At 38.0% G+C, this 1137796-nt stretch overlaps 80 protein-coding genes, 21 long non-coding RNA genes and 2 pseudogenes across 199 annotated transcripts in view; 57 read left to right on the top strand and 46 right to left on the bottom strand.

Moving 5' to 3' along the window:
- Positions 1–1797, top strand: part of LOC149609965 (galactosylceramide sulfotransferase-like) — a 47702-nt gene extending 45905 nt beyond the window's left edge. For 3 of the 5 annotated variants that reach the window (XM_089860054.1, XM_089860051.1, XM_089860056.1), the window contains 2 exons: positions 1–9; positions 121–1796. The exon at positions 1–9 is cut by the window's left edge and continues 243 nt beyond it. In XM_089860054.1, coding sequence (XP_089716180.1) covers positions 1–9; positions 121–958 — 847 coding nt within the window. In that variant the 3' untranslated portion in view covers positions 959–1796. Of the gene's footprint in view, positions 10–120 lie in introns of all 5 variants that reach the window. The other 2 variants (XM_089860055.1, XM_089860052.1) reach the window with 1 other exon arrangement.
- Positions 1798–2436: 639 nt separating this feature from the next.
- On the top strand, positions 2437–4559 carry RIOK2 (RIO kinase 2). Its single transcript, XM_089859803.1, has 8 exons — positions 2437–2578; positions 2641–2782; positions 2841–2954; positions 3021–3196; positions 3279–3559; positions 3698–3790; positions 3892–3964; positions 4041–4559. The coding sequence occupies exons 1-8, from the start codon at positions 2513–2515 to the stop codon at positions 4494–4496; spliced, it is 1401 nt and encodes a 466-aa protein (XP_089715929.1). The 5' UTR covers positions 2437–2512; the 3' UTR covers positions 4497–4559.
- Positions 4560–4651: 92 nt separating this feature from the next.
- Positions 4652–5749, top strand: RpL32 (Ribosomal protein L32). The gene is made up of 4 exons (XM_089859805.1): positions 4652–4789; positions 5060–5156; positions 5324–5476; positions 5551–5749. The coding sequence occupies exons 2-4, from the start codon at positions 5064–5066 to the stop codon at positions 5707–5709; spliced, it is 405 nt and encodes a 134-aa protein (XP_089715931.1). The 5' UTR covers positions 4652–4789; positions 5060–5063; the 3' UTR covers positions 5710–5749.
- Positions 5750–11268: 5519 nt separating this feature from the next.
- On the top strand, positions 11269–13588 carry LOC149609962 (scoloptoxin SSD14-like). Its single transcript, XM_089859802.1, has 7 exons — positions 11269–11385; positions 11446–11736; positions 11796–11953; positions 12053–12339; positions 12425–12615; positions 12758–13001; positions 13266–13588. The coding sequence occupies exons 1-7, from the start codon at positions 11321–11323 to the stop codon at positions 13527–13529; spliced, it is 1500 nt and encodes a 499-aa protein (XP_089715928.1). The 5' UTR covers positions 11269–11320; the 3' UTR covers positions 13530–13588.
- A 96-nt stretch (positions 13589–13684) lies between these two features.
- On the bottom strand, positions 13685–14674 carry LOC149609961 (sulfotransferase 1B1-like). Its single transcript, XM_089859781.1, has one exon. The coding sequence runs from the start codon at positions 14447–14449 to the stop codon at positions 13730–13732; it is 720 nt and encodes a 239-aa protein (XP_089715907.1). The 5' UTR covers positions 14450–14674; the 3' UTR covers positions 13685–13729.
- A 552-nt stretch (positions 14675–15226) lies between these two features.
- DCP2 (decapping mRNA 2) lies at positions 15227–17181 on the top strand. Its single transcript, XM_089860143.1, has 8 exons — positions 15227–15410; positions 15520–15671; positions 15751–15878; positions 15945–16043; positions 16118–16383; positions 16456–16609; positions 16684–16879; positions 16940–17181. Exons 1-8 carry the CDS (start codon positions 15364–15366, stop codon positions 17086–17088), a joined length of 1191 nt encoding a protein of 396 aa, XP_089716269.1. The 5' UTR covers positions 15227–15363; the 3' UTR covers positions 17089–17181.
- A 220-nt stretch (positions 17182–17401) lies between these two features.
- Positions 17402–40948, bottom strand: LOC149609958 (cardioacceleratory peptide receptor-like). Of its 12 annotated transcripts, XM_089860148.1 has the most exons (3): positions 19688–21230; positions 19436–19501; positions 17402–19279 (listed from the first exon to the last, which is right to left on the bottom strand). In XM_089860148.1, the coding sequence occupies exon 3, from the start codon at positions 19198–19200 to the stop codon at positions 18085–18087; it is 1116 nt and encodes a 371-aa protein (XP_089716274.1). In that variant the 5' UTR covers positions 19201–19279; positions 19436–19501; positions 19688–21230; the 3' UTR covers positions 17402–18084. The 12 variants fall into 12 exon arrangements, with proteins under 12 accessions (XP_089716274.1, XP_089716280.1, XP_089716282.1 ...); XM_089860154.1 differs by lacking the exons at positions 19436–19501; positions 19688–21230 and adding an exon at positions 40394–40948; XM_089860156.1 differs by having other exon boundaries at positions 17402–18532; positions 18593–21231.
- LOC149609959 (uncharacterized) lies at positions 21789–29671 on the bottom strand. 2 transcript variants are annotated; one of them, XM_089859842.1, is made up of 4 exons: positions 26521–29671; positions 26065–26388; positions 25316–25988; positions 21789–25245 (listed from the first exon to the last, which is right to left on the bottom strand). In XM_089859842.1, exon 1 carries the CDS (start codon positions 27058–27060, stop codon positions 26725–26727), a length of 336 nt encoding a protein of 111 aa, XP_089715968.1. In that variant the 5' UTR covers positions 27061–29671; the 3' UTR covers positions 21789–25245; positions 25316–25988; positions 26065–26388; positions 26521–26724. The 2 variants fall into 2 exon arrangements, with proteins under 2 accessions (XP_089715968.1, XP_089715966.1); XM_089859840.1 differs by having other exon boundaries at positions 25316–26388.
- A 6778-nt stretch (positions 40949–47726) lies between the features above and the next one.
- LOC149609957 (vasopressin V1b receptor-like) lies at positions 47727–55259 on the bottom strand. Its single transcript, XM_089859839.1, has 3 exons — positions 54677–55259; positions 53235–53534; positions 47727–49286 (listed from the first exon to the last, which is right to left on the bottom strand). Exons 1-3 carry the CDS (start codon positions 54860–54862, stop codon positions 48672–48674), a joined length of 1101 nt encoding a protein of 366 aa, XP_089715965.1. The 5' UTR covers positions 54863–55259; the 3' UTR covers positions 47727–48671.
- A 23540-nt stretch (positions 55260–78799) lies between these two features.
- Positions 78800–136331, top strand: LOC149609955 (lachesin-like). Of its 2 annotated transcripts, none has more exons than XM_089859790.1 (10): positions 78800–79055; positions 119259–119371; positions 120373–120580; positions 122379–122549; positions 124473–124601; positions 130563–130856; positions 132511–132591; positions 133605–133697; positions 133873–133956; positions 134498–136331. In XM_089859790.1, exons 1-10 carry the CDS (start codon positions 79007–79009, stop codon positions 134629–134631), a joined length of 1356 nt encoding a protein of 451 aa, XP_089715916.1. In that variant the 5' UTR covers positions 78800–79006; the 3' UTR covers positions 134632–136331. The 2 variants fall into 2 exon arrangements, with proteins under 2 accessions (XP_089715916.1, XP_089715915.1); XM_089859789.1 differs by lacking the exon at positions 78800–79055 and adding an exon at positions 84557–85233.
- Positions 117525–119012, top strand: LOC149609956 (uncharacterized). The gene is made up of 3 exons (XR_016376864.1): positions 117525–118218; positions 118609–118693; positions 118757–119012. It is a non-coding gene; the product is annotated as an uncharacterized LOC149609956 (long non-coding RNA).
- A 116-nt stretch (positions 136332–136447) lies between the features above and the next one.
- LOC149609954 (uncharacterized) lies at positions 136448–145093 on the top strand. Of its 5 annotated transcripts, none has more exons than XR_016376928.1 (3): positions 136448–136527; positions 138464–138584; positions 144953–145093. It is a non-coding gene; the product is annotated as an uncharacterized LOC149609954 (long non-coding RNA). The 5 variants fall into 5 exon arrangements; XR_016376929.1 differs by lacking the exon at positions 136448–136527 and adding an exon at positions 136805–136932; XR_016376927.1 differs by lacking the exon at positions 136448–136527 and adding an exon at positions 137168–137262.
- LOC149609953 (lachesin-like) lies at positions 139717–198166 on the bottom strand. 4 transcript variants are annotated; one of them, XM_089860077.1, is made up of 9 exons: positions 197613–198166; positions 165956–166080; positions 160884–161091; positions 157692–157874; positions 153899–154027; positions 149861–150148; positions 143228–143296; positions 141107–141167; positions 139717–140393 (listed from the first exon to the last, which is right to left on the bottom strand). In XM_089860077.1, exons 1-9 carry the CDS (start codon positions 197689–197691, stop codon positions 140330–140332), a joined length of 1206 nt encoding a protein of 401 aa, XP_089716203.1. In that variant the 5' UTR covers positions 197692–198166; the 3' UTR covers positions 139717–140329. The 4 variants fall into 4 exon arrangements, 3 of the variants coding, with proteins under 3 accessions (XP_089716203.1, XP_089716201.1, XP_089716202.1); XM_089860075.1 differs by having other exon boundaries at positions 139718–140393; positions 141107–141212; XM_089860076.1 differs by having other exon boundaries at positions 139718–140393; positions 141107–141212; positions 157704–157874.
- Positions 152239–210862, top strand: LOC149609952 (uncharacterized). 3 transcript variants are annotated; one of them, XR_016376934.1, is made up of 4 exons: positions 152239–152583; positions 209700–209829; positions 209908–210001; positions 210064–210862. It is a non-coding gene; the product is annotated as an uncharacterized LOC149609952 (long non-coding RNA). The 3 variants fall into 3 exon arrangements; XR_016376933.1 differs by having other exon boundaries at positions 152239–152578; positions 209908–210862; XR_016376931.1 differs by having other exon boundaries at positions 209908–210862.
- Positions 210863–225169: 14307 nt separating this feature from the next.
- On the bottom strand, positions 225170–225972 carry LOC149609951 (uncharacterized). The gene is made up of 3 exons (XR_016376881.1): positions 225562–225972; positions 225346–225496; positions 225170–225251 (listed from the first exon to the last, which is right to left on the bottom strand). It is a non-coding gene; the product is annotated as an uncharacterized LOC149609951 (long non-coding RNA).
- A 33288-nt stretch (positions 225973–259260) lies between these two features.
- Positions 259261–264080, bottom strand: Start1 (Steroidogenic acute regulatory protein-like). Of its 2 annotated transcripts, none has more exons than XM_089860015.1 (14): positions 263932–264080; positions 263639–263802; positions 263329–263578; positions 263095–263175; positions 262955–263032; positions 262820–262873; positions 262632–262758; positions 261348–261443; positions 261138–261208; positions 260687–260836; positions 260509–260604; positions 260350–260429; positions 259754–259952; positions 259261–259676 (listed from the first exon to the last, which is right to left on the bottom strand). In XM_089860015.1, exons 3-14 carry the CDS (start codon positions 263569–263571, stop codon positions 259572–259574), a joined length of 1380 nt encoding a protein of 459 aa, XP_089716141.1. In that variant the 5' UTR covers positions 263572–263578; positions 263639–263802; positions 263932–264080; the 3' UTR covers positions 259261–259571. The 2 variants fall into 2 exon arrangements, with proteins under 2 accessions (XP_089716141.1, XP_089716142.1); XM_089860016.1 differs by having other exon boundaries at positions 263639–263750; positions 263847–264029.
- Positions 263333–292743, top strand: LOC149609948 (unconventional myosin-IXb-like). 3 transcript variants are annotated; one of them, XM_089860004.1, is made up of 20 exons: positions 263333–263469; positions 284071–284998; positions 285070–285164; positions 285287–285550; positions 285630–285684; positions 285751–286434; positions 286510–286763; positions 286841–287032; positions 287099–287321; positions 287450–288012; positions 288079–288629; positions 288703–288864; positions 288947–289230; positions 289298–289654; positions 289721–289900; positions 289971–290151; positions 290231–290597; positions 290671–290901; positions 291201–291352; positions 291541–292743. In XM_089860004.1, exons 2-20 carry the CDS (start codon positions 284162–284164, stop codon positions 291738–291740), a joined length of 5832 nt encoding a protein of 1943 aa, XP_089716130.1. In that variant the 5' UTR covers positions 263333–263469; positions 284071–284161; the 3' UTR covers positions 291741–292743. The 3 variants fall into 3 exon arrangements, with proteins under 3 accessions (XP_089716130.1, XP_089716129.1, XP_089716128.1); XM_089860003.1 differs by lacking the exon at positions 263333–263469 and adding an exon at positions 272574–273113; XM_089860002.1 differs by lacking the exon at positions 263333–263469 and adding an exon at positions 283314–283726.
- On the top strand, positions 265017–270584 carry LOC149609949 (uncharacterized). The gene has a single exon (XM_089859745.1). It carries the CDS (start codon positions 265017–265019, stop codon positions 270582–270584), a length of 5568 nt encoding a protein of 1855 aa, XP_089715871.1.
- Positions 292744–293198: 455 nt separating the features above from the next.
- LOC149609947 (uncharacterized) lies at positions 293199–294619 on the bottom strand. The gene is made up of 2 exons (XM_089860022.1): positions 294213–294619; positions 293199–294037 (listed from the first exon to the last, which is right to left on the bottom strand). Exons 1-2 carry the CDS (start codon positions 294617–294619, stop codon positions 293569–293571), a joined length of 876 nt encoding a protein of 291 aa, XP_089716148.1. The 3' UTR covers positions 293199–293568.
- A 368-nt stretch (positions 294620–294987) lies between these two features.
- LOC149609945 (trypsin-1-like) lies at positions 294988–317828 on the top strand. 2 transcript variants are annotated; one of them, XM_089860019.1, is made up of 7 exons: positions 294988–295115; positions 316460–316513; positions 316643–316800; positions 316882–316988; positions 317048–317126; positions 317186–317375; positions 317436–317828. In XM_089860019.1, exons 1-7 carry the CDS (start codon positions 295073–295075, stop codon positions 317732–317734), a joined length of 930 nt encoding a protein of 309 aa, XP_089716145.1. In that variant the 5' UTR covers positions 294988–295072; the 3' UTR covers positions 317735–317828. The 2 variants fall into 2 exon arrangements, with proteins under 2 accessions (XP_089716145.1, XP_089716146.1); XM_089860020.1 differs by lacking the exon at positions 294988–295115 and adding an exon at positions 315270–315828.
- LOC149609946 (trypsin-1-like) lies at positions 312806–314907 on the bottom strand. Its single transcript, XM_089860032.1, has 7 exons — positions 314859–314907; positions 314370–314533; positions 314204–314307; positions 314100–314121; positions 313955–314011; positions 313269–313410; positions 312806–313212 (listed from the first exon to the last, which is right to left on the bottom strand). The coding sequence occupies exons 1-7, from the start codon at positions 314905–314907 to the stop codon at positions 312875–312877; spliced, it is 876 nt and encodes a 291-aa protein (XP_089716158.1). The 3' UTR covers positions 312806–312874.
- A 673-nt stretch (positions 317829–318501) lies between the features above and the next one.
- Positions 318502–323008, top strand: LOC149609944 (uncharacterized). Of its 2 annotated transcripts, none has more exons than XM_089860008.1 (6): positions 318502–318750; positions 319338–319756; positions 319837–320310; positions 320388–320630; positions 320999–321379; positions 321468–323008. In XM_089860008.1, the coding sequence occupies exons 2-6, from the start codon at positions 319352–319354 to the stop codon at positions 322185–322187; spliced, it is 2223 nt and encodes a 740-aa protein (XP_089716134.1). In that variant the 5' UTR covers positions 318502–318750; positions 319338–319351; the 3' UTR covers positions 322188–323008. The 2 variants fall into 2 exon arrangements, with proteins under 2 accessions (XP_089716134.1, XP_089716135.1); XM_089860009.1 differs by lacking the exon at positions 318502–318750 and adding an exon at positions 318853–318997.
- Position 323009: 1 nt separating this feature from the next.
- On the bottom strand, positions 323010–324283 carry Pfdn5 (prefoldin 5). Its single transcript, XM_089860027.1, has 5 exons — positions 324128–324283; positions 323701–323835; positions 323554–323628; positions 323395–323500; positions 323010–323337 (listed from the first exon to the last, which is right to left on the bottom strand). Exons 1-5 carry the CDS (start codon positions 324209–324211, stop codon positions 323261–323263), a joined length of 477 nt encoding a protein of 158 aa, XP_089716153.1. The 5' UTR covers positions 324212–324283; the 3' UTR covers positions 323010–323260.
- Positions 324284–324456: 173 nt separating this feature from the next.
- Prosalpha3 (proteasome alpha3 subunit) lies at positions 324457–325917 on the bottom strand. Its single transcript, XM_089860024.1, has 6 exons — positions 325764–325917; positions 325544–325586; positions 325315–325477; positions 324951–325248; positions 324759–324882; positions 324457–324701 (listed from the first exon to the last, which is right to left on the bottom strand). Exons 1-6 carry the CDS (start codon positions 325764–325766, stop codon positions 324544–324546), a joined length of 789 nt encoding a protein of 262 aa, XP_089716150.1. The 5' UTR covers positions 325767–325917; the 3' UTR covers positions 324457–324543.
- A 114-nt stretch (positions 325918–326031) lies between these two features.
- LOC149609941 (mitochondrial import inner membrane translocase subunit TIM44) lies at positions 326032–329150 on the top strand. Its single transcript, XM_089860014.1, has 13 exons — positions 326032–326406; positions 326662–326823; positions 326892–326969; positions 327030–327110; positions 327182–327331; positions 327395–327464; positions 327570–327633; positions 327707–327792; positions 327927–328144; positions 328220–328270; positions 328342–328431; positions 328605–328715; positions 328929–329150. The coding sequence occupies exons 1-13, from the start codon at positions 326299–326301 to the stop codon at positions 329046–329048; spliced, it is 1389 nt and encodes a 462-aa protein (XP_089716140.1). The 5' UTR covers positions 326032–326298; the 3' UTR covers positions 329049–329150.
- LOC149609940 (uncharacterized) lies at positions 329127–333739 on the bottom strand. 2 transcript variants are annotated; one of them, XM_089860010.1, is made up of 16 exons: positions 333550–333737; positions 333200–333480; positions 333033–333137; positions 332883–332962; positions 332758–332810; positions 332539–332672; positions 332396–332479; positions 332195–332319; positions 332077–332137; positions 331525–331606; positions 331211–331264; positions 331043–331147; positions 330068–330611; positions 329773–329927; positions 329433–329522; positions 329127–329355 (listed from the first exon to the last, which is right to left on the bottom strand). In XM_089860010.1, the coding sequence occupies exons 2-16, from the start codon at positions 333305–333307 to the stop codon at positions 329270–329272; spliced, it is 1866 nt and encodes a 621-aa protein (XP_089716136.1). In that variant the 5' UTR covers positions 333308–333480; positions 333550–333737; the 3' UTR covers positions 329127–329269. The 2 variants fall into 2 exon arrangements, with proteins under 2 accessions (XP_089716136.1, XP_089716138.1); XM_089860012.1 differs by lacking the exon at positions 331211–331264 and having other exon boundaries at positions 333200–333739.
- A 64-nt stretch (positions 333740–333803) lies between these two features.
- Positions 333804–335200, top strand: RpS6 (ribosomal protein S6). Its single transcript, XM_089860025.1, has 5 exons — positions 333804–333922; positions 334169–334300; positions 334375–334585; positions 334668–334817; positions 334888–335200. The coding sequence occupies exons 1-5, from the start codon at positions 333917–333919 to the stop codon at positions 335145–335147; spliced, it is 759 nt and encodes a 252-aa protein (XP_089716151.1). The 5' UTR covers positions 333804–333916; the 3' UTR covers positions 335148–335200.
- Positions 335201–335339: 139 nt separating this feature from the next.
- LOC149609938 (bile acid-sensitive ion channel-like) lies at positions 335340–338470 on the top strand. The gene is made up of 12 exons (XM_089860013.1): positions 335340–335725; positions 335790–335841; positions 335935–336083; positions 336148–336251; positions 336316–336491; positions 336550–336648; positions 336711–336831; positions 336902–336971; positions 337059–337101; positions 337168–337196; positions 337282–337363; positions 338169–338470. Exons 1-12 carry the CDS (start codon positions 335394–335396, stop codon positions 338376–338378), a joined length of 1467 nt encoding a protein of 488 aa, XP_089716139.1. The 5' UTR covers positions 335340–335393; the 3' UTR covers positions 338379–338470.
- Positions 338471–339121: 651 nt separating this feature from the next.
- On the top strand, positions 339122–341254 carry LOC149609937 (uncharacterized). Its single transcript, XM_089860021.1, has 3 exons — positions 339122–339781; positions 340199–340433; positions 340502–341254. Exons 1-3 carry the CDS (start codon positions 339679–339681, stop codon positions 341079–341081), a joined length of 918 nt encoding a protein of 305 aa, XP_089716147.1. The 5' UTR covers positions 339122–339678; the 3' UTR covers positions 341082–341254.
- A 310-nt stretch (positions 341255–341564) lies between these two features.
- trk (trunk) lies at positions 341565–342783 on the top strand. Its single transcript, XM_089860026.1, has one exon. The coding sequence runs from the start codon at positions 341997–341999 to the stop codon at positions 342720–342722; it is 726 nt and encodes a 241-aa protein (XP_089716152.1). The 5' UTR covers positions 341565–341996; the 3' UTR covers positions 342723–342783.
- Positions 342784–342834: 51 nt separating this feature from the next.
- Positions 342835–356124, top strand: ash1 (histone-lysine N-methyltransferase ash1). Of its 2 annotated transcripts, XM_089859999.1 has the most exons (23): positions 342835–343174; positions 343248–343358; positions 343540–344132; positions 344274–349237; positions 349309–349458; positions 349554–349637; positions 349710–349927; positions 350000–350465; positions 350533–350818; positions 350894–351101; positions 351251–351305; positions 351381–351478; positions 351546–351597; positions 351896–352028; positions 352123–352267; positions 352345–352439; positions 352503–352589; positions 352672–352889; positions 353091–353175; positions 353254–353435; positions 353520–353592; positions 353730–353879; positions 353958–356124. In XM_089859999.1, the coding sequence occupies exons 3-23, from the start codon at positions 343572–343574 to the stop codon at positions 354093–354095; spliced, it is 8448 nt and encodes a 2815-aa protein (XP_089716125.1). In that variant the 5' UTR covers positions 342835–343174; positions 343248–343358; positions 343540–343571; the 3' UTR covers positions 354096–356124. The 2 variants fall into 2 exon arrangements, with proteins under 2 accessions (XP_089716125.1, XP_089716126.1); XM_089860000.1 differs by having other exon boundaries at positions 342835–343358; positions 352123–352228.
- A 453-nt stretch (positions 356125–356577) lies between these two features.
- mRpL34 (mitochondrial ribosomal protein L34) lies at positions 356578–357499 on the top strand. The gene is made up of 2 exons (XM_089860028.1): positions 356578–357007; positions 357101–357499. The coding sequence occupies exons 1-2, from the start codon at positions 356982–356984 to the stop codon at positions 357369–357371; spliced, it is 297 nt and encodes a 98-aa protein (XP_089716154.1). The 5' UTR covers positions 356578–356981; the 3' UTR covers positions 357372–357499.
- Positions 357500–358234: 735 nt separating this feature from the next.
- On the bottom strand, positions 358235–360821 carry LOC149609933 (maspardin-like). 2 transcript variants are annotated; one of them, XM_089860017.1, is made up of 9 exons: positions 360803–360821; positions 359924–360023; positions 359687–359848; positions 359533–359613; positions 359334–359479; positions 359162–359273; positions 358988–359095; positions 358772–358912; positions 358235–358569 (listed from the first exon to the last, which is right to left on the bottom strand). In XM_089860017.1, exons 2-9 carry the CDS (start codon positions 360002–360004, stop codon positions 358432–358434), a joined length of 969 nt encoding a protein of 322 aa, XP_089716143.1. In that variant the 5' UTR covers positions 360005–360023; positions 360803–360821; the 3' UTR covers positions 358235–358431. The 2 variants fall into 2 exon arrangements, with proteins under 2 accessions (XP_089716143.1, XP_089716144.1); XM_089860018.1 differs by lacking the exon at positions 360803–360821 and adding an exon at positions 360429–360721.
- A 193-nt stretch (positions 360822–361014) lies between these two features.
- wit (kinase protein wishful thinking) lies at positions 361015–369602 on the bottom strand. Of its 3 annotated transcripts, none has more exons than XM_089860007.1 (10): positions 369429–369602; positions 367704–367924; positions 366283–366519; positions 365616–366179; positions 365265–365447; positions 364799–365116; positions 364344–364480; positions 364132–364255; positions 363735–364073; positions 361015–363664 (listed from the first exon to the last, which is right to left on the bottom strand). In XM_089860007.1, the coding sequence occupies exons 2-10, from the start codon at positions 367756–367758 to the stop codon at positions 362649–362651; spliced, it is 2973 nt and encodes a 990-aa protein (XP_089716133.1). In that variant the 5' UTR covers positions 367759–367924; positions 369429–369602; the 3' UTR covers positions 361015–362648. The 3 variants fall into 3 exon arrangements, with proteins under 3 accessions (XP_089716133.1, XP_089716131.1, XP_089716132.1); XM_089860005.1 differs by having other exon boundaries at positions 363735–364076; positions 369429–369601; XM_089860006.1 differs by having other exon boundaries at positions 363735–364076; positions 367704–367884; positions 369429–369601.
- A 657-nt stretch (positions 369603–370259) lies between these two features.
- Positions 370260–373452, bottom strand: LOC149609931 (juxtaposed with another zinc finger protein 1). 2 transcript variants are annotated; one of them, XM_089859997.1, is made up of 6 exons: positions 373319–373452; positions 373054–373126; positions 372817–372920; positions 372539–372761; positions 372214–372457; positions 370260–372063 (listed from the first exon to the last, which is right to left on the bottom strand). In XM_089859997.1, exons 1-6 carry the CDS (start codon positions 373416–373418, stop codon positions 371968–371970), a joined length of 840 nt encoding a protein of 279 aa, XP_089716123.1. In that variant the 5' UTR covers positions 373419–373452; the 3' UTR covers positions 370260–371967. The 2 variants fall into 2 exon arrangements, with proteins under 2 accessions (XP_089716123.1, XP_089716122.1); XM_089859996.1 differs by having other exon boundaries at positions 370260–372457.
- Positions 373453–374144: 692 nt separating this feature from the next.
- ATPsynC (ATP synthase, subunit C) lies at positions 374145–375115 on the top strand. The gene is made up of 3 exons (XM_089859998.1): positions 374145–374288; positions 374346–374414; positions 374490–375115. Exons 1-3 carry the CDS (start codon positions 374190–374192, stop codon positions 374751–374753), a joined length of 432 nt encoding a protein of 143 aa, XP_089716124.1. The 5' UTR covers positions 374145–374189; the 3' UTR covers positions 374754–375115.
- Positions 375116–377126: 2011 nt separating this feature from the next.
- Polr3G (RNA polymerase III subunit G) lies at positions 377127–378170 on the top strand. The gene is made up of 5 exons (XM_089859741.1): positions 377127–377350; positions 377416–377605; positions 377677–377789; positions 377850–377972; positions 378042–378170. Exons 1-5 carry the CDS (start codon positions 377225–377227, stop codon positions 378129–378131), a joined length of 642 nt encoding a protein of 213 aa, XP_089715867.1. The 5' UTR covers positions 377127–377224; the 3' UTR covers positions 378132–378170.
- On the bottom strand, positions 378128–379963 carry LOC149609928 (lysM and putative peptidoglycan-binding domain-containing protein 3). The gene is made up of 2 exons (XM_089859740.1): positions 379343–379963; positions 378128–379106 (listed from the first exon to the last, which is right to left on the bottom strand). The coding sequence occupies exons 1-2, from the start codon at positions 379661–379663 to the stop codon at positions 378582–378584; spliced, it is 846 nt and encodes a 281-aa protein (XP_089715866.1). The 5' UTR covers positions 379664–379963; the 3' UTR covers positions 378128–378581.
- Positions 379964–380166: 203 nt separating this feature from the next.
- Positions 380167–381098, top strand: LOC149609927 (coiled-coil domain-containing protein 12). Its single transcript, XM_089859742.1, has 5 exons — positions 380167–380408; positions 380487–380563; positions 380629–380690; positions 380747–380858; positions 380923–381098. The coding sequence occupies exons 1-5, from the start codon at positions 380284–380286 to the stop codon at positions 381015–381017; spliced, it is 471 nt and encodes a 156-aa protein (XP_089715868.1). The 5' UTR covers positions 380167–380283; the 3' UTR covers positions 381018–381098.
- A 514-nt stretch (positions 381099–381612) lies between these two features.
- LOC149609926 (uncharacterized) lies at positions 381613–383485 on the top strand. The gene is made up of 2 exons (XM_089859788.1): positions 381613–382373; positions 382890–383485. Exons 1-2 carry the CDS (start codon positions 382260–382262, stop codon positions 383130–383132), a joined length of 357 nt encoding a protein of 118 aa, XP_089715914.1. The 5' UTR covers positions 381613–382259; the 3' UTR covers positions 383133–383485.
- Positions 383486–385049: 1564 nt separating this feature from the next.
- On the bottom strand, positions 385050–391424 carry LOC149609925 (alpha-galactosidase MYORG). Its single transcript, XM_089859744.1, has 3 exons — positions 391070–391424; positions 388779–389143; positions 385050–388540 (listed from the first exon to the last, which is right to left on the bottom strand). The coding sequence occupies exons 1-3, from the start codon at positions 391422–391424 to the stop codon at positions 386462–386464; spliced, it is 2799 nt and encodes a 932-aa protein (XP_089715870.1). The 3' UTR covers positions 385050–386461.
- A 12741-nt stretch (positions 391425–404165) lies between these two features.
- LOC149609924 (uncharacterized) lies at positions 404166–414908 on the top strand. Of its 3 annotated transcripts, none has more exons than XR_016376947.1 (3): positions 404166–404194; positions 406501–406698; positions 414573–414908. It is a non-coding gene; the product is annotated as an uncharacterized LOC149609924 (long non-coding RNA). The 3 variants fall into 3 exon arrangements; XR_016376948.1 differs by lacking the exon at positions 404166–404194 and adding an exon at positions 404223–404353; XR_016376946.1 differs by lacking the exon at positions 404166–404194 and having other exon boundaries at positions 406313–406698.
- Positions 414909–417488: 2580 nt separating this feature from the next.
- On the top strand, positions 417489–418979 carry LOC149609923 (dnaJ homolog subfamily C member 24-like). The gene has a single exon (XM_089860141.1). The coding sequence runs from the start codon at positions 418450–418452 to the stop codon at positions 418912–418914; it is 465 nt and encodes a 154-aa protein (XP_089716267.1). The 5' UTR covers positions 417489–418449; the 3' UTR covers positions 418915–418979.
- Positions 418898–422447, bottom strand: LOC149609922 (vacuolar protein sorting-associated protein 33B-like). The gene is made up of 15 exons (XM_089860114.1): positions 422197–422447; positions 422028–422108; positions 421904–421965; positions 421705–421834; positions 421398–421643; positions 421242–421332; positions 421005–421156; positions 420850–420936; positions 420649–420739; positions 420510–420581; positions 420076–420437; positions 419900–420001; positions 419346–419442; positions 419163–419279; positions 418898–419093 (listed from the first exon to the last, which is right to left on the bottom strand). Exons 1-15 carry the CDS (start codon positions 422272–422274, stop codon positions 419014–419016), a joined length of 1848 nt encoding a protein of 615 aa, XP_089716240.1. The 5' UTR covers positions 422275–422447; the 3' UTR covers positions 418898–419013.
- Positions 422448–423808: 1361 nt separating this feature from the next.
- Positions 423809–431037, top strand: spz6 (Spaetzle domain-containing protein 6). Of its 2 annotated transcripts, XM_089860116.1 has the most exons (6): positions 423809–423910; positions 424094–424643; positions 427962–428251; positions 428315–428635; positions 429280–429843; positions 429917–431037. In XM_089860116.1, the coding sequence occupies exons 2-6, from the start codon at positions 424626–424628 to the stop codon at positions 430446–430448; spliced, it is 1725 nt and encodes a 574-aa protein (XP_089716242.1). In that variant the 5' UTR covers positions 423809–423910; positions 424094–424625; the 3' UTR covers positions 430449–431037. The 2 variants fall into 2 exon arrangements, with proteins under 2 accessions (XP_089716242.1, XP_089716241.1); XM_089860115.1 differs by lacking the exon at positions 423809–423910 and having other exon boundaries at positions 424001–424643.
- Positions 431038–431150: 113 nt separating this feature from the next.
- Positions 431151–610782, bottom strand: LOC149609917 (homer protein homolog 2-like). 4 transcript variants are annotated; one of them, XM_089860117.1, is made up of 9 exons: positions 610616–610782; positions 510279–510435; positions 506686–506817; positions 449703–450110; positions 440638–440756; positions 439585–439756; positions 435736–435855; positions 435041–435121; positions 431151–434459 (listed from the first exon to the last, which is right to left on the bottom strand). In XM_089860117.1, the coding sequence occupies exons 1-9, from the start codon at positions 610639–610641 to the stop codon at positions 434274–434276; spliced, it is 1401 nt and encodes a 466-aa protein (XP_089716243.1). In that variant the 5' UTR covers positions 610642–610782; the 3' UTR covers positions 431151–434273. The 4 variants fall into 4 exon arrangements, with proteins under 4 accessions (XP_089716243.1, XP_089716245.1, XP_089716244.1 ...); XM_089860119.1 differs by having other exon boundaries at positions 439585–439741; XM_089860118.1 differs by having other exon boundaries at positions 449715–450110.
- On the bottom strand, positions 440868–449693 carry LOC149609920 (uncharacterized). Its single transcript, XR_016376945.1, has 2 exons — positions 448324–449693; positions 440868–448071 (listed from the first exon to the last, which is right to left on the bottom strand). It is a non-coding gene; the product is annotated as an uncharacterized LOC149609920 (long non-coding RNA).
- On the top strand, positions 469755–470705 carry LOC149609919 (uncharacterized). Its single transcript, XM_089859960.1, has 2 exons — positions 469755–470129; positions 470203–470705. The coding sequence occupies exons 1-2, from the start codon at positions 470026–470028 to the stop codon at positions 470468–470470; spliced, it is 372 nt and encodes a 123-aa protein (XP_089716086.1). The 5' UTR covers positions 469755–470025; the 3' UTR covers positions 470471–470705.
- Positions 600702–609547, bottom strand: LOC149609918 (uncharacterized). Its single transcript, XR_016376873.1, has 4 exons — positions 603459–609547; positions 603334–603388; positions 603131–603255; positions 600702–603036 (listed from the first exon to the last, which is right to left on the bottom strand). It is a non-coding gene; the product is annotated as an uncharacterized LOC149609918 (long non-coding RNA).
- Positions 610783–610839: 57 nt separating the features above from the next.
- tgo (Aryl hydrocarbon receptor nuclear translocator homolog tgo) lies at positions 610840–667452 on the top strand. 9 transcript variants are annotated; one of them, XM_089860106.1, is made up of 17 exons: positions 610841–611082; positions 611347–611395; positions 645902–645982; positions 646399–646491; positions 654403–654560; positions 659179–659258; positions 662691–662783; positions 663456–663576; positions 663655–663684; positions 663756–663950; positions 664169–664352; positions 664545–664651; positions 664723–664873; positions 665010–665245; positions 665731–665966; positions 666185–666290; positions 666367–667452. In XM_089860106.1, the coding sequence occupies exons 1-17, from the start codon at positions 611034–611036 to the stop codon at positions 666567–666569; spliced, it is 2172 nt and encodes a 723-aa protein (XP_089716232.1). In that variant the 5' UTR covers positions 610841–611033; the 3' UTR covers positions 666570–667452. The 9 variants fall into 9 exon arrangements, with proteins under 9 accessions (XP_089716239.1, XP_089716236.1, XP_089716232.1 ...); XM_089860113.1 differs by lacking the exon at positions 611347–611395 and having other exon boundaries at positions 610840–611082; XM_089860110.1 differs by lacking the exon at positions 646399–646491 and having other exon boundaries at positions 610840–611082.
- Positions 667453–668140: 688 nt separating this feature from the next.
- LOC149609911 (uncharacterized) lies at positions 668141–680234 on the bottom strand. The gene is made up of 2 exons (XR_016376950.1): positions 678657–680234; positions 668141–669418 (listed from the first exon to the last, which is right to left on the bottom strand). It is a non-coding gene; the product is annotated as an uncharacterized LOC149609911 (long non-coding RNA).
- Positions 671945–674586, bottom strand: LOC149609915 (uncharacterized). Of its 2 annotated transcripts, none has more exons than XM_089860126.1 (6): positions 674420–674586; positions 673923–674087; positions 673386–673707; positions 672765–672980; positions 672505–672696; positions 671945–672205 (listed from the first exon to the last, which is right to left on the bottom strand). In XM_089860126.1, the coding sequence occupies exons 1-6, from the start codon at positions 674464–674466 to the stop codon at positions 672164–672166; spliced, it is 984 nt and encodes a 327-aa protein (XP_089716252.1). In that variant the 5' UTR covers positions 674467–674586; the 3' UTR covers positions 671945–672163. The 2 variants fall into 2 exon arrangements, with proteins under 2 accessions (XP_089716252.1, XP_089716253.1); XM_089860127.1 differs by having other exon boundaries at positions 673401–673707; positions 674420–674584.
- LOC149609914 (uncharacterized) lies at positions 674676–675822 on the top strand. The gene is made up of 2 exons (XR_016376949.1): positions 674676–674807; positions 674868–675822. It is a non-coding gene; the product is annotated as an uncharacterized LOC149609914 (long non-coding RNA).
- Positions 674975–676192, bottom strand: LOC149609913 (nicotinamide riboside kinase 1). The gene is made up of 7 exons (XM_089860138.1): positions 676052–676192; positions 675893–675983; positions 675764–675821; positions 675545–675662; positions 675413–675484; positions 675226–675344; positions 674975–675140 (listed from the first exon to the last, which is right to left on the bottom strand). The coding sequence occupies exons 1-7, from the start codon at positions 676105–676107 to the stop codon at positions 675055–675057; spliced, it is 600 nt and encodes a 199-aa protein (XP_089716264.1). The 5' UTR covers positions 676108–676192; the 3' UTR covers positions 674975–675054.
- On the top strand, positions 676658–678166 carry LOC149609912 (GTP-binding protein Rit2-like). The gene is made up of 3 exons (XM_089860129.1): positions 676658–676874; positions 676943–677208; positions 677276–678166. Exons 1-3 carry the CDS (start codon positions 676658–676660, stop codon positions 677507–677509), a joined length of 717 nt encoding a protein of 238 aa, XP_089716255.1. The 3' UTR covers positions 677510–678166.
- An 8693-nt stretch (positions 680235–688927) lies between the features above and the next one.
- Positions 688928–727056, top strand: Tk (Tachykinin). Its single transcript, XM_089860124.1, has 5 exons — positions 688928–689183; positions 724451–724686; positions 724759–725113; positions 725396–725782; positions 726336–727056. Exons 2-5 carry the CDS (start codon positions 724516–724518, stop codon positions 726473–726475), a joined length of 1053 nt encoding a protein of 350 aa, XP_089716250.1. The 5' UTR covers positions 688928–689183; positions 724451–724515; the 3' UTR covers positions 726476–727056.
- Positions 727057–729619: 2563 nt separating this feature from the next.
- LOC149609909 (structural maintenance of chromosomes protein 6 pseudogene) lies at positions 729620–734507 on the top strand (annotated as a pseudogene). Its single transcript, XR_016376944.1, has 3 exons — positions 729620–729748; positions 729834–729899; positions 731037–734507. The product of XR_016376944.1 is annotated as a structural maintenance of chromosomes protein 6 pseudogene (transcript).
- On the bottom strand, positions 732261–736530 carry LOC149609908 (uncharacterized). The gene is made up of 7 exons (XM_089860140.1): positions 736395–736530; positions 735689–736331; positions 735534–735622; positions 735347–735469; positions 735169–735258; positions 734628–734717; positions 732261–734540 (listed from the first exon to the last, which is right to left on the bottom strand). The coding sequence occupies exons 2-7, from the start codon at positions 735729–735731 to the stop codon at positions 734496–734498; spliced, it is 480 nt and encodes a 159-aa protein (XP_089716266.1). The 5' UTR covers positions 735732–736331; positions 736395–736530; the 3' UTR covers positions 732261–734495.
- Positions 736531–736553: 23 nt separating this feature from the next.
- On the top strand, positions 736554–759630 carry LOC149609907 (atos homolog protein A-like). Of its 4 annotated transcripts, XM_089860098.1 has the most exons (15): positions 736554–736694; positions 736866–736939; positions 737029–737121; positions 737191–737402; positions 737928–737978; positions 738042–738241; positions 754727–754905; positions 755021–755343; positions 755415–757191; positions 757261–757331; positions 757395–757500; positions 757567–757731; positions 757810–757869; positions 757945–758120; positions 758355–759630. In XM_089860098.1, the coding sequence occupies exons 1-15, from the start codon at positions 736646–736648 to the stop codon at positions 758518–758520; spliced, it is 3702 nt and encodes a 1233-aa protein (XP_089716224.1). In that variant the 5' UTR covers positions 736554–736645; the 3' UTR covers positions 758521–759630. The 4 variants fall into 4 exon arrangements, with proteins under 4 accessions (XP_089716224.1, XP_089716225.1, XP_089716226.1 ...); XM_089860099.1 differs by lacking the exon at positions 736866–736939 and having other exon boundaries at positions 736557–736694; XM_089860100.1 differs by lacking the exons at positions 736554–736694; positions 736866–736939; positions 737029–737121; ... (1 more) ...; positions 737928–737978; positions 738042–738241 and adding an exon at positions 747079–747327.
- Positions 759631–760377: 747 nt separating this feature from the next.
- Positions 760378–781721, top strand: LOC149609906 (uncharacterized). 2 transcript variants are annotated; one of them, XM_089860123.1, is made up of 5 exons: positions 760378–760969; positions 776282–776638; positions 777194–777508; positions 778268–778498; positions 781551–781721. In XM_089860123.1, exons 1-5 carry the CDS (start codon positions 760897–760899, stop codon positions 781553–781555), a joined length of 981 nt encoding a protein of 326 aa, XP_089716249.1. In that variant the 5' UTR covers positions 760378–760896; the 3' UTR covers positions 781556–781721. The 2 variants fall into 2 exon arrangements, with proteins under 2 accessions (XP_089716249.1, XP_089716248.1); XM_089860122.1 differs by having other exon boundaries at positions 760380–760969; positions 780407–781721.
- Positions 781722–781890: 169 nt separating this feature from the next.
- Uxt (Uxt prefoldin-like subunit) lies at positions 781891–783724 on the top strand. Its single transcript, XM_089860139.1, has 2 exons — positions 781891–782087; positions 782203–783724. The coding sequence occupies exons 1-2, from the start codon at positions 782066–782068 to the stop codon at positions 782664–782666; spliced, it is 486 nt and encodes a 161-aa protein (XP_089716265.1). The 5' UTR covers positions 781891–782065; the 3' UTR covers positions 782667–783724.
- On the bottom strand, positions 782745–784087 carry LOC149609904 (ras-related protein Rab-31-like). Its single transcript, XM_089860135.1, has 6 exons — positions 783948–784087; positions 783760–783856; positions 783620–783689; positions 783465–783558; positions 783233–783388; positions 782745–783168 (listed from the first exon to the last, which is right to left on the bottom strand). Exons 1-6 carry the CDS (start codon positions 784003–784005, stop codon positions 782996–782998), a joined length of 648 nt encoding a protein of 215 aa, XP_089716261.1. The 5' UTR covers positions 784006–784087; the 3' UTR covers positions 782745–782995.
- On the top strand, positions 784004–802943 carry LOC149609901 (uncharacterized). Of its 5 annotated transcripts, none has more exons than XM_089860131.1 (11): positions 784004–784131; positions 784194–784607; positions 793911–794084; positions 795264–795399; positions 795523–796213; positions 800177–800232; positions 800797–800964; positions 801049–801249; positions 801323–801415; positions 801481–801514; positions 801591–802943. In XM_089860131.1, exons 5-11 carry the CDS (start codon positions 796198–796200, stop codon positions 801704–801706), a joined length of 684 nt encoding a protein of 227 aa, XP_089716257.1. In that variant the 5' UTR covers positions 784004–784131; positions 784194–784607; positions 793911–794084; positions 795264–795399; positions 795523–796197; the 3' UTR covers positions 801707–802943. The 5 variants fall into 5 exon arrangements, with proteins under 5 accessions (XP_089716257.1, XP_089716258.1, XP_089716256.1 ...); XM_089860132.1 differs by adding an exon at positions 800049–800103 and having other exon boundaries at positions 795264–796213; XM_089860130.1 differs by having other exon boundaries at positions 784194–784284; positions 795264–796213.
- On the top strand, positions 784884–786624 carry LOC149609903 (uncharacterized). The gene is made up of 2 exons (XM_089860136.1): positions 784884–785507; positions 785589–786624. Exons 1-2 carry the CDS (start codon positions 785014–785016, stop codon positions 785728–785730), a joined length of 636 nt encoding a protein of 211 aa, XP_089716262.1. The 5' UTR covers positions 784884–785013; the 3' UTR covers positions 785731–786624.
- Positions 786126–790666, bottom strand: LOC149609902 (solute carrier family 12 member 2-like). The gene is made up of 14 exons (XM_089860102.1): positions 790476–790666; positions 790093–790404; positions 789798–790029; positions 789609–789733; positions 789210–789539; positions 788553–789146; positions 788356–788490; positions 788190–788296; positions 787940–788133; positions 787503–787875; positions 787331–787417; positions 787153–787258; positions 787023–787093; positions 786126–786960 (listed from the first exon to the last, which is right to left on the bottom strand). The coding sequence occupies exons 1-14, from the start codon at positions 790539–790541 to the stop codon at positions 786825–786827; spliced, it is 2868 nt and encodes a 955-aa protein (XP_089716228.1). The 5' UTR covers positions 790542–790666; the 3' UTR covers positions 786126–786824.
- Positions 802944–803086: 143 nt separating the features above from the next.
- LOC149609900 (uncharacterized) lies at positions 803087–817647 on the top strand. Its single transcript, XM_089860096.1, has 17 exons — positions 803087–803240; positions 803368–803482; positions 803548–803685; positions 803758–803801; positions 803881–803944; positions 804024–804137; positions 806765–815384; positions 815449–815540; positions 815607–815959; positions 816036–816267; positions 816345–816403; positions 816481–816601; positions 816672–816840; positions 816902–817002; positions 817072–817203; positions 817285–817360; positions 817437–817647. The coding sequence occupies exons 2-17, from the start codon at positions 803399–803401 to the stop codon at positions 817517–817519; spliced, it is 10482 nt and encodes a 3493-aa protein (XP_089716222.1). The 5' UTR covers positions 803087–803240; positions 803368–803398; the 3' UTR covers positions 817520–817647.
- A 1571-nt stretch (positions 817648–819218) lies between these two features.
- On the top strand, positions 819219–824596 carry rl (Mitogen-activated protein kinase rl). Its single transcript, XM_089860121.1, has 10 exons — positions 819219–819433; positions 819841–819979; positions 820050–820105; positions 820184–820373; positions 820448–820580; positions 821196–821267; positions 821344–821423; positions 821491–821569; positions 821648–821757; positions 822348–824596. Exons 1-10 carry the CDS (start codon positions 819315–819317, stop codon positions 822513–822515), a joined length of 1146 nt encoding a protein of 381 aa, XP_089716247.1. The 5' UTR covers positions 819219–819314; the 3' UTR covers positions 822516–824596.
- A 136-nt stretch (positions 824597–824732) lies between these two features.
- On the top strand, positions 824733–826738 carry LOC149609898 (TLC domain-containing protein 2-like). Its single transcript, XM_089860128.1, has 5 exons — positions 824733–825463; positions 825525–825607; positions 825690–825772; positions 825925–826096; positions 826229–826738. The coding sequence occupies exons 1-5, from the start codon at positions 825285–825287 to the stop codon at positions 826474–826476; spliced, it is 765 nt and encodes a 254-aa protein (XP_089716254.1). The 5' UTR covers positions 824733–825284; the 3' UTR covers positions 826477–826738.
- Positions 826739–827399: 661 nt separating this feature from the next.
- Positions 827400–829484, top strand: LOC149609897 (uncharacterized). Of its 4 annotated transcripts, XM_089860095.1 has the most exons (5): positions 827400–827566; positions 827663–827808; positions 827880–828483; positions 828558–828616; positions 828675–828720. In XM_089860095.1, the coding sequence occupies exons 1-4, from the start codon at positions 827400–827402 to the stop codon at positions 828568–828570; spliced, it is 930 nt and encodes a 309-aa protein (XP_089716221.1). In that variant the 3' UTR covers positions 828571–828616; positions 828675–828720. The 4 variants fall into 4 exon arrangements, with proteins under 4 accessions (XP_089716221.1, XP_089716219.1, XP_089716220.1 ...); XM_089860093.1 differs by having other exon boundaries at positions 827880–828616; positions 828675–828874; XM_089860094.1 differs by lacking the exon at positions 828675–828720 and having other exon boundaries at positions 828558–828638.
- Positions 829480–832053, bottom strand: LOC149609896 (uncharacterized). 2 transcript variants are annotated; one of them, XM_089860091.1, is made up of 4 exons: positions 831373–832053; positions 831167–831307; positions 830639–830938; positions 830394–830577 (listed from the first exon to the last, which is right to left on the bottom strand). In XM_089860091.1, exons 1-4 carry the CDS (start codon positions 831775–831777, stop codon positions 830545–830547), a joined length of 879 nt encoding a protein of 292 aa, XP_089716217.1. In that variant the 5' UTR covers positions 831778–832053; the 3' UTR covers positions 830394–830544. The 2 variants fall into 2 exon arrangements, with proteins under 2 accessions (XP_089716216.1, XP_089716217.1); XM_089860090.1 differs by having other exon boundaries at positions 829480–830938.
- A 1041-nt stretch (positions 832054–833094) lies between these two features.
- put (activin A receptor type 2 punt) lies at positions 833095–842980 on the top strand. 2 transcript variants are annotated; one of them, XM_089860087.1, is made up of 8 exons: positions 833095–833295; positions 833523–833682; positions 833752–833946; positions 834011–834169; positions 834231–834955; positions 835067–835336; positions 835704–835851; positions 837110–842980. In XM_089860087.1, exons 2-8 carry the CDS (start codon positions 833631–833633, stop codon positions 837202–837204), a joined length of 1644 nt encoding a protein of 547 aa, XP_089716213.1. In that variant the 5' UTR covers positions 833095–833295; positions 833523–833630; the 3' UTR covers positions 837205–842980. The 2 variants fall into 2 exon arrangements, with proteins under 2 accessions (XP_089716213.1, XP_089716212.1); XM_089860086.1 differs by having other exon boundaries at positions 833096–833295; positions 833514–833682.
- Positions 842981–843862: 882 nt separating this feature from the next.
- Positions 843863–863980, bottom strand: Rbp (RIMS binding protein). Of its 2 annotated transcripts, none has more exons than XM_089860078.1 (26): positions 863438–863980; positions 861198–861368; positions 856511–856666; positions 856245–856382; positions 855844–856060; positions 855303–855626; positions 855130–855228; positions 854942–855040; positions 854459–854668; positions 853426–853631; positions 853278–853353; positions 853063–853194; positions 852695–852793; positions 852432–852619; positions 852210–852291; positions 851723–851884; positions 851515–851646; positions 850596–850778; positions 850033–850184; positions 849122–849337; positions 848208–848321; positions 847546–847816; positions 846875–847341; positions 846438–846797; positions 846181–846361; positions 843863–846092 (listed from the first exon to the last, which is right to left on the bottom strand). In XM_089860078.1, exons 2-26 carry the CDS (start codon positions 861231–861233, stop codon positions 845761–845763), a joined length of 4632 nt encoding a protein of 1543 aa, XP_089716204.1. In that variant the 5' UTR covers positions 861234–861368; positions 863438–863980; the 3' UTR covers positions 843863–845760. The 2 variants fall into 2 exon arrangements, with proteins under 2 accessions (XP_089716204.1, XP_089716205.1); XM_089860079.1 differs by having other exon boundaries at positions 850596–850757.
- Positions 863981–864561: 581 nt separating this feature from the next.
- Su(var)2-10 (E3 SUMO-protein ligase Su(var)2-10) lies at positions 864562–870904 on the bottom strand. Its single transcript, XM_089860084.1, has 12 exons — positions 870689–870904; positions 870176–870333; positions 869783–870102; positions 869628–869712; positions 868667–868943; positions 868502–868607; positions 868351–868424; positions 867935–868274; positions 867394–867850; positions 866222–866460; positions 866105–866151; positions 864562–866022 (listed from the first exon to the last, which is right to left on the bottom strand). The coding sequence occupies exons 1-12, from the start codon at positions 870710–870712 to the stop codon at positions 865894–865896; spliced, it is 2256 nt and encodes a 751-aa protein (XP_089716210.1). The 5' UTR covers positions 870713–870904; the 3' UTR covers positions 864562–865893.
- Positions 870905–871446: 542 nt separating this feature from the next.
- On the top strand, positions 871447–948417 carry Ih (hyperpolarization activated cyclic nucleotide gated potassium channel Ih). 3 transcript variants are annotated; one of them, XM_089860081.1, is made up of 11 exons: positions 871447–871586; positions 887034–887789; positions 893425–893499; positions 929699–930307; positions 936741–936904; positions 939362–939636; positions 943688–943837; positions 943938–944156; positions 944233–944379; positions 944503–944746; positions 944836–948417. In XM_089860081.1, exons 2-11 carry the CDS (start codon positions 887053–887055, stop codon positions 945336–945338), a joined length of 3123 nt encoding a protein of 1040 aa, XP_089716207.1. In that variant the 5' UTR covers positions 871447–871586; positions 887034–887052; the 3' UTR covers positions 945339–948417. The 3 variants fall into 3 exon arrangements, with proteins under 3 accessions (XP_089716207.1, XP_089716208.1, XP_089716209.1); XM_089860082.1 differs by lacking the exon at positions 943688–943837; XM_089860083.1 differs by lacking the exons at positions 871447–871586; positions 887034–887789; positions 893425–893499 and adding exons at positions 922685–923357; positions 928935–929042.
- Positions 871574–906454, bottom strand: LOC149609891 (unconventional myosin-Ie-like). Its single transcript, XM_089860080.1, has 26 exons — positions 905880–906454; positions 901684–901809; positions 898477–898566; positions 894029–894123; positions 879549–879636; positions 879366–879455; positions 879093–879170; positions 878895–878979; positions 877567–877670; positions 876229–876361; positions 875601–875797; positions 875374–875541; positions 875116–875286; positions 874864–875030; positions 874717–874798; positions 874539–874645; positions 874375–874473; positions 874165–874309; positions 873980–874094; positions 873672–873901; positions 873527–873612; positions 873298–873447; positions 873083–873231; positions 872865–873029; positions 872473–872793; positions 871574–872105 (listed from the first exon to the last, which is right to left on the bottom strand). The coding sequence occupies exons 1-26, from the start codon at positions 905880–905882 to the stop codon at positions 872029–872031; spliced, it is 3321 nt and encodes a 1106-aa protein (XP_089716206.1). The 5' UTR covers positions 905883–906454; the 3' UTR covers positions 871574–872028.
- LOC149609892 (uncharacterized) lies at positions 899366–901672 on the bottom strand. Of its 2 annotated transcripts, XR_016376943.1 has the most exons (3): positions 900062–901668; positions 899764–899998; positions 899366–899648 (listed from the first exon to the last, which is right to left on the bottom strand). It is a non-coding gene; the product is annotated as an uncharacterized LOC149609892 (long non-coding RNA). The 2 variants fall into 2 exon arrangements; XR_016376942.1 differs by having other exon boundaries at positions 899366–899998; positions 900062–901672.
- LOC149609890 (uncharacterized) lies at positions 933927–939434 on the bottom strand. The gene is made up of 3 exons (XR_016376938.1): positions 939311–939434; positions 938685–938783; positions 933927–934458 (listed from the first exon to the last, which is right to left on the bottom strand). It is a non-coding gene; the product is annotated as an uncharacterized LOC149609890 (long non-coding RNA).
- Positions 948418–949429: 1012 nt separating the features above from the next.
- qvr (glycosylphosphatidylinositol-anchored protein quiver) lies at positions 949430–952522 on the top strand. Of its 2 annotated transcripts, XM_089860088.1 has the most exons (5): positions 949430–949619; positions 949974–950024; positions 950087–950156; positions 950234–950310; positions 952118–952522. In XM_089860088.1, exons 1-5 carry the CDS (start codon positions 949580–949582, stop codon positions 952339–952341), a joined length of 462 nt encoding a protein of 153 aa, XP_089716214.1. In that variant the 5' UTR covers positions 949430–949579; the 3' UTR covers positions 952342–952522. The 2 variants fall into 2 exon arrangements, with proteins under 2 accessions (XP_089716214.1, XP_089716215.1); XM_089860089.1 differs by lacking the exons at positions 949430–949619; positions 949974–950024; positions 950087–950156; positions 950234–950310 and adding an exon at positions 950702–951177.
- A 549-nt stretch (positions 952523–953071) lies between these two features.
- On the top strand, positions 953072–959553 carry LOC149609886 (uncharacterized). Of its 2 annotated transcripts, none has more exons than XR_016376940.1 (3): positions 953072–953810; positions 957552–958233; positions 958298–959553. It is a non-coding gene; the product is annotated as an uncharacterized LOC149609886 (long non-coding RNA). The 2 variants fall into 2 exon arrangements; XR_016376939.1 differs by having other exon boundaries at positions 958295–959553.
- On the bottom strand, positions 956341–959500 carry LOC149609887 (uncharacterized). Its single transcript, XM_089860085.1, has 7 exons — positions 959360–959500; positions 958752–959109; positions 958367–958564; positions 958001–958201; positions 957604–957796; positions 957423–957531; positions 956341–957342 (listed from the first exon to the last, which is right to left on the bottom strand). The coding sequence occupies exons 1-7, from the start codon at positions 959413–959415 to the stop codon at positions 956547–956549; spliced, it is 1911 nt and encodes a 636-aa protein (XP_089716211.1). The 5' UTR covers positions 959416–959500; the 3' UTR covers positions 956341–956546.
- Positions 959554–964486: 4933 nt separating the features above from the next.
- LOC149609885 (uncharacterized) lies at positions 964487–966806 on the bottom strand. 3 transcript variants are annotated; one of them, XR_016376922.1, is made up of 5 exons: positions 966164–966806; positions 966046–966091; positions 965821–965952; positions 965625–965662; positions 964487–965521 (listed from the first exon to the last, which is right to left on the bottom strand). It is a non-coding gene; the product is annotated as an uncharacterized LOC149609885 (long non-coding RNA). The 3 variants fall into 3 exon arrangements; XR_016376921.1 differs by having other exon boundaries at positions 965444–965662; XR_016376923.1 differs by having other exon boundaries at positions 965444–965662; positions 966174–966806.
- Positions 966807–966897: 91 nt separating this feature from the next.
- Positions 966898–967992, top strand: LOC149609884 (HIG1 domain family member 1A, mitochondrial-like). 2 transcript variants are annotated; one of them, XM_089860073.1, is made up of 3 exons: positions 966898–967016; positions 967417–967548; positions 967603–967992. In XM_089860073.1, the coding sequence occupies exons 2-3, from the start codon at positions 967452–967454 to the stop codon at positions 967794–967796; spliced, it is 291 nt and encodes a 96-aa protein (XP_089716199.1). In that variant the 5' UTR covers positions 966898–967016; positions 967417–967451; the 3' UTR covers positions 967797–967992. The 2 variants fall into 2 exon arrangements, with proteins under 2 accessions (XP_089716199.1, XP_089716200.1); XM_089860074.1 differs by having other exon boundaries at positions 966935–967016; positions 967449–967548.
- Positions 967993–968710: 718 nt separating this feature from the next.
- LOC149609883 (uncharacterized) lies at positions 968711–979155 on the top strand. Of its 2 annotated transcripts, none has more exons than XM_089860029.1 (19): positions 968711–968861; positions 969629–969712; positions 970003–970125; positions 970277–970392; positions 972309–972415; positions 972674–972817; positions 972925–973000; positions 973095–973262; positions 973593–975594; positions 975660–976294; positions 976368–976580; positions 976665–976831; positions 976940–977072; positions 977143–977216; positions 977292–977537; positions 977700–977867; positions 977938–978103; positions 978180–978352; positions 978417–979155. In XM_089860029.1, the coding sequence occupies exons 2-19, from the start codon at positions 969658–969660 to the stop codon at positions 978478–978480; spliced, it is 4830 nt and encodes a 1609-aa protein (XP_089716155.1). In that variant the 5' UTR covers positions 968711–968861; positions 969629–969657; the 3' UTR covers positions 978481–979155. The 2 variants fall into 2 exon arrangements, with proteins under 2 accessions (XP_089716155.1, XP_089716156.1); XM_089860030.1 differs by having other exon boundaries at positions 968776–968861; positions 969401–969712.
- A 1185-nt stretch (positions 979156–980340) lies between these two features.
- Positions 980341–981778, bottom strand: LOC149609882 (lysM and putative peptidoglycan-binding domain-containing protein 2-like). The gene is made up of 3 exons (XM_089859976.1): positions 981477–981778; positions 980961–981283; positions 980341–980884 (listed from the first exon to the last, which is right to left on the bottom strand). The coding sequence occupies exons 1-3, from the start codon at positions 981645–981647 to the stop codon at positions 980662–980664; spliced, it is 717 nt and encodes a 238-aa protein (XP_089716102.1). The 5' UTR covers positions 981648–981778; the 3' UTR covers positions 980341–980661.
- Positions 981779–981916: 138 nt separating this feature from the next.
- LOC149609881 (uncharacterized) lies at positions 981917–997464 on the top strand. The gene is made up of 13 exons (XM_089859966.1): positions 981917–982462; positions 990756–990852; positions 990919–991034; positions 991187–991217; positions 992092–992881; positions 993867–993934; positions 994351–994460; positions 994530–994679; positions 994745–994862; positions 994947–995012; positions 995398–995959; positions 996045–996170; positions 996239–997464. Exons 1-13 carry the CDS (start codon positions 982313–982315, stop codon positions 997257–997259), a joined length of 3405 nt encoding a protein of 1134 aa, XP_089716092.1. The 5' UTR covers positions 981917–982312; the 3' UTR covers positions 997260–997464.
- Positions 997465–997624: 160 nt separating this feature from the next.
- LOC149609880 (uncharacterized) lies at positions 997625–1005641 on the top strand. The gene is made up of 19 exons (XM_089859965.1): positions 997625–997979; positions 998105–998292; positions 998362–998532; positions 998606–998710; positions 999478–999546; positions 999610–999739; positions 1000481–1000584; positions 1000669–1000797; positions 1001487–1002192; positions 1002270–1002436; positions 1002513–1002608; positions 1002671–1002806; positions 1002875–1003055; positions 1003115–1003182; positions 1003260–1003587; positions 1003654–1004109; positions 1004705–1004874; positions 1004955–1005244; positions 1005301–1005641. The coding sequence occupies exons 1-19, from the start codon at positions 997925–997927 to the stop codon at positions 1005520–1005522; spliced, it is 3771 nt and encodes a 1256-aa protein (XP_089716091.1). The 5' UTR covers positions 997625–997924; the 3' UTR covers positions 1005523–1005641.
- tos (Exonuclease tos) lies at positions 1005625–1009132 on the bottom strand. Of its 2 annotated transcripts, none has more exons than XM_089859967.1 (2): positions 1008987–1009132; positions 1005625–1007975 (listed from the first exon to the last, which is right to left on the bottom strand). In XM_089859967.1, exon 2 carries the CDS (start codon positions 1007972–1007974, stop codon positions 1005674–1005676), a length of 2301 nt encoding a protein of 766 aa, XP_089716093.1. In that variant the 5' UTR covers position 1007975; positions 1008987–1009132; the 3' UTR covers positions 1005625–1005673. The 2 variants fall into 2 exon arrangements, with proteins under 2 accessions (XP_089716093.1, XP_089716094.1); XM_089859968.1 differs by having other exon boundaries at positions 1005625–1008000; positions 1008987–1009121.
- A 624-nt stretch (positions 1009133–1009756) lies between these two features.
- Positions 1009757–1011572, bottom strand: LOC149609878 (ankyrin repeat and MYND domain-containing protein 2-like). Its single transcript, XM_089859974.1, has one exon. The coding sequence runs from the start codon at positions 1011145–1011147 to the stop codon at positions 1009921–1009923; it is 1227 nt and encodes a 408-aa protein (XP_089716100.1). The 5' UTR covers positions 1011148–1011572; the 3' UTR covers positions 1009757–1009920.
- A 195-nt stretch (positions 1011573–1011767) lies between these two features.
- Positions 1011768–1012750, bottom strand: LOC149609877 (uncharacterized). The gene is made up of 4 exons (XM_089859983.1): positions 1012523–1012750; positions 1012405–1012450; positions 1012240–1012331; positions 1011768–1012168 (listed from the first exon to the last, which is right to left on the bottom strand). Exons 1-4 carry the CDS (start codon positions 1012748–1012750, stop codon positions 1012112–1012114), a joined length of 423 nt encoding a protein of 140 aa, XP_089716109.1. The 3' UTR covers positions 1011768–1012111.
- Positions 1012751–1013502: 752 nt separating this feature from the next.
- Positions 1013503–1014717, top strand: LOC149609876 (uncharacterized). Its single transcript, XR_016376909.1, has 4 exons — positions 1013503–1013702; positions 1013787–1014013; positions 1014082–1014208; positions 1014288–1014717. It is a non-coding gene; the product is annotated as an uncharacterized LOC149609876 (long non-coding RNA).
- A 13674-nt stretch (positions 1014718–1028391) lies between these two features.
- LOC149609875 (uncharacterized) lies at positions 1028392–1030036 on the bottom strand (annotated as a pseudogene). The gene is made up of 7 exons (XR_016376859.1): positions 1029845–1030036; positions 1029651–1029774; positions 1029308–1029586; positions 1029132–1029236; positions 1028888–1029061; positions 1028671–1028820; positions 1028392–1028612 (listed from the first exon to the last, which is right to left on the bottom strand). The product of XR_016376859.1 is annotated as an uncharacterized LOC149609875 (transcript).
- On the bottom strand, positions 1030034–1041068 carry LOC149609874 (RNA-binding protein FXR1-like). Of its 4 annotated transcripts, none has more exons than XM_089859970.1 (16): positions 1040332–1041064; positions 1038354–1038406; positions 1038105–1038204; positions 1037860–1038014; positions 1037720–1037785; positions 1037564–1037657; positions 1037365–1037475; positions 1036491–1036670; positions 1036106–1036342; positions 1033007–1033094; positions 1032909–1032923; positions 1032788–1032814; positions 1031851–1031942; positions 1031213–1031240; positions 1031017–1031149; positions 1030034–1030204 (listed from the first exon to the last, which is right to left on the bottom strand). In XM_089859970.1, coding segments are annotated over exons 1-16 (1431 nt in total). In that variant the 5' UTR covers positions 1040383–1041064; the 3' UTR covers positions 1030034–1030203. The 4 variants fall into 4 exon arrangements, with proteins under 4 accessions (XP_089716096.1, XP_089716095.1, XP_089716099.1 ...); XM_089859969.1 differs by lacking the exon at positions 1030034–1030204 and adding an exon at positions 1030211–1030479 and having other exon boundaries at positions 1040332–1041068; XM_089859973.1 differs by lacking the exons at positions 1030034–1030204; positions 1040332–1041064 and adding exons at positions 1030211–1030479; positions 1038499–1039526.
- A 346-nt stretch (positions 1041069–1041414) lies between these two features.
- On the top strand, positions 1041415–1042900 carry LOC149609873 (girdin-like). The gene is made up of 3 exons (XM_089859985.1): positions 1041415–1041591; positions 1042240–1042321; positions 1042393–1042900. The coding sequence occupies exons 1-3, from the start codon at positions 1041560–1041562 to the stop codon at positions 1042504–1042506; spliced, it is 228 nt and encodes a 75-aa protein (XP_089716111.1). The 5' UTR covers positions 1041415–1041559; the 3' UTR covers positions 1042507–1042900.
- LOC149609872 (uncharacterized) lies at positions 1042672–1049117 on the bottom strand. The gene is made up of 2 exons (XR_016376908.1): positions 1045074–1049117; positions 1042672–1044966 (listed from the first exon to the last, which is right to left on the bottom strand). It is a non-coding gene; the product is annotated as an uncharacterized LOC149609872 (long non-coding RNA).
- An 834-nt stretch (positions 1049118–1049951) lies between these two features.
- On the bottom strand, positions 1049952–1054676 carry LOC149609871 (uncharacterized). Of its 6 annotated transcripts, none has more exons than XM_089859979.1 (5): positions 1053232–1054660; positions 1052448–1052595; positions 1052191–1052362; positions 1050859–1051101; positions 1049952–1050200 (listed from the first exon to the last, which is right to left on the bottom strand). In XM_089859979.1, the coding sequence occupies exons 2-4, from the start codon at positions 1052487–1052489 to the stop codon at positions 1050860–1050862; spliced, it is 456 nt and encodes a 151-aa protein (XP_089716105.1). In that variant the 5' UTR covers positions 1052490–1052595; positions 1053232–1054660; the 3' UTR covers positions 1049952–1050200; position 1050859. The 6 variants fall into 6 exon arrangements, with proteins under 6 accessions (XP_089716105.1, XP_089716106.1, XP_089716104.1 ...); XM_089859980.1 differs by having other exon boundaries at positions 1052448–1052579; XM_089859978.1 differs by having other exon boundaries at positions 1052448–1052583; positions 1053232–1054659.
- A 4694-nt stretch (positions 1054677–1059370) lies between these two features.
- Positions 1059371–1066682, top strand: LOC149609870 (acyl-CoA Delta-9 desaturase-like). The gene is made up of 4 exons (XM_089859975.1): positions 1059371–1059604; positions 1060260–1060390; positions 1061576–1061781; positions 1063238–1066682. The coding sequence occupies exons 1-4, from the start codon at positions 1059430–1059432 to the stop codon at positions 1063686–1063688; spliced, it is 963 nt and encodes a 320-aa protein (XP_089716101.1). The 5' UTR covers positions 1059371–1059429; the 3' UTR covers positions 1063689–1066682.
- Positions 1066683–1067942: 1260 nt separating this feature from the next.
- Positions 1067943–1081558, top strand: LOC149609868 (uncharacterized). Of its 10 annotated transcripts, none has more exons than XR_016376902.1 (13): positions 1067943–1068238; positions 1068417–1068546; positions 1068634–1068674; positions 1069607–1069729; positions 1070475–1070748; positions 1070822–1075417; positions 1076090–1076863; positions 1076993–1077209; positions 1077289–1077424; positions 1077489–1077694; positions 1077802–1077932; positions 1078022–1079811; positions 1079904–1081558. It is a non-coding gene; the product is annotated as an uncharacterized LOC149609868 (long non-coding RNA). The 10 variants fall into 10 exon arrangements; XR_016376900.1 differs by having other exon boundaries at positions 1068634–1068839; XR_016376894.1 differs by having other exon boundaries at positions 1068634–1069729; positions 1070822–1073194; positions 1073267–1075417.
- On the bottom strand, positions 1069839–1071726 carry LOC149609869 (uncharacterized). The gene is made up of 2 exons (XR_016376910.1): positions 1071586–1071726; positions 1069839–1071493 (listed from the first exon to the last, which is right to left on the bottom strand). It is a non-coding gene; the product is annotated as an uncharacterized LOC149609869 (long non-coding RNA).
- On the bottom strand, positions 1080380–1083444 carry LOC149609867 (uncharacterized). Of its 4 annotated transcripts, none has more exons than XR_016376904.1 (6): positions 1083161–1083438; positions 1082851–1082982; positions 1082558–1082763; positions 1081668–1081790; positions 1080649–1080922; positions 1080380–1080575 (listed from the first exon to the last, which is right to left on the bottom strand). It is a non-coding gene; the product is annotated as an uncharacterized LOC149609867 (long non-coding RNA). The 4 variants fall into 4 exon arrangements; XR_016376906.1 differs by having other exon boundaries at positions 1082723–1082763; positions 1083161–1083432; XR_016376903.1 differs by having other exon boundaries at positions 1081668–1082763; positions 1083161–1083444.
- Positions 1083445–1083447: 3 nt separating this feature from the next.
- LOC149609866 (uncharacterized) lies at positions 1083448–1084571 on the top strand. Its single transcript, XR_016376907.1, has 3 exons — positions 1083448–1083584; positions 1083653–1083788; positions 1084427–1084571. It is a non-coding gene; the product is annotated as an uncharacterized LOC149609866 (long non-coding RNA).
- Positions 1084572–1086359: 1788 nt separating this feature from the next.
- LOC149609865 (uncharacterized) lies at positions 1086360–1093065 on the top strand. The gene is made up of 6 exons (XR_016376892.1): positions 1086360–1086830; positions 1086990–1087150; positions 1087492–1087539; positions 1088545–1088627; positions 1089893–1090016; positions 1090124–1093065. It is a non-coding gene; the product is annotated as an uncharacterized LOC149609865 (long non-coding RNA).
- A 2509-nt stretch (positions 1093066–1095574) lies between these two features.
- LOC149609864 (uncharacterized) lies at positions 1095575–1097201 on the bottom strand. Its single transcript, XR_016376872.1, has 2 exons — positions 1096275–1097201; positions 1095575–1096209 (listed from the first exon to the last, which is right to left on the bottom strand). It is a non-coding gene; the product is annotated as an uncharacterized LOC149609864 (long non-coding RNA).
- A 6199-nt stretch (positions 1097202–1103400) lies between these two features.
- On the top strand, positions 1103401–1121142 carry LOC149609863 (uncharacterized). The gene is made up of 20 exons (XM_089859743.1): positions 1103401–1103487; positions 1105564–1105903; positions 1105980–1106051; positions 1106108–1108334; positions 1108406–1108459; positions 1109156–1109288; positions 1109934–1110044; positions 1110660–1110723; positions 1110799–1110866; positions 1110934–1111303; positions 1113800–1113931; positions 1113992–1114136; positions 1114313–1114376; positions 1114450–1114517; positions 1114585–1114954; positions 1119837–1119968; positions 1120029–1120173; positions 1120350–1120413; positions 1120487–1120554; positions 1120622–1121142. The coding sequence occupies exons 1-4, from the start codon at positions 1103401–1103403 to the stop codon at positions 1108231–1108233; spliced, it is 2625 nt and encodes an 874-aa protein (XP_089715869.1). The 3' UTR covers positions 1108234–1108334; positions 1108406–1108459; positions 1109156–1109288; positions 1109934–1110044; positions 1110660–1110723; positions 1110799–1110866; positions 1110934–1111303; positions 1113800–1113931; positions 1113992–1114136; positions 1114313–1114376; positions 1114450–1114517; positions 1114585–1114954; positions 1119837–1119968; positions 1120029–1120173; positions 1120350–1120413; positions 1120487–1120554; positions 1120622–1121142.
- Positions 1121143–1137796: the final 16654 nt, after the last annotated feature.

Below are 1137796 nucleotides of genomic sequence, written 5' to 3'. Positions count from 1 at the left end.
TCATACGCGGTAGGCGAAGTTTATCTAGGATGGTTTGCATCCCTTTTGCCGCTATAAATTACAGTTACAGCAGCCATAATTAAATAAATGTTAATCAATGATCCAATTTATCGCTTTTAGTTTCGATCAAGAAGAAATCCGTTCAGTCTTACCAGCGGACGCCGTCTTCGTAACAATTCTCCGGTACCCAGTCAGCCTCTTCGAGTCCTTGTACGGTTACTATGAAATGGAAAAGCACATTGGAAAGACGCTGGAAGAGTTTGCCCTCGAATCTGATTCGGCTTCCAAAGAGTATCTTAGACTAAATCGTTTCGGTCAGCGAATCGGCGTCAATCAAATGCTCTTCGATTTGGGCTTCCAGGAAAAAGATTGGTCCAATTTGACACGCCTTCGCCAAGAGGTTCTGCCGGAAGTTGAGAAGAACTTCCATCTGGTGATGATTGCGGAGCTTTTCGACGAATCTCTGATTCTATTGAAGAATCGCCTTTGTTGGAGCACCGAGGATATCGTGTATTTCGCCCAGAATCAAAGAACTCGAGGAACAGTCCTCAACCTATCCGAATCGGTCCGTGTCCAATTAGCCGAGTACAACAAAGCCGACATCATCTTGTACGACTACTTCATCGACAAAATGGAACGTGCCATCGACGAGTTTGGTCGCGAGAAGATGAAGGAGGAAGTGGCGAATTTGAGAATATGGAACAAACTATTTTTCGACCATTGCGTTCAAAGAGTAGAGGTCAGCGGGAGTCCTAGCCTTTCGGACAGAGCGCGCACGTTTAGCGACAACGTTTATTCATTCGTTCTTAAAAAAGGCGTTCGCCTGGCCGATATTTGTTATCGGTTAGCAACCGCCGAGTTGCCTTACACTGAAAAACTTCGAGAAAGACAACGAAGATTGGTTTCTTCCAATAGCCAAGAATCAGCGTGCCAGTATGATATAGAAAGATCTCGGTGATAGTACTAGCTTCCTAATTATTCGTTAGTTATCTAGCCAATTAATCGATGCACTATTAAAGAAATTAACGTATCCAAAATAAATCGTCATATCATCAAAGACAATTTAGAATACAGAAACGCCTTTTTGGTCACGCGATCTCTTTTCCAGTCCCTTTGGTAGAGCGGAAATATTCATGGAATCAATGAATAATTTATTGGTTTATGTTCCTTGGATTTTTTTAGTGCTATGGTTGACACGATGGTACCATTATGAATGTTAAAGGGACTGGAACAATGATAATTTTCGATATGCCAATTATACTGCCGAAAAAATACAGAAAGGAATTTTTACACTGAACTATTTTAGCAAGGTTTTTCGTAGGCTGGAGGATCATCGCCTTTGACCATATTCCTCCACTGATAACGAAATTTAGAGTGATATTTAAGGAGCAACAGCTCTGGAATCTATTTCTATCACTTTCAACTTTCATCTCCATGGGATAACGGACAATTATTGTGATAGTGGATAAGCCTTCAAAAATGACCGACAATGCCTCTATTGATTTTGAATTCAGTTGGAAAGGTTTCCGGGGCTTTGATTACTGTTGAAATTCATTACACTGTGACTAGTCAATATCCGAAACACTTCAAGCTGCTATTTTTTAACATTCTCCAATTTAGACGAAACAAATATGAGCTATTTAAATAATTGAATAAAGTAGTATAAATGTAAATACCAGAACAAATATATTTATAAAATTATATTATGATGTATGATCAGAATTCCTCTGATATAATGAAATTAATTAAAATCTCAATCTACTCTAGCAATGAAGTTTCATTAACTATTTCTTTCACCAGCGATTTCAGCTGACGAATATGTCATATTGACCCAGATAGTTAAAATCGCGCGAAAAGCTTCGGCACATGCATCGAGAATAAGGTGGGAGGTGGATTGAAGTTCCCGCCAAACTTTGAATGAGGTTTTTATAGATACAGCAAGTTTGATCAGCACCTTATAACGCGTTATCTATTTAAACTTAATTGAAATATAGTGGCAAAATATAAACTAATTTATGAAAATTTTCATTAAATAAAAGCATTTAATTAATTTCATATGTGCTAATTTTAATATTTAAAATTGTAAATAATAAGAATTTTATACATTATTATAGCTGAGGTATTTGCATATAGATGACGCTTTTAACAGAAATTTTATCCTCACACTCAGACAGATACCACGGAGCTTCTCTCTTGGAGCCTGGAGGAGAGAAAGGTTATCTTCCCTCTTCCAAGCTCTATTCTTCTGTGAATGAGTAACCCTAAAAGTTGAGTAGTATACCTGGACTGCTTACAAACGGTAGGGAATCCTGGAGTGAAATGTTTTTCATAAAGAATGGAAATTTAATTTAGTGGTCACTAGCACCTCAGAAATTTAATTTATAAACCGGTCCATTTGAGTTTTATACTGGTCGGTACAGCTTCTCCAAAAAAGATCCTCCTTGGTCACGGACTTACGGCGTCTGCTTTCTATACGCCACGATTTCGCTAAGGCTTAGTAGCACTTAACGAAATGGGAAAATTAAATGTAACGTTATTACGTTATTTGACAAAAGATGACTTCAGAATTCTTACATCGGTTAGTATAATTAATGATTAATAAATTTTAAACGATTTTTAACTGAAAATTATCTTTCAAAGGTTGAAATGGGTATGAAAAACCATGAACTAGTACCTGGTCCCCTTGTGGCCACCATTGCCAACATCAAGCATGGTGGATGTCACAAACAACTGATGGAACTATCCAAAAATAAGCTTCTGTCGTACGAAAGAGGAAAAAGATGTGAGTAATATAATCATGTTGATATATTCCCATAATTAAATTGAATTAATCTTCATAGATGATGGTTATCGCTTGACCAATATGGGATACGATTACTTGGCCCTTAGAGCTCTAACCGCTAACGGAACCATAGCTTCAATTGGAAATCAAATTGGTGTCGGAAAGGAATCAGGCATGTTTAAATTTTAAGTTTGATGTTTCAATAAATGAACTTTGTTTAATGATTTAAATAATGCAGAAATATTCTTGGTGGCTTCTGAAGAGGGTGAAGAATATGTTCTCAAAATTCATAGACTCGGGAAAACATCCTTTCGCAAACTGAGAGAGAAGAGAGACTATCATCTTCATAGGAACAAAACTAACTGGCTTTATCTTTCACGTTTAGCCGCTGTGAAGGAATTTGCTTTTATGAGTGTAAAAATATTTAACTTATTAAACTAATTAATCTAATTATTATAAATTATGTAAATAAATAGGCCAATCTTTTTCTCATTAGGCTCTCCATGAAAGAGGGTTTCCCGTTCCAAAACCAATTGGTTTTAATCGTCACTGTGTCATAATGGAGTTAGTTAAAGGTTACCCTTTATGCCAAGTTAAGGAAGTAGGAGATGCATCGGCTCTTTATAGCACCATGATGGATCTAATTGTAAATCTCGCTAATCACGGTCTAATTCACGGAGATTTCAATGAATTTAATTTAATGGTGGATGAGGATGATAATCCAACAGTTATTGATTTCCCACAAATGATTTCAACCTCTCATCCTAATGCGGAATGGTAAAATAAAAATGTTTACAATATAAATATCTTAGATTAAAAGTATAGAGTAATGGCAGCCCTCTGCCTTCGACTGTATTAAGCTCTATGGGGAAATAACATGGGGTGCCATTAGTCTATTAATTTAAATTTATTTAGGTATTTTGACCGGGATGTAAAATGCATTAGAGATTTCTTCGTGAAAAGGTTTAATTATGAGAGTGAATTACATCCAAAATTTTCTGATGTTGTGTAAGTAACTAAATTAAATTTATTAATTAAGAAAACTAGTAATTAATCCGTTAAAATGTTTCTTTAATATTAAAATTAACAAATAAATCATTTCTTTTAAGTCGTGAGCAATCTTTAGATTTAGAAACAGCGGCTAGTGGTTTTTCAAAAGATGTTCAAGAAGAATTAACGGAGGTAGAACAGTTTTACATTAAATCATGGTTTTTGTTTATTTCTGAAGGAAAAATTAAATAATTCATTACTTTAACAGGCTTTAACGCAAATGTCATCAAATACAGCTAGTGAAGGTTTAACTCCCGCTAAAATTGAAGGAAAAACAGATACAAACGCAAGTGAAAAAGAGGAAGAGGAAAATCAGGAAGAAACTGAATGTAGAACGCGGGAAGAAACAGATCCTGAAGATTTAAAGGCTTCTTTAGCTTCTAAAAAGGATTTATTAGAGGATATTGAGAAAGGGACTGAAGAATTAGAAATTGATTCAGATTTCAGTGATGATAATAGCGATGATTTCGGAAGTGTTTCAACCAATGCCACAATCGCACCAGCAGAAATTAAAAGCCGAGTTAGAAAACAAATTTTGAAAGGACAGAGAAAAATTGTTATGAGTAAATCAAAGGTCAAAGGAGAAGCTTGCGCAATAAATAGGCAAAAAAGAGATAATAGAGATAATATTAAACAATCTCTAAGCGGATTTTGGGCCTATTGAACAAAAATGTATAAGATTTATGACTAATGTACGTAATTAAAAGAAAATTTTTGAATAATTAAATATCTGAATTATTTATTTAATTATTTCCTTAAAATTCCTTTTGCAAATCGCAAAAATCAATAAAGAAACGCACATTTCCATTTGATAAGTGCGGGAAAATTCCTTGAATTTGATTGGTTCAATAAAAGCACGTGATATTTGAGTAGACAACGTGCCATCTAGCGGTGAAGATTGTCCGCCTTGTTTTTCATCGTCAGTCGATTCCTTTCGCCTGTGAAAAAGATACACAGGTAAATCGCCTTCAATCTTAATTTCTGTTAATTTTATGTGTACAAATTTAATTTATAATTGAAGAATAAGGTTTGTTTAGTTCGTAAAAATTGATATTTGAAGTTTATTAAGAGGGTAAAGTGATGAATTAAAATTAAAATGAGCTGTAAGGGTCCATACTATGGCCAAGGCTTAGGTTAAGGGACACGCGTGTCGTTTCGTTTGTTGCGGCGTGGGGATGTTTTCTGATCTTTAATTTAAAATTAAATAATAGTTATTGTTTTATACAGAATAATGGCGATTCAACCACTCAAAAGAGTTAAGGTTGTTAAGAAGCGAGTGAAGAAGTTCATTCGTCATCAATCTGATCGTTACAAGAAGCTGAGAGTAAGTTTTATATATTTACTTCTTCATTGATGCTTGGTTTACTTAATTGTTATGCTTGAGGGCTTGGTTTTTAATTAATTTAAATGCTTTTTACGAGTAAATGAATGATTAACCTAAATATTGGTTGTGTTAGACATACTTGGCATTAATCAATGTGATACTTTCAGCCCAACTGGAGGCGACCCAAAGGTATTGATAACCGTGCTAGACGTAGATTCAAGGGTCAAATTCTCCTCCCCAATATCGGTTACGGGTCTAAGAAGGCCACGCGTCATATCTTACCCAATGGATTCAAAAAGGTGGTCGTCTGTAATATGAGGGTAAGCACCAGCTTCTCGTTACTTTTACACAATGTTTCAAATACACTTTATGACTTATGTTTCATTGCCTTTAGGAATTGGAAATGTTGATGATGCAAAACAGGAGGTTCTGCGCTGAAATCCATCACGGTGTTTCCAGTAAAAAGCGCAAAGTTTTGGTAGAAAGAGCTAAACAATTGGCTATTAGAGTAACAAATGCATCTGCTAGAATCCGTGCTGAGGAACACGAATAAACTTCATTTTGTTTAATAAAAAAAACTATCCAAAAATTAACTTGTGGTGTTTGTTTTTCTTTACTTATCAACTCACTTTACACTTCATGTGTTGTGATATCATACATGACCAGTTATTTTTCAAATTTGAGGAGGTTTTACCGTTTTAGTCAAAATCTACGGTATTTTTTTGGTACAAAAAGTCAAAAACTTTTGCAAAGTATTTTTCAAAGCAAAAGTTGAGCTTAGTTGCAAGTTATCAACAATGATTTATTAAGTGTGAAATATCACTCGTAGTAAATTAATGTAGTTCATTAATTTAATGATGTCAATGCCATTTAATATTACTTCAATCAAAATAAGTGTTGTGGAGTGATGTTTTACGTATGTACTTAGTCTTCCATCCTTTTTGCACCTGCATCCGTCAGTGAAACTATTTTTCTTTCCTTTTTTTATAGATACTGTCAAATCTTGTTAATGATGTCGCAATTTTTCTATTGTTACTCATTGGTAGTTTTCTTATAAATAAGCCAAGTTTCATTCTGCTTCGGCAGAAAGGTTTCAGAAACAGTAGCGTTCAAGTAAGTTTTTACTTCTTTATGCCTTTTTATAACTTTTCTTTCTTACTAAATAACCTTTAACCTTTAAACTTATAACTTTAAATGAACTAATCCAAAGGACCCTAATTTATTAAAGAGTAGTAGTGACACCCAGTGTTATCTTCCCATTGATAACATTAAAGTTAAAGGCAGTGAACTGCTATTACTTTAAAAGTAGCTGTTCTCATATTTAAATTACAAACAAAACGGTAATTTAATTTATCCCAAATGTCTCGAGGTTAAGCATTAGAAATTAAAACGGAGGTTTAACGTATCGCTAATTCCGTACCGAGTAATGGCACCTCGCTGGTTTCGCCTGCATTAATCTATATGGGTAGTTAACACGGAGTGCTACTGCTCTATATAAAGATCGATAGATGAGGGACATTCAAAGGAAATGGGCCCCCGTGTCTTTCCCTCTAGACAATTTCATGAAGCTCACCATCCCTCAACGCGTATCAAAATATTTAAAATACCTTATTGGATATTTTAATTTACGTTTTGACCTCCACGCTTAAGTCAATGCCAGAGTAAAGTAGAAGCGACATGGGGAATATTTCTTTCTCTGTCTCTATAGACTAGTGGCGGTAGAGAGGGGTGTAGACTGTGTATCCCTCTCTCTGGGAGCGCTCTTGTAAGAGGCGATACTGTACGCTCCCAGTAGGCGGATGACACCGAGCTAAGAGATAGAAGGGTATGACGTTTGCATACGTAGTACTGCCATTACTCTATTATGTAAGGATGAGACTTCAAGACGTGAGCTAGCTCATAACGCTCGGGACATATATAGCTTCGCCCTCTTTTCAAAAGTATCATAGCGTGCCCTCCCTGTGTCTCTTCTATGTTTTCCCTTAGTGCGTGCGACACTTCCATTCTTAATCAAATACATTAAAGTATTTTTCACTTTTAAAAGAAACATTTTACCAACTTTAATACTTTTGTTTACTTTTCGATATGGATTGTAACATAGCGGATCTCTTTAAATCTATAAAAGTTTTAAACTTTTCTTTTACTAATTTTGAACTTTTAACCTGATAAACATTTTTCCCAACTTTAATTCAATTGTTTCATTTTCGAAATGTATTATATACCCTAATAACGCTTGTACTTTAAGCTATAAAAGTTCTGGAAATGGAAACGTCCTCTATAAAGCCTTGCCTCGCGCCTGTACAAACAAAACATTACCCAGTTTCATTGCAATGATATTAACTAGATTGTTAGAAATGATATAGCGTAACTAATTATATTTAGTCTAGTTTCTATCTACCGTTTTGACACTCGCGTGTAACACTAACACAAACTTAACTTTGGTAACGGAATAAAGATGTCTTTCAGAATTAAGATTTAGTTGTCTAGGTTGTAAGTTAGGAGGATTCGAGTTGATGTAGATTTTTCAAGACCTTCAAAGGAGTTTTCCTCATCATACCGTGCGATAGGAGAGAGTGCAATAAATATATATACACCGCGAATGGATAAATAGATAATATTCCCTAACCGAAGCCACGCACTTATTGCGGCAAGTCGAACTTTGAAACTTAATCCGACGAACTCGGTACTAGTCGACACCCTTTCAGGAGTCGTTAACACGTTTTTTCAATACCTTTGTTACTCTCGAATTGATTGCATCGTAAAATATATTATTATAATAAAAAGAAAGTTTAACTTAGAAAAACATGGCAATTATGTGAGTATTCTTTCTTTTTTTTTAATTTTAACTCGCGAGCTACGTAAATCCTTTCGCACCAAAATTACTGGGTAGACCAAGCCGCTCAAGTAGTATTTTAAATTTTTATTAAGGATTATTCTAAAATTTATTTAAAGCTTTGAAAAGAGTATAAAATATATTTGTTTAATCTGTTTTTGAAAACATGGAAATTTATTCACATTTGCAGCCTTCGAAAGTGCATGTTGCCCCATAGAACGCCTTAGATTTATTGCCTTTAGAAATTTCATTGTAGGAATGCAACTCAAAACCCACATTTATAGAAACTTATACGTAGTTACAGAAGGGTATAATAGAGAAGTATTATATACTTCTGGTAGTTATATATAATTATTAGTTCAAATTTATTTTGTTCAATATATCATCAGAATTCTAAATATATACTGGTAGCTTTGAACTATTATGTTAAACGTGACATATGTTTAATTGTGTAAATGTACGTTAAATTTAAGAACGCGTAAAATTTGCAATAATTTAAAGTACTGTACCATTCTGGTACCATGTATGTATGTGGGATGGAAATACACGCGTGCACGTTTTCAACCGTAAACACGTTCCTGTATTTTGTTATTCAAAATTTCAAATGCCACATGTGTGTGTGAACGAGAAACGCAATTCAGCTGTAACTGGAGAGTTGCTGTTCGGTATAAGGGTTCGCACTTTGACATTGAACTAGAAATGCACGAGAAATTTACAATTTGACGTTGAAATTTCATTCTGATATTCCTTGATCAGAGGTTGTGTAATTATTTTTACACTGTCAAGGGTATTCTACGTTTTCAAGGTAGGTTTCTGTAACAATGTGAGAAAAATCACACATTTTAGATTGCACGCGTTTAAGACGATAGATTTCTTATCTAATTTATTTAAAATTATCCCAAAAAGTTACAAGTCATCCTCCACAAATCATGACAGAGCTTCTTTAGTTTCCAATTATAAGGTAAAAGGGTTTTTCAAGAGATAAACATTACCTCTTCAAGGCTGCTTCACACGTGCATTATTCATCTTTTTATTTTTTGCCGCAAAAATATATAACACCAGAAAGGGATAATAGAAGAAGGGTGACACTCTGTATTCTCTTAATACTTTAGTTATGTAACACGATTCTTCCCAGGCTCACCCCTTTTTGTTTCCTCTCCCGCTCATCAAACTTCAGATAGGCATCGCACCGTGCTAGGGTGAATTCTGTAGCGGTTTGTTACTAAATCCCCAGCAATCAACCCACAAACCTTGATTGTCTTGGCGTTGACCAAAAATTCACAAGCGCGCCTTGAAAAATAGTTAAACGCTAATAGAGTAATGAGGGAATTATTTATCGCGTATGTGATTCGGTTATGATGTTGGGAAGAATCGTTTTACAATTATGCCGCTTTGTGGTACACTTCTCTCTCAGAGAAGTATTATATACTTCTGATAACGCATATACTGTGTGAAAATAATATAGTCATGGTTACGGATAGTTTTTAGTGCATTGTCAGGACAAAATTAGTTGATAACGCGAGAGAAAGTACGCATAGTGTAAACAAATTCTCACCATAATTGGTATACACGCTACCTTTGACTGTACCTATCGGTGTACAAGGAATCTGAAAGTGATTAGCCCCTCGATTTTTAGTTGTCCTCCAGATTAAAAGAAAAAATGTTTCTATTATAAATATTGATAAACCTATAAAATAATACAAGATATATTTTAGTAACGCGGCTGTAACGCATTCGTTGTTATTATTTATTTATTTAATTTAATATCAAAGATTTTAATCCATCTTTTAAAAGTTAAATGTAGCCTTTTCACGCTTTCCGAGCTCTCCAATCATAAGGGCTGTTGAAAGATAACGGAGCCATATATATAGCTACTTCTAAGTGATCCATCTGTCTCGAAACCTTATCACCGATCTTAGCACACTTTTATGTTGTTGACATATTTAGGGGTATAAAATAAAAGCATTCGTTTAATATTATACGACACATATACTTAAATCGAAGTGCGTAAAAGTACAACAATCCTTTATTTGCATATAACAGAGATTGTAATGCCCTACTTGGTTCTAATCGCACCCTCTAAACTGAAAAGAAAACGCGTACATTTATAAAACCATGAAATTACATAAGTGCTACTGCGAGGTCTGGGCCTACCCCTTCTCTACTGTATATCGCGATATGGGCTTGCTCACAATGCCTAGGCATTGTTAATGTCAATAAAGGGATACGTATATTTTCATAAGATATGTTCCATAAGTTTGTCACTGGTAACTGAGAGCTTGTCATAAAGTGACGTAGGTGAAACGTCATAGATTCTGTTAAAGCGGTACCTGGTGAGGCGCGGTCAAAAACTTAGTACAGAATAAATAGGAAGGTGGGTTGTAAAATAAGCCGAGTGTAGTCCATTCTCGAGTCCTTCTCGAAGTAGTCTCTAGCAATACGAAGTACAGGAAGTGTCATACTTTTATGGAATATATCTTATAAACTTATGATAGAAGCTTGGGAAAACTTACCTTTGTCGCTTCAATGTTTTCTTGGTATCATTTTGCTTTTGTATAATTTCTCAATAAACCTTTTATAGGAAATTTGAGATTCGGATGGTTTAAATTATCAAGCGTTATCTTACAGTAATAAAACAAGAGAATTGCAAAAATATGTATCAAATATCATAATAATGGTGAAAACCTTAGATTTAAGCGTATAAAATGGTATAATTAACAAACACAGTGCGATAATGGCAAGTAGCGCTCATGATAAATTTCTTCGGAATGAGTTTTTGAGGGTGTAGTGATTCGCGTTCACGACAATGATTTTTTATTAACACTATACATTAGAATATTAGTAAAGTTGAAAAACTTAACTCCATCTTAATAAAGTTACATGGTAGGTGATTACTTTAATTACCGGACGAAACTGGGGCGATTGCCTTAAGCTACGGAGAGTGTATTTCAAATTTCGGAATTAATTTCTGGTAAATTTTTTCAACTCAGACCACCGTTATCGAGAAAAACCAGAATCCTGTTGATGGTTTCATTAATGGGTGCGCTAGTCATAATCGGGATAACTCTAGGAATTGTGATTCCATTGGTTCATTCCAAAAACGCTACATCCTCAAGTCAAGACGATGTACCGCAGCCCTCAATTTTGGGAAATTTTTCGATAGCGGCTATAGCCACGGACGCTGCACCATGCGCAAAAGTTGGAAAGTGAGAATCAATTTAAAAGCCTTAGGATTAGCCTTGTCAAAAGTATCATTTTGAAAATTTCCCTCAGAGACATCTTGCTGAAGAATGGTTCAGCAGTTGACTGCGCCATCGCTACCCTGCTATGCATGGGAGTTGTTCTTCCCCAGAGCATGGGTCTTGGAGGCGGGTTCTTCATGACCATATACGACAAGTAACTCTTGTATTACATATTTTATGCTATTTGTCGATTTACACTTAACTATACGTATAGAGCAAGTGGGACTGTTCGGATCCTGGACTCCCGTGAAACGGCACCAGCCAATGCTACAAGAGACATGTTCGGTAGTGACCCCCAAGCTAGTAGTCTTGGCGGGAAAGCCGTGGCCATACCGGGTGAACTGCATGGATTTCTAGAAGCCCACAGTACTTACGGAAAACTGAGCTGGTCAGAACTTTTCGAAGGTGCTATCAATGTCAGTCGATATGGTTTCCCGGTGGCTCTACATTTAGCTCAAGCCATTCAACAACAGGTCGCTCGTCTTGACGCTTTCCCTTCTCTGAAGTACACGCTTAGAATTTTATGATTAAAAACTCATTTACCTAATGCTCACATGTATATAGATACCAACTGACCAATCCCGAAACTAATGAACTTTATAAAGTCAATGAAATAATGAAGGATCCAGTTTTGGCTGAAACCCTAGAGAAACTAGCAAAAGATCCAACTGCATTTGATAGAGAAATAGCTCCAATCTTAGTGGAAGACGTTATGAATGATGGTATGAAAAAATATTGAAAATTATTTTTAGACGCATCGAGACGTATCAATTACAGGAAATCTCGTTTTTTTTTAATTTCATGTTATTTCTCAATCTCAGGTGGCATACTGACATTGGACGATATTGTTAATTACACACCAGTATGGAGGAACGCCACCGAAGCTTTACTGAAGGGTTCCAAGTATACACTTTACAGCGTACCTTTGCCAGGAAGTGGACCAATCTTGACCTTCATCCTAAACATACTTCAAAATTATAATTTCACTTCGGATTCCCTATCGCCATCAAACTCCGTTCTAACTTACCATCGCATCATCGAAGCTTTCAAATTCGCGTACGCAAGACGTATGGAATTGGGCGATTTTGGCGACGAAGAAGTTCAAGAAGTGCGTATTGTCCTTTGAACCGGAATCCATTCGACTGAATATACCTACCGACAGATGCGAAAATTATGTAGCTCTTTTTATCCAGGTGGTGAACCAACTAATGTCAGTAGATTACGCTAATTCAATCAAAGAGAAGATTTTCGACAACCGAACATTCGATGATCCTAAGTACTATGGAGTACGAATGTTCCAAGATGACGATCATGGTACGGCACACTTGGCCATAGTGGCACCTAATGGAGACGCCGTTTCTGTTACAAGTACAACCAACGCGTAGTAAGATATCTTAAGTAATTTTCTTTAGCCTTTAAAACATTTCCTTCTAAGAAATTAGAAGATGTAGGATAAAGAGAAGTGTGTCAGACTTATTATGATAATATATGAGATGTTAAAGTGTTTAATTTTTTTCTGTTCAAAGCTTTGGAAGTAAACTACGGTCCAACAGAACAGGGATAATTCTAAACAACGAAATGGATGATTTCGCATTCCCCAATATCACCAACGGTTTTAACGTGCCTCCATCAGAACCTAATTACGTTGTACCCGGCAAAAGACCGTTGTCGTCTATGTGCCCGTCAATAATTATAGATAATGAGAGTGGAAACGTCAAGATGGCCCTTGGTGGTGCTGGTGGAACTCACATTACTACCGGAACAGTTTTGGTAAGTCTTTACATCATCACATGCTAAGCAAAGGTTCAACTTGTAACAACGCTCGAAGTTGGAAAATGTTCTCGTAGAAAAACCGAATTATCTCTCCTCTTTACGATCAAGATGAGAGTTTAAAAATATAATTAATTATTTATGCATAGTTTAATTACATCTAACTGGTCTTAGGCTACAGACGAAGCTTTGTTTTTAATCTCTAACTCTTAATAGTTAACTTTCTAATAATTTGAGGCTCACTTTATCACTTGTTCCATGCAGGTCATTCTGAGGAATTTGTTTATGGGTGATAACATTAAACAAGCCATAGATGCTCCACGAATTCACCATCAATTGTTCCCGAATTATACAACATACGAAAAAGATTTTCCCACGTATATTCTGGATGGTTTGGAGAAGTTGGGTCATACTACGAATGAATTAAAAGGTAGAGGAGCAGTGATGCAAGGAGTAAGTAGAGGTGATGATAATCGATTGTACGCAAATTCCGATTATCGTAAAGGCGGAACTGTAGACGGTTTTTGAAATTTTAAAATTTTATTTTAATATTGATGTTAACTAATTTAAAAGTAGGTGTATTGTTTAAGTTTTAGAAATTTTATTATATAGATTATATTTATTTTATACAATCTATGATTTAGAAATTACGTCTTGGATTTAAATGTACCATTATTAAAAAATGATTGTTTTTATTTATAATTTTTGGTTAATTGATCCTATTTTATTTATCGCCAATCAGATTCTACCCATAACTGAGCAACATCGGTTCCACGTGTTTTCATATCAAATATCTCTTCGATTCTTCTTGATTGTTCGGGGCTTAAACAGTTCTTCCAATCACCTATCAGACCTTTACGAACGAAGGTAAAATCTCTGTTTGTATTTTCTGGGGATCTTAACCCTTTGAACGCTTCGCGAGCGCCTTTCGATAACTGAGAAGAAGCTGAGGTTTCAGCTGTCCGAATTAAAAATTCCTCAACGAATTTGTTAGTGTGCTCTTTCATGTAATTCACGTCGCTATACTTGATGACGTTACTCAAAAACTGGGGGTCTTTCTCTATGAGTTGCCCATATTCGGCACTCATGAATGTCGCGATTTCATGGATGTTCTTCGCTGGTTCTTTCTTCATTTCTTCGTAGGTGAGAAACAGTATGTTGCGTCCGTGTCTTTGCTCATACCACGACAATAAATGATCGAAATAATCTCCATAATCGACCCTACCTTTTATGAATTCTTCAAAAAATATATCCATGGTGCCATCTTGAAATTGGTAACCCTCCGCGAACGTTTTATGGTGATGGTAAAAGGAAACGCAAGCGTCTTTAGGGTTCCTGGCCACATAAATGTACTTGGCCACTTTCGAGAATGGAATCATTTCGAAAGGTAAGTGAGTCTTGATTGAACTCGGTTTCGGTCGTGTTTCAACCGTTTCCGAACCGGCCATTTCCAAGAACGGGGAGTAGTTAAAGAAATCATCAGCTTCCGTTAACGGCTTCCCTCTTCGATGTATGATTTGAACGATATGCTGAGTCCATGTGGTTCCGCATTTCGGATATGTGTCAATGAATATATCGTCAATTTGGGGTTTGTAGTTTAAACTACGAAGAAACGTGTCCGTGTCGAAATAACGTGGTATTCGAAGATTGTAGCCCGGTAATCGTTTCGTGAATTTTACAGGCATATTACGTTTCTAATTTAAAAGATTTGGTTACCAAGCCAATTTCTTTGGAAGACGACAGACTCGAGGGGAAACGAGCCTATTCAGAAGTCCTTCATCGCCAGCCAGACCCGTGGCTAATCAACGTTTTATCTCCAGTCTCAAAGCGATGATGTATGTGTTGCGTTATTTAAAGAGGGGGCCAAACTAAGTCTCCCTCTTATCGCTAGTGAAACACCATCTCATAATATCTTAATAGTTTAATGTACAGGGTGATCCAAACTTAGGTGACGGTCTTCGAGCGACTTGGATTAAACTGGTTTTTCAATAGAAAACATTTTGCGGCAGTCTAAACCGGTATACTGAACGAGTTTTTGATTTCTATGAGAAATGTTTATTTTATTTTATTTTAAATAATAACTTATGTTGTTGCCATTAAACTCTTGTTTTCCTGTCTAAATGTCACCGGGTTCTTGACTTCAAATTTCCCGCTATGTGGTCACGTGCAGTTCTCTTACTTCGTTCATTGGTCCATAAACTTGGGTCGAAGGCTCGAAGCTCGCTGTTCGTCGTCTGCTTAAAAGTTAAAACCTTTTTGAATGGTGTTTGGTGTGCATATGCGTTTAGGGTTTACTTTTCCTCTTTAACTATTACAATTAAAATTAGTAAAGTTAAATTTCCAAGTTGATAAGGATAGTGTGATGGATGCGTCCCCGATTCCATCAGAAATTTTAGATGATTTGTGCAGGTACAGTACGTTGTTTTGATTTGAAATGCCAAGGCTTAGCGTTTTCTTCTTGCAAAAGTTGAAGGGAGTAATTTTAATCTTTGACCATTTAATACATTTTTATCTTCAGTCGATTTATAATTAACATTCCGCAAGAAGAAAGGAAAGAACTGGTTCGAATATGTTTTCAGATTGAGTTGGCTCATTGGTTTTACTTAGACTTTTATTGCTCCGAAAATACTCATTTATGGCAGTGCAACATGAAAGATTTTATAAGAATAAGTATCCTTTCAATCAAATGATGTTAAAGTTATAGGTTAAACCTTTTTGTTAGTAATTAGTTACTTAACATAATCTTAAGTATTTAATCACATACCATATCTGCGTCAATATGTTGGAGATTGTGATAAAGTCTATGAAGAATGGAGAATGTATAAACAAGCTGTTCCAACTTATGGAGCCATACTTCTTGATGAATCAAAGAAATACGTAATTAAATATAATTAATTAGGCCCTATAATTAATTAATTAATAATGATCATTGTCCTGGTATAGGTGCTATTGGTACAAGGTTATTGGGCTAAAGCTAGTTGGGGATTTCCAAAAGGCAAAGTTAATAAAGAAGAGGAAGCTTCAGATTGCGCTATTCGAGAAGTTAATAAGTTTTTTTTTGTGTGAATTTTACTTTGACTAGACATGAACTTTGAACTAAATGTGATTTCGAGTAGGTTTTGGAAGAAACAGGGTTTGATATAAGTTCACTGATTGACAAAAACGAGTATTTGGAACATACCTTCAATGATCAACTTATCAGACTCTACGTCATTACAAATGTTCCTAAACTAACTAAGTTTCAGCCAAGAACTAGAAAAGAGATTAAAAGCATTGAATGGTTCGCCATCTCTGATTTGCCTCAACACAAAAAGGATCAAACACCTAAAAATAATCTCAATCTTGGTCCTAATTCATTTTTTATGGTCATCCCATTTATTAAGTAAGTTTTAAGATATTAAGCTTGATAAAATAATATATTGACCCCTTTATTACGTTATTTTCCGATGCTTAGACAATTAAGAAAATGGATAAGTAGTCGGCAACCACAGTCAAGGAAAGTTTCATCTCGAGGAGCTGGAAATGTTTCTCAACCTTCGAGCATTGATACTGAAAAAATGAGACAAATGCACCAACAGCAGCAACATCATTTGTCACAGTTATATCAGGTAAGCTTGTCTTTGTTCTCACCTGAGAATAGACTAAAGGTAAATAATTTGTAAATAATCAATTTCTTTTGCAGGATCTCTTTACTGGAATGTTTAACCAAAATTCAGTTGCCAAATCAACTAGTCCTAAAACTACGAGTCCTACTAAACAAACTCGTAAACAAGTGGCAAGGAAAAATCCTGAACAACAAGAAAATCCTTCGAGTTCCGCATCTGAAATGAGAAAAGCGTCTTTCTCTCCTCATTTAAAGAAACCAACTGATAACCCAAGTATAAGAAACAAGCTGATCAGAACTAATTATCCGTCTTACATTATGGATAACTTTGTAGAACATGTTGGGAAGACTCAGTTGAGAAAGCCAAAAGCCACAACTGGTAACCAAAAATCGGAATATGAGTTTTCGTGCTCACTTTGGGAGAATTTTACCTTAAATCGGGAAAAAATTATGGCTGGTGTCTTTAGTCATTTTTCAAGTTAAGAAAAATGTGAAACGCAAACACGCTTCATTTTTATTTTGAACATTTTTTGTAAAATATTTATAAGTAAATAAATAATGTGAATTATTGGTTTATTGATTCATTTATTTTTATTATTTTTAATATACTTGCCAATTGAATATTAGCAAAGGGAGTTCCATTGTCTAGAGTTGAAAAACTTCAGTGTGTAGATTAGTGGTTTTTTTTATTTTTTTTTAATTAAAGAAAAGATTTATTGAATTATTGATTTTTTTAATTAAAGAAAAGGTTTATTGAATTTTTCAATCTTTTTTTTCTATAGACTGCTACCAGTCGTGACGTCACACCCTCTTAAGTCTTACCTCGCATTTGGCAGCCATATTGGAAGTCGTCAGGTCAGGCCATACAATTTAGACTACAAATATTGACAGCACGTCAATACCAGTTCTCTGTACCACTCTTTTGAAGCTGGAAGTGAAAAAGGTAAGTTATGTGCGACCCCCCCCCCTTAACAAAAAACCATCTAGTGAACCCTTTATTTAAATCAATTGTTTCAATGTACCATTACACGTATATTCAACGAATATCGCTTAGAATGGAGTTGTAATCAATATAGGCAGTTTTTTTATCAATAAAGATAATTTATTTTAAACAATATTCAAATCGACACGACGATTTTTTTTTTTTTTTAATTTAACGGGAGCACGAAATTATTTTGACCCATTTGTAACAGCGTAAGTTTATAATATAAGTTCCACAAGTTTGACAAGTAAGGGAATCGTCACAGATTCTAGGAAACTTTTAGTTAATTAGAGTGCTTTCGGAATTATAAAGTATGCGAAGTGACATACTCGTGGAACAGACCTTATAAACTTATTATTCTTATATAACAACCTATTAGTTTCGAGTTAAACTACAACGTATCATTTATATCAAAGATATTTTCATCTGGCAACCGACGATGATTATTAGTATTTCTTTGGTCAAACAGCGATTGAAAGTTTCTGTACATAGCTATTTCAGTCTTGGTCGAGCCGCGGGGAGCGAATCGTTGAAGCGGATGTTATTGACGTGCGTCCCGCTTGAATAGATCGAGAGGTTCGTAAGGTTAGGCTTAGTCTCTCTCCCATTCTAGATATATTGCTACTGGAGGACCGAAGACTCTTGACCAGGGCCCTCCAACGGGCGGCGAAACCGACTTTAGTTTGAAACGCCAAGAATATGTACGGATTCAAGGCACTGTTACTGGCCGAGATGACCCCGAAAAGGGCCACGCAGTTCATGTCCAAGATTTGCGAGTGCCCAAAAGCTAGAATCATTTCCTGAACGACGTATGGCAAATTAGTGATCATGAAAGCCGTGAAAATAACCACGGCTAATTTTAGCGTTTTCACTTTGGCTTTGGGTAAGGACGAAGCGCTCCTTTGGTCTATAGCCGAAGACTGTTTCCAGATGCAAGCCAGTATCCTAACGTATAGAGCGACCAATAAGCTAAAGGGCACGATGAATATGGATAGAAAAACGTACGCCATGTACATCTGGCGGTAACTAGGAGGATACCCAATTGTGTAGAAAATGGAGGAGCAATAACGGTTACCCGAAGAGTTTTCCCATTCGTGAAAAACGTAAAGGTTCGGTAAGGATGGAAGAAGAGAGGCTAACCAGGCTCCTTGAGCCAGTCTCCAAGGTCTCGGGCTGGGCCTCAAAGGTCGAACAATGGCGAAGTAACGATCAACGGCAATGGCCACCAACATATAGGTGGAACTGACTAACGCGAACGTCTGCAATAATTTAAAAATTCGGCAGAAAGCGTCACCCGCTATCCATAAACGACCCATTAGCTCCCAGACTAACTGGGAAGTCATGGTAACTAGAGTAACGCCCAAGTCAGCCAATGCCAAGTTAAGAAACAAGACTTTGGGCTTTGTCAAGCGACCACGCTGGCAAGTTATTCGCGAACAAACCCACGAGTTGCCGATGACCGAAAGAGTAATCATTGTTATGATTATGACCACTCGCGCTGTTCGGTGATACTGAGGTCCCAGAATGTCTACCCTCGTCGTAATTGAGTCGTTCGAGACGTTGTACTGAGTGCTATTGTCGAAGGAAGGGGGCCAGAAGGAAGAGTTTTCCATCCCGGTACGTCAGAGGTACCTATCGTGCCCGGATTTCAGGTTCTGTCTTTCAAAGATATTTTCTCCATTCCTGTTACATCTGGAAATAGAGGAAAAGAGTCATGAACTATGATATCGTGAAAATGTTAATACTGCTAAGCTTATGAAATGATTAACCAATTGGCACTGGAGTCACAAGTTGATTAGATTTGTATTAATTTTGGAAATTCATGGAATGAAGGTCAATTTACAATACCACTTGGTGCTAGTGCCACGCCAAATTCGTAATAATCTATCTTCTTGTCCATGGGGATATCAAAAACTATATTTCAATGAAAGGAAAAACGTTTATCGAAATAGCTTTTATTAAGCCATTAGGCTCAATCGACTATTCAATTTCAGAGTCAATGAAACTGACTAGAGAAATATTCTATGCATTTATGAAACCATTGATCCATAAAAGTACTATTCTTCGAATCATTAGTTCATGGTACATTTACATGTGTACTTATAATTTTGTAGATTGTTTTGCTCAGAAAAACGCTGTACGATTTTTAACTCGATAACTTGACTAGAAGCTTTTCGAAAATATGTTCCATAGATGAAAGGTAGATTTATTATACAATGCCCGCATAATAAAAGCGTTATCAGAAAGCGCCCTTTTCATCCTGTAGATCAGAGTTCCGAATTTTCTGCAATTAAGAAAGAGTAGGAACATAAACAGGTTACAGAATTTAAAGAAGAAACTTAATTGAATTTGGAATTTTTATGGCTATCAAAAGTATAGGTTTGAAAACATTCCAACATTCCAGAAACCTTAATGACTTCCCTTTAATACGGATTCCTTTATTATCACCGGGAAAAATTCCTTTTAACCTTTTGAATCGAAATTTAGTTTTTAATAAAAAGTGACTATATAAAGCTCATCGAAGTGATTCGTGTCGCGGCTAAACCCTTTGATGTCTCCCTGCAATTTTAGTTTCTCCGCTAAAAGAGAATTTTTCCGATATTTGGTTTCAAGCACCCACTATGGTCGATCCGCTATGTTCCTAAAAATATCCTCTTCAACAGGACTTTTATTCTCATAGGGAATAAAATGTAATTATGTCACGAATGTTGAACTTAACTGAATGTTAAACTATCTTTTAACAGGCACGTTACATATATTTATTGATCAATTATTGGTATATTATTTCGTTTCACCCACGACACTTCATGACAAGCTATCAGTAAGCAGTAACAAACTTATGGATATGCAAGTCCATAGAGGATTGTATCCTTTGCAGATTTTCACAATTTTACTGATAATTTGTTCATGAAATAATTGAATAAATTCATTGCTATTCTATAGAGATTTCTTCTCCTCGAATGTGTGCTCAGCAACGGAAATATAAATAATTTACATTTGTTCTTTTCAAAAAGACAAGACTGTGCATATAGTAGTGTAGTGATAAAACTCTGCGAGTAATATTTTATGGATCATCCAAGTTGTTCTAGATTTATAGGTTTTATTCACTTAAACCTTTCTCTCTTTATAAGCGGCTTTTGAAGTTTATAGTTCAAAGCCTCAGGGATATTTCAGCCAACCCTTGGTTTAATTACGCTGTTCGTTGAGAACACATATTTAGGGTCATTAGGAGTCCAAACAAAGGCTTAATTTAGTACCAACAATATACATAAAGGCAAAAGAGAGATGGGCCGACTCCCTTCTGTGGTTTAAATTTAAAATAGCTCGGAAAACGAATTCAGAGTATTAATTACAGCTCCGTCGCTAATTCGGGTTAGATTTGAAAAGAGAAAATGAAAGAAACTTCGTTATGTTTATAGCTTTAGAAATAGGACGAAATTATCTTAAAGCTTGAGTGTGAACTTAATGAAAAATCATTGAAATCGAGTTGTACCATTTTTGACTTTTGGAAATTTTCGACAGGGATTTTATCATCAAGAACTTTGTAATCTCTCGAACAAAGTATAACTATAGATTTGTTCGAGCTCATTTGATAAAATAGTGAACGTTGAGGAGTATTAATACTCAATGTTAACTCTCATTAGAAGAAAGTGGCGCGCTATGTCGCGTAAAACCGTATAAGGAACTGCAACTAAATCCGGATTAGATGTTCGCTTTCGCTAGGGTGAATCATTAAATCATCGTCGTAGCCTAAGCAACCTATAAGAATTTTCTATTTTTTTATTTTCTTAATTTCAATGCTGGGAAAATTTCTCGCAGGCTTCGTCAGATTCATTTATGTTTCTAAAAATAAACTGGGATCGAACTGGGCTTCACTTCTCCCTTCTTCTCCTTTTACCGACTTTTAAGAGCTCTTCATATCCCCATCTCAAATGGTAAAAATGTTATAAGGCTCCTAAATAAACTACAGCTAGCATTATCGGAAGCAAAGCATCGTAACTAACAGTTAATTGCGTTTTATAAATCGAAAGTTTATCTTTGCAATTGTTTACGAAGACTGGATTCCCTAATCTTCGAAACTTTATACAACACTGTTTATCTAAACGTTTTCTACAGTTGAGAATATACGTTACATTATTTACTACTAGACTTGTTTATAGTAACATGTTTAAAACAGGCGTTCACATTTTCGACCAAGTTTCAGTCAAACCGCATCTTGTTTGACGCCTTACTCTCCCTTTAATCCAACACTGCTCTTCATTGTTTACGCACACTATATTTATCTTAGCCGTTGTTGGATAATCCAAATATATTTCGTTTTCTTCATGCAGTCCGTGAGCCAATCAAGTTATTTGTACCAAACGAAACCCTCTTGTAACTTTAGAGTCTATGAAGTTACGCAGCAACAAGACGGACGAAAATGTGAGCATCATTGGGCAGAGATGTAAGTGAAAGTCTGTTCTGTTTTACATGTATCTCCAAGACCATAGAGACTGGTTGGACCTTCTTAATATCCTTTACAAAGTTATAATCATTTTGGGGGGACGTTTCAAGCCAGAAACACGAGTCTAAAATAAGCCAGACTAAAGTTTAATTGATTAAAAGCGTCCGAAATTCCGAAATAATGGAGCTTTTAGGAACTAACCCTTTTACAACTTCAAAAATAGGCTTTTCTAAAACCAATTTATTTAATGGTACATTTATGTACTCGCAATGTTTCCAGAAAACTTTGTACTCGTTGTAGCGCCATTTTAATAGGAGCGCTTGTGCGGGAAGCCACGAAATAAATGATTTAACTTTAATACTATCTTACTGGGAGAAAATTCCTCGTTATATTTAACGTAGCAAAATATAGATTTTGTTTTCAAGGACAGTATGATTAGAGTTTTGACAGGTGTCACAAAAATGTCTTCATCCTTAAAAGTCTCGTTATTTTTTCCCCATTTTTCGTTTTTTTCGATCTAGTGGAAACCAATTAAGCTACAGTTTCTTTCTTCCGTATCTACGACGAACAATTTCGATGGAATAACTCTGACATATTTCTAGATGGCCAAGTTTGACTTTATTCCTTATTTTTTTACAAATCTTCAATTGGAGTCAACAAGGTCACGTTTTGAATGTGTAGTAATAAGTTTTACAGTTTGAAATATGATTTAATTAACACGAGTTAAGGTGTATTTTCAATTCAGATGTTTAGGCGTGTACCTGATAATCAATTCATAGCCCAAACCCCTTTATCTAGAAAGCTGAAATTTTGCAGGGACGTTAATCTTAAGTAATAGGTACGCACTAAGAAATATTATTCCAATACAAGGTCATATTGAAAAATGGCGGACAGAATGGTAAAAATCTTTATGGAACAATATCCGCGCTCTCCAAACGATTATATTTAGTTTACTGTTTGGATATCCTTATAATGGGCATCATGGCTTTTTGATTAGTAATGTCGACCCTGAACTTAACAAATATGTCGGGATGGGAAACGTCGGGGCCCTTTAACTTAAAAGCTTGACCAGTTATATTAACTTAGGAGTTTATTGCAAGGTGGCGAATATTAATCACAGTTAAGTCCAGAAAATGACGCCAGGAGAGAACGTCTTTAGTTTTTCGGCTATAATTAGATTTACCGTTCAGGATTTGAGCTAGCAGCGCCGTCACGCGATGCAATCAAAGTTTTGACGAAGATAAAAAATGTGTGGGAGGTCCCTTGTTTGTCTTTATGGGGACTTAATTTTCTTTTCTCGCTTCCCTCCTCTGGCTTTAGTCAATAATCCCAACGTTCAGCCTCCGAGATTAATACCGAGATATACCGACAGAAAAAAAGGGGTGGGGGCAGAGCAAGGATGCACTGGCGGGAGATGCCCGCGAGAAAGGTCAGATTTTTTATACGTTCGACCCCAAAAATTGATCTTCGAGATTTCTCTCTTATTAGCAGCGCTTCAATGTTACCTAGTGTTACGAAATAAGAGGCAGAAGTATATAATACTTCTCTTCAAGAGAAGTGTACCACAAAGCGGAGTAATTGCAACCTGATTCTTCCCCTAACATCATTTTACATTTGGAGCAAGGTTACAAAACCGAATCACATACGCGATAAATAGTTCCCTCATCATTACTCTATTAGCGATTAACTATTACGAGGTTTGTGTGTTAAATGCTAAGGATTTAGTACCAAACAGTTATAGAATTCACCCCACGGTGCGATTCCCATCTGAAGTTTGATGAGCAAGAGAGCAAACAAAAAGGGCACGAGCCTGGGAAGAATCATGTTACGTAACTAAAGTATTAAGAGGATACAGAGTGTCATCCTTCTTCTATTATCCCTTCCTGGTAAAGGTTACGATGCCGTAACCAGCCAGGACTTCAAAATTTCCCAAATAAGTACGATCTCTATCATTTCCTATTCACGTGTAAATTTAATTTAATAGAAATCTGATCTGATGAAAGGAGGTTTGTTCCTTCGTTCAATTACGAAATGAAAGAAAACCGTTCAAGCAAGAAATTGAAGAAAACTTTGTAAGTACGTTTGAAGCGTGGTAAGCGATTATAAATAGTTCCTATATACCGAAGCGCATCTTTTCGTAAACTAAAATCGGCTGAAAATATTCTTGAAAATCTTAAAAATACTTTTGTACCACCAAACGGGGTAAGTATAAAGTGAAAGACCAAAGACTTCTCCGGATATTTTTCTAGACTTTTAACGGTGTTATTCGTTTAAAGTTTAGTAAAGTTTGCCTGGAATTGTAAGTTACCAGTCTGCCACTCTTTTCGATTAAAACAAATTTAAGCGAACCGGAAATGAGAAAGGAAACGAGAAGAAGCAAAATGGAGAAGAGGACGCCTCTTTTCCGGATCGCTAGATGCTGCAGCTTTTTCTCCCCTTTCTGGTAAGCATCAGATACTTGTCTAAGAAAAGAGATCCGACTGCCGTCTCTTCTTTTCAGCCAATTACTACAAGATACTATAAAGCTACAGACGCTATTTAGACGCCGAATGATGGCTATTCACGAATATTGTGTGTCCAAGGGCGTTCTAATTCAATTATTCTAGACCATTGTCTTTATTGTTTTTAGAAAAGACCGCTGAATAATGATCATCTACTATTTCACTCGCTTTATTTCAGTACAGAACAAAAGGTTATCTTTTAAAACATTCAATTTCATCTCTTATGAATAGCTACATATTGATCACTGACTCATTCTAAACCTAAATCACACCCGAAAAAGTATTCAACTAGGAGGATTCATATAATTTGCACAAGGAGGCCATGTTCCTTGCAGGACAAAATAGTGTGTATTCTTGTCATCCAAGTAGCCTCTACTCCTTGTGTAAAAGGTATGAATTATCCTAGCCTGAAAACTATGGTGATTTTAGGGGCATACTTTCTGGTAGCTACGTTACTTATGGTAATTAATACAGGTCGTCATTGTCTCGAAATTAAAAATATTGGAAAATCTGTGTACGCAGGAAGGCCAAGTGTTACGACAAAGTATATAATATGTCACCAAATTTAACATTTTAAATTGAAAAATTCTTGGTTCGGTATCTTGGAGAATTTTCCGAATTGTTTTAAGTCAGAACAGAAATTCTCAAAATTAAGTAGTTTCCTTCACAACGTCCTAAAAGGGAGGGAATTTGTTGCTCCAAAACTATCCATTCTGTCCAAGAAAAGTGAAGTCAAAAGGTTTTGAATAATTTATTAGGATTGCGTCACGGTGATATAGTTACCTTAATGGTGCGAGTGCCTGGCCTCGCCCAGGAAATTAAAAGGTTTCTGTCTTCCAAATAATTTCGGTGCTGGAGTTTAGGGACGTACCGTTACGGGAGTCCCGGAGTTTTTGAAAGGAATAATGCGTTAATTAGAGAGCCATCAAAACGAGCGGCAGCCAACATTTTAGGGTTAATTCATTTCATCGGCTTTCCTTAAGTCTTTCAAAGGTTTTGTTTGACCTGGTTTAACCCGTAGAGTTGAGCCGTCATTTATTTCGAGACCCTTGTTTGACTAGGCATATGTATCCAAGGAAGGCAAGCGTAGAGTTTTGGCATTTTTCGGAGAGAGGGAATATTTTAACAAACGTTGGTTCCACACGTCAATAATATTTTGTGATCGTTTCAGGTCATTTTCATCCATTATTTTGCAAGTTATGATTTTTTTGCATATGCTACATACTTAAAACTAGCGGATTTTCACTCGACGAACACCGGAAGTAGCTTTAAAAAAAGAGGGAGCAGTATCGTACAAATAACAACTGCGTCTTCTTAACTATTGCTCCATGGTGGTAGGTTGTTAGCAGCAAATAGAAAACCACCTTAGAATTTCTCGGACGTGTATCTCAAGGGTACGTCGAAATTTCACGCCGCTGTGACTTAAATGAGGATCTGCATTACCGCTTTCCATCAGCTGCTAGCAATAAGAGCAATTTTTATGAAAACCCATCTATAATGTAATGTGCTTCATACGAAACTTTCATTATTACTCCAATAAAATAACTCCATGGAGAATCCCAATAAAAAACGGCATGTACTGATTAAAAGTAGGCGAAAGAGGGGGAAGGAAATTTGATGTATTTCCCTGCGCCCTGCGTAATCGGGAAAAGGGGGGTGGACTCTGTTTTAGGTCTTCTCCCCGTTTTTCCCTCGCTAGTCAGGTTTGATTGACGCTTTGTTCTCGGTTATGTCATTGATTTACTGCGTGTAGTTTTTAGTCGGATTTAAAACTAAAATAATCATTCCACATTTTATTTAAATCGATCCGATGTGATTAATATTGTCCTTCATTGTTGTTCATGGAGATTGGGAATCTAATCATTTTTGGGAGGAAATATTAATAGTAAGTGTGATTTTTTATATATTATTTGAAGCCACATGGCCTAAAAGAAGAGGGCCTAGTCGATCATGGACGGTGATTTAGAGGATCAGAACTCAAAACCAACCTTTTGAGCTGAATGTTTCTCGAGGGAGGGTAGGCACCGAGTTTGGGAAGAGTTCAAGGTCATTGGTACCACGTTATATTTGTTCACCTTCACGGTACTCTTTTCAACCCTTTGGTATCTTATGCACGCTCATCATTATAATTGTTTGGTGACCTTGTACGAGGATTTCGCCTAAATGGTATGTAGGGGTTAAAAAAAAACGTATTAGTCATCGTCCATGGTGCTATGAAGATCTGCCAAGACTTGCCCTTTCAACTTGGCAAGCAGCCAGTATATTTCTCGTCGGTGGGTGGACGGTTTTTTAAGGCAATTTTTAAGTCGCGTGGTAAGGATATAATCTAGGTGGTGGTATAAAGCTGAGCGAACTGTGGCAAGAGCGCCCGTTTCACACCAGCTTGAACCCTGACCTACCGCCGACATTTGTGTCATAGGCCGATCTACTAAAAAATTACCAATTCTAATACCATTTTTAAAGCTATCATTGACTATTTTACTAGCATTGACAGCATTGTAATGATTGTCTATTTCCTCAAATAACATTTACACCCTTTGGTATGGGAATACTTGCATTTTCACATTAATTTTTTCACAGATGTCCCTATAGTCGGTTACATTCTTGAAAGGCACCTAAAATTCTATAACAAATCGGGTTTCCTAGGGATTAAAGTAGTTTCTGAGATTCAAACATTTTATAGTAAATGGCGAGTTGTTAAATAACCCTACGTAAGTGGCAAGGGTGACATTTATCATCATTTTACGCATTTTTGGGAGAAATTACAAGCTTGTACCAGAACTAAAAACTTTCCTTTTTAAATCCCGTATCGAGTAACATACGTATCTGAAGGAACGAGTGACCAAAAATGGTCTTCAGAAAGCGAAAGCGGATTTCTTTCGGGTTTTAGTGTTAAATGATCCATAGCCCAAGTGTCAAGACCTCTTTTTTTAACTCGTGAATCCAAGCAAGCCGCAAGTAAGCCCTGAGAATTCAAAGGGGGACGATGGAAACATTCTCCATTCCTTATAAAGAGTTGATATCTGACAATCATTGGGAAAGTCCAGATAATGAGTGATTAGTTGCCTTAATTACTGAAGCATCATGACGCGTCAGACCTTTAAAACGTCTTAAATTAAAAAGAATAATTAAAGAAATGGGTGAAGTATTCATTTAGGAACAGAACTTCCCGACCCCAAAATAGCTTCGCTTCAAATATAGATTTGTTGCCCCTAAATTTTCAGTGCCTTTTCAGACGCTAAGCTTTTGCGTTGTCTCCTCTGAGAATTTGAAGGAAAACATTTTCTGTATATCTTAAAAAGCAAAAAAAATCGGGTGAAGAAATGAAAAAAAAAAACTACAACTTTTCTTTCAATATCGCACTTTTTTCCATATTTGCAGTTTTCATAAATATTAATCGGGACTTTTTGGGTGGACAAAACCAGTACCATCATAAGCTTATAAGATGTGTTTCATAAGTATGACACTACCTATACTTCGTAATGCTAGAGACTTACTTTAAGAGAATCTATGAAGTTCCACCTACGTCATTTCATGACAAGCTCTTAGTAATTGGTGTAAAACTTATGAGACATTCTATGAACTTATGGTACCATCTATTCTAATCTTTGTACCGAAAACCGATTTTTGTTGAATTTATTTTTCATTCCACTTTTTGTTTGGGTTTAAAAATATTTTATTCTTAGCAACAAAAGGGATGAATTACGTTTTCCATATGTATATACATGAAAAATTCTGATTTGACTTAATAAGCTTTCTAAATTCGTGGGATTATTGTGTGGGAAAATTCGAAACCATTGTTGGTGAAAAACAAGTAGATGCGGTTTTATGATCCATTGAAATCATTCTGCAATTTCACTCCCCTCTATTTTGAATTTGTTGATTTATTTTAATGGGAATTGTTTGATACAAAACCTAAGTTAGTTTGGTTAACCTTCGACTAAACATTCTTCTTTTAAGGCGCTTCAAAATCGCGAGACATCTAAGCAATTTTAGCAGCATATTGAAAAAATGCTGAAAGAAAATAACCCAACAATTTACCGAGTACGTAATTGAGTACGCTGATAAATTCTGACCACGTACTGTTATCCTCCGAGAACTATATACGTGTATAGATTTAGATGACCTTCAATATAGCCATCGTAATATAACACCGTGTTCTTTTCTACAGAAAAACGCCATTAAATTGAACATAATCAAGTATGGCGTTACATTCGGGATATGTTAGCCCCTTTAAAATGACCCTCACGTTTTTCTATCGTCTCTTCCTCCTATTATGGTTTAATTTCCCTTCGGCAGAGAATCAGTAGAGAACCTTGGTGGCTATTTATATTCGCAATATACCCTTTCTCGGTGACGCGTGTGATAGACAGAGCGAAGAGAAATAAGAACCCGATTTTTACCCAAGGAGGTCCGTCATTTTTCCTGTTTCACAAGCTAAGATACTCGGTCTTGCTCTAAGTGTTTTAAGTGACTGGAAGTTTGGGGAAGAGTTTCCTGTCTATGTGGGCACTAAACAATAAATAGTATTTTGGCTGAAGCGTATGAAATATTTGCAGCAATGTATTTTTTTAATTCAATAAAACTAGGCTTAGTTAGTGGTTATATTTCGAGAAGGGCCGATACCAGGCGGCAAAATGTCATGGAAACTTTTCGACTCAAAATCGCTTAAAGAACATTCCCCTTAATTTATGCCAGTCTTTAGCAGAACCACCCTGTGTATGTCCAAATATTTTAATAGGTTTTACAAACGATTATTTCAGTTTTGTGTTTTGTTTCCTGGTCAATTGGAGTCAGTCTGTTGCTCATAGGCTAAATGTCATGGAAAGAAGTGTAGAAGCGGTTAGGGTATACATATCGACAAGAAGACGAGAGAGAGGGGTTGGGGTGGGGGTAGAGTTTAGCCAAGCGATAGCTAACACTTAAATTAACTTTCCCGGCCATCCGATAAACAGCTTGGCCCGATCACCCTGAAACCCTTTACGTACATCTTTCGCGAGGGAGCAATATCGCTTTCATTTTGGAGCCGGTCTTCGGCTCGGTGGTGAAATCTATGCCTAGTATAACCTTTTTTTTCTTGGAAAGACTCGAATCATGAGTGGAGTCCCAAGACTGGCTACGATTCAGTGATTTTAGGTTCCGATGGGTCTCTATATTTTCTTTCTCTCCTTCTTTTAAAGGTGTAGGCAGAAGTCGAAAAAAGGGAAGTTAAGAGACGAGATAATTAGGAATTTATAGTCAATATCGGAGATATAACGGAGAAATAACACGCATTTTTTAACATAATACTTGGCAGGTTATTTAAGAACATAAATGAGAGGGGGGCTAATAATCCCCGCCTCATAATTACAACCAGCATCTCATTGGTTCTTGAAAACTCACGTCAACGCGACGCGAATGATGAAAATTAAAGTCATATTTTCTGACTGCAGAGGAGATTCGAAATAGCCCGGCCTCCTTATCCGTCCCCCCTTGTATTTTGAAAGGGGGATTGGGACAATGGCCCACGCGAATACTTTGGCATCTTATACCTTCTCCCTAGTAAACTAGATATCGCTTCTTGATCTAGGGTTTAGCCTTTTTGGTATTTCATCGCCCTTTAGAGGAGGGAGTGAACCACTAGGCTATATAGCATTGAAGTTAGGCGCCAAACGCTTAATCAACCGTGAAAAATACTAAATGGCGTTTCCCCTTACCAATTTTCTTTTGGAGTTACTATAGTATATATATCGGGTTACCACTAAAAGGGATTCTTCTATTTGGTGACCTTCGAACTTTTATCGTAATTGTCTAAGTCAGGCGTTTGTGTACTTGTGAACAAGAAAAGAAAAAGCGTGTTTGGTTTGCACGGTTCTATGCTTTAGCGTTGGTGGAATGATGTAGTTATGGCCTAATAAAATGATCAGGGAAGACATATACGCCTAAAGCAAATTGTTAGTAGACAAAAGGCTTCTGGGAATTAGAATTCTTTTTTTCTCTGCTAAGTAGAATACAATAGACATATTCCAGAATGTGATAAAGAAATTGGGTCGAGTTCAGAGTAGATTAATGTCATTGTTTAGTTATACTAGAAAAGTATAGTGTACATAACTTCTGTTTGACTTCAATCATATTGACACGTCTATAAGTGACAAGATTATTTTGATAATTGACTCTTCGTATAGGCCTAAATGTGTGATACTTAGGTATATATAAGTAAATGAGTGTTATTTCCTAATTCAGTTATTATGCGATAATTCTCTCATTCCCAATGTAAACTAATTTTATATTCAAATCAAATCCCGTGACACTTTCGTAATAAAATCAAGACATGTTAAAATTTAAATCAAAGGTACTCATTTAAATATCCTAGTAAATATCAAATACTGTTTCTCTGTCGTTTGTACAAGGGTTGCTTAGCTATTTGAGGTATCTATATTATATTCCCTAGCTCGCCGTTAAATGTATATAAGTATGTAGAATATCTACGTGTTTTAGATGGAACTTGTTCATTCTCAGCCCGGTAGATTATGAAAGATATTGGTCCGCCTCAAATAGCTAAACTATTCTATATTTACCAGGTTCCTAACAAACCCGAAAGCTTAAGTATTACTGTCCGTATTTGGCTGCGATCTCGACACAACTAGCGTAAATAGTGTTCGATTAAATTAACATATTCATACTCGTGTTACTTGTAATTCAGTGAAATTGATGTATAAGTACCCATATAAACAAGATTTTCCAAATTGGAATTAGATTCACACGTTCTCAGTTTTTATATGGTTTCATTATCCATAGATGCAACATTTCTTTAAACTTCGACTCGAATAGTAAGTTGTTGAACAGATTTTAGGTATTAAAAATACTCTATGTAGGCCAAAGGCGAGGATATAAAAAATGAAATTTTTATTACAGTCGATCAATAGTAAGAAAGAAGAAAGAAGAAAGGGAAAGAAGCGAAACATTCTTCCGCGAAAATGCTTTTTGGAGTATAAAGCTATATTCACTTTAGATCCTACACTTTTTGGGCGTTGGAGGAGGATAACTTTATTTTTGTCAGCTATATACGGTTTTAGTCGCGGTACATGGAGTAAATAACCCAAAGAGTGGTTTCTTGCTTAAAAAAAATGAGGTTATGGTTTCTCTTGGGCCAAGGATAAATTGTTAAAGCGATAAGAGTAGCGCTTGACTTGGAATCTTTAAATAATGCTTTGTAAGAAAATAATTAATGTCTGCTACACTAAACAACTAGAGTTCAATCACCGTTTTAAAGCATGGAGGATATACAGTAGAGGAGGTGACTCTTACACCATTACCAACGCATAATGATTGTTAGGTCTCAAGAATCCAGGCCGCTAAATTGTGCATTGTAAAGGCGTTAGAGGCAATAAGTCGCAAGATGACTTGGTCCAATTAGCTAGCTGAACTAACTCTTCATCCAACATACTTTTCACCATAACCTTCATCGACGATATCTCACTGCGGACTGTTTTTTTTTCTACATTTGTTTCCCCCTAAGTTTATCACGCTTTTAGTGGATTTCCATCCTTAAAGGGATTCGGTACTTCCCAGTTGATCCCTCCAAGGTAGATATTTAGACATCCTAGGCATATAAAAGCGAAAAAATGACGTTTTCTGGCTATGAGAGAGTCGGAAGGAAGGAGAAGGGACAGAGAGGGTTCGAAGAGCTGGACGTGATATCACTTACTAATCGCTCTCTTCTTTGACGTTTTCTTCCTTCTCTCCGAGTAGAGGAATTACATTTTGGGCTCCCGGTTTTATATTCGTGAAAAAAAGGCGCGAGCGACTATACAATCCGGACGTAGGAAATACGAAAAATTGATGAGACTGACTTCCTGTATCGGACGAGTAACATTCGATCATGCTCCGGAACAAACGCGTTCCGATTTAGCTCGGCCTCTGGCTAAGAATGCCCTTGATTTCTTCTATACATTTCTCTAGAAAATACTTCTTTTATGGTGTCTCCCTTATTCCAATTTTCCAGATTCAAAACTGTCATTTTCTCACGCTGGCATATTTTCCTTTAGGAGCTCAAAGTATTTATATACATGCTCTTGGGAAAGGTTAAATAAAATTTGGTTGCCTATGTCGAGGGGCAAAACACTTTGATATTACGTGTAATAATTTTACGACTATCAAGGGTAAGGTTTTAGGCTGAGTGACTGACCCCTTGGTACATTTACTCTTCTCTTAATACAGCCAATCTACAGCTATGAATCGTTTTAGTGCCATCATTGGGCTTCCCTGCTCCATAAAAGTCTTTGAGATAAATTTTATTTTTGGTATAAATTAGTTTCTATGCCTAGTGAAAAGATAAAATTTAAGCTATACCTTAAGGGATTAGAAAGCACCGCAAATGATATGGCATCACACCGCAGACTATTTTGTTACATTACGCTCAATAAAGATCACGAGTAGATGAAATTTAGGACGTGCATGTTCCGGTCGTAGATTATGTAAGCAGCTAGAGGATTATGTAAGGAAAAATTAATGACATTTTGTGAGAGACTTTAATTTTTAAAATTTTTTAATGGGTTGTGCCCATTAACATTTTGGAAATTTATACAGTGTCATAATTACACTCGGTCGTAAAAATGTCTTGAAGAACGTTTTCAGACTTAATTAATTAGGTTAAATTCCAACGTTTTCTTTTTTAAATGCGTTATTTTAAAATGTACGGATGTGTTCCTGTCAGAAAGTTTTGTGTGCTTACATTAGTTTAAAAGGTATGACACTACCTGTACTTCGTAATGCCAGAGACTTATACGTAATGAGAGCTAGTTCAAGAACGACGCGAGAATTGACCACACGCGGTTTCGAAGTCCATCTTCTTATTTAGTCTGTATTAAGCCTTCCACACCAGAGAGTCTATATGACGTTTTACCTACGACACTTCATGACAAGGTCTCAGTGAACGCAAACTTATGGAACTTAGGGGGTACGGAAAAGAACACGTAACAACCACTAAAAACCCATTTAGTACCTTACTGTACACTCTACTTCATTATCTACTCTTTCAAATAGACATTTACGGCGTTTTATACTCTTTTTCATTAACTATTCTTTGGGATCCATTTTTAGAAAATTTTGTAACGGTAGTTTAATCTCTAGGGTGAGTAAATATAAGTCGTTCAGGCATTACATTGTCTCTTGGAACTTTTCAAAGTACAAAATCGAGGTGGTGAGGTGGTGTTTTATATTTTGTAGACTTTCTTCGTAAAGTTACTAGCTCTGTAAAGAGAATTTCATGAATTCCCCAATGTTCTTACAAACGACCGACTCCTCCCCTGTTGTATGAAAATGGAAAGATATTCCGTGTCGGACAAGGTTTTTGAAGTTTTTGTTACAAAAGCTTTACTCTTCTTTATACGGGATAAATGTTCCTTTCGGGAAATGAAATCTCTTTTAACCTTGTGACTTGTCTTTTGTGACATAGAAGAAGATCATATTTTTCATTCCCGGTTATTCTTTTTTTTCTATTCCATTTTCTAAATTGTTTCCCGGTGACGTTTTAAGATGAGATATGACATCATTTGGACGTTATTTTTTTATGGGGAAACGTATCACTCTACTCGGAAAGAAATACTTATCAATCAGACTGTGGTAGACCAACAAAGATCTATCTTTACCAAGGGCGTCTAGGAAATTGTGGGCTACGAACCATTAACCCTCACGCGTTTATCCAATCAGTTAAAGGACTTTTTTCTCATTTATTAGAAAGATAATTTAAAATAATGAATATTTGATATTGGAATATGTATTGATATACAATCTTAAAGAAGATATGAGAAATTAAACAAAATGAAGCGGACGGCGTATCCAAATTTCATACCTGTCAAAGATGAGGAATCCACAGGTAAAGGTACTCCTTTGAAAAGGACAGGAGAGACTGAAGGTTTAGGGTTTTCCTATACAACCTCAATATCTTTAGAACTCAAGTGAATTGATGTCAAATATTGTATCAAAGTATATATATATATATATATATATATATATATACGTAAATATCTGGATGGAGAGTGGTGTATCTAGATTACTTGAATAGATTGAATCGCATTGATTTAGAAATTTGTTTTGTCGTCTAAATTGAAAGCGACAAATTGCATTCATTACGCGAAGTGGGCTTTATCTTCCACTTTGTGAGCTACATAATTAAATTTTAGATACCTGTTGAAAGTTATTGGAGTGAATTTTGTCGTAAACAATTTAGTTTATTAGACTTACATGTATTTCAGAGTTCTCTTCCTACCGAGACATACAAAGTTAAAAACAATCCTTAAAGTCTTCAATTCAATAGAAGCTTATTTTTCCATTTCTTATATTACTTCCTCAAAGAAATTTCCTATTTCCCAAGAAAACACGCTATGAAATCGTGGTCATACTTCCAAATAGTTTCGGTTCGTTTCCTCATCGGAACTCGATTAAACGAGTATCCTCTTTCCCGGCCGACATTGGCATCTTCATTGGGAAAATTGAGGTCAAACTAAGCACCCAAATCGCCTCTAATTACGATACTATCAAAACCCAGAGACTAATTGGATTATAAAAACTTTGAATATAACCTTTCCAAACTCTAGTATAACGAGTTTATCTCTGCGGTGTAAAAAGGAGGAGATATGGTGTAACAAGAGGGAGGACAATATTTCCTTGGTTCGGAAATGTTACAAGCTCTCAGTAATCAGTGACAAACTTATGGAACTTAACAACTTATGCTTTAATTAACTAGAAAATGTCAAGAAAATTATCTCGTTAATGTACTTTGCCAATTAACTACAGAATACTTCTAAAGCAACAATAGAATCCCAATCCGAACACTCTCCTATTAAGTCGAAAAATCTATTCTTAAATCGAACATTTTAACAAGTCCTTTTATAACCTAATTGGGCCTAATTATTTTAACATTTGTAACTAATTTGCGACTCTTATCCAACCCCTTGGAAAGTTTATTTTACCAATAGCGCGAGGTTTTCTCCATTAAGCGTCTCGTAGGAATATCGCTAGGAGACGAGAAAGAAGAAAAATTCTCTTTCATCGGCTTTAGACCCAGCGCATGAGAAGCGAGGTCGTAACTACATTTATTGAAACTAGAGGGAATTTATGGATCCCCATTTTCTCGGAGGTTTTTCGAGAAGCCCAACGCCGGAACGCGTGACTTCGAATCCCAAAAATGTCGCTCTTTTACGCGTCAAATGGAGAAGATTTTAATATTCATCATAGGACTTCCCATCTTCGAGATACGAAGGCGTTACAAATCTAATTTTCCATCGTACGGTAATACCTTTAAAACTCAAGGTTATTCATATACATGATTAAAATTCTGTAGGACCTATTTCATTTATGGCATCACAATTAACGTAGTTATACATTTAAAATAAATTTTCTTATTATGTTTTGTATGTAATAAAAAATTCATTGCTCTTTTAATGATAAGTGTTAAGGAATGTTTCCGTGCTTCATATCAATGTCTAAGGAAAAACTAACATTTAGGGTCAAACTCTAACGTTAGTTTCTCATAGAACGCCTGTAGAAATGTTTCACCACATACACATTGAAGTACACGTAGTAGCCTAAATTCAGGGGTATTTTACTTTTTAATGTATGGTTAAAACCATTTTTAAATAATTTCTCTAAGGAATACCTTCCTTTAATTTCAACCGAAAACAACTCTTAACTTAAACTTTAAGAAGAAAAAACAGCTTCCACTAGCTATTTCTAAGCCTATTTCTTCTCATTAACTGAAGAAAAAAAGGCATATGAAAGAGATCCTGGCTTTTAATTATACAAAGCCACAAAGAAGTCGTGGCATTTTTCTGCACCAAAAGTTAAAAGGATTGAATTTTTCCTCCTCAGTTTTTGAAAGAAAGAGAGAGAGTTCTTGGGTCTCTAGATAGCCATTATCTGATACTTTTTAAATGTCAGCTGATTTTTGGTTGGCTTGGAATAAAAAGGGGGAAAACGTTTTTTCGGTAATGGGAGGAAAGAGGTTAACTTCCCGTTCTTAGAATATCCAGAGCGGTGGCATCACTATATCGTTGCAATCGGTGAAATCTCGTAGAGGGATTGTAAGAAGCTGGGAGAATAGAATGATAAGGGTGGTATCGTATAAAGTTAAATGTCTGTAAGGCATGAAAGCTCGTTGGCTCTTTCACCCTTGGCTAATTTCGACGCGCGCGTGGCCCGTTCAACCGAGCGGTACAATGAAATTGGCTTCGGGGTCAGCTGAGTGTCAGGGGTCATTAAGAGCCTTCTTCTGCACCCAATTTCTACTGTTTCGACTCTCACCGAGTCTTCTTATATACAGGGTGTACCCTTTTTATCGATACTATAAATATCAAGTCAGGATCTATGTAGTCAAAGTCCTTCTATGTTGTAGTATTATTATCCCCCTAAAATATAGTAGTTTCTATACAATAAAATGATAAGTAGTGATAAGACGTGATTATGAATAAATTAAACGCATTTGTTAAAACCGCTCAATCTCTGATACGTATCAAAAACAATCCCTTGGAAACTAATTTTGTAGAACTAAGTAATATCTTTGTAATCCGATACCACCTTTTGAAATGGTTTTACAGTTATTAAGACGTTCTGACGTCATAACTGACCATTGCCATATTTTGACCATAATACTTATTATACAAAAACGAGTTTTGCTTCGCAGTCCTTAAAAAACTGCATTTATACACAATCCACGGCACTTTTTCAAACCCACAAGGGGCCAGAAATTAGAAATTATTTTATGTATTGCAATTTGAAATTAAGTTTAATCGATATGAGAAATTTGGTTTTAATTGCGTAGTTCAAACATTTGTTATGATTAGAAATTTTACAACAAAAACGGGTATAAATGCGGCGTTTCGAGATAAAGGGAGCTTAGGTTTTCACGTATGAAATTATATAGAATCTGTTCCCCTGTGGTTTTAAAAGCAGTGTCGTATTTCAGACATTTATCATACATTCAGAAAAGGTGTTCATATGTGTGTTGTTACATCTTGTATAAGTTTTAAACTTCAATTCGAACTCGAGTCATAATAGTCCTTGATTTAGCTCTTTGTTCCGAAACGCCGCATTTATACCCGTGTTTGTTGTAAAATTTCTAATCATAACAAATGTTTGAACTACGCAATTAAAACCAAATTTCTCATATCGATTAAACTTAATTTCAAATTGCAATACATAAAATAATTTCTAATTTCTGGCCCCTTGTGGGTTTGAAAAAGTGCCGTGGATTGTGTATAAATGCAGTTTTTTTTAAGGACTGCGAAGCAAAACTCGTTTTTGTATAATATCTGTCCCTTTTTGGGGAGAAACGTTATTTGGGAATAAATTAGTTCTGGAATAGTGAAACTCATTCGTCCAATTTTTTAAGACTAATTATATAGTATTTCACTAAATCGTAACTTGCATTCGGAAATTGGAATGGTCGGATAATACAATGCACTGTATAAAAACACACTATGCTAAATATTCGTTGAAACCATGTGAAAATTATAAAAATTCTCCAACTATTTCTTTGTGATGATTTAACGTTAGGCTTACAAAGACAAAAATTAGGCCCAAAGAGTTTAAAAAAAATCACGTGAATTTAATTAGAGAATCAAAATGGTGAAATTAAGCGCGAGATTTGAATTGAAACTTTTATTGAAATGCAGCGCGTGCTGGCGCGTGAGCTAGCGCGTGGTTTAAAATATTTATTTTTAAAACCTATACAAAAAGGCCAAGTTAACCTTACACTACGAGAAATGAGATACTGTACCTTTTCAGCCTTTGCTAGTGCTGTAAAGTTAGGCTGTGAAAAAAGTGTACCCCCTTGGTCGCGAAAATGTTTCCACCTCATAATGTTAAGCTCCATAGAGTTTAACATTACGATTTCGGATTGAGTATAAATAGAAAATCCCTGACGGGATTTTCTTAATTAAATTTTGATATCACTGTTAAAAATGCACCAAGCAAATCGTTTAATTAATTATGTAATGCTTATAAATTGCAATATATATTAGCTTTATAGAAACTTATAGTCAGTGTCATAACAGGTTACAGATTTTATCATCAATTAGGGCTACAATCTCCGCCTCTAATTATAATTTAAGGTGCGGCGTTTTAAACATTTGATAAAAGTTTTTAGAAATATTCTCCTCTCTTTCTCTCTTGGCCTCAAAAAGCTGTTCCACCCTGTTAGTAAGGTCGCTATATAATATCAACAAAATGATGGATTGATCTCAGAATTTTTCGACAATGACTGATTATAATATATAACGTGACATTAGCAAGCCATGTTTGAGGTCTCTGCTATTGCTTACTACCAAAATTAATTTAAAAAACCTTATGTGAAAGTTTAAACATATTTTTGTAGAATATTTGGCCCCATAAACAAGTTATAAAGTCTCTGCTTTCAACAAAGGATGCAACTGTCACACCCTGTATACTAACAAGCAATGCTTCGGAAAATTGGGAATTTCGTCCCTCTTTTTTCCTTTCCACGGATTTAATGCTTTTAGATTTAGTCCATCGAGCCCCTATTCCTCTTAAAACGGATATAGATTGAATCTCAATTTTCTGACCAACGTGTTCACTTCCGCTTCCTGAAACACCTTTTTTTCTATTTTGTTCCTGTAGGTTAAGGACCTAAAATGAACTATTTTGAGGCAGGATGTATACTATCAACAGGAATACCCTTTTATCTCTAGGGGTTGGCTATTTTACGTTATAAATATTCATATCTTAATGAGGTAGGTGGGGGAGTTGAGATTATGATAATATGGATGTAATTTGAATATTTTAGCATAAAATGAAGTATTTGCAAAAACGTTAGATGAGAAAAAGAGACGCGAGAGGTAAGAGCTTTTCTTGGCTATTATAATTTTAGGCAAATAAACAGGGATGCTTCTGAATAGTGTCGGAGTTTTAGACCCTTCCCACGCACCTTGATGTTTTTACTTATCTATTTATGTAAAACATTTAAGATCACTCTCTAGGGTTGTCACAACTACTCCCCATTTCTTAATAGAACCCGAGGGGCTAATCACTCACTAATTCCCTGTACAACGATTACACCTTTTTTTTAGGAACGTCAAGGTTGAGGTTATTTAAGATTTAGTGAAATCCCTTTAATAGAATCAAAAATGAAGATTATGAATAATGATTACTTTTTAGGTGAGTGATTAGTCCCTTGATAGAACCAGTGAAAATTTATGTTTTGAAAGACTAAACATCTATTTCTGTTTGTTTTTCTTTGCTCGGCTGTCATTTTTTCCACTGTCAATTTCTAGCAATTTCTGTCATTTTTTATTATCTGAAATCCTTCAGTACACTTAGTTTTGAAACATGATGAAACCAATTTTGAACTCTCACATCAAGAGATGTATAACTGTAGCATAACAGTTCAAAGTTGACTCTGGAAAGTATATCCCTTTTATAACATGACCTAATCCATTAAGCTACTCAAAACTGAAAGGTTATCCAAGAAGTATTGTTTGTTTAGAGAGAAACGTTTTACAGAAGGTTTAGTTGAAACTTTCTAGCTATTTATGCATATCTTAAACATAATCTTATGAAAATTTAATACATTTCTTTAGACTTACTGTTCAATTACGAGTAAGATATAGTTGTTTTTAACAACCAATTAGGACAATTGGCCTACAACAAACATAGAATGTTTATTAACAAGCCTTAAAAGTTTTGGAAAATTGGCCACTTAATTACGAAATGAAACAACAAACATCAACTGGCCTTGGGGCGGGGAAAATAACTTGCCCTCGCGTATCTCTTTCTTCCTCCCTTTTGCTCTATTACTCGGACCAGAATGGACAGACCAACTATAAAATGAAACCAAGTACAATACTTATACGAAACCCAACTTACAATTCTTGTTGGCAATCGGAAGGTCTTATTACGGATTCTTCAGGTCGGCGAAAGAAAATGTGAAACTTTTGCTTTCGTAACAATATTTTCGTTGAAATCCGAGAACGTTCTACACCTCTCTTCGCGACGGAGTTAAAAGTTCAAAAACTCGGTATCTCCTGTTTTCGCGAGGAGGACTTTAGATCTGGTTATTTTGTCCTGTTCCGAGTGTGTCCCCAGAGCTTGGCTATCCGACGCTGTCACGCTCGCTTTGACGAACTCCGTTCCACCGATGGTCCGTGGTGTAACCCCTAAACCTTCCTCCCCTTATCTCTCTCTTTCTCTCTCCTAGCTCTCTTCTTCGGACTAAATTTCTGTTCCTACAGTAGTTTTCATCTTTAGCCTCTGGCTGTTGCCTTAGTGAGGGGGACCTAGAGCTTCGTCCAACGCTGCTCGGAGGAGAGGAGTGGAGAGTAAAGTAGAGCTAAGAGGTTTCGGACTGAGCTCTTCTCCGTGCAGCCTCCGCCTGGCGGCTCCTAGTAGCCTCTTCTATTTTATCTTACGTTTTCCCTTTCGCCACAATAGATGGCGAAGGAATTAGGATGATGACCGGGGGGGGGGCTGGATGGGGGGTAAAGAGAGCTACTGCATTTAGGCGACAAAGTTTTTAAAGGAACGATGAACTAACTACCGGAAATTACACTTCCACGTACTTTAAATCGATTCCTTAATCTTCAAAATAGGCTTAAATGTTTTCTGGTGGTCTTAACTTAAACCATGAAGGAAATGACGCGTCTTTATCTAAATTTCTATAGCTTCATCTTTTAGAACCTAGTTAGGAGAACAATGTTACATCTAAAGAACGGAAGTCAAAGTATTTTTGAAATCCCTCCTTACGTATTCTATTTTTGGTTTCGCCAGGCTCTATTTCATGGCAGTTGTAACGAGCAATTGACTTCGTATCACCGAGGAAATGTTTTAATGAAAAATAATCAGTTGAAGCTAACGTGTCTGCTTGTAGTTAAAAAGTAAACAAACATGGTAATTTAAAAATTAAATTTTGGACGTACATTGCGCAATCAAATATTTACACTCTACTTCAGATCGAGAAATCTCCCCAGGGAATTATTTTCAAGCTGTTTAGAACAGAATCTCCGTTGGAAAATATTGGGCCTTTTATTAATTTTCTCTAAGTTCTTGTTGATTTAAGAACGTAATAATTTTTTCGTCAAATTTTACTCTCCCTTTGCTGATGAAATTTTCTGTTCCTTCCTGGACTAACGAATCCATCTTGGACCCTTTGGAAATGTCAAATGTACCTGTACTGTTCAAAGCTCTTGAAAAAATTTCTATTTTAGGATGTTTGTTAGGCTTAAATATACTCTAATCCATTTTGTGGGCGAGAGAGAGAGAGAGAGAGAGAGAGGTAAGGATAAGCGAATGATGGGTCAGGATGACTTTGTTTGCTTGATCAATAATCAACCGGGTTGAGTTTCTGATTTTGTCTTTGGTTCGTTAGGTTTGTTTGAATACCGCGCCACGTATATATATATTTTGTAGCCATTATTAAGTATTTAACGCATTTCCAAAAACAAGGAACTCATTCATGATTCAAGAAAGCGTTAGTTTTCGAAATTAAACTAAGTTTCTTAGAACCATGCCTTTCCTCGGTCAAGTGACGTATTTCAAATAATTTTTCCCGATTTACCGATGCATTCTTTGGAGTTCCTTTAAGTTAATCGCAGAAAGGTGACACTGTCTGATTTCTTAACTTCTTATCTCTGTATTCCGTCACTTGACTGTGTTTGACGCTACCTTGGTTACCTTTTTATCTTGCAATTTTTATGTCAGGAAGTGTCATACATGGCTATACCATCGACGGAAAGACCTCGCAGGACGTTATCCTATATATAATATGATGGAATTAGGCTCTTACATGAAAGCTTACTCTTCAAGGGTTTTTCTTACTAATAGCAAACTTAGGGAGCGTAACTTTACCTATAGGTGTTTTCTACTTATTATCTTGCCTTATCATAAGTAACGGATTACCTTGAGATATGTGGCTAGCAGTATGACCGTATAAATACTTTTATGTCATCGTTTATCAGAGATACTTCAATTAACATGTCTACATTCTGCTCGATAATGTTCAAAAGGTTCTCTGGTAATTCTTGATATATACCAAAGAGACACTTGACTAAAATATTATCATGTATGATAATTTATGTTTAATACAACTATCAGCATCAAATCGTGGTGATAGTTGAAGTGAATCCTTCAGAAAAACGTGAAGATTGTCCTCGAGAATTCACCTATAAAACATTCACGTGGACAGCCAACAATATTATTGATTCAAATCCCCAAGAAACCTGAACGGTAATCTTCTAAACACGTAAACATGTTTTTCCCAAAATATAAAAGAAATTTGAAGGTTCTTTAAGACGACGCAACATTTTGATTGAACTACATGAACCATCTCGACGGCGTAACTAGAACTTCGGTGACTTAAAAACGTAGGTTCACTTAAATGATTTTTTTGAATTAACATTTTGGGGAATGAACTGAGAGTTGGGATATATAAGTATTTCGAGGGATGTTGAAATTTAGGGTAGAAAAATAAAACTGTCTCAATCAGACATTCGAGACGTTTCCCAAAATTCAATTTTTTGGAAACGTGCGCGCAACGGTTGTTTTTTATATAAAAAATATTAATAAATGCACTGCGATATGATAGTATTTGTAACGAAATCTCTTATAGATTTGAAACTCAATTTTCTTTTATATACGAGGACCGAGAAAAGACATACGTGGCTTTTAGTTCCCGGCACGAGAAAAATTGATTGAAAAATCCCTTCTCTCTTGGGGGAATTTTAAAAAAACGTCTTCTTATGAAACTGTGGGTTACAATTTTCCAAGATTCGAAGGAGAGAAAATTTGAACCCTGGAGGAGTTTTCTAAAATGTTTGGAATCTTTTTCTTTTATTTGACTCTTATCGTTGCTAATAAATATTTAACATTTTTGTTGATAGTTCTAATTATTTTATTTCGCCTTAGTTGGCATTATACGATAACCAAAAAAACTAGGCTCAGACCCCGTTTTGTTTGCTTCTCCGCTGGCCTTCATGGAATGATTACCTAGTTCTTCTTGAAAGACAAAATTTTCAGTCTACTTGGGTAATTGAGGAAACTTAAATCCCCTCCAGGTATCTCTAAGTTTTACTCATCCAAGTTATTTTATCATATGAAGTATCTTCGCTCCATCGAGGCAAGACCCCCCCCCTCCCTAAGCCTGACATGGTAGCTTACCTAATTGAACTTTTTTACCTTCAACGTATTAGAATATTTTAAAAATGTACTTATTTATATAAACTGATGCTTAGATCCCTATAGTCGGAAAGGAAACGGTGCAATTTATTTTTGTATCTCAAGCTTGTCTCGAGACTTTGATAATAATACTACGGAATTGCCTTACCTGGAGCTTTACGTTTTATCCTTCTCTTTCGAGATATATTCATAGACTTGACTATCCATGCGAAAAAAAACCGAAATAATTCTACAAAATAAATTGGTTTAGCAACGACCTTGGTTTCGCCGGAATTTGTTTAGTGGTGGTTCTGAAATTAATTATGTGAGCAAACAAGAGGTTAAGAACCTCGATATTTATTCTAGCATTAATTTTAAATTTAAAGTAATATATTTACATTTCAAATTTAATTGAAAATCATTGTGTTAAGATGTAGACATGTCTGAGAATACTTAATCACGAAACTGGTTTACTTTGTCTTATTGAATATTAACAAATTAGACTGGCTGTGTAAACTTGGAGTTCAGAGCCGCCATATTAGCGGTGGTTTCACGCTAAAAACCTTAAAGCCGTTTGAGATGATAATTACAAAAATGCTTCTATCTGTTGATAATGATTTTCTCGCGACTTCTGTAGAAATATTATTTCATATTTTACTCGCATCGTTCTCTAAGTGGGACTACGATCCAGACTATCATCGCGGAGTCCAAAGAAAAGCCTTTATATCTTAACATTTCCCTTTCTTGTAGAGTTAAGATTTATTATACCGAGTCTTGTAGAGACTGCTTCCGGTTTAAGTCTATAAAATATGTCAGTCTGAAGGTTGCCAAAATCCCACCCGCTTTAATATTTCATCAAAAAAATGTAGCTTTTTTATTTTGTTCTTTTTTATATTTCGTGTGAGGAAATCATTGGTCCGAAAAAAATTTGATCTTATTTTTCTTGCCGAAAAAAAAGATCAACAGCATCTGTTTGAAATTGCCTTCTTGGTTGCACTTTCAAATCAATCTCGATTCTCGAATATATACATTTTTCTCTCTTTCCGATGGCTACCTGCGAAGCAAATTATCGTATCTTCGTGCAAGTCCAGAAATGAAACAATAAAAATAAATGTTTAGGCTGATTTTTAACGCAAAATTGCATTCACGTGAGACTGGTTTTTGAGGTTTTCGCGCCTTTTTGGGATCACGTGAACGGTTTAGTACTGCTTTTCTATTTGATTTACTATTGAGGAACAATTATAGGGGCGTAAGAAACGCTGTACCTACTAAGAGCGAGAATATGTAGTTGCAGTTTAAAATCACAAATAAACCGGCTTTTCGTTTTTAAAATAAATAACTCTCCATTTGTATGCTTTAAAAATAATATTATGTAAACGTTTTGTTATTGTAAGTGATGGTTAAGAATTCAAAACAATAATCAATATTTTATGTAAACTAAACTGATCAATGCGTTTCGCCCGAGGGTTTATTTTATTCGGTTTTCAAAAGATTTGTTAACAAAATGCTATAGATACGTTTTGCTACATACTCTCATTTGAGACTTTATAAAAACGAGTGGTTTTGCATAGTTGTATTGTTACGAAAGTTGTAACGTAAAATGTACCAGTTTTTGAGCGTTTAAGAGTCTTCATTCGTGATAAGTTTTAAGATGTAATGCCTCCAAGATTTCAATTCTTGAAAAACATTCCAAGAAAGAAAAGAGAGACAGAAAGATAAAGATAAACCCACTTGCTATCTCTCTCTATCTTCGTCCTTTTCTCACTATGGAAAAGTTAAAAAAAAGCGCCCTCGTTTCTTGACCCCTTAATTTCTTCTCTGTTGTATTTTTATTATTATCCCTAAAAGAACTATTAAACTACTATTACCCTTCATTTTTATCCGGTGCTATTACTGGAATAACATTTTCGACTGCGAGCTGCGCTCCGATTCACTATCGTTCGTTTTCAATCTTTATTTTGCCGAGTTGCGCTCCGAGGCTGAGCTTAAGAGATGCGCCAGTGAGAGAGAGAGAGAGAGAGAGAAAGAGAATTTTCGGAGGAAAAAAGGCCCCAAGACACTGAACATTATCGTTTTCTTTTCACGTTTCCTAAAAAGGCATTAGTACCCTTATGATTTCTGCTAGCGCCTTGGGTGACCGACGACCGTTTGCGCGAAGAAATCTATCAAAGCGCCACCATCACCACGTTCAACGTTTTGGGCTCCTAATGCTTACAGCCGGTTTTAAAGACATATTTCAGGGGTCAAACCCAAATTTAGTTGGTATACCAAATCTATATATTACCCCATTTTTCAAAAAATAAATAAAACCAAACTAAGAATGAATTCAATACGAAACAACCTTAATTGCTCCTTTTTTTAGCTGACGAGCCTCTTTCTTTCCTTTCCTCGTGTCTGACTCTCTTTCTTTGTGTGTCTATCGGTTTCTCTTTCATTTGTAGCTGTAAATTGCGCGCCTTTTCCTTCCATAGCAGCCTACACTTCCGAATCTTTTTTTGAGGTCTTGCAAGAAAGACGAACCTTTTTGCTTCCACTCTTTCTAGCTTCTCCTTACTATACACCCACATAATAGGAAGAGGCTTCTTCTACCGAAAAAGTAGCCCCTATCCGCCAAAAGAAAAAAGAAGTAAAAAATACCTTTGTAAAGAAAGTAGTTGAGTAAATATATATTCAAGACTCCAATGAATATTTCATACTGGTGCCACTAAAAGACGATCTGGCTAAATCGTAATGTATATTTGAATTACCTCGGTAATTGCGGTAATTTATGTAAATTTTTGAAAATGCAGGAATGAATTGGTAATAGTGGGTAATAACTAGACCCCTGTAAATAATTCAGACAGGTATTTTTTAATTTTATACGTGTACATTTTGAAAATGAGTTATTTTTCAGGAGTTATATTATTAAAATCAAACTCTAGATGAAAACATTCATAAGAATATGGAATGAATTCACGGTAGGAGGAAGGTAGTCGGGTCGATTTAGAAGTAAGAAAAGAAGAAATTGGGTGGCTGCGGCGGTAGATGTGACGCGATCCTACAAGTATTTGCGTTGGACGCTTATTTAATGATCAAAGCCTAGATAATCTCAGTCTTCATTAAGGGTTGATACCCTCAAGGGACAAAAAGTGGTCGTTGTCTCTTTTCTTTCTACTTTTTTTTTCTTTATATTTTTCACTTTCCGTCTCTCTCGCCCAAACTCAATTAAAACCGCGAGAGATCTTTAATGGAAACCTAATCCTCTAGTGAAGTCAAAAAGCCTTCAAATGGATAGACTCTTACTTAGTTAATTGCGTCGGTGAAAGGCTTCTCACACCTGAAGGTGTTTTGAGTAGGAGAATGTTAATACATGGTCGTATTTTGAGATTGAATTTGACGCGTTGAACTTGATCATACTGATAGAGGATGATTTGCCTTCGTTAATAGTTTTTAGACAATGATTTCTAATTGAATTAATATAATATAATTTAATCAAATCCCTCTCCTCTCAAACTCTTATGCCCAATTGATTATATTCTGACTGGATGTATGTTTTATTATTTTCCACGCGTGTCTCAACTTTGGAAGACTAGCTGAAAGAAGGATGGGTATTGGGTAAACTCAATATAAATGTCAATATATCGGAATGCCTCCATTTCACGTTGAATTTCGCGCAAACTATATATTTTTACGCGAGATTTAGGATATTGTATCCCATCGCCGTAGAATCCCACCTGCTGGTAATTCCAAAAGAAACGGATTATGGGTTACCTTTTTTTTGTTGCCCGTTGACAGTGCCATCTGGAGCCTGCCTCATTCTTGATAGAATATGGTACTAAAATAGATTTTTATATTAAATTAAGATATCACTCGAGGATATGATGTCAGCCTACAATTTGAGAATCATTCTATTTTAGGTCTATTATATTAATATTTTTTCTATGGGAGCAGTGTATATTTTTCCGTTTTATAGGACAAAATAATTGAGACAAATTAAATGCCATTAATTTAATGCGAGTTAATTAAGAAATACACTACAACTATATTAGTACTACTATCTATATATCTAGGTATAAATTGTATACATTTCTTTCGATCCACGTTCCTCTCGAGATTAAAACTCTCTCTCCTAATTGAAGCAGAAACGTTTTTTGACCTTAATAGGCGTACACGCCTAAATCACAACTTCTATCTCTTCAATCACGATAGGCGTTTGTATGGAATAATATCTCATACTCTACTCCACCCTTTGAGGACATAAAAGATAAAAACTCATTCCCGTGACGCTATGCTTCCTCCAACATAGCTAACGGAAAATGTTACAAGAAAAAAAAAAGACAAATGAAACCAGACCAGAACAGTGTGACTCTTTAGTTTCATTGTTTTTGATTTAAACACTGGTACTTCCGCTTATTAGAGCTTTGTTGACACATAGAAAACTTAACGCGAGAAGTGGAAATAGAATTCAAAGATTTTCTATCTCGGAGAACTGGTCAAAACGTTGCCTACGTAATAGACCATTTCGATATAACTATAAGGGTAAAGACACCGGTGTAAAAACTCCACCTTTAATCCTGCGATGTAGTCAATTTGTATCACGAGAGTGCGCAGAAACGGCAATGTATCAATCCCCTTGTGTGTCGCGGTACTGAGGGTTGCCTCCCCCTCTTTTAATGTCGAAAAGGTCTATAACAAACCCAGAGGCTCATCCTTGGAGAATAATCGGGACAGCGTTAGGTCTTTAGTGAGGAACTTCCTACTCCTTTTGTTATGATTCTCTATGGTCAACAAAAGAAAGAGACCGGATTCGTCGTTCATCTTTTTTCTCTTCACAACCTCTTTTTCTTTTAACACACTCGAACGCGTTTCGCAAACATTCTTCTCTAGGACTGAAGACACCGACATACTTTTCTTGATAGATTGTTTCGGTGAACGTCACGAGCGTTTTGAGCGTCCGCTGTCGCTTGTGCTATAATTAAAGCTAAACAGAAACACGGCGATAAGTTACGTAGTATTTTTAAACGTCACTAATCGTGGATGTCCGTTCTCGGGTTGATTTTGACGAAACGGAATTCCAACAAGTTTTGAAACTCTCTAACCACTCTACACCGTTTCCCCAATTAAATACGATGTAAATGTAGGGATTTAAGCAGCTATTCGATGCCGATATGATACCGGAGAGAGCCACGACGTTTTGGTTAAGAACTGACGGGTCTCCAAAAGCCAGGATCATTTCTTGAACCAAATAAGGAAGGCACGTAGCGAGAAAAGCTACCACGACGACCAAGGTCATTTTGAGCGTTTTGACTTTGGCTCGGGGCATGAATCCTACCGAAGACTGACCGTCTAAGGAGCCATCCGTGGTCAGTGTTTTCTTTTTTGAGTCGCTACGGCATCGACAGAAACAGAAGGATGTTTTGGGGGCACTGATAACGACGCTATCTCGACGTTGACCCGTGCGGGACCATAAGAGGACGAGTATGCGGGCGTAGAGGCCAACAAGCATGACGATGGGAATGACGAAGACGGATAAGAATATGAAGGCCATGTATCGTTGCCTCCACGAGATTGTGAGCGAGGATGTGTAGAACTTTGCGACGCAGAAAGTTTCGCCCGATGGTACGGTGATCACCTATTTTAGGAGAAAAACGTTTACGTTGAATTTTTGACCAACATATGACCCGCGTTTTCTTAAGAAAATATAAGATATGAACATTCAATTTTGGCTGGTTAAATCCTTCTACTGGCGTTGTATAAAACATAATTAACCCTAATTAACGGCTTTTAGCAAAAGGGCAAATAATTTTACAGACGTTCTATGAGAAATGTTAAAGGAACTGTTCTCGTAACATAAGGTTATACCTTAAAACAACGGCCTTCTTCAAAATATAAATGGTTAAATATTATATGAAATAAATGATATCTTATTTCAAAATAATTAGCATCTGATTGGTCTTAAAAACGTGGAATAAGTGCCACCATTGGCTTATGGGCGTCTGCTAAACCGAACTTCTTACCCCTACGTCTCTCAGCCTGTGAGAAATCAAATAATTTTGCAGTCTGCTAATATTCTGGTTCACAACCCAATTCATTGGACCAAATTTCATGACGTGACGTGTCTCTAATCTTTAAAATGTTGCGTGGCGATTTTTGTAAAATCCCCGGAATACAAAGAGAGAAACCTTAAGTCTTTCCGTTCCTTGGTAAAAGAAGAATGGAAACGTGTCATTTTACAAGCAGACCCATTCACTTTGCTTACTTAGCTCCTAACTTCTATCGTAAGTAACGCTATATAGACGGCTACTTTTCAAAAGACAATGCCTCGGCGGAAAAACCTCCTCTAAAGCTTTTTTATATCTATCTAAGACGGAAACTTTTTAGATTCTTTTTTTAGTTGTATTTTTTCAACATCAGCCATCTCCCACTATATCTTTTTCTTCCTTTTTTTAAGAATCGGGGAAACATCACGTCCGTCCGAAACTTCCCCTTAAACCGCTTGACCCGTTTCTCGTTGTAGTTAGACCTACTGTTTGCTTCCCTTAACTGATAGCTACGGACCGTAATAATTAACGAGGATTCGAATCTTTTGTCCTAATCAGGATTTTTTTTATACCAATATACCTCACGGCAGACAGACAATATTCACTAATCACGCGACATTGTTAAAGCGTGCGAAATTTCTAATTTGAAAAAAGGCTTAAGGAACGTTTTAACTTTTACGCTAATATTCTTACTTGCACATATCTATTCTTGTTCAAAAGTATATATATCTTTAAGAATACGTGTGATAAAAGAAGTAAACAGTCTTCAAGATGGAGTTTGATTTAGCTTGACTCGTTGTGATTGTCTCTGACATGAAACTCATAACATGGTATCAGATAGTCTGAATAGAATTGTTTCCTTTGGGAAACCGCAGCCGAAGTTTTAGTTTCGCGTACTGCCGTCTATTACATTATCCGAATCTCGTCCCTGTTGATAGAGGGTCCTATCCCTTTTCTCTCTTACTTCATTGGCTGGCATTCTTTTGTTTAGAAGTTTAGGAGAACATCCCCGGCATCCCTCCCTTCATACCCTTTTATGTTTGGTTTGATACACTACACGTCTTTTCCGTACGTTTAAAGAGCAACCGGACCCGTCCTAGTTGCTAGCCAAACCACCGCTATGTTAGAGTCCACTCTTAAGTCCACTGTCCCACCGCTAAGCGTTTCTCTCTCGACGACTTCTCTCTCGGGAGTCCGCGGGACCCTAAAGTGGAACTATACACCAGGAGCGAGAAAGACCATAGAAAAAGAGGCGGGAGAGAGAGACGATAGAACCAGGGGATTGCTTTCCTCCGCAGTTTGAGTGGTAAAACCCGGTCGAATTTTAACCTAACCATGCCTATATATGCCTAGCTTGAAACAAAGCGTACTAGAAATAGAATGGAAAACAGAAAAAAAGAGGATGGAAAATCCAATTCAACAACCTTAGCAAGAAACGAGTATTGGGCTGGGAGCATGTGAAAGAGATGAGTTCTTTTTTTACTCTTTCTTAAGGCTATTTAATGCTAGGGGACGCTCGTTTGGAGTATGGATGATGGAGGCGCCCCCTGGACTAGTTTAGAATAGTTTCTTTGGTTCTTTTCCCCATAGCAAGTAAATTATTGGTTGTCGTTATCACTTCAATGATTTTTCAAGTTTTTTGAAAATGCGAATGAAAATAAATTGGAAGCGTCCAATTTCTAAGAAAGAATTCTTTTTGCCATCAAATGAATTAGAGATCTAGTTCGAGGTCAGTTTCTTGAAAGAATTATGATCTCTGTTGCCCGCAGAATTTACTGTCAACAATTAAACGTTGAGGTTAAGAACTGCGTGCTCTTCAACATTAATTCAGTGGCTAAATACGCCACCAATTTTAATAGTTTTAATGAAGTAAGAACTTTGAATTCCGGGTACGATGGTATCGATCATCCAGGGCAAATGGTAAATCGAATAAACTTCTTTTGTTTCTTGAAACTTTGTAAATCATCGGTTGGGCGCGAAAAAAGGCAACTTAGCCTTATATCGACAATGGATATAAGTTTTTCTATAGATTTCGCTGTAAGGGAACGTTGAGGGGGGTTAAACTAGGATAGGTTGTTTCTAAAGAGGCAAGTTTTATTCGCTAAGGGCTCTTTTGCGAAGCTGTGCCCATTATCCACACCAGAAGACTATTAGCGCGCTTTTTTCTGCACTCTTTTTTTTTTCAACTTGGGGCTCGGATATTAAGGGGATGCCTCGAGATACTTCACTACTGTAAGCTACAATTTTTTTCTCCTCCTTAAAGATACAAGATTAAAAGGCCCTAGAAGACGATAAGGGTAGATAGGCTTCATAGTTTTGACTTTTTTTCTTTATCTCAACATTTAAGCCCTATTTATTGCCGTGATATTTTGTAATGATTCTGCTCTAGGCTAATCAAAAGCTAACGCGTAGTTTGCCGCGAACTTGAAAGACGCTAATGGCTCGTTGAAGGATATTTTGGGGCTACGACAGTTGTCCGTGTTAATAGCTAATGGTATGGCGATGACTAATGTAGCGAAATTATACCTATCGTTAATTCGTACTTTAATTTTCTTTGGGCTTTTAAAAGTAATTAGGATTAACTGAATTGGGTTACAAGGATAAGCACGGATTTTGGGGAAAGATTACATATTTTAATTAGTACCGTTTTATTTCATTAAAACATCAAATATGATTTTTTTACTTTTGTTGCGGTCTTGAATTTTCATTTTCACACTAAGTTAGGGAAAATGTTTACTAGAGACGAGTACGGGACCTAATTCTATTTTCTTCAAAGAAAATTACATTAAATTTTGTTAATTATAAACTTCAACTTAAATCTAATTACCATTACTATACTCAAGAGCAAAATAAGAGCGTTACTATCTTATTCTTTAATTTATAATAATCCTCCTCGCTCTCTGTATACGCGTAATTTCATTTAAACTTTGACAACTCAAACACATTAAACACACACGTTTCCCCCTGAAATCCTTAGTGAGCTTTAAAACTTCAAAAAGAAGCCGCGAACTATACACTCTTTCAGCTCTTTAATCATCTTGGCAAACGAAATCCACTTCTCTTACATGTTAGCTTGTAGAACAGTCGGCCCAAAAATATTCCTGTATTTTTAGAGGATTACGTTTTCCCAGAAGATGTTTTAAAATATGGCCCACCTCCACCCAAAGCGTATATCCTTAGAAATTCCAATAGGAATAAAACTTCTTATCTTAAGGTGAAATTCGAATAATATTTTGAAATATTCGTAGTGAAATAGCGGAAATCTATTTACACGAAGTAAAACACTGTAGGCTTTCTCTGTGCAAGTTTAATTTCATTTGCCAGTTGTATGGGTGACTCTTAATAATTTTAGCACTGATAAAACAGGGAAAATCCAAAAAATGGCAAACATAATCCATATAGGAAGAACGTAATCTCACTGCTAACACATTTGCTGTTGTACACTGCTTTTCTAAAGGTATATTCAATAAAACTTCTCGCGCATTGGATAGAGCATTTTTTACATTAAATTGTTTACCGGGTTGCGAGTCGGCCCTTACCTGAAATATGTAGGCGTTGGGCAAAGATGGTACGGTTGAGCAGAGCCAGGCGGCTATCAGGAGCGTCCTGATTCTGGGCCGGCGTCCCAGAGGGTAGATGATGGCGCAAAATCGGTCCAGAGCGATGGCCAGTAAAATGTAATTGGACGAAACCATGGTAAACGTTTGAAACACTTTAAAAAGCTTGCAAGCCGCGTCACCCGCGACCCAAGCCAAGTCCATAGTTTCCCAAACTAACTGGCTAACCATAGCGAAAAATGTTACTAGTAGATCAGCAAATGCCAAGTTGAAAAATAAAATCTGAAAATGGAAAATGATTTACAACCTTGATACAGGACTTTGTTATGGTATCAAGAAAAAGATGCGTTAGTTTATGGGTCATTTCGCAGAGGTGTTAGGCCTAGTCAAGAACAGGGAAATAATTGGCTACACCGCTCAGTTTTTGATAAAAGTAATAAAATTAAAAATTCCATCTTGTTCATATCATTAAGAGCAATTCTGTCTGTTTAGAAAGTCACCTTTAAACCCTTGAAGCTTTTAGGGTTATTGCGTAGTTAAAAGGGACTTGGTTGAAAATGTAATTATCCTCTTATAATTAAAATCTTTATGCAGGGCGTTATTTTGCTTCTGAATGCCGCCTATTCTTGTATTATAGCAATTAATCCCGGATAAGGGAAGCCCGCGGTGAACGTGGGTGTCTCTTCCTATCGCTATTATACTGTAACTCCTCATCAAAACCCTTAAAGGCAAATTGTTCTCTTATAATTAACTACCTTACTGCTAATTCCCTAATTATCCTCTCTAACAATCGCTTATAAATTTAACAAAATTTCCACGAACTAAAGTGATTTCAAAGATAACTGGAGAAGTCTGCAAAGTGTGCGTATTCAACGGTTTAAATTATAATTACTCTAAGGCGCTTAAATTATGTTTGTCTGTCCTGGAGATGTCGATAATCTAAAATAGACTATGAATAATCGCGGCCGTAATGCTCGGGAGTAATTTCAAAATATACTGATATAGTGCGAACAGTACACGTGACGTCATTTAAACGAATGGACAGTGTACAAACTTTCAATATGGTCGCTTGAACAAGTAAGAGTTTTTAATGTATTGAGTTCTTAATATATATCCCAATCACAGCAGCGCAAATACTAAATTAAATTAATAAAACTATTAAATAGTTATTCGTTTACGGGGATGGATTTTTACTTCTTCTATGACAGAGCTTGTAGTTAATAGCGCAAGGGGGTTGCCATCTTTTGCGAAAGCCGGAAATGTCCCAATATTTGACAAACAAAAGTGTGATTTTTGTTTTGCAACATAATAACTAGGCGCACGAGGAAGCCATATTAATTTTATCTAATGCAAATGACTTGTCTAGAAGTTATGTCTAAGGCTAACAGCTGGGGATTGAAATGTCGGGTATATGGGCGACTTACTTGAACTCTGGTTCTCCTGGATCCCGAACGTCTAATATGACAACAAACAGCCAAATTCCCGAAACAAGAGACCGTAATCATTGAAGCCAGCATATAAACGCGAACTTGTCTATGATACTCCGGTCCGAATACTCCTACCACTGAAGTATAGTTATACGCGTTCGTCTCGTTATCGGAGAGCTCCATGACTTTTAATTAACGAAACGAAACCAAATTTAGACGTGACTGTAATGTTTTAGTGACATTGAGGTCATTTTTAATCCCATCGGTTGATTTATGGTAGCGAAACCTTTTGAGTAAATGTTGACCTTTCCTTTTTAGAAGAAAACCATCGGAAATAGTTGATCCCGATCAAACTTGTTGAGTAAACTCCGCGAGTAACTTTTTTCCTTCCGGTGGTGTAGTTCAAGCATCCTATAGCCAGTCAGTCTTTAAATTTTTCTTTTTCGATTGATCTTTTTCCAAACGATTCAGCGGTGAAACATATTTTTTTCAGAAGGGAACTTTCCAGGGTTCCGATTGTTGATGGAAGGGATATTTAAAGTGTACGGCCATCGGACGTCAAAACGAATTGACCCTTCTCGAAGGGAGCTCCGTTTTTCTATCGGTTGAGCCCTCTCTCTTTTCCCAGCTTTTCTATAACGAGAGTTTGTTACTAAAGGGAGTGAGTAGGATTGTAGGAAAACGAAGACGCCGCCTAGTGGATATCGAACCAACCTTATTTTATTCTTTCCCTCCCCCTTCCCCCACCCGCACTTTGGCTCTAGATTTATATACAGTAGTGCACTGCGGCTCTTTTGAAACATTGATTAAGGGATGGCTAGCTGTATGGATAAAGAAACTATCGTCGTGGAAAGTGGAAACTGTGTTTCAAACTCAATTTTCTCAAAGCGATACTTAAACGTTACACGCGGAACTCGTACGGAACTTGATACAAATGGAATGTTTGAGGTGAATCCCCATTAAAAATAACGAATTAAATCTGCATGAACAACAGGGTTTTATCCAAAACCAAAATTTCATATTCTCCAAAATTATTCATTCGTTAATTTCGCGGTTTTTTAGTCTCCCACAAGAAAAGAATTTCTTTAGCATTTCCCAAATACCGCTAGTCTTTATTTTTAGCGCTTCATCCTTAACATATCCCTTAACACTAAAAGTAGGCTTAAGTGAGTGCTCGTTAATTACAACAGTATTGGTTTTTTACACAAAGACATCAATCAAGTCTTTAGAGAGAGAGACAAAGCTTGTATTGCGGTTAATCTAAGCTATGCATGCCTGCCTCCGAATTACTTCAAAAATTAATTACAACAAAAATCAATAATTTTTTTTTTTACTTTTTTTCGTTCCTGACGACTATCAAAGATCTCGTATTTAGTAGTCCAATAACACCCTTAATGTAAGCATTCCACGAGTGAAATATAGAAAACTTGTCAGAAGCTGGTTATTTTAAAGCCTATCATGGGTGTCGGAATTTGAAACTATACTTGCATACTATGGGTAACTGAATTTCAACTTGAGTGCGTTTGTTAATATTTATGAGTGAAAAACTAGTAATTCTAAGTCTAAATTTCACTTCGTAGTTTTACTAGTTTCACTTTTTCGGAATTGTCTTTCTCGGGTCATGAACTTCTGTTACGGTTTAAATTAACTGAGGCCACACTTAAAACCCGCTTGAAAACTTACCAATTATGACTTTGATACTGAAATGATTTAGTAATTAATGTCTCCTTTTGAATTAAGTTAATTACGGAATATTCTATTTGACTTTTCATTCGACGAAAAATGAAATTTCCATTTGAGCGTGAAAGCAATATCGCCTTTTAGTTTCACAAATTTCCCTTCATTTATACCGAAATTAATGATTCAAATTTTAGAAGGACTTACGCGTGCAGTTGGTAGTTTTGAAGCAGCCGTATCTCTCTCGTGGTCCCTCGGAGATATCCTCTAACTCGAATTAATTTCAAAGCAGGGAGGCGACTTGAAAATATTTTTTGAGACTCTTATCATTTCGCTTCGGTTTAGGGGTTTGCGTATTCCGATTTAAACAGTCACGCTATGATCAAAGACGAATGGTGTTAAAATATAGAATCTTGTCGTAGAAGTTCCTTAGTTCCTCATCCTTTGGGTAAGACTGTTTTCGTAGCGGCTATAGGTTGCGCTGACTCGTTGAGAGTTGTGTGAGAGAGAGCGTTTAGGGGGCCCTTTTCTAGGAAAGAGCTTGCTGATCTGCTGGCTCCATTTACGCGGTGAAGCAGGGGCGTTAATGAAACGGAAGACCAACGTAAGGCGATATCGGAAGATGAGAAATGTCACCTTTTGATGCGGAAGTGTTAATGGAAGCTTTGCGAGGAATCCGCGCTATTTTTATTTTTCCACCCATCTTTTTTTTTTCTTCTTCTTCCTTCGCATCTCGTCTTTTCCTATCTTTGAGTATCTTCACGGTTATTACGTCGTAACTGCAAACTTTGTTTTAAGAAATTTTTGGGTCACATCAACGGCGAAAACTCTTCATCTTTATGAGATAGCGATATGCCAAGTTTGAAGATTTGCAGTTTGTTAACTATGTGTAATGGGTGGATTATGCAAAAGTGGTAAGCTTAATAGGTGCAAACGGCTTTTGGAGTGGATGACTCGTATACTTAATTTTCCAGTGTGCAATTTATTTTACTCGGTCATTTTGATAGGAACAGAATTAATTCTAGTTTCACACTCTTTGAGTATATTTAAAATCAAATTACAGCGAGCTGCATGAGCCCGACCGTGGTTTTAGAATTGAATATAAGAAACGGGTTTTCAAAGAGGTTCAACCATCCAATCTCGGTGGGTCTGGCAGATCTGTAATTTGGTATATCGATTATTATTGAAGCGGTCCTTATATATTGTAATTTACAAACTATAGTGTAACGAGGTTATTATTTAGTTCATTGAATGTCGTATGTAAACATTGTCATTTTTGATGGGATATTCAATATTCTTACTATATTGAATAAGAGTTGCTAATTACTTCAATATTTACTGCGGGTCTTTCCGCTGAATTGCGTTTGATAATTAAAACTCGTTAAGTTAAAACATTTAATTAGGCATTAAGTTGAAGAGTTCGCGATCAAGTGTAAGTTGGGTTCGATTACATCTGTAATAAAGAAGTTGGTTTTTAATAAAAATCTATATTATTATCATGTTTGACCTTTGACCCTCTTATAACATACGCGTTTGGTTATTATAATTGATGAAATGAATATTGATCATAGACGTGTGGAGTTTGTGTTGAAGTTAAATCATTAACCCTGCATGGTTCCCTTTCAAAGTAACCCCTTTTATGTTGGGTCAGAAATGGAGGGAGCTAGGTCACAGCTGTGTTGCTGAATTCTAAAATATTGCAATTAGTATCCGAGCTCTCGCCAGTTTTGCCGTAATCGTTCATCGAGGCGTCCCATTTAAATAAGTTACGACGTTTTTCCTTGGCCCAAAATGGTTCCATTCTCTGCACGGTGCTTGGCTCTAACACGGTTCAGGGGTCTCATCTGGGGCCCTAGAATGAAGTCTTAGGTTAGGACCCCATGAGAGGGGAATTACCAAAAAAAAAAAAAGAAAAGTTCCCACTCCGGAGAATTTTTGTTCTTTCTTTTTTTCTTTTTGATTCTTGACTTGGAACAAAAAAATACGGTTCTTGGATTAAATATCCTTCTTGGTGGTTTTTTTCCTTCTGTCTTTCCTTACAGGCCGCATATTTAAAAATCAAGCACGCGTACTGATTTTCCTTTATGGGCGCCACGAAAAAAGATTAAATTCGACTTAGGGTTTTCGTTTCTTTGTCGTGGAATTCTTTTTTAACGCGTCTGATGGCTTTTGCGGGACGCCTTGAGGGAAATAAAATCATTAAGGTTATCTAATTCGAAATTAAGAAACTATTAAGATAAGGAAGGAAGCCAGAGAAAGGCCTAATCGATGTTTCTATAAAACAGAGTTTCGCGTTTCCGTCTATCCGAATATTTCTAGTATCATTTGTTATGTTCGACAGATCTTTTCAATAAAAGTATCAGAATTATTTTGAATGAAAAGAGGATAATAGAAAAAGGATGACACTCTGTATCCGCTTAATACTTTAGTTATGTAACATTATTCTTCCCAGGCTCACCCTTTTCGTTTGCTCTCCTGCTCATCAAACTTACTGCAGGCTGAATTCTAAAACTGTTTATTACTAAATCCTCAGTAATCAACCCACAAACCTCGTCTTGACGTGGAACTAAAATCCACAAGCGAGCCTTAGCAAATAGTTACGCGATTTATCGCGTATGTGATTCGGTTGCTCCAAATGTCAGATGTTGGGAAGAATCACGTTAAAATTACCCCTTTTTGTTGTACACTTCTCTCGAAGAGAAGTATTACATACTTCTGATTATAGCAAACTAACAGTGCACCTGTTTTGAGGGTCAGGACATTTGCTGAGACACCGAACAATTTGACAAATTGACGGGCATTTTCTTCCTGAACTTTAGGCATGACACCTCAAAATATTTTATGTAGTTTCAATCGCTGAAATTTTAAAATCTTAAAAAGGCAGTTTTTTTGTCCCGTATTAATGCATATGGGTTTACAGGAACAAGTAAAATGTTATCGATACATTCTCTAATGTCAATTGATTTTTTACTTGTTTTCGATATATGGTTGAAAAGCTTACGTATTTTGTTTCAGTTTACTCTATTCTCAAATGGTCGTTTACTTTTCCATTCATGCGATATTCGAATTAGCTAAAAAGCTATTAGAGATTGATATTTGTCCTTAGAGAGTTCGAATAGACAAACTGGCCCTGGCTTTGCTTGTTCAAAGACAAGGCTAAAAGCGAAATTTTGTTTGAGAAAACTGAACATTGTACAAATAGATTTAAAACCCAAGACCCAAGTTTAAAGAATACTAATGGTCACTTAACTTTTGTTTGCCGTGCACAATGAAACATAAAAGTCAAGAAATATTTGTACCCGTCTTTACATGTGTAGTAAGACGTCTTGCTTATTACATCGACATTACTTTTATGGCTTTTACACCCAAATGCATTGATAGTTGATAGGTTTGGCCTATATTATAGTCTAATCTAATTGAGCTGGCCTATATTATAGTCTAATCTAATTGAGCTGCAATTTTTGTTTTAACAAAGTAACATTATCCTTGCTCTGTGTCATCATGTGCAATAAGAAATATTTTCTGAAATAACTTCCGAATATAAGAAAACAAAATTGTCTCATATCTGAAAACATCATGTTTACTGCAATTTTGTGAAGAACCAAGTAATTGAAATAAAAATGTCCACGTTTTCTTTTATGTGACGACATGAACATCAACTCGGGAATAATCTATAATTGAAAGACCGTTTTAAGAAATGTTCAAAGTATGTTTTCTCGAAAAGTCGAATCTGATATGTTGTTGGTCGCGCGTACTTCTTTCGTTAGTCTTTTAGGATGAAAAAGGCCAAACACAAAACGATATAAGACTCGATCTGCTATAAAAGATATTATTTTTGCGTCTGCTACATCGGAAAAAAGGTTATATCCGAGTTGCTGGAAAGCTTCAACTAGGAAATAAATTGGGTTGTAGAGGAAGAATAGGGTCGCCTTGTAATCTTCCTCGTCAGTTTTTACGTTCCTCTTATTAGCGAAAGAGTGAAGGCGAGGGAGAGAGCGGGATGACTTGGAAGTAGAAGGGTTTTGAACGCTTAGTTGGCAGCGCGACGTCCTATAACTCCTCATCGGAAACGACTTAGGAGATGAACGTAATTGAAATCTTCGCAGGCGAATCCAAAAATGAAGGCAGCTCGAATGGGACACCAAACTCGGGAGTCCCGGAAGTAGACGGAAGTTGGATGACCAGATTGTGATAAATAATAGGTTCAAGCTTTCCGTTCGAAGATAGTAAAAAATAACAAGTTGGCTCTCGTTCCATGATGGTTCGTTCCTCGTGCATATCATTTGTTGATAATTAAAATTTAGAATTATCTTCATTTTGTTTGCAGAGTGAGGCCAAGTCTATTTGCGAAACATTTATTTTCTAAAGAATTCGATTTCTTTCGAAACTCCTTTGTTGCTTAGCAACTGTATATAATATTCTAAACATTATGTCTATAGAATATTTTGTCCTTCATCGTCAGCGTAGTTTTGAATACCGGCAACCGTTTCCCATTTCAAATTGAAAACCTGCGAAATCGTGAATTTTAACTATTTCCGGAATATCAAAAAGCCAGCTGATCCTCCGAAAAAGTCTACATAGTCGTGAAAACCTCTAAAGATATTTTGACAAAACAGTCGAGATTTTAGACACGTGACAAAACTAGGTGGGTGGAATGAACGTCACGACTCGCGTCAATGACACCGTTAACAATGGGTGCCCTGAAGCGGATAAAATTTCACTTTACATCCGTCTCTCATCCCTCTTGTTGAATCGTGAAACCCCGGTAAAATTACGTCACAAACGTACTCCTCGAATGCAGTAACTCTCCGATTTCACGATCGAGCTCCGATCATTCGATCGACATGAAAAAAAAGGCGGCGCTCGACTTTTACTACCCACTATCGAAAGCGCTTATTTCCAGTCGTTCGCGATTCTCCATCCGTTGGCTAGCGGCTCTGCTTTGACTGTCGAGTATCGAGTTTACGGGATCAAATCTGGGGTTAGTGGGTTACGCCTGCCATTTATTTCCCCGTCGACGGTTCAAGCCTGAGTCGGGACCCTGGCCCGCCAAAGAAAAGAATAAGAGCCCTAGCGTCTCTTCTTCCAGATAGGACCCTTGATCAGAACCAAATTAGAACTGAAGTGGTCATCGTCAATTTATTTCGTATTTAAAAATCTGTTCTAAACAGGAAGAGTTACTGCTTCGAAGGTTTGGCTGTTGTAGGAAAGAACTAAAAGGACGTATAATTTGTCTTTTTTGCTTTTTCTTGATTTTTTTGTTTACTTCTGTGTCATTTATAACATTCTCTTGGAAGCTTCTGGATATGTTTTTATAATGTTTACCAAAACCACACTAACGAATTAATTCCAATCCTACCTCATAATCAAGGTTGAAACTTTGTAGGTGAATCCTCCAAATGTTAAGTCGGTTATTAACGTTTCAAAACGCCGAGAAAGGAAACTACAATATCTCTCAACTTTCCAATGAAACCCTTTTACCCCTTTCTTTTTATCGAACCCCTTGATTAGTACAATCACCTTATAAACTAAAACATAGTTATGAATAAAATTAATCGAAACATAAAATTCATTAAAGTAATATATTAAAAGCCCCTGCCTCCTAAAATATTAATGCATTGCGGGTAAAACATTTCTACAGGCGCTATGGGAAAATAGCATTAAGGATTGCCCCTGAAAAGGAGCTTCACACCACAAACTTAAAAAGCTCAATAAAAATATACATAAATTGCTAAAGATATTCTAGTTATGTTAAAATATTACGAAAATTTAGTTTTTAAAGTTAGGTAGTTGGACAAGTTTTCAAAAATCAAAAGTGGTCTGCTCAGCCAATGTTATAGCTTAAAAGCCCAAATTAGAACTTTGCTCGGTTGAAATTCCTACCTCATTAATTGGGTTTATTTTTCTTGGTAACTTCATCTTCAACTACTTCTCTGCTTATACAGGGGGAAAAGTGCACCCAAATGTGACCATCTTTTCGCATCTTTGGCGATGAAAGGCTTCCCATAGTCACGCCTCTCGGGTTTCTTCGCCATAAAAAGGATGAGAACTCAACTTTTTTTTGGAGCGCGTGGGCGCATACATACCCCTTTCCCCGTTCACGCCACTTTTTTTTAATCGTTTTCCTTTCATCACCCGTATATTTTTGACAGCCTATAGGGTTCCCAACATTCTCTTCTCGTAAAGAATGAGTATGATTTAATTTGGCGGACCAACCTCTTTCATATTCCGAAATCGTTCCGCGTCTAGATTGAGTGGTTTTATCTGTACGCCAAACGGAGATAAAAAATTGTCGCTTTTGTATTTTATTCGAAATTTATTCACAATCTATTCGCGAATGTGTAAGCTGTTACATCATCTTTCTTTCTTTTTCACCATTTTGTTGGAGTTACGACCTTTTCGTGGTTTTATATCAATTCCAGTTTTTTTTGCGCGTTGATCTATTTAAAGATTGTTTGCCATTGTTAAGAAAAATGTTGGGTCAAATTTCCTAAAAACTGATACGCTCGGGCTAGAATTTATACTTTTTAAACAAAAGATCGTATAAAATAATGAGTATATTAATTGGAACCATGTTCCTATCTACAATATTAAAAAAGATACGAGCAATTAAGTTTCCGCAAGAAGTTATATCTAGTATCTCAGAGAGAAGGTATAAATTCGCCAGATTTCCAGCTTTATCTCCAGTCCAAACGTAGGTCCGGAGTCAATCCCCGTCTCTAAATTACAACCAACATCTCATTGGTTCTTGAAAACTCACGTCAGCGCGACGACGCGAGTGACGAAAATTACTGTCATGTTTTCCGACTGAGGAGAGGCGAAATAGCCCGGCGCCTCTTTTTACGTCCCCCCTTGTATTTTGAAAGGGGGACTGGGACTATGGCGCGCGAATACAAAGGCATCTTATACCTTCTCTCTGAGATACTGATATAACTTCTTGGTTTCCGTAATGGCACGTAATGGATACTACGCGTTAGGGAGTACCTATATTGGTCCAATCCTTCAGGTGATACTAGGCGTCCAGAAGGGGTATTTTGGATTCGTCTCAAATAAGCTCTTCTTTATAAAAAAAACACAGAGGGTAACAATTAAATAGACTACACTAACAGACTATGGCCCTTCTTGGAAATCGCCGGTGCGTAGCTATGAATTTAGTGTGCTTTTTTATAGTTACTAGCCTGATACTAATAGAGGTATCTAATAATTCTCCTTATTAATAAAAAAGCAAGCTTCCAAATTCTAAGAAATTTTACGACTTTTGATAAAATATTTTCTACAGTTCTGAAACCTTTGTTACGTGACCAAGAATGTTTTATTTTCTATTATACCTTGACCCCGGCAACGACCCCAACCCCGATTAATATTTTACCCCAAACTCCACTTTCTAGTTGTAATCCATATTTTCTAAAACGTTTGAATAGATAAGAGAGACTTCGTACTCGTCAACCAGATTCTAATTATAATCCTCATAAAATTACTATACAAATGAGTGCAAGTATAATAAACCGTCCCATATCTTTAGCCCTTCTTTCTATACCTTCTCTTTACAGTTATCTAAATTTGGATCTTAGAACTATTTATGCGGCTTTGCCAAAATTTATTCTTTACAAATTTTCCGGGGTTTCGGTATCAATGGAATAAATTTATGGCGACATCCTGACCTCTCCTTTTCCTTCCCTCTCGTTTTCTCTTTCGTCGAAAGGTTCAATCGAACTCGTATTGAAAACGAAAATATTTCTATTTGGATAATATATCCATATTTATATTTATATATATATTTTTTTCATTTCTAAGATTTATAATATTTTATAAAATAAAAAAATTGTTGAGTAACTATTTGCAAAGTTTTAGCCAAGAGTTGAAGCCGCCCTACGACCTAGTTGGATCTAATATTTGAAACTTTTTTGGTCTCTCGCACGCTAGAATCTCGTTGGTTTGGTACTCCAATTGACCTCTTATAAGCCCCTCAATCTATCTAAGGCTCTAAGTCGAGCAATCTAGATATATCGTCAACACGAGGATGATTAATAATGGAGATTTCATAATAGCTTTTTTTCCAGTTCATGTAGTTTCAGGATCTACACGTATATTTTGTTTATACTTTCAAGTATTGCTACATTTGGTGTTTAAAAAGTGTATAAGTTTCGGGTCGTTCTGGATTTGGAATAGATACAGAATTAACCTCATGAAAAGCCACGTTCACGGAATTTAAAAACAGGGTGTTTCTGATAAGCCGGCCCACGTTTGGCCAAATTTACTTCTCAGTAGTCTTAAAAATTGGTTAAATTAAACAAATGCGAATTTGAATACCAAATTGTTTGTTTCTATTTACAACAATTGCTTTCTTTCATTCTCACATTTGAGATGCGACCCGATACCAAAATCTCTCTACTTAAAATATATTCAGTGTTTCCCAGGCCAGGAATATGAAAATGGTTCGAGATGACTTCAACATTATACTTTGTAAATTTCCAAAGTTTAGTGTCTTTGTCTTATTTGAAAGCTAATGGCAAGCTATTTTCAAAATTGCTGAATTTCAATATTGATGAGACTTGGGCTTTAAAGAAAATCCAAATATACAAGGTGTTTCAGAAAGTCTGTCATAAATTACGGGGGGATATTTTTTGGGCGAATTATTTTGAGTCGAAAACGTTCTCTGAACACTTTCAACTCAAAATCGCCTATATAATGTCCCCTTAATTTACGGCAGACTTAACAGAAACACTCTGCATATGTTGGAAAAATGTTTTCGTAATGGAATATTAATTAAAATTTTAAATTATGGATTTTAAAATTTTAAATTATGGATTTTAAAATTTTAAATTATGGATTTTAAAATTTTAAATTATGGATTTTAAAATTTTCCAAGTATTAATAACCAAGTCCTTTCCGTTGCTAGCTCTCTACCTATATGCTATATGACTCAGTTTTGAAATACTTTACTGTTTAGTGAAAATAAGTAATTTTTATTCATTGAATTGGGGGCAGATAATCCTTTTCATTTTACGCGAACCAAAAGCACGTATTAAACCTAATAAACCTACTCATTGATGAAAATACGTCTGATTATACACGTGTTTCTAATTCAATGGACACAGGCATAGAAATTTTCTTAATTACTTTCTCGTCGTCCCCAAATTTCTAATTAATTTTCAAAAGGATTATATTAGTAGGTTTAATCAGCGTCCTCAAACGAAGTAACCGGGACAAGAAGAGTATAGAACAAGAATTATATTACTCCGAAGTTTTCCATCATAATATTTGCCGAGTTGAAAGGACTGTATGAATATATGTTTATAATTGAACGAAAATAGGAATTTAACTTGAACTACATGTAGACCTATAGTTCAAATAGCTCTCAGTTGAAGAAGCTAGAAGGCTGTACTAAGGACCGGAAAATGTACTCTCTATTTTAAACCATAGTTTTATTTATTTGCTATAATAATAAAATTACTATTATCAACATATATTCAGGATGTTTCGGAAAGGCACGTCATAACCTAAGGGCAGAGTTCTTTGGGAAATTTTGAGTTGAATATGTTCTATGACATTTTGCCGCTCAAGTTATGATTGGAGTGTAGAATGAATTAACTTTATTCATTTAAATTCCTTGAAATAATTATTTTTAAAGTTTTATTTTATTTTATTTTGAGTTAGAACCCGATAATGCAAACAGAGATAGGCCTATCCATAAGGATGAACACGTTTATCTTAACCTTGAGGTATAAACACTTTATTACGTTGAATTAATGTACTTTTTTCCGAAACCCCTGGATATACGCACACCCATTTATTGTAACATCGGGATTAAATTAGAGGCGACCTTGTAGCGAGATTATCTCAACCTTCTCTCGCCTCGCAAGCTTGGACTCCTATTTCTTGGAGGGCCTGCAGGGTGTTACCTTGAACCTTCTACCCATCACGCCATGTATTTTCGCCATTACCGTTCTTAACGGTTCAACGTTGATGACCAAACCAAACCAAACTTGTGGGTTGTGGAGTTTTCTGTTGTACAAGTGCTTACGGTTAGGCCTACCTAAAACGGTCCATCTCTATTTACACTTTCTGACGCGATGCTACGGGTTTTCTCGTTGTCATGGTAACCCGAGGGGTTCAACACTATTGCGGATTACAATTCCACGATTCGGCATACGAAAATCTTAAAATAAAATAATGATTTAAGCAATTAAAAATAAAGAATTTGCCCGAAGTATTAAAAAATACAGATTGAATCCTACGTCCTTATCTCTGTAGTAAATTAAATGTTTGGAATCCAAGAAATTCAAGAAGCTAATACATCACGTACCTTCAGAACGTGAATCTACTCATTTCCACCTTGAATTTGAATTAGTTAGGAGCCCAGGTTTTTCTCTTTACCACCCGTACACGTGGTTAGCCATGAAAAAGATAGACATTCATTTTGGAAATTTATAATTTCATCGCTTTAACTGGTAGAATGAAACAAATATCTTTTAAATTTGTTTCGAAATTGGTATTTGTTTGAAGGGACGCGAGAAACGGTTGAAAATCCAATTTGATAAACAAGAAGAAAAACTTTTTTCCCTTTTGGCTTCATTTTAGTAGTTTTTAGTAATATTTTTTACTACAATTTTATTACTACAATTATTAAATATTATTATATAATAATTATTTAATATTACTATTTCTACAATATCATTTTCTTGCAAGCTAGGTAAATTTGAGAATCTGAAAACAATTACATATATAAATATAGTTAATTAAGCCCTTTAGTTCAATTCCAATTAGAAAAACTTTTTTTCTTTTTGCTTTATTTTACTAGACTTTAGTATAGTAGTGTTTAATATAGGTAAGCCTTAAACATCATTTTCTTTGAAAGCTACGGATGTTTGCTAATCTGAAATCGATTACACAATAAAAACACAGAACTCCAATTAAGCCCTTTAACTCGATTTAAATAAAAAAGTAAAACTCAGGCTTACGCGGATGTTATTCTAATTTATCGCAGTGTCCATCCTCTCGTTGTTACATGTTTTTTTCATTTCGCTTTCCTCTGATTTTCTTTTCCCCTGAAAAAAAGTTGGCCGTTAGATTGAACATTTGCATCAGCCAGGCCTACCTATTCCGGACACGTGAAATTGCTTGGCCATATAAGAGTCCACTGCAGTGATGGGGGGAGGGTGGAGGTAGCTTCTCCCGCGTGGCGATTTCTACGGAAATAACTTTACCATGTAGGATTATGGATGGTTCTGGGGCACTTCTTTCCATTATTTCTATACTTTTAGAAGGCTAGCTGTGCCATCTTCTATATTTTGTTTGATTTTTTTTTCCTGGAATAAATAAACGGATATCATTGACGCTTCCAGCGGGTGCCAGACGTTAAAGTTAAGTAGACCATATGCTCGTAGTTGATGATACCACTCTCAGACTTTCCTGAGAAAGAGATTGGAAAAAAGGAGAAGACTATAAAGCTTATTATATTTTTCCATTTCAAGGTGTAGGCCTATATACTTTTCGTTGAATTTAAAAATAGGTGCGCTGGCTAGTGTTTTACGAACCTAGTCTTTCAAGTTGAAAGGACACAGATGGTAGTCTAGACACAAGCCCCTCTCTATATACAGGGTGTTTCTGGTAAGTCTGGTGTAAATTATGGGAGATGTTCTTTGGGCGATTTTTGAGTCGAAATTGTTCTATGGCATTTTGCCGCCCGGGCATCTGCTTTCGAGTTATGATTAGAGTGACCCATTAATAGTTCATTCAATCTTTCGTTTAATCGACCACTTGATTGCTCCTGCTGGGAACGAAGCTTACCATGATAATTTAATACAATTTGGAAAAGGATTTTTTTAGTGACGCTTGGAAATAGAAGATAAAATTATGGTACCTTCGACATACTAATTAGTTCAAGTACTAATTCAACAATTAGAAAATGGGATAAAAAGAATATTTTTAAGTTTACCCGCCATTGAATATGTTAAGCCAGTTTTTATTGATTTTCTGTTTTCCGTTTTCTTTTCTGTCACAGAGGCTATCGCCACCTATAATTCTAAATGTACATGGTTTGACTGATGGAAGTTTGAAATTTTGATTGATTGATTATAAGCACACTTATATTAAATTATATTTAAGTTTCTGAAACATCATTGATACGCACATTGGTTATATTAATAAATGGTTGACCATTTACGATCGATGGACTTGATTGATCCAAATACTTTTCTAGCGAAGTGGTCCATCAATTATTTCACTCAATTTTAATTAAATTAATCCTCACCTAGTTTATTTAATTGATTATTAACTAGATATTTTATGAAATTTATAGAGAAAAAGATGTATATCAATAGTATTTGCAAGTATATATTATTTAGAAGAAACTGCCAAATCGATTAAGAAATCTATATAAAGAAGCCATTTTACTTAGGAAAATTAAGTTATTTAAAGTTTTATCGTAATCATAAAAGTTTCAGATAAAACTCCATACCCAACGAGATAGTTACCCTCTCTGTTTGTATAATCTCGTGTCGAGTGAAGTATACTTAGGCCTAACACGGTTTCTACTTCAAACGAGTGAAATATTAAACCCCCCTCTGATTGGACAGTGAACGCTGTGTCAAATTCTTCTCATTAAAAATTGAAACTCAATAAATTATCTGTAATTTATTTCGAAAAGTGTCGAATTCCAAAAATTAGTAATTCAAACGCTTTCCAAAAAACAAATGAAAATGAATATTAGGTTAATTCTTAATAAACTGGGATTTATTTAAAAAAGGACCGAATAAACATTTTTAGCGACAAAATCTTTACATGCCCGGTAGGTACGAAATAGGATCCTAAGTCTTCTTAATTCTAAAAGCGAGGGAAATTTAATAAAAGAAAATAGCTAGTGGAAAACGTTTCGCCAATAAAATCAGAAAACGAGAAAAAATGAAACTAAAAATTCAATTAGAACATAGCTGATTAGAGCGGAAACGGCCGGAGAGAGAGAGATAGGGGAGGAAGTACAGCCCTGGAGACTCTTACATGGGGAGGGGGTGTAATTCTTTGAACAAAAACATTGCTATCTCACTCGGAAGAGAAACGCTTTCGAGGGGAAGATTTCATTAGAGAGAGGGACTCCTTCGACTAAGCAAATTAAAGGTGTATGTATGATGAAGCAAAAGGACTCTTTCCCCTAGACTCCCAGAAAATCCCTCTCGGGTTTCCGAGCAGTTATGATAAAGACTTTTAGCCAGAAAACTCGAAAGGTTGAGAGGTGAAGGATGGGTGTAACGTCAAACCAAGGGGATAGACACTCGTCAAGTCCTTCAATCAATCACTAGTTCCATTCTCTCAAACTAACTTATGTAAGAACGATATTCCGAGATTACTGTGCTCAGGTTTCCCAAACGTAACTTCGCAGACATCTGAATGAAAAATCTCTCAAATTGAAACGAAATACTGTATTTTAGCTAACTTTGGATGGGACTATTATAGACCCTTATCAAAAGATGGGGGTAAAGCCACATGGTTTTCTTCAGAGAGAACATCCGGAATGTGGACCTTCCATAGACGTTAGATATGGCTTCAAACTAACGAGTTTTGGTGGATTGATAACGTTAGATCTACATACCGGATGTTCCCTCTGAACCCTATTGATTGGAGGGGCTTCGGTAGTCTAAATTGTATGGCCTGGGCTGACGACTTCCAATATGGTAGCCAAAAGCGAAGGAAGAGATTGGAGGGTGTGACGTCACGAGAAAGTTCGTAGTAGCAGACGTTACTGCGGCCACCGTAGAGAAACATGAATCCCATTTGATATATTCGTTCTTTAGTATGCAGTAAAAATTAAACATTCTTCCGCCTGTCTCTTTACTATACTTAACCGCGTGGTTACCCCCTCGTGCTAAACGACAGAGTCAGACGAAAAAGACTCGACTGTATTCTCCCCCCCCCCGCTTTGAGAGAAAAGAAATCTGGTTGTTGCTTATATGGCACAGTTTCACCTTTTATTTTCTTTACCCGAGGAAAAGATCTTCATCTCGGAGAAAACTAAGTTACTCTAGAGTTTTCTTAGGGCATCCAGCCCTCCTATCTCTCATTCCCCTTTTGCAAGTTTTCATCCTCAGTGGTTTTTGTTCCTCACGCGTTTGGGACCCCATTTATATTTTTTATTACCGTTGGGATTTATTTCTCAGAATCAGGAAGTATACGTTTTCGTTTTTCATACGTGGAAAGGTTTTATATATTAATCATTTAATAACGTCTGTTTTTCTTAGAATGAAGGTGATTTTTTTTTAGTTATTTCAATGTCAGAGAAATGTTTTACATAAATGTCAATGATACAAATGAAAGAAAAATATTTTGGAAAATCACATCTGTTTTTCAAGTTACCTTTTTTGTGAACTTTAAACTTAATGAATTGAAATCGCAAAATTTTGAGTAAAGTTTCTTAAACTCTCTAATATCAAAATCTTCTCAATGGTAGGGTTAATCACTAAAATCTTCAATCAACACGAACTTTGAAAAAACAATACCTTTCCCTAATAGTTGGAATTAACTTCATTAATAAACAGTAAACAGATAATATAATTAAAAATGCTATTTTCAGCAATGATTAAGCGTAGCTTTCCTAGTACCGCATCCACCTCGGAAAGCTTTAACTCCAGCTGTAAAAAAATCCTTATATGAAATTTGAGCAACGCCTGCTTCAAACGTGACTTTTAGTCATGATATTACCACAAAAAGCCTTCGTTACCCCAAAATCTCGTTCGTTTTCTCCTCTCCCCTTGTACTGTCCCGTTATACAAGGCAACAGCAGCTGAAGGGAATACCCTTTCAAGGGGTTTTTGCTCCAAAAACTTGAGTGGGGGAGTATGGAGCTAAAAAAAAAATAATTCATTCAAATTTATATTTTGATTTTTTTTTCTCTCTGACTTTGGCTCCTCTATTCAAAAGTACCGTTATGCAAATATAATAGAACAGGGAACTTTCTTCCTTACCACGATACGTGACTCGCCCCCACCAACCCCCGTTTCCTCCCCCCCCCAGTTCTCTAGAGAGAGAGAGAGCTGAGAGCTAGGGGTGGAAGGGAGAAATGTTTTTCTTCTAACATCCACTCGCTAGATCGGAATCTTTAATAGAAAGACCCTAAATTTAAATGGTTTTGGAATAAATGAATTTTCTTGAAACCTGTTTTTATAATACATATACATATTTTAGGCCACGCGAGAAACTTTGTAGTAACTTTTGCGAGAAAATAAGGTCAAAACACTAATCTAAATGCGGACGTTTTTTAATGTAAATTAGCTTAGTTTATTTTTATTTTTATTTTTTTTTGGTTGTTGTGGAGGGAAGAGTTGTTGACTAACTCTTTGAAATGTCTAGCCTTGGTTTCATTTAAATATACTACACGCGTTTGGTAGTTTAAAATTTCATGGGCTTGTAATTTAAATCGCTCTTCGAAAGCACCGAGTTGTTCGTGTGAAGATATATTTTGACTTCTCAAATGAGAACATTCAGTATTCTGACGTGTTTATCTCATAATCATTTAGAAAATTCTTAGCTGCAAAATATATATCAAATGAACTTCTTAAAAAATATATTTAAGTTCTCCTTTTCACTGCAAATATAAAATGAATGTTTATTTTGCAAATGGAATTCAATAGCCTCAATGGTGCAATATAATTTCTACCAGGAAGGGATAATAGCTAGGGATTGGATGATACTCTGTATCCTCTTAATACTCGCTCACGAAACTTATATTGCGGAGTATTGACTGAAACGTTCTCATTTTTTATTTTTATTTACCAAATATCTGTAATATTAGCGTTGTTCAAATGGTAAATAAAGGGGCACTGTACTTGCAGTGCTGGTCAAAATTCTACATTAAATATATATATTTTAGATTAGCAATGTCCAGTTTAAAAATACATGGAGTTAAAGTCGTTGCTTAAATATATTCATCGAGTAAAGACTCTTTTTCATTTGGGTCCCGGCGGCGGCGGGATTGCGAATGTCTTTTCTAATTAAGAGAGCGATAATAATTTTGCACTAGCGGCTTAAATAGAAAGCCAGCTCCGACTATCCGTGCTTAATGGAAGGGTATAGCCACGGGCTGCAGCCTAGCTCCTCCTGACTTTGCGCTTTGGGATTGCAGCATTAAAAGAGACAACGAAAAGCATCTGCCGAATTAATATTCCCTCCAGGAATCCGCAATTTTTGGCAAACAGTTCACGTAATTCCCATCTTCCTTTCCAATCTCAATTGTTTTTGCCCCGAAATACCAACAGGTTTTACTAGTTTTACGTAACCGCTTTTCATTCTTTTTCTCTTTTTTTTTCTTTTATTTTTCTATTTGTAACGCTTCGTATACCTTTTCCCCGTGGGCGTGTGTTAAAAAGAAGTGCCGAAATATTCATTAAAACCCTTGATTTAATTGCGGTACCGTAAACGGATAATTTCGGTTTAATAATCTAGCCTTGATTTCGTGTAATTTTCCTGGAGTGCACATGCTGACTTAATGGATAAAGGTGACCATAACTTGGCTAAAATAGTAGGGTACTGTTGAGAAGGCGAAAATTTTAAAAATGTACCCTATTGGTCATAATGCAATTCCAAAGATGGTCTTTTAGATAAATTTAGTTGAAAATTTAATCGAGAATTCAAAGAAAAGTATCCCATACATTTTATTTTTGCACATCCATTTCAAAGGTGAACTAGGAATTTTGTTTATTTTTTTTTTTTTGAAAATTATGAATCCATAGCCTTAATTAAAATTGTTTCAGCGAAATGCTCATATACTATGAATCTCTTAACCATTCTTTAGCTATCCCTGCCTGATCTGCAATTTTGGGGGTCTAGCAAAAAACTCACGCAAAATAAAATTATGAGACATAAAAATCTTCTCCAAAATTTGGCACAAACAATTAAAATTGAATATATCCGACCCCTCGTTCATTCCAATTAAACCGTTCAGTGACCACTTCTATGCCCTCGGGATCACCGTCTTGGGACTTTGTACAATATACTTTTAACGATTTTTCAAAGTAAATTAGCTGCAGGTATCTATCCTTATTTCAAGAATTTATCCTATTCTTTCAATAATATTGAATAATTTTTGTGATATCACTGGGTGTTTAATTTAAAATAAGCTTGTCGTCTTAATTTCTACTTAAATAAGTCTCGTTGGATGTTTAAATGTATTTTCTTCTGTATTTCGTGATTCAATAGTGCTTAAAATATTAATTCAACTAAATACAAATGGTAAACAAGGGCACGACACAAGATTAAACATCCCCCTTATAAAAAATGAACCGAATAATTTGACTTTAATGTGATCTAGATCCCCCTTCCCCGTGTAGCCCTTGACGAGAGGTAGATCGAGTAAAGACTTAAGCCACGAAACAGAAAGAAAATCTCTCGTGCCTGAAGAATGTTCATTTTAATTTCAATGAGAAAGGAAGATAGAAAGAGAAAGAAAAGAGTCATGGGCAGGGGAAAAAATCATAATTACGAGCTCCTTGAGTCGGAAGAAAAGTAGTATTCTTTTTCTTACAGCTTATATCTTTGTCAAAGATGTTGAGCCAGGGGTGGATGAACGTACCTTCCGTAGTTTGCAGCCACATTGTAGTAACTCGAGTAAATATGCAAAGATATGAGTTTTAATATAATTTAAAATTTAAAGAAGAGTGCAAAGAAATAACAATTAATTTATGATAAACGCCTCCCTCGATTGAAGAACGAACCAATTCCAATTCCAGTTGCATAAACTCAAATTTCAACTTATCAACCCATTAGCATAATTATCTAACAGTATTCAATCCCATTATTTTTCATAAACTACTTTTATAAGCACGGCAATACCTGCGAATATGTATCAGTTTCGCCCCCTTCGTAAGCTCCAATTCAAAAACAGAGAAAGTAAAAACGTACACATAAAATCAAAATTCAAGAAGATGCCTCGCACGCTCTTACTAAATCTTGTACCTTCTCTCCAATGTAATTCAATTCCTTCGAAGTGACAAAATTCTCAAAGTTACCCATATAATCTTAAAATTCTTCAATTTCCCAAGTTACGATGATATGACATGAAGGTAAGATATAGAGAAGATAGAACTGAAAGATTTGGTTCCCATCCCGCGTGCACTTTCGTTTTCTCTCACTCTCTCTCGCTCTGTCCTTTCTCAGTCGGATGGTGCACGTGCTGGGAAAAATAATTTTTCCGCCATCTTTACTCTCGGCTAGCTCTTTCTCAACTAGTGGCATGGAAGAACGCCTTCGAGGTGAAATGCGAAAAGCACGTTCAATAGTATAGGGTTAGAAACCCGGGGAAAACCACCGCCAAGGATAGGGGTTCTAGGGGATGGGTCGAAATAAGGAGAAAGCCAAGAAGATGATAGCTATCTGTCTCTCCGTGATATTGAATCCCGGCTTTCGCATACCAAAATCTTACACCCAGAGAAAGTGGACAAGAAAAAAATATTTCCTTCATTGATTAAATGGGGAAAAATGTACGACCTTTTTTTATATTTCCTCTCTAGGACGAAAAGGTCTTTTTTTAGTTTTTATTTCGTAATCGGAAAATACTTCAACACCTTAATTAAAAGAGAGGAATTTTCCTTTCCGGGGATTTTGCTTTCTCATTTGAAGCTAGTTAGGCTTAAATAAAAACTCTTACCTTTTATTTTCTTAAGATTCTTCTATATAAAAATAAAATAACTTAAGCGTACTCTAATTAAAGAAAATGCACCGATAATTCCCTGGGAGTAATTCCTCGGGAAAGTAACCAGGCATTCGATCACAGAGGGACAAAAATGAACGCTTTCATCTTTTTTTGGGGGGGGGGGGAATATTTCTCTTAGACATTCGTGAAGGATTATTCTGTTCGTTTCTAATAACGACTTTAACCAGGAAAACTCGTTGCGTTCTTCAATTAAAATGAGTTCAGCAGTACAGTTGTCATTCTATTGGCGAGTTCGAAACCGTCTGTCTTGAATTGAAACCATAGAATATGTGGGGCTTGATTACAATGTCTAAAAGTTGAAATAAAGATATTTTAGGCATCGTTAAAAATTTTAGACTAAAGATTACGTCCATAATAATTGACTACAACTTGATTTGTTGTCAGCCTGACGTGGTTTAATTTTTACTTTCTTTATTAAACCGAGCGCGTAAATTAAGAGTGAACATTAAGAGTCATAAATTGACATAGGATAGTGTCCCACTCAACCTTGGCCAACTTATAACAATCCGGATAGTCATTTTTGGCTAAGTACGTTTAAAAGAGGCAATGAATCACATCGACCGAGTTATAAAAGGAAACCTAAATATGTTTTCTTTTTAAATCCTCCGGACGGAAAACGGAAAAACATTTTCCCGTTAGACATTATGTAAGAAAAAAATCTTTGCTGATTTTCGGGTAATCTTTTAAAAGAGTTCCGTTTGACTTTTAGCTCCTCAAAACTCTCTCTCCCTCACTCTTCCAAATACAAAATCTCGAAGAGGAGAAAAATTTGCCACAATAAAAGTTTTGATTCACCCTTTTCTTGCTGGTAATAGCCAGCGTGTATTTTATTTTTCATTTCCTCGGTAAAGTTAAAAAAATAAGCAAGGAGGTTTAGAGGATAGGGTGGTTATAGAAAGAAAAACCATCAACTCGCATCCCTTTTTTTATAACTATACGTTCACTATACAACGCGATATACAGAATCTTTCCTTAAGTCTATTTATAAGAAGCCGCTACACGAGGGAGTATACAGAAAGAAACTAACTTCACAAGCGCCAGTGTATAGCACAAGCCAAAAAAAAAAAGAAAATATTGTTTGCTTGGTTTTGAAGGGAGCTAGAATACAAAAACGCTGGGCGGAAAAACAAGTTATGGTTACTAGCTAGATGCAATGTACCCCTTCTTGCGAGACTTAGGACAAGACCACAAGAGTTGCACCGGTATATTCCCTACACATCTTCTTCATCTCTAACTTAATCGGCTCTTGTCGCTAAACCAAACTATAAGTTTGTGAGCTGTACGCAGAAGTGCTGTGCTAATTCCCATAAAACACTTATCACTAAGTTTATCTCACGAGTATTTTTGGCTTCTCAAATGTTTTAATTTTTTAAAGTCTCTAATTTAAGCGCACAGTGATGGATAGAATATATATCTTTACTTAAAACTTGAGTGACTTAACTTCTACTTTCCATTATAAAGCTTACAGTTAAGAGTTGGCTATAGGACACTGTCGTTTAATTTTGAAATAGCGCCTGAATAACATCAAACTCGCTTCGTGCGGTTTCACTTTCTATCGAGAGTATATAATTTTCAGTTGTTACAACAACGTCACGCAAGTAACCACTAACTTCTCATAAAAGTCCGTTTGAAGACCAAAAAAGATCCATCCAAAGAAGAAGAGGTTCGCGTCCCTACGATGACTGGCGAATAAAAAAAAATGGGAGAATTGGCTAAGAAATAATATATATGACTACCGGTACATCCCTGGCACGGCGACATTTCGGCGGCCTTTTCAGTTTTGATAGCCATATTCAGAAAGTTGAGAGAATTTCCTTCTCCTCTTTCTTCTTCTTCTTCTTGGTGTTGCGCTTCTCGGCGCTACTCTCTGCCCAAATCGATACAAATAGACCTTTCCGTCGTCGTCGTCGTTCGAATAGAAGCCACGAACGGACCCAAAGAGAACGGGGGAACTGGTCACCCATGGATTAACTAACGCTAAGGGATTGTTCATTCACCGCTTTTCCCATGTATTGCAACCTCTAACTACATGTTCCGAATTATTTCTTGACTCCCCTCTTCATTCCGCAAATTTAATGGACTCTAGACAAAATAAATAGTTTTTCAGATTTTAAAGATGGATCTTTACTTCAGGCACGTTTTTAAGTTTGGACGACATAGGGCACGTGATATTTGGTCCAATTTTCTTATGACTTCCTGTTAGGGATAGTAGCTTCTGCTAGGCGGCGTTTGGAACGTGCAAACTTTATCTTTTAGGGAAGAATGAAGAATCCCATAGCGTTAGTTAATCCATGGGGCGCCGATGCAAAAAGAAAAGAAAGCGGCTTGGTCTCTGGACCGAAGCTTGTATTTTCTTTCGAGAAGGGAAAGCCGTTATATCGTTATTGGTGTCATAACTTAGTAAATGTGACAAAAAGTATGTTTTGCTCAGCCAGCCGTGCGCGCTAATATTGATGCGTTTGATATTTTTGTACGCGTGACGTTTCTTTCTTACCACGCAGCCATCGCGTCCTTCTTGACTTTTTTAAAGCGTCCAAATAATTCAATTATGGATGGCGAATATCACGAAGGTTAATAAAATATAAAAGTAAGGTTGGCCTACTTACGCTTCATGACCCTGATTATCCATTTTTTTTACACGAAACAAAAATGAGAGCCGGATGGAATTGAATTTGCATACATTTTCGGAGCTGGAAGGTAAATTGGGGTCAAATGATACACGTTTCGGCATTAAACAGTTAGTTTGTGCACCGGTAGTGTAATACGCTATGATTAAAATTCGGTCGGAGTGTGTAAAGGTTAGCAGAATTATATAATACTTCTCTAAGTTCTCTTTTGTGTACCGCAAAGAGGGGTTATTGTAACATAATTCCTCCCAACATCTGAAGTTTGATGAGCGGGAGAACAAACTGGGAATAATATGTTTCATAACTAAAGTATTAAGAGGATTCAGTGTGTCATCCTTCTATTATCTCTTCAGTAATTAGATCTGTTATATTAGTTATAGTCTAACCTCCCTTATTTTCTATTAACCGTATTATGGTATTGGGTTGACAAAGCCAGAAACAAACCTTATTTTCGACTAGTCTAATTTATATTTATTTAGAAAAGTATGAAGTATACTACGAGATATTCTTTTGGCAGGTTTACTTTCGTTTTTATTATGAAGATTTATAAGAGTGCAAGCACGCGGCCGCGGTATGTCTCTTTTTGTTGTTGTTTGGTTTGTTTTTCGTTGCTGCTAGTTTGTCCAATGAATTACAGGCAATACATCGAAAAGCAACTGGAAGAAGATGCGTTTAATGGGGACATACCTTTCTTTCTGTTACCTTTAGATTGGTGAACGGGATATAGGTGAAACGGGACTTGGTTTTTTGTTACTTTGTTTTGACAGATTCGAGAGAAACTTCGGTTATCTATAGAGAGGTTATTTTTTAGACCTTTAGTTTTTAAGGATTTTCGAGGAGTAATATCTGGTTTCAGAGATCCGCTTGGGTTAACCCCTTAAAAAAGGGTGCATTAACAAAGTTGTATGGTCGTTTATAATGATGTTTGAGCCTTAACTTGACCCGAAACTGGATAAATATGACCTCTAGTACATTCAGGATGTTTGCGACAAATGTAAAGAAAAAACGGAGTTTAACAAACTTTTCCTTCATATGAGAAAATATGTTTTGTACATTTTAGAACAATAGATCATTAAATATTTCTTATAGTTAAATTTATATTTTGAACAGGTGTATTCTATGATACGGTGACAACACGATCATGTCTCCTTTGCAAAATAACGTTCAGAAATACTGAAGTCAACAATAGATCTTATCATTTGTCCAGTCAAAACAACTGTAGCACAATTAGACATTTGGACATTGTTATACAAATACATTATACTGCCAGACGTACAGACGTAAATATCCACAAGACGTTCGATTATCAGTTCCAAGAAATACATGATAAAAGCCTTGGCCAAAAAGTGCTCCTCGACACTCGATCCTGCCGGTAAGTCAAACTTTCCACTCTCATTATCCTGTAACAATCAAAAACGTGAATACATATACTTAAAATCAAAACTGTACTCCTATAATTACTGGCACAACAAAATCAAGTGATTTTAGTTTGATTCAACCGTTGAAATGAACTCAAAGGGATGCGTGTCAACACGCGATTCTTATTTTAACGCCAATCATCTGAGTAAGCTTTACCTAGTCCAGTGAGAAAAGTGGGTAAGAGGGTTTGTACGTCGTAAGAACTAGTCTTTCGATGCTCAAGGGTCGTATATACGTAAAGGACAGGAAGTTCTATGCATTCCTTAAAAATAGTTCGTAAGTGACTTAAGTCCAAAGTCTTTACTCGACAATACAAAATTCACCTGGGAGATCTTGGGTGAACTGATTCGTTCAATAGGAAAAATGCCAGTCTAGCGCGATTGGGGACTACCCCTATTGGACAACTAGTACTACCTGACGGAATAGTCCAATAGGGATAGTTCCATCTGGATCCCCCGTCTGGGGTAGCCGAATGGAAAAATAATTGCTTCAGATAGAAACGTGTACAGTTACAATTGATATTTATAATTACGTTTATCCAAATAAAGAGAAGAAAATAGATAATTTTCAGACTATGAGGACTGATACCATTTACACCATGCAGGAGGCTAGGTCCGCCAACTACCACGGCCTTCTGGTGTAAATGGTACCAAACCTTACATGAAAACTACGCGTATTATCGTGGAATTTTTATTTTACATCTGCAGACGAGTCTAGCAGGTTTTTTATCAAGAATCTAAGCACTTTCAAGTCCCGTTAATTGTAAGAGCCATTTAATGTTCGTTGAATTTTCTATGAAAAGATTTCCGTCGATGAAAAATTCAAGAGCGGGGAGCGATCTAATCGCGGCGTGTACAAATAATAAAACCACGAAACCGCCACCGGTATACGTCCTATAGTTAGAAGGGGACCATTTTTTTTGTTAGCTCAGGTAGTACTAACTGTAAGACTATAACTCGAGGTTGATATACGTGAGTTTCAATCATTAATAAAAAATCCTTAAAACGCTCAATTATTTGAGAGCCGCCGTTTTCGTGCGAATCGGGTTTGTCACGCAATCAAGTTTTTGGGTGGGTACCCCCTGCTTGCATGGTCTTCACCCCTCTCCGGTAATCAAAAACTGTATGGTAACTTATAGAACTTATAGAATACCTGGCCATTAGGAAATAGAAACTTTCATATTTTTTCGTGTTTAGCTATAGGGGAAAAGGTCAAATGTTACCATTTACACTCCCTGCCGACTCAATTACGAGGGCCCATAGTGCTGTGACCGTAGAAATACGTCGTTTCCATTATACAGCGTGTTTCTGATAAGTCTGCCATAAATTAAGGGGGGTGTTCGTTGTCGATTTTGAGTCGAAAATGTTCTATGTATGTATGTTTTCGAGTTATGATTTGAGTGTTAATTAAGAAACTGAAAGATAATTGTGAATTAATTTAGGGGTCATACCTAAAACACTCAAAATTATTACTCGGCAAGATATCATGGAAAATTTTCGACTCAAAATCGCCCAAAGAACATCCCCTTAATTTATGGCGGACTTATCACAAACACCCTGTATACAGGCTGATTTTTTCTGCTTCAACGGTTGTTAACGCTCTGTCGCTGTATATCTTAGAGCTAGAATATACTATCTTTTGAACCAAACAAATTTGTCTGTTCAAGAGTTGAAGATTCGAGTAAAACACGCGTTGAGGACTTTTCTTTCCCTTTACAACTAATTATTTCGTTAGATTTTGTTGAAATTTAAACAATGATTTGTATCTATTATTTTCTTTAAAGTCTTTGATGAAACGATTGAGAAGTTAGATTATGTATTGCGTCTCACACTCGAAGATGGATAAGTTTCAAGTTCTCTAGTATGATAAAGAAATCCTTCGTTCGGTCAATTAATGAAATGTATAGTTACTACATTTTGTCATCCAGAATGCCAAACCCACGTTGCTCTTTTCTATTCTTGACGTTTCGGTTAATATCGACATTTAAATCATTCCTTTCTTGGTCGCACCTCCCTTCTTTGTCCCGTGCCATTGCCTACGCTCCTGGAATACTCTGTATCCCGTAAAAATGCTTTGTTCAAACTAAATTTTTGGCTAACGAGATCATTTAATCGAAAATTGCCCCGGAGCGAAGGTCGAATAAGCTAGCCAGCCAGTCAGCCTCGTGCGCCGGAATACCAACCGCGGCCTTAGATTTACTTCACTGCCTGACCAAGCAATTGAGTGGTAGCGTAGTGTAGTGATATACTCGGCGACATTTTGACCACTTTGTTGCTCTCTCGAATTGATTTCGCCGTAAGGGCGAGTAGAAGTCGGGTGTAGGAAGTGAGGGGATGGTGAATTATTGACCCCGGAGTAACGCGTACGACAGGCGGGTCTCTTTCTGTAGCGGAATGCCATGTTCACTAACGACTCTATCAGATTTAAGTAATGGGGAATACACGTGGGGGTTCCGGGAAAAACGACTACGACTTTCACTCCGATGGTGGGAGGAGTAATGTTTACGAGCCGATGAATTTGTAAGCCATTATAGGGTGGAGGAGGGCTCGTTTCTTCATTAAAGCTTGCTTGAAATATGTGTGTGTCTGGTTAGATGTTGTGTTTAGTAACTGTTTTCTTTGTTTAGTTCAGATTCAGAACATTTTATGGTTGAAAATTACCATGTCAACTATGTTTTATTTTAAAATTAGAAGAAAGGTTCGGCATCATGAGAGCGAGCAAAGACGGCAATGTATCAACCCCCTTGTATGTCCCGATACCGAGCTTTCCCTACCACTTTTTTACGTCGAAAAGGTCTATTGTTTCTCGCTATTTACCACAGTAACCTTTACCTCAACGCATCCTAAAACCGCTTTCAAATATATCGAATTTATATGGAAGTTTAGACTATAGGTAAACCGTTAAAATATTAAAATTATTGAATCCATTTTATATTTTATACATTTTCACCTTGTATCACTATAACCTAAAAATATGTCCTCGGGGGTTTTTTATAAATTTTAACGCGAGCGAGTAAAATGATCTGAGAAGCGTGTTTGGGGAGAGAGGGAGGTCGGTGCTGGATAAGAGCTTGGGACGTTCTTAGCGTCAAGCGGGTTTTTGTCGCGCGTAACCGAACACCAGTCCTTTTGTCAAAGTTTTGTCGGGAACAAAAGCTGAGAATCCCAGAGGCGGAAAAGCTTTTGAATTCGGTTTTTGACCAAAGAACAAGAGTGAGCCTATTTCCTCGGTAAAAAATCCTCTTCCAATTCTTTCGGGATTGAGGAACACCGAGAGAGAGAAAGAAGAAACGATGGACAGGAAAGAGGGGGGGAATCTAAGGTAGAGATGAGAAATATAGGAAAACCACCTTGTTCCATTATAGAAACCACCAAGGCGAACAGGGCGAAGAAAAAAAGCGTATAAATATATAGAAAACCTATTCCGACACAGTTAAATGCGCGTCTACTTCTCTTGGGGCGTTTTTAGACTTAACACCTCGGTTTTCATTCAACCGTGGGTGGGATTTCAAATTTTATTCTTCGATATCGCCTACAGCCTAAAGCTTCCCTTATAGTTCTTCCTGGATATTTTCGGGAAATAGGAGAGAATCTTTATATGTTTGTATAGCCTGTCTCGTAACTCTATTAAAAAGCGTGAATAATTTGATATTGGATTTCTTTAGGGATGACCAAGCAACATAAACTATGAAAAGTAGTTCAAATAGGTGGGAGTAACTAGTAAAAGGTCATGAAAGTACGCGTATTTCTTTCATCCTTATGATGGAGAGACGGAACCTATATTTACGTGAGGTTTCTATGAATTATATGACTCCGAATTCTTTCGTAGCAGATTAAGATGGTTTGAAGGTAAACTAGTCTCAGCCAAGATATTTGTTATGGTTTCCCGTTAAATATATAACCACACCAAAGAAAATTTTAAATCTACAACTTAATTGAAGACGGTAATGACCATCCATACATAGTCCGTCCCAATTTCTTTTTATTTTAGAACTTGTACTTCCAATTACAATCATGTTTTGTTAATTTGGTCTATATCTTCCCAACGTAATTGCAAATAATCTAATTCAAACACGAAACCCCGAATTTTTAAGATACAGAGGATAGACTCCAAACTAGCTAGAGGGTTTTTATTAAAAAAGAAAAAAGGAGAACCTTGTCCCTGAGAAATATTTCCTCGGAGCACACTCTTCGCGAGTGCTCTTTTCCTTGCCCAGCAATCTCTCCTCTCCCTAGACCCCATTTTCGGGATTCAGGCAGTGTGTCCACTCTCCCGCGTCGAGCTATAGCCCTTAGCCCTATATCTAGCATGGGCAGGGCGTAATGCTTTAGCGATTGAGACTGACAAACAGGGCTTCTCAATCCAGGCTTTAAGGGAAATAAATGTATTACGGTAGAAAGCGTTCCGGCTAGGGGGTAAAAGGGACACACTCTCTCTCTCTCGTTGTACCCCAAAGTACGTTCGCGGAGAGAGCCGGAGAAAGAGAGCTAAGAGAGATGGTATGGCGAATATTTGTATCTCATGCTTTTGGCGCATTTAAATATATAAGCGGCAGGGAAAACACAATCGCCCAAAGAGCGGTGGTGATAGTGGCTTCAACGCCTATATAATCTAGACAAAAATAGTTCTCAAGGACATTCGCGCCTCCATTTTGTTTCCGTGGTAATAACCTCCGATTGAAAACAAAAAAAAATATTAAAATTCGTTTCATCTTAAATTTATGGGGTCTTTTCCAAGAGAATTATACTTCATCCTTACGGGACCAAGAAAACAAACGTTGCGAAACTGCATGAGCTTCTTCTCGGAGTTCGCGGGACAGGCTCAGGTGGTCTCTTATAGTTTCAACGCGCAGGCGCTCTTCCTCGTGACGCTGTAGTCTGGGGTTGAAGAACGGATAAACTGCGCCCCAGTTGTACAGTACAGATCTTACAAGCTCCTATCACATTTTTTTTTCATTCGAACCTTTTTACAGGAAATTGGAAAAAACCTGAGCTTAGTATTTTATCTCCTTCCTTTTTTTTGTCCTCCTAGATCCCTCATTACTCTAGCCCCCACTTGAGGGCATTTTATTTAATTTTGGAAAAAAACGTAAAACAACCTCACGGTATGACGCGTTGCTTCAATTAAAAATTCATTTACAAAATAATTCGAGTAGGAATGGTGCTGGTGTTCTTATCCATTTTTGCTCTGAACAGTGAGGACTGTAACTTCAAACATTTCAGAGCTCTAGTCAAATTAATTTAATATCAAAAGCATAGGGCATGTAAAACGTGGGATTCGAAACAGAAGCGCTGCCAAAACCACACAATTACCCTTCTGTTGAGCCACTCAGACCCATCTTGAAGTATGTTGTTTGTTTACGAAATTGCTAGAGATAAACGGGACTCATTTTGAAAGGAAATAAAAAAATCCGCAATTAATATGTTGGGTACCATTGAATTATTATTTGTCTTTTCCGCTATATTGCTACTGGGATTTTATCCTAGCTGGTAGAAAGCCCGCTAGAATATGCTTGTAAAAATCTATCGATTATTAAGGGGAGAAAAGGGTCTGCTTCGGGAGGGGGTAGTTACCCCACAACGCTCCCCCTATGGGCCCGCGAATGCTTTTCGGGCAAACTCTAGCTTGCTTTGGAGAATCGGTCGCGCTTTCTTCCGTTGCATTCGTGTAGGAGACAGGAGTCAGTGACGTTGTCGGGCCGCGTGTCGCTGGTCGCTCTCTCACTCACACTCACTCGTCTATCTTTCGCTACATCTTCCCGTGTGTCACTGAAACTCAGTATAACCTCAGTCTCGAATCCGTGACGTTTTTTTTCGATCATTTTCCTATCTCTCAGTATCTTTTTTCTTGATCCTTATTTTCTCTCGTCTTTCTATCGGACGTTAGTCCGTCGAATCACTCGGACGGTCGCGTACGTCGTGTCGAATAGTAATTGGGAAGGTAAACTATTACCTCTCTAGGCGCCACGCCGATTTCCTTTTTTTTCTTCTTAAGGGAAAAGTATCGTATAACCTCCTCGGGATTATCCGAGATGATTAAAAGGACTCTCTCGACGATGACCCGTTTTTTTCTATCATTCGCTCTACTCATATTCTACGTCGTTGATTGCCACGATCCTATATATAGGGAAGGTAAGCACCGGCTTCACGCTGGACGAATTTTATACATCGTACACTTTTTCGTTAGTTAGCCTTGACGTTCTTCACGCGTCAGGGTGTAGTTTTAGTACAGTACATACAACCCGCTCCTACTTACCGAAAGAGGAATTTGCTCCGCGCTAATTAAAGAAGTTTCGTATCGCCGAACTAAAGTTTTAGCAAAGTTTGCCCGAGCTATTTCTTTTTCTGTTATTTTACTTTTTTTTCCCTATTACTCGATCCAAAGTGAAGGAAATTTTCCGGTTCCCTTAATTTGAAGTTATTTTTTGTGTCTGCCGATTTCAAGGGGTCAGATACTTTTATGGAACAGAGATACACTGAGATGAATTCGCGAATATTTTTAGAATAAGACTTCTTTCCTATTGGTTGTAACGGACTGTGCAAAACAACCGATGCTTATTGTACAGTTTCCCCAAGAATCAAAGGTTCTTAGCGGTCTTCTTAATATGAAAATTTCAGAAACGTTCCGGGACACAATTAATTGACAAATGTCCGACCTCCTCAGATCTTTGAATTCCTTTACGCTGGGCTACTTTATTTTACCTCTTCGTATTTGAATTCCAAAGAATTCGTTCCTCCCCTTCCCCCTCTCCATCCTCAGTTAACCGGAAAAACTAACTGTGAAAGAGAACGTTTCCGGTGTAAGGATACTGCTAATTAAAACCTTTGATGCTGCGACTAAAATGGAGACACTATATCTGTATTGTAAGGATCCAAACGGCCGTTTATAAAACCAGTACTTAAATGTACTCATTAGTAAACTTCCGTCTAAACGTTTTTAATGAATTAGTTTCTTAGTGTAGATAAATTTGTGTTTAATTTAATTTTATTCGATTCCCTTTTTCGTTTGAAAGGATCATGAATTTTTTTTTAAAGTACGTGGTACATTCAGTTAGGGCTTCAGGGTCATTTCTAATGATTTCCAGTTTTATTAAAACTTGAGTTAAATGTATTAATTCTGAACCTTTTTTGAAAATACTTCTTTTTTTCTAAAAAATATTTCTCATAAAATGATTGCAATTTAAAGTAATTGAACGAAATAATTGCACTTCGGTAAATAACAAAGATATAACTGCATCTCGGTAAATAAAATAACAATGAAATAATTACAACTCGTTAATTAATAATGAAATAACCAGGAGCAGATGCGCTTTAACAACGAAACGTTAATTCAAGCAATTTTTGTATCAACTATACCCAATAGCAAGATCTTGCCAATAAATATGTCACTTCTCTTCAGCCTTTGCTAGCATTTTAAGCAAACTATTTCAGTATTTATCTTATCTTTCTGTTCAGTAAAATATTTCCCCATAAAATGAAATAGATATTTTTATATCTTCATTTCATTCGATTTGCTGAACAGTTTGTTTGAACTAAAGTTTATAATATACTTTGCGTAAACCAATATATCCAAAGACCCGCACTGTATATTGACACAATTTCAAAATAAATGTTTAAGCGCACCGAATTTAAATATATTTAGTTTATAGAAATGAAATCGAAAAGTTTTAAAGTGAAAAGGCCTAAAATATTGCCATTAATAGATGGTTTTATAAAAGAGGAAGAGATCACAGGGAAAATTTCGATCCTATATATCGTTTAGGGGATTCTTTAATTTGCTTTGAACATCAAAGAACATATTTAATTGCTCAATATTCCCTAACTTCATTAAGTTTGTTATTAATAATATTTTTTGTACTTCAGTAATATGAAATATTTAAGCACGTTTCTCACTTACTAAATTTATCTTTGGAACGCCGTCCTCGTAGATTTAACATTGAACTATATTTTCATACGTAAATTCACATAATTTGTCTCCATTGCTTAAGAGATATGATATAATCAGGGATAGATTTAATTTTAATATAAGCGGTCTTCCGTAAAACAATCCAATCGTAACTTGTAAAATAGCAAAAATGTCATAGAATATATTCGATTCCAAATGGACCCCAGGACTCATTGTGCCTCGGTCCTTGGAACACCCTGTATATATTAAATCTATAGAATGAGACATTTCCACACTTTTCCACGAAAAAAATATAATTTTCTTCAAATTTTCTAAATTCCATCTTCCTTTTCCAATCCGCCCAAAAGAGTATAGAAAAACTCCTAAAGACAAATGACCTAATCTTGTAGATAAATATTTGGATCTTCTTATTCATCCCCCTATAGAGTCTTACTCTTAGACATAAAAAATAGGGTAGTTCAATCCTGAAGCCTTTTTTTTACCGCTTATACTCATCTGTCATTTTACGGATAGAAATTTTCTTTAGAGAAAGAAAAAAATCAAAAAAATGAACAACCGTCTTAGCTAGTGGCCTCTGTATTGTTAAGGAAGAGTCTCACGATAAAAATTGCTTTGGGTTTTTTTGTATCATTAAAACGGAGCAGGCTTAATGAGGGCTTAAAACTGAGTTGTAACAACGTGCTTTTATATGTATAAATTCGTTACGAAGTATAATGCTGTACTAAATACAATCACAGCAGTGCAGTAATAATAATTGCGACTGTTGTATGTACAAAGTTCAGTGAGTAAGAAAATAATGATGTTATCATCTTGTAGGTGCAGCGTTAGGTCTTCTGTACAGTGTGGTTTAGATATTTGAACACAATTTCTTTGTTCAACAACTGAACAGAGGATATAAAGTTTTCTTCTCAAACCAGAGTCAAGATAGGCACATGATCTAAAATAATAATAATAATAATAATCCCCTTTAAAATTTCCTCGACGCACTTTTGTTTTTGATTATTTTGACTCTTCAATAAGTTCTCAGTCCATTGTAAGTTTCTCCATGAAGACGTGATTATTAAGAGTCAGAGGAACTGTTTTTTATCTTTTGTGGCTTTGGTTGAACAGAAAAATCCTTGAAGAAATATGGGTAATCTTGCACGTTTCCAAATAGACCTTTTCGACGTAAAAAAAAAGGGGGAAACCCTCAAAAGGGGCTGATACATTGCCGTCTCTGCGCACTCTCGTGATAAAAAAGACTACAGCGCAGGCGCCAAAGAGCGAGATGGAAGGCAAAGTTCCCTCTTAGTTACGTCGAAATGGTCAATTGAATGCGATGCCAGAACTAAAATAAAAATGCGTAGTTTTATGAGACTTATCCTTTAGGATCCGACTGCATTTTAAAAAGGTATACCCTCTCATATATTCAAAAAAGTCGCCGATTAGACGTACAATCCGGAGTCTTCGTATAGGTTGGAAAAAGCTTCTTTAAAATCAATAAAGTCCATTTCTTTGCATTTGTTTGCCAGAAGGACCCGCAACACCTCTATCCTTCGTCCGTCGCCCCCAATCTTTCTTTTCTTAAAGTAGTCGAGCGTATATTGGGATGGAAGCCTACAGGGTAGATTAAGAAAAAGGGGAAAAGAATACGTATGATGTTTGGGAAAGCAGATGAGAAAGTAAAGGGTGTAGCGCACGGAGGATCTAAGTCTTAAAAAATCTTTCGAAAAGAAAAGGAAACGAGCGATATCGATCTAAGTTAATTCGGATTCATCAGCTATTCGACCTTTTTCTTCTGACCTCATCAATCAACAGAACAAATTCGGCAGTCGCGAATGAGAAAGCTGCAAAAGGGGGTGGCAAAATAAGGGGGAAACCGTTGTGGGAAATGGGAGGAATGAGATGGACCTGTTCAGCTGGAAGCTCGCGCCAAATAAGACTACAGCCTCGGTAATGACAATTTCTTTAAAGGTACACTAGTAAACTTCTAAATTACAATGAATCAGTTCAATTTTGTGATGTAATGTAGCTCCAAGGAGTTAGTGAGATTATGTTAATTGCTTATTTGATGATAGTTTAAGGACTTGAGCTAATTTGGTATTTAATAATTAATTTGAAATCTATGTATCTCTCACTGTAAGTCCAAAACAGCTTTGCCTACGAAGGTGGATTGCTGGGACGTTACTCTTAAGTAACGGTTTACTATTATGGACTAGCTTGCGTGACTGCCTTTAATGAAACAGCAAACATCTTAAATGCACAGTGGAAACATCTTCGCCGAAAAGGTCTATGAAGGGGGGTGGGAAAGAAATCAGAGGGACAAGTAGAGATTGAAGAAGGCGTTGGACGTAATCGTGGTTCGATCCTTCAGATTTCTCTCAGGTTGACCTTAATACGTGTATCAGGTTTTATACCTTTCGGTTGTGATTGTCATTGGCTATTTTCTTTATTGCCCATTCTGGATTTGTGGTATTTTTATTGCTAAACTTTATTGTTAGGCCACTATTGTGGTCGTGTACTTCTAAATTAACAGACATGACTGAGTTCTTCAGAGAAAAGGTTTTTTAACTCAATTTTTGAAAAATGATTTCAGAAGTTATTTTATTTGAATTTGAATTTGAAGTTTGGGGTTTTCGAAAAGAAACTTCACAGCTTTCATCACCTAGTTCTTTAGACTAGTATTTCGAATAACAAATAAAGAAAAATTTAGAACTGACTAACTGATTCAGTTCAGTTCAGTTTACTCAACAAGTAATAATTTTAAGAAAGAAGATACACTTTTTTAGCGCGAGGAGATAGCTTAAACTAGCTTAGAAAAACACACGTTTTTCAGCTCAGTTTCAGACATTTTATTTAATTGTTTCAACTTAAAATTTTATTTTATTTTATTTTCACTATGAAATTCTCATGTTTAATTATTCATTAATAAATGACAGTAATTTTTAACTACCAGCCATATTTTCCTTTCAGTTATAGTATCCTAAATAATAGGTATAGAAAGTCTTACTTTGTTCTTTTAAGAGCAAGCTTCGCCCGGGACTGTTCAAAGAATTTGATATTCTTCTTTTGAGAAAAGTTTAAGTATCGTAGGGGCTTATTGACCGCAAGAAAAGCCCACCGCATATTCCCTCTTAATAACTTCCTTGAAAATGTCAAGTAAACGAATTCCCTTTCCATGAATATTCATGAATTTTAAAGGGTTCTCATTCCCCCCTTTACTTCCACCCTCGATCTCCATCCTTGGAAGTAACCGAGAGCCTTTTAATTTATTCATCCTTAATACAATAAATCGCTGGTTCTCAGAAAATACCATACTAGACTAACGCAATCAGGAGGCCTAACACTCGAGAGAAAAATAGCACCATTTGACTGAAAAGAGAGTTAAAAATCACTGACGGCATCACTCTCTCGCATGTCAAGAGTTAATACATATCCGCTTAAAGATTTCAGTGAAATGGAATTCACATCGTATTAATTGGCAATATCGTACAGTAATGCAGTATCGAATTAAACGTGAAATTAACTTATGATATAAATTGGTAATTTATGGCATCTTTGATAAATTACCGGTAATTTATCGAGGGCAAATTACGGACACATCTCTTGGCGTAATATAGCTTTCAGAACACCGGTCTTCTTTACGTCTTCTAGTTAGCGTAGTCTAGTATGGTATCTATTACGAGCAAAGCCTCTGGACAAAGAGAAACCGCTACTATCTCATTAACGTGTTTTGAGCTCGAATTTGAAACCGATATTTTAGTTGCTCCATTCGTGGGAATGGATGGTTCTCCCTATTTATTATTAATTAAAGAGGGCGGATCCGAAATGATGCTCGTCTTGGCCTCCTTATTCCAACCGCGCTATGCAGCCCCCAGAGCCTTTCTCATAAGTTCTGGCTAGCAATTTTATGTAATAAATACCCATCGTTAAATATTTAATTCCTTTTGTTCTTTGAGTTTTCGTTACTGAAAATTAATATATGTGTCTGTGAGTACGAGGGAACACTGTGGTCCTTAGGAAATTAATAACCAATATTGGATTATTGGAAAATATTCTCATTAATTTGTGCATGGAAAATATTAAATTGTTTTTGCATTTTGTAGCTTATTTCAAAAGGCACGATGAATGTTGAAATGGAAATAGTTCAATAGTAAACAATCTACGACGATTTTTACCTCTCTATCACTGATAATGTTTTTTCGACATTTTAATATTTTGGTAGAGAGCCCCTGATATCTGGGTTACCCGCTGACGTAAATGCTTAGCAAAGTAAACATTTCTACAGGCGTTCTATGGGAAACCAATGCTAAGATTTTCCCCTGAATGTATTCTTTCCATAGGGAAGGATTTTTTCTGGTTCAATAAACATTCATTCATTCACGTGAAATGAAAATTAATTTTAAACTTTTCATACCCGGTTTAAAAAGCTCGATTTAACCCACAATATAAAGGCTAGGCAATTAGAATAATAAGCTTAATCGAATGAATGACACTTAATGAGCGGTTAGTTACTGTGTTTCTTTAAACCCATAATTCACTATGCTATAACACTTAAGAATAATCGAAAAAAGAAACATAATTAAAAGCCTAATAACTCTTAAGCGTAAGATAAAAAAGTAATTTTATAAATTCTTGCCTTGGACGCCTACACCCTAGGTCCCTGATATTTATAAGAAAAAATTCGAAACTTACTCAGGCGCTAGCTAGACCTCGCTTGGTGTTCTCAGACGTACAAAAAGAATACTAACTACAAGTAATATTAAGTTGAAATTCTCAAAGGTCGAAGACTATGATATCAAGATGTCTTTTGAACCATATATTTAGCAGCATTTATTGTAACTCCGGGTACCTTTGCGGCTAGTCTTTTACATGATCTTTCGAATAACAAAGTAAAACGTCTATAAATGGTCTTTTATAATGGAAGAAAGTTTTGTAACTGTAGAGTTAGTTCTCAGAATATCGTGTATTTCCGTAAAGACAGTCAGTCTATTTGAAAGGTTCGATATAAACACCCAAGAATCATTGCTCATGCGAAAAAAAACAAGAATTCTTCATTGATGTAGTGAGATATTTGAATAGTTTCCAGGAATTTCAATGAAGGCTTCGGATAAATCTATTTCTGGAAATACGAGTAGCCTTATTTTTTGTTTCCCATCAGGGCCCAAGAAAGAATAATTGAAAGCGAAAAGTTTAGTAATGGAAAACGGATCCTGGCGGGTCACTAATTTGGCCCTTCCTTTATAGGAAAAAAAGGCCCAAAGTGTTGTAAATGAGGCCCAGGATGTAGAGGAAACAAAAAGGGAGAGAGAGCTCTTCCGCGCTCTTTTTTTGGCGGATTTCTTCTTAGCGATGTCGCCCTGAGGGATTCGCTTTCGGAGAGAGAGAGAGTGGGGCTATTCTATCTCCCTTTTCTCGAACCGGCTAACCCGGGCCTTTTTCTTAATCCCAAAGCCCCCGACTCTACCGCTATTGGCGCCGGGCCCCTAGTCACTCGGCCTCTCGTTGACCCCCCATTCCTTCTTTTGCTAATACTACCGGCTCTGTCCCTATTATATTGGATACGCCTAACAATATCAATTCTCCTTCTCTCTGGATAAGAAAAAAGAAGCTTTCGCTACTCGCTAATATCCGCCATCCCTTCGATGAATTAAATAAGGAGATAATACAAAAACCAAGAAACCCGTAAATATCTTCAAACAAGTAAAAAGACCATTCCAATAATTCCTGTAGAGGTGCAAACAATACAGGAGGAGAGGCGGTTTTCTTAGGTTATTTCTCTAGAGCCGCGAAGCACCGTTAGAAGCAGCGTAAGATGGCGGCCTCCCCCTTGAGTGTTGGTTTCTCTTCATGTACTTAATTTAATTGTCTATTACCGATTCAGTTTTTGGGGCAAAAAAATTTAAAGTAAAGATTTTAGGTAATTTAAAAAAAAACCTTGGATAAAAGTTTCCTTATTTTAAAGGTATAATTTCAAAAGTGCGTTGCATGAAAGAGTTTCATATTTGAAATCTGCTTACTTTATGACCTCAAGGTAAAGTAAGGATACAGAATAAGACTCAATGTATACCTTTTAGACAAGGGTCTTATTATTACCGGTCTGGCTCGCTTATTATTCTGATTAGGAGGTCGTTTCAGGGGATTTTGATGTCAGAGTTTAAGAATCGTGGTCGAGGGGTCGCAAACTTGTCATTTCAATGTTTATTTATAGTGTATTGGGATCATTCGGGAAGGAAATTTACCAAAGAGCTTGGTATGTTATCTGTGCTGTAACGAATAATATGGTTAGTTCGGGATAAGCAGTGGTTTTTAAATTAGAAGGGATTTAGGAGTAAAAAAATAATGGTTCCGTTTCGATGGTTTATTTGTTTTTCAAAGAAAGATTTGATATATATTTATCTTGTTTATTCAAAAGCCATTATAATTTTCTTTATTATATGCCATTTATTTTTTAAAAAAATTTAGCTTTCCACTTTAAACTTTAAACAGAGTGTTTCTGGTATGTCTGCCCAAAAATTAAGGGGGATTTTCTTTGAGCGATTTTAAGTCGAAAATGTTCTATAACATTTTGTCGTCTGCGCAACCCTTTTCAAGTTAAGATTGGAGTATTTTACGGATGACCCCTAAGAATCTGAAAGACAATGATTTCTAATTTAATTAGGAGGGCATCCCAAAACCCTCAAACCATAACTTGAAAACAGTGAACCAGTTTTTGACTCAAACTCGCCCAAAGAACATGCCCCTTAATTTATGTCGCATTTATCAGAAACACCGGCTGTATTTTGAACAGGATTTTAGATCAAGTGGAATATTGCACATTTTTATGACATACCCGCTGTGTCGGTCGCATTATTGGCATGCATAAAGCGCCATCATAACAACAACGTTGCGTCATTATAAAAAATAAACTTCATCCCCTTCCAAGAGTGGCAACTTAGCCACCGCAAAAAAAGGAATTATTTCGACTATTTCAATGTAATATTTTCCCCGGAGTATTTGGAAAGTAGCGAGCATTGTGCAGATGGAAAAAGAGAAGTGGTCGGTCGGCCGGCGGCCGGCTAGAGCTAGGAGTTTGAGTTTTTGCATAATGCATGAGTTTCGCTTATCGTGTGACCGACAGCTTTCATCTTCTCATTTCATGCAAATTCTCTTCAATTTCGACGTTTCCGTCGTGCCTCCCCGTTTCGTTACATTCTAGGGCTCTGTTCTCCTTTTTCCACTCCTAACTTTGGACTATATACTCCCTCCTTGTATAGAGGCTTAACGCCCACGTCAACTATTTTCATACAAATCGCTTTAATGGAGTCAAATATAGTTGGAAACAATAGAAGAGAAGGAAAAATGGAGAGTTTCTTTACATTTTTTGCACTGTGGCAATATAAGACGTTTTATCATGAATTCACTTAACTTTCCTATGAATATTGAAAGAAATAATTAAACTTTAAATTTAGAAATTCAATAGACAAACTTAAGTCACGAGGTAGAAACAAAATATTTTTCTTCTTAAACTCCCAATTCTATCTTTGAGCGTTCTTGGTGTTTAAAGGTTGTCCTCAAAAGACCCGATAAGACGCGAACGGTTTAATATTCATGGGTGAATTGAACAAAGTCGGGTTTTCTCGCTTAGTGGATAAAAATGTGAAATGTCTGGGGAGGAGTAAAATGTCTTCTCGCTGTTTCTTATAACAGAGCTAGTATAGAATGCTGAAAGACTTTATTAAAAACGGAATGGTATTTTGCAGTGATATTTTCTAGCGCAGTTTTATATACCTACTTTCAGTTTATGATATGGTGTATGGGAAAAAAAACAAGAAGGGGAGGGAAAAAAATCAAATTTTCAGACAAGAAAGTGAGAGCTAGGAGAGATTCCTCCTAGTGTTATAAACATGAGCCTAAGGCCAGACTATCGTAACGTCTTCAAATTGCCGTTTAGAGAAATTTAATTCTGTCTGGAATATTTTCATCTCGCAAGAAATAACTCTTAAGCCACGCAAGTTATGACAGCTTAAGTTTAATTTGTTTTCCGTTCGGGAAAACAGAAATATTTATTTTTAATATTTCGATTTATTCCGAATATTTCGTATTTTTTATGGAGAAAATTGTTTAGTTTATTAAATATAAAATATTGGATACAGTCTACGGATTTGGACTTTTTTAACGCAATTCGTAACGGAATGATTTTCCTCATAATAATACAAATTATAAAACCGAGTATTTTTATTTCGTAAATTCCAGTTTTATTGTATGCATTATGGTTCTATAGTAGTAGTTTTTTTATTGTCAAAACAAAATAAGGTTATTTTTTAGACATGGATCGTTATTTAAAAAAAAAATGAAGTAATTATCGTGGATTTATACTAACAAAACTAAATTATCAAGGTGGGTTGATACGAGAAGGATAAGTACGTTAAATATAGTTTTTCTTAACTAGTCGTTAAATCCATTCATCCAAAGGTTGAAAAAGGTAATTATCTTCTTTCGCTAGCTAGAGGAGGAAAAAAAGCTGACGGCTTAATCTAATTTTGCTGAGTTTAAACGACATTCGCGTCAAATTCGGCCCCGAATATAATCGCTTCTCTTCGCTTTGACCGTATAACGGTTCGTAGAAAGTTTCTCGAACCGAAATCGGAAGCGATGTGTAATGACGCCGTTTTCCGTTCCCAAAAGCTGACATATACCTGCTAAACCTAACCAACTCAATCGGGATCAAAAACGTTTTGGAAAAGCGCGTGGCCCGCATTAACGCTAATGCTAAGCCCTACTCTCTCGTGTATACGCCTTGGACCTCGTAATTCAGTTTAAACTAGTGGAAAGCAGTATGCTAATACGTGGCTTGATATAAAGCATTATGAAATGTCTTCATATGAATACGATGATGTAGTTTTTAAATTTGATAAACAAATGAAAAGATTTTTTAATTTTTTTAGAAAATTGGTTTACGGATTAGGTTTTCAATTGGGAATTGTAGCCCATTTTCAACGTTTTCACCTTATACTTCTGGATAAGTATGATCCCCAAAGTTGATCATGATGCATTCATCTTACATTTCTACTTCCCATCGATTCATCAATTTATCAATTATACCTTGAGTGTTCATGAAGGAAAATATATAGTACGTTCCGCAGTACTAAAATATGACCACATTTTACAACATCTTCAACAACTCACTTTCAACGCCTTGAACACTATGTAACCTTCAACCACGAACAAACACGAAACCCCAAATTCGCGGAGCGTTAGGCCTAGAAGGACAAGGAGAGGGAAACGAGAAAGGTGTACGGGGAAAGGTTTAAAGGGATTCTGAAACAACTAACTTCCTGAGGCGATAAAATATGCTCCTTCCAAATGGCCTATAATTGATACCTTGGCGTTGACGACGCTTCATATAATCAAAGGAGACCCAAGTCCCGCTCTGTTTCTACCCCCTCCACCCCCCCCCCCCCGCCATTTTTCATCTATTTCAGCGAATTAAGGGGACTAATTCCCAATGGATTTCTCAGCCGGCTTTGGATAGCTCCAGGTGAACTAGAACTGAATGAAACTAAAGACTAATGGAGTGAAGAAAAAGGGGATAATCACTGCTGAAACTCTATACGAGGAAGGAGGCTTTAGGCTTAAAATTTATACGGTTAATTTCGTTAATAATTAGACAGGAGCTAGATTTCTCTCGTTTCCATTAATCCTGCTGTTCCTATAGTCCCGAATTTTTAATTAAAAATAGCCCCATGGCTTTGTGCACAGCTAAACCTTTACTCCTATCGCTACTGAACAATTAAAGGACAAGGCTTAGGGTGATGTTTTGTAGTGACTTTCTTTCATGTAAGAAATTTTGGAAGAAGAAAAAAATGTTTTAAAATTGTCAGGGTTAATTAAGAAGTGTTGTTGACAGTCTAGGTGTAGATCACTTTTAATCAAAACTACTCAATTCGCAGTGGAAAGTACAAAATGGTTTTTATCCTATTTAGTCAACCAAGACTTTTGTTGACTACGAACCATATAACGTACTCACTAAACCGTATCCTCGAAGCAGCTGGTAAGATACTACAAAAACCGCTTGATTCCATTTTCCCCATCTTGAAAAATAAAACCCGCACGGTATAGGAGATAACGCCAATTGAACTAGTAGGCAGACAGGCAGGCAGGCACAGACCACATTTGAAACCGCTGTTTCGGGTGAAATAGGGAGAAGATCTGGTGGTACTCCGGTCTCCCAGGCTAGGATACCATCCTATCCTAGTCCGATAAAAAAATTGTCTATACGTAATCAGGGTTAATCTAATAGAGCGAGTGAATTTATCGGTTCGTTGGCTCTGGTATCGACAGGCCGCTAAGGAAATCCCCTCGCGGATACACGAAGTACACACGCCAACCACCCTCTCGGTATATCCCCCGGTGTATTTTACCCGTCCGTTTCAGAAGCGCCTGGGAGGGGCAACAGCAATGAGAAGGGAAGGGGCATCAGTCCACTTGGGTTCGAGTTCTTCATTTACGACGTCTCTGCCCTTATATACTGCGTGCTTGCCTATCTCGTCCCGTAGGCACCACACGCTGTTCAACTTCATTTAGTCAATGAAGTGATACCCGACGAGTGTAAATAGAAGCCCTTAACCTGGAGTAAGACACTACCAGTTTGCACCCTTGGATATTTTGTTAAGCCATCCTGTGTTTGTCTCTTTACAAATTCAGTTAGTTTGGGTTGTTAAATCTCTAAAAAAGGTGAAATATCCCAGATAATATTACTATAAACTATTATTCCCTGCTGCGTTAATATCGGATTCCTTGGATTAAATTATTAACAAAAGATACTAATTAAATGCCACTAGTAAAATAATGTTTTATATATTAGAAGTTGAAATATTCATAATAAATAGATAATTAAAAATTCGACATTTATTAAGCTGGTTTGTTTTCTTTAAATATCTACTGATTCTGATCTTCAACTAAACTATTTCGATTTACTTCAGTTCATGAACCCTCATCCACATCTTTGAAAAATCCATTGACTTCAGTTTTGCCCATCTTTGACTCAAATTGAACGAACTCCGCAGAATATGTATAGAAAAAAAAAAGGGGTTTACCCAGGCTAGCTGGGCGCGATAAGTCTATAAGTGCTATACTATGTGAAGGATCTTTTTGTTTTCCCGGCGCTTTTGAAAAAGGGTTCTCTAGTTGCTCGGCTATAGTTACGTTACTGTTTTGATAGTTTTACGCTGGTAGATTTCCCGCCTTTTCCTCCAATCATCCTAGTGCGCGCTAGCTTTCTCTTGGAACTTCTCTAGCTCGAACGGATTATAGCGGCCTATTGAAGACTCTCAGTCAGCTAGGCGCTGAACTGAGCTGAGCTGAGCTGGGCTTCACGCGGACAAAGGAATCGGCCGGGACGCAATTGACGCGATGCCAAAGGAACTTCGCTTCGTTAGCTATTGTGTAATTTTCCGCTTTTGGTTAAAGTTTTTTTTCTTCTTTATTATTTTTTTCTTCCTTCTTTCTTCTTCTTCTGGAATCTATTCTCTTACGTCTTTTATTGACGATCAACTGGTTTGCTCAATCGAGTTTAGCTTTTCTTTTGTCTTTCACCGCCTCTCCCGCACCATATAAACAAACTTATATAATGTTTACTGTTATCAGCAAAGAGGAGTCTCTACTTTTCTTTCTTTTCATATTGAGTTAGTTTGCCCTCTCGAAAAAAGGGTTAGATTGTTAGCTATAGCGGTACTTAGAAATAATTTCATTTTTTATAGTTGGCTTCGTGTAACTTAACTATATCAGACGTTTACGAAACTTTTTATCGTTTGTTTAAAATTTAATTTTGGGATACTGGGATGTGTATTTGATTTTAAATTTTTGATTAAAGAAAATCAGTTATCCATGATAGATTTTGGGATATTTAGCAAACTTGAAGTTGAATTGACCGATTATTTAACCCAATTAAACCGATGATTAAATTTAACTGGTTTTCTCTTAGTACATGATGCAAGTTTTTCATGTGTAATTTAAAATTCAAAGAGTTTGTTTTTAGATTATAAGTCAAGGCTACAAATCAAAATTGAAAATCTATTGAAAATGCTATATCTTTCAAAAGAACATCTAAAAAAGCTCTTCTTTCATAGATGAAGCGTTTCCAACGCTGTCATAACGAAATATCTCACGCCTACTTAGTCAGTCTCAAATAACTCCCAATTATACATTGAAAAGTACGAAAAAATGTCACTGATGATTAGAAAATCCCCTTTTTAAAAATAACTGATGAATAAAAAGCCCTATCTCTCCTCATTTCATTTATAGGCTACCAGTCTTCCTTCAAATTAAAATTCTGCGCTTTGAGCCACGAAATTAGTTCCTCTTAATTACAGTAAGAGGAAAACCAGATCTGTGGTCGTTGCCATACTGGTTTCTAGATCTATCGTCTAGCGCTCTTAATTTGGGTAAAAGTGGCTGAGGGAAATGTAATGAACTTAACAAAATTAAGAGGTTTTCTCCTATATCTCTTCCATTCAGCCTCGAGAGCAAAGTCTTTTTCCGCGGCTTGCCTCTCATCTTTAGTCTTTAAAGGAAAGATAAAACAAAACGAAATAGAAAAACAGGAAGTGAGCACTGCGCTGTATTTTAAAACGTAAATAGTTAGGCCTTTGAGACATTCGTAGCTTTAAAATATTTATGGTTTTTGGTGATCATGTAATTCGTTTGTGCTGGAATTCATTATTATCCCTAGCCGACCCTCTCTTTACTACATCATTGTTCCATTGTCCTTTTAATAAAAGCCACTGTAATTCATTTAACAGTCGCATTTAAAATTGCGTGAATTTTCTGTTTCTGTACCTAATTGTTCTTTTTATTATTAAGGCGTATTTTTAAATCGCGAATTCATTCAATCTTTATTCCTAGATACTTGTTAGAAAAATACTTATTATCCCTTTCCTTTAATCTTTCTCCATCCCCATCTTTTCGGAATCAACATTTTCCCCTCTCTCTCTCTCTATCTTTTTCAACCATCACTTGGTTGATCCATTAAGATTTGGATTTCAAGTATTAAGGGTTTTCTAGAGGCGGTTTTTTGCTTTGCAAAAAAATAAGCCTAACCAGACATTGGAAAGGATAGAGTGCATAGACTTGACTTGGAGTAAACTAACTATAAAAGTTTTGTCCACCTTATCTCAGTTAGTACATATTGAATAAAAAATACAAGTAAGGCTCAGTCGTATAGTATTTTATTTGCGAAGCTTTCAAGATAAATAATAAATGTTGTGTCAGATATACTAGGCCTTGTCCGGGGTGTTTTTAGGGAGTGGAATCTGGGATGATTTCCTCCCCAATTAGCCACAAAACACTAAATACTTTTTCTCTCCACGTACCCGTATATGAAATATCAGCGTCATAATGTTAAGAAATGAAGTTTTTTCTTTCGTACTTCAAATTATGCTTAAATAGGGGTTAATCATAAAGGTAGAATGTTATGGGTCTATGACGTTCTATAGAGACTTAATGACTATTGGTTTGAGGTCCCAACCTTGAGGAACTGCACCAAACCACTTGAAACCTTGAATTCCCTTGTGTTACTGATACCAACCATCCAGTTTGATCAAATTCGATAAGAAATTGTGACTGTGGTTAAAAATGGAACAAGCATACAAACGAATACTTCTCAAATATACAGTATACCTTTATACAGCCACAGTGTATCTTTTATAGTCAGCAATCCGACTTTAAAAAAAGCTTGTATGCAAATACCCCAGCTTTAGTAATTGAAGTTCAGAAGGGCACCATCATTTTTGGTGATCCGTAACGCTATAACTCCTTCAATTATTACTCCAACAGTCAATATATATATAGGCGAAGAAGTAATGGAGTATCCCTCCACTTATGTCCAGCCACCCCTCCCAGTGCAGTTTTACTAGGTATGACGGACCGTTTTCCAAAAAAAGGGAAGAGGTTTCCGCGTTCTAAATGGTTATTTTGTGTTTATCTGTCAAAATGTCAAAAAACCCAAAGCCGACGAATGACATCGTCCCTTCGAGTTTAGTGTAAATAAACGGGGTAAAGGTATTAAGCGGTTTGTCGTGGTTTTTATCCGCTTGATATATTTGATGCCTCCCTCTTCTCCTTAAAAAATACTCTATATTCGCTCCATTTAACTAAGTTTCCTATTTTTTTAAAAAGTATAAAAAAATATACTACTTTAATGCGTATTTTAAAACTTACGGTTATTCGGTTAATCTACGAGAAATTTGGATCATATCCAAATTTTTTTCTTAGATGACGGTTTTAGTCAAGGACCCTCCTTCCAGCCCAATATGGTTCAGGTCTTTTTTCAAAGTTTTTTGAGGATTTAAGGGAAGCTCGTTTCCAGGGGCAGTTCTTAATGCTATTTTCCCATAGCGCCTGTAAAAGTGTTTAAGGCAATACACTGGTGTTCAAGGAGAAGCTCTCTTACCAAATTTTAGTTGAATAATCTTAAATCTGTTAAGGGTAATGCTTATAAAGATAACGAAGTACAGGTACAGTTTGAATACCAGCGCTGAGTGACTAGTCCCTTCTTTTGTCCTCGACTACGATTGGAGTCTTTCAATCCTTTTCCTCTTGTAAATCTTCTCTATTTTCCCAATAAAATATTCAAGGTACTTCTCTGAGATGTATAACCTTAGATTTCTCTATTACCTAACAAATAATTAAAGGCTCGCTACATCAAAGCAAGAGCCATATTGAATACGGAGAAGAAGAGCTGATACACTAGTTTTTAGAGCCTTTTTGCTTGGTCGTAGAAATAAATCTAAAAACTTCCGGCATTACAGTTGCTGTTACATAGATTCCTTACGACATCGCGAAATAGACGATCTTTTTCCGTATATACGTTGTACTGTGTCTAAGTGATGATCCAAATCTTCCTTTTTCAGTAATATATTCTCTTTTTTCTTCTCTCTGTCTCTCTCTCGCTCTCTCTTTCTGGTTTCTCCTTTTGCTATTAAATCAATACGTGGTGGTTGATGGGTGGAAGTGGGATCGAGTAATGTTGTACCTTCTTTTTTATGCTCTTTACTGGATGCCTTATACTACGGTAGTATCCAATTTTTTTGGCTTTTTTTGCAAAGCCTGCCCTAAAGTATAATAATCTCATTTAGCATGGAACTCCACGCCATATAGGAAGGCAATCGACACTGACATCGTCGAGGGTAAACCTAGGGAACCTAAAAATGAGCATAACTAGTGTATTAAACCGAAGTCAACCAAAATATTGAGAATTATTTTAAGAGAAGTGCTGGGAGGATAATTGGGTCAGCGACGAAAAGATGTCAAGAGGTATTTGTATCTCTATGGCATATTCGTTTAGATCCAGTGGCGTAACTACCCCTTGACACGGGTTGGTAAAAGTCTCCGAAAGGGTGCATTTTTGCCGGCCTGACTCGCTTCACTCTCACTAAGGTGGGAAGGTCAGAGAAACAGGAACAGTAGGGTCCATAAATATTACAAAATGAAAACAACAAAAATTGCATCGCGTTCTGAATTGTACAAAAATGTTTCAGTGGAATTAACAGATAGACGTTTTACCAGGTGACCTTTGACATAAAATATCTCAGCCTTCGGATTGGGCTTCATTATGACTGTAGCTGTAAAACATGGTATATAATAATTGGCAAATTGAAGAATCATTGGATAACTTTTGCATTATTTACTTCTATGCATAAAAATACAGAAAATGTTGATGGTCGCTACTAGGGGATATGCTGTGGTCTCAACCCTCGGGTAGCTATAACCAGAGTACTCTAGATAGAAAACAGAATGTGTTACGATGACTTTTCATTTTTATTTCATACCCTTACATTTCCTCATTGATTTCCTATCAAATGGAAAGAATTTATTGAAAAATGGGAAATTCAGTTTCAGTTTCTATAATAATTACAATCCTCTTGCTCTTGGTGTCAGTCAGAGATTGCGATCTCAGTAAAGATAAATCTCGAAATTATGATTTCATCTATGCGGCCATCTTAGAAAATGGCGGTCACATACATTACTAACACTTTCGGGTGCGAATTCTCGGAAGACTTCCTAATCTAGTTGTTTTAGAAGTCTTGAAATACCTAATTGACTTGTTTGGACGATGAGCGTAGTAAGAAAAAGTATATTTTTGAACAACATTGAAGGTGAATTAAAATTTAAGCCTGTGATTCTTTAAAAGTATTCTAAAATTTACGTTTCAGTCGGAATGTTTTGAGAAATAGTAGATTCAATTCAAAGAAACCATTTATCGTTGAAACAATAAAACACAAGGGCAAACGACTTACAGACAGATTTTATCCGAATTTTTCTTATTCCCTTTTAAATATAAAACAAATAAAATATATTTGAGTTATTTAAAGTATATTTTCCAGAAAATGGGATCACAAACTAAAACTTTAGCTTGTTTTGAAAAAGAATGAAAGACAAGGAACGTTGAGCTTTATGCTTTTCTACAACTCTGGACATGTGTGTGTGTGAGAGAGAGAGAGAAAGAGTGGGAAGAGTAGGAAGAATAGACGACTTTGCAGAAACTTTTATTTTAAGAGCGTTGGCGCGACGGCCCCAGCAGCACAGTCTATGCTTCCTCTATAAAGTTTATTTGGAACCCTCTTTTCTCTTTTATATCGCAACTCCGAGCCTTTTTATATTCGTTCTTCTCTGGCCATTTCGTCTATATGACCCTGGTTCGAACCAAACGATAAATTTGCTGTCTTTTTTATACGTAATAGAGATTGGGCAAATCCGGGAAGGTCCAACTCTGGTGTTCGAACGCCAACGTCAATGGTGCTGAACAGACTAAGTTCGTTATGTTTCGATTGGTTCGATATTCCTCAAAGCTACTTAGATGAAATAAATATATATTAGATACTAGTCAATCATATGACGGATCATTTTTTCCTACATGTATATTTTATACATTCCTCGGGAATATTTATATTTTTAATTATCCTTGGTTTTAAAAATAGAAACTCTAAAAGTTATTATTCATGTTTTGAATTGTAAAAAATATCAGAGCAGTTTTGATTGCTGCAAAATTGCAAAAGTGAACGAAGAAGAATCAAATGAGACAGACGGGTCGAAAGATATCTCATTTTTCATAACAGTTAGGGGCCTAGCATCCCTAGCTAGATTTTATAGTAAAACTTCAGGGTTACATTAATCTTAGAAGCATTTACGAAACAACAGTTTTCGAGGCATCTAGGTTCGATAGGTCATCAAGGGTTTTCGTTCAATCTTTATGATATTCGGTTCATGTTGTCCTTCTAGGGTAAGGCCGTGTATACTACAAAAACACATTCCATTAAACGCTTTTTATTCGTCTCCTATCCGTTTAGTTGACCTTTTTGGCTAATCAATAAAAACAAAAGCCTCTAACACTGACGTTGTAGGCACGCCTTCGCCTTTGCCTCGCCGTGACTCTTCGAAAAGTAAAAGGCACACACACAATCCAGGCCTAAGGGAAAGGAGAAACGGAATGGATAGGATAAAGCTAGCTTAGAGATCCGCAGGCTGCGTGGTTGTAGTAGAGAAGAAGCAACAGCTGCTGGAGTATAGCTTGGGCATCGAGAAAGGGACCTTTTTTCGCTCCAAAGCCGAACACCGGGCGGGCCGACGTAGTTTTTTTTTTGTGTTTGTGTATACTATAAGGCCTGGGCTAATAACTGCTTCTTAAAAGATCGAAGCTCATTTCCTAGTTCAATCGATAATGTATAGCTACGTACGCCGATAATAATATAAGGCCACTGTAATTTAGCTTAAATGGGAAAATAAACCTTTACTTTTTCGCAATTTACTTCGAGAAAAGTGGTGTTTACGAACATTAATAATTTATACATTATATGTATTGTGTTGCTTCTCATTTCGTATATTGATTTGATTGTTACAATCTATCAAATATACAGTACAATGGTTTTTACGCGTTTTAAACGGTATTGAGTCGATTCTATATGTATATACATGCACAGTGTTTGTGATAAGTCTGCCATAAATTATGGGTGATGTTCATTGGGAGATTTTGAGTCAAAAGTGCTCTATTACATTTTGCCGTCCAGGCCACTGTTTTAAAAACGACCTCTTAAATTTAATTATGAAACTGAAAGAAAATTCTTGTGGTCCCGCAATGATACTTCAGCTTTCTCCAAAGTTGCTACTAATTAGCACGGTTTATGCTCTGAGCTTTAACACAGGGGACACTTACGTCATTGGAAATATTACCCCCATGACCTTTGCGAAAGCGAATTGATAGAATTTTCATTCATTAAATCCTCTTAAACATCAGACTGTCTACGGTTTTGAATTCCAATCACCACTTATAGGGAAACCCGACATTCTATAAAGGGGTTATTGTATCGTTCGTATAGTTGACATATTTTAGGTCAAGTATAAACGATATTAAATCAGAACTATGATGTAATTATTTATCTCCTCTGAAAAGGCTTATGTTATACAGTAAACAATTGAATGTCTTAGACAGTTGAAAACGTAGACGTTCATTATAATTCCGTAATAATTAATTAATAAACCACGCAATGATATTTTCGTATTTCTAACTAAATATATATAGATTTAAATCAAAAATATTTCGTAAATAAAAGTGATTTTTCTCACTTTGATAAAAAAAAATGTTATAATTTTTTTTAAGTCCCATGTAATATGTACCAAGCGTGTTTAAATATTTATTTTGAAGCTGTCATCATACATTTATTTTACTGAAATTACCGAGGGAATAAACGAAATTTAAACCAATATGAAACTAACAATTTTATTTTCCCATAACTTGAAGTTAGCCTACCAAAAAATTACTTCTTTGCTTTTAAAACATCGCGGAGTTACACTGATTTATATCTCTCCGAAATGGTGGAGGTAACCTCGTTATTCCCGTATAAGGTATACCGAGTCGGTGAACTAAACCTACACACTTACTTCAATTTATACACTGTTCATCGTGTGAAGTAAAAATTCTCTAGAAGGAATTTACATATCAATAAATAAAGGATTTCAAAGGATCTTTTATTTTGAAAAAGCACTGTTTACAAAAACGCTATATACAAAGTATGGGAGGGGTAGTAGAGGGGGGGGTCAACTTCGTAAATGACGCCTTCTATTTGAAAGAAGCTATTAGTAGAGACTCTGCATGGAGGAGAAAGGTGGGAGGGGCGCGCCTTTCCAGTGATAAATTCGGAGTGAAATATTAAACATCGCGAAGCTCGTGAATTATCGCTTATCCCCACAAATGAGTAGCTAGAAAACGCGCTAGATCTTTAAGCTTCCTCGGCTCGCGCTCTTTGAAAGTGCGGAAGGCGAACAGCGTCGGCTTCACTTCCCGTTTTAAAACGCGCGAGCGAAAGTTTTCGAATGTAAATTTGCTAGCTTTAATTTACGACACACACTGCGTAAATTGTAAAGGGGAGGGGTGTCAAAATGAACGTTCTAACGCCTTCATCTTCTCGTTCGCAAATGTTCACTTTATATACCATTTCGGAGCCAAATTATCGTAACTTTAAAACTCGTTTAGCCTTTTTTAAATATGAATTCCTATTCATTATCACTGTGTCATCGTATTTTCACCCCGAATTCGACGTTTTGTCTACCACACCCTTCAATGTTTTTGGTAAAAAGCTTATGAACTCACGATAGGGGATTAGATTTTGGTAACAATCGATCAACAGAATTATTTTCGAAATTGGTTGAAATCAAAACGTGCGTGGAAGCCTTAATTTCAATGTATTTGAAGGAATAATTTGATAATGGAAAGTTTACTACACTACCCAAGGCAAAATGCGTTACATAATTGTATTGGTATTGATGGTTAGCAAACCTCTTTAAAGAGAGATTAAATATCGTGGAAACCCACAGAAACGTATTTAGCCTGGCCCTTTTAGAATCGCGTTAGAATACGCGTTCACGGTATCACAGTTCGCACTCTAGGTCCATACGTTTGACTTCTCTGACACTCGGTATGTTATTGTCTAGGTGAAAGCCCGCGCAAAGAATGACGAGCTCGAAAGAGAAAGAAAATAATAACAATCAAAAAGAATAAGAAAGAAGGCAGGCAGAGTGAGAGAGTGAGAGAGTGAGAGAAAGAGATGAGCTAACCTTAAGCCAACAGTGTTTCAAAACGTTGGTGGCTTTAGTGGTGCGAAGCTGGTAATAAGACAAGCGTATTGCCCCCCTTATCTCCGTAATGCAGGGATGGAATGAAAGCGCTCCTAGGCGACGATATATTTTCTTTATACTACCAAAGCGAAGGTTGCCAACGCGAGCTGAGAGAGAAGGAAAAAAAAACACCTTCCGAATAATCACGCGAGGAAACGGAGAGGCAAACTTTTAAAAGGGCCTCGCGATGAATGGAGTTTTAAAACAAGAATAGAAGGTGTAAAAGGGAGCCTTGGCCATCTCTCTCTCTCTCTCTCTCTCTCTCTCTCTCTCTCTCTCTCTCTCTCTCTCTCTACTCTCCGGCGCTCGCCCATCATCCTAACCTCTTTCTCCGTTTCCTTTTGTTGTCTAAGACGTTGCGTACCGGACCAAGGGGCTCGAAACTCGCCAAGGAAATTGGAATTCTTCCAGTCTTTTCAAACTTTGATTTAGAATCAAAGATTTAACATAAATTCGAATGAGATTGGGGTTGGGTTATGAGAGATGAATTCCAGATAATTCAATGCAAGCGGCTAAACAGTCTGGCACTCTATTTTGGGAAAGTTTTAGCATAATATAGCCGTATTTTAATCGTTTATACACGTAAATCCCGTGGCAGTGACAAAATAAATCTTTTCCAATATTTTCTCGAAGGTATTCTCTGCTTGAAATTCCAAACATTCACCATTTTCGCGTGAAAGAAGGCTTCCTTATCCGGTGGGCTGCAGGCGTATACAAGTCGACGATTTTACCTATTCCTTATGTATGTACATTAAGGAAGAAACCTTCCTCCCACTTTCATGCCAAGAATATAAATTTTTACTTTGATAGATTCATGAGCAACTACTCTCCTTTCGAGATTTATTAATGTAACGAACGCATCGTATGTTTTAAAAATGTAATGTTTGACCGTAAGTTTACCCAGAAATTGATAGTAAAATTTAGAAAACTGTACGCGTATGAATGTACTATTTCTCAAAATTAGCGGTATTCTTAAGGGTGTCGTACCCCTCGATGCCGGTCGAAACGTTCAGGATAAGGAATGAAACTAGATGAAAGTTCCTTTTAAAACTGTTTCCACTACCGGAAGCTTAATGTCGCGGACGCGAAATAACGGCGTTTGGAAACGTTGGCTTGTATACCTACCTACGTATACCCCTTTCCATCCGAAACTATCAAGCCAGAAGCCTAATTCTCGCTATGGTTTTCTTAGTCTTAGCTGGCTGTTTTTTCCGCTACGCGGAACCTAGACTTTACGAGTTTTCGACGACTAAAAGTCTAAAACTAATATCGCGAATAGCATGCAGTTATAAGAAATTGTCCTATCTTATAAATGAAAGTATAATGCTCTGTTAGGCCTTGGTCTTTCTTTAAGAGTAGGCCTTGAATACAGACATGTATTCAAAAGATTCTCGCAAAAGTAGGCCTAGTATCTTTTTTTATTTCGTGCCCTTTATATTACCGTACTTGACCTATTTTTGTAGTGTGCGAGTATAACTATAAAATATTATTAAGAATAGTTGGGCAATGAAACTGAGGAGGATTAAGGATGCAATTAGTAGGCCTAGTTCCAACTGGTTTTGTCTCTGAAACAAGAGTGGCCCTGAAACGTTTTTCTCGAGATTAGTCAAAGTTTGCTCTACCGAAGTACGAGAAAACGCTGAGTTAATGGGTTCTTAATGACGCAAGAAATGCATTAGCGCTGGATCTGGATCTCTTACTGAAGTTCGATGACTTTCAAGAGTTAAATGAGTTCTTCATAGTTTTGATTCGGATTCTGGCCTCAATATATATTCGAAGATTAATTAACATGTTTTGATTTCAATGTTATCAATCGAAAATTATTTATCATAATGCCCAGAAAAACTATAGATTGAATCACATCCAATAGAACCCGATGTGATCTGGAGCATAAAAATCGAATGCTCAGCACGAAAAGTGGACCTTATTGAATTTATTCTTCTAAATTAATTTTCCATTTAATTCTGCAACGTTTCTGTGAATTGATCAATTTACAAAAGGCATAAGCTACCGGCTCGCCTCAAGGGTTAGTGGATGACACATCCAACTTGCTCCCGGATGCACATTGATTTCTTTTTCGTTCTCAGTTCGTTCATATTATCGTGCGAAAATTCCACAGTGACTCTTATAAAGTATAAGGCGAAATTGTTTACGACAATGTTAAAGGGAGTGCAACTAAAACGTTTTAGCCTTCATTTAAAAATAAAGAAAACAACAAAAAAACACATAGTATATGTATGCATAGAACATCTTGGAAAGTCTCCAAAGTATGCGGGCCTTTTAAGCTATGCTGGGGCGTATCGTTATTTGAATAATTTGCGCGACAGATGCCGGGAGAGGACGTTTTAAAATGGGGATAAACACCCATCCCGTCTGTCGTTTTGATTAAACTCATAGCGCGTCTCTAAATTGATTACATTTTGAGGACCTCCATCGTATGTTTGACCTCCCACTACCAACATACATCCTTCAATCCTCCGCTTTGTATATCTTACGGATTTAACAACAATGTTGCCCGAAATTTTAATTTCATTTTGCTAGAGTTCTCTTTTGAGTACGCTTTTGGGAAAGTTTGGCAACAGGAAATTTATTTTAATACCTAAGCCTTTGTTGAATCTATATTGATATTAACGATTAGTTCGGACTTCGAAGGATGGGATAAATACTTTTTCGGGGTGAAATACTATTTGATCGAACTGTTTAAAGTGAGAAGAAATTATGGTCTCACTGACCTCCCGAAGGGCCCTTGTCATTCACCAATAGGCCATTTCGATGTAACTAAGAGGGTAAAACATTGCCTTCCACCTCGCTTTTTGGCACCTGCGCTGTAGTACTTTTGTACAATGAGAGTGCGCAGAGACGGCAATATGTCCTGATACTGGGTTTATAGGGCAGGCAACCTTTCGTCGTGGGGGAGATCTCTCCCAATGACAATTCCACTTGGCGGTCACGTGCCAGTAGAAATATTTAACCTGCCGGAAGCTCGTGTTTTGAGGATAAGCTAGCCTTAAGTTCATAGTTTAAACATTTACATTCTCTCTTATTTTTCCATTGATTTCAAACCCCTTTTCAGGGATAAACATCAACACCGTTACTTCAAGTTTGCCCTAATGTTGTTTACTCTTCGCTTGCATTGCAAAGAAATTTGAAGAGTCGTCGGAGTTATACTCTCCGGAGTATAGAACTACTTAGGAGCATAAGAATGGTGCCTTATGTTTGTCGAACGCGTCCCCTATAGCGTTGTTTTTTATCTCGTTACACTAGAGAATAATATCATAACACTATCAAACAATGCTAGTAGAATAAAACTCCCAAAGTTGACTTTCAAGGAGACCGAACAAAAAGAAAAAACCAAGATCTGTCGATGTAAAAACGCCCTCAAGATATGCCCCGAAAAGATCTCTGTAATCGAAAGCTCTCTTAACCGGAAACAATTCATCCCATTAAAATATTACTAATCAAACTATCTCCAGGGTTGATTGAAAGGATGGATGCCTTGAGGGTTTATTTGTAGATGATGTTACTTAAGTAATGAAGTAGAACAAGCGGAGATTTTTCGATAAGTAAACTTTGGCAAGCAATAAGGGCGAATCTTTGCTCTTTGTCTGTGATTTTGCTCCCAAGATGAATCTCACTCCAGACGTAAATATTTTAAGGATTAAATCATTTATTGGGGTCGTTCAATTCTGCGATAACTTGCCTTTGGCTTTATTGACTCTGTTCTCTAATGGTTAATACGACAGGAGCCAATGAAGAGAAGGCGAGAGATGGCTTAGACGAAAAGTACGATAATAAAAAATGTTTTTCTTTTTTCCTTTCATATTTCTATAAAAAAAATCCCACTTCCTCCCCCAAAAACCACTATGCGAAAAAAATAAGAAATACGAAATCGAAAGTAAATGTACTTGGGGAGAAAATATTCAAGTCCATATAAATCATTTCTTACGAGGGAGAGGAGGTTAAACTCAATCCTAAACAAGAAAATAGTGTTGGAATAGAAGTTAGGTTCGACAGTTGCTAATACCAAACGCGCTCTTCATCCACTTCCGGGTACAATTTCGGTATGAGTGAATAAGGTCAAAAATCATTTTAGAGCAAAATCTAGCACACCATTCGATAGAGCGTAAAATTTAGATCTTAAATGGCCGCCGCTGTTTTCAAATTTCCAAAAAAAAAAAAAGTCTTATCCCCCATAAGAATTGCCACATTTTCCAAAATATTGATGTTTAACGTTAGGGCTCATTTTCACTTAAGAGGCCGAATAGGTTAGGTTAGCTTAGGTTAGGTTAGGTTAGGTTAGGTTAGGTTAGGTTAGGTTAGCTTAGGTTAGGTTAGGTTAGCTTAGGTTAGGTTAGGTTAGCTTAGGTTAGCTTAGGTTAGGTTAGGTTAGCTTAGGTTAGCTTAGGTTAGCTTAGGTTAGGTTAGGTTAGCTTAGGTTAGGTTAGGTTAGCTTAGGTTAGGTTAGGTTAGCTTAGGTTAGGTTAGGTTAGCTTAGGTTAGCTTAGGTTAGGTTAGGTTAGCTTAGGTTAGCTTAGGTTAGCTTAGGTTAGGTTAGGTTAGCTTAGGTTAGGTTAGGTTAGCTTAGGTTAGCTTAGGTTAGGTTAGCTTAGGTGAGCTTAGGTTAGCTTAGGTGAGCTTAGGTTAGCTTAGGTGAGCTTAGGTTAGCTTAGGTGAGCTTAGGTTAGCTTAGGTGAGCTTAGGTTAGCTTAGGTGAGCTTAGGTTAGCTTAGGTGAGCTTAGGTTAGCTTAGGTGAGCTTAGATTAGGTTAGGTGAGCTTAGGTTAGGTTAGGTTAGGTTGGAAAAGGTGGCAAATTATTGGCCCTCTGATGTTTTCCACACTGTTTTGACCTTGTTCACCTATACTGCAAAATTTTGTTTTTTTGGTATTTTTTTTGGAAATTTGAAAAAAAAGCGGGGTTATTTTAGATCTAAATTTTACGCTCTATCGAATGGTGTGCTTGATTTTGCTCTAAAATGATTTTTGACCTTATTCACTCATACCGAAATCCTACCCACTTCCGGTTATGACGTAGCAACAGAAGGCCAGCCAATAAGAGATAGCCGTGAACGAAAGCTAAACATCCGTGCAACGCACGTTCAAAGGCGGAAGCTTCTATTCCAGTAATAGTTTCCCCTTATCCTAGAATCGCAATGAAGTGGCTTTTTCGTGGTCAAAAAAAAAAAAAAAAAAAAGATACGCGGTTTATCTTTGGAGGGGAAAATATCAGGACCGTTTCTATATCGCTTTATCCGGGCGCTTTCCCGTTCCCCAAAAATATATCGTATTTTCAAGAATGACTGTCATAACTCAGTAGTTTCAATTTTTTTTTGTGATTTAACTGGGTTTGTCTGTATTTAGCAGCTGATCGGTGCTTTCAATACCTGACTCTGGATAGTCCTGTAACAAAAAGTATAACTTCGTCTTGTATATCCAGGAACAATTTAGATAATTTAAAGCATCTAAGGTTATAACGGATGTATAAAAGCAAATGTGAATCGGGAAAAAGGAAGGACATCTCATATAATAGAATCTTGAATCGCAACTTTTTTCGGCAAAAGCATCATTTACGATAATATTGCACGAAGTTGACTGTAAGAAATACACATAGAAAGCCAGAGACCCAGGAAGTAAGGAAATACTGGAAGCCTGGAGAAAAAATAAAAAGGCGGGAAAAGATATCGAAAACTCGTTTTTAGTCAGCCTGATATAGATTTCGACTGTATTTCTATAGGAAAGTATTAGGAATATCTTTTTTTTTTTCTTGAAGAGGATGGAAGAAAGATGAAGAAAAGCTACTGCACCGTGCCGTTCTCTCGTATAAGTTGAGGAACTAAAACTGATGAGCCATATTAGTAAAGAAGACAGCCTTCAAACTTATTCTCCGACACGCTGGTGTGGCGGCCTTGCCTTCTAGTTATTTCGCTATGGGCTTAAAATGTGCACCAAAGCAGATATGCCAAAAGCCGGCATCAACGAAGGCGAGCTGAGCAACCTGTCTTCGAGAGACTGCGGGTAATAAAAAATTGAAGCGAAATTTATGGCTAGAAGAAGTTAAGCGTGGAAGGGAGGAACTGGATTAAAAACCATTTTTACGCTAAAGACTCTATACTCAAGTTCGAAGTACTCCGGAACTTAAAACTGAAAAAGTTCGGGAGAGAAAAAAAATCCGGGTGAGATAACCATCAACGCTCTCTATAGAGAGTAAAAAATAACCCTTTTTTTCTTACTATATAATGGTTTCTGAATTTAAGAAATAGAGGTTTAACTGATAGGAAAAAAAACGTAAATGGAGGAATTATTAAAGACGATGTTTCTAAAGGCCCATTCATACTAAACTAAAATCTTACGATCACGTCGGTGAAGTCGCTTTACTCGCTTAATTAGACTGTTAATTTCCCCTGTCAACGATTACTAAAACATACGACGGTTTAGTTATTAGTTTAATTATTAGTAATTATTCAGTTTCGTCGGTCAGTGTCGAGATTTAAAATCCCAGGAACGACTGTTTTTCGCGTCAAGGGTTACGTTGCTTCCGTCGCTGTCGTCTGACGATTGTCAAACTAAACTGATTTCCACGTCATATAAAAACTCTGTCCTCCCACAAAACTTAAAATCAATAATGTTGAATGTTCACCTTAATTAGTGGATTATATCGATTTTAAAGGACCTCGAGTTATTTTTTTAAAAACAAAAAAAACCAGCTTTTAAATTTTCGTATCTGTAATTTCCTTTAAGCCCAACTCCGTGAAAATCATATAATGGTGAAAAACGTATTGAACACTCTTAGTTAAATTAATATTTCTGCCTACCTCTTCTTCTTAATTAAATTTAAATGTAAAAGTACCGCGTGATAGGTTAATTGCTCTATTGGTAGGAAGCAAGACGTATGGCAAATATATCATTTTTCAAACAGAAAGGCTGTTGTTAGTTATGCCGTGATAAAAATGTTTTAACTATAAATAGACGACTATATTGACTTTAAAAATTCCAGTCTGCGAGCAAAGTATTTTTCACGTTAGCTAACATGTCGTGCTAAACAGTACACGGCCACCAGATTTCCTTTTGTTCACCACCACGCGTATTTTGGAATTACTGTTTTCCTTTTTTCTTTTTCTGTTCGATTTCTTTTTCACTCTTTTACATAACGAGGAAACTTTTCAACAGTCAGACTAAACACGTTGCCAATGACGTGAGGGTTGTAAAGGGGGGGGGCGAGTACGTCACGCTATATTTCATGTCGCTTATTTGACTCGGGAGGTTCGTTCTTGACAATTCCTAAAGAATACGAACAGCACGAAGGGACAAAAGAGAAAATGAAAGAGAATTACAATTCTCCTAGAATAGAAATGAAAGAAATTGTTAATTTCCGATGCTAGTGAAGCAAATCCTTGTAATTGGTTACAGCGTCATTACTTGCTTGCAAAATCTGCCCTTTATTTAACCCTATCCAAGGTTATTAGATTATGATTTTCAGATTTCTTTTTTTTTGTGTCCAAGAGGTAATATCGTAAGTTTATAAGATACGTTCCATAAGTTTGACACTGCCTATACTTTGTAATGCTAGAGACCATAAAGGTTGACGTGACAAAATAATCAGCAAATTGTTAGCTATAATTTTTGAAAATAGGTTCCAATGTTCAAGAATCTGTCATCTTGACCTAGATGAAATTATTCCAAGGACATCGAACATCGCGGAGAAAAAAACAAAACCAGTCTCTTTTAAAAACCTTGGCTGGTCTTATCCACCCACTACTTGATTTATTTTTAGACTCTGGCTCTATAAGGCAATATTCGATTTCCTCTAGACTCGTAAGGGACCATGTTAATGACTGGCTAATTGGGTTGAAAGTAGAAAAAGAAAGTATTCCGTCGGTCGAGTGAAAGAATTAATGAACTCTCTTTTCATTTATTTAGCGATTCGTTACCGGCCTAAGCCTTTCGACGGCGCTCCTTCTTTTAAAATGCTCGGACTAGGCCTACCTATACTCCTTTTACATGTTTATTGAAAGACCAAAGACAGGCAGACTTTGATTAATTTACCATTGAAACGGTTTCTCCTCCGCTATAAATTTGCGGCTCGTAATTGGACGTGTTTACTTACTTGATTTAGAGCTTTTTTTATAGTCTGAAAGATAGGTTTTTAAATTGCGGATTGGATTAGACCTAAAGACCCAACTTGTTGAAGAAATTTGGTAGTTTCGTAAAAGATGGTTTATCTAAGACTTGAAGGGAAGTAGCTACACAGGGTGTTTCTGATAAGTGTGACATAAATTAAAGGGGATTTCTTTAGGTGATTTTGAGTTCAATATGTTGTATGTAATTTTGCCACTGTTTTCGAGTTATGAATTGAGTGTTTTAGGGATGACCCCTTAATTTAATTATAAATCATTGTCTACATCAGTTTCTTAATTAAATTTAAGCGGTCATCAGTAAAATAATCAAATCAGAACTCGAAATAAAGTTCTTTCCTGACAAAGCAGACTGGTCACGGGGTCTGGCAAAGGCTTTTCTTTACTTTCTGAGACAAGGTTTAACTGTGTAGGCCAGAATTTCCGAGGCTTAGCTTCTGTTGTGTTGTGTTGTTGTCTAATATTTATGTGGATTCTTCACAAAAGAGGTTTGTTGGACAACTCAAAATAAAAAATTCTTCTTGGTTGAAGAATTAGAAGTAAGAGACAAGAATAATGTGAACGGAAACGAACTGACTTCCGTTCCAAAATCCTGTACTACTGTGAAAAAAAAACTTAGAATGGATTGTTTCATCGGTCTGTTTATAGTAAAACGGTTAGAAAAACATCGAGAATAAAGTGAAAGTTGAAAAGACAGTCAAAACAAAATTAATGGAAAATGAATTACTTAACGTGATTATCCTTATATCTCTAGCTCATTTAATTGACTAAATACACACAAACGTAAATAAACTCAAATAAATGAAAATAATTTTCAACACAAACTTTCACATTCAAGAAGACCAATCTGCTAAATCGTGTATGATATTAGTAATAACGCATCATCATCATTCTTATCTCTGAAATAACATCAAATGTCCCTCCCACACGGAATAAAAAGAATGCGAGCCCATTCTGCGATGGAAAAAGAGTCATCTTAAGTAGAAATCGCCGCCAATCAGCCCCTCGTGATTGTTGCGCTCTCCGCGCAATAGCCATTCAACATATACCCCTAAAATTGCTGCTGTAAAAAAGGGCCCCCTCTTGTAACATACATACATACATATATATATATATATATTTGAAATAACGCCTATTTAGAAAATAGATGAAAATGGCCGGAATCGAAGATGACGATATAGTCAAGGGTAATTTGAGACGAACAGGAAAAGAGAGGGGGGGGGTCCAAAGAGGTTTACGATAACCGCGGGAAACGATTGGGGGGTATATAATATGTAGACCATTTTAACCCCCTGAAAGCCGCGTTTCCCACAAACGCCGAACGAGAGGTTTCTGTGGCCGAAGCAAACGGTGAAAACACACGGACGCTACATAGTCTAGTCTAGTGATCGAAAATAGGTGGACGAGAGAGACCACTTTTAAAATAAGTGCCGCCTGGCTGTTTCTGAATGCGAAGCCAGAAGTCGATAAATTGAAGAAGTCTTAGTAACAAGAATATAAAAGGAAAAATAGGGTATGCGAGCTACTTCGCGATAAAAATGTATCTATTATCCTTAGGTCCACTGATACTGATACTGTATTTGCTTTGTATGGGATGGCGCAAGAGGGTGTAGACTGATATTACTTCAAGGTGCGTGCTATCTTACAAGTTGCGTATCTCACCATCATAACGATATAATTTTGACAACTCGTGACTCCAAACAATTATGATGCGTATTGGTAGCATTGTAGAACTCTATGGCATGAACTTCTTGTAGAATGACGAACGGAAAGCGAGTGAAAATCGTTAACGAGAAGAGGAGAATAGTTGCCTTCTCTTCCTTCCAGCCCTCTTATTCGTACACGCCGGGATCTCTAACAAATTGCCGTCAGTCCCTATCCTAGCCATTACGCCATTGAACTGTTTCCTCCTTTGCTAAGGCAGCATCACGGATCTCCCCTCTTAGAGACACGACAATGGAAAAAGAGAGAAGCTATATAGCTCTGTACTTCCTTCTTTTTACTTTTCTCTCTCTCTCTCATTCTCTTTACCCTTTTGGCGACACGAAGAATCCCTTCCAAACTCCCGCAAAGCGTCGTCTTTTTTCCTCCGAGGCTCAGATAGGTTTTGGTTTCACCACGCGAGCTATGAAAATATTATTATTAAATTATATGAATGTGAGCACGTATTTGAAACTAAATGCATTCAATCTTGTAGAAACACGTGTTTTGTCAAAAGAGGGACTATAGTTGAGGCATAGGAATGGAACCTCTAAAAATCCTGGATTAGTTCTTGATAATTCCAACTGTAATTCTTATACTTTTCAGAAGAAATGTAGCATAAACCAGTTTAGTTTGGAGTTAAAGCCCACTATTAGTTTAGGTAAGCCCATAAGAGAAACGATGATAAAAAAGGCAAGGTCCATAAAAAGCCGGAAGGATATACTCTTATAACAGTTCCTCCGTCTTGTTTTCATCCGGCGGCGCTTTAGAAAACCATTATGATCGAGAGTCTGTTTTGTTTCGGCCAAAGACGCCGGGCACCGGTAATTAACGCTTTCGAAGGCAGCTCTTTCTCTCGAGCTATTATAGACATTGCTCTCCCCTACCTCTTCCATCTCCTTAGCTCGTTTCTCCTTTTTCGGATTCTGATTACGTACATAGCTAGCGCGGTAAATAAACACAATGAAACGTTACGCGAATCTTCCGTTGATCCTTCAGTCTCATTAATCACCACCACCGAGAGGGCACCGAAGGAAAACGTCGAGGTTATTCCCTTTGCCAGCGCTTTCCTTCATATTTGTTCCACATATATGTTATGTTAGAACATGCCGGAAAAGAAACGCGGTTGACTGGTTGAGGTTCCCGCGTCACGCTGGAAGCCACGGATATTCAAGTATTTCTTCATTTTGTTGTTTTGTCATTCTTCTGTCGGCGGCCTCATTGTATATCTAACTGTGGGCGCAAAAGTATAGTAAGTTGAAACAAAAGTTTTGGCGTGATAAATTTCGCTAACTAATTAACGGTTTTATCAAGATTGTCAGTCAGTCAGTATTCGAGATAAATGTTAAGATTTAGGCTCATGTCTAAACTATACAATGACATACGTGTAAAAGAATGTTGATTGCTAATTTGTGGTATGCTTCGGGTTCATGAAGTAAAATTTCGCGACTAAATCGAGGGATCTAAATATACCCATGAATAAATCATTATCTTTCTATAACTGTTAGCTTACATTGTAACGTTGTTTCAGATGTCAAATATATTCATAATTATCTTATTTTGAGATACAGTTTAAAACTAACTTATCAATGTTTCAAAGATCTTGATCATACCTTACATATATACCCTGGCTTATTTCCAGAATCAGTACTGTCTTCCTACTGGCGCCACTTTCTATACAACCTCAAAACGATAATCGAACCCGAATTGTCATTTATAAAAGCAACGTAATTTTTTAAAAGAATAAGAATTTCAGATATATAATTTTGAAATCGGATTTTGTTCCGCAGGCGCTTCGACCTACTTTTCAACCAAAAGATATGAATGTACAACTCTTGTACTCTGATATTACTGTAAGCAAACTGGGACTGATCGCAGACAATACGGTTCCCTAAAGTGAAATGCACGAGTAACGTACGAGGGTCGACACTATATGCCCCATGGACCCATAATAAAGTAGAGGTTCCTTTTAATAATGTGAATTGAATCATAAACCCTCTTGGAATCGGAACAGAAAATATTTTACTTAATATATTTATTGTTTGGTTCGTAAGATTCAAAACTAAGCCCATAGAGAATGTAATTACACTATACGGCGATATTTTGTTCATGTTATTGATTTTTATAAAAGTGTTATTTATTCCAAATCGTAGTCAGTGGCATAGATGAGGGTACCTCTACACAATTAGCGATGGTGGACGGCACCAATCCTTTTTCGGTGGAGCTAAAGTGTCGGGCGACATATATTGGGATAGGCGAAGAAAAGTTAATTTAATCAGTTCTTGTTTTCAGTTTCAGACGATGAAGTTCTTCCAGACTTCGCGTCCGTCATTCAGAATGTAACCGTTCCCTTGGGGAGAGATGTCCAGCTGAATTGCGTTGTCGAGAACTTGGGCGGCTACAGGGTAACACCATCCTTCTCCTCTTCTCTCTTTCCCTCTCTCTCTTGGACTTTCTTCCCTTATTAGATATCTTTCCATACTCTCCCTTACAAACCCCTTTAGAAAATCTGAGAAAAAGCTTACAGAGCAAAGCCCTTTTCTTAATGGAATAGTCACTGAGTATAGGTTTGGGAATTTCCCGCGCTTCTGTTTCTCAAAAATATAAATTTTAAAACGAAGACAACATAAGGCGGGAGGTCGTAGCTAATGGGCCAAGGGTTAAGGTCTTAAGGGCTTGTTTTTAAAGATGTGAATATTCCGAAACACGCGCGATCGTTCCCAAGGATAAATTTAGTTTGACCCTTAAAGTTCATTGTACTACCAATGTTCAATAGCAATAGAGGGATATGAAAGAGGCTTCTTCCATATATAATTTTTGTATCACAGCGACAAACTAAGAATTATATCATCTGTTTTTAAGAAATAGTGGTATGATTCTGTAATTTGGTAGCTTTTTGCCTTAGTTATGTAAATGTCCAGGCAAATCTAAATAAAATTAATGCTCTTCAACGGAAATTAATGTTATTTAAAAAGGCCCATTCAGACTCGAGTATCTTACTTTCCCGTCGGTTGCCTAGTTAATTTCATTTCTTTCGCGTCAGTATGTTCAATTCGGACGTGAGAGCAGAGGACTTAAAACGAGTCGCGTATTGGTGATTTTTGACCCAAGACTTTTGTAAACTAAAATAGATGAATCCAAAATAACAAATACCGTCAAGAACCGTGAAAATTTTCATATATCGTTTTCTAAAGCATAGCTCACTTGATCACGCGTCTGTGAGGCATGATCGAGTTAGCTATGGATAAAGAAAAGGTGCTAACGAGGTGGTGCCATCTCGAGACTGCCGACGAAACTGAAGCGATTTCACCGACGTGAACCAGAGATTTTAGTTTAATTTGAATGGACCTTTGCGATCTCGTTAATTCCATCTTACAATTTGAATAACAATTTTTTTTTCACTTAGGTGGCATGGATAAAGGTGGAATCGAAGGCCATTCTAACGATTCACAATAGGATCATCAGTCACAACTATCGAATCAGCCTCAGTCACAGCGACGATCGGCATTTTGCCTTGCTAATTCGCAACGTTCAAGAGACGGACAAAGGGGGTTATATGTGCCAAATCAACACCGCCCCGATGAAAAGCCAAATCGGATACTTGGACGTGCTAGGTGAGTTCGAAAACGTTCGTTTCTTGACAAAACCTCTTGTCCAACATCTTATTGAAGAAATCTTCTTTAACATCACGTATCTTGAATTACATAACAAGAGCCCATAACGTAAAGTAAAAATGTGGCCAGTTGTCTCTTTTCTCGCGTGTACTTGGTATTTAGACTTCTTAATCGGTGATTCGATGCAAGGAAGCGTACGAATTTTTTTGATTATGTCAAAGATTTCTTTGAAAAATTGTAAATGTCCATAAATATTTCGTGATCAGATATTTCGTCAAAGATTTCATGATTTCATCAAAGATATCTTGATTTTGTAAACGATTTCTTCAAAAACTACAAAGTCTCCATGGATATTTACTGATTTCACAAATCCATGTGAGATTTCGTGATTTCAAGTGAGATATCGCAATTTCATTGGAGATTTCATGAGAGCTATCGTAATTACATGATTTCTTCAAATATTTCTTAATTTTGCGACAAGTTTAAAGGATTTTCTGTAAATGTCGTGACCCTCACCGTGAATATTCCACTTCAAGTTATTAACTATTTCGAAAGACATATAAAATCCTATCTTGAGAGTTACTCTAAACGTCAATCTAGTGAAAAAAGGGGAAAGAGGGGTCAAACAAACATTGAGGAAAAGTGAGATTTGGAAAAATATCCTATTGCAAAACATATATATATATATATATATGTATAAAACAAATTGTCTCGCATTTTTCTGAGCACGCTATATTTTGCTATAAAAGGTCTAGCCAAAGGGATACGCGAAGACGGATAAAGAAGACCCAGAATTCAAAATCATGGAAATTTCGTTTTCAACCCCCTGGACCCCGAAATATAGTAAAAAGGGTTTGCTAGAGGCTAGATAGGTTTGGTCCAAGATGTAGGATTTTCTTATATTCCAAAGTATTGGTTGGTTTGAGGCAAAGGGGGGGGCTCTGCACGCGTGTGTCAGGGGAAGTATACGGCGGAATAAATACGTTTTTGAGCCTGATTTCAAAATACATCCGTTTGTTGCAATCTTTGGGAATAAATTCGTGATTGTGTCACCACGAGGAGTGCCCTCTATTTTTTATTCTTACTTTTTTTTTGTCCTTCTATAGTGGAATTTTTTCCAGACGCACAAACGCGTATCGTGCGGCACAGCCCTTCGGTGATTTTATCGATTTATCGTATTTTTACTTGTTTGAAAGATGAGGCCTACAGCGTGTATACTAGCCAACTGAAAATTTGTTTCTCGGTGGAAGAAGACACAAACTTTTGAAACAATTGTTCGAAGGTTCAAGTTCGGTGAGTTTTGATTGGTATCAACTCGATTTTACTGGATGACTGGAAGCAATATTTATAGCCTGAATTTGAAATTCAGTAGCTGTATTAACTTCAAAATAACCAGAATTCCCCCAACAGTTGCTGTTGCTTCGTATAAATCTAACTCTTTCGACATTGATAGTATTAAGCTTTGTGCTACTATTATCATAGAATAACAGTTTTTGAATGTTAATGAAGTCCTTTAATGAAGTAAATGTCAATAGTTGTTAAATTACGATAAGTTTTGGTTGTCTATTTCGCATGGGATAAGAGTCTGGGACAGAATAGATTTAGTACCACAACGGAGACATCGACGTATCGATTTTATTTAACACGTGTTGATACACATAAGAGAGGCGAATTGTATTCTGGGTCCCTGGGAGTAGGGAAGACTGGCTGGTTTTGGAGGTTCCACGAATGGTTTCTCGTCTGTTATATCTAACTCTCTCTGTTTCTTTCTGTCTCTCGTGTCGCTTTCTCCCAAAAGTACCACCGGATATAATAGTGGAGGAGAGTAGCTCTGACGTCGTGACGAGGGAAGGATCCAACGTCTCCATGACGTGCAAAGCCAGGGGATATCCGAGCCCAAACATTACGTGGAGGAGGGAAGACAACGAGCCCATTCCACTTGGCACTTTACAGGGAAAGAAACTTTTAGGTAAGAAAAACTAAATTCTAACAAGGTGATGGAGGCAGTTAGATCTTGTGTTGACTGTATTACATCGGTTTTCCGAAAGTTTCTAGAACCCTGGTTAAGTGTAATAACGTTAAAATTTTATGTAAGCCCTAGAGTTCAGTCGAAGGTACAGCATATGCATCAATTAAGCTCAGTGACGTTTCCCTTGAGGTCGAACATAATAGATTTCCGATATTATTTGGGTTTAGGTCGAGTATAGACCCTATGCTCAATCCACACAAAGGAGAAATTTGAAACTATAGATTAATCAGAAAAATATTCTTTAAAATTATTAAAAAAACGTAGGTTAAATTACGGAAAAAATTGAATTTTTAAATAATATGGGCTTTTTTATATAAAAATCACCCTTTATTATCCGGATTTCATTTTTAAAAAAGATGTAAAAACCACGACTATAGCTTTAAATATATCAAAGGAAAGTTAATGGTATCATTCACTCTTTTGCGCGTATCAGTAAAATAGATCTAAAAGCGTACTATTCTAAAAGCTTAAAAACTAAAAGTTTTCTTCAAATATCCAGAAAGTTTCTTTTTTCTCTTTCTCTCTTTGCGAAGTTAGAACCCTTTCCTTTCAGTTTTACCCATCTTCATCGCCTTATTTCTTTTCTCGGCGCTATCCTATCCCTATCCAAAATGTCCCATTCAATAATCCCGAAAAAGGACGGATTCCAAACGTTTTCCGCAGCCAGCCAGCTAGCCTATATGCACACTGCAGTTTGTTTGTTTCTTTTCAAGATACGTTTTCCTTTCGTTTGCTACTGGAAAGGAAGAAAACTTTGATAAATTTACAGAGAGCTTATTTTCGTTTCAACCCCCAGAAGACCTTTATCTTGGCCCGCGTGGCTACCAGCTAGGCCTTGGCGAATTCATTTCGTATTCCAAACTCGCTTTTATATAGGGCGACCTCCGTGAAAAACCTTTAAAAAACGTCTTTCGTTAAAATTACCGTATATGTTAATAGCGTAACTGGAGGCTATTCCATTGGGAATAGAAGTTTCAAATATTTATAACTGCGAATTCATTTCAAATTCTATCATGAATCAATCTGCTATTCAATTGCGAAATTAACCTATGCAGGGCCATCGAGAAAGTTTGTTGGCCCCTGAAAAATTTACCAAATCACTGGCCCCTCTCAAGACAGCCGTACACGTCCCAGGCCCTGGGAAACTGGCTCTACGACCCTGAGCCTATCTATCTTTATAGTAGCAACGAAGTAGGCTAACTAAACGAGGGAGCACCTCTAATTATTTAAACTATAATTAACAGTTATCATTATTTGTTGGATCAGCTATCGCAATTAGATACAATTAACAAATCGTTTTACTACCACTTTAGAATCATATTACATTGATATATTAACTTAATTATTAAACTAAGAATGCAATAAATTCTGGTTATTGGACTGATAATCTAGCACAATTACCTATAGTGATAAGGGATTGTTAGTGTTAAGTTTTTCTTACCTATTTACGCTGTTAGCCAAGTACCTTTAAATATGTAAAAGTCTGATCGTTCTACTGGAAAGAGATAGCCCTAAATAACCTAGTTTTATAAATGAAAGGTTTGGCGAACTGAAAGAGATACAGCCCACCAGTTTTCGATTTACTCGAAATTGCTAGCTTATGTATAATGTATTGAGCTATAGAATATAGGCCTGTATTGTTTTTGTTGAGCGTACGCGGAGTTCAACGGCTAAAAGCGTAGGATTGGTTAATCTTTTTCAAGCGGAAGTTGCAAAGCGATTAATATGCTAGTGTTTACTACAGGCTTTAGGTTTGAATTATAAATTTTCAGGAGGTTTCTAGCAGATCAAATATTTAGAAAAATTATAGAGATAGGAAATGCCCGGGGAAAATCTACATATTTATATGGTTTCTATTTTCAGCAACTGCTTTTGAAGGAGAAAACATGTCAATATCCCGCGTCAGTCGACTACACATGGGCGCCTATCTTTGCATCGCCAAAAACGGTGTACTTCCCGCTGTCAGTCGAAGAATCATTCTTCACGTTCAATGTAAGTACTCATTCACTAACTTAAATTGAGTACAATTAATTATGTACTTAATTATGTAATTAAGGACGTCGTTTTCGTTCAAATGCTACAGTTTCTCATTTTAGTTTAAACCCAATGGCAGAGTTGATAAATTGTAGCGTAACCACCTCCCATTGTCAAATAGAAGAGTAATTCTGGAAACCCAAACCAGATGGTTGTTATTTACCTTTCTTAGAATTAATTATCATGTTAAACTTTTGCGTTTCACATTTTCTCTATCGACATCACCTTCCAACACTGAACTATAACAGCTGGGACAAATGTTTGGTGTTCGAAGCACGCAATTTTACCCCCTCTTTTGAAACATTTCTTGCTACGGGTCTAAATGTGTCGTCTGCAAATTTCTACATCCCTTCATAAAACGCTGGCAGTTTATTTTATCCTCACGTTTAAGAGTTAATCCACTCCAACAACAAGGACCATCCCATCACTCCATTATCGATGACATGTTACATTTCTTCGAGAGATACTCTAAACTTACGATTCCAAGAAGGAAAGAATGTCGCTGGAGAGCACGATGCAACTGATGTGAGAAAGAAAGAATAAAATGAAATTTGTTTATGCCGATATCGGAGTATAAGGGGGTTACGTACGTAACCTTCTTCTCTTTATAAAACAGATTTGCAAAATCCCCGGTTCCCCCTTCTCCTTCAATCCTGTTCTCGTCTTTTATCTGAATTCAGCATTTTATACCACTTGAGGGTTTATTTCTTTCTCCCAAGAATTTTCTTTCAAATCTATCTTTATACCTGTTACGAGAAATATATTTGTTCCATTCCATAAGTATATACTTCGTAATGCTAGAGACTTACAGCTCGAGCTAGTTAAGGGGACTGTTTAGAGAGGGAGAGAGATACCAGCGCGGGTTCAGTGCCAACCACGATCCAGATTACTGTTTATGGATGTTGATTGACACTCCCATACCTGATTTACTCTTGCTACCACGAACCTACAACCAATGAACAAAGTACGAAACCAATTAAGAATTAATATTGTTCCGTCGTGAAAACGTACGATATCATTTTCAGGGGTGTATATCCGGTTAAGAATCTTCTACGAACCAGTTTCAAAATCATGAGAAGATTGAAATAAATTCAGGATATATATTTCTGAAGGGAAGGAAGTGAACGATAGGGGTAGAGGTGGGACTACAGTCTTCGATCAATATTGAAACGCAGGTGTCTCAATGTTCGGAGAGAATATAGAGTTAGGAAACTGAGGAAAACGACGACGAAAAAGGTGGGGTGAAGAACTTTTTTTTTCTTCTGGTATTTTTTTTTTTTTAGAAAGAAAACTGCTGAAACTCGAGATAAATCTTTTATATTTGGGAAACACGAAGAACCCTTTAGCTTTCTCGTGTTCCGTTCCTTTTCTTAGTGTATAAGTTTATATATATGAGGAATATTTTTGTTTATGGCTCGCAGCACCCCAGAATCACCCACTCGCTTCTCGTCTAGCTAAAACTGAAGTGAAATTTTCTCTTTTAGGCGTTTTCGCTTAAAACACCCCTTATACCCCACTGGGACGCATAAATTCCTTTTTTATAACGTGTTATTACTGTCGAAATAGTGCCGGTATATCCTATAGGAAAAAAAAGGGTTTCAAAGGATATATAGGAGAGTCTATTCTATTGGAGAAGGAAGTTAAAAATTTTCGCTTTCGTTTTTATGATCGTGTCAAATGGCGTTTTGCTTTACACCCACGCCTGGGGTTTTTATCGTAAAAAATGTCAGACTTGTACTTTTATATTTATGGAAACGGACGTAATTATAAGTGTTTTTTCAGACATTCTATTAGGAAATGTAAGGTTAAGGATTATGACGTTTGATTTATTTTAATCACTAATTTCATTTAAGGATCATTCGTTTTGGATTTTGGGCTGTTCCTAGGGACTGTTTTCAGGTTAAGATTGGCGTATTCTACGGATAACCCCTTAAATTTAATTTAGAAATTGAAAGACAATGATTTCTGATTTAATTAAGGGGTGGTCCTGATGGCAAAATGTCATAGAACATTTTCGACTCAAAATCGCATAAAGAAAATCCCCCTTAATTTATGGCATACTTATCAGAAACACCCTATAGACGATCTCTTTGGTTTTTGGTTTTGATATTTCGTCATCTTTTAAAATGTCTGCTAGATCATGTAACCAACACGTCCGAACATCAGAGCGTCTTTTTTAAGCTTTACCAGCCAATGCTCAAACGTTCGTTCCCTTTTCTAGATACACTAAGGTATTTTTAGTGAAATACCCTAAAAAGGTGATACTACTATACTCTTTCCTTCTCCTCCAGAACTCCAAGCTCGCAACCATTAGTGCAGACTGAATATTTTATCTTGAGAAATAGGCACTTAAAGGATGGGTGGCGTATAAAGGGGGAGGGGAGGGAGTTTTAGGCGGGAAGATATGAAAGGTATAAATATATTCCCGCGTGCAAATAAAGGAATGAGAGAAATCCTTTTTAAATATCAAATGGAGAAAGATATATCCGGAGCTGCCGCGTTCAGCTTCCCTCTACCCGTCTATTGAAAACTAACGTCAAAAATATAAATCAGACCAAGTGGAAGAAAAATTTTCCGTTTGAAAAAATTCGAACAGTAGCTGGCCGTTCCGCCTTCATCCCGTCGCACCATTCTGTCTCGCTCCTCAACGCCGAGCTTCTTTTTTCTAGGCGGCGACTAAGGCCATCCATCAGCGGCCTAATATGGCACGTATTAGTAGCCATAACTCCAGCCAGCTCAAAAAAGAAAGAGTTCCAGAGTTCCTAGGACCAAGTTCTAACCTTACTCCATTTCAAGGGCTAGGTGCAACATCATCAGACACGATAGCCTCAGCCCTCACTAAAGGGATACTTAATCTTACCCCAACAATCATTCAAAGTTTAAAATTATGTTCAGTACTTCACGCGCCACGAGATTCTTATCCTTGCAGGTGAATTATGATAATTTATCAAAATACTTTCCATGAAGATGAAAAAAGCGAAACAATTCTTATCTTCCATAAGGAAACACTTTGATGAATCGTTTACTACGTTAGTCACCTCATTATAGACAATCCTCTTCAACAATTTCAGTGTCTCTTTAAATATCGAGGTTTATAACGATGGAAATTTATAAAAAAAAAAGCAACTTTGGAACATGCTGAATTTTGAATCTGCAATACACGGAAGGAAGCTTCCTGCGCGAAAAGAGGAGAGTTTTTCATATTCCGGAACTCCCTGGCTGGCTCCAGAGACTTATATTTTAAAATTAGGCTTTTGTAATATATGCCTATATTGACTCGGATTTTCTCTCTCGCCGTGAAAAATTGTAATAAAAAACTTCTCTCTCTCTCTCTCTCTCTCTCTCTCTCTTTTGAGCTCCTTACGAATATTTACTTTTCCGGGTTTATTACGGATACTTTCTTAGAGTATATAGGCCTAGGTAGGAAGATCAATTTACACTGAGGTGTAACACGGGCTATTAAATTATTGCGTTGCTAATTAGACTAAAATAAATTATTTAGAAGCTCAAATTAAATTCTATAACAACTATTTGCACCACAAACTACCAAATTTATCAAAATTTTCATAAATTTTTAAATTATCTTAGTATAGAAAATTTAGGTTAAACCTCGTAAGAGAAGTTTCATAATTTACTTGCTTTGGTGCTAGGATATGAAACCCGCATAGCACGTTCAATATCGAAGATGTTTTTCGTTTATTAATAATCATTACCATTCAAATTAATACATTCCAATGAAAAGCTAGAAGATTTTATTGCGTTTTGAACACTACCTAATAAACTTCGTATTTTCGAAATGAAATGGGCTAAAATTACTGAATAATTGTTTAGTCTAGTTTCCATTGCAAGTTTAACAGAGTTTTATATACACTTGTTTACGCTTTATGTTTCATTTCGTAACTTCTTTCAAAAACATAAGGTCAGAGTTGAAAAACTCAAGATGCTTCACAAAACTAAAGATGACACGTTAGGTCTACCGTAAACAAACCGTAACCGCATTAACCCCAACTCTGAAACTAAAAAATAACCGTATGATGTCAAAACTGATAAACAACCTTCTCGAATGTTTGACAATTTCTCTAGAAAAGTGATAACACTGAAAAAAAAAAGAAAAAAAAAACTTTTTTGCCAGATCGTAGACCGACATTTTTGGGAAAGCAAGGAAATCGAAAGGAAAAGTTTTTCCCCGCTTTTTGGGTTCGGTATAATTTGCGCATTAATTAAGGAGACGTTAGAGGTTGAATAAACGGTCACCGCGTCGAATCCTTGATAAAAGGTTTTTCTTCCCCCCCCCCGTTCCTTACTTCTAAGATCTCTCCTTCCTGGGTAAGAGAGAGGACAAGGAAAGAAATCCTGAAAGAGATTGTCGATTTTTCTTTACGGCCAAAAGAAGCCCAAAAGCTTGGAAAAATACTCGTGTAAAAGGGACTCAAAAAGAAAAGGTATATGAGATAATTCCGAGTGATGGTTCATGGTCGCCATGAAACTGAGCAAGTGGAAAATGTATTCGCGAAGAAGCTATAACTTTTCGCAGTCACTGAAGAAGTTCACTGTCCTAAAATTATTGAAGTGGGATTCCCGGGCTTGTAGGCCTAATTCAACGAGAAACATTATTCACAAAAAACATTGAAAACACTCAAGGAAATGGAAAAACGTTTGACAAAATGAATGATACTTCAAAAGGTATATACTTAAGAATTATTTTAAGAAAAACCTGGAATATTTATATCAGGAAAGGGATTCCATTTATATATCGTTCTAACCCATGGATGGAGATTTAACATTTTCGGTTCAACTTATCTAAAGTATTCGGGTTATTATAATATTAAAATTATGAAATTCTTGAGTAATAGGTTGGATCAAATGAACGTAATTGTCGTGATTAGTATAGTCTATCATTTTGAAGGTTTTGACAGAATGGTAATATTTTAAATTACAATTAATAGTTCAAGGGCGTGAAGACATTTATTTCGTCAGCCACTTGCTCCAGAACAGTGCCAATTCTAAAAAAAGCCCATCATAATATAGATTTTTGATGGGTCCTGGATAAAAAAAACAAGATTTTAATGACTTTTTATAAGTATGGTAATTTGTGGTTGGACAAGGGTTAAAAAAAGGTATACGAAGGAGCTAGGTTGATACCTAGTTCGGTAGCTTTATAGAGGGGTTATCCTTTAATGGGAGAAAACTGGCTCATAAATTCGATTGCCCACTAGCTGCCCGAGAATCTTGTAAGAATTTTCTAACCGCCTTTTCGCCGTTTGACCATCGGATTACCGAAGAGCAATTAGTTATGGGCGTAATAAATGGATTTTTCCCATCTACTCGTATCCTTCAGGCTTGGAAAAACGAGCAACCCGAACATTATAATCCTCGCGGAGAAAGCTAGTTTGAAGAGCGAGGAGAGAAGAGATCCTCTTGTATAAAATCGGGGTCGTTACGCTTAAAACCATCTCACGAGATCACCGGACCGTAATATATCGGGGCTATTACGCGAAACAATTACCCGCGAATACTAAAGCGTCAACAACGGTTTATTTTTCGACCCTTTTTCTTATATTTTTTGCCTTTCTGGATGCGGTTTTACCAAGTATTTTACGATGAGACTATGACTGGCTGGCCAACAATTGTAATCTGTGTAGTGTTTTTAAGATTAGAGCTCAAACTCAGCATGTTAATGAGCATTAATAGCTTCTAATGGATAATTAGTCATTGCAAGCTGCTCTTGATTTGGTCTAAGGACCTTTATATTTTGGCAATTTTTCACACGCAACTGTTTCAGAAGATATTTTTGTGATTGACCCTACTAGATGGTAAACGTAGCTGTGTAGGCTTGACGATCTTGTTTCTACATCCGATATTTATCTATTGAATGCCTACTGTGTTTTTCCATTCTTATAAAATGTGTTGTTTCCTTAGTCGCGCCAGTGATGTGGGTTCCTAATCAGATCGTGGGAGCCATCCTGGGTGACGACGCCCAGCTGGATTGTCATTCGGAGGCCTATCCGTCGTCGCTTAACCACTGGGCTAAGGACGGCGTCGAAGAGCCCATTATTAACAACAGCACCAAATACGAAACGTTGCTGCGAGAAAAGACCTATAAGACGCACATGAAATTGACCATTAGAAGAATTGGCAAATCGGACTACGGAATGTATAAATGCTACGCTAAGAACTCGTTGGGAACGTCCGAACACACAGTGCAGCTTTACGGTAAGTAAAGGTTTTGTTTTACTTGCAAAATGTGGATTCATTTGATAATGTAAGGATTTTGTATCTCTATAATTAATATCGAGAACGACTAACTAATACCTATTTCTTCAACCTTGTAAATGGTGTCTGTATTCAATGTTTTTCCTGAGAGCTAACGAAATTTATGTTAAAATTGTTTGAAACTTTTAACCTATACGCTCATCAAATTACCGCGTATTATTTGGTGAAACTTTAGATTAACTTTAAAATTAGAACAAAGATTAGACTTAATTCGAGTAAATTAAATTTTATGGGATATGTTGATTACAAATAAAGTAGATAGTGTTTGTTAATTTGTCACATTTTGACGTCCGGAGAGTGCGAAAAAGACCGTCACGCACGTGTGGTCTGTAAGAAGACTAGATTGTGGCCGCGAGATTAATGATAGTTTAGCAAACAAGGACAAACATTAGGCCTAACTGGTCATCCACTTTTGCCAGCAGCGCCGGATGGTAGACACTTTAAGTAGCTTTCTTCGCACCGGATTGTCCTTAGATGGCTTTCTTTAATAAATAGGATTCTACCTTGCAATCGATACGACGAAGATCCCTAGCCGCGTGTGTGCCACACCGTTTGCAGTGAGATAGAAGTATACGGAGCTGACTCAACAAAGACCAAGAGAGACGGGGGGTTTGTTGGCATGGGATGGGGGAGTGTTTCTTTATTGTCCTTAATGGCCCTATCATTTTAACGTCACGTAACTTAGGGGTCTGATAAAGCACGAGGCTTGGAATTTAAAGACTTAAACTTAATAGAAGATGAGTTCCTTCCCATAAAGGATAGCTAGATACTGGTTCTGTTCTTTAGAGGAAACAAACAAGGAGGCTTAAAATTCTTTTTATAAATGTTTTTTCAAAAGTATGTTCGCGAGGTAGTTTCCACGTGCTAATTCATTATGAAAGTGAATCGCTTATCAGCTGTATCTTAATGTCTTAAAGCGTGGAATAGAAATAGGGCGTAGAATAATTATGAATTGTGTGTGGAGTGGACTCACGAGGAATGTTAGGTTAAAATGTATAAAAATAATGATCCGTCGTATGAGGTTCTAATTTACTAGTAAAATATTTCATTAATTACCCATCACGTAAATTGAAACAGTCACGCTCTTAACGTCATAGCCTTATCTGAATTTGTTAAATTAAAGTTTATTTTCCGTGAATTTAAATAATCTTTTCAACTACACAAATTCCTTAATTAATACGCCTTACTGATCGCTTATCTAAAAACTTAGTTACATTTAGAAGTTTAAATTCACTGTAGAAGTTCCACCAATAATTATTCCAAGGCGATGAAACGGTGCAACGTCCTTTTCGCTCATTATTTTGGCCCACCCTACCAATTTTTCTTTGTTTTATCGAACCACCCTACGTATACAATCACGCAGTGTAAGTGGTTTCGTTTTCAAACGTCTTATAAAGCATAAGGATGAAGAATTGATCTCTAAGAAGGAAAATCCATAAGTTTTACAAACAATACGTTTTCTTTTTTTTTTAACAAAATGTCGAGATTAAAAAATAAAAAAAACTATACCTCTATCTATCTAAGGGGTATACGTATTGTTTCGTTATTTAATCATTTTTCCTGTATTTCTCTTTCCTTCTTCCGGTTTTTGAAGAGATCGTGCCACCCACTCAGCCGACAACAACCACGACAACCGCGAGTCCCATCCTGATCACAAAATCAAAGACGGGGAAAGGTAAGACTGTTTCTGAGTTATTTTAGGTCAGAGCTATATTATCGTATGTGCATAAATTAAAACTTTTAATATAATATGGATAACATTTTATAGTTCGAAGTTAAACGGCTTTCGAAACCGACTGGAAACGATTTTGAGTCCTTTGTTATAAACGTAATTACATTTCTTGAAGCACATTGATTCGATAGCCAATGTGCTACGTTTCAAAGAGTGTATTTTCTTTGGTATCATTGAAACATATAGTTACATAAACGAAAAGAAACGTGAGATTACGAAGTTATTTTTAAATTGAGCGTAATTTAAATTGCCAACTTCCAGGGGTAAAACTGATAATGTATATCCTACCGACCCCTGTAAAACGTCAGCCCGCAATACATCGGTGTACGATATTGTTTTTATAAAATTCGTATCTTCGATAATTTTGTACCAATTCAGTTGTTTTTGGGATGAAAATGAATCCCAAATTATTCTCCACATATATTAACATAACACGTGACATTGTTTTAGCGTAAATTTTGTTCAGAACATAGGCATGAATGTTCAATAACCGAATTGGTACAGAATTCACGAAAATTAAATTTAAAAAAAAAAAATAAAAAAAAATCTTACACAGATGTATTGCGGGCTGAATTTCTACAGGGGCTGGTAGGATATGCGTTATCAGTTTTACCCCTGGAGGTTGGCTATAATAAATTTCACACTAATAAAAAACAAAAATCACACCAAAGAAAATTTACTTTTCAAAACGTGAGACATTGGCTCTGGTATCACTGTGCTTCCATAAGCCCGTTGTATTTTGGGTAAAGAGATTCACGTTAAATGTCCGACCCCAAATATAATAAAACCAAATTTAGAAGATACGATAGTAACGCTCCAAGGTAAACTAAAACGACAAGTAGAAAAAAGGGGAGGTGGAAAATCAGACATGAAAGAAAACTCAAGAAGGAAAAAAAGGGGGGCAAAGTTTTGAAAACTGATTTCGATTTCTACCTCCCTTTTCTTGGTCTTTTTAGAAGAATCTCCTTCGTATCAACGGATTCAGAGCTACGAATCGATAGTACCCGATTCTCTGAAACCAATGGATGGAGGCGGAAACAAAGTCAAACGTAAGTCTCTTCAATGCATTCCTTTTCCTGTCTTTTTCCTAACATTCCACGTCGAATTAAAAGATAACCTTTGGATGACTCTTTTCCTTTCCTACACCTCCATCTCCTTCTCCTCCTTTTTTTTTGATGAAATCCACCGTGTAAGTGTAACTGGCCCCTTTTCTTTATCATTCAGATAAGGAAGAAGTGTTACCCGCCAAAGCGGAAGTAGTCAGAGGAAGTAAAACGACTGGAACGACAATTCAAAAACAACTAACAAGTCAGTGTTGACAGATAATGCTTTTAAAACCAGATTATTCTAAGCTACCGTCTAAGCATGGTCTGGTCGTTTTGTGGTTGAATATTTATTCATGGGGAGAGAGTTACCTTTGTTTGAATGTGCGCATGTGCAGAGTAATTAAGCGTTGGTTAATGACATGATCTGTACTGTTGGCAAACAGTACTTTATTTCAAAAGATTTAATCGTATAAAGTAAAAATTGATATAAACGCTCAGTTTTATATTTATTTTGTTTACATCCAATAACGAGCATCTGGCTTTTAAGTCAAAAACAATACCGAAACAGAAAAATAAGTTGTCTTTCTACCTAAGTACTTTTATGCTTTTCGTTTTACGTCAGTGGACAACAGAAAGAAACAAAAATTTATTTTTCACGCACTGTAACCCGCTTGTATTCAATATTCCATTTTTAACAAATAGTTATGTCACCACAATTTTGTATAATTAATTTGTTGTTCCATCGTAATCTATATTTAATTTGCAAACCCCATTTTTCTCGTGTCCAAATTAACTGAATTAAGGTGTCAGCACTACGGACGACAGTGGTGGTGGAGGAGGAAGTGGGGTCAACGCTGCCGGACTTCAAATGACGCCAAAAGCAATAACGTTGATTGTTTGGACAATGGCCAGTTATTTGTTTTGCTTGATAACGTAAAAGGAGGATGGATTCGAAGCCAAAGCCCACACAAATATAACCTCTTTCAAAAATAAAAAAGTATATATATATATAAATAAATATATATAAAGAAAATCCAAAAACTACAAGAAAAAAAACGTAAGAAATATATATTGAATAACGTTTTCCGCGGGATTATTCGTTCGTTTAACGTTTTTGCTCAAAGTATAAACGTGAAAAGGCCGCGGTTTACTCCTCGTAACGTATAAACATAAAAAAGGAAGACTTATTTACAATCGCGAAAAAAAAGTATGAATGGATAAAATAAATTCGATGATTAATCGATATATATTGGTTAAACAACATACTGCTCCTTCAGCAATAAAAAAATAAAAACCTAGGGTAAATTATACACGTCATAAGATAAACCTTTCGCCTCCGTCCTGCATGCCAGACATCGAGGTCAACGCGTATCGGAAGTTAATATTAATGCGGTGGTGAAACTGGTGATGGTGAAAGTGGACATTGTTTTTTCCATAAAATGAAGAATTAGTGAGTGAAATGAAAAAAAAAAACATAAAATAAAAGTGTTGGGGAAAAAATATGATATTCTTTTAATTATTTAAACCGGGAGTTCATTTTATAAAATTAATCAGGTGATTATGAGAAAGCATTATACACCAATTAACCTGGCGCTTCCATTAAATAGGAAAAATTCACATAAAAAATGTACTTTTTCGGCTAAACGGTGACATTGGTGTCTTCTTTAGCTTTCAGCGTGAAGAAGTTGGCTTTCTGTTATGTGTGAAAAAAAATGGGTGTGAAACTTCCGTGAACAGTTCGCTACGAATTTTCCTGTTTCGCCTTTTTGCAGTTTTAGTTAACTGTGGAAATGCGAAATAAATACCGTGTGTATAAATTGTATAAATTATTTTCAAAATTTCAGGCGCGTATATTACTGGAAGAACAGTTTAAATATACACGTATAAATTAAGGGTTTTTTGGTGGATGGTTAGCTAGCGCCGTCTGTAATAAAGTTGAGCTATTTATTTTCCACTTTTCTTAAGAGAAAATAATCAATATCAGTTTGTAACAAATTATTTTATCCCTATTAATCTGCAAATCATTATGAAATCAAAGCGTATTACAGAAATTTTTAATGGATTAGAACTTATTAACATTTATCTCTAGTTTACAAGGCTAAGAAGTCATTAACCATCCACTAAATTAACCAAAACATGTTAAAAGTAGGCCCAAAAAAATGTATAGAAAAGTTAGTTCTATTTTTCCCCGTAGTTTCTTAGAATGAGATGAAAAATAAATAATAATAATAATAATATTTAGAGACACTGGAAGAAACTGTGCAATGTTTACCCCGTAAAGTTTTTACAATATTTCGTAGAAACTAAAAATATATCTTACATACTCTGTTTATCCCGTACATTGTAGACATATTTGGGAATGGAAATTATTATGTACATGTACCAAAAACAATGAAAAAAGTATGTTCTATGAGTAACAAAAAAAAAAGACCAGAAATAATCGTAAATACCAAAAACCGCATTTGTACATAGTTAAATTAAAAATGCGTATAAAAAGTTGAAATAATTTATGCTACGGGTAAGTACAGCTGAGAGTTACGGTTATAATCCTGTTATAATTTAATTTTTAACCCATCCCTACTCCCAAAATTATCGTATGTGTAAAGCTTCGTTTTATAAATAAAGCTAGTTTTTTTAACACGATTCGAATTTCGCGGCTTCGTTGGAAAAATGCGCTTCTGACCTTCGACCGCGCTTTGCTAAGTAAAAAATCAACTATTTCCCCCTTTTCCCCGTGACTTTGATTGGATATTTTCAGTTGATGGAGTACTGTATTAGATACTTTGGTTCAGTTCAATTCTCAGGACGATTTCCTACCTACAAAACGACAAAGGTAAATTAATTTTTGAAAGCTAATTGTGAATGATGAATATAATCTGCAGTATAATAATCAAATAAATTTATAAATTTAAAAGCAATGTTTAAAAGTAGGCGAGTGGAGATGAAATTTAAATTTCCCTATGGACTTTGACCCTAATTTTTGGCCTACTGACGCTACTTGGTCTATAGATGCTCTATTTTTCTTAAGCCTCCCCCCTTTTTTTCTCCCGCCCGTCGCGAATCTTGTCTGACGTATTGCGCATTTACAGTCAGTTGATTGACGCTTCTTTCTCGGTTACTTCGTCGGATTGGAAACTAAAATTACTCCAAATATTATTTCAATCGTGAGCTCCGATGAGATGAATAGTTTTCTAATATCGTGGAGATAAATAATCTAATTAGGCTCAAAATTTAAATAGTACGTATCATTTTTGGCATGTTTTTGAAACCACGAGGCATAAAGAAGGGGGGGGGGAAGAGATATTGCCTACAACTACCGACCCTGTTTTAGAACTTTGCCCTCTTTTTTTCTCCTCCCCCCCCAGACTCAGTGAACTTTCGTCACTTTGATTGACGCTTCGTTCTCGAGCATGTCTTTCGTTTTCTATGCGTCATTTTTCATCAGATTTAAAAGCTAGCTAGGTTTAGTACATATTTTATTTAAGTCGTGAGGAACTACGATGAGATGAATAATTTGCTTATATCAAATAGATTGGAAATTGTTTGCGACGACAATATTAGGGTATTTGTAAGTTTTATTCTTGGTATTTTTTCTTTTCTTTTGAAGCCGCGTGGCATAAAAAGGGAGGGGGGCAAGGGACTACTAACTGGCTTAGCATAATAATCTGCTAGAGCCCGGGGCAAGATGGGCTGGTTTGGACGGGCACAAGTGAAGATAGTTCTTTTAGGCAAAATTATATCTCACGAGTCTCATGGCATGGAGATAGCAAAAATAGACCTACTGCAAAATTTTAATGCTTTTTAATATAGTTACCTCTAATGTAATGAGGTTAGGCCTAAGGGTAATAGTATAGGGTGCTGTCGGTAAACCGCTCTACCCACGTGTAAATAAGCCCCATGCTTAGTGTGGTCATCCCATCGTAGACAAAGCTTAGATTATATTATAATTATGTCATGGTAGTGTCTAGGTTGAACTTGGATAGGTGGAGACACAATCCAGCAACAGATATAACACTTTCTTTACTCAACCTTGAGATGGCGAGACATTCTCTAAAGTTTGCAAAGAAAATTTCTAAAGTCGGTCGATATATTGATGGATCTTTTGTTAAAGGGTTCCTTCTGGGAATTGCGGGGACGGGGGGGGGGGTAGGTTGCTTGTTGCGACGTTGGTACCATTTTTAAAGCCCTGGCGGATTTTCCTAGAACTAAAACGAAGAATGGTCACTGCAAGGGCAGAGTTGTGTACCGTGGCCAGTTCATAATTAGTTAAAGGTCACTTTTTGTTGAAACTGTTATTGCTATCATAGCAGCGACAACTCTGTCAGTTTTAAATCCACCGAGAGTCAATTCTATCATTTTGGGGGGGGATGGAGTATTTGATCCCAAAAAAGGACAGATTGGACTTCTTAAACAATCTTAGGCCTATTTTTGGTCTATAGATCCTCTATTTCAAACAACGTTGGTATGAATTACGGTACTTTCCCCACCACACACCCCCTTAAAAGTCTAATAAATGGAAAATGAACTCGCTCGACTTTCAAAATCAGTAATTGTGAGTCACACGTACACCTCGAGATTGAACGGAAAGGCTATATAATGCAAGACGCTCGTTTCGAAGAATTAAAATATTAATTCAACCCATTTATACTTAGAAATTATTTAATTACTGTCTATTATTAATCGCTAATTTGAATTAGGTATTATTTTAAGCTTTTTGTACAAAATAATATTTAATTTTTAATTATAATACCTATTTTTTATTTAAATAGATTTTGTTCAGCTCATTGTGACTCACATAGACTACGTAAAGGTGGCCAAACTTATTCCATTATTCAATGAAAATGAACTATTTGCACTATTTCAACGAGCCGGGGCAATTACCTTAACCGTGTAAGTATTTAAATTATAATTATCACTATTTTGTGGTCGGGTCGCGGTTGGCCGAGGTTAAACGAGCAAATTATGCCTGTTGATTCGGGATACATGCAAATTAGGGGGTCGTGAGGGAAACGAGATGAGATTTTTAACACCCGGCATTATCAATCATGCGCCGGGTACGAACGTGTTTAGGCGGGAAATAACGAAACTGTTTTCGCGCCAAATGTAATAAAAATAACGTAGGTGGTTTTATTTATTCATGATCTGGGATATTATAGTACGAAAATATTGCTAATTATTTAAGATCGCTTGAGAGTTTTACTGTTTGAGGGAGTGACGCTAATTAATTATGAAAGAAGGTTTATTTTGGGCTTTCTGTTTATGTTGAACATTTATTGGTGCAAACGGACATTAGGATTGTATGTTTAATTGAATAGCAACTAGACTGCACGGAAAAACATCGTGATCCCCCCTTAACGTGTTCAAGGATCAAAGGCCTAAGGGCATTGCCTTTTCCGAACTGGATATTATTTTAGGAAACAGTAATTTGGAGTAGTTTAAATTGGAGTCACTTCTTTAAAATCTACGATCGTAAATGCGTAAAATATTTAAACAGCGCAACCTTGACCTTTCTGTGACCTTCACCGGTAAGATGATTCAGGATCCACCTAGAGTTGATTCTTTAAAGTCTACGATCGTGAATGTCTAAAATTTTTATAGGCGCGTAACCTTGACCTTTCTGGGACCTTCACCTTTGGTAAAACTCTGCTAGCTTACAATACCAAGAGTTAAGGTTTTAGAAATAAATAATTCAATTACGCATTAAGCTTAGCAATCTAAAAATACCAAGGAACAGTCTTCTCGGTACCGAACAATATTGACTTCTGACACGAATATTACACTTAAACCTTGCTGATAAAAGTTTCAAGTTTGATGGGTCTTTTGATTTTGGTGAAAAGAAACTCTGCTGTTAAGAAAGGTCAAATTTTAGTCCTTCAACCTTTAATTCACCGGAAGTAGGTGTGCAATATTCATGATAAAAACTTTCAGATATATTAATTTATTCCTACCTTTTGAAAGAGGAGAAAAAAATCCACCTTTTTTGAGTATCTTTCCTTACCTAAATAATAATGAAAAACATTTCAATAAGAAACCAGTTTTTTCGGATTATTTTTTCAGGAGGATATTTTTTTTAAAAAATAACAGACCATACAATATTGATATATTTACAAGAACATTCTGTAATATTATTTTTATATTATATTTTTTTTTCTGGCCGAGTCTTTCGAGAGGTTTATTATTGAGGAATCTATAATTTAGGATCGCGTAAATACACATAATGTCTATTTAGAATCGGTATTTAACTTTAGTTCAAGGGCGGGAAGTTTTTACATCTCTCTACTTCGTTTTTGTTTGTCTGCAAAAAATTTCGCGATTTCCTTTTATTTATAGATATATATTTTGTCCCTTATTTTTGTTTTGACACTGCTTTTCTTTCTTTTTTCTAATTAACCGAATTCGGTAGAAAAAATGTTTATATAACCTTGGGATTTCAATGTTTTGGTCAAGTCCCAGTTTTTTAGAAGTTCTTTTCGCGACATCGCGACACTCTTTACGAGTTTATCCTTTGTTTTAGTTCGGATTGTTATAGGTTATTTGTATTTATAAGTAGCGAAATGCGTCTTCTTTATATAGTATATATTTCTATGGCGTGATCCGATGGGCTCTTTATATGTAGCGTTGTTTCCTGGCGGTTTTTAGCAATATCTCCACTTCGTTAACCATAGGCTCGTCCACATGACGATTATTTGGCTCCACAGGCTACCTATGTTGTGATAGTAAGGAATGTTAGATGGTAACTTAAGAAAGTTTAAAATTACCCCAGTAATTTGCCTTATTCCTATTCAGCGCCGCTGGTGGAGGGTCTTGAAATTACTCCCATTGAGACTGGGTAGCTTACGAAGGTTCTCAGAATCACCGACAAGTGGCTCGAGCACCGTGATTCTGCGAACCTTCGTAAGTTATCCAGTCTCTATGAGATGTTATTATACAGGAGCTTTTATTGAAATTATTTAACTTGTTAGGAAAAGGTAAGGTGTTGAGTTTAACTACTAAGCATGCTACGTTAGCTATTTAAGATCAAGGGACCAGTTACTCAGCGTCCAGTGGAGCGTCCTTTATAGTATTCAAAGTCAAAACTATACCCTTAATTTAATATCTATGCTTTCCAAATCTTAGTTCTAAATCAATTGAAAACGGTTAATTTTCGACCACATACGTAGACTATATTCTGTAGGCTGTAGCATGAAGCCTTTCGAAGGATATAAGTCCATCATAAAGTTAGGCTAGCAACGTCATCGAGAATGATAACGTTCAAACCAAACTTCGTTTAGAGAAGTGTCCAAAGATAGACGCAACAAAACACTCAACACGTTTGCGATAACTCCACAACCGCTTTGAACCCTTTGCTATACGCATTTACTCCGGCATGCGGCCTCATCATTTGCCCCCACATGCTACCCCCTTTTAATGACTCGCCTGTAGAATAGGTAGATAGTCCCGCGGCATCTCCGCTGGAAGCGTCCTGGGAAGCACCTTTGGAAAATCCAAGTCCTTGATGTCTCGGAAAAGCGGATAAATCTAGACAGAGTTACACGACCAACTACGTATAAAAGCGGCCGCAGCTCTGCTCCTCTAGGCTTTCTAACCACCTTTAGCCCCCTTACATCCTTCCTATACGCATCTAGAGCGCCAAAACCCAAGTTAAGTCCACCGCAGAGTAATTTGACAGAAATGGTTGGGGACAACAGACGGCGAATGATTTCCTACACAGTCTATAATTAGTTAAATTTTTCCACCCAACTCTTTGCTATTTTTCCATGCAAGCGCTATTTATCGAATTTCATAAACTTAAGTATGGATACGCAATGTTCATTCTCGCTGAGTTATGCATGCATAAAATAAATTTTCTATGAAGAATAGACTAATTGTGGGTTAGAAAATCCATCGTAGCGTTTTGTATCGTTGAATTTCCTTCAAATTCACATTGAAAAACTGTCTTATCTTTATAGAGCTCGTCATTATTTACTATCAATAAATTAGTGACTTTAATGGTTAACGTGCAACCATTTCAGATACTTTTCCTGTATTTAAAAAGATAAAGTGATTAGGAAAAATTATAAGGTAGGTTTCATTAAAGGGGAAAATGGTATTTCTGTAATGAATATTGCCAACAGGTTGTGAACTTTGTGAAATCTGAACGACCACTTGTATTAAGCCCGTGGGTTCAAATAGGTCAAAAATATACGCCTATTGGTGTGCTGAAAGTTTATCACCGCGATATGGAAATAAGTAATAAAAGAAAGAAAAATTGTCGGATAAATTTAAGTATAATGCAACCAGTGTGTTTAAAGTTTAGGCTTAATTAGTCAAATTATTCAGGCTCTATCTTTTGTACGCTGAAGCAATTACTGAATCGTTAATTTGAACACTAAATTGATTCTATTGTTCCCAAACCATTTCATCAAGAAACTCTTGTCGCGGTTACAAACATCCCTTTTATATCTAGCTAATTACCCGTTTTAAAACGAGCGTCCTAGCTACAACATTACAAGTGAGAGAGTGAGTGAGAGAGAGGAAGCGAGAGCGGAGAGTTATCTTTCGATCACCCATCGGAAACCTCCGAACTTTGTACCTCTCCCTCTTCCCTAATTAAGCGTGTCGCTAAATGATACTCTAATTAAACTATTAAACCGGATTAAACAAGCCCTGTTTACCTCGAGTTTTATCCTCAAAACTTCTTTGTTTCTTTTTCTTTGTAGTTTTTAAAGGGATAGTAGTGTGTAATTTCTAGATGAGGGCCATTTTTCACTTTACTTTAACCGCTTAATTCGTTGGAATTTGATATCAACTCGCGCAAACTCATCTCTACACGCACATAGAGGGTATTTCTGAAAGGTCTGGCAGAATTTAAGGGGATGTTCTTTGGGCGAATAAGACTTCACGCTTGTATGAAGTCTTATCAGACACTCTCATCACAAAACGGTGCAAAGCCCTTGGGACAAAATTTACGACTCGAAACTGCCCAAATGAGCATCTCATCTCAGACCTTTCAAAAACACCTGTAAACATTTTTTATTTATCTCCGAGTGTTGTCGAGCTAGACCAACTCCAACTCTTATTTTTAAAGAAATTAATTTTTATGAAAATCAGAATTACATTCAGTATAGATTTTTTAACTTCTATCCCTTTAAAATTGCGAACGTTAAAAACGTGGGTGCCTAATTATCGGAATGCCTTTTCTTCTCCGCCGGAATCTTAACAGCCGACTAATTAACGACTAGTACTAGCATTGCCCGAATAAAAGGAGGGAACCCTTTTTTTCAATTTCTTTTGTTTTCCTAGATACCCCGAGTTCTCTTCCCGCGCATTCTAGAGATTTCCGACCTAGCTGTTCTTGCGCTAAAACCTTTTTCATTATTATTAAAAAGGAAAATCCCTTTCCCCCATCCCATTTTTCCCAGGAACATTATTAAAAAGATAAAAATGAGATCGCGTTTTGCCAACGTTTTCTCTACTATTTTTCGTGCAGGGCGGACCACAAAATGGATTGATTCTTTTTTTTTCATATTGGAGGGTATAATATTAGCGCTTACCGTCGTAGTTCTTCTTCCAAAGTTCTCGATTTTCTTTGGATGAACCTTCCTTACTCAGCGGCGGTATTTCTTCTCACCGGAAATAAATGGGAGAAAGGGACGGAACAGAAAGAAAAAAAAGGTTATTGAAAAACGTAAAAGAGGTCAGGGATTTTGCGATATCTTTGTCTTGGTGCCAGACTAGCGTATCTTTCAAAGGAAGTAGTGAGCTTTTTTTCTTTCCTTTTGTTGGAAATGAGGTTGTAATTGAAGGGCCCTTATTGCATAAGAGCGAAACCTCCCTACTATAGTTCATGAAATGACCTGAATTTATAAGTTTAGAAATGTAATCTTTAGAATTAATGCTTACGACTTGATGATTATTGTGTTATGGGAACTTGTGAATAGAACTGATTTGAACTTCTCAAGGAGGAACAAAGTTTCTTTTAGCGATAATGTGACGTGGTTTACTTAATCAACCAACCACAGTTTTATGTTTAACCCTTAAAGTGTGATTTCTACAACAATAACTGAATCGGGGATACAAGCGATGACGCGGGGAATCTTTATCCTCTTTAAGGATTTAACTTAAACATGCTAACGGATAATCTGACAAACTGACGACGCTTATAATTAGAATTCAACCTCCGTCTAATTTAAAATTACGGCAAGAATCCCTAATACCAGTCTGATAAATATGGGACTATAAAATTCAGATTACAGACATAACGCGAAATCATTCGCTACAAATCCTTTCCTTCGTGACTAGCTTGCGCCATTTCGGGACCTGGATTTGAAATATAAGCTGCCAAACTTTCAGAGATACGTTAGTCTAGCACGGAGACTGCGATATGGGTACTTCGTTAGGTAAATAGCGCGAGTAAGCCGTTTTTCTGACATCTCGTTAAATGAACGGAGGTGCGTGGAGAGGACTGGTTCCTTTGGTACTAGACTAGGTGCCTGCTAAAGTAAAACTACTAGAAAAAATTCCCAGCCGAGCTAGCTAGCGCCTTGGAAAAACGTTAATTTCTTTTATTCGGTCATTGATTTTATAGGGAGGCCGTACATCCTGTTAATGTCGAGCTTTTTCGAGATGAGAAAGGCCTTAGCTTGTAGAAATGGACCATTGGCCTTGTTGAATAGCGCGGACGACGAAAAAGCGCGCGTACATCTGACATGTAGAGGGGTGGAAGGGCGACGCGCCTTTATTACTTACTAGCACGGATCCATTAAGGCACCTTGTACCAACCTGGTAACTCCTCAATCCCCGCCACCCGAGGCTGAGCGTGTAGTCTTCGAAAAACCTTTTATTTTTTACACCTTTTCTCTTTCTCAGCCTTTTTTCTCGCGTATTCGCGCACCTTTTGCCAATGAAATCGTAAGTCACAAGTGGTACGCGTTCAGACTACCAAATTTTTGGCTGAGTTAGGTTCGTTTTTATGTACGCAAATTCTAATATAACGTTCGATCATGAATTTTTACATTATAACACGAATATATACTGAAATGCTTTGCAAACGAGTTCAATATAGTCTTAAGAGGTTGCGTTATGCTACTATATTATCAAGTAACTAAATAAATACTAAGTAGTTATGGATAAATGAAATATGTTTCGCCAGAACACGCTGGTCACAGTCGGTTTACTCTATAGTTTTATTGAGTAATAAAATTTAAGGGATTCTAATTAAGTTCTAAGGTTTTGCTGCTATCGTACAATTGGACTATAAATATATATTTTGATTTCAGACTGTTAATTGAATTCATGGTTTGAACAACGACTCTGAAGTACTGGCTACGTTTAGTCACTGGAGTATGGAAGAACCAAGCTTTTGGTGGTTCAAGGCTGTGGAGCATCATGGATACCAATCACGATCAGTTATTTCTGTCGCATAGTTATCGCCATGCTTCAATCGGGCTGTGAACTTTATGAAAATGTGGTGTCAACATTTAGATCGACAAATTCTTCCAATGTTCCAGCATGTAAGTACTTAATTTTTTTATTTTGCTGCGCTACTGCAAACTAAAGTTGCGCTACCTTGCTTGCGCGTAATTGCCAGCGGAAAATGTCAGATATCATCAAGCGCTGCGTCCCATAGTCCCTTTCCATAAGGTCGTTGCGCTGCCTTACTTACGCATCCTATAGTCCTCAAACCTAGCCAGCGAGTGTGAATATCAGAAGCCATGAAGCGCTGCGTCCCATAGTCCATTTCCATAAGGTCATTGCGCTACCTTACTTACACATCCTATAGTCCTCAAGCCTAACCAGCGCCTGTGAAGATCGGAGCCGTTCAAGATGATGACCTTTGTCATCACTTGCGATATACCATGAATTGATGGGCAGACCCTGATAAAGTATATTAGCCATAAACCATGAATAATTAGGTAAAAGGACGTTGACTGATATCAGGAGGGGGTCGAGGGGATAATTTTCATATCTGTGACTAGGTAGTTTCGGTTTGCTAGCAAGTATTACTTGTTGCGACCCATTTTTACATTACAATGAAATGCACGACCTTGCTTGTATGTCTTTTATATTTTGGGGAAAACCAAGCCACTAAATTGGCGCAGTGTATTATGGAACACTGTTGTAAGATATTTACCCTATCTTTATCTACTTTTATATTAGCGGGTTTGAGCTATTAGGAAAAAACTTGGAATAGTCTGAACGTACCTTTAAGAATGTGTTAGAAAAAGTGTGAAGATGTCAACCTAAATCAATAAGGAAATTTTATCCCCCTCTTTTTTCCTTTTTTCGTGTCCGGAACACGCGAAATTACGACACTCTGGGACGAAGGAAAATACTAAAATATAACTGAAAGAGTAAATTTATGAGCGCCTTTGTCTTTCAATCGATTTTCGCCCTTGGCTCTTTGGCGCTCCTTTTTATTTTGTACCCTTATTTCGCCTCTTTTCTTGTTAATATTTTATAGCGTGAAAATTGTTTGTTCAGTAACTCGGCCTTTTGATTTTAAGTCAATATATATCCCCCTCTTTTGGGATTCGCTCCCTCGGCACGCTTCTCCCTCTAGGTGAGCGAGTGATCGTGCTAAGATTTTTTCACTCTTTTTTTCACCCCATTAACTATGTGGTATAAGATTACCACGATCAACCTGCTGCTAAACACAAGTTTTTAATACGTTCAGAACACTGTCCGTATCTGACCTAAAGTATGCGTGGTAGGCCTAGGAGTCAAAGATTGAATTTAAAAGTTGTCTTGGCTCAATGTTTTAGTTGGGTCAAGTCCAGGGAGGATTGCCGACATGCGTCGCATTCCCTCACACTTTGTTGTCCAGAAGCTTGGCTTACAGGACTTTAGACATGGTAATTATTTGTTATTGGGAAGCTAATTAGGCTGCCATATTATCCCCCGTTTTAAAGCTCTGATTTGGTTGTGATAAAGTAAAAATAAACAGAAACGGTTCCACTTTTTTGAAATTCGGCATCATCGCATATGGAGCTGAATTCTACCTTTCGTTCTAGACAGTTCTCTTTCTATTTCATTCCAACAAATAGGTGAACGAACGTTCGAGTCTACAGAGGAAACGCCCCCCTAAACGTTTTGTAGAAGGGTACCCTAGGGTATCCGAAAGTATGGGCGCCGCCGGAGGTTAAAATAAAATATTGGCTGTTTTATTGGTTATTGGCAATTTTGTGAAAAATGGAACCAGGACTTGATCCCTATTTCTCCATTTTCCTTATATATTTTTTTCTGTCACGAGGGGGCGGCGGCATTTTTTATTCTATAGGGAATGTGTTTTTTTTTTTCTTTTTGGGATTTATAAAAAATGGGTCCCAGTACGGTCGTAGTACGCCCCCCGCTAATAGAAGTTATTACTATTCAGCGCCACTAAGTCGGGTAGACCAACGTAAAGAAATGGACTTTCTTGGAATTCTAGGCTTACTTATTTTTATTTGCAACGGTTTTACTGATGTATAAAACCCGGAAAACCCAATGGGGCCGCTAAGTCGCTCAAAGAGTTAACTGTGGGTTTCAAAGATAAATGATATAGATTCGCCGGACTCCTATATAGGAATTATTTCCAATTTCCATTTAATAGTAGCGCATCTATCTCTTAAATAAATCAGATTAGGGTCTAATCGTTTTTATAGCTTTGATTATACAGGGTGTTTGTGAAAAGTCCATCAATAATGAAAGGGCGTATTTATTGGGCCATTTTGAGTCGAAAATGTTCTATGACATTTTGCCGTCCGAGCCACGGTTTTCGAGTTATGATTTGAATATTTTAGGGATGACCCCTTCATTAAATTAGCGCTGTCTTTCAATTTCTTAATTAAATTTAAGGGGTCATCCGTAAATTACTCCAATCATAACTTGAAAACAGTGGCCCGAACGGAAAAATGTCATAGAACATTTTCGACTCAAAATGGCCCAATAAATACGCCCTTTCATTATTGATGGACCTTTCACAAACACCCTGTATAATTAGGATTGTATTGTTATTATTTCACTATCAAAATTGAGCGATAAACAAAAGTATACTTTTAATATATGAACTTTTGATGCTAACTATATATGAATATTCCCCCATCACTGATGCAACCCAAAAATAACATAAATTTTTGGCTTTATTTTGAGAGATGGTTTGTTTTTGTAAAAAGTGGCACGATACAGAAACCGAGGAGTTACTCGTGATACATTATTCATAGTCAACTCATCGTCAAAATGAAGTTGACTATAAATATTGTTAGAATAGAACTCCCTTTAGGGCCCTAAAGTTTCACTTTGGTTTAGTGGATATTCTAAAAATATATTTTTGTTCAAGAACAGATTACATGAGTAAATTCTACGAAGGTTTAGACTTTTAAATTTCGAAATAATGTTGATTCTATGTCGAATCTTAATTTCCTTTAAAGTTTATAAAGTTCTATCGTTCAATATTTACTGAAAGATATAAAATTTTAAATCAAAGTAGAAGATATATTCTATAGGTTTTTCTTTTGCCTGACCCGATATAGGCTTTCACGTTTCACGTCAATATTTTAGTAACTCGCTGTAATATTGTTTTTGATTTATAAATTTTTCATCAGTTAAAAATACATTTACTCGCTTCAGGAACTCTTCCGGATCTATATATTTTGCAATATTCCACATTTATTTGAAGAAATTCGTCTGACTCCTAAGGCGTTAAGCCTTAGGAGTCAGACAAGCTTTTTTCTAACTCCCAGGCTCCATTGTTTTTATACATATAAATGATACAGACCTGTACTAAGATGTAGACAATTTGCGTTAATCTTATTAGCTTGAATACGTTCTTGATATGAAGTTGTTCGGCTTCAAAAAATTTTTACCTTCAGTAGATGAAAATAATTTGGCTGTATAATCCCGCTTCAAATGGCCCTAAAATTGCCTTTTGCAAACATGTTTTGCATTGTCAATTTTGAGGAAAAACTACGGTGCTTGAACTTCAACCAAACCCAACATTTTGATATATACTTCATCTATATTTTAAGCTTTTATAAAGAGTGTAGATGGCGTTTTTCGACGAAAATAATTACAGTGGTGCAATACGCTAGTGCAAAGTCTTGCTTGCTGTATAAATGTAATTTGATTTGACAGGCGATTGTTACTCTATTTACAACAAGAATTACTGTCCCGTGTCAAAGATAATACAGCGTGACACCACTAAAGAGAGTGGTTGTAGGCTTAACACTGCAACTGTTAGTGCTAGATTTTAAACTTATTTCCTTCGTTAATACTAAAGGGCTTAGAAAATGTTCCAAAATCGATAAGAGAAAATTGGGGTTACACCAAGACGAATCGAAGCGTTTTAAATCCATCCCAGATCCTCTACTTCGTTCGGTTCATCCCTAGGAAATTGCTCCTCTTACAATCAGCTAGACCATACAGGATTGAAAAATCTTGTAAGTTTTCTTTTCTAAACCAGCTAGAATTTTTTATCGTCTTTTCTTCCCAGACAAGGACTAGATTCTAGAGATGGGGAGAATGGCGCGTTTTCTGGGGCAAATAAACTAATAAGCCTTGCCTATCGTCGATGGGATGAAAGTGGATCGCGCGATATCTTTCCGACCGTGAGTGGTCTCGTTCCTTTAAATCGAAAACTAATTTCTCCTTCTTATCCTTCTTACCCTTCTCTATTACATTGTCTTAGAAAAACGGTTATACTCTCGTTTGCTTCCTACTTTTTTCGTTGCCAAGAATGAAGTAATTTTGTTTTTTTAACAAAAGGGATGTTGAAATGTAAAATCCAGTTATATTGTTTGAAGGAAGAGAAAGTATTATTTAAAAAAGGGGTGAAGGATTAAAATAAGTTGGTTTTGCTTCCATTAAGAATGGTTAAAATGGTCTGAAATGAATTCGACCATTTTTACTCTGTATTTTTCGATCAATCCCAGTGGGCTCAGTTTTACGCTAATAAGAATACTATCAGTTAGATAATCACTAAAACTATAGGACTAATCATTATGAGAAACGGTGATTATGACTATCTTGTTCCATAAGTTTCCTTGTTAGATTTATTTCAATCTCCCTTTAAGAAATGAGTTTGCAGTTAGGAGGAGCTTAATCTTGGTCGGTAGCCGAGTTAGCCGTGTGGAGACCGGATCTTCTTCTCGAGTATGTCTGGGTGGTAGCGATTTTATCTGAAAATTGACGGGTCAATATATCAAGCTCACCGTAAAGTCGGACCGAACTCTCCGTAGCACCCAGTGCGTTTTTGGCGAAGCATTTGTAGATGCCGTAGTCGTTCTTTAGTAGGTTTCTTATCGTCAGTTTGGAGTGCATCTTATATCCGTCGCCCGTCGCTGTTGTCTGGAATTTCTCGCCGGCGGAAATGAAGACGTCGTTGCCATTCAACCAGTAATTGGTGGCAGCCGGATAAGCCTCGATATGGCAATCGATGGTGACGTTCTTGCCCAATTGAGCTCCCACTAGTTGGTGAGGAAGCCACATAACAGGCGGGACTGTAACGATACGTTTAAAGATATGATGGATATTGGCTAGATCATTTTCATAGCTTATTACCATCAAATCGTATTAACCCTAAACCATAATAGTCTCTTCGTGGAATAGGTACCTTATACCTAATTCGAAAACACGAGCATTGGTACGGATTCTTCTAGTATTGATATTTTGGTTAACAGAAATGGCATGAAGCTAAAGTCCTTAAATTTATGAACTTTTGCAAGAAGTGAGCGGTGCATCGCGGGGACTTGCACCTATAGGCTGTTGGCTCTGTTCCCACGCTTATATTATAATTCGTGTTAGTTATTACTACATTAAAATTGCTATTTTGCATATTCTTAGTTGGCTTCCCAACATTTTTTCTATCCCTCATCTTCTAGGGCACATTATAATCTTAAAAAAAGTTCAATATCACATTTCATAACCTCGAAATTTAATCATGGATAGCGAAAACACCAATTTCCTCTACTCCTTCTGATTAATTTCGAAAAAAAAGAACGAAAAAACTTGACGCTGGCTCGTATCGACAACCCCTCGAGTGTTTGACTTTCTTTAAAGGGAATTTCCGCAACTGTTCTCGTGAAAAAAAATAAAATAAAGGCCCTTGAAACTCCGGCATACTAATATCCGATTTAAAGCAATTTCTTATACACGCGTATATTCCATGAATTTCGGGAAGCTGAAGTGATTACTTCCGCCAACGATATCCCTGTTTGCCATGCTCTTCATTTCGTATTAAAATGAAAAGAAGGGAAGAAACTTGATCTCCATCTCTCTTATTCTCTCAGTCTTCTCAAGTACTAAACGTACCCTCAAAAGGACAAGTTTCACACAAGTGGCAATATATGAATTTGGGTAGCTGCTGATACGGTGAAATGGTGGAGGAACAGGCTATTTATAGATTTAGATTGACAAAATAATTATAAAACAACAATAAACCGTAACATAATTGTTCCATTGAATATTACGACCAAAATTTTACGAATACTTGTCCTTTAAAAGCGTTCGTTTAGTTTTTAAAAAAGAACTATGTAAAAGACAAAAAGAAGTTCAAGAACAATGAAAGAATTTACCAAAGAGGAAGGCAGAGCGCGTGTTATTTGTAAGGGACTTTAAATTCGCCTTCCCCGCCGTTAAGTTTAGTATCAACAAATCTTTGAAACAAATACTTGTACTCTCTTAAACGCATCCGACCATGTTCCCTGAAAATTTCAGGCCCGATTTTTAGTGCTCGGAATGTGGAACATTCCTTCGCTTTAGTTAAATTGGGAAAATAAATCCTTCGTCCGACAGGCTCTGAGAGGGACTGCCCAAACAGAACGTTCAATACCTTTCAAGTTTCAACCCAGCGAAAGTTACCAATAAAGGGATACTTTTACGATTGTTGCAACTAGAAACTTTCAAATCTATTTAAGATTTTCACCATTATTTATTAAAGGCATTTAATATTTTGAAAGCTTCGTCTTTGTTAGGAAAGTTTTGACCTGAAAATCGGGGTGTTTAGGTAATTTATGGGTTATGTGTAATATTTTTGATTCGCTTTATGTTTTAATCAAAACCCTCATCAATATGAAAAATTCGAAAATTGATGTTCTAAGCCATTTGATAAATTTGATGATTTCTTGGTATTACTATAACTTTTCACTTAAAGAACTGAGAAGGAATGCAAAGATAATGCAAAATATAAATATTTCAAATTGAAACTAGGTCCCTATCAATAAGATTAAAGTAAATATGAGCACTTCAGTTAAGTTTCTGGAGAATGCGCGTTACTCTTGTCTGTTAAGCGCGTGATGTTGAAGTTGTAGACTAACTCATAGGCTCCAATAAGTTAACTTAAATCCGCATGTATATCTTTTTCAATATTGTATATAAAAATATTGTTGGTTTGTTAATGTACGTCTCAGTATCCCTTTAAATAACTTTCTTCTGATTGAACACTCGGACGGAAACGAACTGCGCCCATCCCTATATGTATGGACTTGATACTCCGAAATGAATCTCCCACGGTATTTTTTTTTTCATCCCCTTACTTGAAGTCTGAGAATGTTGTCGTGATAAGACTTTTAATGCAATGCCTCGTGCTTTGTTTAGTTTTATACGGTTTTCAGAGTCTTTTATCAAGAAAATGAATCGGTTTCTTCGTATATAGAGTTCCGTATACGTCGCTTTCTTTCTTTGCTTTTGTTTTTAAGTGGAATTCCGGCGTATTTTGAAATCTTTTATAGTGTGGGAGGCCAAGGCTTAGATAAGCAACAGCTTTAATTAGGTCCCTTGGGATTTTTCCCCCCTTTTAGCTAGGCAAACAGCGCGTGGATTTTGGCGCCCACAGCGCTTCCACCATCCTACTTGGCCTCTTTGAAGTGATGATCCTAGAGCTATGGACGATCAGACCACTGCGCCTCGCATTATACATTAAATATGACCAAGTAAGGTCGATATAACTTTTTGACTCTCATTTTCCCCCTTAATGCAATTAAGTAATTGAATCCAATCATAAATATTTTGGCTAGTTTCGGTTTAGAACTAAAAATAATTCATGATTACGGTACATTTTACAATGTTAAACGTTAAACGGATAAGAAAGCCGAACTCCAAAGCGTTAGGAACAAAGGCTCTATGTGAAACTAACTTTTTCGTTTGTCCCTAAATACCTTTTTTAACGTTACTTATTGGTTTGAATAGTTCACAAGTAAAAATATTCATTTCTAATCAGAAAAATGATTAATCTTTTTAATGAGAAGTTTTTAAGCAAAAATCTACTTTGAAAACCACTTCAAAGTTCTAGGCAGATTGTTATTAGAGTGTGCACCTACTTTATCTGTCTTATTGTATGTTTGAAAAGGGGTACCGCTCGTCTAAGCCTAAACCTAACGTCATGTCAAGAGTGTGGGGCTCTTTGCAACAGCCTAAAGAGTTAATTTCAACTTTCGGCTTTTGCGTTTCATCTTAAAGTTTTAATAAGCTTTCTGCTACCACTTTGGCCAAGCTCTTTCTGACGCAACGTCAGTTAATGCCCCACTTCCCAATTCAAATAAGGGCTATGTCCTCTTTTCCCTAAACATACATGACGAAAGAATACACTCTAATTCGACGGCATTTCATGAAAGTCCGCCTCAGTAATAAAACTTGAAAGAGAAATATTGTGGCGATGGCTTTCGTTTCTGTTCTGGACTTCGATACAGGGTGGAAAAGTTTTGTTTGAAGTATTTCTGAGCTTGAGTCCATTTTAGAAAAGGGTTTAACGGGTTTTTGACCCTCATATTATTTATGTTATTGTTATTGTCAATTTGTTAATGATTGTGATTTTGCACCCCTCACTGTTAAGACAAGGGAGTCCCATTGTACGCGAAGATTTTGTAAATCACAGGCAGTTTGAATCGAATATTTCTCCCCTGTAGAGCAATAATTGTGATCAAGCTAAGCCTTGCCTCTAACCTATGCATCGAATCCCAAAGCCGGTTGTTCGCATAGAAGCGAGGAACCGTGAATAAATCTATGGGATTTAGATGGTAACTTAAGCGGATAAGTTTCGCGCAAACAAGACTTCATAAATTTACACTTTTTAACGGCGGTTCTCTGGCCGGGGCCCCTTTTAGAGCGACTTTGGAACGTTGCTAGAAAATGGAAGATGACTCATAAAATCCGCGAACGTTTCATCTAGCTTGGACTGGATGGACCATGCATCTCCCTGGAGGGAAAAGCACGAGGCGTTCGTTTAATATTTGGAAGATTTGAAAATTACTCACATTGCACGTGTAGAAGTATTCTCCTACTAACGGAGGGTGGCACCCCGTTGGAAGCGATGCAGAGATAGGCGCCCATATGTAGACGACTCACTCTAGTTATGTTTAAAGTTTCTCCGCTGTAAGCTGTCGCTGCAATAATGGAAGAAGAGAAAAATATTAGAAAAGGCTTAGGTCATTTTTTGAGGGACGTTCATAATTGGAAGTTAACGAAGTCATAATTGCACTTTTCTAAGATGGAAGCACTTCTTTACGTGACCAATTTTTAAATACGTGGTATCTATCGTTTTATTTCCAATTCCAAAGCGAATGTTTTCCATAAAATACAAAGTGAAGTTTCATTATCGAACTTTTTAATAGGTTCCGCGATGATTGTTTATAACAATATTAGGTTTGATCAATAGACAAGTAGTAAGGCAGTGTGACATGTTCTTGATCTTCCAGGGTAAAATGATGCGAATTATTCCGGGCATCGTAATTAGGAATTCGTAATATTACTTAGAGGAACTCTCTCGCATAGACAAGCATTTTATAGCGAGTTACTTCGCTCTAAATAAGCTTCCTGTGTAATTGAAAGGAGTCCGAACTGCTCGCTTGGAATGATTGTCATCCTCCTTTTAATTACATGAAAATATCCTTCACTTCATCTTTATGGTCTTCGTACTTTAAGTATATACTTAAACGAGTCGGACAGTTTGGGTATCTAGCTTTCCTCCATTGTTATATTTCAACCCCTCAATTTCCCCCTTTATTTCATTATAAAATTCGTAACCGGGCTATACCGTCGCGGATTATTAAAGTCGCGTAACCCATTTACGGCTTTTCGCCAAACTACTCCTCGATGTTTGCTTCCGAAAATATTTGATCTACGCCGCGGACCTTCGTCGATATTTGAAGCGAAAGGGGTTGACTATCCGCGGCACTAGCCGGCCGAGGATTAGGTCCCGGGGATCTAATTTGAATTTTAGAAAAGCAAACAAAACCGACTAAGAGTATATAGCCACGGCACTTCACCTCCTCGCCTCGCCTCGTTCACTCTCTTTCGGGGTATCGCTTATACCTGCGAGAGAGAGCCAGTATTATCGTAACTTGAATCTTTGAGATAGTTTTAATGCATCCGGAGCGTACACACACGCGTACGTCTTCACTTCTAAACTAGATTACTTCTATTGGACTAATAGTCCAACATATTTACCCGGGGAAATTTTCCTGATGTTGCTCATACATTTTGTCGTCTTTCATCATTTCCCTTAAAAGTTTTGAAAACTGGTAGATTATTATTGAGGTCCAACGTTTCATTTTAGCTTCCTACCTTATGTTTTCGAAATTTAGTCTGATTTGGAAATTTTTGTTTAAATAATGAAGGAGTTAGTAAGCACGGCAGGAATGATGTGTTTTAGTATTGGAAAAGACTTTTTAATGCATTAAATTAGCATTAATTTCATCATGCGAGTAAAATTTAAGTTAAATCATAACTCGAAAACAGCGGCCCGGTCGCCAAATTGTCACTGAACATTTTCGACTAAAAATCGTCCAAAGAATATCCCCCTTTTATGCCTTCAGGCTTATCAGGAACACCTGTGTCCTGTATTTTGCTGTGGTCAGCTCTGTAGGTCATAGACAATATTTAACTCCCATTTATCGAGTAACCTCTAAAAAAACTATGCCGGCTTACTACAAGTATTAGCTTTGGAAAACCTTTACAGAAACCCATATACTTGATTTCCCCAGATAGCAATACAAACTTTCCTTAAAATAGTTTTTCAAAATGAGGATAACTTACAAGGTAGTTGTTAGACGAACGTTACGTTACCAAAACAAAGTAAAATAAATCCATATACAACCGTACGCTATCGTGATAGGAAAGCATTGAATAGAGAAATCTATTCCGTACGTGCTATGGAATTGGAGTGAAATCAACCCCCATGGCATCCTCTCCATTCGAAGCTAAAACGCTCAGGTTATGGGGATCTGCGTCTGACCGCGTCGATCAGATTTCCGCGCGAATAAAAAACCCATGTCTAGCGTCCCCCTCTTTCAGATCTAAAAGGTCGTAACTACTATATTTCGACAGGTACACATTTACCATACTTTATCTGTTAAACATCATTTTCTCTTTATTTTTTCTCTTTTGAACAAACACTCGGGATATGTCGCCGAAAAGACTTCTCGAGACGAACCGTTTCATACAAGTATGTAGCAACGTCTGCTCTTTTATTTTTTTACAATACTCGCGACACGGTAGATGATCATCTAGGGACTGACCATAAAGGCCCTTTTCCTCCTTGATGGTTAAAGAGTAGTCAAAATTTTCCAAGCCCTTAATCCATTATTAAAATGATTCGAGGGATGAAATGTAGTATATATTATTATAGTGTTTGTGAATCAAGACAATGCTTCACTGAATATTGAAAAAATATGGTAAATATTGTCTTCTAATTTACCATTAAAACAACAAGAGTTATAAGTTCGATTGTTATGTTAATTACTATCAATAAATTCTCAGCGTCATGAATCTGAAATCCAAAATTTCAATATTCTTGGGAAAGTTTCGTAAATTCTTGATGATATTGAAGAAAAACGTGACCTCGATATTCAAATATTCGGAATATTTGAAAAGAGTTTATAGCTTTTATTTTTTTTCTTATCAATTGTAACCCTATGCTTAGCTGCACGAACTAGCCTGATGTTATTGGGTTACGTTTTCCTTCGTTTTAGTTTTCACTAAGTTAAAAGGTGCGAATAAAAATATTTGCGGGTCATTTTCGGCACGCGTTCTAACGACTCTTATATTAGCCATGTGTAGCGTCCAGGAAACAACCTTATTTAAAGTAACGACCTATTTGGTCCCTAAATTGCTCTATTATGTTTTCTCATGCATTCTTTTTTTATTAAAACTCTTTCTCGGATGTGATATTAAATTGCAAACTCTCTGTGCTAAATTGACGTAGCTTTTCAATTTTGAATTTTTGGGGATGAGAAATTAAGGTGAAATATAGGAGCGAAATTGAATTTTTGATCACGTGGGGAAAAACCTCTTTTCAATATAGATTAAACAGAATAGTGTTCCAGACTAAAAGTTATGTAATTTCGATTTTGATAAAGAATATTTCCACTTCAATCTAAGAAACATTTAAATTTGGTTTCGGACAAAGGTTTTACCAAATATGGTACATGGAAATGAAAATCAAAATATTATTCAAAGACATGGAAATTTCAATATCGGGCATAGGCATTATGTAATTACAAAAATCTAACCTCCCTTAAGAGATTACTGAAACCCACTTAAATTAATAAACATGCAAAGCTACAAGCTATAACTTAAGAAAACCAAATCGTTAATCGAGGGTACTTCCAATCAAACTTGGGGTAAAATCTAGGCTTATTTTGCTTAAGTTTAAGGCAACATACAATCCTAATCATTGTGCAAAGTAGTGTAGTAAAACCATGTTGATTAATTTCTAAAGTTATTCCGGTCGTCTAGTTTTTTAATAAAAAATATTTTTAAGCAGTCTTCGAGTTACGACAAACTGGCTCCCACCAATTCAAGGAAATAAGTAAAGGAGGTACTAAGAGAGGGGAAGTCTACCTGCCATTATTGGTACCCTAAGCGCGTCGTTAACCGGGCGTACCAAATTTCGCGGTTTTTTTTCTCTTTAGGTACGACCCGCTCACTATACTCGTTTCGGTGGAATATCGAAATAGGGCTATATGGGTGGGTATACGAATCAACTTAGAGTGAGCGTTAAGGATATAGATATGAAGTAAGAGGGTATAAGGTTGAGAGGAGCCCTACAGGGTAGCGTACTCAGCCTTTTCTTCTTCTGCCAATAGCCCAAAGGGATGGGTTCGTTATCTTCTCTCCTCCACGAGATGTTTGGCTTGGGATAACCTTTGGACCGACACTTGAGCGTGATGTCTGTGCCTTCGCGAGCCACGATATCCGACTTGCTCTCTTCCACAATGAAGTCAGGGGGGACTAAACGAAAGAAATAAGATATGCTCGGTGAGATCGTGCTGAGGAAAGACCCTCTCTGGAAAGCCCACACGATAGACTCATGGCTCTCAGACCATCTGGTTTGTCAAATTCAAAGAAACCAAAACATACACGTGACATGCACGGACTTTAATACCAGTCGTGTCAGTGAGTTATATTTGCTTTAGGTAGTGACATAAGTTAATAGGATAAGTTCCATAAGTGTGACACTTATATATACGTCGTAATGCTAGAGACTTATTGAGAACTACTTCGATAACAACGCTTGTGATTCATGAAATTGATACTGTAAATCATAGGGAACAACTAACTTCCTTTAATTGAACCGTAACCATTATAAGTGTCAGATCTGACGTGATATAAACCTCGCAAACCATTTATTCTGTGAACCTTGATACAGTAGAAGCGGGAAAAATGTAAGACAAGAATAGGAGGAAAAATAACATAAGTAGATACGAACAAGAAACGCATTGTGTAAGAAATATGAATCAAGATTGCGGGATAGGATCGAGGAGAAAGGAGAACGTCATCATATATATCCACGCCCCCCCTCTCTCCTCCATCCTCCGTGCTCTTTCCACGAGATCAGAAATGTAGGTCTACACCCCTACGGTAAGAAATGATGTTTAGCTTTTCGCCGCAAGCCAAAAATGCCTTTGTAAGAAGGTGTATAGACGAAACAATAACTGTAAAGGGACCCACAATCTACACGGTCAGCAATCAAAAAAATTGCGATGCGACGCTCTTTAGCTCTGATTTATATTAAAAATTATTTAAATCCTGTATGTTAATATTGCGTCACGCTTGGGAAAATAGAGCTAAACGTTGGAATGTCGCAGGTTAAGAATCTCCACAAAATCGTTTCTACCGCGCTGATTAAAATGGATATATATATATTTTTTTGCTAGCGGTATCTGGGTACCTCTGCAGTATAATTGGTTCTTGTTAGGGCGAATGTCTATGCTCAGATAGAAACTTCGGATATAAAATATTGTCCTTTTCGTAAGTGGACGCGTATTTTTTTTATAAGGGAAGTGGTATATTTTTAGCTCAAGGCGAGCTCTCCTCTGTTGTCAAATGTTGCTATTGTGTTACAAACAAACCAAACCAAAAAATCTATATTTGTTGGGGGAACAAAATATTTTAAAATGATTTTACCTTTGACCCATGAGGAATCGTTGTCTACGATATTGAGGTTATCATTTAGGGAAAGGTTTTTGGTACAGGTTAAAAACTAAATATTTCAACGTATGCGAGTTTATAAAAATAACTCTTTATCTGCTAAATTACTTCGTAAAATATGAATAGACATGAAAGAGAGTCGAAGAGATTAGACCGGCACGTATTTTGTTGGAAATCTCAATATAGCAGAAGGAACTAATCGATGTATTAAAATTTAGACCTATGAAATAATAGATGCCATTGGTTTCACCTATTTTGATAATGAGTAATTAGACTTACAGATAATAGAGGATTGAGGTTTATAATATTTATATGGCTTTAACTTCCAAGCGTTGCCCATCCGTCTTAAATTTCAATTAACTGTCAATACTCATTATCAAATTAGATGATATAATTTATTAGTACCAGTGGTGTAATCAAAGGTTTCTGGCTTATTTTTAATTTCCACCGGCCAAGTTTCATAGGTCTACAAAATTAATATACCTTTTGGCTGTATTGGGATTTTCATATTAAGTGTTGGACTGCATGCTCTCTTCAACGCAATATACATGTAAAGTGTTTATTATACAGAGAATTAAAAAAAAGGTTCTGAAGAAATTGGTTATTTTAAAATACGTTTTATGTCGCTGCGCATTCGTATTTCCTTGGACAAAAGAGTTACTTTTAAATTAATATATTTGAAAAGATCTTTGCAACATTTTGATACAAAATCTCCATTCCATTTTCCAATATGCGATCAATCATAACCCTAACTAACTCTCCGTAAGTATGGGTCTACCGTAGGGACCTATAGTATTGCCATTTTCAATAATAAAGAGATTGTCAGGTCGTCTTCCATTAAAGGATTCTCCTTCACCCTGAAACAGGAAGGAGGCATGATATTTTATGAGTTTCCTTCCATATTCTAGAAGGGTTAGGGATAGAGATGGAAATCGTAGATGGATATAGATTCCGGCGAGTCCCGGCACTCCCATCTGCGAGAAACACTCTGGCAGCTAGATTCCTGTCGACCCACACTTACGGAGAGTGTTATGACCTAACCGAGTGCGAGCCAAGACAGCCTCTCCGCATCCTGAAACCATCATCTCTCCTGCCTACCCACCATTATTCCCATTAGCTCTCATCCCTCTAACTGTAACATAAAATATAGATTCGCCTTCATATGTAGAAACATTTTGATTGATAAATTCCGGTTTTGAACCTCCTTTAATCATTAATAATATTTAAAAGCAGACTGGTGGGAGCTGTAGAATTCCCGGTCTCTTTCTCTCTCTCTCTCTCTCTCTCCTACTTTCTTCCCTCTTTCCAATATCCGCCAATGGCGCTCTTTTATACCGTCGAATGATTTTAAACGTAAAGGAAACGTGATAAATACGAACCTTTCTTGTACTAAAGTAGATATGCAAGGTAAATTTTCATTGATTTAAGTTTCCACTGCAAAACATTTTTCTCCAGCTTAAGTTTTTTAATTTTTTCTAGTTTGATCGTGTAAGTTTCACTTATTTTGTTAAATTAACTTTGTCTATAATTTTGATTCATTTAAGAGGTTAAGGTTTCGATAAATATAGCAATTTAATTAAAATTCCCAGTAATTGTTTGATATTTAAAGCCAATTAGGATTTTCCTTACAAGTCTTCTTTAAGGATTCAAAGGGGAAAGTAGGCCTAGGACTAGAAAATATACGAGAGGAAAACGAGATGGAAAGATTCCACATTGGGCGGGAAAGTTGGGAAGCGTGTGCGCTTGTATTGGGATAGGAAATAAGCAATTATTTTTCCGGACGAACGAGTATGTAGTATTTTAGTTTACCTTGCACGTCCAAGTAGCTGAGTTGACTAATCATTGGTACCGTATTGACTTGGCACATATACCATCCTCGATCGGACTCTTGGACGCTTTTTATATGGAGGACGAAGTTGCGATTGTCGCTGAAGCTCAGATGAATACGGTAGTTGCGCGTGATTACGTGATTGTGGATCGTCAGGATTGCCTTGGACTCCACTTTGATCCAGGCTGGCTGTGAAATGATAAAAATTGAAAAAGAAAAATTTACAGTTAAACAATTATCAGTGATTCTAATCAAAAGAAGCGCTGAAATAATTAAAATATGAAAAAAATGTTCTTATTCCTCATTATATTGAGAAAGGTGTTTAACTTTTTTACCCTGAACTTTATTGTGCAGCAGTGAAAACATTTCTACAGGCGCTCTATGGGAAACTAATGTTAACTGTTTCGCCTAAATGTTTGCTTGTCCTAAGTACTTTACTCAAAGTTTAAATTGAATGTTTTTTGTAATCGGAGCGATTAAGATATCTGACAGAAATTGAACGTTATGGGGCGTATTTTGCGTGTTGAATTTAAATATTCCTGGTGCATCCTTTAACATGGAAAATTGTTATAAAGTAAATTTGCAAGCGATGTTTTGCGGTATTGCCTTTTTAAATATTAAATGGGAAATTAAGATGGGTTTTTCTTGTTAAATGAGAACAGAAAAGAAAGAAAAAAGGAATGCCTTCCCGCCCTCGCTTATGCCCGCTGATGAACAAAATTTAAGACTTTTAGAAACATTTGAACGAAAATATAGGACCCTAGACTTTTTGCAGTTCTATTTCATTTAGTTTAAATTTCATTAAAACTAGGCATAGGGAGAGTTAAACCTGAAATGAAGGGGTTCCAAGCAGCTTCTGTTTGAACAATTTGTCTTTTCCCATTAAAGAAATCTAAATCCAACTTAGGCGCGAAAATACTGACGTTATTATATCCCTTAATCTATTAGAAATTAATAGCTATACCCATTATATCCTTTAAATGTGTTATTTCTCCTTTTCTTTGAACGAAATAGGTAATGACGTTATTTCTCCACTAAGCGCCTCTTTATCGCGATAGTCGGCCCCCAAATATCAGGAATTTCGGAAACATTAAGGCAGAGCCGAGAGCCGGGCCTTGGTCCGTATCAAGGGGCTCTCGTAATGGGCATCTCCAAGAAGTCTTAAGCTGCATGGGAGAGGCCACTTTATTTTGAGACTCCGGTAAAGACCTTTGACTCTGGGTGTTCGTTTTCGCGGCTCTTAACAAGTTTATAGACGGCCACACTAACTTTTAGTTCCACCTAAAGTTAAGATCACGTAACCATCATTATACGGCTTAGTGGAATGATGTAGTTGGTGGTATTTAAAACTCTCGATAAGGTTGTTGTGGCGGTTAGGGTCTTCAACTTTAATTTCCTGTGAGGTAAGATTATCCAAGTGTCAATTAGCTAATTGAGGCCAATGGCTTAGACACTCCGACTTAACGGAGAACACAGAAAAACGTTGACTTATTTCAGATGAAAATTTGTTCCTCAAACATCCCACTGAATAAGAAAAATCTTTTAAGTTGAAGATTTGAGCTTATTTCTTTTACTTTGAAAAGTTACGAACCTAGGTCTCCCCCCCCCGCCTAACCCTATCCGTGAACTTGTGTTTTTAGACAGATGGAAGGCTTTTTAAAATTTCTAACGTGGCCATCAACATCTTGTTTTTTCTTGATAAAATCGCACTCGCTAGAGAATGAAACAAAAGGTTGAAGGTGGCAGGGCGCAAGAGCGGTAAAAAGACGGCCACTTCCGGTCCGTAAAAAAAGATAAAAGGCTTGGCACACATAGTAGCGATCCAGGTTTAGCTCATAGTTTGCTTATGCAGGGGCGGTTTTCTATAGCTTAATTTCGTAGGCCTATCACTACCAGCGGAGATGGTAATGACAGGAAAGGCCGACCCTTCAAAAACTAATGAATATAATTAGTAGTAGAGGCCTCGAAATAATGGAACTCTTTCAGTTGAGAGACACTATACTGTATATAAAGAGGCGTTTTGCTCTCATAGTCAGCCTTAAAAGCTGGAGCAACCAATGAATGGTTAGTGGTAGCCAACATCCTAAAAAAATATTGCTGGTGAAGTCCCTTAGTTTGTTTTCTATCTCCTAGTCTCAGAGTAAACAATAAAGGAGGTTTAAGTAACAAAAAATAACAAAAGTTCATAAGATATGTTCCATAAGTTTGTCACTGGTTACTGAGAGCTTGTTGTGACATAAGTGAAACGTCATAGGTTGAGGCGCTTTCAAAGACTTAGTACAGACTAAATAGGAACATGGACTGCTAAACCAAGTGTAGTCAATTCCCGCTTGTTCTCGAACTAGCTCTCACTAAGTCTCTCGCATTACGCAGTATTGGTAGTGTCATACTTATGGAACATATCTTATAAATTTATGAAAATATTAATTTTCGCAAACGCTTTTAGTTTGATCATAATAACATCGGGTTTTTCTTCTCAATGGCGTGAAAAATTCGTCTAGCCTAAGATTAAAATACCACTGCATATTTTCCACAGCCTGCAGAGCTGCTATAGAGAGAAAGCGTAACCAGTAATGACTGTAGGCTAATAGACTTCATGTTCCCTGTTAAAAGATAACAAACAAAATAAGCCTTAACTGCATGGCAAACATCGAGATAATCTAATTAACAACATCGCTACAAATTTATTCCATGTCAAGGATACCACTATGCTCTTAAAAAGCGGAAACTTATTTGTTGTACGAAATCTCCATATTTGTTACTCCAAGACCCGGGGTATTGACTTACCCCGGACTTAATTTGAAAGTATGTTTTCAACTAATCTATTATAAATTTTTGGGCCGTGGTTATCGAACTTTGTACAAAAAAGAATATACAATATTCCAATATGCTTGAGGTATGGCACAATGAATAGTGTTTTAGAAGGGAAAAAATGTAGTATTGAATTTTTTACCGAAGCTAAAAGGAAAATTTATTAGTGTTGTAGCGCAACTCTATTTAATTATAAATGGCAATTTTAATTGAAAGAAAATATAAGCACTATTAATTATTTATATAAAAGAAACGCTCCTTTCCTTAGTGGATTAAGTCGTGAATATTTCAGGTATAAGGTAACAACCTTAATTTAACTCAAAAATAATTTTTGTTGTTTAACCCCAAAGGAATTTCGTCTTTAAATATTTCAGAGATGTTTTTATTAAAACAGAACGCAACTGGGGTTTTAAAACATTTCCTGTTATTGTCTTCAAGATTCTAAATTCTTGGAATTTAAACTTGAGACTTGTTTTCGTCTAAAAGTCTGTAAATGCTTTTCTGAAGAAAAATGTTACTTGGGGAAACTGTTTTTGGTGGTTTTATCTCCACGATAATGGGAAATTTAATACGATCAAAATTATAATCTCTTTGCGATCACAAATTCATAAATATTGGAGACAGTAGAGCGGATGAAAAGGTCCAAATGTGAATTGCCATTAGAACTAAAAGTTTCACTGAAATGTTAATCAACTTCAAAATTAAATTGCATTAGTCTTTGACCTTTGAAGGAAAAGTTCAGATAACATTATACCTTAAAAAGGCCTTTTTCTAAATATAAAAGGAAAAATACAAAAAAAAATGTTTTCTTAATACAAATAATTAGCATTTAATAAGTCTTAAAAACGAGGACTACTGCACCATGCGCCATTGGTTTATTGCCGTCTGCTAAATCGAACCACTTACTCCTACAAGAGAAAAGGGATTGGTTGAGTTTTCACGGGCTGAGAGAGGTAAGAGGTTCGATTTAGCAGACTCCACTAATCCAATAGTCGCGCAGTAGTCCACGTTTTTAAGACTAATTTAATGCTAATTATTTTGTTGTAAGAGATACTTGTATATTTTTTTTTAATATTTTTCCTTTTGCACTTAGAAAAAAGCCGGTTTGTAAGGTTTTGTGTTATGTACCCTGACCTTTTCCTTTAAATAACTCTACAACAACAAAATTGAGTCTGATATTCCGTTTCATCCTAGGCCTAATTCGTTTATTTGACGAAAAAAGTTTTTCTTTTTTAGTTTAGGTAAGCCCAGTTTTAAATATTAAAACCTTCTTTGATAGAGCGTCTTTTTTAAATCCAAACATAGTCTATTAAGATTTAGGTCTAGGGTTTTCCAGGTAATGAAAAAATAAGCAACAAACAAAAATTCTTCAATCAAACCGAAACAGATACCGAGAATTTTCATTTCTTTACTCTGCAGAAAATAAAAATAAGGAACTGAATTTTTTCCTTCGCATTTTTCATTATAAATTTCTGAATAGAATTTAGTTATCCTTTCCTTACTTGGGCTTTTCAAAACTCGTGGATTAACTAAATAAATTTGAAGGTTTTTCCATGTCATGAATCTATTAACTCGCGTCGCCTTTTTAATTTTTCCTTATAGGCGACTTCGATGATATTTGTTTCTCGAACATGACCTAAATTTCTCTTAATCTCCATGTAGGCTACTGTCTTTTTACGGTGTGAACTAATTCCCTTCCTGGTTTGCCAAAAATATACCTGTTTTACATAAGAAAAACCTCATTTATGCAAATGAAATATGTTACTAGGTTTCACAGGGGCTTATGAACGTTGGTTGGATTGGAGGCGGTAAAATATGAAAAAACAAATTTCTGTGAATTTGCTAGAGTTTTAAAAGCTCATGGAGGAGTAGATTCAGTCATGGATAGGTATAATTACTACGTATTGTCAGAAGTAGAGCCTGGGAAAAACTAGTATCAAGTTCTACAGGTAGCGTGTGAAGCTTCGAGCGAAGGAACGTACTTTAGCTAAGTTAGTTAATCCATGGTAGAACAAACTGAGCTTGAAAAATCAGTACGTGTCCTTCGGAAGGCTCCGATCTCAGCGGGATTGTAAAGACCGTTAAAGAAAACGGAGGGTAAGAAAAGCGTAGAAAAGGTTTGTCGGCTTTAATTGAAAATTCTTCGAATGCTTTTGCTCTGTTTACAAAGAGGAACTGAAGCTGTAAGGCCGGAAGGAAAGGGGTATGGGTAAACTGGCTTCGGTAACGGGAAAAGACTTACCCGGTACGATCCCAGATTGTCGACAACGCACGACAATTGAGCTTCTCTGCCTTGAGACACTGTATGATTTCTACTGGGTTCCGCAAAAAATGGTTCTTCTTCGTTTTCCACCAAATTATCGGAATCTAAGGATTGGAAAAAAGAATTATATTTAGAAAAAAAATTCCAGAGCTGAAGATGAAAGTACACCCAAGAATAAAGGCGCACAGAATGATATTCTTTTTGGAGTAGGCAAAGAATATGGAATGTTTGAACAGTAACCAGGGCGCTACGCTTCCTAATGTGATTAAACCTTTAGGCAATTTTGCGAAAATATACAAAAAAATGTTTAGACGGTTGAAACACTTAAATATGCAAGGAGAATGCAATAAGAGCTTTCTCCTATATGTTGTTTTCTTCGTAAATAGGAGTTTGAGACTGTTCAAACATTTCTACAAGTTCATCCAGTTAAAAACTGTGCCACCTTGTTAAAAGAAAGACAAAATTCCATAAGACTGAATGAGTAATTAAATGCTATAGCATTTCAATTTCGCGTTTTTATGCCGCTTCTTTAAAGGGTGGGTGAAAAGGAAAATCAAGTGATTTTTTTTTATCGATTCTACTAATTATAAGAGGGGCTTATTTCAAATTATCCATATAAAATCTGAAATTAATTTGAATTTCAAAACCATTCGGTGATATTTCTTGAATGTCTCACTATGTAGATTGGAATTATAATTAGTAGGATAATCGATAAAAATCACATTTTTCCACTTCACCCTCTCTTTATTACGATCGTAATTAACTTGTTAATTTTCAATTTCACCCTCTCTTTAAAGCAAAGACCTGGTACTAATTTTTGTCTTAACCAATATAGGAAAGCGGTATTTGGGTTATTTAGTAAGAAGGGGGTAAAAAACACGCGGCGGCGGCATTCCTATTTCGCTCGGTTTCCTTTAGATGGCCTCTTAGGCTTAAGGACAATCCTTAATTTGTTTGCTTTCAGTCAGATGGGAAAGGGAGGTCCGAAAAAGACACTTTATTTATACCCAAAACAAAGTAACTCTGAAGATATTTCGTGTACGAAGTTACTCTCTTTTGGATCTAAACCTTTTAGATTTTGATTATTCTTTTCGCTCCTCTCCGCTGCTAAAGCCAGGCCGAGATATAATCGGATATTTGGGTAATTTCCCTTTTATTAACGTTCCGACGATGAGAAAGAATGAGATAGAGGTAGGTAGGGTCGGCGGACGGGAGAGACGGCCAACAAGCGACATTACGAAAATTCGCAGTCGGAAATTCCGATTAATAGCTGGTTCGTAATTAAGGCGTTTACGCCTATGGAGTATTTTTAATAATGATAAGGAATTATTTTCCGTCCTTTTTTTCCCCCTCGATGTTTCATTCCCGGATGAACTTAAAGGGATAGTGTCCAGTACAAATCAATAAGGGTTATTAATTTAAAGATATCTCATAGTTGGTCATGTTATTTTTCGATCAGTTGCAGAAATTTCCTCGATTATCACTTCGGTGTAGCGTTGGATTAGTACTGTTATAAGATATGCTTCACAAGGCCTTGCTGAAAATGTTCAAATCCCATAGTCTTTACTATTAATTTTGTTGAAAGGACACACCAGACCTACAATGTAACACGATTTAGCAATCGAATATCAGTTTAATGCTTAAACGCGCTTGAAAATAGGAATTTTCCATTTGTTCCACCGTTCGAATTAGAAGGTAGAGTTTTATTGCCTTCGGTTTGTAGCGGGTCCTGGTTTGGTAAGCCTGAATTTAATATTTTTAACACCTTTTATTAGATAATGGCGATATTTATTAAGTGGTTAACTATTTCCATTTCACTCGATGGAAATTACTCTCTCAATTTGGTTTTTCAGTTCTAATTTTCTCATTTTTATGTATCAAAAGCGTGTAATGTTACGCGCAAGATGCTGTTAGCACACTTTTGTACGCGAGCTAGAGTTAAATGGGGTAACTCTTGTAAAACCCAAGTATTTTCTAGAAATATACCTAACGCGCAAAGTGAATCTATAGGGGCATTTTGCTATCCCTTTAGAATGTCATTTTTAGCCTCCTTCATCATTGACGGGGTGAAAATCCGATATTGAAGCTGGGGTTCAGGATGAAACAATAGGTCAGGCTCGACCAGAGCTATTGTCAACAGCCTAAGCGGTGCCTTTTTATCTTTGGGAAACATTACAGCGTAGCTCTCTTCGCTATCCGGGCTCTCCGGCCGACGAATAATGTGTTTGGGGGACGTATCATTTTCTTTTAGCCCGGCTTTAAGCTGATTATCAAGTTCCCGAAGGGACGCCAGATATACTCCGCTAAAGAGGATTTTTTGCTCCCTTGCTAGCCGCTCCAACTCTTTATGAGAAAACCTTTTTATTTCGAGCAAAAAATGAAATAATTTAACAGCCTACTTCTAATCTCATTTCACAAATTTTTTTAAATCTCATTTTTAATACAATTTTTTTTCTCTCTCTCTCGCTCGCTTTCTAGCTTTGTTATCGATTTTCATATATTTTTTTTTTAATTTTTACGAGGAGTGAGCGTTTCCTCTTAACTACGAGTTTATTCAAACATCTTACGAATATTGAATTAGGAACTTACTTAAAAAATTTTCATATAGTTTTTGAGCTGAACGAGGAAGCAATTTTAGTCCTATTTTTCATAGTTACTCTGGTATTCAACCATAACGGTAGAAAAATAAGGGCTTTTATCAAGTTTAAAAGTTTTAAGTTTTAATTTCATTCAATTCGATTAAAATATCACAAAGACAAACACATTTTAAACAAACAACAAAAATGATTTCACTCGCTCTGTTAATAAAAATGTTGAAGTTCGAACTTCCACCATGAACTTTATTTCTTGTTCAATTCCATCACAAAATACGTGTTTACTTTTCCGCAATGCATAGCGGGCATTTTAATCTATTGTCTTAATGACCTGAAATAGTCATTTAAGCGTTTAAAAATTATTTTTTAATATTCAAGGACAAATGGAATATATTTATGCATTTTAACTCTTTAACGTTTGATCATGAAGGCTAGTTAGGCAATTTCAAAACGAATTTTTCACTTTTGTCTTTTTTTTCTCTTCCCAACTTCCTAACGGAATTAAGCTTTAAAAACCTCGAATATTTTACTTGCTTCCAAGTATCGCGTAAGGAAAATTACAAAAATTATTTTAAAGTAATTTTCAGACTTCTTAGAAAATATTTTTCTAAAGTTAAAAAGGCCCGAAGGTAAAAACTCTTTCTTAATTCCGTTTCCAATTTAAAATTCTTATGCGGATTTTTTTCACATTTCGAAATATTTCCGAAGATTAGTTTTCTTAGAAAAAAAAATCATTTTAATTGATTTTTTTCTTTATGTAATGACTTGGTTTTGAACTTTCAGACATCGTAAGAAATTAGTTTTAACATTCACCAATTTTTCATCAATATGAGGTTCTTTTGAAAATACTTTTGCGTTTAGAGCCTTTCAGGAAGTAGTGTAAACTGATGCAACGAAACATTGAACCTTTTTTATCTCGTTTAGATGGATTTAATCGTGATTAAATAAACTGTCTTTCGGGGGGAGCTTCTTTAAATGAATGTTTAATGATTTAAATGATGATAATACTGAATCCTGATCTATTTATTTACGTTGTTTAAAACGCAAAATAAACAGGACAAGATCTAATCGCTCAAAATTTAACGTTGCCCTTCGAATTAAATTTTAAGAATTTACTGGAACTGAAATATGATTTAAAGAATGCGCTGTAATATAAAGTTACCTTTATTTTTAAGTGGAAAAAGTTGAATTTTAAACTGAAGAGGGTTCTATTGGCGCTAGCCCCTGCCATTATCTTAAATAGAATCTCGTTAGTTTATGAATAATAAGAATGGTATATTGCCGCCAGAGCCAAGCGCTAATAAATGGTTTGGCGTTTATTCGGCCGTCATCTTCTTAATGGAAAAGCACTTAAACGATGCTCCTAATGAAAGCGCCGGGCATTTCAGCCCTCAAGCTCTCCGCTAAATCATACACTCCTACTTTGCTCGACTGTTATTTTACCTAGGTGTTTGCAGCGAGCAAAGTCAAAATATGAATCTCTATAAATAAGTTGTTGAAATTTGCCGATCAGTATGTAGAGGTTTCTCTAATTGGTTTTACTGGAACACGTGCTTACGAAAATGGGTTAGCAATAAACGTAACCTAACATTTCCTCCGCCTTCATTAATGTTACTGACCAGTACAATTGGACAGGCGGAAGGAATTTTTGCACGTTTTAAAAATATCACTTGACTTGGTAATACTTGTAGAGAATTTATTTTTGGATTCGATTTTATCTTAAAAATTACTAAATTGGTACAGAAAACGGAAGATATGAATTTTATAATAAAATAACATACACCGGTGTATTGCGGATTGAAGTTCTACAGGGGCTCGTAGGATATATATTATCAGTTTACCCCTTTAGGTTCGGCTCTGAAATTTCGGTCCCTTTAAGGAATATCGCGTTCTTTTCCGAATACATTAATATTCGTTAAACCTTTGCTATTTTCATTACCCCGTTTAAATTTTGAAGCTTTCATTATTTTCAAGTTTCAATAAGGTTAAATATGACTGGCTAAATATGCGCCTGTTTTTGTTGATATCAACCGCGTTAATTGGCGCCTTTTCCAAAATATTACTAAATGAAAAACTTTTACCACTACCTCTTCCAAATTATTCTTAATTAGCTTCATTATTTCCACTTTTCTAAATTATTGCTAATTAGCTTGATTATAGCCACTTTTAAATTTTGCAATTTTACTTTCATTCTACCCTGAAAAGTGGGGCGCTCTTTTATCCACTCGTAAATAAATGATAATTCAATTAAATAGATAGTATTTAATAAATAATTGGAAGCAATTATCCCTCAATGGTACGATAATTTAAATACAGTTGGCAAGTATTTTAATCAGTTGCAATATCTAATGCTATTTCAGCACGAACTTTATCGCGTGTTTATCGTAAAGCTTGTTATATTTCAGTTTAATAGCAATTATTATGTTATGGACCAGTTGAGACGCTTTGTCTTTAGGCTAAATTTAATTGGGGGAAACACGCTAAACCTTTATATATTCCGAATATACGTAATAGACTAGTTATTTGGCCTGACGATAAACCTCTATTATTCGTGTCTTTCCCAAAGGCCCAATTTGACGCGTGTTGGCCGCAAGTCGTCTTGCCCAAACGTTAGACCATCTTGCAAATAATTGCGTATTGAATCCTTGCATATCAACGATGTCTTCTCGTGTTCTTGACAAACTACCAATCAATGTAGTACGCGTCAATAGACAATATTAATTGGATCGTATCTTACTCCAGCAGGGCCTATCGCCAAAAATCACTTGAAAAAATTTGGAACTACATGATGCACCACCATCTAGTAGAGATTAATTAATAAACCATTACCAACTTCTAAGAATTGATCGAGAATTTAACCTTCTCTTGCAACGATGAATTTTTAAATTACAAGCCTCAAAAAGATTATTAAATAATTTACCCGCCGTAGTAGAAGTAATTTAAAACACTATTTCATCTTCGAGGAATTGGTTGAGGAAACAGTTTTGTGATGCCGATACCACGCAATCTTCGGGGAATGTACCAGAACACGCGGGAAGAATTCATTTCTAATTTATAAGATCATAAATTTGATAATTCAGGTGTATTGAAAGGCATTGACCTATGCAGAGAGTGATGTATATACGAGAACTATTTCCATCCAATCCTTCCCTTTTTCGGCAATATATCCCTTCGTCCCGCTTTGTTCCCGTAACAAGGCATTAGTATCGTGGCAGATGTATGACCTCTCACTGAAAGCGAAGTGTTGCTCTGCCTGCGAGGCCAAAGTAAGAGGATGAAAAAAAAACTCAGGAAAAAACCTATCAGTATATAATATCAATCAAAGTAGGCGGTATATATAAAAGGAAAACGTAGGACCACCCTCACCCCCTGTACCCTTCAAACCCCCCCCCTTGCCCGCCAATATCTTTTCTTTACAATCTATTCTGTGTCGCTGGAAGAATAAAATCCATAAAATATAGTCAACGGGTAAGAAGGCGAATCCGGCCATCAGAAATAGGGGAAAAAAAGACGGAAGAGAGAAAAAAAAATCCAAATCCGTGACAAATCCGATACGAAAAGCTTTGTAATAAATGTATTCGTCTGCTCTATCTTAATATAAGTAATTCGAGGAGTTTTCATTCCATGGTATATACCCCAGTGAAATTGGCAAAAATTGGCCCGAAATAATTCCCTATAGTAAGACGATTGATATAGAAACCCACTAGATGCACCCAGAATCGAGGGGTGGAATTGTCTGGCCCTCTAAGCTTGGAAAAGGGTAGTTTTAGCTCTTCTCTCTTGGGCGAATTTTGATAGGTTTCTGCCCTTGGCAAGGTAAAATTGTCGAGTCGAAGATTAGCCAGCATGTTGTAGCCGATATTTACTGTAAAGCCTGAATCGGAACAATCCAAACAATCTATGGAGCTGATCCTCCGTTAGTGTAAGCCGTTTCCAAATATCCTTTCCTTAAATAGGAGACTCCCGATAGTTACTTACTCCCAAGATTTCATCCCATAGCTTACGTGGGTATACAATATATGGTTCTCTTTCTTTGGCTCACTAGTGGCCGACGTCGACTTTCAATACGTTTTATTCACGCGGAAAAAGTCTAATACGGATAGTGGGGAAAAAAGATGGGGTAGACTCCATCCTTCCCCCCCCCTCTCAATATGCTACGCGTGAAGCTCCGAGATTCCATTGCTTCCCGACGTTATTTACCTTGAAGCTTTTTCTTTTTTTTTGTTGTTTTTATTTTATTTTAGAATTTGGCCCTCCTTCGAATTTTATTTATATTTGTCCTATCGAAAAGACTTTTCAAAAAACGATGCTCTTTAAGTGATAGGGGTGCTTTATCACGCTCAGTCTTCGAATAAAAAATGGATTTATGAAGAAATTTTTCATCGTCTTAAAATATATTCATTTCTTTTACGTCGCTCAAAGTATTTGCTTTTATTACTTGATTAAACGATAATTAACTCTGAATACAAATCGGTAAATTAAAAATAAAACTTTTCAGTACAACAGAAAGTAACAAAATATTTTAACAAGTGCCCAATTATATTCAAACAAAATCTTTCTTTTAATGCAGTGAATTCTTCCTAACCTCATTTTTAAATTGCGAAGGAGTATTTTTCAAACTAAGATAAAAGCCAAATTAAAGATAAGGTAAACTTTTAAGTCGGTTTAAATCCGCTCCGAAAGATTTCCTATATATTTCCTATCCGGATCGGTTGATGAATTTGCCCTATTGCCTCGAAAAACAGCTAAAAACAAGTTCTTTCGAAAGCCTCCTTCCTCGTATTTAAAATAGCCTCGTGTTCATCAGTATTCTGGACAAAATCTACCCAAGATTTTGTTGCCTTTGGGCTTTTACTTTCTCGATCATTGCTGCCGTTTCTTCGTATAAATTAAACGAGCTTTAAATCTGCTTTTCTTTTCTAAAAACTCTTTAAACACAAGTAGCCCTCTGGCCGGTACAAGCGAGGATAGAACGGATTATTAAACCCCCGCTTCAAGGCGAAATCTTGTTCGGTTTTAATCACGATAGAAAGAAAGGGGTGTAAGCTTAGTTCAAACTTGAGACTGATTGATATTTGCAAGAGAACCATAATCAAAATTATACTCAAATTTTGATTAACTTAAAGTAAGGGTTATTACGAACGTTACAATTTGAAAAGATTTCATTAGATTAACGTCCTTGGTTAATTTTAAACTTGATAAATATTGAAATTAATTATTTAAAGATTTATAATTTTAACTAATGTGGAATCAGGAATCGCGGGAGAATTCTTCCTGCTACAAAAATAGCATCTAAATTGGAGATATTAAAGGTTTTGCCAAGAAAAACAGCTAAATTGAAACTCAAGTCCAGGTAAAATCCTCTTAATTAGTCTGGCAAACTAAAACTCGCAAAACTATGTCACAATTTCGAAGAGTGCTTGTGGCTACTGAATTTCTTTTTATTTGATTATTCTAGAGAGCAAACATTCTTTTAATTCTTAAAATCTTAAATTCGAGTAAAAGAGAAAGAGTATGTATGGCCATAGTTATTTTTTGAAGCGTTAAAATTCTTGTAAATTAGTCTAGTTACAAAAAACCCGGAAGTAAACCCCCTTTTCACTGGAGGTCTTGTTTTTCTTTCTTTGTCAAAGCTTACGTAGATTTGTGTTAATTGTTAGTGTATAGGCTGCGATCTGTTAGACATTACATGGTGAATTAGGCACCACCTTTTACGTGCAAAGAGTCTAGAGTTTTAAGCCCAAACCAGGGATAGATTTAATTTTAAAAGTAAGAATGGAGAACGGTTATTATTTACTTCAGTCCGACTCATAGCGTAGTATAGAGCCCCTCTCTCCAACACGTAACGAAAAGTTTAAATTATCTTATTGACTCACTTAAACTACGTTTTAATGACGAAAAATACGTAATTCCTATGACCCGCCTCTTCTTTCATACCCCTCCGTCCCGTGGAAGGGGGTCCGGGACTTAGACGCGCGCCCAGATTACTCTGTTATCCATTCCTACTTCTAAAATTAAATCTATCCCTTTTTTAGAAATAAATAAAGTAAAATTTACTTTTCCTTGATCTATTCTTCCGCCAACCTATGGATGTAATTAAAATAATTTGCACCAAAAGTCTTTAATTGTTCATTGTTTCTCGTGCGAACTCCTCTAAAAATTCAACCTCATGGCTGAACCGAAACGAGAGAGAGAATACGTAGGAGAGAAATGTAGGCCAATAAAGAAAAGGTGGAAAGGCGCGAAGAAGCTTTTGCGAAGTTTTATTAAAAGACCCCGAAATAGGAGTAGAAAAGCTTGATAAGGAGAAGCTGCTAGAAAGTAAGAGTACAAGTAAGAGAAGAGGTAAACTGTGGCTTGGCTTCTTCCCTCATTAATTACCTGACAGACCGAGCGTTCTTTAACCGTTCGCTTTCGTTTTAGAAGTTTGCCAATCAACTAAAAAAAGACGCCTTGGCAAAACCCGTCACCCCTTTAGCTTTCCTTATTATCTTAGAGAGGAAGTGTGCTTGGGAAAAGAAGAGAAGGGATGGAGAAACGCACCTTTTGTTATCGAAAAAACAAGGGGTACGACACTTCAAATATCCAATTTTTGTTCGTTCGTTGATTGGATTTTGATCCGATTACTCTTATTTAAATTCGTGAACTTCATTCTGGATTATTTCTCTTAGGAAACATAAAATGATTTACTACATCCTAAGATTCGTAAAACTACAAACGTGTTTTTAAAAAAACATTGAAGTAGTATCGCACCCCTCTTTGAAAAACAGAATAGCCGTGACTAGGGTAGAATGAGGGTAACAAAAATGTTTACCAGTTCGCGCCCGCGCGTCTTAGGCAGGTCTAACCCTTTGCTCGAAGGATTTGGCTTAAAGGAAACTAATTTCGACGCGTGTAAGAAGGAAAGGCGAGGCAGGCGGAAAGAATGGCGGTGGTGGTGGTAAGAAAAGCCGCTAAAAACAGACCGTCTAAGCTTTGACAAGGTTTTCATCGACAATTAATCTTACCAAATTGCTAGGGCGCGCAAGTCTTTTATAGGTTGCCCTAGATGTACTCTCCCTATCGGTACCCTTTTATTCCCGCTTCTCCAAGGCTTACGCGTTCTCTTTTTTCTCAGGGGTGTAAATTTAGGCTACGGAATCTTATATCGGTGTAAGGAAACTTTAGGAAAATAGTTGTTTTTGGACAAGTAACCGAAATTCAGGTGAAAAATAAAAATAAGTACCAAACTATCGCGGTGTTCTTTCAAACGGCTTAATTAATAAACTTGATTAATGCGATACTTGAGAACATTGTGTTTTATTCAGGCTGTTTCTGTGTCAGAAATTACGGGGCTGCTTTTTGGGCGATTTCGAGTCGAAAAGTTTCGACGACATATTACCGTCCGGGCCACTGTTTTCAAGTTATGACTGTATGCTAAGCCTATATAGTTTGAAACTTCAAATTGAATTAGATGAGAGTTCCAATCTAAGGTACTAAATTCATTACGCTCTATAGCGTTGGAAATAAATCACATTTTAAAGAGAAATTCCATTCTGTCCAATTTAAGTCACTATAACTTTAGTTTTGACAATATTTTCTATAATTAACGGGCTTACATTAATGAATTGTCTGAGAGAATCAACCCTTCCTTCATATACGCGAATTAATCAGCTTGCCCGTTTTAATTGATAATCTATTCAGCGAAGAATATGTTAGCTATACAATGGAAAAGGGTTAAGTTTTGCTCGAAACTTCTTAAGGAATTTTGGGTATTTTAAGGAATAATTTTAAAATTCGGTAGCTGGGGAACGTTGCTATACTCGCTGCCTTGAAAATGTTTGAAAATTTTTCAAATTCCCTCGTACGGTTCCGTTCTTAAGCCTTAGGGGACTTCCCAAAGACGCGCTGCCTGCCAGGATATAAGGGCAAGTGCTGCTTAAAAGTAGCGAGCGAAAAGAGCAATCGATGTCTTCTTAACTCGGCCCGTAGGAATAAAAGAGCGGCGACAGTAGAAAGTGGGATAGGTACGATAAGTCTGCCATAAATTCAAATGCGTGTTCTTAGAGTCAAAGTGAGTGGAAAGTATCACAGAACATGGGTTCGACTACATTTAGTTACCGAGATACGTTCCCCCAAACATTGATTGACCCCTAAAACAAGGGAATAGTCACGTATATGGAGTAAGACATATCGGTCTTCAATAGTCCTCAATTTGAGAATGTTATCTAGCAGAAGTGTACCATTAAATGGTTTGAGCCAAATAATACACCATACAATACAAAATTGTCAAACCCAGAAGAATCGGTTTGCAGTAAAACCCAGTCGGTAGAAAAAAAAACCCAAGGGGGTGGGGGAAAAGGAGAAGGAACTTTTGTTTCTTTTTCTCAAGCGTTTCCGTTTTTTACGCCGACTAAGATCTTTTATACTGCCGTAGTGATAACGTATAAGAATGCAAATTGGGACATTAAAGTAAGTTCTCTTTAGTTTTTCCGGCAAAGAAGCTACGCGGTACGGAGCTATATGTCGGCTTAGTGTGACTATCCGGACGTCTTTTCCACTTCGTTTTCAAAACACTCGTTATAATAGCCAATTCTTCAGTCCATGAAAGAATAGGACTCGGTTTATTTCGCACTATGACTGTTCCGTTGGGGTAGAAGTTAGTTAATTGAAGTGGAATGTAAGAAAGGAGCCTTGTTCATCATGGCCATTATTGTTAATAATTTTCTTAGTTCTAGTTTGAACGATTTTAACCAACTGCATTTTAGATAAATTTACGCAAAGTTTCTAGAAGAAAATGACGTTGCTTTTTTGCTAAAAGTTAAGCTATGTTGCGTTTGACAGTATTTTAATGGTAATGTACCGGTACATCTCTATGCGTATTGAACGATTCTCTTATATTTTGTGAAGGGCTTTTCAATCAGGTTTCAGTTCAAACTGAAACATTAAATACACCGCGACAAACGCGAGGAGGACTTCCTCGTCTTTTACATTAACCAGCGTACTTTTGATTGAAGTTCTTTATTGAGAAAGTGGGAAACTTTGAATTTTAAGTCTTACTAACTGAAATTTTAAACTGGGACAGATAAGCTGGAAGGAAAGACGTTAAACCGTCGCTATAATGATCGGGAATAAACTGGTAATAAAACGCGAGACTTTGTAATAAGAAAGAAAAGAGAGACTTAGGAAGGAAAGTTTTTAAATTCTAAACCCAAGTCCTCGATTCCCCTGATGAAAACTAGCTTATTTTTTAGCCTACTTGAAAAATATTTCTCATCCTCTCTTTTGGGAAGAATAAAGTCTTTAATGAAGATTTAAATTATAAAACGGGCTTTTTTTATCTTTTTATTCTGCAATTTTTAAAGCTAACCTAACCGCCGAATTTATATTAGGTCTACCCTAGGTCGCAAAAAGAATGACGTAATATTTAAATTTCGTAATTATATCGCTGGCTTTAAATAAGTGGAAAAAGGTTTTGATCACGTCTTCGTTATGAAAGGATTATTAGTCCCTTAGGCATTCAAACTAAGGCAATGACGAAAACGCAACTTAAATGCATAAATTAATTCATTAAGTTCCCCAATGAATTTTAAACAAGGCTTGTGATGTGTACAGTATTCCGGAAGACATGAATAAATCATTGATAGAGTAATAGTCTCCCTATTAAATCGTGATTAAATGTAAAGAGGAACCTTTGGAAATGTATCGGATATATTTATGTATATTTTGAATTATTCTGCTCTAATAATGGTATGGAAAATAATTCGTAAGAACAATGTTATATCCTTAAAAATCCCCAATTTAACTCGACAAGTGTTTTATCTTATTTCTTGCTATTGGAATGAATGTTGATTTAAGTTTATTTTCTAGGTCCTGCATTATCATCTAGTAACGCGTGACTAAATTTCCGCCGTACAATTACTTAATGACCGTGACGAAAGGTTTATATTGAACATTTAAGTTATTTACAGATACTTTGTAAGTCCAGTGACCGTTGACTTTGCTTCATTTGGTTTCTTCAATTAAACGTATACACATTTCCCTAGCGTTATTGTAGACGACAAAGATTTTCACACTGTATAATTTTTGATATTTACAAAATAAGGATTAACACCAGAATATGACGTCATTAATGATTAAATTCATACATAAAATGTTATTACGATCAATTATAATACCTAATTACTATACGTTTAAATGAAAACACGTTTTCCGTGTTAGAGAAATCGAGTTACAAGATAAAGAAAGCGCAGTGTAGTCGGTGGTAAAATGAAAATCATTTTCAGGAATTCCGTCAGGTGTAACGTACGATTTTTAATCGCTTCTCGGCCATTTCTAGGTTTGTAAACTATCTCTCATTAATTTCAAACGCGGCTTGCAATAGAATAGAGAGTGTGTGTGAGAGAGAAAGAGGTATAGGGGATAAATTAAGACTACGTCGAAAACAGATTTGTCTCCGAATCACTATATTCGCCTCGTTAAGACGAAGCAATCTTCCTACGCGGAATTAAGTCTGGACCAATACGCTCTTTAACTCCAGACTCCAAGCTGGTAATAACGTCGGGGGGGGGAACTCTCTATAAACCCACGGTTTTCGTTCGGAAACGATAATGTTGGGTTCAGGTGGCGAAAATGTTAAATAATAGCCTAGGCCGCCCCGAAAACTCTGCCCATCTAGATTTCACGGTCCGGAGAAGCCAAAGTTAATTTCCATTGGAGTTCCATATACACTGCGTTTCGCTAGAAATGTATAGGGGCAAATGAGTCTGGAAGAAACTTCTCTCTCTGTAGCCATGGCTACACAGAACCCATGGTAAGTTCTGACGAAATGTGAATTGTAATCAGAAATTCAAACTAGTTCACAGCAGAGCGTATTATCAGAGACTTATTGGAAAACATCACCATTCATAAAATCTCGGGTTTTATATGGTTTCTTGATAGCCCCGCTGAACACTTTTCAAATGGATCTTTCTCTGTCCCTCCACTTAAGTTTTTTAGCATAGAGAGACACTGTCCTTGATCGAAAAGCCAAATAATGCACCATTTGATTTACCTCTAATGATTTAGAAGTTAATTAGTAACGCCAGTTATACGTTTACCATACAAGACCCGAGAGCTTCCAAGATAGAATTGGACTGTAATGCCGTTATCTATGCTTATTGTAACTATTCACGAGATCCCATCAAATCAGTGCCAAATTGACAGCAAAATGTGTGTCCATGCAGGGAGGGTTATCTCCAGTCTGCGTGAGTTAATTCAGGATTCACAACTTATCCGGGTTCGGTGTGAAACTGTTCAAAACTCCATCTTTAATCAGGAAATCCCATTTCTCGCGATATATTTCTGATGCGGCGCATCTACTGCACCTCTCTCTCTCTCTCTCCATCTTTAGCTCGCTCCCGTTGAAATATCCCGGGCTGCCGGGTATAGCTTTCTCTCTGGTTTTCCATTCAGCCGCGCGTGACTAAGCTCCGACACCTCCTTTTCTCGGGATGGCTTTTCCGAGAGAATTCTGCCGCCGCTGTTAAGCCTAACATAACGGACGCTTTTGCCGGGATGGTCATTAATAATTTAGCTGGCATAGAGAAAAGGTTACAGTACCGAGCGAGGCTCTGGAATCCGGGCTATTTTCCCGAAAACTCTTTAGATAGTGAATGAGGAGAAGGGTATGTGTGTATCACCTACTCCTTGCGCCGATTAATTGGCCAGCTCCGAAAATCCTTAAGGTATTCCGTATATTCAAAAATGTAAATCAGTTTTCTTTACTTTTTTATCCGTTCGTTGTACTGCGAAAATGATGGCTCTACCCTCAAATCCCTGACTGGCCCCATCTACCTATCCCTTGCTCTGAAGGTTTCGGATTATCTAGGGCTCTTTAAGATGGAAGGGGGAGGGCGTACTAGGAGTGAAATCCCGGCAAATTGTTTTCCTGGATTTTCCCTTGCCATTAAACGGTACCATTTGTCAAGTTGGCTTTTATATATTTGAAAACATTAATACCCTAGGATTCACCCCTTTTTTTCTTTCTTTCTTATCCCATGATAACAGAAGTTGGTTAACATTAAGTTATCTGCGTTTCAAATATATGGAATTATAAATCTTGGTTGAGAATCTGCGTGTGACAAGGTAGAACTGACCAGGTTATTTTAAACAATATCTTAAACCGAATTCTTCAAGCTTGACTTCTGGGTCTCCGATCTTACCACGAATACACTCTTTCTAGCTGTGCCTATTATCATCATCATAACCTTGGGACTTTTAGTTTCGGCGTTGTCCTTGCTTATTTGTCTAACAGCTTGAGGTTATTTTGATAACGTCTATTTCAACTATTTCTGGCGCTTGCATTTGAGTTAGGCGGCAATCCTTATGTTTTTCTTCTAGAATTTCTCTCTTTTTCCGATTCTTATAAATATACTCTTTTCCCCAAAAATCTTTTCCACCGTCGATTTATCAAAGATGGTAATTTTGCGGCCTGCCGAGGTAAGGTAAAGTGAGGTAAAGGGTTAATGCTTATGAATGAGACTTAAGGTAAGGTGTTCATTGGTGCTGAAGATACTTAGATCTAGTCATAGAGGACGGTGGTGGAATAAATAAATAAAAAAGTAAACTCATTATGTAGAAAGGTGCCCTCTAGGTAGGTTGAAAGAGATTTGACTGCTTTTGCTACACGCGGGGAAAACCGCGGCGTTGAACTCTCTCCCAAAAGTACCCCAAAACTATTTGATGAAGGAAAACAATTTCTGTTTGTTCTTAACGGATTACGAATGCGGAATGTAATCTTGGGAATGGAACTTCCACTAGACCGCCTCACTCCGCCTCCGGGACGTTTGACAAATAGGGTTTGCCACAGAACCTCCTTCTCGCTCCCCATTTATCGAGTCAACTAACTCAAAGATTTTTGGGATTTCCTCTGGATTCTGGATTCTTTGGTTGTAGAAAAAAGGAGTACTTAAGTGTAAGCTTAGTAATACTGTTAGGTTGGAGTGCCTGTAAAAGGCTTCACCTATTCTACAGTTAAATTTCCCAATTGTTTTACCCATTGATTCTTTTGAGTCAGTTAAAAAGTATACCCTCTTGCTCACAGCGAGAATTATCACATCATCGTGATGGCTAGACTGGATTTACCCAAGTTTCACTTTTAGTAAAAACCCTAAATTATAACTGGGATTTATAAGATTGTACGACTTATTTAAATCGAGGAATTCTTTATAATTCATAAAGTTGAAGTTCAACCCAGGTTTCGTCGTGTCTAGACTGAAGGGATGACGAATGGTATTATACGTTCATTTCGTCTGACGCTTCAAACCGTACTTCGCTAACACTGAGGGCTAAATTGTGATATAGTCCAGAACCTGACTGATGAGACGATGGAGTTGCAATCAGTTCACACCCTCCCCTTTTCAGTCATAAATTTCCTGGCAACACTGGATTTGGTTTCAAGGTTTAAATCCGAGTGTTAGAACAGCTCGGCATGGCTGATGAGAGAGTTTGAACTGTAAATTCGAGTTCGTGATCGAGATGTGATTGCAAAATCTAGCAAACGTTTGATGAGACATTTTCCCCTTCATAACTGAGAGCTTCCCCGCTCTTCAGCGTCAGTTAAAGCGTGTCTCGGCTGTGGTTTAGTTTAAACAAATGCCACTAGATGCTCCCATAATCGAGGGACTGGCCCTCTAAGCATAGCAAAGTCCAGTTTGACCTCCACCCTCATGTACGAGTTCTGATTGACTCCTGCCTTTGGCAGGGTAAAATTTATGAGTAGAAGATCACCCTGAATGTTAGGGTACCACAAGAGCCGACATTTGCTTTAACGGTACTATCGTAAGTTCGCTAGCAGATGGTTCTTAACCATGATTGTTGAATTTGAGGGCAGCTAGTTTTTCTTAATGAGCACCTCCCAGTATGTGTTGGAATCCCTGCACATGAGGTGCTAATTTATTACATCTACTCTAAATTAAAGTAAATTATTTTACTTCGTTAGAAAGTTAAGTCTCATCTGCCTAAGTAGTTCTACATTGCACGCGGCTATGGATAAATCTCCATCAAATACCTAGCAGCCGAACTGATGCATTACTTATTGACCTATCTTAATCATCCTTTAGCTATCCATCTACATGTCTCCATCTTATCTAGCGCGATAATCATCTCATTTCAAAGCTAGACATCCATAGAGATTATACGTAACCGCTTGCGAGTAGCCTTAGTTCGCGCCTTCAGGCTAAGTTTCTTAAGAGGATGCTGATCCGATAGATTTGGAATGTGAACGAGGACTTAAAGAGCCTCCGACGTTCCGAGTTGTAAACGCGAGATCATAAGAGTATCGCAGCATGTTTACATCCAGAATATTTCATATGATGCAACGCTTCAGTTCCGATGTCTGATTCTCCGAACTTGAAGGGAATCTTATTTTAAAGTATTCAATTGTTTCGCATCTAATTTCACCACCAAAAATTCAAAGCTTCAATTTTGACTTAGGATTTTCATCGTTTTCTCCACCAGTTTTCGGTTTTATCCAGATTACAAAGAGTTCATTCCACTCGTAACTACCATGTAAATGTATTAAGTCTTACCGAAAGCGAACTTCTTTGACAGATCCATCGTTTATTTCACCAACCAAGTCAAGGGTTGAAGATTTACGATGATAAGCTTATGGAGAGATGTATAAGTAAAATCTTCAAGCCTTTAGGTTTCTCTAGGCGAGGTGGTACGTACTCTACGCGACAAGGTGCAAGGAAAGATGATATCCGTCCCTTTGCATTAGCGTCAAATACGGGCCGGGCTTGTTAGCAAGTTGGACGGATAACCTAGAGAGTAAAAACGTGGTTGCGATCCGAACGTGCCATTCGAGCCGAGCCCGAAGCAGCCGGGGTCCGGGAGGTAAAGCGATACGTGCGAGAAGACACGCCTTGTATGGGTCGCATTTACAATAGACCAAACTTAGTTTATATCTGGCAAGCCATTAATACTATTACGTCAGATGCCAGCGACTGTACTGAAAGGGATGGATAAGTGGTAGGGAAACGCGGCAAGGTTAATGGAGCGTAAATTTTGAGGTTGGCGCTTTTGCCATTATCTAGAACTCAAAATCGGGTTACAACGGTAGTGCACGCGCATATTTTTGTATTCTCTATTCTCCCTTGTATCATTTAAGGAAAGTTTAGCTTTTACTTGTGCTGATTTGAGGTATATATCATGTACCAAACTTATGATTTGATTTGCTTAACAATGGTGGGATATCTACTTAACCAATGTCAGTTTCCAAACTACTTTCTTTGAGATTTAACAAGCAAATCAGCCTTGAACAAAATCATAAAATAGAACTAGAAGAAACTAAACTAAAACCATCAATTTTTGCCCTTGGACGTGAGTTTGCACACATAAAAACCATGAATTGAGATGCGAAAGGCAGTTAAGGGATGAGTTCACACTTTGCCATAAAACAGACTAGCAACCTCTTATTAAAATATTCTATTAACCTTTTAAAGGGGAGGTCTTGAGAGTTGAGAGAGTGGCTAAGCCTGCGCCGGTGACATTGTGGCTTGGGAAACTATTATAAAGGGACACCGTGATCAATTACGGAGAGACCGAGGTAGAGAGTTGCCCCGTGTGGCATTAGTTTGCCCTCTATTACCCCAAAATGCGTTCTCTAAAAGCGCCCTGGCGATTTAGGCGCTCGCCGAGGCTTAACACAGCTCATTAGAAGCTATTATGTCGGGACCGCTAGTCCCATATTTAATAATACTGTCATTCGGACGATTTAAAAGGCCTCTTATCTGCTCGACAAGAGTAAAATTCTCCGCGGCTTTCCTAGAAAGGGGATATATTATGCCCCGCCACGTTTGTTTAACTTGATTTCTAAACATTTCTATCCGACTCTAGTCGCCAAACTCGGGTCCTCTAAATGATAACGTAATAAGGGGTGAACCACGTCTTGGGTATAATGCACGAACGCGGATACACCTTTTCCCCTGTTGCGTTTGACCCAAAAACCTAAATATCTCTTTGAACTATAGGGGTTTGCCGTAATGGCGTTGTACACAACTATAAAAGCCCTATGCACGTACATAGTATATGTAGCATTGGAAACGTAGGTCGACGTTTAATTCAATATAAAATTCGATAGATCTTACGATCAGCAATAGGCCTAGCGTCATTCAGCAAGCCTTTAGGGTGGGATCATACACTAGGTAGGTAATAAAATCTATTGGAATTAAAAGATGAAAGATAAATATATACTCTTAAATTTATTATCTACCAATGGAAATATCGGAACAATAGAATGAGTAATTTATGTATTTCACGTGTTTACCACCATTATTCGAAGGCTTTTTTTCATCCAGTAAAATCTTCTCCCAAGAAAAGGTACACGGATAAAACAAGATTTTACAAATATTATCTAAATGCTTAAACACATAAATGAAAATTTCCTGTATTATTCGGTTAACATTTTTCGAGCGATATAACACTGTTATAATATCGCTTTCTCTGACGTATAACTTCTGCATACAACTCAAAACATTTCTATCGTGAGAATCTGTTTATTTCCATTATTTTGTTCCGCGTTACACGCTTATGGTAAATAGATTAAGAGGGGAATCCAGGGTCAGTAATGTGTATCCAAAATCGAGCAGGTATCATGAGACAGACACCCCATCGATCCCCCACCCCCTTCTCCTTTCTCCGGGGAGCACTTCGATTTATTCGATCTGCAAATAGATTTTTCTATCTGGCCTCCGCATCGACTCGTCGAAAAATATTTCTCTCTTCGCTCCCATTCCCGGTGGGGCATTACGTAAGTCGACGCGAGGTAGGCCTAAGCGAATTGGAAATGACTTATACGATTACTCCTCCCAAGCGGGTCATAACCGTCATAGTCTCCTTTCTCGTAATCTCTCCGCTCACGCCAAGAACGCGGCGTGCGTGGCCCCTTCGTTTTCAACGATGACTCTCGGGACAGTAATGTGGAAAGAATTTTCAAAATTTTCCATCTAGCTTACACTCTTCTCTTCTCTTTCTCTTTCGGTTCCCTCCCTTCAACTCTATCTCGGCGCCTTCCAATTTTACTCGCGTTATATTCCGAGAGAAACTTGGTAGTTTTGTAATTATGAAATCCGTGCGTGGAGGGCGCGAACCAGAACGCCAGCCAGCCAGCCAGAGAGGGAGAGAGAAGAGGGAGAGAAGCGCGGGAAAAGGGATGGGGCACTCACGTGTCTGAAAAATTAATCATCGGGAGATGTAATAAATCCGTGAGACTAACGGAAACTAGAAAGGATAGAAGCTTCTTGGCTTGGATGATATAACGAGAGGACTTTATACTCAATAACACAGACAGTAATGAAAAACAAAATTTAAGAAATTTAGTCAAAAATACTTCCAATATCGTTCATTTATCATTTTGGTCACATCATAACCATTTAGAACAAGTGTTAAATTATGCGTGGAAATTGTTATTAGTAACAAAAATTGTAAATAACTAGCAAGAATTATTTGATGTTCTTAACAATTAGATTTAAAATGCAGAGTTGCGGTTCAAAAATACATAGTGATAGGTCTGCCATAATTTTGTGTCAAAGACCACACTGTCTACAACATTTAGCTACGGAGATTTGGGCCCTCAAACAAGGAAATAGTTGATTAATTTTCAAATCAATAATCAAAAATTATAATATCTTTAATTGCGGTTCCCCGACAAAAACTGACCCTGTTTTTAACATATGTATAAGTTGAAAATGTCATTAAAATTATGTCTGTAATGAAGCCATGTATTTGCAAGGATTTTCCTTTATTTTGGACATGTTAATCCGAATCAAATGCATTAGTAGTTTGTCCATATCCGCTTAGACTACTTTGATAAAGAAACCTCCTAAGTTAATCCCTCCAAGTTGTAAAGGAGATAGTATACATCTCTGGTGGAAAGAAGCGAAGGTATGCCTTTTTACTTAAAATCAAATGAGATATTAATACGGATGAGTTGAAGGTTTTCGATGATGGTGTATATTCCAGAAGAAGGTTTTCATCATCTGTTTCTCTTACTCTCTAATTATCCCCCAAAATTTGGCGCTAACAGCGTGTCAAATGTAATTAACTTATCCTCTGGCAGAGAATATATTGAAATTCAGAACTATAACGTACCCTTCCCCCTCCTCTCTTTATTTTTAATATCAGTATATGTTATTTCGTTTAATCGGATTTTATTTTTCTAACAAGAGTTTGTTAGATTGGATGAAGTTCTATACCGTATTTTTGACTAGGTTTATTTATTTATTGCGTGGTTGTTAAGATTTAATCGATGTTATAAATTAATTTAATTAAAAGCAGAAGTTGTTGAAAGGGGATTAATTTTTAACGCCGTCGAAAAGTTTTCAGTCTAATAATAAAAATGTAGTAGTTTCTAAGAGTTCAAATTTAATTTCGACTTTACGCACGAATGATTTTTGCTTATGTTTACATTTATACTTTCACTCCAATTTCAACCCTATTCTATTTTATTATTCATGCTTTTAAATTTTATGACGGCGTATTTCAATTCCATTCTTAATCATCATCCCTGAAAAATTAAAAGTTAGTTTTGTAAACGCTAACAATCATTCTTCCAAGTTAAAAGCTGTCAACGAAAAATCTTTATCTTTAATATCTTTTAAAAAAAGCCAACGTTTAGGGGAAAGGTTTAGCGTTGGTTTTCCATAGAACGCCTGTAAAACGTTTTCTCTGCTGCACAGTAATGCTCAAATTGGAGCTTTCCACCAGACTAAAATTTTATTGTGTCGTCGTAGGTATTAAATTTTGGATCCAAGGTGTTTTATAATAGAATTGCGTCCTGTTTATAAGATATGTTTCATAAGTATGACGCTCCCTATACTTCGTAATGGTTGAGACTTACTGACAGCAAATTCGAGAACGACAAGCGAGAATTGACTGCACTCCTTTTTCCAATCCATCTTCCTATTTAGTCTGTATTAAGCCTTTGATAGCGCTTCACCAGGAGTTGCTTTACAAGAATCTGACCTACGTCACTTCATGGCAAGCTCTCAGTAACCAGTGAAAAACTTATGGGAAATATCTTACGAACTTATGCTAGAACGTGGCTTTTGAACACTTTATTAATTTTAATATTTGTGTAAACTAAGATAATTCGTTTAAAGTATTTAAAGTTGTTAGATTGTAAGCTTAAAACAAACCGAAATGTTCAGTAAAAGCCTCTGTCCAATATAACCGTTTTCCTCTAAGCCTCTTAAAGAATTTAATATTCCATTTTAATTAGTACTATGCCTATAAGATTATAAATAAATAATTTCTTAATTATGAAGCAATCAAAATATATAAAAATATTACTTTTATTTGAACTTTAACATATCTTTAATCAATAGACGTCACAAGTACAAAAGTTACTTATCCGACAGATCTGAATTTTCACGTCATCCGCTTCTCTTGTTTGAAACTTACACCGCCTATACGTAAAAATACGAATAGACTGTTATCCTTTCAGTGCGGTGAAACAAAATTCTATTAAATTTATTATAGATCAATAGACGTCACAAGTACAAAAGTTACTTATCCGACAGATCTGAATTTTCACGTCATCCGCTTCTCTTGTTTGAAACTTACACCGCCTATACGTAAAAATACGAATAGACTGTTATCCTTTCAGTGCGGTGAAACAAAATTCTATTAAATTTATTATAGTATAGAAAATTGGTCTAATGACATACTTATAGGGCCTAGAGATGGATTATTTTTAATAAATTACTTGTTCAAAGTTGCACCTGTACTATGAAACCAAACTTCAAAAGTTTCGCGTGTTTCCCGCCTTCGCAAACAAGTATACGTTCACGAAAAACCTTACGTTTATTCATTTAGAAACGTATCTCCCGCCTTCTCCGTATAAAGACGAAATAAGCAACAGTTAATTAATGAAAAAAGTCAAACACGAGTGCCAACCTTTCTATAGCGGAACCCCACGCAGTTATTTGAAAAATGACCGGACAAATTAAGTAAATTGTAAGCAAACAAGTAAAAGAGGTTAGAAATGAGAAGGTTCGTATAAAACACTTTTAACACGCCTTACGCCTCTCACTCTCCCAAGAAAAAAGAACTCCCCGGTCGTATATATCTAGCATATTAATTATCTAATTCAGCTTTTGTAGAGAAAGGGGTGTTACGGGGGGAAAGAACACGATACGAGAAAATTGCCGAGTTGTTCTTTTGTGTAGCAACTAGCAAACGGAAACGAATTATTCTAGAAGCTCGTTTTATTTGCTTCATTTGGAAGTTGGTTTAGGCTTTAGTTTAGAACGAATAATGTAAAGACCGTAGTTAAGGGAGAGAACCACCTGAATTAGTAACGTTACAACAAGCATCAAGTGTCACATTCATTAATTTACAATAAATTATAATAGTTACTCGTCAAATTCAATTTATAGGTGTTAAAATCTTCATATTTCTACATGCTGTAAAACAAGATTACGCATTTCAAAGAAATCGCTATCATCTTCTATCCAACAGTCAGTTTTAGGTTTTCGTAATTCATTGCCTCTTAATTTTGATGAAAGAAAATTATCAAGTTGCATTTTAGTTTTTATGAACATCGCACATATGTTTCTAATTTGAAGATAATCGTTTCAAAAACCTTGCGATACCTCAGACTTCAAGGCGGTCTTTGTAGGGTTAAAAATTCATCTCAATACCTGGTTTTCTTCAAGCTACCTACGTTTATTGAAGAAATAAATATGTCTCGCTCTATTGTCGTCCGTTTCTAGGATCTACCGTGGCCAGATAGATGCGGTATTATTAGAAGATTCGGGCTTCTTGTTGTGCATGTACTTCTGTCCCAAGGAATTTCTTCTTTTGCCAAAGAGAAGAATAAAAAGTTCCTTGGAAAAGAAAGGAGAAGAGAGAGAGAGGGGAAAAAAGAGAAAGGGATATATATCTTGGCTGCGAGGGGAGGGAGGGAGGGATAAAGGCCATTTCTAAAGGGGTTGGTGTGCCGCGTTTCGTAGTCCCCTAATTTTACGACACGTCACGGAATATGGCGTGGTCACTTTGGCAAGACGGCGAGCGGTGCTAAGAATATGAAAAGAATTTCTTATATTAAAGTCCGTGGTGCCGCGCCGCGTTCTTTTCCCATTTAAGTGTATAGGATGGTCCCCTTTTCTCTCGAACGTGTCCCATGGCAAAGGGTCCCCTAAAATATAAAAACGTATTTGTATAAGCGTAAGTTCATAAGATATGTTCCATAAGTTTGTCACTGGTTACAAACTGGAGCTTGTCATGAAGTGACGTAGGTCATAGATTCTTCTAAAGCGACGCCTGGTGAGGCCCTTGGGCTTAGTACAGACTAAATAGGAAGATGGACTGAAAAACAGAGTGTAGTCATTTCTCGTGTCGTTCTCGAACTAGCAATAAGTCTCTAGCCTTACGAAGCATAGGTAGTGTCATACTTATAGAACATCTTATAAACTTATGGTATGAGAGATTTTTTCCCTTGGTGTTTTTAACCTCTTAGCCCTGACCTCGGTCTTTAGCGTCGAATGTTGTGACGCTAGTTTATTCATGCCTTACGTTGAGTTGCGGCTGTTTAACTGGTTGCATCTTGAACTATTTAAAGTATTTATGTTGCTATATGAAGGCTAATGGGAGAGTACTTTAGAAACATCTAATTTATTATTAGTTTTTCAATTGTTTCACTGTGTATTGGTATATTTTCACGTGATATTTTGAGCTTGGTTCCCTCCGAGTTATTTTTGTAAAGTTAGCAGTTTCCTAGAATGTAGGCCTAGCCCATCTCCCACAAACAAGGTGTTTCTGTTAAGTCTGCCATAAATTAAGGGCGGTGTTCCGTGTTTTAGAGTTATAATTTGAGTGTTTTAGGGATGACCCCTTATTAATTTAGCAAGCCACCTACATCAAATTACCACTTAATGTTGTGTTAATCACCTGATAGAAATATTTATATTTTAACCTTGGCTTACTTTAAATAGTAACGCAACTATTCGTTTATTCATCTTGTTTCAGGCTATCATTTCGGGATACTTGTAGAACTGCCCTTAAAGTATAACGTGTCCGGTATAAATATTAAAAATCAATGTCCGCCCCCCCCCTTAACGCAACTTTTAGGGTTACAAGGGGCAACATTCATTCACCAGCAGCGCTCTCCCGTGCTCTTTTTACCGTTATGTAGACAAACAAAAAAGAAAAACATATTTTACCCCGCAGTTGTATAAGCTGTATAAGCCGCGGCAGAAGTTTGCTCCTTCCCTCTAAGCTCTGTCCGAGAGTTTTAAGTCAACAGGTAAACGCTATACTTTTCCTACCTTGAACCTTTCGCGTGTACGGTGTAGCTCGTGCCGTTTGACAAACAAGCTCCGTTTTGGCCTCTGGCTTTTTTGTCCTTTTTCAGTCGCGTTACTGCGGAAATTAGTTACTAATAGTTCTCAAAGTAGAACTCTCTTACGACATGCTGCTGGATATAATGTATCATGTATTTTGTTCTCGTGACTGGAATGCTATTTCCAATAATGTTTTACCATACGTATTATTAGTTTTATTGGAAGGGAAATTATGACGTGTATAATTTCAACTTTCGGGGACATAAATGCATCAAAACGGAACTAGGGTTGGCGTGAGATAGGGTTCATCATTATTGGTCGTAAACAAATGTTTTTATTTTTTTGGTTGGTGTATTGGTTTCAGTTTAATCCTGTACTTTCCATAACTCGAAACCAGGAATAAATCATAAGCGATTTTGCTCGTATAATTTAATTCGACCTTTATACTAACTGCGGTTAGTTATTTTTCTTCCGGTAAATGAAAAATTATTTAAAGAGATGTTGTTTACTAGACTCTCATATCTGATTAATACTTTAACCTAAATAAAGTTCTTATATTTATTTACCGATATCAGTATTAATATTTAGTACTCGATACGCGTCAGATATTAATATTCCCTAACCTGTTTTAATATTTAATTGTTTTGAAAATAAATAATCTCGATTCATACTTTCATTATAAATAAATGTAATCTCGGAGTTTCGAGAATATCTTGTTGAACCGAAACGTTCGGTCCCTAAAGTCCCAGACTATTCTCCCAATAGACACAACTAAACTCGAATAACGAGATTAGCTCAACTGCATTTGTTTATAGCGGAAATATCCGTACATATATAATTAAAACGTGCCACAGAGAGTGTCATTAACGTAATCGGATTCGCGTGACTGTCCAATTGAATTAACATAAAAGACCAGAATTGCTCTTTATATTTCACTCTCCGGGAAATCAGACATTGTCTACTAAATTAATGCGAATGAAGATGACACCAGGGTGGAGAGAAACATAACGGATATTGGTAGCGACGTGAATTAATTGGGTCATAACATGAATACTGCGTTTATCAATTACTTTGGATTTCGTAATTATTTAGGCGTTCGCCACAATTACTTTTTTATTAGCAGAAGGGGATAATAGAAGAATGACACTGTATCCAGGTATGTGTGCCAGTAAACAACAGATATAAAATATTCTTGTGTGAATGTATTAAACATACTACGGAACAATAAAAACAATCATTAAGCCTTAGCTATAGAGATACTGTAGGGGAAATTGAGTATACTATTCTTTATTACGCTCCCTGCAATGTTTTCTGTTGTTGAGATAGCGAATAAAAGTAAAAGGGGGAATGTTTACTGGGTTATCAAAAATACAGCGAGGTGCTAAATTCTTTTCTGTTAATTGGTAAAACTTCGTAATGGAAAGTTACCTTTTTTATGCTTTATTTAGTTACTCGACAAATTGGGCTTCATTTAATACATCCTCAATTAGATTATAAAAAGAGATAGTTACTGTCTAAGATCGGATCTACTTTTTCCACTTTAAAACATGTTTTTTCATAGGCATTTACGTCCTTTCCAAGTCTAGATGCTAATAGAGTAAGGAAGTTACTGTCTAGCGTTAACTTTATTACTTTAATTTAGTTGGGTGAATATTTCTTTTCATGTAAGCTAGTTGCGTGATCCAATTAAATTGGCATGGGAATAGCTTTGAACCCCCCTCTCTCTCTCTCTTTGCTGTCAGCTCAGCCTCATTTCCCTTGTTAAAGTTTTCCGTTCTTTCTTTCGTTCGTTCGTCCTCCGGACGGACATTGTCTTTTGTTTCTTAATTGCGGAAATTTTTACTTTATCTCTCATCATCTTACCCGCCCATCTTGCAAGCGAATTGGCAAGAAAACAAGTGACAATTTTCTTTCATCCACGTTTTGTTCCCCGATATTCCCCTTGGTCAATTCTCCTGGCCTAATTTCCGAGTGCTCTGATTGGTAAATATGAAGTATTGATGGTATTAGTACAGCTAATGTTATGCGGAAGTAAACTGAGGAACTGTATGGTGTTTTTCGAAACCCCTTTAGTTCATAATTAGAATATTTTGTTTATGTAACCCACTTGTACAACTTATGGTATAAAACTACGTTCATAAATTAAAAGTAAAAGATTAATTTCGTACCCTTAATTTATCAGAAACACCCTGTTTGTATTAACCAAATTGACGTTCACTTAGACGTCGCACTCAACCAAATGTCCCGTGTGCCCTATTGACGTTAACCCAAATCACTCTGTGCTGGGAATTCCCTTCGTCTATAGATTGAATGTTATAGAAGGAAGATATAAAACCAAAATCTTTAAAATCTCAAGTTACGCGTCTTTCTCGCCAAAGAACTTGGGGTCTTCTTCTCGTCCGCAGCGTAGAAACCGTCTTTTCTCTGGGCGTCTCTTGTCAAGACAAAAGTGACGCGAAAACTGTAGCAGTAAAAACAATTGCATTCCGCAGAAATGACGCGAAAATAACGGGATAAAAGAATCAAGGGCTTACTAGGGAAGGAGAGAGACGGAGAGAGAGATTTTGGAGAAGAAGAGGGGGAAGTACATCCTCCACAGATTTTTTTATAGGTCAGTCTCGGGAAGGCGACACTTTTTCCTTTCGAAATCAATTTTCTTCGCAATAAAGGAACGACCAAAAGAAGAATGCTGGCGGAACGACAAAAAAAAATAGAAAATAAAAATAAAAATAAAAATAATCGAGGTTGTAGTTTTTAAAAAAGATTTCTTCTTAAGAAAAGCTAAGTTATTTACATTTTACGTTTGACGGGGTTTTTACGATAAATTATCCGTCGTGGTCTTCTCTCGTTTCAGATAAAGGGCTTCTTTAGGGGATGTCTTGTCTCGCTTACTGTAAATTATTTTTTTCTTACAAGTAATGTTGTAAATTTTCGGGATTTTTTAGAGGACAGTTCGAGAACACCTTCTACAGGGTGTTGCTACACTTCACGGGGTTAGGATTAAAATAATTACAAGGCATTTTAAGTTTGAAGCAATTTTCCTACACTCTGTTTGGCGTAAAGTTTTCGGTTCTAAATTATTTAAAATAAGCGCATTATGTAATCCTCTTATCTTAAACGTGCGATTTAAGTATAAGGACTACAAAGTCTCTTTAGATTTCACTATTTTATAACACTTTTACAGACGTTATATCAGAAAACTGTCTATTTGTTCTGAATTGATGCCTATAACAAAGGTTCATAGATATAAGCATAAAGTATACTTCGTTTACAGGCCTCGTGTAAAATGAGAAGCAAACTAACCTTCTCTAACGAATAGTTTTGTCTTCTCTCTGAACAAGAAACTTCCATTTACGGATTTTGAAAGCGAAATTTCTGATCAATGAGAAATTATGACGCATAACATTATTGCTCAATTGATCTTGGGGCACACTTTGTTACACCCTGTCTAAGGTAGCTCCTAATAACCGGTAGACTATCCGCTGTGGCATATCTTCCAAGTATACGACTTCTGAAACCCGTTTGATGTTTTATATATATGGAGCCATATAAATCCTAAAAGAGTTTTACGGTTTTACAGATGTCAACTCCTTTAATACTGTTTTTTAGAAATCTTCTCTCAAAATATCGTCAAGCCCCTTAAATCTAGCCCTTTTCCCCCCCATATTTTACGGCCTGGGTTTTCTTTTGATATCGCGGCGTCTCTTTTACTGCAAATTCTGTTACAGCCCCTAGATGAAGCTATAAAAATTTAGTCTTAAGGTTTTTATATTTATTTACTTACGTCATCTTTTTTAGGCTTAAATTCAATTTTCCTTTCTTGGGAAAAGGCATAACCCTAAAACACTCTCCATAAGTAAGGGTAGTAGAGGAGTCTTGTGGAGACTTTTATCTCGTACAGGAGCGACCCCTTCAGACAGATTTGCCACAAGCAGAAAGTACTCCCTACTGTTATCTCCATCTCTACTTATAACCTCCATTTAACCAAGAATGAAATAGTGAACAATTTCGTTCATGATTTAACCAAGAAAGGAATTTCATAGATTCGCAACGTATTTCTCATGAATGGGCGTCTCGTGAAGGTGAATTTGTCAGAAACAGAAATCATTGCCGACTGTGATCTCCATCTCCACCCATAATCCCAATTAACAAAGTACTAAAAATCACAATTCGATCCCTTTTTGGAGGTAAAATCTTGAAACGAAGATGGCGCTGCAGTCTCTTTGCTTTTGCCTCACATGGATAATTCCGATACTGTAGGCTTTTACGGCAGACCCATATTTATGGAGAGTGTAGTAGGGTTATGATAAAACCAGTTAAAATGGATTGTGAACTGAACAGCCTGAACAGCCTGAACTTCTTTGATCTCACCGTGATTGCGCGAAACCACTGTTTAGAAGTTATCAATTAATTTTACAAGAAAGCTTCTTCCGTTTTCATTGAACTTAAAACACCTTTAAAAACCATTCTGAAACGAAACACTTATTTTAAGTACGCTATTAAATCGCGAACTTTTGAAAATTTCTTGATTCTTCCGTAGCCAACCTGATTTAAAATTCAAATACTTTAAGGCTATTTAAAGCAAAACAAACCGTTACCGGCTGGAATTTACTGGACGGACTAGTAGCAAAACCGTATTTTTCACAAAAATAAGTTAAATTCCGCTGTGAATATGTAAATGCTGCATTATTTTTCGAATGAAAGATTTTTGAGGATTTTACGCTTCTTTTCAGTCAAACTGATAATGTAGGTCGTAGCTTTATTGGCTAAGAGCGGGTAGTGTTAGAAAAAGAGAAGAATTGTACGCGATTTTAGACTTACAACCGTTAATCTTAACTCCCACAACCGTTAGAATGTTGAAATGGAAAATAGTAAATACTTGGACCAGTTTTTAAATTCAAGAAGTGTGGGTTACCGGTCCTCGGGAACGGTTTTTTCATTGCAAATCTATAAGAAAACTAATTGGGAAAACAAGTCCAAAGAACAGTTTATAATTTTGGAAACTAGGGCGTCACTGGTCCCATGGACCAGTTCAAAAATATTCTTATTTCCCAGACTGAATGAAAGTTGTATATCGCTCATCACATGGTAAGCGGCATTGGAGTTCCCGAAAACTATCACTACGAACTGCCATCTTGTGAGAAACTTGACAAGGAAAAGATTGCCTTTTGGCTCTAGCTGCGCAGTCAGTAAAAAACCTTTTTTATTTTTAAATAGTTCATTTTGTGTTGTAGAGAGGGCGCGAAATAGTAGCTCAATATACAAACAGTACCCCACTTGAAATGAACTAGCCAATTAATGCTAATTTCGTTAGTCTTTAAATTCTCGCGTAACCGGTCATGAAAAAAGAAAATTAAAATACAATAACAGAGACGGGTAACATATTCACGGTACAATAAAATAACTTCTTCAAACTTTTCATTCTAAAGAACTACTCATCGAAAGAAACTTGTTTTATAAATATTAATTTAGGTTTAATCAAATTTGCGCCTCGAGGGTTTCCTCGATATAAAAAATGCTGAACAAAAAATTACTCTAAATTTACTCCACATCCTACTTCATTTTCTAACATGGTCGATTCGAAACGGGGTATACCCCAAGGCATTGATGAAAAATGTTTAAAGAAGAGTATGTACAAGCCTTCTCCTTCGGTAGATAAAAAAACTGCAATTTAATTCTCATCCTCCTTTCCGTTACGCCATCGAAAACTTTGAAAAATTGCTAAAGGTACGAATCGACAGGCCCCATTTTGTTTAATTACCAAAATTTTCTTTCCATTTGCTTTTCCCATAAAAATTCTTTTCTCCGTAGAATCCCTGGTCTTAGTCTTAAGTCTTCTCCCTTAGGCCTGGTACGTGAAATTTTTTTCACCATTATTAATACGATAAGGGATTTTGTAAAATTGCTTCGGGATATTTGAACAGAACGAAAGCTTACAGTATTCGACTTTTATGATGTAGTTTAATTTGAATGTTGAACATGCATGCTTCAATTCAAAAAAAGTATGTAAAAAAATTCCGGGACAATTAAGATGCACTATATTATGATCCTTTTGTTCAATGTTCAATGCTAATTTAATTCGTATTTTTGTTCTGAAATATAAGCGTATGTACTATGATTTATGACTTCGCGTCTTTAACTTTTTTCCCCCAAAAAAATTATATATTGTTATATATTATATATTATTTCAAGGGAAAGCCCATACTTTAAAGTTAAAATAATTTTAACGCGTATAGTTTTTCCAAAGGCTAGCTGTGTATTCTTTGTCCAATTCGGAAATTAATTAAAAATTCAAAATTCATCATCGCAAAATTTTGTCCTAATCTATGATTCTTGATGTTTCAATTAAATTAGTTTCTTACTCCTCATTCAATCTTTTATAGCGCGAATTAATTGAGTTTTTGAGTTTTTTAATTACAAATAACTATGACTTTGATAATTGACTTTACACGTTGTCATATTTTCATGGAGATTCATATACTTAAATAAATTTATTTATTATTGCTTTAGGATAAATATGTAGAGGAAATACAGTTCTTCGGCATAAATTTTTAAACTTATTAAAATTTTAACGAAATATGTCTGGAGTAATAAATCAAAACCTTGACATATGATGCCGGAAGTGCAGTTATCTTTTAATATAATCGAAGTTGGTCAACGTTTCGACCAACTATATGTTTATTTATTTTATTACTAAGAAATTCAATTTTTGAAGAATTTAATATTTGAATATCTTACCTGATTCTGCTCTGACAACTTCCCTTATAACTGTGACGCAAATTAGAAGAGCGGCGCTAAGCCACTTTCTCAATTTCATCCCTCGACCGTTCTTTATTTCCAAACTCCAAGAAAATCCCCGAGAGACTCCTTTCCAAAAAAAGGGGTTTCTTCCTTTTTCAAGTTTTGAACTTCAATGACGACGAAGTGATCGCGAAAACGAAAATGAACCCCAGTTTTTCTATCGTCCGCATAAAGAAGTCTCTAAAGAAAGTTTGACATCATTCAATTTACCAAAACACCTTCGCCCCCGTAAAAACAAGTTTAGCGAAACCAGCGAGTTTCGAAAGCACGCGGTTAAAACTTTTGAACTTGGCTGCGAAGATTCTCTCCAAGTGTTCGGGACGCGGTCCGAGAGTAGAGAAGAGGAAAAGATGCTGCTGCTGCCAACCGGGATCAGTGGCGTAAAACTAGCACGCGCCAGTCCGTGCTGGGGCTAATCAATGTACGGAGAGTGCCGAGTCGGACTATAAAAGAGTAAGAGAGAACGAGTCTTGCGCTCTTCCGACGCAACAACCAGCTGTTGGGCCAGCCAGCCACCAAGCTTCAATATCTAGCAACCTCTTCCTTCCACTCTCTCTCTCTTACTCCCTCTCGCGTCTCTACCCCCTCCCGTTTTTAGAAACTGCGCAAGAGTTTTATCGATCACAGAAACCAGAGGGACTTCGAGGGTGCTGAGCTGAGGTGCTCTGGGCATTTTATAGAAAATACGCGAAATTATAGCGTATAGAAGAGACTACAGGTCCTGTATACTGTATATTGGAAGTTGATCATAGAGCTGCGGGTCGGGCAATTTTTTTCTTCTATAAAATAGTTTGGGTACATACGGTACCACCGACACGTGGAGTCAACTACCTTCTACTTTACTTTACCGTCATTGATATTATAGAGTAACAAACTGAAGGAGTTTTAATGGGTTATATGATGGGCACAGTTCGATTCTAATTTCAAAACAGGTTAGGAAACTGGATTCCTTAATGAAATTGGTCGTTGAAACGTTTCCTTGATCTTGTCAATCAAGAGTAGATTAAGGTGTAATAATTTGCCAGAAAAAAATACCTGTCACTTAGTACGGCACAAAGAAATCGTTAAAGATTAAATTGATAAATGGTTTGAAAAGCGACAGAGTTGTAACTTTGTTATCAAGATAAGAATGAACAGTCTAATTAAGCGAAAAAAGTTACTTGACCGACGTGAACGTTAGATTCTAGTTTAGTCTCTAAGCGATTAGACCAACAAATATTTAGTTTAGAAATCGCGTAATTACCGACGAAAGAAGTCGGTATACTAAACTGCAGACGTATGCAATTGTATTTGCAATTAGAAATTAAACGCTTTATACACTGTTGATTTGGGAAACTGCTATAACGTATTCGAGGGATGCTAAAACCCTTACTTACATGCACTAAGTCCGCGTGCGTCTTAGCCTGGGTATGTATGCCTTTTGTTCCTGATTCTATACCGTAAAATGAAAACTATATAAAGGTTAGCGTATGGCCAAGTATACCAAAAACAAGCCATTATAGACGCCGCGCCAGAGGCAAATTACCCGTGCTGTTGAAACTTGGATGCATACCCACCCACTCTCATACGTACCTACATACGTTCAGTTATTAAAAATGAAAAGCGAGAGAAAAGAATGGAAGCATACTGTTTTTATACTCGATTTAATTATGGCCCTATGGAGTTAAAGCTGCTTTTATAAAAGTTTGTTTATATTATGTTTTTATATATATTAGAGAGTACGCTAATTGGAATGTCATTACCAAATGTCTTTTTTTCAGCACAGGCAGATTCGTTTTTGTACTCGACAAAGGTTTTTTAATTAGTAAAAAAAACACGCGGCTTTGTAAATATAATCTATTGACCCCAAATATCTTAGCCACGCTGTATAGGTATGGACATAAGTTAACAGGGTATGTTGCATAAGTTTGACATTAGTTACTTGGAGCTTGACGTATTTGAAGCGTTGTCAAAGGCTTATTAGCTACTTCGTAAAAAAGTTGAATATGAAACCACGTGTTGTCAATTCTGGCGTCGATCTACAACTAGTTCTCAGTTACTCTGTAGCATTGCAAAGTATCTTATAAACTAGTGGTATCAAATTAGCAAAATAAGTTTTTAATTATACATAGTGTTTCCATTTTGAGAAAATTCATAAAGTACATAAATATGGAATGTTTATATCAGACTAATTTAAATTTCGGGGTTTTCTACTAATTTTTTCATGAATATTTCACGAATATTTTTAGAAATTCTGGCATAGTTGATCTTCATTAGTTTAAATTTTAATAAGTCGCAGACCCATTAGATTATAGACGAAGCTTTTTCAATTTGCTAATAACCAGTCATGATTTCAAATATTATTTATCTTTGTTAAAAGTTCATCAATGGATCGATTATCAAATCAATGATAGGAAATACATTTGGAAACGTAATGACTTTATAATGAATGGAATTTGGCACCAATTTATTCGAGTATGCATAGAGACATTTTATTCTCGCTAATTGATAAGAATTGGTGCCTTGAGAGTGACAAAGAGAAGAAACACTACGTAACATTAGTGTCACTCCGCGACGTTGTCATAAAATACTATTTCCCCGGTTTCCAACGCACGAGCGATCGAACACTGGCATTTTTCCCGGATATTTCAAAATATTTGATATTTAAGATATTTTAATGGAAAATATTTTTAAAAATGGCGATATTAAATTACCATAATCATTATTAATAATTATTTACAGAAATATTACCGATATAAATTTTGGAAAATTTAAATAATCGTTTACTTGTTACTTTATGGTAAAGTTTACCATAAAGTAACTGTCGTACTTTGAAGAATTCTATAAAACCGTTGTCGAAAATTATTGTAAGTTCAATTTCCGATAATTTAGGTAAATTTTTAAATCCAAATTTGATTTCAACGTTTGGTAAGCGTCCGACCTCTCTCTGGAACTCTCGTCTCGTACAAATTATGGATCATAGTATATAGTTTGAGAATTAAATTTTCGGTCAAATGGAGAGGACGTTTTGCGTCGTCGCCTATAATATCTCGAGCGTTGATCTATAAATTTCAATATACATATAGACAGAAGAGGACTATAAGCGGGGGGGGGGGAGGTCTGCGCTGGGCGTCTCGCTTTCTCTCGCTCGTAATTCATAACGTTTCCATTGACGTGTCGAATATCACAAGCTGCGTAGGAGTCCCTTGACTAAATGGTAATTCTCGGGCGCCAGTTACGGATAATCTAATAGACGCTTGCTCCCACCATTACTATCCGCGTATATGGGGGTTGTAGATATGGAAGAATGCTTTAATGCACTGCTGGGACCCCTCCGTACCCCCTTGGCTTTGTCACCCATCCCCCGCAGTCACCACCGCACCCTTTCACGTGTTATATCAGGCGGCCTTATCTCTGGACAACTCGTCGGTCCGTTGTTAAAGGGATAGTTACAACGTGAGGAACATGATATGATAATGTGGAGCTTGATTTGGAGAAAACAAATCAGCATTAGCAATCTAATTTTGATTCCGTTTTTAATCACATTTTTAACATGTTTTAATCATTACAATCATTGCTTGATGAACAGTTTACAAAATTCAATCAAACGAAATTGAAATTATATCATAAAATGATAATATTATTTCTCTATTTGTAATTACGCCGCTTTTTTAAAGTCACGGAAATATTTATGTCCAGTGCAGATAAATAACCTTCCTCCTTAATATTTTATTTTGTTTTCTACTCAAACGCTTGAGAAAAGGTTAGACGTCAATTGACTTTCTCGTCACGCGAGACAAATTTAGACTTACGACCGGCACACACATCTAGTTCCGAAAACCATTAAGATCAATCCACTGAAGTTTCCCTTTCAATAAACGTACCGTTTTCCGAAATAAAAAGACTTAGGCCTAAATTTCTCGGTTATTCGTCATATTTTTTTCAAACGCTACACTCACTATTGAGAACATGCAATTAGAACGGTATCGCTTTAAACACCTTTAAAATATTAAATTAAAAATTAAGTGAGACTATCCCTTGAGAGCTAGGCACAGCCTTCGCGAACAGGAAGAAATTTTCCCATTCGAACTTATCGGACAAAACCCCTGAACTGGGAAGGACACGAGGCAAATTGAGAGTAGTAGATATTGAACCAGAATTCCTGTCTACCCTTGATTGTTCCTAGCACCGGCTGACAAACAAGCTGCGAGACTGACTACCAGGATGGAGTCGGCATACGGGGATATAGAAATATGGAATCGGAAGATGAAACCTCCCTACATTGACGAGAGATTTAATCTCCGGTGTGGATTCAGAATGCTAACAATGAGCTCTTCTCTAAACGCTATTCCCGTCCTCTTTCTATTATAGAAAAGGGGTTTTGAAACCCCGTTCTATTGTCCCCCACCCCACTTGGAAAAATCATTAAACAGCCCCCTTAATTTTACATGATTTGTATACTGTATATTCACTTTGAGAATAATAGAGTTTTGTTATTCATATATAGAAATTATTTAATTATTCTGAACCTCAAATTTATTCCTCTGTTTTGTGGGCTCCAATAAATAATTAAATTTATTTGAAAAACGGATATAATTCGATGCTGTACGGTCTAGTTATTTATTTTGGAATAATTTTATAAAATAGGAATTTTACAAGCCCACGAATCTAATGATATTATCATTTTAGATACTAGTTTCTACTATTCCATTAACAAGGGTTTTTAAATAATATTTATTCAAATACACAATCTATAACGAGTTTATATCTTATTTTTGCATCCCTTTATGTTTGATTTAATTTAGTTCATATTACGTCTTTGCTTTTGACTAGAATTTTATATAATTTATTTTATTGCTGTTCAGCAGGGAAAACATTTCTACAGGGGCTCAATGTAAATCAAATAGGGTAGTTTCATCCTTAAAGGCAGCTTTCCTTAGCACTGTAAATGAAAAATTATTTCGTGTTTATATGCATTCATTAACACATTATAGAAATTAAGAATAGTTTTCGGGATTCATTTAAGTTATAATTTAAAAAAATTAATTAGAATTAAATTGTTTATTTATTTTAAAAAAATTCTTTGTCGCGTGAAAAAGTGTCAATAGAATATTGTTGGGTAACCTTTGAGCTCAAATATCTCGGGCATTGATCAACATTTTGTAATCGGACTTTGTTCATCACGAGGCAAACTTTTCACGTGTCTCTTTTTCAAAAAAAATATATATGTATATTGAATTGGGTCAAGCCATAGCTATAAGAAACAGCGTTAGCAACATTATAACATTTAATCGACCCCAAAATTGCTAGGTTAGCGAAATAAGCCAATATAAAACACAATCCCTCCTTCGTCACTAGACACACCCGGTATAAACACAACCTGGAAAAATTCCATATATTTTCCATATATTTTTATATATGTATCTTTCCAAAAACAAGTTTGAATCGAAATTTCCAAAACAAATTTGTATGTTATTTTCAGGTTTAAAGAGCTAGGCCTAGTAAATTTTGTTTTACAAGATGAATCTGATAAATATGATTTTCCCTGATTTATTTCGAGTTTAATGTGATTTCTTCCTAAAATTTCCAGGTATTCCAATCTGTTCTCTATGTTTACCCGATCCTGTTCTATAGAAATTTAATCTTTCTATAGTTTTGTAATTATGCTTTTGTTTATAAAATTAAATTTCCGTCACCTATATAGCCCTGTAACTCACGAATAACGAGGGTGAACCGCATTCTTAGACAATGTTATCAGCTCTTACTCGCTTACATATCAATGCTATGAAAAGAAACAGAATATAAGCAATGTTTTTCTTAAATCAAAACCTTTTTGGTCGGAAATTTACCTTCAATTTTCGACGATTAGTCTAGAGAAGTTTAACGGAAACGAATATCGTACGAGCGTATCGCGTGGAGGTAAAACTGTTTTAGATTATATTCGGTTGCTCGCTGTGATTAAAAAGGAAAAAAAATTGAGCCGAGTGTAGCGTTTACGGAACAAGCAATCCTTTTGGCAACTCGTTTTTGAAAATCGAGTATTGGGAGGAGCTGACTCTCATTTTTCCACGAAAACCCTAACGAGGGTTCAACCACGCGAACGGGGAAAAGCGCAAAGAAAGAGAAAAGCGCGCGCTATTCCATCACTCCCCTATAATTTCTAACGATTGGACCGGATGTCCATTTTTATAACCCGCAAACCAGGTATTCGTAACTAACCTCCGTCGAAGTTTGCTATTCCTCGCATAATCTGCTCGTCTCTTATACGGAAAGAATAAGTAAATGGAATCCCCAAGCTCTACTATTTTCCTAAGTTTTTAAACACGTGGGTTGGGCGGGACAATAAATTGGTATCACCATGGAAACACTTTAACGGTGTTAATTCCCATTCAGTCAGAGTAAAGTCTTACTTTCACATTAGACTGTTCACGCATGTCAAAGTCTACGTAAAAGATTCACGGGTTTAGATGCAAAATTTTCGATTTGGTCTGGTAGTGTCGAGATGGCGCTTATTTTTTAGACATAGCTGGCTCGATTATGCCTAACTGACGCCGTCACGCATGACCAAGTGAGCTATGCGTGAGCGCTCTTGGCAGTATTTGTCATTTTGAATTCGGCTATTTGGAACTTGCTCTAAACAGGGACATAGCGATAGTTCACTTCTACGATGTTTTTTACGGTCTTCTGGCCGTACCTTTGGGAAAATGTGCCGTATAGAAAACAAGCCTGGGTATTTTTTATTTCTGCTTTTTCTTGCCTGGTAAAAAGAACTTAAATTTTTTGCTCGATCAAAAAATGGGAAAGCATTACAATCACAAAAGCAGTGAGCCCATACCACGATCGCTGCGGCGGCGACGGCAGATGTTATACTCGAGCTTTGCTATGAAGAAAAACACGAGTATAAAGTGGAAAACGAAAAACTATCAATATATCTGTTACGTTTCAGTTTTATTTTTTTATATATTTGCTTTTGCTAGAGGATATAATATATTTCGGAAGCAGAGAATCGTATCTTGGAAAATATAGATATAGTTTAAAGGAGGGTGATAGAATAGTAATGTGACTAAATTTAGCCTTTACAGATATCAAAATCATCCATGTTTCAAACAAAGTTTTATTCTTGGTAACGTGGTTGCGATTGCCAGTGTTTTACGACGTTGGATAAGAGTGGTATAGGTAAAAGCATAGGTTTATAAGTGATATGTTCCATAAGTATGACACTACCCATACTTCGTAATGCTAGAGACTTACAGTTCGAGCTAGTTCGTGAACGACGGAAGCGAGAATTGCAGACTACACTCGGTTAATCTTGCAGTCCATCTTCCTATTTAGTCTGTACTACATTATGAAAACAATTATATTATATTTTATTTTATATTATTATTTAGCAGGAGATGAAAATTTAAAATATACTCTTGCATGAAAATGTAATGAAACGCAGCTATCATACTGTTTTCTAAAAATAAGAGGTCGTTAATTCTACTTATTCGCGTAATATTACGCTCCTTCTATAACGCAGTCTAAGTTATCCATAAAATAAGATAAATTCTAGGCCTATTTTTAAACTCCTCCATCAATCGATATCATTTCAAATTATGAAGTAATGGAGTATATCTTTCGGGCAGATATGAGTTATGATGTTTCAACCCTGATCAAGATTGACTTACGATAGTCTGATATCAAGGCCGTTGCAGTTAGTATAAAAAGCGGAGCTAGCTAGCTAGTCGGTCTGCTGTATAAAAGTTTTGGTCCCGAAAAGGGGATTGGGTATAATATATAGAAGTCAGCCAGCCTGGTAAGAGTCAATGTATCTCATTTTTACCCCTTTCGCTAGAACGGGCCCGGAATCTTTTTGAGGCCAAAAATATTTGGTATCCAGTCTCGAAAAAAAAAGATATACCCAAGAAAAAACATTAGTTTCCGTCTGGACGCTTTGAGAAGTATTGGAAGAGGAGGAAATGGAGCTATAGTTTGGAGGCTGGAGATCACGGGATGCTGCCTTCGGGTAGATGGTGGCCGAGAAAGAGAATATACCCTAGAACACAAGTAAAGAAAAAGAAAATTACGTCCGAGTCGTGTCAGATACGCCATCGTAAACTTTTAGTTTCGGCCACGGGCAAACGCGATAGCCAAAGATATACAATACTAAACAATATGGCAGAGACAGATGATATTCTCTGCATGCGTTTATGAAGAGTAGGTTGTGATATCTACCTAGTTAAATAGTAAATAGTGCTATGGTTAAAGCATCTCCTTGTGGGGGTTTTCCTCGAGGCACGTATAAAGTGGAAGCATTGAGTGACACCTCTCCGAAAGCTAGAACAACCCAAAAAAATCCCAATCTCAACTCCTTTTTTGTCTTATATAGTTGTTTGTTGAAACTTGACCGCCATCTTGAATGACCACGCTATCTAGATAGGTATCACTACTAGAGTAAATAAAGGATGTAACTCTATTACTGAATAGTGATCGGTATCCTTGACTATAGCAGTAAACGCCGCGTGTTTGAAGAATGTACCAGCTAGGGTTCTAAAATGGGGGTTTAATGAAATTGTCGTTATTTTTAAGAACGGTATAATTAACCAAATAAACTAACAATTACAATTTTGGAAAAAAAATAAAGCGCGTTTTTTGTTTTATTAATTAAAAAGAATTTAGAATTGTTATATTCGTAAATGGTCTGAACAAGAAAAATATTGAAATCCTTAACAAAAATTGCTTTGATAAATTAACTATGATATAAATACCGAATAAAATCTCTAGTCAAAGAGATATTGTTTGAAACTATCCTTAGTATTTACATTTTTAATCTATTATGAAATATATTTCATCATTCTATTTTATAATCCATTTCGAAATCTGTTACGTAATTCAATTTTTGTTATTCATTTGGAATTTTGTTTTCGATTTGTTACAATTGGACGCTACGAACGATGAACGATACTATTCCTTTTAAATTCTTGGTTTCCACGAAACCTTGAATTTGCAGAAATTAAAATCTATTAGAATCTCACAAATATTAATCGCCCTTGAAAACTTTAATTGGCTACTTCTCAAATCCTGAAGTTAATAGTTCCGCGTAACATTTTAGAGGATGAAGAACCAAAGGCTTCATCCTATTACGCCTATATGGTCGTTTCGCTTTTGGCACATCGGGTCATTTTGGGTCCTTACTCGTTATAGAATCCCAGCTCTTTTATTCGTTTGTCTATCGGCGAGTTGAACAAAAGAACCGCGAAATTATCCGCCTCATATATTCGGGCTGGGCTCATTCTATATATATACACACACACACCCGAATGTCAAAGTCAAACGTGTAAGACGTGATTCACGAATATTTTCATGACCTTTTTTTCTTCCAGCATCTTTATACGCCGAGTTTTTTTAATCTCGAGAGAAGTATATCAATCCAAAGATAATCGATAAGTATTTCTAAACGTTTAGACAATTTCGGTAACTGAGTCTTGGAGAGAGTTTTACAGGGATACTCTGTCATACGTTGGTTTCGTTCCTGCGCGAGAGACATTCTAACTTTAACAAAAATAGAAATAGTTAATTATGGGTCATGCTACTGCGCAGTTATGATTTGAGTACTTTACAGATGACCCCTTAAATTTAATTAAGAAAGTGAAAACAGGGTCCAAAAATGCTCTAGCTAAATTTAGCGAAGGTATAAATGTTTTGTTTGAAATTGTCGATTTCCTCGACTTCTGATCTTTGAAGAGAAAAAACGTTCCTTGGGCACCTTCTCTCTCAGTTTTCCTCTTGTTGGGAAATCTTTTTATTGAGAGTGCGAAGTCAGCTTCTTCTTTTTATCCTCAGCGCGCGATTTCTTCTTCTCTCTCCCTCTCTCTCCGTCCCTTCCGTTCAGATTTTTTAGCTTTAGCCATAGCCACTACTCCCTGTTGGTTGGTCGGTTTAACGAAAATAAGGGCTTATATAACGTTCCGTAAAGGAAGTCCGGCTTTTATAAACTTGACTTTCTTTGTATGTGTTTGGAAGCCCCGATTTTTCTAGGGTTTAATATGTTTTCCAGTTTATATAGAATCTTTCGATATGGTTAAGTTTATGGAACGCTTTATGGGTTGATTTAATACTATAGATTACATGATTTCTTGTTCATTTACAGATATGAATTTTTTTACAAAAAAAATGAACGTTATCTGATTTAATTTATAAGGTTTTATTGTTGAACTAGTTTTGTATAGACTAGTACAAAAACGCTTTGACTTTGGGGTTGCGGATCAAAGCTTCACTCCGTACAACTGGATATACCATTCGAATTTTTAGCGAAGGTTCTCGTCCGGGTCAGTGGCTCGGCACGTTTCCGGTTAGGGGCTTTACAACACGTAATGAAGTTAGGACGTTTTACGATTCTTTTGAAATAACTTCGGGGTGGAAACAAACGTAATAACGGGATTGAACCCGCGAGCTAGTAGTATACCACCGTTTCTATATATCATTGCGTTTCCCTCTCCCATACACTGGCCACTAATGAACTTAACGAATACACTAGCTTTTCAGCTCTAGCTTTTCCCGTTCCGACTGGATTCCCCGGGCGTTTATACATACACCTAGCCTTTTCTCAAATTTTAGATCCCCTGTATCTAAAATAAGACTCTCTTACAAGGATTATCGGCTAAAGTCAGGTTAGACCTATGCTTTAGAACTCTTGAAAGAGAAAAATAGTTTTTTCTGGTGGAATTAGGGATTAGACTAGGTTTAGCGGGTTTAGACAGGAGTCTCTTGGGCTCTAAGGTTAAATATTGCTTTTCGCATTAAGGTTTAGAACGTTATGAAAAAAAATTGGGTGGTAACGCTGTATTGGATTTTTAAATTGTGGATTTTTCGCTTCGCGAGAGACTTGCGAAACAAAACTGAAGAAAACGAGAGGACGTTTAAAAAATAAAAGAATAAAACTAAAAATAAAAGGAAATATGCAGTACTAGCCGTTACCCGCGGCGTCGCTCGCGTGTAATAAGAACTTCCATCTAAAATGATATAAAGAATGTGTAGATTTTACTGATGACTAATATTTTTGTGGCACCCTAGAAGCGAAGGCACTCGGCACAGTCCGTCAGCCCGTCGGGATATTTTTTATTACTTTTCAGGCGGACATTAAGGGTTTTTAAGTTTTTGGCCGCCATTTAAAAAGATGGCAACAAATCGAACCCAAAATACCATCCAGCCCGTCTATAGGTTAAAGGAAACCATTGTACTAAATATTTGTGAAATCGGTTGGAACGCGCGGACTTTATTGCATAGAGAATATTTTTTACATTTCTGGGCGCCATTTTAAAAGATGGCGAAAAATCGAACCCGAAAGACCATTCACCCCGTCTTAAGGTTAAAGCAAACCAGTGTACTAAATATTTGTGAAATCGGTTGAAACGCGCGTACTTAATTGCATAGAGAAGATTTTTTACATTTCTGGGCGCCATTTTTTAAGATGGCGGCGGATTGGAAAAATCTTTCTTAGTACGCGCCTACTACTTATGAGTAACGTTCCTGCAAATTTTCAGCCTTCTAGGGCAAGCGGTTTGGGCTGGGCGTTGATTATCTGTCAGTCTGTCAGTCAGTCAGTCAGTCAGTCAGTCAGGACTTTGATTTATATAGATATAGATAAAACTGGACGCACGCAAGAATTTGCTTATTACTTCTTGGAGTATCGACCATTTCACCAAAAGATGAAGGAATATTTTAACCTTACATATTTGCTTTAAAGATTTAGTTTATCAAAGGAGAGAAATTTTAATTTAAAATTCGCTTTAAAAGCCATTTAATTTCAATATCCACAAAATCTCCGACTTGGTTATTGTCGTTTAAAAGATAGCCAAGTGTGCAAATATACTATACCTTGGTAGACAGACGGAAGTTAAAAGTATTGTAATATTCTGAAATTTCACCTTTGTGAATGGATGTTTTTATCTGTTGATTAACTTAGTAGATCCAATATAAAATCTCATTAAAAGTCGAGTTACGTTAAGTTAAAGTTGGTTTGAAGTTTGGTAAACAGGTAATATCTCAAAGAAATGTTTATTTCAGAGAGTTCTCTCAACTACACAAAGAGAGAGACAGAAAAACGTAACGGAGAGAGTGGTCTATTCGCCATTAAATACAAAGAGGATTTTTGCCTTCAAGTTTTGTTCGGAATAGAAAAATCCAATTTTACGAGGTACTTTCTCTTTTATAACTCTGGATAGTATAATAAGTAGCACCTCTAGTCTCGGACCGTGTTTTATCTTTGTTGCAGCGTGGTGGAATCAACCGGGAAGTTTTCGTTCATACCGATTTCTTATATTTTTTTATATATCTTTGTCAAAGATCATCTAGTCCTGCCTGTCTAGGTAACCCTGTACGCTCTTTGACGTAACTATGCCACCCCGGATGACAATATCCTTTACAATAGGTGGTCACTGGTCAGTGACTCTGATTACTTACCTCCAAGATAGCAAGCAGCTTGTAAAGTCACGGCAGCGCAACGAGAATCAAACCTCAGTTCACTCCCGCTTGGATCTAGTTTCAAAAAGTGCTCGTAAAAACGTGGAGGATAATTTACAAGGCTGTATAAATGGCAAGACCCTGCAAGCCACCCTTCTTTAGTTTTCCTACCTATTTAACTTAAAACTTTTACAACTTGGAATAATTTTGCGTTGCTTCGCTCGAGTTAGAAGCATTTTCAAACACTTTTAATAATTGGAAACGTACGTCCCGCCGTTATTGGGAAGAATAGTTAAATGCGCCAACACAGTAACTTCAAGTTGAAGAAAAGAGCGGTAAAAATATTTTCTCGTTTTAGTGTTCAGTTTTGGACAGAGACTTAATTGTTCCTCGTTAGTATATTTAATTAGTTTTCACTCTAAATTTATATAACATGATATACTAAGAAAAAGCGCTTCCTTTTTCAAAATTTATGGAACATTAAGATGTAATTTATTTGTTGTGTATGAATTTTTAATTTTATGGAAAGCTCTGAGGTATAACTTTAAGCGGCAAAATGTCATACAACATTTTCGCCCAAATAACATCCCCCTTAATTTACAGCAGACTTATCAGAAACACCCTGTATAATCACTCCATAATATTTTCCATTTCATTAGAATGGAAAAATATAAAGAAAGTAAACAAGGAGTAATTAAAAATGCATTGAAAAAGCTATTCCATCTACTCTTCAACAATTGATTCTCTCAGAGCTGACCATTTATAGACCATTGATGAATGATATAGTAAAATGCTTCAGTTCCTCTGTTTATTCGGCTCAAAGACTCCTATAGTTATTGTTTGGTTAAAACTGCAAAATCATGAACTCTAAGCGTTTCCAGAATTGTTATCCAAATACACTTTATACGAATGGGTCTCAATCATCCTTAAATAGGGTGTCGTTTACGGTTTCTAAGAGACCCTTACAGCATTTCCCTTCCCAAAACCGGGACTGGATATATTTCCGTCCTATCACCCTTCCTTCGTCTAGGATTTCGTTTCCGGTGTCTGTATGAGGGATCCTTTACAAGTGGCCTGTTTGGGCGATGACTCGGTGACTAAGGAAGGCAAGTCTGGTGCCTCACGCTCGTTAGGGGTGGCGCGTGTCGGCGATTCTTACTGCCGACGAGGTTAACTATATAAATAGGAGGTCAGGCGGGGTTCACTCCCTTCGTCTCCTTTCTCTCTCTGTCCCCCGTTGTTGTCGAAATGAATCTTCCACAATGAGGAGGCCCACGCTAGAAACGCCAATAAAAAGGGACCCTTCAACCCACGCGTGAGTCACGTCGTTGATATTAGCTAGGGGCCCCCGCATCCATCCCTTCCACCATATCTTTTGTCATGGTACTTAAGTCGCGTGGCCACCGGGGACGCCTGCGTTTGGTTCAGATGGGATGGGTTAATCTCTCTTTCTCTGTACTTAGAAATGGGAAATTAACTTTGTGATTAATGATTAGTTTTAGCAACTTTAAATAAAACTATATTTTTTTCTGTAGTTGTATATACAGATTAGCTGCAGTCGTATCATAAATGGTTTTATACATATAAAACCTAGCTTTAGCAAATTTCGACGGATTTCTGTGAATTAACATAGATAGCAGGTTTTTGCTAAAATTATAAAATTTAAAAACGTTTAATCTTGGGTATTATTAAAAAATAAAATTTCTGTCTGGTTAATACAATGGTTTTGAACGTAGGAATATTCCCTAGTCTCAATCCCTATAATAAAAATCCCAAGAAAGGAGACATTTGGGAATCAGTGTGTTGGGGGAAAAAAGAATGAGACAATTTGAACGCATTCGTTCGGTATCCAGGCTATCGTTGGCGACACCCACTCCTTGGTATAACTCTAGGAAAAGCTTGAAGCGATGAGAGATGGAAGTATAGGGTCGAATAGTAAGACCCCAACACGGCTATTAGTTATCGTCGGTGTTTCCTCGAGCCCGTTATCTCCGCGTGAGCCTTCCAAGTACATTGTCCGCGTTGATACCCCCTTCCACCTTGTCCCTATATCTACCTAGTCTTACGAAACACTCTATCGTAACTTCCGAAACTGCGATATATCCGAAATTTCGAAATACAGGATCTGTTATGTCATTGCGGACAGTTATTTAATTGAAAAGTTACCTGTGGGAAAATGAAGGAAGCTGAGCAGTTCTTTACTAACATAGAGGACAAGGGAGAATTGTATAGAGAAGAAAGTGTTCAACACAGTATGAGGGAAACGAAGTGAAAAATGGTTATGCCTAAAAGACCTTGGCGTAATATTTAATATAGATATTATTAAACGGCATATTTAAACTAAGTACCTTTCAAAAATTCGTACCATCTTGAATTATGACATAATTAGAATAGCCAGTGGTGCAAATTTCGGCGACGGTATAATTTATGGGGGTGTTCCAAAAAGGGTGGTAGGATTATGCTTTCTCAGATACCTGTTGGGAATAATAAATTAAATATCAAGTAATATTTTCTCAGAATGTCACGGAAATAGTCTTACAGTCAATATTCGACATATTAAGACCTGGTCAAAACACCTAAAATCCTGAAGTTACGTAGTTACGACGATGTACCACTCATTTGGGTATCATTCCGATGGGGCGAGTGTTACCCCGGTTGTTAAAGAACGCCCGGCGTATCGTTGTACTTCTATATTAAGGGTCGGACGCGGAAGGGGACAGGAAATAAAGGATAATTACGCTTTCACTCTCTCTCTCTCTCTCTCTCTCTCTCTCTCTGTTCGTATTTGTCTCTCACCCACGCACTCACCCTTACACTCTATATCCTTTCCTTTTATATAACGTCCGACGATTGCCCTATAATATCTGATTACAGGGACGATGCGCCAGTAGTCTGTGTGTCTATAGTCCGTCCGTTATCCCTGCCCTTTATAATACGCTTCCTAGACGTTTCAGGATGAGTTTTGAACACAAATCAAAGGTAAACCTTTGCAAACAGGTGCCATTGAGTAACCATGCATGGAGCCTTTCCTTTTGGTCGTTTCTCCAGGAGCAACTGGAACAACCTAAGAGTGATTATCCTTTCGGGTTTCATGGAGTCGTTTTCAAAAATGCTACTGAGGGTTTTAAGAAAATGCCAGAATATTCGTATTAGAAACTATACTAGTTAAGTTTAATTACTTTACATGCTCGCGTATCCAATATCATATAAAGCGCATAGATGCTTTTCCGTGTATCAATAGATTTTCTGGTCAGACCAAGTGCGCATTAGTCACGAGGGATTTGCATAAGGGGAGGAAGGTCTCTCTTTATTAAACTGCCTCTAAAAAGGACCAAAAGCCCAATAGAAAAGATCGAGCTGACAGTATTTGTAAATATTTGGTAATATTAGGAAAAAAGCGCGCTATTATTATTATGATAATTCGGCTATGTTAACCATTTTTCCTTGATTAAACTATTCGATGCCTCTCTTCCTCTCAGATATCTGTTTGAACCCGGCAGTAGTTGCGTCATTCCGGAAATACGTTCCGTCCTCAATTCTATTCCTTCATATCAGGGTAAAACACTAATCCAATATAGTGCTGCTTAGTAGTAGTTATTAGTAGACCTCTTCCACTCCTAGTGAGTGTTTGTTCCTCCTAGGTCAGACTCGGTATTACGCCACTCTCGCTATCAATCAAGATTCCGGGCTCCGCAATTAGAAACGAGCTCTATAACGCAATGGTCTTTAGCCTTAACGGATTATGATGGATCTCCTATTCTCCTCACTATGAGCCTTCTTTAATGCCCCACGCACCTCTTTCACCGCTCCCAAACCTACTCTCATCCCTTTCTCTCTTATTTTCTCCCAGTTTTTGATAAATAAGGGACGGTTCGCGTTCCTACACGCCTCCGCAACCCCACGCTAGGCTTTGGGGATAATTATCTACCTACTGTGAACATTTATAGACACGACGTGTGTGAGTGTGTTGGTGTGTCTGTGCGTTTGTAGAGATCGGAGCACGAATAATAAGTTCGGTGAAAGTAGTTCAACAATATGATAATTCAAGATACCGACCCACCTGCCAAGTTTCAAGACACTTCTTCGATGCAAAAAAGGGGTAGGCATCCAGCGGTGGAAAAATTTACTCCGAAATTTCATCAAAATCTGCATGAGGTTTAACATTATGAGACTGTTTGCATGCAGAGTTACGCTAACACACGTAGATACAATATTACTTAATCGTATTGTTTCTTGTTTTATCACCCAATTTTAGCGCTTTTTATTTTCAAGCGTGTACTTCTGGCCTCTTGTTAACTTCCTTGTCAGGCTCAAAAGCGTTGGGAATATGTTTTACAAGAAGCTGGTGGTTTTTCGTTTTTTCAAACTCCCCTTACAGTTTACTTTGTTCGCTGGGTATTGACGATGACGACCCTATTTTTAGGAGATATAAACGGTTTTTTAAAAACGATTCTAAACCGAAGTAAGCCAACAAAATTTAAAATATCTATGGAGAACTTTTGCCTATGAGTCAGTTGAGAATGGTGACTGTTCGCGTAAGTTTGATAGCTATATTGAACTTATTAACATAGCTTTTCTTAAAAATTTACCATTAGAAAACGTGAAAATTTCCATTTAAAAATCTGTTTTGTAATATGAAAGTTTTCGTAACCTTTAAGTGAGTGGCTTGGGAAATTTTCTTTCAACTCTTTTTAATGCATGGCCTACTTAATGGACTACTTTAGTGCCGAAAGAAAAGTTTTTAACATTATTTTTTTCAGTTATCCGCTTTTCGAATAAGATTATCATTATTCGTTGAACTTTTTTGTTGGAACTCTTTTTGGTTGGAATTGATGTATTGCCTTAATATTTTCAGTGCGGAATTTTAAAGACTTCCGGTCCTGAACATTCTCGGGTTATTGTTGGGCATAGAAATAATTATTGGACTTAACCATAATGTATTTCGTTATAGAAATTTGCAACGTTTCATAGGAGATAAACCTAGTTTACTTTACTAAATTAGATGTTATAGTTATTGAACAACGACCATAACGATGCATGCAAGTTCATTTTGAATTATATTTTGAGGTGCATTTGCCATGTGTTAACGAGTGTTTTCTGATGTGTACTGAGAAAGAAGTTGACTGACCGGTTTAAAATATTAAAAATGAAAAATACTTGAAATTATAACTGCATATAATTAAGGGTTTTTACTTGAAAGTAAAGGGGAACATATTTTAGCTTAATAAATGGTCAAATTTTGGGAAAGGACATTGGTTAAGCAATCAAAAACCGATAAACCGGACTCTCCCTCTCCTGTCTCGGAAGTAAGCGCCAAGAAAAGTTGAGAAACAACTCTCATTAAAAGTAAATTAGGTCCTTTTCCCTAAGCTCGTATATTTTACGCGGAAATGAAAAATTATACTTCTACCAAAAATTGACCGGTGTCTCCTATTAACCCCTTCACGCTGTAATATAATATTTTAAATTAATTCTTTATTCCGATATATAACTTGGACATAATTCAACAAACCGATTATTACTACTGATTTTTTTCCACGTTAAATGTGGGCATATTTTTCACGGTATATTTGTAACCCAGGAAGAGTGTCGTGCACGACGTCAGTACCACACAAATTGATATTCACTGCAATAGGAATAATTTACAGGGTCTTTCTGATAAGTCTACCATAAATTAAAGGGGTTTGTTGTTAAGGTCAGACCGAGTGGAAAGTGTCAAACATTTAGTTTCGGAGAAATGGGCTCCCACACCTCTATTGCCCCCCTAAAACATGGAAATAAACACATGTGGAGTAAGACATATCAGTATTCTATGGCCTTCAATCTATAGAGTGCTGTAGAACCTTTACCAAAAGGAAGTGTACTTTTAAATTGTTAGAAATGTGCGTACCCTAATAACATACCCTTTAATTTGTGGTAGACTTAACAGAAACACCCTGTTTAACATAAAATATTGCTGTAGTCCTATATTTGTGAAAATTGAGATTCAAGCATTAATTTAAGACTTTCTCCAAAGTTGAAGTGCAATTTACATATTTCAATTATGAGTTAATGTTAATTTTGTAAGGACTGTGTAATTACGCAATTACTGATAATTTATACACCGATCCAAAATTACTTATTACCAGCGAAATCTATGGAATATACAGTAGGTAAAGAAACTTCCCTGTAGTTTTTATCGTATTAGGGAAATACATTTCATTTCGCGTGACTTCACCATTTGAAGATGAAGGAGCGATTGAGGGTTTGGCAGCGTTTGAGCTATAGGTGGAAAGGATCTAGGATACATGTATAATGTTACGTAGTTGTCGCAGACCCTGCAGAAGATCTGAGCTGCCCTCGATCCTCTCTGAAACAGGCGCTTTTTTTCCCCTTGTCCCTTGTTTCGAGGCAAAGTTTTTTTTGTTGGTCTTGGCTGAGAAGGATTACACCAGGGGATGAAGAAGGGCCTTTTTTTCTACGCTTGATCTCCTTCGACGGTGGATAGGGAACGAACAAAAAATACCCAAAAAATTCCTAAGAATATATTGATTATGTTGGCTACGTGCCCGATCCTCATTCCCTCATCCCACTTCCCCCACCTTCCTTCCAGACATTCTTCGAAAGTATAGCCAAAGAGAATAAACAACCGTTGTTGCAATTGAGAAGCAATGAAATCTGAATGTCCAAATTTAAAGAAGCTTTGGTCCATTTTTACCTAATAACAAAAGTGTACTAGCACAAAGCGGGGTAATTGTAACATGATTCTTCCCCAGCATCAGAATTAACATTTGGAGCAAAGGTTACTAAACCGAATCACATACGCGACAAGTAGTTCCCCCATATTACTCTATTAGCGCTTAACTATTAGCTAGGACGCATTGGAATTTTGTCCCATGTTGAGACGAGGTTTGTGGGTTGATTGCTGAGGATTTAGTACCAAACAGTTATAGAATTCACCCTAGCACGGTGCGATGCCCATCTGAAGTTTTTTTCGTTAAAATTATTAGAATAATCGAAGCCTAAAGAAGTATTAAATTATTGTGGAGTTGCTACTCTATTGCCGTACTCTCTCTTGACTGCATCCGGAAGCTCCCTATTTTCTCTATAGTTTTTAACGCGTTTCTCGTCAAGAGCTGTTTGGTCACTCCTCGGATTATAAGCGGGAGAACTTTGCTCCTAGACTGTAGCTTCTTAAGTAGGAAGTGAAAATGATTTTTTTCATTCCTTAAGAGGATTATCAGCTGATTTCCAGTCCCTTTTTCTCTCGTCCCAGTATTTTTCTATCTTCTTTCTTTGCGAGTACAGTAACTGTTGTTACGTGGTTGGGCTACACCCAAATTGAAAAACCTTTTCTTTATTTATAAGAACGTTTTATAGGCGTCGAGTAATCTTCTTCGAGTTTTTTCTTCTTCTTTTTTTAGGATCGGTTAAGAGGTTATACGTAGCGCGTGATGCAAAATACTGAACAAGAAATGCTAATAATTGATTAGTTATTTTAATTTAGTTATTGCAAGTTGCGGACAAAATAATTTGTTAACTGCATCACGACTTAATTTCTAGCATTACGAAATATAGGTTGTGTCATACTTATGGAACATGTCTTATAAACTTATGGTATTACCGTCTGGCATAGATCACGCGTGTTTTTCTTGAAAAAGAAAAGGCCGAATACGATCTGAAATTGTAGGTCTAGCTAGAATACATCGGGTTCAGTGATTCGTGATAAAAACCAAAAATCGCCCATTTCTTGACGGCAGATTCCTCTAGTTTATGTAGGTTGTTTAGTTGCTTAGCTACGAGAAGGCTCAAAAACCTCTATTTTTACTCTCGGAGCAATTTGCTTGGCATTCCCGCCGACCGAACTCGAGTCCAACAAATTTCACAAAGTTTCTGCTGAGAAAAGAACTAAAACATCGTTTTCCGGAATTCTGTCTCGACATTTCTTTGCAGTTATTTCTCAACTCTTTTTCCGATGAAAATATACCACGTCCGTGTCGTTCGAGACTAAAACAACTCGTTTTTATGTAAGATTAAACAACGTTGTTTTCCTCCTATCCCAATAGTTAACTTTTATTGCTAAAATAAAATAAGCTTTTAGTGTTAATAAATAGCGTGGATTTTTAGATTCAAAGAGGCTGTTGCGAGAAATTATAACTAGTTATGATAGTAGGTAATATGGTGTGAGAATATCTGACCTTCGCAAGATCGATACAAACACTTTAAAATATTTTGTCCTATGGTTCATTTGGTGTTTCAATTTCTTTATATACCTAGTTACGTTCAGCTGTAAAAATTGGACAGGATTTGTTGAGAAGCGTGTGGGTGGATAGGGGGGAAGGTGAGGTTCGCGTCCGTTGAAGCGTGAAGAGCAATATCTTTCTACAAAAGGAAAAAGTATAGAAACTCAATTTGACCAATTCTGTCGGGAGCCATTGACAGTTTTCCTCGGGGGAAACACTAACCTCAATTGGCCGGAACGCCGTAATCGCCCAGGCTGCACACACCATAGTCCTGGAAGCGCGACCCCGGGTCGTTACCTCCTATTTTGATACCGTCGCGGTTATTGCTTGGCTACACAAAAAACCCCGTTGTGTCGTCCCTCCACACACACACTCTCTCGAACCTCAATGCTGTTTTTCCCGGTGTACAAATAAAGATCCCAATACCGGACAAAATCGTTAACCCCTTGGTGGTGTTTTCGGGCTCTGTTTTGCCACCGAATAGTCTTAACCTTCTAATGATACCGTTCAGGTTGTTTACGTGATTCTTTCCAACGGAGGGATCAGTTTTTCAAAAAACGATTTTTTTGTTTGTTGTAGAAATGTTGTTAAAGCTTGTAAGTACATGAGATTCGCCGTCCTGTTTCTGTGTTTATTATGCGTGGAAATTTAGAACGTTTGAATAAGTATATTGCGAGGTTGAAATAGTTAATTTGTATTTCGGATTTTAAGATGTGTCATTTACAAATTTTACGTACGTTTATACAATACGTGCTACTTAAGTTGAAATTTCCTATAATTTGATTGATTTGGGTGACTAATTTTCGAAGTTTAGAATCATTACCACGATACTCATTTCTTTCTAATTTTAGACAACCTTAAATTTAAACTTCATCAAAAGTTAACTCCTTAACTGGGTGGTCATCTTTTGCAAGGCAGTTATTAACAAACTTCATTTTAGCAAACACTAGCCATTCCTCAATATACGCGGTAGAATTTCTCGTTTACCGTACCATTTTGTTACGCCCTTTAGTTTTCTAAAGTTGAAAGCAACCTCGGAATTTTCTTCGCGCTCTCTTAAAGAGCGGGAAAGTAAACGCCGGGATGACATGATAATACGGCCTGAAGGCAATCTTTGCTGCCGTTCTAGGATGGTATATTTGTGGACGCTTTCAGTTTCGCTTTGTTAGCGAAATTGAATGGCACACCGGCTATGGTGTAGGAGGCGAATTATAATCCCGATGGTTTTGGACGCCTAATTATGAAAATTAATTCAAATCCTGAACTTTTAGACCCCCACTTCCCTCGGCTTCCTACTTCTCCATCGTCAAATTAAAGCGACGAAAGATGGGGAGAAATTCAAAACGAGGAGTTGGACATTTTCAATGAAAAAATCGGAGATTAGTCCAAGAAATTCCGAATGAAATAAGGGATAGAATTTGCTATCTAATTTCAAAAATATTGAATTTATTCACTGGATAAGAAACAGTAAATTGGAGCTTAACTTAATCCTTGTATCTCCTTTAATATTGTAGATAGAAACATGGTTCCAATTGATATATTCATTATTTTATACACTCTTTGATTAATAAAGAAAAAATTCTAGCCCAGATTATCCCTTAATTTAAGTTGGTGGATCGAATATAGAGAGTTCAAAACATTTACCGAAAAAACATGTTGAAATTCGCTCCTAACGTAAGATCCTTCAATTTTGTCGAGAGAAACTAAAGTCTAATGCATTACTCGTTTTCCAGTGTAATTTCTCAAACTGCGTGTTGAGGTTTAAAAGTGGAGATATGATGGCTTAATTATTTATCATTCGTGAAAGCTCCCTTCATCGTTTATTAGAGAATATCCGACCTCTTTTTTATGTGGTGGGGGTTTTAGACCTATTCGGAGTTATTCGGTAAAAGCCAGTAATTTTCGGTGAATTCGTTGCGGCAGCGACGCTGTTGCCCATGCAAGGTTCCTTTACTTTAAGGCAAGCTACGGAGGAACGAAGTATACGTTCCCGGGGCAAAATTAGCATTCGAATCGAGTAGTTTCGCTGGATGGACTTCCGCAATCATGTTTCAAAAGGAAAGGGGTGGAATGGAGGTCGGCCTTCTCCGGAAATCCAATTATGAGTATAGGAATAGTGTACCGTCGGCCTTATATATACAATCAGAAGCGGATAATTGAAGGATGACACTCTGTATCCTCCTAATACTTTGCTTCCCAGGCTCACCCTATTTGTTTGCTCTCATGCTCATTAAACTCCAGATGGGCATCGCACCGTGGGGTGAATTCTATAACTGTTTGGTACCAAATCCTCAACAATCAACCCACAAACCTTGATTGTCTTGACGTGGGACAAAAAATGAACAAGCGCATGCCCCTTGGCAAATAGTTAAGCGCTAATACAGTAATGATGAGGGAACTATTTATCGCGTATGTAACCTTGCTCCAAATATTCTGATGTCGGGAAGAATCATGTTGCAATTGCCCTGCATGTACTTCTCTCGAATAGAAGTATTATATACTTCTGATACAATCTATTCCAGTTCCATTCGCCAATGGGAGAAATTCCGCCCGTTTTTCGTTTTCTCCTTTTAGCCCTAGCTGCCGCACTCTTCCTTTTTTATCCCTTATTCATTTAGCCGAATTCATAGGAATAAATAAGACTATCTGCACTCTTCGCTATACCGCGCGCTATCCATGGGGAGATCTCCATAGAAGTTAGTTTCAAAATGTATAAAGACTTAAAAAGAGTTGGTTCGGTTCCTTCACGAAAGAGATTGCTTGAGATGTTATTTGGGATTTTCTCGGTATTCTATTTTCAAACTCAGGATGTAGCCCGTGTGGAATATCTTTAAAATGGAAACTTCTTCCTTATTTAAAAAAAAGGTTTTTATTTATACCCTTGAAGCTTTCGATTTTATTGAGGTTTTTGAACTTCAAATAGAATACATTTAATTTAGTTTAGAAATATATCAAATAGGAAGTTGTCGAGTATTACAGCAAAGGTGTTATATTTTCACTTAACTCACAAAAATAGAACAATTATTTAAAGCAAATGGGTGGCATTTAGTAATGAAATCCTTAGATATCATGCATTATTTATAGGGAGTAGTCTACGTTCCAATTTAGCCCACCCAAGTTCGGATGAAATTGACAAAGGTTCCGATTGTATTTCTAATTTCATATTCCGGTGCGTGAAATATTTAAACGTCTGAATTACGTGCTACGAAAACACACCCCAAGTTATAATTTAAGCAATCTTACGAGACCGGGAATTAGAAGTCCTAATTAGCCAAATTTTATTTGCTCTTCAATAATAGACCCAGATGAAGCGTTAATCTATAGTCCCACTCATAGTTTGCTCTGCTTCCGTCAGGTGGTACTATCCTAACTGATGTACTAATTTTCCAAGATAATTTTATACCGAAAGGTTATTTACGCTTCACACTGAAGCCTAACGAGCGGGTAGTATGCTAATGATTCTTTATTATTATTATTGTTGGGTTCATGTTTTCAATTTGAAATATTCATTATTTTATACCTTAATTTGAATATGAAAAAAATAAAAATTCTAGAGTTGAAGGAAATTCAAAATTTGCGAGGTTGTTTGTTAAGGTCCGTTCAGACTAGAGTTCACGTCGGTCGCCTCGTTAATTTCACTTTGGTACGTTCTGAGTAGGGAAATCCCTGCTCCGACGTGAGAACAGACGACTTAAAACGAGTCCCATATTATGCGAGCAAAAGGACTTCACCGACATGAACGTAAGATTTTAGTGTAGACTGAACAGACCTTTAAATGTAACTAGCGCCACTTTCCCATAAAACTTGTTGTTAAACATGGTGTCAAAATATGCAAATTAAGTTTTCTACCCTTAATTTCAGTTTATTATACTTACCTTTTAAAGATACATTTTCCACAATAAAGCCTAAGTAATGACGTCACCTTCGTCAATATTCACAGGAGTAGAGCTTTAATTTTCAATTTAAAAAGAAGGACGTTTTCTCTCTTTAATAAGAGTTTTAATAATTTAAAAGCCATTCGTAGTTCTGGGGAAAATGGATTAGAAATACATGGGAACGTTAAAATATTTTAGGAAATGTGAGAAATAGAGAAGCTTTTGCAGCAGAGGAGAAAGGGTCTATTATCTTTAAGCTTTTAGTTTCTGCCCCGAAGGGCTTTTTAAGATTAAAATCGTTTATAATTAAAAGGTTTAGAAAGTAAAGATGCGCTAGTTTTAGCAAAAATAGCTCACCATCACCATTCTTTTGCTAACAAAGCTTCTGTAAAATGGGTTTTATCTTTTTCCTTGCCACTCGTTAGCAAAAACAAAATTAATAAATCCATTTTTAAAGAGGCTGTTGATTTTTATAGTAAAGATGAAGGTAATTAAACAAAGATTATACGGCTTTTTTCTTAATCTGAAACAGATTTTTGACTTCAATTAACCTTAGTAGTTAGTAAGGAAAAAATTATAATTTTATATATTACATGGAAACAGTTAAAATATAAACAATTCTGGTTTAAGGTCCATTCAAACTACATGCAGTAAAATCTAAACTTAGGATTTGTTATGACGAAACTGATTTTGTTTTGATGGAAATTTCTTTCAACTTTCTTTCAATTTAAATAATTAAGATATAACCAACGTATGGTGGCTAAATTTATGTGTCAATCAAAACTATTTTAAGTGTAGTTTTTGACATCTGAATATAACAGGTATACACTTTGAAATAGAACGTATACATTGAATTTAGACCTTATAAACACTCACAATTAACACTTATTGTTCATCAAATTGGAGTTTATTACAATTTGAAATAACAGCAAGATAAATGAAACGGATTACCTTGCTGACAATATTGCATTAATTCCTTAAAATAGGTCTTTCATTAGTGTAATCCGTCCGCTTTAGCTAACTTAACGCTCTTATCCTAAAGCTAAAATGGAGTAAGCTTAACTCCACGCAAGCGTATTACGAAATAAATTTAGGCTAATTAGTAAGGCGGCGCGGAACTCGAGAAAAGCGATGTTACGACACGTTTCCCTTAAATAGGGTAGTAGTAGTATTAGCATAAGTTCATAAGATATGTTCCATAAGTTTGTCACTGGTTACAAACTGGAGATTGTCACGAAGTGACGTAGGTCATAGATTCTCGTAAAGCGACGCCTGGTGAGGCGCTGGCAAAGGCTTAGTACAGACTAAATAGGAAGATGGAAGTCCTGCAAAATTAACCACCGCGAGTGTAGTTCTGGAAGTCTCGCTTGTCGTTCGCGAACTACTTCGAGCTGTAAGTCTCTAGCTTTACGAAGTATAGGTAGTGTCATACTTATGGAACATATCTTAACTTATGGCAGTAGGTACTTTTCCGGAAATAAACAGTTGGAAGTCGCAGTCGCGGCGATCAAAAAGGACAAATTAGCGGGCGGAGAGATATACCCACGATTCCCCTATACCACTTCTATTCTAATTCGGGAGGTCGCGCTGGGGGTATTATGCGAGGGAGACCGAATTCGACCCCCTTCTCAAAGTTTTATACAGGCATGGCATATCGACGGGGCGTAATTTGTACTTTCTTTACTTTCCTTAATTAAATTGGTACCGGGGAATAGGGGAAATTGTGGCCTTAGCTTTCGAACGTTCGTCCACTAACGTTTTAGTTGCCCCGAAGGTGTTGGAGCGTTTAACGCATTGGGAATTTAGGCTTTTGCCTCTTACCGACTGACTCTCCGCGTGAGGTTAAAAATAACCAAAGGTTAGGACAAGTTGGGGGTCCTCTTTTCTGTCTTCACTGTAGGTTATACCAGGTTTTGATTAAGGAAGTATTTCCGTTTCAAAACTAAGGATATCCAATGAAGCTGTCGCCAAAGATCAAGCGGACAAGTATAGCCATTTGACAATATAACCGGTCGTAGTTATGAAGCAAAGACTGTTAACCTTCTTTTTGTGTTCTATTAACCCTTGTCTCTCTTTCTGTCCCTTCTCTTTTCATTTTCCCTTAAGCCTAATACTCGGACGCGCTCGAATATTTCATTAAGACGATTTGCTAATAAAAATTTTCCAAGAGGTGTCTCTTCTCGACACGTGAAACGCCAGCCAGCCTCGTGTTTCCGTTAAAAGAGAGGTGTCGGCTTAGACGCGGTAAAGGGCTCGGAATGCGAAAGCCAGGCTTTAGTTTACTTCGTTTTCCACATAAATGTCATTAAAAAGTTTTATTAAGTTTCGGCTCTTCACCCGTACAACCCGCGACGTCTTACTTGAAATTTTCGCTGATCAGACTTCTAAATTATGCAAGATTAGGTGAGGGACTTGGGTTTCGGTGGTTGCATTGAAGCGTAAATATGGCAACTTCAGTAAATATCCAAAAGTTTTGAATATTAGAGAGTTGCACATATTATCAATTATGGCCGTGGAAACTTATTGCTTAAATATTTTCTTTTTGCAAACATATTCTGTGATTTTGTAAATTCTCCGTGTTTCATCCACTTCTCACTTACGTATACATAATGTAAAAAGTAAAACACTTAGGATCCTTCGGGATATCTCAGTCCAATTTTAATTAAATTTGTAACCTTGAAGATTTTCGTATCCCATAAATTTGAAAAAAACAAACACATTTAATATAGACTTGATTTAGCTACATTTCCAGACGTTCTTCTGATATTTAATTTTATCTATTAACTAAAGTGAAAGGGACTCTGCTGATATGAAATTTTATAGTGAAAGGGTCCTGAAGGATATTCTAAACCTGTATACTTAATTTCAGTCAAATCCGTTCAAACAAAAGGGACTTCTTGGGCTAGGAAATGTTTTAGATTTTTCACTGACTTACAGGCTATTCTGGATTTTAATCAAATTAACATCATTGTTATGTAAATTTCAACATGGAACTTTACTAAAAACACTGCCATACAAGAACATGGTGGTAACATAAATGGTCCTAGATATTTCTCTACCTATATTTTTAAAAAGAAATTGGCATATGGGCACAGTTTATTAACTAGACTTTGAAGTATATGGAATTCAGACATGTCACATGTTCTACCATACCTCGTTTAGGATGTACTATCCAGTTAGAGAGTGTCCAGCCTCTTTCCTCCATCTCATCTTCACTGTCCTATATCCCTTATTCCCCGCGCGACATTTTCCCTGGTTCAATTTGAGGCACTCTGTTTTTGGTTGCGGCGTTTTCCCGGTGTCTCTGTGAGGAGGAAAATACTCACCCTCTACATAGTTTTCAAGCTACCAATATAGAGTCCTTTTTACCAAATCGTCGCCCGTGGTTTCTGCCGTGTACTCACTCCCCCGAAGGTATATTTCACTCGAGCTTATTCAGTTTGTCACTAACACCCTACCAGATTCCATCTCCGTTTTGGTAGCTGTTCGTACTGTAAAAAAGTGCCCCTCACCGACAGCGATGACGCTATTGAAATTATGATCATTGGGGCGTAATGTTTTTGTGCAAACAAGCCTTGATAAATACGAACAAAAGGGGTAAAACGTGATGAAATGTTCGTGGAGTCAAGCGTGAGTCACTCGCGTTCCGATTTGTGAAACGTTTGTGTGTTTCATTGATTAAAATCTTTGGATGGCGTAAATCAGCTTTACCACGATGAATAAGTTAAATACGGAGATAGTGTGTTTGTTCTAGGGTTTATTTAACCGAACGAATTTGGAAGTTATTGTCATATCCTAAAAAATATTCAGTTATCACATTCTTGGTCTCGCTTCTATTTACGCTCTTATGGAAATATCAACAATACATTTTCATTACTGTAGCGCATCAGCACTGAAAAATATTACATTTTATTCTTATGGCGCCTTCTGTTTGGATTCTATAAAGTAAACTCAATTACCATAATTGACTAGGAAATAACCTCATTAGATATTTATCCGACTGTATAGGTATCTCGGGAAAAATTCGGAAGGGAAAAGGTTTTAAAATATTGATGGAAGTCAATATAACTTGGAATAAACTTTTCTTACTGTGCAGAAACGGATAAAAAGAGTGTTTAATGGTACTTCGGGAGAACACTTCCAACTTTTGTCTAGTCTATTTTACTACGCACGGTCTGGATTCTTGGTGAAATCTGAGTGCCAAGTTGAAAAGAGTTTCTGAAACTTTTTACACTCGATCTAGATATTCTTCCGGCTCTGGTTGGTTGCGGGAAATAAAAATATAAATAGAGTCGGTTTGCTGGAATTCAATGCGAACTGGCTTGAAATCAGGGCTTATGCAGTTTGTCCGTTTGCCTCATCCCTCTTCCCTTCACTCGCTTTTCGAATAGAAAGGCTATAGGCCTATAAGAAATAAACAAGATTTCCGTTTTCGAGGAAGAAGTATACCCGTATAGTCTCCTTTTTACCGTACAAGAAGCATTCGGTGTTTCTTCCATAGCCGCATCTTCTCTCGAAACATTTTTAGCTTCGTCCCCATCGCTTTCTTTGAAAAGGTTTTTTACGTGTCTTTGTTATATGGCGAACAGTATTATTTTTTTAGTTTTGTAAGCTACGTGTTGAACCATTAAAACCATAGAGCGAATCATTATAATGAATGATCCTGTTGTAAACAAATAGTCAACTCTTAATTAAAATTAAGTACGAATAGGGCACCACTGGAGGCTTGCGGGAGCGGTAGCTGTGCAAGAAGTGAAAGCGAGTCCACCGTTTGTGCATGCAGGCGTGGATCTCCCGTGAGCTTCTAGAAACGCCCTTTAAGTTGGGAATTATGCAGAGAGTTGCCAAGCATTTAATAGACTGCGTGTTAAGATAGTTTTGTGTTAAAAGAAAAAGTGGAGTGTATCCTGGGTTATGGTTTGTTACATAATGTATGACTCAAACATTCAAGTTTTGAGTGTTGTTTTAAAATGAACGGTTTCTTCGGAACATTGATGTGGTTAGAGTGAAGTAATGTCTATCCCGAGCGTATCCCTTTTTGTTTCTCCTCTATCTTCCTCTTCTTCTTCTCCTCCTCCTCTCTATCCTGATATTCTCCTCTTTCAGGGAAGGGAGGAAACGAATGATTTCGGTGCACAATTGATTCCTCTTCATCCATATGGATTGTCCATTTAAAGGAAAAAAAAAGAGCTGGGCGAGATGGGAGACGGAGGTACTCTTCTATACAGTTTGAATCAGTTTACCGAAAATGCCTTTTTGCGGAGGGGAAATACTAGTTTTTATTCACACCACTCCAATCCTCAGTTCTCTTTCTCTCTCCCCCAGTTAAAAAAAAATAAATGAAAAAGAAATCCGCCTCCGGAGAAGATTTCCTTTGACGTTTTCGAGATAAAAACACCGAAATTATTCCAAACCTTTTCTTTCTGTCCCTTTCTCTCTTCATCCCTAACCCTCGGATCAAGTAACTAAAGAAGATGCCATAGACTATTCCTAAAGAAAAAGTAAAATTATTTTGTACCTCAGTAGTGCAGAAACGATTGTATCAATGTCATCACTGGAGTTGGTGAAAATATTGCAAGTAATTTTAATTTTTACTTGCAGAAATTATAGCTTTTAGAGAAAACGTACCTGTTTATAAAGTATAATTCCCAAAGCCAATATTTCTAACCAAATAGCGCAGAATTATTTAAATAGAGAATCTATTTCAATCCTGATAACAGCTCAATTACTCGAGGAATTAATTTATTTAAAAGGTGGAATGAATAACAGTCCTCATTTAGCACTCATATTTTTCACCATCCTAAACAGAAACGTCATCAAAATCTAGATTTAAGAGATCCAATAAGCCATTTTAAAAGTTTCCTAAAGACGAAGCACGCTTTATAGGACCGTAGTAAAGATAAACCCTTATTGATTCCCGATGCTTTTAAATAAATAAATATAAGTTCCCGATTAAACTAACATTGCAAGTTTAATATGAAAGCCACTTGTACGCTATACTAAATCCAATTTTAAAATATGCTTAAAGCCCATCCTCGTGGGGTTTCTGTTTCAAAATCTCCGAAGATAATTTCTCCAAGCGGTATATAACCCTGAAGCTCAACTCTGAAATCTAGCTAGCTGGCTCCCTTATTAGAAATTTAGATGGTTTGGTATCGGAATAAATCTACGCCCAATGATAAATTAATTTACTTCTTTTTTTTCCTTACCCTCTCGCGTCTTCTTTCGTTTCCTTTTTTTTCCCCCGAATTTTTTCCTTCGTTCCTCGCTTTAGTCATTCGACCGGCTTTAATGGTTTTAAGGAAATTTCGTAATAAACGTAGATTAGGCTTATCTTTTCCCAAATGATATTTTGTTTTTAAGGCTTTGGAAAGCGAGCGGCCACTGGGAATGTGTAAGAGTCTATTTTTAGCGGGAAAATAATAAATGGTGATGGTATATTATGGGGCTGCAATTTTATCTTCTTGACGACTTAATATACGTGTATTTTATTAAATTTTCTATCCGTTTGAGCGTTTAAATATTACACTCTTATATAGCACGGATTTTTTGTATAATTATTCCGTCTCCTGATTTATAAAATGAGGCATGACTGCCAATATAAATTTTTTAAATATTCATATTCTAGGACATTTTTTGGCATTCATTTTAGTCTTCTTTCTTATGTTTTAAATATTCATATTCTTGGACCTTTCTTGGCATTTATTTAATCTTAGAGTTTCTTATGCTTAAAAAGTGAAAATGGAATCTGTGTTCTGTTTTGCCGTCGAACCCTGCATTTAACTCATTGCTCCATCAATGAAATTCGGATTTTGTTACTAAATTGGCTAGAAAACTATGTTTTTCAATGTCTCTCACCCATAACTGATTCTTGCTAATATTCAAAAGTACTTTCAGTTTTTCTTCCCTCAATAGGTAATAAAATTTAAAGACTACGGAATAGTCTTTAATCGTGATGTCGTATTCAATTTAGAAACTACGAATGCTTATAGGTACATTTTATCTGGCATTGTAACTTGGCTTAATTTTCTTACTCAACTGCTCTTAAATGTAAATTTGATATTTTTAATTTAAATTCGTAATTTGGAGGAAGCGCTATTTGAGATCTGTATTTCTGCACTCTCGCTTCCTCTCCTCTAGCGGGCGTCCCCTCATTTTTTCGCTTTTTCCTAAATTGCCTCGTTAATCAAAAACGGGAAATGGTAGACCGGCCATTACCGGTATTATATTTATGCAAAAAGGCCAGCTCCATCCCCCTTTTCATGCCACTTTTCGTATCTCTGATATCTCTCTCTGGAGATACGAGACGAGAAAAGCGAGAGGATGACAATACAAAACTGCCGTTATGGAAAATATCGTCGTGGTGGTGGTATTCGAGAATGAAGGGGAACGCTCATAGGGATGAAGAGAGTAAAAGGACCCAAAATCGTCACCGTTTTTCGTTTTCATCTACACCAAAATTTAATAAATGTTGTGACTATTACTATCATGAATTTCGATTGTAGATCGATCTACAACAGGTTCATAGAACGTTTTCATCTCAAAATCGTACATAAAACATCCCCCTTAATTTATGGAAGGGACACTTTTCAGAAACACCCTTTATATTTCCCAGTAAAATTAGATATCAAGTTACGAAACACATCTCAATTTTAAATAATAATCATACCTAAATTGCAATTACCCAGGGTGTAGATTACCATTTATAGATTTAGGGACCACTATAATCGCGTTTAATGTTATGTAAACGCCTGATTAATGCCATCATAATTGCCAAAAAGGATATAACCCTCGGTACAAACATGCGATTCCGTTCAATTGAGTATGACCGTAATCCTTATCTTGGCTATCTTGTTTCGATCGTACCTTGAGAATAGTATGACTAAGGCATTACCATTACAAATTATACGATCGAGAATGATTTGGCTCGAGTGTACAGTAACTGTTGGGGGGGAGGGCAAGGTTTCCCCGGGTATATAGTAAAGCGTAGTTTTGGGAAATAGAGGTGCTTTGGTGATGAGGATGGGCGAAGGAGTGAGGCAGGCTCTAGTCGGATAGAATGACACCTCCAGTCGCATCAACGTCTCTTCTCTTCTCCGTTCTCTCGGTTCGGAACAAAAAAAAGAACCGAAATGTTTTTAAGGAGGACAGCTAGGGCGATCGAGAATGGCCCCGTAAGAAGACACCAGGACGCTCGCCACCCGTCCGGTTGCGTCCAAAACTACGTATAGCTAGAAGAGTTTTCCCTCGCGTAATGTTATTATATGGCTGCTCATTGGAGCGCGAAGACAAGCCCGCCCGTTTTCCTACATTCTAACATCATCCCTCTCTCTCTCTCTCTCTCTCTCTCTCCTTCCTCTTCTTACCATACCCACGGATGTACTTTAGAACTTAAACATTGTAACTATCGTATATCTGAAAGTTAAACTTCGTACCCGTATTTTTTTCTTTTCAACTTCAAACTCAAAGGGATCAATATTCCTAGGGAAGATCCGGTCTTTTCTGTTTGGAAATAAGCCAATTTGGCCTACTCTGGAATTGTGTCCAATTGGATTAATCACTGATTTCTAAAACAAGATTTTCAGCCTATTATCCTTAGAACGCGCTGTGAAAAAAATTTCTTTCTATTCGTCTGTAAATCCCCATTAAGGCCTAAACCCCTTTACAGTTTAGTCATGTTTCATAGAATTCCCTAGGCATTTTTACATGGTCGAAAGGAAAATCTGGTTTGGGATAAGGAATTTACGATCCCTACTAACTAACCGTGGAAAACGTTATGCAGGTTTTATGATCTCTAACTTTTCTATATCCCCTCCATCCTTGCCTAGCCTGAAAATTCAATAGACTATTCCTGTAAGAGAAGAAAACACAAAGGGGGAGGAAGCGACCATCTTAGGTTATTTATCTTGTGCCAAGAACCACCGCTAGAGGCAGTGCGAATCGGCTAGTCTCGTGTAGTGAACTATGGCTCCGTCTGGCGTTGCCTCTTGGCGTGAGGGAAGTAACGCAAGATTCTTTGGTGGTTTCTGTGCAAGTGATAGATTTTTCGATGTAAAAAAGGGGGGTAGGCAACCCTGTGTATCGGGACATACGAGGGGGTTGATCCATTGCCGTCTGTGCACACTCTCATTATTCAAATGACTACAGCGCAGGCGCCAAAAAGTGCGATAGAAGGCAAAGACCCCCTTGTCTTTCCCCTCTTAGTTACATCGAAATGGTCTATTAAGGTGAATTATTAGCATGACGGAATTCAACTTCAAAACTTGAAAACCCCGGAGTAGCGCACTTACCACGTTATTGCCCTTTCTGTGGGGATATCCCCCAAAGGTAGCGGGGCGAAAAAGATCTTGGGCTTTGTTGTAGGGATTCGCCAGCGACCGATATGATCCTATCAGTCGTTTCTGCCTACGCTTTTCGAACGGGAATATTTCAAAAGCCGCCTGCATTGTATTTAGATTCCACCCTTTTGCGCTCTTATAGTCTGGAACCTTTCCAGCCCTGGGTTTCCCCCCGTCGCTGTCCGTTTTTCCTGACGGATGAGAGTCTTATGTAAATAAACGTAACTGTGATCCTCTTTCTTTACCTCGTTTTCGTTTTATGATAGGTGGGGGAGAACTATAACCTTAACACGAGAGGAGGAGGAAAACGAGGAAACGAGTCTTTACTCGAGCCCAGTGTTGTAAATATACCTGTTAAGGATTTCCAACTGAAGGGGTGTTTTACGCTACGATGCGTTTAAGCTTTTCCGAGCCTTACTTTGCATAAAATAGAAATGGAAATGAAAATCCTAATAGTCAACTCTATCAATTGAGGGTTTATACCCGTTGTGGAAGCGAGGGAGTGCCAAATTTTGGTTGTTAAGATTGTCATAAGAGTATAAATGAGGTCGAAGCGAAACTATACATAACCATTGCTATGTATAGATATTAACGTATTATCAGAAGAGCATAATGGAAGAAGGATGAAACTCAGTATCCTCTTAATACTTAAGTTATTCTTCCCAGGCTGACCCTTTTTTGCATATGGAAAATAACTCCTTCACCATGTGTTGAAATTATGTAAAATTTTAAATTTCAGGAAAATTTTAATGAAATTTCAATCGCACACTTTTGCCAATTACATAAGAATTACAACTGTAAAACCCCTCGAACTCTATGATTTCTTTCCGCCCAAAATCTCATTTTTTTATACCAAAACTAAGATATAAGTATGAGCTCTTATTTTTCTTGAAAAGAACCAGGGCTACAGAAAAGAAAAGTTCAAAAAATTCATTTATAACGAAGAAAGAAAGTTGGGGTAAAAAAAAAAAGAAGCTCGGAAACCCTTCAAAAGATTATAGTTTTCTTACCAGTGCCTCTCCATACCCTTTCATTTCATTGAACGTCAGCTTCCAGAGGAGGCATCTTTTTTATTTTTGAATTTTGCTTTCATTTTAAAAGGGTAACTTGCATATAGAGTTAGATCTTTGTACGTCGTACAACCCTAGAATACTCTCCGCAAGTATTGGTCTTCTGTAGGACCTTTAACAGAACTGGGCATGCTGGGAGTAGGAAAGTATGTATGGTTCTGAATGAGGGCCATCTGTTGGTTTTTAAAAATTCCAGCACCCTTTTCATGATTGGTTATCAGTGAGTGCAGCCACCTCTCGAGCATGGTTATATTTTAGCAGCAAAGTCAGGTGTATGCACTTTTATGTAAAATGCGTGAGCATAGCACATATTTTTTTGACCCAAACTTATGAAGAGTATCATTGGGTTATATTACTGTATATACCGCCCCATTATCTATTTCCTGAAAATTTGGAGATAATTCGCCTTCCTTTTCTTGTATTCCCTTTCCTTAAAAATGGGAGGAACAGTTCCGGTTTTTTTTCTATAGAATAACTAGAGAAAGGATTTCTAATCTATACCCTGAATCCTGATTAAGTGAACGTTCGTGTTCGTTTAAAATTATCTTAAGGCACATTGTTGCTATTCAATTTCTTTCTTTGATACTAATATTGCATTTTGGGTATGATATCTTTCCATACATAGTGTTTCGTAGATAAGAATGTTCTAGAATTCTAACTGGTAGTTTTAGACCTACAAATTAAGTCGGTTTTCTTGTTGAATAAAACCATAAGTTTATAGGATATGTTCCATAAGTATGAAACTACCTATACTTCGTAATGCTAGAGACTTACCGCTCAACCTAGTTCGAGAACGACATCTTCCTATTAATTTAATTCATTAAGGATTACGAAAGATTTTCTGGGGAAGTTAAAAAGGTGACCACGCATTTGCAAGCAGTTATGAACTGTTGAAAGTTAGGAGACACTCCTTATCTACCAAGTTGCAAAATTAGTTTCTATTTTTCTTACTTCTTCTCAAAGGCAGTTTACCAAAAATTATTTTGCTCGATTTAGGCCTAATACACCTTAACTTTCGCTTCTTTGTCGTATGAGATTTCATCACTCATTAAGAAATATTATTCATTTATGGTAAACAAGTATTCTTTATAAATCGTGGATGTATCTAATTGTTATACTTGCTTTTTTATATTTTTGTCTCTAACTATGCGGGACTTCGCCATAGGTTTAAATTCCCTTAACATACTTTGAGAAACTATTGTACAACGAGTTTCAAATCTTCACCGCTCGCTTCACCGCATAAAACTATGCTACATATATATTAATTTAATAACGTAAAAAGATACATTCTTAAATGTTGGAGACGTTGGATGAGATATGAGCCACAGCCTACAGCAGAATTCTAATTTTATCCAAAGTATGTTACTTGAAATAAAAGACATATTTGATAGTTTCCAAAATTATAGTCTAAGTCTAATATGTATGGATAAAATAGAGCAGGTATTGCATTTTACCTAATGTATCGACTTTTATATTACAATTTCACATTACTAGTAGGTATTTTGCATACGTTTCCATTCTTCATAATATACAGGGTGTTTCTGGAAGGTCTGTCAGCAATTTTCTTTGGGCAGTCAAAAATGTTGTACGACATTTTGCCACAAGGGCCACTGTTTTCGAGTTTTGATTGATTGATCATTTTCGACTCAAAAATCACCCAAAGAACATCACCTTAATTTATGGCAGACTTATCAGAAGCATCATGTATAAGAGAATGAAGATTTCCTGAACATAGTTTACATAGATTCCCATTTGTTTATTATCAATAAACTTTAAGACTTTAACAAAGGCAATATAGGCCTAGCTAGATCCGAGCAGTTATTTCGGGAACGCCATATTTCGTCTCTCCGGAATCCGTCGTTTTTAAATCCGGTAAAATACCGAAAAGCTGAGAAATGAGTTTCTAGAAATAACTAATAGACTTTTGCGCGCAGTTATTCGAGCCAAATTTTTCACCTTTTAATATTAAAGGCCGTTATAGAGAGCCCGGAAGAGAAATGAGTCGAATTTGTGGCCCGCGGAAGAGACCAAGGGGTCGGAAAGCTTCCTACATCTCAAATTACAGAAAATGGAATATTTCATGCACGGTATATATGTAAGGAAATTGTTATACGGAGTTGTATTACACCAGGGGAATTCCTGTCTAATTTGTAAAACTAAGCAAATTATTATCAAGAAAGTACTAGGTGCTTTAGAATTTCGTGAATTTCGCTGTACAAGAATATTTTTGAAACTCGGGTGATTTAAATGAATTTTAATGAATGATTGTTTATATTATAGTTTGGTTAACTTACATTGCATCCGGACATGGGAAGTATCTTCTATATCCATATAAGACTGATAATTTGCAGGGACGTTTCTCTTTAAGTAGCAGGCACCCACTAATAAAGAGTTTTTAAATCTGCAGCCATTTTGAAAAATGGTGGCCAGAAATGTAAAAAAACATTCCTTATGGAATAATGTCCGCGAGTTTTTAGTATACTGGTACACTATATCCTACAGACGGACTTTATGGTCTCTGGGACTCAATTTTCTGCCATCTTTTAAAATGGCGACTCAAAAAGTAATAAAAATGTCCCGACTGGCTGACGAGGCAACGATGTATGCCTTTGCTGCATAAAGTAATGTCAGCTCCTCAATAGAAGCTTCCAACATGAAAATGTCTATATCATATTAGAAATTGTCCATCCCCTTGGGACAAATCCCCATGTTTCCAAAAGCTTTCCTCTTCTCTCTTCTGGATCTCATCTCCTTCCACAATTTCTCTCTCTGGTAAATCGAGGGTGCATGGCTAGAAAGATGGATATGATCGAATTTGGCCCAAAGAGATCAAAACTGACCTTCCCCCTCTTTCTACCGTTCCTGAGCATAGTGGAAGGCCCTTGTAGACAAGCTTCATATCGAGTAATCGTTCATAAGAGAAAAATTACCTTCAAAACTCTTAGGCGATATGGCTCAAGCGGAAATATTAACAATATTATATTGTATAGGTACATCCTAAGTATATTTGTACGCTTTGTATTTCGAACTATTCGAAATATTGTGCTCGAAAATTGTGATTAAAATCTTTCCCTTTGAGCTATTACCTTGCATTTATAATGGCATAATTTTATCACTATTTTGCCTTTGTCATCATTAAATAAACTCATCTGGTTCAACTAAGTGGGAGGAGCTTAGATTTTAATCATTTAACGAAATTTTGATGATTTTTTTGAAAACTTGAACGAATATCATAAATTGTTGATATTAAATTTCAAAGTCAGTATTCCAGGGAGGCGTTCCAATTTTGAATATTCCTTTAATAGAATACACATACCTAATTTAACTTAGATAATAATTTAATTTCCTCAAAACACTTTTGAAATTCTACACCTAGGTACTTGGCTTAGCTCATTCGTGACTCTGTTTAACTTGTCTAATTGACAAGTAAACAACAGCCCTCGTCATATCATTGTTAGCGTATTAACAACATCAATATAATGCTTTGGAACTTCTTGGATAAACAATTAGGCTTAGCTAATCTTCTCAAACACAGAAATGGAAGCGCATTCTTATGGAAAAGTTGTAAGCCAAAATATTTGAAGTAGAATAATTAAATATAGACGACAAATTAAGTGTAAAGTTCAGTAATTTAATATGAAAATATCTTTGTAAATGCGTGATGAACGTCCATGATTAGCTTTATTTCATTATTTTTCATTTTAAAAGAATAAGTGTTCATGAAATTTTGTTTATAATACGTAGAAAAGTTTATACATTGGGAAGCGAAATGAAAAATAAAATATAACTCTCAGTAAACACGAAGTGTTTTTGGAATCGTTCAAGCTCGATTCAAACCGGCAACGCCAATGGCCCTATTCGTTTACTTTTAAAATCGACTTTCAAAAAGTATTAGGCTTAACGGAGTGCTGCGGGGCAGCGTAGTTTATAAAGAGAAAAGCCAAAAAGTAAACTAGACTTCAGTAACTAGGAGACTGTTCCATTTAGACCAAAAATGCTTTTAAAATAACGTCACTATCTTGGGTACGTTCAGTACTAATCTAAGCCGGTCATCAAAGAGGGTTACTGAACGTACCCCCTGCGTAACGAAATTATTTGGGACCTTCGCCTGCTGGTTACGGTTACGTAGAATGTTGTCCCTTATAAGCTTCGATAGTCCCTTGGTTTTCAACCCGTTTTTTAAGCTCCAAAACAAAAAATCGATAGAACCGTCTATGGCCGTGACAAATTATCGATCAAAAACTTCGCAGGGTCTAAAAAAAAAGTAGAAGGGGTAATGTATAAAGGGTAAAAGGGGGGGAAGGGTGAGAAGAAGAGATATGACCGATTTTGTTTCGCTGAAAAAGTCAATAGAGATTTCTGGGCGGTAATATGCAAGTTTTCTCTCAGCGAGCCAGCCAGCTCCGAAACAAACGATCTTCAGTTTTGAGGTATTTATCTTAGCCGGCCGAGCTAAAATGGGAAAATTTTTGACAGGTCGAATAGTATAGCCCTGTGTATACGAGTTGGAGGTGGTGAGGAACGGGGCTGGTTGGTGTTCGCTGTTTCGCTATGGATGGCGTGATCCTGTCACGTATTAAAGGTCAATAGCCCTTCTTTGTCTAGATTAACACCTTTTAAGCTTATTCGATTCCTTTCCGTATAATGGATTTTATTTTAGTTTTTCCGTATCCAAAGTAAAATCAATTTATTTCCGTATAGAAATTCGTGGAAAAGAGCTAAGGAGGGGTTTTAAAAGTTAAATTATGAGAGGACTTCCCGAAATTATTTTTTCTCGCTTTACTTTAAGAGTGTATTAATGTTCCAGAATTATATATTTCTAGGGAGTCGATCGCGCTGAAATATTTGTAGTGAATATTTACACTTAATTTTTAGAAATGCTTAACATTCTGAAACTCAGACTATTCCTTGGGCTTGCGTTAATAAATGCCAGTCGGGCCATGGGTCCCTAATTATAGAGATATGGCCGAGGCTTGGATGGTCCCAAATCTTAAGAGTAAATGTTGACGTCCTAATAGACTGTCATTAACCATTTTTTGCTTTTAAATCATGTGATAAAACTACCCTTAAAATATTTTTTAAACTCTGAAACTCGGCAGGAAAACCCTTTCTACAGGCGCTTACCAGAAACTAATGTTAATCTTTGCGCCTAAAAGTCGGCTTTCCTTGCAATATTGGGTAAATAAGTGAACCTCAATATTTTCTATTTGCGAAACAGTTCTTAGTCCTAAAAAAATATTGCCCATCCTCTTAGAACTCCATTTCATACAAAATACTCTTTGGAAATAGGCTCTATATTTCCTAAATAAAAAATGGGTTTTAATTTGTTACCCTGAATAGCATAGGGAAAATTTCGATTGCACGCACGCGTGGATTGTTGCGCATCAGTCAAGGCTTGACTGATGAAAGACCTTCGTTGTAAGCTTACGAAAAGAGAAAAAATAAAGCGTATCTGATGTATCCTTAAAAATGATTGATGTTTCTAATTAACCCTTAACTGTTTGGATCAGAAGTCTATGGCCTTCCAGCTAGCCAGCCGAGCTTGTTCTTAAGTTAATTTAGAAAATTTTTATCTGATGATTAATATTTGGCTGTTCCCTAAAGACGTATTGAGTACGTATAACGGAGAAATTGTTATTTATAGTAGTTGTTGGTAACTTAAGTAATATAATTTGTAGAAGTATAACCCTTTAATTCGGTCGAGTGTAGCGGAAAAATCAAATTTTGCATTTTCTCGACCTTTTCCTCGTAAATAAGAACGGAAATCACAGCCGTAAAATACTGATAACTGGCTTTTTGGCGTCTGCGCTGTAGGCTTTCCGTGTCATGGGAGGTGCCGATGCATCAACTCCCTCGTATGTCGCGATACCGAGTGTGTCTACCGTCAAGATGCTTCGTAGCGGCATATATATTTAGTTAAATTAGTTTGACGAAAACATCCTCTGAACCTACACGACATGTTCGTGCTCCAGAGAAACAGAACAGATCCGAATTCTGATCGGGATGTAAAATAATTGTCATACTTAATATGGTAACATTACTTTTGTTACTATTTCGAAGCAACCTGGGTTCGTGGCTCAATGCTTGGAATTCACTGTTGTATCCGTAGCTTTTTAACTTCCTTCATGCACAGGGGGCTGTGAATTTTAATCCACGCTCGATTTGCTTTCGATGAGTGATCCCGTTCCGGCAGAACCAAAACAGAGCGTCGACATGCGGAACAAAACCATCATTCATCGAGGCGAATACGAGAGCGAAAAGACAACGGGGAACAGAAAGCCTTGAGTCACGTGTAGAAGGGAAATAGCTATAGGAAACTAGTGTTTGGTAAATTTTGAGCTGGCCGGTGGTTGGTTTGCCCCTTTTCTTAATTATTAACGCGGAGAACCAACCGACGAACGAACGAGTTTTAGGGTTAACGTTAAGTCGACGCTTGACTAAATTCGCTAAATGGTTAATCGATATATATTTTAACCGGGGAAAAGGCCGCGCGGCTATTAGCATTCGCGTATTTCGAAAGATAAGGTAACCCTTAACAATCCTTGCAGGAGCCCATTCTCTCTCCGCACTCACTAATGTTTGTCGGAAATAATGCGCGTTTGTCAGTGAAGGCTTAAAAAATAACTCGCTGCTTTTTATTTTTCGATTAAAATCAAATCATAGCCTTATATTACATAAATTTGGCATTAATTTTGCAGTGTTCACTAGATAGTCTAAACACATTACTAAATTTAAGTTATTGTAGTTTATTATTATAATTAACCACATCAATCTCAATTTATTTAAGTGTATCATTTAGATTGCCTGCCCCCTTTTAAATATATATTTCCCATTAATTTTTGAACTACAAAGCACTCAGGTTTTTCGCGTCAAAAATTATCCTTTATATGTAATTTAAGTACAAAGTTTCATCTTAATTTATGCTGAATGTTTTCTCAAAAATCTTGTGGAAAGTATCGAGATTATTTTTGCCTTGGCCAATTAAACCTTTAATTACAGCGATATCATCATAATTCTAAGTTGTATTAAAACTAATCGTCAGTTGCTGGCGCCTTTTCAGTTATTCTTATTCGTAAATTGCGTCGAAAGACATTCGCTTTAGCATCCATTAATTCAAGTTGCGAACCGGATTTTCCTCACCTGTCAAGCGCTAGAAAAATACGGCAGATGCGAGAGTTAAACAAACCCCTTCTGCCTCTTAATTAAGCGTGGTTTTGGAAAAGAGCGAAACGCTTTCCCATTCCCAGCATCTCTCTCTCTCTCTCATTCCAATCACTGGGAAAGAGTCCTAGCTATATAGCTTCCGGTCAAATAGAATTTCAAAATCCCAATGCTCTCTTTTACTTGTCTTGGGTATACCCATGAAAACCAGAAAAGGGTTAAGCCAGAAGTCTGCCAACCCAAGGTTGTCAAGAGCGTATTTGTATTTTGCAAGTGAAACACTTTTTCATATCAACTCAGCATGTCAGTTTAAATTTGAAACAATTTTATTGGATTCAAAAAAAAAATAATCCGTAACCATAGAGGATATACAGTAGAGGAGAAGACACATCAGCTTTTACCAATTCCAAATTTTTACTATTCATTTCCGGTTTTATCCTTATGGATGATTGCCTCAAGCGTATTTTTTAGAGTCTTATTTTATAACGTCAGCTTAGTTTATTTCCGATTAAGGGCAAGTAGAAGGAGCGATATCGTTGTTCCTAGCTTACGGTGTTAAATTTCATCGAGAAGTCAAGGGCCTTGGACGGTTTACGCGTGTACCAGAGCCCCCGAAGCGACGTATAACACCATTTTCCTAAATTTCACTTCAGGGAAAAAGGACGCTCGCGAGAAAGGATCGGGCTAGAACATGCACCGTTGAAGGAAAAAGAAAAATTAAACTAGCTTTCTAGGGTTTGGTCGGCAGTTCCCTTTTAATTTCCCACGACCCGATAATGGCTAGATTCCAGCGCGAGCATTTCTCTTAACGACTATGCATTGCTGTATTGCCTGTAGCTGCGTGGCTTTTAACGGTTTGCCTAAATTAAACTAGGAGACTGAAAGATTTAATCCTCGGTATATAGGTATCTCTGGCTTCAATTTATGTCAATTTAGATTTTAGAACTTTACTACACTTTTAATTGTTCCGAATTTTCAGAGAACTTTAGACGCGACTTCCAAATTTAGATCTGAACCAAACTGATTCACTTTATGAAATTCCTGTATTGTTTCATTTTCTTTACGGGGTGTTTGGAAATATATTCAAATAATGCCAGAACAGCGACAAGCGCAACCATCTTGGGTTATTCTCCTGGCGCCAAGAAACACCGCTAGATGCAGCCGTGTTGTGTTTTCTGCAAGTAATTAATGGAATAGAATCGTGACGCTATTACGTGTATTTCTACTCCCATTTCGCTCTTTTGTTTAATGAACAACGGGGAACATGAAATCCGTGTTTTCCGAAAATAATTCCGCTCTTTACTTTAATGATTCGAGGAACAAATCACCTGCAATTTTACCCTCTTGAAAAACCAAGTATACACATTTTTGTGCCTGTTTTTAATGACGCGTGATATAAATCACGCACCAGTTAGTGTAATTTCTGCTCACCCCTAAAATTATCTCTCTATACAAGAAACAAAGAGGGCGTTCACCATTTGAAGAAAAAAACACATCAGGATTCACGAACAAGTTTTCCCCGCACATCGAGATTTTACCAATCCCTAGTGCACCTTCTTGAAAAAAAATTAACCCAGCCTTATCGCTTCCACTTGGTATTTTGAATGTTAACCTTTCCGTTCAAGCTGTTCGTAATCCTTTCCCCTTGGGGGGAGACGAGTAAAAGACTTAAAAACAGTGGGAAGAAAGACTAAGAGTGAGAGAGAGAGAGCGGGGCGGCAAAGTGTGCAAAGTACGTGGGAGTCGAGAGCAGCGCGGCTCAAGAAAAGGGCTAAAAGCTGAGGAGCAAAGCATTATCCCCGAATGATCATCTAATATGTAGAGAGAGCGAGAGTGAAGGGGGAGAAGAAAGGATCCCCAGCATCTTAAAAGAAACCGAGAACGCCTTTGCCTTGAAATCCCTGGGTTGATTTGATCCCCTCTCCCTCAGTTCCCCGGAAACAAAAGGCCGAACGAGCTCGAACTCTGAGAGTAAGAAGAAATTGATCATGGTTTATGGAATGATAAAGAGTAGGTTGGTGTGTCCTCGATGGTGATTTACAATTAAGACCACTAAATTAGCATAAAGAACCTTCAAATTTAGTTAGCAATTCCTCAACGAAGACACGAAATGTTGAGTATTTCGGTTTCGAAAAAACTCACGAAGTTCTATCAACCTCCCCATGTTTTTTCTTAACTTTGAAGTAGCTAGCATACACGCATGCATACATACATACATACATACATACATACACCACAAGTAGCTCCTTTGCTGAACGGATGCCCGCCGTTTGAAGATGTTATTCATTCGTAGTTTTGTCCTAGCTCCCGTACCGGCATCTTTGCCAAAGCCTTTAGGCAAGGACTGGTGGTGGGACAAAAGCCACCAGCGATCTTTCTCCCTTTTTCCTTTTCCACTTTCTCCTACTAACTCTTTGAAAAAGCATCCGAGCGAGACGTCTAGAGAGAGATCTCTTTTATTAACTTTCTCCTGGTCCTCGCTCTCTCTCCCTATTTCTCTCCGCTGCTCTTACGCTTCATCTCTCAGCTAACCCATCCTCCACTCTTGGCCGTGGTCCTTCTCTGATTTGGCGCGCTAATTGATGTCGTATTTGAGTCTCGCGCTTGTCAGAAACACGCGCCATTTTTGACCATTAGTAATTGCCATTCTAAGCAACAGATATTTAAGAAGTTTTCGAACGCTTCGATGGTTCGCGCCTTTATTCCTGTCTCTTCTTCTTCTTCTTCTTCTAGAATTATCTCGGTATTTTCTCTCATACCGTGCTCCATCTTCTTCTAGATACTTTAAGCAGGCGGATGGGTTCTGGAGAGTTAAAAGGAAGGTTGTTGGGTACATCTTCGGTCTCTTACTGTTTTATCTCCCTCTCTTTTATGTTTTTGGGCTTTTGCCGCTTATTTACGAGCAGACATACGGTAATGAGGTTTTTTTTGTGTTCCAACGGAGGGTTCTTTATTTCTTTATCGGAACGATTGCCCCGTTTTCAGCGGCTCGGAGTCGATGAATCGCTTTAATTTCAGAACGATATCATGACTGCAAATTCTTGAGGCCAAGTTATCGTAACTTCTGGCTGGGATTATGTTTAATGGCTGGAAATTACAATACTGATCTTCACGAGAGTGAATCCATGACACCAAGATGTATAGGCTCGAAATGCTATTCAACCCATTTGGGCCTTGGCTAGCATTTGGGCATTGTAAGGCGTGGCTTATTGGGTTAAAACATTCGGACAATCTTTATCTAATAATTTTCTCCCTTATATCTTATCGGTTCTTCAAGTTAGTAAAAATTCCATCTGGTGTTCGGTGCCAAAAAGTTAACTCAGTCGACCAATAGAAAGTTTCTCCAATAAATAAACCAGTGTCAATCCTTGAGGAATTTATTAAATAGTGAGGCACTTAAGATCAAGCGCACTTAATAAAATATTGAACATTTGAACTCTATCTGAGGAGCGTGAATATATATTATTAAATATCATCAGAAAGAAACTAGAGTTTGTCAAGTGCGCCTGAACAATGTCTCATCATTTAATTTTAATTAAAAGCGCTGTCAAAAGTCTTAGAAAACATGTTTTCATTCACAAACGTTATCTTCTAAACTCATCCAATATATTCCCTATTTTTAAGAAATTTGAATATAGGACGTGGCGAAGTGAAATTTATTCCTTTGTTGCCGTATAGTCGCGAGTAAAAGAAGAATTCTAAATTCCGGGATCGAAAATTTCCAAGAAGTTAAAAGAAAAGTGCAGAATTGTGTCTTCATAGTTATAGGGGTTGCCATATTTATTTTCCGCTAACTACGTCCGAAAAACGAAAGTTCGAACAAAAAGGGTCGCTTTGCTGCCTGCCAGCTTCTTTGGTAGACAAGGCTTAGCGTTACGAAGACAAAGTGACAAGGATAGCGGTTTACATTTTATTGATTTTGTAATCTGTCATGCAAAACTATAGCGACCTCGAAACGATGGTTAGGAAATGCTCGCTTTCACCCCAACAAAAAAAGATCCCCTCTTTACCTTACCGCAGTGCCAAAGCATTGTAACTTGCAACTAGGTTTACAGGAAACTTACAGGCCTTATCTAGAACGTTAGAGGACCTAGTTGTGGCGTAATCTGAAACTAACGAAGTCTCGATTATTTTTGAGTAAAACATTTTGCTTTAGTCAAGTAATACGTTTATACTTTAAATCTTTATTAATGCGGTCTATATTGGATGTTAGTGCAAATACGAAATCATTTAGTTCCATGGTCCGTAAAGTACATTTTTTCTTAGTAAGTTTTTCATAAGCTCGTCTTTGACTTTTCAATTAAAAATATGCTCTTCATGTTCAAAGAGGTAATTCACGCATTTTCACCGAGCATGAACACAAATTGACTTTGGATCTGAAAGGTTACAACAAAATTCTGATGTGCATTAGAATATGTTCCTATTTAGATACATTTAGCTTCGATTATCGATCTATTGACACTGAACAATTCAGTAGGTCTACAAGAATTACGCTGTAAAAGTCCCGCTTCAATCTTAGAGACACAGTTAGCGAAAATTCCAGTGCACATTCTTTGAAGTACTCTCGGTTTGCATAGTATAATAATTAACCTTGCTTTTGAAATAGGCGCACTGCAACCGAAGAAGATTTTGAGACGCATTCAAAACGCTAACAATTACTACAGAAGCAAATCTTCCAAAATCAGAGAATAACTTGCGTAACAAAACAGTGTTTTCCATACATTTACCATACTTTAGCACCGAAACCCTATAGATCTATAGGCTGGCCCTGCCTGTCCTTTACTCTTCCGAGTCTCTCTCTATCTCAACTCTGCTCCTCCCCACTAATTCCGGGACGGTTTTGAGGGTAAAGTGTTTTGTAAGGGTGGAAAATCGAAAAGAAGAGAGCTCCCGGAGTAAAAAAAAAAAAGAAAGAACTAGGAAGGAGCGGTAGGAGTGGGTGTATGTGTGCTAAAGTAGTGGCAGAGTTTAAGGGTGCTCCCGTATTATTCAAGCACTCACTTTTTTCTTTTGACGGCTGATTTTGAGGATCTGTTTTTCTCTCTCTCTCTCTCTCTCGCTGGGATCTCTTCTCTATAGGCAGAACTCCTTAAAACGAGCGAATGATAGGATCGAAGAAAGGCGTAAACAGGGTAGCTGCAACTGCCTTCTATATCTTAAGAACTAGACACGCAAGCTAATACCATTTTCTGTTCTGTTGTGCCAGTTAGTTCTAGCATATATTTATAAGATATGTTCCATAAGAATGACATTTCATAATGCTATACTTAATGAGAGTTCGTTCGAGAACGACGCGGTTTTGCAATCCATCTTCCTATTTAGTCTGTACTAAGCCTTTGACAGCGCCTCACCAGGCGACGCTTTACGAGAATATGTGAAGTTTCACCGACGTCAAGCTCTCAGTAACTAGTGACAAACGTATGGAACATATCTTATGAACTTATGGTTAGAAGTTTTAGAACTAATCCTTCAGAATGGTATCTTCTTGGATTACTATTGACTGTATAGGTCACATTAGGTTCTCAAGACCTATTTTACTCAAAATGAATCGCAATTTTTGCGTGTCAAGTTCCTCAGTTAGAAAAGACGATGTAAGGGGTGCCCTGGCCCGCGGGCCCTTTTTCCTACACGATTTGAAAGGCAGCGTAATCGACCCTCCAGGGCCTAAGGAGACTAGCTTTCTCGACAAAAATTTTTCCTTCACTCTCCTCTTTCCGCTTTCTTTTTTATTTTTTGAACTTTTCGACGCATCAAAACAAGTTTTGCATACTTTGGCAAATATATTTCCGGTCCATTTTTTTTCTCTGGATGTGTATATTTCTACATGTACTCACACACACTTTTCTTCAAAAATTTAAGTTTTTTCACTCTATTTTTTTTCTAAGGCATCCTCATCTTTTTATCAGATTTCGAATCGAAGTATTAAAGAGAGTAAAGGTTTTTCCTTTTGGCATTGTGGAAATCGTGGGCGGAACGAGTTAGAATGGAATCGTATCTAGCTTTTGATCGTGCCAGAGAAATGTTTTAAGGTTTTAGTTATAATGAATTCTTTTAGATTGATGGAGGGTTTGGGGTCAGGAAAGGTAACGTCTTTCTTTTTTGACCAAGTTTTAATTTTTTTACTCAATTTTCTTATATATATTTGAGAAAGTTATTTGTTTGTTCTTTATGTATACTCGGAATTCTTTAACTTCCGAATTTGAACAAAATGAATGTCTTTACACACTCTCAGGTGCCTCAAAGCGAGATGGAAGGCCATGTTCTACTCAAGTATCTGATTAAAAAAAAAATATTTTACGACACGGGAAAAATCTGTCAAATAGTCCAATAAAATTGGAAGCACTCTCAAAATACGACCAAAAGATAAACACGAGCTTAATAATCATAATCATAAACGTTTGAATTATTGATAAGATGAAACTCGTTAATTTTTATGGTTATCGCCTCTCCCTTACTCTTTTGAACCGCTTAGTCGCCTAACCTCAAAACCAAGCTACAGGGTCATTTATGAAACTCCGCATCCCCGTATCTAAAACTAGGTTAGCGTCACGCGGATATTGAGCAGCGGAGAGGCAAGACCTAAGGCGAGAGGGCGAAGGTTGAAATAGAGAGACAAAGGTTCGTCATAGTCATTTTGTCAGTTGATTAAAGGGATAGCCGATAGTGCCCGCGTCGAACCGGGAAGGTATCGATTTGAAATTAATCACCTTTGCCTCAAACGTTGCTCTCCTCTATTTGAGACTGCGAACTATAGTAGCAGAAGAGTGTCAGTGGAAGTTGAACAGTCCCTCCCTAAAGGAACCTGGCAACGTTTTTTATTGTTTCACTTATAATTCAGTTAGGACGCGACGTGTAAATGTCCTCAGTTGCCTTTCAACTTTAACTTCAGCTCAGTGTTTTAGACCAGAGTTGTTGAGATATTTTTTTGAGATGCTTACCACTTCATCTCACGAACATCTAGTATGGGATTGAGTTCAAGATAGAAGATGCCATTGTATATAGGCTAAAGTTGGGTCTTGTATATATATGCTCTTCATCAACGCGGTTAATGAGACGTGTAGAGAACTGGATGACTCAATTACCTCTTAATGGTCAGGGCCCTTCCTTAGTTACCATTTGGTCCTCCACCACCACCACCCATCTATCCATCGGCTTCCTTCAAATCGGTAGCGGCGGACAGATTTCACCCGCTGCCTTAAAGAGCAGCTAACCAATCGATAGCCACTCCAATAAATGTTAATACGCCAAACTATATATACGCCACAGCATATCCAACCCCTTTTACGTCTTTTTTCTATAATACAGTTCGTATCTTTCTCGACCCCGGGCGTGCTCCTCGAACCCTCTTTTCCGTTCCGTCTGCGCGCGATTCTGGTATCTTTATACGGATGCAATTTCCTCCCTTTTCTTGCTTTAAGACTATCGGAGAGATATCTGTCTTTGTATCGAATTTGGAAGAGCGAACAAAATGCCTCAACCGATTTTCGTTTTACCGTGTTTTGGGGGAAGAGGGTAAATTTGTTTTGCGTGGAGAATGGGCCGTTTCAAGTACCGTAGTTGTACAGTACCAATGAACCCAAGACCAAGAGTAGTCGTCGAAGAGGAAATAAAACTAGAGGAATGTTTTAGATCCTCATTAGATATCAATGGTTTGATGGGGGGCATAGCATTTCGCTATTAAAAATTACATTACCCTACGTAGCCAATACAAGTAAGAACAAACGCCACGAAACCTGAAATACCTCTTTGTATTTTTATCTGAAAGTTTATCACAATAAATTCTAAAGATACCACTCCTCCAAACATACATATAATGCTGTTTATTCTCACAAAAGCAAATAATACTGTGTAACTCATGCTTTCTTATAATGATTATCGATACAAAACTAATCCAAACGGCCATTTGGATATTCCCTACTCGAAGCCTCAAAGGTGTCTTTGTCAGTTGTTATATAGAGTAATTGGATTGCCTTGAAATTACGGTGTGATTTGGTTAACGCGGTTTTCGATTACCTGTATTGATAGCGTAGGCACTGGGATCTTCCGTGATGATCTCCGTCAATATACTGCAATTAATCATCAGAGAATTTGATTAAGGCATCGCCCAATTAGCCTTCTCCCTTAGTTCAGTTAAGACCTTAACCCTTTAATAGTACGGTAACCCTATATTAATACAAGACAATACCGTTTCCTTAAAATGAAATGTATTTTTCCAAAAATATATTTTTTGACAGCATGTGGAAACGAAATTAAAGTTTACTTCCACTACATTTCTTCCTTTAATATCCCAAGATTGTTTTAAGGAGGGCTAAAAGAGTTGATCTGATGTCGACTGAGGGCGATTTTCGACACTGATGGCGTCCTCGGCAAAAAAAAAAGAAGCGTGTCAGCAAAACCGCGATCGGCAATTGGAACTCCTCTTTTTTCTAGTGCTTCAAGTCTCTTTCTAGTGGCCTCAGAAGTTGATTTAATTTAAAGTTATAACAGATTACCACAACTGGATAGTAGGTTTTAATTATAGTTCCTTTCTTAACACACCTATGTTTGTTTTGGGGTAGACAAACTTTTCCTGGTTCTGTGAGAGGAGACCAACTCGCAAGTTAGCGAAGATTACCGAATCATAACTCGACAATTGGAAATAGTAAAGTTCCTGATGAACAATAATATTTTTGCTCTTCAAGCAGAAGAGGAGCTGTATGCGTAACGTAATAATTATGAAAAATCATTTACGCTTCTAAATTCCCTTGTGTCTACCAAGCTCAAGTGGGTTTGAGGATAAACATGGTGAAGAAAATAGGGTAATCTTCAGCCTGGAACAAATTCCCCGTATTCTTTTGTTTGTATGTCTCATGTTGATTTATAAAAGAAAGGTTTACCTCAAACAGAACTTTAGACCAATATCAAATCTAGAGTCGAAGGTGATAGCAGCGAGTTACTACGGTTCCCGTGAAGTACAACTCTCTATAAACCAACCACACTTTCAGAGTCTAATCTACCTATTCATAAAAATGCAAATTCTCGCAACAACCTAGGCCTTTAACCCTTCTTTCGATGTTGGTCAAAGGAAATAGAGGTTGTTTTATTGATAACTTCAGAAAAGTCAGCTTCTTTTGTCCCCACGATGTCTAGGAAAGAGCTGTATAGTGTTGGTTCTAGCGTCGTCGGGCATTGTCCCCGATGGAGTTGACGCCTTTCCTTCTGTCGCTGGCTATAGCTACTTCTTGGCCAAGCTCCATAATGCCGATTTCCTCCTATAAACTTATATATATATATTTTTTCCCTTTTATCCCCCATGTACCGTTTCCCTATTTTACCCGATATTTCGGCGCAGCCACGAAATGGCTCCCAGAAGACTGAAATTGGAATTTGTATTCCTGGCGTTTTGTTGGTTGGACCCTTTTTAGAATAGCGAGATTTTTTTCCTAACTCGTCACGATTCTGCCAAGCGAATAAGCTTTTCTAATACCGAAACGCTTCACTCTAAAACCCCGCCGAGAATATTTCCCGCCAATTCCATTTTTTGCGCGGACTTTCGATATATATTCGTCCTTTAGAGCGAGAGTTTAAACTTTACGTAGGATATTTGCGTCCTTTTTCTCTAAAAATCTTAGAATGGCGTGGGACGGAAAGAAAATCTCTTTTGGGTCCGTTAGGGACGCATCAGATGTAAATCTCTATAACTCTGTATAACTTCACGGTGTGTGGGATCATATTACACGACTTCCGATCTTTTCCCCTACATTATCCACGGACCCACCAATATCTTTTCAGGTTTTTTTTATCTAGTGACGTCACTTGGGATTTTTCAGAAGGCTGTTTGCAATTACAGTGGGGGTTTGAATGAAGTGTTGTTACTTTGTTGCAGGGAATACACATTGAAGTGTTACTGATTGTTGCAGGGAATACTCGTTAAAGTGTTACTGATTGTTGCAGGGAATACTTATTAAGGTGTTACGTGACTATTGTTTTTGGACATGAACCTCATTATAGCGTGAGATAAAGGTATAGACAAGACTAGAACGCTTTTCTTTGTTTTCCCGAAAGAGAATATAAAATAATATTTCAATCTGACATCTATACCCGTAATAAAGAAGATACGCGGCAATTAAATTTTCTTATAGACACCTAAGGGCTAGGCATTTAAATTGATTAAAAAGGGTCATTGAACTCATTTCCCTGGGAGTAAATAAAATTTGAACATTGCGTCTCATGCAGAGGATGTTTTTTGTTATTTTCCCCTTTTCATATTTTAGTTTTTCCATCCTGTATAACTTGTCAGAAGTGGTGAAGCGAGCAGTAGGCCAATTCCAGTTTCTTGTGTCGTGACGTGCCCGGGTTTCGAGGTTGGGGAGGCGGCGGTCATGCCTGGAAGCGCTTCCATTACTTTTCCGCCTATCCGAGAAGGTGACACGTTGTCGCTACCGCTTTTGTTTCTTCTCCATCAACGTTTATAAAGCGCAAACACGCCACAACTGCCTGAATGAAAGGACCTCCGCCCGCCCAACACACGGACCGACCGACCAAGTCTCTCCTTTAACCTATTCTACTCCCAATAAGCCGCTTCCTCCGTGGCCTTCTCATCCTCCGCTGCAGTTAGTAAAAAACAAACAGAAGGGATGAGAAGGTATACTGCCTAGAGTTAAATAAAATTAAAGCCACCAGCCAGGGCAGGGACTGGTGAACAAATACAATCGACAATATCCTCTCTGTAAACTGATCCTTCTCTATTTTTGACACATTTTTATTTATCTCGCGTGGATTCAATTTAGGACCAACTAAATTGTTTACTCTTATTTTCTTAGAATCCCTACTGTGTTGCTGAGATAGACTAAAAGGACGGTGAAATGTAAGAAAGAGATGTTTTTTCTAAGGTCTAGTTGTGTACTTAGGAAGAGAAAATGGAAAAGGGTTGTGGAATAATAGGCTTAGAAATCTGAGAAAAGAGTCTGGAAGGAAATAGGCTTAGGATAGGCTAATCAGCCTTAAAAAAAGGTTGAGGATGATATTGTTAAGAGCTTCAGAAGAGAGTGACCGAAAGTAGCCTTGTGAGCATGTTTGGAAAAAAACTTCTATGGTATGATTTCGTTATGATAAACAATGTAAACGTTTTTGGCAACATAGTTTAAATTGCCAATTATCTCATATTTTTCTTTTACACTAGGGTATTGTTTACTTTCACACTTTGCAACTATTTATAAAAAATTTCCCTTTTAATAATATTAGATATTCAATTCCCATGTAATTTTAATAATCTCGTCTTTACATAGACAAACTTAAATCTGTTATAAAAGCTCATATATCCCTTCAAGCAACTGTTAGGTAAAGCCTAGATTCGAGGTTAATAGTTTGCTATTCAACTACAGCTCGGGGACTAGTCAGATCCAAGAAGAAAAAAAAACCTGGCAAACCCTCTAAATTTAGATTAATTTCCTACTCCCTACAATTTTTCCCTGGAACCTTAATTGCTGTTTTTAATAAGGGAAACGCGAAAGAGAGAGAGAGGTATCCCAGATAGAGCTAGGTGGAGACCGAAAAGAATTAATATTTTTAAGAGTCACTAAGTAGTAACTTGGAGAAAATTAATTGAACAATGCCTTGGAAAAAGTACAGTGTTTGCGGAGTTACGTCTTTCTTTACCCATATCGCGTGAGGATAGAGTCAAAGCAACGTCTTTTAATCCAACGAACGCTTGTCCCCGAGGATTTACGCGATTAATAGTCATTAGAGGGTATTTTTACAGGATGTTGTTCTAACCTCCTTTCCCTAACCAGAAACCGAACTTGAGAGAAAGAGAGAGAGTTAAGGTAACCGATGGGGATAGGAGAATAGGCTTTGGTAAACGGGTGGCAGGTGGTGCCACCATTAGCCTAATGATATTTCGGCAGCCATCTTATACATTTAGCCCGATGCCTAGAGAAAGAACGGGTTCTTCTACTAGTTTTGTCTTAGAATGGAGAAACTAACTGTAGGAGTTGGTAGGAACTTAATGTCTCATCTTTTCCCTACCGTCTGTGTATAGTGTAGTAGTTCACGACCTTCCTTGCCTGCCAGAGACGGGCTTAAACACTACCTTCCTTGCACTACTAACCTAAACATTACGGTATATCGCAATGTTTCGGTGTCCAACCTTTTTGAATTACTTTGTGATACAGTAAGAGAAAATGCCTGAAATATTTTGAGACGAAAACTCCTGGTATGATAGTGAAACCCATAAGGGACAAGCGACTTATTGGTTTGGCCTGCGGACATTTGGATGTCGTTACGACCCAAACGTCCTGTTTACTCACTCCAAGATCCAGGCGATCAAAATGTAAACTGAAAGAGGGGAAATATGGTCGTCGTACTTCTTCTTCTCTCTCGGGAGGGACAGCTGTTGTAAAAGGAACTTGTATAGTGTGCTAGCTGTGTATAGAACATTTTCTCAAGCGCGCTGCACTTCATTTTTCTATAATGATCCGTTTGAAAGAAATACAAAGGTTTCTAGCGGCACTGAGCACTGAGCTTTCTCAGAGCCGCCCTATTATTCTCCATTGGATGAAAACCTATTTTTACCTCGACTTTAGGTCGCTCAAGGTATACCATACCGTATTGTGAAAAGGGATTACACCCACCATCACAAATGTCTCTTTTTGATTATACTAGACGATATAGGAAATGATTTCTTATTCTTATCAAAGATCCTGTTTTATTAAAAGAGGAAAATGATATTGCCATTAGCGAGCCTTCATTTTGTGCAGTATGTTTTTTAACTGTTCACAATATACGTGTGTGCGTTTAGTGTCTTTACTTTAGACAAGAAAATAATGGTTTAGACTAACTATACTATGATAGATAAATTTTGTTTTACTTTTTAATAGATTAGCAGTGGAATCCTTCAAAAAAATTCAGGTTTTTCTCTTAAGAATTGTCAACGACTACTTCTTTCCACTTGAATTTTATATATGGAATCCCTCCGCCCTAGTTTGTTGACTACTGCTAACACTCGAGTGCATTTGCAATAGAATTTCTAAAGATTTCTTTTTTTCGATTCCTCATTGATGACCATCATCCTTAAATCTTGCGTCATCTCAGGCGCGCCATGACCTTTTCTAAACTGTCCCTTACTCGTGGACCCAGAATGGAATGTATAAATGATCGGAGTTCCTCGCGTCCTTTTACTAGTCCTTTTTCCTTTGCATTTTTCACACATCCAAAGATTTTAATCGTTTTATGAGTAAAGAGAAAAGGACAAATTCAGAGAAAGAAAGAAAAAAAGGAAATGGACGCAACATTTTCCACTAAGGCGCGCGGAAAAAAGGTGACGGGTAGGAAAATTTAATTACGAATTTTCAAAATGACACTTTTCTGTTTATGTCCGCGAAAAGCCAGGTAGGAACAGGGTTGCTAGAACAGTGTTAGAATTAGAAAGATTGAAATTTCCCCTTGTTTCTGAATCCTTGCTTCGCTGGGACCAGACCTGCTGGGACTAATTGGACTCGAGCTTAGAGAAATTATCCGAAGAAGTTTCGTTTAATTTCAACTGAATTGAAACTTGTTAAAAAATAACAATAATAGAGCTTTGACCTAATTGATAACGGGTCATGATAAACAAAGCAATTTTATTTTTTTCCTGAGCTGGAACTAGCGTAGTTTCAAACGCAGTATTTATAGAAGTAAATCTTGCCTAATAAATAACACGTTTTCTTTTTGCTCGGTTAAGCATTGGGGACATAATCATTTGACTCTGATGCACCCCTCGCAGTTAATCCGTCCAAGAGTAGTCCAAGCGGCGAAAGAACGTTAAGCGTTAGTTCTTTACCCTTCAACACCTCGAGCTAATAAACGGGCGAAAATCTCGGTGTAAGAAGGTGTAAAAGAAGGAGAAGGCTTGTCAGGAATCCGAGTCAGGGCCTAAAATGTAGAATGGCATTTTTCCATACACTGCAAAGAAAGCGCGTCGAGGAGGAGGGTGCCTAGGAGCTCGCGCCTTTACTCTAATTTCGTGTTTGTCCGAGCCGAAAAAGAAGTCTCACGATTCGCTAAGTGGCTAATGAAGCTTTAATCCGTGGAAATAGACAAGCAAGCTGTAGAAGCTTCGTCGCTTTTCGCTTTCCAAAAAGTTAGTTTAATTCAATCCAGAGAAGTTTCTAGCGTTTTAGGGAACAGCTACGGGCAGAGAACTAGTTTCTCCGTACCCGTGTAGCGAGTCATATCTCCCCTGAAAAAGAAAGGAACTCTTAATTTGTTGCGTCTCCTTTTCTCTCAGGCTTCTCTTTAAGGAAAGGATGGTAAATACTAACGGCACTGGAAGTGTATATAGTGAGTTTGTTAATTCTTCGGTCAAAAATTGGTCGTAATGACCAATATCTTTTGCCAATGGGAAAGTCATTAGTTTCTAAGATAATCAGAATGTACTTTCAATGAAAAACCTTACAACTTGGGTTTGTCAACTTCGTATAGACCATTTCGGAAATTACGTATAGAGAGACCAAAATACAGGGGCGAGGCCATCTTTGGGGTACTCCTCTGTAAGTTGGCTTCTCTGTATGCAATTTCAAAAATGGTCTATTACTAGCCGTTTCCTCAAAAACTTTACATTTGTTTTATGAGATGGCCTATCTTGTACGAAAAAAAGTGTCATCGCTATCAGGAATTCCTCCAAATTTAATTTTAATATCCAGGGTTCGTTATCTGAGCACCATCCTAGTTATTATATCCTGGCAGTAGGGCAAATGTAGTTCCGTTTCCACCTTTCTCCGAAGTTTCTCGATGTACTTGTACGTGTCGTTTTAAATGGTGTAAGATATTTTAGTGCGAACTTGGATAGGCGAGACGCGGGGAGTCTCATTTTAATTAACAAGAAGGCAGATTTACGGTTTACTTATCAATTTTCTGGGCACGCAACTATAACGCTTTGTTCTTAATTAAATACGATCCTATAGGGCGCTTGGAAGAGGAAACTCGGGCCTTGGGAACTTTCTCCTCTATTTTCTTAAGACTTTGTAGAAAACTTCTAAAGGCTTTTGACTCCTTCCTTCAAGAAGATGCCAAAAAAAATTATAGAATAAAAAAGGATTTAACAAGATGGTAGAAACCATAAAAGAGCAACACCGATGTTAATTAGCTCAGTGAGCACGAATGAGAAGGAGACTATAGGAGAGACCAAATTATCCGTCAGCCCCGCCCCCTTTCAAAACCTGTACCAAGCTGTGACTCGGTATGAGAGTTCCGCTCATGCGCCATCGGCACAACAGAGAAGAAAAAAATTATAAGGTGGTTTACTGCCAATATTTTTAACGGATCACATGACGTCTGTCGTCTCGCCTGTGCGCCGAGGTAGGTGCGCGTGAGGGAGATATCGGGCTGTGCCGCTATAATTACCGTCCCTCTTCCCCCTTTATACGTGCTCACTGGAAGAGTTCCTTTATTAGTTCTGGAAACGGTTGACTTAGTCATTTTTGGTAGCTTTGAACTCATTTAAAAAACAGCTTTCAATGCATTGGAAACCAATCAAATTATAAAACCGGTTATTACTACTGACACGACATCCTTGAAACTAAGATTTCATGCCACTATGGTGAGGATAAAAATCTAAAATAAGGTGCTAACAGATGGTGTTCATTAGTGAAGGCTTAAATAAGATGCGGCTAGTGTTTTGGTCTCTTCAGAAAAAAAAGGTATACAAAGAATTAGTTTGAAGCGGGTATCGGGAAGAGTGTAGTTTGGACTAGACAATGGGGCTATACTATCCCGTCTCCTAGCCTGGATATGGATTTTTTTACCATCCTCTTTTGTTCCGCTTTTACACGACGGACACAAAAGATCGAGTGACCGCCAGGTGACCCGTTTACAATTAAGTCTTAACTAGCTTCGTTCGACCCAACTTTGATTTTTTTTTTTTTTTTTTTTTTTTGTTATCTATATGCAACGCACAATGAAGAAAGTTTGGGAGAGGGACTAAATATTGCCCAACGGCTAGCCAAGATCGATTTAAGAATATACGAGTTTAAAAATAGCGAAATTGGTAACTTAATTAAGGTAACTTTCTCACTGCGGTAGACAAAAAAAAATAACTTTTATTTTTTACCCTCACTTTATAAATTATATTTAGTATGACATAAATATGGAAATTCATTTCTCATTCTTGACAGGGTTTTTGTATTTACGCGTTAAACGCAAATTAACCTCGTTCTTAAAGAGGTAACGTCTCAAGACACTCAGCTGACAGTTTTCAATGGATTTCACGGGTGAAGGAATTAGGTCAAAATTGCCTGTTTATTTCATCTTGCTTTCAATTAGTCTTATCAGGAATACGCAGATATCCTCTACTTGGAATGTTGAACTTTTACGGATGTCTTCCTTTTGCGTAACCGCGCAACAAATACTCTGAAACAAAATTTTACTTAAAAGTTTTCGGACTAAACCCTTCCAAACTTTATTAGCCTTTGACATTTTAAACCGAAAAGACAGCGAGACGGTATAAAAAGTCACTCAATTACTTTTTAAAACGTCATTCTTGAAGGAACGACATCGTTTATTTTTGTTGAAAAGAAAGAAAGAAAGAAGACTAAGAGAGAACGAGGGAATGTTGTATTATTATACGTCTAAATAAGGTCCGACAATCCCGGGCCTGCAGGGTCATTTTATCCAATTGTAACTGTTTTCTAGCGGCTACTAAAGTGCTTTTAAACGGGCGGACTCAATAAAGAAAGGAAAAATAGACGAAGAATAAAGAGAGTTATGTCGGAAAACTCGCACATATATATAACGGCAACGCGCTATAAAGAAAATTACGCTTCTTGTTTCTTCTTTCTGTATACGCTGCAAGAGGAGGCGGCTAGGCCGACCTATTACCGCTTTCTCTGCTATAAAGCCAGTGTGGCAATCAATTTGCTTCTCTCTCGCTCTCCATCGGAAGTAGATCAACCTAAACGTAAAATATAAAGAACTTTACCCTTTTTTCTTAAGAGTAAATGAACTAGGAGTAAGGAACTTCGACACTTCATTTAATCTTGCATATCTCCTAGCTCTAGTTACAAATTCCGTTAAAAAAGAGTGTCGTTTTCACTTTAACAAAAAAACGTAAAGGAATTATTAATTAATAATTAAATCTTTCATAGTTGGTGATCTACTAAATAAGAGTAACGTCAGCGAAACCTCAGCTTCCTAGTCAAAGGGGTTTGGAATAGCTGTTGGTGTCTTGATGCTTAATCGTTGCGTCTCCAACTAATTTCAAACTAACTTAAAGCGCTATTTTCACGACAACATTAATGATGAATATGGAATATCTTGATAACGTAGCGTTAATCTACTTCTTGCTGTCGGGGCTCTCGATTCTATCCAGCAACCGTCTTCTACAGTAACTCCTTCCTAGATAGAAAAGAAGGAAAGGATATAAGAACGTGTGGGTAAGGGTTTTTAGAAGTATAGAGATGGAAGAAGTTGTACGACGAAAAAAACTAAACAGATAAAGCCTTTTATCTTTTAGGACCACTATAAGACTGAACCGAAACGCTTTTGGAAGTGACCCTTTATAACCCCCTTTTTCTTCGTCCTTTTGCTACCACTGTCCTCTTCTTTCGCTTCTTGTTGGCATCTTTTTCTTCTAGCCTACTCTGTTCTCGAACAGTGTTGCCCTGCCAAAACTTCCTCCTTCCGACCCACTGTTGGTCGAAAGCGTCGGATAATTACGTGCCTACACTATTGCACTTTCTTTTATTTTTAAGAGTTGTTCGATGCCGCCATTTCTTGTTTAGCCGAGCGTATTTCACGCAAAATGACCAAATAAAAACAAACTTTTTAAGTAGGCCTAACTTGTTTCTAGCCCTGATTAATATTTGGACAAATATACTGAACTTCGTATAAGAATTGGCGAGTTGGTTCATGAGTTGAATCAGCTCGACCATTTTTTCCTGTAAGCCATTTTGGACTAAATTTTAAGTTTTAACATTAAGACGCATACTTAGGGTGCTTTCCTACGTAGAAACGTAGAAACGTAGTATGGTTTCCTGATCGGTATTTCGAAATTTTGTAAATCTGATCTTCTTTTATGGTAATGTCGCTTGTTTTTTGTCTGTCCACGGTAGCCCTAATGAATTATCACATTCGAAGGTCGGGGTTTCATAGACGTAAGTGCAGACCGGGCCGGCCTCTGAGCAAAGTGACTAACTGCCGTTTGACGTAAATTTGGTTATCCGACACCCTTAACTAATAAAAGAGTTTGGCCTAACATAAGAGCCACGAGCGTTTTAATAAAAGGCTGGGAGGTTTTCGGCGAGAGGGAGATGCATCATTTAGTAGCCATCGAAGCGTCGAGCGACACCGGATCGGACTATAAGGGAATTTTTCGGTGGCGCAATACCCCAGGCTACCAACGTGACGCCATCCTACACTTGTACGTCTTATAGGGTCCTCTTGGGGAAGAGAATTCTCTTCCGCGTTGCCGGTTCCGGATCATTTGTTATTCGCCCTCTCTACATTACGTAGAAAGGCTGACGTTGCTACTGAAAACAAAAAGAAGCCTGTAGCTATCTTGTAGCTAACCATGAACTAACCCAACCCCTGTCACGCTTGAAGGAGACAAACTTTTCTACGTTTCCTAGAAATATTATTCCTTAACCTTTAACACCAGAATTGCTGACGTTTCCAAAGACATTGGTCATCCACCATTGAAGACAATCTTTCCTGATGTATTGACTCTGATTCTGGGGAGGCAGTCCAAAATAATCTAATTCCATTCCGTTCATGGTGGCGCCTGAAAGTTTCTGTAGCCCGTCATACAGGGGAACGGGGTGGGTGGACTGAGAATTGAGAGTAGGTGAAACGAGCTTAGGTTTATTAGACTGGTGCCTTAAAATCTTAAATATTCCAAAATACAGCTCTTTGTAGGACATTCTGCCAAATTATTAATGGATCAGAATATAAACAAATTTTTGGACGTAATTAAGAACTCTCGCAAATTAGTTTTTATTTTCAGATTTCTACATTCTAAATTAAGCGAAAATGCTTATAGTGAATTCCATTTGACTGCAGTGCTCGGGACACTCTCGCAGTGCTCTGAAAACTTTTGCGTGTTTCACTCATTGTTCCAGATCACCTCTGTCTCAGATTCCCTTCTTCCATGGGTCGCTCGCTCGGCCCGAGTTCCGCTCGGAACCTATCTGTATAAAAAGACAAGATCAGTACTGATCGCTCGGTAGATTAGCATAGACATTTTGGCGGGGAAAAAACTAATGTCTGAGCCAGACGAATCTCATCCGTTCAGCTTCCCTTCAGTGCAGTGTTGTCAGGCGCCCTGTGAGTCACGTTGGTCAAGTACTGATTCAAACTGAACTGCAATCTCTTGACTCAACAAAAGCCTGGCAACACAACACCGAGGGAACGACAAAAAAACCCTTTAGTGGAAACTAAGTACGCATTCAAGCCATATCTATAAGGATGGAAAATGTCATACTTATTGGTATTGCGCCGTTTATGTCACGGTGGGCTTATAATTAACAACAAAGAAATTATGCAACACGTTTAAGGAATATATTTCAAAATTTTATTTACATAAAAATTAATTTATTTTAAATACAAAGATTAAATTTCATAAAAATCAAACTTTAAATTATTTTTCTAAAAGCTTTTTATTTCGGCATTTGACTTCGGCGGCTTAACATTGCACATTGAAAAAAAATAACAATCGTTTTATAAAAATGGAGATTTCAATATATAAATAATATATATCATTTAATTTGCGGTAACAAAAATATTGGTTTACTGAAAATAGCGCAAATTAAAATGGCTTTATATAAAACAGCGTAAATTAAATTTAATAATACGTTATTGATCATGTAATATGGTCCAATGTTGAGGTATAATTCCGTAACGCTGAAACGTATTCTAACATAACTTTCGCTATAGATTGGTCAATCACGTATTGAGGAATCCAGCCCTTAATATTAAATATTTTATAATTAAAACAAGATTAACTAAAATAAAATTCTTATTATTTTTTTTAATAATTCAAACCTTCAAATTTGTATTTAACAGCCATTGCATTTGGCACTGATTTGAATCATTGGCCAAAGGAGTTAGCACGTAAGCACTCGGACCCTGTTCTCCGCGGATGTAACTCTTTGTAGGCGGCATGGCGTTATGGGTGGTGCTAATCAACGCTAAAATGTGAGTATCTTCCCGTTTTTGAAACGACCTCACGTTAACAAAATCTCTGTCAACATGCCAATAAGGTATAATGTTACGTTACACGTCATTTGTAAATTAACTCAATTAGCCTTATTCCTGATCAGCGCCATCTACCCATAGCGGTGACTTTGAGAACTACTGTAAGCGGCAAGCCAATCAGATGTCGCTAAAATCTGGTGACGTCATTTTTGGTAAGACCCGAGAGTGCCAGTTAGTGACGTCACCAGATTTTAGCGACATCTGATTGGCTTGCCGCTTACAGTAGTTCTCAAAGTCGCCGCTATGGGTAGGTGGCGCTGATCAGGAATAAGGCTAATTATCTCATTTTTCAATACCCCCCCCCCCTTTCTAGCACTAAATGAGGATAATTCATTCCTGCTTCATTAAAATGAATAATTTCCTGAGATTAAAAACAAACCAACCTGCTCTTAATAATTCCACCCCCGCCTTCAGCAGCCACAACATACATTACATCAGTATTGTTATCAATTTGTTGAAGTAACTACGTAAAATTATTAATTACAAAAAAATTAACTAATACTGGCAGCCAAACTCGTCATTAAAAATATATTTTTAATTACTTTCATAACTTTAACGGTAGGATTCCAGCTAGAGAAGGTGTGATACTTATGGAATAATTCCTCCATTAATGCGCAACATGAGAAATTAATAATTCCCTAACCATAACCAGACTTAGATTATCAAGTTTAAATGAATTACCAAGGCAATTAAACTTAATTAATTAATTAATTATCTTACGACAAATTTGAAAACTTTTCCGTAGCTAGGAATGACTTTACTTTGAACTATATCACTTCCCGAAACTTTCTCGGTCCTCCAGTTATCGGAGGCGAGAATTTTGAGAGCATTGTCTAGAGCTAATTCGCCTTGATGCTTATAAGCCAACTCCTAACAAGCAAATTACCTAATTATTATAGGCCTAAGTACTTTTAAATTTGAAATTAATTTAATTAGCCTTATTCCTGATCAGCGCCACCTACCCATAGCGGCGACTTTGAGAACTACTGTAATCGGAAGGCCAATCAGATGTCGCTAAAATCTGGTGACGTCACTGACGGGCACTCTCGGGGTCTTACCAAAAATGACGTCACCAGATTTTAGCGACATCTGGTTGGCTTGCCGATTACAGTAGTTCTCAAAGTCGCCGCTATGGGTAGGTGGCGCTGATCAGGAATAAGGCTAATTGAACCTCTGCAGTTAGTCTCAAAGGTGAAGGAACTCGTGGTGGATAATCCTCATCTTCACTCTCGTCTTCAGAACCTTTTAAATTAAAGTCATTAAACTAACACTAGTAAAGTAATGAACTACAATTAGAACTTTTAACTAAGCAAAATATTCTATCGCATACAAATTAATAAATTAATAAATTAAACTTAAAATTAGTTTGAAACCTTGATACCTTGAGGGGAATAAAAGCATTCTTCCTCATTCGGTTCCGGAGTTGAAATGGGAGCATTTGGTGGTATAAGAGGAGCGCGCTCATTTACTTGCCTAGCTGAAATACAAAATTGACATTTTTAAGTCTTACTAGTACACGTGTAAAATTGCTTACCGCCTAATATTTGTGGCTTTATATCCATCATTTTAATAGCTACCTCAATTAACACTAATTAACTTTAACTAGGCATACACTTTGCGTGACATAACGCAAAACAAATAATGTTAATAATAATCCTTTGTTTTAAAATCTAAGATACCTTAATCTTTCTTCGTGATGAAGTATTACGGCTAAGAGATAATAACTGAACTCCTCTAGTATAACTTTAAAGGAAAAGTTCAAATACCATAACTTTTTTTATACCTTCAAATAAATAATGGACTTTTTCTAAATATTAAAGGAAAAATAAATTATCTCTTATTACAATATGATAATTAGTGTATTTAATTAGCCTTATTCATGATCAGCGCCACCTACCCATAGCGGCGACTTTGAGAACTACTGTAATCGGCAAGCCAATCAGATGTCGCTAAAATGTGGTGACGTCATTTTTGGTAAGACCCGAGAGTGCCAGTCAGTGACGTCACCAGATTTTAGCGACATCTGATTGGCTTGCCGCTTACAGTAGTTCTCAAAGTCGCCGCTATGGGTAGGTGGCGCTGATCAGGAATAAGGCTAATTAGTCTTAAAAATAATCAAGGACTACTGCGCCATCCGCCATTGCTTTAGTGGATGGCGTCTGCTAAATCGAACCTCTCTCAGCCTGTGAGAATTCAACCAATCCTGTAAGGGTAAGTGGTTCAGTTTAGCAGACGACACTAAACCAATGGCGGATGGCGCAGTAGTTCTTGATTATTTTTAAGACTAATTAAATGCTAATTATCATATTATAATAAGGGATCATTTATTGATTTTTTTTATAGTATTTTTAAGGCAAAATGTTACGTTATCTAAACTTTTCCTTTAACCTACAGATAACGCAAGGTCAAATATAGTTACAAATATTATCTTAGGAAAATATATAAAAACTCTTATCAATCAAACGTAATAAGTCTAAACTTAATCTTTATCTCTTTAATAGAAATGTTTGCCTTTATATGACTATGAGTATACGTGCAATTTAGAAACTGGGTGTAACTGTAATAATGAATAATTGTACAATACCTAAAAGCAAATTAGCATTATCTTTGTAGGGCAAAATTACTTAAATCCTAAAATATAGGCCTAGGAATAATTTTACAATACCTAAAAGCATAGAGGCTTTATCTTCATAAGGCACAACTCGAAAATCAAGGAACCAAGCTTCACCCCATGATATAACGAATGAGCATATGAACAGGACAATAGAAACGTATTGATTCGCGTGCAACCACTGTTAAAATAAGAGATTTTAGATATTTGTACGCTTTATTAAGATTTCTTTTTGCTTTTACATCAAAGAAGAAGACTTTCGTTATAATGAAAGCACCCGTTCCCGCAGTTGTGAACTAAAACAATTATAATATTTTAGACACGTTTTAAACCTAAATTAAATTAAATTTAAAAGCACTTTATTTCGTTTTACTTACAGCCACAACCCACCAATGAGCGAGACGAAATAACGCGTAAGCTAAGATGTGTAACGTAAATCGAATGGTAGAGATCATCTGAAAGGATTTCATTATTTTACGTAACCCAAGAATGTAAAGGAATCTTTGGTTATATTCACCACAATATCAAAGAGTGACCGTTCAATTGTATAAAACAGGACTTCATTGCGAAAAGCCGCTTTAGCAGATTCGCTGGTAAGCTTTGTTAAAGAATATATTTCATTTTATTAAGTACTTGGGGAAATTTCTAAGTACCACCCTCTCAAACTTAACTTTACTAATTTAACTATTGGAACAGGTCATATTTGGAGTCCAAGAAAATATTTTACAATAGAAATAGGATTTTAAATTACCATTGCAGCCATAAACCATACGAGGAGAGTAAAGAACAAGTCAAAAGTGGATAAAAGGCAAAAGAAACGTCTGACAGCTGACATTTTGCCACCTAACGAAGTTCCGACTATTAAAGCTTCGTAGGATGGTGCATCAACCTCGTAAGTATGATTTCCATTAATAGAACCATAGTTTAGCGTCACAACAACAGGCTCGTACGAAGGTTGAGCGCTACGTTCGGTTTTTCCCTGAACGATACCCATTTGTAGTCTTTTTAAAAGAGTTAAGCGTTAGATTTATGAGGTTTCAAAGAAAGTTTCACTTCATTACCTATAAAATGGTTATAAATCTGAATATTCATTAGAAACCAGCCATTTAACGAGAAATCCTTGGCCCTTATTCATTTACCCTCTGACTAAATTTAGTTACAACCTTCTTTAATCTTCATCATTAATAGAGAGAGGCGAGACACAGGGATTGTTCAAACAGATAGGCTTATCAACAAAGAGATTAGGAATAAATTCGTAATTAACGTTACATTGCTCGTTCAACCGAAATTTTGACGTTGGAAATCTTTTCAACGAGAGCTTAATCAATTTGCAACTAAATAATTTTAAATTTACCTAAAGTTTTTTTCAATTCTTCAAATTAGTGTGAATTTTTAAAAGACGATGTAGAGCAGACGACAATTTCAAAATCAAAACAAGTAGATAAAATTGCGTATGACGTTTTCCAACGTAATTTTACATGGAGGAGTTTTACTGGAGTGATATTGAGAGTTTCTTTAATAAAACTACATTGAAGCTAGGTCTCCTGTAATATTGCTTAATGGTAGCGGCGGATTGGTAGTGGCCAATAGAAAGCATCTAATGCCACGTGATGGCATTTAAAAATGGTCGTTCTATAAGGCGCGAAATTTAAACAGTCAAACCCGATGGCAATTACGAAAATTTAGAAGATAACAACTTTTTGCGATTGAAGAAGCGATTTAGGAGTTCTTACGTTTCTTTTTGTTAAAACATTTTTATATATTCTTTAAAATTTAGTGATGTGTTATATGTACTTGTATTTTCAATATGCTTAATGTGTTCGCCTCGCATGGAACAGTTTAGGCCACCTATGGTGTACTTCGGTCACTGCTCTTGGCCTTTCTCTTGTCAAGGCCAGGAGCAGATAGAAAGTTTGATTTGGAGAGGAGATAAGGGAACGGGGGTTCCTACACGTGTTGGTCCCCTTCCCAACAAAAGAAAAGGGCCTTTTATGGTAAAAAAGGAACGAGTAAAAATCAGTGTCTTTTCTAAGAAACTCCCGCGAAAGTAAGACGTATGAAAAGTCCATGCGAAGCGAATATAACTTTTACTACTATCGAGAATTCAAAAAATAAAGATTTGTTGTTTTTTATGGTTACCAAGTCTACTTAATTTGTATAGAACTACTAATTCCAACGCGACAAAAGAATTATCTTCCGTTTACAAAATCGTTCCTTAAATTAGTCAAATTTAAATAATAACGCGACGGGTGTTTCAGTCCGCCCGAAAAATCAAGCTCTCCCAAAGCGACTGCATATTAATTCTATCATTAATAACATTTCGCCACATTTTTTGGTGCCGAAACCCGGGAACGTATGCGGTTGATGTGTTTATACTAATGAATATTGCGAGTGATTATAATCGAAACTATACGAGTTGAGTACAAATAATCAAGAATCATGTTTGGAGAAGACAACCCGGATGAATATCGTGATGCGCCGGAGCGACCTGGCAACCAAGATGGTGCGATAAGTAACATTTTAAGTAATCAATATCGAGATGATGGTGACGCGAACTTGAAACTTTCGAAGTTAATTCGGAGAAGAGGAGCCTTTAAGTCGCTTATTACGAGATATTTAAAATCAATGGAAGAAGAATGTAACGCTTCTCAGCCGCGAGCAAAGGTAATAAAAGACTTTTTAATTCAATTAAAACCAAGAGAAGAAGCTCTTCAAAGTATCAACTTAGAAATCGAAGAGTTAATAATAGATTCCGAGAGATATGAAAGGGAATTTACTAGCACGCAAGATTACCTTTCAAACATTATCAGAATCAAGGATTTAGCAAATCAAGTGCTAAATGGCGAACGCGAGCCCGAAGTAAATATTTCGCTCAGTCGAGCATCTGCAAATACAGGGATAGCCGAGTTAGAAGAGCGTCGGGCAGCCAACTTACAAATTAGAGAACAATTTATGCGAGAAAATGGAAGTCATAACAGTCAAACTAGATTCAATAGAGAAGATGAAGACCTTTCTGGTACCGTCCGAAGTAACAGTAGAAGAGTAGGCGTGCGATTGCCAAAAATAGAGATTCGTAAATTTAATGGAGAATTCACTGATTGGACCCGATTTTGGAGCCAATTTGAATCAAATATCCATACAAATGATGCTGCTGACGTGACGGATAAATTTTCTTACTTGACGTCCTTACTGGAAGGACCAGCCCTAAACGAAATAAAGGGATACACGGCCTCTCCACAAAATTATCAATTAGCCATTCAAACGTTGCATGAAAGGTTTGGCCGTAGCGACATCGTTGCGAAATCTCATTTAAAAGCCTTAAAGAATCAGGCTCCTATTCATAAAGCGAGCGATGTTGTAGCTTTAAGAAAACTCTACAATAACTGCGAAGTACAATTGAGATGCCTTTACGAGCTTGGACAGAAGAAAGAACTAAATGCTGGACTTTTGGGAACAGAGATACTCGATTTGCTACCTAAAGAAATATCATTAGCCTTTTATCGTACTAATCAAGGTTCAGCTTTAGTCAAAATAGATGATCTGATGGCGTTTCTAAAGGTCGAGATCACCTGCAGGGAGCAGGCTTACGCAGATTCGAAAAACGAGATGGAATCAAAATCAGCGAATATTAAAGAGCATCAACAGAATACAAAACGCGAACTAGGACGCGAACGTAATTGGGCCCCTAATAAACCTAAATTTGCCAGTGCTGCAGCATTAACTACAACTGTACAGGATCGAAAATGCATTCTTTGCGAAGAGACTGGGCACAACCCAATCAACTGCATTAAAATAAGCGTGAATGAAAGAAGAGAAATGGCAGCCAAAAAGAGATGTTGTTTCATTTGTCTTAAACAAAACCATTTAGCGTCGGACTGTTACCTGAGAAGTAGAAAATGCAAATATTGCAATAAAGAACATCATCCAGCACTTTGTAACACGAATATTAAACATAAACCAGAAAAAAGGAGAGAGGACACTGAGCCAAAAAGCACGGAGAGTAGAGAAACACAAGTATCAGCAGCTGTGCAAACTGAAACGGTTGGAGTGGTCTTACTGAATACGGCTAAAGCGATCTTATCTAGCGAAGATGGTAGTCAAAGAACAGGAGTTAGAATTTTGTTAGACGAAGGAAGCCAAGGCTCCTTCATTCGAAAAGCTATTTCGCGACAACTCAAGCTACCAGTCATAAGGGAAGAATCGTATAGCGTGCATCCTTTCGGGGGTGGAACTCCCATTCAGGCGACAAGAAGGAGAGTCAAAGTAGAACTGCGAAATAAAAGAGACCCTACCAAACGAATAAGTGTTGAAGCGGCCGAGACCCCTGATATTTGTGGGGGTGAATTCAAACTGGCGAGCGAAGAAATCATTGAAAAAATGAAAGGAAAGGGGCTTCCTTGGGCTGACTCCCCCTTTGGGGAAGGAGAACCTGAAAGAACTCAAGTAGATCTGTTAATAGGCTCTGATTATCTATGGGCAGTTACTACGGGAAAAACTGAAAAAATAAGCGAAACATTAACCGCGAAGGAAACCACCTTTGACTGGACTGTGGCAGGTCCAACGCAGGTGGATTCTAATAACTCAATAGTAGGAGCAATATCCGTATCAAGTTTGGTCGTAGAAAACGAAGATGAAATGATATCACGCGAACTGCGAAGATTTTTTGACCTAGAAGCGATGGGAATTACTGACACGGATGCAGTATGCTCTGACAATAGTGAACTTCTAGAATTATTTGAGAAAAATATCAAATTCCAAGAAGGGCGATATGAGATTTCTTTCCCGTGGAAAAAGAATAAGGAGCAATTAAGCGACAACTATCCAGTAGCGTTAAAACGTACGCGTAACTTGATCACACAACTCAAGAAAGATCCAAAACTCCTTCACGAATATAATGAAGTTATTAAAGAGCAAGTCGAACAGGGTATCGCCGAATTGGTCACCCCTTCAATCAAAAGTGTCGATCTAGAAAAAATTGAAGATGAATTCATACCAATCTTCTACTTGCCTCATCGCGCTGTCATTAGAAAGAATCACGACACAACAAAGCTAAGAGTAGTACAGGATGCATCTTCCCATGAAGTCGGAAAACTCTCACTAAATGAATGCCTCGAAACAGGCCCTAATTTAAATCCAGAATTATTAGACGTCTTAATTCGGTTTCGAGAAGGAGCTATCGCCTTCATCGGTGATGTGGAGAAAGCGTTTCTCCAAATTTCAATCAATGAGAATGACCGTGACGTGTTGAGATTTTTATGGCCAGATATTTACAACATTGATTCTGCGACAAGTCTTCAAGTTTATCGGATGACTCGATTACCATTTGGAGTGACAGCGAGTCCCTTCGTACTGGCCGAAATTCTAAGATATCACGCACGAAAATACTCTGAAGAGAAACCAAGAATATGGGAGCTCGTTGATAAATCATTCTATGTAGATGATTTAGCTGCAAGCACAAGCACAGTAGAAGACGCGTATTATCTCACCACAGAAGCTGCTTTTATCTTGAAAGAGGCAGGAATGAACCTCAGGAAGTTTAAGAGTAACTCTCGCAAGCTTAGAAAATTATGGAACCTTCCTGAAGCTCCAAGTTCCAACACTAAAGTATTGGGGTTATACTGGGATGAAAATCGAGACGTTTTGGTGTATGACTGCGATTCCTTAGTAAATGGATTATCCGGGAAATCAAATACAAAGCGTTGGATTTTAAAAATTGTCGCTCGCATATTTGACCCTTTAGGATTTCTCTCACCTTTTACAATCCGAGCGAAGTTCATCTTACAACTGCTATGGGTGAAGGGAACAAAATGGGACAGCGAACTAGACGAAGAAGTATCCTCCTTATTTGAGAACTGGTGCGATGAGATAAAAGATATAAAGAAAGTCGAAATTCCAAGATTCTACTTTGGAGCGATGTTTGGGATAGAGAACAGTAATATAACTTTACACTGTTTTGTAGACGCTAGCAAAAAAGCCTTTGCAGCCTGCGTATATTTGAGATTCGAAAATGAACAAGGAGAAATCAGCACGTCTCTAGTTATAGCAAAAACTCGCGTAGCTCCCATCAAGAAATTAAAACTCCCAAGGTTGGAGCTAATGGCAGCAGTACTAGGAGCAAGATTGGTCAATTATTTGCTAAAAACACTCAAGATTAAAATATCTAGCACGCATTTGTGGTCTGACTCGACCATCGCTTTGTATTGGATAAAGGGTTCCGCGTCTAAATGGAAACCATTTGTATCAAATAGAGTGAGCGAAATTCAGACACTAACCGATCCAAGAGCATGGAAACACGTGAAAGGCACAGAAAACCCTGCCGATCTCCCAACTAGAGGGAAGAAAGTTAATGACTTAATAACAAGCTCACTCTGGTGGAGTGGACCAAAATGGCTCCGTGAAAACCGCGAAAGACAAGATGAAAATTTAAAAACAGAGGGAATAATAAATTCTGAAGAGGTCCAAGAAGAATTACTGGTCAGCGAACGCGAAGGCCTTGCCGTTGCAGCAGTCCAACTGCAAAAAGAGCCATTTTTGGATCTCGATAGATTCAGTAACTTAGAGAAGGCAAACAGAATAACCGCCCATTGGCTCAGATACATGAGAAATTTAAGAAATCCAAATAAAAAGGTTACTGGAGAATTATCAGCCGAAGAACTGATTGTAGCTGAGTGCTACTGGGCAAGAAAGGCTCAAGAAAAAGCATTCCAACAAGAAATAAGCGCACTAAGGAAGGGCGAAAAATTGCCTTCAGATTCGAAGATTTTAACCTTGGAACCATTCTTAGATCAAGAGGGTCTGTTATGTGTAGGGGGACGAATAAATGAAGCGAAAATGACGTATAGAGAACGTCATCCCTGGATTCTACCCTCTGATCATCGATTCTCGGAGCTACTCGCGCTACACCTCCATGAGAGACTTCTACATGGAGGGGTAAATGATACGCTTATTGAACTTAGAGAAAAATATTGGCTTCTGAGGGGTCGACAAGTCGTAAAGAAGGCCATTAGCCACTGCTACGTATGCAGAAGATTTAAAGTAAAACCTGCAAATATGACCATGGCCCCTTTACCTGCGAGTCGTGTGGCACCTGCACCACCCTTTGAGGTGTGTGGACTAGACTTTGCTGGCCCTTTATATACGCGAAAACAAGAAAAATGCTATATAGCTTTATTTACATGCGGCGTTACGCGAAGCATTCATCTCGAATTAGTGTCTGATATGACAACGGATAAGTTTTTGTTAGCTTTGCGACGGTTTATAGCGCGACGCGGAATGGTGCGAAAAATAATCTCGGATAATGCGAAAACTTTTAAAAAGGCGGAAGCCGATCTCAAAGAAATTCGAAGATGTCTGAAAGCTCCCGAAGTACAAAAACACGCCGCTAAATTTCAAATTTCGTGGGTATTTATCGCCGACCGGGCGCCCTGGTGGGGCGGGTTTTATGAACGTTTAGTGAGGAGCGTGAAGACTGTCCTGAAAAAAGTTCTCGGTCAAGCACGTCTATCGCACGAAGAGCTTGAAACAATCTTAACCGAAGTTGAAGCCGTAATTAATTCGCGACCGATTACCTTTACATATAATGACGTTGGCGAACCGCGACCTTTAACTCCCGCCCATTTTTTAATCGGTGATCGATTAACAGCAATTCCCGCGCGTAAATTTCCAGTTGAAGAAAATCCTAACGCGACACGCGAAATATTAACCAAAAGGCTTAAATATCGAGAAATTCTAATTGAAAGGTTTTGGAATCGATGGCTAACCGATTATCTCATGGAACTAAGATCGGCGCATCATCGACCACATAGTAAACCAACCCCAGAGCTGAAAGTAGATGACGTGGTTTTAGTTAGCGAACCTAAAATACCTCGCCAAAATTGGAAGATGGCAATAGTCCAAAATACACACGTTGGCCGAGACGGAAAAATAAGGTCTTGCCATCTTAGGTTGTCAAATGGTTCGGAAATAAGAAGACCCATTCAACTCCTCTACCCCTTGGAACTTTCGTAAAACAAAATAATATGGTTGAACTTGCGTTCAAGGGGGGGGAGTAATGTTAAAACATTTTTATATATTCTTTAAAATTTAGTGATGTGTTATATGTACTTGTATTTTCAATATGCTTAATGTGTTCGCCTCGCATGGAACAGTTTAGGCCACCTATGGTGTACTTCGGTCACTGCTCTTGGCCTTTCTCTTGTCAAGGCCAGGAGCAGATAGAAAGTTTGATTTGGAGAGGAGATAAGGGAACGGGGGTTCCTACACGTGTTGGTCCCCTTCCCAACAAAAGAAAAGGGCCTTTTATGGTAAAAAAGGAACGAGTAAAAATCAGTGTCTTTTCTAAGAAACTCCCGCGAAAGTAAGACGTATGAAAAGTCCATGCGAAGCGAATATAACTTTTACTACTATCGAGAATTCAAAAAATAAAGATTTGTTGTTTTTTATGGTTACCAAGTCTACTTAATTTGTATAGAACTACTAATTCCAACGCGACAAAAGAATTATCTTCCGTTTACAAAATCGTTCCTTAAATTAGTCAAATTTAAATAATAACGCGACGGGTGTTTCAGTCCGCCCGAAAAATCAAGCTCTCCCAAAGCGACTGCATATTAATTCTATCATTAATAACATTTCGCCACACTTTTTATTGGTTTTTACTTTAATTTTCCTCTTCATATCCGGATACCCCTATTTAAACTAAGGAGCTATTTCAGTTGTGACGTCAGAGTGACGTACACCGGAAATTGAGTGGAAACGTGTAATTCATTTAGTGGGTCCGCTGAGTGACTGTCCCCTCGCTTTACTCAGAGTTTAATTATGTTATCAACTTTTGCAGTTTTCAAAATAGCTTTGTTCAAGAATCAAGTCTCTCTCATTTTATAAACCATAAATATTAGAATACCGCCTTTATAATCGTAATTTTTCAATGTTAGTATTTGTTATGGCGTGTAAAAAAGCAGTTAATTACAATTTAGCCTTTATGAAAAGTTTGAAAACGGATCTACACCCGTTTACTTCCTGCTATAATTAGCAATCCTAAATTGCGCGCAAATTCGGTGGCCACGAAAGGGAAGTAACCCCCTACGCGCTCCCCCTATTCACACCCTAAACAAATTAGTAATAATGGAAAAAATGGGTTCCTAATCCTAAATAGAGTCAGCGTGTTAAATAGGAATCCGCTTTTCGCCGTTAATTACTCGTTGGCGCGCGGCAATGGCTACAATCGGCCAGGAAATAGGTAAAAGGTTCCAATTGAATGGAACCCGCAGAAATAAAACGGCCACAGCGAGATATCAACTTTAGTCGCTCGCCCACCCCTCCACCTTTCATTATAGAAGTTTACACATTGAAAATTACGCGAAATCAACCAGCCGTATCGACAGGGTAAATAAAAACTTTTCTTTCAAAACCCCTTTTATAGCGTTTACGTTTCTGGTGACGCGAAATTGCCGACGGCAGAGCTTGGCGCGGAAACTCCCGAAAAACTGGTGCTAGTGTAGTCGTGGACGAAATAACTTAAGGAGTTGCTATATTCATATCAGTTCGAAACTTTAGGTTGTTCTAAGTCCAGGTACTACAAATCCAATTCTTAAAGGGAGTTCGATGGATAATATAATAACAGTTTTGATTTAATTTATATTAAATTTAAACACCGGCACTTTGAATCGGTTTTCCATTGTCTGCTAGTTTCTCGACACCATGGAGTGATATTTTAGTAAAAGCCAATGGAAAACGTCATAGTGATTTCTGATTTAGACGCGCAAAACAGTTGCAGTCGATTATAATGAAAGGTTTTATTTAAATAAGTTTTCTTATTTTCTTACTCCAAGTGTTGTCGTATAGATAAGCCCGTGGGCCTAAACATAGACCTAACTAAACTTTAAAGCTCCGCTTGAACGTGGAGAGGTCATCGGCACCCCTAGCGGTGGAAAGGCACCGCGTGGATGGTTGGCGCTCATATCAAAATAGAGTAATAGACGGTAACATTTCTCTGGTCGGAGCCGCGGCTACCACACCGCGTAACCCCCGTCCCAAAATAAGTCCCGAATAGAAATCAACCATTTAGTTGGCTATTCTTCGCTTCGCTCGGATTGCTATCTAATAGCTAAACGTTCCAGTTTCGTGGCTTTTCTTTTATTACCTAGTTTCGAAGTGACGAAGAAAAAGGTATACCATTTTCATTTTCCCCCACCGAGCCAACAACGGTATCTTTGGATTATTCCTAATCTTTTCAGAACTAGCTCCGTTAATCACGCGATCAGTGATCTCCCGTACTCGTTTTCCCCATTAACCTTTCACCCCGTCGCTTAACTTCATTAAGAAACTTATAACCTAGTGTTACCTCACTCAGTCTTTTGGATTAACCGCGGGACCTCGAATGTGGATCGGGAACTTTGATCGAAAAGTTTAAACAATCGCGCTGTGTGTAAGGTTTTCTGGAACGGACGTGTGTATTTACTATTGTGGCATTATGCGATCTACGAGACAACAAAGTGACGTTTGTGTTTCCTATCCGGAATTGATTCGATTTGGAAAAAGGTATATTGACAATTTCATTGTCAAATTCTTTTTATTTGTTACGTTTTGATTTTGATATTGAAACGATGCGTAAGCGGGATTTAAACTGCGTTTAAATTGTAGATCTTTTTATCTACGTTCGTTCAACCGTTTTACGGTTTTTAACAGTTGGTAGTTTGACGTTTATAGGGTCATTTGAGTCTTTGACAGGTCGTTTGTGGGTTCACCAAATTATAGGTGCATTGTTAGAAATCCAATACCTAAAGTTAAACACCATTCTGTACAATTTCCACTTAATACGAAGTGAATCCGCCTGGACTTTTAAACATATTTTTATGAATGACCTCAATTTGAATGCATCTGATACCAGTATCAAGTTAAAATTCATTTTAGCTGATTAAGGAATTTATTTAATACCTTGGTAAAGATTATAACATTCGATACTTTTTTAATATTTTAAAATATGAAAGCTGAGACTCCATTTTGTGCATTTTTATTTTTTAACGCGATTCTGGTATCCATTATCTTCAAGGTCATCTCGTTTTTGACCGCGGGCATAAAGAGGGAAAAAACTATCAAGTTCGACTCACTAATCTCCATTAACTAGTTTTGTTTTTTATTCCCACCAATCCTACATCCTCTCCTTATTTTTTATAAATATTTAAAATGAAACCACAAAAATAAAATTTCAGATGATAGTTGTTTGAGGATAAAATTCTCGTTAAAATAAAGATAGCGTCGTATATGGGGTTAAGAAAAGTATTAAAAGGTTAAAGCGGGTTCAGTAGAAAGGAAAAGATTAGACGTGTTTATGTTAAACTATTGGGGAAGCCAGCATTAAACTAGATCGTTCATAGTTTCATTGAGATCGGTATGTCCCATTTTTTGTGAAAGATCATGGCCCTTCACAGAGGGGCTAATCACTCTCAAATTCCCTGTACACCGATTACGGTAGTTTTGTTACTTGCGACGAATGTTTTGCCCTGCCACATCTCATACTCGATTTTTAGTATTTGAACTCAAGGGTATTTTACTCGAAATTTTAAAATTAATCTGAAACTCTCACGACTTGGTTTTTCAAATTTCAAGACATAGCTTTTCGTTACGTTACATGTAATCACTGTCAAGGGTGAAGCTTTTTTTACAGTTAAAGGTACAGCGCGTTCCCGATAAAGCTGTGTGACTCACCCCTTGCCCTTCACCTTAAAAACATTTTCCATCTCAACTCTAAACCCTACCATAGGATATAAGATCCCAGTAACCTTGATAAGACCCTACCCTGTTCTGGTTTTACCGATGACGCGGATGAAGGGACCCCCTGGACAGGAGAGGGACACAGGGAAGGTGTTTCGTTTTAGGGCAGGAAGCAACACGTGAAGATAATAAAATACTGAACTTACTAATCCTTATCATGATGTTTGGTATCCGATACGTCACTAGCTGGTGGTTAAAAATTTTCCATAATCTTCGAGAGGTTTCTTATTGGAAAACCATTTTTTCTTAATTCGAAGCAGCAATTTAAAGACTTTAACCGAATTTATCCGTTATACATGGTCTTTAAACTTTCCCTACGCTAAAGATCTTTAAAGAAATGAAAATGCAATGTGACGATAAATTACCCTAGCGTTTCTTTTTGACGAGTTGATTTAAAACTCTGACTAGGAATTGTTTTATTTCAAAAGTTCGATAATTTCTCAATGTGGACTTATGCTGATTGTTAATTATATTCCCCCGATTCTCTGTCACGTGCTATGGTTCGAGTTATTTATTCAAGTGATATTGTTTATCTTCAAAAGTAAATCAATTGATTGAAAGTAAATAGATTTGCAGTTGATAGTTCTGACTTGTAAACCATCTCAAATTCAAATTAGTTTTCGCTAGAATAGGGCCTATACCTTATCAATGTAAAAAAGGGGGGTAGGCAACCCTCAGTATCGGGACGTACAAGGGGGTTGATACATTGCTGTCTCTGCGTACTCTCATGATACAAATAGACTACAGCGCAGGCTCCGTTTTAGTTACATCGAAATGGTCTGTTAGATAAACGCGCTTTCAATCGTTCGGAACATGTGGCTAGTAATATCGAATCAACCCATGTAGGACATTTTGTTTGATCCCCAAGAAGTACCTCTCGATTTTTTCTAATTAGGAAAACTAACCCAAACGATATAAATCTTGGGAAAGAAAAAGATGTATCATACTCCCCTTGGCGAAAACGAGTAAAGTTTAACCACGGATTCACTGAAAATATTGCGGTCGTTGAATGTTGATAAGACCTTGAGAATTAACCAACGTTTCCCGCGAATAATGACTTTAATAGAACTGACATTTGTATCATGTGACACCCTGAAGTTAGAGTTCACGCTTTATTTACTCCTGGTGAAAGGGGAAAACACTATTGGGACTCTTGGCGATTTTTGTATTGGGCTCGAGATGAGGACGGATAAGTACGAGAGACGCGAGGCTAGCCAGTCATCAATTTAGGTAATTGGCCTGTTGATATTCTTGAGGAAATTGAGTAAATTCTTGATGAGATTTAGAAGATAAGGAGGAGGAGGTGTCGCATCGTCCTCGGGCTTCAGACGCGCGGCGAGTTGGCGACTAAAGAAAAGGAAAGAAATATATATGTATCTGGGATGAAAAAGAGAGATGAATATAGGAATGGATGGAGCGTCGTGATGGATCGAGGGAGGCTCACCCGGGGGTCAACTCTCGTCTGGCCTCTCCGACTCGATTGAAACATCCTAGGTTTAGAGGAAAGTATTTGAAGGAGTATGTCCTAGTTTGATTAAAAGTGGATGCTACGAGATTAGGGTTTATTATGGACCGAATTGAGGCAAACTCGGATTGGATGAGAGTATCAAGTTTTCCACTGGCGACGAATGACATCCTCGACTCTCTCTTTCTAAGGCACTTCGTAGTATCTTACAAATTTACTCTTTTTGATAAATAAGTAGGATGTATTGCGTTAGGACTTTGATTGTCAACATTAAAACTGCGAACCCAAACAGACGAAATTACAAATCTTATCTACATTTATGTTGGTGTTTGACTCAAATATTGATATCGTTTTGAGCATCGATGATCAAATTTTCCAATTTCTAATCAAACGATTTTTGTGTAGATGTAAGTTGGCTTTAATTTAAAGCCAGCAAATTACCAATATTTTAAAAACTCCCGCCGTAAATTACCTATATAAGGATACTGTATTTCTAATATGGTAATATACCCGGCATATTACCAGTAAATTCACTTATTTTTGTCGATCAGAACCTTTGCCAGTGTAACTGTTAGTTAATGAACTAAATAAGTAACAGGACGCTAACTTAATTTTGAGTCAGTGCGAGTAGGCTAGTTTCCCACCACTTGTAGTGAACTCGGGTGAACTCCGTCTGGTGTTGCCCCTTGGCACGAGGAAAATAACCGCGTGTGTTGGTTACTCTGCAAGTATTTAATGCAATGGTCTATATTTTAACTCTGCCAGCTTCGGAGTTAAGCGCATTCTTGCTACAAGATACTCGTGCTGACAAGCGAGAGAGTCAGTGTAAAAAATATAGGGGCAAAACCTCTCGTTGAAAAAAGAAATCTGGAGATAGCGAGCGAAAAATTTGCTTTCTCAAATTCTCCGAAAACAAACAGGGCTATCCAATAACTGTGATCCCATTTCGGAAGACTGTGTCAACTGAATAAATTTTTCCCCTTCCAAAAAATCGTAAAATATAAAAGACTATCCGAAATTTGAGATAAATATAATCCCCAAATGTATTCCTATTCCTAAAAAAAGTCAACCAACATAAAAACGAGCTCAAGGATGATTGCATGATGATGATGATCGCCGAAAAATAAGCATTTCCCTATTTTGTGCCTCTTCCCAATATCCGCTTAAAGACCACACGCGAGCGAATACCCCTAAACTTAGCGGGTATTTTGGAAGAATCGTGTATGAGACGAACAGATTCTACAAGTGGTAATGACCAACGATATCATACAAACTTGGAGAACCTGGAAACGTCAGGGATGTAATTTGTTCACTAAGGAAAACTCAGGAAAATTAATAATTTTTAGTGAAATTCAGGGAAATATTAAGGTTATGTAAGTTTGCTCTGAAGAGGTTGAATAGAAGGGAAGGTAACAGTGTCTGAATGATGGACATCTTGTCTCTTAAGACGTTCCTTGCGTTATGATCATGTTCAAGTGGTATATTTCAGTGCACTATTATCATCTTTTCTATGTTTCAATTTCAATATTGTTCTAAAGGGTTGCACGTGGTCTTTTACTATATTTAATCATGGGCAGAAAGAAGTAGCGTCACCAGTCTGAGCGACAATGTGTAACAAAATTTCCATTCGAATTATGATTTTACGATCGTCGTGGGGGTGAGTGGGAAATTGTTATCTGTCATTTTATTGAAAAGCTAATAATTCGCCGGAATCGAGGAACTACCGGTGTATTGGAATTCATAATATAACGCGCACCTGACTCCGCCGCCTCATTGTTATTACCATTACCGTCCGCTTCAGCCTTTTTCCGTAAACGGAAGTTACGGATGCGTAAGCAGGCAACGGGAAATGGCGGCAAAAATAGACTCGGTTATTACGCGACTATATTTTATGCATGCGCCTACCTTTACCAAAAGTATAGTAACACAAAGGTATTAGATATTGTTATTATTAATACGATATTACGAAGGTAATATAGTTTCCAGACAAACACCTAATCAGTCTGAATCTGACTGAGGCTTCAGATATATCTCAATCTCAAATTTTCAATAGATTTTGTGCGCACAAATGTTGCCAGTCATTTGTGAGTATAATTCAACCACTGTCTAAAACGGACTGAAAATGTTGTAGTTCTGTTCGATTCAGATCATTCAGTTCCACAAATAACTGGCAGCCCTAAGCGCAGTTAAGAAATTCCTCTCCATACCAAAATGACAAGCAAAATTTTATATTTTTTCAAATCAAAGGTAATTTGATGATCGAAGTAATGAATTTGGTTTATTTGTTGGTGCAGAACTTTAACGTTTGATAGTAGTGGGAGGAAAAACAATGGATTCGAAACTTCGTGTTGTTTTACTTCTCTTTACTCGAATTAGCCACGCTGCGCTGAGCCAGATAGCTGAAGTACAGTACCTCTATCCGTATCTTTCCCCCCTTTTAAAAACCCTTTTCAGTTTATTATTATTCAGCGGTATTTTAGATTAAGAAACATTCCTAAATCTCCCTCCCTCAATTTTCCCGCGTTCCTGGCAACTTTTCTTGTACGGCGTATTATTATTATTTTTCTATGAACTCCTAGTGTAGGTAAAGGTCTTAAGTTTAAATTAGTTCTTGTTTACTCCATATTAGGTATTAACGTAAACAACTTGTGAAGCTATAGATTATTTTTAATTGTGAGATCTGCCCACACTAGATACTAGTTCGAAAAATGCGAATTAATTTAGAGGGGAAATACGTGAAACGAAGGCCGTTTATGGATATATTAACATTTATAATTTTTGGGCATTAATTAGTGGGTTGAATTCTAATTACTTTGATATTTCTTTCTTTGAAATATTTTTAGTGTTTATTATACTTAGATCAGACGTTCAACTGTGGTTAAAGTCGATTTAACTGAACATCTAAGGAGAATATTCTTTATGTAGAAATTTATAATTCTTTGGATACTGATCGTTTATTATATTGAAGCAATTAATTATAACTACGCAAGAAAATCTACCCTTTAATTAACAATACGATACGGTCAAACCCACCCATGACAAAAGCATTGTTTTTATTTGTCCACGGTACCAGTCGGGTTGTTTTCTCGAAATAACCTTGTAGATAGGTTTGATTATTAACTACTTTGGAATTTGAATAAATATACTATCTTGGCTGTAAACTCTACTTTAAACTGGTAAAGGTAGGGGTTTCCATGACAAATCGTATCCCGGATTTTTTCCAACGTATTTCGCAATTAAGGTGTTATGTTTTTGCAAACGATATCGGTTGAAGGATTGTTTTTTATTATTATTCATACAGAATTATATTTTTATTTCTGTTTTATTCCTCTCGTTAAATTGTCATTCATCCTCAATTTATTAGGCATCCCAGGAATGGATGAGGAGAGAGGGGCGATTTTCAAGTCTTTAAATTGAAAATCCCATTATTCATTCGGTTAATTTCGTCGAAGGCAGGATTCGATTTAATCTGTCTAGACCCCGCTCGCCGGAAAATTAATTAGCGTCCACTTCAAGGATGGAGGAATCCATCTTCTTTAAGTTTTAAAGTTCACCATCTTATATAATAAATATTATACAAAGAGAAATTCCACGAAACTTTGTATTAAGATATTTACATTTCACGCATTATTTGTTCCGAGTTTTCTATAGAAATATTACGTTGGATGTTGGGGCCAAACATTCGAACTAGTATCGATACTTCATCCTATACAGGATGTTTTTGATAAGTCTGACGTATATTAAGGGGATGTTCTTTGAGCAATTTTGAGTCTAAGATTTTCTATGATATTTGCCGCCCGGGTAAGACATATCATCACGAAATGGTTGTGATCTTGCGAAGATACCTTCCTAAGGTCTTCACTCGTTAAATTTCTATTCCATTCCCTTAAGTAGGTCAAAATTAGTTAATTGCGTAATAGAATTTAAATAGCGTATAACGTTCATAAGCACCCTTTAATTCCCAGGTACAAATTAAATCATAAATGCATACCTAACATATATAAACATGACCCCAATTTTTTTTTCTCTTCAAGTTTGCACCCTAAACTAGGATAAATGACATTCGAATTCGTATCGAACTTCACTTATAAATTGAAGGTTTCATTTCTAGATCACTTATTAGAGAAGCGAGTCAAGCGGGCCGAAATATTTTAGAATAATTTCAACTTGATCCATCGGTATAAACGGCGTTTGATTTGATTGAAATATTAAGGAAAGCTAAATTAACAGAGCAGGACCGTTTTATAATAATGTCTTTTGAGAGGGGGATCGGAGCGTTAGAAAACAATTTTCGCAATTTAATATTTTTGTGTGTTAATAGAGCTATTGGGCGTGGTGGAAGCCGGCTCCCAACACCGTTTTTGATAAACGCGAAGAACCGTGAGATATCTTTTGCACGCCATTAAACACGCGATATGGAATAGTTTGTCTCAACCTTAGTGTATTCGATTCTCTCGTGAATTTTGACTCGTAGCTCGCTAGCATTTGGTGTAGCTAGCAGTGTAATTCACCATTTGAGCGTCAATACTGAGTAGAATGGACTGCGTGACGTCATACTTTATCGCTATCACGTCAAAGCCAATAAGGTTCGCTGTATTAGTCGTATGTCAACGCGTAATTGATGGTTAAGCTAAATAGACCGTGAAAGTTTCGTTATTATATTATAAAGATTTTTGTAAGTGGTGAGGCTTGGTGGGGCTATACGTCAGTTCTATATTCATCTGGAAATTTAATATATTCACGGTTTCGGACCTTCGTCTTATTATAATAAAATATGTATGGCGTCCAAATAGGTTTCCCTCTTGAAATTTGTAAAGCGCGGAAAACCGAGAAAAATATTTATAAATTGAGAAGCGCGTGATGAAACGGATGTAGCGGGTGATTTGACTGTAAACTGTTTTTAACTGGTTTAAGGAAGCCTAAAATATGTAAAAGCTATTTTTATCAATCAAAAATTCCTCATTTTTAAAAAAGAATCTAAATTTATTATCAATACTTATGCTAATGATATCAAAACACAGTTATTTTAAATAATATTCAACTACCATTTTCCTAGAACACTTGTTCTGAAGTCTTCCAAGAGCCCCTCGCCATTAAGCCTGTTAAGAACGTCTTAAACTAGATAGATCCGTGATATTTTACCGTCATGATAAACTATTAATTAAGCATCAATTTTAATGAAATTGAAAGTTTTACAAAACATTTTTGAAAAAAAATCAAAATGCAGATTTTCAAAAAAATTTGCAATCTCAAATTCAGATTGGATGGTTGCCTAGAATTCGGCAAACCTTTTGTGAAATTCTCCGAGATAGTTCTCGGCTCGTTTCCGACAAGGATTTCCTATACCAAAAACCAAATTTTTGTGTTCAATTCTGAATTTTTTGTTTACGTTTACAAGGACGGAAACAAGAAATTCGAGGATATAAGGTAAAAATCTACATTCAAAAATATTTGAACACGTAAGGTAAAAACATTCCCAAAAGATATACCGCCAAGCTACACCATAGGGAACGAATAGTCACGAATATGGTAATTCGAAAAATACAAAAATACCTCGAATTATTTGTTATTCTATTCGTTATTAGGCCATATTTATTTACTAGTAGTTCTTATATCTTTGATGAACTAACTAGGGAAGTTTTAAATTGCAGTTAAGTCAAGACATTTTGTTGTCTATCTCTGTCTAAATTAGTTCCCACGCGAGTGGAAAAATTAGCTGCGCGTAGAATGTCGTATCGCGATACCAACTACATAATGCACTTATGAAACATATCTTATAAACTTATGCACCAACGTAGAGTGCGTGCACTCTTGAGTGACTTGTCCCTCGATCATCATTAACTTACAAATCCAACACTCAATGTACAGAACTACTATAACTTTAGCACAAAAGTGTTTTACTTTAACTACAAATTAAATACAAGTTAACAGCTCCTTTAATTTTTTAGTCCAATCTCTGACTAATATAAGATATTATATCCTACATACAACCACCGCAATTTCTTATCAAAGTCTGTATCTTTTTATTTCAATTTTAATAGACAATAAGAAAATTTTAAACTGAATGCATTTCGCTTTTGTTTTTATTCGGCACGAGGTATTTTTTTTTTCTTTATTAATTTCTTTAAAAGTTCTCCACCCATTTTGTATTATGATACGGCGTGAAGAAAACGATTTTTAACTCATTGTTTAGGGTGGTTTTCTTATTATTATAATTCTTCTTTATCGCTAACAACTCGCCTCGCGTCATTTAATTCGGTTTGATTGTTGATTGCCGCGGTTAAAATTAAAGGCGAAAGTAGTCGAGTGGGTATGCCCAAATCGCGATTTAAAGTGTGGTTTACTGATATTATAACGTATTTGGAATCACGAAAACGTTTATTTGCATTCGAAACTAAACGAAGACAATGGCGTTTGTAAAGATCCGCCATTGAAAAATTTTAATTGAACCTTTACATTGTAGCTTGAATTTTTTTCCAAGGACGTTTTTTTTCTACTTTTGTGATTTTAGGAAGGGAAAAATATGGGGTCCTAAGTATGCGACCTTGCTATAAAACGTAACTTTACACACGTGGCCATTTTTTTCTTTTTCTTTTTGCCAACCCAAGAATTATTATTTTTTTTTCAAGTCCCGATTTAATTATTCTTCATAATAGCCTCTCTTCTCCGTGTTAAGAGTCTGCTTAAAGTATTTAATGTTTTTTGGTTGCATTAGCTATTAAATAATACGTGGGTTTTGCGTCGCTCTATCACGAAGGAAGGAGAATGTTAATTTATGCTCATATTTGAGCTCAGTTATACGATGAAACTTCACCAGTGTATAATTTTTAACTATATAAACCAAAACTAAGTTTGAAAAAAAGGATTAGAATTGTCCTACAAAACTCGAATAAATTTATGTCATTTCGTGCATAGGCCTATAGTTTTCTCGAGTGAATTCTATTTTTAAGTTTTTTCTTATTTTTAATCAAATGTACAATTATTTTTGATTGTGGTTCTACACGTAACAATCTAGATTCTAGAAAATAATTTTGCTCGCGTAGTTTCCCTTAATTCCGTAACCATAGTCGTGTTTTTGTTTTGAGGTTTTAATTTTTTTTTCCAGAGTAGTTTCCTATGTTACTGTATTCCCGTAAACATTGCTTATCTTTAGAGGCGTTCGCTAAAATATTACTTCCATTACTTCCGCTTATAAATAAGATATAAATATATAATATTTTATGTAATTGGGTGTTAGACTATTCAATCAACCAAATTTTCCATTAAAACACCAATTTTTTCTATAAAAACTTGTCCAAACTGCTCAAATACTATAAAAATTTAGATTTCAAAGAGCGTTATATATAAATCTTAAAATCCCATAATTCAAAATTGTAAGACTGGCCGACCCCTCGTAGATCATTATTATCAGGAATGAATGTATGGGAGATAACGTAAGAGTGCCAATGCTATATAGAAATTATTGCTCTCTCATATGTTCGTGAGCTTGACTCCTGTTGGTTTACATTTTACTCAGGCAATTATTTCTCTCGGCCGCTGTAACAGATCCCCGTTCTTATCTTAAATTGAAATAATTACTGATAATGATAACCCCATAAGTGACTCCTAATTAAATCCACTTCCGAAAAGTGGGTGTGAAGGCGTACGAGTTTCATCCCCCTGATTCGCTCGGCTTGTATTTGCTTCGCTTATTTCCCGTCCCCCATTTCAGTTCTTTCCTGCCAAAGTTGCCACGCATGCGCTCAATAACAAAATACCATTCCGATTAAATACTCCGATGTCGTGTAGTTAGATTCCGCGCTTAATTATTAGAAATATAAACCTTTTACGCGTTTCAAAAACGGTAACTTAAACAATTTATTTAAATTGAAGATCTTTCTCAACCCTAGTGAATGAATTATTTCACATCTCTTATGTAAGTTGAATTTTTAAAGAGAAATTTTAGTAAGCCTAAGCGTACTATATGTGTCATGGAGGGTTTTTTCATTTTTGCTTTTAACTTTTAAGGCTAAAAAGTGGGTTGGGCTTTTTTAATAGAAATGCCAAAATGGTGTAACGTAGCGTGTATCATTTTGTAAAATTTTGTTATTCGCGTAAATAAACATTATTTGTTAGTTTAGAAGTTAAAATGCCTAGTTACTAAATACCAACTGACTAATATATCTAACTGACGAAATGTCAACATTTTATTGTCGGAGATTAGATAATGGGTGTTCGTTCACCTATTTCAGTTTTTAATTTGTGGACTTTATGTTTCAGGAATACACAATGAAAACGTATTTAGTCTCCAAGACCTCTTTCCTCGGGAGTACAAAACAGCCGCTCCTGTTCTTTTTGGTGTGAGAGTGGAATGGCCTGTGGACGCTATGTTTTGCAAGTGCACGTTGGTGCTTTTAGCACCCTTTACGAAGCATTATCGATTGAAGCGAGCAAAGAAACATCGGCGCTTGAAATAGTATCTTGCGTCGTTGATAAATTACAATTAGACCAACCTCATAATTACGAGTTAGCCGAAGTTATCGGTGATTCTAATGGTCAAGATTGCAAGGAAAGAAGGATAGGGCCTCACGAATATCCAGCCGCTTTACAACTACTTTGGCCCAGACACGTAACGGTGCCTAACAGCAAAACTGGACAAGTATTTCAAGCTCCTCAGTATAGATTTTGTTTGAGAGATAAACAAGGTGAAACGGCCAATAAAGGACAACCATGGCCAGAAAACGCGGATCCTCAGTTAATCCGGGACTATTTTCTAAGATTTTTGTACCAACCGCGAGAAAAAGAATACACGGACTTATGCCAACTTCCGGATCTTACGGAACAAACTTTGTTAGAGAACTTGAAATCCAGGTTCGAAAAGGGTCACATTTACACTTATGTCGGGTCCATCTTAATAGCCGTCAATCCCTTTCGGTTTTATCCTATATACAACCCAAAATACGTCAAGCTGTATCAAAACCGCCGATTGGGGGAATTACCCCCTCACATTTTCGCCATAGCCGATGCCGCTTACCAAGCCATGTTAAGAGAAAAAAAAAATCAGTGTATCGTTATTTCTGGGGAAAGTGGTTCGGGGAAAACGGAAAGCACAAACCTTTTGCTACATCATTTGACGGCCCTTAGCCATAAAGGCGCGCATGGAAGTGGTGTGGAGCAAACTATACTTAGTGCTGGACCTGTGCTAGAGGTTTGATTCGCAAAAAAAAAAAAACAAACTTGTCAAAAATTTCTGTTGTAATATGTAATAACTTATTTTAGGCTTTCGGTAATGCCAAAACCAAACACAATAACAACTCTAGTAGATTCGGTAAATTCATTCAAGTGAACTACAAAGAGAATGGTGTTGTACATGGGTAAATGTTCGCAAATTGTACCATTATCATCTTTGTTTTCCGCGTGTTGAGTAGGAAAACAAAGATACCAAGGATGTTGATATCTATCGAAACATTGATCATGTTCTGTCTTGAACTTTTAGTGCTATTGTCCAGAACTACTTGTTGGAAAAATCTCGTATTGTGTGCCAAGCTCGTAATGAGCGTAATTATCACGTATTTTACTACCTTTTGGCTGGAGCGTCGGAAACGGAACAAATCCAGCTGCACTTATCAAAACCAGAGGCCTACTACTATCTTAATCAAAGCCAGTGTTACGTTCTCGATGGTGTTGACGAAGTTTACGAATATTCCAGACTTAAACAGTCCATGGAAATGGTTGGATTCAGTACTGATAAGCAAATGAAGTACGCTCTACCCTTATCTCCGATTCTAATAGTTTTTTTTTTCTCTCTATTAAACTAATATTTTCATTTTTTTCCAAAGACTATTGAGCATCTTATCTGCCGTTTTACATTTGGGAAATGTAGAATTTAGCAAAGTATGTTTGGTGTATATGTGAAATTCCCAAATGACGTTTTAGATAAAATGTAATATTTTCATTTAGAAATCCACTCATCATTCGGACGAGGCCGTTACGGTCAAAAATCCAGACGTAGTTTCGCTTATTTCTAACCTACTTGGTGTTAAAGAAGAAACTCTTAGTACAGCGTTAACGTGCAAAAGAGCGAAAGCGAGAGGCGAAACGTTGGTTATCAATTATAAAATGCCCGAAGCCGTAGCTACGAGGGATGCGTTGGCCAAAGGACTTTACGGAGCTTTATTTGATTGGATTGTAACGCAAGTTAATCGAGCGTTACTGTTTAAGAGAGATAGTAAAGAACATAAAGGAAATAGTATCGGCGTTCTGGATATTTTTGGCTTTGAAGACTTTGGCGATCACAATAGTTTCGAACAGTTTTGTATTAATATCGCCAACGAAAGGCTGCACTACTACTTTAACCAGCACGTTTTCAAGTACGAACAGGAAGAATACCAGCGTGAAGGAATTCAGTGGAAGAATGTGGAGTTTATAGACAATACAGCGTGTTTAGAGCTTATTGAAGGGCGACCTTACGGACTGCTTTGTCTACTGGATGATCAGTGTAGTTTTCCCGGAGCTTCCAACGCCACGCTACTTCACAAATTTGAGCAACATCAAAAGGCTAATGATTATTACGAAATGCCACACAAAAGGGAGAACGCGTTTTTGGTTAAACATTACGCTGGGATTGTTAAATATCAAATCAAAGTATGATGAGCGGCGGTTGTAGTTCAGTTTAGTTTCTCGAGAGAAATGGTTTAATTCTTTTATTTTTACGATCAGGATTTCAGAGAGAAAAACGTTGATCTTATGAGACCAGACGTAGTCGCGTTGCTTAAGAGTAGTAGCCTAGCTCTGGTTAGGGAGCTGGTTGGAGGGGACCCAGTGGCCCTCTTTAGGTGGGCGACCCTAAGGGCATTCTTCAGAGCATTCCAGGTGTTTGTTAAAATTGGCAAGAATCATAAAATTGCCGAAGGGAAGAAGGAATCGAGTCGAAAATTGCCACAAAGGAGAAAGTCGTCGGAAAATGTTTCTTGGTATACATTGATCGGCGCTTAAAGCCAGGCTCTCTCTATATTGGTTGTAACTTTGATAACATTTTCCGAACTTATAGTAAAATGTGCAAGGTATCCTGCGCGAGATGTATTCAAAATCGTAAACCACTCTCTTCAGTTCAGGGTAAAGGCAAGCATCAAGCTAGTAAGATGAATTACGTTGTCGGATGCGGTCATTGTTGCCCCATTCACAACAATATTCTTAATGACGGGGATGCCAGGGTGATGGAACGAGCTAATGAGATCCTTCTGTAAGATATCATTTAGCTTTTAAGCTTATCTAAAGAGACTATTGATTAATTTTAGTCGCGTTATAGTAAAAGGAAACCTTCAAAACCACCAAAAAACAAGAAAATTATCAAAGAGCTTCAATTTGTTAAGACGATGATTGGACGAACTTACTCGGCCCCTCAAAGGGCGACTAGGAAACAACCTTCGACTGTTAGCGCTCAGTTTCAAGCATCGCTGAATCAATTAATGGAAGCCTTGAATCACGCAAACCCATTCTTTGTCCGATGTATCAAGTCTAATTCTGAAAAGGTAAGGCCCCGTTAATGTTACGTCCAAAATTGGGGTTGGTAAATAACCCACTCGCGTCTATGGCAGACTTCGCGATAGTTTAGCCTAGAAAATAGAGATGTCGTAATAAATAAAACGTCCCCCATTAGGTTCCTAATTTCTTCGATGAGAAAATTGTTCTCCAGCAGCTACGTTACACGGGAATGCTCGAAACTGTTCGAATTAGACAATCGGGTTACAGCGTGAGACTTACCTTCGAGGAATTTATCCAGCAATACCGAATCCTGTTGCCAAAAGGATTGTTGAGCTCTCAAGTGGATATTTGCCACTTTTTGACCAAAATGAACCTGAACCTGAACAATTATCAAATGGGCAAATCCAAAGTGTTTTTGCGCGAGTGTGAAAAGTTACGGTTAGACGAATTTCTTCATAAAACTATCATGCAACACATTGTGACGTTGCAAAGGTGGAGTCGCGCGTGGCTGGCCAGGAGGCATTATAAAAAGATGAAGGAAGCTGTCACCGTCATTCAGCATCGCGTTAGAATTTTCCTACAAAAAAGACGAGAAGATCGGAAAATGTCACCCGATACCGCAGCTATTTGTATTCAAAGCCATTGGAAAGGTTACCAAACTAGGAAGTGGATGGAAAAACTCAAATCGAGTTGCGTCAATTTCCAGAGTTGTTGCCGGGGTTATTTGTCTAGGCAGAGGTGCGTTTGCCTAACATCTATAGCCTATATATTTTTTTTATTGATAATGTATAATATTTTGCGCAGATTCCAAGCTATGTGGGTTCGTTACAGACGAGAAAAAGTAACGACGTTACAACAAGAGCAAACTCTAAAGCATTTCCAAGATCTCTTACACGGAAAGGGATTTTTAGCGGGAACAACTTTTCCTAGAGATTTTGCCGCCAATAACCATTCCGAGGACGATCTTTCTTATCGAGACAGAGAAAGTGGAATATGCGATGATTCCGAAATTGAAAGCTTGCCTTCCGAACCCGGATCTTTGTCCATGAGTCCCGCTTTATCGCCTTTGATTAAGCCCGCAGGCAAGGCGACCAAATTTGTCTATCATCGTCAAGCGTCCAGCGGATCTATTAAAGACATTCCCAAAATGGAGGGCGTCGGAGATTTTGGATTGAGAGATGTTTCTTACATGAAAGAGAAGAAAATCATGAGGGGCAAAAGTCGGAAACATTTCACGCCATTTATTACCGGCAAGAAAGATAAAACTGGCTCATTGATTGTTGACGACAGCGAAGACTCCGCGGCGGAAGAAGGGTTGCTTTCAACCTCGGGTGAAAATGGTTACGAAGAAAGGAGTAAGTTTCAAAAAATCAAAATGATTAGTTTCTTAATTAAAAACCACTTTAATTTTCTAACGAATTATCATAGGCTTATCTTCATTACGCGACTCTGTACTCGGAGATTGCCATTCATTGCCTTTCGAATCTAGTCATCACAAGCTTAAGTCTATTAGTAAATTTCATAAAAGTGAACTTTGCGCGGTTTGTGAGAAAAATATGGTTCTCTTTACGCAAGGCTTTAAATGTTCGGGTAAGATTCCGTTCGTAACATTCCATTCCAAGGAATATAGAGTTAATTATACTTGGTACGTTTTTGGTGGTTTAATTTGCAGGCTGTAAATTATTGTTTCACGCCAAATGTGCCGAAGTTTCGCATCGCCTTCCTTGCCAAAATATAAACTTGAACCGAAACCAGAGAGGAAATAATAGCAGCAACGGAGGAGGAGGCGGAAATAGCGTCAAGAGTAGGAAGCGCGATAAAGCCGCCAATGCTGACGTACAAATTAAACCTAGCACTTGGAATTTGACTCGAACAACGGAGTTTAGAGATCCTAAAGACATAATTATCACGGATGTAGCCGAACTACAGAAAATGGATGAATTTATGGGTAGAAAGGTAAGTCCTCGCGAAGAGTAAACGCGATCGCGACATACTTAAACGACCGTCGTTGTTGAATTTCCAGATCTACCAAATCTCGCACACTAGTAAGAATAAAAGGAAGAAGGATTCCTTGCCCGATTACGTTTTCCAAAGAGCCGTGCAAGATTTTAAAACTACCTTGATTAGCACTTATTCGGTAGCCGCGCAGGATGGCCAATTGTGCCTTTATTACAAAGACCTTATTGATCATTTTGAAGTCGTTATGCACAGTGTCTGTCGACAAGAAAAGACTAGTCAAGCCTTTCCTTTCACTATGGGGATTAACGCGTTCAGAGGTTTCCTCGACGAATTCCGGAATCAATACCGAAGTCACGAAAAACCTCATAAACCAAAAGTGAAAAACAAGAAAAGGAAGCGAAAGAAACAGGAACAATTTGTCGTGAGTTTGTTTTTTGAAAGAAATACTTTTCCAAAGAAGGAAAGTTTAATGACTAATTGTTATTAGGAGTTTAATGGACACAAGTTTACCGCGATTGTGGTAAATATCCCCACCGCCTGCGAGCTATGTTCCTCGTTCATGTGGATGATGGAAAAGAGCTTAGTGTGCCAAGGTTGTAAGTTGACTTGCCATAGGAAGTGTTATAACAAAGCCATCACTATTTGTAAAGATTCCTTACGTAACGCTGTAAGATAATATTTTTTAAACGGAGTTTAATTTTCTTTTATCTTACGACTTATAATTTTTAACGGAACAGGGTCACAGGGTGCTTTTCGGTGCTCCTTTAGAAAAATTAGTCAATGAAGAATCGCGCATTCCCGCGGTGATTGAAAAATTGATAACTGCCATAGAATTAAGGGGACTTTATACCGAAGGGATTTACCGTAAATCGGGAATCGCTTCTAAAGTTAAAGAATTGAAATTGCTACTCGAAGAATGTAAGTATTACGAGAGAAAGCGACTTCCCGTTTCAATGTTCTTGTAATTAATTGATTTTATACTTGAATTTCCAAATAGCACCAGCCACTGTTGATTTGGACGCGTACGCCGTTCACGTCTTGACGACCGTATTCAAATCCTTTTTCCGCGAGATGCCAGAACCCCTGATGACTTTCGAAATGTACGATGATTTCTTAAGGATTTCCGAGATAAGCGACTACCAAGAGAGACTTCAGTCGGTGTATTCTCACATCAACAAACTACCCAGAGCGAATTACGACCTACTGGAACGTTTGGTTTTCCATCTGGCTCGCGTAGCTCAAAGAGAAAAATCTAATCGTATGTCGACCAGCGGTTTAGCCATCATTTTTGCGCCTTGTATTTTAAGGACGAATAAGGAACTCCAAGCCCAAGATAGTTTGAACAACATAGCTAGACAGACTATGTAAGTATCTCCTTGAATTGAAAAGAAATGACGCGAAATTGTATTGAAATCCATTTTTTTTTATTTATTTCAGATGCCTCGAAACCTTATTGGCTGACAAATTACGTCATATTCAAAACACGTTAGCTGATATTGATATTTTGGATACTGCCTGCTTAACAGCGTCTTGCCGACTTAATAGCCTTAAGTCTTCCAAAGTCTGTTTGGTTCAGGAAGAAAATGGTAATCTTCCAGTTACCAATGAACTAGTGGAGGCCGAAGAGGACCTACTTAGCCATCATATAAACAGCCTTCAAAATGAAAAGTAAGTTTGTTTTTTCTTTACAGTTACGTAAAATTTCACGTAAGGTAATTAGAAGGGTTTACAGAAACTGTACAATTGGGGTTAGTTTGAGAGAAGCCATAGAAACTGTATTCTTACCGATACCTTGCATATGTCGAGGGGTTGTTTTGTTCTACTTATTATTACTGGGGAATGTTGAAGTAAATTCAACAGGGAAGATAAATGAGTGTTAACGCGTTGCCTTGAGGAAAGTCTTAGCAATTTTTGTTATTGTAATAATTACGTAACTTTTGGTTTTTGTCTTTTTTTATTTTCAACAGGGCTCATCTCACAACGATGCTCCCTGCATTGAGACTTACTCACTCGGGATCCGATGAGGATCTCTTAGGTACCGATCGAGATAGCGGTGGTGGGAGCGTGGATAACATATTTCAGTCACACGTGGATTTTTCTCTTTCATTTGATGGTCCTGGTAAGTTATTTTTTTGTGTGTGTGTGTGTGTGTGTCTGTGTCTGTGTCTGTCTGTGTCTGTGTCTGTGTGTGTCTGTCTGTGTCTGTGTCTGTGTGTCGTGTCTGTGCCTGTGTCTGTGTGTGTGTTCAAGGGTCATTAATACATTGCGCTTATCACAAACCCGGTTTACTTTATTTATCCTTTTCAGTTTGCGCACCAATCGAGTTGAAACACTTAACAAAGAATCGTGTCTTAGTGCCGAAACGCCGACTACCATCTCGATTTGTGAAGAATGGTAATCACTTCACGGATGCTGTAAGTGCCAGAAATCGTAAGCAAAATGATGATAATAGCGTTGTTTCTCTGTATCAACTTAACGGGGGTAAAGATCAAGCGATTATCGTTTGATTTTGTATATTTTTTTGTCTTAATCCCTTTGCTAATTTGACAAAAAAAATGGGCCAAAAACACGCTAACTTTATACTAATCCTTTTAATTAACACACACCAAAGAAATTTTCATTGAGGATATTCTTAACGCTTTAAAATTTAAAAAAAAAAAAAACGACATCCACCTCTTAATTATTATTTTCCATAATTTTCTGATGATCTGATTTATTTTTTTGTTATTACCCCCATTTTCTAATAGTTAATCGCATAATTTGTATATTTTCTCATAAACACGTAACGTAAACCATGTTTTTAATCGTTTACAGCTCAATCTTAAAACAAAATTTAAAACGTAATAATTTTGAAAAAAAAAAAGAAAATCTTATTAATTTCATAACGAGAATCTCTTTTAATTTTAAAAAAAGTTTAAAATACGAAAAAACACTTAAAAAACACTGAAAAATTTGAAAAATTTGAAAAAAGGGAGTCGTAATTATTTTGTTTACGAACTTGTGAGTGAAGTGAAAAACAAAAAAAAATTGTATGTGTGTCATAATGTGTTTATTTTTTATTTTTAAACTAAACGCATTTAAAAAAAATGATTAAAATTTAAAAAGAAGCAAAATAGACTGTACTAAGCAATATAATTTTTTAAAGATTTAAAAATTATTTCTTTAAAAGTTTTAAGAAGAAAACGTATCGCTGGATAATGAACTTTTTTTTTTCGTTATTTTTATAATGCTCAGATGTTGAAATAAGTAACGTTTTTTTTCTGCCAGGCTTAAATTGATTGATTGATTGCGAGTAACGTTTATTTCTTTTGAGAATGAAATTAAAACTAAAAATAATTGGGTTTTGTAACAGATAAAAATTTACGAACTATTCTTGGTGTTTTTACAGTGTGTGTACGTTGTAAAATTCACAGTTAGCCCAAAAACGCGTCTCTAAGGCGAGATGTCGTAAGAATTTTAACTATGTTCGTTTTTTTAGGTATGAATAAAATACATGTATATCTTTGTTAATATGTGGTGATCTTTTAATAATTACACGAATTTAATTGCCCACTTTTGTATCCGTGGCGCTGGTTTTATCTTACCTTTGCCGGTACAGTAAGTGGTAGATTAAAGGGGTGTTCCAGAGGTTTTGCGCACCCCTGGCATACATTACCCGCTGTTCATCTATCCTTTCCGTTTTTTCAAATGTCCGCTAGCGCTGCATCAATTACCATCAATTGGTACTTGCTTCACCGCGATCAGGTTGGTATGGGAGTGTCTAGAGGAAGGCCGGGAGAGAGCTCGCCAGTGGTCGCTTTTGCCCTTTTCGGTTCCTACATTCAAAATTTCGTTCCCTATTTTAGGCCTACCCAATTTTTATAATGAGAAGTCCCTTTTTCCCCTATTTATTTTTGAGAATTATAATGTATTCGTTTTCAGGCCTTTAAGATCCATAGATGTAAAAATTAATTTATATCAACAAATCACTTCTTGAAGGGTTTTATTTTTAAAAATTCCACAATGTAGTTTATTTTTAACTTTTCAATCCAGTTTTTTTAATTAGATCTTTATAACGCTTTTCTTCTTTTTTATCACATTGCGATGTTGAGCAATGGTCTTGTAAATAATAATTCTAAGGCGTTTTTATGACAATGAGCTTGCATAATTTGGATTTTTTAAAGAATTCGAGATATTTCCGCTAAAATGGTTTTAGTTTGTTTGGTACTTTAATTATAGTTTTTTTTTCCAAAGTGATTCCGGGAATTTGGGGCAATCCAGTGAATCACTAAAATAGGTAGGAATCACAGGCTGGGTTTTAACACAGCGTAGAGTAATAGGTTCTTTTTTTTTAAGTTAATTAATCACTCTATCGTAGGTCGGAGGGGGCGTTTCGGCCGTAGAAACGACGGACGACGCGTTTTCAGTTTGGTATTCCGCGGCTCCGAGAGTGTTAGCCAGAGGATAGTTCAGAGCTTCTTCGTAGGAAGGTGGATCGTCGCGAACCACGCGTATTTGGCAACAAGCGTCCACGTTAGGGTGAGAGGATGATCTAAAGATACCTAAATGAAAAGGCGAGACTGTGGGGGACACTCCTAGTAATCTTCCGCACTCTGACCTGGCTGGAGACGAGTCCCGAAGTCTCCTTGGTGAAGGCGAACGACTGTAAGCTGGTGCTAGAGTGTAGTGTACGGGGACGTTGTGGTTTGATGGACGTAATCCTCCGAAGACTCGCGTCGATCTTCGAGGCTCGGCGGCGAAGGACACCATTTCACCACGTAAACCTTGGCAGTTTCCGTTTGCGGGAAAGTTTCTTGGGAGCAACCTAGTACGGAAAAAATAACCACCCTCAGATGAAACCAATGCGATACCAATCATTTCTTTTTGACTCAAATATGACAAGCGGAAGAGCTTGCGCGTGTCTAAAAGGCAACCCCAGACCATACTTTTACCGGGTTCGGTAGTCTATCTGTAGAAGCTGTTATACACAATTAACTTACCGATGCGTTACGGCCACAATATGCCTTTGAGCCATCTCCCGGGACAGATCTCCATTCGACGCCATCGCTTCGTCGTCGATGGAAAGCCTCCTCCGACTTCTTAGAAGTGCCATCAGCATGCACGAGAATATAATGACGAGAAAGAGGACGAATGCCGCCAGGAATATTCTTCGGGTGGCGTCGATGTCTTTGAGATAGACGATGACCGGAATGGCGATTGGAAGCAAGAGCAAGAGACATCGAAGGGCGTTCTTGTTGAGGGCGCCGCCGGACGAAGGCTTATCCGAATCATCGTCACTGCCTCCGGCTTCGGCTCCCCCGATAACTAACGGATATTCCCCGTGCAAGTAATGGTCCTCGGAATTTCGGATGATCAACGGTTCCGGGACTGAAGAGGAATTCTCCATAGCTAGGACGCTTCCTCATCTTGGAGAAGGACTCATTCTCCGCGATCTACACTCAACAAAAAAAGCAAAATTACGTTAACAAGAAACTTTCGTGACCGTAATAAAACAAAAACAGTGCGTCCCGAAGTCGCGCGATCCGTGATCTGGCATAATCATTTCGAGTTGAAATTTCGCGAACTACGGCGGTTATGTAAATACACAGTTTTTGTTTAATCAGACATTTCCAGACCTTTTTTAAAGTGGTTTTTCCCTCGTCACCACAACAACGAGTCGGTAACGGAAAAAAGTGAATCAAATGCTGAAACTGATTTTCATGGTTCTCGCAAAAATGAAAAGAGGAAAAGCTATAAATTTAAACTAAATAGATCACTTTGGAACAATTTTCAATGCTAAAAGCGTGATCCCCGAAGGAAACATTTTGGAAAAGCGGAGTGTAACGAAAACCATCTTCAAATGATCCAAAGCATTTCTTGCAGCGTATCAAAACTCCCAGGAGGTAAGTCGTTTTTGCCTGGCGCTTTTTTTTCTAGGATATATATTCACGCTCTCGTTTTTGCATACTTTGTTCCGATATTATTCGCTTTCCTCTTATTTCATTTCCATAAATCATAAAAAATATTTTATCCGTTCAAAAAGCTTTGCCAATATAAAGCCAGATATTCTAGCTTGGGCTTAAAACACGTAGACTGGGCGGAGAAAATCCATTTACTTTTTAAAAATGAGTTTTATCACGTTGGCGAGTGAAATACAATCTCAAAATGTCTATTTTATGGAAAATCATGAAGCGATGCTGAATTATTTTGAGTCGTTTGAGAGCTCCAAATAATTTTCAGCTGTTTAAAATTCCAAATTTTAATGATAAAACTAAAATGTTTACGTACAAATGTTACTGACATCCAATTTGGTCAAATTCCGCCAAGAATTGTGACTGTGCACGAAGAACAAAGATACTAACAAACAAACCTCTGTCTCAGATAAGATACTTTAAAAAAAAACTGCTGTTGAACGAAGTATACCTTCAACTCTGCTTATTATCGTTACACGAGGCTTTTTAAAAATATGCGAACCAAATTAAGAAGCAACTTCAAAAGGGGGAAAAATATATTACAAAGTAAACTTAATTTCGTCTCCTCCTCTATCACCTTTCCTAACACAATGAAATTCTTACAGAACACAATTACGGTGTAGCCGTAAGGGAAAACGGGGAAAGAAAATTAATTCAAAAGTATTCAAAGTGAACCCATTATAGAAGCTAAATAAATTTGAAAGAAATAAAATGCAGGAAAAAAAATTCAGGAAAGTTATAATTAGTTTAAAATCTTCAGGGACATGGAATTTTTTTTATCAAAAGAAGCTCGAGAGCTTTTTGTATCCGAAACAGAGAGAAGGGAAAACATTTTCTTACGTTGAATTTTTACCGTAGTCAAAGTAAGAAACCTTGTTTCGAGAAAGTATTCGTTCGTGCATTGTATCCAATATCATGTTAACACGAATAATAACAACGGTTAAAATAAATTCTGAACGGGGTGGAAATATCCGGCAATCAGTTATAACTACGGTTCTCTTTTTCCCAGTTTTTCTTCCCTCAAACAGACATTTTTAGCGCGGGAGAGTAGTCCCGGTAGGATATCGGCTTCCCACTCTCCCAATAACTCCAACCAGGCCTTCTTTATCAATGCTAGTAATAGTTTCAAGCCGAATGTTCACGCAAACTCTCATTTGAAGTCTATGACTTGAAGTTCAACATATCAGCTTGTGTATTTTTTACGCTTTTTCGAGAATTGTGCGAGAAGTGCTTCATGCTTTTTCGCAGGTCATTTCCCTATTTAACCTCAATTATTCTAAATGGAACGCAACCATTTGGTTAAATCTTTCGAGTAAAATTGAAAATGTTTACTTCGAGTAATGGTCATTTTTCGCTCAAAATTTCGAGTTATTAGCCTTGCACATGGTGAAGATTCGGTATGGAACAGAACGTGATGTTATACCGTAAAAAGTAGTTCTGTATTCAATGCCTGACCGTAACCCTGTGCTCCTGAGCCTCCGGGTCCCATTCCCTGGAAAATTAAAAAGATTGGCGAAAAAAGTTTCTTAACTGCAAAGAGTAAAATATAGTCATCCGTTCACTATCCACGTTTCCATTATAGGGTGCTTGCCTTTCCGATATGAGATCCCACTGATGTATTACGAGCCAGAAATAGTTTAACCTAAAGTTTTAGAGAGATTGAAAATTTCTACCCTGTATCAATAGTGCCTTTTGCAAGATGTTCTGGACCTCTGGGGTACTACAAAATTGAGAAATTGGTCACGTAGATCGCTTAGTAGATCCGAGAGTGATTGAAATGTTGATGGAGAATGATATAATAATTCGTTGTTAAAAAGAGAAATTCATTATTTTGGTTTAATCTACGTTTGATTTCATCTACTATGGGCTAAATGGTTTTTATCCTTAATCTTGTTTAAGTGGGAGAGTTTATGTTAGTAAAAAAGGAATTGGCCTTTACTATATACACTTCAGAAGGGATTGGGGTCGTTTAAACCGAGTCAATTAGGAATCCAGCATCCAGTACACAAACTAAAAACGTCCTATTGCTAATTAGTTATTTTTTATTTAGTTTGTTATATCCTAATATATCTTAATTTTTTTCCCCCAATGGACCTTCACTTGTAATGTTATCTGAAGTATTCTAGAATGACTTTGACGTCAATTTAAAAATACAAATTGCTTAATTTATGGATAATTCTATTAAAAAATAAAATTGTATCGATGTTACGCGACCTTAAGGTATTTTTGTAAAGAAACAACCAGCCTTTATATTTTCACGTCTGTATTCCTTTAGAAAATACTTCAGATTTGTTCATTCTGTAAGGTAGCTTTTCCTAGTAACAACTACTAATAATAGGGATTTTACCGCGACCTCGGAAAATCTAAAAGATCATTGAACTTCTCCTAAAGTCGATTTCACGACCAAAAACCGCAGTATCCCCGCATATCATTATTAATAAGATCTCTTACCACCCGAAACAGAAAAAAAGGATTCACCCGCCCCTGGGGCACTCCTTTAGTATCGATAAAACTGTATATCTTCCATTAACATCCCCGAAATGCCATTTTTCCGGTATAGACCATACGATATTAATGCAAAAGAACCTTACACTATCAGGGACGAGTAAAAAAGGAGAAGAATCGTTCGCGCATTTTAAAATAACAACCGTACGTCTTAAATCGCACAACGGGAGATAGGGGGATTTTGGGTAAAACTTGGTTCTCGCGTATCATGTAGCAAAGGCATTAGAGTTTCCGCAACGAACTGCCCTCTCGTGGGAATCAGATTAACCCCACTTTCTCCCACTGTAGGAGTCTAGGCTCGCGGTGTAGAACACTAGTTCGCTTGACTCCATTTCTACTCCTCCCTGACACTATCTAGCTTTTTACGATATTCAAACGTTAGGGACGAGAAACTTAAAAAAATTGAGCGAGAGAAAAAAAATTCGATTTATCAACGACAACCAGATCCGGACAAAGTATAAGGCGATGACCGTTATAGGAAAGGAGGGGAAGTAAGAGGGGGAGGCCAAGGCCTAGGCTATTTTTCTATTTTGTAGGAGAGAAATCGTTATTGGGCGCTCGCCCCATCCCTTTCCCATTATTTTTTTTTTCTTTTGGGCTCCTATCGTATCGGCGAGCCTTTTCCGACACAATAAATAAAGAAGTTCGTTCGGGGGGATGACAAAACATACATTGAGAACGAAATAATAGCCAAAAAGTGTGAAAGAGAAGGCTCCAACCTGAGGCTGGATCCCGAACTTATCCCTTCCAAAATGACCCTTATCACTGTGCGAAAAACGCCGAGCGGTTAGGTGTGGACAGAAAGTTCCTACGCGAACGGAAAACTACTTTCTATCAAGAACCCACATAATACCTGAGAACGTGTCTTAGGTTTTCATGAGCTCGTACACTTGTCGTTCGTTATACGCCTTCTAGATAGATCGGTTTGGGCTGGGTGTTGATTATCAGTCAGTCAGGAGTTTGATTTATATAGACATATAATGATTTTAAAAAGGTTTTAATTTGAAGAAAGCCACCATCTAAACACTATGCAAATAGGCAAGGTTTTTTGGCAGTCTTGATTTAGTAAATTTTTAATCGAAATATCAACATAAAAGACTAAAATACACGGGGCCATTTACCCAAGTCCTAATTTCGTAATATCACACCGCGAGTAACGCGTGGCGACATGATCAGATTTCTTCTGATAATGTTTTCCGCAAAGAAAGACGTTTTTCGCCTAGCGAAAACCTTCCAAAGCCGAATACTTTTTCCGGCCTCGCCATCGCTGGGGATTTGAGAGACGAAAAGTAGCCCCCGAGAAAGTTGCGTACAGTGATCTATGAAGTTCTAATCGCGAACGGCGCACACATCTTCGGAGAAACCTGCCAGAGAACTTAACGGCCCTCCTAACGACGCTTTGATACTCTAGAGAAAACCAAAAGAAAGCCTATACTCACCTCGCCTTATAAAAAATAGAATAGGAGACGAAGAAAAAGTAAAAAAACACAACCAAAAATTCTCTCTCTCACTCGTTCTTTTCCTTACTTCTTTCGCTCTCTCTATCTCTCTCACTTGAAGAAAATTACCGGACCCTATTGTCAGTGAAAGAATTTTCGGGTCAAAAATATCCCTATATATCCTCTAACCTTTTTCTTATTTTTTTATCTCTTTATTCTTTTGGGCTCTTTCAAAAGTTGATTAATCGAATGTATTCAAGAGTAAATCGATACTGCGTTTAGTTATAAATTATCGCGCAATGTTGAACTTGAATAATTTTATGGTAAATGTTAATTTGGACTCGGTAATGAAACGGTTTTACTGTTTTACTTTCAGTAAACGTAAGAAGAACGTAATTCGCTGAACAAGATAATATTATTTTTTAAATTGGGTAGGTTAATTTCATATTTGATAAAGTATAATTATTTAAAATTATTTCGCCTCATGTTTCAAATATTGATATTTCAAGAGGAAATATGCGTTAAAATAATGACGAAAAAAGTCTCCATTAAGCGAGAACATAATTTCGCAACGTGAGCGAGTACTTTTAGCTTCGGTTTAATTTACTTATGGCTATATATACTTTGGAAAGAAACGGGGTAGGGGAAGGAGGTGTTGGAGCAAATTGCTCTCTTTAATAGAGCATGATGTGTTTTTCACTTTTTTTTTGTTAGGAGTGTTATAGGAAAGAGAGGGAATTCTATCTTCTCACCTTTTTAAAAACGAACGAATGGGCTTCATTTTTTAAGTCTTAACTAAATCGAATTATACGGCGCTTCCGAGGCAAAACCCTTAGAAAGGAAGTAGGAAGCTAAAGTTGATTTTTGTATAAACCAGACTCAAATTGGGTGCAATTTTTTTATCTGCTTTGGCAAGTTATTAGTGGCGGGAGTAATTTAATAGAGAAAAACAACAGGCAAGGCGATGGAAATATAATAAAGATACTATACTTTTTGGTCCAGGCAAACCTTGTTGTAAAATAAATCTTATCTACGAAGGGATGTCCACACCAAGCTTGAGGTTTATTTACTAGTGGGTCCCTTAGCTAGTGGGTGTTGGCTAGCCCCTAGCCCACAGTTCCCTATACTAACTATTATTTTTAACCTCAGCAAGTTTTGATATTCAAGAGAAACCGCAAAATAAAACTAACTAGTAAGTTTTGGAAAGAACTTGCAAACTATACGCGGAAGGGTTTGTTCTCATGCAGGCTTTTCAGCAGATGCCATTGTCTGGGGTTGAACCCGGGACCCTTTACGGTCTACAGCAAAAATTTGCAGACGATAGAGTCAAGTTTGCCAATATTTTTACCGTCTGAACACTAACTCCTAGACGAGTTAAAGTAATCTTAATATGAAACGAGAAGAAAACCAAGAAACAAGCCACCTGTAGGGTTTAACAGAGAAAAAGTATGAAAATTTACCTTCATATGGCTGCATTTTATTAGAACGCAAAGTTAGAATAAATATGCCTACTAAAAAGTCCTTCCGTAATAGTAAAATACCTCGCAACCCTAACTTTCAAATGAATCTTCACTAGTTCATTTTATAATTCTATTCCCTGATCGAACTCAAACGTCTAACTTACTAAAATTTTCAAACTAAGTAATCTAATATAATGAGTTTCGAACTAGGTCTCTTCATAGGGAGTTGCTTTTAATTTAAAAGCTAAAATCCATTTAACTTACCCGTTACGGTAATCATTACTTAGTAAAATTTCTAAAATTAATTATGGAACGGAATTATGGAACGGAATAGGTACGCTGCAGTCTATATTAATTGATAGTTGAAGGATGGCGTGAATTTATTCGATTATCGGATGAATAATGAACGTGGCAGTAAAATACGCGCGATTATTCTGAAATCACGTGAAGGAGAATTTTGTCTAACGTTTCTCCATCAATATGAAAATCTTCAAAAATTTCATATTTTCCTATGGTGTATATAAATTTCAATTGTTTTTAGCGTTTAACCCGTTGTATATTCACGCATGAATTGAATGAATTCGTATAGATTCTGTAGTATATACCACTTAGCATTGAACAAGGCGAGCGATGAGGAGGCGAAAAGCGTGGTTCTCTCTTTTAATCTGAGCGTTGAGTCCTTTTTCGTGTTATTCATTAGAATGTCCCTCAAAGATATTTCGGCTACGATCGGCCATTTTACCGAGATGGCTAAGAGTCCTATAAGAGAGTGGCGAAGGGCTTTGGAGTATTAGTGTATGGGGATTTTCTTCCCCTATATACTCTTTTCTTTATACATTGTAGCCAAGGACCGCGGCTTTTTCGCTCCACTCGTTCCATCGCTTCTCTTCTTTCTTTCTTTATTCTTTCCTTTTCTTATATTTCTCTTCTCCGTACCCGCACCTCAACACCAAAACATTTTAACTCCATTATTCTAATTAATAAACTTTCACGAAAGACTATTGAAAAACGGACCTCGGTCGTGTCTCGCTTAAGTTACTGAACGTTTAGTAGACTTATCTGAAGGAAGGATTCAGCTTTTAATATATCTTTCAACTACTCTTATTTCTTTTCTTGAAACTATGAGAGAAAAGCATTTGCACCCCCAAATTCTCAGAACTTACACTTGCACCCCCCCCCCCGAAATTCTCCGAGCTTACACTTGCACCCCAAAATTCTTTAGACGTTTAGCGCTAAAGATCTCTTGCCAATTGTTGAAATTATATCAACACATGTTGGTTTAGAGTAAGAAAAATATCCATATGAAAATACGATAGTCTTCCTCCAAGATTTCCTTTTTGCCAAATTTTTTTCTCACACCCTAGGACATCCGTAACATAGCCAATGCACGCCCGGTGATTTTATATACATATATATATATAAAAAGTAGAAAATAAATATATCGATTGATACCTCCAGCACACGCACGCACAGAGACGGGGAATACTTTAGGCCCTGGGTTTCTAATATGAAGAGGGAGACCAAAGGCTTTAGTTATATAGCTTTGGCAGTGCTGGTGGCTTTTTCGTTCCACCTATTTGGGTGCTATCTTCGCGCTGGCTTAGCCCTCATGGTGGCTCTCCGTTAGACCCGTCATTACCGGTAATATAAGAGCGTAACCGTAATGGTAGACGGAAACGGTACAATGCCCAAGTTAAGTTTCTACGAGTGTAGTTTCCCCAAAAAGCCGCGCGCCTTAATAGAGGACGCCTTTTAGTTATTACCAAAGAGGAGTAAAGATCAACGTGCAAAAGACTCGGGCATATAAAGTTCTTCGTGATGAGAGTTTTTTCCGCTTCAGCTGATAGCTGAAGTACTAATCCCGAGTAGTGTATATTGAGATGAATGTTTGGGAGTGTATGGTTTAAAACAATTTATGCCTAATTTTTAAATAATATATTGTCTAATTACTCGGAAAATATGATATCTTGAAATATTTGTCTCTTTGCGTTCAACACACTGGTAGTACGGTTTTCTATTACTTGTACGTTTTCCCCAAAGGTGCAACCTCTATTATTTAAGCCTATTTTAAGGGTAACAATTCATTTTTCTTTCCTTATTCTTTCGTAAAGTGAAATTTCATCGTTTCCCTCCATTCTAAATTCTAATCACATTATAAGTCGTTAGAATCGTGTTTCGTGCTTCAAATAACGTTTAGGCCAGTTTAGCTTATTATTTTCCACTTTTTTTTGTTTACTCTGTTTGGTAGTCTCGAAAATCTCTTTTCCGCAATTCTTCAATTTTTGACGGATTACAAAGTGAAGAATTTTATTTTTTTCCTGTTTTGTTTTTAAAGTAAACGTCATGGAATGATTTATGGGAACCATTTTCTCCTTAGTATTTCGGTTTTTTTTGGTTTTATTTCACGAATTCCTCTACTGGAATAGCGTTTCAGGGATTTTGTTTTTTAACAATTGCGAATGCTTGTTGGTTGGTGAAAGAACTTTTGAACTTTTTGTCTTAACTCATATTGGTAGATGGGAATTTTTAAGGAATATAAGTTATTATACAATTATAACTATGATTTATTAGATTTTCGATAGTTTTAACGTTCTTAGTTTAGTTACTGTTAATTTTGTACTAACCATAATTACTCATTATACAATTAGCTAATTATTTATCACTTCTGGTGAAATCAAAGCCATCTTGCTTGGTTATAATTTTACATCCAAGATTCGTAGGCCTGCAATTTTCGCATTCCAAGTTTTGCGATTTTAAGGTGTTGTTTTGTTCTCTCGCAGACCGATGTATATTCTTGACTTAATTTAAAAAATTCATAATAGAAGGATAAAAGGGGATTGTTAGGGATCGCATCTTTAGGGAGAAGAGCACGATGTAGACCTATTAGAAGGGGGCTAAAAAAGTCATTTGCCGCGGACGTTACCATTAATTTCCGTAGTCGATTAATAAAAGTTGACACGTGGCAAAAGCCTTCTTCGTGTATTTTTGGCGGCGGGGGTTTTGGGATTAGATCTCTCCTTTTCTCTCACTCTCTTTTTCGTTGTATAAGCTTCCCTCGAGAGACATCATACTATATACTGCATCTCATACATTTTCTTTTTTATGGAAATTAGAAGTAAATGAACGCGAATTTATCAAATATTCATTGTTCCTTCGTCGAAAGTTTGTCCCTCCTGTGATTCCGCGATTTTTTAGACACTAAAAATGTGAGCTTGACCATTAGCGCGAGAAACAGCCCGACATGACGCGATCTAATCAAATAAGATCTGACAACATTTATATATAGAATTCATTAAAATAAGAATAAAATATTTTTCCAAATATTAAGTAGACCTTCCTATGATTTCTATTTAATATACTTCTGTCCAAAGGGATAAAAAGTGTTGACTTTTTTCCCATAGTCGCCCGGGCTGAGTTGGATTATACTTTTCAGTTCACTATGCTAATACTAAGGCTTTGAAATGGGATTCAGTTCGCACACATTTGTTTTATTTTTCTTTAAATTTTATAGCTTCAAAAAGGATTTTTCCAGTAGACGTTTTTATGTCCCCGTGATTTATTGATCATGGCTTTGACCATAATAATCCCGTTTTTAATAAATGCTTATGGTCTCCGAATTTTTTTACAACTTTTATAGCTGAATCTAAGAGTAATTTTCAAAATATTCAAATTAGGGTATGTTTTATACAAAAATTTAATGGTGATAAAATGGGGTATCGTTAATTTAACTGAGGCATTATTTACTTACATTGTATCATTTTTAAACTAACGCCTGTTTAAGAACTTCTCCCGTGTACGTTTGTGTAAAGCAGGGTAAACATTTCTACAGGCGTTCTATGGGAAACTAATGCTAACGAAATCGCCTGTAAGGTAGCTTTCTTCTAGCACTTTGAGAATAATTCATTGGAAAACATTGAGGGTAATTCATTGAAACTTTATCCGTTTTGAAAGTATATATTCCTCCAATAAGATAATTATATGAAGGAAATAAGTTGATAATAAAGAAATAATTCCTAGAAACAGGCTCTGGAGTAGTAGATGTTTGCCTTAGATTTTGTATATCTTTAAGCAAAATTCAGCTAAGTAGCTTTGAAATATAAGCCAACTCTTTCATTTTTAACCTAGATACGCTAATCAAAAATCCCGAAGGAAATGAGAAAGTCGCCAAAAATCTGTTTTTAATGTAGCTGTCCCCTAAAGCGAACTAAACCTTTCCTTTTCTTAGTGTAAAATTCATTTATAAGTTTTTCTTTCGGGTTTTGAGAGAGAGAGGGAAAGGTGACACATTTGGTGATGGGATTACCAACACCACCAGCATTGGCTCTAACCTTAGCTTTAGTCCTAGCCTTCTCGCGACAACGACGAGTCAATATCTTCCTCCGGTAATAAAAAAGAAAAAGAACACAAAAGATTTTCTTCCCGCGCGGTATCTCCGTCGTTTGCCCATTTTCTCCGTTTTTTCTGGCTTCATTCTTATCCCTGTCCGTCTAGCCTACCGCTCTTACGAAAAAAAAAGAATCTTCTTTCTTCATCCGGTCTGATAGTGAAGTTTCTTTTTCGCTCGAAGCCAATGCCGCCGCCGCCGCCGTGCGAGCCCCGTTTTTCATACCTTAGAGTAAATAACTAAGGAAGTCTGAATTATTTACAATGGGAAATTAATCGCGAAAGTACATCTAACCGATTCGACAGCCTCGTACTCTTTTTGGGGGTAATTCACACCATAAACCTCGATTCTAGTAACCCTAGAATTTCTGGGAATTTGAGAGGCTCTGATTCAAAATATTAATTCATACAGATTTTGCTGATTTTCTTATTTAACCTCCTTTGATGGCAAAGATAAAAAACCACTTCCATTCCTTGCTGCTATACATTCCTATAATTGTCTTAGCCTATTATGATGAAACCTCCATATCTATACTTAGTTCAAGCATTGGGATACAAAAAATAACTATACCTATATGGAGAAAAAGTTTTCGCTTCTCAGGTTTTCTACCTAAAACTCTCGCTTCATGAGCTAGGTAAAGCCGGCTATATGGGACTGAGAAGAAGAAAGGGCCCTAATGAAACTGGTGCGGGTTGGAAAAAGCGTGTTTTAACGGCTTATACGGCCCAAAGCGGCCCGGGTTTTTACCTGACATTTATTGAATCAACAGGCGGAAGGATTTTGGAACTGAATTTCCGGCAGATTTTGCTTTTTCGGTAGGTTTTATCGGGTACAACTGCTTTTTACCTTTTCCAGGAATACATACGGCTTATAGGAATCAATGTATCTAAGCGGGTTTTGTGGGAGGAACTAGACTAATAATTATGTATGAACGAAGTTAACCTAGCCAGTAATTTAACTCGCTGTTCAATGCGTTACTTCCAAATTGTGAAATCGCAGTTACAAAAGGCATCCAAATTACGACTCGTGACGGATGATACTCAAGTTCAGCCCATAGAACCCGCTTATAAATTAACATTGGAGATATGAGGGACACGCTGATTCCTATTAGTTGTATGTATTCCTGGTTTACCCGTGTTAGGGGTGTGTTTGGGGTGTACTTATTGATTGTATTGTAACGCCGCCGGTAACTCTATTAGGCCTAGTTGGGATTTTCCCTGATTATGTGAATTAAGCTTAATGAACTCTTTGTTAGATTGGGAATACTTTGCTTGTTAGCAAAACATCTGAAGGAAGGGTGACTAGACGTTTTGGTAGTTAATAACTTGGTTCGAGAGCGAGAAATTGGGTGTTCACAAATAAAAATACTACAATTCTCTACCGCATCTTTTGATGTTGTTTCTGTAATGATGTTGCCCCTGTACACAATTCTGTCTTTGACGCAACGCTAATACAAATGGAAATTCACCGTTAACGCGTAAAGTTTTAAAAAATACAGTATTTTCCGATTTCTTAAATCGACGTTTTGATAAATGTTGTTGAAGGAAAAGGTGAAAAATAAATATATTCTGTTTACTTCGGTCGACTAGGATATAAGTATAATTTCCGCTTTACACGAAAGAGCTGACTTACCGTCTAAAATTTTGCATATTCAGTCAACAAACTTTTTATAAGAATTAATACATCCTGAAGAGCACAAACTCTGAAAACCGTTTCATTAATCTCTCGTATCAAGGGTGGTGCGTACGACGTAGTTTTCGAGTATTTTTGCATAAACCATACAAACAAGCTACGGTACGGTACCAAGAAGAAACTTCTGGAAGTTGTTATCAAAAATTCCCAAAGCTAATTTATACGAACGTGCACTAACTTCATTAATCATCAGTTGGGAAAACACTAATGTATTCCTATAGAATTTCTAATTAAATTGTTCGGGACCATTTTCCCTAATCAAAGATTTTACCGAAATATATTTAAGCAACTTTTCTCGGTTTGACAAATTTAGTAGTACTTTTCGTTCATTTATTTCTGTTTCTCGCAAGTCTCAAAAACGAAAAAATCTTATTAAAAAGGAAGCTAGTTTAGAAAAGGGTCTCTCCCATTTTTATAGCCTCCTTAAATATAAAAGTGCGCCGGCCAAAATTTTACCAACTGCACCACCACCGGCCGCCTTACTTTTCCATACAAGTTTAAGTTTGGGGAAAAGGCTCCGGGCCTATGAATAACGGCTTTCCTCAAATTTCAATCCCTAAACGCTTTTTTGAAAAGGCATTACCGGGGGATATTTTAACTGACCATAAAAATCTCTCGAAAACTCCAGTAAAACGTGAGAAGGAAAAAAAGAAAGAACGGAGCGTGAACCAGCGAGAGGAAATCGGAATCTAAAACGTTTTTCGAGGCCTGTCACCTTTATTTCTTCTATTCTTTATACTCTTAAAAAGTAGGTAAAAAGAACTTTATCCAACTCGGTGCAAAGTGGACAATAGTATAGAGATTTCAATGGTGCCTCAAAGTTTTTCCAGGCAATTTAGTTCGGTATATACGCTTAAAAGGAAGACGATTCGCTCCTACCAAACATCTCTCTCCAGCTCCTTTCCAAAATCACGGACTTTCTATCATCGGGGACTGACTTTAGTTAGGTCTATCAAACTGAAATGAAGTGTAAACGATATAGATATATTTATTTGTGAAAGCCACTCGCTTGATCGCCGTTTTATCGATGTATATTTCAAAACCTTTTGACCTTTGATGCCGAAATAGTTTTTTTAGAGAATTTGGCCTTTATGTGTTATGGGGGTCTATATCAAGTTTATCTTTCTATCAAATAGAGCTTCACCATTGGATTCCAAGGACTTAGTCCCTGTTAAATGGAGGGTCCGTGCCTTTTTCGAACTTGGTTGTGTCTAGATACGGGAAATATCTTCTTACTCCCTAAGCTACTATTCTCCTTTTAACAATTGTCTCGTTTTATCCGTGGCCTCCTCATACTAGCATCATAGGGCGAAACGCAACAGAGATAGAATTGGCGAGACTATACGATTTGATTCTGTAGATCGTTTGCTATATTTGTATTTAAAGGAAAAATATCTTAACTCACCATTTTTGGAAAGCAATCGAAATCTAATTAATCTTTACCATTGACGCCGAGAATTAAACACTATAGGACTTAAGGACTTGGGATTTAAAAGAATCTTTTAAAAGCGCTCCAATTCCACTTAGTCGTTATTGGGTTTAAACTTTATAATTACTAAACCTCATGACGGATGTATGCAGTTCCCAATGGTCATCCTTAAGTTTAGACAGAAATCCCTACATCCCAAACCCAAACATACCGTTCTTTGTCTCAAAGAGTGAACGAAAGCTAAAAACCGTTAAAACCTCCGCAATATCGAGCCGACCTATAGTGTAACCAAACAGAAATAACCACTCCCTTTACGATAGAATCTTTCCTTTTTTTAAAAAGAGAAGAAGAAGAAAAGAGAAACAAAAAGAGATGGTGGAAAATGGGGGTGGAGATTCGAGCAAAAATAATGGATGGGAGAAATGGAGCATTGGTAAAATGAGAAACTCCCCATGCACCCGCGATGCGATGCGATGGGAAGAGGAGAAACAGTAGAAGCTAGAACCGGGGTGAAAGTCAACCAAGCAAATCCTAATTTTGCCTCTATCCCTCTATAAAGGATGTAGAAAAAAAATGTCGAAAACGAAATAGCTTCCCAAGCAAAAAGAAACTAAGAAAACTGAGCGGCAAAAAGAAAAGAACTATAACCGCGAAACAATCAATGGGTCGCGGAAACTACCCAGCTAATTCACCGCTAAATGCGTCAGGTTTTAGTCCCACACTGTTGTATGAAGGACGAATAAAATAAAACTCTAACGGAATTCTTACTGAATCTGCACGATGGCATACGAATCTCTTCTAACGTAGGCGGTAGATCTGGATTCCGCTTTGGGGAAAGTCTAGCGCTTACGAATTGAAATTCCTCTAAACTGAAACATTTGCAACATACTGTTTTTGGATAATTAGACCCGAGTGTCAATGTATGTGTTAGGAGGGTCAGCTTCAGAACACGCGCGTATTCTTCATTTGTTTATGTAACTTTGGATGTTAAGCTTCCAAGCTACAAATGTTTCTAGGAAGCTGAAATTTCAAATTAATAGGCGTCTTCCGCTAATTGTTTAAAACTCATTAAATTTTACTATTTGCCCATGTATAGATAAATTTTCCAAAATTATTAAACAAACGAAGTCGTTTTATATCATGTACTTGATGATGCCATACATTATCACGGAATAATTAATGGGTCAATCTTAATTGCAAAATCTATTCCATTCATTGTCAACGATAAATATTTCTTAAGGTTTTTCCGAACATGCAAGTTATAAATTAAATTCGAAAGGAAACTTTTTAAATTGTCTTCCATTTCAACAATAACAATTGAATTCAGTACTTGTTACCTAAAAAACATCGTGAAAAAAATCAGTCTCGTCCATGGAGAATTTTTATCTAACGACTCTATAATTCGTCGTGATTTTCCCTTCCTAGAGGCCTTGATTCACGCGCTTCGGGTTCGGGGATGGAATACGCTGTTGAACTATACATTTTTTATAAGTTAATTGACGCGAATATAATGTAAGTGGCAGCAGACTGGCGCTGCGTGCCAGAATCGGGGTTTAACCCGAAGAAAGAATGGATAAGACTGAGCGCGGGGGAGGATATAAGAGTGGGTACTCACCGGAAATGATCCCTTGGCAACAACGGCATCACCGTCGTCGTACCTTCTCGCTTGTCGAGTCGAGTCCCGCGGTTCTGACGGTTGGAAGAAGCGTGGAAGATGACTTCCTTTCGCGTGACCGCGAAAACCCCCATTCACTCCCGCGGCTGCCAGAGCTCCGCGTCCCTTTCTCCGAGCGAGGAACGATCTTTTCGGCTCGGTAACCCGCTGACCAATTCCATTCCGCCGCTAGTGGGAAAACTACCGTCCCTAGTAGGAAATTTCGTGGTAAGACTGAAAGAAGCAATCTCACCTGTTTCAAGTTATAGCGAAGATTCAAAGTCCGTCCTCAACATCTCAATGAGAGTCCAGTGTCATCTTACGTTAAATTACCCTTGAAGTCAAAGACACGGAAGTGATAGAGTTCTTTCAAGCCTTTTAAAGAGTCCTCAAGTTGGTGTGTAAGAGAAACATTTAAATCCGTCAAGGCTTCTTGACGTGATAACTTACGTTGCTCTCGTTCAAAATACTATGAAATCTTTGGCAACACTTGATGAACTACTTAGACAAATGCAATTATTTAAGTACAGTTGACATTTTGCGTAAATCCATCATCAGTAAAGAGAAAAATATGGAAATTCAAGAGAAAATGCTGTCAAAGCACTTTTCTTAAAACATTTTGAGGCCACTCTACCTTAAGTTCAATTAAAACACTATTATTTAAAGTCATCCCAAGCCCATCGTTTTCAGCCAACATTTGGTATTATTTCTTGACAAAAAAACTCCCATTTTAGTAGGATTTCCTTTCTCCCGTTAGGAAGAGCATTGAGAAGAGGGGAGAGAGAGGGGGAAGAGTTGGAGAACCCTCCTAGAGCATGCTTGCACGCGCTTCCCATAGTCCTATCGAGATCGATCGAGATTCCGGCGCGTCGCCTCTAGAACTACCAACGAAGCTCTTATGGCCTTTTGGAGAGAGATGACGAGAGAGCGGAAAAGGTGATGCGCGCGATGAACGGAAAAGGAGGAAACTACAAAGAACTCGCCAACGACAAAAGACGTAAAAAATTGGCGCTCCGTCTACTAGCTCTTGGAAAAAGGAGAGTGAACGGAAGGGGTATTAAGCGTTGGACAATGCCTCGCTCATTTTTTCCTTATTTTTTTTCCTACCACCCCAGATATACGAAACCCCTAAAAAAATGTGATGGGAGGAGAGTGAAAACTCTATCCAAGAATCAAGAAGATCGTCCCGAACATGCACGGGCCTATTTTGTGAATGAAAAATAGCGGATTTCTTTGATAGATAAGCTTAGGCAAAGGAGAATGTTAATATATAGCAGTCTTTTTGGACTTCGTAAAACTTACATCAAACGATGATATTGAATAACCATATGAATAATCATGGAATGGAAGTTCTGAACACGATTATGTAATTTGATTACAAAGTTCATTTATTTATTATTATTAAGTCTCTAGCATTACGAAGTATAAGTAGAGTCATACTTATGGAACGTATCTTATAAACTTATGGTGGTATGGACCATGCACTCAATTGTACTAAATTATGACTGTATATGCAGATATTAGGTTGGAGAAAGATATTTGTAATCGCTTCTCGGGATCTTTTTATTCGCGATGACCGAAAAAGCGGTTCCAAATTTGCCAAATATATCGTTTTTGGCCAGCATTCGTAACCATTATGAAGTGGTGGCGGTGGGCCTTGTCCTTTAGCTGATTTGTTTTGGGGAAATTTGATTTATGGATGACGTCGGCTTTCTTTTCACTCCATTTCCATTCCCTTCCCATTTTGCATCCTTGTCTTTTTATTTCTATTCCTACAATGCTGTCTCTTTGAAACTTAGCCCATTAAATTCCGATTTAGCATGGTCCAAAGGAGTGGGGTCCACTTTTATCGCGTAGTAGCCCCATTGGAAAATTGAATTTTACTCGGTTGTAGGTGATTTAAATCATTTTTATTTTACTAAAGAATTGAAAATAGAGAGTTTTTGATTAGTTTCGCAATCCTTCGAATCATTTTTCATGTTGCGTTGCCTAGCCTGACAAAATGGTCAGATAGGAAGATAAGAAGTTTAGCAGCGTTTCATTTTAGCAGCCAATACCAGGTTGAAACAAGATTGAGTGGTACCGGTGGTACAAAACCTTCTTCAATTCAGTTTAAATGGTAGACTAGGTTTAAGTTAAGAGTACAATTATATTAAATTGTAACTTTGACTGCATAATATTTGAGTCAGAAAAAAAAACGCAACTATCTCTTATTTCTTAAATATTCCACAGACGAAACTATTCGGTGTACGAATTTATAACAGGATATTTAAATTAATGATGCATAGTATACCCTAAAAAACAACTTTTTATAATGAGGCTTAGTAACTCGTACGTAACGTTTGTTTAATCTTTCATCCCATTAGACTTAAATCAAGGACCTGCACTATACACAATTAAAAAAAAATCCTCCTTTTTTTTCATGTCGCGAATAAATTTTACCTGAAGCTTTGAAGGTAAAAGAATTTAAATTTAAATGATTGCCTTTCTTTTCTCAAGAAAGCTCAACTGCTCCGTCTCTATAGGGACCACTTTGTACTTTGGAATTTTTTTCTTTCTCGTATAAACTGGTGTTTTATCAGCGAACGAGAGAAAAGAGGAGCGAGAGAAAAAAGTTTGAAGAGCGAAACAAGCTCTAAAGGAAGCTAATAGAGCATCCCCATTAGGCTCAAAGGATGAAAAAACGTGTAAGAAGCGAGAGAGAGAAAGTTGGGTGTAGAGTGCATGCGTACGAGTTTGTGAAAAAAAAACTAAGGATAAGACTCTTCCTTTCCAAATTGGATCCTTGAGACTTTAGGTCTACTTGTACTTGGGTGATCGATTAAGACGTCCACTATGTTCGGCGCGATAACATTGGCTATACCGTGTAAAAGGAAACTTACACTCTTTTCGATCTTATGGCCCACCCTCCGTTCGTCCAACTTTTACACTTTAGGTTTTTATATTAGAACCGTTTTGGTATTTAAAAAAAAAGTCCGATCAAGGCGAACTTTTTCCCCATTCAGGTTTCCGTATGATTCAAGTGCCATTCAACATGTGTTGCAATGTAAATTATTTAATTTTCCATGTAGCTTTTATATACAAGAGCATTTACATAATTAATGGAATAATTTTCTTGGCGCGCTCTTTAAGGAGCATTCTTCTGGATCCAGTCGATGAAGTGAGACACTTGGGTGTACACTCCGGGGTAGTTTGGTCGAGCGCATCCGTATCCCCAGGAGACGACTCCAACGAGGACACCCTTTCCGTTAACCCGTTGAACCAATGGTCCACCGGAATCTCCTTGGCAAGAGTCCTTGCCGCCAGCAGAAACTCCGGCGCACAACATAGAGTCGGCGATGGCGGAAGATCCGTACGCGGCACGGCATTGGGCGTCAGATACAACTGGCAAGTCAACGGCCTGCAAGATGGAAGCGGCCGATCCTCCTTCTCGGGTGGCACCCCATCCGGTAGCGGTAACGGTTCCTATAATATTTGCATTAGCCTAGTACCATAATTGTTGCCAGAGTATAATTTCGTACCACTTGGTTCACTGCGAGAAGCGGGAAGGCAAGCCTCGTTGACTACGGAGTTTTTGCTGATGGCGCTAGCCAAGACCAAAATAGCGATGTCGTTGTTAATGTTTTGAGAGTTGTAACGTTCGTGGACAATGATTTTAGAGATCTATGGGCGATTTCAAAATTCAGAAACAAAGGCTTAACGAAATTTTCAAATTCAAATACTAGCGCTAGTGACATCTAATTTTAGTGAGGGGCTACCTTCTGTAGACTGTTAAGAGGTCAAGTATACGACTATCTAATAAAAATGCTTGGAATTGTACCTATTCATGGTGTCAAAATCCTCAATAAAAATGAGAATATAATATATAGGATAGTTATATGGCCTTCTTCGGAAACCATTAATTAGTTTTCAGTTCCAGGGGCAAGTACTAGAAAATATCGACGAAACGCTAAGCCCTAATGAAAGTTTCGCTATAGAATTATCTTTCTCCCTCATTCTCTCTCTTCTCCCATAGAGATCAAAATCTCGCATCTCCTCCTCCACGCCCTACCTTCCTTCCCTCATTAAAAGCGACCGATTGAAATTTAAAGCGAACTAGGGTAGTTCGTTCAATCAAGATTAATGAACTTGGATCCCAGCTCAGCGCGCTCTCTGGATGGATATCGACTTAAAATATAAAGAGAGGGATCAAGTCCGTGATATATACCTTGTGAGCGGCTTGACTGCTTGATGGAGATTTTAAGTTGTGAGCTCCAACGACCACCTACACGAGAAGAATCGATTTTTATTTTTTGTAAGAAATTCAAATTACTATGTAAAGAGACTTAGGAAAGGGTAATATAGTGAGTTACCTGGTAGTTGCTAGCGGCACCTCTGTGGATGAAAAAAAGAAGTGTTAGTTTTGAAAATTTTTAGATAAATACCGTGTTCATCTTGAAAAAAAAAGTTATTTTACCCTTCAACACAATGGGCTGCGGTTAGAACGTATCGGCCACCGATAACGGAACCTCCACAAATGTGAGAGAAACTTCCGAGCCAGCTTTTTCGTTGCAAAGATACCTATAGAAAAAAAATCATATTTGTACCTAAAAGCCCATCTTCAATACGAAGATTTTAATTACCTGCCATGGGAACTCTCCTTCCAAAGCGTTTCGACCTCCAACAATCTTGTCACCATCATAAGTCACCTTACTAACTCCGCATGATCCGCTCTGTGCGAGCCTAGCCCCGTCTTCCAGCCCATCCAACTGAAAATCCGCTGGCAAGTTAAGCCAGGGACTAAAAGCTGATAAATTTATACACATTTGTTAAATTAATCCCTTTTGAAAGGTCATTCTGCTTGAGAAAGAGCTCTAGATTTGGTCGACGTATAGTTAGCTTATTTGAGTTTGCCTTCCAATGGTCTACTGATGTCAAAGATCAGCAACTGGCTCTCTCATAATTTCCCAGTCTTTAAATGATCTTGGGTGTCGTCAGTAGAGCATTGCGAGGCAAAATTAAATAAGCAGAATTCATCAGTGAAATTTATTCTAGTTTCCAAATGGAATGTTTCGCAGGAAAGCCGTCCAATGGAGCTCGTTCTGAAATAACTTCAATTAATAATGACTTACCGGATGCAGCCACCAAGTAAGCGGAGAGTAGAGCGATGGAGACCTTCATCTTGAGGACGAAAAAATCTTTTCTGTCTTAAGCTAGGAAAGGATTCGTCTTTTATACTTTACGGCGTTATACTGTTGGATCAGCCATGAGATTATCACCTGTTTTTTTATTCTTTTACAACCCTAATTAAGCCTCTTATATCTTTACAAAATTTATTAAGTGATATATATACGCTATCTTACGTGAAAATCTTGCGTCACCAGTAAGATTTACATAGGGTGCAATTATGAAATACATGTCCGGGTACGACAATATTTTATTTATTAAAATATTCGAGAGACCTTGCAACAAAATATATGATCGAACTCTGGATTTTTCTATTTTGTTAACAGAAATTTACAAAAAGTTGCACTAAGGTAACATTTTCCTTTACAACCCCGAGATGCGGAACAAAATCCAATTTCAAATTATCATGATTTTTATTATACTTCTTGCTCGGGTTTTTTTTTATTGACTGAAAACCAGGAAGAGTTTCCTGTCTGTCTATGTAGACACAAAACCCCAAATAGTATTGCGGCCAACACTTCTGCAATATCTGCATTACTTGGTTTAAAGAAAAAACTAATATTTTTAAAAACTTTTAATTCATGGTTTAATTCTACTTCTAAGCGTTTCGTAGGCGTGTCGTTCACATTGTGTTCCAACCAAGGAGTCGAATATGAAACATAGAGCGTCACAACCACCACGGTATCGTGGCAGTGAATGTACAAAGAATATCGTCAACGGACAAAAAGAAATGAAAAGAAAAATCCCTTTTTTCGTTTCGTTTTCTTTGCCAACATTTGATTCAGATTGGAGGAATGAAATGGGAAAATGTCAATATTAAGATGGAATAGAAATGAATAAATAAATTTCTAACGCAAAACTGTATGATTTATGGAGAAAAGTGAGGTGTAATGCTAAAAATATCCGAATTCTAAGGTAATTCACGTTCATCCATTGTTCAAAATAAGAGAGAAGGTATACATAAAGTTATTCTTATATTCGAATTCTGGCTGGTGCAAATATTAATGATTTTTCACTAAAAGTTATTTAAAGTCAGAAACTGTCACGTCATTATCGTGTCTTATGACTTTATAAGGAACTAAATATCATTGACCTTCATGAACCCGAAATTTCGCAGTTTTAACTTTTCCAAGTAGAAGACAATAAACGATTCGAGATTAAAATTTAAATTACCGGTACGCGTTTGATGTAAGAACTTACGTGTTTTACAACATTAGCGTGATCGTATAATTCGGCGATTAGCGAGTAAATCGCGAATTTCTCGTCTTAATCCTTATCTTAACTCCTCTATGGCTCTTAATCCGGACTCTTTATTATCTAAAGTTAGTCGTAAATAGTTCCTCGGAAATAGCCCCGTATTTTCTCGCGTAACACGTTTGTGCCATAAATATGTAACGAGATTACAAGAGATTAGCGAGTTAAAGACTCTACAGTCATCATTATTAAACTCTAATCTACGAAACAGATCCTCTTTTTGAAATTGGAGAAATAGTATAAAAAGTAAAGGAGTTGGATAAAACTCTAAGGATTTCTCTTCTTTTGCCAGGAAAGATGAAGGTCGTCTTCGCTTCGCTCTGCGTCATTTTGCTCGCCGTTAACGGTAAGCTAAGCTCTTGGTGTTCGTTAGAGCGGAGAAGAAAATCTCTTCCCGATGAAGGCGTTAAAACAACCTGACCGCTGTTCGCCTCAGTTGCTCATTAAGCTTTAATTTCTCGACCTAAATCTACAGGTCACGCTTGGCTTCCGTTGCCTGTGGCTCTTCAAGGAGACGAGCCCAAAATCGAGCCGAGAGTAGCTTTAGGAACATGCGGGTTAAGCAAGGTGACTTATGACGGTGACAAGATTGTCGGCGGACGAGATGCTCTGGAAGGAGAATTGCCATGGCAGGTAACTTGAGTCACTTGACCCGCGATACTTACCCAACTCTGATGTTTAATTTCATACGACGCTATGTCCTTGTTTTCGTAGATTTCACTTCAGAGGAAATCGTGGTGGAGCTCTTCTTATTCTCACATTTGCGGAGGATCAGTCTTGAACGATCGTTACATCATTACTGCCGCCCATTGCGTTGATGGGTAAATATTTCAATACATCATCACCATCGCAAATGTAATATTAATGGAAATTCTCGTAGAGGATCTCCTGGAGATTTCCAAGTCGTTACTGGTGCCCATAACCTCAAAAGTGTCGCCGCGAAACAAACTGCCCACAAGGTAAATAACAAAGCTCGCGAGATGTTTGCAGCAACTACTAATGTTACTGTCGTCTCTAGGTGAAACGTGTCATTGCTCACGAAAACTACGACAGCTATACTATTTCGAACGACATCGCCCTCTTAGAGTTGGCTTCTCCTATTGACTTGGATGGTTCCGAAGGTTTTGTGAATGGAGCTTGCCTACCCCAACAAAGGGAAGACACTACCGGAGTGGTCACAGCATCGGGTTGGGGAGCAGTTCGCGAGGGTAGGCGGGAAAGTTTTTGCTAACGTAGATTTTCTTGAACAAAGATTTAACTATCTGTAGGTGGTGCCGCCGCTTCCGTTTTGCAAGCCGTAGACGTACCAGTTGTTTCCGACGCCACTTGCCGATCCCAATATGGAGCTTCCGCTATTGCTGACTCCATGATTTGCGCCGGAGTTTCAGCCGGTGGAAAGGACTCTTGCCAAGGAGATTCTGGTGGACCTCTGGTCAAGAGAGAAAATGGAAAAGCTACTTTGGTTGGTGTTGTATCCTGGGGATACGGATGTGCTAGACCAGGTTACTCTGGTGTATACACTGAAGTGTCGTACTTTGTCGATTGGATCCAAAAGAATGCCGTTTAAATAATATAAAGTTTGATTTTTAATACAAATGTATATAGTACATGTACATGAAAATAATTTTAGTTGCAAATAAATACGTCAGGTATATCAAAAATATATTTGAAATAATTTAAGATTACGAATACAAGATCAGAGGGTGATGGTAAATTATTATTATATAGGATTATTATATGCATAAGTTCATAAGATATGTTTCATAAGTTTGTACTGAGAGCTTGTCATGAAGTGACGTAGGTGAAACGCCGTATATTTTCCTACAGAGTTTAGTCAATTCTCGCGTCGTTCTTGAACTAGCTCTCAGCATGTTAGTTTTTTTTTCATCCATGCTCTCAGTAAGTCTCTAACATAACGAAGTATAGGTAGTGTCATACTTATGGGACATATATTATAAACTTATGCCTTGTGTTATACATTTCTGGTAATATGGAATTCAACTGTGCCCCATTGAAAACAAATTTCCCGCTCGGACCCGCTGTTCCTATTCTGTCACAAGCCGTGACCATGAATTTACAGTTGCACTTTATAATTTACTAGAGTTATTTTAACAGAGAAATATTGAAACTTGCTGTAAAAGTGCGTCACTTCGAACTTTGTCTCCGTGTATATTGCTCCATAGTGCCAGATTTCTAACCAAAGAGCTTAAATACAAGGAGTAGAAGTAGTAACTTCCCTGTCAAAAAATCTTTCTTAAAAATTTTCCGTCCCCACGTCCTACTTATTGTAGTTCCCCATATTTTCATCTAAACCCAGATGAATAAAAATTTGGAGATTGGTTGGTTTATGCTGTCTGCTTGAAAAAAAGCTTCTCCAATCATTATATGAGATTCTATCGTTTTCCTCCTATGCTCCTATCGGCTAGACTTCGGTCTCCCCACGGAGCTTCCAAGTTCCGACTCCCCTAGTCCCTTGATGTTGTTCTTCCCGGAGTTCCCGCGCTTACTAATGCGAAGCTAAAAATATTATTTGTACCACGTAATTTAAGCCTAAGGATAATTTATTAGGCCCTATAGATAAGGGTAAGTTAAATTTTGGTGTATTTCGGAGTTAGCTTTACAGGTAAAAAGTAAATGCCTTCTTTTTGAAGCATTTACAGGCGCCTGACAGGTCGTTGTTCGCTAGACCTAATTTTTACCCCTGTAATGAGGGCCACAGCCATTTTGGTTTTGGGGGAAGTTGGAGGGAAGTTAGGGAAAGACCGCGGTTTTTTTACGTAGGTTCGCCGTAGTATAATCCCGCGTCTTATATAGCGTGCATCGTGGGAAAGTATGTTGCTTTGATTAATTGTAATTGTTTATTAAAGAATACTGTTTGAATGTCTTGATTTTATGGAAAACGTAGTTATTATTCTATGGAATTATTTTAAGAGTAGGCATTAACTAAAGTCCTAGGGAGCTTCCTTGTAATACAAAATGGCGCCCCTTGGGCGTTAGCTTTTCCAGTGTATGGCCAAAGCTATGCAGGAAATAGCAATTAAACGTTTGTTTACCTTTGAATTCTAAACAAAACGTTTTAGAATCACTTTTTAATTAAATTGGGAGTTACAATGCCTACATTTTATTTAAAATTAATTTATATCATGAATTTTAATTTTTTTTTTTTCTAGTTGGTAAATCGAATATGCCTCCAAAAGGGAAAAGACACTCTTGCGGCCATTGTCAAGATGGTTTTTCGACTAAATCAAAGCTCCAAGCTCATTTACTAACGCATGATGAATCGCAAAATGTTGTTCAATCAACATCCACTTCTTCCACCTTGGCAAAAGGATTAACACTGAGTATTGCCAATAAATCTACTGTTGCGACGCTTCCCGATTCTGTTCGTCAGAATCTATTGAATAGTCTACCATCACCAATTACCGCTGCCATTTTAAAAAATCAACGCGACGCCGCTACAAACAAAGATGTTAAAGATGAGCTGGAGTCTGCAAAGTTTAGAGAATTTAAATGCAACAAATGTGACAGATCATTCACAACTTCTGGTTCGCACAAAAGACACCAATCGGGATGTAAAGCAACCACTAAGGTATAAACCAAGTCAGAAGTACCACGCAACGAGGCCACTAATTTACAATCATGACGAACTTTTAACCATTTCTTTAACAGATAATTCAGTTAAACGAAGATGGTATGGAATCTGACGATATAGAGGATATTGAATCTGTCCCGTCTTCTAGCGATGACGAAATTACTTTCGCCACCAGTACTTTCCAGACGATGAAAGCCAAGATGACGGGAAACATTTCGCGTCGCGTCAATTCCTTGTTGAAAGAGAAAAAGGCCAAGATGGTTACTTGCAACGTTTGCAAGAGCAAGTACAACAAAGACTTTGGAGATTGCAAAAAATGCAAGATTAATGAACTGAAGAAAAGAATGAATGAGACACCGAAAAAAACTCCACCCAAGCCAGCCAAACAACAACCGCAACAGCCTCCCGAAGTTTGCGTAGCGTGTGGCGAAATATTCCCGAACAAAGACACTCTTTCCATTCATCAGATGACCTGCGATGTCATTCTCAAGGATAAAGAAGACAAAGAGAAAGAAAATCTTGGAAACGAGGATGGTTACGCAACCCCCGAAGTATGGACAGCCTAAACCGTTTTTTATATGGTGTGTTTGAACAAATTGATGTTTTTTTCTCTTTTTTTTTCATTCAGAAACCGAATGAAGGCAATGAAGAATGCGCAACATGCGGAGACAAATTTAACAGCAAAGTCGAACTCCTCGAACATCTCGCTACCCATACAGGACCCATGGAGAAAATCCTGATGTGTGGAATTTGCAGCAAAACATTTTCGCGCAAATATCATTTGGATCGTCATATGATGATGACTTCGTGCTCGGGCCAACCACCTCCGTCTCACGTGTGCCAAGTTTGTGGCAAAGCTTATACTCGAAAGGTAACAGCATTATCTACAGTTATTTTGCAGAGAAAATGTGATTTCACCAGTAGACTTTGCAAAAATAATATGTATAACTCTAACTTAATTAACCTTGTACCGTTTTCTGCTGCGTATTCTTTAAAATGATAAAGGATGTTTTGGGTAAATGGAATGGTAAATAACGAAACTTGACTTATAATTATCATTATAATTTACTTAGCGAATTGCAGTGTTTTCAGTTTTAATTAGATAAACCAAAACTGTCTATAAATAACTATGGTTTTGTAATTTTACGTTGTACACTATAGTTGATGTTTTTATTTCTGTACAATATTTTTTAGCTTTCTTCATTTTTATAATGTTGTAGTTTCTGTTGACGTTTTTAGGACAATCTTCGCGAACATCTTCGTGCTCATGCTGGAGAAGTCCTGAGACGAAAAAAATACAAGTGCAACTTTTGTACCAAACATTTTCACGGAACGTCTCTTCTTAAAATCCACGAACGCACTCATACTGGCGAGCGTCCTTTTAAATGCGATTTTTGTTCAAAGGCCTTCCCTTCCACGGGGGCGCTCACTAAGCATAGGAGAATCCATACCGGTGAAAAACCATACGCCTGTATCGATTGCGGCGTCAGCTTCTCTCTTAAGGGAACCCTAAACCGTCACATGAGAATTCACACTGGAGTTCGACCGCATAAATGCGAATATTGTGGAAAAGAATTCATTCAAGCGGGTGGATTGAAAGCCCATTTGTTTTTCCACACTGTGAGTGAATCGTCATCAAACGAACTCGCTACTCGATCCACGAGTCCTTGATATAATTGATTGGGAATTTCTATAATTAATCTTTCAGGGTCAAAATGGATTCAAATGCGAAGATTGCGGAAAGTTGTTCAACAGGAAAGCCCGTCTTCAAATGCACATTCGTTACGTACATGAAAAGTTAAAGCCATTTGAATGCCAGGAATGTGGCAAAGCGTTTACGCGAAGGGAAGACCTCTACCGTCATTCTGTTTTGCATTCCGGCGAAAAGCCTCATCAATGTCCTACGTGTCAGAAGAGATTCGCCATCAAGCCTTCACTAAAGCTTCACATGTTGACGCATACGAAGGAAGAACCCAGATCGTGTCACGAGTGTGGCAGGGCGTTCATTCGCAAGGATTGTCTCTTGCGTCACATGAGGAAACGCCACCGTGAACTGTTGAACAAGATTTTACTGGACGAGAAGGAATCTACAACTCAAGATCCTGAGAGTCCCGGAACTTCGCACATATTGACGGAACAAAACATCTGCGACAGTATAAGAGAGCTCTTAAGTCTGCTGGTAGACGAATCTACTTTGAAAGGATTTGGATGGCCTGATAAACCGGTTGACGAGTTACTGGAGTCTGTTATTAAACGTTGCGGACATACCCCCGTTAATCCGGAGGACTATTCCTACATGGACCGTCTGAGGGAGAATTCGAAACTTCTTTTCACCGTTGTTATTGATGATAACGCGGTTAAAACTCTCTTAAATAATCAAACGGTTGATGAAGTTATTTTGCATGTTTTGAGATTGGCCAAATCATAAAGCGTTGCTAAATTGATTCCCATTTGATGTTTTATTATATTTTTTGTATGTTCTTGCGTTCTCTACCATTCCTTTTATATGATTGTTATAAGCTCCGCGTTTCTGATGTCTTTATAGGAAATTTAATGTTAGAAATATGACACTAGGTCACATTTTTAATTATGTTCGTTAAGTGTAAGCTGCGTATTTGTTTAAAGGTCAACATGAAATTCCGCCAGGATCAAAATATAATTATATTGCTTAATTTGTAGTAAGTATACTTTGCAAAGGCAAAAAAAGGCCTTGTGTTATCTCGAACTGGTGTCACTCGCAGTGACGAAATACATTGCTGAATAGCGTTTTGGATTAAAATTTAATTAAAACTGGTACTGGTTTATGGCGAAGAGGCTATTTTTAACTAAATAAGATTAGTGGATGGAAAATGTCATCATAAGTTTTAGATATATAAGTTGACTAACGTTAAGGTAGGTCTACCTTTATACGCGAGTAATTAGGACTTGATATTTCAGTTTTTCTTTTTCCCAATATTTGGGAGTCTGTTGAACTTGATTAACTCCAGCCAGAAAAAAAATCATACAATAATTATTTTATATTATTAATCTATTGTCCCCAGCAATAAGGCTTTTTTTTTTATATGAAAATTATGAATATTTCATTTATACGCTGGTAGTTATTGAATAATGAATATTGTGGAATTTAGCTATTGATTTATTTTTTTTTTTTTTTTTTTTTCGAGCATAATATTTTCTGAAAACTGAAAGTTGATCCATTTTAACTCTGAAATTAAATTGGTAAAAAGAAAATAAAAACTTTAAGATTAACTTAGGAGTTAATTCTTTGTCAAATTTTTACTTAGTCAAAAACAATTGAAATTTTACAAGAAATTATTATTATTTAATAACAAAATGTTACAGTTGATCTTTCTTAAATCGAGATCAGCAAATGAAATGAACCACACGCTAATGTAAGTATAATTAGGGGGGTTATAACACGGTAGTTACAGCGTGGATTGAAAAAGGCAAATAATTAGAGCATTTAGTTTTATAATGTGATGGTTTTTGAAAACTTTTCTCTCAGGACTTGGGAGTTGCTGCTAATTTTTGCGCGGCTAAAGATGCCTGTAACTTCACTTCCATTGTTTCGATAACGGCTATAATGAGGATTGCGTTAATTATGGGTTTGTCTATAATAATTAGTTTTCTTTTACCATCTCTAAAGATAACTTTTTGTTGGGCAATTTTTTGTATTTTTTCCATCTGATCCGTTAAGAATTTCACTTTTCTTTTGCAGTAATCTTTGCCAGCTTCGTTATCCTGGAAAGGTTCAACCTTAGTACTTTAAAAATGCCGTAAGAGCGTTACCTTACTTTTTCAACGTAGTAACCCGTTCCTACATCAATGAGAACCTTATTTACATTTAATAGATTGCCTGGAACGTAGAGCTGTTTAAATTTATTAAGGAAACACGATTATATAATTTAACAACTGTAGGTTTAATAAATTTGAAAGGATACAGAGCCAGTTAATGGCACTAGAACCTCTTTTCCCTCGCATTCGGGTACTAATTTATCTAGACATTCTTTGGATTCTTGGAATTTTCGTTGAGCGCCTTTTAATTGTTGCAACGAAGATCCCATTAAATCAATTTCCTTTAAAAATTAAAAAGTTTAGTAAAAATTCACACGTGACGTGACGTGAGCCGAGATTCGGAATCAGTGATAGACACATGGAGATGAAAACAAGGTGAGCGGCAGTACCCTGCCTTTAACAGTATAAAGCTCTAAGGGAAAATAACACGCGCTGCCAACGCCAAGTACTAAGGGTTGGGTCTTAGCCAAGGCTTAGCTTTACTCGAAATACTCTTAGCAAGTAATTTTATAATATTTAATTTAAAAAGGCAGTTGGAGCGATTGATTGATAAGTATTTAACGTTATATTTACTTGATCTAATTGTTGTTTTAATTGGGAAAGTTGTGGTAAACTTAATTTATCCATTTCAAGCATTTGTCCTTTACCGCCCGCCATTTTGATGTTTCGCCTTTACAATGCAGAGAGTCTTTAAATGGCGAAAACTCTCGACTCCTCCCTTTATAGGCGGCCGGCTCTGAACTTATCGAAAACGTCATTCTATAATAAGAGTGACGTCACGCCCACTGGAGACCGGAACGCCCACTTTAGACCACCCCCCAACAATTTTCGATGGTATATACCAGTTACCACTGTATTTTTAATTCACTTATAATTTACTTAATGAAATAAGTTAAATATCATTTATTGGACAAAATGTTTAATTAATGAAAAATAGTGTTTAACATTACAGCGGTTAATACACTTTTAATTAACATAAGTGTAAATGTTTAACTCTTTTGTTGCTTTTCCTTTTCTTTCTCCTTTTTCAGACTTTCTGCTTGAGCTTCCAATTCTTCGTGAGTTTTTATCAGAACTTCAACTTCCTTCGCTGGTAAAATTTTAATTTTGGTTTTGTTGTTTTCACGAGTTAAAGTAGCCATTTCCACTGTGAATAAAAATTAAATTAACCCTTAGTAAACATTTCTGAGATGTGATTTGTTACATTTATCGGCTGTCAGTTTAGTCATGTCTAACGTCTTGCTAAGAACTTTGACAGCTAAAGCCAAGGCGGATTTTAAATCAGTTTCGCCATCTTTGTATTCTTGTTTCAAAATTGATACAGCAGCCTTAAATTCAAGAAAGAAAAATTGATTATTTCCATAAATTTTTCAAAATTATAAGAACAACTGCATACAGCGCTGTTATTTCCGATACAAGTTGCTTTCCATCCACCGTAGTTTCCACTAGGATCTGATTGGTACAGTTGGAACCCGTAGTGTTTATCCCAACCCATATAGAGAATTGAGACACCAAAAGGTCTTTTGCCTCCGTATTGAGTGTAAGCTTGTTTAATATCACAAAGCCAACTGACGAGCCTCTCACACGGGATAGATTCCCCATATTGCAACAAATATCTCTGAGCAATTTGTCTCAGTTCATTTGTAAGGACATTAGCATCTGATGTAATACCGGCAACACTGCATGCCATGTCACTGTTAAAAAGTAAGTATGATAATTTAGAGACGTAACGGGCAATAGTTCCTTTGAATAGTTAGTACTCATGGAGCTTGTATATTTTTTCGGATGTAAAAACTTCATCCAAAAGTTTATTCGTGTTTCGTTTTTCAGCCGCCAATAAGATGCCATCGGAGGCCAAGATTCCCAGGCAAGTACCAGCGTGGCCAATGGCTTCCATTGCATATTCAACCTGATATAGTCGCCCTGCAATAAATAATTAATGTTATCAACTTTTTTAATTTTAAAAGTGATTATCAGTGGCATTCAAACCTTCCGGGGAGAAAATTGTTGTTCTTGAATCATACCGTCTAGCCTATAAAAAATCATCGCGTATTAACAAACTGGTATTTTGGTTTTTTGTACAGTAATATTAAAATGAAAAGCATAGGCTTATGCGGAATTTAAATCACGTCAATATTAAAGCTAATTATTAAGCTTTTGCTTCTATGGTTGAAATTACACATGTTAAAGTTTGGATTATAATATTTACCATTTTATACTAAAGTAAACAATTTACAAGAGCGTAACTAATTTAATTATTAATTGTGATGACTGCCTGAAAACTTCGTGTTCTTTCAAAACTTGCAGACTCACGAATGTCAGAATTTTTATGTCAATCGGTTCAGAAAATTCTATCAAAGTTACAAGAATTTGCAGTTGCAGAATATTGGGGCTAGATGCGTAGCCTTCTGAATCGTGCGAATCGGAGGACGCGGGTGGCTCTCCCATCCCAAGAATTATTTACCGCTCCAAAAGTTGAAGATATCTAGACTTAATACGCTCTATGGGTAAAACCAGGGGTGTTTAATACATGTTTGAGCGACCTTTCGGTAATCAATAACGTATATTTGTGCGTGCTGACAACAGACGAAAGGAATACTGATATAATGGAAAAATTTGATATTCGACAAATAGTGAAAAAGTACTATTCGCCCTCTGCTTCTATAGCAAGAGCAGCCTGCGTCCGCCGAGTCGCGTGAATCAGGAGGCTATGCTAAAAGTGAGAATAGAAATTCTAAATAAGAATGTCAGAAATTCTCGCTGATTTTGCAAGAAAAATGGCGGCCACCGGCTCTCAAACGTGCGCTAAAAAAGCGATGTACAATTATAAGAGAATTATTTTTATTTATAGGGTAAGTTCAATATTATTTAGTGATTTAATATCATCAAACCTATAATTTACAATAAAGTTTGGTATAAACGTATTTTAATGAAGGGAAGGTTGTTTTAAAGGCCTTGGTTTTAAGCCTTGGTCAAGCATGGTAAATGCAATGATGCATTATTATTATGCAATAAGTTCGAAAGCAAAATGATATAGTTATACCTATCAATATCCGTTATATGACGGGGTTTTTCATAATCATAGATCGAAAATTAATCTGATTTAGGATATATTAACGGTTAGAAGAGCTGGTCCACAAATTCTCTCTTCATGGCAACCAATATATACAACACAGGTATGTCCATACAGCTCACCTCCGCGGAAGAACTTCTTTGGTCAATTTGTCGAAAATGTTCGACAAGAATTAAATAGGAATAAGGACATGAAAGTAAGCGTGTTGTTATATCTTGTTAAAATTTATTGTAGTGTCATAAACTTGTTTTTTCATAACTACAGGAAAATCTGAAGAAATTTAGGGAAGAAGCAGAAAGGCTTGAACAATCTGAAGCATTAAAGAAAGCTCGTCAAAAATATGTAAGATATTAAAAAACATTTAATGCCGCAACTAGCTGACTATATATACACGCTATTCAGGAAGCAATTGAATCAGAAACATCCAAGGGATCTCAGCAATTAAAAGATCAATTAGGCTCCATTAAGGGTAAAATTTTAGAAGTGAGTGTACAAAAATTGTAGGAATGTAAATGAGAGTTTTTGGTAACAAATTGTTGCTGATTAAATTACAGACATTGGATGATGCCCAGAAAAGTGAAATTGGAAAGAAAAGTTGGGAAATAACGGGAGAATTTGTCAAATCAGCAAAAAGTGCCGCAGAGGCTGTAGCGAAGCAAAGTGAAAACCTGGGGAAAAGTACCGCCTTTAAAACGGTTTCTGAAGTAAATAGAACTATATAGACAACGTAATTTCATTTCACGATCTGACAAAGTTAAAATATTAAGGGTGTTAAAGTTGTAAAGCAAGAAATTGATGAAAGTGCGGTGATTGGTGGAAAAATGTATCAACCACCAAGTATGTTCACTTTAATATACCTCTGTAATTGAAAATTATTAACCACCTTAGCCCCATAATTTGTGTAAATATTAAAATAATTAAATTAAATTTTATTTTATTTAGAAATATTAAGGAAAAGAACGGAAAGAGCAAAAATGCCTGATGATAGGCATTTCAGTGCTAATACGTTAGTTTTCATTTTAATGGTTTCATCCTAGATACATTTTCATTCTCTGATATCAGTTTTTTGAAAAATTTAGGGAAGCTATGGGAGTAGAACTACATAAGGATTCCAAATGGTCCCAAAGTTGGCAAAGTTTCAAAGAAAATAATCCATATGTAAATAGTAAGTAAAATAATAGATGAAGAATTTTTCAAATTTAAGCTGTTTGTAGCTTTTAATTTTGATCAATTTGAAATACCTGAAAAAGTGAAAAAGTGAAAATTGTGCCTATTACACGTAAAACATTTTATTTGTAGAAATATTTGATTGGAAAATGAAGTTTGACGAGAGTGATAACCCTGTAGTAAGAGCGTCTAGAGTAGTTACGGATAAAGTAACCGACCTAATAGGTGGCCTGTTCCAAAAAACTGAGTTATCTGAAGTATTAACGGAAATTGTAAAAATTGATCCATCATTTGATAAGGAAAAATTCCTTAAGGAATGTGAATTAGAAATTATTCCAAACATTCTCGAGGTAATTCTATACATTACAATAAAAACAACTATGGTCTAGTTTATTATTTATTCAATTGCTCATATTTTGTTTTAGGCCATTATTAGGGGAGATTTAGAAATTTTGAAAGACTGGTGTCACGAAGCTGTGAGTTATTAATTATTACGAACTTCAGATTTTGTGGCATTGACTTAAGTATTTTTTTTTTTCCCCTACAGGCTTTCAATGCTCTTGCGGCGCCAATCAAACAAGCTAAAACTTTAGGCTATAAATATGATAACAGAATCTTAGACATTAGTAATGTTGATGTAAGTATTATTGCAAAGAAAGGTTCGGGTAACGTAAGAATGGCCTTTTTCTGATTACAAAATAATTAGAGTCTTAAAAACGGGACTACTAGGCCGCCATTGGTTTAGTTGCGTCTGCTAGCCAGAACTTCATACCCCTACGTGATTGGTTGAATTAATATTAATTTTTCCAGCTTGCAATGGGTAAAATGATGGAACAAGGACCCGTACTTATATTAACATTTCAAACGCAACAAATCATGGTAGTTAGAAACGTCAAAGGCGACGCTGTTGAAGGAGATCCGGTAAGACAACACCCCATAGTGTCTATAAATAATGTCACAAGATTGATTTAGCATCTCCTAAGTCAAGTTGTGACATCATTTAGTAGATTTTTGCAAGTAGATTAATTTAAATTGAAGACCATTGTCGGAGTTTAGTTCAAATGTTAGAGCTTATTGAGTTACTTATGGAAACGTTTAATATTTCTAAATACACGCGTCCGCTTTGTGTTTAAGGAAAAAATTCTGAGAATGCACTATGTTTGGGTGTTATGTCGTGACCAAACTGAATTGGACCCCAAAGCGGCGTGGAGGTTGATGGACCTTTCTGCCAATAGCGCTCAGCAGTGGTTATGAAAATAATATAATAATAAAAAGAGTACAAAATGAAGCTTAGCTAACAGATTATAAGACCTACTATTGATAGGAATAAAATTTTATAGGTAAATATAAGATTTATTTGTTTGTAAAAAGTATTTTATGTACAAAAGAAGATGTATTCCGAAGCTCCAAGCGCGGAACCTAAAGGAAATTAAGGAAAATATCTTTAGATGGAAGGGGAAATGCGTGCGTTAATGTTAAGGGTTTCTCTTCGAAGATGATGCTGAGCCATCACTCGAATTGCTAGAAACTTCATCATCAGAATCGTCTGAACCATAGATCACTAACAAAAAACAATGGGGAAAATATTAACTCGCCTATTTTTAAACGAATGCTGCACCGAAATTGTTGAAAACCTACTAGCTAATCCACTTAGTGCCCCTTTATGATCAGTTACTTCCGACTGTTCCACTTTCAATTTTTTTGCCCCGTCATTAACATTCTCAATTGCTAGTCCATTACCGAACACAATTTAAAACACATTAATGTAGCGGGAACGAGAACATGGAAAAGAAAATTATTTGAAAAGAAAAAAGAAAATTTGGCATCAGAAAACGCGGATTCGTCTTGCAAAAATTTATGTAAAAAAATTATGTATAAAAAGTTTCAGGGTTTTATGTTATAATACTTTCACCACTTTCCACCATCGTTCTTTTCTGCGGAAGAAAAGCGAGGTATTATTTTGACTTGAGGAACGTACCTTTAACCTCTTCTTTTTTGGCGGACTGGCTGGAAGAAGCGGAATTGACGAATTCTCGCTTATTGATATTACGAATAGGAGGCAATTTAGGAGATCGGAACTGAACACTGGGTGCGGGTTGCGCAGCCGGAAATTTCAAACGTTGTTCCTGCAAGCTGGACACATTAGTGTAGGGAAGAAAGTTGGGAAGTAAAGGAAGACGGTTGGCGTTAGTTTGGATTCGTAAAATATATATAAACCTCAAAATTTACCGTTCCAAGTCCAAATATTCCTTAAAATCACCTTTAATACCTACCTCTTATTTTCCAAGTCACCGGGTTCCTCCATGAACTTTCGTTTGTTCCGGTTTTCCTCGTCTATCTTATCGCAATTTGTATTAGAAAAGCGCATCGGACCAGCGTTAAAATGCCGCGGAGGTCCGGGAATTGTTGGTGGAAAAGTGATAGAATTAGGAACTGCAGTGGTCAAACGCGAATGAGGGTTAAATGGAGGAGCCATTTGCGGAAAATCCCGCGACCCTAAATACGGAGGTGGTGGTGGTGGTACCATCATTTGTGGTGATTGAGGGAAAACTCGAATGTTGGGCGGAGGAGGAGGCATAGGTGCCATTAACATGGGGGTGCTTAACGTTGCGGAGGAAACTTCCACTGGCATCATGACTGGCGGTAGTTGATGTTGGTTTCCGTGAATGTTTGAAGTAGTAAATGGAGGAGTTGAAAATATTGGATGGTTGTTCGTGGGTAATGATGTTGGAATTGAAGAATTGGGAATAACGGGATAAGTGTATTGGGGTTTCAGCGGAGGTGGTGGAAGGTTTAATGCGTTGGAAGTTATTAAATCTGCAATTTAATTAAATATTTAGCTCCCAGTAATATTACTGGACAAGGAAGTATTTACCCACGAGTGGAAGACAAACTTGAAAAGGTTTCTTTAAGGAACACATTAGTTAAATTTTCAAACCAATGATATAGGGAGCTAACAACTGGCTAGGGGGAAGATATAGTTGACGTCACTCAGCCCCTCTCTGGTTGGCATTTTAGCACGTAGAATACTGTTTCCAACCGTTAGGGGGGATGTAATTCCAGTAAGAGATAAAAGGGTGTGACGTTTCAGGGTCAGAACTGTTAGCTCCCTATTACCCAAAAAATTACATTATTTGGGGGGGCAGGTTTTATGGCATAGCATAGAGTTGCGTTTTTAATTTAATATTATTTGCCCTTCCACTCTTAGGCAATGGTAGGGTCTGTTGCTTTTATCATATTAGCATTACTTTCAGATTGTGTATTTAAAACTGGTGCTAGAAGAGCGGTAGAGGTAATCACTTGAACAGGAAAATTTGCTACTTGAAGATGTGAAATGGAAGTAGCTGGCAAGTCTAAAATTTGTTTCGCATTTTATTAGCGTAAATTTCAAAGCAAAAAGTTCCGTATAAGCTTACTCAAATTATCGGGAGGAACTACAACAGGTACACTATTTATTGGGCCTAAAATTGCTGTTAAGATAAAGCAAATTCTGGTAAGTCTATATACTTGCTGAAGAATGATTTTAAAACATGTAAAATCAAAGAACCCTATCTTGAAATAGAAGGAAGGATAAATTCTCAAATGGCGCTTCTTAACGCACCCCCTGTAAAGTTCTCTTCACCCATGCCAATATTGGTTGGAATGGACTATATTATAGGCGACAATGTAGCGAATTTATTCCTTGTTTCTATCGTAAATTTTTAAGATATGGCTCCCTGACAAAACGTACATTGGTACGCTATTTGTGGCGGAGAAGGTGGTACTAAAGTTAAAACTGGTTGTTGTTGCCATTGAGCGTATTCAGCATGAACCTAAAAACAGCAAAAAAATAAAAATTATTTCCAGAGCAATTAGGGCTGTATATATACGACTATGTACGCGTATAATGTAGATTTTCCTTCAAAATCTTAAATAAGGAAAACTTGTTCATAAATGCATTTTAAATTTCATTTAGGAGAGTTGTATCGAAAGATTTTCAGACTAAAGAAAACCCATCTTCTTTTCTCTCCGTATATATAGCTAATTAGCCTTATTCCTGATCAGCGCCACCTACCCATAGCGGCGACTTTGAGAACTACTGTAAGCGGTAAGCCAATCAGATGTCGCTAAAATCTGGTGACGTCACTGACTGGCACTCTCGGGTCTTACCAAAAATGACGTCACCAGATTTTAGCGACATCTGATTGGCTTGCCGCTTACAGTAGTTCTCAAAGTCGCCGCTATGGGTAGGTGGCGCTGATCAGGAATAAGGCTAATTAATTATGAAAGGAAACTTCCTTACTGTATCGACTAAACTCATGGCTAGAGCTTTAGCAGCTTGTAACCCTTCAGGTTTCGGATGACTATGAATATTACAAAGTTAGACGGGGAAGACAACTTTGACGCGTCATTTATCTCACGTTAAATGAATGTACAAAGGTTCAAAGGCTTCTCTCCCTGATGTGGGTTCAATAAATCCCGATCCTCGTCCTCTTAAAGTTACATTAGCACCGGTTTCAGTTTTTATATGATCAAGATATATGCCCTAGTTTAAATTATTATAATATATTATACTGAAAACGGTAAAACGCCTTAATCAATCAATCAATTAAAACATTTACATTGGGCCCTAGTATTTTCTCTCTAAGAGGAAACTTTTGAGGGTTTTCGAGTCCAATAAACACCTTTTCTTGAACAAAATGCATCTAAAAATAGTTATAAATTTATAACAACTTCTTCCTTATATAATTTAACCGAAACATACACCACTTTGTACTACAGGGGCTATTGTTGTTACAATTTGTTTGGATATAACAGGACTGACACTTGTAACGGGAATTTTAATGGCCGCAGTTTTGTCATATTGGGCTATCATTTCCAAAATCCTAGAAACTGCCACTTTAAAGTAAAAGGTGTTTAAATTAATTTATCAATATATAAATTAATTTAATCTTTCATCATTAAAATAAAATTAAAACCTTACAATCAACTGATTCTTTTTTGGGAGCTTGAATATGAAGATAAAGTGGTCTGTCTCTGTAAGATCGTCAATTTAAAGCATTTTATCCCCCCAGAAACTTTTAAACATGTTTTTGGACAATGTTTTACCCTGAATTATTATTCATTTTGTCCTCATAATTCATGTAGCGTCCTCTAGTTGAAATTGCAGCTCCGCTATACTTGCAAATCTATGATTGGCAATTGTCAAGATTACCATGCATTTTTTAAAATGGTGAAATTAGATGGCTATATATTTACTTCATCTTGAGTATGACCCCTTGTTAACAGATTTCTGGCAGAGAGTGGTGCCTCGTTAATTTCAACTTCGGCTGTATCCAAATCATCTGTTGCTAAATGACCAATCTAAATACATCAACAATTAAAGTTAATTAATTGTATTTAAGAGGGTGAGTTTAAGAGATTACTTTGGGTTTGATTTGGCTTGGTGGAAGTTTTAACTTCCCTTTAGCAATTAACATAGCGTTTACACGAGCCGCAGCCTCAGCTGCAGCTTCCAAACTACTTTTACTCATTGTGTGTGTAAGATTGTAAAAATCAAGTTCAACATTTAGTTTACTAGAACCGTACACTAAAGTTGATTGAACTATTTTAACGTCAGTCAGTCATTCATTTCACTAATGAATATATATGTCTATATCCTTGCAAAAGAGAGCGTCAGTAGCTCTGCTACTGTGAGAAGTGATATCTTGTATCCAATTAAATACTCATGATTGAAATCAATAAATTCATAATACAAAATTTCAATTTCTTTTACCAAGGCTTATGGTAGCGTCCTAATCCTAAATCGCTAAAAATGAGTTAATATCACAAACACATAATTTATATAATGTAAATCGTTATTTTTTAAATTTTAAATAAGGTTGCAAAATTAATTATTTAATTAAAAAACTAATTTAGATCTGCACTTGCTAAAGAACTCGTCAAAGAAAATTTGTTGTCTGCTTATAAATTCCAGATATCTGATTGGATGTCGGTGGTGGCGGTAAGTTTCGCATCACAATCTTATTGGTCAATAAAAAAAAATAAGAGAGAATTCCTCGCTGCGTGGCATCTCGATCGTTTTCAGTCCTTTTCTGTCGAGCATGGTTTTGTGAATTTAGGTCCGGAAATTAATCGCCGAGATGAAGGTAAATCTTTAATTATTTCATGTTTTTAAAGAAATTACGGTGAAATATTTGATTTTCCTGAATGTTAATGAATAGTAATAGGGACTACCATAGTTTATTTCTTTAAAATAATTGCTAAAATTGCGATGACACGCGATATAAATTGCCCACGAATCATGTTAGGGCCTTGGTATATGTTAATGCGTGATGCCCGAACAGCCTGATGGTTTAAAAAGTTTTAATTATTTGCGATTAATTTCTTTTCAGCTTAACATTTCCTATCCAGTTACTGGATGCCAGAAGGTGATTGAGTTCGACGATGAACGTAAACTTAGAATTTTCTACGAAAAAAGGATGGGCGCCGAAGTTGAAGCTGATGCCCTGGGAGATGAATGGAAGGTATTATATTCAATGTTTCTCGTAATATATAGCGCTAACTTAGGTTTTCTAATGATATCTAATTATTTTAAAAGGGATACATGGTCAGGATTAGCGGTGGAAATGATAAGCAAGGTTTTCCCATGAAGCAGGGAGTATTGACTGCTGGTCGTGTAAGATTGTTGCTTTCCAAGGGCCATTCTTGTTATAGACCAAGGAGGACGGGTGAAAGGAAGCGTAAATCTGTTAGAGGATGCATCGTTGATGCTAATCTAAGTGTTCTTTCCTTGATTATCATAAAGAAGGGTTAGTTTTTGAAATCTTTATACTTGGTACTTATGGTTTGTACGTGTTGTATTAAAAGTAAAATTCATTTGTTCTACGCTAGGTGAACAAGAAATCCCCGGGTTAACAGACGCAACTGTTCCCCGAAGACTAGGACCCAAAAGAGCTAGCAAGATCAGAAAGCTGTACAATTTGTCTAAAGAAGATGATGTCAGGCGATATGTAGTTAGGAGGCCATTGCCTCAAAAAGAAGGTATACAATGTCACGTATTTTTAAGTCGCAAATACTTTATTAAACTTTGTATTTAATTATTTTTTCTTAGGTAAGAAAGCCCGTACCAAGGCTCCAAAGATCCAACGTTTAGTTACTCCGGTTATGTTGCAACGTAAACGTCATCGTTTGGCTCTTAAACGCCGTCGTGCTGAAAGACAAAAGGAAGAAGCTGCGGAATACGCTAGATTGCTCGCTCAAAGAGCGAAGGAAAAGAAAGAGAAGCGTCAAGAAGAGTTAAAAAGACGTCGTTCCGCCTCTCAAAGGGAATCGGGATCATCGGCTGGTGGCAAGGCCAGCATCAGCAAATAATCTACGTTTATACAGATGTATACTACTTGGAATAAAGTTGTGGAGATATGAAATACGCTTATTTTTTTTGTTTAAAACAATTCTAGGTTAAGTCAATAGCAAAATAGTAAATTTTTCTTCAACTTTCCTCAAGCCTGAGCAAACACTACCCTTAATTATTTGCTCAGTCTTACATGACTATTGTCCCCCTAAAGTTGAATACGTGGACACTCTTTAGTCTCTTATTTCTCATTCCACGTTAAAATCATGGTTAAAACGAACGTGTCTAATTCTAACAAAAATAACACCCCAACTATGACCTTTGATAAAATTATCAGTGGTCAGGGACTGGGTGATGGTATTAAAGGTTTAGAAATTCCGAAATCTAAAGACGGTAAAGCGAAATGCGGGACTTTGTGTTCCGTTTTTCAATTTATTTTGTTGGTGGCTGTTCTGGTTATGGTGACCTTTATGTTGGCGTCATACGCCAGTCGTCTTATGTATCAAGTAAACAATGTTGAAAGCAGTGTGGAAATAAATATTGATTATCCCGAAACGTTGAAATTTCCTGCTGTAACTGTTTGCAATATGTATAATGGGTATGTATTAAAGTTGAAGTATTTTTCATATATCTAAATGAATATAATTCTGAACATCGTACAGAATTCAAAAGTCTAAGTATTGTCGTGCGTTTCCAAATAAGTGCGAAAATAACGTAAGAGAAAACCGCCAATAGATGGCGGAACCTGCCTAAGAGTAGTTTAAATTTAAAAAACGCGGGAAATTTAAATTTCAATATTTTCTTCAGACCATTAAAAATTTGGATGAAGAGATATTTAAAGAAGATATTTCGTTAGAAAAACGTCTAAGATACCTACAAACCGCTGATGACTTCGTGGAGGCTCCTTATTCTCAGAATATTATGATTGACAACGAAGCTATTGTTGTTGAGCCTTCGTAAGACAGTTGACCAAGGCTTAGTTCTATCAAGGACTACATTTAAAAAGAAAATTGTTTTCAGGAATTTTACCAGAATATATTTCGAGCCAATGATCAACTGCTTTACATTATTCGCTAAATGGAACCGAAAAACGGAGCAAGAAATATTAGGAGGGGAAGATTCTGGTTATAAAGACCAAATTGGGCTTATTGTTTCTTAATCTAATATAATCTTCTAACTTCATTTTAGCGCTCTTTTTGGCTTTGAATTTTCAACCAGACGATCAAGTGAGTTCTCAAGAGCTATTCATCAACCCCAAGGCGGGTTTTGTGTACATTCATGATGCAAACAATTTGCCGGACATCTACTTCTTGTCTGGTGTTGAAGTAGCACCAAATGAAGCTGTGTCCATCAGCTTGGAAAAGGTATAAATATTCTAGTTTCGTTAATATCTAAATTAAACGTATGTGAGCAATTATACAGAAAGTACACCATCGTCTACCACCTCCATACGCAACTAAATGCCGAGACTACAACGACCAGGATAGTGACAACGGATCAAATATGCCGTTTTCCCAAAAGGTTTTGCATTTTTCGAAAAAATTAATTTAAATTTTGTGTTAAATAACAAATTCTTTTTGCAGCAATGCTTTAGCGAATGCGTTTACAAAAAGTTCATGGACACTTGCGGTTGCATTCCAGTTTACTTCCCCCAAATATCAATGAAACATCGAGTCGAATGTCAATATGAAAGCCCTCTGAAGGGTAATACGCGTGCTACTAATGATAAATTTCTCCCTTTTCATAACAAAATTGACATGAAACGAAACTCTAGGTAATTGTTTCGAAAGAGTTGATCGGGAAGTGAAAGACAGCTGCCACAACTCATGCCCCTTGAGTTGCGAGTAAGTTTATTACTCTTACATTCGTCATTCTGCCAGTAATTAACTAAGTACTATCTAATTGCGATCTTAACCCCCTCCCTTCCCCAGGGAAGAAGAATACACCGTCAAAGTGACCCGAACTCCTATTGCGGTATAGTAATATATGCTAATTAATTTATTAATTACGGGGCCTAAAATATTGGTGTTTTAATTACAGATAGAGATGCAGGGGCTGTTGGACAATACGTGTGTATAATTTTAAAGGCTTCATCGGGCTAGTTTTTATGAAAAAATAATCCTTAGGTTTTTTTATACTTTGTACAACAAGCAGTTCTGCCTACGTCAGCATTGATTTTGGTAGCACGAAGAGAGTCAACTATTACCACGTTCCTGTGCAGGATCTTTACAACGGGGTATGTAAGATTAGAAGTCTATCAATTAGATCTAAAGCATTTTAGTAAATTTTGACATTTTCAAAATCACGAATCTTACCAGCTACACAGTAGCTACGGTTTCTTTCTCTTTTCAAACGGTCTCTAAAATTTCCCAAAATAAATAACATTCCGATTGGCGAATAAACCACCACCCCCACCTCTACGACCACCACTTCCATCGCAAACAAAATTTTAGACCTTTTCCACCTAAAAAAAATAGGTTAGGCATAAGCAACCATCGGTACGGGACAAACAAAAGGTTTGATATATTGCCGTCTCTGCGCACTATGAGAAAAAAATACAACAGCGCAGGCGCCAAAAAGCGAGTAGGAAGGCAAAGTTTTACCCCCGTGTCTTTCCCCTTTAGTTACATCGAAGTGGTCTATATTCGCATCGTAGATATTCATCATAGGATGTGTTTAAAAAGCTTACTATGCTGAGTTCGCACGCGACGTACTGGTTTTAATCGCCGCGTTCGTGTTTGTGAAGTTAACAAAAATTATTATACGAAAAATAGTAAGTTATGGACTTCCCTTAGTCCCCCAAGCGTCATTACGAAAACCCTAGTCCAAAATAACTCAATTTTCAAGCCTTCTCTACACGCGATACGAAAGTTAAAGAACATTAAAACTTTCGGCAGGCAAAGAGAAAACATAAAATGCTCTCTCTAAGTAGCCTACTCCCCCGCGTCCATATGCCTTAAACAAACAATATTCCTAAAACTCTCTAATGTTTCGACACACGATTTAATGTACGTTTGTTTTTTCTCCCCGACTCGGTTCAGAGAGATATTTCGTTGTTTCTCTTATGGCTTTTGGTCGAAATAACCTTGCTGATTCAATTGATTCGGGCAATGATTCGCTTCTGTTGCCGTCCCAATGAAAAGACCGCGATAACTACAAACTTGCAAGCTGTGCAAGTTGAAGCTGTAGCTGTTGCGGCAGCGAAAACTGAAACCGTAAAAACCAACGGCGAAGTTAAGGAAACTCAGTAATAAATACGATGATAAATAAATGTTTCCGTTAATGTCAATAAAAAATTGTCGCTGCGGCATACGTAAACCAATTGTGTCATGTATTTATATGGATTTAGAAACAACCTATTCTAACGCCTTCGTGACAATATGGAAGGTTCGTAATATTCATTCAACAAAATCGATATTGGTAAGTACCTGTAAGTATGAATGAAATGCTGAATATGTGAAGCAGCTATAAGCTCGAAAATAAATACCCAAAGTGATCATGTTCTTAATTTCTATGCTATTAATTTTAAATTTGAAACACGCGTCTCGCGATATACCTCGAATTTTTGAATTTGGTCCTTTAGCCGAAAAGGTTGGCCTCCCCTTCCTGTTTTAAATCTGTATCATAAGGAAAACGTAGAAGCGACACAGGAATTCTTGCAGTGTCCGATGAACTTATCTCATATGATCCCGTAAAGGTCGCGAGCTAACCCCAGTGAGAGAGGAATTGCCAGTGCTGCTTTCCTGGTACCGCCGATAATAGACCATTTCAATGGAACGGAACTAAAATGGAAAGAAGCGGAGATATAAAGGGGGAGGGGTAGGTAAACTGAACTGACTGTGTCATGAGAGCACTTAGAGACGGTGATGTATCAACCCCTCCCACCTCTTGTATGTTTTGAGGGTTGTCGACATGGTCTATTATAAACGGTTGCCAAACGCTCAATGATCGCTTGACGGCTTTATTTATATCTTTCTCTATACCCTCTATTCTATTCTATCCTAACGCATCGTTAGCAGTGGGCTATAGCCTAAACTTTCAAGAAATACAAAAATACGATATTAACCCATGAATATTCGGGGCTATTGTAAATTAAATACGTGTTCACTTAGCGAACCCGAAAAAAATAAAACGAAAAGCGAAAGTAGGGTTCAATAGCTTTAAGTAAGAACTCTTGTTTTATAGAAATGCTCTGGGAATAATGATGAGGAATCGTGCTTGAACTGAGTCCTTTCGATCAATAAAACCATTAATTAAAGCGAAGGGTCAAAATATCGGAAGTATTCCGAGGAGGGTGTTTCCACCCTTGCTTTTCCTTTCGAACGATTTCCCAACTGGAACGAGATGTTTTTAATAATTCATATATCTTTATAAGCGCGAGCGTCGTTGCCTAAACGATGTTATATTGATCATTAAATAGCCGCCGCTATTTTTATTTATTTATAAACTAGCTTTTTGGTGGCACGCCATGACCAAATAGTTTTCAGAGAGGAGCCGCGAAAAACTTTATTTTTGCCTTGGACAGTGAGTGTTAAGATTCTATGAAAGAGAATGGCCGAAGAAAATAAAACTGAAAACGTCGTTCCTCGTGAAAGTGTTCCCGAACTGTTGGATTTCAGTACTCTAAAGTTCAAGACAAGAGAGGAATTCAAAAGTAACTACTTAACGCCCAACATACATTACTCAAGTAGCTATAGTGTTAATGATAGCAAAGGCAAATAGAAATACTACAAAGCGAGCGGTAAAGAGGAGTGTTTTCTCGCATTATGTCAAACAAAACACTGTTCAATACGCGTATCGGATATTATCAAAAGTTCATAAGAATGTTCCATAAGTTTGTCACTGGTTAGTGAGAGCTTGTCATGAAGTGACGTAAGTTGAACGTCATAGATTCTCGTAAAGCAACGCCTGGTGAGGCGCTGTAAAAGACTTAGTACAGACTAAATAGGAAAATGGACTGTAAAACCGCTTGTAGCAAATTCTCGCGTCGTTCTCGAACTAGCTCTCAAAAAGTCCCTAGCATGATATTATTTATTATGTTTGTTGACTAATGTGTTGGTAATTTACTTAGATGCACTGTCCAAAGTACCCGACTTACGTATGCGTCCAGAAAAGGTTCGGGACAGCGAGGCTTGTTGCCAGCATTTGGTCGTCAAGAAAAAAAACCCCGCATTTCCTTTCCCAAATCCCATTCCCACGCCCTTGCAAAAAATCAGAATGGAGGAACTCAGTACCGTGGACATAGACTGGAAAATGCTTACTTTGGTCAGACCGAAAACGAAGCTAGAAGAGGAAGTGTATACAAAGTATTGGACATTAAATTTAAGACTTGAATTTTGGGGTGACACGATAAATATTAATTTTTTCGTAACAGGATTGTCGATATGGAAAGATGCAAGTTAAAAACCAGTACTTTGGAAAGCGGTGTCATAGACAATATGCGCAAGAAACCGCATATTTCTATTTGCGTACACGACGAAAAGGGAACGCAGGAAGTATACCGCTATCAAACCTACGCCAGAGAAAAACGCGATAACTTACTAGAAGAAGACAAATCAGCTGACTATATTCAGCAGGTAGCGGAAATGTTGAGTACTTCTAAACTTAAAGGCGATTATACGAAAGAAATCGTCAAAAAGAAGATAAAATCTCGGAAAAGGGATGAAAGAAAGGAAGCCAAGATGAGGGAGATGAGCCTCAAGTTGAAAAAGAACGAATCCAAGAAACTGTCAACTTTATCGCCTTCTACCGTCGAAGGAGTCGCCTTTGACAATGCTACACACCCCCCTTTAGGAGTGGTACCGTGCCCAAACGGTAATGACAATGAGGACAAAGTAGTTCCTGGTGAAAGAAAGGTTCGGCCTACTCAACGGGTGGCCACACCGAAGAGACCCAAAAATAAATCGAAATCGCGGACAAAGAAGGGATTAGGAATTCCAGTGGTTGTACCATAAGTCAATTTCTTAAGTCTGTGGTTTTCTTATTACGTATTTAAAAAAAATCCTGAACTTGTTACTATAAAATTAATTCAATGGGAACTAAAAAGAGTTTAATGCTCGTGCCTCTCGGTAAATCAGACGCTCGATGTCAGACTTAACGATCATTTTGCAGTTAAATTTTTTAAGCTTTTAGTTACTAGAAGGGGTATAAACTTATGTCAAAGAAAAGAAAGTTTTCCTCGAAAACCGATTACTTTGTCAATCACTGAAAAAGGGGGGGGGAGGATTTCCCCAACTTTTAGGAATGTTTTAGCATCCAACGGGTAGTTACTAAATACAGATTAGGACACCAAAAAATACCACCGGTAAGTTGGTAACACATGCAGCTCAAAAACTATAAGTCTAGTTGAACCAATGAAATGAACGAAAACTTTGTTTAGACGAGAGAAATTTTCCGATAGGAAATTTATAGCCTCGTCCACAGTAGGTATATACCAAGTACAGAACTAAGTGGAGCGCTGACGTCATAGTGTCAAGAACTTAAATTATTTGGAGCCGTGCATTCATTGGCATCGCGGAAAAAAGTACGTTGCGTCACCGGAATATTTCTCTACTCAGGATGTACCTACTCGGATATTTCCTATTTTAACCTGTATTAACTAGCCTTGGCTGAAAGTGCCTCCCCCAACTGTGACGAACCCATTACCCGTGCCCATTTTGTGTGGAGCAATTATTTTAGGGGTGGGGGGTCTAGTGGTTTACACGTGCTGCCTCGGTTGGTCAATTGAATCTTTTCAGGACGGTCTTTTACCTTCTCAAAGAAAGAAGACAGCGAGGCCGTCCAAACCCTCCTAGGGCTTTACGGGAGGGTTTGATTTTGAATCGCCCTTTAGCCAGCTGTAATATTAGGCGCGATGATTTGTGAACAACATGCGGCTCAGTGTTATATTGTTGCGGATTGCGTTATATTTAGCCACGATAATTGAGGAAGCCGTAGCTGAGGAAACGATTAAAAAACTTCCGTGCAAGAAAGTACGGTCTTCAGATTTGGCCCGTAAATTAGGTCCCGCTTTCAACGCGCGCTACATGTCGGTCGAACAGCCGAGATTGAAAGTGAAGGAAATCATTGGACGATCGGCCGATACCGATGGCTTCATGTCGGACCAAAGCCAAGGCTTAAATTTCGTGGACGACGAAGACAAGTTTTCGTTCAAAGTTAGTCAAAACTATACTCGCCTGCTCAAAAAGAATGATTTGGTTGCGAGAACGAAACGAGAAGCGATGTTTTCCAAGTCGATTGGAGTTCAACCCAAAGAAAAGTTTCCAAGACCACATTCGGATGATCTAGGCAATCCGGATCACAAGTTCGGGCCTTGGTCATGTACTTACAAGTACAAATGGTTTGATTTGGGTAGTGACCATTTTCCGCGCTATCTTCGTTCCGTTGAGTGCGATATTAAAGTTTGTTGGTTCGGTTTCTACGAATGCACGCCTAAAGCTTTCACCGTTACCGTTCTAAAAAGAGTAAATGATTCGTGCTTTGGGAATCAGGATGATGAAAATAGTGGCAACGAGGATGGCAATCATGGCGTTGAAAATTGGGAATTCGAAGAACGCGCCGTGTCATTTTGCTGCGAGTGCTTAAAAATTGGGTAGACTTTTTCTGAGAAGAAATTTGTACAAAAAATGGACTATTAAAAATTATTCTAATGGATAATTTTATGCCTTACTTCTATTCGTTTCTGGTTTGAATATTTTACAATTTTATTTAGCCAAAACAATGTGTCGTTAAAAATTTGAATTCCATTTTCATGGCAGCACTGTCAGCACCTGTCTGTCACGTGACATAACAAACAGTACGGACGCGTGCTTGTAGATTCCTTCTAGCCTTGTTACGTAGTTTTGTTACTGAACTAGTTAGGCCCGTGAGGTAACGAAAAGTTTGGTATCCTCTAGAGTGTAAAAAGTCAGTAAGTTTATTTTCCAGAAGGTTTGTAGATACAATGTTTTGCGTAGGAGTAAATTTTTCTCATCCCGCCATTAACGCGAACGCGATTACATTTGGATAAAAGACTAGTGGAATGATAATTATTGATTTGTCGTCATTGGTAGTTTGTTAATTAAATAAAAATCAAATTAGCGCTGGCAATATTTGTTATTGTGACGATATTTATATTATAGGCGTGTTTAGAAGAAAGCCTAGCCAACCGTATTCCGTAGAAGCCATGTTTGAAATTTAGGCCTAGGACGTGTTATCGTGATGATGTCGATGATGTTTTCGCCCCTTAAAAGGTAAATTAAAGTTCAATAATATACTAGCGTATTAAAGTGGGAGTGATAATTAATTGCGTAATAGCGAGGACTGTATTGATAGTTAAATTGTGTCGAGTACTTTACTGGTTGAACGTTAAGCCTTGGTTGTTTATGGAGGATTTTCAGTGATTAAATGCTATGTTGGCTGTGACTTTTTCAGGGTGAATTCGGATGTTTTACCTGTAATGGAATATGGCAGTTGTTGGTAAAGTCGATTATGCGCTCGGTGTTGATAACCTCCTAGTTGGTGTAATCAAAGACGTTCTGAGGATAGCAGTATTTGCTTCCCAGAAATATATCTTGTATGGCTCCATGATGATGCAGACTGCGAGAAAACACTCCAGTTATCGCAAGAAGAGCCATTCGAAGAGGACAAGTGGGAGTGGTAGAAGCAGTGTCAGTAGTGTTGGGGGAAGCTATAGCGACTCTGATGGGGAGAGCAGTAGATCGACGTGGGAGTCCAGCGTATCGGATGAATGTGAATTTGCAATTGTTAAAGGAGGTGATTTTGCTGATGGAGAGTTGAAGTTAAAAATTGCAACGAGGCGAGTAAAGAAAGTGGGTGAATTTGAGCCAGCAAATCGAGTGCCAGAAACGGATAAGTTGACTGTAAAAGCTGGCTCTGATATGGGAAATATCCATGGAATAATTACTGGTGAAGATCACGCTGTTTCCTCGCAAACGGGAAGTGTCCCTGCCAGTGGGAGTTTGTGGCCATCAACCAATAATGAACACCTTAGGGATAACCAAAAGGTAAATATTAACTATTAATATTTTATACGAGCCTCTATAATAATAAAACGCCTAATGATAATTATACTTAAATACTGAATGCGTCTTAAAATTATTGGGAAGAGCCTTATTAATTTCTTATTTCCTATTTCTTTGGAATAGAGGCCATCATTTTCATCTTGCGAACATCAAAGAACAAAGTGTTGTAGTAGATGTCCCGGAAGTCAAAGAAACAGTAGCAGTGGCAGTGGAACATCCTCGAGCAGTGCCAGCAGTCGAAGTAGCAGTAGCGGGAGTGGCAGCTCATCATGTAGTAGAAGCAGCAGCTCTAGTAGTGATAGCCGAAGAAGAGGAAGTAGAAGTTCAAGCTCGGAAAGTACTAGCCGCAGCAGCAGTAGTGGTAGCAGTCGAAGTAGTAGCAGTAGTAGAACTTGCAGCTCTTTCAATAGTAGCTCCCATTCAGTATCGTATAGCGACAGTTGGAGCTTTACTTCGGAAGATTCTAATTTCGCGACGACAGTGATTAATGATAATGGCCGGTCAGAGCCGATAAATTGCCAAGAAGAGTTTTCACCAAAATCTAAAACTTTGTTAAATTCTGTGATACGCGGTGCCAGATTCGGAGACGCCACTAATAGCTGCGCTATGGCCAAAAGTGAAAAATCGAGTGGTGGTAATTTATTGAAAGAGCCACCAAATAAGCTTGGTGGCAGGACAGGATGCGTGATTGATAGTTCTCTAGCGCGGATGGGATGTACCTATGACTCCTCAATAACTACTACCCGAACTCCATCCGCGAAAAAAGTTAAAAACGGTAAAAGGACAAAGAAATCTTGTAAAAGAAAACGCAAATCTAGAGTGTCTTTGACAAAATCCCCTCTCTCAACGCATCAAGTTATTGAGATAAATTCGTTATCGAGTCATAATAATAATGATTATAAAAGTAACGATGACAATTGCTCTTTAAAAGACGCGAAACCGAGTTTTGACAGTTGTTTAAATCCTAGTTTACAAACCCGTAGTTTGACAGATAATGTCGGAATAGAAACAACAACGGCTTCTTTATCGAAGGAAATTGAGGGAAAGAATGAAATTTCCTCTCAAATTGTCGATTTTGAAATGAGTAAAAGTAGTCCCGGTAAACTGCTTATGGTGACTGAGCCTGTTTTACCCATTAACAACTTGGAGCTAGATCCATTGGCCGTCGATTCTCACGCCAACGTCTCTCCCGACAGCGGTATCCAATCAGGAGGATCTCCTGATCAGGATGACGTTTACAACCACGGAGAGAATGTATCCTATATGAATGACTGTAACAATAGGGAATTTTGCTTAAGCAAAACCAATAAGGCCGACTATGTCTCTTTAGTCCCGGGAGAAAGCTCTAAAACAGTGAGGTACGCGTCACTTATGTTATCTTCATCACCTTCTCCTCCTTTGTTGACCCCCTCCGAGCCAACTTGGCCAAACCAATTCGAGGCAGTTCCTTTACAACGCGTTTCCGACGAAGAACACGAGCATCAAGCACCCTTATTAAGTTGCGAAGTGAATGAGAAAAATCGCTCAAGCTCGCTTAATATAGAGAGAATTAACAACGCGTCGCTAAGTGACCTAGATTTAATCGAAAGAATCTCATCTCCTAATATATCTAGTACAATGGAAATCTCGCCCTACGGTGATGAAAAGATGAAAAAAGAATCCAAGTCTCGCAAGAACTGCGAAAGAACTAAGCGAGTGAAAGAAATTAAAAATCTACTTAAGAGCAGTGGGGAAACCATCAACCAGACAGTTATGGAAAATAAAGAGCTAGATCAAAAAGTGGAAATATTTTCAGTCGAAAATCATTTGGAGCCTACTGAAAGTGAAGAGAAATTACTGACGTGTAATGTTGGCAATAAGAAAACTGATACCGATCTTCAAATGTTAATTCAAAGTGTACAGAACTCTATATCGTCGCAACTACAAGGAATGGAATTTGACGAACTAAGCGATTTGGAACTTAATGATAGCTCGGCTTCTGTCAAGTTATTGGAACCCGAAAAGTTATTTACCGAAGAAACTATTCCTCTGGACACGATTGATCATTCAGCGTTAGAGTCCAAAGATTTAATAGATTCTTCCAAAAATAATTCTTTACCAAGCCATCCTATTGACAGTAAACCCGCGTCTGAGGCGGCTTCCGCTGACACTGTATTAAGTTCTCATTTACGCAATTCCGAATCAAAATTGACTCGTTTGTCAAATGTCCAAGTTGAAAATAAGAATGATCTTTGTAAAAGGAACGCCAATGGCAAAGTGACGGAAAGAAGTAGGAGAAGGAAAAAGATCTTTTCTAAAACTACAACGTCTAGGCAAAGAACGAGGAAAACTGTTGCCAACGTTTCTGGAGAGTCCAAAGCGAATGAGAAGTTGAAAAATCAACGCGCGAGAAAAAGAAAAACTATTCTACCCATGGTCGATTTGGTCCATCTTCCCTCTTCGCCTATCATTGAAAATAAATGGAAGAAGCTCTCTGATAAATCTGTTAAATCTTTTAAGAAAAAACGGGGCGCGAGGAAACTTTCAGTTCAAGATAAGGTCTCCGATAAAGTCACGGAGAAATTCCCAAATGAAATTTTGCCGGTATTAAAGTCTGTTTCCAACAACAAAAGAAGGAATGGTTTTAAAAGCTTAAACAAATCTTCCTTCATGGTGCCGGATAAAAGTCCCGACATAAGGGCAAAGACGAACGAAAGTAATCAGCCTGCGCACTCCCGTAATAAAAGTTCTCATAACCTCATTAGTGAATCAAAAGCCGCAGTTGAATCCAAGAAAACCGAATTAAAAGATTCTAAAAAACTACAAGAAGACGCGAAAACTTTGGAACTCGCGTCACTGGCTTCAAAAGTTCCATCTCTTCCTAATGCTTCCAAAACTCAACTCGCCGTGTCTGATAAAGCTCCAGCAATTGGGAAACATTCATTCGAGGTACACGGGAGCGATGCCGATGTTTCTGTTTTATCAGATAGGCCAGTGTCCGAGTTAGATAGCCTTCGCAAAATGCGCAAGAAGAAGAAGAAAGTCAAGAGTGGCCACTCCAAAGAAACTGCCGATGACAAAACATTTATTTCAGACATGGAGAAAACCCTGAAATTACTGCAAGCTCTAACGTTAAGTAAGGCCTTAAAAATATCGAACCAAGATTCAAAAACGCTTCCCAGCATTTTTGTCATAAGACGATACTTGAAGGCCAAAAAATGTGAAAGGCCTCAGAAGCCCGTATTGGAAAGTAACGTTAATTTAAAACCCGCGGACGCTCTCAACATATCTCCTTCTATTCAACCTCAAAAGACGCAGAGGAAAAATTTGCGTAAAAAGACCCCCGCTATTATTCCAGTTCAAGATCAAAGCAAAGAAGTTCAAACTGTCGCTGTTGCTAATGCCATAAATGCAAACCCGCTCAAGAATACTAAAGCAGTGACTAACAAGAATTCTCAACCCATCAAGCCAACACTACCATCGAAACCTAGTACCGCCCAAAATAATAAAATTATTAGAGACGCATCACCACCTGCCACAAACGAGCAATATCTTCCCCTGAAGAAAAGACATCATCATATCAGTATCCTTGAAAATACGAAGCAAGATCCTTCCCCCGCCGTCTCTGAGGAAACTGGTACATCAAATTCAAAATCTGTGTTGAAGCAAAATCCAAATTCCTGCAGTAGGCGAAACTCAGTCCGAGAACTCCCTGAGAACCATAGAAATTCCATCGATGAAGCCATTGAAGCTTGCATTTTGAAGTATTCCGCGGATAGTTCGGGCACTTCTACCATTAAGGAGGCCATCAGTGCCCCTCAAAGCAATGTTCAAGCAAATAAAACTGTTACAAATAAATCTAGGCAAGTTTCTATCACGAAGTCTCCACCACCACCCAAGTCTCCATTGCCAATTCAAAATAATGTTGCGAAAACTAAAGAATTTCAGTTGACAACCTCTGAAGTAATAGAGCCAACGAAACAATTAGATTGTTCGAGAACCGTAAGCAAAATAAGTAAAGTTTTAAATGCTGGTGAGAAAGAGAGTTCAGAACACCATGTCCACGTTGACCTACCCAAAAACTCAGACTGCGCTTCATCCGGTGAAAATGTAAAGAAGACAGAATCCAAGAAGGACATTGTGGAAAAACTCTCTGTGGTAAATCGAAGAAAAAGACCGAGGGCTACTTTAAAATCTATAGAAGATGCTATTGAAAGATGCGTTTCGAAATATAGCAACAATAAATTAGGAGCTGCGATAGTTCAAAAGGAGAAACCTAAAAAAAAACGTCTTAAAGAAATTGCGAGAAGTAACAATAAGAAGGAGATTAAGCCTATTGCAGCTTGCGTTGAAACTGAAGAAGAGTTAGCAACGGAGAAAAACAGTAAACACCCTAGTGAAAAATCTAATTCATCGCCATCGACATCAAGTCATACCATAGAAGCTCTAAGGAAAAAGAGAAGTCAGCTATTAAAACGAGCAAATGCTCAGGTTCGCAAAATTACTCCCGCAATTATTGTCGAAACACCCATTGATGATGATGCCACAAATTTGAAAGAACCTGATGTTTCAATACCACAGTCACCAGCGAAAGTTATAGAAAAGAAGTTGAAAACTGTTAGAAAGAGACGTATCAGAAATAGAACCGGATTTGTGAGACCAAAACGCAGAAGAGTGAAGAAACCCATCGTTCCTGTTGTAACTGAGAAAGATGAAGCTAAAAATGATGCAGTAAGCGCTCCGCGCGTATTAGAAACGCAGGTTCCTTTGATGGAAGCTGTTCCTTCACTATCGGATACTTTGGAAGAAGTTGTTAACATTAATCTGGTCGAAAAAGCCACCGAGAGCGTCAAATACAAGAAAACTGTAATAGATAAACCACTTTCATTCTCTCCAGTGGATAATGTCCTTCAGTGTATCGAATCAGTTATTAACATGGTCAGCGAATTCCCCATGGAAATGAGTGCTGATGAGGAGGATAATGAAGTGTTTAATGAAACTTTAATGGCTGAGAGACGTAAGAAAACTTTAGAGGAGGAATCCGCGCTGCAAATGGGGAAGAAAATATGCGATAGTGATTCTGAGGATATTGAGGTGGAAACTCCAGTGTAAGTTTAATCAGTAGTATTAGTCACGCAATGAAGGATTATTATGAAAGATATTGTAATGAAATAAATAGGACACCAAAAGTCATCATTGTCACTGAACCGTCTTCAGGGCGAAGCGCTTTCAGTGGAGATCAGAGAAGAATCAGGAAACGCGAGCCGAGGTTACCCAAGAAACGGTACCTTAAGGCTGGGCTATATTCCTCGTATTTCAAACAAGATTTGTAAGCATTTTCTGCACGTTGAACTCCTTCTAATTATCTTGTTTAATGTTATACAACGGGGTAATTTAGTACGCGTCTTTTACTTATTATCCTAGATCATTTCAAGTTGAAATGGCGGAATCTAGTGACTCGACTCTACCTGAAACAGGAAATGGAAACACTCAACTAGAGCATTCTGGGTATGCATTTTTTAAATTCCCAGCGAGGGTTTTGGGCAATATGAAAAATTTGGTCCATCCGTGTCTTTGCAGCGCGATTAGGAAAGCGAGAAACAAGAACAACAACTTGGCCTTATGCAAAAATCCACCTCTTGAACCTGAAATTTTACCACCACCCATTCACGTAGGCAGCTTTTTGAGAGAACGTAAAACGGACTTTCAATTACCCTACGATATTTGGTGGCTTCAAAAGCATAAACGACTGTTGCACAATAGTGATCCATCTAACAAGTATCGGAAAATTAGAACAAGTACGCCTTCGAAGTTCTTCGCGTACGTTTTTCAGGCTTAATTTATAAACCGTAATAAATTTGATTTCTTAGACGTTTACGTTGACATCAAACCCGTATCCCGTTACGAAGTGCAGAGCTGCAACTGCGCGAGGCCAATGATTGAAAATCATTGCAAAGGTTGCGGCACTGATTGCCTAAACAGAATGATGTATGTGGAATGCGCTCCCCAGTTATGTCCGTGCCAAGATAAGTGTGGAAACCAAAGATTTCAACAACATCAGTGGAGTCCCGGACTCGAGAGATTTATGACTGATGATAGAGGATGGGGTATAAGAACGACGGAGTCGATCAAAGCTGGCGAGTTTATTTTGGAGTATGTCGGTGAGGTTGTGAGTGAACAAGAATTTAGGCACAGAATGGCAGAGAGGTATAGAAACCACCAACACCATTACTGCTTAAATTTGGACGGAGGAATGGTCATTGACGGATACAGAATGGGTGGCGAAGGAAGATTTGTCAATCATTCTTGCGAACCGAATTGTGAAATGCAAAAATGGTATTAACTCTTTTCTCCCTCTTTTAGATTGTTAATTGCTCATGTACCATTTTGTCACATTTGTCAGGTCTGTGAATGGTGTTTACAGAGTCGGTCTCTTTGCTCTGAGAGACATTAAACCCGACACGGAACTCTGCTACGACTACAATTTCCATAATTTTAACGTTCAAACGCAACAAGTCTGCAAGTGTGGAAGCGATAAGTGTCGAGGCGTTATTGGAGGCCGATCACAGAAAAATAGCGTACAAGCGAAAGAAAAGGCTCTTAAAGATAAAGAAAAAGATACAACGGGCAAGATTTTAGCCAGTACTCGACGCAAGAAAGAGAAACCGAATAACAAAGCGAAAAAAGAGGTTCGTTTTATTTTATTTTCGGAAAACAAATATTCGGTTCGCGCTAATGCGTTGTTATATTTTACGTATTTTCAGAGGGGTGGTTTAAATTCTACGAAATCTCAGCATCGATTTACCAGCATGAAACCAATGTCGCATCAAGCTCGGTGCTTTGTACAGAAACATCATTGCTTCTTGCTTAGGAATTACGAAAGAGTTAAACGCGCTAGAAGCGAACGAGTTACCACTATTGAGGAACAGAAGATCGAGGAGCTCTCTAAAGAAGCTAGTATCAACAATCAAGGTAATTTCAAAGTTGTTCTTCTTAGAGCTAGCTCAACCTTTATTATGGCGGGAAGTCCGTACTAATTTGTAATTAGCGCTAATTACTAATTACTACCATATTATGCGGGAAAAACCGGTTTCAAATTTACGTTCTCATTTCTTTTGCAGAAGCCTTTTTGACGCAGTTTACCGCGTTAAAAACGAGTAGATCCGTTCGAACAAGGTAGCCTATTGTTAATTAATTATTAATTAGCTTTTGAAGTTAGTTTCTTCTAAATAATTTTCGTTGTCGTTATAGATGGCTAGCTAAAGCGGAGGAAAACACAGAGTTGACCAAAACTGCTAAGCTAGCCCAAATATTTAGGAGTATTTTTTCAACCGTGGCTTCTTATAAAGGTGACGTCACTGTTTACGCGTTTTGCAGGATCACTCGAAGTTAAACTGTTACATTTTTTTTCTTTAGATTTAAATGGTAAACTAATAAGTTCAGCCTTGACTCTACCCAGCAAGAAAAAGTAATTGCGTCATTTTTCTCTCTCTCTGTGTTGAATGTTTCCTTAATTAGCCTTATTCCTGATCAGCGCCACCTACCCATAGCGGCGACTTTGAGAACTACTGTAAGCGGCAAGCCTATCATATGTCGCTAAAATCTGGTGACATCATTTTTGGTAAGACCCGAGAGTGCCAGTCAGTGACGTCACCAGATTTTAGCGACATCTGATTGGCTTACCGCTTACAGTAGTTCTCAAAGTCGCCGCTATGGGTAGGTGGCGCTGATCAGGAATAAGGCTAATTAACACGATCTTATTTCAGAAATCCCGAATACTACGATAAAATTTCAAATCCCATCGATTTAAATTTGATCGAGAGGAACATACTCACTGGTCAATACAAAAGTGTGGCAGCTTTTGACAGCGATTTCAAACTGTTATTTGATAACACTGAGGTAATTGTTTAATTTTGCGCATCATTGTTTAGTGATCAGGCTCTCACCGTTTCAATACCTAACGCTGGCAAAATGTTTTAATAATTTTTTTTAGGCATTCTACGGGTTTGCTTCGGAAATTGGAATCGCGGCTTCTAAACTGAAAGTTGTGTATGAAGATGCCAAAGCCGAATCTCTGCCTTTGTTGGAAATTATTTTAGGTGAAATTTTAAATATTGAACCGGCTGACGTTATGCCAGGTATCAGCGCCTGTTATTTTTATTCAATATATACGAGTGGGAAAGGTATTAATAAAAGTTTTTTTTTTTTTCAACAGAAATGACAGTTTCGGATGAGAAAGAAGAAGTCATTCGTTGTATATGCAATATTTATCGCGACGAAGGCCTCATGATTCAATGTGAAAAATGTTTGGTAAGTAGCTAGTCCCGTGCCAGATGAAAGTAATTGCTCTATTGACAATTTTGAATTTTGTAGGTCTGGCAGCACTGCGATTGCGTCGGTGTTGATGGCAATGTTGAAAACTACCTCTGTGAAAAGTGCAATCCTAGGGAAATGCCCAAAGTAATAACGCTCTTTATATTTTCATTCTTTATCATTCGTTTGATTCTAAACAGCGTCTTTGTTTGTTTTTGTCTTTCTGAAGGAAATCCTCGCGGTTCCTCAACCTCCTTACGCTAGCCCCGGTTCTCAGTATTATTTGACATTAATGGAAGGAGGCAAGCAAATTAGACAGGGCGATTGCGTCTACTTAAAAAGGGATCTAACCAACAGTGATAACAAAGTAATTGAGAGCAACTCGAAACCAGTTTCGCATCGAGATTTGGATATTTTCAGAGTTGAAAGGCTGTGGAAAGATGAAACGTACGTTACGCCTTGCTTTATAAAACTTTATAGAAATAGTTTTGTAGTCCATTAGATAGTAGATACTCTTTCTTTATTCTTAATTCTTGCCTATTTAAGTATGGAATAATTTAGGTTCCCTAAAGTGGAACCCTCCATGGCGCTTTTTTACCGATAGTTACTCCATCAATTCAGAATTTGTAATAAATGGCTATTTTTTAGCGGATCAAAACTAATATTTGGTCATCATTATCTAAGGCCGGAAGAAACTTATCACGAGCCATCAAGAAGGTTTTTCCCCAATGAGGTAAGCTACTATAGACGTTTTTTATTTATATTTATTTATTAGGCGCGTGTCTGACTTTAACCCGCTTTTTTTTTATAGGTGTTCCGAGTACCTATGTTTGAAATTGTTCCACTTTCGTTAGTCGCGAGCCAATGTTGCGTTGTAGATTTAAATACTTATTGTAAAGGACGTCCCAAAGGGTATGACGAAGCTGACCTGTATATTTGCGAATATAGGGTAGATAAAACTGCCCATTTCTTTTACAAAATATCAAAGTCAAAGTAAGTTTCAATCGTATTTTTTTTTAAAGCTTGTTTAAAGGTGAGTTACGATTTAGTTCTATTTTATTTTTCATTGCATTGCAGATATCCTATATGTACAAAATCCTACGCATTCACCCATTTTGAAAAGAAGTTGAATCCAAAAAGGACATACATCGTAAGTTAACCCCTGCCTTGTATTTATAAATTTGTTCTCGCGTCGCGCGTTTGGACCAATATGTCATAAAGTTCCTGTCATTGCAAATTTGAAATATTCTACTAAAGAAACTGAGCGCTTGTTTAATTATTGTCTAGCCTCATAATGTACCTGAAATCTATAAGAAAAAGCCGAGTGATAGACACAATTCAGCCATTGACGGAAGTTCTACTTCTCAGAAACTTTTACCGTGCAGGACGAAAAATAAAAAAGATAGGCATGGAAGGGACACTTTTAGCCAAGCTAATGTAAGTATTGTCCATAAAATGAGCCGACCAATAAATGGGTCCTAACAAATTTTCGATTTTTAATCTCTTATTCGAAAGCGAGAGGAAAAAAGAAATCATTTGAATGGAATTTTATTAAAACTTTTATCTACGGTGGGCAGTGGCAAATACCCGGTGGATGTAACGTATTTATTAGGAGGAAAACGCGTCTGTCGTAAGAACAATAATACAAGTTGAGGTTTAATTTATGATCCGTATCTGCCCCATTGAAAACCACCTTTTTCTTCCACTTCATCGGCCCCTTTCTTCGCGCCACGCGAATCTTGTAAATAACCAATCAATTCAACGTCATAAACTTTTATAGATTTAGGGAAAAATCTGGGGAAACATTGTTAATGTTATTAATATAAAAAATGAATTAACGCGCGCGCGCGTAATACCGGTAAAAAGAAACTGAAATTAATGAAGAATTACACTTTAATTAGGACACGTTTTTATTTGTAGATAGATTCCGCTATAGCACTTTCATCATAACATACACACCCGTTGTTGCAATTATTTAATGTTTTAAGCAATTTGTTGAAATTTGTTTTTATATTAATCAGAAATCTTAAATCGATCGGCATTTTTATTATGAAAATAATGTTTTTAGTGATTTTAATGGTTTTATTTTTTCTTTGTTAGTTCTTTGGGTCATTTTATTATAATCAGGTTTTTTTATACGATTGTATAATATTAGGTATAAATTCGTAATATATGAAAGCAGTTTGTGTGATGTTTTTTTTTTTTTTTACTTATGGGTATATATGTAAACATGATAATATCATGGTGGTAAATAGTTTTTTTCTTTTTCTTTTAAATTTAATTTTCTTTTTGGTGTGCAGTTGTAGTTTTTTTTTTAAGTTTCTTTCTTCAGTTGCCAAAATCTTCAAAGACCCCATTTTATTTTTCTTTTTATCATTAATGAATTAAATTAATTTACTCGGTTAACGTAAGTTAAAATTTTTCTCAAAATATTACTAATAAACTAGTCGAACATATTTTAAAACTGTTAATTCTTTCTTAGTGCAAAAAGTGTTTTAACAATGAGAATATTGGAATTTTAAAATTTTCATATAAAATCCATCTTGTTGAACGGTAACTTTTGGCTTAGCTAACTATACTGGAGCTAACTAATCCCTAACTATTAATTAAGACGTACACTCAAATGATTTTATTTATTGATAGAAAGGAACCCGAATGTCATAAAGATGACAAAGCCGTATTAGTAGTTTAAAGGGATGTACAATGCGTCGGTAGTAGTGTCACTTGGAAATTCACTCGAGCCCGGTAGAGCCCTATTTGATCTAAGATAAGTTTGATGTAGGCTCCGCTACTGCGTAACACATTGTATAAAGCTTGGCTTTATCAGCGCCCCTAGCATGCTAATTTTACCTTGCCAAAAGCAGGAACCAATTAGAACTCAATTCTAACGTACACTTTGGAAGAGCTAAGACTAGCCTTTACCAAAGCTTAGCATTTTGCGCAGTTCGAGAGCAATCTTAAAGGGATGCCAATAGAATATTGCGTCATGAAATCCATATTTCGCACCTCCTACAATCACCATCATAGCGTTAATATTGACGGGTTCAAGCTCCAATGCCTCCAGTTAAGCCCAAATTTGTAGATAAATAATAAAGGCGCGGTTACCAACGCGAAAGAAAACAATTAAACGTAATAAACCGATTTGACTTAACGATTTATATAATTGTAAATACTGAAAAATTATTAATCATTGAGCGAAACATTTTAGAAATGGAAACCAAGCAAAGACGCAATTTGGGCCACAAGGCGTTTTTACTAACAAAAACGAGTAATCGCGTAATAAAAAAAATTCACATTCCTGGCCACAGTGCATTTAATATTAAATTAAGAATAGAAATGGAGTTGTTTTTAGAATGTCTGACGTCAAACACAAAGGGAAATCATTAAAAACAAGCGTGTGTCAAATGTTCTCCCGAGACACCATTATTTAATTTTTCACTTCAATTTTTTTAATATTAGTCATTAAACTTTAGGGGGTGTAGGATCGTGTAGATTTGGCCAAAAAATTCTCAATGTTTGCTGTTAAATAAAACTAAGCTAAAAGTACGAGTATTAAATACTCAAATTAACTCATTAAGGCTTGTTGTCTCATCAAGTTTTGTAAATAATTTCATAGTAGAGCGTTAACGGCTGTCATTGCACTTTGATAAAATTGTATTAAACTATTTTTAACAATATGAAACATCTGTTATATATTCCTAATATTCTCAATTAATCCAAACGGAAGACAGAATTTGAGCAAAGTCTAAGTTTAGAATAATTATCGGTTAGAGTATGGCTTCTGTGACTCAGTACAGAGGCTGGCATGTTCGAGTCCCCTTGAGGGGGAGAGTTAAAATAAATTGGAATAAAATCGAAAATGTCTGAGATGGGTAGTGCCATGTCTGAGAGAAGTTAAGTAAGAGTTAGTTAGAGAAGTCAATGTAATTAGTGGGATGTGTCCTTGGGAGGAGGGGTTCTAGTGGGAGGTGTCTCTGGGGGAGAGGTTTCTAGTGGGAGGGGTCCCTGGGGGAGGGGTTCTAGTTGAGGGAAAGGGGGGGAGACCGCGAGGGAGGGCCCGGGGGGGGAAAGAGGGGAATGGAATTTTTAATGTTTCCTGCTCATTTATCTGCGAAAAGTTGTTTTACGAGGTGTTTTGTAAGATCATCCTAATTTAGTTTATGTATTTCTATAAATAATTTTATCGGTTTAAATACAGTTATTTAGTCGCAGTTTTACTTTAATAAGCAGACGGATAAGCAGACGCCGTTTCATTTTCTGAAAAATTCTCAGAATTTTGCCGGGTTAGTTTAGTTTATGTATTTCTATAAATAATTTTATCGGTTTAAATACAGTTATTTAGTCGCAGTTTTACTTTAATAAGCAGACGGATAAGCAGACGCCGTTTCATTTTCTGAAAAATTCTCAGAATTTTGCCGGGTTAGCAAAATACGGTAGTACTGTCTAGGATAAGGTACTGTACAAAAAAGATTAGGTAAACTAGTATCACCCAGCCTCGCCAGGCAGGATTCGCAGGAATTGCTAAATTTGAATTGCTCGATGGAAGTTCTTCGAGGAATTGTTAGGTAAATGTCTTTATTTCTCGCTGTTTGTATCAGTTTAGCAATAAAATGTAAATGAATAATTACTTGTATTAAACTTTGTACTTTAACTGTTAGAGCTTCCAGCTCTAGGATTACCACATACTTTTTTGGGACATCAACAACCACGATTCCTTCCACTCTTCAAACGGGCCCGCTTCAGCGTTTGTTACCCTTGATGCAGACAGAATTTACCTTTGTCCGAACTAATGTTCGAAAGCATTTTAGGCGTCCGAGTGAATATAAGAGGGTTAAAAGACACGGTTTTGATGCTAGAATGGCTACCGCGTCTGGAAGGAGAATTCTCATGAGAAGAATCCTGAAGGGAAGACACGTCTTGTGTCACTAAAAAATAAACCTTTCCCCCTTTTATTTTTTTTTTTTCAGATATAAATCTGCGTAACTTTAGCTTGTTTCATTTATTTCACGAGATTAAATGGCTTTGAATAATTTGGATAATAAATCAGTTTAAAAATATGCTTTTTCTAATTCTCTAAATGAGCTTTAAGTAAGGAAGTGATCACTTCCTTACCATGATTTCATGAAATTGATGGTTTTCCCCTTAGAATAACAGTATGGATAAAGAATGCGCGTGAGGAAATGTTTTCACGCGACAGGATAGGCAACTCCCTATCTCGGACGACAGCTTATTCTGTATATACTCTGTAACAACATCGGTTGTCAGTACGAGCTAAGCTAGGTCTCTATGTAACGTAGGATTGTACGTGCTGTCAAGAGACGAAAAACAGAGAATAAGTTGTCGTTCGAGACAGGGAGTTGCCTACCCTATAGCGTGAATACAAATTTCCTCACGCGCATTCTTTATCCATGATAATATTCCGCCACTCCTCTATCTCTTACCTTGGTTTTTGCGACCATATTGGAAGTCGTCACCTTAGACCATACAAATTAGACTTCTGGCTCATGGGCTCAGTCACTCGCCGCGGTGTCCGCGCGCACGCGTCAAATTTAAAAACCTGCTTTGAACTGGAAGTCGGAGCTGGCGGTAATGTAGTAAGGGACGCCACTGGCGCGTGCGCGTTAGCTAGAATCGAGCGAAAGAGATAAAAATTCCTCCCCTCCCCTTTTTTCCCCTTCCATTTATATTACTGCTTCTTTAACATTAGAGCAACACTCCCTCTCACCTCTCACCTCCTGGTTAGCTCGTCGGAGGTAAGACCTCAATAATAAAAAATAGAACAAAGCCAAACCTTAAAATTACAATAGGTCCATCTCTAATATTAAGTACCATATGATATTACAAAAGATAAGGCACTTTAGTCCTTTTTTTTTAATACATATGCAAATACGCGTAATTTTCGTGGTTTTTCTGATAAAATATAGCATTTCTCGCGAGTAAGTTGGGTTATCACAGGAGACCATCCATTGTAGTCCGATGTTATTATTTTTTAAAGAGACCTTTCAAAAATATTCATTTCATTCGATTGAAATTCTTCTTTAGCGGCGTTACTACAACTAGGTGAAGCCTCCTCTGGTATAAAATCGCAAGCTTGATATCTTGTATTTTGGAACTGCCTTAAATGAACCTGTTGGGTTATACAAATTAAAAAGGAGAAATATAATTAATTACAAAATAATTTGTCTTTTTTTTTTTTTTTTTTTAAATTTTATATTTAGAAGAATGTCAATCTTTAAAGGTACGTTATGTTATCCGATTTTTTTTTTTCAAAGTAGTTTGTTAGATAATTTCGCAAGCACCATCTCTTTACCATCCATTTAATATCTTACCTGGATATGCATATTGACTTCTTCACTGCGGCTAAGAAATGGAAAATTTCCCCCAGCTTTAAGATGGGCTCTTTTGCCATCCGGGTAATTTTTGTAAACACTCTCACGAACCGAAGGATTCAACGCGCTTTTATCGAAAACCTTAGGAAAAGGTATATTATATTTTAATTCCGTTTCTATATAGCCTAATTCGATATAAAATAAAGTTGTCCTTACATCCATAATAGTGATAGGTATACCGTGCAATTTGTGAGGTTGAATATAAGAGTTAATACAGTTTAACGTTAGTCTGGATGCTAATTCAGGCTGACTTAAACTTTCAAGCTGAAAGATAATTCAATTTTTTTATCTTTTAAAAATTTTAATTTTAAACACGAAGGCGCCATTTACCCTTTCAACTATAAAATCTACCGAATCCGCAATTCGCGAATCGAGAAGCCCCATCCCTCCTAAATTGGATATAATCATTCTTTTCAAAATTAACGAGGGCGTCATCCAAAATCTAAATGAGTATTAATTTATTCAAAGAAGTTAAAACCAAAATAATTAAATAAATACCTACAAAACTGCGCTATCCGTGTAATTAAAAATTGTCGTATCGCAAAAACTATTACACAAGATGATAGACTGAACCCTTTGAGAGTGATGACTAAGCTCGGCGTATTTTTGAGCCAAAAAACCACCCAACGAAGCCCCAAAAATGTGTACCTATGAGACAAAAATGTTCATTACGTTTGCGGATAGATTTTCGAAAATTTTACCTTATCGAGGTTAAGATAATCTAAGAGCCTTTGGAAGCCATTCACCCATTCTTTCATAGTCCAATACACTGGATACTGCACCTAAAGTAAATTGTTAAAAATTCAAGTTTTAATCGGATTAAACAACGTGTTTAATTTAAATTATAATATTAACCGATATCACGCGATATCCTCTGGCTGATAAGGGCATAATTTGCTTGTAAAACACATCAGCCGTTCCGCTAACCGGAGGAAGACAAATTAAAGGACACGAAATGTTTTGAGGGCCAGCGTCGTATAACGTCCAAACTTTATCAGGTTCTTCATCAACAATAACCTAAAATGTTTTGAAATAAAGTTATTACGTAGTTTCAATTTCAAAGTCGTCTTACAAAATAAGGTAAAGACTTACTTTCTTTTGAGAGACTGTACTACGGAAGCTAATGTATTCCTCCGTCTGGGACAGTTCACTCGCTTCTTTCGAATTGAGCATTTTCAACTTTTGTCGAAACCTGATATTATATTATAGTAATGTAATATTTATTTCAGTCACACTTTTGCGGGTCAAAAGGGTAACTAGAACAATGACCGGCCCCCTTTATCTACTATTAAAAATTAGATAACACGTTGACCGAGTGATTGAGGTCAATATTTTGGAATAGATGGGAACTTAATGGGGGAGGGGAGGGGTCACACGGCCGTTTTATCCCTATTTTAAGACAAATACCGGCGTTCAATTTTCAAAATATGAATACTGCTTATTCAAAATCAGAAGCTAATTAATTAGTAAGCCATATTCAAATCATGCAAAGCGTTAATCAAATTGCAACTTTCCAAATTCCAAGTAACTTTAATCAATGTCAAATAGAACAAAATTGTTAAAAGCGCAACCCCTGAATTGTAAAATTAAAAATTACATTTGAAACCAACGATCAATTACAGAACGCGGCTACAGAAACCATAGATTTACATACTCCCGATATCAGATAAACAAAATCACATGATAATCGAGATGTAAATATGGAGTCTGTGAAGCAAGCTTTCTCCCTGTCAGATCGCCATTACGCGATGACGTCACAAAACGGATGCTCATCGAAAAAAAAAACAACCCTGCTCTTCCAGGGATATTTGATACATCGACATTCTATCTAATCTATAGACTGTCGATGTATCAAACATCCCTGCCTCTTCCTGCCGATGCGATCGGTGTCTCACTGCTTTGTACGTACCATGGCAATACAGGGAAACTCTATATGGGGGATTCGGTGATAAGCAAAAATGCGTACCTTACCCTTTTTTTGGAAAATTCCCCGTCATCAACGCGATGCATTTTCGAATACTCCTCCTGAGTCCTAATTTCCTAAAGCGCGTCAAAGGAAGAAAAGTAGTTATACACAAATACACCCATACGGCCGACAAATCTTGAAACACTGCAGCGTTAGTTAAAACTTCCTTACGAAATTCTTTCCACGTATTTAAATCAAATAATAACCATTTGTCAAATTAAAGTTCATTATAGTTTTTATTTATTTGAAATAGTTTATTGCTCAAAAGTTCGCAAATATAAATTTAGTTCAATTTCATATTTGAGCAAGTTTGACCAATTCGCCTTACATCTGATTACAGCGCGAGCCATCTTTCAAAAAGGGGAAACCCACACGGTGTTAATGCACGCACCATTCCCACCCTAATTGTCGAATCCCCTTTAAGATGGCTCGCACCTTCCGCGAATAAGGCATAATTAATTAATTAATTAATAAAGTTGAAGTTCGAGCCTAAAAACAATATACAAATATGATGAAAAAAGAAACAATTTCTTTTTATATCTTTCACGTGAGACAATTTTAAAATATCTTTTTTTTACAACGTTCCTTAGTGGTATGCAAACATTAAAATGACGAAATATAAAATTTTACATTTTATTTTTTAAAGATATCTAGTAAATCTAAATTACCTAAGCTTTTTTTTTTTTCATAGATACAAATATCATCCATAGTTTCACCCACATAAGGATTAAAAAAGATTTCATTACAAGATTTCTAGCACCCTTCATCTAGTTTTCTGACTTTTCTCCCATCAATTTGAACGCTTTGATTTCGTTAATTACGTACCATTTAAATATATTATTCCCTCGGAGATTTTATGTTCCGTAAACGCAATTGAAGCCGCTAAAAGATAGGTTTGGATAACCTTAAAGGGATCCACAAGTCGATCGCGCACCCAACTGCAACTTCACCACGAGCGGGTAAATAAATTTCACCGCGGGTAAGCGACTTACGGAACTTTTTATGGCATCAATTTAGCGCGGGGTGGGTATAACCATATGTTCTATCGACGTAATTCGCGGCAATGCTTTCCTTAATTAGAGACATCTGACAAGTCGCTTTGATATCATTCTACTTTGACAGTACATTTAGTCACGTAATAAAAGAGTCTCGCGTAAGGAGAAAGGTGGGCTCGCGTTCACTCGCAGCGAGTGCCGCGTCAATTCTGATCACGTGATTAAAGCGCAGTCAAAATTGAACTGATTATTAAAGTACAATTACGTTAAAGTAATACGTTAATTTTATATTGTAAAAACCTAATGATACACTAACGAATGACTCGGAAACGTCCAATACTGAGATAAAACCAATGTTGGTCTTTTCCAAGTCACTCCTCGAAGCGAGGACTATCCTCCTTGCTAGGATAGTATACAGTTACATCTAATTTTTGAACACATTACTAATTAAAAAATGTTTAACGATTTCTAACGGTTAAATCGGCGTTGTTGTAACTTTCAAGAAGGATCATTTTTTGTTTGGCCAATAGGGGCGAAACAAATGCTCCGAAAGGAAAGGGTACATACCGTTTCCAATATTTTATCTATTAATTTTTTAGAAATGTAGAAAATATAAAGATCTTAAATAATAGATTGATTCAATATGTATGAATGGCGCGTTTTTAATTAAGTAATTGCCTAATATAATATTTGTACTTGACTAAAAATAAAAATGAAAAGCGCTAAAAATAACTATTATATTAATTTCGATATATCGTCGCGCTTAATCTAAGTTTTAAGCTACAAAATACTAAAATAGCGTCATTAATACATACGAAACCAAATTATTTTAATTTAGCTATTCGGAAAATGGAAATCAAACATCCAAGGGGCAGCTAGCGTTACCAGATTCACTAGGGGCTTGATTTTGATTGGCGCTAAGATTAGACGAGCGGGGGGCTATTGGTACCGAGACGGAGAGAGGCGGGCCTGCCATACCGTACTCGTTATTAGCACCGGACCTACTAGATCCTTCCCGAAATTCGTTCCTAATCAGAGATTGAGCTTTTAAAGCGTTATTTTGAAAACTATCTTTACAATGAGGGCTACCATAATGAGGGATTGAGGGAGGACCGTTACCGAAATCGTTACTAGTAGAAAGGCCCGCCGCGGGCGAGACAACAACGACTTCCTCCGTGTCGTTATCATTGACCACGCAAACTTTAGTGACTACTGGACTGAGTTTGCGATTGGCCGATGAATCAAAATTCAATTTATCACTTTGACGCAAATTAGATTTGCCTTTACTGCCGCTACCCTCGCTACCTTCGGCGCTAGCGTAGTTCAAGGAATGACCGAAAGAATTAGGGGTTTGATGTACTGGTAAGTACGAGGGTACGGCGGTCGGAGAACCGTCATTCGTCGGAGAACCGCTTTTCAAGGGTCTCTGATCCTCCTCGCAGAGCGAATCGCTAGCCTTGGATTTTTTACTTTTTCTGCCCAAATAGGAACGGATTCCAAAAAAGCCAAAACCCTTCTTCTCTTTCGCTCCTTTAGAAGAAGTTCCAGCGTCATCAGCACCACCACGACGCCCGTTCCCGGGTAAATTTGGCCGTTTGGGAACGGCATTGACGCTGGCAATTGGACCGTGTACGGCATTTTGAACGTAGGGAATAGGGTGATAGTTTGGTCTGGCGTTAGAGTTTAGATCGCTCGAAACCAAAAGATTACTTTCAATGTTTTCGGAAAAATTAACGCCATCAAAGACGTCATTCGACAAAAGGAAACGAAAATCCTTATTCTTGTCACTTCTTTCTAAAAGGTTATTTCCGCTAATAGACATATCATCAGAACATTCCATCATCAAATTACGTTCCAAACAAGGATTTCGTCCTAAAACATTTTAATGGTCGAAGGGTGAAAACCACGAGTCCACCTGTAAACTTATCAATATGACTCTTACCTTGATGAGGTTGAAGAGGAACGGTAATAGCCGGGAAATTATTAACTCCGGGTGTCATGTTCCTGTTGGTGTTATTTTTAACGTGTCCATTTCCTATCTGATGATTCATCTGTAACGGTGGCGCGTCCGAGGGTGAATTTGTCAAAATAGTTTCGGCAGTGCTCTCAGAGACAGCGACGCTATTCCGATTATCCCTATTTCCTTCGTAAATGTAGTTGTTCTTATCAGTGCTGCTACCATCCATCAACATAGACGTTAAATTATCCAAAACCGTCGGTCGAATGTTGTACGTCGTCAAATTAACATTGACGGTTGGGCTTACTCCGGTGACTGAATTTCCTACTAATAAGTAACATTTTTGAGTAATTGTAAAAGTAGGTAAGAGAGAATATGTTACCCTTAAATCTTTCCCATAAAGAAGGCAATTCTATAAGCCGTTCTTCAACGCACAAAGCTGTCAAACGCGCTTCGGCATCTTGATCCCAACAATCGTCTATGGTTTCCTTTAATTGACGAACAGCCTGAAAAGTTATAATAAAAAACAGAAAATTTCTTCCGGTTATTAAGTTACGATAATTGAATCAGTCTTAGAAAGGCGGCGATATTTACCGGATTTGTGGCTTTCCAAATATCAGGAAACAATGGCCTGGCTTTGTTTCTCGTCACCAAAACTTGCATTTGTTCCATACTTGGATGAAGTCCAATTTCCGCTTCAAAAGGAAGTTTATAGCCAGGAGTTTCCATTCCTTACAATAAGAGAATGAATATTACGCTCAGTTTAACAATTAGCCTTATTCCTTATCAGCGCCACCTACCCATAGCGGCGACTTTGAGAACTACTGTAAGCGGCAAGCCAATCAGATGTCGCTAAAATCTGGTGACGTCACTGACTGGCACTCTCGGGTCTTACCAAAAATGACGTCACCAGATTTTAGCGACATCTGATTGGCTTGCCGCTTACAGTAGTTCTCAAAGTCACCGCTATGGGTAGGTGGCGCTGATCAGGAATAAGGCTAATTACACCAGTTACGAAAACAGCGTAGCGCAATCGACTCTTATAGTACCTTGATATAAATCCGAGCATCTAGTGGCAATCTCCCACATGACTAATCCTAGGGCGTAAATATCAATTTGTTTCAAAGAAGTTTCGCAATCTCTTAGATTAACGGCTCCTTCTAAGACTTCGGGTGCCATGTAACGTAACGTCCCCACATCAGCCAGAGACGTCGTTTCTGCCACTTGTTCCTCCCCATGTTGGAAATATTTGGAACCAGAAATGCGAATGGCAAAACCAAAGTCACAAATTTCGCAAGAGAGGTCCGATTTGACTAAAATGTTTCTAGAATTGAGATCTCGGTGGGCGATACAAGGCTTAATTTTATCTGAAAACATTACGTAACGTTTATCAGAATTGGCTTCAAAAACTTCCATAGTTTTAGTTCAGTAACGTGATTACGTTAAGTATGATAGTAAGTAAACTACGTAACAGTCACACGTTTTGTATTCACGATACTTATGACCGTTACAAACCATTTCGCCTAATTTCCGTATGCAAATGAGCCAAACCATTTGTAATGGATTGCGTCATTTTACAAAGGTGGGTCCAATCAACAGTATTTTGACGTAAATAATCTTGAAGACAGCCTTTAGGGGCGTAGGATAAAACTAACAGGTACTCTGGGAAACCGTCAGCGTTTAAACGTTCTTGAGATCCTGCAAAATTAAAATAGACACGGGGGTAAAACTTTGCCTTCCATTACGCTCTTTGGCGCCTGCGTTGTAGTCTTTTTGTATCAACCCCCTTGTATGTCCCAATACTGATACTACCCCTTTTTTACATCGAAAAGGTCTATTAAATATGATAAAACGACGTCAAATTACCAATATATTTAGGCAAACAGGGGTGATCCATAAAAGGAAGAGTGTATATGTCTCTTTCACTAAGAAAATAGTTTCTGTTCTGAGCAGCGAACACTTTAACCGCTACGTCGTGATCCAACAATGTTCCTTTAGAAACGGAACCAAAACGTCCCCTTCCGACAAACTCTTGGAGTTTAAGAGTATCCAAATCCATTTGAGGAAACGAATAGGAATTTGGTGGCGGACTTTCCATTAAATGCATCAGCGATTCTGGATTCGGCTTTCTTTTAGACGTACACATTCGACAAATAATGACAGCCGCAATCGCGACAATAGCCAAACTAACTACCGTGGCCAAAACTACAACTACAGCTCCCGTAGTGTAAGTCGCTTCTTGAACTGATGACGGAGCCACGACTGGAATAACCGCGTCGTCTTCACCAGGGATGTAACCGTCGGTAAAATTAGAGTTGCACATATTGCCGCTACAGCAACAGAACTTTGTGTTGTTCAAAGCTTTTGGCTTTTTCTTAGATACGCAATCGTAATTATTGCAACTTGTTTCCAAATTAGTCCCCCAACAGCCTGAAGAACGTAATATAAATACAATACAATTCATTTACAAAGAAAAGAAATATTGATTTCTCGAAGATCTATTTTTAAATACTCGAGAAAAAAAAAAGCATACCTTGAGATAATACAACGAGACTAGTGACATTATCAAGCGATTCTTCTTTCCACAGCGCGTAACAATTTTCACTCCCTTTCGCGCATATTTGAGTGCTATTGTCATCTGTTATAGTTCCATAAAGATTGGATTTTGAACCATTTTCATCAGCGAGGGAACTAAGTGAAATTTTAACTGAAGACTCCTTAGAGTAAGCGCAAAAGACCGCGTCCTTCAGTTCATCTTCTAAGGATAAAACTAATACGAAAAATTTTAATAAAAAAAAAAGGTTGAACCATAAGTTTATAACCGCACCCTCAAAGTTCACGCGAGACGCCTACCCCCGCCCCCGCATTGGCGATGAATTTTTCAAAGGCGGAATTTTCGAGTCTTGTACACCGAAATAAACATAAATTAAAAACATGAATCTATACAGATTATATAGATTCGTGTTAAAAAGCATCCACAAGGTAAAAACGTCTATTTTAATGAGAGCTGGTGGGAAAGTAAGTCGAAATGGGTAAAGATATAGGGAGCGGTTCAGTGAATGTTCGTTTTGTGATTGTGTATGTTTGTGTGTGGATGTTGGATAGGCGAAAATACCTTTTAAGCAAGGAGTGGTAAGAATTTAATGTACCATCTCGAATATTATTTTAGCGAGTTAGAAAACATGATACTGTACTACATTAGCATATACGAAACTAACGCACCCTCCCCACCCAACCACACCCAGCTAATACGTACATTTTATTTACGTGACTTCTGAAACCCATGTGCGAGACCCCGACCCTGACTTGTTTTTTCCCTACTACACCCAAATTTAACCCCCCAAGAAAAAAACCCCAACTTCATTTTACATCTTTTAGGTACTGGGATCGGGGGGGGGGAAGACCAGGGTCGGGGTTCCTGTACAAACACTAATGTTTACAACATAGACTTATGCCGACGCATTTCTTTGAATGTTGAAATAGGGGAGCGTGAAACTCTTATTGTCGACGGGTGAGAGGAATTTTTAAGGGAGAGTATATGGCTTAACCTAACTATCATAATTCCCTACCTTTTAAGTAGACGAACGAAAAATATCAACTTCACCACAATTCTCTCCCTTTCACTATCCCTTCAATGACGATCGAAAAATTTTATACTGCCTAAGGCGCTACTGTGACATCCCTACTACTACTACTACTACTACTACTACTACAACCGGGCAGGTCAAACTAAGAGCCTCATCGTAGATGTACATCATACGATGTGGATAAAAATGTTAACCACCTTTAAACTCATGATGTCTCAAATTTAGAAGGGAAAAATAATTTTTCACCCCGTTTAGAATAAAAATGGTGGGATTTTGAAAATTGTCCATCGCCAATACCAGGCACAGTATAAAGCAAACAAAAAAATTCAAAAATAGTGTTCACGCGAGGAAACACATTTTGACTTACCAGATGTAAGAAGAGTCGCAACACCAATGACAAATATGAACTTTAAGTTCTCCATGTCAATCAATATACATAAATGTATTGAAGAGCGCAAACTAATCAATGATCACTATTTCAGTCTCGTAGCATTTTCTTTCGGCCTACTGTCACGTCACTTCCACGCGAATGAGGATGGACAGCACTGCTGGAAAGCCAATGCTCTTTCAATTTTGAGAAAGGGGCAACTGTTGAAAAATATTCATTCATCCAGTTGAAAATATTCTAAGGATTTCACTATGAAGCTATTCAATAGCCCTATTACGCAAGGGCCTATTCAACAATATTACACAATCAAATTAAGGGCTAAAAGTGACTGAAAGACGCTTTTTTTTAGCAGGAGCCTGGCAGGGTTCATACAACTTTTGGAAAACAAATTTCCCTGAGATTTCCAGGTTTTTCCCCATATTCTTCCCTGAATTTTCCAGGTTTTTCCCGTTTATGGAGTATCCTATGGAGCAAATGTTAACAAAAGAGGGGGGAGGGCAAATTGGACTATGACATACTGAAAGGACATCCCTGTATCTCTAATAAAACCTGAGTTATGAGCCTCCAAAGTATACTTTAATGTTAATCCTATGGAGGGTATGTTTATGAACATTTTTCTTAATTTGTTTGACGCAAATTTCCCCGATTTCCCTGAATTTTACTAAAAATTCGAAATTTCCCTGAATTTTCCCTGAGGTTTTTTGTCAACTATTTATTTCCCTGATTTTTGCAGGTTTTCCCGGTTTTCCAGGTTTGTATGAACCCTGCCTTTACATTTTACGTAACCCTCAAATCCTTTCAATAGGGACTTGGCAATTTACGCTTAACTCCGCCCCCAGCGCCATTATGGTATGTTTTTTAACAGAATGAAAGGTATATAAGCCCCCTCCTCCTGGTATGTTTTTTAGCACTAGTGGAAGGTAGCCTGACGTTTCATGACGTAGTAATGCCAAGTCCCTATAGAGCTGCTCTAAGTAAGACCCTTCAGAGATACTGGGGAATTACCAAAAGGAAAAAAATTTGGATATAGCCAATTATGGAAGCAAAAATCTATATCAAAAGATATAGTTGCAGAAAGATATAGTTTAGGGCTAATAATTTGTTTAAAAATAATACTTTTACAATGAAAAAATAATTAATTTGCACTATCTATAGACAAAAATATATAGACCAACCATGATATAAAGAAACTAAATTTTGTCTAATTTAAGGCATAACTGTCAAAGTGTGTAAAATTTTAATAAACAAACTATCAAAAATTTTTCTTCAGATTTAAAAAATTCACTGAAAGCAGTTTCTTTTCATAATTATTTAATATTTTCGAGCTAAAATTCATCACAACTCAAAATAAAAGTACACAGATATAAATCCAATATATTAAATGAGTTGAGTACACCATCATGAAATCTCACACCATACGCGTCAAAATTTTAGATTTAACTCCCCTAGTATATTTAAATCAGATAACATGCAAAGTACGATTGACCCGAGTTGCCCACTTTGCCTTCCCCCATTCCTGCCCTCCCCAATAAAACCAGTACACTGTCTGGCTTCGAGTGTCTGGGACCCAAATGTCTTGAAGGCGCGCTTGTCTCCAATAAAAAAGAAAAATAAAAATAAAATAACCAAGGCTTAACAAGTAGCATTCGTAACTACGCTTCGAGTACATTACGAAAATTAAAGAATATTTTAAAATGGAATTACCTCGAGTAACATCAAGCAAAAAGGAACTAATTACGCATGTTTTTCGTTGGAAAAATATCCGAAAATGCTGAAATTCCTCAGAAATTTACGAACACTATCTTATAATCCCGTTTATGATCGTAACGCGTCGTTCGCTACCGTCGCCCACTAATGGACAAACAAACAAATGTAGTTCACTGTCTGGACGGCTAGTGGCGCAAAAACGTTACGTACAATTTTTAAGGTTTAAAAAAACTGGCTGTGACAATAGTTACAACATTGAAAAATGTGGACAACATAGACAAGATCCCAGTTACTTTGATCAGTTCATATCCAAACAATGAGATTTCTATCATTTTGTTGTCTTCGATAATAAAGAATAACGTAATCAAAACGTATTTCAATTCGTTGCCATTGATGCAAATGGCGAGCCTTTTTGTTGCCCTAGCCTGTATTAATAAACCTTGGAAACGATCTGCTAACCTGATGGTCATTAGCCAATGAATTCCGTCGCATTCAACCGTCAAAACCCGCGCTTTTCAAACTTCCGGGATCACGTGCTACTATAACGTCCAGTATAATACCTCTCCGTGACGTTTCGTCATTTGCCAACTGGGAACGCGGTGACAGACACGACCAGTATAATACCTCTCCATGACGTTTCGTCATTTGCCAACTGCGAACGCGGTGACAGACACGTCCAGTATAATACCTCTCAGTGACGTCATTTGCCAACTGCGAACGCGGTGAGAGCGAGTGAGAGACACGCAGATACCTATGTACAGTATAATATCTCTCCGTTCGTCACGGAGAGGTATGGCTATAAATTTTTGGATTAATAATGAAAAACTATTTATTTATGCAAACAAGATAGTTTAATTGGAATAAAATAATAATTACTGTGAAAAAAATTTCATTACCCACGCAAATTAATAAAAACCAATATAATGAATGGGCAATACATCACTATTATGACCTCAAATCAATCGACCTTTCATTTTAGATAAATAACAATTACAATCAATTTTTGAACATAATTTGAACACGGGCACCATTATGACTAAAATTTAACAGTGCTTTTAAAATTTAAAAACGTTCTATTTTGATTGCACTGATTTTAGCATAATTTATGTTAAGACTAGATTGGCTTAGTTTTTTTTTTTGTTTTTGTTTTTACACTGTACATAATTAAAAATCAATATAGTAAGCTACTTCACAAAGTTTAAATTGGTTTTTTTTTTCTTTCACATTATTTCGTAATAATTTTTTAACACACAACACACTTAGGAACCGTTGATATAACCACCATATATATATATATAAGTAAAATTTGAGCAGAACCATTTCGATCAAGGGTTAAAATACGAAAAGTTCAAGAATTATTGGTTAAAATCTTTATACCTTCATAGAATAGCGTCAAGGATGTAACAGATAGAATAATAACAGATACGGAATTAATGTCTCTTTATAACTTTCCATAAATGGAAATTACCGCGAGAACCATCATTCCATATCCATCGTTAAACTGCCTTGATTGACGTTCATTTTCTGTATTTTTAAAATATAATCTCGTTAATTAGCCTTATTCCTGATCAGCGCCACCTACCCATAGCGGCGACTTTGAGAACTACTGTAAGCGGAAAGCCAATCAGATATCGCTAAAATCTGGTGACGTCATTTTTGGTAAGACCACGAGAGTGCCCGTCAGTGACGTCACTAGATTTTAGCGACATTTGATTGGCTTTCCGATTACAGTAGTTCTCAAAGTCACCGCTATAGGTAGGTGGCGCTGATCAGGAATAAGGCTAATTGCTTGTTTTCCATTCACATCCTAAGCTAATTTTAATAATTTTGGCATAAATGTATGCCAATAGTGACGCTAATGTCATCTAAGAAAAAATTTCTGACATCACAGAGCCTTTTATCTATAGTATAAATATTAATTTGAAAATCGACACCGATAATCAAAAATCCCTATTATTTAGTAGTAGGTAGTTTAAAACAAAAATTTAAAATGAGAATGGAAAAATTGTACTCTTTTAGTAAATAGTTAAAATATTATCGTCCTTAAATGCTTAGTATTTTAAATTTACAAGTTTCGCGTACAAACGTTAGCGTTAAGTTTGATTAATAGTTTAATACTCGACTATAGTCTTTGCGAACTCGGAATTTTTTCCAAGCCACTCAAAGAATATAGTTTATCATTTAATTGATTTGCATTTTTAATATATATAAATAAATATTTTAAATTTGACGGCAAACAGATCAACCAACATGATTCGGTTTTCTCGCGTTTGAATTGATGAAAGTCAAGTTCGTGAACTATGACTTTTAAGTAGTCTTTAAAGCGGGCAAAATTCTAATTACAATTATATTAAATGACAATTTAAAGTATCTCAATGAGCTACAAAATGTTTCTGAAGACTAACCCTTTATAAATTACCGTACCTAATAGGGGAAATATTGAATTATTTATATCTTTCAATTATAATTATTTAGAGAGCTACGATTAGCTTAATTTTAAAACTAAAACACTTTATTTTTCTAAGCAACTAAGACCTCATTGGGGATATTGATGATCTCCGAAACCGTTAGAAGTAATTTGCCCCAAGGAAGGAGAACTTTTCTTGGGTAAAACCGGGCTCAAGAGATGTTGCTGCAAAATTGGCGATAATGGTGGCGGTTTAATAATTTTATGTTCGCTAACATTATCGCTAAAAGAAGCGCTTTGAATAAGCTTTTCATCGGTAAAAGCGGTGGCTTTGCTTTTGACGGCTATAACACTTTGATTCTGCGCCAAACTTACGCCTGGTTTTTGAGATGGACTTTGGACGTACGAATGAGTTTCACTAACAGCTAGGGCCGACGCCAGTAGCGTTTCCGCTTGGCTTTTACTACCATTACCACCGTTGTTACCGCTGGCGTTGCTACCACCATTGTTGCTTTGTTTCCCTAATAAACCTTGGCAGTGTTGAGTAGCCACGTGAGTTTTAAGACCGTGAGATGTTTTGTAACTTTTACCGCAATGGCATTTGAAACCTTTAACAACCCTGTAATTATTGATAGTCGAATTGTGGTTTGTAAAAATTGTCTCAAGTTGTAAACGACCTTAATCTAGGAATTATTCTTACTTTGATTCCTTGTTGTGTCCATTTTTCGTATGATATTTGATTCCGCTAACGTTCTTGTATCGCTTTTTGCAACCTGGTACGGGACACGCGAATGGCTTGCTGTCGTGACCATCAGCCGAGTTGAGCATCCGCAGGACAATTTCTGGATTAAAATCTTCTTTTGATTTCCAAGAGTCGCAACTATCATCGGAGTCACTCGGATAATCATCTTCCATTTCACTGCCTACGTAAAAAAGTGAGTAATAACGCGTCTCGAAGCCAATTGTACCAACCCTTACCGGTTGGTGTATTTCCCGTACTGCAAACGGAGGACGCGGGTGAATGTGATCTTGCCTTCTTGTTAGTATCACCCCCATTTTTCTTCGATGACTCTTTAAATACTCTAGCGTGATTAAAAGTTAAGTACATTCAATCACCGATAAACGAATAGAGCGCGGTTAAAAAGTTTGAAAAATGAGGCTAAAATAATTACGGTTTCTTTTTAGTTTTCAAATAAATTATGCCAGTATTTTTACCTTAAGACATAGCTCAAAGGTAAAGAAGAAGGCTGTTGCGATTCAAATTTTTCGACAATATGCGGATCAAAATCTGCGTAATTTCAAAAATCAAATGTAAACAACATTTAGGTTATGGCCTTCTGTCGCTATACAATGTACATGTACAAAATCATATGATCGACCCGACCGAGAGACATATGTAAGGGTGTAACTTTATTTTCTGAAGTATTTCGCAACTTTACGAGAAAAGTGTTGGGAAATAAAAAATTTTGCATTTATTTACCTATGTGGGTCTCTTCGATATGCCTAATTAATTGTTGCAAAGTAGGGAAAGTCACTCCGCAACTTCCGAATTTGCAAGTATTTAGGAAAAACACGGCCATTTTGAAGTGGACTGTGGAATGCGTGAACTTCCGCTCAAGCCAAAAAATTGTTTAAATATTTAAAAATGCATTGGAAAGTTGGGATAAAATAACGTTAAAAGCCGCGATAAACGGAATTTTAATACACTCGAAACGCTCGCTAATTAACATCAAATATCTAAGATATTATTTTTCTAAAAATAGACTTAAAAAAAATTCGATCAGCGGCCCTCTAGCGTCAAATCCGCGCATGCGCCCTTACCTAGAGGACACACAGCGAGCTTCAGTGTCCCTCCCCGATTTCGGCGTATCGGCGATAGAAAGGTAAGCTCCGCAGTTTTTGCTCCTCAAAAAACCCTAAGTAATCACTGGTATTTGTTCTTTAAATCTAATTAAAAGTTGGGTAATACAAAGAATAAAGAGCGATAAAAAATCTACTAGTTTTATTTTTTTAAAACGTAATTCGTATCGCCGATGTTTTAAGATATTTTTTGTAGCGGAAATTTTAGCCCTAAAAATCCGCCATTGAAACGACCTTTTCAAAGGTCAAGCTCGTAAGAAGCCGGTGTTTTAATTTTTTCGAGGGATATAGTGTTTTAATCGGTTTTATAGTTGATTTAGCTTAAATTATAGAATATTTATTATCGTATATAAGTGTAAAACACTAGCATTGATTAGTCGTACGTGATCAATAGAATAGTCTACCATAATCTTAATACTTGCCCAACATTTTGATTTCAGCATTAGATTCTTTCATCAGTTCATTGATATTAATAAATTCACCGCATCAAAATGTTCCGAGTTGCCGCCGCTTCCAGGACGCTTGTTTCCACCGCCAGCAAGCAAGGACTTAGGCCCCTTAGCAGTCCATTGGTCTTAAACAGACAAGAGGTAGGTGTTAATTAAATCCCCTTATAGCTCTTTTCACAGTGATTATTTTATCTTTAGACCCTCTCCACACCAGCCCCACTTTCCGTGGGACTCCCAGCACTCTCATGCACTCCATTGATGAACCAGGTAATTATTTAACCTTAGAAAAATTTTCAATGTCACGACCTTTCTCTTACGTAGAAGTCACAATTTGTCTTTCAGATTGCTCGTAGCTTTCAGACTAGCGCGATTCAGAGGGATATTGATTCCGCCGCTAAGTTTATCGGAGCTGGAGCAGCCACTGTTGGTGTAGCTGGATCCGGGGCTGGTATTGGAAGCGTGTTTGGAAGTCTAATCATCGGTTACGCCCGAAACCCTTCCCTTAAGCAACAGCTTTTCTCTTACGCCATTTTGGGTTTTGCCCTTTCCGAAGCCATGGGTCTCTTCTGTCTTATGATGGCTTTCTTATTGTTGTTCGCTTTCTAAACGTCTCTAAATTAATAGACCCTAGTCCCCGTTTAAGTATTGTATTTGGCAGGATCTAACTTTTGTTACTTTTCTTTTAAACCAACACCATTTAAAAGGAAAAAAATAAATAGAATACATTGTTAAAATTATTGATTTCACCTTCAGATAATAATAATAAAGGAAAAGTTTGAGGGAAATTCGTATAATTTTAATTTTTTTGGAGTGTGGCATAAAATCGGGTCAAGAAATTAGGAGAGGGCACTCTACACACACTAGGGACTAATTCTTTAATAAAAGAGATGATTTAAAAAATTGGGATGGTGTATACTAGTGCGATTCCATTTGAATAGATTAATAAAGTTGTATAAATTAAGTGAAAAGTCTTGGTGCTTTTGGTTATATTAATCTGGGAGCACGGCAGTGCTCCCAGCCAAGTCGAGCACTGACATCCTTTTCTCGAAGCAACTCGTGGCACTTTTAAGCCCACTGTAACTTCGTGACGGATACAGGTAAAAGTCTGAAATTTTGCTTGCAGCGAGGACTGTCAATCGTAGCTATAGTGTTCAAATTTCAAGTTCCTACCCTATATACTTTTCGAAATATCGCAGGTGAAATTTACCTTATTTTGTCACTCACTCACTCACTCACCGATCATCAAAATTCTAAGGTACTTCTAGAGGAGATAGAAACTTAAAATTCAGGATTTAGTTTTCATTTATTTTATAAAGCACAGAAAAATTAAAACATCCCGAAATTTTTATAAAATTGTTATTAAGTTCTTTATTTTAAAACTAGATGGCGCTGCCGTCTTTTCAACAGAAATAGTGTGTGTTCTTGATGAAAGGACGTAATGGTCCAAAGCTAACCAAAAGTTAAATATATATTAAAGCTAATAGGAGTAGTAGTTTAATAGAAATGTGTCGTAACTGATGCTACATTCTTTTATTAGGATATCGCGTACTATCTTTATTGCATATTCTCTGCGGGTCGAAAGGGGTAATTCAGCGTAAATATGGACAAACGTTAGCGATTATATTGGCAAACGAAGTACCACGAGAGGGTCTTGTTTTAATATAACTACCGAAGTATAACGAGAGGGTCTACAAAAAGAAGTGAGATCCTAAGCAAAACACTAACATGTACAAAAATGGGCCAAGCCTCGCTTCGTGCCCTCTCCGCCGTAAAAAGTTCTGAGATCCCATGTAGAGCCAAGTCTGCCTTTTGTTCTCATTCAATCGCCAATTGAACAATTATGTTATAAATAAGGTCCTTTTCCTAATTAATAACCAATATTCTTTGACTCTATCATTATTATACATCTTTGTTCGTATCAAAAATATCGTGACTTGGCAAGCGCAGGTGTACTTAAGGTTATGCATAACTCGCCTTATAAACTTGTAAATAGGGTTATGCATAACTCACCATATAATTTGTACATAGGGTTGTGCATGACTCATCTTATAAACTTGTACATATCCCCTCGACCATAAACGATTTAGTGAATATCCCCTCGACTTCCTTTTATTATTACTTATCTGCGATTGCCAAGTCACGATATTTTTGATACGAACAAAGATGTATAATAATGATAGAGTCAAAGAATATTGGTTATTAATTAGGAAAAGGACTTAATTTATAACATAATTGTTCAATTGGCGATTGAATGAGAACAAAAGGCAGACTTGGCTCTACATGGGATCTCAGAACGTTTTACGGCGGAGAGGGCACGAAGCGAGGCTTGGCCCATTTTTGTACATGTTAGTGTTTTGCTTAGGATTATATTATCAAAGAACAATTATTATTCACTTGGCATTATGCCAAATAAGTTTCTGACGATACACCAGGGAATGTTCAATTCAACCTGTAAGTACAATTTGGCGAAATCCTATTAGTAAGGCCAACCACTTCCCATACACACTCAAAGGTCGATCGATTTAGCAAAAGTAACCTGGTTTTTAAGTGACCGGCGATAGAAGTCACGCCATTTCAATACGCGGGTGGGTGGTTACAATATAGGGTTCCCCATCGAATCGATTGGTCTAAAATCAGCAAATGTGGGTACCACAGTCTACTCGATGATGCGCTCTGCTTGCGCTATACAAACCCATTCAATCGGCCTAAGAACGCGACCCTCGGATTTTTGGATGGGGAATTCAAAGGAACCGAAAATTAACATCAAGTTATATGGGAGGTGTAAGGTTAGTTTCACAATTTTAGAGCGGATGCTCGTCCAAATGTCCTGAAATTTTAATGAGAGGTACGTTACAATTCTTCGGAGTAGATTCTATAGCGCGAGCAGCTAGCGTCCTCGAGCGCGTGATCGAGTGGGCTATTGTTGGAGGAACAGCCAGCAAGAACATTATTTCACGCCATCTATGATCTATTGAACTCCGTAAACTGCGAAAATAAAGAAACAGAAATGACGGGTAGCACGCGGTTTAATTAAAAGGGTCCTCGTTAAGAGTTAGTTTAATATATAATTTAGTTTTATGGCGGGTCGGGGTAGAGGAAGGGGCCGTGGTGGTCCGGGTTTATCATTTAACGTAGAACTATTAGGATTCGGACGGGGGGACGCTCTACCCGCTCCAACGGGGCAACCTCCACCAAACTACCCAGTAATATGTCAAAATAAGAACTGACCTTAGATAAATATGGCCAATTAATTGTTTCCATAAAACAGCCTTTGGAGTTTAGACCAGCTCCGCTCGTATCTGGAACAGAAACTGATTATTTGGTAGCCCTAACTGAAGAGCTTTCTCAAGGTTTTGAAACCTCAGAATTCCATGTAGAAAAACAGTCTAAAAAGAAAGATATTGACAGATACTCTGACACGTTCCGACTGTCTGTAAGCGGAAAAAAGGCTAATTACGGTGCCTAATTAAAAATAAAGATGTATAATAAAGGATTATTAAAGTAAACTTAATTAGCTTTGCATTTGCAGATTTTAGTTATTTCCCTAAAGAATTATTTATTGAAAAGAAGAAAGTATTCAAAGCTAAACCTAAAATTAAATTAAAAATTAAGAAGAATGTCGATGTCTCAAAGAAGCTTGAAGTAAAGATCGTACTTTACCTGATTTTCCCTAAAACGTCTAATGTTTTTGATTTTTAACAGGATTTAGAAGCTACAGAAAAGAATGAAAGTGATACTGAAAATAAAGACGACAGCAAAGAAAACGCGGATGACGAGAATGAACAAGAGGAGGAATTTGAAGAAGATGAAGATTTACAAGAAGAGGTAAATTATATTACAAAAACTAGGCCTAATGGTTTATAAGCCACGTTCTAATTTGTTTCGAAATTTCAGGAAACTGATTATGCTTCAAATTATTTTGATAATGGGGAAAATTATTTGGATGAGGAAGATGATAACTTAGACGATGAACCTGTATATTGAACATGAATAAATTTGAAAATTTATTAATTTTTTAGTTAATCATAGAGTTGTTTCATTTCTTTCACTACTTCAAAATGATTTAAAAACTAATAACTGTATAAAGAAAATATTTAGGCACTTTTTAGTGACCCGACAGTATTATAATTATTAATATAGATTTTTCTTAAATGCAGTAGTCAAAAAGTTTTGTTTTAAAAATTTTTTTCTTAAAGGGAGAGTGAATGATTATCGTAATTTATCATTTAATTGTTATATAAATCAAGTCATCTCTCTTGATTGGGTTATTATTTCCTATTATGATATAACTTCCCTCGTTACTGTTAAAAACCCTTTCGTAACTAACCATTTCATTCTCCCTTTAAGCAAATTCGCGTATAGAAATATCACCCACTTTTTGTTATAAAAATAAAATCTTACAATATTCCCTATCTCCTAGATTAAAAATGTTTTTCAACTATCAAAGTTTAAATTGGCTGGAACTGTTTCCGAATTTGTTTCGTTAGTACGCGATAAGGAAGTCACTATGTAGATTCCATACAAGGTTGGGGCTAAAACCCCTAAAATCACAATAGCTATTAGTAAACTGCACCAACTGATGCCCCAACTAGCCCCGTCAAAATTAGTTTTCTTCTCATAAAGGGGTTGAAAACGAGGGGAGGTGAGATTTAACTCTTCCTCAAGGGCTGTTTGCTTGCTTTGAGTTTTGTCCACAATACGTTGAATGTCACGATCCATTTCTTGGAGGAAAGACTTGGATTCTTTACAACCCTCTTCTTGCAACATGTGGCTGATACTGACATGGAAGGTCTTTCTCGATGGGGTATCACTTTCCAGTGACGGGTCATTTACTTCTTGATTTGAAGAGTACAGAATTTCCGCCAGTATACTATGATCTTTGGCTGGTATTTTTAGTTTCCTGACAGCGTAGAATTCGTTGTCATTAATAAAATGATTCAACCTTTTCAGTTCAGCCACCTGTCAATGATAAGGTATAAAGTTGCTAAATGAAGCCAACACAAGCTTGCCATTGATGAGCCTAGAGACTGCAGAGGGAAAGGCTACCTGTACCATCTAATTCACCCACTGCCCCATAAAACCCTGATAAAGTAAAAGTTGAGAGGGGGGGGGGGGAATTTTCTCTAGCCAATCAGTTCTATCCGTATGCCTATTTTCAAAATATTTAAAAACAAATCCCTTTGAGAATAACTTACCGGGCATCCAAATTTTAAAGCAACGCTTTGTAGACTATCACCCGTTTGAATAATATATTGCGCGATTGACTCTTTTCTAGAGGAAGGATTATTCTTATTGGCGCCAGTTGATTCAGAAGCAAATCTTGACCTGGCACCATTTGACTTGCATGTTTCATTAAGTTCAATATTAAGATCATCGCCAGTGGGTATTTCATCATCTGTCACGTCAAATACAAACTCTTGAGAATCATCCAAACCACCGCTAACTTTGGCGAAACCCTTTTGATACTGGGAACGTTTGACATTTCGCTTAGATGTGGAGCGGAAAAAGATGGCCATTTCATGATGGTGGAACTGGCAGTTCTTACATTAGTTACGGATTATTGTTTTAAAGTTTAGATTATAAAACAACTGTTTTCGGATTTCGTCCCGATTCTAGACGTGGCCGAAAAGATTATAAAATACATCGATAAACCGAGTAAAAATAATTTTAAAGTATTGTTTATCGTAAATGATTCACGTAGATACCAGCTGACATGGTTTCAACTTTCACATCCAACTTGTAAAGGTCACTACTAGAAGGCGTTAACCTTGAATATATTATCAGGGCTATACATAAGTTGATTTCCAAATTTTAATAACAGACTATGATTCGGGATCGGGAAGCTAGGCTTACATGAGCCACACTTCTGACTAAACAAAGATATTTTAAGTTTAACACGCTACTACTCATACCGTTTTCCATTGAAATTTATCACGAAGTAGTTTTACCAGAACGAGAGTGGAAATTTTCTTAAAAAGCTTCCCTAGACCTCCCTTAATACTACTCCATGGTGACAGATTGCGAAACAAGTTGCAACTTTCTGTCGTCTGCTTGTACCAATTTTGAATATTGGAAAGGCGGCCCGTTTCTTTTTTTTTTAAATTTAAATAAAATTAAGCCAATTTAATTTAAAATAATGGCTTCGGACGATAAGATAGCCCATTTACAAGAAGAAGCTGAAAAGAGAAAGGCTAGGTTAAGAGATCTTAAAAGAGCGAGTGTAAATGAAAGTTCTGAACCAAAGGAAAAAATACTTCCAACGTGAGAACAAGCAAAAATCTAATAAAAACCATTTAATATTTATTAATTAATGTTTTTGTTTAATTTAATATATAAAAGACCGCAGTTTCGTAGTTATCGGCCACAAGACGAAACGTTAAAAGAAAAAGCATTACCTCCAGCTAAAACAGAATCAAGTAAATCCTATAAACCCTGCCTATAAAATATTAGAATCAAATTTATATTATAAATTTTTTTATAGTTGAAGCTTTGATCGAAGATCATGGGGATCTATCAAAACCGACTCCTTTAATTCAAGAAATTGTAAATGTTGAAACTATTTAATGTAAGGACGATTTTTCACACTGTCTTTTACACAGGATCTTGCAACTCTAGCACCTAGGAAACCTGACTGGGACCTGAAAAGAGATGTTTCCAAGAAATTAGAAAAACTAGAAAAGAGGACCCAAAGAGCAATTGCGGAATTAATTCGTGAGATATATATTTTTTTCAGTTTGGTAATGTTAGTTTTATAACCCTTCTAATTATATTTTAGGTGAACGCCTGCAAGCCAATGCCAATGAAGATTTATCACTTATCGTGGGTGGTAGTAATGTCCAAGAAAAACCACCTGATTCAGATGAAGATTAAAACTTAATTTATATTGCGGTTATTAATTGTTTTATGTGTATATAATGAACTCATTTTGAAATAAAATGTATTTTGACTGGCTTACTGTATGCGATTTTTGTCTGTCTGCTAACACTATATTTAGGCATTTGAGACATTTTGAAATGAACAAAAAAGTTCATATCAAATTTTTTGGGTCCTATTTGGGGAAAGACCTCCCCTAGCTTTGCATAGAACTAGGCTAGCGAACAAAAAACCCACTCTCCAGTCCCGCCTATGATCACAGAGAAAACATAAAATTTTGTTTCTCCTCTCGCTCTCAAATAGACCACCCACTCTCCAGTCCCGCCTATGATCACAGAGAAAACATAAAATTTTGTTTCTCCTCTCGCTCTCAAATAGACAACCCACTCTCCAGTCCCGCCTATGATCACGGAGAAAACGTTACTTTCATCATAAGTTCATGAGCTACGTTCCATAAGTTTGTCACTGGTTACTGAGAGCTTGTCATGAAGTGACTTAGATGAAACGTTATAGATTCTCGTAAAGCGACGCCTGATATTATATTTCTACGCAACGACTTGTTTTATTTTAAGGGTAGCCTCGCGAAGAGGGGGTTACCAGTAGTTATGGTTATTTTTGGACTGTTATTTCACGTCTTTTTTAACAGGGGCAGCTTTGCATCTGCCAGTAATTCGACACTAAGATCGTTTACGTCAGTTGCCGGGTTTGATTCCCCGCTCTAAATGAAGAATAAGTACCAACCTACATCGAAACCAAATTAAAACTCCCTCACTTCCCCTATGTCCACTTTCCTCGCCTGGCCTGGCTCGAATACTAATACTATCTAATAGTAGTCCTTACCTAAGGCTGGCTACCTGTTTTCCTTTGCTAATCGCGTTCTCTTAGAAAGAGAAGCAACGAGGAGAGTGGGAGGCGTGTGGGTAGCTCACGTACTTAAGCCCGAAAAAAATAGGAATTGGTCAAGTTGCGACCGCCACAAGAAGGAAATAATCGTTTATTTACAATTTGTTAGCCGTGTCCGCCTGATTCCAAGGAATCGTAATTTCTGCCTGTTTATTTCTTTTACTCTTACTCTCTGTCTCTCTCAAACACACCTGTTGGCCAATTTGGTCGTCCAGTTTTTACTATAAAAACCCCAGGGTTGGACCCTTTAGAGCCAGATTCCTCGCAAACTTCGTTCAGAACGGATATATCCCATCTTAAAAGGTCTCGGTACTTTTCTCCAAAAACCATCCAAAAATGAGCCGGCCTTCCGTTCTGAGTTTACTTCTGGTGGTAATGTTGTCCGGTTATTGGGTTTTGGTCGCTCAATGCACGGATTTTAATGGAGAAGAGAGAAATAACCAGCCTGAGGTAACAATCAAATTTTTAAACTCCACGAACTCCTCTCTTTACAACTATACTTCCGTTAAAGAACGGATTGCATGCAGTACAGTGAACACTATGTTCATAAATAAAAATAGTTGTTGAACTGGTACATAATTTTAGACTTTGATCAAGTTTTTAGTGTTCTACAAAGCCATAGTTAAAAAATCATTCATTATTTCATTGTCACACAAAACCATTAATTTCTTGAGAATTTGTGAAATGAAGCCCTTAAAGTGTCCTTTATAAAAGGGATATAGCTGGCGACAAATAATGTTTGAGTTGAGCTACTCGTTAATTGTTAGTAAGGATTCTTTGTTATTGCATGTCGTAAAAGTTTATAACATTGAAAACGAGTTCATTTTGTAGTCATATGGACAAAGGGAAAACGTATTATTTCGCATAAAATTGTTCGCATTATGTTCCAGTTCTTGAGCGATTCCTCGCAGAATTTAACTGTAATGTTATAGAATAAGGCAACTAATCCCACATCTTTCACTTCAGTCAGACGAAGGTTTCCTTCGAATGCTCCGAGAAATGCTCGGCTTCCAGCAAGGGGGCAAGAGGGCAGACTCTGTTGGCGATTTTCCATCGGCTCCTGGTTTCATGGGTGCACGTGGTAGACGGTTCAGTCCATTGAAGAGAAGCAACGACATCTCCCCACCTCCCGGCTTTTTGGGAGCCAGGGGGAAGAAGTCTGACATGGACGATTACGCCGATAACTACATTGGAGCAGTGCGTGGTTAATTCTTAAAGAAGTCAAGAAAACCAAAAATATTACCTCTTGGAGACAAGTTTTCTTTTCCCGGAATACGCGTCTTTTATTGTTATTTAATAATTCGTTAAAATTATAATTAAGAATTATTCACGGGTTATAAAAAGGTCTATCTCAACTTGGTTGGCATTTACTTATTTTTGTTCATACTAGAGCTGAACAAATAATAAAAATTTATTTCTACGCCACATTATAATATAAGAGACTCAAAGTTAGCCGGACACTAGCCGAAATAAAACGAAGTTTATACACGTTACCATAACAAAATGTATACGCAAAAAAAGCGTTATTAAAATGAAAAAGTAAAAATTATCTTTTACACATATTATTCGTTTTCAGTGAATCTTTATTATAATTTCATCGCAGTTTTTCAAAATACGAAATACTATATTACATTTTTATATAAAAGATCCCTTTCGTGTTTCTTCAAAATTTGGCCAGTCGAGTTGAGGGTTCGGAGCTCCTCTTCCCTCCCCAGTTGTTGAAGGATCCAGTTCGTTTGATCAGACTTGAAATGTCACTTCTCTTCCCTCCCCAGTTGTTGAAGGATCCAGTTCGTTTGACCTGACTTGAAATACCGCTTCTCTTTCCTCCCCATTGGCCAAACGATCCTTCCGATCTTTTACCGCCCCAAGATAGGAACTTGTGACCGCCTTTTCGTCTCATTACCATGGAATTTGATGACTCGTTAGAATTGTCCATTTGTGACGCGTTTTCATCTTCTTGGCTACCCGTTTGACTCGCGGACTTCTTATTCAAACCCGAACCCACTTTGTTGTCGTTAGGGTTTCCGCTGAAGTTGGCTTCCAACCATTCCAGTAAATTGTCTCCATCATCGCTAGCTTTCCTTTTACCACCCCAGGCCTCAAAAGCTTTATCTTCTCGAGGTCTCTCCACCGGAATTATGAAGACGGACATGTTTGGGTCATACTGACGAAAGCGACTTTTAACCGGAGATGGCGTCCGGCAATCGTGATCGCGTTCCATATCGGCCATAGATACGCGTCTCAGTTGACGGAGTCCAACTTCCCCCTCCATCGGTCCTGGATTTAGTACCACCGTAGTATAGACCCCGGAGAGTACAGTCCAGATGACCAGAAGGGAGTAGAAACGGACAGACTCGAACTTGACCATTCTAATATAACGTAAAGGGTTACAGAGTCTAAAAACGACGACTGTCGCGTCTTCAAAACTCACCTAGCTATCGTCCGCCTCGTTCGAGGGTCGACTGTCAGAGTGAATTACTCATGGACGGCGCGAACCATTTTATACCCATTCTTCAATCAGAAAATATACCCTCCCGTGTATCTAACAACTATTTTTGAGCCTTTCTTGATCCGCTTAGATGACGTTCGGTCTCTTTCAATTAGAAAAGTGCATTACCGTACCTGGGCATCGATAGGGGCTTTTCTTGATAACCACGTTAGCTTACTCTCGAGGGAGTGTCATACCCTTTCTTATAAGCACAAATGTTATTTCCCTCCTAGAATACTTAGGTATGCTTTTACGTTATTTTTCTAGTTGCCTTTTTGCCACTGGGTAGTCTATAGTTACTCCAGTATTTACCCTTTACTTTGCACCAAAATGCGGACACTGTAACATAGATATTCCTGGGAGCATTTATAGAAAGGAGTGAAAAGCAGTATGGGGGAGACGTTAGGGCTTGGGACACTCCTTGTACACCACCCGCGCTCACCTCTCCTTTCTATACGTACTCCCAGGATATTCTGACAAACAAAATGGGGTAGCTTACTTTGAAACCGGGTTCAGCACTCTCACTGTGTAAGTAAGAACATTGGACACCAAAATGGAACCGGGAGGACATGGAGTAATTAAGGTATGATATGATAATGGAATTTCTCTATTAACAAACATGAAACAGCCGAAAATTATATCGTAAAAGGTTTTATTGAGAAAACTAGCCTTTTTTCATCTTCAAAATTTTCATATATAAACGGATGGAAAATGGAATGTCAAATACAACGTATCTGATTTCTCATAGATTAACATTCCAAAAAAAAAATAATAATTATAAACTTAAAGGAAACCTAATATTTACATAATGAACGTTATGGTATATAACTCGATCAATTATAATATTTAGTCTCGTAATTAATATTTAACAAGAAATGGTTTTTGTTGTACTCGTTTGTAATGGAATTATTTACGCTCGTAATCGGAAACAGAATAAATATAGGATTAATTAACTCTTTGGCGTCGATCTGTTCCTAAATTGCGTAAGTATTTAAAACATATTTTTTGGGAATAGGATATAAGGAACAAAAGAACAATTATCCCTAGGAAATTATATTAATAGTAATTTAAAAAAAATCATATTCTAAAATTAACTTCTTGTTATCGTCATAGTGAAACAATTTTACACAGGTAGGATAACTCGTTTGGTTCCAAAAATAATATACAGCCGGTAAGGTCTATTTAGGTGGTTTACTAAGACAACTTTTATTACTAACGTTTGGTATTAAAATTGTGAGAAACTGACATTCTTCCCATTGTTGCAATTTTTTAAAGGAAAGATAAGTTTTAGTATTGTTTATACCTCCGCTTTTTCACAGAAGGTATTAGTGTTTTGGGCAACCTTGTAGGGTTATAAAAACATGGATGCCAAGTTTTAACCCAATGCCTTCGATTTCTTCAAACGTTCATTAAGTTGCTTGTGGGTAGGGGGTAAATAGTTCAAAATTATCGCAGTAACGCGGGTGGCCTTTGCCATGCTCTAACGTATTTTCAAGACCTAAAGGCTAACTGGCAAAAGTGGGGATGGTAGGCCAGTAGCCCCTCTTAACGCGAAAAGTCCAATTCAACTGCTCAAGAACGACAAGAAGAAAGTTTTAAATTATTACCTAAAATGTTTTAAGACACCTTACGCTGTGTAAAATTAATCCACCTAGTCTACCGAGCGACGAAGTTAATCGTGGTTTGCTAATTTGCTTCTAATAATTATAAAAATGCCCGAACAAATACGCGAATGTTTTGTATCATGGCCACTAAAGATTTATCACAGGTTACGCACCGAAGGGATCATATTTGTAAGACAAGAAAAGGAATGTAATAAGACGCGTTCTTGTCTTTCAAATCTAACACTTATCCGTTTTAGAGATCGGTTTATATTTTTTTGGCGCGTGACTATTTATTTAACAACCTTCTTCTCTAAATTAATAAATTCCAGTCAATCGCTTAAGTCGAACACTTTCTGGACTAGGCCTTAATCGAAATTGATTAACGATTCAATTTTAAATCCTAAATAAATTCTTTACTTACCTACTAGTACCTAAATAGCGAATTAAGACGCTTCACCCTTTATTTTGGGATCGTCTGTTCTTATAAAATAAGCTACTTTTTCTAAAGGCACGGAATAGTTATGATGCCATCGACCGCCGCGCCAAGTAGTCGCTTGATTCTCGTCTTTCCAAAAGCCTTGTGGCAAATACACTTCGCGGTTGCGTTTCCCCGGTTCCGTTACCGGCGCAACGATGATTTCGTCGCCAATAGCGAACTGATTTTCTAGTCCGTAAGTAGTCGGGTCGTTGGGAGCTAACCACCATAATGGCCGGACAATAGGCGCCCCCGTTGCTAAGAACTCGCGCAAGCACCTTTGAATAACTGGGAAGACCTTTTTCTTACGGGTCGTCAAGAGTACCTTGGCCACTTTAATGCCATCTAAACCGTAATCCGCTGGTGGGACGGAGAACTGAACGACGGGTAAAAATACAACCATTTGAAGCCAGCGCAGATACAACTCGTTGTCCGGGATGGTACGGTTACCAGGATGGTCAAATTCGGGATTTATACCGGGTATCTCGTCGCCCCCAACAGAACCGGGATTGACTAGAGGATAGCCTAATAGTCCGAGGTTTAATACAGTTGGAATGACGGATTGCAGACCGCGCGAAGAGTCCCAAGTAGATTGACGAGGGGCTAAGCGAACGAATGACAACTTGTTCTGCGATTTAAAACCGAATGAAAGTCCCGTCATGGTACCGACGTTAGCGGCCGTGTCGGCGTAATGGTGTAGGTACTCGTCCGGGTTTACCGAAGAGTGATTAAAATGGTAGGAGTGCGGTAAAAATGTCGATTGACCACCCAAAAAGAAAAACCCATCGATGGTGTATTTGGATTTTAACTCCTTTAACTTGTTGACGAACCACTCCGAAGAGGCGTTTTTAGTCAAGTCAATAATGGCGCAGATTGAATTAGATTCGGGCCAGCGAGTTAACAAAGGCACACGCAATTGAGCATCCGACACGAGGTAGTTACCGGCGGTTGCGTTAGGAAAGATTTCAGAATCCAGACAAACGTACGGATGAACTGTCATAAGGATTTTAAACCCTTTATTTCTTAGAACTTGAAGAATGTTCTCCGGATTGGGAATATTTTCAGATTTAAACTCCAAATCACCAAGCTTATTTTGCCAACTTTCGTCGAAAAAGATGAAGCCTGGATCGTCGAAACCGTGCTGAATAATATGATGAGAAAAGTTCTTCAACGCTTCTTGCGTCATGTGATTACGCAATTTGGGCCACGTGGACCATAGAGGGGCTTGCATGAATTCCGTCGTGCTCAGATTACTAGGCAAAACGGCAAACTGTTTCATCATAGACTCGTGTACCGCTTTTGTATTAGGGCCGGTGCAGATGGTGTACTCCAAGGTTGGGAGCGAACCTCTGGACGGAGATTTGTAAGGGAACTCGTCGAAGTGTGACTCGAAGCACAAATGGTCGTCTCCCGTCGCGTTTAGGCTAACAAAAAGCGGAACGTACGACTCTACTCTAATTCCGATGCCCGAGGAAGAAAGCCAGTACCGTTCCAAGATACCACCGAAGTCGGATTTAAGCAAATCGCCAGTCACCATCGCTTGCATTTTAATCTTCGTGTTACGAAAGGGCCACGATGAATTACGCAACTCACCCATGCCGTACCAATGGGCCCCGCGTAAGTTGAAGCAATCTTTCAAGATTGTACCTTTCTCTAAACTTTCCCAATGAACCGTATAACAACTGACGTTGGTCTCGTGCGCCACGTTGATTTGTAGCCTGGCGCGATACTTCCATTCCATGCAGATGTTGGGGCCCGATGCGCGTCTCAGACTCTGGCAATCGTAGGGGGATAGCTCCGGGGGAATGTGTAAGCCTACGGTGCCTTTCATCAAGTCACCACCGTCGTCGCGAAGGAAGTTGAGGATACGGCGCGTTTCCATAAATTTGATTTTGTCGCCAATCGTCAGTTGCAGCATTTGCTTTTGATACAGGTACCACGTAAATGTCACCGTTGAAACGATGAAGGAAAAGAGGAGAAACAATACTAAGCGGAACCGAAATTCGGGTGTTCGACTTAATTGCACAACTTTATTTACTTTGGCCGCCTGTAAAATATTAAAAGCTTCGTTGATTCGCTGATCTCTTAGATAGGACTGTCTCATTAAAGCGAGTCTCAGCGTCTCACAACACAGAATACCTCGTGGCAGTTGCTAAAACCTTTCAGCGAGGCATCTGAGAGTGAAGACAGCCTAATGGGAAACCTATTTCGTTTCCCGTGACTTCGAGGAAAGACTGTAACGAGTCTCGCTTTAAAAGCAAAAACAATCAAAAGAAAAATCTTACCCCACTTTGAATATTTTTCCTAATTTTGGTCGAAGTGCTTGGTTTGGGTCTTTGGGGTGGCGTCCACGTGGAATCCTCTAGGGTCAACTTAAGGGCTGGTTTGACTTTCCTAGTGGTGGACGGCGTACTCTTGGGAGAATCCCTGGGCGTCGTGTTGCGGGAAGACTGCAGGCTAGTGGCGGACGGGAAAGAAGCGAGGCTGCCATCGGGATTATTAGGATAAGGCGGGGTGGACTGATCGGGACCAATTTCATCGGACTGCGAGGCCGTATCGCCCTGCCGTTGCCTCGCTTTGTGACCACCGGCGGCCGCCAAGGCGATCAAATCCTCGGTGCTGGCGTTCGATCGCATCTCCATCTTCTTCTCTGATGGTACGAGGAAAGAGAAAAAGAAAAATTTCCTTTTGTTAAAGCGGTTTTTAAGGCGCGGATCCGAAAGAAGAGGAAGAACTAGTTTCTTCTCGTCACGACGATAGACGTCATAATACTCCCTCTTTAAATCCCAAACTAAATTGAAGGTTTAACTTTTCTCCAGCATCTAGCTTCAAACATACGAATCCAAACTCTTAAAACGTCGTGTATAAAAAGGAATATAATTCTAAACGCTAAACAACAGTGGACTTAAAGGGCCAGTACAACTATAGCCTAAAGCAGTTACGTTAACAGAATAAATCACTTTTTCAGGGACTTTTATAAAGATAGTATGGGAGAGTTTTCAACTCTGTTCTATGGCCACCAACATGGCGACAAGAACTATTCATAGACTGAGTTGCTGTTATTGACTCTACGTATAGAACAGTGATTAGACAACAGGCATGATAATGAAGTGTAGTTTTTAAATAAATTTATTCACGTAAAAAAATTTATTTTCCCCATGAGATATATCCTTTAAATCAAAGCGTTGCGCAATTTGGCAATGAGGCTTTTCTTTTTGTCCAATTTCGACGTTAAAACTTAATACCATGGTAATACCCTTAAAACTAGTTTAGTATTTTCCGTCTAAACAATTTTATACATCTTTTGCACGACACTCGTATCACGTACGTGTATTCTTTGGATATCAACCATAGATTTGCAATAAGAGTTTCACGAAAAAGTTGTTATAGAAAGAAAACGGTGGAATAAAAATACGTCACAAGATACAGTCACTGAAAAACATTTTACCTCATGAAAAGTGCTATATTTGACAAAAATATTTATAAATTCGGGAAAATTTTAGTTTATACTTCGGAATAACCCATGGTTTAGTCATAGTATCAATCATGGCGAACCAATTAAGATATACCTTACAAAAGATCGATGGAAATAATCGTAGAAAAACAATTATTGCATGGAAATTTTGGTTCACGCCTAGAATACTAATTACTATGTAATAAAACTTGGCAACTAAACCTCCTAAATTAATTTCACTAGAGTTTAGCCTTTCCAATAAAAGATATATTCGTACATACAACCATCTAATGTACGAGACATAATACTCGTAAGCTGGTCTTCTAAAAGGGGGTTACTGATGTTCAAATAAGAACCAGGATATCCTATTTCAGCAAGTAAATGTGTTTGTATACTTTACGGTGACTATAATAACGGGCTTTTATTGTGTTTATTTTTTTTCTCTAGAATCTCGGGCTACGGAACTTCAGACTTCGGAACAATATTTAACCTCAAAAAATAAAAAGTTTAAAAACCCCCACACTTATTGGAAAACAAAAGACTTGCCGGATATCCAAAAACGAGCTAAGCTTCCTAGTAAATAACATTCCGTAAGCTATATGCAAATTGAGTTTATAGCGAGCGCATCAACATAATACAGGGTGTTTCTGATAAGTCTGCCATAAATTAAGCGCGGTGTTCTTTGGGCGATTTTAAGTCAAAATTGTTCAATGACATTTTGTCGTCCGGGCTATACTGTTTTCGAGTTTGGGCTGAGCGATGATTATCAGTCAGTCAGACGGGACTTTTACTTATCAGGTTTATATTTAGATTGCTTATAATATCCCAACTCCTATAAGTAACTCAAATTGTACCAGAAACGATACAACGAAAATCTTAAAATTCAGTGATCTATCAATTTATTCTAAACCACTAGATTGACTATATTTCGTATAATGTAAATGTTTCACCCTTGTAGTCTTAAAATTAAATGGAACAAGGGCATGATGCTATCACGCCTAACTGTCCCAAATTTCAAAAATAAATCATTTTAAAACAACGTAAGCGCAGCCTTCGTTTTCACTAGAACCCAAGGCACACCCTCTGGAAATCAGTAATACAATTTCACATTATGAAACTTACTACGCTGGAGTACTTTCAACAAGGACTGTTCACTATGCCTTTTTTTAATCTGCTTGTTTCTCGAGGGTGGGGCTGGAGGTACCGATTGTGTCCTGGCTCTAATTTCATCATCCAATACGAACTCTTCCTCGCCTTCCGAATGCGTTTCCCCATTTGGTCCACGAACGACAATAACTTCCGGAACAGTCTCCAATGGCCAAGAAGCCCTCGAAACACCATCGTCCTCGGGTAATTGTTCCAAAGAATCAACTGGTTCGGAAACTACTTCCACTTTCACTTTAATTTGCGGAACAGTGACGGTAGGAGTAACGGAAGCCTCGTCTTCCTCGGAGAAGTCGGCTCCCAAGTTATCCATTTTAGATTAAGTACTAATTTAGCGTAGTTATTAATTAAGGATATCGCGACTCCTTTAAAAAAAATACTCTTCAAACTCGGTGGTAGAGATTAGAGAATCGAATACGATTTCGTCTCTCTCTCTCCAACAAACTGAACGGCCCGTAATGAATTGAATTCTGTTTAAAACCTTCGCGTCTTTACAGTCTCGAATTCTTTTTAGCTCATTATGACGAAATTTGTATTGTTCGCCTTTGATTTTTTAAGCAAAAAAACATCGCGAATAGAAATTAGACGAGCGAGAAGAAAAAAAACCAACAAAACTTAATTCCTAGTCATGCTCAGTCCGCCTCCCAAACTTGGAGATTTTACCAATTTGGCCATCGTAAGCGAAATAAAACGATGCCAGAATCTTTTTTTGTGTACACTTCTTTTCTATTATTTTGTTTTTTATTCGGCTGTCCAAACGACTACATTATACCTTACCTTACCTGCCTTTTCAACCGCGCGTTAGACCATCTTTTTTCGACACCGAAGTAGCCAGCGCGTGAAATTACTTTTCATAAATAATTTGAATGAATGACTGACTGATAAACGGCTTTACATAGGAAGCTAATCCTTTTCAGGGACATACTCTTAAATAAGAAAGAGTTTTTAAATGGCGACCAAAATCGTAGACTAATAACATCCTTTATGTTTCAAAAGATTTGACTGAAATTCAAGTATACTGGTTCAGAATATTCTATAAACGGGCTGGACTGTATGGTTTCTGGTTTGAATCCGCCACCATCTTGGAAAATGGCGAGCAACCAGAAAAGTACCCTAAACGTTTTAACGATGGTATTTTTGTACATTTTAATAATTTTAAAATGTAGCAACGCGGGTAACCTTTGGTACAAGTGAACTCGTAATAATTTGTTACTTTTAACTATGGATACTCCGTAGTTCGATGCCAAAATATAAAAGACTACAGCGCAGGCGCCAAAAAGCGCGATGGAAGGCAAAGTTATACCCCCGACGTCTTTCCCTATTAGTTACATCGAAAGGGTCTGTTATTCTTTTAAAAACAATTCTTGAATAATTTTAGTACGCTTACTTCGGTGTCAAACGCCACCAAAAGTCACGAGTTAATGGCCAAATGGACAAGGCCATTTCCCTTTACAAGGTCAACCATGCATTTCTCCTTTCCTATAATTTTACCGCTACCCGGTTACGCTGAATCGAAGATACTAAACGCTTGTTTTTCGACCGCAAAATGAGCGAGGGTCAAAATGATAAAATATTTAAATTTTAAAAGGACTTTACATTTAGAATATAAGGTAGACTCACTTCGTATACAGGATAGAGTATTTCGTTTGAAAAGCATTCATTGGAAAAGGCGTAATAAGTGTACGAGTTTAATTATACCATAGAAATATAAAAACTAAATTTATGTTGGCAGTATCTACGATTTAAGACTTGGACGTGACTCTTTTCATATTTGTTTTGCGGTTAAATTATAATGTACGATACGCTTTTCAGTTTGTCATCTATACTGACTTAATTTATTAACCAATTATTTATTTTTAGCGAGCACTTCGAACTTTATGTTTATGGTAAGGGGAAACCGCGTTTGCTTTACAAACTTCCGGCTAAAGGAGGATGTTCAAAAATGCTCAAAATTGGAAAACGTTCGACAATTTTGTTTAAGAATCTAATTAAGAAACGGAAAGACAATGATAATTTAATTAAGGGGGGGTCATCCCAGAAACACTCAAATCATAACTCGAAAACAGTGACCCGGACGACAAAATGTCACGGAACATTTGCGACTCAAAAAGAACATCTCCCTTAATTTATGGCAGACTTATCAGAAACACCCGTATATATATAATATTTGCCTCTGTAAATGTTTTGACTAACTTACACCACAAAATTTGACTTGGAAATATTTTCCTAAACATGCAAAAAATGCAAGCTTAGCAAATTTAAAATTTTAAAATAACGATTTCTATTTTAGTAAATGAAATAATATTAGCTAGTTTTGAAAAGGGCGACTTTGAGGTATACACGAATTTCCCACGTATATATTTTCCTTTCCACGAAAATAAGCAAATTTCCTTGAAAGTTAAGACTATAATCTTCGGCATTCACGAGTTAGTTTGACTTACGTAATCACTTAAATCGTATATAATAAAGAAATAAAATAGAAAAATTTTGGAAAATAAAAAATAATATCTTACATCCGCGTATATTTCGAATAACTGTCTCGCAAATGAAAGGGTTAAGAATTAAATAAAAAATTTAAAGGGGTAGCGCAATGATATAATAGATACATTGTTCTGTGCGAATTTTCAATAGGCTTATCAAATTTACTTTCTCAAAAAGAGAAATTCTGAAAGGCAAGGAAAGATTTTAAAAATTTAAATATGTCTATTAGCATGATGAATTCGATAAGTGCCCTTCCCCTCGGAAAATCTAACAAGTGGGAGGAGGAGACTCCATTTTTGTGGCCTGGAGTTTCCCGCCAGCATTTCCCTCTCTTTTTGTACCACCGTTCATTTAAAAAAATTCGTGAACCATTTTCGATGAAAATACTACGCTATTAACTTATCTTTAATTACACATTTGTATAAAACAGCGTAATATAAACATCAATCATCTTGTATCTAACTTCCCCCTAAAGTAATCCAAATTGGATACTGTCTAGGCATGCGCTTGCATTCAAATGATAAAATAAAGAATGTAATTAAATGCAAATGGAAAAATTTTATTAGTATGTTAAAAACCACGTGGCTATAAGTGAAATTCTCCTTTTATTTCCGAAAGTTTGTTTAGCTATGTAATTACAAAATATTGCGCAATGAAAAATTAAGTGTACTACGAATTAACTGGTGAAAATGAAAGAGAATGGGGTATTTTCCCCATCGATCTACAACTATAGATAAAATAGTAGACACTTAACCCTTTCCACACCTTCGGGTATTCACGGCTCAAATTACGCTGTATTATTCCAACTTTGAAAAAGTCTCGCCTCATTATAAAACTTATTTTAGTCTCGCGTTGGATTTTACACTAGACGAGTCGAATTTTACAGCTAGGCCTAATGTGTAATAACCATAAAACAGTCTACCATGCAAAAAAAGGCTTAATGTATAATAACATATTTAATTGGAGACTTGGCAATCTTAGTTCTGGCTTGAAATCAAAATGCGGGAGAGTGGAGCTATAGGCTGGGTTTATTTTTCACAGAAACTGAAGAGGTCAGAAGTTAATTAACCTAAAATTTAAAGCGCAAATCGGCTCTAGTAGTGCTCCAAACACGCAAGATAATTTTCAACACATCAATTTTACCATGCCAATAGGGATGATAAGGTAGCAAAATTTCAATTGGATTTGAAACAGCTACAGTATATTCAAAAGCAAGAATGCGTCTTAATACTTCGTACGTACACCACGAGATTATATTTTAAATCCTTGATATCTTTGCGTTAAAATACTTCAAACGCTACGTAATAAATTAAGTCGATATATAAAATGAACGCGCGTTCAAATGGTTTAAATAGATTTTGAAAGGGTTAAACGATTTCCCGTCACTAGCTTTGAAATCTTTTCAATAAGTTCCGGGTTAAAGGGGAGAATCATTTTAAATAGTGACAATGTCAAATCAAATTATCAAAATACGAATGAAGCGAGAAATGTCTCACGGAGTGACATCCAGACTCTTTCGCCTCAGATCTCTTCGCCTTGATACAACTTTATATTGTCACGTTTTTGTTACAGAGGGGAATTTACGCGTAAAATAAAATCTCAAAACACGTTTCAGAAGTTTTTGCCAAGAAAAATATATACGCCGTGGAGTCCTGACGTCATCCGAGTTGAATAATAGCTGCAAATTCACGTGTTCTTCATTATTTATAGTCAAGTCTAAACATCAAAAATAATTTAGGGAAAGAAAGTGTTTTTATATGTAACGATATGTTCATAAAAAATAATGGATAATTTGACTCCTTATTCCTGGACTGAATTGAACTGGAAAAATGTGTAGAATAGTTAGTAATATTTTTACAGGATTATCGATTTTAAGGTTCCAACAAAGGCGTTAGGATCTCTTAGAAAGTTCAACTAGATAATTTAGGTAACCATATAAGTCTCATAACATGCGAAGATACAAGTGGGCGGTTTCAGATTTTTTTAACCATATTGGCAATCTTGCTAATGGAAACTTAAAATTCATATGTTCTAAGGTGTTACCTAGGTTCTTAGAACCACTAATTTAATCAAACCAAAAATTTGCTAATTTTTGTAAATCTACTCAACTGAAATTAATTTTTTCTCCGTGGCTAGACACGTAATTTAGGTAAATCAAATATTAAGAGATCAAAATAGATCTAAGAATTGAGTCACACATTAAAATATTTTTGATAGATGGAACCTCATAGAGAGCCAACTTACAACTCAGAAGAAAAAAAAGTTACGAGTAAAAATACTGTGGAATGAAGAGAGATATGGTATAGGATGAGTGAGAAATATAGAAAACTATTAATCAAAACTGCAGTTAAAACACCATTTTAAAGAACGCGGCAAATATTTCAACAGCATGAAGAAGTCAAACTATCCAAACTGAGGGGTTGGTCAATCTCTCAATGCATCATAGCTAAATAATCAATGCCGCCCTAAAAATTAACTGCGAACTACATAGATTTCATCAGGAATTTACAAAGGACACGCGTGGGTCACTTCGAAATAGGCTAAATATGAAAAGTCTTTGCTATGTCCAAGCCCTCGGTCTCCATACATAAAGATGAAGCGCGCTCGAAAAATAATTCATCACCACCAATAACTGGTTTTCAATGAGCCTGGTTCAATCTATCAATTGAAAATGATGGCACGCGTGACGTCAACTGTACGCTTTACGCGCGTCGTGTATCGACACTAAAAGCGCCCTTAATGGAACTTAACAAGAAGAGCCTCCGAAAAACGCTGCCTAATTTTCTAGCATAGTTCTCTTTTACAAATTTCGAAAGTCCAGATGAAAGTTGCAATGCATTTTTATTTCGCACGAAAGCGCGAATGAAAACCTTCTTATTACTCTTTCAATTGGTAACCTCGTTTTTTTCGAATTTCTGAATTTTGATTAAATATCTAGGCTAAAAATATTTGACGTAATTGCATTGTTTACTCGTATAGTTCAATAGACTGTGCCTGTCATATTCTGAATTTTTTTTTTTTTTACTGATCCATGATCTCACAAAGAGACAGAAAGAAACCAACGTAGCCAAGCAATACATAAATCATATGTTCCACAAGTATGACACTACCTATACTTCGTAATGTTAGAGGCTTACTGAGAGCTCGTTCGAGAACGAGGGAAGCAAAAATTGACTTCTTCCCTTTTAGTCTGTACTATAGTCTTTGACAGCGCCTCACCAGGCGTCGCTTTACGAGAATCTATGACCTCCGTCGCTTCGTGACAAACTTAAGGAACATATCTTATGAACTTATGGTCAAATCAAGAAGGGATATCAATTTAGACTGGAGATAAAGCAAGAAATGTGGCGAATTTACAAATCCTCCCTAATAAACTAGATATCACTTCTTGGTCAAACATAATGATTAGTTTATATCTCTTCCCACAAAACCCTTCTAGATACGTTGAGAAAAATGGCTACGCATTGATTCCTATTAACTCTATGTATTCCTTTGCATATATGACAATGAACCTTCACGTGTGTATATATATATAGGACTATATATCCCATTTAAAAATAATTAAGCGTAAAAAATGTTTAGGCACGCACGTGAACATCCAAATATAAAATGGCTAAAGGGTAAAGGATCTCAAGCTATAAACTAAACTATGGAAGCACTTAGATACGCCGATATAAAGACTACACACGTAGAAACGGAGAGGGAAAAGCGCCTGGAATTAAAAATAAACAAGGTATTCCTAGCTCTCGGTAAAAAAAAAAATAAAAAATAAAAAAAGACCGGAGTGTTTTTGGGTGTGAAAGCTAAGAATTAAGTCCGCGAATTCTCCGAAAACCTTTCTTTTTCGCCACTAAGAAAAGGAAACAAAAAAAAAAAAGAGGTAGTGGCATTCGGAATATAGTAAATCTAGGTTGAATCTACTGCAAGGAATTCCCGGCATAAACTATTGTTTCTCGTCTATCTCTTTCTCTCTGTGGAAAGACTCGCTTTTTTTTCTGGAATCGAGCCACGGGCGTCCCTAGTTTCGCTGGGAAACGAGCTTTCCACGCTAATTTGTAAGGTGCTACGGAAAAACAGCGAGGAAGTTATAGTAGCTGGGTGTCTAGAGTGACTCGCCAATGAACGAACCCACCGCGGGTTTAATTTAGGAAACGAGAGAAACTTGTAAACGTTTGGGAAACAAATTTTACGTAACCAAAGGGTTAAGAGGAATAACTCGATAAACGTATGATCTACGTAACGAAAGATTTTGATATTTAGAGTCGAACAACTCAATAACGTGATCTCAAGGGCTGTTAAATAACAGTATCCCATAATATTTTATTAAAGATAAGTCGCGGTGATTAGTTAATTTATGTATAAAACTGGTTAGTCTAACATAATCAATCAAATCGTAATCAGCTAGGGTTACCAAAGAAATTTTTATATTCAATTTAAATTCTATAACTTTTCCAGATTATCAGTGACCTTTTCCTACCATTTTCCCTAACGTTTATTGGCCTAATAGCAATGGTTCTGATTATAAGAAGGTGTGGTATAAATGAACAATATAGTTTAAATAGCATTTTATAAATATTTAACATAAAAAATAGCGGAGCAATCGAAGTGTCTGGTGAAATGTGATCTCACTAAAATGGCGTTTAAAACAATACCCAGCTGGTTGGTTGAACCGTAGATATTTTAGTAACTTTAATCAAATTCCCTGACTTAGACGAAATTTTTAAAATTCCCTGACTTTTCCCTGACCTTCTTGGTCCATTTGAAATTCCCTGACCGTGGCAACCCTGATACTTTTGTATTTGACAATATCCCGACCGAGATTGGTACACCGAAGGCATAATTTCCACACTCCATAACCACAGAAAATTATCATATTAATTTCAAATTCTCCCAGTAGCTGCGCTGCAACTTGATAAAACCTTTTGACCAATTTTTTCCCCGCTTCTCTACAATGTTTAGAGCACTGTAAAAAAACTACTAATGCGGTTCTACAGACAAACTACTGAAAATCGCACTCCTATGATTTTCTCTTGATAAAATCCACCTTTATTCTGGTTTGGACTAATTTTTTTTATCTAAATCGAAATCGCTATACATCCTGCTATTTTCCTGTATAAAGCTACATGATACTACCCCTTCAATAGTAAACTGTTTATAAAATACCGAATAGTTTTAAATCGAGGGCCAAAGTCTAAACGTTAATTGGATCCCAATGAAAGGGGCATAAAATCACAACGGAAAGCAAAAACAAATAAATATATAGAATAAAATTGAAACCGTTTGAACTAAATTGCTTCGATCACTTTTAAGGTATAACAAATTACAAAAATTACCCGGCGCCTTTACCTTAAATTTTACCAATAAATATTATTTAATTAAGAAAGATAATTAACTGAAGCGATCCCTTGAATGATAATAAACATGATCCTTACCATCTTTAATTTCCGATTCAACCGGTTCGTTCATTTTAACGCATCTTATTAAAAACCATTAATATGAAAAAAAAATTGTAATACCGAGTTTGGTAAACTTTGGCTTAGAAGAGAATTATTATTAATTAAAAAGAGGGAATTATGTATTCGCGTGCGAAGCGTACGGGAGTCGAACGCGTTTTGAGAGATAATGCGTTTTTAAAAGCACCAGCCTTGTTGTTACAAAACTAACACCGAAAAAAAAAGGGTTTTTCGGGGCGAGCTAGAACGATCATTTGCCAAAGCCAGCGTCCCAGGCCGCCACACACTGTTTATGATAACTATAGACAGCGTAGACATAGGCGGGTATATTTCAATGTCCTATTTCATTTTTCTTTTCATTTTCTTCTGTATATCATAAGAGATAGAAGACGCGAGCGGAGGCCGCGCCGTCACTTCGATAAAACGATCCCGTATATCGATATTATTACAAAATATTGCATCGCGCCGCCAACGTTACAGACAGAACTGCGAATTTAAAGTGATCGTAGCCCCTAAGGTGATTTTTCATTAAAGGTTAAATATTATACATATTTGAAAGAGTGGTTTGCTCGTCATGCCATCAAAATTTTAGTAACTTCGTGGTTGGTGTCAGTAACACCTGCGAAAGGTTTTTTGAAGTAGTTGGGTTGAGTGTAACTCAAGGTTGGGTCCGCGAACCCCTAGCTCCCAACAGTTTAGCTTTATTTTTAACCTATTTAAACATTTTTTACCAACTTCAGAGTCAAGGAAATCGGTTGGAAATATAGGAAATGTGTAGCGCCCCTACCGAGAAAAATAAGAACTAGCGGTGATAGCGAGTCCGTTGGGAGGGTTCCCCGTTCAGAAAGGAGAAAGAAAACTACATTTTGGAGACAAAACTAACCGACATGTGTACAGTATTCTCCCTAACAAATTGGATTACAGTTCCATACTTTTGTTCTTTCTAACTCAAGATGGCGTCAGGGGCAGTTTTTAGCAACAATAAGAGAACAAGAATTCCCTATTAACTTGTAAGGTATGTTGCCACTATCTCTTTAATGTAAAAGGGAGGTACCCATTAGCCCCTATAAAACTACGTAACAGTTTCTCCTTGGCTATTATAGAGGGGCGTTGTTTCTCTCGTTAAAATTAACTAGAAAATAACGATCCTTGACCCCTAAAATATGGCGGCGGGAAAGGACGTATTGGTAAATAAAAGGGGGGGGGGGGTAATTGAAGTCGAGAGAGAGCTAAAATTGAAACCCTTTTAATAAACGTCGTTCGTTCAAACGTTAACCGACATCTCTGGTTTTCACCGGTTTTAGTTATATCTCTTTTGGACGCGCGTGTCTCGAGGCAGTCCTTGAATTAGAAAATTTAACCAAACGTGAATAAGAAAAATGTGACGCATAAAATGAGCGGAGAGAAACAACAGACCCAACTCCGAACACTCGGTTTCTTTTCCTTGTATAATTTACCTTAAGATAAAAAGTACGGATGATTCGTTGACCGTCAATGGCGCATTAAGCCAAAGAAGGAGAACCAACCGGTGGATAAACGAAAGTTTTCTTTTTTTTGATTTTGTCGATTCATTTATTTTAACTAATTTCCCTTCCTTCAGTTACTTAGTCCAAGATGATAATACATTTTTTGAAACGTCACTCCCTTAATGACTGTCGGAGATTTAATCATTACTATAAGTAACAACACGACAATAAAGAATAAGTATGACACCCCCCCAAAAAATATTCTAGGCCATAGGACGACAGAGTCCGCGCAGCGTTGCTATCTTGTTAAGTAGTAACTCTCTAAGTTTGTCACTGGTTACCGAGAGTTTGTCATGAAGTGACGTAGGTCATAGATTCAGGGTAAAGCGGCGCCTGGTGAGGCGCTGTCAAAGGCTTAGTATAGAAGTTGGCCTGCAAAACTAACCGAGTGTAGCCATTCAATTCTCGCTTGTCGTTCTCGAACTAGCTCTCAGTAAGTCTCTAGCATACTTATGAAACATATCTTATAAACCTATGATAACACGGGAACCACCCTTCCTTTAGAAATTTAGCTTTACGGAAAACATAAAGTGTCATACTTATCTTTACTACGTTACATAACCATTAGTAATACAATAAATTTTCACCGACCCTTTGAAAAATTAAAATTTTTTGAAAAACAATACCGAGAACTCTATAAATTATAGTTTCCATTCATTTACAGACGTAGGAAGAAGATTAGGTTTAAAAAGAAGATTTTAAGAGGAAATTGTATGATTTAATGAATCAAAAGGAAAAGTCTGCGAGCCGGTCACGTTATGATCACGTGATGTGTCAAAATATTTCAAAGCCGGGTATTCAAAAACGTCTAGGACGTTTACTTTCGGGTTTACATTAAAGTCTGAGACTATGGGAGGAATATGGGTGGCTGCTTAAGCATGCCATATAACCTGTTTAAGATTTCTATACCCTTCGCCTTCACTTACTGTAAATCTCGGATAATTTACGGAGTTATGACGTGGAAAGTATAGAAATTCCTAAAACATTTCATACACAGGGTGTTTAAAAAAGCGTTTTTAAAGAATATGACATTTTTCCCAAGGGTCACCGTTAAGTTTGTAGTGTTTTAGGGATGCTGAGGAGGTGATGGTCAGTTCTGTGGTCAAATCATAATTGAACTAATTGCGCAATTGAACTTTACAACTCGACCTTGAAATAGTTCATTTATTCAAACAAAATCCGGGTTTCTAACGAGTTAATAAGGTGTTTTCAAGGTTGCCAGGTATTATACCACCCATGCATAACCGAACTGAAACTTTGTAGTAGAAGAGTCGGCAGGGTTAATGCTTGACTTAATTAGGGACAAACTAAACTAATAGCTTTAGAATGAACGGAACACCGCAATTGCTAATTTCGAAATTTCAGCTGAGAAAAATGTAATTTATACCCGAGTTCAAATTATTCAAAATTTTATAGCGTTAGGAATTTAAACAAAAGAGTCAAGGTGCACACCTTGTGATTAAAATCGAACCCTTCAAATGTATAACAATACATTTTAATGTTTAGAAATCGCTTTAACTATAAACCCTGTAATGTCCAAAAAAGGCTTTCATAACCAGTGTGTAAATAGTTTTCACTGTAAGTTTCAGAGAAATTTACTTCCCACTTTCTTGACTTAATTCCTAACTGAATTGAAATGTTGTCAGAGGTAATTACTGATAAAAAATGAATTGCTATTGCTAGCCTCTATCCCTTGACCTACAAAGGGGGCGAGCTGACCTCCATCGTATTTATGGTGACATAATTTAGTTAAGGTTAGGGTGGGGTGGGGTTAGGTTAGGTTATCTTTAGGGTCAGGTTGAAAGGAAAGTTACTGTCAGTCTTCAACCCCATAACATAACGAAAGCCTTCATGAGAAAACTACGTTTCAATTTAATCACACGTGACGTATTTTCGCAGTTCAATAAAATCTAACAAAAACAACAGCTTTACTTTACCCTTACATCAAACACCTGTACAATTTCCACACATACAACATCATCACGCGCTCCTACCTAAAAAGTTAAAACACCTATACCTCGTAATAACCTATATACAATTTAATTAATTTTATTTACGAATTAAATTAAACCTTACATACCCAAATCAAAAGTAACCCTGGCGCGTCTTTTTCTTTCAGGTACCCGGGCTATCTCGGGTACGATGACAGCGTAGGCCACCTTGGCCATAATTGGTCTACTACTACAAGTCCCGCTAGCCATGATCGTAATACGCGCGACGTTCCTTATGACGAAAAGTTTCAAATAAAAATTACACCATCCTTAATATTTTTCGCTTCGAATTTCCGCGAATACGAATAAAAAACCAATTCACAGAAGTATTTTTTTCTTTCCTCTCTTCTTTCAACGTTACGTTTCAAATTGACGCGAAATGAAGTCGAGCATTACGATCTCTTCCGTCGTCTGCCGACGTCGTAAAAGACGTTTATCATAAATGGCAGACTTAAATATATGCACGAGGCGAAGCGGTAGTACACTCGGTAATGTTCCAACTTATCCAAAAAATAAAAAACTTCAGTGACTTTTAAACCAGTCGGGTGTATCCGAGAAACTTTAGAAACGCCTTAGTAAAATTTCCAGAAATTCGAGTACTTAATAAAGAAAATACGATCACCCAACAGTTTACGTATAGTAAGTCGCCGGAGTTTTGAATATGTAAGCACCACCGTATACAAGATGATGAGTTAAGATTTAGACTGATGAACGAGGCAACAACAGGCTTGCCGCATTTCGGAACTATATAGGCGTATTAACCTACAAGGCGGTTTATTCCAAATTCACGGCAACGTACAACACTGACGCAACACGTGTAAACGGCCCTAAGCAACAGCTGTATAATACAGAAATTCCAACCGTCCGCGTATACGCACCGCCGGAACTACATGTAGAGGCGGGGGGATGTGACGTCATCCCATCTTGCGCCTTAATATTTATTAAGGGGTGGTAAAATAATATGATCCGAAAAATAAATGGATAAACCGATTTTGAAACCTTTTTTTAACGATCCTACCACCGACCGCGGGTGAGAAGCGAACGTAAATCCAGTCGAAAATCCTTTCAAAGTTTTTTAGTTTAGAGACGGTAATGTTCCTTTTCCTACGCAGGTTTGGCTTACTGCCGAAAAAGTTCTACACATGACGGAGAAGAAAGCGGCCAATTGGGATATAAATAGGCGAAAACAACGCCACGCACACCACCGGCCTAGCTAAGCTCACCAACCATCTCCCGAGAATTTTAGTGTGTGTGTTTGTGGGGTACATACATTTAAACAACCTGGAACTTGTCTAACTTCATTTTCTTAACTGTCTCGGGTGCCTGGTTTGGCTAAGACGTACCTAAGATTACTTACGACTTTAAACAATGAATGGTTGCGCTTCATTTTCCTATAAAACGGTTCTGATTCGTTTCGCTAATATAGAAGTAATAAGAAATAATAACGAAGGAAGGGCTTAATCGAAAGAAAAATTCCTTTTTTCATTTCTTTCTTTTTCCCTACCTAAATATCTTATACGTCATTCCGAGTAATTTATCACGAATCTATTCAACCTCCCCGTGAATATCGCGTAAATTGAAAGAGGCTGCTTCGTAGGGATACGCTAAGTAATTGACTAATATCATAAGCTCGTAAGATATATTTCGTAAGTTTGTCATTGGTTAATAAGAGCTTGTCACGAAGTGACGTAGGTCATAGATTCGAGGTAAAGCGACGCCACAAATTGTTATCAATCACACGCCTGCGAACCCAGCAATAAGGCAACCATAATTATCAGTCCTTTAGCTAAAGTAATTAAATCTCCGTATAACGTTTTCTTATTTGATTACCATAATCACCAATTAAATATTCTTGTAACAATTTAAAAATTTCTTCGTAGTATAATTACGCTTTAGACATTTCATTCCTTCACCCTCTCTCTCTACGTACCCTTCCCATTCGCTATACTCTTATCTCCAACCGGTGTTTAAAAGCCGGTTTCGAGGTCGCCCATGCTAATGACTCCTTTCTTTTCTCTCACAGAACGTATATACAGGGTGTTTGTGAAAGGTCCATCAATAATGAAAGGGCGTATTTATTGGGCCATTTTGAGTCGAAAATGTTCTATGACATTTTTCCGTTCGGGCCACTGTTTTCAAGTTATGATTGGAGTAATTTACGGATGACCCCTTAAATTTAATTAAGAAATTGAAAGACAGCGCTAATTTAATGAAGGGGTCATCCCTAAAATATTCAAATCATAACTCGAAAACCGTGGCTCGGACGGCAAAATGTCATAGAACATTTTCGACTCAAAATGGCCCAATAAATACGCCCTTTCATTATTGATGGACTTTTCACAAACACCCTGTATATCTATGTTTGCAGCCGCGAAAGACCTACTCTATAATCAAGTTTACAATTTGGTTAGCTTAATATCCGCCTACCTTAGTTCGTAAGACATGGATGGTTGACAGTTTTAACGTATCTTAACGGTGTAGTCAATAATTAGGTGTCGCCTACTTGAAACGCAATAATCGAAAAATTGCGCTTATGTACCTCATCAAAGGGGATGATTGAAATTGAACTCTTAGTGGTTTAATTTGTGGTTCATTTGGTAATCTACTCTTTCTTGTATTATAAGATACATTAATTGTATCTCATTAAAGGGCTGGTAGATCTATTCATTATCTAAATGTTTGCGGATAATACATTAATATAGTATGTAACGATTTAACCTAGAATTATTGTTGATAATTAATGAACACGTTCTTGGCAAATAATATATTTCAAAAATTATACTTCACCCAAAACTCGAAATTTTACGGAGAACATTGTTTGGCTTCTTATCAGGTTCGAATGAACCGTGGATGATATTCTTAGAGCCATACACGGTTATAAAGAAGCCTTTAGCGCTTTGAGTCAATTAAGTAACGAGTTGAATTTAAAAATATGAAATTACAAGAGAGAAACTAAAGTCCATCTGTTTTATAGACTGAATGTATCGGATTACAGTTTTATACAAAGTGAATGCTTATATGAATTCTCTTTAAATTGAACTTAGGGGCAATGTCCTAATTTATTGCGTTTCTACGAAACCTTAACCTTTATTTACACAATGGGATTGTCTTACGCAGATATTTACGGGTAAAAGGGACCCCATTTTGGGCAAGATAAGCTTTATCATAGTAAAAACAATACTGCTAAATTTATTACGACTATTACTAAAATTACGAAACTTTTCAGCACGATTTCCTCATATATAGAAAATGTCCCACATTGATTGAATTAAGCTCGCAATTAGCTTTAATTACTTATTCCCAATTAATAGATTCACGATAAAAATGTTATCGCAAATGTTAACTAAGTTGTTTATTTGTTTCGGTCATGCTATAATTTGGAATACGATAGATTACCTTGCAATACCAAATTAATTATTATGGACAATAACAATTAATTACAACTAAATCTGTCATCAATAATTACTTTATGACATTACGAGAGTCGCGTAGCAAATAAGAAATTAAGGTCCTATGCCAATACACTATAAATATTAATTAATTTCATTTATACAGTATATAAACTTAAAATTTCTACGAATGGTTACGAAATATTTCTTAACTTACCGTAACCATTGATAGTAGAGGAGCCAATTGACACCGTTTGCATTCTCACCATGGTGTCGGCCGAAACGCACACGCCGCGCGATTCACCACGTTTTTCGTTTTGAGTTAATATATTTTAAATTTAACTTATTGATTGGGAATTGACTTATTTCGAAAAAAAAAGAAATGGGGAAACTAGGAGATTCGCCTTTCGAAACCGAACGGAATTTTTCAAATACATTTGAGACGACGCGGGCATTGCATGATGATAGTCCTATATTATAGTCGGCTACGGCCTCATTTCCAGGGCTCGACGCTCCGTTTTAAGCGAGATATTTTATATATTTTGGTAGACCGTGAATATTATCGGCGTCTCTTCGACGCCGGTATAACCAGCACCACCATCATGATGATCTCTACCAGCACGGTGGTTCATCCTCGAAGCGGCGTCCCGTCATTAACCCAAGACACGTTATACAAGAGCTTAAAACTTATCCAGTCTCAAAAGAAAGAAGATGGGAAATAAACCATCGAGAGTTTTTCGCAAAAAGGTATTAAAGAATGAGAACCGCGAGCCAGCGAACAGGTTTTTTTTTCATTTGGTATATATTTCGGAGCTCCCGGCACTTTGCAGTTGTTTTTAAAACGGAATTTTTAATTTTAACTTTATTTTATTTTAAAAATAATGAACGGAAGGTTTTAATAACTCGATAACTTACACTCTAGAACTGTAGATTTAGAATAGATAATGCTGCTAGAACCGTTCGACATTGGTTGGCGTCGCGGGACGATGAAGGAAGCTTGGCTAGGTCAATCGCCGCCGGAATCTTATTACATATAAAACCTTTATAGTAAAGAACCTCGTTTAAGGCGTATTGTTCTAATAGTGTTATAATTATAACGTTTAAGATACATAGACAACACCCTATATAGGCGAGGTTAGGTTTTTCGCATTTAATTTCACCTATTTTGCAATCAAATTCTAGGAATTATATGTTTTCATTAGAATAAACGTACGTGCAGGCATATTTTCTTTTTCCATTTTAAATTACGCTTTAAATCGACGTTTTATTTATTTGAAATCAAATCAAATTAAGTGTAGATGATAGCGTTTTAATGGAGAATATGTTACGCCTTTTTCAATTACGATGCGTGGAAGTAAAGTCCAATTGCTAACGAAGCGAGAATCGATAATAAACATCCATATTTTCTTGTTTTTGGGTACCAGAACTAAATGTTGTAGACCACATCTTCTTTGACACTTTCCACTCAGTTTAACCCTAAGAACACACCTTTTAATTCATGGCATGCACACTTATCAGAAAGACCCTGTATATTTGGGAAATTTCGTGAAACGTTTCATCCTCATCTCCGCTATAACGCTTTGTAAAACATCATCACCCTTGATAAACGAAAGTTACCGCGCAGTAGCTCGCCTTGCATAACGTTTAAATTTATCTTTTGACGGGGTCGCGTCACGGCAATAACATAGTGAGAGAAAAATGACGGCGGCATTTACGCGTTATCATTATAACCACGATGACAGCTTAAGGAGAATTAGGCTTAGATTAAAAGGCGAGGTTTTCTTTTAATTCTTGATAACTTGTTTGGAAGACCTCAAAAATACCTTTTAAAAACTTTGTCAAAAATCCCTCGAGGTAAAACAGGGTGTGTATAGAGAAAATATTTAGTCTTTTTTAACGAATTTCTTTTTTTTTTCTCTTAAATTTCAGCATCGTAGGAACGAACCAAGGCTTTTTAATCTCCGTAGAAATTCCGAGGTTAATCTGGTAATTAGAGTTTCCGAACATTTAGCTTAGTAGAACCTCACCACGAGCTGATTAAATATTTTAACAGGGTGGAGGGGGTGACCAACTTCTTTTAATCTTTATCTTTATTTTTTAGAGGACAGAGATATATTCCCCGGGATAAAAATCGGCTGTTAAATTTAGAAAAACGGAGTTGAATACCAAAACAAAAGGGGGCAAAAATAGATCCGCTGAGCGAATTAGAACAAGATGAACGGGCTGACTATAAGAAACCGTTCGCTAACCCGTCATTGTACGTCATTTAAGTAAAAGAATCGTTTAAAATTAAAGTTTTCACTTGTAGAAAATGCATTATATTGTAGCCTAAACATTGATATTGCGAGTTTGTTCCTAGACATAGATATTGATTGACCCTAAGAACACACCCTTCAATTTATGGTAGTATTTGATTTTGCTCAATTTGTGCACAAGCCATACCATACTTCAACATTTGTTTACATTAAAGACAATCCCACTACTTCCCCATCGAGACAAACACATGACGAGGGGGTAACTAAATTAAGCAAGTTGCGAGTGAAAGAGAGAGAGAAGGGGATATAGCATGTTCCGACACCGCTACCGTTGTTATTTTGGCAGTGAGAGTCGAGATTCTGTAATTCTAGAATAATAGCAGACGTTGTCCTAGGTGTTTAATTGAAGGTCTGCAGCAGAAATAACGGGAAAGGCAGAAAGAGATATCCCTTCCCTTCTGTTTTCCTTATCACAAAAAGATGTCAGTAAAAATTTCTCTTTTCTCTCTCTTTCTCTCTGCTTCATATCTGGCAGCAGGAGCTAGTCAAAATACTAAACGATACACAGTTTTACTCTCGCGTTGAGTCACGTAAAACCATTTCAGCCGTTGCTTCATTGATTCTTACGTATTACTCTGTTCTACAAGATTAGAAAAATAAACACTTTCATGTCCGTATGCAACCTAACTTTGGTATAAACAGCGGAGCTAAATTCGGGCTGCACTACATACATTTTGAATTTTCACCATATAGCTAATTGTAATGAAAATCAATTACAATCAATGAAAAACATGTAGATATGTTTCATGCATTTCACTCGTCCTTTACATTGCAAATTATTTTGGAATTTCCTTATTATGACCACAGTATTAGAAAGATTTTTTTTACATTATTATAAATTTAAAAGGAAACTACGTTTTCCCTCATAAATTCCACGGAATGTTGGAAGATAAATTATTTTTGGCTATACGTCTGAAGTCTTAAAAAGTACTAAGTTTACGACCCATTTATAGAGAGTCTGCTTCGTCTAGTTTGGATGTGGCATTAAAGTGAATTTAAGTGCACGATTATTTTCGGATGAAGTTCATCTAGCCGAGAGATTAAATTTGGCAGAATGTAACCTTGTTGCCAAGCTCAATATTATATTTTTTTATTTCATCATGATGACGGATTTTTATGAACCGTCTATTTCTGTATCACTAACCAACAGGGTTATACATCCTGTATAAATGTCATATGGAAAAAGTTAATGACAACTAACACTTAAAATTTAGGACTTATTACTGTCCAGGCTCGATTTTATCCCGACTTTTGAAAATATCCATTCAATAAAGTAAGGGTTCAGAGGTATCATGGTGTTATCACTCTATATCAAACTAATTTCAAATTTGCTTCTATTGAATTATCAAGATCATAAGCGTGACAAGTTTCATCCCGGTAAAAGGGAGAAGTAACGTAATGAGGAACAAGTATTCGAAATTCAGAATAAAGTGCTAGAAACCATGTAGAAACTGATTGCACAGTTTCACAAAATACGATAAAGAATGTTAAGCATTTTCCGATAACCAGATGGTAAATCAAATAGTACTCTCCTCACGCAGTAAATAGGATAAAAAAAATCGAGAACCTAGACTTTCTCAACGGAATTTTTAATGAAAAACTCTGGAACATACTTTCATTACCTTAGCCCTGACCCGTTTGGCAAGGTTGAAATTATAAACTAATTTTAAGCGTTACCTCTATTATTTAAACATCGTGTGGTTGCTTATAGGAAAACCGAAATTGTTCGCGCGGAAAGATAATTTATTTTCGGTTGAAAAATTGTCGAGAGACGAAGAAAAAAAATGGCCTAAATTCAAATCGAGGTGAAAGAGAATTCGACACTATGTATCGAAATAAGAACTCTTTTTACACACCCAGGAAAAATTCGGCAAAAAGATGAGACCGAAGAGAGGGAGAGAGAGATAGAGAGATAGAGAAAAAAGTTTAACGACACAGATTCAGCCTAATCATCGAATAAATCGAAATCGAAAGTGTCAGAAAATGAATTTAGTTTTAGTGGGAACGCAACCGTGACCCCTTTCCTCCTACCGTGTTTAGCTAGTGATGATGGCAATTTTAAATTAAAGTGATTGTTTTGGGGGAGGGGGGGTATCGTTTCGGATAACGGAGGCAGGTGTTCTTTCCTTGGAAAACCTTTCAGATAATGAATATTATCAAAGATATGGCGTGATTTTGTGTAAAGAACCGCCTTAAACTGGTATAGGAAGACACCCAAATTTTCGAGTGGATCACCTCATTAGCCCAACTGTCACCATGATAACCCGTGCACGCGCTAAACCTGGCGCTAGTTTCCTACAAAAACAGTTCTATGTTTCCCATCAATCTCGTTTAAAAATTAAAACTGGTCTCTTGGAAATATTTTTTTAGAAAAATTCATATTGTCAACACGTTTTTTTTTCTTCTCAATTTAGCCGCGGTTAAAACGTGACTCTCGTGCCTCTTGCCACTATAACATTGCGCCACTTCTTTAAAAGCGTAAATCATCACTCGTTGTTGCTGAATTCGCGATATAAAATTACAAAATTACGTTTCAAATCATTTTTACGAGGATGTTTTTCTTCGTAATAATAATTCTCCTTCCAGCTTAGTAGCCTAGACCGATCCAGACTGGAGATTCTGTACCCAGAAAGATGTTATATAGGGAACGCGAGCGCGTCCGTTAGTCGCCAGCCGCTTTTGCAACCAATCAGAAACGGCGCTTCGGGCAACGCTCAACGTAATATTTAATATCTACATTTATTTTTCCGTTCCCCCCTTCTATTGGGCCATTATTTAACCATTCAAGAAGCGCACGAGACACTCACGTGGTGGTTCATAAGGACCTTCTCTTTAACATCGATGATCGAGCCTACATACCTCGTTTCGAAAAAAATTTACGAAATAAATTGTACTGACGCTGGAAGGCAGATTTGAATTTGGCTTTTTCATTTCTCTAGAAGTAGAATGACCCGAAGTTATCATTGGTAACCCCCTTCATTCATAACTCCCATTAAAGAAGGAAGTGCGGTTTAGCACGCAACCTGGGTACCTAAATGGAACCATCTTTCTGTTTGTCACTTCAATTTAAGGGGGGCATACGTAAAATAATCCAATCATATGTAGTAAACGTTGGTCCTTATAGGTCCAAATGTCATAGAACCTTAATTTCGACTCAAAAAATTCCAAATTGTTTAATTGTATTCCCTTCTTTACAAGAAGATAATATGAAAGAAAGTGGTGTTGATTGGTCACGGGATAACTTCAGTTTCATATACTTATAAATTCCCTCCCTTCATAATAGGATCGGATATACGTTTCCGGATGGGAAAAGTTCATTTTATACGAAAGAAGGTTTCGATAAACAAAATAGGACACCAAATTCTGCCGAAGGTTTGGGGTCTAAAAGGCTGGGTTTCAGCTTGTCATAAATTAAATCACTTCCGTTACGTTTCATTCGCCGTTGTTCCATGGCGGCGGTTTTCCCACCTACAACTCCCGGTGTTCCAATATCTTTCAGACCCTGAGGGGTGGCTGAACTCATTTAGGTTTCTGGGTTCGAATTTAGCTTGGTCTACGACAAGTTTAACACGTAGTGTCTTTGTCAAGGGTAATGTTTGGATACATAACTGTGCCGGGTATCTAGACAGTATACTGGCCGAGAAAATGCTTTATGCTCGGATAAAATGAACAGCGTGCAGTCTAGTCTGCGAGCTCTACTTGGGTTTAAGTTATTCATCGAGATTATACAGGGTTCATACAACGTTTGGAAAACAAATTTCCCTGAGATTTCCAGGATTTTCCCCACATACTTCCCTGAATTTTCCAGAGTTACGAGCCTCCAAAGTTTAGTGTAATGCTATTCCTAAGGAGGGGTTGTTAGTTTAGGTTTTGCTTAATTACTCGGCCACTGTTTGTCGTAGCCCTAAGTTTTTAGTATGGTTGGATGGGGGACAAATTGGACTATAACATACTCAAAGGACATCCCCCTATCTCTAGTAGAAACAGAGTTACGAGCCTGCAAAGTTGGGTCTAATGCTATTCCTATGGAGGGGGGTTGTTTGTTTACGTTTTGCTTAATTACTCGGCCCCTGTTTGTCATAGCCCTACGTTTTTAGTATGGTTAGATGGGGGACAAATTGGACTATAACATACTCAAAGGACATCCCCGTATCTCTAGTAGAAACAGAGTTACGAGCCTGCAAAGTTGGGTCTAATGCTATTCCTATGGAGGGGGGTTGTTTGTTTACGTTTTGCTTAATTACTCGGCCCCTGTTTGTCATAGCCCTACGTTTTTAGTATGGTTAGATGGGGGACAAATTGGACTATAACATACTCAAAGGACATCCCCGTATCTCTAGTAGAAACAGAGTTACGAGCCTGCAAAGTTGGGTCTAATGCTATTCCTATGGAGGGGGGTTGTTTGTTTACGTTTTGCTTAATTACTCGGCCCCTGTTTGTCATAGCCCTACGTTTTTAGTATGGTTAGATGGGGGACAAATTGGACTATAACATACTCAAAGGATATCCCCGTATCTCTAGTAGAAACAGAGTTACGAGCCTCCAATGTTTAGTGTAATGCTATTCCTATGGAGGGGTTGTTTGTTTACGTTTTGCTTAATTACTCGGCCCTTGTTTGTCATAACCCTAAGTTTTTAGTATGGTTGGATGGGGGACAAATTGGACTATAACATACTCAAATGACATCCCCGTATCTCTAGTAGAAACAGAGTTACGAGCCTCCAAAGTTTAGTGTAATGCTATTCCTATGGAGGGGTTGTTTGTTTACGTTTTGCTTAATTACTCGGCCCCTGTTTGTCATAACCCTAAGTTTTTAGTATGGTTGGATGGGGGACAATTTGGACTATAACATACTCAAAAGACATCCCCGTATCTCTAGTAGAAACAGAGTTACGAGCCTCCAAAGTTGGGTCTAATGCTATTCCTATGGAGGGGGGTTGTTTGTTTACGTTTTGCTTAATTACTCGGCCCCTGTTTGTCATAGCCCTACGTTTTTAGTATGGTTAGATGGGGGACAAATTGGACTATAACATACTCAAAGGACATCCCCGTATCTCTAGTAGAAACAGAGTTACGAGCCTGCAAAGTTGGGTCTAATGCTATTCCTATGGAGGGGGGTTGTTTGTTTACGTTTTGCTTAATTACTCGGCCCCTGTTTGTCATAGCCCTACGTTTTTAGTATGGTTAGATGGGGGACAAATTGGACTATAACATACTCAAAGGATATCCCCGTATCTCTAGTAGAAACAGAGTTACGAGCCTCCAATGTTTAGTGTAATGCTATTCCTATGGAGGGGTTGTTTGTTTACGTTTTGCTTAATTACTCGGCCCTTGTTTGTCATAACCCTAAGTTTTTAGTATGGTTGGATGGGGGACAAATTGGACTATAACATACTCAAATGACATCCCCGTATCTCTAGTAGAAACAGAGTTACGAGCCTCCAAAGTTTAGTGTAATGCTATTCCTATGGAGGGGTTGTTTGTTTACGTTTTGCTTAATTACTCGGCCCCTGTTTGTCATAACCCTAAGTTTTTAGTATGGTTGGATGGGGGACAATTTGGACTATAACATACTCAAAAGACATCCCCGTATCTCTAGTAGAAACAGAGTTACGAGCCTCCAAAGTTGGGTCTAATGCTATTCCTATGGAGGGGGGTTGTTTGTTTACGTTTTGCTTAATTACTCGGCCCCTGTTTGTCGTAGCCTTAAGTTTTTTGTATGGTTGGATGGGGGACAAATTGGACTATAACATACTCAAAGGACATCCCCGTATCTCTAGTAGAAACAGAGTTACGAGCCTGCAAAGTTGGGTCTAATGCTATTCCTATGGAGGGGGGTTGTTTGTTTACGTTTTGCTTAATTACTCGGCCCCTGTTTGTCATAGCCCTACGTTTTTAGTATGGTTAGATGGGGGACAAATTGGACTATAACATACTCAAAGGATATCCCCGTATCTCTAGTAGAAACAGAGTTACGAGCCTCCAATGTTGGGTCTAATGCTATTCCTATGGAGGGGGGTTGTTTGTTTACGTTTTGCTTAATTACTCGGCCCCTGTTTGTCGTAGCCCTAAGTTTTTGTATGGTTGGATGGGGGACAAATTGGACTATAACATACTCAAAGGATATCCCCGTATCTCTAGTAGAACCAGAGTTACGAGTTTCCAAAGTATAGTGTAATGTTAATCCTATGGAGGGGGTATGTTCACGAACATTTTGCTTAATTACTCGGCCCTAGCTGTTTGACACAAATCTCCCTGATTTCCCTGAGGTTTTTGTCTAACTATTTATTTCCCTGATTTTTCCAGGTTTTCCAGAACACTGTCTCGCCTTATATTTTCAAAAATACATTGTATCCCACAAATCAAATCACTAACGCTTACCTTGTTCTCGCAAAGGGATACTGTCGGACACTAACAACGGCAAATAATCGAAATATTCCAGTAAATTAACCGTGGTTGGCTTCGTCGAGCGGCTTGACCTCGAGCTAGATCCGCGACTGCTAGCCATTGTTGACAAATCCCGTTTTCTTTCAAAAAATATTTAAACGACCGAGCGCAATATATTGTATTTCTTCTATTTTGTCAAAAAATCCGACAAGTAAATAATGATCCTATAGTTTAATAAATAATTTATGAACTTAATTTTTAGTCCCGGATGATGTGTTTATTCAACTGTGGGCTCAAGGACTCGCAATGACGAGTACGATATGTAATGATAAATACGTTTTTTTCGCGAGGTGTTTTTCTCGACAAAAGAGAAAACTCCCTGATTATCCGATGTTTATTACGCGTAAAATAACGAGACGCACCTGTACATATAGTGTTACAGTAATCTCGGGGATTTTAAGGGCTTCTCACTACGGATTATCTTAAAAATACTAGGTTGGGTCCTTAACTTTTGGAACTACTCGCGTAGTGGATGGATTTACGTACAACCGCGATTAAACAACGATGTGAGATTCCAGAACGCGGCGTAACTAAATAGTTACTCGCATTCCCAGCCTCGTATTACCACATATAGATATAAGGATTCGAAAAAACCAACAAAAAATATGAGATAACAATAATCTTTATAGGGGCCTATTTTATCGTTAATAAGAGTGTTACACGAATTAAATAAATTACGGGAAGAATATTGAATTATGTAGATTATTTTTCAAGAAAACTAAACGCCGTCAGAGCGTCGTTACTAACAGACAGACTAAACGGCTACGTATATTATTAGAAAATTCGGGACTTCACCACAGCGAAAAACTCCACTTCCGCCCAAATTTTAACAGTGGAAGAAAAATAATTACAGGTAATAAAATTTCCGTCCAATATTCAAGAGATATATAAATAAATCCATGGTGAGTAATAAATATAGCGGCTTCGCTTGAGACGATACAAACCCACCACTTAAAGAAATCGCTTATAATTAATAAAGTGGATGATGGGAAATTTGATATTGTGTTTATGATACTATTGCATGGTCTCGAGGAGTAGTGTTTTAAAGTATATTTTTAAGTGTTATTAATTTGTCCCGGGTCTGCCCCTCAATATTTTGATTAGAATTGCTCAGTTTTTCTCCGGATGAGGAAGATTAATTTTATGACGCTTCCTTCCTTATTACACATAATTGGTATAATAACATTCATTAACAGACCAAAATCTATACGAATTACGCTACGGTCAATAAACCTTACGTGGAACCCGAATTCCAGACTAACTTAACTATTATTATTAAACTTTAAATAGTAAATTAAGATACGTCGGTCTCGTGTATAACAGAAATACATTTTCAAATTCTATAAATCGTAGATATACAACTATCATCGTTGTTTTTATACATTATAAAAGGCTGGTCATATTTATTTACTTTAAATTATACACTTCTGACCTTACACCCCCTTGGGAAAGGCGACCGTGAATCAGGGATATGAATCATTAAAAAAATTTCTATGGTTTTATCCTATTTGACATTTCCGCTTACGTATGAAAAATAAGACGCGCACTTTTTCTGCTTACTAATTAAAATGAATATCGTAATTATCAAGCAAGGTCGGCTTGGCTTGATTTAATCAGAGTTTAAAAATTCACACGTGCTTGGATTACATAATACCGTACCTTCCTTGTCGTAAATTATTACCTCTCCCTCAAAAGACAAAACCAAATCTCACAAAAACAATAGACAAACTCTACAATTCCATAAGGTATGTTCAATAAGTTTGTCACTGGTTACTGAGAGCTTGTCATGAAGTGACGTAGGTCATAGATTCAGGGTAAAGCGACGCCTGGTGAGGCGCTGTCAAAGGCTTAGTAATGCAAAATTAACCGAGTGTAGTCTGCAATTCTCGCTTCCGTCGTTCTCGAACTAGCTCTCAGTAGATCTCTAGCATTACGAAGTAGTGTCATATCTTACAAACTTATGATTAGAAGAGACCACTAGAAATACCTCAAAAATGGCGCCCATTAATTGCTAAACGGAGCCTTAAGACTTGGGTGTAGACTAACGATTAATTAATTATTCTGAAGTTAATTAGCATTTAATTATTTCAAAAACATTCAAAATCGCGAGTACTTGGGTGAAAGCAAAATAAATTAAAAGCGAAACCCACGCGTAAAATTATGCTAATTAGATAGCAATTCATATATCAATGATAATTACGCTCGATTATGCGAACGTTTTGAGAATCTTTCCTCTAACTTTTCCCTCAATTTTGCATACACCTGTTTCCTACGAAAACAAACCGCGAAAAAAGGGGCGCAAAATTGGGAGCGAGGATTACGCGGGCGCTGTTTCCAAGGGGAAGTTTTCCCGTTGAAAATTTTGACTTAACCCTTGGTTAATTTCGTATTACGTATTGTTTAAATTCAATATTTTTGATATTTAAAATTACAATTCCTTTTACGTAATTAAAATAAACGTTAATTGGCTTACCTTTACCCTTTACGGACGAAGATCGGAGATCAAAAGACGGTGCCGCCTGATAGCTTGGGACTCTTCAAAAGACTTTGGGTTTCCCCACCTCTACGTCTGTTACGAAGTCTAGCTGCACAGCTTGACCCGTCATCGCCAAAGAATTTCACGAAATTTCACGAATGCGCGAAATATTATACTTTTCAGCTGACATCATTAAATTTGAATTAGTATCAAGAAAAGTGGATTTTAAGAGTCGTAACAGCAATTAAAACGATATTTAAGCTTACTTATAAACATTACTACATTACGGGGCTTCAAAAAACGGGACTTTCGCGCGCCCTTTGTTTGTCATAAAATGCCAAAAGGCAAATAACCGCGCGAATTTACAAATAGCACGGCGCGACGACCTGTCACTTTTGAGTTTCGTAACGCGATGTATGTTTTCGGGAACTGAACCATTATGAATTTTTTTTGTTGTTATTTCTAAAGATTACTAGAGCCTGAAACTATGGCGCCACCGAATCGGGCCGATTTTATTCCGCATTCTCCTTCCCGAAATGTTGAACTTATTAAAATTAGCCATTTACAACCACGACCGAGTTTATCAAGATTGTTGGTTTAAATGGTTTTTAATGGCAATTTCAACGTGGTTTCAGTGTTTTAAAAGTTAAACTGACAAGAGAGAAAAAACTTAAAGAAAATTAAAACGATTAACATAAGCAAAATAACTAATTAAAAAACTTAAATTGCTACCTAATCGGGCGGAAGCGCAGAGAAAAGTTTAAAAATTAAATCGAGGGATCCAACACTCAACGCGCAGAAATTGCACACGAATTCTGAAACCGACAATTTTTTTGTGTAGTTGCTGTTTGCTGATTCGAAGATTCAACCACACCATGTTTAATAAAATAATTAACAATTTAAAATTAGAAATTCACCCGGGCCTATTCCCGATGCATTCGCCAAGGCTTATATTGCGAATCTGGGTCAAAATGAAGCTTCACACTCGAAAATAACCACATTAGTCTGTTAAAATCGGGCTACAAACCTCGCGCGTTAAAAAAATCATCTGAGAATTAATTTTCTAAAAGAAAAGTTGTAAAAAAAGTAAATATTTTAGAGTGTTGGACCCCTCGAAGAAAAATACAAGTTTCGCAACAATGCAAAGATAGTAACGCCATCTATACCGTAACCTTTCACCTTTCAGAAAAAAAGTTCAAAATGGCGCGAATAAAGGATTAATACTTTCTCGTATTTTTGGGTACTTACTCGTGATTAACAATGGATGAAATCGAATTAAATTACTACCAATTACTCGGTGTTAATCCGGACGCGACTCGCGACGAAATTAAACATTCGTATCACAAATTATTATTGCAGCATCACCCCGACAAGGCCGAAGTCAGCGACTCGCCAAGGCCTAGCGGAGAACCCCCCCTTAACCTAGTAAACTTAGACCACTTTTGCGAAATCGAAAAAGCCTGGAAAGTTTTACAAGACGACAAAGAACGTAAATGTTACGACGCGGAACTAAAAGCTCGCCAAGTTCAGAACATTGGTCCGTTACACGAAGACGAAATGGCTTTAAATAAAATGAGTCTCAATCGCGAAACTCAATGTTACGAACACCATTGTAGATGCGGGGGACTTTACGCGTTAGAGGAGGAAGAAGCTTGCGAGTATAAAAACTCTTCAATAACTTTGTATTGCGATAGTTGCTCATTGTCAATTTCAGTTAACATGTAATATTTATTATCCTTACCATATATATAAATAATAACAATAAAGTATAACTTTTTCTAAATAAAAAACATCGAGTCGCGTATGTATCGTATCCTTACTGTCTCAGTTTTTCTCCGGTAAAAAATATTCAAATAAGTTTTTACAGCTAAACATTGACGTTGTTGCGATTAGAAATGTGTGGCCTAAATAAGGAACTGGTTTTAGAAAGAACAACAAGAACAATGGAAATGGAAAAAGAATGAAAGCTTTACCCTTTTTACGGCCTAGAAACCTTAAGGCGGCAATTTCAGCGTAAGTAACTCCACCCAAGAAATAAACGAGAGTGGTTTTGGAGGCAGCGCTATTTTCCCCTTGAGACGAGTTCCCTCCTAAGATAAATTGAAAAAAGATTAGCTCTCTTTAACAAAAAGTTATTTTTAAAAAGATAAACGTACGTCTTTGAGGGACGGGTTCTTTATAATTTAAGGTATATCCTGGTAATTGTTTTAAACTTTCTTGAATGATTGTGAAACCCCCATTTACTTGTAGCGTCTGATAATATAATATTACTTTTAATTAGTAGGCCTACAATTAGCGTAGCTTATTCCTGATCAGCGCCACCTACCCATAGCGGCGACTTTGAGAACTACTATAAGCGGCAAGCCAACCAGATGTCGCTAAAATCTGGTGACGTCATTTTTGGTAAGACCCCGAGAGTGCCCGTCAGCGATGTCACTAGATTTTAGCGACTTCTGATTGGCTTGCCGATTACAGTAGTTCTCAAAGTCGCCGCTATGGGTTGGTGGCGCTGATCAGGAATAAGGCTAATTAAGGGAAAATTTAATTTAAAGTAAAAGTTTAGGTAACGTAACATGAACAGAATTTTTCTAAATATAAAAGGAATTAAATATTAAGATATTCTTTTTTAATATTTAATTCCTTTTATATTTATTTAGTAAAAGGGCATTCAAGGTATAATGTTACGTTCCCTGAACTTGTCCTTTAGTACCTGTTCAGCTAATCTACAGATGAGTGGAATGTATGTGCCGCTAAAAACGTAACCAGAGTTTGGTGGAGTTAAATAATCATAATTTTCATCAGGAACTGGAATCTAATTAATAATTAAAAAGTTATAAACACTTTGATATCTAAGGGGTGCCGTCTGACGCTTAAATTGACACTTACCAGACCTAATTTCTTGGCTAAAATGGTAAATGAGCTCTTTTTATAGTTGACCGCAGCCATAAATTTACCGGCTAACATATTTGCAGTGGCAGCTCCTTTGGAATTGGCTTGAACCGCGTTAACCGAGGCTTGTTCTTTCAATAAAGCCAGTTTCTTCAAAGCGTGTATTACCACTAAATTATCATGGCCGTAACTCTGCAGAAATTGAGTAATGAGAGAACGATAATCTCTAGCTGGGATTCCATCTTGGGTGACTGAGAGTAAACAGAGGAGACGGAGAGATTTCCATATCGGCTCTTGTCTAATAATACTTTCTTCGATGTAGTTGATGGCTTCGCGTAACTCTTCCCCTTCTAAGAGAGCTGTAATGTTTCAAAAGATGATAGAAAAATTACGTAAAAAAAATGTGAAATGTCAAACAAAACATTACATACATTGCTCTGCAAATAGTAACTGTTCAAAATCTTCCACTTTTTCTTTAGTTATAACTTCGCAAGCACCAATATCTAAAATGGAAAAATTAAAATTCTTATAAAGTTTAAACTAACCATATTAAATTAATTAATTACTTACGTAAAGCTAGTGACTTGTGTTCCTGCTGAACATTTTTCAATTCTGCTTGGACGAACTTTTTCAAATCTAGTATTTGCATTCCTTTTCTCTCCTACCAAAAAAATTCCAAGTTTTTAAAGCTTTTTCATTAGATATTTAACTAATTATTTAACCACTAATTAACAATTATTTTCTAACAAAAAGAAGCTTCATAAAACTCACATTATGTTTTGATTTAAGATGATTAGCTTTATCTTTGAGAATGTTAAATACTGTACTGAAATGGTTGTCCCTAATTTCTAAAAATACCTACAAAAAATATAAAATTAAAAATTAACTAATATTAAACACAATTAGTGTAGTAAAAAATCTTTTACAGGGTCCGAACTGTTCAGGGCAAGTTTTACGGGTTCCGTACCACCAGTCACATTCTTTTCAAACTTAACTTTGCCACCGTGAATCCCAAAAACATCGTCTAATAATCCTTCATAAGTCATTTGAGATAAGAAAACTGAAGCGTAATCAATGTCTAAAACAATTAAATAAATTTGTTATAATAAATTAGTAATGCTAAAATTGACATTAGAGACTCAAAATTTAAAACCTGGGCTAACCTCGATCTACAAGCAAGAGATTACCAATCAGAGGTTCAGTGTCTGGCATTTCAATCGCGTTTTTCATTAATTTAATTACATCATATACCATCTAAGAATTTATAACAGTTAAAATTAAGTCAATATAAATTTTGTTAATGCGAAATAAGGCTTGACCTTTGCGCATTTTCCTTGGCCATAAGTATTAGGAATGACACCAATGAGTCTTTGTAATTGTACAAGAGAGCTAGCTACTGTATGTACCCAAGTATAATCAGAGTCCAAGAAAAATGAGGGGTAAAAATCAGGAAGTTGAAGTGAGAAAACGTCCGTGTCTAAAGCAATAAGTCCCAAAGGAAATTCTTTGATATTAACTTTTTCATAAACACCCTCTTGTTCAAGTAATCGTTCGCAAATTTCTAACTATAATTAAATATAGTAATTAAGCAATATGTGAAGAAATATATTTATCTCTGTTCCTCACTTTTCGTGGAACATACACAATCCAATACTGCCTGGGTTTCACACTATTCCTTCCCGTTTGTTGGTCAACCATGATCTGTTCCGAAATTAATCTGGTTGACTCTAAAGTTGGCCTGACTATATACACGCATCTTAAATTCAAGAGATATACATGAATAATTTTTTTTGGGACTTTAAATTTTAAGTTTTAATTATCTAACCGCGCTGTTTCTCCCAATGAAGGACCGGCTTTAAGTTCATAAATGAATTCAACCCCTACTGACTAAGAAGAAGGAATAACCAATTGCATAATTTGCGCTTTAATTTAATTAGCTTTTATTTTACCTTAAGAGCTTTTAAATTAGATATTTGGTCCAACAGTGCTGGTAACCCAGGTTCCAAAACAAGATCTTTAACTCCATTAATCTGGATTATACAAATATTAATGCCAATTATGGCCGGCCCCCGCCCCCTTGCCAAGCCATTTCAACCAAGGCTTAAATAGAATACGTACAGATTTTAGGATGTTTGTAAGTATACTGCCAGACGTGGATCTAAGAATATTATTGAGAGATATACTACCGCTATCCATGCTTCTTAATTAGCTTCAATTAAACAATATTTCAAATGAAATTCATCAAATTTAATGCACTACATTTCCATAAATTGGCTTCTACTTTTTTCAACGTCACTCTAAAGTCTGAACAGCAGACGACAAATTAACCATGTTAAGCAAGGTGGGAAATAAGTGGATCAGTGATAAGCACAGGTGGCCAGCCATGGAAATAAGGTTTTTTTTTTTCAACTAGTCCTCGGGACCAGTGACCCCGACATCAACAATATTCAAACTGGTCCCCAAGACTAGTGCTCACTGCCAAGACCAGTTACCCCTGTGCAATTTATTTTAATACTGGTCCCATTTAAAAATTATTTATAAATATAAAATTACAACAAGGACATACTGAGAGTCTTAGGATCTTGGCATCACGTGGTGCCTCTGACGTATTAGAAATAATTTTTACCCAGCCTTCTTTTGAGTCCCTTTAAGGAACTGGAAACCGGGAGAATTTTCCTGTCTATGTAGACACTAAACAGTCTTTAGACCTTTCCCTAAGAAAAATGTTGTTGTTTTTATCATCATTATGTAGTATATTCGAGGGCTATTATCTACTTATAAATTTCAGATCAATTTCATCATATAATTATAGATAAAATATAGGTTAGTCTGGCCAGAAAGTTCGCTTGATATTAATAAAAAAGTAATCCGATCAGATTACGGTAAAACCAGTTTCCGAAACACGTACAGTTATGGAAAATCGCCTAAATTATAGGTTCAAAGTCCTTGTCACTGACTTCCCATCCCCATACACGAATTTCTTACAAATCCCGAGACATGACTAGGTCACCAAAGAGAGAGACTCTTTTATCTCTCAACAACCACTGAATGACAGGATTCAGGAAAAGAATTTCTGTTTTCTTGGCCGTCAATAAAAGATAGCCTCCACCCTCGCATCATCTTATCTTCCTACAATTTTCCTAAACCCGAAGAATTGTATTCGACTTTTCCACCTTAGAGTCAGTGAACTCTTGAATTCTTGGCATAAAATATGTAAAATCGAGTAAAACGATAAAATTGTAGTAAACGCCCGTAGCGGCGGAACGTGCCAAAAGGTTATTGAGAATTCGTCTTGCCAAAAGAGAGATTTAAAAGTATTTACTTTCGTTATTTGAAAAAGCTATGGCTAGCCTGGGCAAGAAAGAAAAAGAGCAAAAAATTTAATGGGGCGTACATAAATTTACACCCAAGAAGCTGGCCACGCAATCAACGAACCGTTTAAGAGGAGTAATTTAGAGTTTCTTCTTTTACACGTATCTACTATCTTCGCAAATTTAGATTTAAAAGTCGTGGATAAAAAAGGGGGAGGGGAAACGGGGTAACATTACGGTGTTAGATCAAGATGCCTGCCTCTATTGAATCATAAAAGGTGGCCTGGTCTGCAGAGTGTTGATGTCATGTTTTCACGAAGTAATTGGGTTTTCTATATATACAGTAGGCCAAATGGGAAAGGCCGGCGTGTTAATAAAGCACGTTAAACATCATACGGTAAAGATAGACATAATGAAATGGAAAACAGGACCCATAAGCTTAAAAAACCAATAGTTGAAGACATTTATCTTATCTGAACCAGAGCAACAAATTTTAATTCTTCAATTTTCATGGTTCTTAGGTGGGCTTATTTCTATTACAATTGTGACGAGAGGCTTTTGTTTTATGGTGCGCTCATCTTAGCTTTCAAACTTCAGTAAAAATGGTCTAACGCATGAAAGTGGAGTTACTAACGCTGTAATGATGAGCCACTTCGCGTATATTTATCATAGCAACTTATGCCGACTTAATTTGGGGGTGTTAGAATTTACATGGAACCCCGGTTGAAATATTAAGGGGAGAAACCGGTAAAACCAGGAACTGGCATTATAAGCTGAACTAAGGACTCTCGGCGGCGTACGAACGTTCCAAGCGTTGGTACTCATCCCAAACCAGGAAGAGAGTGGCGCGCTAACGTTTGAGACCTGACCTTCACCGAGTGTTCGTATTCTTGCACCATTACGTAGAATATTGGCGGCCACGGTCACGCTAACCCGAAGGCTCACTTTTACCCAGCCTACCATGACTGGCGCATGCGTGATCTAGCTTTTGTTTCTCTCGTAGTCTAATCTTTATCTCAAGAAGTTTCCAACGACGAAAAAAATAAAAAATTCAAACCTCATATTACGTTTATGATTCTTCGCGAACGACAATCGCTCCTAATCGTGTTCTAGTGTTCGGGTTCTTAATAATACCATATAGGCTACTTTGATTACGGACAAATGGATACTGTCCATACTTCATTGCTGTGATCGTTGTGCGGTTGGATATTTCATTAATCACAAATAAACTGAAATATGAGAGAATTTAAAACAGTAAGTAAATTTGTTTCAGTTTCAAAATCAATTGCTTTTGCCACTAGTTTAAAACGACAGCCATTATCATTACGTATTTGCAGTGCAAATCGTGTTGCCAAATTTGCGATTTTAAAAGCACCATTGAAAATAGAATAACAACTGAAAACTTAGTTGGAATTTTTTAAATTGTGATCCAACTTAATCAGTCTGTCTGTTAAAAACGCTTTGACAGAGTTTAGCTAGCTAATTAACACGATTAGTTATTAAAACAACTTTTTGCATTATCAAACTTACAATTGGCGATGCAGTTTTATCCACAACGCCAGCCGATGGCTTACTATTTAGAGTTTTAATATTATATAAATAATAATTAACCTTGATTAAAATTGGGTTACAATAACTGAAAAGCAAGTATAATTAAGAATAGACCATTTTGCAAATTACATACAAAGAAACCAAGACACAGGGGCGAAGCCGCCATTGGCGTATTTTCTCTCGCGCCATGAAGCAAAGTCAGACGAGACCCGGGTTCACAACTCGCACTGCCTCTAGCGATGCTTCTTAACAAGAGGGAGAATACCCCAATGACGCCCTCGCTCCTGTATGTTGTTTTCTCTGTATGTAACTTTACATGTATGAAAACAAACATGGAGTGACAATATAGTATAGTGAGTACTAAAATTTAAGGATAATTGAAATAGTGTGGGAATTATGCTCCTTGGATTGTAAGGTAAAAATATACATTTATTAGAACAACAGTGTGAACAAAACCAAGTGGTATTATAAATTTGAATGAAAATAAATAGTATTGGGGCTTTAGAAGGCGGATCCTAGAAAACGCATCAAGTCAGAAATGCATAATTAAATAGGTTAGGAGGACCGTAGAGCTGTGTCAAAATTTAAAACATTCTGTCTTATCTAACAATACCAAGAGCCAAGCCCGCATTTTTGGAAAAATAATCAAAAATTCAAATAAGAGGATTCGAGCTAGTGCACAATGAAATATTCATTTTTGATACTCCCAGTATGAAACTGTCATGAACTTATACAATTTTATCGTTAATATTGTACCTGGATACAAACTGGATTTGTACAAAGGGGCAATTCTATTCCCACTTTTCCTACACCACAGTGACAAACCCCTAGAGAAGTTGTAACAAAACGTCACCTTTTCTCTCCATGTAAACCCAGTAGTAGAAATCGGTAACTAAAGTTCGAGTCGATGTATCAGTTAAAACGCCATATCGGTCACCGATACCAATACCATATCGGTACAAGATTTCGTTAAAGGGATTCTCAGTCAATATTCATGTTATAATTTAGAACGAGTTCACTCATGCCGGTTTGTGTGAATGTATTTCGCTTGGAGGAGTTTTTGCACTATAGCTGCGCCTAGGTCAAAGCAAAAATTGGCATTGACAAAATATAGTCCGTTCTTGCCGACCTCCACCCTTAGATATCTTGAATATAATATAAACTATATTTTTGAGCCGAGATCTTATCGGATCAGAGAAGGAGAGCCCTCCGTGTAATAGGGTCGCGCCGCTCTTTTTTTTGTACGCTGGACTTTTCTATCTTCTGAATGGGATTAAGTTTAACGTAAAGTTATTTTCTCGGTTTATAGGCTAATAAATAAGATGGGATGGGCAAAAATCATTCTAACGGAAAAATAAAGGTTCTTTAAGTAGTTTTTAGGGTGAAAAAATGCATAAATATCTTTTGGAAAAAAATTGTTTTGTGCGAAATTGAATTTTCATATTTACGTGCATGTTCGAGTTAGGTCTAATAGTTTTAAAAATTAGTTGTTACAATGTAAAGCTCGCTAACAAAGGAGGTGTGTGTTTGACAAAATTTTAGATCGGCTAGTCATGGTTTTGACCACGTAAGGTGGTCCTAACTAGAAAGTCAGGAGAAACAAATAGCGTATTATTATTTAAGTCATTTTGTTCCCTTTTTCTAATAACTAGATTTGCTTCTCAGATGGTAATTTACAAGCATAAATGCGTGGTTTTCACGTAAAGGGAATATTTTAATGCTCCTGCTCATCTAATTTCAGATGGGCATCGCCGGGTGAATTCTATAACTGTTTGGTACTAAATCCCCAAATAGTTAAGCGCTAATGATAAAAGGACTATTTATCGCGTGACCCGGTTGGTAACCTTGCTCTAAGTTTTCTGATGTTGGGATGAATAACGTTACAATTACATCACACTCGCTTTGTGGTACACTTCTCTCGAAGAAAAGTGTTATATACTTCTGATAATACCACCACATCTTTGAATATCTAAAGCAGATTATACTTGTGGAACTTGTTATTAAATAAAGTCACCGACCTACCTTCTTTGATCCTGCGATAAAAAAAGAGCGGATAATTATACCCTAAACAATCAGACAATTATGAATATTAATGATCCTCTAATTATATCCCAACTTTAATGTTCAGCCTCTAAGCTAAGTATCAAAAGATAACAGTATACGCGTAATATCCATTTGATAATATAAACGTTATGGGCCACCGAAGCAACTAAACAAGGGGTGTTTAACACTTGACCAAAATCTTACGCTTCTACCATATATACAGGGTGTTTCTGACAAATGTGGCATAAAATAAGGGAGATGTTCTTTGGGCGATTTTGAGTCGAAAATGTAACTTCTATCTCCATTTTGCCGTCCGGGCCACTGTTTTCAAGTTATGATTTGAGTGTTTTAGGAATTGTCTTTCAGTTTCTTAATTAAATTTAAGGGGTCATCCGTAAAATACTCCACCAATGTTAACTAGAAAACAGTGGCCCGGACGCCTCCTTAGCAGCCTTATCAGAAACACCCTGTATATTTGCAAAATAATGCAGGCCAGAATTGTGGTTAAGTGTTGGACCCCTCGACGCTTAAAGCATGTTTTTGTTGTATATACACGTAAGTTTATTCGGAAATCACGCGATTTTACGAGAAGCGTTACAAATACTGGCGGTCATTGGAGCAGTAAAGTAAATTGTGTTTCCTCCCGCTCCTCCTCCTTCGCCATCCGTTTTCTTTGTTAAGATCCTAACCACGTTTATATAAGATAAATAAAGTACTTATGAGAAAATGTTAGAGATTTTGTCGATATAATTAAAAAGCGAGACCTTGAAAAGCAAGGGCATTGACCCGTTCAAGTCTAAACGTTAAGGTAATACCTTCGAGTTCGCACTTGAATATTAAACTGTTTCCGAAAGAATTGTGGGAAATTGTAGCCTTAAAAACTTCCTTTATCGTAAGGTTCAGATAACAATCGCGTAGCTACTTTAAAGTTAATTATGGTTAAATTTTAATTTGTTTTTTATCTTTCTTTTTGTTTAGCTTTTGTTGCTTGTAACAGTTTGCCCTTGGTTGGTCAGGGGTCAACGAGGCGATGCTTATCCCGAAGGATTTTACGCTTTTGAGGAAGCCGAAGATAATCTATACAGGAGGCCACCAAAAGTCAGGAAACCACCCTACAAGGCGACGACATTACCATGTTCCGGAGAACAACTACCCAGTCAATATCCGGGAAGGTTCTCTCCGAAAGATACACTATGCGGAGATTTAAACACCGGGTTTATACCTAAGAACCCGATGGGGCACGCGATAGAGGGCCAGCCATATCCTTTGTAAAGTTCCAGATTTACTTTTTAAACCCTAACCCAAAAACTAATATAAATTATTTTGTGCAGCGAACTTATCCGAAATAAAACTTTGCAATTCTTCGCCAAGGCTTTACCGTACCTAAAAGACGACCCTAAGATTCCTAAAGTGGCCAAAGTACGTGGGACACCGGCTTTGCCGCCTTTGCTTCCTTTCAGGGAAGACGGAGGTTTCGACCCACATCAACACCCGGTCATGTATCTTAGGCACGAGAGATCAACTAGGTCAACCGATCAAGGAGTTGACGAGAGGGACAAAAGATTCCGGACTTCGTCCGAAGCCCTCGGAAATATTACGGCCCTTTTAGAGTTGGCTTCGGGAAGGAGCATTTGCGAGGACGAAAAAAGCGCGTAGGTTCACTCGCTTCGGCTCCCTTCCTTTTTCTTCCTTATCGACCATAAGATTGATTATTGTTTGCCAGAATGAGAGAAAAAGAAGGGAACCAAAAAATTAAAAGAATGAAAAACCCTCTTTGCTTTCCTACAATTTAGTGCCAAAGTATCGTAACATTGAAAATAAAATACACCGTTCAGTTATAGGGTTGGCTAGGTCCCAAAGACGAATCGTTGGTTCTTTATGTTGAGTCCCAAGATGAACTATTGAAAAGTGTTCAACCTAAGTTGATAGGATTGTTTAAGTTTATACTTTGTAGTTACGATATGTTGGCCCTAAATACCCAAATTTCTCTTTAGAGGTTTTAGGAAGTGACCCTGAGAACAATACGTCATAAAAAAGTTGACAAGTTTGGACAGTCCATCCGTCATCTTCACAATTTCTCAACTCCCTTTTTTACCGATAATTTTCTAATGAACTTCGTTTGTTCTATTCAGTGTGTCCACACCACCCCTCTCTTCTTTGAATTTTTCAAAAAAAAAATCGCAATTTAAATATCATTAGAATATGCAAATTACTTTTGATCTCTCCCTAAAGCCGCATCCATCTTATTAATCAATATTTAATTTAGAAAATTCATATCGTGTTTTTCTTTACCAAGTTTATGCGCATTCTCAAAGTTGGTAACCAACGCTCGTCTACCATTGGCTATCTTGTATTCCGTCTCCAACACTTTGAACTCTTTGTCCGAAAGTAAAAACAAAGATGGCGTAAATGGGACTACTCCGACCCCTGGAGAAATCGTCGTATCCGTTTTGACATCTGCCATCAAAGCGGGGCTAAAGGTTGCCGTAGACAATAACGAGGTTGATTCCAAAGATGGCGTCGTTAATGGTGGAGAGAATAGGTCACCTTGGTCCAAGATCTTGCAAGTGGTGACAGGCACTAAAAGTCAAAGTCCTATTTCGACCGTCCTGGATTTGGTGGCGTCGTCAAAGTACCCTATGAAGTTGGTTTCCAACTTATTTCCTTCACGTCGAAGGAAGCCATCCAGGAGCGAGATTCCGGGAACAGTTGGCGACGAATTGCCGCCAACTCCGTGTCCATCTATCGAGGAATACGTTACTCCAGCCTTCGCCAGAAACTACCAAGGAGTTTGGAAGTACGTGGTGCAAATACCACACGAAGGATATTTCACACAGACAGTTCAAAATATCAAATGCGGGTAATTATTGTAGTAATACATAGATAATCTTACTTGAAGTAGATAACTTTAATCCGAAGCTCTTCTTCCACAGGACTAGCCGTTGCGAGTTCACGGAAGGCGTCTGTCACGAATCACCTCGATGGGTCAGTCTCCTAGTGGCCGAGATCTACTATCCCAATCATTACTTTCCCAACAACAAACCAATCTTACCTAAACCCGTAAAGCCTTATGACAACGAGATACCCCCAGTGGAAGACTTCCACAATTTCCAACAGTATTTACGCAGGCGCGTTGGAGGTCAGCAAGGACAGCAACAACATCCAGGGTACTCGGGAAGTCCCGTTCCAGGGAGAAGTCCCGGAGATTATAGAAGGCGATTCCCTTACAGACGTGAACACTGGGAATCCCTAGAAAGGCGACGAAGACAAACGACTTCGCCTAAAAAGACAAAGACCAAGAAAGAGAAATGCGACGGCCATGATCAAGTCGGGTGCTACATCGTTCGCATGTATTACGATTGGTTCTTGGTGAACGGCTCCTGCAAGTGTTGGAAGCCCAGAGCGAAAAGAATGTTAAGCGGCCGATCCAAAAGAGAAACGTGCAAATTAAACCCCAAGTATTAATAAAATGGAGAGCAATTTCCTCAGACCATTTTGATGGGAGGCAGGTATACTCGCGTGAATCCTTCCTCTAATCCAAGTTATCACCCCGTTAAAACTATTAACCATTCAGAGGGTCATGGTCGAAATGTATTCACTCGCGACAAATTTCTGTGAAGAAATTATCGTGATACTTGATCAGAGTTACCAATAGTTATTACTGTGTTCGAGTCTTCGTTCATCCTAAAGAGGGCGATCATAAATTAGGCAGCTTATCGCTCTCTTCACCAATCACAGTGATCATGTTTTTTTTTTTAATCATTGAAAATACTTTTTTAAAATGTATCTTAATTTATTCTAACTGTAATTGCGTTGTGAATAAAAAGTCTTACCAGGATTCCTTTGTAGATTAATTAAACATGTACGGGTGGGTTACATTCCAAGGACTATTACGCAGATTGCTGTAACGGGAGTCTATTCTCAATGACTCAAAACGGCAACTTACCTCGATTGAAATGTCTTAAATATCACCAAGAATGTCTTTCAAATCGAAGATGGGCCCTGAGTGGCTGAGATCTCGGTAAATAGAAAAATCAAATCCGAGCGCGAACTGATTTAGATCTATAAATGTAACATGCACAGAGCACTCCGAGAACGCCCCAGAGCAGTATATGGAATAGCTTCTAGATTAGAAGTTGACCGTCTGTAAAATATGACAAAGTCTGATATATATAATTTCTCCGTGTTTTTTATTTATTTTCCATGAACCCCAACTTCAAGCTAAGTAGACTCTTTCACACCAGATACAAATGCTTCTTTCCGATTTTACTTCTTTTTTTGTTACGATCATCGTGCTCTAACCATCGTCCAAATTTCAACTTCGGAACATTTATACTCATTTTATATATTTTTTCTTATAGAATTATTATTGTAAAACGATTTGCTAAAAAGAAATTTTTTTTTGTTATTTGTTTTCGGTCCAACAACACAATTATTAGTTATTTACAACGTGTATACATGTATAATAAAGGCATCGCCGCACAATTAAAAAGGTCGTAAATTTTTTTTTGTTAATTTGCGTTAATAATTAGCTTCGTTTAATAATAATTATAATTAATAATAATAATCTCATTAATCTACTTAAAACGTCGCAACCCGTGTTGATTCTTTTTTAATTTTAATTTTTTTCCATTACCTCTAATTAATTAAAATTTGAATATATAATTTACTCAAATTTGGTTTAATCGCAGTTTTGTTTAAATAGCGAGATTTTTTAAAGCACATTTAAAATTTTTATTTACAAAAATCTATTGTATTTTTCTTTTTTTTTTAAGAAAAAGTTGCGAACTTAAAATTTTATTAATTATGATGACGAGATTTATGGTATTTTCTTTTAATTATTGTAGTTTTTATCTTTTTTGTCGATGGCTGGTATTAGTGTAAAAATCTTTTTTAAAAATGTTTTGTTTTCATATTTATAATTTATCTAAAATCAGACCTGTTTTATTATTATTTATTTATTTATTATTATGTTTTTTATATGTTAATTATTTTTCAAACCTTTTATTTAATTTCTTTTCGTTCAAGGATAGTATACGATTATCGTTTCTCTCTGATTACTTCACTTAAATTAATTAATAAAATTGGGAGGGGACTAATAAAAAATGTAAATTATAATTAACTAAATGGCCTTGGCGGTAGCGTTCTAAAATTAAAAAAAATTAATATATAAATTTCTGATCTGTAATTTATTAATATAAATAAATATAAAACCGATGCAATGCGGAGATCCGCAACCAAATTAAACAGGGGCTATAGAGAGACCAAGTTCAAGATGTATTCAAATAAAGAAGACGTCACAAATGATCACTTAGACCAAAAGTGTATAGATATAAAAACAAAAAAGTACACTTCGTTAAAACTTTCTCGCGCGGTGTAATATGAGAAGCCTTCCTTTATCCCAGAATAGTGTCGACCCCCTCTGCGTATGATTACCTTCCCGACCGTGGCACAGGGAACAAGCCGCGAATAGACTCGAAAAGGAGCAGATGCTAGCTCTAGTACCAAAAATTAACTTTGGATCGCCAGCATCATGTATGACGTCAAGAAGCTCATCTCTGATTGGTTAGATCCTGTAGGCGGTTGAGACTCAGCTTGCATGTCTACAGCCGAAGGTAGGGAATTCTTAATGAAATGCACTTCATGTTTAAGTCTATGCACTTCATGTTTAAGTCTATACACTTTTGCTTAGACAGACATTTCTTCTCTAGCGAGAACTTCCAGGTGACGTCACAAACTTGGACTCTCGTTACGTTAACTACCGGAGTCAATCTATTCCCCTCCCCCCAAAATAGAAACTTATTAAATAAACAATGCAAAGAACCCCTTTTCAAGCCGTACACCAATCTCATTGGATGGACGGTAAACGTGAATACAAAAATTATCTGTCCAATAAAATCAATTCCTACTATATCATGATTCTCTCACTCTGTTTTTTAAGTACTCTAGCTCTTATCCCTTCTCCCAACTTCTATCAAAAACGGGTGGATTTATCGATGATACAGTTATCATAATACTTTAATTAAAAAACAAGCCTAATTATTATTTAGTTTAAAATTTGTACGTCATATTGAAGCATAAAAATCGGTGAGTGGAAAATCCTTCTCGAAACATTTTAGACTAATTATAATAAAGTTAATTAAAGCGCTACTACTGGCCTTACTAAAGCAAATCACGAAAGGGGAAATTAGGCCTTTCTTATCAAAACCTTGGGGAATTAAAATATCTTTAGCTACCAATTCTGATGGGGTTCATATCGACCAATCAGAAGATTTTAAAAAATATGAAAAAGGGGAAAATTCTAAAAATTTTTAATAATATTTAAATGATTGTAACGTTTTGATCCTAATTTGATCTTTGCAAATAAAAAACATCTAAAAATTCTAAAAAAATTAATACTGAATATTTTAGGGACAATTCAGTTAATATGATGATTGTTAATTTAAAAAAAAAATGGAAAACTTATTTGGATGTATAATATATAATAGACATATTTTCTCTTGGAAATGGGGGCTTGGATTAATTTTTATTTTAATAATTTGGTTCAAAACGAGTGGGTATTTCTAATTTTTGCAAATAATTACGTGAAGAATTCTAAAATCCTACAATTATTTTCAATCCTGTTACGTGATTCCTTCAAATTCTATATCTATTATTAAACCTCTCATCGCGACCTCTCTCGAAAAACGATATAAAAACCGTTAATTTTAATTAATTTTTTTCGTCAACATTTCTTAAATTTTTTCTTCTTCTTCTTTTAGTTACTTTTCCCTTTTCTTATATATAGCAAACACCTTTTTTCACTTCATTATCTTTCTTCTAATTAATCGTGGTGGTTTTAATTAATTTTAAATAAGTCTTTATATATTTATATTGATTGGGTCATTCTAAAAATTAAAAAAGATCATGAAATGGAATGACTAAATTTGTAATTATAATTTGTTTTCTTCAAAAATTGGATATTTGTTTTTTCTTTTACGTCAATTATTTTGTTGTTATTTTTCGATACCTCATTAATTATTTATGGGGTATTTAATTGTATTTATTTTTAGTTTTTTGTATTTTTGTATTTTTTTTTGGAACCGAACACTTGGAAAAATCTTTTGGAAATTGATAACCCAAATTTGGATGTTTATTCTTTCATACCGAAAAAATCCACAATTTTATAATTTTATTTATAATACGGAAGGTGTGTGGAAATCATCGAACGTTCGGAATTTTGTCAATTTTAATATTTTTTTTTGGTTTTTATTTTATATATGGTTTTTCTTAACGAGGGCACATCGGGGGTCAGGAATTGAGCAAAACATTTACTTCCTGTTGAATGTCTCTCATTTCTTGGATTTTTTGCGCCAAACGCGCGTTCAGTTGTTCGAGCGCCAATTTCTTGGCTCTCTGCACGGCTTTGGAATTTTCCATTTGCTCTTGCAAACGACTGGCGGTTGTTTTCAAGTTATCGTTTTCCGACAGAAGCAACTGCGCGCGAAAATATATAATTCACGTGTCAATTTTGCGAGCCAGATTTTACCAGGGTTGTCAAGACCTAAAAGTTTCAAATATCCTTCTCCTACGTAGCTGTCAGCACTGAAGTTGATGTGTTCTTAAAGGGATGTACATAATTTTATAAACGCATTGTAATGTACATCCCTTTATGGAGATAGAAACAAAATGGAAGCGTATCGTTTAAATAACAGAAGTTTTTAACGTAATTCCTAAAAAAAATCATTTTATATATTAAGGATGCAGAAGCCTAGATCAGAGGGTAATTTGATTGGTTGAATTCTGATCAGCGTCATTCACGACAGTTCCGCAATTAATTTACTACGCTTCCTGACAACTTGCTCGAGGTTTATACGCGATATAATACAAACTCGAGGACTGATTTTAATAGGCTTTCTCCGAAGCCGCTCCTCCAAGTCGTAAGAGGGTGAATGTAACTCTAAACTCTATTATAATTGCTAGAATTTTCAAGTTGAGAGTTTTGACGAAATAACCTCACCAAATATGACTATACAGCTGGTATTTGAGCATGCAAAATGCACAAAGAACGGACAAACCTTGAGTTTATCCTCTACTTTTTGACTGGTCGAATGGATGTGCTGATGATCATCTAGCCTCTTACGGAACATATCCAGTTCCTTAAAAATCACATATTTTACTCAACATTATTTAAATATGTTTTCAGTTAAAGAGGGTTAGGTATTTTCAATTCCAAGCTTCATGCAAAAGATATATAAATAAATATAATATTTGAGATGAAATTACAAATTTGTTAAATTGACAAGTTTTTCATTTAAAACATTTCTAAGATGTGCCAAAACTACAATTACCACACTCATTTCAAAGAATCGCCCATATAATTATATAGAAAATAACTAATAATTAACCATTTCAATATGAATTAAAATTATAATTCATGTAGCCTATAGTTGCATTATGTTTCTTCAAAATTGACAAGTGATTCAACCAAGATAAAAAATTGTTATTTTATGTTGTATTTCCAAGTCATTTTGAGTTATGGTAAAAACATTCGTTGTTATCATCCACCACAACCATTGAAGCAATACTATAGCTACTGAGGTTTAAATAATAAATTCAACGTGCATTGAAATGCAAAATTGCAAAAAAAAAAAAGAGAGAGAAGCAAATCATAATCGATAGAGCCCTGACCAAAACGTCACCAGCGAAAAGCAAATATAGTTGCAAAAGCCAACGTCAATTTATACCGAAAGAATGGGAGCAAAACTAATACCTTATCTTTCTGCTTAGTTTCCGCTTCCAGAGTTTCAGCACGGTTCCGAAGGTTACCGATCTCCTTCCGTAGTTCGGCGATGGCTTCCGGATTCCCGTGACTCGCTTCCAATTCCAACGTCTAAAATATCCGGAATAGAAAATCATAAAAGTGGCACGTATTAAGAAAATATAACGAATACGTGTAAGAATAAACGTCAACGTGAATTTAGAAAATTTTCTTAAAAATATTAAGAGTGGGTCTTTCTTTTTTTTATTAATTTCACGTAGTGTATATACGCAGTCATTCGATCTACGACCAGTAGTTAAGCATAGACCAAAAATAGTTTTTTTTTAAAATGATGTAGTAAAAACTGCCTGTGATTGGGCGAGAGATCGACTTGCACCGTCTAAGGTGGCAACCACATACAAAGGTACGAAACCGAGACTTTTTGTTATAATATATATACTTTTGATCTTTGTCTACCGCATTAAAGACCAGTTGCAACGAGTTTTTGAAAAGCTAAAAGCTATCATAAAACCAGCAAGAAGCAAAAACGTGAATTATTTTCCCGGTCTCCTCTGGCGCTAGTTTTTCTTCAATCTAGTAGAATAACAAAGGGAAATCAGGAAGAACTCTTCCATAGATTAGGAAAGTGAAGAAAAGGTCTAGGGGAAGATGGTACAAGAAAAAGAAAGGAAGAGGAAATAACCCAGCGTTTGTTTACAAAATAAATCTTTCGGCAATCATCTATCTGTTTTTATATATATCTATCATATACTATAGAGTCTAAGGAAAAATTCAGGAAAAATCGGGAAAGGAAGCGACGCTACTATATAAGTTAGAGGAGTTATGTAAGGAGATTCCGTCTGTGTTAGCACATAGAATACAATAAAGGCGCCATTGATTACGAAATTTCACAGCCAATTTGACATACTCGTATTTTTTAGGGTTGGCCGTGGGTTGACATTGCATGCCGATAAAATGCAAGTAGGATTTGAGATCTGCCTATAATTAAAAAAATACGTGACTTTCATTCGACTTAAGTTGAGAAAAGTGTTTGAAGAGAAACTGACGGATTAGATTCAGATAAACACCCAAGTATTGCGCGCGCCTTGATTTAACTTGGATTCTAGTTACACGAGACTGCTCGTGAATATTTTCCAACGATACGAAAATCTGCGTTTGATTCTTTCTTTATAGCAACTCCCTCGGTTATTTATACTCCATGCAACCAGGGTAGGGTAGGGTAGGGTAAGACCAACGATAGGCCCTCTTCCGCAGCCTCGTCTCCTGGGTGCTCCGTCTATTGTTGGAAAGTCAAAACAGGACAATGAAAGGTAACAGGGATAGTAACGCCGACGTGCGGAAGAAGTAGGGACTGGGGGTGAATAACTTTGATAAGAAATAGGGGGCCTAAACCGGAGGGGGAGGAGGTTGTTCGACCCTTCGATGGATGATGGAACGATGAAAAATTAATGCCGCAGCCCATGGATTCCTAGTCGCCGCACCGAATGATTTACAGGAAGAGTTCAGCATCCTCGTTTTTGAGGCGGATGGAAAGAAAGGCTTTCATCATCGAACCTACTTGTAATGTGTTCGATGCAAATAAAACAGAAGCCATGAATCTCAATTTCAACGAATATCCAATTTAAAACATTAGATTAATCAAGCCAACTTAGCCACCGCTTTAGTCTCGGAAATTGAACAAAGAGTCCATGTTAAAAGGATTTTAATGGGATAAGCTCGAGCAGCTTCGTTTTAATCGCATTTCCTCGTTACTTTCGTGGTCCTTTCAACGTTTGGACAAATCTCTCGCTGAAAAAAGAACGCCTTAGAAGGAAAAGGAGCGGACCTCCGTTCGGCACGGTACATAACCCTTCGAATAAAGCGAAGAGCGGCGTTTTAAAGAAAATAGACAAACGGAACGCGAAAAGAGAGTGAAAGAGCGTATACTGACAGAGAGATGGGAGCTAACAAGGAAAAGGGGAAAAGTAAAGCGACCTTAAAACGTCTTTTTCGATAAAGAATGATAGAAAGCCGTCACAGTTGTCCTCGCTATCGTTCTGTTAAAGCATATATAGCGGGAGTAGCCGCATTCGGAGAAGGACACCAAAGCTGACTCGATCGCAAACAGAAAACGACAGGACTTCTCTTCTCCCCCTACCCTATCTCTTTTCGCTCTGTCCTCGAGAAATAAAACTCGCTATAGAAGACAACGGTGCTGCTACCACTACTACTACTCTCCGTTTTGACCTCAAATAGTCCTTGTTTGAAGATACGGTAACCTGGGAACCAGAGAGATACACGGGGTGAAAGCGGGGTTTCAGATTAAAAACAGAGTCAAATGTGCGGGACAACCGTACACCACGCGGGTTCGGTGCTACATTTTGCAAAGAATGGTACCCTTCAAGCATTGTTGTACCATGACGGATGTTTCTATTTTTAAAAGAGTTACAAAGTGGTCAAGCGCGAGACACGAAGGTTCAGAAAAGGGGTTCAAGAGTGGATGAGGAAATGGTGGCAAGCTCATAAAACTAAAGTAAACTTTGATGAAAAACGAAATTAACTTCCATCCATCTCCATTGGAGGATGATTAAATCTGAAGCTAATTGGCAGGCAATTTTATACACCGTCTTTGTAATTAACCAGGATTCATCCTTCACCGATGTGAATTAACGGGGTTCGCAATATTAGTCGACTTGTGGATCCTCGAAAATCGGCTCTTACGCCCAAGTATATACACCGTTGTCTAATGTACAGGCAGATTTCTGGTACAAGCGATAAATTTCCGCTCAACCACTATCCGATGGAGTCATGAAACGTAAACCTCTAACGTCGATCAAGGAGGTAAAAAAGAGTAAAAAACAAAGACTATCCGAAACGATCCCTTTTTCTTCAATAATGGAGGTTGACGAAGATATAACGGCCACAAAAAAGTGCAAAGAAAAGAAAGGGAAAGCAGCGCGTTGATAAACTTGTTGAGCGACGCCCATCTTCGATATTTAATGAAGGGCTGGTCGCCAAGCGCCTACAAACCTAAGCCTATCCAAATCCTACAAGCATGAATATCTTCAATTCTGCCAAGAGTTAACAAAGATAAGGCGTGATTCTCAGCCATTCGCCCCGACTAAATGGCTAGGTGGCCTCTAAGTATATTGAATATTCATTCGAGCGTTGAATGTATTCACCCTTTACTAAACCTAAAAAACTGGGGAGCTCTCAGTCACCCAATGATGGATATCCCGAGAAATAAACTATCATCCCCGGTTCTGGCCTTAAAAGGGAGAGGAAACTAGGCCCGAATATTAAGGCACTTAATACCTAAAAGATTCGGGAAAGGCGGGAAGGGACATTCACTTTTCTTTTCTCTCTCTCGTTTACTTGAAAAAATATGGGGAAACGTCTCCATCAATATGCTTGTCTAGTTTGACTTTAAAATAACTTCTGACTTTTCGAGAAAAACGTGTTTCTTGAGATCTTCTAACGTGTATGAGTTTGGAGGGGGTGAACTGAATTTTTTTTTTCAAGGAAAAATGTCCTAAGTTGCGGAATGGATTTTTGAAACGGTAATATTTTTCCTAACGTCTTAAAAAATTGAGTAGACCAAAAATATTGTAATTTATAGACCGTAATAGTCATCAATATCCCTTGATTAAAGCAATAATTAATTTATTTAAAAGATTCAGGAATGAACAACAGGTTTCAGGGGGTTTTATTTCCTAACATTTAAACTGAGACCCTCAGAAGCAGGCCAGGTGAGAATAACACTTCAACTGTTATTTATTAATTTGTTACTATTTTGGTCAATCTATTAATTGGAGTAGAAAGTAACAAAGAAAAAAGAAGTCAAAAAGTTCAAGTACTGACCCGACTTTTCATTTTGAGATTTTCCTCCTTGAGCGCCTGAAGTTGTCGCTTCCACTCCTCGACGTTGGCGGTGCTCTCTTGAAGAGCGCTGGTCAAACGGACGTTGTTGGTTTTCAGCGTTTGCAGCTCGATCTCCCATTTCTTGGCATTGGCCGAGCTGAAAAAAGCGATACTAATGCCACTTTGGAATCTTAGCCGTACCCTCGGGGGAACCACTACACCCATGCTACGGGAAAAAACATGCTCGCAATCGGATAAAAATTAAAAAAAATTAAAAGTTCAAAAATGTACTTCGCCTGTAAAAAAAGAGAATAATAATAACTTCTTAATACATTTCACGTACAGTCCTAAAAGTTGAACATTATCTTATTTTTATGCGGCATTAGAATCTTACTGAAACTCCGCGACCATATTCGCACTATAAGAATTCGTCATATTTTCTAACCCCTTACTCTAGTTCACGTGATTTTGGCAGAGGTCCGATCAATGTTTCATACAAACTAGGGCATACCCATATATACAAGAAAATCTCCCGCCTAAAATCTGTGTCCCTTGAATAGCAATGGATTAAACAAAGACAAGCCTATCCAATTAGTAAAAGCGCATCACCATGAATACCAAAATCTTCAATCTGTTTTATCATCTTATAGTCTACGATATTCTCTATTATGGTCCCAAGTTAAGTCACGTTCTCGGTTTCGTTATCATTAAATAACAAAGCTTCATTTGAAGTTTATAGGCCCTTGGCTTTATCCTATATTGAGCAAATATTGCGACAGATAACTGTAGAATATTCCTGGGTGAAATTTAATCAATTCCCTCGTGGAATCACTGATTAATGTAGTCAACGCGTTTCTAAATAATTAACTAGAGCGGATGGCTTGGGATCCTAATTAGCGAAGAGAGATGCGCAAAAATTGGATAAATCGCGATAAAAAAGACGATACGTATACCTTCCCCCCCCCCTCACGTCGGAAGGAAAGAAGATAAATAATTTTTTAAATTAATGAAAAAGTGAAGAGCGAGAGAAATTGTGCATTTATCGAGGCTTACCTTTGGGCAAGGGCAAGCTTCAGCCTATCATTCTCGTATCGCAACTGAGCTTCCGCCGTCGACTGCGGTAAACTGGCGCAGCTCTTGTCCTTCGCTTGGTGTTTAGGACTTTCCGATCCCTGAGGAAGAGATGATGCAAAAATGTGTTTTAGTTCATGATTTTAGATTATTAAATCTACAAACTACGGTTGGCCTTTAAGTTAATTTGGTAAGCCTATTACGCGCAAAACGTATTGGCTATCGCGAGAATACATACAGCTATTAAGAATAATTGCGTATAGGTGTATCCTCAATAATGAACTGATAAAAGTTTATATGATTTCATAAAGCTATAGTTCTTATATCTCTCCATAGTTATCGGTTCGTTTTAGGACCCCTTTAAGAGATTTCCTTAAGTTACAATAATTAAGCCCTCTGCCCCAAACAAAAGCCCTGCACTGAAAAGAGGCCTAGACGGAAGGAAGATAACGTAACCTAGAAATTAATATATATAATTTCATTCCGCCTTGTTGCTCATGGTAAGACGTAGGCACCAATTTGTTCCTCCTTTTATAAATTTATCGCTAATAAAATACGCCATAATTCTATCCTTTGTTAGGGCTAAGATGGACTTCTCTTTTCTCCCGCTATCTCGATTTTAATTACAGTTTCGACGGTCCTCCAATGAGGGCAAGAGGAGAGCGCAAAGATGGGGGTATTTGGCGCCAGACCCCGTTCCTTAATTAGTAGCTAAGTCTTCCCAATTAAGCGAAGATTCTCGATTTTGCCGACCGCTTTCTCCTTCACCATTGTATATATCGCGCTCATGCAACCCAATATTTCGCGTTTCTTGCCTTGTTTAACCGCTTATACACCGAACCTAATTAATTCCGCTTCTCTTAATAGGCTTAAGACTTAATTATCGTGATTATAAGCGTTCTTTGATTAAAATAATCCCTATATTTTGCTTTTAAATCTCCCTTTGGTCCAGGATAATCAATACTGCAGCTTCTATTCGAGACTTTTTTTAAAACAAATCTATGTATTTTTTTATATAGGCCTAGAATGAGAGTTTAAAACAGATTTAAAGGGTTTTAAAAATTATACTGTAATTAAGAATATTACAAGTAGCACTCTATATAAGTAAAAGTCACTTTGCTTTCCTTGAAAGATACTCTTTAGTATAGTAAGTACATCCGCGGGATCTTGGAAATTTACGGCCATAAGTGTAAAAAAGGCTGCTTGTAGACTAACCGTTTGAACGGATGTCATATAGAAGCTGTCATCTAAGAAAATGTAGGCCAGAAAAGTGACATAAACTAATATTTTTTTTTATATTCTGCGAGAAATGTTTTTTATCAGAAATCTATTCTTTGTGAAGAGAGAACTGATCGATCTTCACCGAATGCAGGAATACAAGGATAATGATTTCTTTTACTTGGAATCTTTAAGCGGCCATAGACTCCATCTGATTGAATGCAATTTAAAACTTTGTTAAACAGCGCACACAAAATAATTAGATTATGGTGACAATAGCGGCGTCTAACTGCAACCGCAATGGATAACTCGACACACTAAGGTCAGGCAATCGATTTAAATGCAGTAAATTCCATACATATCCAGTCTGACAAAGTTAGTCTCCTTATTTACCATTACGTTTGCCGAAAGCTAAGAGTAGAAAGAGTATCGAAAGGGTCGTGGGTATGAATGATAAAGGAAAAATACAAGTGCCCGACAAACAGTCATATTCGCCTACACGTATTTGTATAGAATACCATCATCCACTGGAAAGTAGGGGCTTATTGATCGGATGAAGCCACGCGGAGAGGAAAAATTACTTTCGGGGATTTACAAAACACCGTTCTAGCTAGCGCCCATGGCTGAAGAAAAGAGAAGCTTTGCCCAATAGCCTCCTTTTATACAATTTCTTCTTCTTCTTTTTCTTCTAACCCTTACGCGATAAGAAAGGAAGGCGCCCAAATACTTTTTGTATTAAAACTCGCGCTACACGCCCTTTCAAAAAAAACACTAAAAAATTTCTTAACGCCATACCGGGTGATCTCGTCGCTATCGGAACACTTTTTGAACTTCACAGTAATACATCGCACCCGTAGCGTTATTGTGACACACTAAGAAATAGAGGAATAACTATTGCGCGGCAATGAAGCTTATTGATACGGTATCCCTTTAATGACGTCAATTTGGACCAAGCGTGGTGAGTTTAATCCTCACAAAGAAGAGTTAAGGATTCTCCGTAAAACCTTAATAATTTCCCAGTTACTCTTTTTACTACGACTGTTTGCGAGTGACTCTTAACTAAATATTCAATTTCCAATAAAAGCTTTGTGAGAGTGTTTGACTTGAGGGGGAAATACTAATTAAATCGGATATAACAAGTATCATTAACGAAGTTTTATAAAAGTTCTTTGAAACATCTTAGAATTCTGATTCTTGGAAATGAAGATTTCAAAATTAAATTGGAGCAATTGGAAATTGAATACTCAAGGAAAAATTTTAGTAAAGGTTAAATTAAATCCTAACAAAAACGCTAACGTACGTAAAAATATGCCAAGCTTCACTTCGGAAGGTTCTGAGATCCCACGTACAGATAAGTTTACATAAAACATATAGTCACTTGGATATCGTAAGGTAAGTACGTAATCGGCGAAGTTTCTAATACAATATTAAGTAAACAGCAACTTTATCTAAAACTATTTTCCAATATTAATATCAATTATACTTTGCCGTATCGAAAACTAGCACCGATTAGTATGCATGACGCTGGGTACAACATAAACGGCAAAGATCAACACCCGGTATAGAATGGAAGACCGAACAAAAGTGCTAAGCCTTTGAGAAGATGGGAAAAGTTTTAACCTTCGACTATATAAATTCCGCATTCAGAATAAAAAGGGGTAGACACTCTATATATCCTAAAGATATTGGTTTCTAAAGTTGCTGTAGCCAAGATAAAAATTCTGCGCGTAGAAGCCGACAAACTACTTTTTCCCAGAACTTCCCAAGAAGCATTCTAAAATTGACACAAGAAGGTTTACGGGTAGGGAAAACTCAACCAGCGACGGATTCAGAGCATGCACTTCCAATCCAGGGCAAAACTAATGCCTTAAATAAATCGCCGCAAAAAAGCCCAGCTAACAGAATTCGATCTTATCCCCCGGAGATGGCTAGCTCCTAAAACTGTATTTTACTCTCTATAAGTATAATCCTACAGGACCTACGTTTTAGGGTAATACCGGATAAGGTTAGGTGCGGTAAAACTTAAAAGGTTTGATTTACAACGCTTATTTATACTGGTATAACGCAAACTAACGATAAATTTAGACTTTAGAGGATTGGGACCGGCTTAAAGACCGAAATTTCCGAAAACAATATTTCTGCCAGGAACTTTAAGGCAGTATCAAGAGTAAATCAAGTCTAGGAGTAAAGAACTCCAATGATGGGTGTTAAGAAATAGTACTCGCATGCGTGACCAAAAATCACTGTTAATGGAGGTGTTATTGATTCCAAATTCGCGAAGATAAAACTACTAGATTTCAGACTCCAAATCACTTCATCTGAAATCTAAAGGCTTTCTTTAACTTCACATTAAGAGACTTAATAAAACTTTATGAGATTTATAAAATTATTTGAAGTATTTTAAGACTTTTATTCACGATTTCCCAAGAGACAATTTATACACCTGGTTTCACGAGCTGATTCTACTTCTTAATTTACTCTTCACTCCCTCCTTTACCAGCTTTCGGTAACTAGTGAGTAAATGGTGTATTTTTAACCTATGGGAGGTACTATTAAAATAAAATGTTCTCAAAAAAATTCAATCAAAGATGAAAAATTTCCCCCATTTTCCCTTAGCTACTAAACCATTTTGCCGATACACTACATTTTTAAAAAATACAAAAATGGAAGCAATTTATTTAAATTTTTGAAAATAAGAATAAAAACACTTTAAGCGGCGCGTTCTTTGTAAACCCATGGATTCTTTAAATTCGAAAGAAGCTTATATTCGAGCAACAGAAGGATGAAGATAAGATAAAAAAGGAAGTAGTCACGTAGAGGCTATTAGCGAGATGACTCTTCCTCTTTTTTATTTCCGCTCCTCAAATTTGGGGAAATTTTTAGAGCTAGCTCCTCTAGTTCTGGTCTTAGCTTTTATAGGCCTGGCAGAAGGACAAGAATAATTTCAATTCTCCCAAGAATATCAAAAGAGAATTAATATAGTTAAATCCAAATCATTACAACTCAAAACTAACTTGGTTTATTTGCTTTTAAATCATTTATATCTATAAAATCCTCAAAAATTCAGCTGCAAATTAGATTACAGAGTTCAAGAAACTGACCGAAAAATAGAGGCACCCTAGACGGTCTGCACTTTTTGTTCAAATCTCTCAATTTCTTGTATATCTTAAGCCCAATTCAAAAATGTTAATACAGAAGTACACGCAATTTTAGTCAGAAAAACTTAAGGACCTATGAACTTTGCACACTTTTTAGGTCAACTCTAAAGCACCCGTAATTTAGACGAGTAAAATTAGAAGTAAGCATTTTTTCCGTGATATTCGTGGAAGAAGTGAACAAGTGAAGCCAAAATAACAAAAAGGGTTGGGCAATGCGAGGAGAATATAATAAATCGAGGGATTTCCAGCGGCTCTTTATTTTCTCTTACACGCATTCTTACGAGCACTTTTTCTGGGACCCCATGCAGCATTTCTCCGCGGAATAACACTTATTCGACCATTACAGCGATCAAAATCTATTTTCTTCCTCGGGGGAATACGTTTTCTGGGCTGCTGGGAGTTAATAAAAAAGGCTTGGGCTCCTCCGCTATCCAGCAAATCAAGGAAGAATAAAAGGCGAACAATGGGCAACGAGCCGAATTGCCAAATTCCGAAGTAATGGGATGTGTTTTAAAGGATTAATAAGCACCTAAAACAAACCACGATAAACCCGACTGAAAAGAATGTTATCTTAAAGCTAAGGTTACGCCGATACCAAAAACAAAAATGTTTTGTAGGCTTGGTTTAGTTCAACCAGAAGGGAATAATAAGAGAAGGATGGCACTTGTGCCGTTTAATGTCGTGATTGGGTGAATAGAGAACAAATAATAGTTGAAGGTGCAGAAATTTGTATTGTCCAACTCACGAGATAATTTTTAAACTGAGCTCTAAAGATTTACATAAACATTAGATGAAAATTTTCTAAGCTGCGGTAAATTTTTCCATATTCAACTTACAGTCTAGGCTAGATTTTAGACTCGCAAAGGAAATATTAAAAAATGTGTTTCCATTCCCATAACCTCATACGCGTCTTTCGGCAAATATATATATAGAAAGCCCACTTTTTCGATATTAATGATATCCTTTTCACAGACTAGGTCTCTCCTAAACCTAGCTTTACATAAACAAGTCGTTCCTCACAGATATCTTACTTAAAACCTTCGCCTATAAGGAATTCCGAGCCAGACCATGAAATTCATAAGTATATCACCATAAGTATGCAACTCTCATAACAATCCCCGTTTATGTCAGCGGTTTGGGCTGGGCATTAATTATCAGTCATTAGAGTCTCATGGGACTTTTAGTTATTTTAATCTTACGCATTGTGCTAAAGTTTAACTCCCACATTATTCTTAATTATCCTCGCTGTTAAATTTTACGTCACTTATCTCTAGTCCATGGTAATCACTTTATGACATACGCATATTCATTATTGCGCAGCCGTTGGAAACTTACCGTCACAAACTTACGTATCTATCTACGCATATCCCACGGATACCCCAAAAACGGACGCTATAGAAATCTGGCGTTGAAAAAAGGCCCAGGAAACTGTCGAAGACAGCGGAAGCGGATACAGATATTTTACAGCAAAATCGTAAATCTTTGTATGCTCATTCATTTTTTCCTTGAATAAGAAAAAAAGAGAGGGGGGGGGAAAGAGTGTCAGGGGAAAAAATCCCAGCCGAACCTGGCTCCCTATTCAACAAATCTTCGAAAATCGGATTTCATTTTTCTTTTGAGACGACGAATATAGCCCGAATCGACGTAACTCACGAATAAATAATACATTAGGACTCTCAATCATTCAAAGGAAAATTTTTCCCTATACAACCGCGTATACCAAAACTTTATAGATAAAAAGTAAAAGTGTACTTCGTTCTCAGTTCCCGAGCCTTTGGCTGCGGACGATGTATAAAATGAGAAGCAAACAACCCTCCTCTCAACCTGAATGGACTGAAATTAGTCTCTCCAAACAATGAAAAATTGTAAAATTCGGTTTAAAGCAACTTTGATCACGTTAGATTACATTAAAATTTAAATTAAAAGCCTGATTACACACTGCTATAATTTTTATAATGATTTAAATAACACGAATTAAAGCGGTTTCTTCTTTCGAAAATTCTGGAGTGCCAACTTCCAGGGGTAAAACTAGTAATGTATTTCCTACCGGCCCCTGTAAAGCTCAAACCCGCAATACATCAATGTACGATATTTAGATAAAAAACTTAAATTCGTTAATTCTGGACTGTTTTGATCTTTTTTGGGGCTATTTTGCTTACGAACTACTTTTGTTTTTTAAAAAAAATGTAAATAACACGAATTAGAGTTGTTTCGTTATTTTGAAAAATCTTAATTGCCAACTTCCAGGGGTAAAACTCGTTATGTATTTCCTACCGGCCCCTGTAAAGCTCAAACCCGCCATACACATGTGTACGATATTTAGGAAAAGAAAAAAACTTATATTCGTTAATAGTGGACTGTTTGGGTCGTTTTTGGGCCTATTTTGAGCCCCAAATGGTGTTCTATATAAATATAGCTTGAAATTGAAGAGCCAAATCTAGTGCCGATAGACAATTAGTTTGTATAAACTTGGATAGGCCTAGTAAATAGTGAAATGTAAACCTATTTCTGAGCATCAATTCGTTATTGAAAGAAACGCATATTTCAAAAGACGCGATATACTTGACCAGAGTTTGATATGAGATCCTTTAAAAAATATAAAGCAGAATAGGCTACTTTATAAAAGAGGTCTCAAATCCTAGACACTCAAGCTTAAACTTAACTTATCGGTTAAAGATTTACAATTTTTCCGTTAAAACCAAAAAAAAGCATCCTTGCTTACAATTCTTTGATCTCTCTTTCTCAAGAAACATTTCTTTACAACATAAGATTAAATACGAAATAGTGGAAGGATTATAAAGCATAAAAGGAGCTTTGAATTAAGAAAGGATACGTATTTTAACTTCGAGTGAATCGACTTTCAACGCTGTACTTACTAAAACGCGGTTTGGAGGCATGGGAATACAAAAGTGGAGTGTCGAGAGGGTTTTTACGATAAGGAAGAATTCGCCGAGAGTACTTGGGAGAACATCAAGCCCAGATGAATTCTTAAAATTCCTCTTCCTTCGTTCAACCAGAGCCCTAACCCCATCACCATCTTCTAACTCAACGAAATATACAGAAAGAAAAAAAAATTGCGATACAAAAGTTAGTCCACTCGGTCTGGTGGAATACTATAGAAAGCGGGAACCGTATCTTAGTTATCTTTACTCCAGCACATCTGAAAAATTCGGCACCTGCGAGTGGACAAACTTTGCACTCTGTCCAGCTAAAACCCTTGAAATGAACACGGAGGCTGGAGATGGGACTAACGATGCTCAGCCTTACAGTTTTTATAAGAATGGAATAATACCTTATACCAGAAGGGGATAATAGAAGAAGGATGACACTCTTCCCAGGCTGACCCTTTTTGTTTGATCTCCTGCTCATCAAGCTTCATATGCGCATCGCACCGTGGGGTAAATTCCATATCTGTTTGGTACTAAATCCTCAGCAATCAACCCACAAACCTAATCTTGTCGCGTATGTGATTCGGTTTAGTAACCTTGCTCCAAATGTAAAATGATGTTGGGAAGAATCATGTAACAATTACCCACCCGCTTTGTGCTGGAACACTTTTGTCAAAAAGAAGTATTATATACTTCTCCGTATACGGAGACCTCATATTTCTAAGGTTGGCTTTTAGTATTTCACTGTATTCGTTCCATCTTAGTGAACAGTTTCCAGCTCCCTCTCTACCCTATACCCAGTTACTTCTTTACGTTTTTTTTCTTGAGCAAAAGTTTCCTCTGGAGGAAATAGGTCAAAGCAGTTTAAAAGGCCAGCCAAAACGAGCTCGACGAAGTAAAAAAGAAATTATTCGCTTAAACGGGAATGCTCCCTACGCGGGTTAAGAGGGACTAAATAATTGGTTAGGAACGTACTGTTTAGCGGCTTTCCCCCTTACATTAAGCCTTTCCTAGCATAGAATCGATACTCTACCTCGCGTACTTAGTTTCTCAAAACACCAAAAGAATTTGCCTTTTTACCTAAATACCTCTAGACATTCATTAACCGGTGTTAAACAGCATTAATTGTGTTTTGGGGCCCATTGTCTTTGACCTTGTTACTCCCTTCAAATACTCATTTTTAAATTGGACAAAGAGGCATATACTTAATTACTTTGGGCGTGGTGTCTTTGTCGCGTATATGGGAAGCGTTACCATGTCCTTACATTTAATCTATTTGGCTTAGTGAAAATATCAGGGTATTTTTGATAAGTCTGCCATAAATTAAGAGGATGTTCTTTGGGAGATTTTGAGTCGAAAATGTTCTATCACATTTTGCCTCCCGGGCCACTGCTTTTTCAGCTGTACCATAAGTGCAATAACTAATTATTATACGCAATTCTTTCGGACTAATTAATATTATAAACATTATTCGACACCGATAAACGGAGAGAGGCTGGGTATTATTATCGCCCCTATATCAGCACTGACCGGTTATCGTGCAATTTGTATATTCCGAGTTTCCCCTAGCCATCACTATTCTATGGCAGCTGATGACGTTGAAATCAGTTCTAGTTTATTAATTAATCCGAATACTCGCATTTATATTATTGTACTTATGGCTAGACGACGTAAAATAAGCGCTAAGATACGAGCCTAACGATAATTTGGCTTAAAATCTAATTAAACAAATAATAAACGAAAAGTAAAAGAGAACGAAGAGTAGTAATTTTAAATCGCCTACTCGTCTCCTCACTTTCTGAAGTCCGGATAGGCTTTGACTTCGTTGGTGAGCGACCAAGGGAGACTTGAGACTGTTGACCAGCTCATTGTGCGGGCCGGGCAAAGTGGCCGACAACGAGAGCTGCTCCAACTGTTGCTGCGTCACGTGGTGCGATTGGGGAGCGTGATTGAGTTGGCCCGGATCCCCTGACACCGTCGGAGTGTCACCACCTCCTCCACCCCCGGGACCGCCGGGGATGGGCGCAGCCGGCGAAGGGTGTCCGTGTTGGGACTGCTGCGATTGACTCCGGCCGCTGCTGGGCGAAGCGCTGCCCGACGTCACCGGAGTCGAGGCGCTCCCATTGCTCTGAGCCTTCTGTTGCGCCGCTTGACGAGTCGCTTCTTTGACCTCCTGGAACTTCTCGATAAACTATTGAAAGAGAGAAAAGAGAAGGAGGAATCTCGCGTTAGAAACTTTAATCTCGAAACCCCGAAAGATTCGAAGGAAATTAATTTCCTGGACCGTCACTTTAAACTAATTTCCGATTAGGAAAAGCCACATTCCCCCCCACTCCCGTAAAAGTCCTTTGTTAATTGGAATCCATCGATAAAGGGAGGTTAAGAAAATTATCATTAACGGCGTAACCCTAAATCAAGTTCTATTGGTTACATTCTACAGAAAAAGAGTACCACAAAATGTCAAGATAGTAGAGATCTAACTCCAACTAGAGACGAACTACATGGTTCTGAGTGGAAGAGACAGCGTTTTTGATGGAAATATTACCGAATAGGTCATATTGCTCGATATTGCTTCTGTAGAGTGTTCAAAATATTTGGTACGTATGTAAATATGGAACAAAAACTTTCAACGAATTATCTCATTTGGTATATCTTTCGCTAACTGGCGATAAAGGGTAATATGTTTGGAATTTGTATAGGTAACTATATGCAATATCCCAAGATGTTTTCTATTTTCCAGAAGATACAACATTCTAGCTCCAACAGATAACGAGATAAATGACGGGGGAGGGTTCAGTCGGTCATTAACAACGAAAGAACGTGACCGAAGGAGGGCTAACAAGGAGGCTGAAACGAGGATTTTGGGCGCTAATAAAATACCCATTAACCCGTTACTTTATACCCATAATCCAATGAGAATGAATTGAATATCGAGGGTGGAGTGGCAAATCCGATCAAGGACATTGGGATCGTTTTCCAATTGGGAATCGTTTATTAATCATTGAATTCGGAGAATTTGAACGAATATGACGGCGTTAATACGTCTCAATTGAACTTGGCTTCTCGCAAAACTAATAACCAGATTAAATCCTAAGCGAAACGGCATTCAAAGCTTTTGAAGGAGGGAGACCTCTTCGCGTCTTAAACAGATTTAAATTAAACGCGAAACACAATTAGTCAGCCAACGTTGATCGTTCTCTAAACCATAGGGACAAAGGAAAAGACGTTTTAGCGCCTATTTCCCCAGTGAAACACAGAGCAATTCGCAATTTCAATTTACGACAGCGTTAAAAGGTATAACTTTATATCAGACTCAATTTCTAAAGTGGTCTTTAATGATTATGGCGTTTCTGAGATTTTCGAGCGTTTATATAAATTAAAACTGAAATTTTGTGAGGAATGAAGTTAGGCTTAACAACCCATTAGACATCTGTATAGACAAACGGTCAAAATCAAATACTTTCAGATTTAATTTTTGGAGTTAATTTTTAATATTGTAAATAAAAAGATTTTTAATTTGAGAGTGACTTATCTAACAGGTTTTATGGTGAAATTTCAAAGAAAAGTTTTAGTTAAATATTCCATTTAAAATGATAAAAACAAAAATGGAAAAGATTTTGGCATCAATAAGCGCGTGTCTTGCAAGCACCATTTTCTGTCGAAATTTTAAAACGAAGGTAATACTTTTCTCGCCTATGGGAAGGTTTATTTGAAGATATTTACATATTTTCTGTTAAGAAAGCTTAAATAGTGGTTCCTTAAAATTCCGCTAAATCGGCAAAAGTGCGGGTTCCCGCGGAGTTTGTCTATTTAAATGGAAATTTGGATTGAAAGCGGAAAATGATTTAAATATTCTCTCTTCACGTATAAGTCATCCTCTGCCCCAATTTTCACTTCAAAGTTATACATACTATATACTGTAAACTTTATATTTAAGCGTTATGACAACGAATGTAATAGCTGGTTTCATAGAGTTAGCGTGGCTTGTTGCTTGAAATAGTCTCAGCATAGAACCAGCGCACCTAAAAAAGGCAGTATAGAACAAAGAACCCGAAAAATAAATGGACCGGGTTTTACCTAGTAGGGTAGGCGCTCATAAGAAGGGGAATATAAAGCCGGGATTAAATATAGAAGATACTCCCCGGCTTCAAACACTATAATAAATCAAAAACAATTAGGACGGCATATCCTAAAGGCTTTTCCATGTTATAAAAGAGAACAAATAAGCACAATATTTTGCTTTTACAGGGAAAAATTTCGATCTATATTTAATATCGTCAGAAAAATCGCCTTTCTTATCTTCAGGGATTATTTTCGGATGAAAGAGCCGGACAAATTGAAACTATTTTTAGGCACAAAAGAAGCCAAAGGATGCTATTTAATAAATAGCGTATCACATTTTTAATAAAGTGAATTATGTAAGGTCAGTAGACAATTTAGACTTATTTATAACGCTTCACAATGCCAAGAGAGCAGTTTAAATCAATATATCTAGGCCTAATTGGACTATGATATATTATGGTATGTTGTTGAGTCCATTTCTTTGAAGGGTATCCAATAAATAAATAAATAGAAACTTGGATCCCAAATTTTGCATTCATAAAATTATAATTTTTTCAGATAAGTTCAAATTAAAAGCCGCATTCTTATTCAATTCTGTGACGCGTACGAAATTATTATAAATTTATTAGACAATGCATTCAATATGCAAAATTGATTAAAATTATAGTAGTCAAAGTATTTTCCTTCATGTATCGGTCTGTCGGCAATATCAAAATTAATAAAAAATATGTTTACTTTGATACAGTCTTATATCATAGATTTAGAGAGCAACGACCACCAAGAGAACTACTTGAAACAAAACAAGAGGTTACAAGTAAACCCTTACAATTTTGTCGCGCTTTCTAATGTATTTTAGCAATGTATAATGAACTCCATATTGATTTAATAGCAAAGGATAATTATTACAAAAACTATATTTAGGCACTGTATAATTAATGCCTTACTTATATACAGTAACATTGCTAATTAATATTGAAATCGTATAAAGAATATCTCCTCAACAAAAGCCGAGATACAACAAACCCCAAAAAATCCTTATTTCTCAGCCTGTTACGGCTACAATGACAGGGAGCCGAACATAAAGAGGTCACACAAAAGACACGTGTCCTTGGAATGACCCATATTAGTTTAAAACACGTTTCCGCACAATTTAAATGAGATCATAGTGTTTAGCAGACGGCATAATGAATTTTAAACTTTTTAGGACGGTCTGAGACAAGGACTAGGCAATATCCACGTCGGCGTTACAGCGTCACTTTCGGCGAAAATGAGCCAAATAACGATGAAACCGAATTAAAAAATTAAACACCGTTAGCGGAATGCAGTGAGCAACAAAAAATGTCGAGTCCGCACGTTTAATTACCGAAATTCAAAGAATAACAGCGAAAACATGATAGTGGAGGTATTTTTAGTAAGGTCTCAAACACAGTTATAGAAAAGCCCCGTCATGAGTCCCGAGGAACAAACAATACGAGCTTTTCCAAGACCTATGGCAAAACGCTGCCAGTAGATAAAACCAAAAGACGGCGATAACACGAAAAATAGTTTAAATCACTGAAAATTAAGTTTGATTACCGTTAACGGAAGGCTTTAGAAGTCGTTATGTGCAAAAATCAAACGAAGCCAACTCGATCACGCGCTCAGCAAAATAAATCCTTATTTCTCAGCCTGTTACGGCTACAATGCGGCTCTGGAGCAATGAGTTAGATCTCTATGAGATAGATAGAGTTACAATTCAAATACTCGCGTATGCGTATTTTATTTAACACGTTTAAAAACTATCTTGACAGCTTGTTACACAGATTATAGCAGCAGACGTTAATAAAAAAGTTCTTAGGGTGGCGCCACCCGTATTTGATAAAGATTCATGCTCGATAAAAGGTGTATTGCGAAACGTCGATCTCGAGATCTCACGTTGTGACTCTAGGTTTCATATATATATTCTATCTCATTGCTCTGGAGTAGTTTAAAGAGAGCGAAGGCGAGACGACGACGAAGGCGGAGCTGACGACGAAGGCGGAGCTAATCTTCCGTTTTTATGTCTTTTATGTCTCCGTAATATTTTTTCGACATCATAGATGGCGACAAAATAAAAATGGCTTCTCGTCTTCTGGCCAATTCCCAAACGACAATAAATAGAGTCGCTATGATTTTGGGAAGTTCATTTTTTTCGTAATACCGCGGCATTCCCTCAAATCTCCTTGGAGAATAGTTGGACTCTAGGGACTGAAGAGTGCATGGTAGAGTAAAGTGAAGAGCGAGTAGGAAATAATCCAGGCATCTTATTCTACGCGCGTTGCACGGTATCACGTACACCAATGTACAGGGAAATGTCAGAGGAGAAGAGAACGATTTTAGAAAGAGTCTACTAAATTCTGTCCAACAAAATAGAGGCAATACTGGGACAGTTGTTTCGACGTTCCTTCATTTTCGGTGGAAAGTTTTTTAAAACGAAGGTAAAACTTTGCTAGCCTATGGGAAAAATAAAGATTTCTCATAAGATAATATTTAATCTGTTAAACTAAATCCGTTGTAGATAAAAGTTGATGCAAACTTAAGAGTGGTCACAAATAAAATCTATAGGTTTAATTACGTTCGATCACTAGCTTTCAACAAGCTTTACCCCAATCCGTTTTCACTTCAAAATATCACAATCAAACCTTTACCAAAATCTCCTTTCGTTGGTTCTATTTAGTCAGATGGCGAGAAGAAAATTCTTTATTCCAAAAGCATCACTCGGTGGCAAAAGGGGTAGAAGGACGTAATATCGATCTGGCTGGCTCTCTCGTCCGAATCGAATAAAATGAAGCCGAGAAATATTTCTCTTCTTCATTCGAAATGGTTGTCCGTGCATGAACAAAGCCGAATGAAGGTATTTAGGACTCAACGGGTAAATTTACTCTCACGAGCTGTGGTATCTCCCGCCTATCGCTTCATTCGCGGTCCACAATGGACGTATCTCATACTATTCCCATTTCGGAGAGCGCTTCTTCATATTTGCGCTTGTTTTAGATTTTTCTTATGATATATACAAGCGAACGCGTACGTTTTCCTCCTTTAACTTACGATATTCTGAGAATATATACGGAGCGTCAGTATACCTAACCATAAGTTTATAGGGCATGTTCCATAAGTATGACGCTTCGTAATGCTAGAGCTAGTTCGCGAACGACAAGCGAGAATTGATTGGCTACACTAGGTGGTTAATTTTGCAGGACTTCCATCTTCCTATTTAGTCTGCATTAATCCTTTGACAGCGCCTCACCAGGCGTCGCATTACGAGAATCTATGACCTACGTCACTTCATGACAAGCTCTCACTAACCGGTGACTAACTTATAGAACATATCTTATAAACTTATGACGTACCATAACTAAAGCCCAGCCGTTTCATGAGAGATGGCGTAGAAGGGGAGACAGGGACTCTAAAAGCGAAAGAACTACAAAACTTCTTGGGGAAAAAATAATAATAAGAATAAAAAAAGAACTGTCGGAAAAAAATTGAAAAATCATATTCTATATACCAAGAAAGGTACCTATATAAAGTATGAATCTTTTAGAAATTGAAAAGGGATAACACATTTCTAAAAATAAATTGTAACTTTTAATAATTCTCCTTAGTAACGCGAAAGGCCATTTTTTATCATGTATGAAGATTAATAACGTACTTATGTGATATTTTAAGTAATTTATCATGTTTCTATAAATTATTAAACCAAATGACTCATGGCTATACATAAATAGACTGACCAGTCACAGTATTTATTAAAGGGAGGGTGAAACGGAAAATAAAGAGATGTTTTATCGATTATTCTACTAATTTTAAGTGAAACATCCAGAAAATACTTAGGAATGATATTTTCCTTTTCCGGCTTCCTTTAAAACACAAATAAACATCTTAAGATAGTAAAGTACCCATTTCACAACTTCACTAAATAAACTTACTACATAGACTACTAGTGCCTCAAGGGGCATATTTTAAGACATCCACTGAACTAACTTTCTAGATTACTAAAATAAGAGGGTGCTGGAGTACCAGCAGTAACTTAAACGAACTAGATAGGCCCCTGACGTTCATTAAAGAAGATTGCAAAACGGTAAAATTATTCCCAGCTATTAAACCTGTCCCAAAAATCCCTGGCTCTTTTTTTTCAAATGCTTGTGCCAAAACGATTAAAGAGCCTACCTTATCATTTAAAGTGGGTGGTATGGGAGTCTTTGAACGATGTCGATTCGATAAATTAAGGGAAAAGTTTTCCCATACCCTCTCCTCTCTAGCTCTCAACTCGCATCCGAAAAACTTATCGTTTAAACCTCGTTTCCCAAAAAGGTATTTGCATAGTTGGCAAGAGGAAGGGGGAATAGAAGCCAAGGGTCGTTTAAATATAGGGGCTGATAGTAAGGGCCCACCAGTCATTGATGGTGGGGAAACCACCGCATTTATCAAGTTCCTTTCGATGCACCGTGATCATGGGGGATGGGCCGAGCGGCAAAGGCTCAAGGGAAAAATAATCAGGCCTCCTTGGGTCATATAGTTCCCTACTTCTTCACTTAGTGGTGATATACGACTAACTTCAAAGAGAACTTGCAACTGAATGTCAGTCGTATTTTCCTTATTTCCAATACCATGGACAAGCTTAACCACCACCCATCAGTAACGAGAAATCGCGACAGGTACGGTTGTAACGGAGAAAAATCAAGGATGTGCTTGGCAACATAGAGAATACAGGGTGTTTGTGAAAGGTCCATCAATAATGAAAGGGCGTATTTATTGGGCCATTTTGAGTCGAAAATGTTCTATGACATTTTTCCGTTCGGGCCACTGTTTTCAAGTTATGATTGGAGTAATTTACGGATGACCCCTTAAATTTAATTAAGAAATTGAAAGACAGCGCTAATTTAATGAAGGGGTCATCCCTAAAATATTCAAATCATAACTCGAAAACCGTGGCTCGGACGGCAAAATGTCATAGAACATTTTCGACTCAAAATGGCCCAATAAATACGCCCTTTCATTATTGATGGACTTTTCACAAACACCCTGTATACTGTAGAGGAGTAGACACTGCCTTTAAGTAAAAAGCAAACTGAGATCATTGATTTCATCTCCACTTTAAGATAATATAAAGTCGTCGCTTCCCACTGGAACTTAGGGTATTTTGGCTCTCAGATGTTTTGCAAAAGTAAAAGTAAAAAAAGAGTTAAAATTGCCTGGCCTAACTTCTCGCGAAAGGCACCATAGTCATCTGGAAACGACCTTCCTGGGAAAAGGTACAGACACCGATCCTCTTCCCTATGGCCATTTGCCTGCCTCCGATTAAACCGAGGCAAAAGGACCACGGCGCTTTGCGACCGGTGGCGTAAGAAGGGAGTTAGACGATCAAAGATTTCCAAAGGGTAACATTTTAGAGTAGGCACTCAATTCCAAGTGCCGAGCCAAGAATTTAATTTTCCTTTTCGGTTCTTTAAAGGAAGGAAGGAACAGTAAAAAGCAACCAAATTAACTCGAGAAAAGAGTTTTGGCGAACTTTTCAAAAACGTGTTCAGTTAATTTTAGACGAAGTTTTTCTAACAGATGCGTATGCTAAATCTCTAACAGTAAATTTCATCCAAAGGTATGAAAATTGTCAGGAGATCCTAATTTTTTTCTTACTCCTAGCCCTCACTCGAACTTAAGAACGTTATACCATAAGTTTATAAGATATGTTCCATAAGTATGACACTACCTATACGAGGTAATGGTAGAGACTTACAGCTCGAGCTAGTTCAAGAACGACAAGCGAGAATTGACTACACTCGGTTAAATTTGCAGTCCATCTTCATATTCAGTCTGTCCTAAGCCTTTGACAGCCCCTCACCAGGCGCTTTACGAGACAAGCTCTCAGTAACCAGTGACAAACTTATGGAACATATCTTATGAATTTATGAATATACAAAAAATAATTTATTCATAGCTACAGTTACGCTGAGCTCCTTGATAATGAAATATTTCATTCATGAATATAACTAATATTCAAGAACTTCCGGGAAGTAGAAACGGTTGAATTAAACAGTTCCCTAATACAAAGAAGGATATTTATAGCGGAAGAGATTCGTAAAAGAGTGGTAGGTACGTATCGTATAATTTACGACGTAAGCTCAACGCCATTGTCACTTTTTCAAAAGAAATAACCAAAGAAAGGAAATTTTAATTGAGCAAGGAATAAGGGCCACCTGAGTCACTTATCCAAGACACGCTGCCACTCGTAGTTTCGGATTAAATTTTTAATTAGCCAATTTTAAAACAGGAGCATTAAAAAGAAGACGCGGAAATTTTAATAGGTTGGTGGTCTATCCAACGTGAATTCTGGGAAATTTCCCAGAGATGAAATAAAATAAAACACGTCGTAAAATTCCACCGGAAGGGTTAAAGGAAAATTAAGAAATTTATATAAAGAGGATCTTAAAGAAAGTATGAAATGGTCACTGTTGGTCATTTTCCAAAGTTTCAAAAACTGACTCATTTATAATTTATAAATGGCCACAGGGAACTCCAACAAATTAGTGACGGCAATACCACGTGATCCTTTCACCAAAGCGTACATATATTGGCATCAAAATCTAATCTTGCTTGGTTAATTTGAATTAAATATACCTCATTTATTGACGTACGAAGCGGCGTAGTTTGAAACACACCCTAACGAGAATTTGAGAAAGATAAAACTTGTGGTGGAAAATTAAACAAACTTTACTAGATCTCTTGGCGAATAATTTTTGTTACAGCAGCAAAAAAGAACATTTTCTAACATGAATTACTTAGTTTTGGAAAGACCCTGACACGAAATCTACAATAGCTCCATACGCGTATGTATGTCTTAGAAATTTCGATAAAACCTCTACAGCACTTGATCGTTGAAAAAAGATTTTCCAGGGTATAAGAGCACGCGCGTCACACAATCCTCCTTTACATCTTACAGGAGCTAATTAATCCGCAAGCGGGAACCACTACACTAATCGAAAATCGTTGAGAGAATCACAATACCACCAGGAAAGAGCTAGGGGATTTCGACGGGCAAAGCCTATTACAACTTATCTATTCCCCTCCCCCACCCTCACATCGACCCGAACTTCCTGATAACTTATTTAGTCTATCTGAAGTTGGTTAAGCCAATCAGAAGTTCGTTACAAGAAGTCTAACACAGTCTGGGTCTTTTCAGTTGTTATTTGATTGACCATTGGTTTTATGGTCTTGCACGTGGTATTTTCCCGCCAATTCAAAACGCACGTGCGAAAAAAAGGGTGGGTCACGAAGAACACGTGTATAGAGACCATGAAAATTGCACGCGCCTGCAGTGTGTCACCGTATATAAGTTAAACACTAATCTCATAAAACACTTTAGACTCAAAATCGTTCCAAGAACACCCCCCTTAATTTCATTAAGAGAATAAAATTTTTGGGATTAAGTAATATGGGGTATACAATGTTTGACAACTAATTAAAGAAAAAATACATCCCAACCCCTTTACTCTCTGGGGCAGAAAATGATCTATATTAAGAATGATTGATTGGAGAATCCCGTCTTTTCCGCGTAATTATCTTGCTTAAACCAACTAACAAAAAAAAAGGAGGGGACATTGAGTCAATAAGGCGATTACTATGATAGTGGCTATTGTTGAGAACGCGTCCAATTTGAAGGGATCGTTAATTATACCCTAATAGTTCTTTGCGTCATAGTTAAGCTCAGTTCAGATCTATAAATTTCAATTAATCAACATCTGAAGTTCTAAATTAAAACGGATTTATCCACTGGCGACGCCAGGGAGTGGGCTGATAGGTTATACATAGCTTTCAGACAAGGAGGATTGATACAATTTTCAAAAGGATTCCAGGCTACTTGAAGTATACAAAATGCAGACTACTTTGTCCTACATCCCCCTTAATTTATGCCATATTTATTAGAAACACCCTGTATATTTTCTTGATATTATTATACTCACCGATTTTCTGTTTCATTGAAGAAAACTGGTTATCAAATTATCTCCATATAATTCCTTCACTACTTGAGTACTTGTACAAGAATTAGTTTTCCCGAATTTCTCTCAAACAACGATAATTTTATATGTTGCCACGTTAAAAATGAGTAATTAGAGGACAATTACGTTATATGATGATCCCTCTGTTATTAATTTTCACCATGAAATTAAATCCTCAGAGGGCTCATAAAATATCCTACCGAAATGTATAGCATTATACGTTCATTAACGACATTCCCTCCGGGCTAAGTTTCCTCTTCCAATTTTCGTGGTTCTATAGGACAATGAAGCTGCGCTTTCCTAATTTTATGGAAATTGGATCCTTTTATCTATTAGATTAGTAATTCACCCTTATAAAACTATATATATATAGAAGAACATAATTTTAGATAGGATTAAAGAAAATCAATGAGATCATAAAAGAGAACGCCATCCAGACTACTGAATTAATCTCTCAGGGGAAACTACACAACTTGCATAATAGAACAATCTTAAAGGGATAGTCTGCGCTAGAATATTCTCTAGTATGTCAGTTAAACTGTAGACAAGTTCTTTAACGAATTTTCACAAAAAAAAAACTTGAGTTATATTATTCTACCATATGCTGCAGCGTTCTAGACACTAGAGTATTCCGTGTCTCTTTATAAATAGAGAAACAGCCATTCAACGCATCTGCGTCCTAATTGGAGAGAGCAGGCTTTTCTGTAGAGATGAATCAATTTACCCCATAATACGAACGAAGTACGGACATAGGCCTATCATTCTTATTACCAGTACCAGTAATATTGTTATACGTGCGTATTGGCAACGCGAGTTGGTTATTACGTTGGTCTATAATGGAATAAAGGTGCAGTAAAGCGTACGAGTTCCCATAATATCTTAGAGTATTGTTTACTTCAACATTTCTTATCTTGTAGTTAAGTTGGTTAAACACAGCAAGCTGTGTTCATATACGAAATACGCGACTTGAATTTTAATGAAATTTGATGGCGGTTTGACTTACTAGAATTTAACAATGAATTTTGCACGTTTTCCAAAGCTTTAAATTTTTAGTGTTTACGTTTGCCAAGAGTACCGTTTAATATTCGTAATTTAAATATCTCATACACTTTGATTTAGAATTAGTTGAATTATAAAATAGAATTGGAAATTAATAAACAATTTTGAAATTAACTGCAAAACATTAAAATTATAGCGCGTGTCGTGAAATATAAAATCTTAACGCGACTAGACTAAACATTAAAATTCTATTCAACTCAATAATTGAAAAGCGTATACAGTAAATCCCTTCGAGGATTATTCAAGACGTGGGAGAAAATTAATGTTTTAGAGATCTTAAAGTCGCTCTCAAAATTCCCTTCCAAGCTAAGTACCATTTAAATTGGATCCTATTGGATGCAAACCCGGTCTTCTCCTTCCTATACTTCGCATACCCTTAAGGAAAAATTAAAGGGCTCCTTTCAAATTACACGGTAGGAAGCTCCGCAGGATGATAAAGGGTTCGAAAGGAAGAGAAGAGAGAGAAAAAAAATCTATTAGGATCGACCTATTGCTCCCCGTTTTCCTTTGGTAGGCAATGGTAGCTCATAGCATTTACTAACAAAAGTAAAGTCAATAGAAGTTAGCAAAGCTTGATAGACGAAGCGAACCGAAATGGAATAGAAAGTTTTGAAGGGAAAATTGAAAATAAAAGGCAACAATGTCTCAAAGGAAGGGTTGAATGAAATTTAATTTACCAATTTAAAAGACCTAGGCTTACTATCAGCCAAGAGAACTGCGCGTTGCCCGTTAACAACTTTTAAGGTAATCTACTTCGGAAACTGAAAGTACCCTAAACTGGGAGTGATTAATCCCATCTAAATAAAACACAGTTGGCCCCAGTCTTCGGCCGTCGCTCTGCGAAGACTATGATGAAAAATAATAGGTTCCCGTTTTGGAGAATGTGCTCAAGACAGTTTCTTTCGCCGGATAATAGATGGCGTAATATGTCAGCCAGTGCAAAGGAAGGGGTCAGAGTGATTCACCCCCATTCTCATTCCCTCCCTCCCCCAGAATGTTCTCGTTGGAAGGATACAGTGACCAACGTCGGCCAAGTTATCCATTACCTCGTTTAAAACAATGTCCGTCTTTTTTTCTTTTTTTTACCCAATTATTTCTCTTTTCCGACGTATGTTCCTATATTTCATTGTGATCAATATTGTTTTCGACTGAGTGTTTTAGGCGTTTAACTGGGAGTAAATCAAGAGAAGTACAATACTAAGTGATTCAACCGATTCACAGTTTTTCAAAAACGCAAAAAAAAAAAAAATATTGGAAGGAAGGTAAATATATTTTGCAATCCATCTTCCTATTTAGTCTGTACTAAGCCTTTGTTAGTGCCTCACCAGACGTCGCTTAACCTCTAATCTATGAGCTTCATCACTTCATGACAAGCTATCAGTAACCATTAACAAACTTATGGAACATACCTTATGAACTAATGGTGGTACCGAATAAAAGGAACCATGAATGCTTGAAACCAGTTGAGTAAACTGGTTTTAGAATGATAAAATAGGTGAAAGAATAAGTTTCTGACATTACGCCTAAAAGAACGCGAGTTTATTGGACCATTTTTAATACTTCATTCCTTAACCATCGCGCTGATTACACAATTACTGTCGAACGACGTTGATTCTCCTTTGGCTACGGATGTTCAGGCTTAATACAACACCGAGATGAACAGGAAACCATCGCGCCTGGTTCTCGAACAAGGCCTCGATGTTAAGGCTTAATATACCCGGAACTTGTATTATCATCTTGTATACTAAACCAGCCTTTCGGCGAATGTTAAAACCGCCTAAAAGACGCGTCACCATTTCCTAGTTAATTACAATAAACATGACATCATTACATATTTTAACACCGTCTAATAATACAGAGAATGCGTCAGGCCTCGTCTTGAAAACGCGGGCGCATACCGATTCATTTGAAAGTCAATATCGAGAGAGAAAATCTCCGAGATAAAAGCACGAATACAAACAGCCCAAAGGCTTAATTTCCACCATATTAAATATTAATTTATTCAATTCTACCATGACTATGAAATTTGAACTAAAAAAATAAGGTTATAAAATTAAGAGAATACTACAACTGAAATAACCGCATTGTAAGAAACGAAAACTATGAAAATTTTTTAAACTAGGTTACGAATATTTAGTTCAATATTCATACAAGAAATGAATAAGTTCACGAAATTATTTCGTATGAAAGCCCCAACGGCGGAATAAGTTCGAGAAACCCAAAAGCCTATCAATTATTAATTATTGACATCGAACGAATTCTAATCCATGAGACCAAAATTCAATTACCAAACAAGGGATAACAAGGATAAATAATAGGATACTTGAATCGTAAAATCAACATTAAAATTAAAAAACCACAAAAATATTTCATTCAAATTTTTAGTTGTCTATCATCATACTTATGGGTCATATTCTTCGATATTTAAAGCGTGAATAGCGCCGCCAGATGTCACTATGGCCGTAACGCAAGCTTTGGCGGGATATTTCAAACGCGTAATTAATGGATAATTAACTATAATAGTTAGTGGAAAAGGGGAGATACCGAACAAGAAAAGAAAAAACTTGGAAGCCATTTTGATGGCGAATGTTACGCGGTAAAATTAACCCCTTCTGTTTCGTAATACCTCGAAGATAGGCTTAAAACCCAACGCGCCTTCCTTAAGGCTTCAGAAATCCTCGCAAGACGCAAAGTCAACAGAAACTAAATAGAATATTGGAAAGATGGAGCGAGGTAGGTGGAAGACAGGCAACGTCAGCTCCATCTGTCCGCCTTGTTGAGACTAGGCCCATTATAAAGCCCAAATTACCGGAAGATGTATATAGGACTAAAGACCTACCGGCTGAATTTAATATTTATCCCACAAGGCACGGAACGCACCCACCATTCATTCATTCCACCCATTTCCTCCCTATTCTCCTTTAGTCCATTCAATTGAAACCAAAAGCCATCTCGTTTTCCCCTTTCACACGGCTTTCAACATAAAAAACTATACCCTGATTCAAGGCTGGTAGTAACGTGAACGTACTTTAAGTCGAAAAGGCCTAAACCTCACACACAGAATAGACGACACCTTTCTCTAATTTCCACGATCGGAAAACGAGGACTAAGCTTGCAAAAGACAAATTATCTCGTTTTATTTAATTAGAAGACGTCAAATGGTAAAACGGATTTTAAACAGGAATTTACTTCATTCTTTCAATATTGTTCAACCAGGGATAGATTTAATTTTAGAAGTAGGAATGGAGAACAGAGTAATGTGGGCGCGCGTCAAAGTTCCGGACCCCCTTCCCCGGGACGGAGGGGTACGAAAGAAGAGGCGGGTCATAGCGACTGAGGTAAAAAGGAATTACGTAGTTTTTGCCGTCCCCGTCAGCAACGTCATCAAAAAGTGGGCCAATAAGATAATTTAAACTTATCGTTACGTGTTGGATGGAGGGGCTCTATACTGAGCTACGAGTCGGACTGAAGTAAATACTAACCGCTCTCCATTCCTACTTCGAAAATTAAATCTATCCGTGATATTAAATAGTTTTTGAAGCTGAAACAATAAATATCTTAAACTTTCTTCAAAAATAAATTATTTTAACATTTAAATTCATCAAAATTGACGACTCATTTGCTTGAAATATGTATTCATTAGGATTATATATCTTACGCTTGCATTAAAATATTCTAGGCTTAATAGACTACATTCATGATGTTAGGATTTAAATCATAGGATTTTGCGAAGCGCCCCGCATTACGTATTCATCCACAGGGAATTGTGGGATAGAGTAACTTCCTTACGAAATGTTTGGACTAGCGGCTTTTACCAAAATGGAAATGAATGTCTTAAAAGTCTAATGTTGCCTTACATATTAAAATATTGAGGATTTGGAAAGGGCTCAAGTTGAAATGAGTAAATGACTACCTGATGACGTTTGACCCGCGACAGCTGTTGAAGGGGGTGGTATTAAGAAACATCGAAATATACGCAAACATATTTCGCGATATTACTTTGTGTATATGGTTGAAAATCCGCTAAATTCTAGACCTAGTAACAGGATGCTTATAAATTTGGTCGACATTTCTGCAAATGTACTAAAGCAGGTTTTCCCGAAGGGTTGAGATTCATAATCGTGTAAATTATTAAATTCAATTTGGAAGGGTTTCAGTAATGTTACAAGGTTTCAGCTTTTAATAAAGTAAGTGTTCTAGACAAGATAGGGACTTGATAAGTTAAAATTAAAACCAATAACTTGGTGTGTAGTATGAAGTAGACAAGAACCCATATACGACTTGAGAACGACTGTTGGCCGAAATAATGATTCATAGCAACTGATCTTTGTTATATAACTGTTACACAGTTTCTACTTATTCCTTAAATGTCGACGCTTATTATGCCTATTTATTTATTTATTTCTCTATTTTGATAAATTGAGATCGTCCAAAAATATAGTCTTTATCGTTTCGAAATCCCACTTATATATATACTTTACATAATAAATGCCAAAAATACAGAACTTAAGAGGTACGCGTGCAATTTGAAATAAAAAGAAAGTTCTCTAGCATGGGCTAATTTTATGTATGGTTTTGAAATATTGTGTTGCAACTTGCAAGTACCATTAAACTTGTTGATTTCCGAAGTAATCGACTGGGAAACGGAAAAATCCGATTAGTGGACACTAACGACACGCACGCTTAGCGACAGATATACTCCTATATCATTGTGTCTTTGCTTTTTGAATAAAAAAAACTTGATTTACACCATAATGGTGTCAGAGTATTGGATAAGACACTTGGCATTGGTAGTCCACCAAATCTGTTTCTCAAACGTGAAATTTGTTTTTTACATTGAAACGAATTAAGTGTAAAGTTAGTTAAAATGCCAAAATGGGACGGTCTTTAAAGCGATTATCGGTTGGTAAGTTTTAGCGAAAACGCCAGGCTTTGATCATGGTATTGCATGATAATAATTGGGCCAAACAGGAAAATTTTGAAACATGTTGCGCAAAACAAATCGATAAAATTAATATAAGCGAAAACGATTATGTTACTCAACATATAAAAAGACTCAGAAGGATCTAAGATAAATCACTCCGTGTCGGCGTATTTGTTAAGTCAACTGTTATAAATATACAGATGTTAAAGTCGTCGCGAGTTTAAATTCTCTTTAACAATTGAAGTCTAAGTAATAATCTAACGTATCTAATCACTAACTGTTAGAAATGACTCTGTGCTCGTCGCATTTATTTAAAATATGGCCATTAATAAACCCCTTAAATTACACGCTGACTAATGAAAACGCCGTTTTCAAATATCGGTAAGTTTGGAAATGCATATGACCAAGCAAACCTCAAAATTCTCGAAAAATATTTAGAAATTTATCAATGAAATGCTAAAAGTTTCACCTTAAATTTTCAACATAAATGACAAATATTTTAGATACCAGCAATTTGATAAATATTTTCAAGTGTTTGATAAAATTGCTTGGTAAGCAACAAAATATACACAATAGTTGATGCGTTTTATTAACGCGTATAAACTTAACTGTTTCAATTAAGGGTTTCTGACGAAACTAATGTCAATATGCTAGTGGACCATGTTAGTACTTTACAGTCTCAACAAAGATCAGACGAGACATACTGCAGTTTAATCAGTGTAAATCTTTATATACATTTATACGATTCATATGTCTCGGCTGAACACGATGGGTCTTTCTGAAAGGCTTATCAGAAATTATGCGGGATGTGCTTCGGGTAATTTTGAATCGAAAATGTTCCGTAATATTTTGCGGTCCAGGCCATGTTTTCAAGTTATAATTGGAATGTTTTACGGAACTAAATTAGCACATAGTTTTTGAGTTTCTTAGTTAAATTTAAAGGCTCATCTGTAAAACACCCATATCCGGCTAAATGTCTAAGAACATTTTCGACTCGAAATCACCCAAAGAACATAGCCCTTTATTTCAGACAGATCTTTCAGACACACACTATATGTTAGACTTGGTAATTAAGGTTTGTTACATTTCAGTTCTTTTCTTTCGCAAATGAAAAACATACGCATTACAAACGCAACGTTGAAGAAATGGAATTTGTTAGGCGAATCTTTAATTTTGAATGGTATGTAAAATAATGTATTACGAAATATTTCAATAAACGTCAAAACCGAAATTTCTTCTAGTATAAGAAAAAACATAATTGTTTTGCGAACAAACGCCCATAAATTCAAGTTGGTAAGTAGGAAAATCTTAGTTTTAAAGTATTCGGTGGCTCGTGCACAGTTTTGAGACTTAAATTCAAAATCTTTCTTACTAAGATTCACGCGTCACAAATGCTCCGGCCAGATAAATCGTTTTATAGTTCTAATGACAAATTTACTTCTTTGGTGAAGATTTAAAGACACGATAGATGCCTTGAAAAGGCTCTTGCCAAAGGCTGCATAGATTTAGAATACGTATATTTTTAAAGAAGCAAGATTGAATAACAGCGGACGTCATAGTCATGACCATGAGCTAACTAATAATATTACTGCTATTCAAACCCTCCTAATTAATTATTATATATTACTAATCTGATCACTGGGTAGCAGCAAAAGACTCAAGAAACTGTTCTTATTCCCTTGAATCCGTTCTTGGTATAATTAAATGTTTATTTTCCATTAACAGACATTTTATGTTTTTGATTTTGATTTTAGAGTCGTCTCTTAGAAGGTCGATATCATTTGGTGATGGCTCCGCTCCCTCTAAACACGTACTTTAACAACGTAAATATTACTGCCCGTGGGTTGTGGAAATTTTCTGACTCGTTTATCATGTCCAGGCCAATACCCGTTCTGACTAAATCATTCACCTTTTTAAACATTGATTTAGTCGTAAGTACAACAAACGTAATCTTCAAGAGCTTTGGAACTAATTTCTTCAATTTTGCAGACAATAATTTTCCTCTTCCTGAGCATCGTCGTAACATCGATTCTATTAACGCGAAACGAGTCAATTACTTCTATAGACGTTACGCGTCGGAAGAGTACCATTTACAAGTTTTTTGCAACTCTTTGGAACGTCGCTTTCCTCATCTTACTAGAACGTACCTAATATTCAAAATAATTCTAAAAGTAGACCTACAGTGTGGCTAAATTAAAAATTCCAAATATATCGCGTAGCTTATCCAGTCATCCCTAGAACCATGTCCTCGAAATTCATATTGATATCGTGGCTGACTGGATTGACATTGTTTCTCATTGAGATGGGATGTCACTTACGATCAGAATTTTGCGAAACAAACTATATTTTCCTGAACACCATTGACGACCTTGCTAATTACAACGTCACCCCTAACTTTGTACGCGCCGAACACTTGCGTGATCACATAAAGGATCCGACACGAGATGTAAGTGCCGATTTGACACAGGGATTTATAGTTTTTAATGAGACAGTGCAAAAGTAACCACGCAAAACAAGAAAAAAATAGAAGGGACAATGGTAATCTTTATCTCACCGATGAAGCTTCGAGATGAGGTCGGGTATACTCATAGATATATTAAAAGGGTAGATACACAATTCAATGGGAGGTCGACGCGGAAGGGGCAACGAGCAGACAGCCGCTATTCTCTGGGGGTAGCCGTATAAAACGCCATCTATCGGGGACAAATTGCGGCCAAAATTGGAACTATCATAAGGAGTAGTGGCACTCTATGTTAACTCCCTATAGGGCATAATAAGTCAAACCCTCGGAGATGCCATTACTCCATTTTATACGAGCTAAGAGCGGAAAAACGTATTTTATAAATTTTACACCTGTAAAATCTTTTAAAAAACACTTGGAACTTGTATTTCTACTTACTTTCGAGGAAATACCACCGTTTTCTGAAGGTAAGAGTCTTTTTTTATACATTTATTAGTAATAAAAACATTAAGGCGAGCTAAGCCTTGGTCTTGTAAAACACGGCAGATTAGCGTCGTCTATTATCAGATTCAGGGTCAGCTTTTCGTGTGTAACGTACCCGTATGCTTTTTGGCAGTATTTGTGCCACCCGATAACATCGAAATCTTGATGATAGTGAAAGACAACCAATTCATCAATGATACCTTGCTTCCAAAATTATCCACTAAATATTTCATTAGTCTCCTACCTCATTTTGCCATAGAAATGTTCAAAAAGCCTAAAAAATAAATTTTCCAAGTCACGAAAGTACAGCCTCTTTCACTCTATGTGCAAATCTACATTATGGCCATGACCAAGGCTTAGCTCGCCTTAATGTTTTTATTACTAATAAATGTATAAAAAAGACTCTTACCTTCAGAAAACGGTGGTATTTCCTCGAAAGTAAGTAGAAATACAAGTTCCAAGTGTTTTTTAAAAGATTTTACAGGTGTAAAATTTATAAAATACGTTTTTCCGCTCTTAGCTCGTATAAAATGGAGTAATGGCATCTCCGAGGGTTTGACTTATTATGCCCTATAGGGAGTTAACATAGAGTGCCACTACTCCTTATGATAGTTCCAATTTTGGCCGCTAATTTGTCCCCGATAGATGGCGTTTTATACGGCTACCCCCAGAAAATAGCGGCTGTCTGCTCGTTGCCCCTTCCGCGTTTTTTCGTTAAGCCTAAGCCAGCGAAGTGGATCTAGACCCTTTATAGTTTTACTATATCTATGGGTATACTCGAGTAAATTTACTCACAAAGCTTGAGACATGATAAAAGATTGCGACAGGTCACTTCTGCTTCTATGTTTTCTTGCTCAAATTGACTGCAGTTCTGTGGTATATATTACAGAATGAAAGGGATAGAAGAATCTTAAAATGGTTGGACAACGATTCGAGAACTTGGAAGACTAAAGACATTTTCTGGCTCTACATTAACGGCAATTTACTTCACAAGTTGTGGACAGCGGAAAGGCCAAATGCACTAATCGCGAGTGGCCTCAAAGTTTATAAGGCGTTACTTTACAAAAACAAAGTCCGCAATAATGACGTATTAAAGATCAAGGATATGAGTTTCTATTCGTCAAAAATTCGCTCGGAATATTTGTATTACGGAATACCTAACTCGATCGCGAAAGAGGACAAGATTTTCAGCGAATATATCACACTGGCGTAAGATTAACTCATTTCTTAACCTTTCAGTGTCTGCGAGAATGGAATCTCGAATGTTTTCTTCATTTTCTAGATTTCAAATATTATTGGAAACTGAGGCTTTGGCTTACCTAGAAATAGCATCCAAAAGACTAGAGGAAAAATTAAAATGGATAAAACCACCAAAAATCCTTGAGTCCCTGAATTTTGTGGCTTTGGAATCCCCCGTTAAGATGTTCATTTACGGAATGGTCCTTTCAGTAGGAGTGCTCCTTTTTGAACTAATAACAAAACTCGCGCCTTTGAATGATAATTCGAAAAAGATACCTATCAAAACGCACACCCTAACACTGGATCCTTAATTGCAAAATACTCCGAAACAACTTGGCACGCGTTTAGAAAGTCAAGCGAGGTATTTAACTAAGTTTCGTCCATATCACTTACTCTCAATTATAAAACTAAATATTAACGTAAGCTTTTTGTAACTGTCGAGGATTCATTTATTATCGCGAACTTTTTGTTACTTGTATAAACTCACTGTATTTATGATGAAGTTAGGAGTGCATAAATTAAAATAAAACTATACACTCAATTAAAGTGTCGTTTTCAATAATTTCAATACTATATATTACGCAGAAAAATCTATATTTCGTGTAGTAAAAGAAAGAAAAAAAAAAAAAATCACCCACCAAAAAACTCTAAAATGTAACATCTGATATGAAATATTTTTTCTTTCCTGGAAGAAGCCAAAGTTCGGAAAGAGAAAAGTATTTTTTAATAGACGTTCTATGAGAGAGTTTTTATATAGATTTAATGATATAAAGCGGAAAGGGGTTCCTACATTTGGACTTTCTCGATCCCGAAGAACATTTTTCCCTCTCTTTTACCGATTTCTTTGCTCCAAGCATGGTGGAACTACACTAGGAGTTACGAACTTCACGAGAATATATAGTCAATATAACCTCCTCTTTAAATCAACCCCCAACTTCTTGGATTAGTTACTCCATGTCTGAGGGCCAAGGGAAGAATAATCACTAGCTAAGCCTAATTCTAGTAGCGGCTGCTGTTGGGGACATTTAATGGCTTCGTAGAAGAGTCGACAGCAAATACATTTTCCCAACTATTTCTACCAAGGAATTAAAGATTACATTAGGACCATCCTTCTCCCTTCGAACCTACAGGGATAAAGAATCGTTCTGCAGAGATTGGATTACTTCAAAAAGAATCAAAATAACCCAAGGATTATATCTTTAGTAGTTAAGGAATAGATTTCTCTGGGCTAGAAGAGCTTATGCAGTAGTTCATGGTAATTTGGAGATGTTTACTATTGCTCGCATCTTTAAGGACTTAGCTCAGATTGCGTGGTTTTCATCAGTGTTTTTAACGCGGTTGCAAGAGGAACCGAGTCAGAATATAATAATTTGGGTCTCAATAAAGAATAAGTAGACGCTGACATTCAATTAAAAGCGAAATAGTCTGGAATTAGAAGCCCTATTTGAATTCATAAAGGAAAACCTAAAAATGAGTAGGAATTACGCTTGAGAAGGCAACATGTAAAGGTCAGTGATGGTAGACAAAGAATGAATGGTTTTAATTCCACTCTTCATAAAATGGTTTCTCGACAGAGCCACCTACTGATAAATGTTGCCCGAGGAAAGTATGTTTTAAATTATTAATTCATCCCTCGTTTGAAGCAAAATAAAGATTGTATAGAAGTTCTAGAACGTGATTAAAGATGTTTTTGAAGCTTAGTTGCAACATGCTCTAGGGGAATTAAGCATCTAAATATAGAGTTCTTACAAAAACGGGTTTCGCTTTCATTAAACTTGTTTACCACGTTTTGGAGTCCCATTTCTTGGAAATAACAATCTTTGATATATAAAGGCATACGTCCCAAGACACGTCGTAATATACTTAGCTAAAATTTTTAACAATTTATTTTTTTTTTCAGCGGATTACAACAAACTAAACAATTTGGACTTTACAGGATTGTGTAGAGTATAGAGAAAAAGATGTTTTTCGTCGACTTTATCGCAAATTACTAATTAGCTGCAACATATTTAAGATTTTATGAAAATAACTGAAACAATTGGTTCAGGAAGTCAAGTCAAGAGTCTTCGAAAATAATTGATGATTAATGGGAAATATTTGACTAGTGTTGTTGACGCTTTTATTTAATCGTTTATAAATAAATAGGTCCGACGAATATTTGTCCCTTTATAAACATACCGAATTATAGTAAAGTACGGAAAATTGGAAACAGTGCTAAGCAATTGTCAGGTAAATATGTCTTTTAATAATTAACTCTCATTTTGAAATGAAAGCAACTGGGCCTGACGCTTAATAATAAGACAACATCCGTGCCTTTAGGGGCTAAAATTTCATAACTTTGTTGAGAAAGTAGAGAGACAAAAGTCTCCCATGACCCAGCTAGCCCAGAGTCGCGAGAGCAGGTTGTCCAATCTCCAAAATTACCTACAGATTTTTACGACAGTTTCGCGATTTTATTGTTGAAATGTAAGTGAGCTGAAAGGTTGAGGTGAAAAGGCAAGGCACTAGATATCAACCCCTCTTTCTCCAGGCTCTGGCTCTTTCAAGCTCTAAGGAGAGAGAGAGAAAGAAAGAAAAGGTCAATTGGGCGACAAAAATAGTCTGTCCCAGCTGTTACGGAAAGCAAAAGAACAGAGAAGAATATTACTTTGGGACGACGTAAAATGTATTTATTGAGGATTCTGTTTTGTCTGTTGCCACCCATTTCATTTTTATACCTGTCGCCCCGAAAACGAAAGTGATTGTCGTCGTCCTCTTCTTAGTTTTTGAAATCGACGAAGAAATGATCGATTCGTTCACAAAAATAGAACTTGACGACCAGAGATGGATTCGAGAACCTATTGACCATGATTTAAGTGCACGCGGAGGCCCAACTCAGATATCTGATACGATGATACTCGAAATGAAAGCTAGGGCCTTTTGAGAACTGGGAAATAAATCCCCCCCCCCAAAAAAGGATCGAGAAATATTGAACTTTTCGGGGATCTGTAGACATATTTCAAAGAGAACCAACATAGTTTAGGGTTAGCTCGGAAAAAGCACTTAATATTCAGTTGGTTCAAAACTAACGCTCTTTCGATTATAAAGGAAAAACTCCTAGGATGCAGTACCCGTTTAAGATACATTTAGATCAACTGCTTATATTATTTACAAGCAAGGGTTATCTTCCCTTGTCACAAGTGCATTTAACTAAAAAAAATAAATCAAGAAGTTCGTCAGTTTAGCTGTAATAAAAGGAGCTCTGCAATTCCAAACTTGGACAATTATTTCAACTTCTCTCTGACACCTTTTATTAAAAGGACCAATGATAGGCCGGCCGTCCTCGCGTGTCAGACATCTCCAATGAACCGAAATAAATCACGACTTTAATTAAGCGAAAAAAAAAAAAGAGTAGAGTGGATTTCTCCTACAGGCAACTTGTCCGTCAAATTTATATTCGGACACGAAAATCGTTTCCGTACAAAGCAAGGCCTACGCACTCTCATAACTGAAGACACGTGTGAGTGCCTTGTCAGTGGTGATAAGCTTGAAGTTATCTAAGAAACGTTGCGATTTCGTAATTTCCACTCCTTCATAACAATCCCACAGCGCGACTCCTTGCTACAAATTTTGTTAAACTAAGAAATAGGTAATTTGCTAAATAATTAACTTTGAATTTATCTATTTCTGTAGCTGTGGCTGAGGAAGGAAAACGCCTTAGTCAAAACCATACTATATACCATATAGAATCTGAATGATATTGTAATTCAGATAAGGTTCAAAATGGGGTTTTGGTCAAATGGGTCAGCGGGAAGAGGTCAAAACGAACGGAAACGGAAATAAAACAGGACGGAAGAGACTGGGAAAGGAGAAGAGGAAGTGACGTCAACGCAACCCTGGGCCACACCGTCGTATATGCAGTTTTACATCCGTTTCAAGTTTTGGACAAAACCTGTAAACTTAAAAGGAGATTTTTTTGTACGCGTATGATGAAAGAAATTCGTTCTGTAAATACAGACTGAAATAGTTTAGACAGAAAAAAGTTTGTTGAACGAAGAAGATCCAAACACCCTTATCTTCGAACGACCAAAAAAGAAATCTGTTGAGATATTTGATTAAATCCTACTTGGTAAAGTTCGTTGACTCTTTTTAAACTGGTACGTGCTAAGAGTTGTTAATCGAACAAAAAGGGCTACCAGGTTTATAGTTATACGTATATTTCAAAAAACAAAACGTATAGCTAAAACTAACATTTACACACGTAACAAACATTGCGAAACATTAAAAAGAAGTTAGTAAACACTTTGAAACAAAACGAAAGCAAGATGATCAAAGACTCTTAAGCTCACCTATTCCCTAGACTATAAAAACCTGGGAAAACGGGACTCATCTTCTAAATGCAGCCTTTACAGGGAACGAGTAAAGTTTTTAACTTTCTTTTGTGTTTGTGTGTGGGGTTAACTTAAGTAAGAGCCGACATTGACAAACATACTGGTTGTAATTTAAAATCAATTTATTAATGATTACATTAAACGTTAAACTTTATACATTAGAAATGAACTGATCGTCGTCACACCGCGCGTAGGAATGCTGCCTGTTCTAGATTCTCTTATCTATATATATACAAATTTTGGCCTATTCTTTATTTTACGTTGTTACATAAAAAACTATTTCGACTACTTTTTTATGTACACAACAATATCCCCTTTTTTAAAGACCTAATCTATCGGGTGGTTTAATTCGTCGTCCGGAAGTTCGTCTGACTTGAGCGGAGTGATTCTCTTGAATGTCGTTATCGTTGGTAAGGATAGGTCCGGCAGGTGCTGAGGTTGCTGAGGTCGATGATTTAGATTTGGCTTTGGACGTTGCTTCAACAGGAATTGGAATGACGCTGGAGGTAGAAGGTTCTGGCTGCAAGGTTTGATCAGTCGACTCGAGGATGACTTGTTCAGTAGTTTGCCTTTGGGTCGTGCTTCCTGATTCGTTGATTGTGGGTTCCGGAAAATCTAAAGGATAGCTGTATGGTTCAGGCTCAGGATCAGTCTCCGGTCTATCGCTGTTCGATGAACGTCCTCGTAGCTGGTTTGAGTGCTTTCGCAATGTCCCGTTTTCAGAGTTGACCTCATACATCGTATTGCCCAGTCGTTTAGTAACTAGTGCTGGAAGCCATGTGGTTTTTCTTGATTGATTGTGAACGTTGGCATAGACTGCATCTCCTATATCGAACGATCGATGGTGCGGTTGCTTTTCATGTGACGTCTGAACTTCTTGTGCAGATAAATTTTTCGGATGAAGTAGGTCTAGTCTTGTTGTGATATTCCTCCCGAAAAGTAGTTCAGACGGTGACTTTCCAGAATTCAGTGGAGTGCGTCTATAGTTGATTAGGATTCGTGCCAAACGTTGTGCTAGGGTTCCTTTTCTGTAAGTGTCGAAGCCATGATTTAAGACGTTGATTTCTTCAGTTGTTAGTCCGGGGTTCTTTTTAAGTGACGTTTTGATTATTCTGACGCTCCTCTCCGCTTGTCCATTTGAAGCTGGATGGTATGGTGCGATCGTAAGATGTTTTATTCCATTTTGAGACGTGAATAATTTGAACTGTTCGCTTGTGAAAGACGTGGCGTTGTCGCTGACCAATGTCTTCATTATCCCGTATCTAGCAACGTGGTCTCTTAGTGCTGTGATTGAAGATTCAGATGATGTGTTATCCCTTATGTAGACTTCGATCCATTTGGTGTATGCGTCGACTATGATGAATAAGTATTTTCCGTCAAGAGGACCGGCATAGTCAATATGAGTTCTTTCCCAAGCTTGATTGGTGATTGGCCAAGGATTGTAGTTTCGTGGTGGCATGGCTGCGTTTTCGTTACACGTTTTGCAATTCCTTGCCATTTCTTCAATTTGCTGGTCGATTTTTGGCCACCACACGGTTGTGCGGGCTTTGTTTTTCATTCGAACGATGCCGTCATGTGTCGTGTGAAGTTCTTGCAATACTGCAGGCTGCAAACTTTTTGGAACGACAGCTCTCGATCCAGTTATGACTATATCGTGCGCAATGGATAGTTCGTCTTTTTTCTTGAAAAAGGGCGTTAATTCGGGCTCAATTTCTGATTTCGACGGCCATCCATGGAGTAAATATCCCATGACTGTCTGTAGAGTCGGGTCTTGAGATGTTGCTTTCATCATCGTGGTGGTGGTAATTGGTTGGTTGTTCAAATCTTCAAGTAGTAGCACGTATTCTTGAGGTTGAGATGTAGTGAAATCGTCGGTTATCAATGGTAAACGACTGATGGCGTCGGCGTTCGAGTTCAATATCCCTTTCTTGTATACGATCTTGTAATTGTGTGATGATAAGAGAAGTGCCCATCGTTGGAGTCTGGAGGCGGCCATCGGTGATATAGGTTTTTTTTTCTGATAAGATTGATACTAATGGTTGATGATCCGTGAGAAGAGTAAATGTCCGTCCGAGTAGATAATCTCTGAATTTGGACACTCCATAGACTAGTGCGAGGGCTTCTTTTTCTATCTGGGGATATTTCTTTTCCGCCGTGGTGAGGGTTCTCGATGAAAAAGCAATCGGTCTCTCTACGCCGTCGATTATGTGCGATATAACCGCTCCGATTCCAACAGGTGACGCGTCGCAGGCGAGTAGAACGTCCTTTGTTGTGTCAAAATGCGTTAGTACATTGGAGTTCTTAAGAGCGAGCTTGGCTGTCTTCATCACTCTTTCTTGATCTTCTCCCCAAGTCCATGCTACGGATTTCTTCAGAAGGTGGTACAATGGTGATAACAGCGTCGAATTATTCGGTATGAACTTCGAGTAATAATTGAATAATCCCAGGAACGAGCGTAGTTCGTCGACGTTCTTTGGGGACGGCGCTTCCATTATGGCCTTCAATTTTTCCTCTTGTGGGTGAAGTCCGTGTTGATCAAGTCTGTAGCCCAGAAAGTCCAATTCCGGTACCATGAACAAACATTTGTCCCTGCGTAAGCGTAGATTAGCGTTTTCTAGTGTTGTTAGTACTTGATCTATTCTTTTTAGGCAGTCTTGGTCGTCTCTTCCACCGATGAGTGTGTCGTCCTGGAATGGACAAACACCATCATGTTTGGCAAGTAATATTTCCATTTGCTTCTGGAATATAGCGCTGGCTGATGAAACTCCGAAAGGTAGGCGGTTGTAGGCGTATAATCCTTTCGGCGTGTTGACGACCACCAGTTTCTTTGATTCTTCATCCAGGGCTAACTGGTTGTATGCGTCGCGCATATCTAGTCTTGCGAAAACTTTGCATCCTGCCATTTTGGCAAAGACATCTTCAGCCTTGGGTAATGGATAAACTTCCGTATCGATCATTAGGTTCGCTGTGATCTTGTAGTCGCCGCATATTCGCACTGTTTTATTAGGTTTCAGTACTGGTACTATTGGTGTGGCGAAGTTGGAATGAGGAATTGGTTCAATGATCCCCATTTTCTCCAGTCTATCCAGTTCCTCGTTGACCTTGTCCTTCAGCGCGTATGGTACGCTTCTGGCTTTGTAGAACTTGGGTGTGATTCCGGCTTTAGTGTGTAGATGTACCTTGACGTCTTTCAGACAACCCATAGTGTCTGAGAATAGCTTCTTGTGTTTGTCCAGGATTGCCGTTACTTCAGGATTATTTCTATTAATATGGTTGACGTGGAGAGCTTGAAATGCAGGGTCTTCAATTCGTAGTGAAGAGTAAATCCATGCTCGACCGCAAATAGTGGGTCTGTTGTCACTGGCAATTAATAGTGATAGCATCGCTGATCGTCCGGAAAAGTTGACGTGGACTGTGGTTTGTCCAAGGATGGTTACAGGGTCCCCGTTATAGGCGATAAGCGTTCTTTCCGTGAAAGGTTGTATGTCTTCCGTTGTAGATATGGTTTTGAATTTGTCCATAGGCATAATGGAATATGCGGATCCGGTATCGTATTCCATATGCGTGGTTTGGCCATTGATTTCGCATACGATGATCGTTGGTTTCGGAGGTTTTTTGTGTTTCGAGCAGGCTCCATCGGTTTTCAGGTGGAAGACTTCGTATCCATGGTGTTCCTGATGGTTTTGGCCGGTCTCTGTCGATAATTGCATTGGTTCTTCCGAGGTGATCAAATTCGTGTGGTGACGTTGTTGTCTGGAAAACGTTCTCTCGGCGAGGCATGCTCTGGCGATGTGGCCTTTTTTGTTGCACTTTAAACACGTAGCGTTGAGGTATGGACAACTTGACGGTATGTGGTTGGAGTCCTTGCAACGAATACAGCTACGTTGACGTGTATAATCCGGTTTCCTTGCTGGTGGATTGAACGTGGGGTTTTGAGATTTTGCTTGAGACGATTTAGCGTGAGATCTGGGTCTACGGTTGTGTATTGCGTTGACTACTGTTGAGCTGGCGTTAGGGCCTTGCTTCAATTCTCTGGAGTTTCGGGCAGCGGTTTCCATGGCGACTGCCGTGGATGTTGCTATTTCCAGGGTTATGTCCTTTATAGTAATCAGTCGCTCGTAGATTTGTTGGTTATTTATTCCAAATATCAACCGATCACGTATCATTGTTTCCAGGTCTTTAAAGTTACAAAACTCACTCATCTTTCGTAGCTCTGTGAGGTACGTGGCAATGGTTTCTCCGGGATGACGTGATCTGCTGTAGAATTTTTCCCTCTCTGCGATTTCAGTCGGAATGGGGTTGTAGAACTTTTTCAATGTGTCCAAAACTGTCGCGTAAGTACAGGCGGCATCCTGTGGTGTGACTGGATTCAGGATACTTCGAAGAGTCGTGTATACTGTAGAGCCAACGCAAGTAAGTAAGTGTGTTTTCTTCTTAGCTTCGTCCGTGATGCCCATAGTTTGGAAAAAGAATTCCAGCCGTTCGGCGTAAATAGTCCAAGTTTCCAAGTTTTCATCGAAAGAGTCAAAAAGTCGACCAGAAGCCATGTCGTTTGTGTGCGAACTGCTCCCGATGTAACGGATACGATGAGTAGAGTTGCTTGAAGTCTAACGTCAGCGTCCGCGCGTTTTTTAAAAGTTCGTAGTGTCCGTCGCCAGTTTTTGTGTTTGTGTGTGGGGTTAACTTAAGTAAGAGCCGACATTGACAAACATACTGGTTGTAATTTAAAATCAATTTATTAATGATTACATTAAACGTTAAACTTTATACATTAGAAATGAACTGATCGTCGTCACACCGCGCGTAGGAATGCTGCCTGTTCTAGATTCTCTTATCTATATATATACAAATTTTGGCCTATTCTTTATTTTACGTTGTTACATAAAAAACTATTTCGACTACTTTTTTATGTACACAACACTTTCTTTATATAGGCATAGGCATGAAAAGAAGGAAAAGTGAATAAACTTTACGTCGTTAAAGGCGTTAAGAAACAGATGCTGCCGCCTCGAGCCATGATGCTTAGAATTTTCTTAAAGAGAAATAAATTCATGGTATTTCGATTTTTAACTGATAAATTTCTATCAGCAGTTCACAATTATTTCGAAAGAAATTTATGAATTCTTGCTTCAGAAACTACAATTCAATATAGAGAATCGTTTGTTTATTTTACCTTGACTCTATTTTAATTTCAGCAGCTTCCCCATCATCTCCCTCACACTTCAAAACCGCTTCAAATATCGATCTGAATAAAATTAGCTACCGTTCTCCGCTTATATTTATCGTCGCAACTTAAGAGAATTCGTACAGGGGTGGAATCGATTTCAACAAGAGTTATTTTCAATGAGTATTTCAAGAAAAATTCGAACTTCGACGCCAAAAACACTTAACAGAATTACTCCATACACTTTGATGCAGAGAAATTTTGCCTTATAGAAAGCGGCTTGTTTGTTTACGTGTTTGTTTTTTATACACAGTCACGATTCCGTAGCGAATTTGACCAAACAGATGGGAATACCATGGAAAGGTTCATTATAGAAGTGGTTTGTTGAGCTAATTCTTCATAAGGTTGGGTCCGCGTACCACTAGACACTAACGAAACTATCGAAAAAATGGCATACTCTAGTTTATCAACTGTTGCTTGGTTTAAGGAGAGTTTAATCCCTGGCTAAAAGATATACAATATAGTCAGCAAAGTAAAAAGGCTTACGATCTTCCATCTATTTTAATAGGGCCACGAAGACACCTTAGCTGCCTACAAATTGCTGTTTGCTTTAGAGTTTTGAAGGGGATGATGAAAAGAGGCTTTTCGTTTGATTAAAAACGAGGATTGGGGAAAGGGATATCTAGAAGCGGAGTTACAGAAAGAGTACCGTAAAAGTTTAATTAAAAGGTTTAAAGTTTTTGATTAATTGTAAAAATATTGTAACAGATCTATTTTAAACTAAAATTTTTAAATTCAAATTAAGGGAGCCTGGTAATAATTCATCTTTGAGAGAAAGACGAACCAAATTGGCAAGCAAAGCTCCATAAGCTTTTTGAAACTTGTTTCAACAAGCTTACGTTGTTGCGACGTCAGTGCCCAGGTAAAACGTCACGCCATGTTTGGTACCGTTTTGGCTCTATGGGCAAAGAGTATGGGTGACGTCACACTAAGGCTTCAGAGATAGCTCTATAAGTCTCCATTTCTAATCCTCCGCGGTACCACCAATATACTGATAATTTCAACTTAATTCATTTTTATTTACTCATCCTTTCTTCGCGTGAACGGGGCTTCTCCAAGCGTTATATTAGTCATGCAGTAAACCTTTTCCAAGGTTAATATTTTTATTCGGTTAGGGCTTTCAATCAAGCCCGGTTTGTTCGCCTTAATTCATCGTGCACCAAATTAACTACGGATCTAGAGTTTGATTAGTCTTGGCGGTAAACATAAGCGTTTATGTTTAAGTTATAAAGTCACTCATGAAAACTTTCATCAATTATACCCGTTACTAGCTTACCTTTTACAGCCCTAATTAGCCTACTCTGTACGACATTATAAACATGCAAGAGTACACAGACTAGAGGGACAGGCAGGAATTAATACCATCTCGAGAACAGAAAGAACAAACTACTTTACATCGCGAGCCTAGAGTGGACTCCTACAGCGGGTTAAATTGGTTCCTTCTTGGCACGTGGGTTAGTGTTTGTACATTGAGCAATATCTGCTCTAAATCTCACCCTCAATGTAACAAACAGAGCGGAAACACCGCAAAACCCACACAAGAGTCTCAGTCTGATCAGTAACGTTATAAAATTTAAAGTAGTTTAAGCTTTGAAATTGACGTTTTTCGCGATAAAACATTCTAAAGAAAGGGAAAACGTATCGCGTAAGCCAAAATCGACTCCGATATGGCCGGGTACACCAAGAATGGGGGGGGGGATATAAAAGTAATCTGATCAATGAGGCGAACCCCGAGAGTGGGTGATAGGATGGAAGAGGTACCAAAGATAGGGGTAACGGGCTATAATCAGCGCGTAAGGAAAGAAAGACGGCCAGAACCGATAGATCCGTGGCATGGATAACGACTCCCAAGACGCGAGACTCCTATTGGCCAAGACATGGACGGCTAACGATCTTTACCCCGCTTTAGCACCCTTCAGTATATCGAAACTCTTTTCTTAACTATACGTTTTGCGAGCCAACTACACACTTTTCCAAGAATGCATTCAAGTGTATCACGACAAAGCGGAATTAAGCCATCTAGTAGGAAAAAAGTGGCATGTAGCGTAAAGTTACCTTGAAAATTAAAATTTACACTGTGTATGCAATGCATTATTAGACAAATACGTATTATCCGTCATTGTCAACTTTCACTAGGCTAAGAATCATAATTTCGAATCGTAGCATAAAACAATTTAGCCTTTACAATTTTTTGTAAGCGTGAGACTAGAAAGACATCTGCCTGGAAAGTCTAATTCCATTCTATGGATTACTGTAGAATATTCATACATACATATTAATAAATAAATTAGCTTCAGGCTGCCTTAATGGGGATAAATATTAAATTACAAACGGAATACATTCATGAGCACATCTTTAGGAAAAGCCCGGCACGCTGTGCAGATAAGAAGCAAGGGAGAGCAAGCGAAGAAGAAATTGAGTTGCACTGAATAATAGTCACAGATTCCACGGATGGTCAGAGTATAGAAATGCACCCCCCCCCCCCTCCCTTCAAACCCCAACCCGTTCCAAAACACCTTCAATCCAATACATAAGGTACCGAAAAAAAAACCCTAATCTTATTCTTGTACGAAAAGTAAGATTTCTTTCGTAAATGGCGAGATACCCAAGAAAAAAATGTATTAGCTGTAAGGCTATAGTTAAATTATTCAACTCTCCATTAAGAACCTTACTTTATCATAACACTTAAAACAACCTTGGAATTAATTTAAAATCCACATAAAAATTCATTGGATTGATAACAAAACTGACTACTATAGCTTTCTCTGCAAAAACATTTCTAATGTATAAGGTGATATAGTATACTGCTATACCTAAAATCAGATAGCGTAAAGCTTCGAAATTGAATTAAGCCTTTATTCTCTCAATTCAAGCTGATTACTTTCCAATTTCAACAAAGAGTTTTTCATTCCAATAATGCATGGTATAGTAAGAGAGATCTTAAACCCAATACACACATCTTTCCACTATATATGATAAAAGAGAAATTTAACCCAAGTCTTTCGCTCTAAAATTTACCCTACGAATAAAGTTTTGTTGGATGAGATTTAACATAACCGAAGTTATATCACTTAATTTTACAAGTAACATAAAATTGTTCAAGATTATCTACGTAACCCCTAAATTAAACCAATACTAAACTGGACTAAACTGAAACACGAATTTTAGCGAGTGAACAAATTTGTACCATCATTTATACATACTTCTTTAAGTTAATTTACTTCTGGTTGGGAAAGACAGAGCCAATGGGAAGTACGCTAAAAGAAGGTCGGTAAAAAGAATGGATAATTGTATTTACCTAGCCTTTCCTTACATTATGTCCATTTAAGTAAACTAAACAACTCATTCGTGCAAATCTACATCGAGAGGGAATAACAATAAAAAGCGAAACTAGCGCAAAACACGCAAAAGCCCTATTAAATTTTTGATATCTCGCCTAAAGAGGCATTTATCATCGGAATAGAATTTTTATTCCACAAAAAGAATAAAAAAATGGTAGGGAAAAATCTCAATTTGAGACGATTTCTCTTTCTATATATTTTCCGGTGGAAAATTGCTTTTACATTTACGACGCGTTTATATGATAAAAGGGGAAAAAAGGGAATAGTTCATACGCTCCTAGATGAAAGGATTCAGGATCGTCTTGGGGATTGCAGGTGAGAAATTGAAGGTAAGGGAAATTGAACGAACCGATACGAAATTATTCTTCAATTCTTATTTGCGGCGATTCTGATTAAATGATGTATCTTCAAGAAATGTGAGAAATAAACGAAACACCATTTAGTGGCTTCTTCGATGCATGCAATTCCCATATCGGTTTTTTAATCAAAAGGATAAATTTCTGATGATAAAAATTAAGAGGATACCTAGTGTCATCCTTCTATTATCCCATTTGCGGATTCGTGTAGCTTTCTTACCATGCCACCAAATTTCCAAAAAAATTTGTTTCTACATCTTTACATCAAGGGTTTTGGAGAAAAAGTGATCAGCGAATTAGAGAAATATATATGATTGGTGAAAATAAGAGACTATAGAAAAATAAATATATAAAGGCCAATTTCCCGCGTTTAGATGAAAAACGGAAAAGGAGAGAAATATTGGTAATTCCAAAATAAAAAAGGGGGGAAGTGGGATTGCTGTATGTTGGGACGTTTTCACTAGTCGCGTGGGAAATCAAGAGTTTTCTTCGCACACACGGATTTCCAGTCTCAATCTAAGAACGCGTGTAAAAATACAAAAGAGAAATCTCATTACTGGCAGATTGCGTCTTTCTCACTAGCGCCAAATTAGATGGCTAAGCCTAAACCAAAACAGAATAAATTTTCTATTAAGTTTACTATTATTGTCCTTGCAGTTCCCGCGAGTTCTTTGTAATCCCGCGTTTAATCTATATCCGAATATTTCCATCCAATAAGAAAAACATACTCTTGGGACTTTTTTTTAATAAGCTTAAGTTTCTTATTGTAATGTTTTTAATTACCAAAATCACTTTGTTTTCTAATAGACTTGCCAAAACTCGACGTTGCCCAGCATGTAGTGTCTGGGAGCTGCGGTGAGTTTTCTATATATGTAGACATGCACTAAACAAATGGTCATTGGGCTAATTTTTAAGATCAAAACTTTCTAATTCAATAAAACTAAGCTTTCTTTATTAGGGCGTTATCATAAAGCAAAAATTTTACTAAACCAGAATAGGGGTTTTCAAACCAAAAAGTCTACAAATACCTAATACTAAATAGACCAAAACATATCACGTATAGCGTGTCCATAACGCGTTTAACTGCTGGGAGTGGCTTTCTCTTTTGATTTTGTTCCAGAAATAAAAAAGAATGTCAAGCCAGAAATAGTCTCTTATGGAAAATGATTAAGAGGTTGCTAGTATGGCGTTGAGGCAAAAACATTTTCTGGCCGCAAAACGAGTTACACGGTTCGGGAAAAGGAAACGGAACGTTACAGTGGCGCTTGTACGAAGGAAGGCGGGGAATTTTGGCTCGTCTAACAAAACTAGCCAAGACGTTTCTTAATAGTCCATTTGTCCCTTGTCACTCCTCCTCTAACATAGAATATACCCATCTCTCGTCTTTTCTATTTGTTATCTTTCTAGCTCCTCTTCCCAAGCAAGGAGAAAAAAAAATGAGTTAGGATGGGTAAGAGTACGGGTTGGGAACGAGGGATCGCCCACTTTAAGTTCATATCTTTCAACATTTCGATAAAGTATTAGGATTGTAATACGAAGCAAGTTATTTTAAGAGATTATTAAATAACACGCGTGGGAAGCTTTAAAATTATTTCAAATAGGGTTATATACATCAAAAGAAGAAAGTTTCCAGTCTTTAAATATGATTGAAGTTGGAATTACTTCACATACAACATAATTTTTCAATATTATGCTCAAAAAAATAATAATTAAAATAAAATGGAAATTTCGGTATTTTCCAAGTCCCTTGAACAGTTTCCCATGCAGGTTTCGAGTTAAAATTTAAATGCAAGTGTAATTTAGAGTAGCATTTACATCAGACTACTAAAGTGAATGCGTAAGTTAAAATGAATACGTAGTAAAACAAAGATCCGTCCCGACTTACTGCAGTACTTCAAGAGCTCACCTTTTTCAAGTATCTATTCCCTCGAAATTGGGTTGGGAACTAAGAGGTTTCAGCCTGTATGGGTAAGAGAGGGAGTCAAAGGGTTAACAAGGGATGGTGGTGGCGTCCGTTATTACCTTCTCAGCGAAAAATGGCGAGTAAAAAGATGTTCGAGAGAGAGAGGAAATAGAGGAGGAGGAGGATGGGTAATGGGGTAAACCTTCTTTCATTCCGATCCAATCGAACAAAACAAATACCGCCAGAGATTTTTTTCTCCCTAGTTCTCTTCTTTTATCCGCCCCAGTGCTGTTAGATGGAGAGAGAAATATTAAAGAATAAACGAACCCTAGTTGAAGACCAACACCATTAAATAAGATAGAAGAAAAAACGTTTCACAATGGGAAGACAAAAATTTCCTTTTACTTTTTTTTATTCTTTGTTCTTATTACGTTTCAGAAGGTACCGTCTCCAACCCTTTATTTATCAAAATTGGTTATTTCATACATTGAAGTATAGCTACGAGCGAATGGGGAATCTTTAGGCTTTTTCTAAAGGGCTACAGACGCCGGGATAGAATTTTTGATTTCTTTTTTAATCGAAAGAGCTTTCAAAATAATTTATATATCCATTGGAACCATATTTTTATCTACAATATTAAAGAAGATATGATCAATTAAGTTTCCGTAATGGACACTACGCGTTAGGCTTTCCCACGAAGCGCTGGGGACAACCCCTATTGGACGAATCAGTCAGGTGGTATAAGTCTTTATCTCAGGTGGAAACTGAATTGGAATTATTTGATCTAAGAAACTAATAGTCCACGAGGATTCTAAACCGATTCAAATAACTTAGATTTTCTCGAATCGTAAATCTATTAGAGAATTAGCAGTAACCTCGGTTGATGTAACATTAATTAAGTCAATAGAACCTACCACCTTTTGTGTATTAAAGACTCTTAAAGGCAGGAGATTTCGTTAAACTCAGCATTTTCGGACCTAAGCATTGGACAAATCCTTGCCTAAACTTTGACAAAAGTCTGGCTGAGATTGGTGAGCGGAAGGAAGAAATAAAGCGGGATAGTGGTACCGGTAGATGAAAGAGTTAACCCCGCTAAGAAGAGAATGACTGGTACATGTACAGCGGGGAGTTTCGGGCGCGAGGACATGGCAGGCACGTTCCCGGAAAAGATAATTAAGTGGCCGAGATCCTTAACGGTGGGACAAAACGAGAGGAAAAGGACGAACGGTGAATTGGAGGTCGGGGTGGAAGAGAGCATGCCGTCCTGTACTCTATTAATTACTAAGAAAGCTCGGGCCACCACCAACGCCGTTCTCATCGCATCTTTACAGACCATGAAAGGGTTGAGAGGAAATGGGAAGAGGCATAGAAGCTGACAGTATATAGAAAGCGCCATTTACAAAGGCACCTATGGTTTTCCATCGAAGACTATACAAGTCTAAAATGACCGAAACAGCAACTATTACAAGGCCTTCGGGGCAAAATGTACCAACTTTAAACGCGTAAGAGAGAGAGAACGTATATTTAAAATAGCCAAGGCCCGAGTGTAAATAATCTAAATGCTAGTTCAAAATGTTCAGGTTCATTTGAACTTCGTACTACATAAGGAAGTAGTTCAGTGGGTTGATAAATTATGTCTAAAAATGAGGGATTTGTTCCGTAAGTATGACACTACCTATATTTTGTAATGCTAGAGGCTTACTGAGAGCTAGTTCGAGAACGACAAGCGAGAATTGACTACTCTGTTTTACAGTCCATCGACCTATTTAGTCTGTACTAAGCCTTTGACAGCGCCTCACCAGGCGTCGCTTTACGAGAATCTATGACCTACGTCACTTATGACATTCTCTCATAAGCTATTGACAAACTTATGGAACATTTCTTATAAACTTATGATATACATGTATTTTAAAAATAAAATTAGCAATCATGTCAGTTCCGTTAAGAAAAACCCATTACAGAGCAGAATATAAAAGCGTCCAATTCCACATTACAACACTTTCCCTCCAAAACTAAAAGAAACTAAAATTCGGTATCTTAAGAGCAGTCCCGAAGCCTGCTTAAGGCGGAAACTGCCAAGATATATCGTGTGGGTATACCGATCGGTGGCGAGAAAACTTCGGACAGAAAAAGGACAGCAATACGCGGACGACTGGCCTTTTAGAAAAGGGGTGAGAAGCGAGAAGAGCACACCGACAAATAGGGTTTAATCTACGATCGCCTGGTGGACATCGCGAGACGTTAACGGAGCAAGAGGCTGAAGGGGATTCTATGGGAGTAAGGTCATCCGAGGCCAAAATTGGAAGGAGGCCCAGCGATTGACGCGTCCCACACTCCTCCTCCCCCTCTCAACACCATCCCCCTTCATTCGGAGTAAAGAAAACTAAAAAGCTTTTGGAAATCAAGGAGCCGGAATAACCGATAAACCCAAGGAGAAAAATCCCCGAGAGAAAATAATATCAAAGATGTCAACAACACTCTTATATAAAAGAAGTTGGGAGTGACGCTAATACGTCTTTATCACGAGTCAAGGGGACCATGAGGATTATGAATTGGAATTACTGTATAGAAGTGAAAAGCTATAGAAGTTGAAAGGGTTAATTATTTGACAGCGTTTTTTTACTTGGATTAAACGCGTGTGTTGACGTCAGCTATTCTTTTAGCAATGGTTATATCAACGACGTCACTTTGTCAACGCCAGGCACGCGATATTTGCCAAGCTCGTTGAGGATAATCCAAGGTGCAATTGACAATATTATTTCGTGTATTGATGAGTCTCACCTTTGAAACTAAACCAATCTGGGGCTTTGACCTTTTCAAAGTTATTATAACATAAAAAAGTGTTCAAAAGATAAGAGGGTATATCGACAGACACGCCATGAACGGTGCGCCTGTGATAAATCTTAGCAAACGAATGCGGTCTCGTATATTGTAAGCTTCTTTAAGACGCCTGGTCTCCAACTAGCGGATTTCACCCGGCTTAATTGGACTTTAAAAGCAAAAGCTCCGAGCGCTACTCAACGTGATCTGAATTTTTAACAACCCTTTCTTGTACGAGGCAGGACAGTTGTTAAAATACATTGCATCATCAACAAATCTTCCTAAAGTCTTAAAATTACACGGCTAATTGTCCGACACCATGCCTCTAAGCAAAAGGTGAATCTCGCCGGAATACGCCTGAAATGAACTGAGTAGCTTGACATCGCAAACGAAGCTGCGTGGTACCCTTTAAACTGGAGGCACATCAACAATAGTAAGTTTTTCTATACGTACTACGTAATTGTCAAACTAAGGATAGAAATGAGGGCTGAAAAGTTTTGAAAGCGATAAAGACAGCGAGGCTGAGACGTGACATAATGGTAGTTCTAGTCAAGAACCCATTTGAAACCCGAGAACGTATGAATAAACATCTTAGATTTCCGTGAAGCCCATGATTTTGCACTGGGTTGTATTATCTTTACCACAATGACGGCGACGGACAAGGCAACAGTATTTAGTGGATTACTAAGATCACAGCCCAATTCTATCTACGTTCTCAGACCTTTCATTAGTTCTTGTTCTACCCTAGAGACGGACGCACTCCAAAGACAATTGAGGTAAATTCACTAGGACATATACTGCGAGGACAAATTCATTTTAGGGTTCAAATTCAGATTCAAGCTTGAAAGCAAGAGTTAATCAAAACATTTTGGTTGCGGCTAGCATCCTTACACTTTAACCTCTACCTCAGAAACGCAAGGCCGCAACACTAGTTTTGATACAGAGCTATTCCATTACCATTCCGAACTTTGTGATTCAAACGAAGACGTGTTTGTTGGAAATAAGCAGGGCTTTTGGGCAATATATTCTTCAAATCACAATTCTCTTTGGGAAAATAAGCTTTCCATCTCAATGCCCATGAAACTTTAAATGCTAGTTAGCGCAGTAATTCGCATTATGTCTCGTGGCCATTTAATCTGTCTTTGCTTACCTAAACTGCCTTTATAAAGATGGTTCCCCATTCCTATCTTCCCACCACTCTTAATTCCCCTTAGGGGCTTTAAAGGGGCCCGTTCGTCTTCCGGATGGCCGGATGCAGTTTCTGGCCGTCATTAAAACGGGGTTATAGAGAAAATTAAGGAGGAACCCCGAAAATTAGCAGTCAAATTTGGGCCGTCAGAACGAGATACGGGGATTTTTAAAAGAATTGGGTTTCCGCTTTTCCGCTAAATCGCTTTTTGGAGAGCGTTAGGGCAGTAAAGAAGAAAGACGCCACTTTCTCTCTCGCTAATTGTCATCAAATTGCTATCTCGATGTTGCTGAAAAGCCGCACGCTTCTAATCTTGCCCTTACTATACTAGACAGTAGAGGTAGACGTATAAAAGCACAGAGTTTTGTTAAAGATTAAACATAACCGTTTTATATTTGTTTCGTAATTAAAATTACATCAAAGTTAAATAGCCCGATATACACCAAATATTACAACTTAGCTTGATGATCTAAAGATATTTCAACTATGAATTTTCAATTCAATTCTGGGCTCCTAGGCAACCTTTAAACTTAGGTTAGAATAGCCTTATTGAGCTTGTCCGTCGCGTAATTCCAATATTTGCCTAGCTCTAACGGAACACCCTTAGTCCTTCCTAAAGCATAATCTTATTTCGCCGGCGTGAAATTGGGGGAAGAGGAAAGGATAAGGCTGGTAGAATTATAAATCCTAGACTCGAAAGTCGATCCCGTTGAACCCTTACCCTATCGCAACACGTGATGGCCTATGTCTACGTAAACCGGGTTTTAACTCGCGCTCGCATTGCGTTGTATCGCCATTTATGGAAAGGTGTACTTTAAGAACGGTAAAGGTGAATCCCATCCCGGGTTCCATCAAAATGGTCTATTTGCGGAGAAAGACGAATAATACAAACCCATCCCCTCCCATTGGGATTAGGATTCGTATCCTCGCTCCGTTTTTGGAATAAAAGAAGCAAAATAGAAGAAAAATCACGTGGAAAAAGAGGGTTTTGCTCTGTATGCATGGACGTGTTTGCCTTATCCCTTCAACCGTAATGGGTATTGACACGCGTACATCATCTAAAGTAAGGTACGCAACACCAAACAGACACCATTAACCAATGGTGGCACAGGTGTCCTGGTTTTTAAGACAAAAGCTAATTATTTTGTAATAAGAGATAATTTATTTTCTTTAATATTTTTCCTTTTATATATACTTTGGAAAAGGTCCGTTATTTTCAGCTATAATAAATTGCGTTACCTGAACCTTGTCTACTCTTCTAATTATGAACTTTGGGTTATGTCTATTGGCCTATTCCTTATCAATAAGCCCGTTTTTGTCCGGCACTCCTTTTCTCCGTTCGAAGTATGATTCGGTTACCATAGTAACTCGATACACGCTCCCGCCTGGTGCCATCCTGTAGGGTTATCCTCGGGGAAATTCTCTTCGGGGCTTATTAGATTAACTCCTAGTAACGTCCAGATCGGAGAAAGCTCGCCTCGCTTAGGGCATAAACTGTATAGTCCAATCCAACGATGGAAAGAGTGAAAAAAAAATTGTTCGAGTAAAGCTTATCGTAGTTTGGGATTATCGACGCAACGTGTCGGAATTATCCGTTGAGGCTTTAGTCCAGCCATATACCTAGTAGACGAGAGATTTAAACTCCCTTTTGTATTGTACAGTGTAGTTCGATAAAAGCTTTATTTCGATTAGGTTAGATTTTATATTCAGTTAGGCCATAAAGCTAGTTAGTTTCGATCTATCGTTTCGAACTGTCTCTTTGCCTACACTCTTGAAATTTACGATACCAACTTGAATAAGCTCCTATACATATCATTATAATAAAAGTGTCACAAAGTGTGACGATACAAATTTAAAAAAGTTCTAATAGGATATTTATACAGGTAACTGGCACTTAATCGATAGAGCTTTCAAGAAAGTCTGGGACACTTCAAAACTCCAGCTATGACATCTAGCTAGCTTCTTCTAACTTATACAAATATGTCTTGGAACATTTTTTCTTTCTTTTCTATTTATTTATTTATTTATTTTATGTATTTATTATTGTTTAGAAAGAAAAGAGCGCAACTATGGAATTTGATTTGTGATTGGATGCTGAAGAAGCTAATTTATATTTAACCTTATTTGTGAAATCCACTCGCCGAGTGATGCGACTTTCCATTTTACCAATAGAAATTATTGAATAACTTCCAAAATTAAAATACCCCAATAATTTACGCTATGAATCACCCCTTCTAATAAAAACCAATAAAATTTCAAAGCATATTGAAATCCCGAAGGAGACTTATCTGTAAATCTACAAGCCAAATATACGTAACCTATCTAAACTCTCTCTGGAATTAAAGTAACTAGGATCCATTAAAAGACATAAAAGAGCTTAAAACACCTTGAGCCAAACCGTTCGGAATTAGCCCATTAGGCAATGACTTCGAAAAAGAGGAGAATTACCTGTAAATTAAGTTCGAAATCCCATTATTGACTTTATCAATTGAGAAACAAGAGGAAAGAGAGGGCAATCTCTACTGAGGTATCCTTAAAAGGGTCAATTAATCCATCAATTTGGATGCCATTAAAGATGTCTCTAAACGGTCTCTAAAGCCCTTAAAAAGGATCAAATGGAATCTTATTGGACAAGAACTCTTTTAATGTCTTGAACCAAATACCGAGGGCCAAAAGAGAACAACTGTTTAACCAGTTAAACACGTTTCCAGTTGAATTTATTCCCTCGATCTGATTTGGACAATTTGCGCATCCCACAGGGCACTGATAGAAGAAGACCGAACAAGTGACAAATAAGGGTTCCGCCTTATTCTGGTAAACGAATAATTGCCGATTTAAAACTAGACACTGCAATTGAGTCGAAATCGATTTAGATTAATTATATTAAAATATAGGATTCGAATGAGATAGCCTTTATAGGTGACGTAATTCTAGAATGTATTTTAAGTAAAGATTGAAGAATTCGCACTTTAATAAATAGTGTCATACATATGAAACATATCTTTTAAACTTATGGTATATATATCTTATAAATTTCGTTATACCATGAGCGACGTAGCTCTTCATTAGACTGGCTTCTTTAAAATAAATTAATTCCAGCCAGTTTGAGTAAGGAATGCCCTGGAGGTGAATTGTAAAGAATTTTAATGAAGTATTTTCTTAATTTTTACCGCCATGTTGTATTTAATTTAAAACGTCCCTATTGGGAATATTTGGGCTACCTGAATATATATTTACCCGAGTGAAACTCGAGTTTAACTTAGCCGAGAAAGTTGGGTGTACAAAATTAAAAGGCGACATATACGCATGCGCGCATGCATAGGCGGCGGTTAACTTAAAGCGAAAGTCCCTTGGGTTGGTGCATTGCGTGGGAAACGAAGCGAAAATCTAAATAAGACCGAATAGCGCGTACTTCCTTATACACTTTCAAAATATATCCAAACGAAAGAAACAGTTCCCATAGAAAACATTTAAAATGCAAAGATAACCTTGTTGTCTGACTACACAATAAAGAGAGCCTGCATGGACCTTATCGCGAGTCTATAACTAGAGGTAAAAGGATTATTAGAGATTCACAATTTAATGAATAAAGAAACGATGCGATATTTGTGGCTTCGATGGCTTGAGAACCCCGTGAACAGATCAGTAATACTTGTTCCTTGGTTTAAAGCAATGTCATACTCGAGTCATAAGTCTGACATTTATCATACCAATTATTTCGTCCATTGACAGTGCAGAAACACTCAAAATATATGCTTGTCTGATTCTTCCCACTGTCACCTGAACAGTAGATTGAAACTGATGATTTGCGTTACAAATTGCAAAGTATTTAAACCAAAACACATTTGCGTCGCACCTTCGTGAATAGTACTCCCATAACATTTGCGAGAAGATGGTTATTTTAGTTTCACGTCACAGTTATAGCCTTCTCGTTAAATATAAGGAGTCCATTACCGCTATGCAAATATAAAAGCAGGAAGAAGAGAGTTGCATTTGCAATTGCGCATTTGCCTTTGTATAATACTTCTTCCAGCAGCCGCCGACGTCACTATATAGGATTCCACCGGTTCTATAGCCAGGGAACTTTTCCTTTGTGGGTTGACTTTCTCCGGAAGGCAAAGTTCCTTTAACTTTCCTCAACCATTCTTCCCTTGGCTAAGCCTAACTCTACATTCGCAAATTCTTTTTCTTCAACTTTTTTATTTCTCGCTTCAGAGGAGGATTAAATTCAAGAGCTCATATTCACTATTTTTTTTTTCATACATTTTTTAAAGCATATATTCTCCCAATTTTGAAGTTGACAAGGAATATTATTTCACGCTTGCTCGCTTTGACCACAGACCTCTACCTAATTCAACTTTTTTTCTTCATCTCTTTGGCGAAGGAATTTTTAAGAAAATAAAAAGAAGTCTCCCTATAATGGTCTTGGTGGTTTCATCATCTTGTCAATAGCAAAATCCCCTCGCGTATACATCACTACTGATAGTTGTACTGTATATAAATGGATATTGCCAAAAAATAAATCTAGTTGACTCCGTATAAATAATTCCGTCTTTTTACTAGTTTTTAGTGCAAGAAAGTAAATAGTAAGCTGAATGTTATGATAAAAAGTTATATTGCAAACAACTGTGCAGTCCGAACATACTTTTTTCGAAGTAACTTAGACACTTTTAACCCACTGTATCTTCGTTGTGTGTAAAGGTAGAAAGTTAGCAAAATTATATACTTAAGTCGACAAGAAAACCAAAATATGAAGTTTTGAATTCTTGCCAATCATCGTACCCCTTTTAAGGCAGCTACGACGCATGCTTTCAAAGGAAAGAGGTCATAGAAATGCTAGTTTGGAACAATACATATAGTTTGAGTCAAAGAATCCACCTCAATTTTTGGCCATGATCTAAACTTATTTCTATCCCCTTAGGCAGGTTGTTGTTCAAGTTTAAGATTAATAAACTTCTAGGCAATCTTAAGAGGACTCGGGAAGAAAGAGATTTTTAGCTCGGGGCTAAAGAGTGAGAAAAATAATTTAATTCTCGTATAATCTTTATACAAAGAAAAAAGGTTCGTTTCTGTCGATTAAATAGAAGTGTTTTTTCTTCCGCAAAAGAAAACTGATAAGAGAACAAGATGACCCCGGCCATATTACAGTTTTGCGCAGACTCTAGTGACCAGAATTAGTACAATGAGCGCAAGATATAGGAACAAAAAATATCACGGAGCTCTACTTTCGAACCGAGAAAAGAATATAATTTGGATGAAAAATACAAGCGATTTTTCTTTTTTCTTGCCAAAGATAATGAACAAGATGCTTAAAACTTCTAGTTATTACTATTTTTCCCTTTGCATTCAAATAAGGATCAAAGGTCAGTACTCATAAGTCTATCATATTTTTGATAACGAAGCGACTTTTATAATTGATTTCTTAATCCAGATGCTGGATTATTTATTTTTGGCAAACGCTTAAGAACACTTCCAAGAAAAAGTTCTTCGAAATCTTTGGAGCACAACACGCGGTCTAGGTAAAGAGGCCATCTCGCAGACCTGCCCAAGAAGACAGCGAAAAAATTTGGAAAGAATTTTTGTCCCGAGTTTCATTTGCGGTAAAAATCGATAACAAAAGCGTGCGGTATAGGGCAAGAGAAAGAAATATGACCAAATAGCATGTCGGGAACAATATAGGAAGAAGGGCCCCAACTTTTCTTCGGTCCGCCATCCATTGTTACTCCTCGACATATATGATTCTACAAACGACATTTATACTCGTACCAACGCCCTATCTAAGGATTCAGCCCAGCACTAGCTACCAACACCCAAGGATTCCGCTAGAAAAAAAGAGAGCCGAGGGTGCGAAAGAAAAATAGATGATTGCCCAAAGAATTTCTATTGTTGCGCTTATATAGGTCCCCATCAGGAGCGCGACGTCACTAATATACGGTAGGTTTCCTAACATTTTCTACCCCAAAAACCCAACAAGGTTTGAAAAAGGTGCTTCATCCGTTTACTCCGGTATTTCATGACGGCCCACACTTATATACGATGCTTGTTTTGCTATATATGAGATTGGTTTCTTCTTTTTTTTTAGAAGTATCCTTATTTTCCACTTTGGTGGATTATGGGGACGTAGTTTTTCGACGGTGAATAACAGTGGGGGAAAAAAATATAAAAATGCCGTATCCGGGAAGATATAGTGAAGGGGAAAAAGGGAGTGTGATTTCTTTAATTTTTTGCCATGACTCCGCCAAATTACCGTGATCCTGATTGCACTATAAATAAATATATAAACTTTCCCAATAATTGCAAATAAATTTTCTTTCACTTTCCGTAATAATTTCTTGTACGAATAAATTATAATTTACACTTCAACAAGAAAGTTATTTGCATAAAGATATGACATAAAGGATTCACTACACAGTTTTACAGTTACAGGGACACCGTGTATCTAAAATTCCAACAAGACCATTTGATATAATCTATTAGTAAACCTCGATTCTTGAGATAAAGTCATTTAATAAAGCATTAAAGCTAAATTAAACATTGACTAATTTGCAAATGCGATTGTAAGAGCCATGGAAATAAACTTATATCTTAGTTGGAACAGGAAGGACAGAGGGAAAAGCCGACTAATGGCAACGGAGTTCGTCTTAAGTAGGAACGGCCTTCAATGTTGAGTTCAATATATTGAGTATCGCGTATGGATGTCACAGGGAGGATCAATACGCGTGGGTCAGTGACGTTTTAGACTTAAGACACGGTCGCCCTATTTTCGCCCGACAGTTTAAGTCTGTGGTCTTTCCTCTAATGTAACCGAACGAAGTAAGCGCGGCATTTCATTGGCTGAAACGGGGAAAAAGCTACAACAAACTCCTAATCAAACCCTGCACTAAACACTAAAGGGAACCCTTTCTCATATTGAAGGTTATGTATGACCTAGTTTTAAAAAATAAACACGAAGTAAAATAGGCATATACTAGACCCAAAATCTGAACGGATATAGGCTGTTACTATCTTAGAACTGACATATTCAACTACCACTGGCTTTTTTATAACTTTCAAATTTGAAAATAAGTACGAAGAATAAAAATTCAATCAGTAAAAAAGCCCTTCATAATAAAGCCGATTTTTATAATCAGAATATTTCTTTGGTAAGCTGTAGAAAAGGGATAAAAGAAGTCTTGGCTATAACTAAGCTAGGGTTTCCATGGTAACGTAAGATTTTATCGGGTATTCTTATTGGATCAACTAACGCTCGTATCGGGATCTCCTTATCTTTTTTTAAAGAAATTTCTAAATTAGATCTTACTCGTTAACGGTTCGTCCGTCTTCCCAATTGTTAAAAAAGACCGAGAAGTTCCGAAATAAGAATGAATGTGGCGAACGTATACTTGGAAAAATAGGAACCACTGGTAGAGGGGGGAGGGAGAATACCCGGCTTTTAAGTATAGAAAAGCTCAGCTCAAGAATCAGAGGCAATTTGAAATATCGAAGATTCGATTGGCGAAAGAGCCTTTCGCGTTCAAAGTTAGCAGGCTCACTTTTTTTCTAAGTCGATCGCTTGCCTTCTAATCGAAACTTTTTACACCGCAGTACCTTAGTGCTAAACTATAATAACTTCAAATTATATTACTAACTCAATAGCAGTCTGGACTCTCTGTAAACATTGAAGCCTTGTAAAACCAAGTCACCATAATAAAAACTCGACTTTGAGTTAGTTACAACCTATTCGCTTTCAAACTTAATACCTATTGGCCTATGGAATTTTTCCCCCGCGCGTGACACGAGTCTGGGATTGGGCGGGAAATTCCGAAAATGAAAAACTTGGGTAGTAGGCTACAAAGATATTAGAAAAGGCGATGGTGCGAGCCTTAAAACCCGTATAACCTTATCGAAGACGCGGGCGCGTACGTCACAGGCAACCTTCCGAAAGTTGCCTGGCTCCAAAATCGAAGGATCGCTCGATAAGCTTAAAGATGATACGATCGAATGTTCGATAAGAGGCGGATATCTTCGGCAATCTGTCTCCTAGATATAATTTGGCCTCTTTCAATAGCAACCATTCGACCAATCATATAAGAGAGAAGCGCGAGACTTAAAAAGAAAAAATAAACGTAGCGGTACAAAATGAAGCAATAATTCTTTTGGTAAACATACCTTTAAGTGGGTGAAACTATTTTTAGTTTTTTTTTTTTCTCTCTGCTAGACAAGCAGAGATAGAAGAGGATTAAAACTAAATGAAAAACTTTTCTTTCAAGAGGAGAAATAAACGTGTAAAAACAATCTAAACGTCGATATTGGTTTATTTATATACGATAACAGGTTTCAAGAAAATACGGAAAATATTTTTATAAAAATAACTCAGGAAAAAATACTAACGATTGCGTAGAAAATTTCAAGATGTTTCGAGTTTTTCGGAAAGGGAGAATGAAGAGCTTATAAGTAAGTAGATTTTGTTTCGGCTAGAGTATGAAAAACCATGCTTCATATTATTGGCGTTAATTTTTTTATACTTGTAGATACTTTTTCAAAACATTGGGATAGGCCTAGGTAATCAGGAAATTTTAATTCCCACTATTTCGAACTGGTCAAAAGTCTCATTGGTCAAAGTTTCAGCGAACTAAAAATGGCGTCCTGAAAAGTGACCAAAACATCTTGACTGGACAACATCAATATATTTTAACCCCGGCTACTCGATATTTATAAATTAAATGCAGTTATTGCATCGTAAGAAGTTGAGCTTCAATACTGAATGTCAAATATGGGAAATTGAAAGTAATGCAAGAATTATTTTCCAAAAGTATAAATAAAAAGAAACTATTAATTAAAAAAAAGCGGGAGATTTTTAGAAAGAGGGGGAAAAAGTCCCCTCTAGATTTAAGCAATTGCTCCCATTGGCGGCATTTCAATCGCTTCTAAAAGCTAATTAGGAAAAGTAAGGCAGATATGCAGGTCTCGTAAAAAGAAAGCTAAAAGCTAAAACACCAGAAAGAAAAAAAAAAAGAATTAATAAAAATAAAAATCCATCCCAAGACTATCGGTAATTAAAGAAACAAAACTTGCAAATTAACGTCGAGGCGTTGAGTACCAATAAATCACTATAGTCTAGTGACACAAATAAAACAGAGGGGAATAAACCTTACAGTCCAAAAAAAAATGCTGCAAAAGGACTAGAGGGACATAGAGGGAAGAAGAAGAAAAAGCTGACATTTTCCCCTAATTAATCTTGAATTCGCGACATCCCTAGATTGGACACTTCTTTTATGCACTATACTCTGAAAAAGGTTTCTATAGCAACGCTCCCGAGTACATCATGGCGCAAGGGAGTATTAAGGATATAGTCTGTACTAAAACGAAAGAAGAAAAAAATAAGGCGATGCTAGCAAAAGTAAAAGCTCGCGGATCAGGTGCATAACATCGTAACTTCAAGACGTGAGAATCCGCATTTTAAAGATGGTCTACATCACAAATTACGTAACGTTATGTTGTAAGCATTACTAAATGTTAACTAGTATTCCTTTAAAAGGCAAAAGAGATAACGAGTGTAGTTAGTTTCCCTTTTTCTTGACAACGCGTTAAGAGAAAAAAATATATTTTTAAGAAAAACCACTATTCAACAGGACCGGTTCAAAGTTTCGTTACAAGTAGAAGGAGACACTAGTAAAATGTCGCTTTTTTGCCTTTCGTAATTTATAAACAGCCCCTGAGATTCATTTTTTTAACTTAAATTCATTTTTCATTCCGACAGGTGTGGACACACACCGGCTTATTTCTATAGACTAAGTTTCCATTTCCATAAGCAAACAGAAATTTCAATTTATAAACTAAACTCAGCGACGCCGTGTTGTAACAACATAACGGTATTAAAATGAGTGAAAAGAAGATGAAAAAATTACTGTTGATTTTTCCCCCCAACTTTTTAAAAACAAAAGGAATTTAAGATGAAAAGGGAAGAGAGAATCTTACTTCATTGTACGTCCTGATTTATTTTTTATCTTCAGGAGCTCTCGCAACTTTTTTTATGACCCCGCCATCTCTAGTTTGAATGAATTATTCAACGCCTATTATATTAAAGGATCATCCCTCCACTTTTTCTTCAGGACCGGCAATGCTTCTCGCGTTAAGCCGCGTTCTTAAACCGCGTAAGCGAGCGAAAATGAAAATTTTCGACGAAGTGTCAAGACTGCAGCTCGAACAGAAAACGTTTATTTCCGCTGTTATTCATTCCTAACTTCACCTATATTAATTTATGAAAATATCCCACGTTTTTCAATGCCCATTACATCATATCAAATTGCATATCAAAGAGCGCCACTTGTATAATTTCTACGGATCCCTTCGCTGAAATTTAACAAATATCACTTGTTTAGGAGTGGCAAAAGCAGATACCAATGGGACTTTCATAATGGTTTTCTTTTTCCAGAGGAACGAGAACGACCCCATCTGCTTTGACTGAAATTTTAGGGCTTTTAGTTTTTAAGGGGAAAAACAATCCCTTATACCTAGGGTCGTAAAACAAGGGCAAACTGTTTACGAATATGGGATCAAGTCGAAGGTTAAAAATCTCATGACATTCGAACAGGAGCTAAAAGTTTCGGAAAACTTCCCCTGAGCCGTTTACGATTTAACAGATAAATTGGGTTGCTGATACTCTAGAGATTGTGCAAAAAATATAAAAAGCCAGCGCAGATTTTAACGCGATTTAACGTTTCTTAAAACGAATTTCTAGAGGCAACATAAACAAACATTACATATAAAGTCGAACTATTCGCTAATGTTTTTTGGAAAAAAAAAATTCTTCTGTATAATACTCTAGACACAAGTATTAATTTAACGGATTTCCATTAAAAACATACCAAGGCTTTTAAAACTAATTCCCAGTAAGAAAAACATAAATTATTTAATTTAGAAACAGAATTTCTAATCAGTATAATTGTAGTTGCGTCTCACAGAAGAGAGTTAATTTAATTAACTTCGTTTAAAATTCAATATTAATCGGATAAAAATTATTTTCCAGAATAAAAAACACATTAATTATTTAATTTAAAAACGGAATTTCTCTGATATAATCAGTATAATTAGAGTCGCATTTTAAAGCGAATAGTTAATCAAATTAGTTTGACATTAAACATTAATTAGACCAAGTTTTAAGTAACATTCTAAGTCAAGTAAAACGGTCCAAGAACATTTTAAAACTAGATTGGATGCCCATTTTTCAATCTTGGTAACACGCTTTGGTGCGTAAAGCTTAATATTGGCGTAATTTACACCGAGATAATTTTAAAGTTTAGAAGCAATTATGGAAAACTAATTGGTCTAGACCTACCAACATTTAAATAATTAAAATAAGGCTACGCACACTATAGGCTACCCCGTGTTATTAATAAATAAGGAAAGAAATTGCATTCTACTCGTTACTGTCCACTGCAAACTGATATGTTTGTTCAATGTAGCGTGGCAATAGTCTAAGGACCCTAGTTTGCTCAGCGAGTTAGAAGTGATTAGCGAGCCTGGATACCGTTAGATATCTCGGATAATACACTTTACGCTGAATCGGATTTCCTAGCTTAGTAATACAAGCCGTATAGTATAGAGAAGGCTGCAAGGACTACGGTATAAGCCTTACACAATCGAGTCATCAAGAGGCTGTCAAAGTAGTGATAGACCACCCGTGCTCGACGATGTATATACGAAACACGCTAATGACTATCCGTATTACAAGGTGTATCGCGTTCATGGAACTGATCTGTTCGTAGGAGCGGAAAATTATTAAACATAGTTCATAAACATTGAACTTTAAATACAGTCGCGTTACTATGTACAGTTCATCAGGTAGTTTTACTATATCTATCCTGATTACTATTTAATTTTGCTCGCGACGATGGTCAAGTCATTGGGAGTAATTGGCGTATGCGATGTGTCTATACATTAGACGAAACCATGCAATAGACGATGTACATAGAATCTTAGAGTGATTTTTACCTCGACCAATATTAATGTATAATTTAAAGATCAGGTCAAGTTAAATTAGATTGCTTTATATCATGTTTAAAGTAAAGTATGTCAAAGAATATTTCTTGAAAATTTACAAACTTGACCTTAGAATAAAATAGGCCTACAGAATACGATATGTAACTGATTCATACACTGTTCCGTGAATTTTTATTTTTAAAGACAAATGAGTTATCCATAATTCAAAATATACACATTTTCTAAAATGATCACCGATAAAAATCAACCAACCAACCCTTTTCCAACACTACGTAATCGCGAAATCGCGTGCGTAAAAGTATGGAATGAAATAACGCAATAAGGAATTGAACTGAACGCAAAAATACAAATTCGAATCTCACCTTACCCGCGGAAGACAGATAAAATAGGGCCATACACCAGCAAACGAAAGTGACACGTAGAATCACATGTCGATCACTACGATGCAAATTACGGAAAAAACCGGTGTAGTCATAATAACATCCTTTTAGGAATACGGTGGCAAAACTTGCCCGCGGCCCGCGAGCGATGTTAATTTAGATTACAAAAAACAATCACTCGTTTAAAATCGTAATTAATTCGAATCGCGATAAATTAAACGCTGGTCAGTGATTTAAACGTTACGAGCAAAAAACACCCCGAACTAAGTAGTCAAACAACTGGGAGTCTAGTCGAGTAACAACATCACTGAACTGGACCGACGAAGCGGAATCTCTCGCTTTCGTCTCTTACTCTGGGATCCCCCTAAAAGAGGAAAGGGGGGGAAGGTGGAGACCGGAAACCACGTGACTAAAGTAAAGGATGTAGGAGGAGCCTTAATACTCTCCGGATCGGACAGAGAAACTCTGAGAAAACTTCTCAAGCTCGGTGTGTGCCGCGATGGAAGCCAAGAAGAAAATTTGCTCCAAATAGTTCCATTTTCGATTTTCGCCGATTTTTCTTTTTTCTTTTCCTTTCGCCTCGAGCAAATAAAGTCAGAAGGAAATTGATATACTTGTAGGATACCATAATGTAATATATTCCGATAGGGGATTTACCGCTAGGCTATCACCGGGAAATGGATTTTCGAGATTTTGGTCCCATTACCGTGTTTACCTTTTACTGAAATTACAACGCGCTTTTGTAAACAATATCGGAAATTGAAATCAATTTGCGAGAGATTTTCGGTTAGAGCCTATATAATGCTAATTTAATATAAATTGACATTAGGGAGTGCTTTTCAATACATTCAATTTTGCGTAGCTCATTCTCGTATATTTGACTAAGAAGTAATAGATAATATTTGGAATTCATTTTACTTTTGTCAGCAGAAAGATAAGAACCATAAAGAGTATTAGGGGGGATAAAGGGGTGAAATTAATCTACAATAACATACTATCGGGTATGATTGCTTGCTCAATTATTACGTACATATGTTATTGATGAATCATGAGTTAAAAATACGCATGGAAGTATTTCCAATGTACAAAATAAATAAGCAAAATCAGTTCCTCGCATTAAAAATATGCATTGAGAATATTCCGATCTCCATTAAACAGTTACTTAAGATGGAAACGCGGTACATTCACGCAATCCCTTTTCAATTACATCTAAATCCATGAATAAGTAAGAGCCGGTTCCGTGTCGGTGAATCGAGTTCAAAGTTGGCTGCCGTATCCAGTTTTTATTCCAGCTTAGCCCCGTCCTATCACCATGGTATATATATCGTTTTCCCAGTTCTTTGTCTTAGGCAAGACACGCGTTCATCTTGGGTAGCTAATGGAGCGTGTAAAGGTTGCCTAGCGACCACCAAACTCCTCGCGCTAATGGAATGGTCAGAGTCAGAACCCGCCACTTCGTCGTAGCGTAACACCCTCCCAGCATCCCTATCTCTCTACGCTAGCAGTACACGGAAGCGCTTCTTTTCGCCCATAAAACAAAGATAGTTTCGTTAAAACCAAAGCGGCGGGGCGCCTTTTACTTCGCAAAAGAACAGTTACACCAAAGATTAAGGATTAAAGTGCAAAAAAGAGAGGATGGATACTTGGTCCTCAAGGATATGGATAAAAACTATGGACTAGGAGAAGTCACTGCTCCAGAACCGGCATTTTACACCTACTTCCGACATTTTAAAGAATTACACACCTAAAGTAACGTCAAATGTTAGACCCCCTTAAACTCGCTAAGACGAAAATGGAATCAACTATTTTTCGCTCATCGAAAGCGTATAACAGTAAAGATAGAAAGACAAATGGGTAACGCGTGGTCTCGGGGTAAAACTGGCTTCGTGGTAGGCTTTATCTCAAACGAATTAATTGGTTCTTACAAACAGAAACGTGCCCCCTCTAAAATGAAAGTACGAAACCCCATAGAAATAACGCCCACATCCAAAATTTAAACTTCAAACACAAAAATTACTAAAGTTTCTCTACTTGAGAGAAAGTTTTCGTCAGTTATTATTTTAGGGTTTCGTTAAAACGTAACGCGAGGCTTAAAGTTAACGACTTTCATAGAATATAATATTTTAGTTGGACCAAAGGCAAACAGAAACTTACGAAAGCGAGAGATGAGGAAGGGAAAAGTATTTCCTTACATAACATCAAAAATCTGATATTCTATTTACCTTAGGTAGAAGCAGGAAAAACGACATTGAATAAGTATTTAAAAATTGCGATTTTCGTTAAGTTATAGGTGTCATTAGGCTATGAGTAGGACTGAAGTACAGATCGTTAATTCTACCGCGTCCCACTCTAATATACCATTTAAATTAATACGAATTAATTCCCTCAAAAGCAGTTATAACTATAGAGTTTTCGTTTTTGCTTATGATCAAGTTAAACTCTTTTAAATTAAGCTTTAACATAGAGAGAATTAATTAAATATATTTAAGAGGATTAAACCGTCTCATTTTACAAAGTAGGTAAGAAATGGTGCCTAAAATTAATTAATTTCCTTAAAGTAATCATCATTCTCCATTTAATGGAAAGCCATGATTAATTTTGGGGAAACGTCAGTCTTATTTTAGCCAATCATCAGTTTTCTAATCTTCTAATAAGAGAAGTCTTAAACAGGAAAGCTAGCATTCAGGGGAAATAATTCTATTGTGTTTTCTATATGCGCCTGTAAAAATGTTTCACTCGCTATGCACCTATGTTCACATAAAAGCCAACGTATAGGGAACAAAAAATTTTCCAAGCTAATAATATCCTATACGTATGCTTGGTGAACTGAAAACGTAGGGTTAGTCTACGGTACGCCCCGGCACCTGAATATTGAGCTAGATTATCAAAGCAAAATACTTTAAAAAGATTTTTCAGTGAATTTACGAGGATCTTGTGGAGCTTCCGGTAATAAACGACGTAATTAATTGGCAAATGGCAAAAGCCTTCGTTTAATTTAGCGGAAATAAGTACGGGTCACCTTTAAAATATGGCCAATATCCCCCAAAGTTTTATAGCTACCCTTTGCAAATTAAGCTAAAGAGAAAAAGTTAAAGGATATACAGGGTGTTTCTGATAAGTCTGCCATAAATAGGTTAGGTTAAGCGCGTTACCTATTAGGGCGTATCACCTACAATTTGACAGTGTTTTAGCATGGAGGAAGGATACGAGCTATGGGCTCTATAGGAGAGGCCAACTAATAGGCGCGCGAGAAGCCAAAAAGGGTCACGGTGGCGCCGCCAGACGGCGAGTAAAGTAACTAAAGTTTTAATGAAAATTCAAAACCATGTCGGGAACAACAAATCGAAACATGTCGTTAATTATTGATTGCAGCGCTCCTAACTGCAAAAATAATAAAGGAAACGCTAGAAATTTGTCTTTTTTCCGATTTACCCAAAAATACCGGTTTTTTACACGTTATAGAGCAATAATTTGTTTGAACTTTAGTTACTTTACTCGCCGTCTGGCGGCGCCACTGTGACCCTTTTTGGCTTCCCGCGCGCCTATTAGTTGGCCTCTCCTATAGAGCCCATAGCTCGTATCCTTCCTCCATGGTTTTAGTTACAACACCATTCAAAGCGTCGCCGTGTGTCAGCAGAATATTGTTTCATTTGCTTCACACTCTCTTTAAGCAATAAATTATGGTTGTTCTGTGGCGAGAAAGGATTTAATATAGATACAGACAACAGCAAGAATATTTATCATATAGAGACACGCTTCCCTTCTCTAAAAGGGGGGGGGGGACGAGAAACTTCGATCATTATGGGATAAACTAAAAGACTCCATCTGGTGTTATTTTAAGGCGACGACATATTTTGATATAGACAAGCGCGAAACTTATTTTCGAATGTTTTTCTTTAGGAAACACGACAAAATCATTATGGCGAGATTTAAAAAAATTTTTGTAAAAATATTCGATACGCGACAAACATTTTTCGGAACTAATATTTGGACTATAGATGGAAAATTTAACCAGACTCGATCGATACCTCAAGAAGAAACCGATCGATGTTGGTTGAGAAAGAAGGTATCGAGGATCTATATATTTAGTTCGTGGGAATTAAGATAGTGAGAAGAAAAGCGGGGATGAGGAAGAGACGGGTGAAGATGTGAAATTAGCATTGGAACACCCCAAATGTAACTTAAAAGAACATATTGCTTATATGATTTTTACATTGTGACAGAATATGTATTGTATATTTTTGGATAATCTTCAGTAATGTATTTAACTTACTTTTTCGGCCAATTTTCACTTTCTTTCAAGATCTACTTTTTAAACATAGGACCGATTTTCGCAAACACTGTTTACCCCAATCTTACAGACAATATTTGCTTTTTCTACGAGAAAATTTTCAACCTTTCTTTATACCCAAACATCTATATTTTAAATTTCAATTTTTCGTTCCTATAATGGTTTTCAACAAACCTTTTAACCCCAATTTAAAACTAATACGACAGCTATTACGCAAATACACTGGATAAATTTTCAACTAGTTCCTATTCCGTCAATATTACACCAACTTCATCTAAATTGATGTCTACCGCGCGAATACACCGAACGGATGTTCAACAAATAAACTGCATCTATTTTCATCTAATTCAAAAGTAATTCAATAACAACTACACAAATATTTATCTAAATATATACCAAACGAATTATCTAACTCCGTTGCTATTCCGTAAACACATTGATTCAATTATCATGTAATTGAAAAAGTTTTCCTCAAATATATTTTTTAAATTTCAAAATAATGTAACGGTTATTGATCGAATATATCGTATCAATTTTCATCAACAGCAATTTTGCAAATATTATTGAATGAATTTTCATGTAATTCATCAAATATTTCCAAACACATGTAAACTCACCCCCATCAAAATTTTCAACACCACAAAAAAAGAAAAAAAAAAACTGCGCTTACTTTGTTCAGTTCTGGCTCGGAGGCGAAACCCAAACCGTAGACGGTATTAGCTCGAATATCAGACCATTGGCCAAATTTTTGCGACGTCTTGGTAAATGTCATGTTAGGCGTGATTGTACTGTTGATGACCGCCTATAAAAAATAAAAGTATATAAGATGACTCTTTTTCTACCGTCAAAACATTTTTTTTTTGCAAAGTAAACAAAAGGCAAAGGGAATAAAACAGAATGAAGTTAATGGTATGGGACCTTTAGATCCTTGCCTTTATCGCATCAAAAACAGTATGAAAGATGTCGCCAGGCACGTTATATTCCAGTCAATCTGGCCACTGGGGAGTAAAGCCTTTGATCCCTTCTCCTTACTCCTTTCCCCCCCACTCGGACCATCAAAAAAATCATCCATCACTTCGTCTAGTGACGTCATTACTCCCGTCTTTCCCTCCCACTAAAGTATACCTTGATCCAACGCCGCCCAACCCATAGAGTATAAAGTGTAAGGAGTAGAAACTTTCTTGCGTTTTCAAAACAGTAAATAGAAACCAACATGGATGCGAACAACATCAAAATGCTCGCATTACTTGGATACAAACCCATCGTTTTATAACCCTAAACAGAGTTAAACACGTGACCCATCGTTACGTGCGTGGTGAAAACAAAAAGGCAAGTATCTTAATTTAGCGCAAGAACATCGCTTAAACTTCTGGATGTTAATTATTATAAAACTTGCATTGAATCCCAAATTCTCTCAGCACAAAATGCTGCATTTGGTCTGAGTGATTACCACTTTGTTTTTTCCAATAAGACGCAACTTATAAATATTCATATTTTTGCGAGGAACCTTCGACTTTCTTCAGTTTCTCTTTGGTTACGTTAAAGCCGCTCTTCCCGTTCTGTCGTTATTTTAGCTAGGGGGGGGGGGGAGATCCCGTAGGAATTACGCATATTTGATCCGTCTGAAGCTTTTCACCTTAAACAGGCTTAGGAATTAAGCCTAACGTAAGGCAAAGCCGCGATAAAAAATAGGGTTTTTTTTTTCTTCCGATTTCATAGAACGTAACCATTCTTTTACCCCAGAGAAAGCAATTTCAACTATACCCTTACCTATCCGAAGAAGCGAGGTTCTGGATAAACCGTGATAAGAAATTAGATTTTTATTTTTCTATTCTTCGGTGCCATAAGCCGAGCTTTGGGGACATGAGGCGCTTTGGATAAGACCGTTGTGTTTTGGGAGATAAATATTGTGTAGTAACACATTCACGACACGCGTTTTTTTCATCTTGGAGAATAGGATTACAGGCTTTTGAAGTTACGAAGTTTGGAGTATGCACTCTTGAGTAATTCAGAAAAAAAGGAAAGTCTTCGTTCAGCGAGTAAACCGTTACCGATACATTTTAACTATCTCCGATGCTACCCATACAGACTGTCTCAGTTTCTCGGTAGAAAGCAGGGCCACCAACTTCCAAATAGGAAGATGGACTGCAAAACCGGTTGTAGTCAGTTCTAGCGTCGTTCTCGAACTAGCTCGAGGTGTAAGTCTCTCGCATACTTATGGAACATATCTTATTAAACTTAGGTTGTTATATAAAATAAACATTTCAATCAGTATATATAACAAACCACCAAAATTCAAGCAAAGTGCGCCTAATTATTTTCTAATTACACAAGCGATTGACACCGATTAAGAAACGCAATTAGGCTTATTTGCAGGGTGATTAATCGAATAAAAATAATTTGATTTTCACTTTCCCTCGCGGCTGGTGTTACATATACCGTTGGATTTATTACACCATTATTCTCAACGATACAAACTCTGGCTGCTAAAGGAAAAGGGGCTCTATAACGGGTCAAGCCGTATTCGATAATTTTGGGGCATAGACTTCCTGGACGACGGAAACGGAAATGACGCTTTTCCGGACGAACGCCGCCGCCACAGTCCGTTAGTGTCGCTCCATTCGCCCCGTCGCACGGGTCCAAAAAAAAAAATTATCATGCATGCACGACTTCTAAGCAAGAGTGGGGGAAAGGTTAGAGGTCTAATCGGCTGCCGCAATTTAATACACTTCGATTCCAATCATTAATTATTGGAAGGAGGCAAATCGAAGTCCTATCCGTAAATTTGGAAATACTGACAATACAACGCCTCTCTACATCTTAACCCTGGTTAAACTAGGTCAACTATTAGGCATAGTATTTGACTAAACGGTAAACATCATGCAGTTTAAAGCCAAGTCGTTGAAGTTAAGCTGGCTACGCATTAGAGCGTTGCGTAAGTTACGCGTTTCCCGCGTGAATACGTAGTTTTCAGACTAGGAGGATTGATACCATATAGCCAGACGTCGCTATGGCAGTACCCATTCTTAAATATCAAATTCGTATTTTAGTCCCTATCTAAAATTAAACGTTAAAAAATTCCGGAAATGTCAACGGAACGTGATGAACGCGTCGATCAAAATTAATAGCCATTTTCTAACTTCCTAGTTTTTCTTCGTTCCCTTGAACTTTCCTAAACTTTTACAACTGATTAATTTTTAAAAGAAGGATATTAAAAATTGAAAAATGTGGTAAGGACCATATTGTACGTTATAATAGTAAACGTTTAAGGAAGTACAAGTTATGGAAGTTAAGAAAAAAAAGGTTCCGCCTGTCATAAATAAATTAAGAACTATACGATATCGATCATTCATTCTACCACGAGTAATATAAGCGTTAGATTTAGTTTCTCGTATCGATTTTCACGCGCTCTATATATAGTTGCCACGTAATAAACGGTATAGTATGGCGATCCATTTCCCCAAGCGAGGTCAAAGTTCGGAATGAGACTTAACGTTCGCTCTCTTCGGTCGTCCGACAAAAGGCTAATCAACGAACTGGTCGACTCCCATAACACGGATTTTAGCGAATGGCTTATTATAAGTAAACTAACTGTAAATTGCAATCATTATAGAATATACGAAATTAAGAGCAAGATTTCTGTCGAGGTGCCGCGCGAATCTGGATATTCTAATGGGTGTTTGCTCTCCTACGAATGTGTAATGGAAAACAGTCCCAGAGTACTCGTATCCATGGTTGATTGGTAGCCGTAAATGTAGGTTCCAAAACGTATTTCAAAGTTGGGTCATTTAACGCTAAATCAACATATCTACATAAGTAAAAGTTGTGGCTGACTGATAAAGGTCCAGTCCAAAACGCTTTGGACGTAGCTCCTAAATTATATATTTAGAAAAAGGCCGTTCTTTTAAGGTGTAATGTAATGTTACCCGAACTTTTCCTTTAAAATTTAGTAAAATACGCTTAAATGAATGGGAAACAGCTTTAGCAGAGGGAAACGTAGAGAAAATGATTTAACGAAATTGAAAGTGCATTTGATGTTAAAATCAAGACAAAATCTAGTGACTTTAGAACGAAATTTAACTATTCACTTTAGTTGTATAATGACTATCCCCAAAAGTTTACTATTCTCAATATTACTGGTGATGAAAAACTATTTGAAACGGTTGATTTCCCACCGAAACTCCCTATTACAATACTTCTATGGCTTTGTACAATTGAACATGGGGACAATACGGGTTAGTAGATAAAAGGAGTGGCTTTTACCTTGGTGCCTTCGACGCTGATGATACGATAGAGGTTCCTGGTGGAATCGAAGAAGAAGGAGACGCTGATAGCCGAGGAACTGGCCGGGATCCAGGACCTTTTCGTCTTCGGGTCAATGTGGAAGACATGAGCTTTTGTAGAGAAGATGGGTTGTTCCCTGTAAGCAACAAAGAAATAGAAAAAGAAAAAATATACGTTAGACAACGTCGTCACGCTAAAAGAAAAATCAATCGCGATCAGAAAAACCTCAATAAAGCGTGGGGGAAAAAAAAAGAACTGTTTTGTATTGTGCTTACAGCGTACTTTACACTTTCGCCCGTTCCATTACAATAAAAGACATTAACATTATTAAACTACACCAGGACATCATACAGCTAATATAACCAACATATAGCCCATGTTAATTAATACGACGTTTTAGCGAGTACTACCCATCACGCTTCACAATTCGAGTTCCTGGGTGCAATATAAATTTCTTTAAACATAATGATTAGCCTAGCTCTTCCCACAAAATCCGCCTAGATACGTGGATAAAATTGTCACACTATTATTCCTATTATCTGTATGCATTGCGACTATACTTATGGGTAGGGACGGAACATGACGAGTTGTATTACGAAGAACGAACTAAGTGATGACGTAATTATTTCGAAGCTTCAAATTGCTTTCCATTATAACGCGTTTAGTTTAATTCAGATGAAATAAAATTAATCAGTATCAACAGAAAAACGAAAAATTGAACCTGAATTTGGAAAAGTTGACCATAATAACGAGGAAAAAAAAATAGCGAATCAATTTCAGTCGCGGGTCATACATACAATATTTGGTAGATATTCCATATCCAATATGAAAGTTAACGGGGTCGCTCCATTTAAGGCAAACCATTCTATAGAATTTTTGGACATTTGCCCGAACCTTAATCATATGGGTTGGTTGGGGTAAAAGAGAAGCTCCCTCTTTTCAAATTTCCAGGGAAACTGATTTACAAAAGATAGTGGGAATGTGAGAACTGCTAAGGTCGTAGTGGCGCCATGTCCCGTAACAAGCATAAGTAGAACGATATTTAATGGTAACGTACAATTTCTAGTAACGAAGCAACTAGCAAAGCTATCCAGCGCTTCCCGTGGTGTACCGGTGTTTTAAGGAAATTAATTGAGACTGCGGCTGCACGACAAATAAACAAACAAACAAACCAACCACTTTCTGAAACATACAACAGATGAACCGACTCCTTCATTGTCCTAGAAATTCCATTAGATTGAGGATGCTATAGAGGAATAGTTTCCAAACTGACGTCGCCTTACTTCATTGATTATACTTTCCGAGGTTGAGAATGAGGTAGGCCGGCCTTGCCCGCCATCTATGGGTCAGTGACTGAGATTTGATTTAAATAAAACGCGCCTTATGAGCCCCTGACCATCTTATAAAGCGCACCGTAAGCACCTCGCGCACTTTATTTCCACCGAGAATAATTCAATTTGAATACCCGACCAAGACTTGGAGAGAGATATGCCGTATAAATTTTGACAGGTTAAAATTATGCCAAGTACAGTCAGTTTACCTTTAAACGTTTAGGATGAGGGTAATTTGATTAATGACGGGCTCACTACCGTTTTAAAATGTCAGGAAGTGGTGTCATTATATACAGAGGTTAAGTACACGTTTAATCCCTTGCCTTTTAAGTTAACGCAATATGGATTTCTTACTATTATTAGCAAACCACTATGCCTGAATTGCCGGCTCATATGTGACGAAACACGAAAGGTAAAGAATTTCCCCGATTACTAACGTTGGTCACACAATATTTCACGATAACGTAAAAAAAAAGATTAAATTGGCCACTTTACCGTCCTTATAAAATTTCAATTTCTCGCACGGCCTAAATTACAGTGAGAACACCTTACTCTAATAAAAAATAATATATACTTATCCACCCACCGATTTAAATTGACAGTCGTGAGGTAATGAAACATGTCTGCCCAGAATGAAATCGAGAAAATCTTGGAGAGTTTTCGAGTTTACCGACTTCAAACTGAACTGCAGGGCACGCTATCGTTTCAGATTCCGTTAATCGACACCAAACCCGAAAACTATAAACGTGGAGACGTTGCGTCTAAAGTGAGGTACCCTAACTGATGTCTCTACAACTAGCGGACGATTACCCAAATCTGTAGACTAAAAATTCAAAAAATAGGCCACCTATTCCCTCCCCCGTTTAATCAGCGCGATACATCTACTTCAAAAATATACGTGCCATTTTGTCTTTAAAAAAAAACATGGAAACATTCAAAGGTTCTTGAATGAGATCTTTTACACGTGGACTTAGTATTTCGAAACTGAATAGCAAGACTCTTTTTTTTAAAAAAAATCACAAATGGTTTTTACTGAAATTTGGGTACTAGAATATTAGGCCCATTTCCGGTTTTGTTTTTCTATTTTGCCCAAATTAGAGTATCTATAGACTGAGTAGGGTCAATGGGCGAAAATTGACGTCTATTAGTATTTCCATCTCAGTCGTAAATCTGGTTTAAAAAAATGATCCACGTGAAATAACGTCATCAATCGCCACTAAGCGGAAACATAATACGTGTCCATTTCCTTCCCAAAAAAAAAATAGAACTACATGACGTCATTTTTGGCCTATTGACGCCATACTCGGTCTATAGATACTCTAGCCCAAATCACGTGGTTAGTGTTTCCTTTCAAGAGTGGGCAAAGGGTAGAGAGATTAGGGGCGATGCGAAGTGCATTAAAATAGGGGAGTAAAACGTGCCCGAAGAGCACCGCCCTTAATAGACCAAAATATATCCCCAAAAGCAAGGGATATATTTCACCAAGAAGTAATATAAAACTCTCTAAAGACGAGATAAGGTCAGAAGTATATTTACTGAAGTAAACTGAACTAACCTAACCTAAACATAACCCAGTCTATAGCATTTTAGCAAGTATACGAAGCTAAAACTTGGGGCAGGACAACGTCCCAAAGTGAAAATCCTCCAAACTTTCCATTTTTCATACCAAAATAGCACGGAAAAGATGTTAGGAATAAAATGTTCTGTATGGAATATAATTAGGCCGCAAATCACTGGTGAACAAAAAAGAAAATCGCATTTTGACCATTAATTTTTGATTAAATGGGGAAGAAATGGGGGTGGAAAGAACTTCGTGCTTTCACCCAAGTACACGCGAAGTAGTCATTATTTAAAAAGACTATGGGACGAAACGTAATCGGTCATGACAAAAGGAAATCCAGGAATTTCCCCAAAAAGTTCGTCTTCTACTCTCATCTTCCGATAATTAATAGTTCCCAATCACACACATAGACTATTTAGGATTATCGTCTTGCAGTTCTGGACTCGGAGAACGCTGAAGTAGTTGCAACTCGAATGGTAACATCTGAAACCACCTAACCATGGACAGGCAACTGAATAGGGAGCTAGGCTTGCTTAGAGTAAGTTTATCACCAAACTAGTACTACTTAGTATTATTCACCACTGCACTTTGAAGGGATTCCAAACTGAAGTTACATTCAAGTTGGCTTAGTCTTGGTAGGTCCCACCACAAAACGAAATTCCAATTTTTGCTTTGCAACAACCATAAGACCGAAACATTTTCCATTCAAACACATTTCCAAATATTCGTACAGGACTGTGAAGCAAAAATAAAGTTTGGAATTCGGATAATGGTAATACGAAATACCTGGAATAAAGGCGACCCCGAAGGAATAAGGGGTTGACACGATATTACTAGTGTATTTTTGTTTCACTGTAGTTTGCACGCAACCTTCCGAGCCACTGAGATTAAGAACGGTAATTTCCCTAGTAAATGACCTAGGCTAAAAGCCACGCGTGAGCTAACCCGCTTAACCATGGATAGGGTAACGCCGAAAGTCGGAAACTGCCCTTAAGAATGTTGCCGGTATATACGTGTACCAGAACGTGTTTGAAAAGAGGTTTTAAGGCTGCCCAAGATACAAGGTGTTAGATGAAAATTAAGTTACTTTTGCCATAAAATACAATAGCCAAGTGTTAAATTTGTTTTAATCTTTATACGGTCCGGCGAGACCCAAAATCACCTTCGATTTCATTGGCTTTTACGTTCATTTTCGATTCATAGACAAAATATCCATCGCATTTAAAGGAAAAGAATTTTTCTAAAAAATTTTTACACGAATTAACTTATCATATAAAATTATTATAAACCACAATTATTTCGAGGGCATGAATTACAAGCTGTGGAATGATGACGTCACCCTGACGTCATTCATTTCCAAGGGCAAGGAATAGGCACTCTTATGATCCGAACTTGATGCGGATTACGACTCTCTCAAAGCAGGTATCAAATTATCAGATAGTTTGAAGGGGATAAATAACTATTCCCCGAGTCGCTGGTACTACCAAATTCTCAAAGCAGGCACTAACGTCATACCGATTATTTACGTGATTCTCATTTTGATTTAATTGAACTGTCACGATGTCATTCCTGATATCTTAAGATAAAAAGATCCCGTATCCTCGGTCATACCTTAATTACTGTGAATCTGATAATTCAAACCAAAGACTTAAAATTAATATTTGCAACTAGGTTTTAGTATTGACATAACCATAAGTCTATAAGTTACGTACCATAAGTATGATACTACCCGTACTTCGTAATACTAGAGACTTACTGAGAGCTCTCAGTAACCAGTGACAAACTTATGGAACATATCTTATGAACTTTACGTCAACAGAGTCGCCCACGAACTTAAAGGTCTTATAGCTCATTATCAATGCCAAGATTAACTCCCGATCGTTATTGTTAAAATTAGCTTCTAGTCAATATGGGGATAGATCAAAATAGATCAGTTATAATTGGAAACCTTACTACAAATGAATTAAATTCAAACTGAAGTTCGAATTGCAAACTTGAGGGATTACCGATTAAATGCGTGCGTCTCTTCAGAAATTGTTAACCGAGCGTAACCTAGCTTTGACCCATAAAAAATGTTTTGGTTTATACGTAGTTGGTGGAAAGGATAATATGACAGTTATTCAAATAATAAATCGATTTAGTGTATAGAACTAAATATCCTTCAAGGAAAGGTTGAAAGAGTTAAGGCTATTTCAGCCAACCCCTTAGGGCAGATAAGTGACCGAATTCAGCCAATTAGTTAGAAGGTTAATAGGGGTGGGAGAAGAGCGCTTACCGCTGCGTGGTGCGTCAATATTTCATCCCCCCCTCCCAGGCGCAACGTCAATAATGCCGGACGAGCTCATCAATTTCGGAAAAATTAGCAATATTTTTGTCAGATGACCGAGGCTATCTCGATAAGAACGAGTAAAATGCAATAATCGAAGTTTCCTCTCATTCTAATGCGGATTTATTAAAGGAATAGTAGCCTATAAATCGAGCAATAACTTTTCTTTTCTTCGAAAATAATTTGAAAGTCTTTGAGAAATATCTTATTGGAAAATTGAGATATTCACTTCTCCACTCAGTTTGACCCTAAGAACACACCCTTTAATTTAAGGCAAACTTATCAGAAAACACCCTATATCCATGCTAACGATACAACACGCGATCAAAAATGAAGAAGCTATGAAACCACGTTTGTAACAAAGTTTGGATAAACAGAGCAGCTAGGCGCAAAAAAAAAAAGATAAAAGTTTAAAGTGATGTTTATCTTCAAAGTTAAAACACTCTCCCATCTAATCCCCACGATTTCCCTCATCACGTGAAAAGAAAAGCGATTAATAATAAAGAGTACAGCTATAGTCTTCTTGGACGGGCTGCCACTACCCCTATTTTATCCTTAGATATCAATCTGGGATCGGGGGTGTTTTAAAATTCCGATTCGTGTTCTAGGGCTATTTGAAAAACGTCGAAAAAACAGTAAAAAAAGAAAGCCACCTCCGGACGGTAGGTGAAGACGGACGGAAAAGAAAGTGACGGCTTCGAGTGAAGAAGAAAAAGATTATTGGAGCGTGATAAAAACTAACATTTCAAAAAACACCGTCCAACTGAAAAAAAGGGGACAAAAACTCGCTAGAAGAATGAGAGATTTCAGTTCCGTGCCCAGCTTTGAATGGAGAGTTTCAAAAATTTTAAACTTTGCTCAAACTGAAAGCAAAGCGCCAACAGTCTGGCTCAATGAAGCATTTACAATTTTCATAAGTTTTATCAAAAGAAAGAGTATATACGTACTCTTCCTATGGCATAGGAAACGTATGTGGGATATGCTTCTCAATGATCTAAGGAGTATAAATCAATTCTCTATGTTATGTTACTTAACCCTACAGTTTGCCTTATCTATTTCATGCCCTTAATTTTTACTATTCTAACACTAGTGGGGTTCAAATAACCTAATGATGATAGCACCGCTGTTTACAAGTTAACCCTAACATGTTTACAATAAACAAACGCCCAAAATGTATGTAATATTTCAAACCAAATACTGTGTTTTCGTAAAGATTCAGAATGAAACCCTGCTGGAAAGGAATTATTTTGGGAGCTAGATGCCTATTCCAAATGCTATGCCGCGGGTTTTTTCGCACATGGTAAGGAAGTATAGTACGTGTAGCTCGAGCGGGGAAACTCCTTTTCTAATTGGGTTGACATGAGACAACGATTAATCCAGCGACTGTGGTTGATCATTTTTCATTTTCTCTTTTTACAAACTGCCGACAAAGGCAAAAGGCGAGAGTCCCGGGCTTCTATAGTTGGAATCACGAAGGGGACTCTGCTGGAGGAAGTACAACCCTTTCGTGTGAGGACACCAACCCTAAAACCCTCGAGAATCGATGGTCACCGATCGAACTCGGATTTCCCACTTGGGCCCGTACAAACTTGGAGAAATTAACTATGGGGACTTCAATTGACTAAGCGAGATATGCAACTGATATTTGACTGTTCAATTCAATATTCCAGTTTCCCGTGTCAAAGTGTGGGAAATACCTGAATGATTTGATGACTCCTTAAGTTTAATTTAGAGACTGAAACACTCAAATCATAACTTAAAAACAGAGATTTCAACAGACGAGAACGAAAATTAAATAAAATTAAAAAACAAATTAATTGAATCAATTAACTTTTCCGCTTTAGTTTTCCTATAATTAACCTTTCCTCTGGCTCTATGGCACAGTCTGTTCTAAGTCCTTACGTTACTTCTTCGCAGGTTTGGGGGCAGTTTCCCTGGGCCTTCTGAAAAAGAGGCTTAAACTATTCCAATCTTTATCACGCGCGTCTCTTTTATTTCTTCATTAAGGGGCGCTTGGATGGACGAAATGAATGGGCTGATCGGCCTTACCGTGGCTTGACTTAAAAGCGAGGAAAATTGGCACAAAGCAACGTTTAATAAAAATTATGCTAATAAAGCACGAAAAAAGACCAAAAAATTTCTCTTAAAAGACCCGCTTTATTGTTAAGTGAGGTACTTAAATTTCGGTAGCCTTTTAACGGGATTTCTGGTAATTTTCATTAAGCTTTAAGATTTCTTCGCCTTTACTAATTAAGCGTTTTTATTAAAAGGTAAAAAAAAAGTTCTTTTTCACAATTTTTTATTGAATTTCCATTGTGTTTTACGATATTCTTTAACGATGTAATTGTAAATATTAAGCGTTTATTTCTATAAAAAGTGAAGGGGATAGTATGAATATGAATTTGTATTTGTATTCAATTTGGGTAAATGCATGAGAAAATACGCATCTTTCTTAGCTTGAACAGACACGTGTTGTATTCGTGTGATATTTAGCAAATCATCCTGAACACGAAATTGTACTCTCTTCTTTAGGGAAACCGAAATTCAATCGCGCACTAGCTTAAGAAGTTAGTAACAAATAACTAAAAGCATCTCGGACGCGGCATTACTATCAAACAACCAACCAGAGCCATAGCGTTAAGCATTTGCAATAAAAAAAAAGCAATACACTTATTATTGACGGTCAGCGTTGCCACCAGAAAACGAAGTTGGACATTGACTATATACCACGCCTAACTTCATCATTTCCCAATCAGAACGTTCAACGCGTCGTTCTGCCACTTGCCTACCTTGCGATACAACCGTTCAACGCTTATAGCGCGCTTCAACTAGAGCTTCGGTCTGGGACAGAAGCGAGAGTATTGAGAAAGGATTCGTGGGTCCACTATATACTTATCCACAATCTACCAAACAACGAAAAGGCACCCATAAAAAGAGAAGAGTGAAAAAGCGAGTACAGGGAATGAACACGGACGTTACACTCGATCGTGGGACAGGAATCAAAACATGGAATTGACTTACTACGTAACCAAAGAGGATATAATAAAGAGGGGGAGCCAAAGTAAATGATGCCGTGTTTATTTTACGTTACAATCCTCGTGGGAGATTAAAATAACCGATATAAAAAGGTAAGGACCAGCAAAATCCTTTCGTTTCAAGTCCCGGTTATACGAAAGGTTCCTGAAAGAGCGTCGTGAGTGGCAGGAGCGGATGCGTCCACTCGCCGACGATTGAAATGGAATTCAGCAACCAAACGGAAGAAACGCGCCAAGAATATCTAATAGTCGATAAAAGCTACTAGACGTTCTCTGGCTAGAGCGACGAGGAAGTAGAAAGATAGGCCTAATTCCAATACATTGGAATATTCTCATCCAAAAACAGATGTTCCCGACGGCTGCTACACTTTTCGCTCTGGCAGCCTTAACCACACAGCCTCATTCGAGTTTCGTGGTATAAAAATACATTGTCCTACCCGTCCTCTTATACATACTCGATATGCCTAAGAATTTTTATCGATTTAATTTACAGGGTTACGTTTGGCGAAGATGCTAGCTTTAAAACTTGAAACATAAGTTAAAAACTTCTCGGTTGTAGGCTAGTAACCTAAATTAGTAAACGCGCTTCAAAATTCACTTTCCTTTTTAAATAACTCAATGAAGCTCTTAGTTGCGAATGTATGTTTACATTTGTGACCGCCATTTATCAAGATATCTGCGTATTCGAAAAATCTTTCTTAATGCGCCCCTTCTACTTATGGAGTAAAGGTCTCGGTAAAGGTCCTTTCAAAATTTCAGGATTGGTGTACTTTTAAGAGACATAATTATTTCGGTAGATTTGACGATGAGCATTGTAGATAAAAAAATACCATACCTCCTAATATTTAAATAGTTTTTGCATGCATTTGGTACTATTCATTGGAAAATAAAATACATTCACGCATTTCTTAATCCGAATCGTTTATCACCTCAGTAATTTGATGCACTCAGTTGAAAAAAGCTACAAGGATAATCTTGCAAACACGCTTCGGTGGGAAAGCTGCACCCATCTAAATCAATTACAAGAAATGAAAGAACTGACATTGCGAGCTCTAAGCTCTTTTAATCCCAGAGACGAAAAAAAAATCCGAGCTTAATAAGTTTTTATCAAAAGGAGAACCGTTTTCTTTTCTCATTCAAATGAAGCGAAGAGGATTAAGAGAGACCGAGTTAAAACGCTTTGAAAAATACGGTCACATCCGAGCCCACTCCCTTACAATCTAGTCCTACCTAGATTAGTACTTCCTTTCTTCAATAACGGAAATAAATAAAGCGGAAGTATTGAAATGATGTAAAAAGAACAGTGGCGGGAATAAACTCTTAAAATTTTCCACAACATCAGAAGTAAATAAACTAATACTGTTTACAGGGATCAAAGTTCGTGACCATAGAAGAATCAATGCGCCGAAATATATACTGCTTGCATTACTATTGTCATAAAAATATCAATCCGAAATACCAATGACAGTAACGTCTCCTTGAAATGTTTGTTGTCATTGTCTACAATCATTGTTAGTTCATATTTCTCTCAATAATGGCGCTGTAACTTTCCAAATATACCCTAGCAATAATAAAGATTTATTTAAAGTATCGCTGATGAATGCTCTTGATTTCTTCTCTCGTTATAATTAACGATGTTCAAATATTGGTAACTTCAGTGGTTAATCTACATCTATGATATATATAGCTAGTATCGTTCCTTGGCCTTCCTCCGCCCGCGGAGTTTCCAATCATTAATTACTCCCAAATAAACGATAAGAAAAAGAAACTCTGACTCCTAAAATGAATTCTTTAGGGCACGAAAATCGTTACGAGGAACCGAGGAAATGAACTCGGGTCCTTTTCTTTCGGACGGAGTGGGAGGAAGGGGGGTGGTCCTTCCGCTTAGAGCTAAAAGAAAAATTAGGGGGTCCTACTCATAGGTACTCCTAGCTGGATAGAATTGGGGTGAAAAAGAACAAAAAAAATACACTCGCCGTTACTATGGTAACAAGACTGAGATAAAGAAATGTTGGAGAAATTACTTTTGCCTGCATTTTCCCTACATGGGGGATTTCTGATTATAATCGGAAACAGATTTGTTAGTTTTCTAACCATTTCCTAGTTCGCGAATGATAGCGTAGAAAAACGCCCGGAGGATGTTAATCTTACTGCATTGCATCGCGTCGCATCGTACGCGTAGCAATGTGTTAGTTCAGATAGGATGTCAAGAAATTTATCTTCGATTCTGTTATTACAGTTCATCTTCTAGGGAGGGTGTAAAAGGAGAAATAAAAAGAGAATATTGACTTCACGGAAATATATCCACCCTAACTTCCCCTCTATCGTAGGCATAGTAGGCGGACTAAATTATGAACTCGAATTCCACGTCTTCCGCTTGTGAATTGAAATAATGTTCAATATTTTTTTACAAACCATCAAAACGTTTTATTTAGATAATTTGAAGTAGCATGTACTTATGGTTAAAATAGTACACTTTCTGTTTCTTATTTACTTTTGGATAAACTACTTTAATGGAAAGAGTAATTAGATTCGTTAAGTAAACTGTTACAGCGCGTTTTTTAAATTTTCTGGAGGAAATTTTACAAGAGAATCACTCCTTGGTTAAAGAGTGATACTTAGTAGTGTTACTTATTGCAGTCTAAATTTATTTTTCTTATTATTTCTAGTAAGCCTCGGGTCACTACAAATTTTTAAATTATAAAGTGGAAAAAAAAATTGAAAATCCGCGAAACCTCTAAAGTGCAAACGCTATGGTCGTCAAGGGTTACAGTTGTGAAACAATGTTATCTATAACAATCTGAATTATAGACTGCCGAAACCGAGAGGGGAGTATCCAAATATTAAGCTCTTGCCCGGGGAAATAGAGATAAACATCTTATTCGGTATGTTATACATTGTTACTATGCTAATTCCATCGCAAACTGAAATGAACCGCAAACAAAACAGTACGACGTTGTTATAAGTTATAACTTTCCCTCGCTTTATTTACTTTAAACTAGAGGTGAAAATAACTAAGCTTTATAATAGACGATCCAACCACTCCATTAAAAATGTGTTTGTTTATTTTTCATCTTTCAGCGGGTCTTGAAGGAATTAAACAACTTGTATCTCCAAATGCTAAACAAGCAAAACAAACAGGGTGTGTTCTTTGGTTCAAACTGAATAGAAAGTGTGAAAGAATACGAGAGTCTACTCCCAAACGATAGCCCCATAAAACGAAGAAATAGCTACAAATGAGGAGCGTACGCGCACATTTCTACCCATTTAATAGAAACCCTTTAATTTTTGGCAGAGAACTACTAGAAACACCCTGTATAGGCATAGTAGAATCCAATTTTATAAGGTTTCTATTATAGTTTTAAATTCCAACGATCATACTGCATGCGGAAATCGTTATATTACAACGGCTTTCATTGTTTTTACTTGAAAACGTTTCGAATTAAATCCTCGAAAACGGCGCGTCTCTGTGCTGTGAGAACCACAGCGTGTAATAACAAGAAATTCAATCTACCTTTTTTATTTGACGAGCCGCGAATTTAATTACGACGTTAAGTCCCACACATTTCCAATCCAAGAAAGCCTTCGTTGATTGAAAAAAAAGAAGACTTTAAAGAAAAAGAAAAACTGAAAAGTAAAAAACTCGGGATAGAACTCTTTATTTTTCATTTTCTTTTTTTGGCGGCAAAGAGAGGGAAAATGTCCCTCAGGGTGCAAAGTGGGAAGAGAATCGAACCAAAAAATATGTCACGGGGACATTTTCGAATGACATACTTGGTCATTGATGGTTTCAAACTGAAGAAAGGGACAAATCAGCACCCGATCATGTTGATCTTATATAACTACAAAAATTCTAACCCACTTTACCAAAGGAGATAAAAATAGTATATAACCAATACATCGTGACGGAATAGCGTAGTCCTTGATTGCTTTTAAGACTAATTAAATGCTAATAACTTTGTAATAAGAGTTCGTTTATTTCCCTTAAATTATATTTAGAAAAAGGCCGTTATTTTTAGGTATAAGATGTAGAACCGGGATCTTTTTCCTTTAAGCAATTTACGTGGCAATCTATCTCCGACAACAATACCCATTATGTCCCTTTGTCGCATTATTTGTCTAAAACAGAGAAGAAACGTCTCTTTTCAACGAGAATTTCCTTTTCAGTGACTTACGCACGTGGAAAAAAGGATGGATGGAATAGAAAAAGAAAAGACTTTATATCTCTGACGTAAGAGCTATATGGAGGCCTCGATCCTTAGATGGTGGCGAATGGGACAGGGAAATTCAACCAATCAATGCCCTCAAGGTTTTGCCCTTATATAGTACGCGAGCGCGCCTCTTCTTCCCATCCACTAAAGCTCGATACAATATCCCGGGGAAGCCGCAAATCATTACGACCTATTTCAATTCCTTTCTGTCCGATGGGGACGCAATTCGATATTCTCCACATGTAGACAGACAGATATGCCTAGGAAATACATCGACGTTACCGATATATATATATATTCAAATAAGGATCAGTAAATTTTCACCCGAGAAAACTTGTTCCCTAAAAATCGTGTAGAATTTTGCAATGTATGTACATATAAAACATTTTTCGACGCTAAAGAAGGGGTATAAGCAGCTTGGGTTGATATCTCGCCAACTGCGCAATCGCATTACACGAAACGATTAACTGCGCAGACGCAAGAATGCCAGATGGAATGCAGCTTTAGTACCATCCTTTTATACCTTTAAATAATCACGCGTTTAATCTTTAAATAAAACCTCTTTCATGAAAAAAACCTAATTAAAAATCAAAAGCAGACCTAGTTTAATGACTTTCTATATTTAAAATAAAAACGAGTTCGATATAGGCCTAGCTGCGAGGCGTGCAATTGAAAGTTCATTATTTCTCAATAATAGAGACAGAGCGCTTCCGGGTAAATTCAAATAATTTCAGGTGGTATTTAGATTAAAAATACAAAGCCCTACCATTAACTTTGATTAAAAAAAGAAAGTATAGTCCCCGCTATTTATAAAAGGAAATCCTATTATTGGAGAACAAACACGAATCGCCTGCTTGCCTGCATGGGGATACGCGTGATGGCGGCTTTTAGGGTTAACAAATTCGCTTCTTAACAATTCAATCAATTCCCCGTCTTGGAAAATAAGAATGATAACAGCTGCCGAACTCGGGGAGGGGAGGGTAGGAGGAACAAGTACAAGTTTCCTAAAACTAATTCTCTCTCTCGTACAACGCCCAACATTTCTCCCTTTCACGACAAAAGCTTCGAAATGAAAACAGAGGTTGTTATTAACGACAAGGATTATATAGTCTGGTAATTATATATTGAAAGATTTAAAGAAGATTCGTATATTATTTATAAACAATGTGATACACCTTGCAACCTAAACACAAATTACATAAACATAAACAGTCCACGGAAAAGACGTTCATAGAAATTGCATTCCGCATTGTGGGACAAAACTGAATAGACAACCGCTCAATCTTTCGATTAAAAGTTTATCCAAAGAGGGTATAAATGGGTGGAGTAAATGCATTGACTGTCCGGAGTGTTCAGGCTTTGAAAGATTTCTTCTAAGCCTCCGGTTCTCTGCCCTCTTATTGGTTGAAATAAGGTGAACCTGATATTAGGAGGAAAATATAACAAATAAACAAAAAATTTTAAAATGGTGGCCCGAAAGTAATACAATGTCCCAACGAGCTGAAGGGTAACGCTGGGTCACCCGGGTGCCACTGTTGTTATTCTTAAATAACTGTGCATTTCAAAAATATATATACGAAAAACACTAGATTACAAACCTAGTAAATTTACTTTAGATATAAATCGGCGATAAAACAGAAACGAAAGTGAACAACCTTAAAGACGTCGGATATAAGCGATTCTTTTGTAAGGTAAGTTTACCAAGAAACACAATTCGGAATTGCATTTTAGCTAAAGTTTAAACGCAGTCTTTGATAATGTTATAGGGATCATCTTTAATTCGTTAAATTCCAAAGCTATAGTCCGCGATAAGCTTTAGATGGCAGACTACCCAACCCTTTGTGGTCAGAATTGAACCGCGGGCAGGGCTTATATAGTTTTATCTCGAAACAGTGTTACCGCTATACGAGAATCGAGGCCTTTATCGGATAAAATTTCTGGTTTTAAAGCCTCAATAGAGAGAGGGAGGGAGCGAACCCTTCCCGATTGAACGTTTATTAAATTAAGGATCCGTTTATACGCGATCCTTTATACTTCGTTGAATAGTGCGTGTATTGTAAGACCAACTTACGAAGTTCAGATTTGAAAAGACTTTCAGACACATTGCGAAAGGGAATCGCTTATCCTAAGGAAAAAAAAACCTCCGAAGATAACTTAAATGGAGATTTTCCGTCAAGACTCGTTACCAAAATGATTCTACTTCTTTTATCAGTTTAAAATATACTCCAGTTTTTAACGTTATTCGACCAAGACCACGTTAAGTTATAGAGGGGCTCTATACTGGGCTATGAGTCGGACTGAAGTAAATACTAACCATTCCTACTTCGAAAATTTATCAGTTAACTTGATTTGTCGCGTTAAACAAGCTAATAAACTCTATGACAAATCAATTACGCAACCAAGCAGAAATAACCGCGCATTCATCAGTCGCCTTCTTATTCTTATAAATTTTGAATCTATTTTAATGAACCTCGGTTCCGTTGCTTGTGCTGGCGGCTTAGTTCTACATATAGCTTGGTATATCGATTTGTACGAAAGGGGATCTAAATATATCACGAAAGCGTGATTATCTAATGAAGTTTCCTTTCAGTGGTTTCGCGGCAACTACTTTGAAACCAGACTCCCACGATTATTCGCCTACCTAAGATTATCCTCGCGGCAAAAATATCCTTAAAAGTAAAAGTACATAAACTGAAAGTTAACGCGCTATAGTTAGAAACACGTGGAAGCCTCCAGCCAATGAGCACGAGTAGGTCATGAAATTAGTAAACAAACGTCTTTGGAATGAAGCCAAATGCAGCTCAGTTTATACACGGCGAATAACGTAACATCCGCGGATGTATTGGTCTCTAAGTTTCTAGTCTGAAAAGAGAAGATGAAAGGGATACGTAGCCTGGGTCATCCTCAGCTGCGTAGCCATTTTTAATTACGCGACCGACCGGCCGGCGGGCAACCATAATAGAACAAAAAAAAGAAAGAAAACAAACAATCTAAGAAGGGGATAGAAGTCTCTAATCCTTTTCAAAGACGAATTCATAGTTGAGTAGGAAGCGGGGGACGACGCGTTTCAAAGGCGATAGACTTCAGCTAGTCCTAAACCCATTTGTTAAGTATCGCTTCTGGGATTTGCTTTGTCCCGAAGGTTTCGTTGGCATAGGGCGATAGAAAACTCTTTGAAGCGCGAGGAAGGACGCTAGGCTGGCTGCAAGGCTGGAGGGTGGGAAAAGAGATTCTCCGAGATTAGAGAAAACCCCGGAGTAAACAAAGGAATTTCGACCGGACGTAAGCTACGCTACCGGCCATGGGAGAAAGAGAAATAATAACAATTTGGACAAAAATGCGATGATGAGAATTGAGTTTTTATCGTTAGAGCTAGACGACCGGTGGTTTACCAGGTTAAGTATATAAAGAAACGTTGATTATTACTTTTTTTTATGGAACGGGGTAGTTTGATATAGCAATGAATAAAATTCTACACAGATCGTTACGGTAATCCTTGATTCAAAAATGTCCCATTACATTCTTTTTGCCATCCGGGCTATCGTTTTCAAGTTACGAAATCTTGAAGTATTTTAAGGATGATCCCTTAAATTTAATTTTAAAGAAACTGAAAGACAATGTTACTTAAATGTAAGAGGTCATAAGTTAAACATTAAAATCATAATTTACTTTCATACGACGTAAAACAATTTAAACGTTTATTATTTTCACTACAACTTTTCGATGTAAAGCACGCGGACAAAACCGAAAACCTAAAACACAGTAATCTAAATTCAAAACGAATTTGGTCAGGGTTTTTAAACAAATCCCACGAGATAGTTTATTTTAGTAAAAGCTCTTTCCTATAGTTAGAGTGGAACGCCGCTGGCAGTGTAAATCTAAACGTCACCCGTAAAAACCTCACGTCCCGCCCATCTAAAACAAATCGAAGGAAAGTGTATACACCTCCCAAGTCCAACATCCTTTCGCTAAACAGTTCGATAAAGAAACAAACAATGCTACTACTACTACTACTGTACGGAATCCATTCCTCTTTCGGTGACATGTCGCTATTTCTTCTATTCTCAGTCGTTAGGCTTACGGAAGAAGGTAACCCTCCCTCCCTTTGCTAGAAAATTCGCTTTTCTTGTGTTTTGGAAACAGATGTTACTCCCTCACGGAAACGAAACGAAACGAAATTTAAGGAAAAACAAAACGAATGGGAGGAGAGAATAATAACAATACTAGGCCAATATCAAGGATTTTTAAATAACAATTTATATTCACGAGAATATACCTTTTTTATTGCGAATTGTATTTCCCCCATCGGGAGCAAATGAAAAAGTCATAAAAATACAATAACGTGGATCATTCATTTCGCGTGCATGCACACACTCACTCGCTTTTTAGACCTAAAATATCATTTCCCGCTTTGCAAGGGGTTGAACATATTGAATCGAAAATTGAAATGTCGCGTCGAGCAAGGATTTCTTAAAAAAAAAGATACTAGGCCTAGTAAAGATTTTAGTTGATTTTAAAAAGATACAAGCGTAAGCAAACATCATGCTTATTTTCTCAAATTTAAATTCACTAAAACGATATTTAATTAGCGGTTATTCATAAAGCGAAACTGTACGAGTCTATTGATTAGGACGTTATTTACAACCTTAATGGCAAGGGGGTTCTCGGACCCACCCTTGAGCAAGTATTCAACCAAATCACTTCTAAAACCTTCCCTTCATGTTTCTGACATCAACCATTGGTCAGAATCTCCAGTAACAAATTGGGACTATGCGTTAAGAACAAACATAAAAACAACGAATGACTATAGGCGGCGGTTCTCGGACCCAACCTTGGGTAACTCAATCAAATCACTTTCAAACCCTTCCGTTAGTGTTTCTGACACGAACCATTCAGTTTGGTCAAAATCGGTAATGAATTGGGACTGTATGTAAACACAAAAACAACGAACCCACTTTTTATCAATAAATATAGAACTTTTAACCTAAATGTGACTCCAAAAATGTATAATGTCCGACACCACATCCGTTGTCTTGTCCTTGTGAGCATAAATCGATTTTTACGAGTTATAAAAACACTTTAAATTGCGCAAATAAAATGTTGTCTTTATACCCAAAATTCCCCAATGCTCACTTAAATAAATATGGTGCTTAGAATTTTGATAGCAAGCTTACTGGATTTCTGTTTTTGTTTGGACAAAATAAAACGTCTTTATTTGCTTGTTTTAGAATACAAACATCGTCTCAGCGCATATTAGAGCACGTGATTTCAAAAAAACTACATCAGTCTACAGTGTGATATTATACTTCTAAATAATACAGCCATATTGGCTTGCTTATAATAATCAAATGTAAAAGTACCAGATGTTGAAAAATAACTAAGTTCTCAGATCTTCTATTTGTTCTTGACAATACGTAGGATTTTTAAACACCCACAGTCAAAACGTTTTATACTAAAACGAAATATTTCCATCTTCATCTAAATACTAATCCAACTCAAAAAGAAATTTAAAGGTACGAAACGTCTCGGCGAAGCGAGAACTCGAGTATAAGATAAGAATTTGAAATCCGAAAGACAAACATTGAACACTCGCCTTTCGAGAAAATTTTCTCTTCCATAAAAAAACTAAAGAAGTATTTTCGGAGACTTTAATTCCAGCCCTAGACTAATATAAGTGGAATGACGTGAAGCTTAAAGTCGCTCTTCCAAGGCCTAACTTAAGTTTTCTCAAAAGGGAAATGACCAAAATCGTGCACCAACACGAATTTCAGAGACCTCGTCAGTTATAGGTCTCTGGTACGTATACATCTTGAACAAGCAAACTGCGGAAGAAATAACTTTGCCGCAGGGAATTAGGTGTTGCACTCAGGATATGAATTAATTCTTAATTTACCCATTAATACTGCATCGCTTCAATAATAAACTAAGATAGCGCTATAAATTATAAAAATAAGGAAAGCTGAAAATGCATGCGCATTTTTTTTTTATAAAGTTTGAGGAAAATAAAACATGTTTTTTTCCTCCGTCTTTCGATATTTGCTTTTCTAGGTTTCATCTTCAGAGCTTGATTTATAAAGCTTAATTTATTTAGTTCTGAGCAAAGGCAATCGGTACTTCGTAATGTTCTTCAAAAAAAGATTTATACAGGGTGTTTCTGATAAATTAAAGGGGATGTTCATGGGCCATTTTGAGTCCAAAATGTTCTATAACATTTCACCGTCCGGGCCACTGTTTTAAAGTTAAAATTTTAGTATTACGATTTTTAAATTACTTCACAGATTCATGGGTAAAATGGAGTTTATTCTAGGGATTTTAAACTTAAGAGGGTGCTACGTCGGACGGTAGGTGTATGTGGAAAGAAATTGAACATTCCAAAAATAGAAAGTGAAAAACCACTTTCCTTGAACCTGTATGACATCTTGTGTCAGCGAACTGTTTTGGAAACTGAAAAGCCCGCGATACTGTTTGACTGTTTCTCGGATTTAGAAGTGATAAATCTCAACACGATTCTTGAGAAAGCCAAGGCCTAATGAATTGGGATATTTTTGGCAACATTTTGAAATTCAAAACTAACTTCGGAATAAATTAAACTTTAGTAGAAACGCTGCCGGAATGGGGTCTTATTAAAATTTCATAATTTAACGAATACGACACCAAAATCTTAACTTCAAAGGCCCTGCAGTACTCCTTTTCAAGAGACGTCGAGTTTTCTCTTCAACATAATTTTAGAAAACTAAATTGAGATCCTTTCCTCTTAGCTAGAACACTTTTCCTTTCAAATAGTTTTGGTATAGTAAAGTGTACCGAGTCTGCGCAAATTACGAGTGCGACTTCTCGATGCGGTCAGATATTCGTTTTAATGAGAAAGGAGCCTGTTCTAAAATGAAGAAAATTGGAATTTCTTGGACAATCTTAATATATCACACAAAACAATTACCGAGTTCTTATCAAAATCAATAACGTTTTGGGTTTCTACGCCTGTCGGGCTGTATCTCTCCCGAGCTTTGTTGTGCAGCGTGATAAACACTTTTACAGGCGTTCAATCGAAAACCAATGTTAAATTTTGCCCCTGAATGTAGTCTTTCCAGTAACAAATTACCTATTTTATAAATTTTTCTTCACAGAAGTTCGATTAAAAGAAGGTTATGTTTCAGAAACAATTATTTGAAAATTGAATTCAAATAATGTGCTTATATAAAAGGGAAAATATGAGCTTCCTCTCAAATCATAACTAGAAAACAGTGGCCCGGACGGCAAAATGTCATAGAACATTTTCGACTCAACACCCCCCTTAATTTATGCCCTACATATTTGTATGTTCTCAAATCTGATATGGGTTCTTAAATTAACTTATAAAAACAATCCTGATTATTCCGGGAGGTAGGAGGGTGGGGTTTGAAAAATTGAAATGAAAACGCGTCCCTGAGAGCAGCTCCGATTTCATTGTCGAAAGAGCAAGGGGGTAAAATACCTTGATCAAAGAGACTCATTAATTCCGTAGTTCGCTGAAGGTATTTGGATGGACGCGACTTGGAAATAAGTCCGGTCCTATAGGTCTTCGCTTTCATTTTCTATAGAGCTTCCAACAGCTGGGACAGGCGTAAACTCTAGCTGACTATTTCCTCGCTCTCCCTCTCTCTACCTAAAATCGAGGTTTAAATGCCCTCCTTTTTAGCAGCCTCATCCAACTGGAATGAAAAGAGACCCTGCAGCCCCAGCACGAGAAAAGAGGTTCCCCCTTTATAATCCTCAATGGACGAAACGCGCGTGCTATAATGGGAAAATATTTTCTATGCTAAAACTTTTCATTTCGATGCATATACCTTTTAAAATATATATAATATGGAACACAACCATTTTATAATCAATTTAAATTATTAAAATAATATCAAAATCATTAACGAAAAGTATATACCAAAAATTGTACACGTATATGACGTGCTGAATCAAACGCACATTTTCGATTTAAAAAACACCGTAAGCAACCGCAACATCACGTGTTCTAATTAGTATTTATAAATATATACGCTTCATTTATCAAAAAGGAGACGTATAGGCTTAGGCTTAGCAACTCAACTTTTGAAACTTTTAACCAATCCACCTTCTTCTTTGGTGTTATTTTATAAATATAAATCTTTTAGGAAATGTTTACCTGTTTATTCCATTAAAAGGGGAATTGAAGGGAGGATGAAAGATAAATTTAATTCAATAAAAAGACTACTGCTCACTGAGGCATATACACATTTTTAAAAGTTTATTCCGAATCAGTTCAATTTCAGACTTTGCATTTAATTCGCTTTTGCTCATTGCATGATCTCAAAAAAGGGTTAATGTTTCATCTTTCCTTCACTGCAGGCATAGATCAAAAAGTGAACCACGTGTTAAAGATCCCCCATATTGCGGGAGAAGGGGAGAAAGGGAGAGAATCATTTTTCGGAATGATCAGAGCTCTAGCATTTAATTATTTTTCGAATATTTCTTTTTTTTTTAATTCTTCTTTTTTCTTTTTTATTCGTGGGTAAAATTGGAGAAGTAATTTGTTAAAAGACTAGAGAGGGAAGGGGGATGGTTTATATATAAAGCGGCGGGGGGGGGTGGAGTAGATACTTAATGGATAACTAATGAAGCTTTGCTCAAAAACCCACGCAAAATTTCCCTATTCTCTCTTTTTATTCATTAGCTTTCTTTTGTATATTACGTGGATAATTTTTACAAATTTTTAAAACCTTTTTTCATCGTGCTCTTTACGTATAAAACAAAAAAAAAGATTTTAAACTGGATCCATAAGTAACGTATAGAAATGAAATTTTCCGTGCCATGGAACCGTTAGGAAGCCTCAGTGAAGGTCTTCTTTTCAGACGATACAGTTTAATAGCCAACCAAGTTAGATGAGCTGAGAAAAACTATACGTGATCCATTTCTTTACATAATTAGGCAGATAGTTGAATCAAAAAAAAAATTTGCTAGCCTATAAAGGATCTTAATTTTTACTAATGGATATATTTAATTTTAATAAATGTGAAATAATGTAAGTCAGTGCATGTTTAACAAAATTTTGTAAGTTGCGAATTGCGAAATATCTTTTGCCCTAAAGGTACTAGTAGTAAAGGTACCTAGCGTCAGAGTATTTTTATTAGTGGCATACAACATTTACGGTAACATACTAAGTAAATTTTTGTTTATAAATCATATTTCTAAGAATGCATTGTAATATTACTTCACATTTGTTTTGAACAACACAACGCGGAAGCGTAAACTTTTCGCAGTGGGCCAAAATAGGTTTCCCTTCGTTTCCTAATGAGCCAGCCCATCGAAGTTTCAGCTGGACGGGAAAACAGGGCAGTGGGGGGATGCCGTAATAAATGACGAACCAAACCCGATTGGGATATAAAAGACAAAAGAAAAGTATATAGCGGAAGAAGCCCTTGCAAGTACAGACAGCTTTCTTGTCTCACGTTAGGAATACGATCAAGTACCAGAAAGGGTCCCCGGAATTCTCGTTAAAATTCAGAGAATTTTTTTTATCTCTGTCCTCAATTCCATGTCGAAGCTCAGGGTGAAGAGGGGGTCAAGTTACTCCGATAGTTTTAAGACTTCTTGATTAAAACATATCAAATTTTAAGGCTTCACTTAAGGCGCACTCGCGTTTATGGTGTAATAAAGTTTTTCAGCTTCATGGGCACGATTAACTTTCATTTCGTGTCGTTTTTAATAAAAATTGAAAATCTTATATTTTAGCTTAAAGAAAAGGTCCAAACTAAATTATTTAAGATTTTAACAGATATTTACTTGCTTAAAGGTTTACGCAAGGAAATGCCTGATTTTTGGTATAAATCAGCGGCCATCTTGGAAAAGTACCTTTAAACAGGCCACGCCGTGGTGCACCTTTTCCTTAAAACAATTATAATTAGAAAGACCCTGATTAAAACGAAATAAAATCCTGATCGGAGCGTGTAGTCTACGGCATATGAATGCAACATATCGGAATGGGCGACTGGGGAAACTTCATGTTGTTTGGATCGATAGCCCGTAGAATGAAGAGGGAGGGAGGGAGTGTGCGGAAGCCGTGAATTTATTCCAGGATGTTATTAAAAAGAAAAATCTTTCAAAAGGCTCAATCGTAAAAACGGGAGCTCTAGCGAAAAACGCGAAATGAATTTAGAGAATTTCATTCCGAGAAAAGGAAGGCCACTGGCCTGACTCCTTTACTCTCTCCTCTCTCTTCACAATATGAAACGATTGAGAAAAACCTTCCTAAGACGTCAAGGGATGACGAACATTATAGAAAGCGAGCAGCCAGCCAAGGTTTTTTTCATTTCAGGGTTCATACTAAATTTATAATACCAATTTCAATGATATTTGCTGGTCTTAAAGAATAATAAGAGTCGAGAACTCTTCTCGATACTCGATAACAATGTATTGAAATACTCGAGAAAGGTTCAAGTACCTTTTTAACTTCTTAAATTTTCAAAAAATGCTCCATTCCAAGGCTTATATTATAACTAAAGCAGACGATGTATCCATGAGCATTTATTTTGAAAATATCTGTTTCATGTTTATTTGTCAACGAACAATCATTTAAACTTGTTCGATATTACATAATGCAACATAATCGTTATTTTCTAGAAATTTACTCGATTAATACTCGACAACGAAATATTTGCGACTCAAATACTTGGAAAAAAAATTAGCTAATCTAAATACTCAATATTGATTTTTAACATTAGCGCCTGTGCAAATGTCGAACAAGAACTCAGTAAAAAAAACTTAAGTTTATCCAAGCTTAACGTGAGTTTAATATGATTGACCTTTGCCCCCTGGGTTTAATTATAAGCTAGCGTACCATCGGGCCATCTCGCGTGGGAGCCCATGCCACTAGCCATCAATTCGAGCTGTACATTTGCGAAGTCAGTTGATCTTCAGAATTTGTGCTAACAAATTAAGGGGGAATCCCACTAACTCTTTTGTACACGAAGGCAACCATTACGAATAGAAGTTAATGCGAATATACGGAGGAATTGAAAATTCCCAACTCGAACTAAGAACTTTTAAGAGGACCTTGAGAAGGGATTCCCCTATTTCCTACTGCTCTAAAAATAGATTGATATGGACCCTAAAGAGATACTTACCCGTGATATCGCCTTGAATACCCCTAAAATGTTTCCTTAACAAAGAATGGTGTGACGATTAAAATATACGTTTAATATTGTAAAATAAGAGTTAAAATTTTTTAAAAAGGTAGAAAATTGGACGAAATACATAATGGATTCGGTAGTTTTTAGGTCATAAAATTACTGGGAGCGTTTATGTATTCCTTTACACGAGTAAAACATAACGGTCATCATCTAGGCTATAAATATAGTGTACGAATGGGGAGGGCGAGAAATTTGACCATTTAAAAAGTGGGTCAATATCTTTTGCAAGAAGGGTCCGAGGTAAAGAAACGTGTAATTCGATTCTTTGAGGAAGCGATGTTTACCGACTGTATAGAGCCTTAAAAGAGGAGAAAGAAGGGTACGTGGGTTATAGATAAGGAAAATAAGGAGGAATAAACCTCGCGGACTAAGCGTCGTCGGTTTATCAAGCGAATAAAGACGATTTCCCTCACAAACCTCCTCCTCCTCGTCCTCGAGAAGGAAATGAAAGATGGTTGGCCATCTAGCTCTACGCTTCTATTAAGGTCTCTCTCTCACCCCCATACTTGATAAAAAAATAAGCCTTGGACAACTGGAATAGAGCCAATAGACTGTTGGGGAGAGTCCTCAGTTTTGGCCGGAATATTTCTATTAGCGCGTGGTAGTGTTGATGAAGATTTACCACGAAGTTAAACGTCTGATCAATAATGTTTCAATACGTTGCGACGGCACTTTATATACGGCTTTACAAAGTAAATTAATAATTCCTTTTCAAATTAGAATCTGTACTTTCTATTTTAGCAATTTTTGACATTACGATGTCCCGAGTCAAAATGAAAACTTGATAACTTTCAGGATTTCTGTCAACAACACGTGCTAAATTAAAAGAGAAACGTAACAAAAATTCACTGGCGTTAATTTTTGGAATGAGAGTGACATTGACTACTCAAATATTAAAAATTGAGGCAGGGAAATATTTAAACGCAACTTCCGATACAATATTTGAAATTGCCACATCGTGCAGCGCAACGCAAGATTACTTTGCTCGCCTATTTCTCTTCATTCCTTCAATCTCGGAAGATGGAATATATACGTCTATTATTTCAGAGAAAATGGAAGAAGAAGAGTAGAGAGGAAAAAAACGGAAGATGCGGCGGTAGTAGTAGTAGTATTAGCGGAAGAAGGAAAAGATGGGGGGGGGCATATAGCTCTGTCGCGTCTTTTTACGGTCGTCCCTAATGACTAGGTCATATTTTAGGAAGGCTGCTAAGAGACGGTTTACGCTTGGGCTCTTCAGTGGCGCGCGAGAAAACGAAAAGCCCACGCAGCACCATACCGACTACCGACCGAGGCTCTTATACGTAGCCGACGGGCAACTTTATCACCGAAGCAGAGTCGCTAATAAAAAGATGCGACACGCGAAATTTACTTCTAAGATGACACGAGCCTGAATTCTCTACTACTTTTCCTTTTTTTTAAACGTTCCTTCGGGGGACGACAAGGTGATCAAAAATGTACGGATCAGGCTTCGTCGTGCAATGTCCCAATGGGAATATTTGAAAAGGATCCATACTTGGTCAATCTCTTCAAACAAGTCTTAGGGGGAACCAAGCGTTAATATAACGGGGATTATAAGGGTAACATATCCCAAAGGGAAGTCCCTATTGGCGGATATGGTATTTATTATTAGTTTTTTTAGAGAGTTAAAAATGACGCCATTTCACTAAACTTTCTATATTATCGCCTATTTCGGCGTTTAAAGTTAATTTTAAAAATAATACGTTCATTTTGTAAATTAGGTATCAGCAGAAGTATCGATATTAGATCTTCCAAACCAGCGATTTTTAGACATAAAAGACGATGAACCTAAAATTCAACTAAGATAAGGTAATTCTTTTTTCTTTTTCATTTTTTTAGACAAAAAAGACAAAAATTATTCAAGTCTCAAGAGCTACTAGGAGGAAGTTTTTTGAGTTGCTAGAACCAAGGAAATTCAGAATGAATAGGATCAAATTAGACTAAAAAAAGTTTAAAAGAATGGTCTGAGTTAAAATAGGGATGGAATAGCCAGTCAGATACATCTGAAAAGTGAGAAAATTGCAGACGAAAACGGCCAAAGTGAAAGTAAGAAAAAATAATCATAGATGTGATAAATATATAAAGAGACTATCTAAGCCGAGCTTGGCGCCGAACTAGCTAAAGCTCTGAACAGGGACCAGCCTTTCTCTAGTCGAAGCGCATAGGTACCATAATCTCTCTAAATACGCCTCTCGAGGTGGACAACCCATTTTGAGAAATTAACCTCATTCAGTAGCACCGTAAATGTCCATCACTTCCGGTCAAGTACCTAATTACCGGAAGTTCAAGGGAAGAACTTCCATTATCGCACCGTGTTGACCTATTCCCGTAGCTTGGGTTATTTAAAATTTTATTAGAGGAAATTTAGCGTTGGCCAATCAAGTCAAGGCTCGCGAAATTGATTTAAGAGTCGAAACGTCCGATTTTGAAAACCCTAATAACCAAAATCTTTAGGAGATCGAAACTACACCGATAGTCGTTAAGTTCTCACTGCTCTAACCGCCTGTTCTTATTTACCCATTACCCTTTTGAATTTCCTTCTTAAAGGATCACGTGACGCCTAACTCCCCCGCTCTGCTCCGAGTTAGGTGCGCGTGAGACACAGAAACGACGGTGCCGTTTAAGTTAAATTCCCCCTTTCCTCTTCGACTCTCCTTTCTCTACATACATCCTCAGTGATTTTAGCCACAGCATACCGATCACTTTGTTCCGCTCCCTAAAGAGATTGTTGGGGTTGCGGATAAGTAAAACAATTAACTAATTGACTTGTTTGACCACACTGTTTCACTCGCGTTTCTTCACCAATTTCTCCTGAATTTTGGGACAACGTAACTTAGTGAGTGCACTTAATATATCTATGACACAAGCTAAAATATCATTTTTATTTTGCGGACAAAGGAGAAACGGGGAGGGGGGGCGAGAAGTCCGAGGAAGAGAACAGTTTCTAGAAGATGGTAGCCGCGTTAGAGCGAAGAAAAGAATAAAAGCGGGAATAATCGGAATTTCCCGTCGTCCATTGTTTAAAAAAAAAAGAAATAAAAAACTTCTTTTTATAACGCCCCTAAGTTTAGGCGAGAACAAAAAAAAAAAGAAAGAAGTAGAAAAGATAAGGATCCAGAGAAAAGAGCTTTTTTCTTTTTACATATACAATGGAATAATTCTATCCTTAAGCTATATTCCCATGGAATCCTGAGCTTTCCCCTTTATTCACTATTTTTATATATGTATATAAATATAAATATATATATTTTTTTGGAAACTAGGTTTTATTTTTACTTTCCTTCTCTGTTTTGTTTTTCACTTTATCATAAAACAAAAGGTCGAAAACTTTAGCTCTACTTTAGCGTAATTCCTGCATCAAATTCCATAAGTGAGAGCTAGTACGCCATTGCAAAAATATGGTGCATTAGAAAGGTGAAATTCAAATTTTGGCGCATTAAAACAACGGAAAGGAATACAACGTATTCTTATCATTTCCCAATCTCACTTATTTCACAAAGTAATTGCAAACTTACGAACATATCCGTTAAGATATTGGGATATAAAGAAAAAACCGAATGTATATTCGCCTGGATATTATTAATATGGGGAAAGGTTATTGTACGTTCCTAAAACTTCAATTAATTCTCTTTCCAGGTTATCCTCTTAATTCATCGTTTCCTCACGAACAGCCGAGGCATTAGTATATGTGTACGAACGGTATGGGTCTGGTCAGACTTTATTCTAGGCACAAAGCTTCTCCTTATCCGAAAAAAGAACAAAAAAAAGCAGTACCCAAAGGACCATTCCAATCCTAGTTAGCAATTTATTTCGTTTATACGCTTGGTAAACGCTGAATTGGCGGCTTAAAAAAAGTAACTTTCATTCCGAGGGACCCTTATACACTACAATCAGAAGTGTATTATTTAAAAGTATATTGCTCGAGAGTATTTGTCAAATTTGTCACGTGATTGGTTGGTCAATGTTTAGAATGCCTCCTCCACCCAAAAGAATCTGATTCACTATCTGACAGCTTTTAACAAAAGCCACTAAATAGCTTGTAAAATCTCCCCGTTTCATCGTGGTTAGCTTAAACCTCACCAAAACAAGCAATTTTGAAACCACGTTTCGTCACAACATAAACCAATAATTTGTCTCTAATTAGATTAAATATTTATAGAAACCGGTCGAGTCGGTCCAATTGTCTTTGAGAATCTTTTAATTAATCCAATAATAATATTGATACTAATTTTTCTATGAATAGTTTGGAGAATTGGTACAGCCCCGCCTATGAAAATTTTATTAACAATAAACGCAACAAACATGTTCCGAAATCTCAACAATTGTTTGAACTATGTACATCAATTTTTGCACTTCGGGCACAGAAAAAGAACCACCAAGAATTAAAAAAAAAAAACTCCCCAAAAAATAGGGGGATTCGTATTGGGGGTTGAAATAAACTAAAAAAGAAAATGAAAGCGTGCCATAAAGGAGCTAGCTGCCTTCGAAACGATTAAGTTTCTTAATGGTTAAGGATTTTTTCCACCGCGTCTCTCTCCCCCCCCTCCCTTTTTATTCTGATGGTAGAAAAAGATGTTAAGAAGCGGGCCAAGGAGTAACCATCCAATTTTTTATAAGTTTTCCAAACCTATACAAAAACTAGGGCTATCGACAAACCCGGGGATTTAACACCTAATGATGCAGTCATGACTCGAGCGCGCCGCGCCGCTATAAGCTTCGGAAAAAGTCATTAAAAGTGAAATAACCCCAAAGAAACACATATATACGTACGAATGTAATTTCTTATGAAAAAATGCGCGAATAGTTGTCATAGAAATATAGATTATTATTAAATTGAATATAAAAAGAGTCTTTAGATTAAAATTTTTCTTTCTCTAAAAATAATTGGAATTTTTCCATTAAAATAACGAAACTTAAAATCGCAGTTTTTAAATAAAATATTTGTTTAAAAGTAATGACTGGTTTTAAATAGATTCAAACACTTATATCGTAAGTTTATAAGATATGTTCCAGAAGTTTTTCACTGGTTACTGAGAGCTCGCCATGAAGTGACGTTGGTGAAACGTCATAGTGGAGAGGCGCTGTCAAAGGCTTAGTACAGACTAAATAGGAAGATGGACTGCAAAACCGAGTGTAGTCAATTCTCGCTTGTCGTTCTCGAACTAGCTAAGTCTCTAGCATTACGAAGTATAGGTAGCGTCATACTTACGGAACATATCTTATAAACTTATGGTTATATATACATTGAATCAAATAGCCTAGGTTTTAAATTAAGGTCAGAATCAAATTACTATTAAATATTACTGGTATATTTTAATATAATTAATTTAGTGCATTATTGTTTACTTTATCCACACAAACGAGATTATCATAAAAAAAATTGGAAATGAAAACAAAATATTTTAACCCTGGTGGTTTGTTTTTCCCTGAACGCCAGTGTGCTGCGGGTGAAACATTTCTACAGGCGCTCGTAGAAAATACATTAAACCTGTCACCCTAAATGTTGGCTGACCCTCAATTTCTTAAAATTTTAAATTATTAACACACAAAAGCACTATACAGATAATACTAAAGAAAAAAAATAATAATGTAAACCCCTAGCATGTAAAGTTCGTTCAAAGAAAGTAAAGAAGGTTGATAAACATAATTCTTTCTTTGAACAGAACTTCAAAAGTGCACAAAAATAAGCAAGTGTCTATATAATGGGGAGTACGTAACAACAGAAAGACACAACTCACATTAACAGCCTATCCCTGACAAAAGGACAAAGAACGCTGCACATTTTTGCTCTCTTTTCGGGATTTACGTACCGCGTATTTTTTAAATCAACAACCAACCTCAAGTCGCGCGATAACAGACAACGTCAACGCGATTTAAACTGAACCGCGAGTTAGAAAATTAAGGTGAATTTTGGCCTTAAAACCGTTCAGGTAGTTGGGTGAAAAGCTCTTTTTGTCGCTAGTACCTGTACGTCGGCTTAATTCACGTACAATTAGGGCTTTTAATATATTTCTAAGCTCGAGTGGCTTTTTCGAGGCCGGGTCCGCGCGTGGCCAAAAACGGACGGACGTATGGCCGAAAAAGAGTGTGTGGGGGGTTTACGGTTAGAACCGCCCGCACGTGCCCGCTAGCTAACGATTTTTAACGGGAAAAACCCGGGGGTTCCTTCCTAAAATGAGCGCGCGGCGACGACTAATTTGAAAGTCGCGAGCTGGGACGCGACGAAGCTCGGGGCTCGCCGAATAATTTTTCTTTTTTTACTTTACGCGAGATTTTTCTTTTTTCTTTCTTTTGGTGGGGTGACACAGAGTTACTGTTCTCCTACCTGGGTTGTCGTCCCGATAAGAGACTCCGTAGCTCGACGCAACATCCACGTAGTTTCTCCTCGATCATGTTGCGATGTTTGGGAGACGCGGCACTTCCTCGCGAAGCCACGTTGGCAGCCGTCAAAAACGCGGGTACGCACACCCGGCCCGCCAACAAAAGCCTCTTACTCGGCTAAGTAAGACTCGGCTAAGCCTACTTATACACCGCTAGACTATATTCCTAGTGAGAGTACTACGGGATCGACGGGACTAAGTAGCGCGATACTCCGGCTTGCGAGACCCGAGTTTCCAGCCATTCTGCGCCTGGAATCGCCACGCGGGAGCCCCAAACCTCGCTTCGCGCCAACGTCAAAACCGCCGCGTGGGCCGTTTTCCGTCACGGAATACGAAAGAGAGAGAGAGAGAAATAGAATGGGTGAAAGAGTGGGAGCGGAGGCAACGCGAAAGACGTAACCTAGACGTCGTATAGGAGAAATGAGGGAAAGGGGATCTCTCATTCTCTCGGGCTATTGAGAACTTAGAGCGGGAACGTCTTATTTTCCTAAGAGAACCAAATATTGACAACTACTTACAGCCTTGTTTAGATTTCTTAATAGTAAACTATCTTTTTATATTCTCTCGTAACTTAGCCCCGTACAATAAAAAACTTAAGGGCAATAGTTTACAGGATTTTGGGGTAATGAACAGACCGCGATTGATTACAATAACAATTATACACAACGCCGCTTAATGGTACCACGGGTTCGCAGTTGTCCTTGAACGGCTATGGAATGTTAAAAAATTCAATATTACGGAGCGTTGGAAATTAAGTTTTAGCGGGTCTTTGAAATTATATACAATATACTTGAACAGCTAATGGACCTCTGCTTATGATACTCAATTTCTGTTGCTCAGTTAAAACAATGTCGCATTCCAGTGAAATGAAATGGCTTGCAGAACGCGTGACCTCTTTTATTCTCAATTTGAACAACCAGTAGAATTGGCGATTAAGAATTAAGAAACTCATTTTCCCATCCCCTAAACAGCATCGAGGATATCTGAATTCCGATATAACTACCAATACATTATTGCAAAATTGAAAATTTCACGGATGAAAGGAAAGATTTAGGTAAAAACCCCACTTTGTAGAATTACGTCAATCTTGCCCTGAAACAGTTCAGGCCGAAAACAAAGTGGATATAAGGAGGAGGAGAGGAGACTGAAAACTGGCACTTTTATTCCGTCTCTGGCGCTATAGGTCGCTCTCGTAGAATGAGATAGGTGGCATGGCCGGTATGCGCGCGCAATTGATACCCCTTTTCTCCCGACCCCTAGATCTTCGGTTGCAGCTGTTTTGCACGCCCGCAGCGAAGCTGCGCCTTTTCTTTGTTTCCCCATTTCTCAGCCACGCCGACCAGGAAAGAGGCACGTACTACTACTTTCCAGCCTACGTAACATTTTCACCCTTTTCTAACTCGAACCAAAAGCTCCGCAAGCTCACGAGGGTATGCGTTTGGAAAAAGGGGTATGTATAGTGAAAAGAAGCTAGAACTATAAGTCTCATTATGGCTGGTAGAAAAAAAAACACCTCGCTGACCCTTTAAATAGGAGCTCGCAAGACACCTTGGAAGAATTTATACGGGAGGTTTATATTTTCCCCGTACAATATTATAGGGGAAAATAATTGCCGAGGTTTCTTGGGCTTCTGTACCAAAACTGCTCGTAATTGTTAATGTATGCCATGATTCCAACTTTCTTTTGTAATGTGTTTCGAATTTTTTACAGTTTTCCTTTAAATTTGTACTTAATTTAAAGGGGTGCTTAGCCATGTCACTTTTTTCAAAAAGTTGCGTGGAATTTAGAATATTTTCGGGAGTTTTACAACTCCTATACTTAATTTCTCCAAGATACTTTAGCTGGCCCATTTGGGTCAGGCACCTCTTTCTCATATAAGGATCAGAAAGGCAACGAAAAAGATATAAAGGTTTCTACGTGGTGGGATAAAGACTATTTCCAGCCCGCAGGATTGTGACTCTAACTTATTGAGGAAATAAAGTATATATTTTTACGATTCTCGCGACCGCACGGGGAAAGAACCTTGCATGGGATTGCATCGCGTGCCTAACAGAGTAAACAATAGGTGATAGATAGATAATACATCCAGAAATAAACATTCCAAAAACAAAAGCCACACACAAAAATAAACCTTAATATTATATTGACTCTTTTTATGTTTAAATAAGCCGCCTAAAGTAATTCGCCATATTATGTTTCTTTACGAGATCACACACACACTCTTATGTCAACGTAAGAAATGTTTATCTACGAAGTTACGTGTATCATATTGATCGATATCACGATGGTGCAGTAGAAACAAAAACATAAAAATTAATCTTCTACCTAAAATTGTATCAAAGAGGATAGAGGGACTAAAAGCCCATTCAGACTACTAAAATCTTACGTTCCCGTCGGTCGCCTTGGTACCTTCATTTCAATGCGCAGACAAGAGAGCAGACGACTTTAAACGAGTTGCGTATAGGGTGATTTTTGAGCCAAAACTTTTGAATGCTAAAATAGTCATATCCAAAATGACAAATGAAGTCAAGAATTTTTAAACCTTTTCATATATCGTCTTACGTTTATGAAAGCAAAAATATTTGGAATAGTTAATTAAATATGATAATTAAATTAGCACTTCAAAATCTTGATAAAATAACAATTAATTCCCAAACAAAATTAAATTACGAAAATAACTATAATACTCGAGGTTTAGTTTAATTTATTAGCCGCAACTCCTTTCTTATCACTCAACGGTCAGTTTATTCTAGCCGGAACCTTAACTACATCATTACGTTTAAGCTTAACAGAAAATATATTACCGGTAGTTTGACCGGGTCCAGCAGTGCTACAGCGACTACAACCTAAATCCGACAACAACAGTGAAAATAATGACCCGCACGGCGGAGACCCATGCAGGGACCCAGCGGAATAAAAAAAACGTTCCCCACAGTATACTGCAACAAATTCGTGGTTACACAATGAATAGGGCGCATGGTACAACGCGGTTTAGTTTTCTAAAACCTTTTACACGGGCTAAGCGCTTTTCTTTTATTAATAATTTGGTGACGAAAGAAGTTTTTATCGAGATTAGATCTTTGTGGTGGAGAAAACCCGGATTGCCGCAGCACGGTGCGGTTATTTTTGATCGCGTTAAGAGGTTAGCTTTGTCGTCGTTTGGCGGAAAACTATCCATTCTCCGCCGTTTTTATCGCAATTTACTAAAATTACCCTTGGTATAACCCTGACGGTAGTTCAGACAAAAATACGCCATGAGGACGCTGGCGATCTAATTACAGTAACTCGCGTAACACGAGGGTGAAAAGGAAAATCAAGTGACGTTTATCGATACTCCTACTAATTATAAGAGCAATCGGCACCGGAAAATACCTCCTAATCATTTTAAATTCAAATAGGTTTGGGATTTCATAGCCCGCCTCCCAAATAGCGGTTACTCCTAGATGAAATATAATTTGTCTAAGGTACAAAGAGTTCACGACATCACGTTAAACGTTTCGTAGAACGTATTTACTTTCTGTACCATGGTACAATACCACCAGATGTAGATAAATGCGAAGCAATTACACGTGAAAACTTAGAAAAGGTTAAATTTTACGACGGGACATGAAAGTGATTTCAAGATAAGACTCAAAAATGAATAAAATAATTCCGAATAGTGCAGAGACTGGTTTGAATATACAAAGCTGTAAAGGTGAGCAATACCAATCGAAGCGCGTTGATGGCTTCAAATTTATCTACATCAGACGGTATTAATGGTACGGTTTTATAAGTTGAATTAGAGCGAGAACAGACTGAAAGTTAATTCGCGTTTAATCCTTGAATACGAGGAAAGTAATTCGTGTATAATACCCAATAATATTATACCCACCTTCACCTTCATTCATTTATCTAAGACGGACACATTTTAGTCTAGAAAGACTATTAGTTTGAGCCGGCGCCGCAGCCCTAGACACTCCCTAATTCTAGTTCTCTCCTTTATATCCCTCCACGTATCGTATCTCCACGTAATGTATATTACAAATTGAGTATACAATGCCTACAAATATAAGACACCCTTTAAAATATATTAACTCGAAACTACAGAACACCTTTTTAACATTTACAAGAAACGGGTGATTCTTTACCAGATATTCAATTTTACACTAAGCTTTATTAATTCAGAGATTTTCAGAGTTTTGATAACTTCACTTAAGTTTATTTCTCTTTATGAATAAGAGAGATTTAGGCAGTGGGATGAATTAGGGCTATCCTCTCGTTGGATATAATTGCGTAATTAATTTCTAAAGTCACGTTCAACTTTAAAACCGTCAGGAATATTAGGGAAATTGCCCCAAAGAGCTAATCACGCTCATACCATCCGCACCACGAGCGAGAGTTCAAGTTAGGCATAGTATATTTGACCCTTTCAAAGGCCTTATGGCTAAAAGGGTGGTGGTTTTATCACCACCGCCTCTTATTTGACATTTTACGTTATAGGTCAAAAAATTGAAACGTTTTAAATTGAATAGGTGGGCATTACGAATAAGGGAGGCGGCCTAGAATAACTTTTGAAAAGTTTGAATTTTTAATAAATGTTTATTAAAAATTCAAACTTTTGGAAAGGTTTGCTTGCTTGAATTGGATCAGCGAGTAGGTTGTTTAACGGAAAAGGTTAAGCTTTATAATAATGAAATTTAGAACTATGTATGGGTTTAAAATATTGAATGCTATATTAATTAATTAACTTAGGCCTAAATTCAAAACAGAAATTATTTTATCATGTTCTATCTAGGCCTACTAGGGATTGTGTTCAGTGATAAATTGAAAGAATATTTCCCCAAAAAAATTCTCAGTAAAGTCTGCAGCATTCGGGTAAAGCCAACTTTAAGGCGAATCTAACCTAATGTATTTTGTACGAGCGCCTGTAAAAATGTTTTTCCCGCTGCATACTAGGGTTTTGATGGGAAAATAAGAATTGGTTTGAATCCATACGCATGATACGCTTATAACTGAAGTAAACAAATACGTTATTTATGATAAATAAATGTATGTATGTATCACTTCGTAAATAAAAATTGCTTTGAATAAATAAAAGTGTTTCGCCTAAATAAATAAAGGAATGTTCGGATAAAATATAAAATGACTTGAGGTAAACAAATAAGCAATTACAGAAAGAAAAATAAGATGATTAAAACTATCTAAATAAGTCGGCATTAGACCAGATATTTGAAGTTTGAGTTTAAATTACTTTATATCGATAAAACCATCAATTTACGTCGTGTATGAAGAGAGAACGGGGTTGGGGTTCGAAAAAAGCGACCAGAATAAAAGCAAAGAAATATTTGAAAAATAAATCTCATATATGGTGAAATTTGTTGTCAATATATGTTTAGTTTATGACATTTCACCCTTTAGGGAGATTGGATAATTCTTATATTCTTATATTCGGGGAACACGTGAAAAATAACTTCATTTTTTTCTTCTTTGTAAAATGAAAAGGTTGATAAAAATTTAAGCGTCCCCGTCCTCTTTAATCCGCTCGAGAACTTTCAAAAATTATCAATCAATACTTCGAACTATATTTTGTTATGAACTAAGAGAAGAAAAAAAGTGTGGCAATTTTTCTTCAAGAGTCCGCCTCTTTTTATAGATTGTTGGAAGATATTGTAAGAGTTGCTAAATCTTGGATGAATTAGATACGGACGTTTCGTCTCCGTGATTAAATTTCTTCATCTTAAACGGAAATAACTCTCAAAACCCGCTGTTATTTTAATATAGAAAAGATAGATTTCAAACTACAAGTCAACTTATTTCCATACTGTCTAATAGTCACAAGTGATCCAAGGATAATCTTTTAAGGGTATTTTTAGGAATTAATTTACAGGATGATTACCATGGTAAAATTAAGGTAGAGTACATGCTAGGAATTGGTAATTTACAGAGGTATCAGATAAAATTATTTTTACTTGTTAGTTAAGAAGGGAAAATTAAAGATTCACAAACATCTCTAGTGTAGATTAAGGACCTTGCGGGATTTGGGAACTTTTAGGGACCTGATGGGAGCCCTGACTATTACGTCCAGAATCAAAATATTTCGATACAGTGCGAGTCCTGAAATTATTTATTCCAAGGCGGTACAAATCCTAGAGGCTAGGGTCCCGTAATCAGTCTCCGTCCCTCGAACACTCGGTGATAAATTTTGCGCCCAGCATTTTTCTTTTCTTGTAGAGAGAGAGGGCCCCCTTTCGGGGCCAGGGCACTCGAGGATCATAAAGAGAGACGCCTATTTTTAAAGAAGCTCGCTCGCGTCATAAACTGTATGGAATACATTTTTTTCCTTCCTTTCGAAGATAGCTGTTGGGGTCCAAGCTTTCTCTTCAGTATACAACGCGCATGAGCCCAGAACGGGCCGCCGAGCGCCGCTATCGAATGACAAATGTTCCCGCTCACGTCATGCATGCTAAATAGGCCAATTTAAAAATCGCTTCTTCCGCGTGGGGGAATGTAAAACTTCCTCTCCCACTCTCTTTATATTGAATTATATTTTTAGCCTACAGGAACATGACATTCCATTCTCCTAACCCCCCCTCTCCCCACCCCGTTATTTATCTTGTCACGGATAATGTCCGAAATTTTTAAATTTTAGAGTTTCTAGCCTACGGACATTTGTAGCTGTCAAATTTTAGAATTTTTTAAAAATATTTTTTTTTTTCAAAATTGTGATTAAATGCGGAAATGTATTTTCCACCCTTTTAAGTTTTAGGAGAAAGCTACAAAGTTGACAGTATGGTACTCTAGTCAAAGCGCATGCGCGCTTCACAAACACTACTATTTTTCTTATGAGATTTAATATTACATATTCATACGCGTCAGGTGTCGCTATTTTATAAAATGTTTCTGGACAAAACTATATACTTGGTAAGGTATTTCATTTAATTACCATTGTCTTATCAAAGTAAGTGTAAATAAGTGTTGGTCTGATATTTAGCCCTCCAAACTTTATATTATGGTCTTATCATTTAAAATGACAAACCGGGTCTTAACCTTATTTATACCTTAACTAATCGATTAAATTATAACTAATTCTTCCGCACCAGCAAGAAAAAAATGAAAAAACAGAGTGTGAAACGTTAATTAATACTTGTTAAACAACACGGAAAAACACTTTCCAAGAAATAATTCCCGGATCGCCCGCTGACATAATGAGGGTCACTAACCTACGGAACCCCCATCTAATTTTAAAACAGATCGAAACAAAACGTACCCGACTTCGATCGGAAAAACCTACATAGGTACGAAGCGCCTCTCGCGTATGTTTCACGAATTAAAAAAAAAGAACCTTTATTTAAATATAGTTATTCTGTATAAATTTAAATTAGTAATTTTAGTTAAAATAAATCTGAAGTGTGGTTTATTAATAAGACACCAAATAGCGTAGGTTTAGATAGAAACTCGCGATTGTATTTAACTCAGTAGGTGGCGCTCTAAACCATACCTTATTGGATGCGGGAAACCAATCAATATCTGGGGATGCGTGACGTCAAACGCGCTTAGAGTTGGATGGGATAACTGCGAGTCTTCGACCCCACGTGAGAAGTCAAGGATTGTAAAATATGCATTAGATCCCTTAGATACGTATAGTCTGAAGTATATATGACGTATTCAAGTAAACATTATGAATAATTTTGAAAAGTGAAGTGAAAATACGAAAGTCAAAATACGAACAGTTAATAATGTTCAAACTAAATCACACAGTAATGTTAGCATTAAGGCAAAATTTGGCATGGGACTGAAATGAATGACTGTCGTAAAACGCATACCCGTATCTTAAGTATAATGCAGTGCTTTCCAAAGTCAACAAACAAGGTTTCGAGTAGCCAATGAAACGTTACTAAAAATCACGATTCTACGTGTTTAAATTGCCGCTAAAATGACGTGCCACACCACAATGCCTACATACTATTGCCTATACTGGGTTTCAAATCTGTGTAGTGACGCGCATCTCCTTTTCTGACAGTTACTTTTGAGTCTGTCGCTCGACAAGTTAGTTTTGAGTTGGCTGCCTCTTATCCGAGAGCTCATTGACTACTCCAAGGGCTTAGACACGTAGATAATTTCAAGCTTTGCCCTTGGCTCATGAGCCATTCACTCCAACAACCAACGTCGCATCGACAATTTCAATTTCCGTCTACTTCCGAGAGATGGATAAGTTGCTAAAAATATCACGCGTCTCTGATTAAGTGAAAGATAAAAAGAACGTAGATACGTAAAAAACGCAAAGGGGGGAGGGAAACCACGCAAAACGTCAGCCCCTCGATCCAATGCAAATTCAGCATAATTTCATCCGCGTTCTGGATGGTCCTGGACAATAACAAGACGGCCCAAGGGCTGGTAATAGTAGCCACATCGTACGAGTGAATAGCCCCTCTATACCCTACCCTACCCCCACTACACCATTGATATGTATACAAATACGAATCGTTTGACTAAATTTTATTTGAAATAAATACTAACTCTAAAAAGATAACTTCGGTATCTGAGCACGAACTTCACTTGGTACTGACCCTATATGAACCTTCTTTGAGCTAATTTAGTTGTGAATTTAAACAAACGAACATAAAAGATTTTCTCCGCACCCACGTGGTCTTGAACCCGGGGCCATTCGTGTGTGAAGCGGATGACATAATCACTACGCCATTGACACATACACAATTACAGATCGTTTGACTAAATCTTATTTGAATTAAAAACTAGCTATAAAAAGGAACTTCGGTATCTGAGCACGAACCATTAGACACGACTTCAACGGGCACTGAACACTTCGAGTACTGATCCACTGTGGGATACTAACCACTTCGAGTACTGATCCACTGTGGGATACCGACCACTTCGAGTACTGATCCACTGAGGGATACCGACCACATTGAGTACTGATCCACTGTGGGATACCGACCACTTCGAGTACTGATCCACTGAGGGATACCGACCACATTGAGTACTGATTCACTGAGGGATACTGACCACTTCGAGCTTTGACCATCTTCGAAGATTGATCTGTTAGGTATTGGCATTCAACGGCGCTACCAACTGCGCCACGATACACGATATTGAACCCTCTTTAATCTAAATTAGTTGTAATTTAAACTAACGAGCATAAAAGAATTTCTTCGCAGCCACGTGGTCTTGAACCCGCGGCCTTCGGGGTGTGAAGCGGCTGAGATAACCACTACACAGCAGATACACATACAAGAACGCATCGTTTGACTGTATCTTATGCGAATTAAAAACTAACTATAAAAAACAACTTCCGTATCTTCATTAGACTAGACTTGCCACTTTATTGGGTACTGACCATCTCTAACGATTGATCTTGCAGGCGCCATCATTCAATGGCGCTACCAACTGCGCCACGATACACGGTGATGAACCCTCTTTGAGCTAATTTAGTTGTTAATATAAACAAACGAACATAAAAGAATTTCTCCGCACCCACGTGGTCTCGAACCCGGGGCCATTCGTGTGTGAAGCGGATGACATAATCACTACGCCATTGACACATACACAATTACAGATCGTTTGACTAAATCTTATTTGAATTAAAAACTAACTATAAAAAGGAACTTCGGTATCTGAGCACGAACCATTAGACACGACTTCAACGGGCACTGACCACTTCGAGTACTGATCCACTGTGGGATACCGACCACTTCGAGTACTGATCCACTGTGGGATACCGACCACTCCGAGTACTGATCCACTGAGGGATACCGACCACATTGAGTACTGATCCACTGAGGGATACTGACCACTACGAGCTTTGACCATCTTCGAAGATTGATCTGTTAGGCATTGGCATTCAACGGCGCTACCAACTGCGCCACGATACACGATATTGAACCCTCTTTAATCTAAATTAGTTGTAATTTAAACTAACGAGCATAAAGAATTTCTTCGCAGCCAGGTGGTCTTGAACCGGGGGCCTTCGGTGTGTGAAGCGGCTGAGATAACCACTACGCCATTGACACATACACAATTACTACGGGTCGTTCGACTAAATCTTATTTGAATTAAAAACTAACTATAAAATAATAACTTCTGTATCTGAGCACTATCTTCATAAGACAAGAATTTATTGGGTATTGACCATCTTCGAAGATCGATCTTTCAGCCACCAGCATTCGACGGCGCTACCAACTGCGCCACGATACACGCTGAGGAACCCTCTTTGAGCTAATTTAGTTGTCAATTTAAACAAACGAACATAAAAGAATTTCTTCGCAGCCACGTGGTCTTGAACCCGGTGCCTTCGGGGTGTGAAGCGGCTGAGATAACCACTACACAGCAGATACACCTACAAGAACGCATCGTTTGACTGTATCTTATGCGAATTAAAAACTAACTATAAAAAACAACTTCCGTATCTTCATTAGACTAGACTTGCCACAATTGATCTTGCAGGCGCCATCATTCAATGGCGCTACCAACTGCGCCACGATACACGATGATGAACCCTCTTTGACCTAATTTAGTTGTTAATATAAACAAACGAACATAAAAGAATTTCTCCGCACCCACGTGGTCTCGAACCCGGGGCCACTCGTGTGTGAAGCGGATGACATAATCACTACGCCATTGACACATACACAATTACAGATCGTTTGACTAAATCTTATTTGAATTAAAAACTAACTATAACAAGGTGACCCAAGAGCTCGTAATAGTAGCCACATCGTACGAGTGAATAGCCCCTCTATACCTACCCTAATGAGTGGATAACCCCTCTATACCTTACCTAACCTACTGTGATTGTTCAATCCTTTACTCCTCAATTCGAACTAGGAAACGATAAAAATGTACTGCGCACACACGACAATTTAAACGAACGTCAACAACAACAAAAAATTATTAATTATAATAAGAAATTACTAAATAATTGCTAAAAGAAGTTAAAAAAATATTCCGCAATATCTTAGCACCAAAAAAATAAACGTCTCTTCGTTTTGAAGCTTTTACAAGAATAAAAGGAAAGGAATGCTGCCCCAAGCTAGTACCTTCTTTTAAAACTCTTCTCGATTTATGGAGAAACGACGTAACTTCTAGTAATAAACACCACCTTTCCAAATATAACGTCGGTATATAGTTCCTTTTGCTTTTTAAAAATCCCCCTCGATTTCTTTGAATTTTGAAATCGGGGGGTGAGATGAAAAGCGTGAAACCCTTATTGTTGACGGGTGACAGGAATTTTAAAGGGAGTATTAAACCTTCCATTTAAATTAAGCCAATACTAAATTCCTCTCTCTCTCTCTCTCTAGCTTTAAATATATGGAGCAAACGTAAACCACATTTCACAAAGCTTAACCTTACCTGTACAATTAAATGTATGCTTGCATTTACTATTATAATCCCCATCCTTTTAAAATACACGAACGAAAAAAATCACCTCACCACAATTCTCTCACATTCACTCTCCCTTCAATGTCAAACGAAACGTTTTATACTGCCAAAGCAATAAAATAACCATTTCTTCTGACTAACTATTTCTTTGGGTAACTCTGACCACATTCCAAATCGCGAAAAACTACTACGACCACCACACCCACACCCACACCCACACCCACAGGCTCGCGGGACAAACTAATAGCCTCATCGTATATATACGATGTGGCTAAAAAGAGTGTTCGGTCAAGTGCAGGGATGTTGGAACGAAATGAACGAGCCAGTAACAGGAAGCTAGCCATATACCCATCGCGTGGGAAGTGCAAAGTCAGCCAAAGCTGGCGGTTGTGCAGGGGGTGCGCTGACAATGAAATTATGGAATTTGCCCAACAGTGTATTTTCTAACGCTATGCGAGATGCAGTCTCTCTTAGTATGTATTTGATAAATTTTCAGTAAGTTAAGAAAAATTAATTACCGCTCCCATCTCAACGTGAACCCAATAGTTTCGTTTTAGCTTCAATAGTTTTCCTGAATTTTTTTAAAACCAAACTTTATGATTTTTTTACTAATTTATATTCGCCTCAATTTTTTTTAGAAATATTTTGCCTTCGTTAAAATTTCAAATCACCGAACGTATCTTCTTTCATAGAACTTCCGTAATATAATTATATTAAGATTTCGGTAATTTTTTACACCCTATCATACAGGGTGTTCCAAAAGGGTGATAAAGCCGAAGTATAGAGGACTACTTGAGCGATTTGAGCCTAAAACGACATTTTGTCTTAAGAGCCATCGTTAACAAGATACGATTGGAAGGTTTTAGGGATGACCCCTTAATTAAATTAGCACTGTATTTCAGTTCCTTACTAAATTTTAAGGGGTCATCCGCAAAGCGAGCACTCCAATCATAGCTTATAAACGGTAAGCCCTTAGGTCAAAATATCATAAAACGTTTTCAACTCAAAATCAACCACAGAACAAACCACTGTACTTTGGCCCTACCATAATTTTTGTAAAACACGCTGTATATAAAAAATGCCACCTGTATTGGAAAGCTATAAACAATTTTGTCCGTATCAGCGGGAGCAATGATTAAAATTATTTTAATTAACAAAAAGAGCTGGGAGTTATATGCTAACGAGGGTTGCTTGTGAAATTCCTCGCACGCTACAGGGCTCTTTTAAATTTTAATAGATCAGTCAATCCCGGCAGCTCTTTAGGGTTAGGGCCGAGTAACAGGGTATACTACTTTCACCATAAATTATTTATCGTTACACAAGCTTGGCGATAAAATTTCAGGTTGGGGAAAAGAAAAAGCGAAAGGGGGAAACGCCTCGTTTGAAGATTTTGCCAAAGATGGAATCGAAGGCATGACCTACTTGGGCAACTAAAGGGGGCGCTGGAATAGTCTTGGGGGGGGGGGGAAGGTGGCTGCATTAGCGAACTATAAAATTGATTAAGAACTTTTAGTTTGAAAGGAGTTTTCCCGTCTAAACTCCCAACTTGGTAGAGGGGCAAGTCACTCCTCTTTTAGGGTGTATATTAATATTCGATTAACTGTTTCATTAGTAGAAAACACTTAAATTTGGTCGCCGCACCTGATGAGGCTTAAATATTTATATTTAATTAATAAATAAAATTTTGGTAGTAAAATAATATCTAATATTAATTTAAATGGTTGATTATTTTTTAATTAAAGTTAAAATATTTAATTGACGTTAGAATAAATAACTTTAATATAACTAGGTAATTAATTTTAAAATAAATAATCAATATTAAGGTACAATTTCAGTATGAGTGAATAAGGTCAAAAATCATTTTAGAGCAAAATCAAGCACACCATTCGAAAGAGTGTAAAATTTAGATCTAAAAAAAAAAAAAAAGTCTTATCCCCATAAGAATTGCCACCTTTTCCAAAATATTGATGTTTAACGTTAGGGCTCATTTTCACTTAAGAGGCCGAATAGGTTAGGTTAGGTTAGGGTTAGGTTAGGTTAGGGTTAGCTTAGGTTAGGTTAGCTTAGGTTAGGTTAGGTTAGCTTAGGTTAGCTTAGCTTAGCTTAGCTTAGCTTAGGTTAGCTTAGGTTAGCTTAGGTTAGCTTAGCTTAGCTTAGCTTAGCTTAGGTTAGGTTAGCTTAGGTTAGGTTAGGTTAGCTTAGGTTAGCTTAGGTTAGCTTAGCTTAGCTTAGGTTAGCCTAGCTTAGGTTAGCTTAGGTTAGCCTAGCTTAGGTTAGCCTAGCTTAGGTTAGCTTAGGTTAGCCTAGCTTAGGTTAGCTTAGGTTAGCCTAGCTTAGGTTAGCTTAGGTTAGGTTAGGTTAGCCTAGCTTAGGTTAGCTTAGGTTAGCCTAGCTTAGGTTAGCTTAGGTTAGCCTAGCTTAGGTTAGCTTAGGTTAGGTTAGGTTAGCCTAGCTTAGGTTAGCTTAGGTTAGCCTAGCTTAGGTTAGCTTAGGTTAGCCTAGCTTAGGTTAGCTTAGGTTAGCCTAGCTTAGGTTAGCTTAGGTTAGGTTAGCCTAGCTTAGGTTAGCTTAGGTTAGGTTAGCTTAGGTTAGCCTAGCTTAGGTTAGCTTAGGTTAGCCTAGCTTAGGTTAGCTTATGTTAGCTTAGGTTAGCCTAGCTTAGGTTAGCTTAGGTTAGCTTAGGTTAGCTTAGGTTAGCTTAGCTTAGCTTAGCTTAGGTTAGCTTAGGTTAGCTTAGGTTAGCTTAGGTTAGCCTAGCTTAGGTTAGCTTAGGTTAGCCTAGCTTAGCTTAGCTTAGGTTAGCTTAGGTTAGCCTAGCTTAGGTTAGCTTAGGTTAGCCTAGCTTAGGTTAGCTTAGGTTAGCCTAGCTTAGGTTAGCTTAGGTTAGCCTAGCTTAGGTTAGCCTAGCTTAGGTTAGCTTAGGTTAGCCTAGCTTAGGTTAGCTTATGTTAGCTTAGGTTAGCCTAGCTTAGGTTAGCTTAGCTTAGGTTAGCTTAGGTTAGCTTAGGTTAGCTTAGGTTAGCTTAGGTTAGCTTAGGTTAGCTTAGGTTAGCTTAGGTTAGCTTAGCTTAGCTTAGCTTAGGTTAGCTTAGGTTAGCTTAGGTTAGCTTAGGTTAGCCTAGCTTAGGTTAGCTTAGGTTAGGTTAGCTTAGGTTAGCCTAGCTTAGGTTAGGTTAGCTTAGGTTAGCTTAGGTTAGCCTAGCTTAGGTTAGCTTAGGTTAGCTTAGGTTAGCCTAGCTTAGGTTAGCTTAGGTTAGCCTAGCTTAGGTTAGCTTAGGTTAGCCTAGCTTAGGTTAGCTTAGGTTAGCCTAGCTTAGGTTAGCTTAGGTTAGCCTAGCTTAGGTTAGCTTAGGTTAGCCTAGCTTAGGTTAGCTTAGGTTAGCCTAGCTTAGGTTAGCTTAGGTTAGCTTAGCTTAGCCTAGCTTAGCCTAGCTTAGGTTAGCCTAGCTTAGGTTAGCTTAGGTTAGCCTAGCTTAGGTTAGCTTAGGTTAGCCTAGCTTAGGTTAGGTTAGGTTAGCTTAGCTTAGGTTAGCCTAGCTTAGGTTAGTTTAGGTTAGCTTAGGTTAGCCTAGCTTAGGTTAGCTTAGGTTAGCCTAGCTTAGGTTAGCTTAGGTTAGCCTAGCTTAGGTTAGCCTAGCTTAGGTTAGCTTAGGTTAGCCTAGCTTAGGTTAGCTTAGGTTAGCTTAGCTTAGCCTAGCTTAGCCTAGCTTAGGTTAGCTTAGGTTAGCCTAGGTTAGCCTAGCTTAGGTTAGCTTAGGTTAGCTTAAGTTAGCCTAGCTTAGGTTAGCTTAGGTTAGGTTAGGTTAGCTTAGCTTAGGTTAGCTTAGGTTAGCTTAGGTTAGCTTAGGTTAGCCTAGCTTAGGTTAGTTTAGGTTAGCTTAGGTTAGCCTAGCTTAGGTTAGCTTAGGTTAGCCTAGCTTAGGTTAGCTTAGGTTAGGTTAGGTTAGCTTAGCTTAGATTAGCTTAGCTTAGGTTAGGTTAGCTTAGCTTAGCTTAGGTTAGCTTAGGTTAGCCTAGCTTAGGTTAGGTTAGGTTAGGTTAGGTTAGCTTAGCTTAGCTTAGCTTAGGTTAGCTTAGGTTAGCCTAGCTTAGGTTAGCCTAGCTTAGGTTAGCCTAGCTTAGGTTAGCTTAGGTTAGCCTAGCTTAGGTTTGGTTTGGTTAGGTTAGGTTAGGTTAGCTTAGGTTTGGTAAGGTTTGGTTAGGTTGGAAAAGGTGGCAAATTATTGGCCCTCTGATGTTTTCCACACTGTTTTTGACCTTGTTCACCTATACTGCAAAATTTTCTTTTTTGGTTTTTTTTGGAAATTTTAAAAAAGCGGGGGTTATTTTAGATCTAAATTTTACGCTCTTTCGAATGGTGTGCTTGATTTTGCTCTAAAATGATTTTTGACCTTATTCACTCATACCGAAATCCTACCAATATTAAATATAATAATTTATGCTAAAATAAATAATTAAAATTACCTCACAAAAAGAACGCATTCTTGGTGACCATTAGTCTTAATAGCTTACCGCGTGTAAGCTTTTAAATCAAATATCAACTTGAAGCCGTAAATAAAATACTCGAAAATTCAAATTAATTCCAAAACTCACCCAAATAAATTAATTATTTCTTCCCGGCTCATGAAGCTTAGAGTACGGCGGCCGCCGCGGCAGACAAAAGTCGGCGAAGCGAGGATCGTAGTGCTTTGGCCTAACCTCGTGTCAAAATTAAAAATCACAACTTTCCCTAATCAAAGCTTAAAATAAGGCAAAAATTTATATCGTATCACGTTTCTAGACAATGTAGAGATATTATATTACTAAATTTGTAATAATAACGGCAGATTAAACACGATTGAAATTGAATTTAAAGTCTTACATTAATTACGGGCGGCACACACTCATCGTTCAGACATGTTTCTAACTAGCACTGTCTGCAGATTGGAGAAGAAGGGGGGGGGCATCAGGGTGCACCCCTGCAGATACTACAATAGGAGGATACTATAGTGGTACTTTCTTCCAGATTTAGCACCTACTTGGGGCTTATGGGATGAAAAAAACTATAATTTTTGGTTTTAATGAAAGATTATCTACTGCTTTAAATCAAATAACCTTCTGTTAATACAATATGCCATAATTCTAAACAGAGGAGGTTATGGGATGAAAAAAAACCGAATTTTTAATAATAGTTCTAAATGATGTTATGGAATTTTGATTTAAAACGAAATATTATTAATCGTTTTGAATAAAATAACTTTTTTTAGTAAATTCTAATTAAACAATTTGGGTTTTAAATTTAAAACTATTATTAAAATATATGCAGTTTTTTTACACGGAACTAATCTCAATTAACAGTCGAAACCGGTCATTAATTTGTCAGAGTCAGACTCGCGCGTATAAAGACACGTATTCGGGGAGACATTTTTCAAATTCCTATGGCAAGGGATGGGTTACACGTCTTAACGCGAGCACACGAGTTCATTGCTCGCCAACGGTTTAATTATGGCCTAATCGCAATTAAAATTAAATTTATTGTTTAACTGCGAAAAAAATTATGTTTTAATTATACTAATACTTTTATAGTGTACATCCCTAATTTTGGGAGTGACCTACCCCTTGGACTCCTATTGGTTTTGGACGTTACGAAAATTGCCCCTAAGGAATTCAGCCTCTAATTTTAGAAAGCTAAGGAACTGATTAAATAAACGCGGAGCTTTCACAAAATTATTCAAATCCCCCACTAAGAACGTCTGTAAAATTAATGAAAATATTTTAAACTAGCTTTATACGAGCTTAGAAAGCCGTTAATATTTTATAGATAAGTACTGCCATACAAACTTGTAAATAGTTAATAATTATTGAAATTTAAATTTGCTAATTACCGTTACTTTGAAAATAGTTCTTGAAATATAAAAGTAAGTACTGGTACAACATTTAATTATTTTTTCATAGTCTAATTTATAGTAATTAGAAAATTAAAACATAAATATCGGCTAGCAACTTCCCACCATGGAGAAATATTTAAGTAAACGTGGTTGCAATCTAATGCATTTTAAAGAAAATTTTCATTCCACTCCGATAAAATTATATGTATTATGGCAGTGGTTTCAAGCCCTACATAATCAATGAAAGCGTTTTGATGTTCCACAGATCTCTTCGTCACATAAAGTCAAAAATAATAATTCAATGGTCATTATTTCCATGGATATATCGATATTATTTTACAAAGACTCAAAAATTTTTTAATGGAAACTCTGAGAAAAAACTTTCAAATGCTTTATAAAGCCCTTCTGGAAAAAATGTATCCATCATAGAGGCGACTAGACTAGTCTAAAGAAGAAAAGTATGAATTTACTCATTTATCCACAGTAGTATTTACTCTCGAGATGACACGTGTTTCAATTGACGCTGTTCGACTAGGACACGCTTAGGAGTGGTTCATTCGGAGTTCCATACTCATAGATTGCGCCTTGTATTACCAAGACCAGTCTCTTTTCTAACTACTCAAAACTTCGGAGGAGAACTGGATAAATTCATAAGTCAGCCAAAGAAATCCAAACAGACACATATGGAATGGAACATCGTAAATTATTCAAAATCAATATTTCTTTTCAAGGAATACCGTGCAAAAGAAGATGTTCCTTAAAGCTAACTACACAGCATTAGGAACTAAGGACTTATGTGTAGTAGGCTTAACAAAACTGCAAATATATCTAGGATAGTTAGAATTTACCACGCATGGACAAAAAAGTTCCCCACCATTTTTAACAAGCTTTTGTCACAGACACGTTTCAAGGTTTTCTATAGCGGTGCGCCACTGTCTCCCATGCACCACTAATCCAATCAAAACCCTTTACCCTCTGACTCTGCCCTAAGATTCGCCGTCGACATTCGTAGAGTACATATAGGCAGTGGCGCGAATTTCATTAAATTGTCACGTTATTTCCAATACGAGTATCACGATGCTACCATACCCCATCCATTCCCCAGCGCTATTGCAGACAAAACTGCAGACGGATCCACGAACAGAGAAAGAGTGGGCCTATATTGCAAGGCCAGCTTTAACAATAGCCGAAATATCAGGGACTCTTTAAGAGGATAGGGGAAGCGACGAAGCATTACTTCTTCTTAAAGAGCAGTTGAAACAATCTTAGCAATACGGTCTCGCGACTTTATTGCCCATGCGCTAGAAATATATGCAGACGATCAACCAATGAAATCCCAGACACTCGCTTTTAAACTAGCTTGACCCGGATTTTATAGCAAACATTTTCAAATAGTTTAATGAGATCATTTTCAATTAGTAAATCTAAATTTGATTTACTAAAGATTTTCGGCTTCCCTTTGAGCTTTAGAGCGATATTTCCCCAAGGGGATAGAATGGGGAAGACAGTTATTGAAAAAAATATATATATATAAGCAATAAATCAGAGGCTGAGTATAGTTGGCTCAAACCTAGAAAGAGAGGAAGGCAAGGAATCATACAGGGAAGCGTGAAGGAAGAGGGTTCCAAAAATGTTTCAAATCGAATTACTTCCGAACCAGTTGTCAGCGCGTGGCGCCCGCTTCCAGTTGGTATACCATCCAGTTCCTATCTCCCCCCCCCTCTCTCTCTCTTCACCGAAACGTGGTATGGGCCTATAAGGAAAAGCCTGCCATTGGAAACAAAGTTTAAGAGAGCCTGGAGGAATTCCAACTCCGTTTGCTTATATCAAATGGATGGAAAGGAACGATTGGTTATAGGTTACCAACTTTTGGCCCGTGTTATATTAGTGAAGGGTTCAAAAGGGCCCAAGGTTGGGTTAGAAACTCTGAATTCATACGCCGATTATAAGTTAACCCAATGATGATGATGATGTAATTTCAAAAGTTATACGTTTGTTGGAAGCCTGCGGGTCATACGTAGAAGTTTTGAGCGGGAGAAAAAGTTATAAGCGACATTAACAGAATAAAGTCCGAATTTGTTCAATTCGACGAATAATATTTTATGAAAGTTCTTTAATCATAACTTTATGAGAAAACGGCTTTTATTTTCTAGCTACCCCCTCCCCTTAGTTACCTTCAAAATGTCGTCACATTGCCATATACTTCCGTAGTAGACGATTTTATCGTTCTGTTTATAATCCCTTTAAGGTTAAGCTAAGAAAATCCACGGTCCGATGGCTGGTAGCCTTTTTCTTTCAGTTATAACCTTTTAAAGGTGTTTTTCCTCTTGTTTAAGGGAGGTAGTGTATACGGCTCATCCTCCTGAGGGGAAACGCCTCTTATTCGCTGTTTGATGACATTAGGGAATAAGGAAAAGAGAGCGCTACGATCCTCTCTCTAGTTCATTTGGTCGAGGTGTTTTTAAGGTTGAAAATGTACTACAGCAAAAGCGGGCTGGAGAGAAGCCCAATTCGTATTGAAAAGCCGTCCCGACTGTGGTATTCTCTCAGGTTGAGACGCACTAAGGGCTACTTCCACCACTTCACGGGCAATCAAGCCCCAATTTCCAAAGAGTGTGGGTTATACGTTTCCTAAAGCCACCGTCGGTTAACATAGTTTGGGAATCGCAGTGATAAATCATACATTGCTGGCATCTGATGCATAAAATATTACGCTATAAAACATACCGGCACGAAACAGTAAGTGGGTAATTTAATATTAAAAAAAAACAATAATAATAAATATGCAACTGTGAATGATTTCCGTACGTCAAAAGGCCTATTACACTGATTACTGCGTAAAGATTAAGGAAAAAATATTACACAACGCAAGAATGCTGGTATATTTTTGCCGAATACTCGTAGCTGATTAAAAATTTACCCTGGTTTAACATATGATACTACATAAATTTCCTTAGTTCAGCTGCCTTTATTTTACGCAGCTTTATCATTATTTCGTTTTGGGTTTTTGATATCTCTTCCTATGTTTTCGTAACTGGTGACTCCAATTTATAATATCAGGAACTGAACTGCACCGATTAGCATCGTAATATAACCAAGAGACGCGCATCTTTCATAGTTCATCGTTTCAAAGCATTTGTACAATAACCGTAGATACAAAAATAGCAAAGCGTACAATTTAACTCGTTAAGATAATGACCTATTAGTACATTTAAACGTTATGGAAAGAAAATATTGGATATAATTATATGATGGTTGTACGAAAAACAAATTGAAGCGTTCTGCATTTAAGTTAATACTCCATGTGCACTGATGCACGGGCTTTCGTAACTGTAACTATAGTAATTGAGATCTCCATTGGTATAGGAGCGTGCAATGGGGTCTACGAAAACCTTACAATAGGAAGGAAGGAACAGAGAGAGATGGGCGAGAAGAAGACCAAGAGGAGAAAGTGGCTCGGATCGTCTAATGGGCCGTGTCGCGACAAGGAGTCCGCGCCACCAACTCTCACGCCGAACACCCCCGATAAGTTTCAATGTTAAAGGGATACCTAAAAGATACAACAACAGCTTTAGTTCTTTCACATTCAGAAATCAATAAAAAAAATCAGTGTTCAGGACTTTGAGCGGTCCAAAATCAATCAGAAATATCGAAATTTAATACTGTTACGCGTCTTTAAAAGTGATTTCCCTCTCGCTTTAGCCTTTCTCAATGTTATCTTTGTCGAAAATCATTATTGTCATCACGTCTTTGAAGTTGATATTTAATATTTTTCATCGTGGTTTCCTAGTAAATTTCCTCTTTTTCCTTAAATTTGTTGACATACAATTTAAGTATCCCTTTAAAGAGCGCCAAAAATATCGGGTACCCTTGTACCACCGCAGAAACAAGCGTCTTCCTTTTCTCCAACTAATAGGGGAAACCCCCGACAGTTTTTTTCCAAGCCGTCGGCTACGTTACGTTACTCGCCGGGGGTAGGGGGGGTCAGCATTCTTGGCTCTCTTAGTGTATACTCCACTTAGAAAAGATGGAGCACCTTACTCTCGGACGGTTCTCCTCCTGCACCACGCACTGTTGTTCGGAGCAGAGCGAGCGGAAAAATCGAACGATGTTTCCAACAGTGGTGATGGGGAGAAAATTTGGACGGCTAGAGATTTTTAACGATCAAAAAAAAGCCCTCGAGATAAAAACAACCGATACGTGAATGGTATCTCACTTTAGAGTTCATCTATAATACTTTTTCGATAATATTTTCGAGTTTCTACCCTTCTTCCTATAGTTTAAAATAATGGAATTACTTCCAGGAAACTTTATACCTTCTAGCTTTCGAAAGATGAAACTGTACCAAAGGTATTCATTCTGATAAGAAAGTACTCCAGCATCTACCTCTCCGAGTTCGAAATAAGCGTTTGATGATTTGAGGTTTTCTACGCCAGGAACCTGTGCTTCTAGTATGTAATTCGTATGTTTATTTTAAATTTAAAATTCTACTTCTCTCGATTCAAATTATTCATTTTTCATTAACCACTGTTAATTACGCAAAACGGTATTTCATTTGTATTTAAAATGAACTGCCATTTAAAGATATACAAGTTTCTATAAGCGTGAGGTCAGGAGTCTTAAAATTATTTGCTAGACGCTTAGCTAGTCCAGCTGAGCTAGAAAAATATTGGTTTTGCTGGGAAAACGCAAAGGTTGGGCAAACGATGAAATACGAAAGGCGTAAAACGAGATAAAATATCGGAGAGAAAAATGGGCGAGGTATTCTCCGGAGGAGACTGCCAACCAAAAAGAGAGCAAAAAAAAAAAAATACAAGAAAAGGCGTGGATATTTTCAGAAGTATAACATTTGAGGTTAAAACACCGACGAGGGAATATTATTTGTAACTATCTATACATTTGTCAGAACCATACGCAACGGGTCTACGACAACTGGGTGAAAGACACTTGGGTGACGACGACACTTGAAGAACTGAGAAACTAATGTTTAACTCGTCGCGTAACCGCGGATGTGGCGGAATAAAGTGTAAGACTAGCTATATCACTTCTAGAAATTGACGTTTAATCTACCTACGCACTTTTAAAAACTTAGAGCGATAAACTTGGTGAATGGTAGTTCATTTCCATTGGGAATAGATTTAAAGAGAATTTTATAGCTCCGAATTGAGTACAGAAATGATTACCACTGACTACCGCAAAGAAGATTTGAATATAAACCTCGTAATAGGAGTCGACTACTCTATATCGAATCCGACTTAAATCTTGTATCAGAAAAAAGGGTTTCAAATTTATATCTTGAATTTAATACGCGTCAATTTTATTTTACGATGCCAATCCGAGTTTCAATCTTCGATGTTGAACTGTTAGCTAAACATTGATTGCAAATTAAATCTATCCAAAAACCAATTTTCATAAATTGTCTTTACAATCTAAAGTAGCAAGTCTATCTACATAATTTAAGGGGTGAGAAAATGCGCGGCAAACATGATCTGTTTTACAAATTCGGTTATTCTCTTCCATTTCGTCATTAATTTGTCTAGCAATTTCATTAATACTAATTTCCCGAAATAATCATTACTTTGCCGGGTTTTTTGCCCCAATATTGTTATGACTTCCCCTGATTTTCCTTTAGATGAGGTTTATTTCTTTTCCTCAAAACCAGTTTTCTTGATATCCCATGCAGGTTACCGTTCCGTTTTCCAATTTCGTAGGAACCCTGATTTCTGTGCAGAATGTTCTCAGCGGAAACTGGCGATAAGTCGAAGTAACAAGACTTAAAAAGAATTCACCCAAAGGTCAGAAGGAGGTTACGAGCCGTCCGGATATTGTGGATTAAGCCGGTTGAATTAAAACTGAGAATTCTTAATTGAAAGACGCGGGAGAGTGTAAAAGCAACGGATTAGAGGGACTCAGAACTAAAGAAGAAGAAAAAACAAAACGATTCCCGCACTCGAGTTCAGAAAGAAGATTTTCTCAAGCCAGTTCCTTCCGACTTAACCATGGAGGATTAAACAGTACTAAGTGACAACGACACTGCGGGTCTCTATACATCTAACTGTTGAACTGACTTAATTAATTAATTAATTTAATAAGAAAACGGGGTCAAAAGCCTTTGTACACGGCAAATATAGCTTTTTAAAACAAGTAGGGGTTGTACGTATAAATTTGAACTTTGTGTATAGTATTTTAAAGGGAAATTTTATCCGTTGAAGCATGGAAACAAAAGGACAAGATCCCTTTACAACTGGTTGTTTTCAAAATAAGTATGTTAAGTTATAAAGCTCGTTGTCGGCTAAAGCATTCAACAAATTACACTCAAATAACGTATTAAACTTTACCTTACATTTATTTAAACGAATTCTCTTTCGTCATATAATCTCGTTATTACAATTTTACAAAGTTTTAGAAACAAAAGAGAACTGCTAAGAATTATATCGCAATGGGATTTTATCGCATTTTCTACGCAAATATTTTGACGTTTAAAACAAAAGTCTACTTCGCTATTTAAATTTAAAAGTTCTAAAGAGGAAATTAAAGAGACTTTCGTGACAACATCGCGGACGTGACCTCCTCTCTCACATCCTTTTAAAAAAGAAAGGCGTAAGCCTATACGTATACTAACATCTTCCTACACTTATTATTTCAATTAAACTCGGGAATTTTGACAAGTTGAAAGAAACTTGGCAAGTCTACGACGTCCGTTTTTCATTCCCAGCTCTAGGTTATAGCTGTTCCTGTAAGTGTCGCCAGTTTTCTTTCGTACCAACTTTTATCTCGTTAAGTTTTGTTCACTCGCCGCGCTTTATACGAGCTTTTCTTTCTTATCGCCTTCAAGAATTGAAAAAGAACAAAAGAAGAGGAGAGGCACCGTATAAACTAATAGCTAACGAAAAGGTCGATTTATTACCAGACTCATTAGGCTACAGTCTATTTACTGACTGGAAATAGTTTTAAAAACCATATAGGATACTTAAGTGGTCAGATTAACCGCTAGACGTAGCGCGGAAAAGTAGACCATTTTCAAATTGCGCGCGATAATTTCACAAATGACCAAAAAGAGTTTGACACCGGATTGTCGAGTGATGGTAATTATCAAAACCGTTCGTTCTTTAGAAGTATACCTTTAAAATAGTACGCACTTACCCTTAACCACTCCCAACTCTAAAAGTCGGGTGTATATACTAAAGGCTTTAAATTAAATAGCGTGATCATTTTCTATTTAATCTACATCATTTCGTTGAAATTCTTAGCACAGACCCTTTTCCTTGCCCTAATGACGATTTAACAGCTCAAAAAGAACTAAGCAAACTCATTAGAGACGAAAATTTAACTTGGACTCCATTAATAGTTGGTTTTAAGTTTAAACTTGCATATTTTTCATTTAAAGGCGCCTAAAAATTATAAAGACTTTGAACTTTGGTCTTTGTGCTAAGTCTAACAGACCATTTTCACTAAAAACCACTCAATATGAACACTTAGCTATTGAAGCGTTCATTCCTTGCAACAAACAGTAGAAACACGAATATAGACTTTGATGGTTAGCAACTTATGCTAAAATTAAATCCAATAGGACATTCTACCGAAATTGATTGTATATGACCGAACCTATGTATACTAGCGCTAAGCCTTGACCCTTAATAAGATCAACTGTAATGGCGCCACCTTACAGCAATCCTATAAATTGCGCCAAGAACCTTCATTTGGGGTCATTCGTCTAATTATAAACCGCATTTTCGTGGACTATGGGGATCCATTCTGGAATCCCGTTCAAGAACCCCCAGTTGCCAGAGAACTATACTGGTAATTGTTAATTAACACACAATATACAGGGTGTTAATCCAAAATTGTGGTGGTAGGACAAAAATACAGTGGATTCTATGGGAAATTTATTTTGAAAGGGAAATTTTCTATGACATTTCGCCCTAAGGGACACAGTTTATGAGTTATGATTAGAGTGTTTTACGTATGACCCCTTCAATTTAAGTAAGAAAATTAAAGACAAAGCTAATTTAAATAAGTGGTCATCCGTACAACACTATAGTCACGTGTCATAGAACATTTTCGACTCAAAATCTCGTATAAAACATTTTGACTCAAAATAACCTATAAAACATTTTAGACTCAAAATCTCATATACCACATTTTTGACTCAAAATAACCTATAAAACATTTTTCACTAAAAATCACCTATAAAACATTTTCGGTCCTGCCACCATTAGAACACCCTGTATTTATATAGTACGGGATAATTGGTGAGATTTGAGAAAAGGGAGAGCGAGTTTCGTTCGGTCGTAATAATAATATCTCAGAGCTAGGCGAATTAGGTTCCCGAAATTGATTACAATAGCCTATAGCAGTAAAGTTGTAAGTTTAATTTCTTGGTGGTGTGTTGGCTGTTAGCGCGCGATTCCTCAAGCGGAACACCATCTTTCCCAACGCAATGTTACACGTTATAACGGATTGCACCAGCTCGCCCGGGAATGTTCCAATACAGAAATTCTGCTCTGTTTTAACTTTTAAAGTAAACCTCAACGTTTGGAATAAGTAACGACCTCTGGGTTTTCAATATATTTTCTCCAAGAGCAAAAGAACGTGGAATGATTCATTATAAAACCAGCGTTTAACATTACGCAGTTAAGTGGTCCGCTTAAAACAGCGCGTTAAGTTTAATGAGTTTAAATGGTTAATGTTTATAATATGAAAATGCACAAGCTTGGCATTCAGAAACTTGTGAGTTTTAGAAATGAGCTGTGATAAAGGGAGGGCGATATGCCAGCGATACGATAGTGCTTTCCTGGAGACCGTTCAATATTTTTACACACATCAGGACCATAAATACGGTTTATCAATTGATCTCATTTAAGGTATGACAACGTACCTTACGTAAAACTTAAAAGCATTTCACGTAGCTTTAAAAAGTTTAAAAGGGTTCCTCTAAGGGACGTTTGAACAATAACTGGAAACTATATGTTCGTTTTGAAAAAAAACTCCATTCCTTTTACCCAATTATGTTGGAAGATTGCGGGGATAAAATGTGAGAACCATTTCATTCAAAGATCGAACGCCGTTCACCAGATATTAATCCGTTACTAAACTATATGAAGACATAAACGAAAAGAGTTCCGGCAAAATGATTTCAACAAAAAAAAAAACCTATTTGAGAGGCCATGCAGGGTGCTAGCGTTCCCTAACCTTGTTCTCTATAATATTATTACTTTTGAGGATATAAATAGATCCCGCCTCGGCCTCCGCCGCAACCTCTAACTTCCAATTCAATAAAAGAAAAGCTATCGAACGGAATCCGGAAAATACCAAAGAGCCTGTTACCTACATAGTTGACGGTGAAATATCGTAACTTCATAAATCGCTCTTATACAGGGTGTTTGTGAAAAGTCCATCAATAATGAAAGAGCGTATTTATTGGGCCATTTTGAGTCGAAAATGTTCTATGACATTTTGCCGTCCGAGCCACGGTTTTCGAGTTATGATTTGAATATTTTAGGGATGACCCCTTCATTAAATTAGCGCTGTCTTTCAATTTCTTAATTAAATTTAAGGGGTCATCCGTAAATTACTCCAATCATAACTTGAAAACAGTGGCTCGGACGGCAAAATGTCATAGAACATTTTCGACTCAAAATGGCCCAATAAATACGCCCTTTCATTATTGATAGACCTTTCACAAACACCCTGTATAAAGCGCCAATTCCAGCGGGCCCGTTTACACGTATTTGGAATTTAAGAAACTTACCACAAAAACATGATTGTTGATTGGAATTCCACACTGTGATTTTTGACCAAATAGGTATTAATAAAAAAATAAAAAAATTAAAAACCTTGAACAATATTCCGAGATAGAAATTCACGATGTTCCAAAATAAAAACAATGTAAAAAAAACTTGACTTCCGGAGATACACTAGATTGACTCCAAGGTATTTGGGGTGATATAATAGTGGATCCCTTTCCGTAAATCGGAAGTTTCGCAAAGGGGATCTCTAGGGGATGAAAATCAAAACGGTTTTATCAGGGAGTTCCCACACCAGTACGCTATACGCGTATAACTATTCTTTTTTATTTTGCACGTTCCCTATAATCTTTATGGGAAGGCAAAGGCCCGAACATTGGTCACGAAGCTATGGCTATAACTGATCTACCAGCAGCAAGCTCGAACTTGATTTATTCCATATAAGCCTAGGAAATAAACCAAAAAAAAATCCGCTTCTGGATGAACCCTTATACCCAACGTTGGTCCTTGCCCCAATAAGATAACTAAGAAGTGTTTTTACAGAAGGTTCTAGCAAGCTTACCGTCTAGCTTTCAAATGTAAGACTTGTAGAAAATGTTCCTTAAATGTACATTATACCATAAATTGATAATGCACTATAAAGTTTACATGTCAGAGGACTATTCCGTCTTCCTCGCTGCCTATAATCCGTCTCACCCCAACCTGGATTCTTGTTTTAACTTTGAGTAAACAATTTGAACGTAATTAGTTTAGATCAACATGTTTACGACTAGCGCCCTAAAAATTAAAACTGATAATGCGAGGCCTTTCCTTTAGAATTAGAAAGGACCCATAGTTGGCTATATCCTTTTAATCTTTCACTCTCCAGGAGCCATCGACGTGTAAGGGAGGGGTTAGGGGGGTTGCCATGGAGAGCCTGGCTGGTTCCTGGCTTCGATTGATCGTTTTCTTATGGGATAAGTCGATTGTATACAGTCCCTACTTGGCTGGCTTTTCCCTTAAATTCTGTCTCGATGCTCCTCTCCTCTCCTCCATCCTAAAGGCGTTTTGAGCTTTGATCCGATTTAAAAGGGGATGCTCTATCCTATCCCGTATACCTCTTTCTATCTCTCTCTCCCTCCCTGGGTATTAAAGACATCCGCCGAATACTAGAGGAATCGGATTCATTGGATAAATGGGTGTTAGTTATTAATGGGGTTAATTCAATGGATATTAGAAGACTACGTGTTTCAGGATTACGTCATTCTGAATTATTGATGAGGAACGGATTTAGTTCAATGCCTGTTATCCCGATTGTGAAAGGTTAATAAGCGTAAACATTTCAGATGCGCGGAATTTTTAATTATATTGATAGGGTAAAAAAAAATTCAATTCGTAAATTGAATTTCTAAATCAATTTGGAATTTTTTGTTATATAAATTGGAGTCGTGTTCAAAATTGCAATGACAACGCGAACATTATTTACAATTATGGGACATTTTGCATTCATTTGGAATAAATGGTTCTAAAATAAGACCTTAGAATAACAGTCCGGCATTATCAATTGTCCTAATTCCACTATCAAAGTCCGATATTAGTTTACTATCAATTTTTTTTATTATTAACAAACTTTTTTTCTTTACAGAGTGTTTCTGAAATATCCAAATTAATGTCCAAAATTAAATATTTTACTACTTCCATTCGCGCCTTTAACTCGAGCAACATCAGGAATGACGTGGCAAGAACCGAATTAAATTATGGTTTCATTTGTACCACGCGATAAAACCACGACCTTACTGACTGAACACGGTTTTAGACATCAGAAAAAAAAACTTCAGAGAAATGTAATTAACTGACAACGCGATAAACAAATACTCGAGAGATCCATGGTGCTACGAAAACGCAAAAATGCTCAAAAACAATATCATTAGCATTCTATAACGGTACGAGCGAGGGGGAAACCACTTGTGAAATCAGGTGTACAAAATTTTTGAAATCACGATTGAAGTCCATAAATTATTTTTGAAGTCTCTATAAATCGCAAAATTTGGTTGAAATCTCGGAAGTCTTAGGAAGTCAATAGAGAATCCCTTGAAGTCATGCGAAGTCCCTTGGAAATCGCTTGAAGTCATGCGAAGTCCCTTGGAAATCGCTTGAAGTCATGCGAAGTCTCTTGGAAATCTCTCGAAGTCACTCGGAAGTCTCTTGGAAATCTCTTGAAGTCATACGAAGTCCTCTTGAAGTCTTACGAAGTCCCCTTGAAATCTCTCGAAGTTGATGAAGTCTCTTGGAAATCTCTTGAAGTCATACGAAGTCCCTTGAAATCGCTTGAAGTCATGCGAAGTCTCTTGGAAATCTCTCGAAGTCTCAAGGAAGTCTCAAGGAAATCCGTTAAAAATGTCATGAAGTCTATTGAAATTCCGTTTCAAATCTATTAAAGTCTCATGAAGTTCCTTGCATATGAATTTTTTTCTCTCATTTCGTTTCTTAAAGATTGGGTCAATAGGTTTGGAATGGAGCAATATTCCACCTGATTGGCACAATACATACACCAGTGATAAGCTTACTTTGGTTCTTTCGCACTTTACTTCTAATGTTTACGGTCAAGCTGCACAGCTTATGTTAGTCAAAGAATACGATAGTATTATTTAAGGTTTGCGGGTTTTTTTTTGAAAAATCGTAGCTGGAAATTTCCTCTTCTACAACTATTATTTTCAAGAGTCTTGGTCCGTTTTGGAGTAACGCCTCCTCTACAGACTTCACTCAATTTTCAGCCGTTTTTGGGGGTGCAATGCAACCAGACCCTCGTGCCAGACACTTTCCCCCAGTATTATTTGCCTTTTTGGACCTATTGTCGGCGGCTAATCATACCGTTTTCAAAGAATATTCGTAAACGATATATTTTTATTTGTGACTAAGTTTTATAGGTAAATACATAAAGAAGGATTAGTTAATTGAAAAATATAACAAATCGTCACTATCGATCGAGTGACGTATCTAGTCTGGAGAAATGGCGATCGCGCTCAGAATCATAAGATCATGGATAAAGAAAGCGCACGAGGAAAATTGTTTTTACCTCTCCGAGTGACGTATGTCACGGAGAGGTTCTAATTTCGACGTGTCTGTGTGTGTGTGTGTGTCTGTCTGTTGTTACACCCACGTGACCGCGTTCGCAGTTTGCAAATCGGAGCATACGTGTTCTCAATTTCCGGAAATTTCGAAAATTGTATTACACTTACAGGCTATTACTCCATTGCCTGTCTAATATCACCAGCCTCTGGTCTTTGTCCATCCCACATGGACACCAGTCTGTACACACTGGCTTCTAATCACAATCATCTGCTGCTCTTTGTCCATCCCACATGGACACCAGTCTGTACACACTGGCTTCTAATCCCCACCCTCTTGTGGTCTTTGTCCATCCCACATGGACACCAGTCTGTACACAGTGGCTTCTAATCACCACCGTCATCTACTCTTTGTCCATCCCACATGGACACCAGTCTGTACACCTGGCTTCTAACACCACCATCTTCTGGTCTTTGTTTTTGCCCATCCCACATGGACACCAGTCTGTACACCTGGTTTCTACACACCACCATCTTCTGGTCTTTGTTTTTGCCCATCCCACATGGACACCAGTCTGTACACCTGGTTTCTACACACCACCATCTACTGGTCATTGTTTTTGTCCATCCCACATGGACACCAGTCTGCACACCTGGCTTCTACTCCATCATCATCGTTAAGGTTAAGACATACGCGGCGATCGGCCAGGGTTACGAGAAACGTCCGGCCTCCCTAAGGTGGGGCTTCCACCAAAGGTTCACGCAATTGCGCTGTTCTTATCCATAGCTGCGATTCGAAACCCTTATATACTACCTATTTTAGTAAGGCGAAGCAACCGGCGTATGCTTCATTTCAAACGCCAATATTAGTCAAGTCTTTCAAGAATATTTAATTGTTCTTTTTTAAAACGATGTAACGTTCAATAAGGCGAAAAACTAACGAAGAAAATATTAAATATTAATTTTATTTATTTTAATATTTAAGATAATCTCTTTTCTCAATTCAAAATTAATACAGAAAGAGTTATAAAGCAGTCTATTTTTTTGTCTGTGTGTGTCTGTCCGTTGTCACACTAGTGCGCCGAGTTAGCAGTTCGCTTTGTTTTGATGTGTTAAGAAATCCTACAGAACCTTAATATTCACTTTATCCATAATATAAAGTGAATATGTGGAAATCCTTTTCGTAATTACGATGCATTTAGTACTTTTGTAGCTTTAAAGCTCTGTTTCATTTTGATATTCCAAGGATGTTTTTTAATATTATTATTTGAAATGGCTGTTTATATATTACTTAAGCTATACTACATCTGTATATAGAATAATCCTTGTTTTAGTCATTTCAAGAAGAAAGCTAAGGCCTGGATTCTGTCGGGTAAATCAAGTTTGATCCGCAATAGGCTTAGTGAACCATAGAGTAAATAATTGAGACCTGAGGTGGAGTATACTTTGGGTTTTGATTATCGTGTTTGAAATGAAGGGACATTAACGGTTCAGAGTGAGCCGAAAGTTAAATACACGTTTAAATAATCAGATATAGATTTTATAATAGAAGAAAGCATCATGGTAGCATTAGATCAGTGAAAGGGCTAGTCGTTATCGGGTTAGTGGTATGCATCAGAGAATAAAATTTAACATAGAACTTATATATTCTTTGTAAATAATGATTTGAAACCTAGGATTAGCGGATGATTATATATTTTGACAATGTAGAGAAAACTATTCAATGACTTAAGCCTCGTTAGACAAAACAAAGGGAAAAAATGTTGCTCTAGTACTTCGATATTGAGTCGTATACTAGTCTTTTCCCCGACTCGGAGAGGTAATATTTTGGTTTTCCCAACTTGTCATGTTGTAGGATAGTTTGAAAACAAATTTCCTCTCGTGCATTCTTTATACACGGCTTAACTATAAATCACGTGTCAAGTCACGTAAAAAATCACGGCGTGATGACGATTTCAAGTACAGCAAGACCAAATACTTTATATAATCACCTATTGGCTTAATAAACTATTATTTAACTAAATTGGGAACCTTAATTTCGAAACGTGTAAGAAAATAATAAAAAGTCAGAGAATACGACATAAAAGCTGCCTATTTAAAAATTGCGCCATCTAGTTCTCTGAGCCATGAATCCGAGTATGAATCAGACGATAATCACCTACAAAAACACAGCCCACGTGCTCACGAACGTGATCGAGTTAGCTATGCCATAAAAAATCTTTCCGTAAATGGCGACCGATCACGTGATCATATTTTTCCAGGCGCAGAATTCTTGGGAGTGAGACATAAGCGGCGATCAAAAGGACCAAAACTATTCGGGCTTGTATCTGCGCCATATAATTCGGCATTGATATTTGCTTTCGGTTGCTCTGCACCATAGTACTTAATTGCAAAATACATAGATACTTTTCAATTATTGCAATTTAATGAAGTCTTGAGAAAAAATAGAAATTGGCTTTAGTCTATAAATTCTGTTGAAGTCACTAGAAGTCTTCACTATTATATTGAAGTCACTTGAAGTCTTTAAATTATGTTGAAGTCACTTGAAATCTTTACAAACTATACTGAAGTCTATAAATTATGTTGAAGTCATATTGAAGTCTATAAATTATATTGAAGTCACTTGAAGTCTTTATAAATTATATTGAAATCTCTTGAAGTCTTTATAAATTATATTGAAATCTCTTGAAGTCTTTATAAATTATATTGAAGTCTCTTGAAGTCTTTATAAATTATATTGAAGTCTCTTGAAGTCTTTATAAATTTTATTGAAGTCTCTTGAAGTCTTTATAAATTTTATTGAAGTCATTTGAAATCAAATACAGTTAGTGAAGTCTTTGAAGTCAAATGAAGTCTATGATAGTTCAACTGAAGTCATTTGAAATCTGAAATCAGGTGTACAAATTTTTCTTAGTGGTTTCCCCCTCGGGTACGAGTGAAATGTTTTTTGGTAAGGTAAATTCCTAAAACATAACGTCAAATCGCGAGACATAATTACAGTCAAAAATAGCGGCGCTACAAGTTAAAACTATTCGATAACGCAGACACACGCAAAGTATTGATTCGACACTGCGTGAACTCTGCGGGTCGCGTCGTAAAACCGTGTATCACAACAACCATGCACGAAAGAAACCGTAGTAAATAATGGTTTCAAATAGAATAATCTCTCAAATCAAGCGTGAAAAGCAAGCCGCGCCGAATGAAAGCCGTATAAGTATACTACCGGACAAGAAAAAAATATTTCATAATAAATAAAGGGGTGATGGAACAACCACATAATCTATATCTACATTAAAAATTCACGACTCACTGACAATCAACGTCTAGCCATGCAAACCGCTTTGCCAATTTGAAGCTAAAATTTAGCTGGAAGCTCACGAGCAAAGACAGATTTTCTAATCCGCTACCATCTTGGAAAATGGTGGCAAGAAGTGTTAAAAAAAAACGGGAAAAAATGTCATAGAAATCACATTTTTCGACTCAAAATCGCCCAAAGAACATCCCCCTTATTTTATTCCACACGTATCAGAAACACCCTGTATATACACCTTTCATTAAAAATTTAACGAAATAGTGAAAGCTCGGGTTAAACTTGATGGGAAAAGAAGTTGTTTATATCAAGTGCGGATGAACACATTCTAAAAATATCTTTAGGGTACATTTCGAAAATTCAAAAAAAAAAGGGGGTATCTACCTATACACGTACATTTTTTATTCGAAAACGGGAAGAGTGTAGTATGGCAAAAGAGAGAAAACAAACGGAATTATTTATGTAAGGTAAACTCAATTACAAGATTATATTTCTCCAGGTATATACCTACCTTTCGTAAAACGGTCGATAGATAATAAAGACTATGAAATAATAAATGATATTTCGGCGCAAACAGAAACTAGCAGTGATGAAATATTTAAAGGCAGGTTACGAACGGAGATACAGGGGGGAAAATTTACTTTTTTTTTATTCTACCTTAGATCTAGTACTTTAAAATTTAGATGCTACTGTATACATAGCCTAAGGTTAAAATTTTTAATCAAGTCTTTGATAAAAAGAAACTATTTTCTAAAAATAGCCTTAAATATCAGAGTGATTTTAAAATTTCACATAGAAAGAAGTAACGGTATCTAACCACTTGTGTATCTTTGTGTTGAAACTGATAAGTTTTTTAAGTATCATATAAAGTTAGGAACTCTATTATCCGTTTTTCGAGAAAAAAAGGACTTAAATAAACACCTTTTTAAATATTTTATTTTTCTTGAAAATAGAGTAGATTAAGGACCTTAGAGACGGACTTTAGGAGACCACGTGGGAGCCCCGCATAACCCTAAAAAAATTGACCCTTCCAATGGACATCCAATTATTTATCAATATAATTTAAATGAAATATATAACTCGCCTTTTACGACCAAACAGAAGACTGCAGAAATACAACTGTTGCAGTTGAGAGCTACTGAGCTCGCCAGATGCCATTTAAAAATAAAGCACTCAACACACCGCTGAGACGCGCAAATAAAAATTAATTAACCGATTTGAATCACGGTGAAACGATTAAAGAAATCCACTTCCATTTTAGCTTAAGCGCGCGGTTAATCCTAAACACAAATGATCAACTCCCGAATTAGAAGTGCACAATCACGAAAACCCGGAAATATCCTATAATCGGAAGAAGCACATGGCTTTTGAGAGAGAAAGAGCGCTGTAAAAACGCCAGAGAAACGAGCACACGTGTTTTCGGTGGAAGTTCTCGACTGTTTATGAGAAGCGAACGCCTTCAAGCCTGCCAGGCCCGCATTCACATACAACGGAACGACACGATCGAAAATCTTACAGGAGAGGAGAAAAATTGGCGAGCTAGAAGTCGCGACGGCATTTCAGCGACGTTGAAAATTGTTATTTGTCGTTACACGAAAATTAAAGTCTGCCACTCGAGTCTAGACATATCTTTCAATTTTGGCACGGGGAAAAATATATAAACTTTTCATTTTAAATTTAGGCTTAACAAGTACATTACAAGTTCTTAAGAAATTTAAACTGAACGAGATTAAGGTGGACTATGTTGATGTAGTCCGTACAAAAGAGGGAGACTAAACTTTCATGCCAAATTTCACATTTTTTTTTCGTGGAATTTCTGTATTGCATTTTAAATCAAAATTCAAAGTTTCCAGTATCCAATCTCATAGAGCGCGTAAAAAAAATTTCGAAACAAAACTAGAGCTCAATTTTAGCAACCGTCTACTTATAATATCACACATAAAATGGACCAAAAATGGTGATTGGATTACTCCATCTACTGTTCGTACGCTGTTAAAAGCATTATTCATTTTGTTCTGAATTCGTGGCCTGGGCCCCACTAGAATGTACGGTTCCCGGGAAAACTGTCCCTCTCTCGTCGGCCCTGATTTAGCCACTTCGCCAATTACGAGTATTATCACAGGCACGCCATTGAAAGGAGAGAGAGGTTGTCTGGCAAAGGTTTTCGGCACTCGCCGGTCTGAAGGATGAAACGGAAGAAGGATTTGCAGAGCGCGGAAGAGAAGAGCTCGGGATGATGAGAGGATATCGGCCGGGAACCGGGCTCGGAGAAAGCGCCCCGGTTCTCCCAGCACCATGCATTATAGAGAACCCCTTATATACCGCGTGGACGAGCAAAAAGATAGCCGCAGCCTCCTCCTCTCGGATATGAATCATTGGTTTTCCGTTTACCCAAAGCCACTAATAGGGAAAATGTCTCTCGGTATGTTTGTTTCGTATATATAGTTTGTTCTCTATCCATGTTTGCGGGCTCACCACAATATCTCTCTCTCTCTCTCTCTCTCTTTTAACGGCTGCGTGGGGTAGCTTGGAAAAGACGTTAAATAAACGGCACTTTAAGGAAAGCAGAAAGAAAAAAAAGGAAGGAAAATTTATTTCTATCCACCACTCAAAGCCAGAAATGGATTTAGCGGATATGAAAACAAATTCTTTTTGGGATAAACATCCGGAATTTTTTTTAACTTGTGTAGTTTAACAAGTTTTCAAGTAGAAGTCCCGCGAAAATAATTCTTTGTGTCAGGGGTTTAATAAAAATTTCACGAAACTGACCCAAAAACAGTTTAAGTCCAAAATATATAATACGTTAAATGTTTAGCACATCCGTAAAACACTCAAATCATAACTCGAAAACAGTGGCCCGGACAACAAAATGTCATAGAAATTAAATTTTCGACTCAAAATCTTCCAAATAGCATCCCTCTTAATTTATTGCAGACTTATCAGAAACACCCTGTATACGTTATTAATTTTAAATTTTTTTAGTAATTTTACGTAACTTTCACGAGATTTATCCTTTAAGAAAGTAGCGAGAAACTACGCCTGAATCCCGGTTGGTTTTCCGGTTGTTTAACTAATGCGTTCCCATTTTGAGTAATGTTTTCCATAATGATTGGATGGGTTTTTTGTCCCACTGGATTGAAATTCAATTACGTCCTTAATGTAGCTACAAAATATCTTAACCAAAATAAATTGTGGGATTTGAAGGATGTGACATTTTAGGTTGTATTCCTGAAGACTAATACGACCCGAAACTAAATTTCAGTTTAAAGAAGACAGTGTGATAATTGCCAATTTTAGAAATTGGCTAAAAAAACGAATTGTATTTTTCTTGTCCGAGACACTAGACTAATATCCTTCAAGCTTAGCTCGAGAAAACAACCTTGCTCCAAATGTTGTGACGTTAATTGGGAAGAATCGTGTTAAAATTACATCGCTTTGTGGTACACTTCTCTCGAAGAAAAGTATCGTATACACTTCTGGTACAACATCTCTCGAAACTTTTAACGAGATTAGAAAGTGGAAGCTGAACATCTTGAGTTCTTAAACTTTCCGCAAATCTATAGTCAATTTCTAAAACTCTGCAAGAAACTAAACTGAATCAATTCAATTCCCGCGTCTAATTGGGGTAAAGCTTAGTGTACTGAAAAAGATCGTGCCTTTTGCTTTCATACAAAATTTAAAATAGGGGTGCGATGTTCTCTATTAAATCTCATTGCTAATGGTGGGAAATTCTGCTTTGGCAAAACATTATACATTAACTTTACTTCTCAAAAAAAAATAATCCAAAAGTTATATTAAATTATGGGTCGATGCACGAGGGATAAAAAGTTGGAATTGTATGAATTGATTAAATTCAACTATGAATCCAAACTGGTACTAAAAAATTGTTGTGGAAATTGTGCAAAATGTACCAAGAAAAAAATCATTTCTACACCAAGAAATATAGCGCAAAATAAAGTTAATATAACATTATCATTTGTTAATTTTCTTTTAAGTTCATATAAGTTCAGTATTCATGTTAGGATAAAATAAACGCGTGTAAGCAAGCGGGAGTTAATTAGAGTCTGAAAGACAGCGTGAAAAGAAGCTTTAAGAGACTTTCCGACTCCGACGGGTTTGCCGAAGCGGAATTAAATGGAATATAAACTCCGCTCTTCTTTTTTCCTCATTCACCACTCTCAGCGCGTGATAAGAAACTGTAGCTACCGAGCAACTTCTTTCAAAGGCAAAATCATACTTGGAGTTACTACGTGTCATCGTTAATTTACTCAAGTTTAATATTAAATATCGAAGGTATTCATTAAACAGGTAACGATTTTGTTTTAGTTTGGCCAAGGCTTATAAAAAAAAGAGGTAAGCATGACTGGTAAATTTGAAGTCCTATCTTAGGTCCTTGGATACACAATACCAGACGTTCCGTTTTCCAATAAAGCGGATAATCTTTAAGATAAAATACTTTAAAACGATTTTATTAAGTTAGCTTTTAGATTCCAACGCCGAAAGAAGTACTAAAAAACATGAAAGTATTTAATAAATTCATGATGTGACATTTTTGAAGTATAGCCGGTCTTTTCCCCACTGATTTACGGCAAATAATATACGTATAAACTCCATATACATATACGCAGCATAAAGAAAGTCAACGCTCCATTCTTCGCTTGTCAAAGTTAAAATCAATAAAAAAAATTTCCGAGCGTGGAATTTTTCAAGTAATAATGTAAATATTTTCACTACCGTACACAAAGGATCGGGGTTATTATAGGTGTGGTATAATATAGAATATATCTGAAGAAAATTCGTCAAATAATACCTATAAGTTTGACAGGAAACTATTTGGAATTCGACAAAGGTCAAAGAACATGAAAAAATGAAATCCCACAAATTCACCTCCAAAATTATAAAAGTTTCATCCTAAATGTAGGCTTTTCCTAAAACTTACATGTTTGGCGGGTGAAACATTTCTACAGGCGTTCTATGGGAAACTAACGCTAAAGATTCGCCCTAAATGCGGGCTTTTCCTAAAACATTAATATTCGGCGGGTAAAACATTTCTACAGGAGTTCTTTACGTTAAAACTATGCCGGAGTCTTCACAAAGATATTAATATTCAATCTTGTGACGTAACACAGATATTTTAAAATACAAAATCAGCCATTAGGGGTGACGGGTGAGGTAATTAGGCGGAATTACAATTTTAATTAATCCATCTACGAAAAAGTGACATCATTATCTCGCGTTAATGTCGCTATCGAAGCAAACGCGTAGGAGAAAACGCGTTGCAAAAGCAAAATTGGCGAGCAAGATTTAAAAGACCCGTGCATATATACGAAGCGCTACGTAGAATCATTACTTAAGAGTCGGATAGAGCCTCCCTAAACCATTAATCGCCCCCCCCGCTTTCCTCCAACTCTCCTCAAAGATCAGGGTCGTGATTAAAAGGCCTTATTCTAAACCCCGTCGCTTCCCCCATGTTAAGGCCTGTCTCGATTTGAACCTGAAGCCACGATCTTAGCGTACCTTTACAATGTATCGCGTACGAATGCGATTAAGGTTGGAAACTTAAGCTTTGAGCTCCGATCAAAATGGTACGTTAGACAGGAGCCTGTAGCGTCCAATCTATCCTAGACTAATTACCCTCCGGGCTATGAGGCTACGGAGGTTTGGGTCCAATTTATTATACACCACGTGCTCCAATGCAAGCGGCTAAACTCCCTGCTTGGATAATTTGATTCTCTCATTCAGATGACCTAACTCCTAGTTAAAATCTCCCAAGGATTAAAAAAATAACAGAAACCTTCCCAAAATCCAAAGGCCCCGAGGCTAAATATTTTAATCAAACACGCATTGGATTTCATAAATTTTATGTTAAATTAATAAATGCAAGGTTTGCGCAAATTTTTAAACTGATGACACGTAGCAACCGACCAACCAATCAAAAATTCTCGATTATCTTATTAGAACTGGACAGTGGCGAACCCCTAGCAATTAAACCTGTTAAGTACGTCATATTACATATATACACATAGCATTGTAGCTTAATGATTAACCACTAATTAAGCATCATTTCATTAAAAAAGAAGTGTAAAACATTTACAGACATTTCATAAGGGTAAACTCAAAACCTATTTAGCGTTTTGTGTCTACAAGGACAGAAAATTATTTCCAGTTTCCCGTCCTTGAAACACCCGGGCTACGCCGGGTAACTTAGCTATAGTTTTTCTTGTAAATAAAAAGGCGTCTCGAAAAATTCACTTTGCTCGAAAGAAGAAAATAGGGAAGGCCCCTACAATATTTTCTGTAAATCTAAAATAAAATATATAAAAAGATGAACAATGGAAGGGATATGAGGATTTTGCGGGGTGTGAATGAAGAATGTTGCTATTCTCGTGATGGTGCGTGGTGTTGGGATTTGTTACGCTTTTCCTTCCACCCAAAAAAAACCCCTCGCACCGAGAGTAACTATAGGGGCGCGAAATTCTACACCCGGGTGTCCGGGGGCGTCCAATTTTTAAAAAGATGAGAGGTGAGACGGAGGGGGAAAGGGAAGGGATCGCTATGGATTTATAAAGAAAAAAAAAGTGTATCGAAAAAGAAAATGAGACGAGAAAAAGCTCTCGGTGTCATTTTTCATCGACAAAGAGATCGAGGTCCAAGTTTATCTCAAGTTCAGAATGCAATTTGCACATTTAAAGGGCAAGTTACGCCCGTTAAATTTACTCCTAACTGGAAATTACGTGTAAATAGGTTAAAATATGGTATTTTCAAATTTCGTGGAATTCTCTGAATCATTAGGACTATTTCGAAATATTCCGGTGCAAATTAAATTGATTTATCTTGAACAACACATACATTCACTTGTAACCTAATTTGCACACAAAAAAAACTAATAAAAATATTCAACTGAACATAAAACTCTCTTCTACTTTTTAAAATCTCTCCCTTTAAAAAAAGTATACAGTTAAATCTCTTAAAAGAAACCACGATTGCGCGAGGTTTAGCCTAGCTCTTTCTCGCAGTACATTGAAGGTGAGTTTCACTTTCACTGTCCTAAAGGGTAGAAAGCATCAAGGCTCGGGTCTGTCTATGGGAGCATCATAGGTAGCGGCGTTATAGCTACGCATCTCCATTGCCTCGTTTTTCGCCCCGCTTTCGATCAATAAAAGAAAATTCCTTATCTAGATGACAACGGAGCTCGCGACACTAGCTAGCCCGCTGCCCGCATGCCTGGGTCCAATTTACAAAAAAGGGTGGAAAGAAGGAGAGGGAAGTGAAAGAAACTGTAGAGTCATTTAAGAACAAAAACCTCTCGGTTACTAACCAACTTTGACAACAGATGGATGCGACTTTATTGGAAATCTTCTCGGAACTCTTCTAATTATGAGGAAGGAAGTAATAATCCCTGATGACATGACGTCAGAGGAAATGATTCCAAATTCGGAAATAAATTGGTTTGTGCATTAAGTATGGGGAATTTTAACAATATAAACTCACGCGCAGTTTTAAAACGGAATCTACCTATTTCGAAATCAACCGCATTTAATGTTTATTAGTGTGAAGTTTTTGGCAATTTTTAAAATAAAAATTTCTAGTTTCAGGAAAATTGAATTTCATTTTCAAAGGCTAAAGTCTCGCTAAAGTCCAATTTACACCCTCGTCTTTGGGACCAAAACCACAGCCTTCGAAAAGCTTCTTCGTTCGACTCCCTTTAAGGGGATGGAAAAACCTTAGGGTACTTTTTCATTTTAAATTTCCTCTTAAAAGGTCCAACATAGTTTAAAGCAATAGCTAATTAGCGGCACGCTGTATACATCCAGTCTTAAGATCTTTTAGAAAACTATTTAAGAAGCGGCTAGGCACGGCGGAAGACGGAAAATATAGCGAGCATCTTCCTGAGAAGAAACTCGCCCATGGGGTCGTCGACGCAACAATAAACAAACCCCCGTGAGAAATTAATTCCAGTCAAGGATGTTTTTCCTCTTCCCATCCTATTCATTGGAAAAGCCTTAAAGCCCATTCAGACTAGACTAAAGTCTCAAATTTACGTCGGTGAAGTCTCTTCCCTCGTTTAATTAGACGGTTCACACGTGCCAACGACTAGGTAAAAGATTCGCAGGTTTAATTTCAAAATTTTTTAATTTCCTCGGACGTTGTCGAGATGGCACCACTTCTTTAGCGCCTTTCCTTAGCCATAGCTGACTAGATCATGCGTAAGATTTTACTCAAGTCTGAATAGGCCTTTAAGATATACGCCCAGGGAAAGCCTATGGGGAGAATGCCGAGTAACTAGTCAAGTTTTAGATATAAGAATAGCGCAAGAGCCATATAAAAGGGAATAAGGGTAGTTGCGGAGAAAGGGGTAGGTAGGGAGCTAGTGCAGAAAGATCTCTTTTGTTTCCACTCCCTGTTCGGTTCTGTTCTGTATGGTGGCCTGTCAGAGGCGGCGACGTTAAGGCCGAACAGATTCGTCTTATAGAAAACCAGCGCGTCTTAGAACATTCTTTGGAACACACAAATCTTCGAAACAAACTATAGCAACTTTTGAAAATCGTTATTCTATAGCCTAAATTGGAGTGTAGATTAATTTTAAATCGGGATTTGACTCTATGGTCGCTTTTCCGTTTGACAAATTGGACAAATAAAACATCGTCCAAGATTAATTAGGAATTATGGGAAATTGATTATTTAATTCATTTTCGAGTAATATAAATTTAATAACAGGGGATCTAAATAGTGAACTTCGACATTTCAAAGGTATATTTTCAGAAGTGCGTTATTTATCGAGAAAATTTAATTTTTTTTAAAGGGATTCCATTACATTTCAAGAGACTAACGCTTGAATTAGAGTACACATTGGTACTAATTAACCAAATATATCTATAAGTAGATAAAAACTGCGTGTTCTACGCATTTTCGTCAATAGTTTGAGACGTTTCTGCAAAGTTAATTGAGTTTCTCAATGAATTTCGAGGGAATTAATGAATATTTTGCGAGTCTCGAGTTCGTTATCGATCGAGATCTTGCCAGTAACTGAAGGAAAGCCAAGTTGCAATATTTTACCTCTAAAACGTAAGCATTATTCATACAGAAAAGAATATGGAGGCATTCCTGAATTTAAAATAAGGATTTTGATATGGGGACAATGTTTTCGAAAGGCGACTAATAGAAGTTTATGTTATAAAGGAAGATAGTCACAACAAGCTTCACCGCGCCATTTTGGAAATTCACCTCGTATAATCAAGGCAGGGACATAATGTCCTCTAAGTGGAATCTTTGTTTTGTGTCAGTCTCAGATGTTTCTCAAAAAATAATTAAAAAGAAAATTTGGAAAAGAAGAATGTAAAAACCGAATTTCGCAATCAAAAGATCGTGACAAAATTAAATCAAAAGGGAAACAATGGTTAAAACTAAATCTTACAAAACGCATCAGTCGTTTTATAAATTGAAAGAGATCAATATTGAAATTTCTCTTTTGACTCCAAGCTTCTAAAATATTCTGTATTCGCTATTGTACTGCCCGTAACCCTTTCATTCATCTAGTTACATCAATTGGAGGAACCAACGTGAAGCAATCGTAAAAAGTAACACAGAGAAACTAGAGCTTTTCTCGTGCAAAACACAAGTATCTAGACTTTTGATGTACCACTCACTTTTGAATGTATGGAAAAGGGTTCTAAACTCGAGCGGCCATAAAAAACACAACGCTGAAACTTAAGAAAGAACTAAAATGGCGGTCCATTGGCGCGTATATATCAGACCCCTACCAAGAAAGTCCTCGGTATACGTGTAGATCTTTAAACCGAAACCTAAATGGGGTTGGCGCTCGAATCTCTTTGAAGTTTTCTTCTTCTTCTTTGAAATAAAACACTATGGAAGAGTGTTTTGTGTTGAACGCCGGATGCCACTGGGTAGGAACGAACGAAGCCAATTACCGGTTTTTCAATGGCCAAGGGCTGGGTTAATGAATAATATCGGTTTCTTCTCTTTCCCTTACACTAGAAGGTCCAAATAAAGAAGTCCGAGATACTTTTTCTCTTTTCATTGTTTAAACTAATAAATCAGAGCGATGGGTGTATTCTTATTCTTGACGCGCTCTTAGTCTCAGGTGACGCTTAAATGTTTATCCACTAACTAACAAACAAAAAACCCATCGGTTACCATGTTTTGAATATTATATCTACACTTCGCTCCAAAACTGAGCTTGAAATTATCGAGTTTTTACTGTACATAATCCTTCCAAATTATTGTACCTTTAAACATTAACTCTAGTTCATCATCACTCCCACGGTTCAAACCATATTTAACCTCATTATTCGTTTAAACAAAAGGATTAATCTTAAGGAATTAAGACGCTGAGAGTCACCCAGTGGCGCGGCGCCTTTACTTGGGTTAAAGTATTAATTCGGAGAAGAAGGGTCTTAGTTCCTAATTAGAGTCCGCCCTACCCTGCACCTAATTGACCCAGCAAGTTGGAGCTAAGCCTTGGCCACGAAAGAGGAAATTTTCTCCTCTTAGAAAGATATCCAGACAAAGTCTGACCAAACCAAATGGAAACTTTTCTAGGCAACGGGATACAACCTCTGGAGACGACACAAAATACAAAAGCCTTTCGAGATCCAAACCCAACCTCTCTCTTGGTTACTTCTTTTCATTTTGTGAAACTAGGCCTATTCAGCGATGGAAATATCTTACATTTTTCAAGAAATAATCTTCATCAAGCCCAAATTGTGCTAAAATTAATTGAAAATACACGCTCATTTGCAAAAAAACTATAGAAAGTGCTAAATGAATAAAATAAAAAAATAATTCCGAGTGTCATATGTATCCGTATGTAATTAAAAGTTCTGATGAACTGATATTGATAAGCAGCGCTCAGCAGAAGGTTGAAAATTTGCAAGTAGTACAGACTAAAAAAATACTTTTTGAATCCACGGCCATCTTGGAAAATGGCGGCAATAGTATACCTATTAAAGGAAAGGTTTACGATAAAATTTTCTATTTTTCCGGTGGATGTGTGAACATGACCAGAAGGGAATAAGAGAGAAGGGACACACTTTATATCTCCATAATGCTTTACACTCGTAACAACAGTCTTACCAACCTCAAATCAACTACCCTTCACTGATTGGCTATCTAACTTCTGTCTTAGCTGTGACGTCACATAAGAAGGTGACGTCTCGGTTGACGAATAAAAAGTAGTTTTGTTTACAACTTTACATTGAAGGAGATAAAAATGGCCGAATTTCATGTTGATAAACGAAATCAAGATGCGCAATTAATTTAGATACACGGGAATTGAGAACATACTAAAATCAGATAATTTGAAGGTAATAAATAGATGAAAACTAATTATTCTGAATTAATATTAAAAAATAAAAATTATTTTCAATAAAATACATACTTGAGGTTATAATTACACAAGAACGAAACATCGACAGCCCTAAGCCTTTGGGGAATGAAAATCTAGCAGACAAATAGGCCGCCTGATACCGCGGAGAGCTTAAAGAACTATATTTGCAGTAAATTGGTTAAAAGCTGTGTACTTGCGCAAAGTTTTCGCGGTTTTCTTGAGGTTGGTCGGACTCTCGTTACCAAAGCAGACTCTAATGTCTCCCTTCTCCCTTATTCCCTTCTGACATGACTTTACTCGGTCTAAGGCGTGGATTAGAAGGCTTTGGGCAAAGAAACTGACCAGAATAAAAAAGAAACACGTAACAAAGCAACTCATTCATATTAATAGAACACTACTAAGGTTACTGGAAAACATTTTTAAAAGGATTGGTCTGTTTCGATGTTTTTGGTGCCTATCCCAGACAGAGTAGAATGAAAAAAAAAAAAAAAAAGAAAAGAAAAACCAGAGCATATAACGAGGAGAAACATCTGCTGAAAGGAGGCTTGTGGCCAGCGTACGCGTCTTTTAGAGACGCTATTATTATTATTTGGCCAATGGCGCTATAAGTATTCCGGGGGAAAAGGTCTGAGGGTCGCTCGCTCATTGGTCAAGACAGGCCGGTTCTTCATTAACCCAATAAGTCTGCGACTATTATTTGAAAAGAAATAAAAGGATTCGGGGGTTCCGCAGCGGCTCTTTCGTTGCTCGTTAATGACTTAGCCGCAGTGGCAGTGGCAGTCTACTGAAACTTCTTTAAAAGGTGCACAGCCTACTTACAGCTAAAGGAGAAAGTTTTATTACAGAGACCAAGAAAATGGTATTTTGCTCTCTAAATTTTTACTACACCTAGTTTAAAGATGGTGACGCCAAAAAAATGGATTAGATTCAAGTTCACTTGCCATTTTTCTATCGCATCTATTCCCCTTGGAACTAAGAGGGAAATACACGGGGGGTAAAACTCCGCTTTCCATTTCGCATTTGGCCCCTGCGCTCTAGTCATTTGTATCATGAGAGTACGTAGAGACGGCAATGTATCAACCACGTTGCATATCCCGATACTGAAGGTTGCCTACCCCTCTTTGTACGTCCAAAAAGGGCTATTGCAAACAAGTTATTTTTAATCTTCACCTTAGTTGTTACAACTATTTTATAATTTATTAAAAAGATATTTTGAAATAAGTGAAGTTTCGAAAGAAATTCTTAACATAATTTGTTTTGCAAATAAATGCAGTTTAAGACGATTTAAGTAAAAATACCTATACTTAATTTAATAATTCGAGTATTTAATACAAACAGGGCGGAAGCAATTTAAAGGGAAACTTCGAAACGACCTTGCACGTGAACTTTTATTACACCATTTCTTTCTTTTTCTAAATAGCATAATAAAAATTTTCAACGATAAATAACCACCCAGACGCTGCCTGCCCTTCGTCATATTAAACTATATTGCCCGTTTTATCTTCTCTTTTTTTAATTCTTAATGAGACGAAGCGGGGCACTGATGACCTACGCAGAGACGAAATTTAAAGTTCCTTGGGCCTGCTGGTCATTATTATAAACTTTTTTCCTTCTGAATTACGATGGGGTTAAACGGTTTAAGCGTGATTAAGGATTTAAAGTTTAGGTTTGAATTTGATGAGCATAGATAGATCATATTTAGAACTTTATGTTCTATTAAAATCCTCGTAAACATAAATGTTAATGGTAATAAATAAAGCAGGAATATATAGTCATATTAAATAATCAAATCTCAAACAAATTTGAAGAGACTTCACAAATTAAGAATTAAAAACGTATTTTCCCATTTAGTTCTTCTTGAAAACAAAGTTAAAAATCTGCTCTATTTTATAATTCTATCGCAGGAAGCGGTACAATTTTTTCTAGAAACAAAAGACTACGTGCTATACTAAAAAAAGGAAACGTTTATAAAAATCTCGAAAAAAGTGTCGAGAAGGGAAAAAAAATTATGTTTTAATCAACTCAGAAGAAAATTCGGAAGCCTTTACAAGTGCGAGGGGGCAGCGAGCAACTTTTGGTAAACCACGTTTCTTAAAAATGGTTGTCCCATTTTCGCGAGAAAAGAAGGAAAAAAAACTTAATAAAAATCCCGGGAATGAATTGGGGAGTTGAGGGCATCAAACTGCTCAAAACTAAAAACCAACCGCAAGTAGCGCGAACGAAGAAGGTGGGCCCGTAATTTTTGGAGCGGGCAAAAAGCGCTCCTTTGGGAAAACGAGCGAGGATTTTTTTTTAAACCAAGTATGAACTTCGTTCGTTTAGCTTCAGTGAATGAAAAACCCTAGTTGGCATCCTGAACAGCAGACGACACAACTGAGAAAACAGTCTAACAACTCCAGCCAACTAACCACACCTAACTAGAACACTTCCTATACACGAGTAAAAAGAAAAAAAATTAGGCATAGATTCCCTCTATTAATCCTTACTCCGCGAATATCCTCGAACAACGCGGGAAAAAATGAACAAGCAAGAATCTTTTTTCAAAGTCGCGTATACGTCCGAGTTTCAAACTTTCCCATATACATACAAAGTATATTTTTTCCAGGACGAGCCTCAAGTATACTAAAGTCAAAGGCAAGGACCACGTTTTACAAACGGAATAAAATTGCAACGGCAAGTCGCGCTTGGTCCCAAGTAAACTTTAACCCAGAAAAAAACAACACCGTATTCGGGTTCTAATAAAGTCGGGCATAGTTTAATGCCTTTTTCCCACTATCTCGTCGGTGCACGCGGTAAAAATGGTAGCTAGCTTAAACGAGACTCAACTACTTCTTTCTAAAAATTAGGTTCGCGGCGAGTTTTCCATTATTTACGATTTTTGCGCCGGGATTCAAATCTCGCTACTACTAAAAGGCTGGATAATATTTAAAACGCCAACCCATTTGCATAAATTTTCATAAATTCACCACCAGGTTCGGATTTTAATGGGGTAGGGGAAAAGTTACAGGGTAAGTTTAGGAAAAAGCTTCGAATAACGTCTCTCTTTTTAGATACATCGTTATACGACTGTGTTATTGGTTTGTACACGTTGTCGTAGTCGTTGAGGAAGACGAAGAAATAGTTGTAAACAGGATAAATACAAAATAATGACTATTCTAAATTGGAATTACGTATTCATTTATATTATTAAAGGGTTATTCTCAAACCAAATGGGATGAAGCGGAAACCTTCATACCTATAACGTTGAAGCTATACCTCCACCTATGGCAACGAAGTACTCCCAGCATCCTCAGCGTTTAGGTAGGGGCGTAAGGTAAGGAAACGTCGAGGATACCATCTACCGAAGGTTAAGGGCGTGCGCAAGGTACATTGGGAAAGTTTCATTGCAAAATCACTCGTACTATCTTTAATATAGGCGCACAGTTCCAATTACGAATATTGATTATTCTATATTATCTTTCAAAGAAAAAGGTTTTCCTTCAACAAAATCGAGGAAAAACAACAACAAAAACATTGTATTTACGAATTAAGAGAAGTTAGGAAAAGGTCATCATCAATATCCGGTGTTATAATGCACTGAATTTATTTTTACTCCATTAGGGGAATGGGGATAGGAACAGCTGATGGCTTCTTCCTGTTTTCATTACTCGTCTCCCTTGACAAGCAAACCCGCCAAATAATCCCGTCAATTCAACGAACGAACGGGAGAAACTAGTACTCCTATACAACTATCACGAATTTTAACACTTCTCATAAGAATATTGAACCTCTCATGGACCACTGTAGTCACCTTTGCTTGAAATAAACTCGTACTTTTTGTTTTGGGTAATGATTCTTTTTAAGCTGTATGTATTCCTGCTTCAAGCCCAATTCTACCTTTGAACGTTGTCAAGTCTTATGGGTTCTGACCTGGGAAATTACCACGCACGCTTAATTAAAGTCTGCCAAAAAATGTGGAGACAAAACGAAGCTTATTCTTAATTCTAGAAAGGATTAGAGGCTGATTTGCCTCCTTGTACCCTGAGTACCTTCTACATTCAGGGTAGAATTTCAGGAATTCTCGTAACTATTACCACCACCAGTGGCAGCAAAAGGCTTAATCAATCCATCGAAGAACCGTAGAAACGAACGGAGAAGCTAGGTATAGGGTATGGTATCAAAATACGCCAAGGAGGGGGGGAACGAGGCCTAGATAGATCCTCGCGAGCAGGATAGATAAAGATAGATAGGCGGACAGAGACAGGGAGAGCGAGAGAGCATAGAGAGATCAAACCTTCATCCTTCAATAACTGTAATAGAAGGGCAACTCGGGTTACTTCTAACGTTGTAAATCTACTGGCAATTTAGAAATTCAATTAATGTCTCGTGTGTGTAGTGTAAGCTTACAATCAATAAGTTTGCGTCGTTTCATCTCGATAATATTTCGAAAGGCGGTTATGAAATGAGATGGGGAAGTCAAGATTTTAAGATTTGAACCTTATCGAAAGATGTCAACACCCATTGCCTTGCCTCGATTTTCGAAAGAGAACATAAAGATTTGAAACAATGGCACGACTTCAAAACGTTCAGTTAATTAAACATACCCTTTGCAAAAGGAGGGGGTAATATTGTCCCTCACTTCATATAGAGTAACGATAAGACGGCATGGATCCAAAGACTTTAAATAGGGCTTCACAAACGAGTCACAAATAAACAACAGTCATCCAATCCACATCACCGACTTTTTTAACTGACTAGAGAAGGAATTAACAACTGGGGATGATGTTCGGTCAACTACCCATGTTCATTAACCATTTCATCTAACAAAGCTATTTTAGTGTTACCTTTTGCCTCTACTGATCTTTAGATACCATTCACTGGAATCTCTCTACAAGCATATAGTGCAAGTATGAAGTTATACGAGTACTAGTCGGAGGATTGGACTCGCGCTTCCGCTTTTAATTCGATGAGTAAACCTAGATGGCTCGGATGAACGCGTTTAAGGGCTGCCGGGCCCGCGCACTTTTTGCGATCGATTCACGGCTTTTTCGCTAACATCAACGATTATAAATTAGACGCGAGTATTCTGCTAAGTTGGGTTAACTAGGGGCGGGTTCGGGCGGAGCGGTTCTGATTTCTGAACTTCAGTGTATTTATGGGCAAAGGTCGACTTTAATGAGACGCCCTTTGATCTATATACTCTGCCCCTTCGCCAGGATCATTAAGGTGGCGCCTAAAAGGTTAAATGAACATCGAAGGAATAAAACTATCAGCTGTTTCTGCACGGTGACTTACAACTGCATTCGCTCAAGCGGGATATTATTATAAACATCACAATCAACAGTATTTTCTTCTAAACTTCCCTTTCCATTTTAATAGCGTTTTCACTCGAACACTTTTTCTTATTCCACTAATTGTTCTATTACCCGATGGAGAGTGTAGTGTTTTTAGTTTTCGTCCTAACCAAACCGAGGAACTAATCACTTACAGCGTTAAAAACAAAGTAAAGTTATTAAACGTTCTATAAACTATATTTAAACATATTTTATAAGCAAAATAATCTTCTCTTTGGACGGTTCTAAACATATTTATATTTGTTTGGTATAGAGTTGGACCGGCGATACGTTATACGTCGGTAGCGACATCTAGGGTATAGTAGGCTTTATAAGCCTATCTCTACCAGCCAATCCTTTAGGGGACTAGCCAAACATGGCAGTGAAGTTTAGTGACAGGGGAAACGGTTATGTCCATATCAAATGTTTTTTTTTAATTATAAAACGAAAACTATTAGTTATAAATACTTTACTGAAGTACTATTGACCCTTCAGGCAAAACCCTTTATGTGTGACCATTCCTTTAAACAGAATCTAAATCATATCAGTTAGTGCATCATTGAGCATACGAAAAGCAGACCGAATAACCGAAGAAATCTTCAGAAGCTACGCTATTGATTCTTTGAAAGAACGGTAACTAGCGCCACATCCGCTCAAACGACGAGTATTCACCTTAGTGTATAAAATTAAACTGATTAAACTAAATTTGGGAAATAAATTGTGTTTCTGCAACAAGCATAAACAATTTAAACTTGATAAAATAAAATAGATGTATGTCGACATTCTGTTTTACGGATTAAAAAGTTTTCAATCCGAGACAAAAACGGATCGAAATATCGATCAATCCAAGAAGAAATAAGATTCAAAATCGGGAATTTCGTAAAATAATACAGTTTTTCAGCGACTTGAAATCGATCACAATAACACTAAAATCCGATTTTTTTTTCCAACGAAAATTTGGGTACTTCCAAGTCGCTCAATAAGTTTACTTAACAACCAAAAGAAAATTCAGCCAATCGGGTTATTTGCCTTCGAAAGTTCAATCCAATGTTTATACTACCTTTGGTTTAAACAAGCTATTTACAATTACTAATTTAAGGGTAGTACATCGAATTATTGGGTAGAATAATACTTCATTCGAAAATATAAATGTTTAATGATCAAACTTTTAGATATAATTTAAATAAAAGGCTTATCACGATTAAATTTTGATGAAATTCCTAAAAGAGATTTAAAAATATTGTATCGCAAGCACCTAAGCATATATCGCCTTAGTTGTATATTATGATTCTTGTTGTCTGCATTTTACTGCCTATAATTGTAGAGATTTTAGTCACCCTTTTAGTCATAAAAGAGAGAAAATAACATGCCTTTAAAATGAAACGACTCTTTAATGAAAATCCTCGTTAAAATATATAGTCTTATTAGTAAATTTTGTAAAAATCAAACAGTTGCGTAATTAAACTACAACAAATATTCCGGTAGATGGTATTTTCTCTACACAGTGGAAACCATTCCGTAAATGGCCATTAATTATCTTGTCTGTATAGAGTAGTGACCTGAACTGTATAAATAAACGAGAACTGACCTATAGCTAGCATGCTGGGCGTGTGTTTTCAATTTGTAATAATAACTAACACACTTTGACATTTCGGAATATTTGAATTGATAATATCTTTAATTTTAGATAAAATGTGCCAAAATTTGTTCGCTCCTAATCCCACGCGGGTTGACTATTAATTTCGCTAATTAATAAAAATAAACGGAGTAAAATTCACCATTAGCATCGTTCAAACTATAAATTTTTGCCGAGTGTTATTGAAAAAGGTAAGAAAATGTCTCCGCGAACTTTTCCATTAGCGACTAAAATTGTGAAGTGGCCTATCTATTTGAACGTCCTTCTTCAGTCTCTACCCAAGAGTGATGTATAAATGGAACAAAACTAACTCGTAAGAACGCTAACAAGTGATAATGTTAAACTCCGCTGATTTTCATAAAAAGACGATAACTACCAAACAAACTATATGAAACGCGTTACAGGCACCACGTGACGACAAGATCCAAAGACTCCGTAAGGAGTTGGACTGGACAATTAGTCCTCAATCGCAGAGTAAATTTCCTGAACCGCTAGTTTTCGAACTGAACCACGCCTCTCCTCGATCACGTGACCGAGGTGGCTCTGACGCATTTCAAATAATTTTAACCCGACCCGCCGCAGCCTTATTTGGAGTCCCTTTAAGCATTAGATTCCCATATGAATAGCTAGCTACTCAAGACGGAAGCCGAGGTCAAAAGCTGGCAACTTTAAAACTTAAATAGAAAGTTGTTTCACCTGGCCAATCGAACTGAACATTATCACTGGCTCGAGTTCAAACTTAAGGCGGGTAGACTGGTAATCGGATAATCTTTTGAATCGTTCAATTTTCCGGGGCGTAGAGCGACTGAAAACTATCGGCGGGCTTAGCTCAGCAGCCGCCACTGCTTTTCTGATAACTCGGAGAAAATCCTTTTTAATGGAAACCGGCGTCTGAGGAGGCGGCATCGGCATGGAGATGGAGATGGAGAGGAGGAGAAAGATCTTTCAACGCAATCTCTCCGATTGTTCAAGAGAGTTTTGGTGCAGGCCGATTTCTGGGCGCGAATTAAGAGCCTGCCGAATGCAGTGGAAGAAAAGGGGAGAAAATAAGAAACTTTGTGTCGAAAATCTTTGAGTATACAAAGAGTCGCCTTAATGGGTTTCAATCGTCTGAGTTACATATGGCGACTTTCAAACAGGCGACCTTTTAAAATTGATCCCGTGTATTCAAGATTTGGAAAAATAAGAAATGTAGGCTATACTGTACATTTCCCAAATCGCATTTCATTGTTATATTGGGGATTCAGTTTGCAGATGGTAGACCAACACTTGGGCATTTTTGGGTTATGGTAGAACCGAGTGCAATTCAACCCACGAACAAAAATTAAATAATTAAAAATTTAGCGGAAGAAGAGTAATCGTTTAAAAGCGGGTCGCGGTTCTCCAAGGAAAGACAATTTCACCGTTTGACGCTTCCTGGAGGAAAAACAGGGCATTGCACTTAAATCATCCGAGCCAAGAATAAGGAACATGGTGGCGGAAAATGAGAAAAACCTCAGAGTCATATAATACACTGACTGTCCCTAAACTAAACGCTGTAAAAGTAACCCCGACTAGCAACACTAAGATTTCTGGCCATCGTCTGTCGGACACTTCGCAATTTATAAATTGTATCGTATTTTAAAATGTCCACTTTAATTAAATTATCCGGTAATTCGATTATATAAAGTCTTATCTCTAATTAAATTCCTTGTAGATTATACGGTAATTAAAAAAAAACAGTAATTTACTGACTCAAGGTTGCGTAAAAAAATAAATGACAGTTTTTAACGGGTATATTACAATCGAGGGGGTAGACGCTCTGGATCTCTGTGTACACCCGAGTTCTCAAGTATCTACCACCTCGATTACAATCTTAAAATTACGGTACGGACTGACACCTTTAGTTGTAAATCATACTAAAATCATTTAATATTTCAACAATAATTTCATTTGGCGATTTACTGGTTACATGCATTTCCATAATAAAAAAATAGTTACACTTTTCGATATTTCGGTTAAACCATACGAGGTTTCTCTAATTAAGTATCCGACACCTTGGAGAGCGAGTCCGAATAAAAGCTCTCCAACCATAGAAACGTTGTAGGTGTTAGATAACTGTCTTATTAAGAAAAATAGATCTAAGGCAATGAAAGAAACCAAAAATAAAAAACGTGTCTGGAGCAGAAGAAGAAATTCGAGCGTTGCAATCCAGAATGAAAAAAAAAATTAGAAAAAGAAGTATCCACTCATTAATTTCAGAGCGCGAGAAAAGACAGAGAATGAAAGTAATCCGAGTCTCTAGACAAAACTTGCCAGTATTAAATGGATACCATTTGAGAACAGTTTGTACGAACTACTTTCATCGTTACGAGGTTTCACGTTACGTATTAATCCGTCTTATCTTTCGCCATACTACAAACTGTAACTGAACAAAAGCATCAAATAAAGTCACTGAATATCGTAGCGTAAAAAAAGAGGCAATTTTGGGAATCTGAGATATAAATCGCTCAGCCAAGTAATTGGATATTTTTTCATCTAGAGCATAAATGGTGTTATTTAAAATATCCGTATTGTTAATTGAAAATAAAAGACTTTATTATAAATGCAGCGTGATCTTGATGGAGTTACGTCCTTTTAGCATTCAAAAAAACATTGTCGTATTTCTGACACGCATGGAAAAGGGCAGACTCTAAAACCCCAAGGTGTTTAGTCATAATTAATATTAATTATGATATATGGTTTAACAAATTATCCAGGCCTTTCTTATATTAGCTAGTTATTTAGGTCTGAGCATGGCCACGTAATACTTTTCATAGGTATGGGTCTAGACAAAATTAAAGTGACAGGAGCGCCATCTTCGCGTAGAGGTTTCTACTCGAAGCAGAAACAAAATAGAAGCGCGGCCGACTGTGATTGGTCTAGAAGGATTAATGGTAGGCGTTAGTTTCTATTTACAATAAATCCACGCCGCCAAAATCTCACGCACTTTCAACCATTTTATAAACCATGGGATGAGTGCTCGTGGGGAAAGTTCTTTCGACCCTTACTTATGGAAAGTGTTATAAGTTTATGATCCGGGAGCGTAAGATAGTCTGAATGGGTCTTTGGTCTTCTCGAAAAATTTCTAATTAGTATCGAGGATGAGGGATGAAGTAAGAAGGAGGGGCATCTAAGATCCCTCGAAAAAGAGGGTGTCTCAACAATGTCCGAAATTAAAACACCGGGTATATTGTCTAGATCCGCAGCTGAGTGGGATTTACGAAGGCTGGTATGCCCATATAGTACTTTTCCGTTCAGATTTTAGGAAGAGCTCTCGCTCTGGATTTTCTCTCTCTTTCGTAACAATAAGTGGCCGACATTTTTCTGCCAAGAAGAAAAGCTTTAAAGGGTGGGGAAGGCCGGATTTCCTTTGAATATTAAAGCTGACCGGCTAAACGCCAACACCGAGCCAAAAGGAAAGAGGACCAAAGGAAAGGACCAAGATATCAAGCGCGCTGAACCGAGGGTTAATCCTAATATTACAGTTTATACGAGATAGGGGCTTTACTGAGATTCTTTCCTCGTATATATATTCATAATTAAATTCCTTAAGAGTCTATAAAACGTTAAAAGACGCGTTCCCATTGGGTGTCACCGCTATTGGTATTTTTAAATTAAGGAGCAGCTTTTGCATACTTGGAAATACAAAGTTCGTGCGATAAATATTTTTATAATTGTGAGCGAGCATTTTTTGCCTGATCATACTTAGTTGAATTATAAAATTTGAGATGAAAATAACCGCACCCAGAATTACAAAATAAAAAAAATAAATACAAAAGTTTAGCTATAGATTTCCTTTCAAAACTTTCCTCGCATGCAACTTTCTAAAAATACCCCTAATAAGTAAACAAGCAGACTGTATTACCAACAAAGTCAAGGATGATGTCCTTTTTGGGGAAAAGAGTGGCTCGAATACTTACGGGACATCTTTTGTATCCCGAAGCAAAAACAAACACTGGTTAAAGCTTTCCGAGTTTCCTTCTTTCCTTGCAAGGATGAAGGCAAGCGTTCCTTTGAGGAGAGAAAGGGCCGGGGGGGGGTAAAGGATCTGATTAATTGAGGGGGGAGGAAACCTAAATCGAAGCATTTACATTTTTGGTTCCTGGAGCGGAAGCGCAAAGTGAAAAGACTTTTCATTTCTCGAAAAATAAATTAATTAGAAGACTGCCGCGCGACCAACGGAAACAGCCGGTTCAAGAAAAGGTTCATAAGATACGTTTCATAAGTTGGTCACTGGTTACAAATTAAGTGACGTAGGTCATAGATTCGAGGTAAAGCGACGCCTGGTGAGGCGCTGTCAAAGGCTTAGAACAGACTGAATATGAAGATGGACTGCAAAACTAACCGAATGTAGTACTCAATTCTCGCTTCCGTCGTTCTCGAACCAGCTCTCAGTAAGTCTCTAGAATTATTAAGTGTCATACTTATGGATCATATTTTATAAACTTATGATTTTAACTAACGTCGGCTCGCTTTCAACGTAAAACAAAGCGCATTAAATGAAGTAAAACATTATTAAGGTTATTACTGCCCAATCACTAGTCCAGGAAAAAGAAACGCTATATACTACTTCAAAATACAGTTCCTGGCACGCATTGTACATCCCTTTAAGCGCGGAATACTTTTACTTCGCGTAACGAACTTCTGACGAGCATTTTATTACATATTCCAATGAAATAGTTACAGTCACAAAAGCAAAAGAGAATGAGAGAAAAAAATAAAAAATTAAAAAAAAAATTAAACCAAGAATAGCGGAAAAAGAAGCGATAAACGATTAATTATTCAAGCAATTCCGTAACTTTGTTAGTGATACAAAAATAAAAATGAAAACTTTTCTACGCCACCAGATAATTAATGAAACCTTGTCTGAAATGTTGCGATGACAGACGCCAAATTTCGAAATAAACCGAATAAAGTTATTGCGGAAAATGAAAATACTGATTTTTCTATCGACATTTTAACAAGGGTCCAATTTTCCTCCAATAATTTAATTAAATGTCAAAGTGTCTACAATCCTCTACTATCAAAATTTTGTTTGCTATAATAATTAGATATATTTTGACCGAGAAACTTAATTAGAGGCGACAGTGGCCACATCGTATCCACCAATCATGAAAGATTACTAATAATTAAAATAAAATGTTTTGAATACGTTAACTTTCCCAACCTTAGAAACTGATTTACAATGATTTCTAATTTAATAAAGGGCAGACTTATCAGAAACAACCTGTATAAAATAGTTGTCAGAACCCCTTCCAAACACGAAAACGGAACCCTTAATCCTAAAAACCACAATCCCCATTAGACCAATTACTTATCCATCAATTAAAGATTTAAGAAAAATAAATTAAAAACAGGTGCGTGCGCTTTTTAAATAATTAAAAGCATTTGTTTCGAAGAAAGGAAACATTTGGAGAATTATTTCGCAACATCCAACCTCGATTAAGCTAAAAAGGGTCGGGAGGGGGGAGAATAAAACCCTTGGGAAATACGGAAGAAATCTACAAGACGGTTAATCCTGGGTAGACCGCGTTACACAAGGATTCCCAGCATGCATGCAGATTTAAAAGAAATAATATATATAAGGGTCTTAAGGTATGGTTGAGAAGAAAAAAACGGCAGGGGAGAAACCGCTGAGGGCTGTTTTCCTCATTAATGCCTAATTAGAAATCTAGCCTTTATTCCCAAAGTCCCCCCCCGCTCCTTTTCTATTTAACGATTAAACGGAGGAGGAGGTAGAAAAGCATCTAAGGATCGAAGCTTGGAGTAATTAAATGGGAGGTATTAATCCGCCTCAGATTTTGCAAATATGCTATGCACCAAGTGTTTTTTTATTTTATTTTATTTCAATTTGAAGATAAAACCTCCATATTTAATTGATCCAAAATGAAGGGAGACTAAAGGAGTGCAAGTGGGAGGATGGGGATCCTGGGGGGGGGGGGTCAAGACCAAACCTGCAAGAAAAAATAAAATACACAAGGGAAAAAAATATATTCCAAGAAATCGGCCTGGTTCCCACCCTCCATCTTTTCTTAGGGTACTTTCTTAGGCCTAAAATAGAAAGGTATTAGAAAACTCAACGGATGAAAAGAAAAACAAAAAGACATTAACGTTTTCGGGGCCACGAATATAATCGCATTAACTCTTTCTCTCTAGAGAGAGTAAGAGAGAGATGGGATGGATGGGCAAATGCGTAAACAATAGGAGACGTTTTGTGGCAGCGCAAGAAATTCAATTATTTGAAGTTAAAGGAAAAAAAAATTATAATTCAAAATCATCATGCAAACATGAAATACGTCAACTGCATTCGAATTTAATGCGCAAGATATAAATAATTTCCTTTCCCGAAAACGTAAGTGGTTGTCTGGATCCTTAAGAGAAAGAAAGAAAGAAACGTGTTTTTTCGAAACGAGTAGACATGCACTGACAGAAATTGATAAGATGGTACCAAGAAGCGATGTCTAGTTTACTAGGGAGAAGGTATAAGATGCTTAAGTATTCGCGCGCCATAGTCCCAGTCCCCCTTTCAAAATACAAGGGGGACGTAAAAGGAGGCCGGGCTATTTCGCCTCTCCTCAGTCGGACAAATACAAGTAATTTTCGTCATTCGCTTCACGCTGACGTGTGAGTTTTCAAGAACCAATGAGATGCTGGCTGGTTGTAATTTAGAGGCGGCGGGGATACGTTTGGACTGGAGATAAAGAGCTAGAAATGTTGCGCGAATTTATACCTTCTCCCTAATAAACTAGATATCACTTCTTGACGGTACGGCCAACTATAAGCTGATAAAAAAATAGGATTGATGGAAGAAAAATTCAGTTTCAGAAACAGATTCTGCCTTTCATCGTTAAGTTTCAAAGAGAGATAGAGAAAAGAAGGATCGCTTCAGAATCGCAAACAAAAGAAGATAACTGCAGTACCTAGATTTGAAATAAAGAAGATTTGTAGAAGAAAGAAAAAGAATAAGGAACGATGAAAATGAATACGATAGATCTAGTTTCACGATTTATTTCGGAGAGGCTTATGCTAATTCCAAGAATAGTCTGTCTTATATGCAGGCCTACTAGGGAGATTTACATACTTTTTGGTAAGCATATATCTAAGCCATCAATTTCGGTGACTTCTTATTTGTACTGAATTTAACGTATAGTACCCCAACGCCGTAGTTTTATTATTGCTGTCATTTCAAGTTGGAATAGACCATAAGCTACTTAAGTAAAAATAAAAAATACGGAATTTAAAGTTTATGCCCAAGAACATGACCTATTTTATAGACAGTCCGGGTGTCAGAAATTGTAAAGAAAAGCTCAAATGTCTTCAAAGCAGAAAAAAATTATTAAACTGTGTATATAACCAACCGAAAAGATAGGTCTAGTGATGCTGCATGATGGGGTTTTAAAAGTTCCGCTTTCTTTCAAATTTAGACACATTTTTGGTATCTGTTTAGCGTAGTAGCGCCGCGGTTTTCATGACCCATTAAGATCTAAGGTTAGGTGCTTCATTACAGGAGCACATGGTTATATTAAATTGCGAAACTAGATCAATCGAAAACCAATAAAAAGTTTGTTTTATTTTTATAGTCATAAATGCAATCAATATCTGTTTTGAAAAACGATCAAGACTACCACTAACATAAATTAATAATCTACAATTAAGTTTCCATGTTTGAATGGGACGCCCCCCACCCCACGCAGTCAAAAACTCCACTATAAAAAGAGACCCAAAACTAAACATTCCACCAAAGAGAGTCAGGCTACTTCAAGCCGCCCGTGGCTTAGCGGCGCCACTATGGAAATAAAAATCTCTCTTATAGAGACGTTCCTTAAACAACCTAATGATGGATACTTAAAGGGGAATATTCGCTTACGCTACTAACAATATCTTCCCATAAAAGGAAGATTATGTCGATAATATGGGTTGAAACGGCTGCTCAAATTTGATCTTTTCATATAGGGTATTGATTATTTTATCGTTCGAGACCAATAAAAACCGATGAAAGCTTCCCAAAATAGCCGATAACTATTATTAAATAGTCGGTAAAACGTTAACCCCCTTCTTTACCTCAATAACGCAACTTATACGCGACCACTCGTTTCTTCTCCGATCGAAAGAAAATCCAAGATGTACGTAAGGAAAAGCGTTTTATCGGAACGGATTTCTGGTTCTTTACCGGAGTGAGCCGAAACCCCGAATGTATACCTTTAGAATATACCTGGTTCAAAGCTAGGCATGCTGTCGTATTTTCCCAAAACTGGCATATAACAGTGGTTTATTCTCGCCTTTAAGGTAAACGAAACGCATTTTTACAGAGTGGGTTAGCTAGTTCGGTAAAGATGAACACTGCAGCTTCAGATGGAAATTTTACTACGTTATGGAGGTAAACCCCCCTCTAATAACCAAGCTACCCGTTCCATTATCGAAAGGTACGAGCACCAATATCGTAAATCGGTAATTTTCCAAGTTATTTAGTAAACTATGCATACTGGCGCTATATAATTTCAACGCCTTTGACACCAAAGTAACAACTGCTCTGCTGGACCAGAGCTCGGGTATACTTTTTTTTTTATATACTTTATGATGCGGAAATGGAAGAAAAATACGAACAAAATACACTTTAATACGAGAAGTTTCGCTGCCCGTATATCATACAGAGAAAAAAAATTTAATTTTCGCGTATTACAGAGAACTTTAGTAAAAAAAAAACATTGGTAGTGTGAAGGCACCTTCGCTTAACGCGGAAACGTCTTTGCAAGAAAGATGTGTAGGAAAAGGATGAGTTAGAGAGGTAGGTTCCAGTTTTATAAACGAGTTTTATACGAGTAGGAAAAGAGCATTTTAGGAAAAGGAAATACCAGCGATAAATTATTTGGCCACGCGCTAAAAGATATACGAGCAAAAACTCAAAGGCCCGTAATAGAACGCAATTACGACGAAATTTGTCTAGTGGCCCAAAAGAAAGGACAAAAAAAAAATGCCCCCGGAAAAGAAAGTCCGAAGTAACAAAAAATACATATAAAGATAATTAAGGTGGGCCTTTTCTCCGTATGTATCTAAGAATCTTGATGGTAAACAGTTACAGACATAGTAAACTAAAATGAATGTTTTTTCCCGTTTGTATATAATAAGGCTAATTACGACGCTATTACAGGTAATTTAATATAATAGCCCAATTAGGAAAATAACAAAAGTCGGAAAATTGTGTGCCGTACGTAATTATTATAAGTAAATTCAATTGCCTGTGTAGAAGTACTATATAATAACTGTTCTTTGAAATTAAAGTGCTTGGCTTAAAATGACACAATATAGGATGTATAGTATATACTATATAAATGGGTCAGCGGGTTAATGGAATCTCATCAGCGTGATAAAACTAACGTATTCAAAGGGAAACCGTCGCGGGTACAATCACGTGTCACCGGACTACAATTCAGAATTTGAATTCGTCTGCTCTTGCAGCAACAGAGGTAACGATTGGGAACTTGTGGTGAGGCTCAGTGTAACACCGAAACAGTTAGGGACTTGTGGTGAGGCTCAGTACACGCCGTAACCGTTAGGGACTTAAGCAGAGACAGTACATTCAGATTATTATACTAAATTTCAAGAATGTCTGTTAATCCTCAAAAGCCGCTAGGGAAATCTGAACTAAAGTTTAATTTTGGGTTTATTTAACCCACGATTTTTCCTTACAAACGGAGATTCGTGTGAATAGCTGGGTATTATAGGCCTACTCTCGCATACGTTGACGTCTTGACGACACGCAGAGTTATTAAAAATTAGTAATGTCACTGACTTCGAGAAGTTTAAATTTGATACCTATAAATGAATAAGGCATGCAACCATTCAGCGCCAAGTATTTGGTTACAGCGTACAGTATAGCCAGGCGAGTGTTCTCGCAAATTGCCCGCAACAATATAATATTCCCTCTCTCTCAAGTCGACGCATTCATTAGCCAATCTCGCGCACGCGGCTTATTAATATAAATGAGGAAAGGATCGAGCTACACTGTAAAAAAAAAGGGGTCGGAAACGCTCCTTTAAAGGTGTTTTCTTCCCCCACAGGAGACGCACCCTTTTAGGTACAAATTCGCACCCCATATATAGGGTGTTTATAAATACCCTAGTATATGGGGGGTTTTTAAATACCCTAAGGTGCTTAATAGAACCCTTAAAGGAATTTAACTGGACCTCAGAAATTCTGCTTAGGGTGTGAAAAAATACCCTTTCATCTTTTAAGGGTGCGAATCGAAACCAAATATGGTATTTACCTGTACCTGATAAATTCGGTTGGGGGGTTCGAAAAAAAACCCTTTCAATTGTTGGGGTGTGAATTGAAACCATTTATGGTATTTAAATGTACCTGATGAATTCTGTTATGGGATGGAAATTGAAACCAAATGCATTGACCTGTTCCTGAAAAATTCCCCCTGGGGTGCAAGAAATGACATTTCGGCCATTTACGGGTACTAACAAATATAAAATTTGCTGTGAAAGGTTTAATTATTATCATACATGGTTCTTTCTTATAGTAGAAAAATGTTGTTTTGGCACTTTTGTGTGCCTAAATCGCTACGTAATTTATATTACACAAGAAGTAATAAATTAACTTTTACATTAAGTCTTTAATTCGAGGTTCAGAGACAACAGTGTTATAATTCATTAAAAATAGTGAAATGGCTTAGACCGCGAAATTCAAAACCAAAAACTTTAAATCATTTAAAAATGCAACAAAACTAGTGTACAATCAGAACGTCACTTCGCAATTTTTCGGTTTCTTCGTTATCTGCAATGGAGTACTTCTCAGAGGCAAGTTACGTTCACCATCGGCTTTATCAATCACCTATAGCTGTTCTGTGACAAAATGGTGACAAGTCTTAAAAACCTTGCTTGGCACTTTCTATCCATTATCTACGCCATTTGTATCTCTATCCATACTGAAATATTATCCACAGAAGTTGTATTATAATTCTCATATATCCACCACTATGTTTATAAGGAATTAATGAATAGCCATGCCTAAATCTACACGCAAAAAGAATTATTAAAAATTAGTTGTTCGTCATTTTATTTAATCTTTTAATCATAAATTAGTCTGATTTATTATTCATGGGCTCACGGCTTTTATTGAGACGTTGAAACTTCTCGAAGAAAACTTAAGTCAAGAATTAAAATGGTTCACATCCGCATTGGCATCAGGGCTACGGTTGTCTTCAAATGTCCACGCGATTAGAAGTAGGCAACCTAAACCACAGCAAAATGAACCCAAACTTAAAAAACCTAGCCAAAACGTAAACCTAACCAATCGAACCTAACCCTAACCTAATTTAACAAACCGTGATTACTATGGATAGTTGCGAACGTATCCCGGTCCAAGCTGTTAAAAAGGTTGGAACATTTTCATAAATAGAAGTTAAACTTACAGAAAGTTTAGTTAAAATAATTACCTTTCTTAAGTGGTTTGATAACAGTGAAACACAGACGCAAGTACACCGACCGTTAAGCCTATTTTGAATTTGAAAATCATCGCGCCTCGTGAATCTGCGTTCGCGAGCTAAATAAAAGAGTGCAACAGCGCGTGCGCTGTTGTTTGGGGTATAAAAATACACCCTTTTCCCATTAAAAACACCCTTCGTGTGTTAAATATTTACTAAGGGTATGATAATACACCTTCAAATTTTTAAAGGGTTTTTATTAACACCTCAGGAGGTGCTAAAACACACCTAAAGGAGTTTTTTGGCCAAAAATACCTTTTTAGGTACAGATTCACACCCCCAAAATACCCTCTTTTTTTACAGTGTAGCTGGCGCTAGGAATTCTTTTAATTAGTAGACAATGCGAGAAAGTAAGCGAACTGGCGCGTAGTCAGTTGCTCAGCAAAATGGCAAGAATATGAAATTTCGTTTCTCTCGTCGAATTAACGAGAAACGAAAGGCATTCGAACTCAATGACTGAGAAGATACAATCGAAATAAGGAGGAATCGGACACTTTTTGATCAAACAGATTTCAAATTCCTTAAAATACCGCTTCATATAATTTCAAATTCCTTAAAATACAGCTTTATTTAAATTATTTCAAATTAGTCGTTTTCATCTAGAGCTGTTTCCCTCGTTTACCCATAAAGCTTTCTTTTACATCGCTAACTGCAAACACCTTAGAAACGCGTCCATCACTTTGAAAACATGGAATTTCAGCTAAAACATTAAGGCTTCGTCAAGTATTAGACCCCTAAATCTAAATGGTTGTGGAGAAAGAGTCATATCCCTGAACTGAATGGGATGGATTCAATTTTCGGGAGTTGAGCCGTTAGCCTTAAAGGACTTGGTCTATATCTTTCCATAGGCTCCAAATAATTATCTCTTCGCTATCGTAATTAGCGTGGAGAATTCACTTTGAATAAGATTTCCCAACAGAGTAGGCGGACCCCCCCCCCTTAAGGAATTTATACGAGCAACTCGGACTTTCGATACGAGGAACAATAATATCGCGAGTTTTAACTAACTTTCATCAGTCCCTCATTTTCGATTTAAATTGTGTTTATGTAACAATTGAATGATACTGCTTTTATTTATATCCTGTTGAGATATCATTCTAAATAAATTTTGACAGAGTTCGCGCTAAATATCTGGCCATTTCCTTGACTTTTTTAAGAAAAATTTACTTAGAAACTGTTAATATCCGTGAATGTCACCTAATTATCACATTTTGGCAAAGGCCCTATTTTGCTTTAAACATTTATTTCACAACTCTTCACGGTGCCAATTTAGGCAAATTTTCATATTCCTTAAATTCACTCCCCTATAGGCGTTTATTAGAGAGCTCTTAGAAACCTCAGAAACGCTATGGGCTTAACCCAAGATAAAGATTTCACCCTAAGGTAACGTATGGTAAGCGTTAAGCGTTTCGATTATGACACTGCAAATTAGGCCTTTGCACGCGATAATCTCTCACCTCTCGTTACGGACGTCCTACGAGCGAGTGAGGCTGCGATGCAATCGGAATCTATATTACGAAGTAAAGGATACTAATGCTCTCTTGCAAATTTCAATCTAAGCCAGGCTCGACTGGCTTCTCGCATTTCCCTGGAGAGAAAAATCACCGGCCAAAAAGGGATTTAATAGAAAACAGACGGACCAATGAATAACGCGAGACCCGGTTCTTAATAACGAACCTAACAGTCGTGGCCAAGGGATTCAATTCGAATCGCTTCAACATGCATGGTTCCTACGAAATTTTCTAATTATAAAATCGCCATTTTTTTCCCTGAATATTTTTAGGAGCCCACTTGATCACGTCTGACCCACGGGTTTAGATTGTCTTTTACCAAGACATTAAAAATTCTACTAATTTATCCAGGTTTTGTGTGAACCATGATCAAAGCCCAGAGATAAAACCAACGCGGCATATTGCTGTAAACAAGAGTAAATCATATAAGAGTTGGTAACACCAAGACTGGGTACACATCATTAGCGAGGAGCGGCGTTAAATTTGAATATATCACCAAACAGTGAACCCTTAGGTCAGGAATACATATATTCTTTCTACTTGAAATCTTTAAGCGACCGTAGACGAGGGAAGGGGTGGGGCTTAAAGTTTTAAAACTTTGATAAACCGCCAGGACAACGGTCGAGTTCATGACCTTTGGGTAACTCCGTGATGTTGACATTCGGATTAGGCGCGCGTAGATCGCGAGCTACGTCGATGTCAGGTGATTTCTAAGAACAAATAAATTACGGATGACGGTTTCTACACTTTCTCCCCATGTCTTTGTCTAATATCTTTTTAACAGAATTACACCTTGAATACTTTCTAATCTACTCCTGATATTATACTAAAAATACCTCATCATTTAAGCTCTTAGCTCCGACTTCAAAACGCGCGAGGTCTGTTTAGGCTTTTAGCCCTTAGGAAATTGGATAAAGTGAAAAGGGGTCAGTAAAATTCGAGGCAGACTATAAGGGACTTAAATCTTCGGAAGAAAACTAACGCAATACATAGAGAGGAGAGAAGAGAGAGATTCTATTAAAAGGAGGGATTTTGGACAATACGGTAGGCATTTCGTATTATAACTTCAAACCACAAATTCAATGAAGATATTTCAAAGCTCTGCATTGTACAATATGTTCCAAAAAAAGGGTGGTAGAACCGAAGTAACCAAACGGTATATTATACTTAATGTTGTCGTGAGTCGCGGAAAGTAGCGTTACTATTAATCCCGATTAGCTGATTATATAAAAAAGAACAACTAGAAAACGCCATTAATTGAATTAAAAGAAAGAACACTCCAGTATAATTAGCCCCGGAAATAAAACGGTTTGCTTGGTGTATATACCACCTAATCCCTCAAACGAACTAAATACAAAAACGTTAATTTCGGTCAGTAAATCGGGTATTATTTATCAAAGTGTAGGGAAATATCTTGAAATATTAAAACCCGGCCTTTCATGGAAGGCAATATACATTAACCGCCCTAAAAAACGCGACAACAACATTACCAAAATAACCGAGGTGTATTGCAATCCCAGGCATTAACCTATTCTTTGCCCAAATAACTCAGTCATAAAAAAAAACAGAATGCAGACACGTTAACTATCCGATCCCTTCGACATACCACAAGAAAATAAAACCATGACGTCAAGGTAGCTTCATTAGGCCTAGCTCGCTTTCATTCCGACCTAAATTCACTTTTTCCAACAAGTTCCAAATGTAAGAAACTGAAAACTAAAGAGGTTTCAAAATTCTTTTCTACCTAAGAAAGTTACTTTATGAGAAATTCTCAAAATCTCCAATATAGGAAAAGTGTATAGCAGTGCATTTTGGGTAAAAGATTGAAACCTAAAATTTCGGCTACCGATTCGTAACTGCGTTAGGTGAGTTTAGGAATGGGTCTTCCCACCTAACGCCGCCGCCGCTGTGAAAAAACTAGCTTATCCTTTGGGTTTACAGTCCATTTAACGTTATTGACGGCTAGATACGTACTACGAACGAAAGAGAAAAAAAGAATAACGTATTAAGAGTATATATAAAGGTTGGAAAGTGCACAGCGGAGGATTACTAGATAAATTCCCCTGCATATATTTTAAGCTACGAATAAAGTCTTGGAAATAGATACAAAACTTTGGACCGATTAACCAGTTCGAAACTAACTTGTAGATAAACTGGTAAATAATCGGTTATCACGCCAAGTTTAAACAATCGATTAAAATATGCATCGGTTAATTTACGATAAAGACCATCACTACCCTAACCTAAAGCAAATCTACATAATATTTCAATAAAATCTGATAACCGTTCGTAGATTGTACTAGGCCTAATTCCCTTCTTAGATTTTAATCTACTCTTGAACGTACAGACGACTAAAAGAAGAAGAAAACTATAAGAAAAGAAAATTGACAGAGGGAAGAAACGGGATAAAGAAAATGTGTTTCGTTTTATAGGGGATGGAGGAGGACTAAGAGCTGGACTGCCGATTTCCTGGTATAGAAAAAGAAAAGAACTAAAAAGAAGGGCTAGTAATATAGATCTTTTTAACTCGTTCTAAGCGAAGATCTCAAGGGGACTGATCATAAATGAACCAACGACAAATGTCAATATAAAACTAACAGTATATACTAACAGTATAGAATTCGAGAACTACTAAAGTAGTAAGACTATAGTGAAGGAATTACGCTTAGATATTCTATACACTCCTGTCATGCTAGGGATCAATAAACCAAATTAAAGTTGGAAACACTAATACCAGGAATTTATTGAGATTTCGGGTAAAAATCTATCGATAATCGGGTAAAAATCGTTCGATAATCGGGTAAAAATCTATCGATAATTGGGTAAAAATCGTTCGATAATAAAATGTGTATATTTGTCGATGTAAAATTTTTGCACTGCACATACAGGAAATGTTTTCCCCCCAATTGACGTCTTGAACATCGGTATGCCAAGCACGCGGTTAATTTCAACATTGTTCTTTGATAACTCTTCATGGATAGAACGTCCCTTTATCTATCTACATATATTTACAATGGAAAGTAAAGAATAGCTAAATTCATTCATACAACAAAAGGCTTCAGAAACACCCTTTTTAAGCGTTGTGACGTAAGGTATCTCGATCCCCATACACTCTTCCTTATCTGGCACACGCCGCTATTAAAAGGACGCGCGAACATAACTCGATAAACTTAATAATATCGCGAAAGATAAAGACGATCGACGATTACGATCCAACTCAATCTTTATCACTCCTCAGTTTAAAAATTCCGATGAATTATTATCTTGATTTAATTTCAGCATCGTGTTGAAACTTCAAAGCGAGCGGACTTATCTTCCTTCTCCTTCGCCAATGTTTCTGTTGTATATACTTTATAAATTTATGGCGTATCAAATTCCGAGTGGATGATAGCCAGGATATACGGGAGTTATTAGACCAGTTAAGTCGAGAGGTCGGACACTCACTTCGATATTAGGGAGATTTTTTTCTCACATATATATTTTTCCAGGGTTTTCCCATATCCCTGATTGTATTTCTCAATTATTTTGGTGAGTGGCGAATGTCCGACCTTTCTGCAGCATGGAGAAGCTCCGCGCGTTTAATAGGCAGCGTAGCGATATCGAAGGACAACTTGGAAACGTCATCTTTACTCTCCCGGCGGGAAATATAAGAGCCTAGGGAGAAAGTGTCACGGAGCCAAAGGTGTCGCTTATATTGGAAGCTCCGAAAAGAACCCTGCATAATCAATCATTTCTTCGCGACGAATAGATATACCGCGGCCAAAAAAAAAGAAGGATATCCCGCTATGTCGGTTGCCAGTGAGCGCGTCACGGAAAGATCCATAAAGAACCAATTGCAGACGGAATAAGACTGGGATTCGGGTGCAAATATATTGCAACTATAACTTAGATAACTTTTTAGATAATGGTTTTTTGGATGGTTATGAGAACAAACCGATATGATATCGGTATTGTAGCCGATATATCGGTTGATAATCGGATAAAAATCGGTTGATTATCGGGTAAAAATCGGTCGATTATCGGTTTATAATCGGTCGATATCGGTTTCATTGGGTTGAATAATTGGTTATCTCGCCGAGTTTTTAAATAATCGATTAAAATCGGTATAGGTTGCATTCTTCACTTTGCATTCTAAACACATGTTGTTGAAAGTAATGAACATGTAGCTTAAAAACACGCCATTCCCAAAGGAAAAATAATCCTCCATTTGTCATGATAATGACTCAAAATATTACTGCAAACGCAACACGAATTTGCGTCGAAAACAGAGAACGCGAGAGCAATCACATTCCTACATATTCTTCTCCGCAGATAATTGCATCAATTGTTCCCCCCATCAATAATCGAATTATACGTAGCAGGTTGCAACTTACAAGTTTTTGGCCCTAAGGTAGAGTTTGGTCTACAAAGTTTTGTCAATAGTAACCGGCCGTGACGATGTCGCGTATAGGGATGACCCCTCGGGCATCCCAGAAGAGTGGGAGGTTGGAAGATGCTGGAAGGGGGGAGGGGGCGGGAAAAGGAAGGCGCGCGCTCTCTAAAAACGAAGGAAGCTCGAGCGGGAGACTCCCGGGGTGGGAGGGGGGGATGAAGGGATTGCGAGAGGCTGGAAGAGGAGACGGGATTTCTTTTTTTTTCTGCGCTTTATATTTTTTCCTCTCTCTCGCTCTTCATCCCCCATGATCTGGCATAGCATAGCCGTGAACGTCAGATCGTTCGATTGCTCGAAATCGGTTAGGTTTAATCTAGGGTCACGACAGATCAGCAGACTTTCTTTCAGCGGCCAACGCGTTCTGCTTTTCTTGATTTCATTTTTAAAAACAATTTCTAGAATATTTTGAACGCGTACAATTTTTAAACTTCTTTCTCGTAAGCTAATTTAACAACTAACTGAAAGGAGAGGGGGGGGGGGAACAGAAATAAAGGGTGATTACTTGCACGCTTCAAGGCGTTTGCTTCTTTACTACAACAACTATTTTCCGCGTTACGTAACTCTTAAGGAAATAATTGGGTTTTTAGGATGCTGTCAAATAGGTGTATAATTTCGGAAGATCCGAATTAAACGTTATATCTTTACCAGTTTTAATTACCGTATAGTAATCATTGAAGCGCGAAATTATTCGAACCTACGAGGCCGACTTTTAGACGGAAATCTTAAGTTTACCCGCTTAACATTGTAAACCTTTTTTTTCCTTAGGATTTTACGGATTTTTCTTGCCCTCACATGGCACGATAGTCGAGTGACAACCGGAACCGGGTTTTAGATTTTACGTTTCGAGATAACTACTGCCTATTTAACATTCTCGGGGTTTTGTAGGGTTATCCTCGAAATGGTTAACGTTTGTAGTAGTTTTAAGAACGAAATCTGGTATTTTCTCAGTTAAAAACAATAGAAAAAGGGGGTGTATTTAGGCGGGTAGTGTATATAGTCAACACCAACAGCGCGATGTAGTCAGCCCCGCGCTCCGCGAGGCGTTTTTGAACGGAGCTACGTTCAATGGTTAGGCCTACTTTTACGAGTTAGGCACGGCGGTAGACGAATTTCGGGCGCGAACACTGTCGTATCGCGTTGAAACAATAAATAAACGAGGTACTCACCCCATTTTGGCACTATCCTTGGTCATCTATGTCGAGAGTAGCTTGGCGAGGCGCTAACAAAACCGAAATCTTCCACGACGAGCGAGTGTTCCTTCTAAACAGGAGCCATTATCGCTGGCTGGATTTGGCGCTTTTTCTTCTTCAGATGGCGCTACTTGAGTCTCCGAAGTTCCGTTTTTCTCGGTCCTTCTCCTCTCTAGCGGTGAACGGCGAGAAAATCGGCCATCACGCTTGTTTATAGTACCCCGAATATCTCTTGTTTGTTTTGTCCGAAATTAAAAGGTTATTAAAACTCGGGGTCACGTCGCGTTACTTTAAAAATAATTCACTATTGTTTTTATTTATTAATGTCGCGATATACGGGCGACTATAGTCTCTTTAAGGTCCGGGAACAGAGACGAGACGTAGTAAAGCTGCTATGACCAGCACAGCTGCAGGACCAACCTCGGCAACGCAACCTGTTCCAGGTAACTTTCTTCAGACACTAGTATCGTCGAAAATGCTTGTTGGGCCTTTTTTATACTATGGTAACGAAACCGAGGCTTAGAAATTTTTAAATTCATTTTGACTCTTGGTTTCGACCCGTAACCTTCGTTTAAACTGAAAATATAGAATAACAAGTAACAATTCGTTAGATAACCTGTCAATTAAACATAAGCCTAATGCATCTTCCATTTAAAAACCTTGAATTAATAATTGCGTCAAAACTAAATTACTAATTAATTTTGAAGGATCTGATGTTCATCGTGTGATTAATAAGAAGAGAAAAAGTTTTAAAGAGTAAGAGAAATTTATAATAGTTTATGGGTAAACTTTTGGTGTGTAAATAATAGTTCAATTGCATCTTGTAAATAATCCAAAAACTTGGTGGATTCAAAATATTGCATGATATGTTTCTTTGGTTAATAAATAGGCTTTGCGCATGTAACTAGTGTGAGATTATTTCCTTACTTAGTAATTAGCGAGTAGATTTCTTACAATTTCTACTCGATATTTGGATCAAATCGTATTATTATTTTCAATATAAACAAAACGCGAACGAGCGCTATTTCACATTCTGACGTACAGATGGCGATAGTGTCGCGGCGCGCCGTCTTTTCCCGCGTTTCTGGTAGGTAACCTTGGGGATGTGGGTGACTAATATTTAGAAGAAGCTAGACTAGATGGCACCAGCTTTTTCAATCGATTTATGCAAAAATGTCTATAACCCTTTCCTACGGTTTTTTAACGCCCGAATTCGCGCCACCATAAAAAAGCGCCGGATCTTTAAAGTCCATTTACGGGCCCGCTATTCAATAGAGTTGGAACTTGAGAGAAAGAAATACGCGTGTTCGTGTCATCATCTATCACTATATGTCCTTGTTCCAACACCATTGTCTTTTGACTAAAAGATGAACTTTAGAGATTCAATACTTATGACTTCAGTCATTTGTTTCTTGGCCAATTTATTAATAAAACGGTTGGGAAACCCCTGGAGGAAAATACATTAACGTTGTTGGCCAATCAACTTTAATTAAAAAGAAAATAGTTTCCTTCTTGATTTGACCATCGATAAGCTTTGAGAGCTGGCCAGCAATATTGTGACGTCATTATCAGACTAAGTTGATTGGCTATTAATTCAGCGGAATCAGTTAACGCGGTGCCTTCGATTATTATAATAAAGGGATTACGCGTAATCTTTAAAAGCTTCACACCTACGTCGGGTCAATTGTTTTCGGGGCGCCATTTTGAAATGTGACGGAAAATAGAGGCGTAAAAGCCATAAGGCCCGTCCATAGGATAATGGGAACCAGTATTCTAAATATTAACGAAATCAGTTGAAACGCGCTCAAGTTATTCCATATCAAGCCCCAAAAGCCATAAAGCCAGTTTATACGATATAGGGAACCAGTGTGCTAAATATTAAAGAAATCTGTTGAAATGCGCGGACATTATTCCGTAAAGAAAGTTTATTACATTTCTGGTCGTCATTTTCCAAAATGGCGGTGGATTAAAAAATCTTTCGTAGTGCGTGCCTATACCACTTAAGAATAACGTCCCAGCAAATTTTCAGCCTTCTAGGTAAATCGGTTAGAGCCGCGCGTTGATAATCATTTAGTCAGTCAGTCAGAACTTTTGACTTTGTATATTGACACTAAGGATAAAGAAAAATCAATCGTGGCCAGTTAATTTTAAACAACTTGGAAAAACAGTCAGGAAGAAGGATACAGGGCAGATTGATTAAAATCGGAAAAACGGTGATTACACGGTTGGTTCCTAAAAGAAAATTGGTGCTATGATCAATTATAAAAATCCACAATATTTTCTTTCTAACAAGGATCTTGCATCAAACCCACGCAAATTGTTTCCGTGAGATTAATTGTCGGATTTAACCGCGATTATAAAAATGACCCCACCACCACCACCACCAACTATACGTACACCAATGAAACGGGAGAAAGAGAGAACCGAGGGGTCGGTCATTCGTAAAATCCCGTACCTACGAAATCACGGGAAAATTCAAGGAAATCAAATTGAATTTCGAAATCCCGCACATTTTTTCAAAAACGTCCGACCCCTCGGAGAGAACAGTTCACGAAAAGAATTAGAAAATCAAAAGATTAAAAAGAAAAAAAAAAGAAAAATCACAAAACTGAAAACGAAATTGGCTGAAGGCAGGTGCGGCTTAACCTCTGCGCTCTACCCTACCCCCCCCCCCGTTAGCAAAATTTACCATTTACCAATTGCAATTTCCCTTACAACAAAATAATAATTACGCAAAAGCAAAAATCGAGACAGCTGCCCAAAGAAAAACCTGATTGGTTACTTTTTTCACTTTCCATTCCACTAATACAGTGTATTAAATATATTTCAAAATGGGAGACGTCACTTTTTAATATACCGATATTATATTATATTAAAAAGTAAAATAGAATCAACCTTGTTTCCTTATAATTGTGAATTACAATTGTGAAACGAAATAAACAAGTTGGGAAACCAAAATTAAGCTCTCCTAGTCGAGACGAAATTAAGAGGTTTTTCTTAAATAATTAAATAAATATAATTGATATTAACTATTTTAATCGTCATTAATTTACCTTAATTCTAGTTAAATCATTTTAAGAAACTTTATTCCTAAAATCATTTTAAACATGGTTGAATTCAAACGTATGCCTCGGAAATTTAGGGTATATAAAGCGATTGATTCACAATAAATGCTAAGATAACCCGCAATTGCGTGAACCTTTGGTGGAAGCCCTACCATGCCATTGGGTTGGGGGGACGCTAGACGTTTCTCGTAACCCTACTTCTTAATCCTAACGATGGAAAAAGAAACCAAGAATTGCTTTCCGCGAACACATTTGCTCCGATTTGCTAACTGCAAACGTGATGACAGACACACAGACACGTCCAGTGTAATACTTCTCCGTGACAAGGCCGTTTAAATATTATATTTTATTCAGAAATTATTTATATAAGGCTGTTCCTTTGAAAATGAAAATAACTTTATTTAAAGGGATAATAAAGTAGAAAAACAACTTATTTTTAATTTATTTTAAACATTCAAAACAACTCTTTTCTTCTCTATTTCGTTATCCCTTTAAACCATTTGGGAGGTTAGTTTGTTTTTCGTGATGTTTTTACAGACGTATAGAAATTCTTTATTGAAATGTCTGACTCGCTATTAAAAACAATGTTTCTACAACCGAGTTGAAGAAGATATTGCATGCCCAAGTAGACTTAACGCGTTTTCACCAAAAAAAAAATAACTCTTAAATAAAAAGAAGCTGAGAGAGAGAGAGAAAGAGTAAAGTATAAAAGGCTAAAATCGTTAGCGCAGCACGACCTGTCCGTTTATTTTCCCACGAGAAAGTTTTCTTTTAACTTTTTGAATTTTTATGGGCGATAATTAAAAAGTACAAGCGTACCTACAACTTGGCATATCTATACAACACTATAGCCATTTAGTTCCCGTGTCATTATAAGTAACATAGCAACCATAAATGAGTGTCTTTACGTACTATCCATGAGTATGACCTACCTATACTTCGTAATGCTATAGTGACTTACTAAGAGCTAAAATTGGAATCCTTTGACTGAAGCTGTTTCTTATTTGCATACATATCATACTTTTTATAACTTTTTCATACGTACACAGTCACATATAACGTTTATCTGGTATGTCTCACGAATGAGGACACGTCGTCTGACAGTTCAATGATGCCTTTTTCAGACTAACAGCAATTTATAACGGCAGCTGTTAGTGGGGGGGGGGAATGACATTGCCTCGCAACGCGTGAACCTGTATATTTTAATTTTTTGTTCATTGATATTCCGGTCGGCTATAAAATTATCCAATCATATTCGAAAAGCACATTTCTAATGAACTGATAGTGGAAGCGTCAGTTCAGGGTGTTTGGTTAGCAATTCTGCAGTACATTTGTAGAAAGGTTTGACAAGCGTAATTTCGCTGCACCGATTCATGCTGTTTGCAATAGCGAAATTACTGATTCGTGAATGCCGGATTCGTGTGTATATGATGGGAAATTCAAATAGGGTGGAGTAGGGACGATGTAATCACTTAAACTATTATTTTAAGGTTTAAAACATTTGTAGGAATATCAAAAAAGTGGATATTCAAATTCTCCGTATCTAAATATATATAATAAACTTCCCATCTCCAAGACTTCACATTCAACTTGTTAATAACCGTAAGATCTTAAAATATCTCAACAGTGAATTAGTCAAACGATAATTTTATGAAAAGACCTTATTAAATGGTTCTTTCTTCTTCAATTATAAACACAACTATATGGAAATGTATGGCAATTGCGGTTGGAGATTACTTAATCAAATGGTTATGAATAGCTTGCGGGAAAATCGCGGTGTAATATAATAGAACCGTTTTGTGAGGTTTCCTTTTGCAAGTTTCGAATCCCCAAAGCGGCATTTTGCTCTTAGTTTTAGCATAAGTTTATAAGATATGTTCCATAAGTATGAACACCACCTATACTTCGTAATGCTAGAGACTTACAGCTCGAGCTAGTTCGAGAACCCTATTTCGTCTGTACAGCGCCTCACCAGGCGTCGCTTTACCCTGAATCTATGACCTACGACACTTCATGACAAGCTCTCCGTAACCAGTGACAAACTTATGGATGAACATACCTTATGAACTTATGGTTTAAGCTTGAAACTCATTTGGTCAATGGAAAGCTGTGAAAATCTCGGTGGAGAACACAAGGGTAGAGAAAGAAGGTCCGAATGAAAAGAGTATGAAAGGAGGAAGAGGCGAATCGGATAGGCGTGAAAATGCCGATTCGATTGGAGTCGACACGCCGTGTTCAAAAGAACCACCGAGGGAAGGAATAGAGTGGGGGGAGGGGGTTGGTGAACGCCCCCTCAAAAAATAGAATGTCTCATCCGCTATGATCGAAAAGAGGATGGAAGAGGCAGAGGGATCCGAGTAAAGAACGGGATCAGGGATTCTATAGGAGTGATGGGGGTCTCGTTTCTCACCGCCAGAGTCTACCACGGATAACGTTGTAGGTGCGTTCCGTCTATGGCCCTAGATTCGATTTGCGCCTTGGGTAAGTTACGGTAAAGATTCAGGATGGTATTTCGGAGAGAGATGAAAAAGATCGAAACTCGGCTTTGACAAAGTGCGTGCCGCACCCCAACGACGTATGCCCTCCCACAGCCTGTCAACGCTTCATTAGGCTGTTTTGAATATGACAAAAAGTCATCGTTGAGAGAGTGAGTGAATGCTTTTCAACATACAACCCCCAAACCGATGATGATAAGGTCCCACTCCCGCTGCATGCTGCATGCATGGGGATTATTTGGTGATGGAGTTTTAAAATGATCAGAAGGAAGTATGTCGCCATTGATGCTTTTAAAGTATTGTTTGTTACGCAATTATACGTGTGTAGGCAGAAATTGCGAGAACAGTTTGACCAAATGGGTAATGAAGTAGCTTTTTGCCACAATGAATAAACATACGTTTTTGGCCATTAAGTAAAAACCTGTCATATAAACTAACTGCAAAAACTATTTTTGCATAGAAAAAAACTCTTGAACCAATTGTATGTGTTAAAAACAATTTGATGAGAGGCTCGAATATAATTTAACACGTGTATAATTATGCCGTATAGGCGCGTGTCCCATCAACACCGCTTAAAACGTTCTAATAAACGTCTTTGGTGTCAACGACTTAACCATATAGCGTTTACGCGCAAATGAGATCCAATTAACAAAAGTTAACCTTTCCCGTACACCAAATTAACAAGTACACCGAGCTACCTCGTTAGTACCGTTATACCATCGTAATTAAGCCCAAAACACGACAATAAAATTAAAGAAGAAATAAAAGTATATATTTTTCTGGGTTTTGTACCGCTTGTTCCTCACCTTGTTTGCGGATAAACTAGAACCCGCCCCTTTTGCTTTAAGCTTTAATTTCACTAATTACAAACGCCTCCTCGTAATAATTACGATTAATAGTCTCTAATATAAATTCCCCCCCCCCACCCCTTTATCCGTATTATCAACTTAGATGAAAAATGAATTTCCCTTCTGGCCAAGCGTGTACTGTTTCGTTAAAAACTAATTTCTCCATTAAATTTTTAGGATGAATATATGACTCGTCCGTAACAACCAACCTCTCCCTTTCCCGCGCTTTTATTCTCCCTACCTTTACTTATTTTTTTACATGGCCCCCTTAAAAATTCCCTCCTTCTATGAATAATATTTTTTGCGCCCGAATAATATAAAATTGGAGAGAAAAAAAATTTGAACAAGTTGGTCGGTCAGACGTTTAAACATGGTTTCACAAAGCGTAAAACTAACGCGTAACGGATCGTCTCTCATTGCGGTAATAGCTTGTCTCGTATCAGTTCAATTCTATGACATCTCCATTTTTTGCAAGACTTTGGAAGTACAGAGTTCTTCTAAAACCCAAGTTGCGAAAGTAAACGTTTAGTCATTTCTGCAAAAGAGTGAGTGGGAAAAACCTAGCGAAACGTATTGATGAAATAAAATGCAAGAATAGCGTAGGGGGCCACGGACCCCAAACTGGGTCTAAAGTTGAAAAGGCAATATTTTAGCTACAATAATAATGTAATAGTCCATAATTTTTCACGTCGTTGGTGAAAGTGCGTGAACGTCTTCAGAGGGCCCAGACAAAGAAACTGATGGAAATTATATATATAAATAGCTCTTGAGACTTTTGGTTTGCCCCCAAATTGAAAACCATTTTTCCCATGGGAAATATGATTGCAAACCATTATCGCTAGAGTGGTGGATGATTGTGTTATCGGTCTTGTCTTTTGATCTCAAGAGAGAGTGTATGATCCAGTCAAATAAGCAAGCAATACTGACCCACGTCAATACGAATGGGAATAAAACAAAAATCAGGCCGTCTATCTCCGATACTACTACGACTACTACATCAATCTGACACAAATCCCTAAAACAAAACCCTTTTCACCTCCAAAAATTTCGATTTCTCGAATGTCCAAAAAAGACCTATAAGCTATACAGAGGGTGGTTTTGTAGGAGCACCAAAAAAGAGGCGAGGCTACATTGTGTAGTACCGGCGTTTCGTATAGCTGCCACGGCACCTAACGCTAAGGTATAACAACCAAAAACCCCCTTTCGACAAGAGAGAATACAGAGAGATGGGGAGGGGAGAAAGCAAGCTGACTTTCAATCCCACCTTTTCAAAAACGCCACCAAGCAAAGAGAGAGAGAGAGGAGAGAGGAAAAGAGCTCGAGCGCTGCCAGACATTCGGTTCTCAGTCGCGATAGAGGAACGAACGTACGCGTACGGAGTACAGCAACGGACTAGAAGAGAGAGCCTTGTACTATAACCCCTCTTTTCAGAATCCAGATAAGCTAAAATCCGGCGCGCATTTTCACTCGACCTCATCGAGCTGTTGAAGCAAAATATTGCTAGAAACGGCGGCGTTGTAGCCACGAGGCTAAAAACACGCGTTCGATTCACCACCGGAAAAGCCTAGCGCCGGGGCTTTCCAATCCTGATGCTGCGTTTCAATTATTTTCAAATATTATTATTCATAACTTAAGTGGTAAAAATGCTGGAATAATGAAGTGCCTTGTGAAGTTTTAAACTCAGAAAAAATATGGATACGATTAAATTTACGCCGATTTGTTGATAAAGACAGAATTTATTAAGTTATCAAATCATGTTTACCTACGCGGGACCCCCGCATTATACGCCCCCCGCAACGTACATCGGAACTTCTATGGGACCAGGGATTGGACCCATGGGTCCTTTACCGGTGGGACCCGTTGTGAGTCAACCGCAAGTGATAGGAATGCCTACGAGTCCACACAGCAAACGTAGGAGGTTTATGTAAGTGTCAATTATACACTATTCGATACTTATTAATATAAATTAACGAAAATTAACCAAAAATTAAGGTTTTTCAAGTCGTTTCGCGTTTAGATAATACGCGTGACGCAATAATCACGTGACGAAATAATCACGGTGCGGCATTGATAATAATAAATATACGGTGTTATCTTTGTAAAAGATTATTTCATTCGATTCGATAAGATCAAGTACAAATTAATTACCAAAGAACTGTTTAATTTCACCATTTTTTGAGCACCTTAATTGTAAATGACTGTAATCTGTAGCCTCCGTTAAGCGCCAAGCGGTGTAAACAGTTTTACAGGCGTCGGTTAAGATGGGGAGCTAGTGAAGATGAATTTTTAACGGATAATAAACATGAATTTAAATACACTATTAGTTTCAATAAATGGAATAATTCAAATTTCCGTAAGCTTTCCATCCATCCAGACAACGCGGCGTGTTTTTAAGTAGTAATCGAATTCCTACAATGCACCGACAAACTCTACATCGTCCGAATGCAATATCTATAGGAATTCTACACTGTATCCACCCACCACCGCCGCAGTAGACAGACACGATAAAATATATTCTAGGTTTACACTGTTACCGCCGCGTAGTTTTTTGGAGAACCCTGTATGGCATGGCCAGGGAAATCCTTACTCTTGTTAAGCCTAGTCAAAAAACAAAAAGCTCTCGGTAAAACAAGCTTCCCCAATCCCCTCTCGGATTCTCCCCGTATTCTTTAGGCTGGGCAAAATCCCTCTATAACGTCGTTAAAGATTCATATATTCCGCAGTACAAAAATAAAAAAAATAAAAACTCGCGGAACAAAAAACATATATATACCCTTAGAAATAAAGTTGGAAAATTGTATTACCAGAAAAATATTTTTCTCATGAAACGAACTAGAAAAAAAGAATACAACTAAAAAATTTATGTATATAAAAGAAAAATATATATAAGGTAAAATTACACTATGGTCTAAAGCAGATAAGTCCAAAGTTATTATACAATTCCTCCGTATCAGAAAGAATGATTATGAAAAGTTAGAGTCATATTGAAGAATAGACCAAAAAAAGAAAAAAAAAGTTTTTATTGTTTTTACGAGACAGGCGAGATTAGAGGGATTTTTGATTATTTATGCAGAAATGTTTCTAATTTAACATCTAGAATGCGTGTGATTTTAATTCATAATAAGGGTAACCAAAGTCGGGGATAAGTAATTATATTTGTGACTTGAGATTTAAACTGGGTTCTAATATCATCAGAGATATTTTTGAGATTTACGTTAGAAATTTCATAAAACATTGTCACAAGGATTTTTGAGATTTATCGCGTTTAATTTTTAACGTAGACGGGTATAATGCGCGTGTGATTTATTGGGGAAATTTCTAACATTCTAATATTTGAGATTTATGCGAATATTTTTCTCATATTACATTCGCGTATAGGAAATCTAAGCTTTTCTTATATTGTCACAGAGGTTTTTATTTTAAAATAAATTAATGGAGAAATTTGATACATTCTTTATTTTATACGCTCTTTTGATTAAAAAAAGATTAAAAATATAGTTCAGTGCATCCCTTCAAAGTTAAGAAACAGATGAGGAAATGTCTCTAGACCCCCTATATTATTTTGAGATTTTTTAAAATAAATATATTTTTTTTTTTTTTTCAAAATTTTACAATTTCTCTAGATTCTTTTTTTTTTTTCATACTGCCAATGTTTTCGGTTTAATTCATTTCGGTGGCGTTTATGTACGTTTCTTTTCTTTACTTTTTTCCCCTCTCTGGGTATCCGTAATTTTACTGGCGAAGCAAAAACAGTGAAAACACGCCCATTTTTTCTCCTTTTTCTTTCCATATGCAGAATCCTGAAGCCCATTACTTTTATTCCCATAACAGAGTATTAAATATTCTATACTCGAGGAATACGTCGTTGGGTTACCCCGGCCCCGCGTAAAAAGAAAAAAATAAAATAAAAGGGGAAGAAAAAGCTATTTCTTCAAATTCGAGATGCGGGGGCCGTTTCTGTTCTATAGTTCCCGCCCCCGCTTAGGCCCTTGGCCGGACATCGCGTGCAAGGAGGATTTACCCGTGGAGACGTAATAAGGACCCATTTTTATTTTTCATTCTAAGACCCGCCTTAGGACCCCCCTGGCCTTAGTTTGTTGAAAGTGGGAAATTAGGGGTTCAAAAACTGGCGGGTGGGTGGGCGGTCGGCCTTGCGAAACTATAATTTGATTCGATACGCTATTGTAATTTATATAAATATTGGAATATTATGTAATGGAAAATTGCCTTAGCTAACGCGATTTTATCGCCATATATATATATGCCTTAACCAGCATTTTTTCCTGATGTTGCTTATAACTTGTATCTATACAGACATTTATTTATTCCAACTTCAGTAATTTTAACTCGTTTATTTCAACTTCCCGATTTATTGTTGTCAAATTAAAATAAACTTTATTTTCTATTCATTCTAGAGAGCAATTTGATTTTTTGTGGTAATTTTGATTTGATAATCCGTGTTACACTCGGTTAGTGATTTGTATGGTTTTCAATAGTGCAGATGGCCGATACCGTAAATTAACCAACGATGCCGATATTGAAGCTTTCGTAGAACCGATTATTTAATCCAATGAAACTGATATCGAAAGATTTTCAACCGATTTTTGACTGATTTATCGGTACAAATCAATAAATTAGCCACGAACCAATATATCACTAGTTATTTTTCAATGATATTTGCATTTAGAGTATTCTTGAATTTTTCTAATTTACTCTTATAGAGCTTTACCATTATAGTTTCTATGGTTTATTATAATATTTTCAGTTAAAGCCAAGCATTTTTAATTTTTTATGACATTTTTCATTAAAGGCGGCTTTTTGATTTTAAATGAGATTTTCCATTTAATCTTGGAAGGATCAAAAATCCCGTAGTAAAACCTTCTTTTCAACGTTAATTTAGAAGTCTTCTATGTTTACAACTGACTAAACCCAATATTTTGATAATAGATGTGAACTCAAATATACCAAAACAAAAGAACCAATTTCTTCTCCAGTACAAAATCCTCCGTACCAACAGGAGGTAAAAAAAAAACTTTAGTAGGAAGTATACATACATACATAGACTATACTATTCTACCAACATAGTTGCGTGTATTACAATGTATTTGGTCAGAACCCGAAGGTAGTACTAAGGGGGCCTTGGTCAGCCAACTTAGAATATAACCTTCTTCCTCCCCCACTTTTCCCCATAAGTAAACCCCCAATTCCAATGTGCCATTATAAAAGCGACCTGAAAGAGAAGGAGGGCTTACAGTACTAGGCCAAGTACGAAACGCACGAATCCAAAGCATTCAAAAACCCAATTTCAATCCGCACTTTGTTTTGTAAATAAAAACACATTGTAAATTTGCGAGGCAAGCAATCGTATCTGAGTATGGATAATTTTTGACCTCGTGAGGATGTTTGAGAATAATCGGCGATTGTTGACGCGATATCAAATGATTTGAAGTTTCCAAAATTTAAGTATAATCAAACATAAATTTGTTGTAAACTCATTTAGTGTAAATTTGTGCAGTTGTGGGGGTTAATAGGTGCAATTTTTAGACGTAAATTGCTTTGGCGTAAACAGATGAGTGTGCAGAAAAGTGTTGCCAGTCATTTGTGAGTGCAATTCCAACCACAGACTGAAATTTTCAACCTTGTAGTTCTGTTCGATTCGGATCATTCAGTTACAAACCTTGGATGCTCTCGCAATTTATTGGCAACCCTGAAGGGCACGCGGTCAAAGTTAAGAAACGGTGGAGAAAATTTCACTAGTCCCTTTAGTGCAAATTATCTATTGAATCTGCAATTCCAATTTATCCGTTTGAAAATTAACGAAGTTGAAAGGGAAAGTGAATGTTATTAAAAAAATAAATTCGTCTAGAGATTAAACTAAATTGTATAGTATAGTTTCTGAATTAATCAACTTTACGTTGGCGGTAGAACAAGGGACGATATTATGTATAGATTATAGCGGGCGCGCGTTTTAGATCTACGAGAGAGAGCGCGAAGCGTAGAGTAGCTCTAGAATCGATAAGTATAAGGAAGTCTAGTATAAGACACGTGTATTGAGGAGAAAGGGGGAGACAGAGGCGGCCAAAGCCTAACTTATAGGTAAGGTACGTCGGTCGGTCGGAGGCGGGCCAAGGCTTAGGGTAAAGTAGGGCCAGTGGTGGTGATGGGGGGGGGGGGGTTCGGCTGCAACCAAGTATTGTACGGTTAACACGAGGGACCCTACGTACCACCGGATCAATAAACAGCGGGGAAAGTCCAGCGCCCCTCGCCAGCCAGCGAGCTTCTCCTCGCATGCATGGCTTATGAGCCGACCGAATTCCAACGCTGACTTTTTTTCGCTGACTATGGAAAGATTATAATAGTGCCCACCCCTCCTTCCAACTTCGACGACCATTTTTTGCCAACCCCTCTTCCACTCTTCCTCTCTTTAACCACCCTTTCTATTACGTACAATACACTCCCCGGTATTACAAAAGGTACGTCGTCAGTTTTCAAAGCCAAAATGTACTATCTCTTACGGTTATGGCATCTAAAGGAGTAGTCTCACTGGTCTCGTGAAACAGTGCAGAGCAGAGTCGCCGTCGATATGGATGGTATGAACTTGAAGGGGAGAGGGATACTATAACGTTGCCTACCTACCCCCATTTACGGCACGGAAGTCCTCCAAGCATCCTCAGCGTTTCGGGAGCGTCGTACGGTACAGAAACGTCGAGGACTCCCCCCGTGTCTTAAAAATAGAAGCTAGTTATACAAATGCGATGGCGTTACGCTGGCATAAATTAAGTGGGATGTTCTTTGGACGAGTGTGTCTTTGCCTTTAAATGATATAAAGATACGTGGTTTATGGCTCTTTTATAAAAAAAGAACCGCTTGGTCGAGAACTTTTATTCGTCGTTTTAATCTAGGTTCGCTATCAAAATCATTTTCGGTTTTTTTATTTTATACCTTTTTTTTGTGTGTGCGGTCCAAGCGTCCTTTTATGTTCGGCATGGGCTAAATTATGGCTGTTATGAATAGTCTATAGCTCTTCCCGCGACAATTTTACATTCTTTCTATAGGCCTATATTAAGCTATCTATTATCTATGCTCTTTTTGACTCGGTTCTATCAATAGACATTTTTGAAAGAAAAACCAGAACGGAACAGTGAGCACTCAGTCTGTATGACATTAGATATAGAGTATAATAATGACGCGTTGTAGGCATATAATATGTATAAATTACGATAAAATGGGTTTCAAGGATGAATTTCACTTTTGATAAAAAACGTCATTTTTTTTCTCAACTAAATCGAGGATTTCAACACGTAGACAGATAGCCGCGGATTAACCGGCGAAATTACTCGATTTCGCAGTTTTACGAAATTCTTACACCTTTATCGTTTTATCGTGTTTTTTCGCAACTGGTATCGTATTTTACCGATTGAATCGTATGAAATGAGGAATTGACATTCTGATACCCTATCTGTAACTATAGCTTATAAGGAAAAATATCTTTACCGAGGCTTAGCTCCGAACTCGCGAACGCCGAATAGCACCTTTAGTAAGCACTACCTATTGTCAAGCTTATAACGTTGGACTTGCATGCATTGCCAACCAACAGTAATTGACAGTAATTGTTGAGTAGGTAGGTTATTAGCGAAATTTCTTCTAAAGGCAGATTGAGGTATTTAAGCGGGAATAAGCCGCTTTTTCAATAACATAATTTAAAGTGAGTAATAACATTGGGTAATGAGAGTCCATATTCCGAACAATAAAACAAGAGATGTATGAAGGGGAAAGCGGCGACTCTTCTGGACCACGCCTCGGTTAAAGTGGCAACGCCAATGACCAAATAAGGCGGATCGCGCGCTCGCGGGGTCCGTCACGCCGCTAAGATCGACCCCTGCAGCTCCAAATGATTGTTTAATAATCTACCTCGTGAGAACGAGACGCCGCCAACCTTTACAAGCGCAATTTAAAGGCGCGCTATCTAGTCTCTCCTAATTGGTCAAAATTATGGCTGGAATTTCACTAAACTTTATACTGAAGTTTTTACGCGTGGATATCAATATGCCTCCGAATAGTGGCGTCTCGTTGAAAATGAAGGCGAGCTATCTAAATGGTCAAATTTATGCCTTAAACTTCGCTAAACACTGACGCGGAACAATAAGCGAAAATCGGTCAGCGTTACATACAGACAGTCAAAGTCGCGTCTTTCTTATAATAATAATAATTATTATTATGATTACATTGATTGCAAATTACAACCGCCGAAAACCGGTTTTAAATGTTTACTGTAAAATACCAAAAAATATGTCTATTTTAATGACATATTTTAGAACCGGTATCTTGAGAAATAAATGATAACACGCGCAACGCAATAACGTTATGTTAAACCGACATAATTACCCCTTTATTGGATGCCAAGATAATTTAAATCAGGAAATAATTAAAATTTAAGTATATTTAATGGAAAAATATTTAATTAAAACCGCATCGAAAAATTACCCATTTTCGCGACATACCCAGATGACGAAAATTACCATAAACATATATACATTTTTTTTTAGGGAAACTCGATTAAAAAAAAAGAAAACACAGTTAAATTGTTCGGAAAGACTCACTTTAGTTATAAAAACACGCGTTTGTAGAAATTACCATAAAATTTCAATTGCGTAAGAAAATCCGTACATGTTGTTTTATGCCTAATAAAAGGTGGTTACGCCCCAGAAGATCTTTTTGTAAAGTAGTAGTAATGTAAAGAAACTGAAAGGGGCAAAATTGAATATAAATTATAGTGTGTGTATTAGATTATCTGCTCGGCGAGACATCACAGCTACGTATTTGCATATCTATATACCAACGGATGATGCAAAACCTTATCTTTTTAGGCGGATTTACCAAGAATATACTCATTTCTAACAAAAAAGGCAGGGGTTTCTTTAAAATAAAGGACGGAGCAATTTTGTAATCGTGACGTAAATTTATTTCAAAGTTCACTTTCCGTGACACGTGACTTTAAAGGGGCCGAGAAACGTTTTATTTTGTGCCGCCGGATAATTTTTTGAATGTTAGTGTATGTATATTTTAGGGAAAGGTGAATTGGCATGACCAATTTTCAATATTCAGCGATAACATACTGAATTCATGAGTTTTTAGGGTTGCGTGGTTTGCCGGTTTAAAAGCGCTGATATTACACGATGAAAATTTATACGTACTTAAGTTTAAGTTAGATATTTTGTATAAATATGAAGCTAAAATTGCATGGGCTACAATATTTATCTTATCGATTCAGAAGAGCGTATAAAAAACGAAAATTTTAAATTGAACCATATTACTATCTATCTACAATATTAATGAATATACGAGTGATTAAGATTTCTTACAGGAACATAATTATAAAAATAATATTCCAAAATGTTGGACAGAAGTCAGAATACTAACGGACACATTAATACGAATCCAATTCACGAATCGAGCTACCAAGATTAATTAAACTTAAAATAAATCCTGAATGTTAATTAACGCAAACCCACGCGTAAAAATTTCGCAAAACTTAAAAGTTAATTAAACTTAACTAATGTATTAAGTTCGGAATATATTGCAGCCCACGCTTATAAACGTAATAACAACCCCGAAACGCATTAGATAAACTTGGCAGAATTCCCCTAAATTCCGTCAACTTCGCTCCGTTTCTCTGGAGAAATTTCTGTCCTCCGTCGCACGGTTACTTGTACCAGGGAGAAAGGAGGTAAGAGATGGAGTAGAATTGATGATTGGTCATAAGCGGTACTGAAATTCTCCCAGAGTACCTCGCGCACACTTCGGTAGGCGATTGTTAAGCGCTATGCGCCTTTGTATTTGCATAAGAACTAGCTTCAATTTTTAAGATAGAGGGGGCGTTCTCGACGATTCCGTACTGTACGACACTAGCAAAACGCTGAGGATGCTGGGAGGACTTCGGTGCCGTTCCGTTCCGTAGGGGGGAGTACAGAGGCAACGTTATAGATATGGGGTTACCACTCCATCCCTTTCTCCTTCAACCTCATATAGGACCGAGATTCTATACCACCACTGGCATCGAAATATAAATTAGTTTCTGAAGAGAAGGTTGGTTGTACGGGAGGAAGGGGGGAGGGGATGTCCCTCTATCTCCGATAAACTCTGGCTGACCCTCTGTTCACGCGAAAGAATCATTCCTCAATATGACAATTTTAATCTTACATTTTGCTCTATCAAAAGAAAATGTAAGAAGAAAGAAAAAAGAAACCATTACGAGTTATTCCATTATACGTCTATATTGAAGAGATTTATACTCGGCACACATTTACAATTTAGACATTGTAAAAATTCCCGGCAAATATACCAAATTTGTTTAAAACTTTGGGTAACATTTGACCTACTTTCATATCATAAATGCATAGTGCCTTGCCTATACTGAAACTTAAGTTTAATTGTCCGTAAAGGGCTTATGAAAATTTTATGAAGTTTCTTTTTGTAGCTGCAATGGTATTTGCGTGTATAGACGATTAAATGAAAGTGGTCTAAACCTCGTGAAAAGCAAAACCAATATGCTTTTCCGTGTCTACTATGAAACGAATTTCCGTCTGCAGGCGAATAAGAGACATACAGGGTGTTTATGAAAGGACCGTAAGAAATTAAGGGGGGTGGGGTGCTTTCAAGTTTAGACTGGACCCTAAGCTTAATATTGTTAAACTAGTTTTCCATTACATAAATTGTAACTTAGTCATATAATATAGTGCAAGTCGAGAGTCAGTACCCACCCACCTATAGCGAACCACCACCAATGGCGGATGTAATATTTGTTCAAATCACTTATCAGTATTGAATTTACCCGCACCTGGATTCAATAACTAATGTATCTCCTCTCCGTGCACCATCTAAATTCCACCACCCTCTCTTTCGAAGGAAGAATCAATGCCTCTTTAGTTTAAAATTGACAAGAAATTCTACCTAGTAGCTCGAAGGGGGAAACTTTTTAAACAGACTTGTAGTTGACTATATATACATTCTCGAAGACGAGTTGAAATTGCCAGTTCTAAGTTGAGAATGATGGGGATGAATATTACTGGTGGAGGATGGTTGGAGGGTCTTCGGGGAGAACAGAGGGGATATTTTAGCAAAAAAAAAAAAAAAAAAACACAAAAGGTCAGTATTTGATGGAGAGCCATTCAACCTCTCTCCACAGTAGTTACGTACGGTTAACTCCGAGAACGTAAATACGTATACATTCGCCAGACAAGAGTTTGCCCGCTTATACACGAAACAAGATGATGAAAGGTTTAATAGTTAAAGTTTCACCCCTTACACTGACTGTCTGACTGGCTTGAACCCTTAACCAACCACCCTACGATGCGATTTGAGGAAAAAAAACTGATTTTCTACTTAAATTGATGCACCGGCCTAAAATGTTTTGTAGTAATTTTTTTTTATTTAGGAAGCCACCAGTTAAGAATTACACTGTCGTGTCTGATACCAAATAAGACGATAAATAAACATGCATAGCCGCTTTATAATAATATCAGGATTGTTTCTGAAAAGGTACCATCGCTCTATCGCTGCGCGCCATTAGAGGTATGGTAGAGAATCATTAGCCTACCCTGTTTACAACAAGCTGGCAATAATATTAGACCGTGGGTGTTTGGTTGGGTTACCATTACAATAATAACAGTGTCTCTCACTTCTTTTAAAAGCCTGCCGGTTTTGAAACAAAAGTTGGTTCCCAACTGTCGGAAACTCTCGACGGTCTAGTGATAACGCCGCGCGATCTATCACGTTATAGTAGCGTTGCCTGTAATTCTGTTTTGGGATGGAACTAAGCGGTTCCCGGGGCCTCTTCTTGACTGGCTGCGGTTCTCGCGGGACTCGAAAAAATATTTTTCACGCGCGGAGGGTCACCTCTTGACCCCCGAGAAAGAAGTCGTGACGAAGTTTTTCTCCCCAAAGTTATATACCTATCTGAAACTGGGAGAGTGGCCCACCTCGTCCCCTACACCCTCCCCTCCCCTCCCCCTTGACTTCTCCTAAAAAACGAACACACTACCGAAGTTTGGATAAATAAATAAAGAAGTTTTGATACCAAGAAAAAAATTAAAATTAGAAAAAAAAAAATTTAATAAATTATTTTCGACAAGGCCTATCCAGACTAGACTGGTGACGTCGGTGAAGTCACTTTGTTCGTATTATTAGACTATTTACTACTGGTTACTTTTAGCATAATTAAATCAATTTAAGTAAATCAATTAAATGGTACCAGTTATATCATAAATCGATTTTCGGAAATATGTAAATAAAAACTGGTTGTATAGCTTCAAATTTTTATTTGACCTTTAGTCAAAGGGTTCTCAGCAAAAGCTTGTCTCGTGAAAACACGCGTGATAGGCGAATCCACACAATCTTTGGCTTTCAACAAACTTGTTGAATTCTAACCGAAATGTCACGATGTCCACGCGTTCTCAATTAGCGTACAGAAAATGAAGCTAAAGACAATATTATTATTATTCAGTTCAGAAGAGTTCTCCGAAACAATAGTCTAGCTTCGTTTACAGCTGAGTTTGGGTTCTGAATCACTTCGTAAATAGGTTAGAAGGAGATCGGTTCGAAGCATATTTTTTTCTTGGCATGATCGAAACTTCTAAATTACTTAGTCCAAGACCCGTATATACCTAGTCGATTACGGGGAAAACTTTTTTATATAAAAGAAAATGTTACGCTTCATAATAGCAGGCGCGGTTTTACTTCTCCTCGGCGATACTGTATAGTATAGTGTAGTGTATAAGTTGGCCATTCTTCGTAGCCACTGTTAAGCCACAGCTTTAAGCTTTTTCTATTATATCTATTATATAAGAAGAAAATGTCTGCTATGCCATGCATTTCTCGGCAGCCCAAACGGGTTGAGTGACCCGCCAATTTTCCTACTCCCAAAAAATTTAGACGGAAAGGAAAAAAGGAAAAAAAATAATAAAACAGCTAAGTTTTGATACTCTTTTAAAGTGTTTTTCTTGATATGATAACGTATGTTGCAATATAAGGGATTTCCAAGTGGTTTTAAATTAGTAGGTTGCCTTCTCTCGAATCGAAAAAAATGTTGCTCTTCGTTTTGGATGACTCGTCTTCAGTAGGACTATTTCGAAATACTACTATAGGCCGCCTAGTATTAGAGTTAAATTATGCAAACTGAAAATAAATAGTCCTTTTTGATATTTTGTACCCACAAAGTCTAAAATTATTGGATCCACGTTCGAAGTCAAAGTTACCTTTAAAAGGGATTCTGAAGTATTATGATTAAAAATGTTTAGTTGGTACACATTCGTAGGAGCGTGTCTAAACTTTATTTAATTTGCAGATATTGAAATTCATAGTGTCATCCGCCCTATTGTAAACAAATTGCAGAAATTCATAGTGTCATCTGCCCCTATTATAAACAAATAATAGAAATCCATAGTATTGTAAACAAATAATAGAAATCCATAGTATTGTAAACAAATAATAGAACTTAACAGAAAGTGTATTTGAATTACTTTCCAACACCTTACCCTAATTCTTAAATAGATCAAACGAGTAAGTTGCAATTTTAATATAAAAAAAGTTTCCCAACGCGGATCAAATTGGGATCTAGTCCACCAACCATTTCATTCAAAACAAGATTCACCACAAATTGTTCCGCATCATATTAACTTAATTTAAAAAAGTATTATAGCCTTCCTTATGTTTATAAGACCATAATTAAGTCATCCCCTGCAGTCAGTCAAGATAAAATGACGCACCAATAAACCTGAAATAATAATATTCTTCACTTCGCTAATATATCTGTTTCGCGTCGCCACTATATCTGTTAATTCTGGCCCAAATTCGACAAGGTGTCCGATCTAATTTTTCGATATATTCTATATATTTCTTTAGCAATAATTAGTACTGTTTTTGCCGTTTCAATTTCTTTACGGGTTTTTTTTAACTCTCCGAGTGACGATGATGTCACGGAGAGGTATTACACTGGACGTATCTGTGTGTCTGTCACCGCGTTCGCAATTGGCAAATCGGAGCAAATGTGTTCGCAGAAAGTAATTTTTGCCTTTCTTAAAACGATTTAACTAGAATTAAGGTAAATTAATGACGATTAAAATAATTAATAAAACCTCTTAATCGCGTCTCGACTGGGAGAGGTTGTTTTAGTTTCCCAACTTGTTTTTTTTTTGTATTGTACAGTACCAAATTTTTGTTCCACACGTAAAGGAGCTTGATTTTTTGGCTCATTCTCTATTTTTTTACTCGGCGCGTCGGACAAGGAAGGGAGCAAAATCGTGAGGACGCATTTAATAAACCGAGACCCAAAATTATACACTTCTTTTTCTACTTCACTGCAGCTCGTATAAATTAAAAAAAGAAATTTTTTCCCACTACATAAAAGAAGTAAAAAAAAACCCTATATATGACAGAAATATCGATGAATTATGACCGTCTTTACACCCTAATCTATAAGGGTTAATTGTTTTTTTTTATCCTATGAAATAACCACTTTTTCCGAGCTTTGCGGCTATTCATTAGGGCCTTAAGACAATTTAGTTTTATGCCTTTCGTGGTATGTACCAACAACGTCCGGGGTTAGATTTAAAGCATAGGTTGTACTTAACCTCCGTAGAAGCGAAGATTGCTAGTGTTTTTCGTGATTTGAAATTATTTCGCCATTACGTTCATTCAATTTCATTTAACGAAGAGAGTTAAAACTTCATGAACAAAATCCCAATTTAAGATGTGCTAATTAAGTTAAGGACTCCGTAGGATATAGAGAACCATTGTACTAAATGTGTATTTAAAGTGGAAAAACCCATGGCAGCGCGAGTTTTCCACATCTGGCTACTTCACAAACTTTGACAAACACTCTGTCGGTTAAGAGTTTTGAAATGAGGTCTGTCCCTCTTCGTCTAGTTGCTTGCGTAGAGAAATAAAACAAGTTAAATTTTTTGAGAGGACAAACACACCTAGGGCTTTACGCAACCAACTTCACTGTCGCGACAGACAATGAGGACTTATATCAGAAGTTCATAAGATACGCTCCATAAGTTTGTCACTAGTTACTAAGAGCTTGTCATGACGTGACTTAGGTGAAACGACATAGATTGTCGTAAAGCGACGCCTGCCTGGTGAGGCGCTGTCAAAGGCTTACTACAGACTAAATAGGAAGATTGACTGTAAACCGAGTTAAGTCAATTTTCGCTTGTCGTTCTCGAACTAGCTCTCAGTACGCCTCTAGCATTACAAAGTATAGGTAGTGTCATACTAATTTAAAATATCTTAAGAAGTTATATCAACATTCAGAAAAATGATATAAAAAGGAACGAATAATTAACCGGTCAAAAATATAGTGTTGACGTCACCATACAGTTAGTGCGGGAAAGCCAATAACATACTTTAATGTAAACGCCTCTGGAATAATAACTAGAGCCTTTTTTGACGTAGATGTATCTAACGTCTGCGCACATACCGTTTTCTGACGCGTATGTGTGTTGTCAGTAATTCATAAAGCCAATAGGAATCATTGCGCGTGTTCAATTTCTACGCGGGTTTTGGGTGTCATTATTCTGACGTCTTTGGAACTGTGATTTCATTGGATGGTAGCAACGCTAGGCCCTACGCACGCGCAACGAGATACGAGATGAATCTCATCAAAACGTAGTTTTAAGTGAGCCAATAAGATAATTTAAACTTTTATTTACGTGTTGGAGAGGGAGCTATGAGTCGGACTGAAGTAAATACTAACCGTTCTCCATTCCTACTTAAATCTATCGCTGGTCTTACGTAATGATTAGCCTATAGTTTTTCCACACAAAATTCTCCTAGATACTTTGAGTGAAAATGGAATGTAGCACAATGATTCCTATTAATCCGTATTCATTCTTGGTGTTGCGTATAGAAGCGAGTGAGAGTTGGTTGATCAGTCTAAAGTGCCATAATGTAAACGGGAGGAAGCCGCCAACGACGAGATTTGCGAGGGCGTACGTGTGTTTTTTTCCGTCTGCTATGTGTACTGTTGTCACGAGAGAATGTTTATTTTCACCACGAATGTTGTTGATTACCAACTATATTCGGTGGAAAGCGGCGCTAAAAATAACCTTAGCGAGATAAAACCATTCGAAATTCTAATATTTTTACGCCTTAAAGTCATTGAGTTATGGCTTATTCCGAAAATATATACATATTGTTGGCTAGTGGTTTAGTATATTTTTAACTATCGCATTTCATTTGATAACTAATGCACCGAATGGCACGAGTTTTTTCTTAAATTAAGATTTAATTATAATCTTTTTCCAAAAAGAAAGAAAACACCCCCCAACAGTTTGGTTGCTACTAGGCCCTACATACACCTTTTTTTTTTTTTCCTAAAATAAGGGATACCTATTTACTTCTTTCATACATTGAAGTACACATAACGACTTCTGAAGGGTTTTGCTTCATTACTTTTGATTTTCAGGGATTTAACAGCTCTTATTTTTGAGTGAGAAATTGTAAGCCATCACCCAAAAACCATCTGCTCAATACTTGACAAGTCTAATATGTATTTAAGGTGGAAACGTAGCTTAAGGGGAGACAATTTTTCGTCTTTTAATATTCATTGGTTCGTCGAATAAACTCACGCGCACTCTGTTGTACATACATATTTATTCTTAAATGGCCTTTGAACGTATGGATACGAGCAGGTATATGGTGATGTCAGAGAATCCTATTGTTTTCGAGGTGCCAAAGCAATTATTTTAGCGGCGGCAATTTATTCAACAAGAATTTATTTCATAATTCGGGTTAACAGCTAGCGTTGTGGCGTCAGAAAGGGTTGCTGAAATAGAAATAACACCATCATTCTTTCGAAATTAAAATGCTCCAAACAACCTTCGAAATAAATATTTAAATTATTCTCCAGTTACAACTATAGATAAAGAGAACCAACCGTAAAACGACGAAGGACGAGAATTATAATTCTACGTATTATAATATTAATACGCGTTGAGTTAGTTTGGGGCGCAGAATTCAAGGTTAATAAATATTAAATTTGTAAATGTATACGTGAATCATTTACTATTTCGCCTTACATCTGTTTTGTCCCACTAACTTACTGTAAGCCTTGGTATATTAGTGAGTGAAAATATTTTTAGGAATTAAACTTTATTAATGAGTTAATTCTATAGCTCATTAAAAACGTTAATAAAGTCCCATTTAAATCGTGTTTTAAAATTTAAAACAAGTCATTAACACGTATATTAATTGCTAGAATCATAATCGCGTACGATACGTGTCATACTTATGGAACATACCTTATAAACTTATGTTAGTATGTATAAATACAATAATTGTTTTTCAATAATTTCGAATATTAAAATCTATTTTTAGGTGAACCGTACTTTATGTTCTAAACTTTTCCATAAATGTTTAAAAAAATATTTGTAAAAAAAATTAGTATGATTTTATAGACTTTATCACTCAAAAATAAAAATCAACTTGAAAATGGAATGAAAAATAGTGGAAACTTCCCATAAATAATAAAAAAAACACCTTATCATAAATTGAAAACAAAATAGTTCAATTCACTGGGGATTATATTGAAGATTAGTTATCGTGAGAGGCAGGCATTAAATTATCGGAAGTTTGTCAAAACACTCCAGACAGACGAGACCTCAAGCGCGTACATAAAAATAGAGAATTAGTCATTTATAGTCGAGCCAGCCAGATTAAATACCCCAATTGTGAAAATAAATTAAAAGCATTAGAAACAATATTACAAAGCCATATAACTGTCCAATTTATCGACATAGTTAATCTCTAGACTGAGCCACGTCGTACAATATCGAATAAGATGGTGGCATCATAGCTATATTTAATTATTATTGGATCGTATAGACGGCCTTATTTTGACGAGACAAACGATTTAGAGGGGTGGGCCTCAATAATATTAGCACTCGTACATTAGATATAAGTTAATAGTTGTATTTGTACGATGGGAAAATTCCAATTTCGATTCCCCACGCGTATTAATTCTACCATTTGTAACATACCAATAAAAAGTATGACACTGGCAATATTTCAGAGTAAACCATGGTTTGTCGCTATTTTCAAAACTATTGTAGACGCAATTCCTACTGAGGCAAGCGAGGCTGCGTGTAAAAAAATTGGTTGTAGAAAGCGAACTTTATAGGGGCAAAATCTGAGCCAAGGGTTTGTTAATTAAAAGCTAATCTCTGATAATTTTTAGTATTAAGGTAATGGGAAGTGTCATACATATTGTAAGTATGTTACTTATCTTTCTAGAAGTTTATCCTAAGTGCCAAAGAGGCTACGCGTTAAAGAGGGATCACTTAAAAGGGAGGGTGAATTAAATTTAAAGATAGGATAAAAATCTAATTATTAGTTTGAAACCTTTGAAAAAATTAGCTGATGATTGCGTATTATTAGTTTTCAATTTACGTATTAACTTTGCGAGTTAAGCCACATGAAATACCGGTTAATAAAACTGTTCAGTTTCAAAGGAAGCCATTATAAATTCAAATGAAGAAATTTTAAATTCAAAATCAACAACAAAAAAAAGTGTTTTTGGTACCGCGCTGATGTTTTACCGTAAGTGGCCAGGGTAAAATTTTAACACGCGGAGTATATTTAGCCCTATTTGCCCAAGGCAAGACAAGAATGATTCTGTATCATTTTATCTTCTCTTTAAACGTTTTTAATTCTTTTCCCCTTTGGCAATTCACGTTTTTTCTGGTCGAAATCGGCGGCAAATATTCCGTCTTGGTTTTTCCGCCGCTCTACGCGTATCTATGCGCGCGCGAGCGCGGGCCTATTATAGGAGGAGCGCTCCAATTCCGGGATCATGGCCATCATCAAGAACCAAAGAACCGCCTTGCATTTTACCTTTCATTATATTTAATCCCACCACCACCACCTCATCTTCTTTCCCATCTTTTTAAGGAATGAAATGAATCTAAGATTCTAGAGCTACAGAGAGAGAGAGAGACAGAAAAAAAAACAGGGGCTATTATTTCTCTTCTAAATGGATTTTGATTTTCTCTTTTCTTTTTATATTACTCGATCTTCCTTTAATACACAGGGTGTTCCACAAAGGGTGCTAAAGACCAAAGTACAGTGGGTTCTATGGGAAATCCATTTTGAGTCGAAAATGTTCTATGATGTTTTAAAGAAATAATTTATGCTTACTAGTTACGATTAGAGTGTTTACAGATGATGTTATAAATTCGCCCCACATTTCTAGCTTTATCTCCAGTCCAAACTTATAGTAGGTCCGGAGTTAATCCCCGCCTCTAAAGTACAACCACCATCTCATTGGTTCTTGAAACTCACGTCGACGCGAATGACGAAAATTACTTGTATTTGTCCGACTGATGAGAGGCGAAATAGCCCGGTGGCCTCCTTTTACGTCCCCCCCCTTTGTATTTTGAAAGGGGACTGGGACTATGGCCCGCGAGAATACTTAGGCATCTTATACCTTCTCCCTTGTAAACTAGCTATCGCTTCTTGATACTACAAAGGTTCTATCACCCTTTTAGGAAACGAACACCCTGTATACATCTGGCTCTTTTGGAGCGTAAGATTATTTTCCTTTGCACTTTAATAAACCACATTTTGGTATGTATGTGCTGGGGACTGTTTGTTATATCCTGGCTGGCCGGTTACGCGTCGCGGTTATATTTTTTTAAGTTGTAGGATGTATAGCAGCAGCTATAACCCCTTAGGGTGCGGGGTAATTGAATTCCAAGTGGTTTGTTTTACAAACACGGACGCGGCTCTAAAATTTTATACTTGAAAACTTGGAAAAACTCTTTATCGAAACCTATAATTCAAGAATTATTAAAAGGCCCCCGAATTAGATGAAGACTAGTCGTAATATATCAGCAATTTTGGTGGGTTTTTTCCTGTGAAATTACCGTACCCTGGCACCAATATCTTAAGAATTTTTTACCACTATAAGGTCTATCAAAATTTAAGGCGGATGTTTTTATGGTAGATTTTGAGTCAAAAACGTTCTATGACAGCATTTTCAAGTGTTTTAGGGATTATTATCACCAGAAATAGATAGATTTCGTCTAATTGGAATTTTTAACAGCGGGCCATTTTTTGGGCCTTTACGCTTGTATTAAAGGGGAGGATGGCTCGAAACCGAGTTAACCGACACCCCTGATGACACGCGTAATATATTTTAGAAACCACCAGATATTAGTTGGGGTCTTATGGCCTATTAAAGCATTCCAAGTAGAAGAAATCTACGTATTACTGATACACTGCAACAAGCGGCAAACATATTTTTCCGCAAGCCTTTCAAACTACAAAAAAAAAACATTTCTTATTACGGGCACTCTTAAACCCTTGTTGTAGTGGGCACTGAAAACCCATTAAAAATGAAATCTGGCCGCGAAGAGAGGCAATGTTATTAAAACTGCGGGAATCCAGATTAAACTTCATCCCTGCCCATCCCAAGCATTAGACAGAAAAAGTTATTATATATATACAACACACATATAAAAAATCCCGCAAAATGTAGCGGCGGTTCAAGAGTATAAAACTCTTAAAAAACGCAGCTAGGCATAAGAGAGAGTGAGAGAGGAAAAGATAGCTCTTTTATTATGGTTTTACTCTCTTTTTACTAGGGAAGCTCGTAAAAAAGGGGGCTCGTTGGTGTGGCTAGCCCCTCGGGCCAAGCTTTTCCCGCAACGCTAACCCCCTATCTCCCCCTTCCCGCTTTCGGCCTCCCTCATAAAGGCATTTTATACGGGAAAAGATTTCTCCATCCTCATCTTCCTCCGCAACGCCTCTTCCCATCTTCTTCTCTTCTCCGGAGGAAATTTACAGCCTCCGAGACTCTTCTGGATAACCCAAGCTCTTCCTCTCTCTCTCTCTCTCTCTCTCTCTCTCCTCGGGCTCTTTTTGGCGGCGTTGCTCCCGCCGGTTTTCCCATGATTTGAAAGAAAGCCAATTCTAGTAGCTGCATGGGACTAGACCCCAGCCTCTGGCAATATAGAAGGCGTAATTCGGTTCAACTACAGCAATCTCGAACATGTTTCGAGCCAAAATATCGTAAATTCAAGTATGTACGAGATGATTCGAATCTTGCCATAGTCGCTTTCTTTCTTTTCAATTTAAGTGTTTTGAATTGGAAATTATCTACGATTATACTTAAAGACTTAATTTAAGTGTAAGAAGTTATGTTTTAAGTTCAATAGTCTGTTCAAACTATATTAGGTATTACTCAACATTCGAATACCTTTTGGTTCAAAAGTAACTACAAATCTCGGTCTTCTGGTGAACCCAGCCTTCCGCCGCTTTTGACATGAATAATGATGATGCGAAGCTATAGTCAATTAGTCATGAAAATGATGAAATGTGTCAATGGAAAATGTACATGTAATGCCCCTATTTAAACAATGCTTAATTAAAAGACCCAAATCACTTTTTGTGTTTGTCTTATAGCGTATTGTTTATACAGACAATGAAACAAAGAAGATCTCTAACAACAGTATTTTTGTGTCTAATACGAATGGTAATCAAAACATGTGATGATGCCCCAAAACAAAACAACAGCGTGCTGGTCTCGTTTTCGCGTTTACCAAAACACACGCAAAAAACCTTCATCCATCATCTATACTCAATTACGCCTACCTCTGGTGCTTGCCTTGTTACAAAAGAAGTGTGTAGAGCGTACTATCCTATCGCATACATTGTTTTTAGCGCGAAAATGCGAATGTCTTGTAAACACTTCTTTGGGCAACAAAGTTATAGCAAAAAGTCGTGAAAGATCAACAAATTTTCGAAATGTATTCGAAAAACATCAATGGAATATTTATATTAGTCATCAAAGTTTGTTTATAATTTGGAAAGTAATAAGAAGGGTATTTACGGCGTATTGTCTCCGAGGTTGCGATCTTAGGAAAGCCGAAGAGAAAAAGATTTCGTTTTTCTTCTTCATAGGAGGATGCTGGGGATGGAGAAAAGAGGATGCGGGGATGTTGGTTGGGCACGTCCCTAGCTCGGAAAAGAATTTTCGGAGAAAAAGGAGGGCTGTTGTGATTTAAAAGCGACGACTATTTTGTTCTACACCGCATACAGGTATAATGGACGGATCATTACCTCTAGGTCGGCGTTGAGCGTTTTTACAACAAGTCTCGCCTTCCCCCCCCCCCATCCCCTTTTCCCTCAACCTCTTGTGGAATAGAACTAGCACCGATTTCCTCTAGAGTCCATAGTGTTGTATTTATTCCTCTAGGCTTATTTCTAGTTCTGAATGCCCCAAAAAGAACTACAAATTCTCCCCAGGAGCTTTTTAAAGAGCTACTTTGACGAGGAACGTGGGTGTTGGAAAAATTGAAATTAATTTCCCTTGCCAGACTTTGATTGCCCGGCGTTAATTGGTATGTCGAATAATTACAAAAACGAAGCCGAGGAATGTTTTAGAAATCAACGTCTTGGCTATTTATAATTCATTCGTTTGTTAGCTACGCCTGCATGTTTAATTGTAAATACGATGTTATGGGACATGCTTAGTTTGTACCTCTCTGTTGATGATGATGATGTTGTTGTTGTTCAAACGCTTTCGTTCGTCTATAAGAGGAAGATTGACTACAGAGATTTAAGGTCCGTAAAATACATAGTTTTCAGACTAGGAGGATTGATACCATTTACACTGCAGGAGGCCAAGCTACTTGACGGACAAATTGCAGACTAACCATGTAGCCTGGCTTCCTGTTGTAAAATGGTATCAATCCTCCTAGTTTGAAAACTATGTATTTTGCAAACCTTTCCACTTTCATTTCGAAAATCTGAACATTCTCCGTAGGGAAATATTTGATAAGGTTTTTTCTATTCGATTCTGATAAAGTTTGAATCGCAAAAAGAAAAAAAAATATGATGGCATAAGAGTATAGTATACGTAAGAAATAAAATTCACGCCACAAAAATGACTTTCAAGTCACACCGTACTATATACAAAAGTACACTTTTTTAAAAAACCAGCACTCGAAAACTTTTCCTGATGATTTTTATAGCGCTCTTCGCCACAGATCCGACTATTAGTCTAGAAGAAGTATACCACCACCAACAGCAGCAGCAAACTCTTAAGGTTTTTAAAAAAGATAAAACCAGAGAGAGAAAGAGAGCGACAAAACCAATGGTGGCAGTGGCGACGAAAAGGGAAACTCCACGGGGAAATTCCGGGAATACCTAAGGGATGAAGAGAAGGGAAAAGATTTCGAGGACAAACTAACACCCAGCACCCCCCCCCATCCATTCATATATCTCTTTCCAGCCTCCAATAGTCCTTCGCTCTCGCGCTTCCCCTATCTCTATATATATATATATGAAAGAACGGAGAGAGAGAGAGAGAGAGAAAAAGGGAAGAGACAAACCCCTCGGAAAGGAAAGGGAAGTGTTTCTCTAGAATATATCGAGATGTTACCGAATTTTCAAAAGAACGCCTACGTATATACATAGATAAAAGAGGAGTCGGCTACTTCATTTGTTTAATTGCCGTTTACAATGGAAATTAATTAGAGTAATCAATTAATAGAAGTATTGAATCCTAATTTTACATCGCAGGTGCAGAATGTGGTTTTATAAAAACAAAAATTGCTGACTACATTAATCTTAATTTGATTAAAGTTGGTTAATTGAGATATAACATAAGTTCATTTAAGATATGTTCCGTTCCGTAAGTTTGTCACTAGTTACCGAGAGCTTGTCACGAAGTGACATAGGTCATAGATTTTCGTCTCGAAATTCTCTCATTTAAGGCGCCACATTGGAATATTTTTTCGGATAAAACTCTTATATTTCGAAAATGAAATACTTTGGGAATGAGATTCGTGGTATTCCCGATTACTGTCCGACCCCTCGAATACCGGCTTTTCGCTGAGCTCTTCCCACTCATACACACACGGCGGCGGGTTTTCTTATCGATCTCGCTGTCAAAATATTCTTTTTATATTTATCCGCCTCTTGGTTGGCCAATCAGATTACGAGTCAGGGAATGCTATTTACCCCCGGGCGCCTTTTCCGCAATAACTTTATAGAAGAATTTCCCATACGCGATCATTTTAAAAAGCGTACCCTCGGTATAATATTTATACCACGACTTTGTATAAATATATTTGGGATAGAAGTCTTCAGTCTACCAATTAAAAAATACTAACCTATTTCAAAACATCGGATTCTTAAATCTAGAGTATACATTTTCTCTAATTTGTTTCAGTAAATTCGGATTATTCTGGGACAATAAGACCAAAATTAACATAGTCCTTTGCAAAATTAATTTTAGTGTCGATATTAATAATATTCATTATTTTGATTAAAAAAGAAGAGGTTCTAGCCCAAAATATCCCTTTCCAAAGAACTTGAACAAATATGGGAAAAGTATTCCTCTCTGTATAAATAGAAGACCTCGTTCCATTTAATCGGCGTTTAATTTCCTCCAAGCAATCAAGCTGCAGATGTCAAAGGGATTAATAGTGATAAAGAGAAAGTGCAATTTCTTTCAAGTCTTTTATCTTAATCTTAAATAATAGACAATGAATAAAAGAAACAGCTATGTTTCAGGCAGCCGGGCACGTGATCGAAGATAACGTCGTCTCCCGACGCATTTCCGGTCTCTTTTAATTGAGTCGGTCAGTTAAACGTCTCTATGTTCCCTTTGGGAAATTTAGTAGAAAAGAAGAAAGCTGTATATAACCACCCAAGGCTGTATAGCCGAAAGCGTAGAAAGCCCTAAAAGTAATTACAAGACACGGTAGAGGCTATCCCATTTCCCTTATTATAAAGGGAGCAACAAAATTATGTAACGAGAAAGCTTTTTTAATCAATGTTATTATCTTTTTTTTAATGGGGCGACAAGGGAAATTAAATCCTGGTGTTTTAAGTAATCGAAATTGCTATGAATACAAGGCAAATGTATGAATTATTTAGATATATTATTATAATTTCAGTTTCGCCTTATTTAAATTGAGTTGAGGTTTTAATAGGTTATATTTTCAATTAATTGCAAATATGTTTCCGTAGAGATATTCTGATTCGAATATCAAGCATTCCAGACAGAATTTGTAAATTAATTTATACAGTAACTCTCACGAGTTATCACATTCCTATAAGTACCCTTTCACTAATTTAAAACGAGTAAAATAATTTAACGACTCGAAAACCCTCGTCATAATCCTCTTAAAGCAATATATAGGCCTAGTCGCTTATACTTAACATAATTAACATTGTTGGTAAGTCAAGCAACCACCACCCATTATAAAGCTGCTAGCCTCTTTAAAATTCCAGACTTAATCCCCCATAATAATTAGAGATCTATTTTAGGCTTTTAAGTATATCGAAATAGATCCGGTTAGACTAATATAAATTACCATTTAAGGAGAGATGGAATTAAAACCCTGAGCGTCAATTCTACGAAACCAGCTTCGCAACACTTAGCCGAAAGAGTTAAGTATTAAAATCCCGAGCGTCAAGAGGGTCTACGTGACGCGCCGCGTGTACAACTGTTACCGACCAAAACTTAATACGCCAAAAAATGATTCGTTTTAACCTTGAAACGAGTTGGCCTTTGATAATTTGCGGGGCATATTTTTCAAATTTTTTCTCTTCTTCCAAAAAAAAACCTTTTTCAAAAAATAGATAAGAAATATTTTTTAAGATAATCCTTGGATGGGTCTTAGAAAATAGTATTTCGCAACAGAAGCCGCGGTTGCAACTTGTTTAGCCGTAAGGGCAAGGCTAGAGTTGTAAATTTATGCTAATTTTAAAATTAATCTCCGTGTAATTAGTTTGTCTTCAGTGCGAAACAACACGCTTTTTTTGGCCAGTCTTCCAATGAACACGTAATATATGCAATTAATCTTTTCGAGTATTATTTGAGAATGGTTTTTCATATGTTTGAAAACGAAGAAACATATTTGAATAACTTCCGTACCGCTAACGTTAGATGAGGGAATTATGTTTAAAAACGGGGACAAAATTATGTATGCCTAGTTTTCACTTAATTTTCGTAGTAATCTATAACAAGCCATCATCTAGGCCTTAGTAATGTCAAAGCTAGAAATAAATGTCTCGGCGCTAGCTGTAGGTTCTATTTAGAAGAAACTCTAGTTTGGACTTATCCTTTGACGGGCGGTTAACTGTGGGAACGAGAACTGGAAATGGTCAAAATTAATGACCATCAGAAGTCGAGTCGCGGAGGGAGGAGTGAGGATTACAGACGTATTAAAAGGGTTTGCCAAGATATAGGGGGACGCCATTTTGCGTCAAAAATTGCCGCCGCTAAAGCCAGTAAGAGAGCGAGCCGCGGGGCAAACGACTTGTATCTTTATTAATAAAGGCCTCTTTTACGTCCTAAACGTATTTACAAATATTTACTCAGCAGCCATAGGAATGGTTTGCTGCTAGCTGCTAGGCAAGCAACAGGTTGAAAATGGTTGTTTGCTTCCCTATAAACACACCGTACACGTTGAATTAAGCCTCGTTTTGTGTCTGGTTAAACAAAGTTACGAGACTCATACAGCCCCAGAGGCCAAGAGGGGATCGTGAAAATAACTATTAAATTAAATGGCGCGTCTAGTAAGTTTTAAACTTAATAACTCCGTCCGTTAAGGTACGTAGCACCGCCGCAACTGCTATAAAATAACACTATATACCTAAATTCACTTTTGTTTAAAATGCGAGTTTCTTTGAATTATTTATCGTTAACACTGTATTTATTTATTTTATGAAAAACAGCTAGCTTCTAGAGTTTTATATCATGTCAAAATGTCACGGCTTAATCTGTCTGCCAGTAACGCCCTGACATTTCAGTCAGAAATAAATATAGTTACCATTCGCCAGACCAGGTTTCATAAATTGTAACGTGACATTAATTAAGTCTATACACGCATTTTAGTACTTTACATTTGCCCTAAATTAGATATATTTTAATATTTCTGCATAATTACTCTTTTTCCACTTTAGAAACATTGAGATTATATTTCAATTCCCTGAAAAACAACACTTGAAAACACGTGTATATACCGCGACACAGACTGTATGTACGCATATGCTATTACCTCTCATAAAACTAATCCATCATACAAACAGATTTGGTACGTGGATAAGTTGCTAGTATATTATTAAAATTATTTTAAATCGGTCCATATCCGGCCTGCACTCCACTCGTATTCAGTACGAAACTTTGAAACAAAACTTTACCACCTAAACTTTTCATATTTTAAAAAATTTTAAAACTATAGACACCAGAACGCGCAACCAGCTCGAGAACTACCACCATACGCGACGAAACTAGGCGAGCAGTAGACCATTATCCTTTAATTACTAGAAGTAACGGCTAAGGCGAGAATAACGGCAACGTCGGGTAGAACCGAACGGAATGGATGGAAAACTCAATTGTTCCCATAATGAGCAGCGAAACTCTCCCAACCCCATCCATATCCAACCCTTTCCCCCATAGTCTTTTATACGGTAGAGGAAGCTTGGCTGTACTATACAAACTATAGAGACAGTTGCGTTGGCGACCGTATAAGGACAAAGACATATATTGTGATGGCTACGAATCATTCGTATTCCAATAAACCGAAAGGCGTCAAGTTATTCGAGAGTAAGACAATCCTACTGCCAGCAAACCCATCTAGGTTTATTTCCTAATCAGAATGGTCCTCACCCCCGTGCAGATTCACCCGAGGAGCTGGACAGTTTCCAAGTCATAGCAGCAATGTTAAATATAACCGAGTGTAAATCAATACAAGAATTATCATACTATAACGTAGAGTGCATGACTGTCATATGTTTTTCTTCCGCAGCACTCTACGAAATCTTAAGATTTCTCTTAAGATCGCTACGCAGGAATCCATAAGCTAATTGTGCCTCCCATATATCACCCATGTTAATTTTAATGCGGGTTAGTCTTGTCCGAGCCCTCTTTCTCGTTAGAATTGCACCTCGGCCATCATTAATTATGAAATATGGAAAACGATTTTGAAGCGACCTGGGGGGGGGGGGTAAACTCTTTTTTTAATACTAACCTACGCGGATCTCGCCATTGGGAATCCTAATTGGAAAAGTCTCCTCATGCGAGCAGGAAGGGATTTGGTTGAGTCCGCGCCCCTCGCTATATAACCTTCGTCCTCATGCCCCAATCTATACGTATACCTAATTCACGTATTTCGGATTAATAACGGAGCAGTCGCCATATGCCCCGCGTTCACCCGTTCTATATAGATACGTACATACACCTTCTGCCTTCAATATAAGCCTATAGAGAGGGGTATGGTGGATTGATAGAATTATGATGATTTATCATTCTAGGCGGCCGACTCAAATAAATGTACCATGTATACTGTACTGAGTGAGTGATTTGGTCTATATCCGCCTGGTTTTGGGTATATATACAGGGTGTTTCTGATAAGTCTGCCATAAATTATTAAGGGGCATGTTCTTTGAGTGATAATGATTTTGAGTCGAAAGTGTAACTTCTATCTCAATGTTCCAGCGCTTCTATAAGTTTTCGCAGATACTTGCTTAGTAACTAACTAACTAACTTAACGTGTAGAAGCGCCGCAACTCCGAACCAAGTCATGAATTCTTGGTAAACCTTTCTAAACACAATCTCAATTTGTAAATATACCCGTGTAGTCGTTGGGAGATAAACGGTTGGATATAATTTTCAAGTTTTCAACCGACATAATTATGGTATGATTTGATCCAAATATATATACATTTTGACTTATTATATAGTATTTAGTGTATATTTCATTTTTATATCAATTTACCAAAACCAAAATATCAAACCCAGCGTACTCACTGTGTTTGTTAATTTATTTGTACTCGTAGCTCGGATGAGGAGGACAGTCAGGGGCCCAAGTACACGAGGATGGATGACGACTCTGTTCAAGACAAAGAAAGATTCGCCAGGTAAATATTAAATAAAGGCTTGAATTGCTTTTAACATTAAAAATATGATAATTAAAATAGAAGAAAATTTTCTTTAAACCTAAATAAATCAATAAAGAATTAAAATGTAGGCTTACTTCAAAAACAATTTCTTTGTTACTGTGTTTTAAAATAATCTAATTACTTGCTTTTCTTCTAAAATCTTTCTTCCAAAAATTTAGTTATTTACAAAATAACCCTATACCTGTAAATCACCCATAACCAAACTAACGCACCGTGAAATAGGCTGATAATACATGTTCGTTTCTCTTTGAAGTTTCCATTTTTTTCCATACAATTTAAAAAGAAAGAGAGAAAAAATAAAAATGTTGGTAATGGTTTTTTTCTTCCCATTTTATGATTTATTTGTTTCCGTTTTTTTTTTCTGTGCATTGTAGACAACACCTCGACGCGTACGGTGACGCTATGCCAGGGGTGGATCCAGACATTTCAGAAAGGGGGGGTCCGAGCCAGGACAGGGGGGGTCCAAGGTAATTAAAACCCATTTTTAAGAATTTTATTACATTTTTAATTTCTGCCTTTTTCAAATCTTTCACTTTGATCTATCTACTTTTTTAATTTAATATATTAACTAATAATTTAAAGGGATACTCCAGACTAGAATTTTTTATTTTTTAAATCGAAAGAGCGTGTAAAATAAAGAATATATCAATTGGAACCATCTTTCTATCTACAATATTAAAGAAGATAATGAGTAATTAAGTTTCCGTAATGGCGCCTATTGGATAGACTTATCCTATTGGAGGAATCCGTCAAGTGGTACTAGGCGTCCAATAGGAGTACTCCCCAGTCCTTCCTGGAGAAGCCTAACGCGTAGTGCCATCCAAGCGGAAACTTAATTCCTCGTATCTTCTTTAATATTGTATAGATAGAAACATGATTCCAATTGATTTATTCATTATATTTTACGCTCTTTCAATTAAAAAAAGAAAAAAATTCAAGATTGAAGTATCCCTTTTAAGGGAAGGGCCACGATAGAATTCTCTTAAATTTTATTCGAATGAGAATATAAAATATTAAATATTAATTTTACATTAATTTAAAATTAGAATACTAAAGACTTTACTAAGAATTAAGTTTACTTTCTGAAGTATACGAGTTAGACCACACTCAAATCGTCACGCGGGAAAAATAAATCTTATGATTGAATATTTATTTTCTTTTCACGTTACAATGAACCTCTTTTAGAGCAGGGAGGAGCAGTAAGAAGTGGATTAACTAAACATATTAAAATAAATATCATTTTAATTATTATTATAAGCATTTATGGCAGACCTATCAGAAACAGCCTATAATTAAACACAAAATTGTTTCAAATTGAAATATTTAATATTTTATACTCTCGCTCGAATAAAAAGCAGAAAATTCCATCATAAACCTTTCTTTTAATTTAATTTAATTCAATTCAATCTACTAATTTTTAATGTTTGTATTTAATAATATTTAATTGTTAATAATTAAGTGGAAAGTCTGGGTCCATCTCTTTAACCAGAAGTAGAGTAACCCGAAGTTAAGACTTTTACCTGACTTGTCCCAAAAAACCGATCACACGCCTAATCCATAAATAAAATGGTCGCAATTAACTTAAAAGTTAAAATATAATTAACCTCAGAATAATAAATTAGATTTAAAATTAAAATGACGAATTAATTCCTTGCAAATTGCATTAACAGTTTTATTGCCGAATACTTGTAATCTAAGCGCCAAAAATTCTAAAATCCTTGATAATCATTACTGGTAATTTACCATTATAAAATTAGGTTACGATTTAAGTCTTTAATTACAAACGGCAAATTACCAACTATAACATTAAGGTGTGTGTAATAACTTCGAGTTATTCTCTTCAATGGTGTCGTATATTATAATATTTTAAAATCATTTTGAAGGCTATATAATTACTTAATTATTTTTATTTTAATTTAATCGCGGAAAACTAGTTTAAAATAAAAATGGGGCCAGCATCCTAAGAGAAAAATTATAATAATTAACAGCTATTTAAATTCAATTATACGGCGTATTTCCCCCTCTATTTGTTCTTTAACAATGCTTAAATATTTTATAATGATACGTATTTAAATTATAAACATCCTCAATTGAAATCTCGAACGCTTCCCAGATTTAAATATGAACTTTTAGATTTCTTAAAAATGCTAAAACGTGATAACGTTTGATACTTTTTAGCTACGCTACGTGTGTATAAACGCAAACGTAGCTATTGAGCTGATAATCTGCGCGTAACGTGTTTGTTGGTGTGTTTGTTTGTGGTGATCGTACAGACATTCTCCTGGCGCATGCGTCGTGATTACCAATTTAATATTTGTAACCGGAGATCGTTTTTCTAACGTATGAATAATTGCAAATTTAAAACAATGAGTGGTAACAAAATCTTATTCCAAAAGGAAGGAGATTCAGGATAATTTCAATGAATTAGTTTCTTATATTAAATTTGTTGGTGGAACATCGTACATTAAGTATCCCTTTACAAACTTCAATATGCAAATTAAAAAAAACAAAACCGATCGGCTATTATTAAAGTTTAGTAACGAATGATTAGGAAAATTATACATATTATATTTCTCGCGTTCTGAACAATGATTGACCCAAGTTTCCAATAAAAAAATTAAATATAGACCCCCCTCAAACCAAATATTCAAGCTACCATTATACCACGTAATAGAATTCGAACAAACAGGAATACTCAGATTCCACAAGGATAACTTAAAACTTTCCTTGAACTATATCTAAACGCAATAACTTCATTATGTAGAACGGGGCGGGTTAAAAAAGAAAAAAATATAATATAATCTAGATTTCGGTCTCTCGATTCGATTACACGATATTAATATTAAAACCTGTTATTAGAAAGAATGGAGAGTAGGAGGAGGCGTGAGACACTATCAAATAGAGTTTACCTAGATAAATATAAAGTGTATTATAAACTAAATCATAACTAAGCTAAAGGCAGGCAGCGAACAACTTGGTTTGAAAATAATATCATTTTGGAGAAGTACACCCAGATGTAGTTTTGTTATATGTATAAAAAGAGAGACAACAACCCACCCACAAGAAGAGAAGAAGAAAAACTAGAAATCGTTCGTGCTTGAAAACAGTGTTTGCTGTTGATATAAAATAAATATAATTTCTTTGGAGCGATACTGTACTGTGCAGGGGATAAAAAAGTAAAACAAGATGTAGCCATCGAAACGATACAACAATTGAGGGCCGCCTCCGATAAGCAAAGGTTCCTAGATAAAATGTAAAATATACTTCGAAGGTCCACAGTTCCCAATCTCTGGACGTAGACGCCATGTAAAATGAGAAGTAACCGTCCCTCCTCTTAGTCTCAACCTCTACACGAAACAACCAATCAGAGAATAAGATTTATTTGAGGTCAAAGGTTTATTGAAAATAGCAATCTATGGTGACGATCGAAACTTTAATTCTTGTTCAGGCACTGCTACAGTCGTGAAGGTTGCTTCTCATCCTTTTGCCTAGGATCATTTAATTGCAGTTTGGGCTCGATTTTAAGCTGATAAGAACAGATATTGCGCAACGAATTATTATTTAATTTAGCGCTTGGTGTTTAATGAATACCGCGTAATTATGAATAAGTAGCAAGGTCAGATCTTCGCGGCAGGAAAAACCAGGTGTAAAACTGACGTTTTTCCAATGGAAAACCAACATATTTCTGTTCTCACGTGGTTAAGTCTAACTTGAGCTTCAAGATAAATACCACCGTACAAAGAGTGACATCACACTAACCCGGTACCCAAAAACGCACCGAGGCTATACAGAGTGAGCCCCATCTAAAAAAGCACATAGAGCGGGGGTGGAAGATGGCAAAAAGAATGCCGCGGAGCCAAGGAGTGTAGCGTAAAACATAGTTTATCCTCTAGCGGTGATTGAAGCTAGATTGAAGAAATCCATTTAGTTGGGCGGCCTCGTGGGCTTCCCCGCTCTGCTCTTCCTCGGAAGAGGAGAGGAGAGGAGAGAGGCTGTATGGTGGAGAGCGCAGCAAGCTCGACCGCGAATCAGGCGCTGGAGAGTGTGTAGTGAGTGTGGCAAAGGGCCCAAGGGTGGGGATCTCCTTTTAGTCGAGAAACACTCTCGGGAACGAGCGTGGCACGCGTACTTTTCTTCGCAGCCCCAATGCTCTTTTTCTCTTTTATCTTCCAAAAGGCACCATGAACGTATTTGCTTCTTTTTCCCTACACACTCACACTCACACACTATCTCTCAGCGTTAGATTTTACTAGGGACAAAGGCTTTGCTAGCTTTTTTAACCGTATTCATATTTACAGAAGTCTGTAACTCGCTATCTAAAAACATCCTTTATATTTTGATTCTTTTATTTGCTATTTACTGTTGGAAACCTATTTTCAATATTTTGAAAAACAGTCATGACCGATTTCGATATCGAAGTTTTACAGATTTTCTTGTAAAATTATTCGATTTCGTCTAAAATAAATAAAAGAATTAAACCCACTACACACGTGGTAAGAACGTTCCCTATAGTTAACTTTCAAAATATAAATACAAAATAAGAGGAAATAGTAAATAATGTTAACCCCCCGAGTTTTCACATCAACTCATGAACTTCAGCTACTTTTAATCCCGTGGCTTTGATCCTTGGTAAAAACATCAAGCTGGAAATCTCTCAATGCTTTCTACCTTAAAACAAGAAAAAGAAAATGAGGGCAAAGCTTTATATTTGTCTCCTATCTTTTTCTTAGAGAGGCTATAACCCCCTCCCCCTCCCCCTTTCTCTTCCGAAGCCCCCTCTACTTCGTTGCGGTAACCATTAGTGCCCCCTAACCCTCAACCCTACACTCTTACATTTGATGCCATAAGGGAAAGCATAGATTGTACAAAAAGACCCAAACCCCTACCTACCTAGCTGGCTATACCTCGATCTCTCTCTCACACAGTCTACGCGTATAACGGATTTTTTTTTTTCTTTTTTCGTAAGAGGATGGGAAAATGTGATGGGATGAAAAAAAGGAACAAATTCTTCCATTCATCGATTAAAAAGGCATTAGGCAATTAGATTATTTAATTAGTAATGGCTGCTACTTCAAGGGACTTCCGAAACCCATGAAGTTTCTATAGGAAAATAAAAGCTACGCGGTTCTGTAAAAACTATAGGCGTGGTTTAAAATTTTAATTGCAGTTAAAAAATAGATACGTAGGTTTTAATTAGATAATAAAAATTTTCTATCAAAATTTCATCTCTGTTATTATCCGTAACTATAGAGATGCCAGTTAGCAAATTTTCGATGATGTTATCAATCAAAATTTGTCGATGATTATGTAGTATTTTTGGCGCTTAAAACATTACGGTAATTTTATCTTTATACGTAACTCAACATCGAATTTCTTCAAATTTATCATAAATCAGAACGAAATTAGGCTTCTAATGAGCGACAGTACGACGTTATGTCAAATACTAAATTAACTATATGTATACTTGTATAGGTATATACTGGATTTCAGAATCTTAGCGTTGCTAATTAAAACATAACTGTAATCATCGTGCACCACATGTTGCATCCCAATCTAATATAATAACCCAATCTGTCTAAATATCAAAATTATCTACATTTATTTAGATATGTTCGAATATAGAACGGAATATCAATTGTAAATTTATAATGATCAAAATGAATTACCCATCATTTTCATTTTGATTAGCGTTATAAATGTACGTTTATTTCCAATTATTTAAATAATAAACCTAAATTAAATCATCTTATCTTTGTCAAACACGCGTCAGAAATAAAGGAAGAATTCCTATAACAAAGGCCATACGCAAAGGCTTAGATTAGTAATTACTCAACTCAATGCGGCGAAGAGGGAAAGAAAGAAAGTCAGACGAGGTTAGCAATAATGGGTTCAAAGAAGGAGACCGAAACCTAATACGTTTTTATCAGCCAAAGCCATGCAGATCAAAGCTCGCTAAATATTAAGTTACTGACATTTCTCAGCTGGGACGCCACCACGAACTATACGAGCCGCGTGCCCCTGAAGGCTTTTGGCTTTTGCAATAACCAAATTAAACATACTCCCATGTACCTGTATAAATGTTAGCAACGTATCGTTCATGGTGAAAACAAAATAGGGGTATATAGATTGCTAATGCTTTTATAATATTAGTATTACGAAATGAAATGCACCAAATCGCCATCTTTTAACGTAAAGATTTTAATATCGCGTTAGGTTTTAGTTTCAATTAGAATGAGAAAATTCTATACTGGGCCCATAAATTTCCATTATGTATTTTCTGCCCTGAACAAAGAACTACCCAATAGTTTTTCCACACACTTCTACAAAATACAGTAACATAGAACTGGCTGGCATCCACAAATCGCCAACGGACTTAAAATCATAACTTACGAACCAACATTCTTACCCCAAAGAAGAAAGAAAACTAAAATGCAGACTAAAATGAATCTAACAGTATAATGATGATTACCGAATGAAAAAGTACAAATATTTCCCCTCCCAAAAACATCCCTGGGTGAAATAAGAAGAAAAAATAACCCGGATATGCCCTCGTAGCTATACTTTAAACGTATTTTGAAGAAATGGCCATACTCATTTTGGAGATTGGTATATAGTATATAGAACCGCAGCGAGTATAAGATTATATATAAAAGAATTCTCGATTCCCCCCTTTCTATATTCTAGCACCGGCCTCGGCCCCTGACGTATCATTATAGATTATAAACTTTCCCGGCCTGAGCATCCATTAAACGGATTTCAAAGGGGGATGGATGGATGGTGCGAGCAGAGTGAAACTATACTTTGCAAGAATCTAGATACGAATCATCCGGGTATAAGCTACCGCTTGCAAACTATTGTTTTCCGAGAGATTAATCTTGATATTTGGAGCTAAGAATTGCCCGAAATTATTCAATTCTCACGCGCCTATTCACCCGAATTTAAAGGGGTACTTACAGTTGGAACGAATTAGGGAATGGGCAAAGGGATGGAAAATGGTATTTCACTACATCCATAAAATTATAGTTACCACAATGTCGGAATCATTTCTCGTAAATATTGAATTGTCATTAAACGATTCAATCTTCACGAGAAATTAATATAAATTCATGGGATGTGGTAATAGTTAGAGGTTTAAGAAAAAACGCTAAGTACTGCGAGTAAAAAAAAAATTATATAAGCATCTCTACGTACGGTAGTAGTCTATCCTTGATGTTATCATAACTTAATGCATTATTTTGATGCCCGGCCTTTTAAAATTTAGATTTCGTGCCGGGTCAAAATCTTTTTAAGTAGGCCCATACGATAGAATTATAAATTAATTAATTACTTTTTGTTTCGTATAAACGAAGGTATAAGTAACGCTCAAAATGGAGTTTTAGTTTCAAAGCTTGCCAAGAAGCCATTAAGTTATTATTTTGAAATTAACTTGTTTCGTATAATTCTAGAGGATCCCATATTTTGAAAACCTTTCTTATAATTAAGTGGTTTTGGAATTTAATTCAGGTTGGGATTATTTTTTGAGGTTTTCTTTAGTCCTAGAGAGCGTACTAAAAACCATAATATGATCAAGCTATTTGTAATGTCCCTTCCATGGCAACGCAACACCTAAAAGAAACCAAACCTAAATTTACCTTAGAAACCTTCCATTAAACCTTACTGGTACAAGAGACCAGGAATAAAGTTAAAACAAAAGAATGTCCATTAGAGAGAGAGAAGTCGGGAGCAACGATTTTTCCTGACTCTCCTCCGTATTCCAAACATCCGAAGCATTCTCTTAGTTCTGTCTTTTCTTGTTGGCTAATCCAAGCCAGGGCATTGAAGAGCGCTAAGAGAAGTGGGTGCACCTGCCACGCTATCCGATCTACCACCTGCTTCTTTATTTATTAGAGCTTTACGTATTTTGGGGAAAGAAGCCTAAGACCGTCCACTCTATCAGAAGGAATTAAGTCTAATTGTACAGAGAGCGAGAAAGGATATACGGTGGATTTCGGCTTATCCCGCTTCCTACTGTATTACGTCTTGAAAGGAGAACCTACTATCTTAGACGCGCAGGCCTGAGAGAAATGTTTGGCCGCTCCCCATCTAGACGTTCTCACGATTTTTCCCCCAAAGTACACAAAGTTGACCTTACACAGCAGCGGCCCGGATATCAAGATTCTTTTTATTTTTTTTTACTTATCCTCTTGTCTACTTTCCCATCAGATACCTAGAATATACTCTCTTATTTATCTTTGTACAATTTGTTTCTAATTAAAACCAGTTTAATTTTATTCCTTTCAGTTTTATCTTGGCTTTCTCCCCACGTAATTAAGTGGTCTGGGAATTTATTCGAGACATTCTAACGGATGTGTTTTTTGTTTGTTTGTTTGTTTGCGCAGAGAGAACCACAGCGAAATTGAGAGGCGGCGAAGGAATAAGATGACCGCTTACATCACCGAGCTTTCGGATATGGTGCCAACGTGCAGTGCCCTCGCACGGAAGCCAGACAAATTAACCATCCTTCGTATGGCTGTCGCCCACATGAAGTCCTTACGAGGTTTGTTTCTTTGTTTACTTTTATACACTCTTAGGGACCAGCAAGTGGCTTCGATGCAATGTGTCCCGCCCAAACAAACCCCCAATTGTTTCAGCTTTCCCATGAATTTAAACACACCGAGCATTCAGAAACATCCGTACTCGCGGCTTAAATACTCTTATACACAGCTTACACAAAGTGGTAACCTTTTGTTAAGTATAAAAACCCTAAAATCTCCACCATGCAGCAATGGCATATCCGGGTAACACGCGATCTTCCGTGCGCCCATTGTAGTATTCGCCATTCCCAGTTACTACCCTATAGCATCCCCGCTCGTTTCCCTTCATTTTTTCTACTATTTGATCGTTTTAAAATAAATATTGGCGATGGGAAGTTAATTATCATTAAAAAAAGAGAAAAGAGCCGTTTTGTTCTCCCGCGGGTCGTCAAAAGAGAAACGATAAGGCGTTTAACGGTAATCGACTCTGATATTTAATCATTACCCTTAGAAACGCGAACTTCAAGGGGAAAATCATTTGATTTCGGTGCTCAATGCTCTCATTTTGAGCGTATTTGGATTCAGAGTAAATGAAACGAGAGTATGGAACTTTTAAACCCGCTTCTCACTTTGCTAATTTGGCGCGCGATTAAAATTTGCGCGTGCAAATTGATCAGATTTATTCTCTTGCACTTGGTCAGTACCAGAGCTTATTTCGCCTTAATACTGGATGAGTATCTTCATTTATCTCTCGCGAAGATGGACTAATTCAGATTGACATTGTATAGCTAGGGATAAATAAAATTTGGAGAGTTTACAAAACTTCCTTACATAATTCCTCTAAGTCTAACGCGTAACGGATTAGGAAAAAAAGTTAAGGTATATTACACATATCGGCAATTGTTTTCCGAAAGGAGCTTTACAGCGTTTGATGAATGCTACTATACGATTTGTTTGGTTAGGGGGTCTGGCCAAAATCGTCTCGTGCTTCGCTAATGATGAAGCTCACGTTACAGACAAAACCCCCTTTATTTTTCCCGATACTGTAGAGTAATCTCGCGGCCCTGGTTATATTGTCAATGTCAGCCCTAATAGACCTTATATCTATAAACGTAATTTTCAATTTCCATTAACCGGAACCCTTTCACTTTTTTGTCGTTCGTTAATTTTTCCAAATGGGCGTTTCAGTGTACGCCGCCTTAAGTGGTTAGTTAATTTTGATAATAAAAATGGTTGCCACTTAACTGTTAGTTTACCCTCGACCTTAATGGAATTTGACTCGCGAGGTTTAGAGGTATGCACTCCAAGTTTACACTCTTTTAATCAAAAATTACCCACGGTATATAATTTTATTTAATGAAAATGTTTGCGTAACTTTTAATGGAATTTGAAAATGTTTTCCCACGTGGGAATTAGTGGAAACATTTAATTGGCCAAGTTTCCTTTTATTTTACCGTTTTAATCCTTTAGTAACCTTCTGTAGTACCAGCAAAAATTATGTTAAAAACAACTTTACGCTTAAAATATATTGAATTTTAAGGGGGCTTTTAAAATTCATTAAAAAATAATGAACATACATACATTAAAATTGACGAAGAGTACTTGTCTTGCCAATTCATTCTTTTTAATATTAAAAACCTTTCTTTCCTCTGAAATAAATTGCATATAGAAGAAAAAATTGCCCATTATAAAAACAAGGTAAAATATCATAAAACATCCCAATTCTATTGTATAAAATATTAAAAAAAAATTCAATATTGTTTAGTTCTTCTATCTTCGGTTTTATGAGATAAAATATATTGAAAAGAGAAAAAAAATGCAAATTTTATAACAATGTCAAAAAACTTTTTAAAGTCTATGTATATTATGTCAGAGAAAATGTTTGACTAACGCTGATAGTTGTTAAGCTAGAAACTTTCGTGTTGGTTTAGAAAGAAATGGCCGGGCCGATTTTCCGGCTCTCTGAAGCGAATCGCCCCTCAGCCGAGGAAAAACGATTTTAATATATGCCAATTTATTACGTATAATTACCGTATGAATACCAAAAATTCGACAATGGGAAAAATGGCCAGACTAGAAAACACCTCGAATAGGCGGGCAAATAAACCTGTTACAATTTGTGAAAGTGGCGAGACAGCTGCTTTGATAAAAAGTAGGCGTGGAACCTACAGTCAATCATTGGAAATAGCTCGCGTGTAGCGTTACCTTATTAATATTCAATCTATTAGGCTTTGACAACCCGCAGTATCCGTTATTTTATCCGTATCCCATAAACACAACTGTATATTGAATTGAACAGTATGTTTAAGAAATTACTCTTTAAACTCGTTAACTATGAATCGCTCAAATATTTGAACGTGAAATTAAAGGTTTTGGGTGCAAAATGGCGCGTATGGATCGAACGTTAAACACGGTGTTAACCGTGATAATTAGGCTGCGCTTAAGGTTGGTCAATTGAAAGGAATCTCCGCATGGACATTATCACCGGCTGGCGCTTGTCCAAGTTGGGAAGGTGAATGGGGTATAAAAATTGTTCTTGGAGAAAAGAAAAAGTTGGCGTAGGTAATTCTTTCTTCTCTTTTGGTGGATCACGCGATGGGACGACAAAAATGTCCTTTTCTTCTGTCAAAAGCAATTTTTGCATCCGATTTACTTCTCTGGCTCGTCGGTTCTTTTCCGATATTTTCTGCCGGACAATGCATTTCCTAGCATACGTCTTTTCTTTCATTTTGACGCTCGGTGAGAGGGGTACGGGGGGGGGGGGTGCTCGAACCATTGGCATATTGGATTTCCCCTTCTGATGGCTTGATTTCCAAGCTACCCAAAAAATCAATGATGTCAACCCCGAGGGCTGAACGAATAGTGATGGAGGTGGATTGAGCTTGGATTTATTTAAGCTTGTATGATTTTGGTCGGGGTTTTTTTTTTGCGAATGGATGAAATCACTCCGCGTTTGATTGATGGTTCACTAAAATGTATTTATTCGCCCCCCCCCCCCCGGTGTTAGCAAAGGCAAAATAGAAATAATAGAAAGTGGGACATTGGGGGTGAATGAAAGCTTTTCATAGTGTCCAATATGATTTTTACGAACTCTCGGCTTTCTATTTGGTTTCTTTTGTCGACCAGAAATCATAGATTTTTTCGGATCCGTCACTTAACGCTCATCCATTTAGAAAAAAAGGGTTATGTTGAATTCTACATACAAAATTAATCAGGAATATTATACAAAACACACGCACAAAACACCGTGGCAAAATCGTCATAGGAATATGTAATATTATATTTAAGAGGCATTGAATATCGCGTGGAATTTTTCCGGCTCGTTGCTTCGTGGACGATTCTTTTCTCACGAAAGGTCCCCCCGTTTAATTTAAAATATTTTTCATCTTAGAGCCATTCTTACACCATACACTATCCAGGTAGAAAAAGGGGTGGGGTGGGGGGGGGGGAGATGCTATTACCTTTTATACCGTAAAATTATTATAGTTATTAAGGCGGAACCGATATTATTTCTTTTTATATCTGCTTTCCGCAAATAATAAAAACGACTCTACGCGTCTTTGAACTTAAAAGTATCTTTCTGTTAAAAAAGAATTGATTTAAAACACAAACGAATATTGAAAAGAGTAAACCCCAGCAATATTAGTGGTATCATAAATTTATGGGGTGATGAAGTATCCTGGGACTTAATATTCATGGATTAAATAAAGTATTTCCGTAATAGGCCCATACATGACATAATACGAGAAAGAGAAAGAATATTACGGAACCCTCAGGACCTCCCAATGGCGATTCGGCTATTTATTTAACGAGGCTTGATACCCCCCTCCCTATATAGTAGTAGATGTAATCTATCCTTTGGTTTAATATCTCGTTAGTGATACATTGGCCCATCTTAATATTACCAGTGTGAAAAATTAAATAAAAACATAGTTTGGGAGTTTTTTATACGCGTCATTAATTATATTGTTTATGGGTGCGGAACAATATAGCGTTGGAGGAGAATGGGAGGGACGAGTTATGGGTGTCACATTATACGTTATTTGGCGTAATTACTGAAGTAGCTAATGGTTTAGTATGTGACGTAACTCGTTAGTTAGAAGCGAGAAAGTTAGTTTCAATTGAAATGGAACTAGTCCAATTATATAGTAAAACATTGAAGCGACACTTGAATTATTGTAGCGGATACTCGGATGTGACAGGAGATGGTTTTCATATCTATTTATTGACGTCTTGGATTTAAACAAGACTTTTATTGCGTTAAATAAACTTGTTACTGGTAACCAATTTATTCCCTCTCATGCAAATATAAGGCAAAATGGTTTTTCAAAGTTGTATGAACCATGCGTATGAAACGCGTGTCTCCCAAAGATTCCCGATGTATCGAGACAAAGTGGTGGTACTTCAGTATAATTAGCTATTTTATAGGGTCCAACTGATGCGCGTTTATATTTTAATTCAACGAACGAAAAGTTTTCTAACTAAGAGCACTTAAGCGAGAAACATGTTCAGCCTCGTTCCCTTGACTAAATATTAATTCGAATCATAACCTTCTCAACTACTTCTATTTTATATTTAAAATATTTCAACCGCGGGCTTTTAAATACCGTTTGAATAATTGTGTATCGTTGTAATTTCCAGGAACGGGTAACACGAGTAGCGATGGAACGTACAAGCCTTCTTTTTTGACGGACCAAGAACTGAAGCATCTCATACTAGAAGTAAGTAAATACAAAATTCCAACTCCATTCACCAATAATATATTATCAAGGACTCCTTTTCAATTTTCTTGTACTTTTCCAATTCAAAAGTTTGTTAAAGAAATATTAGATATTACCATAGGCAGCATCCAATCATTAATATTAATAAATAAGTTCCATCGTATAAACATTTCCCCTTTTCAAAAAGAAAGGTGAAGATATCTTGTAAAAACAGGAAGGAAGGATGTTATTAGAATACTAATTTGAAGTTCCACGTTTACAACTTCTCGAAATTGTACGCTGAATTTATAAATATTGAATATGAATGTTGAAGTGACTCTATACGGCTTCATTCACTGTCAAAGATTATACAGGGTGTTTGTGATAAGTCTGCAGGCATAAATTAAGGGGCATGTTCTTTGGGAAATCAATTTTGGTGTCGAAAATGTAACTTCTATCTCCAAAAACCAATTCTCAAATTACTCAGGCCAATATTAAACTACTTTGACACACGTCAATTAAAACCGAAATTTTTCCGAGTGTGCATAAGTGAAGTAAACTTTAAAGGGTCTTTTACTGGAACAGAATATAATTAAGAATAATTTTTCACCGGTTAGAAGTATAGGGTCAGTGTGCCTAACTTTGGACAGCTGCAACTTTAGACACTTTTATTATAAAAATCATATTTAATTACTGGATGCGTCAAATTGATAATGAAATAGCTTATTTTAAAGCTTAGAATGTGAGGAATTTAGAAAAAAATACTTCAAAGTCGTAGAATAACATCCGACTACGTTATGAGCCAAATTAGCCCACTCCCCAAACTCGTCCATTTAAATTACGGCCAAATTTGACGGGGGTCAACCCTTTGGTCCCGGGAAATAAGGTTTGACGAAAATTAGAGAAATCATACCTGAACAAACTAGAAACCATTCGAAAGAGCAACTTTTTGGCTTCATAATCCGTATTTTAAACACTGTCTTACGCGGGAAATTCGACGAAATATTCAGCTTTAAAAACACCTGGGCAAATTTCTAACTTTGGACACTTTCATGCTGGCCGATTTCTCCGTTTGTTAACACTAATTAACTCGCGATATTAGCCTTTTTTAGAGTTTAAAACAATAAGGGACACGTCCTCAGTTTGTTAAAATTGTTACGCGGCAAACAGCGCGCCAAAATAGGCCTAGGCCCTATATACATAAAAACCTACATAAGTAGCCCCATATTTAATAAAGTTTGTTTTAAAGAAATTTCTGATTTTTTATATATTTTAGGCATACGTCTAGGTCGGCCTAAGCCTATATTTTAACTTTTGAAATTGTGATTCGCCAAATGCGTCCCCAAGTCACCCTTTTTTCGCTGTCCAAAGTTAGGAAGGGGTGTCCAAAGTTAGGAAGGGGGCGTCCAAAGTTACATAGAAGTGTCCAAAGTTGAGCACGAATTCGGCCTTTGGGGAACTCTACTTTGTGAAAAATGTATTCCATTTAAAAAGTTGAAAACTTGTGAGAATGTGTCTTAAGAATGCTTCTCTCCATTGCTTTTTTAATTTTGAGTCTAACATATAAGCAACGGAAGTTATTCAAGGTTATGCAAAAAGTGTCCAAAGTTATGCATACTGACCCTAGTTAAAAATCACTATTTGTGATAGACTTGAATATATTCATGGTTGTAGGGTAATTTCACGAGTTGTACTATATTTTGAAAAGTGGGCCTACTATGAGAGATAGCGCACCTGTACCCACTTGCTGGTTACCAACCCGCAATGTTCGCAGTGTTTGGCAAGATCCCCGTCTCTCTCGAAAACTCCTTCCCGCCTTTTTCTCGCTTTCGAGGCAATAAATCTATCTAGGCATAGCTATATTTGTGATTGATGATTAGAATATATACCGCGGCATTACCTAGTTCCAAACCAAACGCGTCAAGGAATCATTATATATGTACACCGGCACCGCATAGCTATACGGATAGTTTTGCCTAGCTACCAGCCTACCAATCGCAGGCTCAAACTGCGTTGCCAAGATCGCCTCCTATCAATAATGCAAAACAAGTTGCGTTCGTAGCTAAGAAACTTCATGTTCACTTTCGAGTCGCGAGAATTGACGCGACATTCTCAATATATGCTACAGGAATTTAAGCGGTTCTGCCAAGGATTTAGTGATTTTATGAGAGATTAAGCGATTTCTTCTCAAATTTCGAAATCTTCATTATGATTTCGTGATTTTCCTAAATATTTCGTGATTTCTTTTAAAATTTCTTAACATTTCGTGATTTCTTTTCAAATTTCTAAATATTTCATAATTTCTTCTAAAATTTCTAAATATTCACGAAGAATTCGTGATTTGGCGAGAACTTCACGGAATTTCGAGTAAATATCGGTCCCTTAATTACCATATTCAGTCCTAGCATATATAGTGCGTTCGAATCAACAACAAAAACTTCACCTACCTACTCAGATTCAATACAAAACGATACTCTATATATTTTGAAACAACCCCATCACAAAACCAAAGAGCTGTAGGGAAAATATTATTTTGAACATTATTATTTATAATACATTTAAACATAAATTGGTCCAGCTATACGCGTCTTCAAACCACAACATTCGATACAATATTGAGATAGTTTCAACATATCCTTAAAAAGTAGACCAAAAAAAAAAGGGGGGACATTTTTTCCCACCAAAAAACTATACACGAAACAAATTCAAGAAAGAATATGGAAGGAAATGCAAAGAAGAGAAAAAAATACACCCAGTAACAAATCTGCTTTAAGTCTAATGCTATTATTCGGAAGCGGACTTTTGGCATTTAAAAATAATGGCTCGGGTTTTGACATTTCTCCGATTTGGAAGAGAGCCCCGCTCACTAAAGTCTACATCAAGCGGGAATAGACAATTTATAAATTCCATACAGAGAAATAAAGACATAGGGGCGATGCCACCATTGGGGTATTCCCCCTCTCGCCAAGATGCGCGGCGTGTAGTGAACCCGGGCCCCGTCTGGCGTTGCTTCTTGGCGCGACGGAGAATACCCTATGAGCGAGAGAAAATACCCACAATGTCGGCTCCACCCCAGTGTGTTGGTTTCTCCATTTGTATTTTCCGAAATAGTCTATGAGAAAGAGAAAGAAGCCAGAGATTTTTTCTCAGAATGTTTCATCTCTTTTGCCAAAAGATAAATATCTTTGGCGGAAATATATTTCTCGTTTTCTCATGGATTCTTTATTTTATTTTTTTGTTGTATACTTTTTTGCCTTGTCCCTTGAGAGAAAGGTTGGAATATATCTCTTTCGTAACGATTTCTCTTCTCGGTAGTCGTTATAAAAAGGTTTTTTTTCTTCTTTTCTCTTTTTTCTCTTTACTCTCAATCCCTTATTGGGCCCGGAAGCGGGGGGGGGGGGTTCATTTTGCAAATTAGGTTTATTTTTCTTACGTTTATCTCTATCTTTACAGGCCGCTGACGGCTTTCTATTCGTCGTAGCTTGTGATACGGGAAGAATTATCTACGTTTCAGATTCAGTTTCACCCGTTTTATATCAAGGACAGGTAAATATAATATAATACACGGATTTATACGTAGTTAGAGATTACAAGTGATAAAAACGTAATAGTTACAACACACTTTGAACTATATACGAGATTTGCCGCAAAAATTTCATTATAAATTTACTTAATTTTCAATGTTACCTTTTTGCTACTTTTTTCGGTCAAATGCTTCCCGAATATTTTAGCCGAAATTAACCAACTATGTTTTTTAGACCCACGTTTCAAAATTTAAAAGTATTTTTTTTTGTTAAATTTGGAAAAATATGTAATAAGCTTACACGGTGCAAAATATACTAAATACGCGTCGTATTTTTAAAGTATGACTGAGAACCTATACAGGCTGTTTCTGAATGATAAGTGTGGCATAAATTAAGGGTTATGTTCTTTGGGAAATCAATTTTGAGTCGAAAATGTAACTTCTATCTCCATTTTTCCGTCCGGGTCACTGTTTTCGAGTTAAGTTTTGAGTGTTTTAGGGATGACCCCTTAATTAAATTAGAAATCATTGTCTAAATCAGTTTCTTAATCAAATTTAAGGGGTCGTCCGTAAAATACCTTAAACATAACTTGAAAACCGTGGCCCTAAACCGAAAAATATCATAGAAGATTTGGACTATATGACCTAGAGCAATGATGGAACAGATTATGATTGAAATGTTTTTCATATTGTTGCAGTCCGATTGGTTCAACTCGTGCATTTACGACATAATTCATCCCGATGATGTTGAAAAAGTTCGAGAACAACTCTCAACCCAAGAATCTCCAAATTCCGGTCGTATTTTAGATTTAAAAAGTACGCCTACTCCTTTAATTTCTTCTCTAGACTCAACGATAATCTACTAAAACCTCAATTTTTTGTTACGGTTTCTAGCCGGTACTGTAAAAAAGGAAGGTCACCAATGTAAGTCTGTCTTAGACACTTATTGTTTTTTTTTTTTTGGTACAAAGTTACGAATTATTTGACTGTTTTAGCATCAATGAGGCTATGCATGGGTTCAAGGCGTGGTTTCATATGCCGGATGAAATTAGGCAATCTCCAACCCGAAACGATAATACCGGGCCATTTACACAGAATTAGGCAACGAAACTCTATAGGACCTTCTAACGACGGAAACTCTTACGTCGTTGTTCATTGCACGGGTTACATAAAAAATTGGCCTCCATCAGGTAAAACTATCACCCGCTTTAATTGGAGTGACTGCAGTAGTAGACCAAGTCGGTACATTGAAAGATACTAACTTCCGTCTTTGTTTCGAACCTAATACAGTTTGCCCCAATCTCAAGACCCACTCGGTCCTTCTTTCACTCTAATTTGAACTATTATTAAATTACCAATTCACTTTATAATTGATCTAACGGTGTATTTACTAACTATCATTTCTGAGGTGTTCAAATAGAGAGGTTAGATCACGAGGACCCTCACAGTGGTAGCCATTGTTGCCTAGTGGCCATCGGACGACTACAGGTCACGAGTACGCCTAACACGAACGATCTGATGGGCTCCAATTCTTCCAATGAATTTATATCACGACATAATATGGAAGGCAAATTTAGTTTTGTAGATCAAAGGTAAATTATTGGATATGGTGGTAGACTAGAATTTAATAACCAAGTACGTCAGAGCTTAAGAAAGAATAGCCACGGTTTCACACACACTGATGGCAACTTCTAATTAGTTAATGTAGAGGATCGCGATATTTCTATTCTTCTTAGAGATATAACGAACTTTTAAAATTCATTACGGTGCAACATATTTTGCAGGGTTCAAGGAGTTTTGGGTTATCAACCGCAAGAACTCTTAGGCAAAACTTGTTTTGACTATTTCAACCCGGAGGATCAGAATCACATGAAGGAAAGTTTCGAGCAAGGTATTTTAGTTTCAAAATGGGTTACTCTTGGCAATTAAACAAAACGATGACTAACACGGATGACTTTTCAGTATTAAAATTAAAAGGGCAAGTGATGTCAGTTATGTACCGCTTCCGAGCCAAAAACCGAGAATGGGTATGGCTTCGGACCAGCAGTTTCGCCTTCCTAAACCCTTACACTAACGAAGTCGAATACATAGTCTGCACAAACACATCAGCGAAGTAATTATTATTCCATAAACGTAAAACTAAAATTCACGCGTGAACAAAGTACTTCCTTTCTCGTGGATTTTAACGATTTCTAACCAAAATGTACTTTTCTTTCGACTAATTTCGCGAACTCGCTCGCTAATTACAGGAGTCTGCACCATCAGCAACAGGACATGGCAGTTTCGGAAGCGGGGGCCCAGGGTCCAACGCCAGTATCTGGTTCCGGGGATTCAACACCCATTGGCCAGTACCCATCTCATTCCATGCCCCCAACGGGAGGAGGATCACTTCTCTCTACTCAGGGTAAGACGGAGGGAGTCGACTACAGCATTCCTCGCTCGGGGGAGGTTTATCCCGCCATGATTCCAAGAGCCCATATACAAAGTGAGATTCCCTAAATAATATTGGTGCTCTATAAAATATCCCCCCTCCCCCACTCTTGCGTGGTTGGTTTATAGTGGTGATTATCGGACAATGGCGTCTCATAATTTTAAGGGGATTGGTCTTTTCATTTTACTTAATGGCTATTTGTATAAGTACCGTAATGGCAACGATTATGACGTATTGTTTGAAGGGCTAGCCGCTTTGAACACATTGACCCAACCACAGGACTTTATAGTTCGAAAAGCAATTGGGAAGGAGTGGCATTTTCTTGAACTAGAAAACTATATAAAGTTGCCAGCCTTTTCTTAATTTACTTTATCATTCCATGAATAATGGATACTGGATTAAGTCAACTGTTAGTTGTAGCCATGGTACCATGGTTGACTTAAAGACAAAAGTCCTCAGTATCATACTTGTTGCGTTATTGTACTTATCATAGGTCAAAATGGCAATATAGTTTTGCTAATAGATTTTTTCTGTTTCAGACTCTCAAGGGCTACAAGATCGCCGTCCAGGTTCGGGTCAGCCAGTTTATAGCAGTTACGACCCAACGGGTCAAGCCCATGGTAGTCTGGGGTACCCATCAACGAGTGGGGGATCTATGGCGCCAACACCCCCGGGAGTTAGCGGAGTTATGCCAAGATTAAACAAGCCTTCAGCCACATCCGCACCATCGACATCACCACCGCAACCTCCATGGCCTCAACGTCACATGGCACAAGTAAGTACCTTCAGAATTTGTAACTTTTTATAACCATCACTGTTGATGCGAAATCTTTAAGCCGAGGGCTATTTGTAATTACTCAAAAGTACATTGAGACACTATCTAAGGAGTTTATGGAGTGGGCAGACTTTTCATAAAACTATGAGAGTTGCTAATAGCGCAGACCCTTATGAAAACTCAGTTTAAAAGAGGCATAACATTGACTTCATTTTCAGCCAACTACCGACGCCTATAACCAAGGTTACGGCCAAATGAGTCCGCCAGCCAGAAGTCCTACTGGCCCCACATACACTCAATTAAGTTCAGCACCCAGTTCTAGAGGTAACCGCTCTCCAAGCTTCAAGCTTGTAATTAAAATGTCGCGTTTCTAGTTGCTAAAACGTAAGATCTCTTTCAGGAATGTGGGGACAATGGCAAAGTAGTGGGGGACCAGAAGCCGCAGCAGCAGCCGGTAGTGGACCGCATCATCAAGGAAACCATACGGGCCCCCAAGGAGGACCCCAACAGCAGCAAGAACTTTCCGATATGCTGCAAATGCTTGACCAGTCGGGTACCGCGACATTCGAAGATCTAACTATGTTTAACACTTTCTCAGAATGAGAGTGACTACTCCAAAAAAATTTAAATAGAAAACTTCAACGGAGAAGAAAGTCTTACCCTCGCGCTTATGATGTAAAAAAAAATTTGCAAGAAATGCGTCTTGACTATTTCGCTAGCGCCTTTCTCGAATAATGGTCACCATCAATCGCGTTCACCACTTGCCATATCATTAAAATTCATTACAAACAAAAAAAAACTAACTTTTAACAAGAGAGTATGATAAATTTCACTCTCCGTTACGGACCAGCCATATCACAATAACTATATAAGCAACTATTAACCATTATTTTTAGGTTTTTTAAAAAGTGTTTATCATTGTAAGAAAGTAATCTTACTAAACTATTAACGCGCTATCACACAGTTTATCATTTTAAAACACTTAAAAATAAATAAATGAGGACAATGCTCAAGACTAAACTGGCGTTGAAAACCATGACATAATTTCCATAGGTGCGGGAGTGGTTATCGAAAAAAAATAAAAGTTTTAGTATTTTGTGCAAAAAAAATTAACAAAAAAAAAAACCAACAAAATGGTTGAATGCAATGTGCTTGATTGAAATTGGTTTTTACAAACTACGCAAAAACGACCCACAAAATGTTTCAGTGGCCTATTGTATTTTAAATACACTCTTTTTAGAAGAATAAGCACTTTTTTTAGCTTGTGTATGTGACGCAGCTGTATAAAAAGTTTAATTTTAAGAGACCAAGGCCCCTCGCGGAAAATAAAACAAATTGAGAACCAAGGCTTAGTTCCCCTAACAACAACAGGCTCACAATGATAGAAAAAAAAAGAGAAAGCAGATTCCAGTTTGTACCATTTTACGTTGTCCCAAATCCCAATTAATAAAAATTTAACTTACCATTTATTTAATATCCAATTAAATGTGTTGTTTCCTTCAAAATCATTGACGCGGTCGCGACTTTCGCACCCCGTTGCCGGCCACCGGCTAGGTGATCTTATAACGCCGGCTTCATACGGGCACGGGGAGCATTGAGGTAAGATGTCTTGTCTGACGAGTAAATTTACTGCAAGCTGCACATGGAAAAAATGGCTGCGGAAGCCGAATCCTAAAAGGCTAAATAAATAGGCCGAGTAGGTAGAGACGGAGTAATGAAATATGGCTGCTCATTAACATCGTCATCGTGTCATTGCCTGAAAGAGGTTTCTGAAATATAATTTCTGATTCCGCGTCTGGAATGCGCTCTAGCGGATAATCTTGATGAAGACAGCGTGACAATTCAACAAGTACATCGGAGCAAAATTTAAATTTGATTATTATAGCGTCACAGTGATGTTTTCAAACACTGCGCGCTGCAGTGTTACTTGGTCATTAAGTACTACTCCCGATTGGCGGTCTTTGTATTTACAAAATGGAAAACCGAAACGGAATTTTTCTCTCCACCATCAAGGCGAGGTGGGATGGTCGCGACACTTGGGCCATGCTGATGGCAATGTAGAAACGTGATACAACGAATTGTTGCGGATTTCTACCCCAGCATAATATTTTATGGTATCCAACAGGTTGACTGAAACACCGGTTTTATTTACCTCAAATAACAAAGAAGATCCATTTGTATTTAACAATAATTTTTTAATTACTGCATTACTTATGGCTTTATAGTAACGCAGTATCTCTATTAAATTACAAGCCGTGCTTTACAGAAAATCGTATTTTAGTTCATAGTACAATCTTATTCTTCATTTTATGCCAAACATAAGTATTCGATACGAGTAAACTATAAGTAAATTCGAACCAAAAAAACCCACTGCATATATGGGGAAAAAGGTTCTGGGAAAACCCCACTGGGATTGGGGAAAACCATAAGCGCAAATTTTCATTTAAATTATCAAAAACTTGATAAATATTTATGTTAGTCATTAATTCTAATTTGAAATTCTTGAAGGAATCACTTATATTAAATTTAATCAGAGCACTTATTTAAACACATATATAGAGGGTGCTCCAAAAAGGGTGGTAGAACCGAAGTACAGTGGCTTCTATGGGCAATTTAAGAGTCTAAAATGTTTTGTGACATTGTGTGGTTCGGGCCAAGGTTTTCAAGTTATGATTATAGTGTTTTACAGAGGACCCCTTAATTAAATGAACGTAGTCTAACCAAGGGGTCCATCACTACTCTCTTCCTGTACAAATCAAGCTAATCACTAAGAAATAAATGAAATCAATTTCAAATAAACCATATCATTAAAATCATCGAATTACCCACCAATCATCAAATCACTCTAATAACCACCAAATCATGCAAATCATCCAAATCGCGCGTATAACCACCAAATCACGCGTATAACCGCCAAATCACGCGTATAACCGCCAAATCACGCAAGTACCCACCAAATCACGCGTATAACCACCAAATCACGCGTATAACCACCAAATCACGCAAATACCCACCAAATCACGCAAATACCCACCAAATCACGCAAATACACACCAAATCAACCAAACTGTGCAAATCATTCAATTCACCACCAAGTCAATGAAATCGATTTCAAATCTCGTATGCTATAAAGGTAAGCGACGACCCCCTCGCGTCTATCAGTTTGTCGCTGAAATTTAAGGGGTCATTCGCAAAACAACCCCAATTATAACATGTAAAAGGTCATACAAAATTTTTGACTCAAAATCGTCCACAGAGCCCACTGTACTTCGGTAATACCAACCCATTTGGAACAACGCATCTTTACAATACTTTATATACTTTTATACAATGCTACAGTTTTTTATGCCATGCAAATTTTATAGTCCATGAGTAGTTTCTCCAGCTGGATGTCAAGGACAAGAGGTTGAATTTCCAAAAGATTGCTTCAGCCATCGCAACTTGAACTTCCGCTTTGCAGTCAAGAATGTTGTGTAGGAGTATGTTTGAATAAGAGTATGTAGTGTGTACGTATGTGAGTGTATGAATAAGAGTATGTAGTATGTCGATATGTGTGTATGAATAAATGTATGTAATGCGTGGGTCCTTTGTTACACAAAGGACCGTATGTCGAAACGTACTTAAAAATAATAAGAAGTACAGTAACACAGAAACATTCATTTTATTAACTAAGCATTTATCCGCGACCGGGTGGTGTGTCAGTAACAACGATTTTGTCGCCGAATTATCCGACGGAAACGTACTATCAGGGGTAAAGAGTATCCTATATAGGTCATTGTCTACCGGCGTGTGCCAAATTTCATTCAAATCCGTTCTGCCGTTAAGGTGGAATCGAGTAAAAAACATCCAAACGACAAAACAAGCATCCAAACATCTAATTAAACATTCAAACTCGCAAAATTTTCATATTTATTATATTATAGTATGAAGTATGAATCAATATCTCATTGACGAGATCAAATGATCACTCTTTCAATGCAAACGTTTTAACCCCCTCTGTTCAAACGAACTTTGTATTTGAACCATATTTTAATCCGCTGCCTCCAGGAGACAATTAATTTTGTACACCAATCTTGTGTATCTATCAAAACCAACCTTCTTTCTTTTTGAACACCAACCTGGTGTCTCTTTTATAACAACCACTCGTTGCAAACTACTCAACGCCAACGGCAATAACGACTGAACGAAGCACGCCAGGGACTCTCTAAGACCAATGGGATCACCCACAATGAGATAAAAACTTCGTTCTGTACACCCCGTTAATAAGAAATAAGATATTCCTAACAGCGCCGCTTGTGTCGCGAATATACTATTAACTCGCTATCAATATCTCAACGTCGATAGACCGTCTGAACCATTCAAATTTGATTCTTAATATTTTCTAATTTCAATCAAATTAGCGTAACCGTCTTCGGGTCCACCTCCAACCATATCTCAATTTATCATTTATGCCTCATTCATTGAGCTACAATATATTGTCCCTATTGGGATAACGTGGTCACCGGTATGGAAAGGTATTTTTGAAAGTCATTCATTCGGGAACGTTACTACATCAGCCCATTCTGGGGCATATAAGACCCTTCCTCGGGTGTACCAGTTATTCTGGGATTTAACCATTTAGACATGGTTGAAACACTAAGCTTTCAAATTTGTAATGTATACTCGAGTATTTTATACCAAGCGCAATTTAGGTATATTTTAGCAAACACAGCTTTGGGCGCCCAGTTTTACCAAGATCGATCTGGCATATTTATATTTTAATCGTGCTCAACGCACTTACATTGGTCTTACCACAACTTACTTTCACATTTTTGTTTTCAAATTTGTAAATTTGAAAATTTTACGAACCCAGCTTCATTATCCAGTGCGAATGATAAATTTTTATCCATAACTGTAATCCATAAAGGTTATCCATAAGCGTAATCCTCGGATTTTATCCATAACCGTAATCCACAGATTTTACTCGTAACTATGCCCAAACGCTTTTTCATAAAAGGGTCGTTTCATCAGCCCTTTACGAGACCACGCCTTAGGCTCCAATGGACGCTGACGCTGGTTGGCCTTCGAACTTTCAAGACATAATCTCACTTCTTAACGCTTCCCCCTGGGAGTTCTTCATCACGTCACCTTCCTCTCAACCGTAGCGACTCAAAGTTTGCCACCATTTTCGATTTTTTCAGAATTCCCCAGATAATCAATAATCCCGCCTACGTTAATCTCCCGGGTTTCGGCACCATTTTATCATAGAGACTAAACCCCAAGGAGTGGAAGGAATGCCTCAACTTGTTGCCCCCAAAAACCGGTTTTTCCTGGTACAAGGCGACTTCCGCTAAGCAAAATTAAACGGGCCGGAAGCTCTCATGTACCAATTTAGGAGAAACATCATTATTTGCGCTTGTAGAGCGGGGGACCTGCCACTCCTTGGGGTTTATAGTCTCTATGATTTTATGTTGAGTACTTCTACCCCAACATGAGTTCCCAATATCCCTCATGATTTCAACTGGCAGATTCAAACACCAATGTTTATACTTAAAATAATGAAGATCCTTTTGCATTCATTACCGATTCTTTTAATTACTACGTTACCGTTTTTAACTCATAGTTTTGCGTAAACACATTTCTATATAAAGGGGCTGTTCAGACCGTAGGACAAACGACGTTCGTTTATCCTAATAGAGCTTAGCATTGCGTGTGGATAGAAAAGGAGAGGGGTCGGCCACCCCATTTAACTTCCAAAGTTGTTCTTAATTAACACGGAGCCTTTGATTAAATTATTGGTCACCACTACTATTAGGTTTACCAAGCGACCCTAAGTCGCCAATCAAAACCATCTTCCACATCTCAAAGTATCATCATAAAACCATCCATTTTTGTATGAACCTTCTATAATGATTCCGTGTCACATGATCTATTTCACCCCCCCCCACCCCAAATCCGAATATTATTACTTAAACTAAATCAAAAACAATTTCAAAGAATTAACTTTCGTCAAATGTTTTATTAATTTTTTAATAAACCAGAATATTATGCATTACAAAACTAAGTATAATAAAAAATGGAACATAAGTGCGTGAACATCACAGATTCCGATAGCAGGATAATGTTATTGTTAATTTTGTCTAGCTTTTAAGTTCAAAAAAACCAGAAAACTTAGAGAAGCTAGCTTGATCCCAAATAAAAAATGGAGTGATTAAGTTTTAGTAGTAATCTTTGCGCTCTTTCTTCTCCTTTATTTGAGCCTGAAAATTTAAAATGAAAAAATAATGAAACATTCAAGATTGACACTTTTTTCGAGCTGCCTAAAAGAAATCTTGAGACCAATAAGATATAGTTGAGCACAAATCCCGAATTTATTTTTGCGCTTCTTAACATTTTATAGCGGGCTAACTAAAAGCGTTAAAATTCTCCGCTATATTTCAATCTCGCACTCCCATAAAGTGACTCAACTTCAAAAATAAGTTATTACAGGCACTATTTCACGGGACAGCTGCGGGTGAAAGCAGTTTTGAAATAACTATTAATCAAAATCAAAAAATACCAATAAATCAGCTTGATACTGCTTGTTTCTATCAAGGATCTCTTGTTTCTTTTTATCTTCCTCACATTGAAAGATTTCATTAGCATTATTAGTATCGTAGGTTTTTTCCAAAACGGCTTCTTCATCATGAGTGACCTTCTTTTCTTGTCGAACTACTTCTAAGAAATCTTCTTGATCTTTGAGTTCATGCGCCTGATTTGGATTGATTTTAAATGAATTAAACTGATAACCGTTGGGTTCAATTGTCAGTCATCACGTACTTGCGATTCCAAGCGTTCCGCGTTGGTAGTGGCTACGGCTCCAATATGGAATGTATCTTGCGCTTCATTGGCATCGTCGCGTTTCTTATCATCTCTGATTTTGAGATTAGACATCAACTGCTCGTCTAAGGCCTTCTTGTATTCATCGCGATTCTGTTGCTTCTTCATCAAAACGGAAGGGCTGTTGTTATCGACTCCAAAGTTTTTATAGTCATGCTGTAGAAAAAAAAATGTACCTATTGTTAAAACAATTAGACCAACGGAAAGATATTAATGGTAATTAAGAATTTGTATAACTAATTAAGAACCTCGTGAACTTCCGATTGTTAATCAAGCGCCAACACAGTTTACTACTAACTTTGGCTACGTAGGAAGCAACTAGAGGTGTCGGGTTTGGGTTAAATTTACTGGTTTTAGTTTAAATTAAAGGGTATTTAACCTTAAAATTTTAAGGATGGCCTGGACACGAAAGAACCAGCGTTCAGCTGAAGTTGAGCGTAACAAAGACTTAAGCCGCTGCTTTAATAGCATTAATTAAATCCCGTTAGTTCGTTTCAAATACTAGTTATAACCATTCACCAATTCAACCTTATTAAGTTATTAGTATTGTTAAATTCCTACGCTCTGATCGATTACATTAAAAGCTCTGGAAGACTCATTATGAGACTTTAAATCCTCTTCTTTCTTATGGCTGATGTCAGACAGCTGATTACGGAGATCATTAGTATATTGGAGCTGCATATTTTTGCGTTTCAGCTGCTCTTCCTTATCCTTTTCCAACTGCTTGGCTTCCATCTCCTTCATTATTTTCTCGTACTGTTCATCTTCCTTCTTCAATTTGGCTAGATTCTCTTCCTTAATCCGCATTTGCTCCTTCAAATCATTGCCATACTGTTCTCGAGCTTGGTTCGAGTTAAAAGGTTGGCGAGGATCAAATTCATTCCTACAAAGATTTCTCATTAAGGATTTTCCGCAGAAATTTAAAGTGATTCGACTTAAGTTTGCAGGGTCAAAGCGTTTTACTAGCTGCTTTAAGAAGTGCCAGAATTAAAAACCAAACAAAAATTACGAGGCAAAGAGGCCCAGGGCATAAATGGGTGCGGCTCCGTAAGTTGCCAGTGAAAAGTTAACGAGTATTTATATTATTTAAAAACCTACCTCGAAGACTGATTATTTTGGCAAATATCTCTCTGCATCTTTGCTTCTCGAATTTCTTTAACTTGTTCACGTAAATTATTCAAATAACCAAACTTTTGGGCTTCTTGCTTTTGGTGTAACTCTAACCTCAAGTTATATTCTTCAAGCTCCAAAAGTTCTCTTAATCTGAAGAGTTAAAAGTGAAAAATTGGCACTCGTAAGCTTGGTTGTTTCATAAAAAAAGAAAATCTTAGTAATGACGCGGTTTTCTTTTGTGTAGGTTTTAAACTGCGTAGGCCAAATTTGAAAACCCTTACATTAGCCGTCAGTTACACCTAAGAATTGGTCAAACTAGATACGAGGGTCCTACAGCGCTTGGCGGTGGTCTTAGGTGACGCTGAAAATAATGGCTTCGCTATCCCCGCCCAAAAAAACTAATGTCTAGCTTCTAGGCCTAAGACAAAGACCTACGCGGTGATACGTAACTTGAAATAAAAAAGAAAACTAAATCATTTTACCGTTGGCGTTTGCCTTTAATATAATCCTCCTCTTCACTTCTGTTCATTCAAATCTCTGCTATATTTAAAGGATATCTACTAACACCATAAAAAGACTTTTCCACGCCTATACACAAAACGTACCAAACTCGCCAAACCGGTCCGGTCCACTGATTCACCGAAAAACAGACAAGGCTGACAAGCTCGCAAAAGCGCGGGAAAACACAGTCACTCTAGTCTAAAGTTCAGAAGGTCGTAACATACCAAGGTTATTTAGAAGGTTAGGCCGGCTGAAAATTTAAAGCGTGGAGGCGGAAATAAACTACTAGAGTGGAAAGGCGCTGTTATTTAATCAGTGTGCTCAAGTACCTCATTAAAAAATTTTAATTACAGCTAAAAAAATCTAAAAGTAAAAAAAGAGTATCTATCCATTGACGTTCACACAAACTGAGCAACAGTCTTGTTTTAGCCTGTTTGTAAAAACCTTGGAACGGATCCAGCTGCAGATAGCTATGGCATGGCAGATGAAAGAATCAAACTAACCGATATGATTGGTTGAAAGAAAACAAGTTAGACAACACTAAAACATTATTTTAAATTTATTTCGAAAAAATAAAAATGCTAAACAAAGGGGAAACATTTAAAAAACAGCGTTTCTAAACATTTTCTTTAACCAATTTATCTATATCCATTTGTACTTCTTTATAAATTGATTCTTCGCTCTTGGTGCCATCAATATAAACTTAAAAATAAAAATAATACAAAATAATTAAAATTATCATAAAAAATATTTTAAAATTTACAAAAAAATTAAATTTGAAACTAACTAATATCTTTCGAATCAATATTCAATTCCATTTCCATTTCCTCTTTATGTTTCAAATACATGGGCCAAACACATTTTTCAAAATAACCAGGCACATCTGGAGGGTCATAAACTCTGGTGCTATTTTAAAAATATTATACTTAAGTTTAGTAACTAAAGCATATTTCACGTTTAAAATACGTGTTTACTTTCTGCGTCTCAAGCATTCCTCCTTAGTTAATGTTAAGAAGAATTTTCTATCCAAAATTTTAACTAAAGGTCTAAAAAACATTCGCTAGTTATAAGAGCCAAAAGTTTCAAGTTTTTCATCATAAGCTTACTGGTAATTAAGAACTAAATGTCCTTCAATAATTAACAGGCCTGGTTTGGAAATGGGTTCAGTTTGCAGCGCGTCTTTTATCTTTTCAAAGAATCCCTCGTAATTTAAACTGGTAATGACTTTAAAATATACAACCCTTAATTAGCAAACATTGTACGTGTCGCGACCTTAATTGTTTCATATCTATAAACAGCAATATTAAAGAAAAAGAGAGTATTACTTTCCCAGTTATGGTGATTCAATTCTGGTATCGTTACGTGTTTATCACTATCCCTGTCCTAGGATTTCAATCATTTTAAATTTATTCAAAGATTGATGTATAAATCCATAATTGTATTGTATAATGTACCAAAAAATAATCATCTTGGTTTAGCAGAATACTATTAGGGTAATTGGAATGTAGTTGTTTCGATAGGCTACTTTTACCTCCGTTTGTTACACTGCGGCATTTGAAATTAATTACAATTAATATCCTACTTAACTTCGCGTATTTTAATTAACAAAATACCCCGCAATTCCAATTATAATCCATTTCTTGGAATGTTTTCCACAATGCTCAGCCATATCACTGGCGCCGTTGCGCAACAACACGTTTTTAGGTCAAGTAAACAACTTTTTAAAACATAGATCGCGGAGGCTTATGTTAAAATCGATATTATTATTAAGAAAAATTAGTGTTTTCAGATTTTTCATTTATTTTCCTATTTAAATAATTAATAATTTATAAATATAATTTATCACTATTTAAATTTTGGCGGAAACCGTCAAGGCGGCGGGAAACGTAACCTATTCCCGCCCTCTATGAACCATACGGTGGTGACATTTTATTTTTGACATTTCGGCAATGATCAATGACGTTTTTTGTTTACGTTTTAGAAGCGGGGCGAAGGTCAATATCAACTTTTTGACCTTAATAGAATTATAACTTATTTATCGATAAACCAAAGTCAAATTTGGTTAAAATGCCAGAGAAATGTTGCAAAGTAGAGCGTAAACGATAGTAAACCTCGCGAATCCATCAGGAAATGGAGAGGCCAAAAACGGGTGCCAAGATTTAAAGCAACCAAATATATTGAAGAAATTATATCAATTTAAGTATTTAAAATAAAAAATCATGAGTAAAAAAATGCTGTGTATGCATTCTGTCAGCGAGAGTAGCGACGCTGTACAATCGCAAGTCAGTCAACAAAGTTACAATCAAGTAACTACTAATCGTGGTGGGCAAAGAGTCTTTAAAATTGTGGTTTTGGGAGACGGTGGTGTAGGGAAAAGTGCCTTGACCCTACAGTTTGTAACGCATAGTTTCCTGGAGTATCATGATCCAACAATTGGTAAGGTTTGATTTTCACTTATATTAATTTCCGTTTTATTCAATTATTTCCGAATTTTAACGATCTAGAGGATGCTTATCTCCAACAAGCCGTTATTGATGGGGAAGTAGCCATTCTTGATATTTTAGACACAGCTGGTCAAGTAGAATTTACGGCTATGAGGGATCAATACATGCGTGGTGGAGAAGGTTTCATAATTTGCTATTCTATCACTGATAGGAGAAGCTTTGAAGAGGCTGCTGAGTATAAGAATCAAATTGAGCGAGTTCGTCACACTCGAAACATTCCAATTGTTTTGGTTGGGAATAAATACGATTTGGAACACTGTAGAAAAGTCAGTGTTCTTAGATGTTATTGAGGTTCAACGCGTAAATATTAAATTTAAATCTTAAAAACCGAAGGTATCAACTGAAGAAGGTCAAGCATTAGCTAGCCAATTAAATTGTCCATTCTACGAGACTTCAGCGGCCCTTCGCCACTTTGTGGATGACGTATTTCACGCCCTTATCGGGGAAATTCGCAAAAAGGAAAAAGCTCAACAAGCCGCGGCTGACAAAGTTAAACGCTCCGGTCACCGATGGCGATGGCTACAATCAATTTTAAGATTCATATTTAGGAGAAGACGCGCTATTTAGCGAAGCGACAACAAAAAGACTCGAAAGAAACAACAAAAAAACCCCAAAAGTGGCATTAACGTATATATATATATATATATGTACGTAATAATATTTAAATGGTGCGAATTAAAAAACTAATCTGGGTTGTGGGATGGGAGTAAAATCCAATGTGTATATATTTACTTATTATAAACCCCACAAAGAGTATTTAAGTCTGATTTTGTGGGTGGTATTATATAGCCCTATTTCACGAGATAAGATCAAATGTTACCAAAATCGTAATATAATAAACGCAGAATTGTGAAAATTGTGGCAAAAGAAAAAAAAATTGTAGAATATGCAAATTAATTAATGTAACTTATGTTGTCCGCAAATGGGTGATAGTCTATTATATAATAATGAATCAAAATACTTAGAATTAATATAATAAAAGGAAAAATGTTAGTCAAGAATTTTTTTACAGGTAAAATTATTATTTACTATGATAGAGCTAGTATTAAATATAAGCGGAAATGTTTCGTGGTTTATTATAGTGAATAATATATATATCAATATAGTCATATCGTAATGTCTTTCACTTTGAATTGATTTAATGTAACAAAAGTATTCGTTACTTTACAGTCACAGTGCTAACTTACAACAGAAATTAAAATACTAGTGATTTGAAATGATTGATCAATGAACGTTCCTTTTTCACAGATTTATATAAAATGACCCAACAATGTTGTAGTTAGTTTAGGCTTAATGAACTAGGCCTAGGACTAGTTAGGTCAATGCAACCATTGACTATCAATCTATCAAGCCCCATGCTTGGTGATATTTTTAGGGGGACATAGGATTGTCTAACTTTTAACTTGGATAGCTCTGTTTATCAGCAGATTCCGCGCAATTTCAACATTTCAATGATTTGAATTAAGCGCTTTAACAGAATTGGAAAGTGACGTCATTTAGGCCTAAAATGCCTGAGAAACATCAACATGGATGGGCCTTGATAGATATAAAAGTTTGTGATTCAAACGTGCAAAGGACTATTAATAAGCGTTAAGAATATCTTTAGGTTAAATTTTTTTAGCCTATTTTGTACCTTTAAATTAGACCCTTTAGACCACTTTTATTCAATCCCCTTTGTTTCAAAATACGATTAAAATATGAAGCCTTGGCTTACCTGTTGGCCAAAGTTTCTTCAGTTTTTTTGAATTAATAACGTCCTTGATTTTCGTGCCCGTTTCCGCGATTACTTTTCACATCGGAGATATCGTAAACGATATAATTCTTAAAAAATGAATCCAAATTAAACCTAAAATTTATATCCTTGGAACATGGTACTTCGGAAAACCAAGTTCGTCAAAAAAGCGGCAAACAAGACGTGATCACGTGATTCCTAAACCGTCATTGGTGCACTGCACCAACCGAGGATTCTGTTTGCGCCACAGCCCACTTGATCACGCAAATTCAAATTTTCTTCAACACGTGGTTTTAATCTCTTTTGAAAAAAAGTAATTTTAATAGTTAATGATTATGATCAAATATATTAATTAGTATTTTTACAGAAATTATCTTAACTGTTTTTACTATTCACTTAATCGTTTACAACTTGTTAGCAACAAAACATTTATTACGAAGATGGGAAGGCCTACTAAGTCATAACTTATTGTTAAAGGGAACTAGTCTCCAATTAAATATAAGTAAATCATAGTCCCTTCTTTGGTTGTAACTGACTATTCCTATCAGAATACTAAAGTATCGCGTACCTTAATAAAAAAAAACAGTGCTAGATATTTTTGCCCAAGATCGGATGACGGCTTTAATGTGTATTATATCATGGCTTATTGTTTTTTAATACAATTATTATTTACATATATTATCTTGTATTTAAAATAAATTTTAACACATACTATACTGTCATGGCTTTGCATCGCGTGTTAAAGGGAATTAACATCACGCTGTTAGATGGATATTACCACTCCATTTCACCTCTTTCCTCCAAGGCAGGATAGACACCAAAAAAACCAGCACGTTTTAGAAACAGGAAGGGATAAGATAAATTTATCATCATTTACAATTTTCAAGGTAGCTAAGAGTTGACCGGGGTGTTGGGCATTTGTAAATATTTCAAAACGACGGAAGAAATGATCAAAATATTATAAAAAGCGGACAATAACAAACGCTTTCATATCAGGTGGCACTAGTCGAACACGCGGTTATAATTTAAAATATTTATTATTTTACAAGCAAATACATCTAGCCTGGTCAATGGTCATTTACTTTAAAACGTCTACGTGGTGTTTCTGATAAGTCTGCTACCAGAAAGACTCTGTCTGGTATATAGGCAAGTAATTGAGTTAGCCAAAACGTACGTATCTTTTTGTTCAAGTGTCCGACATCTTTAAATAGAGTACACGTACTAAAAGGGTGTTCAAGTTGTAACTATAGAGACATTTATATAGAGCATAGACAAGGAAGGGTAACGTAAAGAACTCTTTCTCAAATGAACAAGATAAAGTTTACGCAAGTTTTAAAACAAGAAGAGGACGAAAATCGATAAATCAAACATTGGCGCAGCGTGAGAGAAGGAAGCGTACCTACCACCTACCTTTTTGCGAAACAACGAGTTGCGTACCAATGGACACAGCTGAGGAAACAATCCAGCGTTGCTTAACTCACTCGACCCTCTAAGAAAGTAAATTAATTTTACAATTAATAAAATAAACAAAAATCAACGGTCTAAGCCCTAAGGTGAAATAAAATAATAATAATATAAATAATTTTAATAAACTCTAATGTTAATGGCAAATAATAAATAGTAGGGCGATAAAATTTAATAAAACAGGGCCTTTCACCGTGTCCTTTCTCATTTGACATTGTTTTCTTAATATAGTTTAAGATTAGCTTGACAAGAAAGGCGCCGGATTTAAAGGGATTCATAAATGATCACAAATAGTTCAAATTTAATAAATCAATGGATTAAAGAGAATATAATCTTAATCTCGCCCGTATTCTATTGTACACTTTCTACCGTGATGTGGGCGGGTACTTTAGTAAGCTCACGACGCTTGGACCAAACCCACAAGAAATAGCGTCACAATGATTGTTTTTAGAGAAAATATGTATTTATCACTTCATTATCCCTTTAATTAAAGACTAAAGCTTATCCCAAAATGATTTCTCAATAAAAATGATAAAATTTGAATAAAGTAAGCATTGCCCTTTTTTTCTCTCTCAATGGGGGAGCCGGAAATTACTAAAGTAATGGGTAGAAAAAAGCGTAACACGAAATCGGATCCATTCTATACAAAACATGCGCGCATCGTATATTGCAAAACGGATGATTGGGCATGGTGTGAAGTAGGGTGCCTTAAATTTACTTAGCAAGAATAATTAAGAATAGTGTGGTAATTAGACTTATTTAGAATTTAATGTTCAAAGAGTAATTCTATTCGACTCAAAGTTTTATTGCACTTTCATTTCTGAGCGAGCTTGTAACGTTTTCCAAAGTGTAGCGACTCGGCAGGGAAAACATTTCTACAGGCGTTCTATGGGATTGTAATGTTAAATTTATCCCCTGAATGAAGGCTTCTCATCATAACACAAATGGGTTGATAAGGAGATATAAGAATTAAACTAAACGTTGGAGGAACAATAGTCCATTGGCGTGTAGAAAACAAATTAATCTTTCAATAGATATTTCGAATAAGTTCGATTTCCTGGAATATCACGCGCGCCATCTGAAAATAGGCGCGACAGATTGGCAATAATTCAAACTTCCTGTATTGGTATTCTTGTTCACTTTACTAAATTATTTGGTACTGAAATATCTGACTTTCCAAAAAGTGTACCGAGATCAGGCTACTGACCACAGTCATAACGAAATAAGTATTTCACCAACAGTAATACCAAATATTACTTTTAAAACAAAGTTATATTTCCTCATTCTCGTACTTAATGTTTCATCCTCCCTTTCTCCTTGTCCAAGGTAACCAAATTTGACAATTCAAGACACTGCCGTCGGCGTCAATCCGGCACATTCGCGTATTCTCAAAAAAAAAAAGAGAAGCTGTTCCATCCTTGGATTACCTTTCATATTCGTCCCGGACAAAGAAAATCAATGGCTAAGTAGGTAGGCGGCCCCCTTTCGGACCCCCACGTGCTCTTTCGCACTCATCCTCGGTCTCTCTCCTCCGTTCTTACCTAAATCGAATAAGAATGGGAATAGGAATAAAGGAGGAGGAGAAGAGATTCGCGTCCCAACGCGATGGAATCTCGTCGAATAAAAATGGGAAAAATTTCAATATGAAACGCTCAAATGCGATGCACGTTTTTTTCGCTGCAAACGATAAAGAATGGGGTTATATAGGTGAGTTCTACCCACCCGCACCCCTATTTGGCATATGTCTGGTCGTTCCGGTAAATATTTCATTTCTAACCCCGAGATGGAATGGACTCGAGGTGAAGAGTAAATCTCTTTAGAGCAGCAACAAAATGCCGAATACCTGACATGGACTTTTAATCTCTGTAAACGGATGGACGCAATTAATATAGCGTTTTCATAGAAATGAATGTTGCAACCATTCAATGAGAGTCTGATCTGTGGTTAAGTTTAAGCAAATGCTTCCATAAGTTACAAACTGAGCTTGTCACGAAGTGACGTAGATCATAGATTCAGGGTAAAGTGACAACTGGTGAGGGGCTGTCAAAGGCTTAGTACAGACTAAATAGGAAGATGGAAGTCCTGCAAAATTAAAAGAGTGTAGTCAATTCGAACTAGCTCTCATGCAGTAAGTCTCTAGCATTTCGAAGTATTGGTAGTGTCATACTTATGAAACACATCTTATAAACTTACGATGCCACTAGATGTTCCTATAGTTCCTTGTATAGACCCGCGTGCCCAAAATATAAAACTTTCTTGTCCCTATCTAGATACAGGGTCTTTACTTCTAACGCCTCTTCTTCATCGAGTTAGGTAAAAATATAAGCACCACGTGATCAACAAAATGGAAATACAGTTGTATTTTAGATTGAAAATGGAATATTTCCACGCTTTTTTATTCAAAGATAAAATGAATATATACGCATATAATGGAAGAAAAATTTCTCCCAAGAAAAGGAATATAAAATTCTCTACATTTATACCAATTTAGAATCGTTAGATATAAATTTCATTATATGTTGCCAACTCAATATATTTTGATCTACGCGTGATTGTATAACATGTAGGTTTTAAAGCCCATTCAGACTATAGACTAAAATCTTACGTGTGCTCACTTAATTAGCGGTAGTTGCCTAATCGACCTAGAAAAGTCAACATCAGAGAAAATTCTTTTTGAGAATATCCCTAGCAATGTTTTTGTTATCGTCTATTTTTAAACCGCGTTTTAAAGCGGAGAATCTAATTTTAAAACCTCGAGGTATGCGGTTCTGAAGAAAACGCGTCAAGTTTTACGTTAATGCCTGTCAATTTTCAATCAGTTAGCTACCATTTGAGTATCAACAAATTCAAAATATTATTGGAATTTCCTGTTTACGAGCTTAAGAATTTCTTAATTTACTATCTGTGTTTTTAAAATATATACGAGCGCACGCGCTTATAGCCGAAGTATATAGATATATAATGACGATACGATACTGGTATCGGTGACCGATATGGCACTCTTTAACCAATACATCGGTTCCAGCTTAATATACCGATTTTTACCAATTAATCGGTTCGAGGTTATTTTGCCGATACATCGGTTAAAAATCGGTTTCAGTGGGTTAAATAATCGGTTACCTCGCCGAATGTGCGCAAAATCAACGAAGTGGTGTATTTCTCGTTTTTTTCTATAATAATAATTAAGCTTAGTTAAGTGTAGATGAAGACCCATAATTAGAAACAAACAGTAAAACAAACATACCCTAAAGCGTGTTTGTATAAAATATTGCCCTCGTGTCAGCATTCTAGTAAAACATAAGGTGGCCCATAACTGCAATTCGATTGAAAGAAGGAAATGGGCTAGTTACTCTCGATCCCTGGACTCCCGATCCAAAGCTGAAGCGCAATCAAGTTCAGGATATAAACCTAGTTAGAGACTATCTTTTTTCTCTTTCGGTGACCGTGAGAGAAAAGAACACAATCTACCGTAACCAGGAGGCCAAGACCCGTGACACACGCTTTATTCTATGCTTTAAACATGTCGACTTATTTTAAAATGCCGAAAAAAGTACGAAATTTTCCTGTCGGGCAACGCTTGACCCTTTCCCGCTATAGTTTACTATATTTTGGCCTCCCGTGTACACTAGGCTGATATTTGGTGTGAGAAAGCCAAAGTAGGCCATAATTTACTGGTAGGTTAATAAAGAAGCTGAAAGGACTATAAAGAACAACGTAAGTTCATAAGATACGTTCCATAAGTATGACACTTCGTAATGCTAGAGACTTACAGCTCGAGCTAGTTCGAGAACGACGGAAGCGAGAATTGATTACACTCGGTTTTGCAGTCCATCTTCCTATTTAGTCTGTACTAACCCTTTGACAGCAGCGCCTCACCAGGCGTATGTCGCTTTACTCTGAATCTATGACGTTTCACTTACGTCACTTGATGACAAGCTCCAGTTTGTAACCAGTGACAAACTTATGGAACATATCTCATGAACTTACGGAAATGTTGTAGAAAGAAAATCTTTAAGAATAAAAAAACCAGCCTAGAACGGCCGACTAGAAACATTTCCGACTGCCCATATACCCAAGAAGATAAACTAAACGAGATTTTACTTCTTGGTGGTATATTTATACCACTTTTTCAAACACTGATTATACTTTATAGAGAAGTAATACAACAGGCTGTGTAGTCCCATTATTGGACCCTAGTGTCCAAAGAATAAAACCAAGTACTTTTAAGTACACTTGCTTTAAGATAGAAAAATACATTTATAAGAGAGAAGAGCAGGGTGTACGCTTTTTTTATAGCGAAATGCACGCGTCTTTATGGTACAAAAATTGTAAAATCATCTCTGATCTTTCAAACTCCTCATAGGGAACCATTACAGGAACTTGTACATGGAGAATTCCGCAAATGTTTTAAACTATTGTAGCATTTGTACAATTTCATTCCTAAAAGTTCCATAAATGAATAAATTCAAAATAAACTATAGTTTTCGATAGAGTTAAGAGTATATCGACAGGCAAGGCGGTCCTTTCCCGTGTCCGAAGCCACCCTTACAACCTGCATTATAGAGCCAATCATCTAAAATACCTAGGTCCAAGCAATCCAAGGAAATGGACTTAAAAAAATCCGTATTTCCGTACCGTCTAGAAAACATAGGCCTAGGTGAGAGCCAGTTGGATAAAATTCGATTTTCCCTAAGGTAAAAACCCCCTCTAGAAAGGGAGTTTCAGCTCTGGAGCAAGTGCATGGTAGGAGGGAATTTCCAGCGGCGGAATTAACCAAAGTTGCCTCGATCCATAAGTTTTCTCATATTTTCATACAAGATATACGGTAGAGAGAAGCAACCCCAGAAATGAAAATATCATCCGCAGTACATAGCTTGAAGTCAATGTTCTATCGTGTTCAAATAGGACCTCCACAATTATAGAAGTTTGCTAAAGTTTCTAGTTTTCAAGGTTATTTCACTTGAACGCTTGGGTTAAAATCCGGGATAAGTTCCAAGTTATGGGATTTTATAGTACATTTGTTTAAGATTATAGGATTTATAGGAATTATAGTACCTCTGAGGGCCCAGGAAACAATATCCGTAAGTGATCCTATAATTTAAATGCCAAACAGGGTAAACGCTTCCTCTAAGAGATATCACGTATAAAAAATGTTTTTCGACCAATGCACGCTTTTTACTTCAAGTCACAAACTTTTAATATTACTCTGAATATAACTTAGCTAGAAAAATTTAAGTGAGAAGTGCTTTTTTTAGCAAGAAAATCCTCGAAAAACTGAAGACGGGCCGGAGAAGGGGGGGGGGTTCCTGGCTGATTTTAATGTAATTATTTGGGAACTCCGTGGAAGCTTTCCTCTCTCACTCTGAGACACGGTTGGTTATATGTTTATATAGCGAGTAGAGCGAGAGAGGAAGGAGTTAGGCCTAACGCGGATTAAGAGGATAGGAGACGAAGAGCAAGAGGAAAATCCGTACGGAGAAGTTGATACCACGTATACGCGTTGTGTTTATTTGACACGGGGTTGAAAAGTGAAGTTCCTTATTAAGTTTAACCCCAAGTATCACCCTTAACCCCCCCCCCATACACGGCATTTGCCTATTAGAGAATCATGCCTGGTTGAAACGCACGAGAAAGTGTGTTTGGGTTCATACCGGTACTAAACCTTGCGCGCGGTTAAGGATATTAATCTTTCGCAGAAGTTTTTTTTTGGGGGGAAAAGCAAAAACAAGCAAATATTTTAAAAGGGCGAAAAGGTTTTTTTTTTATTTTCTTGCGTTGCCTTTCTAACGAAATGTACTTTCTTGCTCTCAAATGTTTGGTGCATGGTTTTACGCGTATTAGCAGATGTATACAGGGTGTTTTTGGAAAGTCCATCAATAATGAAGGAACGTGTTTATTGGGCCCAACTCGGTGGAAAGTATCAAAGAACATGGGGTGTACAACATTTGGTTACGGGGATATGGTCCTCCCCCCCAACATTGGCCCCCTAAAACAAGGAAATATCCAACAATGTAGAGTACGACTTTAATCCGAGTAACCAGCTTGTTTAGAACTATTAGACAATTTCAATAGCCTTCAATCTAAAAACCTTTTGTACCTTTACTCAGCAGAAGTGTATAAAATGTGTAGAAGTATGCCTACGACGGTAATGTCAAGGCAGCCAATCCCAAGTTTTTGTTTCTATCTATGAACTTTTCTGGAAATAAATGCGCGCGTAAACATAAAATTAATAGGAGAGAGGTAGAAAAAAGTACAATAGCCCTAATACCTGGAGATGTCTACATCAATTTACAAATAATTATTTCGCTAATCTTAATTCCAGACTTTTTGAATTATAGCGCCTTTAAGTCACGTTACAAAGACAAACAAATTTAAGGCTAATTTCGCAAGGTTGGGAAATTGGAAATTATATATCCATCGACTTCCACAATGTTGTCAAAAATTCCCAACGGAATTCTATACATACAAATGTACTTCCATTAGGCGCAGAGTAGCGTTGAGTAGAATTACACTGGAAGCTCAATCCGCGCGGTTCCCTCATTTCACTCATTCAGTCCAAAACTAAAATTAGAGACTAAAGAGTGCAGTTTGGCTTTCTAAATTCTAATAACTACAGTTTTGTTTGTCTCTAAGGGATTGTGGATCCGGATTGTAGCGGGCTTTCATTAAAATAAACCTATATTATATCATAAGTTGAAAGACGTAAGGCCGACTTCATCAGCGCGTCACATTCTCTCAATTGTTAAAAATCTTGAGCCTGCTGGGACAGAATGAACAATCGTAACAAATAGGGATTTCTAATTTACTTAAGAAAGAACGCCTTCTTTAGAACCTTTCAATAAACACGACTTTACCGCGTGAGGGTGCTGGGTACGAACCTGGTCAGTGCAGGCACCGGGTGAAAACCCCGGAAACAAATCCTTCCGCGCAGAGTTTTGCAAGTTTTGTCCCCCGAGGTCTTTCCCGGTTTCTACTTTCCATCGAAACTTATTATTACTATTATTTGTTCCCTCGAAGACTTACGATGATAAACTTACGAAGGTAATATAGTAATTTAAAATGATGCGAGGAGGGGACGATGCTTCTCCCGAGAAAAGACTGGTTGGAAAAATCCCCAGGATTTTTTCCCAAAAATAAGCGGGGTTATAAGTATCGGGTTAGGTTGAGGATCTGAATATCAACCTAGATAAGAGAAGTTTTTGTCTCGATCTTGATGAATTATTTAAACGATTACAACGTATTATTTGGTTCAACTTTAAAAATTTAGTATTCATTTAGTCTTTTAAGATCAAACGCAAATCTGCTTAAGCTATATACGATTTCTGAAAACGAGTTTTTCCAAGGTAATTCCTAAACTCAACTAATTCTATTAAGAAAGACAAAGTAAGTTTTGCCTGTCTGTTAGTAACGCTCTGACATTGTTTAGCTCGCAAAATTTATTAGTAAACTTTAGCGGTAGGAGTTATTTAATGAAATTATCATTGGCGTACTGTGCCTTGAAGCGTAAAATCAAGAACGGTAAAGGAAGGATGGCATATTAGGGGTTATAAAATTTAAATGTGCTGGACAATCAAAAGTACTGCGTGTTAATTCAAATACGCGCGTACAAAACTTTCATAGAACGTCGCGTGGTTAATAAAGGTTTTCTGAGGGTATCGAGGTGAAGTGCGTAGAGTGTTGCTTTTACGAGCTATTCATGATAATATCAGAGAAAAAAAGGTTTGTTTATTATAAGTACCGCCACAAGGTATCGCGTTTTAATTTAAATTATTCATACGCTTTTACCCGAATGAACACTTATATGTAAGAAAGCGACGCGGCTGTAGGTAAAAGGGACACTTAATAAAGGGCACTTTCGTTACCGCAATTATGGAGAAATAGTCGCGCTTCGCTTCGAATAGTTTAACAAGGAATTCATACAGATAATTGGAATCATTGCGTAGCCATTTTTCTCAATGTATCTGCGGAAGAACTTCCGGGTGTACATTTTATTAAAACACCCGGAAACCCCGAGTAGCTTAGCTAATGGCTATATTAGTTGGCAAAGGGGAATGTTAAAATTGTGTATTTCGGTAGCATCAATTTAAATTAACAGTACTTATGAAATCAAAAATATTTGATTGATTTTCCATAATGGCTAGAGATTTAATGAGCAGGATAGAGATGGAACCATTGGGTAACCTTACAGCGCGGGAAAAATTAGGGTCTGCAGACTTAGGCCATTTATTTTTTATTGGTGTTTGTACCAATATCTGACGTAATCGCAAAAAATTCTTCAACTAAACCGAATGAAGAAGAATTAAAAATAATTATGATTCCATTTCAGTTCAGTTACTTGCTAATCGCCCTAAATCAATTTGACTAACTACTTTCTAGCAACCAGAATATAAATAATACAGAACCTTTTTTCTGCAATCATTCAAGTACTCCTTTAAGATTACGTATATACTAGTTATTAACGCTAAGAGAAATAGGAGGGGCTCAAAACAGGAGAGAAACGCGGCTCTATACTTCGAAAATTTCAAACGCCAGAATGAGAGTGAGAGAGCTGTATTCAGAACAGAACGCGCGGCACCACAGATTCGCATGCGAGTGTACAGTTAGAAATGGCTATATAGGCGGGGGAGGCGGTAAAATTGCGCTATGACGTCGACGAAAAGGATCACCCTTATTGGTCGAAACAAAGTTGGAAAATCGGCAGAGAAAAAAAAGGCAGCAGCCTCAGATTTAGGAAAGAGAGGGTAAGTACCGTCCGAAAGGCCCGTGGACGAGAGAGCCCCAGTCAGGAAAGCCAAAGGAAAGGATCCCAAAAAGGAACGCTCTCCCAACTAAAGACCTTAGTTTCGTATTCAAGCTACTCCGAGTAACACCACGCGGAAACTGTCAACGGGCACCATCGACGGCTTCGGCCCAACAAGACATAGAAACTAAAAGCTCGCCTACGAACTTTAACTTTTCATTTCTTAATTCATTTTAAAAACTAAGTTTGAAATTTAATAGTAGTTTTTAAAAACGTCTCTACTAAATTCTCTTTGCCATCGAAAGGTAAGATAAATTTTTAATTATTTTACAGCTAGGCGGGATGATTTTTACCTCGCGTCTGTTAGGATTTTCAAGTTTATTAGAAACTTGAAATTGCGAGTTTTCCAACATCAAATTTTTACTTTCAAAGATAGTTTCATCGTTTATGTATGAGCTTTGCGCGGTTTTATTTGACTGAGATATTTTTCCAAGAATATCTTACAATTTAGGAATAGGAAGTCAATATCAAAGGAGAATGTTAAGAAATAGGTCTAGTAAATTTTTGGGCACCAGTTTCAAATAAAGAAATTGGGAAGTATTTATTAGAAAAATTGTACCGCGTACTTAGAACTTCTAAAAGATGGCCTAGAAAAAGTATTCGTTGGTTGATCTTTCGCTAGAATCAACATATTCTCTTACCGAGACTCAGAAAAACTAGATTTTTTTAAACCGTTTCACAAAATTACGATAATTTCACATCTCTAGTTTCAAAGCTTAAATATTTATATCCGGCTACTTTTGAAATTTGTGAGATTCAAAGATATTTACATATTATAATTGTTCCTCCAGTTTTCAGTTTAATTATTCGATGTATATTTCAACCTTTTTAAAATATTCTTCATAGTACTAAAAGTTTAAAAATGATCCTAAAAGTTTATTAAAAGCAGAAAATAATCTAGTTTCTTGCGAGCGAGAAAACATTACTCTTTAGAGGGTGAATCATTTCTACGGGCGTTCTAAGATATTTAAGATTAGCCCCTGATGGAACTTCGAAGCATCCTGACTAAATCAAATAACTAAGACATTACAATAGTAATTTACCTTTAATTTACCATTGTAAAATTATGGTATGATATAAATCGCCAATTAATCGCGGTATTTGGCAAATTACTCTTTTGCGCTACTTGACTTCTAACGAGAATTTACATTGCATATTCATAGTCTTCAAATTTTTCCTATTTTTTAACACAAATTATAGGTTACCTAACTGCGTAAGTATTAGCGGAGCAGTTATTTAGTCAAAAAGTGGAGCAATTTTGAAGTTGAAATTAAACGTTAAGCTCACGTAATCATGCACTAACGTCCGAAAGTGTACGCGTTGAGAGACTCTAATGATTTAAAAAAAGAAGCTGAATAAAAAAAGCGTAATTACGGGGCAATTCCTAGTAATAATAAACAATGGGGTAACCCCCGTTTTTCTTCATTATTAATATTAGTTTTTCCCTATGGTTTTAACCGCGAGTTGGTTAAGCCGACGTTATCGTTACTTTCAACATTTACCCCATTCTCTCATTTCAAATACTCAAAGTTCCATGGTTTCCAAAAGAGCGTCAGAGATACTCGTATATTAATTTAGACGCAGAGGTACCGATGCCGATACCTCTCATTTAACTCATTTAAACTGGTATCGACAGATTATGAATCGATTTTTATCAATTATTTAACCCTGTTGACCGATTATGAATATATTTTTTATCGATTATTAACCGATTTTTACCGATTATTAGTAATATCCGTAAAATAACCTCAAACCGATAAATCGGTAAATTAAGGTTAAACCGATATATCGATATATCGGTTAAAGTACCATATCGGTCACTGAAACCGGTATCAAGTTCTCATTCTTCATATTTACTACACCCGAAAGACTAAATAATTAAATTAAAAAAAATAAATATCATACAACCATATTAAAAATAACGTACTAATTTGTTGAGTACTTTTGTTTATTCTACTTCCGTTACAACTTTAACTAATGAAGAAATCAGTTATTACTCCCGCCTGAATGCCTCGTGCCTTCTTTTCTAATAGAGTACGCTGCTTTGATATAAATTCACCCCCAGAGGCATTTCCATTTCATTAGACTCAATAGTGAATCGCGGCCTGCATATCAGTTGATTTTTTTTTATTTTCTATCTTGATTAACGTTAACCCCTACAGGAGGGTTTCGGAAAAAAAAATCCCATTTTGCTCGGAATTGGATTAGATAGATTACTAAATTAGAATATATTGTTTTATAAAAAAAAGAAATCATACGAACAATTGCTCAGGCACAAGCTTCTCGGGCCAAACTATAATTGAACTTTAAGTAAATAATGTATTAGTTTCTTTATAGTTTTACGCGTATGGTCGCCGTCATTACAGTTTAATCAAATGTTATTTCTTTGTATGTAATTTAATTTAGCGTCATATTTTCTTGGGCTTCGCGATAAACGCAAACATAATTTCTAGCTCAAAATATCCATTTATCTTATAGACTGAATAGGGGATGGTAAAACGGAGAACTTTTTGTCGACATTATGATTTTATTATTTGTTCCAAATGTTGAGGGATGTTGGGAAGAATCGTGTTGTTACAATACCCCGCTTTTGAGGTACACTTCTCTCCGAGAGAAGTATTATATACTTCTTATGATACGTATACTCTTAATCTTATTGTTCTTACGGGTCGCAAAAATTAATACCGCAACGTTTCTAAAATTAAGTCTGAAATCCCGAAGAAAAATATTGTTTTCTCGGATAATTCTCGAAGGAAAAAAATTGGTGAAAAATTTAATAATCCGCCTCCTTCAACGGGATTAAAGTGTATCCCTCTGAAAACAATTTTTTTGTATCGCTGTTTTCATTAGAAAGTTAATGAAGTTACCTATCAATTAAAATTATTAAATTATAAAAGTCTTACGTGTGGATTAGCTACTCGCTTATTAATTTTTTTTGACCTCGAAAATTAATTTCGTCAATCGCAGTTTTTTTAGCAAACCCTTTTATCCTTAATTTAGTAAGCCTCTTAAAAATAACAATTTTTTGTGTATTAGCAAGTAGCAAAAACTCCGTGCTTCGCTGAGCCCATCCGTTGAAATATCTGCATCAGGTTTTTTTAGCAAGAATCTTATTTTGAAAAACTTTCCAATTCAATAAAACAATGCTTAACTAGAGGTTAATTATAAGGCTAAAATGTTTCAGCTCTGTTCTTAACAGGCTTAAAGGTTAGCGGATAACCTCCTTCCCAACAAGGAAGGAATTTAACCAAACCACTTCTAATGAACCTTAAATTAAAAATAGTGTTACTGATATCAACAATACAGTTTGGTTTAATTTCCCAACGGAAGTGGCTGCGCAAACATAAAAACCATTTTCATAAATATACCTATATGAACATTTTAAATAAAAAAAAATACCCAACAAATGATAACAGACTCGGTTTAAATCGTATAGGTCAACAACTGTTTGTGTCTTTTTCAACGTATCAATTCACCCAAAACTAATCTCCCCTTTGAACAGGAACTTGATTAAAAAGTACTTTCATATATAAAATATAAACAGTCCCAACTCACGTCATGAATATTAAAAATGGCGTTTAACTTAGTTGCAGAAACTTAAGCTGCGTTCACACTTGCACGGGAGTCGGTTGAAAACTCGTATACCCAACTAGTTTTGAAACATTCTTAATACCATAGTTCGAAGCGAATCCAACAGCCTCGGTTCACGAAGACGCTTCTGTTAGTGCTGTCTGCTAAGGCCAGTGACTAGTCTCATTCCAGGTGAAATGCCCCGTAAAACTAGAAACTTGCCTACAAACCCGCTTTAAGTTGGTTCGGGAACAAGCAACTTCAAGAACCCGAGTTTGAAATTAGCTTTTCGAGCATCAGTTTTGTTCACGCTTAACTTTGGAAGCTACTAAACGGATTCCAATGTAAGTGTGAGCGTGGCTTTAGGAGGGTCAAAGGGAATGCGTATAAACGCGCGTGACGAATAATTTATATTGACAAGAAGCCGGTGGAGTTTGGGTTATGGACTCAAATACTGACACGAAATAAAAATAACAACGCGTTTTCGGTACTTTCCTTAAACGTGTACATTGGTGCACGAAACGGTAAGGGAAAATAGTATAATTCTACAGAAGTTTTTCGAGATACCGTGTGTAGTGTACCAACTTGGAGTTAAGTACACTTTTAAAGACAGTAATTTATGAACTAGTTAACAAAGATGTCTCTTCTTGACCCTAAAAAAGTTACTAATCGTACTTTTTTCTCGTGTATAAATAAATAAAACAATCATGTATAGTTTTTCACGTTAGTTGGGCCAGGGATGAGTAGAAAAGGAGTAGTATTGTGATAGCGCGAGCCTAGACCCCCACACTTCTACATAAAGGGGGTTAAATTGATTCGTTCTTGTCACTGGGCTACACTTTGTATATGGAGCTACTATTTCGCGCCCTCTCTCTAACAGTAAATACCAAGTTTTCCGACATCCCCTCTTTCTCCCGTTGTGGTATATCCCTGCTATCCGACATTCGCCGGATAAATACTCTATACATTGTATAGTTTCCCAAATATGGCAAAATTCTAGTTCTTCTATACTGACACTTGAATCAAATTTAAAATAAGTGCTTCCATATGAAAGGTATTACCAAGAAATAGAGAAACTTTGTCGAAATAATATAATTCAAAAAAGCAGAAGTACGTAACACTTTTCTTCGAGAGAAGCGTACCACCACAAAGTGGGGTAATTGAACATGATTCTTCCCAACATCAGAAAACTTAGAGGAAGGTTACTAAACCGAATCGCATACGCGATAAATAGTTACCTCATCATAACTCTATTAGCGCTTAACTATTTGCTAAGGCGCCTTTCTGAATTTTTGTCCCACGACAATTAAGACAAGGTTTATGGGGTTGTTTGCTGAGGATTTAGAATCATGTTACGTAAATAAATTATTAAGATTATACAGGAGTTTCATCCTTCTTCCATTATCCCCTTCTGATAGAAGTAATATTTTCTGGGAGTCATATCTTTAAATGGAAGGGAAAACTTTTGCAAAATTAATACTAAAATCCGAAACCCGTGTAATAAGCTAATGCGCATCTGTACTTTTATGTTTTTAAACTTTCAAAGCTTTTGGACCGAAACTACTTCAGTTATCGCGTCCTGAAACATTGATTACGGACACAAGACGTACGTACAGAGGTCTCGCAACACGCGAATGCACGCGGACAAATACGTTGACCCGAGAATGTTCAAAGATTGGATTGTCCCGCCGTAGTGTCGTGATCTCCCACTATTATCGTTTCCCTGACATCACCGCCATATTGGAAATTTTATAAGAACCAAGGGCTCATGATGGTTATTCAAGTACTTCTCCGCTATTTTTATGGGGTCTAGGTTAAATCTACGAGATAGTACCATAGTTTAATGGCCAATTAGTCAGTGATTTTACCTGTTGAATCCATGTTTCTTATGTAGCTGCAGGGGTATTTTTATTAAACTTTTAGTGCATTTTACGCAAATACGAACCAGAAAAACCCAATAAAACCCGGGTTTTCTCGAACCCTGTATCTGACAGTTCGAGTGAGGTTGTTGGAAACGCTATAAGAATCGGCAAGTTTCAAAACTTGCAGGGTAAAATGGTTCAAAACCATTGCCCGCGCAACTCTGAACGAAGCGTTTACTAGTTTCGATATTCTATAGGTTGTTCATATTGGAATAATTTAGTAACAAAAAAAGCCAAATCCAGCCACCATGAAAAAACACTAAACGCTATACGCCATCTTAACTCAATCTTACAGAGGCTTAGAAGCAATTCGCTAGAAGACAAGAGACCAGTTAAGTAATTCGGAGTATCTCTTCCACCCTTCCTTCAAGTTCATTGCCTCTAATCCACTAGACGGACAATAAAAGTCTCTGAAACCATTAAAAGGTAATAATAGGAGTAGGAAAAATGAAGCTCGTAAATACAACGAAGCCTGCATGCACCTAGTCATTTCTCATAGGGAGTCCATTCAGGGGCCTTAAAGGTGTTAAACGAAGTTTTACACGTATTAGGCGGTTCACTGTCCACCACCGCGTGTTAGGAGATGTTCCGAGCGCGATGATTAAAGTCTTAGCTATGGCCTAGAGGAAACTATATGACTCTACCCCTGTTCTCTCATCCAAAGCATTGTTTTATGGTACTGCAGGGCTCGATGCGGCGGTTAGCGCTCTCCCGACGAGAGCGAGCCCTTAAAGAGGGTAGAAAACTGAATCAAAGGGTTACTGACATTAAATTCTGGAAACTTCTAATTGATTTACGCGTTTCAATTAAAGTATTTTAGTTTAGAAACTTTCGTTAAAGGAATGAACAATGGGTGTTTTTCTAAAAATCTTAGACTGATTCTACGACAAAGTTCCCGATTTGAAAATATGTTTCAGTATCAAGCGACAAAATTGTTTACTTATATCACATTTTATATTTAGGACAAAAAATTGAGCCTTAAAAGTCAAGGAAAATTGTACAAAAAGGTCAGGGAAAACCTGAAAAATTCACGGAATTTGAATCTGAAAATTTCGCGGCAACCCTTTCAAGTCAAAATATTATAAACATTAAATCATTTTTTGTTATTTAAATCCCATACAATATTCATATTTTATAAATTTACCAATTTCTGACAGTTTAAAAAAATATATCATTCGGAATAAAAAGAAGAAAAAGTTTCAATTCGAGTCGGTAACCCTTTAAGAGGAACGTATACGGCGGTGAGAAGCAATTTATATAACTTTATTACCAGCTTCGTCTTGCCGTTTGTTCGCCAAGAATCCCTTAATTACTAACACTCGCTTTAAAAGGAATTCGCGGTAGACACTCCTTTAATAAAAGACTTCACTAAGGTTCTTTTCATTCATTTAGAGACGGTGAACGGAACGATTAAAAGGGTGGAGATTTAACTGGAGGCGAAACCAAAGACTTCTCACTAAAATTATAACTGGCTTCCGTATAATAGTTCCACCACAAAGACCGTGAAACTTCCCACTAATTTAGCTTCGTACTTGATTAAATTAATGCACGTCAAGTGTAGTTATATTTCTGTATACGTGGGTTAAATTTTGGGTTTACAAGATAAAGGCTTACCCTTGTGTAAGTGAAATGCTTCCTATACTTTAAAACCATAAATCTGCCTCTTACATTTAAATAATATCAAAAATAGAATAATTTCGCGATTAATTCTCTTTTCTAGAGATTTTACACAAAGTAGGCGGGTCATCGTTGGAACGTTACTCCTTTAACATAAAGTTTTCATAAAAACATTTATAATAAAGAAAAGTTCTCGGGATTTAAAACTTTTTCAATTAAAAAATTGGGTGTGATTTAAAAGAGTTTGCGTAATGCGGTTCATATGTATACAGCGTGTTTCTGTCATAGAACATTTTCGACTCAAAATCACCCAAATAGCATCCCACTTAATTTATGGCAGACTTATCAGAAACACCCTGTATATTTAATGTTATTTGTCTTAATTGGCGTTGCGCTCAAATTAAGTTTACATTCATACTCGCGACCCACAGTTCACCGGTATACTAAGCCTTCAGAATGCTTTATTTTAGGTGAATTTATAGACTTTTTCTACCGAGTTTCCGCGCTATCTATAGCCCTCGCCTTCGTAAATTTATTGGAAAATTCGTCAGAATATACAAAGGAAAGATGCAATAAACTCTACGTGTACGAGGGGTGCCGATTTATAAGACCCACTTGGGGAAATATCTATGGATTTCATTCCGGAAGTGGTTCTGGTCAGTTCCGATTTACTACTTAATACAATTGCTAATAAATACACGTTGCAAGTGGATGTGTTCGTATTCGATCTCTTAAAGGGATACTTCGGGCTAGAATAGAATAGAACGCCCCCTGTACTACTTGCTCTTAATGTTTATACAGCGTTGAAGATTACATTTCAATGGTCTAGAACATTGCTGACGTCACACAAAAACCCTGTGAAGACTTTTCGAAGAACGTTCAAACGTTACATCATCTTCAAAAACTCATTAATGTCGCTTTGAAAACGATAAATTTTCGACAATTTTTTCATCGAGGCAAGATCCCAGTGCATTTTAAAAGAGATCCTTCCTCAAAATGTCCCCACTTTAAAACGCAATAGAAGCCAAGTTTCTTTTACAAATTAACACAAAAATATTACCCCGAAATTGGTACCGTCGCTGCTTGCTTGTAGTTCCTGGCGTACCTCTAGGTTTTAGTGGACATAAAAAGGAAGTAAAAATATAGGAAGAGAAATAAATAAAAGCGGACTGGTTTTATTAGCGAGACTCTTATTCAACACGCGTGGTAACAAAGCAATTTTCCTTTTTTTTTAGAGTTGACGGAAAGATGAAAAGGGAATTGGGGGGGGGAGGGTTGAAAAGCTGAGAGAGAATGGGACGCGCGGAGAAGTAAGGCACAGGGAAAGAACAAGTACAAATAAATGACCTCTTCTCCGAGTATTTACCTTAGAGGCGAAGGAGACTGATTGTGTTTAGCCCTCACCGTCGTCCTGTATCTACACGGTATAAGTCTCGAACAAAATTGTACAGCGTCAAATTATGAAAGACGAAGTGGGACTAGCCGAGAAGCTACTCTCTCTCCCTTAAGTTGTTTATAACTCGAATAAGATACGACAGTTTTTACGTATAGCGAATGTCTAATTTAGTCTCTGTCAAATTCGTATTCCGAGTAATTCTTCGTTATAACTATTCTTTACTTAGCGAAGTATTTACGATAGACTTGATGGATTATGGGTGAATGTTCTTCTCTAGCTAAATTTAAACATTGAATTAATGGAGCACCAAATATCACCCGTCATCATCGTTCAGTCAATTCTAATTCGCAGCGTGTGTTTTATCGTAAGGGACTTTTGCTGGTTTTCTCAAAATCTATTCCGTGAGAATTTTCTTCTTCGTAATTTTAGCGTTTGAAATACTAAAACTGGATGTTCATATTACCTTGATTTTTTTTAACAAGACGTGCATTTGGTTAAAACGTTTAGTTGCAAATATCCCTGGATGTTCGTTTACAATCTACAGATTTATATGTAAAACTCTCCGCCAAAATTAAAACGGGAATTAGAAATGTTCAATTTGTCACGTCTAGTTACTCGTCTATTCAATAATTACTGAAAGTTTGTTAAATAGTTGGTCACTTGGGTATGCCTAAATCGCGAAACTTTGAAAGGGTGCGCTTTTATACTCTAAACATTTAAAAGTTAACTTTATACGGCTTCAGAGATTCAAATACATACTTTATAAATTCCTTAGTTTGACGAATAACACGCTTTGCGAGAAGGAGCTTCCGATCTTTCGAATTTAATTTCTGTTAAACAAAGAATGCGCGCGAGCAAAAAGGTCCCGACAAACAAATTTCCTCCAAACTTTGAAGGGCAAACCCGAATGGCTTCGTATACGCGCAAAAGTATAGAAATCAAGTACAAAAGCCATTGAAAGTAGTAGTCTTCCGAAAAATAAGGTTAACTATAACTGTTCAACGAAAACGGGAGCTATACATGTCCTAGGGATTTTAAAAGGTATTTAGTTTTAAAGGACAAGTCACGCTTTCGTTTAGCATTAACTCGGGATGAGAGCTTCAAAAGGAGATTAAGAAGAGCGAGAAAAACCGTAGATAATTCGAAAATATATCGTGGTAAAATAGGAAAATTGCAAATTAGATTCTTAATTATTTCAGTCTGAAAATTTTCGAAAGAAAGTTTAAATTTTGGTATAATTTTTAAGCTCTTTAGATCACCGGTATATATATACCGTGAGATTATAACAAAAGAGTGTACTTCTAGCTTCACCTTGTACAATCGAAGTCGTCATTACGAAGGCGTGACGTCATTACAACTCCTAACAAAGTAGGAATGGAGAATTCCATTTTACTTCTGTCGCTATGACCTGCCTCTTCTTTCATACCCCCCCCCTCCGTTCCGTGAAAGGGGGTCCGGGACTTTGACGCGCGCCAACATTACTCTGTTCTCCATTCCTACTTCTAAAATTAAATGTAGCCCTGCTTGAACGTATATTTAAACAGAATGCGTATGAGACCTGTCCTTTAAGGTAGGTATAGGGAGAAGAGGTCAAAAGTGTCGGACTCTGAAAGCTTCCGGCCGGACTCGGACGTGTCCAGAGTTTAATGAGCATCTATCGGATACACGCGCTGGTACATAGAGAAAGGTGGGCGCCAGAGAATTAATATAAGGTCGCTAACTAAAAGGCCACTTCAAGCGTCCGTATTCCCGCGTTGGCAGTGCACTCTTTGGCGTACATTTCATTAAGTGTGTAAAGGTATTGTTTATGATAGAATAGGTAGGTAGTCGGGACGGTCGTCCCTCGACGAGCCGCTCATTTTTAAACGCAGGTAATTCGAGAAGCTAACAGCGAAGTTAACAACACCCCCTCCAGCCCAGCCCAACCTCTTTACTCTTGTCGTGTGAATGGACGGGAAATTGGGAAGAGCTGCAGTTATCCATTTTAAGAGGCGCGTTTCCACTAGATCAAATTGCGTTTTACAACACCGCTGGTGAGAGGAGTGAGTGGGAACCGCCGCTAATCTAATTTCGTTTTCGTGGCCACTTTGGACGTTGCGGCTTTACCCCGTTTGCAAACTAGTTGGATGAACCGTAACACCAGGGTTGAAAACAAGTGATCAATTATTATGTAGCACGCGCTACAGTGTACAGTCATATCGCAACATTCAGTTGGTTACGTGATGATGATAGGTTTTAAGCGATACGATTCAGTTTGTTAAATAAATTAGTTACGAAGTAAATTTTGTAGCGTGTGCAACCCCGTCTCGGATCATCTCTAAAACACTCCAATCTTAACTCGGACGGCAAAATGCCATAGAACATTTTCGACTCAAAATCGTCCAAAGAACATCAACCCCTTAATTTATGGCAGACTTATCATAAACACCCTGTACATATTTACGACGAGTTAATATGTATATTATTTGACTATTTAAAATTAAAATTAAAAGTTTAGATTATATCAAAATGATAACGCCTATTATTTATTTAACAATTAGGTATCTCGCTTCATCTTCCATTAGTTTCTACGTGTCTTGCCTAATTACCCAAATCGAAGGTTGAAGCTATTTATATTTGATAAACGCGGTTATACGTATAAGTCTTAATATACAAAGGGGTTTGACCTATTAGTGAAACAGTAAACTACGAATTAGAGTAATACCGGACTTGGACTGCAGGTCGATATAATTGGCACTAAATCAGAGGCGAAGTCCGGATCCTAATTGGGCGTGAAACCATATATCTTCGAAAGGTTGAATCAATAGAGCCGAAAATGTTCCGCGCCGGTTAATGACTCTTTGAGAACTGAAAGGTCCAAGCTAATCTATTGGGAATCACCCTTTTTGAGATGTTATTGGACCATTGGGGGAAATTTTACCCTCATTAGGTGTTGAATTGAATTTTAGACACGTTCTTAAATAAGGAAAGGGAACTCAGATCGGTCTATAAGGAATTAAATATTGGAAATGGAGGTATTCGAAAATATTAGAACTATAGACTACGCTACTCCAGTATATAAACTTCTCTCCTCCAAAATTAAACTAAGATACGGGATCACACATACGCAAAACATTGAGAAAAATCGCTGTTAAACCCTTTTCATCCAGGCAGAAGATGCTGCCAAAAGCACAACGAAAACCTTTTGAGGTCTGAGTAAAATTGGCTTTGATTTTTTGAATGTTAAGAGCGTTATAATAAAATGTACGAGAAGCGCCATGTCTGTCTGTCTGTCCACGCGGCGTTTCAACATACCTTTAAGCAAAAAGAGAAAACCCATCTAACTTTCTTAAAAATTTGCATCCAGAGGGAAGCTTCTCCTACGATTCAGGAAAAAAATTGCAAATGTAAAAGAGCCGACGCTATATCCGTAATCTCTTTACTCTTAAGTTGGAAAGGAAATGCCCCGCAACAAGAGCCCCGCATTTTGGGCTCGGGAAGGTATTGTATAGAGTCTCCAGCGGGATAGTCTCTAGGGGCTAAACGGGCCAACTTTCTTTGAATTTCTAAATCATTTCACGTGGTTTGACAACTCGCGGGCCATCGTGGAAAACAAAAAAATAAAAAACAGGAGCTCAGCAAAAAACGAATGCCCGCTAGAAATGTCTCAGAACATATATAGTGTACCATTTCTTTTAGAGTCCTAAGGTTGTGTCGCGTGAGCTGTAAATGGCTAGAAGATGGTTTAGACTTTAGAATGATGGCAAAAACGTTTAGTCTATTTCTTGGAAAGATTTTTAGTAATAGGGAAAACAAGAGAAGGAATATTTAGCCAAGTAAGTGATGAAAATTTAGCCAAAGGTAGTGACGGAAATTTTGAATATTCACACACTTAATAGAAATGCTGCATTTTTCGAAGATAGTACATTATGACGTGGTGCTTCTAAGGTGTCAAGAGAAATATCGGTATATCAGTGAATTTAAGAACTATAAATGGAGAAAGTGCGAGTCGGATCATTCTAAATAAAGAATATAAGAAGTTTGGAATAAGAAATGCGGAAGGCTATACAGCCTAAAGCGAAGAAAACGCTCCGAGGATTTATTTCTATTCAAGAGACACCTTTTAAGGTGACGTATGTTACGTCCCGGTAAAAAAAAGACTCGGCACCAAACGGTAAAACCAGAAGTTTATTAATCAGAAGATCAACCCGCAAGAAGAGAGGCGAAACTATTAAACCAAAATGGCGAATACGCTTATGTTTATAAAGAAGAGATTGCCGTGTCTCGCCATTTTTGCAATGCATTTGATAATTTTTTGATGCAATACATTTCTGTTCAAATGCAATAGGATCTTAGTAAAAAAGGGCCTGGTATTTTCGAACAAAGGAAAAAGCCGCCGATTGCAGTAATCCTTTGAAAAAAGAAACCCCCCGAGAAAGTGCAATAACAGAGCTCAAAACGCAAAACTTGATGAAGGAATTAACCCCTAGTACGACGTGTATACTTGGGTATTATTTTTACAGAGTATTAAGAATAAACCCACCTTCGCAACTGAATATAACCAGGGTTACCACGAAATTTTGAGATTCAAATCCAAGTAGCTGTATGCATTTCTCGTACGCCTCTTACTTAAACGGTTTGGGAATGTACCTAGCTGATATCGATTACTGTTCCCCTTCTGTTAAATCACTTGTTAAGCAGCAGTCTTTTAAACGTGGAGACCGGGATTTTTCCGCATGCCGACAAAGAATGGAATATATAATAGAATGGGTGCCGCACGGGGTATTGTACGACGAGGTTACGCTATTCAACACGGGTTAATTTATTCACGAAGGGAAAGAATTCGATTTTGATTTATGAATGAATCCGATTCAGCTCATAAGTCTTGTTGCGTGTAACGGCGAGATTGATTGGCATTTGCCGTCTGCTTTGGGAAACGTAATTCCTCTCTCCATCTTGTTTGAATGTTACAATACACGAGAAATATTATCCGTTATCAGTGGGGATCAACGCTGGTTTTCTATGGAAATAGCGATGCTGTATATTTCCAATGTTTGGGTACCCGTATCTTCGTAACTAAATTTTGTATAGACCTACCCATGTTCTTTGACATTTTCCTTGCACAAAAAGACTAAGGCATTTAATTCATACGCGATTTTCGCATCGCGTCCACCCTCTCTTAAATGATTACCCTGAAAACGACGTATCCGAATACCCAATCGCGTAACGAACCTTGATTAATTTCTTTCCCCGCTGAATTTCGCGTGACCAGAAGAAATCTATTAAATTTTTTCAAGTCGGAAACTAAAAAGATTCGCGGTAAGTTTTTATCCAGCATCCTCTATAGTTCGAGTCGTAAACATTTTTAAACCGAGTTTACACACGCTCTCATAGTTTGGAACCGGCGCTAATAGTTCGCGAGAACATAGCCCCGCACTCGGATGAAATAATAGTAGGTTGAACCGAGAAAAATATGTATAAAAACAAATTGCAGAATAAAAAAGGAAGAGTATTATTAATGAAAAGTAGATTAACACAAAAGTAATAAAAGCCAGTTCTCCACATAAATAGGGCCTGTAACAATCGGAAAGATAACCACGCCTAAATTACGAATCAAATGTTGACAATAGACCCTTTTAGTTTAAAAAGTATTCTTATTTCCTAGACTTTCCTCATATATGACACTCCAGTATTAAATTTCCCTCCTCTAAGTTAGGACTAGAGAGTCCCCTCGTTAATTTCGTTTTGGTCGCGGCGATACGTTCAGAGAGACAGTAAATAAAACGCTATGGGGGTACCGTACGTGTTTTGAAATTTCCTTTTTCCTCTGTTTCTGCCAAGTTTCGATTTGGAGATGTCTGCTTCGTTGGCGGTGCAGGCCGCGAGTAGGCGTTCCCGGGATTTGCCAGAAAAACGGAAAACAAGGAAAAAGATTTGTAGTCGGTTAGAAAATACGCTAGTACACTATTTGACGCGGATAGCGTGATCTACATACACTTTGCCAGAGTACTCTTTTTGCGGTTTTTTAAGGAACCACTATATTTGATAACGGAAGGTCATGGGATATATGGTTTGGACAAGGGGCCAGTCACTCGGAGTAATTTGAGTACACGATGACCTTAAGGGATTAAAAGTAGTATTTGACAGTGCACGTAACCCGTAACCGATGAACTTAGAATTAGAGAGTGTTTATCCTCTCGGTTTTATACTACCTATAGCGGCCAACGGGTCTAAAGTTTGTGAAGTTATTCACTTGAAATGGTTTACGCGCATGCGAGACAAATTCGTAAACGAAATACGACGTGCTACTTTAACCTTTTCGAAATTATATATTCATAGAGAAAATAATTGTCACTTAAAATATGCAAATAACAAAAAGAAAAACCAATTCGTTTCAATTGATTCATTCGATATTTACTTTATGGAAATTTAAAAAATATATATACATATTATTGACAAGTTAGATTTATTTTTTTAATTTGCCGACCTGACAAGTTGACAGGAGTTCTGTTTATATCAAAATATTTGACGAAAAACAGTAAAAAACTGGACAAATTATAATCTGTACTTTGTTTACTAAGAAATAAGACCATGTTGCAGAACGTAGCTTTACCCTGAGCATTGGTGTTCAGCAGGGTAAACATTTCTACAGGCGTTCTATGAGAACTCAATAATAAACATTTCCCCTGTAATGTTGGCTTAAAATTATCATCATTTTCTCCAGCTAGACCTAGCCTACTTTAAAATAAATTTTATGAAATTCGATAACGGAGTCTGACTAAAGTCACTTTGGCAGTGGCTCTGTTGGAGACCTATGACCTTCAATAATATATATAAAGAAGGCGGCTTATTTGGTATAATAAGTCTGTATTTTTCATCCCCTTTTACGCGAGTGACATTTAATTTATTATCAGCTAGGTCGAAAATCAAAAATGATTACTTTTATTTTGATTAGTGTTTACTAAGAAAAAAAACTCTTGGATGAAGTCAAGTTTGAGTGGAAAACAAAGGATGTCTCAGTTCAATTAAGGTTAGATAATGGAAAACTGTAATCCCATTAGTCTAAACCTAACAAAAATATGTTTAGTTTTTCTCTAAACTTTGAAGCTTCCTTTGCCAAGTCAAAAACCAAAATAAGCACCGCCGCGCTATCTTTAAGGAATGCATTATGAATATTATAAAAAGCTTATTTTTCTTCTATTTATACGTAAAAACCATGTTAAATCCCCTTAGAAACCAACACTCGAATCCATCGCTGCATGGTATAGCTATATTCATCCACCTTAGTGGCAGCTATGGCTATACGCTTTTGAGAATACTCAAATATGATCAGAGATGCTTTGTTATTTTAAAGAAGGACGCGATGCGGGCTCGAGATTTATAATACCGCACGGATCCTTCAAAACCCCGCTGTCCCCTCTTTACTTTGTCTTGTCTTGGACGAATTAACTATAAGAAGTATAATACTAGTGGTGATTTAAAGATACCCAAAAAATGATGTCCTTTTATCTTTGCTCTTTGCTATTAACGAAGGTAAAATATATAAAGCCGAAGATGATGACTAAATGTGTCTACAAACAAGTTATAGGCCTACAATCAAATAAAATTGTTGGTGTTAACTAGGATTGTATGTCGAAAAATTGCCGAGGTGTACCGCTATACCTTTTCTCAATTAAGAGTTATACCACCTGAATTTCTCAATTACAAGTTCCGTAATACGCAGAGGGGGTCGACACTATTCTGAGAAATATATTGGGTTTTCTCATATTACACGGTGGGAGCAAGCTTCAATGAAGTGTACTTTTTATCGTATATCTATGAACTTTTGTTAGGTACTAATCATGTTTTGCAGACTTTCAGAGCGTTACTAACAGACATAACGAGAAGCGGACAAAAATATATCTTTCTTACAAGTATATTGTCCAATTTAGTGACCTTCCAAACATGTAAAATTGCATGTTGGTTTTGTATGTTTCCATTTGTGATTCTCAAAGTTCAGGGCAGCTTCTTAACATAATTCCTCCAAAGGGGAAGCGAGCAAGGCCTGTGGCTCTACACCGCGCATCGGTCCTTTAAAACCCCTTAGGTTAGGATGTCTCTTTTTCCCAGTTACCTCTCTTTAACTCGATTGAAAGCCGACCAGGATTTCTGGGGGATTTTATTTCGGACATTGACAAATGTAAAAGAGTGGCGGAAAATGCGTTTCGTGTTTTATCTTTTCCCCTCCCTCCCTCTCTCTCTCTTGCTCTTATTCCGTTTCGATCAAAGACTAGGCCACATAACATCGACTAGTCTTTTCCCGGTGCACCATCCCTTGCTGCACCTTCTCCAAAAACCGGAATACGACTCAAAAATACCATTATATCTTTACTCGATCTATACTACCAAAGGAAGGAAGGAAGCCCGTGCAAAAGAGTGCTTGGTGGTTTGGAAAAAAATAAAATATAATAAAAATAAATTCTGTATTTTTCACATTTTGTTTATTCAAGTTTAATAAAGAAGAATGCATGTAAGGAACGAATTCGGGTACCCAAGAACAAAGGGAGGGGTTTTTTTTTAATCTGGTTCCATCCTCGTGAAAAATTGTCTTAAACAAAATATTCCCCCCAAGAATGAGAGGATTATATACAGGGTGTTTCTGATAAGTCTGCAGGCATAAATAAAGCACGGTTTTGGGTCGAAAATGTAATTTTTATGTCCATTTTTGCCACAAGGGACACTGTTTTCGAGTCGAGTGTTTTAGGGATGACCCCTTAATTAAATTAGCAATCATTGTCTTTCAATTAAATTTAAGGGGTCATTCGTTAAATACTCTGGATGCAATCTTAACTTAAAAACAGTTACCAAATTTGACCAAAATGTAGTTTTTAGCGCGTTTAAGTATCCCTTCAAAAGTGATCTTTAAAAGAATATTTAAAGTCAAAGAAACTGACGGGTTGAAAACACGTACCCAGCTCTATTAAAAATAGTAATTTTTGGGCTCCCACGCATCTTTCTCATTGGAAAATTTCCACTTTCAAAACCGAACACTTTTGGCGCGAAACTGGGGTAGAGACGCGATGGAGTGAAGGGGCAGTCCTCCTAATACGCAATCTACGGAGGCTGCAGAGATGAAAAACGCCAAATGCCAGTCGGATTTTAATTATTCACGGTGCTATTCAGAATCTCGGTTCGCCGTGGTTAATAATGCATAATCCACGCGTACAAGCAAGGGTTGAGGAGGGAGAAACGCCTTGCAACGCCACTTTGCTCGAATATAAAGCCTCCTAGACCTCCGTCCTTTAGGAGGGTAATCTTTGAATACAGATAACCAGGATAAGTCGGGTTCAGGTTGGTTAGCATACCGATCGCTGGTCTACCCGTATCTCTCGTTCCCTACATTCCTAGTATAACGCGAATCTGACGAGCGGCAAAATTGTCTAAGCCTCTCAGAAAACGAATAACCTAGCTCAGTCGGGTGGTTCTTCTTCTGATTATAAACACGGGCTAAGGAATGAAAAAAAAAATTTCTAGCGAAAACGTCTCACAGTTTCTACAAAGAAAAGTCTCTCGGCCACAATGTTCATATCAGATATTCGTAACTTCAAGTAGAAAATTAAGGCCGCAAAGATTTTAATCTGAAACTCAACCAATTTATCACTAGAAACATCACGGTCGTACTTGAGGAGATGGACTTCTGTACCTTGAACCCATTTTGAATATAAGAATATAATAATAATAAATAATCTGGCGTTATAGGGTGCGAAAGGCGCGATGAGAACCCGTCCTCCCAAAAGTTAATCCAAGTCTTTGAAAGAAGTTGATAAAGGGGTGAATATGTACATGAATTCTGTATGGACTGCGAAATAGAATATTATTAGTCCATCTATTGAATATCTGGCCCCAAAATCCTAGCAAGGTCTCGGTGAGCTTTTCCTTTTTGCATTCGTTTTCTCAATACACGTAGGTCATCATCCCAAGCGCGCCAAAAGCTCAACGGGGTTACCCTCTGGGAAGATGACGAGGACCCAAACCTAATATAAGGAATAAATGATAAAAGCAAGGAGGATTTCTACGTAGGAGATGGAATAAAACATAATCATTTCCTTTGGTAGGCTTCAAAAGTCAAATATTTTGTTCGGAATACGAATTAATATTATATAATCTGAAGTTCAATATTGACATCAATAAGTCTTAAAGAAAAGTATGGACTCATTTGAGACTGAGATATTCGAGTTCATTTCCAAATTGGATCCTTAAGTAGACTAACTTGTCACCGGAAACCGTGCCATACAAGATTTAACGTCCAAGTTACAAATTGCAATAATAAATAAATAAACTATATTACAAAAGATTTATAGAGATACCAATATCTTCTGATACTTAAGGTGTCACTTATCCCGATGGAGCTTTTTCAGTTCAACTTCATCTTTAATTTCGCAATATATCTCTCGATTTAGAGTCCGTCCTGTAAATGGCCGCAATTTCAGAAATAAATCCTTCTTTCAGGAAAGAAATACCTTTCCAGGACTAAATCCTCATTGGAAAAGTAAAAAAATTCACCCCAGGCGAGAGAAATCGCGAGTTTTTTCCCCATCACTATGAAAGAAAAACTCGCGAGAGCAAAGAAGGAAAAACCCTTGAAAAAACATCGTGTCTGGAGACTGCTATGCCCATAGCGGTATTAGAAAAGACGTCTCGGTTAAATCCCCTTCTCAAAATGAACAAGGATGCTCCGGGGAAAAGCACGGCTATGAAAAAAAGTCAGGGTCTTTTCCGTCAACTTTTGTCGGAAGTTAAAAGGGACATCCCAGAGCCGTTGCTATTGTACTGACTAAATCCAGCCACACGCATTACCGACCCATGCCATTCACTATCATTCATTTAGAGTATGAGTAAAAGAGAGACATCGCATCTTGGGAGCGTCAGGAAAAAGTACTATTGACCATATGATGTTGAACTTAAATCAATTTTTACATGAATATTTAAATGTCGTCGTTCTTGATACCAAAGAGGATAAGAGAATATAAAAGTTTCGTTTGACGTTGACTAACAGTTGTCAACAGTGAAATTTTAACTGACTTAAAGCTAGGGGTACACCGGGCTAGAATTTCATCCTTTTTAATCGAATATAATAATGAATATATCAATTGGAACCGTGTTTCTATCTACAATATTGCACTCCTTTGTTTTACTCATTTGGTTGAGTCACTAAGATGTCCTTTGCTCTAAGCTCTTTTGAAGGAATTTTTAGGAAAATTCAGTGATTGACTGAATAAATTCATATGGTGACTACTGTTACAGACCGGACGGTCTATATATATAGGAACGTGTTCTATCGTATAAGAATGGTCATTCTCATATGAATCTCTTCGATGTTGCTTCGGAACCACAAATACAGAGTAAAAAATGCATCTCGAAAGAGAAATAAAGTGAAAGTAAGGGTACAAGTTGAAGGCGTATTACGTAAAAAGGCCTATTCTACGCGTTGAAACCAACCTATTTTGTTACTTATTTGAGCCCCACTGAATTTGGTAAATGAGATGAACCGTAAATACATCAAAGGATTAGATTGGCGTATTACAGTGACGGAAGGTGAAAGTACCTTACGGATAAAATCACGTAAGGTTACGTTTGTTCCGTACGAAGATACGTCCTATTTGTTGTCGTACCTCCAGAAATAAAAAAACAACCTTAAATTGTTTAGCCTACTTTCGTCGCCGAAGATGTAATTTCTTGGCCACAGGAAAGGGAAAAAAAAGAATTTACAAAAGCAAAAAACCTCTAGAACCAATTCAGCCAATAATGCTGCATGGCGACGTCCGATCTTTACAAATCCAGCAACAACCCCAATACGGTAATGTTAGGCCTAAATTCAATGTTATTTATGGTACCCATGCAGCCCTCGAATAAAAGATGAAGAAAATTTCTCAGCGCTACACTCTGCGTTCTGAGAATTGTAGAGTAAAGGTGTCGCTAGTAAATTCCAGTTATTTCTTTCATTATATTAGATTTTTAGTTAGATAGTTATTTTTCAGTCAATAAAAACACCACGGACAACGCCGGGTAGCGTAGGGAGTATTCGATAGATTTGTTTACGTCGCGTCACTACCATTTCCTGAAAATATTGTTCAAGTTCAGTTTAGGGATCATTGAAAATCCACCAAATTAATTCAACTCCATTTGAACTCTGAATTCATGGAGTTTGGCAGCGCCTCTAAGTTCTAACTCTACCCTGACTCTCAACTATTTCTATAGCTAACAAAATAAATAAGAGAAATTATCGAAGTGAAAAATATTTCGCATAATCCGATACAATCTCGATATTGAAAGGTCAATATCTCATTCGAACGATCATTTTGAAAGGTAATATAGCGCTTCTACGAATGTCGATCGCCTATCTATAAGAAGCGAATGCTTTCACAATTTACAACTCGCATTTAGGGACGCGATAAATAAAAATCGGAGGGAAAAAATCGATATCGACATTTCTCTTATCGCTCTTTCTTAATCCCATTTTCTTCGAACATGGCCTGGGAAAAAATCAAGAGATAGACAAGACGTTGGTGCTCCTATTATCGGAATGGATGGAGAACTCAATTTCGTAACGTGTTAGCTTTTGATACGGAAAGGACCGGATAATGATCAACTTGGCCAAAGAATGAGAGCGCTGCTTGTAAAAACCTAAGTCGCGCGTTTCGATGAAGAATTAAAAGAGTTTAATTGAACTTGTATCCCAAGGATTAGGGTTAGACACTGCACTGAGCTAGAAAATTGTCCTTCTTGAAGTTAAAATTATAGAATCGATACCTAATTAACAAACTAGAGGATAGGTTACTGTTTTCGGTAATTGACCACAAACTAAACGTAAATCTGTAAAAATGAAGCGATTTTATCGCAGTTCCTAAAAATACCGTTTATTATAACACTGATTGCACTTTTGCGATAATCTTCTTTCATACAAATATAGCGACAGTTCAAGAGATGATTTCGGGACAAAAACCAACGCAAATGCATTAATCACGACGATCTCATTTGAAGTACTAGGTATCGATGCCCCCATTATCACGAGGATAGCGTCTCTTCCTGTAACTTATCTTCGAGCAAAGCCGCTTCCAATCTTAATAAAACTAATACCAAAGGCGGAAACGAGTGAGCGCGGCTTAATAACGAGTGCATTTCGTTGCACCTTAACCTAAAAGCATTCAGAACAAGAATCCTATAGCATCAAAAACCATACACTGTTACGTACTCCTCTTCTTTGGCGAAAGATTTAGGGTCTCGCGACTGAGATTGTTAAGCCGTCTTAAGACAGAAGGTTCTAACTGGATAATTACGACCCTGCATCCATAAAAAAGGAGTTACACCCGAAAAAACAGGGCGAGTGGATGAATTCCTAAGATATGTAGGTTTCAATTTCCTGTCTCCAATAGAGTGCATGGGGCTGCGTGACGTTGTTATCTTCGCTGCTCTAGCTGAATGGGGTTCTAAGGACATATACTGTAGGGGATTCACATCGAGAACAAAATAAAAAAATGCGATGCATTTATATCGAAAGTCCGCGCTCTCTAGAACTACAGGCCCTTCTTAAGTCAGCGATTTTTTTTTTACAAAATATAAAAAGGTGTCTCCAAGTGCTCTCAGTAGAATCCGATGATTGTACCACTTACATTTCCTCAGCTAAACCGCTGAAGTAAATGAAGATTTTCAAAATTTATGGGGCTTTTTTTTCATCTTTTTAGTTCGGGTTTCGCTCCGCTTTTTGATAATTAAGAATTTTTTTATCGATTTCCAAGGAAATGTTAACTACGAAAGCCGAACCGGAAAAGAAATATTTTATGATCTATTTTACGTTACTTCTCAAAGTTAATGAAGTTTCATTTTCATAAGAAACTGAAATCTTTTTTAATTATTATTTTAAAATGGTCTATTAAATCTAAAAATTGGTTTCGTTTTCAAAATAAAGAAAATATAATGGACCTCAAATTTTAACTGTTTTCTTATATTAAGCTCTTTTGTTTCTAAGGCTAATTCTATTCTAATATAATTCGTCACGGTTCCGCGATCAAATTGACTTAAGTTAACTACCATTAATAAAAATGAAAAAACCAAAAAATTTCGAGAGTCCTTTGAGACTTAACCTAGAAAGAATCGGTAAAAAGTAAAGAATGTTTGGAGGTGAAGAAAAATCCATAAACGTAAAATTATACACCCTTGAGAGAAACAGTCGGAAAAACTTTTAAACTAAATTAAAACGGGATATTTTGTATTGTACTGGCCAGAGGGTGATAGAGTTGAATTTTTTTGGATGTGGCTAGATTAAAATAATAAGAAGTCAATAAAGCTATGTTCATATACATGCGTGGAAGTTATTTCTTAACTAATTGGCACAAGTCGCCCAACTATGTGTAATATGAAAAGCCTTTTCATTACCATGCTATGTAATTTCATAGCTATGTAAATTTACTCGCGTAAAAACATCGAGGACCTAAGCCACTTTACGAAATGTCTAACATTACCACTCGTTTTCCATATCGCTCATTGGCGTATTTGAAAAATAGAAATTTGAAAACGTAAAGACGCCCGCGAATAAACAGGAGTTCCAAAAAAAGTCAAAGATTTGCATATTGATTCTGTGTTTGATTTTATGCTCGAGGTGTCGAAAATGGAGCCACCCAGCACCCTTACTTTTCAATCTTCTTTTTTTCTTCAATACGGAGGAGGCTAGCTGTTACACAATGGATTTAGATTTAACTTATCACCTTAGGGGCTTTTCCTACAGGTTTTTGAAACATTCACTCTAGGCTATAGTTCTTGAAATTCCAACCCTTAGTCTTTCGTTAGATTGCGCGGTACCACACTAACAAGGTTAGGCCTCGTTAGCGCCCGTGACATCTTCGATTCGGAAGAGGAGTTTTTATTTCCATCTTCACCCAATATATATATTTTTTTATCTCTTTCTAGACCTATACTTGAGCAAACGATAGTTAATCACGAAGGCGAAAAAGAACCGGCCACTAATGGAAAATAAAGAAGGAAAATTCAAGTTACTCTTTACTAGCGAGTGTTTACATTACGCGTTACTCCGCGGTACCGTCGCTTTTAAGGCATTCTACCGATGGTATTAAACATGGTCTATAATACCATCGATGGAGTGTAAATACACTCGAAGAATCTAACGTAATTGGTTTAAAGGCGCGCGCAGCGCCTCCAGTATTAGGATGGTTCCCGGTCTAATATTTACGTAATAAAGCGGAAGTGAAGCTAGCTGCTATCCAAGTAGGTTCGTTTGTAAAATTATTTGATCAGATATTGGAATAAAATATCGGTTTGGAATTAGCTTTATCACGTCCAGATCGAAGTCTTCGCGAAGGAAGATACTTCTAATCCGCTAAATGCCTGTACATTTTAACCGCTTTAAGGGTTTAAATGATATATTTTGTAAACCGCTTGACGATCTTAACCATTAAATTATATGATTTTTGGCGGACATCTTGGAAAATGGCGAACAGAAAAAAATGCTTAAACTGTCCTTCTAAAACCATCACCCTTAATTGGTTATTACAGCCCTAATTTACGTCTGCTCAATCGTCCGCGCTTGGTTTACTCTAGAAGTAGCCAAAGTACAAATTAAAGTTAGGGAAAATCGCAAAAAAAGGTCAGGGAAAATCGTAGAAAAAGGCCAGGGAATTTCAATTTGAAAATATCTTGGCAACCCTGCCAGCCTTTAATCCTTAGACAAAATACAAATAAAACTTTTAAAAAGTTTTAGGTACTACTACGTCTATTCTGCTGAAGATATAAATTTTTTACTTTCATCTGAAATCCTAAAAACGTCTTTCAAAAGCATCTTCTATACTCGCTTTATTCGAATCTTCGCCAAACTCAAAGTATTTTATTCAAAACATTAAGCTCGTTATACGAACATTAAGAAATTTTCGTTGGGCGTTTTATGTTGGAGAAATATTTTCAACGTATCCTTTTTCTCTTCGGAGTAGAGTATAGAGTATCGGTAATTATATTTAAAAATATAAGAAAGTAGCTTTAACTTGGCCTTTTTAAAGAGATAAGACGCGGCAGCGGCCATGGATGGAGTTTGTACCAAAAAGTATAAGAAGGGCTCAGGTGCGCGTCGCCCTGGCTTTTGAAGATTTACATTTCAAAAAAGCTTTCTTACTTTATTTTATCCCAAAATCTCCTTCCTTTTTTTTTTCTTTTTATTTAAGAAAGACTCCACCCTTTCTTCTTTCTTTTTAAAAAGTCTCAACCCTCAACCCTCTCTCATTTTTAAATACTTTACAATTGATGCCTTACTTTACTTATACCGGGTAGAAACTTTCGCTGGCAACCTGCTTATACACCTTTCTTAAAGGCAAAGTCAAGTTTAAATAATCAGCGGTATAATACCACTAAGAAGTGATATCTAGTTTATTAGGGAGAAGGTATAAGATGCCGAAGTATTCGCGCGCTACAGTCCCAGTCCCCCTTTCAAAATGTATTAACATTTAACACGAGAATTCCACCCCCCCCCCAAATCCCAAAATAAAAAGTTAAGGTTTGAGAGTACAAGAATTATCAGCGCGTAATTAACGTAATGGTGTTGGCTAGAGTCTTACCGGTACCACATACATTACAGGTACCCAAACTCGAGTTTTCTTTCATTATTTTTCTAAGAACGTTTACGAACTTGTAGCAAAAAGTGGCTTACCACGCGACGCGACTCGACGATAGAATGAGAAAACCCCGCTGCTTAATTAATCGTTAATGCTACTTTTGTTCATTCATTCGGTATACACCGTGCAAGACTGCCTTCCACTATTACACGTCTACCTTATGCTAAAAGATTGTGTCGCCAGTGTTTAAAAATGTCCCAAAATCAGGGCTATTATAATTTGGACGTAATAACTAAGATATCCATTCTCCGAATTACGGGTACTACTATACGGAGACCAAGGCTTAGTGAAGGATTATTCAATCTGAAAGAGCTTTCTTACTCCGAACATTACCTTAATGAACAATGTATAAACTAAGAATAGTGAAGATTACACGTACCATATCAGCGGCGGTTAAATGTTTCTACCAAAGTACGTATTGCTAATCCGCAAGGGTCAACGATACTTTTCTCTCAAAGCCTAATGGGAAAGCTAATATTTTTCGTTATCTAAAACTTTCTCTCTCTCTCTTGAAACATTCAAGAATCGAGATTAAATATCTTGACCACCAAATCTTTTGCCAAAGAACTCATATGGTAATGGATTCACAGTGGTCTGCGACTCTAACGCGAGTGGTGGACTATTTAGATTTTACCTAACTTAGAAAGGAAACCATTAGCGAATAGGTTTAGAGTTCCGGATATGCAAGCGCGCCTGTATAAAGAGAATTCTTTGATCTTGGCAACGCTTCCAAGGGTCAAAATCTGACCCCCAAACTTGTTTTATATTCCGCAGAGTTTCGGAAATAAAATCTTAAAATACGGTGTTCCAAATACCAATTAACTTCAGCGTTCAATATCAAACTGTAGAAACGGTGTATATTTTCACAAACTTCGGTTACTTTTAAAAACATCGATTAGTATAAGTCATGGTTAAGTAACCGCTCTCTAAAGCTATGAAAACTCGGGGAATTTCAAAGTTATTTGGTAGCTCACAAATAAAGTTTTAACCTAATTCAACACCGGTTTTTCGATGGAATTTTAGCTTCATTCCAAGAGTGCAATAGATCAGTTTGGTGGTTAAATATTAAGTAGACTTAGGCCTATATTAAAATAAAATTTAATTGAATGAAGTCACGCAAGAGTGTTACGTACATTTAGGTTAGAATGTCTACAATGAACGATTAGGCCTAAACTTTTTTTTTGTGATTTTGGGAAAATAAATCAAGTGCACCAAACGAATGCCGATAATTCTTAGGTTTAATCAAAGTAATTTTGGTCCAATTAAAACGAAATGGTTTTGAACGATATTTCTTCTTTCCTTTAATCTAGCTTTAATTAAGAAAAGAGGGAGTGTGGGTTTGGAAAAGGTATTCGTTTAAAATTTATTCGGGTTCAATCTCGAACTTCATTTTTTTTTCCTTTTGAAAAGGCCAATACCAAGTTTAAAGCGATTAGGCGAGGTCTGGAACGCGTCAAGGAGAAGGCCGTGCCAGTAATCTACGGGATTATCGTGTGTTGGAATATCACGAATTTATTCAAGTTAATCGTGAATATAAATATGTAATAAAGGAACGATGTTACGTTGTCCTGATCGACGCCTTCCCTAATGCTTATTCAGTGAAGGTTATCTTCTACTTCAATGATATTGCAGTTGTATATTCATGATAAATTTGAATAAATTCGCTAGAGTACGTTTTAGCCCTTGCTGTGGCTACCCATTCCAACCCTCAGTGCCTGCTGATACAAATATCCGATCCTCCATTTACATATCTGCGAAATTATCATTGCTAATAGGACCAAGGTTCCGAGGGGTCAGTTACTCCGCGTAATCGGTGTATACACGCTGTACTATATGGATTAGGCGTAATCTTCAACAGCTCTATCCTTGACAACGCTAAAATGATTTCACGTAACTGTAAAGTACAGCGAATCTGAGAGTGAGTGAATAGCCCCTCGTAAGGAACGAACCATCCGACCGCTACAAATTTAGCTTACTTGAAACTGTTTTATTGGAAAATTAATAATTATACGCTTTGGGAATAAATAGAAATCATGGAGATTTTGGTTTCGTCCTAAGTAATATTTAATAGGCTACTCGAGAAAGCTACTTCTTTCTACTCTCCTTAAGAGAAGGCTGTGTACAGTACGAAAATCGGAATTAATTTTTTCTGTCTGGCATAAATTATGGGGCAGTGTTCTTTGGGAAATCAATTTTGAGTCGAAAATGTAACTTCTATCTCCATTTTTCCGTTTTGGGCCACTGTTTTCGAGTTATATGATTTTAATAGTGTTTTAGGGATGACCCCTTAATTAAATTGGAAATCATTGTCTAAATCAATTTCATAATCAATTTTAAGGGGTCATCCGTAAAATACTCTATCCAATCTTAACTTGAAAACAGTGGCCTGGACGGCAAAATGGAGATAGAGGTTACATTTTCGACTCGCAATCGCTCAAAGAACATCCCCCTTTATTAAATTAATTTATGGCAGACTCATCAGAAACACCCTGTATATAATTGTTGTATTCCCTTTACCGTATCTATAAGATGCATTATATTCATTCGCCCTTTCCCTTTATTCAGACACAATATTAATAATCTTCAGATATACACGTTTTAATATCAGGAAACGATTAAACTCGGAACATAATTTGCGGTTTCCAATAACGGATCAATATTTCGTAAACAAAACTAAAGCGTGTAATCTAGTAAAGATTACAAAGCGGGACGTACAACAACGTCTATCGATAAATTAATTCAAAAACCCAAGTACTACAGCCTACTACACGATACAGTCGCGTCTCTATCAAGTAAACCATTTTCTCGTTAACGCTATGCTAGCTAATCTAATTATAGGCTATAATTCGCTGACAACAGCGTGTCCGATTAATCCATTGTACAGTACTCCTGCTGTATTTAATATTTACTGGACACCAGCTAATATAATAAAATCAAAGATATTTTTTTTTTAAAAGATGAAGTTTAGGGGGAGTGTGTTATAATTGGTGCGGGAAAGAGCACGCAACAAATATACAGGGTGTTTCTTAAAGATCTGTAATAAATTAACACTTTATCCCCGAATAGATTTCTTCCACAATAGACATTAAAAAAATATGATAAACTTGTTTTCCAATATTCCCCCCTTTCAAAAACTTCAGGCTATAGCTCGAAATTTCACTATATACGTCAAAATATCTTTGCCTAGTGATTTTCCAATGTATGGTCTGTACAGACTGTTACAACATCTACCGCCCTTAATGGTACATGTTTCTCTTTCGCTTGTGCTAGGCTAATTTTAGCACTCAACTCTCCCGTAACCATCTTGTAAAGTAGAAATTGACTGATCAATAATACGCGTCCGTGGGAAAAATCACAAGGATGAGTTTAGTTTGGATGCATCGTTTACGAAAATCGTATAAATCGATTTTTATATTTTTTGTTAAATAAAAGAAGAAAAACACGTAATAGGAACAAAGTTTTCTTCAAGAATGAAGGAGGATATATTCTTTAAAATAGACTGTGATCCCTATTGCAGGGATCCCAGCGGTCCTTTGATTCCTATAATACGCTATATTTTTGAATCTGTCCTATATTATCTTATAATTTCATGGAAAGTCCTATATTATCTTATAATTTCATGGAAAGTCCTATATTATCTTATAATTTCATGGAAAGTCCTATATTATCTTATAATTTCATGGAAAGTCCTATATTATCTTATAATTTCATGGAAAGTCCTATATTATCTTATAATTTCATGGAAAGTCCTATATTATCTTATAATTTCATGGAAAGTCCTATATTATCTTATAATTTCATGGAAAGTCCTATATTATCTTATAATTTCATGGAAAGTCCTATAATATCTAATATTTTTTACTTAGTCGAAGTTTTCGCGTATAGTTAGGCATCAAATTTATCAAAATTTTGCTCTTTTATTGAGATACGACTTCAAACAAAAGGACTGGTAACCTTGAAGCCCTATCTAACGCCTTTGAGTCCACAGACCAATCAACGTTCAGTTTTAACCCCATTCCATGCAGACGAGTACCGCTCCCCTCCCCCGTTTTGAAAAACAGTATACTCTATTCGGAATAAGAAAGACGAGAAAAAGCGGCGCAAAACAAACGGAAACGAGTAATGACTTTGGACAACTTGACGACATTCACACTCTCTTTAAGACTTGACCGATTGGTGTGTCTATCCCACTGCCATCACGGCCGGTCACAAAATGTTCGGATACTCTCTTTTCCAATCGAAAATAGAGTGGAATCTACGGTTATACCTTTCGATAGAGGCTAAAGGGCAAAAAACAGGAGGAGAATAGTTGATGGAGATTGTAATCGCTACGCTAAATTGTAAAGTGGCGAAAACGGGATACTGGCACGTTTATTTTCCAAAGCAGTCTATTTTCGAATGGATAAAACTTTCGTAAATGGCTCAAAGGAAAGCCTTTCTAGAAGTTTACTCGCTCCATTTACACTAGTGTGAATTTATCAACTGCATTTTGAAGTCAAATTTGTGTAAAGCTTTTTCCCCCAGCAAACTATAAATCTAAGTTAACGTTAAATGTAGGAAAGGTCTATTATTCAAGAACGAAATACTACTGTATCTAAGGACCTTGTCCTTTTCTTCTCAACTTCCGGTACGCTACTCTTTCGCTGCCCAAAAATGGACACGAGATAGGCGGGTATGACGTCACGAGAAAGTTCGTAGTAGCAGGTTAGGTAGCTTCTGATTTTCAGCTTTTACGAGTGGATTTAATTCAAAATTGAATCAAATAGAAGTTGTAGTCAACATGTTCACGATTTCTACACATATTGATTAACTATCGGTATAATCAATCTGATATATTTTTAACCAAAAGTTAATTTCAGTTGGGAAGAAAATACAGTATTTGGGATTTCTTTAGGGACACAGACATATCCCCCGTCTAATATAAATTCACCAGTCTGTGTCAAATAGGCCTATAACACAATTAGAATCACTCACTCGAGTGCGTGGAAACCCTCGGCCTCGAGAACCAACCGCGCGCGACGTTGATGTAGACAAACGCCACAAAATCAAAAAGTTTATAAATTGCAATGATTTAGCGAAGCAATACATGAATATTTAAATAAAGCGTCTTTAACAATGATTTTATCGTTTCAAAATAATTTTTAAAATATGACAGCAAATCGAACCCCACAAGCCATAAAGCCTGTCCGATTAGTGAAATCGGATGAAACGCCCGGACGTAAAAAAGGTTTTTTGTTTTTTTTACATTTCTGGCCATTTTTCAAGATGGCCGCGGTTTGGAAAAATATTTCATAATGCGTGCCTATACTACTTAAGAGTAACGTCCGTGCAAAATTTCAGCGTTCTAGGTGAAGCGGTTTAGGCTGGGTCTTCACTTTTATAGATATAAATTATTCGCGGAGACATATTTTAATTCTTATACAACTGTACGCTTAAAACCACGGAAATTGTTCTAGCAAAATGTCCAGCTCATTGTCGAGAGAGATAGTATATAGTACTGTTTCAAAAAAGAAATCCTCCTGACGCCTCGCGTCTTTTTGTTACAGAAGGGTTTGTCCGAATTTGATTCTCATTTATGGGTAACCCTCCAGAGACAGCTATGAGAGAATTATATAGTCCGTTAATTATAATGTAAAACCAAGGATAGCTAAAGTACGACACTTTCAAGGCTTTATAGTAGAATTTCGAGCTAATATTCTTCTTATTAGGAAAATCCCAAAAAGGATGTAAACGGGGCTTTGGAAGAAGTGTTTCACTCACGCAAGTAGAACGCGAGAAAGACACAAGGAGAGAGCTAGACCTCTTTAGAGCTTAACAGTCTATCAAGTAAGGAGGATGGTACCAACATTTCTCTTACGACGGAGAAAGAGAAGGGTTGAGGATGCGGATGGAACGCTGGGAATAACGAAATTGGATGAGTTCCTAATCTGATTGCTTCGTCTTACCGCTCATCGCCAGCTGGATCGGATTAAGAGGGAAGGGGGGGGGGACACAACAGAAAATAGCTCCCTACCCTTTTCCTCTTAACTCTATCTTTAACCCTTTTCCTGAAAATAAGACTATACCAGGACCAGGTCGGAAGGAAAATGGGTGGTGTATGAGTTGGTTAGGGTTAAGTTGGAGAGAAGATTCTTGTTGATGTTGCTTCGAAATATAATTCAGTAATCTCTCTCTCTCTCTCTCTCTCTCTCTCTCTTTTGGGGGGGGGGGGTAGGGAAGCCGCTTTCTAGGAACTTTGGATTGAGTAGCGATATACAAAGTTCTACATACAGATGCTGCGTGAGAAATATAAATTATCCTTGTCATAATCACCTTTATACGCTTATAAGATGTTGTGTTAAGGAAATTTAAAATTTTGACTTTTGACTGTGTTTAAAGGGATACTCCGGAAAAAATGCTTCGTCTAAAATTATTCCATTTTCCCACGATTTCAAATGCAGACACGCGATACAAAATATAAATTTTTATCAAGTCGTAATAGAAATAATGCCAGACCATTTTGTAGGAGGTAATATATTTAAAGCTTAAATACTTTGGAAATGACGTAAGCCACTTTAGTTACAATTTTCCAAGCAATCGGATGCTTAAACTAAAATTTTCCACTCACTTAGTCAATTTTCGATTTTGCCGATTTCAACAAATTAGAAGACGATACGTGCGCATTTTAGTGGAAGAGTTTTACACAATCTTCAACAAGTCTGTTTTATTTTTTTTTCTGGCTAGCCTAGTGCTTAATCGGTTTGGGTGAAGTAACTAGCGAATACTGAAAATGTTTTAACAAATAGCCCTTTCACTGTAAAAGTCAAAAATTTTGTAGTTTTGTTGGAAACATTTAAGATAAAGCATTATGTCTAATTAGAGCGGTGCGATGCCCATCTGAACTTGGTTTGACGAGCGGGAGAGCAAACAAAAAGGGTCAGCCTGGGAAGAATGACGTTACTTAACTAAAATATTAGAGGATATAGAGTGTCATCCTTCTTCTATTATCCCCTTCTGATTTTACCAAAATATGAAAGTGGATTTCTATGAGAACCAATCCGCGCAAAAAAATAAACTATTTCATATCATTGAAATGTTCAGATTTATACTTTTCTTTATAGAACCCAAAATAAAAAACAGGCTTGATAAGGGAATGTAGCTTAATTAAAAGCGGGCGAGCACTTAATTACAAAAAGTCTCTCTTAAATTTTAAGTGAAGGCCATTTCAGACGATACAACTTTTTTGACACGTGCAAAGTAATTGGTCTTGCGAATCAACCACCGAAAGATTTGACGAGAGAAAAAAGTTGATCGGTGATTTAAAAAAAAAATTAATCTATAGTTGAGTTGAAATTAAAGGTGATCGTCTGAAAGGGGATTTATGGGGTTGCCTCCTAGCACCGTTTTTCATTGCCAGAAATAAAAGGTAGGGTCCGCCAGTCCTATCACGGACAGACTCTTTGGCACGGCTCATTAACGAGTTAATCTCGGCCGAGTTTCGCCCGAAGAACAATAAAAATGCTGTAAAAGGCCCATTCCTTGGAAAAAATAACTTTAGGGTTTCACTATAGACTATAGACACAAGGTAATAATACAACTCCGAGGGAACATCTCTTTCTTTTCGCCTTAACATTAAGTTCTGAAAGTTGTGACAACGTATTCCCAACTACTCGGCGTTGCCCAGGGTGTTTAAGAAACAGAAAACAGTGAATTCAGATATTCTAAACTAAAGACTAAATAGTCATTAGTCCACCCGTACTGTGTAGCGTTTTCCGCGTTAAAGCGTCGCCAGATGTCGCTATGACCTTTTGGCGCGATTTTTCAAACGCATACTCTAGACAACGCCTCGAACTCGCTTTTAATGTGTAGTAAGTTCACGCGAAAAGAAACCAAAAATTATTTCTTAAAACTCAATTTTAAAAGTAGCTTACACTGCACTCGTTTCGCATAATTCCATTTACTGAAGTACAACTCCTTCTTCGTTACTTAAGTCAAAGCGCGTCATGTCCCCCCCTCTCTCTCTCTCTGTAGTTCATTATAACAAAGTTTCTTCGCTTAGGGGGGGGGCAAATGTAGAAAGATAAGAAGAGGTGGGAGTGAAGTTTCGGACCCACTGGGGTGCCAGGCCAGGGTGTGAGCGAAACGGAGATTTGAAAGACTGAAGACTCAGTCTTGTAGAACAGTTTCGGGTGATTCTCCGTTAATCCCATTGCCAAGAATCTACGCACGCGGTAAATTATCCCGAGCGTTAAAATGGGAAAATAAGGAGCGAGAAACGACGACTCTATTAAAGAGCTTTTGATGACCCAAAGAAAGAGTAACCCCCGCCCCCGCCCCCGTGGAAATAAGGAACGAAACGGATAGGAAGGAGAGTAAAAAATATTATCTGAAAGATAACCTTTAAATCTAAAGGGTATATATACCTTGTCAACGGAATTGAGTTTAGACTACTAAAGAAATAAAGTTAATTATCCTGATAAATATCGTAGTAAGATTTAAGTATGCCTCTTAAATTTATGAGAATTAAATACTAGCATATCAGCTTTATTAATTAAAACTAATTTGAGATGAACCCTTTCGTATAATGTTTTCCAAGTTGAGGTTGGAATTTAAAATCGGTCAATTTAATGGTTCTATATACCAGCAGAGATATGGTCCACAATGATTCCAATTAACTTTATGTATTCCTGGTTTTACATTCAAATACTCATACTTAATACTTTACGCCCATGAAATGCCAAAATTAAAAATGAATATAGCGAAGTTGCAGCATGGTCGATAGTAATATGTCGGGAACAATTCCTCAATGTTTGAGAAAGATATGGGACTGGGAGGATGCGAAATTGGCCTACTAGATAAATTACGGATCCCTTAAACTAACTGATAAATGAATCCAATTAATAACTAGGTTTAATTATGCAACTTCACGTCTGGTAAATGTCTCTCTCTATATATATACTCTCTAAAACGCGGTCTATTTTGATTAATATTCCGAAAGTGGATTTTAAGAATCGAGAAGTTTTCTCAAACACTATAATTTAATAAGTAAGTCAATACGCATTTATAAGTTAGAATTTCCAAAGAAATTAATTTGGTTAAAGCAGGGATTGATTTAATTTTAGAAGTAGGAATGGAGAACGGTATTTGCATCAATCCGACTCATAGCCCAGCATAGGGCCCCTCTCTCCAACACGTAACGATAAGTTTAAACTATCTTATTGGCGTTTTGATGACGTTGCTGAAAAGGAACGGTGAAAAATACTTTTGTAATTCCTTTTTACCTCTGTCGCTATGACCCTCCCGCCTCTTCTTTCATACCCCCCCCCTCTCCGTCTCGTGGAAGGGGGTCCGGGACTTTGACGCGCGCCCAGACCCAGACTACTCTGTTCTCCATTCCTACTTCTAAAATTAAATCTATCCTTGGTTTAAGGAATAAAAATAATATCAATCAAGGAGCAATTAATCAAAAAAGGTCACTTTTGGTTGGCTCCAGCCAACCTTTTCTGTGTAAGTAAAATTAACGGGTACAACAACATCGATTTGTTCAAAGAGTAACTCTTTCAAAATGGAGTGGAAGCTACGTGTTCAGTAAAGGCTTTTAATTCTCTATCGAGGAAACATTACAGGGGTACTACAAGGATGTACTAAGGGAGAGAAAATGCTAGCCAGGGTTCAGGTTCTCAAATAAACTCCATTAAAAACTTGAAGACAAACCAACACCCACGGTCGGGAGGTCGCCCTCCTAGGTTATTTCCATAGCGGATTGATATTTTTTTTATGAAAGTAGTAAGTAACATAAACAGTACAGATCTTTGCGCATTGATTCAACCCATATTAATAGTTTAACAGAATCAGTAGATAAATTGTGTTCAGGAAAAAAATAATTGTAACCCACATAATTTTTGAAGAATGAATCTTGATAAATTTCACTCTCTATTAAGTTATTCCTCCATGATTTGGCTTTGGAAACAATTACCATAAAAAGGCACTGTTGGAAATTTAGTTTTATTTCCTCGCGAGCGAAATTCGGGGCTCCTTAATTGCGATTTAATAAGGCAAGCTTATCACGTACTTGCCGGAAACGGAATTTGGGAATTTTCATTAGTCTTAGCGGAGCCCCGCCCCAACCCGATTTCGTTCAGATAACGTTCCTAAACCACACTTTTAATCAGGAAGTTAGGGTCGGATGGAGGGAAAAGTTCAAAAGTACAAAATATCACCGGGCATCGCTTTACCTCGAATCCATGACCTACGTCACCAGTGACAAGCTCCAGTTTGTTACCAATGACAAACTTATAGAACATATCTTAAAAAGTATTCTCCCTTTGAACACTACATGAACACGTAATACATTTTCTTCTATATTTCAAAGTTCTATTATTTCTTGTACTTTGCAGAAGAGAGTTTGACAGCCACAGCCACAGGCCAATAAAGTTATCCCTAGCAAACCACGAGTTCAACTATGTTAAACGGGTCAAGATCCAGCCGGTCAATCTTTGGCTCCTGTCACGACACGCTAAGGATCGTCGCTTTCAACTATCGCCCGTTAGTCACCGTCATTCTACTGTTCCTGTCCACTTGCCATATCAGGGGCGAAACGCTCTCTCCCGATTTAGATCTAGTTTATCAACAGGTACTAGATATCGCGGTTTTACTTCGAACCCAGAATAGATTTACGATCTAAATCCATGGAAATAAATTTCAGGCCCACCCGGCAGCTCTATTAGGACTCCCGGATGACGATATTCGAGAATCAGGTTCTTCGCCGGTGAAGAGGTCGTCATTTATGCCCATGAGAGGCAGGAGAGGACCGGACGGAAGTTACTCGGACAGTATCGACGACAAGAGGGCCTCGGCCTTCCTTCACTCGAGGGGTAAGAAAGACCAAGATGACGCCGCTTCCTTGGATATGGATAAACGAAAATCGGCTTTCATGGCCATGCGAGGACGCAGAATGGAAGCTCAACAGCCATTGGACGGACACTTTTACGACAACGCCATTGATCTAGACGACGAAGAGCCCAAGAGGAGTTCCTTCATGCCCATGCGAGGACGAAAAAGTACTTTTTCCATTCAGTCCCTTAATAGCTAGGGCAGATAGGGTACCCCTTTTCACGACAGCGTAGTGTCGCGAGAGCTCTTAGTAGATAATCTCATATTCATTTGTGAAAAAGTAGATTACAAAAACCACGATAGAAACCGTGATATTTGATGGACGGTGAGTCGTGGAATTTGATTTTAGGTAGAGAATGGAAAAAGGAAGGGTAGAAATCCGTGATCAAAGAATATCCGAGCCAAGGGAACATCTTTTCCGACTAAGCGAGTTTTAACCTTTTACTTAGGCTCTTTCATGCCCATGAGAGGCCGAAAATGGAGTCCCGACTCGGAAGACAAATACTACGGCTTGGACACGACGGAACTGAAGAGAGCGTCCTTTATGCCGATGCGGGGTCGCAAGAAGGCTTTCTACAGCAAGGGAGGCAAGAAGCGCTTGAACTCTTTCATGCCCATGAGAGGAAAGAAGGACAGCGCCGAAGACGATGAAGAAATCAACAAATCGCCCAATGACGCCCGGGACGACTCCGCCGCAACCACTACCGACGAGGAAATGGTCGCCAGAGCTCTGGAAGCGGCCATAGCCAGGGGTCAAGTCAATCTCACCAGCGAAGATAAGAGAGCTGCCAGCAGTTTCTTCGGAATGAGGGGCAAAAGAAACGCGCCCGCATCAGGTGAGCCCAACAACATCCATACCGCAATCTTAACGCCTACGCTATACACGTATTGGACTAGGCGGATATTCTCATAATTACTATAATAAGTAGTCGATTATGAAAAGGGCATTAATTTGAAAGGTTAAATCCGGAAACAGTAACCAAATTTCATTGATTACTGGGAATAATTACTCTTAAGTAACTAAAATCATGGTCAGGTTTTTTATACCACAAATTCATGACCCGAAGATTCTGTGTCGGCGAAAAAGCCGTAAAAATAAAGACAACGCAAGACCCTATACTCTTACGTCTAAATATAGTTGGCAAGATGAAATGATCCGGTCATTGGGGCAATTACTAAATAAATAAACCAATAATGCCACCCACAAGTTGAATATTACGTAACCGTGAACCCATATTGCGTAACGCTATATATAGTTTCGTTTACGTTGTCCTTAATTGTCGTTAGTAAATAATCGATTCTCACGCTAAGTAAAGAAGGAATCGTGAAATAAATTCGGGCCCAATTTTATCTTAATCTTTCTCTATCTTTTTCCATCTATAACAAAAGCTGACAATCCATCAATGGGAACGGTGAAACGAGGCGCACCCGACGCTTTGTTTTTCGCATCCAGGGGTAAACGATCAACGGACACGAAAGTGGACGAAGCGGCTTCATCAACGAACCAAGTCCGGCAAACTGGCTATTAAGAGTTCTTCGACAAACAACTGTACATGTACCAGAATCCTCCCTTCCCGCGTAAATAAAAATACCCCCAAAAAACCCGCCCATTAAATGGTATATTCTTTTCCTCAATCTTTATATCAATTCTTGGTCGAAGACAATTAAGAAAAAATTATTTCAACGGCCACTTTTCTCACTATACTTTTATAAAAGGCATCTATTTTTGACCGCCGCGTATCTCGGTATTTTAAATTTGACCTCTGTTCGGAGTCTGAGATACGTTTGAAATGTTCTTTTCAGTCCCGTATAAGATAATAATAATTTAATATTTAAAACTATAGAATACTCAGTATAATAAACGTAGAAGTTGGAATCTAACAAAGGCAAAAAATAAAAAAAAATCTAAGGAAAAATAAACATAAATATAACAAAAAACCTTCTCCATTTCTGTTTGTTGATTTTTTTTCGAATAAACAAATAAATATACCTAAATCTTTTTCTAATAGATATATATATAACCATTGTTTGAAATATATATGATGTTAAACGAGGATTAATTTCAAATGTGTATACAAAAGGGGTGGTGTATACGTTGTTTCGAGAAATTTCAAATTTCGCCGTTAGTTTAAAAATATCAACATGTAAATTTGGAAAAATTAAATAAAAAAAAACAAACGGGCGAGTTGTAAAAGTTTTCAGGATTTTGGTTCGAACAAAAAATAAGGAGAATTAAATTTTGTTTAGTAGAATACTAGGCCAGAGGAAATCTTAGCGTGATTAGCCCTATGTTATGCGCATTTATATTTCTTGGCCAAATCATTTAACGCAACGATCGCAACTTCATGTTCGAGGGTTAAAACACCGTGTTATCTATCCATATAGTCGAATACTAGAGGAAATCTCAGAGAGATTACTCCGCGCAGTTACATTTCACGGTTTTCTATTCTAGGCAAAATCATTTGATGCAACGATTAGAACTTCAAACGCCGAGTTATCCATATTGGCTAATACTAACGCTGGAGCTTCCTAATACACTACGCTTATATCAATTTTAATACGCGGTTAATTGATATTTTGCTAGTTGGGATTTGGGAAGTATGAACGATAGCCATTAGGCCTTGGCTTTCCAAGGTAATTTTTGGCGGTAACTACCAAACCTCGTTTAAAAAAAAACGTGCGTATAAAACTTATACGCAAGGTCATGATGTTAGCTATAAACCTTTTCCATTCCAGATAACTTGGGATTCTCGGTGAAATTAAATGATGATTTTAGATGAAAACTTAAAACCGACCGCCATGGCGCCATTTAGGACTTTTACCGTAGGTAATACCCGACTAGCGTCGTCATCTATGCGAGATCGGATGCTGAGAGATTTCATAGGGCCCCAACTCGATCACGTGCTCAACGACGCAAACTGCTCAGAATAATGAGGAATTTTCCCTCCTTATGGTTAGCTAAAGTTTTACCTCAGAAATTTTGTAATGATTTTATTTATTTATCAAAATCCACAGTTGTTTGATATAAAAACTTACGAAAATAAAAAAAATTTAGGCCTAGTTAGAACTTTAATTATATTTCTCGCCGTCTAGTGGCGCCTATAAGTTGGCCTCTTGCACTAGCGGCGGTCGGTGGCGCTATTTCAGAAAAAAATATAACGATAACGGTGAAAACGATAGACTTGTAAATTGATCAAAGGTGGTTTTTGTCAAATGGATTTCAAAGAATTTCTGGACGAATCTATAAAGAAAAAACTTCAAAATTAAATTTAAATAAGATTAAATGATTTGCGGTTAAAGAAAAAAAAATATCCGGTTGTTTTTTAGATTTTTAATAAATTCAGAACTGTTTATTTAAAAATATACATATAGGATTTTTTTTGGTTTTTTTTTCATACATTTGAAGCTTAACGATTATATTTAATTACTGATTTTTGGTTTAAAAACTTTAAATTATTTTCTTGGGTGTTACGTCGATATTATGATGCTTGGCAATATGACTTCTAACGTATTTCTTGCTATAAAAATTTGCGTTGCAACAAGCGCAACCAAATTTGGGTTTTAAACTACCGATAATGGCTTTATGCTTCTGTTTTCGATGAATTTCCAATTGAACTCCGTGTTTGAAAGTAGATCCGCATAAACCACATCGATATTTGTGACATTTGGTAGGGGAAACGCCGCCATTTTTTTCAGAGACTTTTACATCCGGATGGTCACAAATTGTGACCTTTCCTACTCCCGGTGGTGGGGGACTAGTTATTCTGACGCGATTTTGAACATTATTCCCATTTTGTGACTTAAGAACCCGGTTTTCACAAATTGTGACGTTTTGAAAAGCTTTCGAACGCGAAGTTTCTCCATTGAATTCGTCACAAAAAGTCACCTTTTTTCTTGTTTTTGCTTGACTATTAATTTGAGCATTGGTCACATTTTGCGAACGCAAAATTGACTTAGTCGGGGTTTGAGGACTAGTAATTCTAGTTGACTTTGTGGCGTGTTGTGACTCGGGGTAGATTTTCTCATCCATTAAAATCAAGGCGATTAAACCGTGACTAGTTTGTAAATGTTGGCACAAGGCATTGGCTACGCTAAAAGCCAAGCCACATAAGACACACGTGAACTTGGCCTTTCTCGTGACTAAATTCAAGCATCTTGGATGTGATTTAAACACGTGTTGGGTCAAACTTTCCAAATTAGAGTATAAAAGTGAACAAAATAAACAAGCGAATTGACTCCTACTGTGATTAGCTGTAGCGTGACTTTTCCAATCGTGAAACGTTACAAATTCCATGTCACATTCCGAGCACTTCGTGACATTTTCGCAAAAATTAGGGACGTCTTCGTAAGGTACGTGACTCCAGGAATGAATGTTGTAGAGGATTTTCAATTCAAAAGTGATGCCGCAAATGTCACAAGCTTCTTTGGTTGCCATTGTCTAATTAAGTCACTTGATTGTTGTTAATTTCGTTTTGATGATTTCATTTTCGTAACAAATTGACGTTGTAGCACCGTCCTAACACGATCGAACTCCACCCTAGAATTTGAATTTAGATCTTGCGAGACACGTGATTTAGATTAGGAAACCAACGTGACCGTTAACGAGCATGCGCAAATGCTTGCTGAAAAATAGGCCTAGGTTTTTTTCGAATGCCCACCCGGCGCGGCCCGCCTCCGCTCTGCCTGGTCTGCCAGTCTGCCTGAGGAGAGTCTTCTCTTCACTAAGTTCACTCTTCAGTCCGACTTCGACATTGCGAGTCGTCAGTCGCTCTGGTCGCTTACTTGGTCTCGTTTATGTTTCAGTACGTTTGTTTATGAGTGAAAACTTCTATTCTGATTTTATTTCAAAGAAGTGACGCTAATTTACATTCCATGGTTAAACTACAGTAATTTCAATAAGTGACAGCACCAAGGCCCAACGTTTCCAGCTGCGAGCTTGCAAAGCAAAACCGTGTAAGAATTTTAAAAATTTGGCGGGAGTTGGGGAGTGTATTATGTAGCCTAATCAGTTTAGATTATGACGGGCGGCTAAATGCGCGCCTGTTTTTGTTATTATCAAGTTTTATCAACTGAGTTAATTTCCCCCTTTTCCAATTTTTCTAAATTGGATATGTTTTAACCCCTAAATATTGCCAATTAGCTTGTTGTTTTTCAAAATATTCTTATTTTAGCTACCCCTTTCTTCCCTAAAAAGAGGCGCGCTTTTAGCCACTCGAGTCGTCTTACATTAGACAAAGAGTGTGGTCAACTTGGAAGTAGCCCAAGACGGTAACCTGACCACTCTCTTTTTCTGGCTTTATAGAGTAATGGCAGTTACTACGTATGCTAACGTCATACCCTTCTATCTCTTAGCTCAGTGTCATCCCCCTACTGGGGCGCGTACAGTATCCCCTGTTACAAGAGCGCACCCAAAGGGAGGAATAGGTCTACAGTACACCCCTCTCTATTCTTAATGTATTGTTTTGTCCGGGTAACCTCATGCCTCTGTGGTTGCCGGTAGCTTTGGGTTACAAAATAAATTTTAATACTAAAAACAAAATCTGAACACAAATTTAACCAAACCTAACCTTACCTAAACCAACTCACCAGTAATACTATTCTGGTCAGTGCCACAGTACCTGGGAAAGTCAGGGAATTTGAAAAAGGGTGTAAAATGTCGGGGAATTTGAAAATTGTCGTGAAAGTCAGGGAATTTCCGTCACATACGGACTTGAGATAATGTGTAGGTGCACCGACTCAAATAAGAGACAATGATATCGTTCTATAGGCCTATATTAACTGTTTCTGACACTTCCTAATAAAGTTTTATTAATTACTAAATAGTAGTTTCAATTAAAATCTGTGATAAAATTAGCATAATTTTAATTACAAAGCTTAAGGATTTTTTAAAGGCTGCAGTTAGTGTAAGTTTGAAAGTTGGTCAGGTAAATTGGCTTTAGATGGTCAGGAAAAACCTTCAAAAGTCAGGGAATTTTGAAATTAAAAATCTTTTGCCGTTTTATACCCGAATTGGAATATAGTCTAGACTCCCTCCTCTTCTAGCCTCGAATTCTTGTTATTTTAACCATATTTTTGTATTAAATTACATAGGCACTATCAAAATGAGTCCTAAACGTCGTGGATCGAATACTGATGTTCCCGGACCTTCTAAGAAAAGGAAAAATGCATCGCGAGTCGACGACGCAATGGCTATAACCCCTCATATATCCCAAAGATTCGCGGAAGAAGCCGAGTCTGGAATCATTGAATACGTTGCCTTAGAGAATTTCATGTGCCACCAGAAACTTTGTTTCACGTTTGGATCTAACGTAAACTTTATTACGGGAAGAAATGGCTCTGGCAAGAGCGCCATTTTAACTGGAATAGTATTAGGCTTAGGAGGGAGAGCCAGCGCCACCAGTCGAGGCCAAAGCGTAAAGAACTTTATCAAAAGTGGCAAAAACTTTGCCTTCATTGAAATTGTTTTGCGTAACGGAGGTAACAACCCCTACCGACCAGAAGATTACGGCAACAAGATCATGATTGAACGTAGGCTTAGCTCTGATGGAACGAGCGCTTACAAACTAAAAAGTGCCAATGGGAAAATTATATCCAACAAGAAAGAGGAACTGATGAAAGTTTTGGATCAGTTCAATATTCAAGTTGATAATCCAGTAACCATCTTGAATCAAGAAACGAGTCGAAACTTCCTGAATTCCACCGATAGCAGGGATAAGTACAAATTCTTTGCCAGAGCTACCCAGTTGGAAGACATTGAGAACAGCTACGCCATAGCCAAAACCAATCATTCCTTGGCTAATGATCGCTTGATTAAGAAGGAAACAATTCTTCCGAACCTTAAAAAGGAAATGGAAGCGAGAGAGAAAGAGTGGCACAATCACCAAAGCCTCGAGAAACAACGTCAAGATGTCGCGGATCTGAGGCTTCAATTACTCTGGTCAATAGTCAAAGGAAAAGAGCGAGAAGTTGAAGCTCTACAAGAAAAGAAGGAAAAATACGAGAATGGCGTCGCGACTCTCGAAGCGAAGGCTGAAACGGAAGAAGAGAATATCGTCGCCGCTCAAAAAGAAAAGGATGAGATTACAAACGATCTTAAGAAGTTGGAAGACGAAATGACTGAATTGAAACCCCGCTTTAACGATTTGAAGGCTCAAGAAACTAACCTTAAGAAAGATAAATCCACCAAAAACTTGGCAGTCAGAAAGATTACGTTGGAGATGAGAAACATCGATAAAGACAAGGTGGACCTCTCAAATAAAATTCAGCAACTGAAAGCCGCCGGAACTCAAGATTACACCGAAGAGAGGCGTCGAAGAGAGATAGAGATTGAAAGATTGAGTCAACTTAGAGAAGAATTACGAGCAAAGTTACCAACCACTCAAAACGATTACGAGCAAGTAACCGGATCAGTCAAACATAACGAGGAAGAACTCTTCAATTACCAACAAGAAGAAAGAAACATCAATAGACAGATTGATAATTTGAAGAAAACCTTGGCTAATTACGAAGCTAGTCGTTCCAATAACTTGAGAAAGTTTGGAAAATATATTCCGGAAGTTGTTAATAAAGTGGAAGCCGCTTCTCAACGTGGACAGTTCATAAAGAAACCCGTTGGACCCATTGGGAACCACGTTGAAATTTTAAACGCTGACTTTGCTTTGGCCGCTGAATGCTGCGTAGGTGGAGTCATGACCGCATTTTGTTGCGATAATATGCGAGACGAGAAAGTCTTACTAGATATATTTCGTACAACGATTAAGGATGGCCCTAAACCTCCCATCATGGTTAGCAAGTTCGAAGGTTACGTATACGATGTCAGAGCCCATTCCGTCAGAAGCGACGAATATAAAAGCGTTTTGGATACACTATCAATCAAGAATCCCGTCGTTGCCAACTGCCTGATAGATCAATGCGAGGTTGAGAGCGTGCTGTTGGTCAATGATAGCCCCTCCGCGAGAAAATTGATGTTGAGAAATCCTCCACCAAATTGCAAGATGACATTTGCCGGAAACGGAGATACTATTTATCCCGCTCCGAACTTTCGTTTCTATTCCTCAACCAAGAGCCAAGTCAGATTCCTAACGACGACTGTTGAGGAAAATATAAATGAAATTAACAGAGAGATCGAGGACTTGAATGCCCAGAAACCCGCAATTCACGAAAAGATTAATCAAATTAAAGAAAGGATTAATACAGACTCGAGGCATCACAAAGAGTACGAGGCTAAGCTAGGGAAATTGAGGAAAGAAATTAACAGCTTCAATTTAAAAATTAACGAACTGAAGAACATCGAAGACCCGGAACCTCCAAATTTCACCTTATTAGAGGAAGATTTAGAAGGTTTAGCTTTGAAGTATCGTAATTTGGATGAAAAACGGCAAGAAGCGGCAAAAGCTTTAGAAGAAGTTGATAAGAAGTTGGTCCAAGTTCAAACTGAAATTAAGGAAATTCGGGACAAGATAGACGAGTTCCATATTGTATCGGAACCTCTGAAGACTAAATTCACCAAGCAAGCCGAAATTCTTGGACAACACCAACAAAAGAAATCGACTATCTTAAAAAAGCTGAAGGAAATCAAGGCCTCGTTGAAAACGATCGATACCGACCTAATTAAAGCTAAAGCCGAAACCAACGAATTAGTCGAAAGAACCGCGACGATGGGCGAAAGAATCGAAACCGACAAAAGTACGGAGAGATTGGAAAGAGAGATTGCCGAGTTACAAAAGCATCTAGATCGCGAAGAAGCTAAAAGGGGAAAGAAAGAAGATGTTCTCAAGCGTTACCGCGATGCCCAAATTCATTATGACAGTGTTCGTGTTCAAATTGATCAATACAAAAGATTGATAGATCGTTTGATGGAAACACTGGATCATAGACACGCTGCTTTTGCGAGGTTCCGCAAAACCGTCGAGTTGAAAATAAAATACCTTTTCATGACCTGTTTGGCAACCAGAGGTTATAAAGGAAAAATAATCTTCAATCATGGTAAAAGAACCTTGGACCTTTTGGTGCAGCCGACGGAAAGTGTCGAACATTTAAACAACGACATGAAATCACTGTCAGGAGGGGAACGCTCCTATTCGACAGTTTGCTTCATTCTCGCGTTATGGGACGCCATTGACAATCCCTTCCGTATTTTAGACGAGTACGATGTCTTCATGGACATGGTTAACCGCAAACTCAGTATGGACATGATGCTAGCGACAGCTTCGGAAAATTGGGATCACCAATTTATTTTCTTAACACCTTTGGATATGCCCATCAATAAAACACTCCCAAATATGAAGATATGTAGGATGCCCGATCCAGAGCGTGGCCAAGAATCCGCGTCTTAACTTTCATTTAAATATTATTGTTTTATTTTGTTGTAACTTTTCGTTAAATGTTTTGCGTTCGTTTCATCTTTATTAAAAAAGTTTTAATATTCGAAATTTATTAATATTGCCACGTAATGGTTACAAAAATATTTTAAATTTAGTACTAAAAAAAATTTAAGCTGTTAGTTGTTGTTTTTTTTTTTTTTTTTCAAAATTTGTGAATAAAATAATTTTAAACAACGCATGTTTTAGTTTCAGTGCATTTTCCAAACTTTCCCTGTGAATAATAATTAGTGTTTTAAAAATTTAATTAATTCATAATTCTCCAAAGTTAGCTTAATTAGTTTAAGGCAATTAATTTTACCCCTTTGAAACAGGATTGAGAGGAATTAAAAAATTGATCGTAGTATTTGGGTTGATCTTTTCCCAGGCAAACTACGTTGCAAAGTTGATACTAAATGGAAAAGTAATTACATTATCCTGAAGAAATTTGGAAGGGTTTTATCAAGAGTATATAGATATGAAAACAAAAGTACACTTCGTTGAAACTCGCTCTCGCCGTGAAGTATGAGAAGCCCCCTCTTTATCCCAAAATAGTGTCGACCCCCTCTGCGTATCATTCCCCTCCCGAGGGTGGCGCACGAAACAAGCAGTGAATAGGCTCATAAAGTATAGGATTCTAGCTCTAGTACCTAAAATGAACGTTTGGATCGCCCTCATCGTGTACTACTTTCTATACACCTATGACGACAAGAAGTTCTTCCTTGATTGGTTAGTTCTTGAAAGCGGTTGAGCGGAGGGTAGTTTGCTTCTCAATTTACATGCCTACAGCCAAAGGCAGGGAATTGCTAATGAAGTGTACTTTTTGTTTTTACGTCTATACACTTTTGGTTTTATGATCTTACAATGACTAAAACGAGGTTTTCTTCTTTACCCATCATTTTAACACAAACATCTAGGGCTTCTTTGGTTATACATTGTCCTTTAAAACACGTCTAAATTTTAAGGAAAAAAGTAAATTTTTGTCTTAAATCTCGAAGAATCAATTCTAAACGAAAGTTAGAAATTGAAATTAAACTGAACCCAGTTTTTCTTCTCCGCGTCATTTTTCACGTCTTCGTGACACGGGGCTCCGTTTGGTTGCTGAATACTTGTAGATTTATTACCATTTCCATCAATCAAGCATACGGTTGAGCACGAATCTCCCTTTATTGCGGGATTAATTATTAATAGAGCAGTTTTAACTCTAGAAATAACTTTAGTGGCTTACGTATTCTCTATAATCTATTATTTCATTTTGTTTTCTGTAAAGTTCAACGCATTTTTTCCGCGAATCTATTCTGCCTACGGTAGTAAAGCCTGAAAATAATTTTCTTGTCGCGTTTTAATCTTACCTAATTATCAACAAAACCTATCAAAACTTACCCCAAATTGGGATGATGCATAAAAAGAGGATTGCGGACTTCATGTCTTTGATGACAATACATTTTTTCAATAAGTTTCCGTTTTATTATATAGGAGGTATTTTAATTAACCACGAGATAGTATTAGTATATGTAATACCTTCGAGGTAATAACAATAACATCATTAATTGATTAGGAGTATACCAAATTAATTAATGGAAACATCTGTGCAATTATATTAATACTAATTGATTTTTACATTCTATACCAGGTTTATTATTTTAATTTTAAAGTAATTTCAGCTTTATTTAGCTAATTTAGACCGTATAAACTTTGGTCCCGCGTTTTGTACGTTTAAATTTCGCGGTAAAGTAAGTGCGCTGCCATTTTTAAAGAACAGTATGCTGCATTGGCATCTAATTAGGGAGAAAAGAGGTGAGATGGAGCAAAAATAATGAATTGATGTTTCGATGATGGTCGATCTGCGGCAATGAAACTATGAAAGTCTCACGCTACCGCGTAGCGCCCTGGTATTTGCATGATAACCAGCTTTTTTTACGACCCTACCGAATCGCTGAGGCTGAGCATGCTGAGCCTGAGAGGACTTCGTTGCCAGATGAGTAAAATACAACTCCATCTCTCGCTAGGCTCTCTCCTTCAAGATCTAATGTAGTCCATTTCATAGTCAATAAACCAAAGGACTTGTAAGAGTTTTCGTAATCGTTACCCAAGAGCCACGGCACACCCTGCCATCTGGAGAGCTTGCGAATCCTTCGGTTTGTTGTCTATGGTCTATCAGTTGGGCCGTCACGTTTTTCCGCTCTTCTTTTGGTTCTTGCGGAACTTGTGGTGGTATCGTGGAAGTGGAACTATGTATTTTCCCGTGTTTATAGATTAGTTCGTGATTGGTAATAATAATATTTTTACTTAATTGATTGTATGACATTTAAATAAGTAATTAACTAGTGGTAAAAGCAAATGAACGATTTTGCAAGAAAACAACTTGAGAAATATGGGTGGGCTAATGGTAAGTACCCAAGGCTTACGTCTTCATTCTCAATTCAATTTCAACAATCAATCTTCATGGACTTTGTACTTTGGGTTGGGATTCGGAAATTGAAATAATTTTTATCACGCAAAAGTTAATCAAATTTACGAGGTCGTTTAATTTCATTACTTCAAAACGGATGTTTTTTAGGAAAGGGATTAGGAAAGCGGGAAGATGGTATTGTTAACCCGGTTAAAGCCAAACTAAAATTGAATTCCCAAGGAGTAAGTGGTGGCGGCGTATACTTTGCTTTAAAGGATGAATTTAATAACTCGATTAAGTTATAATTAATTAAATTATTCCATTTTAAAAGGTTGGCTTTGACAGTGGCGAACAATTTAAATTTAATTGGTGGGAACATGTTTTTAATAGCGCTGCCAAAAACCTATCAGTTGATAATGATGAGGTAATGTTAAAGGAAAGAAATAAAACGCCGCTTTCTGAAATTTTATTGAAACAAAAAGATCTTTTATAGGTTGGAAATGTAATGTTTAAATCTAAGGTAAAGGATAAAGTTAAAATCCAATCAAAAAGGCCAATTAAATTTGCCAAGAAAGATCTCCATTTAGGCAGTTTTGTCAAATCTGAGATTCTTACCGCGGATGGATTAGAAACTTGTAATGATAAACCAAAATTAAACAGTGATTCTGAAGACTCTATTGATGGAGAAACACTTGGCCAACAAAGGTTTGTTTTAAAATTATCTAATAATCCATATTAACAATATAATTAAAATTTAAACTTCAAATAACGTAACTGATTATACCTTAAAAGAATGGCCTTTTTCTAAAAAATAAATAAATGATCTCTTATTACAATATGATAATTAGCATTTGATTAGTCTTAAAAATAATCAAGGACTACTGCGCCTTCCGCCATTGGTTTAGTGTCGTCTGCTAAACTGAACCACTTACCCCTACAGGATTGGTTGAATTCTCACAGGCTGAGAAGGTATGGTAAGAGGTTCAATTTAGCAGACGCCTCTAAACCAATGGCGGATGGAGCGGTAGTCCTTGATTATTTTTAAGACTAATTAAATGTTAATTATTACGTAATAAGAGATTAATCATTTATTTATTTATTTTAATTTTTCCTTTTATATTTCGAAAAAAGGCTGTTCTTTTAAGGTGTATGTTACATTACGTTACCTGAACTTTTTCTTTAAGCTGTTTTTTCGAAAATTAAACGCAAAAGCGAATTAAACCTTTACAGATTGACGGAAGAAGAATTATTTATTAAATGCGGAGGCTTAACGGCTCATAAGTAAGTTGAAATTAAAGTTAATTAGCCATTACATACGCGATTTAATTCTACATTATATTTTAGGGGAGCGAGACACGGTTTGCGGATGAGTGGAAAATTATCGAGAGTAGAAAAGCAAGATAAAGAATTTAACGTAGAGATGAAGGAAAACTCTCAGGATGAGGATGTTGAAATGGCCAATGTCTCTGGTGCAAATGATAACTGCGAAAAGATTGACGTCAATGTAAAGAACAAAAAGAGGAGTCGCAAAAGAAAACGAAAACGTAAATCTTCTAATAGTTAACTTAATTTAGTAAATAAATTACAAGTATCAGGTTCATTTTTATAAATATTTAAGCTCCGTGGTAAGATCGTATTTCCTGTTTTAATGGTTACATGTTTTTTAAGTTAATTAAGTCAATTAAGGGATCAAAATTGGGTGTGAAAACGGTAGGGAAATATAAACAAGACCTTAAGATTAATTGAAAGTCTGGCAACTTTAAATTTGCTCATGGAAATGTGACAATTTTTACGAGAAACCGAAAACGTACGTTTGTATGATCATACTGTTCCTATGAAATGGTTCTCATCGTGCTTGGATAGCTTTCAAGCTATCAGACGTAAATTTAGGCTGAACTTCGCATCATTTAGGCTAATTCTTCAAAAGGTACCTTGTTACTTAGGGGGAGGGTTTAAAAGTTGCGAAAAGTTTCTTTCTGCAATGTTTGACGGATCAAAATATAGATGCAACCAAAATTGCCATTGTTTAGTGGTAATATGAACTTGGAGAGTATTATCAAGAAATTATATAAGATATGTTCCATAAGTTCGTAAGATATGTTCTATAAGCTTGTCACTGGTTACTGAGAGTTTATCACGAAGTGAGTATGGGTGAAACGTCATAGATCCTCTAAAAGCGACGCCTGGTGAGACGCTGTCAAGGCTTAGTATAGAGATACTAATTAGGGATATGGACTACAAAACCGCGTGTAGTCAATTCTCACGTCGTTCTCGAACTAGTTCTCTCTAGCATTTCAAAGTGTAGGAAGTGTCACGCTTATGGAACATATCTTATAAACTTATGGTGGTAGGCCTACCGGGAATTTTTCTCGTTCCATCCACGTTATCCCCGAGTATTTCCTATGATTTTCCCTGACCTTTCACGCGTCTGCCAAAAATGTCATATAAAAGTCACTGAATTTCATTTTGGTTCGTAACAATATCAGGGTTAATGAAAATTCCAACATTGAACGTTACAAGCTTAAAAAATGTGTTTTAAAACAACATGAATTGATTTTTTAAACTATAATTCTTAAAAATACACTGCTAACATTAATTGGTGTAAAAAGGTTCGGGAGAATCGCGGAAAATAGTTGGGGAAAACCTTAAAAGTCACAGAATGAATTTGAATCTAAATAATTTGCGCTTAACATAACTGATTATACCTTAAAAGAACGCCGTTTTGTGGGAGTGTTATAATGTTTGACCAATTTAAAGTATCGCGTAATATTGATAAGGGGTGGTCAATAAGAGCAAATTTATTCACCCTTTAAGAGTTACCTTACGAGTTTTAGTTATCTAATTTGTTTTACCACAATGGTAAAAGAAAATAGCTCACTCAAAAAAGTTGAAAAATGGAGGACACGCGAGTTAGAAGCCTCGTCGTCAAATACCCTGAATTACTTTTTCAATCGGAAACGCAATTTAAATAAAATTACGCCTTCAAAAGTGGGCAGGCAATGCCCTAAAATCCTAAATTATATTGAAACTTTTAAAAGGGATAGTGCAACGAGTTTCAAAATAAGATTTCCCGGCCACCTCGATCAAATTATTCAAAAACAGGTTTTACAGACTTAAGTTGATTTTTGTCGCGAATCAAGCTATAATTTCGAAGACAAAAAATTCCAACTATAAATTTACAATCATTAAGACGTTCATTGACCACCAAAAATTTCCCAGTTCCTCTAGAATATCGTCATAATCTGGCAAATAACGCTAAGTTGGTTTGTAGGTTAGAGATGGTAAGTGGGCAATGAGTGACTAGTTTAATAATTACCGCATTCTATTGGTCACGTGTCCAGTCCTAGAAAAGCGTTGGTTTTTTATTTTTTTTAAATCAGAAGCTATCGTAGTAACTATCCCTTTTATTTTTTACGAGTAAAGGTATTTATTTTAGAATTGAAAATGTATTTAAGTTCAGGCAGTTTACCACACTTCTAGATCAATGTTCATTATCCTCGACTAAAAAAAAAACCTACAAAACTGGTTAAGAATGGGTTATCCGATATTTTGGGTAGGAAAAATTACCAAAAAAACGGTTTAATGCCTTTAGCAACAGTAATTCTGGTAATTCGCTTTAATGGTAACAAAGAAATTTAAAAGGGAAATAAGAATAAGAAAAAGAACAGAATTATTTGAAGAATTTACGCGTGGCTGAGTTCCAATGGTTTTAAACTATATTTAAATGCCTAAAGAAAATAATAGTGTTGGAGGTGTTAACAGTTTTTAAACCCTTTATTTAGTCGTCGTGTTTATATTTAAGAATAAGTTGTTTAATTCAGGTTTTATTTGAATTCAATTCAGTTCGAAATTGTTGTAGTATGTTAATTAATATAGTTTTAGTAGATGCTATTGGCATAATTCAGCCTTGAAGATCAATAAGTTTGAACGCGTTAGGTTTTCCGTGTTGCTACCCCTTTAAGATTTTCCAATTAGGTCATTTATGCTAATTTTTCTGGATTTTACGCAAAATTAAAGTCCTCCGCGTAGCTTCGATAGTGTATTGAATTCCATACATTATCCGTAGTATCTGCCCCCTCGTTTTTCAGGTCAATTATAGGTTTTCCGTGTTGCTACCCCTTTAAGATTTTCCATTTAGGTCATTTATGCAAATTTTTGTAGATTTTACGCAAAATTGAATTCCTCCGCGTAGCTCCGATAGTGTATTGAATTCCAGAGATTATCCGTAGTATCTGCCCCCTCGTTTTTCTGAAACAAACGGGCCCTGTATAAACGTCCTTCGGGATTTGGAGATTCTGCCACGATGTACCTTTCTCAAGGCAACTATAGAATTCTATTTATGCAACGATCAGAGAGGGGAAAGATGTAATAGCTTTCAAAGCCAGCCAGAGAAGGTAGGACCCGCTACCACCACCGCCACCATTTTCTTCATGCATAAGCGTCATTAGTACAGCCAAGGGGAGGGTAGTCTATACGTCTATACATAACAGAAAGCCCGCTCTAAAGCGCACTTCTACTCTGTTACTAGGCGCTTGGGTTAGCGTAAAAAAACGAATCACCTGCTATGTCGAAATATGTGGTTTACGTAGGATTTGGTTGAGAGATATATATTATAAGTTAATTTAGCACATTTTACTAAATATTACGTACCTACTATAAGACAAACTTGTTTGTAAACAAGTGATTTTTCTCGCGTACTCCTAAATCGTCAACCTAACTTGAAAGTAAAGGGTGTTTTACTATGGTAATAGCTGTAACTTGATACTGGCAGTCGCGTTTCCCAGCCTTTGATAATGGTGTTAGGTAACAATGACGTTGATTTTTGCTAGTGGCCTAAGGTTCTTCCGTCACTTAACTGACTTCGGTTTAGCCCACATTTCAACGATCAATATCTCCTGGAAGTGTCACCTTCGGAATAACCGCGTTTGACACTAGTATAAGCTGTCATTGGAATTCGTCATTCCGTGGCGTTGAAGTTTTAAGGAATGACCCCTACCGCTACCGATTATTTTCTTTTTTTATTTGACTCCTTTAAACAGGTTTAAATGCCTAGTTAGAAAATGTTTCTTGGCCACTAGCCCATTATCTCGCCGCTAATATCCCCAACCAATTTTTATTTTTGATTTAATGCCAACTAAATTAATATTAAACTGTGCTATCATCAGTCAACGTGTTTTGGGCCTGCCTGCCAGCCAGGATTATTACCACCCGATTCAAATTGATATTATTATGGTCCTCGAGTTTTGTTGGTGTGTACAGGGTTCCTACAAATTTGGGGAAGTAATTGTTGTTTAAAGTTTAGACAGGGTTCGTACAAACCTGGAAAACTCAAGGAAATGTGTTGTTTTTCTTAGTGAAATTCAGGGAAACTCAAGGAAGTCTATTGTTTTTTTTTAGTGAAATTCAGGGAAACTCAAGGAAATGTATTGGTTTTTTTTTAGTGAAATTCGGGGAAACTCAAGGAAATTTATAGTTTTTAGTGAAATTCATGGAAACTCAAATGAAATTGTACGAACCCTGTCTAATTGGCTATCAAGGCTTCAACATCGATATAAATAACATATCGCTCGTGTAGTTTAACATCGCGAAGAAATTGCGCAGTTTGAAGTTTTAAAGGGAAAGTGAAACCTATAACAGAGTTCTTCAAACTAGCTAAGACTTAAAATTGCAAGGCAGTTAGTTACTTTTCAACTAAATCTAAGTTCAAATCCCGATAACAGGATATAAAAGCTTTCGGTCAGGCAGGCACTGGCAGCGGGTATAGGCGCGTTTTTCAGCTTGGTGAAAAAAGGGTCGTGGACCTTTTTTGCATCATACAAAATTTCGTCAGGGATCCCCCCTCATCGCCAAAAACACGCTTAAGGGTCATGACAGACAGAGCAGAAAAAAAAGTATATACTCTCTATAAAATAATATAGTTTTTTATATTTTTTTTGTATGGAATCGTTCAGGCTTTAAATGACGCTTTAGTTGATTTAGTATCTAAGTTGGTTAAGGTTTTTATACTAGTGTATAAGTTGCAGGCTTTGTATGATTCGAATTTTGTTAATGAAAACAGGTTTAAGCAAAAGTTCATAGATTAAAAAACGAAAAGTACGCTTCGTCAGCAGTTCCCAGCCTTTGGTTGTAGATAACGTGTAAAATGTGAAGCAAACTATCCTCCTTTTTTTTTTTTTTTTTTTTTTTTGAGGTCAAAGGTTTATAGAAAATAGTATTCATGATGGCGATCCAAACTTTAAATCTTTGTTCCTCGAGTCTTCGAGTATCCCTTTAATGGTAAGACATGTGGTACAGATAACGTGCAAAAGCCAACGTAAAGCGTGACTCGAGAGGTGCAATGCAAACGGTGAGCAGTGCACAACCTCGATCGATAGAAGGAAGCCCCGAACATTCAAAGCGGGGAAAACCAACTGTGTTAATTAAAAGAGAGCGTAAAAAATATTTACATTGGGGGAAATTTTCCCAAAACGAATATTCATTCTATCGTGTTTAAGAAACAAACTATTATTTCCCAATTCAATCATGTGATCAATTCAAAATTAAAGTGTTTACTCTGAAATTTGGGGAAATTTTCCAAATTAATATTCTCTCTATCGTCTAAGAAACAATGAGTTATTTATTTCCCAATTCGACATCGCGAACAAAATGAAATGTGTACAATTATTTTAGAAGAAAAATCCCAGTTTCGGTACCAAAATAATCCGGAGGTTATCCCTTTCGTAATTTGAGCGCCAGCAGCAAAGTTTGACGTTGCTTAGTCGGAGGTAGTCGCGGAGTAACGCGCAGCCAGGGACACATGGTCAAATCTAGGAGTAGGAGGAGGTCAAATGGTCAGGGTTTTTAAGTTCTCGTTATAGGCGATTCTCTCGTTAGCCTAGTTCGTAGGGCAGATAGGCTCTGTCCCATTCGACCGATTTAAAAACTGAACATGATAGGTAGATCGATTGCCCAAAATCTCACTACCACAGTCTACAATAAACCATTACATTAATTCCAGAAGGGAATTAAGCGCAGCACCTTAAGCCGCCTACTTTGGCTATTAGCCTATCGTTAAGACGCACCGTTAGAGGTAGTGGGAGTCGACTAGCCTCCCTCGTGTCGTGAACTCGGACTCCGATTGGCGTTGCCTCTTGGTTTCTTTGCGAGTAATTAATGGAATGGTCTATCCCCAGCATGTTTTCCAAACTCTTGAAAGAGAGAATCTCGCTGGGCCAACCTCCTCTTGCGTATTCATTAACCTTTTCAATACTTGTATTGTACTCTCCCTCCACTCCAGTACATATTTTATTTTCCCCATCAAATCCCTCTCTCTCTCTCGGCGTTGCCGTTCGCTTCGCTCTTTGGGGCTGTAGCGCTCTCCACGCGGTGGTACATCTAGGTCATCCACAAGTATACGTTCTCCTCGAACTTGCCATACGTTTGACCTTCTTTCCCGCAACCCAGGCCTTTGCCTAAGAGTCTTTGCTAGAACCCGAACCCGAACCCGTACATGTACCCTATCCCGGAATATATCTAGGTTTCCCTTCCTCCCCCCCCCTCAATTTTTTAAAAGGAATATTGCTTTTATGCTCAGCGTTAACAATATCTTTGGTGTTACAAGAATATTTTCACTTTCGCTTTTTAGGCCTAGAAATAGGAAGCGTTTCTTCTTCTGATGCACCATGGGTTGTTAGATTGCGCTTTTTCTTTGCTTTGGAGGGTTAAGATGGAACTGAAAACTGCGGGATACGCGAGACTCTCGCGTACGTCCTTCAGTTTGTCCCTAACCCCTACCTTCGAAGTTGACTTTTCTAGAGTCGCCAATGGTGTGTTTTGATAGGGCAGTAGAAAGGCTGAGTGTGACGTCAGTATCTGTAGCTTTAACACTTCCAGGAAATCGAAATGGCAGTGTTGTAACTTTCCTGTTAGTGATAATCCCCTTGCTCCCGACGCGAATTTAGCAGCAGAGTGCAAGTAGCTGCGGTAAAGGTTTTTCTGGGAAATATGTATTCTAGTAATTATGTTCGGTATAACTTTTTGTGAATCATCAGTCGTTGCTGCTATAGTCAGAAATATAACCATTAGAGCAACGCACGCTAGTAAGGAGGGTGAAAGATATAATAGTAGGGGGGGGGAGAAAGGCAAATTTGGTTTAAGCGAGGGCTTAACGGGTTAGTGACCGAAGTAAAACTCCCGAGCGGTCGATGTTGTTGGTTAAATTCACGTTGACTCGAAGCAGGGGGAGCTCTATCATTACCAGTTGCGTTTGACTGAAAAAAAAAGAAACGCTATTGAAACTATTTTGCGAATAGACGCGTCTTGACGCTCGAATCCAGAAAGTTTGCTATTAAGATCTATTAAAATCTCTCTTTTTATTGTTGGAGAGAAAAAGGCTCCGTGTACTGGTTGAGAAGCGCCCGTGGGGGGCTCGATGAATGTAATTATTAAGTCTCTACCATAGATTCAATGGCGAGAACGAAAATAGGGTGTTTGCCTCCTGTTTCCTCATTCAAAACGCCCTGGCTGCCTAAATTTGCCAAACCTACGATATTTTTTTTAAGCGTGAATTGAGTGACCCCCTGTGAGGTGACTAATCCCTAATTTAGTATTTGAAGATAAGTTTATTGTACCAGCGTGTGTAATAAGTCTTTTGGAGAAGCGTAGCGGTTTCTGGAAGTAGGGGCGGAGTTTCCGGTGGTACCTTTACAAGGTGACGCGGGCTTTTGTCTTGACTAGCGACTTTGCAAGAACCGGAAAACGACATTTGTGAAATTATCTGTTTGTTTGTATTCTCATTAGTGATGCCACGAATATTCGGCTACTATTCGGTATTCGGCCTATTCGGCCATTTTTTTCGTATTCGGTATTCGGCCGAATAATTCGTAATATTCGGCCGAATACCGAATCTCCAATCATGAAGGAAAAAAACGGAAAAATTACTCAAAAATTATTTTTTCAATAACAATTTTTACTTTCATATTTATAATCCACCATTGGTAAGTTGTGAAGAATAAAAGAAAGCATATAGTGAGACGATCTACTCGCAAATGAACCAAAAACCTAAAGATGCTATAGACAGGTCCTATAGTGTTAAAGAGAGCGCGTTGAAAAATCGTAACTTCCCCCTTTTCATTCCCTCCTTCCCGAGTTTATCACCAACGTTGAAAGCTTCCGCGCAGGCGCGCTGTAGCAGAGGCGGTAAAGAGCGGATCTAAACAGTGTATCCCTCTCTCTGCTTGCGCGCCAATGTTGCGCAGAGCAGTAATCGCGTTACAGCTAGTGCCGAGAGGAGAGGAGAGTTTTCCCATGCAGGGTGGGAAATAAGGAATATTTTTAAACTGGACATTGGGCCAGCGACCCCTCTGGCCTGGAATAAATAAACTGGTCCATGACCACTGACCAGGGCCCATCGTCTGCTAAATTGAAGAAGTGGATGATTAAAATATATAAGCTAATGTCTGGACTCTGGAAACCATTGAATTTTCTTAGTGGTCCTGTGGACCACTGACCCCCCTCCGATTTAATTTTTAAACTGGTCCGGGCAATTTTTAAACTGGTCATTTGCCCTGTGCCACCGCCTTATTTCCCACGCGACTCTACATTTCGCGTAGCCGTCTGCCTAATCACCTCACCATTCCACACCCTTCTTCTTCCATGATGAGACCTGTCCCATTGCGGTCCGTGCGGGGGATGTACGTATTTCGCGGAACGGGTTACAGCTCATAACCGGTTTCGCGCGAGTTGCACATATCTCACGCCCGAATATTCGGTGGCCGAATATTCGGTGCTTCGGCCGAGAGCATGGCCGAATATTCGGTATTCGGTATTCGGCAAAATCAATATTCGCGGCATCACTAATTCTCATCGATCCCATGTTAGGGCAAACTTTAATCTACTCTTCTTATAAGCCAAGGCTCATTGATCCATTCAAGAAGTTAGCCAGAAATACCGCTTCTATGTATGATGATAAGTTTTCCCTTGTTATGACTTATGTGTTTTTATTTGTAAACGTGTGTTGAAAAATATTATACACTTTTGTATGTAATGCAATGTTTATGGAAAGTTTCTGTTGAAATCCTCAATTTCCTGTCCAACGTTTGCCTTAAAAAATCCTTGCGTATTTTACTGGTTACTACAGCGATGATATCCTTTTATTTCGTTTATTAATTTTGACGCATCGCGAAATTACAAATTCGACGGCTTTATAATACGCGATAAAGCCTCGGTGTTATTATCGACCATTTACTCGTGGTAAAAACAGCTGATTCCCTTCACCCACGTGCTGGAGGAAACGAATCCCTCTCCTGATTGGTCGAAATATGGAAGGCGGAACTTTCTCTCCCGGTTCTGCCGAAGCCATAAACGTCACGTGAGCCTCTCAGCTGTGCGACGAAATATTTCTCTCTCCCGGTTTCCTCACAGCCTCACAACTGGTGGAATCATGGAGTTCAGTTGACGAGCGCTGTACCCTGGAAAAATCTTTTTCCTCAGTCTAATTTTTTTTAGGTAATTTAAATTTGATTTTAGCCCAAAAATTCCGAATCGTAATGTAGATCGAGAAGTTTGTTTTTACCCGTCCGTGTTTTTAAAGAATGATAGGAGTGTTTGGAGTTTAATTTGGTGTTCTGGTTGAACATGAAACCGGATGAAGGTAAGGGAAAATTACCCTCTTTCTATCTTTCTCTTGTAAAGTTAAAAGTTGTGACTTAAGGCATAGACCAAGGCTTAAGTTTTTGCGTTACGTTTTGCCGTTTCTATTTATAAAGATTACGATAAGCGTTTAACAGAGAGCCGAGATAAGCTTTACGGGTTTGAAAGGTCGGCCTGTATCGAATTAACGCGTAACGTAATCAAAACCGTGGCCATATGGAAATTCTTATTTTGGATTAATACCAAACAAATCTAACATGGAACTTGTTTATTTCTGAAAGTTAAATATCCTGTTATGATAATTATACGTTATTGCGCAACTATCTCTATCCAATTTGCATTGTTTTACAAATCATCCGCGAGTGTTTTTTAAATCTTGAGTTTTGGAAAATACCTCTACGCTTAATCAAAGAAGCCCACGCTAGCCCTACAATCAAAAATTAGATTTTTTAAAGTTTAAAAGAACAGGTCGTTTTCTTAGGTTGAGGTCTTTTTTGTTGAACAAAACCGGTTTTAATTTTTTTGGCCACGAACCTCTTCCCATTAACTATCAACTTCAGTTAGGTTTCCTCTCTAATGTTACTTAAAATTATCATGTCTCAACCTCAAAACGTAATTTAACCGTTTTTGATTGATATTCGTGAATTTCTTTTTTATCTGTACTGTACGAAACTTTGATTACAGTTTTCTCTCCCAGACATTTCATATTTATTCTTTAATGGTAGTCGTCACTCTTCCGTAGTTATTACTGTATCGCTTAACATTTAAAGGCCAAGTCTCACGAACGCTTTTTCTCCCCAATATGCACCAAGAAAAGCCAGAGATAAAACGAACTTAGTTAAGCAATTGGTCGATTTCAAATCCAAACACCACTCGCCCCGTGAGTAACTGATAATACGACAATGACTAATGGTATTATTTTCGGTCCGTGCAATAACTCGCTAGACAAATAAATATTTGCATAGAGGCTGGAGGGTACAGGCTTCTTTCTAGCTCCATCTAGAGTTGTCTTTGCATTATTTCTATTATTACCTCTAAAAATCTGCATGCCCATATGCACTGTATGTAGTATATGACATTATCAAATCACATTTTAATGGCGTGTCTGTCTTCGCTTTGACGTTCAGTGACGTCATGCTAGGAACTAACTTTCAACATTTGACCCTTGTCAACCGCTTAAGTGACGTCATTAAAGTCATTAAAATACATTTCTTAATATAAAGGTGGCGTTACCAACACGCACTCTCATACAATATCGACCTTAGGAAAATGCCTTTGAGACTCTTCCTTTAAGGATAAAAAATGTGTAGAGGGGTGTTACGGTTACACTTTGGGAAGGAACCTCCATGATTTCAGCACGTCCATGCGGGATGGAACGGTCTGTTACCATGCAGCGCCGTTTCCAAGGCATGTTAGGAACTAGCGTATTGTTTGGCACGGATCGTTGAATATGTGGGGGCCCCCAGGATAGCGGACTTTCTAAGCTGGGTCTGGCGGTCTTGGCATTGCTGGGAGGGGTGTTCCAAATATTACCGTACTTGGTCTTGGGGTGCTGCTAAAAGTACAGGCCTAGAGGGTACTTGGGGATAAAATGCCCAGACGCGAATTATTTAAAGGTATGCCCGTTAAGGGACAGGGAAGAGGGGGGAGGGGCCTAAGGAGACCTAAAAGATAAAGAGGCTAGTCAGCCATCACGCTTTCTCCTCCATCAAGTACATTGATCTTGGTCCTCTCTGGGTCCCCATCTCGCCGAATTGACCGCCTCCCAGTTTCTCCCCGAATGTTCCCTCCCTTTACCCGACCTTGTTACCTTAATTCACCAGAAGCAATATCTTGAAGTAAACATTCTAGTTGCCATGTTTGTTGCATTATGACTTTGTCAGAAGCAAATTAGCTCAAAATGTTGTATGCATTTAAAGCGCTCAACTCCCCCCCCCCCATTGGTTTCTCCCTATTGTTCGGTAGAGTCGTCAGACTAATTAAAGTTAAGAAACGGTGAAGGTAATTTCTCTAGCCCCTTTAGGAATGAATGAAGTAAACAAGAGCCCGGGATCTTGTATCAGCTTGCATCAAAAGAAGGAAATTGTAATCTTCGGTTACTCCATAAGACAAATGGTTAATGTTATTGTTTCGTAGCTTCGGGTTATTTTACTTCTGACTGCATCGCGTCCATGTAGCCGTGGCCTTAATATCTATCCAGGTTTCGGGGGCGTACTATATCCCCTCAGCTACGTTGTCGGTTCCTCCGCTATTCGGAAATAGCCGAATAATCATATTGATTTATCGTACCCCTATTCTGGCCTATCAGCTGATGGTCGTGGCATATATATCCCTTTTTCCATCGCTAGTCAGCCTGGTTACCACGTGACGCCAATTTGAAGTAGATAACCCGGAAGTCTTAAATTATAACGATTTAAACAATTAGAATAGGTCGTGAGAGGTACAGTCGCGATCAGTGAAAACATTCCAGTTTAGACTCGTACGTACAGGAGTCAATATAATAGGAGTGAGCCGTTTCGTTATATAGGTCACCCTAACACAATCTAAACCCCTTTTAAGTCTAATCAAATTGGCTATAGAAGGCTTGGCTGGAGTGTTTCCTTTAAGCTACCGGTGTATGCGCGCGCATCTTTCTCTGTCCTCTTATTGGTTGAAATACGGTGAACCGGATATTAGGAGGAAAATATAAAAAATAAATAGAAAAGAAAAGCGAGAACTCCCAAAATGCCTAGCCAAAGTTGCGAGCTTCAACTCCTCCCCCACTTTATACCCTCTATGGTCTTACGCAGAAGACTCAAGCTGTTTGTTTATCTATTCTACCACATATTTGGCTTCAAAAAATAAATAGACGACGATCGATCAACTAAGACTAGCGCCATCTAAGGTTCTTGCTTAAAGGGAACTTTCAGGGACTTTTTTGACCTGTGGGTTTTTGCGAGGGTAAGGGTCATCCCAAGCCTCTTAGTTCTTATTCCTGTCAGCTAATTATCTAAATCGAATTAAGTTCCAACATACGTTTATAAGATACGTTCCATAAGTAAGACACTAACTATAGTTCGCGATGCTAGAGACTTACTGAGAGCTAGTTCGAGAACGACGGAAGCGAGAATTGAAGTCCTACACTCGGTGGTTAATTTTGCAGTCCATCTTCCTATTTAGTCTGTACTAAACCTTTGACAGTGCCTTATCAGGCTTCGCTTTACGAAGATCTATGTCGTTTCCCCTACGTCACTTCATGATGACAAGCTCTAATTTGTAACCAGTGACAAACTTATGAAACGTATCTTACGAACTTATGGTTGCAATTGCTATCAAGTCCCCTTTAAAATTCAAATATTGATATTTTTTAGTGGAATAGAGATCCTATAATGGAGTTATTGGGGCCGTAATAACTTCGGTATAATCTACTTTTGAAGAAATATATATCCTTTTACTCTTACTTAGGAATATCATTAGGTTCCCGCAGGCTCGAGTTTTATTATAAAAAGAGGTAAAGGTAGATATCCTCCAGCGACTTTTAACGCTACCAGCTCCTGCCATTAAACCAAGCTGTTTTAGTATTGGGGAAATGGGGAGGAGAATTTGGCCGGGTTTTCGGGTCAAGTGGAAATAAGTGTATTCTCGCCACTGTACGCGTTCTGCCGCATTCATTTCTTTTTCGGCAACTCCCGTATAGAAATCTGCTCCATATACGATTGGAACTTTGATTATTAATCTATTCATAATCCCATCGTAGGCTTATCTGAACTTTATTTCCGCATCGACGCAACCGTAATTGTCATCGTCAGTATGTTTATTTATTTATTATTGAAATTGGTAGGTCAGGGCAACGTCCTTGTCTTTTTTTTCCGCGGGCGATTTCCGAAAGATTTCTGTATTCTTATAAGACTTTCTTCCTTCTTGGAGTAATGGCGGTACTACGTATCCAAACGTCACACCGTTCTATCTCTTAGCTCAGTGTCATCCCCCTACTGGGCGCTAAGCTTACGGTAGTCCCTCTTAATTGCGCGACCAGAGGGAGGGATACACACTCTACACCCCTTCTACCGTCACTAGTTTATTAATATAAAATAATTAAAAGCTTAGGGGGCCCGCGAACCCCAACTTGAAACACTAGTTGCAATTGTCGAGTGCAATAAATTCCCACGAACCTAGATAGCAAATGGTGTTGTTGTAGCCTTTCAGTAATAAAAAATGACTGCTCCCTTAGCTCTGACGTAATTTCAAATGCGCACGTGATCTCGCCTGGTTTAAATGCCATTAGCGCCTTCGACTGCGGAAAATACTAAGTGTTTTCAAAAAGGCAATCTAGAACAGTTGTCAAGCGACAATTTATAGTTGCTAAAGCGATAAGGAATCCGAATAAAAGTCGATTCAGCGCGTCAAAAATTCGATTGGATTCATCGAGAATATGATTAGCCTTTTTTATTTCTAATTATACCATGAGTTAAGTCGCGTTTTGTTTCCTAGTAACTAGAATGTAATCAGAGTACCAGAAACTCGATGGTACTAGCTAAGATATGCCTATACGTAGTAACCCGTCTCTATGCTAGAGGAAATCCAACTTAGGTCATCAAACTTCTTGTTCAATGGTTGAGTTAAGGTCTTTCCCTCTATCTGTAATAATAATTCGACTTTCGACATTATGCCTAGTTACTACCCAGCCCCCTTCCCCCCCCCTTTATACGTCACGCGATCCTGTTGGTAATGGCGTTTGATTACTTTGTGGATATATATGCCCCTAAATATTTCACTCCTATATGGCTTCCTAGAAAATAAATTGGATTTACAGCCAAACGAATAAAGCTTTCTAGTTTTCCAGGCTGCAACACGTTTTTGGCTTACTTAGCCTCGTTAGATATTTATTTTTTTTTGCCATTGAGGCTCTCTTGGGAGAAGTCTTGCGTCACAAAGGCACTTAACTTCCCGCCTCACTTCCCAATCATCTTGTTTTAATAATTTTTGAACCCATAAACAGTTGCGACGTGATCTCAATTTTCTTTTTTTGCTCGCTCGCTTGCCCTTTCCTATCTTCAAGTGGTTCCAAATCCATTTAGACTCGTTTAGAGCTCATTTATAAAATCGGATAGAAGTCCCTGACTATTTACTGTTCTCTATTTTGAAGGGGTAGCCTCGTTAAATTTCTGGTTCCTAGCTTATTTGGAGAAAGAGAGAGGCAAACGAAAAACGAGAGCTTCGAAATGAGACCAGTTACTTCAAAATTGGTTAAAATTAGAGACGTTACCATAAGGGGGATAATTCTTAACCCCTTAAGTTACTAGTCCTTCAGGGGTTGATGGTATTTCGTAGATGACGCGGAGTTTGTGTTTATTTGTTCAGAGAAAATATAGGAAGGGAAATAGAAAGTTAGGTTTATCAAGGCACTTCCGGTTTTATATATAACCACATCCGATTTTTGCTCATCTTTGAGGCGTGTTACTGCTTCTATATACCATACGGGTTGCCTTCATATGTTAGTGTTAACAAAATTACTTAATAAAAGGAATATAACCAACCGGAAGTAGATTACTACTAGAAACCGAAAGCTCTGGGTCACCTCGAGCTTGAGCTTTTGTTTCCAGTACTCTAGCCTTATTTTCTCTCTGGTTTGTATGTTGACGGTACGGACCGTAGATCGCGTATGAAATGAAATGAGTGGATTTAAGTAAACACTTTTACACGATGACGTAATTTATTTGTTAATCGGTTTATTGAATCTCCTTCATAATATGTTCATTAGGCGCTCAATTAATCCAAGCGTTTATAACGCGCCATCCATTGTCTTAGAGCGGACACTTGTCCTTTTGGTTCTTACGGTTCTTTGTTCAATCTTGTTTCCTGTTTAACGCTTAGCCTAGACTGCGTAGTGGTTTATCCTTAATGACTAATTCATTTTTATTATAATCGCGAGAGAGTGGAATGATTATGAAAAGTAGTTCCTTGATATATTACGTTTTAATTCGACGATACAGCCAGCCCTAGAATTCCCTCAATTTTTCTGATATGACCTATTTATTGAATGTTTAAGTGACCAAGGGGTTAGGCCTTTTAAAAAGAAAACACCTTAAAATTTTCAACAACCCTTTGGGGTTCCAAATACGCGACGAACCGATTCGAAATTTTTCTTTAAATCTATTTTGTTCAATCGAACACTTTTCCCCCATTTTTTCCCGCGGAATATAGGTCGATTTTATGATATGGAAAAAAAAAGAAATTTATATTTTGCGTTTCGGTTGGCCCTAGAAGGCGTTTTTCAAGCGTAATAATTTGAACAATAGTTAAATTTATCTGACATCTAACGTTGCTTTGTTGCAGCGTAAACCGTTTTCAGGAAATTTTGTACATCTATCTATACATGTGTTTTAACTTAGTACCTTTGTTTGAAAATAATTTATTGCGAAATCAGTGAAAACTTGTGTTTTACTTTTAGGAAATGAAAAGATAAGTCTATAAACCAATAATGACGCGTTTAGTTTATTTTCCTCTGACTGTCTCTCGGGGTACTAGATATTTTTGAACGTTGAAACTAATTTTATCAAACCTAAAATGTTATTCGGATAAGGGAGCTTTTTTTTAAAGAGATAAAATACGAGAAATTAGCTTTCCAATGGATCTCCAAATATCTTGTGCCAAAAAATAACAAGATAAGACAGCTTCTATTAATACTTTTACACCGAGATTAGGTTCTTTGGGTTTTTTTTAAAGGTAATGTGGAACCATTATGTTTTCATTGGCTTGATAGAAAGTATTACGGGCTTTTTACTATTCTGTCCCAGGATTTTTGTGTCATCTGATGATTTTGTCTCCGAATAAGCGTTAGATTTATGAAACCTCGACTCCTATACTTTCATCGTCTCTTTTGGATTAGAATAATAGTTTCTTCTGGTTTATGTTGCGGGTGAAGCTAAAAATATACGCTCGGAGCACTTGTTAGAGGAGATGGTATTATTAAAGGGCGAGATAGGACTAGTGGCGCGACTAAGCGATCGAAAGTCGAGTTTTTCGGAGGATAAGAGAAGATATAAACAGACTGTCGACTCTATTCGTAACACAACTGTTTAAGTCGTATTTAAAAGCGACTATAAGCTAAGAATTTCTGGCAATGTGTTGCTTAGAAAGAATTCAACATTACGGAAGCAACAGCCCTTCTGGCGTTATTTTTTTTCCGTGGCTGACTTGAAAATTATACTCCAGTTATTTTTAGATAATTTTACGTGGTGTACCATAAAGCCGACCTTCAGGGGCCCCCGCTCAATTTCTTTTATTCTCCCTGATTATGTAGGGAGAATTTACGTTCCCTTAGAATATGAAGCCAAAAGGTTTTTGGTTTAATTCAAGCTCTCTTTAGTGTCATTATCCGTGGTGTGACTGAGAATGATTGTTCCATTTTATTTTCGCAGAAATGCATGCAGGTGCGGAGGAAGTTGAGTTGGAGCCCAGCAACTTCTTCATTGATATTGCAACGTTGATAATCGAAGGACGCGTTCCTGGATTGTCAGACAGAGGTTTCGCCGAAGGACCTCATTGTAGGCCGCTGCATGGCCAAAATAGACACGTTTGTGACCAGAGTTCTCAAGATGTAAGGCCGGGTTTTCCATTCTACCTTGTAGGCTAGTAACCTGAAGAGTTTAGGTTGAAAGCCCCTGTCATAGTTACTAGATGATTGCGTTCATCGTAATTTTATCGTTTTCCAGTGCCAGCAATATGAGCAGTTGGAAAAGCACATGTTACTGTTATGGAAAAACGGAATTCCCATGTCGGTGGAGGTTCTACTTTATCCCGATTGTTGCCAGCCCGCTGGAAAAAATATCCAAGTCGAGACGTCATCAGTACCGGAGACATCGTCGTGCACGCTTTTGGAACAGTGGACTTTGCACATGCCTCAGAGAAGGGTGGCTGACGCTTGCGTCGTACCCAAGGGTTTATTGCAAGCGGTGCGATCCTTCTTACACTTCTCTCAACTTAGCGCTTGGCTTAGTTTGGGAAAAGGAAAGATAAATACCAACATTCACTATAGGTACCCTTATTTCGGGCTGGAGCTGACCGAACGCGACTTGACAACTCTGTCTGTTTTATTTCTCCGAACAGAATATGCGTTCCCGGAGAAGCTTTTTCCACCAAATTCAAGTACTCTCCGGATGTTCACGCTTTTCCGGTGGTTAACGTTGGTCGAAGCCACGCCATGAATGTCATGGTCAAAAGTCTACCCAGGCAAGGGGAGTTCCCTAAAGTGCCTTGCTTAAAGCACGGTGTTGGATTGGTTCCTCTATCGTCGATCGCTTCGGCCCCTCTCGACGATTTCGGTCTTCCCAGATGTAGTTCGGGAATGGGAGAGCTTAAGCTTCGAGACTTTCACAATTTCCCCGAAAGACCCAAGAAGGATACCTTTGACAGATATAGTGGGCGAAGTACCAGGAAGAAGGCCCTCCAACGCGAGAATCTATCGGATAAAAATAGCAGCCCAGTTTCAAATACTTCCTTAGGAGACTGCCTTTTAGACCCGCCTCAGTCGTTGTTGATGTATCCGAAACGATATCAGTCGCCGTCGCGATGCGGTAGCCCCAGTTTAGAAGTTCCCGAGCACCTTATGTTTGGTCTAGGAGCGGTAGCCGCTTCTACCAGCAAGGTGGTAGAACCTCTTCATCCTTTAAACCCGATAACGGTACCGTCTCACCAGACTATGATGGGAACTCGCGATCGTAGTAGACCTCAAAGACGGCCCGTGGTAGAGAGATTTCTGAAGAAGCAATACGGGGTTCCCGCCACCGGGCCCCGACCTACTTCGAATAACGTTAATCAAGACTGTGATAGGTTAAAGCGCATTGACCAAACGAAAAAACAATTAGAAGGCACGCGGTTGAGTATGAATTCCTCCGAGACCAATAACCATTATCCGGGTAAGTATCCTCCGAAAGAAATGTTGGACGATCGAAAATTGGAAGGGGAAGAAATGAGACTCGTTCTCGATAACCTCAGACAAAGGTATCCGGCCTCGAAATTGACCATGATGGCCGCCACCTTGGAAGAAAATCGTCAAAATTCGTCAAACTCTCTAATTAGTCACCAGAATTATTTATTAAATTCATCTACTAAGTGTATGAAGATGAAAAAATTGACACCGGACCGGGACAGCGACAAAAACCAAGAGATTTTGAAAACGGTAGAGAATTGGGACGCGAGGAAACATTTTAAACAGACGCAACCTTCGATATCAATATCGAAAGACAATCAGTGGTTTCGGGATCATCTTTTAACGAGAAGCGATGAGAAACGCGATAAGACGAACGAGTCTGTTAACGTCGAGGCGACCGTTACGTCTTTATCATCATCCCACGTTCAAAAACATTCCAATGAACTTAAAAACAATGGCCAAGAATCTCTCGATGCTAACTTAAATCCCGAAACCTCCAATAGAGAGAGTGATTTGAAGGATGACGAGCATTTGTCCAGAGAGATAACGAATGTTAAAAAAGTCGACTACGAAGTAACCTCCGAGGAAATGGAAGACGTCTCGACGCGGCCGGATCAATCCGTCTCTTCCAAAATCCTCGCTCACGCCGAAGAGTACAAATCCAATAATACCTCGTCCAAGGATGAACACCGTGACCTATTATTGAATAATTCTCAATCTATCAACGCCAGTAAAAGAATATTGGGAAGAAATTACGCCTACTTGTATTATAAAATGTTAAAATCCAACATTAATCTTCCTATGCAAGATCATGATAAAGGCTCTTCGAGTCCCGACAGAAACAGCCATTTGATACCTAGCGCTGCCGAGAAATTGAAATTTCGACGGTCTTTGGATAGCGCCACCTGTATGGTTTTCCATCAGAACACTGGTCTGCCATTAACTTCCAGTCCCGTGAGTCATATTTAACTTAACCATTAGAAACCCTCGAACTGTTTTTCAGATTGATTCTTTTTAATTTAGGCCCCAATTAGGAAATCCGGAACTTGTTTTGATTTTGACAGCTCATTGACTAGTGTGGCTGCTATTAAAAAGTATTTCTTTTTTATGACTATGGTTATCTGCGTGATTAATAGTTACTGTTGCATTTTGCGTAGAGCTCTTTTCGAAAAAGATCCCGAATTAGATGAAGAAACGAAACGTTTATTAAGTTCCAGCGCTCCTGCCTCAACCACAACTAGTAACCTCTTAGGGAATTTTGAAGTTCGTCATTTTGATCATTTTGGCGACTAATTAAGATAATTTTTAACGTTAATTTATTTCTATCAGGAATCTGTATTAAATGGACGGTTGGAACCAGTCAGTACCGTCGAAGGTTTCACTGCCGAAATTGGCGCGAGCGGCTCATTTTGTCCGCGTCATAAAACGCTTCCCGTCACTGTCTTCTTCTACACGTTGCATGACATACACAATAAAGTTACTTCGCCGTACCTAGTAAGTTTCTATTTACTTCCAGCAATATGTAATGGTTTAAAAGAAACGGTGGTAACTGATTTTTGACCTTTACATTAGGGTCATATCAATCTTGGGAGGAAAGGTTATAATATTCCCAAGAAAGGAACTGTTCAAGTGGTAATTAAGGGTTTGAAAGTGAAATGGTTCATAGGGAGTTAAGGTTTAATATTTTCGTTTTCTTCGTTTTGGTAGACACTCTTCAACCCTCATAGAACTGTTGTCAAGATGTTCGTAGTTCGATATGATTTATCTGATATGCCGCCATGTTCTCAGACCTTTTTACGACAACGCACTCTGTACATGCCAACTGGAGCTATGGAAGATGACGAAGAAGCCAGGAAATGGTTGCGATATTTGATTCATTTAAGGTGAATATATAAATCTCAGTTTGCTGCGACTGATAGCTTTTGGGGCGAGGCTCCGCCGCGGCCCGCCTACCGCCGGTTTTATTCTGGGGCGACACTGCCTCTTTTTGAAGCAATGGCCCATTCAATCTTAGTGTTAATAGAAAACATGTTGAAATTTAGCGTAGACACGTTTTGTAGACATTGAAAATTGTAAATGAACTTAATGCCATCTGACCCCCGTTCCTTCTCTCGAAGGTTCGCGAGCTCAAAGTCGGGAAAAATCTACCTTCACACGGACATAAGGATGATCATTTTCCGTAAGAGCGACTTGGACGCGGCTACCATTCACGGAGAACGACCCTACGAACTGCGTTCTTTCACGCAAGGCCCTAAAAACCCCAAATTCTCACCTTGCAAATAACGCTGGCTGCTAAATAGGTGTATTATAGTCTGTAAAAAAATAATTATCAAAGATCTCTCGTTTATATTATATATATATTTAAAATATATACATTATATTACATATTATTATTATTATTATTATAATTATATTATGAATTATGTTATTACGAAATTTAACAATAATTGAGAGAGGAAAACCGAAAACCCCTTTTTTTTTGGCTTTATTTTTCCAGTATCGGGAAAAGTATATTGTTAAGTGTTGGAATAAGAATTTGAGACGAAAATGGTCAAATTTTAATTGATTTGCTCCCAAAATTTCGCTCATTCTGACGCCACATTGTTTGAGAATCGGGAGAAATAATTGGCTGTGCCAAATTTACGCTACAATGAATTCTTAAATTATGACAATGGACTAGCGCGTGGACACCATACGAAGGTAGGGGTTTATAAGAATGGTTAAGACTCGTCAGTGAGATACGTCAACCAGGCATGGTTTCCAATAGTTTTAAACAACGGAGAAGCTTAATTTTTTTTTATTCATTTGATTTTTCGTAATTTTTAAACCAAATATATCAAAATGTTTTATGTACTTTTAGATGATTGCGAAATTTCGCTACCAGATTTAATTTATCTATATTAATCTATATTAATTTTCCGTAATTACTTTATAATTAGAGATAAATTTTCAAAGGGCTGTGCCTGGTTGAAAAAAAAAGGGTGAAGAATGAAAATTAACAACAAAAGTCCGAATTAAAATGAGAAATATAAACAATATTTTTAATGTTAATATTGGCAATTAGAATTCAAATTATAGATTTTTATATTATTAATTTCCTGGTACAGGTAACAGGTCTGTGTTCAATTTAAAAAAAAAACGCCTCTAAAATTTTGTCCAAACTTTAAAAGAAAAAAAAAAAAAAATGATAAGGAGAGTGCTTAGGATGGTAAAACGTCGAGTTATTTGGCTTATTTTCAATTTTGTTCCGTGGAATTAACGCTACTACTAACAAAGCTGGCAAATTATTTGCGTTGCTGCGCGATGTTATTCAATGTAAAGAGCCCAGATTAAAATGTTTTCATTCATTGTAAAATTACTATATGAATTATTAAAAATTCAGTATGGATCGTATCATTGCATGGACTCCTTGCATTTATTTATTCATTTATTTATTCCAGCCAAGTTCAGTCGTACTAAACGATGCGACAGTTAGGTCTCGTAATAACAACCCACTATACCAAAATTTTTGAATCCACACATCCTATAGAGCCATCAGCGTTGAAATGCTTTACCACCCACTTATCTTTGAACGCGCTAGAACAATTAAGGTTTAAGCCCTTGACCACCCACTTATATTTGGACCATCATTCAACTTTAGAGTGCTTTAACACTCAATCACCTACGAACCTGAACCCGATTCGCGACAACTCCCAGCCTAAGAAGCCTCTACCATGATGCGCCAATTAAAAAAACTAATCCGCTTTGGAATCACTCATACCAGCTAGAATTACGCTACCAGCCCTTTACCATTCGCCAACTAGTTCATACACGACCACGCAGCAATCTATGAACCTTCTTCCATTCTAGCAACGTATGACCCCTTTACCATCGTGTCGTAACATAATCCACCGCCTACGAATTGTATACCACGTACCGGTATTTGAACCCATTTAGCCACATTGGTCAACCGCTGAAAGTGATAGGCCATCCCAAGGGAATAAACTGACCAAGTCGCGACCCTATGAATGTCCTACGCTCCACGGACCCAGACACATCTCTAAAGAATCTAATCCCAAACGCGCGTAGCTTTGATTATTGACGTTAGTCGGAACTTGATATATGCCTTTAGTAAAACTAGCGTGTTGGGTTTCAAATTCAGCGGTGTTTCTTTGGCCACAGAAACTCGCTCGGATCGATGCTCTCATCTCCGAGGCAGGCCAGCGAGCGACTATGAGTATGGGCCAAACTCTTAAGCAACGTATTTGAATTCGAGGCGCCCCCTAGTCTTGAAACGTCATCCACAAGCCCCTTCTCCCGATCGCCCATGCACCCTTCCTAGTTCCAAGTCAATTTCCCCGCGTTTTGTTTTGGCAAAGCACGCGATCGGCTCAGATCAGGGCGCGCGAACCAATTTGAACGAGAGCGAGCGTCGCTCCTTCCGCTGACGAAAGTTTTCCCGATTCATTTTTTACCGCGTGACCCTTCCAACTAAAGTTGACCGCTCGTGGAAAGCTGCTAGGAGAGACAGAGAGAGACTGAGTGAGAGGGGGAAATTTTTGTTACTGTACTCTCTACTCCGTAGTCGCGACTCGCCAACCACCTTTCAGAATGCAGAGGCGCCTATTACTCGGTTATGAGCGAAGCGCGCGGGACCACTAATAGCCAAGAGACCTTAAAATGGCAAGATTCGTGGAAGAGTTCGGTCTTCTCTCCTGTCAATCGCTCTTGGGCTTCTTGATACTCTTCAACGGTGAGTTTGCTACGCATGCTTCTCCCTTCTACTCTTAGATCGTTTGTTCTTTCCTCTCTCATTAGCCCTAAAAGGTTTCAAAATACGCGCACTATGATATTAGGACATGCGCCTCAACTTTTCTCTCAAATAAACAGACCCCTTGAGGTTCAAAGGTTACGTAAAAAGTTAATATTACAATGAGTAGGTCAATTTTATCACATTTAAAGAGAATAATTGAAGTATTCTAATTCACACGAAATAGAAGAGTCCAAGGTACTGTTATGTTAGAAGAATAAAGGGAAATAATAATAAATTTCATCATTTAGGCCTACTACTTTACGTTTTAACGAAAAATGTGGAAAACGGTTTAGACTGCTTCCCAGTTTTTGCGTATACCCGTTAAATTTCTCCCGAATGAGTTTAGCTAAAAGTTTATAACATCCTTGGTTAAAAGTGATATTTTGGGTTCAGGCTTCCGCTGTCCGTACCTTAGTTTGACGCTTCTAATAAAAGCATTTGAACACGAAACTGAAAGGCGGATTTTTTAAACAGGCTTCTTGAAGTAGTTCGAAGTCGGAAAGGGGCTACGCAATTTAGGCTTTTTTAATTTTGAAGCAGATGTTTTTGAAATTTTAGTATGGACGCGGTTTTTGAAGGATCAATAAATCCAAGGGAAAAATGAAATGCATTAATTTTAATAGCTTTACATAGTCATTTAGCGCCTTAGCCTTCTTCTAAAAATAATGGAGATTTTGGAACGAACAAAGTTCTCCGGTTCCGTAACCGGAACAGTTTGACTAACTGAAAGGAAAAGTAGTTTTAGTCCTACTTGGACGGAATTCAACTTAAAAGCTAAGTTGAATGCTCTAGAAACGCGCTCGAACACTCTGCATTTAAATTTCACAATTTCCATAAGTCGCGTAAATTGAAATTTATTTAAAACCTTCAGCCAGGAAAAGAAATTAAAATACGCGACTTTTTATAACGTAAAAAGTTGATGCGCGTTAATACGCAATGTTAAACGTGATAAGAAAGAAAGTAGCGCTTAAAAAGTGCGCTTGAATACTTGATATTTTATTTAAGGATTAAAATTTACTTTTATTAAAGCGTAAATTCAAGTATAATTTGAAGGGAAAGTTATTCGTCTTGAATTTAAAGGCTTCGAAAAAGTTTGACGCGTGTTCATTTTAATTTTAACCGAATATAAGTGAACTCCTAAATATTTCAAAAGATGAAATTAAGTCATTTATCAAGAAGCGGTTTCTAAAAGGGGTGCGTGTATAACCAACCCTTTCGCCTTTGAACGGGGTGAAATTATTGCCCCAGTTAGGAGACGGTGAAGGGGGAGGGGGAGGGGGGTGACTGGTATGATAAAATATGTTCTCGGTGGTCAAGAATGCCAACTATTTGTTCATATTTTCTTAAGGGAAGATCGTGAGTAATGTGTCGCGTTCCCTGGCAAGAGACATCCGTCAAAATATAAGGGTCTCGACGAAAGGCTTCTATTATTTTTCTCTCTCTCTCACCAGCTATCACACACTAGTGTGTCCTGGCCGGTGGTCGCCCGCGCCCCCCGCGCGTATAGACGATCAATAAAAAAACAAGCGACGAAATAGTGGGAAGGGATTTTTAGGGGGAGTCGACGTAAGGCTAAAAAACGCGGGGCAAAAAGTCTCCTTTTATTTTAAAAAGCCCTATTGTTTGCCTTTGCAATATTGCTGTCAACCGGCCCCACCGACCGCCGCCGAATATTTGACCGGCTTTGGAAATCTCGCGTCGAGCATCTGTGTTGGTGTAAGGAACCCAAGGAGCTGTGATAACAACGCTTAATTTTTAGTTCCTATGAATTGGGAAATTGTTGATTAGAACCAGAAGGGGATAATAGACGTAGCATGACACTCTGTATCCTCTTAATACTTTGCTCTCCTGTTCATAGAACTTACTTCAGATGGGCATCGCGCGGTGCTATAGGGTCAATTCTATAACGGTTTGGTACTTAACTACAATACCTCGCTCAAGACAAATCTAGCCTACCACGTAGTAAAAAAACCTCATACGCTCAAGAAACATTTTGGAGAACCATTGAAAAAATAGGTTAAAGTTTTTCGACAAGTTTTAGAGTCACTAGTGAGCAGCGAATAGGATTGGAGCTCTGTCGCGATATTCTCTGTTCGGAGAGCAGAGAAGCGAGAGTCGTGTGTTCTCTCACCTTAGCAGGTTACGGAATATGGATGCCAGTCCAGAAAGCCAGAATTTTAGTTAATTGTATCTGGTTAATTGATATATTGAATACATTGACTTCTCTCCTCTCTTGAGGAGAAAAAAGGTCCTCTTGTTGAATCTTAAGCCTGTGGAATTAAGCCGACAAGAAGAGATTATACAAAATGACTATAATCCCGTAATACGCGATGGTTGTACTAAACGAAATCTTCGTAAGTAATTATTCGTCCAGGCACGCACGTGTAGTATCCAATCTAAGCCTCGACTGGAGGAGGAGAATCAATGACACACACAAATCTCTCGTTTAATATGCGCGCTCGATCCGCCACGGGGGGGGGGGATGTTATACTCCGGGCCAAACCCCTTGGCTCTTCTATATTATCCAAAATATAAAAGCAGCTCTTCCAGCTCTCTAATACCCTACAACTTCTTCGAAACGTGTCCCTGGATAATGCTTATTCGTGTTAAAGGCGATTATTAGATTATTTTAACAGAAACGGTAGGACCCTGCCTGCGTGGAAAACACAACGGAGACTCGAGAGCTCACCTCTCTCCTTGAACCGAGTTGCACCTATTGTTAGCGTTGATATTTGCAAGCTCATTATTTTCATTGTGTGTACCCTTAGAAAACAAGTATTAGTAAATGGTTACAATTACAAATATCGGTATAACGCCTTTCTATATCAATTTATTCCACAATTTCCCGTGACCCGTGGAAATGTTTAAATTGCATAAATTGGAGTGGAAGTGTTTGCCCCATAGGGGTTAAAAATGGAAATAATTATAACACATTTTTCCATCGAACCACTGTTTATTTGGAAAATATGACTTCCTTTGGATAATATTTCCAATACTTTCTTATAAACTGTATCAATTAATGTTTATAATGGATGAACTATAATATTTCCCTAAACCAGAAGCCTATTTTCTCTGTAGTTTCAAACTTTCAATATAATTTGCGCGAAAGATAAAATATTCCATCTATTTGGGAAAATGGAATAAATGAAGGTTTTTCCTGAGGGGACTCAACTTTTATTATGAAAATGCGGGCGAATAAAAAAACAGTACATAAATAAGTTGAATGAAAGATAAGCCCGGGGCAGTCGGGCTAGTTACTTAAATATCTACTCCAGTACAAACAATATATATCGGTGAAAAAAATATTCCAGACTCTAGAGACGCATTCCATTCCATCTTTGATGGTGTCTTTTCAAAGAAAGGGTATAGCGCTTTTATTTTGAGTAATGCCAAAAACACAGCTGTTGAAGTAAACCTTTTTTCCATACTATTTCCACATTTTTTCATTTTATTTCCAGAGCTTTTCCTACTATTTCCAGAGTTTTTCGTACTATTTCTATACTTTTTCGTACTTTTTCCGGTACTGAGGGTTGCCAACCAACCTTCTTTTACTTGGATATGATCTATTCAATTGGGTTTAAAACCTCCCAAAAGATCCCTTAAAATTGTTGTGCGCGAGAGATGTTTCAGTCATCCCTTTTGACTTATGACTTTCCAATGATTCTTATTCACCATCGCCAACTTTTTAATGACTTTGAGGTCATTTATCGCGAGTTCGAATCCTTTTCTTTGTCTCCGCAGACACGACTAATATTTCTATTTGTTTTTTTTGACTTGCAAGATGTTCTTGAGACAGACGCGGCTTGATAATATTTCTTCGATACATGGTCATCTGATAATGATGGTATCTCGGTAACTTTGTAACGTACTTCTTCAACCCTTCACTGTTGAATAAGGTTATTCTTGAATAGCCCCGCGTAATAGATAAAAGTATAAAAAATAGGAACTTTCTGGTATCTATCATCATCCATTATGGCTTTCGCTGATATTTCGACTTCGATAACTTTTTTTAAAAAAAAAACACTTTTTTTCTGGCTATAGTGCGAGGTTTTGGGTAAGAGATCTTATCCATTATTTTCTTATGGAAAGGACGGACATCCTATTTTCTCGAGCCTGGTAAAGGACAATGTTCTTTTTTGGTCATATTTTGGCCCTCCATGTCAAGAAATTTCAATATATTTTTCTCTCCAAGTTCCAGAAAGATAAATAAAGACGGCGAAAAATAATATGTCCTTTACAAACTTATTTACTTATTATTCGCGTTATCTTTGCTCTGACGTGTCCAGCTAGTTCTTAATTGAAAAACCTCGGTCCAAAGAGGGTAAATAGAAGAGGAGTAGAAACTAATAGCTTCAATGGAAGTTCTCACCTTCATTTTGATTTATTTGTTTTCGCGTGTTTGTTTATTTGTTTAATTTTAACCGGCCTAATATCCGGTATAAGAGGGTCCCTTTTCAAAATTTGGTAGTAAACTATAGTCTGGTGTTTTCTTAAGAAGGCCAACAGAGACGTTCAAACAACCATGACTTCTAGCAGACGACACTTGTAAAAGGGTATTCTATTTCGTTAAAATTGCTAATAACAAAATGTTCATAGAGCATCCAGCATTTTTTATTTAAAATAATATAAATTTTCACCAAGGTCCAAATATGATGGTAGCTTAACAATTTTCGGTATCTTTAAATTTTATTTTTTATTTTCTCTCCAGCTATCTTTAAACTGTCTATAGCAGAATTCTGAGCCGCCATTCTTCGTGGGCTTTTCCTTTTTCCCCTTGAAGGGGTTTCGAATTTTCTCTCCTTGAATGGACAAGGAAAGAAAGAAAGAATTCCTGAAGGATATTACTATGCTAGTATGCTGATTCTTATTCAAATTACTTCATCTTTTCCTCAGCGAGCGTTTCCCCCCCGGCGGCGGCGGGAAGCGACTAAAATATAGGGATTTTACATACATACGAATGTAAACTATTCCTGGAATGATATGTAATATAGCCTATATTCAATTATATTATAAGCTTTTGCCCCCAAAATTCTACCCCCCCCCACTTTATCTCGCATCCCCCTTTCCATATTTCGCTATATTAAATTCCATCCCAAACGGAACCGTAACGGCCCGGTTCTGTTCTGTTCCCCCCCCACCTTTTTAAGTAATGGTTATTATATTATCATGAATGATTATGTCCATTTATATCGATAACACAAGGGAAGGGTTGCTTTGACTGTCTTCTTTTTGACTTTGCCGCAAAATATTTTTCGTCAAATTCTCGAGTTAACCATAAAAGAAAAATAAAATAAAAAATAATAAGATTAAAGAATTATTTTATTAAATTTTCTAGCCGCAAAGCTGATTTTTTGAGTAATGAAAGAAAGATTGTTTGCGTTTTTTTTTTTTGAGTAGTTTGAAATTCTTGGAAATGTCTAAATTAAGCCCATAAAGTTCACTAATTAAAATTTAATACAACTATCAGCGCATCGGATTTTGCTAGTAAATAAAAAAAGATATTTAAGCAAATTATAATTAATTTGCCAATGTTGAATCATTTATTTTTAATATTAAAAATGTACTAGGCCTAGCTGTTTTCCGGGTTCTTCGTTTAAGTCAGATACAATTGTCTTATTCTTGGCACTATATGTTGAATTTATCGCGGTGGCTCCGTAGCAGTAATTTCATTAATATTTGTCTTAATATTTCCTCACGTAGGCGGGCTTGATTTTTAATACTTTAAATGGTCGCCCTCGCGTTAGGTTTAATTTTGGTACTTTAAATATTTACAGCAAAATTGTACTAAGTGTGATTTGTTTGGATTTTAATGTTTTTATTATTGCAGTTTGAGAGCTTTCCTCGTAAAGCGAGTTGTCTTGGAAAAGGACTACATTCATTTTAATTTTGAAATACCCTAGTGGGTTTCGGTACACCGGTGTATTGTAGTTCAATATGTGGTGATACGGTACTTTTAGCAAAGTTTTAACCGATACCCGTGTTAGTACGCGTAGGTTGTTTTATACCCAACAATGACTTCAATATAACGTATTAAAATTTCACACCATTAATCCACTATAGCAACTATAAAAAAAAATACAAATACTTCTTCCAAAATTGATTTTCTTGGAATTTAATTTTTTCTTATAGTAGTTTCTTTGAAGAAGATAAATAACTTCCTATAATCAAAATAGGTCAAGACGCGCTATTTCTAACCACTCAAGCCTCTCTGTTGTACTATACAGCTGTATTTATTGAGCGATACTTCTAAATAGTTTAGGCTTATAGCTTGTTCGAAAACTTTAATCGAATTGCCTTTAAATATTAAGAAATCCGGAATGTTACGCCCAAACAACGCTGTCTCTCTCTTTCTCTTTCTCTCTACTTCTCCTATCCGAGTTAATGCGTTTCAACAAGCCGCGAGAATTTAACTTAGGCCACAAGTAACGCCTTTCTCGTGGCCATAATTTTTAAAGGATGAATTTTACGGTTTTACTCTGGCGTATGTATACATACATTACACAAGCTCGCGTCTTTTTAAATTGCTTTTAAGATGGAAAAGTTTCGAGTCTTCTTTTTAGATCCGGGAATCGCTTTTCCCTGCAAAACACGGATTTAGTAGCGGTATTAAGATTTCTGTAGCTAAAGAAACTGGTTTAAAGAATACGTAGGACCATATATTTTTGGGTTGGAAAAGCTGGCCGTAAAAATATTTCTTTTTCATCTTAAAAGAGAGAGTATAAAGTTTAATTCCAATTTTATTTATGAATAAGATGTTTGTAAGATTTGTGGATGCCGGTGTATGGGAAGCTGCATCGGACGCAACGTTCTTCTTACTCGGTTTTTGAGCGTTTTATTTTGGTTTGCGCAAAGTGCAGTTTATAAATTATGCAAAGGTATGCTTGGTTTTATGGATTTTTTTCCGAATTTTTGAGCTAGAAGAATTTGGGATTTTTTTTTCTTTTTCCGGATTAGATGAAAAGTTATGGCGATTTTTCTCGTAAAGTTTAATCTAATGGTTAGTTTTCGTTGGAATTTATATCAGGAAAAATAAATTGTACTAGCTAAGCTATAATGGGTTTACCCTTTATGCATTAAGGGACTCTATGTAGACACCAAACACTGAATACTCTTTAGGGCCACAAGTACGAAATACCCGCGTGATGTTCTGTTTTTTCTTTTAAACTTATCCAATTTCAATAAAATGATACTTCATTAGGGTAGTTCATAAAGCTAAATACAATAGGACGACCTTTACAATCTTAATTAACCAAACCACTTCTAAAGGACCTTCCCCTATTGTTACCCGAAGAGTACCACGCACAAAGCGGGGTAATTGTAACCTGATTCTTTCCCCAACATATCATTTTACATTTGGAGCAAGCTAACTAAACCGAATCACAAATATCAGTTACAATACGCTATAAGCCTTTTGGACGTTCTACTCATAAACCTCAAAAAATCCTAGGCCGAAATATATTTATATTATGGCATAGAAAGGTAAACATCGTAAAAAAACTGTGCCAAGCATTAGACTTTTGTATAGCTGGAGAAAATAATCAATTGGGTGCTATCTAAGCTAACTTTATATATACTTTTCGAAGCTAGTTGCAACGTCACTACCGTCTAAGGCGGTGAGACCAGCTTTTTATCACGAGTCTTTGGTAACTGCGACTTAGGATATACCATAAGTTCATAAGATACGTTCCATAAGTTAGTCACTGGTTACGAACTGGAGCTTGCCACGAAGTGACTTGGGTGAAACGTCATAGGTTCTCGCGAGATGCTGTCAAAGGCTTAGCACAGATTAAATAGGAAGATGGACTGCAAAATTAACCGAGTTTAGTCAATTCTCGCTTCCGTCGTTCTCGAACTACCTCTCAGTAAATCTCCATAGTATTACGAAGTATATGTAGCGTCATACTTATGGAACATATCACTTATAAACTTATGATATAAGTATATTTTGTTGCACTATAATAAATACAGGAAAAAATGGAGCGAGAGATGGAAAAAAAATTCCCAAAGGAAAAGTCTCACAAGGAATTTCAAATAAAGCTTGGTCTAAAATAGGCGCAAAACTAAAAACGTTACTAAGCTTTTCATCTTGGACTTTAGAAGCTTACTCGTGGTGGGACTTGGTGAGAGCTTGACGTATAAAAAATTTAAAATATATATCTAACAGCTCAGCTGATTGGCTTCAAATTCGTGCTGGCACCGCTGCTTAAACCGGTTACAAGTGCAATAAATATACTGGAAAAAAGCCCCTTCTTGCTTTTGGTTAGAGTGACTAGTCCCCATTATCTAAACTTGTCATCATCTCATAATTGTTTTTGGGATTCAATCACAAACCGGAAAGAATAATTAATACTTTTTCTGACGTCATGCCTGAATCGAACACCAAAACTATTATATTAAGTCAGAATTGTACTTTATTTTAAATGGTAATAAAGTAGTATAGGCCTAGTACTTCAGTACGACACGATTTTATTATTAATGTGACATTATTAGTCACATTTTGTAGCCCTCTATTACTTGACGATTTTCCTTTGAGACGACTCCTTTAAACTAACTTATATCCTGAAAGGATGTAAGCTTAGTGAAAAAAAAAAAAAATAAATTACTTTCACCTTTCCCGAAAAATGCATCTTTATTATATTAATTCTTATTTCCCGGAGTCCACCTCGTATCTCTTCCCCGCACTGCCGGCCGGGCTAGTTTCCTTCCCGTTGCTATGACGACGACGAAGGCTTCTCTAAAAGTGACAGTACAATCCGCAAAGAGCGAAGCCGAAGCCTAGTTCATAGCTATAGGCATAAGTCCATAAGATATGTTCCATAAGTTTGTCGATAGAGAGCTTGTGATGAAGTGAATGAGATAGGTCATAGATTCAGGGTAAAGCGACGCCTGGTGATGCGCTGTCAAAGGGGCTTCGTAATGCAGACGAAATAGGAGCTAGATGGAAGCCCTGCAAAACTAACCGAGTGTAGCACTTCAATTCTCGCTTCCGTCGTTCTGCTAGAACTATAGCTCGAGCTGTAAGTCTCTAGCATTACGAAGTATATGAAATGGCATACTTATAGAACATAAACTTACGCTATAGGTGATGGGAAGTCGGGGATTTCGGTCACCGTTACGAGAGGGTGGGTGGTTGAGAGAGTGACGCGCGAAGGAGAAAGCGAGCAAGCACCTGCACCCTCTGCTTGCACGCGATAGAAGACTTTCCACTTTATCGGAGGTAACCTAATATTAGTGAACTCTCTAAAAGGGAAAGTGGGTGATTGCTAGGGGAATTGATGGGTGGAGCGGATCGGAGGAGGTGTGTACCGCGTGGAGTGTTCCTGGTGGGAGAAGAATCCCCGCCCCGAAGCATCCCATCCGTAAAACCATCATTGACATGACAGTTTTCTATTGACCTCTTGCCTTCAATTATAAGCCTTTATAGCCCCAACAATTTCTTTGTCTTTTCTTTGATACGTGTTTCAAAGAGTACGCGATAGTTTTTTGGCGTATTTTTTTATTTAAGGACCATAAGCTGAAATGCTTTTTTGCGTTAATGTAGTATTTTGATGAAGTAGCTCGCGCGTTTAGGAAGTAGGAGAGTTGTTATCCGGAAGTAGGCTAACCTGGAGCTAATATTGTTAGAAATGTTATTTTACTTATTTTAATAATACAGATTCTTAAAAGTTCTTATTACCTTCCTAATTTCGTGAAATCATGTATTTATTTATTTAACTACTTTTAAACGAAGATGTTCAAACTGTTACGCGTTAAGTCTCAAGTGATCGTTTAACAAAATTAACCGATATCGATATCCAAGTTTTACTGGAATCGATACCGATTTTAACCGATTATTTCAATCGGCGAGTTAAAAGATTATTTACACCAATGAAACCGATATCGACCGATTTTTAACCGATTAATTGGTAAAATAAATTCGAACCGATAAATCGATAAATTAACCTTGAACTAATTAATCGGTAAATTAAGCTCAAACCGATATATCGGTTAAAGTGACGTATCGGTCACCGATACCGATATCATATCGATTTGTGTCCAAAAGTCAACCGGCTACGCAGTTTTTAGATCAGCTAGTCCATCAAAAATACTGCAAACTTCGTCCGAACTCATAAATAATCACGAGTTCGCCTAGTGAGCTTACTTGGTCCCAGCTTTTTTTCTCGGCGTTTTATAGCTGGCTTCGAGCACTAGGCCTTTAATACTATTTCCTCGTATCCGGATTTTATTTCCGATTTTTATGGGACTTTTTTTCCGTTGTAAATACGCTTGGTCGAGTAGTCATTTCGCTTTTTATTTTATCTTTTATTTTTTGCGCTTCTTCTTGTTTTGGGATGAAAAAAAGGTCTGTCCGGATTTTTCCGGCGGGCGTTGCTCGGTGATCCTTTTTCGGAAGGATTTTACATCTAGTTCCCGTTTTTAGGAAGAGTTTATGGTTTCGGTGAGCGGCGGCGGATACGGGTTTCTTCGAGGGATGAGAGATGTTCTAGAGATGTTGCTGGTTTTTCGAAATGAGGGCGAAAGATCAAAGGGGGCCCGATCAATTTCTATCTTTCGTCTGATGACGATGAATTTTTTAAAATCTTCACGGGTTTCGTGTTTAAGCTTTGATATAAGGTGGTGTTACAGGGTGAATTACTGGAATTTGAAATTTATTCCTCATATAAATCAAAATTATTTATTAGAGAATTTATTTACTTCCTCTCTTTGGGTTAGTAAATCGAAGTGAATACCCGTTATATGGGGCATTATTTTGTAACTTGTTGTTATGCCTCAAATTTTTAATTTAAAGATGATATGAAAAATTTAATAAAAAATAGAAGCCACGCCTCTAGCTTTAACACCAAATAGAGGAGGATTACGTAAACCTTATACGTATAGTGGATTTAAAATATCCGAACTTAACCCTTTTAAAAATTAAAGGCCATAGCGAGAGCCGTATAATATTTACTGGAAGGCGTCGGAGTTATTTGAATAATTTAGGAAAAACACCGAAAGGGGATCGAGTTTATGAGAGGCACGCGTTTCAATTACATGTTCTAAGGCTTCCCTGTGTTTTCTCTTCTAAAATGAGATCTTGACCTAAATAAAAGATTGTATACAGCGTCGAGCACTAGCTACTACCCCGATGTTACGTACCGTGTACTTCGAGACGAACGTCATATACAGAATTTTGTCACGCCAACAAAAGAAAAGTATTTCCTTCGCTTCATTTAAAACTTTAATAAATTTTACTCGGATAGAAACTTACGCGTAGCGAGAAGTTCATTTCTCGAAGTCTCGTACGCTTGAAGTACGTTAGTCGTTGCGTGAGGCAACTCGGAAATAGTAGGGAGAAAACTAGAGATGAAAGAACTGGAGACCATTTCTGTCTTGGATCGTTCTAAGACCTGGCGCGAATTCTTGTTCCTGATTAACTTTTAACACGCGTGTATACGATCAACAGTTGGCTTTGAATAGCACAGTGGTGCTGGGACATTCCTTGCCTACCTCCGCGACCAAATTATCGCCAAGGCCCAAGCTAAATAACTGTTTAACATTCTGAATTCAACTCAACTTTTTCGGGAACGATTTTTTTCAATTGACACGATATAATCACTTTTTCGCCTTTTACTCGTAAAATTAATTGATATATTGCTGCATAATGCCTTTAATTTCTTAAGGTTTAGCTTGACAAGGGTATTTCTATGGGTTTCAAATTCTAACTCTACTTTGATTTTTTTTGGACCAAGTACTTTTTTCTACGCCAAAATTAGGTGTAATCCAAGGTTTAGATGGCTTTGTTTACAGTCGTAGAAAAATACTTGGAGCTTTCAAAAGAAGTACTAACTAAAATTGAAGAAACGAGTATTCAATCCCCATTTTACTACAACAAACAAACATCTGTTAAACGATAAACCAAGCTATTAAAAAAGAGACGCCAACTACGACTAAATATTTTATTTTCGAAAGAAAGATAAAAAAAAAACGCAAAACTCATTTCCCAAGGATTTTTAGCAAAAACATCGTAAAGCGAGTTTTGAGGGATATAGGCCTACTGTTTAGAATGAACACACCCACTCATAAAGAGAATATAAAGCCGTCCTCCCCCCCCCCAACAGTATTGTTATTAGGATTAGTCATAGTACGCTCTATATTGGCTATACTCGAAAGAGTGGGTGAAATAATGCAACGGGAAGCCTTGACAGTAATGTTACGCGTTGAATGGACCATATCAAACGAATGCTACATGGAGGGAAATTTTTCGTTCTCTTCAGTCTCTCTCTCTCTCCCAACTTGGGCAGTAGTGTAGTTGAAACAAGGAGGATTTATACTGGAGGAGAAAGAAGGTATATTGAGAACTATCAAGAGTAAATAAACTGGCGGTGTATTTTACGGATGACCCCTTAAATTTAATTAAGAATCTGAAAGGCAATGCTAATTTAACTAAGCGGTCATGTCATAGAACATTTTCGACTCAAAACAGCCCAAGGAACATCAACCCCTTAATTTATGGCAGACTTATCGTAAATTAATATTATATAATAAGCGCGGAATCATTAAAAATTAATAATTTTGACCTTACTCCGATGGTAAAGATGGTTGTCGTTTACCGATTTACTAGTTACTCTCTCAAGGCCAAATCAGAACTTGATATTAGTCATTCCGTTTGAAGGCGTTACGCGTCAAGTAGCCCCGAGTATAGAGGACGATTTCAAAGAGAATTCCTTCACTTTATTTGCTAGATTGATTACGTTGAAATGCTTTCGCGAAATCTACAAAAACACTCGAAACTAGTAAGAAGAATATGTCACGTGTGCCGAATTGCTTTGCCCTTTGAAAATCTATTCGACTTGGATTCAGTTTCGTCGTATATTTGCATTTCCTTTAAAATGTCAAAGGCAAGACTCGAGAGAACAGATTGAGAGGATAGTAATCGATATAAGATCGTTTAGGTAATGGGCGCTGCTTTAAGATATTTCTATAGCAATTCAAAAATTATTGATCGTATATTGGAGGATTATACAATTTTCAAGATTTTAGACTCCAACAGTTTCCCGAAGTTATATTACTATTATCCTCATACTGTACGACGTAAAACCTTTCTATACTATATAGTTTAATTGATAAAACTATCAAAATACTGTAATTATCTACTGATAGTTTGTATTAAAATATATGGTTTCATATCAAAGTTAACAAACTCAGTATTCGTAGCAGGGATAGATTTAATTTTAGAAGTAGGAATGGAGAACAGAGTAATCTGGGCGCGCGACAAAGTTCCATGGGACGGGGGGGGGGGTTATGAAAGAAGAGGCGGGTCATAGCGACAGAGGTAAAAAGGATAAATATATCACGTTTTATTTCTAAAATCGAGGGACTGGCTACCTTGCGGCGTAATGAACGTAAACGCAACAACAAATGGAATTAAGTGTCAACTTTAAAATTTCTATCTATGAAGTTTCATTCTTCAAAATATAATATTCGCGAAGCCAGTAATAAAAATTTTAAAAATACGCATCCAGGTTTTAATCATCCTTGTTTTTGAAAATGTGTTGTTTTGTAAAAGCCATTGGCCCTAGGCGCGAGCGACAGACAAGGCTCACCATTCTCTCGGCTCCCTCGTGACTCTCAGTGAAAACGTTTCAAAGGCGCCTGCCTGGCGGGGACGCCGAGGGCTAGGGGGCCTAGTGAACTTGGCGTGTTTAGTGCCCCTTCTTTATACACGCGTAGAAAACACAGACACACGAATGCTGTCAGAGACAGTTTCGATCTATAACGTTTCACGCAAATGACGAGTGAGACTCGTTAACCGAGCTTACTAAAAATAATGAGCTCGTGCACCGAGTGCCTGAAGCAACAATTTTCCGTATACATACAAGTATACTGGGGAGAAATAGCCAAGCAGGTTTCGTTCACCATAAGCTTAAGAGTGTGTAATTCAACGTATAAAACTCGTTTCCCCTTGGTAACTCCTGACGTTTCTTACTTCAAGATGTAACGTAGAATGAAAGGGGTTGGAATGAAAAACTACGTACACTATTTAAAATATGGGAAGCTTTGAGGCCACCGTTCAATATAAAAGGCTACTACCGTTGAATTATTAAGATGTATCGTATGCAAAATGATGTAATATTTTATTTTATGGCATAATATCCTTATTTTTACTAGAAAAGTGGACATTTAAGCTTAAAATATACGTATGTTACCCATTAGGATATTTTCGATATTTTTTTATTATAACCATCTATGGTAGTAAAAGCCCTAACTGACCGATTCATAAACCCCCATACCATTTTAAATATTAAGCTTATATTTTACTGGGACGTTACTTTTAAGAAATACATACGCAATCCGCTGCCTCAAATATAGAAAACCTGCCGTTCAGATTAAAGTTAGGGTAATTTTTGTCTGTTCTAACCATTTTAAAAGTAGCTTTTTACTTGTATTTTTGCTTCTAGTAAATTTATATTTTTTGAAAAAACGTTTAGTGCGAGAATTTGTGTAAACAGGGAAAGCCTACATTTAGGCTGAAATCGTCCCAGCTATTTTGTACGGGCGCCTGTAGAAATGTTTCACCCGCAGCACACCGATGTTCAAGGAGAAACTTACAAATAGGATGAATTCTCCGATCTTAAAATTGAATTAAGTACAGAAAAATTATATCTTTGAACTTTATCAGATCTTATATAGGTTATTGCTAGTCTATATAAAACTGGGAAGAGATTATGAAATTAATTTAATTGTATTGTATAGGAAAATTAAAGGTATAATTATTTCTTACCCCAGCGTAACCTTCTACGGGTCATAGGTAGCGGCGTTAAGGGGTATCGCGTTCTATGAGCACTTCTCTGGTAAAAACGTCTTTGATATGTCTTGAGGGATAAACTCACTGCTTGAAGTAAAGTTTTGTACTTCTTGAAGCATTGTAGTATACCTTTAATAAATGAAAATAAAACTGGGTTTACACAGTCTGCGTCGTTTTCAAACAAAGTTAACTTTTGTTCCGGAAATTTGACCCTCAAGAATAACTTGTTTTTCTTTAGCTATACCAGACTTACGAGGTGACCTCCCACTATTTGGAGACTTGTTCTTTCAGAGCATAAGAGCGCAGTGTAAAGATAAGGAATACCAGAAACTAACAAAGGCTTGCCGATAGTTTATGGTGGCGCCTATGGAAATGCCTCTCTCGTAACTCTCGTATAAGGGGAAATTGTCTTGGTCTCTTGGGTGACATAGCGGAAAGCCATTACAATTATCATACTCTTTTTACAGGAGTGTCTTCTCTAGTCATATCGTCGACGAATCTACAAACGAAAGATGGCGAGAATTACGTTCTTCACGGCGGAAAAGCCATCTTAACTTGCTATTATCATTTGGCACCGGGTGAACAGGTGGTCCAAGTTCAATGGCTGAAGGACGACGAAGAGGTCTATGTCTGGACCCCCAATTTGCCTCCTACGGCCAAGGGTCCTTTCGAAGGAAGAGTTGACCTGAGCAATAAAGCGGCCAATAGCATAAACATTACCTACGCTCACATGAACATGCACGGACTAATTACCTGCCGGGTTTCAACCGGAGGGCTGTCCTCAAAAGTTACGGAAGATAATCTCAAACTAATTGTCATTGTTGGTAAGCCACCTTTAGCATTCTTTTTGTTAATATATCAGGGCAATACAAAATTTAAAAGCGGCACAGGCTAGAAGACAGGAAAAAAATAAAACCTCCAATTGAACCTGACCTAAACCGAAACTAAACCTTACTCTAACCAGACATGTCCTTAATCTTAACCTAACCAAACTGTCCTTAATTTTAAACTAACCAAACCTGTCCTTAATTTTAAACTAACCAAACCTGTCCTTAATCTTAAACTAACCAAACCTGACCTTAACCTTAACCTTACTCTAACCAAACCTGACCTTAACCTTACTCTAACCAAACGCGACCTTAACCTTACTTTAACCCTGACCTGACCTTAATGTTAAACTAACCCCAACCTGGCCTTAACCTTACTTTAACCAACCTGACCTTTCCCTTACAATAACCAAGCCTGACCTTAACCTTAAACAAACCCTAACCTAAACTATCACAACATAAATCAAATTGGCATCTTTTAGTCGCGGGCTTAGTAATCTTTCTCGCCCTGTATCCACTGTGTGTGTTAATAACTATAATTTTCTTTTACAGACGCGTGCGGAGAAGATAGTTGGTCGCACCACTTTGACTCGATTGAGTGTACTGAAACGATTAGAATGCACTGTACGGGAATCTTTCCTCGCCCGTCTCCAATGTGCGGAGTCTTCGACACGAAAAAGATGACGTTTATTCAGAGCAGCCCTTTCGATTCCGTGTCGGTGCTCAAGAACGGGACGTTCGAGATCAGCTTCTCTCACAAGTATAACATCGCGGACTTCTACAACATGACCGACATCGTCTTCTCCTGTAGTATTACCATCCAGGACACCAATTGGAAGGTCAAAGTCGTTTTAAACATGTTTGGAGGTATGCTAAAATTCCATCACTAGTGATCTCAATTCTTCCTTAAGACTCTTTTCATTGAACTACAAGTGATAAAAAGCTATGGAAGCTAAAGGGAGAAAGAGATAAATGTACGAATGGCATTAGATTCTATCTCTTTCTCCCTTCTGTCTTTATAGCCTTTCGGGAGGGGCCCATGAACCCTTAGTTTTAGCCCATTTCGAGATCGTTTTTGGACGATTTTAGTGCCTTTTATTTGATTTTGATTGAGGGTACTTAAATCAGAGAGAAAATAGCGAGAGAAATTGAAGATTAAACTTGAGAAGGTACATACCTCTGAGCTTTTGATTTCTACTTCTGAATGATAATCAACGCCCAACCCAACCCGCTTTATCCAAAAGGCTGAAATTTTGCAGGGACTTTACTCCTAAGTAGGCACGCACTAATGAAAATGCTTCTAATCCACGGCCATCTTGAAAAATGGCGGTTGGAAATGTAAAGAAACCTACCTTATGGAATTAACTAATAAAATGTCAGGACGGGCTGACGGGCAACGCTACTAGGCCTAGTTTTTAATAAATATTAATTTTGTGATTTTATAAGAATAAATATGTCACTTATTAAAATATGGTAATACTCGATAGTGCCTTAAAGTTTTGGCAAAGCTAACTTTCTATTCCTTTTGCTATATTATATCTGCTTAAATGTACACCATTGAACTCGAAAAACTAAGAGGCGATTGTTTAAGTATAAGGTTCATTCACTTTTACAACTCCATTTCAGATTCGGGATGCGCTCAAAACCCTCCCGAAATCGAGAACGGTTACTACAATCTGACCGGGGGTCGATCTTGCCGCGGTTACCCGGGTGATGGCGAGGAAGCCATCTACACTTGCGACGCCGCTTTAGGCATCGAAAAAACGGAAAAGTTGATTTGTCGTAATGGCTCGTGGGTCTCCGAAAGAATCGAAGGAACCACCATCATCGTCAAAGAAAACTATTGGCCACATTGCGGTAAGTTTGATTAACTCTATTGCAGCGTTTGACAAAAATCGATTAATTCTCTAACTACCGAACCGTCTATTTGTCCCTCGTGGCGCTAATACCCATTTAAGCCAATTATGAAGGTTTGCTCGAGGCTCTGACAACAAAGTGTATATATGACGTCAGCATTTCAACATTCCCCTAAGAGTCTAATTGAGATTTGAGACGCTATTCTTCATTATTATAATTGCTTTTAAATTTTATGAACCCTTACATGGAGTCCATCCTTTACATTGATTACTGGCCACAACAACCAAAGTTATTACTCTTAACAATCATGTTTTGAAAGTTAAACGCTGCCCTAGCAATATTACTGAATATTATAATTATTACATAATTCCGCGACACTAGCCTTTTTAGCAAGGAAAATCACCGCACAAGCCCACAGCATTTGAAAATATTGAAACTCCCTCGCTTTAGAACTTTTGTAACAAACCAGGTGCAAAACATCCCGAGTTTTCTGACGTTCCTAAAACATGGGTTAATTACGACATGTCATTGGACCCCATTCTTTCATACAACTATGGGATAAGTGTCATTTATCATCATTAGTTACAAAAATTGTATAGATTGGTTTCATTTGGTTGTATGTTGCGGGTATCACCACTGCTAAGCCTTACCACGTACAGTTTTGGAAGCCATACTGGTGGATTTCAGCACTCCCGGGCATTCAACCCACAAGTATGGCTGTGTAAATTACGTCACGAATCTTAGCTCCTCCCCTAACCGAAACCAAAGCGTTCCTTAATATATCCCGGGAGCTTCAATATTTTCTCAGAAGTATAGGCTTAAAAAGATACACTTTGACTAATTTATCTTAATTAAATACTAATTAATTCTTAACTTAAAGACGCGTTGTCATACAAACCCGTATTCACGCTTTTTTCCATTTACTCGGTTTACTTAATCCCCTTGGAATTGTATTGATCCCAAAACGAAAGAAAGTGAAATTTCCATTAACTCCGCTTTCTCGAAAGCGCGCGACGCGAAAAGCAAAGCCGGTGGCACCGGAAACCATTGTGTTTTGAACTTTTAACGCTGAATTTCCGTTTGTACAAACCCGGGCCCGCGTCTCTCCATTCTTATCCAAAAATCGAAAGCGAGCGAGCTAATTTAGTTTTCAAATTAGAACCATCTTTGAATAAATTAATAACTATCCTTACACGCTGATTAAGGTCTTACGCGGGAATCTTCCTCCTTTGTTCGCGAGTTATTAATTATTCATTAAATGAATTATGCGGCCCGCGCTTTTCAATCTTGACTCTTATCAAACGTAGATTAAAAAAATGGAGAGTGCATGCTCCGCTTAGAATTTCCAATCTATCGCCTTTGTCACGAGTGAAACGCGTATAATGCGGCCAGTGAAAGCTTATAAACGCTTGAACGATATTTCCGGTTTCTAAGCTTCTCGTGGCTCTATTCAAGGTCTGAATCCACCACCATCTTGTAAAATGGCGGCAAGAAAAAGTAACCTGACGTGATACGCGATTTAACAATTTTAATAGTAGATTTGCAAGGGTAAAACGCGGGCACGGTAAGGAAACGTGGAGGATGCCCCCTGTGTATTAAATATAGAACCTAGTTCTCAATAAAGTACACCATTTGTACCAAACCCATTAAACAACGAATTAAAATAAATAAATAAATAAATAAAAATGGCTACGTGGCAGGCGGTAGCGCTTGACAATTGCCTTCCTAAGGTATGGACAACGCGAGATACTCTGGGAGACGTTCATTGCCGCGCATGGCCCACCAATAACACTACTCCATCACACTCTTTCCTCTAAGCTGTAGTAATCTAACAGAGTTTCCAACTAGCGGGGCACTCTCCGCGATTTATCTACTCGTGTTATAACAAAGTTTTCTTTTCTTCCGCAGGTGTAGGATCTCCTTTGACGTTATCACTAACAACTCTATTACTAATTACCCTTTCACTTTCATTACTAAATCATTGATGATGAGAAACAGGCTCTCTTCTAACTCCTCTTTTTTTATAATTTGACCACGGATAAAACCGCGGTATTTACAAACAAAACGAAGAACGAGGATAATAACCAAAAATATGAAAGACTAATTAATACTAGGCATTTTCTATCTTGGGATACGAATAATAAAAGGACTCATTATCCATTGAATATAATTAAATTTAGAAATACACTATCCTTAATTATATAACCTTAATAAGCGGTAATTAACGAAAGGAATCGGTACAATTATTTAAAGCGGGTTTCGCGTTTTGAGTTAACTTTATCACAAAAATAAAATTATAGGGAAAGTTTCGTAAAAATCAAAAGTGGCGTGTTATAGTCGAGAAATGAGAAAATTTCACATAAATTATACTCAAAGGGGCTGACAGATAAATAAATTGCGTATAAATGATATAATTTTGAGTGAAGATCAGTTTCAAGAACTAGGATTCCACGAACCTTTTTGGTTTCTTAGCTATAAAATTAGGTCTAATTTAGGCTTTTTCTAACAATTTGAAGCTCTGATTTTCTTTCTAATTATGTCACGAAATTTGTTTATGACACTTTCCTTTGACTGAAGTAAATCTGGGACTTGACCTTTACGAACCCGCGTTAATGAGTTTGATTTTAATTAGCTCCCAAAATAGCGACAGACGCGTGTGTAGAAATAAATCTGTACATTCTCGTAAGCGTAAACATATTTCTACGAAATTCAAAATCCAAACCGTTCTCCCCGTTTAATTTATGTATATTTAAACGTTGCCTACCAAATATTTACTAGTCATAAAGAGCCAAGGCGCGTTGATGTAAAATGGGCGGGCCTCGGCTCTGATGGGAATATAAAAGAAAACTATTATAATTGTATATACATATATTCGTGTGATTTATTACTACCGTATGATATTATTAATTAATATATACGCCTAATTATTGTTAATCACTGCTATGACGATTTCTATTTTGCTAAAACGATTCAAATATTGGCTTTTTCTTATATAATTTGTGAACATTTTAAATCGAATGGTCGCTTTGATGTTTGCGAAATAAAAAAAAAGGATGAGGACACGCGTACACCGTACACTTTAAACTGATTTTGAAAGCTCTCTGGAATGTGACGTATTTTAAGCGTAATAAGAAGCTTTAAAGTAACACTATGTCCGGTTAATCTCGTTGTTGTACTCACTGTTGAAAATAAATAAATATTTAATTTTTCTTTTCAAAATAAACGTAAGTGTTTACGATTTTTCTGAAATGTAAATATTATTCAGCCAGCAAATTGCGAGGAAGAGAGGTTCACGTTGCAAGACCCCAAGGTTTGTAACGTTCTAGTACAGAAGTTTCCAATTTCGCGCCACAGATCAAGTGGCTCGCGCCTTGGAAAATAATATCACGTGACTAATATTATCGTCCGCTTAAGAGTGACTTCTGTCAGTTTTAAAATGCGCGCTCGCTTTTGATTGTGTGTTTTACTTAACATCGACCATTTTAACGCTTTATCATCAAATTAAAACTATACTACAATCAAAAAGTTTAAATTTTAATTAGAAAGACTGAAATAATAATTAAGCAAATGGCGTCTCACTCACAAATAGGTATGTTCGAAATAAACCCTAAGCCTTGGTTTGTCCATGTATGAAGTTCGGGACTGCCAAGAGTGAAGACCCTTTTCTAGCATTTAATATATAAATATTTTAATTATATTAACAGTGAATCCTGAGAAAGTGTTACGTTACGAAGAATTTCTTAATAATGTATTACGGGAAGACTTAAGAAAGATATGCACTGAAAGAGATAAAGTGGCTTTGGAACTATCTGAATTATGCGTACTCGAAACTACATTAGAGAAAATGATAGAAGACCCTGAAATATGCTCCACATCGGGTATGACGACTAAAATAGACTTGGGCTGTAATTTTTACGCTACAGCCAAAATACCTAAGAGTGATCGTATCTTCGTAAATGTTGGTTTTGGATTTTACGCGGAATTAACATTTCAAGAAGCTTTAAATTTTGCTCAAAAGAAAATTAAAATGCTCGAGACTCGTTTAGAACAATTATCAAAGTCTTCCGCTCATGTCAAAGCTCGTATAAGATTAGTTATCGAAGGTTTAAGAGAGATTCAAGGCATTGAGGAGGAAGAGAAAGATAAGAGATGGGTCATTGACTTTTAACCCTCAAATTAAATCATGATGTTGGGAAATGTTTAAGAGAGGCGAACTTTAGAACCAAGTACTCTGGAAAAACACAAATTCTTTTTTTAGGAACTTTATTAATTTAAATGACTGTTAAAAATGTATGCAAGGCAACTATGGTCTCCCAAAAATTCCATCTAAAATACATATTATAAAATTGGGTTATTTCTTTTTTCTTTTTTGTTACACAATTAACACACTATTAAAGATGATACATATAATTGAATGATTATCACCAATTTAAAATTACATTTTTGATTTTTGATTTTTTTTTTGATAAATGACCTTGAGCTCTTGTTTGGAAGTTTTTAACAACAAAAGACGTACGACCCTTCATTTTCTCGCTGTTCTTCTCTCTTGTACGTTTTGTGCAATGCTATGCTCTCTACTTCAGTTTCGTTATTATTACTTGCATGATTTTCATCTCTTTCTTTGTGTTCTATAATCTGTAATGTCACGTTAATAAATGCTTCCTCAATTCCTGTAAATAAGTTAAGTAATTAAGTTAAATTTGTAGGAAATTTTATAATTCATTTTATATTTACCATCCCTTTGTAAGGCTGATGTTTCAAAAAATAAGGCGTCAATTGATTTTGCGTAGTTTTCCGCTTCTTCCGTGGAAACTTTTCGGTGGTTAGCCAAGTCTTTTTTATTTCCAACAATACAGAGTACTATTGCCTCCTCGACGTTCTTTTTAAGCTCTTAAATGTTTAAATATTAAATTTAATTTAATTTAATTAAGAAAAGTCTAAAAAAACTTTGGGTATTCTGATATACCTAAAACCCACGTTTTCATAACATCAAAACTATCTTCCGATGTTATGTCATACACCAAAATCGCCGCGTTAGCGCTTCTATAATACATGGGAGCCTGGATGGAAACTACCAATTTTTAGATTGACTTTGTATTAAAGTTAATTTTGAACACTGACCATCGCTCGAAATCTCTCTTGACCAGCGGTATCCCATATTTGTAGTTTAACGTGATATTCGTCTAAGTTTCTGAAAATTAAAGCCATTTTTAAAAGAAACATTAACGAATGCGGCGATTATAATTGCGCGTAATTCTCACATTTTACACGTGAAGAAAGATGCCCCAATTGTGGGAGAAATGTGACGACTAAAATGGTTTCCAACATATGACATGATTATTGAAGTTTTTCCGACTCCTAAAGAAATTAATTTAATTAAATTAATAAAATTTAATTTAGCGCCCTTAGTTTATAGCGAGGTAAGTGCGTGACTGGACTTTAACTTGACCTTGTTCTCCGAGAATAACCACTTTGGATTCAAAGCTCTTTGACTTGTGATTAGGCATTTGACGAGGCAAGTTAGTCTTTTCCAATTTTACACGCTTTACTTCGGTTTAACACTAATTTAGTGATTGTTTTTGTTAAAATAAATAATCAAACTTGAAAGCGTGCGCGCTAACTCATCATTGTTTGTAAACAAACGCCATTTAATATTCTGATTTTTCTGAAAAATTCAACATATTTTTCTCTGCAGGTGGCGCTTTACCTAGGCATAGCCCACTCGATCACGCGCATCACGACGCCTTAACCCGGGATGTTTGAAGTGTCAAAAGCGTATACGCGAGGTATGCCGAAATTAATAGAAGAACAATCCCCGTATCTCTAGTAGAACGAGAGTTATGAGCCGCCAAAGTTTAGTGTGAAAACTCACGAGTAACAAAATAAGTATAAAGGCTCATTTACATGCACGATTGTAGCCACATCCCTGTGTTAAGCCTAATTCTCTCATTTCAAACGGAGTTCGCGGTGCGCGAAAATCCCTCAGTATCGCTTGACGCGTGAGCAGTTGTGTAATTATTATTCGTCAATTAAAATTAATCGAGTTAGGAATAGTCGTAATTGAAGGAAATTAGGCTTTACATCTAAGAAATAATTAACCGCAATTCATGTAAGTTAAAAATAATATTTTATACATGTTTTGGTCTGAGCCTTTATTCAGTGTAGTCACTTTGGGCTCTTCCTTTTACTCGTAATTTTGTTTGTATAATTAATTTATGACGACTTTTGGCAACTCCACGCTTAATCATCCTTGATATTTCGCTTTATCAAAAGTTTATAAACTTTTGGCTTTATTCATTTAAGTATTTTGGGGGTTGACATCCAAACACAGCGATCCACGTGGACGGTCCTAAATGGACAAGCTTCTAGTGACTCTAGTCACCCCCTCTCCTTTCGTACTATGATTAGTTTCGGCTTTTCGAGTCTCTTTAATTTTTAATTAACAGCCCCTCCAAGGCTCCACCGAATTAATTATTGAACAATTAGGCTTAACAGTTATAAGTCAACCTTGGAAAATGTCGCCAAATATGTTGATAGTATTGGTAAACCTCATTTTATTATTATTCGTGGGTTTATCCCATAATTCCATCGCGGGAATTGATGATAAAATTGAAAATGTCGCTAAGCCTCGGCCTATTGTTGACGCGGCGGCGAACGGGATTAAAACGCTGGAAAAAGAACCTTCAAAAACTATAAACGCCACTAATATTGATATTAAAAACGGCGGCAAATCGCGTTTAAATTTCGCCGTCACTGATGTCACGGACGCGACTGACATTGTAGATGACATTCACGCGAATGTAAGTTCGGCAAAACACGGAGACGGAGGAGGCAATGATTCGTACCAGGCTGCTTCCATTGATCACGGTAGTCATGATGGTACAACTACTATTAGGAAAATACCCGAACACGTTTTTAGCCTCGATAACGGCGCTGTTAAAAGAACGTTTTTCGTCATCGCCGCTCTGAGTGGTATAGTTATATTATATTTCGTCATCAAAGGCGTCACGTAAGTTTCAAAAACACGTTCAAAGTTGCCAAAATTAGGACCATTTGAAAAGCGAGATAAATGCTCAAATCTTTTATACAGAATCAGAAGAAAACCTAAAATTCAGCGTTACGGATTATTAGCAGAACGCGAATTAGAGTCTTTAGATGACGGAGATGATGAAGATGAAGATATGACATTATTTGACGCTTCCAGACACAAAATGAAGACTAGAGGACCCTAGTTTGTCACTCACCGTGTGTCAAAATGATTATTCAAGCGCCAGCAACGACTAAAGATTAATTAATTATTAGATTAATATTGAAATTAATTAAGCATTGTATATACTGGCTTAATTTCATTTAATTAGAGGTAATTTAAAAATTTGTAATTAAGAGAAATAATTGGAAATTTCAAGTTTTACAGCTTTTATATTGTTAAAAAAAATACACCTGAGAAAAAGGAACCAAATCAATTAAAAAAAAAAAAGGAATATTTTTTTAATTAATCTAAAAAGTACAAAAAAAGAAACGAAACTTTTTTTTTTTAACTTCCCAGCAAAAATCTCTAAAAACAAGTGCCTTAAAAAACTAAAATACAAAAATATTAGCGTGGAAAAATATAGAAAAACAAAATGTATCTTATTCTTTTGTATTTTAATTTTTATTATTTTATTTTTCACAAAACTTCAAAAAAATACGTATAATTTGTGATTAATTAATGTATTGTTTTGTATATTGTTCTCTAGTCTGTAAGATAAATTTTTTTTTTGTCAAATTTAGTATTGCAAAACAGCTCTCTCCTTTCCCGAAGAATTAAAAGTCAATTATTTGTTTGACCCATAAATAATTTCGTTTTTTATTTGTTGTTACGTTTTTAAAAGAAGCTTCAAAATGTGATATTAAACCCTAATGCTTGCTAATTAAAAAAATAAAACGGCTCAATTAAAAAACAAGAACCATCAAAAGATCAATTAATCACCGTAGAAACCAGTTGAAACACTTCAAATGAAATTTTGTAAATACTTTTTATTTGAAAACCTTGTCTATTGTAAATTAGGCCTAAGATGTTTTTTTATTTGTCAAAAAATTACCAGAAAATGGGTTGAAATAAAACTTTTATATAATACCAAAAACAATTACACAAGTTTGAAAATTATTTGAAACATTGGGGGGGAAATTCAAATAAGTGCGCGAAAATAATTAATAAAATTAAGTTTAAATATGCCTTTTAAGGGTCTTTGGTGAGATAAAATCATTTGGCATTGTCCATTTGTCCATATTGTTAAGACATACTTGGTGCGCGTGCGCGGATATTGGTGGGACGCGCGCGATGAGGTTAGGAGTAATAAGTCAAAACGCTTTCTTGGTTACCGCGTACCAGGAGGAACGGTGGCATGTCGTGGGTTAGCGTCTCTAACCAGGCCATGTATAATGGTGCCGGACACGCCTTTTTGCGAGGCATAGGTAGTGTCCTATAAATTACGAAGACGTTGGTTAGAATTAAGTACTGGTCCAAGTACGCGGCACGACTTACATGACGATAAGTGAGGCGTGGTCGCGCGAGTGTTGGTCCAAGAGCTCCCGTAATCTAATATTTCTCGTGGTCTGAAACGTTTAGAAACTTAATTGGGGAAACTATCAGATAGGTTAAAGCAGCGACGTACCCTTTCTTTGTGGGCTGACAATTCCGTCTTGGTAATTGTATGGCTTCCTTTGCCAATGTCGGTATCTGAGACCCATTTTGATATCAATTTTTGAAACTTCTTTTTACTGTAAGGGCCGGGGTTCAAATGAAAGATTAAAATTTACGATGACCTGTGTAAAACTTTATTACGCTCTGACCTTTCTTCTTTGGGTTCCGAGCCCACGTCAGTCACGATAGTAACCGCGTTGAAATCAATTCTGAATTTCTTCAGCAGTGATTGAATGCTAGGAGGGGAAATTGAACGCGTCATTGTTAATTCATTTCATTTTAGAAAATAGAAAAGGAAAAAGTGAAGAAAGTTGAACTTACTTGACTTGCGTTTGATCCAAGGCGTGTTTTTTATGCGAAATGCAAAATACCCTGAGTTGGCACGATTTCCATAAGGAACGCGTCGTTAAGAGGTGGGGAATCAACATGGTTAGACCACCGTCGTCGTACAACCACCAGACGTCTATAAACCCGCGACGTTTCTTTTGAAAGGTGTTTAAAGAATTGATGACGTGCGGCGGGATTTCTTCCACTCCTAACTTTGAGACATCGACGGTACTTAAACGTCTAAAATTGGCAAGTTTGGCATTGACATCGGGAACGACCCTAGACACTTTTCTCGAAGGCATCACTTCCAAGTGAATGGACTTTTTCATTTCTGGAGTGGGTGGCTCTGATTCGCTGTCGGAACTATCTGTAATTGCGGGAGAAACCAGGGTTTTCTCACTTTCGTAATAACGCGTACAAGACATCCTTACCTTCTTTTATGGGTGGTTTCTTGGTTACTTTGACTTCTTCCATGTCCTCCGGGTGTTTAGACATTTTATTTCTGGGTATCGAGTTTGGTGCATCGCTGAAGGGAATTCCTTGTTCCGTTTCCAAGTGCTTTTTGTAATCCAAACCTTCTTTAACTCGGAGAATTCCAACGGATAAGTGAAGGTCGAAAGCTCCGCTGTCCAAGAGAAACTCGATTAAAGATCTTTTTCATTACGTGGTCAACGGACTTACTGAATAGCGGTGAAGTACTCGTCCAGAGACTTGGGTGAACTATCCTGCCACTTAGTTTTAAAGCCCATCAAGAGTGTATTTGGTCTCATTTTACCCAATCCGACCAACTGCGAATGGGAGAAACGTTTCTAATTACTTGAACTTATTTCTAGTGTACTTTACTTACCTCCAGTTGCGCTCTGATACCATCGTCCAAGGATTCGCATTGATAAAGACTGTAGAAAGCTTTGACTTTCCTATTCATTAACCAATTTACATTGTGATCTATCATGGCTTTGCGTAGTCCGGGCGACAGCGTATTCTATTTCATAAGCATTGAGTCAACGATTGCTAGATAGTATTTGAGATTAATTATAGTATTACTTTGATGACGTGTCCGCAAACCATCAACCCAAGATTCTTAGTAATTGTATGCGCGAAATCCACTAGCGGTGGTCTGGAACTCGTATTCCCGGTTAAAACCAAGATGGCCGGTCTGTAGTTCTTGACGTGATCTTCGACGGTACTTAACTTTGTAACCGCGTTCAAGGCGTTCTTATAGATATATCCTTGAGTCGAGGAGCCCCAATTGACGTCGGGCTGGTTGCGATGAATGTAAATGTAGAAACCCAAGACGATGGCCAAGGTGGCTAAAGCGGTGACCCAACTCATGATGAACATGACCACGAGGCAAACCAAGGATCCGGCAAGACTTAACCATTGATTGTAGTATCGGAAAGCGGGTCGGAAACCGGGAGATTTGACGAAAGTCGCGTGGAAACAGGAGAAGTTGACCAGACAGTAGGAACACATAAAGAAGTTTGAGATGACCGGAGCGATGGCGTCTAGCTTTCCGATGCAAGTACACAGGAAGGCGATGATGAAAACAATGATAGTCGCCCTTCGCGGGTCGTCGTTGGGACCGTAACCTTTGGCGAAGATCTTTAGACGTGGGAAGATTCGATCCTTACATAGAGCCTGTTAAAATACAATGATGACGTAACTGATCGTATAATTGAGTCGGAGCAGCCTCGAGCCTACTTGGAATATCCTCGGAGCGCTGACCAACGCCGCCAGGGCCGAAGAGAGGGTCGCCGCGAAAATACCAACGAAGATCAGTGGTCCCCAAGCCGAAGTCATCTCCATAACAGGGTTATAGTTCAGCATTCCGTGTGGGCAATTGGGTACGCAGCTGGCCAGATCATAAACGGACGCGTTACTGTCACCCGACGATATATTGGCGGCTAAAGCCAAATCACCGGAAGCGTCCCTCAATAAAGTACAACCCAACCAAATAATGATCAAGATGTAACTGACGGAAGTCGTCAAAATGGCTAAAATGGTTCCTTTGGGGATGGCGCTCGAGGGATCCTATCGAGAAATAAGACAGTTAAACATATCACTCCATCCGCTATGGACTGATAATGCTAGCTCTCGTACTTTTAAGTCACCGGAAATGTTGGCTCCAGCGAGGATACCAATTACGGATGGAAAGAAAATCGAGAAGACGTCGAAGAAATCCGAGTTTTTGAAACCGGGCCCGAAATTAGTTTTGGCAACGTCCGCTGTTTAAAATACGTGGAGTAACGCTTTTGTAAGATGAATTTAAAAGTTTTAAGGCGATATTACCATTCCAACCCACGAAACCTTTGGCGAACTGTTCCACGGTGGGTGGTAAACAGGATCCGACTAAGTAATCGACCATGGCGGCTAAGAGTAGTACCAGAAGAATCAGCTGGGCCTTATTCTCGAATGCCATACCAATCCCAGTGACGCAAACCACCAAGACAAGTAGAATGATCCCGGCTATTCTGACGTCATTGAGACCGCTCGGATAATCGGCGATACCCACGTCGAAACGCTGAAATTAATATAATTAAGAACCCGAGGGCCGAGTACCGTAATTAACGTAGCCTGTACAAACCTCGAGTAATTCCCTGACTGTCTCAGCCGCTCCCACGATGTACATGGAGACGGCGACGGAGTTGGCCACGAAGAATATCATACCGATGGCCCCTCCGAATTCGGGTCCCAAACTCCTGGATATCATGTAGTAGACGCCGCCTCCTTTAACTTCGCCGTTAGTGCAAATGGCCGACATGGAGAGGGTGGTGACGATGGTAATGACGGTAGCAATAAGTACAATCAGGATGGAATAACCCATTCCGGCTTGACCGACCATCCAGCCCATTCTCAGGAAAAGCATTACACCCCAGATATTTAAAAGACATCGTATCTGAAATTCATTTAGTCGAATGAGAAAAAAAAAACAATGAACCTTGGCATTCGTATTGACTGGTGTCTTACAAAAACGCCGCGAATCCATCCAAACTTAATAGCTCCTGTTTGGGATTCAACACCAGCGTTTTCCATAACGCTGATTTTTCTGGACGCGTCATTCTACAAGTTTACAAACAATAATTAGTCGTCTTAATTTATCGTAATTAGTTTTAACTACGCCCTAGTTTAGTAAAGAAATGATTTCATTTATTTTTGATGTCAAGTTGAATCATTTTCAAAATATTCCAAGTTACGTAGGTACTTGTATAAATAGGTCTGAGATTTGTGGGGTGAAGTTCGAGAGGTCGGATATTTTCCAGATAGCGTACCAGGCTAGTAGAGTTTTTTTTTGGACTCCTACTTGAATAATGTTCGAGCTCTCGTTGAAGTTTATTATCTATGTAGGTTATTCTTTGACAATTACTAGTAAATACGATATGTATTTTAGGGGATTAACTTTAATCTTTTAGTGGAAGATATTAAGGATCCTTTAATATGAAATTTGTTAATATTTTAAGTATATCGCGATAATTCGCTCTCGTTTAATCTGCTTCAAATACTTTCGCCGTACCCCTTATTCTTTTTATCGCAAAAACATGTTGTTTCCTTTTAGCGACACAAAAACCACTTAATTATCATATAAGGAAAATTACCGCTCTGCCTATTGATTATTATTATTACGCTTAAAATCACTTTGAACGATATAATTTCAACCCGATATGAAGCCGGTGTTCGCCGAGTACCGAATCCTCGTCCCTTCTATTTGGAGTTCGGCGAAATAGTCTGGTGTCTATCGCCTTGTAATTCAAATTTATTTCAAATTCTATTTTTACGTTCATCAAGATAAGACACTCAAAATTTTCGTTATTATGATTTACAACGTTTTCGGTTTTTTTTAGTTCTATAATCTAGAGTCATTAAAGTTAATTTGCAATAGATATACGCTTGCCTAAACGACCACTTTTATCTCTCCCATCTCGCGTACCCGAGTAATTAGAATTAAACCCGAGTTATCATAGTTTATGTTTAAATGAAATTAATTAGGAGGAGGTCCAACTTACTTTGGCGTTCAATTTGGGATTATGTAATTCTTCCAGAGTTGGTCTAACCAACCTGTTACTGACCGACGTACTTCTCCGGTAATGTTCCATCCGCGGTACTGCGTCGTGGGTCAATTGGTACCATTGGGGGTCTTCGTACATACTGGTCGGGAATAATTCGGGTAAAATGGAGGTGTTGGTCACTTGGATCCCCATATCCCGACTGGTCCTTCGACTTCCCCCTCCTTTCTGATGCATTGAATTTGAAATAACCGATAACTTCCGGTAATCCGGTAGCTGGTCGGACACTCGGTCCGCTAATTCCGGTTCCACCATGACGGGATTGTCGTAACTGTAGTCGACGGTTAGAACTTTAAATCGGGTTGGTTCGATGTCGCCATTTGGCGCGTCGGTGCCCGAGCTCTTTGACTTGGGCATTTTTGCGTAAAGGTTCCCCCGGGAAGTACTAGGAAACGTTTACGACTTTATCCAAAAATGTTCCAATCAAGTTCGCGTCACTTTTCCAGTGAAAATCCTTAAGGCAAATGTAATTACGATTAAACTTAATTACGTCAGGATCTCACCATCTATATATTTGTATTTTGTTTGTGAGAGCAAAATAAAAGAAGACTCGTTGAAGTACGGTTGTGTTTATATTACGCTTCTGTTTTCGCATCTACCTTTGCTTTTATATATAAATAAAAGTTGTCAGGGGGGAGGGGGGAGCGTTCATAAATCCGTTATCAGTGTTTGGGAAGATGTATGTCGCGAGGGATGCTGGGATGATAAGCTCGACCTCCTCCTCCTCCTCCACCACGTTCTTTCATTCCCTGGAAATGCTTCGTCGAAATAAATTTTCATATCTTTTCTCTCTCTCTGTCTTGTTCTTGAGAGAATCGAGACAGAGATATGTCCTTATAATATCGATAATAAACAAAACGAATGAATCTTACCGGCTTTTTTGAGGACGGCCATCACGTTAGATCACATTTAGGTAAATCGCTACACCCCCGCCGCGCCGTGCCGCCGACCCTCAAGTATAGTACCGAGACGACTTTGGACCGATTAAATTACCCATTTAAAAGTACACTTAGATTAATGCTAATTGCTAGAAATAAAGGATGAATTAAAGAGATGGAGAAGGAAGGAAGGAAGGTGTATAATGTGAAAGCGTTTGTGGCCTAAAATATTAATATCATAGGTGTGGAAATAAAGGTTATAGGCTTAAATTCGGTTGAAGTAAGTAGGACGAGCTTATGACGAATGCCACGAAACAAAATATCAGCAAATTGGTGTAATTGCGCGCAGCCAACTCGCTTTGAAGCGCCTAGTTTATTATCCGATACTCGTACGTCATTTGAGACGAGCAATTGACGATTGTAACCTAACACCAATCTTTATTGTTATTATAATTACTCTGAATTTTTAAAGGACTTATATTCTTTTTATTTTTAACATCGTAATTTACAAATATTATACAAATATTACGAAACCATTTTTACATATTTGAAAACCGATTACTTCAAAAAAACAACAAAAATGACATGTTTTTTTTGACGTTTTTATGTCACGATCCTTCGCGTGTCCTATGAACTATGATGAAGTGACTAAACTAAAAACATCACCAAAGAAAGACCGACACTATATATATTTAAGAGCGCCAGTCATTTTTAAATTTTGATCGAGATTATATGGGTCACTAGATTTAACTAGGATTTAACCTATTTTCAGCGGCGAAAGTGATATTAAACACCCGAATGTCAACGCGGCTTGCGAATTCTTCGCTTCGAACCCGATTAATTCGCCAATCTTTCAATTCAACTCCAACCTTCAACTTCGTATATAACTTCGTATTTTTATTAATATTTTCTAGTGGAATTCCCCCTAATATTATTAGACCTTAAGAATATCAAACCAAGGCCCCTCCCCTCCATGGGAATACCATTGCCACCACTTTCTTAGAATCCCTTTGAGTATTAATTTTTTTCCGGAAAATTTGCTTAAATTAGTACAGTGTTGGCACCCTATTCTATCTCTCGGTAGAACCTAATACGATTAAAGACGGGGGAATTGTCACTACTGTAGAAATGTTGGTCAAGTATTAATTGTAAAACGGAGCCACATTTTTGGGCCGAATCTCACGCTTTTATCTACAGAAAAACCGAACGCGGTAGACACTCGAAAATGAACTAGTTATCTTCTAGTTCATTCTAGTTCATCGTGTTTCCTCCCATTCTTTTTCTTATCTTTTAAATAGTCGCTTACTTTCCAAGAAAAAATCTACATTGCGCTAAAAAATAGATTACGCGCGCTTAGGCAAGCCTAAATAAAAATATTACGCGATAGTGTCGAACCCCTCGGATAAGTTAAGCCTCGTTTAAAGTCGATGTCACGCTAAATACTTTTATTTAATTCATTTCAGGCGATGGTGATGGTGATGACGAATTGGCCAGTAAGACTGACCCGGGGTCTTCCGCGATTACCTGGATGCCACGACGATACTTCTAGCTATGGGTGGACTGGGGAGATGGTGTAACTCTTGACCTCGTCACCGTGACCCGAGCTAACCAGATTCCAAGGCAAGATCTTCGTGATGGTGAGTATCGATTTCGAATCGGGTTAAAATCGTCGTAAATAACGAAACGAATGAAATTATTCTGGTTCGTAAATATTTATTTATTATTTTTTTCCTGCAAGGTAAGGTAGGTAGGCATACTGGGCTTAGGTTTTTAATATTCATCTCCGTTCTTGACACCGATTTTCCTCTCCTTTCAAGCGAGGCTAAAAATCATCCCCTCGAATCTACTTCTCGGTTTCAAGTTAACGCGCGTGCGCCCATTTCGACCCCCCCCCACCCCCAGGCACAACAACTAATAGGTAAATTACCTAAATATTCGTCAAACGTTCAAGTCCAGAATAAATTGACCAAAAAGAATTAAGGTGTAGACGTTAAATAAGAAATTATTTTAATAATTAGCGGACAATAAGCGACCCCAATCAATTTATTGCCTACTCATTTCGCAACCATGTCGGTATATTTTTAAATTTTGTTAATAGCCAAAGAGATAGTCCGAGAACTCTTCAAACAAATGCAAACATTGTACGCTGGTCAAGTGTTTTAGAATGGAATGAAGCAATTTTCCAATCCTAAATAATTGGAGCCGGTAAAATTGGCCCGAGGCGAATGATCGAGATTCGCCCGAGCCTCTATTCTATTCACCGTTTACCCGTATTTTCAACAATCAACAAGTGCGTGGGCGGAAGCGGCGAGCTAGCTGCCTCTCCTCTTACTTCCGCCGAATCGTTGAAATTTAACGGAACCAGAATGCTCCGCCTTAAATTAAACATTATTATCCCCTCGATTAAATCGTACTGCCAATTTAAATTTTAAGCGCTTTTCCAATTAACTAAAGCCCTCATCTGACGTCACGAGATCATCTGTCGCGTTAAGTAATTGTCACACACGCTATCAATCATGGCGCCCTGAGGGCAACGAAACAACGATACGTGTCTCATTACGGGTATATTATTATTATTATTGGTGACCTCATTGATTTTATCATAGACGATTGTTGCGTAATTCGCTCGCTATTCTGTCCTATATTATAGAGACTACGTCATTTGCGGGTACAAAGTTCACGCGGGTCAAAGCTGAACCCGCTGAAACTCGTTAGCTTTTAGAAATTTCCCCATCGAAGGTCTTTATAAATTAGCTCGAATCTCAATGTTCAATATTTATAACAAACTGGTATTTTAACGAATTCATTTCCGATAGGTACACAGCGTTGAACGACGAACGACCGGTACAAGAATAGATACCCCGACTTCGTTTTTACGTCTTAGGCAAAAATACCTTGGGGGGGGGGAGGCTACTAATTTAGCCCCCCTATCGAGTTAACGAGAAGAATCTGGTATTTTAATTATTCCGTAAATGTTTCCAATCGAACTTTCCTCGTCGTCCGTGTTTGTCTGACGCGGTTCGACGTACGCTAGGAATCGATAAAGCATCTCGCCTTTTCTACACTCTAACTTAGGCTCGCGACAGACGGAGAATCGTATCGTACGCTCTGGAGTAGCGAATACCAGTATCGTCTGGCGAATACCTTTCGTAAACTCTCTATATTTCAAAGTGGCGAACCGGGTATAAAGGCGGGTTCCAATCACGCGCTCCTCTTCCGTCGGAAAAGTCCAAGGGCTCATTCTCGTTTGGTTGCCTAGGCGACGAGATCGGAAGGGACGCTTTTTATCCCGTGCGAGCGCGTGATCGTGTATATAGTCGCAATTTTCGCGTGCCGCTCTTTTCCAAACATTTTCACGCGCCAGATTCCGTCTTCCCGCGGAAAAAGCCCGCCAAAATTCTTTTTTTCCGCGATTACAATTTTGGGAGCGGGGATCCGGATGTTGCGGAGAAATAGCGCCTAGCGGCGTACGGGAAACGTTGCCATGACAACGTCAAGATGGCGGACGGCCCAGCTCTTTCAACCGATAGAACAACCCCTCCTTCCTTCCTAGCTGGAAGGGCCGAGAGCCGAAAGAGCCCGTGTCGCGAGTCAGTCGCTACACTATCTTTATTCCTCTAGTTCGGGATCCGATCCTAGAAGCTCAAATATTTTAAAGCTCGATCTTAGAGTAGTCGTTAATTAATTAATTAGTTTAAGTATATTTCCTCTCGGAGTACTCGAGTGAAGAGAAAGCACCGTTTTCGTGGTATGAAGAACACCCAAAGTGAGTATCTCTAGTGCATTTTTGTCAGAACGTTCGCTCAATGGTAGTAGGTGTTTCTTATCAAAGCGCTTAAATTCTAAACCATTTGGCGCTAATCCAAACTATAAACTCGATGATCGTGTATTCAAACTCGCTCCGTGCCTTCCACATTTTTATAACAATCAATTCCCAAATTTTAATTCTATTAAGTTAATTTGTTTACGAGTTCTTAATGCTACATCTATATTTTATTGGATATTTTTTTCCTTTACAAAGAAAGTCTCCGTTCTAACGTTTATTTATCCTTGAAAGTTGAAACGCTTAAGTTATATTACACCCTTGAAATAGGCGTAGGCAATTAAGCTAGCTAGGGTCCCTGGACTGGTATTTCCTCGATGGCAGTCTGCGATTGGGATGGGTTACGTAATTATCTAGTAAAACGTTTTATTTTTCAAGAATCCAGACATTCCCTTTTAAAAGATCCCGCCCTTTAATGGCTTTTTTGTCCCATTTATTTTTTGCTTTTCCAAGAGATAGTCGCTGATGCTGCTGGAGCTTTTTTCTTTTCTCAACCCTTCTCTCTCTCTCTCTCTCTCTCTCTCTCTCTCTCTCTCTCTCTCTCTCTCTCTCGACTCGAACGCGTAATTAAGCGTAAACCCTTCATGATCAAACTAAAGCGCGCATTCTCACCTGGCCAATGGTCTGGCAATAATACTGGGAGAACCGCGAAACCAAAATCCCTTAACAGAAAACAATGGACGCCTTGAAGAGAGGACCACTTCCTTAAGTTTAATATCACCAAAAAATGATTGAGGAAAATTGCTACAAAAATTGTAAGAAAATTATAGCTAATGGTATTTGTTTCAAAATAATCATTCGTTTGTTAAGGAAGCAAGTGGAGAAATAGAACGAGCCATTTTAGTTTGTGACGCGTTCCTAGAGACTCGACAATGGATTTTGTCATTTTAAAGGGAGGGTATTGACTTCTAAGAATCCCTTTCGCTCGCTCGTGTACACCGTGATTTTGTATCGAGAAAATTGTCCTATCCACCAACACCCGCACTTAGCGCTTACGACTATCTCTTTCTGCACAGGATGTTGGGTATAGCCTTAAGCCGAGTGGGTCCGGCTGTTTAAGTATACAATTGTATCGTATATGCCTAGCTGATCCTCGTGGTTTCTGGAAGGGCCTCTTTCCCCGCGCTCTTACCGCCCATTATATAATGTATTATATCATAGCCCCAATGATTTCAATCTCTTATTTTTAGTTTTCATCCCTCGACTCGAGCGCGTTTTGGGGTTGTTGGTGGCCGCGAGCTATTGGAGGCATACCTACCGAGTGGCTTATCGCGCCTCCCCTCCTCCCTTACCTTCTTCGTCAACCCGTATCTGGACGCGGCTTCGTCACTCGTCTCCCCTATATAGAAGCTGCTGGATCATTTACGTAACAACCTGGAAGATTTTATAGACGTCTTCTGGACGGTTCAGAGCTAGGAAAAGACGGGAGTAATATATATGGAGAGATGTTTCATTCCCCCCCCCGCTCTCTTATAAACAGTGTGTGTCATCTCGATACCATCTAGTTCCGGGGAAATCCTTTAAGAGATGCGGGAATGCCCTATTTCTCCCCTTTCCATTAACGATACCCGGGGTTACTACGACAATCGGGGCTCGAGTAATATTCATGAACTCGATCGCTCTTCTTTGGATTAACATTAGCTTTTTTACACGAGTGCACCTTTTAATTCTTGTTCCTTTCGGGTTTTGTCGCAGCCCTATTTCCCCCCTTTCCATTAACGATACTAAACACTTTCGGTTAGGACAATCGGGCCCCGAATAATCAAGCTAATTACCGAAAAAGCTCCTTTCCACGCTTTCCCCCACATTCACATTCACATTCACATACTGCCGCCGCTTATTTTTATCTGCATGGTAGAAATCGTTTTAACTTTAAGGGACCTCTCGATTTATCTCCAGCCGCCAAAGTTTAAGCGATTAATTAATCACGGGCGAAATTAATTACTTTCCGGAGCGAAAGCCGAGCCCCCCCCCCCCGCTTTTAAAAAGATCCTGGTTAATTGTTTTTGAATAATTAACCCGAGACGATGCATGGGATCCACGAAAATTTGGGAACAAGATCTATTAATCTGGCGCTTCTAAGGGATAACGTGACGTGCGGATACCTTTGTAGGGAGTATTATATAGCAATAATAAAAAAAGTGTAAAGAAAAACAGGCGAAAGATAATTTTTTAAGCCCGCTATCTGGATATGGAAAAGGGAGCGGGGGGAACGCCCCCTTTTTACTCTTAAGAAGCGCGTAATTTAGAAGTAAGGGGTCGGGAAATTTATCTTTCACTTAAATTTCTATTATAGTTTCCTTAATAGCACTCATCCCCCCGTATCCTAATCTTAAATTGGAAAAGTGAAGATGGTTTTGAGAATCTTTTCGATACACTCTCTCCAAACATTAATTAGGTTTTTACGTTTTTGGAATCTAATTCCCTCGAAGTTGGTCCGTTTAAAAACATTAGGGGGGGGAGAGGGGCTTGACCACTAGTCAGCTATAATTTGATTCAAAATAATTATGTTTAAAACTAATTTTGTACGCGTCGTCAGAACTTGTCGGCCATTCTTAAATTAATTTGTTTGGGACGCTTAATTGTAATTAAGTTTCAAGGCACGGCTAAGAAGAGAGGAAATGAGGAACGGGACAGGATGCGAAATTTACTTCAATGTCAATTAAGATTTAATTCACTCTCGTTAAACGAGTTTGCGGCGTGAGTTCAGGATGTTAATATGGAAATTATATCTTTTCGCTTAATTTGTTTGTCGAGTCGGTTGGCGCCTTATTAGGTAAGGACCGGGCCTGCCTTTTTTGTCATTTTATTTGACATCTTTTTAAACGAGCTCGACTTTTTTATATTTTTCGGAAGCGAAAAAAAAAAGATAAGGATGGTCCAATTTTTATTTTTTTGTTGAGCACGTTTTCCATTCTTGTCTCTCTTCGTCCTCCGCAATTTCCATCTCTTCCTCCTCCGCCTCCCCATCCTCTTTCTTCGGTAGCGCGCGCTTTATTTTCAAAATTGCTTTAAAAGGTCACGTTGAATAAAGCCGTGACCTTTGGAAAAACCAAAAAAGAAAAGGCTCGATAGGAGTGGAGTGAATTACCAGCACCAAGTTTAACACAATGTCAATTAATAATTTATTTGGGTCATCGGGTATATGATAGAGTCAATATCTTTATGTCGCGGCGACCTCTTCTTATCAGGACTAGTACAATTACAATATCATTTGATAGCTTTGGATTAGTTCACTGTGTCTAATCGCGAGATTGTCTTCTCTCGTCCGCTTGATGACGTATCGAATACCTCGATCCCAATTTAATAATTTACGAAATGAAAGGAATTCCTTTGAAGGTGTCGGAATTGGGTTTCCACGACGACCTATAACATTATCCCGAAAGTAAAAATAATTCGAGGGGACTGCCGCGGCGGAGTACGCTCTTAATTTGTTGCCACGGCGACGCCAATCGATGCCCAACCGATACACGTAACGTAACCATCGGAAAATTGGTATAATGACTTTTACAGGAGCTTTCTCCTTGTTTTGAAATAAATTGAGAGAGAGTACTTTATTTGGTCCGTTCAACGCCAAAGGGGTAATACGTTTCGAAGCCCGTTCATGAGAAATCAGAAAGAAAGTAGACCCCCCCCCTACCCTTGTATCGTTCGAGCTTTTTGCATTGCTATTCTATTCATCGGCCTGTCTCTCTATTTATACACCCGCCGTATACTTTATTGATCTTCGCGAGTACATTCATTTTACCCTCGAAAATTGATCCAGTCGCTCCCCTAGGTTGCTGCATGGGCCCTGTAGCTTCGATTCGTTCATCCGGGCGACAAAGATACTCGTAGGATTATCGAACGCATTCATCTCGAGTTGGATAGTTTCGCAATCTGTTGTTTTTTCTGATTCTGATATAGATTGTGCCGGATTGAGTAACGGAGGAGTCACTGCCGGAGAACAGAAAACCTTTCCGGTAAGATCTCCACATTTTTATTCTTTCTATGCTTTCTGGGGACACTTTCTATTAGGCCTATTTCTCGGTCGAGAACTTCGGTATGGTTTCATTATCTACTTTTGATGATGATGGAGGTGGTGCTGCTGGTGGTGGTGGTTGGGCCCATCGTGAAAATTTGACACCCGAAAGAAACCACTTTCTTTTTTCAATATATTACTTGTCACCGACAGAGAAAGAGAAACGTCAGGTGTTCGGGGGTTTCCTTTTTTCTCTTTCTTTCTTTTGAGGCTTGAGAGAGGATATAAGATTTGGAGAAAATTGGTTATATCTTCGCGCTTCCTTAGAAAGATAGCGGGGGACGGGGGTGACGCGTCATTCGGTAGCAATTACGTTTGACTTGGACTGAATGGAGGAGGGATAATGGGAAATGGAAGCTATATACTAGGAAGTTTGTTCAATACGTACACATTAAGAGTTGACACTCGAATTAAAGTGGGGCCGGATTAATTAACCAGGGTTGGGGGGTACTTTGGGCGGACCCGCTTGTCTAAAACATTATCGGGAACATTGCGACATTCGTAGGCAGCCTGTATGGAGGACAAAATGTCCCCGGACGAAGCGGAAATTCGTCGAGTGGCCGAAAATGTTGTTGAGGATATTCTGGACAAGGCCAGCGAAGTGGCCGCCTCGAACGAATCGGCCTATAACACCGCCACGAAACCGGCTCCGCCCGACAGTTTACAATTGGGGGTAAGTAAACAAATAAACCCTCCTACTTCGAGCCGGGGAGGGGAGGAGAACTCTCTTAATTAACAAATATGGTCTCATCGCAAGACCCCGACGATACAAATCGATTTGGTGGGTTCGAGGACGCCTAGTCCGGATGAGGAGCCCGTCTATCAGGTACCGTCGCCTTCGAGAACGGCCAGGATGGTCAGGGGTTACCAAGGAGATTCCGACGACGAAGACGTCGACGAGAAAGATATCAAAATACAGTTGGACGAAAAAGAACGGTGTTCCCCCGACGAGAAGAAGGTTCGCGAGATCATTCTAGTACCTATTCTTTTGGGGCGTTTCAATGAGAAAATTTTCTTACTGTCGCGTACAGGGAGAGGCCGAAGAAGATACGCAAAGTCTAAGGAAATTCGTTTCCGGGTACGTTAACGATATCGTAGCTAAAGCCGTGCCTATAGCCGAAGAGGTAATCATTAAAATGACTAATTAAGACCATAATAATCCTTACGAATCACTTGGACATCATTTCAGAATTTAGGGAAGAAAATGGAACAATTAGAAATTGGTAAGATACAACGACGAAACGAGGCTTAATAAGTCTTGGGGTTAAAGGTCAGTCGGGGCGCTTAAATTCTTTGCAGAGGAATCAACGACTAAAATCGGCCGAAGTCCTTGGTATTCCAGGTTAAGAGAGACGTTTTCGCGAGTTTTGCAAACGGTATGCGTTTGCGGCGAACGGCGAGATCAAATGGGATGAATAAATTCAATAGATTGAAGAATAATAATAAGAACCACGTCGGAATTAGAAGAAACGAACCATTCCGCGGATATCGAATTTAGGACTAATCTAATTGGGCACGGCGAATAAGTTTTAAGTTAATCGGTGTTTTCTAAATGTATAAAAAAACCGTCATTCGTACCATACGGAGGACAGTTGGAGGGTCACGTGACTGCAGTCACTTATTTTGCCAAAAAAAAAAATTTGGAGAAAATGTTTATGTTAATTGCGGGAGCATCTGGCGAAATATTTCTTTATATTTCCATCCGTTTTTCAGTTGAAAGAAAGCGTATTCAATACTAATAACCAAATTTTATATATGCTCAATTTTTATGATGAAACAAAAGAACCACAAATCATAACCACCGTTTACAAATTTGGCGTACACCTTTGTAAGTATATATATATATATATTTATAATTTCTATCCTAAACAAAATTTACAAGCTTTCTCTCTCTCAGAATCACGTTTTACGTTTGTAATATGTAAATATCTTGTAAAAAAACATATTCCTTTCGCGCGCGACGGCCATCTTTGAGCGTTTATGTCGATTAGGCTTAGCGTTTCAATCCCAACCGAGGCTTAACAAAGATAATAAAGTAGGCTTAGGAGCTGGGGGATTCGTTTTGGACGTTATCGAAATAAACATTCAATTTTGAAGGGTCTTCCGTTTTAATTTGATGGCAAATTTAAGTCTAATCACGACTTATAATGTTTGTATTATACAAAATGTATTCCTATACGTGTTAATTGTGATATATATATGAAAAAATATTGCGCGGTTTTTACACCCAAAATATTGTCACACACAAACAAATACAACCGATTTGTGTTGCGTATCCATTCGAGTTTCAATCTTAAAAGCGGTGAAATTTCCTCTATTTTCACCGGGAAACTCGGTATCTTTTAAGATTGTTACTGATATATAAGCGCAAACACTGACGTGCCTTCCTTTGGTTAGAAAAATTAAAGGAAGCGTATATTATTTGCGTTCGGAAACGTTTATTTTTGGGAGTTGTCTTTCCGCTGATAGAGCTAAGCTTATTCGATACTTTTTGTATGGATTTAAGAGATTAAGCCAATGTCAACCATCCACGAGTCCGTTTAATAATTATTCTTTTTGATAATGTAATGACATTGTACTAATTTGGTACGTGTCAAAAAAATGTTTTGGTGAAACAAATATGTATATAAAGGACGTATATCGCTGTTTAAATCGTCTCCTTCGTTGCTTTTCTTTTATTACGCCTCTTATTTCATTAAAACTCACTTTTATTTTAATCAAAAATAAAAGTTAAATAATTTTGGACGTTTTCTATTCGACTTATGAACAGCCCATTATTGTTCCAGTGCTTGGTCCATAATCCATAGTGTCGTCCGCGGTCTGTAGGTAGAAAAAGCGGGAATGCCGAGTTTACGACAGTGTTATAGTGGTTTAATTGTAATTAAAATTAGGTTTTAGGTATTTTCAAATATGAATCGCTAATTGTGGTGAATATCTATGTTATATTTGGTAAGTAGTTTGAGCTTTTACATCAAAATGAGTCGTATTTCGCCGAATATCTCGCGTTTGTTCTTAAGCCTTGGCTATAGTTTAAGAAGGAGAAATAATTACATTATTTAAATTTGCGTTCCCGCAGATTATAATTTTAACCAACTTCAATATGCAAAATGGACCTACCAACGACTGTCAAACCAGATTTGTTCAAGAATGTCAAATTTTGTTTAACAGACGAAGTTAATGAAGCTGAGAAGGTATTAATTTAACGGAATATCTCTTCTTTACAGGCTAAATAACTTAATATCCTGATTAATTTTAGATTAAGAAGATTTTAATCGATGGAGGGGGTAAATCAATTAGTTATTTGTCCGACATGGTCACCCACGTTATCGCTGACAACCCGGATAGTCCCGATGTTAGTGAAGCTCAGGAGATCTTTGAAAAACCAGTTGTTGTGGTAAGTTTCATAGTTTATCCTTTCAACTGGCTTTATTAATCAACTATTAATGTCAATTTAAATTAATTTCAGAGCAAGTGGGTCGTTCTTTCGGCAAAATGTGGAGTTTTATTACCGTATCCTTTTTATGCAAAACTAGAAAATAATGGGAAACCTTGAAACTTTGAAAATGAACCTTAATTCCAAATTTCTTAGCATAAGCGGCTTCTCTCCCAGCCGGAGTCAGTTGTTTTATGGAATACGGGCTTGTCCTTCCGAGGTAAGTTCTCAAATTAATATATAGTAATTAATTTAATTCAAATAATTAATTTAATTAATTTGAAATTAAATTTGTTTAGATGTCCCAAAATGATGTCAATTCTGTTTGGGCCATGATCACTTATTACGGAGGATCTTTTCAATTGGATTTGAATGAAGATTGCACTCATTTAATCGCTGCAAAACCAGAAGGGGTAAGTCTTTCAAAAAATTCCTATTATTATTATTTATTATTTACTATTTAAAGTTTATGACATTAAAATTAAGTTAAATAAATTAGGCATATTTTAAAAATATTTTATTTTAAATTGATATAAAAATTAGTTAAAAAGCATTTTAATTTTAAAATTATTTTGATAATTTAATTGTTGGAAGTCAAAATGATTATTTAAGGAAGTAAATTTAATCATAAAATCAGTGTATTTAAAAATTTTCAAATCAGTTCAGTTATTTTCAACTGTAGCAGATGACGCGATATATGAAATGAGTTCAGTTCAGTTCAGTTCTAGTCTTAAGTTGAAATTTGAAAGCAAATTTTTGAGGTTACATTGACCTGATATTGGAAATCAGTTCAGTTCAGTTCTAGTCTGAAGTTGAAAGCTCCTAATTTTTTAGGCATACTCTGACGCGATATTGGAAATCAGTTCAGTTCAGTTCTAGTCTAAAGTTGAAAGTTCCTAATTTTTTGGAGGTGTGCTGCCACGATATTGGAAATATCAGTTCAGTTCAGTTCTAGTCTGAAGTTGAAAGTAGGGGTGTGCTGCTGTGATATACGAATTCAGTTCAGTTCAGTTTAGTTCTACTCTGAAGTTGAAAGTTTTTATTTTGTTAGGGGTGTGCGGTATTAGGCTGGACATTAGGTCAGCGACCCCCTGGCCCTGGATAAATATGACCACTGACCCTTCCCCACCCTCGGATTTAATTTTTAAACTGGTCATGTAATGTGCCCTTTGCCACCTAATATTCCTGAAGATTTCCCTGGGTAGTAAAAATACACCCCCCCCCCCCCACAGTGTCGGGTTAGACCTTCAGGATGGGTAGAAAATGGGAATGAAGGGGTGAAAGGGGAACCACCCACATTCCAGTTTAGAAAGACCCCGATTTTTGAAGAATGACGAAATGTGGTGAAACACTCTTTCAAGATGAAATTTAGTTGACATAAGGTACCCGTTCTGTAGTAGTTTCTTTCTGAGACAGAACTTGGATAAAACGCCACGCAACTCTACACACACACGCCTAAAGGGCCCCCAGAGGTCCTATAATTCCTATAAAATCCTATATTTTTAAAACTGTCCTATAAAATCCTATAATTTTGAAATTTGCGCGATTTTTAAGCAACCCATCAGTTAAACCAGGACTCGTGTCTAATAAAATATCATAAAATGGGGATGGTTTCCTTAGTATTGTAGATAACTTGTTAATAATAGCTAGATATATGGGGAGCATAGAGGACTATACCATACTCAAAGGACATCCCCTTATCTCTAGTAGTCTCCAAAGTTGGGCGTAACGCTATTCCTATGGAGGGGGTATGTTTGTTTACGTTTTGCTTAATTACTCGGCCACTGTTTGACGCAGCCCCAAGTTTTTAGTATGGTTAGATGGGGGACAAATTGGACTATAACATATCCTAAGGACATCCGGGTATCTCTAATAGAACCAGAGTTACGAGCCTGCAAAGTTGGGTCTAATGCTATTCCTATGGAGGGGTTTGTTTGTTTACGTTTTGCTTAATTACTCGGCCCCTGTTTGTAGTAGCCCTAAGTTTTTAGTATGGTTAGATGGGGGACAATTTGGACTATAACATACTCAAAGGACATCCCCGTATCTCTAGTAGAAACAGAGTTACGAGCCTGCAAAGTATAGTCTAATGCAATTCCTATGGAGGGGTTTGATTGTTTACGTTTTGCTTAATTACTTGGCCCCTGTTTGTCGTAGCCCTACGTATTTAGTATGGTTAGATGGGGGACAATTTGGACTATAACATACTCAAAGGGTTAGGGCATCCCCGTATCTCTAGTAGAAACAGAGTTACGAGCCTCCAAAAATGCTATTCCTATGGTGGGGGTATGTTTTTGAACATTTTGCTGCTTAATTTCCCGGCGCCTGTTTGCGGTACTGTTTCTTAAAAAAATAAAGAGTAATAATTTAGTGTCCTATATAATCCTATAGTTCTGGAAAACTGTCCAGTAGAACCTATATTTCCATCAAAAAATACCTATAATTGCCATAAATATCTTCGAAATTCACCTATATAATCCCATTGCCAGTATTCTGTGTTGAAATATAACTAAGAGTTAAGACGGGGAAAGCGGAGCCAAAAGTTAGAGAAAGCGTCAAAGAAATTGAGAAAGACCATACATTGAAGGATTGAGATATAACTGTAAAAAATGGTCTATTAAAGGGAATTTTTGAAGGAAGAATACATTTATTTAAGCCTAATTACCCAAATACCCAACAAACATTTTGGGTACCCACCCCATTAACTATTCGTCCTAATAAATAAAGCTTTATTATAATTATTAACTTTTAACCCCCACTGTTACCCGACAACCATTTTTGGACTAAGCCTAATTACCCGAATACCCGACAAAAATTCGTCCCCCCCCCCGAGACCCGAAAACAATATTTTTGATTACCCGAACCCGATTGGAAATAGAGAAATCAGTACCCGCACGCCTCTACTCATTTTAACAGATATTTAAATTTAATGACCAAGTTTTAATTTAATTTGTAACTATAATTTAGATAGTTAAACTTAATTATAGTTAAAATGAAGGTGTTTAGTTACGTTTGCAATATTGTTTTAAAATGACTAAAGGAAAAGTATCAGCAAGCGTTTAAAAACCCGGAAAAAACGAAAATCGTCACGCCTGATTGGGTCGTTGATTCCGTTAAAAATAAAATGGTTTGCGACGAAGATTTGTATCATCCACGATTACTCATGATTGAGACGCCGCCAGCCCCGCCCCCACCGCCGCCCCAGCAAGTCCCCCCTCCCTCCTTCACGGGGTTGCCAGGCCCTTCTTTGAAACGCGAAACTGTGACGCCACTCTCCTCCCAAGAGTCACCGACATCCACAACTGGACAGAATCCGAGCCAGGATAATCTAAAACCCGATGATAAACAGCTGCAAGTACCGCAACTGCAACAACAGCAGCAGCAACAGCAGCTTAGACCCATTCATAGGTCAATCGAAGTTAACGAAGATTTCAAGGCCGCCCTTCATTCTCTCCCTCCTCATCAGCAACAGCAATTAATTCATCAATTGCAATTGCATCAGCAACGATTGATTCAGCAACAAAGACAGCGTCAACAACAGCAGTTATTGCAAGATCCCGGGAATAATGGCAACCCTCAATTAAACCAACAACCGCAACAACAACGGTTGGAACAGGGTGGTGCTCAAGTTGTTAATCAAATGAACCCGCAACAACAGCAGCAATTATTGCAGAATCAGAGAGGAGCGCAATTTAAGGGAAATCCCGCCGCTCAAATACAATTTCTGCAAAAGACGCACGGGGGACAAATTGTCAAACTGCAACCTGGACAACAAATATTGCAGGCGGATGGGCAAAACCAACTTGGAAAGTTTCTTCAACATCAACAACAGCAGCAGCAACAAAATCCGAATCAAGGTTCTTCTCTTCAGCAACAGTTGCAGCAACCTTCCGCCCAAGGAACTAGGTTTCTTCCGCCCCAATTTGGTAATAACCAGCAACAGCAAGGGGTGCAGTTGCAAAATGACCCGAATAAAACGAACCAGCCTGGATTAGTTCCGAATCAACTTGGTTCCGTGGATAGAGCCAGATTGCCGCATCCGCAACAAGGCATTTACGCGCAGAATCAGTTTCAAATGAAGAGCGGACTCCCTTCCGGAATTGCCATTGCCAATAGACCACCCTTTCAGTTTCATCAAAATCAAATGGAAGCTTCGAACCAAAATCAGCAACAAATGGTTCAGCAAAATAAAATGGGGCAACCGCAAACTCCGCAACAAATTGGAAATGCACTCGTTCCCACTAGTTTGGGTCAGCAGAATCAATTGCCAAATTTGAATCAGCAACAGCAGCCAGGGGGTGGGCAGCAAATTGGACAGCATCAGTTAACCCAGTTGCAATTAAGGCAATTGCAACAGATAAGGTTTCAACAAAACCGACAACAACAGTTGCAAATGCAAATGAATCAATTGGCTCAAAATCCCCGACAACAGATAAAGTTTCAACCTGGACAACAACCTCAGTTTAACCTACAAACTTTAGCGCAAAACCAACAGGGACAACAGCAAATGTTGGGCCCTCAACAAATTCAAAACCAACAGGGACAACAGCAAATGTTGGGCCCTCAACAAATTCAAAACCAACAGGGACAACAGCAAATGTTGGGCCCTCAACAAATTCAAAACCAACAGGGGCAACAGCAAATGTTGGGCCCTCAACAAATTCAAAACCAACAGGGACAACAGCAAATGTTGGGCCCTCAACAAATTCAAAACCAACAGGGGCAACAGCAAATGTTGGGCCCTCAACAAATTCAAAACCAACAGGGACAACAGCAAACGTTGGGCCCTCAACAAATTCTAAACCAACAGCAAATATTGAATCAAAATCAACAGGGACAACAGCAGGTTTTAGGTCAAAGTCAGAGTCAGCAAACTTTGACCCAACAAATTCAAAACCAACAGCAAATGTTGGCCAAAAATTTACAGTCTCAACAACAAATATTGACTCAAAATCAAGGGCAGATTATAACGCAACATCAAAACGTTTCTCAGAATCAGCAACAAGTTTTGACCCAAAATCTGCAAAATCAACAGCAAATATTGAACCAAAACCAGCAGGCCCAACCGCAACTGATATCCCAAAATCAACAAGGGCAACAGCCAGTTTCGGGCCCAAACCAGCAAGGACAACAGCAAATTATGACCCAAATTCAACAGGGTCAACAGTTAAAAGTAACCCAACCAGCGCAACAGCAAGTTTTGAACCAAAACCAACAAGGGCAGCAGCAAATGATTCAAAATCAAGCGGTACAACAGCAAATGATGACCCAAAATCAACCGGGACAACAGCAAATCATGACCCAAAATCAACCGGGACAACAGCAAATCATGACCCCAAATCAACCGGGACAACAGCAAATGATGGTCCAAAATCAATCGGGACAACAGCAAATGATGACCCAAAATCAACAGGGACAACAGCAAATGATGACCCAAAATCAACAGGGACAACAGCAAATGATGACCCAAAATCAACAGGGACAACAGCAAATGATGACCCAAAATCAACAGGGACAACAGCAAATGATGGTTCAAAACCAACAAGGAAAACAGCAATTAATGGCCCAAAAACCACAAGGGCAACAGCAGTTAATGGCCCAAAACCCACAAGGGCAGCAGCAATTAATGGTCCAAAATCAGCAGAACCCCCAACAAATGATGACCCAAAACCAATCAGGACAACAGCTAATGACCCTAAACCAGCCAGGGCAACAGCAAATGACCCTAAATCAGCCAGGGCAACAGCAAATGACCCTGAACCAGCCAGGGCAACAGCAAATGACCCTGAACCAGCCAGGGCAACAGCAAATGACCCTGAACCAGCCAGGGCAACAGCAGATGACCCTGAACCAGCCAGGGCAACAGCAAGTGACCCTGAACCAGCCAGGGCAACAGCAGATGACCCTGAACCAGCCAGGGCAACAGCAAGTGACCCAAAACCAAGCAGGGCTTCAACAAAATCAGCTGCAAAACGTTGTTTTCAAGCAGAATCCTAACCAGACGTCCCAATTGCAACTACAGCAGCAGCAACAAAAGGGAGGTAAATTTCAGCCAGGAATGATGCAGCAGCAACATCAACCAATTCCATCTTCGAGTCCTATTCAAAATAAGTCAATTTCTCCGCCGAACCAAATGGAAAACTCTCCCTCGATGTCTCAAAATCAAATGACCAGGGCATCTCCCTACCCGGGGCAAAGCGGCTCGGTCGAAGTAAAGCAAGAGCCAAATCAAGTTGAAGGAGATCAGTTGAAAAGAGCCCAACAGGAACAGATCCTTCAGCAATTTCAATCTTTGGTTCAAAATGGGCAGTTGCATCAAATTGGGCAAATGAATACTTCCGCGCCTGGCACCACTCACAATTTAAACCAGCAGCAAATGAGTAACGCGCAATCTGAACAAGCTCAGACGCAGTTGGCAAAAACGAACCAAATATTGCACCAATTGCAGCGAGAGTCGAGTCATTTGATCGCGCCGACAAGTCAAGCCAGGCAAATGTTTCAAAATCAGAACATGGCGCCACTTGGTTTTAACCAGAATCATCTGAACCCGAATCAGTTGCAAAAATTGGGAGCACCTCAACAACAAACGCAATTTCAACAGCAACAAAATCCAATGGAGCAGCAGAAACCTCAAGGAGAGCAAGCCCAACAATTGAATCAACATCAAGCGGCGCTTTTAGCCCAGCAAAAAAACCTACAGCTTCAAAGTAATCAACAGAGGCAACAAATGCAAGTTGAACAAAATTTAGGAGAAATTGGCAATCAAGAGGATAAAGGGGGACCCGATCCAAACCTTCAAACGAAGCAAGGGTTTATTCTTCAACAGCAACAACAACAGCAAATCTTGAAGCAAAAGCAAGCGCAACTAAATCAATTGCAACAACAGCAGTCTCAACAGCAAAAAACTGGTTTAACGCAACAACAAATTCTGCAACGACCACCCAGCGCTAATCCGCATCAACAGTTTATGCAGATGCAGCAACTACAACAACAGCAAAGCCAACAGATGCAATTTCAGCAACCACCCAAGACTCAGCAATATCAACAGAGACCACCAACCCCGCAAATGCAAGAATCGCAACAACAGCAAAACACTCAACAATCTGAACTCGCGAGGCGAAACAGTCAACATAATTTATCTCAAATACATCAAAACCTGGGCGCAACTGTTGGCCAAAATCAGAATCTCGCTAGTCAAATGCAAATTCTGAAACAGCAACAGCAAAATCAAACGTCGGGTCAAGCGCTACAGCAAGGCGATCAAATACAGCAAGTTCAACATTTAATTCAACAAAAATCTGGTTTAACCCAGCAGTCGATACACGTAGTTAAGTTTCAGCAAGTCAATCAGCAGGGACAGCCAACGGGACAAATTTTGTATCAGCAACAAGGTGGACAAATGACTCAATTGATCAATAGACAGCAAGGAAACCACCCGCAAGTTAATCAGATGCAACAAGGAAACCAAATTGGTCAATCGCAACAGCTTTCTCAAGCCCAATTGCAACAATATCAGCAACAGCAAATTTCCCAGGGACAGTTACATCAACTTCAAATGTCTCAAGCTCGAATTCAACAATCGCAGGGTCAAGGGCAACAAGCCCAAATTGTTCACCAACAACGAATTGCCCAGGGTCAGCTACAACAACAACAGCAGCAGCAAATCTCTCAGGGTCAAATACCCCAGCAGCAAGTTGGACAACTTCAACGACAACAAATAAATCAGGTGCAACTTCATCAACAAGTTGCGCAGGTTCAGTTGCATCAAAATCAATCTAATCAACTCCAGCAGAATCAATTTAACCAAGTTCAACAAATTCAAGGAAATCAGCTTCAACAAACTCCAGGAAATCAACTTTCACAAAATCAAAGTAACCAAATACCACAGCAACCAAATCAAGGGAATCAGATCCAGTTTCAACAAAATCAATCCAATCAAATCCAACAACAGCAAAATTTGGTTTCGAAAGTCCAAATTCAACACCAACAAATACAGCCCCAAATACAACAGCAACAAGGACAGCCCCAAATGCAACAGCAACAGGGGCAAGTTTCTCAGCTCCAAATGCAACAGCAAGTTCCGGTTTCACAGGCTCAAATGCAGCATCAAGGGCAAATTTCACAGGCCCAAATCCAACAGCAACAGCAACAGATTCAGATTTCCCAAGCCCAAATGCAGCAGCAGCAAGGTCAGATACATCAAGGGCCGGTCTCTCAGGCCCAAATGCAGCAGCAACAAGGTCAGATACATCAAGTACCGGTCTCTCAGGCCCAAATGCAACAGCAGCAGCAAGGGCCGGTTTCTCAGGCCCAAATGCAGCAGCAACAAGGTCAGATACATCAAGGACCGGTCTCTCAGGCCCAAATGCAACAGCAGCAGCAAGGGCCGGTTTCTCAGGCCCAAATGCAGCAGCAACAAGGTCAGATACATCAAGGACCGGTTTCTCAGACCCAAATGCAACAGCAGCAAGGACCGGTTTCTCAGACCCAAATGCAACAGCAGCAAGGGCCGGTTTCTCAGGCCCAAATGCAACAGCAACAAGGGCCTGTTTCTCAGGCACAAATGCAACAGCAACAAGGGCAGGTTTCTCAAACCCAAATGCAACAGCAACAAGGGCCGGTTTCTCAAAACCAAATGCAACAGCAACAAGGGCCTGTTTCTCAACCCCAAATGCAACAGCAACAAGGGCCTGTTTCTCAACCCCAAATTCAACAGCAACAAGGGCCCGTTTCTCAAACCCAAATTCAACAGCAACAAGGGCCCGTTTCTCAGACCCAATTTCAACAGCAACAAGGGCCCGTTTCTCAGACCCAAATTCAACAGCAACAAGGGCCCGTTTCTCAGGCCCAAATGCAACAGCAACAAGGGCCCGTTTCTCAGGCCCAAATGCAACAGCAACAAGGGCCCGTTTCTCAGGCCCAAATGCAACAGCAACAGGGGCTGATTTCTCAGGGACAAGTGCAACAACAAGTGCCAGTTTCCCAGGCCCAAGTACAACAACAGGGGCAGACTCACCAGACCCAGTTGCAACAACAATTACCAGTTCCCCAGGCTCAAATTCAGCAAGTTCAGGTTACTCAGGCTCAAGTACATCAGCAGCTGTTGCAAGCTAATCAACAACAGCAAAACCCGCAAGTTATCCAAGCTCAAATATCGCGACCGCGACTAAATGAGCAAAAAGAACGGCAATCTCCACCCGAGAGTCAACCGCAACAATCGAATGAAATAAATCCACAAGCGCAATCGGCATCACCTTCCCAACTTCAAACGGATGCCTCGAATCAAAAACCGCCTCCAAATAACCAAAACCAGATTGGAGAAGGCCCGCAACAAGGGGACCAATTAAAACTACTCGAAGGAAATCAAGCTCAACAAGCTGGGAGTCAGGATCAGAACCAACCTAATACGACCGTGGTGCAGCAAGTGACTCAAAATCAGATAATGCAACAGAGGATTAATCAGTTGCAATGTCAACAACAGTTAATTCAAGCCCAGCAGCAACAAAGCGGTCAAAGTCAGCAACAAAAACCATTGAACCAAGAACCTAACGAGCAAGGACTTCAAGGCAATCAAAATGAACCGAGCAATTTGAATCAACCTCAGGGACAGTTTCAAAAACCTAATCAAGGTGTACCGTTTAATCAGATGCAAGCTTTTACTCAGCAGAGGCAGTTGATTCAACTGCAGCAAGGGCAATCTTTGCAACAAATTCAATTGCAAGGCCCAGCCGGTCAAAATAGACCTCAATTCCCGCAAGCGATTCAGATACAACTGAACAAACAACTTCAGCAACACCCTCAATTGCATCCACAAATTCAACAGCAATTGGTTAGACACCATTTGCTCATTAATCAGCAAGGATTAACTCCTCAGCAAATTCAACAGAGGAAACTGCAATTACTTCAGCAAGCCCAACAACAGTTAAACCAAAAGAATCTCGAGCAGGCTTTGGCTAAAGAATCCGATGATAAATCAAGTACCTCGGATGGCAAGCCTTTGGAACAAAGAGACGAAAATCAACCAACCGAGCAAGTTGATGGTCAATTGAGCAATCAGCAAGCCACTCCTCAAAGTACTATGCCAAACCAGCAACAGAATGCTCCGAATCAGGGTCCCAATCCGCAGCTAAACCCTCAACAGCAAAGAATTCAATGGCAAATACAACAAATTAACCAACAAAGAATGAATTTAGGTCCAAACCAACCCCAGACGATGCAGCAACTTCTTCAGTTGAAGAACCAACGGCAATTGCAGCAGCAAAGAGCCCAATTAGGACAAGCACCCAATCAACAAGCTATAATTCGTAATATGGTACCGGGGTCGGTTCAATTTCAACAAGTTCAGTCGCAGCAACTGCCGGGAAAACCTCCGACTCCGAGACTAATACAACAACAGCAGTTGAAACAACACCAATTGCAACAAATTGCCCTACAGCAATTGCAACAGCGTCAATTACAGAATCAACAGGCCAATCAACCGAATCAACCTCCTCTCGCGGGACAACCTCAAGTTATGTTGAAACCACCTCCTCAATATCCTTACCCGGAACGCCCACCTTTGAACCAACTGACGGGTCAGCCTAGAATCCAGTTTCCGAATCAACCCGGCCAACAACAACCTCCGAATTGGAATACTCCCAATCAAACGGGAGTTACCGGCGGCGGCAATCAGCAACAAATTGTTCGAGCCGGAATTCCCACGAATCTGAACCAAGGTTCGCCCGCGCGAGGATGGCTAGCGATTCAAAGGCAACAAGGAAATTCGAAAGAAGACTTGACCCCCGCTCAGCAATTAGCCCTGAAACAACAATTACTTTGGCAACAGAAGCAACTTCAACAGCAAAAATTGATGCAGCAACAAGGCAATCCCGTTAAAAGCGAAGCGGGACAACCCATTCAAAGTAATAACCAACCCTGGAACCAACAAGAAAACGTTTCTCAGGAAGGACCGGCTCAGAGTCAAGCCGGGACGCAACAGGCCAAAATGTCCTTGGAACAACAGCAACTTAACAACTGGAAACAAATTAAACAGCTGGAGTTTCAACGAAGACAACTTTTGGTTCAAAAGCAACAACCCAAGAAGAATTTAGGAGGTCAAGAACAAGCCGAGTCGAACGAAGCCGTCGTCTCCGATTCCGGTCAGAGGGTTAACTTACCGCAACAAGTTTTATACCGATTGCAGACGCAAACACCGACCGTTTCCTCATCCGGACAGCCCGCCCAGACACCTCCTCCTCAATACCCCGCAACGGCAAGTCAAATGAACTCTCCCAATACCCAATTTCAACAACAACCATCTTCGACAACCTCTACGAGTCATACTTCTCATCCGATATCAAACGCGACAGTCGTTACGCCGAAAACAAAGACGGCTTTGGCTAATTTACTTAGTCATCGACTTCAAGGCTCGGGCAAAACGTTAGAAACAGTCGACGGACAATCGCTGGCCGCTAAAAATCAGAACGCTCCCGGAAATACGGCCTTACACGATAGCCAAGGTAGATTCAACACCGCCTTGCAAACTCAACCGACCAATATCATTCGGTCCAAATCAACCGACGAAGCCAGACCATTCTTAAGCGCTAAAATAGCCGCCGTACCGGCTTTACCTCCGCCCGTTAAACAAGCTCTTTTTTACGGACACGAAAGCCCGATTCCCGGTGAGAAAATAAACCGACGACGTTCTTCGGGAAACGCGTAATAATCTCTCGATCTATTTGCCAGTGCCGTCGGAATTCAGTTTAGTCGGTTGCGTATTCTACATTCAAGATTACGATAAACATTTTGGCGAAGATAAACTTCAAACGTGGAAGAAGGTAAGTGATAAGTGTTTTTCGTTTCGAGTCCTTTCTTAAAGCGTAAGACGCGCGCGTTGGTGTTAGGTCATTCGCGAGAACGGTGGAGAGATTGAACAAGAATACTCTCAAAAATGCACCCACGTTCTGGCCGAAACGCAACGAAACTCGGTGGTGCAGCAAGCCTTATGGGAAACGAAACGATGCGTCACCGCTTATTGGTTGAACGACGTTTTAACCAAAAAGAAACTACAACCGCCTTGGTTGGCTTTGCATTTTCCGTCGCCATTCGGCGAGGACAAGCCGTGCAAAAATCAGATCATCGCGGTGACCAATTTCGAAGGGGAAGAGAGGGCTTGGTTGAAACAAATGATCGTCATAACGGGAGCCAAGTATACCGGTTACCTGACTCGTCAAAATACTCTAGTCATAACCAGGAGGTTAGTCGAACGAAAGAAGCCCCCCCTCCCCCCAAGCGGCGTCGCTAAGCCCAATTTGTCTATTATAAATCTACAGTAAAGAAGGTACGAAGTATGATAAAGCCAAAGAATGGAGGATTCCGACTGTCAACGTTCAATGGTTGCACGATGTCATGTTTGGGCATCACAGCGACGCGCTGCGTCTACCCATGGCTCAAAAATACCAGTTTTACGACCTTCCCGATCCCTTCAAAGTCGATTACGCCCTCGTGCCTCATTTGATGGCCGCCTGGAAGGCTCCCATTAAAGTTAACGAAGATATGTGGAAGGTAAAGACACTCGCCGCCGCCGCCACCGTTACATTGATTAGTTAGATCATATCTTTCTTTCTTTATGTTTGTTAAAGGGTAAGAAACGAAAATTAAGCGTTGACGAAGAGGAAAATCGCGAAAATAAACAGCCTAGGTATTATTTGAGTTGATTAAGTTAATTCATTTATTTCGGGTCATCAAAGTTATTTGTATTATTTGTTCGAACGAAAGATGCGAGTCACCTCCGTTATGCGAAGATAGTATTCAAGTTTTGAATCCTAATCCTCCATCGGAGGATTCCAAACCCAAGATACTTTTCACCGGAATTAAGCATATCAAACTTCTATCGAAGGTACTCGTTAAAATGATAGTAAACGTAGCGGGTTTTTCTTAATTAATTAAACCGAGCTTCGTTAATTAAGATCGTCCTGGAAATGGGAGGTATCGTTACTTCAAATCCCAGAGAGTGTACGCACGTTGTCACCCCCAAGTTTTTAAGAACCGTTAAGATACTGTGCGCCATTAATTTCGCCAAGTATTTCGTCACCCCCGATTGGTTGTTAACTTGCCAGCAGAAAAATACCTTCGTCAGTAAGTCCAAGGGAATTACCAAGTACTTTGTTTCTGTTTGTAATGATTGGGCGTGTTTTAGATGAAAAGCCTTACGTTATAAATAATCCCGAAGATGAGAAACAATTTGGCTTTAGTTTAGTCGATACTCTTAACAGAATGGACAGAACTCCCATATTTGACGTAAATCTTTCATTAACTAATTAAGTGATTGGCGGTGTAATATTTTTAGCGATGACGTATCTTTATTAGAAATACGTCTTTTTCGTCACCCCCGGTGTCATCCCAGGACCGAGTACTTTAAAAGAAATAATTACTTGCGGTGGGGGAATGATGGTGACCAAGAAAAAACCAACGCGAAGGCAATTATCCACCATGAAAGAGGTAAGTGTCGTGTCGTGTCTCCGAGTACGTCGGGATCACGGTAGGACGCTTTTTAAATCATTTTCTTTGTGTGCATGGTAGAATGGTCTTAAATTTTGCGTCATCACTTGCGACAATGACTCGCATTTATGTACAGAGTTTTTTAAACGTGACATAGGTAAAGTTGTTCTTTATTCTTTATTATTATTATAAATGGGGTTTAATTATAATTAACGTCGTTCATTTTGGTGAAGGGGTTTATAACGGAGAATTTATCCTAACGGGCGTTTTAAGACAGTCCTTGGATTTTGAATCGTTTGCCTACCCAAAAACGTAACGTAACGTAACGCGCCCATATGGTTCATTTCAAACATAAAGACTTTCAAATTGAAATTGTTATTTTTGTATAGTATTGTCGCCGCGTATGTCACGAGTAATTAAATTCTAAGTTGTAATATGACATGATTTATACAGAGTTTCAATTCATTTTAATTAAACACTTATTTCCTAAAACAAATAGCTATATTTCGACCTTATTTAGGCCTACAGGGTTCATACAACTTTTGGAAAACCAATTTCCCGAGTTTTCCAGGTTCCCCCCCCCTATATTTCCCCGAGTTTTCCAGGTTTTCCCCCCCCCCCTATATTTCCCCGAGTTTTGTAGGTTTTCGACGCGTGTCCAACAGAACCAGTCTTAAATAACCAAATAACAGTAAGTGATACGCTACCATAAGGAACGTAATACAAGTAAGTGATATACTATCATATAAGTAACATAATACGAGTAAGTGATACCATATAAGTAACATAACACGACTAAGTGATACACTATCATAAGGTACATAATACAAGAAAGTGATACACTACCATAAGTGACACAATACAAGTAAGTGATACACTACCATAAGTGACACAATACAAGTAAGTGATACACTACCATAAGTAACGTAATACAATTAAGTCCGTGTTAATCATATCTTAATTACCGGGCCCAGTTTGTAAACTTAATCAAACCTTATAAATTTCCCCTGAGTTTTTTTGTCAACTATTTATTTCCCGAATTTTTTTGTCAATTATTTATTTCCCCGACTGTTTTTTTTTTGTCAACTATTTATTTCCCCGAGTTTTCCAGGTTTGTACGAAGCCTAGTTATTATAAAATTTTTAATCCTATTAAGTATCCCGAGTAATTAGCGGAGTATTTTTTTTTTTTTTTTTTTTTTTTTTTTTTTGTGGTTTCAATGCGAAGTGGGCACTTACGTCCGCGGCAAGGATGCGATTATTCAGGGTTCAGTATGTGTGTAAGCAGGGGAAGGAAATGAGGTTTACTTGGGAGGTGACGGACGGGGTGTGGGGGTCAAGTCACCTCCGGCGGACACGGGGCAGTCGGCACCTATAGGGGAGGATCGCCGACATGTGTCGTATTCCCTCAAACTTTGCCGCCCAGACGCTTGGCTTACAGGAGTGCGCCACACTCCCGGCTATTAGCGGAGTATTTGTTTCTAATTAACCGAACCCATTGAAACGGAGAAAGGGTTACCCGGGAATGACGTCATCCCGGGAAAGTGAAAATAGGAGGAAATTTAGTAGGAAATTGAGAAGATGATAGCCGGTAGCGGAACCCCCCCCCCCCGCCCGCCTGTGAGGCTGTGAAGTCAACAGGTGAAATTTATTAGTAAAACATTTTTCCCTTTGTGGCGTAATCTCTAAACGCTATTGGAACTTGGCGCAGTCTCTTATCTCATTCTTTAACCCTAATCTAATGCTGCTGGCAAAAATCTTGTTTCCGGACCAATACAAGATACGGAAATTCCTCGTGGAGGGAGAAACCCAAACTATCATATTCAATTATTGAATTAGTTTATACTCGTTACTATTTAATAAATATGTTCCTTCTTGTTGTTATCTCGTATTTAATCTGAATTAAGCTCTACGTATTAAGTACGTATTGTCTTCGTGATTCTTTCTACTCCTTTAATGTATTCTCCTTGGTGGCTGTTTCCCCGGAAATTAGACCTACTATCGGGTGGGGTATTTCCTTCTATTTGTAGTAGTTTCGATTCTAGGTGCGCGCCTTTGAGGAGTGCCTGTGAGCTGTGTGAAAATTAAAATTGTCCAGAAGAGAGTGGAAAAATGGCGGAGAATAATGAGCAACCTCGTTTTACCGAAGTGGTTAGGGGTCAAATTTTCGAAGTTGGACCGCGCTACACGTCTTTATCGTACATCGGAGAAGGCGCTTACGGAATGGTCGTGTAAGTACAAATGTTTAAATTAATTAAAATCGCCTAGCCAAGGTGGGGGAAAAAAAGGCTCGACTTAAGCCTCGGACCTCCGAATCGCGTACTCGGCTTCGCAGGTCGGTGTCATAATTATATATAGATCCCTTATGTCTATCCATAATGACCACGCGGTTATTTCCAATTAAATTAAACGAACAATGATATAGTTGATAGCGTCAATAATTAATTACGTCTCTAAGCCTAACTGAACCGTGTCATTGTCAATTTAATACCCCTTATTCTGGCTCTAGTTACTTTTGAGTTTTGTTAGATACCGCAGCTTGATTTAAGACTTAAGACGCCCGGTTTATTTAGATGACAATTTATTTAGTATCGAGGCAGTTTTAACTTAAGAAAGGGTGTTTATTTTGGTGGTAAAGGTCGGCGATAGACAATGAAAATCCAGTTGAAAGTGAAGCTAAAGTTGCCATCAAGAAAATCTCTCCGTTTGAGCATCAAACTTATTGCCAGAGAACTCTCAGGGAAATTAAAATATTAACCAGGTTTAAACACGAAAATGTGAGATGATGATGACCTTTGCGCGAATTAATTTCCCATTTAACATTAATGAATGATTAATTAATTTTAGGTTATAGACATAAGAGATATAATCAGGTCTAACTCCATTGATCAGATGAAAGACGTGTATCCTTTTTATTTTAATTAGCTGGAATATGTTTTTTGACATCTTGTTTTCTTTAATGGAGTGTTAATTCAATGTAGTTATATCGTTCAATGTTTAATGGAAACGGATTTGTATAAGCTTTTGAAAACTCAACAATTGAGTAACGACCACATATGCTATTTTCTTTATCAAATTTTGAGAGGTTTGAAATATATTCACTCTGCCAATGTTTTGCATCGAGATTTAAAGCCTAGTAATTTGCTTCTCAACACGACTTGCGACTTAAAAGTAATTGACATTAATAATTAATAATTATTAATTAAGAAACTAGCTAAAGATTAATTATCCTTTATCCATTGTAGATTTGTGACTTTGGTTTGGCACGAGTGGCTGATCCTGATCATGATCATACAGGATTTTTGACGGAATACGTGGCCACAAGATGGTACCGAGCCCCAGAAATTATGTTAAATAGCAAAGGATACACGCAGTCCAGTATCCTTTCCAAAATAATTTCCAAAAAAAATTTTTCAAAAATAAATTTCCCAAAAAAAAAATTTCCAAAAAATAAATTTCCAAAAAATAAATTTTCTAAAAAAAAAATTTTCCAAAAAAAAATTTCCAAAAAAAATAAATTTCCCAAAAATAAATTTCCCAAAAAAATAAATTTCCCAAAAATAAATTTCCCAAAAATAAATTTCCCAAAAATAAATTTCCCAAAAATAAATTTCCCAAAAATAAATTTCCCAAGAATAAATTTCCCAAGAATAAATTTCCAAAAAATTAAAAATAAATTTCCAAAAAATAAATTTCCAAAAAATAAATTTCCAAAAAATAAATTTCCAAAAAATAAATTTCCAAAAAATAAATTTCCAAAAAAAAAATTTCCAAAAAAAAAATTTCCAAAAAATAAATTTCCAAAAAAAAATTATTTCCAAAAAAACAATTTCCAAAAAAAAATTATTTCCAAAAAAAAATTATTTCCAAAAAAAATTTTCCAAAAATAAATTTCCAAAAAAAAATTTTCCAAAAAAAAATTTCCAAAAAAATTAGAAAATTTGTTAAATGAAAAACACCAATTTTTCTCCTTAATTTCAATTTGTTTGCCAGTTGACATTTGGTCTGTCGGATGTATTTTAGCCGAAATGATTTCAAATAGGCCAATTTTTCCTGGAAAACATTGTAATTATCTTAAATTCTAGCTTAATTAATTAACTTCTTAAATTGGTTTAACCTTTTTTTTCTTGATTTTTTTTAGATTTGGACCAATTAAATCACATTCTTAGTATTTTGGGATCCCCATCCCAAGAAGATTTAAATTGCATTATTAATGAAAAGGTTCAATAATTAATTTAATTCATAATTAATTATTTATTTATTTATTGGTATTATTTATTTGTTTTAGGCAAGAAGTTATTTGCAATCATTACCGCACAAACCCAAAGTTCCGTGGACTAAACTCTACCCTGGTGCTGATCCAAAAGGTATAAAGTTCAAATAAGCGCCTACACCTTATTGAGTTTTATTTTAATCTAATATTAATGCTTGATTAATTTAATTAGCTTTAGATTTATTGGATAAAATGTTGACATTCAATCCTCACAGAAGAATAACTGTGGAAGAAGCCTTAGCTCATCCATATCTGGAACAGTATTATGACCCAGCTGATGAGGTAATCCCCCCCGCCCCCCTTCATTAAGAGTAGGCCAAATTTTGTCAAATCTTTGTCTACAAAATTAGGCTAGATATTAATTCCCGCCCATTCTTTCTAAACCCCTCCCCTCATTCTTTCTAAACCCCTCCCCTCATTCTTTCTAAACCCCTCCTCCCATTCTTTCTAAACCCCTCCCCCATTCTTTTTAAACCACTCCCCTCATTCTTTCTAAACCCCTCCCCTCATTCTTTCTAAACCCCTCCTCCCATTCTTTTTAAACCACTCCCCCATTCTTTTTAAACCACTCCCCCCATTCTTTTTAAACCACTCCCCCCATTCTTTTTAAACCACTCCCCCCATTCTTTCTAAACCACTCCCCCCATTCTTTCTAAACCCCTCCCCCATAATTTCTAAACCCCTCCCCCCCCTTCGTGAAAAATAGGCCAAATTTTATCAAATCACTTTGCCTACAAAATTAGGCCAGATATTAACTCCCGCCCCCTCTTCATTAAGAATAGGCCAAATGTTATCAAATCTTTTTGCCTAAAAGACTAGTCCAAATAATAGGCTACAGATAAAAATGTGTTGTTTGTTTGTGTATTTGTTAGCCTGTGGCTGAAGCTCCATTCCGCTTTGAAATGGAACTGGATGATTTGCCTAAAGAGCGCCTAAAAGAACTGGTCTTTGAAGAGACTGTTCTCTTCAAGAAGAACATGGAGAAAGAGCGCGAACGCCAGCGGTTACTCCAACAACAACAACAGAGAGTCGAACAGTAGCACAGCGGTAACGCAAATACAGCTGTGATATTATCAAGTACGTGTCCTTCTTCTTAAATAAACAAACAAAACGACGAGGAAATAAGAAAACAACAACACATTCTTCAGTTTTTAAACCTTTTCTCCTAAAAGTTTTCTCCGATTGTTGTAAATTTTTCAAGTTAACTGGGGAAAACAAACAAATATTGTCCGTCTTGAAATGAAACAAAGAAACTTTCATTTTAACCCTTGTTTACCTTCATTTTTTCAATTAAATAGATCCAGATAATTGTTGAAAACGCGTTTAATTAATTACTTCAGTATCCCTTTGACTCTTATTTTCTTTTTTCAAAGCAATGGCCAATTAATCATGATAATTAGTTATTATTTTAAATCCCTTCTCTATTTTTTAAAAATTACTTTTAATTTTATTTAATCAGTTGGGATTTAAATAATTTAAATTTATTTAGAAATAATTAATATTTAATTAATTAAAAAAGGAATTAATTCTTCTTTCAAGTTTTTCGTCAAAAAAAGAAAGAAAAAAAAACTTGAAAAAATAATGTTTGTAAATTGTAGGAACTTCTTAATTATTATTATTATTAGGAATGGGGTTAAATTAATTATAGCTAATTGGGTGTCAGGTAGCGTTTTTCTCTCGTCTCCCCCCCCCCCACCCCAACCCTCAATTGTCAAAACGTGAAATTTAAATTGAAATATTTTAATTAAATGAAATATTTCCAATTTTTAAAAAAGGAAATTAAAATCATTAGCCATTTTTGACCCATTTTGGCCATCAGTTTTGTGCGTAACTGTGCGTATTATACTAGTATTCGTAAAGAGAGAAACAATTAACGAGAAAATAATTAATCATAGCGTTTTCCAAGGTTTCCAATTCATTTTTGGAAAAAAAAAAAAAAAAACATTTCTCAAAATATTCTACGTAATTCTAGTTGGCTAATAACAAATTTATTATAATCATTTCCTTTTTCAATTTTAAAATAATACAACTAAGTACAATTGTTTTTCAGTAAATATTTGTTCCTCCAATCAATTTAATTCTAAAATAATTATAATAATTGTCGTTTAATCGTAGTCAAATTAATTAAAATATTGACGCTTCCAGAATTCTTAAGATTCCTATCTCAATTTATTATGACTGATAAAGTTCAGTGTTGCCCCCCCCCCTTTGTAGAGTTTTCTAAACCCCTCCCCCCATTCTTTCTAAACCACACCCCTCATTCTTTCTAAACCACACCCCTCATTCTCTCTAAACCCCTCCCCCCATTCTTTCTAAACCCCTCCCCCCCCCCCAAAGTATATAGTAGCGGGCGATATCTTTCTTTAATTAAGTTTAATTAAATTAAATTAAACTCCCCCCCTCGTAAGATAATTAATTAGAAAGACCAAATGGAATAAATAAATCTTTTTACAAAAAAAAAAACATTAGTTAGAAAATAAAATTATCTGAATTAAATAGTAGATGATGGAATGAAGTCCCTTTTTGTAAGTTTTAATTTTGTAAATTTGCTTGAATTATTATTGTTGTTATTATTATTATTAAAAAGTGCGCATTTTTTAATTCAGTTTAAAAATAAAAATAACCAAAATTGGAATTTGGTTGGATTCAATTTAAAGATGTTTAAATAATTAAGAATTAAAACGAGGCTAAATATAGTAGTTTAAGAAAGAAATAAACTTAAAAAAATACCAAAATTAAACTAATTATATAGAGAAAACAAAAAGTAGCAAATTTGAAATGAAATGTGTATATTTTCCAATGGCTCCTTCCATATATTTTTCCCATTGTTAATTAATTATTATAATTTTTTTTTCTTTGTTTTTGCTTTGGTTCCAAAGCGAGAGATATTTTTATTCTACTTAATGTGAATAAATAATGTACATATTTATGGTTGTATCAAATTTTACATAGGTGTCTGTATATAATAATGAAAGTGCTCTCGAGTTTATTTGTCAAATTTGTCAAGATGCCTTAATTATAATTAAAAAAAAAACGTAATAGGCCTATCGGTTTATTATTATTTTGTTTTATTATAATTATTTCTTATTTTTCACGTATTAAAACGTTTTATTCGCTCGCATTTGGTTTTAAATATCCTTTAATTTAATTGTTAGGCTATTATTTATTTTGGAATTTAAATCATAAAGTTGATTGGTCGCTCGAGGGAATGTAGGCTTATAATTAAATATAAATCTTTTTAATTATTATTCGTGGGTTTTTAAACGCTTAATTATCAAAATTATAGGGCTAAAGTTTCAAATATTTTATTGAAGTAATGGAAACGATCGTAAAAGTTAATTATCGCTAAGCCTCGGCCATTATATTATTTTCCCTGTTTTGACTCTCGAGTCTTCTCATTGGCTGATGATATAAGCACGTGACTTTCAGGGGTCGAGGAGGGTGTGTTCCGCGTGCACGCGGTGACTTATATAATGTAAATAGAAGAAGTGTGTTATGTAACATTTTAGGTGAAATAATTACGTAATGTTCGGTTTCTTCTTTAATATTTCGAGTAATTGGGTGTTTAGTCCATCGTCTCCTAAATAATTTTAATTTTTCCCGACGTGAAATTTGACTTTTAATAAGTTTTAAGGCGAAAGAAATGAATTGAGGTCATGGACAGGATGAAGCTTAACACCTTGAATGGTTATTGGACAAAATTTTAATTCAATTTGTTTCCGTTTAATGTAAATTTAAAACGCGTGACTTTTCGTCTTTGAAATTCTTCCGTGGTTTTCCTGTAAAGTTCAAAATATATTTTCTTCGAGATGGAGTCGCATTATCTAGTCTGTTTGTTATCCGTTGTTGTTTTTGCAATTTGTAACAAACTTTTGTCAAACTCCGTTCCCCGTGAATACGTCAAAAATCAGCTGAGTTCGTGGCGATGGAAAAATATCCTGACTTCGTTTATACATTCAGTCGTTACCGGTGTGGGTGCTATTTTGTGGTAAGCTTAATTTAATTTTTAATTAATATTTATTTAATGGTGTTAATCAAGTTTGTTTCAGTTTTATCGAGCTTCCAAAGATGGCCGAGGACATGATCGAGTCACATACCAAAAATGCCCACCTTCTAGTATCTTTATCAACCGGTAAATAAATTGATATTAAAATAAGTTAAATGATATTTAAATTAATTTAAATTAATTTAATTGAGCTTATTTTTTTTATTAGGTTATTTTATTTATGATTTTCTCGACATGCTTCTGTTCAATCATTCTAGAGGTTCTTACGAACTTATGGTGCATCATTCCTTTGTAAGTTGAAATAGAAAATAAATAATTAATATTAATCCAGCAATTAAATAAACATTGTCATTGTTCTCCCAATTTTAATTTATTCATTTCAATTTTTAACGTGAAATATTTGTTTTTTGGGGGAAATGCGTGGTTTTTTCCCCCTGATTTAGGTTATATTATGCTTTGGAATATCTGTAGTGACTAAACGTTACGTCGGTTACGCCATGGCAGCCCTTGTTGTGGAATTAAATAACATTTTCCTTCATTTACGACAGCTTTTACATATGCTCAACTTCAGTAAAACGCATCCTTTATATAGATTGAATAGTTTTGTCAATATGGGTGAGTTATTACCAGAAGTAGCTCCGCTTGTCAAGAGATCTCTTAAGGTTTTTTTTTACCAAGCTATCGGCTAAAAGCGATATTTGGGCTCATTAAGAGTTAATTTCGTCATAATTTCTCGTATCATTTCAGGCACTTTTATAATATTTCGAGTGGTCACTTTATCTTGGATGACCCGCTGGTTGGTTTTGCACAGAGAAGTCGTCCCCCTTCCGGAATATACTTGCGGCGCGGTGGGATTGGCGGCCATTATTTTAATGAGCATCGTCCTTTTCTTTCGCTTGTTTTACAGCGATTTTGTTCTTAAACCGCGGAATCCCAGAAAAACAAATTATCAAGAGATGGTGGCAAATAATGAAACTAACAAAAAAGAATTTTGAATACTATTTGCTTTATAAGAGATTATACCCTAAAGTCATTTTTAAATTAATTTTACCGAGTGTTTAACTTAAGCCTTTTTCGAGAAATTATTGCGTAATCGCCATTACGCAGCAAAAACCCAGTGATGCTGAAAAAAAAATCCCTATTTTCTCTAAACACTTTGCTATAAAAGAATAAATATATTTTACATTTGTTACTTTTATAAAATTAATATAAGTACCTAAATTTTTTGTAATAAAATTATTCGTTTCAAGCTTCAAATATTTCATTTTATTTTTTTAAGTAGATTTGTAGTTAAGCCTAGTTTAACGGAATGAACTCTACCAAATTCTGACTTCAAAAACTGGCGCGTTTTGGATAACCTATTCACTGCCATCTTTAATACTAGGCCTTGAAATGTACAACAGAAGCATTTTTTAAGTGACACTTTGAATTTGCGCTTAGTAACCGTTAGATGGCGCTTTTCTGAGGCGAATTTTCGCGATGACGAAAGTAAATTCGTACTGCGCAGTCTCACATGACGTCACGTCTTTCACCTACGGCGGGCTATTTTAAAATGTCCCATAAATTTCTATTATTAGAATGGCTAAAGGTGCACCTCTTTTTAGGGTAGAAATAAACTAAAATGACAATTTTTTGGAAAAGGTTGCAATAAACAAGCTAATTAGCAATAATTTTCAGAAAGGTAGCAATAAATAAGGGTAAAATTTAGTAAAATTTGGAAATATATTCAGTTGATAAAACTTGATAATTCCAAAAACAGGTGCACATAGTACTGTTCGATAATCCCCCCCCTTTCGCACGCGGTGTCCCCTCCCGTGGTTGTCAGCCATTTTCGGAGTGGAATATTCTTTTCAAATTATATCTGGCAAACCTGCTCCTGTGATTTCGGCCTATTCGGATTCGGTGGTCGTGGTTGAAAATGGCGGCCTCTTTACCCTATGCTGCAGTTAATTTAAGTGAAAATGATGTTCCTGGTGCAGTTTTTGTCCATGAAGATATTGGTAGGCACAGTGTAATTCAGTTGAAAAGGTGGCTCCAATGTAGGGGATTGCCAGTAAAAGGGAAGAAAGAAGAACTAATAGAAAGGTTAGTAAATAAGTGTAGTAAAAACATAAGCCTTGGCTCTTCTGCCAAGCAGTTTTTCGTGGAAAACGTGTGATATATTTTGATGTATTTTCTTAGGTGTAACAAATTTATTAAACTTGGTAATTCGTCAATTAATAATGTTGTTGATAATGGGGAACTGCTAGGACATAGTGTCAAAGCTGCTCGATCAAAAATTTTGTCAAATATTGAATGTAACAGACCACCTCAGTTTCCTGTAACTGGTATGTGCCACATTATTTTTTAGTTAAATAAAGTCATCTAAAATAATGGGTACATTTATATTTAACGATAGGTTGGAAAATGTTTCCCTCGGTATCAATACCACAAAACTTTTCATATCATCATATTCATGAACACCTTGTTACTAGCGCTGTTAACATCACACTCAATGGTGGCGAAACTTTACGGGACAGCGATGATGAACCTGACATCCATACATCAAAGCCCTTAAAAAAAGGACGTGTATATTTTACGTCTGGGAATGTAAAAAATCTAAAAGATAGGAATGTTAGCAATCACGAGAAGTTTTATTGTTTGAAAGCTGATGTCATGTCATCGTACCATATGGAAACTACTTATAGTGTGTTAGTCATGCTATCTATGCAAGGAAAAGTTGTAGATGCCAGTTGCCATTGCAAAGCATCAGCTATGGCGCGTTGCAACCACGTTGCTGCAGTGCTTTTTGCCTTGGAAGACTATGTCACGCTTTTTGGGAATGAACCCGTAAGCTGCACAAGCAAAATGTGCGGATGGAATCAAGGACGCAAATCCAAAAGATCACCAACCGAAATATCATTAGCTAATTATAATAAGAAGGCGACAAATGGGAGGAAAGACTATGAGCCACGTCCGGAAGAGTACATCACAAGTGAAATTAACAATGATAGAGTCAACAGGTTGTTAGTGAACATGCAACGCACAACTGTTATTGAAAATCTAAAATTTCCTTGCATGTGGGAACAAATTTTAGACATTCACTATGATGACTATGAACTAGATGCAGCTCATCTTTCTGTTCTAATTGCACAAGTAAATATATTTATGCAAAATATTGTAAAAGCTCAAAATTGCCCGTACATGGTTAAAGCTACAATGTCACAAGGGGAATCCGAAACTTGGAAAAGCGTCCGTTGTGTGCTAGTCACTGCTTCAAGGTGTAGGGATGTGTATACTCACATGCTAAAAACCGGAAACAATATGAAGCCTTTTTTTAATCTAATTAAAAGCATTCTCTGGGAAAAAAGTTTTTTTCAAACTAGGGCCATGGCGTATGGAACAAAACACGAGCCCATTGCTTTAAAATGTTATGAAAAGGAAAAATTGGTTGTAGTACAAAACACTGGTCTGTGGGTAAACCCAAAATATCCTGGGCTTGCAGCTTCACCTGATGGCCTTGTTACTGACTCTTCAGCTTTACCACCCGATGGTTTAGTTGAAATTAAATGCCCTAAAGTCCTTGAAGCTCTTAAACCTGAAGAGATAGAAAATCTGAAACCAACCCAAAGAAACAGTTTCTGCTGCAAGTTGAAGGATGGCCACCTAACTTTGAAACAAAACCACAAATATTTTTATCAAATACAAATGCAAATGGCCATAACCGAAAGAAAATGGTGTGATTTTGTTGTATGGACACCCAAAGGTCTTTCATCTCAACGAATTCAATTTGACCAAGAAATGTGGGAAAGATTTAACCCAAAATTAATTGAGTTTCACCAAGGCTTCCTTGTTCCTGAATATTTTGAACAACGGATACCTAGAAAGCTCATGCCCTTTGATCTGAGGAAATATGTAGTGGGTGGTAAACTAGTCTGCTAAGTACTTAATGATACTGTGATAAATGTTACTGTTGGATACAAAATTAATTTCCTATTTTAAATAAAAGTTCCTAAAAATAAAATTGTTTTAAAATTTGGTTTTAATGCCAAGAAGTCAGTATTTAACAATTGGTGTTTGAAAATTCACAAGACACCCAATAACAAAAATTATTTCATTAAAAATTCCTTGTGAAGCTAATGGTATTTTTTTCTTCAAAATTCTCCATCGTTTCACCCGACCGATTGCGTGTTCGACAAAAATTCTTAGTTTTGCAATTTCTTTTGTTTGGATTTCCTCTTGCGGAGTGAGGTTATCTCTACCATGCAAGAATGGTGGTATGTTTAGAGTTGCTTTCTTCTCTAAAAGGTAATCTGCAATAGTGAAACCTCGGTCTGCCATCACACAGTCAAGGGGGTCCAGCAAATCCTTCAATCCAGATTTTAAGAATATCTCGCGGTCCGTGATTGCGCCCTCAAAAGCTTTAGAAATGAAAGTTATTGCTCCAGTGGGTGAGCAACCGTATAAAACCTTGTAAGTTGTATTGCTCTTGTAGTGTGAATACATGTTGCCTTGTTGAGCAAAATTGCTCGGTGCTTCGGTGAAAAATTCAGTACAATCAATTATTACTCGAACATTTTTGTGGTAACGGAAACAAGATGGTAAATTTGCTTGAATGACTGAGCGCGGTGGAAACATTCGAGGTTTCAAAAGTTGAAATTCTTTGTATAGAAAAACCACCCATGTTGTAACAAAACTGTTAACCGTACTTCTACTAAGGTCAAACCGATACGCAATATCTTGCTCAAGGAAACCGCATCGCAATCGAAGTAGAGTAATAATTAGTTGTTGAATTAGGCTAAACCTTGACGACCTTCCAAATTTATGTGGAGTTTTCTCATTTTCTTTCTGTCCTTTCCAGTATTTTAATTTTGATACAGCAGGACCAAGAAATTCAAAAATTGTCAAAATTTGCGAGAAATACAATCCAGTATAAAACAGGCACATTTTAGAATCAGTCCTAATTTTGGACTCAAACGCCATTATCTGGGCAGTTTTACTCGTTTTTCCACAAACACAGCTGGCAAGCTTACTATTCAAGGCTTCAATTCGCAGTTTCAATGCCTTATTTTCTTCTACGAAATCTAACGTCGTCTGTGTTTGCTTATTTGCTCTTGCTGGAATGCAGTCAACTTTGACGCTTTTAGTTTTAATTTCATTGGTTTGAGTGCTACAAACCTTAAACCCTTTCTTTCTATTAATCCTTATTTTTAGAAAATCACTGCCTTCTTTTCTGGATAGCGATGAAGCTGAATGGTGAGGGGTTAATGAACTAACTGGAGAAATGCTGCGGCCAGGGGTTTTAGTAAAATTAGCACTAAGTTGGTTAGCCTTTGGAGTTGAAGTGGCAAGAAACGTCTCGTTTGATTGCCAAGTTGAATTATTAATAATTTTGGCAGAAGGTGTTGAACAAGGTACAGTTGTTGAAACAACCTCTTCAAAAGTAGAGCAGCTTAGTTGACCATCAGATGTCGATTGCTGATAATAAATTTTAAACTCAAGTTAATTCAAAACTACATAGGCACTATTTCAATGAAGAAAAATTCACTATTGGTTTCAACGAGCGAGGGGCTAATCACACTCATATTCCCTGTACATTGATTTAGTACAGTCAAATATTCTGCAATGCACACCTATTACGCTTAGAGTGACTGGCCCCATGGTTGAAATACCTTTAGTGAAAAAATAGTCCATAAATTCTCTTACCAAATTCGGTGAGAGACAAATTTTTTTTTTAGGTAGAGGTGTGTTTTCGCTATCATCAAAATTAAATTGATTATCAGAGGTGTTCATGTCAATCAATTTCCTCTTTTGGCCGCAACTAACACTTTCATCGTTATTTGAGTCCTTTCAAATTAAGACCTCATTAATAACCAAATATTTTGTAATTAACTTATGCTTGAACCACTTACTAGTTGTAATTTTTCAAAGTATGGAACCGGGTATGGATTTTCTTTTGTAGGGCCATCTTGGTTAACGAAATGCAGTGAGCAAACATACCGATTTTTTGTTACACTATCTAACGAGTCCAGCCTACCACAGCACCTAAGCCACTTAATTGATGTTAAACACACGTCACATTGTAACTCATCATGTGTAGGATCGCCCTGTCTAAACTTCAAACACGGTTTATAAAAAGGGAAGAAAGTGATTGAAGAAATCTTTAAACAATAATTATGATCATGATCATCTTTCAACGCCTCATTAAGGTCTGCTTTACGACTGAAAGATCTGCAGTTCGTGTAAAAACAGTTTTTGGAAGTTTTACTGGACGTTTTAGAAGGTCTACCTCTCTTAGGAATGCTATTAATACTCATTATTATTAATCACTTATCTTAAATCACTTATCTTAATCTAAAAAGCAAATTTTATTAACGAAGCTAAATCACCGTTAACAGTTTTAGCAGACGACGTTTTCCTTGATAAAAATAACCACAGACTATAGCTGACACATTGCTCGACTATATGGTCTTTGTGTAGATGCTCTAATGGCAGGCTTGGCAGCCCTGCTACTCCGAAAATGGCGAACGCCATCTCCTCGAAAAATAGCTCGTGCTAAGAGGGGGATGAATTGACCGTTTTTTTGAATTATCGAGCAGTACTAGACCAATAAATTTTCAGAAGTTTTGATAGCTTGGCTAGGGAGAAGCGTCTCTATTTTTGCGCACTCCAGTGGATAATGTCCTGTAAATTTTCCATTCAAACTGGGGGCACTGGACACTTGTCCTATAAGAAGTGTTTCTTATTTCCGGCCCTGACTATGGGTGCAATTAGTCGCTAAAATGATACTCAGTTATGTATGATTGTATCCTTCGTCAAATTCAGTGAAATCTGAAGCCCAACTACAATGAATAGATCAATGTGCTTGTATCGTGTCTCTCAACCTAGATCCCACGCAAAAGTTTTGAGTTTAATACTTTTGCTGGATCGTTGGGGATATAGGTATCCCAGCAATTATTTGACGAAAATTTGAATTGATATTGCAGATTTTGTAAAGAAAGCAATGCACTTAATTTCGAAACGTTGTTCATTGATGATACTTGACATCTCATTCAACCATATTTTCCGAAGGCTTTAAAATGTGACTGTCACACTTATTTGTCATTAACGAAACTACTGTTAACAAAGTTTATAAGACCACTGTTTGACAACTACGCGAAAGATTTAACAGATCGCAAATAATCGTACAAAAAGTTCAAGAACAAACCTCTCTCTAGAAAAACTCTAAAGATTTAAATACATTTTACCCACGCTGTGATAAATGCCTTCTTATGTTTTAACAAGTTGAAAATAAACTTGTCGTTTGAATTTTAATGTGTCAGGTTATTTTAATCAGCTGCTATATTATCCTCAATAGCTTTACTTTAACCGTTGTCTTGCAAGCTTTCAACAATTTCCCATAGTTTTGAACTTGCCGCCAGTTTAACGCCTCAGAAAAGCGACATCTAGCGCCATTTGTGAAATCCTACCTGCCACCCCCCTTTTATTCGTATCGCATGGCCTAGTATTAGAGAAGGCAGTGACCTATTTCATTGGCCGAGGAATTTGGGATTGAACCAATGACAAATCGTATTAATTGACGTCATCGGTTGTCTTCCGACACGGCACGGGGGAAGGGCAGTAGCACCCCTCCTCCTTTTCTCTTGTTTTTGCGTAGTAAAAAAAAAAAAAAAAATTCCACCATTTTCATAACATGTGTGTGTTGATAGCTTAATTAGACGAACGGAAATAATTAAATTCGCTCTAATTGTAAGGTATCGCGAGGTTTTCGCTTAAAATTGACGCGTTTTGTGCCGAATCCGTTTAATCATGGACCTGACTGTCATTTCTTTCGGGTAAGTTAAGCCTAAATTTTCGCTTTAACCCGAAACCGAGGCTTAGAGGGGCATAAAGGGGTAACCTTAGCCTTAGCTGCCTGCCTACGAAGTTACTATGTAACAAAATCAAAACTGGATTGATAAAATAACAAAAAGAGAAGCGTAGTATTTCGGGCCTTAGTTCGAGTAGAAAACGCTGTTGAAATTGATTAATGTAGAAGCAATATGTTCCGCAGCGTTTTCAGGTAGAAATAATTAAAGATCTTTGCATTATTGGATAAAAAGTTGCCTAAGCCAGGGGCATTTGGCCTACTGGCTACTTCTTTGGTCTATTATATTACTACCATTGTACCATGAAGTATTTAAGTGACGGATTTCGTCATCCTCTCTTACAATTAGTACTAGGTACGTTTTGAAAATCAATTTTCCATGGCCATTTAATGTATTCTGATGATGTACGTTACTGTTCAATAGGCTTTGGCCTAATTCTATGCGTTAATGGTATGAGTTGTCACTATTACAATGATACCGTGTGTAGCACTAACAGTAGTGGCTATGGGTGCTCTGGAAATGACTCTAAAGAGTGTAAACCCAGTGAAAATCATAAAGATAATGTTTGTTACGTATTATTTCAAAATGGTACAAATGGATACGAAGTTAAACTTAAAGGTAAGATTTTAGTCTTTCCGATGACGTCTCTTCAAGGACTTACTTTGAAAGTAAAATTGATTAGGATGCTGGGTGGGCAGTAGTCCAAACTGCACTGAAAACATTCGTTGCGATGCCACTAAAAAAGATGGGAAAATTACCTTGCTTTTTTGTTGTTGCCGAGGAGAAATGTGCAATTCTGATTCAACACCTTCTCCATTAACTTTACCACCCCCTACCAATCGTAAGAACGATTAGTTTTGCCCGTTTATTTTAAGGGTTCAAAGGTCAATCTCTGTCTTTAGCTATTCACGTGACTACAAACCTCCCCATTCAAATGAAAGATGAGAATGGGATGACGTACGTGCTGATCTATTCCCTGGTTCCCATTGTGGCCATCATTAGCCTTTTGGGAGCCGCCTGCTTTTTCTACAGACGTCAAAGAATAGCTCATTTCAATGAGCTGCCAACGTCGGATCCTTCGCCCCTTCCTCCCCCCACCCCCACCATGGGACTGAGACCCATTCAGCTCTTGGAGGTCAAAGCCCACGGGAGATTCGGAGCCGTTTGGAAGGCTCAAATGTTGGATGAGCTAGTGGCTGTCAAAGTTTTCCCTCCTCAGGACAAGATATCTTGGGCCGTGGAACAAGATATTTACAGAATAGCTCAAATGAAGCACCCAAACATCCTTTATTACATCGGAGCGGAGAAGAGAGGGGAGAACCTCCAAGCCGAGTATTGGTTGATCACTTTGTACCACGAGAAAGGATCCCTTTGCGATTACCTGAAGGCCAACTTGATTTCTTGGCCGGAAGTCTTGTTGATTGCGGATTCAATTGCCAAAGGCCTGATGCACTTACACGAGGAGTTGCCTCCCACCAAAGGAGAGCCCTACAAACCGGCCATCGCCCACAGGGACTTTAAAAGCAAGAATGTTCTTCTCAAACACGATATGACGGCCTGCGTGGCTGATTTTGGATTGGCCCTTGTCTTTCACCAAGGAGTTTCACCCGGAGACACCCATGGACAGGCTAGTCTCCTTTGTTCCTCATTTCCTCGTGGCCCCATTGGAAGAATGGGTCCTCTCCCGTTAGATTATGGTCTAATCATTGTCTCCAATTGTCTTCCTATATGTATTTAGGTTGGAACTCGTCGCTACATGGCGCCTGAAGTCTTGGAAGGGGCCATCAGTTTCAACCGAGATTCTTTCCTGAGGATAGACATGTACGCCTGCGGCTTGGTTCTTTGGGAGTTGCTGTCCAGGTGCTCTCACCAGGAAGGTCCCGTTGAAGAGTACATGTTGCCCTTTGAAGAGGAGATTGGCCAACATCCCACCCTGGAAGATATGCAAGAGTTAGTCGTGCATAAGAAGGCCAGGCCCAAATTCAAAGACCAGTGGAAAAAACACTCGGTAAGCCACACTTTACTATCTTCTCTTTTTCTAGAAATAAGAATTGTTTCTCATTTTTTTTCCCTTTGAGTAAAAAATATTATTTATTTTTCCTCATGTAAGAAATATTTGTTTGTTTATTTTCCCATGAAATAAAAAATGTTGTTTAACTTGTTTATTTACTTTTCCTCAAACAAGAAATCTTATTCAACTTTTTGTTTGTTTATTTATTTATTTTTCCTCAAATAAGAAATGTTATTTAACTTGTTTGTTTATCCTGTAATAAGAAAACGTTATTTATTTGTTTATTTATTTTCCCATGAAATAAGAAATGTTATTTCATTATTGATTTTTCTTTGAAATAATTTTAATTTTTTTTTTGTTGAAGGGTTTGGGCCCATTATGCGACACCATCGAAGAATGTTGGGATCATGACGCGGACGCGCGTCTCTCGGCCAGTTGCGTCCAGGAACGCCTGGCAATCTTATACAAGACTCCAATCCCTACCTCTACCAGTACAACAACTCTAAATACCGGTAAGCCCCTTCTTTACTCCTTGTGGTGGCTGGTTATTCAATTAGGCGCTGATACCCCCAGTTACTTAGTTACCTATTTATTTATGATTGCGTTGATTTGATCATGGACCCCCCAGCCGAATTTCCAAAATATTTGTAGGTATTATATGGTATTTTTTCATGAAAACATAGGATTTTATAGGACATACCCCCTCCATAGGAATAGCCTTACACCCAACTTTGGAGGCTCGTAACTCTGGTTCTACTAGAGATACGTGGATGTCCTTTGAGTATGTTATAGTCCAATTTGTCCCCCATCTAACCATACTAAAAACGTAGGGCTACGACAAACAGGGGCCAAGTAATTAAGGAAAAAGTAAACAAACAACCCCTTCCATAGGAATAGCATTAGACCCAACTTTGCAGGCTCGTAACTCTTTTTCTACTAGAGATACGGGGATGTCCTTAGGATATGTTATAGTCCAATTTGTCCCCCATCTAACCATACTAAAAACTAAGGGCTACGATAAACAGGGGCCGAGTAATTAAGCAAAACGTAAACAAACAACCCCTCCATAGGAATAGCATTAGACCCAACTTTGCAGGCTCGTAACTCTGGTTCTACTAGAGGTACGGGGATGTCCTTTGAGTATGTTATAGTCCAATTTGTCCCCCATCTAACCATACTAAAAACTTAGGGCTACGACAAACAGGGGCCAAGTAATTAAGCAAAACGTAAACAAACAACCCCTCCATAGGAATTGAATTAGACCCAACTTTGCAGCCACGTAACTCTGGTTCTACTAGAGATACGGGGATGTCCTTTGAGTATGTTATAGTCCAATTTGTCCCCCATCTAACCATACTAAAAACTAAGGGCTACGATAAACAGGGGCCGAGTAATTAAGCAAAACGTAAACAAACAACCCCTCCATAGGAATAGCATTAGACCCAACTTTGCAGGCTCGTAACTCTGGTTCTACTAGAGATACGGGGATGTCCTTTGAGTATGTTATAGTCCAATTTGTCCCCCATCTAACCATACTAAAAACTTGGGGCTGCGTCAAACAGTGGCCGAGATATTAAGCAAAACGTAAACAAACATACCCCCCCTCCTTAGGAAAAGCATTACACTAAACTTTGGTGGCTCATAATAGCCTTAGATCATTGTTGGGTGCGCTGTACAACCTTAGCGTTAGTGGCTTCAATCATTCCTATGATATAAGAATTCTTTCTGATTTGTAAATCGGGTGGTTTATTTATTTATTTCGCGGGGCAGAAACCAAAACATCAACAACTACCTCAAATATTCCGACGTTGATTGTCAAGACACCTTTGCACCCGGTATTTCAAGCTAAAGAATCCAGCATTTAGACCAAAACCGCGCGCTCGACAAATACCCCCAACAAAAGCCGAGAGAGAGTGTGAACTATTATACGGACTAAAAAACAAAAAAAAAATCACACGAGTTCAAAGTTTTATTTCACTGAATTGTTCTTTTTAATCTCAAGAAAAACGGACCACAACTGAAGTAACAATTTTCGTGAGTGTTGAACAGTTTTTTTATATTACTTTCTCTCTCTCTCTCTCTGTCTCTCTGACTCTTTTAAAATTCCCTCCTTTTGAGAAAAAAAAAATGAATAGACGTCGCTACTTATTACTTATCGATAAAACATCGAGAGAAATTATATGAACTCTAATGAGAAAAACGTAATTTCGAAAAAACGATCCAAAAACTAACAAATATCGTCAATTCTCCTAAAAAAATGTATTTGAACGAGGTATAGCGATTAATTAACCACCAAAAAATGAACAATGACTTTAATTAAAAAGAAAAGAAACGCGAAACACTTGAAAAAAAAAAAACCCCCGAAAAAGGTACGCGAGTTTTAAGCTCGTTTTTGTTAGGGAGAAAATTTGACAACCCTTTTTTTTTTCCTTTTTCGTTTCTTTTAATTATAAGTTAAAAAAATGACGGACCACAGACTTAATTAAGTTAATTTTAATTTTAAACGAAGGTATTAATTAATTAGATTTAAACCTTCCTATTAACGTTTTAAGTTACCGCTAATAAGTTAAAACCGACGTATTTTGATTTTAATAAGAATGTTTAGGTTAATTAAGAAACGCTTAAGCCGACCGAGACAGTTTAATTAATTTAATTAATTTCCAATTAATTAAAAAATAAAATAATTCACGCTCCGTCACCTTTATTAAAAAACCAAACCAAAATAGATTTTGATTTGACCAGAAATTACGGGTTAATTTGCCAGTTCATTTCCTGCCATTTTTTTTAACGATATGTTCCTCACAAGATTTTTTTTTTTTTTGTTTTTATTTTTTCAATCAATCTCTGACGTCAGCAAACGATCCCTTACCCCCCCCCACGATTCCCGCCCGCAGTTTAAAACCCCTGATTTAACGATAATATTAAGACGAACATGTTCAAATCATGTGCCTTTTTCAAATTATAACAAAGGTCGAGCGAGCGGCGCCATAATTCGGGTTTCAATTTTATCGCTAAAATTAAAATAAGAAAAGCCAGTTCATGCGCAGTAGAGATAAATAAATTTCAAAACAGTCTTCTTCTGATGATAGCCTTTTATTAAATGAATGAAAAAAATACAAGTACAAATTTAATTTTTAAATGATAATTAAATAAGTTGTCCGTAGTATCGTCAAATTTGACCGAACGTAAACTGCCCGCCCCGCCCCCTTTGACCCCCCCTTGACCCCGGATTATATAGATCTTCCACTTTAATAACATTAATTATACAAAGATTAGAAATCCTCCCCGGGATTACAGATTTTTCAAAAAGGTTTTTTGCTCAATTACGTAACCTGGCTTTTTAATTAAAAAAACCCCTCCCGATTTTAATTTGCGCGAACTAAAGAATTAAGCCCCATAATGCAGTGACAGATAGAGCTATTATGGACTAAAAACCACCTTTTATTTGACCGTAGCTCTATTATATAATCACCTAACATTTTAATAGCGAGACCTGAATTTAAACAGCTTTTAAATCATTTTTTTATTATTATTTTAAATCATTTTTTTTAATAAAAACTTTTGGATTTTACGCGAGAAAAAAAAAACAAAAAATCCAAAATACGGGTAGACACAAACAAACAAACAAACAAACAAACAAACAAACAAGTAAACAAACACACTTTGGTTGTTGTTTTTTTTTTTAATTAATTAATATTATTATCATTAAGCAACAGCACTTAATTATGTTTAAAGTTTTCCTATAATTTTTTTTAGTGTCGTAGAATATTAATTAATTTTAGCCTTTTTTTTTAATGTTAATGTTAATGTTAATGTTAATGTAAACCAAACAAACAAACCCTACCATTTTTTTTATATATAAATATATTATATATATATTTGTTTCATAAAAATACTACGCGGAGCTCGAATTGCTCGAGTTGCTGGCGTATTAACGAATATTACCACTACCTTTCTCGTAAGGAACCCAACCCAACTCCGTGTCCGCATAAACTGTACAGTCATTAATGAAAAACTTAATTAATTAATCTCCAGCAAAAAATAAAAGAAATATATATTTAAGTGTAATTTCAAACGTGCCAAAGGAGACATGGCTGGCTTATACCTCTCTGAAAACATTTTTGCAAACGTTTCATCGCAGCGTTGTTATTATCGTCCCCCGATGAATTTAAACTCATTCCAATATTTTTTATCATCAATTGTTTGTTTTTTTTTCTTTTTTAGTTTTTTTAAAGATAAGTAGCGCGCGTTTTCTCGGACTTTATTTAATTTTCTTGTTAGATTCGGAGACGACTTAGGCTGGAATGAAATCTTTAAAACGCGACAAAGATGGTCAAAATCGCTCTGTAAACAAAAGAGTTACACGATTTTGAAAATACTTTTTCAATTTTTTTTTTTTTTTTTTTAAGGATTTTCAAAATGGTATAAGTGGTTTATTTACGAGGCGATTTTGACAGGCGTCTTCGTTTCGTTTGAAATTTATTCGAATTTGTCTCTTATTAGCCTAAATTTTAATTAAAAATATTAAAGAAAGAAAAGTATAGTTGCCCTGGCTATTATTTGGTGTTAAAAATCGTTAAAAGTTGGTCGCCAGTGGCATATTTTAAATTTATCCAACGGTCTTTATTTTAAATTATAATCAAGGCTAACAAAAATGCGCGTAACGAGGAATTTCAAAATGATTTTTTAGACCTTTACCTTATAGATTTATAAATGAAAAAAGAACCAAAAAAAAATCACGGTTAAATGATATATTTAACGATGATTTAAATTAATTAAAATGTTTGTCGTTAGTATTTATATGCAAAATTGAGTTTAATGAAAAAAAAATTAGCGATTAGGTTATAAAAAAAAGAAAAAAAAATTGCAATTTATATTTGATTTGTTGGCGCTAAATATACATATATTTGCATCGACTGGAGCATGCGCTGTAGAGTTGTAGAAAAGACGTGTTTATGGTTTATGGAAAAATCTGGGCGCAGTCGATGTGTAGTGTAAATATTAATTGGTACTAAAATTCTAAAAGAAAATATTTCGTATTTGGAAAACCTGTAGAAAGATATATTTTAACGCGAAAAACATTTAAAAACGTAACGTACGAAGAAACAAAGGCTTAGGTAAGAGATGAGAAACAAAGGCTTAGGTAAGAGATGAGAAACAAAGGCTTAAATAGAAAATCAACCGAAACACAAAATGAAAAAATATTTCAGTTAGGTACCCGTCTCGAGTGTTTTAATAGAAAAAGAGCGCGAAAAACGTAGACTTTTAGTTACTTCGGGAAAACGAATCTCCCAAATAAGGGAAACGCCGCCCCTTTTCTTCCTCCACCACCAATGAATGAATGATTGAGGAAATTTTCAATATGGCGGCGGCGGCGGTGTTTCTTTGGGGAGAAACTTTCCTTTACAAAGTGTAAATAGATCGTGAAAATTCATCAAGAAAAAGTTACAATTTTTCTCCCGTTTGTTTTAATCATATTACTTAACGAATATAATTGCGTGTTTACGTATATATATACATACATACATACATATTATATAATATTTGCATCTCGTAATAGCGGTAGATTAATCTCCTTAGATATTAACGCTAAGAAAGACTCTCCCCCCTTCCCCCCCCTCCCCAACCCCAAACTGTAAATTGTAAAATGGTCTAGTACTTTTTCCATAATCAGTATCGAAACGTTTCTCAAAAACGAGAAAAGTTCATTCAATTAATCGTAGTTAAAAATTCATCTGTAATATAAAAGGGTTAATTCCATCTTCCACACACACAACGTTTTTAAAATTAACGGGCTACTTTAAGCGGGCTATGGTTTAAATGAATGCAGCGACGGTGCTTCACTGACGATGGTGGCTCAAAATTAAACTGATTCCCCCTCCCCCCCACTTTGATATTCTTAAAAGATCTCCGGAATATCTTTCGTTAGATCACTTGAGTATCCCTTGAAAAAGAGAAAAGGCTTTATAATCTCCTAGCTTATTCCGCGGCGCCTCCCCCCCCCCCCCACCTTCCATCCGAAATTGACTTTGCAAAATTAAACGTAATATTTCATCAATTATTATTAGATGATTAACTAAACGAAACTCGGAAAAAATTGACTTCAAATATAGCCTATAGTTCCGAATAAATATTTTATAAATTTTAGTTTTCTAAAGACAACAAAATGAAATAAAATGGCCGCCACGTACGTACGCGCCAAGGCTTAGGCCAAGGTAAAAAGAAAAATAAATTTAGAAACAAAAGTACCTGCACTTACGAGAGATAAATCCAGGGTGTTTCTTCATTCAAAAATCCAGGCACCTTTTTTCACAAACCCCTGTGACATAAATAAAAGTGCCTCTTATAAACAAAAAATAACAAAAAAAAGGCTCTTTAAATACAACAATAAAAAAACAACAACAACAAACTCCTTTGAACCATAAACAAAAAAGTCATTTTTATTTTTTAAAAAAACTCAATTCTTTGTTTAGAATCGTATACAATGCTTTTTTAGTGAAAATAAAATACAAAGAAAACAACTCCACAGTCAGAAAATACAAAATACAAAAAAACAAATAAGATTTATTTTTAATACTCTGTATTTAAAAAGTCTGTTCCTGAAAGATTTTTTAAGAAAAAAACAAACAAACAATGAAGGTATAAAAAAAAAAACAGAAAAAAAAAACAAATAGCTAACGTTAATACGTAAACACCAAAAAAAAAAAAACACTAAACTACTAACACCAAAACTCTGATTTTTCATTCTCACACCAGCACCAAACCATACATAATTAAAAAAACATGTTTTTTCGTCAGTCGTATATATTCAAAAAGAAAATCATAAAAAACAAACAAACAAACAAACCATCGCATTCAGTCATAACCACGCGAATCACTTTGTAAAAAACAAACTAAGAAACAAGCTTAATCGCTCTTTTACATATAAATATATAACTATATAATGTATTAGCTTATCACGAAATAGTCAGTTTTTCCTTGAAAAAAAATGTATTCATCTTTGTACAAAAACATTTAAAACGTAAAAAGAAATAGTTTCTAGCTTTCAGTTCTCAATTTAAATGGCGAAATTGTGTATGTATTAATTTTTTTTTTCAAAATATTTAATTTTAAACGGAGCCCCCGGAAATATTTTAAAACACGGATGGAATTATGTCAATCAAAGTAGGCCTAGAGAAGTTTTAAAAACGGCTAGTCATAGCTCATTTTGCGGCAACGGCGAGTGAAAAAAGATATTATTGTACAAGTAGTTTCAAACTCCTCCCAATGAACTCAGTTAAATTCCGTTTAAACCATCCATTCCTACTTAAAAATAATAATTAACTCGCTATCTTTCTCGATTGAAATAATTTGTAAATTCAAACACACCTAGACGTTCCTTTAAAAAAGAAAAAAAAAGAAGTTGTGCCATAATAATTTTGAAAATTGAAATCCAAATTAGACCATTTCTTCCCCCTCCCCCTCCCTTTACGCCCCCCCCCCGGTTTCATTCGTGGATAGTTAAGCCGAGCCAGTAGATGGAATCAATATTTCCCCCCCCCCCACCCAACCACCCTCAACAACACCCCCGCGTTTCAAACATGTACCGAAAGTTTTATTTTTCAATGTATGAAAATAAAAGTTGTCTTAAGAACTATTTCATTATTGTTTCTTAATTATTAAGTGTACTAGGCCTATATTTCATTGGAGTTTAATCTCAGGTACGTATTTTAAGGACTCGTATCCCCATCCCCCCTTCCTTCCGAGGCCTACCTAGGCGAGCGGGCGCATGCGCCAGTTTTAGCTCCTCGATTGTTAAGCCTAATTCTCCCTCATTTCAAACGGGAGTTCGCGGTGTGCGAAAATGCTTTAGTAATGCTTGACGCGTGAACAGTCGTGTAATTATTATTCATCAATTAAAATTAATCTAATTAGTCGTAATTGAAGTGAGATACGCTTTTAAACCGGAAAAATATTGTTTAGAGTGGTTTCTATAGCGCGTGAAGCCAAAGCGTGATCGATTGGGCTGTGAATGATCAGAGTGAGTCTGACATTCGGTTGTGATCATGTACAGTCAGAGTGATTGTACTCTGATTTTATCCTAAATATTCACGAGTGACGCGATTGATTACCTAATTAAAACGAGAGATGATTAATATTAACGCGTTAATTAACTTTAGTTAGCCCGCGTTAACGCGAAAGTACGTGAAATAAGGTATTAAACCCCTCGGTTTGCATCCAGTGGAACGTGGTTGAAGCCAAGGCTTAAGAAAGGTCACCAAAGAAGGCGCTGGATCGACATGGCGTAACTTGGACCTGATAATGATACGAATGGTGAGTTTTTAGTTTATTGTAAACTTGGCCTATATAAGTTAACTCGTGGGGGAAATTTTCAACATTACAAAGCTCTAAATTTTGATAGCAACATTTCGTTCAGTATGATTACTTCTGCGTTCGAGGGGGGGGGGGGCTATTTAGTATAATTAGTGCAACAGCGTACCAAATCAACACTATTAGTCCTACTGAAATACAATAAGGACACAATCAGAATTACAATTTTAATCACTTCAATGCAAATTTTGGGATTTTGGGTTGTTTTTTTTTTTGACAGTGATAAGTTGATGAAGTAGTACAATAATTAGCCCAGTATTATTATTCACCTAATTTTCATTTTAATTAATTTCCGCGCGTTTGGTTGTGCCAAAAATTAGGTTTCTAAATTTACTAAATATCTAATTATCTTGGATTAGTTTGGCTTAATCGTTGAGGTCAAACTAACATGCCCTGACTAAGTTGATTAAGGATTTATTTAAATCTAATTGTACATCCATCGAGGCTTGAAATTTAATTATCCTTCCGTTAATTTATTAACCGTTTAAAAAAACTCTAACAACTGTTTTTTTTTTCTCGTCAAAAACTACGTTACCGCGATTTTTTGGTCTTTATACATAATTTTACAAAAACGTTTTTATTAATTTTCGCGTTATGACAGCCATCAGCTTAGTTAATTTTAATTCCCCAAGTTAATTACGCGCACTGGAAATTTAAATATTGACCATTGTTTGTTAAATATCACTCAACCGGACTAAGCTTAATTTTCTTTTTAAATCCGATTTATCGTAATTTTATAATTAATTTTTCGTACTAATTACAATTTTCTTTTTTTAATTAATTTTACGGAATTTTAAGGTTTTTATTATTATAAATCTCAAATTTCGTTAACGATTTAAAATTTCTCAATTATTATTTATTTGGAATTTTAAATTTTTTATTTTTTCATATACAAAATTTCAAATTTGTAAATTTTTTTTTCTTTTTTTCGAGATTCGAATTTGAATTATTTTAATTTCAATATTTAAGTTTCTCTTAATTAACGATATCCTAGGCAAAAATAATTATTATTTTAAAGGAAGACGCGATCCTGAAATAATTTTATTTCAGGGTCGCGTTCTCTTTTACGTAATATCAAAACCTATATAGTCCCCCCCCCCAGAATAACCCCCATCCCCAATAACCGCGCTTAATTATTTAAGCAAATTGTAATTTAATTTGACAAAATTATAAATAGCAGCCCAGGATGGTTGGTAAATTTTAATTAGGTTAATATAGACATTATATATATATTTGTTTGATATAATTTTTTTTCTACGCATTTTATTCCACACAACCAGATATGTAAAGACATTTTTTATATATATAATTGATACCCAAAGCGCAAGCGTTTATTTTTTGCTATTATTTACACAAAATCTCACGGCGGCGGCTGCGTTTGCGCGTAACTTGGCGAAAGCTTATTAGTTATTATATTTACGAGTTATATCATGTCGAGTCCAATGGCACATTAATGTTTACGTCGCCTGCATTTTACGATAGAGCTTCATTTAGCAACCAACGATTTAAAACCACACGCGTGTGTTTCACATGTTTTTGCTTTTATCGGGAAGATTTCACATTATTTTAGTTTAGTCTTCTTTAAAATTAAAAAAAAAATTCACGCACACAGACACACACACACACACTCACGTCAGGGTATTTAAATGATCGAATAAATTAGTTTTTAACAGCTTAATTTCGTTTAATTTTTAGATAATTTGCTCTTGACCATTTTTAAATTGTCATAAAGAACTAATTTCAAAGTAATGGCGCTTCGTTTTCACTTGAAATGAACTAATATTTTTGGGCAATTTCTACTCGTTTGATCATTTAAATACCCGCCGCGATTGCTTATTGCGTGTTTTTGTATTTGTAATTGGCGCAAACATGGCGGCAAATGTTTATAAAGAAATAAATACGGCCAGTGAATTTTTAGCCTAGATTTGTTTTTCTCTCTCTCGTCTATTATGGAATGAAAAATGAATGACTATATTTTGGTTCTCGTATTCTTGGTGACCGATAGCGGGCTGAACTCGTTGGAAGGCCGTCTTATTTAATTTGTATTAATTCTACCATCTTTGACTCGTCCTGGGTTGTTGCGCGTATTGGCCTTTGCTTTGGGCACTGCCTCCACCCCCACCACCACCACCGCCACCGCTTAGCGGGCCACTTCCGGCAGCTCCGCCCCCGTTCATGTGCGAGGAGCTGGTCGGGTACTGGTGCGTTTTGTCGTAACCGCTGGACGAGCTTTTATGGGTCGAAGACGAATAGCGGGATTTGTCCTGAGGCGCGTTTGAGGGGCCGTATTCTTTCACCACCGTTCCGCCCCCGCCCCCGCCGCCGTGTGGGTAGACGTTGCCACTTGGTGGGTGACTGGGATGCGAGCGGTCCCTCATCATACCTGTGTTGACCAAAGGAAAAAGACATTAGGAAAGTATGGCTGGTAGTAGCTTAATTTCGTCCGTCTTGGAGTTATTTCGAAGAGTTACCTTGAGGTGGTCCACCGTGTTCCGGTATGACATTATTGTCCCTGTAGTCCGGGGGTGCTTCCGTTAGGAAATTGGAGGGGACCAGCCCTCGGACCCCGTTCAGCTCGCCGACGTAAAATCCGTCTTCGTCCATTTCGCCGAAGACGTAAAGAATATCACCCGTTCGGAAAGATAGCTCCAACTACAAGGCGTTCAACAATCAATATCAAGTCCCCCTGGTTTAAAGGCAAAAAGCGCGCGGGTGTCAGGCTTAATACCTCGGAATCGACGTTCGGAGACAATTCCTGGGGATCATAGTCGTAGAGCGAGATCATTTTCTTGACGGGAACGCCAGGGTTGACGTGTACGCTGGAAGAATGCATTTTGGTCCTGGGTTCCCTTTTTGGCGCGTTGTAGTCGGCGTGGTGTCCCGAATGCCCGCCATGATGAGGGGGAGGGTGATGTCCCTGCGGCGCCGCAGGATGGTGACCGCCGCTAGATTGATGGACGTGATGGTGTCCCCCCATTTGTTCTTCGTTCTCCACTTGCACTTCGGACACCATGTTGCAAGGAACGTAACCGATTCTGCCCTGAGATTCTCCGCGGTAGAAACCGTCGGCGTCTTTGTCCCCGTAAATCTATATCAAATAGTAGTAGGCATCACCACCACCTTCCGACTGTCGTCGAACCGCGCCCCCCCTATAGAGTTAGTTACCTTGATAAGTTGTCCCTCTTGAAACGGTAGCTCTTCTTCGGCGGCGTCGGGATTCGGGGACATTGTCTTGGGGTCGTAGTCGAATAGAGCGACGAACCACCTAAAGCGACCTTCCTGAAAAGACTCGAAACTTCTTCCTGATTTGGAGACGCCACCCGATCTGGCCGGCCCGTAGACTCCGTTAGCGTAGGGCGCGCCGTCCGCCGTCGAATTGTACAGCTCGATGACCCCCGCCGTTTGTCTACCCGCGTGGCTCGTGGCTTCGTCGTAAGCCCGGCTCGGGGATTGCGGTCGGTACAGTTGTCTTTCGTTCGACTTGCCCGCTTGATGGTAGACCCCCCGACCTTTGTATCCTCGCGATGACGAGGTGCCGTATTGGTCTTTGGTTCGACGTCCGAGTTCATAATCGTCTTCGGAAAAGTTATCCAAGGAGTTGCACTCTTCGCTCGCGCTGTCTTTCGTAATTTCTGAGGGATAAACACCCCTCTTACATGAGAAAACACCTAATGGTCCGAGTCCCGCCAATCTATTAAACTACCGGACATCATTCGTTCCCCTTAAAGGGCCGATACAACCGATAAGGTCACTGCTCCAAAATGTGCCGGGTCAAAGGGAGTGTGGGACTGGAAACGAGTGATTGTCCGGTAGCGAGAAGGTTTCTAGATGCTCACCAATAGCCGGTATTCCTCCTAAAGACTGGGGATAAATCTCTTTATCACTGAGATTCTCGTCGTGTTCTATGATGAGTTGTCCGGCCGAATTCCTTCGCTCCCTGATATTGGAGACCCGACGGTGACTGGGTAAATCATCGCGGGTCAAACCCCCGTGACCTTTCACCTTATCCCGACTCGATAAGTTACGCGACGAAGAAGAAACGACGTTTTTACTCTGATGTCGATTGGAATGACGCGAGCGATCCGACGGGTGACTCGAATCTTTCATCTAGAAAGCCGCGCCAGAGGTCAAAAGGTCAATTCAATTATAATACGGGTGATTCTTCGCGATACTCAGGCTCGTGAATGAAATTTAGTCGCGCGCGCCTTTTCTAAATTGACCATCGTTTCGATTGAAGAAGCGACGCGGTTTCGCCCTCGACTTCCTTCTGGTTAAGGTTTTTTATTGGTAAGTCAAGGGGCAAAATCGCTCGTCGCTTTTATCGAAATGGTCTTTTCTAATAGCCTCAATCCCCGGGTGGGTTTTTCCCGCCCAAAGATTTTATTCGAAAAGAAATAAGCGAGCCATCGTGATCCCTCGAAGGCAAGGTTTACTTTATTTCAAAGGGCATCAGTCTATTGAGGGCGAGAATGATGGGTGATGCTAATTTTAGTTATACCTCGTGGTGCGAAGCGTAGTCGTGTTCGCCCGAATGTTCGCCTTCTTCTTGGATATCTGACAATTCGGATCGACTAGTACTGTCCACTTGGCTATCCTCTCTTAAGGCTAAATCCTACGGCGCGTGTCACAAATTAAAGCTTCTTTTTAAGTTCTCTTAAGAAGATCGACGCTCAAAATCATCTCGAAACAATATTAAAGCCACAACAATTAAAGCGCAGCCCTCTCAATTAATTCCCTCTCTTTCGTATAATATCCGACCACGCCTCTTCCATTTTTGACTAAATTTCAAACATTGGCCATCGCGGACGACACTTAACGGACAACGTCAATTTGTTAATTCTCGATTAGACTTAAATACATTGTCACATTAGCGAGTTGTATCAATCGGGAGCTTTAGATAAGCGAGCACCCTTGCAGGCTTGAGAGTACAATTACTTTCTCTCATTGTACAATTACTTATCTGACAAATCAAAGGACACCGTGTTAAGGCGTGCATTCGGGGAGTGAATGTTTTAGTAACGTTGGGAAAACAAACGTGTTTGAAATAAATCGAGCAAAAGTCCATAAATGGATTTCTGTCGAGATTATGGTGCAAAGTAGGGTACAGATACGAGATAGAGAAAGAGAGAGAAATATCATTGGGATAAATACAAAGAATACCCTTCATGCAGCATTCCGATTAAAAGCAAACCATCTATTTTATCAACATCAATTTAAGGTTCCACGATTTAGGGGGAAAATCATTTAAAATAATAAAAAAAGATGACGATCACACGATATGTTTTGACGAGACGACACGACACGAGACGTTACGATTCTTGGGGGTAAAAAATGCTCCATCTTTCCGCCTTTGTTAGTTTTACCGGAGGGGGAATGGTGGTGGGGGGGGGGTTGAGATGGTTCATAATCTACCTGATCTTCGTAAGGGGAAAACTCGGCCGGGTCGAAGTCTCGTGTACGCCGAGTGACGTGGTCGATGAGTTCCGCCAACTCGGTGTCGGATTCCGAGTCGGTGACGGATCCCGGGTTTTCCGAAGATTCGAGTTCTAATCCGTCATGACTCAATTCTCTCCGACTTTCCCCCATCACGTGGCTCTGATGTCCTGAACGACCACCGCCGCTCTTTGACTTTACCGTGAAGGTGGTGGTGGTGGTGGTTTTAATACATACACGATTTAAATGGCGCTGCTTTTTACCAACCGGGGTTTTATACACGCGCCCCAAAAATAATAGGAAAACAAAACGGGCTTTACATCCTAATTTCTAAACCCAAAACAAAATTTAGTCATTTCAAAATGAAAAGAATTTGATTCGGCTCGAAGTAGCCATCATTGTCGCGTACCAAAATCGCTCGCTCGTTGGCGATGGACAATGGTCATCGCGCGATCGTATCATCGTGTATATATATCGACGAATGGGACAACTTAAGATTTAAAATGTCCGGACAATCTCTCTAAGAAGGGTTTTCGATTCTAAAATCGTGATAGTTTTAAGTCAGCATGCGCGAGTTGGAAACGACCTCATTCCAATTATTATCTATCATTTGAGTAATTAATGGAGTGGGTAGTATGGTGGTGCAGCAATAACTCGATTAATTAAAAGAAGGCGTGTTGAATTCAGAGAGCGTGCGCGGATAATTGCCAGTGTGACGATAAACAATCGCTCGCTCGCGGTGAAATTGAATAGTTTTAGCGGCGTCCGCGCCCTCGCTCCCCCGATAATATTTATAATCGAGTGAAACGAAAGAAAAATGATATAGGGTACTAAAGGGTAAAGAAAGAATAAAAAAGAAACGAGAGGGATAGAGTCGAAATTTGTCTTACTTTGGAAGATCGCGCTATTCCCTTGTAAAGTTCTTCGGGTATCGCGCAGGGTAAGGAATCCGAGGACATTCCGTCGCCCGACTTCGTCCTGACCGTGACGCTTTTCTTCGGTAACCTCTCGATTTCTGATATGTCCAACAGAGCGTGGTCGCCTATTCGCGTTTACACACACCGCATTTAGTTAATCGTCTCTTAGTTTGGCGGCGGTCAAAAGCTCCGAAAGAGGTCGGACAAGAACAGGGCCGGAAATAAGAAAAATTTCTTATAGGACACGTGACTAGTGACCCCCCCCTCCCTGTTTGACTGGAAAATTTATAGGACATTGGCACTTTGGAGTGTCGCTTCTCCATAGTCAAGCTATCAAAACTTCGGAAAATTTATTGGTCAAACTGTCCAGTGACCCCCCATTTTATTGGACAGAGTCCTGTGCTTATTTCCGGCCCTGATCAAGAATATTAAGCTCATATGACTTTTGAAGAGTTTAAAGGAATGAAAGATGATTTTGTTCGGGGAATCCGACCTCTTTGAGAAGGTAGTTGGGTAGGAGAGCGTGTGTGTCTCACCAGTGGGACTATTGACTTCGACGATTTTTCGTCCTCCGGCGAAGACGGCGTATCCGCTAATGGCGCTGGTGGTATCGTTGGGCTCGTTGTCGTCGCTGTTCTTGACGGGCATCCAGGTGACGAGCAAGGTTCCGTCCTGGGGTCCCGACTCGACTTGGATATCTACCGGTGGATCGGGAATTCCTAAAATACAGCGACAACCAAAGCTAATCGATTCTTTACGGGCTCGTCTTCGAGGATGACATTGGGCCGCCGCCGCCGACGGGGATATGCGTTCTCGCGTTTAACAATTTTAAAATAGACAAAGATAGAAAGAGACACGGAGAATCTGACAGCCTCAACTATATAGTTTTAATCGAGATAGGCCACTCTCGCTCTCTCTTTTCAATTGGACTAAGCCTAAAAGGGATGCTCATGATCTCTAATATTCAAGAAGACAAGTCCTATAAAAAGCGCTACCACCACTACCACTGCCCTCGTTTTAATTACTAGTCTACGAAATCTCTACGCAAAAACTATCGAGAACGAATTAATTTCGTAAAGAGCGACGTCTTGAGCACGACTTAGCGTGTCTATAGAGCTATCTCAGTTGTTACGTCACGGGCTTATCTTTGACAGTGAGCGGCCATCTTTGCTACCACTTTGGTTCTATGGGAAAATAGAACACTAAGCCTTCTGAGATAGCTCTATAGACGAACTTATCGTTGAACAATGGACGCGTATGACCAACAGGGCGTCTCTCTTTATGAAGAATTAAAACAGCCTCGCTACGATATTTGGACGACCAGAAAAGAAAAGATGGAAGGGTATAGCGGGGCGCGTGGAACCATTTGGTTTGGCTGCATGAATAATTGATTGGCCAAGGAAATTGAAATAATAAGAATAATAAAAGGATGGGGGAGAGAAAATTCCTTCGTACCTTTGGGCAAGGTACGAAAATCCACGAATCCCGTCAACATTTCCAGCTTGCGAGGATTTTTCTCGTCATTGTAGAGAAGTTTACCCGGTTTGGCTCGTACCGACACGCGGTACATGGTATTGGGAGTCAGACCTAATTGAGAATCGACTCTCGTTAATGGCTGGCCGACCCCACCAAAGTACGTACCGACCACCACCCCCTACTATACCTTTGATGGTGTGTCTGAAGACCCCCGACTTCAAAGACTTGACCTCAACGTTGTTGACTGCGACTACGTGATGAAAATTACTGTTGCTTGGCAACCAAGATATCATAGCGGACGTGGCCGTCATTTGAGTGGCTTTGACGCAACTGGGCGCCAACGGGACGTCTACGCGAGACGTTAAAATCGCGCTTTTGTATTATCTCGAAATGGACCGCGTGCCATCGCCGCGCGCTCGTAAAGGCCGCGAAAGCGACCACGCGGAAACGAGCTAATTATTACGACTATTAAGGGTTTGGGTATTTGTGAATTTTTGCCACGAACTACGTACGGATAAATGTGTTAAAGGAGGATGCGAGCAAAAAATTTTCAACATGATCTTAAATCTTAAATCTTAAATCTACTTATAGTTTGCTTTTTGTAGCGGGTTAATTATTTTTTGGTCGCATCTCACGTCGTGAGTGAGACGATTAAGTGATAAAATGCGGGATACCTTTTCCTATTACTATAGTACAGGCTGCGTCTCTAGAGTGGTTTCCGGAATACGAAACACTTCTGACACTAATTCGGTGTGGCTAAAGGGGAAAACGGGATATGATATCACCCAAAAGAGAATACACACGCTGAACGACGACATTTTTAAACGGTACGCCTCGTCTACGGTACGGTACGGTACATGATGGGAAATTGGCGCTTTCTAGCCGCAAATTCTAACCTGACTGGAGTCGACTCCTTCCACCAGCGCCCTGGTGCGATCTGACACTCGAACCGTGGCCTTGATAACGCCGTCCACGTACACTTGGTACGATTCCACGATGTCCCTGGGGTCGTCGGCCGGTAGCCAACCAATCAGAATGCTTTTGTTTAGTTGGCGTTCTAAGATCAAGCGGTTCGGTGGAGGAACTGAAATCAAGCCAAAGCGCCCCATTAAAGCCTCGAGCACCGAAGGCCAGCTGACCAAAGGTTATTTAAACGTACCGGGGCCTTCGTTGTCTCTGTCTGCCTCGGAAATATCGTCTTCGTCGACTTCCTCGATATCTTCCAAATCGATATAGTCGTTCATTCGATGAAAATCCTCTGCCAATCGAGAGACTTCCGTTAGAACGACGAAATAATTCTTAACTCTTTTAACCCCGGTGACTAAAGCTCGCAATATGGGCTCGCTCCCGTTCATGAACCGGAAGTATTCCCCGGAGGGCCGACTACGCCGCATCTTGTCTTAACTATTACTAGTATCGAAATATTTATGCCCACCCAAAGTCTTCAAGAGCGCAAACCCCCCCCCCTTGCCCCGCTTCGTTCTCATTCTTAATTGGCTTAAGACACGAGGGGGGAATGTCGCTTACCAGGTGGAATCGCTTGAAAGTCTTCGTTGAGAGGCAAATCCAAATCGGCGCCGTACGTGTAGCTAGCGCTGCTGTCGTCCGAATCGCGATTACCGTAAAGAACCGTCGCTTGGAAATCGAATAAATCGTCTCCTATCCACCCCCACCCCAAATAGAGAACATTTAGGAAGAGCTCATTCGGAGGCGGCGCGATTAAAAGAAATTGCCCGACTCACCCGTTAGTTTTTCGATAAAATTTGAAGGAACGAGACCTTTTCTTCCGTCCATCAGCTCTCCTTGAAAATAGCCGTCCTAACAAAGTACAATTGTCTTTTTTTTTTCAATTTGCTCAAACGAATTAGTGTCGAGAACAAGGAAGCCTACCTCATCCATCTCTGAACAGATGAGAATGTAGTCGCCGGCGTTGAGAAAGAGTTCGGCTTCGGGGTTTTCATTCGGCGATTGTTTCATCGGGTCGTAACTGTATCTGGCGATGTAGACTCGGCATTTGCCACGCCCCGGAAGCTCGATGTAATCAACCACCTCGGACTTGATCGCTTCCTCGTCCGCTAAACTTCCCAAAACTCCTCCTGGAACCAAATCCCAAAGTCACCTTCAACCCCATGCAACGGAAAGATATTTAAACGAGCAGGCTCTCCTCGATTTAGTACGATCTTTACGAATTCCACCTCAAATCTATTATTATTATACGCCTGTTTCTCTGAATCTTATCAGCTAATCTCGAAAGGATTTCTGAGAAACGTCTTTTGTTGACTAACGCGCGCTTATTTATAAATAATCTGATCCCCTTTCCTTCAACGCGCTTGGACTTAGAGAGGGGGTGGGGTGGGGGTTGAAAGGGGGCGCGTAATTGTAGTGGTCGCTCTCGAAACAATAGCCAGTGGTGGTGGGGGCAGGGGGGGAGAGATTAGGCGCCAAATAGTTTTCGAACGACTTTGAATTTCCGTCACTTTTAATGAAAAGGGAGGGGGCGTTGTACCCCCCCAAACTAACTCTGGTCTCGGCATAGGCGCACGACTTAATCCTTTTCCAAGGCTCGCGTGGGTTCCGGGGGATTAAATATATATATATATATAGAGAGAGAGAAAAAGTGGTGGGGGGGGGGGGGGTTGTTCTTTAGCAATTATAACAACTCTCGTAATGGTGTAGAATGCGAAAGCAAATTTCTTATTGGTCATTCCCCTACTTAGTCTCGCGTTCATTTGCCAGGAACTCTCGGAAAAATAAGCTATAGTTACGCTTCCGGTTAATTCCGACTGGTACGTGTGCTACTCGAATTGGGTAGAGTCCATGATGATTAGTTTGTTTATCGAAATTCGTCTTTAGCTAATTAATACGTCTTGATGGTCGAATTGACCTTTTGATATTTTAACGCGGGTCAAGGGGGGGGGTTTACCGTATTGGTCCGAGTCTGTTCTTTGATACTTGTATCCGGGCTCGGGCCTTCCGTAGCGCTGGTGGCTGGGTTCGACGGCGATGCTGGGGACGACGCCGATCGGGAGGCCTCCCAGGCGCCCACCGCCACCGTGCTGCTGTTGCTGGAACGAGCTCGAAATTCCGCCGCTTTGGAAAGACGAGATCGAAGGAAGGAGACGGGAAGACGAACCTGACAATGAAAGACAATCCATTGAGAAATAACCAGAGGGAATTAAAGAAAAAGAGAGCGCCACCCTTAAGTAGAGGCGGCCCGACTCAACGCCAACCCTTTCTCCCCCCCCCCTAAACGACAGCGGCGCGGAAAACGTAGCTTAAGGCGGCTGTTACGTAATACTCGGGAGTTATTTTCGATGTCTATGAGACGCCATCGTAATTGGTTTATCCAAGAGCTCTTTTTAGGTGTCGCGCGCTCTTAGAGTATCTGGACGGGGAAAACGCTTACCAATAGCCGTCCTCTTCTTATCTAGTTCAGCCAGGATTCTATTATCTTGTTCTAATTTCTTCATGAGAAGATCCAAATGTTGCAAGGTGAGCGTGGATCCTGATATACGAATTAATATATATAGACAGTCGCTATTAGAAGAAGGGTGAAGATGCGCGGAGACAGTCGCGACCCCCCACTATACTTACTGGGACTTCTAAATTGCGAGAGCTGATGATAATTGGTTTGTCTCGTCCTTTGAGATTCCAACATCAGTTGGTCGATAGCCGGAGACGAAAATGATAATTCTGAAAAAACAACGGGAGATTCTTAGTTCGGGTGGGTTCGGAACTGAGGGCTGATGGTGATTGTGATTACTGACTTAAATTTGATCGTGGGAAGGCCATGTTGGCCTGTGAGTTGCAGTCGCGCTCGATCTGGGCTCGAACCCTTTCCATGTTGGCTATTGAGACGGGAGAACCGATGGTCGCGCGCGATTTCTCCAATTCGGCCAATAATCGGTTGTCCCGTTCTATTTTCATCATGATTTTCTCCATCTCGGCGGACGTGTTGTCGAAGAAGTTGGAAAGGTTGCTCGATGGACGTGAGCTTGACAAAAGGCACGTGTTGCTACCCAGGCCGGACGACAGCGTGCTTGCCCCTCCCCCCGCCCGCTCCCCTAATCCAGCCTCCGAACTAAGAGTCACTGTAACAAGAACAGCCACGGAAAAGAATTAACCACCGCCACCACCCGACTATAATCTCGTCCCCATCGAGCTCAACGACAGCTCCAATTACGTCCAAGTCGGATGAAATCTAACAAATTAAAGAGTACGTCGCCCTGGAATTATTATTCCAAATGTTTGTGGTCCGATTTAGACGTTCTCGGGCTCGTTTTCAAGGTCTCGAAGGCGCGGGCTTACCACTTTTACTTTTGAGATTGTTGGGAAGGCTGTAGGGGCTTTGATAGGCGGTGGAACGATAAGCGGGAGGGGCGCCTCCTCCTAAGGAGGGCAACGAAGAGGCGGAAGAAACTGAAGGATAAACGTGACCGTATTCGAAATCGCTGTCTTGCCAAGCGGGTCGACGCGACAACGGATCCGGACTGCTTCGGAACAAAGGATCCGATTCTAATTGAAACTAAAGAATCATCCAATTACTAAGCAACGTCGAAAGCGACCAGATATTATATAACATTTGCCAAACAAATGGCTCCCGTCAAATGCTCATGGCCTACATACATCGCGGGTACGGATATCTTTTTCAACTTATTTTTAAAACTAGCGAAGATAGTAAGCCTATAAAGACAAAATAGATGTCTGACCTCTTCGGCGGACATAGACCGATGTTGAGTCCAAGCTCTTTTGGCGTGCAGTTTCTTCAGGGCTGACATTTCTAGAACGAGTTCTTCGTGTAGTACATTTTGGAGCTCGCATTTTTTGTCCAATTCTCTCACTTTAGACTAACCATCGCCACGTCACCGTCCGTGCGACCAGAGAGATAGGGGGGAAGGAAGAGAGGGTAGAGGAGGGAAAAGGTTTTATTGGAGAAAAATCCCTTTTTTTAAGTCGAATATTGAAGGGGTCGTACTTCTAAGGTTTTGACCAAGTCCAGTTTTCTTCGCTTGTCCTCTTCGCTCGAGTAGGGGAGACTTTGAATTTCCTTTTGATGTCTTCGTAGCTCGGCCAGGGCGTCCGCGTGGTCTCGTTCCAGCTGAGCCCGCCGTTCCGACACCTCGCGCATGTGCTATTCCATCGGGAAAAACGGAAACAATTACCATTCATTTATAGTAACATTCTCTCCGCCGTAACGCGTCATTCCTTAAGCTCTCTTCGGCCCAACATACGGCTTTTTCGCGTCCGTATCGTTGTTTCTTCCGCTTTTAGTTCCATCCCCCCTCCCAAAAAAAGGTGTCCGATAAGACGGGGAATACCCCCTCCCCTCATCTTCATTTTAGGGGCGAGAACCCGGAATATCTTTCCGGGAATGTAAAATATATTTTGTTATTTGGAAGCCCCGCGTTTTCCGAGGTGACTACTAGGACCCCCATCTCCCCTGCCCGCCTAGACTAGTCACCTTTCGGGCTCACTCTTTTCCAGATGGTTTTTCCGCCAATATAGGTGGGGGAGGGGTGGTATTGATCCATACGCGAAAGGGGGGGGAGACGAGCCTCCGGTACGTACCGGTTGATAAACGGCCAGTAGAAAAATACCGCAAAAAGGCGAAGGCCAATTCAAAGGCCGCCTCCTCATCTCTCGCACCGTTTTCTCGATCACCCTGGAAATGATGGCCCGACATCACCCCTTCCCCCCACCCCACTCAACCCCTTCCTTCCTTTATAAAGAGAGAGAAGAAGTTGGTCACCTGGAAGTCAGTCAACTAGTCTCGGACAGGCTGGGAACTAAGCATAATTTTTTAACTAGTCCTTGGGACCAGCGACCCCCTTAGTGTCGGCAATAATAAAGTGGTCTCTGGACTGGTCCCAGCCTTTGTTCTCCTGTAGATTTTCAATTAATAAAGTGGTCCCGAGGACCAGTAACCCCATGCACTTCTTGAATTTAAAAACTATAGTCCAAGCAATTAATAAAATTAGTTTTGGACCAGAGAAAGTGCACTGCTATATTTCCCAGACTGGACTACTCCTGGGGTGTCCGGCATCTCAATGATGGTGATGACGTATCTTAATTTTAAGTAGCCAGTCAGTCCCCTTACGACTCTGGCTAATTAATCGTTCAATATTTGCACTCCTCGGTAGTTAATTTAATTGGTTTCGTATCTATATAGTATCGATTATTTATTACTTTATATTTATTTTTAAAGCTTGAATGGTTCTTCCATCTTCGGGTTACGCTCTTTCTCTGGTGTAAGAAAAGTGCATGGCGAGCACGTACGCCCCCCCCCCACTGCGCCCCACCCGTCTTTTGCTTTCGAGACCAGCAAGATGGAATGGAGAGATGGGAAATATGCTTTTTAAAAGTCAGCTATGGCTTTCGTATTTTTTATTTAATTTTTTTTTTCTTTAAAAGTTTTTGGGGTCAGCGTAGTATATTTCTCTAGGAGAGAAATTGGGGCGGCTTCCGTCTTTGTTTAGTTAGTTTTTTGGCGCTATCATTGCTCGGATGATGATAATACGTCTTATTTCTATATCGATATGACCGGACTTTGTTGTTCCCCCATAAAAATTTTCAGTAAAAGATATGGTTCATCCCGCGCGCCTTTGATAACTTTGGAGTTTTTGGGGGTAAATCTACTTCTGGCTGCTGCAGTGCGCCCATGATTGCGTTTAACAGGAAATAATTGAGATGAGCTTAGATTGATACAGTGTTTAAATTGCGAGCCGAGTCGGGGTTGGGGGGGGGGGTGTAGAGAAGAGAGAGAGAGAGATGAGAAAATAAGGGCTTAGCCCAGCACTTTCATCCCAAAACTAATAGACTACATTTAGGCTAGCGCGCCGCCAAATTGAGGGAGAAGAGGTAAAAACCCCCACAGAATTCAATTAAGTTCGTGTTAGATTTTTTCTCTATACCGCGTTTAGTCATTGCCAATCGAGGGGGTAGACGCATCTGGACCTCTGTGTACACCCGAGTTCAAAAGAGTTCAGCTTTGACAGTACATTGAGTTCAAGACATATTGTACACCCGAGTTCTCAAGTGTCTACCCCCTCGTTGCCAATATTCGCTTTTGCCTTTATCGGTATTCGCCGTATATCGAGTAGCGAGTAAAAATTTTACATTTATTTATAGAGACGCCTCGACTTGTCTGGACTCTGCTGGGAAGAAAAATTATCTTTTAAAAAAAAAAACATTTCTGGACACTCGGTAGGTAATTGTCGTTTTGGCTGTCGTAACCTTTAACCTTTCTGTGGTGAAAATAAAATGCGCTCGATGAGGAAGCTAGCGGGAGGGAATCTTTTAAAAGATTGAAAACGAATCGTTTGCTTATTTAAAGAAAGAAAGAAAGAAGTAGTTGAATTGAACTATAGATCTAAGCTTAGCTACATATATATATTGGAGAGTCTCGCTCTCTCTGGAGTCCTATTATAGACAGCCGGATTTTGAGAGGATATCCAATCATTTTATGGGTATAGTACGGGCGCGTGAGTGTGTGTGGGCGGAAGATCCGAGTCAGTTCTTGCCTGGAAAAGAAAATTGCCTCAATTTTATCGCCTCCGTCAAATGCTCACCCGCTTGCTTCCAGATTAAATTGCGACTTAAATCGTTAGGCTTAACGAAACTTCAAAGACTTAGTTGAAGCGGAACTTTGCGCCCAGCCTACAACTATATTTAAAGCGATGGCCAACTTGAAATGGCGCGGCGCCAGTCCAACTCGTACAGTGTATGGAATGGATGGATGCAGTTTGTTTACATTTTGATAAAGAAAGTGAGAGCCCTACGATTATCCGAGAGACGGGACTCGGGGGGGGGGGGGCTAAAATTTGTCGCCTCTGTAGCATTTCTTACGCGACTTATTTCAGTAACGTTCCACCATCTGAAAGAGTTCGGTATCTGTATTTTAACAATAGTCAGTGCCGATGCAAACTCCCTTTTTTACCAGGCGTAACAAATGAAATTTGAACTCGCCACTTTGTTAGATGCGGTTAGGCCTAACAATTTCCCATTACCCCCCATCCCCCCCGCCGCTCATTCACCCTCGTGTCTTTCTAAATTCGTCTCACTTCGCCGGGGGGGGCTAGGGGGGGGGTTTGGCCAACTCCAATTAATTCCGATAAAGAAACTAAGGAGCCCGAAACTCCTTGGGCCTTTCTAATAATAGAGGAGGTGGTGGTGGTTCAAAACGGGGCTCGGGGTTTAGGGCCCGCGAGTATTCGAGCGAGCGGAAAGAATCTCATTTGTTTTTCTCTCGTTCTCTCTCTCTCTCTCTCTCTCTCTCTCTCTCTCTCTCTCTCTCTCTCTCGTTATTTCTGTCTCCAGCTCGATCGAGCCGAGCTATGTATGACGCGACCCGACGCCTTCTTTAAGAATGGGGGGGGGGCAATATAATAAAGTCATCCAGCCGCCAGTGACGTCACTCTCGGGGTGGACCGCCTTTCCTTTATATTTTCCTTTCTGATTTAAGACTCGGTTTCGAGCCTATTCAATTTGTCCATCGCGAGATCTACCTTGTAAAGCCAAATCCGTCCGTGCACGCTACAAATTTTCAATCGTTGAAACGCTCGATGAGAAAGTAAAAGCAACCAACCTTTAGAGAAAGGGTTTCGCCCCCCCGGGGGGTTTGAATTCTGGTGTAAATGTTATCAATTTTCCTTTCCCTTTGCTTATAAGGGACAATTCTTTTATCGATTCTTAAGCTAAACAGCGTGACGATTTCTACTACTTTTAGAACCCCCGAAAATTCTTATCAATTTGGACTCGCTAGCTACGGGTTACCGGGGTTTCTAGCTTTGAACTATAGTGACGTCATCAACCTGTCCCCCCCCCAACTCCAGTTTAATCCAGGGGTCACGTAAAGATTCCTCAATCGTATAAATAATTTCTCATTAGTTATTATTCTACTCGCGAAAACTTCGTCAGTCGGGGCCTTTTAAATATTAATCATTTAATTTCAATTAGTGTCGTAATTAATTGAGTCGTATTTAATTATTCGTATACCGTATTTAATTAGTTTAATTTTTCCCTTATTAATAATTTTTGTCGGGGGATTACGGATTACCGCTGCTCGAATTTTTAATTATTAATCGTGTAGAATTCTGATATTGGATTATTTTAATTATTTTTCTTTAATATTTTATATTATTTAATTTATTTAGTATTGGTGTAAAAGTGACGTAATAGTGGTGACTACATCGAGTCGAAATGGATCGAGGGAGGGTGGAAGGGGAGCGAATAATGGGGTCACGGAAATATAAGCGCAAATTCTTCTCTCTCTCTCAATATTGTTTCTCTCTCTCTCTCTCTCTCTCTCTCTCTTCGGACCGTATGTTTTCTTCCCACATTTTTTATTTTTTCCGATACTAAGTTACATTATTTATTTTGGGCGACTTTCGAAATCTGTAGCTGTCGGTTCCTTTTCTACGAGCAAAGTGTTTCATTAGAGCCTCTTAAAATCAATTGACTCAAGGAGTTTTAGGTAGAAACATTGTTATCAACCTTTGTGGAAAACATTTAAAGCCGCACGTGGCGCGGGATTGTATTAAAAGGCGCGATATAATGGGATGTAATTACTCATTGGCGCCTGAAGATTCCCCCCCAAAATCTTCCGTCTTCCAATAATACGAGAGAAAAGAAAGCATCCTAATTGAAGAGGAGTATCTTCTTACCTGAGAAAAAGCGAATTCGTCGACGTTTCCAACCATATTTAGTGGTTTTCTTTTATCCTTCCTTTCGGTTGTTGGTGGCTCCAATTATCGGGTCCTCTTCTCTATCGTGCAGGTGCAGGGCGGCTTTCCGCGAGTCATTGGACAGCTAACTACCTCGTCCAATGATCGAACCTATTTGGGGGAAGAGTTATTTAGTATCCGGTTAGGCTTAGCCAGCGGCTTCAATCCCTCGCTAATAAGAAGGAAACCCCACTTTGAAACTCTTATTTTTAGAATAGACTTTATTATCGTGTGATAAATTCGGAATAGAATTGTCGCGTCGCGCGGTGAAATCGTTTTACAGGCGTTCTATGGGAAACCAACGCTAACGTTTGCCCCTGTATCCCGGCTTCTCCTCAAAACATTCGAAAAAAAACAACACATTTACTGAAATGAATCTAGAATTCTAGATAGGTTTAAAACTTTAAATTGTTTTTAGAAATTAATAAATGATCTATTTTTTAACCCCAGTTTGAAATTCTTATTTTTAGAAGAGACTTTATTCGGAATAAAAACGTCCGAGGCTTGTCGTGTCAAGCGGTGAAATCGTTTTACAGGCGTTCTATGGGAAACCAACGCTAACGTTTGCCCCTGTATCCCGGCTTCTCCTCAAAACATTCGAAAAAAAACAACACATTTACTGAAATGAATCTAGAATTCTAGATAGTTTTAAAACTTTAAATTGTTTTTAGAAATTAATAAATGATCTATTTTTTAACCCTAGTTTGTAATTCTTATTTTTAGAAGAGACTTTATTCGGAATAAAAACGTCCGAGGCTTGTGAGGTTGCGCGGTGAAATCGTTTTACAGGCGTTCTATGGGAAACCAACGCTAACGTTTGCCCCTGTATCCCGGCTTCTCCCCGAAACATTAGAGAAAACAAATTTAGATAATTTTGAAACTTTAAATTGTTTTTAGGAACTAATTTTTAGGCTTGCGTCATTTTTAAATTTAAGCGAGCGAATTCATTTAGTTTCGAGAAATTCCACGGGGGGATGAATTTTATCCGTCTTTAATCTCGTAAAACTCATTAGGCTTAAGTAGTATAGTTCGCCCAAGAAGCTCTAGTCCCGAGATAGGAAGCGTGGGCGGGGGATGGGGGGGGGGCTAACTTTCGCATCTAGGGAACGGAAAAGGAGAGAGGGACCCTGTCTACATTTTTAGGCTTAGGGGCAGAGGAGAGGATTTTTTGGGGTCTCGCCGCATTTTCAGGCGTATTGCGGTGGAGCCAGTGAGTGGCCTTTTCCAAAACCTAGCCACGTTTCGCTCTCTCATTATCATTTCGTTTTTAATATAAATATACACTGCTACTGTCCTCCCGGCGCCAAACCAAACTTTAATAAAGATGCTACCCCTTAAATATTCACCAAACTAAATACGTTCCTGTAGCAATCTAGACTGCACTTGCCTAATAATAATTAGGGACCGTTACTAAAGCGAGCTTGTTCGTTTTCGGCGCATTTTTTCGCGGTACTTTTAACTTTAACTTTATTGACTGATGACGAAGGAGAAATGGCCATTGTAGCCTGGATGATATCCACGCCCCCGTACCCCCCCCCCTTGCCTTTCTACAACTTCCTGTCAGATCCGTAGAGTGATTTTTCGATGAATGAAGGATAGAGTCGAGTTCTCTCTCTCTCTTGGGATGAGCCTCGAAGCAAGCCGAATAGACGCGAATAGCCTATCAAGCCCGACACAAATTTAAAACGCTCGCGAAAATAAATAAACAAAGCGAAGAAAAGAAAACAACGTTAGTTTAAACGACGTAACCTTTCTACAAGATTATACGAGGATTATTTACGTCGTAAAAAAAGATTAAAGACCACCCGCGACCAACCAAAATTGACTCTACGGTATTTAATAACTCTATAAACAAAATCTGCCAGCCAATTATCCGAATCTAGCTACCCTTTCGTCTCTAAGCATTTTTTTAAATGGAATATTCGAGGTCTGGCAGGTGTCCTTTAGAAGAGCGCGTCTCTAAAAGAAGTTGTTGAACTTTGGAAGCCTTAGAAATTGAGCCAGGAATATTCAAGTATCTCAAACGTATATTTTTATAAAGATATTTCCGGATATTTTGAACCACCACCATTAAGTATTATATAAAGCGGTGCGATGGTTTTCTTCGGTCTAAAGGTCTACTTAAAGGGAGGGTTGTGGGCCTAGATCTTGGATGAAAAGGAGTAGGATATTTTCCTTACCGTTTTGAGGTTTGTTGTCCGTCCTAAGGCATTTCTGTCGTGGGACACACGATAGCGTAAATTTTAGTCGAGATTCGAAGAGCCTAGATCTATGGAAACGAATCTTGGCATGGCGGGTTTAGCCGTAGCCGCCGGTAGCAGCCAGTCGACGGGCCTAATTCGGAGAGGGACACTACTCGAGAGACAAGCTGGCTTTTTCATACCGCGGATAACGTTTCGGCTACGATTATAAAATGAAAACTTTCTGGGTGACCTGCCTGACTGACTAAAAGGGGCCAGAGAAAGAAACTCGGGCTTTTCAACTGGTTATTAAATCTATTATTTGGCCCCAATTGAGCCCTAATTTCGGAAACTCGATCGGGGAAAGCATACTAGCTTTTAAAGGAGCCTGGAAGCCTGCCCTAGCCACCGCCACCACCACCACCACGGAGGAGGATCATTCTCTTTCCTTGGCGTTTCCCGCTAGGGGTTCGCCGATCGATTGTCCCCCGAAAAATGCCAGTCCTACTTAATACAACGTCCCCTTTCCAATAGAGGATGCCAAGCTTACGCCGCCCAATCCTAAGGCCAATACAGAACTCGCCAGTTGGTCAAGTTTTCCTTCGACCCGAGTCCCCCCTAGAAATTGACCCCTTTAAAAAATCTCGTGACCCAACGTTGACTCCTTTTTGGATAGTATATTTTTCCCAAAAATAGTTCATTTACTTCTATTAATGGACTTTAAGTTAGTTCGGGCTACGTGTCTCGGAGTCACTCCGAAGATACGTTTTGTTTAATTGATTCGTATTTTTGCGTTGGCGTCTGACGGACTTTGTACCCCTTCCCCAGACCCCTCCATCGGTCGTCTGACCTTTAACCTCCCGGGAAACGTTTCTCGCCGTCCGTCTTTGATTGACTAGCGAGGATCCTAAATTCGCTAATGATAATTATGACCTTCTCTTACCCGAGAAATAATTGTAAATGAGAGAAAAATGGAGCTTTTAATCACTTATTGAAAGAGGCGTTTCAAATAGCAATTCAAGGGGGTACTCACTCCCTTATAGAGGGTCTAATCTGTCAAAGAACCCCCCCCCCGGACCCCCTGTCGCCTTGCTAAAATTATGGAAAGAAAAAACCAAAGAAACAACGTTTTTATCGCGTACGATTTTATTTATTTTGAATTTTCCTGAAAGTCACTGTGACGTTACATTCATGAATAACCGTCAAAAACGCTATGAATATTTACAAGTGAAAATGGTTGTTTTTTTTTTGACAAAATCTGTTCAAAAGTTTGCCACTCAATTTCTTTTGAGGGCGCTAAAATTTAATCAACGAATTACGGAATAAATTATTTCAAAGAAAAAAAAAGGGGGCGGAGTTTGAAGAATCGCGAAATTATTTCAAAGAAAAAGGGGCGGAGTTTGAAGAATAGCGTATAAAAAATTTTGTTGTTATTCTCTCATTTACATTGTTTTTTAAACTTTCTTTACACAATACGTGAAATAAATTCTATTTCAATGAAAATTGAGTTTGAGTGACAAAGTTATCTTTCGATAAAAATAATTTCCAAGAGGTTTAAATATATTTTAAACAAACAAACAAAAGTGTAATTAATAATAATAATAATGAGGTGGTGGTGGTGGGTCCTTCTTCATTTTTTTATTTACATTTTCGTGGTTTTAAAAAACTGATTAAATTGATTCAAAGATGATTAAGATTAATTTTTAATGATTTCAAACACTTGGGGGGGGGGGTATTGTGAAAGGTGGGTGAATGATATATTTTTGAACCAATTTGGCTCTTCTTTATTATTTGTACAATGTATTTATTTATTCTTATTTGACTTGAAAATTTTGGTTGGGAGGTGACGCGAGGGTCAGCTGACGGTGGAACTGTTGCCAAAGGAAGGGACTCTGAAAATTACTGGCTTCTTTTTTTATATAGGAAATTGGTTGACGCGTTAATGTTATTATGTACATACACTTCCTCCGGATTTAAACTTTAGTATCAGAGTTCTTTCGTAATACGTCAATTTTAATTAATTTCGCTTAAATTAAATAACTGCAAAACAATAAGTTTTGGCCCACCCAAAAAAATAGTGGCCAAAATAATAAAAGGTAAAAAAAAAAAAAAAAATCGGAAAAAACAAAATGGCGGAACATTTCAAATTTTCGGTTCTTTATTCACTAATTGGCGAGCGCGTCTATTGTCTCTCTCGTTCATTGGCGAATAAATCTTCCATCTTTCAACAGAAACTTTCATCGTTTCCATAATAGTTCGTCGCAAATTGAACAACTCGCCCCTCCCCCCCCGTCCTTCATATTTCAAAATTGTTCGATTCATTTTAATTTGGTAATTTAGTTTGTGTTTTGTTTTTTGGTCTCGAAAGGTTTTGTTTGCGTTGGCTGGCTGCGGCTTTCTCAGAAATATTCCCAATTTAAATGATTGGAAAATTCCTGGAAGGCGCTTCATAATTGTCAATCTAACGAGATGACGTCGGGTGCCGAGCCACCGCTGCCTCCGCTACCGGAAGCTCCTCCCTTGCTACGACCCTGACCACCAGCGCCACCCAGGGACGACGACGGGACAGTCGAGTAAGAGGGCATCTTCGGAAAAACCTCCCGCCACGTTAATTAAAACTCGCCAAAATCTAAAAATAGTTAAAGTAATATTTAAATTTTAACTAACCTGTCGATCAGCTTCATTGGGTTGCAGCATAGAATACAGATCAAAGCCTATAATATAATTAAAGCATTAATTTAGCGCACGTGGCGGTGGGCGTGGCGGCGGGGGCGGGGGCTGTACCTGACGAGTAACTGTTGTACATGGGGTTGAGGAACTCGTGAAGGGGACTGGAAACGGGAGGGTAATAAGTGGCGGCGGCGGCGGCGTTGCTACTGGCGTCTATGATGGGCATGTTGGGGTACAAAGACGAGCCCGAACTATTGGCGGCGGCGGCGGACACGCTAGAGGCCGAGGCGCCATGGACGGAGGCGGCTGCGCTGTTAGAACCCCCTTCGTTCGAATTTGAGCCACCTTCAGTGCTGCAACAAAAATATACAAAATTCGTCATGAAACGTAAATGATTAAGTTTGGGAAAACGAGGAGCAAAGAATAATGATTAAGCTTGGGAAAACAAGGAGCAAAGACCAGAGCCGGATTAAGCAATTTTGCACCCGGGGGTCCGAGACAGTGTGCGCCCCCTTAAGTCGGAAAAAAGTTAAAAAACGGAAGAGCAATGTCCCTAAGGGGGAATAGTTTAACTCAATGCGCCCCCAACAAGCCTTGCGCCCGGGGACCAGTGCCCCCTCGCCCCCCCCCCTTTAATCCTGCCCTGGCAAAGACTAATGATTAAGCTTGGGAAAACGAGGAGCAAAGAATAATGTCGCGTTCTTATTAATGCGAGACGTGTTGTTGCCGACTGAAAAGGTTTTGCACTAGGCCTAAAAGCGACATTACGGAGTATTTAAAATGATAATTTAACTCCTAATCAAAATGGATGGCAGAAAGCTAATTAGGGGGCGGGGAGAAAAGGACGTACGAACCTAAAAGGTACGACTTTTCAATCTTAATAAACTTAACTAATTAACATTAAACCAAGCTGAACTAATAAAGTGGCGGAAAGACATTTGGGAAACTCTATAGTTTATTTTGAAGTTCCATAAAAAAAATAATACATGTAAAATAATATAAACAAATGAACAATGGTGTGTGTGTGTGTGTGTTTAACGGGGAAATGAACGGCCACCGCTTCTTTCTTTCAACTCTCTCTTGAATGGACAAGTATTTCTCTATTTCTCGTAACTAATCTAAATAGATTTAAGGGGCAGCCGCTTCTCGCGACTTAAAACGACAGAAAATTATATTACAAAATAGACCAGTTCTCTCCAACCCCCCCCCCCAGTCAACCCCAACACTAATCTTTATAATAATAAGTAGATTTGTAATAAGTAGATTTGTTAGAAAAAGTGGAATACCCTCGATTGGCAACTGTAATGTGAGCGACGGCGCCAGAACGAGACGAGGCGGTGGTGGTCGTCGTCGCGTTTGAAGAAACTGCGGGCGTCGGGGCGCTGGTGCCGCTGGCAGCCGCGTTGCGTCCTGAGTTGTTACTCGAAGACGAGTTATTGGAGGAGTGAGAGGAATTGGAGGAGTTGGAGCAAGAGGAGAGCGACGAGGGAGAGGGCAAAGAGATGACTTGAATGCTGGCGGGAATGTTGGGCAGAGACGAGTTGTCCTGATTTCCGCCTCCACCACCACCACCGCCACCTCCTTGATTGTTGGATTGGGACGAACTGGCAGTGGAATTAGTGTTATAGACCGCCATGGGCGATGACGTGTCCGTTTCGTCATCGTATTCGTCGGTACTGCTGTCGCAAGTCAAATCCACTATCTCCACCTTTTGTTTCTTTTTCTCGGGTGGCGCCGACGACGCTGAAAGTAGTTCGGAAACTAAATATATATAGCGGCGCCACTGAACACCTTATTATAATAAAGAATGTAATATCAAGTACATACAAGAAGATCTCTTTGGCGAGGAGTACGAGGAGGAGGAGGCTTTGCTGGACGCGCCCAGACTGGAGGCGCTGATGGTGACGGTCTCCTTCTTGGCGACTAGGGGAGTCCAACTTCCGTCGTCGTGAAATTGAACTTCGTTGCAAGAAGAGGGCGCTTTCGTCGTGATCTCCATGAACAATCCGTCAATCACCAAATCCTTAAAAATGGCCGCCTTATCGCAAACGGGACAAATCCAAGTCGGTTTCTTTTCATTCATTTGCAGATAGAGAGAGGCGTCGAAACATTGCAAGTGATTGCACGTTTTCGCTCTGCAAGGGATGTGCATTCTCATTTTGCCCAACTGCAAATTAAAGAAGCCTTATTATTATTCCCTGAAATCCTTAATTAGAGATGGTGGTCAAGTAGTTGAAACATACGGGACACATTAGAGATCCTCTCAGACTAGTAGTGGCGATTTCAGAATCTGGATCTTGTTGCAGTTTTTCTTTAACTGTTTCAAATTTCATTTTAAATGACGATTAGAATTGATTAAAAAGAAGTTTGCGCGTTTTAAGTTGCCCGTCTTACTCATGGCTCTGGTGTGGTCCGGGTTACGAACGCCAACCGCTCTTAACCTTTGCAAAAGCGTGCTGGAATTGAGTCGCTTGACCAGATAAACGCCAATTACGTAAGCCTGAAAAAGAACACATTTTACCCAGGAAATTAAAGGAATTAACTCGAGTTCGGTCTTACCCTTCCATATTCAGAGGCCCAGGAGACCGTGACGTAGTTGGGAACGGTTGGACACAGTTTACAGAGGTTGGTGATGTTGACCGGGCGACTCGGTCTCTTTGGTTCGACGCCCGGTTTATTGGTAGGAATTGGGTTGGGGAGAGCGCAGATCTTGGAATTGACTTTGACGCAGATACTGGGAGGAAAATTGTCCTCTTGCTCGCAACTCGTTTCCAATAAACAGAAACGCAGTTGGATTTGTACGGAATACTCGTTTTTGATATTGGGTCGAACGTCCCTGCACACGTAACAACAACAACAACAACATAAATAGATGTTCGCGCTAGTCTAAACGGGTGCCGATTTGGGGCGACAACGTGCTCTAAACGGGTGCCGATTTGGGGCGACAACGTGCTCTAAACGGGTGCCGATTTGGGGCGACAACGTGCTCTAAACGGGTGCCGATTTGGGGCGACAACGTGCTCTAAACGGGTGCCGATTTGGGGCGACAACGTGCTCTAAACGGGTGCCGATTTGGGGCGACAACGTGCTCTAAACGGGTGCCGATTTGGGGCGACAACGTGCTCTAAACGGGTGCCGATTTGGGGCGACAACGTGCTCTAAACGGGTGCCGATTTGGGGCGACAACGTGCTCTAAACGGGTGCCGATTTGGGGCGACAACGTGCTCTAAACGGGTGCCGATTTGGGGCGACAACGTGCTCTAAACGGGTGCCGATTTGGGGCGACAACGTGCTCTAAACGGGTGCCGATTTGGGGCGACAACGTGCTCTAAACGGGTCAAAAAGGCCCCTGGTTCTAAAATTGATCTATATAGGTCAAAAAGGGTCCTATGTTCTATAAAAATGTCCATAGTTCTAAAAAAGTGGTCTATAACAATAATCATCCAGAAATATTAAACTATGTGTTTTAACCCTAAGATAATTAAATACAAATAATAATATTGGAAAATTATTAACTAACCTTGACATGGCAACATCATTTGCTTGTTGAGGTGTTAAATGAAATACAAAGTTTGTTTCCTGAAACCTTGAGGGGGCATTTGGGGCTATAAAATAAAAGACCCCCCCAATAATTGAAATATTTCAAAAACCCCAAAGAAAAATTGAAATAATTACCGGTGCACAAGCTTGTTGGTTTCAAAAGCTCAGCCAAAATGTCGTAAAATGGCAAAGCTTTGAACCTGACATCAGGATGAACTGGGAATCCCGAAGTTCCTGAGCTGGAACCCATCATGGATGAGTGTTTGCCGCTACCGCTATTACGGTACCCCATTTGGGAACTTCCAGGATGCAAATTCATAGGAACTTGCATCAAGGATTGATGGGACATATTATAATGAGACACTTTGACTGGTGACGAGGGACTAACGTAAGAATCGGAGGTGTCGTTGCTGTTACCGTTGTTTAGATCTAGACTCGAATTTGACGGGTATCTTCTAATTGATTAAGGAATAATTTTAGTTGCCTATTCTTTTATGTTGTATGGTTTTAGAAGATGCGTTTATATACTTGTGTAATTCTCGAATTTTCATGTAAATTGGCGTGTTACGCTGACGTAAGAGATCTAAGGCACGATTTTGAAGTTCGTTCTTTTTACCAGTCTTATTTTTCCCAGCAAAACCCAGCAGTACTTGTAGTTCAGTGACGCGAAAAGATAATACCATTTGCTGTTGTAAGAAAGTCAAATATCCTACATTTTTATCGTAATTTAATGTCACGTTTAAATTTAAATTGGGCGGGGTTTAATTTAAATTATTTTCGTAAGACTTAAGTTCCCAGTCTAAGACTATTTTGATCGCGATACTACCTCTACATTGATTTAGTACTACTGTACTACCTAACTAGAGCCTCGGCACGAACCAAGGCTTAAGTAAATAATAGGATTTTCGATTTAAAAATAACGTATTTAAGCGAAATATTAATTGGAAAAATTAAAAACTAACGTATTTAAGGCGTTACGCGCGTAAAATATGAGCAATTCGCCGTATAGCGGTAGAAATGGTACGAAACAAAAAAACATACCCTCAAGACATCCGCTTCAGACATTTTGGCATTGGGAACCCGCTTTATTTTTATACGCTTGTTTTTGGCGCGAAACTTGTATTCGATAGGAATTATTTCGCCACTTTAATCTAATTAACCGTTTCAAATTAATTATTGGGCTTTTTATACGACTCTTCCTATCTTTTTTAACCGAATCTTTGTTAGTATTAGTACGCGCCCAAATAAAAAAACCGTTCTTCTGGGAATTGAATTGAGCAATTTAGAGATTTGAATTGTAAACGTCACAAATTCAATTCAGTCGGCATAGCTTTGGCTGTAGAGTTGAAACCCGTACATTTTGAACTCAATTTAGAATCGACCAGTAGGAAAACACGTTACATTTTTGAATGAGAGACTCGTTCTTATAGGGTATCTCTCATTTTTATTCTAGATTTTAAAAATGGCCGCCTATGTTTTACGTAGGGGTTGGACAAAAGAGAGCAATTTATTTACTCAGTTACTTTTTCTTATACTCTTATAAATTAAATGAAGATAAAATTTATGTAAGTAATATTTATATAAAATTTTTTAAATTAATTTTCTTATTTTATTTCTGACAACGTACTTAAAGTTTACATTATACATTTAAATATCGTTTCAGATGAAACATTTTAGGTAACGGCCCGGCCGCCCGGGAATACCCGCTTAATGTTGTAGCTCACTCAATCACGCGAGTGTCTCGCGCCAGCAGCCAGTCCGATTGAGTGGGCTATGTCCCTGCCGAATGCGGGTTCAAAGTTTGGGTCAAACCCGTTTTGGCGGCTTTCGGGCCGGGCTTCGTTTTGAGATTGTCATCGTGTTCGCGACAAAGTTTCACCAAATTTAACAACAATCTTTGAAAACGATGAAGGAAATCATGGAATCTTTGGAACAAAAGGTAAAAATCTTTATTCATTCAAATATTACAGGTAAAATTTCATAGTAGGGGGATAATTTAATAATTTCATTACAATGGAAGATTTGACCAAGGCACCTAAGATTTTTTTTAACAAAGTGTTTCGTTAATAACTACCACACGGCGGGAATCAACCATTTTATTTGACTAGGTTGTTACAAATGCTGTTAAAGTTACTGGTATTTTAGTAACTACTGTTAAGGGAAATTACTATAACCATTATGGGGCCCGTGCCTTTGACTGGCTTAGGGATCTTGGGATGGGGGGTGGGGGGTTTGGTTATAACATGAGGTGACTCTAAACTAATCTGTTAGTTTTGGTTGTTAAAAATGGTACTTTTTCGTCAATATATACATAAAATTATCTCTCAGGATGGTAAAAAAATAAATACAATGCTGATGAACAACGGGAACGGGGTTCATTCTTAACATTTTTCAATGTAATTCGAGGGGAATAGGCCTTCCTTGTTTCGAAGTTTTCCTTGCCACCAACCTGACGCATCTGCAAAAATAATCGCGAGGCTTAGCAAATTGCAGCGGCCTATAGAGTAGTGTCGGTAGAGAGGGGAGCAGACTGTTTATCCCTCCCTCTAGGCCCGCTTTTGTAAGAGGGGATACTGTACGCGCCTGGTAGGGGGGATGACACTGAGCTAGAGCTAGATGTCAGTTCTACGTATGCAAACGTGATACCCTTCCATCTCTTAGCTAAGTGTCATCCCCCTACCAGGCGCGTACAGTATCTCCTCTTACAAAAGCGCGCCTAGAGGGAGGGATACACAGTCTACTCCCCCCTCTACCGACACTACTCTATGGTATGACGTTTGCATAGTAGAACTGACATTACTCTATGGGGGGGAGTTAATACTGACCTTCTTTGACTACCTCGATGATATCACCGACTTTAAGGCTTAATTCGTCCGTGTCCTGAGCGTCGTAATCGTACAAGGCTTTGCACTTGGGTAAAGGCGGAGGTTTGGGGCGTAAAGCCGGTTTGGGTCGCGTAATGCTGGGCGGGGTCTTCTGGCGCGAATCTCTTCGTTTCATACCCGCGACGCCGGCGTCCGGGGTGTCGAGAAAACTGTGGTTATGACTCGTGGTGGACTGTTGGGAACTTGAGGCAGAAGTCTTTTTCAGGACCACTCCTTGCGGTAAAAGCAGCGGAACCCTTTGTGGAGCGGCGCTGCTCGCGTCTGAATGGCAATTTAAAACGCGAAATTAGATTGATAGGGATTTGAGATTGTACTTAAACGGGAGTAATTACTGTAATTAACGGCGTTGGGAGTTGGTGGTGGGTAATTGGGGGGTGGAGGAGCGTTCCTGGAGGCCGTGTTGACCACTTTCTTCGGGGCGGAGGACATCTTTTGCACCGGTGCTTGGAAATTGTTTCTAACTCCAGTTCGGGACTTGAAGGGAGTGGCGCTCGGTCCTGCGGCGTTAAATGGTTATTGGGGAAATTGTTACCAATGGTTATGAACTTACGGGAGTCCTTGGAAAGGCCCGGGCCGATTGAAACGGTCAAGACTTTGCCGGATGTCTTTAAAACGGCCAGATCACCGAGGCCATTGACGAATTTCACTTGTCGAATTCCTCCTCCACCGAAGCCTTCTTTTTTGATGTGAAATTCGATTCTGAATTGAAGAAACGATTCTTTAGATTTCGGCTTGCGGTTTTTAACTTCGCTGCTAAGAACGTACTGATCTAAGAAGTGAAGATGCAATTTTCGATTGCACTTGTCTTGTAGTTTCTTGTTTAATTGCGAGAAGAATTCCGTTTTGAAGTTACTTTCTAGCAAAGTGTCGTAGTCGTTTTTCACGTGAATGATGAAAAAGTCATCTTGTCTCGTACTGAAATAGGCCCAGCCTTTCCATTAGGGACCCGTTACTGACCCGCCGCCATGACGGGGGTAGTCCGCTTTGAACTTACCTTAAAGTAATAGTTAAAATATTTTCCAAGTCAATTTTTCTTTTGACGACTTCTTCCATCCTCCCTTTGTTGGGTCCCTTTTTAATCTGCCCATAAAGCTTCGTTATAGTTCTTGTCACGTGACTTTTAAGAGGAGTATCGTTACCTTTTCTCGTCCAATCAGATAGAGGTATTTGTTGGTTAATATCAGGTCTCTTTTGCACGACTTGAATCTTCTGTCGTACTTGTTAACGGTTTCGGCAAATTCCACTTTTTCTCTGCGACCGACTAAAGTTTGCAAACTCGGTCTTTGTTCCAAACCGATGTAATCACCGACGAAATTGCGGTTTAAACTGTGACGTCGGCGCTCTTTCTTCGTGAACAACAAATCGGAAGCTGCCAATCGAATAATTTGACGGGGGAATTGAAATTAATTCGGCCAAAGTGTTTAGAGAGACGCGGAGCTGTACAGACCTTGTTCTTTCATCCTGAAATTCTTTTTTTGAGCGTAGTATTTGGTGAAAGCTTTTTGAATGACTCTGGCATAGTGATCGTACTTTCGATCTCGCATTTCTTCCAAAAGGAACATCTATTTTGCAAGCCAATAACATTAGAGAAGTCGGTTAGGCTTAAGTCGAAGGAAGGGGGGGGGGACTGACCGATTCCGGTGTTTTGATGAAGAGTTTGGTCCTCCCAAATTGAAACTGATCCCTGTCCATATTGACGCTTTGAATAATATGTAAGCAACCTTGTTTGACATCGCCTATCCAAGCCGGCCAAGTTTCTTTCGTCAAAATAGCGTATCTGTCCCGGTACCATTTTCGTGCCCCCCTTTAGAAATTTGCCCAATTTTGGAAAAATCAAATTACCTTTGCATAAATTTATCAAAGGGTCTTCTATAGGCGAATCCCGCTCGCCGAACTCTGATGTTTTCCATCAGTCCCAAATATTCCACTTGATGTCGAACCCTGCGTGAAACGACTCAAAGCTCAGAATCTCGTGTTCCGAGCCAAATAAGTATCGAAAGACTTACTTGCTTTCTTCCCAATCGTGAGGTTTTTTCGACTCGTTCGGTTTAATACATCGAATATAATGAGGCGTACACTTCATTAAGGCTTCTACTAATTTATTAGCTTGATTCTAGAAACGAATTCAAAGTTCTTTCGTCAATTCAAAGCGGCGACGGCGATTGATTTTAATTCGCGTCATACTTTAATTTTGCTTCCCGCCGTGGTAGGTCGACCTTTTATCGTTCCGATGGTGTTTTCGGGGAACAGGGATTTAACAAAGGGCCTACAACGAAGGGAAAATCGTTTTAAATGAATCCCTTGGAGAAGTGGGAGGGTAAATTGTTATACTTTGAGCTAGTCTGCATGATGCGTATTAGATCGTTGAACAAGACGTCTCGATTTTTCTCGCAAAATCCTTGGACGTCGTAGGAAACTTTTCCGGCGTAATGATGGATGGTAAATCCTCCTCCGCACTTTTGAAAGTGTTCGTGCGCGCTAACGGCCGCGCTCAATTTCTGCGTTCAAAGTTTAATAACGTTTTCCCGAGATTAAAACTAACTTTGGAAGGCTAATCGATCGGGGGGGGGTGCGCGCTTTTACCTGTTGTAATTGTCCGTCGGCTCCTTCGCTGACGGCGTGCATGGTGGCGCAAACGTCGTCCAAGACGCTCATAATTCCGGGAGGCGCTTTACTCTCGATTAAGTCGCAGACAATTTTATTGTTGAAATACTTAATCGGCGTCCATTTGATTCCTTCCTGATTGTATTCTTCCTGAGGAATTCAATGTGACGAAACTCGGCCTCAATATTTTTGGAGACGATAACGAATCGAGCGCGAGTCGAGCGTGTTAATTCTTACCTGTTCGGCTTTGAGCGTCAGCTCGATGAATATTTGTTGCAATTTTTCATTGACGTAATTTATGCAAAATTGTTCGAAGCCGTTCTTCTGGAAAATCTCGAAACCGTAGATATCCAGAATGCCCAATGTTAGCTCTTTTTCGTCCGTCCTCATGGCTTCGTTTACGACCTAATTACGTCGTAATTAAGCAAACTAATTCCTTGGGGGGGGGGTGTTAAGACTGTTACCTGAACGAGGTAATCGAATAGCCGGGCGTAGAGGGATTTAGCTAAGGCGTCGCGGGTGTGAGTGGCTTGTTCCACGTTTAGATTGACGTTGATGCTCTCTTGAGTGTTCCCCCATTTGCTATCCATCACACGAGATATTAATTTCTCCTCCAAGGCCTCGGCCTCCACCCCCAGTAAGAAAGCCGGGAATTCCAAGTCTATCAACAATAATAATTTGAAACGACTATATTAAAAATGAGTCCTCATTATTTGATTGCTTCAACTCCATTTTGTTTTACGCGTGAAAGAACTAAAACTTGTTTTATCGCTTATAGACTATAGTCGATTAATTTTGACGGGGAACGGGCCTGTTTTCATCATTGAATAGTGAAACTCTCGGAAGCTCTATTTACCGCTCTAACTCGTTTAATATTGAATGTAAAGTGTCTGAATTCGTCTATCTCGGAAGGTGTCTAAAATGAACCCGAGATGCGCTTAATAATTTCGTAGTAAAAGGCTACTGAGAAATTTCGGGAAATTAGTCTCTGGCTCTCTCTATTCTTAGAGAAATGGTGTGTATGGTACTTATTAAGGCGGAATGATAATGTAATGGCGGGGGGGGGGGTACGGTACTCGAGGATATACTTACATCTGGAGTCGGAGACGACGGCGTAATTTCCTTTCTCGTCAAAGAGGACGTTGCCCAAGTGCAATACGCCGGCTACAATCTCCAGGACGCTTTGCTGCTCGCTCTCTTTCAAGCCCATGACGGACATTGCTTTCTGAATGGGGAGAAACGAGCGACAAACACGCATTAACCCACGAAGAACACGTAGCTAAGTCCTATGTTCACGCCTTTTAACAAGACGGATCAGTATGCCGTGTTTAGCAACGAGTTTTGTGTAATGATAGGCGCCACTGATTAATACTACGAGTCACTCGTGGCGTGGTTGACACCACGACTGGAGGAGGGGGGGGGGACAAAAGGACTGCGGGCCACGTCGTCTTTGGTGCATATAGGTAGCCTTAAGAAAATATTGAATCTTTGGTAGCCTTTTTCCTGTCTTTGTTTAGACATTTTATTTTTTATACCCGGCCGCGTTTACCTTTCATCGGACGGACGACTAGATATAGGTTATTACGTATAAAGCGAGGGGCTCGCCACTACTACAACCACCGTCTTCAAATAGAAATGATGACGACCGAGGACAATGTAATCTTGGCCGGGGTAGAGTTAGCCTCCCCTCGTTGGACGCCTCCTAGCTATTACCGAGCTGCTATGTTTTACGGCTTTTTTCACGTATATAGGCCCGTGTCTATGTTAGATTGCTTTTGGAATGACCAAGCGTCTTCCGTGGCGTCTAACGCGAAATTGGGCGCCTTCTTAGAGAGCGCACATATCTGTATTGATTGGCTTTATTGGTCGACACCTAAAAATAACACAGCGTGCCGTATATATATTGCTCTTCTTCATTCTCGAATGTCCCATGCCTGTTGGCATTCGCCCCCCCCCCCCACCCCCCGGGCATGCTCGGCCCCTTTGTATACCAAAGATTCGAGAAGGACCCTCCTACTCCGAGTCTCTTTCTATCAAATGAGACTTTTAGTTTCGTCAAAACGTCATTATTTGAAAAAGGAAAAAATACCGCAGTCTAAAAAAAATTACTTTTGACACGCTAATCTGGAGGTACACGTAACTCTTGTTTTATTCGAGTTTCGGGTTAGTCTTTTGAATAACTTATAGTCCTATTTGTTAATACTAAATACTTTGGGTTCCTCCCCCCAAAAAGGGGGGAGGCGAGTTATTCGAGAAAATAGCGTGTAGCGTGTAGACTTTTTCCACCCTCCCTCCCCCTTTATCTTTTAAACGAAACTCCATCACTTTTGGGAAGTGTTTTTTTGGGTAAAATCGACTTGTAGCTATGAAATTTTATTTTCCCAGTATTAGGGTAGTGGTGGTCGGGGTTTCTGGGAAAGGCGCACTTACCAATGTTTCCTGAAAATCGTGCGCGTCATTGGTTCCTTCCACTTTGTAAGATCCACTCTGATTCAAGTAGTAAAAGTACTCGGGGGTTGCGATACCGCAAGAATCTATATAGGAAAACAAACAACCGAAATTTGCAATCAATTCCACGCAGCATTAGCCTTTCCACCCGGGGTCAGTTTAATATAGGCCGGAAAATTCGGGAAAACACGTGGAAATTTCGTCATTTTACTGGTCACTTTTTCACCAATTATTAATCAGGGTTCCTACGGAACCTGGATAAGTCAGAGATATGGAAAATAGGGAAAAGGTCAGGGATTTAAAAGTATTTTCCTAAAAAGTCAGGGATATGTCGGGGATTTCGTTTGGTATATCAAACCATTCTTCGTGCAAAGCTAACTATGAGACAGGTGTAATTATAAAGTGGGCTCTGGTAAACACTACTTAAAATGGATGGTCAGGGATAAAGGCAAAATTTGGTCAGGGATAACCTGGAAAAGTCAGGGATTTTCAATGTAAAAATTTTGTAAGCGACCAAATGTTTTGAAAAATCTGTTTGAGAGAGACGTTGAAGCGTCACTCGGGAACGCGGACACCTCGATAACGAGTGTCTTTGGAGAAGCCCCTCTTCTATAAGGTGATATTAATTTACCTTTAAATGGCTATTTCCCCCCCCCTTTAAGCCTAAAAAAATAGGCTTAACCCTGTTACTCCTCTATGACGGGTAGATCCAGCTGTATTTGACAATCCTTATTTCCCCCCCTGTTCCGAGTACGGGATAACTTATATAGGAAGATGGCCTGCAGGTAGGCGAAAGGTGTCTTAGGCCCAGGCTATACAACGGTAGTTCTACTCTACCTGTCCCGGGTTTCCATAGCAACGCGATTCAGCCCGTATAGATAGATATATATATGTACCGCTATATTTTTGGGCCATCCTTTAGGCCCAATATTTTCGGAAGCTCGCATTAAGAGATGAGGCGAGAAAAAAATAAATGAAAATACCGAGTGGATAGTGAAGGGGACGGCAGCTCCAGCTCCCAAGGGGGGGAGGGGAGGGGCGAATTTGACGTACTTTGCCCAGAAATCAATTCTTTTACCTTTAAGAAACATTGGAGCGAGTTTCTTTTTGGGGGTCACTAGGTTGAGTCTGAGAGATAACGTAAAAAAAATAACTTTTTCCCGAACGTGATACCCCGAAATTGTTTCGAGAGCTTGGAACTACGTCGGGGACTCCCCCCCCCCCCAAACCTAATGAAACGACGCTCGAGTTTGTTTCACTTTTTTGAAAATAAGTTCTGTTTTTGTCAAGTTGGTGTAAAAAAGACTTACTTTTCATTTCTTGTGTGAATCCGGCGCAAAATTGATAAAAAATGTGAAAGTTTCTTTCCTCGGGGTTTTGTTTTACAACTCGAGACTAAATACGAGTCAAAAATAAACGTTACGCCTTAGAGAATGAGAGCAAAGTCTACAATTTTAGGGTAAGAACAATTTGGGGAGAATATAAACGAGCTCAATAAATAGGTATACCTTTTCGAGTAGAAAGTTGGAAACTTGTCCACCGTGGGGTTCGCCCCCTCGACTGAATTGGATTTCCACGTACTTGCCCTGCCAAGAAACAATAAAATATATCGATGGCACCCCCCCCCTATTAAACTAAAGACATTGTTTTAACATTGAACAAAGTGGACGACATTGCTCGTCGCGTATTTGTGTAATACTCGACGAGCCCCGATCTTATTTCGCGCGCCCATTTCAAGAGTGGATAGTAATAATAATATAGTAGTGGGGGGGGGTACTTACGAATCGAGATGAATTGTTGTTTCTCGATGTTTTAGCGTTCCCGAAAGCTTCCAAAAGTGGATTGGATTCCAGAATAATATCCTTTACTCTCTAAACTCGGGAAAAAAGCAAACGGCGCTCCTTTATATTTTAGGTTTTAGGATCCCCTATATCATTCCTTTGAAGGATTTTAGTTCTTCTTACCTGGACTTTCGGACCTCCTCCCGAAACTTGGGCGATGTATTGCATAATGAATTTCGCCGCCACCGTTTTACCAGCCCCACTTTCGCCGCTACCAAAATAAAATATAACCCAGCTTTAATTATCGTATTTAATTAATTAAGTTTCTTTAAATTAGCGGGACCACACTTTGAAATTTATTCAAAGTTCCCCCCATTTATACGTCTTTAAAAAGTCATCGGCATAAATTTAAACTATCCTCGTGTAGTTTTCGCGTTTTTTTCCACGAGCTGCTGGTTTCTCTTTGAAATAGCGCGCGCCCCATCATTTGCCAGGGAAATAAAGATGAAAAAACACGAGGGGTCGGTCATTCGTGAAATCCCGTACGCTACCCGCGAAATCCAACTTAAGAAAAATGCGAAATCACATAAAAGAAAATCTGAAATCAGTAAAGAAATCACGAAATCAGTGAAGTAATCACGAAATCAGTGAAGAAATCACGAAATCAGTGAAGAAATCACGAAATCAGTGAAGAAATCACGAAATCAGTGAAGAAATCACGAAATCAGTGAAGAAATCACGAAATCAGTGAAGAAATCACGAAATCCATTACAAAATTCATGAAATCCAAAATCAAAAGAAATCACTAAATCCGACGAAATCACGGCAAAAATTTTGAAATCCGACGCAATCCGTTTGATTTCATCAAATTTTGAAATCCGACTACGTCAAATTGTATTTCGAAATCCCGTACACTTTTTCAAAACCGTCCGACCCCTCGATAAAAAAAATCATCTCGCGCGCGCAAAAAGCAAAACCCTCTCTTGGCTTCTCTCTCTCTCTCTCTCTCTCTGTTACCTCGAGGAAATTAGCCATTTTTTTTTCTTATTTTATTTCTTTCTTGGTTTGCGGCGCGAGTTCTCATTGCCACCTGATTCTTTCTTGGAAACGTAAGATAAGAGCCGCGTATGTGGGGGTGGAAGGGGGAGGGGGAGTCGTGATTAAGAAATTCGAATTTCGGAAGGAATTCATAACTCGCGTGGCGGCGGCTCAGAGGGGGCAATGGGCATAGGCGCCAATCAAGTGTGGAAAGAGTGAGAGAGAGATGGAGAGAGAGTTTTCCCAGAAGAAGGGTAAGGAAGAAAAAAAGGATCTCATTAAAACTTCGAGTTGGTTTTTCCGAGTACGCGTTCGTCCTTTGCCTTTTTAAAAAAGGAATTCGCCTCTTCTTTTAATTTTTGGGAAAATATTAGTATTGTCAGACTCGAAAGTCAGCCTGAGAGCAGGGCCCCCAGAGGTCCTATAAAATCCTATATTTTTAAAACTGTCCTATTAAATCCTATCATTTTGAAATTTTCGCGATTTTTAAGCAACCCATCAGTCAAACCAGGACTCGTGTCTAAAAAAATATCATAAAATTGGAATGATTTCCTTAGTATTGTAGCTAACTTGTTAATAATAGCTAGGTATATGGGGAGCAAGTAGGACTATAGCATACTCAAAGGGCATCCCCGTATCTCTAGTAGAACCAGAGTTTAGTGTAATGCTATTCCTACGGAGGGGGTTGTTTTTTTACGTTTTGCTTAATTACTCGGCCCCTGTTTGTCGTAGCCCTAAGTTTATAGTATGGCTGGATGGGGGGCAAATTGGACTATAACATACTCAAAGGACATCCCCGTAACTCTAGTAGAACAAGAGTTATCAGCCTCCAAAGTTTAGTGCAAAAATCATAAGTAACATAATAACAATAAGTGAGACAAAAAATATGTTGACGACGATATTGAGGTAGCCTCAAGTTTAAAGTATCCTTGTATGGGGAGCAAAGAGGACTATAACATATCCAAAGGAGATCCCCGTATCTCTAATAGAACGAGAGTTATGAGCCTACAAAGTTCAGTGCTAAAATCATAAGTAACATAGCAAATAAAGGTGAGAAGATACCATACGTTGACGAACATTTTGCTTAATATCTCGGCCCCTGTTTGTCGTAGCCCAAAGTTTTTAGTATGGTTAGATGGGGGACAAATTGGGCTATAACATACTCAAAGGACATCCCCGTATCTCTAGTAGAAACAGAGTTACGAGCCTGCAAAGTATAGTCTAATGCAATTCCACTGGAGGGGTTTGTTTGTTTACGTTTTCCTTAATTACTCGGCCCCTGTTTGTCGTAGCCCTTAGTTTTTAGTATGGTTAGATGGGGGACAAATTGGACTATAACATACTCAAAGGACATCCCCCTATCTCTAGTAGAACCAGAGTTACGAGGCTCCAAAGTTTAGTGTAATGCTATTTCTAATTTGGAAGAGGAGTATTTTATATTTGAGGTTGCCCAACTTGATTTATAATCATACTCTAACAATCTCGGACACTTCTTCCTCTCTCTCTCTAACTCTCTCTCTCTCTCTCTCTCTCTCGATCCCTACAAGCTGAATTTTATAGAAAGGAAAAAGGGCCAATCTTTCGACGTGGTTGTGGGGGGAGGGTACGGGGGGGCGCTGGCTCTAAAAAGTTGTTTGAAAATTCTTTCAGTGGGGGCCAATTAAAATAGAAGAGGCCAATTATTCAGTATCGACCTTTAAAAGTTTTAGCCTGCATTTATCTTAAAGTTTATATCGGTACATGCGCCGTGTTTTGGTTGGCGGGAAAGTTTTGATTTCTTTGAAATCTTCTTGTTAAATTAGGACTTGAATCTTTAATTTTAATCAACGATCCTCAATTAGGTTTGAAACGAGGGCTTACCTAATCTCTAGACAATTAACCAAGGGGGGGGGGCATCTCTGTTATTTTATTTATTTAGCATCGAGCAAACTGGGCTGGGGTTAATTTCGTTGGGATTCGAGGGGACATTCACCTGCTTCCCAATTATGCTCTAGAGACCCCGCTATAGAGAATTGTAAAAACTTAAGGAGGGACTAGCTCTTAGTGGTTAGCCCCTTACTCCTCGCAAGTTTGTTGTTTGAGCTTTAAATATATCGCTTTTGGAGAGGTGGGGGAGGAGAGAGAGACTATGGTATGGCAAAAAGTTTATTTTCTTTGCTTCGTAGTATTTTTATCATCAAGTGTTTTTTTTTCTTTGCAAATTTTTAAGTTTGTTTCCATCGGGATATGCCATGTTTCATAATCTAAACTAGAACCGCATTCTCCTAGCGGGAGTCGGTGTGCGCCTCGGAAACGCCAACCAATCTCTCTCCCCCCCCCCTTCTCTCTCTTTCTCTCTCTGACTCGTAGGAGAGAGAGAGTGAGTAAAGTTCCTTGGAACTAGCAGCAGCGATGAGCGGGGTCTTTTTCTAGACGTTATACGCGTGCCTATGTTGGAAAAGGGTTAAAAAAGACTGTGACCGGAAGCTGCTTAGAGGGTTATATCTCGCGCGCGCTCGGCTCGCTCCCCTTCATCCAGCTAGTGATTCCCAATCTCTCTTCGGACCAACCAATCGCGGAGCTTCCCGCCTTTTCGAGTGTCTTGGTTTGGATGCCGGCTGCTGCTTGCCCGCCAAGCTTGAGTCGAGTCTCTCTGGACGTTTCGGAGCCGAGAGAGCGAGGAGAGACGAGCTCTATCAATCCGCGACACACTAGCTGAGCTCTCCTCCGCGTTTCTTATTGTGTGTCGCTATCTTTTTGGCGCCCTTTTTTAATAGTTTCCCGCCAAATTTTTCTGTTATTCGCGAGATGAAAGTTTAAAGTATTCTTCTTCGTCATTTGAAATTACTCGATCGAGCCGGAGTACTCGCGCGTTTCAAGTACTTCTTCAAGACACTGTGAAATCTTCCTCCAAGTTTTTAACGTTACTTTCCTAGTAAGTCGTCTTTCTTAATACTTGTTGAATGTCCATCCACGGTTTATGAAGTCGCTTTAGCCCACCGAGTTTTCCATATCCTAGCGCCTCTATTCAATCTTTTCAATATTTGATACACAAAGATTTTGCAAACGGAAGGAACTTTACTTGAAAACCTTGGGCGTAAAATTTCTTTACCCCCTTTTTTTTGGTAGGGAGTTTAGGGGGAAATTTTTCGATAGAGTTTTCGGACTATGTTTATTTTCTTTAAAAAGTCCAATTTTAATCTTGAATGAAAGGGGTGGCTGGCTTCTGCTGACGTCGTGGTATTTTCTAAACATTGGTTGCTCCCTCCGTTTAATTAAAAGCTTTCTCTCATTATCGTTAAGTCTCTTCTACTTCAATTCGAAAGACAATATCTTAATTAAGAATTAACCAATTTTATGAAATTTTAAGCTAACAACGGACATCTTTGGAAACGAGACTAGAATTATCCTCTTAAAGGTTGCTCCAATAAAATTTAGTATTTTATTAACTAGGATTTAAAATTGATTCAACTTTATTTACGCAATAAAAATTTGCCTAAATAAAGTTGAATCAATTTTAAAATCTAGTATTTTATAAGCAAGTAGTCTTAAAATTAATTTTAGTTAATTAATTATAAAGCATTTTATTATTATTAATTCAAAAGACTGACTAGAATGCGTTTAATTTTAAATTTAGTAAAGTTAGTCAGTCGTCCTTCGGAGGGGAGGGATAGTCGCTTCGCCCCACGCTCAGGGTTACCGCCGAACGAACGTATACTTCATTTTAAAATAGTTGGTCAAATTCCATTTTGTATCTTCCCGTATTTTAGTTAATTTGTTTTTAAGCTTTAAAGTATGACTAAAATATGCCAAATTCTTCGCTATAGTATATCAACGTATTTTTATTATTCCTAAGAAAGATTACCATTTTATAAATGTTAAGCAAATTTCTTCTTTTCCCAAAAACCTAATTTCATTTTGCTTTTTAAAAATAGCGAGTTTCAAAATATATTAAGGCGCGTGACGAATAAGAATTCTTGAATTTAAAAAAGAAATGTAGTTCGCTTAAACATTTTTTTGCCAGCATTTTTATCGCCTCGGATTATAAAAATTTGAATATTTTTACTGGAATATATATATATATGTTTTTAGAAACTTGGGCTATATAGTCGAGAATAAGCGGTATAATGGTAATAGCGGTTCTGTGGCATTGACCGCTTTAGGTTCTACGGTAAATTAACACGGGTGCCGATACGACGTTTCTTCGGAACTACTTCGGACTGGACCGTTCCGGTTGTTGTATAATTGGAATAACGAGACAAATAATAGTTAATAAATAAATAAATAAAGGAAGAAAGAAAGATAAAGGCGGGGAGGTCGGATATTAGCCGCGGAAAGCTTCCGAAATTCCCTCGAGAAGTTTAAATGAATTGAAATTAATTAAAATTAATTCGTTTAATCGTTCTGACTGAACTTTAACATTTTCTTTGATACGCCTAAGCTTATTCCGTTTAACAATTAATTTTTTTTCGATTTAAATCTTTTTAATTAGGAAGATATAAACTTAATTAAAAGTAGATGCACGCTCCACCGCCTGCATGCCTGGGTTTTTATTTTCTCTTTAATAACGAACGAAACTCATCTCATCCGGCGGGGTTTTCGATTTAGCGTTTGAAATACGTATACAGAATAACGTTTTTATAGCCATATGGCTCCGAGCGAGATTCATTTCTTCTTGAATCCAATTAGGCTTAGCGCTACAATATCGCTTAATTAGGTTTTTGTCGTGGTTGCATCCTGAACCCAGGTGCGTTCGTTTCTCCGGTTTCTCGCTAGCTCCGTTATCGCGGACTAGAAGAAACTAGTTGTAAAATATAGTTTAATGATATTTGTCGATCGAAAATCCAACGTTATTAACTTTAAAAGTTATTGACGAGTTTCTTTTTTTTAAAAAAAATCCTCGATAGCCGATTGCGACAATAAATTGGGGAGGGGGGGGAGGAATGCCAGTTTCTTGACAAACGAGTTTACTGTTTAGAAATGATGGGGTGCAGCATCTTCCCGAACCCCGTCGTCGCACCCTTGAAAAGGGTATACATTATCCCGTAGAAACTCCCTTAGTTCTTGGTTAAATTTCGCCTCTTCTTAGATTGAACCAGCTGCCCTTATCGGAAAAGTTCACGCGCTCACGCCAGTTGCCCCCCCCCCTCCCCCCGTTTTTAGGGACTTTTACGACGAAGTATTTTACTGGTAGCGCGCCTGGGTTACAATTTTAATGCTGGTCTAGGTTGAGGCCGGGTTACGCGGTACTTCCAGAGAAATAGTCGATCGGGTTTTTCCCTTCTAAGTATATATAGAGTGTGGAAGTAAAAAAAGGGAACTCGATGGTTTCGCGGAAATGTCCAAAATGACGGAACGATGTAGACTCGTGAAGTACTACGCGAAAATCGTTCGGGAAGGACAACGCGTTTATCTCCGAGCATTTTTCACATTTTCAAGTTTACAGGGTTCATACAAACCGGGAAAAACCAGGGAAATAAATAGTTGACAAAAACCTCGTGGAAAATTCAGGGAAATTTTGAATTTTTAGTAAAATTCAGGGAAATCAGGGAAATTTGCGTCAAACAGGGGTCGAGTAATTAAGCAAAATATTCAATATAACACATCATTTTACACTATACTTTGGAGGCTCGTAACTCTGGTTCTACTAGAGATAGGGGATGTCCTTTTAGTATGTTATAGTCCTATTCCCCCCTCCTTCGTTAACATTTACTCCATAGGATACTCCATATACTGTAAAAATCTGGAAAATTCGGGGAAGTATGTGGGGAAAAAACCTGGAAATCTCAGGGAAATTTGTTTTCCTAAAGTTGTATGAACCCTGAGTTTAAGACCGATTATATTCTAGTAAAATGTACGTTCCATAGAGTAATCGCTCCGAGTATCATTATGAAAACGCCATCGTTAATTTAACTATACCCGGGTAGGCTCCATTTTTCGGAAAGATGGTGCTCAGCGGGTGAAACATTTCTACAGGCGCTCTATAGGAAATACGTGGAGAGATTGGCCCCTAAAAGTCGGCTTTGTCCGAGCCCTCTCTTTACTCGCGGCGAGTACTTGGGTCCCGAGCTTAAAGAGGCTTTATCTATCCATGGTAATGAGAAGCTGGTGAAAAGGAAAAAAAAAGACTAAAAACTTCGATACACGTAAAGAAAACCCCCTTCACCGCGAAAGGATCACGCGAAAACCCAGTTATCGTAAGGGTTCCCGCTTCTTCTTGACGTGTTGAGTTAGAAATAAAAGAGAGAGGGAATCTTTGACGCTATTAAACGAGTAACGAGCGACTAACTTGGAAATGCTTTTCTTGGCCCCATTCGCGCCATATGTTAATAACGCCACTCAAAGTCTCCGACAGAGAAATGATGGCCCGACTGAAAATTCTTGACAATCGCGAGAAAGTTCAAAAATGCGCCACCACCGAGATGCTTACGTTTAAACGTAAACTTAGAATCGAATAACTTTTCTTATGTCTGTCTAGCAAACAAACACGGATACGATCAATCGCCCCCCCCCCTCTTTTTTTTTGGTCGAATCGCTATCTCTCTCGTTTTACTTTGTAGGAAGCGACTGGTTAAATTTGCCCCAAGAGGGTTGGTAACTTTTATACTCTAACAATGTCCGTTGTTGTTGTTTTTGGCCTTCTTCGTGTAGGTTTTCCTCGGAAGAAACAATGAGCTCGTCCAACATTTCGTCGGCGGCGGACATTTCCTCCAGCACCGCGCGGGAAGTGCCCGTCGTCGTTCTATCCGTCCCCGTAGTTTCAGAAACCATCAACGACTCTCGTACCAACATAAACACCAGCGCCAACACCACTTCTCAATTACCAGCCATTCAACTAACCGAATTTGTGCCCCCAACAACTACAACAACAGCAGCTACCGCTGCCACCGCCGCGACGACGACGACGGTCAACCAGCAACACCCGTGGAATGAACCACCTTCTTACGACAGTATTATCTCGCGAACTTCGGCGTCGGTCAACAATAACAATGGACTAAGCGAGGACAGCGGTGTGACTCGAGATAGCCCCGATCGCGACGCGGTGGTCAAAGTTTTAAACCATCATCATCAACAACAAAGTCACCTTCCCGATGAGAAGGAAGTGAGCGGTGGGGCCTCGCCGGAAGTGAGAAATAGTCTCCTCAAGGAAGACACGGATTGTCTTCACCCGAGGTTTAGTTTCGGAAGTACTTCCCCCTCGAACTTTGATCATTCGCCCTCCTTCGAGCGGAGAGGGGGCCCCTGCAGATCGGGCGTTTTGACCACGCGACCTTCGACACCGACATCCTCCTCTATATCGAGTAGTTGTCCGGCCGCCATGCATTCGAGTTCTAGTAGCTTACGAGGAACCAGGAAGGCCCTGATTCCTTTGGAACCAATTGGACATCACAGAAATACTTGCTCCAAGTAAGTCGCTCTTGAAATATTTTCTTAATTAACTACTCTTGGATATGAGAATGAGATCCAAAGTTTGGGCGTATTGCTTGCAAAGCTGGTTGCCCCTTTACGTAGCACGCGGGCCGGGGTCGGCAGGGGTCAAAGAAATCCTTGAAAAGTCGGGCAATTTGCAAATGGGGCCAAAGTCGGGGAACCTTTTTGGAATTCTGGTCTTTCTGACCTCTCTCCATCAATTCTTGAGGGGTTTTCATTCGAAGTTTGACCCCTGACCTTTCAGTCAACCCCGGAACCCCGGATAAGTATATTTAAAACGAGACATTTGCAAACGGGGTCGGGGTTGGCGCAGACTCTAGTTTTATTCCGAATCGTACACTACTCGCGGGGAATATATTTAGAGAAACGCCGGCGTCACTTGGCTGTCCTCTGAAAGGGCCGCTGACCCCTTCCTAACCCTATTTGAACCCGGCCAAGCCTTAGAGGCAGTAAGATGTAGAGAGTTTACTAAAGGATTTTCAAGTTTACACGCACCGCTGTATTTGAGAAAATTTAATTTACCAAGTGCCTACCTACCTACCTCGGTTTTTTTTTTTTTGGTAGACTTATACCGGCACTCAAAGTGAATTAACTCTGGAAGTTATTACTGTTAAAGCGTAAATTTATGAGGAAATTTGAGAATAACTTAGATCCTTACTTTTCTATAATTGACTTTTCATTCTAAATTTCTATCGGCAACTAAAATCTCAGTTCTGTTCGCGCCAATCTCAAATTTCCGGCTCAACTCGAGCCCAAGCGAAATTCGTTATTTTTGACTGTGACCCAAAGCGAATTTCAACTCTCCATACTTCTATATTAAGTTATTAAACCGTCTACTTTCCCAAAAATATCGATAGATGAAAAATCTTTCCAAAGGGACGTCTTTTTTAACTCTACCTTTAAATACGAAATAAAAATTGAGAAATTACGTGAAATTCCAGGAAAAATCACGTTTCGGGCGCGGGAGTCGATCTAGAAAGAGATACCAGCCTTGATTTATTTTTAGATTTAATTTCAAGGACTCCCAAAATTTTTAAAGATTTAAAAAAGAGAGAAAGAAAATGAGCTCTCCGCTCTCTCAATCTTTGATTAAAAGCACGAAAGATTCCCCAAAAACGTCGAACGCAACTTGTAGCCTAGAAGAGCTTAAAATAGAACTGGCTCGCTCCGACCAAACCGCAATTCGCGAGGAGAGAGAGCGCTCAGTCTTTTTGATGGCATAAAATAAGCCTTTGCTCCCAAATTTCGAGGTCTTATTTTCCCAAATAATTTTTTTTAAACTCAACGGACCGTTTAAAGACTGATCTTATAACCCGCTTAGAGAACGCGGGAAAACTTTGTCCCGTACTAAAGTATTTAAAAACGCGGGGGTGGTAGGTACTAACTAACCCGCGGAATTAAGATACTCCTAGTTCAAGGTCATTCCATATATTACGTGGTCACACCCTCCCAAGTCTTACCGGCGCTGTTCTGGTAGCCATATTGGTTGGGTGGTCTCAGCTTCATTCCCGCAGTTTAAACCCACCACCAATATGGCAGCGGAAATTATGTCCAACTGAAAGCTCTGTATTCAGATTTTTCAAGCTTGCTTTGTCCGTGAAATTCGTCTTGTATCCGACTTCTCGGTCCGGGAAATGAATTTAACGAAAATCGAGGAAACGTGTTTTGGACACGAATGGGATAAAAATAATCCAATTGGAAAGTCGGGAGGGAACCTTTAACCCTGGAATAGTCTTTTCTTCTTTCTCTAAAAAGCAATAACTAATAGGAGACAACGGAAGGCACTTAAAAGACTCCGAAAAGACTCGACCTTTCCATCGACATTATACTAAAGTACAGCCGTGTTCGCCCTGACTCGCTTAATTAAGACAACCTTGGGGGGAATAGCCAGAAGGTCTCTTTAACACGGGGTACGCTACGTTCACTCTCTACCCACGAACAGTTTCTAGTATTTTTTAGTTTCGCGTGAACTTTGGTTAAAAGCGAACGAGATCGTATGGTTTATGTTTGTTTTAAAAATAAGATTTTACGCTTAATTTAACCTAATTATAGACGGACGGAGATGAACTCTCTTTCCTCTTTCCTAGCTCGGCTTATCCTTTAAAGACATAGAACTGGAACTGAACTGGTTTGACGCCTTAAGCTCCGCCCTAATTCGCCATATAAGGTTTATTCAAAAATACGCGTAACGAGTAACCTTATTGGTAGCTTAAGCTGAAAGTTCTACTAAAATAGCGGTGTTCTGACAAGTTTAAAGGTTTCTGACCACACCGAAATTAGGTCAGTTAAAAAATACCGCGTTTTATACCTCGGTTTAACAGTAAATCTAACCCTCTTTTGAAAGCGAGTAAAAAACCCTGATACGAGTCGGTTGTTTGGTGTAAGAGAAAGAGAACCCTAAAAGATAGCGCGAAATTTACGGGAGAGAGATTTGGGAAAAATTGTAAAAAGATGGAAGAGTGCGTATACGTATACCCTTTACCAGCCTTTACATTATGTTTACGCTACACCGAAAGTGAGCTGCAGCAGCAAACCTTTATTGACGACTACGTACTCTTTCGGCGCTCCCATCTCTGAGACGGATACTAAAGTCTAAACAAACTCGCGCTCGCAAACTCTAATAGCTCGCTGCAGCCAGATCTGCTCGTAGACGCCGAGTGAGTGGCTCGGGTCAAAACTGGCTCAAAATATGCTTGGAGAAAAGACTCGATTTAGTAAACAAATGAAACTTTGGGATGGCGCCTGTGTCGTTTTATCTTAACCAACCTGGCAGTGTATCCATATTGCTTGCGGGGGACATAAAATCGAGCCCCTCACCCCAGAAAAATATGAAATATGGTCAAGCGGTGCGAAAAAAAGCAAGCGACTTTTGGTGCTCTCTGCATGTCGCTTTATAAATATTATAGGCTAGGCGCACCGTACTCTTTTGGATTTGAATAAATACTCGAAGCGGAAAATGCGATACGTGCACTCTAGCTTAGGCTTAAAACGTGATTGATTTATATTGGCCCCGATAGAGGCGAATTCCAGACGTTAAATTGCTCCAGTTACTAATTGGAATGTTGATTAAAAAGTATAAATACATAAACATCTCCCCCTCTCTCTTAGAGAGAGAGAGAGAGCTTTTAATCCCGAGGCGCAAGAGATATCCCGGACTGATTTTCGGAAATTGGAGTGTCTCGGTCCTAGCTCTGGATCAGGCGATGGCCGCTTGACCGCTCGTCCAATTTTCTAGAAGAGACGACCCCTCCCCCCCATTCCTTGATAGGATCAAGTTCGTTCGAATAGGAATGACCTCGTTTGCCATATATTCATAGGCTTAAATCGGAAGGTCAAAGGTCCAGTCAATTGTGTCGCAATCACGATTGTATCCTCCATCCTTAGCGAGTTATAGGTGACCCGGGGAATATTTGTAAGTTATCGTGGCTCGTCCCGGATTCACTTCTATATTAAAGACCCACCCGATCCGATCTCTCTTTGTTTGGGGATGTTTTAAGGTCCGCTAGTTCCAAATGATGGCGATTAAGATTTAATTACTGGCTTATCAAGTTTAACGAGATTAGCGCGGAGACGCACGCGAGTTCACTGATTCTATAGGCGATGATATTGTTATAATTCCGTGGAAAATCCGGGGGCGGACTATATACTGTATATACGATTTATATTTTAACCGAGTTAATCCTTGTTAGGCGGAAATTTATAACGAGAGACGCTGCTGCTAGCTAGTTGCTGGCTTTAACGAATCGTAAAGCGTCTTTGGAAAGCTCTTTCCAAGGTAACTTTATCTATTATTCAGTCCTTAGTTAGTTTCGGATAACCCCGGAAATTTGCCCCCCCCCCCTCCCACACACACACACACCTTAATAGAGAGGTTAAGCTCGGAAGCGTCTCTTGAGTATCCTTTCCTTAGATTACTTAGTCTTTCTAGTTTAAGATGTAAAACGGGGATTAACGCTTTGGAGCGAGAATATTAATTAGGTCTTGGTTGAATTGAACCGCGAGATGTTTCGCTATAGGTTGCTATCTTAAACTCTCTCTCTCGCTCTCTCTCTCTCTTGTCTGTCTCGGAGTAAAGGTTGGGTTTGAAATCAATTGTACCGTGGACTATATAGTCAAGGAGAAGTTGAAAAATGTAGCGTATCTCTTATTTTCTTTCTTACGAAGATTTAACAATGAGTATTCGTCCGCCTTTTCCCCGAGTGCTCTTCGAAAGCATGTTCGAGTTTAGAATGACTGCGGGATTGCTCTCTCTCTCTCTCTCTCTCTCTCTCTCTCTCTCTTGAAAAAGGGATCCAAACTTGGTTTCGCAAGGCCGCTTTCCGTGCTTTACCAGAAAACCCAATTAGGGGGGCCATTCGAGCTCCGGCTTGTACATTAAACTCGCCGAGTTCTCTTTTTGTATATTTCAATGGAATTTCGAGGAAAAACACTCTCTCTCTCTCTTTAGACTGAAACGCTAACTTCGAATAAGTTTGGCGAAGTTTCTATCGCGCTCTTGGAAAATCCCTCGATTTTCAATGAAAACCGAGTATTTAAAATTTTAGGTCCCAGAACTTAAATCTAACCATTGAACCAAAACTTTCATTGACACGAAACAAAAATGAATAATACTTAATTTTATCCATGAATATTGTCCTAAGTAAAGGGCGGGACCCCCAACCGAAGACCCCGTGGGCCTGGTTCTTGTTTTTCCCGAAAACACCCCCCCCCCCCACCGCCCACCAAATAAAAGAGACTAAAAATGAAGTAAACCCTTTTTTAGTCGTATAACATATTGATAAAGGATATATTTTTTGTTGGTAATTGCTTGTCAAGAAAATGGCAATGCACTCGCTAAAATGTCCTCCCAAGAACCTCTTTTTATTTTTTTAAGCCAAGGCTTAGCAACGTTTCCATCTTATCCTACTTTATTCGTCTTGTTTTTATATATATATAGAGAAAAATTGATTTTGTTCTATAAAGGACAAGTCTCGTTTAAATCGTATATATTTAAACACGCCATTAGTCGTACGTAATACGCGTCAAGAAAAGGGGGGCGTTTTGAATGAGACTGGGCCTTTAATTTTTTTCATCCCTCCCTAGCGAATTTTTTATCTTTGGATGTTTTTTATTTCCTTTGTTTTTGTCTGTTAAGAACTAGAAAGTAGGAACTAAATCCATCAATTACATTTCGGGAAGGAAATTTCTATAAATCGAGAAATAATTTTCCATCAACGTTTTTTTTTTTTTTTGCTCCTCCGTTTCATTTGTTTCTTTTTAATTTTGTTCGCCAGTTGAAATTTTAAAGATCACTGCATGTTTTAGCTTACTTGTCGTATTTTCGTCACAACTCGCTAATGAAAAACTCTTCTATACTCTTTGAGCGGCTCGTAAAGATTTTTATTCGTATTTTAGTAACTCAAAATCAATATATACGCCGATATTTTAATTCTTCTTTAAGAATAATGTGGGGTTTTTTTCTTTTTCGTCGTGAAATAAGGCAAATCCCCTTTGGTAAAATTTTTCTATTTGTTTGAAGTTCGACAAGCGTGAAACTGATAACGTCATTCGAGTCTCAACTCGGCCTATCATATCGACTTATCATATGCAAATTGTTTTTTCTTCCGCACAGGGATTCTAACGCGCCATTGACGCCCCCGGCGGACTTATTAACGAAACGTCGAAGAGCGCCACCTCTGGTTAAAGGGTGAGTACCCTAATTACGCTTCTCTTGTCTTGTCTGGGTCTCGTCTGCATGCCCTTTTGCCTAAACCGAACGTTTCGGAGTGGGCCAATAGAAATGTACTCTTCGCGAATCGAATCTTGAAACGGATCCCAAATAAATTAGTGTATACGTAACGCTTCAAATATAAGACCTATAAGTTTGTAGGAACTTAAGCGCGTATTTCCCCCGGTAACTTTTAACCCTTTCTCCTTCCATCGCGATTCGTCGAGCGACGAGCGTATTTGTAAGCTGAAATCGATTTATTCCGAAGATAATCCGAGAGAGTAGCGTAGCTACCAGCTTAAAAATTCTTATTGTAACCGGCTCTTAGCTTGTATTGGGAAAATCGGATTATCCGTCTACTCGGCTTATAATAAATGTATAGGGGGGGGCAAAGTCAAATTAACAATTCATAATGGGTGCCGGCCGGCTTTAGGTATAGGAAGTGTAGCTCTTCTACGGAATATTACATCAGTAAGCGTTGGATTAAGCGCTTGATTCTTGATCTTACCTAATAATGACGCATTGGTTCTCGTGATCTATTAACATGTTTCTGTACATTGAATCCGACAAGGCGTAGATATGCGGCGGGTTTTCGTACGGCGCCTACAAAAATAACAAATAATAAATATTATTATTATTATTATTACATTTTAAACGACCAAGGAAGGGGGTTAAGATATAGTGTTTTTTGGGGGAAGCTAGCGAATGTTAAAGTGCAGTTGCTATAGCTCCCTCCCTTCCCCTTAGGGACGGCGCATAATATAATAAATCAGGAAAAGCTATTTTTAAAAGGAAGGAAAAAAATGCCTGTTTTCCTTTATACGTGATTTATTTTATTCGGTGGGGGGGGGGCTTTTGGTTTTATGAAAATAAGGGTTAAGCGCGCGCCGTTCCCATCTTGGGAATCAAACATTTTGAATAATAATAAAATGGGATTGTATTCCCAGCACGCAGTCGAGGCTGCTCTAAATATATAATCTAGAAATTGCCCAAATATTTCTTGTTGCCATTTTATTTTCAAAAGTTAAAAAATAATAATTCCTCTCTCTCTCTCAAGTTTGTAATATTATATATATAAAGCTTTCGCGTACACTGATTCAATTCAATTCAATTCGAAGCCGAAATTAATTAAGACGTAGGCTGCTCTCAAATTATCTCTCTGTAAACGAACTCGCCTTAAATATCTAATTAACTCTTTCAATACGAACAGAGGCGCCGGAAGTAGAAATCTGTCTCGGCGGATCAAATCACGTTGCCCGAAATAAATGTACCAAATTTTAGAGAATTAATTATTTATATCCGACCCCTTGTAATGGCGGCGATACCTGTATACTATTGGTAAATGAGAGAGAGTCGGGGGTTGGGGAGGGGAGGGGGGAGGAGAGCTCCTGAAAGGAAATTTGCCCATCCAAGTCCGGAAGTTGAAAAGCGTTGAAAAGTAACGCCGCCTAGAACGCGCGGGTTCCCTTTTCTTCCGCCTTCCATATTTGGTTGCCAGCTAAAAAGGATACGTTCCTCACTCTAGTAAAGAGGCCATTTTTCTTTGGATGTATCGGACATTCGAAGAAAGTCCCTATTTTCTTCTGCCTTCTCCGTAAGCGAATTCGCTATTGCGAGCAGATTCCCTTTTATAAACAACTATTTTTCTGTTTTCCGCGTGTCTGCTCCTCAGTCTTAGCTCTACTAGCTCTATATCAAAAATAGATTAACTCGAAGTGTTTACTATAGGTGGTTGGTATATTAAAGCGGCATCGGCTTTAAACACAGAAAAGGTCTATCGTGCATGGTGCATGTTGGGGATAAGAGTTGGTTAGTGGGTGCATGGGTGAATTTATTTAAATTCCTATTGAAAGAAGTATAGGTATTCGAGAAATATTTGTATAATTCCTTAAGTCGCGTTTTATTTGAATCTACTTCGGGGGCCTCTCCCCCCAATATGGGGAAGAGTTCTGTAGTGTTTACCCTTAGCCTTTCCTACGGGAATTTCTCTAACCGCAGTTTCTTGGGCAAATCCTTTTGAAGTTTTCAAAATATTCGGGCGTCATGCTCGAGAGAGGAATATCATCTATTATCCTCCATTGAAATTGCGTATACATTGCAAAGAGCTCGGAAATAAATTTGCAAGTTGCTTATTTGGAATTTTTACCAAAAATTTTGCTCTCTCTACTCTGAAGGTATTTTAATTTGCAAAGTTGCGGGAGGGTGCAAGGGGTTGTTCTTCGTCGAGTGGGAAATTTAAACATTTTTTTAAAAAAAATATATAGACTATAGAGTAATGGCAGCCCTCTACCTTCGACTGTATTAAGCTCTAAGGGAAAATAACATGGTGCGCCATTAGTCTATCTATCAATCGTGGAACTGTAGTAGTGGATTGGAGGGGGGGAAACCTTTTATTTAAAACGGTTAGGTTTTAAACAACTGCGACGGATTTTTAATTAAAAGAAGAGTGTGAAAGGGAGGGGCTTTATTTTAATTAGACCCCCTACATCACGTGTAACCCCCACCCCACCCCCACTCCGATTCCCTAGAGAGGGGGGGGGGAGAAAGAGACAAGTGTCCCTCCTCCCAATCAAAGAAGAATGAACCCCGGAGACAATAGCCTTTGGAAATAAACCCCTAAGCCTATACTTAATCGAGATCCTCTGCCGGGGCCCCATATACAAAAGAGAATTGAAACGGGGATGGGGGCGGGGGCGGTTTGGAGGGGGAAAAAGCGTGGTGGTGTACGTGCACCGCGATACAGAATATCATTCCCGCTTCTTTTTCTCCGTTGTTTCCAAAAAGTACCCTCACTTTCGCTAAGCCTCGGCCAAACCCGCCCGCATCACCTGAGAAACTCCAGGCCCTAATTTTGACGACTTCTCCGTGCAATCACGGACTTTCTATTTCTAAATAGGACCGGCACTTAGTAATTAAGGATTGTATACTCAGTCGGAGAGAGAGATGAAGCCCGTTTTAATCCTACGGAGGGAATGTTCATGAAGATTCTCTCTTAATTAATCGAGCCTCGGTTAATTGTTTTAACGCCCCACTAGGTTGGAAAGGGGATGAAAAGGACTATACTAACGTTTTGGAGCATTTTGCTCATTTCCCGTCCCTGTTAGGGTTTATAAGGTCCCCCTTCGTTTAGGTAAGATTCTGACGAAATGACTAGTCAGTGGGTAAATGGTATCTGGGAAGGCTTGATTTCGGGCTTAACGCCGCAGCCAAGATGGACGCGAGAAAGATTCGCTGTCGAGAAGATTGGACTCGAGCAGCGCGAAAACTCGTTAATTAGGGAGAGACACTAAATCTATCTAACCAAAGAATCGAGTAGTCTTTTTTTGTGTTGGGCTAGTTCCTGAGGGCTAGTTGCTGAGAATATATGGCCGTCCAGGCTAATTCTATCCATGGTCTGTTCTTGATTAAAGCTGCGGCCAATAATAGCCTATGGTACTCTAGTTGCAAGGAGCGTTATTGATATAGCGGAGGACAAATACTTACTTAGGCGCCTTCTTGATTGCCAACTTAGTAGATTTAGATGGACTCGCAAACTAGTTTCGTGGCTATCCGAATTTTGCGCCAACATGAATTAAGTAAACTCGGTATTGAACCCAAAAGGTCATTGGGAAAAATAAATCTAAAAATATTCAGGGGGTCATTTATCTAAAGGGATTAAAGAACGTCCGTCAGTTGACCAAAGTTGTAATTGGAATGGCTGTCATATCTGGTGCGGTTGGATTTAAATTGGCTATTTGCCCGGGACAGCTAGCGCTCTCACTGGCAGGCAGCCCTTCCAGGCCAGAGTGTAATCCCGAGAAAGAAAAATTACCTAGGAAGATGGGTTGTCCCCTTGGGGGGCTGTACCCGCGACAGAAAGACATTCGACTCGGGACCCCGGCAACCTCTTTTCTCTTTTTTCTCTCTCTCCTTTTACTAACTTTTGATGACACGTTCATTCTCAATCTTTCAGTAGTTTTGGGGGTTTGGGGTTGGGGGCGGAATTGGCTTTGAGGGGGGAGCGGCATCATCTTTTACCCTATTGATTTATTAGGCTTAACCCCGAGGTAAGTAACTTCCGCCGCCAAAGATGAATTCGAGACTAACGAGGCTTTTGACGTCATCGGGGATGAAAGGTAACCCCTTTGGCCATATATGGATACTCCGGAACGCCACACGGACATAAGGGTCTGTTCCCAATAAGGGGGGGTGGTTGCCGGAAGAGCCATTACTTTGACCAGTATAGGCGCGAGATAGGAGATTAAAGGGATTGCAAAAAGGACATCGGCGGGTGGGTAAAAATTATTTGAAATACGTCACAGACACCACGTGATACCAAGATACAAAGGCTCCTCATGGAGTGGGACTAGTTAACATCTGTCCTTGTTTTTCCGCGAGATTGCAGCGCCAATTTCCATGAAGTGGTAGTTTTCGAAATAAAACGAACTAAGCTCCTTTGAACCACGCCTCTCCTTGGTCACGTGCCTCTGACGTATTTCAAAGACTTTACAGCCCCTTTAAGACTAGGATTCTAGTGTATCAAGCTCATTCGCCGTTTAATTTTACATCTAGTTCGTATTAGGTTTTATTTTCACCTTTCGGAATTTTCCCCTTGGTTTTTTTAGGCCTTTTTTAATCAGAAAATTGCAAAGTTTGAAAATAAAACTAAGAAAAAAGAAAAGACGCTTTTATTTAAAATACAATGTTTTCGAGGCTCTTTCAGGCCACGCAATTTTTTGATAAGGTTAAATTAAGGCGAGTCTTTCTTAAGGCGAGAAAGACGTCATTAGCGTTTCTATTATATTCACAACCCCCCCCCCCCTATTCTAAACTCTAAAGCTCCCTATCTAAAAATGAAACTAAGAAGAAACGTGAAGGTATAACAAAAGGGGAATTAAGCTTTAGTTTTTCACTCTCCGCATGCACTTCACTTGAGAAGTGAATTTATTATTTATTTTTTCATTTAATTGTACGTACCGCTCCTTGGTAATGTTCCACTTCTTTCTCTGTGAAATAATTCACGTGTTTGAAGGGATTAACGGAAATCAGAACGGGTCCGATGTAAGTCTGAAAATCTGGCGTTAAGGAAAAATGGAAAATTCTTTCTCCACCAGGAAAAATGAGTTTCGCTTGCGTCCGAGGTTCTCTCATCTTTAAAGAGCTTTTTCGAGGAGAGACCCCTGACCCCCCCACCACCATTTCTTTTGATTTATGGCCTCAAACTTAACCCCGCAAATCTTAACCCTCGGAATTGCCAAGAAAAAGAGTCCAGACTTCCTTATACTAGGCCTAGATGTTGTCGTATAGCTCGGCTCGCTAATGCAGTTTCTTTGTTATAATATCATCCCAAGCACCGAAATCAAATAAATTTAGACGCGTCACGCAACCAACCTTAGTATTAATTACCTATTTTATTTTATAGGTAATTCTAGACTCCGTTTTGTTTTCCCCCTCCCCTCCCCGTGTTCCACTATACTAACAGAGAATATTAGCTGAAATTGTCATTAAATTTAATTAATAATTTGCTTAATTAGAAGCGAAATAAGTTTTCAATGTATTTCCTACGGCCCCTTGCTGGGTGTCTTCCCCTCAACACAAAAACTTAAAAACACCATATCTTTTAAACCGTAATAGATAGAACTGATTTTAAACTAGTTTTAGATATGTTGCGAATTTAAGGCGCTCCAGTTTCGTCTCTAGGAAAGAAGAATAAGAAGAAAAGACTCATTTTGGAAAGTTTTGCAAAGGTTAAGCGAACGTAACGTTTGCTTTTAAGGTGTACAGCTACCATTATATAGTTCTTCTTTCAGGGTAAAATGGACTTTTCAAAAGTTTCATTGCCGAGAGTAAAGAAAGGAACTCTGAATAAAATGAACTATTTTCTTTATTGGCCTCTGGAAATGTTTGTTTATCAAACCCCGTCCGTGGCTTCAAAGTTTTAATTAAATAGCAAAGTTTTATACAAAGCCCTGCAGTGCCTAATGCAGGTTTACGGGGATGTTTTAGCCGAGTAACGCCGCCAATTTAGGAAGGTCGTTTAGGCTTAGCTACGGATACTTTTAAATTTTAGGTCTATTTCGTATATAGGTACGAAGATTATTTGAAAGCGTAAATACGTTTGAAGAATATGAATTCCGTCTCTTTAGGATCTGGAAAATGTTATAAAATATTTTACGAGTCTAGATTTTAGAAAGGGGCGTGGCAGGAGAGAGAGAGAAAAGCTTTTTAGCCACATCGTACATACGATGGGACTTATAGTTTTACCCGAGTAGTAGTGGTAGTAGTATTAGTAATTTAGTAACGGGCGTTGGCGATATTTGATTCTCTTTGCCAAGCAGCCATTGAAAAACTATTCCCTCTGACCGGTATATTTATTGTAGTAGGGATAGCGAGAGTACGTAAACGACGTGGCTTAATTATGGGCTAGACCATCTTGTTCTTTTAGGTTTTCATCGCCGTTGAGCTAGCCATCTGGCTCTTATACATTAGCTTTAAAAATCTGAAAATATATATATATATATAGAGGAGCGTAGTAGGTAATTCAAAGTATAAGTTCTACAACCTAAATATAAACGATGCTATTTCGCTGAAATGCGGCAAAAACCTTGTTCAAACGTTACTCGCTTAAAATTGACCTACATTTTGTAATTCGGGGATTGCGTAGTTGGGGGCTATTTGATTGTCCGGTCACGTGCCACGGCTATAAAAACGTCATCGCTCTTTCCGGAAAATAAAAAACAAGAAAATATTTCTCAATATTTTTAGTCAAATTGAGCTAGTCCAGCTAAGCTCTGACGTCAACTTTAAACACGCCAAGAATATTAAATAAGATACCCCTGAATTTTGATTCATTACGTCACGCTTATACTCTAGGAGAACCCTGGAATTCGGGGCTGCTATTAAGGGGGGGATTATCGTCCCGTCCAAGCCGCTAAAAGAGTAGAATTTTAATTGGGGGAGGGGGGAGTTCCGAACAATTTTCGTCCTAAAACTGTAAAAAGAAATATAATAATAATGACATAATTTTATACTTATACAAAAAAGACGTCAGTTTAGCCATTATTTAGTAGCCACGTGACCAAACTCTGAACGTAATTAAAAAGTATATCTCCCTGGATGGCGGGCGCGTTAAGCCTATTGTGCACGGTCCCTCGAGAGCCAGGCTTAATCAGAGCTAGCAGACTGTGATTTACTCGGATTTTTTTTCCCCCCTAAACCTTGGTAGCCTAGTTTTTGTTGACAAATTACACCCAGGTAACTCGTAAAATTCGTGAGTGGGGGGCCAAGGGGGGGGTGCCCCTTATTCAAAGGCATCTCGTCGGCGCCGAGAAAAGCGAAGAAAAACGTTGTAACTACGTAAATAACGTAACCAAAATAAATATGACGATCAACTTTAGAAATTTGGCTTCTCTCCACTCCGGAGTAAAACCTCTTTTGTCTTTTAAAACTATAAGCTTTCGAACACTCCCCAAATTATAACAATGGCTCATACGCAACCAATATAGACGATTCGTTTATCCCGTTTTAAAGGCAATTATTAGAGGTATTTAGTATTTGTGTCAATCGCTCTTATGGATACGACGTTACTTGGGCGAAAGTGAAGCGGTTCGTTGAACTAACGCTATTATTGTGGAGAAGGCTTCTTGATAAAGGATAATAACGGCTGTTTTTACTGTACTCCATCCCAAGTTTAATCTACAATACGGTATAAAGCGGAAATTATAGTTTTTTAAGCTATCAGTTTCAAATAACCTTAGTTAGTTTTTCTGGCGTGAAAAAATGAAAATGAAAAACCGCGAGAACTATGAATAAATAATATTTAACGACGGGGGAAATAAACACGGGTCTAAATTTCCATACAGATGTTAATTAACATCGTCTGAACCACCGCGACAAAACTGGTTTCCATCCAGCAGAGAAAATGTAGGCGAATTTAGGCTTCTGACGTCACCGGACGGAGGTCGATGACGCAGCCCTTTTTTTAACCCACCGTATGACGAAGTAATTTGTCATCCAGGTGGATATGACTAAAATATACCCCTAAGTATTACCAGAACATTTTTTTACCAAGCCATTTGGGTGGTAAATAGAAGAATATTTGCAGTTTTGGGATTATGAAGAATAGTTTACCGTTAGACCCGTTACGCTCTGTTAGTTCTGTAGTTAGTATAGTTAAAAGGATACGAATATTTGGTCGTCCATGTAGCGTTTCTTTAGGTTTTCCACGATGGACTCCTCGTTGATTTTGGCCAGCAAAACCATATCGTCCACACCGCTTCGTTTAACATTTTGACTTTGCCAATGGTACACCTAAAATTAAATTAAATGCGTCAAATTAAATGATACTAAACTTAATCAACTCTCTCTCCCCTCTCTCTCTCTCTCTCTCTCTCTCAAATTAATGAAGAAATTGAAAATAATCTCTCCGCCCCTGTTTCCACCCTACTAAATAAAATCGCTCAAGCAAAATAAAACTAATTAGACCAAAACTTTTCCTTAACGAAAGCGCGCGATTTATAAGGGGGGGAGGGGGCGGATACTTGGCGTATTTTAAGATCTATCTTGATTGAAAATATAAATATTATTCTTTCAAGTATCCGATCCCTTTGGTTGGTTGGATAAAAAAGGGCCTGCCGCGTTTTGTGGTCATTTAAAGAATTACGATTTTACTGTTCATTTCCTCGTGAATTTTGTAATTAAACTCAGAAGAAGGTATTAACAACCGCGCTTCCTAGATATTGTATAATAATCGCGTATTGAAGAATATTATTTAATATTTTTCAAGGATGAAAACGCGTAGGTAACGGTCGGTGACCAAGAAATTCAAATCCGAACTCTTTGACCATTCGTAACGGGCCGTGTTTATACGCTTAGTTTAGCTTAGTGTTGTCTAAAGGCGTTATAGTATAGACTAGTGGCAGCCCGTGTTATTTCTCTATTGAGTTTAATACTGTCAAAGGCGGAATGCTGCCATTACTCTATGGCCCGGAAAGAAAAAGAAGTCGCGATGCGTCGGAATTTCTTCGGGTGAATTACGTCAGAGCTATTATTTTGGCGCGAAAGGGTCGTACTCGTACAGTACTCTTATTTATACGAAAAGCGGATGAAGATGTCCTACTTCCGGTTCCGTCGTCGCCGCCTCTGAACGGGGATAGACCATGCAGGAAAAGGAACTGTTTTTATCGCGTATATGTATATATAGATATAGATAGCTTCTTTATGGGACCAGGGAGTAGTCTACTACTCCCTGATGGGACAGAGACGGGCCATTTTCCGAGTGTCAACTATAGGCTTTTCCGGATATGCCTCCCATTCTGATAAAAGCTTAAACTTTAGCATCTTCTTAGAGAAGAAGTAATTATACAAATAAATGAATATTTTAAGATGGAACAAATGTCCTTTCACCAGGCCAACAACAACAACATCTCGCCTTAATTTATCACATCCCCCTTTCCGTCAGAGGTCAAAGGTTCAACGTATTAAGGAATATTCGCCAGCCTGCTAGACGCGCCCCTCAAACACGTACGCACGCCTGAACCGCGGAGATCAAAGTGTATACCCTTAGAGAGGGAACAGACACCTTCGCAAACAAAACCGTTATAGACAAAACCAAAATGATTGTTATTCGATATTTAAACATTCTTACATTTTACCAGGAACCCCCCCCCTCCCCGCAGTCGTTATTTCAAACGCCTCGAAAAAGGAGAAAACTTTAAAAGGCCCCCCACTCGAATATTTTTGCTTGTTGGGGCGTTGGGGTTGGGGGGGGGTTTCGATTTAAAGGTATTTGATAGTGGCGCGGTAGGAGCAGGAGTGGGATTTTAAAAGCAAAGGCGGAACAAAGAAGTTTCCGGAAAAGGGAATCGTACTCGGGAAGAGTTCATTACGTGGGAATCCCCCTTAATCAAACCCACAAATGTAAGAACGCGAATAGCCCGAACGAAATGCGCTTGGATATAGGCTTTGCCCACCTTTTCTGGAAGCATTACCTCGGACTAATATTAAAATTGAAACAAGCCGTTTCAAAGACAACCAGCCTCCTGGTTTAATTTTATCAAAATCTGTCCCCCCGACCCCGACCCCGACCGACTCTGGCTAGATCCCATTAATAAAAGGAGGCTTCGATCATTTTTCATTAATTCTTTCGCTATAGAAAATGCGATTTTAAAAGAGAGAATCTCACGAAATGCGATTATTTCAAGGCGCGCAGAATTAAGCGCAAATTTCGACGCTTCTTTTATTATTAGATTATTAAGAATCCCTGGGATCTACAAATCTCGACTGGGACTTCATCTTTGATCGCCATATCCATAGATAGATCTGCTGAAGAAGTGCATGACGGAATAAAATTAGCGCTCTGCCGCCTGAGTTTCGCCATTTTTAGAAACTAGCCCAAGGATTGACGCTCCTCTTAGTAACGAGAATGCCTCAACTTCCTCAGATACGAGGTCTGCTTTTGAAAGCGTAGATATTCATCTTTTAATTTAAAACTCGAGATAATTTTATCAGAAATTGCATTTAATTGCGCATCTGATATCTTTAGAAAGAAATCCGAAGGAAACGACGAAATTGCTCATTTTTAAGCCAATCAGGCTGATCAGAAAGATTGTATCTAAGCTCTTATTATTTCATAAAAAGGAAACTAAGTTTCCTAAAGTTGTGAAATGAAATTAGTATTTTAAGAGAAAAGTACAAGCGAAAAAAAGGGTTGGATTTTATAATTAATTTTTACTTTCAAGATTAATCTTAGTCGATTGATGTAACAGCCACCAAGTGATAACACGTGCTTCTATATAAAGTGGGTTTCAAGCCCCTCCCCTTCTCCCCCCCCGGCCGTGTGGGTACACCAAGCGTATCGTGCAACCAACAAAAAAAAATCCCCAAAATGCAGATTCATTTGACCTTGACGAATTCAAGCAGTTTTTTTTCTCCTTCAATTCAAAAAAAAAACCAAAATAAGATAATAATAAGAAGTATCAAAGTGAGCGAACTCTAGCGAACGATTAAACTGAACGAAAGTAGAACGTATACAGAAAACAATTCTTTAACCATCAAAGTTTAGTTTGTCAAAATGTCTAATATGAAGCGAACCGTTCAATTCCCAAAGTTTAATCTTCTCGAGTTCAGTCAACGCGAAACACGCTACATTGATTTAAGTTGCCAAGACATAAACGCCGCCCGAGTTCAACCACGTCGAGCTAACAAATTAAAAACTAATTCAAATCTTTGAGCTGGGCCATCACCCGCGTCAAAATCACCTCAACGGAGCATGCGCCATTCAACCATTCTTTGTAATGTAGGACTTGAACTTAAATAAATAAGGCACTATTTTAATATAACAATTCCCAGGGTTCATACAAACCTGGAAATCTCATGGAAAATTTGTTGTTTTCCAAAAGTTGTATGAACCCTGATTCCGGGACTGTGGATGAACTCTAGGACGTCGTAACTCGGGTCCTTTAAAGGCTTCCACATCATAGCTATGCTAATTGACCTCAATCTATATAACGGTCCCAAGTATTTGATAATCCATCGATTAAGCGCGGCTCCAGCTTCATTAACTGGGGTGACAATATAGACAAACTAAAGGAACTGGTGAGATGATTTACTCGGACATATTTGGATGGTATTATTCCATAATTCTTATCTATCGCCCCGCTTTGTAGAACAATTATCAACCAAGATAAAAAGAAAGAGGTGTTATCAGTAATATTTTTATCGCGGAATATTGCGTGGTTTTAACTTGTCGAGTAACCTTTTAAGGATATGAATTATGGTCACGCTGTACGAAAGCGAAAACCTCGACTTAAATTTAATGAATAGCGTTAAACAAAGAAGGCCATTGAGCGTGCGCCAACCCCCCCCCCCCAAGCCCCCCTCGCCAGCCAAAACCTAAACCCCAGAACGCGTTGAAAAATATAGTGCCTTAATTGTTAATTTGAAAGCGTTTTAAAGTGACACGCTCTTTTCGCGAAACCACGCAGCCCCTAATTAGAAATTTCGCCAAAATAACGAGTTTTCAAAAATATTTTTTTATGTTATAACCTTGTAAGAGACGTTGTTGACTCAACTACACGCGTTAAGAACATCGACTTAATCATGATTCACCGATCAATTTGGTGACGAAGATTAGACTTATGTATTTGGAACAACCGAACTAGTTAAAACCGAGTGAAAAAGTTGTATGGCGAGTCCTTAAACGCCGGAACCTTTATAGACCATCCACCACCCACGTGATCAGCTGACCCCGTACATGGCAGCGAAACGCAATCTCGGAGATGATATAAACTGCGCGGCTTAAAACGAACCGAGGCTTACCACCGCCCCTTAAATAACATTTATCTCCTTTCCCTAGCGTAATAATTAAGAAATAGGCTTACCATTTCGAACACTATGTCTGTCCCGCCGAGTTGACCAATGTGTGTGTCCTGTGGTTGAAAAAGCGATATCCAAATACGATGGTAACTTTAAAGGTAACAACGCGCTTATGGAGGGACTTTAGTTTTAGTTTGAATTGAACAACACTAACCCATATTTTAGTTAAGCCTTATTTAGCGAGAGAGTAACGTCGCTAGCGCGGCAGTGTCACTACACGCGGAGTGTATAATATGATCGTATACTTTGAGGAAAGTACAGTTTGAGGCGAGCGCCGCGAGTCACGGTGGGTAGAAAGTTGGGACGGGGGGGGAAGGGAATCCGCCTAACCTAGCCCCTAGCTGACTGACTAGTACGAGTTGACGTCACTACTCACTTCCCCGTAATCTCTCGAGGACGACTCGCCCTTTTTATCCGCCAGAAGGGATCGTGCCTAAAGATAAACTTGTTTCTTTTCGGGCTTCTTATCGCTAATCTCTATACGTCGTCCCTTTCTCCTTTTCTTAATTGGATCTTTGCAAATTGGGGAAGCTATAAATTAACCTTTCCTAGTTACTTTAATATCAATTAGTTTCACGTGTATCGTTAAAAACCGTTATTCCCGTCTGTTTAGCAGCGTGGCGACCAAATATTTGGTTTATACTCCCTTCAATCAGCTCCTGACGAGGGGTTCTTCACTCCTCGTAATTGATAGTGACAATTTAGGATCTACTCTGATCAATCTTGAACGTAATATTACTAGTTCAAGGAAAATATACGTTTTAAACCTCGATAGAGCTCCATCTTTTTGTCCGAGTTACGTCTCTGGATTTATTTATTTATTTTTTTTGTCTTTTATACCAAAGGCGCTTAGCTACTTAACGAAGCGGAAGAATTCGTCGGGCTTTAGCCCTTCTTTGACGAAAAAGTTTTGGGGAAAAGAGAGTTAAGAATTTGCGGGCTTACTCATCCGGATCGAGGAGAGACGAGAGAGAGAGAGAGAGTGAATCCGATCCCAGATTTTAAGAAGATTAGTTTTTGGCGCGCTCACCCCCACTCTTTCTCGCCACGCGGGATTTTAATCGTTTAAGAAGGGATAGAAGCAACCGGAGTTTGCCACTCTCCCTTTGTTAGAAACCACGTAGAGTTTGTTTAGAAAGGCGAGGCAAATTGCGATTGGAACAAAACTATCCTGAGATTGTTGGAAATCACGCGCCAGTACGTTTACAAAGTTTTCCCGCCAAAAATTTGATATTCTCGTATAGCTTTTCCAGAGTAAGGTCTCGCGGCGCGCGCAACTAGGTCAGTCAGGGTCAGGGTGGACGGAATTTATTAGGGGCGAAAGTGAATAAATGGCGCGACATATTTCAAAACAATATTATAACCCATTTTTATTCGCCCTATTCCTTTTTAAGGCGCGTAAACTGAATAAACTTAAGAAAAACGTGTGTAAATTGTCTAGGAGAATCTTCTTTGTATATCCGTTGATCAACGGATCAAATTTGCCATTTCTAAGCTTATCGAAAGTAGGTACTAAAGGAATCGAATGAAATCAATAATGGCCCTGGGCAACCGCCGAGGGCCGTCCGGGACTTGAAAAATACCTACAATTGTACGGAGCTGGATATCTACAGAAAGAAGACTAAAATTGAATCCATTTCACTCCCGGGGGACCCCCCTTCTTCCAATCTTTAGATTTCATACACGAGAACAGATTGCTGGAGGGGAGGGGGTTTGAATGGCGGGGGGGGGGGAGAGGCAAAAATCCATTTCAATTTATATGAAATTAGATTTCTCTAGCAGATGGCGCCCCCGATTTGTGTCTCTTTTTTCTTTCCTTGTTATTTTCTTATAACTTCGGATATGTCTTTAGTGGGTGTTTTTGGAAGGCGAACGGCCATAAGGACTAGCTCCCTCTATCAACTTTGCCAGTCAGGATCGCGCTAATAAACCATAGAGATCCCAAGACCAAGGAGACCCGATTCGTTTGACCGGTCCCGCGCACGTAAAAAAGTATATACCCCTTTATAATTAGCGTAATTAGTATAACGGTTAATTCCGTTGCCTTCCGAGGGTGAGTGACTCGCCCCTCGAAAGTTTTCTTCCGACACTTAAAAAAAAAAAACATTGACTAATTAAATTTTCTCCGCATTTATTTTGAGAAATGTTTTTGCCGGGAAGGGGGGCCGGCTTTCAACTCGAGTTGGATGTATTCTCTTTGCCTATATTAAAAGCCTTTAGCTTTGCACGCTCTCCCCCCGGGGGAGGGGGGACCTAGGGTGGGGGGTTGATCTTTTGACTATACACCTGTTCGTTGTCATAGCAACGATAGCGCGCCCTTTTTCTACTACTAGGCCAGTAAAGGCTCGCTCTGCCCTATACAGTCCAAATGGGGAAAGATTGACCAGCTTTCGAGTGACCAGCAGCGGCGAGTCGGGACGTCCCCGTCGGATGGTGGTGTTGTCAGCTCGAGGACCATCCACATGTTCAGTTTTACCATCCGCTCTTCGGAACTAGATCCATTTTAGTATAGCTTAATTAAAAGTTTGGCGCGACCAATTAAGTGTATAAATCGGATTAGAAGAAGATGAAGAATTCATTGCGCGGTTTGGGTTCTCCGATCGCCTTCTTCCGGCGTTCGGGTGGACACCGAAGGCGACATTCGGCGCACGGAACCACTAGGTATGAACTAGTGGCTCGGCCCGGACAGGGAACCGGTCCTCTTCCCGAAGCTAGGGGTGCTCGAGAAATAAGAAACGCCGGACATGCAACTCAGTAAGATTTGTTCGAGACTAAAAAATTCAAGATCAAAATAATTAAAAATAATAACAATGAGAACTAATTTGGCAGCCTGTAATTAATTAATTAATCGCTTCATTTTCTTTGCTTATTTTTCTCTCTCGAAGAAATATATACCTGGAAGTTGAAAAAAACTCGAAATTCGAAATTAATATAATTGAAAACGATTTAATGAGCGCGTTTTTCCGATCACCCCAGCTATGTTCACGAGCACTAATCACTAGCATCTCTCTTTTTCTTTCTTTCTGTTCAATTTTTTTTTACAAACTTCCGGCACTTTCTACAACTTTTTCAACCCTTCATTTTGAATAATATTTGAATATGGCTAGAAATTCATTTATTTATTAATTTTTCGATCACCCTATGAGAATCGTTTAGTCATTTTACTCTTTGAGAGTCTTAGCTTCCGCCTATAAATTTTGGGGGTCTTTTAGCTAATTCTTGTCTCTTGAATGACGCCTTGTTATAAAATCGTGAAAATACACTTTGTTTTAAATTAAAATAAATACCCAGCAGTTTACAATTCAGTATCTCGTCCACGAAAAAAGCGTAAAGGGTTAAAATCGAGTGAGAGAGAGTGAGAGTGAGAGTGAGACGGGGAAGTAGACCAGTCGGCGGCGCTGAACGTGCCATCCTCACCCGGAATTGACGCTACATTTGAGGCTCTCACGCCCCCATTATTCTACTGGCAATTTTAGGCAGTTCTCGGGAAGACGCTGCGCTGTTCCAATATTGCATCCAAAAATAGGTCTATATAGAGGTTCTCCCCCCCCCCCCCGACCCTTAAATCGATCAAAATGTAATAGTTGAATTGTGACCGTACATGCCTAGTCATTTCGTCCCAACCAAGTACGTCCCGCGCCCCAAGTTGCACGCGCGACCCCTTTGTTTTTCTAATAGCCACGAGTCGCCATTCTCGTCTTTAATATTTATCCTATTATTTCGTTCAAATATCAGTGACCCCCCCCCTTTAAGAGATTTACGATCTGATGATAAAGAGAATAACTATACAGAAATAAATAAATAAACCTAAACAAAACATCGTGCACCTTAACGTAATGCTATGAGAGCGAATCAGAGAGTCCCAAGTGTAGGCTCTCCCGCAACAGTAATTTGTCGCTGGTGGGTATACTGCGTGCACTGTAATTGAATTGACGTTGAAGCGAGAGATGCCCCGAACAGAAACCTCAAAGTAATGAATGTTATAATAAGCGGAAGGAAAAAATAAATGAAAAATATAGAAAACAGTTGCCGACTAAAAAAAATAAAGCTAGGGATCCTAGTTGAGATAGCCGCGGGAGCAGAATTGAGGATGAAAGCTTTCTATACTCTGCAGAGTTTCCAAGTCATTTCCTCGTAGCATAATGGGCCATCCCCCAGCCCCTTCCTTCCTCCCAGACACACACAGACACAAACACCAAGCAAGCACGCTTCTTGCCATTTTAACTTGGAAAGAAGAGAGATTTCATTGGCGAGTATAACGTTCTCTTTCGGTTTGATCCCTTTTTATCCATTTCCCCAGCTCTTGAGCTTCTATTTTTGCTCTTCAATTGTTTTTATTATTTTTCGGGATCCCTAGCTTCCGCCTCCCTACCCCCCTGCCCCCCCCGGGGGCTTATCTTCAGTTATTTCTTTTTATTATCCATCGACTCCGGCCCTTCCTGGATCCTGGAGCGAGTGCGCGCGCGGCCCCTTTCCTAAGGAAAAAGCATACCATTGTCAAAGGCGGGGGGCCCCTTTCAAATCGGAGACCTAGACGGCTCTCGTGGTCAGCATTCAAGATGAAAAAATGTTTATAGTTCCGTATCAAATTCAAAGTACTGTACGCGTTTGGCTGCGGTCGAATTGGGCGCTGACGCCGGTGCAGCGCCAATTAGGCTTAAAGCTAGTATAGACTAATGGCACCCCATGTATTTCCCCATAGAGCTTAATACAGTCGAAGGTAGAGGTCTGCCATTACTCTATAGGCTGTAACATATCTTCGAGTGGCTTCGAAAAGCTGCGCCTTCATTTAAGCGAGCTTAAACCGGCGTCGTACTCTCTTATCTAAAGCCATCTCATCTCGCTTCTTATTCTTTTGCCAAACACCCACCCTTATCACCACCCTTTTTTAAAGTAGGCCTTTCCTAATGTTTAACTCGTAGTAATCAACTTGTAATTTCGTGGGGAGTGCATGGGGCTAGCTTTGACCCGTACTGAAATGGTTTCTTGAGCGGCTGATGGGGGGAGTATGGCGAGGTGCACTGGTCATCTCCGGGGACTGGTTGCATGCGCGGGTTACTTGAGTGGAAGTATAATAGCTCGGTGCTGGATGCGAAATGATTTTGACGCGAGGCTGCTAAAGATACTCTTTCTCGCTTGGGCCATCCTAATCTTTGGGGCCTACGAAAGATTTAAGGCGACGTGACGCGAATGCCCGAAATTATTCCGACTTCTACTGGATCCCCGCAGAAACGAGATACCATCTGCGCCACTAGGCTCTTTAAAGCTCGCCAAATCTATTCTCTTTCTCTTCTGTAGTATTACTCTTTAGAAATGTTGTAAGAAGCTTAAAATTGAACGCCCCAAGTATATATACGCTTTACAAGGAACCATTTTGAACGTATAAGCTGCCCCCGTCGCCTCGGAGAAAGTTTCAAAAATAATGAGCGCGCTTAAGCTCACGTCCGTCAATGCATCAGACAGTGTTTCTAGGCTCCCCCCCTCTCTCTCTCGCTCTATAGAGAGAGAATGCATGTTGAAAATACAATGTAGCGTAAGACCGGCAATTATTAAGTATATCCTTAATGTCCTCGTGTCTCCCTCCCTCGTGAAGGGACATTTGTAATATATCTTTTAGGACAGCTATAGTCGCTCGCTTCCACCACGGACAATCCAATTTAATTATTCAAAAAGGGCGGAAATGTTTTTACTCCATCCTTCGAGATGTCATTTTCATAATAGACTTTCACTAGCTTCGTAATGGAAATTTTTAATTCGCCTCTTTTTTGCTTCTTCTACGACCTCGCCATCGTATGGTGGCTTTGATGGCGCTAGTTTAAATATCTGGCTTCAAAATTAAAAGACACTAAGCCTCGGCTCGGCTCCTAAACGAAGATAACCTTTGACATTTTAAAACGCGGACGGCGTCCAAACTTTTTACGATCCATTTGTTGGTAGTAGTATCAAGTGAAATTATCACTCTCTCACTCCTTTTGGCAACTTTTTTATTAGCGCGTGGTGGTGTTGCTGTACAAGTACTTAACGTATAAGTACTCGTCAGCGCCTGATGATGGGGTTTCTGCAGCTAGGCGCGATTTCGGTTTGACCTTCTAGGTCCGAAATATATCGTGTCCAGCGACCATTTGCACCGAGACTCTTCTACACGACTCGGTTGATGTTTTTTGTTCTTAGTTTCGCGAAACGTTCTATACCCTGTAATAATGGTTCTTTTTTCTAAAAACCCGAAAAGATGATTTTTGCAGCGTTCAAAAATAAATAGAAAAAAGTAGGCTGGCAGGGGGGGGTTGTAAATGAGCCCCCAATGTCCAGCTACAGACAGCGCCTATTGACTCAAACGCCCTGCAGGGAAGAGAGAGAGAGAGAGGTCAAAGAGAGGGATAGCGAATAATATAAAGATTCGATCACGTTCAACACGATTTGCCTTTACTCTCTTATTCTTTCTTTCTTTGAAAGAGACTGATATTTACTGTTTTTCTGTCCACTATCCGGTGCCATAGTTCAGTTCGGGGGGGGGGAGAATGATTCTTTTTTCAAAGGGCCGCTTGTGTGTGTGCTTTCATCGTTCGGACCATTAACCAATAGGATTTCTTCAGTAAACAACTCGCTTTCAGACCTATAGGAAAGCTTTATGGATTTATTCTTTTTCTTCTTTCCTTCCTATTCCCTGGCCGCTCTCTTTCTGACAAACGCTTTTCTTTACAAACCAAGTTTCAATCTTAAATTGGCCCTAACTTTAATTCTACAATTAGTAGGATTAATTAGCGTGAAACTGTACGTTCGGTCAAGTAATTTCACCGCCCGTAACTTCGCCTACGTTCGCTAGTAGATAGAGAAAAATCGGAGATAGAGTAATGGCTCCGCGTTAAATAAGAAAACTATATACAGCAGTGACCCAATCAAAGTTATCGTTTGTCAAAAGAAGAGTTCCCGAAATTTCCGTCATGACGATTCTGTGGTTAAAATTGTCTGGGGAAATTTGTCGTTAGATATAACCACGACAAGTTTTTTCGAGAGTATTCCGCTCGAAACTTATAGTAGCTTTAAAGGCCGACTTGCAGCGTGGCGAAAAGAGTTCTAGCGAACTGAAAACCGAGCATCGAGTCTAACAATGGAGTAGCGACTGTGCTGATTTTCGAATCCCCGCTGGAGTAAAAGATGGAAGGGTTCTAGCTAACTGAAAACCGTGCCGAATGTGGTTCTAGCGAACTGAAGATACGCAATGGAGAATTTTCTTCGGAGGAAAGCAAAAATTCGAGAGGAAATAAATTTAAAAGGATTTCTATTGTTCGCTAGAACCATATTGCATGGCTTTCAGTTAGCGGGAACCCTTCCAACTTTTGACCCCCAGCGGGGATTCGAAAATCAGGACGGTCGCTCAGTCCATCGTTAGTCTCGATTAGCTCGGTTTTGAGTTCGCTAGAAGTTCCCTTTTCGCTGCTGGAAGTCGGCCTTTAAGTCGGCGGCAGTCTCTTTTCGGACGTTTTATTTTGACGTGGAAATTGGTTTAGCGCGACATTTTGAGAGGAACCTTGTTAACGTCGAGATTTTTGTCGGTTCACGTCCTTTTTTGGAGTTTCTTTTTTATTATTATTTTCCGCAAAGGAGCTTACCAGTAATACCGTTAAAAGTCCGGAGCAGACGGAGACAGCGTCAATCTTTTCAAAGCCGAAATTAAATTGGTCGCGCAGTTGAGTCCCGAATTGCTTTAAGCCAAGAACGTGTCTCGAATCTCGTTGCGCCATTCTTAAAATCCACTGGTTTCTTATTGGCTCTTGGTTAAACGGCGGGACCGCGACGAGCTCGTAAAATCTTCTTCCATTTTGTACCCTTCCCCCCCCCCAAGAATCGGCCGAGGAATTTAGCATTCTCTCAATGATTGGGAGCAATTCGTTAATAATTTAGGATATCGCCTTTTCGGATCGATTCCTTAATTAATACGGGAATTTCAAATTAGGAATACATTCGAATGAAATTCGCTAAATTTCTAAAATGTTTGGGGGATCAATTATTTAAATAATTCAATTCTCAAAGTATAATTCATTCGTTTAAATTTAGAAACTATTCCTGAACGTTTAAATGAAATTCAAAAGCGCGGGCCGCCGCTTATCTATGACATTGTACAATATGTTGTAAAATAAAATGGCCTCATTTTTTTGTCAGTGAAAGCCAGGCTTCGTTTATACGGACGCTGTTAATAAAATTAGGCTTAGCTTTCTAGTTTTAGAAAATAATTAAAAGCGCCTGAAATTGAATATTTGATTCGTTTCGGATAAGAACTTCACTGGGAATACGTAATGCGCGGTTAATCCGATTTAAGCTTAGTGAAATGCTTATTTTATAATTAACGGTGTTCCATTTTGTTTTTCAAATAGAAACTGTAAAGGCATTTCATCCAAACCCCCTCCACCCTTAAGGAAAAATACCTCTGGTTTTAAATTTAAACAAACTTAATTAAGGCTTTGTTTGGTGAGCTTTAGGCCTCATCTAGTCTTTTTGTATAGGGCAAATCACCGTAGACATCAGAAATGAATTGAAACAAAGCGTATAGACTCTACGCAGCCGGCGAGACTAGCTCGGCGAAATCGAACCGGACGAGAGATTATAATTCTGTTGATTATGTCAAAGGGGGGTGGGGTTCATTTCCCCAAAGGGGGTTTGCGTAGATTTAATTAAGCCTTTGACGACTGAAGAGACGAACCCTGGCGGGTACCTATACCTGCATGCACCAGCTCTCGATTAAACCAATCAAAATCGTTCTTGAGCCTGCCAATAAATTTCTCCCTCCCGAATAAGTTTGATTAACATCGCGTGTAGTACCACCACGAGATTCATTGGTAATTAAGGCCAGTAATTAAACGTGACCACTTCGGGTATTGGCCATCCATCCACCACTAACTCACTCCTCTCTCGAAGATGTCCAAATGAACATAAGTACTTGTGTGTTTGGGTGGGGGGAGTTTGGAGCTGTGGTTAATTGTTTGGAGTCATATTCTCATTGAAAAAGTTGTATAAGTGATGGGAATGGCGTAATTACACCTCAAGGGAGGGGGTGCTGGGGTCGCTTGTCTGAGAAGAATATTTGCCCAAACCCAAGAGTCGGGCCTCCCAGCTCGTCGAGTTTGTCGACAGTTTAATGTCAGTACCGCAGTTATTGATGTTGATTCCAAAACACCAGAATCCCCGGAGGGAATGGGAGTCCCCAATTCCAGCTTTAATTATTGTCCCCCCCCCACTCTTCGCCGCCGCTAATGTAAACTCCAGTTTAAACTCTATCGGCGCAGGGTGATGACGATCAATTTTAGTGAAGTGCACGCTGGAAGTCCTGAACTCGCGTCTTCAAATCTAAGTGCAGTTTCGCATTGGTTGTTGTAATTTGAGGTCTTAAACTAATATCGAGTGATGTCGCACTAACTTAGGGCAGCTAGGGAGAGACGTACAACTTATGTTGGCTGTCTACCGAGCGAGCGAGCCAGCAATCCGCTCTTAATTCTATATGGGTATTATAATCGAAAGGGGATTGATTAAGGGGGCTCGGTCTAGTGGGGGGGGGGTCAGGCGGGTCTGTATCGCGCTGCGGATAGATTTATCTGGCTGGGGGATTTGTCAGGGAAGAGACTCGAGCTTTTCATAAAGCTCTTGTCGTAAAAGGCCTTTACACTTTCCGACCTATAGCCCAAGGTACGCTCCGACTCCGACTCCGAGCTATAGGAGGAATCGATAGGGCACGTCGATCGGATTAAAGGTAGATAACGTACCTGGACCCTAATTTCTTTTTTTCAAAAATGGCCACGTTGACTCGTCTTTTGTTCTATTATGTTCGGGACAACGGAAAAAGCCTAATACGATCGAGGGTCACTTTTGACCACCGCCACCAAAAATCGGCTCCACCCTATTTTTGGCCCAATTCTAATACTAACTCTTCTCCATTTCTATATGGCGCTAAAAATCTCTGAAACGGAAAAATTGGGAGGAGTTAAGTGATATATACAGTGATATATTTCGATACCGCGCGCGCCCCAACAATTGCCCAAAAACTTATTTCATTTTTCATTTTCGGGGACATTGTCGGGAGAACGTTCTATCTTTCCTCGAGAAAAAGGTCCAGCAAAATCCCTCCATGGTTTTTTGATACTCGACTAATTGTCCAACGCTACTAATTACTTTGTCCCGAACGTTGGTCGAAAGAGGCCGCGGCCGGCCAGATGAGAAAATGTATTAATGAAATATTTGACCGATAATCTAGCTGTTAGTATACTGTTTTTCAAATTTCCTTTTAGCAGGCAGGCGGGTAGACGTACTTAATGGGCTTCCGGCTTGGTCAGTAGTTCATCCTGTCCGAGGCCTTTTATTACCTCGAGGTCGGAAAAATAGCCCCCTCGATCGCCTCTACCCCCCCCTTCCCCCTTCCTTATTTTGACGTTTAATAACTCGATAAGGTCAGGCTTTTTTTGGAAATTGGGTTAAGGTAGTAGCTGGTAAACGCCTGCCTTATTTTACCCACGAGCCTTAACACGGTATTACTCGTATTTCATTGGACGCGGTGCACCCCCGGGTAGACGTTGAATTGAACCGAATTAAACTAATGGATCGGCCTAGCTTTTAACGCGCGCGGCCCGGCCTTGTTTTACACAGAGCCTGGGCAATTTTACCTGGTTTACAAATTAATATTTATCGAGTTTATTATAAATCGCGTGCACTCGGAAATATATATCATTTTAAATACTATAATTGCGGCAATATTAGGTTTAACCGGGTCAGAATCAATTACTTTGTGGTTTTAAACAGGGTTGCCACAGTACCTGGAAAACCTTTTGGAAAAGTCAGGGAATTTTGAAAATTTCAGAAATGTCAGGGAAGAGTCAGGGAATTTGATTTTAGTTGGTAAAATATCTGGGAATAAGTCTTTATTGAAAGAGTAATGAAAGTTTCTCCTCTAGAACAATCCTTAAAAATGTCTGGAATTGTTTTTGTAAAGTAAATGCTCTCTAAAATAATCTCTTAGAGTTATATTTATGGTTAAAATGTTTCTTATTTATTTTGGTGCAACAAATACATTGGAAAACTTAATGTAGATCGAGTTTATTTAAACATTTACACTTGAAACGTGCTATAAATATTCACACTTTCGGCCCCAAAAAGGTCAGGGAAAATCTCAGAAAAAGGTCAGGGAAAATCTCAGAAAAAGGTCAGGGAATTTGGTTGTGAAAATTCAGTGGCAACCCTGTTAAATATGTGCCATTCGATTTCTGTATATATCTCGTGAATTCCGGTAGACTACTTTAAAGTCCTATTCCCCCCCCCCCACACACACACCTTTCCAACGTTACTAATTACTTTGAGTGATTTTAAACGGAATTAGGGAAAATAATAGAAAGCTAGTGAATGCATTAAGAGCCTGCGCGCCTATAACAAACGTATTCCTTTATTCCTATTTATATGTATATAGTCTCCTGGGAAATTTGTATAAATTATTTAAGCTTCGGCGGCTATAGTTCTATTAATAACTATAACACCCGTAAACATCGCGTACTATAGTTATATCAAAGGGAATAAATTAATCATTTTTGCCTTGTCGTAAATCTTAATGGATTCCTACCCACCTACCTACCTACCCAGGCTGTACGTACCCACCCACCTTTCCAACGAGTTAAAGGCAGGCGCTGAAATTGATCTTTTAATCATTAAGTGGGAAAGGCGCGAATGGAAAAGCGGCCAACTTTAGCCGAAGTAGTCTGTCAGAGAAAAGGTTAAAACGCGGAAGTTGAATTAACAAAGAGCTTTTCTATAGTGTGTTACAATCTGGATTATATTATAGTCCGTGTACGAAGTTCGTTGACAATGTGTGTGTCCCCCCCCCCCAACCTTAAAAGTCACGCCGCTATCATTTGACCGAATGTTTAGAAATTAAAGGGTTCGGATATCGCTTCCATAAAGAATCTCTTTCAAAGTTTTGAAGACTTATTTGCGTGTCTCGATCCCTGCTCAACTTTATGCATCTTTCTCGGGTTTTGGTTTAAAATTAGATTTTCTCGATCTTGCCAGATTTATTTTAGCTCGGAGATTCGCCTTCCGACCAATACACGGATATGTTTATTTAAAATTTTACGAGTTCTTTTACGCGGCTACATTTTGAAAGATGGGGGAGTGATATTTTTCGTGTTATTTTAATGTCACTCATTTGATTTTTTTATAGTTCTTTTGCGAGTTAAATTAGCGTAATTAAATTTAAAAATTTAAAAATTTAAAACATTTAGATAAGTTTTAAAGACAAATCGCGGAACTTTTTTCCAACCAACTTAATTAATTTTTTAAATTAAAATTACGCGTTGAAACGTCGCGTTTAAATTTAATTAGCCCCGATTTAATTAATTTTAAATTAAAGTTTTATATTCGGATGATACTGTTGGGGGCAGATGGCGTTAAATACGCGCTCACTTAGACCCGTCTTTGATCGGTTTCCTTTTTGGAAACGAATCGATATACAAAATCCCAGTATCAGAGTTCAGTAAAAGCAAACCCATCCGAACCTAGATTGAAACACCCTCGAGTGTAGTATCGCGCGTGCTGAAGACTCGCGTTGACACCAGAAATCCATAGATATCGAAAAGCTATATTATCATTAAAGTATCTACTTGTCGACTGAGAAAGGGGGGGGGATTTCTTTCCGTATATTAATATGTTTTTAATATCTATGTTCGGGTCAGAGAAAAGTAAAAAGCCGTGTTTTTCTATCGGACAGATTTTGTTAAAACACTTTCTGATTTATTTTTTTTTCTGCTTCTTCTCGAGTTGGCTTTTACGTTTACACGCTATTTCCTATAAATATCCGAAAAAGAGAAAAATGTTCTCCGGGATTTAAAGAATTTCCCGTCATACATCGCGGCCTAGTATATATAGAAAGCGCATTTTTTACATTTTGAAAAAAAGTCAACTTTTATCATTTAAACTTTTTTAAACTCGATTTTCGTTTCTTTTCATAAAATGCAACCCCTTTTTTATAATCTCAAAATTTACATAATTTCTATATATTTCTTTGGAATAATATTTAAATTAGGATGAAAATTTATTTAATAGGGTTTCAAAATATTTATGGTCGTGGTGATCGTGGTGGTAGTGGTCTCTTCCTGGTTTTTGATTCTCTATTAAGCCTAGGTCGATTTACCGAAACATTTCTTTATCAGCTTAAAAAATAAAATAGAGGCTGTAAAAAAGAGCTTGAAGAAGTCATTCACTAGCTATGGTTTTTCTAGATTATATTAAAATGGGTCCATACCATTAGACGGTAGATATTGCTTAGAGTAAAAGTCCCGAGTTTCATAAGAGTGGACCAGATATGAATCGAGATATCAATTGCCCTGTAACGTCACTTCATCGCGAACGCGGGTGCTTAGCGGGTGAAACATTTCTACAGGCGCTCGTAGCAAATACAAGGAGGACTTCACCCTAAAAGTTGGCTTTCCCCTTTGTCATACTCAAAACTAAACGAATCATGAATATTCACGCCTTAAATTAATATTAGTTAAAAGCGACGCCTAAATCAACTCTCGAATTAAAAAAAGACCAAGGACCGTTTGCCGAGTAAGATAATATTAACTTGACTGGGGCCAAAAAAAAAAAAAAATTGGAACCAATTCTGAAATTCGAAACTCAAAGTTCTCTCACCGCTCAATGCAATTGAAAGTTAATCATTTGAAGTTTCTGTTGTACAAATTGTCACTTAACGCCACTGCACGGAAGGTTTAAAATGACTTCAAATTATGGGGGTTTATGTATGGAGAGCTAAAAATTAATCGACTCCATATTAATTAAACGCGGCCTATCCAGGATACGACGAGTGATTGCTAACTTTATCGTGAATGATTAAGAGTGCAGCGCCTTAATAAGTAAGGCTTCGCGTCTCGTTATGCTTGAAATTGAATCCTGGATAAGTTTTCGAAGAGAAGATTCTCTGGTTACAGCTACTGCGCCCGCTTACAAAGTTTTATCTTGAAAGGAAAGGAAAAAAAGATAATAAAAAATGGGGCCCTAGCTGGCCCGTGCGAAGAATGAGAGAAAGACGCTCCAATCCGAAGGAAATCGGGAGCGAAAGGTGCACTGGATAAAATCTGAGGTTTACCTAAGAGATTTAATCCTCCCGAAAACGATGCCTCCCAGATCTCGAAGAAAAGGGAGAAACTCTCTCTCTCTCTCTCCCTCTCTCTCCAATCCTATCCTCGCTGCCGCACTCGGAAAGTATTAAAGATGAACTCTGATTTTTCTACAGTTCATCAATTGGATCAATCGAATAAGTTCAATTCTTTTTTAAGCAAATTTACTAAAGGGAGAATGAAATGACTCTTATTTTTACGAGCCTCCAAAGTTAAGTGTTAAAAATCATAAGTAACATTCTAAGTATAAGTGAGACGCTACCCCAAGTTGATCATTCTGCTTAATTACTCGGCCCCTGTTTGTGGTAGCCGCATGTTTTTAGTATGGTTGGATGGGGGACAAATTTAACTATAACATACTCAAAGGACATCCCCGTATCTCTTAAAGAACCAGAGTTATGAGCCTCCAAAGTTGCGTGTAACGCTATTCCTATGGAATAAGTTTGTGAACGTTTCACTTAATTACTCTCGACTATAAAACCCTATATTTCCATGAAAAAATACCTATAAATATTTTCGAAATCCGTCTGGGGGCCCTGGAAGAAGTGTACTTAAGGTCTTGGGGGGAGGTTTGAAAATTAAAATTACTGTGAGATATTTCTATCAATGTAATGGTGTAAAAACCCCGAGGTAGAAGGGGTGTTCGGTGACGACAATCCTCTGTATTCATTGGGGTAAAGGTTTCGAGGTTATTGTTCAACCCCCCCCCTGCTTTTTTCTTATTGGGGGGGCCTTGGCTTCTTTGACTTCCCCCTTCTCATTATTTTTCTTCTTAAGTTATCGATCCGAGTTTGGCGTGTCGTGGAAAGAAACATTTATTCGATCCAATGAAGACCGCGTGTCGCCATCGATTGCCGATTCATCAAGATGCGAGCGAGAGAAAGAGAGAGTATTTCCCCCGTCGCGTTCAGTCATCCAACCTTTAATGGAAGGAAAGCCTCCACTCCCTTCCTTTTATCCTCATTTTCCTTACCGCTTTTATATTGAACGCTCTTTGACTTTCGTTCGACGCCGAGTCGGTAATAAAGTTCAGGCCTAGATGAATATATTTGCTTATTTTGGCTCCTCGCTCGCGCCTATTAACCGAGCGTCTTCGAATATATGAAAATTGCGTGATAAAGGATGATGCGCTCCGTAGCGGTTTTCATAGTTTTAAAAATTTTCTTCCCGGTTTAAATATGCCGCGAAAGCGTATTTAGATGGTTTTGTAACCTATATAGGTCTATACGTCAAGGTCCTATAGTAGGATTCTACCGTAATCTAGACACCCTGACGCCATACAACGTTTCAAAGTATTTATTTACGAAAGATTTCCCTAAAAACATTTTTATTACTTAATAATAACGGTTTAAATTTTAAAATAAATTCACTGGCTTTCATCCGCGACGTTCACGTACGCGTTTGAAACGAGAGATAAAATATTGTAGCCATTTTAAAATTTCTTATATCGCGTGCTCGTGTTTTTCTCGAGTCTGAACTTTGGTCAAACCTCCTTTTAGGGGTTGTGGGGGGGGGCAATGGCTTAGCGGAAGTCGTCATAGATATTTTTCGGCGTAGACGTTCACTTTTTTCCTCCTCGGGATTTACCGTTTTCGGTCACGCTTTCACGAATTTAACCGAGGACCAGATCTTTCCAGAAGTCCCTCTATATCTTCCTTTTCTTTCTCTCTCTCTCTCTCTCTCCTTGTTTTACGATATAAACTCTCCAAAAAAACCCACCAAAGCTGCACGGAAAACGCGACTTCCCAGAAAGAACCTAATCCAGGTCGACCCAAAGTGCATGAATGTTTTCGAAAAGTTTCCAGAAAAACTTTAAAACTACACGTAGAGAAAATCCCGCTCTTTTCAGCCGCAATTTACGAGTTTAAAAGTGGGGATATTTCTCCGCTCTAGCAGCTTTTAGCCAATGTTTACGCTGTCGAATAAACATATTTTCATATCAAACATTGAATAAAATTTAATAAAAAAAAATCTGATATAATTAAGAATTATTTTTATAAAGTTACGGAGAGTTTTTCATTGGCCCAAAAAATAAATAAAGGTTTAGAGAAAATTATGACAAAATTATATTTTACTGTAAAGAAAAACCCTCCCTCTTTTTCCCAATTTAAAATTGGATTCAATCCTTTATAATCGAGTCACGTGATCTGTTTAAACCCGTTTTACATAAAAACTTATAACAACCTTTGTATTTTTTTAAAAAGAAAACCCCGTGGGCAAAAATGCATGGTAATGGTGCCTAGCTCGCGTGTAATCCTGAATTTAGGACTTTTAAAATTGGAAATATTGGGTTTTGACCGTAAGGGGCGTGGCCCAAGGGGGGGGGAGAAGGGTTACGAGCCTAAGAATATATATATCGAAGAATCCAGTGACGTCACCTATCGACATCGGTAATCGATGAAGGGCCAGCGTAGGAGGCCGCGCTTTTTATCGCAACCCCAAAAGGGGGACTAACTCTCCAGTTGGACCGATGGACGCGAGTCACGAACGCCAAGACAAACTAGTTATTGAATCAGATTCAGAATTTAATGTGAAATTTTGTTTGTCCAATATTGTTTAAAATATTTGTTTGTTATATTCTATTAACTATTGGACAGTCCGTGCGTGAAATAATGGATTAATTCGAAATCGTTTTTAAATTAATTAAGGAAATTAGTTTTATTATTAAATTCAAAAATTGAGACTTTATTTCAATAAAAGTTAGCCTCGTCCACTGAAGGAAGAACCTCTCGAGTTGGGGCCGAGTTCTCCTCTCTGCTTCGATTGTCGACCGCGTGGTGGCGAGAAGCGGTCGACTCGCCTGTTAGCCTTAAGGCGCGAGGTTTTCGGGCCCCCTCGAGGTTCTGATCGCGGAGGCCGATTCGCGTTGCCGCTCTACACGTCCAACGACCAAGGTCTCTCTCTCTCGGTGTCGTCGTCGCGCAAAAGGCGAGCGTTTAATTGTTGGTGGACGCGGCGTCAGGTGGACTTCCGGTCCGGTTACGGCGGACTGTCCAATCCGCGGCTGGTGGATTTAGTTTTGTCGGGCTACGGTTTATGGGCGCGGTTGGGCCGGCGGCGCGGCGGGCTTCGGTAGGCCCATGTCTCGCGGTCAGCTCCCCGAGAGATTGCCCGACCAAAAGAATAGCCTTTGGCAATTATTACCCGACCAGCACCACCATCAACAACACCACCACCACTCTTTTTATTGTAATTCCGTCCTTTTAAATATTTGGCCCGATCATCGCTTATTTCATCGGCCGCCTCAGCAAGCGCAACACCGCCACCACCTTCGGCCCAAGTGGAACAAATACTTATCTCTTCGCCTCTTACCATGTCCACTCGACGCGTTTCAGGGTAAGATATCCAATGTAGATAGGCGTACGTAAAACGTAGTACTAATGATTATCTGGACGGAGGACCCAAGCTTGGGTCGCGCGGGGACCAGGACCGCGGCCTGCAGTTCAGCTGCCTCTCCTTTCTAAGTTTATCGCCATGGTCAAGCCGGCCAAAGTCGATAGGTCTCTTATATTCGTCAAAACTCCCAATAATGATGACGTAACCTTTGATTCGGCGTGTCCATTGGTCGGGAAAATTCGCGGAATTTAATTTTTTAGGAAAAATATCCCGAGATTAAATAAGTAGTTCTTGATGAAGCTACAAATTATGGTGGGCTAGATAATTCGCGACGTAAAGTGTACTGTGATAAAGTAGATCGGGTCTAGCGAGAATACCTAGAGTAATGGAGAGCGAAGGATTAGGGACGAATCCTTTGGGCATTTTGAACATGAGCACGCAATCTCGCTGCTTAATCTCGTGTCTGTGTAGGTGCGTTGAAAAGTTTTGGATTTGGAAAGTGCCGAATAAGCGAAAGGATTATTTGTCGGCGGTCCAAGTGTGTACGCCGTGGCGGCGTCGGTGGCTGGCCCAAGCCAGCCGGCCGGCAGGCACCGCCTGGGCGCCTGCCCTCTTTCCATTGATCTGTCTGAACCCACCCCCTCCCCCAAACCTCCTCCACCCGGCACCTCCAATTTCACTGACCTTTTTTCGAGTCCTCTATTCTCCTCGAAATTTATTCATGATGGGAGAATATTTTTAGACATCATTTTGAACTTTTAAACAATCCGTAAACGACATATTCTTTGTTCTTGGCAAGGCTTAGTGTACTAGATTAAATTATCAACTTTTGACTTTTAAGTCAGTCCGCTTTCAACGTGTTTATTTAGAACTTAAGTATAAGGCCTAAATATACGTCACTCGGAAGAGCGGGGGGGGGGGTCACTTCGGTGCCCGTTCTTTATTTTTTAATTCCACCTTCTTGTCCCGTTGTTGTCACTGACTAATCGCCGCCGAATTAAGTACATACAAACCATATTCGGCCACGGAAAGAGGTGCTGGACATAATTTAACCAAAATGTACCATTTCCTTGTATAAATAAAGGCTAACAAGGCCCCGAAGATAAAGGTCCGACCCCTTTCTTCGCTCGATAACCCACATTCCGAAAAGCCTTAATTCCCTGACCGGATCTTTTTAATAAGCAATTAGCAAAAAGGGGTATTAATACGTGATTAATTGGGGTAGTGCCACCACCAGCACCCCCCCCCCCCCCTAAGGCTCTTTTTGCCTGGCAAACGCGACCTCCGTGACGTCACCAGCCATGGGTATAATTTTATTCATTCCATTTTGGAAATGTTTTCGAAAGGACACTACGATCCCATCGTCGAACATTCCATAAATAGGATAATATCGTATACTTTAATAGAAAAAGTTTCTTTCCTAAATCGATGCGGGATCGTTGAAAGTTTTTCCGCCGGCGCTTTCGTTTCTCCCTTTTTCCATCCACTAGATTTCGCGGCGGCGTTTTATATTGGTGCCGGGTTGCCAGGGGCTCACTCAGTCTGAACCTAAACTTTGAACCCGAGACCGGTCTGTTACAGTTTTAGAATGATTATTTCGCAAACTAGGCCTAGGATATTACAGTTTATGAAGCTTATTTTAAGATTGCAATTGTACTCTAATTGATGGAGATCAAATCGAGGGGCTACGTCCCATTTTTCTTTATGGAGATCATGCCTTTTAATCTTTTTAAGAAATGGAAATATTTAGTTTAAAAAAAAATCATTTCCAGCTCTTGAAGTAACGGGGTCACGGGGGGTCGGAATACGTCGTCTCTTTCAGTGATAGGCCACTCCGATTCATATTAGTAAACATCCCCTCGGGATGGGGGGGGGACTAAGAGATATTCGAAAGTCGCCTGGCGCTTAATGAGGCTGAATAAAGAATTTTTGAAGAAGCCTCGTACGTGGTTTTTCAAGTTGAGAGTATACCACGCGTTCGAGCTTAGCCATGCAGCTTTATAAATAATAATGTCTCCCCCTCACCCGGTAGTTTTTCATATTGAAATACGATATAAGTTCATCTCACTTTGAGAGTAGATAGTAAGAAAGGGGCGTTTCTCTTTAACATTTCCTACATTCAAAGTATGGAATTCCCCGATTGAAACGATCCCCCCCCCCATGTACATTAGGCTTTAAGGATAAAGTTTTCCTATTCCGAATCTTCCGCGCCCTATACTCCGAAACACTCGTGACTCGACGGCGCTGTTGAAGGCGGGCTCCTACCCCTCGGCTCTTAGCATCTATGGAAATCTTGGCCCGAAGATTTGCCATCCAATATCGCGAGGAATAAAGACGTCGGCGAAAAGAAGAGTTAGGGTAAATAACTGCGGCAGCAACAGCTCGTGGGCTGCCCCTTCTGCTAGTACTTGTCCACATTGAGATAAAACCAGAAGACAGTCTCGCCCGCTGTCTCTTTAAAATAAAATCCTAATTATTTCAAAATTTAAAAGGTTTTTCTTAATTATTTTCGTCTAAAAATGGCCAACGAACGGCTCGGGAGAGAGAGTTGGCCGAGGCTTAAGAAGAAAACCCCTACTTTTAAATGGATCCGCTATATGCTTGTTACGTTATGGGGGGGGCGAGTTCCCGAAAATTAGTTCGCTCTAAGTGAGTTTGTATAACCAATTAGCGTCTCCCGCGAAAGGTGTCGCCTCGTTTGCCTAATTACGCCGCGCTTACCCCTAAAAACCCAACTCCTATTTACACGCGGTAATATTATTAATTTCATTTGAATATATTAATTAGACCTTTATGGACCACTATAAGACTAATTATACGACACCCTTCCTTTAGGCTGAATGTTAAAAAAATAGATCGTCCACGCTGAAACTTTATTTTTTGTCACGTTTATTTCTTCTGCAACTCGAAAGGTCATCTGATATTGCGTTTGAGCCCCCTCGGGAATTATAGAAAACTAGCCTTTGATAAAGCCATTATAAGACGCGAATTTTGGTCTGGCTCAAACGCTATACTACGGGGGGGGGGGGAGGGCAAGAATGGAGTGTACATACGTGACTCGAATACTCGAATGGCTCTATTTATAATAAACAATTATATAGACTGTTTTTGGTTTCATTAAATTTATGGAGCGCTGTTCTACTATAGGGTGACGTTGTAACTGTGATTGTCATTGTAGTGCATGACAAGGTCGTTAGACACTCCTCCTAAATACTCGGCTCGCACGCGCTGAACCCCGTTATTGTCCTTCGCGTTAAAAGGAGGATTAATACGTTTATTTTCACGCTGGCTTCAAGGGTTAAAAGGTCAAAAATAATTATGGAAGACCCGCAAGCCAAGAATTTTCCAATTCTATGCCTAAATTTCAAAGTATCTCGGCATTAGGTCCAAAATGTTCTTTTTTTTTTTTTTGTCAAAGTTGAAATAGGCCTAGGAAAGAACTACATGTTACTTTGAAAATGGACTTGTATTTGGATTAATGGCGAAAGTGTTTCTTTTCGTTCTGGAACACCTCAGTTTTAATTGATGGAATAATGGACAAGTAGGCTTTGGAGAAATCTCCTTCTGCATCTAAGTACGGCTGCACCTACGCTTTAGCTTCCTCTGTACTGATGGGGGGGGGGTGAGCCCCGCGACCTTATCTCAAAAACTACAGAGGTGGGTGGGGGGGGCGAAAGAAAGACCTTAATAGCGAATGAGTCGGGAATCGTGGAGATGCCGACTTTCAGGGAGCTATTGCCAAGGCTTAGTCCCATTCATCAAAGTCAAAGGACACGAGCTCTCCCCCCCCCTTCCCCCGGTAAAAGCTCCCAGTTTTTTATCCAGAATTCTTCCCTTTTTTTGTTGTTGTTGGAGGGGGGGGAGTAGCTGTGTCTAGGCCGCTTGAAAACTACGGCCAAGTCCCGCGTACAATTTGATGGTTGGCTCTCGCGTTTTTGACCCCTCGGCGCTTGGCGGCGCTTAGACGAAAACAAATATAGAATAAGCGCCAACGTGATATATCAAATTTGAAGAACTTTTTGGATAAATTTGAAAAAGAGGAGGACTGATATTAAAAGCCATCCGTTATATTACGTCTGCACGCTTACGTCTTTCATTTCTTTTTGTCTTGGACGATCATCTTTCGTTTAATTTATTTCTTTCTCGAGTTTATTGGCTATCATTAGAGTCGGCGGGTTCCTTTCGTTTAACGAGGGCTTTTAATTGGGCCTTCTCTATTTCAAAGATTGAGAGAGAAGCGCTGAAGGGTGGGGGTGGGAGGCGAATCTCATTCGAAGCGTTTCAATTTAATTAGGTCCTTATAGAGTGGGGTGCGTGCGGGTCCTTAAATGTAGCCTTCTGATGGTGCCGAAGACATCCCTTTTCCTAAATAATCATGGCCAAGGAAAACTTCGAGGACTCGATTTTTTCAATCAAAAATCGCCATTCGAGTCCCGACTAGATCTTCTTTAATTAACTTATCGTTCTGACTTTTAGTTGAAAAGAACCAGCTCGATTTAAAGTGATTTTTTCCATTTTAAAGCTTATCACGGATGATCTTATAAAACCTAGGGATAGGCCGTGCGCACGGTCCTCTTTTTAGAATGTCGTTGTCCGTCTCCTTGGCACCCGGCGCAATACGTCACTCCTACGCCACCCTAAACTGCACCGTCAAAGACAACGAAAAACAAAAGGAAATATCGAAAATAAATGGTTTTGTCGAATAGATTTATCGAGAGCTATATATAAGAGTGGGACCTCGAGAGTGTAGAGGTTCACTTAACGCGTAGTGTCCAGTCAGAGCGGCGATCTCTTAAAACCTCTCTCTCTCTTTCTCTCTCCGCAATCGATACGGACTAAGTTTGGAAGGCAATCCCCCCTCCTCCCTTAACCCTTTACCGCCCCCCCCCCGGCCTATCCTAGATAATCATCTTCTAAACTCTGTTTCTATTTACTCCGCACCTCTTTCTCGACAACACCCCCCTGTACGCTTTGGGTTCCATTTTACTTGGAGAGTCTCGAATATATTAGGGTTATTTTAAGAGTAGGCGCCCAACTACTGGACATCTCGGTAGAAGCGGCTATAGGAGCGTCTAGATACTTTCTCTCTCTTTCTGTCGATCTATCTCTCTCTCTCTCTCTCTCTCTCTCTCTCTCTCTCTCTCTCTCGGTCTTTGGGGTTGGTGGAGGCCGAGACCATCTTTTATCTCGGTCTTTTGGGTCCTTTAATGAAATCAAAGTTCAAATGCTTTCGCGCGAATATTACGGAAGCCTAAAAGCGATTCTCAAGTGTTTATCCAAGGAAAGGTTTTACGCCTTTTTTTTTAATTTAAAACTCGATACCTGAACGCCATATTGGTGGTATAGACAATTAAGACCAAGTTGTTGTTTTATACGGTAATTCCATAGCTCTTGGCTAAGTTATTCTCGCTTGGTCGCCGTTAAAATTTCAACTTTTTGCGAAAGGATGTCTATGACCTTTTGACACCACCAATATGGCGGTCGAGAGACAATTTATTAGCGATGTAGGTAGATAGGCAGGTAGGCTTAAGGCGTCTCGTTTGGCAATTGCGTATTTCTTCCCTTTTGCGTTAGCAGCCCTCACCGGAAATCGGGCCGTGTACAGACTCAGAAATCCGAGCCGGCCTTGCCTCACCTCGACGACGGCGATGGGACGACGGGTGGCTCCCGCAACGAACGCAACTGGTACGTCACCCCCTCCCTCCCTTCCTCCCCCTTGACCTTCGAACCCTCCACCTATTTCCTCGCCAAGCCACCCGTCCCATAAGATCTTAGATTATAGTCGACCCGAGTAAATTCTTTTTTTCCGATATCGGTATAATGTTGACCGTCGATGTATTTTGGAAGCATTAGGCCGGCGGCTAGTCGTTGTCTTTAAATATACTTATCACGTGATCTTTTTTTGTTGCGAGCCTTGCCCTTTAGGCCTTTACCGTCTCTCCGAAAGGTTTTTGATATCCGTAGTGTAGTCCCCGTTTTACGTAATAATCTGTTCGATTCGGCCACCACCGCTTTTTTCCTTCAATCGCGTACGTTTTTTGATCGCGCGCACCTTTTCTCCCTTAGAAAGCTTTTGGCTTTTATCCGCGGTTGCCTTCCTTTTATACGCTTATTTTCTTCTCGGGCCCCCGAGAACTCTACTTTATAAAAATAATCTAATTTCTTCTATTGGCCAGCAGCTCCAAAACGTTTTGGTGGTGTGTTTCAATGCTTGTTTCAACATTTAGTTCTAGTCCACGTTACTCGATGCCATTGTTTAGTTGTTTGCGAATGAACTGTTTTGTTGAATTTGTCTCATTCTCGATCTTTGGTGGTGGGTGGGTTCTTTTTGCCTTTTCTAGGGGTTCTTTGGACATGGATTCTAACGCGAACACCAAAGGAGGGGGTCGTCGGTCGCATCGCCTGCCCAGTTTGCGGCTAGCCAACGGTCGTATCAGCTACGGGACGCCGTCCGAGGAAGAGATTCGTTCTCCGCGCACTTTGCGCAAGGACGACTCGATCAAGATCAGCATCGAGAACACGAATACGTGTACGGATTCCATGGTGACGGCGGCCGACGATGACCCCAACTTGGTCAACGATTACATCAGTCCCGAGATGAACTTCAAGGACGGCTCTCGGGGCGGTTCGGACGGGGGCCGGGGCCCCGGTGGCGGGCCCGGCGCGGGCAAGGGAGGAAGCGGAGGCGGGGGCAGCGGCGGAAAGGATTCGCGGACGGGCGAAAGGGACGACGTCAGTCTTTACGGGACCCCGAAAGAAGAAATCGGACCCGGAATTTCGACGGAAGGGGTCAAGGCCTCCTTCATGAGGAGCCAGCTGGAAGCTCTCTTCCAACCATCTGACAACAAGCTGGCTATGAAACTCTTTGGCAGCAAGAAAGCCCTAATGAAGGAGAGAATCAGACAGAAAGCTGCCGGACATTGGGTCATACACCCTTGCTCCAATTTCAGGTAAACTGCGCCTCTTTCTCTCTCTCTCTCTCTCGTTTCTTTAACAATTAAATCGCGTCAGCTCCCTGGTTTGGCCACCACCTACGCATTCGCTTCGTTTACCTCGTCAAAATGAATTCGAGTGAAATTTAAACTTGTCGAAAGTAAAGGGGGTGCAACCTTTGGACGTTTTTTCGGAGAGTTTCTATTTAAACGCGGTCAAAGTTTGCCTATCTCTAGTGGCGCGCCGCTAATATTCGCTGTACACCTGCAGAAAATGAACAGTGCAGCGTTATTTAGAAATATTTCAAGGGAGGGGTCATTAGTTATCGCTTAGGGGCTTAATCGTCGCGAAACGTTGTTATTGGCGAACGCGCGACGCGATTACGCGTCCGAGCTCACCCCCCCCCCCGAACCCGCGTTATGGTCGTAAACAAAGCGTCGCTAGCAAAAAGAATACGTTACCCGCTGCCGGGAAAGGTATCGAATCTTACCTTATCAGCGCGTTCGGCTAAAATGAGGCGCTGGGCCAAGGCCTATAACTGCCGATAAGGCGCCATGCAAAGCCATAAACGAGTCGTGTATGTCCCCGGCCCGACTATATACACCTCGTTACCGCTACCAGGTAGATCTAGTCCATTGGGGACGCTTCGGCCATGTCCGGGTTGGGTAGATGACGCTGGAAGGAAAGGGGTAACCCCCCCTCCCCCGTCTGTCGCTATACGGAAATGATGGTAAAAATCAGCGGCCAGCCTCCAGTCACTTCGTTACGTTTAGGTTGGTGACCTAACTCGCGCCGCTTCTAACTTAGACCTAAAACTAATTAGTTTCTGCAATAAATCTTAGATTTACTCGAAATTATAATTGACGTAAATTTTAAGATATATTAGTCGCGGCGACTTCTATTAGTGTTCAATATTCCCAGCTATAATAAATAGCAGCCCTTTGAATTTAATTAGTACAAATTAAAATTAATTAGGAATCGAACTCCTCACCCCATGGATCCATCGACCCTTTATTATTATTATTATTGGTTTTCTTTGGGGAAGGAATAAACTTAATAAAGTCGGACATTTTTCAAGTAAAGTTGGCGCCGAAATTCCTGACCCGATCGACCAACTCCCCCCACCCCCTTTAACCCCCCCCCCCTTAAGCCTTCGTAACTAAAGCAAAGAAAAGATCTATTTGGCGCAGACGCCCCCCCCCCTCTCTCCCTAAACTTGTCAAAGAGACGAAGAATGCTAAATAAAAATGGTGTTATAACCAAAATAAAGGTTACTAAAATCATAAGTTCCCGAGATATGTTCCCTAAGTTTGTTTGTCACTTGTTACTGAGAGCTTGTCATAAAGTGACGTCATTGCTGGGTCATAGATTCTCTCGAGGCGAGGTCAAAGGCTTAAATAGGAACTAGATGGAACTTGGTCCTGCAAAATTAACCACCGCCTAGTGTAGTCTGCAATTTACTCGCTTCCGTCGTTCTGCTAGAACTAGGCCTAGCTCGAGCTGTAAGTCTTTAGGATAACAAAGTATAGTTAATGTCATACTTATGGAACGTACCATTAAATGCAAATATTTTTATAGTTTTTCCGAGGGTAGCGCCTTTTTCCCCATAAAAAACCTTTCGATATAAGATTTTGAAACTTTCCATGCCCCGAATGAAAGGAAAACCTTAGTAGAAATGGCTGAAATCCTAAAAGGAAATAAGGCTCGTTCGTCTTATCCCAGTTAATCGAGGGCACTTGCTAGGAAAGACGATGAACCGACTGAATATTTCATCAATTCGTAGCTTCGTACTCGTTAACTAATTGCCATTGAACGAGAAGATGGAGAAAGAATAAAAGTCTGCCTAAAAATAGCGTGTCAGTCCGCCGGCGCCAAACCATGAAAACTGCACTCGGCTTGCTTTCAGAATCCTAGGTGGGGGTGGCAAGGATAGGACATCGTAAGGACTTTGGTCCCTCATCGGTAAACGTCCAACTTTGTCATTGGTCAACAATCTTTTATTATAAAATTAGACTATTGTTAGATTTAACTTTGAAAATGTTTCAAATTTAGGCTAGAAGGAAGTAGTAGTTCTTTTTACCCCAGAATTCCTTGCATGGTAACTTTCGATTCGAGATATTTTTCTTTTACGAACTAAAATTGATTTATGGTTACCCGTGAAATATTATTAGTCCTAGCTGGCGTAGTCTTTTTGTCAGTGGCGTTCAAACCCAGTCTACCACAAAGTGGAAGCTAGGGCGGATTAATACGCCGTGTGTTCAATAGGTATAAAGAAAGTGGCCTTTACCAAGTCGTTAGTATACTGCGATCGATATAACTTTGGGGGTTGGGGCTCCTTTCTGAATTACGGTAACGAGGTTGAAAATTTTGGCCCTTTCAACTTTAGGCCCCCACCAAAGATATTCTTTTAGTCCGGTAGCCCAAAGGAAGGGGGGGGGGGGTGCTAGCTATTCCGCCGCCCATCCAAATGGAGCCAATAAAAGCGTCAGCTATAAAATAAATACTGTTCCCGGAATAAAGGAACGGGAACGGGACTCGGACACTTCAAGACAAATACCGCGCGCCGAAGATGATTCCTTTGAAGTTTTATTTCCGGGGGACCGAGAGAGAGAGATCGGCCTTTCTTTGGCGTCCCGGGGACTGCGGGGACACAGATTAATTTCAGCTTGAATAATTTCCTACACGTGTCCCGTCTGTATTTGACACCGTGAAACTTCGGCGGACCACTTATTTAACTTCAAAATAAATTAAAGCCGAAATTAAGCTTAGGAATTAGAAATTAATCTAGGGGAGGGGGGTGAATTACCCTTGTTCTAACTTCCAACCCGGGGGGGGCACGATTTTCGCCAAGCAAAAGTGATGATGGAAAATCTCGTCATTTATTTTTTGTGTTAAGATTTTCATATCTTACTAATAAATATTTGATTTATGTGTTAATGTCCGTTCCCTCCTTTTACACATTTTATATATTCGGAAATTCTTCGGAGAGAAAGTGAAATAGGCTTAACAAGACCTTGTTACGCAATACTCGTTTATCTCTCTCTCTCTCTCTCTCTCTCTCTCTCTCGAGGAGGGCGAAAAAACCTTTACGAATTTTCTTAAGAACTACTATGTACAGTTTTTATTTGATATAACGAAACTAAAACAATTATATATTTTAATACCAGATTCAACCGCGAAACGCGTGCGCCTGACGCCTAACGCGTACGATTACAAATAGTGTCGATCCATCCAAAGTAAATTTCCTCTCACGTTCACGGTTTCGCGCTCCGACTATAAATTCAGCGACAGATTTCCAGACGGGATGGAAAAATAAAAAAAAAATTGGGAAAAAGGCTTAGCCAAATGGTTTCAAAAAAAAAATAAAAGAGGGAGAGAGAGGGGGGAGCTTCGTCTTGACTGCGATCACGTGACCCCCACTCACTTGTCGCGTGACAGGGTGAAAGGCTACTGTCAACTCCCCTCCCCCACCCTCCCCCTAGCTTTAGCTAAGGTCCCAAAAAAATAGGAGCCCCGTTTTTCGAGAGTCGAGACGCGTTCGCGAAAAAAAGATGAAAAGTAATTTTCCCCGACTCTAGCAGAGCGGGAGGGCACTCTGCAATCTGCATCATTCTTCTTTATAAAACCCGAGTGTTAATAAACTGTAGTTAGTTACTATCTTAGAAGAGGGTAAAATGCATTGGTAAAAACCCTGTTTAGCATCATCAGAATAAAACGCGTTTCAACTTAGGGCGGGCCTTTTGCGCGGGGCTACTGGTTCCAGGCTTAGTACGCGGGATTTTCAGTCCAACGTAAATAATAATAAAAAAAATTGGCTGAAAAAGGGTTAAGGGAAGGCCGAGTAAGACTTGTCAAAATTCTCTTTGCCGGGTGTTTTCGTCCATTTCTCTACCTCTGGCACCCTTTCTTTCTTTCTTTCTTTCTTCTTCCTTCCAAGTTTCGGATGATTTGGATTTTGTAGTAGTACTATACTACCAAGAAAGGAAGAAGCGCTTTAACCTGTCGGAATGCACTTAGCTCGTCACGAAGAGAGTTTTTGAAGGCTCCCAGTATACAAAATTTGTTTCCACTTATTTCTCTTGGGGATGCTGGGGAACATTTTGTCGGCGCGAACAAAGCAGCTGGCCCAAATTATACGATCCCGTACATCGACCATCCGGCCGCATCGCTATACGAGAAATGATAGAATTACCGTCCAACTTAAGCCTAACTCAATATTATTATTATTATTTTTAATATTAGGCTTAGCTCTGTCCGCTAAAGACACGTTGCTCTTGACGATGATTACAGTTTACTTTCTCTTTTCATTGGTATTTTGAGCGTCCAGCGCTCGGAGCTCGTCAAATTTAAGTCTCTGTGCGTGGGGTACGACCGTACGGGCTTGGCTCGGGTTTTTCATTGGGTCAGTCAGCTCTGCCGGCCATATTGTTAATGAGGCGAAAGATAAGGCCTTCTCGCTTAGCCCCATTTTAAACGATTAAACCCGCTGGTCCCCTTATCTATACCGTTAATTCAATCGCGACTCCCAAATCTATATATAGATTAATTCGTTAAATGACGCGAGTTAACAATGTCTTCCCCCCCCCATCGGGGATTCAAAGAGGAGGCCCAAATCGAAGCGCGAAACCCAAACAAACTCTCTATAGAGACAACCAAGTAACTATCTATCTCTCTCTCTCTCTCTCTCGGCTTTAGCTATATACAATTATATCGTTAAAGGTTAAATGGCCCGGAAAAGCCACGGTGCAGTCGAGCGCGTTTTTAAAGAAAAATTGACTTTTCTTTTCGTGGCTCTAAACGTCCGGGAAAGGATTTTAATTTCGCCATAATTGGTTGATTGATTACGCCAACTCTGAATAATAAATATCGAGTTTTGACATTACTCAAACCCCCCCCCCCGAGGGGGTAGACGCTTTGGATCTCTGTGTACACCTGAGTTCAAAAGAGTTCAGCTTTGACAGTGCATTGAGTTCAAAGCCTTAGTTCGGAATTAACTCAGAGTTCACCTTGACAGTGCATTGAGTTAGTTCTCAAGTGTCTACCCCCTCGCCACCCCCCAACCTCGTTCTATTTCACTATTAGTGTAAGGGGGGGGAGAAGGCGCCATGTTGCGGTACAATAATACAAGGGCCTCGAGCTAGACGCGCGAGCGCCGAGAAATCTTTAATTAGTCGCTCTTCAAATACAAACTCTTTCCGTGCAAGAAAAAGAAGATAGACCTAGGCTATATATTTATGCAAAGTTGCTTATTGGACTAGGTCTAGTAATTATTCACCTTCCTTCCGTGGGATGGGATTGGATGGGGGGGGTGGCAAGCTTAACCCTAAAAGTGAAGGCGTAAAGCGCTGCCAGACGCCGCTTAAGAAAGGGGTCATTCAACGGGAGCAGAGAGAGAGAGTTAAGTCCGTCTGAAAGATTAGCGAAGAGGAATTAAGTTGGGAGATACAAAGGCGAACTCAATCATTTAAGCTTAGAAATTTGGAATCTGATGGAAAAGGCGTGGGGCGTGGGAGGGGGTTCCCTCGGGGGGCCCCAAACGATGTTTACATTTCGCTTCGACGACTACAAACTGCCAGAAAAGAGCTTCGAGCTAGCGACTGAGCCCAGCTTGAATTTAACCCATTTTAACTTGAATATTCAATCGGAATTAAGGAATGTAGATTTGGTCGAATTTCTTTTAAAAATAACCAACCATCTGTCGAACACCCGAGTATGGCGGCGAAACCGCTTTACAGGCGTTCTATGGAAAACCCACGCTACGAGTTTCAGCCTGTAAGCTGGCTTCTCTCGAGCTACGAAAAAATTTAAAATTAACTTAAAGAAAAATAATTATTAATAATTATAATAATTAATTATTTATTTTAGCGCCTTTCGTTCATATAGATTCTGATCTCGTTACGTCAGATCTAAAGAGACGTACTCGAAATGCGATTTCTAAACTAGAATCGATGGAATCGGTATTAAATAAAAGAAGCTGAGATTGAGTCGGTGGGGGGGAAGAGGGGGGTTGGGATGAAAGGCTTGAGATATTGGTAGTTGGCTTGACCTTGGGTTTGTCTCAGTCCCGATGGCGTCGTCGGAATAGAAAGAATCATGACGGGAGGTCAACGGAGGCTGCATCCCGTCCCTTCCTCCTTTTATCTGGCGCTTCCCAAGGGGGATCAGGCCCCCGGGGGGGAAATAGGCTAGTAGCGGATAAGTCAGAAGAAGTATAGCTGATATCTCTTTCTGGATTGGGGTGAGCCGAGCTTCCAACTAACGAATGAATGAATGACGATTGATTTTTAGAATCGTGCCTAAAAGTGAAAGCCATTTCTTGGTTATGATATTCGGGAATTAATTAGGGGCTGACTTTTGCCCTCGTTTGTTTCTCGAATCGCGTTCGATGATTGGCCACGCGGGTCTTTTGAAATGTTTAAATTTGATTTCTCTTTGCTTTTTGTTGGTCAGGTTTTACTGGGATTTGTGCATGCTGCTTCTGCTGGTTGCCAACTTGATCGTTCTTCCGGTCGCCATCTCTTTCTTCAACGATGACCTTTCCATACGCTGGATCGCCTTTAATTGCCTCTCCGACACTATCTTCCTACTAGATATCGTCGTCAACTTTCGAACAGGTCAGTGTAACTCTAACGCCAACTTTTAAGTCTCAGTCCCAACTGCTCCTGTCATAATGTACGGGGCGCTGATCGTCTTTGTACCCCCCCCCCCACATTCCCTTTTCTTTCTGATTGGACATTGAGTCTCCCATCTTCCCTCCTCTCCCCCCCCCCGAGTCAGAAAGTATTACATCTACGCGATATGACGTTTTCCCTTCCGTTCTGAAACGCCCATTTTTTTCTTTGTCATATTCTAAACTGTTTTCCTACAGTCATTTGCCTCTACGCGTTTATTTTCTCTCTCTCTCTCTCTCTCTCTCTCTCACACACACTCACTCTCTCTACGTAGAAAAGCGCGCGAAATCGTGTCTCGCGCGCTCTTGTTCCACAATCTATACATTTCCCGCCAAATCGTTGAGAGAGCGCGCGCGCTCCCGCTTCTACTACCTTCCGTGGGGTATACAATCTATACATTTCCCGCCAAAACTAAGGAACGGAGGCGGGTGGCTACCTGGAACTTGCTAAAAATAGACCAGGCCAAGGCTTAGCGGAGGAGAGGAGCGCCACGGCGGAATCGATAATGGTTCGAATGATTCCCCCTTCCCACCTCCACCCCCGCCTCCGCTTCTTGGAAAATAAAAAATGATTGTCTACGGTTGGGGGGTTGGGGTTGGGGGGGGGGGGGAGAAAGTAAAGAGAATAGATAGAGAGTGTGCGGTGAAAGTTATTAAGCTTATACAAATACTCTCCTCGAATAAATTTGCTGGCGCACCGATCGGCCTTTTTACCGCGGGCTGCGTGCTCCCATTGATACTTGGCCAACTTTTCTAGTTAAGCCTCGATTTACACGAGCATAAACGCCAAGAATTAATTCAATTCAAACAGGAATAACGGGATTTTTTTTCTCCCCTAAATTTTCACCATAAGTAACCTAACAATTTTTAGGTACAATTTCGGTATGAGTGAATAAGGTCAAAAATCATATTAGAGCAAAATCAAGCAACACCATTCGATAGAGCGTAAAATTTAGATCTAAAATGGCCGCCGCTTTTTTCAAATTTCCTGGTTAGGTTAGGTTAGGTTAGGTTAGGTTAGGTTAGGTTAGGTTAGGTTAGGTTAGGTTAGGTTAGGTTAGGTTAGGTTAGGTTAGGTTAGGTTAGGTTAGGTTAGGTTAGGTTAGGTTAGGTTAGCTTAGCTTAGCTTAGCTTAGGTTAGGTTAGGTTAGCTTAGCTTAGCTTAGCTTAGCTTAGGTTAGGTTAGGTTAGGTTAGGTTAGCTTAGGTTAGGTTAGCTTATGTTAGGTTAGGTTAGGTTAGCTTAGGTTTGGTTAGCTTAGGTTAGCTTAGCTTAGCTTAGCTTAGCTTAGGTTAGCTTAGGTTAGCTTAGCTTAGCTTAGCTTAGGTTAGCTTAGGTTAGCTTAGGTTAGCTTAGCTTAGCTTAGGTTTGGTTTGGTAAGGTTTGGTTAGGTTGGAAAAGGTGGCAAATTATTGGCCCTCTGATGTTTTCCACACTGTTTTTGACCTAAGACCATCTGTGTTTAATGGTCTTAGTTTTGACCTTGTTCACCTATACTGCAAAATTTTCTTTTTTGGAAATTTGCAAAAAGCGGGGTTATTTTAGATCTAAATTTTACGCACTATCGAATGGTGTGCTTGATTTTGCTCTAAAATGATTTTTGACCTTATACCGAAATCCTACCAATTTTTAAGTATGACGATTCGTTATAGAGTTATTGTTTATTTTTTGGCCAACTCTGAAAGACCGAAACGAAAGTTGTAATAACGATTTTTTTGAGTTACTTTTACGAGTGGGCGCTGAGTGGTATCTCTCCGTCGTGTCTAATACAGTGGTAGGCGGGTGACTGCCACTACCGTATGGTTTGACGTCATATTGAGTAGCTGGCAAAAAAAAATACCGAAATTGGGGAATGAGAATGGTAGCTCGACTGTCGCCAAAATATCCGAGACGGGAAGAAAAACCTGAAAAAGGGGTTGGACGTAGAGCCGAAATTACCTATTTAACTCTGAAGGTTTAAGGGGAATTTTGGTCAAGTGTCCGATCCCCATTGATTTTCCTATACAAGGGAAAAAATCATCGATGGGGGATCGATCGGGCCAAAAATCCCATTGGATATATTATTTCCTTCCCTCCCCCCCTCGCACTCTATAGTTTTTTTATTCCGATGACGAGTTTGATCCGCGCGTAAAGGCGGGGAGCTACCTTTTTCAGTCTGCTTATTTTAAGCGCGCTTTTTAGCTTTGAGAAACGTTGCGATTTGTCGTTGATCACGGGAAGGAAGAACGGACCAAATTTATTATTTCCTCTTTTATATCGCGTTTCTCTTACTTCTGTCTCTCGACCCCGGCCTTACCCCCTCTTGGCCCCGCCTTCCCCAATTTAGTATTTAAGACCAAATGTTTCTTACTAAAGTTGTGTGGTGGTTTGTTTGTTTGTTTATTTTGCTCGCCGCTTTTAGGGATCATGAACGCTGACAACTGCGAACAAGTGATTCTAGAGCCGAACTTGATCGCTCGCCATTACTTGCGGACGTGGTTCTTCCTGGACCTGATCAGTTCAATTCCGTTGGACTACATTTTCCTGATCGTCAATCAGGATTACCCCGATAACTTCCAATTTTTACACGCTGGCCGGGCCTTGCGAATTTTGCGATTGGCCAAAATGCTCAGTCTCCTCCGACTGCTGCGACTCTCGCGCTTGGTGCGTTACGTCAGTCAGTGGGAGGAAGTCTACGTAAGTTTCCTCCCAATAACCACTAACCAGGGACAACGGCCAACGCCGAAGCCGCCACTTCCTCTAGATAATAATAATTAACCGACTAACCGCTGCTACTTCGGTAACTTGTTCCTAAACCCTGATAATGACACTCTTTCGTTTTTCGCAAAGGCCTATTGGATCACTTTGGGCGCGTAAACCTGTCCTGAAACGCGCCAAAAATTCAATTTCCCGCGCGCGCGCGCTCCACTGTTAAGCCTAATATTTGTTTTCAGATGGAGAATTATCCATCTGGTTAAGCCTAATTCTGGCCCGTGAGCTTGGAGGCCGTGATAAGCGAGACCCGCTTGTTAGAAAAAAAAAACAGCTTGTTACTTAGGCCTATTTTTTCGTGTTTCAAGCACCAGTAAGTCTAGCCGTACAACATCTTTCTCAGGAAAGATTTTTTCTTCCCTGGAGCTCGGGGCTGGGTGGAGGGGGGGGCAAGTTGTAATCTATTGTTTCGATGTAAAAAGGTGGAAGAGAAGGCTCGCTTTATCGATGAGGGTTCGAAACGCGACAGACCGAATTTATCGCTCGCCCAATTTTCTGGTTCCGCGTATTCTAGCAGCACTCGGTTAAGCCTCGGTCTGTACTCCTATTTTCGGACTGCGAATCTATATCCCACTTGAGTTCCCGTATCTTCTCAGTGTCTGTACCCGTAATAGAGACTGAGAGAAAGGTTTAGGGGAGGGGGGTAAGGGTCAAGACGAAGCTGATGGCGAGTTCGGGTCCAAACAACGTCATAATCGGCTGAAAGAATTAAGGAAGCGTGCTCGATTATTTCCGCTCGAATCGCTCCCTTCTTTGTCCGCCTGACTCTCGAAAACTACCCCTCCCCCCCCCCCACCAACTTCCAACCAATAGGCGAGCTTCGTGATTATGATTCAAGAATAGGCCTGGGACAAATTTTAAAAAGGAATCCCTCATCCTTAGATCGAACTACTGGCGCGGAAACTATAGAACAACCGAGTTTAAAATAGGCCTAACGTTTCAAGTGTACCTCGAAGCTAAGCTACATTTATCCAGAATTCGACCTTAGTTTTAATAAGGCACTTCGTTATAATTTTGGCCGTATCGCTTGTTGGTCAATATTTTGTCTCTTTAGCTCTTAATCCAATCGGGGAAAGTTGGGCCTTCTCTTCCTTCCTCGCTAGACGAGATTTTGGGGATACAATGAAAATCCGGCTTTAGAGAAACACGCCCCGTACTGATGATAGTGTAGCGGCTCGACTAATACTCTATTTATAGAGGGACATGCACGTACTCCGATCTGATAAGCTAAATAATATTCGAAAGCGGGTCAAATGCGCCTATATATATACAGGGTATTTAGGCCTAAAAGGTCAATTTAGAATAATTCGATTCGAGCTTACGTCTCGGGCTCCGCCATTGGCTGATTTTTAGGAGGTAAGGTTGCGAATTGACCCCAAATTTCGACCACGTCTGACGAAATTGGCTTTGGTGACCTTTTCAGAATTTCTAGCAGAACTTTAAAATAATTTCGAGTCAGACTTGGACCTTAACTTGGAAAATTGAACGAAGAGTTGTCACGTTGTTTTGTCGCTAGCACGATTTTCTTGGCATGCCTCGATTAGTTTTGTTTGTGCCTTGTGGCTTGTGGTTCCTTCACGCTTGTCCATTTAAGCCGAAAATTTCCTTTTCCAAAGAATGCATGATCATTGATTGAAATTTAATACGACAAATAAAAAAAAATCAATCGATTTTAAATTCGTACAAAACACATTTATGAAGGAAAAATAATCCGAAATTAATTCCCCCCCCCCGTCTCTCACTCTCTCCCCCTCACTTATGATCTATCTCTCATTCTCTCTCTCTCTCTTTTCCCCCCACCGAAATCTTAAACCCCCCACTGGTTTTTTTTTTTTTGTTTTCCGTAATTGGAAAAATTAAATACCCAGCAATGATTTTAATTAAATTTTCATTTTTGGCACATTACACCTAAATGCGATTAAAACGTTCATTTCTTAAAAGTTTAATAATGAACCCTCACTGACGTTTTGAAAATCCCCTCACTGACGTTTTTTTAACCTTTGACCCCCAATATAAAGTATCGTTTTTGTATGTACGAGGGATTCGACACCACCATCGAAATAAACAAACTGTCGATTCCCTCGCTTTTGGTTTTTAATATTTTTTTTTTTTCAAACTACAAATGTTTTTTGTTATTTTGTTATTTTTCAACAACCGACAATTTTTTTTCTCTCTCTCTCTAAACACGTATTTGACCTACATTTAAACGTAGAAACCGTTTTTTCCTACAAAATGAACAACTTGAATAAAATTGAAAGGCTCTAGGCCTAATCATGACTGAAAGGGATTTTTAGCATTTTTTATTTTGACATAAACGTTTTGCCGCTACTATAGAGTTTTGGTTTGGCTTTATTGGTTTTTGTTTTTGCGAAAATTGAATAAAATCCAAACGCGATTTGTTTCAAAATCATCGAATCACGTGACTTTATTCCAATGAACGAAAAATCACCGCTCGCGTATGGACTTTATCAATTTTATCGGAGTTCAAGCGCACTTGATAAAATAGGCAGCCCGTGTCTGTTGTGGTGGTAGAGGAAGGGTAAATAGTACCTCGATCAGAAGCGTATAATACTTCTCATCGTGAGAAGTGTACCACCACAAAGCGTAATAATTGTAACACGATTCTTCCCAACGTCATTTTACATTTGGAGCTAAGTTACTCAACCGAATCACGAACATACGCCATTTTAAATAGTTCCCTCATCATTACAATATGTATTAGCGCTGCTTAACTATTTGCCAAGGCTCATGCGCTTGTGGATTTTTGTCCCCCCACGTCAAGACAATCAAGGTTTGTGCAGGGTTGATTGATTGCTGAGGATTTAGTACCAAACAGTTGTAATAAAATAGCATGGTGCGATGGCCAATTGAAGTTTGATGAGCGGGAGAGCGAACCAAAAGGGAGGGGGGGGATCAGCCTGGGAAGAATCGTGTTAGGTTAAAAAAGAAGTATTAAGGGGAGACAGAGTTGTATACTTCTTCTATTATCCCCTTCTGCCTGGATCAAGTGGGCCGGAACGGCAGTTTGCCCAGTATTATAGTATAGTTCCCCGAAGGTAAAAATGCTCAAAGGAGAGGGAGGGGGAAGGTGAGATCGATATTAAGAATGATGATAATCGATGATCGTATATCGATTGTAAACCCCCGAATGATTATTCGTAGAAAGAATCCGGCATGAATCGCGGTGACGTCACCGAGTTATTTTTACTATCTCAATCCCTATTGGCCACTTTATTCCCGGACTAATATTTAATATTCGCAACTCCCAACCGATGATGGAGTTGATAAGCCATCGGGTGCTCGATTAAATTAGTACAAAATCATTAACGAACGACAACGTGAAGGAACGCACTATAGTTACAAAAATATTCAACCATTTAACGCGGCCTAACTAAAATTTAATTTAATAATCATTTGAAAGAAGTATTATTATTTTAATTGGAAGAAATGTCAACGAAATTTGCAGATGCACAGTCTAGCGTCGTTGACCCGAGCCACGGGACCGTTTCATTTGCTGTTCGAACATTGCGGAGAGCCCTGCGCCCTCAAGGTCAGTCGGGCCCCTCAGGCCCGCCCAAAACCCTAATTAATTAACCCCCGAATTTCTACTAAAATGGACTAAACAAAATTATCGTCGAATCTCCCCTTCTCTCCAAAACTACCTTTGAGATTTTTTCATTTTAAATCCCCTTCTTTTTTTAACACATTTTTTTTTGCGCGGGTAACACTTTTAACGAATAATTCTTAATATTTAAGTCTTTAGTTTATCTAGATGGCGTCCGCTATCTATGTTTTTACGGGGAAGGGATAGTCCGGTACGGGTCAATAATCGCCTGAAGCGTGGGTGGTTGGGTTGGGTGGGTGGGTGGATGGGCGTTAGTTAGTCCGCCGAGCGTTTTTGGGGTCCACGACTAATAATGCGTTTTTCAAATTTTCTCCCGCCTTTTTCTGTTTTTTTCTGTTCGTCGCCTTCCAGTTTCTTAATATGGCCAGCGTTTTTATGAAGATATTTAATTTGATATGTATGATGCTTCTCATTGGACATTGGAGCGGGTGCTTGCAGTTTCTGGTCCCCATGTTGCAGGGGTTTCCATCTAACTCTTGGGTCGCCTCGAACGAACTCCAGGTCGGCTCTCCATCTTTCTCTTTCTCTTTTCTCCTTTTCTCCTTGTCGGCCTTCTCGGCCTAATTCCTCTCGGCCTAATGGGTCGTCGTCTTTAACGCAGGACGCCCATTGGTTAGAACAATATTCGTGGGCTTTGTTTAAAGCAATGTCGCACATGCTTTGCATCGGCTACGGGCGTTTTCCTCCGAACAGCTTGACGGACATGTGGCTCACCTTACTCAGTATGATGAGCGGGGCCACTTGCTACGCGCTATTTCTCGGACATACCACAAACTTAATACAGTCGCTCGATTCGTCCAGGAGGCAGTACCGCGAAAAGGTCAGGATGACGACCGAGAAATTTGAATAAGCGGTCAACCACCGAGGCTTAAAGGAATAATCTATTTTAATTTCAGTTAAAACAAGTGGAGGAGTACATGGCGTACCGAAAATTACCGCGAATTTTAAGGCGTAGGATAACTGACTACTTCGAGCATCGATATCAGGGGAAATTCTTCAACGAAGATAGCATTCTAGACGAGCTCTCCGAAAGACTGCGAGAAGTATAAGGACGCTTAATTAATCGACATCTTAATTAAGTCTAATCGCTCTCTCTCTCTCTCTCTCTCTCTCTCTCTCTCTCTCTCTCTCTCTCTCTCTTTCTCTCTCTCCTACCTTCCTTAAAGGACGTAATCAATTATAATTGTCGTTCGTTGGTGGCTTCGGTGCCTTTCTTCTCGAATGCCGATCACAATTTTGTCAACGACGTCGTCACGAAACTCAAGTACGAAGTCTTCCAACCGGGCGACGTCATCATCAAAGAAGGAACTTTAGGAACCAAAATGTACTTCATTCAAGAAGGAATCGTCGATATAGTCATGAGCACGGGCGAAGTCGCCACTTCCCTCTCCGACGGATCGTATTTCGGAGGTCAGTCTATCTCCCTCTCCCCTTTCCCTTTCCTTTATTCTTAAGTGTCCACCACCGTGGCGTAATGGGTTCCCAATGTCTCTGAGCAGAGATATGTTTGCTGACCAACGCCCGTCGAGTGGCGTCGGTCCGGGCGGAAACCTATTGCAACCTCTTCTCGCTCTCTGTCGAGCATTTTAACGCGGTGCTGGACATCTACCCCGTTATGCGTCGAACGATGGAGTCGATCGCCGCCGAACGTCTGAACAAAATCGGCAAGAACCCGAGTATCGTCAGTCAACGCGAAGACTTGCAGAGCGACTTGAACGCCGTGACGGCCCTCTTGCAGTCGGCCCAGAGTCCGGGCTCGAGCGACGACTCGGCCCCGGACAAGAACACGCTGTCCGTGGCGCACGGCGGCGTCCTGAAACATTTGCCTCGACCCAAATCCGAGAGTTGCTTCCCGCGCATGGAATTGGGACCCCCCAGCAACGAAAACACCATCCACCGATCCGAGACCTTTTACCAATCTTTATCCAGCACTCCGGCCGAAACCATCTTTCACGTCACGCGAGTGCCCTCCAACGAAATCAGACCCCCGCAAGAATTATAACCATTTTCCCTCCCCCCCCCCCAACCTCATCCCCCTTCCTCCTCCACCCCCTCCTCCTACATCACGTGACACCAACGACACTCCTCGGGGAGAGCCCACTTTTTTCAGATCGCGACACATTTTTGTATGGACATTTCAACAACGCGACCGGCTGAAATAAAAACGGACTTTGAGGAGAGAGGGGGGGACACACGCAACTACCGGCAATACAACGCAACGCGTGACGTCAGCGGACCAAATTAAAAGTCTGTAAGATCTAAACTAACAAAAATATATAGACCCAAAACTGTATAGAGAAAAGATGGTAAGAAATTCATTTTTTTCTATTCTTTATTTTACTTAATTTTATTTAATTTTAATATAGATTTAAATTAATTAATTAAGAAAGATTTTCATTTTACCAATAGTTGTTAAAAGCGTAAATTAAGTTGGTAATGAAATTCTTTTCAAGTTGTAGGGATTCTTTAATTAAAAAATAAATAAACTTAGCAATAATTAAATTAATTGGAATATATAATAGAGCTCTATATAATAGGAGGAAAAACGTCAATAATATTATAGTATAATAGTTAATAATTAATAACTGTTGAAAAAGAATTAAAAGCTATGCACTCGTTAAGGTTTATTTGAAATTAGGGGCGGCGATCTTCTTTTATTATTATTTTTATTAAGATTTCTACTAATAAGATGACCTTTGAACCCCCGAGAGACCTTTTTAGTCGTCAGCGAATTCAGCAATCACTCGAAAGCCTTTATTTTAATATTAAAAAAACACACTCGCGGAAACGAAAATTTAAAAATATATTTAAGCCTAAAAGGTTAAACTTAAAAATACTAATAAACGCCTTTTATAAGTTTTAAATATATTTTTTAATTTTAATTTTTAATTAAACTAAGAAATAATCCCAGTTGTTAACGTGGCCTTCAGAAAAAAAAAATATTATAAAATAAATAAATAAATATTTAATTTAGCTTCATTCGGGAAAATTGTTGATCACGTGATGCGGTCGTTAAAAAAATATTAGAACGAGAAAAATATATTTGGATGAAAATAAATCGCGCGAACAGAAAAAAAAAATTAATATCCGATTAAAATTAATTATAATTAAATCGGATTTAATTTTAAGAACTATTATATACAAAATATATTGACAAAGAAACCGAGAAATATTTCGGAACATTTTTATTAGGTCTAGAGTCATTAAATTAATTAATTGTTTGTAGGAAAGAAATTAAATTTATCATAAATGGAGATAAAAAATAATTAATATTTAGAAATTAAATTAAAAAATGCAAAGGTTTAGGAAGAAATTAAGTGAGCTTGGAAATAAATAAATAAATATATTATAAAAATACTTAAAAATTAAAACGCGATTAAAACAGGTTAAAAACAACCCAACAAACAAACAAAACAAACACGTAGGTTATAATAAAATAATTAAAATAAGAAGAAGTTTCGCGTTTAGTGAAATGAACAATATAGTCTTTAAAAATATATATTAATGAAAGAAATTAAAGACTAGAATTATAGATCAACACACAAATTTAGGGAAAATAGATAATTAAAAAAATAACGTAGCCGTGCTGTGTTAATGGTGCTGCTACATTCAATTAAAACATTTAGAATTAATTAATTAATTAAGAAGAAACAACCCCCGGAAGGAAATAATAAAACAAAGAAAAACCAATTATATGCACAAATTTAAAAAAAAAATTATAATTATTTTAGTTGATTTACGCGTAGTTATTTAATACACCGTGTTAATAACCACGCAGAGAGACATGACGTCATTATATCGGTTAAACGTTTTACGTACGTGTTTAATTATAATTTAAATGTTAAACGTTTTAAAAATAATAATAATAATAATAATTAATAATATATTTAAGCTTTTTCGGATTTCTATAGAAATAGATCTATTTTTGTTAATTATAGTTAAATATAATTGTTGAATGTTAATTTTTAAAAACGAATTTAACGAGATTGATATAAAAACAAAAAACGAAGCGAAACATTTTTATACGTAAATAATTCTATAGAATCGCACCATCGTTAACTCTTTTTAATTCGTTGATTGAACTTTATCATTAATTAGTGGAACATTTTTGAAAGCACCACTCTCCACCGTAGTCGAAACAAACAAATGATCGGAAGTTACTTACTTCCGGAGACGCCAGTTATTAACTTCTGATAAGGAAAGTTGGTTGGTCAATTTAAATGGCTTTTATTTAAAACTAATTTTAGGAAAAAATTAAGAAATTTTATACAATAAAAAAGAAGCGGCGAAATTTTAATATTTAGAAAGATTAAACGATATCTTCTCGGCGCACGCGTACTAACACTTCAAACGCGAACGTCAGACGTCTACCGGCATTCCCGTTTGTATGGAGAAGGCATCCTTTCATCTCCTAAATATTTCTTTTTTTACCGAACTGAACTCGTACGCGAACGTCAAAAACGAAGACATTTTTTGATATTTTTGAGGGGGAAAGTTTTGGCGTTCGCGTATACGTTCAATACGGGGGTAACGCCAACTCTTCCCCTAACGCCGGACGTCTACCCGTAGAAGATTGGTTGACGGTACGAGTTGGCTTAACCCTTTAATTAAAATTGGAAGGTCAAAATTTTTACAGTGCCATATTAGAGATCCATCGTTGTTGGTTAAATTTTAAATTTTTGGGTACAAAATTAGTTTTTAAAATTGAAAGAAAATTTTTAATTTTTAGATAAAAAAAATTAATTATAAAGAGAAATAAATTTATATAGTATTTAATTGGAAGAAAAAAAAGGGACATTTTTCTAAAAATCTATTCCTAAAATTAGTCGTTAAATATTACGATGTTGTCGGGGGAAGACAATTTTTGAAATTTCGCAAAATGAATGAAGTACCACGGGAAGAAAAACGAGAAACAAATAGGAAATATTTTATTTTTGCATTTACGGCACACAAATCTCTCCCGTTAAAACGTAATAATTGGATCAAAAACAACCCGAATAGCAAATTATGGAGGCGCGGATTAACCGAGAAACAAAAAGCCATCATTTCCAAAACAAATAAAAGCGATTTAATTTTTAAAATTTGTGTTTCTCGCTTATTTATTACTATTATTATTCCAGAAACGAGGTCCGAGTCATCGCTTTGCAAAAAGACGCACGGGTCGGGTAAGTGAAGTCACATTTTCTCTTTCTTAATTCTACAGTCAAGTGTGACTCAGAACTTCGTTTGACAGTAGCTGAAATATGGTAACGATAACAAATAGTCTAACAACTGGCTAGGGGGAAGAGATACTCTGACGTCACGCAGCCCCCCCCCCCTCTGGTTGGCATTTTTGCGCGTAGAATACTGTTTCCAATCGTTAGGGGGGATGAAACTCCAGTAAGAGATTGAACAGGGTGTGACGTTACGGGGGTCAGAACTGTTATCTCCATATTCAGCTAGAAGTAAGCGCTATAGCCCTTGAGCCGCTCGCTTTCTACCTAGTAAATTCCCTTTTGTCAGAACGGCCTTTCCCATAGAGAGCTTTCAGATGGGTTAGTAGTACGTCACACCCTCCCAAGTCTTACCGGCGCTGTTCTGGTAGCCATATTGGTTGGGTGGTCTCAGCTTCATTCCCGCAGTTTAAACCCACCACCAATATGGCAGCGTAAATTAGGTCATGAGACTCAGCTCCTCCTCCAACTGAAAGCTCTCTATAGAGATTGTAAATACTCGGGGTTACAACCATAGCCCACTCGATCACGCGCTGAAGTCGCTGAGCGCGTGATCGAGTCAGCGACGTTCGTAAACGTTCTCTGGGCAGGCGATGGCAGTGCCGCCAACCAGGTTTTAGAGAATAATTCCCGCGAAAAAGACGCTGGTGGGGAGGGTGGGGAGCCGCGTCCCGAGTCCCTGGTATCGTATCTCGAAGTGAGCGTGCGCGGGAAACACCTTGCAGCACCGGGCCATTGCAGCAAAGCCACCCGATCACCGAGTCGAAGGGTTTTCCCCTTTGTAATCAAATTATTAATTTCTGGAAATATCCCGTCTTTACGTTAACGAAAGAAAAGACGAGAAAGGGCCGCGGTGCTCGAAATGTAATCCAGTCATTAAAGGCAGAAACTCTATCGAAAGAAAAGGAGAAATAATCAGAAAGCGTCTACATTACGTCATATCGTGGTCGTCGTAAAATATAATCAAGGGAGCAGTAGTATCGATCTGGGTAACCGTTTTCAAACGTTACCGCCCTAATCCTCGGACTAAATGTTATATTTGGATATTAGGCTGTTTTATTTGTTTTCCGGTGAGTCAAAGTTTATTATTACACTTACATAATCACGCTAAACTATCCCGGCATTCCCCGGGGGGGGGAGCTAACGTAAAATGTAGGTAGGTTTTAGAGAGTACCGGTACCTAGCTCAAGGGTCAACCAAAAACCATCTTTGAGAAATTGAAAATAAATAACCGAATTGAAGAAGCATTATTTTTGACTTATATTTGGTTTTTAAAAGGCGACCTCATTTTCGCCAGAAGTTTGGTGTTATTTTTAGAGATCTATTTTAAGCTAACGTTTGTACGTTTACCGCGACGGCGTTTAGCCCGTTTTTCCCGCCAAAATAAAAATATATCTAATTTAAATGCTTCTAATTTCTAATAGCGTTTTGTCTATTCGGCATCTACGTCGTGTACGCCGAAGAAGAATGCTTGTGTAAGTTAATTAGTCTCCTTAAAATTATACGTTAATTAATTAACCCTTATTACGTTTTGAAGTTCAAACTGTGCAATGTTACGAATGCGAAAGCGGCCTCGATAGCCGATGCGCCGATCCTTTTAACACCAGGTACATGTTGTAATAGGCCTAATGCCGACCTAAAAGTAAAATCTATCACGTTTCATCTTCTCGTTTTGCGTTTGTAGCGTTTCGCATATTGACCAGCCACCCTTGAAACCTTGTCAAGGATGCTGCGTCAAAATCGTGGGAAAAGTCGGAACACGTACGTATTGAGAAAATACCGTCAGGGATTTTCTATTTACACTCAATCCGAAATCGTAATGTTAATCTCTTAACATTACGAGGTGGATAATTTTTCGCGAGTTAGACCTAAGGTTTAGCGACCAAAGGGGTATACGTTTTTAACAACCTAACTTTACAGCACAAGTAAAGGCTGAAAAGGTATAGTATCTCATTTCTCGTAATGTAAAGTTAAGTTGAACTTCGCAGTCCTTAAAAAACTGCATTTATACACAATGCTTGGTGACACTTTTTCAAACCCACGCACAAAGGGGGGGGGGCAGAAATTAGAAATTATTATACGTATTGCAGTTTGAAATTAAGTTTAATCGATATGGGAAATTTGGTTTTAATCGCGTTGTTTCAAACATTTGTTATGATTAGATATTTTACAACAAAAACGGGTATAAATGAGGCGTTTCTAAAAATCTCTGGTCAGAATTGTCGCGCGTCTATTGGGCTAAAGGTTAGTTAAATCATATACTTAATAAGTACTACGCGATTAACGTCAATAGCAACTAGGGTAGAGATGGCCTCCATTTTTCAAGGTGGCGGCGGATTTCAAAAATATTTCTTAATGATCATCTACTAGTTAAGAATAACGTCCCTGCGAAATTTCAACTTCCTAAGTAAAGCGGTTCGGTCTGGGCGTTAAATTATAAGTCACTCATGACGATACAATTATGGATGGAGCTAAAAAGGAAGTGTTACGTAATCTTTCCGCATTCTATCGCGTCTGTTTCCGGTACCAGTTTTCCGCATTCTCCAAAATGTCGGCTTCTATTGTGCCTGTCTGGGGAATGCTACATTCTTGGGGAAACCCCTCGTGAGGGTGGTTCCCAACCCGTTGGTATGTAGTTTCTGTACTGTTAAAGCGGCATCCTTGAAGTTTAGCCGAGAGCCTCGCAGCTGGGAAACCCCACCGCGCTTGCGCCCAGATTTCAAAGCTCAAAGGTGCCGAAGCGCGTGCGCGCCTTCCCTTCCGAATATCGGGGAATACCCGTGCGGAGTATATATTTGGAAATATTGTTAGTTGACCGTAAAACCCTATAAGAAGTTGATGATTTAGGCCTTCGCCTTAGAGACAAGTTTAACGGGAATTTTGAAAATAAATATTTTTTTTTAATAAAAATAATAAATTTTTATCGTAATGGTGGAATTCATAAACGTCGGACGAAACGAAATTTATTACTACTATTAGGCCTATTATTATTATATTGCCCTGCCTTTGCCCGTACTAAATAAGTGTTCTGTTCCACCCAGAAAAATTAAAATGCTAAAAGCTCATTTTGTATTTGTTCGCCTTAATTATTTTACACGGATAAGTTTTTACGAGAACATATTCTATACAATTTCGTACGTGAAAATCTAAGCTCAATTATCTCGAAACTCCGCCACATTTATACCCGTTTTTGTTGTAAAATTTTTAATCATAACACATGTTTGAACTACGCGATTAAAACCAAATTTCCCATATCAATTAAACTTAATTTCAAATTGCAATACATATAATAATTTCTAGTTTTTTGCCCCCCCCCCTTTTATGGGTTTGAAAAAGTGTCACCAAGCATTGTGTAAATGCAGTTTTTTAAGGACTGCGAAGCAAAACTCGTTTTTGTCTAATTATTAAATAAGTTAGGCTTAAATGACTCCGTCGCGAGCACGCGGCGTGGCAAAATAGCCCGCGTATTTTCTAGCAGCGCCTGTTGAAGTGTTCCCGGGAAAAGCAGCCCCCCCCCCGGGCCGGGTATACCTCGGAAAAATGACTCTCATTTTGATTTATTTTCTAGCCAATGAAACTGTCAGAAGAACGTGTACGACTAGTCTACAAATCAATTTGTTTTTAGTCGACCACGTGTGCATGTTAGAATCGAGAGGGGCTGGTCATATGTGTTTTTGCGAATCCGACGGTTGCAACTCCGCCCCCAAAACCTTTAACGATTTGGTTCTGGTCACGGCTGGACTTTTGTTTATCTACGCTTGCCTAAAATTGCCTTTATATTACGTGGACTGAAAGAGGAACCGTTAAGTTTCGAATGACCGAGCCAATTTGTCAAAAATGATATTTTCCAAACCGGGGGACTCTTTTATTTAAGCTTATACTTAATTTACAACGAAATTAAGGTCAAGCCTCGTCTTTGAGCGAGCCACGTGACCAATTTCTAAAGGTCACTTATAGTTTTATTTTATTTCATTTATTTATTTCAATGTCATTGAAGTTAAGGACTATTCTCTATTTAATCAAAAATGCGTAACGAATCTAATTGCGCGATTAATGCAATAAGAGATCCCGTTAATTCAAGGGTGAGCTTCCAGCGTCATTTGTAAATAATAAAATTTAATAATAATAAAAATTAATAACAATCTAAAAATAATATAACAAACACTTAAATATTTAAACGTATTTAAATCTAAGAATGTTAAAAAATAATTCTTATTTTAATTATTTTTCCAATTTTGTTTCTCTGTTAAATGTATCACGATTTTAGAGCTCTATTATCATGTAGAATTAGCGTAAATAAAACGTTAATTTTTACTCTGTTAACAAAAATATGACCGTCTTTCCTTGTTGGAGGGAAGAGGCGGCGGATTACTACTTTCGGCTCTATTTGATTCTACGAGAAAATAACACTAGTGCCGACTCCCTATTTTATAAATTTCCCGCCACTTTCCTGTTCGCGGGAAAGCGGACTTCCGGTAGACGTCAGAATAACATCCGCTTTCATCATTCTCTCCAATGGTGAAATACCGAAAGGCCAACAAATCGTAGGGCCAACCAACCATCGTGGACCATAAGGCCACGGGACCAGAAGGCCAACTTATTAGGCCCCTCCTATAAACTACCAGCAGTAGGAAAATTTCATTAGAGAAAAATGGGTACCCTCTTAAAAAGGGAATTTGGGCGGGGCATGGGTGGAGCAAAAGCGTATCCCCATTCCCGGTTGAGTATCTAAAGGCCAACTAAAACGAATTTAGCAAAAGGTCTGTTGGCTGGAAAATGGTATGTAGGCTGGAAAATGGTATGTAGGCTGGAAAATGGTATGTAGGCTGGAAAATGGTATGTAGGCTGGAAAATGGTATGTAGGCTGGAAAATGGTATGTAGGCTGGAAAATGGTATGTAGGCTGGAAAATGGTATGTCGGCTGGAAAATGGTATGTCGGCTGGAAAATGGTATGTAGGCTGGAAAATGGTATGTAGGCTGGAAAATGGTATGTCGGCTGGAAAATGGTATGTCGGCTGGAAAATGGTATGTAGGCTGGAAAATGGTATGTAGGCTGGAAAAGCAAGGAGGGAAGCATTAAATTAAATATATAACATTAATCTTCCAAGCAGAGACCTCTCGTTAAACTACCTGTAAACACGGGAGCCAAGGTTCGTGGTAAAATAATCACTTCTCGAATCACGTAGGCTACGAATTGGAGTCCTTTTTAACCTGTAATTTAAGGCATGGAAACATCTTACATATAATATTTAATCGAAAAGTAAATTATTGTATGTTTATTTAATTCATAGTAAATATATTAGATGAAATATTTTGAGGAATTAAGTTTTTGTTTAAACTAGGTAAAAGGAATAAATATAGATTAAGGCATGACAGATGGAGCCATACTTGTTATTTTTCTTTCAACGTTTGTTCTTGGCCGCTTTTTTCAAAATCACTGATAATGGAAAAACTAGAAGAAATGCTCGTTGCGCTAGCGTAATTTTTCCTCAGTTCTTTCTTGCTGCACTTAGGTAGAAACTAGAATCCCATCCTATAGAAAGCAATTTTGTATCAGAACGACAGTCAAATTAACCCCAACCTGGCTCCTTTTTGTTGGCTTACCCCATGAAATTTTCGAATTGGCCCATATATCGGAAATTACGATAGACGGAGCATTAATCCCAAACAGCCTCACACTTTCCCCAAACTAGAGTGCTTAGATGTAATAATAAATAAATAAATAAATAAGTGCTTACCAAAAGAGGTGGCTAATTCGTTCAATAACTATTTTAGTCAAATAGGATCTAAGCTAGCCGAACAGCGACGATAACGCAGTATACCAAAAATCCACGAAGTGTATTTTTTATCCCAGTGACCCCTTTCGATATCGTTAATGTAATTAATTCATTAAAAAAACTCCAAGGCTGTGGGATGCTGTCAGCAAGTTTATCATTAAACCACTGGCACATATTATAAACCTATCATTAGAGTCGGGAGTGTGGCGCACTCATGTGAACCAAGCTTCTGGGTGACAAAGTTTGAGGGAATACGACACTGTCAGACCTTCTACCCTACAGGAACTGACCTCCCCGTGTCCGCCGGAGGTGACTTGACCCCAACTTCCCTTCCGTCACCTCCCAAGTAAACCTCATATCTTCCCCTGATTAATCACATACGGAAGGCTATCGCCTCCTCATGCTCGACCACTCCCTTAGAGGTTACCGATCATCTCTTCCTATCACTCTACCTGGTGCATAAAGCCCTCCAGCTAACGCACTAATGGAAAGGGGAAAAAAAAAAAAAAAAAACCCTATCATTAGGCACAGGGGTGTTTCCAGATATCTTTAAAAGGGCCATAATCATACCAATACACAAATCAGGAAAAAAACTGATTTACAAAACTACAGACCCATATCATTACTCAGTAACATCTCAAAAATTTCGAAAAGATTATAAAAAACCAACTATCCCAGTTTTTAGAACAGTCGAATTATTTATCAGAAAATCAGTATGGCTTTATGAAAAATCTAAGTACAGCTGACGCTGTTGTTGAGGCTACTGAGCTAATATACGGTGCGGTAGGCAAAAACAAAAGATTAATTGGGATATTCTTGGACATAAAAAAGGCCTTTGACACCGTCTCGCACCCCATTTTGTTAGATAAATTAGAGAGAGCAGGAATCAGAGGTGTTGCTTTAGAATTGTTTGAGAGTTATTTGTTAGATAGAAAAGCAGTAGTTAAAATTGGAGATGTACAGAGTAGCCCGTTACCTATACGATTTGGTGTACCACAGGGAACTGTACTTGGTCCCATCTTATTCCTTATATACATAAATGATTTATGTAACCTTGCAATCGATGGAAAAATAATATCCTTCGCAGATGATACCACCCTGCTAGTTGAAGGTCCCGATTGGGACGAGGCATTCCTCAAAGCCCAAGAAGACATTAATAAAGTAACATCTCAGTTAGACCTAGACATCCTAACACTGAACATTGAGAAAAAGAAATTCATGTGTTTTTCCTCCACGCCTATACTCATTGATAATTTAATAATTCACTCAGATAACGTTTGCAAGGTATCACAGCCATGTAATAGGAAATGTTTTAAGCTAGAGAAAACGGATAAGATTAAGTACTTAGGAATTACACTTGACTCTAACTTAAAATGGAATTATCAAATAAATAATGTTAAGAACAAGTTAAGGATGAGTTTTAGGAAGTTCTGTGCTGTTCGGAATTTTTTAGATATAACTTGGATAAGAACCATATACTATGCCCTGATTCAATCGGTTATTTCTTAAGGATTATTGGGATGGGGAGGTGCCTACGATAACTTAATCGATCCCTTGTAAGTAATACAGAGGAAAATCATACGTACCCTATATGCTTAAAAAAGGATAACTTAAACCCAAGACAACTATTGTATAATGAATTTAAAATCTTCTCTGTAAAACAATTATATGCAAAAAATATTTTACTGTATACCTTTAAAAACAAAAGAAGACTAATCCCTCAACTTAATTATAATACGCGGTTTATCTCAGAAGGTAATCTTTTTAGTGAACGAACATATAAAACTATAGGTCAAAGATACGCCTTGCACTTAGGCCCTAAATTATTTAACCTATTAAATACAGACACTAAACATATTGAGGATTATAATGTTTTCAAAAACCTAATTAAAATATGGCTAATTACTAAAGGATTATCACAACTAAACCTTATGTTAAAATCTTAAAATGTTTTCCGAATCTCTCCCATAGAAATAGGAATTGAAAATATGTATAATCAGTAACATAACAATGTATGCTCCACAAAGTCTTTAATTATTTATTTTGTAATAAGCCCTGCCACGAACAAGCATCTCAGCTTATGTGGCGTAGGACAGTGAATTATTGAAAAAGAAAACAAAAATGTACACACAACGAGCGCTAATAAACTAATAATAATAATAATAATAACTTCGGCCACAAATAAATGGACCGTTGTTTGTTTTTTCTAATTAAGTTAGCTATTGATTTGGTCCTTGTCTTAAGACACGTGCGATAATTCTCCTTCCATTGACGACCACTCGTAGCCACACCAATCTTCTGGCTTGATCATCTTCCGGGACCTGAGCATTGGGCGGACGGGGAACGGCATGTAGAGGGGGGACAACATGCGGAGGGGGCGCAACATGTAGGGCCTGATCGGCATGCAGAGGGGGGACGACATGCGGAGGTGGCGCAACATGCAGGACCTGATTGGCATTCGGGGCCTGAAGGGCGTGCGGAGGGAGCTCAACATGCAGGACCTGATCGGCATTCGGGGCCTGAAGGACATGCGGAGGGGGCGCAACATGCAGGACCTGATTGGCATTCGGAGGTGGCGCAACATGCAGGACCTGATCGGCATTCGGGGCCTGAAGGACATGCGGAGGGGGCACAACATGCAGGACCTGATCGGCATTCGGGGCCTGAAGGGCATGCGGAGGGGGCGCAACATGCAGGACCTGATCGGCATTCGGGGCCTGAAGGGCATGCGGAGGGGGCGCAACATGCAGGACCTGATCGGCATTCGGGGCCTGAAGGGCATGCGGAGGGGGCGCAACATGCAGGACCTGATCGGCATTCGGGGCCTGAAGGGCATGCGGAGGGGGCGCAACATGCAGGACCTGAAGGGCATGAGGAGGGTGAACGTCATGCGGGGCAGGATTTTCATTTCGGGCTTCATTAACGCGGGGATTAACAAAATGCTTTGCCCTGCTTAAAAATTGTTCCACAGTTATCCGTTGTCCGTCCAGTTCTCTCGTTGCTTGTAGAATATTTCTAAAAATGTGCATTTTTAGAACCTAGTGCTTTCTGAGTTTTCACCTAAATGTTTAAGATATCAAATAATTATTGCTTACCTGTTATTAGTTGCATATATCTTGCTAGGATATTGTCTTATTCTACGCCCAAAGTCCACAGCATTAACATAGTCGCTTTTATGGCTATTTTCCACTAGTATTAAGTTTTCTGAAAATAATCCTTTTTAGAAACTGAAACAAGGGATCTATGCGTGTTTCCGTTTCCGTAAAATATACAAACCTAAATAAGCCCAAATATTTGGTTGATTAGTGGAAAATATTTTGTTAAGCTGGGAATGAAACGCTTCCACATCGTTGTTTGTCCTTCTTTCCAGCCCATGGACAGACAATCTCCCGATTCCTACAATATTAATCCAATAATCCTGGACGTAACGTATTAAGGTATGAAGAGCTTGGATCTCTGGATGATTTAACTGCAATGAATTCGAATATAAATGGTTTTAAAAATCAATAGATTCAGATTTCACTGTTAAATTGAAGCAACGCTTCCTGCCAACGAAACACTCGCGGCACGCGCTATGTGTACCCCCGGCTGATTACTACCAAATTAGTCACCACCTGTAGTTTAAACAGTCGAAGGCGAATGGAAAATAACTGCCAATGCAAGAAATACAAACCAAATGTTGCTGGTTGATTTTTGCTGCAACGTGGTTCAAACCAACTTGAATTTGATGTTCCGGCAACAGCGGAAGTGCCATGATCATTTTTATTACCCCTCTTGCTTGATCAGCTCTTTGTTGTTGATAAGGGTCTCGTAAAACAGGGTTATAATTGTAGAGAGCCACTAGAGGAGCTGTTTTCACCCTTCGGAAGATGGCCTGTTAATGAGATAGCGTATTTATTACAAAATGTAAAGCAACATAGGTTTTATGAAAAGAGTTCCGAGACAGTATACAAAACGTTTCTTTCAGAAGCAGTTCACAAGAATCTTTATAAAACGGAACACTAAAATTCCAATTAGAAAACTAAACCAAGGCGCTCACCTGTGAGAAATGAAACCAGCATCCGCCAAGACGAGCACCTGGGAAATGTCGTCCAAGACAATTTTGAAGTCCCATTTCAAAATCAGTCATAATATGACGCGGGTTGAGCAATGGATATTCTCGCTGTATGTATCCAAAAAGCTCATCATATGCGGCTTCTGCTTTGCTGGTCATCAATGCATAAATCCAACCAAAAACCTAACAGAAATGAAATGCGATACATTTTTGTTCATTTCAAAGTTGAAATCATTCATCTCAAGAAAGAATTGTATCAGATGGTCGATGAAATTAACAATAGCTTAGAAAGGGTGGAAGCATTCGCTGGTGCGAAGATGCTTCTCCTAAAGCGTTGTATTAACTGCAAGTATTCTAAATAGAAACTTACGTGGCTCCGGGCATTACCATCCGGGTTGAGCGAGGCAAAGTGAATCGTCACGAGTTGAGCAAACATTTGAGGGACCTTAAACGTCCCATCTACGAAAATTGCGTCCATTGCATTCTCCACCAAAGGTCGTTGAGACATGAAAAATGAAACAAAAACAATAGAGTTAAATATAGGTAAGAAAACTTTAAAAAATTGATTGCCCGTCAAATCGTTTCTAAATGGAACCCCTCGTTCTCCTTCCAAGAATTCAGCCAAGTCCCTGGGAGTCTCAGGTAAAGGTCCTGTTGGAAATCTTGCTGCTCTGGCTCTGTTCATCATGCCCTTATGCATAGGGTATGCTTCGCCCTCAATACCATGGCTGTAAAATGGAATAATTCATTAAACTTTTACTACTCTATTAACTGAAAACCGGCGCAACATAAAAGAGGACTGAAGATTATGAAAAATTATCTGTTTTAAGTTACGTATTTGTCAAAATCCTCAGCCTGCTTTTGATTGTGCCAGAATAAACCCATTCCAGACCCATAAGTGAAGCTAATTATTTATGATTATACTTGTATATGCCTTAAATTTACGTATCTCGAATACCCCACGAACTGTGACTTTACCTCAAAATAATTACACTTAACGTAGTCTTTCTAATGGAATTGATCGCCTTATTCATCAACCCATAGTGGTGACTTGGAGAACTACTGTTAAAGACGAGCTAAAAATTGCTCCGACCCGTTAACCCTAGTTAGCCTACTCATAGGCCACTCGATCACGCTTGCTCCACGCGCTATAGAAGCCCGTTCAAAGAAAATTTTTTCAATGTAAACTCGCGTATCACATAGGATCGAAGAATGTAGAGGTAAAATTTCAAAGGCGACATTTTTAAAGAGAACCTGTTTTTTGGCCCTAATTTCGCTTCTACTGGATCAAATATCTTGAAATTTTAATGAGACGTGTATTAAACAGTTTGGAAAGCTGGAAATCGAATTATGCCAAGTATATGAATAAATTTAAAAAAATCTTGATCCCAAGTTGTAGAGTTTTTAACACTGAATTCAAAGCAATTAATCGCCTTAAGATAGAGTCAGGAGTTGGACCAAAATCAGATTTTTCAAGTTCTTCTAAATGGTGGGAAAAAAATGGGACACCAGAAAATATCAGTGATCGATCAAACAGTGTGAATTTAAGTACAATTTAAACCAGTTTTTTCGAAATCAGTAAAGAGCGCAGTATCTTAAAATAAAAAAGGGGGCCCCCTAATACCAAGAACGCGTGAATCAACAAAATTTCCCCGCGTGTCCACGCTGCTTACAATAGGAATTCTTAGATCTAGGCTCTCCTCCCTGATCTAGGTAGATAAGGACAGGGCAAAGGCCTTTTATCAAAGAGGACCTAGCTTCTTTTTACATCTTTGTAGGAATACGAAAAGGGGTTTTTCCGTGACGTTATTTTTCTTGGGCTCTATCATAAGCAAATAAAACTGAGTATGGTTAAATATATAAAAAATCATGTTTCGTTACAAATGGGTCACGTGACAATATCCAACAAAAAATTTCCGTCAAAACTTAGGATGATTAAGATTGTTGCTCTGATTAAATCACTTGATACCAAAAATACACTGGGAGGCCAGAGATCGTAGCCTTTTCTCTCGCTTCCCAGTTAGGTTGTATTTAAAAATGCGGATAGCCGTAATTAGTGGAACAACTAATCAACTGCTAAGCCTACGGTCTTGCGACCACTTTCATTCGATTCCTTACAGGTTTTTACGTCAGAATCACATAATATCATTTGAATTAATTGCTATTTTAATGCCAAAAATATGTTTGAAAGACGGAAAATTAAAAATATCGTCTGTCTTTTTGGGCGTTTAGTTACAAAATTAATTAACAGTAAGTCGTGGAGACCTGAAATTAACACCATTGGAATCAGGAGATTCGGAACATTCAGAGTTCATGTGCTTTCTTAAATCATTAAGCTAATTATAATCAGAAACCGAAAATAACCAAAAAACTAAATGTTATAAAAGTGGTCTTTGATTTCAGCTTCCAACCTAGGGTGACACCAGTTTATACTTCATACGTTTGCAACGTTAAGTTTCGATGGAATATTTTTTACGTTTTTTGTTAATTACAGCTCGTAATTAAGGTAATTAAAGAAGAAAATGATTTTTCCTGACTAATTTTAGAGTCAGGAATTTGAAAAAAAAGGATTTCAAAGCGGTACAGTGATATTTTTTTACACGTACTTAATTTTATACTGATTTGCAAATCACCATTCAATTCCTTGGTTAAAATTACCCCAAAATCAATATCGGTTTAATTATTATGGGCCTAATTAAAGTATTTATATGCGAAAACCATAACAGCCGTTCTAACGGTCTAAAAATGACAATTATAACTCTATCCTACACTTTACAAAATAAATAACCATATCGCACCAAAAAATGGCGATTAAAATTAATTAAACTATTTTTTAACGCCGATTAATGGGTTTTGAATTTTACAAATTTCGAGCATTGGCACCTAATGTTATTTTCCAATAGAGATTAATACTACATTTCCACTGTTACTACTTTGTTTAAAAAGAAAAAAAACCGACATTTCTTTGCCTCTGAAGTTCAGTTGACATTTATTATGACAGTGCTAGCAAAGGCAGAGAAGAATTACAAACCCCCATATGTTCACTAACTACTAGGGTTGACATAAATCATGGCATTTGGAACTGTGGTTGGGGGGTTGACAGACAGGGAAAAAACATGGAAAAAAGAAAAATGCCTAACCCCCACCACGGAGAATGAATAACCCTCCTTGCCCCCATTATAGCGATTTTACTTTACTAACCTTGCCTTGCCCCCACAACCCAGGCTCCAGCCTCCTTCTTTCTCACAACACTTTAGGAAGCGTCCACCCGGGAGCAGCACTGTAGCTTAATTTAGCCAATAGAGTAGTAGTATTCGGTATGGTCAAAATTCAAATCTGCGAGACCGCAACGGACGGTTCAACGGTTGCCGCATTGCATTGCCATTGTGCTTGCCTTTGTGCTTGCTTTGGCTTAGGGCGCGGTGCTTACTGCTTAGGGAAGTGAAGGTAACAAATAACTATTTCAAGAAATAACTATTGGACATTGGGATTATTTGATTCAGCGTTCACGAAGACAGGTTAGTAATTAATAATTACCTTCCTGGAGACACTTTCAGGTTAAAAATTAAAATTTTTTAATCGACCTTGGAACACTATCATTCAACTTCGCGCTCACTTAAATATGTAATTATTCGTGTAAATTTTCCATGTCATTGACTGTTACTATGATTATTATTATGTGATACAATGTGATGTATAATATTTTACTGTGATATCACTACTGTGATATTCTGAACTGTAAGGCTTATAGCCCTAGTTCGTAATAAACCATGAGCAAAAATGGTGGCTAAAGCACGTTACTAATTCCTAATTACTTTCCTAGAGATAAGTCTAGACTTTCAGGTTAAATTCAAACCTTCAATGGACCTTGCAAAGCTAGGTTAATTAATCATGATTACTTTCCTAGAGATAAGTCCATATTTTCAGGTAACCCTTCATTGGACGTTACGGAGCTATCTCTCATGGGTTCAGAAAGCTGGTTAATCATAACTACTTTCCTTGGAAAGTCTATGCTTTTAGGTTAAATTCAAACCTTCAATGGACCTTGCAAAGCTAGGTTAATTAATCATGATTACTTTCCTAGAGATAAGCCCATATTTTCAGGTAACCCTTCATTGGACGTTACAAATCTCTCATGGGTTCAGAAAGCTGGTTAATCATAACTACTTTCCTTGGAAAGTCTATGCTTTTAGGTTAAATTCAAACCTTCAATGGACCTTGCAAAGCTAGGTTAATTAATCATGATTACTTTCCTAGAGATAAGCCCATATTTTCAGGTAACCCTTCATTGGACGTTACAAATCTCTCATGGGTTCAGAAAGCTGGTTAATCATAACTACTTTCCTTGGAAAGTCTATGCTTTTAGGTTAAATTCAAACCTTCAATGGACCTTGCAAAGCTAGGTTAATTAATCATGATTACTTTCCTAGAGATAAGTCCATATTTTCAGGTAACCCTTCATTGGACGTTACGAATCTCTCATGGGTTCAGAAAGCTGGTTAGTCATAACTACTTTCCTTGGAAAGTATACTTTCAGGTTAAATTCAAACCTTCAATGGACCTTGCAAAGCTAGGTTAATTAATCATGATTACTTTCCTAGAGATAAGTCCATATTTTCAGGTAACCCTTCATTGGACGTTACGGAGCTATCTCTCATGGGTTCAGAAAGCTGGTTAATCATAACCACTTTCCTTGGAAAGTCTATGCTTTCGGGTTAAATTCAGACCTTCAATGGACCTTGCAAAGCTAGGTTAATTAATCATGATTACTTTCCTAGAGATAAGTCCATACTTTCAGGTAACCCTTCATTGGACGTTACAAATCTCTCATGGGTTCAGAAAGCTGGTTAATCATAACTACTTTCCTTGGAAAGTCTATGCTTTTAGGTTAAATTCAAACCTTCAATGGACCTTGCAAAGCTAGGTTAATTAATCATGATTACTTTCCTAGAGATAAGCCCATATTTTCAGGTAACCCTTCATTGGACGTTACAAATCTCTCATGGGTTCAGAAAGCTGGTTAATCATAACTACTTTCCTTGGAAAGTCTATGCTTTTAGGTTAAATTCAAACCTTCAATGGACCTTGCAAAGCTAGGTTAATTAATCATGATTACTTTCCTAGAGATAAGCCCATATTTTCAGGTAACCCTTCATTGGACGTTACAAATCTCTCATGGGTTCAGAAAGCTGGTTAATCATAACTACTTTCCTTGGAAAGTCTATGCTTTTAGGTTAAATTCAAACCTTCAATGGACCTTGCAAAGCTAGGTTAATTAATCATGATTACTTTCCTAGAGATAAGCCCATATTTTCAGGTAACCCTTCATTGGACGTTACAAATCTCTCATGGGTTCAGAAAGCTGGTTAATCATAACTACTTTCCTTGGAAAGTCTATGCTTTTAGGTTAAATTCAAACCTTCAATGGACCTTGCAAAGCTAGGTTAATTAATCATGATTACTTTCCTAGAGATAAGCCCATATTTTCAGGTAACCCTTCATTGGACGTTACAAATCTCTCATGGGTTCAGAAAGCTGGTTAATCATAACTACTTTCCTTGGAAAGTCTATGCTTTTAGGTTAAATTCAAACCTTCAATGGACCTTGCAAAGCTAGGTTAATTAATCATGATTACTTTCCTAGAGATAAGTCCATATTTTCAGGTAACCCTTCATTGGACGTTACGAATCTCTCATGGGTTCAGAAAGCTGGTTAATCATAACCACTTTCCTTGGAAAGTCTATGCTTTCGGGTTAAATTCAGACCTTCAATGGACCTTGCAAAGCTAGGTTAATTAATCATGATTACTTTCCTAGAGATAAGTCCATACTTTCAGGTAACCCTTCATTGGACGTTACAAATCTCTCATGGGTTCAGAAAGCTGGTTAATCATAACTACTTTCCTTGGAAAGTCTATGCTTTTAGGTTAAATTCAAACCTTCAATGGACCTTGCAAAGCTAGGTTAATTAATCATGATTACTTTCCTAGAGATAAGCCCATATTTTCAGGTAACCCTTCATTGGACGTTACAAATCTCTCATGGGTTCAGAAAGCTGGTTAATCATAACTACTTTCCTTGGAAAGTCCATGCTTTTAGGTTAAATTCAAACCTTCAATGGACCTTGCAAAGCTAGGTTAATTAATCATGATTACTTTCCTAGAGATAAGTCCATACTTTCAGGTTAAATTCAAATCTTCAATAGCCATTGAGACCATATAAAATGGTTGATTACTCCTTAAGTCAGGTACGTAATTTCTAATAATCATCCTAGAATAGGTTGAAAATCTCCTATGGACGGTTCGACCATTAATGATTCATGAAGGCTGGCCTTAAAATCTAATTAAGATCCTAGAGATACGGTGCACGTGCAGATAAAAATTAAGATCTTCCATGATTGAGGAGACCGTACAAGATGGTTAATTAAGGTCTCTACCGGAGTCTCTATGCTTACACGTGCAAATGGCAGACCACTTTTTACCTCTACCAAATCTACAGTGCCAGTGGAGCCCTTCAATATATGATAGGTTTCAAATTTTATGCAATGACTGGACGCTATATAATCAATGGATGGTTCATTGTTTATGAATTGTTAAATAAAAGCCTGTGTATTTTTTCTCTCAAACTAAAAGCTACAAAGAAGGCTAAAGGGTATAATGAGTTTTCTAAATTACATACAATTCACCCATGTGATAGTTATCTGCCCATATTAAAAAATTCGTTACAGTTCAATTATTCAAAATTATTAGAAACATTTCAACCACCTATGGGTGAAAATGCTAACCTAGATTTGATGTAAAGAAAGTATGTTATAATGTGGTGATATACACTTATGGTATTCACCTTTCTCCTAAATAATAAATGAAGGTATGGCCTAGTTCTTAAGATGCACTTTTATCTTAAAACTAATGGCTATTACTAGGCCTAATACTCGAGACTTGAATCCCCAAAATTTGCGTATTGAGCCTTAGCCACACCACCGCCACCTAGAGTGGCGGTGGCCACACCGGCAAGCCTATTCCCAAATATGACTAGAAACAATTTAAAAACTTCATCTTGTAAATAGTATCATTTCTAAAATATTTTACTTCATTAATCACGTTAAAAGTTCATAGAATAATTCCATCTGGAGACTGGAACTCTATGGAGAAAAACGTAGGTAAGAAAATTTAATAAATATCATTAACGAAAAATGAATTTTCAATAAAAAAAGGCAGCTGGAACATTTCCCATAGTAATCACACCTTTGTTTACATATAAGTCACTTCGTTGACTTCGAGGGCTGGTATAAATGAACAAATAAATACTCCGTTAGTCTTATATGGGATAGGTATGATAGGTTTGGTTTGGTCTCTCAAGCCAAATTCCATTGGGTGCTCGCGGAGCGCTCCCATGGAGCAATAAAGCCAGGAGATCCTGATTCTGGAAACTACTACTCACTTTTATTGCGCTCTGGGAGCATCCAAAGGAATTCGGCATTAATATCAGGGTTGACCGAAGTCCAAGAGGAAAGATATTAGGACATATCCACGTGCAAAGCTGACGGATTCATATTCGTTCTATACGTATATTCTAAAAAAAAAACACTCGTGTTGGTGTGATCGCTTATCAGTGATTTTGAAAAAAGCGGCCAAGAACAAATGTTGAAAGAAAAATAACAAGTACCTATGGCTCCATCTGCCATGCCTTAATCTATATTTATTCCTTATACCTAGTTTAAACAAAAACTTAATTCCTCAAAATATTTCATCTAATATATTTACTATGAATTAAATAAACATACAATACTTTACTTTTCGATTAAATATTATATGTAAGATGTTTCCATGCCTTAAATTACAGGTTAAAAAGGACTCCAATTCGTAGCCTACGTGATTCGAGAAGTGATTATTTTACCACGAACCTTGGCTCCCGTGTTTACAGGTAGTTTAACGAGAGGTCTCTGCTTGGAAGATTAATGTTATATATTTTATTTAATGCTTCCCTCCTTGCTTTTCCAGCCTACATACCATTTTCCAGCCTACATACCATTTTCCAGCCTACATACCATTTTCCAGCCTACATACCATTTTCCAGCCTACATACCATTTTCCAGCCTACATACCATTTTCCAGCCTACATACCATTTTCCAGCCTACATACCATTTTCCAGCCTACAGACCATTTTCCAGCCTACATACCATTTTCCAGCCTACATACCATTTTCCAGCCTACATACCATTTTCCAGCCTACATACCATTTTCCAGCCAACAGACCATTTTCCAGGCAATGGTTGAGTTGGCCTTTCGATACAAAGACTTTTTAAAAATAAAATTAGCCACTCCTCAAACCACACTAGGCTCCGCCCAAAAAACCTCTGTTTCTGAATTTTCCTACTGCAGAACAATGGGCTGGCCTTATAAAAAGTTGGCCTAGCGGTACCATAGTTGGCCTAACGTGAGGTTGGCCTTTCGGTTAGTTTACCTTAGGTTGAGTTGGCCTTTCGATACTCAACCCTCTCCAATGTCTACCCCCCTCCCCGAGTTTCCCTCCAATCACTGTCTAGTATTTGGTTACGTCTTCTCAGCTCGAGCACGGTAAAGTCTTTTTCCTAGGCTGTCCTCGTCGAAGGCCGGTGTTTTACATCGTTCGTGAAGTAAGTTCGATTTTAATTATTATTTTATCTTAATTACTGCTTAAATTCGCTTCTAAAGTGTTTAAATCGAGTCTTACTTGATGTATATAGGCCTATATTTAAATCTAGTAGGCTTGGCCTACTGATCCACTGCCCTATCCGCTAAGCCTCGGTCGTATTTGATACATTGTGTAGTGTTGTGTAACAAGTTCCCAAGGTCAAAAAGCCGTAAAGATGAAAGGGTTAATTTAACTTGTTTAAAGGCCCGTTTTATTTAGAATAAGGAATTTAAGATTTACTTTTAGTTTAGGGTTAGTTATAGGCGTTGTTAGCGGACGCGTAATGCCCGTCAAGGGCAAAGATTTGTAAAAATAACCTAACTGATAAGGTTTTATCACTTTTCCCCCGATAACCTTTCTAGCATACTCACTAGCAAATATTTGCTATAATTAGAAAATGGCTGATCAAAAGCCGGTCTTGGAGGAATACAAACTCGAGTCTCAATCTGATCGACTCAGTCGTAAGACTAAAGAAGCTCCATTTATGGCCATTGGTAGGTTGTTATAATTCATTATGGTCCGTAAGTAATTGAAACCTTTTATCTTAGGCTTGAGCGGGTGCGCCTTGGGCGTCTTGTACGGCGCTTACAAGTACAAGTACAGAGGCAACATGACCACTTCCATGTACTTGATGCAGTTGAGAGTGGGTGCCCAAGGAACCGTGGTGGCTTTCTGCACAATTGGAGTACTTTATTCCATGTATAATTCCTTTTTTAAGAAGCCTAGCGCGTCAGAGTCTTAAATGACATGAAATGAAAGACTCCCTCCCAAAAATTTAATAGATTTCTTATTTATTTTTGTCTAAAAGTCCAATTTCTCGCTTTTTAGTTGTATATTTGATGTTATTGTTAATGTTATATGATGTTAACTGCCAGAATGGATGTTTTAAAAAAACCCATTTCCACCACAACCATTAAAATATAAAATGTTAAAGCCAATTGTCTCTTCTTCTTTTTATTTTATTTCTACTTCAAATTTTGATCCAGATAACCTTGATGTCCTTTAATATTTAACTCTTTCTTTATTTATTTTGGGAATGTACAACTGTTCTTTAGCAATCTCTTGTAGCAAAATACACAGTTGTTTTGGCAAGCTCAGGGATTTAGGAAAGTCGCCAAAAAGGATCCCTAGCTCTGTAATTCCTGTAAGTAAGACTGAATAATAGTTTCACCATCACTGTGTTCTTGAAAGAACTCCCCCCCCCCAAAATCCGGGGGAAAAAAAAAGGGGGGGGGCTAAGCCATGGTAGCTTATTTGGTACTAATAAGTTAGGACTGATATATATTTATTTCTAATTTATTAGTGTTTCTAAAAATATTTAAGATATTTTATTGTAAGCCTAATTAAAAATTAGGCTTAAAGATAAATGACTTGTCAGAGTTGTTGCCTAATAGCTGGGTGTTTAGTCAGTGATTCTGTTTTTAATTGGTGGTAGGTTGTTTAGTCATTTGGAGACGCCAGCCAAGGAAGGTTGTGTCTCATCTTCGTACTTGAAATCTTATTTCGAGACTTTCGGAAAAAGTTATTTTAAGATTTTTTTCCCTGGAAGAAACATAGCGGCGGCGGCCGGCTAGCAGCCATTGACATTTCCCGGGTGCCTTTTTTACTTTGGCGGGAAAATATCTCGCGCAATCAGCTGGTTTTTAGATTACCACATCGGAGCTGTCGACCAATCAAATGGCTGGCGAATACGCCTCGCGCTCGCGGCCTTCCGGGTATTAAGCAGTCGGACTCAGGAAACGCGTTCGCGAGTTAAGTGGATTTAAGTGCGGATTTCACTTGGATTATTGGATTAATTAACGACTGGGTAAGTCGAAATTTCACTTCTTCGTTTTGTTTGTTAGTATCGGTGTAGCTTTAGTTCTAACGATTGATGTGAAGCCGATAAGTTATATAATTTGCATTTTGGAAGCCAAGGCTTAGTGTATGAAACCGATCTATGTATGTTGCAATTTTTCTTTATTTTTTTTAAAGAGAGAGTAGGCAAGAGCATGGTTACTGACAAATTAGAGGTTTATTTTTACCATTTCTTTGAAAAAAAAAAAAGATTTATTTTTCCAAAATTTATGATTTATTATTTTAAAATTATGTCCTGTAGTGTAAATAGTACAAACCATACAGCGGGTCTGTCTGATTATATAATAGATTAGATTTGTCGTAGTTAAAACTTTAATCTAACTTTATGTTTTAGTGTTACTATTATAATTTATTAGCTTTAAATGTCTACGATTAGCTAATTACATTTATGCGTTGTCAAGATAATGTTGCATGAGAGAGCCAAAATTGATACCATAATTCGCATTAACATTGCCTCAATTTAATTTAAATATCTTATAATTTTGGTAGTGTTGTGACAGTTACAGTGTCGCGTTATTGAGAATGATGTATGTTTACTTTAAAATTTGTGTTGTTTATTGAGAAAATGAACTATACCGCGACTTTTAAATGCCCAATGTTGAACCCTTTTTCGTGTAAAAATTGTGAACTTGTACCTCTTATGTTGTGAATAATTAACGCGTGACGTGCGTAGTAATAACTAGTTAACGTCGTCGAATTTTAAACCATCCTTTCAAGGCGCGCATGTTGGATATTGTAAAAATACCATGGCTTCGTCCACTCACTTATCGGTAATTGATAAAATCAACCAAGACGTTGCAGGTGCGAATTTGAAAATTAAAAAACCTCCCTCCCTAACGCTTGTTTAATTAACTCTGGCTTTTCCTCCCAATTTAAATATAAACGCTTAGTAAGATACGTTCCATAAGTTTGTCACCGGTTACTGAGAGCTTCTGGTCAGGCTTAAGACGTACGGACTAAATAGGAAGATGGACTGCGAAACCGCGTGTAGTTCTGCTCTCAGTAACATTCCATAAGTTGTGTGTCATACTTACGGAACATTTCTTATAAACTTCCGAGAGTACTAATAAGTTTTTCTTCAAAAATTGAAGAGTGCGTCACTTTATTGAAGAATCAGTTTGAAGAAAATGATAAATATCCGATTTCGGACGAAAGTTTAACTTTGCAAAGATTTTGCGCCAAATTAGAATTTCTTTTGCTTCACGATATCAAAGGTACGATAATGATAGCCCCGCCCCCACCCCGTCTCCTCCCCTCCTCGTGTTCTTCTATTTTTAACAACGTTTCGCCGAAACTTGGCGAGAACAATAAAGCGTAGATTGAATTTAGGGTTGAGGAAATAATCAGGAGTCCCTTTTTAAACAGAAAAATCATCAGTTCTCGGAGGCAAAAAAAGTTACTGGGACTATTTTTGCCAATGTTTGTCCAATTCGAGAAAACAACCCCACGATGGCGTGCGCTTTGTCAAACTTAAATCGGAGGTAACACCCCCCTCCCCTCCCCTCCCCCCTTCTTGTCCTGTTATACTTTTAAACGAGCTTCAGTTTGTACAAATCTGGAAATATATTTTGAATTTTCCGAGGGGCTAATCACTCTCGTAGTTTCCGTACACCGCTGACTGATTATAATGAGTAATCATTTAAACACTGTCAAAGACACGAAAAATTACGCGAAATCCCTTTAATCAGGGCCCCCAAAGGTCCTATAATTCCTATAAATTCATATATTTTTAAAACTGTCCAATAAAATCCTATAATTTTGGCTAAAATCGCCAAAAATCCTATTGAAAAACCAGGACTCGGGTCTAAAAAAAAATAATAGAATTGGGTTGGTTAGCTAACTTGTTAAAAATAGATAGGTATAGGGGGGGGGGGGGCAAATAGGACCACAACATATCCAAAGGAGATCCCCGTATCTCTAGTAGAAACAGAGTTACGAGCCTCCAAAGTATAGTCTAATGCTATTCCTATGGAGGGGTTTGTTTGTTTACGTTTTGCTTAATTACTCGGCCCCTGTTTGTCGTAGCCCTAAGTTTATAGTATGGTTGGATGGGGGACAAATTGAACTATAACATACTCAAAGGACATCCCCGTATCTCTAGTAGAACCAGAGTTACGAGGCTCCAAAGTTGGGTCTAATGCAATTCCTATGGAGGGGTTGTTTGTTTACGTTTTCCTTAATTACTCGGCCCCTGTTTGTCGTAGCCCTAAGTTTTTAGTACGGTTAGATGTGGGACAAATTGGACTATAACATACTCAAAGGACATCCCCGTATCTCTAGTAGAACAAGAGTTACGAGACTCCAAAGTTTATTTTCAAAAATCAAAAGTAACCTAATAACAATAAGTGAGACAAAAGATGAGTTGACGACGATATTGAGGTAGCCTCAAGTTTAAAGTATCCTTGTATGGGGAGCAAAGAGTACTATAACATATCCAAAGGAGATCCCCGTAGCTCCAATAGAACAAGAGTTATGAGCCTTTAAAGTTCAAGGTTAAAAATCAAAAGTAACATAATAACAATAAGTGAGACGATAACCAAGTTGACGAGCATTTTGCTTAATTACTCGACCCCTGTTTGTCGTAGCCCTAAGTTTTTAGTATGGTTAGATGGGGGACAAATTGGACTATTACATACTCAAAGAGCATCACCGTATCTCTAGTAGAACCAGAGTTACGAGCCTCCAAAGTTTAGTGTAATGCTATTCCTATGGAGGGTGTGGTTATGAACATTTTCCTTAATTACTCGGCCCCTGTTTGTAGTAGACCCAAGTTTTTAGTATGGTTGGATGGGGGACAAATAGGACTATAACATAGTCAAAGGACATCCCCGTATCTCTAGTAGAAACAGAGTTACGAGCCTCCAAAGTTTAGTGTAATGCTATTCCTAAGGAGGGGGGTTGTTTTTGAACATTTTGCTTAATTGCCCGGCCCCTGTTTGCGGTGCTGGTTCTTTAAAAATATTTTAGTGTCCTATATAAGCCTATAATTCTGGAAAACCGTCCTATATAAGCCTATAATTCTGGAAAACCGTCATATAAAATCCTATATTTCCATCAAAATATACCTATAAAGTGATTGACCCCTCGGAATTTTGTGGCGCGCGGTATTTGAATTGTCCTGAGAAAAGTTTCGAGTTCTCAACCAGATCTTTAAGATCATCAAAAGTAGTGTTACAAAATTCTAAAAATAGCCTGGGAATTTTTTTTCGGAAATAAATAAATGCGCCGTTATCGTTGATATCAGTATATCAATAGGGCTTTTTAAAATGTTTGTCTAAAAGCGACTCAATTTGTTTGTCGCGGTGGGGGGGGGAATTCCAGATTCGTGCACTCTGAGTTACTCGCCCCACGCAAACAATTAAGAAGAATTGAGTGAGGAGGAATTTTTGTATCTTAGTTAAAAAGTACGCGTGGTCGTGGTCGAGCCTTCCTTCGCTTTTGTCTCAGTCAAGGTTGTTTGGCCGATACTTTGCAGTTCTGTTTCGATCAGACTAAAATAACTAGGTAAGAATTACGAGCCCCCCACCCCACCCCCGGTCAAATTTATCAAAATCAAGATAGGGATTGAGGATTGGTCAAAAGACAGACCGTTTGCCAAAGGGGGCTCGCGCCCCCCCCCCGCGCTAAGGCGTATTAACAATAATAAAGGCGCTACGTCGTCTTGAAGATCTTCAATTTTATTTTTGATTTTGAGAAATTTCGTCCGAAAGGAGTAGCGTTTGCGGCTGCGCGGTGGGTGTTTTATCAATTTGATAATTGCAGTGATTGGTATAACGAAAAAGGCATTCCTTGTAATAAAGAGAAATGGTCTTCTCTCGTTTCGTCTCTTTACGAATTGAACGACATTCATTTTGACTTGACACCCGATTGTTACGGGCTCGATGTCTCTTGGCCCACCTTTTCAAGGTATAAGACTGAGATGGCGGACGCTAATTAAGACGCCTCCCTCCCTCCCTCCCTCCCTCCTACTCTAAGAATTAAGAATCTTTTCTTTCGACTCGGTCTTCATTCAGATCAAAGAGCTTCGACAGCCGTCTCAGCTGGCACCCTCCCAGTAGAAGTATCAGCGTTTCTAGTTTAAATTCTCAGGTACATACATTGACGCTCCAGAGCCCGCCCTTTTCTTTTCGTTTCTTTGGGGGTTTTACGATTAAACGCGTCTCGTCTTTCGCCAAACACTTAGAGCGAGGGGCCGGTTACTTACCCGACTGACGACGAGAGAAAGGAAAGTTCCGAAATGGAACAAAAAATCTACGAGCTTTGTCAGGCTGAGGCCGATTTGTACGAGAGTAGACAAAGAAACGTTGAAATGTTAAAGAAAGAGGCCAAGTTGTTGAAAGAAATTGAAGAGGCACGTTTCTATTTGCTAGTCCTTTTACGGCAGTACGTGTCGTGAAATATCCTGTGGTTTATATTGGCTATGAAATAGAAAGCTAGTTCAGTTTTCAAACGCGACAGCCCCAAAATAGGACCGTAATTAGGAAAGATATATCTGTTTGTTTGGAAGAATGAGAGACTGTCCGACCCCCTCTTCTTTCTTTACCCAGCACCCGCTATGCTAAGACGGCCGTGGTTCGTCCCACGGTCCGAACAGCCCCTATAAGCCGATATTTCACGAAACTCGAGTCCTTTTGACGTAGTGCCGAGTTAGCTTTTAACAAATTTCAATTGTCGCGTATAGTTAAAAAGGGCCGTAGAAACGGCCAAGGAAGAAGGCGAATTGAAGCTCGAAAAGGTGGTAGAAGAATACGCCAATAAAGCCGAGATTTTGTCCATTCAAAGCGCCAGTCGCGAGGATTATTTTAAAGAAGCCGAAACGTCGGCAAACGACAAAATCGCCACTCTCGAAGACGAGAAATCTCGATTCCAAAACCAAATACTCGATCTCGAGAAGCGAATTGACGAATTGGAAACGGAGAGAAGGCGAGCCCAAGAACGATTCGACCAAAAGTTGACCGTCTTCCGAAATGAGAATGAAAAATTAGAAGGAGAATTGTTAAAGGCGAAAAGCCAGTGCGCCGAAACGTCCAGCGGACTCGTGTCTATGACGGAACGAGCGGGCTCCTTAAGCGCCCAACTCCTTAAAACACGAGAGGATTTGGAGACGGTGGGCCGGGCCAAAGCGGAATTGCTTCTGAAGTTAAACGCCTTCGAAGACGCCAAGCGCCTGATGGAGGAATTGAGCTCGGACAAAGAAAAGCTTACGACGGAAATGAAACGCCTGAAAAACGAGTTGAAAAACCAATCTGAGAAACTGGAAAAGAACGACATCGTGATGGAGAAACTTGGCGAAGAGAAGGAAATGTTAGAGAGTCGCGTCAACCAGCTCTATCAAACGATCACCGAGAAAAACTTGGAAATGGACGGACTAAGAAACGAATTGACGGAAGAACGTCAACGTTTGCTTGGCCAGGTCGCTGATTTGGAACGAGTAAACAATGGCTTGAAAAAGGAAATGAAGAGGAAGAATCCCCTCGACTCTCGAAATGAACGACAATCGGAATTGGAGGAAGTTAACTCGAAGCTGTCGACCTTCGAACAATACGGATTTCTGTTGACCCCTCTTATCAACCAACACGAGATAAGCGTCAATCGCCTCTATCAAAATATTGACATTCTCTACGATATTAGTCAAAAGCTAAAAACGGAGATGAAAACTTTGACGCTCTCCATGCGCAGGTTAGCTAATTGCAGTAATAGTCACCTCGAGTTTCCTTCCCTAAACCACGAGGACGATAACGACCAGGACTCCGGGACCGCCGCCCGTCTCCTTCCCAACGAGTTTAAACGTACCAATTCGGTGCCCGCCGTCGTGGCGACCAACGACAATTTCCCATTGGTTAATTGCATGAACATTTTGGGCGCGACGCTCGATTCGATTTCTCGTAAAAAGGACGATATCGAAGCCGTCGTCAAAACTTGTCAAGCTTTCTGTACCGACATGAACAATTTCGCCGAGGAAAGGGAGCGGAAGTTAATGGCGAAAACCATCAAACTGCGTCACACCAAGAACGTCGTCGCTTGCTTGGCCAAGGAACACAAAAAAATGCAATCCGCCGAAGCCATTTTGAAGTTTGAATTGCAGGAAAAGAGAAAATTGCTGACGAAATTGAGACACCAGTTGGAAACGACGCGCGAGGAGTATAGTCGAGTCAGGCTCAAGAATTTGGAGTCCGAAGTTGAGTGGCAAAGTTTACGGGACGATTTCGCCAGCAGAAGGAAGCAACCCAGCGAGGAGAGTGGCTTTGTCGAGGAAACGGTCTCCGAGTCCTCCACCTCAAATTCCATTACCGTCCTCGAGTCCGTACCCGAGAATTCTTGTCCAGATCTGGTCGTGACGCCTGAAGACGCTCCGCCTTCTCCCACTGGCCCCCAAGTTGAGGGAGTCGAAGGAGTCGGCGACGTCCCCGAGGCGCCTGCTCCTCCCAGATCGAGACTGGATATCCTAGAGGAGCAGTGCAATATGTTGTATTTTACGCTATTAAGCAGTTCCAAACGCAGCGAAATACTGGAACAGAGGCTAGAAGCCATTTTGGGGGTCCGGAGCCGAGAGGAGAACTCGGTCTCCTCGGAAGACAGTGCCTGCGCCTGCGCCGCCAGTAGCGAAGCCGCTCCCGTTAGCGAATCGTCCGATTTCTTAGTCGAGGACGCTTCCGAAAGTGACCACGATATTCCGCCCGTTGGTAAGTACCCGCCTCGGATGGCTTAGTCTCCCCAAATCGATTACTTAGCAGCCGATTACTTCTAGACGAGGATGACGTGACGATCGAAGACCCGACTACTTCCGCTATCCCCGTTTGGAACCAAGACGAAAATTTGGAAGACGGTTTAGCCACCACCAATTTCTCGCGTTCCTCGCGATACGTCGATGACGTAGCTGCGTCAATTGAAACCGGGGAACTTGAAAATGATTCGACGACTGATCTCGGAGAAGACTGCAGCCTCCTGAGAAAGAGAGCCCGAGATAGTATCGTGGCCAAGCTGAAATCCGAACGAAAAGCGTTCCAGGCCCGAGAAGCTGAACTGCAAAACGAGGTGACGCGTTTGGAAAATGAAATGACAATTTTACGAGAGAAAAACGCTTCGGATTCCACCAAGGATAAAGATTTTAAGAAAAGGGCCGAATTTATTTTTCGTCAGGAACGGGATGGCTTCGTTAATAAACTGCAAAAAGCCAGTCAGGAGTATACCGAGTTGCAAAAAGTGGTGGAAGACGCCAGGAACCAAGTCCAGCTAAAGAACGAACAGTTACTAGAAGCCAGCGCCGAAATAGTCCAGTTGAAAAGGCAATTTTCCGAAAATGAAACTTCCTTAAATCAGCGAGTTTCCTCTTTACAATTCCAGCTGAGCACCGAAGCCCTGAAATTCGAAAGAGCTCTAAAAGTACTTAATTTAATATAAGCCGAAATTGGAGCCTAAATTCTTAAAGACGATCCTTCTATCGCGCGACTTTTAGCATTACACTGGTCAAGAAGCGACCATTTTGGAAATGAGAGAGAAAATGAACGAACAAGAACGGCTGATTTACTCCTTGGAGGAAGCCTTGGGCGAAATCAAAGAGGAGCGACGGGACGAGACGGAGCGCCGTGGACAGGAACTCGAAGATTTGCGACTTTCCTTGGCTACCCGCGACGAGGAATGTTTAGTCCTTAATGAAGAATTGAAAGCCGTAATTAATTAATTAATTATTCACCCCCTCCCTCCCCACCCCTGGAAAGGGGAAAATAATTCATTTAGTTGTTCGCTAATTAAGATGACGATTGAATTAAACGAGTTGAAGAAATATTCGGAACAAGTGGAAGAACAAGCGCATAAAGTTGAACACGGATATCGAATGAAACTCGAGGAGTTGAATGACGAAATTTATCAATTAAGGTCCGATAATGAGGAATTGAAAAAGCAAATTATTAAATTAACGCGGTAAGATCAGTTCCGGGGGTCGCTACATTTACATTTATTTAGCGACCCCGCGATGGGGTTAACCCCGTGTCCGGATAACTGACCAGTCTTTGTTTACTTTGGTAAAAGGGACAAGGACTCTCTGTGGAAAAAGAGCGAGCACTTGTCCAACTCTTTGGCCCCGGGAGATCGTTGGCTCTCCGATAAGGAGGTGACCGAATGCATGCGATGCAAAGCGACATTCTCTTTCACTTTGAGAAAGGTTCGAAGAAGAAGCCCCACTTTTAGCTTAAACAAATGAATTGGTTTGACGGTTGTTTCCCCTTTATTAGCATCACTGCCGCCTGTGCGGAGGCATCTTTTGCCACGGTTGTTCCGCTTATTGGATCTTGACGGCGGCGAGCAGGTGGCTAATCTTCCCGCTTTTATTGAGTTCGGCTTTTGAGATTATTCGTTGGGACAAACTCTTTTCACTTTACAGTCGCAGATCGCGAGCCTGCCAACTCTGTTTCTCGCAATACGAAGGCAAGCGAAGCGGCCATCTCCTCCTGGACCCGACCGCCGAGACAGGCCGCCGCCGCCCTTCCACCACCTCCAGCTCCATCAATGGCGCTCACGACTCCACGGACTCGGAGAGTATCGACTCCTCCTCGCAACTCGGGGCCGGCGCCAGTGCCAGTGCCACTTTCGAACCGGGATCGTGTCGCGAAGCTTCCGAAAATATGGAGTGAGTCCACTAAGTTAGTCGGCCGAGGGGATGGGATAATTGGGAGAGTGCGAGCCGCCCAGGGGCGCTCGAAACTAAATAAGACGCCTTTAAAGATGGGATGGGCGGGCGCTTCAGGGTGCTATATATCAATCGAGGTGGTAATCTTTAATGGTTGCGCAGAATCCAAAATAGCGTCTCCCCGTCGTCGGATTTAAACGTGGATACGAATAAAGCTAACGAAATGGCCAGCGAGTTTGATATCATTTCGGACGAAGAGATAACTCGCTCGCTTTCCGCTTGCAGTCCTTACAGCCCAGTTCCTAGTCCCAGTGATAAGCCTTCCTCCGAGTGAGTCTAGCGAATCTTAATTGGCTTAATTTCATTTATTTAATCAATTAATTAATTTCATTTATTAAAGCGTCAAATCTAGTAGCGTGACTAAAACGATCGAGGAAATTTTGACGGCCGGTCTTGAAGGATTCAAATCGGACGTTTGGGTCAACGCCGGTTCTTCTTATCGAGTACCTTTACTAATCGAAGAAAGCGGAGTGGCCATCACGTGGGAGTTCACAGCCACTCCCAAGGTAACGCCCCCGTCCCCGCCCCCGAACATTTTAATATTTCACCTTTAATAATTTGACACCCTTTTCTCTTTTTAAGAGTATCGCGTTTTCCGTCATTTACAAAGAAGCTAACGAAGACAAAACGGCGGCTGTGGAAGATGTCCTACTCAAGACGAAAAAAGTCAATTCTGTCCATACACCCGTTCAAGGTCGACTCGTGGCCAAAAATCCTGGTTTATACGTTCTGTTATTCGACAATCGGTACTCGAAGTAAGTCCAGAATGCTTTTTTTTTTTCATCAAGCATTATTGTAAGCTTTAACATTTTTCTTTAGGTTTCTGGCGAAAAAAATTACGTATACTCTTAAAATAGAACACAAACCTCAAAATAATAACTAAATTATATCTTTTAAATTAATTAACTTTTTCCCCATAATCTTCATTTTAATTAAGATTTTTTTTAATTAAAATTATTTAACTACCAAACGACGAACGAACGAAACCTCGCTATTTGAAATTAATTAAAAAGAATCTACCTGATATTTTATTCCATTCCCTCTCCCCCCCCTCCCCCTCTCCCCCCCCTCCCCCTCTCCCTCTCCGTGTCCTATATTTATTTTTTACGAATCTCATATCGTGTAAATTATCTTGTAAAAAACCAACCAATTTAATAATTAAATTTAAATTTAGCATTATTCAATTCATTTTGTAAGTAATTACAATCGGAAGATTCAATTCCTTATAATAAATTAATAATTAATATTAATTTTAATTGATTAATTATAAAGAAGAAGCGATAGGGTTTGAAGGCGACTTTTTATATAAAAACAAATACAAAATTAAATAAAGTAAATACAAAGATTAAGATTTAAATATTATATATATTAAAAAAAGAAATTAATGGATATTTTTAATCTCCAAAATTAATTAAGACAAAAGAAAGTTAATTAACAGAAAGGATTAAATACAAAAGATGAAACGAATTAATTTAATTTGATAATACAATGGTCCTACATTGTATCATCTTTCGATGCTTTTTTTTAAGTAAAAACGTTTCTCTCTCTCTCTCTCTGATATATCCGAGTTGTTTGTGCCGCGTAATTTGATCCTATTTTGATTCTTGAATCCATTTCAACTCCAAAATAACCTCCTCCGTTACTCCGTACTGCTCCGTAACACTAACAGTAAGTACTATAACTCTGTACTTTAGACCACCTAGTTGAGCTCATTAAGCCTAACTTTTGTTGTCAACGTGGCCACGCGAACCGTCGCCATTTTGGATTCGGAATGGAAATTTCCTGTTTAGTAAGTAGACGACGCAAATATCTTAAAGTTGGGTTGAGCTCGTTAAGCCTAACTTTTGTTGTCAACGTGGCCACCGGCCGCCATTTTGGATTCGGAATGGAAATTTCCTAAGTTGACTAAGCAGACGACGCAAACATCTCCCTTTCTTTAAAGACAACGTGTTATTTTCAGTTTATTTACACCAAAAAATTATAAATTTCGGAGAAACATAACATTTTCCCTAAAAACTAAATATTTAAATATTCTAATTATTTAGTGACAATCATTTATATTTATATACAGCGAAACTAATTAATATTTAACTTTTTAAAGGTTGTTTTTGCGCTTCTTCTGAGATATGTTTTCTTAAACAACATTCGGGATATTTATTTGTTTATCCTATAAACTAAATTGAAATACTTCTAATACTCTTTATCTCTCTCGGTCTCTCATCTATCTCGAGAGTTCAAAGGCCATAGGTCAATCAAAAAATCGCGTAAGTACTTGACTTGACTTTTTACTTTTGTTTTACATTATTAAATCGAGTTCTCAAGTTTAATTAACATTTTACGGCGAAAAATAAACGGAAGTTTAAAAATTTTATAAACTTTTAAAAATAAAAAAAAAAAAAAAATAAAAAAAAAATAAAATAAAAAAAAAATAAAAAAAAAAATAAAATAAAAAAAAAAATAAAATAAAAAAAAAAAATAAAAAAAAAATAAAAAAAAAAAATAAAAAAAAATAAAAAAAAAAATAAAATAAAAAAAAATAAAAAAAAAATAAAATAAAAAAAAAAATAAAATAAAAAAAAAAAATAAAAAAAAAAAATAAAAAAAAAAATAAAAAAAAAATAATAAAAAAAAAATAAAAAAAAAAATAATAAAATAAAAAAAAATAAAATAAAAAAAAAAATAAAAATAAAATAAAAAAAAAAATAAAAAAGACAAGTTTTTACAGAAAGTTTAAAAAACAATTGGTGGCTTAAATATATTTTATTTAATAAACTTAATATTATATATATATTAATTAAATTTAATCTCATCAGGGGCAGAGTTTTTACGCTTCTTTCGTAATTAGTATTTGAATCAGATCCCTTTAAATCTATTTGTTAAAATTAACCGAGGATAAAAAAGATAATAATTGTGGGTTGCCTAAGAAGGTGAAAAAAATGTTTTTCACTCGAAACCTTGATTAACCACTCGTTTTATAGGCACAGGAATCACGCTATTTGTGTGTGTGTATTATTTCGTTTGTCTCTACGGTTGTTATTTTGAAAAGCCTACAACGAACGACATTTCATAGTTCAAATATTTCGTCTTGTTCTCTTTCTAATCTTTTGAGGGAGGAAACGACTTTTCTTCCTTGAGTCATGACAACGGGAACTTGAGGCGTCACGCCACCGCAATCCGTCGCGTCATCCGCCGCCGCGTAAGAAGAATGCTTGTAACCGTTTTCTTTGTAATGACGCGAGGAAGGCGGGTACCTCCAAGCCACCGGTTCGTTTATTTCATCCCTCGTTCTGGAAACATTCGATACTTAATTAGTTAGTAAATTGAAGTTTAAGAAGAAGAAGAAGAAGAAGAGAAGGCACTTACAAAGTGGAATGATCTAATTGTTTAACTTTGTTTCTCGTTTGCGCGATGGAACTGTCAATGCGAATTAGAAAATCTTCCATGCTTTCCTCCCGTTGTTGGCTTTCTAAGGAATTATTATCAAAGAGTTCCGAGGAAGGAGCCTGGCTTTCTTCCCCCCCGCTTTGTTTTCTACGCGTAGTTTTAGTAGGACTAGTGGCGGGCGTTCCCGTTTCGGATGAATTAGGAGAGACCGAGAAATCATTTGGCACGGGAATAGAGAGTTGAGTTCGAAGGAACAAACTATCGGTAGTCCATAGTTTATTGGTACGTTTAATTTCCTCCATCTTTAAGATAAAAAAAATGAATTTAGATGAAGAAATCGTCTACCAGACAGTTGGCGACCCTGATCTATAGCTCGGGGAGTTATCTTGATCCCATTTTAATCTGATCTTGAATACTAATCGCCGTTACTTAACTTACCAGGCCGCCGCTTTTTTACGCAACTTTTCAAAGGCTTAAGAAGTGCGAAAAACTTACCGTTACGCCGTATCTTAGGGCCAAGCCCTGTAACGTATCTGTCGGTTGGACAGTGTGTTGAATTATTTTCTCTTTTCTAGGCAAATTTTTGGACGTACTCCCGTATTTACTCTTTTGTCTAGCAAATTGTCCTAAGTATCGCCTTTCCCCATCCGATGACGAACTCGCCATTTTAAAAAGTGCAGCGAGAGTGCATTCGACAAAATTCGCGGATTGAGGGAAATCAACGGGGGTCACAATATCACGTGGTACACAAATTAGGACTAGAAATAAGTACCTTACCTCCGAAGGTGTTACGCTTAAAATAGTTATAAGATTAAAAAATACTTAATAATAATAATAATAATAATATTTATTTCGCAAAAATAATTCGCTGGCAACCACAGAGGCAAGCCTATATGTACTTGAAATGTATAGGAAATATTTTTATTTAATTTAATTGTTTATGTTAGGCTTAGAAATTGAGTTAATCACGAGGTGAAATCCAAGTTTATTTCCCATCCTGTTGCAGACGATTTTTTTCATGAATCGCCCCTTGGAATCTACTACTACCGTCGAGTCACTACAGTGTCGAGTGTCTTAAACGTTTCCGCAAGTCTAAGATTCCGAGTGAGTTTCCTTTGTTAGATTTTAAGCGCAGTACGCGTTGTGTTTTCATTATCTAACACAAGAGAAATTAAATTGAACTACAATAGTAAATTGACGCGCGTTTTCGACGCTATTTCGTGTTAAATATCCTTTGGAATATTCGAGCTCGAGATCAAAGGCGATTTTCCGCCATTAAAGCGCGTATCAGTGTTGTGGGAAAGCCCGCTTTTGCGCGAAAGTTGAGTAAAATGGCGGCTACCACCCAAGAAGGCGAAAGTCTTCCCATATTTAAGAAGAAATTGAATGATTTGAGAGTGGTTGATTTAAGAGTGGAGTTGGAAAAAAGAGGATTGGATAGAACGGGCATTAAAGCGCACCTGATCGAGAGATTAACTAAGGTAAGACGAATGTTTTTGTAGCACGCGTGTCATTAGCATGTTGTCTCTTATTATATAGTAACATCGTGGATAAAGAAGGATAGGCAACTCCCTATCTCCGACGCCAGCTTATTAGGCTTATTCGGTATACGCTCTGTTACAGCATCGGTTGTCAGAACGCGCGAAACTAGGCCTCTATGTATCGTAGCTTTGCTCATGCTGACAGAAGACGAAAGAAATACCCATTTTCAGTATCTAAAACTTCAAGATTTAAATCCTGAAAATGAGTATTTCGTTCGTCTCTTGTCAGGACGCGCGTTAGGTTTGCGCGTGCTGACAACCGGCGTTGTAACAGAGTATATACGGAATAAGCTGGAGATAGGGAGTTGCCTATCCTATAGTGTGCTACCACGAAGCTAGGGGGGAAAAACTGTGACGTCAATATTGGGTCCCGAATTTGTATTGCCCAAGCTGACGACGTCTCGCGACTGCCAATATGGTCGCCTGAAAATAAGGTAAGAGATAAGAGCATGTGACGTCACTACAAAGTTCGTGGTAGCACACTATAGCAGGGCCGGAAATAAGAAGAAATTCTTATAGGACATGTGTCCAGTGACCCCCCTATTTGACTGGAAAATTTATTGGACATTGTCCACTGCCGTGTGCATAAATAGTGTCGCATTTTCATAGTCAAACTATCAAAACTTCGGAAAATTTACTGGTCAAAATGTCCAGAGACCCCCTTAGTTTTTATAAAAGTTATGGGACATTTTAATATTTTATTGGACAATGTCCAGTGTCCTGTGCTTATTTCCGGCCCTGCACTATAGTGTGAAAACATATTTCCTCACGCGCATCCTTTATCCTTGGTAATATGGCATGACCTGCTCAGCACAAGTTTTTTGTCCGCCATGGTCCGCGACTTTGTATTTGTAAGCGTATGATAAGACACTCAGCTGCCGACTTCCAAAGGGAAACACTTAGTCTTAGGATGACTTCCTTAGGATGACTTCTTTAATAGTCAAACTCACCAAATTGGTGAATCAAAACGGCAACTCGAGCTACAGGGGTAAGGCGGGTGGTAGCATACTCAAAGGACATCCCCGTATCTCTAGTAGAACCAGAGTTACGAGCCTGTAAAGTATAGTGTAATGTTATTCCTATGGAGGGGGGTACGTTTGTTTACGTTTTCCTTAATTACTCGGCCCCTGTTTGTCGTAGCCCTACGGTTAGATGGGGGACAAATTGGGCTATAACATACTCAAAGAGCATCCCCGTATCTCTAATAGAATCAGAGTTACGAGCCTCTAAAATTTATTGTTAAAAATCAAAAGTAACCTGATAACAATAAGTGAGACAAAAAAATAAGTTGACGACGATATTGAGGTAGACTCAAGTTTAAAGTATCCTTGTATGGGGAGCAAAGAGGACTATAACATATCCAAAGGAGATCCCCGTATCTCTAATAGAACGAGAGTTATGAGCCTCCAAAGTTTAGTGCAAAAATCATAAGCAACATAATAACAATAAGTGAGACGATACCAAAGTTGACGAACATTTTGCTTAATATCTCGGCCCCTGTTTGTCGTAGCCCTAAGTTTTTAGTATGGTTAGATGGGGAACAAATTGGGCTATAGCATACTCAAAGGACATCCCCGTACCTCTAGTAGAACCAGAGTTACGAGGCTCCAAAGTTGGGTCTAATGCAATTCCTATGGAGGGGTTGTTTGTTTACGTTTTGCTTAATTACTTGGCCCCTGTTTGTCGTAGCCCTAAGTTTTTAGTATGGTTAGATGGGGAACAAATTGGGCTATAACATACTCAAAGGACATCCCCGTACCTCTAGTAGAACCAGAGTTACGAGGCTCCAAAGTTGGGTCTAATGCAATTCCTATGGAGGGGTTGTTTGTTTACGTTTTGCTTAATTACTTGGCCCAGGTTTGTCGTAGCCCAAAGTTTTTAGTATGGTTAGATGGGGAACAAATTGGGCTATAACATACTCAAAGGACATCCCCGTACCTCTAGTAGAACCAGAGTTACGAGGCTCCAAAGTTGGGTCTAATGCAATTCCTATGGAGGGGTTGTTTGTTTACGTTTTGCTTAATTACTTGGCCCAGGTTTGTCGTAGCCCAAAGTTTTTAGTATGGTTAGATGGGGAACAAATTGGGCTATAGCATACTCAAAGGACATCCCCGTACCTCTAGTAGAACCAGAGTTACGAGGCTCCAAAGTTGGGTCTAATGCAATTCCTATGGAGGGGTTGTTTGTTTACGTTTTGCTTAATTACTTGGCCCAGGTTTGTCGTAGCCCTAAGTTTTTAGTATGGTTAGATGGGGAACAAATTGGGCTATAACATACTCAAAGGACATCCCCGTACCTCTAGTAGAACCAGAGTTACGAGGCTCCAAAGTTGGGTCTAATGCAATTCCTATGGAGGGGTTGTTTGTTTACGTTTTGCTTAATTACTTGGCCCAGGTTTGTCGTAGCCCAAAGTTTTTAGTATGGTTAGATGGGGAACAAATTGGGCTATAGCATACTCAAAGGACATCCCCGTACCTCTAGTAGAACCAGAGTTACGAGGCTCCAAAGTTGGGTCTAATGCAATTCCTATGGAGGGGTTGTTTGTTTACGTTTTGCTTAATTACTTGGCCCCTGTTTGTCGTAGCCCTAAGTTTTTAGTATGGTTAGATGGGGAACAAATTGGGCTATAACATACTCAAAGGACATCCCCGTACCTCTAGTAGAACCAGAGTTACGAGGCTCCAAAGTTGGGTCTAATGCAATTCCTATGGAGGGGTTGTTTGTTTACGTTTTGCTTAATTACTTGGCCCAGGTTTGTCGTAGCCCAAAGTTATTAGTATGGTTAGATGGGGAACAAATTGGGCTATAACATACTCAAAGGACATCCCCGTACCTCTAGTAGAACCAGAGTTACGAGGCTCCAAAGTTGGGTCTAATGCAATTCCTATGGAGGGGTTGTTTGTTTACGTTTTGCTTAATTACTTGACCCCTGTTTGTCGTAGCCCTAAGTTTTTAGTATGGTTAGATGGGGAACAAATTGGGCTATAGCATACTCAAAGGACATCCCCGTACCTCTAGTAGAACCAGAGTTACGAGGCTCCAAAGTTGGGTCTAAAATGCAATTCCTATGGAGGGGTTGTTTGTTTACGTTTTGCTTAATTACTTGGCCCCTGTTTGTCGTAGCCCTAAGTTTTTAGTATGGTTAGATGGGGAACAAATTGGGCTATAACATACTCAAAGGACATCCCCGTACCTCTAGTAGAACCAGAGTTACGAGGCTCCAAAGTTGGGTCTAATGCAATTCCTATGGAGGGGTTGTTTGTTTACGTTTTGCTTAATTACTTGGCCCCTGTTTGTCGTAGCCCTAAGTTTTTAGTATGGTTAGATGGGGAACAAATTGGGCTATAACATACTCAAAGGACATCCCCGTACCTCTAGTAGAACCAGAGTTACGAGGCTCCAAAGTTGGGTCTAATGCAATTCCTATGGAGGGGTTGTTTGTTTACGTTTTGCTTAATTACTTGACCCCTGTTTGTCGTAGCCCTAAGTTTTTAGTATGGTTAGATGGGGAACAAATTGGGCTATAGCATACTCAAAGGACATCCCCGTACCTCTAGTAGAACCAGAGTTACGAGGCTCCAAAGTTGGGTCTAATGCAATTCCTATGGAGGGGGTTGTTTGTTTACGTTTTGCTTAATTACTTGGCCCCTGTTTGTCGTAGCCCTAAGTTTTTAGTATGGTTAGATGGGGAACAAATTGGGCTATAGCATACTCAAAGGACATCCCCGTACCTCTAGTAGAACCAGAGTTACGAGGCTCCAAAGTTGGGTCTAATGCAATTCCTATGGAGGGGTTGTTTGTTTACGTTTTGCTTAATTACTTGGCCCCTGTTTGTCGTAGCCCTAAGTTTTTAGTATGGTTAGATGGGGAACAAATTGGGCTATAACATACTCAAAGGACATCCCCGTACCTCTAGTAGAACCAGAGTTACGAGGCTCCAAAGTTGGGTCTAATGCAATTCCTATGGAGGGGTTGTTTGTTTACGTTTTGCTTAATTACTTGACCCCTGTTTGTCGTAGCCCTAAGTTTTTAGTATGGTTAGATGGGGAACAAATTGGGCTATAGCATACTCAAAGGACATCCCCGTACCTCTAGTAGAACCAGAGTTACGAGGCTCCAAAGTTGGGTCTAATGCAATTCCTATGGAGGGGGTTGTTTGTTTACGTTTTGCTTAATTACTTGGCCCCTGTTTGTCGTAGCCCTAAGTTTTTAGTATGGTTAGATGGGGAACAAATTGGGCTATAGCATACTCAAAGGACATCCCCGTACCTCTAGTAGAACCAGAGTTACGAGGCTCCAAAGTTGGGTCTAATGCAATTCCTATGGAGGGGTTGTTTGTTTACGTTTTGCTTAATTACTTGGCCCAGGTTTGTCGTAGCCCAAAGTTATTAGTATGGTTAGATGGGGAACAAATTGGGCTATAACATACTCAAAGGACATCCCCGTACCTCTAGTAGAACCAGAGTTACGAGGCTCCAAAGTTGGGTCTAATGCAATTCCTATGGAGGGGTTGTTTGTTTACGTTTTGCTTAATTACTTGGCCCCTGTTTGTCGTAGCCCTAAGTTTTTAGTATGGTTAGATGGGGAACAAATTGGGCTATAACATACTCAAAGGACATCCCCGTACCTCTAGTAGAACCAGAGTTACGAGGCTCCAAAGTTGGGTCTAATGCAATTCCTATGGAGGGGTTGTTTGTTTACGTTTTGCTTAATTACTTGACCCCTGTTTGTCGTAGCCCTAAGTTTTTAGTATGGTTAGATGGGGAACAAATTGGGCTATAGCATACTCAAAGGACATCCCCGTACCTCTAGTAGAACCAGAGTTACGAGGCTCCAAAGTTGGGTCTAATGCAATTCCTATGGAGGGGGTTGTTTGTTTACGTTTTGCTTAATTACTTGGCCCCTGTTTGTCGTAGCCCTAAGTTTTTAGTATGGTTAGATGGGGAACAAATTGGGCTATAGCATACTCAAAGGACATCCCCGTACCTCTAGTAGAACCAGAGTTACGAGGCTCCAAAGTTGGGTCTAATGCAATTCCTATGGAGGGGTTGTTTGTTTACGTTTTGCTTAATTACTTGGCCCAGGTTTGTCGTAGCCCAAAGTTATTAGTATGGTTAGATGGGGAACAAATTGGGCTATAGCATACTCAAAGGACATCCCCGTACCTCTAGTAGAACCAGAGTTACGAGGCTCCAAAGTTGGGTCTAATGCAATTCCTATGGAGGGGTTGTTTGTTTACGTTTTGCTTAATTACTTGACCCCTGTTTGTCGTAGCCCTAAGTTTTTAGTATGGTTAGATGGGGAACAAATTGGGCTATAGCATACTCAAAGGACATCCCCGTACCTCTAGTAGAACCAGAGTTACGAGGCTCCAAAGTTGGGTCTAATGCAATTCCTATGGAGGGGTTGTTTGTTTACGTTTTGCTTAATTACTTGGCCCCTGTTTGTCGTAGCCCTAAGTTTTTAGTATGGTTAGATGGGGAACAAATTGGGCTATAACATACTCAAAGGACATCCCCGTACCTCTAGTAGAACCAGAGTTACGAGGCTCCAAAGTTGGGTCTAATGCAATTCCTATGGAGGGGTTGTTTGTTTACGTTTTGCTTAATTACTTGACCCCTGTTTGTCGTAGCCCTAAGTTTTTAGTATGGTTAGATGGGGAACAAATTGGGCTATAGCATACTCAAAGGACATCCCCGTACCTCTAGTAGAACCAGAGTTACGAGGCTCCAAAGTTGGGTCTAATGCAATTCCTATGGAGGGGGTTGTTTGTTTACGTTTTGCTTAATTACTTGGCCCCTGTTTGTCGTAGCCCTAAGTTTTTAGTATGGTTAGATGGGGAACAAATTGGGCTATAACATACTCAAAGGACATCCCCGTACCTCTAGTAGAACCAGAGTTACGAGGCTCCAAAGTTGGGTCTAATGCAATTCCTATGGAGGGGGTTGTTTGTTTACGTTTTGCTTAATTACTTGGCCCCTGTTTGTCGTAGCCCTAAGTTTTTAGTATGGTTAGATGGGGAACAAATTGGGCTATAGCATACTCAAAGGACATCCCCGTACCTCTATCCAGAGTTACGAGGCTCCAAAGTTGGGTCTAATGCAATTCCTATGGAGGGGTTGTTTGTTTACGTTTTGCTTAATTACTTGGCCCCTGTTTGTCGTAGCCCTAAGTTTTTAGTATGGTTAGATGGGGAACAAATTGGGCTATAACATACTCAAAGGACATCCCCGTACCTCTAGTAGAACCAGAGTTACGAGGCTCCAAAGTTGGGTCTAATGCAATTCCTATGGAGGGGTTGTTTGTTTACGTTTTGCTTAATTACTTGACCCCTGTTTGTCGTAGCCCTAAGTTTTTAGTATGGTTAGATGGGGAACAAATTGGGCTATAGCATACTCAAAGGACATCCCCGTACCTCTAGTAGAACCAGAGTTACGAGGCTCCAAAGTTGGGTCTAATGCAATTCCTATGGAGGGGGTTGTTTGTTTACGTTTTGCTTAATTACTTGGCCCCTGTTTGTCGTAGCCCTAAGTTTTTAGTATGGTTAGATGGGGAACAAATTGGGCTATAACATACTCAAAGGACATCCCCGTACCTCTAGTAGAACCAGAGTTACGAGGCTCCAAAGTTGGGTCTAATGCAATTCCTATGGAGGGGGTTGTTTGTTTACGTTTTGCTTAATTACTTGGCCCCTGTTTGTCGTAGCCCTAAGTTTTTAGTATGGTTAGATGGGGAACAAATTGGGCTATAGCATACTCAAAGGACATCCCCGTACCTCTATCCAGAGTTACGAGGCTCCAAAGTTGGGTCTAATGCAATTCCTATGGAGGGGTTGTTTGTTTACGTTTTGCTTAATTACTTGGCCCCTGTTTGTCGTAGCCCTAAGTTTTTAGTATGGTTAGATGGGGAACAAATTGGGCTATAACATACTCAAAGGACATCCCCGTACCTCTAGTAGAACCAGAGTTACGAGGCTCCAAAGTTGGGTCTAATGCAATTCCTATGGAGGGGTTGTTTGTTTACGTTTTGCTTAATTACTTGGCCCCTGTTTGTCGTAGCCCTAAGTTTTTAGTATGGTTAGATGGGGAACAAATTGGGCTATAACATACTCAAAGGACATCCCCGTACCTCTAGTAGAACCAGAGTTACGAGGCTCCAAAGTATAGTCTAATGCTATTCCTATGGAGGAGGGTATGTTTGTTTACGTTTTGCTTAATTACTCGGGCCCTGATTGTTGTAACCCCAATTATTTAGTATAATTGGAAAGAGAAGATGTTGGGCTATGACATACTCAAAGGACATTCCCGTAACTCGTATAGAACTAGAGACATGACCCTGCAAAGTTGCTTTCCAAAAAAAACCCCCACGTTAACCCTATGGAGAAGACGTTTATGAACATTTCACTTATGGTTTATCATACGATTATAAATGCATTGAGCCGGCTAAGATTAAAAAGTATCATTTACTTTTCGACTTAATGAAGGTCCGTAATTGTTTAATCATTTAATGACCCGTTACGCGTTAATTAGATTTTAATCTTTTTAAGTCCGAAACGCCTTTTTTATTTTCAATTAAATTCGCGACGTCTTTTGTATTTCGATAAAGACGTGTTTTTAAGAAAAAGTTGTTTTTGTAAAACATTCCAAAAACATCCGCTGTTTTTAATTTCGAGACAGTTGAAAAAACATTTATTATTCGCCAAGAGTCGCGTCTACAAAAAACTCTAGGAATTTCAAGAGAGAAAAACAAGATGGCCCAAGGGCTGGGCCTTAATAGTAGCCACATCGTTATCTATTTAATTAGCACATAAAAAGAAAAAAAAAATTCAAAGACCATCAAAAGTGTCCGACCCCACAGATAAAAATTCAAAAGTATCCGACCCCACAGATAGAGAGGTACCCTCCCCCCATCCCCGACACTTAAGAGATAAACTAAAGGATGAAAACTCCAAACGTTCTATCGAGTCTCTATGGTTCTGTGGTAGAATGTCTGTATACTGCGTGAGCGACCCGGGTTCGATTCCCGGCTGCGATTCGAAAAGATTCTAATTAAAATTAAATCTCTAACCGAGCCCAGTTACCCCTATTGGTGGGTTGAAGCTAAAATCTAATGATAACGAAAGCGACAACCCCAGCCACTACTACTACTACTATTACTACTACGGCTCGGGTCAAACTAAGAGCCTCATCGTATACTACGATGTGGCTAAAAAATGCCCCGATATAATTTGTAGGCTTTGGAAGAGGAAGGTCACGACCCCGAAGAATATTTGTTCGAAGTGACGGGAGAAATGACACCGTCGAAGAAAGTACAAAGTAAAAGAGTTAATAGTAAGTGCCTGCAGTGAGTGAGTGGCGTGGTGGGGACCCGTTTAACGACGACCTTTAATTCATCAGAAAAATTGACCAATGAGAGCGAGTCGGTCGTTAGCACCGAGGGATTAGACGATTGCAATATCGAAGATGATGAGAAAGCCGATTCCGACGATGAGAAACTGGCCATAGATGAAAAAGTTAGCCCCCCAAAATAAAAACTCTGGAAATATATTTTTAAGAGATAGTCGCAACTCCCCCTCCCCAAAATATTCACCAACTTACGCGCGACTATCTCTTTACTGGCGCCACAGGAACGCCGTAGTTACACGTGTCCCTTTTTTGATTTTAGGATGATTCCTTTAAAGAAACCAATCAAAAAGGTTAGTTTAAAACGTACCTACCTACTCCACGACTTTTATTAAGTTTAAGGCAGCAGCCGGAAAGAGTACGTAGTAGGTATTTTTGGGTTGGCGCGCTAAAGAGTTTACTAAGCCACTCAAGAACATGAAAAGAAATAAAAGCACGTCATCGAGGCTCGCGAATCAAACAACATCGGGAATGGATGGATGGAATAGTTCTTTTAATTAGTTACAGTCATCGAAGCGTCATCCAACGAAAGATCCAAGTACTTCACACACAGAAGAAGGAACTGCGCACGCGCCCATAATAACATAACATAACAAGCAACAAATCAGTCGCTAGTTTTTTACTTTTCAGTAAATTGTTGAATGTTTCGGAGCAGATTTTGGCCCCCACAAACAAAAGAGTAGAGCGGCTCTGCCGAGTTTTCAGGTTTCAATCTTTTTAAGGCCCGTCTTTGTGGACGCCTTGGTGGAGCTTGTCCTATCAAATTCCCATCCCAGTTTTTCTGGTGGTTGGAGAAATGGTGGACTAATTGGAGAAATGAAGCGTCGTAATTAGGGAAAGAGATGATGGAATTTGAGCCAATGGAGACAGAGACGGAGAGAGAGAAAATCAAGGGAAGAATATCCAGAGAAGCAGCCAGGAGAGCCAGCCACGATTCCACGATGTCCCTTGAACAAATAATTGATAAAAATAACGTTGGCATTATCAAATATTTGTCCAAAGTATTTAATAATGGCTGCTCTGTGTCGACGATAGCGCGCGCGGGGTTTGCGCCGCTAAACTCCGCCCCCAATTCTAGAATTCAATCAATCAATCAATGCACAGGCCGTATTGTTGTTTCCGCCTAAAATTGTTATATAATTGAAATTCCAATTTTATTAACGACAGAATCGGCCGCCGCCAATCTAGAAGATGCTAAGGAGAAACGTCGAAATAATTCCTCCACGTCAACGTCGGCGGCGGAACAAAGCAAGAAAAACAACGGGGGCGCCGAAGCGTCCTTCAAGTCGAAGAGCGAAACGTCGACGCCGAACGCCGCCGCGGCCACCAACGACGAGGCCAGCAACGCCAACGCCGACCCCTCCTCTTCCGGCGGCCATGTCAAATCCATCGACAACGCTTCGCTCATCGTTCACGTTGACGATACCCAGAGTGACGTCGACGGCGACTTGGATTTGACCATGGGCGATTTGGCCAGCGGGAAGGCCACCCCCGTTAGTGGTGGCGAAACTTCAACCACCAACGCCAACGGAGAAGAAGAGACCAACGACGTCGGCAAGCTCTTGGAAGAATCGGTTATTATTAGCGACGAAAATGATCAGACCGGGGATTCCACCGAAGTTTTACAATTGGAGAACGAAGACGATGAGGATGGGCCGGACCCCCCCGAAACAACGCCCAAAAAAAGTAGCGTCCTTAAAACGAAAGAAGCCCTCCTAAGTTCGAATACGGCCAATCAGACATCGGCATCGGTGGCCACCAATGACTCGAAAAAGACGACGGCCGAAGTTAAGAAGTCGGCGGAAAGCCACGACACCTCCTCTTCCTCCTCGACCACCACCAAAGAGGGGGCTTTGAAAGATAGTACCGAAAGTGGTGGTGGTGGTGGCGGCGCGGCGCTTTCCGAGGGCTCGACCCCCGCGGCCAGCGCGACCGCCGCTTCTAGCAAGTCCAAGAGGTTTGTTATAAAAATCATCCCAAAAAAAAATAGATGCAGAGAAAAAGAGTATAATTAAAGGTGTTGCGCGCGCATCTGCTACTGCAAGTTTTCAGGGAGTTAAAGTATTTAATTGACGGCGGCGCGATTAGTTTTAACGCCTTTAAGAGAAGAGCTCCTAATTAATCGAGATCTATTTAAAACCCTTAATTGGCTCGAAGCTTTTTGTCTTATTTGGTACCGACAAAGTGACCCATATTTTGCGACAGTCATTGTGGGATAGATTGACGCCCTTCTTGTTGGCTATCGCGCCAGGCATTGTGGGATAGATAGATTGAAGCCCTTCTTGTTGGCTATCGCGCCAGGCATTGTGGGATAGATTGAAGCCCTCCTTGTTGGCAATCGCGCCAGGCATTGTGGGAGGGACAGATTGACGCCCTCCTTGTTGGCAATCGCGCCAGGCATTGTGGGAGGGACAGATTGAAGCCCCCCTTTTTGGCAATCGCGACGCCTTGTGGATAATTGAATGTTGATTGGCCAAGACCATAGACGGGCGGCGACTCTGACGTACCAGGACCTTTTGAAGTCAATTAATTCGAGGAGCAACGCGTCATGTCGCTAGAGAAGATCAAGGCACCTCGACGACAAAGTTTTTCAACGGACATTGGAGAAAACCTTGGATAACTCTACGAAAACAATGAAGAACTATCCCGCGTATATTGTCGTCGTCGTCGGGTATCTAAATTTTTCAAAAAGCTTCGCTAAAAAAGAAATGGGCATATTTTTATCTTTCTTTCGTTCGTGTTACTCTTGTTAATTTTGAGCTCATCTCGTTAAACGTGAGAGTGGATTACGTTTATTACTCGGTCGAAACAAACAAACGGAAATGCGTTCGGAAAAGACATCAATGTTACCGTAGTTTTGAAAAGAAAAAACCAAACCAAAGTTGAAATTTGCGTCACATTTATTTTGTCTCGAATCTAATTTGAACTTAATCTCTTGTTAGTAACAGCGGTGCCGGTGGCAGCGGTGGTGGATCCAAAGATAAGCTCTCCGATAAGGAGAGATCGACTTGTAAGTTGTTTCTTCCTTCCTTAAGTCATGGAAGAAGAAGGGTCCTATCAAAGAGGAGGGTCCTATAATGTTAAAGAGAGCGCGTTGAAAAATCGTAACTTCCCCCTTTTCATTCCCTCCTTCCCGAGTTTATCACCAACGTTGAAAGCTTCCGCGCAGTCGCATCAGTAGTACTGGCGGTAGAGAGCGGATCTAAGTATCCCTCTCTCTGTGGCTTGCGCGCCAATATTGCGCAGAGCAGTGATCGCGTTACAGCTAGTGCCGAGAGGAGAGGAGAGTTTTCCCACGTGACCCTACATTTCGCGTAGCCGTCTGCCTATTCACCTGGCCGTTCCATTACCCTTCTTCTTCCATGCTTAAGTAAGGCCCGCTTTTACTCGCGCCGCAGTCCGTTCTAATTCGGATTGAAAATTTAGCCGATCGTGTCAAACGCGTCTCGGTCAGTTCCTGCAACTTATGGGTCAGTGGACTCTCGGCCTCCACCAAAGCCTCCGATCTCAGGATGTTGTTTAGCAAATACGGAAGGGTAAGTTAGAGAGAGCAGGCGTCTCGGACGTAAAGAGTTTCCTCCTAATTTGGTTGGGCCTAACATTAGATTATCGCGGCCAAAATCGTTTCGAATGCTAAAATGCCCGGTCGGCGTTGCTACGGTTTTATCACCATGTTCTCCAGCGAGGAAGCTTCGAAATGCATCACGCATTTGCATCGAACTGAATTGAACGGAAAAATGATATCCGTTGAAAGAGTGCGTACTTACGAACCAAGGATTCTTCGTGTAGTTCGCTTAACCCTTTTTTAATTCGTACTTAGACCAAGAACACTTTACCGGGCGTGATGAAAACGACCAAAAGCGGCGCCCCCGCTTCCCGTAAACCCCCGCCGAGAGCGCACGGCAAACCCTCCCCCGAAACCAAGAAACCCGAAAAACGTAAATACTACTTCAGTTCTGTTCAGTTACTGTCTCCGAAATTGGGTGGCGCTTCATAATCCATTGATTGTTTTCTTAATAAAGCCAAGAGCGAAGCCGAAACCGAAACTACCGAGAAAAAAGAAACCGTTAAAGAGGAAGAGAAAAAAGGTATGTAAAGAACGACTGTGAGCGAGCGCCGCTTTTAGGTTGAGTTGGGTTTAATGTTATTCCTATGGAGGGGGGTATGTTTTTTTACGTTTTCCTTAATTACTCGGCCCCTGTTTGACGCAGCCCCAAGTTTTTAGTATGGTTGGATGGGGGGCAAATTGGACTATAACATACTCAAAGGGCATCCCCGTATCTCTACTAGAACCAGAGTTACGAGCCCCCAAAGTTGGGTGTTGCGGCACTGGTTATTTAAAAAAATAAAAGTTAATATTTTAGTGTCCTATATAATCCTATAATTCTGGAAAACCGTCCTATAAAATCCTATATTTCCTATAAATATCTTCGGCTGGGGGTCTTCTGACTGACCATTCGGGTTGCTTGACAGAAAAAGTCACGAAGACGGTGGTGGTGGTGGACGCCCCCGAAGCGGCCACTTCCGAAACGAAAGAACGAGAGAAAGCGACGAGAGAGAAATCCCGAGAAAAATCGAGAGAAAAGTCGACTCGAGATCAATCCCGAGATCGCCTTCGAGGTTTAAGCCGATCCTTCCGCGACCCGCGACCATCCAGCACAAGAGGCGGCTCCCATTACAGAGATTACAGGTCCAGAATGGGTCGAGGGCGACCTTACGGCTCCAGAGGACGCGGCCGCGGAGGAATGGTCAGTTCGCGAGGTGGAATGATTCACGGCAGTGGCGATCGCGGCGGAAGCTTCAGGAAACCCTTTTTCTCGCGCCGACCCTCGACGTCCGCTTACAAACCCAGAGGAAACATGTTGACCTTCCAAAAGATCAAGGACGAACGCGCCAAACAAAGACAGCGCCAAAAGGAACGAGAGATGCGCGAATCCGAACGCCGGCGCCTCCAAGATCTACTCCGACAAAAGGAAGTCGAACGCAAACAGAGGGAAGAGGCCATCCGCTTGGAGCGCGAAAGAGAAAGACTAAGGTAAAGTAGTTCCCCCCTCCCCCCCCCCACAATTCGGACCAACCGGGCTTTTCCCGTTTTAAAATTCCTTTCCTCCTCCGTTTAGAATCGACCGAGAAAAGTTGGAACGCGAACGTGAAAATATCCTGAGACTGGAGAGGGAGAAGCAGAAACTGGAACGGGAACGTTTGGAACGCGAACGCGAGGAGTTGAGACGACGCGAACAATTAAGGTAAGGCGCCATTTTCTATTTAACTCAAAATCGGGACTGTCCGTTGTATCTATCGCCTTCGACTCTAGATTGGACGAACCGAGGCGAGCGGCCACCAAGAGAACCTTCGAAGCTCGCGGAGGAACGAATATCCGTGAATCGGAACCCTATTGGGACGAGAGGAAACGTCCGGCGCGAGCCACTCCCAGCGCCGCCACTTCGCGATATCACGAATTCGACCGAAGCGAGCGGGTCGAGAGAGTCGAGAGAACCTCCTTCGAACGCGGCGGCGGACACGACACGTTTGACCGACGCGGCGGTGGTGGCGCCGGAAGTGGCGCCGCCACTGACCGTTTCGAACCGAGGGAGAAAGCCGAAAGAGGAGCCGACTTTGATTCGCTTCATCGTGGTGCCGCCGGAGGACGTCGCGGCGAAGCTCAAGTAGCCGTTCGCGAAGATCGTAAAGTCATCGAACGCGAACACCGATTCGAACGTCCGATGGTCAAGGAAGATTTCCGGGGTGGACGAGAGCGAGAGATAAGAGGTGGAGGGGGGACGCGCCCCATCAGGGATCCCCCCATTAGAAGAGCGCCCGCCGCCACAAATGACGCGTGGAAATCGGGAAATCATGACAGACGCGGTGGCATTACCGATATATCCCGAGCTGACAGAGATCGATATTTAGTATCGGGGAAGAGCAGCGCCATTAGCGGCGTTTCCGGGGGCGCTTACGGAAGTGGCGGGGGCGGGGGCGGCAGGTCCTACGCTAGTGAAAGAGATACTTGGTCGGGGGGAAGCGAGAGATCGGTGGGCAAATCATACGGATCGAGCGCCGGCTTGTTAAGTAATCCTCATTGGGGATCGAGCGATTCTCGTAAACTCGATTCGGGACATTCGACTTCGTGGAGTTCGCAATCCGATCGATGGGCGTCGAGCAGTTCCTTGGATAGCCGTAACCCGAGGGGAACGACGGGCTTGGGAACGGGCGTTTTGTCCACGCCCCAGTCCAGTCTCTACGGTAGTTCCGTCACCCCCGTCATCTCGCATTCTTTGGGCGGCAGTAGCTACAGCAGCGATCGCTATTTGCCCAGTATCAGGAGATATAATTAAAGGGGCCAACCCCCCGCCCCTTTTTAGACCGATGAAGCTTATCATCAATGAAAGTTTGGCCCCTTTTTCGTTTATCATTCACCCCCCCCCCCTTTTGCTCCCTTTGTACGAAATGGAAAACCACTCAGTACTGCATTATCATTATAACGTCAAAATGTATTCTGATGTAATTGTGGATAAAAATAAACTTTAAACACGCTTAAAATTTTCTTTGCCTTCTTTAAAATGATCTTTTTAATATATTTTAGATATCTATGCTCAAACCGTCATATTTTTTCTTTGGCGTAATTCAAATATGGCCGGCGGAGCTAGGTAAGAAGCCTAAATATCCGCCATTGGTTCGGGCAGTGGTTTTTATCGGAAAAATCGGTAGCCTCCTGTTAAACGGAACCGGTAGCTTCTGGTAAGTGTCGCTGAATGGAGTAATGGCCGACTTTTCCTTTGTTTGGTAGTTTGACGCCACGTGACCGATAGATTTTTAAATTTGGCGGGAGAGCGGAGACTTATGTCCAGTTCCAGTAGTTATCAAAGGGAATCGTCTGCTATTATCCTCCTTCAGTGGCAGATTTAAGGAGTTATCGCGGAGGACGGTTCGTGTTAAAATCATGGGATTTGAAGTAAAACGGTAGTAATTAAAGTTGAAAGTGTTATTAAAAATCGGGAAAATGTGCTCTGGATCGGAATTTATACAGGAGTTTCTTGACTTATCTAGGAGCAAAGGTAGGAGAATGATTTAGTTACCCAATAATGAAATTGACAGCGGTTTGGTGATATTATTTACGTTTTTTGCGCGATCCTTGCTGGGTTAATTTTGTTAATATCGTAATTAAATAAAATTTTAACAGAAAATGAATTAAAACGCGGTCAAATTAAATTGGTACTTACCCCGCAAGATGTTTCGTTCCTACAAAAAGTCGTAGAAAAAGCGGGTGCCTACGGTGCTGCTGGTCTCGGCACTCGTTTGAATTTAATTTTAACTCCGAATGATTTGGAAACGATTAGAAATGCCTTAAAAAATCTAAAATCCTTTTCGGTATTTATTAAAATTTAATACAAATATCGGGAATAAATAGATGGAATTAAATTCTAAAAATAATGTAAGGTCAAGTTAAGAACGGAATCAGCCAGGGAAGGGAAGCTTGATTTTAAGTACTTTTCCGAACTGGAATATCTCGAGTTGGTAAAGGTTGAACCGTCTCAGCTGACGAATATAGACGCCTTAAGACCCAAGTTGAAATTATTGAAATGTTATCAATGTTTAAAATGGCTCAAAGTAAGAATGGCTTGATGGCCGAGTTAGGGAAATATGCCAGCTCTATCTAATTTTAACGAAACAAATTTTCAAGGAAGTTCTAAGACAATCGGAACAAAAATTAGACAACGCTTTTTGGGTCAACTTGAAGCATTTAGATATTTCCTACAATAGTTTGGAGTATTTTGATGATTCATTGGTAAATACAACCACAGGCTCAATGTACTTAAAGAATGCGCGTGAGGTTGAAATTTGTTTTCACGCTATAGGATAGGTAACTCCCTATCTCGATCGACAGCTTATTCCGTGCATTCTCTGTTACAACATCAGTTGTCAGCACGCGCAAACCTAGGTCTCTATATAACGTATCTTTGTACGTGCTGGCAAGAGATAAAAAACTTCAGGATTTAAAATATCCGCGAGTTTATATAGCTCGAGTGCACGGACCTCTAGGCCTTACTTTCAAAAATACGTATGAAATTGTCTATAGAGCTATTTCAGTGGGGGGAAAATTTCGTCTGCTACGAAAATTGGGCCTGCCTTTGAGTGTAGGGCGGACATTTTATGAGGGTTTTCTCTATGGGCAAATAGCATTGGTGACGTAGCCATTACCCCCTCTGAAATAGCTCTATAGCCTACTACACGCATTTGAAACTAAGGCCTAGTGGTCCGTGCATGCACTCGAGCTAAAAAACCCCACGGATATTTTAAATCCTGAATATCCTGAAGTTTGGTCTCTTGACAGCACGTACAAAGCTAGGTTACATAGAGCCATATATTTACGAGTGCTGACAACCGATGTTGTAACAGAGTATATACAGAATGAGCTGCCGTCGGAGATAGGGAGTTGCCTATCCTATAGTGTGAAAACAAATCTCCTCAGGCGCATTCTTTATCTATGGTACTTACTTACTCGATAGATATTGATACGGCTTTGTATTTGTATTTTTCCAACATTCCAAATAGAGTTTGTTGTCGAGATTGGAGGTCTTTAACGCTAGCCATAATAAGATCAAATCATCAGAGGGTTTGAAAGTTAGACGTATATTCATTTTTCAGTTACCAATTAAGGATTTACAAATGTTATGTTATATTTAGTTATTAAAAGACGTTTCCTACGTAAATTTGGGCTTCAACAAATTAACGGAGTTTCCCTCTTTCAACCCCCAAACTTGCAATTCTCTAACTCGTTTGGTCTTGCGTTACAATTTTCTACAAAATTTAGGGGGTAAGCATTGCCCGAAATTAATCCAAAATCAGGGTTCATACAAACCTGGAAAAACCGGGAACACACCTGGAAAAATCAGGGGAATAAATACCCCCTCCATAGGAATAGGATTACACTAAACTTTGGAGGCTCGTAACTCTGGTTCTACTAGAGATACGAAGATGTCCTTTGAGTATGTTACAGTCCAATTTGTCCCCATCCAACCATACTAAAAACTTGGGGTTGCGTCCAACAGGTGTCGAGTAATTAAGGAAAATGTTCGTCAACATATGGTATCGTCTCACTTATTTTTATTAGGTTACTTTTGATTTTTGAAAATAAACTATGGAGGCTCGTAACTCTGGTTCTACTAGAGATACGAGGATGTCCTTTGAGTATGTTATAGACCAATTTGTCCCCCATCCAGTCATACTATAAACTTAGGGCTACGACAAACAGGGGCCGAGTAATTAAGCAAAATGTCCGTAAACATATCCTCCATAGGAATTGCATTACACCCAAGTTTGGAGGCTCGTAACTCTGGTTCTATTGGAGATACGGGGATGCCCTTTGGGTATGTTATAGTCCTATTTGCCCCCCCCCCCGCTCCTTCGTTATCATTTGTTGCATACGGGAAAAACCTGGAAAATTCAGGGAAATTTGTTTTCCAAAGGTTGTATGAACCCTGAAAATTGGCCCTCCCCCGCCCCTCCGCAACGCAACTTCAACGTGTTTCTGATTGATTATGATGTAATGATTTAGGTATTCAATATCTGATGCATTTATCGGAATTAGATGTGGGTTATAATTTGCTGGAATCTCACGTAGTTTTAGCCCATTTGAACGAACTCAATAATCTAGCTATGGTAAAACGAAACACCAAAACACCTCCGATAACGATATAATCAATTGAACTGATAAACCAAATTTATTTATATCGATGAATTAAGTTGAGATTGGAAGGAAATCCACTCTCTTTTTGTAAAAAGCATCGTGTGCTAACTGCCGTGCATTTAAACAATTCCATTTTGAAATCCGTCAAGTTGGACGGACACACCTTGAGCTCCAAAGAAATAAAAGTATGCCAATAACGAATTGTATTTATATTCGTCGCTCTTAGGGTTCATAGACGTGCTTTTCAAACTATGAGCGGATTGATAGCGCATTCACACGCAGCGGCTACTTACTCGCTGCGCTTTGTCCGCCGCCAACTAATCTCTGGCCTCCTCCCGCCGCGTGTAAATTCGGTATCAATCTGCTCATAGTCTGAAAACTAAGTATAGAAGTTAAGTACTCGTATCCGGGGAAAATTTGCGAGAAACTTAAAGATTGAACCAAGAAGCGATATCTAGTTTACTAGGGAGAAGCTATAAGATGCCGAAGTATACGCGCGCGCCTGCCATAGTCCCGCCCGCAGTCCCCCTTTCAAAATACAAGGAAAAGGAGGCCCCGGGCTATTTCGCTACACTCCTCAGTCGGAAAATATGACTGTAATTTTCTTTATCATTCCCGTCGCCGCGCTGACGTGCACGAGTTTTCAAAACCAATGAGATGATGCTGGTTGAAATTTAGAGGCGGGCCGGATTAACTCCGGACAGGCTACGTTTGTTTGGACTGGAGATAAAGCTGGCTGGAAATGGGCAGACAAAGAATTTATACCTTCTCCCTAATAAACTAGATATCGCTTCTTGATTGAAGAACTATGAACCCTTATTGCAATTTACTTAATCCGATAAATGACTACAATACGAGTCCGATAAATTCCTAGGAATCTTATTCCGTGGGTTTAAGAGTAAATAAGTTGCCGTTTCGGCGGCCATTGTTAATTCAGCCGGACAATTCCGAAACTCCTTATTTTCAACCCGAAATGATTGGCTCCTTAAATTACGAGGGCGGCGAAGACGCTAGCCTAATTAGTAGCCTTAACTCGACGGAAAACGACCAGCAATTGCTGGCCCCGGAGGAAGAACCAATTGCCAAAGCTTTCGTTAAAAAGAAAAAGCAAACGAAAAAGCAAAGTAGGGCTAAAGAGGCGGCGGCCAAAACCGAGCGTGATTCGCCGACGTCCAAACAATTACTGGACGACGATGTAAGTCGAGCGTGTTCTTCGGGGAGCCACGTTGAAACGAAGATACGCGTCGAAGAAGCCAGAAGAGAACAGGGAACCGGATGGCTTCTGTCGGCAAACACCATTTTAGGAACCACCACCGAACAAAGTATTTCCGGTTCCTGGAAATCGCAAAAATCCGAGACTGAAAGCACCAACAACAACTTAAAGGAGGCTCCAAGCGGTCAAAAGGACGCGACGCCTTCCAGTTCAACCGAATCAGTTCATCGGAATTTGGTGGCCGAAGACGTCTTTTTGGCCAATGCACGACAAACTGAAATGTCACCCCTGAATGTCGCGTCCAGTTCGACCGAGGATGAGCAGCAAAGCTCCGAGGATGATTACGGTTCCGCCGCCGATGAAAATGGTATGGTGCGAAGACCAATGGGTGGCCTTGTAGGCATACAGCGTCTAGAATTGACCAATGTTCGGTTTATTTCGAAGAATTCGAGTCGAATTTATTCATAGTTCAAAGAAATATGGAGGGGGGAGAAGAAAGGAGCATCGTTTTGAGCGTGGCCGATGAAACGTTCCTGGAAAAAGACGCTTTCAGCGGAAAACCGCTTCATACTTGGAATTTAAATACTTTAATAGACGCTCAAGAAATTCAGGTTCTTTATTATACTTACTCGCGGGGACAGATAATACTTAAAGGTCAAGTAATTAAAATTCATTTGAAAATGTCAGGAAGGCGAAAATGTTTTCGTTCAACTGGAATTTGACGTCGTAAGGAAAGATAAGAGAGATAGAACTTACGTCGTTGATGACTCGGAAACGGCCAAGGTTAATCGCTCGCCTATTTAATGGTGGAATTCAATAAATGAGCTTAATCGCGTCTCTTTTAGGCTTTATTGACGCTTTTAGAAAAGTTTATCGAAGCCCGTACCTTGAAAACCATGTCCGAAGAACTGACGCGATGTTTAAAATGCGATTTTGAGTTTCAAAGTAACCAGGCCGATCGCGTTCTACAGAAAATCAATGGTAACTTCTCGTTAAGATCGAGCCAATATCCTCAAAAGGGAATATAAATAAAGCACGCTTTAATTCAGCCTCGGAAATGAAAGAAGTTAACGCTTGCCCCAAATGTAAGAGCACCTTTTTGGTGATTGACTCGGAACCAGACAATGATAATAATTGGCAACGGGAAAGGGAGGAACCGCCGTCGTCTTATTCTTCGGGATCCAGAATACATAGTTTATTTCAATCGACGAACAGTGCCAAATCTATCGAGTAATTTTGACGCCAATTCAAGGGAATTTCGAGGGAATGAAAAAGCGTCTTTTTAATAGGGATTCCGGATCAATTGGCAAACATTCGCGGCCGAGAAGCGTTTCCGAAGAAATGCGAGTGGCGCAACGTATAATATTCATTATATAACACTCACGGTGACGCGTCATTTTTACTACCATTTTATCAATTGTTTTTTCACTCAAGGTAAAGGGGGCGGCGCCTATTCTAGTCACTTGGGAAACGAGACGGAAACGTCGTCCAAAAATTGCGACCTCAGTTCGACCTCTTCCAGTTCCGTCGATTGTATTTCGTCGAAATCGGACCAAGAAGAAGATGAAGAAACTCGGCGCCGGTCCGGCCCCGGCGCCACCGCCTGTCTTAACGGCGCCAAGCTAGTATTTGACGGGCAATCGGTGGCCGCTCGAAGAAGCGAAAGCGATATAACGGTGTTAAGCAACCCGAGTCAATCCAGTATCGCCGTCATTTCAACAACGTCTTCCAGCCTAGAACAACAATTAGAAGTCATCCTCGAGTAAGAACGACTCGTCTATCGAGTCCTCCTTGGATCCCCTTTAATTAACGAGAGGCCACTTTTAAGATCTCCTAGTCTGGGAATTTACGATAGTGGCAGCGTTGGCAACGAATCCTTCTACACGGTGGCCACCTTCAACAGTCCCGTGGCCAAATTGAAAAGCCAGCGTGCGCCCACCCCCTCCGCGGAGGACTCCTTGTCCCGGCGTCTATCGCCCGATGAGACGCTGCTGCTTCGAGACGTGACTGACGAGAACTTGGAGGAGCCGAGGACGCGAGAAGATGGCGGCGCTAAAGAAATCTGGGAAGAATTACGAGAACCGACGACGATGGACGGCGATCAATTCCTTCAACTCGATCACAGAATTCGATTGAAATTAGAAATGGAATTCTTTGGAGACGACGAGGAACTTTACGCTTGCGTCGACGCTCAAATTTCAACCTCAAAGGCGGCAAATAATTTCCCGGGAATGGCCGTTTTCTCCAGTAGAATGGTTTATCTCTTCGCCCCCCTCATTTCCGGGTATGAGATGAACTATTTATTTCCCCCCCCTTCCTAACTCATTTCTCTCTCTCTCTCTCTGTCTCTCTCTCTCTCTCTCTCTCTCTCTCTCTCTCTCTCTCTCTCTCTCTCTTTCTCTCTGGCTCTCTCTTTCTCTCTGTCTCTCTCTCTTTCTTTCTCTCTGTCTCTCTCTCTTTCTTTCGCTCTGTCTCTCTCTCTCTTTCTTTCTCTCTGTCTCTCTCTCTTTCTCTCTCTCTCTGTCTCTCCCTCTCTCTGTCTCTCCCTCCCCCCTCTCTCTCTGTCTCTCCCTCTCTGTCTCCCTCTCTCTGTCTCTCCCTCTGTCTCTCTCTCTTTCTTTCGCTCTGTCTCTCTCTCCTTCTCTCTCTCTTTCTCTCTGTCTCTCTCTTTCTCTCTCTCTGTCTCTCTCTCTGTCTCTCTCTCTGTCTCTCTCTCTCTGTCTCTCCCTCTCCCTCTCGGTCTCTTTCTCTCTCCCTCTCTGTCTCCCTCTCTCTGTCTCTTTCTCTCTGTCTCTCCCTCTCTCTCTCCTCTCTCTCTCTCTCCTTCTCCTTCTCTCTCTCTCTCTGTCTCTCTCTCTCTCTTTCTGTCTCTCGTACAGGGATTCGATCGAGCTGACAAAGCTGACGATTGAGCCGATTAGCGACTTGAAATTAGTCAGGACGTTACTGGGCTCGCAAGCCCTTTGTTTCAAACACGCCGGGGACTTTGGTTACGCCTTAAACTTCGGAGACGCTGACCTTTGCAATAGTTTTATCACCCTAATTGAAGGTAAGATAATTCTGATAGTGACCGAGCGAGGGAGAGAGAGGGGGCGGGGCTTATAAAATGGTAAATTCCTAAATCAATAGACGTCGTGAAATCAAAGATGAAATTAAGCCAAGTTTCGTTCGAGCAATCGACCGAAAAAGACTTATCCAAAGTGAAAAGTCAAGTCTTGACGATGAGCGGCGACGGCTCTTCTTCGGAGATTGAACTCTTTCTTATCGTGAATGTGTTGGGTTGGCGAGAACAAGTAGCCCTAGTCATGACGGAGAACTCGTTCAATTTGGCCCAAATTCAATATTTCGATAAATCGAGTTCCGATCTTACGAATTTCTTATTTAAAGAGAAACGAGCCATAAGTAATTTGGTCTCTTTGGTAAGTAATTAAGCAGACGGGTAATTAGCGCCCATTTAATCCTCGTTTACAATCAGCACATTTCGCCGGATATGAAATCGGTGGGTCTTCATTTCCTGGACGAAGATGACGAAAAGGGGGCCAAAAGCTATTGGGTTTTAGAAACGCGATCTAAAACGTCATTGGCCACTCTATTGAGTACGCTGGCCAAACATTGGGAAAGATTATTTTTAATCGATTTACAATTAAGTATCGTCGCGACAAAGTGTCCCGATTGCGGACTGCAGCCCGCTGCCTAAGACATTCCACCTTTTAACCCTTTGACGCCCGCCATCTTGAATTTTATCAATTTAATATTTCGGGAAAGAAATTATAATTAATTAATTAAAAAAGAGCATTAATTAAGAAGAGACGAGAATTGATTTTAATTAATTCCATTTTGTTTACAGATTACTTTTGATATCTATAATTATTTAGCATGTCGGTTAAACGCAATTGACGCGTCGTCGTCGTCGTGGTGGTACTCGAGGAATTAGGCTTAGCGCCGCTAGGCCTTGGTTTTTGTTTTTTCGAAAGTCCCACAGTCCGACACGAACCTTTTAACATTTTTTCGTGGTATTTTACTGTAACTGGAGTTGGCGCTTTAGTTTTTTTGACGGGAATATCCTTAGCTCGGAATTCCTCTTCGTTGTCGTTAACGACTTGGGCCACCGTTTTTCCAACGATTTGCGGCGGTTTGAAGGAACTGAGGGAAGCCATTGTTGCCCTAACTTTGCCGCCGACGCCGCCATTTTCCTTCGGTTTCCACGCGAATTTGTTCATGTTCGTCGTAATTTCGTCTAGTTTTTGTTGTTGGGTTTTGTCGAAAATGGGTTTTTGCCCCCGTGACTCTGTTTCCACGCGCGTTTCGGGGCTCGGCGATCTTTCCTTTGACCGTGTCGACTCTTTATCTATATTTCGCGACGTTTCGGTGCCAAAATCTTGGTCAATTTCGTCGAAAACGGAACTTTTCTTTGACGACGTCGACCCATTGTCCGGCCGCTTAAGTGACGTTTTCGAGTCGCCTTCTCGGTCAATTTCATCGAAAACGGAACTTTTCTTTGATGACGTCGATTCTTCATCCGTCTCAACGGAATCTGACGAGTTTCGCGAGCCGCCACCGCCACTTCTAGTAGTTGTCGGCGTTATAGGGAAGAATCGACTCGTTACTAGTCGCGGTGTCCTTTTTTCGCGACTCTCGTTGTTGTCCACTCTGAAAACGTTCCTCTTTGGAGTAGCCGCCGTCTCTTGGGAAGCGTCAATCCCGCTATCATCGTCCAAGGCTTCTTTGGGCGGCGGTGATGACTCGGTCCAGTTGATCTTCTCGCTCGTCGTGGGTTTCTGTTCCGAATCGGGGTCCATCTTGCGTCGTTTAGTCGCACCATCACCGGGACTCGAGTATAGTTTCATAATTTCTTCGCTCTCCATTTCGAAATGGCCATCGTTTTCATTTTGAACTCGTAGCGGCCGTTTCTTGGGCCTAACATCGGCTTTTGGTGCCAATACGCGAGCGATGACCATCGTTTTTCCTTCAGTACTCGTACTTATCGGCGGCGGCGGCGGGCTTACTGACGTCACGGAACTGCTGGGTGTATAATTTTGACTCCAAATACTTTGAAATTTAAACTTGGGTTTGTAAAGTGGTGGTCCGTCGTTCTGACCAAAGGTCAGTGCCGAGCTAAAAGCTTTCTTAGTTTGGTAATTAATTCGCGCAGTGGCGATACCCAGGGCCAAGTCGTTGTCGAAATATTTTCCCGCGTAATCCAGGGCTTCCGTGTCCGTGTCCAAGTCGGGGGGATAGGGATTGAGCGGGACCAGTTTCTTTTTCAAGGGACAGAAAACTAATTGATACAGGAAGGTGTTATTGGCTCGGATAAAACCCTCGACGTAGTCACTCGTGACTTGATTGGCCAGCCGCGGCATTTTTAAGTAGGCTGGGATTTTAGTCAGGGCCCATTTAAGGTCCGGGTTCGTGATGAGGGAAAAGAATTTCAGGGCTTTGACCAGTCCAATGCCCGGTAGAGAAGGAAGGTAATCGCATCCGGATAGAATACAAGCGTATCGGAATTTTTCAAAGGTGAGATGAATGGCCTTGGCGCCGAAAGAGCGCTTCAATTCCCGTTTTTCAAAGAGGACACCGTTCCCTTCCGAGTCCATCTTGAAAAAGACGCGTTCGCAACCGAAAAGAATCAAATCCGAATCTTCCGTGATAATTATTTTCGCTATTCCAATTAAGTTCAAGTAGGCTAATTGGGCGTCGGCTTCGTAAGGCGCCACCACGCAATCTACTCCCATTTCTTTACAAGCTAAGATCAACTGATGAGCCATTTCGGGTGTGACGTCAACGCAACGTTGAAAACATTCTCTCGCCTCCCTAGTTTTACCTTCTTGCAAGAATATCTTCGCGTTTTTCAGGTTTTTATGGCGGTTTTCGCGTCGTTTCGCTTCCGTCTCGGCTTTGGACGGTAATCTTTGTCCATCGAAGACCAAGACGGGTTTTATTCCGTAGCTTAGTAGGGTATTTACCCTTTTAATACAGTAGACGACGAAAAAGTCGGTTGGTTTGCCCAAAGCTAGTTTATCCGCGCATCCGAAGGCGCCTTTATGCAACCAACAATACGCGTCCACGGCGACTGTCTGTCCGGAGAAGTTTCGAATGTTGGTTATCCGCGTGGAATTCTTCAAAAATGGGATCAAACCTTGAATACCCATCCTAAAGTATTTGATTTGATTTAACGCTAAAATTTAAAATATTAGGGCTAAGAAACGTTTTTTTAACCTTAGAACATTCAAAATACACTTTTACCAATAAATATCATTTATTCAAGGTTAATTATAGGGTAATTACATTTAAGTCGCGGCGGAAACTAACTTAAAATCAATATTTTCGTTGTATAGGGACTTGGCAATTCAGGCTTAACTCCGCCCCCAGCGCCATTATGGTATGTTTTTTTAACAGAATGAAAGCTACATAAGCCCCTCCTCCTGGTATGTTTTTTAGCACTAGTGAAAGGTAGCCTGACGTTGCATGACGTAGTACTGCCAAGTCCCTATTGTATTTTCAATACATTCTTAGCCACCAACCTAAACAAATCAAATCAAACCTAACCTAACCTAACCTAACCAAATCTAACCTAACCAAATCTAACCTAACCTAACCAAATCTAACCTAACCTAAACAAATCAAACCTAACCAAATCTAACCTAACCTAAACCAATCTAACCTAACCTAAACCAATCAAACCTAACTTAAACAAATCTAACCTAACCTAAACAAATCTAACCTAACCTAAACAAATCAAACCTAACCTTAATCAAACCTAACCTAAACAAATCAAACCTAACCTAAACAAACCTAACCTAACCTAATCAAACCAAATCTAACCTAACCAAATCAAACCAAATCTAACCTAACCAAATCAAACCTAACCTAACCAAATCAAACCTAACCTAAACAAATCAAACCTAACCTTAATCAAACCTAACTTAAACAAATCAAAGCTAACCTAAACAAACCTAACCTAACCTAGCCTATAATATGAAGGGAAAAATATGGAAAATATTATAAATATATATTTTAATTAATTTCCGCACCAAATTATCCTATAATTAACCTTGAATAAATGATATTTATTGAACAAAATTGTGTATTTTGAATGTGCTAAAGGCTAAATTAAAGTTTAGCCAAAAAGAAAACCACAACAACAACTTTAATTTATCTTACCTTTTAAACTTAATTAAATTGATAAGTTTATTTCATCGTGTTTTATCCGCAACACACACAACGTGGAGAATACAACGGCTCTTTAATTTTTGGCGGGAAACAGCTGTAAACAATGCTGTTGGACCAGAGCAAGATCACGTGGGCTTGCAGCGTGTTTTCCGCTTCTTGATGGTCAAATCAGGTAGGCTACTTTGTAAGCAGACGATTCACTTTTTAACTTGTGGCGGGTTGTTTAGTTCGCGGTTCCGGGATGACAGTTCCTATATATTTAAATTTAATTGTTTAGATTTAATCTACATTACGGAAGAATTAAGTAAGGAAATAAATAACTAAAAACGTCTGTCAAGTAATATTTTAGAGTAAACATTCACTAGGATAGTAGGTAAGTCCATTTTCTTTTGTTAATTTTATGTTCCTAACCCTAAATTACGTAACCCTTGGTCTTAATTCTAGCGTTTTTTGTTAGCTTTAAGTTCCTAACCCTAAATTACGTAACCCTTGGTCTTAATTCAAGCGGTTTTTTGTTAGTTTTAAGTTCCTAACCCTAAATTACGTAACCCCTGGTCTTAATTCAAGCGGTTTTTTGTTAGTTTTAAGTTCCTAACCCTAAATTACGTAACCCTTGGTCTTAATTCAAGCCGTTTTTTTGTTAGTTTTATGTTCCTAACCCTAAATTACGTAACCCTTGGTCTTAATTCAAGCGGTTTTTTGTTAGTTTTAAGTTCCTAACCCTAAATTACGTAACCCTTGGTCTTAATTCAAGCGTGGTGTTTCAAGTCAATGAATCATTTTTAATTATTTTCGAAAGCGTTTTAATGAACAACTGAACATTTTTACATTACAAGACATCTGGTACATCATGATAACAGTACAACAATGATAGCATAGAAATTAATTAACAAATACTGTATTAAACTGAATCGAACCGCGACAATTAATTAATTTCATTTTCATTGGGATCAGTTGTCAAATTCAACTTCTTTTCAAACTGGTCATCTATCTCCTCCGCCTTCGAATGACCCTCGGCCTCTTCTAGCTCTTTTTCTCTTTGATACTCGAGGGCTAACCTCTTGCACTGCTTTTTATGAGTAAACCAGTGCATTTTCTGACAAGCTTGATCGCAATATTGCACCGATTTGCAGGCGGAACATTTCTTTTCTGCTTTGGGTTCCCCGCAAGTAGTGCAAATAAAGCCTTCGGGGCAACCTTTCTGACCGCTAACCGTTTGTACCAGAATAGATATGGCGCTAGGCTCGTCCCCGATGGCCACGGGAGCCAGAGTACGAACTAGTTGTTGAAAAATAGAACATTCTCGATTGGGAAATTCCCTAATTGACTGACGTAGTAATTGTTCCAAAACGACTGGGAACCCGTCGCTATCTCTTCCTTTAATCCACGACTTGATTAAAGGCTCCAAGCAGCCTTCCGCGGCCGTCCCATCCTCGTTTCTAACTTTAACGTTACAATCTTTAACGTACTTCGCGCAGATTTTTACTAAAAACGCCATATATTGAAGCTTAACAGCCAGTAACTCGTTCGGATCGCTCTTTCTAATCTCTTTATTACTTAATAATTCTAAAATGTTCGAAACTTTCTCGCTTTCCTCCAAAAGTTCAACATTTTTCATGAGGTAAACGCTTAAATTGACGGGATGAATGTTAGTTTTCAAGAGAAACTTGTACAGGGGAAGGCAGAGACGAGCGGGTAGTTTGGGTTCCGTTTCTAAGCCGCGTCTTTTGCAATAGTATTCTATCTCTTCTTTGGGTACGAAGTAATTTATAACGGTAACGACTTGATGGTTACCGACAAAGGCGGCCATTTGAGAGGCGTTGCGACCGACGGAGTTGACATCGGTGATGGAAGCTCCGTGTTCCAGGAGTAGATTCACGACGTCGGTTTTTCCAGAAAGGCTCGCGAACATCAGCGCGGTGTATTTGGAGACGTGCTTATTGGCGTTGACGTTAGCCCCGCGGTCCAGAAGTAATTTGCACAGATCGTAATTGCCTTTATAAGCGGCGTGTTGCAAAGGTGTCATACCTTGATCGTCCAAACAGTCCACCAATAACTCGGGATCGTTTAATAATAATCGAACTTCCTCTAGAGAGCCATCCTGAACTTTTTTCATCAGTCGCGACTCTTTTTCTGATAGGGGTTTCTCCATTTTTGTGAACGACAATCGGTTAAGTTATAGCGGACACCGTGGTTTATCCAACGCTGACCTAGAACGTCTGTTCCTAGTTCCTACCTTAAAACCTTCCCCCCCCCTCTCTCTCTCTCTCTCTCTCCGTCTCTTGCCTTTCCTCCTTTCTAGCGGAAAATGTTTTAACGCCATCTGTGGTTTGATTGTGGCGTATCCAGACTCTAGTCATCTTTTCAGGGTTGCCATATTGGGCTGGAAAACCGCCAATTGGGCTTCTTCTCTAAAATATTGGCTGGAAATAAAAGGGTTGGCTGGAAATTGGGCTTGTTTTGGGGTTTTTCTTTGGCTTTCTGTACTTAAAATACCGCCAATAGGCCAAGATGATTAGAATGCCCAAAGAAACTGACAAATGGTACTGTCAAACCATTTGTGTAGCCTATAATTCGTTGATTTATGTTTAAATAAAATGGTTTCATATTGTTTTGGGTTTTAAAAATGGAAAGGTCAGGGAATTTTAAAAGTTTCAGCAAAGTCGGGGAATTTTAAAAGTTTCAGCAAAGTCGGGGAATTTTAAAAGTTTCAGCAAAGTCAGGGAATTTGATTTTAATAGACTGTATTTTCTTCAATAATTTAAACAGATGTGCTTTTTAACTCGCAATTGATAATTTATTCATATTTTGATATTCAAAGAGCGTGTAAATATATTTTAACCAGCATTCTTTATTGTAGAAAATGCACGAACACTTTTTAGTATCAACTTTAGTCGTTTTAGATTTGAACAAATTTCTTTTTTCCCAAGAATAATTTTAGAGAACGAATTTATAAAATTCAAAATAATATTTAACATGGCAATTATTTAAAAACACAAGAACGAATTTATAAAATTCAAAATAATATTTAACTAGTTTAATTATTTAACAAGTAATTAGTTGAAATTATAAAAAATGAATTAATTAAATTAGAAAAACGGAAAATTAAAAAAGAATTATTTTGGCAGCATTTCCGCTGCCTTTAGCAACTCAGCGGTAAGGGTAGCCTGGGGCTAGGAAAAGAAGAAGATGATAATGCTTGGAATTATTTTTAATGCAATGATTAGAACTTATCAATTTTCACCTGGGCATTTCTGTCAGTGTCGCTGTCGCTGTCGCTATCATCATCCACAGCTGCATTTGCTGTGGCTCCCTTTACTTCTTGAAGCTGCTTGGCTATAAGTAATTATATATATTAGTAATTACCAGTAATTAGAAGATTACAAGGCGAGGCAAGTTAATAATCTACAATCTAATTTTAAGGCATCGCCAACTTTCATCTGTTCCATAACTTGCTAGAATGAGACAATGTAACACGTTACACGTGTTATACAAATTTTTACCCTTTTGATTAGTTACAATCTTACCCTTGGGATCTGCTTTACAGCTAGATTAAACTCCTCAGTCAAATTTTCCATTTCTTCATCTAGGTTGTTCATTGCGACAATCAAGTCATTCATTTTGGCATGCAGCCTTTCCTTTTCAACAGTGAACTCGTTCATTCTGGCGTAGAAATCTTTTTCAAGTTTAGTAATGGCATTTTGGCAGAGCGCCTCAGCGTTTTCAAGCAATGATTTTTCACACTTGGGTGGCATTATAGTAAACTGGTGGCGATCTAGCGACGCGAAAATAAAATTCAACTTGATAACGGTGCGCGAATCAATAAATTACAATCACCAAAAGCGTGTCACAAACAACAACGATTTTTCGCGCTTTAAATACAACTCGGTAATCAAGCCAATCACCGTCACATAGTTGGCCATCCAATCGGCGCTGGCCCTTAATAAGCCTACATTTTTTGCCGTTTTCCATGGAGTAGTTTTAGTGGAGTGATAATGGTATTTCTATTAAAATTGCCTTAAATGTATTTACGTCTTTACTAATATTGCTCCATGGTGGCTCTATTCAATAAACCTAAATCGTAAGCAGACGAAATTTCACGAGGAATGTGATGCTGTCAGCAATCTGCCACCATGGAGCAATATTAGTAAAGACGTAAATACATTTAAGGTAATTTTAATAGAAATACCATTATCACTCCACTAAAACTACTCCATGGAAAACGGCAAAGTATGTAGGCCTATTAAGGGCCAGCGCCGATTGGATGGCCAACTATGTGACGGTGATTGGCTTCATCAGAGAGAATTTAGAAGGGGAGTGTAAGGCCCCCCCCTTTGACTCTATTAAACGTGATGACGCCCAAACAAGATGTCGCGATGAGCTTTTTGGGGTAGGCGAGTTTCCGGTCACGTGTTCTAAAATCTATCTATTACAAACGCATCATACCGGAAATCGACCTGCCTAGATAACGTTTAGCAGACGACGTTGCGGTACATTCCAAACCACCCCTTCCACTCCCCTTCTAAATTCTCTCTGGCTTGATTACCGAGTTGTATTTAAAGCGCGAAAAATCGTTGTTGTTTGTGACACGCTTTTGGTGATTGCAGCGAGACAGTGCTCTTCAAATCGTTTAATCGTCAAAATTCCCGCACCGTCATTAATTTAAGTTTAGTTCTCGCCATCAACTTACTTCAATGCCACCCAAAAGTAAAAAATCATCTAGATCAAAGAAAGAAGTCAAATCATTGTTTGATTTTAAATCCCTTTTAAATCTTTTTAAATCCTTTTTAGATCCCCTTTTAAATCCTTTTTAAATCCCTTTTAGTCCCTTTTTAATCCTTTTAAATCCCTTTTTAATCCCTTTTTAATCCTTTTAGTCCCTTTTTAATCCTTTTAAATCCCTTTTTAATCCTTTTAGTCCCTTTTAAATCCCTTTTTAATCCTTTTAGTCCCTTTTAAATCCTTTTTTATCCTTTTTTATCCTTTTAAATCCTGGGCGGAAGTGGCAAGTCCATCGCGTAAGTTTTAGTTTGGGCTTAACCGCCAAGTTACTAATATACTAAAGCGTATTAAATTTGGTTTCCAGTCGACAAACCCGCAGTCAGCGTGCCAGGAGCAACTCGGCTGACTCCGCTGTCAAGCCCAAGATAACCCGAAGCGGATCAAGGGCAGCTTCATTAAAGAAGGCTGGAAGCAGTTAATCAATTGCCCAGGTGAAAATTGATAAGGATATAAGTTTTAATCATTGCATTAAAAATAATTCCAAGCATTATCATCTTCTTCTTTTCCTAGCCCGAGAATACAACAGCCGAGTTGCGAAAGGCCGCTGAAATGCTGAAAAGGACTCTGCGGCGAAAATGAGTGGTTTTAATTTTATAATTTCGTTTTTCTGTGTTTTTTAATTTTATAATTTCGTTCTTCTGTTTTTTTTTTTAATTTTATAATTTCAACTAATTAACATGTTAAATATTATTTTGAATTTTATAAATTTGTTCTTGTGTTTTTAAATAATTACCATGTTAAATATTATTTTGAATTTTATAAATTCGTTCTCTAAAATTATTCTTGGGAAAAAAGAAATTTGTTCAAATCTAAAACGACTAAAGTTGATACTAAAAAGTGTTCGTGCATTTTCTACAATAAAGAATGCTGGTTAAAATATATTTACACGCTCTTTGAATATCAAAATATGAATAAATTATCAATTGCGAGTTAAAAAGCACATCTGTTTAAATTATTGAAGAAAATACAGTCTATTAAATAAATTATTATTGTAGCCAAGAACCTTATAGAACTCTCAGGGAAATTTGTTTTCCAAAAGTTCTATGAACCCTGCTATTTTTGACGTAGCTCAAAGTTTTTAGTATGGTTAGATGGGGGACAAATTGGGCTATAACATACTCAAAGGACATCCCCGTATCTCTAGTAGAAAAAGAGTTACGAGCCTGCAAAGTTTATTTTCAAAAATCAAAAGTAACCTCCTAACAATAAGTGAGACAAAAAATAAGTTGACGACGATATTGAGGTAGCCTCAAGTTTAAAGTATCCTTGTATGGGGAGCAAAGAGTACTATAACATATCCAAAGGAGATCCCCGTATCTCTAATAGAACGAGAGTTATGAGCCTACAAAGTTCAGTGCTAAAATCATAAGTAACATAGCAAATAAAGGTGAGAAGATACCATACGTTGACGAACATTTTGCTTAATATCTCGGCCCCTGTTTGTCGTAGCCCTATGTTCTTGGTATGGTTGGATGGGGGACAAATTGGACTATAACATACTCAGAGGACATCCCCCTATGTCTATTAGAACCAGAGTTACGAGACTCTAAAGTTGGGTGTGACGCTATTTTTATGGCATGTTTTTGAATATTTCGCTTAATTTCTCGGCCCCTATATGACGCAACCCCAAACCTTTGGTATAGTAGGATGGGGGACAAATTGGGCTATAACATACTCAAACGACATCCCCGTATCTCTAGTAGAAACAGAGTTACGAGCCTGCAAAGTTGGGTCTAAAATGCAATTCCTATGGAGGGGTTGTTTGTTTACGTTTTGCTTAATTACTTGGCCCCAGTTTGTCACAGCCCAAAGTCTTTAGTATGGTTAGATGGGGGGCAAATTGGACTATAACATACTCAAAGGACATCCCCGTATCTCTACTAGAAAAAGAGTTACGAGCCTGCAAAGTTTATTTTCAAAAATCAAAAGTAACCTCCTAACAATAAGTGAGACAAAAAATAAGTTGACGACGATATTGAGGTAGCCTCAAGTTTAAAGTATCCTTGTATGGGGAGCAAAGAGTACTATAACATATCCAAAGGAGATCCCCGTATCTCTAATAGAACGAGAGTTATGAGCCTACAAAGTTCAGTGCTAAAATCATAAGTAACATAGCAAATAAAGGTGAGAAGATACCATACGTTGACGAACATTTTGCTTAATATCTCGGCCCCTGTTTGTCGTAGCCCTATGTTCTTGGTATGGTTGGATGGGGGACAAATTGGACTATAACATACTCAGAGGACATCCCCCTATGTCTATTAGAACCAGAGTTACGAGACTCTAAAGTTGGGTGTGACGCTATTTTTATGGCATGTTTTTGAATATTTCGCTTAATTTCTCGGCCCCTATATGACGCAACCCCAAACCTTTGGTATAGTAGGATGGGGGACAAATTGGGCTATAACATACTCAAACGACATCCCCGTATCTCTAGTAGAAACAGAGTTACGAGGCTGCAAAGTTGGGTCTAAAATGCAATTCCTATGGAGGGTTTGTTTGTTTACGTTTTGCTTAATTACTTGGCCCCTGTTTGTCGTAGCCCTATGTTCTTAGTACGGTTGGATGGGGGACAAATTGGACTATAACATACTCAAAGGACATCCCCGTATCTCTACTAGAACCAGAGTTACGAGCCTGCAAAGTTGGGTCTAATGCATTTCCTATGGAGGGGTTTGTTTGTTCACGTTTTGCTTAAATATTTGGCCTGTATTTTCGATCAAAAATAAGAACATATCTGTAGTTACATCCGCCTCACTCCCGGAAGTCTACAGGTTCGAAACCGCGAAGTTTTTTTTTTTTTTTTTTTTTGCTTGGGATATGTAAAGACATTTATAATTATCCGAACATTTGTGTCAAGGTCACATTATTTACATCCCCGTATCTCTGGTAGAACCAGAGTTCCGAGCCTCCAAAATTTAGTTTAATGCATTTCCTATGGAGGGGTTGTTTCTTTACGTTTTGCTTAATTACTCGGCCCCTGTTTGTCGTAGCCCAAAGTTTATAGTATGGTTAGATGGGGGACAAATTGGGCTATAACATACTCAAACGACATCCCCGTATCTCTAGTAGAAACAGAGTTACGTGGCTGCTGTTTAATGTGTTTTTATGCTGTTTTATTCTGTTTTAAGCTGTTAAATGTGTGTTTATGCTGTTTTATTGTGTTTTATGCTGTTTAATGTGTGTTTATGCTGTTTTATCGTGTTTTTATGCTGTTTTATTCTGTTTTATGCTGTTTAATGTGTGTTTATGCTGTTTTATCGTGTTTTATGCTGTTTTATTCTGTTTTATGCTGTTAAATGTGTGTTTATGCTGTTTTATCGTGTTTTTATGCTGTTTTATTCTGTTTTAAGCTGTTTAATGTGTGTTTATGCTTTTTTATTCTGTTTTAAGCTGTTTAATGTGTGTTTATGCTGTTTTATTCTGCTTAAGCTGTTTAATGTGTGTTTATGCTTTTTTATTCTGTTTTAAGCTGTTTAATGTGTGTTTATGCTTTTTTATTCAGTTTTAAGCTGTTTAATGTGTGTTTATGCTTTTTATTCTGTTTTATGCTGTTTAATGTGTGTTTATGCTGTTTTATCGTGTTTTTATGCTGTTTTATTCTGTTTTAAGCTGTTTAATGTGTGTTTATGCTTTTTTATTCTGTTTTAAGCTGTTTAATGTGTGTTTATGCTGTTTTATCGTGTTTTTATGCTGTTTTATCGTGTTTTTATGCTGTTTAATGTGTGTTTATGCTGTTTTATTCTGCTTAAGCTGTTTAATGTGTGTTTATGCTTTTTTATTCTGTTTTAAGCTGTTTAATGTGTGTTTATGCTTTTTTATTCTGTTTTAAGCTGTTAAATGTGTGTTTATGCTGTTTTATCGTGTTTTTATGCTGTTTTATTCTGTTTTAAGCTGTTTAATGTGTGTTTATGCTGTTTCATTGTGTTTTATGCTGTTTAATGTGTGTTTATGCTGTTTTATCGTGTTTTTATGCTGTTTTATTCTGTTTTAAGCTGTTAAATGTGTGTTTATGCTGTTTTATTGTGTTTTATGCTGTTTAATGTGTGTTTATGCTGTTTTATCGTGTTTTTATGCTGTTTTATTCTGTTTTATGCTGTTTTATTCTGTTTTATGCTGTTTAATGTGTGTTTATGCTGTTTTATCGTGTTTTATGCTGTTTAATGTGTGTTTATGCTGTTTTATTCTGTTTTAAGCTGTTTAATGTGTGTTTATGCTGTTTTATCGTGTTTTTATGCTGTTTAATGTGTGTTTATGCTGTTTTATTCTGCTTAAGCTGTTTAATGTGTGTTTATGCTTTTTTATTCTGTTTTAAGCTGTTAAATGTGTGTTTATGCTGTTTTATCGTGTTTTTATGCTGTTTTATTCTGTTTTAAGCTGTTTAATGTGTGTTTATGCTTTTTTATTCTGTTTTAAGCTGTTTAATGTGTGTTTATGCTGTTTTATTCTGCTTAAGCTGTTTAATGTGTGTTTATGCTTTTTTATTCTGTTTTAAGCTGTTTAATGTGTGTTTATGCTTTTTTATTCAGTTTTAAGCTGTTTAATGTGTGTTTATGCTTTTTATTCTGTTTTATGCTGTTTAATGTGTGTTTATGCTGTTTTATCGTGTTTTTATGCTGTTTTATTCTGTTTTAAGCTGTTTAATGTGTGTTTATGCTTTTTTATTCTGTTTTAAGCTGTTTAATGTGTGTTTATGCTGTTTTATCGTGTTTTTATGCTGTTTAATGTGTGTTTATGCTGTTTTATTCTGCTTAAGCTGTTTAATGTGTGTTTATGCTTTTTTATTCTGTTTTAAGCTGTTTAATGTGTGTTTATGCTTTTTTATTCTGTTTTAAGCTGTTTAATGTGTGTTTATGCTGTTTTATTCTGTTTTAAGCTGTTAAATGTGTGTTTATGCTGTTTTACTGTGTTTTTATGCTGTTTTATTCTGTTTTAAGCTGTTAAATGTGTGTTTATGCTGTTTTATTGTGTTTTTATGCTGTTTTATTCTGTTTTTAGCTGTTAAATGTGTGTTTATGCTGTTTTATTGTGTTTTATGCTGTTTTATTCTGTTTTATGCTGTTTAATGTGTGTTTATGCTGTTTTATCGTGTTTTTAGGCTGTTTTATTCTGTTTTAAGCTGTTTAATGTGTGTTGATGCTGTTTTAATGTGTTTTATGTTGTTTAATGTGTGTTTATGCTTTTTTATTCTGTTTTAAGCTGTTTAATGTGTGTTTATGCTTTTTTTCTGTTTTAAGCTGTTTAATGTGTGTTTATGCGGTTTTATTCTGCTTTAAGCTGTTTAATGTGTGTTTATGCTTTTTTATTCTGTTTTAAGCTGTTTAACGTGTGTTTATGCTTTTTTATTCTGTTTTAAGCTGTTTGATGTGTGTTTGTGCTTTTTATTCTGTTTTAAGCTGTTTAATGTGTGTTTATGCTGTTTTATTCTGCTTTAAGCTGTTTAATGTGTGTTTATGCTGTTTTATTCTGTTTTAAGCTGTTTAATGTGTTTATGCTTTTTTATTCTGTTTTAAGCTGTTTGATGTGTGTTTATGCTTTTTATTCTGTTTTAAGCTGTTTAATGTGTGTTTATGCTGTTTTATTCTGCTTTAAGCTGTTTAATGTGTGTTTATGCGGTTTTATTCTGTTTTAAGCTGTTTAATGTGTGTTTATGCTCTTTTATTCTGCTTTAAGCTGTTTAATGTGTGTTTATGCTTTTTTATTCTGTTTTAAGCTGTTTAATGTGTGTTTATGCGGTTTTATTCTGTTTTAAGCTGTTTAATGTGTGTTTATGCTGTTTTATTGTGTTTTTATGCTGTGGCTAAACCACTCTAAACCACTCTAGGCAACGAAGCTAAACGAAGCTAAGCTAAACGAAGCTAAACGAAGCTAAGCTAAACGAAGCTAAACGAAGCTAAGCTAAGCTAAACGAAGCTAAACGAAGCTAAACGAAGCTAAACGAAGCTAAGCTAAGCTAAACGAAGCTAAACGAAGCTAAACGAAGCTAAGCTAAGCTAAACGAAGCTAAACGAAGCTAAACGAAGCTAGACGAAGCTAAGCTACGCTAAACGAAGCTAGACGAAGCTAAGCTACGCTAAACGAAGCTAAACGAAGCTAAGCTAAACGAAGCTAAACGAAGCTAAGCTAAACGAAGCTAAACGAAGCTAAGCTAAACGAAGCTAAACGAAGCTAAGCGAAGCTAAGCTAAACGAAGCTAAGCTAAACGAAGCTAAACGAAGCTAAGCTAAGCCAAACGAAGCTAAACGAAGCTAAGCGAAGCTAAACGAAGCTAAGCGAAGCTAAGCTAAACGAAGCTAAACGATGCTAAACGAAGCTAAACGAAGCTAAACGAAGCTAAGCTAAGCTAAACGAAGCTAAACGAAGCTAAACGAAGCTAAACGACTCTAAACGAAGCTAAACGAAGCTAAACGAAGTTAAACGAAGCTAAACGAAACTAAGCTAAGCTAAACGAAGCTAAACGAAGCTAAACGAAGCTAAGCGAAGATAAACGAAGCTAAACGAAGCTAAGCTAAGCTAAACGAAGCTAAGCTAAACGAAGCTAAACGAAGCTAAACGACTCTAAACGAAGCTAAACGACTCTAAACGAAGCTAAACGACTCTAAACGAAGCTAAACGAAGCTAAAGGAAGCTAAGCTAAACGAAGCTAAACGAAGCTAAGCTAAACGGAGCTAAACGAAGCTAAACGAAGCTAAACGACTCTAAACGAAGCTAAACGACTCTAAACGAAGCTAAACGAAGCTAAACGAAGCTAAGCTAAACGAAGCTAAACGAAGCTAAGCTAAACGAAGCTAAACGAAGCTAAGCTAAACGGAGCTAAACGAAGCTAAACGAAGCTAAACGACTCTAAACGAAGCTAAACGACTCTAAACGAAGCTAAACGAAGCTAAACGACTCTAAACGAAGCTAAACGAAGCTAAGCGAAGCTAAACGAAGTTAAACGAAGCTAAACGAAGCTAAACGAAGCTAAGCGAAGCTAAACGACTCTAAACGAAGCTAAACGACTCTAAACGAAGCTAAACGACTCTAAACGAAGCCAAACGACTCTAAACGAAGCTAAACGAAGCTAAACGACTCTAAACGAAGCTAAACGACTCTAAACGAAGCTAAACGACTCTAAACGAAGCTAAACGAAGCTAAACGACTCTAAACGAAGCTAAACGAAGCTAAGCGAAGCTAAGCGAAGCTAAACGAAGTTAAACGAAGCTAAACGAAGCTAAGCGAAGCTAAACGAAGCTAAACGACTCTAAACGAAGCTAAACGAAGCTAAACGAAGCTAAACGACTCTGAACGAAGCTAAACGAAGCTAAACGAAGCTAAACGACTCTGAACGAAGCTAAACGAAGCTAAACGACTCTAAACGAAGCTAAACGACTCTAAACGAAGCTAAACGAAGCTAAACGACTCTAAACGAAGCTAAGCGAAGCTAAACGAAGTTAAACGAAGCTAAACGAAGCTAAGCGAAGCTAAACGAAGCTAAACGACTCTAAACGAAGCTAAACGAAGCTAAACGACTCTGAACGAAGCTAAACGAAGCTAAACGACTCTAAACGAAGCTAAACGAAGCTAAGCTAAGCCAAACGAAGCTAAACGAAGCTAAGCGAAGCTAAACGAAGCTAAGCGAAGCTAAACGAAGCTAAGCTAAACGAAGCTAAACGAAGCTAAGCTAAGCTAAACGAAGCTAAACGAAGCTAAGCGAAGCTAAACGAAGCTAAACGAAGCTAAACGACTCTAAACGAAGCTAAACGAAGCTAAACGAAGCTAAGCTAAGCTAAACGAAGCTAAACGAAGCTAAACGACTCTAAACGAAGCTAAACGACTCTAAACGAAGCTAAACGACTCTAAACGAAGCTAAACGAAGCTAAACGAAGCTAAGCTAAACGAAGCTAAACGAAGCTAAGCTAAACGGAGCTAAACGAAGCTAAACGAAGCTAAACGACTCTAAACGAAGCTAAACGACTCTAAACGAAGCTAAACGAAGCTAAACGAAGCTAAACGAAGCTAAGCTAAACGAAGCTAAACGAAGCTAAGCTAAACGAAGCTAAACGAAGCTAAGCTAAACGGAGCTAAACGAAGCTAAACGAAGCTAAACGACTCTAAACGAAGCTAAACGACTCTAAACGAAGCTAAACGAAGCTAAACGACTCTAAACGAAGCTAAACGAAGCTAAGCGAAGCTAAACGAAGTTAAACGAAGCTAAACGAAGCTAAACGAAGCTAAGCGAAGCTAAACGACTCTAAACGAAGCTAAACGACTCTAAACGAAGCTAAACGACTCTAAACGAAGCCAAACGACTCTAAACGAAGCTAAACGAAGCTAAACGAAGCTAAACGACTCTAAACGAAGCTAAACGACTCTAAACGAAGCTAAACGACTCTAAACGAAGCTAAACGAAGCTAAACGACTCTAAACGAAGCTAAACGAAGCTAAGCGAAGCTAAACGAAGTTAAACGAAGCTAAACGAAGCTAAGCGAAGCTAAACGAAGCTAAACGACTCTAAACGAAGCTAAACGAAGCTAAACGAAGCTAAACGACTCTGAACGAAGCTAAACGACTCTAAACGAAGCTAAACGACTCTAAACGAAGCTAAACGACTCTAAACGAAGCTAAGCGAAGCTAAACGAAGTTAAACGAAGCTAAACGAAGCTAAGCGAAGCTAAACGAAGCTAAACGACTCTAAACGAAGCTAAACGAAGCTAAACGACTCTGAACGAAGCTAAACGAAGCTAAACGACTCTAAACGAAGCTAAACGAAGCTAAACGAAGCTAAGCTAAGCCAAACGAAGCTAAACGAAGCTAAGCGAAGCTAAACGAAGCTAAGCGAAGCTAAACGAAGCTAAGCTAAGCTAAACGAAGCTAAACGAAGCTAAGCGAAGCTAAACGAAGCTAAACGAAGCTAAGCTAAGCTAAACGAAGCTAAACGAAGCTAAACGACTCTAAACGAAGCTAAACGAAGCTAAACGAAGCTAAACGAAGCTAAGCTAAGCTAAACGAAGCTAAACGAAGCTAAACGAAGCTAAACGACTCTAAAAGAAGCTAAACGAAGCTAAACGAAACTAAGCTAAGCTAAACGAAGCTAAGCGAAGATAAACGAAGCTAAACGAAGGTAAGCTAAGCTAAACGAAGCTAAACGAAGCTAAACGAATTTAAACGAAGCTAAACGAAGCTAAACGAAGCTAATTGAAGCTAAACGAAGCTAAACGAAGCTAAACGAAGCTAAGCTAAACGAAGCTAATTGAAGCTAAACGAAGCTAAACGAAGCTAAGCGAAGCTAAGCGAAGCTAAACGAAGCTAAACGAAGCTAAACGAAGCTAGACGAAGCTAGACGAAGCTAAGCTAAACGAAGCTAAACGAAGCTAAGCTAAGCTAAACGAAGCTAAACGAAGCTAAGCGAAGCTAAACGAAGCTAGACGAAGCTAAGCTAAACGAAGCTAAACGAAGCTAAACGACTCTAAACGAAGCTAAACGACTCTAAACGAAGCTAAACGAAGCTAAACGAAACTAAGCTAAGCTAAACGAAGCTAAACGAAGCTAAGCGAAGATAAACGAAGCTAAACGAAGCTAAGCTAAGCTAAACGAAGCTAAACGAAGCTAAGCTAAACGAAGCTAAACGAAGCTAAACGAAGCTAAACGACTCTAAAAGAAGCTAAACGACTCTAAACGAAGCTAAACGACTCTAAACGAAGCTAAACGAAGCTAAGCTAAACGAAGCTAAGCTAAACGAAGCTAAACGAAGCTAAACGAAGCTAAGCTAAACGGAGCTAAACGAAGCTAAACGACTCTAAACGAAGCTAAACGACTCTAAACGAAGCTAAACGAAGCTAAACGAAGCTAAGCTAAACGAAGCTAAACGAAGCTAAGCTAAACGAAGCTAAACGAAGCTAAGCTAAACGGAGCTAAACGAAGCTAAACGACTCTAAACGAAGCTAAACGACTCTAAACGAAGCTAAACGAAGCTAAACGACTCTAAACGAAGCTAAACGAAGCTAAGCAAAGCTAAACGAAGTTAAACGAAGCTAAACGAAGCTAAGCGAAGCTAAACGACTCTAAACGAAGCTAAACGACTCTAAACGAAGCTAAACGACTCTAAACGAAGCCAAACGACTCTAAACGAAGCTAAACGAAGCTAAACGACTCTAAACGAAGCTAAACGAAGCTAAACGAAGCTAAACGACTCTAAACGAAGCTAAACGACTCTAAACGAAGCTAAACGAAGCTAAACGACTCTAAACGAAGCTAAACGAAGCTAAGCGAAGCTAAACGAAGTTAAACGAAGCTAAGCGAAGCTAAACGAAGCTAAACGACTCTAAACGAAGCTAAACGAAGCTAAACGAAGCTAAACGACTCTGAACGAAGCTAAACGAAGCTAAACGAAGCTAAACGAAGCTAAACGACTCTAAACGAAGCTAAACGACTCTAAACGAAGCTAAACGAAGCTAAACGACTCTAAACGAAGCTAAGCGAAGCTAAACGAAGTTAAACGAAGCTAAACGAAGCTAAGCGAAGCTAAACGAAGCTAAACGACTCTAAACGAAGCTAAACGAAGCTAAACGACTCTGAACGAAGCTAAACGAAGCTAAACGACTCTAAACGAAGCTAAACGAAGCTAAGCTAAACGAAGCTAAACGAAGCTAAACGAAGCTAAGCTAAGCCAAACGAAGCTAAACGAAGCTAAGCGAAGCTAAACGAAGCTAAGCGAAGCTAAACGAAGCTAAACGAAGCTAAGCTAAGCTAAACGAAGCTAAACGAAGCTAAGCGAAGCTAAACGAAGCTAAACGAAGCTAAGCTAAGCTAAACGAAGCTAAACGAAGCTAAACGACTCTAAACGAAGCTAAACGACTCTAAACGAAGCTAAACGACTCTAAACGAAGCTAAACGAAGCTAAGCGAAGATAAACGAAGCTAAACGAAGGTAAGCTAAGCTAAACGAAGCTAAACGAAGCTAAACGAATTTAAACGAAGCTAAACGAAGCTAAGCTAAACGAAGCTAAACGAAGCTAAACGAAGCTAAGCTAAACGAAGCTAATTGAAGCTAAACGAAGCTAAACGAAGCTAAGCGAAGCTAAACGAAGCTAAACGAAGCTAAACGAAGCTAGACGAAGCTAAGCTAAACGAAGCTAAACGAAGCTAAGCTAAGCTAAACGAAGCTAAGCGAAGCTAAACGAAGCTAAACGACTCTAAACGAAGCTAAACGACTCTAAACGAAGCTAAACGAAGCTAAGCGAAGCTAGACGAAGCTAAGCTAAACGAAGCTAAACGAAGCTAAGCGAAGCTAGACGAAGCTAAGCTAAACGAAGCTAAACGAAGCTAAACGACTCTAAACGAAGCTAAACGACTCTAAACGAAGCTAAACGACTCTCAACGAAGCTAAACGACTCTAAACGAAGCTAAACGACTCTAAACGAAGCTAAACGACTCTAAACGAAGCTAAACGACTCTGAACGAAGCTAAACGAAGCTAAACGAAGCTAAGCTAAACGAAGCTAAACGAAGCTAAGCTAAACGAAGCTAAACGAAGCTAAGCGAAGCTAAGCGAATCTAAGCGAATCTAAGCTAAGCGAAGTTAAGCGAATCTAAGCGAATCTAAGCTAAGCGAAGTTAAGCGAATCTAAGCGAAGCTAAGCTAAGCGAAAAAGGTATCTTTTGCTAGAAAAGGTATCTTTTGATAGAAAAGATACCTTTTCTAGCAAAAGATACCTTTTCTAGCAAAAGATACCTTTTCTAGCAAAAGATACCTTTTCTATCAAAAGATACCTTTTCTAGCAAAAGATACTTTTTCTATCAAAAGATACCTTTTCTATCAAAAGATACCTTTTCTATCAAAAGATACCTTTTCTATCAAAACATACCTTTTCTATCAAAAGATACCTTTTCTAGCAAAAGATACCTTTTCTAGCAAAAGATACTTTTCTAGCAAAAAATACCAAAATTATACTATTTCTACTATGTTTCCTACCATAAGTCGCAGATATGAACAGCCGGGCATTCGGACAGACTGAGCAACGGACAAGATTTAGTCGGGGAAACGGACAAGTTTTAGGCGGGGAAACGAACAGTCGGGGAAATGGTCCCCACCCGTTACCAGGCTAGGAAATAAGACAGGTTTACAGGTCAAAAACCAGTTTATTAATAGCTTGGACCACTTTTTTTATTCAAAACGGGAGGGTCACTGGTCCCAATGACTAGTTTATTAATTCCTACTTTTATTAAAAATTGATATGGGGGACCTCTTTAATTATTTTCATTTTAACATAAATTTCGACTCCCGGAGTCCAGCTGTGTATACAACCCTAAGCCGAGAGAGATTTTTTTAGAAGAGAGAACGACCACAAGTCCTGGGACCAGTAGAAAAATAAATAGGGGAAGGGTCACTGGTCCCGGGACCAGTTTCATATTTAAGACATCAGGGGTCTCTGGTCCGGAGGACTAGTTCAAAAATAAACCTTATTTCTAAGCCTGCCCGTTACTGAAAGGTACTTCTAGCAGAACCACGAGCAGACTACACTCCGCGGACGGTTTATCAGTCCATCTTCTCCTGTTTAGTCCGTGTATTAAGCCTTAGACAGCCCCTCACCATAGAGACAGTTACTGAGAGGTACTTCTAGCAGAACCACGAGCAGACTACCCTCCACGGACGGTTTTGCAGTCCATCTTCTCCTGTTTAGTCCGTGTATTAAGCCTTTGACAGCCCCTCACCATAGAGACAGTTACTGACCAGGGATGCCATATTGGGCTGGAAAGCCGCCAATTGGGCTTCTTCTTAAAAATATTGGCTGGAAATAAACGGGTTGGCTGTTGGCTGGAAATTGGGCTTGTCGGGATTTTTCTTTGGCTTTCTGTACTTAAAATACCGCCAATAGGCGAAGATCATTAAAATGCCCATAAAACTGACAAATGGTACTGTCAAACCATTTGTGTAGCTTATAATTCGTCAATTTATGGTTAAATAAAGTGGTTTCATTTTGTTTTGGGTTTTAAAAATGGTGTCAGTATGTATGCAAATTCCAAATTTTCACGATAAATTTTTGGCTTGTTTTTGGACTGGAGAGTTTAGATCTTAGGCAGTTTTTGGGCTTCTTTTCGAAATATAGATTGGCGGTTTTTTGGGCTTGTTTCCAATTTGATTTTGGCGGGTTGAAGGTTTTCAATCTGGCATCCCTGTTACTGACAGTGTGGGAAATATGGCACTTTCACAGGCCAATAGCCAGTTTAAAAATTAGCTGGGCCAGTTTAAAAATTAAACGCTTCGGGGTCTACTGGCCCTGGTGGCCACTTAATTAATTCAAAGTTTTTCCCCCTCAAGATTTTGGTTCATTAAATAAATACTATGTTAATCCCTAAACTTGTCTCGTCTTTGCTTCTACGCTGTGTGCTTCAGTGTGGGAAATAAGGCACTTTCACAGGCCAATAGCCAGTTTAAAAATTACCTGGGCCAGTTTAAAAATTAAACGCTTTGGGGTCTACTGGCCCTGGTGGCCACTTAATTAATTCAAAGTTTTCCCCCTCAAGATTTTGGATCATTAAATAAATACTATTTTAATCCCTAAGATTGTCTCGTCTTTGCTTTTATGCTGTTTGCTTGCTTGGCCTGAATTGTGTATGTGGGAGTGGAATTATGGGTGGGTTTCGTATGTCTGTCTACGCTCTACACAGTGTAGAATCTGTAGATGAAGTGATTTTTGCAGTTAGCTAAAGCATGGCTAAAGGGAAGAAAATCTCTCGGTAGTCTTGTTTGGGTCTGGTCTCTAGGGAAAGGCAGCCTGCTGCCTTTGATTGTATTAGAGTCTATGGGAAGATAGCAATGGAGTGTCAACTCCCTCCCTACGGGCCGAATTTTTTAATTTAGCATTACTCAATAAATACTTATAGTTCTTAATTTAAGACTCCAATATTTTTAAATACCCATAAGTATAAAAACTAACCTACTAAGCCTACGCCCTAGCAAATATTGTCCAGAATAGATAATTTGGCCCTAAATTACGAAAGCAAGAGTTTTTAGGCTAAAAGTGGTAGGCCAGTTTTTTAATTAAAATCCTACCTAGGCTCTACTGGCCACAGGTCCAGTTTTTAAAAAATCCTTATTTCCCACACTGTCACGCGCATTCTTCATCCATGCTCAAACCATGGATGTACTAATAACTATCGTTACTGGATAAATTACTGAGCCTGAAACGCGGCCATTGTTTTTCCTCCATAAGCCCTAGCGTCGATAGTTTTAAGTACATCCATGCTCGAACCGTGACAACTCAACTGTCAATATTGAGCCAAGGCTTAACGTGTTAACTTGCTTTTTTCCGGTTTTTAAAGGCGAAAGTTTATTTTCAATCATTTGAAATCGTTTTTAATCGTGAAAAATACCTTAAAGCAGACATTTCAAAGATGTTTTCTCTTCTAGGACTAAATAATTACGCGTAAAACTCGTTTACCGACGATTTTTCCCCGCTAACTCGTAAAAACAAGCAAGCAGAAATGTAAAAAAATAAAATTTCTTTCCGTTTTTGGCGCCCTCTCATTGGCTATGGTCATTTAATAGTTCGAAAATTCGCCGCTACACCTAGTGGCGCTGATCAGGAATAAGGCTAATTTTTCCAAAAAGTCAAATTTAATAAACCATAAATATCATGTGAAAAAATCTATCATTTATTAAAATTAGAGTTACAAATATTAATTTAAAACTTATGAGTACCAAAGTGGGAAGATAAAAAACACATGAATCATTTGAGGCACTTAATTAACATAAAATTATAGCAAAATTTTCAAAAATTATAGCCCCTTCCGGGCACGGTAGGTTGAAATTCGTATTGATCAGAATTTCCACTTGGAAGTATGTCATCAACATCCTATGGTGAAATAAAACATTAAGGGTTACAGTTGAAATAATTTAAAGGTGATACAAACCTCAGCTGAGAAATATTTGTTAATAATTCCAATGGAATTTTTGTAGACTTGATTATTTTCACGCTGTTGTAATCCCTCAATGATGTCAAGAGCTCCGCATTCCTCAATAGCCAAAGCTAATCTATCCAATTCCCCAATCTCGGACGCCATCTGTTAACAAACATCAATTAATAATATAATCTAATATACGCTTAAATGAATAAAAAAGAATTTTTACATTGAGCATATGAGTAATGCCATCCAAAGTGACTAGGATTAGTGGGACATCAGTCATTTTTAATAAATCACAAACTGCACTCGAGGCTCCCGGAAATTCCAGAAGAGCACTCACTTGAGCTGAACAAATGTTATCGACACTCCACATGGCTTCTTTCTTTGTTTTCAGGTCTCCCTATAAAAATAACCAGGAAATATACTGATTAACAGCGCCATCTAGGTTAATTCCACCAAAATGATGGTACCTCAGTCAAACACTTGATAAGGGGTGGCAAAATTTGGGCATCAATCAAGGCTCGAATCTGTTGAGGATTTCCAGCAGCAATATTTGAAACTGTCCAAGCAGCTTCCTAAATAGAAAAAAAAAAAAAACATGAATTAATTGATGTCGTTTTCACTTAAAATTAACTTAAAACATTACTTTCTGTATTCCTGGTTTCGGATGTGACAAAAGCTTCCAAAGGGGACTGGTAAGGCACCCGAATCCAAGATGTACTGAGTCTGCATGACTATCATTGCCGGCCGGTAACAATATTACCAACAGTTCTGAGAGTAGGGCTTAAAATAGAAATATGATCGTGGTCGAGAAGCTCAGTCAACTTTGGAATGACATTGGACTCCACCACCTGTTGAATTTTTTCATTCACACCATCACTTAGATAAGATAATGCCCAGCAAGCATCGGAAAGCGCTTCCTTGTCTAAAATTTCAGGTGTTATCTTTACAAAATGTAGGGTTTTAAGTTTAACCAATTTTATTTATACCAGTGTGGTGAACTAATTGGCAGAAAACTGGTAAAGTTACTTTCGTAACTTCACTTGGCGGAGGTGGATCCTTGTTACGGCAAAGGTTGGAAAGAGTCCAAGCAATATTCCTCATAAATTGAGACTGAAAAAGGAATTTATTATTAATAATTATTCATAAAACTTTGAAATAAAGACTAATAAAGTTTAATTACTGGGGTGCTAGGATTAATTAAGGCAATTAGGGGCCTCATAATTCCATATTCAATAGCCATATCCCTAAGAACTGGTCCATCTCCGGCGGCAATGTTACCCAAGGCCCATACTGCCTGCTCAGCAATGTTCTTATGGGGGTGATGATAGGACTTTAAAATTTTTTTTTTCTTTTTAAAAAATTTTTTTGGTTTTTAAAATTTTTTTTGGTTTTTAAAAAATTTTTTTTGGTTTTTAAAAATTTTTTTGTGTTTTTAAAAATTTTTTTGTTTTTTTAAAATTTTTTTGTTTTTAAAAATTTTTTTTGGTTTTTAAAATTTTTTTACAGGCCCTTTTTCCTTTTTTTATCACAGTGCTATTTTCTGAAAATAAAAAGTAAGATTGACGCAAAATATTACGAAACCAGTATATGTAAAGCGTTAATAAGGTGACCTTAAAAATTAAGACTGTTAAATTAAATAGTTTGCGAAAGATGGCCCGCGTGCTCGCACTTAGGTTTGTCACTGAAGATATACGAGACTAAATCCATCGACACATTGGTCAATTGATTAACTGGTGGCAGTCAGGGACAATATATACTCATACGGGACTATCAAACAATGCGAAATTCTTCATTTCCAGGACGAGTTTAAAAATGCTAGAGTAAAGAAGCAAAACGGAACCATAGAGAATTACACGGGCCGCTCAACTAGGCGTCAATAGTTGTAGGCGCGAGTTAAATTACTGGCCGCTCAAATACGAATACGTTATTGTTGCGATGGTGTCAATTGTTGCAGTGATAAATATTTATTTGTTTAATAAAATTCTTCAAAAGCTGGGGTCTTTTTGATCTAGGAGTGATCTTTGTAAAGCCTGATACATGGCGCGATTCGCGCCACTTTAGGGCAAGTCATAGAAAAGAGTCGGGGAAAACCTACATAAGTCGGGTTATTTGAATCTGAACATTCTATAGCGACCCCATCTACCCAAATAGCAAATATGTGCGTGGCATTCGCTGGGTTTAATATAAGACCAAACGGAATTAATGTAAAGGTAATCTAACAAAAAATTACTTCAACATCCTTGTAACGAAAGGTATTAGAAGAATTAATTTAAAAATTTCAGGAATATTCTTGTCAAATTATTCTCTTTCCAATGGTAACAGCTACTTAAGTTCGCACCAATTAGCACCTACCACTCTTTTTTACTACGCAGGCTCGCCTGAACTTCAAATTCGTTTTCGTGGTCGGTTGTAAATTTTTGTTTCGAAAAGTTGAAATTTTCTTCGGTCAGATCCTTCTTAAATTCTTTATCAGGAGACTCCTCAACTGCAAAATAAAGATCAATTATTAGAAATTTCGATTAAATCCCCGCTTTAAATATAAACTTACGGTGACTTATTACATCCGGAATTGAGAGCTATAATAAAAACCAAAACTTAATCACTCTTTTATTGACGAGGTAAAATGACTATTCAAGGCCGAGTTCCAAACGCAAGCAAACTGAACATCGAACATCGAGACCTAGGAGGATAGAGGTGAAAACACCTCCATCCTCTTAGTCGAGACAAAAGAACGTGTCCATTTTCGAACAAAATTCGCTCTTCTAGAGAACTGGATTTGCATCCCTCCAACATTCTATTATTTACCATTAGTTTACCCATTTTGCTGGAACTCGGCCTTTAAGGGACTAGTTCGGGCGGAAAGGCTTCCGAACTGAAAAGCAAGCATCGAGACTAACAACGGAGCTAAATTTAACTGAAAACCGTGCGGTTCTAGCGAATTGAAGATAAACAAAAGAGAGTTTCCTTCAGAGGAATTCAAATATTTGCAAGGAAAATTTTAAACCGCTTTCAATTGTTTTTCTTTAGTTCGCTAGAGGCCGCCCTGCACGGCTTTTAATTCAGCTAGAACCCTCACAACTTTCGCTCGCAAAATCTGATAAAATTGTTCGTTTCGATGCTCAGTTAGCTAGAGTCCTTTTTCGCTGGAACTCGGCCTTTAAACTACAGTTTAACGCAAGAACTCACCAGTCTCTCCTCATAAGAAGGAGGGACTCTATAATGAACATCGGATACGTTGTGTCCAGGGGTCGCCCTTTTGACCCAGTAGCGTTTGTAGCCTTTATATAACGATAAAGAAGCGTTTAGTTAACGTCAAGAAGTTAAGTTAGATTAGTTTACCAGGGTTCGTACAAAATTTTTGGATTGAAATTCCCCGACTTCACCAGCTTTTCCCTGACTAAATTCCACAAATTTCCCTGACCATTTGCAATAACGTACATGGCGAACATATATGAAAACCAATCTAAATTCAGTCGAATCATTTTTGCACGAGTTGTTATTGTTATAAAAATTAGCCAATTATTTCGTTTAAATTTAAGTTTTAGTAAATCATAAATAACCGGAGCTCGCTCCGCAAAATTGGGGCTCTGGTCAAATCTCGGACAACACATTTTCTTGTCACTTTTGTACTGTTATCCAGACTTTAAATTCCCCTTAAATATATTTTTCATCAACATTTTCCATGACCTTTCAGGTCAATTTTAAATTTCCCCGACTTTTCCATGACCTTTCAGGTCAATTTTAAATTTCCCCGACTTTTCCATGACCTTTCAGGTCAATTTTAAATTTCCCCGACTTTTCCATGACCTTTCAGGTCAATTTTAAATTTCCCCGACTTTTCCATGACCTTTCAGGTCAATTTTAAATTTCCCCGACTTTTCCATGACCTTTCAGGTCAATTTTAAATTTCCCCGACTTTTCCATGACCTTTCAGGTCAATTTTAAATTTCCCCGACTTTTCCATGACCTTTCAGGTCAATTTTAAATTTCCCCGACTTTTCCATGACCTTTCAGGTCAATTTTAAATTTCCCCGACTTTTCCATGACCTTTCAGGTCAATTTTAAATTTCCCCGACTTTTCCACGATTTCCAGATCGTGTACGAACCCTGTTTATGTTCTTACCTTTGTCCAAAGCCACTATTATTTTATCTGTTTTTCGAAATAAAAAATTGGTTTTGAATCGTAAATAAAGAAGCGTTTAGTTAACGTTAAGAAGTTAGGTTAGATTAGTTTACGATCTTACCTATGTCCACAGGCTCTGTTTTTCGAAATAAAAAAATTGGTTTTGAATTGTAATCGAATCGTCTAACAAGAAAGCGAGTTTTACTTATCTTTACTTACTTTTCCGAGGGGTGTATTTCCGAGGGGTGTTTTTGCCCGGCGTGTTTTTCCGCGGGGTGTTTATCCGCCTTTTTGCAGCTTGCTCTCCCTGAAATTAAAGGGAAAGTAAAATGAACACTTAAAACGATGTAAGTCGAAACAAGACGACCCAATAGCTAGGCTCCATACTTAACAGGCGTACATAAAATTTTTGTGAATTGCCCCTCGAAGCGCTACTTTTAAATGTGCTAAAATGATTACCCGTAAGCCTTAGTTCAATATATTTATTTATGTTATAATTGTAATAGTGCGACATTAAGAGAAATTTTGAGTGAGTAGCCCCTCTACGCGGTACCCTTAACATTGCTAAAATGATTACCCGTAAGACCATTCTAAAAACGAGGCGTTAGCTTTAACAATGCTAAAATGATTACACACAAGTAACCCTTAATAGAAGAGAAAGTTTTAGTGATTACCCCCTCGATGATCGAATTACCTTTAACAGTGCTAAAATGATTACGTACTTAACGCTAAATTAATACACGTACAGAAAGTTTTAGTTTTTTAGAATCGGAATCTTATAAATTTCTAACATGAACTTATGGCCAGAAGCGTTTGAAAGAGAATGAATTCGGTAAAACACCCAATAATTGTAATATCCCGGTGCCTTAAGACCATTCTAAAAATAACGTCTGTAAATACTCGCTTTTGCTTTCAAAATTTTCCTTGATTTCTTTGAATGTTGAAATAGGCGAGCGGGATTGAAAAACGTGAAATCCTTATTATTCGACGGGTGAGAGGAATTTTAAAGGGAGTGTATATAGCTGAACCTTACTATCATAATTCCCTTCCCTTTAAGTATACGAACGAAAAATGTCACCTCACCACAATTCTCTACCTTTCACTTTCCCCTTCAATCCTTACCATTTCTTCGGTTAACTGTGATCACAACCATTTCTTCGCTTAACTCTGACCACATTCCAAATCGCGAAAAAAATACTACCGCCACCACCAAGATCACCCAAACACAAGAGGCTCGCGGGACAAACTAAAAACGACAAATATGCATCATTCAAAGCCGAATCTAGTTTGCCTTTTCTTCGCGACTCCAGCCTTTCTCTAAATTTCTACCCAAATAGAATTCCTTCCAAATTCTAATACTTGGAGATTAGAAGAAATACCCGATTTCCATAATAACCTTATATACTTGAAAACAACTCTAAATTAAATGAAAAATTCAGGCAACATAACATTATTATCCCTTAAAAGAACGGCCTTTTTCTAAAAATAAAAGAATATGTCGGCAAAAAATTAATTACCATTGATAGAGAGCTTTCAGATGGTATAGTTGTACGTGGTCACACCCTCCCAAGTCTTACCGGCGCTGTTCCGGTAGCCATATTGGTTGGGTGGTCTCAGCTTCATTCCTGCAGTTTAAACCCACCAATATGGCGGCGTAAATTATGTCACGAGACTCAGCTCCTCCTCCAACTGAAAGCTCTTTATTACCGAACCCGCAACTAATCCCGCCTCTAAAAATGGCGGCACAGTACTCCTCGTTTTTAAGACTAATTAAATGCTAATATTTTTATTAATATTTTCCCTTTCATATTTAAATAAAGGCCGTTCTTCAAGGTATAATGTGTAGTAACCTAAAATAATATGAAAATAACTTAACATAAAATAAACTCATTAATCTATATTAATATTAAATGAACCTAAAAATACGCTTTAATCCCCCAGTAATTTTTCAAGATTGAGGGTAGAATGCGTTTAGGCGCGTAGCGGTCTTAAGTACATTCAATTTTCAAAATAACTTTTGACCAACTTGCGGCGGCTTTAGAATTTTTTCACTATTATTTTCTAACACCCCGTGGTCTAATTAGTCAGAAACCAGTGTTGGTTGGGTTAGTTAGATAAATTAAAATGCTACCAAAACGTTGAAACAACGAAACTAATAATTTGGCGGGAAAAATATCTTTTGAAGTTGGATGCAAGCTTAGACTAAATAAAGCGAAGTTACTATTACAGGGCTCCCACCAAAATCTCAAAAATAAATAGGGGAAAAAGGGACTTTTCACGATAAAAATAGGGTAAAATAGGGACCTAAATTCTAAAAGTAGGAACCAAAAAGGGACCACTGGTAAAACAAAATGATATCTATTCTATGAACATATCACAAACAGTTAGGACAAAATTTTTTCGACAAAATAGGATATTATTTCTGACTTTTTTTTTTTTGTTTATATTCTTATTCTAAGGGAGCGGTAGCTAAGACTTGGTACTGGCTCTAATGTATAAGGAAAGGTTTTTTTGACTAGAAGTAACTATTTTCGTATCATGTTTAATGTTTTTTAAAAAATCCACTGAACTAGAATTTGGGCCTTTACAGGGTTCGTACAAAATTTTTGGAATGAAATTCCCTGACGTTTCCAGGTTTTCCCTGACTAACTTGAACAAATTTCTCTGACCGTTTGCAATAACGTACATGGCGAACATATATGAAAACCATTCTAAATTCAGTCGAATAATTTTTGCACAAGTTGTTATTGTTATAAAAATTAGCCAATTAATTCGTTTAAATTTAACATTAAGTAAATCATAAATAACCGGAGCGAGCGAAGCGAGCTCCGCAAATTTGGGGCTCTGGTCAAATCACAGACAAGGCATTTTCAGGTCACCCTTATACTTTTTCTGAGTTTTATAAAAATAGGGTGATTTAAGGACCGAATACCAATTTTAGGGTAGATTAAGGACCTTGTAGGAAAATAGGGACTTTTAGGGACCTGGTGGGAGCCCTGCTATTATTATTCGAAGATGCAATTAGCATCTTCGATGGAACTAAGAGAGAGAGAGAGAAACATGGGGGTAATAATTTGACTTCCATCTCGCTAAGGGGATTTTGAATCAACCCCCCTTGTACTCCCCCATTTTGTTACGTCGAAGCTAGTTTAATTCAGTCTCCAATCCTACCCCGGGATAAAGTCTATCTTTCCGTATTTGATAAATCAATTCTCCATGTATATTTTGTGTTTCATTCCTCCAAATTGAATTTAATAATTAAGCGTAAAATAAATTAAATAAGCCCCCTTAAAAAATTAATTAAAATAATTCACTTACTGTTGGTGAAGGAGCACCAAGCCTGGTATTACAGGCCCCGTATTTTTCTCTCATAAGTTCCTCATTTAATTCCATTATACGTTCGTTTAATGATATATTGACCCTTTTAAATTCAATCAAACGAATTTCGTTTTCTTCTAAAAGGGTACGCAATTTTTCGTTGTCTTCTCTTAATCTGATTAATTGATCATTAAAATGAGGATCTTCATCATCAAAAAGGACATTGGAGATGGAAGTCTGTAACAAAAATGTGGCTAAAAGTGAAATAAATGTCAAGTAATAGAGATAAAACGCATTTAAAATAAGTGCGAAAAAATCGGACTGTACGGTGCGAAAAAACATAGTGTGCCCAACGAAAAAATAGTAGGCCAAACGTCAAATGTACCTCTCCAGGAACGCAAGAATAGAACGAGCAAGTGGTCTCGTCCAAATCAATGCCAGTAATCCCCTCCAAGTCTCTCGCATTTTGAATATTCGCACCATGAGCTCCAATGGCCAAACCCATCAGATCATCTCGGACACTAGATTCTTTCAAATACCCTGAACCAACAGTTGACCTAGTACTCTGCACACGAAACCAAAACAAGAAAAAAACGGAATCCATTGAAATTGAGTTGAAGAATAAAAAATAAATGAAGGCAAAAGAGGCTTACACACAATTAAAGGAGTGAAATAAAAGTATTATAAAAATAATTCACAGAAAACATCTATGAAGGGTGTATGTCACCAAATGGTTCATATATCATCCGATATCTCAAAAAGACCATTGTGTAAATCTTAATACCTCTTTCACCTTCACCACTACACCTAAACTAAAACCAAGACTGAAACTATAAGCCCCTAAACTTAGAAAGAGGTAAAAAACCACCTATCCTCCAAGCATTACAAAAGGCTGACAGTTTCAGCCTATATAGTTAACACGTGCTCGACAATTTGTAAACAATTTTTGTAATTGCAAAAACTAATCCCATAACCATAAGAAACTTTTAGCAAAGAACAAATTGTCGAGTGTTAAAAATAGAATCTAAACTGAAAATAGGATAAAAAATTGCGACGATAAGCCAAAACAAAAGCATAGGGATCATTTTTAGAAAGATCAAGTGTAAGTACAATAGGATTTTCACGGGCATTAATTGGTTTTTTTCTAATAAACGTTAAGGAGTTTCTGAATGAATATATATCTAAGAAGAGGGTGGATTGCGCCTCATTTCTAATTTAACAATAGGTTTGGGTGGAAAGGGCGGGATATTTTATTTTACCGACAATATGGGAGTGTCAGAGAGAGGTCGGTCTACAACGAAGGAATTTAGAGGATCTTTTGACAGGTAAAACGTATGTACTGGGGACCAAGCCGAGGCCTGTGACGAAAACTGTAAAGAGAGATACGTCATAGGTCGTCACGCGTTTCTTTCACAGGACCGCGTGTTGTGGAATGAAAGACAAAAAAAACCAACTTACAATTATAATAAGGCATTTTTTTTCAGGATTGAATTTGCAAACTACTGCCGCAATGGCCTTTTTAAACTCCTCGTGCGTCGATTCTCCTTTTAAGCTAAATTGAAGAGATTATTCGGTTATGCCAAAACACTTTTCAAAGCAATTCGGTCATCTTACTATTCTCTAAGATCTTCCGGCACTTGCAATTCAAATTTGTGAAATGTATTCTTTGTTAAAGGAGGGCTATAACGCGTTACAAGCATTAACACACCCTACCAATTTATTAGGGGGGTTTTAATTTAATTAACCAATCATACTTTGTATTTTTTGGCCTTAATCGTTCTCCAGGAAAAACTTCTATATACGTTGTTTCTCTTCCCAAATAGTCAACGACATAAGACTCCCCTTTCGTCATTTTAACTAAAGCTCGCCACCAGCCACAAGCTTCTTGTTCATTGGCTCTAGAATACACCTAAAAAGAAGAGGATAAAATAACGTGATCTCCACTCTATTTCTCCGATGACGAATTTCACTAAATTCAACTCCAAAATGAGTGACGTACTTCCACTTCCTGCCCCTCAACAATTTCATTCTTGTCGCCTTCTTTAGGAGTGGGAGGTAGTCTAACTCTTCGGAACGGAAACTTGCTTTCAGGCTGCCAACTTAAAAACAAAATGGTGGTAATTGGAATAATAGAGGTTTAATAAATGTTTAAAGGAGACTGAAATAAAATTAAAATAATTTTTTATAAAATAAAAAACTATTTTAAGCAGTGTCATTTTTCGTGCGGAACAAAAGAAAAAGTTTTTACTCATTCTCAAAGGCCACGGAAACCTCTTCGTCATGTATGTCCGTTATAAATGCCTAAAGAAAGATATACTTTAGTTAAATACTCAAGATTAGGTTTTCAGTTATAGGCTTAAAATGGATCAGTCTTTTTTAACATAGGTCCTTACTCTTCATGAGCACCAACTTTCCAATGAATAGTTTTATGACCTTTCAACTCAATATTTTAAAGCTCTCTTTTAAACTTATTGTGGCTCAAAACTTAAGGAAGAAGATAATTCACATTTTTCGGTGTAAAGACGCAACTTTTACACATTAAAACTTCACTAAATGTTTCATAATGTTCTAACTGACACCATAAGTTTATAAGATACGTTACATAAGTATGTCACTACCCATACTTCGTAATGTTAAAGGTTTAATGAGAGCTATTTCAAGAACGACAAGCGAGAATTGACTACACTCGGTTTTGCAGTCCATCCTCCTCTTTAGTCTGTACTAAGCCTATGACAGGGCCTCACTAGGCGTCGCTTTACGAGAATCTATGACGTTTCACCTACGTCACTTCATGACAAGCTCTCATTAACGAGTGACACACTTATGGAACATGTCTTATAAACTTACGCTGACACCTAGAAGTTTTCTAACATCATACAACACTAAGAAAAATATAAATTTCAGGTAGAATTACGCAACTAAATTCCGAATAATAGTTGGGTATAATTTAAATAAGCAGTTATTAGATAATTTTCAAAACAGCTTTAACGTTGAAACATTGCCAGGTGGTGGTAAAACTAAAACTGCACTCAAGTTGATTGAACTCTAACCATTCTAATGTTATCAAAGCTAGTACTCAAAGCTCTATAAAAGGCTTGAGCTAAAGTTTGGACTTAACTACTCAAGCTGCAAATGAATCCAAACTCATTGTACACGATACGTGAAGCTCTACTAACTCATCATAAGCTATTTTCTATCATTTGTTAAACATCATGTAAAAACTATGTAGCTACACATTTCCACATTAAGGGCTTCTGCTTTTACATAATTTTATTTTTCCGCGGCGCTGCCGAATCGAGTCTCGAATTTGCGGGCTATTCCCAATTGCCACCGTGCGACAAGGCCTAAGCCTAATCAAAAGGGTTTCCAGGGCTGATACTAACTCATACGCTCAATTTTAGGGCAAAGTGGCAGCCCAATTTTAGTTGAATAAGGGTGGAATTCATAAACGTCGGACGCAACGCAATTTAGTACAGGCGAAGGCAGGGCGTCGTGCGCCAAGTCCTGCCTTTGTCTGTACTAAATTGCGTTGCGTCCGACGTTTATGAATTGACCCTAAAGTGACTAATTAATTTAAAAACAGTAAACAAAAAGTGACTAAATAAGGGCAAATTAAGCTATAAAAAGGACCACTTGAAATGAAATGTTTTCAGAGATGACCGATTTAGAAGATATTTTAAAGGTTGGTGTCGTAATTAAGCCCAATCTATGGCCTTGGATATTTCCAGTCAAAGGAAAGGTCACCTCGTAAAAGGTCTACGGCGAAATTCAATTAGACCATTTTGGAGCACAGCTCAGAACGCAAAGTAAAGATGTAGTTTTAAATCAAAAACAAAACATACATTTGAATTGGATTGATTTTAAGTAATAAGTTAAACATTTGCTGAGCGAGCGAAGCCAGCTGTACGATTTTCGGGTTTTATCAACTATTTTTGCGCTTACACCGTCTTACACTCAATTATATTACGTTGTAGTCGAGAAGATAAATAACACCGAAAGACTCAAAAATCCTTAAAAAGTGACAAATAGTAAGCAAGTTTTGGAAAAGTGACTTTTAGTGAAAAAAAGTGACTTAGTATCAGCCTTAATTGGACCGTTTCCCGCGCGTTAAGCCTGAAAACGATGACGCGCGGGCAAAACCGATATTTTCCTTGGGATATTAGGATTTGGCATAAGGTTTTCTAAACCGGGAATCGTTCAAATCTTAATGAAAAAATGTACATTACCTTGTAGTAGGCTCCGTTTTCGCCGCAAACTTCGACAGAAAGATCCTCCATTTTGCTACTGCTCGGGATAATGGGAGAAACTCGTAGGATTGGCTCGCGTTTGTTCCTCTTGTTGATTACCGAACGTATAGATTAAAATTAAAAACTCACGAACTTCCCGACAAACCGAAAATCAGACAAACTAAGAGTAAACTATCGTAACAAAGGCTTTTTATTACGTTCCTGCTTTCGACAAAAAACAATAGTTTATCTTTTGTGTCCAAGAGCGGCCCTAGAATGGGAAGTATTTTTTAATTTTTTTGGGGGGACGATTTTGCACTTTTTTGAATAACGACGAGGAAATATACTCTCAGTATTTAAAAAAGTTAATCTGGTGGAAACCTTGTTTTATTTTTTAACTCACTTCCTTTTTTATAAAAAAAAACCACATCCCCTCGTTTAATCCGAGTTCCACTCCAGCACCTTAGAGTATATTTTATCTATGCCCTATTCTCATTGGTTAACATATTCGTGTGGCTCGTGCCTCCAGAGAGAATTTAGAAGGGGAGTGGAAGACTCTATTAAACGTGATGAAGCCCAAACAAGTTGTCGCGTTGAGCTTTTTGGGGTAGGCGAGTTTCCGGTCACGTGTTCTAAAATCTCTCTGTTACAAACGCTGGCGATCTTTAAACGGAAGCTAACTACAAAATTCTGGCTATATGGCACCAAGCCCTAGCCTAATCCCGGACCCAGAGCAAAAAAAAAAAAAAAAAATACCTGAAATCGACCTGCCTACAGGGCCGGAAATAAGAAAAATTTCTTATAGGACATGTGTCCCGTGACCCCCTGTTTGACTTGAAAATTTATAGGACATTGTCCACTGGAGTGTGCAAGCTATCAAAACTTGGGAAAATTTATTGGTCAAACTGTCCAGTGACCCCCTTAGTTTTTGAAAAAATTATGGGACATTTTAAAATTTTATTGGACAATGTCCAGTGTCCTGTGCTTATTTCCGGCCCTGCCTGCCTAGCCCTAGATAACGTTTAGCAGACGACGTTGCGCTAGATTCCAAACCACCCCTTCCACTCCCCTTCTAAATTCTCTTTGGTGCCTCCAGATTTTTAGCTATAAAAAGACGTTGTGTGTGGTTCGGATTCGTTTTTATTGCTTTTATCGCTTTTAATGTTTTTATTGTTTTTATCGCTTTTATTATTTAACTTATAAATTTTAAAGTTTATTTTTAATTACGATGCCCTCTACGCCTAGTGATCGGGACATGAGGTATGTAAAGATTAAAGTTAGCGAAAAAGCAAAAAGCTGCGGTTATGGCAGTAAAAACTTATAATTATTAGCCATATTGTTTAATGTGTTATATTATCCACTTGTCACTCCTCCCACTAGTCCTGGAAATTCTTTCATTATTTAATTAATTGCCTTCAAGCCCTTTGTTCGTTTAAATCTTAAATTAGTTTACGACTATTCCTAAATTTAATTAATTGCCTTCAAGCCCTTTGTTAGTTTAAATCTTAAATTAGTTTACGACTATTCCTAAATTTAAATAAAAAAAAAGTGGACGCTATTTGTTTAATTATCGGTAATTCGCGACGCTATTTGTTTAATTATCGGTAATTCGCGACGCTATTTGTTTAATTATCGGTAATTCGCGACGCTATTTGTTTAATTATCGGTAATTCGCGACGCTATTTGTTTAATTATCGGTAATTCGCGACGCTATTTGTTTAATTATCGGTAATTCGCGACGCTATTTGTTTAATTATCGGTAATTCGCGACGCTATTTGTTTAATTATCGGTAATTCGCGACGCTATTTGTTTAATTATCGGTAATTCGCGACGCTATTTGTTTAATTATCGAGTGACATCTCTACTCGCTTACTAAAGACGTTAAAATGTGTGAAATGCGTTTGTAGGGATGAAAAGAACGAGTCAATTGCCGAGTTGAAAGAGCAATTGGAAAGGCATAAAAACCTATCAAACCGACTCAGAAACGAAGTTAGTATTGGCGGAAAATGCCAAAGGAAAATTCAAATTCGATATTTAAATTTGTTTGTTTAACTTTTAAGAACTTGGAATTGGTGCAAGGCGCCAGAACGGCCAAGGCTTACAAAGACGAAATTGATATTTTAGAAGAACGCGGTCACAAGCTAGATTTTAATTTTCATGGAATTTTTTTGTAATTTAAGATTTTAATTTTCATGGAATTTTTTTGTAATTTAAGATTTTAATTTTCATGGAACTTTTTTGTAATTTAACATTTTAATTTTCATGGAACTTTTTTGTAATTTAACATTTTAATTTTCATGGAACTTTTTTGTAATTTAACATTTTAATTTTCATGGAACTTTTTTGTAATTTAACATTTTAATTTTCATGGAACTTTTTTGTAATTTAACATTTTAATTTTCATGGAACTTTTTTGTAATTTAACATTTTAATTTTCATGGAACTTTTTTATAATTTAACATTTTAATTTTCATGGAACTTTTTAGAAATGAAATTCGACACATTTAAAAATGTAAATAACAAATATTTCATGTTCAAATAAAAATTCACTGATATTGATTTTAGAAATGAGTTTCAATTTATTGAAATAGAAATCGAATTGATTGGTGGGTCTGCGAAATTAATTTGTAAACCAATCGCGGTGATCGGTTGTTGAGTAGAACGAAGCGTCGTCTGCTTGAGAGTTTGAATCTTGGGACTGACAACGGCCAGGGCCGGAAATAAGAAAAATTTCTTATAGGACATGTGTCCCGTGACCCCCTGTTTGACTTGAAAATTTATAGAACATTGTCCACTGGAGTGTGCAAAAATAGTGTTGCATCTCTATAGTCAAGCTATCAAAACTTGGGAAAATTTATTGGTCAAACTGTCCAGTGACCCCCTTAGTTTTTGAAAAAATTATGGGACATTTTAAAATTTTATTGGACAATGTCCACTGTCCTGTGCTTATTTCCGGCCCTAACAACGGCCCATTGACAAGTAATGTTCAGGTTTGTTATTGTTTCGCCAATTAATTTGTAGACCAAACTCGGGAATTGGTTGGTCTGCCAAATTAATTTGTAGACCAATCGCGGTGATTGCATGGTTATAGGGTAGAAGGATCGTCTGCTCGATTGCCTAAAAATTTTGAATCAGCAGTCTGATCGGAAGTAATGAGGAGTAAATAAGAGTTTCAAATTAATTTCGCGCTTTAATAATTGACTAGAATACTACTATGAATATGGAGAGTGATTTGCAAATTATCTCAACCCAATAAAAATAAGTGAGACAAAAAATAAGTTGACGATGATATTGAGGTAGCCTCAAGTTTAAAGTATCCTTGTATGGGGAGCAAAGAGTACTATAACATATCCAAAGGAGATCCCCGTATCTCTAATAGAACGAGAGTTATGAGCCTACAAAGTTCAGTGCTAAAATCATAAGTAACATAGCAAATAAAGGTGAGAAGATACCATACGTTGACGAACATTTTGCTTAATATCTCGGCCCCTGTTTGTCGTAGCCCTATGTTCTTGGTATGGTTGGATGGGGGACAAATTGGACTATAACATACTCAAAGGACATCCCCCCTATGTCTAGTAGAACCAAAGTTACGAGCCTCTAAAGTTGGGTGTGACGCTATTTCTATGGCAAGTTTTTGAATATTTCGCTTAATTTCTCGGCCCCTGTTTGACGCAACCTCAAACCTTTGGTATAGTAGGATGAGGGACAAATTGGACTATAACATACTCAAAGGTCATCCCCGAATCTCTAGTAGACACAGAGTTACGAGCCTGCAAAGTATAGTCTAATGCATTTCCTATGGAGGCGTTTGTTTCTTTACGTTTTGCTTAAGTACTCGGCCCCAGTTTGTCGTAGCCCAAAGCTTTTAGTATGGTTAGATGGGGGACAAATTGGACTATAACATATCCTAAAGACATCCCCGTATCTCTAATAGAACCAGAGTTATAGGCCTCCAAAGTTTAGAGCAAAATTCATAAGTAACATAATAAAAATAAGTGAGACGATACCATAAGTTGACGCACATTTTCCTTAATATCTCGGCCCCTGTTTGTCGTAGCCCTACGTTTTTAGTATGCTTGGAAAGGGGACAAATTGGACTATAACATACTCAGAGGACATCCCCGTATCTCCAGTAGAAGCAGAGTTACGAGCCTCCAAAATTGGGTCAAACGCTTTTCCTATGGAGGGGTTGTTTGTTTACGTTTTGCTTAATATCTCGGCCCCTGTTTGTCGTAGCCCTATGTTCTTAGTATGGTTGGATGGGGGACAAATAGGACTATAACATACTCAAAGGAAATCCCCCCATCTCTAGTAGAAACAGAGTTACGAGCCTGCAAAGTAGCCTAGCTTAATCAAACCCAACCTAACTTAACCTAATCTATAATATTAAGGGTAATATATAGACATAAAACATGGAAAATGTATATTTTAATTAATTTCCGCGACTTAAATGTAATTAATTATGCTATAATTAACCTTGAATAAATTAAATTTATTTGAAAAACTGTGTAATTTGAATGTGCTAAGGGCTAAAGTACAGTTTGGGAACACAGAAATGTTTTGAAGAGTCTTAAATATTAAATTATGGGTAGGATTGCACTTTACGTGACCCATCCAACTAACGATGGTTTCTAGTTAATTGGACCATGAGGAGTCCGAAAAAAATAGTTAAAAAATTATTTGGCCGCCGCAAGTTGGTTAAAAAAATTTTTGAAAATTTTAAAATCCATGCACTTACCGCCATTGAAGTCGCTATCCGCTTAACGCATTCTGCACTCAATCTGGCAAAAGAAAGCCGAGGGGACTCTAAAAAATTGACGGACTCGCGCCGGAGTTATAGCTATGGAATTTTTTAAGCTTGCGGAAACCGTTTAGGACGGAAATATAAATGCGACGAAAACTGAAATGTTTTGGGAAAATCGATGAATTTTTTGCAAATTTGATAAATGTGAAGGACGATATTTTGGAATAGTTGTCAAATTATTTGGTAATTTGACAAATGTGAAGGACGATATTTTAGAAAAGGTGGCAAATTATTCCTGAATTTGATAAATGTGAAGGGCGATATTTTGGAATAGGTGTCAAATTATTTGGTAATTTGACAAATGTGAAGGACGATAATTTGAAAAGGTGGCAAATTATTCCTGAATTTGATAAATGTGAAGGACGATATTTTGGAAAAGGTGGCAAATTATTCCTGAATTTGATAAATGTGAAGGACGGTATTTTGAAAAAGGGGGCAAATTATTCCTGAATTTGATAACTGTGAAGGACGATATTTTGGAATAGGTGTCAAATTATTTGGTAATTTGACAAATGTGAAGGACGATAATTTGAAAAGGTGGCAAATTATTCCTGAATTTGATAAATGTGAAGGACAATATTTTGGAAAAGGTGGCAAATTATTCCTGAATTTGATAAATGTGAAGGACGGTATTTTGAAAAAGGGGGCAAATTATTCCTGAATTTGATAACTGTGAAGGACGATATTTTGGAAAAGGTGTCATATTATTCGGGAATTTGACAAATCTGAAGGACGATATTTTGGAAAAGGTGTCATATTATTCGGGAATTTGATAAATCTGAAGGACGATATTTTGGAAAAGGTGTCAAATTATACCTGAATTTGACAAATCTGAAGGAGGATATTTTGGAAAAGGTGTCATATTATTCGGGAATTTGACAAATCTGAAGGACGATATTTTGGAAAAGGTGTCATATTATTCGGGAATTTGATAACTGTGAAGGACGATATTTTGGAATAGGTGTCAAATTATTTGGTAATTTGACAAATGTGAAGGACGATAATTTGAAAAGGTGGCAAATTATTCCTGAATTTGATAAATGTGAAGGACAATATTTTGGAAAAGGTGGCAAATTATTCCTGAATTTGATAAATGTGAAGGACGGTATTTTGAAAAAGGGGGCAAATTATTCCTGAATTTGATAACTGTGAAGGACGATATTTTGAAAAAGGTGTCAAATTATTCCTGAATTTGACAAATCTGAAGGACGATATTTTGGAAAAGGTGGCATATTATTCGGGAATTTGACAAATCTGAAGGACGATATTTTGGAAAAGGTGTCATATTATTCGGGAATTTGACAAATCTGAAGGACGATATTTTGGAAAAGGTGTCATATTATTCGGGAATTTGATAAATGTGAAGGACGATATTTTGGAAAAGGTGTCAAATTATTCCTGAATTTGACAAATCTGAAGGACGATATTTTGGAAAAAGGTGTCATATTATTCGGGAATTTGACAAATCTGAAGGACGATATTTTGGAAAAGGTGTCATATTATTCGGGAATTTGATAAATGTGAAGGACGATATTTTGGAAAAGGTGTCAAATTACTCCTGAATTTGACAAATCTGAAGGACGATATTTTGGAAAAGGTGTCATATTATTCGGGAATTTGACAAATCTGAAGGACGATATTTTGGAAAAGGTGTCATATTCGGGAATTTGATAAATGTGAAGGACGATATTTTGGAAAAGGTGTCAAATTATTCCTGAATTTGACAAATCTGAAGGACAATATTTTGGAAAAGGTGTCATATTATTCGGGAATTTGATAAATGTGAAGGACGATATTTTGGAAAAGGTGTCAAATTATTCCTGAATTTGACAAATCTGAAGGACGATATTTTGGAAAAAGGTGTCATATTATTCGGGAATTTGACAAATCTGAAGGACGATATTTTGGAAAAGGTGTCATATTCGGGAATTTGATAAATGTGAAGGACGATATTTTGGAAAAGGTGTCAAATTATTCCTGAATTTGACAAATCTGAAGGACAATATTTTGGAAAAGGTGTCATATTATTCGGGAATTTGATAAATGTGAAGGACGATATTTTGGAAAAGGTGTCATATTATTCGGGAATTTGTAAATGTGAAGGACGATATTTTGGAAAAGGCGTCAAATTATTCCTGAGTTTGGTAAATGTAAAGGACGATATTTTATAAATGGTGTTTACATTTATCAAATTGCCGAAAAATATTGATGTTGACGTTTGTTAATTGACCAATAGTTTGTCGCCTTTTCCAAAATATAGCTGAAATAACTAGACGCCTTTTCTAAAATATTGTTTAAATAAATTGACGCCTTTCCCAAAATATTGTTGAAATAAATTGACGCCTTTTCCAAAATATTGTTGAAATTGACGCCTTTTCCGAAATGTTGTTGAAATTGACGCCTTTTCCAAAATATTGCTGAAATAACTAGACGCCTTTTCTAAAATATTGTTGAAATAAATTGACGCCTTTTCCAAATTATTGTTGAAATAAATTGACGCCTTTTCCAAATTATTGTTGAAATAAATTGACGCCTTTTCCAAAATATTGTTGAAATTGACGCCTTTTCCAAAATGTTGTTGAAATTGACGCCTTTTCCAAAATATTGCTGAAATAACTAGACGCCTTTTCTAAAATATTGTTGAAATTGACGCCTTTTCCAAAATGTTGTTGAAATTGACGCCATTTCCAAAATGTTGTTGAAATTGACGCCTTTTCTAAAATATTGTTGAAATTGACGCCTTTTCCAAAATGTTGTTGAAATTGACGCCTTTTCCAAAATATTGTTGAAATTGACGCCTTTTCCAAAATATTGCTGAAATAACTAGACGCCTTTTCTAAAATATTGTTGAAATAAATTGACGCCTTTTCCAAATTATTGTTGAAATAAATTGACGCCTTTTCCAAAATATTGTTGAAATTGACGCCTTTTCCGAAATGTTGTTGAAATTGACGCGTTTTCCAAAATGTTGTTGAAATTTACGCCTTTTCCAAAATATTGTTGAAATAAATTGACGCCTTTTCCAAAATATTGTTGAAATAAATTGACGCCTTTTTCAGAATATTGTTGAAATAAATTGACGCCTTTTCCAAAATATTTTTGAAATAAATTGACGTCTTTTCAAGAATATTCTTGAAATAAATTGACGCCTTTTCCAAAATATTGTTGAAATAAATTGACGTCTTTTCAAAAATATTCTTGAAATAATTTGACGCCTTTTCCAAAATATAGTTGAAATAAATTGACGCCTTTTCCAAAGTGAAGTTGAAATAAATTAACGCCTTTTCCAAAATATATTTGAAATAACTTGACACCTTTTCTAAAATATTGATGTTGACATTTGCTAACTGCCCAATAATTTGTCGCCTTTTCCCAAATTTTGTTGAAATAAATTGACGCCTTTTACAAAATATTGATATTGATATTTGGTACTTTCTCAATAATTTGGCGCCTTTCCCAAAATATAGTTGCAAAAAAACTAGACTCCTTTTCTGAAATATTGACGTTGACATTTTCTAATTTCCCTATAATTTGACACCTTTTCTAAAACATAGTTGCAATAGCTCTATGCTTTTTATTTAAATTTTTTTTACAAAAAATCAAATTTACCAAGGATTTGACACATTTAAGAAAAAATATTCCCGAAAAATTTGACGGCTTTTTCCAAAATTTACCGTTATCAATTATCTAATTCCTAAAAATTCAACGATTTTCACCAACATTTCAGTTTTTCTCGCATTTATATATCCATCCTTTTATCAGAAATAAACGGTTTCCGCAAGCTTAAAAAATTCCATAGCTATAACTCCGGCGCGAGTCCGTCAATTTTTTAGAGTCCCCTCGGCTTTCTTTTGCCAGATTGAGTGCAGAATGCGTTAAGCGGATAGCGACTTCAATGGCGGTAAGTGCATGGATTTTAAAATTTTCAAAAATTTTTTTAACCAACTTGCGGCGGCCAAATAATTTTTTAACTATTTTTTTCGGACTCCTCATGGTCCAATTAACTAGAAACCATCGTTAGTTGGATGGGTCACGTAAAGTGCAATCCTACCAAATTATGCATATATTACCTGCTATAAAAATGTTCCAAACATACTCTACTGACGTAACCTTTAACCATCCCCCCAAATTCCAATCTTTTCTATGAAGAGTTGAAGACACTCACTAAGCCTTGGCCCTTTCTAAACTGTCATTGCTTAAGCCTTGGTACTTTTACGTAAACATTGGTTTTTCGATTACCTTTGGTCTTTAAAACTGAATAAAACACGGAAGTTTCTTGCACGGAATCATGGTTTGAACACTTCTTAACCATTTTTAATTGCAATTAACGAAAGAACTTGGTTAAATTAAACTAAATACAAACGCAAACACGAAAGGTCACAGTCACACAGGAGCTAAGCACAGGCTGCCAGACTCAGCTCAGCTGATGCCGGCCGCAGGTAGGACCGGAAATAAGCAAAGAGCATTAAGCATTGTATAATAATATTTTAATGCTTTTAAGAACTAAAGGGGGGTCACTGGACATTTTTACCAATAAATATTGCGTATTTTCGATTGATTACGACGTCACGACGACAGTAACGACACAAAGATGGCCTTTCCGGGGATGAGGTTTCCCATTCTCGCTCAAACTGTCTACATTCTTGCTACTCCGTAAATACTTGTGACTGGCTAGGCGGGTTTTTTGAATTTCAGATCTCTGTCAAGTTTCTTTCACGTAATCATGGTTTGAACACGTCTTATTTGCTAGGGTGTAGGCTTAGTAGGTTAGTTTTTATAGTTATGGGTATTTAATAATATTGGAGTCTTAAATTAAGAACAACAAGTCTTTATTGAGTATTGCTTTACAGCGAGTTGAAATTTGGCAGTCATCCCCTTACTCCTGGCTGGTTGCGGGTGAATGTTTTTGTCGAGCTCCGCAGCTTCGGCCCCGCTGGGATTGCAAAGCCCTCTGGCGCCATAATGACAGCGGGTTCCCCGCAAACAATTACACCTTCTTTACTTTCCCCCGTACACCCTGAACTCACTGCAGTGGCGCCGCTAAGGAAAATTTCGAGGCCCCTTATAAAATTTCAAGAGAAAAATTTAGTTCCGCAGCGTAGCGTCGATAATATTAAATTTACAACTATCATAATGTATTAAAGTTCAGTATAGAGTAATGTCAGTTCTACTATGCAAACGTCATACCATAGAGCAGCGTCGGTAGAGGGGGGAGTAGACTGTATATCCCTCCCTCTAGACGCGCTTTTGTAAGAGGGGATACTGTACGCGCCTGGTAGGGGGGATGACACTTAGCTAAGAGATAGAAGGGTATGACGTTTGCATACGTAGAACTGACATTATTCTATCTCTTAGTGTCATCCCCCTACCAGGCGCGTACAGTATCCCCTCTTACAAAAGCGCGCCTAGAGGGAGGGATACACAGTCTCCTCCCCCCTCTACCGACACTACTCTATTATCAGACAATAGACAATTAATAAATATTATTATATCAGGGATAGATTTAATTTTAGAAGTAGGAATGGAGAACAGATCGGTAATCTGGGCGCGCGTCAATGTCCCGGTCGCGGACCCCCTTACACGGGACGGAGGGGAATGAAAGAGGCGGTGGGTCAAGGAATAACGGATTTTTCGCTAAAAGGGTCATCGTACTCGTGAAGCTTTGTCTAACGTTAATTGCCTTGTAGGTCAAAATAAATAGGTAGGTATAAATGGTTACCTCATTTCGGGGCCCATCTGAAATTTACGGGGGGGGGGGGTAGGCTGGAGCCTCCCCAGCCTACCCCCTGGCGGCGCCACTGGCCAACTCGGGTACGGCGTTCGTGGCTTTGGCGGTTGCTTTGCATAAATCCGCCTTGCACGTCCAATAAGCAATTGCAGGTCCCACCTTTTTCGTCACGTGGAATATGTGGTTGAGGATCATCAACCACGTGACGGGTTTTAGCGAGCTGATATTCCATATCTAAAATGAAAGCCTTGTAACAATGAATGCCTCGTTTCATTGGTGTTAGAATTTTGAAAGGGAATTCAGAGCATGAAAGGGTCTCTAAAGAAGTCAGCGGACGTTGGAATTTTTTTTGAAAACGTCGTTATTGACGTCACAATCCCGGGGGGGGGGGGTGAGCAAAACGAAAGTCTTTCCTTCTAGCAAACGCAGCGGGGGGGGGTCTCGGACTCTCGCGGGTCAGAACTGGGGAAACGCCGAAGCAGGGCGGCACTCAACCAATCACAAGAGAGGGGAGGATGGGTCGGGTGAGTTTTTTTTAAATAAAAATTCAACGGTCCGCCGACCTCTTTACAGTCCCTTTAAATAGAGATCTTTCATTTGGGTGAACTGAATACTACGTCAAACCCTTACCTCAGTTCTGGCAGCCATATTGGTGGTTTTCAGCTTTCTTCTCGCATTCAACGCACCAATATGGTCGTCTAAATTATCTCACAAATCATAGCTCCACCCCACTGATAGCTCTCTATAGAGTAATGTCAGCGCTACGTATTGCAACGTCACTCCATAGCGTAATCTCGGTAGAGAGGGGAAAAACCAGTTTATCGCTTCCTTTAGGCGCGCTTTTGTAAGAGGGAATACTGAGCGCGCTTGTTAGGGGGGATGACACGTAGATTGGAGATAGAAGGGAGTGACGTTGCTGTACGTAGCGCCGATACTACTCTCCATGCTCCGTGTCATCCCCCCTAACAAGCGCGCTCAGTATAGAGTAATTTCTTTCCCATATACGGCAACGTCATAACCCTCTATCTCTTACCTTAGTGATATCCCCCCTCCCCTTCCCTTCCGGGAGCAAATAGTATTCTCTAGTACAAAGTTGCCCCTAACGTAGGGGATACACAGTTCACTCCCCCTCTCAGCCGAAATTACTCTATTCCCTCTTACAAAAGCGCGCCTAAAGGGAGGGATAAACTGGTTTTTTCCCCTCTCTACCGAGATTACTCTATTAGCATATTAAATTAAAAACTCTTTTATAAAGGGAAAGGTCGTTACACCCAAATTTAACAAAGTACCGAGACACGCTTGGTAAAGCGCTTATCAACTTACTCGTGGCTGGTTGCGGGTGAATGTTTCCGTCCACCTCCCCCATGCTTTTACATTCGAACTCAAAATGATCCGCTTTTCTGGTCTCTTCAAATAACCGTTTACTTAACTCCTGGGCATCATTTTTGCGCGATAATGCCACCTGCTTCATTAATTGGGCAGTTTTGCCCACTTCCTAAAATAGTCAGGTCAATTAATTTTTACTCTAATCTAATCAAAGTAGGTGAAAATTGGCCAAAATAAAATATTAAGGATCTTACCGCTTCCAATTGCGTGTTCTTTTGAATGTATCCAGAGATCATCTCTTCCTGTTTTTTTTACGTGTCTTTTCAGATCGGATTGATCAATTAGCTTGTTCTTGTAGATCTCTAGTGTAGTCTCAAATTCTTCAGCTTTCTTATTGGAAAACTAATGTTAATTATTGTTTGCGCTCGTTATAATGGTGTGCAATGAATAGACGAAGGGGTAAGCTTTCTTTTGGTATATGATTTATTACGTTTGGAAGAGCAGGGGCTATAGAGCTATCTCAGAAGCCTTAGTGTGACGTCACCCATGTTATTTGCCCATAGAACCAAAGCGGTACCAAACATGGCCGCCCACTGCCAAAGCTAAGCCCCTGACGTTTTACCTAGGCACTGACATCACAACTGAGATAGCTCTATTTAGGCTATCAAATGGAACCGCGGATTAGTCGGAAAGGAAAAATAGATCTAAAAGCGTCAATAGGCCAAAAAGTAGAAGACTAGATAAAAATCACTTTATTTTTTACCCTCCTTGGGGGGGATGACACGGAGCATGGAGAGTAGTATCGGCGCTACGTACAGCAACGTCACTCCCTTCTATCTCCAATCTACGTGTCATCCCCCCTAACAAGCGCGCTCAGTATTCCCTCTTACAAAAGCGCGCCTAAAGGGAGGGATAAACTGGTTTTCCCCTCTCTACCGAGATTACTCTATTAGCATATTAAATTAAAAAGGGAAAGGTCGTTACACCCAAATTTAACAAAGTACCGAGACACGCTTGGTAAAGCGCTTATCAACTTACTCGTGGCTGATTGCGGGTGAATGTTTCCGTCCACCTCTGGCGCAGCTTCGGTGGCGGAGGTGGACGGAGGTGGGGTTGCGATGCTCTCTGGCGCCATAATGGGAGCTGGTTCCCCGCAAAGAATTATACCTTCTTTAATTTCGACTGCGCGCTCGTTGTTTCGGCGGTTGCTTCGCATCCTTCCGCCTTGCACGTCCAATAAGCAATTGGTCCCACTTTAAATCTAGCCCCTCAAAGGTAAACTCGTATCGTCTTTTTGAAGCGACTAAAATTAATATTTAAAAAACTAAAAAATAAGAAATTGCGGACAATTATTTTTTAGCTCTTTTTCGACTAGTTCATTTTTTCAACATAGTTAGACCAAGAAGTTATATCTAGTATCTCAGAGAGAAGGTATAAATTCGCCAGATTTCCAGCTTTATCTCCAGTCCAAACGTAGCCTGTCCGGAGTTAATCCCCGTCTCTAAATTACAACCAGCATCTCATTGGTTCTTGAAAACTCACGTCAGCGCGACGACGCGAGTGACGAAAATTACAGTCATATTTTCCGACTGAGGAGAGCTAGCGAAATATCCCGGCGCCTCCTTTAACGCCCCCCCCCCCTTGTATTTTGAAAGGGGTACTGGGACTATGGCGCCCTGCGAATACAAAGGCATCTTATACCTTCTCTCTGAGATACTGATATAACTTCTTGGTTAGACAGAAACTTATTTTTTATGAATTCTCTTCAGGGCGCTCCATGACGGGTTTTAGCAAAGAGGGGTAGAAAGAGGGGGAGTAGAAGGCTTGGCTGGAGTGTTCTCGCTTTGAAAGTTTACCTCTAAGCTTCCGGTGTGCGCGCGCATCTTTCTCTGCCCTCTTATTGATTGAAACAGAGAGAATTTAGAAGGGGAGTGGAAGGGGTGGTTTGGAATGTAGCGCAACGTCGTCTGCTAAACGTTATCTAGGAAGGTCGATTTCCGGTAGATAGATTTTAGAACACGTGACCGGAAACTCGCCTACTCCAAAAAGCTCAACGCGACATCTTGTTTGGGCGTCATCACGTTTAATAGAGTCAAAGGGGGGGCCTTCCACTCCCCTTCTAAATTCTCTCTGGTTGAAATACGGTGAACCGGATATTAGGAGGAAAATATAACAAATAAATAAAAAAGAAAAGCGAGAAGAGCCAAAATTCCTTGCCAAAGCCGCGCTAGCTTCAACTCCCCCTCTTTCTACCCGAAAGTAATAACCGAAAAGTAAACTTAAATTGATTAGTACAACACTAGAAACTTGCCGGGAGTGTGGCGCACTCCTGTAAGCCAAGCTACTGGGCGGCATGGTTTGAGGGAATAAGACACATGTCGGCGATCCTACCCTATAGGTGCCGACTGCCCCGTGTCCGCCGGAGTTGACTTGACCCCCAAACCCCCTCCGTCAACTCCCAAGTAAACCTCAATTCCTGGGATTGCAAAGCCCTCTGGCGCCATAATGGTAGCTGGTTCCCCGCAAACAATTACACCTTCTTTACTTTCGACTGCGCCAAGACGCTTTTCGTACACCCTGAACTCGGGTACGGCGTTCGTGGCTTTGGCGGTTGCTTCGCATCCTTGCGACTTGCACGACCAATAAGCAATTGCAGGTCCCCCCTTTTTCGTCACGTGGAATATGTGGTTGACAGGCTGACCACTCTTCCTATATTTCCTATTTTTTCCTATATTTTTAAGTCCTTCCTATTTTCTCCTATAATTTTATGATAATTCCTATATTCTCCTATAATTGGAAAATTCTAATGCATACGACAAGACTATCGGCGTTTTAATAGGCAGCTACTCAAAATTGAAAACAAAAAACACCATATGTTCCTAAATTTAACCAGCCCTAAAGGTGTTGAAACAGCTCCTAAAAAAAACCAAAAATAAATAGTTGTGATAGTAACAGTATGTGATAATTTATCGCTCATATATGTGAGGTGATATGTTCTGTTTGCAATAAAAATATGGTTCCTACGTGCCACGAGAATTTTGTTAACAAGAAGGCAGGGCGTTACGCGATTGGTCGGCAGTCTTAAAATTATCCTTAAAATCTGAACCTTATTTGAATTTTAAAATCATCCGGAGCTGGTATCTCCTGGATGTTTCACCATGGATGAAGGATGCGCGTGAAAAACATTCGACGCTCAACAGGATGTGCAACTCCCTATACTAAAAAGTAGACAAGTCGATACTAGCGCCGCCTGGCTACCAGCGCTGGAAACCCTCGCGGGAAAAATAAAAAATACTGGACACGAGAAAAAAAACACGCGCTACCGTCTATTTTTTTTCCTTAGCGTCACGTGCTAGAAGCAAAACAGTTGTTTTTTTCTTATGTCCTGTATTTTTTATTTTTCCCGCGAGGGCTTCCAGCGCTGGTAGCCAGGCGGCGCTAGTATCGACTTGTCTACTTTTTAGTATAGGGAGTTGCACATCCTGTAGAGCGTCTAATGTTTTGCACGCGCATCCTTCATCCATGGTTTCACTAGGCAGGCTGGTCTTATAATTAGTAGAAGAATCGTTAAAAAATGATCACTTGATTTTCTACTTCACCCTCCCTTTAAAGGGGCAAACTTTATAGTTTGCGACATTGTCACTTGAAAACCTAGGCTAATCGAGCTTGGGATTCAGATTTTAAAAATGCGCCAAAGAAACGAAAGCATTTAAATCGGATGGAGGATCCGATTCTTCCTCGCTAATGCTAGTGGCATAAGGAGATCATCTCTCTAAGGGCCCAAGATTCTATGTTACGGTTGAGATGTATGTATGTCCGATTTGGTCAGCTATCCGTCTCATCTCAAGTGGTATAATAATTGTATAGCCTAAACAGAGGCCGAGCGCATTCGCTGCAGAGTAATCCGGCATTGAACATTTTTCCCTCCTTCAAAGATTTCTCACGACAGCTCTTCGTGATTTTTACTAAGCGCGAATTTACCTCTTGTGTCTGAGAGAGCTGGGGGTTCTGGAAATTCTCTTACTTATTTTTTCCCCTTAGTCCTTCCTCTCTCGCCTACCCGTGTGTTTTAGTTTGATTCCCAACCGCTTGGGAGCGTTATCTCAAAGCTCGCGTCTAGATCACGACCGCCTTAGGATATCGGTCGTGGCTGATTTTGAAAATTATTTTTCTCTCCCGCGAATTTCACGAAAAATTCGGAAGGAGCCCCTATACAAAATCTACGTCACATCTAGCAGAACTAGATGTTTTTGCTAATAGATGCGCTTGGGCCCTTAGAGAGATGATCTCCTTATGCTAGTGGCGAATATACAGTGACATCAGAGAGTTTAAGCTGACACTACATTTATTTATTTATTTATTTGAATGTGTTGTTCACAAAGTCAACAGTGTGACGTATGTGTGAACATCGTAAATCGAATACATAGGCATGTTACGGAAAGACACTATGGGAGCGCAATAATATGAGAACAATAATGTAATATTAAAATAATAATAATAATAATAAGTATAACAATAATAATAGTAATTATACAATTAAATAATAATACTGATAACAAATAAAACAATGTCAGAAAATTTAGAAATCGCTGCACAATGTAAGTTTTATCAGAAGTATATAATACTTCTCTTCGAGAGAAGTGTATCACCACAAAGCGGGGTAAGTGTAACGTCATTCTACCCCCAACATCATTTTGCATTTAGAGCAAGGTTACAAAACCGAATCACATACGCGATAAATAGTTCCCCCCTCATCATTAGTCTATTTGCGTTAAACTATTTGGCAAGACGGCAGACGCATGCGCTTGTGGATTTTTGTCTCACCCCAAGACTAGGTTAGGGAGTTGATTGCTGAGGATTTAGTACCAAACAGTTATAGAATTGACCCTAGCACGGTGCGATGCCCGTCTGTAGTTTGATGAGCGGGAAAGCAAACTAAAAAGGTGAGCCTGACGTTACATAACTAATGTATTAAGATGATACAGAGTGGCATCCTTCTTCTATTATCCCCTTCTGGTTTTATATAATCATTAGAGAGAGCTCACAAGTTAGCACGAAAAATGTCTAATAATTTACGACGAAAATGGGATTTATTCGTGCGGGCGGGCGGGGGTGCTTAAAGGGACTGTAAAGAAGGGATCGGCGGGTGGTTAAAAATTATTTGAAATACGTCAGAGACACGTGACTTAGGAAAGGCAGGCGTGCTTCAAAGAAGCTTAGCTCGTTTTATTTCGAAAATTGACACTTGAGAGAATTGGCGCTGGAATCTCGCAAAAAACAAGGACTAGGTGTTAACTAGTCCCACCACTCCATGTGGATTCTTTGTATCTTGTCACGTGTTGCCCGTGACGTATTTCAAAAAGTTTTTACCCACCCGCCGATGCCTACTTTACAGTCCCTTTAAGAAAGGATCAAGTAAGGAGGTCTCCGTAAAGATCGAAATGCAAGTTTTTCAAATATCAAAACAAAATACATTATTATTTAGTTACCATTTTTGATGCCTGCTAAATGACCACTATAAATCGCTGAATTTCCTTACAAAATTCTAACACCACTGACCCACTGACCCACTGACCCGAGGCAAATGAAGGTAACTTAATCCTTGTTAGAAGGCTTTCATTTTAGATATGGAATATCAGCTCGCTAAAACCCGTCATGTGGTTGATGATCCTCAACCACATATTCCACGTGACGAAAAAGGGGGGACCTGCAATTGCTTATTGGTCGTGCAAGTCGCAAGGATGCGAAGCAACCGCCAAAGCCACGAACGCCGTACCCGAGTTCAGGGTGTACGAAAAGCGTCTTGGCGCAGTCGAAAGTAAAGAAGGTGTAATTGTTTGCGGGGAACCAGCTACCATTATGGCGCCAGAGGGCTTTGCAATCCCAGGAATTGAGGTTTACTTGGGAGTTGACGGAGGGGGTTTGGGGGTCAAGTCAACTCCGGCGGACACGGGGCAGTCGGCACCTATAGGGTAGGATCGCCGACATGTGTCTTATTCCCTCAAACCATGCCGCCCAGTAGCTTGGCTTACAGGAGTGCGCCACACTCCCGGCAAGTTTGTAGTTTTGTACTAATCAATTTAAGTTTACTTTTCGGTTATTTTTTTTTACTTAAGCGACAGCGCAAGAGGTGGCACTAAAAACGTATCTCTAGTAGACACAGAGTTACGAGCCTGCAAAGTATAGTCTAATGCAATTCCTATGGAGGGGTTGTTTGTTGATTTACGTTTTGCTTAAGTACTCGGCCCCTGTTTGTCGTAGCCCTATGTTCTTAGTATGGTTGGATGGGGGACAAATTTAACTATAACATATCCTAAGGACATCCGCGTATCTCTACTAGAACCAGAGTTACGAGCCTGCAAAGTTTATTTTCAAAAATCAAAAGTAACCTCCTAACAATAAGTGAGACAAAAAATAAGTTGACGACGATATTGAGGTAGCCTCAAGTTTAAAGTATCCTTGTATGGGGAGCAAAGAGGACTATAACATATCCAAAGGAGATCCCCGTATCTCTAATAGAACCAGAGTTATGAGCCTCCAAAGTTTAGTGCAAAAATCATAAGTAACATAGCAAATATAAGTGAGACGATACCATACGTTGACAAACATTTTGCTTAATATCTCGGCCCCTGTTTGTCGTAGCCCTATGTTCTTGGTATGGTTGGATGGGGGACAAATTGGACTATAACATACTCAGAGGACATCCCCCTATGTCTATAACAACCAGAGTTACGAGACTCTAAAGTTGGGTGTGACGCTATTTTTATGGCATGTTTTTGAATATTTCGCTTAATTTCTCGGCCCCTATATGACGCAACCCCAAACCTTTGGTATAGTAGGATGGGGGACAAATTGGGCTATAACATACTCAAACGACATCCCCGTATCTCTAGTAGAAACAGAGTTACGAGGCTGCAAAGTTGGGTCTAAAATGCAATTCCTATGGAGGGGTTGTTTGTTTACGTTTTGCTTAATTACTTGGCCCCTGTTTGTCGCAGCCCAAAGTCTTTAGTATGGTCAGATGGGGGACAAATTGGGCTATAACATACTCAAAGGACATCCCCGTATCTCTAGTAGAAACAGAGTTACGAGCCTCCAAAATTGGGTCAAATGCTTTTCCTATTGAAGCGGGAAAAAAGGCTTAATTCGTTAAATTTGAAGGAACTGTACGACGATTAGCGGCGGCGCTTATATACTTTTCGTGGGAATGGTTCTATAAGGTACTTGTTGTTGCAGATGACTCCGAAAAGCTCAACCGTGACGGAGACCATCGTCGAGGAGAGACCAAAACCAGTTTACAAGAAAGAAATAGTCTGGCGTAACGTCATTCTCTTCGCTTACTTGCACATGGCCTCGCTCTACGGAGTATACCTGGTTGCGACGTCAGCAATGTACAAGACTACTATACTAGGTTCGTCCTCTATATTATTCACTCGCTAGAAACTGAAGATTAAGTTGAAATCCCCTTTAAGTTGAGCGATTAAAAAAAGTATTTGTTTCGCCTAATTTGAATTCTAACCAAAAACAAGCCTAAATATGCTGGGGGGTGGGGGCGGGGGGGGGAGTCGGCTTGTCGTCTTACCTACCAGATATTGACCACTATGCAATAAGAAATATAGTTACGAAACATTTATTATTCTTATTTCTTTCCATTCTTTGATTGATCGGAATTATAATATAATACTTCTCTTCTATTATGCCCTTCTGTTGAAACGTACCCTATCACGCTGAGAATCAAGTGGGAGCCACATCGTAGAGCTCTTAGTTTCACCCGAGCCGTAGTAGTTGTAGTAGTAGTAGTAGTGGTAGTAGTTGTCGCTTTCGTTAGATTTTAGCTCGATAGTACCTCAACCCACCAATAGGGGTAACTGAGCTGGGAGATTTTATTTTATCGGGGTCGGATACTTCTGATTTTTTATCTTTGGGGTCGGATACTTTTGAATTTGTATCTTTTGGTTCTTCATATTGATTTTATTTTAAGTGCTAATTAAATAGATAACGATGTGGCTACTATTTTGGGGCCAGCCCTTGGGCCATCTTGTTAATATTCCTTTCTCCGTTATTAGCAATTTTAATGTACATGATATCTGGACTGGGCATTACGGCCGGAGCTCATCGTTTGTGGGCCCACAAATCGTACAAAGCCAAACTACCACTGAGAATTTTGCTAGCATTCCTGAACACTTGCGCTTTTGAGGTAAGACACTTTTCCCCCCCCCCCTTCTTAATTCCTTCGCGACTTAAAGCTGACGAACGCGTTTAGCCATGTATTGACCTTATCATAAGTTTATCATGCCCCTAAGTAGAGATATGGATGGCTGCTACTCCTATGGCTCCCTTTAATGAAACCCTATACTCTCTCCGTGTCATTTATCACCTCAACTTCAATACAAAATTGTACCGCCTTCAGTGCCTAGCGTTTCTTTTATCCCTTTTAGAATGTTTCACCACTGAAACCGCCCCCCCCCCTCTATCTCACCAGAGAGAGAGGGATTTGGGGTTGCTTAAGTAAAATTCGTTCCCCCCCAGTGCCTGCCTATACGAAACGTAAAAATCTCCTTTATTCCACTGGATGATTTTTTTTCGTCTCGACCGCTTGGTGGCTGCACCGCGACAGAAATTTCAAAATTTTCTCTCTTCGGATCTTAGCGCTATACGAGTTCTGACGTCACAGTAGCCTGCTGCGGTAGATGCTCGGTTGTAACCCATATTTGTACAGTACTTATAGGCGTGATAAACTTACGGTTATGGCATTGTTCGCCATGAATCTATCTTAGAGTCAGGCCTATTTTTAGTAGGTTTTAACTCTGGGCGTATCAATGGATACTTTTCTTTGGATTTGGTTTATATTAAAGCCGCGTGCTTTTAACTTTACGAATAAATAGAAACGACGTGGTAGGCTTATTTTTCGCGCCAAACATCGATCCTTAATAAATATTAATTGCCGAGTAGATTCGTGTCATTTAAATGATTGCCATAAGGAAAACGTTTAGAGAAAATTATTCAAAAATCTCTTAAGGAAATAGGCCACTTGGCCTTTTTCCTACGAATACTCGCAATTACCTTGATTAGTATTCGAAACGCGTTAATTGCTCCGTAATTATTACACGCGCGTAATAACGTAAGTTTATACGTTCCATAAGTATAATACTTCTTACGATTCGTAATGCTAGTTCGAGAACGATAAACGTGAATTGCAGACGACACGCGAATAATTTCGCAGTCCATCTTCCTATTTAGTCCGCGGCATTACTAAGCATTTGACAGCGCCTGACCAGGTGTCTTCGCTTTACTAAAAACTATTTCGTCTCTTCGTGACAAGCTCCAGTTTTTAATCAGTGGCAAACTTATGATAATACTTTTGTTTCGTTTCGTTTTTCAGAATGATATCTTAGACTGGGCGAGGGACCATCGAGTTCATCACAAATACTCTGAAACGGACGCTGACCCGCACAACGCTACCAGAGGATTTTTCTTTTCGCACATGGGATGGTTATTGGTTCGAAAACATCCCGATGTCCGTGAAAAGGGCAAGAACATCGACGTTAGCGATTTAAAGGCCGATCCCGTAGTCGCTTTTCAAAGAAAGTGAGTAATTGACAACCTGTCACTCGCGCTTACCCAATTATTTTCAGAAAATTTATTTTACTTAGCTTCCTCTAACCTTGAGATTTTCAACCTTTCCCCCCTCTCTCTCTCGCTCCCTCCCTCTCTCTCTCGCCCTCTCACTCCCTCTCTCTCCCCCCTCTCTCCCTCGCCCTCTCTCTCTTTCTCCCTCTCTCTCCCGCTCTCTCTCTCTCCCTCTCCCTCTCTTTCGCCCTCTCTCTCTCCCGCCCTCTCTCTCCCTCCCTCTCTCTCCCGCCCTCCCTCTCTCCCTCCCTCTCTCCCTCGCCCTCTCTTTCCCTCCCTCTCTCCCCCCTCTCTCCCTCTCTCTCTCCCTCGCCCTCTCTCTCTCCCTCGCCCTCTCGCTCCCTCTCTCTCCCTCGCCCTCTCTCTCTTTCTCCCTCTCTCCCCCTCTCTCCCTCGCCCTCTCGCTCCCTCGCCCTCTCTCTCTTTCTCCCTCTCTCCCCCCTCTCTCCTTCTCTCTCTCCTGCTCTCTCTCTCCTTCTCTCTTTCCCTCTCTCTCTCCTTCTCTCTTTCCCTCTCTCTCTCCTTCTCTCTTTCCCTCTCTTTCCCTCTCTCTCTCCCTCTCTCCCCCCTCGCTCCCTCGCCCTCTCTCTATCTCCCTCCCTCTCTCTCTTTCCCTCTCTTTCCCTCTCTCTCTCCCTCCCTCCCCTCTCTCTCCCCCTCTCTCCTGTAATATTCTTTATTTATTTAGTTAGAACCCTGATTTAATTTATATTGGAGCGTTCATTTTAGAAAATAGATAGTAATTTAAAATGAATGCCGTTTTCATTGCTGTCCGAGCAATTTCCCAAAATGGACTAATGTTGAAAAAGACCTAGTTGCAATTAATGCATTATAAGGTTAACCAGAAGGGGATAATAGAAGAAGGATAACACATCCTGTATCCTCTTAATAGTTTAGTTACTTAACATGATTCTTCCCGGGCTCACAACTCTTTTTTTACGTTCTCCCGCTCATCAAACTCCCGATGGCCATAACAAGGGTGGTGAATTCTATAACTGTTTGGTATTTACTAAATCCCCAGCAATCAACCCACGCACGAACCTTGATTGTCTTAAGGTGGGAAAAAAATCCACAAGCGTATGCGTCTTGGCAAATAGTTAAGCGCTAATAGAGAAATGATGAGGGGGAACTATTTAACGCGTATGTGATTCGGTTTAGTAACCTCGCGCACTCCAAATGTTAAGGAATGTTGGGAAGAATCGTGTTACAATTACCCCTCCGCGTCGTGGTGGTACGCTTCTCTCGAGGAGAAGTATTATACACTTCTGGTTAAACCTTCCGATAAAATTACTTCGTGTAAAATGTCTTTATCCGTCGTCCCGTTGACATTGAATTTATTAGAGGTTGTTTTTTTTACGCGTCGTAGCGCAAAGGTCGCTGAACCGAATAAAAACTCCCCATTTCTTTGTCGCAGATACTACTTGTATCTGGTGCCATGGTGCTGTTTCGTCATCCCAACGGCGATTCCCGTCTACTTGTGGGGTGAGAGTGTATGGAACAGTTTCTTCATCGCGGGTCTCCTGCGTTACACCATCTTACTGCACGCCACGTGGCTGGTCAACAGCGCGGCTCACATGTGGGGGAACCGGCCCTACGACGAGACCATCAACCCCAGCGAAAACATGTTCGTCTCATTCGGGGCCATCGGCGAAGGGTTCCACAATTACCATCACACGTTCCCCTGGGACTACGCCACCAGCGAATTCGGAATCAAGATTAATTTGACCACCATCTTTATTAATTTCATGGCCCTTATTGGACAGGCTTACGATCTCAAGAAAGTTTCCAAGGAAATGATTACGCAAAGGAAAATGCGAACGGGAGACGGAAGCCACGCGAATACCAACAAGGAACGCGGTTACTAATAGAGAGACGATGAACTGACCACACAGTTAAAGCCACACTGTTCCTCGTTGGAGGCGACGCTCGTCTCCTCGAATTGAACGTTGTTTTTAATGTGAAATGAAACTATTTTGTAGATAAAGACGTATTCGACTGACAGTGTGGTTTTAACCGCAAAAATCCTTCTTCTTTTGATTACCGCCGCCAACGATATTTTAATTCATTTTGCGTAGAAAAGAATTAATTCAAAGGAAGATTTCTCCGTAATCTTAATTAACGTTTTCCAAGTTGATGGTGGGCGGCTCTTCCGGTGTGATATATATTTTTTTCGTTCCACCACCCACCATCGTGGCGTCGTTCGTTTTTCGTCTTCCCCCTTTATTTTCTTACTCGCCGCCGCCATTACGGGGGCGGAGAAACTCGGTAATTAAGTGTATTAAAAAAATATTATGTATAAGCCGCGTAGCACCACCGCTTCAACCCCTGGTTTTTTTTTTCCCCAACAATACGCTCGAGATATCAAACCAAAACCACCCATTTCGCCCCGCCCTCCTATCCCAACAATACGCCCCGCCCCTTCTAACATTAGTCCCCACCCCTTATCAACAATAGACCCCGCCTTCCCATCCCACCAATATGGTCCGCCCCTTCTAAAATTAGTCCCCGCCCCTTCTAACATTAGTCCCCGCCCCTTATCAACAATAGACCCCTCCTTCCCATCCCACCAATATGGTCCGCCCCTTCTAAAATTAGTCCCCGCCCCTTCTAACATTAGTCCCCACCCCTTATCAACAATAGACCCCGCCTTCTCATCCCACCAATACGGTCCGCCCCTTCTAACATTAGGCCCCGCCCCTTCTAACATTAATCCCCACCCCATATCAACAATAGACCCCTCCTTCCCATCCCACCAATATGGTCCGCCCCTTCTAACATTAGGTCCCGCCCCTTCTAACAATACGCCCCCCCCCCCAGTATCCCGATATCAGCGGGTGGGCGGGGTTTCTATTTTTAAATTTTACCAAACTTTTTTTATTGTTGGGATAAAACTAAATTGATGGCGAGACGTTTATGATATTACTTGTAATCTGAAATCTGTTTAAAAAGTCTAGCTTATATTTATTATTTTCAAATTTAATTAATTAACTCATTAATTAAATGAAAAAAATTAAAATTAACATTAATTCTTTATTGGATATACATATATATATATATAAAAAAAGACGTCCAAGCTAAAGTTATATACAAAAATTCGTGAAAGCGCGTTGCGTATTTTCCATAATATCCGATATATATATACGTGTACGTATCTTATTTGTTTTTCTCCTTTATATATATATATATAGCCTTAAATACATGCCAAATACATTACGCGGCCGCCTATTTATATTGCGAAGAAATAGTTATAGTCTATAACTAATTAATTATTTTTTGGAAACGATTAAAGGGATGTACAATCCGTTATGTACGGGCGGGGCCTATATCAAATATAGCTCTACTGGGCATGCGTGAAGTTCGTAGGATTATCAGTTCAGTGCATTGGGAATGGGCATCTACCGTAGAAACAGACGTCGTTCAAGCAGACGACAGCCTAATCACTACTCCAGGAAATAGTAACGCTACTACTAAAAAATATAGTTCTTGAGTCTTATAGACACGCCCATACATAACGGATTGTACATCCCTTTAAAGGAAAATGACAGTTAGATAACGCGACTGATTTGACCTTTAAAAGAACGGCTGCTTTTTCTAAATATAAAAGGAATTAATTAAATATTAAAAATTAAAATAAATGATCTCTTAAACTACAAAATAATTGGTCTTAAAAATAATCGCGAGGACTAGGCGCGCCACCTCGCCGCCCTAGCTTTAGTGTCGTCTGCTAAATCGAATCTACCTTACCCGGTGGTAAGAGGTTCGATTTAGCAGACGCCATCACTAAAGCTATGGCGGCGAGGTGGCGCTCGTAGTCCTCGATTATTTTTAAGACTAATTAAATGCTAATTATCATTTTGTTACGAGAGACGATTTAATTAGTTTTAATATTTAAAGTTATCCGAACTTTTCCCGTGAAAATTGAATACGCAGAGCTATTTGACCAAAAACTTAAATTAAAAGCGAATTAATATTTAATAAAACCCCGATCAATATATTTTGGAACAAAATAATATATATATATTATACTCGAAATTTCTGTTGAATCGCGAAAAATGTCTTAGCGTAACATTCCAACGCGTCTTGAGGAGAAATAACTTTAATACGATTATAGTCCACTTGTATAAATACAGCTGTATAAACTATATACTTTTTGCGTTTGTTTAGAACTGAACTGAACTGATCAATTTATTTGTTTAATTAAGTGAATTGAATCCGCCTTAATTTCTATCGCCACCGGAAGTTAGGCTTATCTCGGGAAGAGTTGAGACTCGTAACGGGAAGAAATTAGTCTGTCGTCCGCTACAAAGGCCAAAAATATGTACCGTAGCAGACGACAGACGAATTTCTTCCCGTTAGGCTTATCTCGGGATTCGTGGAGGGGAGCAGCGTGGGAAGAAATTTCGTCTGTCGTCCGCTACACAGGCCAAAAATATGTATTCTAGCAGACGACAGTCGAATTTCTTCCCCTTACAGTCCCAACTCTTCCCGAGATAAGCCTAACGGGAAGAAATTCGTCTGTCGTTTGCTACGGTACATATTTTTGGCCTTTGTAGCGGACGACAGACTGTCCCGAGATAAGCGTAACTTCCGGTGGCGATAGGAAATAAGGTGGATTGGTCAAGGGGTGTTGTCTTGTTAGGCGCGCTCAAGGCAGCTTCCTATTGGCCAAGAACCTTTTCTAATGTCACCGCGGACAGTACACCTTGGCTATACTATAATTAAGCCTTGAGCAAAATATGATTACATTTCCTCGATTGAAAGGCAATGATTATTAACAGGGTTTTGTAATAGGTGTATGATAATACCAGTGTATCGTAAATTATCCTTTAGGGTTAAAAAACACATTGTATTTGTACGAAGCTTCGGTGTATTTTATTTAATAGCCTATATATACATATACATCTATATTTAAAAAGGAATTGATTCGAAATTGTTATTTCTTGATGACGTCACAAACGAACAAAACTAAGCCTTGGTTCATCGGCCTTATATGGAGAGAGAAAAATACCATTAAAAAGGTAAAAGTCAATAAAAATTTATTCAAGTTTGTTAAATAAGATTTTGGGTATTTTTGAGCATGGATTAACTAACGCTAGGGATAGTTCGTTCCCCCAAAAAGATAACGCATGCATGTTCCAAACGCCCCCTAGCAGCAGCTACTATCCCTAACAGGAAGTTATAAGAAAATTGGACCAAATATCACGTGGTCTATGACGTCAAAATTGAAATACTGCCTAAATTGGGCAAAACGATTTATTTTGCCGAGAGATGGCGCCATATCTACATCCGTTTTGGTCCAATAAATTGGGGGAATGAAGAGGGGAATCAAGGAATAATTCGGAACATGTAGTTGGCGATAGAATTACATGGGAAACCCAGTTAGTGAACAATCCCTAGCGTTAGTTAATCCATGTTTTGAGAGTCATTTGGGTATTGTCGGTTTTAATATAGGAAATATATCCGGGGGGGGGGGAAAGAATTCAAAAAAGCCGCGCGGAAAGAAACCGACTTCAGTTTCAGATCAATTCAGTTCAAACAAGCAACTCTGAACTGATTAAGCTGTCACACTCACGACTCACGAGAGTCCGGAACAGGGGGAAATAATGCGGTGGCACAGGGCAAATGACCAGTTTAAAAATTACCTGGACCAGTTTATAAATTAAATCAGAGGAAGGGGGTCAATTGTCCACTTGTCCACTAATAAAATCCACCTTATTCCCTTTCGCCGGAAGTTAGGCTTAGCTCGGGATTCATGGGGGTGAATAACGGGAAGAAATTGGTCTGTCGTCCGCTGCAGTACATACAGGGTGCTCCAAAAAGGGGTAGATGGTAGGGGAATGGGAGTATCGTGAGAAAGCCAACTTTCAAGGGGCCATAGGAAATACATCGCGACGTATTTCCGTTGTAATTAACTTAATTGTCGTTGTATTTAAATGCTATTTGAACACAATATTCTCGAGAATGTTAACTTTAAATGGGTACCTTCATTTTGTCTCTATCATTTTAGGTTCAAGAGAAAGCCACCTACGGAACTCAAGCCCCACCACCTCTCTTGTCTTATTCCAGGATAAATATCCCCGAGTTATGATCTCCCGGGCCCACGTGACAAAGCGAAACAGTTTAGTGGCGAGGTATTCCAAGAGTCAAATATCGACCACAATGATCATTCTCGTAATGCACTGCCAAAGGCTGGCTGTTCTTTAGGCGGGTTATACTCCCCAACTTCCTGTTTAAATAAATAAAAAAGATGGCTGCCTTCGAATCGTACTAGTCTCGTAGTAGCTCGTAGAATTAATTTAGATGCAGTTTGAAGATTTTATATTTAATTCTATGCGACTAATGTTTTTCAGAACTATATGTTTCAACCTTCTATAGTTTAATTTATTTGTTTCAACATCACCGAAGCGAGAGAAACGTAAGTATTTTGAATAACAATTGTTTTTCATGATAATCGACCAAGGCTTAGGATTGTTTTCCTTGCGGTTTCGCGTTATTAAATACATATTTTGCATTTTTAATTAAGGGGAATCATTCTTAAATGCATAGTTCCATTGTTAATTTAATTAAAATTGAAAAAAACTACATAATTTCAGATTTTTCTTAACTACGGAGCACTGAAAGCCGTTGCTTATTGCAGTTTCAACGAACATCAAGAAGATTAGGAGTTAATCATTACACCCCCCCCCCCCCCGCCTTAATCAAGTCAAATTAACTCAAATAACGGTAAATAAACGTCATAGTAATTGAAACTAATCTCATTTTTATCTGAAACTCCCGTCAGAACATACTAACCTTGCATGTTTTTTTTAGGCTAAAAGATCTTCATCCCGTTCCGTTTCCACTGAAAATTTGTAAATAATTGTTATTAATTGGAGCATATCGGTAGCGGCAATATGTAACATGATTGATAGCCACCATTGTCATTATGACTTGATGATAAGGGGTGGGGCGAGAGCCTTTCGCCGCAAAAACGTCTCTCAATGGCGTAGGCTGTCTATTTAGCGCAAGTAGACATGGTAGTTTCCTATTTGATGATAGACAAAGCCCCGCCCATACCTTACCTTTTGTAGTTGTAAATAGACCATGCCCCGCCCTTACCTTACCTTTTGTAGTTGTAAATAGACCATGCCCCGCCCTTACCTTACCTTTTGTAGTTGTAAATAGACCATGCCCCGCCCTTACCTTACCTTTTGTAGTTGTAAATAGACCATGCCCCGCCCTTACCTTACCTTTTGTAGTTGTAAATAGACCATGCCCCGCCCTTACCTTACCTTTTGTAGTTGTAAATAGACCACGCCCCGGCCATACCTTACCTTTTGTAGTTGTAAATAGACGAAGCCCCGCCCATACCTTACCTTTTGTAGCTGTAAATAGACCACGCCCCGCCCATACCGTCTGTAGTTTTAAATGCTCCACGCCCCCATGACTTCAACCCTCTTTAATTGGAAATGATGAAGCGCAATTAGTACTATCGTGGGCTTTAGCTATTTAGTTCAAGGATGCACGGGAGGTTCTTATTTTCTGTTAGACGATGAAGCCCCGCCCATAGCTTCTGTAGTTAGTACTAGACCACGCCCCTAGATTTCGAGCCACTTTAATTGGAAACGATGAAGCGTTGTTAACGATTATTGTTTAAAAGTTCCCTATTTCCCTCTTAAAGGGACACGAAATTTGAGTATGACACAGTCAATTAGAATAACGTCACAGACTTTTGCGAAATCATTATACTCATTTAATTCCAATTCTTGCTCTATAGACTAAAATTGCAACCTCAAATTTTCAGAAAAGTGGCCAACTTATTGCGTTTCTCATCATTGGTATATTGCAAAAGAGAGCCGAGTGTAGTTGAAGGAACACTCTAGACGAAGCTGAAAACTCTTTGAAAGGAGGTAACGCGGTCGAAAAGGTTGGTTGATCACATTGAATATGTACTAAATAAGGTAAATAAGAGACTCTGGCTCGTCCATCCACTTTATAAATGTTTGAACATTCAAAGTAAAATTACGCTACATAAATCTATGATCCAACCCATCTTTAATTACGGTAATTTATTTTACAATATTGGCCCCAAAAAATACTTACATAGACTTCAAATTATACATAATAAATGTGCCAAATTAATATTACTCCGAAATAAGAGATCATCTGCCACAGAGGCTCTTAAAAACCTAAATTGGATGACCCTATCTCAAGAATATGAATATCAGCTATTAGTACTAATGTATAAAATCTATAATAATCAAATGCCAAAGTATATCCTTGATATGTTTCATTTAGTCGATCATAACTATAATACCCGCATAAATCTTAAAACCTTTGTTCTGCCATCAAAATTAACGACAACCAACTTGAAAAGTTTAAAAAACAGGGGAATCCAATCTTGGAATAACTTACCATGTGATATAAAAAATATAGCTAACATTAATGAGTTTAAGAGAGATGTAAAACAGCATATTTTTAATGTTTAACAATTAATTTAACTAACGGACCCCTTTGTAAACCAGTTTCGACTGAACAGGGATATCCAATAAAGCTTTAATTATTATTATTATTATTATTTAAAGGGACACGAAATAGAATAAGAATTAATGTTCAAATGTTGGAAATTAATTGGAACCAAAAAGAAGCAAATCATATTTTATTTCCTGCAGTTTCTTTTGCAAAGAAGGCTTCACCGGTGAATAAGAATTCTTTGGAATATGTCAAAGGCACCACGTGACTCCATGATACAAAGACTACCCAAGGAGTGAGATGGACAACAAAGTCCTTGTTATTCACGAGATTGCAACGCCGATTCTCCGAAGTATTAGTTTTTCGAAATAAAACTAACCAAGCTTCTTTGAACCAAGACTTTCTTTCGTCACGTCCTTATCATTATTTTCAACTCGCTGATGTCTTCTTTTCAGACCATTTAATACAACTACGGTGAGGTTTTTATTATTTTTAAAGTGTACATAATAGCTTAACCGTTAATTTGAATAATCTTAAATTGTTTTAGGTTTCCTTTTACAAAGGGTTTCACCGCAACACAATCCCAACCAGAAAATCCAGTTTTTCCCACTAATCTTGTGATTGATAAAAATTTATGGAACATTAATCGTTATTTTTAATTCTGTTTGTTTCAACCCCTTATGAGCCTGATTAAATGAATTTATTATAAGATTAAAATTAAAGAAATTTTAAAATAGTAGAAATTTTCCGTTTTCTTGCAAAATAATGAATCTAGAGTTTTCAATAAAATATTTAGAGTGAAAAGAGAGCGCTGTAATTGTTTCGAGGTAATAAAAATCTTTATTTTCTATTTAATTACAGGATTTGCTTCAATTAAAAATGAGAAATCAACATTAGCGACTTGGGGGAATTAGGCAACGGAAAACGAGTCTGTGAATAGGAGACGTCTTCATGGGGGACATGGACGTCTCGTTGATTATATCTATCAAAATAGTTATTATGAGAGGCTAAAAAACCATTTCCGCACTAAATCAAGGTAGATTTCAAGTTTTAAAAGAGTTAAAACAGCCATAATTGCATCCTGAAGCAGTACAGTAAGCAGACGACAAGACAAGAACAGCTGAGCTAGCCCTAGCAGCGATGAAAAACTTATTTACAGCCCGCCTTAATTACAATCTGTAATCGCTGTCTGCAACGTCGCCTGCTAGCGTGGAGATTCCTGAAAAACACTTTAGTTTACTTATTTATCTATTTTAAATTAAACTGGATTTGCGAATTGAACTATTACACTCGCGCTAGTTAATTACTTACGTCTTTAATGTTTAATTTTTATATTACGTCAAATCAGACTTAGAAATAGCACACGTCCACTGGTCCAAAACCAAGCCTTGACTAGTTTTTTAATTCAAAAAGTGGGGGTTACTGGTCCTCGGGACCAGTTTATTAATTACAAATCTATAGGAGAACAAAGGCTGGGACCACTCCGGAGACCGGTTTATTATTTAGGACAATAGGGGGGTCACTGGTCCCAAGGACTAGTTTAAAAATTATCCTTATTTCTAAGTCTGCGTCAAATATCTTCAAAATCATTTGCCGGTTACTGTTAGTCTGCAACGTCGTCTGCTAGCGTGGAGATTCCTTAAAGACACTTTAATTTACTTGTTTACCTATCTTAAATTAAACTGGATTTGCCAATTAAACTAATTACACACGCGCTAGTTAATTCCTTGCGTATTTAATGTTTAATTTTTATATTACGTCAAATATCTTCAAAATCATTTGCCTGTTGAAAATAATTTTGATTTATTTACAGCCCTCTTAACTTCGGGGTTTAAAAATAAATTACGCGATGTCTGAATCGTCGTCTGCTAGGAAAGTGATTCCCGAAAAACGTTTAATTTTTTAATTAAGAAATTAAAGTTAAAATAAAAGAAATATTTCAGATTTCTAAAGTGAATTCGTTGATTATTAACAGATTTAGGTTTTATATTTCATCTATATTGTACAAAGGTTCTCAACGCCCTAAACCCTGTCTATCCAATAAGCGATAGACTGAATATTCTTTATAGAAGTGCACTAACTAAAGTTAATATATTTTGTCTTGTTTTTTACCTACTTTCTAATTGCAATTTTCCCCTTTAATTTACTGTAGCCGTTCATAGTATTTATGTTCAGACTATTTCGAGTGAAATATATTTAATTTATTTAGTGAAATAGCTCAACAAGCGCTTGTCTTATGATCCTGGGACTACTTCCATTGGATTCCTCTTAGGCTTTTTAAGACAGATTAGACTAAACAAATTTAATTTAATTGCTGTTTTAATGCTAAATATACGTTGAAAACATGAATGTTATACAAATCCCGCTTTAGTTTTGGACATTTAGTATAATAATTAATTAACGCTTAGTTGTAGAGGGGTGAAATTGGCTCCATTGGAACTGTGAGGTCCGATTCATCCAGATTTCATGTAATTCAATAACTATCGAAGCTAATTACTATGACAACAAAATAAAATAACCGTAAAGCTACATTATGAAAAGTTCTCCCAAAAATACTCTTCGATCGAGATTTTATTCCAGTGTTGTAGCCCTAGAGGTTTCATGCATTTGGAAAGTTAAGGTTTTTATGGATTTATTTTGCGTTTCTTTCTTAATTACGGCTCGTATTTAGGGTCATTTAACAAGAAAAAGATTTTTCCTGATTAAATTCAGGCTCAGGAATCCGAAAAAAATGGTTTTAATTGCGTACGGTTTTTTCACGTACTTTTTTTGCATAAACTCGCGTGTTACAGTTCAATAACTTGCTCCAATATACCCAAAAACACATCACTTTAATTAAGATAAAACTAATTAAAGTCATTAAAGAAGAAACACCATATCAGGCGTTCAAGGGGCTAACCAACACAAATCAAACTCCATTGTAAGATATAAAACATAACTAACATTATTCTACCTAAAAAACCGTTGTGAAAATTAATTAAACTAATTTTAGACAGCAAATAATGTGTTTGAATTTTCCATCATTTCGAGCATTGGCAGCGTATGTTATTTTCCAATAGATATTAATACTTCTTTGCCACAGCCATGCTACTACTCGCATTCTGTTAAAAAAAAAAGATATTTTTTCTCTTTCGAGAAATATTTTTGCCTCTGAAGGGTACTAAAGTATTCATCCTGGGAGTCCTAGGAAAGGAAGGAGGGAACTCCAGCAAGGAAAATCAGACCAGATTAGGAAAACTGCATAACCGGTGTGCAAAAGTAATAGCTTGGTCCCATAAATATGAATCAGCCACGGCTGCAAGAATTACGGCAAATGTAGAATATGGTTATTACCTAGATATTCTGACATTTATGTTTAAAGTAAAAAATAACATTGCTCCGAACTTCATTTTACATTGGTTCCCACACCACAATACAAACCAGATGAGGGGAAGCGTCCTCAAATTTTATAACGAGCCTTTTAACTCTAAATATCGAGCTAAAAGCGTAAAATTCAACTAGGGTTGGTTGTTGAACTGGAAAAAACCAGTTGGAAGTCGCAACGGGGGTACGGAGAAAGAAAGATATAATACTAACAAAATATTTTTTCTCTCCTTTGAAAATAGAGAACCATCTCATCTGAAAGGTATCTTCGGAACCAGAAATTCGATTAGCCTGAAACTTGAGCTGATACATTTAAATTAATGTGGAAAAGTTTAAAATTAATTGCTCTAAGTTTAGTATTTTTAGAAAATTATTTTCAAAAGATAAAGTTAAATAAATTAGTTTTAGCTCTGGAAATTAGATCTCTCCTTTAACGTCAATTTCTTGTCTGGCTGGCTTCAAACTTGCCCTTTAATAACTTACGAGGCTGTTAATTAGTGAACGGTAAGTAATAAAGGATAGAACAAATTGAAAATTAATTTGTCCCTTAAAATTATTTGTATTTTATGAAATAAATGGTGTTTAATCGAGTCAAATGCGTCTTCTTCGGTGTGATTTATGTGATTTTAAGTATTTGGAATTGATTTGAATTATAATGGCTGGGACTAAACGAGGATTTGATGGATTTGCTAGTGATTTTAATAATAATTTGATTGAATTGATGATTTCTTGATTTGCCTGCTTTGTATAGTAATTTCACTGGTTTTTATAGTGATTTGAATGATTTACTATCTATTTCACTGATACGTGCCGCGAGTTGAACGATTTGATTGATTTCATAGCGATTTAAGTGATTTGCTAGATTCGGGAAGTGATTCGTGTGATATCAGAAGTAAATAGCAGGTGATATGAATAATTTGAAAACCCCTCGTCCCAAATCGGACAGACAAACTTCGCTTCGGTTTTCTCGCGGTGGTACGACTTGTTTTACGGAGGGTCTCGCGATTATTGACCTCAGTTTTTTCAACACTGCTTATCCCTCCCGTTACCGCTGTCTGCCCCCCTCTTTTTACGCAAACTTTAAGAACACAGACGTACGATACCAACTCAACTTAAAAGTGAACGCGTTAGCCTCTCTTATTCCTCCCTGCGCTTGCTGGCGCTATCTGCTTAGTCGCGTCCTAGACTAGAGAGGAAAAAGTTGGAAAAATAATCTTTTTTTTACTTCGTCCAGCGGTAGTGGCAGCGCCGTGACTTACTAGCGTTAACCTTACAGCAAAGTAAAACTGGGTGCCATTACTCGAAAACGAAATCGAACGAAATTCGTTATTTGGGCTTAAAAAATCATTTTAATTAATTTTAACCGCAATTTTTTACTGATTACCGTTAGTTACGAAGTCCAGCGTAGGATAGGGTTCATTTCGAGACATTTTGAACCTTAGAAGGGCGGATAAGGAGGGTTTTTCTCGTTTTATGGCTGTAATTAGGCCTATATTAATTATTCCGATATCGAGTTCGGGGTAGTTTTAGCCGACGAATCGATTGGTGATACGCGAATTGGCCTACAATGAACGAGGTGGCCAAAAACGTGGCTGTACAGTTCTGAAACCATTTTTTTCCGATTCCTCGCCTTAAAGTTAATCAGGAAATATATTTTCCTTGTTAATATACCTTAATTAGACGCCTTAATTAAGGGAAAAACCAATTTTTAAAACTCCAAATTTAAGCCTATGCAAACGCATCAGAAGTCTATGGATGACAGACTCGGTTGAAACGCTAGGTGAGAGAGAATTTTTCGCAATTTCAATTTTCGGTTATTTTTAATTTCCCATCGAAATTAACTTAATTAATTAAATTAAATACACTTAATCTGAATGATTAAAACCTCCTGATTCCGATGGTGCTAATCGCGTCTCTCTACGACTAAGCGTTAATTAACTACGCCATTAAACGTCTCGAAACGCAGCCGGTTTTTTCAGTTTTTTTTCTTTCCAACGTCTTTTTGCCTTTCTAATTAACATTACTTTAATCTTAATTAACCGATTCTGACGTAGAAAACTGTGAGGAATCGAATGAAAGTGGTCCAAATATCGTGCGACTAGCGGTTCATTCGTTATTGCGCTAATTAAGGCCATGTCCGTTTTTGGTTTCAACCTAACTGTGTTGCGACTATAAACGCTATAGCCTAAGGTCTGGCAGTAGATCCTTGGTATCGAGTTACGTTGATATTCGTTAAATAGAGTTTAAACCTTAATTATCTTGATTTTTAACGGAATATTTTTATCGCGTATTGTCACGTGACCCGTTTAGAGTGTCATATTGAAAAATCAGATTAATGGCGTTAGAAACGAGGTTTAAAACTGATTATTAATGTTCCTGATTTAAATTCCGCCGATTTCGATGAAACTGATTGCGATTATTTACTCATTTCGACTGATTTATCCATTTACAGCCTCTTTGTGCTTTTGCCGCCATTTTTCAAAATGGCGGGAAACTAGTGAGTGAGATAGGGCCTAAACTACTAACCCGATCTGTACGGGGTTACTCGAGTTGAATTCACCATCAAAATATCTACAAAATGACGTAGAGAAAGTTTAAAAATTGTTTATAGAATTTGCATAATTTAACTTTTAATGTTACAAGTTCGGAGGTCAATATTTCAAAACATATCAGATGTACGAACTCAAAACCAACATTTTCGGATTTCTCGACCTCTGTTTAGTTAATGCAATCAAATTTGAGCCATAATGTAAGTTTAATTAGGGTTTAAAATAGAAAATAAAAAAATTACAGAAATCTCAAATTCAAAAATACCGCCACAAGTATAGCTTGAGCGAGAATGGAAAACTTCATCACCGGAATCGCCTTCATTGTATCGTAACTGTCGTCGTGACGTGGTAACCTATAAAAACTAAAAACATTTATTAGTTAAAATGTCCAGTGACACCCCTTTAGTTTTAAAAAGCATTATTGGACATTAAAAATTAATTAATACGACGCTTTATGCTCTGTGCTTATTTCCGGTCTTATCCGCGGCCGAGCTGACTGCCTGGCAGCCTGTCGTACGCTGTGGTATTAAGGTCATGTTCCTTACGTGTTTGCGCTTGTATTTAGTTTAATTTAACCAAGTTCTCGCGTTAATTGCAATTAAAAATGGTTAAGAAGTGTACAAACCACGATTCCGTGAAAGAAACTCTCGTGTTTTATTCAGATCTATAGACCAAAGGTAATCGAAAAAGCAATGATTAAGGAAAAGAAGGACCAAGGTTTAAGCAATGACAGTAGGGCCAAGGCTTAGTTAGAACGGAAGATAGGCCTATTTAAGTGTAATTAAGACATTTTAATTTAATATTAGGGGCAACCCGCTGCTATAATGGATGTAAACAACCCCTCGGAAGTGCTTGGGGCGTCGTGTTATGCGAGTAGAAGCTGTTATCTTCAGTCAAACTCGAGAGACATGCGTGGCGAGTTGGCACTTGGCAAGGAGCTGTACAGCTTTCTCTGCTGAAAGATAACTTGGTGGGGGCTCACGCAGTTTTAAGAAACTCGAGAAACTGTTCGCTTAATGCCTGGTAAGTACCTCTTTAATTAATTATGGTGTCCAATTATTATAGCATTAAAATTGAACTAACTCCAAATGGTTTACGTTAGGCTTAGGTTTTATGGCTCGTAACTCTTGTTCTACAAGAGATACGGGGATGCCCTTTGAGTCCAATTTGTCCCCATCTAAGCGTACTATAAACTTAAGGCTAGAGACAAACAGGGGCCGAGTAATTAAGCAAAAAACGTGAGCAATAGAAATAGCGTTAGATTATACTTTGCAGGCTCGTAACTCTGTTTCTATCCTATAGTCCAACGGGGCAGTCTAAGAAGGCCAGTTTCAAAACTACTCACCAAGGGAAAGTCTATGAAGTTTCAAAAATACTCGCGGATGAAAGTCTATGAAAACTCATTCAAATTTGTATTTTTTTAATAAAATTGAAGGAAAACTCGGTGAAATTTTTTAATTCGGTTCTGAAAGCATTTTTTTCCTATTCCTCGACTTAACATTTATCAGGTAATATATTTTCCTTGTTAATATACCGTAATTAGACGCCTTAATTAAGGAAAATGCTCAACTTGGGGTTAGACTGTTACTTATAATTTTCACACTAAACTTTGCAGGTTCGTAACTCTGATATTTTTTCTCTTTCGAGAAATATTTTTGCCTCTGAAGGGTAGTAAAGTATTCATCCTGGGAGTCCTAGGAAAGGAAGGAGGGAATTATAAACCTAATGTGTTTACTGTCAACTAGGGTTGGTTGTTGAACTGGAAAAAACCAGTTGGAAGTCGCAACGGGGGTACGGAGAAAGAAAAATATACATATATCTTTTTTTTTTAACAGAATGCGAGTAGTAGCATGGCTGTGGCAAAGAAGTATTAATATCTATTGGAAAATAACATACGCTGCCAATGCTCGAAATGATGGAAAATTCAAACACATTATTTGCTGTCTAAAATTAGTTTAATTAATTTTCACAACGATTTTTTAGGTAGAATAATGTTAGTTATGTTTTATATCTTACAATGGAGTTTGATTTGTGTTGGTTAGCCCCTTGAACGCCTGATATGGTGTTTCTTCTTTAATGACTTTAATTAGTTTTATCTTAATTAAAGTGATGTGTTTTTGGGTATATTGGAGCAAGTTATTGAACTGTAACACGCGAGTTTATGCAAAAAAAGTACGTGAAAAAACCGTACGCAATTAAAACCATTTTTTTCGGATTCCTGAGCCTGAATTTAATCAGGAAAAATCTTTTTCTTGTTAAATGACCCTAAATACGAGCCGTAATTAAGAAAGAAACGCAAAATAAATCCATAAAAACCTTAACTTTCCAAATGCATGAAACCTCTAGGGCTACAACACTGGAATAAAATCTCGATCGAAGAGTATTTTTGGGAGAACTTTTCATAATGTAGCTTTACGGTTATTTTATTTTGTTGTCATAGTAATTAGCTTCGATAGTTATTGAATTACATGAAATCTGGATGAATCGGACCTCACAGTTCCAATGGAGCCAATTTCACCCCTCTACAACTAAGCGTTAATTAATTATTATACTAAATGTCCAAAACTAAAGCGGGATTTGTATAACATTCATGTTTTCAACGTATATTTAGCATTAAAACAGCAATTAAATTAAATTTGTTTAGTCTAATCTGTCTTAAAAAGCCTAAGAGGAATCCAATGGAAGTAGTCCCAGGATCATAAGACAAGCGCTTGTTGAGCTATTTCACTAAATAAATTAAATATATTTCACTCGAAATAGTCTGAACATAAATACTATGAACGGCTACAGTAAATTAAAGGGGAAAATTGCAATTAGAAAGTAGGTAAAAAACAAGACAAAATATATTAACTTTAGTTAGTGCACTTCTATAAAGAATATTCAGTCTATCGCTTATTGGATAGACAGGGTTTAGGGCGTTGAGAACCTTTGTACAATATAGATGAAATATAAAACCTAAATCTGTTAATAATCAACGAATTCACTTTAGAAATCTGAAATATTTCTTTTATTTTAACTTTAATTTCTTAATTAAAAAATTAAACGTTTTTCGGGAATCACTTTCCTAGCAGACGACGATTCAGACATCGCGTAATTTATTTTTAAACCCCGAAGTTAAGAGGGCTGTAAATAAATCAAAATTATTTTCAACAGGCAAATGATTTTGAAGATATTTGACGTAATATAAAAATTAAACATTAAATACGCAAGGAATTAACTAGCGCGTGTGTAATTAGTTTAATTGGCAAATCCAGTTTAATTTAAGATAGGTAAACAAGTAAATTAAAGTGTCTTTAAGGAATCTCCACGCTAGCAGACGACGTTGCAGACTAACAGTAACCGGCAAATGATTTTGAAGATATTTGACGCAGACTTAGAAATAAGGATAATTTTTAAACTAGTCCTTGGGACCAGTGACCCCCCTATTGTCCTAAATAATAAACCGGTCTCCGGAGTGGTCCCAGCCTTTGTTCTCCTATAGATTTGTAATTAATAAACTGGTCCCGAGGACCAGTAACCCCCACTTTTTGAATTAAAAAACTAGTCAAGGCTTGGTTTTGGACCAGTGGACGTGTGCTATTTCTAAGTCTGATTTGACGTAATATAAAAATTAAACATTAAAGACGTAAGTAATTAACTAGCGCGAGTGTAATAGTTCAATTCGCAAATCCAGTTTAATTTAAAATAGATAAATAAGTAAACTAAAGTGTTTTTCAGGAATCTCCACGCTAGCAGGCGACGTTGCAGACAGCGATTACAGATTGTAATTAAGGCGGGCTGTAAATAAGTTTTTCATCGCTGCTAGGGCTAGCTCAGCTGTTCTTGTCTTGTCGTCTGCTTACTGTACTGCTTCAGGATGCAATTATGGCTGTTTTAACTCTTTTAAAACTTGAAATCTACCTTGATTTAGTGCGGAAATGGTTTTTTAGCCTCTCATAATAACTATTTTGATAGATATAATCAACGAGACGTCCATGTCCCCCATGAAGACGTCTCCTATTCACAGACTCGTTTTCCGTTGCCTAATTCCCCCAAGTCGCTAATGTTGATTTCTCATTTTTAATTGAAGCAAATCCTGTAATTAAATAGAAAATAAAGATTTTTATTACCTCGAAACAATTACAGCGCTCTCTTTTCACTCTAAATATTTTATTGAAAACTCTAGATTCATTATTTTGCAAGAAAACGGAAAATTTCTACTATTTTAAAATTTCTTTAATTTTAATCTTATAATAAATTCATTTAATCAGGCTCATAAGGGGTTGAAACAAACAGAATTAAAAATAACGATTAATGTTCCATAAATTTTTATCAATCACAAGATTAGTGGGAAAAACTGGATTTTCTGGTTGGGATTGTGTTGCGGTGAAACCCTTTGTAAAAGGAAACCTAAAACAATTTAAGATTATTCAAATTAACGGTTAAGCTATTATGTACACTTTAAAAATAATAAAAACCTCACCGTAGTTGTATTAAATGGTCTGAAAAGAAGACATCAGCGAGTTGAAAATAATGATAAGGACGTGACGAAAGAAAGTCTTGGTTCAAAGAAGCTTGGTTAGTTTTATTTCGAAAAACTAATACTTCGGAGAATCGGCGTTGCAATCTCGTGAATAACAAGGACTTTGTTGTCCATCTCACTCCTTGGGTAGTCTTTGTATCATGGAGTCACGTGGTGCCTTTGACATATTCCAAAGAATTCTTATTCACCGGTGAAGCCTTCTTTGCAAAAGAAACTGCAGGAAATAAAATATGATTTGCTTCTTTTTGGTTCCAATTAATTTCCAACATTTGAACATTAATTCTTATTCTATTTCGTGTCCCTTTAAATAATAATAATAATAATAATTAAAGCTTTATTGGATATCCCTGTTCAGTCGAAACTGGTTTACAAAGGGGTCCGTTAGTTAAATTAATTGTTAAACATTAAAAATATGCTGTTTTACATCTCTCTTAAACTCATTAATGTTAGCTATATTTTTTATATCACATGGTAAGTTATTCCAAGATTGGATTCCCCTGTTTTTTAAACTTTTCAAGTTGGTTGTCGTTAATTTTGATGGCAGAACAAAGGTTTTAAGATTTATGCGGGTATTATAGTTATGATCGACTAAATGAAACATATCAAGGATATACTTTGGCATTTGATTATTATAGATTTTATACATTAGTACTAATAGCTGATATTCATATTCTTGAGATAGGGTCATCCAATTTAGGTTTTTAAGAGCCTCTGTGGCAGATGATCTCTTATTTCGGAGTAATATTAATTTGGCACATTTATTATGTATAATTTGAAGTCTATGTAAGTATTTTTTGGGGCCAATATTGTAAAATAAATTACCGTAATTAAAGATGGGTTGGATCATAGATTTATGTAGCGTAATTTTACTTTGAATGTTCAAACATTTATAAAGTGGATGGACGAGCCAGAGTCTCTTATTTACCTTATTTAGTACATATTCAATGTGATCAACCAACCTTTTCGACCGCGTTACCTCCTTTCAAAGAGTTTTCAGCTTCGTCTAGAGTGTTCCTTCAACTACACTCGGCTCTCTTTTGCAATATACCAATGATGAGAAACGCAATAAGTTGGCCACTTTTCTGAAAATTTGAGGTTGCAATTTTAGTCTATAGAGCAAGAATTGGAATTAAATGAGTATAATGATTTCGCAAAAGTCTGTGACGTTATTCTAATTGACTGTGTCATACTCAAATTTCGTGTCCCTTTAAGAGGGAAATAGGGAACTTTTAAACAATAATCGTTAACAACGCTTCATCGTTTCCAATTAAAGTGGCTCGAAATCTAGGGGCGTGGTCTAGTACTAACTACAGAAGCTATGGGCGGGGCTTCATCGTCTAACAGAAAATAAGAACCTCCCGTGCATCCTTGAACTAAATAGCTAAAGCCCACGATAGTACTAATTGCGCTTCATCATTTCCAATTAAAGAGGGTTGAAGTCATGGGGGCGTGGAGCATTTAAAACTACAGACGGTATGGGCGGGGCGTGGTCTATTTACAGCTACAAAAGGTAAGGTATGGGCGGGGCTTCGTCTATTTACAACTACAAAAGGTAAGGTATGGCCGGGGCGTGGTCTATTTACAACTACAAAAGGTAAGGTAAGGGCGGGGCATGGTCTATTTACAACTACAAAAGGTAAGGTAAGGGCGGGGCATGGTCTATTTACAACTACAAAAGGTAAGGTAAGGGCGGGGCATGGTCTATTTACAACTACAAAAGGTAAGGTAAGGGCGGGGCATGGTCTATTTACAACTACAAAAGGTAAGGTAAGGGCGGGGCATGGTCTATTTACAACTACAAAAGGTAAGGTATGGGCGGGGCTTTGTCTATCATCAAATAGGAAACTACCATGTCTACTTGCGCTAAATAGACAGCCTACGCCATTGAGAGACGTTTTTGCGGCGAAAGGCTCTCGCCCCACCCCTTATCATCAAGTCATAATGACAATGGTGGCTATCAATCATGTTACATATTGCCGCTACCGATATGCTCCAATTAATAACAATTATTTACAAATTTTCAGTGGAAACGGAACGGGATGAAGATCTTTTAGCCTAAAAAAAACATGCAAGGTTAGTATGTTCTGACGGGAGTTTCAGATAAAAATGAGATTAGTTTCAATTACTATGACGTTTATTTACCGTTATTTGAGTTAATTTGACTTGATTAAGGCGGGGGGGGGGGGGGGGTGTAATGATTAACTCCTAATCTTCTTGATGTTCGTTGAAACTGCAATAAGCAACGGCTTTCAGTGCTCCGTAGTTAAGAAAAATCTGAAATTATGTAGTTTTTTTCAATTTTAATTAAATTAACAATGGAACTATGCATTTAAGAATGATTCCCCTTAATTAAAAATGCAAAATATGTATTTAATAACGCGAAACCGCAAGGAAAACAATCCTAAGCCTTGGTCGATTATCATGAAAAACAATTGTTATTCAAAATACTTACGTTTCTCTCGCTTCGGTGATGTTGAAACAAATAAATTAAACTATAGAAGGTTGAAACATATAGTTCTGAAAAACATTAGTCGCATAGAATTAAATATAAAATCTTCAAACTGCATCTAAATTAATTCTACGAGCTACTACGAGACTAGTACGATTCGAAGGCAGCCATCTTTTTTATTTATTTAAACAGGAAGTTGGGGAGTATAACCCGCCTAAAGAACAGCCAGCCTTTGGCAGTGCATTACGAGAATGATCATTGTGGTCGATATTTGACTCTTGGAATACCTCTAGTGGCAGACGGCAGTGTGGGGCGCGAAATTGGGAGGAATTTGCGCAAATGCCAAATGGAATGGATTTCTGCTCGCGGCCGAAGTTTTGATCCGATTGGATTACAAATAATTGAACAAAATTCCCGAAATCAACTAGTAAGTTTCAATGACGGTGTCCAAGGTAATTATGGCATCAAAATGAAAAGTACTCTCTCTCTTTACAGTACCCGGCCAGCGGCACGGTCACCAACATCCTCAAGATACAGTGATACACAGGCTCCATGGCCAAGGCTTAAGTTTTACCGTGATGGATACACTCCTGCTTCGTGAATCACGCGTGCTTACAGTGCCTTGGCGATGGTAATTATATTAAATATTTGTTTCTTTTGTTTTTAATCTAGGCCTACTAAGCCTTTGCATGCCCTTTTATTTTTTAACCTCTCCTCAATATTCGCGGAACTATAGTGTAATGGCAGTCGTCCCGGCTTAGACTGCGTTAGGGTCTATGGGAAAATAACATGGGGTGCCATTATTCTATAATAATAAGGCATATGGGGGTTATAATGAAGTATCCTCGTTACCATGGGTGGCTGTCGCGAACATACTCTCCACAGGATTTGCGTCACACCCAACTTTCGAGGCTCGTAACTCTGGTTCTACTAGAGATACGGGGATGTCCTTTGAGTATGTTATAGTCCCATTTGTCCCCTTTCCATGGATACTAAAAACTTAGGGCTACGACAAACAGGGGCCGAGATATTAAGCAAAACGTAAACATACCCCCCTCCATTGGATTAACATTACACCCAACTTTGGAGGCCTATAACTCTGGTTATGTTAGAGTTAGGGGGATGTCCTTTGAGTATGTCATAGTCCTATTTGTCCCCTTTCCAAGGATACTTAAAACTTAGGGCTACGACAAACAGGGGCCGAGTAATTAAGGAAAACGTAAACAAACAAACCCCTCCATAGGATTAACATTAGACTATACTTTGCAGGCTCGTAACTCTGGTTCTATTATCCTAACGGGGCAAGAAGGGCAGGTCCAGTCTAAGAAGGCCAGTTTCAAAAATACTCAAAAAGGAAAGTCCATGAAAACTCATTCAAATTTGTAATTTTTAAATAAAATTCATGGAAAACTCAGTGAAATGTTTTTAATACGCTTCTGAAACCATTTTTTTCCGATTCCTCGCCTTGAAATTATTCAGGAAATATATTTTCCTTGTTAATGTAGCTTAATTAGAAGCCGTAATTTAGGGAAATGCTCAACTGGGGGAAGCGTCACACTTCTAGTTAGACTGTTACTTATAATTTTCTGGGTTTTATTGGGGTTTTGTGGGTTTTATTGGGGTTTTTGTGGGTTTTATTGGGGTTTTTGTGGGTTTTATTGGGGTTTTTGTGGGTTTTATTGGGGTTTTTGTGGGTTTTATTGGGGTTTTTGTGGGTTTTATTGGGGTTTTTGTGGGTTTTATTGGGGTTTTTGTGGGTTTTATTGGGGTTTTTCTGGGTTTTATTGGGGTTTCCTTCTTTCCAACGTCTTTTTGCCTTTCTTATTTAAAATTAATTTAAGTTAAATTAACCGATTCTGACGTAGAAAACTCTAACGAATCGAATGCAAGTGGTCCCAATATCGTGCGACTAACGGTTCATTAGTTATTCTGCTAATTACAACCATCTCCGTTCCAAACTGTGGAAACACCCTGTACATTATTGGTTCCAATTTGTGTTGATATTCATTAATTAGAGTTAAAACCTTAATTATCTTAATTTTTAAATGAATATTCTTATTGTGTGTTGTCACGTGACCCGTTAAATATATTTTTCTCGTTAATATACCTTCATTAGAAGCCGTAATTAAGGAAAAACCACTCGCACTTGTAGCTCACAAAACCCCTGGACACAAACCTTAAAAGCGCTATATCGTTTAAACCGTAATAGATAGAGCTAATTCGAAAGCAGATCTAGATAGAGCACTTAATGGAGATTATTAGCTGTAATTTTCATTAAATTTGAATGACAATTAACTTAATTAGAAGCAAAATAAGATTTTATGGTATGGGTGTTTTCGGATCTCAAATTTCAAAAAAAGCCGCTGCGTTAATAGTGTGGCGACATCTATACAATATAAGCTCTAATATTATTTGAATTTAAAACTACAATGTTTAATTATTTTGATTGCAGGTAATACTATACCTTACTTATTCATAAGTAACTCTGCAATTAGTTTTTTGAAACAACAAAGTTTTAATTAAACACAATGCAGTTCTTGCGCGTGCTTCCCGCATTCCTTCTGCCCTGCGCTCTAAACCTCGGGAACTCCGTTTGTCCGCTCTTGGCTGGACTCCACTCTCTCTCCGTCGTACCTACCTCGACCTAGTGAGCCTTTTTAAAATCCTATCTCACTCCTCCCAGAAATATTTTTTATTTGCTACTCATAGTAAGGGTACTAGAGGCCACAGCCGTAAACTTTTTCTTCCTCCTTCCCGTACCAATATCTTACGTCACTCCTTTTTCCGCAGGACCATTCCCTTATGGAATGCTCTCCCTGATTACCTAGTTTCCATTACTTCAGTGAACCAATTTAAGAGTCATTTAAAATTATTCCTAAATATATAAATTTAAATTTCGCCCCAATTTAAGAGTCATTTAAAATTATTCCTAAATATATAAATTTAAATTTCGCCCCAATTTAAGTGTCATTTAAAATTATTCCTAAATATATAAATTTAAACTTCGCCCCAATTTCCTGTTATTATATTTCATATTGTTTAATTTGTTTAATTTAATTTTAATTAATGTTCCTTTTGTATGATATTCCCTATGGCTTGTATTGTATGTATTGTATTTTCAAAACGTTTCCGAGCTGTAAGACCTTTTCTTTGGTCCTAGCTCGACAATAAAAACGGAGCAAAAAAAAAAAAAAATTTTTCCACATATAGATGGCGAAACCCGCCTATCAAGGTACAAGTATAGACCAATAGACGGAGTACAAAGAATATGTATAGCTAGAGCGAGAATGGAGAAATACATAGCTGGAATCGCCTTCTTTGTGTCGTTACTGCCGTCGTGACGTCGTAATCAATCAAAACTACGCAATATTTATTGGCCAGAATGTCCAGTGAGCCCCCCTTTAGTTTTTAAAAGCATTATAGGACATTAAAATATTATTAAACAATGCTTAATGCTCTGTGCTTATTTCCGGTCCTATCCGCGGCCGGCATCAGCTGAGTTCATCATGGCAGCCTGTGCTTAGCTCCTGTGTGACATTTCGTGTTTGCACCTTTATTTAGTTTAATTAAACCAAGTTCTTTCGTTAATTGCAATTAAAAATGGTTGAAAAGTGTTCAAACCATGATTACGCGAAAGAAACTTTAGTTTTTTATTCAGTTTTAAAGGCCAAAGGTAATCGAAAAAGCAATGTTTATAGAAAAGTACCAAGGCTTAAGCAATGTTTAGATAGTGTGGAACACAAGATAGGCCTTTTTAAATGTAATTAACGCGTTTTAATTTAATATTTGGGGCAACCCGCTGCTATAATGGATACAAAACAACCCCCAAAAGTACTTGGGGCGTTTAAAACCAGTCGTGTTATCCAAGTAGAGACTGTTATCAAAAGAAATGCATGGCAAGGAGCTGTACAGCCGCTACATCATTCTCCGCTGATCACTTAAAGATACAGATACAGTTTGAAGAAACTAAAGAAACACTTCGCTTAATGCCTGGTAAGTACCTCTTTAATTAATTATGGTGTCCAATGATTATAGCATTAAAATGAAAAGAACTCAAAAGGTACATGCTCCAAATGGTTTACGTTAGGCTTAGGTTTTATGGCTCGTAACTCTGGTTCTACAAGAGATACGGGGATGTCCTTTGAGTATGTTATAGTCCAATGTTTTTAGCATGGTTGGAAAGGGGACAAATAGGACTACAACATACTCAAAGGACATCCCCGTATCTATAATAGAACCAGAGTTAATGGGTGTTGTGTAAAATAAGTCCGTGTTAACTCAAAGGAGCGAATGTTTATGAACATTTTGCTTAATTTGTTTTTGTGTTTTTAAAGAATGCCCGAGAGTCCAGTGGAACCTTTTTATGAAAATGCAACAGTTCGGCAAGTATTTCTTATTTATTTACATTATTTTAAAGTTTTCGGGCCAAGGCTTAATAAAACTCCAATTAATCCCAATAAAACGCAGAAAAATCCCAATAAAACGCAGAAAAATCCCAATAAAACCCAGAAAAACCCCAATTAAACCCAGAAAAACCCAAATTAAACCCAACTTAACCCAGAAAAACCCCTGAAAAACTCCAAAAAACCCTGTAAAACCCCAATAAACCCCTCAAAAACCTCATTAATACTCCTTTGTGGTAGTTTGTAGCAGACAACGGAACTGAAGCCCCTTCATCTCTCATGTCTTATTCCAGGATAAATATCCCTGAGTCCCGGCCAAGGCTTAATGATTTAGATGAAAAAACGCAACTTTTAATACCAGTTTTGAAACATAGATGGCGCTAGTTTATGCACTGGGTTGGAATTTTCCAAGGAGTAATAATATTTATCGGGGATGGGAGTTACAATGGAGTGTTCCTTGAAAGGCCAATATAATGCCATTAGGTATCTTTAGTTATTGCTCCATAGTAAGTTTCAGGCTAGCAGACAATCAAAATTGGTTAACAGGCCCTTGTTGCGGCGTCTCTAAAGTTTTTAAGCCTTTGTTTTGCGTGGTTAATTATAATTTTAATTGAGTTTCAATTATATTTAACGTAATTTTATTGATTAGTATAAAATTTGTGGATTCCGCGTATGAAGATGGGTTCATTTAAAAGACTTCCAGGAGCAAAGTAATTAACAGTTTTAGGTTTAAAAGTTGTTAGGCCTACTTTTGGGGGGAAGATGAAACATTTTGTCATTGTTTCAGGTGATTACCATTCTCCTAATAGTAATTACGGTGGTTACAATTGGAGGCCTAAATTATTCTAAATCAATTTTAAATTATTCTAAATCAATTTTAAATTATTCTAAATCAATTTTAACTAATTCTAAATCAATTTTAAATTATTCTAAATCAATTTAAGTAAGCCTAAATCCGTTTTACTTCATTTATTTATTTCTTAGCCCTTGATGGGTTGAAGCAGTATAATGAAATTCCTCCACCATCAAAGCCCTCCGTCAGATGTTTCAAACTCAAGGGTCCTAGGGTGAGTGTGAAATGTTCAGTTTTCTTATTTTGTAAGGCAAGTTTAAGGGTTTTGCCCGATAATTAAAATTAATTGGAAAGTTTCCGAGTTATCAACCCCTTGAGTGAGTGTAAGATGTAGTAGAGTCGTTAAATATTCCCCTATATAATTATGATATCCTTGATAATTAATTAATTCTCAAGGTGTAATTAATTAAGTTTTTAGCCTGGGTTACCGTTACTGAGGTTCTATTTACTCTGGCTATGATGACCTGGACTTTGTATTTAGTACTTATTCCTTAGTTTTACTTTCAGTGGGCCTTGGGCCTTTATCAGGTTCAGTTTTTTAAGGCTACATTATTTGGCCTTCCTACTATTATTTCTTTTCTAGTGACTCCCCCCCTCACTCTGCCACTCTCTTTCCGTCCCCCTGACTCGGTCTCTCTGTCTCTCTCTGCCACTCTCTTTTTCTCCCCCTGACTCTGCCACTCTATTTTTCTCCCCCTGACTCTGCCACTCTATTTTTCTCCCCCTTACTCTGTCTCTCTCTCTTTCTCCCCCTGACTCTGCCACTCTCTCTTTCCGTCCCCCTCACTCTTTCCGTCCCCCTCACTCTGTCTCTCTCTTTCCGTCCCTCTCTCTCTGCCACTCTCTTTCCGTCCCTCTCTCTGCCACTCTCTTTCTCCCCCTCACTCTGTCTCTCTTTCCGTCCCCCTCACTCTGCCACTCTCTCTTTCTACCCCTCACTGTCTCCTTCTCCCTCTCACTCTGCCTCTCTCTTTCTCCCCCTCACTCTGTCTCTCTCTCTCTCTTTCCGCCCCCTCACTCTGCCAATCTCTCTTTCTCCCCCTCCGCGGACTTTTGCGGACCCTTGCGGACCTTTGCGGACCCTCTCTCTGTCTGTGTTTTTCTCTCTCTCTCACTCACTCTCTCCCTCTTTCTCCCCCTCACTCTTTCTCACACACTCTCTTTCTCACACACACTGTCTCTCTCTCACACACACTGTCTCTCTCTTTCTCTTTCTCTGTCTCTCTTTCTGCCCCCCTCTCTCTGCCTCTCTATCTCTCTCTCTCTCTCTCCCTCTCTCTCGCTCTCTCTCTTTCACTCTCTCTCTTTCTCTCTTTCTCTTTCTCTCTCTCTTTCACTCTCTCTCTCTCTCTTTCTCTCTTTCTCTTTCTCTGTCTCTTTCACTCTCTCTTTCTTTATTATTATTATATTTTAAAGATGAGGAACTTTTGGAAAACTTTGTACAGTTTTGTTAGTTTTTTGGCAATTTTGAATTTTTAGGTCAAAATTTTGGGTTGATCTGGCAGCACTGTCACTCCAGTAGGTCAGCTGACACGGATTTTGGCTGGAAACCACCATGCCCCGCTGACCAATATTCGATTTCTGTCATTTCCAAATTAGTAAGGTAATTATAGTTAATTTTAAGTCTTTAATTGCCTTAAAGCGCAGCCACCTTTTGCGTATGGTTTAAAGCGACTTTTAGCTAATCATAGTCAATTAAAAATTTTTCAGGCTAAGCCTTGGCCATCAAAAAATGCTAAGCCTTGGCCATCAAAAAATGCTAAGCCTTGGTCATCAAAAAATGCTGAGCCTTGGTCATCAAAAAATGCTGAGCCTTGGTCATCAAAAAATGCTAAGCCTTGGTCATCAAAAAATGCTGAGCCTTGGTCATCAAAAAATGCTAAGCCTTGGTCATCAAAAAATGCTGAGCCTTGGTCATCAAAAAATGCTAAGCCTTGGTCATCAAAAAATGCTAAGCCTTGGTCATCAAAAAATGCTAAGCCTTGGTCATCAAAAAACGCTAAGCCTTGGTCATCAAAAAACGCTAAGCCTTGGTCATCAAAAAACGCTAAGCCTTGGTCATCAAAAAACGCTAAGCCTTGGTCATCAAAAAACGCTAAGCCTTGGTCATCAAAAAACGCTAAGCCTTGGTCATCAAAAAACGCTAAGCCTTGGTCATCAAAAAACGCTAAGCCTTGGTCATCAAAAAACGCTAAGCCTTGGTCATCAAAAAATGCTAAGCCTTGGCCACTTTTTCATCTATGTTGAATTTAAGCTGCTTTATATCAAGTAAGTAAGTAAGTAAGTAAGTAAGGAAGGAAGGAATTTTATTCTCCTTATTACCGCCGCGCTAGGCCTTGCTTGCTTCTAACATATGTGAGTTCTATTCAGTTCAGTTCAGTACTTAAGGCAGGTATTATTACCTTAAACTGGTCCATACTCCATAGATAGGCTTAGGCTTAGGTTAACTGTTAAATTATCCATGGTAAGGATGAAAAATGTTCACGAGGAAAGGTTTCAAGCCAATGACAATGGCATCCTAGAATATCGTTTAGTCTGCTATGCTACCTAACAGTTCTGACCCCCCTGAAACGTCACAACCTGTTCTAACTTCTATTTCTTACTGGAGTTTCATCCCCCATAAAGGTTGGGAACAGTATTCTAAGGGGGCAAAAATGCCAACCAGAGAGAGGGGGGGCTGCGTGACGTCAGACTATCTCTTCCCCCTAGCCAGTTGTTAGCTCCCTATTGAAGGGGCTTGTGTTTTCCCGGCTTTCCTAAAAATATTTCTTACCTAAAACATACTTAAGAGGTCCCTTCCCTAGTCCATCACTCCATTGACCCTTTCTCGACCCCGAAAAACTAATTTTAAACCTCCGCTAAAAATAATTACTTACTTAAATCCATTTTTTTTCTTCTGTCCGGTAACGTGTCAGTCTTCTTCCCCTTTACCCCCCTTTGCTTCTATTATAGATACCCGGATGTCCTTTGAGTATGTCATAGTCCTATTTGTCCCCTTTCCAAAGGCGCGGTTCACTCAACCTTCGATGCCTATAACTCTGATTTTACTAGAGATAGGGGGATGCCCTTTGAGTATGTTATAGACGAATTTGTCCCCCATCTAACCATACAAAGAACATAGGGCTAGGACGAACAGGGGCCGAGTAATTAAGCAAAATGTTCGCCAACGTATGGTATCGTCTCACTTATTTTTATTATGTTACTTATGACTTTTGCACTAAACTTTGGAGGCTTATAACTCTTGTTCTACTAGAGATACGGGTATCTCCTTTTAGTATGTTATAGTCCTCTTGGCTCCCCATACAAGGATACTTTAAACTTGAGGCTACCTCAATATCGTCGTCAACTTATGTTAGTGTCTCACTTATTGTTATTAGGTTACATTTGATTTTTGGCAATAAACTTTGGAGGCCTATAACTCTGGTTATATTAGAGATACGGGGATGTCCTTTGAGTATGTTATAGTCCTATTTGCCCCCCATCCTACTATACCAAAGGTTTGTCGTTGCGTCAAACAGGGGCCGAGTAATTAAGCGAAATGTTCAAAAACATGCTGTAGAAATAGCGTCACACCCAACTTTGGAGCCTCGTAACTCTGTTTTTACTAGAGATGGGGGGATGTCCTTTGAGTATGTTATAGTCCTATTTGTGCCCTTTCCAACGATACTTAAAACTTAAGATTACACCAATCAGGGGCCGAGATATTAAGGAAAATGTGCGTCAACTTATGGTATCGTCTCACTTATTGTTATTATGTTACTTATGATGAACTTTGGAGGCTCATAACTCTGGTTCTATTAGAGCTACGGGGATGCCCTTTGGATATGTTATAGTCCTCTTTGCCCCCCATACAAGGATACTTTAAAGCCGAATTAAAGTCAATTTAAGTCAAGAGCAAATGCCCCTAATGAAGGAAGCGGGTAAGGAAATTTCATGGCCCCCTGTCGGACTCTGGAGGTACCACAAAGCGGAGCGGAGCTGACGTAATCGAATTTCGTATTGCGCGTGTCTTAGTCTTAAAGATTGAATAGAGTGCTGTCAGTTGTGACGTCAGATCCAAGGTTAAACGTCACGAGTCTGCCTTTAGCAATGGGCGGCCATGACAGTTACCGTTTTTTCTTCATGGGAATACAGCATGGGTGACGTCGCACTGGCGCTTCTGACAGCATTCTATAGTCGGCAGGTTTATAAATGGCGGCTGTGGCGGCGGCCAGGAATGGAGATAACTAAATTATAATTTAAATGAAGAAGTGCATTTAATTAACACATAAAGAGGTAGAGTGTATTCAAGGTTAGTAGAAAACAATTTGCACGAAAAGTATCTAGTGTTAATATTAGATTATCTTCTCAACACCATTAAAGATGTTCAATCTAAAGTTAAGCCTTGCCATTTAAAGACTGCCAGATCAGGGAGGAAGTAAGGAGAGTCGACTAGCATTCTTTAGAAGAGTGACTGGCAACCCTACTGCTTGTGGAGCCCCTGGTTGTCATACGGAACAAAAATATGGCGCCGCGCAAATGGTTTTCTCGTGAAATAGGGCGGTAGAATAACAATGGCGGCTTGGCATCATTTCGGAGATTCAAGTTGTTTTTTTATAAGTTATCAAAAATAAATTATAGTTATTGATTAAAATTATACAAAACCTCAACAATGTGCATTTTTACTACCAAGAAAACGCTAACACATCCTTCCAACCTTCGCCTATGCCAATCCCCTATTTGAATTTACCGCGTTATATCCTACCTTGGTTAAAAAAAATCTTCAAAAATTATAGCAGACGACTTTGTTAGGTATGACAGCCAGGGGGCGATGAAATCGACATTAAAAAAACCCGTTGCATAGGCCAAAGACGTAGTCGACACTCCTTACTTCCTCCCTGGCCAGATCCATTCCTTCAGTCTGCAGTTAACTGAAAGTGTAGCTTGTTTTCATCTTGACTCTTAACTTAATCCTCCACGTAAAGATGACAATTTGTCTCCGCCATTATGTTTAAAGTATGTGACATGATTTTACCAAATAAACAGCAATGCAAAACAGTCCCCGCCGCCGCCGCCGCCGTGAAAAAGTTGAAAGTCCTACCCTAACTTCCGGTATAATCAAACTGCTTAGGAATTATAGATGGCGCTTCTATTGTACACGCCAAGTTTTCAAAATGTTAATACCAGTAAAATGCCGCCGCCTACCGAGTATTGGATCTAATTTGGGGACTCTTACTTATGGGGACCTTACATAATTGACTTATGGTAATAAACGTAAGTTCGACACCGTCAATAAGCTCAAGATAATAAACATAAGTTCGACACTGTCAATAAGCTTAAGATAATAAAGATAAGTTCGACACTATCAATAAGCTTAAGGTAATAACCGTAAGTGTGACACTGTCAGTAAGCTTAAGATATTAACCATAAGTTTGACACTATAAATTATCTTAAGGTAATAACCATAAGTGTGACACTATCAAGAAGCTTAAGGTAATAAGCATAAGCTTGATACTATTGATAAGATTAAGGTAATCAAGATAATAACCATAAGTTCGATATTGTCAATAAGTTTAAGTTAACGCAGTAAGGTCGATAGTGTCAGTGAGCTTAAGTTAGAGCGTAAGTTAGAGACGAACTTGCTCACGGTGCTTAGCATAGTGGTTGGGGAAAAAGAAGAGCCCCTTTGAATGTAAAACATATTTCATCACGACAAATTTGAAAGACGCAAAAGTTGTACAACAGGTTTATTCAAAATTAAGAAAATCCCGTCAGGGATTTTCTATTTATACTCAATCCGAAATCGTAATGTTAAACTCTATGGAGCTTAACATTATGAGGTGGAAAAATTTTTGCGAGTTAGACCCGAGGGGGAAACCACTTGTGAAATCAGGTGTACAAAATTTTTGAAATCACAATTGAAGTCCATAAATTGTTTTTGAAGTCTCTATAAATCGCAAAGTTTAGTTGAAATCTCGGAAATCTTAGGAAGTCCCTAGAGAATCCCTTGAAGTCATGCGAAGTCCTTGGAAATCGCTTGAAGTCAGTCGAAGTCTCTCGGAAGTCTCTTGAAGTCATACGAAATCCCTTTGAAATCTCTTGAAGTCTCTCTGAAGTCAAGAGAAGTCATACGAAGTCCCTTTGAAATCTCTTGAAGTCTCTTGGAAATCTCTTGAAGTCTCTCGGAAATCTCTTGAAGTCTCTCGGAAATCTCTTGAAGTCTCTCGGAAATCTCTTGAAGTCTCTCGGAAATCTCTTGAAGTCTCTCGGAAATCTCTTGAAGTCTCTCGGAAATCTCTTGAAGTCTCTCGGAAATCTCTTGAAGTCTCTCGGAAATCTCTTGAAGTCTCTCGGAAATCTCTTGAAGTCTCTCGGAAATCTCTTGAAGTCTCTCGGAAATCTCTTGAAGTCTCTCGGAAATCTCTTGAAGTCTCTCGGAAATCTCTTGAAGTCTCTCAGAAGTCATACGAAGTCCGTTGGAAATCTCTTGAAGTCAAATGAAGTGGTAGAAAAATCCCTTGAAGTCTATTGAAATTCCGTCTTTCATAAGTGGAAATTTCCTTTTCTTCAAATTTTATCTTCAATAGTCTTGATCAGGGCCGGAAATAAGCACAGGACACTGGAATTTTAAAATGTGCCATAGTTTTGTTAAAAACTAAGGGGGTCACTGGACAGTTTGACCAATAAAATTTTGGAAGTTTTGATAGCTTGACTATGGAGATGTGATACTATTTCTGCACACTACAGTGGACAATGTCCTATAAATTTTCCAGTCAATTTTCGGCCGTTTTCGGAGGTGCAATGCTACCAGACTCTTGTGCCAGACACTCTTCCCCAGAAATTTTTCGTTTTTGGACTTATTGTCGGCTGCTAATCATTCCGTTTTCAAGGAATATTCGTAAAAACGATATATTTTTGTTTGTGGCGAAGTTTAATTGGCTTAATTTAAACTACTATTTAACTAAATTGGGAACCTTCTAAATACAGCATACAAGCAGCCAATTTAAAAATTGTGTCTTCTAGTTCTCTGAACTATGAATTCGAGTATGAATCAGACGATAATCAGTTTCAAAAACCTGAGGGGTCGGACGTTTTGGAAAAAGTGTACGGGATTTCGAAATCCAATTTGATTTCTTCGGATTTCGTATGATTTCGTCGGATTTTGTTTGATTTCAAAATTCGATAAAATCCAACGGATTTTGCAATTTTTCCCGTGATTTCCTCGGATTTTTTCCATGATTTCGGCAGATTTTGGGATATTTCAATTGATTTCGTTGGATTTTGTGATTTCTTTTGAGTTTGGATTTCGTGAATTTTGTAATGGATTTCGCGATTTCGTTACTGATTTTGTGATTTCTTTGTTGATTTTGTGGTATCTTTACTGATTTTGTAATTTCTCTACTGATTTTGTGATTTCTCTACTGATTTTGTGATTTCTTTACTGTTTTGTTATTTCTTTATTGATTTCGGATTTTTTATGAGATTTTTTAAGTTGGATTTCGCGGGTAGCGTACGGGATTTCATGAATGACCGACCCCTTGCAAAAACTACTGCCCAAGCGCTCACTGGCGTGATTGAGTTAGCTATGCCACGACAAAAACTTCTTTCCGTAAATAGCGGCCGATCACGTGATCATATTTTCCCGCGTGAAACGTCGCAGAATTCTTGAGACATAAGCGACGATCAAATGGATCAGTATACTATCCGGGCTTGTATCTGCGCCATATAATCAAGAAGGAATTTACTATAAGAAGGCCTAAAAAGGCGTCCGGTGCGCGCGTGATAGTCGACAATCCCCCCTCATGGGTGGGGGGAGGCTGGAAAAGAAGGCGGGACTTAATATTTTATCTTACTCTATGTTTCCACCATCTATCTCTTTTACCTTCTCGTTAAGCCTTGGTTTGGTTTTTGGAACTCACGAAATCATAAGTATAGTACACTTGATTCGATTTAGAAACAATTATAGAACGAACGATTTTCACGTAGAGACAAGTATTCAAAATCCATTAAGTTAGGTTCAAAACCTTTAACTAACTTGTTAATGGCAATTAAAAACCATTCCCTAACCGTTTCAGCACCGCTGGCAGCCTCCATTTTCTGCTTACTTTGCTAGACGTTTTCTTTCTCTATTCGGAATACGTCAATCGCGTCTGTATGACCTATTCCCGCGGGATCCAATAGGAAAGCGCAGAGCAATGAGGGACATGAAAGGGGTGGGGCTTACTTGTCCACTAACACTGGCGTAAGAGTAGAAGCGTAAAATCTAGTGACTTAGGCATTCTTATAGTAAATTAATTCTTGATATAATTCTGCATAGATAATTGCTTTCGGTTGCTCTGCACCTTAGTACTTAATAGCGAAGTACATAGATATTTTTTAATTATTACAATTTAATGAAGTCTTGAGAAAAAAATAGAAATCGGCTTTAGTCTATAAATTCTATTGAAGTCACTTGAAGTCTTTAAATTATGTTGAAGTCACTAGAAGTCTTTAAATTATGTTGAAGTCACTAGAAGTCTTTACAAATTCTATTGAAGTCACTTGAAGTCTATAAAATGTAATGAAGTCACTTGAAGTCTCTAAATTATATTGAAGTCACTTGAAGTCTTCATAAATTGTATTGAAGTCACTTGAAGTCTTTATAAATTATATTGAAGTCCCTTGAAGTCTTTATAAATTTTATTGAAGTCATCTGAAATCAAATACAGTTAGTGAAGTCTTTGAAGTCGAATGAAGTCTTTGATAGTTCAATTGAAGTCATTTGAAATCTGAAATCAGGTGTACAAAATTTTCTTAGTGGTTTCCCCCTCGGTTAGACCCAAGGTTTCGCGACCAAGGGGGTACACTTTTTTCACAGCCTAACTTTACAGCACTAGCAAAGGCTGAAAAGGTATAGTATCTCATTTCTCGTAGTGTAAGGTTAACTTGGCCTTTTTCAAAAAAATATTTTTAAACCACGCGCTAGCTCACGCGCCAGCACGCGCAGCATTTCAATAAAAGTTTCAATTCAAATCTCGCGCTTAATTTCACCATTTTGATTCTCTAATTAAGTTCACGTGATTTTTTTAAAACTTTTTGGGCCTATTTTTTGTCTTTCTAAGCCTAATGTTAAATGATCACAAAGAAATAGTTGGAGAATTTTTATAATTTTCACATGGTTTCAACGAATATTTAGCATAGTGTGTTTTTATACAGTGCATTGTATTATCCGACCATTCCAATTTCCAAATGTAAGTTACGATTTAGTGAAATAATTAGTCTTAAAAAAATTGGACGATTGAGTTTGACTATTCCAGAACTAATTTATTCCCAAATAACGTTTCTCCCCAAAAAGGGACAGATATTATACAAAAACGAGTTTTGCTTCGCAGTCCTTAAAAAACTGCATTTATACACAATCCGCGACACTTTTTCAAACCCACAAAGGGCCAGAAACTAGGAATTATTATACTGTATTTATTGCAATTTGAAATGAAGTTTAATCGATATGAGAAATTTGGTTTTAATTGCGTAGTTCAAACATTTGTTATGATTAGAAATTTTACAACAAAAACGGGTATAAATGCGGCGTTTTGGAACAAAGAGCTAAATCACGGACGATTATGACTCGAGTTCGAATTGAAGTTTAAAACTTATACAAGATGTAACAACACACATATGAACATCTTTTCTGAATGTATGATAAAGGTCAGAAATACTACACTGCTTTTAAAGCCACAAATCAGAATGCGGGACCTCATTTTAGGAGTAGTAAAGCGACATTTTACTCGAAATAAGTGTTCTTCTTATCTGTTCCGCCCTGAAAAATTAAAATGCTAAAAGCTCATTTTGTATTTTTTCGCCTTAATTATTTGACAGGGTTAAGTTTTTACGGGAACAGATTCTATATAATTTCATACGTGAAAATCTAAGCTCCCTTTATCTCGAAACGCCGCATTTAAACCCGTTTTTGTTGTAAAATTTCTAATCATAACAAATGTTTGAACTACGCAATTAAAACCAAATTTCTCATATCGATTAAACTTCATTTCAAATTGCAATAAATACAGTATAATAATTCCTAGTTTCTGGCCCTTTGTGGGTTTGAAAAAGTGTCGCGGATTGTGTATAAATGCAGTTTTTTAAGGACTGCGAAGCAAAACTCGTTTTTGTATAATAATAGTTTAATTATAATTTATATTAATGATAATTAAAATAATGCGGATAAATACGGTACAAAGTTAACGATTTAAAGTCTAACGAAAGCATTAATTACGTCAAGTGTTGAGTCTTCTTCCGGTTTCTACGAGTTCGGAATGATGACGTAGACGGAGATCTTCCTGCCGGTGTCCTTGATGATGGGCCGAAATTTGCTCAGCGCTCCCAGCAGGGTTCATACAAACATGGAATAACAGGAAAAAACAATCAGGGAAATTAATAGTTGTCAAAAAACCTCAGGGAAATTTGCGTCAAACGGGGGTCGAGTAAATAAGTAAAACGTTCACAAACATACCCCTGCAGAGGAATAGCATTCCACTAAACTTTGAAGGCTCGTAACTCTGGTTCTAGTAGAGGTACGGGGATGTCCTTTGAGTATGTTATAGTCCAATTTGTCCCCTCTTCTTCATTCGTTAACATTTGCTCCTTAGGATACTCCATATACGGGGGGAAAAACCTCATGGAAACCTCGGGGAAATTTGTTTCCCAAAAGTTGTATGAACCCTGACTTGTCCCGGTAAACTAAACTTTGGTTTGTATTGAATCTAGGTTTTCTACTAACAAAAGAACTGAACGATAATTACCAATGACGAGTACGAAGATGACATCCAATAGAAGAAGGTCCGAGCCATCGGAGGAAGGTCCACCTAGCCATCAAGAAGAGTGGTGAGAGACTGAATGCTTTGTTTTCAGCGATAGAGCCTTTTATAGTTAGGGAAAGGTCAAAGGTAACGCGCGGGGTGTTAATCCTTTATTCTACCTGACACCCCTAGAGCGGAAACTCGCGAGTATCCTTAAATAAGGCGGCGGCGGAAGGTTACAATAGCGCAAATTCCCAATACCCGCGGCGCAGGCGCTAAAACGCGCTACGGAAGGCAAAGTTTCACCCCCTTGTATTTCCCTCCTCGTTACGTAAAAGTGGTCTACAATAGACCTTGGTAGACACGCGATATAGATAAGAAGATAAGGCCTGTCACGTGATCTATTACGTCACGAATAGCTCGCTTTCGCCAAAGAGTCATTTCGAGTCTCGGACGGTTCTGACGCGGTCGTGTTCTACTATTTCCTCAACTCTGTCTCGGGCTCAGTCGCTCTCAAGTCGCGGCGGAGATCAGTCTTTATAATTCGATATCGAACTAAAAAGTGTTTTAATTAACGCGCCTTACGATTTAATTAGTTTTAAAAGAGTAGCAGTGTTAAGCTAGGGTTAACGAAGTCCCAAGTCGAATTGGTAAGTCCTTATTTTCAATACCTCGGGCCTTAGTTCGTGTTAAGCCTTGTCTTTAGTATCTTTTATCGGCAAATCAAAAAACAATTTAATCGCCTTGAGGCCTTTTCAGACCATACAACTACTTGACTCATTTACTTGAGTCAACTTGAGTGAGGAAACTAGTTGGGTCTCGCTAACGGAAGTTGGATCACCGTGTCCAATTTTTGTTGACTCGACTTTTTGACCCGGATCTATTAGAGTCAAAAGGTTGTACAGTCTAAAAGGCCTTTAGCTTTGAAAAGCAAATTTTGAGACTGTAATCGGTGGATCATTGGGTTGTGCATTGCGTGCAACTTTGAGCGCGTTGCCACGTCGTATGTTTCTCATTAGTTTGCCATTATGAGCGTTGCATTTACTGATCACCGCGGCCGTTATTCGGACTTGATCGTTGCGAGACAAATAATCGGTTATCGCCTACAGGAAGTCCATCTTTCGGTAGACGAGATCGGTTTTTGGGGTCGGAATGCCGACTTCTGCGACCGTTGTTCGTACTTGTTCAGTCCAAGGCGATCCGGTTCTACGGAAACCGTTTTCTCGACTACCGGAAGTCCATCTTTCGGTAAACGAGATCGGTTTTTGGGGTCAGATTTCCGACTTCTGCGACCGTTGTTCATACTTGTTCAGTCCAAGGCGATCCGGTTCTACGGGAACCGTTTTCTCGCCTACCGGAAGTCCATCTTTCGGTAAACGAGATCGGGTTTTGGGGTCGGAATGCCGACTTCTGCGACCGTTGTTCGTCCTTGTTCAGTCCAAGGCGATCCGGTTCTACGGGAACCGTTTTCTCGACTACCGGAAGTCCATCTTTCGGTAGACGAGATCGGTTTTTGGGGTCAGATTTCCGACTTCTGCGACCGTTGTTCGTACTTGTTCAGTCCAAGGCGATCCGGTTCTACGGGAACCGTTTTCTCGCCTACCGGAAGTCCATCTTTCGGTAAACGAGATCGGTTTTTGGGGTCGGAATGCCGACTTCTGCGACCGTTGTTCGTCCTTGTTCAGTCCAAGGCGATCCGGTTCTACGGGAACCGTTTTCTCGACTACCGGAAGTCCATCTTTCGGTAGACGAGATCGGTTTTTGGGGTCAGATTTCCGACTTCTGCGACCGTTGTTCGTACTTGTTCAGTCCAAGGCGATCCGGTTCTACGGGAACCGTTTTCTCGCCTACCGGAAGTCCATCTTTCGGTAAAGGAGATCGGTTTTTGGGGTCGGAATGAAGACTTCTGCGACCGTTGTTCGTCCTTGTTCAGTCCAAGGCGATCCGGTTCTACGGGAACCGTTTTCTCGACTACCGGAAGTCCATCTTTCGGTAGACGAGATCGGTTTTTGGGGTCAGATTTCCGACTTCTGCGACCGTTGTTCGTACTTGTTCAGTCCAAGGCGATCCGGTTCTACGGGAACCGTTTTCTCGCCTTTCGGTAAACGAGATCGGTTTTTGGGGTCGGAATGCAGACTTCTGCGACCGTTGTTCGTACTTGTTCAGTCCAAGGCGATCCGGTTCTACGGGGACCGTTTTCTCGCCTACCGGAAGTTCGTCTTTCGGTAATCGAGATCGGTTTTTGGGGTTGGATTTCCGACTTCTGCGACCGTTCTTCGTCCTTGTTCAGTCCAAGGCGTTTCGGTTCTACGGGGACCGTCTTCTCGCCTACCGGAAGTCCATCTTTCAGCTTGCGTGACCTTTCTTTGTACTTGCTCGTTCGAAACTGATTAGACGGCTCTACGGTGACAGTTTTCCAATCAACTCAGAACTGGCACTGATAAAGAAACTCGACCATGGCCGTTCGTCACTGTTGACGCAATGTGGTTTTTGCCAAGTGCTCTGTAGGAATTCAACCAATGAAAGCGTGGCTCCGTTGACACAGTGGCCAAGCTCGCTAAAGGCAGGAACCAATGGGAACTAGCGCGTTTGGTCTGATTGGTTCCTGCCCTTGTCAAGGTAAAATTCTTGTCCAGGAGATTACCCAGAATGCTCGGGGTGAGCATGGACGCGCGCTTCCTTTCAAATATAATTTTATCCTTGTAATTTTGCTGAGTTTACGAATAAGTTGCCGTCAGTCACTGTCTTTGCGAGTCTTTTATTTCCAGTCAAGTGGCCATCCCCTTGGCAAGGTATCGTGAAGAACTTTCCCGCAAGTTTATGACTTATTTTTATTGGTTTTAATATGGATGTAATTTGACAGTTTGCCTTTAATTGTGGATGGATTTGCTCAACACAGCTAGGATTAGCCGTTCTTTGGACACGAAAATGTAAGTGATATGAACTTTCTAGTCTTTCTTCTAACGTCATGTGATAAATTTAAGTTTGCAACGGTTTCGCCCAGTCAGTCTTGGAAGTAAGACTTATTTTTTTATCAGTGACCCCTACAGCGTCTACAAGATTAAACTGGTTGACCCCATCCCTAATTTATCTTTTATTAATCCTATTAAAAAATTAAGGGAGTATTTCGTGGAGTAGAAATGTGTAGTGACTAGAATTATTAATGGTAAAGCGTGATCGAGTGGGCTGTGGTTGTAGGGAGGAAGGCAAGGAGTCTATATCCGTGGAGTAGAAATTTATAGTGACTAGAATTATTAAAGTGGTCCCTCGTGAATTTTCGTGAAAGTTCTCAATAAATAAAGTGGCCCCGAGGACCAGTTTAACACGGATTTCGAATAAAAAAACTGGTCCATGCAATTAATAAACTGGTTTTTGACCCGCGCTATTTCCAAGACTGCAGGCCAGAATCCGTTGCAGACGACGGCGAGCCGAACTTTTGTATTTTTGATGGGAATATTTTCAGCCCCGCGCACCCCAAGTTTTCTCTGGATCGGAGATTTCCTTTAGAGATTCTTTCGACTGCGGAGGAGCGCGGTCGCTCCCCGTAGAATCACGCGAAGTAATGAAACGACGCCGCGGTCTTTGTGTCGCGATCTCCCAAAGTGGAACGCGTTAAAAACGATCCTTCCTTCAATCGGTAACGTCAGCCAAAGGTACGAGTAATTTCTCTAATTAATTGATTCCCAGTCGGATTAGGCTTATTTAATTTTAGAATCCCCGCTTTTAAGACTTGTCCCCCCCCCGAATGAAATTAGGCTTAACTAAGGTCCTGTACGGCATTCTGTTACAAATGGTGGCCGTCTGACCATTCCTGGAAGGCCGCGTTCGTGTTTTTCTCGCCTTCTTTTCTCGCGAGGGCCTTGGCTGATCGGGCACGTTTCGGCTCTAGTTAGAGTTTAGTTGCAGTTTGGCGGAAAGCGACACCATCTTGGACACCCTTCTTTCTAGAACATTCTAGAACATTCTAACGCCGAGCACTTCTAGCTCTGGCTTTTAAATCGGGTTGCATCGTAGATATGCCGTATATAATCGTACATTTGGATAGAAATTAATTATTTTTGGAATTAAATCTATTATAAAAGCAAATTATTTTCGAAATTTTAACAAGTGAATCCGAGTCGTGCCTTTCGGCTTTCTTCCGGGATACTTCGGGGTCCACGTTGTCCTTAGCTAAGCCTAACCTCGTGGCCGGAAATATTTTCCGCCCCTCTTCGGTTGGTTGATCCCAATATGGCGGCCCGTGCCCCCAACCCTAATGAAGACTCCCTATGGGATGATAATCTGGACTTGAGTCCTTATTTAAGATCGCGAGACCAAGTATTTGCAAATCCCAAGTATTTTAATCCAGTTGAAGAATAAACGCGCTAGGAACTTGGCCAATTCAAGACCCATGGGACAAATGAATTAATTGAATGAGGGGCTATCCTGTTTGGCCACGTTTTTTCAGATTAAGGTATCTTCAGTTGCTGAGCTTCGGGGGTCGAGTTTATCAACGTGAAACTCGGCCATTTATATCTCCTTCAATGCAAAGTTGTAAACTAAACTACTTTTTATACGTCAAGCGAGACGTCAACTTCTTATCTGACGTCACAGCTACGACAGAAGTTAGATAGCCATTCAGTGAAGGGTGGTAGTAAGACTGTTGTTACGAGTGTGAAGCATTATGGCGAGTGTGTCCCTTCTCTCTTATTCCCTTCTGGTTGTACGTATGCAAACGTCATACCACGCTTCTATCTCTTAGCTCAGTGTCATCCCCCCTACCAGGGGCGTACAGTATCCCCTCTTACAAAAGCGCCCCTAGAGGGAGGGAGGGAGAGATACCCCTCTGCCTACACTCTACCGACACTACTCTTTTGGGTATTCCAAATGTGCTAGATATTATTTAATTGATTTTATTTCCGTGTTCAAAGGTATCTTCAGTTGCTGGGCTTCGTGGTTCACGAGGTTTTTTTTAAAGTTCAGCTAGCTAATTGGACCAAGTCATCTTGCGACTTATTGCCACTTATCTAACGTCTTTACAATGCATATGGGCCCCTATGGGGGCAAGAAGGGCAGGTCCAGTCTAAGGGGTTTTATGGGCCCCAACGGGGGCCATGTCGCATTCCCCTTGACAAGGTAACGTGAAAGTTTTTCCAAAAATTGACAGAGCTGTGCTAATTAGCTGACTACTAATTGAATTAGAATTAGCCAATTAAATGTATATTTATGAAGTAATTAATTAGCCGATTAAATTAAATTCAATTAGAAATTAGGCATTTATTTATCGAACTTATTAATTAGAATTGCTAATTTCTAATTAATTACTTGTCTAATTACTTGTGGCCGTGGATTTCCTACAAAATTCCTCGATTTTTAGTTTTTACTACAGTTTGGCGTAAAAGCTTAATTGAAAATGCAATTGGCTAATTAGTTAATCCTAAATCTAAATCATTTTAGTTAGATAATTAGAATTAAATCTCAATTAGCACTAATGTAATTATAATTCAATTACCATTCTATCGGTAAATGATGCGAATTAATTAGCTAATTAATTAATTAATTATAGGGCTGTTCGGGTACTCGACTTCGAGTCCGAGTCCGAGTACTCGGACTCGGACTCGAAACTGGTTTTCCTAGGACTCGAACGGGTACCCGGGTCCTTGTCCAAGGCCTAAAATTACCCGGCGTTTAGGGCTTGTCGAGTCCATTTTTCTTTACCAACTTAATAGCCAACTTTATCAGCTACTGATAAAAATGTTTTCATATTTAAAAAAGTTAAAATTATTATTAATGTTTAGTTTTGAAACAGTTAGAAAAAAAACAACAGAATGTTTTAAGAGCAAATTTGACGAATTTTGGGCTCTGATTAAGAATTTTGGACTCGAAACCATGTTTTTTTGACTCGAAAATGGACTCGAAACCATGTTTTAAGGACTCGATGGACGCGACGAGTCCTGCAAAATTGGACTCGAGGACTCGAGTCCACTTTTCCAGGACTCGGACTCGGACTCGAAACCTAAAAATGAGGACTCGCACACCTCTAAATTTAATTAGCACAGCTCTGGTATTTAGTATCATTTACAACAATTTAATCGCCTTAAGGCCTTTTCGGACCATACAACTACTTGACTCATTTATACGAGTCAACTTGAGTGGGTAAACTAGTTGGGTCTCGCCAACGGAAGTTGGATCACCGAATTTAAAATTAATCAACAGTGTCCAATTTTTGTTGACTCGACTTTTTGACCCGGATCTATTAGAGTTAAAAGGTTGTACAGTCTGAAAAGGCCTTTAGCTTTGAAAAGCAAATTTTGAGACTGTAATCGGTGGATCATTGGGTTCGTGGGTCGATTAGACTCGTTGTGCATTGCGTGCAACTTCGAGCGCGTTGCCACGTCGTATGTTTCTCATTAGTTTGCCATTCTGAGCGTTGCATTTACTGATCACCGCGGCCGCTATTCGGACTTGATCGTTGCGAGACAAATAATCGGTTATCGCCTACAGGAAGTCCATCTTTCGATAGACGAGATCGGTTCTTGGGGTCGGAATGCTGACTTCTGCGACCGTTTTCGTCCTTGTTCAGTCCAAGACGATCCGGTTCTACGGGGACCGTTTTCTCGCCTACCGGAAGTTCGTCTTTCGGTAATCGAGATCGGTTCTTGGGGTCGGAATGCCGACTTCTGCGACCTTTCTTCGTCCTTGTTCAGTCCAAGACGATCCGGTTCTACGGGGACCGTTTTCTCGCCTACCGGAAGTTCGTCTTTCGGTAATCGAGATCGGTTCTTGGGGTCGGAATGCCGACTTCTGCGACCGTTTTCGTCCTTGTTCAGTCCAAGATAATCCGGTTCTACGGGGACCGTTTTCTCGCCTACCGGAAGTTCATCTTTCGGTAATCGAGATCGGTTTTTGGGGTCGGATTGCCGACTTCTGCGACCGTTTTCGTACTTGTTCAGTCCAGGACGATTCGGTTCTACGGGGACCGTTTTCTCGCCTACCGGAAGTTCGTCTTTCGGTAATCGAGATCGGTTTTTGGGGTCGGATTGCCGACTTCTGCGACCGTTTTCGTACTTGTTCAGTCCAGGACGATTCGGTTCTACGGGGACCGTTTTCTCGCCTACCGGAAGTTCGTCTTTCGGTAATCGAGATCGGTTTTTGGGGTCGGATTGCCGACTTCTGCGACCGTTTTCGTCCTTGTTCAGTCCAGGACGATTCGGTTCTACGGGGACCGTTTTCTCGCCTACCGGAAGTTCGTCTTTCGGTAATCGAGATCGGTTTTTGGGGTCGGATTGCCGACTTCTGCGACCGTTTTCGTACTTGTTCAGTCCAGGACGATTCGGTTCTACGGGGACCGTTTTCTCGCCTACCGGAAGTTCGTCTTTCGGTAATCGAGATCGGTTTTTGGGGTCGGATTGCCGACTTCTGCGACCGTTTTCGTCCTTGTTCAGTCCAGGACGATTCGGTTCTACGGGGACCGTTTTCTCGCCTACCGGAAGTTCGTCTTTCGGTAATCGAGATCGGTTTTTGGGGTCGGATTGCCGACTTCTGCGACCGTTTTCGTACTTGTTCAGTCCAGGACGATTCGGTTCTACGGGGACCGTTTTCTCGCCTACCGGAAGTTCGTCTTTCGGTAATCGAGATCGGTTTTTGGGGTCGGATTGCCGACTTCTGCGACCGTTTTCGTCCTTGTTCAGTCCAGGACGATTCGGTTCTACGGGGACCGTTTTCTCGCCTACCGGAAGTTCGTCTTTCGGTAATCGAGATCGGTTTTTGGGGTCGGATTGCCGACTTCTGCGACCGTTTTCGTCCTTGTTCAGTCCAGGACGATTCGGTTCTACGGGGACCGTTTTCTCGCCTACCGGAAGTTCGTCTTTCGGTAATCGAGATCGGTTTTTGGGGTCGGATTGCCGACTTCTGCGACCGTTTTCGTACTTGTTCAGTCCAGGACGATTCGGTTCTACGGGGACCGTTTTCTCGCCTACCGGAAGTTCGTCTTTCGGTAATCGAGATCGGTTTTTGGGGTCGGATTGCCGACTTCTGCGACCGTTTTCGTCCTTGTTCAGTCCAGGACGATTCGGTTCTACGGGGACCGTTTTCTCGCCTACCGGAAGTTCGTCTTTCGGTAATCGAGATCGGTTTTTGGGGTCGGATTGCCGACTTCTGCGACCGTTTTCGTACTTGTTCAGTCCAGGACGATTCGGTTCTACGGGGACCGTTTTCTCGCCTACCGGAAGTTCGTCTTTCGGTAATCGAGATCGGTTTTTGGGGTCGGATTGCCGACTTCTGCGACCGTTTTCGTACTTGTTCAGTCCAGGACGATTCGGTTCTACGGGGACCGTTTTCTCGCCTACCGGAAGTTCGTCTTTCGGTAATCGAGATCGGTTTTTGGGGTCGGATTGCCGACTTCTGCGACCGTTTTCGTACTTGTTCAGTCCAGGACGATTCGGTTCTACGGGGACCGTTTTCTCGCCTACCGGAAGTTCGTCTTTCGGTAATCGAGATCGGTTTTTGGGGTCGGATTGCCGACTTCTGCGACCGTTTTCGTCCTTGTTCAGTCCAGGACGATTCGGTTCTACGGGGACCGTTTTCTCGCCTACCGGGAGTTCGTCTTTCGGTAATCGAGATCGGTTTTTGGGGTCAGATTTCCGACTTCTGCGACCGTTCTTCGTTTTTGTTCAGTCCAAGGCGGTCCGGTTCTACGGGGACCGCCTTCTCGCCTACCGGAAGTTCAACTTTCAACTTGCGCGACCGTTCTTTGTACTTGCTCGTTCGAAACTGATTAGACGGCTCTACGGTGACAGTTTTCCAATCAACTCAGAACTGGCACTGATAGAGAAACTCGACAATGGCGGTCCGTCACTGCTGACGCTATGTCGTTTCTGCCCAGTGCTCTGTAGGAATTCAACCAATGAAAGCGCGGCTCCGTTGACACAGTGGCCAAGCTCGCTAAAGGCTAGGCAGGAACCAATGGGAACTAGCGTGTTAGGTCTGATTGGTTCCTGCCCTTGTCAAGGTAAAATTCTTGTCCAGAAGATTACCCAGAATGCTCGGGGTGATCATTTACGCCGCGCTTCCTTTCAAATATAATTTTAACTTTGTTATTTTGCTGAGTTTGTCAAATAAGTTGCCGTCAGTCGCTGGCTTTGCGCGTCTTTCATTTCCAGTCAACTGGCCATCCCCTTGACAAGGTATTGTAAAGAACTTTCCCGCAAGTTTATGACTTAATTTTATTGGTATTAATATGGATGTAATTTGACAGTTGCCTTTACTGGTGGATGGATTTGCCTGTCTTGGGACATAGAACAACGAAAAGGTAAGTGATATGTTATTGGTTTTATGAACTTTCTAGTCTTTCTTCTAACGGCATGTGATAAATTTAAGTTTGCAACGGTTTCGCCCAGTCAGTCTTGGAAGTAAGACTTATTTTTTTATCAGTGACCCCTACAGCGTCTACAAGATTAAACTGGTTGACCCCATCCCTAATTTATCTTTTATTAATCCTATTAAAAAATTAAGGGAGTATTTCGTGGCTTAGTCTCAAGCAGTATGCATCATAGTGTGCGAAGGTAAAGCGTGATCGAGTGGGCTGTGGTAGTAGCGAGGAAGGCAAGGAGTCTATATCCGTGGAGTAGAAATGTGTAGTGACTAGAATTATTAATGGTAAAGCGTGATCGAGTGGGCTGTGGTTGTAGGGAGGAAGGCAAGGAGTCTATATCCTTGGAGTAGAAATTTACAGTAACTATAATTATTAGAGTGGTCCCTCGTGAATTTTCGTTTAAGTTCTCAATTAATAAAGTGGCCCCGAGGACCAGTATAACCCTCCCGGATTTCGAATAAAAAAACTGGTCCATGCAATTAATAAACTGGTTTTTGACCCGCGCTATTTCCAAGACTGCAGGCCAGAATCCGTTGCAGACGACGGGGAGCCCTACTTTGGTATGTTTGATGGGAATATGTTCAGCCCCGCCACATGTCAACGTCACTTCCCTCAAGTTTTCTCTCGATTTAGAGACGGAGTGCGGAGCAGCGTGGTCGCTCCCAGTAGATTAACGCGAAGTAATGAAAGGACGCCGTCGCCGCGGTGTTTTTGTCAGGATCTCCCAAAGTGGATCCCGTCCTTCGATCAGTAATGTCAGCCAAAGGTACGAGTAATTTCTCTAATTAAGATTCCCAGTCGGATTAGGCTTATTTAATTTTAGAATCCCCGCTTTTAAGACTTGCCCCCCGAATAAAATTAGGCTTAGTAACATCCTGTAATGGAAATGGTGGCCGCCTGACCATTCCTCAAAGGCCGCCTTCTTTTCTCGCGAGGGTCTTGGCTGATCGGGCACGCTTCGGGTCTAGTTAGAGTTTAGTTGCAGTTTGGCGGAAAGCGACGCCATCTTGGACACCCTTCTTTCTAGAACATTCTAACGCCGAGAAGTTCTAGCTCTGGCTTTTAAGTGAGGTTGTATCCTAGATATGTCGTATATTATCGTAGATTTTAATCGAAATTAAATATTTTTGGAATTAAATCTATTATAAAACCAAATAATTTTCGGAATTAATTAATTTTCGGAATTTTAACGAGTGAATCCAAATCGTGCCTTTCGGCTTTCTTCCTCCCTATGGGATGATAATCTGGATTTTAGTCCTTATTTAAGATCGCGAGAGGAAGTATTTGCAAATCCCAAGTATTTTAATCCAGTTGAAGAATAAACGCGCTAGGAATTTTGCCTTATTCAAGACCCATGGGACAAATTAATTAAATTAATAAGGGGCATTCTGTTTTGCCCACGGTTTTTCAGATTAAGTTATCGTGAGTCGCTGAGCTTCGGGGTTCGTGTTACCTACCCTGGTGAATCGAGTTGCTCCATACAGCTAGGATTGGCCTTTCTTTGGACTTGGGACACGAAAAGGTAATTACCGTTTGTTTATTTTTTAACGTTTACGTAAGAGTGCTCCACTTGGAAGAAAAGTTCCAATTTATTTCTATCCAGTTAAATTTTAAGCCTACCCCTAAAATATTTTCCAGGTCTTTATTTGTTATGTCAGTTGTACCAGAAGGGAATAAGAGAGAAGGGAGACATTAGACAGAGCCTGCTATGGTAACGGGAGTCCGGACCAACCTCAAGAAAACTTTGCGCAAATGCACGGCTTTTAACCAATTTACTGCAAAGTTCTCCTCCGTATTTGTCTGCTAGAGTTTCATTCTTCAAAGGCTTAGGGCTGTCCATGTTTCGTTCTTGCGTAATTATAACCTCAAGTATGCATTTTATTGAAACTAATTTTATACGTCAAGCGAGACGTCAACTTCTTATCTGACGTCACAGTTACGACAGAAGTTAGATAGCCAATCAGTGAAGGGTAGCTGATTTGAGGTTAGTAAGACTGTTACGAGTGTGAAGCATTATGGAGAGTGTGTCCCTTCTCTCTTATTCCCTTCTGGTTGCAAACGTCATACCACCTCTCCTCTCTACCAACACTACTCTTTTGTGCTAGATATTAATATGATTTTATTTCTGCGTTCAAAGGTATCGCGAGTTGCTGGGCATCATGGTTCATTCGTTTCCAGTCAAGTCGCATTCCCCTTGAAGGGTAACGTAAAAGTTTTTCCAAAAATTTATTGGAAAGTTTTTTCAAAAATGTATTTATTTTTATTTTTTACTTCAGATTGTATCGATTGCTTGCTCTTCTCGCGTATAATTCATTTCCAGTCAAGTGGCCATCCCCTTGTCAAGGTAACGTAAAGAACTTTCCCACAAGTTTGTGATTTTTACCGGTTTTTATATCTATGTAATTTGACAGTCGCCTTTCATGAGGAGTGGAGTTGCTCAATACAGCGAGGATTGGCCATTCTTTGGACGTAGGGCACGAGAAGATAAGTGATTTGTTTTTATAAAATTTAGTGTCTATCGTGATATATCTACGTTTATGTATGTATGAATGAAAGAATGCCTGGAGCGCTCCACTTGCGATAATAGAACCCATTTATTTCTAACCAAATGCTGCACTAACATTTAACCATGTTTTCTGGTGTTTTGGCCTGAGGCCTTTTTCCAGAATGTGCTTAGATATATTTATAAATAATATTTTCGTTTAAAGGTGTCGCGGGCTTCCGGGCTTCGTGGTTCACTGGTTCCAGTCAAGTCACGAGTCAAGAAATCGTAAAGAACAAGTTTAGTACAGCCACAGTTTGCCTTTTATGGTTCATTGTGTTCGAACTGATTATTCATTATTGGTACCTCATGGTTTATTGTGTTCGAACTTATTATTTATTATTGGTACCTCATGGTTTATTGTGTTCGAACTTATTATTCATTATTGGTACCTCATGGTTTATTGTGTTCGAACTTATTATTTATTATTGGTACCTCATGGTTTTATTGTGTTCGAACTTATTATTTATTATTGGTACCTCATGGTTTTATTGTGTTCGAACTTATTATTTATTATTGGTACCTCATGGTTTGTGTTCGAACTTATTATTTATTATTGGTACCTCATGGTTTGTGTTCGAACTGATTATTTATTATTGGTACCTCATGGTTTATTGTGTTCGAACTGATTATTTATTATTGGTACCTCATGGTTTATTGTGTTCGAACTGATTATTTATTATTGGTACCTCATGGTTTTATTGTGTTCGAACTTATTATTTATTATTGGTACCTCATGGTTTGTGTTCGAACTTATTATTTATTATTGGTACCTCATGGTTTGTGTTCGAACTGATTATTTATTATTGGTACCTCATGGTTTATTGTGTTCGAACTGATTATTTATTATTGGTACCTCATGGTTTTATTGTGTTCGAACTTATTATTTATTATTGGTACCTCATGGTTTTATTGTGTTCGAACTTATTATTTATTATTGCTTACCTCATGGTTTGTGTTCGAACTTATTATTTATTATTGGTACCTCATGGTTTATTGTGTTCGAACTTATTATTTATTATTGGTACCTCATGGTTTATTGTGTTCGAACTGATTATTTATTATTGGTACCTCATGGTTTATTGTGTTCGAACTGATTATTTATTATTGGTACCTCATGGTTTTATTGTGTTCGAACTGATTATTTATTATTGGTACCTCATGGTTTTATTGTGTTCGAACTGATTATTTATTATTGGTACCTCATGGTTTTATTGTGTTCGAACTGATTATTTATTATTGGTACCTCATGGTTTTATTGTGTTCGAACTGATTATTTATTATTGGTACCTCATGGTTTTATTGTGTTTGAACTTATTATTTATTATTGGTACCTCATGGTTTTATTGTGTTCGAACTTATTATTTATTATTGGTACCTCATGGTTTATTGTGTTCGAACTTATTATTCATTATTGGTACCTCATGGTTTTATTGTGTTCGAACTTATTATTTATTATTGGTACCTCATGGTTTATTGTGTTCGAACTTATTATTCATTATTGGTACCTCATGGTTTTATTGTGTTCGAACTGATTATTTATTATTGGTACCTCATGGTTTTATTGTGTTCGAACTGATTATTTATTATTGGTACCTCATGGTTTTATTGTGTTTGAACTTATTATTTATTATTGGTACCTCATGGTTTTATTGTGTTCGAACTTATTATTTATTATTGGTACCTCATGGTTTATTGTGTTCGAACTTATTATTCATTATTGGTACCTCATGGTTTTATTGTGTTCGAACTGATTATTTATTATTGGTACCTCATGGTTTATTGTGTTCGAACTTATTATTTATTATTGGTACCTCATGGTTTGTGTTCGAACTTATTATTTATTATTGGTACCTCATGGTTTGTGTTCGAACTTATTATTTATTATTGGTACCTCATGGTTTGTGTTCGAACTGATTATTTATTATTGGTACCTCATGGTTTGTGTTCGAACTTATTATTCATTATTGGTACCTCATGGTTTATTGTGTTCGAACTTATTATTTATTATTGGTACCTCATGGTTTATTGTGTTCGAACTTATTATTCATTATTGGTACCTCATGGTTTTATTGTGTTCGAACTTATTATTTATTATTGGTACCTCATGGTTTATTGTGTTCGAACTGATTATTTATTATTGGTACCTCATGGTTTATTGTGTTCGAACTGATTATTTATTATTGGTACCTCATGGTTTTATTGTGTTTGAACTTATTATTTATTATTGGTACCTCATGGTTTGTGTTCGAACTTATTATTTATTATTGGTACCTCATGGTTTGTGTTCGAACTTATTATTCATTATTGGTACCTCATGGTTTGTGTTCGAACTTATTATTCATTATTGGTACCTCATGGTTTGTGTTCGAACTTATTATTCATTATTGGTACCTCATGGTTTGTGTTCGAACTTATTGTTTATTATTGGTACCTCATGGTTTGTGTTCGAACTTATTATTCATTATTGGTACCTCATGGTTTATTGTGTTCGAACTTATTATTCATTATTGGTACCTCATGGTTTGTGTTCGAACTTATTATTCATTATTGGTACCTCATGGTTTGTGTTCGAACTTATTATTCATTATTGGTACCTCATGGTTTATTGTGTTCGAACTTATTATTTATTATTGGTACCCATTTATTTTGACACAAAAGCCGCGCTAACTTTTAACCTTGTCGCTAAAACAATTCCGGAATGTTAAAGATGCTATATTTTAAATTATGCTTAGGAGTTGTGGCGTTCTCCTGTAATCCAGCCCTTTGGAAGCTAGAATCGATGGATGGTATCGTCAGTTGCTGGGCTTCGTTCTTCGTGGTGCACTCCTTTCCAGTCCAGGTTCATTCCCCTTTGACGAGATGACGTAAGTTTCTCCCAAAACAGATTAAAAATTTAAAAATATAATTATAAACGGGTTATATAGATTTCCTGTTCTCGGGGTCATTCGAGTCAAGTAGCCATCCCTTTGACGAGACATCGTAAAGATCTTCCTCACAGATGCCATTTTGACATTTGCCTACCCTGGTACAGGGAGGATTGGCCTTTCTTTGGACGTACGACACGAAAAGGTACTTACCTTTTGTTTGTCTTTTAACGTAAGTGCGCTCCACTTGGAGAAAAAAAAGTACCAATTTATTTCTATCCAAAAGCTTCGCTAAATTTTAAGCCTACCGCTAAAATATTTTTCTGGCCTTTTGGGAAAATGTGCTAGATATTAATATGATTTTTAATTCTGCGTTCAAAGGTATCGCGAGTTGCTGGGCATCATGGTTCATTCGTTTCCAGTCAAGTCGCATTCCCCTTGAAGGGTAACGTAAAAGTTTTTCCAAAAATTTATTGGAAAGTTTTTTCAAAAATGTATTTTTTTATTTTTTACTTCAGATTGTATCGATTGCTTGCTCTTCTCGCGTATAATTCATTTCCAGTCAAGTGGCCATCCCCTTGTCAAGGTAACGTAAAGAACTTTCCCACAAGTTTGTGATTTTTACCGGTTTTTATATCTATGTAATTTGACAGTCGCCTTTCATGAGGAGTGGAGTTGCTCAATACAGCGAGGATTGGCCATTCTTTGGACGTAGGGCACGAGAAGATAAGTGATTTGTTTTTATAAAATTTAGTGTCTCTCGTGATATATCTACGTTTATGTATGTATGAATGAAAGAATGCCTGGAGCGCTCCACTTGCGATAATAGAACCCATTTATTTCTAACCAAATGCTGCACTAACATTTAACCATGTTTTCTGGTGTTTTGGCCTGAGGCCTTTTTCCAGAATGTGCTTAGATATATTTATAAATAATATTTTCGTTTAAAGGTGTCGCGGGCTTCCGGGCTTCGTGGTTCACTGGTTCCAGTCAAGTCACGAGTCAAGAAATCGTAAAGAACAAGTTTAGTACAGCCACAGTTTGCCTTTTATGGTTCATTGTGTTCGAACTGATTATTCATTATTGGTACCTCATGGTTTATTGTGTTCGAACTTATTATTTATTATTGGTACCTCATGGTTTATTGTGTTCGAACTTATTATTCATTATTGGTACCTCATGGTTTATTGTGTTCGAACTTATTATTTATTATTGGTACCTCATGGTTTTATTGTGTTCGAACTTATTATTTATTATTGGTACCTCATGGTTTTATTGTGTTCGAACTTATTATTTATTATTGGTACCTCATGGTTTGTGTTCGAACTTATTATTTATTATTGGTACCTCATGGTTTATTGTGTTCGAACTTATTATTTATTATTGGTACCTCATGGTTTGTGTTCGAACTTATTATTTATTATTGGTACCTCATGGTTTGTGTTCGAACTTATTATTTATTATTGGTACCTCATGGTTTTATTGTGTTCGAACTGATTATTTATTATTGGTACCTCATGGTTTTATTGTGTTCGAACTTATTATTTATTATTGGTACCTCATGGTTTTATTGTGTTCGAACTTATTATTTATTATTGGTACCTCATGGTTTTATTGTGTTCGAACTGATTATTTATTATTGGTACCTCATGGTTTTATTGTGTTCGAACTGATTATTTATTATTGGTACCTCATGGTTTTATTGTGTTCGAACTTATTATTTATTATTGGTACCTCATGGTTTGTGTTCGAACTTATTATTTATTATTGGTACCTCATGGTTTGTGTTCGAACTTATTATTTATTATTGGTACCTCATGGTTTGTGTTCGAACTGATTATTTATTATTGGTACCTCATGGTTTGTGTTCGAACTGATTATTTATTATTGGTACCTCATGGTTTGTGTTCGAACTGATTATTTATTATTGGTACCTCATGGTTTATTGTGTTCGAACTTATTATTCATTATTGGTACCTCATGGTTTATTGTGTTCGAACTTATTATTTATTATTGGTACCTCATGGTTTATTGTGTTCGAACTTATTATTTATTATTGGTACCTCATGGTTTATTGTGTTCGAACTTATTATTTATTATTGGTACCTCATGGTTTATTGTGTTCGAACTTATTATTCATTATTGGTACCTCATGGTTTATTGTGTTCGAACTTATTATTTATTATTGGTACCTCATGGTTTATTGTGTTCGAACTTATTATTTATTATTGGTACCTCATGGTTTATTGTGTTCGAACTTATTATTTATTATTGGTACCTCATGGTTTATTGTGTTCGAACTTATTATTTATTATTGGTACCTCATGGTTTATTGTGTTCGAACTTATTATTCATTATTGGTACCTCATGGTTTATTGTGTTCGAACTTATTATTTATTATTGGTACCTCATGGTTTATTGTGTTCGAACTTATTATTCATTATTGGTACCTCATGGTTTATTGTGTTCGAACTTATTATTTATTATTGGTACCTCATGGTTTATTGTGTTCGAACTTATTATTTATTATTGGTACCTCATGGTTTATTGTGTTCGAACTTATTATTTATTATTGGTACCTCATGGTTTATTGTGTTCGAACTTATTATTCATTATTGGTACCTCATGGTTTATTGTGTTCGAACTTATTATTTATTATTGGTACCTCATGGTTTATTGTGTTCGAACTTATTATTCATTATTGGTACCTCATGGTTTATTGTGTTCGAACTTATTATTTATTATTGGTACCTCATGGTTTATTGTGTTCGAACTTATTATTTATTATTGGTACCTCATGGTTTATTGTGTTCGAACTTATTATTCATTATTGGTACCTCATGGTTTATTGTGTTCGAACTTATTATTTATTATTGGTACCTCATGGTTTATTGTGTTCGAACTTATTATTTATTATTGGTACCTCATGGTTTATTGTGTTCGAACTTATTATTTATTATTGGTACCTCATGGTTTATTGTGTTCGAACTTATTATTCATTATTGGTACCTCATGGTTTATTGTGTTCGAACTTATTATTCATTATTGGTACCTCATGGTTTATTGTGTTCGAACTTATTATTTATTATTGGTACCTCATGGTTTATTGTGTTCGAACTTATTATTTATTATTGGTACCTCATGGTTTATTGTGTTCGAACTTATTATTTATTATTGGTACCTCATGGTTTATTGTGTTCGAACTTATTATTCATTATTGGTACCTCATGGTTTATTGTGTTCGAACTGATTATTTATTATTGGTACCTCATGGTTTATTGTGTTCGAACTTATTATTCATTATTGGTACCTCATGGTTTATTGTGTTCGAACTTATTATTTATTATTGGTACCTCATGGTTTATTGTGTTCGAACTTATTATTTATTATTGGTACCTCATGGTTTATTGTGTTCGAACTTATTATTTATTATTGGTACCTCATGGTTTTATTGTGTTCGAACTTATTATTCATTATTGGTACCTCATGGTTTGTGTTCGAACTGATTATTTATTATTGGTACCTCATGGTTTATTGTGTTCGAACTTATTATTCATTATTGGTACCTCATGGTTTATTGTGTTCGAACTTATTATTTATTATTGGTACCTCATGGTTTATTGTGTTCGAACTTATTATTTATTATTGGTACCTCATGGTTTATTGTGTTCGAACTTATTATTTATTATTGGTACCTCATGGTTTATTGTGTTCGAACTTATTATTCATTATTGGTACCTCATGGTTTGTGTTCGAACTGATTATTTATTATTGGTACCTCATGGTTTATTGTGTTCGAACTTATTATTCATTATTGGTACCTCATGGTTTATTGTGTTCGAACTTATTATTTATTATTGGTACCTCATGGTTTATTGTGTTCGAACTTATTATTTATTATTGGTACCTCATGGTTTATTGTGTTCGAACTTATTATTTATTATTGGTACCTCATGGTTTTATTGTGTTCGAACTTATTATTCATTATTGGTACCTCATGGTTTGTGTTCGAACTGATTATTTATTATTGGTACCTCATGGTTTATTGTGTTCGAACTTATTATTCATTATTGGTACCTCATGGTTTATTGTGTTCGAACTTATTATTTATTATTGGTACCTCATGGTTTATTGTGTTCGAACTTATTATTTATTATTGGTACCTCATGGTTTATTGTGTTCGAACTTATTATTTATTATTGGTACCTCATGGTTTATTGTGTTCGAACTTATTATTCATTATTGGTACCTCATGGTTTATTGTGTTCGAACTTATTATTCATTATTGGTACCTCATGGTTTATTGTGTTCGAACTGATTATTTATTATTGGTACCTCATGGTTTGTGTTCGAACTGATTATTTATTATTGGTACCTCATGGTTTTATTGTGTTCGAACTTATTATTTATTATTGGTACCTCATGGTTTTATTGTGTTTGAACTTATTATTTATTATTGGTACCTCATGGTTTTATTGTGTTCGAACTTATTATTTATTATTGGTACCTCATGGTTTTATTGTGTTCGAACTTATTATTTATTATTGGTACCTCATGGTTTGTGTTCGAACTTATTATTTATTATTGGTACCTCATGGTTTGTGTTCGAACTTATTATTTATTATTGGTACCTCATGGGTTGTGTTCGAACTTATTATTTATTATTGGTACCTCATGGTTTGTGTTCGAACTTATTATTTATTATTGGTACCTCATGGTTTGTGTTCGAACTTATTATTTATTATTGGTACCTCATGGTTTGTGTTCGAACTTATTATTTATTATTGGTACCTCATGGTTTGTGTTCGAACTTATTATTTATTATTGGTACCTCATGGTTTGTGTTCGAACTTATTATTTATTATTGGTACCTCATGGTTTGTGTTCGAACTGATTATTTATTATTGGTACCTCATGGTTTGTGTTCGAACTGATTATTTATTATTGGTACCTCATGGTTTATTGTGTTCGAACTGATTATTTATTATTGGTACCTCATGGTTTTATTGTGTTCGAACTGATTATTTATTATTGGTACCTCATGGTTTTATTGTGTTCGAACTGATTATTTATTATTGGTACCTCATGGTTTTATTGTGTTCGAACTTATTATTTATTATTGGTACCTCATGGTTTATTGTGTTCGAACTGATTATTTATTATTGGTACCTCATGGTTTTATTGTGTTCGAACTTATTATTTATTATTGGTACCTCATGGTTTGTGTTCGAACTTATTATTTATTATTGGTACCTCATGGTTTATTGTGTTCGAACTGATTATTTATTATTGGTACCTCATGGTTTATTGTGTTCGAACTTATTATTTATTATTGGTACCTCATGGTTTGTGTTCGAACTGATTATTTATTATTGGTACCTCATGGTTTATTGTGTTCGAACTGATTATTTATTATTGGTACCTCATGGTTTTATTGTGTTCGAACTGATTATTTATTATTGGTACCTCATGGTTTTATTGTGTTCGAACTGATTATTTATTATTGGTACCTCATGGTTTATTGTGTTCGAACTGATTATTTATTATTGGTACCTCATGGTTTATTGTGTTCGAACTGATTATTTATTATTGGTACCTCATGGTTTTATTGTGTTCGAACTTATTATTTATTATTGGTACCTCATGGTTTGTGTTCGAACTTATTATTTATTATTGGTACCTCATGGTTTATTGTGTTCGAACTTATTATTTATTATTGGTACCTCATGGTTTATTGTGTTCGAACTTATTATTTATTATTGGTACCTCATGGTTTTATTGTGTTCGAACTTATTATTTATTATTGGTACCCATTTATTTTTACACAAAAGCCGCGCTAACTTTTAACCTTGTCGCTAAAACAATTCCGGAATGTTAAAGATGCTATATTTTAAATTATGCTTAGGAGTTGTGGCGTTCTCCTGTAATCCAGCCCTTTGGAAGCTAGAATCGATGGATGGTATCGTCAGTTGCTGGGCTTCGTTCTTCGTGGTGCACTCCTTTCCAGTCCAGGTTCATTCCCCTTTGACGAGATGACGTAAGTTTCTCCCAAAACAGATTAAAAATTTAAAAATATAATTATAAACGGGTTATATAGATTTCCTGTTCTCGGGGTCATTCGAGTCAAGTAGCCATCCCTTTGACGAGACATCGTAAAGATCTTCCTCACAGATGCCATTTTGACATTTGCCTACCCTGGTACAGGGAGGATTGGCCTTTCTTTGGACGTACGACACGAAAAGGTACTTACCTTTTGTTTGTCTTTTAACGTAAGTGCGCTCCACTTGGAGAAAAAAAAGTACCAATTTATTTCTATCCAAAAGCTTCGCTAAATTTTAAGCCTACCGCTAAAATATTTTTCTGGCCTTTTGGGAAAATGTGCTAGATATTAATATGATTTTTAATTCTGCGTTCAAAGGTATCGCGAGTTGCTGGGCATCATGGTTCATTCGTTTCCAGTCAAGTCGCATTCCCCTTGAAGGGTAACGTAAAAGTTTTTCCAAAAATTTATTGGAAAGTTTTTTCAAAAATGTATTTTTTTATTTTTTACTTCAGATTGTATCGATTGCTTGCTCTTCTCGCGTATAATTCATTTCCAGTCAAGTGGCCATCCCCTTGTCAAGGTAACGTAAAGAACTTTCCCACAAGTTTGTGATTTTTACCGGTTTTTATATCTATGTAATTTGACAGTCGCCTTTCATGAGGAGTGGAGTTGCTCAATACAGCGAGGATTGGCCATTCTTTGGACGTAGGGCACGAGAAGATAAGTGATTTGTTTTTATAAAATTTAGTGTCTCTCGTGATATATCTACGTTTATGTATGTATGAATGAAAGAATGCCTGGAGCGCTCCACTTGCGATAATAGAACCCATTTATTTCTAACCAAATGCTGCACTAACATTTAACCATGTTTTCTGGTGTTTTGGCCTGAGGCCTTTTTCCAGAATGTGCTTAGATATATTTATAAATAATATTTTCGTTTAAAGGTGTCGCGGGCTTCCGGGCTTCGTGGTTCACTGGTTCCAGTCAAGTCACGAGTCAAGAAATCGTAAAGAACAAGTTTAGTACAGCCACAGTTTGCTTTTCTTCGGACACGAGAAGATAAGTGGTTTTCGAAACTTTCTAGTCTTTCTTCTAACATTGAAAATGTATTTTTTATAATAAAGTTAATTATTATTTAGATTTAATAAAAATTATAGATAATATTCTATCTTAGTTCCTCTATCCAAATCCTGTTTAAATTTTTTTCTATCTATTACGGTTCAAAAGATATAGCCGGGTCAGCTAAAAGAACAAAGCATATAGGGGTGTCGCACTTTATGGTTATGTACTTGTAGACTTTTGATAGGGGTGCCACACTTTACGGATATGTCCTTGTAGACTTTTGATAGGGGTGCCACACTTTACGGTTGTGTCTTGTAGACTTTTGACAGTTGTGCCACACTTTACGGTTGTGTTCTTGTAGACTTTTGATAGGGGTGCCACACTTTACGGTTGTGTCCTTATAGACTTTTGACAGTTGTGCCACACTTTACAGATATGTCCTTGTAGACTTTTGACAGTTGTGCCACACTTTACGGTTGTGTTCTTGTAGACTTTTGATAGGGGTGCCACACTTTACGGTTGTGTTCTTGTAGACTTTTGATAGGGGTGCCACACTTTACGGTTGTGTCCTTATAGACTTTTGACAGTTGTGCCACACTTTACAGATATGTCCTTGTAGACTTTTGACAGTTGTGCCACACTTTACGGTTGTGTTCTTGTAGACTTTTGATAGGGGTGCCACACTTTACGGTTGTGTTCTTGTAGACTTTTGATAGGGGTGCCACACTTTACGGATATGTCCTTGTAGACTTTTGATAGGGGTGCCACACTTTACGGTTGTGTCCTTGTAGACTTTTGACAGTTGTGCCACACTTTACGGATATGTCCTTGTAGACTTTTGACAGTTGTGCCACACTTTACGGTTGTGTCCTTGTAGACTTTTGACAGTTGTGCCACACTTTACGGTTGTGTCCTTGTAGACTTTTGACAGTTGTGCCACACTTTACGGATATGTACTTGTAGACCTTTGTTAACGGCGCCCATATCCATATTTTCCCGCCCATAGCCACCTCCATATTTTCCCCTAGATGGCGCGAGTACCCTAGGTAACATGAGATCGATATACGATATAGAGGTAGGGCGAGCTTTACCGAACACACACTTTTTCCCGAGACGTTGGTACGAGAGGTAGGAAACGGCGACGATACAATGTAACGACTATTATTCTATTTTACTTAAACCATTAAACTATTTAATTAACTTCAATGAGCCTCGTTATTCAACCCGAAAACAACGTTAACAATTCAGAAGTGGGATTGACCCATAAAATACGCGAAAACTACGAACTTTAATGGCCCTAACGCCGCGCGAGGCTTTTTTTCGCTAAGCCTAACCCGTACCCCACGCGAGATCGAGAACGGCACCGGCCCTAGCACGCACGAGGCTTGCTCCGCTAAGCCTAACGAACTCGTTGCCGATACTAGCCATGTATAGACAATCGGTTGAGAAAACAACGGAAGTTTTCCTATGAACCAACAACGACGCCGATGATAACCTCCGTGAAAGGAAACAAATATAACGAAGATTCAACACGACGAAGTAGACGACTGAAAGGCGAAAATCCAGAATTACCCATAAGCCGGGAAACTAACAAAGGAAAGTCACAGAAGCCCCAACGTTTTCGGGAAGCTAATCTGCAGACTGACGATACCTTAGACGAAGTGACCAACGAAATCGGTAACACCCTGGACGACGTAGATAAAGCCGCGATTCAGCAAAACGACGAGAATCTATATTATTCCAACGATACGGAGGAAAAGGGAAACAAAGTCTGCGATAACGACTCTGACTCATCCTACGACAGCGTAACAGAAAACCATCCAGATAATTTCAACGAACGAAATTTTCTAAACGTAACTTGGGACTTTTCCAACGAAAACGAAGACCAGCGATTGTTACACGATAATCAAGACATCGCAAGCGAAATCAACAGCCAAGACGAACCTTTGGCGGAAATACCCGAAGACGAATCGCGAGGAACCACGTTTTTGCATCCTCACGAGACACGAGATAACAGCATGCCGCGAACGGGAGCTGAGGGTGAGCAGGTTGCTCCTATGGGGTTCATTTCCATAAACGACTTCTCAGACTCCGTACAGAGAGCAGTTGAGGCGGCGGTACAACGATCAATTTCTGCCATGTCGGAAGCGCACCTCGCACAACAAACGCAACTTATGAACGCTCATCAGTTACAATTAGAAGCTCTTCAAGCCAATAATCCTCGAAACGTGGCTGCGGCAAATCCAGTACAACACCACCATTACAACGATGGGAGCAAATTAATCCCCGACTTCGATCCAGTCAAATCTCCGCATCAAACCGTCGATTCCTGGATCAATAAAGTCGACGACACGGGTGACGCGTACAACTGGAATGAAACGATGAAGATAAACCACGCAATACCGAAATTGCAAGGGACGGCCAAGGTATGGTATGAAGGCTTGGCCACAGTAAACCATACCTGGGACGAATGGAAGGACTTGCTAAGGGAATGGTTTCCCGTCGTGAAAGGCAATCAGTCTCTTCACCGCGAAATGGAGAGAAGAATGAAACAGCCCAACGAAACCATCGAAGCCTACTACCACGATAAAGTAGCCAAGGCTAGACTAAGCGGGCTACAAGAAGACGATATGATAGATTATATCATCACGGGCCTTAACGACGACCGTCTGATCACATCCCTCAGCAATCGAGATTACAACACGCCACAAGAACTGCTGAAATGCATTAAGACGATGGAAGAAAGGTTAACCCTTGCTCAAGAAAATAAGGACAGAAGTAAGTCTGAACGATTTGACAAGGATAAAAGGGATTTCAGACCCCGTAACTTCCAACAATCGAGCCTGAACCCGAAGCCAACGCACGGCTACGCAAACGAGAAGGAACTCGAACGAATGAAATTCAGGAGGAAGCCAGACCGAAACGACAAAGGCGAGCTTCTATGCTTCAATTGTAGAGAATATGGACATGTCTCCAGAGAATGTCCGAAGCCCCAGCGTAAACAACGTTGCGAGAAATGCAACAAAACTGGCCACGAATCAACGGACTGTCGCAGAACCGAGACGAAAACAATCGGTCACGTAGACTATAAGACTAACGATGATGCTAACGAAAAGTACTTCCAAGATGCTATCCTTAACGGACACGAAGTAAGATCATATTTAGATCTTGGCAGCAAATGCGTTGCCCTAAGAGCCAGCGATGCCCACAGACTTGGCATAGATCACAACCCGCCGGAAGGTGGAGCGGTGATTGAAGGTTACGGCTCAGGAGTCACGAAGATTCTTGGCGTTTTCACGGCAACCCTAGAACTTGATCAAGCAACGGCTGAAGTAGAAGTCCACGTAGTCCCTGACGAAGCTCAGCAAATTCCCCTTTTGGTCGGGCAACCCTTTTCGGAACAGTCACACATCGTAATCGTCCGTCGCCAGAACACGGTTCGCATCTTTGAAGAAAATAAACCAGTCGAGGAAGAAGATGACTGCCTAAGGCAACTGCAAATACCAGACCTCCCAAAACCGCGTTTGAAGCTTTGGGCCAAAGAGGCAACAGTCATACCTCCAAAATACGTAGGGTTTATTGACGTCCACGTCGGAGAGCGGAAAGAACCGGAAGCCGACCTTTTCGTCGAAATGCACAGGCGCGAAACGCCCGGTTACGAGCATTGCATCCCCAGAAGCATCACCCGAATAAACGCCCTAGGACAATCAGCGATACCTATAATGAATCTGTCGGATAAGGAATTAACCTTTCAACGAGGACAGAAGATTGTCCAGGCCGAGATTTGCATGGCAGAGGAAGGAAACTCGCCCCTGAGAGTCATGCGGACGGAAAAACGAACATTAACGCCAATCGTAGAACAAGAACTAACCATTGGACCCAGCGTTACGAACGAAGAGAAGAAACTACTAATCGAACTCATCAACGAATACCGAGACATTTTCTCTGACGGGATGGCTAATTTAGGACGAACGGATCGGGCAACGATGAAAATCGAGCTGGAGAACACGAAGCCAGTCACTTTTCGCCCATATCGCCTCTCCCATTCGGAAAGAGAAAAGGTAGCCGAGCAAATGAAGGAACTCATTCAGATGGGAATCATCACGGAATCAGAGTCCCCTTACGCTAGCCCAATTTTAATCGTTAAAAAGAAAAATGGGGACGAACGTCTATGTATAGATTACCGGGCTCTGAACCGAATCACCAAGCGCGACGCTTACCCGCTTCCACGAATAGAAGATCAAATGGAGCGCTTGCAAGGAAACAAATTCTTCTCAAGTTTAGACTTAGCGTCAGGATACTACCAGATCCCTCTAGACCCTTCATCAAAGGAGAAAACTGCATTTGTGACACCAGATGGCCACTACCAATTCGAGGTAATGCCATTCGGCCTCACTAACGGTCCCGCAGTATTTCAGCGGATGATCAATACGATTTTGGGACAACTACGATACACGATAGCGATGGCCTATATGGATGACGTCCTGGTACCAGCGAGCACGGTGCCAGAAAGCCTTAGTCATTTGCGCCAAGTATTCGACGTACTCCGAAAAGCAAAACTGACGCTCAATCGAAAGAAATGCCACTTTTTAATGGACAAGATCGATTATCTTGGTTCGGAAGTCAGCTGCGATGGGGTGAAACCCGGACTGACCAAAATCGTATGCGTTCAGAAGTTCCCAACGCCAAGAAACGTCCACGAAGTACGACGGTTTCTGGGATTAGCTGGATATTTTCGGAAGTTTATCAAAAACTTCGCTCGAATCGCCGGACCCTTGAATCAATTATTAAGGAAGGACGCCACGTGGGTCTGGGATACGGAACAGAAAGGAGCATTCGACACGTTAAAATCACGACTGATTGAAAGACCAATTTTGGCACTTTACGACCCCAAGGCGGAAACGGAACTGCATACTGACGCGAGCCAATTGGGACTGGGAGCAGTCCTAATGCAGAAGGGGCAAGACGGAAGAACGCACCCTGTCTATTATGCAAGCCGCGGGACTACCCCAGACGAAGCCAGATATCACTCCTACGAGCTGGAGACCCTCGCAATCTGTTGGGCGATAGAGAAGTTTCGAGTGTACTTGTTGGGAAGACACTTCACGATTATAACAGATTGCAACGCCGTTAGGAACACATTTGCCAAGAAAAATATCGTCCCACGAATAGGACGATGGTGTTTGAAACTTGAAGACTTTCATTACGATATCATTCACCGCCCTGGTACGTCCATGATGCACGTCGACGCACTTAGCCGCGCCCCATTTGGCGAACCCGAAGAAGTCGACATAGTCAGCGGACTTCAAATTTGCCACATGTCACTCACGGTTGAAGACTGGTTAGTAACAGCCCAGAAACAAGATCCGAAAATACAGGAAATTATTCGTCAGGTCACGAAGAAAACTAACCTAACGAAAAACGAAATTCAGACCCAAAAGGACTTCACGATGAAGGACGGGCGACTCTACCGACTCGCATACCACGACGATACTGCAACATTGCGCTGGGTGGTACCAGACAAGGCCCGTTGGCAAATAGTGAAACGAAATCACGACGACATCGGTCACTTTGGCCTTGACAAGACGTATGCGAAACTACAAGAAAGATTCTGGTTTCCACGAATGAAACGATACGTCCGACGGTATATCACGTCCTGTCTGGAGTGCCTTTACCACAAGACTCCAGGAGGCAAGAAACCAGGCCTTCTACACCCAATCGACAAAATAGGGAAGCCCATGGACACATTACATGTTGACCATTTAGGCCCATTTGTAACCAGCACAAAAGGGAACGCGTATCTCATCGTCATCGTCGACGCTTTTACGAAATTCACCATCCTGCGTCCGGTACGAAATACGGGCGCCGGACCAACACGAAAGGTATTGGACGACGTCATCGGAATTTTTGGAGCTCCTAGACGGATTATAACAGACCAAGGCACCTGTTACACGAGCAGAATCTTCGAGACCTTCTGCAAGGAGACCAATATCGTCCACGTCAAAAACGCAACAGCCACTCCCCGGGGGAATGGCCAAGTCGAACGATATAACAGGACCATAACGCCAGCCATAGCGAGTTCATGCACTCGTGCTGATGAGAAGGATTGGGACGCCCATCTCACGCAAATCCAGTGGGGCGTCAACAATACGATGCATAGAGCTACGAAATGTACCCCATTCTCCGTCCTCTTCAACTTCCCGTCACGACACCCAAGGGGACACGCACTGATCGACGCACTAGATCAGCCAGTTGATGAAACGCTCCAACGGAAGAGGGACCAAGCCCTAGAGCACATCAAGGTAGACCAAGCACGACAACGCCAGCGGTACAATGCTAAAGGAGCAAAGGCTCCCACGTATGAAGTAGGCGACATGGTAGTGGTTGAAAGAGATCCGACAGCAACGGGACAACCACACAAAACTAACGCGAAATATAAGGGACCCTACGTCATCGCACAGAAACTCCCTTACGATAGGTTCGTTATCGAGGACCTCCCGGAGATCCAACGTAGCCAGCGGTTCTACCGTAACACCGCACCAGCAGATAAACTTAAACGATGGATTATCTTTGACGGGCATGACGACTTAGCTTCGTCCTCTGATGAAGACGAAACCGACGATATTCCGAACGGTAACGCGATGGCAGCTGGAAGCGACGAGTCTGACAGAGACGATGCCACGGCCCCAGAGGAAGATGTTAGCGACGACCCGCCAAAACATAATCTCCCGAAGCCAATGGAACCCTCCTCCTCAGCCACGGATTCCACGGAAGCAGACGATATCACCGAACCCCAGAACCGTACCAGTTCCCGACGTCGACAGATGCCTGCCCACTTAAAGGACTATGAACTATCGTAAAATGATTTGCAAAACGCTCTAAAGTACAAATTTTTTTAAGGTTCCTAAAACCACGTTTGTTAGTACAAATTTTAAAGGTTCCTAAAACCCATGTTTCAGTATTATCCGCGTTTATGTTATATGTTTTCTTTTGTTTATGGATATTACTACCGATTTCTCGTAACAACGTTCCCGCTACGTTAGTCAGGAGCCTAATTTTTCAGGATAGCCGAATGTTAACGGCGCCCATATCCATATTTTCCCGCCCATAGCCACCTCCATATTTTCCCCTAGATGGCGCGAGTACCCTAGGTAACATGAGATCGATATACGATATAGAGGTAGGGCGAGCTTTACCGAACACACACTTTTTCCCGAGACGTTGGTACGAGAGGTAGGAAACGGCGACGATACAATGTAACGACTATTATTCTATTTTACTTAAACCATTAAACTATTTAATTAACTTCAATGAGCCTCGTTATTCAACCCGAAAACAACGTTAACACCTTTGATAGGGGTGTCGCACTTTATGGTTATGTCCTTGTAGACTTTTGATAGGGGTGCCACACTTTACGGATATGTACTTGTAGACTTTTGATAGGGGTGCCACACTTTCCGGTTGTGTCCTTGTAGACTTTTGACAGTTGTGCCACACTTTACGGATATGTCCTTGTAGACTTTTGACAGTTGTGCCACACTTTACGGTTGTGTCCTTGTAGACTTTTGACAGTTGTGCCACACTTTACGGTTGTGTCCTTGTAGACTTTTGACAGTTGTGCCACACTTTACGGATATGTACTTGTAGACCTTTGATAGGGGTGTCGCACTTTATGGTTATGTCCTTGTAGACTTTTGATAGGGGTGCCACACTTTACGGATATGTACTTGTAGACTTTTGATAGGGGTGCCACACTTTCCGGTTGTGTCCTTGTAGACTTTTGACAGTTGTGCCACACTTTACGGATATTTACTTGTAGACTTTTGATAGGGGTGTCGCACTTTACGGATATGTCCTTGTAGACTTTTGATAGGGGTGCCACACTTTACGGTTGTGTCCTTGTAGACTTTTGATAGGGGTGCCACACTTTACGGTTGTGTCCTTGTAGACTTTTGACAGTTGTGCCACACTTTACGGATATGTCCTTGTAGACTTGTGATAGGGGTGTCGCACTTTATGGATATGTCCTTGTAGACTTTTGACAGTTGTGCCACACTTTTCGGATATGTCCTTGTAGACTTTTGACAGTTATGCCACACTTTACGGATATGTTCTTGTAGACTTTTGACAGTTGTGCCACACTTTACGGTTGTGTCCTTGTAGACTTTTGACAGTTGTGCCACACTTTACGGTTGTGTCCTTGTAGACTTTTGACAGTTGTGCCACACTTTACGGTTGTGTCCTTGTAGACTTTTGACAGTTGTGCCACACTTTACGGATATGTACTTGTAGACTTTTGATAGGGGTGCCACACTTTACGGTTGTGTCCTTGTAGACTTTTGACAGTTATGCCACACTTTACGGATATGTCCTTGTAGACTTTTGACAGTTGTGCCACACTTTACGGTTGTGTCCTTGTAGACTTTTGACAGTTGTGCCACACTTTACGGTTGTGTCCTTGTAGACTTTTGACAGTTGTGCCACACTTTACGGTTGTGTCCTTGTAGACTTTTGACAGTTGTGCCACACTTTACGGATATGTACTTGTAGACTTTTGATAGGGGTGCCACACTTTACGGTTGTGTCCTTGTAGACTTTTGACAGTTGTGCCACACTTCGGTTGTGTGCTTGTAGACTTTTGACAGTTGTGCCACACTTTACGGATATTTACTTGTAGACTTTTGATAGGGGTGTCGCACTTTACGGATATGGTCTTGTAGACTTTTGATAGGGGTGCCACACTTTACGCATATGTCCTTGTAGACTTTTGACAGTTGTGCCACACTTTACGCATATGTCCTTGTAGACTTTTGACAGTTGTGCCACACTTTACGGATATGTCCTTGTAGACTTTTGACAGTTGTGCCACACTTTACGGATATGTCCTTGAAGACTTTTGACAGTTGTGCCACACGTTACGGATATATCCTTGTAGACTTTTGACAGTTGTGCCACACTTTACGGATATGTACTTGTAGACTTTTGATAGGGGTGTCGCACTTTATGGATATGTCGTTGTAGACTTTTGATAGGGGTGTCGCACTTTATGGTTATGTGATTGTAGACTTTTGATAGGGGTGTCGGACTTTATGGTTGTGTCCTTGTAGACTTTTGACAGTTGTGCCACACTTTACGGATATGTCCTTGTAGACTTTTGATAGGGGTGTCGCACTTTACGGATATGTCCTTGTAGACTTTTGACAGTTGTGCCACACTTTACGGATATGTCCTTGTAGACTTTTGATAGGGGTGTCGCACTTTACGGATATGTCCTTGTAGACTTTTGACAGTTGTGCCACACTTTACGGATATGTCCTTGTAGACTTTTGACAGTTGTGCCACACTTTACGGATATGTCCTTGAAGACTTTTGACAGTTGTGCCACACGTTACGGATATATCCTTGTAGACTTTTGACAGTTGTGCCACACTTTACGGATATGTACTTGTAGACTTTTGATAGGGGTGTCGCACTTTATGGATATGTCGTTATAGACTTTTGATAGGGGTGTCGCACTTTATGGTTATGTGATTGTAGACTTTTGATAGGGGTGTCGGACTTTACGGTTGAGTCCTTGTAGACTTTTGACAGTTGTGCCGCACTTTACGGATATGTCCTTGTAGACTTTTGACAGTTGTGCCACACTTTACGGTTGTGTCCTTGTAGACTTTTGACAGTTGTGCCACAATTTACGGTTGTGTCCTTGTAGACTTTTGATAGGGGTGCCACACTTTACGGTTGTGTCCTTGTAGACTTTTGACAGTTGTGCCACACTTTACGGATATGTCCTTGTAGACTTGTGATAGGGGTGTCGCACTTTATGGATATGTCCTTGTAGACTTTTGACAGTTGTGCCACACTTTTCGGATATGTCCTTGTAGACTTTTGACAGTTATGCCACACTTTACGGATATGTTCTTGTAGACTTTGGACAGTTGTGCCACACTTTACGGATATGTCCTTGAAGACTTTTGACAGTTGTGCCACACGTTACGGATATGTCCTTGTAGACTTTTGACAGTTGTGCCACACTTTACGGATATGTCCTTGTAGACTTTTGATAGGGGTGTCGCACTTTACGGATATTGTCTTGTAGACTTTTGATAGGGGTGTCGCACTTTACGGATATGTCCTTGTAGACTTTTGACAGTTGTGCCACACTTTACGGATATGTCCTTGTAGACTTTTGACAGTTGTGCCACACTTTACGGATATGTCCTTGTAGACTTTTGACAGTTGTGCCACAATTTACGGTTGTCCTTGTAGACTTTTGATAGGGGTGCCACACTTTACGGTTGTGTCCTTGTAGACTTTTGACAGTTGTGCCACACTTTACGGATATGTCCTTGTAGACTTGTGATAGGGGTGTCGCACTTTATGGATATGTCCTTGTAGACTTTTGACAGTTGTGCCACACTTTTCGGATATGTCCTTGTAGACTTTTGACAGTTATGCCACACTTTACGGATATGTTCTTGTAGACTTTGGACAGTTGTGCCACACTTTACGGATATGTCCTTGAAGACTTTTGACAGTTGTGCCACACGTTACGGATATGTCCTTGTAGACTTTTGACAGTTGTGCCACACTTTACGGATATGTCCTTGTAGACTTTTGATAGGGGTGTCGCACTTTACGGATATTGTCTTGTAGACTTTTGATAGGGCTGCCGCACTTTACGGATATGTCCTTGTAGACTTTTGACAGTTGTGCCACACTTTACGGATATGTCCTTGTAGACTTTTGACAGTTGTGCCACACTTTACGGTTTTGTCCTTGTAGACTTTTGACAGTTGTGCCACACTTTACGGATATGTACTTGTAGACTTTTGACAGTTGTGCCACACTTTACGGTTGAGTCCTTGTAGACTTTTGACAGTTGTGCCACACTTTACGGATATGTCCTTGTAGACTTTTGACAGTTGTGCCACAATTTACGGTTGTCCTTGTAGACTTTTGATAGGGGTGCCACACTTTACGGTTGTGTCCTTGTAGACTTTTGACAGTTGTGCCACACTTTACGGATATGTCCTTGTAGACTTGTGATAGGGGTGTCGCACTTTATGGATATGTCCTTGTAGACTTTTGACAGTTGTGCCACACTTTTCGGATATGTCCTTGTAGACTTTTGACAGTTATGCCACACTTTACGGATATGTTCTTGTAGACTTTGGACAGTTGTGCCACACTTTACGGATATGTCCTTGAAGACTTTTGACAGTTGTGCCACACGTTACGGATATGTCCTTGTAGACTTTTGACAGTTGTGCCACACTTTACGGATATGTCCTTGTAGACTTTTGATAGGGGTGTCGCACTTTACGGATATTGTCTTGTAGACTTTTGATAGGGGTGTCGCACTTTACGGATATGTCCTTGTAGACTTTTGACAGTTGTGCCACACTTTACGGATATGTCCTTGTAGACTTTTGACAGTTGTGCCACACTTTACGGATATGTCCTTGTAGACTTTTGACAGTTGTGCCACAATTTACGGTTGTCCTTGTAGACTTTTGATAGGGGTGCCACACTTTACGGTTGTGTCCTTGTAGACTTTTGACAGTTGTGCCACACTTTACGGATATGTCCTTGTAGACTTGTGATAGGGGTGTCGCACTTTATGGATATGTCCTTGTAGACTTTTGACAGTTGTGCCACACTTTTCGGATATGTCCTTGTAGACTTTTGACAGTTATGCCACACTTTACGGATATGTTCTTGTAGACTTTGGACAGTTGTGCCACACTTTACGGATATGTCCTTGAAGACTTTTGACAGTTGTGCCACACGTTACGGATATGTCCTTGTAGACTTTTGACAGTTGTGCCACACTTTACGGATATGTCCTTGTAGACTTTTGATAGGGGTGTCGCACTTTACGGATATTGTCTTGTAGACTTTTGATAGGGGTGTCGCACTTTACGGATATGTCCTTGTAGACTTTTGACAGTTGTGCCACACTTTACGGATATGTCCTTGTAGACTTTTGACAGTTGTGCCACACTTTACGGATATGTCCTTGTAGACTTTTGACAGTTGTGCCACAATTTACGGTTGTCCTTGTAGACTTTTGATAGGGGTGCCACACTTTACGGTTGTGTCCTTGTAGACTTTTGACAGTTGTGCCACACTTTACGGATATGTCCTTGTAGACTTGTGATAGGGGTGTCGCACTTTATGGATATGTCCTTGTAGACTTTTGACAGTTGTGCCACACTTTTCGGATATGTCCTTGTAGACTTTTGACAGTTATGCCACACTTTACGGATATGTTCTTGTAGACTTTGGACAGTTGTGCCACACTTTACGGATATGTCCTTGAAGACTTTTGACAGTTGTGCCACACGTTACGGATATGTCCTTGTAGACTTTTGACAGTTGTGCCACACTTTACGGATATGTCCTTGTAGACTTTTGACAGTTGTGCCACACTTTACGGATATGTCCTTGAAGACTTTTGACAGTTGTGCCACACGTTACGGATATGTCCTTGTAGACTTTTGACAGTTGTGCCACACTTTACGGATATGTCCTTGTAGACTTTTGATAGGGGTGTCGCACTTTACGGATATTGTCTTGTAGACTTTTGATAGGGGTGTCGCACTTTACGGATATGTCCTTGTAGACTTTTGACAGTTGTGCCACACTTTACGGATATGTCCTTGTAGACTTTTGACAGTTGTGCCACACTTTACGGATATGTCCTTGTAGACTTTTGACAGTTGTGCCACAATTTACGGTTGTCCTTGTAGACTTTTGATAGGGGTGCCACACTTTACGGTTGTGTCCTTGTAGACTTTTGACAGTTGTGCCACACTTTACGGATATGTCCTTGTAGACTTGTGATAGGGGTGTCGCACTTTATGGATATGTCCTTGTAGACTTTTGACAGTTGTGCCACACTTTTCGGATATGTCCTTGTAGACTTTTGACAGTTATGCCACACTTTACGGATATGTTCTTGTAGACTTTGGACAGTTGTGCCACACTTTACGGATATGTCCTTGAAGACTTTTGACAGTTGTGCCACACGTTACGGATATGTCCTTGTAGACTTTTGACAGTTGTGCCACACTTTACGGATATGTCCTTGTAGACTTTTGATAGGGGTGTCGCACTTTACGGATATTGTCTTGTAGACTTTTGATAGGGCTGCCGCACTTTACGGATATGTCCTTGTAGACTTTTGACAGTTGTGCCACACTTTACGGATATGTCCTTGTAGACTTTTGACAGTTGTGCCACACTTTACGGTTTTGTCCTTGTAGACTTTTGACAGTTGTGCCACACTTTACGGATATGTACTTGTAGACTTTTGATAGGGGTTTCGCACTTTATGGATATGTCGTTGTAGACTTTTGATAGGGGTGTCGCACTTTATGGTTGTGTCCTTGTAGATTTTTGACAGTTGTGCCGCACTTTACGGATATGTCCTTGTAGACTTTTGACAGTTGTGCCACACTTTACGGTTGTGTCCTTGTAGACTTTTGACAGTTGTGCCACACTTTACGGATATGTCCTTGTAGACTTTTGACAGTTGTGCCACACTTTACGGTTGTGTTCTTGTAGACTTTTGACAGTTGTGCCACACTTTACGGATATGTCCTTGTAGACTTTTGACAGTTGTGCCACACTTTACGGTTGTGTCCTTGTAGACTTTTGACAGTTGTGCCACACTTTACGGATATGTCCTTGTAGACTTTTGACAGTTGTGCCACACTTTACGGTTGTGTCCTTGTAGACTTTTGACAGTTGTGCCACACTTTACGGTTGTGTCCTTGTAGACTTTTGACAGTTGCGCCACACTTTACGGATATGTACTTGTAGACCTTTGATAGGGGTGTCGCACTTTATGGTTATGTCCTTGTAGACTTTTGATAGGGGTGCCACACTTTACGGATATGTACTTGTAGACTTTTGATAGGGGTGCCACACTTTCCGGTTGTGTCCTTGTAGACTTTTGACAGTTGTGCCACACTTTACGGATATTTACTTGTAGACTTTTGATAGGGGTGTCGCACTTTACGGATATGTCCTTGTAGACTTTTGATAGGGGTGCCACACTTTACGGTTGTGTCCTTGTAGACTTTTGATAGGGGTGCCACACTTTACGGTTGTGTCCTTGTAGACTTTTGACAGTTGTGCCACACTTTACGGATATGTCCTTGTAGACTTGTGATAGGGGTGTCGCACTTTATGGATATGTCCTTGTAGACTTTTGACAGTTGTGCCACACTTTTCGGATATGTCCTTGTAGACTTTTGACAGTTATGCCACACTTTACGGATATGTTCTTGTAGACTTTTGACAGTTGTGCCACACTTTACGGATATGTCCTTGTAGACTTTTGACAGTTGTGCCACACTTTACGGTTGTGTCCTTGTAGACTTTTGACAGTTGTGCCACACTTTACGGTTGTGTCCTTGTAGACTTTTGACAGTTGTGCCACACTTTACGGTTGTGTCCTTGTAGACTTTTGACAGTTGTGCCACACTTTACGGATATGTACTTGTAGACTTTTGATAGGGGTGCCACACTTTACGGTTGTGTCCTTGTAGACTTTTGACAGTTGTGCCACACTTCGGTTGTGTGCTTGTAGACTTTTGACAGTTGTGCCACACTTTACGGATATTTACTTGTAGACTTTTGATAGGGGTGTCGCACTTTACGGATATGTCCTTGTAGACTTTTGATAGGGGTGCCACACTTTACGCATATGTCCTTGTAGACTTTTGACAGTTGTGCCACACTTTACGGATATTGTCTTGTAGACTTTTGATAGGGGTGTCGCACTTTACGGATATGTCCTTGTAGACTTTTGACAGTTGTGCCACACTTTACGGATATGTCCTTGTAGACTTTTGACAGTTGTGCCACACTTTACGGATATGTCCTTGTAGACTTTTGATAGGGGTGCCACACTTTACGCATATGTCCTTGTAGACTTTTGACAGTTGTGCCACACTTTACGGATATGTCCTTGTAGACTTTTGATAGGGGTGTCGCACTTTACGGATATGTCCTTGTAGACTTTTGACAGTTGTGCCACACTTTACGGATATGTCCTTGTAGACTTTTGACAGTTGTGCCACACTTTACGGATATGTCCTTGTAGACTTTTGACAGTTGTGCCACACGTTACGGATATATCCTTGTAGACTTTTGACAGTTGTGCCACACTTTACGGATATGTCCTTGTAGACTTTTGATAGGGGTGTCGCACTTTACGGATATGTCCTTGTAGACTTTTGACAGTTGTGCCACACTTTACGGATATGTCCTTGTAGACTTTTGATAGGGGTGTCGCACTTTACGGATATGTCCTTGTAGACTTTTGACAGTTGTGCCACACTTTACGGATATGTCCTTGTAGACTTTTGACAGTTGTGCCACACTTTACGGATATGTCCTTGAAGACTTTTGACAGTTGTGCCACACGTTACGGATATATCCTTGTAGACTTTTGACAGTTGTGCCACACTTTACGGATATGTACTTGTAGACTTTTGATAGGGGTGTCGCACTTTATGGATATGTCGTTGTAGACTTTTGATAGGGGTGTCGCACTTTATGGTTATGTGATTGTAGACTTTTGATAGGGGTGTCGGACTTTATGGTTGTGTCCTTGTAGATTTTTGACAGTTGTGCCGCACTTTACGGATATGTCCTTGTAGACTTTTGATAGGGGTGTCGCTCTTTATGGATATGTCGTTATAGACTTTTGATAGGGGTGTCGCACTTTATGGTTATGTGATTGTAGACTTTTGATAGGGGTGTCGGACTTTACGGTTGAGTCCTTGTAGACTTTTGACAGTTGTGCCACACTTTACGGATATGTACTTGTAGACTTTTGATAGGGGTGTCGCACTTTATGGATATGTCGTTGTAGACTTTTGATAGGGGTGTCGCACTTTATGGTTATGTGATTGTAGACTTTTGATAGGGGTGTCGGACTTTATGGTTGTGTCCTTGTAGATTTTTGACAGTTGTGCCGCACTTTACGGATATGTCCTTGTAGACTTTTGATAGGGGTGTCGCTCTTTATGGATATGTCGTTATAGACTTTTGATAGGGGTGTCGCACTTTATGGTTATGTGATTGTAGACTTTTGATAGGGGTGTCGGACTTTACGGTTGAGTCCTTGTAGACTTTTGACAGTTGTGCCGCACTTTACGGATATGTCCTTGTAGACTTTTGACAGTTGTGCCACACTTTACGGTTGTGTCCTTGTAGACTTTTGACAGTTGTGCCACAATTTACGGTTGTGTCCTTGTAGACTTTTGACAGTTGGGCCGCACTTTACGGATATGTCCTTGTAGACTTTTGACAGTTGTGCCACACTTTACGGTTGAGTCCTTGTAGACTTTTGACAGTTGTGCCACACTTTACGGATATGTCCTTGTAGACTTTTGACAGTTGTGCCACAATTTACGGTTGTCCTTGTAGACTTTTGATAGGGGTGCCACACTTTACGGTTGTGTCCTTGTAGACTTTTGACAGTTGTGCCACACTTTACGGATATGTCCTTGTAGACTTGTGATAGGGGTGTCGCACTTTATGGATATGTCCTTGTAGACTTTTGACAGTTGTGCCACACTTTTCGGATATGTCCTTGTAGACTTTTGACAGTTATGCCACACTTTACGGATATGTTCTTGTAGACTTTGGACAGTTGTGCCACACTTTACGGATATGTCCTTGAAGACTTTTGACAGTTGTGCCACACGTTACGGATATGTCCTTGTAGACTTTTGACAGTT

Source organism: Phalangium opilio, unplaced genomic scaffold, assembly GCF_054372755.1.
Source record: "Phalangium opilio isolate 3A_F unplaced genomic scaffold, DU_Popi_V2 ptg000344l_1, whole genome shotgun sequence".
In the NCBI taxonomy this organism is placed as follows: domain Eukaryota; kingdom Metazoa; phylum Arthropoda; class Arachnida; order Opiliones; family Phalangiidae; genus Phalangium; species Phalangium opilio.
The sequence above is the reverse complement of the archived record's forward strand: the minus strand, read 5'-3'. Positions and strand labels throughout refer to the sequence as shown.

Coding starts and splice junctions, on each gene's coding strand:
- Start1 (XM_089860015.1), bottom strand. CDS start 263,571: ATGGGTATCGTTCAGGGAAAAACCGAACGTAGCGCTCAACCTTCGTAC. Junction 263,033..263,094: donor GGTCACTCTTTGATATTGTG/GTGAATATAACC, acceptor AAATCCTTTCAG/ATGATCTCTACCATTCGATT. Junction 262,759..262,819: donor CGAAAGTCTTCTTCTTTGAT/GTAAAAGCAAAA, acceptor TTATTTTAACAG/TGGTTGCACGCGAATCAATA.
- Rbp (XM_089860078.1), bottom strand. CDS start 861,233: ATGGTTGGAAACGTCGACGAATTCGCTTTTTCTCAG. Junction 854,669..854,941: donor TAAGAAGAGGACGGCTATTG/GTAAGCGTTTTC, acceptor TTTCATTGTCAG/GTTCGTCTTCCCGTCTCCTT. Junction 853,632..854,458: donor AACAGACTCGGACCAATACG/GTAAACCCCCCC, acceptor ATTTGGTTCCAG/GAGGAGTTTTGGGAAGTTTA.
- LOC149609957 (XM_089859839.1), bottom strand. CDS start 54,862: ATGGAGCTCTCCGATAACGAGACGAACGCGTATAACTATACTTCAGTG. Junction 53,535..54,676: donor CCAGGAGAACCAGAGTTCAA/GTAAGTCGCCCA, acceptor TTCCATTTTCAG/ATTTTATTTTTCAACTTGGC. Junction 49,287..53,234: donor CCAACGCCTACATATTTCAG/GTAAGGGCCGAC, acceptor CTCCTAAAATAG/GTGATCACCGTACCATCGGG.
- LOC149609923 (XM_089860141.1), top strand. CDS start 418,450: ATGGATGAAATCGAATTAAATTACTACCAATTACTCGGTGTTAATCCG.
- LOC149609883 (XM_089860029.1), top strand. CDS start 969,658: ATGGCTTCGTCCACTCACTTATCGGTAATTGATAAAATCAACCAAGAC. Junction 970,393..972,308: donor TTGTCAAACTTAAATCGGAG/GTAACACCCCCC, acceptor TTTGTATCTTAG/TTAAAAAGTACGCGTGGTCG. Junction 977,217..977,291: donor ATCTTGACGGCGGCGAGCAG/GTGGCTAATCTT, acceptor TTCACTTTACAG/TCGCAGATCGCGAGCCTGCC.
- RIOK2 (XM_089859803.1), top strand. CDS start 2,513: ATGGGAAAATTAAATGTAACGTTATTACGTTATTTGACAAAAGATGAC. Junction 2,579..2,640: donor ACTTCAGAATTCTTACATCG/GTTAGTATAATT, acceptor TATCTTTCAAAG/GTTGAAATGGGTATGAAAAA. Junction 3,791..3,891: donor CCAAAATTTTCTGATGTTGT/GTAAGTAACTAA, acceptor ATTTCTTTTAAG/TCGTGAGCAATCTTTAGATT.
- LOC149609897 (XM_089860092.1), top strand. CDS start 827,400: ATGGCGGCCTCTTTACCCTATGCTGCAGTTAATTTAAGTGAAAATGAT. Junction 827,567..827,662: donor AAAGAAGAACTAATAGAAAG/GTTAGTAAATAA, acceptor GTATTTTCTTAG/GTGTAACAAATTTATTAAAC. Junction 827,809..827,879: donor ACCTCAGTTTCCTGTAACTG/GTATGTGCCACA, acceptor ATTTAACGATAG/GTTGGAAAATGTTTCCCTCG.
- spz6 (XM_089860116.1), top strand. Junction 428,252..428,314: donor GAGGGCCAGCCATATCCTTT/GTAAAGTTCCAG, acceptor TATTTTGTGCAG/CGAACTTATCCGAAATAAAA. Junction 428,636..429,279: donor TGCGAGGACGAAAAAAGCGC/GTAGGTTCACTC, acceptor TTCTTTACCAAG/TTTATGCGCATTCTCAAAGT.
- LOC149609887 (XM_089860085.1), bottom strand. CDS start 959,415: ATGAATAAGGCGATCAATTCCATTAGAAAGACTACGTTAAGTGTAATT. Junction 958,565..958,751: donor ATGGTAATGCCCGGAGCCAC/GTAAGTTTCTAT, acceptor CATTTCTGTTAG/GTTTTTGGTTGGATTTATGC. Junction 957,797..958,000: donor AAATCAACCAGCAACATTTG/GTTTGTATTTCT, acceptor AATTCATTGCAG/TTAAATCATCCAGAGATCCA.
- LOC149609938 (XM_089860013.1), top strand. CDS start 335,394: ATGGTTAAAACGAACGTGTCTAATTCTAACAAAAATAACACCCCAACT. Junction 336,492..336,549: donor TGTCCATCAGCTTGGAAAAG/GTATAAATATTC, acceptor GCAATTATACAG/AAAGTACACCATCGTCTACC. Junction 337,364..338,168: donor TGCAGGATCTTTACAACGGG/GTATGTAAGATT, acceptor GACTCGGTTCAG/AGAGATATTTCGTTGTTTCT.
- LOC149609881 (XM_089859966.1), top strand. CDS start 982,313: ATGGCGGCTACCACCCAAGAAGGCGAAAGTCTTCCCATATTTAAGAAG. Junction 992,882..993,866: donor GCTTCTAGCAAGTCCAAGAG/GTTTGTTATAAA, acceptor ATCTCTTGTTAG/TAACAGCGGTGCCGGTGGCA. Junction 993,935..994,350: donor CGATAAGGAGAGATCGACTT/GTAAGTTGTTTC, acceptor TTGAAAATTTAG/CCGATCGTGTCAAACGCGTC.
- LOC149609906 (XM_089860122.1), top strand. CDS start 760,897: ATGGCAAGATTCGTGGAAGAGTTCGGTCTTCTCTCCTGTCAATCGCTC. Junction 776,639..777,193: donor CAAACTAATTGTCATTGTTG/GTAAGCCACCTT, acceptor TTTCTTTTACAG/ACGCGTGCGGAGAAGATAGT. Junction 778,499..780,406: donor AAACTATTGGCCACATTGCG/GTAAGTTTGATT, acceptor TTTCTTCCGCAG/GTGTAGGATCTCCTTTGACG.
- LOC149609902 (XM_089860102.1), bottom strand. CDS start 790,541: ATGGAAAACGCTGGTGTTGAATCCCAAACAGGAGCTATTAAGTTTGGA. Junction 789,540..789,608: donor ACATTTCCGGTGACTTAAAA/GTACGAGAGCTA, acceptor ATTTCTCGATAG/GATCCCTCGAGCGCCATCCC. Junction 787,259..787,330: donor TCGGAACCCAAAGAAGAAAG/GTCAGAGCGTAA, acceptor CGGCCCTTACAG/TAAAAAGAAGTTTCAAAAAT.
- LOC149609917 (XM_089860117.1), bottom strand. CDS start 610,641: ATGACCAAGGATAGTGCCAAAATGGG. Junction 450,111..506,685: donor CCGAGCCAGAACTGAACAAA/GTAAGCGCAGTT, acceptor CTCTTTCAATAG/TTTATCGAGAAGTTCCAGGA. Junction 439,757..440,637: donor AAGCTTGCCCTTGCCCAAAG/GTAAGCCTCGAT, acceptor AAGTGGCATTAG/TATCGCTTTTTTCAGCTCGG.
- Prosalpha3 (XM_089860024.1), bottom strand. Junction 325,249..325,314: donor AAAATATACAAGCTCCATGA/GTACTAACTATT, acceptor ACTTTTTAACAG/TGACATGGCATGCAGTGTTG. Junction 324,702..324,758: donor TAAACTGACAGCCGATAAAT/GTAACAAATCAC, acceptor TTTTATTCACAG/TGGAAATGGCTACTTTAACT.
- LOC149609863 (XM_089859743.1), top strand. CDS start 1,103,401: ATGGCGGCCCGTGCCCCCAACCCTAATGAAGACTCCCTATGGGATGAT. Junction 1,103,488..1,105,563: donor ATTTAAGATCGCGAGACCAA/GTATTTGCAAAT, acceptor GTTTCTCATTAG/TTTGCCATTCTGAGCGTTGC. Junction 1,105,904..1,105,979: donor CGTTTTCTCGCCTACCGGAA/GTTCGTCTTTCG, acceptor GTCCTTGTTCAG/TCCAAGATAATCCGGTTCTA.
- LOC149609904 (XM_089860135.1), bottom strand. CDS start 784,005: ATGCCTAATCACAAGTCAAAGAGCTTTGAATCCAAAGTGGTTATTCTC. Junction 783,389..783,464: donor TATGAAAACGTGGGTTTTAG/GTATATCAGAAT, acceptor TAAACATTTAAG/AGCTTAAAAAGAACGTCGAG. Junction 783,169..783,232: donor ATCAGCCTTACAAAGGGATG/GTAAATATAAAA, acceptor ACTTATTTACAG/GAATTGAGGAAGCATTTATT.
- LOC149609903 (XM_089860136.1), top strand. CDS start 785,014: ATGTCGCCAAATATGTTGATAGTATTGGTAAACCTCATTTTATTATTA. Junction 785,508..785,588: donor TTCGTCATCAAAGGCGTCAC/GTAAGTTTCAAA, acceptor TCTTTTATACAG/AATCAGAAGAAAACCTAAAA.
- wit (XM_089860005.1), bottom strand. CDS start 367,758: ATGGAGAACTTAAAGTTCATATTTGTCATTGGTGTTGCGACTCTTCTT. Junction 364,481..364,798: donor ATGCTCGGATTTATATCAAG/GTACTATAAGAG, acceptor TCTTATTGTAAG/GAATGGAAACTCCTGGCTAT. Junction 364,256..364,343: donor TTTGGAAAGCCACAAATCCG/GTAAATATCGCC, acceptor ATAACTTTTCAG/GCTGTTCGTCAATTAAAGGA.
- LOC149609870 (XM_089859975.1), top strand. CDS start 1,059,430: ATGACTCCGAAAAGCTCAACCGTGACGGAGACCATCGTCGAGGAGAGA. Junction 1,060,391..1,061,575: donor TGAACACTTGCGCTTTTGAG/GTAAGACACTTT, acceptor TTCGTTTTTCAG/AATGATATCTTAGACTGGGC. Junction 1,061,782..1,063,237: donor GTAGTCGCTTTTCAAAGAAA/GTGAGTAATTGA, acceptor TCTTTGTCGCAG/ATACTACTTGTATCTGGTGC.
- put (XM_089860087.1), top strand. CDS start 833,631: ATGAAGTATTTAAGTGACGGATTTCGTCATCCTCTCTTACAATTAGTA. Junction 833,947..834,010: donor ATACGAAGTTAAACTTAAAG/GTAAGATTTTAG, acceptor AAAATTGATTAG/GATGCTGGGTGGGCAGTAGT. Junction 834,170..834,230: donor TTTACCACCCCCTACCAATC/GTAAGAACGATT, acceptor CTCTGTCTTTAG/CTATTCACGTGACTACAAAC.
- DCP2 (XM_089860143.1), top strand. CDS start 15,364: ATGGATGCGTCCCCGATTCCATCAGAAATTTTAGATGATTTGTGCAG. Junction 15,411..15,519: donor ATTTTAGATGATTTGTGCAG/GTACAGTACGTT, acceptor TTTTATCTTCAG/TCGATTTATAATTAACATTC. Junction 16,044..16,117: donor CAGATTGCGCTATTCGAGAA/GTTAATAAGTTT, acceptor GATTTCGAGTAG/GTTTTGGAAGAAACAGGGTT.
- LOC149609955 (XM_089859789.1), top strand. CDS start 85,134: ATGATTAAAAGGACTCTCTCGACGATGACCCGTTTTTTTCTATCATTC. Junction 124,602..130,562: donor AATCATTCTTCACGTTCAAT/GTAAGTACTCAT, acceptor TTGTTTCCTTAG/TCGCGCCAGTGATGTGGGTT. Junction 130,857..132,510: donor ACACACAGTGCAGCTTTACG/GTAAGTAAAGGT, acceptor CGGTTTTTGAAG/AGATCGTGCCACCCACTCAG.
- LOC149609884 (XM_089860073.1), top strand. CDS start 967,452: ATGGCTGATCAAAAGCCGGTCTTGGAGGAATACAAACTCGAGTCTCAA. Junction 967,549..967,602: donor AGCTCCATTTATGGCCATTG/GTAGGTTGTTAT, acceptor CTTTTATCTTAG/GCTTGAGCGGGTGCGCCTTG.
- tos (XM_089859967.1), bottom strand. CDS start 1,007,974: ATGGGTATTCAAGGTTTGATCCCATTTTTGAAGAATTCCACGCGGATA.
- LOC149609901 (XM_089860130.1), top strand. Junction 800,233..800,796: donor GAGAACAGAAAACCTTTCCG/GTAAGATCTCCA, acceptor CGACATTCGTAG/GCAGCCTGTATGGAGGACAA. Junction 801,416..801,480: donor CCGTGCCTATAGCCGAAGAG/GTAATCATTAAA, acceptor ACATCATTTCAG/AATTTAGGGAAGAAAATGGA.
- LOC149609912 (XM_089860129.1), top strand. CDS start 676,658: ATGAGTAAAAAAATGCTGTGTATGCATTCTGTCAGCGAGAGTAGCGAC. Junction 676,875..676,942: donor GTATCATGATCCAACAATTG/GTAAGGTTTGAT, acceptor TTAACGATCTAG/AGGATGCTTATCTCCAACAA. Junction 677,209..677,275: donor ATTTGGAACACTGTAGAAAA/GTCAGTGTTCTT, acceptor TAAAAACCGAAG/GTATCAACTGAAGAAGGTCA.
- ATPsynC (XM_089859998.1), top strand. CDS start 374,190: ATGTTCCGAGTTGCCGCCGCTTCCAGGACGCTTGTTTCCACCGCCAGC. Junction 374,289..374,345: donor TGGTCTTAAACAGACAAGAG/GTAGGTGTTAAT, acceptor TTTTATCTTTAG/ACCCTCTCCACACCAGCCCC. Junction 374,415..374,489: donor GCACTCCATTGATGAACCAG/GTAATTATTTAA, acceptor TTTGTCTTTCAG/ATTGCTCGTAGCTTTCAGAC.
- LOC149609913 (XM_089860138.1), bottom strand. CDS start 676,107: ATGGCTGAGCATTGTGGAAAACATTCCAAGAAATGGATTATAATTGGA. Junction 675,485..675,544: donor CATTTAGTTCTTAATTACCA/GTAAGCTTATGA, acceptor AATGTTTTTTAG/ACCTTTAGTTAAAATTTTGG. Junction 675,141..675,225: donor TATTGATTCGAAAGATATTA/GTTAGTTTCAAA, acceptor TTTATTTTTAAG/TTTATATTGATGGCACCAAG.
- LOC149609882 (XM_089859976.1), bottom strand. CDS start 981,647: ATGGCGAGTTCGTCATCGGATGGGGAAAGGCGATACTTAGGACAATTT. Junction 981,284..981,476: donor CCCTAAGATACGGCGTAACG/GTAAGTTTTTCG, acceptor TTTATCTTAAAG/ATGGAGGAAATTAAACGTAC. Junction 980,885..980,960: donor CAATTAGATCATTCCACTTT/GTAAGTGCCTTC, acceptor GAATGTTTCCAG/AACGAGGGATGAAATAAACG.
- LOC149609891 (XM_089860080.1), bottom strand. Junction 894,124..898,476: donor TGGAACATTACCAAGGAGCG/GTACGTACAATT, acceptor TTATTTTTGTAG/GCGCCGTACGAAAACCCGCC. Junction 879,171..879,365: donor ACAACAATTCATCTCGATTC/GTAAGTACCCCC, acceptor GTTTCTTGGCAG/GGCAAGTACGTGGAAATCCA.
- Pfdn5 (XM_089860027.1), bottom strand. CDS start 324,211: ATGGCGGGCGGTAAAGGACAAATGCTTGAAATGGATAAATTAAGTTTA. Junction 323,501..323,553: donor CGGGTTACTACGTTGAAAAA/GTAAGGTAACGC, acceptor GAACCTTTCCAG/GATAACGAAGCTGGCAAAGA. Junction 323,338..323,394: donor AAAAGTTATCTTTAGAGATG/GTAAAAGAAAAC, acceptor TCCTCATTATAG/CCGTTATCGAAACAATGGAA.
- LOC149609940 (XM_089860010.1), bottom strand. CDS start 333,307: ATGAGTAAAAGTAGTTTGGAAGCTGCAGCTGAGGCTGCGGCTCGTGTA. Junction 330,612..331,042: donor TTTAAATACACAATCTGAAA/GTAATGCTAATA, acceptor ATTAAATTGCAG/ATTTAATAACTTCCAACGCA. Junction 329,928..330,067: donor GGTGACTTGGAAAATAAGAG/GTAGGTATTAAA, acceptor TAATGTGTCCAG/CTTGCAGGAACAACGTTTGA.
- LOC149609880 (XM_089859965.1), top strand. CDS start 997,925: ATGTGCTCTGGATCGGAATTTATACAGGAGTTTCTTGACTTATCTAGG. Junction 997,980..998,104: donor TGACTTATCTAGGAGCAAAG/GTAGGAGAATGA, acceptor AAATTTTAACAG/AAAATGAATTAAAACGCGGT. Junction 1,004,110..1,004,704: donor TTCGCCCCCCTCATTTCCGG/GTATGAGATGAA, acceptor TCTCTCGTACAG/GGATTCGATCGAGCTGACAA.
- RpS6 (XM_089860025.1), top strand. Junction 334,586..334,667: donor CTTGATTATCATAAAGAAGG/GTTAGTTTTTGA, acceptor GTTCTACGCTAG/GTGAACAAGAAATCCCCGGG. Junction 334,818..334,887: donor GCCATTGCCTCAAAAAGAAG/GTATACAATGTC, acceptor ATTTTTTCTTAG/GTAAGAAAGCCCGTACCAAG.
- tgo (XM_089860103.1), top strand. CDS start 618,802: ATGTTTACCTACGCGGGACCCCCGCATTATACGCCCCCCGCAACGTAC. Junction 618,972..645,901: donor AGCAAACGTAGGAGGTTTAT/GTAAGTGTCAAT, acceptor TTGTACTCGTAG/CTCGGATGAGGAGGACAGTC. Junction 663,685..663,755: donor AAAAAAGGAAGGTCACCAAT/GTAAGTCTGTCT, acceptor TGACTGTTTTAG/CATCAATGAGGCTATGCATG.
- LOC149609949 (XM_089859745.1), top strand. CDS start 265,017: ATGTTTGGAGAAGACAACCCGGATGAATATCGTGATGCGCCGGAGCGA.
- Tk (XM_089860124.1), top strand. CDS start 724,516: ATGTTAAACGGGTCAAGATCCAGCCGGTCAATCTTTGGCTCCTGTCAC. Junction 724,687..724,758: donor TAGATCTAGTTTATCAACAG/GTACTAGATATC, acceptor AATAAATTTCAG/GCCCACCCGGCAGCTCTATT. Junction 725,783..726,335: donor AAGAAACGCGCCCGCATCAG/GTGAGCCCAACA, acceptor CTATAACAAAAG/CTGACAATCCATCAATGGGA.
- LOC149609931 (XM_089859996.1), bottom strand. CDS start 373,418: ATGGCCGTGTTTTTCCTAAATACTTGCAAATTCGGAAGTTGCGGAGTG. Junction 372,762..372,816: donor TACGGGAAATACACCAACCG/GTAAGGGTTGGT, acceptor TTTTTTACGTAG/GCAGTGAAATGGAAGATGAT. Junction 372,458..372,538: donor GGACACAACAAGGAATCAAA/GTAAGAATAATT, acceptor CAATAATTACAG/GGTTGTTAAAGGTTTCAAAT.
- LOC149609896 (XM_089860090.1), bottom strand. CDS start 831,777: ATGAGTATTAATAGCATTCCTAAGAGAGGTAGACCTTCTAAAACGTCC. Junction 831,308..831,372: donor ACTTTGAAAAATTACAACTA/GTAAGTGGTTCA, acceptor TTAATTTGAAAG/GACTCAAATAACGATGAAAG. Junction 830,939..831,166: donor TTTGTCTCTCACCGAATTTG/GTAAGAGAATTT, acceptor ATTTATTATCAG/CAATCGACATCTGATGGTCA.
- RpL32 (XM_089859805.1), top strand. CDS start 5,064: ATGGCGATTCAACCACTCAAAAGAGTTAAGGTTGTTAAGAAGCGAGTG. Junction 5,157..5,323: donor ATCGTTACAAGAAGCTGAGA/GTAAGTTTTATA, acceptor TGATACTTTCAG/CCCAACTGGAGGCGACCCAA. Junction 5,477..5,550: donor TGGTCGTCTGTAATATGAGG/GTAAGCACCAGC, acceptor CATTGCCTTTAG/GAATTGGAAATGTTGATGAT.
- LOC149609926 (XM_089859788.1), top strand. CDS start 382,260: ATGAGCCGGCCTTCCGTTCTGAGTTTACTTCTGGTGGTAATGTTGTCC. Junction 382,374..382,889: donor AGAGAAATAACCAGCCTGAG/GTAACAATCAAA, acceptor CTTTCACTTCAG/TCAGACGAAGGTTTCCTTCG.
- Polr3G (XM_089859741.1), top strand. CDS start 377,225: ATGGCGGGTCGGGGTAGAGGAAGGGGCCGTGGTGGTCCGGGTTTATCA. Junction 377,351..377,415: donor AACCTCCACCAAACTACCCA/GTAATATGTCAA, acceptor TCCATAAAACAG/CCTTTGGAGTTTAGACCAGC. Junction 377,790..377,849: donor ATGTCTCAAAGAAGCTTGAA/GTAAAGATCGTA, acceptor GATTTTTAACAG/GATTTAGAAGCTACAGAAAA.
- LOC149609919 (XM_089859960.1), top strand. CDS start 470,026: ATGAGTTTCTATTCGTCAAAAATTCGCTCGGAATATTTGTATTACGGA. Junction 470,130..470,202: donor AGCGAATATATCACACTGGC/GTAAGATTAACT, acceptor TTCATTTTCTAG/ATTTCAAATATTATTGGAAA.
- LOC149609962 (XM_089859802.1), top strand. CDS start 11,321: ATGGGAGTTGTTCTTCCCCAGAGCATGGGTCTTGGAGGCGGGTTCTTC. Junction 12,340..12,424: donor GCGACGAAGAAGTTCAAGAA/GTGCGTATTGTC, acceptor CTTTTTATCCAG/GTGGTGAACCAACTAATGTC. Junction 13,002..13,265: donor TTACTACCGGAACAGTTTTG/GTAAGTCTTTAC, acceptor TGTTCCATGCAG/GTCATTCTGAGGAATTTGTT.
- LOC149609953 (XM_089860075.1), bottom strand. CDS start 197,691: ATGAAATTGAGAAAGTGGCTTAGCGCCGCTCTTCTAATTTGCGTCACA. Junction 157,875..160,883: donor CAGCTACTTGGACGTGCAAG/GTAAACTAAAAT, acceptor TCTTTCGTTTAG/TCCCCCCTGACTTCATTGTG. Junction 143,297..149,860: donor GAGTTCGGTCCGACTTTACG/GTGAGCTTGATA, acceptor TCCGGTGAGAAG/AAATACCGCCGCTGAGTAAG.
- LOC149609945 (XM_089860019.1), top strand. CDS start 295,073: ATGATCCAAAGCATTTCTTGCAGCGTATCAAAACTCCCAGGAG. Junction 295,116..316,459: donor CGTATCAAAACTCCCAGGAG/GTAAGTCGTTTT, acceptor TTCTTTTGCCAG/GAAAGATGAAGGTCGTCTTC. Junction 316,801..316,881: donor AAGGAGAATTGCCATGGCAG/GTAACTTGAGTC, acceptor TTGTTTTCGTAG/ATTTCACTTCAGAGGAAATC.
- rl (XM_089860121.1), top strand. CDS start 819,315: ATGGCGGAGAATAATGAGCAACCTCGTTTTACCGAAGTGGTTAGGGGT. Junction 819,434..819,840: donor GGCGCTTACGGAATGGTCGT/GTAAGTACAAAT, acceptor TTGGTGGTAAAG/GTCGGCGATAGACAATGAAA. Junction 820,106..820,183: donor ATTGATCAGATGAAAGACGT/GTATCCTTTTTA, acceptor AATTCAATGTAG/TTATATCGTTCAATGTTTAA.
- LOC149609873 (XM_089859985.1), top strand. CDS start 1,041,560: ATGCCCTCTACGCCTAGTGATCGGGACATGAG. Junction 1,041,592..1,042,239: donor CCTAGTGATCGGGACATGAG/GTATGTAAAGAT, acceptor ATGCGTTTGTAG/GGATGAAAAGAACGAGTCAA. Junction 1,042,322..1,042,392: donor CAAACCGACTCAGAAACGAA/GTTAGTATTGGC, acceptor TTAACTTTTAAG/AACTTGGAATTGGTGCAAGG.
- LOC149609928 (XM_089859740.1), bottom strand. CDS start 379,663: ATGGCCATCTTTTTCCGCTCCACATCTAAGCGAAATGTCAAACGTTCC. Junction 379,107..379,342: donor CTTTAAAATTTGGATGCCCG/GTAAGTTATTCT, acceptor TATCATTGACAG/GTGGCTGAACTGAAAAGGTT.
- LOC149609959 (XM_089859840.1), bottom strand. CDS start 27,060: ATGTTATTTGAGGAAATAGACAATCATTACAATGCTGTCAATGCTAGT.
- LOC149609933 (XM_089860018.1), bottom strand. Junction 359,480..359,532: donor ATTATCTTAACCTCGATAAG/GTAAAATTTTCG, acceptor TTTGTCTCATAG/GTACACATTTTTGGGGCTTC. Junction 359,096..359,161: donor TAGATTTTATAGTTGAAAGG/GTAAATGGCGCC, acceptor ATTATCTTTCAG/CTTGAAAGTTTAAGTCAGCC.
- LOC149609944 (XM_089860008.1), top strand. CDS start 319,352: ATGCCTCCAAAAGGGAAAAGACACTCTTGCGGCCATTGTCAAGATGGT. Junction 320,311..320,387: donor ATGGTTACGCAACCCCCGAA/GTATGGACAGCC, acceptor TTTTTCATTCAG/AAACCGAATGAAGGCAATGA. Junction 321,380..321,467: donor CCCATTTGTTTTTCCACACT/GTGAGTGAATCG, acceptor TTAATCTTTCAG/GGTCAAAATGGATTCAAATG.
- ash1 (XM_089859999.1), top strand. CDS start 343,572: ATGGCAGTTGTTGGTAAAGTCGATTATGCGCTCGGTGTTGATAACCTC. Junction 352,268..352,344: donor ACCGGCTGACGTTATGCCAG/GTATCAGCGCCT, acceptor TTTTTTCAACAG/AAATGACAGTTTCGGATGAG. Junction 353,176..353,253: donor GAAGGTTTTTCCCCAATGAG/GTAAGCTACTAT, acceptor TTTTTTTTATAG/GTGTTCCGAGTACCTATGTT.
- LOC149609922 (XM_089860114.1), bottom strand. CDS start 422,274: ATGGATAGCGGTAGTATATCTCTCAATAATATTCTTAGATCCACGTCT. Junction 421,835..421,903: donor TCATTGGGAGAAACAGCGCG/GTTAGATAATTA, acceptor CTTGAATTTAAG/ATGCGTGTATATAGTCAGGC. Junction 420,438..420,509: donor GTTACTATTTGCAGAGCAAT/GTATGTAATGTT, acceptor GAAACATTACAG/CTCTCTTAGAAGGGGAAGAG.
- LOC149609941 (XM_089860014.1), top strand. CDS start 326,299: ATGTCAGAAATTCTCGCTGATTTTGCAAGAAAAATGGCGGCCACCGGC. Junction 326,824..326,891: donor ATAGGAATAAGGACATGAAA/GTAAGCGTGTTG, acceptor TCATAACTACAG/GAAAATCTGAAGAAATTTAG. Junction 328,271..328,341: donor AAGACTGGTGTCACGAAGCT/GTGAGTTATTAA, acceptor TTTCCCCTACAG/GCTTTCAATGCTCTTGCGGC.
- Uxt (XM_089860139.1), top strand. CDS start 782,066: ATGGCGTCTCACTCACAAATAG. Junction 782,088..782,202: donor GGCGTCTCACTCACAAATAG/GTATGTTCGAAA, acceptor TTATATTAACAG/TGAATCCTGAGAAAGTGTTA.
- LOC149609946 (XM_089860032.1), bottom strand. CDS start 314,907: ATGAAGGTCTCCATCGCTCTACTCTCCGCTTACTTGGTGGCTGCATCC. Junction 313,411..313,954: donor GCAGTCAAGCCGCTCACAAG/GTATATATCACG, acceptor AATCGCCCATAG/ATCTCTAAAATCATTGTCCA. Junction 313,213..313,268: donor TTCTCGCAGTGAACCAAGTG/GTACGAAATTAT, acceptor CAAATATTATAG/GAACCGTTACCGCTACCGGA.
- Ih (XM_089860081.1), top strand. CDS start 887,053: ATGAGCTCGTCCAACATTTCGTCGGCGGCGGACATTTCCTCCAGCACC. Junction 887,790..893,424: donor CACAGAAATACTTGCTCCAA/GTAAGTCGCTCT, acceptor TCTTCCGCACAG/GGATTCTAACGCGCCATTGA. Junction 944,157..944,232: donor GGAGGCAGTACCGCGAAAAG/GTCAGGATGACG, acceptor TTTTAATTTCAG/TTAAAACAAGTGGAGGAGTA.
- LOC149609900 (XM_089860096.1), top strand. CDS start 803,399: ATGGACCTACCAACGACTGTCAAACCAGATTTGTTCAAGAATGTCAAA. Junction 816,268..816,344: donor TTAACGAAGATATGTGGAAG/GTAAAGACACTC, acceptor TGTTTGTTAAAG/GGTAAGAAACGAAAATTAAG. Junction 816,602..816,671: donor ATATCAAACTTCTATCGAAG/GTACTCGTTAAA, acceptor TCGTTAATTAAG/ATCGTCCTGGAAATGGGAGG.
- LOC149609915 (XM_089860126.1), bottom strand. CDS start 674,466: ATGAACAGAAGTGAAGAGGAGGATTATATTAAAGGCAAACGCCAACG. Junction 674,088..674,419: donor ATTAAAGGCAAACGCCAACG/GTAAAATGATTT, acceptor TTAACTCTTCAG/ATTAAGAGAACTTTTGGAGC. Junction 673,708..673,922: donor CAAAATAATCAGTCTTCGAG/GTAGGTTTTTAA, acceptor AAATCTTTGTAG/GAATGAATTTGATCCTCGCC.
- LOC149609878 (XM_089859974.1), bottom strand. CDS start 1,011,147: ATGGAGAAACCCCTATCAGAAAAAGAGTCGCGACTGATGAAAAAAGTT.
- LOC149609958 (XM_089860154.1), bottom strand. CDS start 19,200: ATGGAAAACTCTTCCTTCTGGCCCCCTTCCTTCGACAATAGCACTCAG.
- LOC149609874 (XM_089859969.1), bottom strand. CDS start 1,040,382: ATGGAGGATCTTTCTGTCGAAGTTTGCGGCGAAAACGGAGCCTACTAC. Junction 1,031,943..1,032,787: donor AATAGTGGCTTTGGACAAAG/GTAAGAACATAA, acceptor CGTTATATAAAG/GCTACAAACGCTACTGGGTC. Junction 1,030,480..1,031,016: donor CTGCGTAGTAAAAAAGAGTG/GTAGGTGCTAAT, acceptor TCTTTACTCTAG/CATTTTTAAACTCGTCCTGG.
- LOC149609937 (XM_089860021.1), top strand. CDS start 339,679: ATGGCCGAAGAAAATAAAACTGAAAACGTCGTTCCTCGTGAAAGTGTT. Junction 339,782..340,198: donor GACAAGAGAGGAATTCAAAA/GTAACTACTTAA, acceptor TAATTTACTTAG/ATGCACTGTCCAAAGTACCC. Junction 340,434..340,501: donor GAAGAGGAAGTGTATACAAA/GTATTGGACATT, acceptor TTTTCGTAACAG/GATTGTCGATATGGAAAGAT.
- LOC149609961 (XM_089859781.1), bottom strand. CDS start 14,449: ATGGCCGGTTCGGAAACGGTTGAAACACGACCGAAACCGAGTTCAATC.
- LOC149609947 (XM_089860022.1), bottom strand. CDS start 294,619: ATGGAGAATTCCTCTTCAGTCCCGGAACCGTTGATCATCCGAAATTCC. Junction 294,038..294,212: donor ATTGTGGCCGTAACGCATCG/GTAAGTTAATTG, acceptor TTTCCGTACTAG/GTTGCTCCCAAGAAACTTTC.
- LOC149609908 (XM_089860140.1), bottom strand. CDS start 735,731: ATGAAGTCCGCAATCCTCTTTTTATGCATCATCCCAATTTGGG. Junction 735,259..735,346: donor ACGCGGAGAAGAAAAACTGG/GTTCAGTTTAAT, acceptor CTTAAAATTTAG/ACGTGTTTTAAAGGACAATG. Junction 734,541..734,627: donor CTCAATCCTGTTTCAAAGGG/GTAAAATTAATT, acceptor TATTATTCACAG/GGAAAGTTTGGAAAATGCAC.
- qvr (XM_089860088.1), top strand. CDS start 949,580: ATGTTATATTTGGATATTAGGCTGTTTTATTTGTTTTCCG. Junction 949,620..949,973: donor GCTGTTTTATTTGTTTTCCG/GTGAGTCAAAGT, acceptor AATTTCTAATAG/CGTTTTGTCTATTCGGCATC. Junction 950,025..950,086: donor CGCCGAAGAAGAATGCTTGT/GTAAGTTAATTA, acceptor TACGTTTTGAAG/TTCAAACTGTGCAATGTTAC.
- trk (XM_089860026.1), top strand. CDS start 341,997: ATGCGGCTCAGTGTTATATTGTTGCGGATTGCGTTATATTTAGCCACG.
- LOC149609871 (XM_089859979.1), bottom strand. CDS start 1,052,489: ATGATCTCTGGATACATTCAAAAGAACACGCAATTGGAAGCG. Junction 1,052,363..1,052,447: donor AGAACACGCAATTGGAAGCG/GTAAGATCCTTA, acceptor TGACTATTTTAG/GAAGTGGGCAAAACTGCCCA. Junction 1,051,102..1,052,190: donor TCACCCGCAACCAGCCACGA/GTAAGTTGATAA, acceptor CTTTCATTTTAG/ATATGGAATATCAGCTCGCT.
- LOC149609877 (XM_089859983.1), bottom strand. CDS start 1,012,750: ATGCCACCCAAGTGTGAAAAATCATTGCTTGAAAACGCTGAGGCGCTC. Junction 1,012,451..1,012,522: donor CTGTAAAGCAGATCCCAAGG/GTAAGATTGTAA, acceptor GTCTCATTCTAG/CAAGTTATGGAACAGATGAA. Junction 1,012,169..1,012,239: donor ACACTGACAGAAATGCCCAG/GTGAAAATTGAT, acceptor TTCTTTTCCTAG/CCCCAGGCTACCCTTACCGC.
- LOC149609898 (XM_089860128.1), top strand. CDS start 825,285: ATGGAGTCGCATTATCTAGTCTGTTTGTTATCCGTTGTTGTTTTTGCA. Junction 825,608..825,689: donor TCTAGTATCTTTATCAACCG/GTAAATAAATTG, acceptor TTTTTTTATTAG/GTTATTTTATTTATGATTTT. Junction 825,773..825,924: donor TTATGGTGCATCATTCCTTT/GTAAGTTGAAAT, acceptor CCCCTGATTTAG/GTTATATTATGCTTTGGAAT.
- LOC149609948 (XM_089860004.1), top strand. CDS start 284,162: ATGGCCTGTGGACGCTATGTTTTGCAAGTGCACGTTGGTGCTTTTAGC. Junction 286,435..286,509: donor TTGTTAAATATCAAATCAAA/GTATGATGAGCG, acceptor TTTTACGATCAG/GATTTCAGAGAGAAAAACGT. Junction 288,013..288,078: donor GGTTATTTGTCTAGGCAGAG/GTGCGTTTGCCT, acceptor TATTTTGCGCAG/ATTCCAAGCTATGTGGGTTC.
- LOC149609907 (XM_089860098.1), top strand. CDS start 736,646: ATGAACGATTTTGCAAGAAAACAACTTGAGAAATATGGGTGGGCTAAT. Junction 736,940..737,028: donor TAAAATTGAATTCCCAAGGA/GTAAGTGGTGGC, acceptor CCATTTTAAAAG/GTTGGCTTTGACAGTGGCGA. Junction 738,242..754,726: donor TCGCAAAAGAAAACGAAAAC/GTAAATCTTCTA, acceptor TTATTTTCGCAG/AAATGCATGCAGGTGCGGAG.
- LOC149609927 (XM_089859742.1), top strand. CDS start 380,284: ATGGCTTCGGACGATAAGATAGCCCATTTACAAGAAGAAGCTGAAAAG. Junction 380,409..380,486: donor AAGGAAAAAATACTTCCAAC/GTGAGAACAAGC, acceptor AATATATAAAAG/ACCGCAGTTTCGTAGTTATC. Junction 380,564..380,628: donor TCCAGCTAAAACAGAATCAA/GTAAATCCTATA, acceptor ATTTTTTTATAG/TTGAAGCTTTGATCGAAGAT.
- LOC149609925 (XM_089859744.1), bottom strand. CDS start 391,424: ATGGATAACTTGGGAGCCGACTTCTCCGAGGAAGACGAGGCTTCCGTT. Junction 389,144..391,069: donor GTTGAAAGTACTCCAGCGTA/GTAAGTTTCATA, acceptor TCGTACCATCAG/AGAAGAAGATGGAGATGCGA. Junction 388,541..388,778: donor GGAAAAATATTCAAAGTGGG/GTAAGATTTTTC, acceptor AATATTTTACAG/GCGGCCAAAGTAAATAAAGT.
- mRpL34 (XM_089860028.1), top strand. CDS start 356,982: ATGGAAGTTCTTCGAGGAATTGTTAG. Junction 357,008..357,100: donor GTTCTTCGAGGAATTGTTAG/GTAAATGTCTTT, acceptor TTTAACTGTTAG/AGCTTCCAGCTCTAGGATTA.